The 1014269-nt window shown below is 27.3% G+C and overlaps 464 protein-coding genes and 1 pseudogene across 465 annotated transcripts; 248 read left to right on the top strand and 217 right to left on the bottom strand. All coding sequences in view use genetic code 12, as the record gives it.

The window, feature by feature from the left end:
* Window positions 1-3264: 3264 nt before the first annotated feature.
* On the top strand, window positions 3265-4884 carry KGF54_003091 (uncharacterized protein; the record flags this gene model as incomplete). The annotated part of the gene is made up of 1 exon (XM_051763642.1): window positions 3265-4884. The coding sequence occupies one exon, from the start codon at window positions 3265-3267 to the stop codon at window positions 4882-4884; it is 1620 nt and encodes a 539-aa protein (XP_051620461.1).
* Window positions 4885-6906: 2022 nt separating this feature from the next.
* On the top strand, window positions 6907-7869 carry BUD16 (putative pyridoxal kinase; the record flags this gene model as incomplete). The annotated part of the gene is made up of 1 exon (XM_051763641.1): window positions 6907-7869. One exon carries the CDS (start codon window positions 6907-6909, stop codon window positions 7867-7869), a length of 963 nt encoding a protein of 320 aa, XP_051620460.1.
* Window positions 7870-8101: 232 nt separating this feature from the next.
* On the bottom strand, window positions 8102-9250 carry KGF54_003089 (uncharacterized protein; the record flags this gene model as incomplete). The annotated part of the gene is made up of 1 exon (XM_051763639.1): window positions 8102-9250. The coding sequence occupies one exon, from the start codon at window positions 9248-9250 to the stop codon at window positions 8102-8104; it is 1149 nt and encodes a 382-aa protein (XP_051620459.1).
* A 1303-nt stretch (window positions 9251-10553) lies between these two features.
* On the top strand, window positions 10554-11903 carry PGA45 (Pga45p; the record flags this gene model as incomplete). The annotated part of the gene is made up of 1 exon (XM_051763638.1): window positions 10554-11903. The coding sequence occupies one exon, from the start codon at window positions 10554-10556 to the stop codon at window positions 11901-11903; it is 1350 nt and encodes a 449-aa protein (XP_051620458.1).
* A 338-nt stretch (window positions 11904-12241) lies between these two features.
* KGF54_003087 (1-phosphatidylinositol 4-kinase) lies at window positions 12242-14185 on the top strand (the record flags this gene model as incomplete). The annotated part of the gene is made up of 1 exon (XM_051763637.1): window positions 12242-14185. The coding sequence occupies one exon, from the start codon at window positions 12242-12244 to the stop codon at window positions 14183-14185; it is 1944 nt and encodes a 647-aa protein (XP_051620457.1).
* A 340-nt stretch (window positions 14186-14525) lies between these two features.
* On the bottom strand, window positions 14526-15290 carry KGF54_003086 (uncharacterized protein; the record flags this gene model as incomplete). Its single annotated transcript, XM_051763636.1, has 1 exon — window positions 14526-15290. The coding sequence occupies one exon, from the start codon at window positions 15288-15290 to the stop codon at window positions 14526-14528; it is 765 nt and encodes a 254-aa protein (XP_051620456.1).
* A 281-nt stretch (window positions 15291-15571) lies between these two features.
* Window positions 15572-16441, bottom strand: KGF54_003085 (uncharacterized protein; the record flags this gene model as incomplete). The annotated part of the gene is made up of 1 exon (XM_051763635.1): window positions 15572-16441. The coding sequence occupies one exon, from the start codon at window positions 16439-16441 to the stop codon at window positions 15572-15574; it is 870 nt and encodes a 289-aa protein (XP_051620455.1).
* A 123-nt stretch (window positions 16442-16564) lies between these two features.
* Window positions 16565-18301, bottom strand: KGF54_003084 (uncharacterized protein; the record flags this gene model as incomplete). The annotated part of the gene is made up of 1 exon (XM_051763634.1): window positions 16565-18301. One exon carries the CDS (start codon window positions 18299-18301, stop codon window positions 16565-16567), a length of 1737 nt encoding a protein of 578 aa, XP_051620454.1.
* A 669-nt stretch (window positions 18302-18970) lies between these two features.
* YVC1 (Yvc1p) lies at window positions 18971-20995 on the top strand (the record flags this gene model as incomplete). Its single annotated transcript, XM_051763633.1, has 1 exon — window positions 18971-20995. The coding sequence occupies one exon, from the start codon at window positions 18971-18973 to the stop codon at window positions 20993-20995; it is 2025 nt and encodes a 674-aa protein (XP_051620453.1).
* Window positions 20996-21547: 552 nt separating this feature from the next.
* On the top strand, window positions 21548-25648 carry KGF54_003082 (uncharacterized protein; the record flags this gene model as incomplete). Its single annotated transcript, XM_051763632.1, has 1 exon — window positions 21548-25648. One exon carries the CDS (start codon window positions 21548-21550, stop codon window positions 25646-25648), a length of 4101 nt encoding a protein of 1366 aa, XP_051620452.1.
* Window positions 25649-26286: 638 nt separating this feature from the next.
* On the top strand, window positions 26287-26952 carry RHO2 (Rho family GTPase; the record flags this gene model as incomplete). The annotated part of the gene is made up of 1 exon (XM_051763631.1): window positions 26287-26952. The coding sequence occupies one exon, from the start codon at window positions 26287-26289 to the stop codon at window positions 26950-26952; it is 666 nt and encodes a 221-aa protein (XP_051620451.1).
* A 795-nt stretch (window positions 26953-27747) lies between these two features.
* On the top strand, window positions 27748-29193 carry KGF54_003080 (uncharacterized protein; the record flags this gene model as incomplete). The annotated part of the gene is made up of 1 exon (XM_051763630.1): window positions 27748-29193. One exon carries the CDS (start codon window positions 27748-27750, stop codon window positions 29191-29193), a length of 1446 nt encoding a protein of 481 aa, XP_051620450.1.
* A 1125-nt stretch (window positions 29194-30318) lies between these two features.
* IMH3 (IMP dehydrogenase) lies at window positions 30319-32068 on the top strand (the record flags this gene model as incomplete). The annotated part of the gene is made up of 2 exons (XM_051763628.1): window positions 30319-30769; window positions 30954-32068. The coding sequence occupies 2 exons, from the start codon at window positions 30319-30321 to the stop codon at window positions 32066-32068; spliced, it is 1566 nt and encodes a 521-aa protein (XP_051620449.1).
* A 196-nt stretch (window positions 32069-32264) lies between these two features.
* SCP1 (Scp1p) lies at window positions 32265-32777 on the top strand (the record flags this gene model as incomplete). Its single annotated transcript, XM_051763627.1, has 1 exon — window positions 32265-32777. One exon carries the CDS (start codon window positions 32265-32267, stop codon window positions 32775-32777), a length of 513 nt encoding a protein of 170 aa, XP_051620448.1.
* Window positions 32778-33390: 613 nt separating this feature from the next.
* MAK16 (ribosome biosynthesis protein) lies at window positions 33391-34323 on the top strand (the record flags this gene model as incomplete). The annotated part of the gene is made up of 1 exon (XM_051763626.1): window positions 33391-34323. One exon carries the CDS (start codon window positions 33391-33393, stop codon window positions 34321-34323), a length of 933 nt encoding a protein of 310 aa, XP_051620447.1.
* A 1505-nt stretch (window positions 34324-35828) lies between these two features.
* KGF54_003076 (RTA1 domain-containing protein) lies at window positions 35829-37273 on the top strand (the record flags this gene model as incomplete). Its single annotated transcript, XM_051763625.1, has 2 exons — window positions 35829-36501; window positions 36555-37273. The coding sequence occupies 2 exons, from the start codon at window positions 35829-35831 to the stop codon at window positions 37271-37273; spliced, it is 1392 nt and encodes a 463-aa protein (XP_051620446.1).
* Window positions 37274-38661: 1388 nt separating this feature from the next.
* Window positions 38662-40132, top strand: KGF54_003075 (RTA1 domain-containing protein; the record flags this gene model as incomplete). Its single annotated transcript, XM_051763624.1, has 2 exons — window positions 38662-39271; window positions 39408-40132. The coding sequence occupies 2 exons, from the start codon at window positions 38662-38664 to the stop codon at window positions 40130-40132; spliced, it is 1335 nt and encodes a 444-aa protein (XP_051620445.1).
* Window positions 40133-41472: 1340 nt separating this feature from the next.
* On the top strand, window positions 41473-42816 carry KGF54_003074 (RTA1 domain-containing protein; the record flags this gene model as incomplete). The annotated part of the gene is made up of 1 exon (XM_051763623.1): window positions 41473-42816. One exon carries the CDS (start codon window positions 41473-41475, stop codon window positions 42814-42816), a length of 1344 nt encoding a protein of 447 aa, XP_051620444.1.
* A 1327-nt stretch (window positions 42817-44143) lies between these two features.
* On the top strand, window positions 44144-45505 carry KGF54_003073 (RTA1 domain-containing protein; the record flags this gene model as incomplete). Its single annotated transcript, XM_051763622.1, has 1 exon — window positions 44144-45505. The coding sequence occupies one exon, from the start codon at window positions 44144-44146 to the stop codon at window positions 45503-45505; it is 1362 nt and encodes a 453-aa protein (XP_051620443.1).
* A 289-nt stretch (window positions 45506-45794) lies between these two features.
* KGF54_003072 (uncharacterized protein) lies at window positions 45795-47468 on the top strand (the record flags this gene model as incomplete). Its single annotated transcript, XM_051763621.1, has 1 exon — window positions 45795-47468. One exon carries the CDS (start codon window positions 45795-45797, stop codon window positions 47466-47468), a length of 1674 nt encoding a protein of 557 aa, XP_051620442.1.
* A 141-nt stretch (window positions 47469-47609) lies between these two features.
* On the bottom strand, window positions 47610-49364 carry EFH1 (KilA-N domain-containing transcriptional regulator EFH1; the record flags this gene model as incomplete). Its single annotated transcript, XM_051763620.1, has 1 exon — window positions 47610-49364. One exon carries the CDS (start codon window positions 49362-49364, stop codon window positions 47610-47612), a length of 1755 nt encoding a protein of 584 aa, XP_051620441.1.
* Window positions 49365-52121: 2757 nt separating this feature from the next.
* On the top strand, window positions 52122-53819 carry AVT1 (Avt1p; the record flags this gene model as incomplete). The annotated part of the gene is made up of 1 exon (XM_051763619.1): window positions 52122-53819. One exon carries the CDS (start codon window positions 52122-52124, stop codon window positions 53817-53819), a length of 1698 nt encoding a protein of 565 aa, XP_051620440.1.
* Window positions 53820-54079: 260 nt separating this feature from the next.
* KGF54_003069 (uncharacterized protein) lies at window positions 54080-57364 on the bottom strand (the record flags this gene model as incomplete). Its single annotated transcript, XM_051763617.1, has 1 exon — window positions 54080-57364. One exon carries the CDS (start codon window positions 57362-57364, stop codon window positions 54080-54082), a length of 3285 nt encoding a protein of 1094 aa, XP_051620439.1.
* A 3596-nt stretch (window positions 57365-60960) lies between these two features.
* Window positions 60961-61605, top strand: GSP1 (Ran GTPase; the record flags this gene model as incomplete). The annotated part of the gene is made up of 1 exon (XM_051763616.1): window positions 60961-61605. The coding sequence occupies one exon, from the start codon at window positions 60961-60963 to the stop codon at window positions 61603-61605; it is 645 nt and encodes a 214-aa protein (XP_051620438.1).
* Window positions 61606-62016: 411 nt separating this feature from the next.
* KGF54_003067 (uncharacterized protein) lies at window positions 62017-62466 on the bottom strand (the record flags this gene model as incomplete). The annotated part of the gene is made up of 1 exon (XM_051763615.1): window positions 62017-62466. One exon carries the CDS (start codon window positions 62464-62466, stop codon window positions 62017-62019), a length of 450 nt encoding a protein of 149 aa, XP_051620437.1.
* Window positions 62467-62755: 289 nt separating this feature from the next.
* Window positions 62756-63467, top strand: ATP14 (F1F0 ATP synthase subunit h; the record flags this gene model as incomplete). Its single annotated transcript, XM_051763614.1, has 2 exons — window positions 62756-62773; window positions 63144-63467. The coding sequence occupies 2 exons, from the start codon at window positions 62756-62758 to the stop codon at window positions 63465-63467; spliced, it is 342 nt and encodes a 113-aa protein (XP_051620436.1).
* A 281-nt stretch (window positions 63468-63748) lies between these two features.
* Window positions 63749-64855, top strand: KGF54_003065 (uncharacterized protein; the record flags this gene model as incomplete). The annotated part of the gene is made up of 1 exon (XM_051763613.1): window positions 63749-64855. The coding sequence occupies one exon, from the start codon at window positions 63749-63751 to the stop codon at window positions 64853-64855; it is 1107 nt and encodes a 368-aa protein (XP_051620435.1).
* Window positions 64856-65073: 218 nt separating this feature from the next.
* Window positions 65074-65598, bottom strand: KGF54_003064 (uncharacterized protein; the record flags this gene model as incomplete). The annotated part of the gene is made up of 1 exon (XM_051763612.1): window positions 65074-65598. One exon carries the CDS (start codon window positions 65596-65598, stop codon window positions 65074-65076), a length of 525 nt encoding a protein of 174 aa, XP_051620434.1.
* A 437-nt stretch (window positions 65599-66035) lies between these two features.
* On the bottom strand, window positions 66036-66545 carry KGF54_003063 (uncharacterized protein; the record flags this gene model as incomplete). Its single annotated transcript, XM_051763611.1, has 1 exon — window positions 66036-66545. The coding sequence occupies one exon, from the start codon at window positions 66543-66545 to the stop codon at window positions 66036-66038; it is 510 nt and encodes a 169-aa protein (XP_051620433.1).
* Window positions 66546-66969: 424 nt separating this feature from the next.
* On the top strand, window positions 66970-69153 carry CDC46 (MCM DNA helicase complex subunit; the record flags this gene model as incomplete). Its single annotated transcript, XM_051763610.1, has 1 exon — window positions 66970-69153. The coding sequence occupies one exon, from the start codon at window positions 66970-66972 to the stop codon at window positions 69151-69153; it is 2184 nt and encodes a 727-aa protein (XP_051620432.1).
* An 88-nt stretch (window positions 69154-69241) lies between these two features.
* SMD2 (mRNA splicing protein) lies at window positions 69242-69644 on the bottom strand (the record flags this gene model as incomplete). The annotated part of the gene is made up of 2 exons (XM_051763609.1): window positions 69242-69572; window positions 69640-69644. 2 exons carry the CDS (start codon window positions 69642-69644, stop codon window positions 69242-69244), a joined length of 336 nt encoding a protein of 111 aa, XP_051620431.1.
* A 283-nt stretch (window positions 69645-69927) lies between these two features.
* On the bottom strand, window positions 69928-72252 carry KGF54_003060 (cleavage polyadenylation factor subunit; the record flags this gene model as incomplete). Its single annotated transcript, XM_051763608.1, has 1 exon — window positions 69928-72252. The coding sequence occupies one exon, from the start codon at window positions 72250-72252 to the stop codon at window positions 69928-69930; it is 2325 nt and encodes a 774-aa protein (XP_051620430.1).
* Window positions 72253-72509: 257 nt separating this feature from the next.
* Window positions 72510-73442, top strand: MEC3 (Mec3p; the record flags this gene model as incomplete). Its single annotated transcript, XM_051763606.1, has 2 exons — window positions 72510-72647; window positions 72729-73442. The coding sequence occupies 2 exons, from the start codon at window positions 72510-72512 to the stop codon at window positions 73440-73442; spliced, it is 852 nt and encodes a 283-aa protein (XP_051620429.1).
* Window positions 73443-73661: 219 nt separating this feature from the next.
* SER1 (O-phospho-L-serine:2-oxoglutarate transaminase) lies at window positions 73662-74840 on the top strand (the record flags this gene model as incomplete). Its single annotated transcript, XM_051763605.1, has 1 exon — window positions 73662-74840. One exon carries the CDS (start codon window positions 73662-73664, stop codon window positions 74838-74840), a length of 1179 nt encoding a protein of 392 aa, XP_051620428.1.
* Window positions 74841-74983: 143 nt separating this feature from the next.
* On the top strand, window positions 74984-76966 carry KGF54_003057 (GTPase; the record flags this gene model as incomplete). The annotated part of the gene is made up of 1 exon (XM_051763604.1): window positions 74984-76966. The coding sequence occupies one exon, from the start codon at window positions 74984-74986 to the stop codon at window positions 76964-76966; it is 1983 nt and encodes a 660-aa protein (XP_051620427.1).
* A 50-nt stretch (window positions 76967-77016) lies between these two features.
* Window positions 77017-78741, bottom strand: ILV1 (threonine ammonia-lyase; the record flags this gene model as incomplete). Its single annotated transcript, XM_051763603.1, has 1 exon — window positions 77017-78741. One exon carries the CDS (start codon window positions 78739-78741, stop codon window positions 77017-77019), a length of 1725 nt encoding a protein of 574 aa, XP_051620426.1.
* Window positions 78742-80147: 1406 nt separating this feature from the next.
* On the top strand, window positions 80148-81620 carry FGR12 (Fgr12p; the record flags this gene model as incomplete). The annotated part of the gene is made up of 1 exon (XM_051763602.1): window positions 80148-81620. The coding sequence occupies one exon, from the start codon at window positions 80148-80150 to the stop codon at window positions 81618-81620; it is 1473 nt and encodes a 490-aa protein (XP_051620425.1).
* Window positions 81621-82452: 832 nt separating this feature from the next.
* On the top strand, window positions 82453-86787 carry ECM17 (sulfite reductase (NADPH) subunit beta; the record flags this gene model as incomplete). Its single annotated transcript, XM_051763601.1, has 1 exon — window positions 82453-86787. The coding sequence occupies one exon, from the start codon at window positions 82453-82455 to the stop codon at window positions 86785-86787; it is 4335 nt and encodes a 1444-aa protein (XP_051620424.1).
* A 115-nt stretch (window positions 86788-86902) lies between these two features.
* KGF54_003053 (uncharacterized protein) lies at window positions 86903-87172 on the bottom strand (the record flags this gene model as incomplete). The annotated part of the gene is made up of 1 exon (XM_051763600.1): window positions 86903-87172. One exon carries the CDS (start codon window positions 87170-87172, stop codon window positions 86903-86905), a length of 270 nt encoding a protein of 89 aa, XP_051620423.1.
* Window positions 87173-87402: 230 nt separating this feature from the next.
* RPN10 (proteasome regulatory particle base subunit) lies at window positions 87403-88251 on the top strand (the record flags this gene model as incomplete). Its single annotated transcript, XM_051763599.1, has 1 exon — window positions 87403-88251. One exon carries the CDS (start codon window positions 87403-87405, stop codon window positions 88249-88251), a length of 849 nt encoding a protein of 282 aa, XP_051620422.1.
* A 241-nt stretch (window positions 88252-88492) lies between these two features.
* KGF54_003051 (uncharacterized protein) lies at window positions 88493-90309 on the top strand (the record flags this gene model as incomplete). Its single annotated transcript, XM_051763598.1, has 2 exons — window positions 88493-88708; window positions 88762-90309. The coding sequence occupies 2 exons, from the start codon at window positions 88493-88495 to the stop codon at window positions 90307-90309; spliced, it is 1764 nt and encodes a 587-aa protein (XP_051620421.1).
* Window positions 90310-90325: 16 nt separating this feature from the next.
* On the bottom strand, window positions 90326-91216 carry CSM3 (Csm3p; the record flags this gene model as incomplete). The annotated part of the gene is made up of 1 exon (XM_051763597.1): window positions 90326-91216. One exon carries the CDS (start codon window positions 91214-91216, stop codon window positions 90326-90328), a length of 891 nt encoding a protein of 296 aa, XP_051620420.1.
* Window positions 91217-91508: 292 nt separating this feature from the next.
* KGF54_003049 (putative polyadenylation protein) lies at window positions 91509-92534 on the top strand (the record flags this gene model as incomplete). The annotated part of the gene is made up of 1 exon (XM_051763595.1): window positions 91509-92534. The coding sequence occupies one exon, from the start codon at window positions 91509-91511 to the stop codon at window positions 92532-92534; it is 1026 nt and encodes a 341-aa protein (XP_051620419.1).
* Window positions 92535-92565: 31 nt separating this feature from the next.
* On the bottom strand, window positions 92566-93810 carry KGF54_003048 (exopolyphosphatase; the record flags this gene model as incomplete). The annotated part of the gene is made up of 1 exon (XM_051763594.1): window positions 92566-93810. One exon carries the CDS (start codon window positions 93808-93810, stop codon window positions 92566-92568), a length of 1245 nt encoding a protein of 414 aa, XP_051620418.1.
* Window positions 93811-94067: 257 nt separating this feature from the next.
* Window positions 94068-96764, bottom strand: MCM3 (MCM DNA helicase complex subunit; the record flags this gene model as incomplete). Its single annotated transcript, XM_051763593.1, has 1 exon — window positions 94068-96764. The coding sequence occupies one exon, from the start codon at window positions 96762-96764 to the stop codon at window positions 94068-94070; it is 2697 nt and encodes an 898-aa protein (XP_051620417.1).
* Window positions 96765-97028: 264 nt separating this feature from the next.
* NOC4 (ribosome biosynthesis protein) lies at window positions 97029-98735 on the bottom strand (the record flags this gene model as incomplete). The annotated part of the gene is made up of 1 exon (XM_051763592.1): window positions 97029-98735. The coding sequence occupies one exon, from the start codon at window positions 98733-98735 to the stop codon at window positions 97029-97031; it is 1707 nt and encodes a 568-aa protein (XP_051620416.1).
* Window positions 98736-100526: 1791 nt separating this feature from the next.
* Window positions 100527-100904, bottom strand: KGF54_003045 (uncharacterized protein; the record flags this gene model as incomplete). Its single annotated transcript, XM_051763591.1, has 1 exon — window positions 100527-100904. One exon carries the CDS (start codon window positions 100902-100904, stop codon window positions 100527-100529), a length of 378 nt encoding a protein of 125 aa, XP_051620415.1.
* A 1090-nt stretch (window positions 100905-101994) lies between these two features.
* KGF54_003044 (uncharacterized protein) lies at window positions 101995-102492 on the bottom strand (the record flags this gene model as incomplete). Its single annotated transcript, XM_051763590.1, has 1 exon — window positions 101995-102492. The coding sequence occupies one exon, from the start codon at window positions 102490-102492 to the stop codon at window positions 101995-101997; it is 498 nt and encodes a 165-aa protein (XP_051620414.1).
* An 803-nt stretch (window positions 102493-103295) lies between these two features.
* Window positions 103296-104840, top strand: KGF54_003043 (sterol esterase; the record flags this gene model as incomplete). Its single annotated transcript, XM_051763589.1, has 1 exon — window positions 103296-104840. One exon carries the CDS (start codon window positions 103296-103298, stop codon window positions 104838-104840), a length of 1545 nt encoding a protein of 514 aa, XP_051620413.1.
* An 871-nt stretch (window positions 104841-105711) lies between these two features.
* Window positions 105712-106734, top strand: KGF54_003042 (trifunctional uridine nucleosidase/nicotinamide riboside hydrolase/nicotinic acid riboside hydrolase; the record flags this gene model as incomplete). The annotated part of the gene is made up of 1 exon (XM_051763588.1): window positions 105712-106734. One exon carries the CDS (start codon window positions 105712-105714, stop codon window positions 106732-106734), a length of 1023 nt encoding a protein of 340 aa, XP_051620412.1.
* Window positions 106735-106877: 143 nt separating this feature from the next.
* Window positions 106878-107483, bottom strand: KGF54_003041 (histidine phosphatase family protein; the record flags this gene model as incomplete). Its single annotated transcript, XM_051763587.1, has 1 exon — window positions 106878-107483. One exon carries the CDS (start codon window positions 107481-107483, stop codon window positions 106878-106880), a length of 606 nt encoding a protein of 201 aa, XP_051620411.1.
* Window positions 107484-107628: 145 nt separating this feature from the next.
* On the bottom strand, window positions 107629-108354 carry KGF54_003040 (histidine phosphatase family protein; the record flags this gene model as incomplete). The annotated part of the gene is made up of 1 exon (XM_051763586.1): window positions 107629-108354. One exon carries the CDS (start codon window positions 108352-108354, stop codon window positions 107629-107631), a length of 726 nt encoding a protein of 241 aa, XP_051620410.1.
* Window positions 108355-108654: 300 nt separating this feature from the next.
* KGF54_003039 (uncharacterized protein) lies at window positions 108655-110502 on the top strand (the record flags this gene model as incomplete). The annotated part of the gene is made up of 2 exons (XM_051763584.1): window positions 108655-108987; window positions 109213-110502. The coding sequence occupies 2 exons, from the start codon at window positions 108655-108657 to the stop codon at window positions 110500-110502; spliced, it is 1623 nt and encodes a 540-aa protein (XP_051620409.1).
* A 57-nt stretch (window positions 110503-110559) lies between these two features.
* Window positions 110560-111585, bottom strand: PHO86 (Pho86p; the record flags this gene model as incomplete). Its single annotated transcript, XM_051763583.1, has 1 exon — window positions 110560-111585. The coding sequence occupies one exon, from the start codon at window positions 111583-111585 to the stop codon at window positions 110560-110562; it is 1026 nt and encodes a 341-aa protein (XP_051620408.1).
* A 983-nt stretch (window positions 111586-112568) lies between these two features.
* On the bottom strand, window positions 112569-112949 carry KGF54_003037 (uncharacterized protein; the record flags this gene model as incomplete). Its single annotated transcript, XM_051763582.1, has 1 exon — window positions 112569-112949. One exon carries the CDS (start codon window positions 112947-112949, stop codon window positions 112569-112571), a length of 381 nt encoding a protein of 126 aa, XP_051620407.1.
* Window positions 112950-113479: 530 nt separating this feature from the next.
* On the top strand, window positions 113480-114994 carry KGF54_003036 (uncharacterized protein; the record flags this gene model as incomplete). The annotated part of the gene is made up of 1 exon (XM_051763581.1): window positions 113480-114994. The coding sequence occupies one exon, from the start codon at window positions 113480-113482 to the stop codon at window positions 114992-114994; it is 1515 nt and encodes a 504-aa protein (XP_051620406.1).
* A 260-nt stretch (window positions 114995-115254) lies between these two features.
* On the top strand, window positions 115255-116646 carry APM4 (Apm4p; the record flags this gene model as incomplete). Its single annotated transcript, XM_051763580.1, has 1 exon — window positions 115255-116646. One exon carries the CDS (start codon window positions 115255-115257, stop codon window positions 116644-116646), a length of 1392 nt encoding a protein of 463 aa, XP_051620405.1.
* A 342-nt stretch (window positions 116647-116988) lies between these two features.
* Window positions 116989-118404, top strand: PRS5 (ribose phosphate diphosphokinase subunit; the record flags this gene model as incomplete). The annotated part of the gene is made up of 1 exon (XM_051763579.1): window positions 116989-118404. The coding sequence occupies one exon, from the start codon at window positions 116989-116991 to the stop codon at window positions 118402-118404; it is 1416 nt and encodes a 471-aa protein (XP_051620404.1).
* A 121-nt stretch (window positions 118405-118525) lies between these two features.
* Window positions 118526-120799, bottom strand: PMT4 (dolichyl-phosphate-mannose-protein mannosyltransferase; the record flags this gene model as incomplete). The annotated part of the gene is made up of 1 exon (XM_051763578.1): window positions 118526-120799. One exon carries the CDS (start codon window positions 120797-120799, stop codon window positions 118526-118528), a length of 2274 nt encoding a protein of 757 aa, XP_051620403.1.
* Window positions 120800-121655: 856 nt separating this feature from the next.
* Window positions 121656-122894, top strand: KGF54_003032 (RNA methyltransferase; the record flags this gene model as incomplete). Its single annotated transcript, XM_051763577.1, has 1 exon — window positions 121656-122894. One exon carries the CDS (start codon window positions 121656-121658, stop codon window positions 122892-122894), a length of 1239 nt encoding a protein of 412 aa, XP_051620402.1.
* Window positions 122895-123223: 329 nt separating this feature from the next.
* KGF54_003031 (uncharacterized protein) lies at window positions 123224-124258 on the top strand (the record flags this gene model as incomplete). Its single annotated transcript, XM_051763576.1, has 1 exon — window positions 123224-124258. One exon carries the CDS (start codon window positions 123224-123226, stop codon window positions 124256-124258), a length of 1035 nt encoding a protein of 344 aa, XP_051620401.1.
* Window positions 124259-124582: 324 nt separating this feature from the next.
* On the bottom strand, window positions 124583-126535 carry SSC1 (Hsp70 family ATPase; the record flags this gene model as incomplete). Its single annotated transcript, XM_051763575.1, has 1 exon — window positions 124583-126535. The coding sequence occupies one exon, from the start codon at window positions 126533-126535 to the stop codon at window positions 124583-124585; it is 1953 nt and encodes a 650-aa protein (XP_051620400.1).
* Window positions 126536-128101: 1566 nt separating this feature from the next.
* On the bottom strand, window positions 128102-128617 carry SEN15 (Sen15p; the record flags this gene model as incomplete). The annotated part of the gene is made up of 1 exon (XM_051763573.1): window positions 128102-128617. The coding sequence occupies one exon, from the start codon at window positions 128615-128617 to the stop codon at window positions 128102-128104; it is 516 nt and encodes a 171-aa protein (XP_051620399.1).
* A 2264-nt stretch (window positions 128618-130881) lies between these two features.
* KGF54_003028 (uncharacterized protein) lies at window positions 130882-132042 on the top strand (the record flags this gene model as incomplete). Its single annotated transcript, XM_051763572.1, has 1 exon — window positions 130882-132042. The coding sequence occupies one exon, from the start codon at window positions 130882-130884 to the stop codon at window positions 132040-132042; it is 1161 nt and encodes a 386-aa protein (XP_051620398.1).
* A 967-nt stretch (window positions 132043-133009) lies between these two features.
* BNI4 (Bni4p) lies at window positions 133010-136843 on the top strand (the record flags this gene model as incomplete). Its single annotated transcript, XM_051763571.1, has 1 exon — window positions 133010-136843. The coding sequence occupies one exon, from the start codon at window positions 133010-133012 to the stop codon at window positions 136841-136843; it is 3834 nt and encodes a 1277-aa protein (XP_051620397.1).
* A 152-nt stretch (window positions 136844-136995) lies between these two features.
* On the bottom strand, window positions 136996-137235 carry KGF54_003026 (uncharacterized protein; the record flags this gene model as incomplete). Its single annotated transcript, XM_051763570.1, has 1 exon — window positions 136996-137235. One exon carries the CDS (start codon window positions 137233-137235, stop codon window positions 136996-136998), a length of 240 nt encoding a protein of 79 aa, XP_051620396.1.
* Window positions 137236-137335: 100 nt separating this feature from the next.
* KGF54_003025 (exosome non-catalytic core subunit) lies at window positions 137336-138199 on the top strand (the record flags this gene model as incomplete). The annotated part of the gene is made up of 1 exon (XM_051763569.1): window positions 137336-138199. The coding sequence occupies one exon, from the start codon at window positions 137336-137338 to the stop codon at window positions 138197-138199; it is 864 nt and encodes a 287-aa protein (XP_051620395.1).
* Window positions 138200-138287: 88 nt separating this feature from the next.
* PDR16 (phosphatidylinositol transporter) lies at window positions 138288-139448 on the bottom strand (the record flags this gene model as incomplete). Its single annotated transcript, XM_051763568.1, has 1 exon — window positions 138288-139448. One exon carries the CDS (start codon window positions 139446-139448, stop codon window positions 138288-138290), a length of 1161 nt encoding a protein of 386 aa, XP_051620394.1.
* Window positions 139449-140609: 1161 nt separating this feature from the next.
* On the bottom strand, window positions 140610-141653 carry KGF54_003023 (uncharacterized protein; the record flags this gene model as incomplete). Its single annotated transcript, XM_051763567.1, has 1 exon — window positions 140610-141653. One exon carries the CDS (start codon window positions 141651-141653, stop codon window positions 140610-140612), a length of 1044 nt encoding a protein of 347 aa, XP_051620393.1.
* Window positions 141654-142003: 350 nt separating this feature from the next.
* Window positions 142004-143038, bottom strand: KGF54_003022 (uncharacterized protein; the record flags this gene model as incomplete). The annotated part of the gene is made up of 1 exon (XM_051763566.1): window positions 142004-143038. One exon carries the CDS (start codon window positions 143036-143038, stop codon window positions 142004-142006), a length of 1035 nt encoding a protein of 344 aa, XP_051620392.1.
* A 443-nt stretch (window positions 143039-143481) lies between these two features.
* KGF54_003021 (SDR family oxidoreductase) lies at window positions 143482-144510 on the bottom strand (the record flags this gene model as incomplete). The annotated part of the gene is made up of 1 exon (XM_051763565.1): window positions 143482-144510. One exon carries the CDS (start codon window positions 144508-144510, stop codon window positions 143482-143484), a length of 1029 nt encoding a protein of 342 aa, XP_051620391.1.
* Window positions 144511-145759: 1249 nt separating this feature from the next.
* KGF54_003020 (uncharacterized protein) lies at window positions 145760-146497 on the top strand (the record flags this gene model as incomplete). Its single annotated transcript, XM_051763564.1, has 1 exon — window positions 145760-146497. The coding sequence occupies one exon, from the start codon at window positions 145760-145762 to the stop codon at window positions 146495-146497; it is 738 nt and encodes a 245-aa protein (XP_051620390.1).
* Window positions 146498-146998: 501 nt separating this feature from the next.
* On the top strand, window positions 146999-147601 carry KGF54_003019 (ethanol metabolism protein; the record flags this gene model as incomplete). Its single annotated transcript, XM_051763562.1, has 1 exon — window positions 146999-147601. One exon carries the CDS (start codon window positions 146999-147001, stop codon window positions 147599-147601), a length of 603 nt encoding a protein of 200 aa, XP_051620389.1.
* A 502-nt stretch (window positions 147602-148103) lies between these two features.
* RTS1 (protein phosphatase 2A regulatory subunit) lies at window positions 148104-150710 on the top strand (the record flags this gene model as incomplete). Its single annotated transcript, XM_051763561.1, has 1 exon — window positions 148104-150710. One exon carries the CDS (start codon window positions 148104-148106, stop codon window positions 150708-150710), a length of 2607 nt encoding a protein of 868 aa, XP_051620388.1.
* Window positions 150711-151159: 449 nt separating this feature from the next.
* On the bottom strand, window positions 151160-151516 carry KGF54_003017 (uncharacterized protein; the record flags this gene model as incomplete). Its single annotated transcript, XM_051763560.1, has 1 exon — window positions 151160-151516. One exon carries the CDS (start codon window positions 151514-151516, stop codon window positions 151160-151162), a length of 357 nt encoding a protein of 118 aa, XP_051620387.1.
* Window positions 151517-151695: 179 nt separating this feature from the next.
* Window positions 151696-152559, bottom strand: KGF54_003016 (mitochondrial 54S ribosomal protein uL5m; the record flags this gene model as incomplete). Its single annotated transcript, XM_051763559.1, has 1 exon — window positions 151696-152559. The coding sequence occupies one exon, from the start codon at window positions 152557-152559 to the stop codon at window positions 151696-151698; it is 864 nt and encodes a 287-aa protein (XP_051620386.1).
* Window positions 152560-152733: 174 nt separating this feature from the next.
* Window positions 152734-154254, top strand: GLE1 (nucleoporin; the record flags this gene model as incomplete). The annotated part of the gene is made up of 1 exon (XM_051763558.1): window positions 152734-154254. The coding sequence occupies one exon, from the start codon at window positions 152734-152736 to the stop codon at window positions 154252-154254; it is 1521 nt and encodes a 506-aa protein (XP_051620385.1).
* A 48-nt stretch (window positions 154255-154302) lies between these two features.
* On the bottom strand, window positions 154303-158172 carry PDS5 (Pds5p; the record flags this gene model as incomplete). Its single annotated transcript, XM_051763557.1, has 1 exon — window positions 154303-158172. One exon carries the CDS (start codon window positions 158170-158172, stop codon window positions 154303-154305), a length of 3870 nt encoding a protein of 1289 aa, XP_051620384.1.
* A 1232-nt stretch (window positions 158173-159404) lies between these two features.
* Window positions 159405-160415, top strand: KGF54_003013 (uncharacterized protein; the record flags this gene model as incomplete). The annotated part of the gene is made up of 1 exon (XM_051763556.1): window positions 159405-160415. The coding sequence occupies one exon, from the start codon at window positions 159405-159407 to the stop codon at window positions 160413-160415; it is 1011 nt and encodes a 336-aa protein (XP_051620383.1).
* A 960-nt stretch (window positions 160416-161375) lies between these two features.
* Window positions 161376-164417, top strand: ZCF16 (Zcf16p; the record flags this gene model as incomplete). Its single annotated transcript, XM_051763555.1, has 1 exon — window positions 161376-164417. One exon carries the CDS (start codon window positions 161376-161378, stop codon window positions 164415-164417), a length of 3042 nt encoding a protein of 1013 aa, XP_051620382.1.
* Window positions 164418-164479: 62 nt separating this feature from the next.
* On the bottom strand, window positions 164480-166783 carry PEX8 (Pex8p; the record flags this gene model as incomplete). Its single annotated transcript, XM_051763554.1, has 1 exon — window positions 164480-166783. The coding sequence occupies one exon, from the start codon at window positions 166781-166783 to the stop codon at window positions 164480-164482; it is 2304 nt and encodes a 767-aa protein (XP_051620381.1).
* A 1011-nt stretch (window positions 166784-167794) lies between these two features.
* Window positions 167795-169546, bottom strand: KGF54_003010 (uncharacterized protein; the record flags this gene model as incomplete). Its single annotated transcript, XM_051763553.1, has 1 exon — window positions 167795-169546. One exon carries the CDS (start codon window positions 169544-169546, stop codon window positions 167795-167797), a length of 1752 nt encoding a protein of 583 aa, XP_051620380.1.
* Window positions 169547-169925: 379 nt separating this feature from the next.
* KGF54_003009 (phosphoglycerate mutase family protein) lies at window positions 169926-170942 on the top strand (the record flags this gene model as incomplete). The annotated part of the gene is made up of 1 exon (XM_051763551.1): window positions 169926-170942. One exon carries the CDS (start codon window positions 169926-169928, stop codon window positions 170940-170942), a length of 1017 nt encoding a protein of 338 aa, XP_051620379.1.
* A 120-nt stretch (window positions 170943-171062) lies between these two features.
* HEM13 (coproporphyrinogen oxidase) lies at window positions 171063-172034 on the bottom strand (the record flags this gene model as incomplete). Its single annotated transcript, XM_051763550.1, has 1 exon — window positions 171063-172034. The coding sequence occupies one exon, from the start codon at window positions 172032-172034 to the stop codon at window positions 171063-171065; it is 972 nt and encodes a 323-aa protein (XP_051620378.1).
* Window positions 172035-172370: 336 nt separating this feature from the next.
* On the bottom strand, window positions 172371-176687 carry KRE5 (Kre5p; the record flags this gene model as incomplete). The annotated part of the gene is made up of 1 exon (XM_051763549.1): window positions 172371-176687. The coding sequence occupies one exon, from the start codon at window positions 176685-176687 to the stop codon at window positions 172371-172373; it is 4317 nt and encodes a 1438-aa protein (XP_051620377.1).
* A 195-nt stretch (window positions 176688-176882) lies between these two features.
* Window positions 176883-177746, bottom strand: KGF54_003006 (metalloendopeptidase; the record flags this gene model as incomplete). Its single annotated transcript, XM_051763548.1, has 1 exon — window positions 176883-177746. The coding sequence occupies one exon, from the start codon at window positions 177744-177746 to the stop codon at window positions 176883-176885; it is 864 nt and encodes a 287-aa protein (XP_051620376.1).
* A 152-nt stretch (window positions 177747-177898) lies between these two features.
* On the bottom strand, window positions 177899-179428 carry THI6 (bifunctional hydroxyethylthiazole kinase/thiamine-phosphate diphosphorylase; the record flags this gene model as incomplete). The annotated part of the gene is made up of 1 exon (XM_051763547.1): window positions 177899-179428. One exon carries the CDS (start codon window positions 179426-179428, stop codon window positions 177899-177901), a length of 1530 nt encoding a protein of 509 aa, XP_051620375.1.
* Window positions 179429-179994: 566 nt separating this feature from the next.
* KGF54_003004 (alcohol O-acetyltransferase) lies at window positions 179995-181401 on the top strand (the record flags this gene model as incomplete). The annotated part of the gene is made up of 1 exon (XM_051763546.1): window positions 179995-181401. The coding sequence occupies one exon, from the start codon at window positions 179995-179997 to the stop codon at window positions 181399-181401; it is 1407 nt and encodes a 468-aa protein (XP_051620374.1).
* Window positions 181402-181458: 57 nt separating this feature from the next.
* Window positions 181459-182004, bottom strand: KGF54_003003 (RNA-binding protein; the record flags this gene model as incomplete). Its single annotated transcript, XM_051763545.1, has 1 exon — window positions 181459-182004. The coding sequence occupies one exon, from the start codon at window positions 182002-182004 to the stop codon at window positions 181459-181461; it is 546 nt and encodes a 181-aa protein (XP_051620373.1).
* Window positions 182005-182171: 167 nt separating this feature from the next.
* Window positions 182172-185192, bottom strand: TFC4 (transcription factor TFIIIC subunit; the record flags this gene model as incomplete). The annotated part of the gene is made up of 1 exon (XM_051763544.1): window positions 182172-185192. One exon carries the CDS (start codon window positions 185190-185192, stop codon window positions 182172-182174), a length of 3021 nt encoding a protein of 1006 aa, XP_051620372.1.
* Window positions 185193-186121: 929 nt separating this feature from the next.
* On the top strand, window positions 186122-187120 carry KGF54_003001 (uncharacterized protein; the record flags this gene model as incomplete). The annotated part of the gene is made up of 1 exon (XM_051763543.1): window positions 186122-187120. One exon carries the CDS (start codon window positions 186122-186124, stop codon window positions 187118-187120), a length of 999 nt encoding a protein of 332 aa, XP_051620371.1.
* A 247-nt stretch (window positions 187121-187367) lies between these two features.
* On the top strand, window positions 187368-187958 carry KGF54_003000 (TRAPP subunit; the record flags this gene model as incomplete). Its single annotated transcript, XM_051763542.1, has 1 exon — window positions 187368-187958. The coding sequence occupies one exon, from the start codon at window positions 187368-187370 to the stop codon at window positions 187956-187958; it is 591 nt and encodes a 196-aa protein (XP_051620370.1).
* A 481-nt stretch (window positions 187959-188439) lies between these two features.
* On the top strand, window positions 188440-189936 carry KGF54_002999 (uncharacterized protein; the record flags this gene model as incomplete). The annotated part of the gene is made up of 1 exon (XM_051763538.1): window positions 188440-189936. One exon carries the CDS (start codon window positions 188440-188442, stop codon window positions 189934-189936), a length of 1497 nt encoding a protein of 498 aa, XP_051620369.1.
* Window positions 189937-190225: 289 nt separating this feature from the next.
* KGF54_002998 (uncharacterized protein) lies at window positions 190226-191581 on the top strand (the record flags this gene model as incomplete). The annotated part of the gene is made up of 1 exon (XM_051763537.1): window positions 190226-191581. One exon carries the CDS (start codon window positions 190226-190228, stop codon window positions 191579-191581), a length of 1356 nt encoding a protein of 451 aa, XP_051620368.1.
* A 299-nt stretch (window positions 191582-191880) lies between these two features.
* Window positions 191881-193599, top strand: USO5 (Uso5p; the record flags this gene model as incomplete). Its single annotated transcript, XM_051763536.1, has 1 exon — window positions 191881-193599. The coding sequence occupies one exon, from the start codon at window positions 191881-191883 to the stop codon at window positions 193597-193599; it is 1719 nt and encodes a 572-aa protein (XP_051620367.1).
* A 34-nt stretch (window positions 193600-193633) lies between these two features.
* KGF54_002996 (uncharacterized protein) lies at window positions 193634-195004 on the bottom strand (the record flags this gene model as incomplete). The annotated part of the gene is made up of 1 exon (XM_051763535.1): window positions 193634-195004. One exon carries the CDS (start codon window positions 195002-195004, stop codon window positions 193634-193636), a length of 1371 nt encoding a protein of 456 aa, XP_051620366.1.
* A 1366-nt stretch (window positions 195005-196370) lies between these two features.
* Window positions 196371-197924, top strand: KGF54_002995 (uncharacterized protein; the record flags this gene model as incomplete). Its single annotated transcript, XM_051763534.1, has 1 exon — window positions 196371-197924. One exon carries the CDS (start codon window positions 196371-196373, stop codon window positions 197922-197924), a length of 1554 nt encoding a protein of 517 aa, XP_051620365.1.
* A 690-nt stretch (window positions 197925-198614) lies between these two features.
* Window positions 198615-200265, top strand: FCY2 (Fcy2p; the record flags this gene model as incomplete). Its single annotated transcript, XM_051763533.1, has 2 exons — window positions 198615-199089; window positions 199154-200265. 2 exons carry the CDS (start codon window positions 198615-198617, stop codon window positions 200263-200265), a joined length of 1587 nt encoding a protein of 528 aa, XP_051620364.1.
* A 941-nt stretch (window positions 200266-201206) lies between these two features.
* Window positions 201207-204365, top strand: KGF54_002993 (uncharacterized protein; the record flags this gene model as incomplete). Its single annotated transcript, XM_051763532.1, has 1 exon — window positions 201207-204365. The coding sequence occupies one exon, from the start codon at window positions 201207-201209 to the stop codon at window positions 204363-204365; it is 3159 nt and encodes a 1052-aa protein (XP_051620363.1).
* A 130-nt stretch (window positions 204366-204495) lies between these two features.
* Window positions 204496-205206, top strand: VTI1 (v-SNARE protein; the record flags this gene model as incomplete). Its single annotated transcript, XM_051763531.1, has 2 exons — window positions 204496-204589; window positions 204647-205206. The coding sequence occupies 2 exons, from the start codon at window positions 204496-204498 to the stop codon at window positions 205204-205206; spliced, it is 654 nt and encodes a 217-aa protein (XP_051620362.1).
* A 222-nt stretch (window positions 205207-205428) lies between these two features.
* Window positions 205429-205941, top strand: YAH1 (adrenodoxin; the record flags this gene model as incomplete). Its single annotated transcript, XM_051763530.1, has 1 exon — window positions 205429-205941. One exon carries the CDS (start codon window positions 205429-205431, stop codon window positions 205939-205941), a length of 513 nt encoding a protein of 170 aa, XP_051620361.1.
* Window positions 205942-206407: 466 nt separating this feature from the next.
* On the bottom strand, window positions 206408-208789 carry KGF54_002990 (uncharacterized protein; the record flags this gene model as incomplete). The annotated part of the gene is made up of 1 exon (XM_051763529.1): window positions 206408-208789. One exon carries the CDS (start codon window positions 208787-208789, stop codon window positions 206408-206410), a length of 2382 nt encoding a protein of 793 aa, XP_051620360.1.
* Window positions 208790-212198: 3409 nt separating this feature from the next.
* KGF54_002989 (uncharacterized protein) lies at window positions 212199-212828 on the top strand (the record flags this gene model as incomplete). Its single annotated transcript, XM_051763527.1, has 1 exon — window positions 212199-212828. One exon carries the CDS (start codon window positions 212199-212201, stop codon window positions 212826-212828), a length of 630 nt encoding a protein of 209 aa, XP_051620359.1.
* An 11771-nt stretch (window positions 212829-224599) lies between these two features.
* SHA3 (putative serine/threonine protein kinase) lies at window positions 224600-226378 on the top strand (the record flags this gene model as incomplete). The annotated part of the gene is made up of 1 exon (XM_051763526.1): window positions 224600-226378. One exon carries the CDS (start codon window positions 224600-224602, stop codon window positions 226376-226378), a length of 1779 nt encoding a protein of 592 aa, XP_051620358.1.
* A 4746-nt stretch (window positions 226379-231124) lies between these two features.
* Window positions 231125-233299, top strand: KGF54_002987 (uncharacterized protein; the record flags this gene model as incomplete). Its single annotated transcript, XM_051763525.1, has 1 exon — window positions 231125-233299. The coding sequence occupies one exon, from the start codon at window positions 231125-231127 to the stop codon at window positions 233297-233299; it is 2175 nt and encodes a 724-aa protein (XP_051620357.1).
* Window positions 233300-233547: 248 nt separating this feature from the next.
* On the bottom strand, window positions 233548-234153 carry YKT6 (palmitoyltransferase; the record flags this gene model as incomplete). The annotated part of the gene is made up of 1 exon (XM_051763524.1): window positions 233548-234153. The coding sequence occupies one exon, from the start codon at window positions 234151-234153 to the stop codon at window positions 233548-233550; it is 606 nt and encodes a 201-aa protein (XP_051620356.1).
* Window positions 234154-234698: 545 nt separating this feature from the next.
* Window positions 234699-235622, top strand: YPT7 (Ypt7p; the record flags this gene model as incomplete). The annotated part of the gene is made up of 1 exon (XM_051763523.1): window positions 234699-235622. One exon carries the CDS (start codon window positions 234699-234701, stop codon window positions 235620-235622), a length of 924 nt encoding a protein of 307 aa, XP_051620355.1.
* Window positions 235623-235792: 170 nt separating this feature from the next.
* MIA40 (Mia40p) lies at window positions 235793-236746 on the bottom strand (the record flags this gene model as incomplete). The annotated part of the gene is made up of 1 exon (XM_051763522.1): window positions 235793-236746. The coding sequence occupies one exon, from the start codon at window positions 236744-236746 to the stop codon at window positions 235793-235795; it is 954 nt and encodes a 317-aa protein (XP_051620354.1).
* Window positions 236747-237396: 650 nt separating this feature from the next.
* On the bottom strand, window positions 237397-237813 carry KGF54_002983 (uncharacterized protein; the record flags this gene model as incomplete). Its single annotated transcript, XM_051763521.1, has 1 exon — window positions 237397-237813. One exon carries the CDS (start codon window positions 237811-237813, stop codon window positions 237397-237399), a length of 417 nt encoding a protein of 138 aa, XP_051620353.1.
* Window positions 237814-238074: 261 nt separating this feature from the next.
* On the bottom strand, window positions 238075-240486 carry KGF54_002982 (mRNA splicing protein; the record flags this gene model as incomplete). The annotated part of the gene is made up of 1 exon (XM_051763520.1): window positions 238075-240486. One exon carries the CDS (start codon window positions 240484-240486, stop codon window positions 238075-238077), a length of 2412 nt encoding a protein of 803 aa, XP_051620352.1.
* Window positions 240487-240644: 158 nt separating this feature from the next.
* On the bottom strand, window positions 240645-242087 carry KGF54_002981 (protein kinase regulatory subunit; the record flags this gene model as incomplete). The annotated part of the gene is made up of 1 exon (XM_051763519.1): window positions 240645-242087. The coding sequence occupies one exon, from the start codon at window positions 242085-242087 to the stop codon at window positions 240645-240647; it is 1443 nt and encodes a 480-aa protein (XP_051620351.1).
* A 226-nt stretch (window positions 242088-242313) lies between these two features.
* CDC73 (Cdc73p) lies at window positions 242314-243408 on the top strand (the record flags this gene model as incomplete). The annotated part of the gene is made up of 1 exon (XM_051763518.1): window positions 242314-243408. One exon carries the CDS (start codon window positions 242314-242316, stop codon window positions 243406-243408), a length of 1095 nt encoding a protein of 364 aa, XP_051620350.1.
* Window positions 243409-243455: 47 nt separating this feature from the next.
* On the bottom strand, window positions 243456-244814 carry MST1 (threonine--tRNA ligase; the record flags this gene model as incomplete). The annotated part of the gene is made up of 1 exon (XM_051763516.1): window positions 243456-244814. The coding sequence occupies one exon, from the start codon at window positions 244812-244814 to the stop codon at window positions 243456-243458; it is 1359 nt and encodes a 452-aa protein (XP_051620349.1).
* Window positions 244815-244927: 113 nt separating this feature from the next.
* On the bottom strand, window positions 244928-245473 carry KGF54_002978 (uncharacterized protein; the record flags this gene model as incomplete). The annotated part of the gene is made up of 1 exon (XM_051763515.1): window positions 244928-245473. The coding sequence occupies one exon, from the start codon at window positions 245471-245473 to the stop codon at window positions 244928-244930; it is 546 nt and encodes a 181-aa protein (XP_051620348.1).
* Window positions 245474-245609: 136 nt separating this feature from the next.
* KGF54_002977 (uncharacterized protein) lies at window positions 245610-245993 on the top strand (the record flags this gene model as incomplete). The annotated part of the gene is made up of 1 exon (XM_051763514.1): window positions 245610-245993. The coding sequence occupies one exon, from the start codon at window positions 245610-245612 to the stop codon at window positions 245991-245993; it is 384 nt and encodes a 127-aa protein (XP_051620347.1).
* An 8-nt stretch (window positions 245994-246001) lies between these two features.
* On the bottom strand, window positions 246002-247807 carry KGF54_002976 (uncharacterized protein; the record flags this gene model as incomplete). The annotated part of the gene is made up of 1 exon (XM_051763513.1): window positions 246002-247807. One exon carries the CDS (start codon window positions 247805-247807, stop codon window positions 246002-246004), a length of 1806 nt encoding a protein of 601 aa, XP_051620346.1.
* Window positions 247808-248590: 783 nt separating this feature from the next.
* KGF54_002975 (uncharacterized protein) lies at window positions 248591-249877 on the top strand (the record flags this gene model as incomplete). Its single annotated transcript, XM_051763512.1, has 1 exon — window positions 248591-249877. The coding sequence occupies one exon, from the start codon at window positions 248591-248593 to the stop codon at window positions 249875-249877; it is 1287 nt and encodes a 428-aa protein (XP_051620345.1).
* Window positions 249878-250231: 354 nt separating this feature from the next.
* On the bottom strand, window positions 250232-251497 carry XOG1 (glucan 1,3-beta-glucosidase; the record flags this gene model as incomplete). Its single annotated transcript, XM_051763511.1, has 1 exon — window positions 250232-251497. One exon carries the CDS (start codon window positions 251495-251497, stop codon window positions 250232-250234), a length of 1266 nt encoding a protein of 421 aa, XP_051620344.1.
* A 3805-nt stretch (window positions 251498-255302) lies between these two features.
* On the top strand, window positions 255303-255629 carry RPP1A (ribosomal protein P1; the record flags this gene model as incomplete). The annotated part of the gene is made up of 1 exon (XM_051763510.1): window positions 255303-255629. The coding sequence occupies one exon, from the start codon at window positions 255303-255305 to the stop codon at window positions 255627-255629; it is 327 nt and encodes a 108-aa protein (XP_051620343.1).
* A 601-nt stretch (window positions 255630-256230) lies between these two features.
* On the bottom strand, window positions 256231-256839 carry RPL13 (60S ribosomal protein eL13; the record flags this gene model as incomplete). The annotated part of the gene is made up of 1 exon (XM_051763509.1): window positions 256231-256839. One exon carries the CDS (start codon window positions 256837-256839, stop codon window positions 256231-256233), a length of 609 nt encoding a protein of 202 aa, XP_051620342.1.
* Window positions 256840-257313: 474 nt separating this feature from the next.
* RPS16A (40S ribosomal protein uS9) lies at window positions 257314-258038 on the top strand (the record flags this gene model as incomplete). The annotated part of the gene is made up of 2 exons (XM_051763508.1): window positions 257314-257334; window positions 257631-258038. 2 exons carry the CDS (start codon window positions 257314-257316, stop codon window positions 258036-258038), a joined length of 429 nt encoding a protein of 142 aa, XP_051620341.1.
* A 349-nt stretch (window positions 258039-258387) lies between these two features.
* On the top strand, window positions 258388-262791 carry APC1 (anaphase promoting complex subunit 1; the record flags this gene model as incomplete). Its single annotated transcript, XM_051763507.1, has 1 exon — window positions 258388-262791. The coding sequence occupies one exon, from the start codon at window positions 258388-258390 to the stop codon at window positions 262789-262791; it is 4404 nt and encodes a 1467-aa protein (XP_051620340.1).
* A 913-nt stretch (window positions 262792-263704) lies between these two features.
* Window positions 263705-265540, top strand: PSD1 (phosphatidylserine decarboxylase 1; the record flags this gene model as incomplete). The annotated part of the gene is made up of 1 exon (XM_051763505.1): window positions 263705-265540. One exon carries the CDS (start codon window positions 263705-263707, stop codon window positions 265538-265540), a length of 1836 nt encoding a protein of 611 aa, XP_051620339.1.
* Window positions 265541-265804: 264 nt separating this feature from the next.
* On the top strand, window positions 265805-266791 carry MOB2 (Mob2p; the record flags this gene model as incomplete). Its single annotated transcript, XM_051763504.1, has 1 exon — window positions 265805-266791. One exon carries the CDS (start codon window positions 265805-265807, stop codon window positions 266789-266791), a length of 987 nt encoding a protein of 328 aa, XP_051620338.1.
* Window positions 266792-267126: 335 nt separating this feature from the next.
* RPO41 (DNA-directed RNA polymerase) lies at window positions 267127-271002 on the bottom strand (the record flags this gene model as incomplete). Its single annotated transcript, XM_051763503.1, has 1 exon — window positions 267127-271002. The coding sequence occupies one exon, from the start codon at window positions 271000-271002 to the stop codon at window positions 267127-267129; it is 3876 nt and encodes a 1291-aa protein (XP_051620337.1).
* A 452-nt stretch (window positions 271003-271454) lies between these two features.
* On the bottom strand, window positions 271455-272135 carry SNF7 (ESCRT-III subunit protein; the record flags this gene model as incomplete). Its single annotated transcript, XM_051763502.1, has 1 exon — window positions 271455-272135. The coding sequence occupies one exon, from the start codon at window positions 272133-272135 to the stop codon at window positions 271455-271457; it is 681 nt and encodes a 226-aa protein (XP_051620336.1).
* A 419-nt stretch (window positions 272136-272554) lies between these two features.
* Window positions 272555-273577, bottom strand: KGF54_002965 (t-SNARE syntaxin; the record flags this gene model as incomplete). Its single annotated transcript, XM_051763501.1, has 1 exon — window positions 272555-273577. The coding sequence occupies one exon, from the start codon at window positions 273575-273577 to the stop codon at window positions 272555-272557; it is 1023 nt and encodes a 340-aa protein (XP_051620335.1).
* Window positions 273578-275053: 1476 nt separating this feature from the next.
* On the top strand, window positions 275054-277586 carry ASM3 (Asm3p; the record flags this gene model as incomplete). The annotated part of the gene is made up of 4 exons (XM_051763500.1): window positions 275054-276231; window positions 276395-276598; window positions 276717-276949; window positions 277072-277586. The coding sequence occupies 4 exons, from the start codon at window positions 275054-275056 to the stop codon at window positions 277584-277586; spliced, it is 2130 nt and encodes a 709-aa protein (XP_051620334.1).
* Window positions 277587-279092: 1506 nt separating this feature from the next.
* On the top strand, window positions 279093-280617 carry TUB2 (beta-tubulin; the record flags this gene model as incomplete). The annotated part of the gene is made up of 3 exons (XM_051763499.1): window positions 279093-279104; window positions 279220-279255; window positions 279316-280617. 3 exons carry the CDS (start codon window positions 279093-279095, stop codon window positions 280615-280617), a joined length of 1350 nt encoding a protein of 449 aa, XP_051620333.1.
* Window positions 280618-280997: 380 nt separating this feature from the next.
* Window positions 280998-281363, bottom strand: KGF54_002962 (uncharacterized protein; the record flags this gene model as incomplete). The annotated part of the gene is made up of 1 exon (XM_051763498.1): window positions 280998-281363. The coding sequence occupies one exon, from the start codon at window positions 281361-281363 to the stop codon at window positions 280998-281000; it is 366 nt and encodes a 121-aa protein (XP_051620332.1).
* A 275-nt stretch (window positions 281364-281638) lies between these two features.
* On the bottom strand, window positions 281639-284599 carry RIC1 (Ric1p; the record flags this gene model as incomplete). The annotated part of the gene is made up of 1 exon (XM_051763497.1): window positions 281639-284599. One exon carries the CDS (start codon window positions 284597-284599, stop codon window positions 281639-281641), a length of 2961 nt encoding a protein of 986 aa, XP_051620331.1.
* Window positions 284600-285851: 1252 nt separating this feature from the next.
* KGF54_002960 (phosphoinositide binding protein) lies at window positions 285852-287240 on the top strand (the record flags this gene model as incomplete). Its single annotated transcript, XM_051763496.1, has 1 exon — window positions 285852-287240. One exon carries the CDS (start codon window positions 285852-285854, stop codon window positions 287238-287240), a length of 1389 nt encoding a protein of 462 aa, XP_051620330.1.
* Window positions 287241-287351: 111 nt separating this feature from the next.
* On the top strand, window positions 287352-288803 carry UBP6 (ubiquitin-specific protease; the record flags this gene model as incomplete). The annotated part of the gene is made up of 2 exons (XM_051763494.1): window positions 287352-287364; window positions 287434-288803. The coding sequence occupies 2 exons, from the start codon at window positions 287352-287354 to the stop codon at window positions 288801-288803; spliced, it is 1383 nt and encodes a 460-aa protein (XP_051620329.1).
* A 62-nt stretch (window positions 288804-288865) lies between these two features.
* Window positions 288866-289386, bottom strand: KGF54_002958 (uncharacterized protein; the record flags this gene model as incomplete). Its single annotated transcript, XM_051763493.1, has 2 exons — window positions 288866-289231; window positions 289285-289386. The coding sequence occupies 2 exons, from the start codon at window positions 289384-289386 to the stop codon at window positions 288866-288868; spliced, it is 468 nt and encodes a 155-aa protein (XP_051620328.1).
* Window positions 289387-289567: 181 nt separating this feature from the next.
* Window positions 289568-289885, top strand: KGF54_002957 (uncharacterized protein; the record flags this gene model as incomplete). Its single annotated transcript, XM_051763492.1, has 1 exon — window positions 289568-289885. One exon carries the CDS (start codon window positions 289568-289570, stop codon window positions 289883-289885), a length of 318 nt encoding a protein of 105 aa, XP_051620327.1.
* A 179-nt stretch (window positions 289886-290064) lies between these two features.
* KGF54_002956 (N-acetylphosphatidylethanolamine-hydrolyzing phospholipase D) lies at window positions 290065-291411 on the bottom strand (the record flags this gene model as incomplete). Its single annotated transcript, XM_051763491.1, has 1 exon — window positions 290065-291411. One exon carries the CDS (start codon window positions 291409-291411, stop codon window positions 290065-290067), a length of 1347 nt encoding a protein of 448 aa, XP_051620326.1.
* Window positions 291412-291580: 169 nt separating this feature from the next.
* Window positions 291581-293836, bottom strand: GCN20 (putative AAA family ATPase; the record flags this gene model as incomplete). Its single annotated transcript, XM_051763490.1, has 1 exon — window positions 291581-293836. The coding sequence occupies one exon, from the start codon at window positions 293834-293836 to the stop codon at window positions 291581-291583; it is 2256 nt and encodes a 751-aa protein (XP_051620325.1).
* Window positions 293837-294014: 178 nt separating this feature from the next.
* On the bottom strand, window positions 294015-294329 carry TTR1 (dithiol glutaredoxin; the record flags this gene model as incomplete). The annotated part of the gene is made up of 1 exon (XM_051763489.1): window positions 294015-294329. One exon carries the CDS (start codon window positions 294327-294329, stop codon window positions 294015-294017), a length of 315 nt encoding a protein of 104 aa, XP_051620324.1.
* Window positions 294330-294673: 344 nt separating this feature from the next.
* Window positions 294674-295639, bottom strand: GLO1 (lactoylglutathione lyase; the record flags this gene model as incomplete). Its single annotated transcript, XM_051763488.1, has 1 exon — window positions 294674-295639. One exon carries the CDS (start codon window positions 295637-295639, stop codon window positions 294674-294676), a length of 966 nt encoding a protein of 321 aa, XP_051620323.1.
* Window positions 295640-296120: 481 nt separating this feature from the next.
* On the top strand, window positions 296121-297056 carry KGF54_002952 (3-methyl-2-oxobutanoate hydroxymethyltransferase; the record flags this gene model as incomplete). The annotated part of the gene is made up of 1 exon (XM_051763487.1): window positions 296121-297056. The coding sequence occupies one exon, from the start codon at window positions 296121-296123 to the stop codon at window positions 297054-297056; it is 936 nt and encodes a 311-aa protein (XP_051620322.1).
* Window positions 297057-297152: 96 nt separating this feature from the next.
* On the top strand, window positions 297153-297824 carry KGF54_002951 (phosphoglycerate mutase; the record flags this gene model as incomplete). Its single annotated transcript, XM_051763486.1, has 1 exon — window positions 297153-297824. One exon carries the CDS (start codon window positions 297153-297155, stop codon window positions 297822-297824), a length of 672 nt encoding a protein of 223 aa, XP_051620321.1.
* A 328-nt stretch (window positions 297825-298152) lies between these two features.
* Window positions 298153-301425, bottom strand: ENA2 (Na(+)-exporting P-type ATPase; the record flags this gene model as incomplete). The annotated part of the gene is made up of 1 exon (XM_051763485.1): window positions 298153-301425. One exon carries the CDS (start codon window positions 301423-301425, stop codon window positions 298153-298155), a length of 3273 nt encoding a protein of 1090 aa, XP_051620320.1.
* Window positions 301426-304775: 3350 nt separating this feature from the next.
* Window positions 304776-307025, top strand: KGF54_002949 (uncharacterized protein; the record flags this gene model as incomplete). The annotated part of the gene is made up of 1 exon (XM_051763483.1): window positions 304776-307025. The coding sequence occupies one exon, from the start codon at window positions 304776-304778 to the stop codon at window positions 307023-307025; it is 2250 nt and encodes a 749-aa protein (XP_051620319.1).
* A 52-nt stretch (window positions 307026-307077) lies between these two features.
* Window positions 307078-307389, bottom strand: KGF54_002948 (uncharacterized protein; the record flags this gene model as incomplete). Its single annotated transcript, XM_051763482.1, has 1 exon — window positions 307078-307389. One exon carries the CDS (start codon window positions 307387-307389, stop codon window positions 307078-307080), a length of 312 nt encoding a protein of 103 aa, XP_051620318.1.
* Window positions 307390-307571: 182 nt separating this feature from the next.
* Window positions 307572-309131, bottom strand: CDC13 (Cdc13p; the record flags this gene model as incomplete). The annotated part of the gene is made up of 1 exon (XM_051763481.1): window positions 307572-309131. One exon carries the CDS (start codon window positions 309129-309131, stop codon window positions 307572-307574), a length of 1560 nt encoding a protein of 519 aa, XP_051620317.1.
* A 1212-nt stretch (window positions 309132-310343) lies between these two features.
* HMX1 (Hmx1p) lies at window positions 310344-311285 on the top strand (the record flags this gene model as incomplete). Its single annotated transcript, XM_051763480.1, has 1 exon — window positions 310344-311285. One exon carries the CDS (start codon window positions 310344-310346, stop codon window positions 311283-311285), a length of 942 nt encoding a protein of 313 aa, XP_051620316.1.
* Window positions 311286-316132: 4847 nt separating this feature from the next.
* KGF54_002945 (uncharacterized protein) lies at window positions 316133-317386 on the top strand (the record flags this gene model as incomplete). Its single annotated transcript, XM_051763479.1, has 1 exon — window positions 316133-317386. One exon carries the CDS (start codon window positions 316133-316135, stop codon window positions 317384-317386), a length of 1254 nt encoding a protein of 417 aa, XP_051620315.1.
* A 399-nt stretch (window positions 317387-317785) lies between these two features.
* On the top strand, window positions 317786-318730 carry KGF54_002944 (uncharacterized protein; the record flags this gene model as incomplete). The annotated part of the gene is made up of 1 exon (XM_051763478.1): window positions 317786-318730. One exon carries the CDS (start codon window positions 317786-317788, stop codon window positions 318728-318730), a length of 945 nt encoding a protein of 314 aa, XP_051620314.1.
* Window positions 318731-318809: 79 nt separating this feature from the next.
* On the bottom strand, window positions 318810-320975 carry MNN15 (putative alpha-1,3-mannosyltransferase; the record flags this gene model as incomplete). The annotated part of the gene is made up of 1 exon (XM_051763477.1): window positions 318810-320975. The coding sequence occupies one exon, from the start codon at window positions 320973-320975 to the stop codon at window positions 318810-318812; it is 2166 nt and encodes a 721-aa protein (XP_051620313.1).
* Window positions 320976-321393: 418 nt separating this feature from the next.
* On the bottom strand, window positions 321394-322584 carry YBN5 (Obg-like ATPase; the record flags this gene model as incomplete). The annotated part of the gene is made up of 1 exon (XM_051763476.1): window positions 321394-322584. One exon carries the CDS (start codon window positions 322582-322584, stop codon window positions 321394-321396), a length of 1191 nt encoding a protein of 396 aa, XP_051620312.1.
* A 164-nt stretch (window positions 322585-322748) lies between these two features.
* On the top strand, window positions 322749-323036 carry MRPL37 (mitochondrial 54S ribosomal protein mL54; the record flags this gene model as incomplete). Its single annotated transcript, XM_051763475.1, has 1 exon — window positions 322749-323036. One exon carries the CDS (start codon window positions 322749-322751, stop codon window positions 323034-323036), a length of 288 nt encoding a protein of 95 aa, XP_051620311.1.
* Window positions 323037-323116: 80 nt separating this feature from the next.
* KGF54_002940 (uncharacterized protein) lies at window positions 323117-325585 on the bottom strand (the record flags this gene model as incomplete). Its single annotated transcript, XM_051763474.1, has 1 exon — window positions 323117-325585. The coding sequence occupies one exon, from the start codon at window positions 325583-325585 to the stop codon at window positions 323117-323119; it is 2469 nt and encodes an 822-aa protein (XP_051620310.1).
* A 406-nt stretch (window positions 325586-325991) lies between these two features.
* KGF54_002939 (uncharacterized protein) lies at window positions 325992-326930 on the top strand (the record flags this gene model as incomplete). Its single annotated transcript, XM_051763472.1, has 1 exon — window positions 325992-326930. One exon carries the CDS (start codon window positions 325992-325994, stop codon window positions 326928-326930), a length of 939 nt encoding a protein of 312 aa, XP_051620309.1.
* A 49-nt stretch (window positions 326931-326979) lies between these two features.
* SEC21 (coatomer subunit gamma) lies at window positions 326980-329751 on the bottom strand (the record flags this gene model as incomplete). The annotated part of the gene is made up of 1 exon (XM_051763471.1): window positions 326980-329751. The coding sequence occupies one exon, from the start codon at window positions 329749-329751 to the stop codon at window positions 326980-326982; it is 2772 nt and encodes a 923-aa protein (XP_051620308.1).
* A 520-nt stretch (window positions 329752-330271) lies between these two features.
* TCO89 (Tco89p) lies at window positions 330272-332149 on the bottom strand (the record flags this gene model as incomplete). Its single annotated transcript, XM_051763470.1, has 1 exon — window positions 330272-332149. One exon carries the CDS (start codon window positions 332147-332149, stop codon window positions 330272-330274), a length of 1878 nt encoding a protein of 625 aa, XP_051620307.1.
* A 549-nt stretch (window positions 332150-332698) lies between these two features.
* Window positions 332699-335425, bottom strand: KGF54_002936 (uncharacterized protein; the record flags this gene model as incomplete). Its single annotated transcript, XM_051763469.1, has 1 exon — window positions 332699-335425. The coding sequence occupies one exon, from the start codon at window positions 335423-335425 to the stop codon at window positions 332699-332701; it is 2727 nt and encodes a 908-aa protein (XP_051620306.1).
* Window positions 335426-336921: 1496 nt separating this feature from the next.
* Window positions 336922-338673, top strand: KGF54_002935 (uncharacterized protein; the record flags this gene model as incomplete). The annotated part of the gene is made up of 1 exon (XM_051763468.1): window positions 336922-338673. The coding sequence occupies one exon, from the start codon at window positions 336922-336924 to the stop codon at window positions 338671-338673; it is 1752 nt and encodes a 583-aa protein (XP_051620305.1).
* Window positions 338674-340750: 2077 nt separating this feature from the next.
* KGF54_002934 (uncharacterized protein) lies at window positions 340751-344551 on the bottom strand (the record flags this gene model as incomplete). Its single annotated transcript, XM_051763467.1, has 1 exon — window positions 340751-344551. The coding sequence occupies one exon, from the start codon at window positions 344549-344551 to the stop codon at window positions 340751-340753; it is 3801 nt and encodes a 1266-aa protein (XP_051620304.1).
* Window positions 344552-346540: 1989 nt separating this feature from the next.
* KGF54_002933 (uncharacterized protein) lies at window positions 346541-347203 on the bottom strand (the record flags this gene model as incomplete). Its single annotated transcript, XM_051763466.1, has 1 exon — window positions 346541-347203. The coding sequence occupies one exon, from the start codon at window positions 347201-347203 to the stop codon at window positions 346541-346543; it is 663 nt and encodes a 220-aa protein (XP_051620303.1).
* A 131-nt stretch (window positions 347204-347334) lies between these two features.
* KGF54_002932 (uncharacterized protein) lies at window positions 347335-349884 on the top strand (the record flags this gene model as incomplete). Its single annotated transcript, XM_051763465.1, has 1 exon — window positions 347335-349884. The coding sequence occupies one exon, from the start codon at window positions 347335-347337 to the stop codon at window positions 349882-349884; it is 2550 nt and encodes an 849-aa protein (XP_051620302.1).
* A 2271-nt stretch (window positions 349885-352155) lies between these two features.
* Window positions 352156-353325, top strand: ERG3 (C-5 sterol desaturase; the record flags this gene model as incomplete). The annotated part of the gene is made up of 1 exon (XM_051763464.1): window positions 352156-353325. One exon carries the CDS (start codon window positions 352156-352158, stop codon window positions 353323-353325), a length of 1170 nt encoding a protein of 389 aa, XP_051620301.1.
* A 3481-nt stretch (window positions 353326-356806) lies between these two features.
* On the top strand, window positions 356807-359077 carry DUR3 (Dur3p; the record flags this gene model as incomplete). Its single annotated transcript, XM_051763463.1, has 3 exons — window positions 356807-357035; window positions 357150-358706; window positions 358842-359077. 3 exons carry the CDS (start codon window positions 356807-356809, stop codon window positions 359075-359077), a joined length of 2022 nt encoding a protein of 673 aa, XP_051620300.1.
* A 1443-nt stretch (window positions 359078-360520) lies between these two features.
* DUR1,2 (bifunctional urea carboxylase/allophanate hydrolase) lies at window positions 360521-366007 on the top strand (the record flags this gene model as incomplete). The annotated part of the gene is made up of 1 exon (XM_051763461.1): window positions 360521-366007. The coding sequence occupies one exon, from the start codon at window positions 360521-360523 to the stop codon at window positions 366005-366007; it is 5487 nt and encodes a 1828-aa protein (XP_051620299.1).
* Window positions 366008-366198: 191 nt separating this feature from the next.
* On the top strand, window positions 366199-367419 carry HAT1 (histone acetyltransferase catalytic subunit; the record flags this gene model as incomplete). Its single annotated transcript, XM_051763460.1, has 1 exon — window positions 366199-367419. The coding sequence occupies one exon, from the start codon at window positions 366199-366201 to the stop codon at window positions 367417-367419; it is 1221 nt and encodes a 406-aa protein (XP_051620298.1).
* A 1540-nt stretch (window positions 367420-368959) lies between these two features.
* On the top strand, window positions 368960-369907 carry PIL1 (lipid-binding protein; the record flags this gene model as incomplete). The annotated part of the gene is made up of 1 exon (XM_051763459.1): window positions 368960-369907. One exon carries the CDS (start codon window positions 368960-368962, stop codon window positions 369905-369907), a length of 948 nt encoding a protein of 315 aa, XP_051620297.1.
* A 454-nt stretch (window positions 369908-370361) lies between these two features.
* Window positions 370362-372452, bottom strand: KGF54_002926 (uncharacterized protein; the record flags this gene model as incomplete). The annotated part of the gene is made up of 1 exon (XM_051763458.1): window positions 370362-372452. The coding sequence occupies one exon, from the start codon at window positions 372450-372452 to the stop codon at window positions 370362-370364; it is 2091 nt and encodes a 696-aa protein (XP_051620296.1).
* Window positions 372453-372833: 381 nt separating this feature from the next.
* KGF54_002925 (uncharacterized protein) lies at window positions 372834-375584 on the bottom strand (the record flags this gene model as incomplete). Its single annotated transcript, XM_051763457.1, has 1 exon — window positions 372834-375584. One exon carries the CDS (start codon window positions 375582-375584, stop codon window positions 372834-372836), a length of 2751 nt encoding a protein of 916 aa, XP_051620295.1.
* Window positions 375585-376345: 761 nt separating this feature from the next.
* KGF54_002924 (uncharacterized protein) lies at window positions 376346-376945 on the bottom strand (the record flags this gene model as incomplete). The annotated part of the gene is made up of 1 exon (XM_051763456.1): window positions 376346-376945. The coding sequence occupies one exon, from the start codon at window positions 376943-376945 to the stop codon at window positions 376346-376348; it is 600 nt and encodes a 199-aa protein (XP_051620294.1).
* A 1834-nt stretch (window positions 376946-378779) lies between these two features.
* On the bottom strand, window positions 378780-380099 carry LYS21 (homocitrate synthase; the record flags this gene model as incomplete). The annotated part of the gene is made up of 1 exon (XM_051763455.1): window positions 378780-380099. One exon carries the CDS (start codon window positions 380097-380099, stop codon window positions 378780-378782), a length of 1320 nt encoding a protein of 439 aa, XP_051620293.1.
* A 791-nt stretch (window positions 380100-380890) lies between these two features.
* Window positions 380891-381940, top strand: LPG20 (aldo-keto reductase superfamily protein; the record flags this gene model as incomplete). The annotated part of the gene is made up of 1 exon (XM_051763454.1): window positions 380891-381940. The coding sequence occupies one exon, from the start codon at window positions 380891-380893 to the stop codon at window positions 381938-381940; it is 1050 nt and encodes a 349-aa protein (XP_051620292.1).
* A 799-nt stretch (window positions 381941-382739) lies between these two features.
* On the top strand, window positions 382740-383795 carry KGF54_002921 (aldo/keto reductase; the record flags this gene model as incomplete). Its single annotated transcript, XM_051763453.1, has 1 exon — window positions 382740-383795. One exon carries the CDS (start codon window positions 382740-382742, stop codon window positions 383793-383795), a length of 1056 nt encoding a protein of 351 aa, XP_051620291.1.
* Window positions 383796-384096: 301 nt separating this feature from the next.
* On the top strand, window positions 384097-386223 carry KGF54_002920 (uncharacterized protein; the record flags this gene model as incomplete). The annotated part of the gene is made up of 1 exon (XM_051763452.1): window positions 384097-386223. The coding sequence occupies one exon, from the start codon at window positions 384097-384099 to the stop codon at window positions 386221-386223; it is 2127 nt and encodes a 708-aa protein (XP_051620290.1).
* A 39-nt stretch (window positions 386224-386262) lies between these two features.
* KGF54_002919 (putative aminophospholipid-translocating P4-type ATPase) lies at window positions 386263-389778 on the bottom strand (the record flags this gene model as incomplete). The annotated part of the gene is made up of 1 exon (XM_051763450.1): window positions 386263-389778. The coding sequence occupies one exon, from the start codon at window positions 389776-389778 to the stop codon at window positions 386263-386265; it is 3516 nt and encodes a 1171-aa protein (XP_051620289.1).
* Window positions 389779-391253: 1475 nt separating this feature from the next.
* On the top strand, window positions 391254-393236 carry KGF54_002918 (triacylglycerol lipase; the record flags this gene model as incomplete). Its single annotated transcript, XM_051763449.1, has 1 exon — window positions 391254-393236. The coding sequence occupies one exon, from the start codon at window positions 391254-391256 to the stop codon at window positions 393234-393236; it is 1983 nt and encodes a 660-aa protein (XP_051620288.1).
* Window positions 393237-393584: 348 nt separating this feature from the next.
* KGF54_002917 (uncharacterized protein) lies at window positions 393585-395663 on the bottom strand (the record flags this gene model as incomplete). Its single annotated transcript, XM_051763448.1, has 1 exon — window positions 393585-395663. One exon carries the CDS (start codon window positions 395661-395663, stop codon window positions 393585-393587), a length of 2079 nt encoding a protein of 692 aa, XP_051620287.1.
* Window positions 395664-396397: 734 nt separating this feature from the next.
* On the top strand, window positions 396398-399301 carry SYG1 (Syg1p; the record flags this gene model as incomplete). The annotated part of the gene is made up of 1 exon (XM_051763447.1): window positions 396398-399301. The coding sequence occupies one exon, from the start codon at window positions 396398-396400 to the stop codon at window positions 399299-399301; it is 2904 nt and encodes a 967-aa protein (XP_051620286.1).
* Window positions 399302-399463: 162 nt separating this feature from the next.
* Window positions 399464-401579, bottom strand: ATP1 (F1F0 ATP synthase subunit alpha; the record flags this gene model as incomplete). The annotated part of the gene is made up of 3 exons (XM_051763446.1): window positions 399464-400889; window positions 401065-401207; window positions 401505-401579. The coding sequence occupies 3 exons, from the start codon at window positions 401577-401579 to the stop codon at window positions 399464-399466; spliced, it is 1644 nt and encodes a 547-aa protein (XP_051620285.1).
* An 843-nt stretch (window positions 401580-402422) lies between these two features.
* On the top strand, window positions 402423-403781 carry KGF54_002914 (uncharacterized protein; the record flags this gene model as incomplete). The annotated part of the gene is made up of 1 exon (XM_051763445.1): window positions 402423-403781. One exon carries the CDS (start codon window positions 402423-402425, stop codon window positions 403779-403781), a length of 1359 nt encoding a protein of 452 aa, XP_051620284.1.
* Window positions 403782-406710: 2929 nt separating this feature from the next.
* KGF54_002913 (uncharacterized protein) lies at window positions 406711-407493 on the top strand (the record flags this gene model as incomplete). The annotated part of the gene is made up of 1 exon (XM_051763444.1): window positions 406711-407493. The coding sequence occupies one exon, from the start codon at window positions 406711-406713 to the stop codon at window positions 407491-407493; it is 783 nt and encodes a 260-aa protein (XP_051620283.1).
* Window positions 407494-407630: 137 nt separating this feature from the next.
* KGF54_002912 (uncharacterized protein) lies at window positions 407631-408380 on the top strand (the record flags this gene model as incomplete). Its single annotated transcript, XM_051763443.1, has 1 exon — window positions 407631-408380. The coding sequence occupies one exon, from the start codon at window positions 407631-407633 to the stop codon at window positions 408378-408380; it is 750 nt and encodes a 249-aa protein (XP_051620282.1).
* Window positions 408381-409174: 794 nt separating this feature from the next.
* On the top strand, window positions 409175-409555 carry KGF54_002911 (uncharacterized protein; the record flags this gene model as incomplete). Its single annotated transcript, XM_051763442.1, has 1 exon — window positions 409175-409555. The coding sequence occupies one exon, from the start codon at window positions 409175-409177 to the stop codon at window positions 409553-409555; it is 381 nt and encodes a 126-aa protein (XP_051620281.1).
* Window positions 409556-410034: 479 nt separating this feature from the next.
* KGF54_002910 (uncharacterized protein) lies at window positions 410035-410835 on the top strand (the record flags this gene model as incomplete). Its single annotated transcript, XM_051763441.1, has 1 exon — window positions 410035-410835. One exon carries the CDS (start codon window positions 410035-410037, stop codon window positions 410833-410835), a length of 801 nt encoding a protein of 266 aa, XP_051620280.1.
* A 271-nt stretch (window positions 410836-411106) lies between these two features.
* On the top strand, window positions 411107-411934 carry KGF54_002909 (sepiapterin reductase family protein; the record flags this gene model as incomplete). Its single annotated transcript, XM_051763439.1, has 2 exons — window positions 411107-411143; window positions 411216-411934. 2 exons carry the CDS (start codon window positions 411107-411109, stop codon window positions 411932-411934), a joined length of 756 nt encoding a protein of 251 aa, XP_051620279.1.
* A 477-nt stretch (window positions 411935-412411) lies between these two features.
* On the top strand, window positions 412412-413260 carry URA6 (bifunctional uridylate/adenylate kinase; the record flags this gene model as incomplete). The annotated part of the gene is made up of 1 exon (XM_051763438.1): window positions 412412-413260. The coding sequence occupies one exon, from the start codon at window positions 412412-412414 to the stop codon at window positions 413258-413260; it is 849 nt and encodes a 282-aa protein (XP_051620278.1).
* A 313-nt stretch (window positions 413261-413573) lies between these two features.
* ESS1 (peptidylprolyl isomerase) lies at window positions 413574-414101 on the top strand (the record flags this gene model as incomplete). The annotated part of the gene is made up of 1 exon (XM_051763437.1): window positions 413574-414101. One exon carries the CDS (start codon window positions 413574-413576, stop codon window positions 414099-414101), a length of 528 nt encoding a protein of 175 aa, XP_051620277.1.
* A 92-nt stretch (window positions 414102-414193) lies between these two features.
* Window positions 414194-417115, bottom strand: APE2 (metallo-aminopeptidase; the record flags this gene model as incomplete). The annotated part of the gene is made up of 1 exon (XM_051763436.1): window positions 414194-417115. The coding sequence occupies one exon, from the start codon at window positions 417113-417115 to the stop codon at window positions 414194-414196; it is 2922 nt and encodes a 973-aa protein (XP_051620276.1).
* Window positions 417116-417945: 830 nt separating this feature from the next.
* Window positions 417946-419109, bottom strand: KGF54_002905 (uncharacterized protein; the record flags this gene model as incomplete). The annotated part of the gene is made up of 1 exon (XM_051763435.1): window positions 417946-419109. The coding sequence occupies one exon, from the start codon at window positions 419107-419109 to the stop codon at window positions 417946-417948; it is 1164 nt and encodes a 387-aa protein (XP_051620275.1).
* Window positions 419110-419844: 735 nt separating this feature from the next.
* TUS1 (Rho family guanine nucleotide exchange factor) lies at window positions 419845-424026 on the top strand (the record flags this gene model as incomplete). Its single annotated transcript, XM_051763434.1, has 1 exon — window positions 419845-424026. The coding sequence occupies one exon, from the start codon at window positions 419845-419847 to the stop codon at window positions 424024-424026; it is 4182 nt and encodes a 1393-aa protein (XP_051620274.1).
* A 1790-nt stretch (window positions 424027-425816) lies between these two features.
* Window positions 425817-427457, top strand: ICL1 (isocitrate lyase 1; the record flags this gene model as incomplete). The annotated part of the gene is made up of 1 exon (XM_051763433.1): window positions 425817-427457. The coding sequence occupies one exon, from the start codon at window positions 425817-425819 to the stop codon at window positions 427455-427457; it is 1641 nt and encodes a 546-aa protein (XP_051620273.1).
* Window positions 427458-427850: 393 nt separating this feature from the next.
* KGF54_002902 (uncharacterized protein) lies at window positions 427851-429524 on the top strand (the record flags this gene model as incomplete). Its single annotated transcript, XM_051763432.1, has 1 exon — window positions 427851-429524. One exon carries the CDS (start codon window positions 427851-427853, stop codon window positions 429522-429524), a length of 1674 nt encoding a protein of 557 aa, XP_051620272.1.
* Window positions 429525-429627: 103 nt separating this feature from the next.
* Window positions 429628-430801, bottom strand: PHO85 (cyclin-dependent serine/threonine-protein kinase; the record flags this gene model as incomplete). The annotated part of the gene is made up of 2 exons (XM_051763431.1): window positions 429628-430708; window positions 430782-430801. The coding sequence occupies 2 exons, from the start codon at window positions 430799-430801 to the stop codon at window positions 429628-429630; spliced, it is 1101 nt and encodes a 366-aa protein (XP_051620271.1).
* A 333-nt stretch (window positions 430802-431134) lies between these two features.
* KGF54_002900 (tRNA (uracil) methyltransferase) lies at window positions 431135-432823 on the bottom strand (the record flags this gene model as incomplete). The annotated part of the gene is made up of 1 exon (XM_051763430.1): window positions 431135-432823. One exon carries the CDS (start codon window positions 432821-432823, stop codon window positions 431135-431137), a length of 1689 nt encoding a protein of 562 aa, XP_051620270.1.
* A 147-nt stretch (window positions 432824-432970) lies between these two features.
* Window positions 432971-434692, bottom strand: KGF54_002899 (ubiquitin-protein ligase; the record flags this gene model as incomplete). The annotated part of the gene is made up of 1 exon (XM_051763427.1): window positions 432971-434692. One exon carries the CDS (start codon window positions 434690-434692, stop codon window positions 432971-432973), a length of 1722 nt encoding a protein of 573 aa, XP_051620269.1.
* A 240-nt stretch (window positions 434693-434932) lies between these two features.
* ELC1 (elongin C) lies at window positions 434933-435232 on the bottom strand (the record flags this gene model as incomplete). The annotated part of the gene is made up of 1 exon (XM_051763426.1): window positions 434933-435232. The coding sequence occupies one exon, from the start codon at window positions 435230-435232 to the stop codon at window positions 434933-434935; it is 300 nt and encodes a 99-aa protein (XP_051620268.1).
* Window positions 435233-435531: 299 nt separating this feature from the next.
* On the top strand, window positions 435532-438339 carry VPS16 (tethering complex subunit; the record flags this gene model as incomplete). Its single annotated transcript, XM_051763425.1, has 1 exon — window positions 435532-438339. One exon carries the CDS (start codon window positions 435532-435534, stop codon window positions 438337-438339), a length of 2808 nt encoding a protein of 935 aa, XP_051620267.1.
* Window positions 438340-438582: 243 nt separating this feature from the next.
* On the top strand, window positions 438583-440883 carry NOP4 (mRNA-binding ribosome biosynthesis protein; the record flags this gene model as incomplete). The annotated part of the gene is made up of 1 exon (XM_051763424.1): window positions 438583-440883. The coding sequence occupies one exon, from the start codon at window positions 438583-438585 to the stop codon at window positions 440881-440883; it is 2301 nt and encodes a 766-aa protein (XP_051620266.1).
* Window positions 440884-441002: 119 nt separating this feature from the next.
* On the bottom strand, window positions 441003-441947 carry SIT4 (type 2A-related serine/threonine-protein phosphatase; the record flags this gene model as incomplete). Its single annotated transcript, XM_051763423.1, has 1 exon — window positions 441003-441947. One exon carries the CDS (start codon window positions 441945-441947, stop codon window positions 441003-441005), a length of 945 nt encoding a protein of 314 aa, XP_051620265.1.
* Window positions 441948-442530: 583 nt separating this feature from the next.
* On the top strand, window positions 442531-443133 carry KGF54_002894 (mitochondrial 37S ribosomal protein bS18m; the record flags this gene model as incomplete). Its single annotated transcript, XM_051763422.1, has 1 exon — window positions 442531-443133. One exon carries the CDS (start codon window positions 442531-442533, stop codon window positions 443131-443133), a length of 603 nt encoding a protein of 200 aa, XP_051620264.1.
* A 384-nt stretch (window positions 443134-443517) lies between these two features.
* Window positions 443518-443772, top strand: KGF54_002893 (uncharacterized protein; the record flags this gene model as incomplete). The annotated part of the gene is made up of 1 exon (XM_051763421.1): window positions 443518-443772. One exon carries the CDS (start codon window positions 443518-443520, stop codon window positions 443770-443772), a length of 255 nt encoding a protein of 84 aa, XP_051620263.1.
* A 1672-nt stretch (window positions 443773-445444) lies between these two features.
* KGF54_002892 (uncharacterized protein) lies at window positions 445445-447778 on the top strand (the record flags this gene model as incomplete). Its single annotated transcript, XM_051763420.1, has 1 exon — window positions 445445-447778. One exon carries the CDS (start codon window positions 445445-445447, stop codon window positions 447776-447778), a length of 2334 nt encoding a protein of 777 aa, XP_051620262.1.
* A 175-nt stretch (window positions 447779-447953) lies between these two features.
* On the bottom strand, window positions 447954-450491 carry KGF54_002891 (uncharacterized protein; the record flags this gene model as incomplete). Its single annotated transcript, XM_051763419.1, has 1 exon — window positions 447954-450491. The coding sequence occupies one exon, from the start codon at window positions 450489-450491 to the stop codon at window positions 447954-447956; it is 2538 nt and encodes an 845-aa protein (XP_051620261.1).
* Window positions 450492-451341: 850 nt separating this feature from the next.
* Window positions 451342-452622, bottom strand: APR1 (proteinase A; the record flags this gene model as incomplete). Its single annotated transcript, XM_051763418.1, has 1 exon — window positions 451342-452622. One exon carries the CDS (start codon window positions 452620-452622, stop codon window positions 451342-451344), a length of 1281 nt encoding a protein of 426 aa, XP_051620260.1.
* Window positions 452623-454048: 1426 nt separating this feature from the next.
* On the bottom strand, window positions 454049-454306 carry KGF54_002889 (uncharacterized protein; the record flags this gene model as incomplete). The annotated part of the gene is made up of 1 exon (XM_051763416.1): window positions 454049-454306. One exon carries the CDS (start codon window positions 454304-454306, stop codon window positions 454049-454051), a length of 258 nt encoding a protein of 85 aa, XP_051620259.1.
* A 1381-nt stretch (window positions 454307-455687) lies between these two features.
* On the top strand, window positions 455688-457148 carry KGF54_002888 (putative carboxylic ester hydrolase; the record flags this gene model as incomplete). Its single annotated transcript, XM_051763415.1, has 1 exon — window positions 455688-457148. The coding sequence occupies one exon, from the start codon at window positions 455688-455690 to the stop codon at window positions 457146-457148; it is 1461 nt and encodes a 486-aa protein (XP_051620258.1).
* A 159-nt stretch (window positions 457149-457307) lies between these two features.
* Window positions 457308-458726, bottom strand: KGF54_002887 (uncharacterized protein; the record flags this gene model as incomplete). Its single annotated transcript, XM_051763414.1, has 1 exon — window positions 457308-458726. The coding sequence occupies one exon, from the start codon at window positions 458724-458726 to the stop codon at window positions 457308-457310; it is 1419 nt and encodes a 472-aa protein (XP_051620257.1).
* Window positions 458727-459041: 315 nt separating this feature from the next.
* On the bottom strand, window positions 459042-461000 carry AAP1 (Aap1p; the record flags this gene model as incomplete). The annotated part of the gene is made up of 1 exon (XM_051763413.1): window positions 459042-461000. One exon carries the CDS (start codon window positions 460998-461000, stop codon window positions 459042-459044), a length of 1959 nt encoding a protein of 652 aa, XP_051620256.1.
* A 1315-nt stretch (window positions 461001-462315) lies between these two features.
* KGF54_002885 (uncharacterized protein) lies at window positions 462316-462879 on the bottom strand (the record flags this gene model as incomplete). The annotated part of the gene is made up of 1 exon (XM_051763412.1): window positions 462316-462879. The coding sequence occupies one exon, from the start codon at window positions 462877-462879 to the stop codon at window positions 462316-462318; it is 564 nt and encodes a 187-aa protein (XP_051620255.1).
* A 1278-nt stretch (window positions 462880-464157) lies between these two features.
* On the top strand, window positions 464158-466146 carry NPR2 (nitrogen permease regulating protein; the record flags this gene model as incomplete). The annotated part of the gene is made up of 1 exon (XM_051763411.1): window positions 464158-466146. One exon carries the CDS (start codon window positions 464158-464160, stop codon window positions 466144-466146), a length of 1989 nt encoding a protein of 662 aa, XP_051620254.1.
* Window positions 466147-466378: 232 nt separating this feature from the next.
* Window positions 466379-466780, top strand: HTA3 (histone H2AZ; the record flags this gene model as incomplete). The annotated part of the gene is made up of 1 exon (XM_051763410.1): window positions 466379-466780. One exon carries the CDS (start codon window positions 466379-466381, stop codon window positions 466778-466780), a length of 402 nt encoding a protein of 133 aa, XP_051620253.1.
* A 137-nt stretch (window positions 466781-466917) lies between these two features.
* KGF54_002882 (uncharacterized protein) lies at window positions 466918-467397 on the bottom strand (the record flags this gene model as incomplete). The annotated part of the gene is made up of 1 exon (XM_051763409.1): window positions 466918-467397. The coding sequence occupies one exon, from the start codon at window positions 467395-467397 to the stop codon at window positions 466918-466920; it is 480 nt and encodes a 159-aa protein (XP_051620252.1).
* A 1346-nt stretch (window positions 467398-468743) lies between these two features.
* Window positions 468744-469877, bottom strand: KGF54_002881 (uncharacterized protein; the record flags this gene model as incomplete). Its single annotated transcript, XM_051763408.1, has 1 exon — window positions 468744-469877. One exon carries the CDS (start codon window positions 469875-469877, stop codon window positions 468744-468746), a length of 1134 nt encoding a protein of 377 aa, XP_051620251.1.
* Window positions 469878-471419: 1542 nt separating this feature from the next.
* On the top strand, window positions 471420-473966 carry CTN3 (carnitine O-acetyltransferase; the record flags this gene model as incomplete). The annotated part of the gene is made up of 1 exon (XM_051763407.1): window positions 471420-473966. The coding sequence occupies one exon, from the start codon at window positions 471420-471422 to the stop codon at window positions 473964-473966; it is 2547 nt and encodes an 848-aa protein (XP_051620250.1).
* Window positions 473967-474085: 119 nt separating this feature from the next.
* KGF54_002879 (uncharacterized protein) lies at window positions 474086-475405 on the top strand (the record flags this gene model as incomplete). Its single annotated transcript, XM_051763405.1, has 1 exon — window positions 474086-475405. One exon carries the CDS (start codon window positions 474086-474088, stop codon window positions 475403-475405), a length of 1320 nt encoding a protein of 439 aa, XP_051620249.1.
* A 129-nt stretch (window positions 475406-475534) lies between these two features.
* PNP1 (purine-nucleoside phosphorylase) lies at window positions 475535-476464 on the top strand (the record flags this gene model as incomplete). Its single annotated transcript, XM_051763404.1, has 1 exon — window positions 475535-476464. The coding sequence occupies one exon, from the start codon at window positions 475535-475537 to the stop codon at window positions 476462-476464; it is 930 nt and encodes a 309-aa protein (XP_051620248.1).
* Window positions 476465-476490: 26 nt separating this feature from the next.
* On the bottom strand, window positions 476491-477387 carry SEC13 (GTPase-activating protein; the record flags this gene model as incomplete). The annotated part of the gene is made up of 1 exon (XM_051763403.1): window positions 476491-477387. One exon carries the CDS (start codon window positions 477385-477387, stop codon window positions 476491-476493), a length of 897 nt encoding a protein of 298 aa, XP_051620247.1.
* Window positions 477388-477498: 111 nt separating this feature from the next.
* Window positions 477499-477924, top strand: KGF54_002876 (uncharacterized protein; the record flags this gene model as incomplete). Its single annotated transcript, XM_051763402.1, has 1 exon — window positions 477499-477924. One exon carries the CDS (start codon window positions 477499-477501, stop codon window positions 477922-477924), a length of 426 nt encoding a protein of 141 aa, XP_051620246.1.
* A 128-nt stretch (window positions 477925-478052) lies between these two features.
* On the bottom strand, window positions 478053-480956 carry KGF54_002875 (uncharacterized protein; the record flags this gene model as incomplete). Its single annotated transcript, XM_051763401.1, has 1 exon — window positions 478053-480956. One exon carries the CDS (start codon window positions 480954-480956, stop codon window positions 478053-478055), a length of 2904 nt encoding a protein of 967 aa, XP_051620245.1.
* Window positions 480957-482827: 1871 nt separating this feature from the next.
* DAL4 (allantoin permease) lies at window positions 482828-485146 on the top strand (the record flags this gene model as incomplete). Its single annotated transcript, XM_051763400.1, has 5 exons — window positions 482828-483129; window positions 483297-483481; window positions 483719-483901; window positions 483964-484494; window positions 484548-485146. 5 exons carry the CDS (start codon window positions 482828-482830, stop codon window positions 485144-485146), a joined length of 1800 nt encoding a protein of 599 aa, XP_051620244.1.
* A 348-nt stretch (window positions 485147-485494) lies between these two features.
* KGF54_002873 (uncharacterized protein) lies at window positions 485495-486994 on the top strand (the record flags this gene model as incomplete). Its single annotated transcript, XM_051763399.1, has 1 exon — window positions 485495-486994. One exon carries the CDS (start codon window positions 485495-485497, stop codon window positions 486992-486994), a length of 1500 nt encoding a protein of 499 aa, XP_051620243.1.
* A 298-nt stretch (window positions 486995-487292) lies between these two features.
* KGF54_002872 (ubiquinol--cytochrome-c reductase subunit 6) lies at window positions 487293-487795 on the top strand (the record flags this gene model as incomplete). Its single annotated transcript, XM_051763398.1, has 2 exons — window positions 487293-487349; window positions 487412-487795. The coding sequence occupies 2 exons, from the start codon at window positions 487293-487295 to the stop codon at window positions 487793-487795; spliced, it is 441 nt and encodes a 146-aa protein (XP_051620242.1).
* A 357-nt stretch (window positions 487796-488152) lies between these two features.
* Window positions 488153-489028, top strand: SBP1 (Sbp1p; the record flags this gene model as incomplete). Its single annotated transcript, XM_051763397.1, has 2 exons — window positions 488153-488277; window positions 488335-489028. The coding sequence occupies 2 exons, from the start codon at window positions 488153-488155 to the stop codon at window positions 489026-489028; spliced, it is 819 nt and encodes a 272-aa protein (XP_051620241.1).
* Window positions 489029-490070: 1042 nt separating this feature from the next.
* On the top strand, window positions 490071-495002 carry KGF54_002870 (YBT1; the record flags this gene model as incomplete). Its single annotated transcript, XM_051763396.1, has 1 exon — window positions 490071-495002. One exon carries the CDS (start codon window positions 490071-490073, stop codon window positions 495000-495002), a length of 4932 nt encoding a protein of 1643 aa, XP_051620240.1.
* Window positions 495003-495262: 260 nt separating this feature from the next.
* KGF54_002869 (uncharacterized protein) lies at window positions 495263-498163 on the top strand (the record flags this gene model as incomplete). Its single annotated transcript, XM_051763394.1, has 1 exon — window positions 495263-498163. The coding sequence occupies one exon, from the start codon at window positions 495263-495265 to the stop codon at window positions 498161-498163; it is 2901 nt and encodes a 966-aa protein (XP_051620239.1).
* A 133-nt stretch (window positions 498164-498296) lies between these two features.
* On the top strand, window positions 498297-500066 carry KGF54_002868 (uncharacterized protein; the record flags this gene model as incomplete). The annotated part of the gene is made up of 1 exon (XM_051763393.1): window positions 498297-500066. The coding sequence occupies one exon, from the start codon at window positions 498297-498299 to the stop codon at window positions 500064-500066; it is 1770 nt and encodes a 589-aa protein (XP_051620238.1).
* A 45-nt stretch (window positions 500067-500111) lies between these two features.
* KGF54_002867 (uncharacterized protein) lies at window positions 500112-501836 on the bottom strand (the record flags this gene model as incomplete). Its single annotated transcript, XM_051763392.1, has 1 exon — window positions 500112-501836. One exon carries the CDS (start codon window positions 501834-501836, stop codon window positions 500112-500114), a length of 1725 nt encoding a protein of 574 aa, XP_051620237.1.
* Window positions 501837-503522: 1686 nt separating this feature from the next.
* On the top strand, window positions 503523-506183 carry ZCF8 (Zcf8p; the record flags this gene model as incomplete). The annotated part of the gene is made up of 1 exon (XM_051763391.1): window positions 503523-506183. The coding sequence occupies one exon, from the start codon at window positions 503523-503525 to the stop codon at window positions 506181-506183; it is 2661 nt and encodes an 886-aa protein (XP_051620236.1).
* Window positions 506184-506499: 316 nt separating this feature from the next.
* Window positions 506500-506802, top strand: MRPL33 (mitochondrial 54S ribosomal protein uL30m; the record flags this gene model as incomplete). The annotated part of the gene is made up of 1 exon (XM_051763390.1): window positions 506500-506802. The coding sequence occupies one exon, from the start codon at window positions 506500-506502 to the stop codon at window positions 506800-506802; it is 303 nt and encodes a 100-aa protein (XP_051620235.1).
* Window positions 506803-508667: 1865 nt separating this feature from the next.
* On the top strand, window positions 508668-509447 carry KGF54_002864 (uncharacterized protein; the record flags this gene model as incomplete). Its single annotated transcript, XM_051763389.1, has 1 exon — window positions 508668-509447. The coding sequence occupies one exon, from the start codon at window positions 508668-508670 to the stop codon at window positions 509445-509447; it is 780 nt and encodes a 259-aa protein (XP_051620234.1).
* Window positions 509448-509500: 53 nt separating this feature from the next.
* KGF54_002863 (uncharacterized protein) lies at window positions 509501-511528 on the bottom strand (the record flags this gene model as incomplete). Its single annotated transcript, XM_051763388.1, has 1 exon — window positions 509501-511528. One exon carries the CDS (start codon window positions 511526-511528, stop codon window positions 509501-509503), a length of 2028 nt encoding a protein of 675 aa, XP_051620233.1.
* Window positions 511529-511616: 88 nt separating this feature from the next.
* KGF54_002862 (uncharacterized protein) lies at window positions 511617-512681 on the top strand (the record flags this gene model as incomplete). Its single annotated transcript, XM_051763387.1, has 1 exon — window positions 511617-512681. The coding sequence occupies one exon, from the start codon at window positions 511617-511619 to the stop codon at window positions 512679-512681; it is 1065 nt and encodes a 354-aa protein (XP_051620232.1).
* Window positions 512682-513064: 383 nt separating this feature from the next.
* Window positions 513065-513781, top strand: GLX3 (glutathione-independent methylglyoxalase; the record flags this gene model as incomplete). The annotated part of the gene is made up of 1 exon (XM_051763386.1): window positions 513065-513781. One exon carries the CDS (start codon window positions 513065-513067, stop codon window positions 513779-513781), a length of 717 nt encoding a protein of 238 aa, XP_051620231.1.
* Window positions 513782-514146: 365 nt separating this feature from the next.
* SLC1 (1-acylglycerol-3-phosphate O-acyltransferase) lies at window positions 514147-515016 on the top strand (the record flags this gene model as incomplete). Its single annotated transcript, XM_051763385.1, has 1 exon — window positions 514147-515016. The coding sequence occupies one exon, from the start codon at window positions 514147-514149 to the stop codon at window positions 515014-515016; it is 870 nt and encodes a 289-aa protein (XP_051620230.1).
* A 99-nt stretch (window positions 515017-515115) lies between these two features.
* On the bottom strand, window positions 515116-518166 carry APL5 (Apl5p; the record flags this gene model as incomplete). The annotated part of the gene is made up of 1 exon (XM_051763383.1): window positions 515116-518166. The coding sequence occupies one exon, from the start codon at window positions 518164-518166 to the stop codon at window positions 515116-515118; it is 3051 nt and encodes a 1016-aa protein (XP_051620229.1).
* A 1534-nt stretch (window positions 518167-519700) lies between these two features.
* Window positions 519701-520309, top strand: KGF54_002858 (uncharacterized protein; the record flags this gene model as incomplete). The annotated part of the gene is made up of 1 exon (XM_051763382.1): window positions 519701-520309. One exon carries the CDS (start codon window positions 519701-519703, stop codon window positions 520307-520309), a length of 609 nt encoding a protein of 202 aa, XP_051620228.1.
* A 5-nt stretch (window positions 520310-520314) lies between these two features.
* On the bottom strand, window positions 520315-522477 carry KGF54_002857 (putative metalloendopeptidase; the record flags this gene model as incomplete). Its single annotated transcript, XM_051763381.1, has 1 exon — window positions 520315-522477. One exon carries the CDS (start codon window positions 522475-522477, stop codon window positions 520315-520317), a length of 2163 nt encoding a protein of 720 aa, XP_051620227.1.
* A 401-nt stretch (window positions 522478-522878) lies between these two features.
* KGF54_002856 (uncharacterized protein) lies at window positions 522879-524468 on the top strand (the record flags this gene model as incomplete). Its single annotated transcript, XM_051763380.1, has 1 exon — window positions 522879-524468. The coding sequence occupies one exon, from the start codon at window positions 522879-522881 to the stop codon at window positions 524466-524468; it is 1590 nt and encodes a 529-aa protein (XP_051620226.1).
* A 39-nt stretch (window positions 524469-524507) lies between these two features.
* DDC1 (Ddc1p) lies at window positions 524508-526025 on the bottom strand (the record flags this gene model as incomplete). Its single annotated transcript, XM_051763379.1, has 1 exon — window positions 524508-526025. One exon carries the CDS (start codon window positions 526023-526025, stop codon window positions 524508-524510), a length of 1518 nt encoding a protein of 505 aa, XP_051620225.1.
* Window positions 526026-526134: 109 nt separating this feature from the next.
* DCG1 (Dcg1p) lies at window positions 526135-526830 on the top strand (the record flags this gene model as incomplete). The annotated part of the gene is made up of 1 exon (XM_051763378.1): window positions 526135-526830. One exon carries the CDS (start codon window positions 526135-526137, stop codon window positions 526828-526830), a length of 696 nt encoding a protein of 231 aa, XP_051620224.1.
* Window positions 526831-527036: 206 nt separating this feature from the next.
* On the top strand, window positions 527037-528107 carry OXR1 (Oxr1p; the record flags this gene model as incomplete). The annotated part of the gene is made up of 1 exon (XM_051763377.1): window positions 527037-528107. The coding sequence occupies one exon, from the start codon at window positions 527037-527039 to the stop codon at window positions 528105-528107; it is 1071 nt and encodes a 356-aa protein (XP_051620223.1).
* Window positions 528108-529474: 1367 nt separating this feature from the next.
* Window positions 529475-533881, top strand: KGF54_002852 (uncharacterized protein; the record flags this gene model as incomplete). Its single annotated transcript, XM_051763376.1, has 1 exon — window positions 529475-533881. The coding sequence occupies one exon, from the start codon at window positions 529475-529477 to the stop codon at window positions 533879-533881; it is 4407 nt and encodes a 1468-aa protein (XP_051620222.1).
* A 508-nt stretch (window positions 533882-534389) lies between these two features.
* Window positions 534390-536576, top strand: KGF54_002851 (uncharacterized protein; the record flags this gene model as incomplete). Its single annotated transcript, XM_051763375.1, has 1 exon — window positions 534390-536576. The coding sequence occupies one exon, from the start codon at window positions 534390-534392 to the stop codon at window positions 536574-536576; it is 2187 nt and encodes a 728-aa protein (XP_051620221.1).
* A 267-nt stretch (window positions 536577-536843) lies between these two features.
* On the top strand, window positions 536844-538007 carry KGF54_002850 (ubiquitin-protein ligase; the record flags this gene model as incomplete). Its single annotated transcript, XM_051763374.1, has 2 exons — window positions 536844-536897; window positions 536949-538007. 2 exons carry the CDS (start codon window positions 536844-536846, stop codon window positions 538005-538007), a joined length of 1113 nt encoding a protein of 370 aa, XP_051620220.1.
* Window positions 538008-538972: 965 nt separating this feature from the next.
* Window positions 538973-541024, top strand: APL2 (Apl2p; the record flags this gene model as incomplete). The annotated part of the gene is made up of 1 exon (XM_051763372.1): window positions 538973-541024. One exon carries the CDS (start codon window positions 538973-538975, stop codon window positions 541022-541024), a length of 2052 nt encoding a protein of 683 aa, XP_051620219.1.
* Window positions 541025-541274: 250 nt separating this feature from the next.
* On the bottom strand, window positions 541275-541907 carry MED7 (mediator complex subunit; the record flags this gene model as incomplete). The annotated part of the gene is made up of 1 exon (XM_051763371.1): window positions 541275-541907. One exon carries the CDS (start codon window positions 541905-541907, stop codon window positions 541275-541277), a length of 633 nt encoding a protein of 210 aa, XP_051620218.1.
* A 63-nt stretch (window positions 541908-541970) lies between these two features.
* Window positions 541971-542402, top strand: HRT1 (SCF ubiquitin ligase complex subunit; the record flags this gene model as incomplete). Its single annotated transcript, XM_051763370.1, has 3 exons — window positions 541971-542001; window positions 542055-542129; window positions 542182-542402. The coding sequence occupies 3 exons, from the start codon at window positions 541971-541973 to the stop codon at window positions 542400-542402; spliced, it is 327 nt and encodes a 108-aa protein (XP_051620217.1).
* Window positions 542403-542443: 41 nt separating this feature from the next.
* On the bottom strand, window positions 542444-543314 carry PHA2 (prephenate dehydratase; the record flags this gene model as incomplete). Its single annotated transcript, XM_051763369.1, has 2 exons — window positions 542444-543220; window positions 543270-543314. 2 exons carry the CDS (start codon window positions 543312-543314, stop codon window positions 542444-542446), a joined length of 822 nt encoding a protein of 273 aa, XP_051620216.1.
* A 365-nt stretch (window positions 543315-543679) lies between these two features.
* Window positions 543680-544255, bottom strand: RPL9B (60S ribosomal protein uL6; the record flags this gene model as incomplete). Its single annotated transcript, XM_051763368.1, has 1 exon — window positions 543680-544255. One exon carries the CDS (start codon window positions 544253-544255, stop codon window positions 543680-543682), a length of 576 nt encoding a protein of 191 aa, XP_051620215.1.
* Window positions 544256-545955: 1700 nt separating this feature from the next.
* KGF54_002844 (uncharacterized protein) lies at window positions 545956-547067 on the top strand (the record flags this gene model as incomplete). Its single annotated transcript, XM_051763367.1, has 3 exons — window positions 545956-546300; window positions 546518-546684; window positions 546887-547067. 3 exons carry the CDS (start codon window positions 545956-545958, stop codon window positions 547065-547067), a joined length of 693 nt encoding a protein of 230 aa, XP_051620214.1.
* A 120-nt stretch (window positions 547068-547187) lies between these two features.
* Window positions 547188-547706, top strand: KGF54_002843 (CCP1; the record flags this gene model as incomplete). The annotated part of the gene is made up of 2 exons (XM_051763366.1): window positions 547188-547223; window positions 547374-547706. The coding sequence occupies 2 exons, from the start codon at window positions 547188-547190 to the stop codon at window positions 547704-547706; spliced, it is 369 nt and encodes a 122-aa protein (XP_051620213.1).
* Window positions 547707-548014: 308 nt separating this feature from the next.
* KGF54_002842 (RSC chromatin remodeling complex ATPase subunit) lies at window positions 548015-551467 on the bottom strand (the record flags this gene model as incomplete). The annotated part of the gene is made up of 1 exon (XM_051763365.1): window positions 548015-551467. The coding sequence occupies one exon, from the start codon at window positions 551465-551467 to the stop codon at window positions 548015-548017; it is 3453 nt and encodes a 1150-aa protein (XP_051620212.1).
* A 984-nt stretch (window positions 551468-552451) lies between these two features.
* Window positions 552452-552991, top strand: PAM17 (Pam17p; the record flags this gene model as incomplete). The annotated part of the gene is made up of 1 exon (XM_051763364.1): window positions 552452-552991. One exon carries the CDS (start codon window positions 552452-552454, stop codon window positions 552989-552991), a length of 540 nt encoding a protein of 179 aa, XP_051620211.1.
* A 1503-nt stretch (window positions 552992-554494) lies between these two features.
* On the top strand, window positions 554495-557494 carry KGD1 (alpha-ketoglutarate dehydrogenase; the record flags this gene model as incomplete). The annotated part of the gene is made up of 1 exon (XM_051763363.1): window positions 554495-557494. The coding sequence occupies one exon, from the start codon at window positions 554495-554497 to the stop codon at window positions 557492-557494; it is 3000 nt and encodes a 999-aa protein (XP_051620210.1).
* A 1442-nt stretch (window positions 557495-558936) lies between these two features.
* On the top strand, window positions 558937-560301 carry KGF54_002839 (uncharacterized protein; the record flags this gene model as incomplete). Its single annotated transcript, XM_051763361.1, has 1 exon — window positions 558937-560301. The coding sequence occupies one exon, from the start codon at window positions 558937-558939 to the stop codon at window positions 560299-560301; it is 1365 nt and encodes a 454-aa protein (XP_051620209.1).
* A 108-nt stretch (window positions 560302-560409) lies between these two features.
* On the bottom strand, window positions 560410-562095 carry NDE1 (NADH-ubiquinone reductase (H(+)-translocating); the record flags this gene model as incomplete). Its single annotated transcript, XM_051763360.1, has 1 exon — window positions 560410-562095. One exon carries the CDS (start codon window positions 562093-562095, stop codon window positions 560410-560412), a length of 1686 nt encoding a protein of 561 aa, XP_051620208.1.
* A 1482-nt stretch (window positions 562096-563577) lies between these two features.
* On the bottom strand, window positions 563578-564243 carry KGF54_002837 (ESCRT-I subunit protein; the record flags this gene model as incomplete). The annotated part of the gene is made up of 1 exon (XM_051763359.1): window positions 563578-564243. The coding sequence occupies one exon, from the start codon at window positions 564241-564243 to the stop codon at window positions 563578-563580; it is 666 nt and encodes a 221-aa protein (XP_051620207.1).
* A 216-nt stretch (window positions 564244-564459) lies between these two features.
* KGF54_002836 (uncharacterized protein) lies at window positions 564460-566580 on the bottom strand (the record flags this gene model as incomplete). Its single annotated transcript, XM_051763358.1, has 1 exon — window positions 564460-566580. One exon carries the CDS (start codon window positions 566578-566580, stop codon window positions 564460-564462), a length of 2121 nt encoding a protein of 706 aa, XP_051620206.1.
* Window positions 566581-567631: 1051 nt separating this feature from the next.
* On the bottom strand, window positions 567632-569695 carry BMT7 (Bmt7p; the record flags this gene model as incomplete). Its single annotated transcript, XM_051763357.1, has 1 exon — window positions 567632-569695. One exon carries the CDS (start codon window positions 569693-569695, stop codon window positions 567632-567634), a length of 2064 nt encoding a protein of 687 aa, XP_051620205.1.
* Window positions 569696-570177: 482 nt separating this feature from the next.
* On the bottom strand, window positions 570178-572898 carry MBP1 (transcription factor; the record flags this gene model as incomplete). The annotated part of the gene is made up of 1 exon (XM_051763356.1): window positions 570178-572898. One exon carries the CDS (start codon window positions 572896-572898, stop codon window positions 570178-570180), a length of 2721 nt encoding a protein of 906 aa, XP_051620204.1.
* A 581-nt stretch (window positions 572899-573479) lies between these two features.
* On the bottom strand, window positions 573480-574733 carry KGF54_002833 (uncharacterized protein; the record flags this gene model as incomplete). The annotated part of the gene is made up of 1 exon (XM_051763355.1): window positions 573480-574733. One exon carries the CDS (start codon window positions 574731-574733, stop codon window positions 573480-573482), a length of 1254 nt encoding a protein of 417 aa, XP_051620203.1.
* Window positions 574734-575279: 546 nt separating this feature from the next.
* KGF54_002832 (uncharacterized protein) lies at window positions 575280-576476 on the bottom strand (the record flags this gene model as incomplete). The annotated part of the gene is made up of 1 exon (XM_051763354.1): window positions 575280-576476. One exon carries the CDS (start codon window positions 576474-576476, stop codon window positions 575280-575282), a length of 1197 nt encoding a protein of 398 aa, XP_051620202.1.
* Window positions 576477-576591: 115 nt separating this feature from the next.
* On the bottom strand, window positions 576592-577062 carry KGF54_002831 (uncharacterized protein; the record flags this gene model as incomplete). Its single annotated transcript, XM_051763353.1, has 1 exon — window positions 576592-577062. The coding sequence occupies one exon, from the start codon at window positions 577060-577062 to the stop codon at window positions 576592-576594; it is 471 nt and encodes a 156-aa protein (XP_051620201.1).
* Window positions 577063-577250: 188 nt separating this feature from the next.
* KGF54_002830 (DNA-directed RNA polymerase III subunit) lies at window positions 577251-577859 on the top strand (the record flags this gene model as incomplete). The annotated part of the gene is made up of 1 exon (XM_051763352.1): window positions 577251-577859. The coding sequence occupies one exon, from the start codon at window positions 577251-577253 to the stop codon at window positions 577857-577859; it is 609 nt and encodes a 202-aa protein (XP_051620200.1).
* Window positions 577860-577897: 38 nt separating this feature from the next.
* On the bottom strand, window positions 577898-579244 carry RPT1 (proteasome regulatory particle base subunit; the record flags this gene model as incomplete). Its single annotated transcript, XM_051763350.1, has 1 exon — window positions 577898-579244. One exon carries the CDS (start codon window positions 579242-579244, stop codon window positions 577898-577900), a length of 1347 nt encoding a protein of 448 aa, XP_051620199.1.
* A 197-nt stretch (window positions 579245-579441) lies between these two features.
* SDH1 (succinate dehydrogenase flavoprotein subunit) lies at window positions 579442-581361 on the bottom strand (the record flags this gene model as incomplete). Its single annotated transcript, XM_051763349.1, has 1 exon — window positions 579442-581361. One exon carries the CDS (start codon window positions 581359-581361, stop codon window positions 579442-579444), a length of 1920 nt encoding a protein of 639 aa, XP_051620198.1.
* A 167-nt stretch (window positions 581362-581528) lies between these two features.
* Window positions 581529-583529, bottom strand: KGF54_002827 (uncharacterized protein; the record flags this gene model as incomplete). Its single annotated transcript, XM_051763348.1, has 1 exon — window positions 581529-583529. The coding sequence occupies one exon, from the start codon at window positions 583527-583529 to the stop codon at window positions 581529-581531; it is 2001 nt and encodes a 666-aa protein (XP_051620197.1).
* Window positions 583530-584435: 906 nt separating this feature from the next.
* Window positions 584436-585158, bottom strand: KGF54_002826 (mitochondrial 54S ribosomal protein mL67; the record flags this gene model as incomplete). Its single annotated transcript, XM_051763347.1, has 1 exon — window positions 584436-585158. The coding sequence occupies one exon, from the start codon at window positions 585156-585158 to the stop codon at window positions 584436-584438; it is 723 nt and encodes a 240-aa protein (XP_051620196.1).
* A 306-nt stretch (window positions 585159-585464) lies between these two features.
* On the top strand, window positions 585465-587381 carry KGF54_002825 (uncharacterized protein; the record flags this gene model as incomplete). The annotated part of the gene is made up of 1 exon (XM_051763346.1): window positions 585465-587381. One exon carries the CDS (start codon window positions 585465-585467, stop codon window positions 587379-587381), a length of 1917 nt encoding a protein of 638 aa, XP_051620195.1.
* A 270-nt stretch (window positions 587382-587651) lies between these two features.
* Window positions 587652-589613, top strand: GRS1 (glycine--tRNA ligase; the record flags this gene model as incomplete). Its single annotated transcript, XM_051763345.1, has 1 exon — window positions 587652-589613. One exon carries the CDS (start codon window positions 587652-587654, stop codon window positions 589611-589613), a length of 1962 nt encoding a protein of 653 aa, XP_051620194.1.
* Window positions 589614-589973: 360 nt separating this feature from the next.
* Window positions 589974-592277, top strand: SPT20 (Spt20p; the record flags this gene model as incomplete). The annotated part of the gene is made up of 1 exon (XM_051763344.1): window positions 589974-592277. The coding sequence occupies one exon, from the start codon at window positions 589974-589976 to the stop codon at window positions 592275-592277; it is 2304 nt and encodes a 767-aa protein (XP_051620193.1).
* Window positions 592278-592751: 474 nt separating this feature from the next.
* Window positions 592752-594680, bottom strand: KGF54_002822 (uncharacterized protein; the record flags this gene model as incomplete). Its single annotated transcript, XM_051763343.1, has 1 exon — window positions 592752-594680. The coding sequence occupies one exon, from the start codon at window positions 594678-594680 to the stop codon at window positions 592752-592754; it is 1929 nt and encodes a 642-aa protein (XP_051620192.1).
* Window positions 594681-596080: 1400 nt separating this feature from the next.
* Window positions 596081-600388, top strand: KOG1 (ubiquitin-binding TORC1 subunit; the record flags this gene model as incomplete). Its single annotated transcript, XM_051763342.1, has 1 exon — window positions 596081-600388. The coding sequence occupies one exon, from the start codon at window positions 596081-596083 to the stop codon at window positions 600386-600388; it is 4308 nt and encodes a 1435-aa protein (XP_051620191.1).
* A 408-nt stretch (window positions 600389-600796) lies between these two features.
* Window positions 600797-601963, top strand: MTM1 (Mtm1p; the record flags this gene model as incomplete). The annotated part of the gene is made up of 1 exon (XM_051763341.1): window positions 600797-601963. One exon carries the CDS (start codon window positions 600797-600799, stop codon window positions 601961-601963), a length of 1167 nt encoding a protein of 388 aa, XP_051620190.1.
* Window positions 601964-602075: 112 nt separating this feature from the next.
* On the bottom strand, window positions 602076-603194 carry KGF54_002819 (uncharacterized protein; the record flags this gene model as incomplete). The annotated part of the gene is made up of 1 exon (XM_051763339.1): window positions 602076-603194. The coding sequence occupies one exon, from the start codon at window positions 603192-603194 to the stop codon at window positions 602076-602078; it is 1119 nt and encodes a 372-aa protein (XP_051620189.1).
* Window positions 603195-603422: 228 nt separating this feature from the next.
* On the bottom strand, window positions 603423-604163 carry KGF54_002818 (uncharacterized protein; the record flags this gene model as incomplete). Its single annotated transcript, XM_051763338.1, has 1 exon — window positions 603423-604163. The coding sequence occupies one exon, from the start codon at window positions 604161-604163 to the stop codon at window positions 603423-603425; it is 741 nt and encodes a 246-aa protein (XP_051620188.1).
* Window positions 604164-604299: 136 nt separating this feature from the next.
* Window positions 604300-606519, top strand: RSM22 (mitochondrial 37S ribosomal protein RSM22; the record flags this gene model as incomplete). The annotated part of the gene is made up of 1 exon (XM_051763337.1): window positions 604300-606519. One exon carries the CDS (start codon window positions 604300-604302, stop codon window positions 606517-606519), a length of 2220 nt encoding a protein of 739 aa, XP_051620187.1.
* Window positions 606520-607349: 830 nt separating this feature from the next.
* RPS27A (40S ribosomal protein eS27) lies at window positions 607350-607598 on the bottom strand (the record flags this gene model as incomplete). Its single annotated transcript, XM_051763336.1, has 1 exon — window positions 607350-607598. One exon carries the CDS (start codon window positions 607596-607598, stop codon window positions 607350-607352), a length of 249 nt encoding a protein of 82 aa, XP_051620186.1.
* A 4687-nt stretch (window positions 607599-612285) lies between these two features.
* KGF54_002815 (uncharacterized protein) lies at window positions 612286-614577 on the top strand (the record flags this gene model as incomplete). The annotated part of the gene is made up of 1 exon (XM_051763335.1): window positions 612286-614577. The coding sequence occupies one exon, from the start codon at window positions 612286-612288 to the stop codon at window positions 614575-614577; it is 2292 nt and encodes a 763-aa protein (XP_051620185.1).
* A 329-nt stretch (window positions 614578-614906) lies between these two features.
* SSH1 (Ssh1p) lies at window positions 614907-616472 on the bottom strand (the record flags this gene model as incomplete). The annotated part of the gene is made up of 2 exons (XM_051763334.1): window positions 614907-616399; window positions 616463-616472. 2 exons carry the CDS (start codon window positions 616470-616472, stop codon window positions 614907-614909), a joined length of 1503 nt encoding a protein of 500 aa, XP_051620184.1.
* Window positions 616473-617602: 1130 nt separating this feature from the next.
* KGF54_002813 (uncharacterized protein) lies at window positions 617603-618454 on the bottom strand (the record flags this gene model as incomplete). The annotated part of the gene is made up of 1 exon (XM_051763333.1): window positions 617603-618454. The coding sequence occupies one exon, from the start codon at window positions 618452-618454 to the stop codon at window positions 617603-617605; it is 852 nt and encodes a 283-aa protein (XP_051620183.1).
* Window positions 618455-619903: 1449 nt separating this feature from the next.
* On the bottom strand, window positions 619904-620462 carry RIB4 (lumazine synthase; the record flags this gene model as incomplete). The annotated part of the gene is made up of 2 exons (XM_051763332.1): window positions 619904-620358; window positions 620420-620462. The coding sequence occupies 2 exons, from the start codon at window positions 620460-620462 to the stop codon at window positions 619904-619906; spliced, it is 498 nt and encodes a 165-aa protein (XP_051620182.1).
* Window positions 620463-622318: 1856 nt separating this feature from the next.
* KGF54_002811 (uncharacterized protein) lies at window positions 622319-623395 on the top strand (the record flags this gene model as incomplete). Its single annotated transcript, XM_051763331.1, has 1 exon — window positions 622319-623395. One exon carries the CDS (start codon window positions 622319-622321, stop codon window positions 623393-623395), a length of 1077 nt encoding a protein of 358 aa, XP_051620181.1.
* Window positions 623396-624494: 1099 nt separating this feature from the next.
* On the top strand, window positions 624495-625922 carry KGF54_002810 (glutamyl-tRNA(Gln) amidotransferase subunit; the record flags this gene model as incomplete). Its single annotated transcript, XM_051763330.1, has 1 exon — window positions 624495-625922. One exon carries the CDS (start codon window positions 624495-624497, stop codon window positions 625920-625922), a length of 1428 nt encoding a protein of 475 aa, XP_051620180.1.
* Window positions 625923-625970: 48 nt separating this feature from the next.
* STE3 (Ste3p) lies at window positions 625971-627233 on the bottom strand (the record flags this gene model as incomplete). Its single annotated transcript, XM_051763328.1, has 1 exon — window positions 625971-627233. The coding sequence occupies one exon, from the start codon at window positions 627231-627233 to the stop codon at window positions 625971-625973; it is 1263 nt and encodes a 420-aa protein (XP_051620179.1).
* Window positions 627234-628516: 1283 nt separating this feature from the next.
* KGF54_002808 (uncharacterized protein) lies at window positions 628517-631846 on the bottom strand (the record flags this gene model as incomplete). Its single annotated transcript, XM_051763327.1, has 1 exon — window positions 628517-631846. The coding sequence occupies one exon, from the start codon at window positions 631844-631846 to the stop codon at window positions 628517-628519; it is 3330 nt and encodes a 1109-aa protein (XP_051620178.1).
* Window positions 631847-632041: 195 nt separating this feature from the next.
* On the bottom strand, window positions 632042-633241 carry FAL1 (ATP-dependent RNA helicase; the record flags this gene model as incomplete). The annotated part of the gene is made up of 1 exon (XM_051763326.1): window positions 632042-633241. The coding sequence occupies one exon, from the start codon at window positions 633239-633241 to the stop codon at window positions 632042-632044; it is 1200 nt and encodes a 399-aa protein (XP_051620177.1).
* A 90-nt stretch (window positions 633242-633331) lies between these two features.
* KGF54_002806 (putative uridine kinase) lies at window positions 633332-634090 on the top strand (the record flags this gene model as incomplete). The annotated part of the gene is made up of 1 exon (XM_051763325.1): window positions 633332-634090. One exon carries the CDS (start codon window positions 633332-633334, stop codon window positions 634088-634090), a length of 759 nt encoding a protein of 252 aa, XP_051620176.1.
* Window positions 634091-634146: 56 nt separating this feature from the next.
* KGF54_002805 (uncharacterized protein) lies at window positions 634147-638397 on the bottom strand (the record flags this gene model as incomplete). Its single annotated transcript, XM_051763324.1, has 1 exon — window positions 634147-638397. One exon carries the CDS (start codon window positions 638395-638397, stop codon window positions 634147-634149), a length of 4251 nt encoding a protein of 1416 aa, XP_051620175.1.
* A 597-nt stretch (window positions 638398-638994) lies between these two features.
* KGF54_002804 (putative aminopeptidase) lies at window positions 638995-640257 on the top strand (the record flags this gene model as incomplete). The annotated part of the gene is made up of 1 exon (XM_051763323.1): window positions 638995-640257. One exon carries the CDS (start codon window positions 638995-638997, stop codon window positions 640255-640257), a length of 1263 nt encoding a protein of 420 aa, XP_051620174.1.
* A 43-nt stretch (window positions 640258-640300) lies between these two features.
* On the bottom strand, window positions 640301-640708 carry RIM1 (Rim1p; the record flags this gene model as incomplete). The annotated part of the gene is made up of 1 exon (XM_051763322.1): window positions 640301-640708. One exon carries the CDS (start codon window positions 640706-640708, stop codon window positions 640301-640303), a length of 408 nt encoding a protein of 135 aa, XP_051620173.1.
* Window positions 640709-640960: 252 nt separating this feature from the next.
* Window positions 640961-641761, bottom strand: KGF54_002802 (uncharacterized protein; the record flags this gene model as incomplete). The annotated part of the gene is made up of 1 exon (XM_051763321.1): window positions 640961-641761. The coding sequence occupies one exon, from the start codon at window positions 641759-641761 to the stop codon at window positions 640961-640963; it is 801 nt and encodes a 266-aa protein (XP_051620172.1).
* Window positions 641762-642535: 774 nt separating this feature from the next.
* Window positions 642536-643009, top strand: AUT7 (ubiquitin-like protein; the record flags this gene model as incomplete). Its single annotated transcript, XM_051763320.1, has 2 exons — window positions 642536-642569; window positions 642636-643009. 2 exons carry the CDS (start codon window positions 642536-642538, stop codon window positions 643007-643009), a joined length of 408 nt encoding a protein of 135 aa, XP_051620171.1.
* A 1004-nt stretch (window positions 643010-644013) lies between these two features.
* On the top strand, window positions 644014-645398 carry KGF54_002800 (60S ribosomal protein uL30; the record flags this gene model as incomplete). The annotated part of the gene is made up of 3 exons (XM_051763319.1): window positions 644014-644021; window positions 644484-644595; window positions 644772-645398. The coding sequence occupies 3 exons, from the start codon at window positions 644014-644016 to the stop codon at window positions 645396-645398; spliced, it is 747 nt and encodes a 248-aa protein (XP_051620170.1).
* Window positions 645399-645638: 240 nt separating this feature from the next.
* Window positions 645639-646856, bottom strand: KGF54_002799 (uncharacterized protein; the record flags this gene model as incomplete). The annotated part of the gene is made up of 1 exon (XM_051763316.1): window positions 645639-646856. The coding sequence occupies one exon, from the start codon at window positions 646854-646856 to the stop codon at window positions 645639-645641; it is 1218 nt and encodes a 405-aa protein (XP_051620169.1).
* A 312-nt stretch (window positions 646857-647168) lies between these two features.
* Window positions 647169-653711, bottom strand: KGF54_002798 (uncharacterized protein; the record flags this gene model as incomplete). Its single annotated transcript, XM_051763315.1, has 1 exon — window positions 647169-653711. The coding sequence occupies one exon, from the start codon at window positions 653709-653711 to the stop codon at window positions 647169-647171; it is 6543 nt and encodes a 2180-aa protein (XP_051620168.1).
* Window positions 653712-654449: 738 nt separating this feature from the next.
* On the bottom strand, window positions 654450-654932 carry PGA26 (Pga26p; the record flags this gene model as incomplete). Its single annotated transcript, XM_051763314.1, has 1 exon — window positions 654450-654932. One exon carries the CDS (start codon window positions 654930-654932, stop codon window positions 654450-654452), a length of 483 nt encoding a protein of 160 aa, XP_051620167.1.
* A 2168-nt stretch (window positions 654933-657100) lies between these two features.
* On the bottom strand, window positions 657101-658741 carry PRC3 (carboxypeptidase C; the record flags this gene model as incomplete). The annotated part of the gene is made up of 1 exon (XM_051763313.1): window positions 657101-658741. The coding sequence occupies one exon, from the start codon at window positions 658739-658741 to the stop codon at window positions 657101-657103; it is 1641 nt and encodes a 546-aa protein (XP_051620166.1).
* A 755-nt stretch (window positions 658742-659496) lies between these two features.
* On the bottom strand, window positions 659497-660882 carry PRN1 (Prn1p; the record flags this gene model as incomplete). The annotated part of the gene is made up of 2 exons (XM_051763312.1): window positions 659497-660268; window positions 660440-660882. 2 exons carry the CDS (start codon window positions 660880-660882, stop codon window positions 659497-659499), a joined length of 1215 nt encoding a protein of 404 aa, XP_051620165.1.
* Window positions 660883-661525: 643 nt separating this feature from the next.
* Window positions 661526-662422, bottom strand: KGF54_002794 (uncharacterized protein; the record flags this gene model as incomplete). Its single annotated transcript, XM_051763311.1, has 1 exon — window positions 661526-662422. The coding sequence occupies one exon, from the start codon at window positions 662420-662422 to the stop codon at window positions 661526-661528; it is 897 nt and encodes a 298-aa protein (XP_051620164.1).
* A 355-nt stretch (window positions 662423-662777) lies between these two features.
* RAD10 (Rad10p) lies at window positions 662778-663753 on the top strand (the record flags this gene model as incomplete). The annotated part of the gene is made up of 2 exons (XM_051763310.1): window positions 662778-663677; window positions 663724-663753. The coding sequence occupies 2 exons, from the start codon at window positions 662778-662780 to the stop codon at window positions 663751-663753; spliced, it is 930 nt and encodes a 309-aa protein (XP_051620163.1).
* Window positions 663754-663790: 37 nt separating this feature from the next.
* Window positions 663791-664234, bottom strand: GIM5 (Gim5p; the record flags this gene model as incomplete). The annotated part of the gene is made up of 1 exon (XM_051763309.1): window positions 663791-664234. The coding sequence occupies one exon, from the start codon at window positions 664232-664234 to the stop codon at window positions 663791-663793; it is 444 nt and encodes a 147-aa protein (XP_051620162.1).
* An 81-nt stretch (window positions 664235-664315) lies between these two features.
* On the top strand, window positions 664316-665008 carry KGF54_002791 (uncharacterized protein; the record flags this gene model as incomplete). The annotated part of the gene is made up of 1 exon (XM_051763308.1): window positions 664316-665008. The coding sequence occupies one exon, from the start codon at window positions 664316-664318 to the stop codon at window positions 665006-665008; it is 693 nt and encodes a 230-aa protein (XP_051620161.1).
* Window positions 665009-665047: 39 nt separating this feature from the next.
* Window positions 665048-665260, bottom strand: KGF54_002790 (uncharacterized protein; the record flags this gene model as incomplete). Its single annotated transcript, XM_051763307.1, has 1 exon — window positions 665048-665260. The coding sequence occupies one exon, from the start codon at window positions 665258-665260 to the stop codon at window positions 665048-665050; it is 213 nt and encodes a 70-aa protein (XP_051620160.1).
* A 105-nt stretch (window positions 665261-665365) lies between these two features.
* KGF54_002789 (uncharacterized protein) lies at window positions 665366-667204 on the top strand (the record flags this gene model as incomplete). The annotated part of the gene is made up of 1 exon (XM_051763305.1): window positions 665366-667204. The coding sequence occupies one exon, from the start codon at window positions 665366-665368 to the stop codon at window positions 667202-667204; it is 1839 nt and encodes a 612-aa protein (XP_051620159.1).
* Window positions 667205-667356: 152 nt separating this feature from the next.
* Window positions 667357-668463, top strand: POL32 (DNA polymerase delta subunit; the record flags this gene model as incomplete). The annotated part of the gene is made up of 1 exon (XM_051763304.1): window positions 667357-668463. One exon carries the CDS (start codon window positions 667357-667359, stop codon window positions 668461-668463), a length of 1107 nt encoding a protein of 368 aa, XP_051620158.1.
* Window positions 668464-669475: 1012 nt separating this feature from the next.
* On the top strand, window positions 669476-670531 carry KGF54_002787 (uncharacterized protein; the record flags this gene model as incomplete). Its single annotated transcript, XM_051763303.1, has 1 exon — window positions 669476-670531. One exon carries the CDS (start codon window positions 669476-669478, stop codon window positions 670529-670531), a length of 1056 nt encoding a protein of 351 aa, XP_051620157.1.
* Window positions 670532-671456: 925 nt separating this feature from the next.
* On the top strand, window positions 671457-673691 carry KGF54_002786 (uncharacterized protein; the record flags this gene model as incomplete). Its single annotated transcript, XM_051763302.1, has 1 exon — window positions 671457-673691. One exon carries the CDS (start codon window positions 671457-671459, stop codon window positions 673689-673691), a length of 2235 nt encoding a protein of 744 aa, XP_051620156.1.
* A 607-nt stretch (window positions 673692-674298) lies between these two features.
* SIP5 (Sip5p) lies at window positions 674299-675726 on the top strand (the record flags this gene model as incomplete). Its single annotated transcript, XM_051763301.1, has 1 exon — window positions 674299-675726. The coding sequence occupies one exon, from the start codon at window positions 674299-674301 to the stop codon at window positions 675724-675726; it is 1428 nt and encodes a 475-aa protein (XP_051620155.1).
* Window positions 675727-675729: 3 nt separating this feature from the next.
* Window positions 675730-678654, bottom strand: KGF54_002784 (glutamine amidotransferase subunit; the record flags this gene model as incomplete). Its single annotated transcript, XM_051763300.1, has 1 exon — window positions 675730-678654. One exon carries the CDS (start codon window positions 678652-678654, stop codon window positions 675730-675732), a length of 2925 nt encoding a protein of 974 aa, XP_051620154.1.
* Window positions 678655-679983: 1329 nt separating this feature from the next.
* On the top strand, window positions 679984-682797 carry PHO87 (SPX domain-containing inorganic phosphate transporter; the record flags this gene model as incomplete). The annotated part of the gene is made up of 1 exon (XM_051763299.1): window positions 679984-682797. The coding sequence occupies one exon, from the start codon at window positions 679984-679986 to the stop codon at window positions 682795-682797; it is 2814 nt and encodes a 937-aa protein (XP_051620153.1).
* Window positions 682798-683211: 414 nt separating this feature from the next.
* On the top strand, window positions 683212-684189 carry ELA1 (elongin A; the record flags this gene model as incomplete). The annotated part of the gene is made up of 1 exon (XM_051763298.1): window positions 683212-684189. The coding sequence occupies one exon, from the start codon at window positions 683212-683214 to the stop codon at window positions 684187-684189; it is 978 nt and encodes a 325-aa protein (XP_051620152.1).
* Window positions 684190-684221: 32 nt separating this feature from the next.
* Window positions 684222-685130, bottom strand: RPP1 (RNA-binding RNA processing protein; the record flags this gene model as incomplete). The annotated part of the gene is made up of 1 exon (XM_051763297.1): window positions 684222-685130. The coding sequence occupies one exon, from the start codon at window positions 685128-685130 to the stop codon at window positions 684222-684224; it is 909 nt and encodes a 302-aa protein (XP_051620151.1).
* Window positions 685131-685397: 267 nt separating this feature from the next.
* KGF54_002780 (uncharacterized protein) lies at window positions 685398-686219 on the top strand (the record flags this gene model as incomplete). The annotated part of the gene is made up of 1 exon (XM_051763296.1): window positions 685398-686219. One exon carries the CDS (start codon window positions 685398-685400, stop codon window positions 686217-686219), a length of 822 nt encoding a protein of 273 aa, XP_051620150.1.
* Window positions 686220-686224: 5 nt separating this feature from the next.
* On the bottom strand, window positions 686225-687640 carry KTR4 (putative mannosyltransferase; the record flags this gene model as incomplete). Its single annotated transcript, XM_051763294.1, has 1 exon — window positions 686225-687640. One exon carries the CDS (start codon window positions 687638-687640, stop codon window positions 686225-686227), a length of 1416 nt encoding a protein of 471 aa, XP_051620149.1.
* A 1447-nt stretch (window positions 687641-689087) lies between these two features.
* KGF54_002778 (aspartate--tRNA ligase) lies at window positions 689088-691133 on the top strand (the record flags this gene model as incomplete). The annotated part of the gene is made up of 1 exon (XM_051763293.1): window positions 689088-691133. The coding sequence occupies one exon, from the start codon at window positions 689088-689090 to the stop codon at window positions 691131-691133; it is 2046 nt and encodes a 681-aa protein (XP_051620148.1).
* Window positions 691134-691176: 43 nt separating this feature from the next.
* Window positions 691177-693282, bottom strand: KGF54_002777 (RNA-binding RNA processing protein; the record flags this gene model as incomplete). The annotated part of the gene is made up of 1 exon (XM_051763292.1): window positions 691177-693282. One exon carries the CDS (start codon window positions 693280-693282, stop codon window positions 691177-691179), a length of 2106 nt encoding a protein of 701 aa, XP_051620147.1.
* Window positions 693283-693825: 543 nt separating this feature from the next.
* On the bottom strand, window positions 693826-694767 carry MFALPHA (mating pheromone alpha; the record flags this gene model as incomplete). The annotated part of the gene is made up of 1 exon (XM_051763291.1): window positions 693826-694767. The coding sequence occupies one exon, from the start codon at window positions 694765-694767 to the stop codon at window positions 693826-693828; it is 942 nt and encodes a 313-aa protein (XP_051620146.1).
* Window positions 694768-696651: 1884 nt separating this feature from the next.
* BET4 (Rab geranylgeranyltransferase) lies at window positions 696652-697783 on the bottom strand (the record flags this gene model as incomplete). The annotated part of the gene is made up of 2 exons (XM_051763290.1): window positions 696652-697707; window positions 697781-697783. 2 exons carry the CDS (start codon window positions 697781-697783, stop codon window positions 696652-696654), a joined length of 1059 nt encoding a protein of 352 aa, XP_051620145.1.
* Window positions 697784-697998: 215 nt separating this feature from the next.
* On the top strand, window positions 697999-698643 carry MAD2 (spindle checkpoint protein; the record flags this gene model as incomplete). The annotated part of the gene is made up of 1 exon (XM_051763289.1): window positions 697999-698643. One exon carries the CDS (start codon window positions 697999-698001, stop codon window positions 698641-698643), a length of 645 nt encoding a protein of 214 aa, XP_051620144.1.
* A 379-nt stretch (window positions 698644-699022) lies between these two features.
* KGF54_002773 (uncharacterized protein) lies at window positions 699023-700279 on the bottom strand (the record flags this gene model as incomplete). The annotated part of the gene is made up of 1 exon (XM_051763288.1): window positions 699023-700279. The coding sequence occupies one exon, from the start codon at window positions 700277-700279 to the stop codon at window positions 699023-699025; it is 1257 nt and encodes a 418-aa protein (XP_051620143.1).
* Window positions 700280-700623: 344 nt separating this feature from the next.
* On the bottom strand, window positions 700624-701472 carry POR1 (porin; the record flags this gene model as incomplete). Its single annotated transcript, XM_051763287.1, has 1 exon — window positions 700624-701472. One exon carries the CDS (start codon window positions 701470-701472, stop codon window positions 700624-700626), a length of 849 nt encoding a protein of 282 aa, XP_051620142.1.
* Window positions 701473-702974: 1502 nt separating this feature from the next.
* On the top strand, window positions 702975-703985 carry KGF54_002771 (putative ADP-ribose 1''-phosphate phosphatase; the record flags this gene model as incomplete). The annotated part of the gene is made up of 1 exon (XM_051763286.1): window positions 702975-703985. One exon carries the CDS (start codon window positions 702975-702977, stop codon window positions 703983-703985), a length of 1011 nt encoding a protein of 336 aa, XP_051620141.1.
* Window positions 703986-704638: 653 nt separating this feature from the next.
* On the top strand, window positions 704639-705334 carry KGF54_002770 (uncharacterized protein; the record flags this gene model as incomplete). The annotated part of the gene is made up of 1 exon (XM_051763285.1): window positions 704639-705334. One exon carries the CDS (start codon window positions 704639-704641, stop codon window positions 705332-705334), a length of 696 nt encoding a protein of 231 aa, XP_051620140.1.
* A 91-nt stretch (window positions 705335-705425) lies between these two features.
* Window positions 705426-707930, bottom strand: ERB1 (Erb1p; the record flags this gene model as incomplete). The annotated part of the gene is made up of 1 exon (XM_051763283.1): window positions 705426-707930. One exon carries the CDS (start codon window positions 707928-707930, stop codon window positions 705426-705428), a length of 2505 nt encoding a protein of 834 aa, XP_051620139.1.
* A 153-nt stretch (window positions 707931-708083) lies between these two features.
* Window positions 708084-708830, top strand: KGF54_002768 (U2 snRNP complex subunit; the record flags this gene model as incomplete). The annotated part of the gene is made up of 1 exon (XM_051763282.1): window positions 708084-708830. The coding sequence occupies one exon, from the start codon at window positions 708084-708086 to the stop codon at window positions 708828-708830; it is 747 nt and encodes a 248-aa protein (XP_051620138.1).
* A 35-nt stretch (window positions 708831-708865) lies between these two features.
* On the bottom strand, window positions 708866-709753 carry KGF54_002767 (lysophosphatidic acid acyltransferase; the record flags this gene model as incomplete). The annotated part of the gene is made up of 1 exon (XM_051763281.1): window positions 708866-709753. One exon carries the CDS (start codon window positions 709751-709753, stop codon window positions 708866-708868), a length of 888 nt encoding a protein of 295 aa, XP_051620137.1.
* A 388-nt stretch (window positions 709754-710141) lies between these two features.
* On the bottom strand, window positions 710142-710537 carry KGF54_002766 (uncharacterized protein; the record flags this gene model as incomplete). The annotated part of the gene is made up of 1 exon (XM_051763280.1): window positions 710142-710537. One exon carries the CDS (start codon window positions 710535-710537, stop codon window positions 710142-710144), a length of 396 nt encoding a protein of 131 aa, XP_051620136.1.
* A 928-nt stretch (window positions 710538-711465) lies between these two features.
* Window positions 711466-711858, top strand: HTA2 (histone H2A; the record flags this gene model as incomplete). Its single annotated transcript, XM_051763279.1, has 1 exon — window positions 711466-711858. The coding sequence occupies one exon, from the start codon at window positions 711466-711468 to the stop codon at window positions 711856-711858; it is 393 nt and encodes a 130-aa protein (XP_051620135.1).
* A 195-nt stretch (window positions 711859-712053) lies between these two features.
* On the bottom strand, window positions 712054-714765 carry KGF54_002764 (uncharacterized protein; the record flags this gene model as incomplete). Its single annotated transcript, XM_051763278.1, has 1 exon — window positions 712054-714765. One exon carries the CDS (start codon window positions 714763-714765, stop codon window positions 712054-712056), a length of 2712 nt encoding a protein of 903 aa, XP_051620134.1.
* A 175-nt stretch (window positions 714766-714940) lies between these two features.
* Window positions 714941-715525, top strand: KGF54_002763 (uncharacterized protein; the record flags this gene model as incomplete). The annotated part of the gene is made up of 1 exon (XM_051763277.1): window positions 714941-715525. The coding sequence occupies one exon, from the start codon at window positions 714941-714943 to the stop codon at window positions 715523-715525; it is 585 nt and encodes a 194-aa protein (XP_051620133.1).
* Window positions 715526-716452: 927 nt separating this feature from the next.
* Window positions 716453-717849, top strand: CDC3 (septin; the record flags this gene model as incomplete). The annotated part of the gene is made up of 2 exons (XM_051763276.1): window positions 716453-716462; window positions 716528-717849. The coding sequence occupies 2 exons, from the start codon at window positions 716453-716455 to the stop codon at window positions 717847-717849; spliced, it is 1332 nt and encodes a 443-aa protein (XP_051620132.1).
* Window positions 717850-718571: 722 nt separating this feature from the next.
* On the top strand, window positions 718572-719372 carry KGF54_002761 (nucleoporin; the record flags this gene model as incomplete). The annotated part of the gene is made up of 1 exon (XM_051763275.1): window positions 718572-719372. The coding sequence occupies one exon, from the start codon at window positions 718572-718574 to the stop codon at window positions 719370-719372; it is 801 nt and encodes a 266-aa protein (XP_051620131.1).
* Window positions 719373-720477: 1105 nt separating this feature from the next.
* On the top strand, window positions 720478-721011 carry KGF54_002760 (uncharacterized protein; the record flags this gene model as incomplete). The annotated part of the gene is made up of 1 exon (XM_051763274.1): window positions 720478-721011. The coding sequence occupies one exon, from the start codon at window positions 720478-720480 to the stop codon at window positions 721009-721011; it is 534 nt and encodes a 177-aa protein (XP_051620130.1).
* Window positions 721012-723096: 2085 nt separating this feature from the next.
* Window positions 723097-723531, bottom strand: KGF54_002759 (uncharacterized protein; the record flags this gene model as incomplete). The annotated part of the gene is made up of 1 exon (XM_051763272.1): window positions 723097-723531. The coding sequence occupies one exon, from the start codon at window positions 723529-723531 to the stop codon at window positions 723097-723099; it is 435 nt and encodes a 144-aa protein (XP_051620129.1).
* Window positions 723532-724963: 1432 nt separating this feature from the next.
* KGF54_002758 (uncharacterized protein) lies at window positions 724964-725401 on the top strand (the record flags this gene model as incomplete). The annotated part of the gene is made up of 1 exon (XM_051763271.1): window positions 724964-725401. The coding sequence occupies one exon, from the start codon at window positions 724964-724966 to the stop codon at window positions 725399-725401; it is 438 nt and encodes a 145-aa protein (XP_051620128.1).
* An 80-nt stretch (window positions 725402-725481) lies between these two features.
* Window positions 725482-725934, top strand: KGF54_002757 (uncharacterized protein; the record flags this gene model as incomplete). The annotated part of the gene is made up of 1 exon (XM_051763270.1): window positions 725482-725934. The coding sequence occupies one exon, from the start codon at window positions 725482-725484 to the stop codon at window positions 725932-725934; it is 453 nt and encodes a 150-aa protein (XP_051620127.1).
* A 601-nt stretch (window positions 725935-726535) lies between these two features.
* On the top strand, window positions 726536-727069 carry KGF54_002756 (uncharacterized protein; the record flags this gene model as incomplete). Its single annotated transcript, XM_051763269.1, has 1 exon — window positions 726536-727069. The coding sequence occupies one exon, from the start codon at window positions 726536-726538 to the stop codon at window positions 727067-727069; it is 534 nt and encodes a 177-aa protein (XP_051620126.1).
* A 259-nt stretch (window positions 727070-727328) lies between these two features.
* Window positions 727329-727640, bottom strand: HHF1 (histone; the record flags this gene model as incomplete). The annotated part of the gene is made up of 1 exon (XM_051763268.1): window positions 727329-727640. The coding sequence occupies one exon, from the start codon at window positions 727638-727640 to the stop codon at window positions 727329-727331; it is 312 nt and encodes a 103-aa protein (XP_051620125.1).
* Window positions 727641-728509: 869 nt separating this feature from the next.
* HHT21 (Hht21p) lies at window positions 728510-728920 on the top strand (the record flags this gene model as incomplete). The annotated part of the gene is made up of 1 exon (XM_051763267.1): window positions 728510-728920. The coding sequence occupies one exon, from the start codon at window positions 728510-728512 to the stop codon at window positions 728918-728920; it is 411 nt and encodes a 136-aa protein (XP_051620124.1).
* A 1369-nt stretch (window positions 728921-730289) lies between these two features.
* Window positions 730290-731537, bottom strand: KGF54_002753 (uncharacterized protein; the record flags this gene model as incomplete). The annotated part of the gene is made up of 1 exon (XM_051763266.1): window positions 730290-731537. One exon carries the CDS (start codon window positions 731535-731537, stop codon window positions 730290-730292), a length of 1248 nt encoding a protein of 415 aa, XP_051620123.1.
* Window positions 731538-731866: 329 nt separating this feature from the next.
* Window positions 731867-733048, bottom strand: KGF54_002752 (GPI-anchor transamidase; the record flags this gene model as incomplete). The annotated part of the gene is made up of 1 exon (XM_051763265.1): window positions 731867-733048. One exon carries the CDS (start codon window positions 733046-733048, stop codon window positions 731867-731869), a length of 1182 nt encoding a protein of 393 aa, XP_051620122.1.
* A 203-nt stretch (window positions 733049-733251) lies between these two features.
* On the bottom strand, window positions 733252-735267 carry ACS2 (acetate--CoA ligase; the record flags this gene model as incomplete). Its single annotated transcript, XM_051763264.1, has 1 exon — window positions 733252-735267. One exon carries the CDS (start codon window positions 735265-735267, stop codon window positions 733252-733254), a length of 2016 nt encoding a protein of 671 aa, XP_051620121.1.
* A 1339-nt stretch (window positions 735268-736606) lies between these two features.
* On the top strand, window positions 736607-736990 carry KGF54_002750 (uncharacterized protein; the record flags this gene model as incomplete). The annotated part of the gene is made up of 1 exon (XM_051763263.1): window positions 736607-736990. One exon carries the CDS (start codon window positions 736607-736609, stop codon window positions 736988-736990), a length of 384 nt encoding a protein of 127 aa, XP_051620120.1.
* A 2019-nt stretch (window positions 736991-739009) lies between these two features.
* On the top strand, window positions 739010-742225 carry KGF54_002749 (SANT/Myb-like DNA-binding domain-containing protein; the record flags this gene model as incomplete). Its single annotated transcript, XM_051763261.1, has 1 exon — window positions 739010-742225. The coding sequence occupies one exon, from the start codon at window positions 739010-739012 to the stop codon at window positions 742223-742225; it is 3216 nt and encodes a 1071-aa protein (XP_051620119.1).
* Window positions 742226-743232: 1007 nt separating this feature from the next.
* On the bottom strand, window positions 743233-745185 carry SSA2 (Hsp70 family chaperone; the record flags this gene model as incomplete). Its single annotated transcript, XM_051763260.1, has 1 exon — window positions 743233-745185. One exon carries the CDS (start codon window positions 745183-745185, stop codon window positions 743233-743235), a length of 1953 nt encoding a protein of 650 aa, XP_051620118.1.
* A 1616-nt stretch (window positions 745186-746801) lies between these two features.
* On the bottom strand, window positions 746802-747653 carry GIG1 (Gig1p; the record flags this gene model as incomplete). The annotated part of the gene is made up of 1 exon (XM_051763259.1): window positions 746802-747653. One exon carries the CDS (start codon window positions 747651-747653, stop codon window positions 746802-746804), a length of 852 nt encoding a protein of 283 aa, XP_051620117.1.
* A 1032-nt stretch (window positions 747654-748685) lies between these two features.
* GPM2 (Gpm2p) lies at window positions 748686-749453 on the top strand (the record flags this gene model as incomplete). Its single annotated transcript, XM_051763258.1, has 1 exon — window positions 748686-749453. The coding sequence occupies one exon, from the start codon at window positions 748686-748688 to the stop codon at window positions 749451-749453; it is 768 nt and encodes a 255-aa protein (XP_051620116.1).
* Window positions 749454-751496: 2043 nt separating this feature from the next.
* On the top strand, window positions 751497-753224 carry RPN4 (stress-regulated transcription factor; the record flags this gene model as incomplete). Its single annotated transcript, XM_051763257.1, has 1 exon — window positions 751497-753224. One exon carries the CDS (start codon window positions 751497-751499, stop codon window positions 753222-753224), a length of 1728 nt encoding a protein of 575 aa, XP_051620115.1.
* A 65-nt stretch (window positions 753225-753289) lies between these two features.
* Window positions 753290-754405, bottom strand: KGF54_002744 (uncharacterized protein; the record flags this gene model as incomplete). Its single annotated transcript, XM_051763256.1, has 1 exon — window positions 753290-754405. One exon carries the CDS (start codon window positions 754403-754405, stop codon window positions 753290-753292), a length of 1116 nt encoding a protein of 371 aa, XP_051620114.1.
* Window positions 754406-754726: 321 nt separating this feature from the next.
* KGF54_002743 lies at window positions 754727-757989 on the bottom strand (annotated as a pseudogene). The gene is made up of 2 exons: window positions 757290-757989; window positions 754727-756612 (listed from the first exon to the last, which is right to left on the bottom strand). Coding segments are annotated over exons 1-2 (2586 nt in total).
* A 114-nt stretch (window positions 757990-758103) lies between these two features.
* KGF54_002742 (uncharacterized protein) lies at window positions 758104-759471 on the top strand (the record flags this gene model as incomplete). The annotated part of the gene is made up of 1 exon (XM_051763255.1): window positions 758104-759471. One exon carries the CDS (start codon window positions 758104-758106, stop codon window positions 759469-759471), a length of 1368 nt encoding a protein of 455 aa, XP_051620113.1.
* Window positions 759472-759551: 80 nt separating this feature from the next.
* Window positions 759552-760190, top strand: KGF54_002741 (5-formyltetrahydrofolate cyclo-ligase; the record flags this gene model as incomplete). The annotated part of the gene is made up of 1 exon (XM_051763254.1): window positions 759552-760190. The coding sequence occupies one exon, from the start codon at window positions 759552-759554 to the stop codon at window positions 760188-760190; it is 639 nt and encodes a 212-aa protein (XP_051620112.1).
* A 41-nt stretch (window positions 760191-760231) lies between these two features.
* On the bottom strand, window positions 760232-760780 carry KGF54_002740 (uncharacterized protein; the record flags this gene model as incomplete). The annotated part of the gene is made up of 1 exon (XM_051763253.1): window positions 760232-760780. The coding sequence occupies one exon, from the start codon at window positions 760778-760780 to the stop codon at window positions 760232-760234; it is 549 nt and encodes a 182-aa protein (XP_051620111.1).
* A 197-nt stretch (window positions 760781-760977) lies between these two features.
* KGF54_002739 (uncharacterized protein) lies at window positions 760978-761739 on the top strand (the record flags this gene model as incomplete). Its single annotated transcript, XM_051763251.1, has 1 exon — window positions 760978-761739. The coding sequence occupies one exon, from the start codon at window positions 760978-760980 to the stop codon at window positions 761737-761739; it is 762 nt and encodes a 253-aa protein (XP_051620110.1).
* Window positions 761740-761772: 33 nt separating this feature from the next.
* UGA2 (Uga2p) lies at window positions 761773-763290 on the bottom strand (the record flags this gene model as incomplete). Its single annotated transcript, XM_051763250.1, has 1 exon — window positions 761773-763290. The coding sequence occupies one exon, from the start codon at window positions 763288-763290 to the stop codon at window positions 761773-761775; it is 1518 nt and encodes a 505-aa protein (XP_051620109.1).
* A 209-nt stretch (window positions 763291-763499) lies between these two features.
* KGF54_002737 (TFIIH complex kinase subunit) lies at window positions 763500-764627 on the bottom strand (the record flags this gene model as incomplete). Its single annotated transcript, XM_051763249.1, has 1 exon — window positions 763500-764627. One exon carries the CDS (start codon window positions 764625-764627, stop codon window positions 763500-763502), a length of 1128 nt encoding a protein of 375 aa, XP_051620108.1.
* A 457-nt stretch (window positions 764628-765084) lies between these two features.
* UBC8 (E2 ubiquitin-conjugating protein) lies at window positions 765085-765663 on the bottom strand (the record flags this gene model as incomplete). Its single annotated transcript, XM_051763248.1, has 1 exon — window positions 765085-765663. The coding sequence occupies one exon, from the start codon at window positions 765661-765663 to the stop codon at window positions 765085-765087; it is 579 nt and encodes a 192-aa protein (XP_051620107.1).
* Window positions 765664-766683: 1020 nt separating this feature from the next.
* KGF54_002735 (uncharacterized protein) lies at window positions 766684-767283 on the bottom strand (the record flags this gene model as incomplete). The annotated part of the gene is made up of 1 exon (XM_051763247.1): window positions 766684-767283. The coding sequence occupies one exon, from the start codon at window positions 767281-767283 to the stop codon at window positions 766684-766686; it is 600 nt and encodes a 199-aa protein (XP_051620106.1).
* Window positions 767284-767794: 511 nt separating this feature from the next.
* Window positions 767795-768514, bottom strand: KGF54_002734 (uncharacterized protein; the record flags this gene model as incomplete). Its single annotated transcript, XM_051763246.1, has 1 exon — window positions 767795-768514. The coding sequence occupies one exon, from the start codon at window positions 768512-768514 to the stop codon at window positions 767795-767797; it is 720 nt and encodes a 239-aa protein (XP_051620105.1).
* A 148-nt stretch (window positions 768515-768662) lies between these two features.
* KGF54_002733 (transcription elongation factor DST1) lies at window positions 768663-769544 on the top strand (the record flags this gene model as incomplete). The annotated part of the gene is made up of 1 exon (XM_051763245.1): window positions 768663-769544. The coding sequence occupies one exon, from the start codon at window positions 768663-768665 to the stop codon at window positions 769542-769544; it is 882 nt and encodes a 293-aa protein (XP_051620104.1).
* A 74-nt stretch (window positions 769545-769618) lies between these two features.
* CYS4 (cystathionine beta-synthase) lies at window positions 769619-771103 on the bottom strand (the record flags this gene model as incomplete). Its single annotated transcript, XM_051763244.1, has 1 exon — window positions 769619-771103. One exon carries the CDS (start codon window positions 771101-771103, stop codon window positions 769619-769621), a length of 1485 nt encoding a protein of 494 aa, XP_051620103.1.
* Window positions 771104-771222: 119 nt separating this feature from the next.
* On the bottom strand, window positions 771223-773253 carry PTR3 (Ptr3p; the record flags this gene model as incomplete). The annotated part of the gene is made up of 1 exon (XM_051763243.1): window positions 771223-773253. The coding sequence occupies one exon, from the start codon at window positions 773251-773253 to the stop codon at window positions 771223-771225; it is 2031 nt and encodes a 676-aa protein (XP_051620102.1).
* Window positions 773254-773618: 365 nt separating this feature from the next.
* On the top strand, window positions 773619-774077 carry KGF54_002730 (uncharacterized protein; the record flags this gene model as incomplete). The annotated part of the gene is made up of 1 exon (XM_051763242.1): window positions 773619-774077. The coding sequence occupies one exon, from the start codon at window positions 773619-773621 to the stop codon at window positions 774075-774077; it is 459 nt and encodes a 152-aa protein (XP_051620101.1).
* A 478-nt stretch (window positions 774078-774555) lies between these two features.
* Window positions 774556-774945, top strand: KGF54_002729 (uncharacterized protein; the record flags this gene model as incomplete). Its single annotated transcript, XM_051763240.1, has 1 exon — window positions 774556-774945. The coding sequence occupies one exon, from the start codon at window positions 774556-774558 to the stop codon at window positions 774943-774945; it is 390 nt and encodes a 129-aa protein (XP_051620100.1).
* Window positions 774946-775084: 139 nt separating this feature from the next.
* KGF54_002728 (uncharacterized protein) lies at window positions 775085-776476 on the bottom strand (the record flags this gene model as incomplete). The annotated part of the gene is made up of 1 exon (XM_051763239.1): window positions 775085-776476. The coding sequence occupies one exon, from the start codon at window positions 776474-776476 to the stop codon at window positions 775085-775087; it is 1392 nt and encodes a 463-aa protein (XP_051620099.1).
* Window positions 776477-777024: 548 nt separating this feature from the next.
* Window positions 777025-778536, bottom strand: KGF54_002727 (uncharacterized protein; the record flags this gene model as incomplete). The annotated part of the gene is made up of 1 exon (XM_051763238.1): window positions 777025-778536. The coding sequence occupies one exon, from the start codon at window positions 778534-778536 to the stop codon at window positions 777025-777027; it is 1512 nt and encodes a 503-aa protein (XP_051620098.1).
* Window positions 778537-778681: 145 nt separating this feature from the next.
* Window positions 778682-780097, top strand: KGF54_002726 (uncharacterized protein; the record flags this gene model as incomplete). Its single annotated transcript, XM_051763237.1, has 1 exon — window positions 778682-780097. The coding sequence occupies one exon, from the start codon at window positions 778682-778684 to the stop codon at window positions 780095-780097; it is 1416 nt and encodes a 471-aa protein (XP_051620097.1).
* A 9-nt stretch (window positions 780098-780106) lies between these two features.
* On the bottom strand, window positions 780107-781203 carry SET6 (Set6p; the record flags this gene model as incomplete). The annotated part of the gene is made up of 2 exons (XM_051763236.1): window positions 780107-780109; window positions 780175-781203. 2 exons carry the CDS (start codon window positions 781201-781203, stop codon window positions 780107-780109), a joined length of 1032 nt encoding a protein of 343 aa, XP_051620096.1.
* Window positions 781204-781412: 209 nt separating this feature from the next.
* On the bottom strand, window positions 781413-783552 carry DIP5 (Dip5p; the record flags this gene model as incomplete). Its single annotated transcript, XM_051763235.1, has 3 exons — window positions 781413-781862; window positions 782005-783097; window positions 783323-783552. 3 exons carry the CDS (start codon window positions 783550-783552, stop codon window positions 781413-781415), a joined length of 1773 nt encoding a protein of 590 aa, XP_051620095.1.
* A 2524-nt stretch (window positions 783553-786076) lies between these two features.
* Window positions 786077-787780, bottom strand: PUT4 (Put4p; the record flags this gene model as incomplete). Its single annotated transcript, XM_051763234.1, has 1 exon — window positions 786077-787780. One exon carries the CDS (start codon window positions 787778-787780, stop codon window positions 786077-786079), a length of 1704 nt encoding a protein of 567 aa, XP_051620094.1.
* A 1658-nt stretch (window positions 787781-789438) lies between these two features.
* SNZ1 (pyridoxine biosynthesis protein) lies at window positions 789439-790320 on the bottom strand (the record flags this gene model as incomplete). Its single annotated transcript, XM_051763233.1, has 1 exon — window positions 789439-790320. The coding sequence occupies one exon, from the start codon at window positions 790318-790320 to the stop codon at window positions 789439-789441; it is 882 nt and encodes a 293-aa protein (XP_051620093.1).
* A 988-nt stretch (window positions 790321-791308) lies between these two features.
* Window positions 791309-792016, top strand: SNO1 (putative pyridoxal 5'-phosphate synthase; the record flags this gene model as incomplete). Its single annotated transcript, XM_051763232.1, has 1 exon — window positions 791309-792016. One exon carries the CDS (start codon window positions 791309-791311, stop codon window positions 792014-792016), a length of 708 nt encoding a protein of 235 aa, XP_051620092.1.
* A 262-nt stretch (window positions 792017-792278) lies between these two features.
* On the top strand, window positions 792279-796454 carry IML1 (Iml1p; the record flags this gene model as incomplete). The annotated part of the gene is made up of 1 exon (XM_051763231.1): window positions 792279-796454. The coding sequence occupies one exon, from the start codon at window positions 792279-792281 to the stop codon at window positions 796452-796454; it is 4176 nt and encodes a 1391-aa protein (XP_051620091.1).
* Window positions 796455-797011: 557 nt separating this feature from the next.
* HOM6 (homoserine dehydrogenase) lies at window positions 797012-798091 on the bottom strand (the record flags this gene model as incomplete). Its single annotated transcript, XM_051763229.1, has 1 exon — window positions 797012-798091. One exon carries the CDS (start codon window positions 798089-798091, stop codon window positions 797012-797014), a length of 1080 nt encoding a protein of 359 aa, XP_051620090.1.
* A 1789-nt stretch (window positions 798092-799880) lies between these two features.
* KGF54_002718 (uncharacterized protein) lies at window positions 799881-800378 on the top strand (the record flags this gene model as incomplete). Its single annotated transcript, XM_051763228.1, has 1 exon — window positions 799881-800378. The coding sequence occupies one exon, from the start codon at window positions 799881-799883 to the stop codon at window positions 800376-800378; it is 498 nt and encodes a 165-aa protein (XP_051620089.1).
* Window positions 800379-800792: 414 nt separating this feature from the next.
* Window positions 800793-801308, bottom strand: TOM20 (Tom20p; the record flags this gene model as incomplete). The annotated part of the gene is made up of 1 exon (XM_051763227.1): window positions 800793-801308. One exon carries the CDS (start codon window positions 801306-801308, stop codon window positions 800793-800795), a length of 516 nt encoding a protein of 171 aa, XP_051620088.1.
* A 351-nt stretch (window positions 801309-801659) lies between these two features.
* KGF54_002716 (uncharacterized protein) lies at window positions 801660-802259 on the top strand (the record flags this gene model as incomplete). Its single annotated transcript, XM_051763226.1, has 1 exon — window positions 801660-802259. The coding sequence occupies one exon, from the start codon at window positions 801660-801662 to the stop codon at window positions 802257-802259; it is 600 nt and encodes a 199-aa protein (XP_051620087.1).
* Window positions 802260-802406: 147 nt separating this feature from the next.
* MGM101 (Mgm101p) lies at window positions 802407-803159 on the bottom strand (the record flags this gene model as incomplete). Its single annotated transcript, XM_051763225.1, has 1 exon — window positions 802407-803159. The coding sequence occupies one exon, from the start codon at window positions 803157-803159 to the stop codon at window positions 802407-802409; it is 753 nt and encodes a 250-aa protein (XP_051620086.1).
* A 2218-nt stretch (window positions 803160-805377) lies between these two features.
* Window positions 805378-807774, bottom strand: KGF54_002714 (uncharacterized protein; the record flags this gene model as incomplete). Its single annotated transcript, XM_051763224.1, has 1 exon — window positions 805378-807774. One exon carries the CDS (start codon window positions 807772-807774, stop codon window positions 805378-805380), a length of 2397 nt encoding a protein of 798 aa, XP_051620085.1.
* A 1277-nt stretch (window positions 807775-809051) lies between these two features.
* Window positions 809052-811493, top strand: KGF54_002713 (uncharacterized protein; the record flags this gene model as incomplete). Its single annotated transcript, XM_051763223.1, has 1 exon — window positions 809052-811493. One exon carries the CDS (start codon window positions 809052-809054, stop codon window positions 811491-811493), a length of 2442 nt encoding a protein of 813 aa, XP_051620084.1.
* Window positions 811494-813317: 1824 nt separating this feature from the next.
* On the bottom strand, window positions 813318-814805 carry FRS2 (phenylalanine--tRNA ligase subunit alpha; the record flags this gene model as incomplete). The annotated part of the gene is made up of 1 exon (XM_051763222.1): window positions 813318-814805. The coding sequence occupies one exon, from the start codon at window positions 814803-814805 to the stop codon at window positions 813318-813320; it is 1488 nt and encodes a 495-aa protein (XP_051620083.1).
* A 133-nt stretch (window positions 814806-814938) lies between these two features.
* Window positions 814939-815724, top strand: KGF54_002711 (uncharacterized protein; the record flags this gene model as incomplete). Its single annotated transcript, XM_051763221.1, has 1 exon — window positions 814939-815724. One exon carries the CDS (start codon window positions 814939-814941, stop codon window positions 815722-815724), a length of 786 nt encoding a protein of 261 aa, XP_051620082.1.
* Window positions 815725-816267: 543 nt separating this feature from the next.
* KGF54_002710 (uncharacterized protein) lies at window positions 816268-817164 on the bottom strand (the record flags this gene model as incomplete). The annotated part of the gene is made up of 1 exon (XM_051763220.1): window positions 816268-817164. One exon carries the CDS (start codon window positions 817162-817164, stop codon window positions 816268-816270), a length of 897 nt encoding a protein of 298 aa, XP_051620081.1.
* A 64-nt stretch (window positions 817165-817228) lies between these two features.
* Window positions 817229-819628, bottom strand: KGF54_002709 (uncharacterized protein; the record flags this gene model as incomplete). Its single annotated transcript, XM_051763218.1, has 1 exon — window positions 817229-819628. One exon carries the CDS (start codon window positions 819626-819628, stop codon window positions 817229-817231), a length of 2400 nt encoding a protein of 799 aa, XP_051620080.1.
* A 247-nt stretch (window positions 819629-819875) lies between these two features.
* Window positions 819876-821501, bottom strand: SCW4 (Scw4p; the record flags this gene model as incomplete). The annotated part of the gene is made up of 1 exon (XM_051763217.1): window positions 819876-821501. The coding sequence occupies one exon, from the start codon at window positions 821499-821501 to the stop codon at window positions 819876-819878; it is 1626 nt and encodes a 541-aa protein (XP_051620079.1).
* Window positions 821502-822211: 710 nt separating this feature from the next.
* KGF54_002707 (uncharacterized protein) lies at window positions 822212-822907 on the bottom strand (the record flags this gene model as incomplete). The annotated part of the gene is made up of 1 exon (XM_051763216.1): window positions 822212-822907. One exon carries the CDS (start codon window positions 822905-822907, stop codon window positions 822212-822214), a length of 696 nt encoding a protein of 231 aa, XP_051620078.1.
* Window positions 822908-823332: 425 nt separating this feature from the next.
* KGF54_002706 (uncharacterized protein) lies at window positions 823333-823941 on the bottom strand (the record flags this gene model as incomplete). Its single annotated transcript, XM_051763215.1, has 1 exon — window positions 823333-823941. One exon carries the CDS (start codon window positions 823939-823941, stop codon window positions 823333-823335), a length of 609 nt encoding a protein of 202 aa, XP_051620077.1.
* A 93-nt stretch (window positions 823942-824034) lies between these two features.
* On the top strand, window positions 824035-825813 carry KGF54_002705 (uncharacterized protein; the record flags this gene model as incomplete). The annotated part of the gene is made up of 1 exon (XM_051763214.1): window positions 824035-825813. The coding sequence occupies one exon, from the start codon at window positions 824035-824037 to the stop codon at window positions 825811-825813; it is 1779 nt and encodes a 592-aa protein (XP_051620076.1).
* A 35-nt stretch (window positions 825814-825848) lies between these two features.
* Window positions 825849-826607, bottom strand: PMM1 (phosphomannomutase; the record flags this gene model as incomplete). The annotated part of the gene is made up of 1 exon (XM_051763213.1): window positions 825849-826607. One exon carries the CDS (start codon window positions 826605-826607, stop codon window positions 825849-825851), a length of 759 nt encoding a protein of 252 aa, XP_051620075.1.
* A 448-nt stretch (window positions 826608-827055) lies between these two features.
* Window positions 827056-828417, top strand: EXG2 (glucan exo-1,3-beta-glucosidase; the record flags this gene model as incomplete). Its single annotated transcript, XM_051763212.1, has 1 exon — window positions 827056-828417. The coding sequence occupies one exon, from the start codon at window positions 827056-827058 to the stop codon at window positions 828415-828417; it is 1362 nt and encodes a 453-aa protein (XP_051620074.1).
* A 322-nt stretch (window positions 828418-828739) lies between these two features.
* Window positions 828740-829771, top strand: KGF54_002702 (uncharacterized protein; the record flags this gene model as incomplete). The annotated part of the gene is made up of 1 exon (XM_051763211.1): window positions 828740-829771. The coding sequence occupies one exon, from the start codon at window positions 828740-828742 to the stop codon at window positions 829769-829771; it is 1032 nt and encodes a 343-aa protein (XP_051620073.1).
* An 83-nt stretch (window positions 829772-829854) lies between these two features.
* Window positions 829855-831474, bottom strand: AIP2 (D-lactate dehydrogenase; the record flags this gene model as incomplete). The annotated part of the gene is made up of 1 exon (XM_051763210.1): window positions 829855-831474. The coding sequence occupies one exon, from the start codon at window positions 831472-831474 to the stop codon at window positions 829855-829857; it is 1620 nt and encodes a 539-aa protein (XP_051620072.1).
* A 914-nt stretch (window positions 831475-832388) lies between these two features.
* ECM14 (putative metallocarboxypeptidase) lies at window positions 832389-833798 on the top strand (the record flags this gene model as incomplete). The annotated part of the gene is made up of 1 exon (XM_051763209.1): window positions 832389-833798. The coding sequence occupies one exon, from the start codon at window positions 832389-832391 to the stop codon at window positions 833796-833798; it is 1410 nt and encodes a 469-aa protein (XP_051620071.1).
* A 238-nt stretch (window positions 833799-834036) lies between these two features.
* KGF54_002699 (uncharacterized protein) lies at window positions 834037-834543 on the top strand (the record flags this gene model as incomplete). The annotated part of the gene is made up of 1 exon (XM_051763206.1): window positions 834037-834543. One exon carries the CDS (start codon window positions 834037-834039, stop codon window positions 834541-834543), a length of 507 nt encoding a protein of 168 aa, XP_051620070.1.
* A 668-nt stretch (window positions 834544-835211) lies between these two features.
* KGF54_002698 (uncharacterized protein) lies at window positions 835212-838814 on the top strand (the record flags this gene model as incomplete). The annotated part of the gene is made up of 1 exon (XM_051763205.1): window positions 835212-838814. One exon carries the CDS (start codon window positions 835212-835214, stop codon window positions 838812-838814), a length of 3603 nt encoding a protein of 1200 aa, XP_051620069.1.
* A 1140-nt stretch (window positions 838815-839954) lies between these two features.
* On the top strand, window positions 839955-841508 carry KGF54_002697 (uncharacterized protein; the record flags this gene model as incomplete). The annotated part of the gene is made up of 1 exon (XM_051763204.1): window positions 839955-841508. The coding sequence occupies one exon, from the start codon at window positions 839955-839957 to the stop codon at window positions 841506-841508; it is 1554 nt and encodes a 517-aa protein (XP_051620068.1).
* Window positions 841509-844007: 2499 nt separating this feature from the next.
* KGF54_002696 (uncharacterized protein) lies at window positions 844008-845132 on the top strand (the record flags this gene model as incomplete). The annotated part of the gene is made up of 1 exon (XM_051763203.1): window positions 844008-845132. The coding sequence occupies one exon, from the start codon at window positions 844008-844010 to the stop codon at window positions 845130-845132; it is 1125 nt and encodes a 374-aa protein (XP_051620067.1).
* Window positions 845133-845514: 382 nt separating this feature from the next.
* KGF54_002695 (uncharacterized protein) lies at window positions 845515-846916 on the bottom strand (the record flags this gene model as incomplete). The annotated part of the gene is made up of 2 exons (XM_051763202.1): window positions 845515-845618; window positions 846811-846916. The coding sequence occupies 2 exons, from the start codon at window positions 846914-846916 to the stop codon at window positions 845515-845517; spliced, it is 210 nt and encodes a 69-aa protein (XP_051620066.1).
* Window positions 846917-850017: 3101 nt separating this feature from the next.
* On the bottom strand, window positions 850018-852765 carry KGF54_002694 (uncharacterized protein; the record flags this gene model as incomplete). The annotated part of the gene is made up of 1 exon (XM_051763201.1): window positions 850018-852765. The coding sequence occupies one exon, from the start codon at window positions 852763-852765 to the stop codon at window positions 850018-850020; it is 2748 nt and encodes a 915-aa protein (XP_051620065.1).
* Window positions 852766-854927: 2162 nt separating this feature from the next.
* On the top strand, window positions 854928-856166 carry KGF54_002693 (histone H3 family protein; the record flags this gene model as incomplete). Its single annotated transcript, XM_051763200.1, has 1 exon — window positions 854928-856166. One exon carries the CDS (start codon window positions 854928-854930, stop codon window positions 856164-856166), a length of 1239 nt encoding a protein of 412 aa, XP_051620064.1.
* Window positions 856167-856391: 225 nt separating this feature from the next.
* On the bottom strand, window positions 856392-857903 carry GAL1 (galactokinase; the record flags this gene model as incomplete). The annotated part of the gene is made up of 1 exon (XM_051763199.1): window positions 856392-857903. One exon carries the CDS (start codon window positions 857901-857903, stop codon window positions 856392-856394), a length of 1512 nt encoding a protein of 503 aa, XP_051620063.1.
* Window positions 857904-858905: 1002 nt separating this feature from the next.
* On the top strand, window positions 858906-860960 carry GAL10 (bifunctional UDP-glucose 4-epimerase/aldose 1-epimerase; the record flags this gene model as incomplete). The annotated part of the gene is made up of 1 exon (XM_051763198.1): window positions 858906-860960. One exon carries the CDS (start codon window positions 858906-858908, stop codon window positions 860958-860960), a length of 2055 nt encoding a protein of 684 aa, XP_051620062.1.
* Window positions 860961-861158: 198 nt separating this feature from the next.
* KGF54_002690 (TRAPP subunit) lies at window positions 861159-861671 on the top strand (the record flags this gene model as incomplete). Its single annotated transcript, XM_051763197.1, has 1 exon — window positions 861159-861671. One exon carries the CDS (start codon window positions 861159-861161, stop codon window positions 861669-861671), a length of 513 nt encoding a protein of 170 aa, XP_051620061.1.
* Window positions 861672-861701: 30 nt separating this feature from the next.
* Window positions 861702-862679, bottom strand: GAL102 (Gal102p; the record flags this gene model as incomplete). The annotated part of the gene is made up of 1 exon (XM_051763195.1): window positions 861702-862679. One exon carries the CDS (start codon window positions 862677-862679, stop codon window positions 861702-861704), a length of 978 nt encoding a protein of 325 aa, XP_051620060.1.
* Window positions 862680-863373: 694 nt separating this feature from the next.
* On the top strand, window positions 863374-864483 carry GAL7 (UDP-glucose:hexose-1-phosphate uridylyltransferase; the record flags this gene model as incomplete). Its single annotated transcript, XM_051763194.1, has 1 exon — window positions 863374-864483. One exon carries the CDS (start codon window positions 863374-863376, stop codon window positions 864481-864483), a length of 1110 nt encoding a protein of 369 aa, XP_051620059.1.
* A 134-nt stretch (window positions 864484-864617) lies between these two features.
* On the top strand, window positions 864618-865625 carry ABP140 (Abp140p; the record flags this gene model as incomplete). Its single annotated transcript, XM_051763193.1, has 1 exon — window positions 864618-865625. The coding sequence occupies one exon, from the start codon at window positions 864618-864620 to the stop codon at window positions 865623-865625; it is 1008 nt and encodes a 335-aa protein (XP_051620058.1).
* A 5-nt stretch (window positions 865626-865630) lies between these two features.
* Window positions 865631-866467, bottom strand: KGF54_002686 (uncharacterized protein; the record flags this gene model as incomplete). Its single annotated transcript, XM_051763192.1, has 1 exon — window positions 865631-866467. One exon carries the CDS (start codon window positions 866465-866467, stop codon window positions 865631-865633), a length of 837 nt encoding a protein of 278 aa, XP_051620057.1.
* Window positions 866468-866911: 444 nt separating this feature from the next.
* KGF54_002685 (uncharacterized protein) lies at window positions 866912-868015 on the top strand (the record flags this gene model as incomplete). Its single annotated transcript, XM_051763191.1, has 1 exon — window positions 866912-868015. One exon carries the CDS (start codon window positions 866912-866914, stop codon window positions 868013-868015), a length of 1104 nt encoding a protein of 367 aa, XP_051620056.1.
* Window positions 868016-868063: 48 nt separating this feature from the next.
* KGF54_002684 (NADHX epimerase) lies at window positions 868064-868822 on the bottom strand (the record flags this gene model as incomplete). The annotated part of the gene is made up of 1 exon (XM_051763190.1): window positions 868064-868822. One exon carries the CDS (start codon window positions 868820-868822, stop codon window positions 868064-868066), a length of 759 nt encoding a protein of 252 aa, XP_051620055.1.
* Window positions 868823-869671: 849 nt separating this feature from the next.
* SEP7 (septin) lies at window positions 869672-871621 on the top strand (the record flags this gene model as incomplete). Its single annotated transcript, XM_051763189.1, has 1 exon — window positions 869672-871621. The coding sequence occupies one exon, from the start codon at window positions 869672-869674 to the stop codon at window positions 871619-871621; it is 1950 nt and encodes a 649-aa protein (XP_051620054.1).
* A 615-nt stretch (window positions 871622-872236) lies between these two features.
* KGF54_002682 (karyopherin beta) lies at window positions 872237-874861 on the top strand (the record flags this gene model as incomplete). Its single annotated transcript, XM_051763188.1, has 1 exon — window positions 872237-874861. One exon carries the CDS (start codon window positions 872237-872239, stop codon window positions 874859-874861), a length of 2625 nt encoding a protein of 874 aa, XP_051620053.1.
* Window positions 874862-875273: 412 nt separating this feature from the next.
* CWH8 (Cwh8p) lies at window positions 875274-875975 on the top strand (the record flags this gene model as incomplete). The annotated part of the gene is made up of 1 exon (XM_051763187.1): window positions 875274-875975. The coding sequence occupies one exon, from the start codon at window positions 875274-875276 to the stop codon at window positions 875973-875975; it is 702 nt and encodes a 233-aa protein (XP_051620052.1).
* A 126-nt stretch (window positions 875976-876101) lies between these two features.
* AGE3 (Age3p) lies at window positions 876102-877214 on the bottom strand (the record flags this gene model as incomplete). Its single annotated transcript, XM_051763186.1, has 1 exon — window positions 876102-877214. One exon carries the CDS (start codon window positions 877212-877214, stop codon window positions 876102-876104), a length of 1113 nt encoding a protein of 370 aa, XP_051620051.1.
* A 381-nt stretch (window positions 877215-877595) lies between these two features.
* Window positions 877596-878468, bottom strand: KGF54_002679 (uncharacterized protein; the record flags this gene model as incomplete). Its single annotated transcript, XM_051763184.1, has 1 exon — window positions 877596-878468. The coding sequence occupies one exon, from the start codon at window positions 878466-878468 to the stop codon at window positions 877596-877598; it is 873 nt and encodes a 290-aa protein (XP_051620050.1).
* A 739-nt stretch (window positions 878469-879207) lies between these two features.
* Window positions 879208-881988, bottom strand: PSY2 (Psy2p; the record flags this gene model as incomplete). Its single annotated transcript, XM_051763183.1, has 1 exon — window positions 879208-881988. One exon carries the CDS (start codon window positions 881986-881988, stop codon window positions 879208-879210), a length of 2781 nt encoding a protein of 926 aa, XP_051620049.1.
* Window positions 881989-882480: 492 nt separating this feature from the next.
* On the bottom strand, window positions 882481-883512 carry KGF54_002677 (ATP synthase complex assembly protein; the record flags this gene model as incomplete). The annotated part of the gene is made up of 1 exon (XM_051763182.1): window positions 882481-883512. The coding sequence occupies one exon, from the start codon at window positions 883510-883512 to the stop codon at window positions 882481-882483; it is 1032 nt and encodes a 343-aa protein (XP_051620048.1).
* Window positions 883513-883619: 107 nt separating this feature from the next.
* KGF54_002676 (prefolding complex chaperone subunit) lies at window positions 883620-883982 on the top strand (the record flags this gene model as incomplete). Its single annotated transcript, XM_051763181.1, has 1 exon — window positions 883620-883982. The coding sequence occupies one exon, from the start codon at window positions 883620-883622 to the stop codon at window positions 883980-883982; it is 363 nt and encodes a 120-aa protein (XP_051620047.1).
* A 76-nt stretch (window positions 883983-884058) lies between these two features.
* KGF54_002675 (chromatin DNA-binding EKC/KEOPS complex subunit) lies at window positions 884059-884385 on the bottom strand (the record flags this gene model as incomplete). The annotated part of the gene is made up of 1 exon (XM_051763180.1): window positions 884059-884385. The coding sequence occupies one exon, from the start codon at window positions 884383-884385 to the stop codon at window positions 884059-884061; it is 327 nt and encodes a 108-aa protein (XP_051620046.1).
* A 143-nt stretch (window positions 884386-884528) lies between these two features.
* Window positions 884529-886145, bottom strand: KGF54_002674 (bifunctional fructose-2,6-bisphosphate 2-phosphatase/6-phosphofructo-2-kinase; the record flags this gene model as incomplete). The annotated part of the gene is made up of 1 exon (XM_051763179.1): window positions 884529-886145. The coding sequence occupies one exon, from the start codon at window positions 886143-886145 to the stop codon at window positions 884529-884531; it is 1617 nt and encodes a 538-aa protein (XP_051620045.1).
* A 782-nt stretch (window positions 886146-886927) lies between these two features.
* On the top strand, window positions 886928-887622 carry KGF54_002673 (60S ribosomal protein uL24; the record flags this gene model as incomplete). Its single annotated transcript, XM_051763178.1, has 2 exons — window positions 886928-886946; window positions 887258-887622. The coding sequence occupies 2 exons, from the start codon at window positions 886928-886930 to the stop codon at window positions 887620-887622; spliced, it is 384 nt and encodes a 127-aa protein (XP_051620044.1).
* Window positions 887623-888147: 525 nt separating this feature from the next.
* Window positions 888148-888930, top strand: TIM21 (Tim21p; the record flags this gene model as incomplete). The annotated part of the gene is made up of 1 exon (XM_051763177.1): window positions 888148-888930. The coding sequence occupies one exon, from the start codon at window positions 888148-888150 to the stop codon at window positions 888928-888930; it is 783 nt and encodes a 260-aa protein (XP_051620043.1).
* Window positions 888931-888981: 51 nt separating this feature from the next.
* Window positions 888982-893431, bottom strand: KGF54_002671 (glycoside hydrolase family 72 protein; the record flags this gene model as incomplete). The annotated part of the gene is made up of 2 exons (XM_051763176.1): window positions 888982-890594; window positions 890827-893431. The coding sequence occupies 2 exons, from the start codon at window positions 893429-893431 to the stop codon at window positions 888982-888984; spliced, it is 4218 nt and encodes a 1405-aa protein (XP_051620042.1).
* Window positions 893432-894976: 1545 nt separating this feature from the next.
* On the bottom strand, window positions 894977-895639 carry RPL10 (60S ribosomal protein uL16; the record flags this gene model as incomplete). Its single annotated transcript, XM_051763175.1, has 1 exon — window positions 894977-895639. One exon carries the CDS (start codon window positions 895637-895639, stop codon window positions 894977-894979), a length of 663 nt encoding a protein of 220 aa, XP_051620041.1.
* A 602-nt stretch (window positions 895640-896241) lies between these two features.
* KGF54_002669 (uncharacterized protein) lies at window positions 896242-896745 on the top strand (the record flags this gene model as incomplete). The annotated part of the gene is made up of 1 exon (XM_051763173.1): window positions 896242-896745. One exon carries the CDS (start codon window positions 896242-896244, stop codon window positions 896743-896745), a length of 504 nt encoding a protein of 167 aa, XP_051620040.1.
* Window positions 896746-896993: 248 nt separating this feature from the next.
* KGF54_002668 (ubiquitin-specific protease) lies at window positions 896994-898019 on the top strand (the record flags this gene model as incomplete). Its single annotated transcript, XM_051763172.1, has 1 exon — window positions 896994-898019. The coding sequence occupies one exon, from the start codon at window positions 896994-896996 to the stop codon at window positions 898017-898019; it is 1026 nt and encodes a 341-aa protein (XP_051620039.1).
* A 227-nt stretch (window positions 898020-898246) lies between these two features.
* Window positions 898247-900233, top strand: KGF54_002667 (uncharacterized protein; the record flags this gene model as incomplete). The annotated part of the gene is made up of 2 exons (XM_051763171.1): window positions 898247-898271; window positions 898342-900233. 2 exons carry the CDS (start codon window positions 898247-898249, stop codon window positions 900231-900233), a joined length of 1917 nt encoding a protein of 638 aa, XP_051620038.1.
* Window positions 900234-903360: 3127 nt separating this feature from the next.
* GSC1 (1,3-beta-glucan synthase) lies at window positions 903361-909084 on the top strand (the record flags this gene model as incomplete). Its single annotated transcript, XM_051763170.1, has 1 exon — window positions 903361-909084. One exon carries the CDS (start codon window positions 903361-903363, stop codon window positions 909082-909084), a length of 5724 nt encoding a protein of 1907 aa, XP_051620037.1.
* Window positions 909085-909406: 322 nt separating this feature from the next.
* Window positions 909407-910408, top strand: KGF54_002665 (uncharacterized protein; the record flags this gene model as incomplete). Its single annotated transcript, XM_051763169.1, has 1 exon — window positions 909407-910408. The coding sequence occupies one exon, from the start codon at window positions 909407-909409 to the stop codon at window positions 910406-910408; it is 1002 nt and encodes a 333-aa protein (XP_051620036.1).
* A 252-nt stretch (window positions 910409-910660) lies between these two features.
* MNN11 (alpha-1,6-mannosyltransferase) lies at window positions 910661-911953 on the top strand (the record flags this gene model as incomplete). Its single annotated transcript, XM_051763168.1, has 2 exons — window positions 910661-910692; window positions 910840-911953. 2 exons carry the CDS (start codon window positions 910661-910663, stop codon window positions 911951-911953), a joined length of 1146 nt encoding a protein of 381 aa, XP_051620035.1.
* Window positions 911954-912026: 73 nt separating this feature from the next.
* On the bottom strand, window positions 912027-914273 carry KGF54_002663 (DNA cross-link repair protein PSO2; the record flags this gene model as incomplete). Its single annotated transcript, XM_051763167.1, has 1 exon — window positions 912027-914273. One exon carries the CDS (start codon window positions 914271-914273, stop codon window positions 912027-912029), a length of 2247 nt encoding a protein of 748 aa, XP_051620034.1.
* Window positions 914274-914498: 225 nt separating this feature from the next.
* Window positions 914499-915062, top strand: KGF54_002662 (Arf family GTPase; the record flags this gene model as incomplete). Its single annotated transcript, XM_051763166.1, has 1 exon — window positions 914499-915062. The coding sequence occupies one exon, from the start codon at window positions 914499-914501 to the stop codon at window positions 915060-915062; it is 564 nt and encodes a 187-aa protein (XP_051620033.1).
* Window positions 915063-917223: 2161 nt separating this feature from the next.
* On the bottom strand, window positions 917224-920796 carry BMS1 (GTPase; the record flags this gene model as incomplete). The annotated part of the gene is made up of 1 exon (XM_051763165.1): window positions 917224-920796. The coding sequence occupies one exon, from the start codon at window positions 920794-920796 to the stop codon at window positions 917224-917226; it is 3573 nt and encodes a 1190-aa protein (XP_051620032.1).
* Window positions 920797-921047: 251 nt separating this feature from the next.
* KGF54_002660 (uncharacterized protein) lies at window positions 921048-922355 on the top strand (the record flags this gene model as incomplete). The annotated part of the gene is made up of 1 exon (XM_051763164.1): window positions 921048-922355. One exon carries the CDS (start codon window positions 921048-921050, stop codon window positions 922353-922355), a length of 1308 nt encoding a protein of 435 aa, XP_051620031.1.
* Window positions 922356-922493: 138 nt separating this feature from the next.
* On the bottom strand, window positions 922494-924902 carry FLC1 (putative flavin adenine dinucleotide transporter; the record flags this gene model as incomplete). Its single annotated transcript, XM_051763162.1, has 1 exon — window positions 922494-924902. The coding sequence occupies one exon, from the start codon at window positions 924900-924902 to the stop codon at window positions 922494-922496; it is 2409 nt and encodes an 802-aa protein (XP_051620030.1).
* Window positions 924903-927596: 2694 nt separating this feature from the next.
* KGF54_002658 (uncharacterized protein) lies at window positions 927597-928910 on the top strand (the record flags this gene model as incomplete). Its single annotated transcript, XM_051763161.1, has 1 exon — window positions 927597-928910. One exon carries the CDS (start codon window positions 927597-927599, stop codon window positions 928908-928910), a length of 1314 nt encoding a protein of 437 aa, XP_051620029.1.
* A 567-nt stretch (window positions 928911-929477) lies between these two features.
* Window positions 929478-929837, bottom strand: KGF54_002657 (uncharacterized protein; the record flags this gene model as incomplete). Its single annotated transcript, XM_051763160.1, has 1 exon — window positions 929478-929837. The coding sequence occupies one exon, from the start codon at window positions 929835-929837 to the stop codon at window positions 929478-929480; it is 360 nt and encodes a 119-aa protein (XP_051620028.1).
* Window positions 929838-931021: 1184 nt separating this feature from the next.
* On the top strand, window positions 931022-932443 carry KGF54_002656 (uncharacterized protein; the record flags this gene model as incomplete). The annotated part of the gene is made up of 1 exon (XM_051763159.1): window positions 931022-932443. The coding sequence occupies one exon, from the start codon at window positions 931022-931024 to the stop codon at window positions 932441-932443; it is 1422 nt and encodes a 473-aa protein (XP_051620027.1).
* A 205-nt stretch (window positions 932444-932648) lies between these two features.
* On the bottom strand, window positions 932649-935753 carry KGF54_002655 (uncharacterized protein; the record flags this gene model as incomplete). Its single annotated transcript, XM_051763158.1, has 1 exon — window positions 932649-935753. One exon carries the CDS (start codon window positions 935751-935753, stop codon window positions 932649-932651), a length of 3105 nt encoding a protein of 1034 aa, XP_051620026.1.
* Window positions 935754-938011: 2258 nt separating this feature from the next.
* Window positions 938012-939367, bottom strand: KGF54_002654 (uncharacterized protein; the record flags this gene model as incomplete). Its single annotated transcript, XM_051763157.1, has 1 exon — window positions 938012-939367. The coding sequence occupies one exon, from the start codon at window positions 939365-939367 to the stop codon at window positions 938012-938014; it is 1356 nt and encodes a 451-aa protein (XP_051620025.1).
* Window positions 939368-940343: 976 nt separating this feature from the next.
* SES1 (serine--tRNA ligase) lies at window positions 940344-941735 on the top strand (the record flags this gene model as incomplete). Its single annotated transcript, XM_051763156.1, has 1 exon — window positions 940344-941735. The coding sequence occupies one exon, from the start codon at window positions 940344-940346 to the stop codon at window positions 941733-941735; it is 1392 nt and encodes a 463-aa protein (XP_051620024.1).
* Window positions 941736-941962: 227 nt separating this feature from the next.
* KGF54_002652 (uncharacterized protein) lies at window positions 941963-942343 on the top strand (the record flags this gene model as incomplete). The annotated part of the gene is made up of 1 exon (XM_051763155.1): window positions 941963-942343. The coding sequence occupies one exon, from the start codon at window positions 941963-941965 to the stop codon at window positions 942341-942343; it is 381 nt and encodes a 126-aa protein (XP_051620023.1).
* Window positions 942344-942984: 641 nt separating this feature from the next.
* ADH4 (Adh4p) lies at window positions 942985-943767 on the top strand (the record flags this gene model as incomplete). Its single annotated transcript, XM_051763154.1, has 1 exon — window positions 942985-943767. One exon carries the CDS (start codon window positions 942985-942987, stop codon window positions 943765-943767), a length of 783 nt encoding a protein of 260 aa, XP_051620022.1.
* Window positions 943768-944024: 257 nt separating this feature from the next.
* KGF54_002650 (uncharacterized protein) lies at window positions 944025-944658 on the bottom strand (the record flags this gene model as incomplete). Its single annotated transcript, XM_051763153.1, has 2 exons — window positions 944025-944252; window positions 944656-944658. 2 exons carry the CDS (start codon window positions 944656-944658, stop codon window positions 944025-944027), a joined length of 231 nt encoding a protein of 76 aa, XP_051620021.1.
* A 2451-nt stretch (window positions 944659-947109) lies between these two features.
* On the bottom strand, window positions 947110-950841 carry SMC3 (cohesin subunit; the record flags this gene model as incomplete). Its single annotated transcript, XM_051763151.1, has 1 exon — window positions 947110-950841. One exon carries the CDS (start codon window positions 950839-950841, stop codon window positions 947110-947112), a length of 3732 nt encoding a protein of 1243 aa, XP_051620020.1.
* Window positions 950842-951426: 585 nt separating this feature from the next.
* On the top strand, window positions 951427-953175 carry KGF54_002648 (dolichol kinase; the record flags this gene model as incomplete). The annotated part of the gene is made up of 1 exon (XM_051763150.1): window positions 951427-953175. One exon carries the CDS (start codon window positions 951427-951429, stop codon window positions 953173-953175), a length of 1749 nt encoding a protein of 582 aa, XP_051620019.1.
* A 231-nt stretch (window positions 953176-953406) lies between these two features.
* On the top strand, window positions 953407-955158 carry SLD1 (Sld1p; the record flags this gene model as incomplete). Its single annotated transcript, XM_051763149.1, has 1 exon — window positions 953407-955158. The coding sequence occupies one exon, from the start codon at window positions 953407-953409 to the stop codon at window positions 955156-955158; it is 1752 nt and encodes a 583-aa protein (XP_051620018.1).
* Window positions 955159-955260: 102 nt separating this feature from the next.
* On the bottom strand, window positions 955261-956028 carry KGF54_002646 (uncharacterized protein; the record flags this gene model as incomplete). Its single annotated transcript, XM_051763148.1, has 1 exon — window positions 955261-956028. The coding sequence occupies one exon, from the start codon at window positions 956026-956028 to the stop codon at window positions 955261-955263; it is 768 nt and encodes a 255-aa protein (XP_051620017.1).
* Window positions 956029-960130: 4102 nt separating this feature from the next.
* On the top strand, window positions 960131-963187 carry KGF54_002645 (uncharacterized protein; the record flags this gene model as incomplete). Its single annotated transcript, XM_051763147.1, has 1 exon — window positions 960131-963187. One exon carries the CDS (start codon window positions 960131-960133, stop codon window positions 963185-963187), a length of 3057 nt encoding a protein of 1018 aa, XP_051620016.1.
* Window positions 963188-967437: 4250 nt separating this feature from the next.
* Window positions 967438-968796, top strand: ARP9 (Arp9p; the record flags this gene model as incomplete). The annotated part of the gene is made up of 1 exon (XM_051763146.1): window positions 967438-968796. The coding sequence occupies one exon, from the start codon at window positions 967438-967440 to the stop codon at window positions 968794-968796; it is 1359 nt and encodes a 452-aa protein (XP_051620015.1).
* A 314-nt stretch (window positions 968797-969110) lies between these two features.
* KGF54_002643 (DNA ligase (ATP)) lies at window positions 969111-971219 on the top strand (the record flags this gene model as incomplete). Its single annotated transcript, XM_051763145.1, has 1 exon — window positions 969111-971219. The coding sequence occupies one exon, from the start codon at window positions 969111-969113 to the stop codon at window positions 971217-971219; it is 2109 nt and encodes a 702-aa protein (XP_051620014.1).
* A 106-nt stretch (window positions 971220-971325) lies between these two features.
* On the bottom strand, window positions 971326-973647 carry SCT1 (bifunctional glycerol-3-phosphate/glycerone-phosphate O-acyltransferase; the record flags this gene model as incomplete). Its single annotated transcript, XM_051763144.1, has 1 exon — window positions 971326-973647. One exon carries the CDS (start codon window positions 973645-973647, stop codon window positions 971326-971328), a length of 2322 nt encoding a protein of 773 aa, XP_051620013.1.
* A 1370-nt stretch (window positions 973648-975017) lies between these two features.
* KGF54_002641 (uncharacterized protein) lies at window positions 975018-977387 on the top strand (the record flags this gene model as incomplete). Its single annotated transcript, XM_051763143.1, has 1 exon — window positions 975018-977387. The coding sequence occupies one exon, from the start codon at window positions 975018-975020 to the stop codon at window positions 977385-977387; it is 2370 nt and encodes a 789-aa protein (XP_051620012.1).
* A 1199-nt stretch (window positions 977388-978586) lies between these two features.
* On the top strand, window positions 978587-978886 carry KGF54_002640 (uncharacterized protein; the record flags this gene model as incomplete). The annotated part of the gene is made up of 1 exon (XM_051763142.1): window positions 978587-978886. The coding sequence occupies one exon, from the start codon at window positions 978587-978589 to the stop codon at window positions 978884-978886; it is 300 nt and encodes a 99-aa protein (XP_051620011.1).
* Window positions 978887-979267: 381 nt separating this feature from the next.
* KGF54_002639 (ubiquitin-protein ligase) lies at window positions 979268-981490 on the bottom strand (the record flags this gene model as incomplete). The annotated part of the gene is made up of 1 exon (XM_051763140.1): window positions 979268-981490. The coding sequence occupies one exon, from the start codon at window positions 981488-981490 to the stop codon at window positions 979268-979270; it is 2223 nt and encodes a 740-aa protein (XP_051620010.1).
* Window positions 981491-983885: 2395 nt separating this feature from the next.
* Window positions 983886-984095, top strand: KGF54_002638 (uncharacterized protein; the record flags this gene model as incomplete). Its single annotated transcript, XM_051763139.1, has 1 exon — window positions 983886-984095. One exon carries the CDS (start codon window positions 983886-983888, stop codon window positions 984093-984095), a length of 210 nt encoding a protein of 69 aa, XP_051620009.1.
* A 914-nt stretch (window positions 984096-985009) lies between these two features.
* KGF54_002637 (uncharacterized protein) lies at window positions 985010-987153 on the top strand (the record flags this gene model as incomplete). Its single annotated transcript, XM_051763138.1, has 2 exons — window positions 985010-986156; window positions 986579-987153. 2 exons carry the CDS (start codon window positions 985010-985012, stop codon window positions 987151-987153), a joined length of 1722 nt encoding a protein of 573 aa, XP_051620008.1.
* Window positions 987154-987517: 364 nt separating this feature from the next.
* KGF54_002636 (uncharacterized protein) lies at window positions 987518-988835 on the top strand (the record flags this gene model as incomplete). The annotated part of the gene is made up of 2 exons (XM_051763137.1): window positions 987518-987934; window positions 988419-988835. The coding sequence occupies 2 exons, from the start codon at window positions 987518-987520 to the stop codon at window positions 988833-988835; spliced, it is 834 nt and encodes a 277-aa protein (XP_051620007.1).
* Window positions 988836-988924: 89 nt separating this feature from the next.
* On the bottom strand, window positions 988925-989515 carry NUO2 (Nuo2p; the record flags this gene model as incomplete). Its single annotated transcript, XM_051763136.1, has 1 exon — window positions 988925-989515. The coding sequence occupies one exon, from the start codon at window positions 989513-989515 to the stop codon at window positions 988925-988927; it is 591 nt and encodes a 196-aa protein (XP_051620006.1).
* A 1331-nt stretch (window positions 989516-990846) lies between these two features.
* On the top strand, window positions 990847-992295 carry KGF54_002634 (uncharacterized protein; the record flags this gene model as incomplete). The annotated part of the gene is made up of 1 exon (XM_051763135.1): window positions 990847-992295. One exon carries the CDS (start codon window positions 990847-990849, stop codon window positions 992293-992295), a length of 1449 nt encoding a protein of 482 aa, XP_051620005.1.
* A 186-nt stretch (window positions 992296-992481) lies between these two features.
* On the bottom strand, window positions 992482-993053 carry KGF54_002633 (D-aminoacyl-tRNA deacylase; the record flags this gene model as incomplete). The annotated part of the gene is made up of 2 exons (XM_051763134.1): window positions 992482-992908; window positions 992989-993053. 2 exons carry the CDS (start codon window positions 993051-993053, stop codon window positions 992482-992484), a joined length of 492 nt encoding a protein of 163 aa, XP_051620004.1.
* Window positions 993054-996126: 3073 nt separating this feature from the next.
* KGF54_002632 (uncharacterized protein) lies at window positions 996127-997122 on the bottom strand (the record flags this gene model as incomplete). Its single annotated transcript, XM_051763133.1, has 1 exon — window positions 996127-997122. The coding sequence occupies one exon, from the start codon at window positions 997120-997122 to the stop codon at window positions 996127-996129; it is 996 nt and encodes a 331-aa protein (XP_051620003.1).
* Window positions 997123-999087: 1965 nt separating this feature from the next.
* MSS4 (1-phosphatidylinositol-4-phosphate 5-kinase) lies at window positions 999088-1001760 on the top strand (the record flags this gene model as incomplete). Its single annotated transcript, XM_051763132.1, has 1 exon — window positions 999088-1001760. The coding sequence occupies one exon, from the start codon at window positions 999088-999090 to the stop codon at window positions 1001758-1001760; it is 2673 nt and encodes an 890-aa protein (XP_051620002.1).
* A 380-nt stretch (window positions 1001761-1002140) lies between these two features.
* On the top strand, window positions 1002141-1003514 carry KGF54_002630 (uncharacterized protein; the record flags this gene model as incomplete). Its single annotated transcript, XM_051763131.1, has 1 exon — window positions 1002141-1003514. One exon carries the CDS (start codon window positions 1002141-1002143, stop codon window positions 1003512-1003514), a length of 1374 nt encoding a protein of 457 aa, XP_051620001.1.
* An 849-nt stretch (window positions 1003515-1004363) lies between these two features.
* KGF54_002629 (pyruvate transporter) lies at window positions 1004364-1004711 on the top strand (the record flags this gene model as incomplete). Its single annotated transcript, XM_051763129.1, has 1 exon — window positions 1004364-1004711. One exon carries the CDS (start codon window positions 1004364-1004366, stop codon window positions 1004709-1004711), a length of 348 nt encoding a protein of 115 aa, XP_051620000.1.
* A 619-nt stretch (window positions 1004712-1005330) lies between these two features.
* On the top strand, window positions 1005331-1006506 carry KGF54_002628 (uncharacterized protein; the record flags this gene model as incomplete). Its single annotated transcript, XM_051763128.1, has 1 exon — window positions 1005331-1006506. One exon carries the CDS (start codon window positions 1005331-1005333, stop codon window positions 1006504-1006506), a length of 1176 nt encoding a protein of 391 aa, XP_051619999.1.
* A 538-nt stretch (window positions 1006507-1007044) lies between these two features.
* Window positions 1007045-1011235, bottom strand: KGF54_002627 (Zn(II)2Cys6 transcription factor; the record flags this gene model as incomplete). Its single annotated transcript, XM_051763127.1, has 1 exon — window positions 1007045-1011235. One exon carries the CDS (start codon window positions 1011233-1011235, stop codon window positions 1007045-1007047), a length of 4191 nt encoding a protein of 1396 aa, XP_051619998.1.
* Between the last annotated feature and the right edge of the window lie 3034 nt (window positions 1011236-1014269).

Below are 1014269 nucleotides of genomic sequence, written 5' to 3'. Positions count from 1 at the left end.
GTTCGTACTACAACTGACGACAGTCAGAAATAGAATCATCTTGCTCTACTGCTGTTTAGTACCACAGATAAGAACATGATCAATTAATAATGAAGCTAATGAGCAAAATATTTAAAATGGTAACTTAAGGAGTAGAACTAAAATTATATGAGAACTAAATTACTTGGCAGAGAATAATACATAAAATTTAAAAAATTGTTGGCTTTGGTTTTTGTTGAGTATGATCTATTTTAGTTGAATAAGATAGAGTCTCATCTTATTGTCATTATTCAATGGCTATAAAAGTTTTGTCCAAAGTCAGTCGGAGGTGATCGTCTTCTACCTAGAGGACCTGCATACTATTATATATTATATAATAGTTTATATAATTTTAAATGTATCTAAGAAAAAAAAAAAATATCCATTTGCTGAATTGTTGTGAGTGAAAAAATTGTATCTAAGTTTTATGTTTTTTGAGACATGAAAAAATGTCTCTATGTGTAATTTTAATGAGCTATTATTAGAAAATGCTCAGATTATTGAATATATAATTCCAAATCAAAATGAAGAATTAACAGAACTTTTTCTCAAGTTTGATGAAACAATTAAAAATATAAAAGCGCAAGCTCAGCATTTCAACGAATGGATTAATTTCATAAGAAAAAGAAGAAGATAGTTAGAAGAAAACAATCCATCTATCCCACCTAAAAAACTTCGAAAGATCTTGAAATTGAGATTTCGAGGAGCAAGGGAAAATGAATATGTCACACAAATCTTAGCAGAAGAGGGGACAAGCCTACAAACTACTGAAAAAATGGTTACAGAAGCATCAAGATATTATAAAAAAATGTTCAGTGTCTACACTTATTTAAAAAATAATTATATTGTGATACAACTGTTTAATAAAAGATTAACTTCAAATCAAATGAAAGTATCGGAAAAAGATTTTAATAGAAAAGATATGGAAATTAGATTAAAATTAATTTCAAAAGTTACTGCTGCAGGGAAATGTTAGAATGTAATATCCTTATACTGTAGTAGTTTGTTTTAGTTACCTCTAAATATACGTACACCTTTAATAATATACATTAAAGAATATAATAAATGTTGATAAAAGATACATATAATAATATTGATTGATTTCTATAAAAGTTAAGTTCAAAATCTAAAAGTAAAAATCTATAAAATATAATTTGAATGTTGGAGAAATGCCAACCTATTTATAATAAAATCTTTTAATAAAAACTTAGTCAACAAAATAGACTTTAAACATTAATAAAACTTAGTCAACGATAGACTTTAAAACTTAATAAACTTAGTCAACAATAGACTTTAAAACATTAATAATAAGTAATAATAATAATAATAAAAATTAGTAATAAATAAAAATAATAATAATAACAAAATTTAATAGTAATAAAAATTAGTCATAAGTAAACATGAATTAATAAACGATTAGTAATAAGTTAAATCCCTCATTGTTGAATTAGTAATTGTAATATTAAAAGTACATTAATCAGTAATCAAGGAGTGATTAATCAAATCCCTTATTGTTGAATTAAATAATATTTATTTGTATTAGTCATTTGTTTATAAACTTAATCTTATTTTGCAGCCAAGTGAACTGCCTTATTGTTTTAAAATTATGACACAAAATAAAGTCTAAAATTATTCTTTAAGATTAGTAATTATTGAGTTATAATAATCCAACAGTCACTTAAGAGTGATTTAATAATAAAGTTAGACTGTTCTAGAGAAGTCTGGAATTATACTTTCCAACAGGAAAGACGGATTAGATTATTACACGATAAAAGATGTGTGGACAACTTTAGGACCAGATTTAGTTGCAGTGGGTAACGAAATATGTTAGAATGTAATATCCTTATACTGTAGTAGCTTGTTTTAGTTACCTCTAAATATACATGCACCCTTAATAGTATACATTCATAATTAAAAGAATGGAATAAATGTTGATAAAAGATACATATAATAATAATATTAATTAATTACTATAACAGATTCTTTTTAAAGTAAAAATCTAAAAATAAAAAGTTATAAAATGTAATTTGAATGTTGGAGAAACGCCAACTTATTTATAATAAAAATTCCTTGATAAAATTTAGTCAACAATAGACTTTAAACATTAGTAATAAGTAATAGGTAAACAATATACCAATAATAAAGTTTAGGTAAACAATATACCAATAATAAAATTTAGTAATAGTAAACATTAGTCATAATAAAAATTAGTAGTAATAAAAATTAGTCATAAGTAAAAATTAAATAATCAATAATCAGTAAGTAATAAACAAATCCTTCATTGTTGAATTACTTACTTATTTTTATGAAGATAGGAATTAATTTCATGTGATGAATACACTAAAAATAACTCGATAATAATTAAGTATGTTCACGAAAGATTGATATCAATATTGATAAATTTCCCTTTCTTCTCTTTCATGTTCCGGATTTGATTTTGACATAATAGGGGGAAATATTAGAACTAAGAAATATGCATCAACTACGCCACATTTCAGAAAATAGATCAAGGCTGTTGTTCCAGACAATTCTTTTTTCTCAATTTGACGTTAATCTAAAAGATTTTGATGGAAAATATCATTTACGTTAAAAAAGGTTCAAGTAATTGTTTCTTCCAGATGCAATTTATATTAATCGACATTATCTTCAAGGATAACAAAGTTGAATTTAATGACACGAGAATTTAGATTCAAGGCTTTTGAGTTAGGTTCATGGTACAAGATTTGGCGGCAGTCTAGATATTTCCAGTGAAGTTATGTTTGTAAAATAAACCTCGATCTTGCAGATAAATTCGAAATTTTGATGTTGTCAGAGTTTCTGACTTCTCATCTAATAAATAAGTGAGTTAATATAAATACACTCTGCTTCATACATAGTGGTCTGTGTATTGTATCTCTTAGTAAATGGCATTTACAAAGTAGTGCTGACCTCTTCCAGAATCAATTAACATTTATAGACGTCCTTAAAAAATTCACCACAATCGGCTTTATTTACACTAAATGGAAAAAAGTTTTCCCGAAAGTGACAGATCCGATCTCGTTTCGAATTCGGTTTAATTCTAAAAACTTAAAAACTAAATAAATTTTAAAAAACATTAATTTGACTTATTCACAAAACAATGCGATGAAACTTATTTTGATAGAGATCCAAAATTTCAAGTATCCCATCCTGATAAATGAGATATTTTCTTTGTAGTAAGGTGAAATATAATAATTTCAGGACTTGGATTCCAACGAAAACATCATTATGTCAAATGCAACTACGCCAGGAAATTCAATAGAAGAGATTAAAGAAGTAGATGTGCAATCAATAAAACCAAATACAGATTTAACAAAAGTTGTTAGTAGAGAAATTTATCTAGCAGAACCCAATTTTGAAAATATATCATTATTCAGAGAATGCCTATTCATATTCTTCATGTGTATGTCACAGTTGTTGACCCAAGCTGCTAATTCACAAACTATGGTAAATGCAGTGGTTTTGGGGAGAGCTTTTGATGTTTCTGATAAACCTGGAGTTGTTTCTTGGTTTTCAGCTGCCATATCATTAACTGTAGGGACGTTTATTTTAGTTAGTGGAAGACTTGGTGATTTATATGGCTACAAAAAATTATACATTATTGGATATATATGGTTTGGAGTTTTTTCATTAATTTGTGGATTTGCTGGTTTTACGAAATCATCAGTATTTTTTGCAATTATGAGAGGATTACAAGGGATTGGACCAGCTATAATGATGCCCAATTCACAAGCATTAATTGGATCATTTTACCCACCTAGTACTAGAAAAAATATTTGTTTTGCATTATTTGGAGCAACAGCTCCAAATGGATTCATTATTGGTGCATTATTCAGTGCTATGTTTACAGAAACTGCGTGGTGGCCCTGGACTTTTTGGTTATGTGGAATAGTTAGTATTTCAGCTGCTATACTAGCTTATTTTGTGATACCTGCTCATGTTGGTAGTAAATCAAGTGGAAAATTTGATTATGGTGGGGCTATTACAGGTGTAACAGGGTTAATCTTAATTAATTTTGCATTTAATCAAGGTCCAAATGTTGGATGGGATAAAGTATATGTTTATGTATTGTTGATTGTTGGATTTTTATTTATGGGGGCTTTCTATTTTATTGAACAAAAAGTTGAAGATCCTTTGGTTCCACCGTCAGTTTTAAATGGTGATACTGGATTCATATTGGTTATAATTGCTGCTGGATGGAGTTGTTTTGGTATATGGTTATACTATATGTTTTTGTGGTCACTCAAAGTGGACGGAGCATCTCCAGTTATTGCAGCTGTTCAAAACATTACTTGTGGACCAGTAGGGGTAATTGCTGCTCTTCTGACAGCATATATGTTAAGAAAAATTCCATCTTCAATTGTTTTGTTTATAGCGATGATTTTTTTCTTAGTTGGGATAATTATTATGGGATTAAGACCTGTCCATCAAATATATTGGTCACAGAAATTTGTCTCTTGCTTACTTATGCCCTTTGGAATGGATATCAGTTTTCCAACAGGTGTTTTAATTTTACAAAACCATTTCCCTCGAAATATGCAAGGTTTAGCTGGTCTGTTGATATCTACATTTGTTAATTATTCAATTTCCATAGGTTTAGGATTTGCTGGAACTGTTGAATATTATACTACAAAAGATAAAGTACCAGGGTTTGATACTACTGTGTATGGTTATAGAAGAGCTTATTATATGGGTATGGGATTAGCTGGATTTGGTTTGGTGATTTCATCAATTTATATATTCATTCAATTGCAAAATAGAAGAAAAAGTTTACAACAAGAAAGTAGATCGCTAGATATGAGTGATGGAGATAACGAAGTCATTGAGGCAAAAGAACTAGAGAACTAATAAGTTAAATAGACACTAAGTAGATTTAATAGATAATTCTGTATCTTCCTAGTTTTCGATTAAGGTACAAAGAAACAGTTCAATGATCTTTAAATTGGTTGTGACTGAGCCAAATACTTATATTTTCCATTGTTGAAAAATATGTTTCGGAATTTTTAATTCAGAATCTTCAAAATTTCGTTTTATTACATTTCAAATTTAATATTTTTTCAAATTCCAGCTCACATTATGCAAAACTTGAAATTACGCCCTATAAGTTCAACAACAAGATGCTACAGTAGTGGTCAACTTTTAAGCTTATTGGATGTATATTTTGTAACAATCCTACCGTATTATTGTTTCTACTATTAATAGTATTAAAGGATTGGTGTAGTGAACCCTTAATCAAGAAATATCAAATGAAAATAGATTAATATAATATTTATATATTATTTAATATTTTAAAATTTTGTAAGTATTACCTACCTAATAATAAATATTACTAATAAAATAATAAATAATAATATTAATTACTTTTTTAAAAATTTGATTTTAAATTTATTTTTTTAATCTTCATTTATTATTTATCACTTTTTTTTTTCACATATAATTTTTGATTGTTGTTATATCGGTTAATAAGTAGCTTTACCAGGCTTTTATATTGAAGTTTTCTGTATTTCCAATTGAAGACTTTAAATGTTATTTAAGTCCATATACGTGATCGACGATAATTTTAGAAGGTTTTAATAGAATGTATCATTTAAAAAATAAATGATACATTACAATTCTATTGGAATTTTTTCAACTAGCTTTTTGATATTTTTTGAATTTAGAATCAAATCCTCCACTAAGATGTAATTGATTTCAGATTTTAGAAATGTTAGAGGTTTAATTTTATTGGTCATGAACTAGCAGAATGCCAAAATGTGGTGTTCTTTTGGGATGTTGTTTAATAATTGTATTACCGCAGTATTGTCACAAAATATATGATGTGTATGAGTGAATGATTTCATTACTTTGCGAAAAGCATAATGCATTTGAATATATGATTCAAGGTTTTTAACAAGATTTGTGATAACGTCAAACTGATCATTTTAATTTATTGGAAACTTTTATATCAACTTTTGAAAATGTTTGATAAAATTGGTATAAGTGAGTGAACAGAATATTTCAATTTTTCTTATATTTCATTAAAAGTGTGAATTATATATTCAAACTAGCAAATTGTTGAAATTAATGGCAATGTTTGACCGCCAGCAGCCTTTTGAATGTGATTGTTATGGATAGATATTTTGTTGTGAACAATTTGACAAATTAGACAGTTCGGAATGAAGTATTTATCTAGTTCTGTGATTGAAAATATTTTATAATTATTAGAATCGTCTGTCATGTTCATTTGTGTACGTTTAATTAACACAAATTCTGTTAGCTCGATTAATATATGTAACTATGTATGTATTTAAGTTTATATTTGTTGTAGAATTTCCTCTATCATCAAGATGAAAGAAAGGCATTGAGTCTAAATATGAAGTTTTATTCGATAGTTATCATGATCAACGGTTCATGAACTTAACAATTTAAGATCGGTTTGAATTTCAAATTGAAATAAGTTTGGTAATATTTGTTGCAAAATTTAAATACAAGCGCAGAAAGTGCCCAAATTATTTTTACTTGAAATCTTCTTCATTACTAAAATTTCACCTATGTAAAACATATAACAAATCGAACGAGGTAGTTTTATTATCAATGAAACAAGAAGAGTGCCATTTAAATCTAAAACCTGTAACATATTACCGCTAAAACTATAAGCGCATTTCTTTAATTCTTTTCTGTTTCTCTCTGAAACAAAATTTTCAGAATCTTTATTTTGTATCTACAATTATCAAAATTACTCACTAGTGCATAGATAAAGATAAAACTACTAAAGTTTATAAAAATCTAAAATTCATAAAAATCTACAAGGTTCATAGCCAAATCTTTAAAAAATCTCACACTCGTAAGTCCATCACACGATTACAAGAAAAAAATATCCAATCGTCATCAATGAAAAGAGTGCTATCAATTCAATCTCACGTAGTTCACGGTTACGTAGGTGGGAAATCTGCCATTTTTCCATTACAATCACAAGGATGGGATGTTGATTATATAAATTCAGTCCACTTTTCCAATCATACAGGATATGGAGAATTTGTTGGGACGAAATTACAAACCACCGATTTAGAAAAGATTTTAAATCAATTAATTAATAAAATGAATATTAAATATAATGCTATTATTTCGGGGTATATACCGAACTCAGAGTTGATTGCGTGTATTGGGAAGTACATTATTGAGTTAAAGCAAAAAGATCCTCAGTTGTTCTACTTGTTGGATCCGGTTATGGGAGATAATGATTATTTATACGTTGATAAATCATGTGTTCAAGAATATAAGAAATTAATGCAAGACAAAATAGTCAATTTGATTACTCCAAATCAATTTGAAGTTGAATTAATAACAGATATAAAGATAATAGATAAGCAAAGTTTACAAAAAGCAGTGCAGAAATTACATTCTGAATTTAATGTACCTTATATCGTGATAAGCTCAATAAAACCAGGTATTTTAAATAATGAAGAAAAATATCTTTCATGTGTATTGTCCGTGAATAATGAAATACGCTATTATAATATCCCAACAATAAATTCATATTTTACTGGAGTTGGAGATTTATTTAGTGCATTATTATTAGATAAATTTTTCGCCAACAACAATATTCAAAATGAGTTGAAAAAGTTATCAAAATCAGTGAATCAAGTATTGACGATTATGAATAAGACACTCATGTTAACTCATAAAATGGGATTGGAAATGGCACATGAACAAGGTTTACAAGGTGATGTTAAAAATTTACAAGGTAAAATTAATGATGGAAAAACTATGAAATTTTTTGAATTAAAAGTTATACAAGCAAAAGACTATTATAATTATTCAGGAGATGGGGAATTTAAAGAAATGACATTATAGACTTATATAGAGTTCTAGATAATAAAATTATTTAAAAGTACTTTTTATCTTTTTAATTTTAATTTTGTTTGTATTAAATAGTAATTAACTATACATTAAAGGAATTGGAAAAAATCGAACTTTTAAGGCATGTAAAGTCCTATGATAACGTTTTTTTAAGAAATGAAAAGTCTAAAATGACAAGCAACAATAAAATCAATCATCTTTGCATAAATTCATAACCCCCCAATTATTAATTTCTTTTGTGTGGTCCATACATATTATCTTGTAAATATTGAAAAGTACCAGTTGATTCCATTCTTCTTAATAATCTTGCAATTGGTGGGGAATAATAAGGATCTGTTAATACATATTGTAAGAAATCAGCCAATATGTGTCTTTCCTTAGCATAAATAAACCAAAAATTTAAATTAACATATCTATTCAACAAACCTGAATCATATAATGATTTAACTATTGGATTTGTTAAATTTGATAATCCTGGTTTTGATATAATTTCCATAACCAATGGAGTTATTATACCTGAATTATTTAATGCTATAATTATATCATTTATATTTGATTTAACTAAATTTGAATTTACTATTGTGTTGATAGCATTGTTCAAAAATGTATTAAACGAACCTTGATATTGATCTGTATTATTATCTGCTCTCTTTTTATGTTTTGATCTTAAGTCAATATAGATATCATTGTTGTGATTAATTATTATATCCCTATTGGTTCCATTATCTGTTGTATTCACCAAAGGAGGTAATGGAGGTACATTAATTTCTGATCTATTTGTATCGTTTGTATTTGCTTTTGAAGTGGTATTTACAATTAAATCAGCAATCCAGGGAACAGTTAAAGCATGACCATCTCCAAGACCATATAATAACCAACCAATCCAACAATATTCTGGTGAACTTAATATTGATCCAACAAAATCTGCCAATTTTTCATTATTTGTTTCATTTTTAACTAATAATCCATCTAATGTTGATTGTATAATTCCTGAATTCATTATATCATTCATTATTTCTGAAATGTTTAAATTTATATTTAATTGTGATAAATTTAATGTACCATTATTTGATGATGAAGAATTTAATATATAATTAAGATATCCAACTAAATTATTAACTTGATTTGAATCATTAGCTATTGATTCTAATAAATCGGGTATTAATTCTGAAGCTCCAACTTGTTGAAATATTTGAGTATATTGTTGTATTATTGCATTATCCGTTGAATTATCTCTTTTATCTATGTTTACTGATGTTGGATCTTCCAATGCCGCAATTTCTTCCAATATATAATTATAATCATTAAAATTTATACAATAAACTAGTTGAGAACAAAGTAGTATCAAAGTTGGTATTATATTTGAAAACTTCATTTTTGTAAGGGTATGTGGTAAAAATGTGTAAATAAATAATTAGATAGTAGAATTAAAAATAGTAGTAGTTACCAATGAATAGGAAACAGTCCTTTTGATGAAGATGATATTTGGAAAATGAATGAATATAGGATGAAGATGATTAATAGGAAGTAAGAAAGAAAGTGGTTGTTGGAAATGTCAAAAAGAAATGAAAAAATTAAAAATTAAAAATTATTGTAAGTTTTTTTTTATTTTTTATTATGAAGTAATTAAAAATTTATTTATTATATTAAAACTTTGATATAAATTTTATACAAAGTCTAAGACATTAATATAAATTGTAATGGTCCACTTTAATAGTAATATTATATGTTAATTAATTTATATATTAAATTGGTAATAATTTAGTACGTATGGTATATCATTTTTTTATTTTTAATTTGTGTATATATATTTTATATTTTAATATCTGTTTTAGGAAATAACTAATACAAATTTAAAATTTTATATAAGAGATCAAAATTTTTATTATTTTTCCTTTGTCATTTTACTTTAATTTAGAGCTTCATCAGACTACATAATTTGTTTAATTTTAGCTGCTTATGAGGAGTGGTATACTTTTGAAGTAGCTTCTTGATCGTAGTTTAATAGTACATTTTTATACATTTACTTTGTTTTTATTAATAAGAACTGTCAAGTTAATGTTTATATAATAAAATCGAATCAAAACATTTTATACATAGTAAAAAAGCCGCAACTTCCAAAAAAAGATCATGCATCGAGCCGCATTGACATAAAACCTGTATATAATTGATTTTAAATCAAAATTTCCTAAATTGGAATAGTAATATATTTTATTTTTAGTTTTATAACCATCTATGGTTAAATTTTTAATATTCAGATTAAAATGAGGTACAATTTTATTTTAAAATCACAATATCATTTTATTTCTAGTATCTCCAGCTTTTATATAGTAGAATTTGAAATTGTTAATACATTAACATTTCGATAGCCTCGATTAAAAATAGCAAAAGAAAGATTTAAATTTTAACATTTGACATATATTTTTATCTTTGGAAGATAAATTCAAAAGTTTCAAGTTTTATATAATATATTTCACTTTTTTCTTTTCAGATTCTTATAATTTCTTTAAATCAACTTAATATTCTTTTCCATTAATTAAAAATTTTTTATCATACTTTAACTTATCAGTTTCATTTGGACTACTACTTTCATTTATTCATTCAATCGTTTTCAAAATTAAAACAAATAGAACAACTATAATTTAAACCTTAAATTCTTTATACAAATTACTAAAAGAATGTTTATAAATCATATAATAGCGTTAATATTTTGTTTTTTAACAACATTTATAAAATCATCACCAATAACTTCACCAATAGAAGGTTCAGATTTTGAAATTATACCAGAACTAGATTATTTTGTTGAAACTCAATTTGATGAATATGAAATCAATAATTATTATAGTTTAATTGACATATTTAATGGTGATGAAGAAATGATATACAAAAGAGCTAATAATACGGGAGGATTACAATTAGATAATGATCAATTGAGTCGTACAATCAATACCATATTACTATCAGTTAATTCTTCAGGAGTTATATGGTCATTATTAGATGCTGTTGCAAATTATCCAAGTAGAATAGATTATATTGGGAACTTAACTTCAACTTTGTTAAAAGGAAGAAATATTACAATTGATGTTGGAGAATTATTAAGTGGTGATACAACAAATGCAGTTTGGGCTAGAAGTGTTAATTTGACTGCTGCTTTAGATGCAGTAGTTGCTTCAGGATTAGTTGACTCATTATTAGATGGATTATTATTAGATCAAGCTTTTAGACCAAGATTAGTTGATATTGTTGATAGAGTAGTTTGGTCACAAAGAGATACATTATTATATATTTTTGGAAGTCTTTTACAGAAAAGAGGATTTTTAGAAGAAGATGAAATTGTTAATATCCTCAAGAGAGCAGACGTTGCAACTAATGGTACTTTAAACACATTTGTTACTAATATTATTGCAACAGTTTTAGGATCAGGAATTTTTGGACAAGTTGCAGGCGATTTATTAAATTCATTAAATGATACAGGAATTGCCGTATATGTAGTTAAAAGATTTTTATCTAACGATGCTTATTTAAATATGACTGCAAGATTAGCTACAGATTTAATGTCAGCAGGAGCTATACATATATCATTTGAAAGTCTTAATATTACAAATGTTTTAAATAATGCATTAAGTGATCCAACTAAAATAACATTAATTGTTGGATCTTTACTAAGTGGTGATTCAAGTTTAATAACAAATTATTTCGGTAGATACTCAGGTGCTATACAAGATATCTTGGCAAGATTAGAAAGTAAAGGATTATTTGCAGAATTGAATTCATATATATGGGGAAGTCCGAGTGCAACAACATCAATAACTTTAGCTCCATCAGCTACTTCAAATGCTAATAGAAATTCAGCAGCAACTACCACAGGTGGAAGTAGTACTGGTTCAGTATCAGTTTCAACAAGAGTTGCTGATGCGAATTCAAATCAGTCAAAATCAAGTAGTGCTAACAAAATAGACACAAATTATAAAATTCAAGCATTGGTGTTAATTCCAACTGCAATTTTATCAATGTTGCTCATAATTTAACCAGAATTAAATTGTCATTTAACTCCAAATACATTTTCTAACATCAAAAAACGTTTCACTTCATATTTTTCGGTCCAAATATTTTATCATTAGTTCTATATAGTCATTCATAGTTTTAATACCATACAATTAAACATTCTTTGCATAATATAATCAATTTTTAAATTGTAGTTTTGTAGTAGAAGGGAAATGTGTGGAATTTTTTGCTGCCCGTTTGGTAGCTTACTCTATTCCAAACTTGCAACCATTTAAAATTGTATTTTTGCAGGAATAACTCATTTCATTCCGTTACTTCCAAAAGATTTTTTATTTAAAATATGTCACTGTACTAGTAGAATATGGTAAAGAAGAATAGCAATGGCATTGATAAAGACAATACCATGGACCATTCTTCTCACAACTTAGAAACATTATCAAATCCATTTGAATCGATAGACTCACTAGATCGACCAATTGGCACCCAATCACCAAAGTCGAATTCTTCTTTAGCTTCAACGCCATTAAATCCCACTCCGAAACCAATAATAAGATCAAAATCAACACCAAGCACACCTCATCAATTAAACCTACCACAGAATACAGCAAGAAGAACTAGTTTGAATGAAAATCTACTATTAGAGAATCATATGTTGAACAATGAGGAACATACTACAAACTTCAGAAAATTCAAAAAAGCCATATTAATACCAGCTGCAAAATGGGCAATATCACCAATAAAAATGCACAGAAACTCTAAAATTGGTCCACCTGAAGAAATTTATAGGATTGAATATTCCGTATTCAAACCTTCCATAAATACAAAACAACTAACTACATCAAATGATATATCAAATCATTTCAAAGGTGAAGTAGAATCAGCTACTGGAAAGCCTTTTCAATTTCCCGAGAATTACATTAATCATCTAAAGTTTAATAAAATAGTGGAAAACATCAAGAAATTAATTGAAGTAGACCATATTTACCCAGAAAGAATATCAGTGGGATCCTCAGGAAGTTATTTCGTGTTTAACAAAATAGAACTAGATAACGTTATAGCAATAGAGAAAATAGGTGTATTCAAACCAAAAAGTGAAGAACCATACGGTCCGTTACTGCCCAAATGGACAAAATGGCTACATAGAACTTTCTTTCCATGTTTTTTTGGAAGATCATGCTTGATCCCCAATTTGGGTTATATAAGTGAAGCAGCTGCAAGTGTATTAGATCAACAATTACAAAGTTATATTGTTCCATATACTGACATAATAGAGTTACGGGCACCAACTTTTTATTATTCATTTTGGGATAAATCCAATGATGTTACTAAACTACCTTATAAGATTGGATCTTTGCAGTTGTTCTTGAAAGGTTATACTAATGCTGATATATGGTTTAAGATGTACCCTTTACCCACTGATATTTATTTATTACCCAAATCTTCAGAAGTTGAGGTTGATCTGAATGTGGTGGATTATACACTCCAATGGAGTAGAGATTTGATGTTGCAATTTCAAGAAGAACTAGAAAAAATGGTCATATTGGATTATCTTATGAGAAATACTGATAGAGGACTGGATAATTGGATGATTAAAATAGAATGGGAAGAAATTGCCAAAAGTGATAAAACCAAAAAAATGAAACCAATACTTAAAATCGGTGCAATCGATTCAGGATTAGCATTTCCTTGGAAACATCCTAATGAATGGAGATCTTTTCCTTATGGTTGGTTATTCTTACCATTATCTATAATTGGTCAACCATTTACTAAAAAGACAAGAGATCATTATTTACCTTTATTGACTTCAAAGCTATGGTGGGAAGTAACAGTTACCAACCTCAAGAAAGTGTTTATGAAAGATCAAGATTTTAAAGAACGAATGTGGTTGAAACAATTGGCTGTTTTGAAAGGTCAAGCTTTCAATATTGTTGAAGTATTAAAGTTAGATTATGCTGGACCTTTAGAGTTGACTAGAAGGGAAAAATTACTAGTATTTGATGATATTATGTACATGCCTCAAAATGAAGATTACAAAAAATTAGTCATGTTTTCATCAAACTACGCCAATGATATAAGAAATGGCCAGCTGTTAATTTCACAGAATAATGAAAGTGACATAACTCCATTATTGCCACAACCCCAACATCAATTGCAGGCGATTGATGAAATCGAGTATGAACCATATGAATCTGGTTATGAAAGAATCAATAAACAATTACAATCACCAGAGAACAGGGGGACAAAAGTAGTCATAGAGAGAATAGTTAAAGAACAATCGAGACCACCAGTTTTTACTTGGTGTTGAAACATTTGAATAAAGAATAAAAGTCTAAAATTCATGCATATTATCTAATTTTTATGTACGTCATATTTTTTTTTAAAAATTTTTGGATAATCATCTGAACTTCCCTTGAAATCAGTTTGATCAATAGTAAACATTTTTCTTTCTTCTTTTAATCTAAATTGTACCATCTTTAATAGTGAATAGATTATTGTGAGTACTGGAGCTGGTACGTTATTTTCTTTTGCAATTCTAATCGGATTACCCAATATGATTTCTAATTCCATAAGCTGTTTCTTCCTAGCATCTACGCACATTGATGGTGAATAAAACATTCCATCTCCGATATGTAAATAACGATCTACTATGGCTTCATTACATTGTACACCAACACTTTTGGCATTGCTATTACTTCTTTCATTGCTGGTAATATTAACTCCTCGTTTGCATTATTTATTTGTATTCTAGTAACGTCTAAATTTACTAACGCGGTAACTGTGTTAAATGCAGAGTTATATATTAATTTCTCCCATCTTGTTTTTTGAACATCTAAGTCTTGCTTTATTTCGTTCAAACCTTCGTTATGATAAATTGATATAAATTCATCTATTTTGGATTGAGATTCGGGATGTATTGGAGGATTCTTAAAATCCCCTAGAAACACATGATCAATTCCTTTATTTTCAACATGTCCATTATAATAAGTACTTCCAATTAATGAAACTCCGGATAAAATTAAATTGTGGGGAAATTTTTCAATCATTGGTTGTTCAATATTTATACCATTTTGTAACAATATTATAACTTCCTTCCCGGTTTTTAAAGCTGGTTCGACTATTTCTTCACAGGTTATTGGACCATCTGGGATGTTTTTTGTTGTTAATAAGATATAATCAAATGGTCCAAATCTAGTTACTGCATCTTCGACTGATCTTGCAATATTATGAGGTTTGAAATTTGTTAATTTACCGTATGTACATGAATCTATTGAATAACCTTGTGTGTTAATTAGATCATAATCTGATCTAACAATTAACGTTACTTCTGATTTATTATTGTGGGTTAAGGATAATGCTGATATGGTCCCCACACCTCCAGAACCAATTATAAGTACTTTTGGCTTTGACATATGAATGATCAAAAGCTAATGTAAATTATGGAAAACGAATGAATAATTATCTGATAAGTCGTTGAAGAGTCATTGAAAATATAGAAAATCTAAATCAAGAAAAACGGAATTTTTCAAAATTTTGGTATTATATTACACAAACCTGTATCATAAATATTGTAGATCAACGGAAATACTAAATTTCAATTAAGAAAGATAAAAAAATAAAATTAAGCGGCTAGTAAAGGGTAAATATTTACGAAAACTTACATACTATTATTATGTTATTACTCTAATTACAATTATATGCTGTTTAAAAATTTATCTATTTTAATGAGTAAACTATTGAACTGCAATTGTGTTAACAATTTTGAAACAAACACCAAGTTTAAGTATAAATGCTCGACCTTTGCAATCAATTTTGAATTTTTAAACTTTTCGCTTATGTCTAATACTTTCTGATTTGTTATCAAATTATTTATTTTGTTCAAACAGGAATCAAAACTTTGTCTCACAAATTTTCTTGAATCATGAATTTTGAAATTGTAATTCTCATTTATTGAAATATACTTATTCCAATCACTACTAACACTCTGAGCCAAAAATTGATTATTCTTATCATTTCTGAATTCATAGAACTTTGAGTCAATATTTGGAGTAGTTAATATAGGTACATGGTATATGAAATTTAATTTATAATTTAGTTCACACCAATTTCTCAAGAAGTTTGAGGCTAGTAACGGCATTGATTTGAAATGACTATTGATTGTATAATTTTGATACTTTATCTCTTCGAATATGGGACTATTCTGGAAAAATATTGATCCAACTAAAGTATTCGGTAAAAAAATAGGTATATCTCTTAAAACAAACGATTTTCGTCTGGCCATGACCAAATTAGTCTTATCCGTTGTGAGTGAATTAACATCTTTATTATTATGAATCAAAGGTTTTGTCCATGGTATAGATTCATTTAAATTCAAATCATATATTAATTTGTTATCATTACAATATAATAAATGATATGTTCCTTTCAATAATTTTAAATTTAATTGATATTCTATTTTATAACCTGTGAATGGTACGTTGATATTAGTGATACATGATTGTGATTGATCTGGTAATGCGAAAACATATTCGAGAAATATAAGTGTTATTACTATCCATTTCATGAAGTAAATTTAGCAGACCAAATAAATCTACAAACAATTTACATTTTTTCGCAGCCAAATTTTATAAAAAAATCCTAATTTTTTTGCTCTATAAAAATCTAAGTACTTTTACTTCCTCAAATCTTACTTTAAAGTTGAATCAAATCCAATTGCTAAAGTCAATCCTAAAACAATATCAAACATACCTCTATTCTCCGCACCTTTAAAAATTTCATCATCTTCATAAATAGTAATCCAACCTAATTTATTCTCATCTGGAGTATCATCTTGAGTATTTCTCAGATAATACAATCCATCACTACCATTATAGTATCTGTTGATGTCTTTTGAGTCACCAGTACTATCGTTTGACTGTGTTGTAATATTTGCTGAATTCTGTTGATTTTTTGCCATTTGTAAAAACAGTTTTTTTATTCTATTTTCAAACGGTCTAAACATACTTAGTACTGGTGGGAATTTTATATTTGTTGATTCATTCAGATATATGTTTCTTGGATTTGGTTCTTTATATTTACTACCTTCACCAGTGATATAATTTTGATGGAAATAAATGTTACGTTTATTGACTAATTTCAATTCATCATTTTGATTATCAGAACTTGATCTCTTGATTCTTTCTCTCATTTGGTTCATTTTACTCAATCTTACTCTTGGTATTGATCCTATATTCCATTTTTGCTTATGCAAATCTTTTATTTCATAATTTTTGAAAAATTCTGGTCTATTTCTTAAATTCTTGTATGGGAAATATTCATCACTTATTGGCAGCTGAAAAGTTACACCATTATACAATGTTAAATCTTCGTATTTTTCTACATTTCCTTCATCATCAACGTATTTGTCTTTTGGTATACTGAATACGAAAGATCCACCTTCTTTTTCAGCATTTTTTGTAATTGTCATTAACGATTTTTTAGATAATTGTTCAATTGAGTCTGAATCTTTAAAAATTAATGTATACCCATCTTTGGAATTAATTTTGGAGCTATTTGAGTCGTCTGAATTATTGATAATTTCGATATAAAAACCTGGACCATTCCTACAAAACACATGTTTTGTGCCAGGGTTAGTCGTAAGATACAAATCTTTTCCGAATTTTAGTATATGGTATTTCCAAAATGGTGGTAATGATTGTTGTCGTGGATCTAGTGATGACAGATTTACAGGACTCATTTTAGCAAAAGGATCAAATATTGGAGATTGTAGTTGATGTGACGTTTTTGGCTCTTCACTTACTGAATATTTATGTTGATCGCTTTCTGGAGATTTGCTCGGAGATAACAATCTCATACTAGTCGACCTTTTGAATGAGTCTAGTTTTAACCCTAAGTTGTTGAAGTTATTCATTGACAATCTTTTGAATTTGGTTGATAATTTTGGTCTATCAGTTTCGTACGTGGTAGTTTGAGTTTCATCAGAAGGTGCAGCATTCTCTTGATCAAGTAAATCAGGTGGTGGTTTTCTTCTAAGAGAACCTTTTGTACTGAAACTTAGATTATTAATTGAAGTTGGAGATTTAAAAGGATCATCAATAGATTTCCTAGATCCAATTGTATAACTGGACATACTTTCTTGAACTGGAGTATCATAATCATTTGAAAAACCAAAATTATTTAAGACTGGAGTTTTATCATTATCAAAAATTGGACTTTGAATAATATTAGGTTCACCTTCTATTATTAAAGGAGTATTTTCTAAAATTGGATCTGATTTTGAGGAGGAAAAAGAATGGGAATGATACATGTGCTGTTCATTATCATATTGACTTATATTTGTTTGATGTTGTGTAATTAGGTGATTTTTATAATCTTCTAAGGAAACACTACTATTGGTTTCACTCGAACTATAGATTGAATTCATACAGGAATCATTGATGAATTATTTATGATGAATAAGGTAGTGGTAATGACAGAGGTTTCAATCTTGAAAGATATGAACTATGTAGATCCCAAAAAGCGCTTGGTAGCTGAGTTCAATTCGTAATTGATAAATCTTTCGTCAAACTTGGGGCAAAGTTTAATTTTATATATATAATATAGTTCAATCTATCTTAGATTCTATCTAAGCATCAGTCAATTCTGGACAAATGAGGAGAAGAATCGTTAATTAATATAAGAGTTTTCAATTGCTACTGGTGTTAGACAAGTAATTATGACTTGATTATTACAGTTTACAATTAGATCTTTAATAAATATTTGACACGTCTCGTTAACACAATTTTAACGCGACAATAAACAATTCTTCCTCGAAAGTTACTTCTACTTTATAATTTGATGATTTTGTGTTTCATGTTATAAATTTTACATTTCCAGGATCTTTTAAAATTTCATTGCTCTTATTAAATTATTTTGAAAATTTTAAAGTTTTAGATTGAAAAATGTTTTACAAAAATCTCAAATATAAAAAGAAACTTATATTTGATCATAATTTCATTTAATTCTATTTCACATTTTCAATTAATTGGTCTGTTGTTTTAATTGAATAAGATTTAATCTTTTTCAATTTAATTAATTTCACTACAACCACTAAATGATTGATCTTGAAGAAAATAATCCATTAATACCACCATCACAAATCGATACAGATAATGAAGGATCCATATATGGTCATGATTTATATTGTCCTAATCCAAGACAAGTTTTCAGAATTTGTACAAATTTAAAATTATTAATTGATGAAATTATTCCAATATTATTTGATGAAGAAGAAATTAAAAAACCGGATTCTCCTATATTAAATGAAAGAGTCATTGAATTAGTTTATAAAGCAGCTGGTGGGAAAGGAATTGGTGAAGAAGGTTCTTCATCTAAAAAATACAGAGCTGCTTTAGTATTTTGTTTGTTGAAAGTTTGTGATTGGTATTGGCAACAAAGTGAAACTGAACTATATGATAATGAATTATTTAGTTTAAGAGCTGTAAGTGCACAAATATTAGCTGCTAAAATTATTGAAAGAGAAACTGATGATAAATATTTATTTTTGAGTATGTTATGTCACAGATATACAATATGTCTAAATGGGAAAAATGCAACTCCAATAAATGCATTAGAATTAGCAGTTGATATGCATTCAACTATAATTATTGGTACTTCAGGTTATCAAAGATGTATAAAATGGTTATGGAGAGGTTGGATTGTTCAATCTTCAAATGATCCTCATTCCTATGTGTTATACAAGGGTATAGCTTCAAATTCAATAAGAACTCATTTTGATCCAGCAAGAATTAAAACTCCATTTTATCAAAATATTTTGGAAATCTTTTTCAGTATGGTTTATTTATTACTTTATTCAATAATTTTAAATACTCATTCAACAAATTTTGCAGATTTAGATATATTTGAAATAACATTTTATTTATTTACATTAGGTTTTATAATGGATGAATTTATTAAATTTTATCATGTTGGTTGGAATTACTTGGGATTTTGGAATGTGTTTAATGATACAATGTATACATTAATTGTATCTGCTATAACTTTTAGACTTTTGAGTATAACTAATCATGGAGCTTTAAGAAATAGATATGATGAAATTTCTTATAGATTATTGAGTTGTGCAGCACCTTTAATGTGGTCAAGATTATTATTATATTTAGATGCTCAAAAATTCTTTGGTGCTATGTTAGTTGTATTAAAAGTTATGATGAAAGAATCACTTTTATTTTTTGTCTTATTGTTTGTTATCATAGCTGGGTTTTTGCAAGGTTTTATTGGATTGGATGCTTCTGATGGTGAAAATGAAGCCACTAAGAAGATTTTAACATCATTAATGAAAGTTGTTATTGGAAGTGCTTCATTTGATGAAATGGGTGCTTTAGTGCCACCATATGCTTCAATCTTATATTACAGTTATTCATTTTTATTTTCAGTTATATTGATGAATATCTTGATTGCTTTGTATTCTACTGCTTATGCAGCAGTTGTTGAGAATGCTACTGATGAATATTTAGCTTTAGTAGCTCAAAAGACATTAAGATATATTAGAGCACCAGATACAAATACTTATGTTCCACCATTAAATATAATTGAATTTATTATTACACCATTAAGTTGGGTCCTTACACCATTATATTATAAGGATGTCAATTATTACGTTATGATGATATTATATTTTCCATTATTATTATATATTACAACTGAAGAATTAAATACTGCTAGAAGAATAACTTATAATAGATATAAGGGATTACCAGATGATGCAAATGAAAATGATACAGAATGGGATTTAACTGATGGATTTGGAGATACTAGTTTAGATAATGATAATTTAAGAAATAATACCCCATTTGATGAAATAAGAGCAAGAAATTCAGAAGTAAATGAAGAATTAAGAGTACAAAGAGAAGCAGAAAGACAAGATGATGAATTCTTAATAAATATGTCAAGTTTTCAAAAAGATATAAAAGAAGTTGTTAAACCTGTTAAAGAAGCAAGTAAAGTTGGATTAAATTGGGAATATTTTGAATTATTTCAAAAAATTGATAAATTAACTAATTTAATTGAAACTGTTGTTGCTGAAAATAAAGAATTAAAACAAAAATTAGAGAGTAAATAAAATAAATTAATTTGGATAATTTACTTTCTTTAACAATATATAAGTTGTATATAATATATATTCATAAGTTAATATTAAAAATTACGGTTGTAAAATTTTAAGATATAAATTAAGTATGTAAGTAGTAGTGCAACTATTTTATTTCTTGTACCAATTACACTACTTAATTTAATATTTTTTATTTTATAGTATTATAATGGTTTCAGATTTACATAATACTTTATTTAATATAGTAAGTGTTCAAGTATTTATAAACACTGCTGTTATACAACTTTGACTATAATATAACAATATCCAACAAAGTATGAGCTTTACTTTTTCATACATATTAAAGTAGAAAAAATTCTTAATATATACATAGTTAATTAAAAGAAAAAGAGAGAGAGAAAAAAAATTGTTAACTACTATTAATTTATATAATTTAATAATATACGTTAATTAAAGAAAAAAATTATTTTTTATATTGTTAATAAAATTATTAGTTAATAAAATTTGAATTTTTTTTAACAACCAAAATTTATTAAAAGATTAGTTTTGAAGTTTTAATCAACTATGACAAGTCGAATAAATAAGAATGATAATAATAATAACAGTACTAATAATAATATGAATAAGACTAATAATAATCAATCAACAACAAAATTTAAATTGGGGGATAATATACATTTTGAAGTATCCAATGGTATATCCAATACAAGTAATAATAATACTGCTACAACTACAAACAAAAAACCAATTATTAATTTAAATTCTTCAAAACAATCTCAAAATACTCCATTAAATGATTCATCTGATTCCAAACAAAAGAAAAAGAAGAATTTAAAAAGTAATAAATCATCAACTAAAATATCAACTTCACAAGCTCATTTAAATAATCCTAATGATGACTATCCTACTTCAAGAGTCATAAAACAAGCTCCAAATGGTGATGTAATTGTTGAAAAAATGGAAAATGAAGATGAAGATGAAGAAGAAGAGGAAGAAGATGGATCAGAGGACGAAGATGAAGATATTGATCATCAACAACACAATCATCATCACCATCATCATCATCATCACCAACAAGGTAATAATCTCAATAATCTAAATAAGAATGGAACCCATCATCCGAACAACCATAACGTAAAACGAAATAGCCAAGATGCTCATAATAGTTTATGGGATTCTGCATCAATTGAAGAACAAGAAAAGTTAAAAGAGTTTTGGGAATCATTAGCTGAGACTCAAAAATTAGAACTTGTTAAAATTGATAAACAATCAATAATGAAAATGTTTAAAAATGAAACAAGACAACATTTACAACAACTTTCACAGCAACTGAATAATAACATGTCAAACAATAATAACTCAAACAATTGTGCTTGTAAATATTGTGGAAGAAGAAATAATATAATAGAAGAAGAATTGGAAAGTATTTATGATAATCATTTTGATGATATTATTGATTTCATTCATGAAGTTCGAGATATAAATGATTTAAATGCATTACCAGGTTTATTATTTGGAGGATTTCATATGTTGGAAGAAGAAAGGAGATTACAAAAACGAAAACAAATTCATATTGAAAATTTAGAAATGGCTAAAAATTCAAATCAACGTAATCAATCTCAAATTGAAGAAATTAGATCACAAATGGATAAATTAAAAATGGGTCCAAAACCTTCAGGTCAATCAATGAGTGCATCAAATAACAATTCATCATCATCTACCGGCAACACTACTACAATTGGACAAAATATTAATCTACATTCCAAAAATCAAACTCCACTGAAACAACCTCATGCAAATGTTCAAATAAGTGCAACTTTCCAAAGTTCAAATCCTGCAGAAACTCAATTATTTAATAAATTACTTGATCCTAAATTATTTGAAGCATTAGAAAGTTTAGATTTACAAAAGATGAAAGAAGTTTCACATTTTGATCCTAAAAATGCAGCACATATAAACATGTTGGAAAAAGCAGGTTCATTAAGAGAAATTGTACGTGATTTACATAGTGTTGATCGTAATCATTTGGAAAAAGGAATGTCATATGTTCAAAATATGGGGAAATTTTTTTCAAATATTGCAAATTTAGATCCAAATAATCCTGAAGATGCAGAAAAAATAATGGCTGGTCAATTAAATGAACAATTTAATCAAGGTCTATCATCTTTTGCAGAAGATTTATTGAAAAATGATGGTGACTCTTTCATTAGTATGATGGAAGCACTTTCAGAATCAAGATCTGCTCGTGAAGAGTTATTAAAAGAAAAGCCAACCCCAACAATTTTGAATCAATTACAACAACAATTACCACCACAATCTACTCAATCTCAAACGAAACAAGCTCAAAAAGCTCAATCACGTTGGGTTGATGAAGATGATGAACATACTCATTATCATTGCACACACCACCATCACCACCATCATCATGATGACGATGATGAATATGACGAAGACGATGATGATTACGATTATGACGATGAAGATGAAGAAGATGACGAAGATGATTTAGATGACGAAGATTTAGAAGATGATGATATGGATGATAAAGATGCAAGTGATACAGAGTCAGAAATATCAGAAGAAGAAAAAATGCAAGAAATTCGTCGTTTATTTTTAATTCAAGTTATAAAATTATTTCAAGAAAGATTGAAAAGTGCTTACAAGGAGAAAGTGTCAAAAGATAATACTCAAAAATTAATTGAGGAGTTGGAAGAAGAAGAAAAAGCCAAAAAGGAACGTGAAGCCAAAAAAATGAAACAAAGGGAAAAAGCTAAAGAAAAGAAAAGGCTACAACAATTGGCTAAAGAAGAAGAAAAAAAGAAGAAAGAAGAGGAAGCTAAAAAAGTTGAAGAGCAATTAAAAGCACAACAAGAGAAACTCAAATTGGAACAAAAGAGGAAAAAAGAAGAAGCTAAGTTGAAACGTGAAGAAGAAAAGAAAAAGAAATTGGAAGATGCCAAGAGGAAAGAGGAAGAACATAGGAAAAAAGTTGAAGCTCAACGAAAACGTGAAGAAGAAGCCAAGAAATTGAAAGAAGAGCGTCGTAAGAAAGCAGATGAAGAAAGAAAAGCTAAAGAAGAGGAAAGGAAACAAAAGGAATTGTTGAAAAAACAAAAGGAAGAAGAAAGAGAACGTTTAAGAATAGCTCGTGAAAAACAATTGGCTCAAGAAGAAGAACAAGCTGCTGCTAATGCAAGTTCTTCTGCCACTATTGCAACTGAAAGATCAAGAGAACAAAGATATTCAAACCGTTCTTCTTTAGTTAATGATATTGATGATGAAGATCTTGTTAGACAAATTGAAGAAGAAAAATATAAACTTTTAAATGGTTCAGCAATTGCAAATTCGACTAATCAACAACAATTACCACCACAACCTCATCAAATGTATCAAGCAAGACCAAGTTCACTATCAAGTACTTCTTCTTCAATTGCATTAGGTCAATTACCATCAGCAATTAATAATCCAGTATCTCAACAATCACAAGCTTTTAGTAGTGATTTTGGTAGTTCAACATTTTTAAACCAACCAACAATTCTTTCACCACAAACTGCACCAATTAATTTATTTAATGGAGTTTCGACGGCTAATCCAATATCAAATGTTTTACCATTAAGTAATAGCAATTCGATGTCCCCATGGTCAGCAAAATCAAGATTAAATTCAGTTTCTAATAATTCAGCACCACCTTTCTTATCACAACCAAGTTCAGATGGTCAAGCACAACAACAACCACCACCACCACCAATAAATCAACAACCACAGCCACCACATCCGCAATTACCACAACTTCATCAAAATTCTCAATCTCAAACTAAGTTCAGTCCATTTAATTCATTTGATGATCCCACTGTTAATGATCCATTTATGCCAACCCCGTTAAGTGGAACTTCAAATATTTGGAAATCAAATGCCGCACCTGCACCGTCTGCTGCAACAGCTCCAAGAAATAATTCAATTTGGGGTAATACTTCTACTAATGCAGCAACACCAGCTGATTCATCATTTTTAAATTCAAATTTAAAATCAAATTCATTCTGGAGTAACAACAATACTAATAATAATAACGGTGGAGGTAATACATTACTTAATAATTTGAATAATACTACAACCACCACTAATGGAGTTAATCAAAATGAAATCGAATTAATTCAATCAACTACCTTTAATTGTTATCAATTATTATCGAGTTCAAATCAATTAGAATTTGGAGTTGCACCATTAGTTTCAATTTTCCAAAATGTTCAAACAGTGACAAACAAACCTCAATTATCAATAAATCAATTTTTAAGTTGTTGTCAATCAAATTCAATTTATCAATTTGATTTCATATATGATGAATTTGGTTCAGTATCTCATTTGAAAGTTGGTCTAACTCCTAATTTTATCAGATCATCACCATCAAGTATACCAACAAATTTAAATAATCAATTACCTTCTTCAACAACACCCCAACAACAACATCAACAATTACAACAACCACAATTTAAATCGCAATCGAATTTTAGTTTAGGACAAAATGTTGTACCACCTCCTCCACCTGGATTTAAAAAAAATTCACCACCTGGTTTATTTAATGATAATCAATTGTTAAGTACTATAAATGAATTAAATAATAATCAATCGGTACAAAATAATGGATTTAATAATGGTATTTGGAATTGAGAAGTTTGAAATTGTTCCGTGTGTGCTCAACTGAATTTTTTGGTCATATTAATTTTCTTTTTGTATATGAGTCTTCAATAAGGATTGAAATAATTTAATAATAAATTATCGTCATTTAAAAGCTACTGTACTCTACAACTTTTTTGATTCATTTCTTGATCGGTAATATATTGATCCTATTTTGTGTTAATTGATTGAATTGATAATACGAATCTGAAATAGAAAAAAGCGCAAATAATGAATTAACGTCATTAATCCGAATGATGAAAATAGAAAGCAAATACTAAGAATTTAAATTAGCATCAAGTTTACAACATTATAAAATTACAATACAATCACATCAAGTTACTTGAATCATATGAAATATCGATTAGACTGAGTGACACATATTCATTTATATTACTTATCATTTACATATACTCTCCCTTAACTTTCAGGAATTAATATGTTCATTATAAAATCATTTGAATATAATCCATTTAATCTACCTTAAATATAATAATATCAATAAATCAATTCAATAAATACAAGATTCAGGCAAAATCGACCGATAATTACTCAATATCATCAACTAGTCCAATTTAAACATATACACATATAACAAACCGATATCAACTAATTTGTAACACAATTAAGATATGGCAACAGATATAACTCGAAGAAAACTAGTAATAGTTGGAGATGGAGCATGTGGTAAAACCTCTTTACTTTATGTATTCACATTAGGTGAATTCCCAACAGAATATCATCCAACAATTTTCGAAAATTACGTAACAGATTGTAGAATAGATGGGAAACCAGTACAATTAGCATTATGGGATACTGCAGGACAAGAAGAATATGAAAGATTAAGACCTTTAAGTTATAATAATTCAAATATTATATTGATTGGGTTTGCTCTAGATACTCCTGATTCACTTGAAAATACTAAAACTAAATGGGTACCTGAAGTTAAAAAATATGTTCCTAATACTCCATATATATTATGTGGTTTAAAGAAAGATTTACGACAAAATTCAGAAAATGGGAATACAAATGATTTATCTAAGAATATAATCAATTTACAAAATCATATAAAGCAAAATAATAATATAGGTCATTATCAGTATGGCCGAAGACAAGTAGGATACGTATCTTATGAACAAGGTGAAGCAATGGCTAAAACTATTGGTGCTAAAACTTACATGGAAAGTTCTGCATTGACTGGGGAAGGAGTAGATGATATTTTTGAATATGCTGTTAGAATCAGTTTGTTACATGGTTCATCTACAAAATCAAGTGATGGTTGTTGTACTATATTGTGATATTTAAAGATGATACAATGAAGTTGAAGTGCTTAATAACATACTACATAGATAATGAACTTCAACGTGACGGAAATGGTGTATAAAGTGTGTAATTCTGATCAATAATGTTAATGAAGTATTAAAGAACGATTCCAACTTTGAAGTAACTTCTAATTAAAAATAGGTGCACATATAATAATTACTACTAAATAATTTTAATTCCGATCGGAAATATAAAATATATATAATAAAAATATATTAAGGAACAGATCAATAATATTATAATTAAATGTATAACCATTCAGGTACCAGTCAATTTACAATTGTAATTTGATCAGATGTCCTAAATGTTATTCTTCTCTCAAAATCAATGAAGTTACTAGTTTTAAGTTTTATCCAAAATTTGAATGGATTGACATAAATTAATCGGACCGTTTTTATTTGATTTATAACTTTAATATTATTTTTCAGTAACCATTCGATGCTTCAAACAATTCAAGCATCTTTATTAATTACCGGTCAAGGTTTTTAGATCAAACAAGGAGATGAAATGAATGTATCATTGAACCACATATATATTTAGTATAATGTTATACGGCTTAGATAAGATCCCCCAACAATACAAATACAATAAGATTAGTAATAAAGCAAGACGGCAATAGAAAAAAGAAAAAAAAAATAAAAAATTATATCATAACCTAATTATGTAGAATTGAAATTTATATATTGAACTTCTATTCTTTATCCTTGATAATTATTCAATACATATTCTATCATCTTTGACATTTTCACTTTACTTTTGTAAAAGACTAAATGTCAAATTCAAATATACCCAATAACAATGATATAAATCAAAATATACCTGAAACAACAAGTAACACAATATTAAATAATCAACCTTTAGTAACTGATCCAATTATAATTCAAACTCAAGATGATGCCACAGAAGTTACTACTCCATTAGCAATACCTATAACTGGTGATAACTTGTACAACAATAGAAAAACTGATTCATTAGAAAGTTTTAGGATTGATGATCATGATTGGGAATCAATAAATATAGATCTGAATTCAAATCCTTCGATACTACAAAAGATAAAGCATTATTTAGTCAAATTTTATAATTCAGTGATATTACCAAATGTTGGGATATCATTATTATTAATTTCACAATTTTTAAATAGTATAATGGTAACAACATGTAAATTATTAGTCACTAACAAGGATTTCAATGAACCAATTCATCCTTTACAAATATTATTTGTTAGAATGTTTATAACATACATCTGTTGTTTGATATACATGTTCGTCACAAAAGCAATAGAACAAGCACCGTTTGGACCACCAAAATTAAGAAAACTTTTGATGATTAGAGGTTTAGTTGGATTTTTTGGAGTTTTTGGAATGTATTTTTCATTAAAATATTTAAGTTTATCAGATGCTGTTTCAATTACTTTCTTGGTGCCTATGTCAACTGCATTTTTAGCATTTGTTATATTAAAAGAAAAATATTCAATATTGGAAGCAGTTTGTTCATTATTATCATTAGGTGGTGTCTTGTTAATCGCTAAACCTTCTTTCATATTCGGGGCAGAACTGGAGAAAGAAAATAACGGAGATGAATCTATTGAAAGTTCATCATCGGAAAAAAGGATAATAGCTACAGTTGTTGGATTAATTGGAGTTTTGGGAGCAAGTTCAGTATATATAGTATTGAGAAAAATTGGTATGCATGCACATCCATTATTATCAGTAAGTTATTTTGCATTAACTTGTTGTATTATAACTTTTTTCAGTATATTGGTTATTCCATCATTAAGTTTTGTATTACCATCAAATACTTATCAATGGTTTTTATTTTCAGTTATTGGATTTTCTGGATTTTTTATGCAATTTTCATTAACTGCTGGAATACAAAGAGTTAAAGCAGCAAGAGCTTCCCTTATGACTTATACGGGTATGATATTTGCAATACTATGGGACTTCACAATTTGGCATCATTTACCAGGTGCACTCTCATTCTGTGGTATTGCTTTAATTATAGGTAACGCATTTGTTATATTAAAATTTAAACCAGAACACAAAGATGAATCACAATCTTCTGGAAATCAAAAAGTAAGTGACTTGGAACAAAATGGTAAATATGATGAGCTAAATAATGATATTGCAATGCAAGATTTTATTATTACTGATGATGAAGAAGATGAAAGTTCAAGTAGTGATTCAGGTAGGAATAATAATAATCCGAAAAATTATTAAATGGGTACATTTTATACAATTAAAGGAATTGAGATATTTATAGACTTTTTAAGTATAGACTTTATTTTGGGTTTTTTTTTAGTAATACAATTTTTTGGCAATGTGATTAAGATTGAAATCTCTATGTGTTAAATTTTGACTTTGTGAGCTATTTCCTTATACTCTTGCAATTAGAAAAAAATAATGAAAATTATGTTTTTCATTACTATTCATTTTTATTGAAATTTTCCAACTTGTTGATGAATAATCATTCACGACAATAAAATAAATGGTATGTTTATTATCACATATATCCTGTTATTTTAAATCAGTCATTAATGAAATATACAAGTGGAAACAAAAATGATGAGAAACTTTTAACCTCGATTTGCAAATTATGAAATCTTTAAGTTTAATGAAATGCTAATAAAAGAACCGCTACACTGATTTATATGTTTTTGTATATGTATATTGCTTTTACTTGTTATTTGTATTTGTTTTGATTCAATGGTACCCTTCTCAGGAATACCTGTCCAGATCAAAGAATAGAGTACTAACTAAATACATAGAATGTTTGATCAATTATTTAGTCGACAGAGATTTCAAATTTTAAGCCTTCTGATTGACAACTAAATTTTCCCGATCATATTTAGCGGACCGTTGGAGTACACGAGAAAAGATCTAAATTTGTTCACATCAACATTATTGAGATAAAACTTTGTACTCCGATGGAATGAGATGAGATAAAAATGTATAGAAACTATAATTGTACTTGTTTCTTCTTTACTATCACAAGTTAAGTCGCAAACTTAACAAGTATATTGAGATATTGTAATTGATTCTACTCGAGCTAAAATCTATCTGTTAAAAACCTAATCAAATACTACATAATTAATACTTAATTAGTAATGTGACTTCTCCTGTATTAATAATATAAATAACTAATAGATTAAATGAGATGTGCGGCTTAACTGTTATTAGTAAAAAATATCATCACCAAAAGAAATTTTTTTGTTTTTTATTACTACACAAAATTTTTCAATAAAATTTTAAATTAATAATTTTTTTTTTTACTTCTTTCTTTTTTGGCAAAGTCTGCCCCTTTCATATACACATAATAATAACTTTAGAAATATAGATATCAAAATGGTCTTAGAAGCATCAAAAGCATCATCTTATTTAAAAGATTATCCAAAAAAAGATGGTTTATCAATAAAAGAATTGATTGATTCAACAAATTTTGGTGGTTTAACTTATAATGATTTTTTAATTTTACCAGGATTAATTGATTTTCCAAGTACAAATGTTAAATTAGAAAGTAAGCTTACCAAAAAAATTACATTAAATTCACCATTTGTTTCAAGTCCAATGGATACTGTTACTGAAGAAAATATGGCTATTCATATGGCTCTTTTAGGAGGTATTGGTATAATTCATCATAATTGTACAGCAGAAGAACAAGCAGAAATGGTTAAAAAAGTTAAAAAATATGAAAATGGTTTCATTAATGATCCTGTTGTTATAAACCCAAAAGTTACAGTTGGAGAAGTTAAAAGAATGAAAAAGGATTTAGGATTTACTTCATTCCCAGTCACTGGTATGTTTTTTATTGAGTTCATTTATTGTCGAATTTTAATTACTTAACCTGATGATCAATGTTCTAAATTTATAACTTTCGTTCTACCGAATTACATCAAACGATGTTGAGGAAAACTTTTTCCTGATTTTTTAATGACAATAAATTACTATTCAAGATTTCATACTAACAAATTTGATTTTAGAAAATGGTAAAATTGGAGGAAAATTAGTTGGTATTATCACTTCTCGTGATGTTCAATTCCACGAAAATAACGAAGATTCAGTTTCAAAAGTTATGACCACCGATTTGGTCACTGGTAAAAAAGGTATTACTTTAACAGAAGGTAATGAAATATTAAGAAATTCCAAAAAAGGGAAATTACCAATTATAGATTCTGAAGGTAATTTAGTTTCATTAATTTCATTAACTGATTTACAAAAAAATCAAAATTTCCCACAAGCTTCAAAATCTTTTGATTCAAAACAATTATTATGTGGTGCCGCTATTGGTACTATGGATGCTGATAAAGAAAGATTGGATAAATTAGTTGAAGCTGGTTTAGATGTTGTTGTCATAGATTCTTCTAATGGTTCATCAACTTTTCAAATTAATATGCTTAAATGGATTAAAAATAAATATCCAGATTTACAAGTTATTGCAGGTAATGTAGTAACAAGAGAACAAGCTGCTTTATTAATTGAATCTGGTGCTGATGCTTTAAGAATTGGTATGGGTTCAGGTTCTATTTGTATTACACAAGAAGTTATGGCATGTGGTAGACCACAAGGTACCGCTGTGTATGGAGTAACTGAATTTGCCAATAAATTTGGTGTACCATGTATTGCTGATGGTGGTATTGGTAACATAGGTCACATATCAAAAGCTTTAGCATTAGGTGCTTCATGTGTTATGATGGGTGGATTATTGGCAGGTACTGCAGAAACTCCTGGTGATTACTTTTATAGAGATGGTAAAAGATTAAAATCATATAGAGGTATGGGATCAATTGATGCTATGCAACAAACTAGTAATAATGCTAATGCATCAACATCAAGATATTTTTCAGAATCAGATAAAGTATTTGTCGCTCAAGGTGTTAGTGGATCAGTTGTTGATAAGGGTTCAATTACTAAATTTATACCATATTTATATAATGGTTTACAACATTCTTTACAAGATATTGGTATTCAATCACTTTTGGAATTAAGAGAAAAAGTTGATTCTGGAGATGTTAGATTTGAATTTAGAACTGCTTCTGCTCAATTTGAAGGTGGTGTTCATGGTTTACATTCTTATGAAAAAACTTTACATAACTAGAAGACCTTATGATCTATACTTTATATAAATAAACTAAAATAGTTTAATGGATTGTTTTTTTTTCATAGTTTTGAAATTGTAGTCTTAGTATAAAATTGAAATCAAAATCTAATATGAATCTACGCTGCACGAAATTGATGGGCTACAACTTTTACAGCCACTTACAACCATCAATTGAATATATCCTTCATAAAGAATGTCGAAGAATTTAGACGATGATCTTACAGAAAGCAGATTATCAAGATACAACAAATTACAACCCGACGTCAAAGAATATCTATACAACATACTATCATCCCACTACCCAAATTTATTTTCAAAATACTCAACCACAACCAAATCATACAACCAATTAGATCTAATAGAATTACTTAAAGATGGAGAAATACTATGCAAGCTAGGTCAATTAGTTCCCTCCACACCAAATCCCACCACAAGATTCAAATCATCATCAATGCCATTCATACAAATGGAAAACATAAATTATTTTATACAATTATGCGCTTTAATTAATTTACCACAAGATGAAATTTTCCAAACTATTGATTTATTTGAAGGAAGTGATCCATATCAGGTTTGTATTAATTTGATGTCCTTTTCTAGAGTTGTTCATAATTTGGATCCTAATGTTTTTGGGGAAGTTATTGGGCCCAAGAAAGTTAGGGTTAAGCCTGTTGTTCCCAATAAACCTAGAAACTTAAAAGGTTAATTGATGAATCATTGAGAAGTGAATCTTACGAATTAGTGGTCGAGAACATTGTTTAATAGCTCATGGCTTGACAAATCATTAGTCAGTATTCAGCCTGAGATCAACAGTTAAATGTGCCATAAACTCAAACCGTTTTAAGGTTTCAATTTCTGTTTCATCTTGCAGTGGAGCTGCTAGCTTGTATTTTAAAATTTCTACTCCTTTCATTGATGAAGAGATTGTTGACATTTACTATATACACCATTTGCATGTAATTGGTATACTATTTCTTATGTACAGGTTTAATTATGCTTACTTTTTTGTGATAGAAAATCTCATCTCTCTTACTATAATTTTTTTTTGTAGTCTTCTCTATCAAATAATTAAATTTTGTTAGAAAGATAGTACTAGAACTAATTACAACTAAACAACTTTGGAGTACCGAATTGATAAAAGAAATTGCTTAAAAACTAACTAAGGAATAGTCACAATTATATAGCATTTAAAAAACGACAGTTTCACCACCAAGAGTACTACATATTTATTTGCATCATCTTGAATACAGCCATAATTTTACACAACAATTGCATATTTATCGAACTTATATATTCTAATTCAATCAAATTTATAAATCATGTCTGACGAAGTTATATGGCAGGTAATAAATCATCAATTTTGTGCATTCAAAATAAAAACTGATAAAAATCAAAATTTCTGTAGAAATGAATACAATGTAACAGGTTTATGTTCAAGACAATCCTGCCCTTTGGCGAACGCAAGATATGCAACGGTTAAAAATGTTGATGGAAAATTATACCTATATATGAAAACTGCAGAAAGAGCACATATGCCAAATAGATGGTGGGAAAGAATTAAATTATCTAAAAATTATAATAAAGCATTAAAACAAGTTGATCATCATTTATTATATTGGCAAAAGTTTTTAGTTCACAAATGCAAACAAAGACTAACAAGATTGACACAAGTTGCAATAACGGAGAGAAGATTAGCATTAAACGACGAAGAAAGAACAATGGTTGGTATAGCACCAAAATTGAAAAGAAGAGAAGAAAACAGAGAAAGAAAAGCATTAGCAGCAGCCAAGATTGAAAAAGCAATAGAAAAAGAATTATTAGAAAGATTGAAAAGTGGTGCTTATGGAGATAAACCATTAAATGTTGATGAAAATATTTGGAAAAAAGTATTAGGAAAAGTTGATGAAGTAGAACAAGAAGAAGAATTTGATGATGAAGAAGATTTTGAATTAGAAAGTGGTGATGAAGAAGAAGATGAAAATGATATGGGACAAGTTGAATATGTTGAAGATTCTGGAGATGATGAAATTGTTGATATGGAAGATTTAGAAAAATGGTTAGATGATTCGAGTGATAACGATAGTGATGAAGAAAGTGATGATGAAAGTGATGAAGAAGATAGCGATGATGAAGATAATACATCAAGAAAGAGAAAAGCTGAAGATAATAAATCTAAACAAAAGAAAAAAAGAAAACCAAGAGTTGAGATTGAGTATGAAGAAGAACCATTACAAACTAATATAGCTGTATAGATACAATTTACATCGATAGAGAAGATTCAGTATTTGACGCATTTGGTTACTCTTTTTGAACTCGCTATTCCTTCCAATTATTTGGTCGACTTTACAACTCCAAAAAACAAATTGTTTCATAATTATTGCAAAAACAAATTTTCCTGAATGTTCCTCGTGATACAAATTTTAGACTCTAGACTATTTTGATTAAACATTCCATAGCACAGCCTTTCATTATATATAAACTTGACTTTTTAAGTCTCAAAGCCTTTATCTTATCAATTGATATCTAATAAAACTTTAAACTTCTGCTAAACCCTTCTTTACTTTAAGTTTAATTCCGTTGACCGTGGAATTTTATTGAATAATAAAAATAAACTTTGCCGTTTTTGTGTACTAAAACTAATTGTGCATATAAGAAATTTAGAAACATATTTGATTATTAAGGTTATTTTAATATAATAAGTTTTAAAAAAATTAGGAAGAATCTCTCAAGATTTTAAAGGAAGTGGGTACCCTTAAAGATCGAATTTTGTTTATATGATTTTATTTGAATGCTTTTGTCTTCGACGTTTCTTTTTCCACTCAAATTCTTTGATCTACTGACACATAAAAGTCTATTGTATGGGCTAAATTTTTTTAAAATTAAAATCATTCAATCTTGTTCCCAACCTTTGCATTTTCAAGAAAATGAAAATTCAATAATTTGATCCTTATTTCAAAACTTAATTCAAGATTTGAATAAAGAGATATGATTTAGAAAGAAAAAAGAAACGGATAAATAAAAATTACTTTTTGTACTAACCGATAATTTTGTCTTTGTTTAATTAATCTTTTTTTAGTCAAAATATTTAAATTAGTAATTGAATATAAATTTAATCATGAAGGTTATATTGGTAATGAATTTAGAGCTTTTTACAAAGCAACGAGCAAAAGTAATAAATCACAGATGTGGAATTGTTAACTCAAATCCTCAAATCCTTGACAGGTTTTTATGATGAGATAGAATTACAAATACTGCATAAATAATATGATCACCGAAGCGAAAAAGCCACTTAAATTAGAATTTTTTAAACTGTCATAAAGAAGGCTTGTTCAGCCCATCTACTTGTGAACGGCTAGTGAAAGTGGCTAGCTAGGTAATTCATAAGTTTTAGTTCAGAAAATCAGGGTTATGTTATCAAATACTCATAATTTATAGCTTAATTTATTCTCCGTTATTCACTTATATCCTTTTTCTTTTGTGACAAGAAATTAAAAATTTAATAAATCACACATTTATATAAAAAGAAAATAGAATAATACAATTAAATTTTTAATAATTAAATTTAGTAGAATCTCTGAGTTATTTTTATTAGTTTTAATTCACTTATCTATATCCATTAAGAGTTCACATCATTCTTCGACTACTTATTTCAAGACTCGAATCAAATTATTTAATACAATTTTATCATTGCTAACTTATAAAATTATACCCGTTTTAAATAGAAAAAAGCAATAAATCCGAAGATCAATTTTTCAAAATGGAAAATCTTGCTTCAATAACTGCCTGGTCTCCAACAACTACAGCTACATCAACAACCTTATCGTCTGTTCCATTAACGGCAGCATCCGCATTACAATCACTGCTTTTACAAGCTGTTCATACATTAACTTCAAAAGGGTCTACTATAAATAATGAAGATTATATCTCCGCTTCAAGAATAATTAGAGGAGCTCAAGCTTCATTAAGTATTATTCTGGCTGAACAAGTAATAGCCACCGCAACTGATGACGCAACAAAATCAAGAGCAACACAATTGATTTGGCAACTGACCGAAAACTTACTAAATTTGGTTCGTGAAGAAAATGTTTATGATATTGACAGATTAAATAGACCTGCTAATATCATCTTCTTGGTCTTATTTGCAATCACTTTTTTATATTGTATTTTGATAGTTTATAAATCAAGATATTGGTGGTTCAATATTGCATTTGTCTGCGGTACAGCTTTGGAATTCTTAGGATACTTAGGAAGGGTGCTTAGTTTTGGAGATATGAGTGACTTCAACTTTTATTTACTACAGTTGATAGCTCTTACCATTGCTCCGGCATTTCTCATGGGAGGAATTTACTATGTTTTTGCTTTGTTATGTGTTATAATGGGTCGAAAATTCAGTTTGTTGAAACCGCTCGTGTATAGCTATGTATTTATTGGTATGTTTTAAGATTTTTAGCAATTTAGAACTGTTATACTAACATAAATGAAGCATGTGATGTAATTAGTTTAGTAATTCAAGCAGTAGGTGGAGGGATTGCTGCTGTTGCTGCTCAAAATTATGAAAGTGCACACGCTGGTGAAGCAATTATGGTTACTGGTATTGCATTTCAAGTTTTTTCAATGTCAATTTATTTAATCTTATGGTTCATTTTTCTTTGGAATATCTTCTTCAAAGTAGATATATTGGATAGTCAACAGAAATGGAAACCGTCTATCAAAAACTTTTTAAGATTATTTTTCAATACATCAGAAGCTCAAAAGTACAAAGAAACTCAATTAGAGCACAATTACAATCCAAAATTCAAGAGTATTAGAAATCGTCCATTATTCAATTATTACCCATTGGCAATCACTATAGCAGTTGCTACAATTTATATCAGATGTATTTACCGTGTTGTCGAATTAGCTCAAGGTTTTAGAGGTTACTTAATTACACATGAAGTTTACGTTATGGTATTAGATGCTACAATGTGTTTTATTACTTGCTTAATATTCATGCCATTCCATCCACAAATTGTGTTAGGTTCAAATAATTTAATTAGATTAAAAACAATTACGAAAAATGAAGATGAGAAACATCAATTAGGTGGTTCTGCTTTAAACGATGAGGAAAAGGCTTTTGATAAAGATTCAAATGATGAAACGTTTTCAAATACCCCAGTTCAATCTAATGAGCAAAAAATTGATAAGAATAAAGAATTATTATAATGTTATTTTAACTCGCTTAATAGATGTGGCTATCTTTGTATAGTTTTATATAGATCAGAGACTATTTTGCCAAAACCCTGCAAATCTCTTTTCTGAATTTTGATCTACTTGGAAGCTCACAAAAGTTCAAGCTTCCTATCTCGTTTTTCTAATTGATAATAAACTCCTGCTGATCATGTGCAGTAATTGCTCTTCCTTAAGCAAGCTTATACGTGCATCTTCAAAGTACGGCATTCTTCATATATCATTAGTTTTCTCCAAATTCTCGAAGATCACTCAATTCCGTTTGATAAGAATTAATTAAAATGAACGGCTTACAAATAAGAGAAAATATTAATAAAGCAAAAATTAAGGTTAAAATGTTCGTAAATTTTAATTTTATTAACGAGATAAATAAACTTTTTTGAATTTACGAGAACGTACATTAAAATTCCTTTTTCTTCAGACGCCTTTTGTGTTTAATCTAACCACCAAACTTAATTAATCACTAGCAAACGTTCACAATTTTCGTATAACTATTTCTTTGCTAAATTTATTAATGGTTTAAGTACCAAATACGATCTTCCTCAGCTTGATAAAACTAGTAGCTTTTTGTTTAGCAAATCTTCAATTTAGATTCGTGTAAATTGAACGCTTTATGGATGAGCTACTTCAGTTGAGGGATCAAAAGATAGAGATCAGAAAAGAACCAGGCATATCAATTCCCTTAAACATTTACAACTAGTACCTGCATGATATCTTAAAAACAAAACATGGAGGAAGGTTTTTATAATAATGCTTTTCTCTGCCCGATGGTCCATCTCGTAGATCTTGATAATTCATGCACATAATTAACATTAGATTTCATAGTTCATATTGTCTTAAAATCAAATAGCAAAGGACTTCACAATGTTATCTGGGGTAGAACTTACTCTTCTTTCACGATTCTTGGTTCTATTTTCTCATGAAGATTTGTGATAAGAAGCAATATAAAACGTGAGTCACGAAAGTGCCTAGTATGCTGAGAGGTTGGACAAAGTATTGTACGACAATTCAATAAAGTATAATACTGATTATTACTGATTTCATTTTTCATTTTCAAAGATCTACATTCGTATGCATATAAAAAATTGCTTACAAAATTTGCGAGAAAAGGTGAAACACAAACTTGAAAAATAAAGCCGCTTAACATAGAACAAAATATTTAAGGAATTAAATTTAAAGCAGAACTGGTTAACTTCTATAGCATAAGTTAAGAGAATCAAGGAGACTTTATTGGTATTATCACGATGGGAAAAAAGTATATAAAAAAGTAAAATATCCAACTACAAAATGTAATTATTTTTGCTAATTGGAATTATTAAATTTTCATGAACAATATCTACCATATTCAAATTTCTTAATTCAAAATGGCTCTAAATGTTGCTTTGGCCCCATTGACTGCTTGGACGCCAACTACAACTGCAACTTCAACAACACTTACTTCAATACCAGCAACAGCCGCTTCTGCTTTACAGTCACTGTTATCAGGTGCAATTCACACACTCACATTAAAAGGTTCAGAAATACCTAGAAAAGAATATGTTACTGTATCAAGAGTAATTAGAGGTGCTCAAGCTTCTTTAAGTATATTGGGTGCTGAGCAAATGATTGCAACTGCAACTGATGATGCTTCAAAAGCTAGTGCAACTCAACTTATATGGGATCTGACTGAAAATTTATTGTCTTTATTTTGGGAAGAGAACGTTTATGGAATTCAATATTTAAATAGACCTGGTCATATTATTTTCTTATCCTTATTTAGTCTTGCATTTTTGTACTATTTATTTATGGCCTACAAATCAAAATATTGGTGGTTTAATGCTGCCTTTTTGTCTGGAACATTATTTGAAGTATTAGGCTACCTAGGTAAAGTCTTAAGTTTCACTGATATGAAAAACTTCAACTATTACTTGTTGCAATTGATAGTAATCACTTTAGCTCCTGCTCTTTATCAGGGAGGAATCTATTATACTTTTGGTTTATTAATTGTGGTTCATGGCCGTCAATACAGCATATTGAGTCCATTAGCATATTCTTATATTTTTATTGGTGCGTATACATTGCCTTTTGTCTTTATTAGTGCAACAAGTCAATTACTAACCTGAAATAATAGCATGTGACTCAATAGCTTTAATAGTTCAATCAGCTGGAGGTGGTTTAGCTGCTACTTCTTTTCTAGAAATCACAAACATGCATCCAGGAACTTTTACAATGGTTGGAGGAATTGCATTTCAAGTTTTGTCAATGTCAGCTTATTTAATTTTATGGTTTATGTTCCTTTGGCAAACATATTTCAAAAACACTGAGAGATTGGGTGAACAAAGATGGAAACCATCAATAATAAATTTTTTCAAATTGTTCTTCAACACTTCAGAAGCTCAAAAATACAAAGTTACCTATTTAGACAGTAATTACGATCAGAAATATAAAGCTGTCAGAAGTACAAAGATATATGGTTATTTCCCATTAGCAATAACAACTGCAGTTTTTGCAATATATATTAGATGTATTTATCGTGTTATTGAATTATCACAAGGTTTTAGAGGTTACTTCATTACACGAGACGCTTATGTCTTGACACTTGATGCGGCAATGTGTTTCATAGCCTGTGCTATTTTTATGCCATTTAATCCATATTTCGCAATGGGATCAGATTATACAATTAAATTCAAAACTCTTATGGTTAATGATGAAGAGAAACATTATTCAAATCAAGATATTTATATTGATGATTTATCAAGTGATGCTGATAAATCAGACAGTTTGGAAAAATCTGCTGGAGTTATTCATCAAACTGTTGAAATTGACAGTTTGACTGAACAAAGTGTTAAGAATTAGTATTTTTGCAATTTCGCATGTTTTGTTTATTTGAGTTATATGATTAATTTATCAAATTTTGTGTATACGTGCTTTAATTTTTTTGTTAAGATTAGTATTAATATCTTTAAATTTTAATTTTACTTGTATTCTCAACTCTATAAATAAATACAAGCCTTTGCCTTAATATGATACTATTATGACAATTCTGAGTTTTTTTCGAAAATCAGCGTGCCAAATGATTCTGAGACAAATTATAAACTCATAAATTAAATCCTAGTCATAGCCAATTTCAGTTCATTAAAACATGTTTATCAAGATAACTTCAGGGACTAAACCTAAAAAACATTGCTTCTTATTTTCGAACTGACGTGAACACAAAAATAAGATATTATAATATGGTGATAGAACTACAAACGGTTTTACATAGTTTCTATTTTTAGAATATTGGAATACGGATTTTTTACACAATAGAAGATAATAAAGAATAACAATAAAGAATAACAATAAAGAATAACATTTTCATCTATATATGTACGGCCATAAACTAATATATATTTCTTGGCTGATATAGCCTACTCTTGTTGCAAGCCGTAGTTTCACATCTAATTTAAGTTATCTGGCATAATTTATTATTTGTTCTTCATTTCAGTGTATGTATTTCAGGAATATAGGGGGTCAATTTGTTACACAAACTTTAAAACTTTTGAAGATAGTTTTATTTAATTTACAGCCTTTTCATAAGTCAAACTGAAATGGGAATTTTTCTCTCCAAGTTAATTTGAATCTGAGGTTGGACATACAACTAATTTGGTGGCTTTGATAATAGCATGTAATAACGTCAATTTAAGTTTTAGATTCATGGATTTATTTTTAGATGGAGAAAAAAACTGTACATATTAAATTTGTTTCATAGATGTTAACACCTAAATTCAAATCGCAAAAAAAAACAAGACCAACTATTAATAGTTTTCTGCTACTGTAATATTGTTTCAAAGCAAAATAACTGCAATTTTCCCTAATTTTAACAAAGTATAGATGTACCAAAGTTTTAATGGCTGAGTTTGTACACAAAATCAATTTTGTATCAAATAACAAATACCGCTTAACCTGAAAATACTAGCTGTGAATACAAATTAACAAAGAAAGTTTATACCAACTATTTTCCTATATAAATCTGGAATAATCTTACACATTTCTTTATCCCTTGAAAAACTTTTTTTCAACAAAATCTGTTAAGTTCAAATCACAAGTTGCCTATTGATAAACAGGATACTTTACAATTTACTTTTTGATTAGTGTTACATTTCTACAAACTTCAAAACAAACAAAAAGCAGTAGCTTTAAGATAGATTAACAAAATGGACACAACAAGCACTTGGTCACCAACTTCCATACCATCTTCTACTACATTATCAAGTATTGCTACAACTTTTGCCCCACAATTAACTCAAACTTTATCATCTTTATTGAATCAAGCTAGTACGGAGACTGATACTGTTAATTTCCATAATTTACAAGAAGCTTACAGAGGTGTACAAGCATCACTTACAATAATTTCAGCCGAACAAGTTTTAGCTACTGCCACTGCATCATCAGTTAAAAGTGCTGCTACTGATGCTATCTTCTATGCAACATTAAATTTGAAAGCTATTGAATGGGATAGAAATATCTTTGGATATGAATTGAGTAGACCAGGTAATTTGGTATTTTTGATTTTGAATTTCATAATTATAGCTTATATTGCAGGTATGGCTATTTGGTCAAGATATTGGGGATTTAATATCACCTTCTTTTGTGGATATACACTTGAATTCATTGGCTTTTTAGGTAGAGTCTTAGGCTTTCAAGATAACAGTTCTTTGCAATATTACTTAATGAGTTCTATCGGACTTGTTATCTCGCCAGCTTTTATCATGGCGGGAATTTACTTCTTGTTTGGTCAATTGGTGGTTATTCATGATAGAAGATTTTCAATCTTACCCCCATTGTTCTATTCATATTTTTTTATCACTATTGATGTTGTTTCATTGCTTATACAAGCTGCAGGAGGTGGTATTTCAAGTGTAGCTGCAAACAATCATACAAGTCAGTCAGCGGGTAATGCTATAATGATAACAGGTATTTGTGCTCAAATTTTTGCAATGTCAATATTTTTAATTTTTTGGTTTGAATTTTTGAATAGATTGTTTTTCAAAAGAATGCCTCAAGAGTCTACATACTCAAGAGAAGAAAACCCATTAAGGAAAAGATCATTTTGGAATTTTTTCAAGTTATTGTTCAATGTTAGATCAGTTAGAGAATATAAACAACAATACTTAGAACAATTTTATAATCCAAAATTTGCTTCAGTTCGTGATCATAAGTTGTTTCCATTTATGCCATTAGCTATGACTATAGCAGTGATTGTTGTTTATATTAGATGTGTATACAGAGTTGTTGAACTAATTCAAGGTTATAGTGGTTATTTAATGAATCATGAAATTTATTTACTCGTATTAGATGCTACAATGATTTCAATTTGTGGTTTAATTTTTTTCCCATTCCATCCAGTTTGGGTATTTGGTAAAAAGAATCTTGTTAAATTAGCTTCCATAAAGAAAAATAAGGATAAAGAAAATAATGGTTCTGATGAAACTTTTGAAAATTCAGTGGATGGTTCAATGGAAAACCAAGGTGAAAAATCTACTAGAATTGCTTTATAGTTTTGAAATTATGTTGTTTATTGTTTATTTTTTAGTGTGTTTTGTGATTTATAGATATTTATTCTAATTGAAGAATTGAAAAGGCCAATTTTGTAATTAAGACAACCCTAGCTAGTAAATACAATTTATATTAATGGCTGCAAAATTCTGCTAAGGAAATAATATTTTGTAAAAGTAAAAACGTTTTAAAATCTGGTAGTGTATTTTTGATAATGCTTTGTTTAAATTTGATTGACATCACTATTCATAATTTGCATCATTTAAAAAGTGTCAAAGTAGCAGATCTTATTTTAAGCATCTTGTTGCTTATCATTTAAATTTTCTAAAATTATATATACATATCGTATAATCCTTATACATCATCGTTTAACAATTGATTATTGTGGTATAATTATATAGATCTTGTTTATGTATGTAATTTTCATTCAACCCATTTTCCGCACAAAAACTTTAATACTCAAAACTAAAAAAGTTTAAAATATTATAATGTGGTTAATGCCTTTTATTGTTTGTGTAAGGACTTGTAAGCTAAAAAAATATCTTATCTAAACAATAGTTTGTAAGTGGTTCATGAAATAATAAAATAGAGCATACTTAGATATCGTATATATTCTTGTAATCGTATATTATGGATTTTAAATTCTACAAAATTTATTGAACTTATTAATTTTAATATTCATGATGTCATAAAATATTTTGACATAAATTTGAGATTTCAATTTTAACTTTTTGACAAAAGAAATATTTGAAGATTAAATTTCTTTTATAAATTATACGACTCAATTAATATTTTAAATTAAAATTGAACAGGAATCTACATAGAAGTTTAGATCTTGAATAATTGAATAATAAACAATTGAAGTAATTCAATTTCATAAATTTCCAAAAGGCTGAGCTTTTTTATTTTCGTACGTTCAAATTGTGTAATTGATGTTTGACTGATTGTTCTAATTTTTACTCTCTATGCATATAATCAAAATTTTGACTTAAAATGTCTGAAGATAATAAAACAATAAATTTAGAATAATTTGTTTTCTATATAAAACTATCGTCTTCAGTTGATTCAACATTACCACAAAAGTTCTCATTCATCACTTTTTAATCAAGGCATATACTTTGAAACTTGGAAGTTGAGCTTTCAGTCGATATATCATAATCAAAACCACTAGGCAGTTTTATTTCACAAGAAAACTACATTTCAAATAATCAAGCTATCACTTCAAAATCAACTAAGTCAAGCTATCATTAAAACCTATCATAAAATCCAGAATTATATCGATATCTATTCAAGATCACGAACAACAATTTACAAATAAAGAATTAATAAATGGAACTTACAAAGACTTGGTCACCAAGTTCAATAGCCACGTCCACAACTTTATCAAGTATTGCTACGACTCATGTACCAAAACTACAACAAACCATATCATCAGTAATTCAACAAGCCAAAACTGAAACAAATTATATTGTATTAAATTCATTATCACAAGCCTATAGAGGTGCTCAAGCTTCTCTCACAATAATATCAGCGGAAGAAATATTAGCCACTGCGACCGCATCATCAATACAAAGTGCCGCTACTCAAGCTATATTTGACGCAACTTTAAACTTGAAAGATTTAGCAAAAGAGCAAAACTTATTTGGATACGAACCCAATAGACCAGGAAATATCATATACTTAGTAGTTTATGCTATTATTATGTTATATACTGGTGTGATGATGATCTGGTCAAGATATTGGTGGTACAACGTCACGTTTTTCTGTGGCTATGCACTTGAATTCATTGGATTTTTAGGAAGATGTCTAGCTTTTTCAAATACCAAGTATATGCCTTATTTCTTGATGAGTACAGTCTGTTTGACCATAGCTCCCGCATTTATCATGGCTGCTATCTACTTTTTATTTGGTCAATTGGTCATAATTCATGATAGAAGATATTCAGTTTTACCGCCATTGTTCTATTCGTATTTTTTTATTGCAACAGATGTTTTATCTTTACTTGTACAAGCTGGAGGTGGTGGGGCAGCAAGTGTAGCTTCATCAAATCATACGGACTCGAGACCAGGTACTAATACCATGATAGCTGGTATTTGTTTACAAGTTTTCGCAATGACAATATTTTTATATTTTTGGTTTGAATTTTTAAATAGATTATATTTCAAGAGGTTAGAAAGTGAACCTGCAGATATTGCCGAGAAATATCCGTTAAGGAAAAGATCATTTTCAAATTTTTTCAAGTTGTTGTTCAATGTCAAGTCAGTGAGAGCGTATAGAGAAGATTATTTAGAAAGTCATTATAATCCAAGGTTTGCGTCAATTCGTCACAACAAATTGTTTCCATACATGCCATTAGCCATGACGATTACAGTAGTAGTCATCTATATTAGATGTGTATATAGGGTAGTTGAATTAGTTCAAGGATTTGGTGGTTATTTAATGAATCATGAAGTTTATTTATTAGTTTTGGATGCTGCGATGATTGCTGTTGCTGGGTTAATCTTCTTTCCATTTCATCCTGTCTGGGTTTTTGGTAGACAAAATCTTGTTAAATTGGCTACCATCAGAAAGAGAATGGATGTTCACAATGAGGATAGCGATGAAATAAAAGAGGAACCAGAACTATGTGGGGAAACTCTCAATGAAGAAAGTTTGGAGAAGAAGACAATGCTGGAGAGAAATGCTTTATAAATTTAGAGTATAGACTAAATACATATGACACTCAATTTTTTCGTATAAATTTTGAAAATATAATCGCATGTCTGTTTCTTTTAGATTCTTTTTTTCACAAATTTGGCTGCAAATTGAAACAAAGAAAAGTTTATTTTGTGTTTTCCATTTGCAACATTTCAAAAGTAGTGTGAATTTAATAATTTCAAAACATTTTTTTGTAATTAAAATAAATAGCTATACACTAACAAGACAACTACAACAATTGCTAAAACATTGGTCATTCTAGAAATTTTCTCATCTTTGCTATATGAGCTACGTAGTTGACTCGCTTTTTTCAAATGATTCTTTGCACAAACAAAATTCAAGTTTTACTTCAACTTCTACAGATATTGACATAGATGGTTTGTTAAGTCAATTACCTTATTTTCCAACTAATGGTATAGATCCAATTTTTCAATTTACAAATGATGAGTTAATATCAGATAGGTTTCCAATAACAAAGTACCCCTTTGACGGATTCATAAATTTTCATTCATTAAAAATTTGTAGTTCTAATGCTAAACAAATGTCAAAATATTTACAATTATCTATGGGGTTTAAAGAAGTTGCATATAAGGGGTTGGAAAATGGTTCAAGAATAATAGCTTCGCATGTTGTTTCAAATGGGGATATTTTTTTGGAACTTGTTAATACGTTGGAGACAATCAATGAGGATCAGAACTTGTTGAAATTTCCATTCCTGCAAGAAGAGTTGGAGACATTTGAAGATTTTGACACTAAATTTAAGACCTATTTGGAAGAATTCAAAATAACTACTGAGGATCTAGTTTTTGATTATATTAATAGTAAGATTGATAATTTGAGTTCTGATCCTGTCAACCGCTTAAAGTTTACTCAATGTATTTTTGAAACTATTTTGAAAAATGAAAATTACAAGTGTACCACAAATGAATTAAAAAGTTATATGATAAACATTTTAAATAATTCAGAAATAATTTATAATGATGTTATGGAATGTATTTTGATACAAAATTTTTTAAAAAATCATGCAGAAGGGGTTATGGATATTGCACTTAATGTAAATAATGTTGAACAAATTTTTTACAAATCGATTAGATCTGGTGCTGGTATAATTAGACCACTTAAAATAATAAGTGATCAAAATGGATCAATCAAAACTGCTACTATTACTGTTCCAAATACTGACATACAACATACCCTAATTGAAAATGTTAATTACTCTGGACCATTTAAACCAGGATATTTTGATCCACTAACTAGTGTTTCAGAATACGATAATCAATTGAATAAATTACCCAAAATCCAGCTTACCGCAATTGATCATTGTGTAGAGAATTATTCATGGAACCAAATGATAGAACAAGCTAAACTTTATGCTGAAATGTTTGGATTTCATAAATATTGGTCAGTTGATGAAATGGATGTAACAACTGGGTATACAGCATTAAGATCTATTGTAATGAGTTCAAGTAATGGTCAGATTAAAATACCCATAAATGAACCTGTAAAATCTAGATATAGAGGACAAATTGAAGAATTTAATGATTTTTATGGTGGTCCTGGTATACAACATATTGCATTACGTACAAATAATATTATCAAAACTGTAAAATCAATGATTGAAAGAGGTATAGAATTTAATCATGCAAGTGAAAATTATTATAAAAATTTACAAAAAAGATTAAATGATTGTGATATACAATTATATGAGAAGTTTGAAGAAATTAAAAAATTGAACATACTTGTAGATTTTGATTCAAATACATTTAATAAAAAAACCAAAAAGTGTAATTATATTTTACAAATTTTTTCGAAACCATTACATGATAGACCAACATTATTTATTGAAATCATCCAAAGGCATCATCATAATGGATTTGGAAAGGGGACTTTTAAAGGATTATTTGAAACTATTGAAGAACAACAAAAATTACGAAAAACTTTTTATGAAGTTGAATAAAATTAGAACATGTGTACTGCATACTGTAGACCTACTTGCACTCTTCGAATTTACGTTTGATGAATGTACATATGATATCATTATTTATTATCATTACTATATAGTTATATACAATGACTTCATTCTCTTCATATTACTAAGCTATAATGTTTTTGGTACACTTAACGGGGTACTTTGCAGTGAATTATCGTAAAGATCATTTTCTTTAATACTTGATGATTGTAAAGATCTTTCAAAATAATCATCACGATTATTTATTGAATTTGTAAATCCATTACTTGAACAATCTTCTTCTTCTTCGACTTCACCTTTTGCAAAATTTGAATTCGATGGGTCTAATAATTTATTAAAATGACCTTCTTCATTTCTAAACTTAGACATTTTTTCAGCTTCTAAATCATCTTCACTTTTCAATTTATGACCTTCAGCTAAAAAATATTCTTTGATGTTTCGAACAAATAATGGTGTTAAAATATCATCAACCCCTTCATTACGTGCAATTTCATAAGCTCTATCAAATGGAATCCAAACTCCCTTCAAATTCATTGATCCAACTTTTACAACATTTTTAACTTTTTCAGTTTTTAATATGCCATCTCTTTTACCTCTTGTCATACCAACAACATTTAATAACTTGGTGCAGTTGATATAATTGTTGTCTTCTCTACGAGAAACCAAAATATTTTTTGCACGAACTTGATAACAATTGGTATTTTCATCATCCCAACGAGTTGTTGCAACTTTTGGTCTGACAATATTTTCAGGAAAGTCATTTTGTGGAATGCTACTGCTGATTGATGTCGCTCTTGAAGAAATATGATCTTTGTTTGAAAATGTAGATGAATGCCTTGATTTGGTAGTTAAAGTAGATGAGACCAGAGGATTTCTCAAGAATGATTGTGACTTTGAAGGTTGTGATTGTTGCCTCTGAGCTGCATATGCTTGATATGTAGATGGAATTGTAGGTGTGGTATAGGACAGATATTGTGATACACTGGATTGAGGATATAACATAGTAGTTGGACTTCCAAATGCTTGACTCAACATCAATTGCTGCTGTTGTTGTTGCAGATGTATTTGTTGTTGTTGTTGTTGTTGTTGCAGTTGCTGCTGGTGCTGTTGTTGATGTTGTTGCTGAAGTTGTTCATTATCTTCGTCTATTTTCTCATTTTGATAATCCTGAGTTTGTTGGGAGATATAATTCTGCTGTGCAATTTTTGAAGATGAATAAATTGACGGTTGAGTTTGAGATTTTCCATAATTGTACATGTCTTGTGCTTGTTGTTGCGGTTGCTGTTGTGGCTGTTGAGGTTGAGGTTGTGTATAATATGCATTTTGTTGATTATAATTTTGAGAATATGATTGATGTTTTTGGTGTTGTGGTTGTTGCTGCGGTATTTGTTTACTTCTAAATGATTGCATGTCTGGAGTTGAATTTGAATTGGTTTGAAATGTAGGACTCATCACATAACTTTGATAATCATTTAATCCACCATTCGTAGTGTTAGATGTAGATGCGGTAGTATTTGTAAATTCATTATTTGTAACAACTGGATAACCAGGTTGTAAATTGTAATAACTAGAATAATCCATTACATAATTTCTTTGATTTCTGTTTGTAGTAGTTGGCATTGATGCAGGATAAATATTCAACCCTTCAAAACCTGAAGTTTGTACTTGAGTATTAGTTGCTTGTTGTTTTTGAATGGATGAATTTGGTTGATTTGGTTGAGACTGTTGATTTGATGCTGGTTGAGGCTGCTCCAAGTTGTTTTGTTTATCATGCGTCTGTAAATGTTCCTTGGATGTTACACCCATATGCTCGGAACTTGATACTCCTACAAGATCTTGACCATAGAAACTGGCATTTGAAGGTGTAGTCATAACTTTATTCATTTAAGATATAGATCTCTTCAATTATTTATAAAAAAATAAAAAAAATTAGGCAAATTGTTCCTTTTGTTTTGACTTTAAAATTATATTAAGCGGCAAATTGGGGTATGAACAGTGAAACCAAATCAAGATCTGAATGAGGAATCTCCAATATATAAATTAAAATTAAATAAGCTGCCGGTTTAAATAATTTGAAAAATTAGGAAAGTGTACGTTAAGTTGTTAACTTTTGAATGAAAAGCTCTATAAGTCTATTCAATTAATCTTAAGGAATTTCGAGTATAAAAAACTTGATACAAAGTAGTTGAATAAATGAATTTAATTGATGCAATTATTGATTTAATGGTTGATGATAAAATGTTAAAAATTTGATATTGTACTTTTTTGAGATTTTAATAAATCTTGAATATATTTATGAATTAAAAAATAGTAGAGTGACATTCAATTGATTATTAATAACCGATTTCTATAGTCAAATTTAAGATATTTTGAACAAAATATTATATTTCTTTTTCCATAAGTTAAGGAAATAATAAATTTTAGTCTAATTCAATTTTGCTGATAAAACTAATTAAAATAAATTATTATTTTAAAAATATCATCTAAGATTTTTTTATTATAAATGGTCCATACATTATTTATTTTTTGAAGAAAATCTCTTATCAAATTTATAATAAAAAGAAACAACCTTTTAATGGTGGTCATACCATTTGAATAATAATATAGCTTGATCTAAAATATCTAAGTTATTTCTTTGCACTAAAAAAAAAAAATCTTTGTTGACCCTTGATGTTGGGTGGTAGAATTTACCATGGATATTGAATGAACCTCAAGATGAAAAAATAACTGGATAGTGAATAATATTTTATTTTTTTTTGACCCCAACTAACTTCTATAAATTCGAACGAAACTGTCATCATGTTGATTAGATTAGCCTATTTTGATATCAACTTCCAGCTCTTAAATTCGTATATGATTCGTCTTTAGTATTCAATTCAATTGTGGTAAATTCTTCGTGGTGAATTCGATAAAACCGCCGTGAACGGGATTATTCAAGGCACAAGTCAATTTTTAGTTTATTTTTCATCATTTTAAAAACTTAATGTTTTATTCAGTGAGATTATGTAAAACTTGACATCACTTGAAAAAGAAACGGCTATAATCAAGCTTTTCCTGGTGATTAAATTATTCTATTATTTATCAATTTGATATTCTTGTATGATTCAGGTTCCTCTTGATGAAATTCAAAAATTTGAAAGTGGAATACCAAAAACAGTACAATGATGAGGGATTTTTGGTCCTCCATGAAATTAGCTAATTTCTCTTAATCATTACCTATTTAAAAATTTTCATCATCATAACAAAATATAATCAAGCCAGCAATTGGAATTAAAAGTTACAAAATAACAACTCACATAATTTTGCTTATTCTTGCGTAAACCTACACCAACAAACATTCATGATTTTGAAAAATAATAATTAATTATGTAAACAATGAAGATAAATTATTACTCAATATAAGTCATTCTAAAAATATGAAAAAGAAGAATGGAAGCACTCCTTTCGCTTAGTCCAGATTTAGCTAATACTTTTACCAATTTATAGTTGACCAATCTTGTTAGACTATGAATCAACAGCAACCCGCAAGGCTAGATTTCAAGATTTGACCAACTCATCATTTCCATTAACTTGAGTTTTATGTTTGTATTTAAAAATGTAGGTGTAAGCTTTTTATGAAGTAAGTTTAAGAAATGTCAAACTTTTACGAGTTGAATGTGTCAAATAAACTCACATATATTCACTTATTGTTGAATCAGCCTTGGTAAAATTTTATAAAATGATGAAATCAAAATTGAATAATCAAGTAAAGTAATGGCACCAATATTGAAGAACTTTATTCATTACCAACAATTAGTTGAATGGAAAAAGAAATTAGTGAATGATTCAATTTAATAGATCAAATCTGACTGGATATTACTTGAATTCATTATATTTCACTGATGAATACATTTATATCTTAGATTTAAATTGATTTGCTCAACATCTCTTATATCTTGCAGTAGTATGAATTTTTAATAGATTCGTTCTCGATGGCATTCGAATACATCATGCTGGTTTATATTGATCTTTATATAGTAGTTCGTGATTTGAATCAATCAATTCTCTTTAAGTAAAAGTAGATCAAATTTTGTGATCTACAAACAGAACTACCAATTGAATACGACAAGAAATTTCATTAAGTATTAATTAAGTAATGTATTCAGATGTAAATAGTTTAATTATATTATAATCAAGTAAGAGATGAGACCCTAAACCCTTTATTTTACAATCTTTATTGTTATCTAATTTAGCTTTGTAAGACTTTGTAATAAAACTATTCATTAAACTGTAAAATATACTACTTAAAAATTTTTAAACTAAATTTAAAAAAGCCGCCTTAAAGAACAATATTTTTAAAATAATTAGATGATATTGTTATAACGATAATAATATTATCATTAATATAATTCTAATTACAACAATATTAAATTTTTCAATATAAAAATTTCGACCAAATTATTCATTTTAAGTGCTTATTCAACTATCAGATATTCTTGTACATATTAAAGGCTGAAATTAGTCAGTTTGTTAAAAATCTTAACAGCACGAATATTCATTATTTCATAACCGATTTATCAAACAATCATTAGTTCAAATATTCAATTCAGTAATCAAAAATTAAACTTCTAAATCTTCAATACTCATAATATTACAACCAAAATGTCATCATCATCAACATCTTCACAACCACCTCCAACTTCATCAACATCGAAATCTATTCCAACAACAAAAAAACCAAGAAGGCGATCATTCATGGATTATGGAGGTTCAAATTCTTTAAATAACTTTGCATCATCATTTAGTAGAGCTCAAAATTATACTGGTACAACATTTATGGAAAGTCCAGATGATTCAGATTTTGTAGTACAACAACAACAACAACAACAACAACAACAACAACAGAATTCACAAATACCAAATTTCACATTACCTTCAGATCGACCTATTTCACCATGTGATGAAGAAAGTTATATTGGAGATGAAGGAGATAATCAACCACAAGGTGAGAATAGAATACGGAATTTCCAATTTCCAAATTTAAAAAGAAGAGAAAGTGAATTATCAAAAAATTCCAATATTGAAGAAGAATGTATTGATGAATTAACTCCATTAGTTCCCACATTTTCAATCCTGAGTCAAAAAACATCTATAAATTCATTTATATTACGATTGGGAAATTCAACATCTGCTCAAACTATTTTTAATTCTATAAATACTCTTGTGGGAATTGGAATGTTTTCTATACCTTTAGGTTTTAAATTAAGTGGTTGGGTTATTGGAATTATTTTACTTATTGGATCTGCAATGGCTACAAATTTAACATCTAAATATTTAGGTAAAATCCTTAAAAAAAATTCAAATTTAATGACTTATGGAGATATTTCTTATCAATATGGTGGTTCATTTTTTGCAAGTTTTGTTACTTTTTTCTTTATTATTGATTTATTTGGTGCATCATTAAGTTTAATTATTTTATTTAGTGATTGTTTTGGGATTTTATGGAATCATATTAAATTTTTAAAATTAATTTGTATTTTAATTATATTTGTTACTAGTTTATTACCATTGAATGTATTATCTATTTTAAGTTTATTTGGAATATTTAGTACTATTGGAATTATAACAGTTATAATTATAAGTGGATTTATTATTCAAGAATTCCCCGGTTCTTTGAGGGATATAGCAAATACTTCAATTTACCCCAGTAGTTTTAAAGAATTATGTTTTAGTTTAGGTATATTTATGGCACCATGGGGAGGACATCCAGTTTTTCCTGAACTTTATAGAGATATGAAACATCCTCAAAAATATAGTAAATCAAGTAATATATCTTTCAGTATTACATTTATTTTGGATTTTACAATTGGTATAATTGGTTATTTAATGTATGGAAATTTAGTTGATGATTCAATTATAAAAAATATAATGTCAAATTCAAATAAACCAAATTGGATTAATCAAATATTGTATCTTTTATTGGGAATATTACCAATATCTAAATTACCATTAGTTACTAGACCTATTATTACTTCTTATGAGAATTTAATGGGGATTTCACAACATCAAGATCATAAATCTGGTCACAAAAATGGAATTGTTAGAATCGGTATGAGATTTGTATTTTGTTTTATATTGTTATTTATTTCCATTTTATTTACTTCTTTTGGTAAATTAATTTCATTTTTGGGTAGTGCAATATGTTATACCGTTTGTTTAACATTACCTTTATTATTTTATCTCAAATTGAATAAATTTGATATTGGTCAATTTGAAAAGTTATGTATTATTTTAGGTATAATTGTATCTATAGTGTTGAGTATTGTAGGTACTTATGCTGCAATCATGGCTAGATTTTAGAAGATATTGTATACAGTTATTAATAGATTTCATTTGTAATATTAAATATTTTAATAATTTATTTATTAATTTTTAAACTTTTTGGATATATTTAAGTATAAAAAAAACCAAGACCAAAAAACCCATCCTTTAGTAATAAAACGATTCCTAGTCAAGCCCTGCTTTAAACTAAAAATTTACAACTTTGTATACTTTTTGAAACCAAACAATAAAGTAAAAAAAAAAGCACTACCTAAAAAAATACCATTTAATTTGTAATTCTAAGATGATTTTCTATTACGATTACCACCACGTCTATTTCCAAACTCATGATGATTATTACTTGATCCATTACCATTATGATTACCATAAAAATACCCACCATTACCGTTTCCGTTATTATTATTAATATTTTCATGTTCATAAATAGCTTCTTGTTGTTGAGCATTAGCTAAGTATTGAGCCATTACTTGCAGACCAGATGTAGTGAAAGGAGTTTTATGACCAACAAATTGTGGCGAAGGTAATGGTAATTGCATAATTTGTGGTGATTGTACAACAGATACATATCTTATTTGTTGATTACCATTTGTAAATTGTGCTGTTGGTGGTGGTTGAAATTGATGCATATTTGGATTGGGGGAATAAAAAGGTTGAGATTGTGGTTGAGATGGTATTACCATAGGTGGTTGTTGTACAAATACTGGTTGTGCATGAATATTTGGATTTGGTGAAGGTTGATATTTTTGACTTGATCTAAAACTACTAGCTGAACTTGTACGACTTAATGGTGGTAAGAAATAAACTGGTTGTGGTTGCATATAAGGAGATTGCGGGATTGAATGTTGTTGTTGATGACCAAATGAATCATTATTGTTGTATCTTATTGAACTATTTATTGAAATATTTGATGAATTTCTTGAGAATTTTCGTTGTGAGAATGAATTATCTTGGTTGTGATATACTTTTTGATACCTAAATGGTGGTTTATTTGATTTTGTTTTGTTGTTGGAGTGGTTGTTGTTTGTGTGACCATTTTGTTTTCCAGTGGTGGTTGTATTATTTGTTGAAGTAGTTTCAACAGATCCAATTATAATTGAAACATCATCATCATCGTCATCATCATCACTTTCTCCTTCATCTTCTTCTTCAATTTGGTCTTCTTTATGTATTTCCCCATTTTTTGCAGGTTCAGTACCTTCAGTTGAATTTTTTAATTCACCATTTTCGGTTTCATGTTTACCATTTGCTTCTTCAGCTTGTATTTTATTATTTTCTAAATCTTTAATTATACCAAAAACCATAGCTGCTTCATCATTAATCATAGCATCATCAGGTTTCATATCTTGTTGTTGTGGATGTTTATTTTTGTGATATTTACCATTCTTTTTAACACTTGCATGTAATTGATCTTTATACAATTTATAAGTTGATCCTGCATTTCCACTTGATTTTAAAAACAGGTATTTCGCAACTGATGCACATCTATCTTTTGCAAAACTAATTTTAAATTTTTTATATTTTCCATAAAATTCTTCAGCTTTTGTTGGATTGTTGAAAAATTTATTTAATTTGAAAATTGAATCTTTTTCTTCTAAATTGAAAATATTTATTAAAGCAATTGCTGATTTTATATTAATAAAATTTAAAAATGCACAATCATTATTATGAAAAAAATTAATTTGTTCTAATGAACCTAAATTTGAAAAATCTTTTCTTAATTCTTCTTCAGTTGGTATTAAAGGTTTTGGCAGTTCAGAATCTTTATTATTTTTAATACCAATATATACATTTCTTGAAGCACCTGCCGTAACAGCTAATGCAATATCTCTACTTAATGGACCACTATGTTGTTTTGCCCAACCAACAGTTATATCACAACCATGAATAACCAATTGATGTAATTGTTGATGAGTTTTATAAAATTTGTAAGCAATAGCTGCATCAATAAAAGTTATAAAACACATTTTCTTTTCCGGGAAATAATTTATAGATTCAACTAATCCGCCTGCACGTACATTATTTGCAATTTCTTCAATTGTTGTACTTGGGTGTAAATTTCCAAGATATAATGATCTATTATTATTTGAAGGTTCAATATTATTATAATTTATATATGGTATTAATTGTACTGGTTGAACTTGACTAAATCTTGAACTTGATGATAACATGGAATAACCTTCATCACTTATGGTTGAATTTTCAGATTCAAATTCATATTCATCAACTTCATTGTTATTTATTAGATCATTTGAATTTGCCGAGAATTTTGAAATATTTGAGTTGGTAGAGTTTTCATGTACAATAGTTTGATCACATCTATCTTTATTAAAACTTATAGCAGTAAATGTAATATTGAATTTGGAGTTTATATCATTAATATCTTTTGAAGTACTTGATCTTTTTCTTATGGATTCTTTATTATTAGTTAGTTTTTTTAAATCATGGTAAATTCGTCTTGAATAATTTTCGTAACCAGTTATAGCTGACTCAATTGATGTAAAATGTACAATAACTTCCCCATTAATATATTTAATTTCTTTTTCCTCTTCAGCTTCTTCAGATAAATTTTGGTCTTCTTTTTCGTGTTTAGTATCTTTTTCCTCAACTTCATTTTGTTCTTCTTTAGATGACTCAATTTCCTTTTCTTCCTCTTTCAACTCTTCTTCTTCTTTATCTAATTTAATTTGAAAATCTTCAATATCACCAAATTTTTCACATTGATTAACTATAAATTGTTGTATTTGATTAAGTCTATCATCAGTTGAAATATCATCAGGTAAAATATTTTTAATTTTAAAATTTAATTTTAAACATCTTGTTGCTTGAAATTCTAATATATAATTTAAAACTTTTAATTTTATATTATCAAATGGTGAAAGATTATTATTATGATTATTAATTTTTGGCTCATTATATTCACTCATTGAAATTTGTAAATTTTTTGATTTTAAAACTTCTCTTAGTTTTTTCAATTCATCGTTTACATTATTTTCATTATTTTCATTATTATCATTATTATTATTATTATTATATTTTGAATAAAACAGTGAAGAAATTTTAGAATTTACAAATGATATAAAACAATTTTCATTTGAATTATTAATTTCTTTTTTTAATCCAATTTTTTCAATAGGTCCATGATTTATTTGATTTAATAATTCATTAAATGTAACTTCTTGTGATAAATTTTTAATTAATATAGTTCTTGAAGCAGTAATTTGATCTATAGTATTATCAATTATTTCATTTTTAATTGAATTATTTGAATCATTTGATAATAATGAAGTAGATGAAGTTAATCTTGAAGATTTTCTAGATCTTCCCATTCTAGGAGAAGAAGTTTGAGGATATTGATATTGATGGTTTTGGTGTTGTTGGTGTTGATGAATTTGTGGTGGTGGTGGAGGATTATTTAATGAAAAATATTGAAATGAACCCAATTGTTGATGAGGATGTGGATGGGGATGATGATTAGGATGAGGAAATTGTTGATGAATTTGTAAAGGATTTGGTAAATTTTCTATAGATCTTGCATTATTCCCATAATATATCTGTTGATACATTGTGGTATTTTTTGATTAATTTTGTATAGTACGAACTTCAATAGTTGTAAAATAATAAGTGAAAGTTCTTTAACGAATGGTATTGATTATATCTAATAGATGAGTTAATTGATAATTGACTGTTGAATATGGCCCTGATATTGTGAAAGTGAAAGTGATAGTAAAGATAAAATAAAAAAAAGTGTATATCTATTGAAATTATTATTAAAAAAAATTAATTAAATTTTGGTGGTAGGTTTTTTTTTTTCATAAATATAATAAATAATTTAATTATAAAAAAATAAATTCTAAGTAAATATAAATATATAAATAAAAACAAACAAATAAAATTTTCGAGAGAAAATAGAGAATAAAAAAATTGGAAAATAATAAACTAGTATTTATTAATAATTTCAAATATCAATTAATATTAGTAACACTTCAATTGAAGTTTAAGAACAATTATTTTTTAGTTTCTCAAGTTATAGTAGTTAGTGTTAAAATTTAATTTAAGAAAGTAAGAGTAGTGTTCAAAATGATAATTTTTATAATTTTAAATTTTCGAGGAAATTTAAATTTTTTATTTTTTTTTTTATTTTTATTTTTTTTATTTTTTTTTTATTGTTTCAGTTTTTTTATTTATTTAATTTAATTTAATTTAATTTAATTTAATTTATATTTAAGAGGATAAAAATGTTGCTATTTTAAGTAAAAAATATTACTGTTTTAATAGTAAAATTAAAAAATCAAGTAGTCAAACTCCTATATACTCCCTCTTCAATAACTATTAATAAGTGATATTCAAATAAATGAAATTTGAATTGAATATTAAATAAAATTAATATAATATTATAAAAAAAAAGCTTAATTTTTTATCAAGTTTTTAATTTGTGATTCTAATTGTAATTGAATACTGGACAGAAATTTATAGTCAACTATTGAATATAAAGAAGTATAGTAGTAGTAGTAGTAGTAGTAGTAGTAGTAGTAGTAGTAACAAAGGGTGTGTTTAATTATATCAACTATAATTTTATATTATAGTTAATATTATAAAAATAAGATTAACGCAGTGTGTATTTTATTGAATAACGTCTTCTATTTTATTAAAATATAGTTTATCTTTTCAAAATATAATAATAAATTATTATTTATATATGATATAACAAGTTTTACGATAAATCTTTTAGATATTTATTTTCATTCTATAATTTATAAATAAATTTTATTTTTAGTATAATATATATATTATTTATCTACTATTAATGAATTATTGCAAACACTCCTATATTATTAAATCAATTAAAATATTTAAGAAAGAATAAATACAATATATATTTATTTGTTAGTATTAATTATTGTATATTTCCTTTAATTTTAACGTAAATCCTTAATAATATTTAATTAGTGTAATATAATTTACAAGTCAATATTAATTCAAACGTTTGAATTTAAAAAAGTAAAAAATATCGTTTAAATAATTAATATCAACACTTTAGTAAAAGAAGTATTGAACTATTTAATTTCAATATAATGCTATTCCACACTTCTTATCAATTGGCATTTGAAGATAATGGAAATAATTATAAATATCAATAAATACATATATATCAGATTCAGATTCATTAAAGTACAAGGTCTTAAAACTTAACAACAATAATTTAATTTCATTAATATAAAATTGTTCTTTTTCATCAATTTATTGATTATGTTTAAATTTATTCGTAAATTAATTTATAAATTAAAAATTATTTCTAAATTGAAGATCTTTTTTTTTTTTTTTATTCAAATAATATTTTATTTTGCGTAGAAATCAAAAATAAAAAAAATGTAAAAAATGGCAAATTAACAATAAATTTTTACCTTTAAATTTTACATTTAGTTTATTTTATTATTTATTAATCAATTAATTTTTACGTATTCTTTTACGCGTTAAAAAGATTAAGTTAAATATAATTTTAATTTGTTTGAAAGGCATTTTTAAAATGTTTAAAATAAATTAAATTTTTGTTTTTGATTCTAAATTTGATTAAAAATAACAATTTCCTTAAATTTTTATTTATATCCTTATTTATTTAATTTAAATTCTTCTTTTTCTTCTATTTTGATTTAGTGTTATATATTTAGCCTGTTGAAATAATTGACTATTAATTTTTTTTTTATTGTTAAATTTTAGTTCATTCTGTATGAATTTAATTTTCCTCGTATGTATCTTGGGTAATTAATAAAGATATATACATATATATTGACAAGTAAAGTATCATCAAAGTACACATCTCAATAAGTAATTTTATATTTATTTGAATGAACTGATAGTAAAATTGGGATTATAAAATGAATAAGTAATCCGGTTTTATAGTGTTCATAAAATTTTGTAGTTTACAAAATGAAATGGATTCGATTTCAAGTTTGTACAATAATTTCATTAATAATTATTAATGTGATCAAGTTACATCAGGCTTACAATAAACTAAAAAAATCCATATAATATGTGTAGTATAGATGCAACGAGATTATAAACTCATGCTGTCAATTGATATTGCAGCACTAGTCTTTGACTTTTCGCGTAATTAATAAGACTGAGTTGGTAGAAGGTAACAAAAAAAAGCACCAGACTTTCAATAAATGATTAATTGATATATTTTACCTACCGTAGTCGGGTTTCAATTTTATCGATAATTTTAGTCTTCAAATTTTTGAATGCTGTGAGTCGACTAGAGTTTCATATTATTCTACTATTTTGTTGCTCAAATTAAATTGTAAAAAATCGTTCTTTGAAAGAGAAATACTCATTATAATTTCACTGATAAAGATGATTGTTTTGACCAGGAATAGGCTTCTCAAATTTAAGCTTCAAATATTTTACTTGTAGGAGTTGATCTTCTTGAAAAGATCAACATTTATGAATATCAAAAGGTCAGGCAACAAAAGTAGAATTTCTCAAGTCTCTGTTATTTTTGGTTGGACAGCTGAATTTTGTTAAGCATTTAAAAAACAAATAATGTACTGAAGTAGAAAAACTATGTTACTTCAGTATCTGTAGAGGCTAAAAGGTTTAACTCTGAATGGGTTAATTGCGGAAGGCTACTTACATAATTTATTGTAAACTAATCAAAAAACTCAATCTTATTGATGGTAATGTGGATGATCAAGATTTGTACATAGTTTTGTGACAAGAGCACTCTATTCCAAGGATTTAAAAAATAATTATAATTTGCAACCATTTTTACGTCGTGAAACAATATTAATTGATATGAACAATTACGTCGTGTAAATATCAAATTAAAACTATAAACAAATCAAATTTTAAAAATGGCAATTAAATTGAAATTTTTATTAAAGACAGAAAAAAAGCTCATCTATTTTATTATGTAATATTATGAATCGAGCTACCAAATTTCTTCAGCTAGATCAACAAAGTTTTTTTTTTTTTCTTTTTGATGAATATTTTAACAGACATCATCTTTGTATTACAAATTTATTAGATCAATCAATTTCAATTTCATATTAGTCAATCAATCAATTAATCAATCAATCAATTGAAGAACTAACATTACATTTATTTCATTTAATCAATATACATAAATTAGATAGATAATTCATATATACAAAAGAAAAAGATGGCTCAAGAAGTTCCTACATTTAAATTAGTTTTAGTTGGTGATGGTGGTACTGGTAAAACTACATTTGTTAAAAGACATTTAACTGGTGAATTTGAAAAGAAATATATTGCAACATTAGGTGTTGAAGTTCATCCATTAGGTTTCCATACAAATTTTGGTGAATTAAAATTTGATGTTTGGGATACTGCTGGTCAAGAAAAATTTGGTGGTTTAAGAGATGGTTATTATATTAATGGTCAATGTGGTATTATTATGTTTGATGTAACTTCAAGAATTACTTATAAAAATGTCCCAAATTGGCATAGAGATTTAGTAAGAGTTTGTGAAAATATTCCAATTGTTTTATGTGGTAATAAAGTTGATGTTAAAGAAAGAAAAGTTAAAGCCAAAACAATTACATTTCATAGAAAAAAAAATTTACAATATTATGATATTTCAGCAAAATCAAATTATAATTTTGAAAAACCATTTTTATGGTTAGCAAGAAAATTAGTTGGTAATCCTCAATTAGAATTTGTTGCTTCTCCTGCTTTAGCTCCACCAGAAGTTCAAGTTGATTCTGATTTAATGCAAAAATATCAACAAGAAATGGAACAAGCTACTGCTTTACCATTACCAGATGAAGATGATGCTGATTTATAAGTTTAGTTTTTAAAAGAAGAGAAGATATAAAAAGTCATTAATAAATTCAAGTTTATTAATCACTAAGTTAATACATTTTTTTAGGTTTAATAAATTCATTATATAAAATACAAGCATTATTGCTCACCAGAATCTGACTAATGTTGTAATTCTAATTTTGATTATGTTTTTATTAAAGTGCTGCTAAAAGAGAAAGATAGAAAATTATATATAGGTATTTTATATAGGTATATAGTAAATTTTTATTAATAAAAGATTGTAATTTATGTAAATTCAATTTATACAAATTGAGCTCTATATACTTTTGAATATACTCAAACCCAGTCAACCTCGAAATTCGTAAGTCATTAGTCATACATTTAATAGAATCCAGCTATTAAACTTGTTGTTGCATCTAATAGAATCCAGCTATTAAAATTGTTGTTGTTGTAGTTGTTGCTTTTTTTGTAAATAAATTGAATGTTGATACTCTCTAGTATTATTATAAACAGCAGGTGGAGGTAAAGGTAAACCAGTAAAATGAGGTGGTGGTGGTAAATTAAATTCTTCTTCTTCTTCATCATTATCATCATCATTTGATTTCAGATCAATAATCATTGAATCCTCATTTTTTTTGTGATGATCTTGATTAGCTATTAAATTTTTATCATCTGGACCACCAGGTATTCCCTTGTTTAGTTTATTTAAAGTTATTTCATAAATTAATTCCTTTGGTTTCCAATCACCAGTTTCTTTTGATTTATATTCATAATAATCACAATAATATTTTATATGATTTTTACCCATTAAATGAGATTTTCTAACACTTCTTGTATCATGCGTTAAATATGATTTACAATAATCACAATAATACTTTGGCATCGTTGCTTATCAAGTATTGATTGATTAAGATTTACTTGTTGATAAATATATATGATTCAGTAGTAATTGCATATGTCATCACGTGAAACATATATTAACTACTTGTCCAATTGAAATGTATTATTTAGATAGACTAATTTGGTAGCTTGAAGAACCTTGTAAAATTTTACACTACCTCCATAATTAATATGCGATTCGCAAATACTAAGGTGAAAAAAAAAGTCTATAGTCAAAGAAACGATATTGAATCTGATATTAATCAACCATCAACTACATATTCATAACAACAATGTTCAGACCAATTGCTGTATGTAACAGATCATTTATGGCGGAATGATAGAGGATAAGGAATTAATTTATGAAATTGCAAGAAGGAACTATAATACTACATTCAATGGACTTCAATGGTTGACTTGTAGGAGATATTGATGAATCAATCAAACTCAAGTCATTGTTAGCAATACGAGAGAAATTAAGACGAACTTAAAATTGGAATACAGTATTTGAAAGTTTTTTCAACGACATACAATTGGAGAAACCCCATATATCAACAATATTTAAACAGAACATGACAAGCTTTGACTATAGAGTTAAAATCTCCTTCATAGCTCTACATTAATCCTGCCTCGCTTACCCTATGACTTTACCGTTTTGTATACTAACAATCCCATTTTTAGCGTATATCATCAAGAAGATTATTTTCAATCACACCAAAAAGATCAAATTTAATTGGTGATTTATATGTTCAAAACATTAGACAATTTAAACCAAAAGCTTTATCACAAGAAGAAATTGATTCAGCAGTAAAAAAATTTCAATTACCAGGTAAACCAACCATACCTCAAATTCATGAATTATCAAGTGAAAATGTTAAAGAATATGAAACAAATGATGTAAATACTGCTGCTTATGATAATGAAAAAGTCGATACTACTGAAAATACTAAACCTGATAATGATGATTGGTTTGTTTTTGATGAAGTTGAAGAAGCTGGTCATTAAAATTGATGATTATGGTATAAGCATTCAATAACTCAAAAAAAATATTAATATAGATGCTATTTTTAGTTCATAAGATCTCTAGTTAATAAAAAAGTATAAAATTGTTCGAAATACTACATAACCCTTCTAATATTGAGGATGTCTCGTGGTATAATTGAATCTGACCTTCGATAACTTTTAAAAGTTTCAAAAAGTTAATTTTGTGTCATGAACCATAAATCAAAACAAAGAATAGCTATTCATTTTTTAATCGATAAATCAAGTAACTATCTTATTTAAGAATGACAGATTCATATTCATACCATAAAAGAGCTCATCTAATATCATCGGCCAACTACTTAAATTCCACTTTACAGTCTCGAGCATATATAGAAACAAAATTGTTATTTCCTAGTATAAACTCAAATGATTTAATCTCCACAAGCAAAGAACAAGATGATCTGATTATTATAACTGATGAATTAATACGAAATGATCAAACAATAATAGATGTAATGATGGATCTTATACTGTCAATTGATAAATATCGGAACCAACAAAAAATTATAAATGAGTCAATAACGTCAAAAAATAATACAATTGAAGAATTAAATAATAGAGTTAACATATTGGAAAAGCAATTAACAATAAAAGACAAGAAGAATAAAGAATACCTAATCGAGAGAAACAGAATTAAAAATAAATATGATCAAGTGAATTCAATAAATAAAGTCCAACATAAAAGTATCAAGAATCTATCAAATTCAATGAAAGATATAGCAGTAAAGAATAAAATAGATATGAAAAAGAAAGAATTAATAATTGATGAATTAAAAACCAAATTAATAACGAAGAGAAATCTTAGTTCAACCATAAAGTATGGAATACCTTTAACTCCTACATTGGAAAAAAGTCAAGACACCGATATACCAATCACAACATCAACTTCAACTTCAATTGAAGAAATCTTATCAAATAATATACCAATCGATGACAAGGAAATACTACTAAGTGACGAAATACTATCAACCATTAAAAAATTTCACGATAACGAATCATCAATATATATCAATCAATTATCAAACACAATAAATGATATGACATCAGAAAACTATAAATTAACAAATTTAATAAAATCAATTGAAAATTATTTATCATTATTAAATTTAAATCTAATATCTTTTAAAGAAATAAATTTAGATGATATTATACCTGATCCATTAGAAATTTTAAATGAATCAATAATAAATGAAGTAACTGATGAAATAATAATGAAACATTTTAATGAAATCGAGAATTGTGAGTTTTTAACTAAACCAGTTATAGAAGAATTTTTAAAGTTTTACAATAATTTAAGAGACGTTTTAGTACTTTCAAACCTTCAAAATTATACAACTACAACTGCTTGATATAAATAGTTATGGGATATAATAATTTATTAACATTTTATTAATATATTAATGAAACTAATTATTGGATAATGAGTTTGACGAACAACTTTGTCTCTTACTATATAAATTCTATCATCAATTAATTTTTGAATAATAATGGTAAGAGGAGTTTGTCAATTAAGATAATTCCATTTCATTAAATTCAGCAGATACATTCTTTGGTAACCTAAAACGGTTCAAGTATCACTTTTATCCGCATTAGTTTGAACCATATTCGTTTCATTTTGACCAACTTCATCTGGAATTATTGAAATATCACCGAATGAACCACTCATTTCTTTTGCTGGCATGTTCAATTGACTCGTGTGTAATTCTGGATTTTTAATTTTGTCCTTAGCTTTTGGTCCTTCTGATTGACGTGGTTGTATTTCTTCTGATTTCTTAGTATTAGATTTTGATGAACCTTCAACTATAAAGCTATGTAATCCGACCTTTGAACTACTTTGACGGAATTGTTCTTCATTGGGTAATTGATCTTGACCTTGTTCCACTTCCCTTAAACCAGTAACATTATTTCCAAGATATTCAATTGAAGGATCCTTTTTTCTGAAAAACATTGATCTTTTTCTTCTTCTACCATCTTGATTGGTTTGGATCCAAACATAATCTGGTTCTAAAGTACTAATGCAAAGTAGTACTAGGAGTCCAGTAGCAAATGATAATACCAGAAATACCAAAATAACCGTGTTTGAAACACCCATGAGGAAAGAATTAAAGATGTGTAGGAGAAGAAGTTGTTGGGAAATTTTGAAAAAGAAATGTTTGTTACAGGTATCAATTTGGATGCAAAAAAAATTCTTAATTAAAATTATCAATTTTAGGCGCTGTGTGTTGGCGAGAACTTTGACTTAAATATTTCACAATTGTCTGATGCAAAAGTCGGCCTTTGACTTATAATTACCACGACGTTTGGTGTGGTTTTATTATATACAGTATTTTTGCTGATGGTCAAAGTGATTACTCTGAAATGTACGTATGGTCCATAGCTACATTTCTGCCAGATTAAGTGAACCCCCTGTCTTTTGAATAAGCTCACCGTACAATTTTCTAGAATTCAAATATAAAAAGATTTACATAACATGAACGAATTTACAATCTTTGAGTATCATTACATCTAAAACAATTACATATACAATTACTAGATATTCTTAAGTGGTAGATCAACTTTAGCATCTTTAATGAAGTCTTCGAATTCATCATTAATGTCTAATTCACTTTCATCATTCTCCAATTCTTTTTGTTTTTGTTTCTCTTCATCCAACTTCTTGTATTTTCGATTACTCTTTTTTGATTTATTTTGTTTAACTTTTTGAGCTCTCTCTTTTAATACGGCATTCCTACTTGTACCTGGATTATATAAATCATCTAATTTCAATGCTAATATTTCTCTTGCTTTAATTCTATTTCTTTCTTGTAATCTTGATTCTTGACATGAAACTATAATGTTTGTAGGTAAATGTCTAATTTCAACTTTTGTATTAACTTTGTTTACTTTTTGACCTCCTGGACCCCCTGATTTTATAAATTTTTCCTCTATTTCGTCTTCTTTGACTAGCCATAGTGGTCGTTGCGGTAATTTATTTTTCTTTGGAATTGCATATGGTTTGATTGATGAAGTTGTAATTTGCCGTATGAATTGTTTGAACATTTATTTGAATCGCATCAAGTCAATAGCAACAATTTAATTGATTTGTAATAATGCCAATGTAATATGAGATGTAAGTGAACTTATGGTAAGATAATTAACTGTTAATGAGCCAATACTATAAATTAATGGAAATCTGATATTGAATGTGCTACCAAAAAATATGATAATTTAACTCATTTAGGAAGTCTAATAATATACTGATCTTATTATGTAATTTATTATGTAATCATTAGAATACACGTCTTAAATTTAATTTTTATTTTTATTTTTATTTTTATTTATTTATTTGATTTATCATTTCATAATTTTTAACAACCAATTTCAATTTCAATTCAGTTCAAGTCAATTCATTTCAATTCAGTTCTTTCATTCATTTATCACCAACTTCTTTTTAAATCTAAATCGTCATCTCACATAACTCAACATGTCATTTGAAAGACCAAGTGTTTATTCAGCTCCTGTATTACCAGGTGAAGATCCTGATGATAATTCATTTAATGAAGTTACAAAAGCTTTCCGTTCATTTATATTAGAATTTAGATTAGATTCACAATTTATATATAGAGATCAATTAAGAGAAAATTTATTAATTAATAATTATTTTTTAAAAGTTGACAGTGAACATTTAATTGGATTTAATGATGAATTAAATAAAAAATTAACAGACGATCCTTCTGAAATGATTCCATTATTTGAAAATGCTATCACAGACATTGGTAAAAGAATTGCTTATTTATCACAAGATGAAATTCCAAATAATTTTCCAACTTGTCAATTAATATTATATTCACAAGCAAATAAAATAAGTATAAGAAATTTAGATTCTGAACATATTGCAAAAATAGTTAGAGTAAGTGGTATAGTTATATCGGCATCAGTTTTATCATCAAGAGCTACACAAGTTCAATTGATATGTCGTCAATGTAAACACACTATGCAATTAAAAATTAAAAACGGATTTGGTTCAATTCAATTACCAAAATGTCAAAGTCCTCATAATGTAGATCCAAATTCAACTCAAGAAAAATGTCCACAAGATTCTTATGTTATTGATCATGATAAATCTACATTTGTTGATCAACAAGTTTTAAAATTACAAGAAGCACCTGATATGGTTCCAGTTGGAGAAATGCCCCGTCATATATTATTACAAAGTGATAGATATTTAACAAATTTAGTTGTTCCAGGAACAAGAGTTACAATTGTTGGTATATATTCTATCTTTCAATCTAAACAAGCTGCAAGAAATAATAACACAAGTAATGTGGCAATTAGAAACCCATATTTAAAAGTCTTGGGTTATCAAACTGATCTTGATGCTGGAGCAAATGGTCAAGGTATCATATTTAGTGAAGAGGAAGAAGAAGAATTTTTAAAATTATCAAGAATGTCTAATTTATATGATGTTTTTGCAAATTCAATTGCTCCATCAATTTATGGTAATAATGATATTAAGAAGGCAATAACGTGTTTATTAATGGGTGGTTCTAAAAAGATACTTCCAGATGGTATGAGATTAAGAGGAGATATAAATGTTTTGTTACTTGGTGACCCAGGTACTGCAAAATCTCAATTGTTAAAGTTTGTGGAAAAAATCGCTCCAATTTCAGTATATACATCAGGTAAAGGTTCATCAGCTGCTGGTTTAACAGCTTCTGTACAAAGAGATCCTCAAACAAGAGATTTCTATTTAGAAGGTGGTGCTATGGTTTTAGCTGATGGCGGTGTTGTTTGTATCGATGAATTTGATAAAATGAGAGATGAGGATAGAGTAGCAATTCATGAAGCTATGGAACAACAAACTATATCTATTGCTAAAGCTGGTATAACAACAATTTTAAATTCAAGAACTTCAGTTTTAGCAGCTGCAAATCCTGTTTATGGTAGATATGATGAATTTAAATCACCAGGTGAAAACATTGATTTCCAAAGTACAATTTTATCAAGATTTGATATGATATTTATTGTTAAAGATGATCATAATGAAAGAAGAGATATTTCGATAGCTCAACATGTTATGAATGTTCATGCAGGTGGTAAAACTCAAGAATTACAACAAGAGGGAGAAATTCCAATTGAAACAATGAAAAGATATATACAATATGTTAAATTGAGATGTGCACCAAGATTAACAGAAGAAGCATCAGAAAGATTATCATCGCATTTTGTGTCCATTAGAAGAAGATTACAAATTAATGAAGCTGAAATGAATGAAAGATCATCAATTCCAATTACTGTACGTCAATTAGAAGCTATCATACGTATAACTGAATCATTAGCTAAATTAAGATTAAGTCCAATAGCAACAGAAGAACATGTTGAAGAAGCTATTAGATTGTTTACAGCTTCAACAATGGATGCAGTTGATCAAGGTGTAGGAAATGTATCTGATGCTTCATTAAATGCAGAAATTAAAAAAGTTGAACAAGAATTAAGAAGAAGATTACCAATTGGTTGGTCAACTGCTTATAGAACTTTAAGAAGAGAATTTGTTGACTCTGGTAAAGCAAGTAGTTCAGCATTGGAAAAAGCGTTATATATTATGGAAAGACATGAAGTTATTAAATTTAGACATCAAGGTCAAAATATTTTGAGAGTTGGTGTATAGGTATCAATATTTTTTAAAATTAAATTGTATTATTAAGACGTATATTAACATTAACTTCATTACTTTACTAAATTCAATCTCTCCTTCATCAAGCTTTCAATATTATAATAACAGAATCACCTCTTAAAAACATTTTACTAACGAATCTTTCTCTGGGCACTTGTTTCTTCTTACCAAACTCATTAGTTACTTGATCAGTCCATAATTCTTTAACATTCTCCAAAATTAAATTACAATGTCTATCAAATTCCCTTATTTTACCAATTAATTTATGATTATTCCTACAACTAATTATTACTGGTGAATTTTGCTTTTTGGCTTGATTAAGCAAGGACATTGGACCGTGTAAAAATTCAAATTCTTCTAGTTTTGCTAGCTCTTGTTCTGTTAGTTCTGATCTCGGTCTATCTATGAACTCACTAGATTATTGTTAGTATTAATAATTGTATTTAGATATTGATTAAGATGCATTTGTAAATAACATACCTCATTATTTATATTTTATTTGTGGTGATTGAGTAGGTTCAGTTGGTTACTATGTGGTAAATAAAATGGTGACAAAAAATGTACTATTAGAAGTTGATAATTCCAGAAAATTGATATTTAACTTAGTTTGGTTGTAAATTTGGAGTGTTTGATATTAGTCTCAATTTTTTTTTCTTTGTTTCAAATTTGTGTACGAATATACGCAAATACAAAGACAAGGGAACTAGAGATATTAGACATTATTATTAGTTTTATAAAATCTATTCATTAAAAATTATATCATTAAATCTATGCAAACTTTGACGATACAGCTAATGGAGCACTCAATAAACAAGCTCTCTTGATGATATTTTCAATACGATCTTTCAATACTTTTGAAGAACAATCAATATCCAAAGATCTATAATTTATATTTGCAACATTTTTACCAATTGTAACTTTTGCCTTGTCGTCTGGTAAATTTTCTAATGCATCACCAAATTGAGCTTGTAAGATTAATGAAATTTTTTGAATCCTTGTTTCTATGTCATCGTTTTTGATTAACTTTTTCTTTATGCCATTTTCAATTTTGACCCTGTCACTTATATGATTGTGGCTGTGATTATGTTGTTTTGAGGTTAGTTTAACTGATGCAGGTGATGAGTCTATGGAATACAATATTGCAATTATACTATCTGCCAACGAATCAGCCATCAAATTGTCATTGATCCATTCAACTGATATATACAAACCAGAATTATTTGTTTTATCTATGAAAATATCAACAACATCCATTATAACACATTCCCATGATTCTTCGTCATCAGTAACAATATTTATATATCCAAACATTTGTTCAAGATGCCATATCATTAATGATATATCAGCATTTATTTTGAGGTTTATTTTTGATTTTACTATTGATGTTGATAATTGTGTAAATACATTCAAGTCTTGTAATTGAACAAGATTTAGATCAAAATCTTTGGAGACTAAGACACCTGATACTATTTGTCCTGGTTTGAAAACAGATACATTTCCTGATTCTTTTTCGTCAACCTCCATTTTATTATCTTCACCGTTTTCTTCTTTAATCTCCGTAATTTTTTCTTCATCCTTCTTAACTTGATCTTCGATTTCTTGTTTTAGTTGGTGTAATTGTTCTTCAGCTAATGACCCCAAAACTTTAGCAACTTTCAACCCTTTAAATTTTATAATCAACTCTTCACATATTTTTGGATTATATACTTTGACTTCTCTGTCTGTCCCTCTTCTTGATGAATACTTACTCAATAATGCTGATTTCAATCTACCCATTGGAACTGAGTCACCATGTACCAATATAATTTTTGATGGTGACACTTTATCTATAAATTCTGAATTTTGTTGAAAATCAACATGAGCTGCAAATGATATTTCTTCAACACCTATCCTTCTTGGTATACTTAAATCAGGATTATTTATTGATTGTATGATTGGCGGTTCCTTTAACAAATCTTTCGCCATTGTACCCTCCACTGAGTAACCAGTTAAAATTACTAAATTTTTCTGCTCAGGTGCCCATTTCTCTAATAATTGTCTTGATATACCAGCTTGTAACATACCTGGAGTTGCGACTACTACAGAAGGACCTAAATCTGAAAATTTTGATAAATCTTTTATAGATTTTATGTACTTAAAGTCAAAAGGACTAGATCTAGAATCACCAGAAGAAGAGAGCCGTATCTTATCATTCATAATTCCTGTATAAGTTTCATAAACGGCCATACATTTTTTAGCTAAACCTGAGCAATAATAAACATTTGCACTCTGTAAATCTTCATTTTTCTGCCAATATTCATCAAGAATTAACAAAAGTTCTTGTGCATTACCTAAAGCGAAAACTGGTAATAAAACTCTACCACCTCTTGTTATTGTAGCATGAATATGACTTGTTAATTTTTTTTCCAATTCTGCTTTTGGTTCTAATGTACCAGTACCAAAAGTTGATTCTGTAATTAAAATATCTGGACTATTTGGAGGAACTTCAGCTGAATGTAAATGTCGATTCTCCTCTCTTGAATAATCACCTGTAAATAGTATTTTTAATCCTCCAATTTCTATGAAATACATACAAGCACCCAAAACATGACCTGCATGATAAGCTGTAAACCTGATACCATCAATCTCCATCGTTGAATGATAATCTATTGTTTCAATTTTATCAAACGATTTAAAAATATCATCATCAGTATATAAATTTCCCCCTTCTTCTGCACCATCATTTCTTGAGCTCCCAATTAATGTGACTCTAACGAAATCTTGCATTAACCATCTATAAATAGCTTTTGTTGCATGTGTCATAAATACTTTACCTCTAAAATTTGATTGTTGCATAACATAGGGCAATGAAGCTGAATGATCAACATGAAAATGACTTATTAATAATATATCTACTTTTGATAAATCATATTCATCAAAATACGGAAATGATGCATGTCCACTATAAGCTGGATGCATACCAGCATCTAACATTATAACTTTGTTCTTATACTCGATAATATGACATGATCGTCCAACTTCGTTACAACCACCAAGTCCAAAAAATTTGAAGTTCTCCTCATTGGAAAAGCTGTCATTTGACCCTGAACTCATTGCTGATGCTATTAGCGCAACAGTTGTAGTGATATTTTGATCTGAGTTGATTAATGGCTTTTTGATATTTACAAATTATTTTTTTTTTTCAGATTTTTATTTTGCAACACGAAATTGATATCAGTTTACAACCAAACAACAACTTAGACCTTTCATTAACATAGAAATAACTTTCCCACGTACAGAGTCAAGTCAATGACACAACAAGTAGCTCAACTTACCCATGATATCTTTGTGTCAAGATGAAGTTAAAATTAATGACAAGAAACATTGAAAAATTGAAAGATACTTTATCATTAATATCACATTTAAGAAAATTTGTCATTCTAAAATTCACTCCTGATGTATTAAGTGTTATACTGGTAAATGGTGGATCAGTGCAGCTGGAACCCCAAGTATGGTGTAAATTACCTATAAACCGTTTATTTGAAACAATCGAAATTCAAAGTATGAGGGATAACACAATTCTGATGGAGATAAATATTGATTTATTATTACAAACTTTAAAAAATTTTGATAAAGCAAACAGTGAAGGATTGAATATTAGATTACAGAGAACTGAAACAAATGGTGAAGCTGGAGCTGCCGCCAAAACTGGTAGAACAGCGTCTCTAGCATTATTTTATTCAAATTTAAATATCAATTCAAATGTTATTAATCATACCTTTAGAATTCCGGTTAAAATATTAAGAGAGGCTCAAGATATACTACATGAGCCAACCCACTCGGATATAGGATTGATTATGAGGTTACCAAATGAATTTATCTCCATGTTTAAAAGATTAGATAAATTTAAAAAAACTCAAAATGATACTGTTTTGATCCAGGCTAGTATGAATGACGGCTTACTGTTTATTCTAGAAGAAGAAGGTAAATTTAAAGTTACACTTAGCTGGAATAATAAATTGGAAGTTCATAAGCCAAACAATCCTGATGCGGAATCCTTAAGAGAATCCCTAAGAAATTCACAAGGTATGACAAACAATACTCAAGATAATAATGATGCTTTCCCAAATGAGCTAGATTCTAACGTTAAACTAAGAGATTGGCAGCTGGCTTCAAAATTAGTTGGTAGGTGTAAGACAGTGATATTATATATTGCAGAAAGAGAATGTAGTCTACATTGTCTATTAGATGAAACTGAAGATGTTGAAATGGTCTATTTTATAAATAGCGTAAGAGTTGTATAATGAATAATGAATAGTAAACGTAATGACTTGTTATAGTAGGTGATTAATGTTGTAATTTATCTTGAGTCATCATATATTGTATCGCGCCTCTTAGTCACAAGAATGAATAATTTTTTTGCTACATTTAAATTTCATACATTGCTTTCTTACACCTAATAATTGCAACTTCTATCAACGATTGAGATCTCAATTTAAAGTCAATTTCTATAAAGAATATTTATGTCAAAACCAAGAACTTTAGAAAGAGAAGAACCAAATTATTTTGGTGCAGGTCCAGCTTTATTACCAACTGATGTTTTAACCCAAGCTGCTTATGATTTATTATCTTATGATAACGATACCATCGGAATTGGAGAGATTTCACATCGTTCAAAACCTGCATCAGCTGTTATCAATGATACAAAACAAAACTTACGTACTTTATTGGATATACCTGATAATTATGAAGTATTTTTCTTACAAGGTGGAGGTACCACTGCATTTTCAGTTGTTCCATATAATTTAATTGCCAATTATGCTAAAAGAACTGGTAAGAAGGGAAGAGCTGCTTATGCAGTTACAGGTACCTGGTCATCAAAAGCGGTAGAGGAAGCCAATAGATTAGGTTTTGAAGCTGACACTGTTGTAAACACAAAGAAAATAAATTATGGAGATATACCACCATATTCTGAATGGGATCCAATAAAGGAAGATACTGCTTATTTGTGGATCTGTGATAATGAAACCGTTAACGGTAATGAATTCTTTGGTACTCCAAGTGAGGACTATTTGCCGAAGGGAGTTGAATTGGTTGCAGATATGTCATCAAATATTTTGTCAAAGAAAATAGATGTTAGTAAATACGGTCTTATAATGGCAGGTGCTCAAAAAAATATTGGTATTGCAGGTTTAACTATATATATTATACGAAAAGATTTATTAGATCAAGCTTCAGATGAACAATTAAGAAAATTAGATATAGCGTTATGTCCAATTGCTTTTGATTTCCCAACAGTTGTTAAAAACAACTCAGCATACAATACTATCCCATTGTTTACATGTCAAATTTTAAAATTGGTAACTGAGAAACTCATAAAAGAAAAAGGAATAGACGAAATTGAAAAAACTAACATCAAAAAAGCAAAATTGTTATATGACACATTAGATAAATATGCTGATTTTTATAAATTACCAGTTACAAATCCAAAAGTAAGATCAAATATGAATGTTGTATTCAAAACCCCATCTGAGGAATTAGATGCTAAGTTTGTAAAAGAAGCAGATGCTGCTAATTTGAAAGGTTTGAAAGGTCATAGATCAACTGGTGGAATAAGAGCTTCAATTTATAATGCTGTTTCTTATGCTAGTGTTGAAAAATTAGTAAAATTTGTTGAAGAATTTGCTAAAAATAATTCATAAATACTTATTTAGACTTCTTTTATAATATAATTGAATATCAAAATTATGACTATTTTCTGTATAACATATGTTGTTTCAAAATTCGCAGCAAAAAGAATTTTTAAAACGACTTAAAGTTTATTAGATCAGATGTTTCAAAATTAATGCTACTACCGTCTCTATTCAAACAAAGATTTTCATCATTACTACGATGCTCCTATCCACTAAGACAATATGCCTCAGTATCATTCCCATCAAAACCAATAACAATTGAAGAAAAAAAACACAACTTGAATCAAGAACAATCTCGAAAAACTTTAGAAGAAAGAATATCCAAAATACCCATAGAGAATTATAGAAATTTCAGCATAGTTGCTCATGTTGATCACGGAAAATCTACACTATCTGATAGATTATTAGAATTAACTGGAGTCATACAACCAGGTCTGAATGCCCAAGTGCTAGATCGGCTTGAAGTTGAAAGACTAAGAGGAATTACAGTAAAAGCAAATACTTGCTCGTTAATATACAAACACAACGATAATCAAGACTACCTACTACATCTTGTTGACACCCCTGGGCATGTTGATTTCAGAGCAGAAGTTAGTAGAAGTTATGCATCTTGTGGTGGAGCATTATTATTAGTTGATGCATCTCAAGGTGTTCAAGCTCAAACAGTTGCAAATTTTTATTTGGCTTATAGTATGGGATTAAAGTTATTACCAATTATTAATAAAATTGATCTTGATCTGGCTGATATTCCAAGATCAATTGAACAAGTTGAATCTACTTTTGAACTAGATCCAAAAGATTGTATACCAGTGAGTGCTAAAACTGGATTGAATGTAAAAGATATTATACCTGCAATTATTGAAAAAATACCAGCTCCAATAGGAGACGCTGACAAACCATTAAAAGCACTACTTGTTGATTCTTGGCATGACCCTTACGTTGGAGTTGTGATGTTAGTCCATATAGTTGATGGTAAGATGAAAAAGGGAATGAAAATACTATCGGCTCATAGTAATAAAACCTACGATGTAAAAGAAGTTGGTATAATGTATCCTGATAGAACGCCAATGGAAAGTATAAAAGCAGGTCAAGTTGCATATATTATTCCAGGAATGAAAAATCCGAGAGAAGCATTAGTCGGTGATACTTTTTTCCAATTAGGCAAAAGTGAAGGGTTACAACCATTACCTGGATTTGAAGAACCTAAGCCCATGGTTTTTGTTGGTGCATTTCCTGCCGATGGTAAAGATTTTAATGCTATGGATGATCAAATGCAAAATTTAGTCTTGAATGATAGATCCGTTTCATTGGAAAAGGAAACTTCTAATGCCTTAGGACTTGGTTGGAGATTAGGATTTTTAGGTTCATTACATGCTTCGGTTTTTAAAGAAAGATTAGAGAATGAATATGGTGCGAAGATCATCTTGACAGCTCCTACAGTACCTTATAAGATAATTTATCGTAATGGTAAGGAAAAGATTGTCACTAATCCAGATGAATTTCCAATGAATAAAGTAGTTAATGAAGTTGATTGCTATATGGAACCTTACGTTGAAGCTATCATGACATTACCAAATGAATATGTTGGAGCCGTAATGACCTTATGTTTGAATAATCGGGGTGAACAAAAGGATGTTGAATATTTGAATACCGGTCAAGTACTTTTAAAATATGAGATCCCAATGTCACAATTAGTCGAAGACTTTTTTGGAAAATTAAAAGGCTGTACCAAAGGATATGCATCATTAGATTATGAAGAAGGTGGTTATAGAAAATCAGATATTGTTAAAATGGAATTATGTGTAAATGGTGAACCTCAAGATGCATTAACAACAATTACGCATAAATCTCAAGCACAATCAAAAGGTAAGGAATATGTAACAAGATTCAAAAAATACCTTAGGTATCAATTATTCGAAGTCGCAATTCAAGCAAGAGTCAACAACAAAGTTATTGCAAGAGAAACCATAAAAGCTAAACGAAAAGATGTTACTCAAAAATTACATGCTGCTGATATATCAAGATACAAAAAGTTATTAGAAAGACAAAAAGAAGGTAAAAAACAAATGAAAGCTACTGGAAGAGTGACCATTGGAAATGATGCCTATCAAGCATTTTTACGACGTGATGATTAAAAAAAAAAATTATAGATCTATTCTTGTATATACATATTAACTTAAATCTATCAATTTCTTAAAAACTTTTTATAAAATACATTTTCAGATTCATCAACAAATGTGTATCCGATATTTTTCAAAAATTCTTGGAAATCATCTTCTGAACCTTCAGGTAATATAAACCCACATAAGACTTTCCCAATATCATGACCATGATTTCTATAATTGAATAAACTTATATCCCAATCACTTTTCAAAGCTTGTAAAAAGTTAAATAATGCTGCTGGTTTTTCAGGAAATTCAAATTGATATAATTTTTCATGATCTGATATTTTGTGAGATTTTCCACCTACTAAATAACGACCATGCGATTTTGCTAATTCATTATTTGAAATATCAACAACTTCAAATCCTGCATCAACCATTGCTTGACTAATTTCTGATTTTTCTTTTTTCATATCATTGACATTGAAAGATACAAAAATATTGGCATTTTTTTCTCCACTACTTCTATATGAAAATTCAGTTATTGCTCTTGGATATATGATTTTTTGTAATTTTGCAAATTCACCTGGTCTTTCTGGAATGGTCACAGCTAATGAAACTTCTTTACCTTCACCTAAAACTGCTCTTTCACTTACAAATCTTAATCTATCAAAATTCATATTTGCACCTGATAATATTGGTACATAAGTTTTATCTTTATGATTGATCTCTGGATGTAACTCTATGTATTTCTTCAAACCAGCAATTGATAATGCACCTGATGGTTCAGTAATTGATCTTGTATCTTCGAAAATATCCTTTATAGCGGCACAAAGTTCATCGGTATCAACTAAAACAACCTCATCAACGTATTCTTTACAAAGTCTCCAAGTTTCATTTCCCAAAATTTTGACTGCTGTACCGTCTGCAAATTGACCGACCTTATCTAATTGAACTTGTTTCTTTTCTTTTAATGAAGTATATAGAGCATTTGCATCATGAGTTTCAACACCAATAATTTTAACATGTGGAGCAATATGTTTTAAATATACTGCAACACCAGCAATTAACCCACCACCACCAACAGGTACAAATAAAGCATTTAATTTATCTAATCTTAATTGTCTTGTAATTTCCAATGCTGAAGTTCCTTGACCGGCAATAACATATGGATGATCAAATGGTGGAATATTAATTAAATTATTTTCAGTACTTAATCTTGCACATTCTTGCTTTGCTGAATCAAAATCATCACCATATAATACAACTTGAGAACCTAATCTTGAAACATTGGTAAATTTGATAGAGGGGGTTGCAGTTGGCATAACTATAGTTGCAGGTATATTTAACTTACTTGCTGAATAAGCAACACCTTGAGCATGATTACCAGCTGAGCATGCAATGACTCCAGACATTGGCTGATTGGCATGAGAATGTAAATTTGCAATCATATTATAAGCACCTCTTAATTTAAATGAAAAAACTGGTAATAAATCTTCACGTTTTAATAATACATTTGTACCTAATCTATGAGATAAATTTATAGCATGAGTTAAAGGTGTACCAGCTTCAGGTACAACATCATAAACTCTTGAAGTTAAAATTAATTTTATATAATCTGGTTGTTTTAAACCACTTTGTGGATCTTGTTTTAAATCGGAATCTAAAAGGTCTGGCCATGTTGTAGATGATGATGATGTATTAATTGAATTGTGTCTAACAAAGTTGTATGGAAATTTTTTATGATGTAGTATTCTAGTATTAGTATTTAATAATTGCCTAGACAAAAAACCACTTAGTCTAGTCATAATTTTAAACTGTTTTATTTATGATGCAAATTAAGTTGAAATAAGAAAATAATTCTTTTCGTATATGATTAATGTATAAAATGAGGAAATGTCAAGATTTCAAATAGTCCTAGCAGTAACTAACTTTTGTAAACGAGATTGAGTAAGTTTTTAGTATGAAAAAGTGTCAATGAATAAAATTTAAGGTTTCAACTGTAATTTATCGTTTAAACGGAATGATATTACTTTTATGAATCGATATTTTCAATATATTAATTGAGTCACATTAAATCAGCTCTAACATTGTAAAAAAAAAGTTTTGAAAAATCTGAAAAATTATTTGGTAGCATTGGCACTTAATTTAAAAAACTGTACATTAATGCCAGGTAATGTATTAACAATCAACTTGATAATAATTTCCTAAAATTTTATATATTGATTTCGGATTAATTTATGAAACAATTAATCGTATATTGAACTTTGTTTTCAAACCTGTTTTCAAATACATTTTCTAGTCTCATTCAACAACTTTTAATATCAATTACCCTTTCGAAACTTGTTTCTCATATTCAACACATGAAAAACTGAGAAGCCAATTTACAATTAAGGGGTAATTAATTTAAACTTGATAATCAAAATTAATTTAAAGTGGCGAATGTGAATAAACTTTGGTTGCAAAATTTGAGAAGTATTAGAGAGCAAATTAAGACAATTGATCCTATATCGGAATAACCTCAATCATATCCAAGAAAATTTACAAAAAATTCTTTTTAGTTATTTAAGTACGTATTTAAAACTTATTTTAGATCCTGTATGAAATTAATAGATAAAATAAAAACATTTGTTGCTAAATATAAAACACCGACTTATAAAACAATTATCAAAAAACAGAAAAGCTTCATTCGAATAAGTTTGCATAATCAAATAAGAACCACACAAACACCATCAAAGATTTAAGTAGAAAGCACGTTTTACACCTTATCTTATTTGTTAATTGAAAAATAAAAATTACGATTTGTAGATTTATGCTATTACCCCTTATTCTTTTAATTTTTCAAATCTATCTCGTAATATAAAATCCAATTAACATAACATAAAAGTAAAAAATTCAATTAATTTTTCAAGATTGTGTTTGATCATAGGCTGTTTAGATCTAAATCTCAATAAAGATTTGTCTTATTACCACGATAGACTTATTTTATTGGTTTTTTGTTATTTTCAGATTTTAAACTTGCCTAATTATTTAAAACAAACTGAATCTTGAATATTTTGCAACAAGTTGAAATTTTGACATCACGTCCAACATACTAAGTGACAATTTAATTTATTTATATTGTCAAAAAGCTACATTCATTAAGTTAAAGAGTCAAATTGCTTTAATATTAATATATTAAGTATAAGTAATTATTAGGTGAACCTACTAGATTATGGTGCTAAGTTATGATGATAAATTTTATTCAGAAGATGAACCAATGGAAGTTAATAATACTGTCATTAATGAATCTGATAATTCAAATATCACAACGAATAATGAAGTTGTATTAAATGATGAAACAAACTCATTTTCAACTACTCAATTTGATTTTAATTCTGCTGAGTGGGATTACTTAAGAATTGCACAGCATTCAGTACATAATCAAACTATGGATAATAATGGTATTGAAATTTCACCATCAATTTCAAATCATACCTTACAAAGTTTAAGACCAACTTTTTCATCAGAATATGATACTGATAATACAGATTTTTTAGGTTTAGTCGAAAGTACTAATCAAAGTAATATAAATTTATCAACAAATTCAAATTCAAATATTTTTTGTGAAAATAATATAACAAATAATCAGCATTTAATTGATAACCTAAAGGCAAATCATGAATTTACTTTTCAACATAGTTTGGATGCAAATTATTGGGATTATATGTTGGAAAAGGAAAATTTATTACATGATGAATTTGAATTAAATCAATTTAATAATGCAAATAATAACAAAAGTTCCACAAATATTGGTACTAAAAATAGTGACAATAAAATAAATTATAATGAAGATGAAACAAATAATACGCAGGAACAAAGTTTAAGTGACAATATTAATTCTGAAAATAATGAACATCAAGAAATTGATAACAAAGATAGCGATTTAGATGTACCGAGTATTAGATCAACTTCAACTTCCTTTTTATCTGATCATGAGAAAAATATATGCAACATTACAAATTTGAATGACGACATACCGCAATACAAACCAATATATGAAAGGTATGAAAATGAAGCACTTGATGAAGAAATGGAGGAAAATGAACGACTATATCATCCAAACCTTCAAACAGATCCAATTGAAAAAACTATTGATCAGCAAATATATCAATTTCTGGAAAGGAAGCTGAGCATTCACAACAATATATATGGTGCAAGTTCGTTATCACTGTTAATGCTGGAAATGTCACCTGACTCACCAAGTCAAAACCATTTTAATCTTGACGAAATCACAACGTATAATAATAATTTTGTAAATTCACCAATTTATGAATGGCCAGATGATGAAACTACAGGGACTTTAAACCTGTATAATCGAATAAAAATTCAATTAAAAAACCTTGAACCTAAAATTATAAGTGATGCAGTATTAAAAACAATAAGAGAAGAATTTATAATTCAAGATTTATTTTTAAATGGTGAATCACCGCCGACTCCAGAAATTCCCAAACTGATTAGAAAAAAACTGGATAGAGATGTTGAATGGACTCCATTGTCTGTTTATAAAGCTTACACAAATATTAAATCCCCAACTAATGGTAAAGATTCTTACAATAGATTAGTACCTTATACTTCATGTATTGGAACTTTAAATTATAGACCAAAAGATCATGCAGCTTGGAAAAGGTCACCAAATCGAAGATGACAGAATGAAATTTTGATATTCATATTTATAAAATAATTTTAAACTTTATTTATATAAGTTACATAAATTAGCAACGTAAATTAATAAAAAGATTAATATAATATTATGCATAAATAATTTTTTCAACATAAATTTAGATTTTGACAGAATTTTGTAGCAAAATTTACGAGATTGTAGCTAAATTGATCTGTTTATTTGCAAGGTCCAAATAGAAAAATCCTGTAGATGAGATAGCTCTAACAAGCCCTTTCTTTCAATGTGGGGCTAAATATAATTTTTTTTTTTGTCTTTATCCGAGTTATTAAACCTTGTTTTAAATTTTGACCTTGGTGTTTCAAAATTTTCATTTTTAATCCAATAATAAAAATGTTTTTATTTATTACATAATGAATTAGCACGTGACCTAGCCCAGATCAATTTCAATCCTGGGTATAAAGTTTGAATTATTTTTTCCAAAATCATGAGTAATAACTATGTAGCTACGTGTATTCAAAAATAACAAATTGGTTCATTATTATAAATTTTTATTTTTCTATTCACCCCTGTCTAGTTGAGCTGACTATTTGATGTCAATATTTAGCAAATATTTTTTTAAAAATATATTCTGACATAAAAAAATTTCTCCATCTTTACCCCTTAACGTCAAAATACGTAATACCCCTTAAGTAACGCATTTCACGTGCAAAGAAGTAATATCAGCTCTAGAATTTTTTTTATAAAAGTTACATATAAGTTAAAAGTTGAAGTAGCCGTTTGATTTAATTAATAAAATTTGGGATTTACTAAATCATTAAAAAGTGAAAACTATCAACTGACCACTATTTTATCAAATATGGCTTTGATTCAAGAAGAGTATATATCCAAGGTCATAAATACAATAGATGGTATTAATTTTATAACTCAACCAGCAAAATCTGTCTCATCACCTTTTTCAAAATTAGTTTCAAATTCAAATATTTTAATAAATACAAATGATCCATATTTAATTATTGAAAATTATTTATTAGATAGAACTAATCAACATAAAGAATTAGAGCAAGAAGGTCAAGATAAAGAATTGGAGTTTGTTAGTATAACTACTGATGGTAATACATTATTAAAAAATTTACCATTCTTATCTGCATCATCTTTTAAAAATAACAAAACTGTTAGTCATGTCAGAATCAATAATTTAGATTATCATGTAGTCACAAGTTTAAAAGATTTAAAATATCCTATATTAATTTCACAAAATTCAAATGATACTTATAAATTATCAAATTTAGCTTATAATTTAGCTGAGAAATTAAATATTTCAGTTTTCCATTTTTTTCCAGCAGAATCGGGCTATCAATCAAAAGAAAATATTAAACAATCAGAAGGAGTATTATTGAAAAATTTAAATGATTATTCATTTGACAAGATTGTAAGTAGTTTCGAAGTTCAACCTTTCGAAATTTTAAATAAACCTTCAAAACTGAAAAATGCATTACTTTATTTAGGTCAAGTTAATGACGAGTTAATTCAAGCTGCAAATAAAGAAGATTTATTGGTGATAAATATAAAAGTCTATCAACCATTTTTATTAAATTCTTTACTTAAATCCATACCTGCAACTATTGAGACATTAACCATAGCTGAACAATCTACTGTTAAATCTGCATCATTTTCACCTTTATTACTTGATTTTTTTGCAGAATATTCACAATATCAAACTTTGAAAAATTTCACTAAAATTGTGTCTGCAACTTTTGGACCAGTTGTTAATTACACTAAAGCCATTTCAAGTTTAATTTCAAATGTTGAATCCGAAAAACCAGTACAGAATTTATATTTTGGTGACTTACAATCTGATTATGAATCCAAAGCATATAAAATTGAACAAACTGGATATACAACTGCTGCTTCTGAAGCTCACACTTTAGAACAAGCTTATTTGAAAGTTTTAAATCAAGTCAATGATATTAACTTGAACATTTTAAACGAGTTCCAAGCTGATAATATCGGATTAGAAACAAACCCTGAATATGGTTTTGGTTCATTCTTATATGAGCAAGAACAACAAGAAAATTTAACTAAATTAGTCCAATATGCTTTAAAAGAAAATAATTTTCATACAAACGATAATGAAAAATTGATAGATTTATTAACACAATGGTTATTACAATTACAACAGAAAGGTCAGGTTGAACAAAGAATTGCTCAAGAAATTACTGATTTATTAAACACTGATCAAAAATCAACAATTGCTAAAGAGCTTTTAGCATTATCCAAATACTTCACAACTTTAAAAAATTGGCTTATTGGTTCGGATGCTTGGTCATATGATTTAGGTTCGTCAGGTGTTCATAGTGTTATTACTTCAGGTAAAAATATCAATATGTTAATAATAGATTCTGAACCATACAATGATAAAAAGAATGAAAAAACAGTTAACGGATTCAGAAAGAAAGACGTTGGGTTATATGCTATGAATCATGGTGATGTTTATGTTGCCTCAGTTGCCGTATATTCTTCTTATACTCAAGTTTTACAAGCTTTCATTGAAGCAGATAAATTCAATGGTCCTTCTATCATATTAGCATACTTACCATACCATAAAGAATCAGACAACACATTAGAAGTGTTACAAGAGACTAAAAAAGCAGTAGATACTGGTTATTGGCCGTTATACAGATATGATCCATATGCTGAAAAAGAGACTGATATCTTTAAATTAGATTCTTCAAATTTAAGAAAGCAATTAAGAGACTTTTTAGATAACGAAAATAGATTAACAATGCTTGCAGCAAGAGATCCATTATTATCTAGAAATTTAACTGCCAACGCTAATACTGAAGTCAAAATCAAACAAGCTGAAATTGCTAATGAATCATATGCTGCTTTATTACAAGGTTTATCAGGTCCTCCATTAACTATTGCTTTTGCTTCTGACGGTGGTAATGCCGAAGCTATTGCTAAAAAAATTAATAGACAAGCACTTGGAAGAGGTCTTAAATCAGTTATCTTACAAATGGATGATATTTCAATGGAAGATTTACCAAATGAAACAAATATCGTATTTGTTACTTCAACTGCAGGTCAAGGTGAGTTTCCAAATAATGGTAAACAATTTTGGGATGGTATTAAAAATTCAAATGATATAGATTTATCAGGTATAAAATTCTCAGTATTTGGATTAGGTGATTCCCAATATTGGCCAAGAAAAGAAGATAAACATTATTATAATAAACCAAGTAAAGATTTATTTGGTAAATTAAAATTATATGGAGGTGTTGAATTAGCAGAAATTGGTTTAGGAGATGATCAAGATGCTGATGGATATTCAACTGGTTTTAATGAATGGATAGTTAAAATATGGTCAGCATTAGGTGTTGATAATGTTGAAGGAGTTGAAGAACCAAAACCAATTACAAATGAAGATATGAAAATTGGATCAGATTATCTTAGAGGTACCATTGCTGAGGGTTTACAAGATCAATCTACTGGTTCAATTTGTGCTGTTGATCAACAGCTAACAAAATTCCATGGTATTTATATGCAAGATGATCGTGATGTTCGAGAAGAACGTAAAGCTCAAGGTCTTGAACCGGCTTATGCTTTTATGGTAAGAGTTAGATTGCCAGGTGGTATTGCTACTCCAAAACAATATTTGAAAATGGATGAATTAGCTGATGAAAGAGGTAACGGTACTTTAAAATTAACTACTAGAGCTACTTTCCAATTACATGGTGTTGTTAAACATGATTTAAAACCAGCAATTAGAGGTATGAATTCTGCATTAATGGATACTTTAGCTGCTTGTGGTGATGTTAATAGAAATGTCATGGTTTCTGCATTACCAGAAAACGCTAAAATACATGGTCAAGTTTCAGCTATTGGTACTTTAATTTCAAATTATTTATTACCAAATACAACTGCTTATCATGAAATTTGGTTAGAAGGTGAATTACCATCAGATAAACCAGGTGATAAAGAAGCTTGGGAAAACCGTAAAGATGGTCCAACTAAAAAGAAAACTTTAATTGCAGGTAACGTTTTAGCTGATGTTGAACCTCAATATGGTGTTACTTACTTACCAAGAAAATTCAAAATTGTTATAACTGTTCCACCATATAATGACGTCGATGTATATGCTCATGATATTGGTTTAATTGCAATTCTCGAAGATAATGATGTTATCGGTTTCAATGTTTTAGCAGGGGGTGGTATGGGTTCTACTCATAACAACAAGAAAACATACCCAAGAACTGGTTCAATGTTTGGATTTATACCAAAAGATCAAATTCATATTGCATGTGAAAAAATTATGTTAGTACAAAGAGATTTTGGTGACAGAACTAATAGAAAACATGCAAGATTAAAATATACTATCGATGATTTAGGAATCGAAGTTTTCAAATCAAAAGTTGAAGACTTATTAGGTTATAAATTTGGTGAACCAAAACCGTTCAAAATAGATAATAATGTTGATCATTTTGGTTGGTGTAAAGATGAATTAGGTTTCAATCATTTTACTGCTTTTATTGAAAATGGTAGAATTGAAGATACTCCAGAGTTACCACAAAAGACTGGATTGCGTGAAATTGCTAATTATTTGCAAACAAACAATAAATCAGGTGAATTTAGATTGACTGGTAATCAACATATTGTTTTATCAAATATAAAAGATGAAGATTTATCAATTATAAAACAATATTTGGCAAAATATAAATTAGACAATACTGAATTTTCTGCCTTAAGATTATCATCAGCTGCTTGTGTTGCTTTCCCAACTTGTGGTTTAGCAATGGCTGAATCTGAACGTTATTTACCAAAATTAATTACAAAGTTAGAAGATGCATTAGAAGGTTATGGATTAAGACACGATTCAGTAGTTATGAGAATGACTGGTTGTCCAAATGGTTGTGCAAGACCTTGGGTTGCCGAAGTTGCATTAGTTGGTAAAGCGTTGGGGGCATATAATTTAATGTTGGGTGGTGGCCATCATGGTCAAAGATTGAACAAAATTTATAGATATTCTATCAAAGAAGATGAAATATTGGAAATTTTAACGAATTTGTTTGAGAGATGGAGTAAAGAAAGAGATGATGGTGAACCATTTGGTGATTGGGTTATTAGAGCAGGAATTATTAAAGAAACTACAGAAGGTAAATATTTCCATGAAGATATTCCTGAGGACGCTTAGGTTGGTTCTTGTATATTTTAGTTATTTATTTTAATTATTTATTCTGTATATGAATTTAGATACGTGATAGACTTATAACTTGAGAAATTGTAGTAAGACTAACCACTCGAATGATTTACTTTTGGTTGATGATCAGTTTCTTCAAATCCTGAATATCTTTAATTAACGATTTAGCTTGTAATTTTTTCAGTCTTTCAATAGTTAAAACATCTTTCAATTTAACATCTAATAAAGTAACACTAACTCCATTCATTCTTCTTATAACCTTTTGATAAGTTTGTTGTGAGATCTTATTCAATTGTTCTTCATTTTTTTTAGCAATTTTCGAACGTTCAAGCTTCAAATGATTTATGATCGTTTGCTTTTGTTGTTTTGTATATCCCATTATATAATTTGTTATATCATGATGATCTTGGTTGTTAACAATTGAACTGTAGATTGATCTAATTTTATACTGTGTATATTTTATTGTCTGAGTTTTGAAGGATTATTATTCATTTTATAGTGGCAACAGAAAAAATGTATTTTAATATTCACCAATTTTCATTAACAACTAATTAATTTATAGATCTATTCCCATTTCCAATTACAACTAATTAATCTTTCGAAATCAAAATGGTTCTTGAAGCTACTATGATAGCCATTGATAACTCAGAATATATGAGAAATGGTGACTATTTAACTTCAAGATATGATGCACAATTAACTTCTACAGAATTTATTTTTCAAAATAAAGTCAATTCAAATCCTGAAAATACTGTTGGATTATTAGCATATGGAGGTTCAGGACCACAAGTATTGAGTACATTAACTACAGATTTTGGGAAAATATTATCAGGAGTTCATGAAACCAAGATATCTGGAGAAAATAATTTTAGTAATGGAATACAAGTTGCAGCATTAGCTTTAAAACATCGTCAAAATAAAGTACAACAACAAAGAATTATAATATTTGTGGGGTCACCAGTAAAAGAATCAGATAAAGAATTGGAAAAATTGGCCAAAAAAATGAAAAAGAATAATGTTGCAATTGATATTATAAATTTTGGAGAAGAGTCAATAAATACAAGTAAATTAGAAAAATTTCATTCAATAATAAATAATCATGATAATTCACATTTAGTTACAATACCTCCAGGTCCAAGACTATTATATGAAGTTATTGCATCATCACCAATATTAATGGAAGAAGGAGCATTCGGTTCAGGAAATGATATGGATTTCTTTGGTGGTTCAGGAGTTGCTGGTGCTGGAGATATAATTGATCCCAATATGGATCCAGATTTAGCATTAGCTTTAAGATTATCATTAGAAGAAGAGAAAGCAAGACAGGAAAGAGAAGCTGTTGATAAAGCTAAAGAAGCAGGTAATGGTGAAACTTTAGAGCCAATTAACGAAGATAAAAAGGAAGAGGATAAAAAAGATGATGGAGACAAAGATGTGAAAATGGAAGATGCTAAATAGATGACTAATAAATGCTCACAATTTTAAAGAGACCTATGATTATCTCTTTAAATTGAGCTGGATATATTATTTTGGTAAATGTATGGAATGTGCATTTTTTGTTACACAAAATTATTATTATAATGGTTGCAAAATCTTGTATATTATATCTTTGCCATTACAAAATAATAAAGACCAATAAAAAAAATTGGTCTTTACTAATTCACCATCAATTGTTCTTTAAGGTTGTTTGATTTCTTCAATGAGAAGAAGGAACTACAAAAAAGAGAATGAGGTATCAATTCCTCAACCACAACCTCTACAATCAGTATTTCATCCACCACCAAAGAATTCTCCACTATTACATCATAAAAAAAGCTCACCAACCAGACCTACCTTATTCATTCCGTCAGGCAATGAATTGATTTTGAAACCAATTCAGCTGACAAAAGCTCATTTTTTTGACGCTTATTCTAAAGTATGTTAATAATTGGAGATTACTTGTAGATTTTTGTACTAACAATAATTTAGGGAAAATGGAATCTTTCAAAAGTTCCATGTCCACCATTTCTTGATGATATTGGGTATATGAAACCACCTGAAAGTTTTAATGAAATATCAAGATCAGAATCAGTATCAAATTATATGAGTTTACCTCATTGGAAAAAAATTCAATATTTTACAAGAATCATATCAAAATTAAAAAAAGAATTTAAAATTAATGGTGTTTCCATATCTTTAATTGATAAAGATAAATGTTTTTACAAATTTGAAACTACATTAGATTTGAATTGTGTACCTAGATGTATTGCTATTGACTCTCATGCCATATTATCAAGTGGGTCATTTGTTTTATTAGATGCTTCAAAAGATTGGAGAACTATGAAAAATCCTTTGGTTACTGAGTCACCGTTTATTAAATTTTATTGTGGTGTTCCTTTATTAGCTCCAAATAATGATGTTATTGGTATATTAGCTATTTTTGATGCAAGAGCCAAATTATCATTTAATGAAGATAATTGTAAAACTTTAGTTAGTACTAGTAAAGATCTTATGGATTTTCTAAATGCACCACTTGATGATGGAAACTTAAATCCAAAATACTTCAAAGGAGGTCAATTAGTTGATTCCTTGCTATTATATGGAAATTCAGATAAAAAGGCAGCACTTAAAGAATTAAGAAAAGAAATCGGAAGACCAACAAGTGGGAAATCTTCATTAGTATTTGAAAAAGATGGTTCAGGTGGACCTTACAATGCAAATCAAATTACAAGATTCTTGAGGTTTAATAAACAAGAAAATGAAGAAGAATTTAATACTGACCAATTGGAAAGAGCTCAAAGAATTAAATCATTTGAAAATCATCAAGATAAATATGAAGAAGCTGAGATCAAAAAGAATTTGAGACCTATTAACGGTCACATCATCAAACAAAAGGAATTATGGAAATCATTATTTTCATTAGGTTCATTAAATAAAGCAGCTTCAGCATTATGTAGCACATTAGGTGAATTTTATAAATTTGATTTTGTATTCATTTTAGAAATTAGAATTGCAGAGCAATGTTGTATACAAAAAGAATATTTCCCATCAAATGAAGATAAAATTGATTATGCACTGTTTAAATATTCAAATAAGATTACAAAATCAAAATCACCAAATGATGAATTTATGACAAGAATGACTGGGATATATGATCGTAAAATTTTAGATCATTCTAAAAATTCTGGAAAAGCTGCTTCTACTAATTCTCCAACTACTCAATTTTTTGAAAGATCTATTCATTACAAAGCATTTTTATCAGAATTTGGTCTTGAATATATTAATCCAAGATTGAACACTATATATAATTACGGTATCATAATGCCATTTTTCAGACATGAATCAAAATTACTAAAACATACATCTAGCAGATCAAAAGCCAACAATAAAAATGTTGAATTATACTTAAGAAGTGGTGGGTTTTTAATTGGTTTATTTTCAGAATTGATTAAAGAAGAAGTTGATAGTGAAGTAATTTCTGCTATTTTTGATCATTCAGCTACTTTTAGAAAAATATATATTAGTACTACTCAATAAAATTTCGTTAGTTTGTTTAGGGATTGTATTGTCTCATTAACTCCATTTCCATATCTTCTTGCTCTTGTTGAGTAGGTTGTGAATCATCCTCTTGAACTATTCTTGGAGCAGATATGTGCCCTGAAGTTGGTATGAAATCATCTTCATCATCGAATTCCTCGTTATCTTCTTCAGCATGCGTAGCATTAGTGTTATTTGGTTGTGCATTTTCCAGTTCCTTTTCTGCTTCGTTCAATTGAGGTTGATTGTTGGTTGTTTCATCTTGATTCATGAAATTGAAAAAGTCATCATCATCTTCTTTAGATACAGCTGTTGGTCTAGGAACAGTTAGATTTTCATCATCATTACTATTAGTATTATTATTGGTGGCAGGGATAGTGTATAAATCATCTTCATTATTTATTGGGTCATTGTCTCCATTTTCATTTTGATCATCATTCTCATCAATAATTCCCTTTGACACTTTTAATTTATGAATTTCTTTTTCAATTAATTCACGTCTATATAATCTTAGTTGCGAAGATTTATGACCCAATGATCTTATCAAATAAGCACAATCTTTAAAATTAGCTTTGGGAAATAATCCATGACACCATAATTGATAAAATTGTAAGATTGAAGTTAAGTTAGAATATTCATGATCGTATTTCAATTGATTAGGGGTTTTGTAATTTTTATTTACTGATGATTTAATTTGTTCTTGTTTTTGGAATGTTTTATCATTTTTGGCTATTATTCTATTTAATCTTTGATTGTTTTTAATTAAATATGGTAAACCTTTTTGAGTATGTAGTATTCTATCATTATCTATCTTTGCAATTCTTCTTTTTGGTTTGATTTTAACATTGTCAAGTCCAAGTTGTGGGTCGGCTAATGGATCCATTATTGGATCTGCTGGTATGTCCATATTTGAGGTAGATTGGTTCATCGTGTGTATATTATATAACTATATTTGATGTTTAAGTAATTGAATGTAAATTGTTTAATAGATCGCGTATATTAATAATAAAATTAAATAAAAATGTAAATAAAATAAAAAATAGAAAATATCAAAGACCCTAAAAACACGCGTAATTTGTGGCTAATGTTTTACGCAGGTAATGTGGTAGCCAAAATAATCTTCTACTGATAAATATGATTAGATTATTAAAGAAGATAATTATAAATTCTATTGATAAAGTCAGATCTATATCATTTTAATGTATTCAGCAGAGTACTTACCAAGACTAGGTCAATTATCCATAGAGGTCAAAAATGTCACGCAAGAATCATTGCAGAATATAGAATTGCAAGGAGATCAAACTATAATATTAATTTTAAAAGATCAACCATCAGTCACTATTTTATTACCAGTATCAATATCTCATGTATCGGTTTTAAAAGTACTGTCAGTTGGTGACATACTAAAACTAACATTAAAAGTATCATCAGATGTTCAATCAAATTCACAAGATAACAACAAAATTACACAATGGTCATGTAAATGGTTACAACAAAACACATCAAAAGTAAATTCAAATAATGTATTTTGGTTTGATTGCTTCGAATGTTCTCATGAAATTATAAATTCATTAAATCATAAATTTAAAGATATGCCCAACGAGTTTTGGTATGAGTTGATGGACTTTTGGCATTGCCATAAGCCTGAAAATAATCAACCTACCGATAAGGATTATGGGATATTAGTTCCCAAAGATGAGCAGACTATAATAATTGGATCTTATTATTTATTGAATTTGGTAAATGAAAATATAGTTCTTGATCAAGATTTGTACCTGTGTAAGAATTGTGGAAGCAAAATTGGTCAACCCTTTCAGAATGCTATAAAGTTACTTAAATGGAGATTAAATCTAAAATATTCTCATGATGGTAAAGAATATATATCGGAGTATAATCCAGTAAACTTTGTAATTGAGTTAATCAATACTAAAATCCAGTCACTGGCTATTAGAAAGTTTAAAATCAAGCATGATAATAAATGGATATATTTGTGGATCATGAGCGATGGAATTGACGTTACAATAAATGATAAGGTTCTTAATAATTGCTTTAAAATACTATATACCGAAGAAGTAGGTGCAAAAGAAGAAGTGAATTATGAAGAGTTAGAAATATCATACACAGAAATTAGAGATAAATTTTACAAAACACTAAAACAAAATACAATACAATCTAAAATGCCTTTTGGTTCTATAGAATTTTATATAAGTTTTATACCCACATAGAATAGATGATTTAATAATGACTTAATAATTTTCATTTCTCAAGAGCTTCTTTCACAATAGGTACTACTTGCTTTCTCGAAGCGTGAATATTAACTTGGTTGTAAATTTTGAAATGCCCGACATTATCAATACTAGCTGAGTTAACATATTCCAAAACAGGATCAATTTCATCACCTCCATATACTTGATTGTTCAAACTCAATTGAGTTTCCACCAAATCATCCAATATCTCGTAAACTGCGTTAATACCTTCATAGTAGTAACAAAACTCTCTTCTATATTCATTAGTATCTTTTACAGTATATGATGAAGTGATAACTAGCAAGTCAATACGATTTAATTTTAATGAATCACTTAAAGTTTTTAAAATTTCTTCTTTGGTATAACTCTCAACTACCCATTTCAATGGCTTTCCTATAGAACTGAAACCAATATTATCACCCTTTAAAAATTTAAATTGTTTGTAATCTTTTCTTAAAATATCTATAAATGCAAAACCTGATAAATCTTTCTTGGCTTTCTTGATCTCTTTATAAAACAAATCAACTTGATTTGTATTTGATTGGGTGGGGATTTGACTTGCGATAATTTGTGATTTAGTCACACTTAATATTTTTTTGTATATATCAAATACTTCTAAATCTGGTTCTTCTACTTTTTGAGTCATATTACTTGTGTCAATCAATAAAGGAGCTATTAATAATTCAATTACATCTTTATTGTCTACCCAAAATTGTTCATTATTTTGTTTGAGATTGTAAAAATATTGGAAAACTAAACTTGAATTAGACCCACAAGATCTAATAATTCTTGGGCTTGCGTTTAAAAATTTTCCTTCATCTGCATGATGATCTATAATTCCAACAACTTTCAAATATCCTTCATCATAACTTTTATTTATTTCAACACCTTGTAATCCATTATGATCAACCAATGATAATTCCGTCTTTTGTAAAACTTTACTATTGATGGATTCACTAATGAAATTATCAAAATCTTCAACAAAGTATAAAAGATCTTCAGTTATATTATGATATGTTTCTAATACTCTTATGATATCTCTACGTAATTTTAAATCAGCTTTCGGTACGTTAATTAATGGGATAATATATTGTTGTGGAGTTTTTAAATTGTGCGTGAGATAAGCATAAGTAATCGATGATATAACTGAATCCACATCTGCTGATTGATTACCAGTTACAAATGTGTATGGTAATTTTATTGTTTTTTGATTGATTGCATTTTTTAGATTGATTAAGTATGATCTTACTGACATGATTTATGCAATTATCTATAAATGAGTTATCTTGTAGATTTGAGATCTGAAAAATAATGTAGGACCAAATTTCATCATATTATAATTAATCTCATTACACAAAATTTTAAATGGTTGCAATCTTTTAGCTAAAGCAATAATTATTAAGAGACAAAAACTTTACAAGCAAGTACAGGTTCAAAAAATTGTTATTATTAATACATATATAATTTATCAAAAGAAGAGCAAATTGTCAACCCTTTAAACCACCTTCACATTTAAATTTTCCATATTTTTTGGCCCTCTATAAATATATTGTTCTCCTCCTGCATTCTTTTCAATCCAATTTGTAATTCGGATTCACTAAATTGATCTTCTTGATCTAAATCTTCATTTATTGCTTCAATAACTGATTGATATGGTGCTGACTCTCCACTAAATAAATCTGATCTTAATACTTTGGATATTATTCTTGAAAATTGTATATATCGTTCTGAACTTATTGTTGACTGTTGTGCGTTTGATACTGAATTTGATATTGGTGCCAATGGTTGTGGTCTTGATGTTGATTGTGATTGTGATTGTGGTGGTACTGCATCTTCTTCTTCTCCTTCAGTGCTTTCATTTTCATTTTCATTTGAGATATGAGTATTACGTAAGTGATCTTCAATTGAAACGTCTTCTTGATTTTGGTGTTGTTGTTGTTGTTGTTGTTGTTGTTGTTGTTGTTCACGGAATCTTTGTCTTCTTGTAGTAACTCTTGGTACATATACTTCTTCTCTTTCTACCTCTTCCTCCGTTTCAGTTTCAGATACTTCTTCTTCGGATTCAACATTATCTCTAGGTTGACCTTCTTCTGTAGCATTACTTCTTGACTGAACTTCTTCATTATTTCTTTCAGTTGTAGTTCTTCTTCTTTTCTTAGCATGTTTACCAATTTCCTTGAATAATGCATACCTCAACAATTCTTCAGCAACTTTAGCATCTTTAACTTCAACAGTTTTGGATAATCTAACTTTAGCATGAGCAGAAGCTAAACGAATTAATGTTTCCAAAGTTCTTGCAGTTATTGGAGCGGTATTTCTTTGATTACTCCCTATTAAATCATTACGTAAACTTGAATAAGTAGTAACAATATAATCTGATGCACTTTTAGTCAATACTGGTTTTATTCTTTGTTTTGCATATTGTATGTATTTTTTCAAAAATGGGATTGATAAAATAGTTGGAGTTTTTCTTGAACCAGAAGAAGCTGCTACACCAGCATGTAATAATGCATTGAATTTTTCAAATATTGGTTGTTCTAATAATTCTTGTTCATTGGTTTCATCATCTCCAACAGCCAATACAACACTAGATTTTTCTCTTATTGGTTCACCTTCAACCATTCCTGGTGGAATAAATCTATGCATCCTCAAGACATGTTCTGAAATAATTCTATCTTTTGTAGGATTTACATCGTCTGTAACAACAAATAATAAATCAAAACGTGATAATAAGGAATCTGGTAATGCAATATTTTTATGTGGATCTTTATGAACATCATATTGACCAAAAACAGGATTAGCAGCTGCAATAACTGAACAACGAGCATTTAATGAAGTATGAATACCAGCTTTTGCAATAGTTACAGTTTGTTGTTCCATAACTTCATGAATTGCAACTCTATCAGCATCTGACATTTTATCAAATTCATCAATACAAACAACACCTCTATCAGCTAAAACCATAGCACCTGCTTCCAATCTTCTTTCACCAGTCTCTTTGTCGGTGGTAACTGCAGCAGTTAAACCAACACCTGAAGATCCTCTACCAGTCGTAGCTATAGCTAATGATGCGGTATTTAAAACAAATCTTAGAATTTGAGATTTGGCAGTGGATGGATCACCAACCATTAAAATATTTATATCACCTCTTAAATGGGACCCATTATCTAAATTTTTTTCAACACCACCCATCATCATTAATAAAACAGCTTTTTTAATATAATCAAATCCATAAATTGAAGGAGCTAAAGAATTTGATAATATATCGAATATTTTTTTATCTTTTGATATTTTATTTATATTTCTAATATCTTGATCAGTAATTTTCTCTTGTGAAGATACTCCAGTAGATCTTGCATGTAATGGATATACCGAATTACCAATAATAACAGTTTTAAAAGTAGAACCATTGTTTGCACCACCACCTAAAGCTCTATAAACACCAACAATTTGTATACGATCACCAGGTTTCGTTAAATCAACTAAATCATCATCTAATATAACATCCACCGACTTTGGTAATTGACCAGCTGGAGCAGTTTCTGGCATTTCTTGTACTGATATTTTTTGATGATCTCTATAAGTTGAATAACCATATTCTGTTGTTAATTTATTACCTTCCATATCTTCAGTTGGATATATTGCAGGTGTTGAAATTGCATCAAATGAAGTAGTTTGATCTCTATATTCTCTTGCATAAAATCTACCAGTTTGTTCCGCATAATGAACTGATCTTATAACTTTTGGACGTACTAATGAAGCTCTTGTAACAATACCTTCAATAGAAACCATCTTGGATAAATAATTTGAATCTATAGTTCTTGGAGTGACTGAATGATTACCAAATGCTCCTTTAAAACTTAGGTAATATTGTTGATTTGAATCAAAATCTGATGGGAATGTACTATCTGAAGGATCATAAATGGTTAAAACAGTATCTCTTAAAGCTCTTTCACAAGCAGGTAAATAATCAGCAGGTTGATTTAATAATCCATTCCAAAATTCTCTATCATAGTCTCTTATTTGATCAATTGAAACATTTAATCTATTTTTATTCTTTATAATTAAATTTTTAATTTGTAATCTATAATCAATCCCAGTGTTTGAATCAATTCTATCTAAAAATTCTTGAAATTTTCGAACTCTATCACCAAATACAGCATCTAATGGTTGTTGTTCATCTAATTGAGTATTATTGGTATCATCCATTACGATATTTTAGGTAATTCAGTGGGTATTGAAACGAATGACAAATGGTTTGACGATTAGAAAAAGAATAGTTTTATAAAAATTATAAAGCTTCCCATTATTCAAATTGAGTTGCAAAATTGAATAAAAATAAAAATAAAAAATAAAAATAAAAATTGTTTAATTAAACGCGTTTTTAATTTTAATTATATTTCCTAATTAAGTTTTAATTAAAATTAACAGAATTTGGTAGCATTACTTTGTTATATACAGTACAGTATATTACTATAAACTCCAACCTTCTAATAATATATTTTCATTAACTTCATTATTTTTGAAAATATTATCTTTATCATTTAAAATATTACTAAATTCTTCAAATTCTAAAGCAGTAGTTTGTAATTTAAATTTTCTTGACTGTTCAGTTTCCAATAATTTTAAATAACTCCAATCCAAAAAATCCTCCAAATTATAATTTGGCTTTTTAAAAGGCTCTTTAAAAATTTTAGCCAATGTTGCAATATTTGGATGATAATGATTCATTAATATTTCTAATTCCCATAATGATGAATTTATTGCTTTTGTATTCATTGGGTTTTTTTCTTGATTATTAAATGGATCGTTCAAAATTTCTTCTTTAGTATCATTTTCATTTGTGTTATGTATCATGATCATACATGTTGGATGTCTTTTTAATAGGTTATATATGAAAGGAATAATTATAACAACACCAGAAGCACTTGCAGTTAATGATAATCTTGCTAGTTTCTTTATGAATGAAGCAACTAAATTCGAAGATAAATGAGTTGATGATAAAAATAAATCAACTAATCCAATAAATCTTGATCTATATTTTGTATAAAATAGATTGGAATTCAATAAGGAATACAATTTTGTATAAAAATCTGGATATTCTAAATTATAATTTTTTATGAGCTCGTATAATGAATTTAATGTTAATATTGGGATTATTAAGTTATCTGAATCTTCTGATATACTTTCCTCCAATGTGGTAGTTGTATCTTCTAAATTGTATAAGTCTGTTAAGAAATCCATAAGACCTTGAGGTTGTGACATATATGGTATAATTCTTTTTTGTAAAATTAATAAAATTGATTTATATTGTGGTATTGTCAAAGGAAATGATAATATAGTTATTACTGTTTTTTGAAATTGTGATTTGAAAAGGTTGATCTTATATATTGATGATGATAAATTTGATTTTGGTAACCATGTAGGTATCGATTTCAATTCTTCTTCGTTTGAATTAAATAATGATTCTTTTCGTATTATTGTTAAAAAATTTGCAAATACTTTTTGTAATTTAAACTCAGATAAATCATTTTTCCAGTTTTCTAGTATAGATGATAAGTTATTGAAGAAGTAAAATTGCAAATCCCAATACTTATTGAAAAAACTATCGATGAATTCCAACAAAATAAAATTATTTGATGACCCATCTGATAAAATTTCTCCATTTGAACTATTTAATAATGATTCGATTATTGATTGGTAGGTTTTAGTTGGAAATTTTTCCGATTTGTTATATTCTGAACCTATTTTTAATAAATCAAATAGTATGTCTAATACATCCAATTGTAACGATGAATCAAAACTTAACTTAGTCTTAAGTATGTCCATAAGTATAGTCTTGGAATTATCGTATTTCTCCAATACCCAATTCACAACTAATCTTGTATGATCATCTTGATTTTTAGTTTTGGTCAATTTCCCATCTTCAAATAATGTTTTGAAATTTTGCATTACGACGACCAAAATTTGTCTACCTAATGATTCTAATTCGGAGTCTTCTTCAGTTATAAGTTTAACTTTTATATCTCTTAATTGATTGATCAAGATCACAAAGTTATTATATTTTGATTCTGTCTGTATTTCATTACCTAATTTTTGTACATCTTTTGTTGTGGTTGGTGATGACTTTTTTGACTTTGATGACTCTAAGGCTCTAGTAGCTTTCCTTTTGGGGGCCATTCTTATATACTTCTTAATGATTTTGTTGATGAATTAAAAGTTGGTTGCAAAAGTGAAGTACATAAGATGAGATTATTAAATTTACATATTGTATATTTTTACACTACCACTTCGAAGAAAATAAAATTTTCAATTTTTCAAAACAATTTTTTTACAACTTTTTTACTTTTCTTCTTCTTTTCTCTTTGTATGACCTTCCAAGTTTTATACTACATGATGAAATCTCGCGTTTTAAGTCATTGATTAAGACCCTTTCTTGTTAGAGGTTGAGTTGATTTGAAAGAATTGATTCCCTTGAGGGAAAAATGATGGAGTAATTTCTATCTGGTTGTCTTATATGATGATTGGTGTTTGGCGCAAATATCTTGTTACATTATAACAAATGCCTTTGAAGAGAAATTCTGATCCACAAATATAATTATTTGGTTTAAAGGATTCATACGTTGTACTATTTTTGTAGAAAATTTATTTACTGCTTTATATGTGGAATCAATGAGGTTTAAAAGAAGTAGTCCTTGACGTTATATATTGATATCTTACGTTTTGACTTTTAATTTTATTGAAATCTGATTTGCACTTTTCTATTTGAATTTAACACCATTAAATAATTTGTCATTAGACTGTAAATTTATAAATCAGATTGTATCTTTTTAAATCAACGTTCTTTAGCGTTCAAACTTACTGTTTATATTTTGTGTATTTTGACGACTATGTTGTGAGGTGTAACTCAAGACTTTCATAAATTAACATCTAATACCGATATATGGCTCAAGTCTAACCTTTCAATTTATAGCAATAAGAATTATAAAGATTCCAGATACTAAATCCTGGTCATTTCATTCAGGATATACTATGTTACTAAGAAGCAATAAATAGAGGAAGAGAGATATATTATACTAATAGGAGATAAGTACTAATAAGAAAAAATCAGAAGAGGAAGAGGAGTGATTATATTAAATAAGAACTGAGCAATACTAAATTCTATTCTAGACAAACAAATAGAAAGAGAAAGGACAACATTGGAATTCAATGAAAATAAAAATAATTCATTTACCTATATTTAAGACAACTCAAGAAGATTGAATGCTAGTGAAAAACCAAATGGACTAAATCAAGAGAGGTCTTGAATTAAGAGGAAGTTTTGGAAAGTATAACTCCAGACTTCTCTAGAAAAATGTAACTTTAGTTATTTGATAGCCTTAAGTGACTATAAGTGAATTTTAAAAAAAAATAAACTCCGTTTTTGTGTCATATTCAGAAATGATGTTTTGGTTGCAAAATAAAATAAAAATAGATTTATTACCAAATAACTCATACAGATAATTAGTCTTAATTCAACAATAAGGAATTTATTATTACTTACTGATTATTGATTTGACTTATTTATACTTATGACTTATCTCTAATACTATTATTTTTCATACTTATTATTAAATTTTATTATTGTTTTTATAATTACTTATTACTTATTACTTAATTTTATTATACTACTATTATTAATTGTTACTAATTTTTATTAAAAGGTTTTTATTATAAATGAATTGGCGTTTCTCCAACATTCCGAATTACATTTCATATAACCTTTTTTACATTTTTACTTTAACGTTTATAGATATTAATTATCATTTTTATATGCATCTTTTAATATCATGTACCCTATTCTTTAAATTACAAATGTATATTAATAAAGGTATATGTTTATTTAGAGGTAACTAAAATTAACTACTACAGTAGAATAATATTCCATTTAACAAACTATACAACAAAAAGCAATGACTAAATTAGATACTTTTATTTTTTGCATCTTTCAAAAAAAATACTCAATCCTCCGTAACAAATCATATCACAAGTTATAATAATATCCAAACCATTGATAACACATATCAATAGCCAAAAATGTGAAAACTTACCCAACATTTTGTATTCATCAATTAAACGTTGGGCATATTTTGAATCATCATCACCTTCTGGTAGCATGTGGATTAAATTTTTATTTGACCATCTGTTCTTTAACCATGACCGGAAATTTGGTTGCTTTGTATTATTTGATGGTCCTGAACGTGTTTCAACTAATTCAGCTTGATGTTCATTATTTTCAACTGATGCTGCATTATTAACTCCCACTGATGCCAACCGTAATTTGAACATTTCAGATTGAATAAAATCCATTTCCTTTAAGATTTTTTGATAGAAGAAAAATGAAATACCAAATCCTAAAAGTCCAATTATTAACCATACCGCAGCAACTTCTATGAGGCTCTTGCAAAATTTGCACGAAGTCATTATTTTCTATTAAATTGTTTATGTGAACCAATTGTTTATGCTAATTTTGCAACACTCAAAACAATTCAAAATCATACATGCAATATTTTTGTTATGCGAAAATATAAATATTTCATTTACTGCACAAAAAATCTAGGAAATCTCAGATCATCAAAACTTCCAATTGCTCATGAATCTAAGAATATGGCTTGTAGCAAGGTTATTTAGAAGTTCTCTTGCGAATTTTTTTGACAAACAACTACAAAATAATGTTATTATTGATTGAATTTTATTCAATATTAGAAACAATTCATAAGTCTTTATCCTCCTTAGTTTTATTATAATAGGGCAAAATTTATTTTGTTCCTGGGCCAAGTACAAATTTGTAGAGAGTAGAGCAAGAGAATTGATTTTGACAGAGACATATGATTCAATTTTAGGCGCCAACTTATTAGTAAATTTTATAAATTGTGATGAAAAAAATTGGATTGTTCTAATTTTAAGTAGTCGCTTTAGCAAGTAGTGGTGAAACAGTCAAGAAAAAGTCTTTTTGTTTCACCGGATGTTAGAATCCATGATCAAGCCTAATAACATCTGTTTATAAAAATCATCAAAACTAGTTGTATTTTATATATCTCTAGTATTTGTATATGTCGTATTAATCACCACTATACTACACTTTCACACTCCCAATTTGTTTCAAGTGTTGTAAAATAAGGATAACCTACATATAGGCTAACATCCTCAAAGTGGTTTTAGAACAACACCATAACGTCAGCTATACTGTTGCAAGATATTAACTGCTTGATTATGAATTTTTTGACCTAGAATCTTGTCACAGTTTTCGCTCTTATGATGTAATTTGGGATGATGTAGAGCAGATTATTCTCCTGTAGTTTGGAGATCTTCAATAGATAACATAATTAGTAGAAAGAGAAAAAGAATTTCAACCTCCTGGTAACCAATAAAAGATCAATACAAATGTACAAAAAACTAATTAATTCGAATCTTTGATCATAACAATAGTGGCACCAGCCATAATACCAAAAACAATAAGAATTGGAAGAACGCAGCTAATTAGCAGGTAGTACAAAATCTCTTTTGAAAAGTAATACAATAAATAGATTGTGTAGCAAATGAAAATTACACCTATTGCCAAAACTTCAATAATGTTATAAATGATTTCAGCGATATCATAAAAGACAATTGTTGAACACTCTTTAATCAAAACATGTGCTTTTTCACATATCCATCTCATTCTATCACTATGTTTTTTGGAATGTTTCTTCAAATGATCATTTATCTTTTGATCTTGATTTGGAAAGATTGATAAACATTGTAATTTGGAATCTCTTATAAGAATGGTAGGTTGGTGTTTGAAGGAGAATCTTGTTTTCACTGGTTCTGGATAGGGGATATTATTGTTTACTTTGTTTTGTGAATGATCATCTGTGCTCAATAATGTACTACTTGTTGTATTTAATTGATTTTGCATATTCCCAATAAAAGCTGAAGAGTGTCAGGTAGTTTTGATCTGAAACAAAATTTCCACATTTCATTAATTTATGTACAATGGATAAATTAATCATATTGTCTAATAATGATATTACAATTTCCGATTTTTTTAATTTCATAGAGCACCTTGATGTACATGAAATTCAACATAAAAAGTTGCGAAAAAATTCTATTAAAAAAAGATTTGTTTCATGTCCCGAAATTGTTATATAGTAAGCATGAAATACACAAAATATAAACAGTAAGTTTGAAAGCTAAAAACATTGAATTATAAATAAACAGTCTATTAAATGCTAATTATTTACTGGTATTTATATATCTGAAATACTTGTAAATGTCGTATATACTAGTGCTATACTATACTATTCACAATCTTCACTCTTGATAATAATTCAAGAAGTATCATTACATAATTTATTGATTTCAAGTTAATTGTAAGATTATGCACAACATAATTTAAAAATACAATAAATTAAATCTTATAAATCTAGATAAATAATATTTTTACTTGATCTTTCTTTTTTTTTTTTAACAACTTTATTATGAGGATATTGATAAATTTTATAGTAAATATTCATATATAAAAGAATACTAACATGAATGAGTTAAATTAACTGGTAAAGGATTAAAATTTATTACAAATGATTCACAATTAATATATTTTTCCATTTTATTTTTTTGTTCCAGATTACTCCATAGACTAAACAAAAAGTTAAATAATTTAGAGCAAGTAATAGTCATCATTCATCCATAAAAGAACCAATAGTCAACCAGCATTCTCAAATGAATGATGATGAAGATGAATTCAAAGTTCAATCTATAGCTGACGTTAAAAATAAATACAATTTTGTTTCAAAGTACTTGCTAAGCTTCATAAGTTTCTTCTTTTCAACTATATTTTGTACAATACTATGTACTGGGGCGATTTTCCAACAATTAATTGATAAAATTAGGGGTAAATCCAAAATAATACTACCGGATATTGAAATAAGAAGTAATGGATATATACCAAGACAAGCTTATGATGATATGACAAACCTCAAAACAATAGATGATTTACAATACTACCTCAAACAATTAAAATTAGACTTGGAAGAATATGAAGTTACTACACCAGATGGATTTATTCTAACATTACATCATATAATAAATCCGACAGAACTGCAACAACAAAGAGATGAAAGAAAACCTATGTATATGCAACATGGATTATTATCATGTTCAGCAACTTGGATAGTAAGTGGTAAAAATTCATTAGCTTATTATATGTTTGAAAATGGTTATGACGTATGGCTAGGTAATAATAGATCATGGTTTGAAGCTAAACATGCTACATTAAAGGGTGATTTATACAATAGTGAAAAATATTGGAATTGGAGTATAAAACACTTAGCTTATTATGATTTACCATCTTTTATTGAAACTGTGCTAAGTATGAAACCTAAACATGATAAACTAGTGTTGGTGGGACATCTGCAAGGTGGATTACAAAGTTTCTTAATGTTGAAAAATCCATACTTGAGTTATATTCATGACAAGATTGACTTTTTTATACCCATTGCACCCGCTATATATCCTGGAAGGTTATTTTATACAAGATGGTTCATTTCTATAGTTAGTACATTACCAAAACTAGCTTGGTTGATAATGTTTGGGTACCTGGCCATACTACGTAATTTATGTTTAATGAGATTATACTTGTGTCAATATTGGATATTTGGTAAATTATCATACTATATGTTTTATTATTTATTTAGTTGGAATGGATCAAATTGGGATCAAGATAGAAAAATTTGGCATATTTTATTCATTTTTAATATGAGTTATGTTTCAGTTGATTTGTTTCAGTTTTACTTAGGGAAGTTTAATCAATTTGGATTTATGCTGACTTTATTACCTAAAGAAGTTTATATGAATGATGATGAAATTGATTATTTTGTTGTTGATGCAAAAAGAAACTTAGAGGAGATAACTGAAGAGAATATCACGGAAAGTGATAAATCAAATGAACCACTACTGAAGCTGTATTTCCCATATAACAAGACTTGGTTTACTGAAAACATTAAAAAGGTCCCCATGCTACTAGTTCTAGGAGACAATGATTACCTAGTGGATGGTAAAAGACTACTATCGCACATGTTAAATTTTGAACCAGGTTATACCAAATACAAGAATTTTAATTTTATCAATGTACCGACTTATAATCATTTAGATGTAATATGGGCAAAAGATGTTAATGGTTCTATAGGGTATGAGATATTAAAATTTATCAAAGATATTGAGAATGAACAAGAATTTAACGAAGCTATGGAATTAAAATTAGAATAATGTGAATTTAATCTTATATATTTATTCAACATTTAACTTAATGAACTAATTTATTTTTGACTTTATCAATTATATACTCTTATGTTCGGCTTTACAATGTCTTACTTTAATATTTGTACGATATGGTTTACTACAATAAATTTGGATCAGAAGAATTCTTCTTTACTTCAAAGATCCAAGAAAATTTCAAATTTGCGCTTGACATTTCCGTTTTTTTTTGATTTAATTTTTAAAGTTTTTAACCGAAAATGTGTCAAAATATAAAAAATTTGACACATATTCATTTCGTGTAATAATAAAGTAAATGAATTTAAATTATATCATTGAATGAATTGATGGATTGAGTTGAATGATAAGGAATAACTTCGGTTAGTTACAGATCCAGAATTTGAACTTATTTGGCCCAGTATCAAATATTTTCTTTCCCTTTATAAGAATAAAATGGTAATTATTATAATTACCGAGAAATAAAAAATATTTTGATCACTTAAATCTTTCTAAGAGATTTCCTTTTTTTTAGAATTTGCAACGAAAAGTGGAGATATTAGAAGACAAATTAAAACACATGTTTTCAAACACTTATTGAAATAAAGCACAGGTTTCACATCACATTCTTATATCAACCATAATTTTATATTAGACCAATTAACAAATTTAGAAACTTTATAAATCTACACAGTTTAGTCAATTTCTAAGCCATTGTTAGTCAAATTAATTTACAAACAATTAGTTTTGGTTTTTTACAAAAGATCCTTAATTTCAGATCCTGAAATATTTAAATGGAATAAGGGCTGCAAAATTCAAAATCATTGAACTTATATTATTCAATCAAATTAATTTAGAGTGAAAGCCAATTTACAACACATAAGAAATGACTATTCAACAAATACCGATAATCCTAGATGCAGATACAGGAAATGATGATGCGTTTGCAATATTGTTATCTGTTTTCAATCCAAGATTCAAATTATTAGGTATAACCACAGTTCACGGAAATGCTCCCACATACATGACAACTCATAATACTTTAACTATTTTAGACATATTGGGAGTTCACAACGTAAAAGTCTTTCGGGGAGAGGAAAATCCTTTGTTTGTTGAACCAAGTTATGCATTAAATGTTCACGGTAAAAATGGGATAGGTGGGATAGATGTTCCAAAATCCACTAGAAACCAAGTACAAACTAACGAAAACTACCTAGAATTTATGTATAAATCAATTTGTGAATATGAAAATGAATTATGTATAGTATGTACAGGTACTTTAACAAATATGGCAAAATTAATTAAAAAATACCCAGATGTAATTGACAAAATCAAATATTTATCAATAATGGGAGGATCATTTGGATTTGGAAATATAACTGAATTTGCTGAATTTAATTTTCATACTGATCCTCATGCTGCTCAATATGTTTTGAAAAAATTCAATCAATCTAAAATCATATTATCACCTTTGAATTTAACTCATAAAATTATTGCAACTGAATCAATAAGAAATGAAATGTATAATGAGTTAAATCCTCAAAAAAATAGTGATTTAAGATTGGCATTTTTTAAGATATTGATGTTTTTCACTTTGACTTATAAACAAGAAAATAGTATGTCATTAGGTCCACCTTTACATGATCCAGTTGCTGTATACATTTTATTACCATTTATCGATAATAATTTCAAAGAATATGGTTATAAATTTATACAAAAGAGAATAACTGTTGAAATTAACAATAAGGAAAGAATTGGTGAATGCATATACCTAAACAATAATAGTGTTGAAAATGAAAATGAAGATGATGGTGTTAATATTGGTGAAGAATTAGATGCCTCAAAATTTTGGGAATGTCTTTTAAAATGTTTACATAATGCTGAATTAAATTTACAAAATTTAAACTAGAGTCTACCAAAAAGTTTTTATCTAACATAATATATAAATTATTTATGCTAATGAATTAATGATATCTTAAATAATGTCTCTAAATGTATTGTCTATAATCTCTAATATCTAAAAAAATCTATATGTAACTATTATCGAGTAATTTAAATGTCTGCACCTTTTTCTTCAACAGGAACTCTAAAAGCACCTGCCATATAAATTGAAGGTTCATTAATATTATGATGTTGATAACTTAATACTCCAACACCACCAGCATCTAACATTAAAGCAGGATCAACATTAAGATCTCTCCCAACCCATCTTGCAACTAAACATCTTAAAATATGGCCATGAGCAACAACAATGATATCACTTGGTTGACCATCGTTTAAAGCTTTAACATGTATTGATTTAACTTTTTTAATAAACCTATCTAATCTTTCAGTAACTTGTTTATAATCTTCACCATCTTCACATCCATCACTCCATATTGACCAGTCGTGATCTGGTGGATCTATACCTCTATCATGTCTTGATTTTCTTATCTCGGCAGTTTTTAAACCTTCATATCGGCCATAATTCCATTCAGTTAAATCATCATCATACTCCACAGGAATTTTTTCCCTGATCTTTGGTGGAACAGCCTCCAAAATCAACTCAAGAGTATGTCTTGCTCTCTTTCTAGGACTTGAAAAAATCTGCACAATATTTTGAGGTTTGATCATTTGAGATTGAGATTCACCAATTAATAGCTCCCCGGTCTTTTTCATCTGAAGTTCACCAAAAGGTTCCAAATCAAGCTCTGTTAAGCTTGTATGTCGACCGTCACGCGACCAGCTGGAATAAAGTCTCTAAATGTATTGTCTATAATCTCTAATATCTAAAAAAATCTATATGTAACTATTATCGAGTAATTTAAATGTCAGCGCCTTTTTCTTCAACAGGAACTCTAAAAGCACCTGCCAAATAAATTGATGGTTCATTAATATTATGATGTTGATAACTTAAAACTCCAACACCACCAGCATCTAACATTAAAGCAGGATCAACATTAAGATCTCTCCCAACCCATCTTGCAACTAAACATCTTAAAATATGGCCATGAGCAACAACAATGATATCACTTGGTTGACCATCGTTTAAAGCTTTAACATGTATTGATTTAACTTTTTTAATAAACCTATCTAATCTTTCAGTAACTTGTTTATAATCTTCACCATCTTCACATCCATCACTCCATATTGACCAGTCGTGATCTGGTGGATCTATACCTCTATCATGTCTTGATTTTCTTATCTCGGCAGTTTTTAAACCTTCATATCGGCCATAATTCCATTCAGTTAAATCATCATCATACTCCACAGGAATTTTTTCCCTGATCTTTGGTGGAACAGCCTCCAAAATCAACTCAAGAGTATGTCTTGCTCTCTTTCTAGGACTTGAAAAAATCTGCACAATATTTTGAGGTTTGATCATTTGAGATTGAGATTCACCAATTAATAGCTCCCCGGTCTTTTTCATCTGAAGTTCACCAAAAGGTTCCAAATCAAGCTCTGTTAAGCTTGTATGTCGACCGTCACGCGACCACAAAGTTTGCCCGTGGCGTACGAAGATTACTCTTGGAGTGTGAGTTTTAGTCATATTTGATGAGTCAATTAGTGTTCCAAAAATTGAATAGTTGCAAATTTGAAAGTTGCAAATTTGAATAGTTGCGGGAATAAATATGTGCGTTTTTTTTCTTTGCTTTTATCAATAGTGCGCACTGTTTAGGGTCAGCTTGATTTTAGCGCACCATCAAGTTTCACGCATTTTTTATACAAGACTTCACAGAAAAAATTATCTATAGACTAAATATCAAGTTGATTTTAATTATAACTTCACGTTATCACCGCCAAATAACCTACAATAGTATCATTCAGTTCCGACACATAACAACTCAAAATGTCATCAATAACGTCCAAAACCCAAATTACGGAAAAAATAATCCAATTATTAAAAACATTACCAAAAGATAGATTAAAACATTACGCATCATTTAAAGATTCACAACTTCAGAGATTTGAAAATACACAAATAGTACAAGATATATCAGAAAAAGATTTGAAATTACAATATATAGCTTTGAAAGAGCTTGTGAATGATAAATATAAAAATTATTATAAATTAGATGATAAATTATTAAAACCTAAGGGAAATCCTGATTATTATAATAGATTAATTAGTGAGATTAAAGGTGAAAAAAAGGAGACGTTATTTACTGCTATTAGAACTGTTGTATTTGGGAAATAGAGTGATATGGTCGTATCATATGTATATAGCACTTTAATGAATTCATTGTAAATTTTAGTGATTAACTAAATTTTTCATACATCAACGTGATCGGATATTTCAATTTCTCAATTTTATCATTTTACTCCATTTTTTGTACAAAACTTTATCTATTAGATCTACAACTTAATTTTAATTGTACTACTATATCCTGCAAATATGTCGTTCAAGAGGACATTACAAGGATCCAAACCATTACAATCACTACTAACAATTTCTGTACTTCTACTGATTTACTTACTATATCATTTCAATGTATTTTGGTTCTTAAATTCATCATCTACATCAACACCAGAAGAAATTAATTCATTACTACAAAATAAAGATACAAATATAGTAGCCTTAAAGAAAACAGAATTGACTAATCAAGGTATACAAAAGCCATACTTAGATGATTCATTATTTCATGTACGTAATTGGAATTTGAAAGGAAACACGTTTGTTGAAAATGATAAATATATTAGATTAACCTCTACTGCACCTCATTTAGCTTCAAATATGTTTAGTAAAAATCCAATAGAAGCAGAGTCTTTTGAAATGGAGTTGACGTTCCATATACATAATGAAGATGCAAAACATGGATTGGTGGGGGATGGATTAGCAGTTTGGTTTTTAGATAAACCTTCTGATATTGGTGATGTTTTTGGAATTGAAAATAATTTTAATGGGTTAGGAATTATGATGGATACGTATAAAAATGGTAAACGTGGGACTTTCCCCTTTGTGAATTTAATGTTGGGTGATGGTTCTACTTATTATAACAAGGGAACAGATGGGTATGAAACTAGATTAGCTGGATGTACTGCTAAAGATCTTTTAAATCCAGCTTCAAAGGAGACAAAAATGAGGTTAGTATATATCAAAAATGGTTACTTATCAATAGATTTCAATTATTACGGGAAACATGAAGATTGGACAAACTGTGTTACATTAACAGATGTTAAATTACCCCACATCAAGTACTTGGGATTAAGTGCAGAAACTGGTCAATTATTTGAAAATGTTGACGTGATAGAAAACAAAATATTTGCATTATTTAAACCAGATGGTACATTTGTTGAAAGTATAGATGAATTGGATGATTTAATAAAGGAACAAAATGAATACGATGAAGAAGCTAGCTCGTTAAACGACATAAATCAAAAAGTTGAGAATATAAAATCAAAAACTGGTGGTCGAAATAGAGCATTCAAAAGAAAATTAAGTACTCAACGAAGAAGAACACTAAAGAGATTACAAAATGCTGAAAAAAGAATAAAGCAAAGGGAAAAGCAAGCAAGGTTGGAGAAATATGGTGATGAAGACGCTACTTTTTTCAAGAGATTGTTCAGTAGGTTGTTATGGTGTCTTAAAATTATAATTTATATCGTCATATTTGTAATTTTAATTTGGTTTGGATTGATTATTTATAGAGTTCAAAAACAAAAACGAAAACTGAAAAGTACTGGATTATTAGATTGAAATTGATGTACATATATATATAGATAACGAGATTATAAACAAGAAAGAACAATCGATCTATCTTCTCCTTTTAGCAATTGCTTCCTTAGATGATGATGTTGAAGTTGATAAATTATGTTCCAATAATTCTGAATTCTTGAGTAATTCATAATCTTCTTCATCTGTTGATAATATTATACCATAAGTATCTAAACTAGCTCCCAAAATTTTATGTATTAATTTTTCATAACTTTTAGCAGTATCTTCAAATGGATTTAACTCAAAAGATTTATCCAAGATTTGAAACCCATGAATTTGTAAAGCTCTTGCTAATTTTTTATTAAATGAATAACAATCAGCAGTAATTAAAATTGATCCCTTTTTAACATTGGTCTTAGAATCTTTTAAATATTCTTGATACAATTCTCTTGACCTTACCACGGCCCATTCAATTAATAAATTATCAAAATCAACTTTTTGGAAAACTTTACGTACATGTATTCCAGTAATTTTAACCACAAAATTTTCAGGTGTAGATTGTTTCAAATCTGGTACTAATGTTATTATAGCTATTGGTTGATCTCTGTAACTGATTATATTAGTGTTTTCACCATTTTTCAAAACTTTGGCTTTACTTTTCTCTTTAACAAATTCAGTTACATCAAATCCATAAACGGAATTACAATAGTTCTTACTAATAAAATTTGTTGCAATTGCTCCAACATCATCACCTAAAATATATCCAATGAATGCAAAACTTGCGAAAATAGAAGCAACAATTGGAGCACCTCTCAATATATTAAAAATAAAATCATTTCTATTCTTACTTGCAATAGTATAGAATTCAACTAAATTTTCACTTATTGATAAATAATCCCATAATACAAATCCAAACACTAATGGAACTAATGTAGTATATACCAATATCGATATAGGATGCCAAAATACAAATTTTGATAAATTAGATTGCGATTGCTTATAATAATCTCCATGTAATATTAATGATGCTTTTGTTAATGCTGGAGTTAATGTTGATTTTTCAAGAGTTGCTGGTTTATCTGCATCTAACGGTTTATTTAAATCTATTTCTTTTTGTTCAATCATGATTTTGATTGTCTATAAGTAATTGATGAAAATCTGTAGTTGAAATCGAGAAGTAGATCTATAATTATAATAATTAATTAATCAATTTGGACCTCATCAAATTATAAAATTCTATGAAATGCAAATTTGGTAAAATAAAATTTATAAGTCCGCCTTCTAGTTTAGTGTTTTAAATTTAGCATTAAGAAGTGATAATTATAAAACGTGGGACTATGCGACTTAAAGTAATATTAGACAGTATTCGAATTGAAATATTATAATTAAACTACAGACTGAAAAAATAATCAAACACCTGTGATTCAATTCATTTGGAGCTCGTCTTCTGCATCACTCATCATTTTTGGAGAAATAACCCATACTATTATTATTACCGTTGTAAAATAATATAATGTGTATTCTGGCATATTTATTTTAACACTTATATTCTTAGGTGGTATTTTTAAATTAATTTGGAGCATAATGGTAGACTGAGCTTGAAAAGTCTTTATGTAAGTTGATATATTTCCAAATTATCAACTCATTATATTTCCAGAAACATTGACTTTTGATATTTATTCTTATTTTTATCGTGGTTGTGAAGATTGAAATTGTATTTAAGCCAAATTTTTATCACAAATTTGACGCAAAAAGTTGCAAATTAAATTAAATCGATTGTTTTACATCCAAGTGAAAAGCATTGGTGAAAAGAAATATAACTTAATTGTGTATCAGAAACTTGGCTGCCGCTCTTGTTCCTTTCTTAGGCCATAATTTGATTCTAGAGGTTTCTATAAAATGTTTTATGATCTAAGAATTTGTGAAACTCAGTATTTAACTAATTTTTTAAGGGGTACTTTGCAATTATATATTTGTCTCATGCTTATCTAACAAAGTATACAAAGTCAATACAAAATTTTAGAAGATTGATATAATATCAATTCTTATTTGTGTACATTTATACATTTATGCATTTATACACGCAGCGATTCAGGATTATAATTCATTTATTGTGCTTCAAGATCTGGATCAGAACCAATAGGTAGACCAAATATAGATAAAAATATAATTGTAATAATGAAAATAATTTTTGAAGCTAAAGCATATTTACTGATTCTGTTCAATCTTTTATAATCCTCAATATCTTCGATAGTCCTCAAGTTAGATCTATCAACTCGTTTTTTTAGTTTTGTAATAGCTGAACTCTCATCCTCATTTAATATTGTGAAGAATTCATCACCATGATAATTATATTGTACTAGAATTTTCTCAATATCATTCGATTTGCCATAGTAATTTAAACGATTGTTAATTTGATTTGATGCATAGTGGGAGATGATGTATCCTATTATTGATAAGACGAAACTTTTAAGTAGTAGATGTGACATTTGAAATGATACTCAAAAGAAGTAATGTTGCCAACAATTTTTCTCTATCTGAAATTCCATACCCCCCACAAATCAATGAACAATATCATATGCTAAAGTCAGCAAAATTAAGTTCCTACATTTACACTCATTAAGAAACTGGATTGAATCATTTCAATTGAACACCTTTTACTACGATACATAACAATCAAGAAAGTATTGATTTTGTCGGATGTATCGATAAAAATTCTAAAGTTGCATCAAAGTACGAAATAGAACAATAAAAGATTGGAACTAATGTTGAAAGCTTTATCTGATCAATATATAGTAATTAGAAGTGTAATGCAAGTAATACTCGTTATTGAATAAGAGTATTAATCATATTACTAATCTAATTGACAATTAATTTCGGAGATTAATAGTGTGGCATTTTGCAACCACATCCTTTTCCTTATCAATTAGGAATAAAAGTGATAAACCAATGCATATATATAACGATTACAAGATAATGTACTGAAGAACAGGGGTATCTTTTACTCCTCTATACGACAATGCCATCAATATCTGATCTAGATCATGAAAACCCAGTTGGTTTATCATCAAAGCAAATTCAATCAATTGCAATAATTGGAGGTGGAGCATCTGCTGCAATTATTTTAGATACTTTATTGAAAGAACCAGATTCAAATATCAGAAAAATAGTAATCTATGAAAGACAAGATAAATTGGGTGGAGTTTGGTATCTTAATCCACAAACTATCAAAACTCCAAATCATATAATTAAATCTGGAAATATAAATTTTGAAAATGATCCTCAATTAGCCAATCCTTTTCATGATGCCGAGGAACTAACTAATGAGATACGCTTACCAAGAAATAATCAAGAAAGATTTCTTCAAACACCTAGTTATCATGGCATAAAAACAAATATTATTGAAAATATGATGACATATAGTGACAATAGAAACTGGGGTGTAGAGGGAAACGATAGAGATGGTAAGTATGTGGTTGGAACTGTTGTCCAAAAATATATTGAAAGTTATGTGAATCAAAATTTAAACAACTCAAAAGTTAAATTGAGTTTAAATTCTACAGTAGAGGATGTTGAAAGGATTGATAGATCGGATGATGTTGAATTGCAATACAGGTTTAAATTAACGGTACGTGAAGAATTAAAAGATTCAACTCAAGACCGTTGGTACCAAGAAGAGTTTGATTCCGTTATAGTTGCAACTGGTCATTATCATGTCCCATTTATTCCGCATGTACCTGGTTTAAAAAATTTACAAGAGAAGTATCCAGACCTAGTTCAACATGCCAAATTTTATAGATCTTCAGAACCATATAAGGGAAAAACTGCAATAGTTGTCGGTTCAAGAGCTTCCGGAAGTGATTTGACGAAATTCATTGCAAGAGAACCAGGTACTAAGGTTTATCAATCAATTAGAAATTATGAACGAACTAAAGTTTTATCGTCGAAAACCAACGTTGAGTCTAAACCACCTATTGCTTCAATCGAGTTATTAAATAGTGAATCAAATAAACAGAAAATAAAAGTTTTATTTGAGGATGGGTCAATAGTTTATGACCCAGATCATATAATATATTGCACTGGTTACTTATTTTCATACCCATATTTGAACCGATTATTTAACAATTCAATCACACATGAGGGAATGACTGTATCAAATTTATATCAACACACTTTCCTAGTTAATGAGCCCTTAATCACAATAATAGGAGTCCCAATAGATGGTATATCATTTAGAGTATTTGAATATCAAGCAATTTTGTTATCAAGATACATAACAGGTAAGATTCGATTACCTTCAAGAAATGAACAAATTCAGTGGGTGAACAATAGATACGATGAAAAAAGTAACACAAGATTATATCATACAATTGGAGTTGTTGATGCTTTACCTTATGCTCAAACTTTGGTAAGATTAGGGCAAGTTTCACTGAAAACTAAAGTTGGTCGTGAATTTCCGATAATGACGGAGGCAGAAGTACAAGAGTATAAAGAAGCAGGTGAGAAATTGAGAAAGTTTTGGGATGAAAGATAGATATAGAAACCAATTTCATAGAAGGAACTAGTAAATAGATTAATAGACCAATAGACCGTAATTATAAATTGTTAAGAAATTGTAGTATAAAATTTGGACCCTTTCTGATCCAGAAATTTAGTTGCAAAACAAATTTCATACTAATTGGTAGCCCCGTCGGAAATTAAAGCAACCGATTTTTATTCAGATTTTGTTTTAGAATTTAGATCTTTTACAACCGATTTTATCAATTTAATCAAATACTTACAACACTTTAATAAATGATAACAGCATTATTCATATATGACAACAAAGGAGATATACTAATATCAAAACTATATAGAGATGAAATCAAAAGAAATATAGCAGATGTATTTCGAATACAAGTAATAAATCAAGCCTCAATTGGAAAGTCAAATCGAGATCAGAGAACTCCGGTATTAACTTTAGGTTCAACTTCATTTATATATATAAAACTGGGTAATGTTTGGATATGTGCTGTTACAAGATCCAATCAAGATTGTTCACTAATTTTGGAATTTTTATATAAATTAGAATCATTATTATGTATTGTATTGTGGGAGGATAATAATAATAAAAAGAAACAACAACAAAATCAAAAACCAACGTTATCAGATACCGCGATTGTAAATAATTTTCCTTTAATCTATGAGATACTAGGAGAAGTATGTGATTTTGGGTATCCTACAAATATGGATATTGAGTACCTAAAAAAGTATGTTGTTGGGTTAAGCGAATCAAACGTCACAAATATTTTCAAGAAAGCAAATTTTAACCCATTGAGTCAATTAAAGAAAAACACACCACCCACAAATAATATAGAAAATCATTCAGTAACTTGGAGAGCATCAAATATAAAATATAGAAGAAACGAAATATTTTTAAATGTTGAAGAAAAATTAAACATTTTGATGAATGCACATGGTGAAATTTTACGAAGTTCAATAGATGGAGCAATCAAAATGAAATCTCATTTATCAGGTATGCCACAATGTAGATTTGGATTTAATCAAAATACAATTTTTTTACTGAATTATGATTCACAAGATGATGAAAGAAATTCAATAGTAGCATTAGAAGATTCAAAATTCCATCAATGTGTCGAATTAAGTGCTTTTGAAAATGACAGAACTATTCAATTTATACCGCCTGATGGAGAATTTCAATTAATGAGCTATAATTGTTCAAATAATACAAATATACCATTCAAGATATACCCACAAGTTTCAGAATACAAAAAGAATAAAGTACTATACAAGATTAAATTGAAAAGTTTCCAACCTCCAAAATTAGCAGCAACAGATTTCAAAATCAAGATCCCCACACCTAAAAATGTCATATCAACAAATTTTTTAACATCAAATGGTAAAATCAAATATCATCCCGAAGAAAATTCAATGATTTGGAAATTCAACAAAATTTACGGTGATGCTGAAAACCTATTAACAGCGGAAGTAGAACTTCAATCTCAATCAAACCAAAATTTTAGTCAATGGAATAGACCTCCAATTACAATTGATTTTAATTTAGATATGTGGTCAAGTTCGGGGTTAAGTGTAAAATATTTAAAAGTACAAGAAAAATCTAATTACAAAACTGTTAAATGGGTAAGGTATACCACTAAATCAGGTTCTTATGAAGTTAGGTATTGATAAAGTAGTTTGTAAATTAATTTAATAGATGAAGATTATAGAGATGAAACGTGGTTTCTAATATCCAATGTAATTTACTCATTGATACTCGATTAAGCTCAATCTCGCATGAGATCTGCTTGACAATAACTGGCTCTTTCATTATACTACTGTAAAACAAGTTGTAGATATGTTGGACTGAATATGGTAGATGTTTCAATGGTCCTATAATTTAAAAAGATGAGCTTATCACTTTTCAGGTTACAAAATTGCAAAAAAAAGTATACGGTGAATTCTTTTAATTAAAATATCCCCAGATATTTCAAACGAATTGCATTAAGTCAGCAACATTCCATTGCATAAATGAGAGACTTAGTTGTTCTTGGAGGCTCATCACATCCATTACTTACAAAATCAATATGTAGAAATTTAACAATTGAACAAAGTAGATTAGATTCAAGAAAATTTTCAAATGGTGAAACATCAATAGTTGTACAAGATAGTGTTAGAGAAAAAGATGTCTATATTGTACAAAGCGGTTGTGGTCATGTTAATGATACTTTTATTGAATTATTAATTACTATAGCTGCTTGTAAAACAGCAAGTGCTAAAAGAGTCACTGCTGTATTACCTTTGTTTCCATATTCCAGACAACCTGATGTTCCTTTCTTACCAAATTCAACTGGTGCTCCTAGTTTGACTACAAAAAAGGATGATTATACTTTTGAAAGTGCACCAAGTACTCCAAGACCATTATCACGAGATGGAACTAAGTCATTTGATTTTAGTAATAGTAATTCAAATAGTATAGGTTTAATGCCTGATGTTTCAAAATTAAAAGTCAACAACTTAAAAACTCCACAACCAGTAAGGTATACACCAAAATCCATAGTTACAAACTCATCATCAACTAATTTCTTACCTCAAATAGATGCTCAAGGTAAAACTGAAAGTGGGTATAAACAATGGATTGCACAAAATGGTACACTTATAGCCAACTTATTATCAACAGCAGGAGCTGATAGGATTATAACAATGGATTTACATGATCCTCAATTCCAAGGGTTTTTTAACATACCAGTTGATAACTTATATTCAAGACCAATTTTAAAACATTATATAATGGATTATATCCCAAATTATCAAGATTGTGTTATTGTAAGTCCAGATTCAGGTGGAGCTAAAAGAGCTACTTCTATAGCTGATACTATTGGATGTTCATTTGCTTTGATACATAAAGAAAGAAGAGCAAAAGTTGCAAAAGGTCCACCTCTGACTTCTTCTAGTTCTTCATCAATATCTGCCGGAGCTGCTCAACAACAAATACAACGTCAACAATATAGTCAACAACAACAGCAGCACCATCACAATCAACAACTTCACCATCATCATAGCTCAACTCAACTACAACAAGCTCCCAAAATGGTTGCTACAACTATGTTAGTAGGAGATGTTAAAGATAAAGTATGTGTTTTAATTGATGATTTAGTAGATACTTCATATACCATAACGAGAGCTGCGAAATTATTAAAAGATCAAGGTGCAAAATATGTATATGCATTAGTTACTCATGGTATATTTAGTGGTGATGCAATTAACAGAATAAATAAAAGTCAAATTGATAAATTAGTTACAACAAATTCAGTACCACAAATTGAAAATGTTGCTATATTGGGAGATAAAATGGAAGTTTTAGATGTTAGTAGGATATTTGCGGAAGCTATAAGAAGAATCAATAATGGTGAAAGTGTAAGTATGTTATTCGATCATGGATGGTAATTTACGAGGTTATAGACAAGTCAAACTTGATTAAAAAAATGCTAAAATTTATATATTTATTTTCTTTTTGTTTAATTAATCAAAAAAATACCTATTTATATGTTAAAAGCTCTTGCTCGATTTATTTTGCATAATGTAATTTTATATCTAACCATTGTCTAGCTTTAACTTCATCTGGTGTTAAATATGTATCACCATAAGTAATTGGTCCAAAATAAAAGAAAAACCAAATTATACCTAATGAAGCTAACCCTACCAATAAAGTCATTTTAAATTTTTTAATGTTTGGATTTACATTTACTGCATCTCTTGAATTATTTGAACATATAAATTCTGCCAAACCGCCTGAAAATAAAGCAGCTATTAAATGAGCAGGTAAATAATGATGTAAAAATTTTTGACGATTCATTAAATAAAATGGGAAATAATGTGCACTCCATCCAACAAATAAAAATCCTAAAGTATTATATAATCTTGATCTTGCTTTATCACTTAATAAATGATAATTTCTTCTTCGGGTTATTTGATCAGCTAATACAATACCAATATAAATTGACAAGAAACAAACTTCTAACCAGAAACCAACAACATTACCAACAAAGAAAATTTGTTTTTTGGTATCATTATTATTATAAAATGAAACACCACTTAAAGCTAATGGCCAAGAATCAGGTTGTGAAGCAAAAGGATGTGATGAACTTAATTGATTATTATGATGAAACATTAATCCTTGTAATTGCCACCATTTCTTTAAAAATGGCATAGTTTTAATTTCTTTTGGAATATATTTACTTCTTGGATCGCTTTTGTCTAGGTTTGTAATTTTATTAAAAGTCCATACATTATCCTTATCTTGAATCTTTTTGTTACCACTAACTTCTTGTTGACCAAATGCCCATTCTGGTAATAATTCATCATCATGAGTCCACATTGCAACTACTGTATCCATATGTAAAATTTTTAAATCTGTAGCTAAAGTTTTAACTTTTTTCTTCTGATTTTGTTTCTTTGGTGATGAACCTGGTACACTTAATCTTAATCTAAATAAAGTTTCATTGTATCTTGATTCAATTTTCTCATCAAATACGACTGTAAATTCTTCATTTGTTGGTTTTAATGGGGAAGCAACATCATGAGTTAATAAATAACCACCAGTTCCTACATGTTTAAATCTGACAATATCATTAGTATTAACTTCTTTACCTCTTTTACCATCATCTTCTGCTTTTATAGGAACAATTTCCCATTGATTATTTGGATCTTGTTCAGCATTATCAACATCAACACAAGTAACTTGTTGTTGATTTGAAGAAATTCTACCGTCTTCATAACGTAATGGATAAACATGATCATGAGAATGTAAAAATGAACCAGTATCTTTATGTTGAATAGTAATTTGATCATAATATTGAACTTGTTTTGAATTTTGAGCTAATGGTGATTCTAATAAAGTTTCTTGAAATTCAGATGACATAAAAGCATCACCTGGACCTGATTTAATTAAAATTGCAAAATGTAAATAAAACCAAAATAAATAAATTATAAATGGTACTACAATTAAAGCCCATAATCTTGCTAAAAAATGTTTTGAAAAATCTTGTAATGTTAAACCCTTTTGATAATCTAATAAAATCCATAATTCATGAACAACTGCCAAACCAATAGTGAAAAAAGTGAAAACACCAACATATTTAGTTGAAATAACACAAGATAATGAAACACCAGTAGCTAATAACCAAGTCCACCAATTTTGAGTAAAAGGTTGTTTTCTAAAAGTTGAAAATTTACAATAACTAAACATTGTTAATGCAACACTTAAAATTAATGTAGCATCCAATAAAATTAATCTACTATCAACAACTTGAGCATTATCAAAACAAACAATTACACTAGCTAATAAACAAGCAGGTACTTGAAATCCCAAAGTCTTCATAGTCATAAACATTATTGGAACAATAGCAGTACCTTGAATTGCGGATAAACTTCTATAAGCAATATAAGGAACATTATTTTCAATATATGAATCACCAATTGCATCAAATTTAAATTTACCAGTATAACCAATTAACCAACCAACAAATGCAATTAATAATTTAGCAAAAGGTGGATGTAAATCAAAAAAATAAGTTCTTTCTAAATAATATGATGCAAATTTACCAAAATGAACTTCATCAAATACAACTTGATCTGGAGTACCTAATTTTGTAAATCTTAAATAAAATGCTAATGCTGTGATGAAACTTAAAACTATATAATATTTTAATTCATTTTCTTTAGTATTATCTTGAATAGTTACTTTTTTCTTTTTAATTAGATAAGTTTCATCAATTATATTATTTGAATTTTCAATTGGAGTAGTTGATTTTTTACCTCTTTTCCTAACTTGTTGAGACATATTGATTATATTAATTGTAATTTAAATAAAACACAAAAAAAAGTGAGAATTAAATAATCATAAATGAATTGAATATAGAATGAAATTTGATTTCTTTGAATTTTTTGGTCTTCAATTATTCAAACTATGAAACAAGTAACTTTTTTCAAATTTAAAAATCTAATTTGATCTCTCTCCAAGTTTACGAATAAAATTGAAAAATTTGAAAATAAAATCGTTAAATTTTGTGTTTCTTTTTTCTTTATCAAAATACAAAAACAACACGTAATAAATTGATTAAGTATATAAGGCTGGGCCAAGTCGTTTTAATATTACAAGTTAAAATATTTTTATATTTATGACAACTGAAAATGTGCTTGATTGATTTCATCCAATTATTGAATACAAATTCTTTTATCCTCTACTTAGAATAATTCTTTCTAGTGTATAATTTTGGTGTTGCCAAATTTTGATCAATACGACAAAAATGGTTGCAAATTTAAAACGACCTAATCAATCCTATTATTGATGAGAAAATGGTCCAAGATTGAATCAAAATGAATTAATTTTGAGTACAGAGACGGTCTTTTTTAAATAACTATAATTATGATTGGACAAATTATCTCAAAAAAAAAAATTTGTTCAACTAAGTGACTCAATTCAAATTCAAATTTCAACTGTTGTGAGTAATGAATTGTAAAAGTAATTATATATTATATTATAAATTTATAAATTTAAAGTCCATGTCAAAATATATAAAAATATGTCAATTATATTTGGTAGCAACTTTACCATACAAAATTATTATTATTATAATTATGTTAAGTATTCCATAAGTAATTTTAGTATATTAAATTATTAAGATACAACCAAATCAATGGATAATAATTCAATTGAAGAAATTGATGATATTAATAACAATGATATAAAAGATACAAATGATAGTTCATCACTGTTAACAACTCCTCCCATACAATCTGGTAAAATACGGAAAAAGAAAAGAAGAAATAAAAAAAGAAAACTTAAATTAAATGAACAAATTGAAAATGAAAATCATTATTATAATGGTGAATTATTAGTACATTCTTATTATACATTACCTCAATCAGTTCAAAAATTCTGGAATAGAAGATTTGAATTATTTTCAAAATATAATGATGGAATATATTTATCAGAAGAATTATGGTATAGTGTAACTCCAGAATTAATTGCAAAATATATTGCTCAATTATTTGTTAAAATATTACCACCAGAAGCAAATTGTGGATTAGATGTATGTTGTGGGGGTGGTGGTAATACAATTCAATTTGCAAGATTTTTTGATTCAGTTGGGGCTATTGATATAAATCCAGTTAATTTATATTGTACTGAACATAACTCAAAAGTTTATGAAGTTGATGATAAAATTTGGACATTAAGTGCAGATTGGGCAAATATTACAAGTTTAAAAGAAAATGGAGAATCAAATTACGATTGGATACCAGATCATGTCAAAGAACTAAGAAAAACCTTCCCAAAAGATAGAACATTTGATTTTATATTTAGTTCTCCACCATGGGGTGGTACAAATTATGATAAAAATGAATTTAATTTATATGAAATGGAACCTTTTAATATAATACATCTTTTAAAAACAATGACTCAATATTCAAATAATGTAGGATTATTTTTACCTAAACTGTCAAATTTAATGCAATTAAGTATGGCAACAAAAGAAGTTTATGGAGATTTTAAAAAATGTCGAGCGGTCTATATAAATTCAAAAGGAAGATCTGTTGCTTTATTGGCATTGTTTGGTGATATTTTTACCGCAAGATTTGATGAATTAGATGATATTAGTGAAGAAGCTTTGATGGGAGAAGATTATAATGAGAATATTGATGAAAATCAAGATGAACACTACAATGAAAGTGGGAATTATGATGGAGATGAAGTTTATAATGAAGATGAAAATTATATGGATAATTATGAAGATGAACATTTCGAAGGGGAGGCAGGTGAAGAAGATGAAGATGACATTGAAATCAATGACGACAAAAGTAACCTTGAAGATGATGCTAATGAAGCTGAAGTCGAGGAAAAATCTCTGAAAATAGCTAATGATGAGTATAGATGAAAAAAATTGTCATACAAGAAATTACAATGTCTCCACTATCGTATAATTTGTCTTTCATTCTGGTGCTTCATAAAAATACTAAAGATACTCAACACATCAATCATCAAATGAACATTTTCGATCTGATTGTAATTGTAAGAAATCTCTGCCATAATAAAAAATTACGGAACATATCTGGTAGCTCATGTAGATCTTGACACAAACTAAATACTAAAAAAAGGGTGAGAGACATTTTCAAGAAAAAGTACTCAAAACAATTACTTTGTATAATAGATAAGATAAAACCATAATAAACGACACTAGACATAGTATTTATCCGATTTTTCAAAATGAATATTAGAAATGATATAAATTCACCATCAAGATCTTTATTAGAATCAAAAGTTGATAGATTGATTGTTCAATTAAATGCTATTGAAAATACATTTCATGAAGAAAATAGAATTTTACAAACTTTAATTCGTAATCAAAATGATAAAATTGATACTTTATCTAATATAATACATAACTTGGTAAATAATAGTAATAATAATAATCCCAATGGTTCAAGTCATAAAAAGAGAAAAACAAACAACAACAATAATAATGAAGTAAATGATCAATTGATTGTACAACATGATGATATACAAAATTCCCCACCTGAAATAAATCAACAAGATGATGATGAAGAAGTTCAAGAAGTTGTTGAAGATGATGAAGTTTTAAATTCAATTCATGCTTTACAAGGTGGCGTTAATGTTAGTGATTTACAAAGATCAAATTTACAACAATTGAATCATTTACAACATCAACATCAACATCAACAATCAATGTTGGATCAAAGAAGAGCTCAATTGCATCATCAAATTCAATCTCAAGGTTCTAATCTTTCAATTGATAATAATATGGATCCTGCATTACATCAAGTTGCCACTGCTGCAGTCCAACAACAACAACAACAACTTCAACAACCGCAACAACCACAAGAGGGTCAATCACAAACCGGACCTAAAAAGCGTAAAAAATTAGGTATATATACAAGAGAAAAAGTTGGAATAACAGCTAGAAAAATCAAAATCGAATTTTTACAAAATCCAAACACTGTACGAGATATATATCAAGAATTTTATCACGGTTATAAGAATCAAGAACCACTTTGTGAATTAGATGCAAAATACGGTAAACATGAATGGAGAGGTGATTCAAGATCAAAAGAAAGTAAAAGATATCAAAGAAGAAAAAGATTATGTGATGCTATAAAAAGGGGTGCATATAAGTATAATAAAACTGATGATGAAATGATTGAATATTTGGAAGCTTATAGAAAAGAAAAATCTTTAACTTGGATTATGAATGGTCATTTACCTCCAGACCTTGAAGATTGAGGTAAGTAATCAAACATTGATAACTAGATTTGTACCTAAATAAATGTCTTAAAATCTACAATATCCGAAATTTTTAAAATAAAACTCTACGTAATTTAAATACATTTAATATATACTACTAATAAACTTTATACTATTTACAAATAATTGACCTTTTAAGTCAATTGAACTAAAGTTATTTGAAATCGAACAAAATGCTGAAAATTATATTGCAAACGTTGATCATCGTAATATTAAAAAACTAAAAAAAAAAGTATAAATAAATAATTTCAATTTCATTTATCTAATTTTTCTTCAGTTTTAATTTTGACATTCAAAATTTATCTAATTTTTTGGTGGTTCTTCTGATGATGATCCTGATTCACCTTCATTTTTATATAAATCCTTAAATAAATTAATAGCTTCATTTTGTAATTCTTCAGTCTTTGTTTTTAATTCTTCTGGAGCTACTTCTTCACCAGCTTGAGCTTTCAATACAATTTCTCTTAAGTTGGTGATTAATTCTTTAACTTTATCAACAGCTTCAGTTGATAATTTTTCTTTATGTTCATTTAATGAATTTTCAGTATCATTACATAATTGATCAGCTCTGTTTGCATTTTCAATAGCTTCTCTTCTTGCTTTATCTGATTCAGCATATTTTTCAGCATCATTGACCATTTTTTCAATTTCAGCATCTGATAAACCTGATGAGCCAGCAACAGTAATAGAGGCATCTTTATTTGAAGCTTTATCTCTAGCAGAAACTTTAATAATACCATCGGTATCAATATCAAAAGTAACTTCAATTTGTGGAACACCTTTTGGTGCTGGTGGAATACCACTTAATGTGAAATTACCAATTAATTTGTTATCTCTTGTTAATTCTCTTTCACCTTGGAATACTCTAATTTCAACAGATGTTTGACCAGCAGAAGCAGTTGAGAAAATTTGTGATTTTTTGGCTGGGATGGTAGTATTTCTTGCAATTAATCTTGCAAAGACACCACCCATAGTTTCAATACCTAATGATAATGGAGTAACATCTAATAAAACAACATCTTTAACTTCACCAGCTAAGATACCACCTTGAATGGCAGCACCCATAGCAACAGCTTCATCTGGGTTAACAGCTTTTGATGGTTCTTTACCGAAAATTGATTTAACAGTTTCAATAACTTTTGGCATTCTTGACATACCACCAACTAAAATAACTTCACTAATATCTGATGTTGATAATCCAGCATCTTTTAATGCCTTTTTACATGGTTCAATGGTTTTTTTAATTAATGGTTCAACTAATTGTTCAAATTGTGCTCTTGTGATTTTTTGATTAATATGTTTTGGTCCTGATGCATCAGCAGTAATGAATGGTAAATTGATTTCAGTTGAAACAGTTGATGATAATTCAATTTTAGCTTTTTCAGCAGCTTCTCTAATACGTTGAATAGCCATTCTATCTTTTTCTAAATCAATACCAGTTTCCTTTTTAAAAGTATCAACAATATTTCTAACTAATGCAATATCAAAATCTTCACCACCTAAATGAGTATCACCATTAGTTGATTTAACTTCGAAAACACCTGCACCAATATCTAAGATGGAAATATCAAAAGTACCACCACCTAAATCGAAAACAGCAACAACTTCACCATCTTTCTTTTCTAAACCATAAGCTAAAGCAGCAGCAGTTGGTTCATTAACAACTCTTAAAACATTTAAACCAACAATTTTACCTGCATCTTTAGTAGCTTGTCTTTGAGCATCATTGAAATAAGCTGGACAAGTAACAACAGCACTAGTAATTTTTTTGCCTAAAGCAGCTTCAGCAGTTTCTTTCATTTTATTTAAAATAAAACCACCAATTTGTTGTGGAGAATATTGTTCACCTCTTGCTTCTAACCAAGCATCACCATTACCATGTTTAATAATTTTATATGGAACTTGATTAATATCTCTTTGAACTTCTTTATCTTCATATCTTCTACCAATTAAACGTTTTGTGGCAAATAAAGTATTTTCAGGATTAACAACTGCTTGTCTTTTAGCTGGAATACCAACTAATCTTTCATTATCTTTTGAAAATGCAACAATTGATGGAGTAGTTCTACCACCTTCTGAATTTTCCAAGATTTTTGGAGTTTTACCTTCCATAACAGCAACAGCTGAATTGGTTGTACCTAAATCAATTCCAATAACTGGTCCAGTTGGAGCAGCAGTAGTTGATTGTAAACGAATTGAATTAAATCTACTTATTTGACATTTTAAAGTTTTGATTGAATTTCTTGCAGACAACATCTTGATCTGTTTTAATAAATTGAATTATATACAAATGATTGTTGTTTTTGATGAGTATCTAAACCTATATATATTATATAAAAATATATGAGATTTTAAATTGAAAAATTTTATAAAAAATTCAAAAGGTCGTTTTTAAATTAAATTTTCTATCACACACTAAAGAAAAAAAGTACATGATGCAATAGAATATTATAGAATTTTATTAAGACTAACAGAAGAAAAGAGAATATTAAAAAAGAATCAACATTAAATCGATATTGTCTCAAATTATAACTATACCTCTCTACATAAATTATTATAGTACCAGCTTTCCTTATAAGATTATTTATCTAACCTATACATCGGTTATTACTTACATTTAAGTCTTCTTCTCAGACAAAATATCTCTTCTCTGTTGCCACCGGGTACAAGATCGGAATTGATCGTAATACTTTCTTCTTATACATTTCTTTAATTTATCCACTTATTTGCCCTCGAATGTAAAACAATTGTATAAAATTGTTCTTGTGCTTAAGTATGAAACGTATATTTGGATTGATGGGACTCTAAAACCAACATTTTTACAAGTTTTAGTGTCTCTTTGATACTTCAATCATCATTCATGAGACGAAATTTGCTTGGTAGCAGATTATTTTGCAACCATTAGAATATAATTTGATCAATATAAGAAAAGGCTGCACTGAATTTTAATAAATAAAAGTTCAGCTGAATTATAGGTACAAGATACTACACTTACAACTTTTTTGAAAAAGCTAATAACGCTTGGTAAAAGTTCACACTAAATTTAAGAAAATTCAGTTTATTTTGCAACAAATTGAGAAAACTATTGTATAGCAATATAATTTATTTAGCCAAATTTTTGTGCAGTTGATTTTCAGCTACTATTGATTTCTTGTATAGAGGAAATCTTCTTGGTCTGATAGTCCCATTTTTTATCGTTTGTAATTCAATAACACCAATTACAGCCGTTTATATGAGATCCCAGATATAACTTCCATTTGTTGCTTTAAATTGTTAAATGAGACCAACCGAGATTGTTTAATAGGGTTCAAAAAGTATTTAACATATTGTATTGATACAAAACTCACAGTCATCACTATTTGTAATTTTACGTAAATCAGGAATACTTCAGCTGATTTTTTCTGTAAATTTAGTACGGTTGCAGCTAATTTATATGGTTCGATGATGAAGGAGATGATATGGATTTGGTCGGAATCGAGGTTAAGTTGTGTTCCACACCTCAATTTTGGTCACTTTTAATTGTTTTAGCGAGGTGAATGATATATACTTTAAAGAAAAGTCGATTTTATGCTTGTCAAAAATAATCGCAATTATTTATTTTCGATTTTGGTTAAGAGGTAATTAGGGGTGAATAAAATGTCAAAATGTTTTTTTTTTCTCTTATTTTTTTCTCCCCCTCTCTATTATCAGATTCTATATAATATTATATATTATACGTACATTTTTACGCAAATAAAATAAACGATTTAGTTACAGAAAAAATCGAAAATTTAAATTAAGTTGAAAGCTCATATCTTTTGGATATTATACTATAAACATTAACTAATTCTGTCTCGGTTTTGTTATACCATCATGAATGAAATAATAAACTATAGTGCCATCATCATTAATCATTGCAATTGTGATTCTATCTACTCTACCTTTACCATTTATATATTTTAGACTCTCCCATTTTGTAGCAACACCTTCATTTTCAACTGTATTTGACACATCATTCGTTATATTATTTGCATTATCTTTAATAGAATTGTTATCAAGTTTTTCATTCCGTATTTTATCCGTTATATTGTTGACATTATTTTGCTCATTATCATTCATATCAAATTTTTTAATCTCTTCAAACCAATTATTAATTTCTTGAACCGTAAGTTTAGTATTCGTTAAATTTTTACAAACTATCCATTCTCTTTTATTTTGTGAATCAGTTGAAGCTAATTTTGAAGCCGGCAAACCACTCACTATATGATCATTATGTATTATTACTTGTGTCCATAAATTATAATGTAGTAGATTTAGTTTTACTTGATCTGTATTTGATGATGTGAATTGATTTGTCATTTAATATTTGTTGATTTATTCTGAAATATTAAGATCAATTTCGTATTCACTTATTTTTAAAGTTCAAGATGGTGTCACGTGCTGCAGAACGTGATTTGCTTTAACTAGACATGGATAACAAAACTAACCATTACAAATCTGAAAGTTTCTTAATGAGTTTAGAGTCCTATTGCTTTTGATCAGTAGTGTTGATCCAAATTAACAAGTGATAGGATCAACTTAAAAGAAGATGACAATACGATGATAATAGATTTAATATTCAAAAAATTTTCGATACATAATAGGAATGCGTTTTGTAAACTTCACATGTCTTAGTAATGACGTTTTTGAGACTTCGATTTATGTAAATGGCTACAAAATATTGCTCAACAATCTCAATAATACTAGCTCACTAGTTTCTACAAAAATCTCAGCATATCATTAAAATGATCAGCCTCAAATTCAGTACGACCAAACGTTTTAGAATTAATTTTGGTGAAAACTTCATCAATATGAAGAAATTTTAAAGAGGTCATTGGTCAATTTCTCCACATCACAGATTACATCAAGGCGTATATATGATTATTAATTTAACTGAGACACAATAAATATATGTAAAAAACTTAAAAGCGTTTATCAATTCATCTCATTGCATATCTTTAAAATAGATAGTAATTAGAAAACAGATCAACATATATTAATGTAAAGAATTGCCAATGTGCCTTATCATTAAAAAAAGAAACTGTAAATCAACTTCAAATTCTGGTATGTATGTAATTAATATAAAATATATTATGTAATTATACTACATTGGGATAAATTAATTACATGAACCAGAAATTAAGCACACAAAGATACAACTATTTTAAAATAAACATCTCGGATTTTATTTTAAACTCAAGAATGCTGATCTTCAAGATCTTTGGTTTTAGTTATTTGAACTAAAGTATGAATTGACGTGACCTGGAGACAACCTCAAAGTCTGAGTGAATCTCAAAAAATTTAATTTAAGCTCGCAATTTGATCTCTTGCTAAGGAAGAATTGAAAGACTTAGTCCAATTATTTAGTAATTAGAGTTTAAAGCATAACTAAAAGGTATTTCACAAAAATAAAATTTTTCAATAAAACATTTGAATAGTTGTTAAAATATTTTAATTTACACTTTTTGTACAATATTGAGAATCATGTTATTGTATACATTACATGATTCATATAAAAATTTTCAATTTAACATATGATACTTACAGATTCAATTTATAAATTACTAGTTGCGCTTATTCTTTTTACAGAATTTGAAAGTAATTAGGTTAAAATTTAGTACCGGTATAATTTGAAAATTTGACCTGCTGATCAAATGACGTATAAAAATTTTAAGCCGTTGGTAGTAATGTGAAGTCGCTCAAATTTATATTTCAATTAACAAAATTTGTGGAAAACTACATTCACAAAAGTCTTAAAAATGTAACATTAAGGAGTGGAGTAAATTTATAAATTCAACAATTTACTTCATTGCATAACTGACGGACTTGACTTTCTTATTGATTGATTTGATGGTTTGTAATTTTTTTTTTCAAATTTATATACAGAACACATCTGACATTCTGATTTGACACAGATCCAAAATTTATTTAGACGAAGATCAAAAAATTTAAAGACTACTATAACCCAAATAGACTAGATCAATTTTAAAAATAGAATTAAATTAAGCTTTGGAGAGTATTGAAACTCTTTTACTATAATTTTTCAATTATAAAATTATATTACAGAAAATTGAGGTTGATGTTTGCATAAAAATTAATTTAAACTCCTTTTAAATTTTGTAATAATTATGATTTAATCTATTCAACATAATATATGTAATAAAATGTTTAATTAAAGATTGTTTTAAATTTGATAAACTATTGATTAATTATTAAATTTAATACTTTATACATAATTACTACTAGTCAATCAATTTGATGCAAAATAAACGATAGTTAAGTAATTTTTTTAATTTCTAGTTCAAAACATTTTTGAAACTCTTAATTGTTTTTCCATCTTTGTTTTAAAATTTTATTATTATTCCACTTAGTGTTTAAGAATATATATGTAATAATAAATTCTTCAACACTTATTAACTTAATAATTATTTCATAAATTGTTTTTTATCATATTTCATTTCATTTATTTGCAACTATTTTCATCTATACTTCAGTTTCCTAGCTTATTAAAAAAAAACATTCTCAACTGAATAATACCTATTCAGAATATATGCAAAATAATATAATTATATACAACATTTACAATGTCTTATCCTTTGAACTCTAGACAACCATCATCATTAGACCAACCAAAATCAAAGTTATCCTCAATGTCATATTTTAGACCAAAAATTAGAAATTCTTCAATACAAAATAATAGTGTTAACAATTATTCAGATTCACATAGTATATCAAGTACAAATTCAAATCAAACAAATGCTTCAACAATTGCAACAACTTTAAATCCAACTATATCGAATATATCGTCAGAGTTTAAAAAGAACAATTCACAGATTGATTTAAGTTTAGGTGGGAATCTTTTAGATAATTTACATACATCTTACAATTTATCTAAAATAGATACAAGAATTTCAATTGATTCATACTACATTGAAAATACAAATCAATTTAAAATAAAATTACAATTAACAAAACATGAAATTGAATTATTAAGATATACATGGAATAAAATGTTATGTGAAGAAAATATTATAAATAAATCAATGCCGGGAAATTATCAAACAACAAGTACATCATCATCATCATCAATTGCAACTTCATTATTTTGTAGACAATTATATGATAATTTACTAAATTTAAAACCAGATTTAGAAAAATTATTTCCATCTATAAAACATCAAGCTATAAGTTTTGCTGGAGTAATGACATTAACTATATCACAGTTAGAAAATTTATCAACTATTGAATCATATTTGGAAAAATTAGGTAAAAAACATACGAGAGTATTAGCTATTGAACCACCTAATTTTGAATTAATGGGTGAAGCTATAATAATGACATTCCATGAAAGATTTGGGTCAAAATTTACTACTGAATTAGAAGTTTTATGGATAAAATTATATTTATTTTTAGCAAATTCAATTTTACAATATGGTATTGATCCAACTTTAAAATTACAAACTAATTCATTGTCAACAAATAAATTCCATTTAGGTAGTGGAATAATATCAGATTCAAATAGTATAATGGAAGAAAATTGTGGCAATAATAGTATAATTGAGTTCGATGAACTGAATAGTTCAATACAAGATGATCTGATTATAAGTAATAATTTTCAAAAATCTTCAACTTTACCAACTGTTCAAAGTTCAATAAATTCTAGTAATATTCCAAAACCAATAAAACAACAAGGTAAAAAGAAATATGGTAGGATTAGAAAGAAAGGTGATTGTATAATTATGTAGAAAGTTTCAGGATTTTAGAATAGTCGTTGAATATATATCATTTTACTATAAAAATAAGAACAATCAGATTGCACTCAATGCCCTGCACAGTCACCGTACTAACAATCTGTAGCATACAATGAAACGTAGATTAGACAGTGCAAACTTTCAAGTACATATTATCAGAATTTACTACTATTTGGTAGCTCTTTTAAGACACGTTAAAATACCCGCTTCAGTTTATATAAATAGACGCGTCTAGATTTATAAGGGGGACAGTCGCAAGCTAATAATTAATTAATTCCTTAATCGATTCATATCGATATTCAATCGAGTGCAAATAAGCTTATTGAAAGAATGATAAATAGGTAATATGATTTAAACAATTCTTTAAAATTGATATATAGAATTTTGATTTATGTATGTACATTATATTAATTTTAATTCTCTAGACTATAGATTTTCCGAATTGAGTTTAATTAAATTTGAATTAAAAAGCTCGAGTCTCAAAATTTTTTTTTTATTGAATTATTTTTAACAAGTAAAAAGATAGAATATTAATGAATTATTATTATAATTATCATCATTAATAAATGAAGTTATATAATCATTGATAATTTTATAATCTATTTATAATATTCATACTTTGATTAAAATCGGATCTTAAAAATTTATTCCTATCAAATAAATTATAAGATTTCATATTTTTACATTTTTTTGATATTTATTTTATTATTATCATATTAATTTTTACAACCAAATATTTTTTGCATTCAATTAATTTTAATTTACAACCACTCATTTATTATAAACAATTCATAAACATTAAATATAAATCATTAAAATTTTCATTTTTCAACTAATTAGAAATAATTAAATACAATTAGTTTCAAATAATTCTTATATCACCTCCAATTTCCTAAAATATATTTACTCATTTAGATTATTCAACACAGAATATTACATTTAATCAACTTTGTATCTACAAATGTCATCTAATACTACTGAATTTAATGATTTCTTTGCAGAAAATAATTTTTATTCAGCACCCAATACTCAACATAGTTCAAATCATATTAATACCTTGAAGAATGCTATTCCTAATTCAATTAGTCTGAAAAGTATCAAAGATGGATTGAATGATAATGAGAACAATGGAAAATCAAAAAGCAATAGTACTAGTCGAACATCAATTATTAAATCATCACCTAGTTTGAAAGCGTTGGAGTCTATTTTAAATGAGAAAAATAAAAAATGGGCACCAAACTCAATAAAGGAAGAAGATGAAGAAGAAGAAACAGATGATTTTGATACAGAGTTACATAAGAAATATGATTATACAAACCCATCACCTGTCAAATATAAACAATCAAATAATACTACTGATACTTTAACAACATTTCAGTCATTTGAAACTGCAAATGAATCAATTGATCAATCAAAATCACAAAATCAATGGAGTTCTCAAAAACAATTCAGAACTAACAGTAATTCTCATAAACACAATAAATCATTAACTTCATCAATAAGTATAAGTGGTAGTGGATATAGTACTGATGATACTCCAATTTTGGAACAACCACCAACTTTTCAAAATTACACTCCCCATAATAATGAATCCCCACAATTAAAAGTCATTGAAACTGGTAAAGTTTCTTCTAAAGACAATACATTAATAAATGATAGCACATCAACAGAATCAAAAGACAATAATATTGATGATAGTGAAGAAACTATACAATTAGTTGATGATTTGAAAGCTAAAAATAGTATAACTAATCTTAGTAATAATTTTGTATCGGAATTAAAATTCAAAAATGAGAAAAATAATAAAATTAATATTTACGAATCAAGTACTAAAAATAATAAATTAATTACAACAAATAATAAAATTAATAATAATAATAAAAATTTTAAGGAAAGGGATAATTTCAAATTTAGTTCAGATACTCCAAGACCGTTTTCACAGAACGTATCTGCTCCTCTCGATAAAAATTTACCAAGTTTACCAAATAAATCAAATACAATTGGTATGAATAAACTAAAAGAGAATGGATTCAAATCAAAAAGTATGCTTTCAACACTACCAATAACAAAAGATGATTTGATACCACAACAACAAGTTGAACAACAAAAATCACCTCATACTAGATCAAATTCAAGTTTTTCACTAAATATGATGAAACAAGAAAAACCTAAATTACAACGTAAAAGATCTTCAACTATGGATGATTTAAAGAAAGTAGGTCAAAGGGATGAAAATATACAGCCTGAGAAAAAGAAATTTAGTTTTAGGTCATTATTCAAATCAAAATCTAAAAATCATTCTTTAAATAAATCATCCGATGAATTGTCGTCAACAAAACCACCTGTTCAAGTTACCTCCAAATCATATTCTACTACTACTATACCAACATATCAAGAAACACTCCCGCCTTTAACTAAAACTAAATCAAATACCTCGATAATTAATGTTTTCAAGAGAAATAAATCCGTGGAACAACTAAAAAGTGAAGAACTAAAATCGGAATTACCCAAAAAATCAACACAGCAATCATCATCACCAGTAAATCAACAAATTAAAAAAGTTGAACCGGATTTGCAAACTATACCAGATACTGATTCACCAATTTTATTAGATGCTAATAACTCCAAGGCTAAACCAGGATCAGTAAATTTTATTCGTGAAGTAAGTGATAATAATATTGGTTTTAAATTCAAAGAACCAAGTAGTACTGAATCTGAACTGGAAAATTTCCAAGACGCAGAAGAAGAAGATGATGATAAATTATCCTTTGTAAAATCAAATGATGAGCATGATTATGATTCTAATAATATTTTGGAAAACCCACCAACAAGAAAAATCAATAATCAATTTGGTGAAGAAATTCTGTTGATGCCATCTTTTTTGGAAAATTCTCAATTTGGTTCACCTTTCAAAGTAAACTATCAAAGTTCACCACATGGATCACCAACTACAAACCACTACAAACCAGTTAAATTTCCATCGCCATCACCATTACCAAATAGAAATCCAAAAGATGATAAAAATCAACAATTACTTGGTGAAGCATTATTTCCAAGATCACTTAATGCTCATGAAGTTGAATCCATTGTTTCATTAGAAAGATCAAGATCATTGAAATCTATCAAATCAAACAAAAGAAATTCATTTGTAAATTATAATGGAAGTGATGATAATATAATACATTATAATGGACCAGCTTTATCACCAAACACTAGTGGTATAACAAGATCAAATTCAATTCTAAAGAACTCAGGTAGTAAGAAAAGTAATTTGAACAAAGAAGCAGTTGATAATACAAATGGTTTACCATCACCAGCTCAACCAAATGAATCAATTGATGGAAACTTATTAGATTCAATCGACTTTATGGAATTTAGTGATTTTATTGATGTTGATAATTTAAATTTTAATTATTCTCCAAATGGTGCACAGTCAGGTACAGCAAGTCCAAAAATTGAACCAAGTAGTAATGGGAAATTGAATGATATTATAGCTACCACTGCTAAAGAAACTCAAGAAGAGGACCTTCAATTTCAGTCACCACCACCTCCACCACAACAACAACAACAACAGCAATTACCGCAATCAAAAGAGAATGAGCTTGTCTCATCACCACCTACTATTGTTGTAAATGAATCATCTTCAGCATCACCTAATGATCTTAAATTGGATACAATTTCATTTCCTAATAGTGCAAATAGTCATACTTCTCCAGTACCGATTATTATTGAATCAAGAACTCCTTCACCATCACCATTATCAATGGAAAGAGAAGAATCACCAAAAACCAGTCTAGAAGTTGATGGATTTGATAAGAATTTTGAACAAAAAGAATCAATACTATCTGATAGAATTGACAACAAAGATTCTGATGAGGAAGACGAGATGAAGGCACTTAAAAATTCACCAATTTTACAAACTGCAATTAAGGGTAATACCAGCATAAAAGACTTGAATGATGATGGTAAATCAAATTTTAATAATAGACCAATTTCAATGTCTTTTAAAGGGTTAGACGCACCATCATTTTCAGGTAAATTTACTCAACATAATCTTAGAAGTAGTGATTCTCATCAATCTTTTACTATATCATTTAATGATTCATCATCATCAGTTGGTGGAGGATTTGGTACAACAGAAGATGAAGATGAAGATGATGAAGAAGAAGAAGAAGAAGAAGCAGACAATGAAGCTGGTGTAAGTTCAGATTATTATGATGATGAAGAAGCTTTACTTAATGAATATGAAAAAGAAAATTTAGTTCCTTATACCAAAAAATCTCCACAATCACTGCATCAACCAAAATTTCAATCATCACAACAAAAATGGACTCCACCGCAAAGATCAACTTCAACATTTGGTAAAGAGAATAATAATTCAAATAATTTTGATTTTTCACCAATTCAACCACCACCTCCTTTCAACACTAAATTCAGTCATAATAAAATTCCATCAATTTCAGATCAATCATCAACAAATTCATCACCAAGATCTTTTACATCAATGTTGGGTAAATGGAAAAAAGGATATACCACAACAAACAATAATATAATAAGACCAGCTCCACCACCACCATCATCATTTTCACCATTAAAACAATCAGGTGTTCGATTCAGTTCAAGAATTATTTTGTACGATACATATAATGGAGATGAATATGATAGACATCCAGATACTGCAACATGTAATCAATTAACTCCTTCATTAGCTCAACAAATTAAAGAAGAGATGAATTTAATTAAAAGTGAAATGGAAGTTCATGTTGAAAGTAGATGTTATACTCAATTTTTTTGAGGACTTAAAATAAAATACAATAATGCATAATAAGGACAATTTTTTACAAATAGTATTTGTCAAATTTTCAATTTCTTAATAATACCATTTTTAATATACACAATTCTTTTAGTTATACAAACAGTTTAGTTGCTCTATATTTGTAATCATCTCTAACTTTGTTGTTGTTGTTTTGCATGAGTTTCTTTAGCACTTTTAAAAATTCTATCCAATACATCATTATCTTTTGAATCAATTTTGACTATAATTTTGTTAGGATTTTCCATTTCAACAACAACGTACCCATCGTTTCTATTATCTAAGCAAGTAGTACTAGTCCATTCTGCATCATCATAATCTCTTAATGAAATTGTTTGTGGTTCATTATTTATATATTCTGGATATTTACTCATTTTCTGATTGTAGATTAAATAATTGAAAAGAGAAAAATAAATTCTAAAATAAAAATCTAGAAGTTCATCTTATATTATATTATTTGCAACCAATAATAAAATGGATTCAACGACATCCACACTTTCGAATAAAGTAGTTGTTCCAGGCCAATATATAATCCCGACTTATAAAATAGATACTACTACAAAAAAACCAGTCAATTTCATATGTGGGAAAGGAACTGTTATTAATCATATAGAAATTAAAGATTCTAAAACATTACCAATTATATGTTCAACAATTGTTGGAAAAACTTACGTTACTAAATTAGATCAACAAGAAGATTCAAAAGAAGTACCGACATACATAGTCAGTGTTTACCCAAAAAATCATCAACCATTACAATCTCAACAAGAATCACAATTAACAACAATTAATTCAAACATAAATTTACCAAAAGAAAATGATATAGTATTAGTCAAAATTACAAAAATATCTCAAAAACAAATATGGTGTGAAATAATAAGTCTAGATAAATCAACAATTTTAAAAGATTCAGGTGTGGGATCAAATGGATCTATTGCACATTCATCAATACCACCAGGTGGTGGATCACAACATTTACATAATCAACAAACTATAGCATCATCCATAACAACAACACCTCAAGCACAAATTTATGATTTAGGTGAAAATTTTAAAGGTATCATAAGATCTCAAGATATAAGATCAACTGAAAGAGATCGTATAGTTGTAGGTGAATGTTATAAACCTGGAGATATAGTAAGAGCAATGATTTTATCTTTAGGAGATGGAAATAATTATTATTTAACTACTGCAAGAAATGATTTAGGTTGTATATTTGCTAAATCTGAAGGTGGAGCTGGATCATTAATGTTTCCTATTGATTGGCAAAATTTGATTGATTTAGATTCTGGTATAATTGAAAAACGTAAAAATGCTAATCCATTTGTAATAAGTTAAAATATACTAAGTATGTGATTTAAAAATTAATTATTATTATTTATTCTCTATTAATATATACTCTATCTGTAATTATGTTATTGGGAAGTTATACAATTGGTTCAACTGGATGTATTAATTCTTCATTATCACCTCTTAAATCAACTTCACTTAATCCAACAATAGATCCAAATTTTTCAAACCTATCATAATATTTCTTTTGTTTTAGCTCACTCATTTCTAACATAGCAGGCCAATATTTTTCATGATCATATATAAAATTAACATCACCATTAAATTCTTTATCTAATTGAATTTTTGGTACATAATTTGGAAATGGTTGATCAAATACTAATTTTTCTCTTGTTAATGGATCAATGAAAGGATAAATTATTTTTAAAAAAGTATGACCTAACCATGGAATATTTATTAATAAAGCTTTCCCCAATCTTTCAGGATAATGAGTTTGTAAAATATTTAAAACTTGTCTACCTACACCAACAGGTGGAATTTTCCCACCTTGTGTACCAATTGGATGTGATTTAAAATCTATAAGTAATGCTAAAGAATCTTGACCAGATGGCATAAAATTAATAACTTTTTCTAACATTAATACAAGATGTTGTACTTGTAATTGAGAAGTCTTGGTATTTTGTCTACCTGGTTTTAAATAAAGACAAGGTCTTGAATCATTATCAAATCCTAATATAACCTCTTTACCAGTCTCATTTTCAACTGAAGTTAACTGTCCATTAACTTTATTTTGAGAATCAAATGGCATATTTATTCCAAATTCTCTTCTCCATGCTAATGTTAATTCTATTCTATCTATTGTTTCATGTACATTCCATTTTGTTGCTCTTAAATATCTCAAGAAACATTCTCTTGTTAACCATGATTTTTCTTGTATTAATAAAGGTGATTTATTGATTCTATGTTTATGATCTTCTTCAGTTGATGATATTTGAAGTTCAGGATTTTGAAAATGTTTTAATACTTCGGAATATTTTGTACTTTGTTCTGGAGTTAATTCTTTTTCTTTTGGTATATGAGATTCTGAGGAGGGAAATTCAAATGGAATATATCTTGGTTCTTCATTTTGTGACTTTGTTGTAGTATGACCATTCGAAATTCCATTACTTATATTTCCATTACTATTACTAGTTCCGTTTAAGGTTGTATTACCATTTGATAATTCTTTTTCATTTATAGATGAAGATTCTGAATTTGAATTTGAATTAACTACTTTATTTTTTAATTTATTAAACATTAGGAAATTATCAAATTTGAAAAATTTTGTGGAATTGAATATATATGTTTAAACTTGAATGATCTATTGCCCTGTGTATAATGGTTACTTAATTCAACCCCAATATTTTAATTATTTAATTGATATATATAATTTTGCAATCAATTAAATATATAATATATAATTATAATAAATAAATTACTAATTAAATATTAAAAAATGTAAAAAAATGTAAGATTTAAATAAATATTAATTGAATATACGAATGATATTATTTATAATATAATAATAATAAAAATCAATAATTTTAAAGTAGAATCAAAAGTAATTCGTGCTTTATAAAGATGTTTGATAAAAATAATTTTCAATAATGAATGATAATGTTTTAGAAAATTTCAATTTGTTATTAATAAAAAAGTGATTAAATTAAAAAGAAGAATACGGGAATATAAATAAATAATAGAAGAAGAAGAAGAAGAAGAATAAATCACTTAGTAATATTAAACATTAAGCGGTTATTAAATTTTATTTAAATTATGTCATAGAACTTATTATTATATGTCAATACAATCTAATAGTATCTTATTAGTTTCATTAAAAAGACAGTTAAACTACAATTGAATTTGAATATTGACAATTATCATAATTGATCAATCAATATTAAAAATAAAGACACGTCTTAAATATCCATTTTCATGTAATGGTTATTATACATTGAATGAAAAATTTTTATTGGTATTTAAATATTCCGTATATTATTAATAATTTTAATCTCCGTAAAATAGTAAATTTTTTTTTTAATCCGATCAATTAAATTTTATTTCTTAAGTACTGTATATAAAAAGCGCAAATTTGAAACTTAATATACAGTAAATAAATTATTGTATAAACGTGAAACAAATAAAATTATAAATATATTCTTTAATTTTGTATGTTTTATAAATCTTATTCTTCATAAAATTTTGGAAGTTGATATTTGAGACCAAAAAAAGCACAATTAAATTTATTAATCTGAAAGGAAAATTACTCCACAACTAATTCTTTATCTTCTTCATATTACTTAAATTAATATTATAAAATTACATTATTATCAATTTTAATCTATAAAAACTATTACAATATTATCAATTTGTGAAATTCTTAGCCGTACAAGATTAGTCAATAGATTTGAACTTTTATTTTTTAATTTTTTAATTTTTCATCTGCTTCTTTTGCATCAATAATTTGTTGAACCATTTCTACAATACTTTGTTCAATTGGTATATAATCAATATTTAACAATTCTCGAGTTTTATGATAATCACCAATTAATGCATCTTCTTTTATTTGTCTTTCATTTTCAACTAAATCACCTTTTGGTATATTTAATTGTGGGAAATTTTTATTTATAATATGACAAAGTAATTCATTTGTGAAAATTGAATCAGTTAAAACCATTCTTTTATTATTTGTTTCCTTGTGATTTTCAAATGCTAAAATATGAGCTTTTGCAACATCTCTAACATCAATATAATCACCATTTATTGGTGGAATTTTATCAATTTGTTTTAAATTTAATAAACTATTAACCATTTCAGCTGATGAATTTAATTGTTTATAATTTTTAATTTTAAAAGCTTGTGGACCAAATACATATGTTGGTTGAATATATGCAACACTATAAGAAGGTTTTTCTTCTTTTATAAATGAATGAATTAATTTTTCACTCAAAGTTTTTGATACACAATATGCCATATAACCATTTTTTAATCCATCATTATATTCAACTTTATTCCAACTATCTTCTGTTAATATTTTACCTATTGAATTTCTACCATTTCCTGTAGTATCTACTATTGTTGCCATTGAGGAAGTATATACTAAATGTTTTACATTATGACCATGTTTTTTTATTGAGTTTAACATATTTGCAGTTCCTTGAATAGCAGGTATAATAATTTCATTTTCTAAATCTTCTGCAAAAAATGTAACTGGTGAAGCAGTATGAATAAATACATCAGTTTCTGGGTGAGCTCTTAATGCATTACTAAATGAATCTTCACATAATAAACTATTTATTATAACATATTCGAAATTTGGATCATTGTTGACTAATTGTTTTAATATTTCACCTTTTTCAATTGTTCTAACCAGTCCAACTGTTTTATAACCTTTTTCAAGTAATTGTTTAATTATATGTTGTGCTATAAATCCATTAGCTCCAGTCACAAATACTTTATCAACCATCTCTTCCTTTATTAGTTAGTTTTTAATCTATTGATTGAACATATCATATTATTTTTATAATTTTTTTGAACATAATTTTATGAAAACTATTAAAATAGGAGTGATGGCGGTTAAGAAAAAAATATTATTTAATTTTTTTGAGTTTATGATTTTTTATTTTAAAGTTTTGGTTACGAATCCTTCGAAATCTTGCATTAGCCTGCATTTACACAAATAGATATATAATACAAGCCCTGTCATATTAAATCAGCTAGAGTTTAATTTATTGAAACTTTTCCTTTCTAGACTATCATTAGAATGATATATTGAGCCTAAATATATTATGGAACCAACTATAAATTCCCTTTTAATTATTTATCATTTTTAACATCTAAAATTTGTTCAACAGAATCTTCAACAGATTTTTCCAAATCAATAAATTTAAAATCTAAAATTTTTCTAGTTTCATCATTATTCCAAACTTTTAAAGTAGGATCTTCTTTATTAGCATTTTCAGGATTACCAACAGGCAACAGTAATCCAGCTTCCATAAAATTATCTCTTATAATATCTAAAATTTTTTGAGTATTATAAGAACCAGAAAATAATAATAATCTTTTATTTGCAGTATTTTCATCTTCAAAACCTTTTAATATGGATTTACAAACATCTCTTACATCAATAAATAATCCTTCACCAGGTGGTAATTTTGAACATGGTTGTAATTTCAAAATTTTATTAATAACTTCAGAAGATGTATTTAATTCCTTTTTATCACCTATTGGAAAAGCTTGTGGTCCAAATATCATTGCTGGTAATACCGTTGTAGCTTGAAAATTTGGTTTTTTTTCCTTAACATATTTCCAAAGTAATCTTTCTGGTTCTAATTTTGAATAATAATAAGCTAATAATGGGTTTTTAACATCTTTATGTTGTAATTCATTCCATGATTTTTCATTAAATTCATGATCTTCTCCTGTTCTTTTATTTGCTACTCCAGCACTTGCAATAGATGAAGTAAGTAAAAATCTTTTAACATTTGATCCGTAATTTTCAATAGCATTTAAAGCGTTATTTAATCCATTTACTGCTGGTTTTATAATATCGTTATCAACATCTTTAGATTTGAAATGAAATGGAGCTGCAGTATGTAAAAATACATTTGTATCTTTATGTTTTTTCAAAATTTCATCAAATGCATTTGGGGCACCAACATCTTCTACTACTTCATATGAAATTCTATCAGTTGGGATTTGAGCATTTTCCAAATTATCAAGTAAATTTGTTCCTTTTGAATCTGATCTGACCGATGTTACTAATTCATAATTTGATGGTGATTTTAATAATGTTTTAACTAAATTTGATCCTAAAAATCCACTACCTCCACTTAAAAATACTTTTGTCATATTTGTATGTAATGTTATTTTTATGGAGTAGTTTAAATTGAATTATTCTATCATTTGAAACTAAATGAGAAAATAACTATTATATATGCAATTTAAAACCTCGATGATGTAATTTGCTACTCATTACGTATACGACAAAGTTTGAGTTCAATTGTTTGTAAATCTTTATGCGTTTATAAAACGTAATTAACGTCCTTTTAATTGAAAGCAATGTTATATTTTTACCTTCTTCTTGCTAATAACCACTTAATAAAATGATTTTGTAACTCATTACCCGGTTTTGTGTTATGTTTTAAAACTATGGAGATTTAATATTGAATAAACGAAACCAAAGTTTTTGGAAGATTCAAAAGATAGAGAAGTACTCATGGTTAGTTCAAAAGCTAGTTGAAATAACTTTAAAGTTCATACATTTTTTGTCTATACATTATTTTGAAATTTACTTATTCAATGATTTGTTCAATAGTATCATCAACTGATTGTTTTAAATCAATAAATTTAAAACCTAATAATTCTCTAGTTTTTTTATTATTAATAATACTCTCAGTTTTATCCCAATTTGGTGCTTTTGATGGATCTAAATGTGGTAATGGAATAGTTGGGAAATCTTTATGAATAATTTCAGCAATTTTAGCAGTTGTTACTGGTCCTTCAGATAAAATTAATCTTTCACCACCCAATTTATTACCTGGTTCAACTGCTTTGACATGAGCATGAGCAACATCACGTACATCAATAAAATAACCAGTAAGTTGTTGTGGTGGATCTGATTTGTCTTTTCCAGCTTTAATTAATCCATTTATAACTTCATTTGAAGTATTTAATTTTGATTTATCTTTTATTTCAAAAGCTTGTGGACCAAAAACATAAACTGGACAAATTGTAGTTAATGACCATTTTGGTTTATGTTCTTCAACAAATTCAACTGCCTTTTTGTTGGCAAATTTTTTACTACCAAGATAACCATTCATTGGATTAGATTTTGATTGTTCATAAGTAATTGGATTCCAATCTTTTTCAGTTAATTCTTTACCAGGAGCAGCTAATTCACCAAATCCAGCAACAGCAGCATAAGAACTTGTTATAACAACTCTTTCAACATTTTTTCCATAAGTTAAAACAGCTTGTAAAGCAGATTCAGTACCATCAATAGCTGGTCTTAATAATTCTTTTTCAATATCTTGAACTTCAAAAGTAAAAGGAGAAGCAGTATGTAAAACATCAGTTATCTCAGGGTGTGATTTTAATGCATCATCAAAAGCTCCCTTTGAACTAATATCTTTAACAATTTCATATTCAAACAATTCATAATTTAAACCAGCTTCTTTCAATAAGTTTTTAAAATTATCTCCTTTTTCTGTTGATCTAACTGATCCAATTGTTTTAAAACCTTTTTCAATTAATTGTTTAACTATATGTTGACCAATGAAACCAGTGGCTCCTGAAATAAATACGACTCTATCTTGTACCATTTTAATGATTAATTTTGTAGTAAGATTAAATGAAGTTTGAATATTGTAATTAAAATTAAATAAAATTGAAGTAATTTATCCCCCTATTTATATTAATTTAAACTTCGTTATTGTTCCATAACTATTGTGGTTTTATTAATTTTATAAGTTTGGCTCTAACAAGTCAATTAATTTAATTATTGCTATAAATTATATACGTACAATTTAAAAAGGTTAAAACTGAAATCTTCTTTATTATACCGAACCCGAATTTATAACATAATTGCTTTGAAACAATCAATAGATGAATGCATTGACACTTAAAATAATCAATCTATTTCATGAAAAGAATATTTTGAAGATCTATGACTCTCAATCAATCACAATAATAAATTTTTATTATGTCAAAGAATTTGACAGAAATTTCAAACTCACAAAAACTACCGATTATTACTTCGGCCGAATTATCAGTTGAAATTTGAAACGTTCAATTTTTTCTCTATTTTTTTATGTATGTTTTTATTCAAAGATAAAATTAACTTATATTGAAATATTCGTCAAAATAAACACCAATATGGAAAGTCAATATGTCATTGGAATAACGGGTAACGGCTAGAATCTCTAAGTAACTTTTGGTTAGTATTAGCTTCCGTTGGATTACATGAGAAAGATACTTCTTAATATAGCTCATAAGTTGTTATTCAAATTATGTGAATGAAAATTGCAAATGCTCAATTTCAATTTATTCTTCAACTAGTATTGGAGAGTGAACTTTTGTATTTATTCAAATCTATTAACTATTAAGTCATATAGGGGTATTTTTACAGTTGGCGTTTGTGAACAGAATCACATTTTTTTTGCAGCATCTGCGCTAAAATGTATGGAAATTACAATAATGTGTAACACTTTTCTTCAACAAAATGATTAAGAGGACAATTGTTAGTGGCATGATAATATACAACTAAAATAACTAGCTTTAGAAAGAAAAGATTCGATCAAATGGTATAGTTTAAAAAGATGAATCTGAATCATTCGGTTCTAGTTTCCGTGATCGGTAATATTTCTCAAGCATATGAAAAAAAAAAAATTTTTAAGAGTTATCAAACCAAAATATAATAACTAAATAACTACTACGTTGAATTAACATCACTTTCGTTAACTTATAGCCATACTGGTCAAGTCATTACTTGAAGCTTGTGAACCCACACCAAAAAGAATTAAAAAAAATTAACTTCAAACTAATTTTAGATTCACAAAGCATCTCAAATAAATGCCAACAATATTTCATAGATACAATGCTCTACTAAAGAAATATCCCTTTCGATCAAATATGATAACGACAAGTATACTATTTGGATTTGGAGATATCACAGCACAGCTGTTATTTAAACACAAAAAGACAGTAATAATAACGGATGAGAAAACAGGAGAAACTCATGAAGAGATAGAAACAAGTGATTATAATTTTGCAAGAACATGCAGAGCAATGATTTATGGAATGATGTTTTTTGCACCAATAAGTGTGCTATGGCATGGTAAAACTTTGCCAAAGTTAAAGAATCCATTTATTAATATACTTCAAAGAAGAAAAATGGAACAAAATGAACATTCATATAAAAAATTACATTTTTATGATTCTGTTTTTAGGATGAGTGTTGATCAATTGATATTTCCTGCATTAGTTTGGATACCACTTTATAATACGGTAATGGTTTTATTAGCACAACATGAAGATCCATTTGGAGTAATATATAATAAACTAGAAAATAATTGGTTTAATGTTTTAAAAGCAAATTGGACAGTTTGGCCAGGGTTTCAATTAGTAAATCTTTATTTTGTACCTGTACATTTGAGGATCGTTACTGCCAATATTTGGGCAACTGGTTGGAATTGCTTTTTAAGATTTGTACATAATACTGCTGGTCATGGGAAAGGTAGTGGTCATAAAATTGAAGAGTTAGTGGATATAGAAGATGATGATCAAGAAATTACTATGATTTATGATTGATCTACTATGTTTGGGGCGATAGAGCTACAAAGATACATTTATAGACTTAATAGACATTACATTAATGAATTTATGAACTAACAGAATGAACTGAACGATTCAAAGTCGTTATTCTGACCTTGAAAGTGAAACAAACTATAATTATGCATATTGTAAGATGAAATCAATGGATTCGGGCTTTTATAAAAAGAGATAGAACAATACATTTTAGCATGGCTTGTAATTTAATGCAATATTTTAATATTTGTTAGTGTTTCAGATATGAATCTTTCGGGTCGTGTTTTTTAAAACAAATCACAAAAGATAAAATAAATCGGACTTATCTAATAAATATTTTATATGTAAATCAAAATGTAGCAAGGTTTATGATTATGAAGTGATACCAAGAATACATTTTGAAGAAATTAAATTCATTATTTTACATATATACAAGATTGCAATTTTGTAGTTTAGTCACTCACTAAAACAACACACCAAGTCTTCACTCATCTTTCCAAATAAATGAGATTTTTATTCCAGAAATATCATCAATTGCTACTTAAAAGACCTTTATTAGTTAATGTTTGTAGTACAGGTATATTATTAGGAAGTGGAGATGTATTAGCACAATGGTTATTTCCAATGCACCCAAATCAACCATTTGATTACTTGAGAACTTTAAGAGCAGTGATATATGGTAGTATAATATTTGCACCTATAGGACATGAATGGTATAAAATATTAAATACTAAAATAAAATGGCATGGTAAAAATGAAAGAACAATATCTACATTATTAAGAGTTGGAGTTGATCAATTATTTTTTTCACCAATTATAGGTATACCATTATATTATACAGCAATGACAATATTAGAGAATAAAAGACCATTTATTGAAAATATTCAAGAAAAATTTCATACAAGTTATTGGGTAACTTTGAAAGGAAATTGGTTAGTGTGGCCATTCTTTCAATTCTTAAACTTTTATTTGTTACCTGTTCATTATAGATTATTAGCTGTAAATGTTGTTAGTATTGCATGGAATACTTATTTATCTTATATTAACAACAATTACTCAATAGAAGTAGAAAATCAAGAATTAAAATTAGATAACCTAAAAATTTGAGCTAGATTTATGACTTATCATTAATATTCAACAAATGCATCCATATTAGATTATGAAACTAGATAATAATAGGTATAATTTATATAGAATATAATTCTATTTAATAAACTTACCATAATAATATTAATTTATAAGGGAGGTCACGAGAATTTTGACAGCCTCGAAATTTACTCTTTTTTATGTGAACAATACGTTTATAGTACCGGAATTATTTAATTGTTTATTGTTTAATAAATTTATATTTTTTTTTTTATTTTTCTCCAACAACAAAATATTCAACATTTAAATTATCAATTTTAGTTAGTTTTCAATCCAATTTCTTCATTCAATACTATACTTTTACTTACTATATAATCAATTTATTCAAACTGAAAGTCATAAACAATATTATCATCGAAATATAAAAGCTAATTAAAATTACAATTGAATTGTTGTTGAATTTTATATATTAGTATTTTTATATACAAATTTCATTTTCTAAAAGAATTCATTTATTCACAATATGATGAAAGGGTTTAAAAATAGATTGACTCGAAATAAGAGTCAATCTTCTACTAAGAAAACTGATAAAAAGGATAAAGATAAAGAAAAAAGATCCAGTTCACCATCTTCATCAGTTTCAACAAATTCAAGTTCTTCAAATAGCAATAATAATAGTAATAATCAAAACAATCAAACAAGTCAAAGTTCAAAGAATTTGCTTTCTTCAGCTAGTTCAACTTCATTAAAATCTAATTCACCAAGTCCATCTAGAAATAATAGTGCAAATAGTGCTATATCAATTAAATCAACAAATAGTAATACAACAATGAATTCTGTAAATTCTCCTCATGGTCTGCCAACTACTGATTCACCAAGAATAGTTATACAGGATGATAATAATTATAATAATTTTAATAATAATAATCATAATGATGTATTTGGATCACCTAGTCAACAATCTTCAAATAGTTCTGGGGTATTACCGGGAGGACCAATTTTAGCTACAGGTCCATCATCAGCAGCAAATTTAAACTCAAACACAGGTATAACACCAACTACAATGCCTTCGATTGTTACACCAAATTCAAGCAGTTCTGCTGCCAATGTATCATTCGGATCATCAACAACTCAACCTGTGACACCGACACCAACATCACCAAATAGTTCATCAACTTCATTTGAAAAAGCTCATCATAGTCAACATGGAGCACAATCACATTATAATCAATTAAATCCAAATATCTCATCACCGGGGAAAGAATCTTTCGATATAGATTTAATAGTAACACCAAAAAGACATTCATCATCAAGATTTGAACCAACTAGTTCAGATAAATATCAAGAGATTAATAAATTACCAAATTTTGATGAAGTATTACCAGAAGAACAAATTAATTTATTTATACAAAAGATTGATCAATGTAATATAATGTTCGATTTCAATGATCCAACTTTTGATATAAGAGGTAAAGAAATAAAAAGAATGACATTACAAGAATTAATTGCATTTATATCGAACAACAGATTCTCATATACTGATGAAATGTATAAACATGTTGTAACAATGTTCAAGAAAAATTTATTTCGTCCAATTCCACCTCCTGTGAATCCGATAGGAGATGTTTATGATCCAGATGAAGATGAACCAGTAAGTGAATTAGCATGGCCTCATATGCAAGCTATTTATGAATTTTTTTTAAGATTTATTGAATCACCAGATTTTCAACACCAAATTGCAAAACAATATATAGATCATGAATTTATTTTGAGAATACTAGAGTTATTTGATAGTGAAGATCCAAGAGAAAGAGATTGTTTGAAAACAACATTACATAGAATTTATGGAAAATTCTTAAGTTTAAGAAGTTTTATTAGAAAATCAATTAATAATGTATTTTTACAATTTGTCTATGAGACTGAGAGATTTAATGGAGTTGGAGAACTATTAGAAATATTAGGGTCTATTATCAATGGGTTTGCATTACCTTTAAAAGAAGAACATAAAATCTTTTTAGTTAGAATTTTAATACCGTTGCACAAGGTTAAATGTTTAAGTTTATATCATCCACAATTAGCTTATTGTATTGTCCAATTTTTGGAGAAAGATCCATCATTAACTGAAGATGTTATAATGGGATTATTGAGATATTGGCCAAAGATCAATAGTCCCAAAGAAGTCATGTTTTTAAATGAAATAGAAGACATATTTGAAGTAATGGAACCAAATGAATTTGTCAAGATTCAAATTCCATTATTTGCTCAATTATCAAAATGTATAAGTTCACCACATTTTCAAGTTAGTGAGAAAGTTATGAGTTATTGGTCAAATGAATATTTTTTAACTTTAATTACTGAAAATGCAGAAGTTGTATTACCAATAATATTTGCATCCTTATATGAATTGACTAATTCTTCACAACCAGGGATTGAAAATGGTATAATGCAACAAAAATTACAACATTTCCCAAATGCTACAGTAGATGCAAATGGAAATTTAATAGATGGTGGTTTAGTCCTACAAGACATACAACAAGGTATAATCCCAAGTGCAAATGATCCAAGTCATCCTCATCATAATATTTTCCAAGTACATGCATCTGTAAATAATAACAACAACAATAATAATGGTAATAATACCAACCACAATGAATACAACGATGGCGAAAATGATATACAAATGACAATGAATGGTGAGCACAATCCTCATCATCACACACATACTGACTTAAATGGTAATGAGTTGTCAGATGAAGAATATTATGATCTGTTTAGTTCAATGCAAGCAGGTAATTTAAATTCTGGAAATACAAATAATTCTTCAACAAATTCAGATTCAACAAATCCATTAGGTGATGAATTTGGTCCAGGTTTCGATGATGATAATAGTATGTTACAGCATAATTCTGCAACTTGTACTTGGAATAGATCATTACATTCATTAGCTTATGGAGCATTAAAAGTTTTCATGGATCATAATCCAATACTTTACGATCATTGTGTCTTGTTATACCATCAATCAGTAACTGAACGTCAAGAAAGAGAAGAGTTAAGAAAAAAGAATTGGGTTAAGTTGGAGTCTTATGTAAAACAAATAAAGCAACAACAACTGCACCAACAAACATACTAATCAATATTTAAGGAGTTTGTTTGATTTTGATATTAATTTATTATATATAATACATAGTGTTTAATAAAATTATCAATATTACATTACATATTTATTTTTTCTAGGAGTAGCATTGTAACTGATTCCAAGTAGAAGTGAGTCTATGCCAGTTTGATTTTGTGACGGGAATTTTTATTATGTAAGAAAATAACAGCCAAAATTTCGCCAAAACCCTCACCTCAAAATTTCCATATTTCGTAACCTTTTCTTAACAGACTTCTAACGACTAAATCTGACTTTTTTGACAATTTTGAGTGTATTTTGTTAGTGAACTGATACTTGAAAGTTGTTCCGTGAAATAGTAACGCCCAATTAATCACATCACCAAATTAAAATCTCGAGTTAATTCCTTTCGACGTACTCTTTATTCCTATTTTCACTCTGAATAATTCAGCTAATTTTGCATTTGTCTAGTCCAACCAACTCAACTCATTCCTGACTTGATTTAACTGGATTAAATTCCCATTCAAATCAACAATTTTTTCAATTTGATTTTTGTATTCATTAGTTTCAGTCTTTAAATTGTTTAGGTTATTGATTAGCTTTCTTGAATTATTCAAATTGACTTCTAGATATTCTAGTTTTAAAAAATCTTTTGATTGGGGATTTGATGGTAATGTTCTTAATTGATTTATCCATTTATGATTGTTTTGTTGTGAATTATTTATGGTTGTGTTGTTGAGTTGTGATTGGTTCGGTTTCAGCTTGAGGTTAGTGCTTGACGTTTGTGTCGATTCTTTTTGATTTTGACTATTAGAATGAGTCATGGTCTTTGCATTTGAATGTAAAATGATTGTGATTTGACTTTAGCTATAGAATAATTTAAAGCGGAATTTTGACACAAACTTGGTAGTTACAATCGATTTAAATTTACAGTTCCAATGTCAAAAGAAGTTTATTTACAATTCTATAATTAATACATCAATTATTATATATACAAGTTCATTTACTCTTTTGAGAATGGGAATCCGTAAGTACTCAATAAAGTTTTAGCTTGAGAATCATTTTGTGCAGTAGTTTTAAAAGTAATATCAATACCATTTAAATTTGGAAATAATTCTTGAAAATTTTCTAATTCTGGAAATAATTGAACGTCTTCTGCTGTTAATCCAAAGCTTATATTACCATTTTTGTCTCCTGAACTAAATTTAATACCTTTAAAAGCTCTAATTCTTGGTAATACTAATTCTGTTAATGTTGATATAAATTGATTCATATCTCTGTCGTACAATTCAACTTTACCACCACATGCTTTACCCACTCTTACTTTCCATGGTAAAATATTTGATTTATTGAAAATTTGTTTTGCTTTTACATTTGATATTACTGATAATTGTAATCTTGTCGATATATTTAACCAATGATGTTCTAATGAATTTTTATTATATGAATGTATCACTATACTTTCTAACTTTGGAATGTTTTTATTAGTTATCGGATATTGATTTTTAGTTGATCTTGTTCCACCTCGAGGATTCCTTGATGATCTATATACTTTATAAGGTGAATCATTACCCCATGATCTTCTTTTATTTCCTTCGATTATTTTTGAATCATGATCGTAAAAATGTAATAATAAGTCTGATTCAATTGAATTGGTATAATAATCTGCTACTCTATCTTGTGAGATCTCGGTTGGTTTATATTTAACTGATCTAATATCATCTTGTGGTAATAATACATTTTGTAAACTTGGTTTTAATTTTGATTTTTCGACATTGATTAAATGATGGACTGGTTGAACTGTTGAGTATCCTGGTTTGCAACGTAGTGATGTCTGTGAGAACAGACGTATGAAGGTTTTATTCATTTATGTTTAGTCTCTTGTCTTACTTTATTGACTTGAATCTAAAAATTTTTCAAACAAAAAATAAATCACTAGCCGGCGTTTGGTAGCAGCGAGATATCGAAATATCAATAGTCTCTTTCAAAACTTGGTAAATCTTATCTAATTATCACATATTAAAATAACGTCAATGAACCAATGAAATTTGCAGTGCCCGATGAATTATTGGTCGCAGAGATAGATTCAATTAATAGTTTACCACCAAGTATACTACGCCGTGCCAAAAATGCAAAAATTAGTCCTATACTACCCCAGAAATCATCTTCAAAACAAGAAAATGATTTTAAAAATATGTTTGAAGCTATCAGAAAACATACAAACGATTGGATCGCCTCGAAAAACCGAGAGATAGAACAAAATCAACTAAATACCTTACTTTCACTTGAGCAAGAAAACAATGAGGCTAATTTAAATATTTCAATTTTAACAGAAAACTTTACAAAAAAGATAAATATACAAGATCTTGAAGTAGGTAGACTAATAGAAGAAGAAAGGGAGAAGAAAAGGCTAAGGGAAGAAGCAGAAAGACTTAGAAAAGAAGAGGAACAACGATTGAAACGACTTGAAGAAGAAAGAATACGGAAAGAAGAAGAAGCAAAGAGGGAACAAGAACGTAAAAGGCTAGAAGCTGAAAAACTTAAAAAAGAACAAGAAGCGCTACGTCAAAAACAAGAAGAACAAGAAAGAATAGCGGCTGAGAAAGCCAAACAAGATGCTGAAGCAAAAGCTAAATTGGATAAACAAAAACAGTTGGAACAACAAGAAGCTCAAAATAATTCATCAACTAATTTCTCCCAAATTGAAAAACAATTTCTTAAATATAAACAAGATATAGTCGATATTAAAAAGAACGTTGTTGAAACATTAAAGGAAAACAAAGAATTGAAAAAACAAGTTAATCAATTTAAAAGACAAATTAATCCAAAATTTGGTCAATTATCAAATTCAACACAACATACAAATACAATATGTCAAGAAATATATGGATTTGTTCAAAAAACTCAAAGCAATAAATTAGTTTATGAATGGATTTTGAATTTTATAGCAAAAGCAATAATAGATCAAGCAGAAACAGAAGTTATAGTAAGACCAGTAGCAGCAAGACCATTAGCATTATTATCATATTTTTTATTACAAAATTTTCCAGAATTCGAATATTTTTTAACTGCAAGATTTATTAAAAAATGTCCATACATTATTGGATATACAAGTAATACTGATTCAGAAGAAGGTAGATTAAGAATGGGATATAAGAGAAATGAAGATGGTAAATGGGAAGATGATGTTAAATATGATGAAAGAATATCTGGTATATGTTTAGTATGGGCAGTAATGACTCATGAAAGATCTGTTAATGAAAGTATTGGAATATATTCACAACCTAGTTCATGGCAATTTATTGCAAGGATTTTGAATACAAATTTACTGTTAATTAGAAATACTCACTTTGAATTAATTGCCAATTGGTGGGAAGGTACAGGTAGAGAACTTTTAGGTATTTATGGTGAACAAGGTAAAAAAATTGCTTATTTAATGTTTACTCAATTTATTGGTGCTGTTTCTGATAGAAGATATCCATCTGCTGCAAGATTACATTTAGTTGGTGAAGAATGGTTACAAAGAGGTAAAATTGAAAGTCTAAAAAGTATGGAAAGATAGATTCTAATAGATTTAATAATTCATTCAGTCATTCATTAATTTAAAAAGTTATTCAAAATCGCTATCACTATTTTCTTCTTCTTCTTCTTCTTCTTCTTCTTGTTCTTCTCCTTGTTCTGCTTCGTCTTCAGACGAGGATAATTGATTTTTGTAATCTACTTTTTGAGCAACTCTATTACTTCTTCTAGTTGGTTCAACAACTTCTTTAATTTTGTTAGCTTTTGGTTTTGCACTTGTTTTAGATCTAGCAAATGTAACTTTTTTGGCTTTGGGTTTTGAGGTCTTTTGACGTTTAGTTCTATTTCCGCTTGCAATACCAGTATCATTGATTTTTCTTTTTGAATCAGTAGATAATGACTTCTTCAAGTTGTTTATCATTCTTCCTTGAATCGATTCTGGAATGAAAATAGTTGAAACTATAGATTGAGCCTCTTCTGCATTAGCCATTGGTGCATATATTTCTTGAGGTAATTTCAATTTCTCAGTCCAAGTTTGTATTGACCAATTTTTTAAATCACTAAATAATTTTAAAATTAATTGAGCTAGTTCTGATATTCTATACAAATTGAAAATATTTTCTGGTTTTGGATCTTTTTCATATTCTAAACTTGATATTGATGCATCTCTATATTGTTTAATTCTACTTGCCAAATAATAAAGTAATGAAATATTATCAGAATTTGCAATTAATTGAACATAATAAATTACAAAAGTTGATGCAAATTCATAAGCTTCGCATTTTTTCATTTCATCTGAGTAGTCTCCCATTAAACTTATAAATTTTTCATGATGTGTGATGTTATGGATCAACCTTACCAACGATTTTTCGAATTTCAAGTCCTTTTTCAACTCTGATCTTTTAAACATAGATTTAATCCACATTGTATTTTTGTTTTTAAAATCTTGATCTTGTTCTGTTGCACTAAAGAAGACCAAGGACATGTATTTTTCTGAAATTGATTCATTTGCAAGATATGCTTTCAATTTCTTTGAAAATTGTGATCTGATTGATTGTTTCTCGTCAATTAGTAGAAAACATAATTTTCTTAAAGTAGGTGAAAGTATAGTTTCATTATAAACTGGTAATTTGGCAAGTTTTAATAAATATAAACCAGAAACTAATCTTAATTTTTCTTTGTAACTTTCTGGTGTTGGCCAAGTTGAATTGGTATCATTAACAATTTCACCTTTATTTCCAATGATTGAGATTAAAAGTTTTATAACGGGACCAGCTTTCTCTTTAGCGTCATCACTTGTTTCATGAGCTTTTAAAATATTAATAAACAATCTAATCACTAAAACTTTGAACTTTTCATCTTTATCATTTTCAAGATTTTGAAGTAAAACATTCTTGATTAAATATGGAGTAGTATCTGATTCTTTATCCATTACCGAAAACTTATCCACTAAAAATAATTCTGCAATTGAGCTTAAATGAGTTGCAAATTTCTCATTTTCCACATCCAAAGGATAAATTCGTGATATAATAGAGTCAATTGAATCTTCTTTTCTTGGACTAAAACCAATCAATTTCATAGCATATTTAGCTTCATCAGAATTTCCGTCAACTGCAAAATTTTTCAATGATTCCGTGAACATTAATTCTTGTGGGTACAATTCTGGAAATTTCTTTACAAAATGATAGATTGTTTTTAATGGTCCTGATTTGGTTGTTATATTTTCTTCCATACACAATTCCATCAATGATCTAACATTGGTTTTAAATACCTCTGGGTTTGAAATTGAAATTTGTTCTAGTAATTCATTGGCAACTGCATTGAAAGCATGTTTTGGATTTTTTGAATATGATATTAATTGCTCGATATTTGATTTATTGTAAAAAATTGGTGAGCCTCTAAAGATTAATAATTTTGCATTGTAAACCATATCAGTTGTACTAACCCCTAATTTATCATCTAATCTTATATTTTTTGCATCTGAAAGTTTAGCAAACAATTCTTTACTTGAACTGTTAATGGATTGAATATCTGAATCTGCTGAAATGCAATTTGTAATCAAATGAAAAAATCTTGCTCTATTAAGTTGAAACAACCTTTCAAAACATTGATATGTATTATTATCATCAGGGAACGAATTGCAAAACCAGTTTATGATTTTTTCGACTTTCGCCAGATTTGTTTTAATAGTTTCTCCTGATGGTGGATTATTTTCTTTATCTAATGAATTTGCTCTGTAAGATTCATCCGCAATTTCCATAAAACTTTTGATGACTTTAGACATTTGAATTTGTCTTTTGTTGATAGCAACAAAAGCTTCTTTACCTTTATCATTTAATGAACTGTAGAAGCAAAGTAAATTATTGACACGTTTAACCGCATTAGTTTCAGTTATGGGAACTAATTTTTCAAATAATACCATGTCAACCAATGCTGTGATATTCTTATCATTTATATATATCAAAGATAAAATTTGATTTGGAATTTCGATTATTATTTCACTTGTAGTTTTATCAATTGAAGCATCATCAGTTTCTTTAATATAGTTATTGTATATTGATGCCAATAAATTGATGGACGTTATTCTTATATTCTTATGTTTTTCACGAATTAATTGAAATAAAGTTTGCAAAATATCTTTATTAAGCAATTTAATCAAGTTTTGGAATGACACGCTGGAAAGTGCATTACAAGTAGCTTCTCTTACTTTTGGATCAGTATCAAGTAAGCATTTATTAATTTCATTTGATATTATGGAACTAATTTCAGATGTAATATATGAATTATTTGCAATTATATTAGGTAGATGTTGTACAAACAGAATTCTGACAAGGGTGGAAATGTCTGATGCTTTTTTCAACCAATTATTCCAAATTGACTTATGAATTATGAAAAAATTAACTTTATGTAACGGGACTGATGAGCCATAGTTTGAGCAACTTAACATTTCCCCAATACTTTTTGTAGCTAATGCTCTAACTCTTTCATCACTTGCATTTAATTCATCATCAATTAATGCCATTACAGAAGATAAAATTGTAGGAATAAATCTCCATAATTGAACTGATAAATGATGTATTTGTTTCAATACTTCCATAGCTTGTAAAAATTCATTTTCATTTCGTTTTTTCAACTCTGGTTCAGATTCGTCATTAAATTCTAATTTATTTGAATTATGATATAAAATTTCTGAAAAATGTTGAGCTACTAATCTTGTCATTCTATCAACATTGTTTTCACAAATAGATAATGAAAAATTAAATTCTGGACTAGTTGTATTATTTAGGTTGTTTGATTCATGATTTGTAAATTTATCCAATATTAGTTTTATAATTTTATGAGGAACTATTTCAGATTCAGATATCATTTCAGATAATATATCAGTGACTAATGTTTCTAATTCTTGTGGAAATGATTCTTTTGTTGCTATATTATAAAAAGTTTCAAATAATAATTCAATTAAAGCTTGAGAATCTGGTAAATCAATAATTAAAATAGATGATTTAGTTTCAGCTAATCTCTTTAAAAGATAAACATATTGGATATAAAATTGAGCTTTGTCATCTTTACCTTTACCATCTGCTATCCTTGAAAATTGTTTAAAAAATGATTTGAATATTGTTGATAATTCTTCTTCTGAATATGGAGCATTTGGTGCATACAACCTTAATATATCCGCAATAGAACAACATACGAAAGCTTGAACTCCGATACTTGAATTATTAAGTAATTTATTATTAATTAGATCTTTTCTTACTTGATTTAATGAACTTATATCTAAATTCTCATCTTCCATTACTGATAATTCTTCATGTAATAAAGTAAGTCTTTTTAATAATTCTTTGTTACTTATAGACAGTTTTATACTGCTAATTATTGGTTTGTTAAAATTTAATGTATTGTTTGGATCATTTCGTACTGTAGATGATGATTGCTTTAGATCTTTACGTGACCTTGTCATTGAATCCTATAATAATTATAGTTGGTTGTAAATATTAAAATGATATAAATAATAAATAATAAATAAGATCTGTATATAAAAAGTAAATAATAATAAATAATAACTAAATATTTAGACGCGTACTAAGAGTTTTACAAACTACCAAATGCTATTCACAAGTTTAGTACAACTTTAATAGATTGTGTCAATTTGATCTTGTGACAAATTTGACTGAGTTATACTTGAAGTTATTAAATCTACAATTTGATATTGATAGTTTCTGAAGCTATAATTATTATAGCTAAGATATTTGAATACTATATCCCAATATAACTCAATATAAAGACTAATGATTGAGTGCTTTTTTGTAAAGAATTTTGTACAACCATTTAGCCCCCATAACAATTTTTAGTTATAAGTATCGATCGTAAATGAAGCAAAAGTTAAAAGGAACCAAAATGGAAATGTGTTGCGAAGAAATACTTCAACATACCAAGAAGTTATTTGCTTACCAATATTTATGCGACTAAAGTGACTAAGGCAATATTTGGATTTAAGAATTTGGTCTAGATAAATTTTTCAATTAAAAAATGCTATTGGTACTTAAATATTTTAGCCACTGCATTAAGAAGATATTTTAACAGCACAGTTTCAGATTATTATTCAGATTAAATTATAAAATTAGGTGTTTATTATTAATTTTATTCGGCTTTTTTCTCCAAGTATTATTTGCGGAACTTATAATATATCATTTTTATATCTGTATTACCCGCAGAAGAAGACTCTAAATAACATTGAGGCTGGTGATTCAAAATTTCAAGATAATTAATATTGTTTCATTCATCATTAAATTAAATATATGTGTGTTGCATAATATATAAAATAAAACCGAGAATATTATACTGAATTAAACAAATTGAGTATATTTCCGAACTTCAAAAGAATTAATTAACGGAAGACGGTTAATATTATAAAAATTATAAATTTTAATTCAATTTGCATAAGGCTGCTAATCAATTAATTAAATTAAATTAATTTAGTTACTGATTGATTGATTGATAGTCATAATTCATATTTCCATAGAAGAAAGTTTAATTCTTTAATCATCTTATTTAATTTAAATTTAAATTTATGTTTTATCAAAAGTTTCATATAAATACCATTGAAATTTATCATAATTTCATAAATCAATTCAATTAAAATTAATCAATTTTATCAATTAATAATATTACGACACATACACTATAAATAAAATGACTACTAATAATTTACCTATTATACCATCAAGAACTTTTGCTGATTGGAAACAAATGTTACATGGTTTTTGGCCAAGTAAAGCTACTTTTACTGAAAAAGATTATCCAGAATTTAAAGATAAAGTTATTATAGTTACTGGTGGTAATACTGGTGTTGGTTATGAAACTGTTAAATCATTAGCAGGTTCAACAAAAGCAAAAATATATATATTTTCAAGAAATAAAGAAAAAACTTTAAAAGCAATTGAACAAATTGAATTAGAAGTTGCAAAAGAATATAAAATAAAACCAATTCCAATTGGATTTATTCAAACAGATCTTGGAGATTTAACATCTATTAAACCAGCAGTTAATGAATTTTTATCAAAAGAATCAAGATTAGATCTTATTATTTTAAATGCTGGTGTTATGATGCCACCACCAGGTTCAAAAACTAAACAAGGTTATGAATTACAATTAGGTACAAATGTATTAGGTCATTTTTTATTACAAAGATTATTAGATCCAATATTTATAAAAACTTCATTTAATAATCCACCAGGTGTATCAAGAATTGTTTGGGTTGCTTCAACTGCTCATCAATTGGCTCCATTAGGTGGTATATTTTGGGAAGATAAAAATTTTGATAAAGTTCCATATAATTCAAATACTAAAATGCAATTATATGGTCAAAGTAAAGCTGCTGATATTTTATTAGCAAAAGCATGGCCAAGATTTAATCCAGATGCTAAAAATGTTATAAGTACTTCACTTTGTCCAGGTTATTTACAAACTGAATTAACAAGACATTCAAGTGCTTTTGAACTTTTCCTTGGTAAATTATTAACTTGGCCAAGAAGAAATGGTGCTTATACTGAATTATATGCTGCTTTTTCTCCTAATATTAAAAATGGTGATTATAGTATATCATTTGGTGAACCATCTCATGTAAGAAAAGATTTAAATTCAATTGAAGCTGGTGATAAATTATGGGATTGGTGTGTTAAAGAAACAAATCCATATGTTTAATATTTATTGTTCATTAAGTAATTTTGTATATAGATGTTTGTAATTTGTATTTTTGACTTTTAATTTATTATTTCATTGTTTTAGATTAAAGAACCCTTAATACAAGCTCTTTAAAATTTCAGATGATTTAATTTGAATTTGTAGTTGAGTCGCTAGACCTGACAAAATTCGCTAAGTATAAAGTATTTTTGGCGCGTTTACAATACCCCTAAATACCACCTTATTAAATAATTTTAAAAAGTTCAAAGTAGAATGTTTCTAGGTTAGTGCTGAATTATGTTTGAAACTTATTTTTAAACATTCTCAGTAAGTAAGATTAATTTTTTATAGATTGGAATGATATTTTATTTAGTTAGTACTGAGTATTTCCAATTTTGATCTAAATTATTAGACTATATTATATAATACGAAAAACTTAGTGAATTGGTAGCTCATACATTAGAATATTTTACTTCCATTTATCCATTTTTTTTATTTTTTCTCTCTCTCTCTCTCGTAAAAAAAAAAATTATTATTAAATAAAAATTTAAATTCTGGGGAAAAAATAAAAAAAAAAAAAAAAATTAAAAAAANAAAAAAAAAAATTATTATTAAATAAAAATTTAAATTCTGGGGAAAAAATAAAAAAAAAAAAAAAAAATTAAAAAATAAAAAATAATCATAAACTCCTCTTGTGTTTTGAAAACTAAAAATTTATTAATACTTATAATCAAAGCTCAGTTTTTATTTTTTACAACCACAAATTATAATTTATAAAAATAAGAGTCAGTGATCTAACTCAATAGGTCATTTCAATAACTTATATAAATAAGCCAAATCTTGATTATATGAATTAATTAATTTAATTATTTTTTAGCTATTAATAATATTGAAGTGAGTTGTAAATATCACAAGATGGAGAATGTTAAAAAAGAAAATAACAATAAAATAAATAATACAAAAGTCACAGACTCAACACCAATGATTTATCAACTATCCCAAGATGGTAAAGGGTTAGATACAAAACGGCAAAGGTCGCTGGCCGCATGTGATAGATGTAGAATTAAAAAAGTTAAATGTGATGGATTAAATCCATGTCATAATTGTCAAAAAGCTCATATGGAATGTAAAACATCAGATAAATTAACAAGAAGAGCATTTCCAAAAGGTTATACTGAAAGTCTAGAAAAAAAAGTAAGGGAACTAGAAGTAGAATTATCGAATTTAAAACAAGGCGATAATAATAATGATAATAATATTAATAATAATAATCATACAATCAACGGCAATGGCAACGGCAACGGCATTGGTATGATTCATAATTCAAATCCAACTCCAAACAATTCGGCAAGAAATAATACTCAACAACCTACTCCTATACCAACTATTACCACATCTAATGATAAAGTCATTTTCCAATCAACTAATCAATCTGTACAAATAAATAATCCTATTGATCAAATATTTAATCTTGATAATAAAGGAATAATTATAGGTAATGATAATTTAAATTTTGAATCCCAATTTAATCATTTATTAATTAATTTAAATTTACCATTTTTAAAAATTACAAATAGTCATAATTATTTATTAAATGATCCTGATAGTTATTTATATAATCCATCATATGCAAAAAGTAATCAATTTCATAATAAAGATTTAGATTTAATTTATAATCCTTTAACAAGAACTGGTTCACCTGATCATTTAAATGAATTACCATTAGATGTATATGATCTATTCATTAAATTAATCAATAATTTCAAAAAAGTATTTAAGACTAAAAAAGAACTAGATGCTCAAATAACACAATATTTTTTAAACTATAACACTTTTATTCCAATATTTGATTACAATCAATTTATGACAAATTATGATGAATTCCATACAATGTACCCTTTTATTTTTACTTATGATGATTCCACAATAAATGGATTTAATTTATCCAACTCCAATGACTATCAAATAGTCAACAAATTTCTTATGACAATTATTCAAATATATGCAATGATAATAATAAATAATCCTACAATCAATTTAAACTTACTACTTAATCACTCAGATCCTCAATACTCAATAAGTCGAGATATGTCAATATTAAAATCTTTATATGATTTTTTACCATACTTTAATGGTTTTCAAATTTCAATCAATCAATTACAAACTTACCTACTATTACTTTATTACTCATTACTTACCAACAATAAAGAAAAATCATTAATCTTGTCATCACTAATAAATGCATTTATTGGTATCCTTGGTATAAATTTGAATTCCAAAAATTTGTTCTTCAATGATTTATCATTAAACGTACAACAAAGAAGAAACAGAGTAAAAATATTTTGGAATTTTAAAGTTTTATTAAAATGTTTCAATTTAAAATTTGGGTTTAAACCAAGTTTAAATACGACTGTTATTAATCCTGTTACTATCGATAGATATTTCCAATTAACTCCTGAAAAATTATCATCTTTATTAGGAGACAATGATGATCTATTTAATACATTATTAAAACCAAGTATTGAATTTTTAAATCTAATGAATATAATTATTCCTTCTTCATTTTCACCAAATTATTATCAATACTTAAAGAATGACAAGAAGAAAAAAGATAAAGACCATCAACATAGTCATCACAGATTGGACTGGATCTTGAATGAAGATGATGGAGATGGTAATGATGGAAATTTAAATTATAATTTTAATCAGTTTTTAACCATTGACAAAAATTTATCAGATTGGAGACAATCTTTGAAAAACAAAATGTTTTCTTTAACACCATTTGCTATTAATATGGGTTTACCTAATGTATTAAATATTAATCACAATAATTTATACCATGATATGAATCAAGAACATATACCTCAAGAAGTTATGATACCTTATTATCAAACTGGTTTACCTGATATTTATACTGCTTCACAACTTATCAAAATTCAATTAAATTTTCATTACATTTTAATTAGATCAATGAATTATCTAAATTTTATTGTTGACAAAGATTTAAATTTTATATATTACAAGGAAATTGCAGTGATTGCTCAAGAAGTATTACAATATTTCTTATTAATATTTGATCACGTTGGAAGATCTCAAGAAAAAATCAATTCACCAACTGTAAATTCAAATTCAATAGTAATGAGAAGTTTGGGACTTGATGTTGATGAAGATGGATTTGTCATAAATGATTTCTCAGTTAAAAAAAGAAAATCAAATGTTAAACAAAGTCCAGCAAAACGTATTAGAAAAGAAATACCAATTTCACCTTTTAATTCAATGTTGAATGGATTATCATTAACTGTTATAAATTTAAAAAAATCAATGGTTTTACAAATGTTATATTTATTAATTTGTCAAATGAAATTTATAAAAAGGAATGATATATTACAAGATATTAGTAACTCAGTTGACCTTTTAACTAAAGCAGTTGATTTATTCATTTCAGTTTTCATAAATTATAAACCAGGTTTAAACAATACAAAATTAAGTGAAGATGAATTATATAAAAAATTAATGAATGATGAATTAACGTCAGATATATTGAAATATCAACAACAACATCACAATAGTAATGAAAGTGATGATGAAGATGATGATATTAGCAATTACTATAGAGCAATTGATTGGGATAATGAAAATTTAGATGAAGATTTAAAATACCTCAAGATTTGTAAATTCATAAAATATAAGTCACAATTAGTGTTACAACAATATCATTCAATTCAAGCAAAAAGTAAATATGAAAGTCTTGAATTTACAGTACCAACATTTCAACAACATCAACAAAATCAACTACATTCGCAAAATCAACCACAATATCAACAGCAAGAACAACAGCAAGAACAACAACAATTTCACAATGGTTCCACTGACTTTGCAAATTTTAATGGTAAACCAGATAAAGAATTTGGTGCTGCTCATGATTTAATGGATTTAAAAAGAAGTTTTTCATCGTCAAGACCAAAATCAAGTAAAAGTATAACTACATCAGTTACAACAATCAATAATGGATATATAGATTAAGTAGGTAATTCAATACATGCTATGATGAAATAGTAACGTATTATGGTGTTGCATCAAAAAGATTACATTTTATATTCAAGAATATCAGTATTAGATCTTTCCGGAATCCTCATAATTTCGTACCACCATTTCATAGCTAATTCAATTCTATTAAGATCTAAACTATCACTTAATACTTTCCAAAGCATACCAATTAAATAATTTTTTTCAGATTCATTACTTTTTAAAATTAAATACCAAATTTTATCAATCCATTGTAAAAAAACCAGTAATGGAAAATAAGGAATTAAATTAATTAACGCTAATATTGCACTTTCTCTTGCTGTTTCTGGAATTAATCTATTTGAAAATTGATATTCTTTTCTAAATTTTGGTAATAAATCTTTAATTACTTTATCTTTTGGTTTTTTTGCTTTATTTTCATGTATAATATCATTATTTAATCTTTTATCTTGTTCTAATGTATTTAATGTTGAATTAGCTTCAATTTCAGTTATAGGTTGTGCAGATGTAAAAGAAGGATTTTCTTCAATGTTTTTAACAGGTATACCTGGTCTTATTGGTGTACATTTATCAACCAAGAATTGGAAAAATTCATCAGCAGAATTTGTGAAAATTGAATTTGGTGGATATGGTTTGGGATTTGATAATATTTTTTTACCTATTGTTTCTATTGCTATACATAATTGAGTAGCTGATATTGTTTTGGGGAATTGTTTAATTAGAAGGTTCACATATTCAATACAATCATTTAAATCAACATTTGAACTATTTGCAAAATAAAATAATAAAACTGAATGACTTGCTTCTATTAAATCATCATTTGAATATTTTTTATCATCTGCTAAATCTTTTACTATATTATATATATCTTTTGCGAATTTCTCATTTTTAATATTTTTCAGTTGTAAATAATTTTCCCAAAGTCCTAAAACAAATAAAACTTTCAGTTGCATTATATAATTTGTATTCAAAACATCGGGATACAAGTTAACTTCATTATAATTTAATAAACTCATTGTCATTTTATCAAATTGTACTGATGATAATGCTAATTCAATACTTAAATAATAAACAAAATTATAATTATCAAATCCTCCTTGACCTATTGACAATAGTATGAAATTTAAATAATATAAGTTTGTAATAATTTTTAAAGATATTTCCCTATATTCTCTCTCTATAACCACTAAGTCTCTTGAATTGAACCAAACCATATTTGATTTATTACCTGATAAAAATCTAGTCAATAATCCCTGAAATATGATAATCTCCGAAAAAAGGATATTTTTCATAAAATACCAAAACAGCTGGAATAAAGGGTTGCTATCTTTAGGACTAGTGAAGTTATTGAAAATTGAAGATGAACTTGAATGTGACAAATGATGGTTGAAATCGGTTACTTTAATTAAAAAACTATGAATTAATTCATCATTTTTGTAGTTATATTTTAAATTACGTAAATAAGCAGCTAACAAAAATGAAAATTTATTTAAGTGTTTAATAACCGGTTTTTGTAAAATTTCCTTTTGAATTATTTCTTCGTTATTAGGTGAATTTGGATTAAATTTGAAAAATTCTTGATACGCTTTTGTAGAAATATTTGGATTTAAAAAAATCATATCCACCAAAAGATTAATCATAAATGAATCATTAATTTTTGAAGTATATTTCTTAATATTTTCATCATCTTTTTGAAAAATTAAAGCTAAACTAGTGACACTTAAAAACAAAATATTTTCATTATGAATATTACTTAAACTAAATTCCAAACATTTGATAAATAAGGCTTTTATTTTAGTATCCCAGTTTTGGAAAAACCAATTATATTTGAAAAAATTTTGTTGTTCAATATATATTTCATTTCTTAAATTATTTGAAAGCAATATCCCACAAATAATAGGCAAGACTTTCCATGAATTTTGAATAGGGTTGTAAGAAACAAAATTTTCTAATTCTTGGCCAATAATTGAATAATACAGTTTTATTGACAATGTAGGTTTGGAAATCTTTAACTTCTTATCAGTTATTAATTTAAATACTTCAATGATGGGATAATTTTCTTCAAATGTTGGTAGTATTGATGTTTTAGATCCAAAACATACTGGCGAGTTTAAAAAACTTGCTATTACAATACCTAGATTCCTTTCATGTTTAATATATGGTACATAATTATATAAATATCCTAACACTTTATTAACTGTTGTATTTGGTTTTGGATTTCTTAATTCATCAATTACAAAATCTAATTCTTGTGGAGTAAAATCTGGTTGAGAATGATTTTGGGTTTGAGATATATGATTATTGTTATTTTGATTTAGTAGAGCTCTACCTTGTGGTCCCAACTTATCATACAAATTCGACATTGATTTGTTGCTTTTTGATTTGAATTGTGGAGATAATCTAAATTTTCATAATTATTATAAAATTATTTAGTTAGAATTATTTACCGTGGAATTCTAAGCGAGAGCTACCAGTTCCTGGTCAACATCTATTTACTAACTCTACCTCAGAGCATTGTTGCGAGTTGCCAAATTTAATGAAGTTCAATGTACAAAGAACTACAATATTTTGATTATTGAATGCCAAAGCTTATTCTTAAAAAATTTCTAGTCTAATCAATGCTTTGACTAAAAAAAAATTGGAAACATTTTGTACCAAATCGATGTGTACAATTTTGATTTAACCAGTCGATATGTAAGGTATCACAAGTATTATTGCACTTTACTTCCCAATTCTAATTTTTTTAGCACTTGCAACTTTTGCTTTAGCAGTAGAAAAGAATTGACTTTCAACTTCAAAAACTTGAATTACTATCTACCATTTGTCAAAAATCATATCTAAATTTATGAAACAATTTTTACATGAATTTTGTGTTAAGTTTTAAAATTAGTTTTGTGGTATATAACAAAAGTTTAAATAAAATTTATAATTTTAATAAAATTAACAATTTATTTTTTACAACCACTTTTTCTACAACTTCATTTCAGACTCAAATGATTACAATGAAGTAAAAATAGCTCAATAAATATACAATGGAAATTAATGAAAATTAAAATTTTATCCTTGTTGGCTTGTTGGTTTGGTTGGTTTTATGTATTGGTTTTTGGCAGTTATACTAGTTTCAAATATTGAATTCTAATAGACATACGAAATTGATATTCTATCTTCAGATTTGGGCTTTTACTTTGACAACTGATTTTCATCACATAAAATAAAGTAGTTTTAAGACAGAAGATCAGAATTATAATTTAGAATGTAGATGATTACTTCCATCATTAAAATTATCTATTAACTAACCAAATCTATGAAATAAAATTCCCAAAATCTATATATACATACAAAAGTTATTATGCAAAATTAAAATGCTAAAATAATTATCCAACAGTTTCATCTATCACACTTCTATAAGGAATGTTTGAATAATTTTGTATTTTTTCCCATTGTTTTATAGTTAAACCATCACTTAATTTGGTTTCTTCACAAATTAATTCATAATTACCAAAATATGGTAAGATTTTAAACATCACTGCCCAATATAAAATACAAATAGAAATACAAATAAGTCCTACTAATCCATAATTTGGCCAGCTTTCTAAACCTTTTGGATTTGGTGAACTGCTCGAAATAAATGGTCCAATTGTTAAATAAATACTTATGATCAATACTGAGATTGTACCTAAAAAGCCAGCTTTTATTGGTGCATGTAAATCAGGATATCTTTTACGAATAATAAATACCCCAACAGATATAAGTGCTACTGCAATTTGTGATGGATATCCTTCTAATGAAACCATATATGAGTAAATATCACCTTTGGGAAATCCGACTAAAAGTATTGTGGTTATTGAACAACTTAAAATTAAAGATCTCATTGGTGCACCAAACGGCCAATTTGAAGCCATAAATTTTGAAAATGGTAAATAACCTTCTCTAAATACTTCTTGATCAACTCGTGATATAGTATAAATGACAACAAATATATTTCCACCAGCACATAATGCAATTGAAAATGTTAAAAAATGACGGCCTAATTCTTTACCTAAGATTTTTTCGAATAATATGGATCCAACTAAAGTAGATGAATTAACAATTTCTTCATCTGGTATAACTTTCAAATATGCAAAATTTATTATGAAATAAGTTACTGTCATTATCGCCAATGATACAGGTCCTGCAATTTTAAAAGTTTTAACAGGATCTTTAATTTCATTTGATACAGTATGTACAGAATTCCAACCACTAAATGCAAAACTTGCTTTAATAACAGCACTTGAAAACGAAGCTAAATTTGTTGATGTTTTGATAGTCCAAAATGAATCCCAAGTTAAATTATTTTCCAAATGTGTAATTTTTTTAGGAAATATCATTACGTAAAGTCCAGTTAATACCATTATACCAACTAAGACTAATTTTAAACCACCTAAAATATTTTGAACTTTGACTCCATGATTGACACTAACACCATGAATTAAAGCAGCTCCGTATAAGAAAATTAATCCACTAAGTCTTAAATTAAAAGGAGTTACTTTTAATCCCAAAGAATGAATAAAATATTCTCCAAATACTAACACATTACTTATAGTAAAACCAAACATAACAGAATATATTGAAAATGCAACAGTAGCTAATAATTGAGGTTTTGTATAAATAAATTCCAAAAATACTTTTGCACCACCACTTCTTGGAACTAATGATCCCATTTCCAAAAATACATATAAGCCACCAAATGATGCAATACATGCTAAAAACCATGCCAAGAAGAACAAAAATGGTGATTGTCCAACATCTATATATATTCCAGATGTTATACTAAAAATACCACTACCTAATATCCTACTTATAAATAATATTATGGTTGAAAATAGTCCTAAATGTCTACCTTGTGGTAAGTCTTCTAAATCAGTTAAATGAGAAGCAGGATGCAATAATTTATTTGGTAAAAGGGATTCATTCGATGAAGTTGATCCAGGTTTATTTATTGTAGTGGTTGTTATCTCGGGTAACTTTGAATATTCTGATTTATCAATATCTAACATTTCAATAGATTCTTCCTTTGGTGATGATGATGATGATGATGACAAATTCTGGTTATTAGTGTTTGAATCCTCGATAGAAAAATCATTCATTTAGTAATTATTATAAAATTTAAATCGTGGATAATGATTTATATTTATAATAGCAATGTCTCAGATCAAAGGAATATTTTTTATTTATTTTTTAGTAATTAATCAGCCATAGTTTATTATTTTTATTGACACAATTTCTTTCTATTTAAATAAGAAAAAATTAAAACATTACACTTGGTAGTGCTTTTTCGGAATTGAAATTTTACGAGTTGTGTATCACCGGATTCTACAAAATTGTATAAAAATTATTGCACGTTTTTATACATTAAACTTTAAAACACGCTATTCTTTACTTACTTTGTTTTACAATAATGTTTTGAAATAAGTTATAGCTTTTAAATTTAAAAGTTAGATGGGAATAATTGCTAATCAATAATCTATGCTATCACGATTTTTATTCAATTCGCTATCTTTTTTATTTTTTTTCATTATTATTGATGCTCAATTTATCCTAAGATCTGAATCAAATTATCTTCCTATTTTCAATTCCTCAAAAGATTACTTCGAACAAAGTGACAAAAATATTCCGACTCATAAAGTCAATGAAACAAACTTTGGTTTAAAGCTTAATTACACTTGGGAAGAAGTTCTAGAAGATGTTCAATCAAATCCGAATCAGAAATTATTTTTTTTACAGAGACATGCTGAAGGTTACCATTTAACTGCTAGAAGTCATTTCAATTTCAGTGCTGTAGATTGGAGATGTTATTGGAGTTTACAAAAGGGGAAAGACGGCATTGTATGGTATGATGCTGAATTAACTGAAAAAGGGTATCAACAAACACATTCATTAGTTAAAAAGATTGAATCTGTTTCAGATTTTCCGATTCCACAAAAATATTTTGTTAGTCCATTAAGAAGAACTTTACAAACTTGGAGAGAGACTTGGACTAATTTGACCGAAGAAACGGCAGTTATTAAAGAATTTGCAAGAGAAATATATGGAATTGATAGTGAAAGTGAAAGACATAATAGATCGTATATTGAAGATAATTTTCCAAATTTTGAATTTGAGGAAGGTTTTCATTTTAGTGATGTACTTTGGAATTCTAATTATAGAGAAAAAACTCAGCATTGTCAATATAGAGCTGCTACATTGTTGAAGGAAATCTTTGATGAGACTTCAGAGGAGGATAAAGTAATTAGTATCGTTTCTCATTCAGGAATTCTATATTGTATTTTGGATGTTGTTCATCATAGATATTATGGTTTATACCCCGGTGGGTTGATTCCTGTAATTATAGAAATAGATGATGAAAATAAGGTATACCCATTAGACGATGCTTATTCAAATTTTACAAGTTGGTGTCCACATGTTCCTTCACTGATTTCTGGAACAGCAATCCCTACAGAAGTTGCAGATACAACTTTAAGCATAACTAGCACGACAACTTAAAAAGAAGTAGATAAAGTCATCAGATACATTACTAAGAACCAATAATACAATAATATTATTGCTATAAACATAAGACACAATAAGACACAATATGCTTTATTAAAACTATAAACATGAACATTAAACCCAGTCAACCGGGTTTTTCAAAACTTGAACCAACTTTTCCTCTTCGGAACCAGCTTCTGGATGATGATCATAAACCCAAGCAGCAGTTGCAGGTAATGACATTAATATACTCTCAACTCTTGAGCCAGGAGTATGTAAACCAAATTGAGTACCTCTATCCAAAACTAAGTTAAATTCAACATATCTACCTCTTCTTATTTGTTGCCAATGTTTTTGTTCTGGAGTGAATGGAGTATCTTTTCTTTTAGCAACTAATGGACAATAAGCAGGAATAAAAGCATCAAAACAACTTTCAACAATTTTCAAAATCTCATCAGCTGGTTTTGAATCAAAATCATCAAAAAATATACCACCAACACCTCTTGTTTCACCTCTATGCTTTATAAGAAAATATTCGTCACACCATTTTTTAAATTTTGGAAATAGCTCAGGATCAAATTTATCCAAAGCATCTTTATGTTTTTGATGGAAAAGTTTAGCATCTTCTTCATACAAATAAGAAGGAGTTAAATCAGCACCACCACCAAACCACCAAGTTTGTAAATCACCAGTTTCTGGATCGGTAGTTTCAAAATATCTATAATTAGCATGAGTAGTTGGAGCATGAGGATTATGAGGATGGATAACTAATGATAAACCACATGCAAAAAAATCAATACTACCATCTTTTGCAGTACCTTTTAAATTTGAGTGATCATTTTTCATTCTTTCAATCGCTTGTGGTGGTAATTTCCCATGAACTATTGAAATATTCACACCGCCTTTTTCAAATGTTGTACCATTTTGTAAAACCATTGATGATCCACCTCCTCCCTTATCTCCTCTTGTCCATGAATCTGTATGAAATGTAACTGTGTCAAGATTTGCAATAGCTTGAGTAATTTCTTGTTGCTTCAAACGAATTAAAGCTTCCATTCTATCTCTCATTGGCAAAGAGCTATCATGTATTTGATCTGGACCTACCATTTTTAATTACGGTTGTATTTGATGCAAGATTCGAAATAAATTGAAAAAGTGAATAAGTGAATTAAAGTAGTTGATAATTGTTGCTTCAATTAAAATTGATCAATTGTTCTTTAAGTAAAATTATATCTTAAATAGTACAAATTATGCTTAATCAAGTCATATAATTTAAATTATTGTTCGTATGATTTATTTCAAGTTTGAAAAATTTCAGGTTTTGTGTAATAATATCAAACGGTTTTATTTTTGTTTAACAAACTGAACGGCTGCAAAATATGAACGGACGAGAGTTCAATTATTTTCTTAAATAGTACTTTTTAGTGTATTAAAATATATAAATTACAATTCATCATGATAATCTGAATCTTCGTCATCTTCCTTGTCGATTTCAGGCTCATCAATATCTATATCTTCGTAAACTTCATCCTCGGGGTCTTCAATTTTATCTATCAATTTATTTATCTCCGTTTCGTAATTTACCCATTCAGGAATTAATCTCTTAGCTGTCTCTAATTTATTTTCAAAAGTTAACGGATTATTGCATAAATCAATCATTTTAGCTTCTTTTAAACTGTCATGAGAACACCATGTTTCACACCATAACCAATTCTGATCCAAACTTTTAATCTTTATTGATCTTTGTAAATTATTAGGCAAATCTTGATCTAAATTACTTAATGAGTTGGGATCACTTGATAATTTTTGATAATGGGATCTTAACCGATCACCAGCATTCATAGATTTAAATTTTTGTAAATCAACAACATATAATGCACTAATATGATATTTTAAATCATCTTGTAAAACATCCGACCAATATCCCAGTTTCCAAAATCTAAAACCATCCATTTCAGTATTTGAATCGCACATTGGTGTAAATGCATAAGGCGCTCCTTCTAAATCCATTTCAATTAATGGAGTTAAATCTGTACGGCAAATCTGATCAGCATCAATGAATATTATCCTATCAAGATCTTGTGGAAACAATACATCCAAAAATAAAATCTTATAACCCCAAATTTCTCTTTGTCTTGTAGATTGTTGTCTCAAAAATTTTGGCCATTTATAAGTGATTAATTCTATTTCAACATTATATTTCTTAGCCAATATAGGAATTAATGATCTGAAATGAGATGATATAAAATTATTCAATATCCAAAACTTTATCAGTTTTTTGGGATTATGTTCTCTCACTGAGGCTATCATGATACTAGTCAATTTTTCATATTGATGACCACCTGCAATTGTGAATATATTAATATCTGCATGTGCGGATTTTGTTTTGTCAATTGTAGATGATTCTTTGTTAGTGACTCTTACATTTACAGTTGCACCCTCTAATGAAAACACGGGTACTTTTATTTCTGGTAATTCCTTCGTGTTTGACTCATATCTATTCGTTGATGCGGATAATAAAGCATGATCTGATGTAGTACTTAATGAGAATATACCTGATTTTGCATGTAATTGAAAATAATCTAATGCAGACATAACCAAAGTATCGTCAGAATAATTATCATTTGACAATTTGAGCTCTAAATTCTTTGGAGTTTTGCCAGAGTTAATGTCTCTAGCATAACCTTCAACAACCAAATTAGATAATTCAAATGAAATTGATGCATCTCTTGACCAACTAAACTTGCTAAGATCCAAATTTGATGGACAAGATTTAGCACTTAAGATCCAGCTGTTGGGCTCATCAATATTGAGTGAATATGTGGTTGAAGGTAAGTTGTTGAAATCAACTTTGTATGTTTGATTCCATATCCCTTTTTGAGTAAATACAGGTTTTGAGTCTGGAAATTCACCACGATAAAACCTATTTGGAATTTCGTCCACTGTATATTCAGTTTTTGGTTGCAATAAAATTCTTATGTTGACAAACGAAAAGTCTTTGATTGAATTTACAATATTGACTAATTTTTGTGAATACTCCATTAATGGATCGATTATTAGCAATACATCAACAGCATTGGAAGTATCGTATTTTTTAATATCAATCAGGTTTGAAAAGTCCAATGATCCAAAATCAAATCTATTTACATCAGCTAAATACAATTTATTATCAGTATGAAACGACTTCGTAATGACGCTTGTTATTAAATCAAACCAATCTAAAATATCCAAGCCTGACATAATGTTATTGTATTCTTCCAATTCTTGATTGAATTCATCTGGATAAGTATGAACAATATCTTTGACTAATTTCAATCTTTGATTTAGTTCATATTCAAATAGTTGACCTAAAGCTTCAGAGTCTAAAATAGTTGGATCCAATCTCAAATATCTCGAATTTATTAATAAGTATGAATGATGTGTGGGTAGTTGTTTGGACTCTAGTATTTGAACAAGTAACTGATTTTGCTCGGTTGACAAAGATGCATGTTGTAAGTTGTCGATAATTTTGTCTATATCTGCATTTGCTAACGAATTTAATCTAAATGACTTTTGTAAATTTTCAAAATCTTTAGTATTTCCTGTATTAACTACTCTGATCAGTATTGAATTTTTTTTCATAAACTTTAAAAGGTAGATGAGTTGTTGAAAATTTTCAGGTTTAGTAAAATCAGACATCAACCAAAATGAAGCCAGTGAATCTAACAATTTGTCGATTTTTTTAAAAGCAATTGAATGATCCATTAATTCTTGATCTACTGCCTTATAGATTAAATCTGCAGGATCTAATGGAAGCACTCTTAAGTTACGTTCAGATTTAGCATTTTTGTACAAAATGGCGTCTTTTAATTTACCATCAACTGGTCCTTGTCTTAAATAAGTTTTTATCAAAGATATATCTTGAGCTATTTGTTTACTCATAGCTAACTGCCAATTGGATGATGAAATGTCTTGAATAACACCATTGATAATTGCTGATGGTCTATCAATGGAGTACTTATCAGGAATTGCAGAGAACTCAGCTTTAAAATCTTTTGAAAATTCTATTTTATCTAATAAATCTTGTACTTCATCAGAATTCTTTGTTTCCATGTACTTGTAAATTAATGCCAATGCCTCTTTTGTGTCCAGCAAAGAGGCAATGTAATAAAATCTATTTGCCAATTCAGTGTCTAATGGATCATCTCCAATGAGTGGTAATATACCAATTTGCTGTGGAATACCAGTATCTAAAATCAATTTTGAGAATGTAAAAAACACTTTTAATTGTTGTTTATCACCCAAATTTATTGCAAATATTAAATCGTGAACATTCTCTTTGAGTGGTGGAATCTGATTAGGCTTTAATTTATATGATTCTGGTCCCAAATATGCATTTTGTCGTTCAGTTGTGTAACTTTGGTAGTTATCATTTAATTCAATATTATTTGCAAATAAAACACCTCCTTTTTGAGGAGTACTTTTATCGAATTCTTCTGCATATATTTTGAATCTGTTATCATTATTACCCATTATAGTGTTACCATTTCTATATTGATTCTGTTTAACAGCTGACAATAAGGCAAATTTAGATATTAAGAGCTTTGATTGTATAGTGTTGAATCCCAATTTTACCAAGTCTTGGATGATTTTGTATTCCTCTTGAATTTTATTGGTGAGCTTATATACGTCCAATTCTAGTGGGTTGATTGGTGATCCATTGATGTAAATACCATTGGAATCACTAGATAATCCAGCTTGCTCATTGCTTGCCACTTTGGATTTGACTTTATGAAGGTTAATTTGATTGGTTAATTGATTGATATATGGCATAAATTTCGGGAGATCATTAATGATTATTTTTAGCAAGTCGTATTTGGGTAACCTGATACTATTTGATAGTATAAAAGCAGTTAATTTCAGTCCGATATCATTCAAGTTTTCTCCAATGCTATATAAAATTGTGGATTCCTTAACTCTCTGAAAATCTTTATTCAAGTTATAAGTAATTTCCAAAGGTGGATTATCTTTTGATTCTATTACTTTAATATCAGCTGAATAACCTGATAAAGTATCATCATACCTATTACCCAGTGGCACATATCTCCAAACAAATCTAATTTTACCACTGTTGGCTTCCTCAATTAATAATTTGATAAAATCTCTTGTTTGATCAGCAATTGGATCTCCATATAGTATAAGTACTGGTGATTTTGAGTTTTTTCCAACAACTCTATCGAATGGTTTTATATTTTCATTTTTAATATCAGTTTGCAAAGCAAATAAATCATTTACAGAACAGTAAATTTTATCATTGTATAAAACCCAAGTAGGCACTAGACCATTTTTGGTCTTTACGTTGTCACCAAATGAGTCTTTTGAACATCGCTTGCTCAAATCAATCTTTGCCATTACATCTTGGTAGTGTTCATAATGTGAAACTATTCTTGGACTGTATATTTTATTAACCAAATTAAAGTTTATAAAATCTTTTGATGATTGGTCTAAGTTTAAATTATTGATGACTGATTCATAGATTTGCTCATCTGAAGTGAAATCAATATCAATTTCATCTTGCTGGAATAGTAGTTCTATCGTTGGAATGTATAAACTTTCAGTAAATCCTGATATACTTTCAATTAAACTTGATATGAAATCAATTTTCTTCCATTGTGCTTTTATATTAATTGATAATGAATCGTCTACTGATGAAGTAAAGGCGGTTGACGCTAGAAAACAAATTGATAATATTATACTAGCTGTTGATTGCCATAGTAGCATACTTTTTGGTTGTATCAATGTAGTAAATCAATGAAAATTTGAATATATTTAACAATACGTAATTGAAAAGAAAAAAATCGATTTTGCAACCTTTTTGTATTTGCAACACATTTTTTAAAAAATCATCATCATAAATCATAATCATTCATTAATCATTAAGCTATAAAATATAAGTATACAAATCTTCTATTACGTCTAGGAAATTACAATTATATCTTGGTCATCGTTAGTTTTAATTTTTTTCTCAACAACTTCTATTATTTCAATATCGTCTTCATCTTCATTTGGCGGTAGTGGACTATGATTTTGTTCTAGTTTCTTATCATACTCGTCTTCTTCTTCAATTATTTCTATAATCTCGAGTTCATCATCATTTGGAATTTCTGAACTTTCCCTATCTTCAACACCACATCTTTTCGAATCTTCTAATCTTCTCATTGCTGCTTCTAATCTGGCTTGACGTGGATCTCTGACAGGTTTAGTAACTTTAGAACTCAGTCCCAATACTTTTGTTTCATTTTTAAATTTTACTTTATCTAATTGTGATATTCTTCTAGCTCTTACATCAACTATTCTAGCTCTTAACATACCAAAACCCAATTTATTTTCTTCACATCTATAACCTGAACTACTATTATGTCCGTAATTGATTTTATCATATTTGTCTTTTAATTCCCCTAAAAAGTCATAAAATTTTTTATCATGAGCTCCATGAATATTATGTGTTAGCTCATGTAAAAAAGTTCCAATAATATCACACATTGGTAGGAATTCATCTTCCTTGTGATGATATCGTAATCTTAATAAAATCTTTTGGCCTTTATTAACATTCAAACCTAGTAGATTCGCCTTTTTAGGAAACATTTCACTTAATATCCCTACTTTAAAATTGTATTCATGAATTATTGGTGCTACTGCTTTAACCACGTCATGTAATAATTGGTTCGCGTAATCTCTTGTATTATATCTCATTAATGAACCTATCTTTGAAACATTAGCCACTGGTGATGGTCTATTTGGCTTTTTTATAGGGTACTTGCCCCTCCCCTTCTGCACCATGAAATCAGATCAAACTTATAAAAAGTTTATGTGTGATAAGTAATTGATATAAGAATGAATATTTTATTGTGTCTATAAAATTTATTTATAATTATATTTGATTTTGTACTACAAAGATAAGAATTTTAGTTGCCAAAAATTTAATTTAATTTTCATTTATGAGTTAAAGTATATAATTCATCTAAAAATTTAATCATAAAAGATCCTGGAGTATTTGTTTTGGCAGCAGCGTTTTTTCCAGCTGTATTATAAACATTTACAGCATCAACAGTTGCTGCATACAAATCTCCAACTCCTAAACTAGCTTCAGCAGCTTCAACGGCCAAAAATGATGCAATTGTACTACCTAATGAGCATCCGGTTCCAGTGATGTTCCCCATTAGTTTACTTCCACCTTCTATAGTAGTTGATCTACCATCGTTGGATATTATGTAATTTTTAGGGCCAGTTATAACAACAACGGATAAAAATTCATCAGCAATTTCTTTAGCACACTTGAACAATGTATTTTCATCAATTTTAGCAGTTGAATCAACGCCTCTCATATGATTTTCATTTTTATTTTCATCATTACAGGCAGAAGTCAACTTCCAAATACTCATAATCTCACCCACATTACCTTTGATGACTGACACATGACCTTTATTTAGCAATTTTTTACAAGCTTCAAATCTTGCTTCAGAAGCACCACATGCAACTGGATCAAATACAATTGGTTTTCCCGCTTCATTATATACTTCAATAGCAGTTGTAAACACTTTCATTAATTCATCATTTGGAGTCCCCAAATTCACAACTAAGGCAATGTTTGGAACATTTGTAACAAATTCTTTGAATTCTTGAGGTAACTCTGACATTACTGGTGAAGCACCAATTGCTAACGTTACATTTGCACTAAAATTTTTAACAACATTATTTGTTATGTGATGTACCAATGGTTGCAGTTTCACCATACGATTAATGCTTGCAGATAATGGTAACACATCTTTATAAATTTCAGTATGAGCCCATGCTGGTTTAGTACTTAGCTGTTCACATAATTCAACAGTGGATTTTCCCGCATCTTCGCTAGCCATAATACATGAAACGATAGCTACACCATCTATTGCTTTATCTTCGACACTACATAACGTTTTTACTCTTGCAGCATTTGATCGATTAATTCCACCAATAGCCACCGAATGAATGGGACTTTTTGATTTTTTGAGTTCATGTAACATTTTTCTTATTCCAATTGGTCCAACACCCTCTGGGTTTGTAACATCTTTCTTAGTATTTGTAGCAAAAACAGTCCCTAACCCAACATAATCGGCTATCCCTTGCTCCACCACTTCTTGAACTTCTTTTGTATTTGAACAAGTAACACCTAAGATCTTTTCAGATCCAATCATATTTCGAACAGTAGCTGCAGGCATATCATCTTGACCTACGTGAACTCCTTCAGCATCTATTGCTAATGCAACATCGACTCTATCATTAATTATTAAGGGTATACGCTTAGCTTTGGTCAATTTATGTACTTCCTCTGCCCTCTTTATAAAATCTCTAGTGGATAATGTTTTTTCACGTAATTGGACAATTGTTACCCCATTGTTAATAGCAGCCTCTACTTGTTTCAAAAAGGTAGAAGACTCCGGGATCATGGTTGAGTCAGTAACCAAATAAACTGAATAGTCAACCATATTGCTATACTTTAATGCTTTAGTGGAACTGAATATTTGTTTATTTGAACATTTATAATTGTACAGTATATTTATTCAGATCTTGATCTTGCACAAATTAAGTTGAATAAAAATATGCGCTTACAAGGACAATAGCATTTATATATGTAAAAAACAAAGTATTAGTTCAGTTTAGAGTAACAAACACATATAAATTAATTTAGCTTTATATGAAAGAAAGAGCTAACAAAATGAAGCTGTTTGATCAATATTCTGTAATTTTTAATAGATAATCTAATGATTGAGATCTCAAATAGAACCTGAAATAATAGTTTTAAGATCTAACTAACATACAAGATAAAATCATAGGTAAGATAAAGTAGCACGACTAATTTTACTCAAAAAGGGTTTCGGTCCCCACAATTCATAAAATAATAACGTTCTCAAATAATATTTTTCACCACAACAAAATAATAATGAAAAGGCTTGATAAGATATCATAGTATTTAAATAAATGAATTTTCGCATCCAAATTCAACTTTAGCGGCTTTTTTAGTCAGATCTTGTTATCAAAAAGTTAAAAAAAAATGGTGATAAAACCTCAACATATTCGGAAACCAGAATTTAATGAAAGATCATATATCTGTAGAAACGATGGAAAATTTTACAGTAATTTCAATAACTCAGCAAAGTATAGTAAGAATGTAACAACATCTCATTTGTCAATTGCTTTAAGATCTTTAATTTTGAAAAATAGTTGGTTCTGTCATAATTTTCTCAAAACACTGCATACCAATAGTAAACTACACAATTATCATAATTGGGTCGTTAGATATGTAAAGGAGATTAAATTTAATGATGTGGTAGAGTATAAGAAAATAGATGTATTTGATGAGAATTGCCTTGAATATATGGATAGTTTCGTAATTAAAATGAATGTTGAAAAACCGCTATGGAAAATAATTGTATGGGAAGAAAATAATGGTGAACAGTTAATTTCTGTACTTTTTGATCATTCTCAATTTGATGGTTTGTCAGGTGCACAATTTCAGAAAGATTTAACGAAAGAGTTGTCGTTAGTGAAAGATGATAAAAACGTGATAGACATCTTATTTGATTATGAAAAAGATTTTGAATATTTACCTCCCGAAATTTGGCCAGCCACTGAAGTATTGACTGATTTATATGTTCCAACTTATACAAATATGATAAACCATTATTTAACAAAATTCGTGCCAGGATATTCATCATTATCATCTTGGCTTTATAAACGAGATCCACCATTATATGCAAAACCAACGTCACTTGATAGGACGTTAAAATCCAAATACAAATTATTAAAAATCAATTCAGACCAAATGACAAAAATATCAAATTTTTGTAAATCCAATGGCATAACAGTGACTGCTTATTTAGACGTGCTTTTCCTTGAATCGTTACAAGAAACAATATTCAAATCACTTTACCCAAACAAGAAATTCAGTACTAATTCGTACGTAGCAATCAATGGAAGAAGATATTATAATGATGATATAAAAAATTTCAGATATGGATCAATGGTATGCGGGAATGACTTATACTTACCACCAATTAAAGATCCTCTTCAATCAATGAAAGATTTCAATTACCAACTTAATCAAGATATTAAAAACAAAACATATTTTAAAGTTATAGGAATGATTCAATTTAGACAACTTTGGGATTTCTTAAATGGTAGAATTGGCAAAATAGGTGTAACTCCAACATTAACAATATCAAATTTAGGTATAGTTTCAGACTCCAATGACGAATATAAATTTAAAGAAATGTATTTTGGGGCAAATGCAGGATTAACATTTGATTTTGTTATTGATGTAACTACTTTATCTAATAATGAGATGACTATTGTATTGGCTCATATGCCTGAATATGAATTGATGTTGCATGGTAGATCTGCTATTGATAGATTATATAAGTTGTATTTGCATAAACTCCTTGACGTAGATACAAATTAAATTACAGTGTTAAAATAGACAAATATATGACTCATGAATTGGACTACTCTCTTGTTCTTATTTTACTTCTTCATCAACTGCTATTACTTCTTCCTCTTCTTTATCTTCATTTAATCCACCAATCTCTTTCAAAAACACATTAATATCATTATCTTTAACTTTCCCCATTTTCCCCATCAATTTTTTAGTATTTAAAATACTAAACTCTTCACATTTCTTAATAGTCCCACTAACATGAATACAACTCATTACTAAATCAACACCATCAATACAATTAATCATACTCATTGCTCCAATAATAGTTTCAAATTGTGATCTACCACATCGTATTATTCCAGTTGAAGTTTTGTTTGAAAAATATTTTATTGTCATAAGCATCCCCGCAGATCCTGATCCTACATCCCCGTAATGTTCGTGTAGTGATTTTCGTATTGCGTGTAGTATTGTTTTGTAATTTATGTTTTGTGGTGATGATTTATGTAATGTTAAAAGAACATTTGTTTCCGATTCGATATATTCTTCTAATTCTTGTTGTGACGCGTTTTTGGGGGTTGGTGGATAAAGTATTTCAAATAAAATGTATCTGTGTTTTATTCTGACCATATTGATTAAAATTGAGGGTAGTACTTATCGATGTAATTTTAGTATACAAGTTGTAAAAGTAATATTACAAAATTTGTTTCAGTTTGTAAGGCTACCAAAAAATCACGAAATTTTTACAACCATTTTTAAAATTCATTAATCATTATTATTTTATAATCTTCATCTCGTTATATAACTAAATACTTTTCAATTATTTCATTAGCTAATTCTGCACTTCCATTAATGGTATAAATCAATTGTAAGCTATAAGCAGCTTCCCATTTCAAATCATAATCATCATTTTCATCCAAATTATTCTCCAGAATCAGCAAGACTTTCTTGTAATATTCAATAGCTAATGATGTTAAACCTATCATATGAAACAATCTACCAAAATTATAATCAACCTCTTGTTTTTCATAAGGACTTGAATTAGTTTTTAATCTGTTTTCTCTATATTCTAAAAATATACTTATACCTTGAAGTAATTGAGCATTTCTATTTGAACTTAATCTTTGCATTGATCTATGAACGTGAGCTAATGCTAATATTAAACAAACCATTGGATCTTTGCTAAATGATTCATATGCTCTATATATATAAAAAGCAACTGATGTATAACTCTTGTTCATCGATAATAAAACTGAATAAATATAAACTAAATCAAGATGAGCAGGACCTAATTTAACATTAGTTAAATCTGCAGTAATATTTGACCTTCCAGTAATTACTTCATTTTTGTAACAAGAATCATAAGATTTTAATTGACGAAGGAAAAATTTTTGATGATTATAATGAGCAGAAACTCCAAATTCTGTTATCAATGAACAAAAAGCTAAGAAAAACTGACACATAAAAGGTGAAAATTGATTATTTAATAAAAACACTCTTACTTGGTGAAATGCTACATCTGATGATCTTGGTTGTGGATATACAAATGACAAAGTTAATAATCTTAAAACTGCTTCTTTGGCTTTATCATGAGCGAATAGATTTGTTGCTAATGCAATATCTATTATATCAGTGGCATAAGCTGGATTATTTTCATAAATTGATTGAACTAATGCAAATTGAGCAAAAATGTCAAACCATTGATTATAATTTATTCCTCTATAATCTGTTTTGGAAACCAATGTTTGTTTTGTATATGGTTGTTCTTCATTAATACCCTCTAATAAATTGTAAGCTCTTGCTAACTTGTCATCAAGATTCATTTGAGTATTTGAACGATACCGGATAATACCTTTAAATCTCTTGGATTTATCTTTTGGGAAGAAACTTTTAACACTAATAAACATTTCAATCAATTGTGAAGCTAATTGAATCCATGCTGATATAGCTACTCTATCACCCTCATTAACAGCTTCTTGTAATTTTTCCATACGACGATATTTTTCCAATACTTTTGCTGTAGCATTTGCTTCAATTTCTTGTTTTTCATGTTCACTGAGTTTGGCTCGTTTTGAGGTTTTCCTAACTTTATTTTTAATAATTGACATCTTTCGGAAATCTTCTTTTTCATCAATATCTTCCTCTCGACCAATTTTTTCTTTTGATCTTTTAATTTCGTTAATTAAACATTTAGCTTGTATATCATCTCCTAAATGATATAAAGTCTCAGCTAAAGCTAATTTATAATCAACATTTTTAGGATCATAATTTAATAATTGAGAATAAGCATGTTCTGCCCCTTCGTAATCACCAATCTCAAAGTAACATTTACCCAAATAACCAACTAAATCAGTTTCAACCATATCTGGAGAAGCCAGTGCTTTTTCTAGATAAGTAGTAGCTTCTTCAAAATAACCAGATTCTGCTAGATTTCTACCGGCTTCATAAAACAAATCGGCAATTTCATCTTGATCACCGATCAACAAATAATTGAAATGCTGTAATGCTTCATCTTTTTGATCTAATCCCAATCTTAATAATCCCAATTTGAATCTAATATCAATTGGTAATTCATATGGTTTTGTATTGAATAACTCTCTATCATCCGGGTTCAATTTTAATTTGTTATTGAATCTTTTATCAGCATCAAATTCATCATCTTTATCTTCATCCCATAAGTCGTTGTTTTCAGTCATCCTTCCTTGAATCCATCTTGCAGCTAATTTTAAAACTTTAATACCCATTTTAAATGAACGATGTTGCATATGTAATTCCAATAAAATATTTAATTCTGGCCAGCCAAAATCTGGATATACTTCATCTGAACTTGGATCAGGTAGAATATTACTATCCAATATCCTCATATATAGATTTATTGCATCGTTCAATCTTTTTTGATCAACATAGACACCAGCTAAATATTTGACAATTGTTGAATTTTTAGGCCATATTTGACGTAATTTTTGAAATCCATCTAATGATTTACCGTATGATTTTTTATCTTTATATAATAGTGCTCTTTCCAAAATATAATTTGCACTTTTATTGATATCTGGTGTTATAGCTCTTGAATAACAATATATAGCTTGGTCAATATGGTCCAATTCAGCAGATAATTCAGCAACTTGACCCCAAAATTCAGTATCCCAAGGATGTAAATTAGCAGCTAATAACCAAGAACTACAACATTCATTTAATCTACCCATATTTTTATAAATTTCACCTAATGCTTTATATGCACTAAAATTTCTTGCATCTCCCTTAATAACTTCTTTATATAATTGCAAAGCAACTTGTAAATCACCTCTAACAAATGCTTCATTAGCTTCTGATAAATTTTGTCTGACTACTGGATCTAAATCTCTGTTACTTTCTCTCGTCATTTTTTTTCTATAATATCCTTTATTAGCAGTAGATAATTTTTCTCTTCTATTACGAACTTTAAAATTACTTGCACTTTTCAATGCATCTTTAAAATCATAATCTTCATCATAATCATCTTCTTCTGCATCTGAAAATTGTAAAAAATCATCATCTAAATCATCATCTGAATTGGTGAATATATAATTTTCGTCTTTGTTGGTATCTATATCCATCCCATCCTCGTCCATTGCAAAATTCTCCAATTCTAATTCATTAATTGCTTTATCTAATTTATCATCATCTTCGTCGTTATTATTATTCTCTTCTTTAGTTTGATCTGCTATTATTCTATGACTTGTATCACTTTCTCCTACTAATTCTGGATCAATTAAACTAGCATTAGTGTCACCATCTTCTATATCATTATTGCTCGGTAGTCTACCATTGTTTGACATTGTATATGATTACTTTTTATAAGTTGGTTGTAAATAAATTTGAAATATAAGTATAAGTAATCAAATGTTTCAGATTAATTTTCTTTTGTTCTTGTTTTTGATTTTGAGACACAGACATTAAAAAAATTAACTACACTAGGCTATTTGGTAGCTCGTAGACGGTCCATAAATTTTGATTGTTAGTAAATTAATAAATTAATAAACTAATATACTGGAATTTCATATCCTTTTAACCCCTTATTCTTTTTATGCATTGATAAAAGAATATAACACAGAGGGACCAATTTTTTTAGATTTAAAAAGTTTAAATAGTTCACAGTCCATTCTTAAATTAGATTGTGGGGGTTAGACGTTACTGCTCTGCGATAAATTTACTAATATAGACTCAGAAAGTACTTTAAAGTTTACCAATCTCTCAACTATATATACTCTATTATTGATTATGAAGAATTTTTATATAATCTCTTACTACTACGAATATTAATTTCTTTGAAAACTATTTCATTTTTCTTAGATCTCTATAATAATAAAAAAATAAATAAATTTTATATGAAGATCATAAGTTTTGTTAGCAAAAAAATAATAATATTAGTATTACAAGAAATGAGTAAGTTAGTGAGTGAGAGAAATTTAAAATTACGAGTCTTCATTTTATTTTATAACTTCCTTAATATTCTTTCTTTAATTCATTAATCTATCAATTAAAATCTATTACATTATATTATCAATTCATTCTTTTAATTATAAAGCTTAGATCTTAACATAGTGTAAACTTATAAACAATTGCTATCAACAAACTTACAACAAACAAATATATTATTAATAACACGATTATATATATTTAAATTATACATCATTATTTATATTATTATTATTTATATAAACTTTAAATTTTGAAAAAAATCAAAACAATATAAATACTATCCATAATGTCCGATCTTAGAAAAATTGCATTATCAAATACTAATTTAAAAAGTATGAATGATTCACCAATAAATTCAGGTGCATCAACTCCAATAAAAGGTAAAATAGAAAAAACTGATTCAATTTTAAATTTAACAAAACCAGAATTATTTGGAATATATAAAAATGATTCATATGTTAATTTAAATAAAGATATTGATGATACATCAGACTTGGATTTAGAAATTTTAAAAAAATCAGATACAAATGATTCATTATTATCACCAAGTATTTCTAATACAAGTGATTCAAATTATTATATACCATTACCTGCAAAATTAATGATTTTATCAAGTTCAGCATATATTTATAATGAAATTATTAAACATATAAACTATAATCATTTTAATGAAAATCAATTGGTTAATTTTCCATTAACTATAACTCATGTATTTCTTTATGCATTTGTATCAAAATTTAAAATTGGTAATTACATAAATATTGATGATGAATTTTTAAAAGTTTTTGATAATATTTTTGCATTAACTTTACAAGGTTTATTAATGGCTTCATTACATCCAATTTTTGATAGAATATTGCCAAGATTTTTAACAAAAAGATTATTATCATCAAATCCTCAAAATCAATCATCATCATCGTCATCATCATCAAATCAATCTAATTTCTTTAATGATTTAATTAGATCATGTATTACATTTTTAGGTATAAGTTATGCAATAAGAAAAATAGAATGGAGTAGTTTTTTACAAGTTTCAATTATTTGGTCATTAATTAATCCAGGATTATGGTTATTATTAGATGGTACAATTTCAGGATTTTTATCTTCATTGTTAGTTTCATCAATTGCTTGTGTTAGTATTTATACTCAAAATTATCAATTTATAAATCAATATTCAAAAACTTCTGATGATATTATAGCATTGTGGTTATGGATTGGATCATTTTTCTTTTGTGGTATTATAATATTTGGAAAAATTGGTAGAGGAATATTTGGTTCAAAATGAATTTAAAGGAGACAAATAAATATTTACAAAGATATAGATAAATAGTTTTTAAATAATTAATTTATTTTCAATTAAAAGTAATGAGTAATTCGAGAAAGTGTAGTAAACTAATTGATATTTAATGTGAAATTCTTATTGTACATGTTTCGTATATTTAACTGCGTAAGTTACGACAGACATTTTTTCAGAACTATCAATTCTCAATTTTTGAAACAACAGAAACAGATCTTAATCACCAAATCATTCAATGACAATATATTCATTCAATATCTTTGATCGCCATTGTAATTGTATATACATTAGAGAATTTATACTGCAACCGCAACAACTGCAACAATTACCCTCATCAAACTCATCAACATCATTAAGTTCAACTTCATCAAATCAACAAGGTTCAATCAATAAAAATAACTATGGCAACAACTCCAAACTATTATTTGGTATAATATACTCGCTAAATCAAATTTCATCAAAACTAGCATCTCCCCATCCCGACTCAAATGAACAACCAAACGAATTAAAAACATTCACAATAGGAACAGTTAAAATCCATTTTTGGGAATCATTAACTAAATTTAAATTCATTATAGTAACAGACACAACCGTAACAAATTTACAAAATGAATTATGGTACATTTATCTGAATTTATTTTTGCGGTATGTTGTTGAAAATCCTTTACTGCCAATTGAATTTAAAGTTATTGAAGATGATGAAAATTCAAAAAATCAAAATAATGTTGAAAATATGAGAGATAATGAACAATATGGGAAGATTAATAATGGGAGATTTATTGAAGAGACTGATTCGTTTTTGAAGTCGTTGCCTATTTTTGTTTAGTGTTGGTGAAATTTTAGAAATGTATAGAATAAGTAATAATTAATGCATAATAATTTGCATGAATTTGTAAACAAATTTTTAGAAAAAATCTTATGTAATTGTTCCAGCTAAGTAATTTATTCAGTTAAATGATTAATCTTAAATTATATCAAAATGCATTCGAATTGACGAATGAGATCAGAACTTCGAAAGCAGAACCTAAAGACTACTTTATCAAGAATTTTTCAATATTGATGTAGAGATTTATCTTATCTTATATTACATCTTTACTACAATATATAAATTTACGAATGGAAATTGCCGTAAAGCGCAAAAAAGAAATTATTTAAAACACTTTTTAATACAATAGCTGAATTATAAAATGAAGTTAAAATACCATAAGAATTAAAGATGACTTTTTTCTTCACTAAAAGATAGTTCATGAGTCAAAATTTGATGCTTTCTTTGATACAACATTTATAACAAAAGGAGAAAGAAAGAGATGGGTCTATTAAATTTCGATGAAAGACCTAAAATTTTCAAATCAAGTTTTCATGAATTAATAGTTGTGACGTTAGTATGTCTTGCACAATTCTTGACACAAGCTGGGATAACTATGTGTTTGAGTACTATGAATATCATCCTAAAAGATTTCAAGAACTCAGACTCATCATCTTTAGCAACTTGGTTTATGGGTGGTTATGCATTAACTGTGGGGAGTTTTATTTTAGTTAGTGGTAGAATTGCAGATTTATTTGGATTGAAGAAAGTATTTGTCATAGGTTGGATTTGGATTATTATATGGTCGATTATAGCTGGTTGTTCATATTATACAAATTCAATTATATTTTTCATTATATGTAGAGCATTTCAAGGTATTGGATTTGCATTAATTTTACCTACTGGTTTAGGTATTTTAGGTCACATATATCTGAATGGTGGTAGAAAAAATTTTGTATTTGGATGTGTTGGAGCTAACGGTCCAACTGGAGCTTGTCTTGGAGCATTAATGGCTGGTGTTGTTGCTCAAACTTGGTGGTGGCCTTGGATTTTTTGGTTATTAGCTATATTTTGTTCTATTTTATTGGTTTTATCTGTGTTTTACATACCGCATTTTGTTAGTGATCAACAAGAAGGTAGTACTTTGGAGAAGATAGATATACCTGGTTGTATCCTTGGACTTGTTGGATTAATACTATTGAATTTTGTATGGACACAAGGTCCAGTGGTTGGGTGGGGTAAAGCATATATCATAGTATTATTAGTTATATCAGTATTTACAATCATTGGGTTCTTTATTTATGAGATAAAATTTGCTAATTATCCGTTATTGCCCAAATCAATTTTCAATATTAAAATAGGGCTTGTTTTAGCATGTATGTCATTTGGATGGGGGTCATTTGGTGCATGGCAATTTTATTATTGGAATATTATATTAAATTTAAGAAAATATAGTCCTATTGAAGGTGGATTAACGTATATTCCCTTTTTAGTACTAGGTATAATTGCATCATTATTAGTTTCATTTGTTATATCTCATACTAAACCTTCATTTATTATTTCATTTTCATCATTGTGTTTTATGATTGGCTGTATAATGTTATCTGTTACTCCAATAGAACAATCATTTTATAGGATGACAATGGGGCAGATGTTCATTTTATCTGGAGCGATGGATATGTCATTCCCCTCAGCTACTATAATCTTAATGGACGTATTAGAAGAAAAAGGAATGGCAGGTTCATTAGTGTCTACAATTGTTAATTATTCAGTAAGTTTGTTTTTGGGAATGTCTACATGTGTTGAAATTGAGACTTTTAAACATAATCAAAATTTGTTGTTAAGTTACAGAGCAGCACTTTATTTTGCTACTGGTATTGCTGGTTTAGGTTTTATTTGTTCTTTGATATTTATATTTGTTCAAAGAGATGATATAAAGGGTACAACTGCATTTATAGAAGTTGATAATATTGATGAAAGTTCAATTGAGAAAAAGTAAAATAGATTTAGATAAAAAAGTTATAGAGTAATAAATAATACTAGTTATATTAATGTTATTTTAATTAACCCTCAAAATATAATAATTCTTTTGACTAAAGAAGTATTATTTTAATTTTAAATGAAATATTATATCTCTAATGACATTTAGTATTACGTGGAGCTAAGCAATAATTCCCCTTAATGCTACCAAATATTTACGCCATTAATTCAGAAATGTTTAAATTTTCAATGTTTACATCATTCACATTTCCACCAAAATTAGCAACTCAATTTATACAAAATCAAACATGATTGGAAAACTAATCGTACTGTTGACTTCAATTGCATCTTTATGTCAAGGTAGAGAGTTTTATTTAGGTACATCATCAAACGCAGCATGTTTAACAATCACATCACCAACAACGATTGAAATTACAAAAACAATAGGTCAAGAATCACTTCCAATAGTGGTATTTGACTACAAACATAGAAACTTACTCAAAGAGTTACCTAATTTTGACTTTTTGACTACTGATGCTAAAGTTGATGAATATATAGAGTATGGAGAATTTGTATTTGACTCACCCAATTCAGTTCATGCTTTCAAAGATGAATTAAATAAAGTTCCTTTGAGGTATAATGTTGAACCGGGAACTTGGTGTATATATACCCCAAAGACATCATCTTATGAATACAAAGTGGAAGTTGCAGAAGATGGATATTATGAAAGATATGATGATTTATGGTGGTCAGGTATAAATATAGTAGTTTCTTTATTTTTAGCAAGATTATTCAATTTTGGATCAAATCCTCCAATTATTTATAAAGCTGCTACTTTGGTACAATTGGCTAAAGTTTCAGTATATGCAACATCGGCTTTTTTTACATTTTTAAATGAACCAGTTTTAAAATACGCAGAATATGTTGTAAAGGGATTAGATGATATTTTCACAATGATGTTTTTAATGGGATATGGATTAACTTATGGAAATTATCGTGATCAAAATGTTAAAAAGATTTTGTTTTTCTCATTGTTGATTGTATTACCATCATTTGCATTAAGATATTTTGATTTAAAAACTAATATCAACTCTATTGAAATTAATCATCAAGGGTATAATGTTGTTAAGGGAATATTAGGAGCTTCTGGATTTGACGCATTAAATCAAATTGAAAAAATTACATTAAAATATAAAATTAATACATTTAGTGGACCAGTTGCTTTATTGTTTGCAATTTCAAATTTTGTTAAAGTTTTAGTTTATTCATTATCAATCCGTTCAACTTTGAAAAAACTCAAGCAAATAAATCCAACAGCAAGAAAATCTTATTCATTAGTAGTAATCGTTTGGTTATTTGCTTGGTCATTAATCAGTGCAGCATTATCACCACAATTATTCTATAATTATCCAAACACCACAAATTATGCAAATGTCTTAAACAATTACTTGGTTGAAGCTTTAAGAAATAAATACATTATATTTGCATTAGATGAATCTCATTGGATTGTATTTTGGTTATTGTGGTATTTTGGAAAAGGTTTATTGGTTGATAAAGAAGTTGTAGAAGTTAATGAAGTTGCTGCTGTTAAAGTTAAACCAAGTGAGATTGATGCTATACCAGCTGTTACCGATGTTAAAGAAGAAACTAAAAAGGATGAATAAATCATTTCTTTGGTTAATGATTATTCTTTGTAAATTAAATGTATGTATAAAATTTATTAGATTATAAAGTACCATAGATTTTGTGTATTATTATTATTATTATTATTATTATTATTATCATTTTGATTTTGTGTACTAAATTAATTGTAAACATTCAATGCATTATTTATAAATATTATAATTCCAAATTTATACAGTCTATAGTTAATCATTTGTTTCAAATTGAAACAATTATAAAACCGATTATTACATAAATGATATAAAAAGAACCCGAAATTCTCCTAAGAAAAATATATAAGATGGAATCACATGAACTACTAACCCCACTACAAGAAAAATCACCAAATAAAATGAATAGATCACCACCTAATAGAAGATCATCATTAGGTTTCGAAATAGTTAGTATACCAACATCAACAAATTTCGAAACCAAAATCCCACAACCTCCACAACAACAAGAAAGTTTCCAATCAAGAATTTTATCAATGCAACAAAGATTAGCAAGAAAACCGCCACCATCAACTTCATACCAAGTATCATCATACCAACATCCAAATTTTACAACAGAATTACAAAATACAATATATAACATAACTGAAGAAATCTCGAAAAAGCAAGAACAAATAGATCATTACGATATTGAATTAAATAAATTACGTCAAATTCATAGAAATTATCAAAAAAAAGTATCAGATATAAATTCAGAATTTATAAATTTTCAAGCACAATTTGATTATTTTAGTGAAGAAATTATAAAATCAGTTGAAAATGAAGAAAAACTTATAGAAATTAAATTAAAAGAAAATCAATCAAAATTAGATAATCAATTTAAAGAAATTGAATTTGAAATGTTAAATGAATTAAATGAAGTTAAAAATTTTGATTATTTTGGATTAATTACAAAATTTGAATCTTTAGAAAAATTGGAAAATGATTTAAGTTTAGAGGTTCAAAAAAAGCAGTTCAAAGTAAATGAGGAAATTGAAGTTGAAACTACTTGTATCAAGAATGATTATGAGAAGAAAGTAATAAGTTTAAAAGAAGAACTTACAAAGAGTGATGAAATACTACATCAAAAACAAGTTGAATTTGATTCCTTAAACAACTCATTTCAAAAGGAATTAGATGACCTAGACGTATACAACTCCAAAATAGAATCAACAAAACAACAAATCACAACAATAGAACAGTCGATGACAAATTTCCATGAAGTCAAAAATAATATGATAATAAATATAAATCAATTAGATCAAGAACTCAATATCAAGTCCCAGCAATCAAACCTAGAACAAAAAGAATACGATGAAATCCAATCAGAATATCAAAACCTACATTCAAAAATTCAAAAACATGATGAACATAGAAGAATTTTAGAAAATTCAATAATGGATTATGAAAATAAAATTAGAATTTATGGAATTTCAAATCAAGAAGAACCAATAGATAAAATCACTAAAATTTTCAAATATGATACTCCTTCATCTTTTATAATTGATGAATTTTTATTATTTGTTGCTAATGTTTTCAAAGGTATAAATGTATCTATACTTACTCAGTTTATATCAGGTAAATCAATAATCTTACAATCTTTACAAGGTTTAGTTCACCAAAATATTAAATTAGAGTATCAATGTATTAATGAAACTAATGACTTATTGACTAACTCAAGTTTACCAAAAGATTCACTATTTAGTAGTCAAAGGATGATTATTGATGACATAACTCAATTTGAACTGATTATTAATGGTATAGAATCCACTGGTTTGGTAATTCATATACTTACAATTAATGGAACAAGAAATAGTAAATCATTCGAAAGTAAATTGGTGGTATTAGATACAAGTCAACTAGATGCTAATTCTCAAATCAGTATACTAAACAAATTAGCATCGAACAATTTCAAGATAGGATCCTCATTAGATCAATTAATTCAATGGATCTCAATTAAGAGTAAGAAACTAATAATTTCAGAACTACAAAACCAAGATATTTTAAATGCATTAAAATCATTGAATTGAAATTCAAACTAAATAGCATATCTATATAGATCATTTACATGGTTGAGATTAAATCATGTAATACCCATTTCAATTCATCATTTGTACCTATATGAGCATCCGGTCTAGGTAATGGTTGTTGTTGTTGTACTTGAGTTGGTGACGAGGCAGATGAATTATTTGATTGATCTGATTTTTTATTTGAATCATTATTATTATTCTCATTACTATTGGTATTGTTGTTGGAATTATTAGGAACTGATGTATCTATTGGTTTTTTTGTAATATATGATATAGGTTTTGGTGGTAATGTATAATTAAAATCTTTACCTTTATAATCATCATTTTCTAATAAAACATTACTTAATCTTAATCTTGGACCATTTGGTTCTATTAAATATGGAAACATTTCAAAAGTATCATTTAAATCTTCAACAGATAAAATTATATCTTTACTATTTTCAACTTCTTCATATTTCCTTTTCTTCGATGGTGATGTTTCTAAATCTTGAGTTGGTGGTTTATCATATGGGACATAATCATTATTTGTATATTTATTTTTCCTGTATTTTGCAACATCAATTGCACTTTCAACTATATTTTTTAAATGAGATTTTAAACCTAATAATAAAACTTCCATTACTCCTGAATTTAATCCACCAGTTAAACCATGTTCTCTCATTGTCATTAACATTAATTTTGATGGATTATCAGCATCGGGGATTTCATAACTTTCAGTTGATATTGGTGCATTAATACCATTTAATACATCTTGTTGCCATTGTACTAAATTATTTACTTGTAATTGTTGTTGTTCTTTATCTTGAATCATTGGTATTTTAGGTAAAAGAGTATGTCTAGTTAATGTAATACCAGCATTTAATTTATTTCTTTTACCTGAATCTCTTGTTATATTTTTAATTCTTCTTCTTTCTTTTATAGGTAATCCCATAATATTCAGTTTAAATTTTTCATATTGAGAACTTTTAACATTTTTTGATGTTTTTGATAATTTTTTATTCCAAAATGATGCTAATTCATTTGAAAAATTTAATGAACTACTATTTTTTAAACTATTTGCAAAATTTAACATTAATAATTTATTATGATATTTAAATAAATTTTCAGGTTTTAATATGGGATTTATAATATCAATTAATTCAGGTCTTGATAATTTACCAATTAAAAATAAACTTAAAGTTTCATGATATTTTTCCCAATCCTTACCTAATTTACTTTGAAATTCTCTTATTAGTTTTTCTAATTCTATTCTTTTACCTGATTTATCTCTTGTTGATTGAACATTAGTTGATGTACCGTTCTTTTGGATGCTAAAATTAGAAGTGGTAGTAGTAGTATTAGTAGTAGTCGGTACTACTGAAGTATTATTGTTTGTCGTCGTCGTCGTTGTTGCCGTTTGAGTCATTGAATATTATAGTATAAAAGTATTGAAAAAATGATAAATTTAAAATTAAAAATGAATGAATTGAAATAATGATAAATGATATAATATAAAAAACTGTATAAATTTAAATTGCTGCAAAAAAATCCTTATGAAAAATAAAACTGAAACTTGGATATATAAAAAATGTTTAATGATAAAAATTTAGTATGGGGAAAAAAAATTATTAATACAAAATAATAATACAATAATAATATAAATTTGAATAATTAAATTATATAATGATATAATATGAAATAAAAAGTTGTATGAAACTAGTGAATGAATAATGTATAGTTTGTTTATGTAGTATTGATAATAATTGATTGATAATGATTGATTGATTGATTGATTGCTTGATTGATTGATTGATATAACTTGATTCAAATTTAATCAATTTATCTATGTCTATTCTTAGGCTTTTTTAATTTTAATTTTTTTTATTTTTCTTCTTTTGTTGAAGATTTAATTATAATTAAAATTTCACTACCAATTGATCAATAGTTTAAAATTAATGGAGAATCTAGAAGTGTGTAATAATTGATAATGAGTGATAATGTATTCTAGTTTCAAAATGTTAACCGTATACTTATCGAAATAAATTGCAAATACCATTTACAATCGGTAATTGAACTTTACATCCAATAGGAAATCATTATTATTTAGCGATTTTAACAAGTCCGTATATTCATATAAGTTGTCAAAAAATATATGAATAAATCCGAGAGATAAAGTTTTCGTATATTTTAATTGAAGGAGTTTAAGCAATTAAATAAGTCGAGTCCAATTAATTTGAATAAATCATGAATCATCAAATGAGTCGGCCCTAAAAATTGATTATAATATAATATGTCAAACTAATTAAAATTTGAAACATAAGATTTACTACTTACTAGTAATATATATGTAATGTATTATGAATAATAAAAGATTGTATTGCGCGGTAATATAAATATTGCAAAAAAAAAAATTACACATAAATTTCGGTAATATAATTATCCCATCTCCGTTTAATCTCCGTATATTTCGGAATTGTATATGGTAGCTCAATTAATATCAATTTTTGACAGAAAAAAAAAGACGTTTTAAAACTTTAAATTTTTTATTTTATTTTATTTGTTTGTGCTTAATAATAATAATTTTTATTAATTGATGCAAAAGAATTTAATTATTCTTGTTTTGATTTAAAATTCTACATCTTTTTACAGAACTTAGTATAAGTTCTATCAAATATATATATAAATAATATTATACATAAATAAGTAGCAGGATCATCATATTGAAAATCTACATTATTTTCACTACTTAATTTAAATGCATATATAATAATCTATTTGAAAATATATCCACAATGACTTCGCTAAAAGAATCAGATACTTCAACAAATGAAAAAGAACAAAATCAAGAACATCAATTACCTTCAAATAGAAATAGTGATAGTGATAATCAATTAGAAAATGACATTGATAATGATATAGATAATGAATTAACTGCAGAAGAATATGGGATGCCAGAACCTGAAAAAGATATTCAATCACCAGAATATATATCATTTTTCAGTCCAGAATTTGCACAAAATAGAAGACATATAGCTTGGAAATTTTTAATCAATATGTTAGCTTTATGTACTTTAATTATGGCCGCTTTTTCAATTTATTGGGGTTCATTTTATGATAGAAATAGTTATTTAAAAAATTTGAATTTTTTAGTTGTTATTGGGGATGAACAAACTAATGGAATTCAACCAATATTTGGAAATACAATGGAACAAATTTTACTGACTGAATTTGCAAAATCAATTGGTGATTGGCATATATATGATTATGAAAATTTTCAAATAGATGCAAATAAATATGGAAATACAGTAGAAGAAGAAATTTTAAGACAAGTACATCATCAAAAATATTGGGCAGCAATTTATGTTAAACCTGAAGCTACTTATAATTATCAAAATGCTTTACAAAATGGTGATTCAACTTATAATATTACTGCTAATACAGTAGTTGTTCATTATGAAACAGGTAGAGATTTTCTGAATATGGGTACATATATAATGCCACAAGTTCAAAAAATCGAAAAACTATGGTTAAAATCACAACCAAATACAACAACAAGAATTATTCAAAATAATATAGATATTGATTCAACTTCCAAACTTCAAATTGTATCAACTCCATTATCATTCGAATATGTAGATCGAATTCCACTGACTGAAGCTATTTTAATTGCACCATTACAAGTTGGTAATATTTATATGATTTTGTTAACATTTTTTGCAGCTAATTTCTTCACAAACACACATATGAGAATAGCAAGAACAAAATTAAACAGATTACATTATTTGATATATAGATGGATGACTTCAGTTTTATCATTTGCTGTATTATCTATATTTTTTGGATTAATTACATTAGCATTTCAAGTTGATTTTACTGTTACTTATGGAAGGTCTGGATTCTTGGTATATTTTTGTATTACTTGGTTAACTATGATTGGAGTTGGATTAGCTAATGAAATTGCTATAATGGTTATTGTTGGAATAATTCAAATTCCAGCATTATTAAGTTGTTGGATGATAAGTTGGATTATTTTAAATATATCACCATCTTTTTCAGCTATGGCATTAACAAATAATTTTTATAGATATGGGTATGCAATGCCAACATATAATGCTTTTGAAAGTACTAAAACTGTATTTTTTGACGTTTATAAAGGTGCATTAGGTAGACATTTTGGTATATTAGTTGCTTGGATTGTAGTATTGACTTTGATTTTCCCATTTGTTATGATTAAATTTGGTAAGAGTATGGCTGCTAAAGGTCAAAAAGAAGCTGCTGAAGCACAAGCTAGAGCAAGGGCACAAATTGAAAAAGAAAACTTGGTGCTTAAAAAGACTTTATTTTAATTTCATTTTAGTAGACTATTTTTTAGGTTAATGTATAATAATAATAATATTCATGTGTAGGAAGTATTGCAACTATCTTCTCTGAGGATGCCCCCATAATTCTCATGTTATTAATTGATTTTCAGGTTATTTTACTTATTCAAATAGTTCTGTATAGATTTTGTGAAACGTATGAGATCTTAAATTTTAACGAAAAGCTAAAAAAATAATTTTATTTCTTTTAAAAATCTGTCAAATCTTAAAATAGAAATTTCTTGAACTTGAAACAAAAGGATCTAAAATATTAGCAACTATATATACGTCAATAAATTATAAGTCACCTCCATTGGAACAAAATTAATTAAATTAGTACAATAAAATTATTACGGATGGAACTAGTTACTGGGTTTGAATCTGTCGCCTGAGATGGAATCTGAATTTTTAAGCCGTATGAAACAATCTTTTTTTAATTACTTTTTTTTATCATTATGCAAGATTTCTAATCTTTTATCTGAAAATTTTTTAGTTTTTATAGAATTTATAGATAAACTATAAAAGAGATTTTAATTTTTTTTCAAATATAAGACCCCAATATTTCACTTTATTCCATACTGCTAATGATATAGCTTGAATAGCTGATACTTTCATAACTTTTATTATTTTCATTTTACTTTTTCATACCAGGTCATATTCATCAAAATAGTTATAAAAATGGGGAAAAGTATACATGAAGAAGAGATTATAGAGTCACACGATATACAGAGATCTCCATCAAAGACCGCCAAAGAACAATATATTCAAAATGAAATAGAATACACAGATTCATATGAAATAAATGAAAAAAATTCAGAATCAAATGAACATACCGAATCTACTGGTGGTTCATCAATTATGAACATGTTTAGAAAATGGGGTAGATATCTTAATGTTGAAACAAGAGGTATTGAAAAAGTTCCAATTGAAGAAAAAAAAGATACTTCATTATTGATTCCATTCACTATTTTTTTTTCACCACAAATGGCGGTTAGTGCATTAAGTACTGGATCATTAGCTCCAATAATGGGTTTAGATTTTAGAACTGCTGTATTATGTTCTATCTTTTGTACTTTTATTGGTGGTGCTGTTGTTGGTGTTGTTTGTTTATTTGGTTTAAAAACTGGTCTTAGACAACAAATTGCTTCAAGATGTATGTAAAACCTCAAAAATACTTTTTGCAACCAAATGATATCATATACTAACCAGATCTTTAGATTTGACAGGAAATGTTATGGGTAGAATTTTTGCATTTTTTAACGTCATCAGTTGTATAGGTTGGAACGCTTTAAATATTATTCCAGCAGCTCAATTACTTAATTCAGTAAATCATGGATTTAAACCATGGTTAGCTTGTCTTGTATTAGTTTTAATTATATGTTTTTTAACAGTTTTAGGTTATAAGGCAGTTCATTATTATGAGAGATATGCATGGATTCCAACATTAGTTGTTTATATTGTTATAATTGCAAGATTTACTCAATCTCATACTTTTGAATGGGGTAATATGAGTCAAACTACAGCAAGAGGAGTATTGGGATATATTGTTGTTGCTATATCTTTTACAATGGGTTGGGCTCCAAGTGCTTCTGATTATTTAGTATATTTTGATCCAAATATTAGTGCTTTCAAAGTTGCAACAGCAATGACTTTAGGATTATCTATTCCAGCAATTATCTCATGTATTTTAGGAGCAGCTGTTACAACATGTATTTATACACCAGGACGTTTTCAAGATGCTTTCAATTCAAACTCATTTGGTGGATTATTATATGAAATAATAGTTGGAGAAAGTAATAATAGTGGTTATAAATTTTTAGTTGTTGTATTAGCTTTATCTGCAGTTCAAAATAATTTAAGTGGTGGTTATTCACTTTCATTAGCTGCTCAATGTATATCACAAAGAATTTTTCAAAGAATTCCAAGAGTTTTATTATGTATAATTGGGAATTTAATATCATTAGCTTTTTCAATCCCAGCTTATTACGTATTTGAATCAGCTATGGCTAATTTTCTTTCAATTATTGGATATAATTCATCAATTTATATAGGAATAATATCAGCAGAACATATAATTTTTAGAAAATGTAATTTTAATAATTATAATATTGATGATTTTAATGATAAAAAAAGTTATGGTATATCATTAGCTGGAATATTTGCATTTGCTTGTGGTGTTGGCTCAACTGTTGTATTTATGGATCAAACTTGGTATTCTGGTGTATTTGCTCAACATGTTGGTGATATTTCTTTAGAAATGAATATTGCTATATCTTTTTTGGCTTATTGTTTGACTAGACCAATTGAATTGAAGTACATAGGTAGATAAAAGACTTTATATTTTACTGTATAGTATTGAATTAATAATATTTATTAGAAACATTAAAAACTTATCTATTTTTGTACAGTAATGAACTTGTTTCAAATTTAGTAATAATGGTTACAGAAACAAATTTATTTCTTCCCCTCATTTTTCCCCATAATAAGGTTGATGATTTGTGAGCTACCAAAATTTTAAGTTTTAAATCTTTGGAATAATCAGTCCGATTTTTCCCCTATCAAAAGCATAATTTTTATCTGAGTCAAATGTGGTACTTAAACTTCCATTCCATTCTATATTTACCTTAATCAATATTTTGATTTTTAAACATATATGCGTTCTATTAGAAATTGTAATCAATTTTTGTAAATGTCGCCTTGAATTAAGATGTAACATGAGAGAGAAAATTATATTTACGAAGCAATAGGAGATTTAAAATACGAGTTGATTATGAATTGTATATGGAGTATATTGTGATTCAAACTTGTCCAAATGTGTAAAACAATAATCAACTTAGATTTGGTCTAATTGCAGAAATTCTTAAAAAAATCTTAGTAGCAATCCATAATATCAGAAAGCTACAAACCTAACTAGGTAATTCTGTTTGACATGTCAAACAATTAATTCGAGCTATAGAAAACTGTCCAAAACCAAACTGCCGTAAAGCTAAACGAGTTGGTTAATACAAATAGCAAGATAGGCTAGAATCTCAGTGAAAATCAAAAACTTATCGTTGTCTCTAGTTATTGATCTCAATTTTACAATAAAAAAATCCCCCATAGATTTAAAACACAAAACCAAAGAAATTAATATTCTTAATTTTGCTACTTTAAATAATTTTTATTTATTAGATTTCAAATTTGATTTAGATTTCAATTTTTCAACTCCCTTTTCTACCATATATTAATTCCTTCTTTTCTATTATCAATTCATCTTTTTTTTTTACAAGTATGGTTGGTTTAACAGCAGAAGAAGAAAGATTAAAAGATATCAAATATAGACAATGGGGTCCTTATGTATCTGAAAGATCTTGGGGTACAGTTAGAGAAGATTATAGTGTTGATGGAAATGCATGGGACGCATTCAAATTTGAAGATTATGCAAGAGTTACACGTTGGTCACAAGATGGTTTAGCAGGGGTATCAGATCGTCGACAATTGATTAATATTACAATGGCATTATGGAATGGTAAAGATCCAATTTTAAAAGAAAAATTATACGGATTAACTAATAATCAAGGAAATCACGGTGAAGATGTTAAAGAATTATATTATTATCTTGATAATACTCCATCACATTCATATATGAAATATTTATATAAATATCCACAAAATGAATTTCCTTATGAACAATTGAAAACAGAAAATGGTAATAGAACAAGATTGGAAAAGGAATATGAAATTACAGATACTGGATTATTTGATAATAATGAATATTTTGATGTTGTTTTTGAAAGCGCTAAAGATTCAGCTGATGATTTATATTTTAGAATTACTGCTTATAATAGAAGTGATAAACCTGCACCATTACATATTTTACCAAATGTTGTTCTAAGAAATACTTGGACTTGGGGTACAGAAGAAGATAAAAATCAAAAAAAACCTCATGTAAAACAAATTAATGATTATACAATTGAAGTTGAAACTGAAAAATTCGGTAAAAGATATTTATCATTTGCACCATCACCTGGTGAAACAGATCAATCACCAGATGTTGAACCACAATTAATATTTTCAGATAATGAAACTAACACCAAAAAGTTATATGGACAAGAAAATAAAAACAAATATGTTAAAGATGCATTCCATGAAAGAGTTGTACATGATAATAAAAAAGCTATTAATCCAGATAATGAAGGTACTCAAGCAGCAGCTTGGTATGTATTTAATGAAAATGGTGGAGTTCCACCAGGTGATTACGTTACCATCCGTTATAAATTTACAAAAGAAAATTCGGAAGTTGATGAATATAAATTAGATCAAATATTTGCAAAACGTCAAAATGAAGCTGATCAATTTTATTGGAAAGTTTCTCCATTACCAATAAGTGATGAATTAAGACAAATTCAAAGATATGCATTTGCAGGTTTATTATGGTCAAAACAATTTTATTATTTCGTTCATAATTATTGGGCTTATGGTGATCCAAATACAATGAAACCTCCAGTTAATAGAGCAAATGGTAGAAATAAAGAATGGAGTCATTTATATGTTGATGATATTTTATCATTACCTGATAAATGGGAATATCCTTTCTTTGCAGCTTGGGATTCTGCTTTCCATTGTATTCCTTTTGCGATGATTGATCCATGGTTTGCTAAAAATCAAATTGATTTATTATTAAGGGAATGGTATATGCATCCAAATGGTCAAATCCCAGCTTATGAATGGAATTTTAGTGATGTTAATCCTCCAGTTCATGCATGGGCAGCTTATAGAATTTTCAAAATAGAAAGAAAAATGTATGGACGTGAAGATATAGATTTTTTAGAAAGAGTTTTCCAAAAATTGATGTTAAACTTTGCTTGGTGGGTTAATAGAAAAGATGCTGAAGGTCATAATGTTTTCGAAGGTGGATTTTTAGGATTAGATAATATTGGTGTTTTTAATAGATCAGAAGCATTACCGACTGGAGGTAATTTGGAACAAGCTGATTCAACAGGTTGGATGGCTTTCTTCTCATTACAAATGTTAAATATTGCATTAGAATTAGCTAAAACTAGACCAGTTTATGAAAATATTGCATCTAAATTTTTTGAACATTTCGTAATCATTGCTGATGCAATGACTTTCAGAGGTACTGAAGGTGAAAATGAAGCAGGAATTACCAAAAATTCACTTTGGGATGAAAAAGATAAATTTTATTATGATGCCATAAGATATGGTGAACATCATACTCAATCGTTACCAGTAAGATCATTAGTTGGATTAATTCCGTTATATGCATCATTGACATTGGAGCCAGAGTTATTAGAAAGATTCCCATCATTTAAAAAACGTTTAAATTGGTTTATTGAACATAGAAAAGATATTGCCGAGAGAAATATTGCATCAATGGAAACAAGAGGTGTAGGTGAAAGATTATTATTGTCATTAGTTTCAAAAGAAAGATTAATCGATATTTTGAGTAGAATGTTAAATGAAGATGAATTTTTATCACCATATGGTATAAGGTCTTTGTCAAAATATCATAAAGATCATCCATTTGTTATGGAAGTTAACGGTGAAACTTTTAAAGTTGAATATTTACCTGGTGAATCAGATTCAGGTATGTTTGGTGGTAATTCTAATTGGAGAGGTCCAATTTGGTTCCCAACTAATTTCTTATTGGTTGAAGCATTACAAAGATTTTATTTATATTACGGACCAGAATTAAAAGTTGAATGTCCAGTTGGATCAGGTGAATATCTTAATTTAGCTCAATGTGCTCAAGAAATTCAACATCGTTTAATTCATTTATTCTTACCAGATGAAGCTGGTAATAGAGCTTGTAACGGTGATAACGAATTAGTAAACAAAGATCCTTTTTTCAAAGAATATGTACCATTTTATGAATATTTCGATGGTGATACTGGTAGAGGTTTAGGAGCATCACATCAATGTGGTTGGACAGCAGTGGTTGCCAAATGGATTCATGATAATGGTGTTTCATGTAGAATACCAAAAACACCAAGAACTCCATTACATAGAAAACAATCATCTTGTTATCTTCATGATAGCGCAGATACAAGAGATGATGTATCTAAATTTAAACCAAAAGCAGGTCCATTTTCAGGTAAATTGGTAAGAAGAAAATCAGGTAAATCATTATTAAATTTAACAGTAAATGCATTAGATCTTAATGATGATGAAGAAGATGCAACAGCTAAAGCAAATGCAGCTATAAATTTAGTTGGTTTAGATCATGGTGTAAATGTAACTGATGAAATATTAAAACAAGAATTAACTGAAATACAAAAAACACAATCTGGTGCATCATTAGATTCAGAATTTGAAGTTGATGATGAATTTTTAGATCAAGTAAAAGCTGCATTTAAAAAATATAAAACAAGAACAGATGATGATGATGTTTCAGGTGATGAATTTGAAACAAGATTAAATAGGAATTAATTCAAATAATTTATAGAGATAGAAATAGTTGGTCGTGTATAGAATTAAAAATTATTAACTGACACTTAATTTTAAAAAATGACAATCTTTGTAATCGAATAATGATACAGCCTTTGCAACAACAATTATAATGTCTGATTCATTCAATACATATGAAAATGATTTTCAATTAGCTTTGCAAGAAGCTAAAAGTAAAATTGCACAAATAGAATCCGTAGAGGGAGGTATGTTTTAACAGAATTAATTGTAATTCAATTAATTCAATTACTAACTCAATTTAGAACAACGAAAAACGTATTTAAAATCAATTGAAGCAGCTAATGATGAAGCATTAGAAGTATTAGATCAAATGAGTATAGAAGTACAAAATCTCCCAAGTAATCAAAGATCATCATATAATACAAAGATTCGTCAATACAAGCAACAAATAGATGAAACTAAAAAGAAATATAATCAATTATCAGATTCTCAAGATAAACATGATTTATTTGGATCCAGGTATAGAGATGAAGAAGAAAATATAGGAGATTCACAAAGAAAACAATTATTAAATAATCATTCATCATTAGAAAGATCATCACAAAGATTACAAGATAGTCAAAGAATAGCATTAGAAACTGAAAGTATTGGTGGTAATATTTTAAATGATTTAAGATCTCAAAGAGAACAAATTTCTGGTGCAAGAAATACTTTAATGCAAGCTGATTCTTATGTTGATAAAAGTATACAAACTTTGAAAAGTATGGGAAGAAGATTAACTGCTAATAAATATATAAGTTATGGTATTATTGGTGTTTTAATCTTATTAATATTTTTAGTTCTTTTTAGTAAATTTAGATAATTTTATTCGTTAATATACAATTTTAATTTGACTATTCACTTGGTACAAAGTAGATTGTTTGGTTATGTACTTGCTTGTGATAGATCTATTTCAGTATTAAACGGCTTTAAAAATTTAATGCACAGAAGAAGAAAAGAAAGAAAAAAATATTTATTTTCATTTTAAATCAATTAATCAAAAGCATCATAAATATTCTAAAAACCACCAACATATTTAATTCAAATGATAAGAAGGAGCATATCTCAGTTATTGAGAAGCACCAATAACACACGAATAATACCAAATTCAAGTCGACATTTTATACAGCAATATCAGCAACCACTACTCAAAAGATTTTTAAATTCTACATCATTTCTAAATCATGGTCACTTACACAAACCAAAACCAGGAGAAGAACTTCATATAACATTTATAACAAAAGATGGACAACAATTAACATATGAAGTAGCAGAAGGTGATAATATATTAGATATAGCTCAAGCTCATAATTTAGATATGGAAGGAGCTTGTGGAGGATCATGTGCATGTTCAACTTGTCATATAATAGTTGATCCAGAATTTTATGATGAAATTCCAGAACCTGATGATGATGAAAATGATATGTTGGATTTAGCTTTTGGATTAACTGAAACTTCAAGATTAGGATGCCAAGTTAAAATGACAAAAGAATTAGATGGATTAAGAGTTGCATTACCTGCCATGACTAGAAATTTACAAAATAAAGATTTTAACTAAAAGAGCCAAAAGTTGATTTAAAGAAAAAAATTGATATTTTATGTACATAGTTATTTATCATTTATGCTTTATTGAGTCAATTGAAACGATAAAAAATTGGGGAGTTGCTTTTATAGAAGAAATTTTTAACTAAACGTTGTTAGATTATTTATTTACATTGTTAAGAAAGGCGTAGTTGATGATACCCTCTCAGAAAATCTAACTGATTTGGTAAATTGATAAAATTTTACTTGTTTCTGTTTACAGCCTAGTAAATAAAATCTCGGATCTTGAATTTTCTCGATCCGACGAATAGAATTAATTTTGCAACCAATATTTCTTTAAGTACTTTAAACCTCAACAATTATGTCAATAGATCATAATATTGAAATCTTTCATATACTTTACGTAAATAGGGCTCACTACTGATCAAAAAGGTTTTGGGATATGAATTCTATTACAATCTATGATGTTCTATATAAATTAACTAGGAAACACTTGGTAAATCTACCCTTTTACCAACACAAAAAGATCTACTTAAAGCATTTAAACTAGTTTCATAATCAGGTATTATACTGTATTGATCTTCATAAGCATCAATCGCATGGAACGTGTTATAATCGTGTTTATTTGCAGTTTCATACATTAATAATTCAAGTGAGTTTGGCAAAGCATCGACTCCGTTATTTGAATTTATTAATTTTTCAAGCAGTTCTTTTGGTATATGGTTGTCACTTAAATCTATTTCAATTAGATTTGAATGTAGTGTTTTGGATTTAGGATCGTGACCTATCATTGACATATTGAAATCTGATAGTTCATTTGAACATAAATTAATTATTTGTAAATTTGTTGATGATCCTTTTGGAAATGATAAATTTAAATTGGAAGTATTGTTAAATGATAAGTCCAAACTTTTTATATTATAGTTCCTTCTAAAGTCGTACGTTATGGAAGTGAAGTCATTTTCTGATAAAATTAAACTTTCCAAGTTCTTTAAGTTTGATATCTGAGTTGGAATTTTGGAAAATTCATTTATTGATAAATTTAGATTCAATATCGAGTTTGGCAATTTTGTCTCACTTGAAAATGTTTTAATTCTATTTAGTGATAAACATAAATACTTTAATTTTGAACAAATATAATGTTCTTTTTCACAATCTAAATGAACTTCTTCAATCAGACACCCAATAAAACTTAATTCTTCAATACTTGGTAATATTTTGAAATCTAAATTTGGAATATTGCATCTATCCAAATTCAAAATTTTCAAAGTATTACTATTTGGTAATTTTAAATTAGCCATATTATTAATTTTATTATAATTTAAATATAATATTTCAATTCTCAATATTTCACCTCTATTATTGGTAGATAAATCAACTTTTGAAATCAAATTTTCAGTAAAATGAATTGTTTTTAAAGTAATGGGGAAATTTGGTTTATAAACTATTCTTATTTTATTTGAACCAATACCTAAATTTACCAAATTTTGAGGAAATTTAATTTGATCAATTGATTCAATTTGATTGACTTCTAATGATAATTGCTCAATTGAGTCTGGGAGATTAATCAATGGTAAATTTAAACCAATATGAGTATTTGATAGTTTCAAATATTTCAAATTTATAAAATTTTCAAAGTTTTTGGTACAATTATGCCAATCTATTGGATTATCTGCTAAATTTAAATACTCAATCTTGTCAAAACTTGAAAATTTTCTTATTAATCTTGACAAATTGTCAATTTCATTATTTGAAAAGGTGACTTTTTTCAATGTATCATTGAATTTGAGATTATATAGCAGTTCAGGGTCATGAAGATTTTGAATACATAATTCTTGCAATGCAGAAATTTGAGGTATGACTGGTAAGTTTGATGTAAAAGATTGATAAGGGTGGTTTACTTTAATATGAGGACCTATAGTATCTCTCGCATGTAGGTATATATCAAATGCAATCAACTCAAATCTCACGGTGAGGTTTTTGTAAGTAGAATTAATTAAAGTGGAAATAGTCTCAAGATCGACGAAGTTAATTGTGTCTAAGGTCAATGTTGCAATTTGGTGGCGTATGCAATTAGTAATATTAATATCACTTAGTCGTAGATCTTGTACAGTTGGTGGAATTTCATCTATATTTAAATAATCTTCCACGATTAATTCCACAATATCTCTCTGAATTTTATGTAGATTCAAATATTCTAATTTCAGCTCTTTTAACCCTGTAATTGTAATGTTTTCACAATTATTTAACCATAATTTTTTCAAATTTGGAAATTTAGTTAAATTTAAATCAAACTTTAAATTATAATCATCAATTGTAATTGAATTTATATTGGAGCCAAATTTTAAAAGTTTTTCAAAAATTGAATTTAAAATTAAAAAATATTGAAAACTTGGTTGAAATTCTAATTCAATATTATATTTAATTGAGTCATCATTTTTGTGAATGATCGAAATATTTGTAACTAGTCTTCTAAAATTTATTATATCTATCAAGTTCCAAATATAGTAAGATATATATAATTCAATTTTCAAATTATTTCTCGAACAATAATTATTCAATATTAAAAAATCTTCTTCATTTGATAAAAATGATAAATTTGATTTATTTGTAAAATTCTCAATCCTTAAATACATATGAATATATGAAGGTCTATTAATTCTATTATTATATTGTAAAAATTTACCATTTTCAATTACATGATTAATACAACTTTTTAAATTATGATGTGAATCAAGGAATGGTTGATTCTGATCCGTTAATAAGTTTATCAAATTTTCAATTCCGACATAATCAACAATTTTTATTAAAATTTCATGAGGGTAAAAATCTAGTGTTATTACTTGTTTTAAATTTTGGTCCATATGATTATTTCTGATTAATGAATATTTCGGGTAGTTAGACAATTATTTGTCTTGATTCGAAGTGTTTTAAGGTACCAAATTAATTGATAATAAATTAAAGTAAAGAAAAAAGAAATTATAGGTCAAATGTTATCTTTTTGATCAATTTTCAAGTTATTGTATTTTAGGACATTCAGTTTGCGACAATTTTTTAACTTTTTACAACTGTAAAACAAAAGTATCATCTATGTATCCAATTCGTTATTAATGATTATGTATGTTCCTAGTTTTTATGTAAGTTTTGTACTATTGAGCTTTTTACAGCTTTTTACAAGTCAATCAACTATCAATTCCTGGCTGTTCAGTAACAAATCAATTTAAAAATATGCGTTCACTTTCGTATTAAATTTTTTGGAGTTTAGAATCAGATTATAAACGGACTTGTAAATATATCAAACAAGATTTCAAATAGATCAGTATTTGCTGAGTTAATTAACACATTTTCATAAAAGGGATACATGTCCGCAAAATTTAGGTTTTCTTGATATCAATTGTTACCAAGATAATCAAAATGAAAATAGTACATTCTAGAAGATTTCTTTCATCACCTAATAACACGTAACAGGTCGAAAATTCCTTTTGACCCGTCGAAAACGCTCCTTTTGTAAATCTCTTATGTCCGTACGGGGTAGTGGGAAAAAGAAATTGACATAATCAGAACAGGCCACGAGTTATAAAATAATTTAAGTTCTATTTTCTCCTAATGTGCGAACAGATAAGATAAAATAATAAGTTATTATTTCATGCCATTTGAGTAAGTGATGTTATTATATCACTCCTAAAATTACTGTAATCAGACAATCATAAGATAAGCAATAATATCATTTTAAGAAACGTTGTGATTGATGATACGAACTATCTGACATCACTTAATTTTATTTCTTAGTGAAGTGAAAAAAATAATAGAAAAAAAAAGTTTATTCAACAAAAAGTTAAAAAATAATCTTGTTGAATATTGAGCAAGTTTAAAAAGAAAAGCATGTGGATAGTTTGTTAGTGGTGGCTTCATTTTTGTTTCATAAGTTTCCAATTTGTCTTGAAATAGTTGTTGTAATATTCTATGAGTATTCCAAGAAAGCAACTTAATTATTTGTCAAGATCCCAGGATCTAAATGTTTAAGAGTGAGTGAATATTATTCTTGACAATTTGAAATTATCGAGGGCTTAAAATTCTTACATTTGTATTCGACAGCAAAGAACCCGATTATCGACTTATTAACACATCGTTCAAACTGTTTTTATTGTGAGTGAGTTAAAATGAAATGTTTTTCTAATTGCATAAATTTCTGAAACAACAAAAAAAAAAAAATTATTTGACACATTAATAAATTATTCAAGCCATGATTTTTAAAAAGGAAAGTAAAAAAAGTATCTCAGTATCTCTAAGTAATGTCTTATCAAGATTAGTCAGAGTTGACTCGCTCTTATTACAACCACACTTGCTATCTCAACATTCTTATCATTTCTATCTTTACATTATTATTGTTGTAATCAAAAAATTAATTCGTTTAATGAAACACAAAAGATTAAATTCGACCTTTTTTTTCTGATTCTTATCTATTTTAGAGTTTAATTCGGAAATTTGATTACATTTTTGATTTTGCGCAATTTCGTACTTAATTTGATTATTAATGAATATTTTTTAATGACTTAAACAACACAAATTCAAAAATTAATGAAGAGGAGTAAAAAAATAAGATAAGTTTGAAATTAAGTGTGCTGTTAAAATAAATCACTCAATTTGACTATGACTTTTAAACAATCCATCCAATTGATATAATGAGTGGATCATTAACCTATTGTTAATTGTAAATAATTTGATTTAGCACTTAGTGATTTCATAACTCAATGTAAAGTCGATTTGTTAAAAATATGACCGATTAGGAAATTGATTAAAGTACTATCCAATCACGCACATTGATCTCCGAAAATAGAGTTTTAGAGTAAGAAGTCACAGTAAACTAAATTACTATTTGCTCAATTGTAAAATCGATATGGACTTCGCAAGTAAGGGATAAAGATATGAGTCAATTTAATACTCATATATTCTTGTAATACATCGGTAGTTGTTTAGTAGTTATTTAAATAAGAGTTATAGTAGTTAATTATAAATTATATAGGAGTTATTATTAAATTTCGTTGTAAGGGAAAAAATTTTTTTCAATGTTTTTCATACAAATTTAAAACATAATAATTAACAGATCATTGAAAATTATAGGAGTACTTTAAAAAGGTTGTCTTTAATTTCTTTCAATGTTTATCTTATTCATATTTTAAGTATATGTTGTTAATTACTATATAGTTTCAATACGCGATTAATCATAATTTCATATAATTATAATAATAATAATAACGTACTATTAAAATTAAAATATCTCCATATTTTTCTATTATTAAAAAAATAATTTACATATTTACAAAATTTGAAAATTGGGGAAATTAATATTATTTTACATAGCACAGTATTATTAAATTATTATAATAATACATTATTCAAGTAGTACATACTATTATTTCTTATCTCTCTATCTATTTGAGTAAATCAATTAAATTTAAATAGAAAATCTTTTTATTTTGAGATACGTAATTAGGATTATTAATTATTATGTATTGATCTCTAAGTACAATTGTTACTAATAAAATCGAAAAATAAAGTGTATGATTCTATAAAGAAGTTTTGTTGGTAAAATATTTTCATAAAAATAAATAGATAAGCTGATTAAAATAAAATTAAATTTAACTTAAAAATTTATTGATTAGTCACTTGTTGAATTTAAGTAAGAAGATAATAGAATAAAAGTTACCAATTTAAACCATAGTTACTTTTTTAAAAGTTTTGAAGAGAGTCAAAAGTTAAACATCCACCACCACCATTACTATCACCACCACATTCAAAAAATTTTGATTTCATAAACTGTGTAATTTGAAAAAAACTTCTTAATTCTTAACTGTGTAAATATTTAAGAAATAAGAAACTAGATTCATAGTTATTATATGCAGTATTTTTTTATTTTTTTATTTATTTTTTAATATGCCACAAAGAAAAAAAAATTACTAATAGTTATTTAGTACTACTATTAACTACTATTACTATTATATAAATAAAACATATAAATAAAATATAACCACCACATTTTTTATTTTTACTCACAGTTTTTCTTTTTTTTTTGCAACCAGAATTTTTTATTTTCATTAATTATAAAAAGATCAAAAGATATCATCATTTTGATTTTGATTTTATTAATTTCAATCAGTATCATTAATCAATCATCAATAAGTAATCATTAATATTACTTTACATTTATACCTAATTACCTTTTTAATATATTAATTACATACTATATAAACAAGACAATATAATAATATCACAATGGCATTTACTAATACAACTTTTCAATTTGATCAATTTAATCCATCAATAAATAATTTACAATATCAACAACAACAACAATCATCATCTTCATCATCTTCAACTACTAATTTAAATTCATTTGATGATGAAGATATTTTTGAATTAAATATAGAAGAAGAAATAAATACACCAATACTGCAAAATGATATAATAATAAATAATAACGATATTAAACATTATAATAATTATACAACTTCAACAAATAATAATAGACAATCATCATTATCATCAATAGATTCAATATCATCAAGTTTTTCAAACTCAAATAATAATTCAAATTCTTTATTAATATCACCAATTTTATCACCATCATCTTATAATTATAATTATTCAAGACAATTAGATGATGAAGAAGAAGAAGATCATTTGCTATATGAATGTATAATATGCAAGAAAAAAATGGATTCATTATCAAGTGAATTACATAACTGCACTAAAAATTTATATTCATCAACTAATACAACCACTACTACAACTAATGAATCAAATAATAATGAAAATGATTCAATTATAAAAAGTAATAATGAATTGATTCAAAATAATTATAGAAAATGGTTATTTAAAATCACTCCTTCTTTTCCATATTAAAAAGAAAAGGTTTAATGAGGGATTAGTCACATCTGTTGCTACACGAGGATAATACTTAGGTTGGGTTCATTGGTTAGTTAGTTAAGTTTTAATTCAGTTACAATACTTATTGGTTTGGAGTTTTTGCTATTAGGGATAATTTTTTGTCATGTTTTTCTTTTTTTTTTGCTATACTTGTTTACTTTAGTTAATAAATAAAAAACAATTGCAATATCCAATTATACTCATAAAATCAATACCTGTAGATCAAATCTATTATGCTCTCTAATTTCGTTAATCTCTAATTACACTCTATTTTTCAACTTGTTACTATTTAATAATAAAACACAATATAAAGTCCGAATACGAATAATAGATTATATGCAGTAGTGGAGAAATTAATATACAGTATATTTTTTTTTTAGTTACTCAGTGCTAAGAAAAACGTTACTACAATTTTACTCCAACAAAATATAAAGTAAAAATTATCAACCAATTATAAAACCGAAAGCCTTTTCATCAAATAGGAGAAAGGAAAGCCTAAATTTTCAGAATTAAGGGGAAGCTCTTAGCTTTGATCTGGGATAAATGGATGCTAGATTAAGTATAAATAGACTATTGACTTATATACTTTCCATATGTCTAATCAGGTCTTAATTTCTTATATTAGTGTTTCTCTCTTTCTTTTTTCTCTGTACTCCTCACACGTTGATTTCAATTTTAGTACGATGTCATACATAAATATACAATTAATATTAATACGGCCAAACGGTACGAGTTTTTTTCAAATTAGTGACTTAATTAACAAAGTAAGGTCGTCATGTAAAAAATTATTTTTTACGAAATTGTTGTACGTTTGTTACTGAAAAATTTTTCAATATTACGTTTTAATCAATTTTCATTCAATTTTAGTTCTAATAGTTTCTTTAATTCATCTTTTTTCTCTTTTTTGTAATTGATAAATCTAAACGTTTTGTAGTACTTTACAACTAAATTTCTTGATAGGGCCAAAACTTTTCAATCTAAAATTTTGCTGGCAATTTTTTTGAAAAATCTAATCAACTGGCTTTTCTTATCTTTGCAAATGAAGATCTTGTAAACTTAAATCTACAAAAGATATCATAAAGTTTTGCCAAATTTTTTGTTATCTTTTGAAAATTTCATGATTGTTTTATCATTTGATCGCCATATCTTGAATTGAATGAAAATTTTCCAATTAATCTAGATTTCCCCCTCTTTTATTTTGTGTTTGAATTAAAGTTTCACGAAAGATTTTATTAAATAATAATTTATTATTTTTGTGCCTTGAAATCTGGGGTAAAAAAAATTTGCTTACAACGCACTGAACTACTGAAAAATTTCATATATAAAACTATATATTGCAAAGTTTACTTTTAAGTTAATCTTTGATATTAAAATTTGATTAGATCAAATATCATAGATGATTTACAAGAGATTATTAAAATTTAGTTTAAATCTTAGTTCATATCGTTTCTATAACTTTGTGATGATTTTTCCCCCACATATCTCCAAGCTAAAATTTTACGTTCGGAAAACTTAATTAATAAAGAAAAAAAACTTGAAACAAGTGATTAAAAAGTCAATGCGCTTCAGGTATTATTCAAGATAAGCTGATATACATAAATTTCTGAGACAATGATTTGTTGGGCTAGTTTTTTGCCCTTTTAAAATTCTCCTATTCACGAGAGCCAGCCTTAATAGTTGGGTAAAAATCATTTGAACTTATGTAGTACTAACATTAGCACAATTTTGCTGCAGTTTTATGAACGATCGAGCGTTAGCTTCAATAATAAGCAGAATTGTTTCACTTAACAAATGATTCACAAATGTAAAATTTAAGAGAGCTTTTAAAAAGTGAAAACACATATAGAGTACACTACTCGAGACTCATTAAATTTTAAAATCAAGATATGTTGTATTAGAATTACCAAGCTAAGTATTTAAACATCATGTACTTGTAAATCCTTTAAAACACCAATAATAAGAATGAAAGCTCCACAAAACATCATACCTACACCTGCACCACACAAAAATTTCCGTCTTGTTGTATTGGTGGAACTTGACAAGTTTGACTCATTTTGACATAAAGGTTTGTAAGATCCCATTTTTGATATAATTTTATTAATATGTTTGTAATTCTTTTGATCTATTTATCAGCAGTTAGTGAATTAGATTTAACTTGGGTGACACTCTATAGCAGAAGCTAAGTAACAGATTGCAATTCAATTGAATAATTCATCCTTGAGGAAAAACTTGCTTATATATATGATAAACTTTTGAACAATAAAAGCCACTTATCTAAAGATAAAAAAAAGCAAATTTGAATTTATTTTTGTGGTTTATTTTTACCATCATATTTGACAGAATTTGTATGAACTTTCACAAACAATTATATAATTACAATGCTAATAGCCTCGCATATGTAGAGTAAATGCTGCCAGAGTAAAGTGATAATTAGCTCAATTGTAGGAACAGTTGCGTACATCATTGAGATTGTTTTTGGACTTTCACATTTGGTTGTACGGCACAATCAAATTTAGATTTAAATTAAATGCACTGGCTTGGTTAAATCGTAGTATATAAAAGAGGGCGAATTTGTAAATGATACCCCTTGAAGATTAATCTCACACTCTTTCAAGTAGGAGCTAAAGATAATAATAAGTGAACGAAAAGAGAACAAAATAATTTACAGTTTTTGAAAACAGATGTTACAAATACATTATACAAAATACATTCATCTTTTAGAATAGACTATGTCAAAATAGGAATAAATATTTATCTTGCAAAAAAAGGTTCAAAAACGTAGTAAATCATTCAGTCAATAAAAAGATTGAAGAACAATTGATCGAAATCATAGAAGGAAAACATTGAGTTAGTTTTCGAAACATGATTTTGAACATGAAGCAAATACAAATAAGAATAGTCATAATCATTGAGATTTGATAGTTCTATATGAATTCACTAAAGTTCCAAAATTTTTATAGCATTGACCATTCATACACCAAAAACCTAATCCCATATTTTACTTCGCATTTACCATCACTTTTGATTTCATACGAACTCATGCAACAGGAGAACTAACAGAGTCATGACTAAAATGAATGTTTAAACATAATATTTGATAATCAATTTAAGTAAGAAATCAATCAAATATTGTTTAAAGTCATTTTTAAGTAAACTGAAAAAATATAGATCATTTGATTATATTTAAATGATATATTTTAAAAGAATCCTTGTAGTCATGAATTCTCTAAACATTTGATATCACTTTTATGAACCCAAAATTTCCCAGTAAAAGTCATCTATCTGTTAAGAATAATTATGAATAACTTTAGAATTATAAATTGATTTAAAAATAAATATGAGAAAGTCATAATTTATTCTTAATGCGATTTGTAGAAATTTGGTTGCCTATTTATATTTTTTTTGATAAGAAAAAAATGTTACACATAATCAAGGAGAAAAATCACCAAAATATTTAAGGCTTGTAAATTAAAAATCAATTAATTAATAAATAATTAGTCTTTAACATTCCTATCCGATTTTCAGTAAAAAGTCGAAACAGATTGCAAGAAACCGCCTTAGCAGCAATTGATAATTAGCTTTTCATTCTTGATTAATGTTTTTTTGATTCAATATATTCAACTAAAATTTCAAAATAATCAAAAAAAAAATATTTCACACTCCATTTCTGTAAATATCAATCCTTGATTTTAAAAATAGATTTATGATTGACCATTTCGTTATTAAATTAAATAACAATTATAATAAATTTACTAATAGTATAAATAGCGCGTCTTAGTTTTTAGTAGTAGTATGTATGACCACCTAAATAGATAAATAATGAAAAATCTGAAACATCCCTTTAATAGAGAAGAAAATTATTTGTTTTTCTTTCATCCAAATCGATGTAAAGGCTCAACAAAAGAAGTTAATATAATACTCATCAAAATAAAATGTTATTGTTCCTGTAACTACGTGTAGTTTAGGCTGAAGATTTAACACATTAATTTAATTAAAATTATAAAATTTCTGATAATTTTAAACAAAAACAGTGTAAAATTAATGAATTTGTATATTAATCCCAAGAATTAAAATGTTTTTGATGAAAAGTTTAGTCTTTTTACCTTTTGCATGTAGTTGAGTCTTAACTCGAATGACAATAGAGAACAAATCCTTGTAACCATTTGCCATTAAATATTTCTGTATCATATTTACTTCTATATCATGCAAAGAGGGCAGTTCGTAAATAGTAACTATAAAGTCTAATTGACATCTTTTTGTAGGTCAGAGTTATCGACAATAGTAAGTAACAGAAAAAAGGAGTTCAAAATTTACTACAATTTTGATATCTTGTGTTTACAAATACAACATACAGAATACATTTATTTTTAAAATAATATTTATATCTTCTAAATATTTTCAAACAATCATCATCTTCTTGTTACATCAAAATTCTTAATAATTGAAAGAATTTTTCAACTTCTAAATCTAAATAATCAACATCTTCTTGCTTCATCAATAACCAACGTCGAATAAAAAAGTAAAATAGTAAGCATATTATTACTAGTCAATGAAAGAATTAAAAAGCAATTGATCAAAATCAGTGAATGAAAAATTGAGTTAATTTTTGATACTTGATTTTGAACATGAAGCAAAAACAAATAAAAGTAGTCATAATCATTGAAATTTGATAATTCTATACGAATTCACTAAAACTTTAAAAATTGTTCATAGTATTGACCACAAATATGCAAATAATTTAATCGAACAATTTCTAGATATCATTTCTAATTGAGCATCAAGTTTGACATGTTAAATACTCATGTATTATCAATAAGTATCAGAATCATGACTAATATGAAAGTTAAAACGTAATATTTGATTGTTAATTTCAGTAAAAAATCAATCCAATATTTTTTAAGATTCATTTATGAGTAAACTAAAAAAATATAGATCATTTAATTATATTGAAATGATATATTTTAAAAGAATCCTTGTAGTCATGATTTCTCTAAACATTCGTTATCACTTTCATTGACAATCTTTCAGAAGTCAAAACAAAAAATACCACATCGCTTCGTACAAATGGAACTAGAATTATAAATTAATATTTAAAATAAACATAAGAATTCATAATTTACTTTTAATGCAATTTGGAGAAATTTGGTTGCCTATTTATATTTTTTTGATTGAAAAAAAAAAATTTCCTCAAAATTAAGGCAAAAAATCACTAAGAAATCACCAAAATTTACGACTTGTAGATCAAAAATCACATAATTCATGAATAACAATAATTCATATTTTTATCGGGATTTTAATATTTGAATGACAAAGAGTACAATAGAATACCTTAGCAAATCATCAATAATTGCAAATTTTGCCCTTGACTTTATGAATGTTTCTTCAATTCAATATATTCAACTATATAATCAAAACAATTAAAAGGTCAAAATATCCCTGACTCCAATTCTGTAAAATTTAATTTTGAAAACAAACTAAAAATAGAATAATGAATGACCATTTTAATAAATTCAACAACAATTATAATAATTTGAATATTTGTACAAATAGCGTGTCTTAGTTTTTAGTATTAGTATGTATAACCACCTAAATCGATAAATAAAAAAAAATCTGAAACACCTCTTTAATATAGAAGACAATTATTTGTTTTTCTTTTAACCAAATCGATGTAAAGCTCAACAAAAAAATTACTCATCAAATTAAAAAGCTCAAGCGACTGTAATCACGTGCAGTGTAATTTGAAGACTTGTCAGATAATCTTAATCAAAATTATGAAGATTCTGATAATTCGAAACAAAAATTGTGTAAAATTAATGATTTTGTATAATAATCCCTGAAATTGAAATTATCTAAGTTCACTCTCTTTAACTTTTATATGTACTTGAGATTTAACTTGATTGACAATAGAAAATAATTGCCATTAGCTATTTGCAATTGAACTTTTTTTGGTTAACATCTACTTGTATATTCTTTTCAGTTTCTATAAAAAGATGACAAGTTTGTAAATAGAAATTGTAACAAAATCTATCTCGCTTCTCTTGTAGTTCAAAGCCAATGATAATATTACATAAAAAAGAGCAAAATATCTACGAATTAAAACTAATGTTTTACAAATACATCATACAATTTACATTCCATTGAAAATAACTAAACAACTTGCTAAAAAACACAGAATTTACAGAAAAAATTTGTCATATTAAAATTTGAATTCAATGCTATGGAGATCAACTGATCAAAATAATCAAGTGAATTAAATGTATCAACTCTTTAGTTATCTTGAATCTGCCGTAAAAACAAATAAAATTAGTCATGAATTATAGACATAATAATTTTATAAGAATTTACCAATTGATCTATAAGCAAAATATAATAATAACGAAGAATATTTCCTTCACAACAATCACTTAAAGGGCCAACCTGACAAATGGTTCATAATAAAAAAAAAAATTTCGATTGGAAACAAATATTTATACGGGCATAATTTTGATTTGTTAGAAATGAACTAATTCTTCAAATTTGCGAGTATATTCACTTTGTAGGCTCAGTCGATCCTAATAATCTTCGAATTGAAAACCAAAGAAATGGGGCGCCAATAATTTATTGACGTTTTTCTAAAATTACCTTTAATTATGCCCTGTATAATGATTCCATTGGTGAGTATTCACAATCGAACTGTATTAGTGATAGCTAGCTATAAACCCGTATATACACAAATTGAATGATTATTCAAACAAATCAACTTCTTTCAAGTATGAATGAGGAAACAAATTTTGAAAAAAAAAGTGATAGATAATTTTATGTATATTTTTTCCCTCCAAATTTTTTTTAATTTTAAAATTATTATTCACCTACACATTTTTAAACATTATACCAATTACAATTACAAAAGAAATAGACGCGTAATTTTGAATATATTTTTGAATTAATAAATCATACGGATATTATAGTACATTCGGTTAAAATTTATCGAAACAAACTTGTATGATACAAATGACGAACTGATGCCAATACATTGTAATGTTCAAGCAGTTTGATTATAAACATTAATTTTGTATTGTTTTCAATTATTTTTATATTAAATTCTGTATTTCAACAGTGGTATTTTATATTTGGTCTCCAATTTTTTTTTTGATATCAACTCCTTAATCTATAAATAGAATTTTGAATGACCAATATCAAAGAGAAACATTTAAAGTTATAATAATTTATTATTTGGAGAAAAGTTGTATAAAATGTGTATGTATCATTACTTAAATTTTAATCTGAAACACTATCTCGTGATAGAGAAAAAAATATGTTTTTCTAATAATCAATGTTTCAAATTTTCATGAATTTAATCAACAAAAACTATTAAAAAATTAGATTATGCTACAGCTCAAGATGAGTTTCATTTTGATGTATATCATGTTGTGTTTAAGGAATTTTTTCCCTAGCTCAAAGATTTTTAAGTAAGAAAGTGACTTCAATGAAATTTTGGTACAATTTCGAAGCAAAAAAACAAAAAAAAATGCTCAAATCTACAATTTTCTTATGATTTAACAATTAGAAAATCAGAATATAAAATTTTAATTTGTATTTAGTTTGTACTCTATGCTGTTTCACGGTAAGTGAGGTCACAAGGGTCTAGGCAATTTTATTGGGTTTCGTTAATATATACGAACACGAACTAAAGATTATCACAAGAAAGCGATAAAAAATTGAGGTGACTCAACTATTTTTGAAAAAGGACCCTATGTTATTTTGATTCTCAATTGCTAATAATCAAAACACAAATTCATAATCATAACATTTTACAATTGATCTGTTATTTTCACATGAAAATTAAAGAATAAATGCGGACTTCAGAATGATCGTCAATCATCTTAACGATTTTATTATACAGAACAAATTAAATGTAAACATACCAAAAAATGAAAGCCGCATATTAAGAGTTTAAAAATAGCCACGATTCTTATCTTTTTTTATTATTTTCACATGAAAATCTTAGATTAATTTTTTGTTATTAAATAGATTTGATTATTTTGACGTGCTTGAAACAAGATTCTAGATTCTTTTTATTATGCCAGATGATTTTGATGCCATTTTTATTATGTTTTGTTGCAAGTTGTTACCAGTGTACGTAAGGTATAAAACAGATGATACACACGGCCAGAAATTTACATAGCAACTACAAGAATTAACACTTTACAATATAATAAAGGGATTTTTTTTATTTCTAATAATAGATTTCAAGGAGGGGAGAGAATGAAATAGAAGGTATCAAAAAAGGGTGGTCCCTTTAATTTAAGTTTTGATATATTCTTTAATAGAAATTTTTTTGGTTAGAATAAGAGCCTGATAATTTAAATTTAAACGATTTATACTTTTCGGACTAAGTAAATAAAATGTATAAGAAGTAGCTAATTAGGAATAACTGTTTTATTTTATAATGTAAGTAGCGGATTTTATGCAATTTTACTTAATTTTGTTAAACGGTTATGTGAAGAAAGTTTAATTGAATCATATGTTAACCTTATTTAGAATAAAGTAAGTTTTGTGTAAATTAAAGATGGAACTGTGATAATATGAAATTCTCACGTTAGATTGAAACTCGTGGGACTTAAGTTGTGAGTTGATGAAATTGATCATAATTTGATTATTTGAAAACCTTAATGTGTTTAAGATTATCGCTTGATCAGTTGGAAAATTAATAGTAAATCTTAAAAGTTAATATTTTAAAAGGAGGTTTCACATTATTATTAAAATAATTTATTATATTTTTACAATACATAGCAATTGGATCTAACATTTTTTATTATTTTGATCCAGTTGTAAAGTAAAGTTTTATAGTCAAGTTTGAGTTTTATACAACGTTAAAAAAAATAAAACCTTTTTTTTTTGACACAGGTTTTTAATCTAAGTTTTTAAATTGCTTTAAATGATTCAAAGTCGCGGATTAATGTTAAAATTACCTCATTTGTTATAAACTTATTATATGACTAAATTCGGAAAATATATTTTTATATTACGCGACACACTTTTACAAGTTAATGACGAAGTTGATGACGAATGAATAATTAAGAAAAAGTAGGTCTACTCTTAAATCCATTTGGCATGATCAACTGGATATAGGATAGGAATTGACAGTCGTTGGGTAAAGGGAATTAAGCTTTTTGGACACGGTGTCTCCACTTTTCAATAGAAGAGAATAAAGTTATTTTTGATGGAACCTAAAATTTTACTTAGCCAAAAATCTAATAAGGTTCCAATTCGGAGATTGATAGAATTTATCGCAAAAATCATCAAACTATAAAGTTAACCATGATATATTTTGCTCAATGAAAAAAGAAGAAACCTAAAATATCATATGGATAATAAATTATTATAATTTCTAGACGATACTTAAAGTTTTAAGCATTTTGATGATTGAATGATCTGATTAATGTAATTTGTGGAGTGAAACCATATGATAATTAGTTATAGTAACTGAAACTTCTTCATCGTTTAAGTTTATTAGAGTACTACAGTTTTTTGATATAGATTAAATTTATTCTATCAGATTTCGTGTAGTTTAAATATTTATCCGTATTATACTAAAATAGAATTTAATTCAAAATATAAATATTATATAAATTTCGCATGTGAAAAAGTTTTTTTTATTTTTATTTTTATTTTTATTTATTTTTATATAATATACATATTTACATAAAAATAATTAAATAGAACAAATTAATAATTTAACAATCAGATCGATATAGAAAACAAAAGAGCAAACAGATTAAATTGATTAATTTAATTCACATGCCACTTGTATCAATTATCTTCAAATTGCAAGCAATTAAGAAGAGTAATTTATTTTGTAATTAAATCATTACATCAATTTAGGATAACGGGTGCTTTAAAAATTTTGACATTAACGGAGTTCTAAATTTAGCAAATTTATACGAGTGATTAATTTTAATTGAGTTTTCCCATTTTCCATACTATTTACTTTAATGTAGAGAAACCAGTAGTAATGGTAGTTCAGTTAGATCTTTCTATTTCATATATAGGAGTTAAGCTGATTTACGGTTAAATAATTAAAATAAAATTAAAAAAATTAAAAATTAAAAATTAATTATTTTTCCTTTTGAAGACTAATTTTAAATTTTAATGACATGATCTAAATCTAAACAATTATTATTATTATTATTATTATATTTAAATCACACCATTATAACGTTTAATATAGTCAATAATATAATATATTATATATATGTTCTTCGTGGCAGTAGTGTACTATAATATTATATCATATGAGAAAACTAAACGGTAAATTAGTAAATTGAAACGGAGAATATCGTGTAGATGATTACTTATCAGTTGATAATTGTAAATTACTGTTTATTTATCATTAATGTTTTGTTAATCATTTTATATGAAATTATGTGAAACACACCTTAAAATTAATCTAGACTCATGAAAATTATGATAAAATATTCAATACAATCTATGTTACTTAAATTACTCTTATAATGTAAATCTTTTTAAAATTTACATAATAAATTTTTTATAGATACTTTTTCTTTTTTATTACTTTGTGTTTTTTCTTTAATTCCTATAACTACTTAATGTACACAAACTTAAATTAACGGAGAATAAAAAAAATAAAAATAAAAATAAAAAAAAAAAAAAAAAAAAAAAAAAAAAAAAAAAAAAAAAAAAAAAAAAAAAAAAAAAAAAAAAAAAAAAAAAAAAAAAAAAAAAAAAAAAAAAAAAAAAAAAAAAAAAAAAAAAAAAAAAAAAAAAAAAAAAAAAAAAAAAAAAAAAAAAAAAAAAAAAAAAAAAAAAAAAAAAAAAAAAAAAAAAAAAAAAAAAAAAAAAAAAAAAAAAAAAAAAAAAAAAAAAAAAAAAAAAAAAAAAAAAAAAAAAAAAAAAAAAAAAAAAAAAAAAAAAAAAAAAAAAAAAAAAAAAAAAAAAAAAAAAAAAAAAAAAAAAAAAAAAAAAAAAAAAAAAAAAAAAAAAAAAAAAAAAAAAAAAAAAAAAAAAAAAAAAAAAAAAAAAAAAAAAAAAAAAAAAAAAAAAAAAAAAAAAAAAAAAAAAAAAAAAAAAAAAAAAAAAAAAAAAAAAAAAAAAAAAAAAAAAAAAAAAAAAAAAAAAAAAAAAAAAAAAAAAAAAAAAAAAAAAAAAAAAAAAAAAAAAAAAAAAAAAAAAAAAAAAAAAAAAAAAAAAAAAAAAAAAAAAAAAAAAAAAAAAAAAAAAAAAAAAAAAAAAAAAAAAAAAAAAAAAAAAAAAAAAAAAAAAAAAAAAAAAAAAAAAAAAAAAAAAAAAAAAAAAAAAAAAAAAAAAAAAAAAAAAAAAAAAAAAAAAAAAAAAAAAAAAAAAAAAAAAAAAAAAAAAAAAAAAAAAAAAAAAAAAAAAAAAAAAAAAAAAAAAAAAAAAAAAAAAAAAAAAAAAAAAAAAAAAAAAAAAAAAAAAAAAAAAAAAAAAAAAAAAAAAAAAAAAAAAAAAAAAAAAAAAAAAAAAAAAAAATCTAAAATTTTCTTATGATAATTTTAACATTTAATATATCACCTAATAAATTAGAAACATCATATAAATATATAACCAAATGATTATTTCTACATTTCAATTTCTTATAGATAGATTTTTTTTTATCTTTTGACTAATTTATCTTACCATTTTAACTTAATTTATACAAATATTTTCAAATTGCAAACAATTTACTTACAATCATTTTATCAAATATCAAGTCATACTAATATACTAATATAACAACAATAATAACAATGACTCTTGATATTTTACCATTATTTGATAACACACCAATATCGAAACCATATATCACTAATGAACAACAACAATATCAACAACCAAGACAACTACATTCACCAATTTCATCACCATCAACTCCAATTACACCACAATATAAAAAACAAAAAGTACATAATCATCACCAAAACAATCATCATAATAATAATAACACAACTAATTATATGTTAGATGGATTTATGTTTAATAATCAATATAAATTTGTTAAAAAAATTGGTGCAGGTACTTATGGATTAATTTATCTTGTAGAAAATATTTTTACAAAAGAAAGATTTGCAGCCAAAATGTTATTAAAACAACCACCATTAAAATTAAATGAATATTCAAATACACATGCATCATCATCATCACATTCATCATCATCAAATTCATCACATTCTTCATCATTAACTAAATCATTAATACAACAACAATTTTATAATTATTTTGCAAATCAAATAATACCAAATCCAACAAAATTAAATTTACAAGAATTAAAATCTCAAACAATTCAAGATTGTCCATATTTAAGTGAAATTTCATTACATTTAAAAGTTCATAATCATCCAAATATTATAACAATACATGATGTTTATCAATTAAATTCAAATTTTGCCATAGTAATAATGATGGATTATTTTGAACAAGGTGATTTATTTGGTAATATAATTGATAAACAAATTTTTCAAAATCATCAAAATAAACAAATTTTAATGAAAAATGCAATGTTACAATTAATTGATGGAGTTGAATATTGTAATCAAAAATCAGTTTATCATTGTGATTTAAAACCTGAAAATATAATGGTTAGATATAATCCAAATTATAAAAGAACTAACAACAACAGTAATATAATAGATTATAATGAATTACATTTAGTATTGATAGATTTTGGGTTAGCAATGGAATCAAAATCAATATGTTGTAATTCATGTCGTGGATCATCATTTTATATGGCACCAGAAAGAACAACAAATTATAATACAAATAAAATTATTAGATCAATGATTGATATGTCACAATATCCATCAATTAAATATAATCAACAATCAAATCAACAAACAAATGAATCAAATTGTAAATATTTACCAACATTAGCTGGTGATATATGGTCATTAGGTATATTATTTATAAATATTACATGTTCAAGAAATCCATGGCCAATTGCTTCATTTAATGAATCATCACATAATAATTCAAATGATGTATTTACAAATTATATTTTACAAAATGATAAAAAAATATTGGCTTCAATTTTACCAATAAGTTCACAATTTAATCAATTATTAAATAAAATTTTTAAATTAAATCCAAATGATAGAATTGATTTAATTAATTTATATAATGAAATTTTAAAATGTGATTTTTTCAAAGATGATTACTTTGGATATAAACCACAACATCAACAACAACAACAACAACAACAAACCCATTATCATCATGACGCAATCAAATCTCATATTAAAATTCATCAACCACAATATAATCATAACGTTCATCAATCAAATAATCAATTATTTACACCACCAGAATCAACAGCATTTAATTCATATGCAAGTGAATTTGAAGAAGAAATGGATGAAGATGAAGAAGAAGAAGACGATGATGAATATTATACAGATGAAGAAGATTTTGAAGAAGATGATGAAGATATAAAATTAGAACAACAACAACAACACCAGCAACCACATAAAGATGATTATGATGAATTTTATTTTAATACAAAAACATATAATACATTTCCTACAAACACTTAATACAATTAATTTACATTCACATTATTAGCATATCAAAATTGAGACTACATTTATTTCAAACATAACATTTATTTTGCATCAACTTTTTTTTTTGGCTTTTTTTTTTTAATACTTTTTTTAAAGTATTTTTTGGTATATAGTCTTTTAATTAATAGAGTAATCAATAAAACATTAAACTTGTATATCAATTTACAATATAAATCTGTAGCGTTTGAACAATATAGAAAACTTGATGTTAAAAGTTTGACTGTTGTTACTATGAAAAATCCCACGGCTTAGATTAAGAGGCTATAAAAAGAATTTAAACATTTGCATAGAGCTCAAACCTGAAACATAATAACACAAAATATTATACGTTTTGTGTATTCCGAGTTTTTCCAAATTATTTTTTAATTTTTTTTAATTATTATTTTTAATTTCTTTAAATAAAAAAAAAGCAACGAAAAAATAATAATTTGTTTATTTATTTTTAAACGAAAGAATATTTTATTATTATTTTTAACTTGATAATGAGAATAGTCTTTCTATTTCTGTTATTTGTTGAATATTACAAAGGTATTTTATAATAACTAATACCGGTTGAACGAATATTATTAGAAATCGATTAGATCATTTAATTGTTTTTACTTTGAATTAGTATTTGAAATTTTTACTGCTCTTCTCCTCCTTTTTTATATTATTAAGCTTCTTTAAATCTCTCACTTAAAGGAGGGGAGTTACAGTTAAAAGCTTGATATATTTACTTGAAAAAAGAAACGAAGTAAGGAGTCAATTCTATAAGTTGCCTTATTAATTGTATAGATGATTTGAAACCCTGAATTGATTATACTGAGTTTTAAGGGCGGCCTATCACTAATCTTTGACGATCTTTTATGAAAAGTGTGGTAGTATTGATTGATATACTAATATTATTTCTATAGATAGAATAGAAAAGATCGTTAGTTTGGTTAGGTACATTTTACATAATTAACTTAAATCCTAAACTTGCATAAATTAATAAAAATAAAATAAAATAAATTAATAAATTAATTGCATAATAATAAATTTATTATTAACCTTTGATAGATTTTTATATCCTATATATAAATAATATTAAATATGTAGATCATTTCTAATGTTATTTCTATATTTTCTATTTCCATATTCTTCACAATTTTAACAAAATATCAGTATCAATCTAAGTACAGAAGGTACAAAATAACATTTTTGTGAACCTAGGAAATTAAACACTGGGTATATGGTGACACAATATTAAAAAAATATGATTTAAAATTTAACGTTTAACGTTAACAACGGTCATGAAACAAAAATTCTTGAATTGGTGTAGACAAATTGTTGATTAATAAAAGTTGTATACATAAATTGTAGTTATCCCTGATCGACAAAATTAGATAAAAATATTTGACGATTTGACGATTTAAAATATTAATTTGATCTATCATTTCAAAATGCAATTCAAATTATGAGATTATTTCAATTATCGTTACCAAAATATTTAAAATAAAAAAAAAAAAAATTACCAGTTTTGTGTTATACTTGCTTTCTACTGATATAGTAATTAAAAATGGATAATTTTTAATCCGTTATTAAATTTCAGATTGATAAATTTATTTTAAAAATGAGCCTCGGAATAATAATGAAACCCTTTTTTAAATTTTAATCTTGATCGATGATGATGAAAGGGTTTTTAATTCAATTATTGTTTTTACTTAGTTGAAAAGATCTGTTTGTTTGTTTGTTATTTTACAAATTTTCTGACATTAAATAATATTTAGATCTTTCATGTATAGACCTGTTCCATACTTTAATTTATTATTTAACTTTAAAATTTTTTGTATAGAATTAAAACGTTTAATTATTAATAACGTTTTTAAATTCAGTAATCTTTAATTTGCAACCTAATACAAAAAAATTAACGTAAATTATTATTTTATTATTTTAACACATTATGCATACGTTTCAATTTTTAGACTAAAATATTAGATCTAAATACAAGAGGGGAGTGTATTCATTGAATTTAAACATGATGATTATTAGCACTCATTCACACTTCTCAGTACTTCAATAATTACTCACTCTAGTAGAGAATTTTAGAAATGTATACTCTATTGGTGAATACTGTTACTAACAAATATGATTCAAAATTTAGTTGTTAGTTATCGAAAATTCAAGATACATCCATTTGATCCTGTTTTTTGCATTATACCTCCTCTTTCTATAATTCTATTTCAACTAAATCAATAATGACCGATGAATAATAGCAGTTAATTATTGACTTTTATTTTATTGAATCATTGTTTTGATAACTGGTAAGCAGAGTTAACAACTAAAAGTGATCAAAAAACTAAGTAATTTGAAAAATAAAATTAAAAATATATGTTGATGTTACGATTATACCTTTAAAAACTTCATACTTGTAATGATTGTTAGCGAAGTATTGGCAGACAAAACTCCATGCGTTGACCAGCTACGGAAACTTCATAAATATATTTAAGTTGATAGCTCAATCGTGAACTTTAAAGAGTTCAGTTTTTTACAGTAATTGTTGTAAATTTTAAATACATTGATACAATTAATACGTATATTCAACAAATGAAAGAAATTCCAATAAATCCTATTTTAAAGTGGAAAAGTCTTTCACAAGTAACACATTATCATAGATCATTAATTGTGGTTTGAGATTAATTTGTTCGTTTGAACCCAAAATGCAACCAATAATGAAAAATCACAATCCCAAACAAACTGGATTTATCTGACATAGAAACATAAACGACTCAATTTATACATAACAACATACGGCTTTTATTAACCTAGATTTCTCTAAAGCATTCGACCCAGTACATCACACATACATGAACAAAATGAAAAAAATTAAAAATTGAGAGTAACATAATACCAATATTACTTCTAATACTCAACCAAGAGTATAAAAGTATAATTGACAATTAATGTTACTTTATGAATACAATTCAAATACAACTGATATTTTCTATTATATCAAAGATTCAAAACGTATCCAAATAATCTATCATGTGTTGGAAAATCAACAACCTCCACTCATAAGAGTCATTGATCAGTCTAGACTTTTTCCAGGCTTTCGATCCAATGACCACAAATAAATCATATTATTTTCAGCCTTATCACCTACATGACAAAAAGCAAACTTGGAAAAAAAATTGATAGTTCACAACATAATACCAATACTCTTTCTCATACTCAATCACTAGTATGAAAGAATAATTGCTAATTAATGTTACTATCTGAATACAAATCCAATACAATTGATACCTCCAATCATATCAAAGATTCAATACGTATTCAAAAACCCATCATACAATTTTCAAAACATCATACTTTTCAAAGTGAAAAGCATTCTGCTCTTTTTGTAGTAGAGTATTTGTAAAAAAAAAAGTAAATTATATTATTTATAATAATTATCTCTTTTCAATACAATTTTACACTACCTATTTCATTTATATTAATAGTAATTTATATTAATAATAATTAATTTTAATTAATATGTATACTATCATATTATTCTAGAATGGGTTTAATCCAAAATATGAGATTCACATTGCAAATGAAATTAGCGACTAGACCACTTTTTCGTTTGCATGTTGATATTTTTGGTCCAGTTGTGTGGTATTCACAAAAAATTTATAGTACAATTGCACACATATCATCAATAACAGCCCGAGACCTAGCCTTTTGTTAGTCCATGTAAAGATGAAAATGAAGTAAATTGTATATTGTCACTTATTTCGAAATTTCAGAATTAAAAACCAAGACAATATCATTTCAATTTCAAAATTTTAGAAATCTTCATTCTTATTTATATTTAATTAGTCAAGATCATTATCTCTATTTTCCCTTTTCTTATTAATTTCCTAATCTTATATTTTCTGATCCACACTTGTTATTTCTTCCTAGATTTTCTTCTTTATTCTTAGATTCATATTTCGATATATTATTATAATTACTTTTCTTATGTCCAAATTTTTACTTTATGACACACATTATGACATGTAACTTCATATATAAATAAATTAATAATATATAAAATTAAAGTCCGAAATTAATGTTCTTTTTTTTATGTCTCATCTCCTATAAAATTAGATGACATGTAAGTTTATGAAACTATTAGATATTTTATGAATAATGACAATAATAATTATAAAGATTAAGCTGACGAATTCGAAATCTATGAAATTATATATTTTTTATAAAGAGATTGATTTTTAATACTTTTTTATACTTATTTATACTCAATTATATATAATGATATTTAAACTATTTATTAATTGATATTTACAATAAATCAATTTAAAAATTGTATAGAAATCGGTAGCGTTTTTTGTAGAAGAGGAAGAAGAAAAAAAAATTGCTGTCTAATTTTATTAAATTAATAGAATGTTAAAATTTATATTAATATTGAATTTTAAGAATTGCAACCAGTTTTTATATATTTATTTGAGATCAATATTGAATAAATTCATTCACTTTAACAAGTTAATTTTATGAATATTGAACATTTGTTATAGTATTATTAGAATAATTACTACAGCCTGAAAATATAGATATATTTAATTTGGAAACCCCATAATTAATATTTTTTGGTCTTCATTATCATCAACTGATATTTACATGTTAATCATTATATAAAAGTATTTAAATTGCAATTACTTATCCTAGAACTACAACGAAAATTCGCTATTACGGCATTAATAAAAACTTACAATTTCAATTATGGAGCTAAATGAATCTCAACAATCTTTAACAACTCCATCATCTCAAAAACCAATAATATTCTCACCACCAAATTTAAATGATAATGATAATCCAAGCACTAATAACAATTCTTCAAAATTTCAATTTAGTCAGCAATTCGGAGATTTACCAAATGATTTTAATCCTAATAGACAACAAAGTGTTGGATATAATTTACAACATGAATTTGAAACTTTAACTGCTGAATTAGATTTAGATTTAAATAACAACAATATTAATAATAATAGTCAAATGAGACCTTCTCAAAGTGCCCCTCCAAATCAAGAATTTTTACAACAACAACAACAATCATCAGAACAACAATCAACTGATTTACTGAGACCATCAACAAATTCAAATTTAATTGCTCCATCTGCATCAAAATTGAATTCAACAAATCCATCATCAAATTTATTAAATTTAAATCCAAATTCATCAACTTATAATAAATCAAAAGAAATTAATTCATTATCTCCAACACCAAATATTGCAGGAACAAATCCTCAAATAAGTTCATTATTAGACAATAAAGGGTTCAAAGGAGCTACTGGTAGCTTTCTAAACCCACAACCACCATCAGCTTCAATACCTGATAGACCACAATCAGCAAATGATTTTACAAATATTTTTAGTAGAGCAGGTCATGCATTTACAAGTTTTAATACACCTAGTGTTCAACAACCAACACAACAACAGCAACAACAAATTCCACAACAACAGCAACAACAACAGCAAATACCGACGACTTCACAACAACCAAATAATTTTTATTCTGATTTATTAATTTTTAGTAATTGGATTGAAAATTTAAATCCTCAAGATACAATATCAATGATTGATTATTTATGTGCAAGTTTACCGATTGATATATTATTAACATTTCAAGCAAAATTAGATAATCATTTACAAACAAATAAACAAACAACAATTCCACAATATATAATGTCACCTTACAATAATAATTTTGGTCAAGATTTTTTAGATTTAGAAAATTTAAATTTAAATGATCAAAAGAATAAATTTAAACAACAAATTAATAAATCACAATATCAACAACATCAACAACATCAACAACAAAATAATAATTATTTAAATGTTGATAAAGGAATTGCGCGTCCAAAATCTGCTGATCCATTTTTACATAATCAAAAATCTGGAAATCACAATAATAATCATCATCATCATAATCATCATAACCACCATCATCAAAATCAAAATCATTCAATAGATAGATCAAAATCCCCAACATCTCATTTATATGAAAAGACCAATTTCTTACAATTAGCTGCAGCTAATCCAAATAATTCATCACAATATTATTATAATCAATATGGTAATGCTGGTTCCGGTACTAATATTGGTAATAATAATAATAATAATAATAATGGTCAACTAAACAATCAAACCAATCAAAACTCACAATTTTATTCCCCTCAAAGTTTAAATAGTGGAACAAGTCCAGGAAATCATCAGGATGAAAACCTTGACATGTCAAATACTGCTTTAAAATTAGGTGCATTAACTACAATAAATTCAAGAGTTGCATTAGATAGTAATAGAAAACATCCACATTCTTCAACCAATACAAACTGGTCAAATCAACAACAACAGCATCAACAACAACAACAACAACATAATCATCATAATCATCAACCACAAATATCTCCTCAAGGTTCAAATAACTATAACAATTTTCATCATTTAAATGCAATGAATTACGAAGATTCTTTAAATAGAATATCAAATTCATCATCTGTACCAACAACAAGTTCTCACCAAATAAACAATAATAATCGAAATAATTTTAATTCATCAATGGGATTGAAAAATAGAATATCATCCCCAATATCAACTCATATGCAACAACAAAACATATCAACAAGTTCATTAAACAGTCAAACAGGTACAGTTTCATCATCATCAATGCCTAATGAAGTATCAAGTATAGATTTATTAAATAATATTCCTGCTTGGTTAAAATTATTAAGATTACATAAATATACTGATTTTTTAAAAGATATATATTGGAAAGAATTAATTGAATTAGATAATGATGCATTAGAAGAGAAAGGAGTTGCTGCTTTAGGAGCAAGAAGAAAATTATTAAAAGCTTTTGAAATGGTTAAAGAAGTTCATGGTGATACATTAAAGTAATATAAATATTAAAATGAAAGTAATGAAAATATAGAAATGAAAATGTATATATATATATATATATAAACTATAAAATATAAAGAAATTGATAGACAGTGAAATATTCAAGTTGTAGTTCTTATCATTGTTATAATTACTAATTATTACTATTATTTATTATTTATTAAAACTAACTCTTTATTAACTTAAAACTATTAAATTCCATAACTTTATTATTATTAAAATTTCATCAAATTTCAATATAACATTTACATAATTATACAACAAGAATTAGTCTTTTTAGCTTGTTTGTAAAACATTCTAGAAGAACTACTTAAAGCTTCAGATTTATCAACTAATGCATCTAATTTCTCACCTCTTTGTAAAACTCCTTCAATAGTTTTATGTAATACAACTTTAGTATCATCTAATTCTTGTTGAACTTTCATTATTGAATCAGCTTGACTTGGATCTTGATATTTTTTTAAATAAATATCTAATTGTGATTGATAATTTAATTCTGGAGTAGTTTCTGTAATATTTTCCCATTGATTTGTTGGATGTAATGATAAATATTCTTCTAATATTTTATTTATTAAAGTATAAGCTGGTCTAACAGGATATTCTTTATCAGTTATTATAACACCAGATAATCCTTCAGATCTTGTATATGTATGACCAATATAATTTCCTTCTTCAACACTTTGTCTTTGTCCTTTAGGTGTTCTTTGAGCTACTGTTTCTGCAAAAAATGTCATGAATTGTGATACTCCATTTCTTTCAAAAAATGAAAATTGTGATAAATCTCTTGATGATGTTAATTCTATTGTTTTATCACCATTTGATTTTAATATACCTATATAATATACTTTCATTTTTGAAATATTAATTTATTTTTTGAAAAATTGTATAAAATTTGGAGGTTTGGTGTTATTGTGACCAGTTGGATGAAGTTGTATAAAGTTGATTAGATAGTAAAGAACAATGTTGATGAAATCAATATTAATTGATTGATTGTAAACGACGTAGCAATAAATTTTTATTTTTTTTTATTTTAATTAAATTATTTTTTTTTTTTTGGTTTCTACTTTAAATATTATTTCCTTTTTATTAAACAAATAAACAAAATTTATTACAACTATTCAAGATCAAAAATACAACCTGATTTTATATATCCAAATTCAAGGTCAACTGAATTTTTCATCAATTTATTCATTTAAACAATCTAATAAAATCATCATCAAACAATCTTATTGGATTTTTAACATTCACTTTCTTTAACTACATTTCATTATTATTATTATCATACGCGGCTAAACTTATAACATAAACATTATATTCTTCGTCTATCAAATACCCGTCAAATAAAAAATTTATTAATATATACATCAAAATTTAACTAAATGATACTATAACAAGAATGAAATCAAAAAAATCTAATCAAAGTATAACCAAATCAAAAAGGCTACCTCATAAAGAATCACAAGTAAATTTAAAAGATCAAAATAAAGATAGGAGTAATAGTAATACAACCATAAAATCAACACCTACTTTAAAAGTAGTACTACTAGGAGATCTGGGGGTTGGTAAAACTTGTTTAAGATCACAATTTATTCATCATGTTTTCACAAATGCATATAAAGCAACAATTGGTGGTGATTATCTAACAACTACAATAGATTTACAACCAGATACTTCAAAATCATCAACTTCTTCAAAATTACAATTTTCAGAAGATACAGAAGAGTTATCGGATACAGAAGAGAACGATACAACATTATCATCACCATCATCATCACTTGAACCACCACCACAACAACAACAAATAGAAAAATTAAATTTACAAGTTTGGGATACTGCAGGTCAGGAAAGATTTAATTCAATTTCAAAAGCATTTTATAGAGGTACTGATGTTTGTATATTATGTTATGATATAACTAATTATGAATCATTATTAAGTTTAAAAGAATGGTTTTTAAAATTTATTGAAAATTGTCATGTTTTAAAACCTGGTTTTTTAATTGTAGGGAATAAATGTGATAAAATTAATAAAAGAGTTATTGATAAAGAAGAAGTTAAAGATATTTTAATAAATGATAATAATATGAATGGGAATTATAATCTTGAAGATTATATTATAGATTGGAATTTAGATGTTATTGAAGTTAGTGCAAAAAATATTAATTTAGTTAATGAATTATTTCAAAGAGTTGGAAAATTAGGTAAAATTATAATACTGGGTAATGATGAAGTTTTATCTAAAAAAAGTTTACAAAATTTTGATAAAATTGATTTACAAGAATTTAATAATAGAGAAATTGCTTCGAGTAAATGTGCATGTTGAACACCATTTTTATTGACAATATTGCAGTTTACAAAATAACTTTTTATTTATTTTTAAATTTTAATTTTTTATAAATATCTTATATAAGATCTAATTTTAATTTATAAGTATATACATTTTAAATAATACGGTAAAATAACCAATGATATTTCTAAAACTTATTGAATTATTTATTTTTCTGGGTTTTTTAATTTACCTTCATCTAATCCGGTTTCAATTTGTTCAACAGCAGGATCAGCAGTTTCTAAAACAATATGTTCAACAGTTTCAACATCATATTCTTTATCATCATCATCATATAATTCTTCTTTATAATGATCAGGATATTTTTTAAAACATGATCTCATATTTTCAAATTTTTTAATACAATCTATTCCCTTTGGTTCAGTTTCTGAAAATACAAAACATGAAAATGCTTCTTTAAATTCTTCTCCACATGGTCCATGAGCCATACCTCCTAAACATGGACAATCCCAATTGATTTCTCCAGTTTCTGGGTTATAAGCTGCTTCTTGTTTTGGTTCTTTTTCTTCATTATTATTATTATCAGCATCAGCTTGTGCAGTATCTGATGAAGTTTCTTTTGGAGTTGGGTTTGATGATTTTTTACCACCTTCTTTAATTGATGCTGATGCTTGATCACTTGGTTTTTCTTGTTTATTTCTTGGATCACTTGCTGCATGTCTTGTTGTATCATCATTTAAATCATTTGATGCTTGTTTTCTAATTTGAGAATCTGTTGCAATATCTTTTGAATCAGTACCTTTTGCATCTTTTGTAGTTTGTTTTTTAATATCTTCTTTTTGTTTTAATTCTTCTTCATCTTGTTCTTTTGCTAATCTTTTTTGTTCTTTATGAAATAATTCTTCTTGATCATCTGCCATTATATTACCTTCTTTAAATTCTTCTCTAATAGCTTCTGCTACTTTAACAGGTGATGATAAATTATAAATTTTTGAATTATTTAATGAATAATAACCAATTGCAACTGCAATTGGAACAATTGAACCAATTATTAATTTTGAATTATATTTTGATGATGTAGTTGATGCATTAGTTGAATATGATCTTGTAATTCTTGATGCTTGACGAGCAATTGATGATTTGGTGAATTGTCTATACATTTCTTCTTGATTTATTTATTTATATTTTATGAGTTGTAATTATGCAATTGGTAATTCTAATATTTCAATTGATTTGTATAAATGAATAGAAATTGAATGCAAAAAAGTCTAAAAAAAAAATTATAAAAATGAGTTAATGATAAGTTTCAAGTTTTAAAATCTTTAAATTTTTCTCGAATTAACAATTAATAATGTTAGTTTCAAAATTTAAAAATGATGAATTAAGATTGAAATATATTAATTGCTTTTTATATCAAAATTAGAATTCTCTTCGAATGTACTAATTGCTATTTATTAAAATCTTTGTATTATTGAAAAATTATTTAATTATAGAAAATTTAAATGATGTATTTTTGATTATGTAATAATTTACATAATTTTGTTTGTAGTGTTTATGTAATCTAAAATACTAATAAATTTTCTAGAATAATAAATGATAAATTGTAATTATATTATAAATTAATTGCATATTTCCATTAAGCTTAAAAGAGTTATGAATCTTTGAAAAATTAATGATCTGAGATAGTTTACATTGTTAGTAGAATATTTTAGTTCGTAACCAGTCGTATCATTAAATTAAAGTAAAAACCAAGCATATTAAAAAAAGCTAAACCTATTAACAAGTGAAAACTAAACCTTTTGAAAGAAGATCAACTTCTGGTTTTATATCGTATATCTTGACTCAAATTTGGTATATATTCAATTTCTTCAACTTCATTAGGTTTAGTTTGATATTCTGAAAAAGCAGCATATGCAATAGATCCAAACACAACTAAAACAGAAATAGCACCAGTTTTTCTCATTATTCTCAAAACTTGTTCTGATTCTTTTGAATTCTCAATATGTGCTTTCTTGATATATTCTTTTGATGATTCATATTTTGATTTTTCTTCTTGTGCTGCTGTTTGGTTTGTAGTAGCAGGTTCAGAGTATGATCTTGTTTGTAATGTTTGTTGTAATATTATATTTGATTTAATTGATTGTGTTGTTATTGGTTTTAATTCTTGTATCATCATTCTACGGAATGCTCTACTATGCTTCGATATACCTAAAATCGATCTCAACATGTTAAAACTAAGGTTGGTTGATATGATTAGTGTTTGGAATAAGATGATGTAATTGATGAAACGAGGGGTTGAATTTATTTAAATTTCTAAATTTTTCAATTCTCTCTTATCAAAAAAATCAGTAAAATCTAACAATAGAGTAATTATTTTTTTTTCAAATCACTTTTCTATAATTCGTTGAAATTTAAGAACAACTAAATTGGTTCGTTACATCGTAAAATTAATTGTATATAAAATTGAACATATTATCTATTTACCAAATTAAAACTGATTTATTAAGTCTTCCATCGCTATTGGGAAATAATTCAGACTTTCATAATCATTATTATTCAAAGTTATCCAAAGTACGTCATCTTCAATATAACCATATATTGTTGAATTATCATATTTAAACATATAAATTGGATAGCCTTTCAAAAAATGAAATCTTTCTTTTAATAAAGTCATGACTATACCATTTTCTGAACACCATTCAAGTAGTATATCTTTGAACGTAGTCATTAATTTATAACCAGGAATACCATTTGCATTAGTGATATTGTTATTCTTATTTTGTAGTAATTGATCTGATTTTGGTAAAATTGAACCTTGTAATTTTGGTAAATTTGAATATACTAAAGGATCGAAATTTGACTGTATAATTAATAATGCTTTATTGAGATACCAATTTATTAAATCAGAAATAATTTGATTGTCATATTGATTTAGTTTGTCATTAAAATAATTAAACCAATTTGTATAATACTCTATTGCTTTTTCTGGGTCCGGCTGGGAGCATTTTACTAACTCTTCGATCCATCTATTAAACAACAAATATTGCAAAGTATTAAAATTTGATTCAAGATTCGAACAGTTGGTAAATTCGAAACAACAATCATAGACAAACTTTTGGTCTTGGTCCAACAGTAACTTGTTTTCTTTCCATTTTGCAAAAGATCTTTCATATGATTTTATTATTGTTTGAGCATCAAAAGTATCATTGGCTTTAATTCTAGGAATCCAGGTCTGAAAAATATCAAGTAATTGGGTTTTTGCAAATTTTAAATGGTCTACGTTTTGAAGATTATGCCATAATGAGTTTATGTTTTCAAAGTCTAAATAATTTTTAATTTTTAAAGATAATGCTGAATGAAGTTTTTCATGAGTTGAATCATCAATTGTTGAAATAATAATTAAATAATCATCAACATATTTTGAAAGTGTTTCAATTGAAAATAATTCCCATTCTTTGATTTTTCTCATAATGTAGTTCACAAATAATGCTTTAAATAATTTTGACATAAATTTTTCTTTCATAATGGAGTTAAAATTATTTACCCATATTGATAAGATTGTAATTATTAATTTATCCAAATCTTCGTCTGCTTCTCTACTATAACCTGCACCCTCTAACAACTCTTTCAATTGTTGTGAATATCCATGAAATAAGTAATTGAAAAAAAAATTCTTCGATGATGATAAATTGGTAAAGAAAGTAGCATAATTGTTCAATTGTGTAGTAACTAATGTCTCCTGACTTTTAAAAGAAGCCAATGGCACATTTATGACTAGATCAAGATTCTGTTGCACAATAGTTAAAAGTGTGGAAACCTTATCATCATCAGATATAGACAATTTGGATAAATATTGAACAAAATCATCGATTTTTACACCATCCATGTTTAACTGTAATGTTTTTAATTGATTCTGCAACAAATTTAACTCACTCAATCTATTTTCAATGTTGTTGTTATTAAGTAAATCTAATTCCATTTTCAAAGTACTTTCTTTCTCATTGTATGCATAAAAATCATCCCATATGTCATCTAAATAGTCATAAACTCTAGTTGCATCTATTAATTCTTGATCTGTTGTTATATTCTTTAAATTGTTAGCCCATTTAATTACGTCATTTGGCAATTCAACACCTGTTCTTTCGAATTTATTGATCACAAAAAAAGCTTTGGTAGTTAGCTTCAAGGTTTTCTTCATTAATAAAGTTTGTTCGTGATCTTTAACAATAGTTTTATTGTCATCTTCATCTTCATCACTTAATACACTCTTATTCCTCGATGAGGCACCTAATCCAAATTTTCCTTTATTTTGAACAGCATCAATTGGTTCAACTATACCTGATTGATCATTTCCTAACCCTTTACCTTCTTGATACCCCATTTTCATCATTAATTTTGCACCAATTCCATATTTGTGATATTGGGATGAAACTTTTAATGTGGGTTCTTCTGCTAATTTTCTAGATGCTTCATTCACTCCAAAGTTTTTTACTATATCAGGTACTTGAGGATCATTCTGACTTGCTGGTGAATTTTGCCGTATAGAATGTGGTATTTCTTTTGCTGGTGAAATTGATCTATGACTTAAATATGGATTCGTTCGAAAGAATGGATCATTAGGTTCTTCTCCTATTTTAGAACTCTCGTATTCGGATTCTAGTTCATTGTAATTTATCATCATATCGGCTTCTCTTTGATGCAGCTGTTGCTCTTCCTTTGTTTCATCTTTTTCCTTGTATTCCTTTTCTTCATTTTCATCAAATTCCAAATCTGAATAATCATCGTAATATAATGCCTTCATCATCAGGCCACCTGGTTTGTTGTAAATTTCATTTTCATCATTAGACCCCGTAGTACCAGATTTGGTAAATAGTATATTACCAAATTTGTTAGTTGTCATATCATGCTAAATTAGTTGTTCTGAAAGAAAGTTGGTTGTAAAATAAAAGTGATACTTTTTGTGTCAAATTACTAAAACTAAAAGTTGCAAAACATTTACAAATTAATATTACATTATGTTCATTCTATAAAAGAAATAATAAACTTACAAGTATTAATTCACTTCTGTAATTTTATTTTTTTAATTAAATCTAACAACTGCTTTTCTTCACCTTCATTGAATTCTTCAACACCATTTGAATTTTGTTGAACATGTTCTAAACCTTGAGTTACAACTTGTACAACTAATGGAATCTCTTGTTCACCGGGCAACTTAAATTCTTTGGGTATAAATTCTCCATATTTTGTCAACCATGACTTTCTATGATTTGATTCTTCTAATTGTAGTCTGTACAAATCTTCATTTAAAAAATCATTAATTTTTTTCAAATACTTTTTAGGGTATAAATATTGTTCATGATATAACTCTGATAAGTATTTTGATTTGTATATGTCTAAAAATTGAGTATAATGAAATAGCACTTGTTTGATTGTTTCCGCGTATATTTCACATGGTGATAAGTCGACTAATTCTGCATCTGAAATTGAACATTTTTGTAAGAAGTTAAAACATTCATCAAGTAACATTAAAAACTCTGGTATTGACTTGGTCTTGAATTCTCTATACTTGTTAAGCTCCTCTTTCATAATATTTACGCTATTTTTGATATAATCGTTATTTTGCTCAAATAATTTGTTAGACTTTGATTCATTTGTGACAATAATATCATATATAGTACTTAATTCTTTGAAAACTTCGGGTAATTCTGATGCGTCATTTTCAAGAACCTCTAGATTCACGTTCAAGCTCTCAGTTTTGGAATATGTTAATTTCACAGCTTTATTACATTGATCATAGTGGTTTGTTAACATCTCTAACATTGACACTAACTCATTTTCCAAAGAGTGATTCTCTCTTAAAACTGTACCAATAATTTGTTTTGACTCTAGTATATTTCCATGAGCTGTTCTAAGCTCCACTTGGACTGGCCCCAATTGATCAAATTCTTTGGTAACTATTTGATGTTGCTTATTAAAATGACTTAATTTTTCAAGTATATTACTCTGCAATTGACTTTCCAATAGCTTTTTAATCTTGTGGTAGTTTGATCGATAAATTTCAATGTTGATTTTAATTAATTCTGTTGATTCTGTGGCAATGAAGTCTAAAAGGTTCTTCTCTGGTGATTTTTCTTCGATTAAGATAATTGACGGCACATCTGTATTTTTTAATTGTGTCATTACCTTTTCCAACATTTCTAAGTTCGGGTCAAGTAATTTCTTAAAGTCATCACTAACTTGCTCAACTTTATTCTTTAAGATTGTCTTGACATGATCCACTAGTTGATTAATAACATCATATTGATTTTGATAGGAGTCATAGATTAATTCAGCTATGTGCAATTCGTCGGGTAGTTGAGTGGTTAATTTTTGAAATGTGGAATCCAACAGTGATTGAGCACTACTACATAATTTTTGAGCTTTCTCTAACGTGTGTTGAGCTTCTGTCAACCATTGAGTTACTTGATCTGCATTTATATCTCTTGGACTGTCAATAACCATATGAGATTATTGATATTAAATATGAAATTTTCTAGTGACCTAATCCATATATTCTGGGTTCTTTCAATTTCAATTGAGTCAATTTTATTGTTTCTTGTGGTTTGATAGTTCTATCTAGATAACTAATTTGGTTACAAAAATTGATATTCGAAACTTAGAAAAAATATCAACAGAATAATAATTTTTCACAACCAAAGCATACATCAATATTACACAACACAAATAAATGTCTGGAGTACAAGCATTAAGGGCTCTACGTAAAGCATCATCAAAGGGGGAACCATTCAAATTATACAATTCAGAGGAAGAAGAAATAGATTCAATAAAAGATGCCTCACAAGTATCATTCGGAAATATTGAAACAAAATATGACTTAGACCTAGAAACAAATTTCTATAGTGATGAACAACCACAAGATTTAAGATCAGTAGTATTTTGTTGGCTATATGAAAAAAACACTGATCAAGAATACAAAGCAAAAGCTGCAGAACTTGGCTTTACTCCATTTTCAATTTTGTGTAGATTCGATTTACTTACTTGGTTAAAAGGTTCAATAGATTCTTGTCAATTTGTTAAAGAAGATAAAGATTCTCAAAGTAATGATAAATCAAAAGATCATAAATCAGAACCAGAATTTAAAAAACATAAATTGGATGATCCACAAATAGATAGAATAAATGAATTTGAAAGAGAGTCAGTTGATCACAATGCAGCTTTAAGAGGTTCCAAAAATATAGATTTTAGTTATTTAATATCTGATGCTAAAAAATTTATGCATGAATTAAAACGAGCTAAAACAAATCCTCAAAGTAGTGAAAAATCAAGTTCAGCTAAGAAACAACCTATAATCATCGTATCACCAGCAACAACTTCATTACTTGCATTATCAAATATAAAACAATTTTTAGAAAATGGAACATTTACTGAACCAGTACCCACAAATAGACCACAATCAGGAGTAGTAATACTTAATCATCCATCAGAGAAATTGATACCTCAAGGTCAAAAAATTATGGTTGTTGACAATACAGATCTTTTCACGAATCCAGACTATTGGAATAGAGTAATAGCAATTTTTACAACTGGTCAAGTTTGGCAATTCAGCAAGTATAAATATAGTAGAGGAGAAATATTATTTCAGAAGTATCAAGGGTTTTATTTAGGATATCAAGGAGAATCAACTCCTCATCAAATAAAAGAATGGAATGTACGTGAATTAAAAGTAAATAAAGGTGATCAAAGATTTAAAGATAAAGTGCTTGTAAAAGATCTTTGGATTGAGTTAGAAAAAATACTTATAAATAAAGGATATGGTAAATAAATTAATAGATGTATTAGTATATATACAAGAATTTTTTTTCTCTTAGTCTATTTATAAGATTTTTCTAATTCTATAAATTGTTCATAAATTTCGTCAGCTGTTTTATTGATAATTTTTCTATCATCTCTTGATCTAATCGCGTAGGTCCCGTTTGCAATGTCTTTGTCACCAATTAAAATAATATATGAATAGCCATGTTGAATTGCATCTTTGGTTCTGTGACCAACTGTAGAAGGTCTTTTGTCAACATCAACATGAAAATTAAAACCAGTCAATGGGGAGATTGAACTTTCAGTATTAACAATATCACCAGACAATTTCTTTTGCAATTCTTCAGCTTTTGCTATGTGTGTTTCATTTACAGGTATAATTATGGCTTGTCTTGGGTTAATCCAAAATGGCCATTTACCTTGATAATGATCTAATAAAATGGCAAAGAACCTTTCCAAAGATCCAAAAACAGCTCTATGAATTAAAATTGGTTGATTGTCCCTTGAACCATCTTCAGCAACATATTTCAACTCAAATCTTTTTGGCAATTGAAAATCTAATTGAATTGTACCAACTTGATGTTTCTTTTGAAAAGCATCAGTTAAAAGAACGTCAATTTTTGGGCCATAGAAAGCACCATCGCCTTCTCTGATGGACCAATTCCCTTCACCTGTGGATTCATTCAATACATTTTTCAATTGATCTTCAGCATCATTCCAGGTTTCTAAATCTCCAATGAATTTTTCTTCCGGTCTAGTAGATAAATAATATTCAATTTTATTAATTCCAAAAACATTGTAAGTATCTTTGATTAAATTTATAGTATTTTTAATTTCTTGATCAATTTGACCTAAGTCACAAAAGATATGACCATCATCTTGATGAAATCTACGAACTCTTGTTAAACCAGATAATGCACCACTTGCTTCATTTCTATGTAATGAACTAAAATCTGAAAATCTTACTGGTAATTCATTATAGCTTCTATCAAACTTTGCAAATATCATACAATGACTTGGACAATTCATTGGTTTCAAACCATACTCATGTTCTTCAATATTATCTTGTTGATCTTCTTTTGATAAATCGTTACCAATAACTTTAAACATGTCATCTTTGTAATTATCCCAATGCCCTGATTTTTGCCACAATTTAGTTTTGAAAATTAATGGAGTCACTACTTCTTGAAAACCATATTTAATTTGCTGATTTTTCATAAATTGAATTAATTTGTTTAGTATTCTTGTACCATGAGGTAAGAAAAAAATTGAACCTGGTGAAGTTGGATCAGTTGTGTATAATAATTGTTTCGTTGAGATTGCATGGTTAGTGTTGTTAGATGATTCTAGTTCTTTTAATTTAATTGAATATAGTCTATATGTACATCTTCGTAGTCCTATATTTTTCAAAATCATTTGTTGGTTGTAAAATGATTTAAGAGATATTTCAATTTTTCAAATACATTTTTTAACTTAGTGTAATATTACTATACAATCATAAAGCCATCATACAAAATTCCCTATCACTTTCAAGCTGTAATTTCTACTTTTATTGGAGAGCCTTCTGCTTTACCATTAGATTTTTCTTTCATTGAATCCGGTTTTTTTATAGTAATCTTTAATGGATTGTTTGATTCTTTTGGTTCATAACGCGTATACTTCATCTTGAATCCAGTAAATGATTTGAATTCTCTTTGCTTTTTAACCCATCTTTTGCATGGTTTACCAGATTTATCCAAAGTATATAATGCACTATTTATACTATTCATTGTTAAACCCGATGTAGAACTTTCTTTCAAACCAACATTAATTTTATATTGACTTATACCTCCACTACTTGAACCTCCCGTAGTTGAAGTTGTTGCATTTGGTGCTGGGGTTACTGAACCTCCATCTGGAGCTGGTGATGATTTCTGCAGTGTTGTTGATGATTGTAGTCCTGCAGCTATTCTTCTTTCTTCTTGTGCTATTTTTTTCAATCTTGTTTTCGATACAAATGGTTCAAATTTAGGTAGAGTACCTAAAAATTTTGTAGGTAATCTTAATTTTATCCATAGTCTTTTAGCAGCGACCATGATCTATATAATATTTGTGATGGATTAGTCTTGGTGGTGTTGTAAAGTTTGATGATAAGTTGATACAAACAAAAAAAAGATTAATTAAATTTTTGATCACAAATACAACCACATTTATCCTTATCTAAATGAAATAATGTCAAATGCTGAACCAGTGCCTATAAGAGATAGATTACCATCTAGGTTAGACTCATTCGAGAATAACTTGAAATTAGATATAAGAGCACATCAAAGAACTTATGAAGGTGCTTATACTAGAACAGCAATTGGTTGTTTTTCATTTTCAATCCTAATCATAAAATTATTTTCAAAAGAATTTTTACCCATAGGTACTATATATACAATTTATGGATGTTTGCTTTATTTTATTGGAGTTTATAAATCATCATGTGTTGATGTTTATTATAATCCAGAGAAAGATATGGAAATGTATAAGACTGGAGGAGATTACGTCTTAATTTTATCAATCATTAGTTTGTGTTGTTATATTGCATTATTAATTTTAATTCTAAAGATGTGATTAACTTATTACGCCAATGTTCCTAAACCAACAAGTATCAATTGCAAGAATAATTGTAAAGACCAGAATCCAATTCTTTTCATTCTAACTAATCTAGCTTCTTCATCTGCTACATAATCAACAAAATTATCATAAACTTCTTCAGATATATCATCCATTAATAAAGAATCATAAACAGTCCATGAACCTTCAAAATCTTGAATATTTTTGACAATTCTATTATGAATTTCAATAACTGTATTTTTGGAATTAATATAAGCCACAATTGGTCTAATTAATGCATAGTTGATGTATGATAATTCAGGTGCTTTAAATGGAACTATAGCTCTGACATTGTTTAATCTTATAGTCAAATCTAATACAAAATATTTCGTTATATCTGTATAATCATCTTTTGTTAATCTTGTATGCATATCTGGGTGTTTTGATTGCACTTCTGGATTTTTGTACCTGGTGGCTTCCTTTGTGATTGACTCAGCAATCATATTAACAATTTCTTTAACACCAATTTCATCATCATGTTCTTGTGGTACCATTACTTCACCAATCATATCAACTTTACCACTTGTGATCCAACCAAATGGTCCTTCTAAACCGGTATTTAAATGATCAATATTTAATGCATCAACTCTTAAACATGTGATTCTTTTCCATTTGTTATGCTTTTTTAATGTATCCTCTCCGTCTAATGAAAAATCGCTTAATCTTTGCTTTTTATGTACAGTAAATAATGAATTATCATATGAACCACTCATAACATTTGCATTCAAAAAATCATAAAACAACCAGTGTTTTCTTAATTTTGATAATTCACAATTATATATGGCAACATCAAAAGGTCTAAATCCTTTTGGTTGCTTCAATTCAAATAACACATCTTCCATTTTGAAGTCTTCAATTTCAAAATCTCCAGGTTGATAAACATTTTTATAATTCGTTGCATCATCATCTGGATTCCAAATAACGTGTGTTCTATCGACCTCACCTCTCAATCCTTTAATTTCTAATGTTTCAATCATACCAGTACCATTGACCCATTTATTAAAAGATAAAGATATATTGACTTCTTCTATTATTAAATCAAATTGTGTATAGTTTCCATCATCTTCAAAAACATCTTCTATTATTTCTCCATTTGGTGTTTTAATCATTAGTGATTCTTCATACGCTTCTTGTTGTGATCCTTTTATAAATTTTTCAATCTTTTTAGGTCTTCTACTAACAAAACATTTCCTAAAACTGATTTTACCATCTGACCAGCCAGGTACAATCGCACTCTCGAAAGTAACGGTCATATTTGAATTTTTTGTAATAAACTCTCCTAATTTTCTTGCAACAAATTCTTGTGCAAAAACTGTATTTGCTGTAAATATAATTAATGAAAAAAAAGTTGTTGTTGCAACAAATATTAAGAATACATTACCAACAACTAACCATGAAAAAAATGCTGAATAATCATCTGTATTATAAGGTCGATTGGATTTTTTTAAAAGCCATTTTACTCGAATTTTTAATCTAGATATCACATTATTTGCCTTTGCTAATAGTTGCTCTTTTGTCACTTTCGGGATCTCTTTGACAACTTCTTTAGCTTTAGGAATTATATTAATCTCTTTTGGATCCTTCTGATTATCATTATTTTTAAGTTGTTGTAGTATTATTGATTTTTGATGAAATGATCTAGTAAAGTATGGGGTAAATTTTGGTTGTAAAAAAGGTTGCTGATGTTGCAATTGGCTAGATTTAAGCTGATTTTGCCTAAGTATTCGGTTGATACATCGTAGGTAGCTTTTGCCCTGGAATAGTCTATTCATCAAGTTAAACTTGATTCAATGATATATTTGACTTGACTTATTAAATAATAGTATTGATCTGTACCTTTTAGTGGAAATCTTGAATCGAGAAGAGAGAAATTTACAATGTAATTTTGTGTAAAACTTGTCAAATTTTTAAAGAGAAGTATTATTAATATTATTATAATTTAGCATTTATCAACTGAAAATATTAGTGAATATCAATGACTTAGAAGTTAAAAGGTAACCACTTGTGTAAAAATTGGAGAAGTGATTATCAATGTTTGTCATTACAATTTACAACAAAATGTAGCAAATAATGTAAAATCTCGTCTTTTAAAGATCTGCCAGAATCAAGGGTCTAGACAACCACTACATTCATTACTCATCTCAAAACTTTATTGACGATGAATTTGTTGAAAATTCAAATTACAGCTGACTTATTGCTCACTCACTATATACTTATATACTTATAATTATATCTACTTGGTTGTGAATATCGTAAATTAGTTTGTTTCGAGGTTAATAATAGAATTACAAAAAGAATTCCGAATGTTACACAAAATCTAATTAGTTGTATTTTATCTTATCAATAAAAAGGAAAAGAGGAATTTAGTTTTATGAGTAATAAAGGGCTATAGTCAAATTTACTTTTAATTAAATTGAAACCACGTAGATGGTAATATTTGATACATAAATTGAGTCATTTAATCACCAAATTCAATCTATAAATATTTCCCTATTCGTACCTTTTACTTTGGCAAGCTAAAAATGATTTCTTCATTAATAAATCAATTAAATTTCATGTCTACAGCTACAAAAACTGTCACAAAGAACCAACCAGAAACTCCATTTGGTAAAGAGTTTAGAACTAAGTACTTTTCAAATCAAGATCCAGAAGTTTTATTATTGAATAATGGAAGTTATGGAACAGTTCCTACCCCGATCCATGATAAATTTGTTGAATCAATGCTTCATACATCTTCGTACCCTGATTTACATTTAAAATATAGTTTAAAAGATACTTATGTCGAAAGTTTAAAGGTGGTTGGTAAAGTTTTAAATTGTGATTATCATAATTTAGCATTAGTTGAAAATGCTACTACTGGGGTAAATACAATTTTAAGGAGTTTTCCATTCCAAAAGGGTGATTCTATTGTTATTCAAAGTACTGTTTATGGTGCTTGTGGTAATACTGTTAAATTTTTAAAAGATAATTTTGGTATTGATTATCATGTTGTTGATGTTAATTATCCAACTACAGATGCCGAAATATTAGCTAATTTTGAAAAATGTTTTAGTGAAAACAAGCCAAAATTATGTATGTTTGATTCAGTTTCTTCCATGCCTGGTGTTATTTTCCCACATGAAAAAATGGTCAAGTTATGTAATAAATATAATGTGTTATCATTAGTTGACGGTGCTCACGGTATTGGTTGTATTCCACAAGACTTAAACAAAATTAAACCAAATTTTTACGTATCAAATTTACATAAATGGTTTTATGTTCCATTTGGCTGTGCCGTATTATATATTGATCCAAAATATCAAAAGTATATCCATACTTTACCTATAAGTCATTCATATATTAGCAGTGATACAGAATTATCAGAAGAAGATACCAAAAATAGAATGATTGATAGATTTTGGTTCACAGGTACTAAAAATTTTGCATCAATTGCAACTATCCCAGAAGCTTATAAATTTAGAAATGAAATTTGTGGAGGTGAAGAAGCCATATACAATCATTGTCATAATTTAGCTTTAAAAGTTGGTAAATTAGTTAGTGAAAAATGGGGGACTTCAATTTTAGATCAACCTGATAAAACTCAAATTAGTACAATGGTAACTATTGAAGTCCCCACTGATAAATATCCTGAATTTGCAAAGAACTGGTCAAAATATGATAATTTAGTGTATCATAAATGTTTTGATAAGAAAGCTTATATTCCTTGCGCTAGTCATAATGGGAAATTATACGCTAGATTTTCTTGTCAAGTATACAATGAATTAAGTGATTACGATAAGGGTAGTGATATTTTAATTCAAGTTTTAGATGAAGTTGCAAAAGAAAATAATTTACTAGTATAGTTTGATTTTAAATAAGTTTTTTAGAGTGATAGAATTTTATTTGTTTTCAGAAGTCTTAGTAAAAACGATACTCTACATCATAAAAAATTGAATCATTTGAACAATTTATTAAACTGATTAAATCTGAAATAACAATAATATTACAAAAAACTTAATAAAAGTAAGTCATCAAAATAACGTATGACTCACCATAATAAAAATCCACTCCTCTATAACAACGACAAAAATCTTTGAAAATGAACTAAATTTACTTTTGTTGCAAAAAAGTAACGCTTGAAAAAAAAATTTAAAACCAATCAATAAGTATAAGTAAAACCAAATTTATAAAAAAACCAAAAAACCTAACTAGCAAAATTATTTGGATGGAAATCCACATTGGTTAGGAAATTGTCTATCAGTTAAAGGTTGTGGGAATATACCAGCAGCAGTTAATTTTTGAAAATCCCATTCACCAGCAGATTCAGTTTTCCAATTCCAGAAAATCCAACCACCATTATATTCAAAAGCATCCAATTGAGCTTCAATATATTTACGTACATTTGTTTTATAATCTGATGTCCAATTATTAACGTCAGTGTTTATTTGTGAACATGAACCAATCCATGGTGAATTATCATATTGACCTTCATATCTTGCACCTCTTCCAACCCCATTAAGCCAAGTTGCACAATCAGTTAATGCAGCTGACCATTCTCCTGCAATTGACCAATGAGATTCCTTTTTAGCATCCCAACCCCAATTACATGCTACTGATATATGATCATTTATACTTCTTTTTAATTCACCAGCTGAAAAGACTTGATAATGATGATGATCAACAACAACACTCCATGCACCTTGACTGACTTGTAAGAAATTATTCCAATACCCTGCTGGTTGAAATGCGTCATGTATAATTACTGGTGTTGATGAGCCAGTTTGTCTTAAATTGGAATACCCTTTGTTGTAGAAATCTTTAACTTGATCCATATTTAAAGATGGTCCCAAAGGTTCATTTAATAATTCAATACCAATAACAACATCTTCGTAAGTTGATGAACCATATTTTTTGAAAATTTGTTGTAATACATCTAAAGTAAATTGTACATTATTACCAGTTTGCCAATTAATTGAATCTCTTAAACCAGAATTATCAAAACCATTTTGTGAGCCAGGAGCTCCATGTAAATCAATCCAAACTTTTATATTATGATTTCTGGCCCATTGTAAAGCTTGATCTAAATATTCAACTTGTCCTTGAACATAAGGATCATTGTCTAACAATTGAAAAGCCCAATAACCAATTGGTATACGAACAACGTTTAACCCTAAATAACTCATTTGTTCAAAATCAGCTTCGGTATACCAACTTGACCAATGTTGATTTAAAACTTGGAATGCTGCTTCTTTACCCAATTGTTTTGTAAAATGATATTCATCAACTGGTGTATTTTGTGGGAATAACCAAGTTCCAAATATTGATGGAGTTATATAAGCTTCTAATACAAACCATCCACCTAAATTAACTCCTCTTGTTATATCTTTTTGATAATCCCATGCATCAAATCTTTTTTGTTTTTCTGTTATTACTAATGAATTTATTGATATTATAAATGTGAATAATAGAAGTACTAATCTCATTTTATTATGAATAGTTATATATAATATGATGAAGTAATAGTGAATTGTATAATTAAATTAATTGTTGGTGATATAAAGCCCTTTTTATGCTTCTATAATAATTATTGTGTAATGGGTGCAAAAAAAAAAAGAATTATTATACGTAATTATTAAATGAGCGTATCAAACTTGTTTCAGAACTAAATTTTAAATATTAATCAAGAAATTTAAAAGCTTAAAATAAACTTGAAACTTATAAATTGAAATTTATTGAGATGACAATATATCCAAGGCTAATAAAATGATATTATATGAATAGATATTATTTGATCTTATAAATTATAACAAATTGTCGTTGTTAATTGATTTTGTGTACAGATTTTTATGAAAGAGCTGGATTAATTTTATCCCTTTCAAAACAATTCTTAATAACAAATGAAATGATACTCAACTAAAAAAGTGAGTTTATGTAATGAATAAGTGTAATTTCAAACTAATGTAAAGCAAATTTAACGAAAGTTAATTGTATTTTAATTGAACGATTGATGATATGATATATATATATATAGTTGTTTTAATTTGACTATGGAATAGAAAGTTTTGAAATGGTTTAATTTTATTCAAGAGATTCATTATTATATTTATATAGATTTTAATTTTTAATTTAATTACTTAATAGTAAGTAATTTTCTTATTGTTTTATTAATTGTATATATGTTTATTATACCTTTTAATTGCAGTAAATACTATTAATTATTGAAAAAACTTACTTGCAATAACATTTTTTATTTTAATAAATTTAATCTTTTTAAATTATTTTAATGTATAAATTCTTAAAATTTAAAATTATGCAAAACGTTTTAAATTTATTTAAATTTAATTATTTTTTAAAAATCTTAAATTTAAATAACCAAATTTGTTTTGCAATTTAATCAAACACTTTAAATCTACAACGTGCAATGAAATAGGTATTTTCTTATAACTATCAAATTTAATTCTAATTAGTAATTATTATGACTAAATTTAGATTGCCAGTCCAAATGGAAGTTAAGATTTAATTCTTCACATAACCAAATTTAAAACTTTCCTTATATCAATACTATGTGATATCAATTCTTAGCATTATTTGTTTATTGGTTTTTAAATTTAGAAAGTTATTACTAATGATGCAAACTCGTATAAACAATGCATTAGTAAAGAATATACTTTTCATTTATTTTATTTCTTGTTATTCTAATAAGGTTGTAGTTATGTAATGTATTTATGTAAATCTATTTAATATGTCAATTTGTTATAAATAAATATTCGTCAATATTTATGAATTGTTAAATACACTAATTTATAGGATTGTTTTAGTTAAAGATTGTTCTATATTTGCATAATTAAAATGGAATTAATGGAATTTATCGCTGAAGAAAAAAGTATTTAATTACTAATGAAACGCAATAGAATTATATTTAATTAATATTTATCGGAATAATTGCTTTTTATAATTTTAAGTTTCATTTTGGTTGATCAATATTTTATTTTTAAAAACAAACAAACAAAAGAAATAACTTATCAGTTGAGTATATTGATGATACCACTAGCTGGTACGATTGTCTTAGTCGGAATGATTTCGAGAAACTCTGATAAAAGTATTAAAAGGCTGTTGATTGAGTAATTGATCTTGTACAAATTTGAAATAAAATATCCACCCCTCCACCCTTTTATTCCAATTTTTGTGTTACAAAAGATTTTAGAAGAAAAAATTACACAGTAGACGTATCAGTTACAAAATCAACGATAATTTAACGAGCGAAATTTTTAGATTCATTTATTAGTTCTTAAATGTTTTTTTAATCCGTAAATTATAGTTATTGACTTGTACTGTAATTGGTTGAATTATGAAGATTTCGTGTTGTTTAATCAATATTGTAATTTAGATGCTACAGATAGAGATTAATTTTTGAATGGGCAATTTTTTGTTAATTTTAAATGAGTATTATTTTAGGTTTTTAACGCGTAGGGTATATGAGATAATTGATCCGGATATTAAACAACTATTAATTGCATTTTATATTTTGTGCTTTATTATTCAAAGTGTGTTCTCTTATCTAATCTACTAAATAAATTTATTATTGATCTCCTTCTTTTTCATATGTTGTTCTACATATATCTACTATTTCGTAATTTCTAACCTTTAGATTAAATAACTCGATAAACCTATTACTTATGTGGCAAAAGCATATACTTTTACATCTATTAAATAGAGAGTATAGAGGCAAAACTATGCCTTAATAATAAGAAATTTCATTTCAAATATGAAGAATTCGGATTCCTATACATTCACAAAACATACTTATTACTAAATTTACTCTCTATTCTATTTTTTTGCGTCTTCTTATTGTACTCGAACACAAATTTCACATTCTTCCCTTACATTATGATACGTTTCTCTTTGTATAGAACGAAAATGTATTGGTTTGCTATTTTGGTTCCGCTCTGTAAATGAAATTCTCAGCTTCCTTAGTGATTTTGTGAAAGATATACAAAAGCTCTTTTAAGTTTACTTCATGATCTTATTGTGATTTGTAAATAAATGTTGTCTAAGGTACGCAAGAACAAAATTTCATAATAATAATTTATTATTTAGCAATTATAACCTCAACAATACATTTCATACTTTTCTTTTAATAATCGTTGTATAAAGCTTTAGTTGTAAGCTCAATGACCTTCATTGATAAAATTATACTTGGAAACAAAACTAACATGGCTGGTTAATTTTTGTTTATTTTTCTCGTATAATTTTAATTTAATTAATTTTTATTTAATTGAACATTTTTTTTTTTTTTATTTTTTTTTCTTATTTTTATACGGTTGTTAATTAATGTACAGATGATTTCTATTTTGTAATATTTTTATTTTTTCTATTATTTAGGATAACCCCTTAAACTTTTAAGGAGTTTTTTAAATAACGCCTTATATTATACAATTCTTAATTATGTGCATATATATATGATCTTAATTGATTAAATGGCTCTAAATTATGAACCTATCATTCACGAACTCTAATTAGCTTAGCACTATTCTCAAATCGCTTATCGTAAACCCCAACTCTTTTTCCTTGTTATACTAAATTTTACGATTTTTCCGAATAATTTTGGTGTTTATTTTGTGTTTCATCAATTTTGTAGTAAGAACAAAGATTTACTCCACAATTCGAATGTTCGGTACTAAATGGCATTGGTTCTAAATGGCATTCAATTTGGAAAAAGTCTACTGTCAACATTCCCTCAATGTAGGTAAGTTGAAAGATGAAGCTTTCTCGCACTGTGATTGTTCATCGACTTGTTTGTATAATAGTGAATGAGCATATGATATAAAATTACCACGCTTGGATTTCGTAGTGTTCCAATTCGCATCATTTTGACGCCAATTCTCACCGAAAACTTTGAAACCCGAGATAAAAGTGGGCTTTACTTTTCAAAACTCGTAATCATCCTTTACAATTATACATTTAAACTCGCACTCACACGGTGAATATGCATCATACTCAGGTTATCACTGCAAAGTTGGTTCTGAAACAGTTGAAACATTGTCATATTAGAAGAAGACGCTACCAGGTACAAAAACGTTAGGGCAACAAATTTGATATTTTTTACACGTGACATTGAAGATTTTACAAAGCCGCACACTATCCAAATTCAGACAGTAATTTTCTACTGACACAATAATATCACAGAAAAAAAAAGTGAAAAATTACCATTCATATTTACTTAAATCAACCAAAACTAAGAACTAGTCCGCTATTTTTGCTTAAAATTGATTAATTCTAGTTATAAAAATGTCAACTGAACAAGCTTTATCATATGCTGCTTTAATTTTAGCTGATGCTGATATTACTCCAAATGCTGAACAATTATTAAAATTAGTTCAAACTGCCAACGTTGAAGTTGAAGGTATTTGGGCTGATTTATTTGCTAAAGCTTTAGAAGGTAAAGATTTAAAAGAATTTTTCTTTAACTTCTCAGCTGGTCCTGCTGCTGCCCCAGCTGCCGGTGCTGCTGCCGGTGGTGATGCTGCTGCTGGTGGAGAAGAAGCTGCTGAAGAAAAAGAAGAAGAAGCTAAAGAAGAATCAGATGATGATATGGGATTCGGTTTATTCGATTAAACTTGTTAATTTACATTCAAAACATTTGCATTACATTGAAAATTTGGTTATCTTTATCAACACAAATAGGGAGAATATCAGAATTTAGTATGGATCAATTTATTTTGATTTAATTATTCAGTAAATCCTTTGTATAATATAATTTTAATAAAATTTATCATTATCGAAAAGAGAGTATTTAACTGTAGGTTCTTTTGGAATAGTACAATCATCTCTCAATATTTTCTATAACTTTAAGTGTTTACCGATGGTAACGTACAGTACTTCATTAGACTACTAGGAGTATGAGTGACTTCAAATAAAACAATGCATGAAGATACCTTCAGAGATGAAATTTCTTATTAATTCCAAGTTATAACTTATTCAACATTTTAGAGTCTAAATAATTACAATAATGATACTTAAAAATATTGTTACTAAATGAATTTGCGTTTACCCTTTATTTATCAACCTATAATTTGTATATATAATTTAGTTATAAAAACCCAGGGTGGTGTTGTTTTGAAATAATGTACATTCCACATCCAATATTAATCATCTCCTAATTAATTTTAATTTTATATTCCCATTTATATGATCACTAAAAGTAAATTTAATTAACTTATTTTTTAGCTTTTTCAGCTTCAGCTTCAGCTTTTTCTTTTGATCTTTTTTCTCTAATACCTTTGAATTTTTTATCATTTCTGGCTAATCTTAAAGTTCTATAAGCAGTTTGTTCTGGTACTTCAACAGCTCTAGTACCTTTTTCACCAACAGATTTTTCAATTGGGAAAGTAGCTGAAGTTGATAATTGTTCGTATGTAACAGTTTCTGAAGCTTTGGTTTTTTTATCAAAAATGACTAATTTTGATTTATATTCTTTTAATCTTAAAACATTTTGTTCAAAAGTTTCTTGACTTCTATTTTGTCTTCTATGATCAACTGAAATACCAATGGTTCTAGCGTATTTTGGAGTTAAACCAACAGCTTTAATTTCAGCTAAGGTGAAACCTCTACCTGCTCTGACTTTTCTATTATATTTAATGGTTGGAGCTCTAACAGCTGGTCTTAAAGTGTCAATAGGTTTTGGTGCAACTTTGGCAGCTTTTCTTAATCTTGATTGTCTTCTTGAAGCTTTTTTACCAGCTTGGTCAAAATGAACTTTGACTCTTTCTTGCCAGTGTTTTCTGAAATGATTATTCAATAATGGTAAATTTTTTGAGATAGCCATTGTTGTTGTTGTTCAAAGTTGGGATGGATAAGATCTGAATATGAACTTCTCTAAATTTTTTTTTAAGAAAAATTAAAATTTTCAGTTTTGGTAAAGTCTTTAACTTAACTATGAGAAAATAATAATAAAGAGAGAAAAGAATTTACTATGTACATTCATTTGGTAGTTCTAAACTATTGACTACTGCTAAAATCAAAGACTAGCTACCATCTGTCTATGTTGTTTTTGTGCTGTTTACAAGATAGGGTTAAAAACCTAATACATAGTTAAGTAATAATGCAATGCTACCAATGCCAATGAAGAATTACACAAACGGTACTACATTAATATTCTCTTAATTTATTATTACCCATACAAATTTTTAGTTAGTGTAGCGAAACTTACTAACAAACAAAAAAAATTTCAAAATTAGAAAAAACTGTTTTCAAAAATTTAGAATAAAGTTAGAAAGATCAGTATAATACAGCACACAACATGTCAACCCAATCTGTTCAAGTATGTTCATAGATAATATAAATAAATCCATGTATATTGATTGATATCAAAAGAACAAGATGTCATATAAGTTCAACGATGGAATTATAAATTTAGACTCAATTTAAGATCCAATATGAATCAGCCAAGCCAGATAGTGAGAGTATAACTACAAATCAAGAAGTCGTAAAGAACTAGCACAATGGAGTACCAGAGTTGGATTTTATGAGAAGAATATATACAAGTCTCGAATATATCAATCAGTCAAATTGTACAATAACTAATGAATTTATAATACTAACAATTTTTCCTTCTAGACTTTCGGTAAAAAGAAAACTGCCACTGCCGTTGCTCACGTCAAAAACGGTAAAGGTTTAATCAAAATTAATGGTTCACCAATCACCTTAGTCCAACCAGAAATCTTGAGATTCAAAGTTTACGAACCATTAACTTTAGTTGGTTTAGATAAATTCCAAGGTATTGATATCAGAGTCAAAGTCACTGGAGGTGGTCATGTTTCACAAGTATATGCTATTAGACAAGCTATTGCTAAAGGTTTAGTTGCTTATCATCAAAAATTTGTCGATGAAGCTTCTAAAAATGAATTAAAAAAAATCTTTGCTTCATATGATAAAACTTTATTAGTTGCTGATTCAAGAAGAATGGAACCAAAAAAATTCGGTGGTCGTGGTGCCAGAGCAAGATTCCAAAAATCATACCGTTAATCTTACTTATTTTCATATCAAATCATATATCATCAGCTTACATCATTTATACAATACAATTCACAACAATCAACAATCATTTCATTGTAAATTATCACATAAAATTCATGTGTTGTTAGGTTTATACAGTATTTACACTTTTAATAATACATAAAATTACAGAAAACATTAAAAAGGTTAGTTAATTATTGTAGAGTCGTTGGTGATTATTTTATAAGCTTCAATTGTTTCAAATTTGACATTGAATTGGTAGCTTAATTATTTTTCGTATTTTTATTTTATTTAGTAAATCAATATACTTTTGTAAACAAACTATTTTTACAACCAAAATTATTAAAAACATGTATTAATGTCCACAACAACAAATCAAACTCTAATCACACCAGTAATTGATTATCACAATGAGTTTAATTTTCCTATAGATAGTGAAAACGTTGTTTTATGCGACAACAATATCAATTTATCATTAAAATCCCGGCAAGTTACCATATTCAAGGGACTACTCATAAATCGTGTTTTAAAATTTGATGAGGATATAATAAAAGCATGTGTTACAAACTTTACAATTAAAGATAAATTAACTCAGATTATTGCCATTTGTTTTAAAAAGTATATAAATTTTTATTATCCAGACGGGAAATTATATACTTTACATTTGCCATTTGATGTTATGCTTGTTAAGAAATATGAAAGAGGATTAATATTACAAACCAAAAATGAGTTGTACTTAATAAATAAGAATTTGGATCTCAAATTTGTTGATAAAGATACAAATAGTGCATTTTCCCATAATGAATATGTCACAACATTTAATCAAAGACCTGGAATCTCGTTATGTACTACTTATATTGAAGGATCAATTAATATATATCAAGTAAAAAATTCATCAAGAAGTTTAAAATTCAATTCGAAACCTACAAAAAAGAAAAAACAATATCTATCAACACCATCGGGCAAAATTGAACCAAAATTAAGCTTTTTCATACTGGAAAATAGAACAAGTACGTTATTATCAGATGCAAGAATTTTAAATGTTGAACAACAAGCATCACAAAATTTGAAAAAGGATGTCATATTATCAAAAATTGAATCCATTGAAAATAAATTAAATAAAAATTACATCAAGATTTTTAGTATCAATTTTGAGGATCAAGAAGGGGTTGTAATTTTCAATAAACTAAAACAAGAAGTTCATGTGTATAAATATAATTCATATTCAAAGCATCAATCGGTATATAAATGTCCTGCGTTAGATTGTATACCGTTAAACTCAAAATTTGAAGGAAATTTGATAATATTGTTGGACAATGAAGTATTAATTGTTAATCCATTTCTACAAACAAGAGCAAATTGTAGTATTCAATTTCCTATAAGTCTGTTGATTTGTTCAAACCATGAAAAATTAGCTGTAAGACTGAACGATGAAACTATAAGTTTAATCAAGATCATCCTTGATCCAACAACAGATTTGGTTCTGTCTTGTCTAAAATGTTTCCAGTATTTGTCAGGATCAACAATCAATCAAACAATGTGGATGTTATGGAGGTCAGCCTATAATGGGGTAGACGAATGGGATGCTTTTATTATAGCATTATTATCGTTAATCTTCCCATTTCAAGGTGAATTACAATGTACACCAAACAGTATCACATCTCTTCTACCGAAAGCAAAACTATTACGACAAACATCACATTTAAATTACAATCTACAAGACCTAATACCATACATTGCATTATCATTACATCTACTACGAGAAGAATTTAGATTAGATACAAAAAGAGAATATTTACAAAAACTTGGTGCATTGTTAAGTCAATTATCTGCATGGATGGGCTGGCCTGACATATGGATTAATTATTATTCAATTTCAATGCATTTAGATAGAACAACAAGATTCCTACTGTTACAAATTTTAAAATCTCCTCCAAATTTATTTGAATCACTATCAAGTTTATTCACTGATAATATTGTAAGATATTTATCATTTTCACAATTGGTTGAAGAAAGTGATTCAGTTGATGCTATTGTAACCCCAGTAACTCATAATGTTTTGAAATTATTTGAAGTGTTGGTATCTTCTCAATATGGACCTTCAATCTTGGTTGATATGATGAGTGCATTAGGTATTACATCATTGGAGAAATTTCCATTAGGTATAGCCATTCCGTTAAAGGAGGCATTATCAGTTTCACAAGAAAATCCTACTTTTGATTGGACTACAAATTCACTAAAACTTACTGGTAGAGAAGATTTGAGTAAATTGTTATCCAATGAATATTCTAAAGATGTTGTATTTGAAAAACCACCAATAGAAAATATAGAATCGTTAACCAATAAGATTACAACATCAGAAACAATTTCTTCATGGGATGATCAATCGGAAGCAAAAAGGATAAGCATTACAAAATTAATATTTGATTTAGATAGAAGATATTTTGAAATTACAACTTTATTACATCAAACTAAAACTCAAACTGCTTTTTTGAAAACCGATGAAAGCATTACAGAATATGATTTGGTCTTACTTCAAAGAAGTTTAGCTAATATTGTTGCATTAAGAACCTTGACTATACCTTTAGGAAGAGCTGCATTGTATTATGGTGGTAGGAAACCTTTACTTACTGAGAAATTTCCAATTCCCAAATTTAATTTAAATACATTGATATCACCAACAATGACAAACATCATACATTCAGAAGAAAGCATATCACAAGATCTATCAGAGTGGGGTCATTTTCATAATGGAGTTTCATCAGGTTTAAGTATTGCAAAGGATTCAAAGGGAATTTCAGGTAGTTGGATTGTATTTAATAAACCACCAGATTTAAATCCACAGCATGCGGGTTTTTTGTTCGGATTAGGATTAAATGGTCATTTGAAGAAATTAGAAGAATGGCATATTTATAATTATTTAGGTCCAAAACATCCTTTAACTAGTGTTGGTCTATTAATTGGAATGGCTGCAAGTTTAAGAGGTACAATGGATAATAAGTTAACAAAAGTCTTATCAGTTCATGCAGTTGCTTTATTACCTCAAGGTGCAAATGATTTAAATGTACCAATAATTGTTCAAACTGCTGGAATAATTGGTATTGGGTTATTATATTCAGAAACTCAACATAGACGAATGAGTGAAATATTATTATCACAAATTACTGGATCAGTCTATCAAAATGATTCTGAACAGGTTCATGAGGGTTATAGATTAGCTTCTGGAATTGCATTAGGTTATGTTAATTTAGGTAAAGGAGATGATTTAAAGGGATTAAATGATACTCATGTTGTTGATAAATTATTGACTGTAGCTTTATCAATGAAAGATAATCAATCAGTATTGGAACTAGGTAAATCATGTTGTGGAGCAATTATAGCATTATGTTTAATGTACTTGAAAACTGAAAATTCAAATATTGCAGAAAAATTAAGTATACCAGAATCAGAACAATTGTTAGATTATATTAGACCAGATTTATTATTTTTGAAAATTTTGGCTAAGAATTGTATAATGTGGAATCAAATTGGTTGTAGTAAAGAATGGGTTGAATCTCAAATCCCCGATTTTATAATTGAAGAATTTAATAGAGCTAAAGGTTTTAATAATTTAGATAGTGATCAATTAATTTATTTCAATATCTTGGGAGGTGCTTGTTTATCAATAGCATTAAAATATGCATCAAGTCATAATTTACAAGCAAGAGATACTATTTTATTTTATCTTGATAAAATGATGAAGTTAACTAACCAGCTAGCAATAAATTATGATCAAAAATTAGCTTATAATACTGCAATAAATATTCAAAATATGTTAGCATTATCAGTATCGGTTATAATGGCAGCAAGTGGAGATTTGCAAGTATTTAGAAGGTTAAGAGTATTACATAATGATACAAATAAAGAAATGGGATTTGGTGGATTTATGGCAATAAATACAGCATTAGGATTTTTATTTTTAGGTGGTGGACAAATGGCTTTCGATAATTCATTATTTAGTATTGCAAGTTTAATTACAAGTTTATATCCAATTTTCCCAAAAGAAAATAGTGAATATGAAATCCATTTACAAGCATTAAGACATTTTTGGGCATTATCTATAATACCAAGATGTTTAATTATAAAAGATTTTAAAACAAATGAACCATGTAAAATTCCAATAACAATTATATTAAAAAATGGTATTATATTAAATAAAATTTCACCATGTTTAATTCCACCAATAAATGAAATTCTGAAAATTATAACAAAATCAATAAATTATTTTGAAATACTGATAAATTTTCAATTAAAATCTGAAATTTTAGATAATTTTTTAAAAGAATTAATAATATATGTATTAAAAAAGCAAAATTATCAAATTTTAAAATCAGATATAAGATATTTTTTACAAGATTCAAATCAATTAAAAATTGACGAAAGTACTAATAATTCAGTCATTTTAAATAATTCAATATTTTTAAATAATTTAAATTCAGTAAATGATTTTTCAAATTTAATTAAAAAATGGCAATTTGAAATATTAGAAAATTCTAAAATTTCATATAGTGAATTATCAATATTTAATATTATTGATAATAAATTAGATTTAATAAATTCAATTAATAATGATAATTCAAATACAATAATTGAAGATATTTGGAATTTAAAATTATTATTTGAATATAGTAATAATTTAATTAAAAATGATTTACATTATATTAATATTGAATTTATAAATCAATTAAAATTAAAATTTTGGAATAAAATTAATAGTAGTTAAAATCAATAAGTTTATATAATTGTATATAATAATAAATCATTTAACTATCACACGACAATTATTTTAATCAAATTAGAAAATGGTTACGATAAAATTAATTTACTTCAAACGTTTTTGTTTCTAAATTAATTCAAAGATTCTTTTAACTTAGTTTAATTAAATTTAACTCTTTCTCCACTAAATTAATAATAAACCAATTAGTAACTTTTCCCAATTTAATTCAATTTTAAATTTCAAAAAGACGTTAAAATTTTGAAAAATTTAAAAGGATGGAGAGAAATTAAATATAATTTATTAATAAAAATAATATTTCTTCGTTTAACTTATTCTTAGCTTTATTTTTCAATTATTATTATTTAAACTATTTTAAAGCTTCATTTTAAGATAATATAATTGTCAATTCTATAATCTCTTTCAAACCTCATCACCTTGTTATATCTTATTATTCTCTTCTAATATAATATAATAATAATATAATAATAATAGATGATAATAGTTGATATAAAAAGGGAGATAACAAAAAAACAGACAGACATAAAAAAATATACGTCTTATTTTTATCATTTATATACAGTACATTCACTTGATTGTTTTTAAATTAAATTTAAATTAAAATTAATTTAAGAAAATTTATTTACAACCAAATTATTTAATATATAACTTTTTATCATTTTTTCATATATCCAACAATCTATAAAAACTTTACATTCATTAATCTTTTTCTTTTTGTTTATTTCATTTCCTACAATTATATTAATATACATTTGGTTCAATTCATTATATATTCAATTTTCAATTATTTTAGTTTTTTATCAATATCTAGGGTTAAATTTTTTCTTTATTATTTATTTACATTTAATATTTTTTTATTTTTTACAACCAAAGTTTCAAATTAGATATTAATTTATAAACTATGGCATTTAGACCACCTTCATTTAATTGGTCAAGGTCTGTTGGACTGAAATGGCAATATCAGAATCCAAAAACTAATTCACAAAATATTTATTTTCATAATCAAAGAGATATTTTACAACCATTATCAAGTGCATCTTATATGTCACAATTAATTCAACAACAACCACATCAACAAAAACAACAAAAAAGATATTTTAGTAATTATTATTATCAATTCCCCAAAATCCCAAGACCAAAAAGAAATGTATTATACTATTCAACTTGGACAAGAAATAATAACTCAAATTCATATAATTCAACATCTTATAAATCATATTATAAATTTACCAAAATACCATTTCCTAAAATTTCTAAAAGATCTTTTTCATCAGCAAATCAAAAATTAAAATTGAAAACTAAAAAATTACATACAAGATTTTTTTCAATTGAAGCAAGATCAAAAAGACAACAAAAGAGAAAATTTATAAGATGGTGGACAATAACTTCTTTAACTATTGTTTTGGGTGGTGTTGCAGCAAAAATAAAATATGATAGAGATGAACATAATGATAATCCTTATAAAATTAGACCACAATCTTGGCAATTATACGCTTATTCAACATTACCTTTAAAAACAATGTCAAGAGTATGGGGTTATGTAAATTCAATAAATTTACCAGTTTTTATAAGATCACCACTGTATAGATTATATTCAGCTATATTTGGTGTTAATTTAGATGAAATGGAAAATCCAGATTTGAAAAGTTATAATAATTTATCTGAATTTTTTTATAGAACTTTAAAACCTGGTGTAAGACCAATATCTGAAAATGATATTGTAAGTCCTGCTGATGGTAAAGTTTTGAAATTTGGTTTAATTGAACAAGGAGAAATTGAACAAGTTAAAGGTATGACTTATTCTATAGATGCTTTATTAGGTTTATCATCAACAAGGAAACTAGCAGCTCCAACTCTTTCAACTGAATTTGATCATAAAATGGATGAAGAACATAGAATTAAAAGAGATGAAGAATTTGCAAAATTAAATGGTATAACTTATACTGTTGATGATTTAGTTGGTGGAGAAAATAATTCAACTTTTCATATGAATAAATTAACTTATAAAAATGATCATGATGGTACTGCAAAAGGTGAAAATGCTTCATTTACAAAAGAATTAGAAGTTGCAGAAGCTCTTGCACCAAATCCATTAGAAATGTTTAGAAAAAAACAATTATATTTTGCAGTTATATATTTAGCACCAGGTGATTATCATCATTTCCATTCTCCAACAAATTGGGTAACAACTTTAAGACGTCATTTTATTGGTGAATTATTTTCAGTTGCTCCATTTTTCCAAAAGACTTTACAAGGATTATTTGTATTAAATGAAAGAGTTGCCTTGTTGGGATATTGGAAATATGGGTTTTTTTCAATGATTCCAGTTGGTGCAACAAATGTTGGTTCAATTATTGTTAATTTTGATAAAGATTTAAAAACAAATTCAATGTATGAACAAGAAATTTATAGTTCTAGTAATAGTTCAGCAAATTCAATACTGGAAAATACTCCTTTATTACAAAGAGATTATTCAGCATCAAATATTTTAACTATAAATTCTTTAGAAGAAAAAAACCGTAAAAAGAAATTAAGAAAAAATACAGTGTATGAAGCTACTTATACTAATGCAAGTAGAATTTTGGGAGGTATACCATTAAGTAAAGGTCAAGATATTGGTGGTTTCAAATTAGGTTCGACTGTTGTTTTAGTTTTTGAAGCTCCTAATAATTATAAATTTGATTTAAAAGTTGGTGAAACTGTTAAAGTTGGTCAATCTTTAGGTTCATTTGTTTAAACGGTGAATAGATATAGTATAATTAAAGTAAATAATAAACATAAAGTAGAATTAATAATTAACTGTTGCAATGCAATGTAGAAAGTACATTTTATTGATTTGAAAATTACTCCTTATCCTCGTGTAAAAAAAAATTAATTTTTTTATTTTTTGGTCTAAATCAAAACACCAAATTTTAAAATCAACAAAAGTATATATTTGAAATCAATCGTCAATAATCAACATATATTAATTACAACTTAATTAAACCATCACCCGTTCGTAATGTCATTTTTAAATACAATAAGAGGATTAGGAAGAAGTTCCAAAAAGAATAAAAAAGATTTAGAACCAACAAATAATTCATTATATTCACATTCAAATTTATCAGGTAATAATCTAAGAAGAACTCAATCAGCAAATAAAAATACATCACCTATAAAAAACAGTAATTCAAATAATAATAGCTCCTCACCAATACGGTCAAACAACAACACTCATAATAACATCAACAATAACACTCACAACAACACTACCCAAACACCACAAAATATACCGACAATAAGGAATCAATCATCATACCCTCATCAAGGATCTCCTACAAAACGTAATAGAAATAACAATCAACAACAACAACAACATCGTCTGCCTCAAAAAACCACAACTAAAAAAATCATTAGTTCAGAACCACCATTATTTTTATGTGATCCATATGTTAAAACAGCATTAGTTAAAGGTTCATACAAGACAATAGTTCAATTACCTGCATTTGTAGATTTGAATGAATGGTTAGCTCTTAATATATTTGAATTTTTTGGTAATTTAGATTCATTTTATGGATTAATTTCAGAATTTGTTAAACCTGATTTATTTCCAACTATGAATGCTGGACCAGTTACAAATTATCTTTGGGTAGATGGATCAGGTCAAGCTATAAATTTACCAGCTTGTCAATATATCGATTATGTTATAACATGGATATCAAATAAAATTAACGATCAAGAAAATTTCCCAACTAAAAATGGAGCTATTTTCCCACAATTTTTTATTAAAGATGTTAAAAATATATCAAGACAAATGTTTAGAATTTTTGCATTTATTTATTATAATCAATTTGATAAATTAGTTCATTTAAATTTAGAAGCTCATTTTAATTCATTTTTTGCTCATTTTATACTGTTTATTAAAGAATTTAATTTATTAGATAAAAAGGAATTGAATCCTTTACAACCTTTAATTGATTCTTTTGAAGCTCAAGGTAAGATTAATTAAGAAAAGGGATATTTAGGAGAAAATGTTTTGAAGTTTGTTTATGTTATGGTTTTAATGATTGGTTTTTTTATGTATAGTGACTTCTAGATTATAATGAACGGACATCCCACTGGATTTCTGAGACTACTCTCATACTATTAAACCTACAAACTGCTTGTGTTTTCAAAGAAAAAGTTTATAAACTTCTATAAATCATTTATATATAATGAATAATAATATACATATTTACAAGAATGAATGAAAAAAAACCAAACTAACTAACAAACCCTACCCTAAAATATCAAACTTGAAACGAAACAATAAAAAAACCAAAGTGACTTTTAATACTCATAGTCTTATGAGAAAAAATAATGAGAATCTTTAACTTTATTAACATCAAATTCACCTTTTGTTGGAACTTCTGGAAATTGTAAAGGTACCAAAACATCATAAGCATTTGTTTTTGTAGCAACATTAAACAGATATGGATCATAATTTTCAACGACACTTAATGTAGTTTCCAATTTTTTAGCAGCTTCAACTTCTTCTGGATTTGTTGAATTAAGCATTTCTAATCTTTTTCTTTCCATATAAAGTTCATCTGTTATTGTTATGCCTCTTTTTATAGATGTTGCCCATTGCTTTTTAATAGTTTTAACTTTTTTAACTAATTCATGATCTAATGGAATATGTAAAACTTGATATGATCCTTTATATCTTTCAATAAACTCATCTCTTAATAATTGAACTAAATCAGTTGTATGTAATCTAACAAATTGTTCCCTTAAAATTGAATTCATTTTATCAACATTTGCTGCATGAGTCCAAAATGAATCATGAACTGAAGCAAATTGTAAACCTAATTTACCACATCCAGTTGCTGTCATTAACATATGTGTTGCATCTAATGAATGTATAAAATTTGGTGGGAAACCTGCTTGTTGTTTTCTTGCATCAACTGTGGATGTACCCGATGGGTTTGTAATTAATACATCTTGAACTGATGTTTTAACTGAATGATGTTTATTTACACGATATGGTTGAACACAAGGTAACCCTAAGGGAGTAGTCCATATTACTGCTGATGAATGTAATTCATGTTCACTACCTGATGATTCACCATAATCAATGGAAACTGATTTACTAATCCTCTTGGCTGCTTCACCTAACCAATCTTGGATTAAATGAGCATTTTCAAACAATTCTCTTATAGATGCAAATACTTGTACAGTCAAATATTTGATAAATTTATGTATTTCTTCTTGATCTTCACCAAAATGTTGACTTACTTGTTTTTTAATTTGTGCTAATGCACCAACAAAAGTAACTCCATAAACATTAGTCATGACTGTTTGTTTAACAACTTTTCTTTTGATTTTATCTTGTAAAAACTTTGCAATTTCATCTCCCTTTTCAGCATCAATTTTGACTCTGTTTTCCACTAATTTTGCAACATATGTATAAACATCTTGTGGTCTATCAGCTGGATTTAAATTGACTTGATTTGCACCTTCAACGTCACCACCTAATGCAGCATAATGTTGAAGACCATTACAAGTACCATCTTGATGTACAGGTAAATGAGATATAAATTTAGTTGGATCTGGTAACTTATATGCTTCTGCTAATTCAAAACAAACACTCAATGCTTGCCAAGGTTTTTCAGCTTTTGTCCACCAATCGTTTTTCAAAGGGTTCTCGGCAGATTTAATAACATTATCTAAATTATCAGTTGCAAATTGTATTCTTTCAGATAATGGAGCTTTATCCACACCATAAACATTTGCTAATTGAATTTTTAACCAATCTAATCCCCTTTCTCCAACTTCTTGCCCTTCCCAAAATAAAAACAATGCTCTTGTTAAATCACCACCTAAATGATTTAAATGAGGAGATATAGGATATGCTCTACCTCTGAAATCTAAATTATGTGGGAAAAATAATTTTTCACCAATAAATCCTCTTGCAATTTCTAATTTATAATTATAATCACATCTTTGAGATCTAAAAGCTGCAAAATCTCTTGCCGCTTTATACATAGCTCGATTATGTTCGAATCTTTCCTTTGGATCAGCTTCAGGTTTTAATTTTGATGGGAACTCAGCTGTTTCTAAAACTGGAGGAATTGTTAAAAATTCGTCACCTTGATTCCAATAATGTGAAATTATATCAAAAACTTTTTTATTGATTGTCCATGCAGTTGTACCTAATACATTTAAACCATCAAATACTTCTTCGAGATTATCTCTTCTTGCAGCAGCTTTCACATATGCTTCAGTTTCTGGTGCATCTCTCATTCTAACTAATGGGTGTCTTGAATAAAGTCCTCCTCCGCCATAAAATGAATTCCATGGTTTGGGTTTAACTAACATAGGTAATGATTGCGGTTGTATAGATTCAGTAAATGATGTTCCTGTAAGATTTTTGGCAATTTCATTATGAATCTTAATAACTCCAATACGATTACCACCAATAAATTGCATTCCATGGAAAAAAGCTGGATGATAATCTTCAATTTGCGACCCATTATTATATTTTCTTACTTTAACTTTTGCAACTGCCATTATAAATGAAACTAATACACCTCCAATTCTTGATCTTGTTCCATTATCCCAATCTGGTCCATTTTCATCTAGGTTATCAATTGTTTTTCTTATTATTTTTCTCATTTGTTGTGAAGCTGGAATTTTTTTGTTAATGGATGACACTTTATTTTCTTGTTGAGCCATACATGTAGTTCTATATTCTAATTCTATGGCTCTACCCACTGAAGATATTGCTTTAGCAGCTCTCATTCCTCCAACGACACCTCCACTTGCATTTAATTTTAATAACTCCAATATGGCAACTACTGCTGCTTTCTCAGCATCTACTTTAATTAAAAATGGTGCATAATAAGCTCTATCTTTTGCTGTTGCAGGATCTCCTTGATCTATTGATTTATCTTCTTTAATTAAAGCTTTACATAATTCATGCTCTTTTTCTATTAACGGAATTAATTTTTGATACCATTCATAACATTGAGCATTTAAACTTTTACTTAAGTTGAGGTCACCTCTTTTTTGAGATTCTTCGAAATCGTGTTTCCATTTTTCTTTGGCTCCCTCTATACCTCTGATTTCAATTTGTCTTTGTCTATCGGAATTAAATACTTCTAAAACTTCATTAAATTGTTCTTTTTGTTCTTCAGTTTTCAATCTTTTATAAATTTCATAATAATTTAATTTACCTGATTTAATTTCTGTTTTAGTAATCTCATCTAAATCATCTACTATTTCTTCAACGTTCGATGCAAATTGTAATGCTGACTCTGAATTTGGTTTTAAACCTAATAATGAATGTCTAACGACTTTTAATCCAAATGAATCTACCGGTAATAATTCATCTAGGTTTTGTTTATCTAATGGATTTATGTCTACGTTTTGTTGTAATTTGATTGTATCTTCAGCAACTTCTCCGCCTTGTTGATTTAATTTATAATTTTTGTACACTTCCATCAATTCTTGCGGTATACATGATTGATCTATTTTTTTGGAGTCAAATATTTTGAACATATTATCAGCTCCAATTATATCTGTGTTTTGTAAAATCTTTTTTATGGTTTTTTTATCATCTATGAATTCAAAATAATCATTTGAGTTACCATCATTTTGTAGTAAAGTTTTCAACACAATTGCCTCTGTTCTTTCATTTGATTTAAAATTACAGAATTCTTCCATTTGAGATATTATTTTACTCAAATTATCTGGCTTTATTTTTGAATCTCTCGCTATTGATTCTAACGATTTATTTCCAATTTGAGTTAATTCTTCTTGATTTACTAATTTTGATAATGACTTTAAAATTTGAAAACTTCTTTCAAAATAACTTTCTGCAGAAAATGACTCCAACATGTTTTTTAAGTAGTTGATTTCTCTTTCGTATGGTTGTCTTGATACATCATCGTTTTTTGAGGAATAATATTTATATTGTTTATCGTCATCTGATATCTCATATTTATCAGGCCGAAGATCTAAATACGATGAGGTTGTGATTTTATTACTAATATTTGTTTTAGAGTTCCCATTCGGCAAAGGGAAATCTTTTAATGGCTCTAGTATTCTATTTGTAAATGGTAATGATGCTATAGAAGGGGTTGTGGTAGTTGTAGCTGTTGTTATATTATTTCTTAATAATTTTTTGCATTTTTGTTGCAAAACATTCTTTAGCACTGATTTTTTTATCAGTATCATTATTTTCGAGTTTATTTACAAGATTTTATTAAGTTGATTATTGTATTGATGATATTTACAAGTAAATGAATGAAAAAAAGAAAGGTATATTTGAACTTATGGTTGATATAAATAAATTTGGTTGTAAGAAAATAAAAATGATTAAACTAAAAGAAGGTCTGAAATTTTTTTTTTTTTTTTTATCTAAAGTTTCTCTTTCTCTTTTTGTACTTTGTACTTAATGTTTTTACATTAGATTAAATTTAAACGGTTTATCATCATTAAGAAGTAACAAAAATGATATAACTTAGTACAACAAACGTTTAATTTCGAAAATGTATTAACAATGTATTGATATATATATTTTATGTAATGTATATATATTGAAAAAAATAAACTATGATAAAAACAAGTAAATTAGTAATTGAAGAACTGAATAAAGGCGTTAATATAACATAATAATTATTTCTCTCTCATAATCCCATTTCTGCTTGTAATGCTTTTAAAGCTTCTTCATCTTCATCATCTTGAGATATTGGTTGATTTTTATTTACACTTGGGAAAGAAGGTAATTCTTTTTCTGGTTCTTTATAATTTGATTGTCTTTGTGGTTGTTGTATTTGTTGTTGTTGTTGTTGTTCTTTATTTTCATTTTCTAATTCCGCTAATTCTTGATCTAGTTCATCTTCATCAACAAATTCATTACCAACTGGTCTTGATATAGCTTCTGAAATTTCATCAGCTAATTCAACTTGTTCTCTAATTTCATCCATTGTATCTTCAACTTTATCAACATCATATTCTCCATGAATTTGTTTCATTGCTTTAGCACCTTGTTTCATAGCTTTCATTGTTTCTAAATTCAAATTAGCACCTTCAATTGAAACTAATTGAGTTTCTAAAGTTTCTATTTGATTTTCAACTTTTATTAAATTTGTTTCATAACCTTTTTTACGTTTTAAAGCATTTTTAGCTAAATTTGTTTGTTTTGATGCTACATATTTTCTTGCTATTTGTTCTTGATCATCCATTTGTTGTTGTAAATGATTTTTCTTTTTATTTAATGTCGATATATGTTCACGTAATTCAACGATTGCCTTCTTAGGCAAATCTTTCTTTTGTTGTGAATTTCCTCCAAAGAAATAACCCCACATTTTTCTATATATATATTGCTGATATAGTGGTTGTAAATGAATTCAGTTTGCCTTTTAAACTGTGGTGATAAAAAATATAATTCTTGGAATTTTAAAAATGTCAGGCTAATTGCTGAGTTATGAAATTGTAAGGTTAATGATAATGTAAAAACGGATGGATTGTAATTAGTATGTCTCTAATAATTAAGATTAATTATTAAATACTATTAACTTGGTGACTCTAATTATAAGATATATTAATTTTTTTATCTATTTAAGAATCTCTTTATCAAAAACCATTTTTATTTTTTTTTTGCTAATTATATTACATAGATAATAATAAATTTGATGTAATTACACTACTACCAACCAAAGTCAAGTTGATTTTGAAGATGCAAATATATATTGTATATATGATTATATAAAGATAAACTTATTCACTAACTTACCAAAACCCATAAGAAAAAGAATACTATCAATACTCCAAATATTTTCAAAAATAACCATCTATTACTTGTTATATGTGCATAATATTTTAATAATTCTCTTTGAGCTCCCGTTATATTTAAATTTATATCTTCAACATTTGCGTCAATTCTTTGAATTTGTTCTCCTTGTTCACTTACCATTGTTGCTAATTGTTGGAATAAATTACCAACTTCATTTATTGTACTTTCTATACTTTCAACTGCTCTATTTCTCAGTTGTAAATATTGTTGTCCACTATTTAGTTCTTCCATTAATAGCATTTGTTGTTGTTGTTGATTTGGTAATGATAAATATTGTCCATTATCATATGGTGAATATATTTCTGGATCATCATCTGGATTTTTTTTAGGTTGTGATTGTTGCAGCAGTTGCATTAGAAATGGATTTTCATTTAAATTACTTAGTGATTTATCTGTACCATTTGAATTATTATGATCTATATGTAATGGTGATGAACTATTTAGAATTCTATTATTTGATACTGATGAAAGAAAATTATCTTGTCTATTTTTATTCATTATTTCATTTTTTTGTCTAACTTCTAAAACTGTTTTAAATTCTCCTGATATATTTTTCATTTTTGAATTAAGTAACGTAAGTACATTTTTACTAAATTGAGTAGTTTGAGAATCTATCGTTATTGATTGTTCACCTTTCATATATTTTTGTAAATTTTGTATATTTGTTTCAATTTTGAAAATTTCTTGTTTTATAACATATGTTAATTCGCCAATTTCAATTGGTTTATCATCAAATAATGGTTTTCTTTTAGCCAATATAGCTAATTTTCCTAATAGTTCAGTTACATTTGATATATCTTTTGCTATGATACTAGCTTGTTGACTAAATTGTGACTTTTTTGGTGGTTGTCCTGGTGGCTGGGCTTTTATTTTATTTTGTTTTCTATTTATTTTTTCATAATTATTCACACATTGTTGAAACTCTATCGTCCTATTCTGAATAGATATAGACATAATGTGAGATTATTGTAATATGAATTTGTATTGGTTGTTTTAATGATTAATTATAATATATTGATTGAAGTAACTTATTATACTATTTTAATACTAATATTATAAATTCGTATAATAAATTTAATTTCGAACAGCAAAAAAAAAAAAAAACTTAAATAGTATGAATATTATATGCAGTATATCAGTACCTGATTTTTTATTGTTGAAAAACAAATATTGAAAAATGAAATAAGTTGAAATTCTTTACATGAAATGTTTAAATAATACTTTCGTATAAGTATTCAAACGATGTGACAAGCTTACCCCGTCACTAATATTGGCAAGTTGGTTTGTTTTATCAAGGCATCTATAATAAGTGGCGAAATGATTATAAATTTTTGAAGTTATCTAGATCCAAATCTGAACAATTAGATCAGAATCTTGACTAAAGTCTAACTGGAATTGAGTTTTATTGTTTTTCTTATGAACCAATGGTTTGAATATTTTGACCTGGCTATAGCCTGTTGACTTAACTCTATAGCTGGAATTGTACGTATGTTACAATTAGACCACGGGCAATAAAGTTTGGTGATATCAAGAGTAAACTTACAAAGCCGCTAAGCCATGGTTCTATCTATTCGACTTTTAAAACCTTAATTTGATTGAAAAATCCCAATAAAGAATGTTATTAATCTAATTTGTAAATAAAAGCAGGTATCGGTTAGTAATAAATTGTCAAAAATTTCATCAAATTAATCTGTAACATGTTTCAAATTAAAACTTATTATAACCAACTAAAATTAGGCTTAAAATTAACCCAAATTACATAATACAAATTTAGTAATTAGAAAGATCGTTAATTTTAATTAATCTTATTTAAAGATAATAGAATCGTAAATTTATGACGACTTTGTTTAGATCGACATCTACTGAAAAATTTATTACGAACGAGAATTTAATTTATGACAAGCAAAAGAATTCAATTATGACCAAGTTGAACGAGAAATAATTCACAGAATTAGTATGGAAATCTTATAAGATAAGGCGATGGAAATAAAATTTAGATATAAATTGATATTACAAGTCTTCATAATTGTTACTTGAATTAAGAGATAGATAATAAAAAAGATATTTTGGGATAAATTTCCGATTTAAATATAAATAAACTAACCATGCAACCTATTAAATATTTGTTAAATAAGGTATAACTTGGGTCGACACGTGCCAAACCTACATAGAATGTCGTATCTAATTTGACTTATTATCTAGAACACAAAAAGTACATCAAACTAAACAATAGAAACTAAGACAATCAATTTCAATTGAACAATCAATACTTTACATCGTGGGGAATAATAGTCCCCCTTTTTCGAGAAGACCTTGAATTGAAAATTTTATAGGGAAGGTAAAAACCGATATGCAATTATAAATAGAAATGAATTTTCTCAATTCAATTGCTGTAAAAAGCTCAAAATTAGGATCAACAACTACAAAAAGATGAAATTTTCAACTTTATCGTTTTCAGTCTTAGTGTTGTTTACAACCAATGTCTTTGCTCATTATGTTCCTGGTTTTGATTCATTACAAGTTCAAGTTTCAGTTGCTAAAAGAGCTACAAATTTGTTGGATCCAACTTATACCTATTTACCTGATAAAGCACTTGATTTTATAAATCTTCACATCAAAAATTTAACAAATTTTAACGGTACAAAATGTGATACATGTAAATACAGAATTAAATATGGTAAATCATTAATTGAAGAATTTCCAGATCAACAACATTTGGTCAGTTTATTACTTTTTAAATTTTGTATAATTCAAAATAATAATACTGAAAGTAAATGTGATAATAATGATTTTTTTGTTACTACTCAACCAAAAAGTTCAAGTATATTAAACAATACTTATGATTCAGGATATGGATTAGATACAAGTATAAATTTTTATGATAATGATTTTTTACATATGTTAAAAAATTTTAATACATCAAGTGAATTAGATTTAGAATATTATTGTTTTTACAAAGGTAATTCAGCATGTAAATTACCAAAAACTCAAGATGTTGATAAATTTTACGGTGTTCAAAATTGGTGGCCAGCAAAACAACCTCAACATCATTTTCAACCGAATTATACAAATAATACTGAAAGATTTAATGTTTTACATATAACTGATTTCCATATTCAACCACAATATGCTGTAGGTGCTGAAACTAATTGTTCACAAGGTATTTGTGGGTTTGATGAATCTTTCAATACTGCGCTACCAGATAAAAATTATAATTTTACCAATTATTATAAAAAATTCAATCCAAATATTTCTTCATTTGAATTATCATTTTATCCAGATGCAAGATATGAAAACCTGACATATATCAAAGGTGAATTATATGATATACCAAAGACTAGAGGTTGGAATTTCGCTAATGCTCCAGGAACAAGTTTTGGTGGCTATAAATGTGATTCTCCAGAATTATTAATGAATAATTCATTAGTTGAAGTAGCTAAATTGCATCAACAGAAACAGTTTGAATTCGTGGTTTTCACTGGGGATTTAGTTGACCATAACTTGCTCACATGCACTGCAGAAAGAACAAAGCATGATGAAATTCGAAGTTTTCAATTAATGAAGCACTATTTAAATAATATTCCAGTTTTACCATCTTTGGGAAGTATGTATACACTTTTTACTATTAACAATTTCCATAGCTATATTTGAAACATCAAATAATAGCTGAGATATGAAATTAATTTCAAATTAAAAATTTGAGACAATAATTTTTATCCTCCAAGAAGACCTTCCAGCAGCAGATACTAACCCGAATCGAGATCATGACAGTTTCCCATACGCTCAATTACCACCTCTTCACCTTGGTAATGAATCAATGGACCAGTTCCAGTATAATATTGATGAAATGGCTGATCTTTGGATCAATAATGAGTGGTTTGAAGAAAAAGATAGAAATGATTTAAAAAGACATTATTCTGGATTTTCATATGTCACTAATAGAGGATTAAAGCTCATTGGTTTAAACTCTAACAGGTACGTTACTTTACGAGTAGGAGCAAGGCTTCTAGCTCACCAAATTTAGAAATTGGGGCTGAAAATTTTAAATTCTCTCCTAACCCTGTTTTTCACAGCTGGATACTAACCTTTACAGTTACTATCAAAAGAATTTATATTCTTACGTCAATTTAGCTGCTAATCCGGATAGTTTTGGTACTTGGAAGTTTCTTATTGATGAATTAGTTGAATCTGAAAAGAAAGGACAAAGAGTTTGGATTCAAGCTCATATTCCAGTTTCTGATTTTGATACATTACCATTACAAAGTAGAATCTTTGGTAAGATAGTCGAACGTTTCAGCCCTTATACAATTGCTAATATCTTTTATGGTATGTATTTATCCATTTGAAATGATTTTTAAAATTGCAAAAATTTCAGCACAAAAAGTTATTCAACATTCACACATCCACTGATTGTCTTCCTATGAACATTACTAACTCAAAACCATTAGGTCACACCCATTTGGACCAGTTCCGAGTCCTTTATTCAAGTAATGCAACTGCTGCAACTGCTGTAGAAAAAGATATTGTAAATTTAGCTTGGGTTGCACAATCTGTTACTCCAATTGGAAGTTTTAATCCAGCATTCAAATACTATGAAGTAGAAAATGAGAGTTTTAATATCATGAATGCTTACAATTATTTCACATTTTTGAATGAAACCTTCGTTAACGGTGGAAAAGAACCGGTTTGGAACTATGAATATAGTGCAAGAGATTACGGTTCAGATTGGCCACAAGATGCTCCATTGAATGCTACTTTCTGGCATAATAATGTTATAAAGAAATTAGCCAACCAAACTGATATTAGTTTCAATCAAAAGTTTGCAAGCTTACAATATAGATATGGTCCAGGTGCTCCGAAATGTGCAAATGGAACTGTTATATCTGATGATTGTTATGATGAGAATTATTGTGTCATGGCTAATTTCTATTCTGATGATTATCAAGCTTGCCTTAGAGGTTAAGTTTTTTGTTAGATTTTGAGAGGTTTTTTGTAGAGGTTGCTTTTCGGGGTTATGAGGTATGTTTCAAAAAGGTTGAGGTTGAGATTAAAGTTGAGGAGTCTGAAAAGGTGGTTAAAAATTTGTCTTTGAAGTTGGTTTTTTTTTGTTGTTCAAGGGGTAGTCGTTCAATTATAGAACAGAAAAAATGTTTGAATTAATTGCTGCGTTTCAAGAAATGATGGTGTTCAAGTTTTGAGATTTTCTACGTGTTCTTTTTATATTCGTATTCGTGCTTATATAGCTTTAATTGGCTAAAATATCAGTTTTCTTTTTCTATCAAATGAAACTTTATCGTAGTTTTAGAAATTGTAATTTTATCTCTTTTATCTGGTAAAATCACGTGTGAATTAAAAGTGAAGTTTCAGATTTTTATTTTTGTGTAATCAAAATTAATCAATAAAAGAGCTTTTGTGTCGTGTCAGTTTTTCATAACTGGTGACTTTAGATCTCAAATTTCAATTCAATTATTTTCATTTACAGTATTTTAAACTTTCTCTTGCCTAACATTTTATTATATGATTTTGGTGTAAGTTTAAAAAGCATTGTTAAGAATTCATTCTGGCTTCACTTTAAATGGTAATGACACAGGGCATAGACCATCAATTTATATGCCAAGCACTACAAGCTAAAAAAATATTGATAAGTCCAACTTCTTTCATTCGCCTCAGATTTGTTGTAGATTCGGGGCCCAATTTAAAAGTATAGCTCAAGTATATCAAGACCAAGCTGTGCTTTTAAAGGTAGTTTTACTAAGCAATTGTCACCAAGGTGAGAAATACAGAAGTTTTCTCGGATCAAGTCGTAGTGAAACAACTAAAACGATTATTCACTAACTAATAAGAATACTAATATTATGAATAAATGAAAATCAGGATTATCAATCATTGCTGTCGCTTTCCTGTTGCTATGTGACTTAGAATTTGGTAAGACCGAGCTCTGCTCAAACAAGGGTTTTGTTGTCGGATAAGTTATAAGTTGAGTAAATTAGTTTGTAGAATAAGATGAAAGTAAAACTCAATACTTACTTGTTAAGAAGATTTGATAAGCTGAATAAATCTGTTCAATTGAAATTTATGAAACAAAATGTAAACTATTATTATTATCTATCAATAATATAAATCAATTAATCCATTTTAAGTAAATAAGTAAACACGTACTAATTTCCGACTATTTGATTTAATAATAAACGTGACTATATTAGTGCTTAAGTATCTACTTTATAATTGTCTCACATGACTTTGTAGTAACTCGGAAATGAGATTAAATCTTTTTCATAATAAAAAATAAATTTAAAATGTAAACAAAAAAAATAAAAAATAAAAAATAAAAAAATTTGATACACGAAACAAATATCAAAAAATTTGATATACTAATAATAAATTAGAGATAGAATTTCAAGTTTTTAGATCAAATAGAATTCTTATCATTTACTTTTTCATAATTACATTTTCATACAATCATTGAGTTATGAGAGAAATTGTATGTATATTTATAATTGATGGATTAATTGGTCATAGTATAAGCAAATAGATCAACACGTAGCTTATAATGAATATTTCAAATTTTAAATTCCAAAATACTAACTAAAATATAGATTCATTTATCAACAGGTCAATGTGGTAATCAAATTGTATGTAAGACTTTCGAATAAAATTAAAGTTTTACTAGATCGATATACTAACTTCTTTAGGGTGCTGCATTCTGGGAAACTATTTGTGGTGAACATGGTTTAGATAATAGTGGACAATATCATGGAGATAATGAATTACAAAAATCTAAATTAGATGTTTATTTTAATGAAGCAAGTTCTGGTAAATATGTTCCTCGTGCAGTTTTAGTTGATTTAGAACCAGGTACAATAGATAATGTTAAAACTTCAAATATTGGTAATTTATTCAGACCTGATAATTACATTTTTGGACAAAGTTCAGCTGGCAACGTATGGGCAAAAGGTCATTATACTGAAGGTGCTGAGTTAGTTGATTCAGTTTTAGATGTTGTTAGAAGAGAAGCTGAAGGTTGTGATTCATTACAAGGTTTTCAAATTACTCATTCATTAGGTGGAGGTACTGGTTCAGGTATGGGTACTTTATTAATTTCAAAAATTAGAGAAGAGTTTCCAGATAGAATGATGGCTACTTTTTCAGTCGTACCATCACCAAAAGTTTCAGATACTGTTATTGAACCATATAATGCAACTTTATCAGTTCATCAATTAGTTGAAAATTCAGATGAAACTTTTTGTATTGATAATGAAGCTTTATATAATATTTGTCAAAAAACTTTAAAATTACCACAACCATCATATGTTGAATTAAATAATTTAGTTTCTTCTGTAATGTCAGGTGTTACAACTTCATTACGTTATCCAGGTCAATTGAATTCAGATTTAAGAAAATTAGCAGTTAATTTAGTTCCATTTCCAAGATTACATTTTTTTATGGTTGGATATGCACCATTAACTTCAATTGGTTCAAAATCTTTTAGATCAGTTACTGTACCTGAATTAACTCAACAAATGTTTGATTCTAAAAATATGATGGCAGCTTCTGATCCAAGAAATGGTCGTTATTTAACAGTTGCTGCATTCTTTAGAGGTAAAGTTTCAGTTAAAGAAGTTGATGATGAAATGCACAAGATTCAAAGTAGAAATTCATCATATTTTGTAGAATGGATTCCAAATAATGTTCAAACTGCTGTTTGTTCAGTTCCACCAAAAGATTTAGATATGTCAGCTACTTTTATTGGTAATTCCACTTCAATTCAAGAATTATTTAAAAGAGTTGGTGATCAATTTAGTGCTATGTTTAGAAGAAAAGCTTTCTTACATTGGTATACTTCAGAAGGTATGGATGAAATGGAATTTACAGAAGCAGAATCAAATATGAATGATTTAGTTAGTGAATATCAACAATATCAAGAAGCTGGTGTTGATGAAGAAGAATTGGAATATAATGATGAAATGCCAATGGAAGAAGCTGTTATGGAATAAATTGGTAACTAGCTGATAAATCATTATCTTTTCTCACTTTTGTTGTTATTCATTTCTTTTCTATCTTTGGTTTTTTGGTTGTTTTGCAATATAATAATAATAATTAGCTATTATTCTACTTCATCTTTTGTTTCTTAAATATTATACCCTCTATATAGTTAATTAGTGTATACTACCAGTCTTTTTAGTTTCATCAATTAATGTACTTTTTGTAATCGTGAAAAATAAAGAGTTTTATGAGAAATCAACTGAGCTTATTGTTTAAAATTTCAGCAAGTCTAACATGAATTAAATGAATAAAATTAATAAATAATAAATCGTTTATTAAATCTTCTACTTTTCATCAATTATTTATACCCTCAACCTCGCAATTTCGTAATTCAATTTCCTCTCAAAAAATTTTTAACAAAATTATTTTTATCATAAGTATTATAAGCATTTATATTTTGAAAATAATGTAAAGCATGACATTGTTGTTTCCAAAAATTAATCAATTCTTGAAACTCCATTTGACCTTTCAAGTATAAGATATTACTAACATTTAAATCTTGAACAAATCTTTGTCTTTCAAATTCTTGTCTTATTTTTGTCTTTATTGTTGATACTGGCATATCTAATTCGTACAAGTCTGCAAATTCATGGGAATTTCTTATGAACCTTCTATATAAATGTAATACTCTTGTTCTTAATTCTGCTTTTGTTGCTGAATGACGAGTTGTTTCTGCAAATTGTGTAGCTAAAGTCATTATATTTGTGTTATTATATTAATGTTACAGGTGTTGAGTTAAGTATTTTGGGTATTGTTATGTATATACGGGTTTAAAGTAGTTGTGAATATATGTGAATGGTTAATTGTAGTTGGTTTATTGTTTGGTTGTAACACTTGATATTTGATTTTTTTTTTAAAGCTTACTTGAAAAACAATTTAACTGGTTAAAATTTATATGCAGTATAATTATGAAACATAAAAGTAGAGAAAAAGAAACATCCTGAAAACATAATTTTCTATTTCATATACAACCTATTCTAATTCTGACTTTATCTTTTTCAAAAATTGACCTGAAGGTTCTAAAACTTTTATAAATCTACATAATTCAAAACACCAGTCATATTTTCCTGCTTTGTCCAACATTTTTATGATTTGAAGTATAATTTGTTTATCAAACTTTGTTAATTCATGATTTGAATCATCAGTTTCAATTTCTGTATCTCCTTCTCGTTTATAATTTAAATAAACAATAAGGTAATTATAACATAATTCAACATTATCTAATTTTATAAGTCGATTCATGAATTTTTCCGGTGTCATATTTATTACATCAAAGAATTTACTCCAGTAAGCAACTTCAATTTTTCTTAAACAATTGATGTAAATAAATTCTGAGTTTTCTGAAAATTCAATTAGTTGACAAAGTCTCTTTAAAGTTAATGATGGCTCTTCGTCAGTTAAAAGTTTGAACAACAATAATTCCAAACAAAATTCAAAATTATCAAATGACTTATACCTGTTGAAAGTACTTTCTAGATCACCTTTATGAATAAGATCAAATTCAATAAAATTATTTAAAATTAATTTATGAGATACTTTATTTTTTAATATAAGCATGTGACGATTTATAGCTAAATTTTCAAATCCAATCAAATTTATTGTTTTCTGGTCTGCTTCAATTTCAAAGGGAATCATTTCTTCAGTATCTATTGTAATGGGAATTAAATTTGTATCTTCTGATTCTAATAAATCATCTTCTTCATGATGTGGTTGTTTTTTATTGTATGCTTTGTCAACTAATTCATAAACATCATAGATTAATATTTGTTGTCCATTGAACATGTATATGAAATTTATATTTTTCTGAAAGTTTATAGTCTTGAATTTAAAATATTCTACTGATGAATCTAACTTGATCAAATCATAAAAATTACTTGGTTTTAATGCGTCCAATGGTTTGTTTGAGAAAGATGCTGATCTACTCAGATTTTTTAATAAGTACAAGTCACCAGATTGTAGTAAGAAAATGAAATGTTTTTGATCAATCAAACTGCTTTGTTTAACTTCTTTAAGATTGATTTTATGTTCAAGTGATTTTAAGTGAACTGTTTTATTTATGGATATAAACACCTTGTAATGTTTTGTGTCTGAGTCGGTTTGAACTGTTTTATCAAGCATCAAATCCAAGATCACAATCTTAAAGTCACTAGTCAAAATTATTACATGCGATGAGTTTTCACCATCAATAAGTTGAATGTTTATGAAAGTACTTTTGAAATCATATTTCCATAATAATGAATCACTAGTAAATGCTGATTCTTCACCACTCATTGCATATTTGGTTTTAGAAGTGTCAAAGACAATAATTTCATCAATTAAATGCTCTTCCTCGTCAACCTCTTCAAAAGAATGTCTCAATTTTCTATTTACAACAATCAAAAAATGATGAAACCAAAACTGATTAACAATATTTAACTCTTCAGCGAAGTGAGATTTAAAATTGTACCACAAAACATGATTTGTCAATCCACCAGTGGCGATTGGAGAAGAAATTGCTAAATACCGTTCATAAGACATTGCTATTTGATTAAATGAATTTTTTGATATAGTTAATTTTTCTGTTTGTGAATTACTGTCTATCAAATTATCATTGTCATGGAATAATAGCAATTTTTTGAATTTTGGAAGTAATGGGAATCTTAGAAATGTTCTGTAGTCTTCAATAATGCTGAAATATTCCTTGTCATAAATGATATCATTGAGTATTGTTGATAATGGTATGCAGTAAATTTTATGTGATTCTAATCCTAGAATATATAATGACATTGAATTATTAGAAATCAAAATGGACTTTGCATGTAAAAATCCTTGATTTCCATTCGACTCATTTATTTCACTTCGTACACTTTTAGTGTTGAGTAATATTTTTCCAAATTTCGATACTAATTTCCAATCTCCTGATTCATAAACTACTGTAAAGAATTCACCACAGTTTGACCAATTTATTACACCTGCAGCCATGTCCAATGTTCGTATTTCGTGTAAATGATCATCAAGATGATATAACTTTAAAGATCCCTCATTTTCTGCCAATATCAAGTTGGACTTTGGATTAAAATATGCTTGTTCAAAGTTTCCAAAACCAATTTTGGTTAGTCCTAATGCTGGGCCTTCCTCTCCCTCTTCTTCAGTAATTGAGATTTTTATTAATTCTTCCTCTTCACCAACAATTAAAAAGTAGTTAAAGTATTGATTGTAAAATATATTTTTGACGTTTCCAGAATAAACAGTTGACAAGTCTAATTGCTTGCTTTCAAAATTAGTAAGTTTTACAATTTGCAAAACATTAGATTCAATTGATTCACCAATAAAATTGAAAACTAATAAATTATGTGAATTTGGTTCAAGCCAAAATTTTTGATTCCCCACTCCAATTTTTAGTATTTTATATACTGATATTTTTATAGATTCAATCTCGTACCCACCTAATTCATCATCAATTATATTATTCTTTACACTTTCAATATTCTCTAACGCTGGGCTAATTTCTTCAGCTCCATGTATAAATGTTTTAGTTGCGGACAGTATAAAATTAGTTATCGAAAACTTTTTATGAGTATAGCTTGAAGGCAAACCATTTTGAATTAGTTCTTCTTTAATATTATGGATTTCATAAATAGAACTTGAATTATCAATACTTATTTGATATATGATCAAAAAATTTAAATCTGTTTGGATATATATGTTTAATTTCGAAGGTCTTCTAGTTGATCTTGAATATATTAGTTTTTTCCTTGCTTTTATATTTAATCCATTATTTTCTAATGAAGTTGAAGCTCTTATGTGTTTACCTAATGGTAATAAAGTATACAGATGATAAATGTAAACAGATGTTTTTGTTATAATTGCAAGTATTTGATTGATTTGAAGGACGTCAATTATTTCTTCTTTTATATCAATATCAATCGAAAAATTCGGGCATCCATTGATCATCACTTTATGTGGTATATCTGGTGGATTTCGTGACTTTATCAAGTAGTTTGGACTGGATGTTACAGATCTAAATTTGACCTGGTGTCCACTTTTGTGGTCTATTTCCGGTTTAGATTGGTAGCCTGATTTAGGTGGTAATTATTTTTATCATAAATTTGGTCCAGAGAAAAGGTTTATCAAAAGAAGCAGATACACAATGGAAATGATCTTGTATTTTGGCTGGAACTATATCAATCAATCTCTATAAGCTTTCTTATAAACTTGTACAATTTTGAGTATTGAATGGAGGCAAAAAATTCTAAGTTTAAATAATTTTGCTGCAAAACAAGTTTAAACTTACTCGAAGCACCGATATTTCTTTTTAATTTTACTTGCTGCAAAACAAGTTTAAACTTACTCGAAGCACCGATATTTCTTTTTAATTTTACTTACTAATAAATTTGTTTACTAAATTTTTTTCAATAACTTCTCGAGCCTTAATGCTTATTTCAAACACCTTATACGTCAAACTTTTAGGTAAAACTTCAAAATATCGTTTTATTTCAAAATTTAGTGTGCGATGTGTCATTCCCGTTTCAAAACTAATTCAGATTACTGCGTTAAGATGAGTAAGATGAGTATATATATAACGGCGGCTATTGCATTGTTTAAATTCTTTGCTAATTACAACCATCAAATTAGGGCGAATGGTCTAGTGGTATGATTCTTCGTTTGGGTTATCTCACCTGAGCATAAATTTCGAAGAGGCCCTGGGTTCGATTCCCAGTTCGCCCCTTGCTTGTAGAAGATTAATTTTTTTGGTTAATTTATACATACTTTTTACCAAATGTGTGTTAATTCATCAATTATAAGAGTTTTTCTTAATTTATACATACTTTTTACCAATTGTGTGTTAATTCATCAATTATAAGAGTGATGCATTGGCTGATCGATACCCCTCATTTGTAGTTGGATTCTTTAGAAGAGTTCAGTTCAAATTGTTGAAATCGTCATGTCAATCTTCCACGACATTCAATATTCTGTATATACGACATAAAACGATATTTTTGTTATTTTGAAACATTAAAAATATAATAATATTAATTTATTTATTTATTTACAATAAACGATAGTGATATTACTATTACTTATTATACAAATATTAATCATTAGCAAACAAAAATCAATTATTCAAATCTTGAATTATAACCGTTACACCATTAAAATACCTTTTATCATTATCAATACACATAACTTATAAAAAAAATATATAATGAATGAATTCCCCGTCACGTATCTCAATTTTAATCAAGATTCATCATGTGTTGCATTGGGTTTGAAGACAGGTTATAAAATAGTTAATGTTGAACAAAAATTTGGAAGATGTTGCAGCTATAAAGATGATAGTGTAAATATAATTGAAATGCTATATACAACTTCATTAATTGCATTAACACCACTAGGAAATGAAATTGGATCATCCCCAAGAGAATTAAAGATAAAAAACACTAAAACAAATAGTACAATTTGTTCATTATTCTTCCCCACCTCAATTTTAAATATTAAATTAACAAAAGAATTCCTTATAGTTGTATTGGAAAGTCAAATATATATATATGAAATTAAAACAATGAAGTTATTACAAACTGTTAAAACAAATTCGAACCCTAACGGATTATGTGCTGTATCATATGATCAAAATTATTGTTTGTTAGCATATCCATCACCACCAACAGCTAATGATTCATTAGCTAGTATTCATAATAATGTCAATAAAACAACAGGTACAAATACGACTAGTGCAATTTCAAATAAAGGAGATTTAATAATTTTCAATATAAATAAATTCCTGCCAATAATGGCAATCAGTGCCCACAAGAATGATATTGCCGCAATGAGTTTTTCAAATGATGGATCTTTGGTAAGTACAGCTTCACACAAAGGAACAATTGTAAGAGTATTTGATACAAATACTGGAGTTAAATTGTTTCAATTTAGAAGAGGTTCATATCCAACGAAGATATATTCTTTACAATTTAGTAATGACAATAAATATGTTTTAGCTACAAGCTCAAGTTTAACTGTACATATCTTCAGGTTAGGTGAAGAAGAAGCATTAGAAAATAAACAAAAGAAGAAAATTAAAACTATAGAGGAAGAACCAGAAGGTGATGATGATTCTGACGCAATGGATGAAGACGATGATGAAGATGATGAAGAAGAAGTACCCACAAAGCAAAGAAAATTATCACAAGGTTCATCCAATTCTTTCACAAGTATAAATTCAGAAGATATAAATGCACCAATTATTGATCAAAATAGATTATCCGTTGCGAGATTAATACGAAGATCTTCACAAACTTTAGGAAGAAAAGCAGCTCAAAAGATGGGTGATTATTTACCCTCTAGGTTTTCATCAATACTAGAACCAACAAGACATTTTGCTTCAATAAAAATAGATGCCAAAAATAAGGAAATTAAATCAATTGCAATGATCAACAAGAATCAAGATTTTATTGATAACAATTTTGACAATAATGATAATTTGTTACATGTTAATGTTGTTACATCAGAAGGTATACTTTACATTTATGGATTAAATCCAGAAAGAGGTGGTGATTGTATATTATTAAATCTGTGTAGTTTACTTAATGATGAATAAATAATATGAAACTTTTTAGTGCGGCTTTTTTGATTAACCAATTTAGAAAAATAAATTTTTGGATTTGAAATATTATTTTTCATTCACGTTTTGCCACTACAAGAGAAAGTAATGAGTTCAACTAGTATGTATAGAGGAGTGATCGACTCAATAATTAAAGATATCATAGCTCAATTATACTAACTTATCTTAGTTATCATTAAAAATGCTGGAAAGACTTATACTATTGAGGTCAATGAAAACAGCAATGGTTTAGAATTAAAAGAAAAGATTCAAGAACAAACATCTATTCCTCCAGATAGACAAAAAATTTTGGTGAAAGGTGGTAAACTAAACGATGACACTTTATTATCTACATTAGATTTTAGTAAACCCATAATGGTGTTAGGATCACCAGATAAACTTTCTAAACCAATTGAAAAACCAAAATTTATTGAAGATTCAGGAGATATTACAAAAGTTGACAATAATCCATTGGGTATACCAAATTATGGAAATACATGTTATCTCAATTCAAGTTTACAGATCTTGTATCAAATTGATGACCTAAAGAAAGTATTAGAAAATTTTAAAGGATCTGACAATTTAACAGTCTCATTAAAAAATTTATTTCAACAATTAGAGAAAAAACAAGGTACTATTAATATTGGAATGTTTTTAACAATATTTAGAAGTATATATCCACAATTTGCAGAACAAAGAAATGGAGTATTTGCACAACAAGATGCTGAAGAAGCATATTCACAAATTTTAACTACATTAAAATCAAATCTAAAAATTGATGATTTATTTAAGATAGAATATAATGTAGAGACCAAATCATTGGCTGACGATGATGTTTCATATAGTTTTGAAGATGCATTCAAATTAAATTGTCATATAGATATTAAAACAAATTTCTTGAGAGATGGTATTATTAGTGGATTAACGGAAACAATAACCAAACATAATGATGCATTAGATACCAACACAGAATATCAAATCACCAAGAAAATAACAAGATTACCAAAATATTTAACTGTACACTTTATAAGATTTTTTTGGAGAAGAGATATAAACAAAAAATCCAAGATTTTAAGAAAAGTTCAATTTCCATTTGAATTAGATTTATCAGAAGTTTTAGATGAATCAATTAAAGAAGATAAGAACAAAGTCCGTGATCTAATTAGAAAAGTTGAAAAAGATAACTTAGACTTGAAAAGAGATTTTAAAAAAGCCAAGAAAGATTCAAATGAGGATGAAGAATTAAAAATAGCGTCAATAAGAAGTAAATTTCAAGATGATTTAAGAACAAACATTCCAAATGTAGATTTTGAAAATACAACTGAAAACCCATCTTCAGTTTATGAATTAAATGCAGTAATAACACATATGGGAGCAAATGCAGATGGTGGACATTATAAGGCATACGTGAAAGATCCAAATGATTTAGAAGGTGAAAATTGGTGGTTATTTAATGATGACAAAGTAAGCTCAGTATCAAGAGAAAAAATTGAAACTTTATCAGGTGGTGGAGAAAGTGATTCTGCATTATTATTAATTTATAAAGGTTTAGGATTATAAAATGATACATCTTAAAAATAAAAGAAGTAAATTTATATTCATTATTTATACATGCTAGGTATTTATAAATCTCTTACCAAATTTCTAAAAGTTTCAACTTCATCCCAACAATTGAGACTTTTACCTTGATTATTTTTTAAACATGAGATAACATTTTCTCTTGATTGTTTGATTTCGGGCGTTATATTTGCTTTCTCTAATTCAGCATTTTCTTTTAATAATTGAGTAAGTTGTACAATTTTATCATTTGCTTGTGATACTGATAATTTCGTATCTTTGGCGTCTTTATCGACAGAATCATCTTTAAGTAGAGCTTGATTGGTTGTGTCTTTAAAATTTTTAATGGTTTGTTTTTCTAATTTTGTTAGTTCTTGCGCTACTCTATCTTGGATGTATTTCTCAGTGTATTGAGCTCTTGAATAATCAGACTATTGGTTGTTAGTATTAGTTTTCCCTAGTAGTAAAAGTTATTTCAACATACTTCTGGAGATTGTTCTAATTGTGATAAAAATGTTGAGCTAAAATCAATTGGTGTAGTTGGTGTGAAAACTTTGGTTTCCGGTTTAGATGTATTTGAACCCATTGCTTTGTATCTAGTATCAATTATTGAAAAGTTAACTCTCTAGTTTTTTGATAACTAAAGATCTAATTGTAAAAATCTCTATGGTCGTGTCTAATTTTATTGGTTAAATTTTTTGAAATTATAAAACAAATTTTTTAACCTAGTATAAAAGGTAGACAGTCAAAAACAACAACCACAAAAAATGCCGCCAGTTCAACAATATCAATATGTTGGTCATCAACCTTCCAACTGGGATAAATTTAAGATGGGAGCTTTAATGGGTTCGACAGTTGGGGTATGTGTTGGCGTATTATTTGGTGGATTTTCAATATTACAAAATGGTGCAGGACCAAATGGTGTAATGAGAACTTTAGGTCAATATATTATGGGATCAGTCGGTACATTTGGATTATTTATGTCTATTGGTTCAGTTATAAGATCAGACTCTGAATTCCAGGCGATTCAAAGATCAATGATTGCATCACAAAGAGCAAAATTAACTGCTATTTATAGAGAATAAGACTAAAAAACATCAAACTAATTAATCAATCCACAAATTTAATGAATAATGAAATGAAAAGATAGAAAAGACTTGTAAATAATACAAATTTTAATCCCAATTCTATTTGTATATTAATAATATTTTTAAATATAAAAATTCTAATGTAATTAATATAATTATTTGTAAGTTTTAAATCTCTATAAATGCAATTCAATTTCTTTATCCTTATTTAAATCATATAAATAAGTTAAACCAAATTCAGGTACTTTATATACATCAGATTTCCCCAAATTTTTTGTTAAACCAGCTAACAAATTTTTTGGTTCTAGTATAGGTTCACCACTTAATTTGAAAGTTCCCCAATGTATTCCTTTCATAAATTTAGCAGAAACTTGATCACATATTTTTAAAGCTTCTTCTGGAGAAATATGTCTTGGTTTTTGATGCCAACTTGGACAATATTGACCAATGGGTAATAATGCTAAAGTTATTGGACCACTTCTTCTTCCAATGATATCAAATAATTCTTTCAGATAACCAGTATCACCAGCATGATAAATCAAGGATTCACCATTACGTTTTAAAATAAATGAACACCAAAGGGAAGTATTTGAATCTATTACATGTCTTCCTGACCAATGCATTGATGGGACACATTCAATTTCATATTTATCAGGAAAATTTTTGTCGGTTGTTATATATTTTGTTATATCTAATTTATCCCACCAATCTAATTCTATTACTTTATGAATTCCTCGACGAGCAAATTTTTGTTTTAATCCCAACGGTACTATCCAAGTACTATCATTTCTAATTTTACTAACCAAATCCATTTCCAAATGATCTGGATGATCATGAGAAACCAAAATAAAATCTAATTTGTTATTTGTTGCGTATTTAATATCTTCTAAATCTAATGGTGATTTTGTTAATCTTTTTGGTCCAAAATTTGGAGTAATTAAATGATTACTTATTATTGGATCTGTTAAAAAGTTAATACCTGATATTTGAAATAATGTACATGATTGACCCAACCAAGTGAATAATAATTGTTGATGTATACTTATATCAGTTTTCAAAAACCAACCTTTAGAATTAAATAATGATTGAAAATTATTCGTCTTAAGACATTCTTGTAAAATTTTTGAATTATTTCTATATCTTTCCAAATCCGGTTTAAAAGATTTTAATTCATCTTCAATTTCAATATGTCCATTATGAGGATTTGGTAATTTTTTATGTTTCTCAAATGCATTACCATATATTGATTCACAAAGCTCCATAATTCTGACTAATAAAAATTCAAATGCAGTTTGTGGTCTATATTCTTCAAATGGATTTACAAACATTCCTGCAATAGTTGAAGATTTGAATTTCCTATAATCAAGGTCGTTACTGTTACCTGTAATTTTTAATTTTTGATATTCATTTTTTCTGGATTCTATGAGGTAATATGTTCTTAAATGTAGATATACTTCAAATGATGTATATAATGATATCAACCCAATTCCTATCTTGAATTTGAGTCCAAATGAGCCAAACATTGGCTTTTAGTGAATAGTTGTTGATTTATTGTTTGCTACAATAAAAAAGAAAAAGATGTGATACATATTTACAAAATTGATTGTTTTGATATTTCTCTCGCGCATCATCGGAATTTAATTTTATTATCAACGGAGTTTTATAATTTATTATGTTATCTATAACCACCATCTAATGTTTTTTAACAACCCCTGCAACATTTGCACTCTGTAAAATATGTTTTTTATAATCATGTATAGTACCTGAAAATTTACTTACTGTATCATTTTCAGCAACCCAAATTTCATTACAAACTTTATCAATAATATTCACATCATGAGAAACCATTAATATACCACCTTTGAAATTATTTAAAGCATCAGCTAATGCATCTAAACCTTGAGTATCTAAATGATTTGAAGGTTCATCTAAAATTAAGATATGTGGTTGATTTAAACATAATGCAGCAAATGCAACTCTTGATTTTTGACCACCAGATAATAATTGCATCTTTTGTAAACCTAATGGACCTGTTATACCAAATGAACCTAAATGACGTCTATATTCTTCATCTGATTTACCTGGAAATGCTGAACTCATCCATGAAACTGCTGATAACGAAAGATCCATTGCGTCAACATGATGTTGTGCAAAATAACCAATTCTTAACCTACCATTTTTATTTACATACCCTTCTAATGGTGTTAATTGACCCATTATTAATTTTAATAATGTAGTTTTACCTGTACCATTCCCACCTAAAAATGCTAATCTTGATTGTAAATCTACACTTATATTAACATCCTTAAATAATATCTTATCTGGTGAATATCCAAATTTAACATCTTGTAATTGTAAAATTGGTGGTGAAATTCCATCAGGTTCAGAAAATTTAAATGTGACAACTTTATCATCTTCAGGAGGTTCCAATACTGGTAATTTTTCAAGTTTTTTGATTCTTGATTGTGCTTCTTGAGATTTTGCTGCATTATATCTAAATTTATCAATAAATTCTTGTAAATGTTGTCTATAAGCCAATTGATTTTCATATTCACGTCTTTGATTTTTAATTCTTTCTTCTCTTGTTGCATAAAATGAATCAAAGTCTGCTCCTCTATAATAATCTAATCTTTCTGAATGTTGATGTACTATATCTGTTGCAACTTCATTAAGGAAAGCACGATCATGTGATACCACCAATATAGTTGATTTATAAGTTTGTAGGTAGTTAGCTAAAAATGTTATAGATGGAACATCCAACATATTAGAAGGTTCATCTAATAACAATAAATCTGGTTGACAAAATAATGCTCTTGCTAAAGATAATCTCATTCTCCAACCACCAGAAAATTGTTTTGTTGGTAAATTTTGTGATTCCTTGGTGAAACCTAAACCATATAGTATACCAGCTGCTTTACTTTCAGCTTTATCTGATTCCATTTCATTTAATTTTTCATTGATTTCAACTAAGTGTTCTTCTAAATCTTCTCTTTCATTGTCTAATTTTTTGACCTCCAAAGACTCTTCATCAAATTCTTTTCGCAATGTTTCAATTTCAGCTATTCTTTCATTTATTTTACTTTCTTCTTGTATTAAACTTTTCCTCCAAACATCAGCATCTAAAACACTTTGTAATGCTGGAGTATCATCACCTCGTATTTCTTGTTCAACATGTAAAATTGTTATATGTTTTGGAATATTTAATTCTCTTCTTGATAATGCTCTTAATAAAGTAGATTTACCAATACCATTTTGACCAACTAAACCGTAACGTCTACCATATGCTAAAGTTAATGAAGCTTCACTTAAAATTCTTTGACCATCTCCTACATACAAGTCAAAATTATCAATTTTAATATCTTTTGATTTCCCAGCACTTGAACCAAAATCCAACGGATTAATTTCGAGAAAGAATGAATCATAATCTTCAGTTTGTTTTTCATTTAATAATTTCGATGCTTCATATTTTACAAATTTATTATTACGTTTAGCAACTTTTTTAGCAATTTTTCTTTCTTGTTTTTCTAATTTCTTCTTATCTACTCTACTTTCCATTACTCTTCCTGTATGTTCAATATCATTACTTGCAGAAAGTAAAGCTAGTGATGAATTTATATCTCTTTTACTATTATTTTGTAAAACATTAATATCAAGTAATCTTTTTGATGTGTCCCCAGTTATTGCTAACTTTTCGATATTTTTCTTGAGTTTCTCACTTAATTGTTCAGATATTGTTTCGGTTAGCTGTTGAACTTTGTCGGTGATTCCACCAGCCAGGATCAATAAATCATTTAAAAATGTCATTTCCTCTGGTATATTGATTTTTTGAGATCTCACACTGTCTTCAGTAGCTTCTGAAATATGGTTAATATAACCAACAGCATAATCAGCCACTACAGAATCTATAGATGGTACTGCTTGCCTCACTTGTAAACTAATATTTGACATTTTGAATGTGGTTGTAAGAATTTGCAGTAAAAAATTAATAAGCTTATTAAATTTTTTTTTTGTACTAACAAAATTAAGAGAGAGATTTTGTAGTATTTAGTACATACTACTACATACATATTCAAGTTAAAACAAAAAAATCTTCATTCAATTGAGATAAAATATCTATATGAATAATCTATAAAGCTGCTTTAATTTTATCTTCCAATTCATCATTTGATTTTAATTGTTGAACATCAGAATTACCACCAATATGTTTACCACCAATGAAAACATTTGGAACAGTTTTTTGACCAGTTAATTCAGCTAAAGCTTCTTGAATTTCACCACCATCACTAGTTTCATCTAATTCTACAATATAAGCATCTTTTGTTAAACCTTCAATTGTTTTTTTAGTTTGAGCACAATAAGGACAATAACTTTTAGAAGCAATAAAAATTGGATGTTCTTTAATTAATTTTTCAACTTTATCTTTTGCTTGTTGTGAAACCATTGTTGAATATGAAAAAATTGATCTTTTATCAGGTATAATTGATGATAATTTATAAGTTTTTAATAAACTATTTTTTAACATGAAACAATTGACAAAATTAATAAAATAAATTTGTGGCAATCAAGGAATTTATATAAGAAACGGGAAAGATTCTATTTTAAAGCTCTTAGAATTTTATTATAAAGCAATTCACGTGCACGACTATCAAATAAAATATATAGCAAGTATTCAAGATTATTAATATTTGTTAATGATATCATAATATATTTATTGGAGATTAGTAATGAAGGAGGGTTCATAATATTATCATTTACTAACTATTTACTCTAATGATATATGTTTATTTAAAGTTTACCCATACGATCTGACATTAAATCATGAGATATAATTTCAATAGAATAAGTATCTGGATCTCTTATAAACGCTATACCTTTAACTGCTTTACCTTGATTAAATTTAACACTCCAATCTAATTTTGATCCATATTTTGTTTCTAATTCTTTACAATATTTTGCTGGATCTTTACACGATATACAAATATGACCATAACCTTGAATTTCTCCATTATCATTACTATTACCATTATGATAACCTTTAAATTCATTGTCTTTTTCTGTACCCCAATTATGTGTTAATTCCAATACTGATTCTCTTTTAGATTGGACTGCAAAATCCATTGTACCTTCTTTAAAATTTGGATCATGATCAAAACCTAAAAAGTATAAAGAAAATTTAGCTTCTGGGAAATCTTTTTTGGAAAATAATTTCATACCTAATGATCTATAAAAATTCAAAGACCTTTCTGGATCTTTAACTCTAACCATTGTATGATTAAATCTATAACTTGAAACATTTGTTTTACCTTCTTCTTTGTTAATACCATTTTCAATTAATTCAACCCAATAATTTTCATAATCAGATAATGCAAAAGCTATATTATGTTGTCTACCATCACTTAATTTTTTTTGAAATCTAACACCATTTTTTAAAAATTGTTCTTGAGCTTCTTCAATATTATCAACTGATACACAAACATGACCAAATCCTTTATCTTTTTCACCATTACCATTATTTATTTCTTCCATTCCTCCATGATTATAACATAACTCCAAAACTCCTTCTCTAGCTGCCCAATTTAAATGTTTATTTTCTTCAGTTTCATAATTTAACATATACAAAGTAAATGAATCAAATGGAATAGTTGCAATTAATTTCATACCTAATTTCTTGGTCCAAAAATCAATTGATTTTGGATCTTTAATTCTTAGACATGTATGATTTATAATAAAACTTCTATCTATTTCAACCATTGTTAACAAGTAGTTATTTAAAAATTTAATTTAGTTTCTAATATTGAAAACTTGTAATTGAAGTAATTTTTATTTGAATCGGAGGTGGGAATTATTTAATAATATTTATATATAACGGTGAGACCGACCCAAAATAAATTATTTTTAAATAAAGGTGCATAAATTTGCTTTATATTAAAAGTATTAAGAGAGGGGTGTTTTGCTTATTATTTAATTCTAATAATTTTATATTGATTTGAACATTGATATTAATGATATTAATGAAATCTATTTATGCCATATAATTATCAATCATGGATAATAATAGGTATTAATTGAATTACTTGAAACGATTGTACTTTTTAATATTTATATCTTAGTAAAATTTAATTTAATTGTGTCATCAGATCTAATTAATATGATAATTTTATACGATCGTTGTTTTAAAATATTTTTTTTTTCACCACTACCAATACTCTTTAAAATATAGATCATAAAGTCAATGTTTAAACCACTAAGGCTATCCATTCGTCTGTTTTCAATAGTTTCAAAACTTAACTCCTCATATACTCATGTACCCAGAAAAACAATTGCAGATATTCATGAATTATATCAATCAAATACTCCTATAACGGTTTCTACATCTCATGATTATATAACGTCAAAAATGGTTGATGCAGCAGATATAGATATAGCTTTAGTTGGAGACTCGTTAGCTAATACAACTTTGGGATATCAAGATACAAATGAATTGACACTAGATGAAATGTTGTATCATATAAAATCAGTTCAAAGAGGAAATGAAAAATCATTAATAGTGGCAGATCTACCATTTGGATCTTTTGAAAAATCTACAGAACAAGCAACAGAATCAGCAATAAAAATTATACAAAGCGGAAAAATTCAGGCAGTTAAAATTGAAGGAGGTAATGAAGAAAATTTATCAATTATAAAGAAATTAGTATCTATTGGTATACCAGTAATGGGACATACAGGATTAACACCTCAAAAACATAATACTATGGGAGGTTACAAATTACAAGGTAGGGATTCCAAAAGTGCTTTACAGATATATAAAGAATGTTTAAATTTACAAAAAAGTGGAGTATTTGCAATAGTTTTGGAATGTATACCGAATAAAATCGCACAATTTATAACGAATAACTTGAAAATACCAACTATTGGGATAGGAGCAGGACCTCATTGTTCTGGTCAAGTATTGGTGATTTCAGATTTATTAGGTATGAAAAATCCTGAGGAAAATCACATTGCAAAATTTGTAAAACCTTATGCAAATTTTTATAATTTAGGTGTTGAAGGTTTGAAAAATTATAAAAAAGATGTTAACCAAAAGAATTTCCCCTTAGCTGATGAACATGGATATAAAGTTAAAAAAGAAGTATTTGAAGAATTTAAAAAGGAAGCAGAAACTTTATAGAAAACTAATAAATGTAAATAGATAATAATGTACTCACGTTTTCATTAATGATTCAAAAAAAAAAATGTTGCAATCTCATATCTCTTATCTCTTTAAATGACAATAGAATCAGTAAATACAGATCCAAATATAACAAGAATATATATAGTTCGTCATGGACAAACAGATCATAATGTTAAAAAAATCCTACAAGGTCATATAGATACAAGTATGAATACAACAGGGTTAATACAAGCTGAAAAATTAGGTGAATTTTTCAAAAATTTACCAATTGATTATTTCTTATCGTCAGATTTAATAAGGTGTAAACAAACTTTGAATGAAATATTGAAAAATCAGGATTATGATGAATCTTCAATACGCTATACTTCAAATTTAAGAGAAAGAGAAATGGGACCAGTACAAAATATGTTATTAAAAGATGCTTTGGAAAAATATGGTCCGAATTTTAGAAATTTTGGAGAAAAAGAAGAACAATTATGTTCAAGAGTAGAGACAGAATTCAACAAACTACTAGATCTGGATTATAAAAACGTTATATTTTGTACTCATGGTGGAGTTATTACAAGATTTTGTAATTATTTACATCTGGATTTGGGATTTGAATTAAATAATGGATTGACTCCTAATGATTTAAGAGTTCCTTTCAATACTTCCATTACTGTTGTTGATTATGGTAAAAGTGCAAAGAAAGGGGTTATTCAACTGTTTGGTGGAACTGATCATCTTGGTGGTAAATTTGAAGTGAAAGATCAGTTATTGAGATAGAAAATGAAAGAGGTGAATTTATAGACAAAGGCACAGGAATATTATAGATAGTGATAGAATAAATATAGATTTAATTTAGTAGAGTTTTACTTAGATTTAGACATATTTTAATCACGAATATATAAATGATGTTTATTAATAATTTGGTAATAAAATGCAATATAAAAATCTATAATTTAATAATATATGACGATGGATTTTTGAATTAAATAACTGGAATATATGTGTAATAAATATGTGAATCTCTAATGTACAACTTTTTTTATAATGATATTTTTTCTGAATATTTTGATCAACAAACTTAATCGGACCTATGATCAGACTTGATTTAAACCATGATTCTTTGTTTATCCATTGTTCCTGATCTTGAGAATGATGCATATCTTTGGAATGGATCGTTTCTTTCTAATTCATATTCTGGATTTTTAACTTGAGATTTTCTAAAATAAACTCTTTTAATCCATTTCCAAGCTTCAGCTCCCAACAAGAACATCACCGTACAAGCAAGGGCAATCAAGATTTCAATTCCCACATTGTAGTGGAGGAAAACTTTAGTATTGATGACAGGAATATAGATGACTGGGAAGACAGAGACAAATCCTCCAACAATTGACCAAAATAAAAATTGATTGTCCCAAAGATCAATTGCAGTTTGTTTCCACCATGGATTATCAGTATCTTGTCTCATATAAAACAATGAGTTGTAAGGATGAATACATTCCCAAGCTAAGATCAATGCACACCAAGTCATATTAGCAAATGAAGCTGCTCTACCTTGGAAAACCAATTTACAAACATCTAATTCTGCATTCATTGAATTACAATTATAACCTAAATCACCATCACCACGACCATAAACAATAACAACGAAACAAAGTAAACATGAACAAGCCATCCAAAAACCATAAACAATCATATCAATAATAACTTCCCATGTGAAAATTGAATTATTTGGAGGTTTTTCCAAAATATCATCACTTGCTTTTTCTTGACCTAAACCCATAGCTGGGAAACATGAAGTAATAACTAAGATCCATAAAACTTCAACTGGAGATAATGGGAAAACTGAAAATCCAGTTTCATCCATAAATGCTAACCCAATCATTAAATAAAAAGCTTGAGCAACATTTTCAGCTAATAATTGTAAAACGAATTTTTGAATATTTGCAGACATTCTTCTACCTTCTTCAATAGCATTTAGAATAGAAGCGAAATTATCATCAGTTAAAACAATATCTGAAGCATCTTTTGCAACATCAGAACCATTAAGACCCATAGCAATACCAACATCTGCTTTCTTTAAAGATGGTGAATCATTAACACCATCACCAGTCATTGCTGCAAATTTTTTTCTTCTATGTAATGCATCAATCATACGAACTTTGGTTTGTGGAGCACAACGAGCAATAACTAATGGTAAAACAGGTAAATTATCAATTTCTTCATCTGATAATGCATCAAATTCATTTGCTGTCATAACCATAACTTTAACAACATCTTCACTATAATGATATAAATTACTTGGAATAATACCAACTTCTTGAGCAATTGCCTTTGCAGTTCCTGGGTGATCACCTGTTAACATATGAACATTAATACCTGCTTTGTGACATAATTTAACTGAACCAGCTGTTTCTTCTCTTGGAGGATCATAAATACCAATTAAACCTTGGAAAGTTAAATTTTTTTCAACTTTTTCTCTTTCATCAAAATCTGAATCTATAGTTCTTGTTGCAAATGCTAAAACTCTTAAACCTTGTGATGATAAAGCAGCCATATTTTCTTCAATTAATTTAATATCTGACTCGGTTAATTCTTGTAAAGTTTGTGAATCTTTTGAACCTTCACCATACCATGTATCACATAATGTTAAAATTCTTTCAACTGCACCTTTTGTATAAACTCTAGTTTCTCCAGATTCTTTATCCTTATAAATAGCAGACATTCTTTTAATAGATGAATCAAATGGAAATTCAGCAAGATGTTCAAATCCATCAACTAATGATTCTCTACCGAACCCAATTCTTGTTGTAAAAACTTGAATAGCAATTTCTGTGGCATCACCATGAGCTTTCCAAATTAATTCTCCAGAGTCCTCATCTTTACTTTGGTTTACTGTTGCAATATTAGCTAAAGTAGCGGTCATTAACCAATTACGAATTGATTCTGGCATTGGTTCTGGAACCGGCTTATTAAAGTCAACTTCTTCATCCGTTTCTTTTATAAAGTAAGGAGAATATGGAGCATATCTAACGACACCAACAGTTGGGTTATATGGTTCATTTGAGTTTTGAACTTCTAAAGTACCAACATTTGGAATCCAAACTTTTTTAGCAATCATTTTACCTTGAGTTAAAGTACCTGTTTTATCTGAACAAATATCATTAATACCACCTAAAGCTTCTAATGAATCTAATTTACGAACAATAACATGTTTTGATACCATAACTTGAGCTCCAACAGCCATTGTAATAGTTAAAACAACAATTAATGCAGATGGAATCATTGATAATGCAACACAAATAGCATAAATTGCAACTTCCTTGTTTACGATCATTCTTTGAGATCCCATAACAACAATTGCAAATACAACTGCAACCCAAAACAAAAAAATAGCTAACCATGATAATTTTCTTTGCAAAGGAGTACCAACATTTGTACCTAAAACATTTCCAATGATATTATAACAAGTACCCAAGAATGCTTTACCATATTCTCTCTTTTTTGGTTTACCGTTTGATTTATCAACTCTTTTAATTAATCCATCGTTTCCTCTTAATGAACTAGCAATTTGACCAATTTCTGTATTTAATCCAGTTCCATATGCAATACCAGTACCTCTTCCCTTTGAAACAACTGATGAAGAATAAACTAAATTCAATCTGTCACCTACTGGGATAGGAACGGAATAATCATCATATACAACAGTTGCATCTTTTTGAACTGGTAATGATTCACCAGTTAATAAAGCTTCATCAGTTTCTAAATTCATGCAATCAAATAATCTTAAATCAGCTGGTACGGTATCACCAACTTTAATATGAACAATATCACCTGGGACTACTTGTTCTGCTGGAACAGTTATATCATCACCATTCCTTGTAACTCTTGCGGTTGGAGAAGATAAATTACGTAATGACCCCATTGTCTTTTCAGCTTTAACTTCTTGAACAAAACCAACTGAAATGTTTATTCCAACTACAAATGCAATAACACCACCTGAAATCCAATCTTGTATAGCAAGTGCAATAATCATAGAAATTATTAAAACTAATATCATTGCATTGAAAACTTGATGAGCTAAGATTTTTGTATATGAAATTTTATCACCTTCACCTAAAGTATTTGCACCATAAGTTTCTAGTCTCTGATCTACTTCATGAACACCTAAACCATCTTGAATATTTGTATGAAACTCTTCTGCAACTGCTTCAACAGTTTGTCTATAATATGAATTTGGATTTTGTCCCTCACTTGATTGTGATTGTTGTTGCTGCTGCTGCTGCTGCTGTTTTGTTTCCATTATTGATTTATCTGATAATGAAGAATCAGTATTTGTACGTTGTTTTTCAGTAGTAGTTGATTCCTTTGAACTCGACATATTTTATGTTTTTATTTATCTTTTTAGGCTAAACTGTTTTTCATTTACTTAATAATAATAAAATTATAATATTTATTATTATAATTTATGTAAATATAATACTCTTAATTAATAGCTTTTATAGTAAAATATAGCCAAAATATTAGATTTTTATTTTTAACCTATTCTATACTATGTAGGTTAATGTAAGTCTTGAAAATAATAATTTGTAAAATTTATTTATCTAATCAACGTGTGTTACTATCTTTTTGCTGTGTTAATTGATAATTGATAATTCTAATTCTTGTACTAATTGTTTAATAATATCTTGTTGATAATTAATTTATCATTAAGTTGATTTAAAAATAAATTTATGAAATTGAAAAAAATTGAGGAGGATATCATTTGATATTTATATTAATGTAATGTAATTATTTTAGATTTGAACTTAAATGTTAATTTCTTATCATTTTTAATTTAATTTTAATAATGGAGTCACATGACATAGCCTTTATATAAATTTTAAATAAATTGCTTGGAATATACATTGGTTAATACAATTTTGTATGTAAATTAATTTAATTTTTAAATTTTGATAATGCACAAAAAATTAAATTTTTTTTTTTTTAATTTATTTATTTTTATTTAATTTAATTGAATTTTTCTTAGCAGCCCAGAATTACACACACATTTTCAATTGATTGAAAATTTGAAAAATTATTAATGAACTTATCATTGTCGATAGATATGGTACTTTATCTTACAATCTACGAATCCGTCCAGATAATAAAATTCAATTCAGTGATTTCAAAATTCAGAATCTCTCAAATTGTTACACTTTTTGAGGAGAATAACATAATTGAAATATTTGTTACATTGAAATCAAAAATTGAATAATGAAATTGTAAAATAATAAATAATATTCATTATTGTTACAACAATTAAACCAAACCTTTGACCACTAACTCAACCAAAGAATTGATTTTAATGGAACATTTTATTTTAGATTCTCCGTAATTGAAAAATAAAATAAAGTTTAAAATTTTTGTGTAATACTTCAGCGGTTAAATAAGAGTTACATACATTATTATTCTATACTAAATAAAAATTTATATTATTATTTAAAAGTCATGTTTTAAAAATAATAAAATAATAATTATGAAACATTTTTTATAGATCTAAAATGATTTATTGAACATGTGGTCAACTCTTCTTAAAGTCTCCCGGAGTTAACAAAGAATACTAACTAAAAGTATTGGCCTTACAATCAAGATTAACTTTGTCAATAGTAGTCAGATCTCTGTTTGATAATGCTTGAAGTCTTATCAATTGATTTACCTCTCAGTTAAATTTAGTTATTGTTCTTCAAATATATATTGCTGCAGTTGAATTGCAATGATCTGATTATTCAAGGTCCAAGATGTGTTACCTTAATTTTAGATTTCTGATATTTGACTACATCGAGGATAGCTATATTGAGAGAGTTATTGAGAATATCTTTGAAGTCTTCCAATCTCAATACCAAGTAGATGTTAACTGTATTGAATGAAAAATCTGGAGATCTGTTTCTGGAGTTAAACTTTTAATCTAATTAATCTAAAAATTTATAAAATTTCTTTTTTTTCCCGTGATGTTTGTGCCACTACCAAATGATCATGCTAGTAATTAAATTCTCGTCCTATTTTTTTTTTTCTTGGTAATTTTCCCCCCTCCATTTTAAATAGTTTCTCAAACAGCAAATTTAAAAAGCAATTAAATAAAAACCAAGAAATAACTTGTGTAAAAGACAAGAAATTTGGTTCACACAGTTATTCAAATTGGCAAATCTCGGCTCTATAATTAGTTCAAAACCGGCTAAAACTAACATTTCATATTTTAAATAGATTCTGAATAGACTCTTTTATTTGACTTTATGTTTGAATAGAATTTTATTTTGAGGGACAAACTGAATATATCGTAAATCAGTTATGTTTTAATTACTTTTCAATTATTTATAATTGACTAAAATAAATTATTAAAAAACTTTAAATTTTTTACGATCTGAGGAAAGGCTGAAATTACACAAACTTAATTTTATTGATACTAGATATGTTGAGGGGGTGTAAAAAATATTTAATTTTTAAGTACAAAATCGAATTATTTTTTTATTTTATTTTTTTGACACATTCTAGATTTACGAATATATGATCAGAAGAGAAAGAGAAAGAGATCAATTTGATGAAACTACGTCATTTAATGAAGAATAAAAGACACATTTATATAAGTTTATAGATTAAGATGTATTTATGCCAGTCCAACTAGGACAGACTAAAATTACAATATTTAAAATTAAGGTTTATAATTTACGATGAATTTTATAACAAAAAAATATTATACGATTGATTTTCTCCGTGTGTTCTTCCAAATACAGTTATACTTATTAAAAGTTTATCCGATCTCTTAAACTTATGATACTCATTATAAAAACAATTTAAAAATGCTTGAAACGTCAATGAATGGGAGCTTAAGACTAGGGTCTCTTTACAGCCGATGTAATTTAATCAATTGAATTCAACAGCCACTTCACAATTCAGAAGCTTCTTGTATTTATTTTCTAAGACTCTAATTTGTTAGGTTTGTGTTTAAACTTCATTACTTTGCAAAAACGTTATCAAATAGTTAATTCAAATTCCAGCTTATAAGTTGCCAAGTAATTGATGTTTGAATCACAAAATACCAAACCCCAAGAAATGTATACAATTTTGATTTTATTTTATTACCGTTATAAGATAAGATAATTTTTGAGACACTTAGGCTAAAGATAAGGTTAAATTTATTTGACCGTATCAATAATGATATCGGTTAATTTGTTTTGAATAAGAAAAAGGGTTTCTGGCATCAATTTTGTACTTTTCAAAACAATTACTAAAAAATGAAAAAAAAAATAAAAAATTCTTGTCACAAGACCTTAATGATGATGTGCTTGAGTCTTCAGTTTTTCATAAGTCAGTTCTTGCTTGTCATTGATTTATACAAGGCTATTTCTATACTACGCGACTTGAATTGACGACAAACAAGTAATTGATTTTGAGAGAGCATTTCAAGATGTCTTGGAAGGATTTCAAGAGTCAAATTGCACACTCGCAGAATACTCAAGTTGATGTCAATGAGACTGTTTAGAGTTCAATTTAAAAGCTTAAAAGTATACTAATCTTTCGCAATAAAGTAGGATCTGAAGAAAAATATTCTGATTTAGATTGGTTGCCAAAAAAGAACTGTGTTGCAAAATTATATTTGAAAAAACGCGCCAAATCGTTACCCTAACAAACTATAGAAAAAAATTTTAAGACAAGATGATTTATGTAACAAGTTTCACAACCAAAATTCTGAAAATGTCTTCAACGACGGATGAGCAACTTCTAGAGTACATTGCTCAAGGGCATTATGACATCGCTCGGTCTATGATATCTGAAAGAATTAGAAAATTTCCAAATAGAGTATATTATAAGATATTATTGAATAAAATCATATACAAATCTGAATCAACTCAATTAGGTATTGAAAACAATTTACAAATACTAAAAAATTTACCAAATGATTCAAACTCAATTTTGACATTAAATGAATTTTTCACAGAGTGTGGAATGGAAAAAGAAGCAGATTTATGTTTTGAAAATATCATCAAGAAGTATCCTATAAAGTCCAATGAAATTTGTTTCCTATGGTTTAATAATTGTATTGATACATTAGATTTAAAGAAATTCAACAAAATTTTCTCATATTTAAACAAAAGTAAAATAAAGAAGTATATTTATTGGTACAGCTTTAGTTTTTACTTATTATATCAACAACATAACGACGAAGAATCGAAATTGAATTTATACAAATCGTTTGGTAAAAAATTAATTGAGAATGAAAAAATTCAAAATAATCAACAATTATATGTATATACCAGGTTTTTGATACTAGATGAAGATTATAAGACTATTGAAAAAGTTTTGGAAGAAATTAATTTCCCACTAGATCTAGAAATGCAGTTATTATACCTAGAATCTACAAAGAGAAATGAAAGTTGGTCAAAATTATTTGAATACACCACAAACTCATTATTTAATGACAAATTTGATGATTTTGATACTTACAAATTATGGATTAGATCTGGAAAACATTTGGGTATGTCGTACGAAGATTTAAAACAGAAATTAGGAGATTCAAGAAATGAATTGCTCACTAAAATAGAATTAGATATACTTTATGAAAAAAGCATTGATGAAAATGCTGAAATATTTTTCAAGCAATTTCAAAATAAATTATGTTGTTTTCCAGACTTATCAAAATATAAATTACCACCAAAATTCTATGAGGCAATTAAAGAATCCTCCGAATCCAAACCAAATAATGCAATTGTTTTAGTCAATAATCAAAAATTTTTGCCAAATAGTGTAAATAGCTGGGACTTTTATGACAAAATTAAAACAGAAAGATCAGAATTTGATAATGATCCAATTAATGAATTGTTCCTCATGTCAATTGAAGAGCAACTCCAAACTCCAACACTTGAAAATATTATCTCAAGTATTGCAATTATAAAAAACCTTTTAATCCAAGATAAACACAACTACAAATTAAAATTATTACTAGTCAAATTATATTCACAATTAAATACAAATGACATGATAATTCCAATATACCAATCACTCAAAATAAAAATGATTCAACATGATACTTTAAGTTATTTATTAACAAAAACAATCCCAAATAAAACATCATTAGAACAATTTGTTGAAATTTTTAGATTTTATTTAACTGCAACTCAAGAAATTAAAGAAACTATATATAATGGATTTGAATCAGAAGTTTACAATAAATTAGAAAGTTTTATAAATTTTGGTCTTAGAATAAAAACATCATTTTCTTTATATTTTGTATTACAAAAAATTATTCAGATATCTATAGTGATGAATGATAAGGGATATATGAATTATTTTAATGATTATTTAACTAAAAATGAAAAATTGATTTTGGGAGAATGGAAAGATAATAGAGATTTTAAAGAAGAACTGAATGTAAAAATTTCAACTAACGATTCATCTATAAAAGTTAAATTGATTATATACATGATGATAAATCAATTAAATGAAGAGGAAAAAGTAAAAAATCATTTAAAAACTTACAACAAATTAGTATCAAATACTTCACATTTGAGTCCTTGGTCAAACTTAATCTATAAAAATTATTACAACTTGTTTAAAATTAAAACCAACATAAATGAAAATGAATCAAAATCATTGTACAATTTCATATTGAAAAATTTAAAATTTGATAAACTTAAAACTTTCTTTGTTGATGATTTAACTTCTAGTGAAACAAATTCAAAATTAATTGATTTAGTTGAATTGATTCAAATTATTAAATTGCTATTTTCTAATAACTCCAATTCAGATTATAAGATTTTACTCATACAATTAAGTACTTTAATCAATGAATTCAAAAAAGATAATTTCATAATAAACTCACAAATCAAACAAATTGATGATATAAATTTCCAATTACCAATTGACTTAGATATTCAACCAACACTTGATGAAATTAAGGAATCTATAACATTCTCAACAAAATCAATACTTAATAACTTGAAATAAATAAAAGATAACTGAAAACAAGTACAATTTGTACAATTTTATCGATCTCTTCTCATACTCTTATATTTAATCCTAAACTACTAGCCATTGATCCAATTTGATTCATCCCTAAACTTAAAAGATATTTTCTATGACTTAAATCAGCAGTTGGATCTACTTTGAATTCATTTTTTAAAAACTTTACTAACTCATTTCTTTCTTGTTGTTGTGATGATTGGTTAAATTTTGAATATAATTGTTTTAATATTGATTTATATGTTGTTTTCACTTTTTTGTTGAAGATAAATTCTTCTAGTGATGGGATTGAGTGTTTAATAGATGATCTTTTCAAAGGTTGGGTTGATAAATATCGTAGACTTAACATATTAGATCGGGTCTTGTGTTAGCTCTTTTATTGATCAGGACTTGCCGTATTTATGCTAAAGAATTGCTCTAATAATCTTCTATTTTTTTTTCTTCGTAAAATATTTCTACTACACTTTTCCCCAGATTTCAAAGTTTATATAAAAATTGCAGAAGTTTATTAAACTATACAATATTCTACAATTAATATAAACCACCCACAACACCCCATAATATTATGCCACCAAAATCCTTTTTCATAATTTCCAATTCATAAACTTGTTTATAATCAATTTCAATTTTATCACCAATTAAATATAATTCTTCAATTCTATCACATTTAAATAATTTTAAAACGTCTTGATCAGTTAATTCAATTTCTAAAAAATCATTTTCATATAATTCTGATCCTGATGGTAAATTTGGTTCAGCAATTAATAAACTTAATCCTGCTATAATTGGATCACCTAATTCCATTTTTTTGGTTATTTTGTTTTTGACTAATTCTTTACCACATACTAAAGCAAGATCTTCGGGTTTTGTACCTATAATTTGACATAAAATTTTATATACCTTGTTGTCTATTTCTAATTTTAAATAATTTGCATCGTTTAAATCTTGTATTGAAATAAATCCACCTGGTACATTTTGTCGATGACGTTTGTTTGGTTGTGATTGTAGTTGGGATTGTTCTGATGATGATCTTTTATGAGTTGGAGTTTCCATTTCAGTGATTGGTAATTCTTCTTCTTCTTCTTCTGAATCTAATTTTTGTTCTGCCATATTCACTGATGCTTTTTCTTCTAGTCGAGGTTGGGCTGGTTGAGATGCTGTTGAACTTGTTGGTAAATTTTCATCACTACTTGATAAATTATCGAAGATATCTTCATCATATTCAACGGGCAATATAGTGGTAGATATAATTGGTTCTACTTTTACCAGATTTGAAACTCCTGCTTGACTAGTGTTAATTTCATTTTTGACTTGAGTTTGCTCCTCATCTTCATTTTTGACTTGAGATTGTTCCTCATTTTGCTTACTTGATTTATCAACTTCTTCCGTTGGTTGATAAACTGTGTTTGAATTTTCATTAGCTTTACCAGTATCATTTGTATTTTTTTGAACTGATTTATAAGAGTAATTTTTATTTATATAAAATTGTTGATAAAACTCTGCTGGTATAATTTTTTGAAGTCTATTACTTGCTTTGTTTTGCAATGTTTGAACATAATCTCTTTGTTGTAGTATATTTCTATATAAATCAATAACAACTTGTTGATCTTTTTCAGTCATATTTTCTGGTTCCCATTTAATAACTTCTGGATCATATGTGTAGGGTTCCAACTTGCCATGATATTCTCTCCATCTTAATGTCATTGCCATTATCAATACTTTATCATCAACAAATACTTGCCCGTTATTATCTCTCACGTCTTGTGCTAAATTTAATTTTAAACCCGGAAATTCTTCTTCATACCAACCGCTAATTGGATCTAATTTATCTTGATGTACGACTATTTCCAAAACTTTATTATCATCAGTACAAAGGTATCTATAATTTTTTTCATCTTTACCAATCTCATCATTTAATTGTACATTGGAAGTAAAATCAGTAACTTCAAATTTTGAAAACTTTTTATTTGTTGGGAGAATTTGCAATACTAAAAAATAACATTTTGTTTTACATATTTCATCTGATCCAAGAATGGTATTACCGTCAATGGGTGGGATTTCACAGAATTTTTTCGTTTCGTTTTGTTTCATTTACTGAGTTTCATATCGATTTATAAAAAATACGTAAAAGCTAGTTTTACTAATTTTCATATCTTACGCGTCTTGAATTTCAAAAATTTATTTTAGTGTCTAAGAATTTTGTCATTGACTTATTCCTGTAAAAAACGACAATTAACTCTTTATCTGATTTGATAGATTAGTCTGCTTCCATTCAAGCGAAATGTAATAAACACCCAGGGTAATTAGAGAATGCATTTTAGTGTACAAACGATGATTGATTTTAGACTATTTCCTTACAATATAAACGTTTATTTCATTAATCTATTTTGTTAATTGCTATTTTAATTCTATTTTGTGAAACTCCATAAATCGTTGTTTCACTGATTAAAAAGATAAAAAACGCTACCACAATTAAGATCTTCGAGTAATTTAAGTTACGAGGTTGTTCAATGATTTAGAAAGGGGAAATTTTATGAATTTTAAAATCGTATGTTAAACATATATAACCTCTGTTCAAGCTCTATATAAATAGTTGTTTGGGTTCAACAATGTTTGGAGTTCGAGCCTTGTAATCTTCACGAATAATCAAGAAAATTTATTATATTACAACATTAATAATGATATCACGCTTTGAAACCAAATTTTAACAATAATGAAAACATTGTAAATTGATGTATCGGAGAAAGCAATTGTAAATACATTTTATCGGTCAAAAGAATTTTTTTGAACAAGAATAAAAGATAAAATAATTTGAATGGAATTGTTTATTTTTAATTAAGAGAAGGGGAGAACATAACTTTTAATTCTAGAATTTAATCTTTTAAAACTATGGAAAAATATGAAATCTTTTTATTATAATCTCAAACACCAAAATTAATTGAAAAGTAGAATCAAAAAATAAGGAATGGTTATAATTTATACTCGTAGTTTTGTTAACTCTATCTAAAATATATCAAAATAAATCTTTGAATAATAATTTAAGAATATTTTATTCATTAATTTTATATACAGGAAATACACACACATACACCACAATATTATTATTATTAAGAAACAAAAAAAAAAAAGTTTTTATCGTTATATCGATATCTCCGAAACATACTAAAGTTAATACAATGTTCCTTCTATATAAATAATATATCAAATATCTAAGATAAATTTATAACTTGTTATGATAGTTTTTACATTCATCACTTCAATTAATATCACCTTTGAACTCACTTCTACAATAATAATATAATAATGTCTACTACTACTACTACAACAACAACAATAAATTTACCACCAACTTCAATACCAAAAACAAATAAATCAATAAAATTAAATAATAAAAATATATCAAAACATGAAATAATACCTTCAAAAACTGATATTGGTGCTTTAGGTAATAGAATAAATTTAGAAACAAGATCATTACATGATAAAGTTGATAAATTTGTTACATTAAAATTTGCAATTGCATTAAGAAATTATAAAGTTTATCGTCAAGGTTTACAAGCTTTTTATCATGTATTCAAAAGTATTGAAATAGCATTAGATTATCAATTTAAAAATAATTCAGAAGATAAATATGTTGAAATGTTAAAACAAGTTTGGAGACCAGATATTGGTAGAACTTTAAAAGCTGAACAAGATTTATTATTTTATTATGATAATTCAAAAGAAAAATTTGAAAATCCAAGAATGAAAGAACAAATTGAATTTAGTCAACATATTATAAATGTTACAAAAGAAAAACCTTATTTACTATTTGCTTATTTGCATGTTATGTATTTAGCTTTATTTGCTGGTGGTAGATTAATGAGATCTTCTTTTGCTAAAGCAACTGGATTTTATCCTCATAAAAATAATTTAAAACATGAAGAAATTGTAAAATTAGGTACAAATTTTTTTAATTTTGATGTTGAAGATGAAAATTTATTAAGAATGGAATATAAAAGAAATTATGAATTATTAACTAGAAATGGTTTAACTGAAGATGAAAAACTTGAAATTATAGAAGAAAGTAAATTTATATTTGAAAAAAATGCTAAATGTTTGATTGAATTAGAAAATTATAATATGGAAAAAATTAATGGTACTTGGTTATATTTTATGATGACAAAAGGTTATTATGCTTTAATTCTATTATTATCAATTTTATTTGTATTATATATCTCAAAAGTTGTAATGAGATTTGTATAGACACTTTAAATAGATTCGTATATGATTGATGATAATTGAATTAGGATTAGCTCTAGTTTCATGTTTTTAAATGTTGAATTACCAATGCAACTTTGCGTTTGTTTAACCAAAAGAAAATTAATAATTCATAATTTTGTGAATAATAATATCTTCCTTAGTTACAAGTTACAAAGATGACCTAATGCATGGTAATAAAAATCAATTTTTGGTAGTAAATTATATAATTATAAGTAACATACAAATTTGAAACACCTTCTATAATTTTTTGGTAAACACACGCTCAAAAAATATGATATAAACAATAAATTTCTTCAAATACTTTTTAAGATTTTTCGATATTTCAAATTAGTCAATTTGAGTACAAGGGAATTAAGATATGGTTTTGTGTAGAGCAAGCTGTGACTCAGTGTAAGAATAGTAGATCCTCTATGATCGTTTCCTAGAATTTGAAATGATTGATTGATACTAGATTTGGAAATTATGCCAGATCCCTATTTTTGTTTCCATCTAAATCATGACAATTTGAAATTTAGGATATTTTAGATTTTACACTGTTTTAATTACGAATGAGTATTTTATCTAAATCTTTCTCATATATATTGAACGATTTTAAGTTGGTGGTGAATTAATAAAATCTGGAGTACCTGAAAACTACTTTGACCTTTGATTTCTGATAAACATTTGTATTTGTATTTCAGAAGAATTATAATCTTGTGGTTGTTTTTGCTCTGAATTCCCAATTGTTGATAAATATTATCTCATTACTTCCTCAAAACTAAAGAATAACATGCAAGTGAAGTTGTCAATCGAGCTATTTATGCAATTAAGTGAAGATATGTCATATTAGTTATGTCATTTATAAAAACGCTAGAAAGGTGCATTTCAGTGGTTTTTAAAATGAAGTGCTTTTTATGGTAAATCACTCTTATTAATTCCAAGTTTTGCTGCAACGATTTTCAAAATTGAATTTTGTAATTTCATAAAATCAATTTTTCGGGAATTGATGTTTGCTATGACTTTTCAAATTACATCCTTTAAGCAAATAACAAATTGAAGTTCAATGTTTGGATTTAGCAACCCCCTTGTTTTGTTGAAAAATTGTAACTAATTAGAACCACTATAGACAAAAATATTATTTGCACATGGATGAGTTTCTCTATGTAATGCAGATCATGTAGTTAAAAACGTCTAAAACTAAAAAGACAAGGTTTAAGTTATGAACGTTCATTTCTTTTTTACTAAAAAAAAACAAAGAAACTGATTTATTTGCGTTTGACAAAGACAAACAAACAATAAATGAAAATCTTTTTTGTAATTAGATAATTTAGTATTTTCAAACTAGCTCAATTAATTGAACCTCTATTTTCTTCCAAATCAGTTCTCGAAAAGAAAGGCGTTTTTGGAGTTGTAAGATGATTTCTTAATTTTCAAACCTGTATTGATACAAAACTAGCTTTGGGGAACGGAGAGATGGACGAAAACTTGTAGATTTAGAAATAGCTTAGAGGAGAAAAACATAGAATCATGAAACAAATTTAACTTTTAAGAGAACCACGAGTCCATGTGAATAACAAACTAAATTTTGCTTTTTTTAATTTTAACCTCCTTACACATTTGGATAGATTGACCTAAGCCAAATAGTAGTTGAATGTATTGTCTAATACTTGTGGTTGCCAAAATTTAAATAAAACTAAATTTCAAGGATAGTTTTTCTCCTATAGTTTTAGCTCAATGAACAGTTCTGGACTTTTGATAATATAGTATTCTTTTTGGTTGCTCTGAAGAAGAAATAAATTACATTGTAGTCCCGTCATCTTTTCAAAGTCTCAAAATGTGGATCATGACTTGTGCCAGAATTTAACTGTCAAATTACATTTTAAACTATATGTATCTCGTAAATTCGTTTCGTTTCTCACTGTTCTTGTCTTTTATTGTGATCTAAAAATAATCATCTTCTATTTTAAATCGTATTTTATTCACTTACATGTCTATTATTTATAAGGGCTCGAAACAAGGCGGACCGTTGTCTCTTTTGCTTTTAACAATAGAAAACCACAATCCATATTAATTGAACTGCCATAGTTGAATCTAAAATTTTAAGAGTTGAAAAAATGACTGCATTGTTCATCAAAACAAATTTAACCTCTATAGTGTTTAAAGGAACAAGTAAAATTAAATTGCAAAAAATTTTTTTTTGCAACGTTTATGAGCAAAAATAAATAAATTATTTTTAGCTATTTGGTATAATTGTGTACACAATTGGTATAATTACTGTGTAAAAATTTTGGTTAAATTCAAAGCCGTTATCCAACAATAGACTAAATTCAGAGTCGCTATCCAACAATAGACTAAATTTCTTGGTATAACTACTTATTAAACATATTTTTAGGTTATTCAAAATTGAATAATTTCATCCTTAAATCTCTTTGGTCCCAAAATTCAAATGTATTGCGGTACGGATTTTAGGGGTTGAGTTTTAGTGCAACGAAAAAATTTAATTGCAAATCCATAAAATTGGTGAAGTAATTTTCCGTAAAACCTTAACTTCAACCGTTGTAAAATTATCAAACGTTTCTATGAATCGCTTACAACTAAGTACTACAAATTGAAAAAGCTTAACTTAAACCGTTATTGAATTTTCAAACGTTTCTATGATTCGCTTACAACTGAGAACTACAAATTGATCTAAACACAAAACTTAAGTTTGATAAAAACTTATATTCATATCCAGTGGTCAAAGAGATTTAAAATTAAAACTGTTTTGCAAATTTCTCTTTTGATGAAAATATGTTTTACCAACTGGAAGTATAGCTCTGAATAAATTATCAGCCACTTTGAAATAATCTTACCGGTTCGGCTCTATATCAAACTCAGTAAAACACATCTTTAACTCAGTTTTTATCTGGGGCTTTTTATTGGTCATAACTCCAATCAACATCAAACTTTATAAGATTTTTAAAGTTTACATCCATAGTAGTCACCTATTGTTTTAATTTAATACATTTTACATCCTCCCCGGTAGTGATAAAGCTTATGATGATTCATCTATTCGAAACTTAAAATTTACCAAATGATATCATTCGTAATTGTGTATTTAAATTATAATTGCAAGTAAATCACAAAACTTATTAACAGAAATTATAGTACTTCAAAATTTTTAACTTTTTTAAATATAATTTAATTGTTTTGACAATAGTAATTTACAATAAATGTTACACAATTATGTATAAAGTATCCTACTTTGGTACTTTCTGTTTACGTTTTCTTATCATGTAATGAATTTATCAATATCTGTCGTTAAGCTGAACTTGATAAAACAAAGACAATAAGCACTTTCATAGTTTAATAAGTTTATTTAGTTTAACAAAGAGAAAGACTCCAAGTAAAAAATTGAAACCAAGTGATTCTGGAATTAAAAGCGAGGAAGATAAAATAAAAATCTCTTACTAAGCTAGATTAATATTTACAAAAATATTATGTTCTGTAAATCTTTGAGATTATACTTCGATGAACCACAATAGGAAACGAATGTGCTGTAATAGTCAAAGCCAAATTTCTGATGATCTTTTCGTTAGTAATAATAAGAGTATACGAAAATTACCAAGTCTATAGCGAATGTTTTCAAAAATTGAACCGTTATAGGACTCGTTCATTGTTTCGTAGATAGACCTTGAGTTTGCTATTGCTATACTTAATATGAAATAAACTTTTGACATTTTCAATTAAGCCTATACAATTTTTTAATATCCGATATAGCTATTTCGTTTCAACTGTCATACTATAATTTTGCTATCACAAAATCCTTATCAGATACTCAATTAATTTATTATATTCTTTCATTTTAATTAATTAAAAAGATAAGAAGATTTTTATTGTTTTAAACGGTACTGTTTCTTTATGACATAGACAGTGAGACAGTTCTATTCTGAATTTTTTTTTTGACTTTTATTGTATTAGAGATACTTTAAACAATACAAAATTTGAACAATAAAAATAATAATTATGAATAAACCGCCCATCAATTTAAACTTTTTCAAAATAGGACTAATTTGCTTTTGTATGGTAAATCATGATAACTTTATTTGTAATTATCTTTTTTCAAGTCAAATTATTACAATTGATATTATGTACTCGCGATTTTGTCACATAATAGTAATATTTCTCAACACTTGATTACTTTTTCAGTTTTTTCCATGGTTTACTAGTATGTTAATTTAGGCTCATACCACTATTGCCCTAAAACGATCTTAAAGCAAGATCCGATTCTTCTTGCATAATTTGGTTATGTTAAGATCTTGAGTACACGAAATTCTCATCATAACTTGCATAATCCCCAAATATAACCTCCAGCTTTTAATTATTAAGACAATAAAGAATTTCAAAAGTTGTTCAGTAGTAAAGAATATACAGCTTTGCATATAATTTAGCCGTCACACATTGCATAATGTAAACCCTTTGTTTTAAAAGTAAACATACATTTTATAATTATTACTAAATTTAGACACAAAAACTAAAAAAACTAAAAAACCAAAACAAAGGTTGCAAAATTAAATTGCAATTTTAAGTCCTATCAAGTTGCTGCAAAAACAAAGGGAGATCGTTCTTAGTTTGTGAGATTGACCAGTTTGTATGGAATAATGTTGTGGATCTACTACAAACAATATGTTGATATCGAATTCCATGAACCATGTGATTTTTTAATAATATACTCACTAATTTAAATCAAAATAATATAAATAAGCATCAATTTCATCATTTTATCCACATGTTTTATTTTCTATTAATCAACCAAAATACAAATTCATTTTGTTCACAACCAACTACAAAAAAAAATCTAAATATTCAAAATGCAAATTAAACAAGTTTTATCATTAGGTGCTTTAGCTTTATCAACTCAAGCTGCTGTTATTAATCATGATGTTATCAATCAAAAAAGAGATGACACTATTGCAGCTACAATTGCTGCTGATGTTGCAAATTTAATTGACTTAGGTGTTGGTGTTGCAGCTGATATTGATTTAAAAAGAAGAAACGATAATGAAAAAAGATTACTTTCATTATCTGCTGAGGTTGTTGCTGAAATCGCAAACTTATTAGGATTAGATGTTGGTTTAAATGTTACAGCCAAAAGAGATGACACTATTGATGCTACTGTTGGTGCTGACATTGCTCACTTGATTGATTTAGGTGTTGGTGTTGATGCTGATATTGCTTTAAAAAGAAGATCAGAAACTCAAGAAATTGTTGAAAAAAGATTATTAACTTTATCAGCTGATGTTATTGCACAAATTGCTGGATTATTAGGTTTGGATGTTGGTGTTGATGTCAGTGCTAAAAGAGATGACACTATTGCCGCTACAGTTGCTGCAGACATCGCAAATTTAATTGAATTGGGAGTTGGTGTTGATGCTGACATTAACTTAAAAAGACAAGATAATGAAAAAAGATTACTTAACTTATCAGCTGAAGTTATTGCTCAAATTGCAGATTTATTAGGATTAGATGTTGGATTAAATGTCACTGCTAAAAGAGATGATACTGTTGATGTTGCCGCTGATGTTTTAGGATTAATTGATTTAGGTGTTGGTGTTGATGCAGACGTCAATTTAAAAAGAAGTGATAATGAAAAAAGATTACTTTCATTATCTGCTGAGGTTGTTGCTGAAATTGCAAACTTATTAGGGTTAGATGTTGGTTTAAATGTTACAGCTAAAAGAGATGACACCATTGCTGCTACTGTTGGTGCTGACATTGCTCACTTGATTGATTTAGGTGTTGGTGTTGATGCTGATATTGCTTTAAAAAGAAGATCAGAAAATCAAAAAACTATTGAAAAAAGATTATTAACTTTATCAGCTGATGTTATTGCACAAATTGCTGGATTATTAGGTTTGGACGTTGGTGTTGATGTCAGTGCTAAAAGAGATGACACTGTTGCTGCTACTGTTGCTGCAGATATTGCAGATTTAATTGAATTAGGAGTTGGTGTTGCAGCTGATATCAATTTAAAAAGAGATATTACTTTATCCGCTGATGTCTTAGCTCAAATTGCCAACTTATTAGGCTTGGAAGTCGGCGTTGATGCTGGTATTGCTTTATAAACATAGCAACAGTTTTCTCGTTGCCAAATTTTAGTTCTTCAAAATTATGTTTGTTATACCCCTTTTTATATACTTTTAAAGTATATTTTATACACTTTATATATTTTTATTAATATTAAATTTTATTAAAACTTAATTACCCCTTAATTTTAAAACCTTTTAATTTTACAACACAAAATTTTTGGAGTCCAATTTTTAATTTTTACTACCAAATACAAATATGAGATTCTTTTGATATCGGAACCGAATAATTGGTTTATAATATTCTCCACAATAAAAGAGCGGAGTTGTTTAAAATAAGTCCGACTAAACAATAAAGTAAACAAACCGTGCATTATCGAATTGTCGAAGTTGAAATTAAATCTATGTAACTCTTCATTTCCACCTTAGATCAAAGCTATGTCAAAGACTGCTAATAATACTGCCGTCAATTCATTCAACTCGAATCATTCTTTGTATGATCAATTCAGACCATCATTTACTCCAATTCTAGTAAATCCATTTTTAGTAGAATTAGGCTTAGCTGACCAAAAAGGAGACAAATTTACTTTCAAAACAGATAAAAAAATAGTAGAAATAGCATGTGGGACTGGTAAATTTACCAAAAATTTAATTGATAACGGATGGATATCAAATTTAACAGTTGTTGAACCATCAAAAGGAATGTTGGAAACTTTTCAAAAAAATTTCCCACAAATTGAAAATGTTATTAATGCATCAAGTTATAAGATTCCCTTGGAAGATAATTCAGTAGATGCTGTTCTTATAGCTCAGGGTTTCCATTGGTTTGCTGATGATGAAAGTTTGAAAGAAATTAATAGAATTTTGAAAAAAGGTGCAAAATTAGGATTAATTTGGAATTTTGATTATAGTTCTCCTTCGCAAGATTCCAACGCTGAAGATAGTAAGTTTTATAATGATGGTAGTAGATATTTCAACAACTTAGACCAAAAGGGTAATAATCAAAGAGTATTTGAAAACTTTTTTGGTAATCAAAAATGGAATGAAGAAGTTACTAAATATATTTGGGGATTTGATGTAAATGTACCTCAATATAGACATGGTAAATGGAGACAAGTTCTACTCAACAATAACTACTTCAAAAAAGATATTCTGGATCTGTTTGCATTATATGATAAATTAACTAGTAAAGAGGATGTATGGAAGTATTGGGAAACAAGGAGTTACATAACTGATTTATCAATTGACAAAAAAGAAAAAATTAAAGAACATGTAGAGACAATTATCGATACATATGCTAATCCAGATAGTTATGATCCAGAGACCAAATTATTGATAAAACCAATGGTTCTTCATGCAGTCGTTGTTACTGTTAATAAATGATAATACACATTATTTATTTATTCAATTAATCATACAAAATACAAAATTTATCTCTATACCTATCTATTACTCTATTTTTTTATCCCTTTTTCTTGGGTATTCCCGTCAACCAAACTTTACTTAAATAATCAAAAAATTTAATACTAGATTCATCAAATTCATAAAATTTCCCCTTATCAAATTCTTTATTATTTGAATAACTTTCAACATTATCATAAGCACAATAAAAATACCCAAAACATATACTGTTTTTAACCCATCCTTTTTGTGGACCCCAAAATGGAATAAATTCAGTTCTTTCACTATCTTTTGGTAAATTTTCATTTATTTCATCAATATCTTTTTTCCTATGTTTCCAAGAATCTCGAAACTCATCTTCTGGTTCTGGGTTGAATTCACTTGGTTCTCTAAAATTTGGTAAGTCTGGTGGAATTAATGCTGATCGTATTTTCAATGGTGAATTGAATAATTCCATTAATTCTTCACCTTCAAATACTGTAAATGGGAACTTTATTCTATCTCTATAATAACCATTCTTTTTACAATATCCAAACCCTGAATTAATCCATAGCAATTTCCCATCAGAATTGACATGTCCCGGATGAGTTGAACATACTTCATTACTAACAGAATTGGGATAAAATTTTCTTTCTGTTCTCACGGTTTTTTCACCAACTGAAGCAGCGGCATTTGGATTAAATTCATAATTTTCATCACCAGCTGCTGATAATCCTATCCAATATAATTCCTTATCTCCCCATATGGATGATTTCACTGGTTCTTGCCATAAACTTAAAGGAAACATCATTAGCAAACCAATATAATGTTGTTTCTTATTAAATGCAACCACTCCAGCTTCTTGATAATGTCTCCATCCTGTCATATACTTGTTATTTAAAGTCTTTTCAGTGACTCTTGGAATATCAAATAAAGTATCAATTGATTCTTCATTGCTTGGAAATAAGGTGGTAAAATAATTGGTTTCCATATAATCATTTGTATCTCTTAATGAACGATCTTGAAAGAAAAAAGTACCTGATTTCTTGTATTCTTGAGATTCAAAAAATTCTTCTGGAGGTACTAATGGTACAGTATCAGCGTCCAATAGTATTATTTCATCAAAAGTTGAGAACAATAAAGCCAATATTTTATTTGAATAACCAGGGAATGAATATTTAAAAGTTCTTTTAATACATGGAGCTAAATTAACAAATTTTAAATCTTGTTTTGGGAACACTGATCCATATTCTTTATATTGTTCTAGTAATTTTAAATCTGGTAAAACCAGAGTATGAGTGATTGAACTTTCTGGATCTAATAAAACTTCAACATCTGCAACTGCTGCTTCTTCAATTGTAGCTAACCATTTTTTGGTGATATCTCCCTTATGCATAATTTGAATAGGTATTTTATTATTCAAAGCTCTAAGTACCATGATCAATCTTACTAAATCTCTTGCATGTCTTGTTGCAGAAGAAACAACAATTCCTTTACCATTAGATTTCTTATATAAGAAATCAACTGGATTTTCAGGATAATCTGAACCATCTTGATCGTTAAAAGCACCATCAATTAAAGGTAGCTTATTTGTTAAAAATGGAAATAATTTAGTAGTAAATTCATTATAAACGTCCCTTTGATTTTTGTCTAAATCTTGATTTAAAAAGCATTTACCATAGATTCTAAGTAATGTAGTTGAGTCCGCCATTTCTTGCATTATTATTTTAGATTTTGCAACTTTTTCATTAAATTCTTCAAGGATTGATTGATTATGAAATTTAGTTAATTTGAATTTTTTCTTTGAATCAAGGTTTTCCCTTTCAAATTTATCTTTTAATCTATTAATTTTATCTTGAAAGAATTGTTCCTTTTTATCCGATGATTTTTCAAATCTATTTTTTGGTTCATTAAATACACTTAATTTCCAATCTGGATTTGTTTCATTAATTTGATTAAATAATATTTGACATTTTTCTTTCAATGGCAATGATTTTATATGATCTAAGTCGTTTCCAAAATGATTTGTAAAATTATTATAACCAGTGTATAAATAATTAGAATAATGAAATTCTTTCTTTATTTGTAAATCATGTAATTTAAATGAAATCGAATCAAATCTTTCCGTATCTAGTATTAAAGATTTTAATTGTTTAAGTCCGATTGAAGATTCTATCTTTAATAATGTAAACAGTATTAATAGTATTAATGACACTAATATGACTATTTTTCTTAAAGATATTCTCATTTGTCTCATTAACTTGATATAATCATCTATAACTAGTATTTGAATGTAAAAAGTTCATTTGTATATCAATTATTTATTGTATTATAAAGTTAACATTTTCAAATTTTAGTTAATAATAAGCCATGTTTAATTTTTTTTTCCAATTAGACTTTTTATATTCTATTAATATTACATAGTATAATACAATTATTATAACTTATAGTTCAATTAGTGGTAAGATATGTAGAGCTTTAGAACCTATGGAGTAGACTGGTACTAATACTAAGTAACAATTCAAAGTAGATTTGGTTGCAAAATGTTTCATTCGTGAAATAAGCTTTTCTTTGTGCCTTGCATTAACTTACGTCAAAAACATTTACTTACAGAAAAAATATGAAAATACATGTTCTTATATTTTATTTAAATTTATTTACAAATCTTAACGAGCTTTACCTTCAGCTGCTTTAACATATATCACATCACCATCTTCAACATAATAATCTTTACCCTTTGATAATAATTTACCAGCAGCTTTAACACTTGCTTCATCACCATATTCAATTAAATCTTCATATTTTATAACTTGTGCCAAAATAAAAGTTCTTTCTAAATCAGTATGAATAGTACCAGCAGCTTGTGGAGCAGTATACCACTTTCTAATAGTCCATTCTCTAACTTCATCTGGTCCTCCTGTAAAAAATGATATTAAATCTAATTTTTGTCTCATTGCAACAATAATTTTTGGTAATGCTGATTGAGCACCAATTTCTTTACAATAAGCTTCTCTTTCTTCATCTGATCCCATACCTGCTAATTTTTCTTCTAATGATACTGATACTGGTACAATTAAATCACCAGGTGAATTTGCATCAACCCATTCTTTAATTTTTAATAAATGTTTATTTTTCTTTCTGATATAATCTTTTTCTGATAAATTGATTAAATAAATAACTGGTTTTGCAGTTAATAAAAGCATTTGATTTATAGCATCAACTTCTTTTGAAGTCCAAGTTTGATTATAAATTCTTTTACCATCTTCTAATAATTGAATAATTTTTTTAACTAATTCAGCTTCTTCCTTTTTTTGTTTAACTTCTAATGATTGACCACCTCTTTTAGTGATTTTTTCAATACCTTCTAAATATTTAGTTGCAAATTCAATATCTTTCAATCTTAATTCATCTTTAACAATTTCTAAATCAGCAGTTGGATTAACTTCATCATTTATATGAATAATATCAGAATCTTCAAAAGCTCTTGTCATTTGGAAAATTGCATCAACTGCTCTAATGTTTGCTAAGAAATTATTACCTAATCCTTCACCAGCATGAGCACCTTTAGTTAAACCTGCAATATCATAAACGGTTAAAAATGCAGGAACTTCACTTTTTGGTTTGTATAATTCACATAATTTATCAAATCTTTCACTAGGTACAATAACTCTTGCTTCTTCTGGTTCAATAGTTGCAAATGGATAATTTGCTGGATTACCTAAAGGACATCTTGTAATTGCTTGGAAAAAAGTTGATTTACCAACATTGGCTAATCCAACAATACCAGATTTTAAATTATTACCTGGTCTACCTAATAAAATTGGTTTTTCTTGAGCTCCTTTCTTTTTTGGTGGCATTGTGATGTTGTAATTGTATAAAATTTATATAACTTTGTTTAAAATTGAAATTTTTTTTGAAAAAGTATTTGGTGAGAATGAATAAAATTTTTTTGAATCAACACGAACTAATATATCATTACATCATATTAAACAGCATAATACCATCCATCACATAAACTACAATGTTGAACTCGAGATTTATACTAAGAAGGTCATTCACTACAACTTCAATACTAAAACAATCATCATGTAAAGCAGGTACCCCATTAAATTTAAAGATTTTTAAAAAAGGTGATGAACCAGTGGCATTAGAAGATTCAGAATATCCAGAATGGCTTTGGGGAATGATTGATCCAAAGAACAATTTAGAAAATATAAAGAATGAAAATTTTTTGAGGTGGAGAAGAATTAAATTACAAAAGGAAAATAATAAGATTATAAGGAATAATAATTTCTTATCGAAAATGTAAATATGGTGGGTATTAAATGTATCTATTTGGGAAAGGTCATACAAGTATATATTTATGTAAATAGTGTCAACAATGTAAATTTACCATGGATTAGACTCAAATTCGTTATCACCCCAATTTTTATGTAAAAGTGAACTTGGCATTTGAACACTTTTGAACAATTCATCGCCTTTAAACTTTTCATCTTTCACTTGTTTGACAGTTTCTATTTGATCTTCATTATTATCTTTCTCTTCGTCTTCGTCATCTTCTTCATCTACTTCTTCTTCTTCATAATCATAAGTATCATTGAGTACCATATTTTTATTTTCCGTTAAAATTTCATCAATATCATCAACTATACTAATTGGTAAAGAAGGTTGATATTTTTTACTTCTTAATATTCTAACTCCACCAATTCCTGAACCATAACTATTAATCAATTCCGATAAATTTGGTAAAGTAATTTCGAATATATAATTTGGATTTAAATACACGTAAACTTCTTTTGATAGGAAGGTTGATTGAGTCATATAATGTTGGAAATTTTTACTGATTTGTTGCTCTCCTTGTTCATTCATTAATGACTTTAGAAAGTTGACAAGTTTTTTAGATAATCTTGGTTCATCAACTTCATATTTATATAGTTTATTTGCAACTTTGTACAATTGATAATAATTAAGATAATCAAATTGATTTATTGTATTAATTAAACTTTCTTCATCTTTTAAAGATGACATACACTGTAGCCATTGTAGCAATTCTATAATTGGTTGAAGTTGATTCTTACAAACATGATAAAGTGAATCATAATAAAAGTTTATATTTTTTGGGTCTTTCTTCAGTAATGATTTGTCATCACTTAATAAATTGTTCAAGGTTATATTTGTTAATTGATTTAAACCACCGATTTTTTCAGGTTTTTGGAATTTCAAATTATGCGAACGTAACCAATCTTCGATTGCTGATAAATTTAATCTAATTTGAATTGCTTTTGATCTGGTACAATATTTACTCTGACTAATGATGTTGTTAAAAATAATACAATCAATGTAATAGAACACTAATGAAAAAGTTTGTACTCTGAATAAATTGTCAACATTGTGCATCTTTAATACATAATCTAATGCACCTAAGACTTGTATGTATCTTAAAGGTGACGGTTTCATCATTTCATCTTGTGTTGGTGGATATAGAGTATTCAATATATCATCATAATTATTTGGATGCTTTTTGTTTTTTTTGAAAAGGTTCCAGTCTTTTGCATATAAAGTATTTGAAACATCAATCAAACTTGTAAAATTTAAAATACAATCATTCACTAATAAATTTAATCTAGAATTTATTGAAAATGATAAAGTTGCAATTAATGATTGTACTAAATTTATAATCTCTTGTAAAAATCTTGGAAATGTTGAATATATTTTATTTTTACAAAAATAAAAATGAAGAAATTGTAATGATGACAACCAATAACTTAATAATACAATATCTCCTGCCCCTTTTGCATTTTCTTCTTGCAATGCCATATTGAATGCTCCAGATTTCGTATTCGTTACAGTCCTTAAACGTGCAGTAAAACAATCAAATAAAAAATCAGTCAATTCATTTGAATCAACTTTTAAATGTGCATATCTTATTAATTGAAATACAATAGCAGCAGGTAGTCTTGTATTATGTTGATAAGTAGTATCCGACCTCAAATTAAAAATATAATCAATTAATGAAGGAATATCACTATCAGTAAATTTAATATATTGTTCAGGTAATAATTTTTCATATTCAAAATCAGGTAGTCTTGGTAAAATTGGATCTTGAGCTAAAATATATTCATCATCATTTTCATAAACATGTTCAACTTCTTCTGATTCATCAATTTTACCAGATATAGTTTGCAATTTTAATTTATTTGATAAATCATCTTCAAATTCTGTTGGTGAAAAAGTATTTGTCGTAAAAATTTCTTGTTCATCTCCATTTGTTGCATTTTTTAATAAATTGTGAGATTTAAAATAGTCGAAAATTTCATTATTTTCAGGATTTAATAATGTTATAGCATTTTTACCATCATCTTTTGGAGAATAGTAAGGATCAGCTTGAAAATTAAGTAGTACTTTTATAGTATCCAATTGATTTAAATAAACAGCCCACATAATTGGAGTATGATTTATAACTGTATCAGCAAGATCAGGATCTGCATTATGATTTTCTAATAAAGAATTCACAATATCATTATTATTAAAACAAATTGCATAAATTAATGCAGTTACACCAGCTTCATTAGTTGGAAATAATGTATTAACAAATTCTGGATTTGATTTTAATAAGTTTTCTAAAGTAACAATATCTCCATCACATGAACTTAATAATAATTCAATAATTGATTTATCTTTTAAATCTTTTGTATTATTCTCATCTTTCTCTAAAGTTGATATTAAATTTGATTCTAATAATTGTAATGCCTTTTTTGATGTTATAATTTGATTTAATAATGGATCTGAAAAATTTAAAATATTTGAAGCAAATCCATTAATATTTGTTAATGCTGTAGGATTTGACCAAGAATCCATAAGTGAATTGAGTAATAATTTTGATTAAACTAATCAATATGAAATAATTGATTTCTAAATTGGTTGTAAAAGAATTGATCTCTTAATAAATAGATTTGTTATAATTCTATTCTCCTAATAAATTTAATAGTATAATATATTACATAATAAATTAAGTAATTATATAGTGTAGTATTACATAATATATTATGTAATAATTTAACCTAAAAAAAAAAATAAATTTAATTAAACCAAATTAAGATAATGAAGATTTAATATAAAAGTTTAGACGTATAAATGATAGATTTTATTATTTAATAACTACAAATTTTGATTATCATTTAACATCTTTAATTCATTCATTATTACATTCGCTACTTTATATATCCAATATTATATTTATTTATTCATTTCAAAATAACAAATAATGTCAAAATTACTTAGACGAGTTATATTACCATTATTTACTTTATTAATTATAATATGTATTACAATACTACAAAGATCAAAACCAAATGATTCAATATATGAAACTTCTTCACATATATTTGATTCAATAAGTCATTTTACTTTTACATCACCTCAACAACAACAATCAACAATTAATAATAATGTACAACAAAATTCACAATATTCACTAACTAATAATAACAATAATAATAATAATAATAATAATAATAATGCAGATTTATCAAAATCTAATCTTAAATCTGAATCTGAAGAATCTGAACAACCTTTAGATCCATGTACAGTATATAATCCAATATCAAAAGGTTTTATAGATTTAAGAGGTTTATCATCTTTAGGTAATGAAAATAAACCATTACCATGGAATTCAAAAGGATATGATTCTGGTAAAAATTATACTTTAGGAATTTGTTCAAATCCTTTTAAAAAATTACATAATAATGATATAAAAGATAATGTAAATTCAAGTTTAGTTGGTGGTTATTATATGGATCAAACTACATTTGTATCAATTGGACAATTTTCAACTCAACCAAAATTTAGAGGTAAAAAATTAACATTAACTTATGAAAATGGATCATATTGTGATAATTTATTTGATAATACAGGTAAAAAATTAAAAAAATCTACTTTATTAACTTTTACATGTGATAGAGAAATGTCAGCAAAAGCAACAATATCATATATTGGTAATTCAAATGATTGTAATTATTTTTTTGAAGTTAAAAGTCATCATGCTTGTCCAACTGCTGCAAAAGCAAATAATACTGCAGCTGTTTGGATTTTTTTATTTATTTTATTAGCTGCTTTAGGAGTTTATTTTAGTGGTGGGATTTTATATAGACAAATGAAAAACAAAAATAATAATAATAATAAAAAAGTAGTAAGTTTAAGTTAAATTAATTAATATACATTTTAGAAAGATAATTTTTTTATTTATAGTATCTCTAATCATATATACTACTAGAAACAATTGATCCAAAATTTTCAGTTTCTGTTTTAATTTCACTTCTACCAACAATTTTACCACCAGTTTTAGCTAATCTTATTGATAAACCAACTTTACCACCCCAAACATCCTTACCTAATAATTTTAATGTATGACTGTTTGAATCATTTGATACATAATCTGATCCATCTAATGGTAACATATTCAATTGAGTTTTTAATTTAGTAACTGCATTCTCCAATGAATCTGAATTTATATAACCTGTTGAATCATCTGATGATGGTAATTGATCAAAAATTGCAGTAAAATTTGAATTATATAATGGATTTATAAAATCTCCTGCAAATAACAATAAATCATCAATTTGATATTCATCTGACCATCCATCATCTGATGGATCAACATTTCCATCTTCATCTAAATCTCTATTGGTGTATGCTACTGTATTACCAAATGCACATAATATATCTTCTTCTATTGTTGGTGCACTGAAAGATACATAAACTATACCTGTACCATCAGGTTTTAATTCTTCTAATGGTATAATAAAATCTTCTTGGTATAATTCATTATCCGGTTGTGCAATCACTGATATGTCTTGTAATAATATACTTGGTAAAGTATTATTTATATTATATTGTAATACTAATTTCTGTGATTCAATAAAGAAATGTTTGATGACACTTACAACAATTTCATTTTCTTTATCTGTTAAATATAACGGTGTTGATGATTTTGTTAATTTACCATATGGTTCAAATTCTGGTATAGCTGATAATTCTTGTGCATATTCTTGTTGTTTTAATAATTCTGTTGCATGTTCTGATTTTTCTTCTTTTTTCTTTTCTGGTTCTTCGGTGGTGATTTCATTAGTTTCACGTTCTAATTTATTCAATTTTCTATTATATTCAATTGATTTTAATTCTTCTTGAGAAATTGCTGGAACTTCTGAAATATCAAATTTTTCAGTAAAATTTTGATCATTTAAATAATTGATTAATTTATTTTCCAAAATATTTAAATCGTATTTTGAATCACTAACAATCAAATTTTTCTTTTTGTTGTTTATAAAATTTAATGATATAGCTGCTCTATCTCTAACCTCATCATCTATATCATTCAAACATCTTGTCAATAAAATTATAATATTTTTAGAAACATCACCACCACAAACAGCTGCAAATTTGGCCAATGAAATTACAGCTGAAGCTCGAACAATTGAATTTTCAAGAACTAATCTATTGTATATGTGTCTGATATAATAAGAAGGATTTGATGTGGTAGGACCTTCATCTCCTAATAAATGCAATATACGAACTGATAATTCAGTAAATTCACAATCTTCAATAAACTCACATAAATTCATTAAAATTAATTGTTTTGCACCTTCATTTGGTAAAAATTTAATCAAGTCAAATAATGCATCAACAATTGCAGTTTTCAACTCTAAAGATCCATCATCTCTTAATAAATCAGTTAAAAATGAAACCAATTTTTTATGTTTTGAAGGAAATTTCAAAGCTAAATTTTCAATAGCTTCAATAATGACAATTTTAAAATCTTCTGTAATTTCGTCCATTAATGAAGTCATCTTGGTGATTAATCTATCAACACTTTCACCTGATCCATTATCAATAGTACCAGCACCCATTGTTTTTAATAATGTTGTAATGGCTAAAGTTGAAATGGATCTATTTGAATCATTAATTAAACTTTCTAATTCCAAGTTGATAACTAAAATTTTTTCTGGATGTTTTATTGAAATTTTATTAATTAATCTTATAGCTGCAAATCTTGTAGCAGTTCTTGGAACTCCCAATAATTTTTGTAAAGTTGTAACAATTTGCATATATTGATCATCTTTCAATAACAATTGTAAATTGATCAAAGCTTTACAAGCTTCTAATTCAACCATATCTGATTTATGTTTTAAAAATCCCGCTAAAACTGGATATAAATGAGTAAATAATCCTTCATCATCAATTAAAATTTTATTTATATATCTAATCAATTGAATTATTGATAATGAATTTTTTAATGAAGAACCTTCTGATAATGAAGTTATCAATTTCATCAATGCCATTTTATCATGATTTCTCAATTGATATATTAAACCTAATGCATGATATTGATACATATATGAAGTTGATGGTAAATTTGAAGTAGCATTTCCATAGTATTCATGTAATTGAAATTGATTTGGTGGAAAAGATTTGTAAGATTGTATAGTTTCTAAAGTCTCATTACCAAATCTTTTAACAACATCTTTTGCATGAGGTAATAAGTTATATGAAGAAATTAAAGCAGCAGAAGAAACAATTGGATTTTTATCAACAATTGCATTTTTAAATAATCTTTCAGCTGCTGTAACGGTAGTAGGGTCTAAAACCTTTGATAAAGTTCTTATAGCATTTGGTTTATAAACTGCATCATTTCCTTGAATATCCTTCATAATTGATGAAGTAACCATCAAAATATCATCAGAAGTTGAAGATAATTCTTTTATAGTTAAATGAACTAATTGTCTTAATGATTCATCCTTATGTTGAAATAATTTTGAAATTGAAAAAAATAAAGTGGTTGATTCTTGAGCTGGAAATTCTTCACCATTATAAATTAATCTTAATAATTTTGCTAATAATTGTCTACATTTTTTAGCATTGACTGGTGTAGCATTAAATTGTTGTAAACATTCCTGAAACACAGCCATTTTATCTGGCACACCAGATGTACTATATGCATCCTGTTTTTTATATGACAGTGTTGACATTTTTGTATAGTATGATGTGTGTGCAATGATTGATTTAGTTGTCGTTGAATCAATTGAAACTTTTCAATAACTATTATTATACGTGTTTTGATTTAACTATGTTGTAATTGAATTCTCACTAAAAAAAAAAAGGTCGTGTAAATTTTTTCTATTTGATTTTTCATTTTTACAAATTAGATCTAAGACTTTTACATACATATTATCAACTACTTAACCACACTACAATAATTACACACTATGCTATCATTCACTAATATAATAAGGCTGCAACTTAATTTACCAAGAATATTCAATGCTACACCAAAACTAATACAGCCAATAACGGGATCATTATATCAACCTTTCAGAACATTTAAAGTTAGAACATCAGTAAAGAAATTTTGTAAAGATTGTTATTTAGTTAAAAGAAAAGGAAGAGTATACGTTTATTGCAAAGCTAATGGTAAACATAAACAAAGACAAGGTTAAAAACATTTTATTCATTCATGTATATATAATTTAAATTTTAATACAAGTTATTTTATTCATTATTTTGAAGTCTGGTTGTTGTTCTATTTTTATATGATTGATGTCCATTGAATGATGATAATCTCGACATCATTTGATTTTGATCTTGATATGAAATTTTGTTGGAAAGAGTTGAAATTATAGCATCTTGCCAGATTTTATTGACTTTACTTGAAATTTCTGGTTGTTTTTCTTGTATTGCAGGAGCATATTCTTCAAAAGTGTTTGCATTATTTGATTCTGTCCTATTTTTTTTACTTTTAACAACTTTGATCTCATTTTTGGAATTTTCAATTCTATCCAAACTTCCTGCTATTGGATTCAAGTTTCTCCTAACATTTAGGTATTCTCTATTAAGTCTTTCAAATTCTGTTCTTATTTGTATAGAATTTTGATGAGAATTCTGCACCATTAACAACAATCCGTTTATATTCGTGGTTGAATTATTATTTGAATTTGTCATATGACCATCTTGAGAAGAATTATCACCAGGAGTGACTGGAGTCATTGGACCAACACTCGATGGTAACACATGCAGCAGACCATATGAATTAGGATAATTATGAGAAAACATTAAATTATTTAATGATAAATTCGAAAAATTAGATTTTGTTGGGTCCATGTTTGTTACATCCATTAAAGAACTTTCCCTTTGTAACCATAATTTTTGTTGTGTTCTAGTTTCTATATTTTTTGGTTGAAATTGATCTGTATTGCTGTTATTGCTTCGTAAAAATTCATTGAAATTATTTGCCCCATTTTTCAAACTACCCGTTACTTTTGTTGGTTGTGGTTGTGTTTGAAGTTGTTTTGAAGTTGGCTTTTTTTGCATATATTGATTATTAGTTCTTTGTAAATTATTGAAAATAGTTTGATCAGGTTGATATGAGTTTTTTTGAATAGCATTTTGATTTGTAGTTACTGGTTTTGCTAAGTTTGACTCCATTGGATTTGCTTTGAACGAAATACCACTTGCAGATTCTGGTAATGGCTCAGTTGGATAATTTTTAGAACTCATTGGTTCTATTTTTCTTACTACCCCTGTTGATTGTGATAATAAAAGTGATCCCCCATATAAATTACTATTGAAATCCTCTGCAGAACTTTGAACTGATGATATTAAATCAGGTCGTTTCGGTTCTTCTTTATCAGTACTCTCCTCCAATACTTCAAGTTTTGGTTTTTCTTGTTCTGGTGTTGGATCTGGTAAGATTCTATTAATTTGTTCATATAAACTTGGAATATTTTGATCAGAATTCAGATGAGTAGTAGATATCGTTTCTTGACTATCAAATCTTTCAGGAACAGGAACATCTGGCGGTTCATCAACATCCTCAAATTCTCCATCATCATCATTTAAATTTATTACTGCTTTTCCTTTTCTTGCATTTGACTTTAAACCTACTGATGAAGTCAGACCGAATTGTTTTAATGATGTGTTGGATTTATTCGATTTCAAAGATTGATTCGATACTGTTTTGGTTAATGGTTGCAACCCCGCAATTTTTGTATATGATTTGTTATTTCTTTTCAATGCTGCTGCACTTTGTCTCCCTTTCATTAATCCATCTGTGGATTTTGATCTACTGAGGTTTGGTCTCGCTATATTTGTTGATGATGAAGATGACAATTTATTCGATAACTTATTGTGTGATAAAGATCTATTATGAGTCTTAAGTCTCGGTGGAGGATGAGTTTTCTTATTGCTATTGTTTGATATATTTGAAGTAGAAACTGATCTCACAGAATTTTGCAATGAAGGTCGTAGATTTGATGATGATTGATTTTTATCTCTACTTTTTGTTGAGTTTGATGAATCAGAATCTATTGATGGTGACCTTGAATGGTTCTCATTATGATTTGGTTCTTCTTCTGATATTATTGCAGTCATAATAATGGTATTATAATTGTGTGTATAATTAGTATAGAAATTTAAGCATTAATAATATTTAAATAATAATATAATAATAACATGTAACCGGATTTATAACTACTAAAACACGTGATTACATTGTGGATAAGAAATACCTTAATATTATCATAATCATCAAGGTGTTTTTATAAAAAATCATATATAAGCGTTGTGATGAACCATTACTTGAAAATATTACAAAGGTATTCATTGATTGCGCATTAAAAATCAGTATGTATATATCAAAAATGAAAAAAATCCTTCCCCTATATATAAAAGACTTTACATTTAAAATCAAATACGTTGTGAATCATTTAATTGGATATAAGTATCATGATATTGGTTTCGACTAAAATCTAACTTTATAAGAGATAATTGTTTCAAATATTTAACCTAGATGAGAATATCAGATTTTACTTGTATTGAATGTTAATTTGAGTATACATATTATGAAAAATAATGTGATACAACAGCTAATAGTAAGTTTTTGAATATTGATTAATTTTTGCAATAAGAACAATAAACCCATTAATTAAATTCGTGACTAGCGATAACGGTAGGATTACCTCTTATTAGTGACCCAGCAGATGCCAACTTTGGTCTGACTATTACAAAACCAGATTTAGTCTTCAATTTCATTAATTTACATTTCTTTATCTTAATTGGTATATCTTCAATTTTGTGAGTTCTAATACCATCCAAAGTAAGCTTTCTTTTGCAATCCCTGAAAGCAATATCATAAACAGATTCCGCATTTTCCATATAGCGATGAAATAACTTTTGGTCACATTTTCGCAATTTTTGATAATCACGTTGACTAATTATGGTCCTATTACCCCTTCTTACCTGTTGTTCACGAACTTTGAATAAACAATATCTAATTGGCTGTTTGTTGACATAAACTTTAGAGCCATTACCGGCATGAGTACTCAATTGTGATATGAAGTTCATGAAATCAAAACTTCCAGTTCCTATCAGATTTCTCCTTTCACTTCTGCCATCAGCTCGATTTAAGCCCTCGAGGATGGCAGAAGTTTCCATTTGGTTCAATTGATGAAACCAACTTAAATGACTTGTTGGTTTAACAGAAGTCTTATAATTCTTTTTGATATAAAATCTTGAAGTTGTGTATTTTTCAGCAAAGAATTTGGTGAACAACAATTTCCAGACTTTTGATATAATTGTGAAACTGAATACATTACAGTGTGTAATACCTGCTTCATCTAATACTTGGTTTACATCAATTTCGTCGACCTTCTCTGCTATATCTTCAGATTGAGATTCAGTATCTTTTTCTTTTTGAATAATATCATCATCTGAAGCATAATCATTTCCACTGGTATTAATTTCATCATCATCATCTGAAGCATAATCATTTCCACTGGTATTAATTTCATCATCATCATCTGAAGCATAATCATTTCCACTGCTATTAATTTCAACATCATCATCTGAAGCATAATCATTTCCACTGCTATTAATTTCATCATCATCATCTGAAGCATAATCATTTCCACTGCTATTAATTTCAACATCATCATCTGAAGCATTATCATTTCCACTGGTATTAATTTCAACATCATCATCTGAAGCATTATCATTTCCACTGCTATTAATTTCATCATCATCATCTGAAGCATTATCATTTCCACTGCTATTAATTTCATCATCATCATCTGAAGCATTATCATTTCCACTGCTATTAATGTCATCATCATCATCTGAAGCATTATCATTTCCACTGCTATTAATTTCATCATCATCATCTGAAGCATAATCATTTCCACTGGTATTAATTTCATCATCATCATCATCTGAAGCATAATCATTTCCACTGGTATTAATTGATGCATTAATTTCACCATCATCATCATCTGAAGCATAATCATTTCCACTGCTATTAATTTCATCATCATCATCTGAAGCATAATCATTTCCACTGGTATTAATTTCATCATCATCATCTGAAGCATTATCGTTTCCACTGGTATTAATTTCATCATCATCATCTGAAGCATTATCATTTTCACTACTGTCATATTCAAAGTCATTTTCTTTAAGCTTTCTGAATCTTTCAAGAACTTTTGACTCCAATCCTGGATGTTGAACGACTTTTTTAAGCACTCTCCAATCTTTTCCCACTTTTAAATTCAAATTAAGAAGTAACTTCTCGAGGTAAACACAATCAGCCAATTTAATTTGTGCAAAAATAATATATACCAAATCACCATTTCGATCAAATTTGAGACTCCCATCTCCTAGGAAAAATCCTAAGAGTTCCAAAAAACTGATGAACTTGGATTGGGAGTCCAACTTTAACAAATTTCTAATTTCTGTCACAATTTCTCTATTTCCATTTCCTTTGTAGCCATGATCAATAAAATGCTTTAATCTAATTCTGTCATGACCTTCATTTTTACTTCTTGGTGGAACAGCATTTACAAATGGACCGTAACTTGATCTTTTAATTGAAGTATTTTTTAGTTGATGTAAAACTTTTTGATCTACACCCAAGACTAAACCATCAAAATTCCTAATTTGCTTGAAACCAGTGGAAAATGTAATTCTACTAGCTAATTGATAAATAAGTGATTTAGATTTGTTGTTGTAGCAAGCTATTTTCTCTTTATCGAAATCAATTAGATCTATACTTTTCCAACCATTATGTTGCGTGAGCAACTCTGTATCTGTAGCAGAAACACCTTCATGATCCAGATCGTTGTTGAATACTCTATCTATTACCAATTTGTAATTGCGTGGATACTTGATTTTTGTTGACTGGTCTTTGAAAAACCATTTGGTTGGATCTTTATGCCGATATTTTTTGTAATTCAAATTAGCATATTTTGATAAATCTAATTTGTCCCTAATTTTAAACTTGAATTTTTTGATTCTTCTATTCTGAAAAAAATCTAATTGTTTAAACTCTTTATGATTACTCAGTTTCTTGCCACATGTATCAAAATCAAACTTAATGCTACGTTTATATAACTTGTATTGAAATTTGAAAGCAGCCATATTGTCTCTGTCTTCACTTGAACTGACTCTCACTTCATCATCAAATTTAATTGAATTTGCTTTTAAAAATTCTAATGAAACTTTGTCAATATTGTTACCACTTTCATTACCAACATCAACATCAATATCTAATTGACTCATTTCACCAGATAGATCAACTTCCTCTTCTTCATCTTCTATCCCATCTGAATCTAAACTTGAACTTGAATTTGAAACAAATAAGTCTTCATTAGCCATTATGTGGTCTTTGAAATTTTGGTTAAAGTTAATGATAATGAAAAATTTGTGAATAAATGAAAATTAATTAACTATATGAAATTATATAATAAAATACGGAAAATCATCAAGGTATTCATTATGAATTTAATAATCAATTGACGATTTTTGGTCGTCTAATTATACTTTCAAATCTGAAACATGGTGGAAACGCTGATTTTTAATATTTAAATTATTTTCACTTTTGAATTTGAACTATTGCTTCATGATTGTTTTGTCTATGTTTATACAATGAATCTGCATCTAATTAATAGGTATTGAGTTATTATATGTTTGTTTCAATTTGAATCACTCTCTTTGATTTACTCATGGTATCTAATAGTTTTGTCATTTTATAAAAACATGTATTTTGACTTGACCTTTGGTTTATCTCAATTATTAATTTTTTAATTTTTAATTTTTATTTTTTATTTTTTATTTTTTATTTCTTACTGAATAAATAATTTATTTTATTTTTGTGTTCTTATTTTATTAATTAGATCTATCGTATCGTATTTTAAAAGATGTATCTAATAATAATAATCAAATAATTTATATTACTTATTTACTTATAAACTACTTTAACAGACGATCTATATATATATATTACAATAATAATTATGTATTGATGATATTCTGAGTTTTATGTTTAAATTTGATCTAATACCTAATTACAAAATAATTAAAATTTGTAAAGTATTGAAAAAAAAAAAAAAAAAATTTGTCTACTTTTTCTTTTTCATTTTCATTCAACTTTGTTAATTTGGCAAATTTGACATAGATCTCCATTTTGTTTAACAAAGTCTAGATTTATTTCATATTTCATATTTCATATGTAATTATAATATTCCATAAAAACTTAAGACTTTATGAAATGAAATATTATAAAACTTTTTAAATTTTAAGTTTTAACTAGATTAAGTTTGCCAAGACTTATACATTTTTAATTAAACAAATACAAATTTANTTTTTTTTTTTTTTTTTTTTTTTTCTTTAAAAAATAATTATTGTCCTACCCCGTAAAATTTGAAATTTGTTTCAGATTAAATTAATGATCTTTCATTGTCAATACCAAATAAGGCAAATAATTACAAATTTCATAACGGTTGTCAAGAGGTGTTATGGTAGCAAAAATTGTTCATATGATTAATTAATTTCAAACAAAATTTTTAGAGATGCATGATTGATTATACAATTTTACATAATTTTTTAATATGTTACCAAATTGAGGTCCTTTCGGTCGATGTGAACAGTTTCAGCTTAGTGACATGGGACTGTCCTAGCCTTACTTAATTTTATAATAATATATTCAATAAATTATTATTATTTGTTAAACTTTAATTATATCAAAAAATTGTCACAATTTATGTATTTTACAATTAAAGTCAACCAAAAAATTTCAACAATATTATTCATAGATAATTCAAACTTTGTTATTTAAGTCTATTCACTGATACAAATTAAAGACTGTTTCTATCATGTTCAAGAAATTAAATTACTTAAATGGTGGTATATATGATGAAGCTAAAATTGTAACATCGATTGGTTTATTAAATTTATATGAAATTGAGGATGCTTTAAAAAAGAATATTAAATTTAAAGTATTAGCTTATAATTTAAAAACAGGAAAGTGTATTTTCAGAGATGCAGAATTTCATGCGATACATATACATGAATCACCGGTTTTAAGTATCAATGACAAAAAAAATTTACAGTTCAAATTGTTATTTGGACAACAAATCCTCAATAGAATTGGTGATGGGATTGATGATAAATCTGAAACCAAAGATTTATCCTTATTGAATAGCAGGTTTCATCCAATTTACTATAAATCTCAAAGTTTAAACGATGTGAATTGTCATAGATTACAAAGCCTCACCAATGGCTTAAATGATGATAGTATTGATTTTGTGGAGCTAAAAGAAGTTGCTAAAAATTTGGGTATCAATGATACTATAAAAGTATGTAATATTTTTGGATTACTAACCAAGTATGGTAGATTTGATAAGCAGGGTGTAATTTTCAACAAAAAAGTTTTAAAACACGCAAAAATAATTTTAGAGCTGGTACAAATTGAATATGTTAATAATGATAAAAAAGGTTTAATTATTCAAAGAACTAAATATGGGGAATTCATTGAAACTTTAAAAGACATTTTCAATATAAACTCAACAGTCGCTCCGTACAAAAAAGAAAGACAAATTCCTGATTTCATTTATAAGCTTGATAAAAACCATTTGAAAAGCTTTATAAAAGGTGTTGGTAGAGAACTTCCCACATATGATGGAGTTTTCAAAATTGTTACTTTTAATCAAGGTTTTGCTGAAAAAATTTTGATGCTAAACGTTATTGCCGGTAATTATTTTAAAATGAATTCCAGTTGTAATAGTTATGAATCCCAAGTTCATGGTTCGTTTTCAATAAATGCATTTCCAAAATTGTTAAAAGGTTCAATTTCCATTGATAAAAATAATTCAGGATTTTATTATTCATTAAAATTTCAATCAAAATTTCCAAAAATTAGAGAAGATGAAAACATGAGTGCAAATGATGGTGCTATTGAAGAAGATGAAAATATGAGTGCAAATGATGGTGTTAGTGAAAATAATAGTTTACAATTACAATTACAAGATCAAGAAGAAGAAGAAGAAGAAGAAGAAGAAGATGAAAACATGAGTGCAAATGATGGTGCTAGTGAAGAAGATGAAAATTTGAGTGCAAATGATGGTGTTAGTGAAAATAATAGTTTACAATTACAAGATCAAGAAGAAGAAGAAGAAGAAGAAGAAGAAGAGGAAGAAGAAGAAGATGATGATAATAGTGCAGTAGGTGATCCAATTGAAAATTCTGATTTAGACGAAGAAGAAGAAGAAGAAGAAGAAGAAGAAGAAGAAGAAGAAGAAGAAGAAGAAGAAGAAGAAGAAGAAGAAGAAGAAGAAGAAGAAGAAGAGGAAGAGGAAGAAGAAGAAGAAGAAGAGGAAGAAGAAGAAGAAGATCTTAGTGCAGTAGATGAAGAAAACGAAAATAATAGTTCAGACGATGAATCAAGTGATAATTCTGGTTTAGAAGATGAAGAAAGTGAAATCAGTAGTTCAGAAGATGAAGACAACGAGGAGAAATTTGATCATTTCATTTTTGTACCAACTCATTTTGAAACCAAGAAAAATATTACTCAACTTAATTATAGTCAGATTATTATAGCTAAAAGCTTAAGTTCAGATGATAATTAGTTAAATGAATTAATAAGCTAATTAATGAATGGAAAATTTTAGTTATTGTATACAATTGTAGTACATCTTGCTCTTTTATAGTTATTTTATACTAAAAATTAGTTATGTTATTGACATAATTCTAAGCTACCGTGAAAATTGCTTGCATCTTACAAAGTCTAGTGTGAACGTACTTTTTCTCCCTTTCATCTTGAGGTTCAAACTGTTTAAGATAGATGTGTATTCCTTTTTGTTGGTTGATGCTGCAAAAGTACCACTAATTTTACCATCAAATCCAAATCAAATCGACACTTGGGTTTATTTATTTGCTGAGTGCAAATTTCTTCATCATTTATATCAAATTTTAGTAGTAATCGATGTACTTGTTGCTCGTAGACAAATATTGATGCATTCTAATATCTCTTTTGTTGTGTAAACTTACTACCAATGACGAAGAAATGTCTTAAATCTGTAATTTGTAATACAATTTGTTGGAAAGTATTATTTTAGACTTCTCTAGAACAGTCTATGGTTATTTTAAATCAATCTCAAATGACTGCAAAATTAGTTTTAGCTACACAAAATTATTTTAGTTTTTGATTAAATTTTGATCATACATTTGTCAAATGATTCAAATACAGAATAACAATTTAGTTACTTCAATTCGTATTTTCTATATATGCTTGTTCTAACAGTTATATACTAGTATCTTCTTATATTTATTGCTTAGTCCTTTTCTTTTTCTACATACTTGGAAATGTCTCCATCTTTTCTGTATAATTTCAATGTTCTGCATATAATTTTGTTATAATATACATTTCCATATAGTTTAATATTTCATCATAATCAAATAGTTGCAGATTGGAATACATCTCATTTACAACATCGATTAATTAGTATAACCAAGATTCAATTAAATCCAGAGCAATTAAAGAAAGTTTATAAAATCAAATTAGATAAAAATGTGCTACTGATGATGCTCCACTAAAATTATTATCAAAATTACTGGATCAACTTTGTTGAGTTATTTAAACAATGCTGCATTGGATAAATTTATGATTGAAATTCCTTTCTGTTGTTGAACCAGCAGTAATAATTGGTGCAGCCGGTGTTTGTTTTGCAATTGTGACAGATAAAACAAAAGCAAGTATGTTACTTACAAGTGAATTAGTTAGAAAGGTGGGGACAATCTATTGAATTAAAAGTTATACTTTCACGATAACTTCATTTAAGTCATGCAGAATTTGATAACTTGGACTATGTACCAAGTAATAGAACTGCTGTAAACGAACTAGCTGAAAAAGCTAGAAGAAGTTTTTGGACCACATTTAGAAATTATTAGATTATTTTTAAGTGATTTGAAGCAACTTGAAATCAAAGTGATCAGTTATCAAATTATTTACAGATTTTGTTGAAGTTGGTTTGGAAAATTTGAAATTGCAACTGATCATCCATTTTCAAAATTAATTAGATTTGAATTGATAAAATTTTTACATGAATGTTACACATCAGTCAATATTAGAACCAATATAGTAAAATAATCACATTAATTATCAATGAAAATAATTATTACAGGAAAACCAGCTTATGCAACACATCAATACTGAGTGGATCAAGATATAGATAACACACAAACATAAAACATATAGTTTCTTTTTTGACGGCTGTAGTCATTAGAAATTTGAATTGAATAATAAAATAAATTAAATAATAAAATTAAACCAATTTTATGATTTAGGGTTCAAAATTGTATGTTACTGGTCATTTTTATTTACTTTCTTGCTCAACAAAATCCCAAATTGATATAAGCAATTTCTCAAGAGTTTACCCAGGCCACAGATGTTAACAAAAAAAAAACCAAACATGATTAGACAGTTTCAATCACCAATTGTATTATGTGGTCCATAATTTTCTTGGATCATATTTTTAAAGATTTTAAATTTGCGTGGATCTATAACCTTGTATAGTTTAGTTTATAATTTATTTTAAAATTAATAATATACATAATTTAAAATCTAATATACTCTACAAACTGAACTAATACTATACAATCATCAAAATGTAATAAAGAAATTCCACTATAACCCATAAAAAACCTTTATCTTCTTGGTCTTTTATATGTTAATATCTCAACATCATCTTCAATTTTTCTCTTTCTTTCTTTGAAGTTTTGACCTTTCCAAATATAAACATCAGTTTTTGTTGGGATTTGAGCTTCAGCGAATGTAATATTTGAGGTTTTTGATTGATAATTACTTGTTTGTATTTCAGCAGCTCTTAAAATCTCTTCTATATCATCTTCTTGCACTTTATGATCCTTGGCTACATTTATAATACCAGAATTATTCAAATCAATATCTTCTTTTTCACCATCTCCATTCTTATAAACAAATTTATTTAATTGTGCTTTCCTTGTAGCACTTTTTAGTAATTCAGTTTCTACTGAGTTCTCAGTTATTAATCTGAATACTTTAACTTGTTTTGTTTGACCAATTCGATGAGCTCTATCCATTGCTTGTAAATCAGCTTGTGGATTCCAATCTGAATCATATAATACAACTATATCTGCTGAAGTTAAATTTATACCTAAACCACCAGCTCTTGTTGTTAATAAAAATAAAAATTTGGATGAATTTGGATCATTATAATCATCAATTGCTTCAATACGATCTTCATATGAAGTTGAACCATCTATTCTACAATATTCATACTCCCTAAAATTGCAATAATCTTCTAAAATATCTAAAACTCTTGACATTTGTGAAAACATTAACACTCTTGAACCTTCATTTTTAAATTTTTTTAACATTTTATCCAATAAAATCATTTTACCACAATTATTAATTAAATGTTCATCAGTTGTGTATGGAGGACCTGGTTCTGCTCCATCAAATAAATAAGGATGATTACAACATTTTCGTAATTGCATACTTATATTTGTCAACCTTGTTTTCAAAGTATTATGATTGTTTGAATTGATTGTCTCATAATCTTTTTTTAATATTGCTTCATACAAGTTTTTTTGTAATGAAGTTAATTTGGTGAAAATTATTATTTCTTTTTTAGTTGGTAATGGTGTTGAGACTTTTTGTTTTGATCTTCTCAATAAAATGGGCTTTAACAATTCTATTGATTTTTGTAAAGGATCTGAATTTGTAACTTGATTATTAATCCACTTATTTAAGTCTTCCTTCTCATCAAATATATCTGGGATGATAAATCTTACTAATGACCATAATTCTTCGATATTATTCTGCAATGGAGTTCCACTAATTAATATTTTAGATTTTGATTGTAGAAGATTGATTTGGTTTCTTGTTATACTTTTTTCATTTTTTAGTCTATGAGCTTCGTCCAATATTGTGTAAGTGAATTGGATTGATGTCAAAAAATTTACATCTCTTAAAAAAATTTCATAAGATACTATAAGTACATCAAACTCATATTTTAAAATCTTCTCCATAATTTTTGCTCTCTCTTCTTTATTCCCTGTCAAAACAATGATTTTAAAATCTTGTAACCACTTATTGAATTCCAATTGCCAACTATTAACTACCGAAGTTGGAGCAATAACTAAATGAGGACCATCATTGTTCCCATTATATTTAAGATGACCCATAAACGCAATGGTTTGCAAGGTTTTGCCCAAACCCATTTCATCTCCTAATATACCAGATATATTATTATCATCTAAAGATACCATCCAATTCAAGCCATCAATTTGATAATCTTTCATCTCACCATTTATGAATATTGGAGTATCATCATATTTAAATAAGCTTTTTCTTTCAAGTTCAAAAGCTAATTTTTGTTGAATAGCTTTATCTTCATCTACTTCTTGTTCTTCATTTGTAGTGGCAGTTTTTGAATCTATGTTCTTAATGAAGGAAAGTACTTTTTTCAACTTCGGATTTGTTTTAGCTAACTCGGCAAGTATTAAACGCCATGTTTCATTGAAATTATATAAATGATGAATTTTGATGAAAAAATTCGTGAAAGTTTTGGAATTATTTGTATGGTCATTTGTAGTTGATGATGTTGTTGTTGATTTATTTCTAACTTTTGATGATGGTGCAGTTGAGGTTGAAGTTGATTTATTTCTAACTTTTGATGATGATGATGCAGTTGAGGTTGATGATGTTGATGTTGATTTATTTCTAACTTTTGATGATGGTGCAGTTGAGGTTGATGTTGATTTATTTCTAACTTTTGATGATGGTGCAGTTGAGGTTGTTGTTGATTTATTTCTAACTTTTGATGATGGTGCAGTTGAGGTTGAAGTTGATTTATTTCTAACTTTTGATGATGGTGCAGTTGAGGTTGAAGTTGATTTATTTCTAACTTTTGATGATGATGGTGCAGTTGAGGTTGATGAGGTTGTTGTTGATTTATTTCTAACTTTTGATGATGATGATGCAGTTGAGGTTGTTGTTGATTTATTTCTAACTTTTGATGATGGTGCAGTTGAGGTTGTTGTTGATTTATTTCTAACTTTTGATGATGGTGCAGTTGAGGTTGTTGTTGATTTATTTCTAACTTTTGATGATGATGATGCAGTTGAGGTTGTTGTTGATTTATTTCTAACTTTTGATGATGGTGCAGTTGAGGTTGTTGTTGATTTATTTCTAACTTTTGATGATGGTGCAGTTGAGGTTGATGTTGATTTATTTCTAACTTTTGATGATGGTGCAGTTGAGGTTGTTGTTGATTTATTTCTAACTTTTGATGATGGTGCAGTTGAGGTTGTTGTTGATTTATTTCTAACTTTTGATGATGGTGCAGTTGAGGTTGTTGTTGATTTATTTCTAACTTTTGATGATGGTGCAGTTGAGGTTGTTGTTGATTTATTTCTAACTTTTGATGATGGTGCAGTTGAGGTTGTTGTTGATTTATTTCTAACTTTTGATGATGGTGCAGTTGAGGTTGTTGTTGATTTATTTCTAACTTTTGATGATGGTGCAGTTGAGGTTGTTGTTGATTTATTTCTAACTTTTGATGATGGTGCAGTTGAGGTTGTTGTTGATTTATTTCTAACTTTTGATGATGGTGCAGTTGAGGTTGTTGTTGATTTATTTCTAACTTTTGATGATGGTGCAGTTGAGGTTGTTGTTGATTTATTTCTAACTTTTGATGATGGTGCAGTTGAGGTTGTTGTTGATTTATTTCTAACTTTTGATGATGGTGCAGTTGAGGTTGTTGTTGATTTATTTCTAACTTTTGATGATGGTGCAGTTGAGGTTGTTGTTGATTTATTTCTAACTTTTGATGATGGTGCAGTTGAGGTTGTTGTTGATTTATTTCTAACTTTTGATGATGGTGCAGTTGAGGTTGTTGTTGATTTATTTCTAACTTTTGATGATGGTGCAGTTGAGGTTGTTGTTGATTTATTTCTAACTTTTGATGATGGTGCAGTTGAGGTTGTTGTTGATTTATTTCTAACTTTTGATGATGGTGCAGTTGAGGTTGTTGTTGATTTATTTCTAACTTTTGATGATGATGATGCAGTTGAGGTTGTTGTTGATTTATTTCTAACTTTTGATGATGATGGTGCAGTTGAGGTTGATGATGATGTTGTTGATTTATTTCTAACTTTTGATGATGGTGCAGTTGAGGTTGATGATGTTGTTGTTGATTTATTTCTAACTTTTGATGATGGTGCAGTTGAGGTTGTTGTTGATTTATTTCTAACTTTTGATGATGATGGTGCAGTTGAGGTTGTTGTTGAATTACTTTTATCATGAATCGATTTATCTTGTTGTTGTTCGATGAATTGTGGTTTTTTGGTAGTTGAATAATTAATCGTAATAATATCTGAGGCTGAAACTGAATCTTTGTTAGATACTGATGCTTCTTGGAAAAGACTGATCATGCTTGATTCAGTGACTTTTCTAGGTGACATTCGGTGCAAAATGTGTAATCTGCATAAAGTAATTAACTTAAATAGTTAACGTAAATAATATGAATAAAAATAATTATATATAAGTAAAGTAACTTAAGGGACTAGCTGATTGATATTGATATATAATTGAAGATAATTTATTATTGAGGAAAAAATCTAATATTCATAATTTACTTAGTAGTTTGTTTAATACTTTTGGATTAATTTCAGACATATTTATAATATATAAAACTCGTCTATTTGAATTTTGCAACAACCCATATTTAATATTATCACACACAATTTGTAAAATTAATCAATAAAAATAATATAGTTTCTTGCAATTAATAATGAATTATTAGAAAGATCAACAAAAATATTTGCAATGCAAGCCGTATAATTTTACAAATTGGGTGATAATTTTACCAAAAAGAGCTTAAAAACAAGTCAAAAAAAAGTCTTTTAGCTGTTTAGTATGGTTGTCAAGCTTTCTTATTTTAGCTGGTTTGTTGTCAAGTTGTTGCAAATATTAAGTACTAAATTATTTGGTTGCAAAATATTGATTACAAAAAGGGAAAAAAAGTTAAAAATCATAATAAAGAAGTTACACAAAACTCTATTTTGTAATTATAATAAAATATTATTTAAGGTACACAATCAAATTTGAATTTTGAATGATCGTCGATTAACGTAATTGAAAGATAATTAGGACTAGCCACAAACTAGCATCAGCTACAAAGCATCATCAGTCATAACCCAAATTTTCTTACATATATCTCAAGTTGGATTTCATTCACCAACTTGTTAAATTGTAAAATACTACAAAATAAAAGTACAAAACTTCAAACATTAAAATTAGCACTTATTTGAAATTAGGAATAAATCAATTAAATTTTGAAAACCACGCAAAAACAAAAAACGTTTGACTAAAAAATTTATGAATTAATTTAGGTGAAAAAACTAAAATTATTCAATTATAAGCAAAAGATGTAATCTCTTCTTAATTAAGACAACATAATAGATCTACTTAGCATGCATTTTAAATTGAAACAGGATTAATCTGGACAAAAATATAATACAAGTTTCGCTTTTGATATTGCATTGAAAATGGTAACCTTGTACAAAAAAAAGAATACAATCACGTCTATTTACAATCTAAGACTTCAAAAAAAGTCATTTTTTATGCTTAAAGTCTTAAATTAAGTATGAATCAGAACCTGAAAAACAAAAAAAACTAAGAAAAATATAGCTATGCTCGTAGAAAAAAATTTGCTGCTCAGAAATTATACATAGTTTCACCAAGCTTTTGAACCGGACTATGTAGTTTGAAAACTTTAAGAGATCAACCTAATTGCCAACATATGCTCAACCAATTAATCTGAATAAATAATCCCGCAATAAGATTGACAGGAATACATTTATTATTAGTTTAGATAACTGAAAACAGGACGGTTTTTGAATGAAAACTATCAACGATTCTCTTCTCAAAAGTTATCGCTTGTGATTGAAAATTCCTTTCATGAAATTGCAATAACTAAGCACCATTGTAAGACTTCTGTCAGGTAAAAACTGTCACTAAATCTCCAGAACTTCTTATAAAAATTTTGTTATAACGATACAGCATTTAATCAAAAGTTTATGAACTACAAATATAGACAAAGTCCATTAACTCCAAATTGTACAACTAAAGATGGTAAATTGGCAAGAGTTTGTTATAATGACAATAACTGTTTCCTTAATTTCTTCTCAGATAACAATATCAATTGTGGGAACGGTCCAATGAAGTAGGGTTTTTTGGCAGTTTTAAACCTCTAACATACCAAAAAGATGGTTGCAAGTAAGTCTGAGGAAAATGCCAATGACTCAGATAATCCTTAGAAAAAGTTAGAAGAGAATTTTACTTCTTATACGTTGCTCGAAATTTTACAATTTTATTTTTATAGTTTTTTTATTTAATTTCGTGATTTTTTTATTCAAATATATACCCCGTATGCCTTATCTAAAAATTTGCTATTGTTGACTCATATTTGCCATTGGATTAAAAGTAGTTGGAGCATCATAATTTGGATCTTTTGACGGTATATAGACACTCGATTTTTCTCCTCTAAATCCACCATGATTATTTTGTGCTCCACCTCTACCTCTAAAATTTCCTCTCCCACCTCTGAAACCATTTCCTCTACCTCTGAAATGTCCTCTTCCTCGTCCACCTCTAAAATTTGATCCATCATATCCTTGTCCATTAGCTTGAGCTGCTGCTGCTTCTTGAGCCGCTTGACCTCCATGTTTACCTCTACCAAATTGTCTACCTTCTCTAAACCCAGGATCAAGATCTATTGATATATTATGACCATCTAAAACAGTTGATTGTAAATACTTCATTGCATTTAATGCACCGTCTTCAGTTCTATATATGACAAAACAAAATCCACAAGGTGTTAATTTATTTCTATCTAATCCCATTATGATTTTTTCAATTGGACCACATTTCATGAATAATTCATGAATTTGTTCTTCAGTAGTAAAATGTGATAGATTTCCAACATATACTGTTCGTGATGTCATAGCTCTTTCTAGTTCACCATAATTGTTTCTGGCTTTTCGTATTAGGTAAGCAGATGGTTTATCTAGTCTTTCAGCGGAGTTTCTAAATGTATTATCTAGTATATCCATGGTGAGAATTGTATTAATGATGTAGTATTAGTTGAAGCTATTGCTTGTCTAAGATTTGTTTTTCAATTGAATTAAAAATAGAAAAAAATAAAAATATTTTGAGGTCCATTAATGATATTCACTTATCGTCAATGTTAAGTTCATTGGGTTTCAAGACAGGAATCAGAGCTCAATATAATGTTCTGGATAATCCTACATTTGTATCTGAGCCATGGACAATATATCCTGCAAAACATAAAAGTGGAAGAATAGTTTCAGTATTTATATTTGATAAGACTAAATTCGAATCACAAGTTCAAAGAATAAATCAATCAACAAATCCAAAGAAAATTATTAAAGAATGTTATGAACTAATAAAGCTCGAAGTGAACCAATTAAGTAAATTGAAACATCCACAAGTTTTGACAATTTATGAAGTCCTAGAGGAAACTAAGACCAAATTTTTATTTGTTAGTGAATCAATTGGAAATAATTTAATTACAGCCGGTACACAAGATTCTTTATCAATTCAAAAGGGGTTATTACAATGCGCAAAAGGATTACAATTCTTACATAGCAACAACATCATACATTTAAATATCCAACCATCATCTATTTTTATCAACAATCAAGGTGATTGGAAATTAGCCGGATTCAAATTTTTACAAAATTTAAATGAAATATCCCCACAAGAAAGGGACTCATTTTTTATATCAAATTCAGCAGTACCATTTGCTAATCTAAATTTGAGTTTTACATCACCAGAGTTAATTGATTCAGGGAAATTAGAATTTACAACTGATGTCTGGTCATTTGGAATGTTGATATTTTTCTTATATAATCATGACTACCTTATTACTGCGGATAATTTACAAGAATATAAACAAGAGTTTAAAAAATTTGAAAGGAAATTTTATAATCATAGACCAGCCGAATTAAAATACATTTTGAAAGATGTTCCTGAAAAATTGTTTAACTTATTTCCTAAATTATTAGCAAGATATCCATATGATAGATTATCTTTAGATCAATTTATTGACTCTGATTATTTCAATGGTAGTATTATAAAAGCAATGTGGTTCATTGATGAGTTTTCAACAAAGACAATCAATGAAAAAATTGTATTCTTGAAAGGGTTACTTGAGGAAGATGCTGCTTTAATAAATGAATTTCCACAAGCTTTCAAGTCACTGAAATTATTGCCTTTGCTAATTGGTGTACTTATAAATGAGTTGACCGTATTAGATGAATCAGCGGTGATAGATCCAAATGTTGATGAATTAATCTGTTTATCATTAGAGATTATATTATTAATATCCAAATCATTATCTGCATTGACTTTCCAAGATAGAGTCTTCAATGTATTATTCAAAGACAATACTACATTTACCGAAAAAGTTTATGACGTAATATTTAAGGACGAAAAAGTCAAAAAGTTAAAGACTTTCACCAAATTAATAAATGCTTCAGTTAAAACAAGGTTAGTTTTAATAAAGAATTTGACAGTATTACAAGAAAAATCAAATGATAAACTTTTTATTGGATTTATCAAAAGCATACTAGATCTTGTGTTTACTTTATCATCAAAAGAACAAGATCAAAAGGATGTACAAATTATATTACAAGAAACATTTTTATCATACCTACCTAATTTTGTTGACAAGATAGAATTCCCATATATGAAAAATACATTATTCCCATTACTTTGTAAGATCTTCCAATCAACAACTGTGTATTCAACAAAATTAAAGATATTAGATACATTTGACGCATTCATTGATAAAAGAGTAATTGATAGAATCATAATAGAGGAACAATTATTACCCATAACTAAAACCATTAAAAATAAAGATCAAGATATTATTATTAAACTATTGACATTTTTTGAGAAAATCATTACAAGTGAACATATAAATTTAGATATGAAAACTTCAATAGAATTATTATTACCTCAATGTTATTTATTTGCATTCAATTGTGAATGTGATCAAAAAAAGTTTAAGAGTTTCATATCAATTATCAACAAGATACAAAAGCAATTAGTTGACAAAAAAGTTGAGCAATTACCAGCAGTTAGTCTATCATCGAATAATGGTACATCAAGCAATTTCGAATCATTATTACAATCACAAACTATAAAACAACCAGAAAAAGAGGAAGCTGCTCCAAAATCAAAAGTCATGCAACCAACATCTAAAATTATGCAACCAACAACTAAAATAATGCAACCATCAAAACCAAAACCAAAACCAAGAGTTCAATCACAAACAAAACCATTACAATTGAATTCCAACAAATCGTCATTAACATCGTCACCAACTCCATTATCATTTGGTGCAACAAATCAAAATTCTACACAAACCACAAATAACTTATTAAGTAATTTAAAAAGTACATTTGAGAAAAATGACTATAGTAATGAGGATGAATTTGATGACTTTCAACTGGCAAGCAATTCAAAGGCAAATGAGTCCTCAATTAATAGAATGAAGAATTTACCAATTACTCCAACTACAAATAATAATATTATGACAAATTATAAACTGACAAATGTAAATTATCCACCAGGTTTTAATACTGTATTATCACCAAAAGGTAGTCAATCAATTTTACAACCAAATTCAATGTTAAAACCAAATACTACTAGTACCAATAATACCAATAGTAATGGTATCAATTCAGACTTATTAGATTTACTTTAATTTATGGCTAATAGAAATGCATTTTTTATTTTTTTTCTGATTAATACAAACTTCTCGTAAAACTGTACATTTTAAGTCAAGTAGTAGCCGGCTTTAAATTGAATTTAAGACCGATAGTATGGTAGCATAATTTTGTGTGTAGTGTTAACCATTTGAGATTGATTGTTTTACTTGAAAATAATGAAAATTAAAGATAGTTGTCACCAGTCCTGTTAGGATAAAAGCCAATATTCGATAGTCTTGCAATTGGAAAGTGGATGGGTCGTAAATCATCTGACGGTAAAGCTGTTCCAATTGTTCGTATTTTATTATTGTAAATAGGTCTCCACAAAATTGTTTAATAATCAGATGATTTATAAACTACTTTTTTAAGTCCTCAATGCAGGGGGGTTTTCTCTCAATTCGTGACTTCAAATCACTCCACCATTCATTTGAGCCAAGATAATTAATAAAAGGAATATTTCAATGGACCAGTCGAAGCATCAAGCGATCAAATGTTATGATCTTTAGTCACTACTTAGTAAGAAGTGAACGATATAATTTACAGTTATTCAGAACAATTTGACAGTATTTTATATGTTAAGATTAGTCAAAATTACTTAATATGTCCACATCAATTCATATGATCTTTTATCAAACTGACTGTACCAATTTAAAAATATAACATTCAAGTGGTAGCCATCGAAGAATATAATATAAAGTATAAATTTTAAACCGATTCTCGCTTATTACTTAAAATTTATTTATCATTCATATGTCATCGTATAAATTTAAATTATCTATTATTAAAAAAATCTCATCGTATAGAAAAAAAAAAGTAAATAATTTCTTAAACGATATAAACAAAAAATAAAAAAAAAGTTTAAAATTCAATATGTATTATGCTTTTAAACGATTTACTTTATAAAAAAAAAAAAGAAACAATTTTGACAGATTAAACAGATCAAAATAGTGATTAATATGTAAAGATTGAACCAATTACTTTTATTAGGTACATTATCTGTATTGAAATTGTCAACATTGATTGACGAATAGGGTCAAGTCTAATAGTATACTTTGATCTTAATTAACCGATAATAATAAATAATAAATAATAATAATTTCGTTTATAAATAGAGCCCTTAATAAATTTTTCCACCTAAAACATTTGATTGTTTTTTTTTTTTTTTTTTTTTTTTTTTTTTTTTTTTTTTTTTTTTTTTTTTTTTTTTTTTTTTTTTTTTTTTTTTTTTTTTTTTTTTTTTTTTTTTTTTTTTTTTTTTTTTTTTTTTTTTTTTTTTTTTTTTTTTTTTTTTTTTTTTTTTTTTTTTTTTTTTTTTTTTTTTTTTTTTTTTTTTTTTTTTTTTTTTTTTTTTTTTTTTTTTTTTTTTTTTTTTTTTTTTTTTTTTTTTTTTTTTTTTTTTTTTTTTTTTTTTTTTTTTTTTTTTTTTTTTTTTTTTTTTTTTTTTTTTTTTTTTTTTTTTTTTTTTTTTTTTTTTTTTTTTTTTTTTTTTTTTTTTTTTTTTTTTTTTTTTTTTTTTTTTTTTTTTTTTTTTTTTTTTTTTTTTTTTTTTTTTTTTTTTTTTTTTTTTTTTTTTTTTTTTTTTTTTTTTTTTTTTTTTTTTTTTTTTTTTTTTTTTTTTTTTTTTTTTTTTTTTTTTTTTTTTTTTTTTTTTTTTTTTTTTTTTTTTTTTTTTTTTTTTTTTTTTTTTTTTTTTTTTTTTTTTTTTTTTTTTTTTTTTTTTTTTTTTTTTTTTTTTTTTTTTTTTTTTTTTTTTTTTTTTTTTTTTTTTTTTTTTTTTTTTTTTTTTTTTTTTTTTTTTTTTTTTTTTTTTTTTTTTTTTTTTTTTTTTTTTTTTTTTTTTTTTTTTTTTTTTTTTTTTTTTTTTTTTTTTTTTTTTTTTTTTTTTTTTTTTTTTTTTTTTTTTTTTTTTTTTTTTTTTTTTTTTTTTTTTTTTTTTTTTTTTTTTTTTTTTTTTTTTTTTTTTTTTTTTCAATTTTAATTAAAATAAATAAAAACGAATTTAAATAATTTTAAGTTCTTTTCTTTCTTTATTATTAAAAATCATACAACCTTTTAAAAGTTCATTTGATTTAAATACTCCTTGAATAATATTTATTCATTCATTTGATACCTTTTTTTTTATATTTATTTACTAGATCATATATTCATTTCATTTTTCAGACTAGGACATAGATTTTGTTTACCGTTTATTCCAGTATATACTTTATTTTTTTCATTGCTAAAAATCACAACTTCATTATAAACCACGTTCTTTACTAATTACAAAAATGGATATTGTATTGGAAGTTTGTGATTATTATTTGTTTGATAAATTATATTCAACAATTTTACCAAAAGATGGAACTATAGATCAATTTATAAAAAATTCACCAATAATAAATCAAATTTCATCTTCAATATCATTACCAAAATCTCCAATAATAAATAATTATCAAAATATATATAATGCTACAAGTTCTATTAACTTTAATACAACCGATATAAATGCTTCAAATTTATATACATATTTATTAACTAAAATTACAAATTATCAGAATAAATCAGATATTTATGGATTAAAACCAAATTTATTACCAGCTGGAGATTTCTTTGATGGGTCCTTACTAGCAAGATCAAATTTATTTAGAGAAGCTTTAAGTATACTTGTGGTTACTACACTTTTTGGTTGGATCTTATATTTTATCACAGCTTATTTAAGTTATGTATATGTTTTTGATAAAAAAATATTCAATCATCCAAGATATTTAAAAAATCAAATGTCATTGGAGATAGAAAGAGCAGTTACAGCAATACCTATAATGGTTGCTTTAACCAATCCTTTTTTTTTATTAGAATTAAATGGATATTCAAGATTATATATGAATATTAATGATTCAACTGGTGGTTGGAAATTTTTATTTGCACAAATTCCAATGTTTATTTTATTTACTGATTGTTTAATTTATTTTATTCATAGATGGTTACATTGGCCATCAGTTTATAAAAGATTACATAAACCTCATCATAAATGGATTGTTTGTACTCCATTTGCATCACATGCTTTCCATCCAGTTGATGGTTGGGCTCAAAGTTTACCTTATCATTTATATCCATTATTTTTCCCATTACATAAAGTATTATATTTATTTTTATTTACATTTGTTAATTTTTGGACTGTAATGATTCATGATGGTAATTATATGAGTAATGATCCTGTAGTAAATGGTACAGCATGTCATACTATACATCATTTATATTTTAATTATAATTATGGACAATTTACTACATTATGGGATAGAATTGGTAATTCTTATAGAAGACCTGATGATTCATTATTTGTTAAAAATAATGATGATGTAGATACTAAAAAAATATGGAAAAATCAAGTTGTACAAATGGAAGAAATTAGAAATGAATTAGAAGGAAAAGTTGATGATAGAGAATATATTGAAGATTAAATTATATGGGAATAATAGTTATTAAAGGACATTGACATTTTTATTTTTTTTTATTTAACGTTGAGAGACTAAAAGACAATTATTTATATATTATTATATATTATTCATACATTTTTTTTAATACATTTTTTTTTATTTCATTTTTGAACGTTATTGATATGTCTCTTTCTTGTGAATTATACAAAAGTGTAATAAACTAGAAAACTTATTCAAAGGTTCCCTGAACAGTTCAGCTCATTTTCCGGGAACTAATTCTTTTTTGAAAGTTGTTTTGCAAAGACCTAGTTCTAGGATTTAATAATCACTTGTATAATAATATATTTACTACTTTATTTAAGATTATATATCTTGCATAATATTCTTTTTTAGTACTTTTCTTTTAATTTGTTACCTATATTATATATGTCAATTCAATATAGGGCTAAGCTTGATTTCCGAAAGCTAATTGTAATTTGAATTTTGACTTCAACGACTTGTTTTTTTTGGGAGAGGTATTCCCCCCTTGTTTCAAATTTTAATATAATATTCGTAAAAAATATTATACTATGCGATATCACTTATTTACCAATAAAACAAATATAAAATAGCTTATCGAACCGATCAGTACATCAGAAAATCGCGAGAAAAAGTGGAATGAAGCTGTATGATGGATAAGGAGGCTGAAAATTTTAGAAATAATCTGATCAAATAATATATATTTATATACATTTGTTTAAGTTCTTTATATTTCATAGTAGGGAAAGAGCATTTTTTATGTAGTTTCTTTAATAGAAGACACTTAAAAGAATTGTTCAAAAGTTTGACTCAACGATTGACTTTTAGTAAGTTGAATAAAAAAAGGTTCACTTAATAAATGATTGATTTATAAAATCAAGATTCTCTATTCTGAATTATAATATTTCGTAAAACATTTACGAAAAGTTTATAATAATGTAACGTTACTTTAATTGTTTTCGATTGATCTTTTATAATCTTAAATTTGTTTCTTTACATTTTGATCTTAAAGATAGAAACTTTAGGTTGATGATCTGATAAGTAATTACCAGGATCAAATACGATCAAAATTTTGTCGAGGTTTTCTTAAAATAAATTCAGTATCGAAGTATATGCAAAATTTGGGATTTTTCAAGTTATAAAAATTTCACTATTAGTTAAATTCATAAAGACTAGATATAACGATTTTCGAAAATAATATAATTGCAAATAGTTATATAGAAAGTTTCGATGATTGAAACCCATCAACTTCACAAGATCTATTGCTTTCTTACATTGGTAAGTTTGATAAAATTACCATGGGCCGAAAGCTGTTGAAAAGACCATCATTTGAAAGGCATAATTTTTGAAGATAACAATTGATAAAGTTGATTATCTCTTCTTAAACTTGTTTGAGTTCTGTCTTTGATTTAGATGTTACTTTATTATGAAAGGGCGGTTAAGAAAATTTGAATTACTAATTTAGAACAAATATACAAACCTTAAATCTATTTAAAGATAAGAATAATATTTAAAACGATCTTATTATAATATTCCCACTACTTTTTCAATGCAAGTGAATAAATTTACGGCGCACGGGCCATTTTCAAATTGGTACCAAGTAAAAATATTAAAGCCTTTTGTCACATTTCACAACCAACTTTAAATCCAAGTTTATTACTTATCTCTAGATCTTTTGATCTAACGGATCAACTTTACTAAAATGAAATAGAGATCTTGGTTTTGAGCATTCTTGGTTTTTGCTTGTCAGCTCAGAAATATGGGCCTTTGAAATTATAAGTTTGTTTTTATTAATCGGGCCATTTCATCTTGAATTCAACATCAAAGATTGAATAGATAACGAGACCCAGTACATCGTATGATTTGACCATAAGTTCATGAAGTTTATCAAAAAGACTGTCTTTAATTCTATAAACCTTGAAAATTAAATTTCAAACGTTTTGTGACATATTTGAAGGAAAATTAGTTTGGAATTTTTAGTAAATTTTCAAATTTATGGCAAATTAAAACCAATTTCTGAAAAATTTTCAACTTATCATACACTTTAGATTAAAGTTGTTTAGTTAGTTCTTTCAAAACTTTATCACGATGAGTTTGATTTCACAAATTTGCAAAAAAATAATATTTTAAGTACCTGACTGTAGTAAATTAAGGAAACGCAAATAATAGCCTAACTTTAATTCTAAAAAGTTATCAGATACGAATCTCAAGTATTCACATGTGCTTTTAAAAAATAAAGATACTAATTTCTAAGGGAATTTACATTTTCAAATTTTGAGCATACTAAATCCTTAAGGCGGTAAAAGATTTTCGTCTATTACTAAATTCGCAAATAACGTTAATGAATATAACACCAATGACATGTCATTTTAATTGAACTTCAGAGGTGGAATTAATAGACTATACTTAAGATATCAGTTTAATCAATTTGACACTCCCATAAGGTGTATTAATATTAATATGTTTTGAATCAATCAAAGTGTAAAAACCAATTGATAACACCTTAAGGGAGGGTAGTTGAAACAAACGATTTTGAAAAATTGGAATCCTTTATTCTAAATTGACAATAGAAATTTTTTAATTAATAATCAAGTGATGTAAGAAGTTCGTTAGATTAAAATTTAAGCCTAAAAAAATCACACAAAATTAAGTTTTAAAATATATCAAATTTGCCGGTTTACGGGGATATTTCAAGTAAGAAAGGTTTATAAGTTTCTTATCTAAGACATTCTCAGTAAACAGGATTTTTTTTAAACCAATTATATTGAATCATCTTCAAATTTGCATTAAAATCTAAAATTAAGTTTCAAATGTATAAGATTTCACTAAATCTGAAACTTAATAAATCAAAATCTATTTTTAACTCTTCACTTTGAAACATATGAAATATTGAAGCGAAGGGTCAGCCTTATTATATCATCAACAATAAAATAAATTTATTGCATTTCTTTACATTTTGAATTGTCTCAAAATGATCCTATGTGCTTTTATTGTACCTAAATATAATAATAATCTAGAATACAAAATTTAAGTAACCTGGGTAATTTATTAACCTTAATGATAACAAGAAGAATGAATTATGACTAAACTTAATCGCACGACTCATGATTAATCCATTAATTAGATTGTAAAAGATAACTAAATGATTTTTTTTAATTTAACACAAAACAATTAAATAAGATAATAGATAAGAAACTAAAACAATACTGAAAAATTAATTAATCCTGCATAAAATTTAATCTTTATTGTTTTGCAACTTAATTTTTTTTCAAAACAAAAATCTATAAAAATGGATTGAATTAATCACATCACTTCCAAACAATTTTTTTCAGTAACTTAATTGTTTAGCTTGTTCATAAGGAAAGGATAATAATATAAATACAAATAGAATATAGACATAACCTTCACCTATATATTTTAAGAGAGAAATAACTAGTTCATTAAATTTTCAACATTTATCTTCAACAACTATCAATCACAAACAAAAATGTCAACAGTTGAGAAATATATTCCATTACCTCAAAGTGCTGGATATGGTGTTCTTTTGGGTTTTGGTGCAGCTTTTGCAATTGGGATGTGCTTAACCACTTTTATGTTAAGAAGATATAACAAAGAAATCATAACATCAGAAGAGTTTGCAACAGCCGGTAGATCAGTCAAGACCGGTTTGATTTCAGCAGCAGTAGTCTCAAGTTGGACATGGGCTGCCACACTTTGTACGTAGAATTAAAGAGCATGAACTAGGTAATCAGGAACGTTTATTACGAAACAACCTGTTCAGGAGGTTCTGATGAATAATATTTAGATTTTTACTAACCAATTTTTTTTAGTAACTTCAACAACTCAAGCTTATAAAAATGGTGTTTTTGGTGCATTATCTTATAGTTTAGGTGCTACTGTTCAAATTACTTTATTTGCTTGTATCGCTATCAAGGCAAAATTGAGAGCTCCAGCTGCTAGAACTTATTTAGAAATTGTTAGAGCAAGATATGGTACAACAACTCATATTGTTTATATTTTTTGGGGTTTATTTACAAATATCTTAGTTACTGCTATGTTATTAACTGGTGGTTCAGCAGCAGTATGTGATTTAACTGGTATGCATCCAGTTGCTGCATGTTTATTAATTGGATTATCACCTACTATTTATTCAATTTTTGGAGGTTTAAAAGCAACAATTTTAACAGATTACGCACACACATTAATTATGTTGGTTATTATTTTAATTTTTGCATTCAGTGTTTGGGCAACTAATTCAAAATTAGGATCTCCTGGAGCTGTTTATGATATCATTAAAGAATTAGGTAAAACTCATCCAGTTGAAGGTAATGCAGAAGGTTCTTATTTAACAATGAATTCAAGATCAGCAGGTATATTTTTTGTCATTAATATCGTTGGTAATTTCGGAACAGTGTTCCTTGATAATGGGTATTTTAACAAAGCCTTTGCAGCCAATCCAGGAAGTGCTTATAAAGGGTACATTTTAGGTAGTATTGCTTGGTTTCAAGTTCCATGTATCACTAGTTTAACAATGGGATTTGCTGCTCTTGCTTTACAATATACAGAACATTGGCCAATGGGTAGAGCTTTAACTACTGATGAAGTCTCTGCTGGTTTAGTTTTACCTACTGCAAGTGTTGCCTTATTGGGTAAAGCAGGTGGTGTTTTAAGTTTAATTATGATTTATATGGCTGTTACAAGTGCTATGTCTTCAGAATTAATTGCTGTATCAACTATTTTCACTTATGATGTTTATAGAACTTACGTTAATCCAAAAGCTGATGGTAAAAAATTAATTTGGATTTCTCATGTTGGATGTGGTGTATTTGCTTATGTTATGGCAGGTTTTGCAATTGGTCTTTATTATGCTAATGTTTCAATGGGTTTCTTGTACGAACTTATGGGAATTATTATAGGTGCAGGAGTGTTCCCAATTGCTATGACTATTTTAAGTGCTAGACAAAATTGGGCAGCTGCAACTTTTAGTCCTCCAATTGGTACTGGTTTAGCTATTATGACTTGGTTAATCGTTTGTAAAACCAAATTCGGAGCTGTTACTTATGATAATTTATTCATGGACGATTCTATGTTAGCAGGTAATGTTGTTGCTTTATTATTCCCATTAATTACAGTTCCAGTATTTACATTAATTTTTGGACAACAAAATTTTGATTGGAATATTTTAAATACTAGAATTACTAGAGTTAATGAAGAAGCAGAATTATTAGAAGCAACTAAATCAGAAAATTATGATGATGATGAAAAATTAAGTCCAGTTAAATCACCAATTTCAATTGTTGCAACTGAATTAGCAGAACATGAAAGACAACATTATACTGAAGAACAACAAATTTTACGTAAAGCTTTCAAAAGATGTTCCATTTTCTGTGTTTGTATTACATTAATTCTTTTGGTTATATGGCCAATGCCAATGTATGGAAGTAAATATATTTTCAGTAAGAAATTTTTCACAGGTTGGATTTCAGTATTCATGATTTGGATTTTTTATACATGTTTTCAAGTTATTGTATTTCCAATTTGGGAAAGTAGAGGAAGTATTGCAAGTACTGCAAGAGGTGTTTATTGGGATTTAACTGGTCAAACTTATAAATTAAGAGCATGGCAAGAAAATCATCCTGAAAAAATGCATGCGGTTAGATCACAAATTAATGCTCAATTATCAAATGCTCAAGTTGTTGATGGTAGATCGGTTGAAATGGAATATCCAAGTATTGATGATGAAATTGAGAAAAAATAAGCAGGTCTTACATTTATTTATTTTTGTACATGTTATTAAATTTTAATCTATATATATTTTAAACTTATTATGAAATCGTTAACTATGTAGATACTGTTAACTATGTAGAATCTTGAAGAAATGTGTCAAATTTTTCCGCTCAGACTTTGTGTGTCAATTTTGAAATAAAGAAAAAAATTAAATATTTTGAAACAATTACACAAAATTCAAACTTTATGAAACGTCTTAAAAATTAAGTTTATACACAACTCTTCTTTCATTCCGACAATTTGAAAGGATTAGCCACTCGTAGCTTCTACTAAACCACTGTTTGTGATTTCTAAAAGTAAACTAAATAGGTTCGTAACCAAGTTGATTCAAGCTTGTAGTTATTAAATCTTCACTTTTGGTCTTTTTTCTTCTCTTCTTCACCTTCCAGTAAATTTTCCAACTTACCTAATGGCATACTTGATTTTTGGACCAAGTTGTGCATTCCTTCGACTGAACAAGTATTACTTATTTCTTTAATGAGCTCGTTCCTAAAACACCATATGAGAGGAATAGCATTAGTAAGCAACCTAATGTAGGGTTGATTTGTCATGAAAATTGTGGAGAACCATCAGATTCAAAATAATACCTAAGCGAAAAAGATTACCAAATATGCATATACGCAATCAATGTTTTTGCAATATTTAATTTTATTCCCCGTTCAAGTTGAGACATCGATCATTTAAAACATATTTAATAGTAGACCGGACCTCACTTTCACAGCTCATGATAATCAAAAATATATTTGGTCTTTATCATTTAAATTAAATCGGATTTCACCGAAATTTTTATTTCAGCTACGCTACCAGATACTTTTTCGAATTTCTCTCTGGCCCTTCATCGCCTTATTGTAACCGCCATATTCTTAGTTTGTGATAAGAACATGATAAATGCCAAAACGAAGTTTTTCATTTATCTAAAGTAATATTTACCATTTGAATCGTAATCCTATACCCGTTTGATTATGAACTAATTTAACGGTCATCTAAACTTAATATCAAAAACTTGGCTTTTTGCTTAATTATTAGATTAAACTAATAAGAGAGCCTATCTCGCGTTGAATTATCTTTAAAGATTAGTTTAATTGATTTCATTAAATTGATTCTTTGAAAATAAAATAATTATTTTTCCAATTTATGTAAAATTTCTTAAAACTTTTCTCTTATCGAGATTCTTTATTGATTTAATTTTTCACTTTATTTTACTTTACTTTATTGTTATCATAATTAAATTTATTTACGTATATACCCATTTTTATATTTAATTTAATATGTAATTTATTCTTATTTGATTTGATCTAATTTACGTAATATATATATATATCAACAAGTTTGTTCAACTTGATTTTTGAAAATTGAAATTTACAAGCCATCGTAATCACTAACTAATCAAAATCAAATTTCACATTTCCAAATCATGTCTACTAATACTATAGGTTGGACAATTGATGATTGGAAAAATTTTCATTTCAATTCTACACCAGATAAATCTTTTGATTTATTGATTAATTTATTAAAATCTCAAAAATCATCACCGGAAGATCCTGCTTGGATATCATTAGCTTCCACTGACAATTTAAAACATCAATGGGATTTTTTACAATCAAAGTCAAACAAAGAAAAATTACCACTTTATGGAGTTCCAATTGCAATTAAAGATAATATAGATGTGAAAGGATTTGAAACTACTGCTGCATGTCCTTCATTTGCTTTCTTTCCCGAGAAAGATGCAACCACAGTCAAATTATTAAGAGACGCTGGTGCAATAATTATAGGTAAAACTAATTTAGATCAATTTGCAACTGGATTAGTGGGGACCAGATCTCCATATGGTATAACTCCAAATACATTTAATGATAAATATGTAAGTGGTGGATCATCAGCTGGTTCAGCTTCAGTTGTTGCAAGAGGTATAGTTCCAATTTCATTAGGTACTGACACTGCAGGTTCAGGTAGAGTACCAGCAGCATTAAATAATATAATTGGATTAAAACCAACAAAGGGAGTATTTTCTTGTTCAGGTGTAGTACCAGCATGTAAATCATTAGACTGTGTTTCAATTTTTTCATTAAATTTACAAGATGCTCAATTAACTTTTAGTCTAATGGCTCAAGAAGATGGTGATAATGATGAATATTCAAGTTCAATGCCAATTAGTCCATTATTGAAATTCTCGAAAAAGCCAAAAATTGCAGTACCTACAAATTTAATTTGGTGCGGTGAGACTGAAAATCCAACATTATATAATAAAGCAGTTGAAATTTTGAGTGACAAAGTTGGTGCAGAGTTAGTATCAATAGATATACAACCATTACTTGATTTAGCTAAATGTTTATATGAAGGTCCTTGGGTCACTGAAAGATATGTTGCCATGAAAGATTTTTTAGCCACAAATCCACCATCAAAAGATTTAGATCCAACAGTACTCAAAATTATAAAAGGTGGTGAAAATTATACAGCTGCATCATGTTTTGAATATGAATATAAAAGACAAGGTATACTACAAAAAGTTAAAAAATTATTAAAAGATATCGATGTTATAGTTGTACCAACTGCACCATTAAATCCAACTATTGAACAAGTACAAAATGAACCAATAAAAGTAAATTCATGTCAAGGTACATATACAAATTTTGTAAATTTAGCAGATATGTCTGCATTGGCTATACCAGCTGGGTTTAGAAAAGATGGTCAACCATTTGGTATTACTTTATTATCTCATAAATTTAATGATTATGCATTATTAGAATTAGCAAGCCGTTATTTAAAACCATATGCTGAAACAGTTCCACATTTTTATGGATCAATAAAAGATAAATTAATTGATTCTACAATCCATGATGAATTAAATTCAAATGTACCTTCCTTGAAACCACAAGAACAAATAAAATTAGCAGTAGTTGGAGCTCATCTTGAAGGTTTCCAATTGCATTGGCAATTAGAAGCTGTTGACGCAAGATTTGTTGAATCAACCACTACATCATCAAATTATAAATTATATGCATTACCTAAAACTGGACCAGTTGCAAAACCAGGATTGAGAAGAGTAATTGAAGGTGGAAATAAAATAGCTATTGAAGTTTATTCAATACCGAAAGAAAAATTTGGTCAATTTATAAATTATGTTCCAGAACCACTTGGTATTGGATCAGCAGAATTGGCTTCAGGAGAATGGGTAAAATCATTCATTTGTGAAGAATCAGGTTATAATGCACCAGGAACTGTTGACATAACATCATACGGTGGTTGGAAAAATTATCAAGAACATTTAGCTAGAGAAGATGCAAAATATAAAAAACCATTTAATTCAGTTTTAGTAGCCAATAGAGGTGAAATTGCTGTAAGAATCATCAAAACCTTAAAAAAATTAGGTATAAAATCAATTGCAATATATTCAGATCCAGATAAATATGCTCAACATTCATTATTAGCAGATGTTGCAATCCCATTACATGGTACAACCGCTGCTCAAACATATATTGACATTAATAAAGTTATAAAAGCTGCTAAAGATTCAGGAGCTGAAGCAATTATTCCAGGTTATGGGTTTTTATCAGAAAATGCTGATTTCTCAGATCGTTGTGGTAAAGAAGGTATAGTATTTGTTGGACCTTCAGGTGATGCTATAAGAAAACTAGGTTTAAAACATTCAGCTAGAGAAATTGCTGAAAAAGCTGGGGTTCCATTGGTTCCAGGTTCAGGGTTAGTTAAAGATGCAAAAGAAGCAAGAGAAATTGCTGCAAAATTAGAATATCCAATTATGGTTAAATCAACTGCTGGTGGTGGTGGTATTGGTTTACAAAAAGTTGATTCCGAGAAAGATATTGAAAGAGTTTTCCAAACCGTTCAACATCAAGGTTTATCATATTTTGGAGATGCTGGTGTGTTTTTGGAAAGGTTTGTTGAAAATGCAAGACATGTTGAAATCCAAATGTTAGGTGATGGTTATGGTAATGCTATTGCTGTAGGAGAAAGAGATTGTTCATTACAAAGAAGAAATCAAAAAATTATTGAAGAAACTCCTGCTCCAGATTTACCAGAAGCAACAAGACAAAAAATGAGAAAAGCAGCTGAAAGTTTAGGTGCATCAATGCATTATAAATGTGCTGGTACTGTCGAATATATATATGATCCAAAAAGAGATGAATTTTACTTTTTGGAAGTCAATGCAAGATTACAAGTTGAACATCCAATTACAGAAATGGTTACCGGTTTGGATCTTGTTGAATGGATGTTATTGATTGCTGCTGATACTCCACCAGATTTTAATCAAAAGATTGAAGTTAAAGGTGCTTCAATGGAGGCAAGATTATACGCTGAAAATCCAGTTAAAGATTTTATGCCATCACCAGGTCAATTAACAGAAGTGAAATTTCCAAAATGGGCAAGAGTTGATACTTGGGTTGAAAAGGGAACTGTTGTTTCAGCAGAATATGATCCAACATTAGCAAAAATTATAGTTCATGGTAAAGATAGAAATGATGCTTTGAAAAAATTACGTCAAGCATTAGATGAAACTGTTGTTTATGGTTGTATTACAAATGTTGATTATCTTAGATCAATTGCTAATTCCAAGATGTTTGAAGAAGCTAAAGTTGCCACAAAAGTATTAGATTCATATGATTATAAACCACATGCTATTGAAATTTTAGCTCCTGGTGCTTATACAACAGTTCAAGATTATCCAGGTAGAAAAGGGTATTGGAATATTGGAGTTCCTCCATCTGGTTGTATGGATCAATATTCTTTTAGAATTGCAAATAGAATTGTTGGAAATGATAGTTCAGCCCCAGGTATTGAAATTACATTAAATGGTCCAAAATTATTATTTCATCAAGATTGTGTAATTGCAGTTACTGGTGGTAAAGCTCCAATTGATGTTAATGGAAAATCACAAAATCAATGGGAACCAATAAACATTAAAAGTGGTGATAAATTAGCAATTGGTAAGTTAGAAACTGGATGTCGTGCATATTTAGCTATTAGAGGAGGTATTGATGTTATTGAATATTTAGGATCAAGATCAACTTTTGCATTAGGTAATCTAGGTGGCTATAATGGTAGAGTATTAAAATTAGGTGATGTCTTGTTTTTAGGACAACCAGAAATTTCAAGTTGTACATTACCAAGTCCAATTTCATCACCAACTAAAATTCCAACTTCATTGATACCAAATTATGATAATAAAATATGGAAAGTTGGAGTTACATGTGGACCTCATGGATCTCCAGATTTTTTCAAATCAGAATCAGTTGATGAATTTTTTTCATCTACTTGGAAAGTTCATTATAATTCTAATCGATTTGGTGTAAGATTAATTGGACCAAAACCAAAATGGGCAAGATCTGATGGTGGAGAAGCAGGTTTACATCCTTCAAATACTCATGATTATGTTTATTCAATGGGTGCAGTAAATTTTACTGGTGATGAACCAGTGATATTAACTTGTGATGGTCCAAGTTTAGGTGGATTTGTTTGTGAAGCTGTTGTTGCAGAATCTGAATTATGGAAAATTGGTCAAGTTAAACCTGGTCAATCTATACAATTTGTACCTATAACTTATGATACCGCCAAAATATTAAAATCTCAACAAGAAGAAGATATTAAAACTTTAAAAGGTGATTTACCAAGTTTAGAAGGTAAATCTTTACAAAAACCAGAAAATCCCGTACTATACAAATTAAAAGTTTCTGAAAACGCACCAACTGTAACTTATCGTCAAGCGGGTGATAGATATATTTTGGTTGAATATGGAGATAATATTTTAGATTTAAATAAAGCTTATAGGATTCATAAATTAGTTGAAATGGTTAAAGGATTTAAACCAAAAGGAATTTATGAATTATCACCAGGTGTTAGATCCGTTTTAGTTGAATATACTGATGACATATCTCAAAAAGAAGCTTTAAATATTTTAGTTTCATATGAAAAAGAAATTGCTTTCATTAATAAATGGGAAGTTAAATCAAGAATTATAAAATTACCAATGGCTTTTGAAGATAAGAAAACATTAGATGCAGTTAAAAGATATCAAGAAACTATTAGAAGTGAAGCCCCATGGTTACCAAATAATGTTGATTTTATTGCCAATATAAATGGTATAACAAGAAATGATGTAAAAGATATGTTATATACTGCAAGATTTTTAGTCTTAGGTTTAGGTGATGTATTTTTAGGAGCTCCATGTGCTGTACCATTAGATCCAAGACATAGATTTTTAGGTACTAAATATAATCCATCAAGAACTTTTACTCCAAATGGTACCGTGGGTATTGGTGGTAATTATATGTGTATATATACTATGGAATCACCAGGTGGATATCAATTAGTTGGTAGAACTGTACCAATATGGGATAAATTAACTATTGGTGATCATTCTCAAGAATCAAAAAATCCATGGTTATTATGTCCTTTTGATCAAATTGAGTTTTATCCAGTTGAAGAATCCGAAATAGATAAATTTTCCGAAGAAATGAATGCAGGTAAATTTAAAGTTGATATTGTCGATTCTGTATTTGATCATGGTAAATATTTACAATGGATTCAAGAAAATTCTGAATCAATTGAAAAATTCAAACAAGCTCAAGGTGGTGAAAAATTAGAAGAATTTAATAAATTAATTCAAATTTCAAATTCTGAATTAGAAAAAAATGGTAGTAAAATACAAGAAGATGAAAAATTCGATGATAATGCAGAAATGGTTTATTCTGAATATTCAGGTAGATTTTGGAAATCTTTGGTGAGCGTAGGTGATAAAGTTGAAATAAATCAACCATTAGTAGTTGTTGAAGCTATGAAAACTGAAATGGTTGTAAATGCTACAAGAGCAGGTAAAGTATTAAAAATCTATCATAAAAATGGTGATATGGTTGATGCTGGTGATTTAGTTGTTGTATTAGAATAGATAATAGACTAGACTAGATACTTTTGTAAAATAAATTGACTTGTGTGTATTAAAAAAGAAATAATAATATGTTAATAGAATAATTAAGAATTGATATCGTAAATCTAAATGGAAATATTTCGCGTTAAATTAATTTTTAAAAATGTAAATATTCAATTCAATATTATCACCAAAATTTAAACACCATCAATATGTCATTAGCTGATAAAAAACAAATTTCAGCTGCATCATTACAAGCAGCATCACTACAGCCAGAACTTTGGACATCATCATCAAATGAAGCATTAAAATGTTTTATTACAAATGAAGAAGAAGCTATAAAATTTCAACCATTATTTACATATCCAATTTTTGGAGATGCAGAATCTATATATGGATATAAAGACTTGGATATTTTTTTGTGTTTTGATCATTATACTTTTAAACCATTTTTAAATATAAAATATTCACAAAAATTAGAAGATAATGATTTAATTGATATAAAAGAAACTGTTGATAAATATTTACCTGATTCTACTATTTTTAAAGATGAAATAAAATGGGTTGATTCAATAAAAGAAGAAAAAAAAAGTTATAAAATACCTGGTAATAAAATAGATGAGTTTAAAGTTGATAATATAGAATATGAAATATATAAAATTGATTTAAAATCAAAAGAAGGATTAGAATTACATAAGAGATTACAAATATTAGTACTTTTATATATTGAAGCAGGTTCATTTATAGATTCAGAAGATGAATTATGGAATTTATATGTATTTTATGAAAAACCACAAGGAGAAAATGAACCATCAATTGTGGGATTTACAACAGCTTATAATTATTGGAAATATCCAGGAGCTATAAAATTTGATGAAGGTATAAAAGAAATAAGAATAAAAATATCACAATTTATAATATTACCAATTTATCAAGGTAATGGATTAGGTCAATTATTTTATAGTCATTTATGTGATATATGGTTAAAAGATTCAAATATTATTGAAATTGTAGTTGAAGATCCAAATGAACAATTTGATGATTTAAGAGATAAAGCAGATTTAAAAAGATTAAGAAATTTATCATTTGATTTTGGGAAAGTTATACCTAAAATTGATTCTGATTGGGTTAATACTACTAAAAAGAATTTAAAGTTTGAAAATCGTCAATTTTCAAGATTATTAGAATTAATATTATTATATAAATTAAAACATACAAAAGATATATCAACTGCTGATGTTCGAAAATTTATTAAACAAAGATTGTACAAAAAGAATAAAGAAGGTTTAGATAGTTTAGATGAAAATAATAGGAAAGATAAATTACAAACTGCTTATCAAGCTTTAGAAGATGATTATTATAGGATATTGGGTGATATAAATTTACCAACTAAAAGAAAAAGAGATGAAGGGAAGATGGTAGATAAGACATAATTTATTAATTAATACATAATTTCATGACAAATATTAAATTGTTGATCAACTCTGTTAATTTTTAGTGATAATTTTAATTATTCAAATTAGTTGTGGTACGGATTGTAAAATTTGTTAATGTTTCTTATATTAAAATTATTTTTTGTTCTAATTTGGTTGCCAAATTATTATAATCTTAAGTTTTAAACTTTTTTTGCCTAATTACTGGTAAAAAATAAACATAATTGAAAATTGAGTAGAAATGTAAATGTCTATATAATACGAAGCAATATCCATAGATACAAAGCCTAATTAAAAGGTATGCAAAGTTCCTCAAACACGTCTAGTATTGATTATAAATGGGAGAACTATAACTTATCTTACTTAATAACCTTTACCAATGATGGTTTTGTGACAATTATCATCGAGTTTAATCATTAAGCCAAACATAAATTATTTTATATTTCAAGTAAATTAATAAATTATATAATCTGTTATTTAAATCATCTTTAATCTAAATGATCTAACGATATATTTAGATTCATGACATAAATATTAAATATTAATGTCAAAATTTTTATTGGAAATTATTACGTCATAATAATAATTTAGTAATAATTAAAATAATACGACAAAAAATTAAAAAGTTAAAAATAATAATCGTAAATTTAAATAATAAGAATAAATTAAAAATAATAATACATTACAAATATAATTATGTCATAAATTAAATAGATATTTTCTTGAAGAAAACTTTCTATTAGTTCCGTAACATTTTCAGCTATATTAATAGACCTATTAACTATGTATACATCGTAAGAATAGTAAACATACAAATGATCAGAGAATCAAGAAAATATATAGTTTTCAAAAAATCTGGAATGAATATAATTTTCAAATTCTATTTATATCTATTAAAATCTAAATCTAAATTTCAATCTATGAAAGTGTAAACTTCAATCTCTTAAGATCTTCTATAATAATAGGTTTCGAATATAAAAAACGAGTGAACACAAATTAAAAATTAGACGTTATCCAAGTTGTTTGAGACCATACGGCATCTAATAATCTGAAACTACTAATCAAATATTTGGAATTTAGAATTTTGAAATAAAGGTTATGTAAATTAATCTAATTTCTAAACCAGCACTTTAACCATAAATTGAATCGTTCATATTAAAGCTACCAATTATGATACAAAAATTATTATTTAAAATAAGCAATTTCATTTACTAATTAGGTAATTTGATTAATTATTCTACATTTATTATATAAACATTACACAAAGCATTTGAATATTGTGTATCCCTTTGTCATGTAGTTAAATGGATTTAAGTATTGTGTATATTTGAAAAAAGTTTAGAGAATATTGATAAATTAAAATTGATTAATTGTTGCTATCATTCAAATTTTTAGTTAAATATAATTAATAGGCACTTTATAAAGTTTTTCATTTCCACATAATATATAAATTTAATTTCCATTAATTTTTTTTACAACCAAATTTAATAATTAATTTAATCAATCAATTAAATCAATCAATTGAATACTAATAACCAAAATGCATAGAACATATTCATTAAGATCATCAAAAGCTCCAACTGCTTCTCAATTACAATCTCCACCACCACCACCATCATCAACTAAAAATAGATTTTTTGGTTCAGGTGGTTTATCATCATCAATTAGAAAAGCTGCAGCTGGTGCAACTGGACCAGAATTATCAAGAAAATTAACTCAATTTATTAAAATGGAAAAAAATTTTATGAGATCAGTTGAAGTTACTTCAAGAGAAAGAAAAGATATTGCAAAACAATTAAGTGCTTGGGGTGAAGGTAATGATGATGATGTTAGTGATGTTACTGATAAATTAGGGGTTTTAATTTATGAAATTGGTGAATTAGAAGATCAATATATTGATAAATATGATCAATATAGAATTACTTTAAAATCAATTAGAGATATTGAAGGTTCAGTACAACCTTCAAGAGAAAGAAAACAAAAAATTACTGATGAAATTGCTCATTTAAAATATAAAGATCCTCAATCTCCAAAAATTCCTGTATTAGAACAAGAATTAGTTAGAGCAGAAGCTGAATCATTAGTTGCTGAAGCTCAATTATCAAATATTACAAGAGAACAATTAAAAGCTGCTTTTAATTATCAATTTGATGCAACAAGAGAATTAGCTGAAAAATATGCTTTAATTGCTGGTTATGGTAAAGCTTTATTGGAATTATTAGATGATTCAGCAGTTACTCCAGGTGAAACAAGACCAGCTTATGATGGTTATGAAGCTTCAAAACAAATTATTATTGATGCTGAAAATGCTTTAGCTAATTGGACTTTAGATTCAGCAGTTGTAAAACCAACTTTATCATTACATCATGAATATGATGATGAAGAAGAAGAACCAGAAATTAATGATGCTGCTCAACAAGAATTTAATAAACATGATGATGTTCATCAAATTCATCAAGATGGTCATCAAACTCAATCACATGTTTAAATAAAATAAATAATTTTACATTAATTAATTAATTAATTTTGCTAATATTATTTTGTTTTTGGTTTGCTTTTATTTTTAAAAATTTGACTTTATCAATTCTTCTATTTTAATCTATTCAATTTTTTATAATTTTTAATATTAAATAATATTATTGTATTACTACTATTTGTCAAATTAATTCTTAGAATCAACTTTTCAAACTTAGATACTTTGTATATGAGTTTTTTCTGTTCACTACTCAGAAAGGACAGTCTTAGCAATAAATATTGGCAATATCGGAAAATCTTACACAATAAATGCAAAAGCAATAAATTATTTTTTTCTTCTTGCATTATACTACAGAAAGTATCGAATTTAAAACACAAAGAAGAAAAAATGTTGCAAAAAGACAAATTTAGGGTATATATTAATTACGTTTCAGATTTTACTTAAACTTTTTTTGGTTTTTATTAATTTATTCAGTCATTACTTCATCTTCTTGAGATTGTAATTGAATTTCTAATTCACTAATATCTCTACTTTGAGGATTTTGTGGTGACTCTTCAACTTCAACATCAACTTCAACATCTTGATTTTCTTCTTCTTCTTCTTCTTGTGGTAATTCATTTTCTTTTAATTTCAAACACATTTCTAAATTTTTAGGTTTTAATAAATTAAAAGTATTTGTTTCAGAATCTTGTTGTTGTTGATTTAAAATTTTTAAATCTAAAATATTTTTATTTAATAATATTAAAATTGTTGCAAATGAATTTATGGCTATTTTTTTATTATTTATTGGAATTTGAGAAGGTGTTGATGAAGGAGGTGGAACTAATTGATGGAAATTTAAAGTGAATTGTTTTTCAACTTCATTAACAGTGGTGATTGTAGTAAATGTATTTAATTCAATCAGTTTTTCCATGAAATATTTTAAAAATTTTTGTAATTTTATATTTAATTGATTTTGAGAAGTTGTTGAATCTTCATTATCTGATAATGTTAAAGATTGTAAATTTAAAATATGTTGAGAATTAGAAAGTCTTGAAGATGTTGTTCTTTGTGATGCTTGTAATTCAAAATCCATTTCTTGAATATTATCTTCAAAATTTAATTGTTGTGAATGATCTTGTTCTTGTTCATTATCATCACCTAAATCTAAATCCATATCTTGTAATTGTTGTTGCTGAGATTCATTAAATATTCTTGAGTTTTCAACTTGTAATGATTCAATATTTCTTGGTTGTTCACTATCTTCATTAGCCATTGATTGAGTTAATTGATTAATTTCATTTATTCTTGATAATGATCTTGAATTTTGAGTATTAATTAAAGTAGAATGATTCAACATGATTTGAATTTCTTCAATTAATTGTTGTGATGTTCTTTGTTGACGTTGTTGTTGTTGATTTCTTAATTGAATCATGTTTTGTTCATAATTATCATTATTTTCTATGATTATTGAAGTATTCAATGAAATTCTTTCATCAACCACCAATCTTCTACTTCTTAAATTTGAAATTCTAGTATTGACATCTTCTCTTGTTGGTTGTTGTTGTTGAGTAGCATCACCAGAAATAGCTTGAAATTCTTCATCTTGATCATCTTGATCATCTTGAACATTTTCATCACCAACTAATAAATCAGGAGATAATTCAACTTCCATACCTAAATCTAAATCATTTTGTTGTTCTTGTTCATCAACTTCAATTAATGATCTTCTTTGTTGTTCCATTTCTTCTTGTGGTTGTTCATTTAAATCACCTAATTCATGATCACTATTAATACCACTAATTCTTCTATCTAATTGTAATTCATCATTTCTATTAAATCTGATATTAGATAAAGCATCATTATTTTCAACTCTATTTTGACCAACCAAAAGATCATCATCATCTATATTTGTTTGATGAATAGGTGAATTTAAGAAATTTTCAACTTCTCTACTTTCTTGTTCACTTAATGATAATGCAAAATTTAAAGCTCCACTAGTCGATAAGGTTGTTGATTGATCAAATATTGGAAATTCACTAGCATCAAATCTTGCAATTTCTAATTTTCTTCTTTTTGAAGGTGAAACATTTGGTTGTTGTGGTTGATTTTGTGTATCAGTGGGAGTAAATGGTTGATCTAAATTTAAATTTGGTAAAAAATCAATTGAAATATTAAAACATTCATCATTTTCAAAAAATCTTGATCTTTTTAAATTTGAAGTTGTTGTTGTAGTTGTAGTTGAAGGTAATGATAAATTCTTGTTAAATTTTAATGAATTTAATAATTTAATTTGAATATAATTTAAATCATTTAAAATATATGAAATTTTAGATTTGTATAAAATAGATAATCCATAAAGAATATTTGAAGCAAATTTAATATTTCTATTTGGTTGTTGTTCTGGTTGTTGTGGTTGATCAAAAGTATTAATTAAATCTTGACATATTTCTGGTATAGATACATTTAATATATTATCTTTCTTGATTATTTTATTTCTTTGTGAAGCTTTTGAACCTAATGTTGCTAATAACCACGCTGTTTGAATTCCAGTAGTTTGATTTGATAGTAAATCCATAAGTGAAATTTAGTTGGATAGTTAAAACACGTCTTTTTAATTGATCTTGGTTGTAAAAAAAAATGCTTGTTATACATATTTTTTTTGGCTGCCAAATTTTTTTATCTCTTTACTAAAATTTAGACGAAAACAGATCACGTGATTTGATACCGCTTAAGAATTGAATATTTGAAACACCACCTGTAATACAAATATACCATCAACCTTAGTAAATAAATCAGTCTGCTCATTGACTACAAAATAAACTATAAGCTAATTTTAATTTCAAAAAGTAGGTTTGTCCTCCAAGTTAGTTCAAAAAAGTTCAATAAATTCTATTTTTAATTTCCATGTATCAAATACACCTATATAAACTAAATAAATAAGTATATAAAAAACAACTCAAGTCATTTTGTATTGAATGTTCTTTAGTTTTTCATAAATCAAAACAAACCATTTAACAGTTAGCTCGTAATCTTCCGAGTCAATTGCTTCATATAAATAAGTAAAAGTTGACTTTACTCTTCTTTCATCATACCATGATTGATTGTTTTTCACATTAAATTTTGGGTTTCCGTAGATTACAGAATCATAATAATATTTTGTTGTGGTTGGACCATCAAGTATACCATTTAGTTTTTTATTTAAAAGTTCCTTTTTATTTTGAGGTTGTTCTTCTTTCATTTGTGATATCTCTTTACTTTCTAAGTAAGTATAATCTTGATCATTTAATTTTAAATCTTTTTCCAAATGTGATAGTTTATAATTTGAAACTTTAAATTGTGCAAAATGTTGTAATTTCTTGTAATATCTATACCACGGATAATCTTGAATTAACCCATCTTCTACTACTTCATTCCATTCATCAAAGATCTTGGATTGATAAACAGTTTCGTTTAAAAATGACGTAAATTGATTTACAATTTGATGGAAATGAACTGGATCATTTGTATCTAAATCTTGAAAAATGGAGTATTTATATATAAGATAATTTGAAACTAATGAGTTATTCCATTGATTTAATTTAGACTTTTCCAAATGTAATAAAGTATGATAAAATTCCTCGATTTCTTCAAAATATGTGTGAGTTTTATAATCAACAACTTCATGTTCACTTAAACTTATACCTAATAATCCAATAAATCTAATCAACGAACCATGTAATAATAAATCATCATCAATTTCTTGCTTAACTAACCATTCTCTTGAATAATAATTTGAGTTGGGTATATATTTTGCACTATCTTTTTTCTCATCGTTTATAAATTTTAAATTGATTACCGGAGTTGATAAATGTTGTTGAAATATTTTTGATTCTGAGTTGATTATGGAATATCCTAAATTATTATTTATTGATGTATTGTCTTGCTTTTGCCAATACTTATGTAACGTGGTGTAATATTTTCCTTCATCTTCTTCATTATCTTCGTCGTTTTTCATAATATCTGAATCACTGAAATTTTCTTCACTTATTTCAGCACTCAAAGTTTTAAGAGCAGTTGATTTTTTAGGGATAGGTATTAATCTTGATGTTTTTCTTAAAATGTGATTGAAAACAGGATTTGAATCAACATTAAATTTACTACCAGTAACTGCATCACCATCTATATTAATGTATGAAACAATTGATCTCTTTGGATTGAAAACATACGTATCATTAGTAAACGATTTAACACCAAGTAAATCCAAATATGAACCATCCCATGAAACAAATTTCATATTTCTTAAAGGTTTCCAACCTTGCTTGACTAATCTTTGATAATTTCTCATGATTTCCAATAGTATTGCATGACCAGACAATGGATTATTTGATGTAAATGAATCTCTTCTTGCTCCAATTATTATATCTGCATCATTCATTATTCCTTTTATTGTCCCAACTATATTTGTCAATTGTTTCGTGGATTTTGAATTAAATTTACTATAGATTTGTAGTTTGAATTTCGAATTTATGAAAGGTGAATGATCCCAATTTTCGAATTTCTTAGTGGTTGATACCTTGGTGTCTAATATTGGAGTTAGTAGTTTTTTGCTTATTGGAATAACTGGGATTTTTGATTTCAATGAATTACAACCTCTTGATATTGCTCTATCTATATTTGAATCATCACTATTACCAATTTTATTAACTTCATATATTGTCAATACTCCAATTGCTCCATAGTGTTCAGCTAGCGAGATTTTCTCTCCAATTGTGATATTTTCCTCATTATTATTTTTTAATATGAATATCTTGTCTTTTAGGTTAATGTTATTTTTAACTAGTGAATTATAATCATTTTTAGTACCTGAGTTGACATAGACATATTGACCAGTTACATTTGAGTTACTCCCAAAACTGTAAAATGCAGGAGTTTTGAATTTAGGTTCCAATACATCAACCTCATAAACAACAGCTTCTTTTGAATCAACTAATCTAATAATAGCACCGTCAGGTTCATTTATTTCAAACTCATAATTAAATTTTTCAGTTTTGAAACCAAAATTTTTAAAGTTTGATTCAACAAAGTGAGTCAATTTTGGATTATTATCAGATATTAAATTGGTCTTAGATTTTTGATTTAACGTGGTAAAATTTAAAAGCCAGTTGTCAATATATTCTTCAGTTGTTAAATCCATATGACTTTTACCAATTCCAGTCATTTGTAACCAATTTCTTTTAACATCTGATTTTGTTAAATGAATTCCATGCCATCTTCTATAATCTCTTGCTAATGAAGTTCTTGGTAAAAAAGTTAATTGAAATATTATTAGACCCAAAATACCTAAACAACAGATCCATATAAAACTTGGTCGTCTAGCTAATTTTATAATTTTACTCATATTATCATCATCACGTTCATCTTCTTGTAATGGATGATTTTGTGGTAGTAATAATGAATTTTCAGTTATATCTTGAGTTGTTGGTGGAGTTATAGGATAAGTTTGTGGTTTATTCAGATCTAAATCGTCATTGATAGTTGAATCATTTGGTATTCTTCCATCATGTATAGTTATTGTAGTATTATTATCTTCTTCATAATCTTCAACTTCATTAGTTGAACCATGGTTTGGAGTAGGTATTGCAGTTATATCATTATTAGAATTACTTATATTTTGATTGTGATTGTTATCATTATTTAATTGCTTATCCGAAGTTGAATTTGGAGGCATTCTAGTTTAATACACGAGTTATTGAAAAAACGTTGGTTGCAACAATTTACGAAAATGTTAAAATTAGCAGTTTCTTTTTATAAGTAAATAAATGAATATTTATAATAAATTAATATTGATATATTAGTAGATGTTATTATATTTTGAATAATAATATATTATTTTAGATCAATAAGTTGATAAGTACTGTCATATGTATTGAATAATAATAATTGAATGAATAAATCAATGTAAATTGAATCAAAAAAATAGTTTGGTTGTAACTTTAAATTGACATTTAATTTAAAATTATAATTTATTTAAATTTTATAATTTGGGGATAGAATAAAAAATTATTAAGGTAAATTAAATTTAAATTTATGTTTAAATTAAAAGGAAAATAAATTTATAGGGGTATTTTCAAATTATTACAAAATTACAAAATATTTTAGGTGGCTTAATTTTATAAACATTTCTAAAAATAAATATATAAACATTGACACTGTATGCATAATATCTTGATAAACAATTATTTTGACAGCTTTGAATTTGATTATATCAGCTATGAATACTTGAGTCGTATGAAGGAAACAAAAATAAAAGCAAACTGATTACATTACACTCCCTGGGCCATGTTAAAATCTATTTTGATTTTGATGATTTATGTAATACTCAGCAAATGACCGTATGAGCAAAAATTTTACATCTTCATAGGATAAAAATTGTAATATTTAGTAACGTTTTTACGCGTATTTTAATTAATTTAATGAAACAGACTTACTTCAATTTTGTTCAATTTTTTGTGTTTCTTCTTGTTGCAACAATCCCTTAATAATATCATAATCAAACATATTAGAACCACTTTGTAAAGCTTTAGCTAATGTAATTAAAGAATTTTGTTTAAAATCAGGTTTTGTTCTTAGTTCATCTAAATCATTACTAAATTCAGTTGACATAATTTTTAAGAAATCTGTATTTATTTGTTGTTTTTGTTGTGATATTTGATTGTTGATTTCCGTAAGGTTGGGTATATTTTTCAAAGCTGTTGTTGTATTTGAGTTTGTTATTGATGATATTGGGGTTTTTGTAAATGGAATTTTTGATAGTTTTTGCTTTTGGTCGTATGTTAAATTTTCAGGGGCATATTTGTTTGATTTTTCCTCTATATCTAGTTCTATATCATCAACATTGATTGGGTTGGGTATTATGTTGTCATTTGTTTCATTTATTGTTTCATTTATTTCTTCCACTTCTGATTCTGAATCTGATGATGAAGAGGATGACTCTGATGATGATGAAAAATCTTCAGTTCTTCTTTTCTTTCTTCTTCTATTCGACGTCTTTTTATTCTGTTGTTTGGTTGGTTGTGTAGATTTAGCCATATTCGTACTATGCAAATTGAGTCAATTACTTATTTGATTGGTTTTATTTGTACCTCAGATATTCCATATGAAAAATTCGTATATTGTGTCAAAGATGAGTGAGAAACTTATATGCAGGATTGACAATTTGAAGTAATGGTGTTTAAATTCTTTAATAGTTCAGACTTATTCACAATATAATAAGTTGTAACTCAACAAAACAAAGTACTAAAATCAAGAAATTATCTAAACTGTCCTATAATCCTCGACTATTGATATTCAGCTAGTAAAATAATATTTTGAAATATGTTGTTTATGTAATTTCATAAATACTACGAACAACAACCAAACAATTTACGGAAATCTGAAACTTGTTATATCGTTATAATCAACTAATAAGAAATTCTAATAATAATATAATAAAAGGAGTTTTTAATAAAAGATCTAAATTCTTTACAATAATAAGATACAAAATTCACACAATCTAAAGGCGTTTTAATGAAATTCTTACATACATTTAAAAAAAAAGCCTTCATTTTTAGGTGTAAAAAGGCTACCAATTTTTCAAGTTTTTACTGTTTTACTCTAAATTGTTAATGATCAACGTGGTTCTCAATATATTAAAATAGAGAATCTAAATGTCAATAATATAATTAAGCACAAGATTCGAAAAAGATTATTTTTTAAGATAGAGATATCAAACTTTTAAGAACTAATCATTCTTTTTGAGTGAGTAAAATTATATATTAAACTTTCCCCAAAAATTCCGATGTAACAAAAACAAAACTAGAGATTGAAATAATTAAATAAGAAATAAATAGAATCTTTATTGATTTAATGAAAAAAGTATAAATTTTATAGTAAACTTTTACACCCAATTGAAGTAATGGATTTGTTAATTGATATCTAAATATAAAGTATAATCATTCTTAATCTTCATATTAGTGATAAATTTAGATTCTTATTCGAGATTCTTTTTATTTAACTATTTGGTTAAATAAGGGGCATTCCAATTTAAACTCGTACAATAATAAATTAAAAATAGAAATAAAATTTAATTCTATTTTATAAATATCACAAAAATTAATCATCATTTTTTTTGTACAAAATTATAATAATATTCTTCTTCAGGTAGAAAATATCAAATTTAATTTTCAAAAAGATTTATCAAATTTTTTTCTTTCATCTTATCCAGATGTAAATTAGCTTGTTGTTTAATTTATTCATTATACATATATATATGATAAAAATCAAGTCCCATTAGTCATCCATCAACTTGAAGTTTTAACCTAAACTATCGATTACATAAGAAGATAAAAAGAACTATAGGTTCAATTAATATTCCATACTAAATGAGTTAAACTCGATTATATTTTTCATTTAGTTCATATAATATATACTTCCAATACCTAACTCATCAATTATATTCATATACACATACTCAATTAAAATCAAATATCAAACATGTATACACCAATAGAATATATACTTACCATAATCTCGGTATTAAATTTATTCACAGCTTTTGTCATATATGTTATAAATAATAGACAAGGTATATCTATTAATAGTGGGAAAAATTTCAAAGCGTTTAAAATTTGCATAACAATGTCAATAATGTTTGGAACTTTATCAATGTTATTATTATTTAGAAATATAGAATTTAATAACCCTAAAGATGCAATTGATTATTTGAGTAATGATAATATAGTTAATACTACAGTTCCCACTATTACTACTACAATTAATTAAAGTTTTAATAAATATTATAAATATATTAGTTATTTAGAAATTAATTTGAAAAATTTGAGGTGGAATTGATAATTCACTTATGAAAATTTTAATTTTTGTAAATCTAATCAGTTTTAACTCTTTTTTCATCACTTTCTTCTAATCCTTCTAAAACATGAGGTACTTTTGGTAATCCAGCACTAGTTGGTTTAACTAAAGGAGTTGATAAATCAGAATGAAATTCTTTAATAATGGAATCAACATCATCAATATTTAATTGTCTAACATCACCTAATTTTTTAATTTTATTTGTAACTTCTTTACATTGTTCATCAGTTAAATGTAAATTTAATTGATCAACTCTTGATTTTATAGCATTCCAACCAGTTAATCTATTAGCAAAATGAATATATCTTGTAAGACCAAAATCACTTGGACTTAAAATTTCATAAGTTGATGGATTTGCTAATATAGCTTTTGCATGAATACCTGCTTTATGAGTAAAAGCACAAAATCCAGTAATTGGATTATTAAAAGGAATATTTACTTGTACTGCTTCAGCAACTAAATTTTCTAAATCTCTAATTTTATGAACTTTATATTTTGATAAAACATAATCTCTATCAGCAGCAATCATTCTTGCCATTAATCCACCTAATGGAGTTATACCATTTCTTTCACCAATTCCTAAAACAGAAACATCAATTAATCTTGCCCCACCTTCTAATGCAGTATAAGCATTAGCAATAGCACAACCAGTATCATTATGGAAATGACATTCAATATCACAATGAACAACTGATTTTAATGTACGTACTAATTCATAAACTTGTCTTGGATTTGCACAACCAACAGTATCTGCAATACCAACTCTATTAACTCCAATTTTATCAACAGTTCTATAAATATTTAATAAATCAACTAAATCACTTCTAAAACTATCTTCACTTGAAAATCTAATTTCTATACCTTTTGATTTAACAAATTCAATAACTTCAATAGCACTTTGTGCAATATAATTCATATCTTTACCATGAGAATATTGTCTTAAAAATTGTGAAGTACCAATAACAACATCAACTCCATCTACACCTGTTTCAACAGCAACTCTTGCATCATCCATATGACATCTAATATGAGTTAATATTTTAGATTTTAAACCTAATTTACAAATAGCTTCACAATCTCTTCTACTTTGTTCAGAAGCAACTGGTGAAGTTAATTCAATATAATCTACTCCAAAATCATCTAATGCTTTAGCTATTTCTATTTTAGTTTCAGTTGAAAAAAATGCATTTGCAAATTGTTCACCTTCTCTTAATGTACTTTCAATTAATTGAAAATTTCCAACATTTGATAAATAATCTGCTGGATTTGGTCCATATGGATTTTGAGGAGCTTTATGACTTAAATTTTCACTTATTTCTTTGAATCCGTTAGACATATTTAGTAAATGTATTGTGTCAATTGATAAATGTTAATTATTTTAGTCAAACTAATTGATTGATTGATTTCGATGAAATGTATTGATAATGCGAGAAGAAGAGAAATTTTGAAAATTACGACACTTACTTTGAATTTTCTTATTTGTGACATTCTTTTTTTTTTAAAAACTCCTATAACGGTATGTAAGAACGATGTGATTAAAAATTAAAATTTACTCTAAATCAAACCCTGACCAAAAAGAAAGAATTTATAAGTGTGTAGCGAAATGAGCGTTCAATAATCCAAATAAAATAAAAAGCAGCCCAGTTACCAGATATTCAACATATTTTTCGAAATTTCGATAATTTTTAAAATAATTAATTGGGAGATCCTATTTCATATGAAGAGAACAACAATCAATTCAACGGGTAGAAAATCTAATTTGAATCATTATTTTGAACCGACATAATATTAAAGTCGGCCGTCCTAAGATGATCTTGACGCAAGTGATTTAAGTCCTGCAGGACACGGACCATGGTATCTACTTTTCACGTTCATACTTATCTAGAGCAACATTTAATTGTCATCTGCAATGAGTGTTAATTTTACTTATCAATTCGGTTTAATATTTAACTTAATTTTAATTTAGTATAACTCCGTCTGTACATTATTTATCTATTTTATTACGAATTTTCAAAAAATTAAGTATAAGTTTAATTGAATCTAACTATTATTGAATTATTAGATGCTTAATAATTTACTCCCATCAAATCACTTAATTTATAGAAATAAATATCATCAAAACTCGATATGTCAGTTCAATTAACTTATAACAACTTAGGCGATTCAGGTTTAAAAGTTTCACCATTAATTGTTGGATGTATGGGTTTTGGTTCAAGTCAATGGGCAGGATGGGTAAAAGATGATGAAGAAGAGTGTCTCAGAATCTTAAAAAAATGTTACGATAATGAATTAAGAACATTTGATACTGCAGATGTTTATTCAAATGGTAAATCCGAAATCTTATTAGGTAAATTTTTAAAAAAATATAACATACCCAGGGAGAAAATTGTCATCATGACCAAGTGCTTTTTCGCAGTTGATGAGTACGACCCAAGTTTCAATTCTTTAAAAGCTAATAGTGTTTCACCAGCTGATTTATACAACTCAAAAGGATTATCAAGGAAACATATATTGGAAGCTGCTCAAAATTCAGTTAGAAGATTAGGTACTTATATTGATGTTTTACAAATTCATAGATTAGATCCAACTACCCCAAAGAAAGAAATTATGAAGGCTTTAAACGATGTTGTTGAACAAGGTTTAACTAGATACATTGGTGCTTCATCAATGAAAGCAACTGAATTTGCTCAATTACAATTTATTGCGGAACAAAACGGATGGTTCAAATTTATTAGTATGCAAAATTACTACAACTTGTTGTATAGAGAAGAAGAAAGAGAAATGATTCCATTCTGTCAAGAAAATGATTTAGGTAAAGTTTCAATAATTCCTTGGTCTCCAATTGCCAGAGGTGTACTAGCAAGACCATTTGATGTAAAATCAGAAAACAAAAGAACAGAAGAAGACAAGACTTTTAAGATGTTGGGATTGGATTCATTAACTGATGCAGATAAGGAAATTTTGAAAAGAGTTGAAGAGCTTGCTAAAAAACATAATGTTAGTATGGCTGTTGTTGCTACTAGTTGGGTTTTAAGACAGAAAGGTTGTAACCCGATTGTTGGTATAAGTTCCGAAGAACGTGCTGATGATATTATCAAGGCTATTACCTTTAACTTAAGTGATGAAGAAGCCAAGTATTTGGAAGAACCATATATTCCTAAAAAATCCTTTTTTTAAGTGCTCCAGTTTGTAGCTAGTGTTTTTAGTACTCGGTAAAATTACTATAGTTAATAGAGCAGATGTTTAAATATAGAACTATAAAATCTACATAATTGACCAAACTCTGAATGTAGTCCAACTCTATCTGCAAAGTATAGAATTACAGTATTAAATTTGTTCTGTGACACAAAATCAATTTATAATTATTAGGTAAAGATTTTAAGATTTTTTAGATCGATTTAAAATTTAGATTTCTCTATGAGAATTCTACAAATGAAGTATTTTTTGATTAAATTAGATGTTTCAAAAATTGATTAAGCGAGATGTTGTCGAAATTAATAGTGAGAAATTTTGAGAGAAAGGGTGTAATAAGTTTCAATAATAGCAATTTCCAAAGTTCGGGTTTTCGTTGAACGTTTTCGAGCTGTTTTTTGTTAAATAGATTAAAAGCAATTAAAAATTCATTCTTAAAATTCAAGAAAGCGAATTTTTTTGTGGTTAAGATCAATGATTTTTCAATGATACTTTCGGGCGAGGTATTGAATGGCACAATTATAGATATTTCTGCAACAAAACATTGTCCATATGTATCTAATGTTAATTTATCAATTCGGTAAGTTTTCAATTCAAGTATAACTCCGAATTGATTCATTAGCCACTTCAATACGAATTTTTCAATTAAAAAAGTATAAATATGCTTGAATGCTACAGCAATTGAGCTTTTTGTTATTTTGATTAATACAATCAGTATAGATTCACTATAGATCAATCGACTTATTGCAGATAATAACAAAAATCAATAATAATTACAAAAAGAATGTCAGTTCAATTAACTTATAACAACTTAGGAGACTCAGGATTAAAAGTTTCACCATTAATTGTTGGGTGTATGGGTTTTGGTTCAAGTCAATGGGCAGATTGGGTCAATGAAGATGAAGAAGAATGTATGAAAATTTTGAAAAAATGTTATGACAACGAATTAAGAACATTTGATACTGCAGACGTTTATTCGAATGGTAAATCTGAAATTATTTTAGGTAAATTTTTAAAAAAGTATAATATTCCAAGAGATAAAGTTGTTATTTTAAGTAAATGTTTTTTCCCAGTTAATGAAAATGATCCAGGTTTTATGCCAATGAAACCAAATGATTATTCACCAGCTGACTTATACAATTCGAAAGGATTATCAAGAAAACATATAATAGAAGCTGCTCAAAATTCAGTTAAAAGATTAGGTACTTATGTTGATGTCTTACAAATCCATAGATTAGATTCAACTACCCCAAAGAAAGAAATCATGAAAGCTTTGAATGATGTTGTTGAACAAGGTTTAACTAGATACATTGGAGCTTCATCAATGAAAGCAACTGAATTTGCTCAATTACAATTTATTGCAGAACAGAACGGATGGTTCAAATTTATTAGTATGCAAAATTACTACAACTTGTTATATAGAGAAGAAGAAAGAGAAATGATTCCATTTTGTCAAACCAATGACTTTGGAAAAGTTGCAATAATTCCTTGGTCACCATTAGCTACTGGTGTTTTAGCTAGACCAGCAAATGTTAAATCAGAAAGTAAAAGAGGTGATGATGATGGAGGAATTTTGAAAATGCTAGGATTAGATAATTTAAAAGATAATGAAAAGGAAATTTTGAATAGAGTTGAAGAATTAGCTAAAAAACATGATGTTAGTATGGCAGTTATTGCAATTGCTTGGGCTTTGAAAAAAGGTTGTAATCCAATTGTTGGTGTAAGCTCAGTTAAACGTGTTGATGATAATGTTAGAGCTGCTAATTTGAAATTAACCGATGAAGAAGCTAAATATTTAGAAGAACCATATCAACCAAAAAGAGAATTAGCCTGGGTGTAAGTGTCTTTAACTGATCTTAACGTCAAAAGTCTAGAATAATGAAGTAAATAGTTATTATATAGAAGATTATTTTAGAGAAATACATTGAATTAGCTTAAACTCAATCTCAGACTGATATACAGACTAGATATATCAATTTTAAGGCATACTTAGTAAGTACTAGAGTTTATGTTTTGTTATATAACACAAAAGTAAGAACCAAGTTTCATTTTATTCTTTTTCTCGTAATTCTGTTATTATTATTTACTATTTGGAATTTTCGATTTCTTAAATATTTTTTTGACAACACATCGAAACGATAATGTCCAAGGAGACGTCATCAAAACCTAATAAAAGAGGTTTTAGACAAAGAAGACGTGGTAAATCTCAACAACAACCACATCAACCAAGAACTTTCAATAAAATTAATCAACAAAATTCATCATCAATTGAAGTCACGAGTCCATCGACAGGTGAATCAACTCCTGATATAATTGAACAAGAATTTCAAAATGATTTAGATTATTTATTAACAAATGAAGAAAAAGATTCACAACATTCACATTTTGAAAATGAAACTGTTTTTATACCTACAGGGAAGTTTTCAGAAATTCAGATTGGTGTAAAAGAAGATGATAACACAGAACCTAAGAATATAAGTCGTAGAACTAGAGGCAAAAGAGATAAAAATTTCACAGTGGCCGATATTGTTGAGGATTTAGGTGATCTTGATTTTTCATCGGATGGAGAAGAATTTGTTGAGATTGACACTGTTATTGTAGAAGGAGAAATTGTCGTGGAAGCAAAAGATCACGAGAGTAAGAAAAAAAGAAGCCGTAACAGAAACAGGAATAGAAATAGAACAGATCTTGATGAATTTCTAGGAAGACCAAGACCAGAAAAGGAAACCATTTCTAAAGGCGTTTCATCTAATGAAGCCAAATCAGATGCAATACCATCACAAAATTCAGCAAGTGAAGAATCAACTAAACCAAGAAGATCAAGAAATAAAAATAGAAACAGAAGTACTCGATCTAGGAATAGAGAATTAGACTCAACTACAGCAGGTCCAAACCATAGAACAGAAGAGAAACCAGAAACTGAAATACCACAAGAAAATGAAAAATCACAAGAAACTGAAGCTGAACAAATTGCTAGAGCTGAAAGAGCAAAACTTATCAAAAAACTAGGAAAGCAAGAATGGTCTAAAGCAAGAATTTCTAAGGCTAAAGAAGTTGCTAATTTAGAAACCAATCAAGCAGAATTACTAGGAGAAAATAAACCTAGAGAACATGAATCGAATGATCAGTCAACAAAGAAAACGAGAAGATCACGTCAAAGATTACCAAAATCAGATGATGCTGCAAATACACCCCGTCAAGGACTTCCGAAAGAGGCCAACGAATTTTTCAATAGTGATGGTAAAAATAGCGAAAAACCAAATTCAAACGTGTCATCTACTACAACTCCTTCACCGATAGCTGAAAAAAATAGTAAGTATAAACCTCATCAAACATCTGAAAATCAAAATACTAACTTTGTTATGGAGAAGATAGGCCAAAAAGACCAAGAAGAAGAAGATCTTCAAAAGCAGAAGAAGAAACAAGCCAACCTGGATCATCATCAGGTAAAACTGGAAGACCAAGAAGACCAAGAAGACCAAGACCAAATTCAGAAAAACCAACGACTACCAACCCCACCACAAACATCTCATAAATCCCCTACTGATTCATCAACCACTCAACGATTCGGAATAACTTTAAAATCAACATCAAATTCAAATAAATTAGATCATTTACCCAAAATTCAACCTATAAAAACAATAATTGGAGTATCTCATTCACAAATTTTGAAATCTGATTTAAATGATGTTAAAATTAAAACTATAATGAATTCATTATCTACTTCGAAATATATAAATAATGTTAAAAATTTTGTTATAAAATATCAAAACGATCCAATATTCACTACGTATAACAATCAATTTATCTTGTTATGTATCAATATATCACTTTATGAATCTAATGGAATTAACAAAACTATGGAAGTTTTTCCATCAATTGTTGACCTTTTGAGTAATTATCAAGAATTGAATTTAGAAACTACAAAAACAACCATTACAAAATCAGAAAGATTACTACATCAAAATAATTTAGATTATTTAGTATTGGGATTTTTTGGACATATTTTGATTTGGGCTTATGTTTTGCAAATAAATAATGGTCAAAATGAAACGTTTATAAATCAGCTAGACTTGCAAGATTATATAAACTTATCAACTATCAAACTAAAAATTGGTGGAAATCATTTATGGGATAAATTAAATAAAACCAACTTAATGAACTCTAAAAGATGGAAACACCTTATAAAATTTAGAAATAATTTCCCATTTGAAGAAGATCAATTTTTAATAGTATTACGATTTTTAAAAATTAATAACATTCCTTAGAATATACCAAATACATATATTATATGAATCTATACTTTTTCAATCTTGTTGAACTTTTGCATAATTCGGAGGTCTTAATCTTCTATTTAAGTATTGAACTAACCAAACTGGGAATAAACTGACTAACATAATTAATAAAGTTTGCCAAATGTATGCTACTGATGTAATGTATTCAAAATTAAAGTAATCACCCAAAAACGGTATTGATCCAATATAACATAAGAATGTTAGAACTATAGTTGCAATCATAATCTTGTTCCATTTATTTATCGATAAAGCAACCATAAATAATTCATTGTAAACTAAACATGAAAATGATAAACTTACCATTGACTTAAATTTTGATTCTTGTAAACCTTGCAAAAATTGGGATATGATTTGTATAACACAACCTTGATATAAGCTGATAAATACCCACATGAAAAAAGTCTTGTATGATAAAGATTTACCTAATGTTAATTCTTTATATAATTCAGGATATACTTTTGTCAAATGTTCATCAATATCACAATCTAATGTTAAGGAGAATACGGGTGCCATTGTGTATAATGTAGAATAACCAACCATTAACCAACCTTGATATAATGCTATTGGTTCAAATTTTGAACTAATAGAGTAAACCGTTTGTGCAACTGAAATTAATAAACCACGATGAATAATAAATTGACCTAATTTCGCTGATCTTTTGTAAGAATTTCTCCCGTGCCACAATAGTAATTTAGTTAAATAACAAAATTGATCAACACTAAAATCTGCAGCTAATGAAGCTTGTTTACCTTCTTTCCCGACTATACCAACACCTACATCGGCTGATTGAATCATACTAACATCGTTACCACCATCTCCAATACAACAGACTCTTTTACCAGTAATTTCTTTAATTTTAACTGCAACATCAGCTTTTTGTTGAGGTGAACAACGACACGCAATAACAGCTGGTAATTTCATAGCAATTTCAAAAAATTCTTGACTATAATATTTCATGTAAGTTCCTAAAGATTCACCATCAATTAATAAACAAGAATTTGTATTAGTTCTTAGATATTCCATTTGATCCATTGCTGAATCTGGGTCAACCGACTTTGTGATTTGATGCACATATTGACCTCTTGAAATTAATCTTGCACTAATGGAAACACATTTCGCGGTTTCGACTTTATCACCAGTCAACATCCAGATTTTTATCCCTGCATTTCGTAACAATTCAATTGATGATTTAACATCATGTTGTAATTTATCTTCAACACCAGTTAATCCCAATAATTCTAAATCTTGTTCAAGATAATAATTTATGACATTTTGCATTGTATAATCTCTATCTTGCATTGATAATGAAGCTTCTTTATAATTTTCAACGAAATTTTGATATGAGTTTTCTGATAACGATTTCTTACCTATAACTAAAGTTCTTAAACCTTCTCTTGCCATATTACCAGTTTCCTCATCTAACCAATCATTTGAATTTACTATGGCAGACATTACCGTATCTGCTCCCTTTTCTAAAAACCAAATTTGTTTATCTTTGAATTTACTCTTGAGTAGTATACCCATTCTCTTAGTTTCTGAACTGAATGGAAAATTATAAAGTATTTCAAAATCTAATATTTTACCAGTATGTAAATGCATCAATGATATTGAATGTCTATCTCTTTTGTAAAGTTTTAATCCAACAGTTTCACAAAATTTGACTATAGCTATTTCATCTGGTGATGCAGCTTGATAAGTTACTTCCCCAGAGTTATCAAAATCTTCATCGTCATAGACTGGTGTAACATTATGACAAAGTGCTAAAGTCAATACCAAATCACACACTTTTGCACTTAAATCTTTCTTTTTCAGTGTAAACTGTGGAGAATTTATATAACCTAGGAGATTATTAACATAATCACTGACAATATCTAAGGTATCACCTGCATAACTTACTGCACCTAAGTGTAATTTTTTTAATTCCATTTCATTTCTTGTTAAAGTACCAGTTTTATCACTTAATAAATATTCAACTCTACCTAAATCTTCAGGAATCGTTGAAGTTCTAACAATAGTTCCAGGTATGGCTTCATCATTTTGAATTTGTGATGCATAAACGGATTTTGCTAAATCTAAATTTACTCTTAATGAGACTGGAATAATTGTGGAAAATAAAATTAAAAATCTCATTATGTCAAGATACCAAATTTTACCTAATGGGAAACCATGAGCTAGTACTAATACAACTGAAAGTGCTAATACAACCGCACACAAAATTTTCGATAAACTGTTTATTTCAATTTCAAGTAAACCAGTTTTAACTCCACTTTTTGTAGTATTCATCAGTTGCCTTGTTTCAACACCTGTATATATTACCATACCAATTGCTCCACCGGAAGCTAATACGGTATTTGCCCATAGTGTTTGATCAACAGTTAATGGATATGTTTCTGCATTAGATGGTGAGGTAGTTCCATTTGAAGTTGGGGGATTATAAACTAATTGTCCGTTAAAAGAATGAATTGATTTTGTTGGATTTCCAACAATTATCGTTACGGAATTTATTAATTGATTTGTGCTAGTCAAATTTTGAGTTACACTTGGAGCCACTCTCAATTTCCAATCAGTTTCACCATCTAATTGATCAGTTTTGATAAATACTTCACCAGTCTTTTCTGTTGATTGTAATAGTACTAAATCTGCGGGTATTCTTACATCTTTATGTAATCTTACTAAATCTCCAACTCTTAAATCTTTTGATGATACTAGTTTTGGTTCGGGTATTAACGTTGTTGAAGAAATTCTATTCAACACTTCATATTTTTCGGAGTTCTGTTCTGAATCTCTTCTTCTTCTACTTATATCATCACCCGCTTCTTTTAACATCGTCACTGTTAAAACAAACGCTAAAGGTACAATATATGAGGATAGATAACCAATTCTTAATTGTGGAACAATCTGTGATAATGCAACAATTAAAAAATACAAATTGAAAAAAAACTTAAACTGCTCATATAAAATTAATGGTATGAATGTTATCGGATTATATTTCGCATTTGATATTGAATTTGTTGGATAAATATTATTGGCTCTTTGATTTGTAGTTTTTGCTGATATATACCTTTCATTACTTAAATTATTTATTCTAAAATCTGATGCTCCGGATTCTTTTAATCTATCTTGATTTAATTCTCTTTTGGCAATATTAAACTGTAGTATAAATTTCTTGTATAAATTTTTGAATTTTGATGATACGGAATTATTTGGATATTGGTCTAATGAAGTATTTGATGAGTTTATTGAGAATCTGTTATTATCACTACCTAATAATAAGGAATCATTTTCTTCTTGATTTGAATGTAGCGTTCTTAAAGGAATTGCTGAATTATTACTATTATTACTTATTGAATTAAATGAATTATTTCTACTTCTTGAAAATAACAGATCATTTGATAGCAGATTTTGATTATTAATGAATAATTTATTGGTTGCATTATTTAATGCTTTGTCTAATGAATTATCTAAATCTTCAAATAAATTATCATCATAATTATTATTAGGAGAATATCGCTTTGATGATGACGACATCCGAGTATGATATATATGGACTAATCAATTGTTGATTTGATGTAATTATTTGACTGTATAAAGTCGATTCACAATGGTAATCTTGGATTATGTTGACTTAATGTGTTATGATAATGTGTTAAGAAAATAGAACTTTTAAAAAAATAATTAAGTTGTACAAAATCAAATTTTATTTAATAATGCACAAAATATTAATTAATATTATTAATTATTATTATTATTATTTCTTGAGACAAATGTTACTAACATTCAATGAATATTCCAATATGATTGTTTAGTAACTTATTTGATTACATGTACTTGTATAACATTTTTGGTCAAAGCATTTATGACTAGTGGGAATTTACATAAAATAAAAGTTTAAGAATTACTATACTATGGGCTCCTCGGAATGAAATCATGGTAAATGAAAGTTGAAGCTATGAACCTCTTGATTTACAAGAAATTACATTGAAGAATAAAATTTACATTGAAGAATAAATAATAGAGGTCTCCTAAGACGGATTTACATAATCAAGTCAATATATTAGTATAAAATATGTTAATTTCGTATTTTAAGGTGTATCAGAAAATCACAAAATCATTTGGTAGTTGGAACGGCTGCAAAATTAGTGTATTATTCAATTAGTAAAGTGGTATATTGATAGATTGTTTTCCCACTCATGAAATACATTATCGTATCATGTCATTTCATACATGGAGAGTGAGAGGTAATGTAATTTCATTCACTGATATGTAGACTAATAAATCTTAATTAAAATCTTTGTTCTATCTTTTGCAGTAAAAAAATCGTCAATTAATTATTTTTTTCTTTGGCTCCGTTCAAAATGATGTTTTCTCGACTTTATGTCCACCAACTTCTGAAAGATCTATTTCATTATATTGTCGCCTATTGATAGTATACTAAACTAAAATTATCTCCCCGAGTTTGCTTATTGCGTGATTGATACAAAGATATGTTTAAATTATTTTCACATGCAGAGTTGATTACATTGAATATGTTTCTTCTCCTCATAACTACTATTACTTTGGTATTTTTTGGTTGCGGCCATATTTAGTAGAAAGTACCTTTTTCGTTCGATTAACGATAGTTAAGCTGCTGAGAGACCGAGCAGTGTAGTGGAAATCTATACGCGAAACTCTCGTGCTGCAATCTTTTTCTGAATCTTCGATCAAGTAGCAAAATCTGAAGCAAGTTCTGTTATATAAGATTTGAGTTACCCTGTTCGACTAATGGGTTATAATATTAAAACGGCTATTAGAATGTTTATACATAATAATTAATTTACATTTACGAGAAATTAAAAATATTAAAAAGAAATAGAGAAGAAAAAAAAGATAACAAATTTGAAATAGGATTGATTAAACCCTTATCAAATATACAACCACGTTTTATAACAATATTTAATAAATATTTAATAGCACCATTGCAATTAAATAAATCTTGTAGTCAATATCCATTATTTATAAATCAGATGCTGCAGCAAGATGATGATTCACAAGAATTATTAGCTGTATCTGCTTCATCAGGTTCAAATCATAGTAAGGATAATTTATCAAATTTAAATAACAACCTAGAGAATGGAGATAATATTGTAAAATTATCTGAATTGCAAGAGCAAAAAACTAATACAATATTAGGTAAATTGACAGAATTTATAAAAATTAATTTTTTGGGTTATAAAAACGAATTTGAAAATTATATATTAAAAAATGAACCAAATGATTGTTCATTAATTGCAAAATATTATAAGACTATAGATATAGATTTAAAAAATCAACCAAAATTATCAATAGATTCAATTACATTAAGTAGTATACATATACCCCATCCATTAGTAAGCTTCACAAGAAATGAAGCAAATCAATCAACCGATGAAAATATTACAAAAGAATTACAAGAAAGTCCAATAATTGTATTTATTCATGGTCTTGGTGGACAAATGTCACAATTCGAACCATTGATGGGATTATTATCACAATGTTCTGAAATTATATCGTTAGATTTACCAGGGTTTGGGAATTCAAAAATTGATTTTTCAAGTGATCGAAAATTTATATCAAGTATCACTGTAGACGATCAATTGAAAATTTCATCAAGTATTAAACGAATGAACTGGGATGACTTTAAAACTGAAAACATTGTAAATATAGTTTATGAATTCATATTACAACAAATACCAGAAAACAAAACTATCGTGCTAATTGGTCATTCAATGGGGACTCACATATCAATAAAATTAGCTAAAAAACTACCTCATCAAAAAGTAGAAGGTTTAATATTATTATCACCACCAGAAATATTAGATGATACAGAACTAACAACTGAAATTACACAATCTAGTAGATCATTAACTAAATCATTGGCATTTTTGAAATTTTTCACATATTTCCCTTTTTTATTTAATTATTTTAGAACTTGGGACAGATTACCTGGTTTGAAAAGTCATAGTGTGACGAGACAATTATCTAAAACAAATAATAGATTTTATAACAGTTTAAGACAATTTAGATGGAATTTAGATGTTAATTCAAAAATATCGTTGAGGTATGTCAACGGTTTTCAAAAGGCTACAACTTCAGAATTAATTAGAGGTATCAAAAAATTTAACGATAATCCTCTAGATAAACATGTATATGAAAAAACATTATTCATATGTGGATCAAATGATCAATTAACCGGAGTATCTGCAATTTATAAAGGTGATGAATTTTTAACTAAAACATTCAATAAAAAAGTATCATCAGTAATAGAAGTAAAAGATGTTGGACATTCATTATTATTAGTCAAACCAGAATTTATAAGTGGGATGATACTAAATCATATCGAACTGAGATTTCCAGAAAGATTACATTTATCACCAGCTTGGGTATTAAAAGTGAAAGCCTTGATTTCAGGAGATAAATGGGGGATGAAAAATGAATTGAAATGGCTGAATTTGAAACCAATATCGTCCAATATAACAAGACACAATGGTACTGATATTGCTCCATTATTAGGTATGAAAACTTTAAGAGAAGAAGATTCTGTTCACTCTCCAACTATTGTTGAATCATTATTTTACGAGACAAATGCTCACAATAAGGATATTAAAGGTAATCTCATAGCTATAATTGATATTTCAGCTGATATACCACCCTATAGCCCCAAATCATTCAAGACAATAAAGTATTATAAATGTGCAACAGTCTCAAAAGTAGTACCAGATCAAAGTGCAATAAGAAGATTCATACAATTAATAGATGATATACTAAACAGTAATACAATAGAAAACCCATTAATAGGCGTACATTGTCATTATGGATTTAATAGAACTGGATTTTTAATATGTTGTTATTTAATTGAAGTATTGGGTTGGTCAGTTGAAGAAGCCGTTGAAGGATTTAAAATTGCAAAGCCACCTGGTATAAAACATCCTCATTTTATAGATGCATTATATGTTAGATATGATAAATAGAGATTTAATACAACAATAAAAGAGATTAATAAATAATTATTTGGTTTTGAATTGAGACAAGCTAAATACTATGTGTAATACTATAATCTTTCTTAATTCAATCATTTATACCTATATCCTGTTCAAGAATCTTTATTGTTTATTCTAGTTGAGTGAAGTGGAACTAATACTGAGGTTTTACAACAATTGATCAAATCTTGTTTCATTAGATTCACCAAAACTTAGAACAACAATAGCTTGTATCGCAATTTGTTGTAGTAGCTCTATTATGAGAAAAATTGACGATTCATTGAAAATTTGTGAAGTTTATTGTGAGACCAATCTTTTTTTGTCGAATGAATTATTAACTCATTCATCATTACTTGTAGTATCCTTGTCGATAGAAACCTCTCTACTATTTTTAGCAGAACCATTTTTTATAGGAGGTAAATTAACAACGCCAGATTTATTTTTAAATTTTCTATTAAATAATATTGTATCATTTTTTTGGATTAATATGTTTGAATTACCTTTAAAAGTTTGTAAAATAGAATTTAATAAATTGGATTCCATATTAAAATTATTCAATAACTGATTGATACTTAATTTGTCTGATTTGTTAAATGATAGAATAATTATGGCCTGAAGTAGATTACAATTTATTATAATTTCTCTGTTATTTGAAAATTGTCCAGTTATTGATAATTTATGAAGTTTGTAATGTGACCAGTCCAATTTTTTATCAAATTTTTTTTGTGAAACTTGTTGCAATATATTCTGCATATCTTGCGGTATTTTTAAGTGAGCAAAACTTTCATCTGGAATATCTCTCCAGCTATCTCGTTGTAAAAGTAACGATTTAAAATCAATAAGCTTCCCATTAGAATCAGTTGAGACTTGTTGTGTTTTCGCAAATTCAATATCATCAATTAAAGTCATTGGTCTTTGACTATCAAAAGCAGGTGAGCTTTTAGTAAATAGACTAACTACCCTTCTTTCTTCTGATAAATTTAGTTTTTTCCCTAACAATAATCTTCTTGAAAGATCTTTTGTATATTGAGCTATGAACTCATCTGAATAATCATAGATAGTCAAAACCGTTTGTGAAAATGTTGCAAATGGTATTTTTTCTTTAAATTTAAAATACAAATCACAATATTTTAATATAATTTTTGAAATAAAATTCTTAATTTTAGGTTTATCTAATAAATCTCTTTCACTCATTTTGAACTCAAATAAAAACTCATCTATATCGTAATTAACCCCGGGCAAATCATATTTTAATATGCAATTCTGTAGAAGTTCACGATGCTCGAAACAACTCAAAATAAAGGAAATACTTTGTATAATATCAGCTTTACCTTGACTGTTTTGTAAAATTGCATTGTCAAATTTAAGTTCATGGTATTTTTGCCATTGTTTTAAAAACGCTCTTTGATTTGCTCCTGCTGTTGTTGATGCGTATGATAAAATTTTGACCACTCTTTCTAATTTTTTTTGGTTTTCCATTATAAAAACAAATTCTTTAATTAGTAGATTCTCAAAGGTAAATTCTAAGTTCTTAGAAATTGCGGAAACTAGTGAAATTTCAAAGACCAAGTATTCATTTTTATAACCATTGCTAATCTCTTCATTATATAAAATCTCTTCCTCAATTAAATTTAAATATTTTTCAAGGTCATGGGATCCATGAGCTTTGTACCAACCTTTTATATTGATTGACTTTAAGTTCTTTAGACTAGCGCTAATGTTATCTCTTGAAAAAGCCACCATAAATTCAAAAGCAGAAATAGGAAGTATCTCTGCGAAAAATCTGGTACATTTCTCGTAAGCTTCAAGATATTGGATATTTTCTGGATTCCCATTAAAATATTTTTCTTGTACATAAAGCAGACTTAATTCGTGATAAGTCAAACGAATTAATTTTAAGTTTTTTTCAAACTCTTCATTGAAATTCGATATTTTTTCAATTCCTAAGGGCCAAGTTTTCATATCTCTATGGTCAAAATAAGCTTCAATAAATCTAAACTTTCCATATTCCACAATTGAGTTTGTACATCCTAAAACGGTATTAATTTTTTCATCCTTATTCAATATGCTGAAAACCAGATCACACAAACTTATAATTTTTAACCAATTTTGCCAGTCTTTTATAATACAATAACAAAATGAAATTACCTTTGCATTATCAATAGAATTCTCATTAAATAAGTGAGTCATTTCCTCCCTTTTGTTCTTAAATGGAGTAATAAATTTTGTTAGTAAAATTTGATCGATCGTTTCATGAATGAAACGATAAAGTAAATACAATGCATCAAAGTCTAGATCTTTACAATAACCAAGAACTATTTGATGTAAAACAGGTAAAGAATAATTCAACTTCCCATCGTTTCCAATGCTCAGTAAAAATGAACCAATGATACTTTTATAAACTAATTTTTGACTCATTGTTACGTCTTCATTGGTATTTTTTGACTTCTTTTTCTTTACTTTCTTTACATGCTTTTCATTTTCATTTTTAGAATTTGATAAGTTGAATTTTTTTGATAATAAATGAGATTTAGTTCGTTCGTTTGTCAAGTGAGTAGCTGCTGGTGACAGATTTAGTGTAAGTATGTTTTCTATTGATCTCGTCATGTCATTTCATAGGCGTTCGTGGAAGGTTTGGTGAAATTAACAATTTCTAAGATTAATTTCGTTTAATTTTAACCTGACAAAAAAAAAGATAATTTTATTTTACAGCTTAAGAGGTAAATGGGGGTTGATTTTGTAAACGATGCGGCTGTTTATTTTATTTGGTCTCTTGAATAATAAATTTTCAAAATATCAAAGACAATATTCGATCTAATAACACTTAATCTTAAAAAATTTTCAATTATAAAATGTAATTATCATATGTTTAACAATTTTTATGATTATTTGTGTATTCCACTGACTTTATCTTGACTATGATAATATAATTAAATCCAGATCACGTGTTGAAGATTTTGTATATTATTTGTTTTTTTCTATTATTAAATTAATATTATTATGCAAGTAATGTAATTATTTATTATATTATTTATTATTACTACTTACAATATTATTTATTTATTATTAAATGTAAGATTTCATTATTAAATATATTTGGAAACAACATCTTTAACAATTACAATTACTACAATTATAATTAACTTTGGCTTATGAAATTCGGAGAGGCTCTTAATGAGGGTTTAGTATCAGAATGGCAAGATCAATATGTTAATTATAAAGAAGGTAAAAAATTAATTAAAAAAATTAAAAAATTAAAAGACGAGTATGAACAAATTGAAAATTCAGATTCAAATTTAAATATTCCCAAGAATAGTAGTAATAACAACAACACCGGTACTAACAATGATGATAGAACACCATTGTTAGGTCCGACTGATTTAGATCCAAATTATAATACAAATGATGATCAACAAACTAATATAAGTGATGTGCCTCCTCCTCCACCTTCAAGTAAATCTTCAATTCATAGAAGAACTTCAATATTTAATTATTCATTACGTTCAGATAAAGCTGATTATATATCAGAGAAAAGAAAATTTCAATTATGGTTAGATGAAGAATTAATGAAAGTTGATCAATTTTATTCAGAAAAAGAAGAAGATGTATATGAAAGATTTTTATTATTACAAGATCAATTGTATCAATTAAGAGATCAAAAAATTCAATTAAATAAACAAAGGCAACAACATGATGGTAAGAATCATACTGGTACTGCAACTGATCATCAAGTAGTTGATAAAGTTCATGATTTAGCATTTCATACAAAGTATTTTTTAAGTGGATTAAATAGATGGGAATTACCTTCATTACCTTCCATGAGATTTTTAAATAACTTCAAGAGAAAACCAAAATTTGCAGATGATATATCTTTACATATTCGGGATTCAATAGATTTAAATTATGCAGAAAATAGAGTAAGAAATGGTATTGTTGATTTAACTGATAAATCTCATTCTGATCAAACTTCTTATGATTCTGAATCTGAATTAGATGAAAATTCAACACAAAATTATCCACCATGTTCCCCATCAAATAGAAATTCATTAGATGTACCACAAACTGAAGATCAAATACGAACATCAAAAAGAAGAGATTATATACAAAAGAAACAACATTTTGGAGTTCCTTATCTTTATGCTAAAAAACAATTAAAAACCGCATTATTAGAACATTATAGATCTTTATCAATTCTAAAGTCATATAGAACAATGAATAGAACAGCATTTAGAAAAATTACAAAAAAATACGATAAAGCAATGCATACAAATATAATGGATGAATTTTTAGAAAGAATAGATACAACTGCATATTTCTTAACAAGTGATCTACTATGGAAAATAATAAATCATGTTGAAGAATTATATATTGCATTTTTTGATCCTGAATCTCGTGATAGAAAACAATCTTTGGAAAAATTAAAAACTATAGCATACACTATAAATGCAAGTGAAATGAAGTCTAACTCATTTTATCCGGAATTTTTTAGTTCTGGGTTATTCTTAGGGTTTGGAATACCTTTGTTTGTGTTGGGGTTATACATTGCATTACATAAAACATTAAGTGGAGAAATGACAGAGGGTAAATTCTTGTTACAAGTATGGGGTGGAGATTTCTTGTTGACTTTAATGTTTATACTATTTGGTATCAATTTAGCAGTTTTTGAAAAATTTAGAATTAATTATAAATTTATTTTTGAATTTAATATAGCAACAGCTTTAAATTATAAGCAATTCGTTTTAATACCGTGTTTTGCGTTTGGATTATTATCATTACTTGGTTGGTTTAGTTTTAATAATTTTTGGCCAACACAATTTCCAGGTAGAGATTGGCCTTGGATTTTCTTTGGAATTATGTTGGTTATATTTTTATGGCCTGGTAATATTTTTTACGGATCAAGTAGAAGATGGTTACAATTCGCCATATTAAGATTAATTTTATCAGGATTGTACCCAGTTGAATTTAGAGATTTCTTTTTAGGAGATATTGTATGTTCATTAACTTATACAATGGGGAATTTACCTTTTTATTTTTGTTTATTTGCAAATCATTGGGTTGGAACGTTACCTGGACAAGATGAAAGTAGAAATAGATGTACTTCATCTAGATCAAGGGTTATGGGATTTTTCAGTACATTACCAAGTATTTGGAGATTATTACAATGTGTAAGACGTTATATGGATACTGGTGATTGGTTTCCACATTTAGCTAATATGATGAAATATGCAGTGTCTACCGTGTATTATATGACACTAAGCATTTATAGAATTGATAATGTTGTAAGAAATAAGGTTGCATTTATTGTATTTGCATTTTTAAATTCAATTTATTGTTCAATTTGGGATATTGTAATGGATTGGTCGTTGTTGCAAAGTGGGTCAAAGCATTTCTTGTTGAGAGATTATTTGTTTTACAAGAGACCAATATATTATTATTCAGCTATGGTCATTGATGTGATATTAAGGTTTCAATGGGTATTTTATGCGTTTTTCAGTCATCAGATTCAACAAAGTGCAATAACTTCATTTTGCGTTGCTTTAGCTGAGATTATTAGAAGATTTATTTGGATTTTCTTCAGAATGGAAAATGAACATGTTACAAATGTTATATTATTTAGAGCTTCAAAAGATACTCCATTACCATATGCAGTTTCACTCAAGACAGAAAGAGCTATTAAAAAATTAGTTGAATTAAGATATGATCCACAAAAATTCCATGAAAGTGATAATGAACCTTCAGTAAATGAAGAAACAGTTGGTTTCACAACGGGTCGTGCTGATTCCCGTCAACAACAAGATGAACGTCGTAGAAGTTCAATTGATCTTACAAGAATGTCAACAACACAATCAACTCCTCAATTACAACAACGTAGAACTTATTTTAAACAAATTACTGATAAATTAAATAGTGCTCATATCAAAGATTTTCAAAGAAGGAAAACTGCTGTTCATGCTGAAGATGATAGTGATGAAGAAGATGAGGATGATGCTAGTATAATGGCTAAATCTCGATCAAGAGGTGATTCTAGGTTATCTTCTATGAGAGAAGATGATTAAATGATTGTATAATTTCTGATATTTATTCTTATATGTATTAATATAAACTTCATATTTATTTAATAAAAATAAATCGGTATTCTACAATATGCATTTTTAGTCTTTACTGAATTTTATTTTGAATATATAAAGTTAATTTTAAATTTTTATATACTATATGTTTTAGTTGAAGTTAGCAACAAAATCTTTAGTAATTTTATGTAATTGTTCTAATTCTTCTTTTGATAATTCACCTTTAACGTTAATACTTTCTAAAATTTGTGATTCATTAGCTTTTAAATGTTCAGTGAAAGCTTTTTCAAATTCACCAACTTTATCAACTGGAATATCATCTAAGTAACCGTTAACACCAGCGAAAATAACTGGAACTTGTTCAGCAGCTGATAATGGGTGGTATTGTTTTTGTTTTAAAATTTGAGTTAATCTTTCACCTCTTGATAAAGTTTGTTTAGTTGAAGCATCTAAATCTGAACCAAATTGAGCAAAAGCAGCAACTTCTCTATATTGAGCCAAGAACAATTTCAATGAACCAGCAACTTGTTTCATAGCTTTAACTTGAGCAGCTGAACCGACACGAGAAACTGATAAACCGACATTAATAGCTGGTCTAATACCTTTATAGAATAATTCAGCTTCTAAGAAAATTTGACCATCAGTAATTGAAATAACATTGGTTGGAATATAAGCTGAGACATCACCACCTTGAGTTTCAATAATTGGTAAAGCAGTTAATGAACCACCTCCATTAGCATCTGACATTTTAGCAGCTCTTTCTAATAATCTTGAATGTAAGTAGAAAACATCACCTGGGTAAGCTTCTCTTCCTGGTGGTCTTCTTAATAATAATGATAATTGACGATAAGCAACAGCTTGTTTTGATAAATCATCATAGACAATTAAAGCATGTTTACCGTTATCTCTGAACCATTCACCAATAGCAGTAGCAGTGAATGGAGCAATATATTGAGTTGGAGCAGCTTCTGAAGCAGTAGCAGCAACAATGACTGAGTATTTAAGAGCATCATGTTGTTCTAAAGTTTGAACTAATTGAGCAACAGTTGATCTTTTTTGACCAACAGCAACATAAACACAATATAATTTTTTCTTTTCATCAGTACCACTGTTCCATCTTTTTTGATTTAAAATGGCATCAACGGCAACAGCAGTTTTACCAGTTTGACGATCACCAATGATCAATTCTCTTTGACCTCTACCAATTGGGACTAAAGCATCAACAGCTTTTAAACCAGTTTGCATTGGTTCATTAACTGAAGTTCTTGGTAAAATACCTGGAGCTTTAACTTGTGCTCTTGAATGACCAGCAGCTTTAATTGGTCCTTTACCATCAATTGGGTTACCTAAACCATCAACAACTCTTCCCAACATTTCTGGTCCAACTGGAACGGAAACAATTTCACCAGTTCTTTTAACGGTTTCACCTTCTTTAACTAATCTATCTGAATCGAATAAGACTACACCGACTTGGTCAGCTTCTAAATTCAAAGCCATACCTTTGGCACCTGAAGCGAATTCGACTAATTCTTCAGCTTGAATATTGTTTAAACCATAAATACGAGCAATACCATCACTATTCAATTTAAGTTAGTATATTATACTTTATAGAAAATCTTGTTTTATGTTGTAGTGCGCGCAAGCCCAAATTTTATTATCCAATGAGGTTCAAATAAAATTCATGAGGTACCGATCCATCATACAACAGTTAACAAATCAATGATCCCAAGTTAAATATAATTGTTACATACCCAACTGATAAGACTTTACCGGTTTCATTTAAGTTAGCTTGATCTGAAACACCTTTAATTTTATCTTCTAAAATTGATGAAACTTCGGTTGGAGCAGCTTTAGCTGAAGCGTATCTTTGAGCACTTAACAAAGTTGGACGAGCCTATAAAAACATCAATTGTTAGTATTCAAACTAATGAAAGTCCATATTTGAAGAATTGGATTGATTTGGAAATTAAAAAATGCATTGATCACATATTCTGATTATGTTCCAATAATTTAGTGAATAATTGATTATTTTGGTGATAAATTCCATATCTTGTTCAAATTCATAGTAATTTAATGCTCTGTTATCTTGATTGATGATCAATTGATGATTTTGTTACAAAAGATGCCGATTTTAAATTTTTGCAATATCAATTTTTCAATTCCTCCAATTATGATTTGATCATATACATACAACTCTTAATGATGATTTAGCAGCAACAGCAGCAGAACGGACTGCGTTACGTAAAACTGGACGTGCTGACAACATTGTTCTTCTTATATGTATATTATAAATTGTTGTTATAAAACTGTTGTTGATGAAATAGAAAAAAAAATTTAATGTGAAAAAGAAAAATTTCGCTGAAAAAAAATTAACTATTAACAATAGTTAAATCTCTCTCTTTTAGAATATTAATTATTTTATATGAACCAATAAATTTGTTTCCGTGTTTTAAATTTTTTGTTATAGAATACGACATCATGTCGGTTATTAGCTATTTTTGTGGTCAAGCTAGAAGAAACTTCGACTTAAGTTAGCACAAATAGAACTAACGACTTTCAGCTCTATTTGGTAGCCAAACTTTTGACTAACAAAATTCTACCAATAAAAAATTATAAAGTTTAAAAAAGTCTACATAGTGTAAATGTCACTAAATTATATTTTGCAACCAACTAATGTCAATGATATTTGTTGAATGTAATTAAACACTTCAGAGAATATTTTCATGCGTGAGAGGAAGGAGAATCAAAGCTTTTCTACGAAGTCTGATGCTTCGTCAATTGCCACTTCACAAATCTTTTGAATAAACAGATTCAGCGGAGTATTCGATTCGATTTCTTCGCGATACTGTCATTCTCAATGGAGTAGAAGACCTAGCTTTCAAGTGCTGCAAGTTTCTTTCTTGTCTACATGATAATTTTCAGTTTCATATACCGTTGACTTTGCTCAACATTGTCTGATTAGATAGGTTACCAAAAATTGTTTGATTTAATTTGGATCTCTTATTTGAGAGAAAAAAATAAAGTCTGAAAAAAAAATAAAATTTTTCAATAAAAATTTACAACCAATTTCAGATCAAGTTGAATATTTATAATCAAGAATCACCAAGACATGTTGATTTCAACTTCGAAAAGAGCTATTTTAAATAGTTCAAGATGTATAATAAGATTCAATTCATCCAAACCAAATGATAATACAACAAAATCGATTCCAGAATTTAATTTAAGTGATATTTTCAAAAGAATTGATCAAGTTACAGTCAAAGCTAACGAAATTAAAAAACAAAATCAACTTGCTAGGGAAAATAAGAGACATCAAAAAAGTCAAAGTTTTAAACTAAGATCCGAACAGAATAAAGATAACTCTACTATTAACAATGATGGAAAACAAGTAAGATCAACTCGGTTTCAAAACAGACCACAATCAAGACAACAAGCAAACCAACAACAAGGACAACAAAATTCCAAACCGTTTCGTCCCTCGTCAGATCAACACCAAGTACAACAGCAAAGGTCACAACAATATCAACAACACTCACAAGAACAACAATCAAGACCGTTTCGTCCACAAGGTCAAGAAGATGGAACAACAAACTTTTTTCGTAACCAATCAAAAAATAGAACCAATGGAGAATCTAATAACAATCAACAATCATCATCAACAAGAAATTCCCAAAATTTCCAAAAAGAAGGTGAATCAGCTAACTTCCAACATCAAAAACAAAGACAATTTAATCAAAGAAACAACTCATTTGAAAAATTTTCAACAACATCTTATACTCCAAAATTATTTGAGTCAATTGGGTCTAGATTTCCAAACAATGAAAGAAGAAACAGTGGTAGATCAAAACCATGGCAAAGTCGTGGCCAAACTTTTAGAGACGGCGATAACAAATCAACAACATCATCACAATCACAATCAACCACCACCCCAGGTCAAAGAGTTTTTAAAAGAACACCAAGACAACCATTCTCAAGAGATCAACAAATAAAAAATACCATTGCACAACCAATTGAATCAAAAGAATTAATTGCCGATACATTAAAACCAAAATTAAAATCAGAAACATTTTTTTATGGTAAAATCCCAAGTATATTATCAACTATAGATTCAAGATTTGCATCAATAACAAAGTTATCATTATTAGATTCAAAATATCCTTTCAATTTACCTAAAAATATTATAGATCAAGCACAGCCAAATAATTCTCAAAATAAATATATTTTACAAAAAAATTGGAAATTAGAACCAAATAATGAAATATTGAAAAATAGAGTTAATAATATAGTATTTGGTAAAATTGAAACAATTAAAAGTGATGCAGAAAATAAGCAATTAGCTCATAATATTGAAGTAAATCCAACTATGAACATTATTGAAAAGCAATCAATGTATGATACAATTACAAACTTAGGTAATATCAAACTGATTTTTAAAGATGCTCATTGGAAACAACAAAAGGCTAATTAATTGAAAGTATTGAAATGTATATAGAGACCTTAAATACTATCATAATAAATTATTATTTTTTACATATTCAAAAAAAGAGCTTTTACAAGTATCAAAAACGGTTTAATATTTAAAACTGTATATTAAAAATTAAGAGCATTTTTCAACTCTTATCTAAATTGTTCTAAAGTAATTAACTTTTCTTTATTGTTAAATCCAGTTTGATATTAATAATCAAGCAATTTTTATACTTATTTAAATGTGCCACAATAGGTTCGGGTAGCTTAACATATTTTTTTTTTTTTTTCTGAAAAAATCACCTCACAATATTATATAATCTTATAAATGCATAAACTTTTTATAACATTCCCAATCATCGTGAATCTGTAAATACTAATTTGCAAAGATGTCGAGCTATCGCAGTCTCAGTAATTTTAACAATAGGTAGTAAAAGTTAAATTTTGAAAATAATAATAGTTATCAATAACTATTAAAGTATATGTTCCCCTCCTTTATTAAATTGTTTTTCCACCACTTATTTAGATAAATTTCATATATTATTAAATAATGATCTCCAAGATATTGTACCTTTATTTTGTAAATTTAAATTATTATGATTATAATCTATTGAATTCTTATAAGAATATAAAAATGGTAAAGTGGTTGATATTGATAAATAAGTTAATAATAATATAGTTGATGATCTTTTAATAAAGAAATTTTTTGTATATATTGAATTCATTTTATTTATTTGTTATTCGGAGTATAGATTGATAATTGTTTAAAATTGAAAGTATAATAAATTTGAATTAAGAAATGCGTAAATATGAAAATTAGAAATAATTGATATGGAAAATAAGTTTAATTTATATCTAGAGAGATATAGATTGTAATGTAAAGCATAGATAATAATTTTATGATATGATCTTATTTGAATATTTATAATAATAATGATACTGTACTAAAATATTTCTAATAAATAATTTTACTAAATAATTACATAATTAATACATAATAAAATAAAAGTACAAAAAAATTAAAAATAATAAGTTGCAAAATAAAATATTAAAATAAATAATAAAAACAATCGAATGTTTTTGTAGTTATAAAAATAAAAATTTTAAAAAATAATAATTCAATGGTTTTGAGTATCATAATTTGAAATAGGGAATCTTGTAAATGGGAGGGTTTGTAGTTTAGTTGGGTTATACGAATATCCTGACAGTTTATATAGCACAAAATTATTATTATTTAAACGATAATACTTATGAAACATTTCAATTCATTAACTCTACTTCAATTTTTATTTAATCTTAATTCCAAATTATTATTTTTTTACGGACTTTGCTTGTAAGGTAAGTAGAACACCCCGCAATTCAACATCATCATTCAATACTCCAATCAATTTCCTTGGGAAGGTCATCTTTCATAAGTTATCAACTGATGCTCAACTTTGGATAAAGTATCATCCAAAATTTCTTTCGAGATATCGTTGATTGTATATCTTTTGTTAAAAAAAAGTTATAATATCTGATCTTTAATTCACAACTATTTAAATTCTGTGATTTTGTGTATTTTGGTGTTACATTACATTTCCACATGTTTAATATTTTTATTTTTTTTCTCTTGAGTGAGGAGAGAAATTAAGTCGACTACTTGCAAAAATACCGACCCAAAATGTTTAATTGGCCCCACGCTTGCTCTAGTACCTCAGAATTACGGGAGGGATCAACAGCTAAAAACTTAATCCATCAGTTCTCTTCGAATAATTCGCATGATGGTATCTCAACATTCGCAAGAGTTGCATTTGATGTTTCTATCTACAAGTAACAAGTAACACATTCCGACAATCGGTATTCTTGATAATATTGAGCCAACTGATCAAATTTAAAAAGCAAATTAAGAAAAAAAGAAAGTAAAAAATTAATTTGAGAACTGTTTGTTTATTTATATTCTGTGAGAAATAAGTAATTATATCACCAAACACGTCTAAAAATAATCCACGTCTATTTTGAAATTTCTAAATTTGATGAACACGTCTGCATTGAACTGATTAATTGCCAACAATTGCTAGACGTGTATTCAGTTTAAATTTTAACTTGGTTAAGTTCCCAAGGGGGTGTTTGTGACAGTATTATATGAGGCTTGTTTTTAGGCTAGACTATTGCTTGATTGGCTACATCTTAGCTTTTTTAAAAAAGCTAAACGACAGTTAAAAGCAAAAGCCTTTCAACAAGTAAGTCAAAATTTTTACAACATAATTACTCTAATATTTCCGTCACTAAAAGTGAACTACATAGTATATAGAAAACTTAAATTCGCATGTCGAAATTAAAAAAAAAAAAAATTATCTAAAAAACATCATGTTTGTGAAAACGTATACGATGGAAGCAGTTTGTTTCAATTGTTTATAATTATAATTCACCGACTGCAAGTATCCGATATTTAAATGCACCGTGAGAGCATTGTTTACTTTTATATGTTAGTATCTAAATTAATGGAATATAGTATAATTTGTAAATGCCACTTTTAGATTATGCCGTTACAAAAATTGTTTATTTTGGCTGCAAAACGATATAAAAGTATTATTATATACTAATCAAATTTTTTCAATCTCTTCAAATCAGAAATCCTTAAGAATAAGGAAATCAAAAAGCTGTTGAGATATTCAATGGCAATTTCTCAAGTATCAATGGCGCTACATTTTACTTAAATTTATATAATAACTGACCCTTTTTATATATCAATTTGTGAACTTTTTTAATATGACGGAAATCTAATATGTTTTACACAAAACAATCTGACTAATTATTTTAAATTTTTCAGTCATAATTCCAAGTAAATTTATTATTTAACAAATTTAATTCTCCACAATATACAATATGAACTGATCCCAACATTATTAGATTACACCATAGCAAATAAGATCAATAATCAAATTAGAGAAAAAATGTCATTCGAAGTATTAATATTACCAACATCATGGTTTAGAAATCCTAAAACAGATTTATCAAATTTAAGATACTTAATCAATAAAGGATATAATAAGCCAAGAAAAACTTTTGGTATCATTGAAACTCTTAGAATTATATCAACTGATTCATTTTTTGATGATTTAGCAGTATTACCAAATGATCAATTAAATTTTTTTTTATTGTTAGGAACTGAAGAGAAATTCCAGAATTTAGAAAATAATGGAATATATCGAGATTTTAAAGATGAAGATGTTCAAAATGCTTTTGGTTGTGATATACCGAAAGAGTACAGGTCATTGTTTCCGTTAAGTGACTTACCAAATGCTAAAATCAAGATAGTGGATTCAGATTTTAAGTTGGACGATAGTTATTTAAAAAGAGTTATAGCGTCAACTGGTTTAAGATCATATGATAAAGTTTCAAAGCCAGGAGAAAAAGATGTCATACTAACAACATATTGTTCATTTTTATCCCATGCAGCTAGTGATTTTCTTGATTTTTTAATATCAAATTGTATTTTGAATCCAAAAATTTTCAAGGCTTTGTATTCAGAACCATTATCAGATTTTAAAACGATTGTTATACATGCAGATTGTATAATCGAACATAACTTAATAGATTATTATACTGGAAAATGTAAATTTTTTAAATCTAATAAACCTGATATTTCAATTGCAAGTGCTGCTGGTGGATACAAGCAAGTTATAGCAAGTAGGAATTTCAACATTGGATTTTTATATAGACGTATAGATGTTTGAAGTTTACATTTTGTATTTATTAATTACTGGGACTGTATTGTCCACGATTTCTTGGAGTTCAAATTTAGCCGACTTATAGCAAATTACGCACTGTATGATAATGTAAGAGCGGAATTATTAAACTTCAATATCAAAGTATGAAACAACCAAAAATTCGAATGAAAATATTGATATTTCAAACGTCATGGTTCTTACATCCAAATCAAGAATTTATCTCATTAAGACAATTGATAAATAAGGGATATGATAAAAGTCGACAACGATTCAACCTCATAGAAACACAAAGAATTAGATCTATCGATTCTTTGATTCATGATTTAGGAATCACAAAGGATCAGCAATTTTATTTATATTTATTAATTGATGAAGAGATTAACGTAAAAAGGCATTTTGAAAATGAAGTTATTGAATCTTGTTATCAGTGTGATATTCCTGAGCGTGAGATAAAATTTGATAAGCAAATAGATATACAAATAGTGCTGAATGATTTTGAATTGAATCATGACAAAATCAATCAATGTATTGCAACATTAGCTTTTAAGTCTTTGAATTCGCCGAATGAGTTTGAATTAACATTATACACATCGTTTATGAAATCAATCGGATATAAATTTTTGAATTATGTACTAGATAACAGAATGTTTTCATCCACAATGATTCAAAATTTAACTGAGTTAGTCATAGTTGCGGAATGTGTTAAAGAATATGGATTAGATGAGTATTATCAAAAATTTTGCAACTTTGAGATGGTTGAAGATGATCTACTAATTACAGTAGATAATGAAAAAAATTTAGATGATAATGTTTGGTGGAAAGCCTCAAGAGATTTTCATTTATCTTTGCTAAACAAAAAGATTCAACTAAAGGAAACAATTGATCCAATTTGAAATATAATAGAACCATTTATAGAACTTTACTAATAGCCATCCTATTGTAGTATTACTTCTTATAGTATTTTCTATCTATATTAGACACATAAAACTAAAAAAAGCTTAATTTCAAAAATTATTATTATAAGACCCCTTATATTGATAAAAATTTGACCCAACAAATTCATCAACTTTAAGCTTAGTAGATTCCGTATCAGTTTTAAAGTCTTCTCATTATAAAAGAGATTATTGTTTTAGTGTATTTCAAGAGGGATTTTGGGTGATTAGTTTGTGCTAGTGCGGCTTTGTTTTATAATTTAATTTCTTTTTCAATTTTGCAATTCTATTAGTGCAAAATGATACATCCTCAAAATTGTTTTAAAAATATACGAATTTGATTATAGTAATCAAGAAAACTGTTTATAATAAAATTCTAAATTTAAGGTCTAATTGTTATGACAAATTACTAAAAATATGGAGAATAGTTATAATATATTATTCTATTCATTATACTTCATTATATCCGTATTAAGTAGTTTTTTGATCCTCATCATTTAAACTTTTAGGTCTTGACTATTGAATCATAACCAATACAAGTAAAATTTATTTGGGAAAATAATAAAACATAGTTTAAGCTTTTAATTTAAAATATAAATAGAACTTAAAATTACATTAAAAATTTTGATTATTATATTTGAAAATTTTACTACTTATAAGCTCGAGTGTTCCAAATTAATATGTTATAAAATGTAATTGAGATACCTTGTTCAAAGAAACTCCATTATTTTTATAAAACTTTTCAAAATTTTGCAATGTCAACTGAAGTATATGAAGCAGAAGAATTTGATTTTAAACAAGTTAATTTTAAACAAAATCAAGCCCAACTTTTAGAATTAAATGGTGTTAAATTGAATGTCAAAAGTATAGAAAATGAACAAGAGATAGAGAATGATGATTCAAAAGATATAGCACCAACCACAGCTTCGAATGAAGAATCAATATCAATAATCATTTCATTCATATTATATTTCATTCTGCCATCTAATTATAAAGATATTCTCAATGGTTTATTTATTGGTACTTTGAAGGTGATCAGTTTATTGCTATTACTTTCAGTTCAATTTGGTATTGATATTTTTAATTTTTCATGGAATGGTTTAAAGTCAATCATTAAAATAGTTCTTTACTTTTGAGATCTAAAAAGAGTACAGTTTTATATGTTATGAATTATATTTTCAAAATTATGAAAGACTATATTACTTTTTCAATTCTTTAATAGTTTATATAATAAAATTACAATAAGTTATGGAATAATTCAAATTTTTCCGTTATAAATTTAGTGCGGAGTTTTGTAAAATTTAAGTCAATCAATTCGACCTCTCGGTAAAACAATGTAGTCGATTTTTTGCATTAAATTTAATCATAGATCTTAACCCCCTGGAGCCAATTTTGTGACATTATATTTTATATCCTTTCCTTCTCCCGTTAAATTTTATTGTGTGGGGAATCTAATTAGTACTATATATTAAAAGAAAAGATAATAGATTTAATTTACTATAAATGAAAATTTAAGTTTGTTGAATAATCACTTTATCAATAATTATTCCATTGATTCACTTAAGTTAAACTTATTCATCAATTGTTCATATATACAAGCAAGTAAATACTAAAAATGGTCGATTTCAACGTTGAAAATAAAATTGTTTTAATTACCGGGGGTACAAGAGGATTAGGATTATATTGTGCTGAAGCAGTTGTTGAAAATGGAGCTAAAACAGTTATAATTTCATCAAGAAAACCAAAAGCTTGTGAGGATGCAAAAGCTCATTTAGAACAATTAGCTAAAAAAGCAGGTAATAATAAATGTGAAGTTATTGCAATTCCAGCAGATTTATCTGTAGAAGAACAATGTGAAGATTTATTTAAAAAGATCAGTGAAAAAGTTGATAAATTAGACATATTTGTTGCTAATGCTGGTGCAACTTGGGGAGCCCCATTAGAAGATCATAAAGTATCAGCAGTTAAAAAAGTTATTAATTTAAATTTTGTTGCTGTATATCATTCAATTCAATTAGCTACTCCATTATTAGAGAGAGCGGCAACTCAAGAAGACCCTTCAAGAATTATTATAATGTCATCAATTATTTCACTTTTACATAATGATTCTGTAGGAACTTATGGTTATTTAGGTTCAAAAGCTGCTGTATCTCATTTAGGTAGAAATTTAGCAGTACAATTTGCTCCAAGACATATTAATGTTAATTCTATTTTACCTGGGTTTTTCCCAACTAAAATGGCTAATGGATTAATTGAAGCTGCTGGTGATATGTTGACTGAAACTAACCCAAGAGGTAGATTAGGTGAAAAGGGAGATCTACAAGCTGCTTTGTTATTCTTATGTTCAAAACAAGGTAATTACATTAATGGTGTTGATCTTTGTGTAGATGGAGGAGCTAGATTAGCAAAAATGTAAAATTGACTTGGCCATGATTCAGTAGAAGTAAAATTAGAGATAGGAGTTTGATTTATTGTTTATAGTTTTATTTTATTTATATATCATCAATGATAATGATGGAACAATGTAAGCACTTCTTCAGTACTAGAGGACTCAGGTCTTATTTTAAATAGATACCAAGAGTTTAAAGTAACTTTGAAAATCTTGGGAAATCTTAGCTTATAATTCCGCGCAATATCAGATTTTAACAAGTAATAAATAATTAAGTTTCAACTTATACAACAAGAAAATGACACATGTTACTATTGTTACTGGTGCTTCCAAAGGTATGTGAGACTATAAATGCTCAACGAATAATCAATTGAGTCATTAGTATCAGATTTACTAACTCTATTCAGGTATTGGTAAGGCAATTGTCGATTTACTTTTGCAACATCAAAATTCAAAAGTAGTTGCTATAGCAAGATCACAAGAATTACTTGAAACATTACAATCAAAATATGGAGAAGATAATTTTCAATATGTAGCAGGTAATGTAACAGATTCAACAATAAGTCAAAGTGCGGTAGATTTAGCAGTAACAAAATTTGGTCAATTAAATTCAGTTATTGCAAATGCAGGAGTTATAGAACCAGTTGGACCAATAAAAGATACATCAATTGAAGAATGGAAAAAATTATACGATATAAACTTTTTCAGTGTTGTTCAATTAATACAACAAAGTTTATTAGAATTAAAAAGAACAAAAGGTAATTTTATTGCAGTTAGTTCAGGAGCAGCAACATCAGCATATAGTGGATGGTATGCTTATGGATCTTCCAAAGCAGCATTAAATCATTTAATTAAATCATTAGCAGCTGAAGAAAAAGATATAAAAGCTATATCAATAGCACCAGGTGTTGTGAATACTGATATGCAAGGATTAATTAGAAATTTTGGATCTAAAATGAGTGAAGAAAGTATTAAAAAATTTAAAGATTTACATAAAAATGGTCAATTAGTTGAACCTGAAGAATGTGGGGCAGTTTATGCTAATTTAGTTTTAAAAGGATGGTCTAATGAATTAAATGGTGAATTCTTAAGATTTAATGATTCAAAATTAAAAGAATATCAATAAGTAATAGTACATAAAATGTAAAATTGAGAATGGTGGGGTGATTAGAAAGATCTACATAGTTAAGAAAACTTTAATATAATAAAAAAAAACCCTCAATTGTTATAAGAAAATTTAAACCGATTTCAAAAATAAGATCCGACTATGAAATATCTTATTAAATTAGTAGATTGGTATAAGTCAATTTCTATCAATTTAACATTATAAATATCAAAATCGTTATCCATTGTCAATTCATCTTTCTATCACCTTCTTAACATACTAAAGTTTCAACTTCACATATTAAATTGAAATAAGCCCTAAAGTTTATTTTAGTATTAAAATTTAAAAAACGATCGCGCTTTTTCCATTAACAATAACAAATTTATAATTTTAAAGTTTCAAAGACCTTGAGAAGATATTCATAACTTATTACTTTGATTATTCATTAAATTATATCAATTTGATCTATTCAACCATATCAACTATTTAAATTACAACATGCTCATTCAAAGACAACTATTAACATCTAGATTACTTTCTAGAAATTTTCAAAAACAAAATATTCAATTAATTAAAAGATTCAACTCATTCAAATCAACTCCACCACCTATAAAACCAAGAATAAAATTACAAAGTAATACTTTGTTAATATTAGGTGCATTAGTAGTAGGTACAACAATAGCTGCTACTTTATATAATAAAGAAGATCCAAAATCTGCAATTGATCCTGAATTACCTAGATTATCAAATGGACCAGTATTTGAACCTGGTCAAATTTCAGTTGTATTTGTGTTAGGAGGACCAGGATCAGGTAAAGGTACTCAATGTGATATTTTAGTTAAGGAAAAAGGTTTTACACATTTATCAGCTGGTGATTTATTAAGAGCTGAACAAAATAGACCAAATTCAAAATATGGAAAATTAATTGCAAAATGTATAAAAGAAGGAACAATTGTACCACAAGAAGTTACTATTGAATTATTAAGAAATGCCATTCGATCAAAATATAATCAAGGTCAAGTTAAATTTTTAATTGATGGATTTCCAAGAAAAATGGATCAAGCATTAACTTTTGAAAATAGTATAGCAAAATCAGCATTAACTATATTTTTTGAATGTCCTGAACAAGTAATGTTAAATAGATTATTAGAAAGAGGTAAAACTAGTGGTAGAGCTGATGATAATATTGAAAGTATTAAAAAAAGATTTAAAACTTTTATTGATACTTCTATGCCTGTTGTTGATTATTTTGAAAAAGAAGGGAAAGTTATTAAAGTTAGATGTGATCATTCTATACCTGTTGTTGCTTCTCAAGTTTTAGATGCTTTGACTAAAAGGGGAGTATAGAATGATAATATATTAAATTGAATAAAAATATTTAGATGAGATAGGTGTATTATAATTGTGGATAGATTTAATAAATAGAGTTTGCATTTTAAACATCACAAAGTTTCTTATCTGACTTTTTCAAAAACTATTAATCCTTTAGTTATTGTTAATATCAAGTTTTAACTTAAACTGTCTAAAAAACTCCGCGAATTTGATAGATCCCAGTGCGTGAAATGTATTATATTCATATATTAGTAATTACGAAATTAAAAATACCAAAATATACAAACTCCAAGTAAATTCAAATAACTTCAAAACCCACCACCAACTAATGAGCGTTGAAACAGGTCTTCCACCCAATTGGACAATAAAAGTAAGCAAAACTCACAATAAAGAATATTATCTCAACCAACAAACCAATGAATCATCATGGGATCCACCATATGGAACAGATAAAGAAACTCTTAATTCATATATTCAAAAATTTAAAAATAATGATTATAAACCAGTTATAAATAAAGATGGGAAAGTTAGAGCTAGTCATATACTAGTTAAAAATAAAAATTCAAGAAATCCCAAGAGTTGGAAAAATCTGCAAATAACTACAACTAGAGAAGAATCAATAAATATTGCAAGTGAATATTTAAAAAAAATTTTAGCTGGTGATGTTAAATTTGATGATTTAGCTCAAGATAATAGTGATTGTTCATCTCATTCTAGAGGTGGTGATTTAGGTTATTTTGGTAGAAAAGAAATGCAACCACCTTTTGAAGCTGCTGCTTATGATTTACATTTACATGAAATATCAAATTTAATTGAAACTGATAGTGGGATTCATATACTACAAAGAACTGGATAAATTGAATATTAAAAATAAAATCATTATAATTAAAAAATTGGCTTTATATACATATATATCTTGTTTAATACTATTTCCTCTTTTAAATTTTTTTATTTTGAATAACCATTTGTAACTAACCATTCTGAAATTAATTTAGAATCACGTTGAGCCCATTTACCCTTTGCAGTAATGATATCTAAAGATTGAGCTAAACCTTGATTATAACCCTTTGTGTCTTTAGTACTAAAAAATTCTTCAACTTTTTGTTTTTGTTCATCTTTAGTGAATCCTGAAGTACCCAACGTAACAACTGAACCTAACATAGATAATCCTGGTGGTAATAAAGCATAAACTTTATCCCAATTTATAGTTAACCAATTCCATAATTTTTCAACACCTGCTTTATGAGCTCTTAATCCTTGCATTGGAATATATATATCTTGTTGTTTAACAACGTCAGTTTGTAATAATAAATCAGCTACTTTGTCCATTATCTCTGGTTTTTCAAATCTACCTAATGAACGTAATGCTGCAATTTTTTCCTCAATTGATTGTGGGTTTTTGTATATTGATAAAATTTGTTCGAAAGTTTTTTCATCTCCGAATTTTGCATTGATGTTAAAAATTGTTGCTCTTAAATTTGGATGTATGGCTTTTTTATCACCAGCAATGAATTTTTTAAATGCTGATTTGGAAAATTCAACAGCTTTTGGATCATCTGAATTTGCAGCTGATGCAAATAATGAAGATTTTAATTGTTGATCAGCAAATGAATCCGATTCTGAAAATTCCCAACCAATTTCATTCAATTTTGAACCAATCAAATCAATAGTAAATAATTTTAATGCATCATTAACAGCTTGATCTTCAAACATTAATGCTGCCTTTATGGATCCAATTCTACCCAAGATTTCATCCCATACAACATAATTGGATTCTTTTGACCATGATTTAACTAAATCTAATAAACTTGAAGTTTGAATAAATCCAGAAGAAGCTAATGATCCTGCATCTGCAACTAATCCAACACGATCTTCAACTGATAATTTACCATCAACACCAGCTTGACCTAATTTAGTCCATCTTGATGAATCATAAGCTGTACGATAAATACCTGCTTGATCTCCATTAATTTTAAAAAAATCATCTTTACTTGGTAAACTGAAAGTTTTTGATCTTTCATCAAGCACCAAAGATTCATCAATTCCATCACTTGTTTTTAATCCGAGAAAAACAGGGTATAATGTTTGATCTTCATCTTCTTTAACATCACCAGTAGCTAAAAATCTATGTTGAGTAACTTTAATTTGATTATCTCCAGATTCTTCAACTCTAACAATTGGGAAACCAATGTTTTTAGTCCAAATATCCATAACTTTAACAACATCTTTTCCTGAAACTTCACTTAAAGCTTGCCATAAATCTGAAGTTTGAGTATTTCCCCATTTATGCTTTTTTAAATAATTTGAAACACCTTTTATAAAAATATCTTCACCTAACCATCTTGAAATCATTTTTAATAATGAAGAACCTTTTGAATAAGAAATAGCATCAAAGATTTGATTGATTTCATCTGCTCTTTTCACTGGGACTTCAATTGGATGAGAAGCTCTTAAAGCATCTAAAGTTAATGCATGTTGTAAAGAATCACTTACATAAGATTCCCAAACTTTCCAATCTGGATATAAAGAATCACAAGCATACCAAGACATCCAAGTAGCAAAACCTTCATTTAACCATAATCCATCCCAGAAATCCATTGTAACTAAATTACCAAACCATTGATGAGCTAATTCATGCATAACAACTTCAGTAACTCTTTGTTTAGTATCAACATTTGTATTTTCTGGATCAATTAATAAATCAACTGTTCTATAAGTAATTAAACCAAAATTTTCCATTGCACCAGCAGAAAAATCATGTATAGCAACCATATCACATTTTGGTAAAGGATATGGAATATCAAATTTTTTATCAAAAAATGCTAATGTTTTAGCTGCAATATCTGCTGAATATTGACCTAAATGTTCTGATCCTGGAGTAGCATAAACTTTAATTGGTACACGATAACTATTATTTTCAACATATTTTAAATCACCAACAATAAAAGCAACTAAATAAGTTGACATTAATGGTGTAGTATTAAAAGTAACTTTTTTCTTATGATCACCAATTAAATTAGTTTCTTTTTCATCCATATTTGATAAACATACTAATTTTTCATCAGCAATTAATGATATAGTAAATTTAGCTTTTGCAGAAGGTTCATCATAAGAAGGGAAAGCTCTTCTACAATCAGTTGGTTCCATTTGAGTAGTAGCTAAATATTTAGTTTTACCATCTTCTTGATAACTTGATCTATAAAATCCAGCCATTTTATCATTTAATTCACCAATAAATTTAATATATAAATGAGCAGTACTACCTTCAACTAAATGATCTGGAAATTTAAAAGTAACAGTTTGTTTATCAACATTAAAACTTATATCTTTAATAGGTACATCATCAATTTTAGCTTCTTCAATTTCAATTTCTAAAGAATTTAAAGTTATATAATCAGTTCTTTCATTAACTAAAAAATCAATAATTTCTTCACCTTGAAATTTAAAATTTTCAAAATTTGGTTGTAAAGTTAAATTATAATGTAATGGTTTAACATTTGTTGGTAAAACTTCTCTATCTTGTGGAGTTGATGATGAACCACTTATTTCTGATTTAAGATGTGAACACATTGAACAATAATTTCTAGTATTTGAATATGTAAGTAAGTTATTAGTTGAATTGATTAATGAATTTGAAAATAAATTAATAGTTGTATTAAATTGATTATTTTTAATTAAAGTGAAAAATAATTTATTATTAGTATTATTATTAGGATAATCAAAATTACTTGAATAATTAGGTATTAGTGTATGATTATTATTAATAAATTTATTAACAATTGAAGTAATTGAATTAATTGATGTAATTCTTGTACTATAAGTTCTTGATGATAAAAATAAAAATGTGGTAATTGATTGAATTGGTTTCATAAAATTCTACTCTTTACTTATGATATATAATAAGTAAATATTAATTGCGTGTTAAGATTTTTTCATCATAACATTCGGGGTTTAATATTTTATTATTTGTTTTGTTACTTACTCCTCAAATTTCTATAGATTGTACAAAGTCAATAGAACAATTAAGTATCTAAAGCAAGAAGTCAAAAACTCAATTCTATTCAATTCTTAAAACGCATTTAAGACCAATTTTAGAATGTAAAATGTTAAAGTATAAAACCAGTAAGAGAAAGAATTTTTGTGTTAATGCTATTGTATTAATATATTAAAGTAACTAATTTTACACGTTTTATGCCAAATTCCAAATTATTGTATTAAAAAATTAAGTTTTGATGCCGTTTGTTTTAAAAATTAATGTGAAACAAAACGAAATAAAATATTTTTTTGGTCTGAATTTGAAACTTAGCCAGTCGATTAGTTGGCTTTTTTTTTTAGCCAGTCGAGTAGTTGGGTACTTTTAGATCTTATACTTAGACCAAAATATGTCTAGCACGTAGTAAAGAATAGTTTAATAATACTATTATGCCGTATAAATTTCGAATCAATATATGAATAAAAAGAGATTAATTTTTTGACTCCACGATCTTTACTAGTCACCTTATACTGGTGATGAAGTACATTAGCATTTTATCGTAAATTTAGCCATAAAAGGACTAATTTTGATCTTTCACTTGGATATACGACCAGTGAATACAAATAGAATTATAATAGAAAAATCGATAGAGTATACAACTCACAACTATTTTATAATTGTACATTATAATTAGTTATCATTTTGAATTAAACACTTTACTCGTTAATTATTTTTTTGGTTTTTTCTTTTTCACCAAATTAGATAAATCATTTACTTTACCTTCATTAGTTGGTTTCCTTTTAACCATTGAAGTTAAATTATTTACTATAGCATTAGTAGCACCTTCTGCTCCTTCACCAGATAAGCTTTCTCCCAATATACCTTTTATAATATCTAATTGTTGTTGTTGTATATTTTGATTTGGATCTTTAATTAAATCTTGATATTTATCATTTAATTCTTGAATCATTTCTTCATTATCTTTTTGTTTTTCTGGATTTGTTTCTGAAAGATTTCTTTCTTTAGTTGATTCTATAGCTAATTTTATTTGTTCTGCTGCTTTTTTTCTTGATAATGGATCATCAGTAACAAATTCTAATGCTAATGATAATTTATAATGAGATTCTGATATTGGTGAAGAATTTCTGGGATATAATTCCAATCTTAATTTTAAGGATTTTTGTAAATCTTGTGAAGCTTGTTGGAAATTTTCTGATTCTAATGATACTTCACCAAGGATATCATAAGTTTCTGATAATTTTTTCAATGTTATTATATATTCATTATCTATTGGATCAGATTCTGATTTAATATATGGTATTGGTATGGTAGTTGGTTTTGGTAATGATTCTAATTGTTGTTCAAATATTCCTCTTGCAACATCCAATATCATCCATGCCATTTCAAAATCACTTGCTTCTTGTTCTTGTTCTTGTTCTTGTTCTTGTTCTCCTTCTTCTTCTTCTCCCTGTTCTTTGTTTTCTTCTTTGTTTTCTTCACTTTCTTCCTCGTTTTCATGTTCCTCCTCTTTTTCATTTTCATTAGATACTTCTCCATCAATAGGTTCTGCATCATAAAATTGAAATTTGTCATCGCCTTCTTCCTCTTCATTTTCTTCTTTTCCTTTTTTATCTTTATTATCTCCTCCTTCTTTTTCTTCTTCATTATTGTTAGTCTCAATACCACCTAATATACTACTTTTATCAATCCCATTTTGAAATAATGCTTTACCATATAATAATAATAAATCACCATCTTCTTTATTATCATTTAATGAAGAATATAATTGACAAGCATCACCATATTTTTCAGATGCTAATTCATAATTTCTTTGTGAATAAGCTTTTGATCCTTCTGATATTAACTTGGTTATATCTGATGAGTATGACATTGGCTAAGTTGGATAAATTGCTTTTAATGGGTATAAATTCATGTAATTTATACGAATATTATAGAATAAAATAAATAAATAAAAATAATTAATAATTGTTTTTGTGCAACAGTCTAATACGCGTTCCATATAATATATTAATTAAGGGACTTAAATTTTCTTACTTAATTCAATTCCATTCCTACTTAATCCAACGAAGTCATAATGTTTGAATGATCAATTTTCAATATTACTATCCAGTTAAAGTAATGATTATTTTAATCTAATGTTGTTATAACTCCTTTTTTAAATTTATAAATCTGAATAATTTTCAGTAGATTAATATATTTTGGCTTAGATCAGTAAATTCAAATTAAAAATTAAACTGTATGTAAAACTCTAACGTAGAAAGAACCAACTCTAGTAGAACAGCAAATCTTTTTTAAACTCAATACCTTGTTTGTTTATAGTGTTTATTAAATCATTTTTATTTAGTCAAAAAGTTGAATGGTTGCAAAAATTTAAATATTTCTTAAAAGATGTGTGTTAAAAATTAAATTTTAAGGAAATTTGAGTATAACAAAAGATTTAGAAATATAAACATACACTTTATATTGATCTAATTTGATAAAAACTTATACATATTTATTATAATTCAAATTACAAATTATTATACTCAATGCTATCTATAATTACTTGTCAATGATCATATAAATTAGCCTTTTAAAATCGATTTCATATTTAATTAATAGAATAATGTCAAATAGTAAATCATTAAGGAGAAAGCCACCACCAATCGATACAGAATTTAATAATAATAATAATACTGCAAATATTACAACAAATAATACCAATAACAATTCATCAATTATTAGTGAATTGGAGAATCTACATAGAAAGTCATATTCAAGTTTAAATAATCAAAAACGACTATCACAATTTGATCCAAATTCAAATTCAAATTCACAACAGTATAAAGAACTTCCGCATATTCCTAACGATAATAATAATGATTCACAATTTATAGAGCCAACAATCACAACACCGATTAAATATATATATACTAATGAAACTAATGATATATTATTTGATGAATCTTTCACATCATTTGATTCACCAAAACCAAAAGGACCAAAAGATTTATGGGAATATGATCAATCACCTCAATTTCCATCAAATTTTATAACAACTCCAACTCATACAAATATTCATATAAATAGAATACTACCTAAAAGAAGTTATCAACAAATTTCAAGATCAAAATCTAATACTAATAATAATGAAATTTTCACTACTGGACATGTAAATCATAATTCTGATGACGAAGATTTCAATACTGATAATGTTGTAAATAATAACAACAAAAACCCACCTTATCCAACTAAAGGAATAGAAGATTACATTGATGAAGATTTACCACCAGATATGATATTTGAAGTTGATTCACCATCACAAAGAAGAACAAGAGCTATAATTAACCAATCTATAAATACTGCATCTCCAAAAATCAATGATGTACCAAATTTAAGTACAAGAAGTTCATTATCTACAATATATGGTCAACATTATCAGAAAAATCAACAAGTAGAAGAGTCTTCACCATTACTGAATAATTCACCACCTAGATCACCATATGATGAATATTTTCCAAGAAGAAAATCATCTATTCGTTCATTACCAAATTATCCAGAGGAAGATCCTTATAGTAGATCACCATCACCTAAAAGATCGATGCATAGTAAGAAAAATTCAATCAATGGGTATAATACTTATAATAATTATGATGATTCAGTAGTTGAACAAATTTATGTACAATCACCGGAAGAATATACTCCACAACATTATCAATTTAATACAAGACCTTCATATAGAGTAGTTTCAGATAATCCATTTTATGATGAAGAAGAAAATCAAAATTATGAATTTGAATCACCAGCAACTGATTATTTTGATTATTCTATTTTACCAGAATTACCACCAAGTAGAGATGCTTCAACTGCTGCAACTTCAGTATCTACTGGTCCTCCATTACCTAAAAAATTACAAGAACTACCTCCATTACCATTAGATTTACCAGATTTACCTTTTAATACTTCATCATTACAAGCACAACATTTTGAAACTTGTAGAGATATATGGTCATTATCAAAATTATTTAAATGGTGTTGTAAATTACAGATTTGGTTAAAAGGTTCATCAGTTTCAAAACAAGAATTGAAAAAGGCAATTATAAGATTAATTGCATTTCATAGAAGTGATATCTCATTAGATGTATTAACAAGAAATTCACAAGCTGTATTTGATTCTTTTTCATTTAATCAAGCTATTGAAGTTGTTGAATTACTGAAACCTAACATAAATGGTGATAGATCAGTTGTTCTTTTCAATGAAGATGTTTATGTTAGTGGTGTATTACCAGGTTTAACTGAATGTTATTCTCCAATACCTCATACAAAGGAAGAAGAAAGTTCAATGACTTGTTATTCCACAATGTGCCATTTTAGTAGAATGATGAATCTTGAGAGAAAAATGAGAACAATGAACATTAAAGAAATTGTTTTGGGCAATGATTGGGCTGCTCATTGGAGATTAACAATTGATGATTTACGAGATTTAAATCCTGCTTTAATTAAAAGGCAGTCATTAATATTTGATTTATTGAGGTATGAACAAACTTTTATACAAAGAGCTAAATGTTTTGTTGAAATTGTTGGACCAGAATTTGTAAAAGCAGCAAGAAATTATTTAGGATCAAACAGTTCCAAAATAAAATCATTTGAAGAAGATGTTTTGAAAACTAGTAAAAAAATATTGGCTATTCATCAAGAACAATTATTTGAACCACTACTTAAAATATTAATATCAGAAGGTAAATTTATCAAAAATGTAATTGAAATAGTAAGTATTTATACAGATTGGGCAAAAGAAGTAAGACCACATTTAGTTAAATATATGAATAATATGCCAATGATTGAAGATTTGTTAAGTTTACCAAATTTAAAATCTTATATTGATAATAAAATAGGTCAATTACCAAAAGTTAAAGAATTAAAAGTTAATGTACCAATTTTATTTATAAGTACTTTTAATTCAAGGTATCAACAAATTCCACTACAAATAATGGATATTCAAAAAAAATATGAAGAAAATGAACCAGAATATTTCTTATTAAAGCAAGCAAGTGATGAAATTAAAAAATTGGGATCTAAAATTAATGATTCTAAAAAATTAGCTGATAATGTTCATGCAATTGAACAATTAAAAACTCAATTACTGTGGAAATCAAGTCTAAGACAAACAAATTTAAATTTAAATTCAATGAATAGAAAATTTATATGTCGTGGTGATTTAACAAGAAGAACTGACTTAAAATTTACAACTCAAATAAATCATTTGATATTATTAGATAATTTTATTATAATTACGGAAAGATTGAAAAATTCAAAACCAAATGGGGCATTATACAAGATAAGTGATTACCCCATCCCTATAGATTTTTTAATGTTTGAAGAAAAAATTGTTAATTTTTCATCATCTATAAAATTATCATCATCACCAATTACCAAAAATTCAAGAAAATCTTTGGATGATGTAGAAGAAGATATTCAATATTCTATAAAATTAAGATATGCTGGGAAATCAAGACATTCATATACTTTTACATGTAAAACTGAACGTGAAAAAAATGATTGGATTAATTATTTAACAACTGCTAAATCAAATATGAATAAAAGATTATTTAATAATTTAGCTTTTAAACCTAAAATAATATCAACTACATGTTTTGCATATGAACAAAATAATAAAATTACTAAATTACAAATTGTAACTCCATTTGATCCAATTTATGATATTTGTCAAGACTCACTAAGAAAATTTTCAAGTTTAGGTTTTACAAATGATATATATAATACAAATAATCCAAGAAATAGAATGGTTTTTAGTGCAATTCAAAGTTGTTTTACTTTTGAATACAAGGATTTATTTTTCACATTTATTGGATTACATTCAGGATTATATTGTTGTGAATCAAAATCAAGGTGGAAAAAATTATTAAATGGTTCAGATTTTAGTAAAATTCATGTTGATACAACTATTGGAATTGTTTTAATATTAAATGATAAAATTTTAAAATATTATTTTTTAAATCAACTAATTGATATTTATTTTGGATTAAAAACTAATATTATTGGAATATCATTATCTAAAGATCCTATATTATTTTTTGTTATGAAAATTCATAAAAATATACCAATGTTATTTATAGCAAAACGTAAAAATAATGTTACAAATATTAAAATTTTAATACCAGAAACTGATAATAATGGAATTTTTAATAGATTTAAAGATGATAAAAAATTTTATATTGAAGCTGATTGTTATGGAATATCTATTTTTAACTCATCTTTTGCTGTTCATACAGATAAAGGATTTGAAATTATGGAATTAGATAAATTAATTCCAAGATCAGTACCTGATTTACCAATGATTGAAACTGAAAAAAAGAAAATTGATCAATTTTCAAGAAAAACAAATACAAATAATACTAATACAATTGAAACTATTAAAAAACTTGTATCTTCAATTAATGTTCAACCTTTAGGTATGTTCAAACTAAACAATAATAATGAATTTATTTTAATGTATTCAGAATTTGCTATATTTATCAACAAGCAAGGTAAATTATCAAGAACAACTTTATTAAAATTTGATTTTAAATGTAATAAAATAAAATTTAAAAATAACTACTTGTTTTTATTTCATTCAGATATTATTGAAATATTATCAATTAGTGATATACCTAGTGGATCAAATAAATTAATTCAATGTATATTAGGTAAAGATATTAAATTAGTTTCTAATGATGAAAATGATCAAGTTGTTGTTGCTATGGCTAATCCATTAATTCCTGGTTTACAATTATTGTTTAATCTTTAAATAAAATTGAGAAGATTAGTATGATTGGATACTGTATTATTTTGTAAAATTGAATAACAATAATTTGTAGATTTGTAAATGGTTTATTTACAAAATTCAATCTTTAATTAATAGTTTGTACTCTTAACTCCGTATTAACATCGCGTATATTCTAGTTTATTAAAAGATATTTTGAAATTTTTGCAACCAAAGTTTAATTAAAAAATTTGGCAACCAATTTTTGATTTTTCTTTCAAAGCTTTTTAAAGTCAATTAATTGTCGATCAAAGGTCATTGATCTAATGGATTGACGAAAAATATTCAGGAAAAGAGAATATATAATTATATTCATATTTTAGTATATTTAATATGTTTTTCAATAAAAATTTTTGTCTAAATTTGGCTCCAATTTTAAAAAATAACTCTATCCTTATTTAAAATTTATTAAAAGAGCAAGTACTAGCCACTGTCGGTAGTACCAACCCCTTCTTAATATTTCTTAATCAATTGAGTAATATTTTTGATAGTTGTCAGTAAATGAAAAAAAAAAAGCGGATGTTAAGCTCCGTTTGTTTCATAAATTTAATGTAAGACATATTTAATATTTAATTTACAATTAAAGGAACAATTAGCCCGAGTTAAATTAAAATCAAAATATTAATTATTCCGACGAATTAGAAAAACATTGAAGAATATATATATCTATTAATTTAAATGAAATTAGATCTATTTCGTAAAATATAAATAATTTGTTTGAAATGATATATCAATTTAAAGGGATCTTTCAAATATAACAAATCAAGGAACTAAATCTATTGATCCCGTAGATTATCGAAATTTAAAAATTCCCATTGAATAGTTTTTTGAATTCGAGAATNATAAAAAAAAAAAAAAAAAAAAATCAAATAATTCAAAAGTCACTGGATGATTCATCGGTACTAATCATTCAAAATATACTTAATTAGGTTATTTTTAAAGGAATTATTCTTTATTTCCTATTAAATAATAATTAAAATTATAAGTGCGACTACGGAACCGTTTTTAAATTTATTATTTTTTTAACATTCGAAAACAAACTGGCTTTATTATAATTGTTACATAATTATTATAATTTTAGCATATGATTCATATATGAATTTAATTAAAGTGAATAGATTATGTAACAACGTTTAAAAAAAATATTTCAATTAATAAAACACATAGACAGACATATTTTTTTTTTGTAGTTATTACTTTCTTTTCTTTCTTTTTAATATTACAGACAATATGTGTAAATTATAAATAATAATAGTATGATTTTTTTAGTGGTTTTTTATCCTTGGATTTCAAATATATTTAAAATCAACTTTGATGAAATGTTTACTTTCATTTTTGATTCATTGAATTAGTTCTCTCTGATTAATAGATAAATAAGACCGACTGTTGTAGATTTGAAACAAATATTTATTATCATAGTAGAATAATAAATCAATAAATAATAAATGAAAAAATTCCACACAACCGAGGAAAGTTAATAGTAATTAATAAACATGTATATAGGATATATGGAAAAAAAAAAAACAGTAATATTAATTTAATCTGGGGTAATTAAATTTTTCATTTTTAATTTATTTGCTTTTTTTTAATAATACCGACACTTAATTTAAATCTGTTCAACAAAGTAACTAAAACTAAATATAAATATTATTCGATTTCTATGATTTAAAATTTTTTACAACTCTTTTTATATTTTTAATTTATTTTTATTACAACTTTTTTTTAATCAAAGTTTTTACATTTTATAACTATAACTATAATCATTCACATTCACAATGCCATATACTCCAATTGATGTTAATGTAGAAGAATCTGCATTTCAAAAAGAAGTTTCTGAAATTAAAAAATGGTGGTCAGAACCAAGATGGAAAAAAACTAAAAGAATTTATACTGCTGAAGATATTGCTAAAAAAAGAGGTACATTAAAAATTGATTATCCTTCTTCTCAACAAGCTGATAAATTATTTGATTTATTAACAAAACATGATGCTGATAAAACTGTTTCTTTTACTTTTGGTGCTTTAGATCCAATTCATGTTGCTCAAATGGCTAAATATTTAGATTCTATTTATGTTTCTGGTTGGCAATGTTCTTCAACTGCTTCTACTTCAAATGAACCTTCTCCAGATTTAGCTGATTATCCAATGGATACTGTTCCAAATAAAGTTGAACATTTATGGTTTGCTCAATTATTTCATGATAGAAAACAAAGAGAAGAAAGATTAACTTTATCAAAAGAAGAAAGAGCTAAAACTCCTTATATTGATTTTTTAAGACCTATTATTGCTGATGCTGATACTGGTCATGGTGGTTTAACTGCTATTATAAAATTAACTAAATTATTTATTGAAAGAGGTGCTGCTGGTATTCATATTGAAGATCAAGCTCCAGGTACTAAGAAATGTGGTCATATGGCTGGTAAAGTTTTAGTTCCTGTACAAGAACATATTAATAGATTAGTTGCTATTAGAGCTTCTGCTGATATTTTTGGTTCAAATTTATTAGCTGTTGCAAGAACTGATTCTGAAGCTGCTACTTTAATTACTTCAACTATTGATCATAGAGATCATTATTTTATTGCTGGTGCAACTAATCCAGAAGTTGGTGATTTAGTTACTTTATTAGTTGAAGCTGAAGGTAAGGGAGCTACTGGTGATGAATTAGGTGCCATTGAAGTTGAATGGACAAGAAAAGCTGGTGTTAAATTATTTAGTGAAGCTGTTATTGATGAAATTAATAATGGTAATTATTCAAATAAAAAAGATTTAATTAAAAAATTTACTGATAAAGTTAATCCATTAAGTAATGCATCAAATAAAGAAGCAAGAAAATTAGCTAAAGAATTAACTGGTAAAGATATTTATTTCAATTGGGAAGTTTCAAGAGCAAGAGAAGGTTATTATAGATATAAAGGTGGTTGTCAATGTGCTGTTATGAGAGGTATTGCATTTGCTCCTTATGCTGATTTAATTTGGATGGAATCTGCATTACCAGATTATTCTCAAGCTAAAGAATTTGCTGATGGTGTTAAAGGTGCTGTACCAGATCAATGGTTAGCTTATAATTTATCACCTTCATTTAATTGGAATAAAGCTATGCCACCAAATGAACAAGAAACTTATATAAAAAGATTAGGTGAATTAGGTTATGTTTGGCAATTTATTACTTTAGCAGGTTTACATACTACTGCATTAGCTGTTGATGATTTTGCAAATAATTATTCACAAATTGGTATGAGAGCTTATGGTCAACAAGTTCAACAACCAGAAATTGAAAAAGGTGTAGAAGTTGTTAAACATCAAAAATGGTCTGGTGCCACTTATATTGATGGATTATTAAAAATGGTTAGTGGTGGTGTTACTTCAACTGCTGCTATGGGTGCTGGTGTCACTGAAGATCAATTTAAAGATCATTAAATATCAATGAAAAGAAATGAAGAAAAGGTGTAAAAAAACTTAAATGATTTGAAACATAAATATATACATATAATAATCATTTGATGATTTTCACATCTTTTTTTAAATTTAATTCTTTATTTTATAGAAGATATAACTTTTGTATATTAACTAACATATTTTTGAAATAATTTGATTAAAAGTTGTAAGTAAATGTTTTGAGCTTCTTGTTATTGTTGATTTACTCGCTCTTAACTATGTAAGTACGCTACCAGATAAGTTTTATATATTTATTATTAGAAGACGCGCAACTTCTTCTCTTAAAATGTTCTTTTTTTTTTTAGATCTTTTATAAATCATTCTTTATACATTTATAAAGAATACAAATTTTTATATGGAAATTTATTTCATAATATGGGATTTATAATCCCTGGTAAACCATTAAATATTACAAAAATAGAAAGAAGACGACAGCGAAGGACTTCAAAACCTTATCGAAATCAACAAACTCGTAAACCACATCAAATTAATAAATTAAAAAGAGATTCTATAATTTCATTATCCAATTCATCTTCATCACATACAGAACTAGTTAGTCGACGACTATCTATTAATACTAATCTAAATGTGAAAAAATTAACGTTGAATCATTTACCTATTGATATTATTACTAAGATATTTATATTGGCTGGTCCAAATAACAATTTACCATTAATTAATAAATCATTATATTCAAATTTAAAAATATCAGGTATAAATAATTCCGAAACCATTACTACCCTAGAAGATTTAGAAATTGAAGATAAACCATGGACTAATTATTCTATTTTAATAAAAATGATTAAAATGTTTTTTTTACATGATATAAATACAAGATTAAATATTGACAAAATTCAAACAAAAATAAAATATTATGAAGATCAAATTTTACAATTAAGAATCAAATACGTTGAAGTTGAAAGAAGTTTATTTTATACAAAATTATTAATCAATTTGAGTATTTTAAAGGAAAAATTTAAATTTTATACATCAATTGAAGGAAAATACGTAATTGATGAATCTTTATTAAATTATAAATTTATATCAAGTCAATTATTAGAAAATTTAAATACTAAAACTTTTGGGTTTAATAAAAACACTACAGAGTATGAATTAATAAAAATTAAATCATTAGATGAAATTCAATTAAATAGAAAATTAAGAAATGTTTTTCTAAAATTAAAATTTAAAGAAATTGATATACTACTAAAAATAGTAGATCAAGAACTTTCGAATGGAGCATTTCAAGATCCTAGTGTTTATGATGATGATTTTATGAAGTATCAACAATTTATTAAATTTAAAGAAATTGAATTTTCTAAAATTGAAACAATAACAGATCATAAACTAATGTCAAACAGTAAATTACAAAACCCAAATTTAGCAAATTTTGATGATGAATCTTTACCAGATGAAGGATTCACCAAAGATGAGTTTAGTTTTTATAATTTTAAAAACGGATATAATTTAGGTCATGAATTTTTTGGAGAAATTGAATCTTATCAAAAACAATTCAAAATACCTATTCATATTTTCCTAAAAAGTATTTCCAACAAAAGATATTTTGAAATTTTACAATTTTTAATATATAATTATCCTCATGGAAATTTTAATTGTGATTTAATAATGTTAAAAATTTTAAATTTACTAAAACCGTCTAATATTGATTTTCAGATCAAAATTCCATTTTTAAGTATTGTTACTTTAATTATGTTTGATAATGTATCTAATATGAATCAATCATTAATTGAATCTTTCAAATTGTATGATAAATACTGTCACATATCAAATATTGAGAACTTTGGTATAAATGTAAAAGGTCAAAATATGTTGGAAAATTTATATGAAGGAATGTATTATATGTGTTCATATTTATTAGGTCATATTACATATAACGATATAGATAATGAGGGTAATGAAAATCAAAATAATGAATCCACGAGAGAATTATGGATATTAGCTTTAAAATTAAAAAATTATAAATTAACTGATTTATTATCTAAATTTAGTAAATGTCCTGATATAGATATTTTAAATAATTATTCTTAATTTCTTAATTCTGTTCATAGTTTCCTCCCAAATACAATGTATTATTTATTTATTTATTTATTCATTAACTAATTTACATATTTATAACTCTTATTTACAATACTCAATATTGTTGATCAATTATAGGTTGATGTGGATGTTGTTGTTGATGTTGTGAATGTTGTTGTTGATGAGGATGGTGTTGTGGATGATGTACTTGATGTTGTTGTTGTTGTTGTTGTTGTTGATGTTGATGTTGCTGATGATGTTGTTGATTGTGATGTTGTTGTTGTTGTTGTTGATAAGGATCACTTAAATGATGATGAAGTGGATGATTAGGTAATATAATTTCATGAAACCAAGGATGTTGTAAAGCTTGTCTTGCAGTAATTCTTGATTCTGGTCTCATTTGTAAAAGACTAGTTAATAAATTTAATCCCATTGAATCTAAATTTGGTACTAATAATCTTAAATCTTGAGGTACAAAAATTTGCCAATTATTTTTATAATTTGAATAGGAACTTATATTTGGCCAAGTTCTTTCATTTGGTGTACCCATTAATCTAAAAATTTTAATTAATTGATCTTCATTAGCAGTTCCTGGAAATAATGGCTTTCCAGTACACATTTCCGCAAATATACAACCAGCTGACCAAATATCTATTGAAGTAGTATATGCTCTTGATCCTAATAATACATCAGGTGCTCTATACCATAAAGTAACAACTTCATTTGAAAAAGTATTAAAAGTAATTCCAAAAGCTCTTGCTAATCCAAAATCTCCTAATTTTAATTCCCCTTTATTATTAATTAATAAATTTTGAGGTTTTAAATCTCTATGTAATACTCTATTATCATGACAAAACATTATACCTTTTAATAATTGAAACATAAAACTTTTAACAATTTTTAAATCTAATGCTCCATTTGTTCCATGAACTTCCATATATTTTTTTAAATCTTTATCCATATATTCAAATACTAAAGTTAATTTATTTTCAGTTTGTATAACATCATATAATGTTACAATATTTTCATGATCTAATTCTTTCATTAATGATACTTCTCTTATTGCAGTTGATGGTGTACCTTCTTCTGGATCCAAATTAATTTCTTTCAATGCCACAAGTGCCCCAGTAGCTCTATTTCGTCCTTTATATACTGTTGCATATGTTCCTTCTCCTAATTTTTCAAGTTGTTGAAATCTATATATGTTAGTAATTTTTTGATTTTAAAAAAAAAATGAAATAATTCAAAAATGTTATTAAAAAGACATACTGAGATGATGAGCCAGTCATGATCTATTTATGTATATATATATGTAGTGTGATTTGGGGAAGGGTAAATTTGGTTGATATGATAAAGGTGATTAATTAGTAGAGGATTAATAAGACTTTGTATTACTTCTTACATATAAATTTAATTTAATTGTTCAAAAATGGAAAAATTAAAAAAAGATTTAATAGAATTCAATTTTGTGTAATTTCTATATCGATTTATACGTGTTTCATAAATTTGATTTGATTTTTAAATTCTGTGAGTTTTAATTGAACGAGTACTTCATCACATCGTTATTAGATTATATACATACAAAATATATATACAATGATATACAGTGTAACCAATCTTTTCTAATGACTTCTAGGAGCTTTTTTCATTAAATTTAAAGAATTTTCAACCCAACCATCAGCACCACCTTCCATTGCAATTATATCTAAAATTCTTAATTGTGAGATCTCAGGTGGTTCATTAATAAATTGTTTAATTTTATTACAACTCATTATTGCTGCATTTCTTGTACTTGGAATTCTAAGCATTTCTTTTTCAATTTCCCAACCATTTAATATTGAAATATTTTCAACATGATCTACTAATGATGCGTAAGTTGATGTTGATGATGATGATGATTGTTGTTGTTGTTGTTGTTGATGATGATGGGTGTGCTTTTTTGAAGGTGGGTATCTTCTTTTATTACCGTTTAATGCATGAGAACAACATGGGATTACCATGAATGGAAATCCAAATAATGGCATCCAACATGTTAATTCATCTGAATGATTACCTATTAAAAAAGTATTTGATGGGAATTCTTCAGTTGTACATACATTAGGAGAATTTAACAAATTATTTGAAGAATAATATATTTGATTATTAGTTGGTTCAATAAATGATCTACCATTATCTTTTATATTAGGTACAATTTTAGCCAACGAAGGATATGGTTTTAATAATATACTTGAAACTATAATTTTTTCAAATAAACAATTTTGAATCTCTTTTGGATAAGTTTTCCAAGATTTCCTACTTCTTGCATCAATACCTTCACCTTTAAATCCTTCCATTATTAAAATATAAACTAATAATCCATTCCCACAACCTAAATCTCTAAATTCAAAACTTTGTTTATTAAATTTTTTAACTTCCCAATATTCAATTAAAAATGCAGCTATTGCTAAATCTTCAAATACGTGTTTATTTGGATCAGTACTTTCTACCCAATTATTTACTAAATATGATGCATATTTTGACTTGAGGTAAATATACTTATTTTGGAATTTTACTTTTGAAACTACTAGATCATGGTTTACTCTTTTCAAATAACCTAGTTTCACGCCATTGGAATGTTTTGTTGATGTTTGTAATAATCTAATTGCTATTCTAATCAATCTATCTGATTCATCAATTGATTTAAGTGAATTTAAATTATCATTAAAAGGTAGATAATGAATTGATACTTTTTGGTTATGATATAGTATTCCTACTCCATAAACTTGTGGTAGATAATAGGGTGTTTCTTGTTTTGATTCAATATGTGGTATATATACAATTAAAATTGAATTTTCATCTTCATTTTTTAATAATAAACAAGTTTGATTAACTATATGATCTTTAAATGGATTTCTTGGGATTATTCTTCTAACAATTTCATATCTATTTGTTAAGTTGATTTGACATTCAGTTTTGGGTATGTCTCTTATATTTACATCATTTAAATTTCTATGTAGTAATTTATTATTTTCTTCTTCTTTATTTGTTTCAATTGATTCAATTTCCGGTAGAATATCAATTAATTTACTCAAAAATTTAGTATCACCTTTTTGTGGATCATATATATTTTCAATTAATATATCTGCTCTTAATATAACTGTTGAATTAATATTTGGTTCTTTTATAACATTAAGCATCGCTTTTTCAAAATGTTGTGGTTCAAAATCTACTTCAATTTCACAAATTGGACACCATTTTGAACCTAATATTGAGTCTTGAGTTATTATTATATTTGGATCATTTTTTAATGATTGATTTTTTTTATAACCCATTTGTTAATTGATATTGGAGTTTTGTGAATACTAGTGTAGACCAAATTCTGTATTTTTTTTTGTGGATCAAAATTATCATCTCTTAGATCGCGGACTTAATTCAAAACAAGAGATAACAAAATTACATAATATGAATATTGATTTCAATTATAAATCTATGAAAAAGGCATCAGTAACATCATTATACTTATGCTTTTTATAACAATAAGGGCATTTAAATACATCCATTCCTTTTTTAGATAAATGCCATATACTATCTCTTAAAGCTAAATGTTGACAATAATTTAATACAACAACTTGAGTTTTTAATAAATTTTCAACAACAAATTTTTTCTTTTTACCAACTACTGTACCATTTTTACCATCTTCTACTACAATAGTTTCAATTATGTTGTTTGTGATTGGGATTAACTGTTCACGAGATATTGGACAAATGAAAATTGGATGATTTTTAAATAAAAATCTATTTGAATCAGGTAATTGAAATGGTAATTCATAATGATATGTTGCAACATTATTAATGATATAATTTTCATTAGTTTTTGGTTCTTTTGGTTCTGTTTTAAACTGTTTCATCTTTAATTGAATTTGATTATATTTATAAAAACTTGGTAAGTATAAATGACCAGCAAGTATACTTTGAAACAATGATGAATCTTTTGATAATTTTAAATCTTTACAGTATTCAGCTATAAAATCATTTGATATATTTAAAAACAAATTTTCATTCTTGTGAACATTTTTAAAAGAATTTAATAAATCTGATACAAATTCAATTTGACTTTGTTTACCAATATCTGAATTTTTTTCATCATTTTCTAACAAAAAACCTTGTTTAATTTTTTCAATAAAATTATGTATAGCTATTTCTTTACTTTTTTGTTTAGAAAAATTTTCAATACCACTATTAAAATCAGGTTCAAAAAGTATTAAAGTCATTAATGGAGCTATTTCATGTAAATAATTTTTCAAAAATTTTGTAAAATGATCTTTTGAATAAAAATATGCTTCAACTGCATCATCATATGAAAATCCCAGATTTTTACCATTTAATAATATGATGAATTGTAATATATGAAATTTGAATTCAACAACATTAAATGAATCACTTTCTTCAAATTCTTGTTGATTATGTAGAATTTTTTCATTATACTTTGTATGTAACCAACCTAATGCTTGTGATAAATCATGTCTTATACATATATCATCAACTATTTGATTTAATAATTTAAATCTTTCTAATAAATCTTCATTTACCGAAAGTTTGGTTGGAATTTGACTTAATATAGATGGAACAACTGAACTCTGACCAATTTTTAATAAATGTAATACTATTGCTTTCATTAATTCTTCTTTATTTTCTTGTTTTATATTCTTACTCTTAATTTCTGATGAAATGACAGATTTGGTAAGGTAAGGTAATGTTGCTTCATTTAAAGTTTTATCAAGGTTAAAGTCATTGACTGGATAATTATCCATATTTAATGGATATGTATAAGCTTCATCTAAATCAACACTAAATTTTGAATTATTTAGAATATTCCTCAGGAATTTATTATTAGCGGAGTTATATGATTTCAACCGGTTTATTGATGATTTATACCAATTTTCTGATTTCTGAGGTAGTAATGCTATTTTGGCTTTAGATTTATTTAATGAAGTAGTTGGTGAGTCATTTTTAATTGAAGTTGAAGTTTTGGATAATTGATCTTGTTGTATAATTTCTTGTTGTAAATCTAATTCAATATCTTTTAATTCTTTTAAAAAATCATTTGAATCTTGTAATAAAGAATTTAACTGTTCAGTTCCTGATTGATTAAATAATTCAATTTCATTCGTTAAGTTATTTAGTAGTGAAGTTGTTGCCATCAATATGTTTATAGAAAATTTTTGGAAATGACAAATTAAAAGAAGTTGTGGTAAATGATTTTGTATTTAGTGATAAGGGGGGTTGGGTAGAAATTTATAATTTTAATTTTTATTTTTTACAACCAAAGAAATTATCAAATTTGATTTTATTAATTTACAACTTAATTAATTCTTTAATGTACTATATTCAATGATGTATTAGTAACTATTTACAGAATGAAAATGTTATATTTATATATATCATATATCTAAATAATCAGCTTTAACTAATAATTCTAATGCTAAATGAGTTGGTATATTAAATTCAGGTACATCACCACTTTCTGCTATATCTTTATATTTGAAATGATAATATAAATATTCAATAATACATTCTAATATATCACCTTCCATATCTAAATCTATTTTACCTGTTTTACCTTCTTCAAAACCTTGAGAATTTCTTAATACTGAAGATATTGATGCAACTTCTTTCAGTATTATAAATTTAAAATTATCTGATGATACTAATGTTACAAATTCATTTTCTATATCTGCCATACTTTTATTTTATTTGTAGATTTTATTTGAAGTTGGGAACCAAAATTTATTTGAAATGATTATAATGTTTTGTTGTTGTTGTTGTTGTTGTTGTATATAAATTTAATTAAATAGTAGACGTGATATAGATAACTAGATAAACTAATAGTATAAAAAATTCAATGTCACAAAAATTCAAATCAGTTGTCATATTTTATTCTTTGTCGCGAAATTTATGATTATTACAATACAAAATATGAAATATCAATACAAGAATAAAGTACTACTTTTTACAACCATATTTACAACATTAAGATCACATGCCCACAAATCCAAGTTATAATTGGCTGAGATTACAAAATGTTTATTATGATATAAGAACATGTTATAATCCATTAAATTGGTCAATTGATAAAATTCATTCAAATTTTAGAATTTCATTTTCTTTAAATTCAACTTTAATTGCATTAGCTTCAAAAAATATTCCTTATCCTAATTTAATTGATATATATAGTATTAGTGGTAATAAAATATGGTCAATTGTTTATAATAGTACTCAAACTAATTATATATTTGGATTTTATTTTAAAAATGAAGATTTAATATTATTATTAAATAATGGTAAATATAGATATTATCAAGATTTAGAAGGTAATTTTAATGAATATCAATTTAATACGGAAACTATAGTATTAGATAATATGAGTCCTAATGGAACTTCAAATCTGGATGATTTAAATGCAAATGAATTACATTCTAGTAGAATGATTACTAATTTAGAAAATAATGAAACTGAAGAAATAACTAATATTATAGAAGCATTGGTTTATCAACAATATTTAATAGTAAGACTTGAGAATAAGATTATTATTACTGATTTAAATACTTATCAGAATTTTGAAATTAATATCTCACAATATTTACCAAATGATATAGAAGGAATTGCAGTTCATAAAGAAAAGAACTCTGAAAAACTACATATATACTTGGCTTGGAAGAATACAATAATATTAATAAATATTGATTTTGGATTATCTAATTTTGAAATACTAGATCAAGAACTAACAGATGGACCTTTTAGTAGTATATCAATATCAGAAAATGGTCAATTAATATCATTACACAATGATACTTTGAGAAAAATCTTTGTTGTTAGCAGTGCTTTTGATCAAATACTATTAGAATATGATACTTCAAATGAATCAAGCTCGCCATATCAAGTCGAGTGGTGTGGAAATGATGCTATAGTGTTATCATTTAAAGATGAAATTAAATTAATTGGTCCAGGACAACAATCTATTTCATTTTTTTACGATATTGACGATGAAGATGAATTTGATTTGGATAATTTATTATTAAAAAACTCAACAAAAGATGACTTGTCGTATACTATACCAATCTTACACCATTTACCTGACGGTATAAGAATACTAACGGGAGACAAATGTCAATTTTTATCAAGAGTTCCAGAAAAAACAGTTGAAATGTATCAAATTGGTTCAAATAGTCCAAGTGGACTATTAGCAGATTGTATTGATAAATTTGAATTAAATGCATCAAAAGCTAATGCAAATATTAATTTTCTAAAAAATGATGATTTATTAAATACTGCAATGGCAGATTGTTTAGATGTTGCACTTTATGAATTTGATCCAGTATGGCAGAAAAGAGCTTTAAGAGCTGTTTCATTTGGTAAGATTTATGATACTGATGCTGAATTTGATTCAAATAAATATCTCAAAGTTTTAAATATTATAAGAGTTTTAAATCAAATAAGAAGTCCTGAAATTGGAATATTTTTAACATATCAGGAAATTGAACTCATTGGGTGGGAGGAAGTAATTAAAATGTTGTTAAGAAGAAATCAACATTATTTAGCATTAAAAATAATTGATAACCTAGAACTAAACAATATATTACCTTTGGTTTACATTCATTATTGTTGTTCATTAATAAGAAAAGAATCATCATCTTCAGATTCAGAATTATACAAACTGATAGTGAAAAAACTAGTTTCAATTAGAAATGATAAGTCAAATTATATTACTACATCTGATATAGTGGGAATTGCTGATGAGGAAGGACGAGTTGAGTTACGTAACTTATTAATCAATCTTGAACCATCAATAACTAAAAAAATATATGAATACATAAGCTATGATGAACCTGAATTAGCTTTAATTAAATCTTTTCAATTTGGGGATCATGATCTTAGTGTGTTAATACTACTATACTTACAAGAAACCTCATCGACGTCAGACTTTTTCAAAATACTAAATCAAAATGAAATCCAAAATAAGCTGATCAATCAAATAGCTGACAAAAACATAGACATAAGAACCGAGAACATACCAGTAGAAGGTGATGTTATTGGTCATACTTGGCTTACTTCACTAGGTGAATCAAACCTCAAACTTATGGAGAAGTTTCTATCACATCAAGACAAATCAAACGAGATAAATTTATATAATCTCAAACAATTCAAAAAATCACATCCAAATCCAGAGGGAGAAGATTACTACAATCAATATAAAAAATTACTTCAAAGACTATTGAAAAATTCAACAAATCACACAAGCGTAAAATCATTTCAGAGAGAATTAGATTTACTAGAAAAGCAAAAAAAATTGGAAGAAATATATTCAAGAAACTTTTATCAATACAACTCAGTAAGTTCAACACTCAAACAATTAATCACAATGCATCAAATCAAACCAGCATCAAAACTCGTAAAAGAATTCCAAATGGGACAAGAAAAATTCTGGTACTTAGTATTATCAACATATTCCAAATCCAAAGAATTTAATAAACTTTATGAATTTGTGTTTGGATCAATGGATTCAACAACTGCAAAATCACCTATTGGATTTGAACCATTTATAGATGCAGGGTTTGAATATAATTTCCCACAAAAACACATCTCTATATACATTTCAAACTCAGTTAAATACAAATATGATGAGAAAGTAAGATTATTTATTAGAAATAATGATTACGAAATGGCTGCTCAAGAAGCTTTCAAAAATAAGGATATTGATATTTTAAGAAATTTGAAAAAGACTATTTCAAACTCTAATTCTAATGCTGCTGGTATTATTGATGGTTATATAAAAAAGTTAGGTTATTGATATTAATGAACAAATAATGTTGCATTGTAGCAGAATTTGTAGTTTTTCCATTGATGATTCTTGTGCAACCAATAAGTTTTTAATTTTAATCTGGAGTTGTTTCAAGTTTATTATTGTGGTTTATTTTGTGTTACAAGAATTTACTTTTAATAATTATTTTAATGCGATGCTTTATAATTTAATTTATTTTGGTGTAATTAATTATAGATTTAATAGATTTAACATAGATATACCAACTACATAATGGTGGAAATAGAAGAAATAGTGACAGATGAAGTCATACAAGACCCACCAACAGAAAATCAACAACAACAAGAACAACAAACAAAAAAACCAACACAATTAAATGATGACGGATTGGATAGAAAAACATTATTTGTAAGATCAATACCTTTTGAAACAACATCAGATCAATTATCGGAATTTTTTTCACAATTCGTACCTGTTAAACACGCGGTAGTAGTCAATGACGATCAGGGGAAAAGTAGAGGATTTGGGTTTGTTTCATTTACTATGGATGATGATACATTAACTGCATTAGTTGAATCAAGAAAGACTAAATTTCAAAATAGATTTTTAAGAGTTGATATAGCTAAAAGAAGAGATAGAAAAGATAAAAACTCAAATTTAACCACAATCGAAAAAAGAGAGCCAATAGAACCAATAGAAAAAAGAAGAGCAAGATTAATTATACGAAATTTACCATGGAGTTGTAAAAAACCAGATGAATTAAAAAAAATTTTTGCAAGATATGGAGCTGTATTTGATGCTTATATTCCAAAAAAGAAATCTGGACAAATGATGGGGTTTGCTTTTGTTATAATGAAAAAACAAGCTGCTGCTGCAAAAGCAGTAAAAGAATGTCAAGGTTTGAAAATTGATGGAAGAGAAGTTGCAGTTGATTTTGCAGTTGAAAAATCAAAATGGGAAAAAATAAAAGAAGAGGAAGAAGAAGATGAAGAGGAAGATGAAGATGAAAATAAAGATGAACAAGACGATGAAGATCAAGATGATGAGGTAGTAGTGGTGGATAATGACGAAGAGGAACAGGACGAAGAAGACGATGAAGAAGATTCTGCATTTGGTGATTTGAATGAAATAAATTCTGATGATGAAGTGGATGATTCAAATGAAGAGATAAAGATAGAAGCTGATAGTGATATTGAAATGGAGGAAGAAGAAGAAAAACCGAGAAAGAAAAGTAATAAACAAGAAGCATATTCAGTATTTGTACGTAATATTCCATACGATGCAGATGAAGAAACTTTAAAAGAACATTTTGAATCATTTGGACCTGTTAAATATGCATTACCAGTAATTGATAAAGAAACTGGATTAGCTAAAGGTTCAGCTTTCGTTGCATTCCAAGATCAAGATGCTTATTTAGAATGTCTTGAAAATGCTCCAACAAATACAGGATCTTCATCAATGTTAATAGCTGATGATGTATCACCACAATATGTATATCAAGGTAGAATATTATCAATAGCATCAGCAGTAGATAGACAATCTGCAAATACATTAGCTGAAAGAAATTCATTGAAACGAAAAGAATTATTAGGTAAAGCACCAAGTGAAAAAGATAAAAGAAATTTATTTTTATTAAATGAAGGTAGAATAACAGAAAATTCAAAATTAGCTCAATTTATTTCAAAAACAGATTTAGAATTAAGAGAAAAATCATATAAATTAAGAGTACAACAATTAAATAAAAATCCAACATTGCATTTATCATTAACAAGATTAGCTATAAGAAATTTACCAAGAGCAATGAATTCAAAAGCATTAAAAGCATTAGGTAGAAAAGCTGTAGTACAATTTGCAACAGAAGTTAAAAATGGAAATCGTCAACCATTATCAAAAGAAGAAGTTTCAAGATCCAATAAGCTGAAAAAGGAAATTCAAGAAGAAATTGAACAAAAATCTAAAAATTCAAAACATAAAGGTGTTGTTAAACAAGCAAAAGTTATAATGGAAGTTAAAGGAACTGGAGAAGCAGGTAGAAGTAGAGGTTATGGATTTATAGAATTTAGAGATCATAAAGCTGCTTTACAAGGTTTAAGATGGTTAAATGCTCATGAAGTAAGTAATGAAGAAATTATAGAAGGTTTAAATGAAGATGAAATAAAATTAGCTAAGTTGGAAGGATTAAGTAAAAGAAGATTAATTGTTGAATTTGCTGTTGAAAATGCTCAAGTTGTTAAAAGAAGAAGAGAAAAAGAAATTATAAGTAGGAAATATAATGATGGTAATGAAGATAATAAAGATACTAACAGAAAAAGAAAAAGAAATAATGATGATGATGATGATGATGATAATTTAAATTCAAAACGTGATAACAAAAAACAAAAAAGAAAAGGATCTCAGAAAAAGGGTAATATGAATAAAGGTAATATGAATAAAGGAAGTTACAAAAATAAATCAACAACTCAAACTACATCAACCACAAAACCAACAAAGGAACCAAAAAATAAATCAGGTCTTTCAGACAATGTTAAATCAATAATTGGACAAAAAAGAAAAAGAAGAAAAGGTAAAAAATGAATTATTTAAATTGATTAAAACATTAATTATTTATATATTCGTACGTACGTAGATAAACATTAAACTAAGAAAAAATACATTTCCCATTATCATTAATTAAAATTCATTTTCATTAAATATCATAAAAAATAATCACTTCTATTTTGTTTTGTATTATTATTTTTAACAGTTAAATCTCCATCTTGAACAGCACTAAAAATTTTAAAATTAGGTTCTAAATCTTCATCAACTTGCATTACACTTGCAACATTACCACATCTATAACAATAATTTGGTGCTGACCATACTGTAACAACATCTTTTTCTTTAAAATGATATCTAAACCCTTCCATTACTAATTGATGAGCTCTTGCAATTAATTGTAAATTATTTATATGATTAAATTCTCTTGAAACTTTTGAACCAAATAACCAACCAGCACCTCTTGGAGATACTGCCCAAGTATCTACATTATCAGGATCAGACCAAACTAAATCACAAAAACCACCTTCATGAGGAACTTCTTGAGCTCTTGATAATACTCTAATTTGATCTAACATTCTAATTTCAGGAGATAATCCACCATGAACACATAAAATTTTCCCATCTATTATTGCAGCTAATGTTAAAAAATCAAATACTTGACAACAATATTTCCATACTGTTGTTGAACCATATTTCGTTAAACATTCTTCATAAAATCCATAAACTTGAGTAATTTGTCTTGATTCATGATTCCCTCTTACTAATGTTATTCTATGAGGATATTTTACTTTTAATACCATTAATAATGTAAAAGTTTCTAATGAAAAATAACCTCTATCAACATAATCTCCTAAAAATATATAATTTGTTTGATTATCATCACTAGGTAATCCACCAGATATTCTAAATAATTCTAATAAATCATGAAATTGTCCATGAATATCTCCACATACTGTTACTGGTGATTGTACTGGTTGTATATTTGATTCTTCCATTAATAATTCTTTAACTAATTCACATAATTGTTTCATATCTGATTCTGATAATGCTACACATTTTTTTATTTGTTCAAGCCATTGATCTGGTCCTCTCTCTCCCATTTTGTATCTATGTTATTATTATTATTGATTTGTTTTTTTTTGTTGATAAATGCCGTTGGCTATAATTAATAAATGATTCGTTATATCGTTAAAAGTCTATAAGTAGTCGTTGGGTTCGTGAAAGATGAAACAAAAGTAAAAAAAAAAGCAAATTATTCTATATTGTATTATTTGAAATGAAAATTGTCTATAAAAATGATGGTTGTAAAGATGTATATGACAATTGTTCGTTCTTTTTAACTGGTGATGTTATGGAAAAAAGTTTGATTTGAAGTAATAAAAATAGAACAAAGTTGAATAATTCTTTATCTATCTAAAATTATATAAAGATAAAATGACTTTGATGAAATGAATAGATATTATTATAATTTAAATGATTAAAGATGTGTAATATTATTATTAATTTATTTGTTTCTTTAATTCTAGAAATTTTGATTTACTGCTACATAATTTTTTTTACCATGTATTTGGTAGCATTCAATTTAATTTATTTAATATTAGGAAAATAAATTTTTCATATTTTTAACATTGATTCAATATCAAACAATCAATCAAAAGATATATTAATAGAGGAAATATTGTGATGCTATCTATAAGTAGAACATTAAGTGGGAGAATAATTGCTTCTCAAAATTTCATACGTAACTTAACGATCAGTCAAAAACATTTCAATAACACATCATCATCATCATCCATCGATCAATCATCAATAAATAATTTAAAAAGTAAAAAATCATGGAGTGAATCTAAAAATTCTTCATCTTCAACTTCATCAGTACAATCAGAAATAACAGAAAATTTATCAAAACTAACAGAAAATATGTCAAATGGTGAACCACCAATTCATATAGCACAATCATTACAAAAAAAATTTAGATCAGGTACAACTTATAATCCATTTGATTTTAGTATGAATAGATATAGAATGGAAAGAAAACAAAATCAACAAATTCAAAAAAAAGATCCTTTTGAAAAAAGTGGTATAAATCCAAAAAATTTATATTTAATGCCTGAGATTTTATCACAATTTTTAACTTCAACTGGCCAAATTTTACCAAGATCATTAACTGGTTGTAATTCTAAAAATCAAAAAAGATTAACTGCTGCTATTAAAAATGCAAGAAATTTAGGATTATTATCTACTGTACATAAACATTATAGATTTTTACCTTCAAGAAACATATAGCGTTAGCTTTTATAGCGATTTTTTTGTAAATAATTGTACATATAATAGATATGAAATTTATATCGGGGTTGAAAGAATGAGAGATCGATTTATTACAATGCTCGATTGATGCAAAATACTCTGATACATTATATAATTACAACTACTCTTAAAGTATTAATTGATAATATATGGTATGATATATTTTTGTAATCAATTACACTACCATTAAGTATAATTCAAATTTCAAGCAAATAAAGTCACTTTAAAACTTGGAGAGAAAAAATCAACAGTTTAATATTTCACTCATACCCTTCCTTTTTGATATTTGTTTTACATATATAATATCAATTACAAATTAATTAAGTCAATTGAGTATTCAATATATTGTTATCAAACGAAAAAATGTTATCAAGAGTAATTAAATCATCATCAACCCCACTTGTTTCAAAAAGATTATTTTCAATTTCATCAATAAGATTAGTTGATGGATCAATTGGTAAAGATTCATTTTCAGAAAAAGAAAGAGCTCAAGAAAATGTTTATATTAAAAAACAAGAAGAAGCTCAATTGAAAAAATTAAGAGAAAAATTACAAGAACAAAAAGATACTATTGAAAAATTAGAAGAAGAAATTAAAAATCATAAAAATGGTAATTAAAACAATTGATGGGGTTTATGTTTGAATTTGAAAACAAATTAACTCGCATTCAAATTCAATTTAAATTAAAATCAATTGCAGGTTGGTTAAAAATTTTGTATTTATGGTGTTTATAGCTAACGATTAAATATATTGAAAATTTTGAAACTATGCTAAGTGATTTAATTCCTACTGAAGTTATAAGAGCTTCAAGAATTTTGCTCTCTTATCAATTTCCCTACTTGTCTATTCCAATTAACATCAATTGAAAGCCTATGAAAAACTCCGGATTACTTCTTTATTTTGTATAAATTTTGCCCTTAAAATTAAGGGGGTACATCAAATTGATTATTTTACAATTCTTAGCCCCTTAATTTTTAATTAGTTAAAATTATTATGTTTGACCAATAACTTTACAAGAGGCTTGAACTCTTTACTGGTTTAATTGTATAGCTCATTGATGGTTAAAATAGTGAATCATATTTAAAAATTAACACTAATCAAAACTAATGCGTATCCTTTTATTTAGAGCTTATCATGAAATTGGACATCTTCCGGTGGTTATTGTTAATCTATGTTGTCTACTCCTTATTCATTATACCAATTATTAATAAATGGGGTTTCAATCTATTTGCCAAGGTTTGCTTTCATGACATGTTTACAAAATCTTATTTAGTGAACATTTGCTGAACAAATGAAACATCACTTCAAATGAAATTGCATTAATTCGCACATGCAATTCTTCATTAAATTAGTTTGCGGAATAAAAATTTCCTAAAATTTAAAATCAAATTTTAATACCAAAGGAACAATTCATTTATCCGTCAATCAATTGAACAAATGAATAACTTTTGCTCTTGAAATGGTAAAGTTCCAAATCAACGACAGCAAACTCTTCTTTTTCACAGACCCATCGGATAAAGGAAAAATAAAGAAACGTATTATTTACACATGTAGAGAAAGCAAAAATGAAATAAACCAGTAGATAAAAAGAAATTTGAGTTTAGTTTTAGATTACTGAGTTGAAAAGATCAACAATTTTGAATTTATGAGAAAGATACTTCTTAAATCAACATTTTTCCCTCGAACAAATGTTGTATGAAATAAACGTTTTTCTTCAGTATTTTAAAAGTTAAAAAGTAAAAAGAAAATAAATAGCAAAAATTATTATGAATAGTAAGGCTAATTTTTACTTTAAACTCTTGTAAAGACAGATATTGAAGTTGAAGTATAACTTTAAAAACTTAACTTAAAATTTGAAATCTATAACGGATTTCATAAGTAATACCGTACTTTCTTATTTATATAGCAAATTGAAATAATAAACGAATAGCAACAGCAACACAATTCAGTTTACTTGTCTAAGACTAATATATATATTATTGAATAAAACAATTCTCAATGTTCTATTTATTTCAATAACTCTTTCATTAATTCCAATGGTTATAAATATTTGATCGAGTTTAATCTTGTGTACTTTTTGAACCATTAAATTTATTATTAATTACTTAATATAGAAATATAATTAATTATTTGCAGTAATAAAAAAATAATAAACACTAAAATTAAAAAAAAAATTATTTGCAACACTTTTAAAATAAAATTTCATTCAACTAATACCTTTCAAGTTTATTACTTTCAATCGTTAATTAAAGTTTTATATTATTATTACTCGACCAAATTTTAGTTCGTTATGGGTTTAAATATATTTCAAAAGAAATCAAATCAAATTGATGATATATCAAAATATAATATATCAACCCCTAGAACAATTAATAATAATAATAATATAACACAAAGAATTTCACCACAATCAGATCCAAACAATTCATCATCTTTAATACCTTCATCAAACAATTATCATGTTCAATTCAAAGTAATTGATAAAACTTCACAAATAATAGACGATGAAAATTCAAAATTTATTGATTCTGCAAGATCTAGAACTTATAGATCTCAAAGAATAAATTTACCAAATAGTTCAAATAGTGGTTCAAATACTCCAAAATCTATATTAACTCCTCCTCAACATAGTTCTCCAAATTTATCAGAATCAACTAGAGACAGAAAATCAAAGATTAAAAGAAATGGTTCACCAAATGTATCAGATACAACCAAAAAGTCAAACACAAATCATAAAAATATTTCAAGTGAAAATTTAGATCAAATAAGAGCAAGAAGAATGCAAAATTCTACTCAAAAGAAGCCAAAACAAAGAAATGCAACAAATTCTCGAACTGGAAAGAATAGACCATTAAGAAGAAGAAATAGTATAGCATCATCAAAAGAGTCTTTAATATTAGTCAAAAAAATAACAAATGATTCAATTACTCAAGTTAAGGTATTAAAACCTTCAAAAACCAATAATGAACTTAATTCACAAAAGCAATCAAGGAAAAAGAAATCAAATGTAAATTCTAAACCTACAGCTTTAAGTTGTGGTACAAGAAAAATCAAGCCAATAAATTCAAGAATAAATGTCCCATATCCTGTAAATGATGAAATTATAAGTATTATAATAACTGATGAAAATGAAGATGATGATCAAATAAATGGTGAAGATATTGAAGAAATCGATGATGATGATGAATTTCCAAAAGGTTTTGAACCAGTCGTTGCAAGGAAAAGTCAAAGTCCAGAAGTTAATGAATCCAGTAGTTCTCAACAATCAAATCACAATCAGCAACCATCAACTCAAGCTGCAAGAGCTCCAAAATCTACTAGAAATGAAAGGCAGATACAACGTCTGAATACTTTACGACAATTAAATGGTAGTCAACAGCAACAGCAACAGCAACAGCAACAACAACAACAACGTAATTCACAAGCAAGCATTCCACAACTTCAAATTAGTGTACCATTAAATCAAACAACAACTGAGAATACAACCAATAGTTTATATTCCTCGGGAACTACAACAGAAGAACCACAAATTGATAGAGCTCAAGCTGTTGCATGTATCTTGGAAAGAACTGGTTCAACAGCACAAAATAGTAGAAGAGGTCAAAGATATCAGGATATAAGAAAACATCAACAATTAAAAAATCAATCATCTCGTCAATCATCAATGAACATGTCAAGAACTGGAACAATTGATGAAAATTCAGATAATCATTTGTTACCAATGGAAAGTTCAAGAAGATTGAGTATAACATCAACAACTCCAACTTTCCATACAACGTTTTCAACAATACCAGCTGCCTCAGGTTCAGCAGCTGCAGTAGCATCAACTACAGCTCATGCTGCAAGAATGCAACAAACAAGAGAAGCAATAATTGAAAGATTGAATAGAAGAATTGATCCAACTCTGTATTCATCAACAGAACCAACAACAACAATAATAAATGAAGAAGAGCAACCACCACCATTAGATGAGTACGCTAATTCTCACACTCATTTCGATAATACACCACCATATAGAGAAAGGTTACATAAGAGAATCGATTTAATATCATTTGATCCAAGATATCATACCCCAGTATTAAGAATCAACAAAAAACTCATAAAAAATTCCCAAAATTTAAAGAAAACAATCAAAAAATTAATAACATTAGATTGTATTCCTAAAGAAATCAATATATGGGAACTTAATAAAATAGATGACGTAAGATTTTATGAGATTTTACCTTCATTAATTATGGATTTAAATGATCATGATAATGCTATTGAACAAGTTAGATTACAAGAACAAAGAGAATTGCAACAAAGAGAATATGAAGCTGAAATTCAAAGAGCTATTGCTATTTCCATGGAAGAACAAAGTCAACGTCAATTATTTAAAGGGTTTAGATATAAAAGTTCAACTAGTCAAGAAGAAGCACAACAAGAAAATGAAGTTGTTGGACCATCTAGAGAAAAAAATTTGCAACAAGATGAATTCATTAACGTTGATGAAGCAATGAGCGTTTGGCAGCAACAACAACAAAGATCACAACAACAATTGAGAGTTGCAATGCCTGGTTCATTTAATTATTTGTTACCTGCTCATGCTAATTCTTCTGCTTCTTCTTATATGACTGCCTATTGAATATGCTAAATATTCGATTTACTTCATAAATAAAATTGAAAGATCAAAAAGTTTATGGTTATGTTTTATGTTGTAATATCTATATATAAAAAGAAATGTTAAAAAAAGTCAACTAGTTTTGAGAGCTACATGTTTGTAAGTTTATCTACCACTAAAATGTATTATCATGCATTGATTAATTAGAAATACTTAATCTATTTAAATTATGATTCAACCCAAAACTTCTTTTTAAAGAATTAGGTGAATTTGTCAATTCCATAATTTCATTGTGTTCGTTTTGGTTTTGATTATCAACATTAGTCATTACTATTTGTTTCAATTTTTTAGCTGGTTTTTTAGATGGTGTTTTAATTAATGTACCATATTTCTTTTTCGAATATTCAGATTTAATCGATGGTGAAACTGATACAAAAGATTTAACACTAGGTTTATGTATTATTTCTGATGATTCATGATCAATTTCTTCTTCTTCTTCTTCTGATGCTGATGATTCTTCACCAGAATTATATTCTAACATTTCTCCCAACATTGATCTTCTATTTATAAAATTTTTAAATTCTTCTTGATATTGTTCAGGTTCAATAAATACATCACCATGTTCGTTAGTCATGGAGTTGGAAGTTAATGATGATGACTCGCTTGTTGTACTTGTTGATGATTTTGTTGATTTATGAGAGTAGATTGATGATGATGAATTTATTGATGGTGAATTTGCATTTGGGTGGACTCGTTTATTTTCGAAAAATGAATTAGTAAAAGTGTTTTTGGAATTGATTGAAGTTTGATAACTTATTTCTGATTTTAAATCAATGTTTTTATCTTGTTCTAATTTAACTTGTTCGAAAATTTTATTTATAAATTCAGAAGTTTCTTTTGTAATCATAAAATTTTGATAATTTTGAATTTCTAATCTTAATTGAATTCTTTTTAAAAGGACTTGTCTTAAATAAGAATTCCAAATTTGTTCCATTCTTTTTTCTTTATTAAAATTTGTACTTTTGATACGTTTTTTAGTGAGGTATGATTGATCTATATGTGGTGGTGGTAATGGTGGTTTTGAGGTTGTTGTGGCCATTGAGGCAGCTACTGAAGGTTCAACTTGTGTGGTTGGTACTTGATCTTGATCTTGATCATCTTGATCTTGATCTTCTTCGTTATCTATTTGTGGTGATGGTAATTCTTCAATAATTCTTGGATTTTCATTGATTAAATTTGGTTTATGCTTAAGGAAATTTTTATCTTGTTGGTTTATATAATTTGTTAAATGGTTGAACTTACTTAAATTTTCATTTTCTTCTGGTGTTAAATTTTTGTTGTTGGAAGTTATACCCATTGAATTTTTTAAGTTATTGTCCATTTTGGAGACATGATAGATTGGAGTTTTACCTAAATTTGGATTAGTTGATGGATTTGAAATCTTCAAGAAGTCTGTTTCATTGTTTATGTTGTTTAATTTATGAGGTGGTAATAATTTTATAGATGTTAATCTTTTCATATCTTGATTTTGTAATGGTTCACGTTTCTTTGTAGTTGATCTTTTCAATGATTTTGACTTGTTAAAACTTCCTTTTGATCTTTTTGATGATGCTTTAAAATTATAAAACTTGAATTTATTTATAAATTTTAATAATTTTAATTTAAATCTATACCATATACTTCCCTTTTTAACTCTTATTGCGTTTGTTCTAATAAGACCTGAACTTGATTGAATTGATGATTCTATAATTGATGTGTTTGTTGAGTCGTTGTGATACATTTGTACATTTGATGTTCTTGATTTTGGCTTTTTGTTAAATAATGTTCTTGTTTTTTTAAGGGAATTATTTATACGGTTTTGAAAATGTTGTTGTTGTTGTGATGGGTTTTTTTCAGGTTTTTGGTGTTTTGATCTTATTCTTGGTTGTGATTGGAATTGTTGTCTTGAAGGTTGTTTATGTCTTGTTGAAAAAATAGTAGCTTGACTTTCCATAGAATTTGAAATATTTCTTGATAATGTACCAGCATTATTAAAATATTCATCATCTAAATAATTTGATTGAGATTGATTTGCACTTGTCTTTTGAGTTTTAGAGTTAGTTAAACTGAATGATTTTTGTATTGATGATTCTGTTTTGGTATGATCCTTGGTTTTAATACTTGATAAATCATCTTCATTTAAATTATCTAAATTATCTAATCTTTGTGAAACATAGGGATTTTGTTGATCAATAATAAATTGTGAGAATCTTTTGGGTACTTGGTTGTATAAATTGTCATTGTATCTACTTGGTGATATTTGTTTCTTATAATGTTGTTCTTGTATCTTTTTAGTGGGACTTATATCATTTTGATTTGGAATATTTATAGATTTTAATAATTCAAAAGTATCTGCTGATTTATTTGATTGATGATTTTGTAATAATATTTGATTACCTGGTGAATAATCTTCTAAATAATAATAAGGATAAGATATTGGTAATGAAGTTGTAGAAGTTGATTCAACTTCTAATCTACTATTTAAAACTTCTTGTGTCATTTTAGAATTTGGAGTGTCTGAAAATGAATTTATTTCGTATTTATATTGATTTGAATTTGATAAATGTGGGTAATTAGTAATTAAGTTTCTACTTAGTCTATTATTTGGTGATGGTCTCTTAGAAATTGTTAATTCTTTATTTATTGGATAATCATAATTTGGATCAGGAGGAAGTGGAAATTGTGGTACAACTTTCATGATTAAATATATAATTAATATAACTATGAAATTTATGGACCAAAAAGCTAAGCAATGGCTTGATTAGTAACAAAAGTTAAATTTTTAGGATTGTAAATCTTGGTTTTGATCACTTATTGAAAATCTTAAATAAAAAGTAATTGTAGATCAAATTTTAGACGAAAGCAAATTGTAATGATTTTATATCATGAAATTTTATAACATTATACAATAAGATAATTGATTTAGTGTTATAAATCAATTGATTTCTTGGTGATTTAATGCATTATAATATCGTTGATCTTCAAATAAGTGTAATATTAAGTATAATTAAAGTTGACTAAAAAATGGCTGGTTGCAAAAAATGTTATAAATTTTGAGGATACGATTTTTAATTTTTTGATTTTGTGTTTTAATTAAATGCATTAGATCATAATATATTTCAATAGCCTTTAATTATATTATTACTATTAAACCAGCATTAATTTATATCATCATTTTATAACATTACGCCAATCTTTTAAAATCTTACAATAGTAACCTTCATATCTTCAATATACAACCAAAGGAGTTGATGAGACAACCTGTAGAGAAACAATAAATTTTTCATTAAACGATTAGATTTTACTAAGACATACAGTTTAATCTAACGTCTATATGATTAGATTATTGTATTAATAATTATAAATGTATTAATGACTAGACTATTAACTATAATAAAATTAAATCAACCATTACTTTCTAAACAAAAAACTAAAATTTATATAATTTTATAAACTATACCTCAAACTTTTTTTTTAACAAATTTTCAATTATTTTTCATCTTTTAAAAATCATTCATCATCCTCTACTGTTAAAAGTACTAACTTTTTTAAATTTTTGATGGAGCTAAACCAACAGCATTCTTTTTCAAATCATAAATAGAATAATATCTTCTTAAGAAAGCATCTCCAATAATTGCTAAATCACCAATTGGTTTTGGGAAATCCATTGGTGTGAAAACTGAAATACATGATCCACCAACTTCTAAAATATAATCATACGCTGATAATGTAAAATTATAACCACTAAAAGTTAAAGTTAAATCTGGTAATGAATCTCTTTTATCACAATCAACTTGATATTGACCTGACCAAGATTTTGTTGCACCAATTTTGGAATTTATAATTTCAGCTAAAGTTGATGGTAAAGTAATTAATGAAGTACCAGTATCAATTGCAGCACCAGTTTTAACTAATTCAGCATATTCATCACCTAATCCTAAACCTTCAAATGAAACTTCCCAATAAGCTTTTCTTCTAACTGGTAACCAAGTAATTTTACCTTGAAATAATGATTCATCATATCCACCAAATGTAGCGACACCTCCATCATTTTCATCTTTACTTGTATCACCTAAATAAAATCCAAATTGTGGAGAATCTAATAAATTTTGATTTATAGCATTATAAATTGGTGGAACAATTTTATTTACTGATATAGTATCATAAGCTAATCCTAAAATACCATCAAATTTACCAAATGCAAATGCTAAACCAGGTTCTGAAGTTGCTTCTGCAAAATCTTGATGTGGAATAACTAAATCACCAATTGATACAACATCTTGTGATATATAACCTTCCATTGAACCAGAACCATATTGAATTGAAAATTCTGTTCCATTTGCTTTATAAGTTGATGAAGCATCATGATCATATTTTGCATGTAAAAAACAAGCTAATGAACTACAATCTTGTGAAGGAACCCATAAATTTGATGAACCAGTATCTAATATAACTTTGAAAGATTGACCTGGAGTACCAATTTGAATTTCTGTAAAATATTGAGCATTTAAATAATTTGTTAATGGAGCATCATATTTACCTTCCTTTTTTGGTGTAACAAATGGAATTTGTGCTTGTTGTTGTGGTCCTTGATTTGATAAAATTTGTTGAATACCATAAGATTGAGGGTTACCATTAGCTTTATTAAATAAATTTAAATATTTATTTGCTAATGCATTAGTATAATCAACAAAATTATTTGCATCTAAAGTTTCTTCATTTGATAATTTATTTAATTTTATTGAATGAGTTTTGGCATCAACAACATTTGATGATAAAGCCAATAAAGTAGTAGCTATAGTTGTTAATGTTGATAATGAGAATTGCATTTTTTAAGAACACTAAATTAATGTAAGTTCAATAACTTTTGGATATTTAAGGATACTTTTTTAATTAATTGAATATATTATGAATTAATCTGTTTTTTCATCAAACACAAATTATTCTTTCAATTTCTTTAAATCTAAATTAGCTATTTATTATTATAAAGTATAAAATAAAATAAAAAGATATAAAAAGTTAAAGAAAAAGATGGATGAAGTAAGTTGATATAATTTAATTAATCAATATACCAGTAATAAAATTGATAAAGGGGGAAATAGTGGCAAGAATTATATTTAATAAAATATTATATAATAATCTCCAACTTTATTATGTAATATATTACATAATACTACATATAATTAATTACGTAATAATCTTAATCCAGCTTAATTAATTACAAAATGAGCCAATTACTCAGAAATACATGATTGGTACTGTATATAAATTACATATTATAATTAAGTATCTATTTATAGACAAAAGCCTAAAATGGAATTAAATCCACTCAAAATTGATATTTTATTACTACCAAATGTTGAAATAATTAAAATATTTATAGCAATTTAAGAGAAGATAAATTCGAGGATTATTTTGTTATTCTATTTCTATGTAATTTTTTATATAGATTCGAGATCCAGGCAAGTATAAAATCAAATTTGAATTAAAGACTGATGTGGATTTTGTACAACTGTCTTAGATTATTTCGAGGTCAATTTCTAATTTGAAAAGTACACATATTTCTATTGTAGAATGAATATAATTTTTGAGAATTTTTGATCACAAAGATAAATAAATCGATGTAGTATTTCAAGAAATAAATTCAACACTAATGACCTGTAAAGTTTAGATTTTGGTCCAAAATTTATTTCATCGACGGTTTAAATTGATGCGATTTATGAGCGCAAGGGTACTTTGTGATGAATCCGAACTATCCCGAACATGTTGAACTGAGACATCGACTGATTTTTAGATTCGTCTGAGCGGATGTCGGTTGATTGAATGAACAACTTAAATACGAAGCTTCTCAATATTCTTAAGTTGATTACAGTTAAGTGCGCAGATAAAGTGTTTAGTGTGTCTTATTGATATACGCAGTCGAATCAGAATATTATCTCTATGCAGATTTATTTGATTTAGGCATTGATTGTGCTGAAATGTTGTTACAAAATTTGGTAGCTTCGGTCAAATTTGAAACACCAGAGGAGAGATTTAGAACCAAAAAGTTATTATTATCATAATTGGAAAAAAGTCAATATATATACAAGATAAGTTGAATATTAGTGACATTTGAATGACCTTATATTTTTCTTATTATTTTGAATAAACAATGCATGAAGATTGAGATAAAATCAAATTGAGACTCATCACCTCAATGATATCTCTATTTATTGCATATTCACTCTGATTTTTAGCAAGAAAAAAGATACATTACTAATAGTAGGAACTTATAAAGATTTTTAAATTATACCATCTCCAAGTTCTTCTTGCCTTTTCATCAGGTTTTAAATCATAATTGTACAAGAACATTTGTGAAGCACTTAAATCTCCCATTGGTTGAACTTCAATAAATTTAATAAATCTTTGCCATTTTGATTCTGTTTTGATATCATCTTGATCTGACAAATCATCTGTACTGTTTTTCCTATTAAAAATCCCGTCATTCTTTGTTGTGTATTTGTCCAAACTCATTTTATTTTAAAAAGCAAAATCGATAGTTGTAGAATTTATAAAGTTGTTGAAAATTAAATTTAATGATTCAATTGATCTTTTATATATAAACCAGATAAATTTTGTTGATATGCATATTTATTAAAGTACTAATATATTGGTTTAATCATCTTGTGTCCCTTGAAAATTAATGTAAATAATTTACTTTTACTAACGATCTTATCGTAAAATAATATTGGAAAAAAATAAAAGTAAATCAAAAAAGAATCAATAGAAACTTTAATTTTTATTTGATTTTGTAGAATTACTCACTCTGAGATTTTGGATACTATTGGAAAAAAATAAAAGTAAATCAAAAAAGAATCAATAGAAACTTTAATTTTTATTTGATTTTGTAGAATTACTCACTCTGAGATTTTGGATACTATTGGAAAAAAATAAAAGTAAATCAAAAAAGAATCAATAGAAACTTTAATTTTTATTTGATTTTGTAGAATTACTCACTCTGAGATTTTGGATACTATTGGAAAAAAATAAAAGTAAATCAAAAAAGAATCAATAGAAACTTTAATTTTTATTTGATTTTGTAGAATTACTCACTCTGAGATTTTGGATACTATTGGAAAAAAATAAAAGTAAATCAAAAAAGAATCAATAGAAACTTTAATTTTTATTTGATTTTGTAGAATTACTCACTCTGAGATTTTGGATACTATTGGAAAAAAATAAAAGTAAATCAAAAAAGAATCAATAGAAACTTTAATTTTTATTTGATTTTGTAGAATTACTCACTCTGAGATTTTGGATACTATTGGAAAAAAATAAAAGTAAATCAAAAAAGAATCAATAGAAACTTTAATTTTTATTTGATTTTGTAGAATTACTCACTCTGAGATTTTGGATACTATTGGAAAAAAATAAAAGTAAATCAAAAAAGAATCAATAGAAACTTTAATTTTTATTTGATTTTGTAGAATTACTCACTCTGAGATTTTGGATACTCGAAGCTTAATGAATCTTAAAAGTACTAAAATTCTCATTTATACCAAATTAAGGACAAAGCAAAACTGTTCAATTATTGACCTATTTGACAGCTTAAAACAGCTGGAAGTGTTCGGATGATTTTCTTTTGTTTCCCATGATGGCGGTAAAGAAAGCTAATATTTGACACAAGATTTTGGAACCTGACCACAACTCATGCACTTGACTTAAACGTGGGAAATGGACTTTCAAGGCTATATTGGCCCTAATTAGGCACTTGCAATTATTTAATTATTGGTTGCAAACTTGTCTTAAATTTTAGTCTCGTGATTAAAATATTTTTGACACATTTAGGTTTTCTATTGTATTGACAATTACACAAAAATGACGTAAGATAGTTTTAGAATTATAATATACAGAGATGATATTTTTATCTCCATATATCAAAAAAACTAATCAATTGGTAATGACAATGCTTGGTTCCAGCTTTTTTATATCCAAAGTAGAGAATTATGTACCAAAGAAACCAATCAAATTTACAAGATCAATAAGAAAATCCGATTCAAATAAGTCAGAAGTTACAACAATATCGGAGTTAATACAAAATCACATACCAGAATTCTCACCAAATTATTCATTCTATATAAACCCATTATTTTCGTCAGGTCATACTCAAACTGCTTATACTGCATTAAACAATTTCGATAAATTTCATCAAGTTCATTACAAGAGACAAATTTTACAAATTGAAAATAAAACTTATAATGTTGGGAAAGTTTCATTAAAATATGATCAATGGGGCGGTGAAAGTACGATTGCTTTAGATTATGCAATAAGTCAAGAAACGTTCAAACATGATCCAGATCATTTAAAATTTAAACCAGAATCACAAAGTGATACTTTACCTCCAAGAACTGAATTCAAAGATCCAGAAGAAGATTTGATAAAAAATGATGATAAACCACTATTACTTGTTTTGCATGGATTATCAGGTGGATCATATGAAGCATATATAAGAGCAGTATTAGAGAAAATTATAGAGCCACCATATGATTTTGATGCAATTGTAATAAACTCAAGAGGTTGTGCAAAACATACAATAACATCACCACAATTATATAATGGTTTATGGACAAATGATTTAAGATACGTTATTAATGAATTTATAACTAAAAAATATCCAAATAAAAGAATTTACCTTATGGGGTTCAGTCTTGGTGGTGCAATTTTGGCAAATTATTTAGGTCAAGAAGGAAATTCAGTAAAATCACAAATTAAAGGAGCAGCAATGTTTGGTACACCTTGGGATTTTCCAGATGGAGCAGTACATTTAAGAGAAAGTATTATTGGTCATAACGTTTACTCACCAACAATGTGTAATAATTTATTAAAATTGATAAACAATCATAACAATGTAATGATTGAAAATGAATTCATAAAGGAATTTAGTCAAGATCCAACGAAATATAAAGTTAAGTTCTTAAAAGATTTTGATAATTTTTTCACAAGTAAATTATTTGGTTTAAATTCAGCAGATGAATATTATAGATTAGCTTCCCCTAATAATAGAATCTTAAAGATCAGAGTCCCTATTTTGATAATAAGTTCAAAAGATGATCCAATTACTGGATCAAGATCATTACCATTTTCAGAAACTGTATTGAATCCATACATTACAATGGTTACTACTACTGTTGGTGGTCATTTGGGTTGGTTTACTTGGAATGGAGATAGATGGTATTGTAAACCTATTTGTGATTACTTTAAGCAATTGAATGAGTTGGATGTTGATGAGACAAGCATTACAAAGGAAGATTTACCTATAGATATTTCAAAAAGTTGGAAATACGATAGATTAGTCAATGGTATGTTGGCGGAGTAATAGACTTTGGAAATTTTATACAATTTAGTAATAGAGGATACTTAGACTGGAATTATCAATTATTGTAAGTAATTCATCACTTATATTACGTTGTCAACCAATCTTGAAAATCTCAAGATGTCTATTCTTTATATATCTTTAACTCTATTGTATTTCTATTTACGCTTTGATCCCATTCAAAAGATACTCCTCAAACAAATTAAATAATCTTTTGATTCCCTTCTCATTATTACTTTCGAGACTACCATAATTAGGTATATAAGAAATAACCATATTCATCTCACCATTAGGTAATGTTATTGTATTGAGAACCAATCCGTACATTACACCAGCATTAGCACTAAAAACAATATCTTTGAATTGTATTGGCACATCTTTATTAGTGGCAACTTTACCTAAATTAGATATTCCAAAAGTTGAACTTGTATTAATGGCGCCTATTTTACTTTGAAAGTAATTGAATAAGTTTACGTATTTCATCATTCCTATATCTTTAAAATATGATCTTGATTTAATTTCTTTATTTAATTCAACATTGAGATGTTTCATTGCATCGATCTCATTGATCACTGGTGGAGTCTTGATATGAATTCCGGTAACCATTGTACCAAATTTGAAATTCCTGATGTCTTCTCCATAATATCTTCTACCATTTATTGCAATGAATGAATGGGTGCTGAATTGCTGAGTTGGATCGTAATCTTTAAAGATCGAATTTTGTAAGGCTTTTATGAACATCACGTCCATGTATGCAGTAAATGTAACTCTTTCAGTCTTGCAAAATTTAATCATTTTACTCATTTGTTCAGGGCTAAATTTTAATAATTTGTATTTTGTTGTTAAGTCTTTTTTAACTGGTGATGGACTATGAAAAAGTGGTGGATTTGTATTTGCTGGATATAACCAATTTGAAACTGTTGCGTAACCTGGTACGTACTTTGAAAGATAATGATTCCATACTTTAGTATAAGTGGGGTAATATAAATCAGTAGCAACTTCAGAAGCAACCATTGGTTTTGAAGGTAAATGCTCTAAATCTTTTTCCAAATCAAATAAAGTCTCAACTACTTCTTTTGGATTTCCAACTAATGATATTTCTTTAGCTAAATCTTTATGAAATTGAACTAGTGATAATCCATCAAACATTGAATGATCTACATATACAGTAAGCCATTGATCTCCAGAATCTTCTTTGAATAAAATAATCTTCCATAATGTTTCTTTGGTGTTATGATTTAGTGTTAACCCATTCAAATATTCAAGTGTCGATTCATTGAACTTTTGTATGTTTTGAGTAGTTACAACATCTCTAAATTTAATTTGTTCAAGATATTTTAGTTTCCAATTATTGTAATTTTCAACCTTGCTATCTTTTTCATCAACCTTGAAGAAATTGTGAATGAACCAACTATTTTTTAAAATTAATGATCTAAGTGCTGCAGATAATTGATTTTTGGTTATTGGTTGATCATATTTAACTGAAATATTAAAATTACTGTAAAACTTTTCTGATCCTCTACATATATAATATTTCTCTAAAAATTCTGGATTTCTCGTATATGATACTTGATTTAGCATTATAATTCTTTTTTTTAGTTTTTGACAGATCTAAAAAAAAAACTAAACACAATTTGGCTGCGAAATAAATTTTTTTATATATAATTCTTACCTAGTGAGTCATTTGTGGTTGAATCAAAATTCATTTTTCCGTGTTTCAAGTGAGCCTCTTGGAGATGTCAATTCGGTACCTTCAATTACCGAGTTTTTAGTCTTAATAATCCTATACAGCTCCGGTGTAGGTTGTGAATCATATTCGATTAAGATACAAATTCTACAGTAATTGCTTTAATTAATAAATAATTGTAATGTCTATACAAGTGTAATCTAAATTTTTTAACAAAAGAAATTATAACATTTATACCACCAGGGTTTATTATCTAATTTATTTCTTAATTCAGCAATTTCTTGTTTAACAACTTCTGAATCCACTTGTCTTCTACCTGTGTCCACATCAATCTCATCAGTATTTAACCAAAGTTTAAATAATGGTACATCGTTATACCAATAATCATAAATTTTATGACCAATGTAACTTACCAAAAAAACAAAAAACCCTAAGTAAATCTTAAAAAATGATTGTACATCAACTCCTGAACCTGGTGGAAATAATGCAGCCCAAAATTGTAAACCTAAAGTAACTAAAATTGCAACTATACCATACCATGAACTCCAAGCTGGTGATACATATAATAATTCATCTTTTGGGGATCTAGCTCTATGATTTAAAGCAGCTCTAAATCTAATTTCACAAATGTTAATGACAAGATAAGTAAATAATGCACTTAATCCACTCAAACTTAATAACCAATCAAAAATTTCAATTGTTGTATCATAACCTGGTATACATATAAGATAAGCTAATAAACCAAACATGAATTGTATAATTAAACAAGCCATTGGTCTTCCTTTTCTATCAATAAAGCTTAAAAATTTTGGACCTTGTTCTAATGCACCTATTGCATTTAAAACTCTTGTTGATGCATAAATTGATGCATTACCAACTGATAAAACTGTAATGATAACAATTGCATTCATTATTGATGGTAATACTTTTATGTTAGCCAATTTTATAGCAACAACAAATGGTGAAGTGTTTACATCAGCTAATCCTCTGCCTGCAGAGCTTATAGAATGATTTGTATATGGTATTAAAAATCCAATCATTATAATAGTAACAACATAAAATCCCATTAATTGATAGAAAATTTGTTTTCTTGATTTATTAATTGATAATTTAGGGGTAGCTGATTCAACTGATGCCAAGGCAAATAACTCTATACCAGCAAACGCAAAAGCTGCATTCGATATAATGAAACACATTTCTTTAAAAGGTTCAACTTTATTGAATAATCCACCTTCAGGTCTATGCCAATTTTTACCTCCAATATATGACGTACCAGGTACTCCACCAGTAACAATAATAACTCCTAATATATTAAATCCAATAACACTAATAACTTTAATTAAACTTAAAGCACTCTCAATTTCACCATATCCTTTTACTCCAAACAAGTTTATGAAAACCAATACAACATAAAATATTGTAACAAATACCGCGGAATGAATATTTTGATTCCAATACAGTATACACATTGCAGCTGCAACTAATTGTAAAGGCATAGTAACTAACCATTGTAAAGCATAATTCCAAGCTATTGCAAAACCCAATGATTTATTAATAAATAAAGTTGGAAAAGTAACAAATGCACCACTTACAGGAAAAGCAGTAGCTAATTCAGATAATCCAGACATTGTAACAAATATAAGACTACCAACAAATAACCAGACTAACAATAAACCTAATGGACCAGCATGAGATAATGAAGAACCCGTAGTTATAAATAATCCAGAACCAATACTTGCACCCAATGAAATTAAAGTTAAATGTCTTGTTCTTAATCTTTTACTTAATGGCGAAGAAGCAGTAATTAAAGCATCTCTTTCTAATTGAGTAAATTTTGAATAATCGAAATTTGGATGAGCTGGATGTAATTGTAAACTTTCTTCATCTTGTAAACTTGATACTAATTTTAATTCATTTGAATCATCAGTCACATTTGTTTTTGATGGATGATTTAAATAAATTGGTGGTAAAGTAGAATAATCAAATGGTTTAAACCCATCAATGAATTTCTTGACTAGATACTTTGGACTATGATTTACAGTAGATTCATAAGATGATGTAGTTGAAGATTGTGATGAAGAAGTTAATGAGGAATTAATAGTCGTAGGTATGGAATTCAAATCACTTTCATTTATAATGGGCATGGATGTTTTTGATAAATCATCCATGTTGATATCCTCCTGTTATGGATGATTATGGATGATTTTATACTTTCTAATTTCTTAAGTATTGTATTAAAGTTTTTTGATCTTATTAATAAAGAAAATATTTTATTATTTAATTTGTGACACCTAAGATCTTAATTTATGTAACCTAAATTTAGATGAAATTTAAATATTGAAACAAGATAGAATTAAATAATATTATATAAAATTGAATGATTTATCGATTTTTATATTAAAAGTAACCTTTCAATTTTGATTATCATATATATATGAAAAAGGATAATAATCAGTTGTTGATGTTTTAATTTTGATAAATATTCATGTATGATAATTAAATAAATAAGATAATAATTATAATAATAAATTAAAGAATTGATTAAAAAAATATGCAATAAATATTAGTATTGTAAGTTAAAATTATTATTATTATTATTAATGAGTAGAATGGAATAATCATCCTAAATAAAACAAAATAGTGAAATAATATAATATATTCTTCAATACAGTATGTAAAACTCTTTTCTCTTATCAATCTTTAACGTTATAGGATAATGTATAAAGAGTTAAAAAAATTTAGAATTGTAGATTAGAATTAATTAATTAATTAACTGGTTTTGTGCCTTTGCCTTTTTAAAATTGGTTTTGTAAATCAATTCTAGTCAAACGTTGTAAATTACACGAAACTTTAAGTCAGTATCAATTGTAATATCTAAAACAATAATTGATTGATTTTGATCAGCTAATGACTAGAAAAATTTTGAAACAATTTTTTGAAACCTTTTCACATTTGAGGAACTTAATAATAACTTATTATAATTTTAGCAGGTGAAACATTTTGTTGACATATTCGTCCAAATAAGGTCTCATTAGAGAGATTATAAAGGAAAGTTATTTTTAATGTACTAGATCTTGCATTATTTTACAGTATCTTAAAATTTATATATTTACGGTATAGACAAAAAAATAAAAAGTTAGTTATTTTAGATTTCGAAATGATTCTATTTTACGAATTTACAAATCATCTGAAATTAGAAATAAATTAATTATTTAGGTGCAATAGACATATTTAATAGAAGATTAGAAAGTATTTTACGATTTCCATTCTCAAAGTATCTTGTAAAATCAAGGAGGTCTTAGATTATTTTAGAATTATTACTTTAATTTTTAAGGCGTTGTTAACGGCTTAGATTAAGTTTTAAAAAATTTTATTACTATTATTTCACCCCCACCTTTAAATCAGACTGGCAGATAAATATATATGCTTTCTGAAAGATTAATTGGCATTAATTCCCCTGCTATAAGTTAATTTAAAAATCTCTCAATCGGATGAGTTATTCTCATCTAAATCAGCTCCTTCTTCTGCCCACTCTCTTGCAAATTTGTAGCCCAAATTGTCTGCTTTCTTCATATACTTCAATTCAAAATCTCCTAATTCTTCATTCTTACATCTTGCTCTAAGTTTTGTTTTCAAATTGTCAATTTTCTCTAATAGCTTGCCATCAATATATTCACCTCTGCTATTTTTCCAATTAGTTGAGTCTTGACCGTATTTTTTCTTGTAGTCAGGAATTTTTTTGATCATATTAATAGAATTTAAGCAATCGGTATTTAAGGTAAATTTAACTCCTTCATAGGAATTTTCATCAAGTTCTTCCAAAATATTTTCCATGGCTATAATAATGGACCAAAGACTAGTTCTCATACCGGTTCTATATTCATCATTTTTACTCTCAAGATCCAGCATTGCGTAAGTTTTATCGAAAATATTCAAAATTAATGAACATGTACCAATTCCTCCAAATCCATCAACATTCCCCTCATCATCAAATTCACAATTGAAATATGATGTAGTATAGATATTACAATTTTCTAATTTTGCCATCGATTGTTGAGAGTTGAATTACGTCGAATTTTGTTGTTGATAAATTTAAAGTTTCTTAAAAGCTAAATCTACAAATTAGATATTTCACTTATCAGATCTATATTAACTAAGAAATGATTTGTTTGCTAAATGCTTCAATTTTATCCAAGATCTTGAACGCAATTACAAATAATCAATTGAAACATGTTTCACTAAACTAACTTTTTTTAAAATATTCAATCATATTTAATAAATATGTACCCAGGGTTAAAAAGATCAAACTCTTTTAAGTTACACAAAACAAAAGTTTGACAATATTGATGTTTTATATTTTATATGATTGATTTTAAATTCCCATCCTAATCATTTTATATATACGCAACTTCTTATACAATAAATTTCCAAATTATATAATATGTGAATTTTAATTTCTTGTTAATTCAAATTAAAACAATTCTTTTTCGCTGTTGAACTATGGCTTCATTTTTTGCCCATTCTTTTGCAAAATTAAAACTCAACTGTTTTATAAATTCAGAATTCAAAATATCCGATTTTCTAATATGTCTCAATTCAAATTCTCCTAAATCATCATTTTTAAATTTTGCTTTAATTTGACGTTCCAACTTTTCAATTTTTTCTATTAAATTACTGTCAATACATTGACCTTTACTATTTTTTCAATTGTCTGAATTCTGACCGTATTTTTTTATGTACTTTGGAATTCTTTTAATCATGTTAATTGTTTTTAAGCAATCAGTTATAAGGTGAACTTATATGTATTGCAATGACTGTTTTCTATATCGATTTTCAGTACTAGCTCCATCGCTTTCACAATTGACCAGAGACCAGCTCTCATTCTTGTTATACTTTTATCTTTGTCAATTTCAAGTACCAGAACTGAAAATGAAAATTGGCAATCAGAAACAGTGGGTCAACTAATACCAATTCCTCCAAATCCGTTAACTCTTCCTTGTGTTTATTCTTACTAATAAAATATGAAGTTGTATAAATATTGAAATTTGTTAATGTTGTCATGTGTTGTTGAAAGTTTGATTTGATTACGTTGAATTCAATTGCTAGAAGATTTAAAAGATCCTAATTTTATTTCAATTTTGCAACTATAATATAGTCTATATGCTTCATTTAATTATTAAAGTGTAGAAAGGGTCAAATTCAATTTGAGACTTTAGTTGCACAAAATTGAATGTCTGACAGTTTTTGCCAATTTTTTTGACAATCCAAGTAGAAAATTTACACTTATTACAACCTACTACAACTTTATCATTTTCGATAAATGGAATGTCTGATGGGTTTATACCTATAGTCGCAATTTTCTATGCTGTTTTTCATCCAACTGAGGGTACAAAAATAGTACATCAATATCCAAACAATTCAATCAAAACCACTTCATCAAATAATTCAAATCAAGAACAAGACAACAAGAACCTTAAAGATGACGATGACGATGAGGGATTATTCAATTTTGACACTGTAAAGAATTACATAATTCCAAAACCACAACTATGTAATCAATTGATATCATTTAAGATTAACAAGTTTAAAGTATTGGGATATCCAGTTAATATGAAAAATGAACATTATGCAAGAAATTCATTTAGTTTCAACTTTTGTTTCGTGTTCAGTTATGAGATTGGTGATGTTACACCATATGAACCAGCTATAAAAAGAATGGGTCAAATGTTTCATGTTTTGGAGGAACAAAATTTTTTATTAAGTAAATTAGATAAAGATAATTCATTTATTAATAAAAACTGTTCCAGAAATAAAGATAATTCCAATGGTAATGATAAGAACAAAATAAATTTAGAAATGTATACAACAAACCTAAATAACATTGAGCAAGAGATTATTGAAAATGATGCAAGTGTCAATGCTCCGGGTCATTCAAAAACGAAACAAATTTCATTATCTTCAATTGAATCATTAATTCAACAAATTTATCAAGATTTAAATAACTATTCTGAATGTTGTATTCCTTTAGATACTTCAAATTCGGTTGATATCAAATTGTTTCCTATCTTGCCTGCGCCAATAAATTTAAAAGCATTTCAAGTACCAATTGCAACTGTTAAATTAAAATCTTTAGTTGATGTGAATTGGGATCCTACAATGATTAAAATATTACCATACATTGATGGAATAAATTCAGTCAAAAGAATAAGTGAGTTAGCAGATGCAAATTATTTATTAGTTAAACAATGTATCCAACATCTTATGCACTATAAATGTATCGAATTGGTTGATATTTTTCAATTTAGTAATATTTATGCACCAACAAACCACATTGGAGATTTTTTGAAAAATGATGGTAAAATGGCAGAGCAATGTCAAGCATACGTTGTGACGGCAAGTATTACTGAGACTTTTAGTTCTGCTGGAAATCCAATGTCGTCTTCTTCGTTTTCAAATACACCAATTAATAATTCACCAAAACCAATTGTTGAAAATTCAACATCACCAACTTTCAATTTTCGCAAGTACTCATCAAGTATATCACCTTATCTGAAGCAAAACTTTTTAGCGGGTAATTCAAAATTAAATTATTCAAATGTCAAAGTTCCAACAAAAACAAGTCTATTTTATTTATATAGATCACTAAATCAGGGTCAAACTATTAAAGAATGGTATAATCAGCATCAAAAACTACTAGTCAATATAGATATACGACGATTTATCAATTTTGGCGTACTAAGAGGAATTATATATAGGATTTACTCATATCCGGTATTAAATTCCATTACAAGAGCTATAGAAAGTGGAGATATTCTTCAGCATGATCATGTTTTGAACAACTTAAAAAGAAAAAAACTGGCAAAAATGTCACACACAAAAACCGAAATCAACTCAAATCTTTTAAAAACAAAAGTACATGAGCAAACTTTGAAAACAAGAAGAGTTAGTTTCAATTATGAAAATAATGATTTGAGTCATAGTAATTCCCCACAAAAGAGATTAAATACAATGAATGAAGTGATACTAGAAAATGATAGTGACGAAACAGATGATGAAGAAGATGAATTAGAAGTTGTACCAATAACAGAACGAAAACCAAGAAATTCTTCAACATCATATAGAAATTCAGAAGAAGTTAGTCCTGATCACGAGATAAAAATGTCAGAGGAAGAAGAACAAGATATAATTTATTTGATAAAGATGCTCAAGGGTTTTCAACATTTTGATTCTATATGTACTGAATTGCAAAAATCAAGAACAGAAGTTGAATTGATGATTGAAAGTTTAGGGTCTTTTGGTATAATCAATTGTTAATTGTTTATTATAGATAATAATTTTATGATCTTAATGATACTTGGTGGTAGTGTGTTGTACTAAAACTTACGTCTTTAATCTTTTTTTTTTTTCAAATTTCTCGCTCTTTTTAATTTTTATTTTTTGTTTTTGTTTTTGTTTTGATTTTTAAGACACTCTTTTTTTTAATAAAATTTATAAACTCACAACAAATTTCATTTTAAATTAACCAACCAACAACAACCACCAAAAAATGTCAGGAAAAGGAAAAGTACATGGAGGGAAAGGGAAATCCTCTGAAATTTCAAAATCATCAACATCACATTCAGCAAGAGCTGGTTTACAATTTCCTGTTGGTAGAGTTAAAAGATATTTGAAAAGAAATGCTCAAAATAAAATTAGAGTTGGTTCAAAAGCTGCTATATATTTAACTGCTGTATTAGAATATTTAACTGCTGAAGTATTAGAATTAGCTGGTAATGCTGCAAAAGATTTAAAAGTTAAAAGAATAACTCCAAGACATTTACAATTGGCAATAAGAGGTGATGAAGAATTAGATAATTTAATTAAAGCTACTATTGCATTTGGTGGTGTTTTACCTCATATTAATAAAGCTTTATTATTAAAAGTTGAAAAAAAGAAAAATCAAAAATAAATTCATCATTAAATAAATCGTTTGATTGAAATTCTTCTCAGGAGTAAGATTGGTTTCTTGGTCATTTCCATAGTTTTATAATTTTTTTTTAAATATTTTGTATTAATATAATAAATTTTTCCATCTATAGGTTGGCTCTAACTATTTACAGGTTTAACTTCCAATTTGGTATTTAATTTATCATTCGGATTATCTATTTCTATTTTATTGTCATTTCCAATTTTAACATATTTTGGTTTGTATCCATCAGGTATTTTATAATCATCTAATTTGATATTTATATCCCCCAATTTTTGTTTTATATATTCAATTTCATTTTGTAGAATTGATATGTCATCAGCAATTGCATCTCTTTCATTACTTGCTTTTTTCCTACTTCTATAAGCTTCATAAAATATTAAACTTCCTGCAACACTGAAAATAAAAAATTCAGATATAAATGTTGCACCTTGTTCAATGGCTTTATTATCATTTAAAGGTCGCACTCTAATTTTCTTTTCTCCTAAAAGATTCATCCTCAATTTAACGTCTGTCTTGTGTAAACCATTGGCAAATGAAATACATAAAGCTTTAAAAGTTGGATTAGCTTGTGCTGATGCTGATATTGCTTTTGACATCGGTTTTGCTATTGTTCTTATTAGCAATGACGTTATTTTCAAAGCTATCCCACTCATGATTTATTATTGCATTTGTGAAATTGATGAATATGGGTTAGATTGGGTTGATTTTGAACTATTAAAGTTGAATGGTAATTAGTGTGTGGCAACATAATTATAGTGTCCAAATTTAGATAGTGAGAAAAAATGAAATTCCAATTTTTACTATGTAGAATTCGATTTGCAGCACTTTATCAAAAGACTTTTGTATAACAGTGAAGTAAGTATACTAAGCTGACGGATTGATTTCATTGAGGGCTAAATAAAGTACTCTTCCATTTGGAAGAAAACTGAACTTCCAAATCATTATGGAAGATTACTAATTTTATAATAATTTGGAGTGAAGTGTTTTTGAAAAGCACCTCTTGTTTTGTGTAACTTTTTAAAATTGGTATGTAAAAAATCTCAACTACAATACAAATTGAAAAATTGAAAACGTCGAGTAATGTCCTGAATTTGCTCTATCTCAGCGGCGTTAGTTTTAAATCAAGTTATAGTAGTCATCTGTGCAAATTGATTGACTTTAACAAAAACATGAATAATTTGGAGCAATTTATTATAAATAACTGACTGTTTGAAATATAAGCTTATTCTGGTTGCAAAATTTCTACATTGTCTGGAAAGCTCAAACCCAGCTAATTTCCTCTTGCAATTTGTAAGATTTTTTTGATTATGTATCTCTTACTGCTTAGAAATACCAGGGCTGAATTTATTTATATAAATTATTGAGGTTGTCAGTTTTCCAAAGTTATAAATGCATTTGATGCAAACTATCGTACAATTTTTTTTCCTTTAAAAGTAGAAGTCTCCAAGCTCATTTAAAAAGCTTAAAAATTGTATCTCTGATAAGTCCAGAGCTCAAGCTAAACTAGTACCAGTTTGAACAATACTGGTCTCATATTTACTGTGCCTTCTTGGTGCTAAAGTTTAAATACCGTGAGGTTGCAAAAGGCTCTCATGTTGAGAACCCTACATCAATAGTTAATAAGGAAAGTGCGTGAAAATAAATTTTTATAAGTGAGCGATTTTAGTGGAAAAAATATTTAGAACATTATACTCCAGGTATTAGAGCTGGTGTACTTTTTATTACCCTTGCTTTTGCTGTTGCTCAATTGGGTACCAAATATCAGCTAACTCATTAAGCTTTGGTACAGACTTGACGGCACTCTAGTAAGAATAACAATCCTGGTGAACATAAGACAAAGATTTAAAAAAAATTTGATAAATAAATTATGTTTTTATTTTAGTTTTTTAGGGTATCTAATATTTAAATATCTATGTAATAGTCTATATACTTTTACAACTTTTTAAATTTCTTGACTAATATTATAAGCAGTAATTGATCCATCAGAACAATACGATCTAAATTCATCAAGATAAACATCAAGAATTAAATTATAAAATCTATCATCATCAATTTGATTAACAATAGTTGCATTACCAGTTTTAACTCCCTTTGGAGCAAATTCATTACCCCAAATTCTTAAACTACCATAAAATGGAGAATAAAATTGAGTATCTACTGCAACACTAAAATTTGTTGAATTTAAAATAAGTGATGGATCAGTTAAAAATGCAACTACTACTTCATCCCAAAATGGTAATGTTTGTTGATCATTATTTTGTGAATAATTACCAGTGGCTAATAATGTACTTAATGGTGATAAATATGGAGTATCTCTAATTTTAGTTAAATTTCCACCTGCTTTATCAATTAATTTATCATATAATTTTTGTGATGGAACCAAATAATTAGTAACATTTGCACCAATTACTAATTCTTTCCATCCTGCAGTAACTACAATTTGTGCAGCTTCTGGATCATCTATAAAATTAATATCAGTATTAATATCATTTACAATTGGAGTACCAGTTGCAGCAGCATATTGAGTATCAATAAAACCACCCATAATATATAACCCAGCAGAATCATTAACTAATGATGGATATAAAGATAAAGCTTGAGCAACAGTTGTCATCATACCAGCAGCATAAATATAAACAGGATCTTCATCTTTATATTTTTTGACAACATCAATTAAAGCTAAAGCTGCAGGGACTGATTGATCATATGTAACATTATCCCAAGTATACATATCTTGATAATGATCATCATAAGCACCTTGCCAAACTAAATCTCCAAACATTGTTTGCCATAATTTAAAAGTATCTTTTCTTCTTAATAATGGTTGATTAGCTCCTTCATATAATGGAATACATGATGATAAATTATAAACATCTAAAATATTTGAGATTTGACCCATTGAATCAACTAATGAAGCAGAACCAAATGAACCTGACATACCAACTATTTCCCAACCATGTTTTAATGGGATTAATGCAATTGGTGCTGTTAATCCATCATTATCAATATAAACTTTTTTTGAAGTTGCTACTGAGAGCAAAGTGAATGCAAGTATTGATTTCAATAAATTAAGCATTATAATAAAAAGAATGAATTATTAAAAGGGCAACGAATGAAATGAAATAAACGAAAGTGAATGTTGAATAAATGCTTTTTATCGAATTAATTGGTGAAAATTTCATCATAAATAGTCGGGTATTTTAATTATTTATATTTCATTAAAATCTTAATGAAAATAAGTGAAAAACTCATCTTATTGTTTTATCTATCTACTCCTATTGTTTAAAGATTCATTATCTATTTCTTCATAATCTATATTTAATTGGCCATGATGAATTCCAAATGAAAAATTTAAATCTGAAACACAAAAGCGAGTAATTAAACTTAAAAAATCGAGAAATACAAAACAAAAAATAATAAGAGCCGCACTGATAAGAGGTTATATTTAATTTTTCAACTAAGATCTACATACATACAAACTACCCTTTGGTTATCAAATAAAGTACAATGTAGTATTTATTAAATTAATTATTTCTATATACAAATTTCATCCTAATTTCAGTTAAATTAATAACATAATATTCATTAGATAAATAGTTTTTAAATAAATTGATTAATTTTTTTAGATAAGAATTTTTTTCTAATATAATTCATTAATAATTTATCAATTATCTTTCTTATAAAATTTTTATTTTTAGGTTTTTGATTTCCAACGGAATTTAAATGGAAATTTTTAATTTCATTTGTAGTAGCTAAAGGTTCTGCTATATTTAAAAGTTGATTAGATATTGTTTGAGTGTTCATAACTGTAAATTTTTTATATTGTTGTTATATTTAATTGAATTAAATAAATTTGAAACATTATATTTAATTCTTGTTTAACTACTACTAGTCATTATATAAAGGGTAGAAAATATAATGGAATTATGAATTTAGTTGTGGGCTAATAATTTTTTACTTTACATGATTGAAAATTCCTTTTTTGACGCGCGTAATTTCAATCCAAAAGTAATATTCAGACAATTTTACTACCTTAGTTTACATGATTAAAGTGAGCTTTAAATTTACTTTTCCAAATTCGATAACGTTGTTATATTTAAACTTGATCAAATATTTCTTTTGTCATAAACATCTGAGATTAGAAATATGATGACTTCGGGAAGTCAAATATAAGAAGTTCAAAACTATAAATTTAAGCTATGTCGTAAAGTACAATTTTCAGACACAATTAATTAATTTGTGTAACAATAATTAATTTTATTGCCCCAGATTTTTTTATCAAATTAAAATTCACTTTAGATTTCGGACTTTTATTATATTTTTCTTAGTTAATACTCAATACATTAAAGAATAATAGTTAACTATCCAATTATTAGGTCTCAAATAATAATGTCAGGTTAATAATTATACAACTAACTAAAAAGAATAATAATAAATTATTATATAAATTCAATCTAACCATTAATAAACCTAAATTTTATATTATAAGACCCCCACAAAACCCACAAAAATTTTTCATATTTATATATAAATACATCTTGTATTTGCTCAAGTCTTAGAAATTTTATATTACATCATTTATTTGACAACTACGATCCTAAATCTTTAGATCTCAAAAATGCAATCAAGATTTGATACATTTGAATATGAAAATGATTTGCCAATTTTACCAGTTCCTTCATTAAATTCAACTGTACAACAATTATTAGCATCATTAAAACCTTTATTAGTTGAAGAAGATTATAATGAAGTATTAATAGAAGCAAAAGATTTTTTAGAAAATGAAAATATTCAATTGATTCAATTACATTTAGAAAATATCTCCAAAAAGACTAAGAATAATAATTATTTAAATATTGTAAACAATGATATGACTCCAGCAATTTATGGAGAATTAAGAGCTGATATTTTACCAAAAAATCCGTATCTTATTTTGGAAGAAGATCCATATTCCAAAACTATCAATCCACCAAATCAATCAGAAAGATCAGCAAACTTAGTAAATTCCACTTTGAAATTTATTGTTACTTTAAGAAATGGAACTTTAAAACCCGATTTAACTCCAAAGAATCAAGTTCCTTTAACTATGACTTGTTACAAAAATTTATTTGGTACTACCAGATCTCCTGATGATGTCAATGGCTCATTTGATATTAGTATGAAAAAATATAATCATATAAATGATTCAAGACATATTATTATAATTGCAAACAATCAATTTTATGCTTTGGAAGTATTGAGTGAATATGATGAAGAAAGTGATGCACCATCAAAACATGAAATTTTATTCCATGATCATGAATTAGCTGATATTTTTCAAAAAATTATAGACGATTCTGATGTAGTTGACGCAGTAGAATCTATAAACAATTGTATTGGATCAATAACGACTCAAGCTTTAAAACATTGGAAATTAGGTAGACAAGAATTAGAAAAATCAAATCCTCAACAATTAAAATTAATAAATGATGCTTTATTTGTTTTGATTTTAGATTCAAATTCACCTAAAACTGATCAAGAGAAAACAATGGTTATTTCTCATGGTACTTCAGTATTATCCAAACAAAATATTCAAATTGGTACTTGTACTTCTAGATGGTATGATAAATTACAATTAATTGTTACAAGAAATTCTGTTGCTGGTGTAGTTTGGGAATCAATTACAATGGATAGTACAGCCATTTTAAGATTTATTAGTGATATTTATACCGACTCAGTCTTAAAATTAGCAAAAAATATTAATGGATCAGAATATACTTTATTTGATAATGCAGTAACATATTCAGAAGCTACAGACAATAAGCCAGAACCTTATTTAATTCCTTTTAACATGACAAAAGAATTACAACACATCATTCATTTATCGGAAACTAAATTAGCAGATTTAATTAATCAACATGAGTACAAAACCCACACAATTAAATTAGATTCAAGATTAGCTGGTAAATTTGGTTTATCGATCGATTCAATTTTACAAATTTGTTTCCAGGTTGCAAATTATTCATTATATGGTAGAATGGTAAACACATTAGAACCAATTATGACAAGAAAATTTAAAGAAGCAAGAACTGAATTAATCCCAGTACAAAATGACTCCATTGCTCAATTATGTAAATTATATATTACAAATGCTTCAAGACTGGAAAAATTTGAAGCTTTTAAGGAGTGTTGTAAGATTCATTCGAAACAATATCATGACGCTATGCTTGGTAAAGGGTTTGAAAGACATTTTATGGCTATATCCCAAGTTGTAAATAGAGTGAGTGCTGTTAAAAGATTAAATAAATTAAATCTAGATTTACCACCAATTCCAGAATTTAAAAGTGGTACAATTATTCCATTATTATTCAATGCAAGTGTTGAACAATTATCAAACCCTGAATTATTAATTTCAAATTGTGGTAACCCAGCTTTGAGATTATTTGGTATTCCACCAGCAATTGATCAAGGTTTTGGTATTGGATATATTATTCATCATGATAAAATTATAATCACCGTTTGTTCAAAACATAGACAAACAGATAGATTTTTAGATACTTTCCATCGTGTAACAGCAGATTTGAAGACTAGCTTAAAAATGAACTCATCATTTTTGCTTAGTATTAGTGAATCAGAAAATCGTAAAATGGAAATTCAAAGATTAAGAATTGAAAGTGAATTAAGTCACACTAGTTTAGATATTCCATCATTAAAACATCCTATCCCATTAACATTGGATAAGGATGAACCAGTTGAAGCTTATGGAGTCCATAGTCGTAAAAGCTCCACAAGTGAAAATGATGATGATTCAGATTTTGAATTAATGGGTGGATACGGATACTTTGATTATGGAGATTTAGATACAAGATTAGACAAGTTGTCAAAATCTCAATCTCATTCTAATTATAATAGTCAACCACAATCAAATATTTCAAGTGCATTAAGTTCAAAGCAACATTCTTCAACTAACTTGAACAAGTTACCATCTTGTACTGGTGCTTATGATATAAAGAAAAAACAAAGTTTATCAGAAAGAATTAGAGATAAATTATCTAAAAGTGAAGATACTATCTCTAGTGTTGATAGTAATCAAGATGTTGCTATTAATGTAGAAAGTGAAGAAACTGCTGAAACAAGTCCAAAAAATTCAATTGGTAAAGCATTAGATATTTCAAAATATGTATAGTTAAAATATATTCATTATTTATTCATTTATTCCGTTCTACCCCTTAAGCGGATCTTAAAATGAAAAACACCCCTTACGCAAATCTCTTTATTCAAAAATTAATAAGCGAAATCAAAAGTATGATATTTGTTACTTCTACATCAATTATGCAATTTCCACAAGCAGGACTAACACAACTACTGAAAAGTCTAATATCAATACGTGGTCCCGACTCAACAAAATTTCTAAATGGACTATTGACATCAAGATTATTACCCAATGTCATTAAAAAGAAACAACATACAATAAGTGATGCAGAATTAAAACATTCAAATTTACAAGAGATAATAGATGTCAATACAAATTATGGATTAATGCATGAAGATATATATGACCCCAATTACAATATAACCATAAGTAGAGATGGAATAAATTCAATGATTTTAAATTCAAAAGGTCGAGTATTTACTGATTGTTTTTTGTATTGTGAACCATTTCATAACTATCAAAATGAATTTGGATCACTTATGGAAGAACCTGGATATTTATTAGAAGTTGATCAACAAAATACAAGTAAAGTCATGATGATGTTGAAATTACATAAATTAAGTGCAAAAGTAGATATTAAACCAGATCCCCAATTCAAATCATATTATTACTATAATGATACACCAGAATTTGACGAGTGGTTGGAAAATGTCCAAATAGAATATTTCAAATCAGTTGATCCAGTCAATGCCATACGAAATGCTAACTCGTTCATAGCTAATGATGTAATATTTAACAAAAATTTTTCAAAGAACATTTTTGGATTTGCAATAGATAATAGAATACCAAACTTTGGATTTAAATTCGTTCTAAATGAACCAGCACCCAAAGGTATATTTGCGCCACAATTCCAACAAGATTTTCTAGTCCAAGAATTTCCAGAAGAGTTACTTCGGAAAAGAAGATTTTCAAATGGATTATTCGAAACTAATGATGCTGTCACGGGGGATTCATTATTACCTTTTGAATGTAATTTAGATTATACTAATGGATTATCTTTAGATAAAGGGTGTTATGTAGGTCAAGAATTAACTATTAGAACTTATAATAATGGGATTATAAGAAAAAGGATTTATCCTATAGAATTTTTTGCACTTGATTCTGACTTACAAGATTTATCAGAAATACCAACTTCAACGTTGAGTAAATTAGAATTAAGTCCGTTAGAAGAATCAGAGCCACCACAAGAAGAGTTACAACCACCTAATCCATTTGGATCTTCTTCTAAACCAGTGCGGAAAAGAAAAAATTCAAGTGGTAAGATTTTGTCGGTATATGATAATTTAGGATTGGGGTTGTTGAGTATAAATGATGTTAACAAGTCACCATGTTTTAAAGTTGAAGTACCTACAATAGATGGTAACAAATTAATTGGTGTTAAAGTTACTGTTCCAGATTGGTGGCCAGAGTAAATAGAGCTTTCTTGTAGATATATATAATGATGTAATACAATAAAATATAGTAAATTGAGATCGCGAAAATATAATAATTCATAAATCAAAATCTATTATCAGATCTCGTAAATATCAATCACCATCAAAATGGCAGAAAATATCCCAATTGAAGATTACTTACAACAAATAAGTCATGCAACAGATATAATTCAATCCAAGATCAATGCACATCCAGCAATTGCCCATCCAAGAGTCATGATAATTTGTGGGTCAGGTCTTGGTGGAATAGCAGATATTTTAAACCCCCGGAAAAAAATTGAGATATCATATTCACAAATTCCAGGATTTAAAACTTCAACAGTTCAAGGTCATGCTGGGAAATTAGTATTTGGATTAATTGGTGATAATGAAGTTCCAGTAATGTGTATGGTTGGTAGATTACATTTTTATGAAGGGTATACGTTCCAAGAAACTACTTTTCCTATAAGAGTTGCAAAAGAATTAAACATATCAACTGTTATTGTTACAAATGCAGCTGGTGGTATAAATGAAAAATATCAACCTGGAGAGTTAATGGTTATTGAAGATCATATAAATTTCCCTGGATTGGCTGGTTGGCATCCACTAAGAGGTCCAAATTTAGAATCTTTTGGACCTCGTTTTCAACCACTTTCTGATGCTTATGATCATGAATTAAGAAAACTTTTTATTAAAACTGCTAAAACTCTAGATGTTAAAAGAACAATACACGAGGGTACTTATTTTTTCGCAGCGGGGCCAACTTTTGAAAGTAGAGCAGAAGTACGTGCAATAAGAACTTTAGGAGGTGATGCAGTTGGTATGTCAACAGTTCCGGAAGTTATAATAGCTCGTCATTCAGGTTTAAAAGTATTTGCATTATCATTAATTACAAATGCAGGAGTTGGTGAAAAACCTCCAAGTGCATTAAATGAAAACCCAAAGGCATTAGATGAAGGTATGGCTAGTCATGCGGAAGTTTTAGAAACTGCTGATGAAGCTTCAAAAGATGTTCAAAAAATTATAGAATCAATGGTTAATCAATTACAGAATTATTAATGTACATTTAATTTTTTATTTTTTTTTTACTGATCTACTTCTCCTGCTGAATCCCATTTTCCTTGTAAATTTTCTTTCCACAAACTAACCTTATTATCACCACCAGATACTGCCAAGATATTTCCACTCAATGACCAAGAGCATCTCCAACATACGTCGGGAAATTTTTCTTCAGTTAGTGGTTGTTTTTGCCAATTACCATCTTTATCTTGAGTCCATATTAATACAGTACAATCTTGTGAAGCAGAAGCAATATAAGGACGTATTAAATTTGAAGGACTCCATGCAACATCTCTTACCCAATCAGTATGACCAACTAATTTATTTTCTTCAACATATGTATTATTTACCGGATCATATTTCCATATTTTGGCTAAATTATCAGATCCACAAGTGACAAATCTTCTTTGTTGTTTTAAAGTTGCAGGATCTTTTGAACTAGTCTGTATTGGAGCCCAAGAAGCTGAATTCACACCAATGGCATGAGCATCAAATATAACATGTGAAGTGGTTCCATCATCATTAAAATCAACAACTGATACTTTCCCATCTGATGCAGTACATAATAAAACAGCTCCTAATTCATGGGGTGCCCAACTTACTGAATTTACACTTGCTTGATGTACTGAATGTTCAGCTATAATTGACCATTGTTGAGTTTCTGGTTGTTCTTTCCAAATTAATGCTTTACCATCATATGAACAAGACGCCAAAATTGATCCAAATTTAGGATGAGCCCATGCAACTTGCCAAATTGGACCTTCATGACCTGTCAAAGTTGTTATAAGTTTATAATTATCAGTTCCTTCTATATCAAATATCTTGATGGTTTTATCTGATGAACATGTTGCCAATCGTTTACCATAATAGTCTAATACCGCATCATGTATTAAATCTTCATGAGCATTACCAATTGTAACCATTTTCTTTGGTGGTGATAACTTTGGACGTGTTAATTTTGAATCAATAAATTCTTGTGCGGAAATTTATTTTGATTGTGTTTTTTTTGTACATTTTTCCTTAACTAAAGAAATATGGATGATGATAAATTAGATGAAATATCAACAATTACTACGTTAGTCAATCAATCAAATCAGAAGGTAAATGAATCGGGTGAAAATTTAAATAAAGTAAATTTGACAGTTCAGAGTTTAGTACCAGAAGATGTTTACAAGAGGTTAATTGAAACATCTACATCAGAACCACCACCACCTAGTAAAATTCAAATACTAGAAGATCAAAGATTACAATTGGTGATGGAACTTCAAAAGCAAGACTTTATAACTCAAAACCTTAAAGAGCTAATAAACCAAAATCAAGAAATTTTAGATACAGTTAAAGAATTTCTACAAACTCAACCAAACCTTAAAGAAGAAGAAAGAATTAAAGCTAAATTACTACTAGAAAACTACATTAGAACAAGTATTGAACCTACAATCAAAAATTTGAAAAACACGTAAATTCATTAAAGCGATGACTAAATCAAATCAAGTATTAGATCAAAAATCAAAAATTTGAAACAGTCGTGATTTCGTTAAATCGTAGTATAATTAGCAAATAACATCAAGGATACTTGACAAACACTTTTTCATTGATTCAATTCGGCTGATGCTATACTATCACTAGAAGGTTGTCTACCAATATATGAATAAGTTCTTTTGATGACTGATTTTTGAGGATCTAATTTAACCCAAGATTGCCTAATTCTTTCCAAGTTCATATTATTTCTTTCAAATTTAAACCATTGGAAAATAGTTGAGATTAATTCAAAACAAAACACGACTATAATTCTCATTATTCCCATGTTTTCATCATCCTGTTCTATTTTAACATAATTTTCATCATTTGTTAATTCGAAAGCAATGGATTTCCTTTCATTTATTGTGTATAGTTCTTTAAATTCTCTCAGATTTAAAACTTGATCAATTATTTTTTTGAGTTTTTTCTGACAATTTGTATTTAATTTATCTTCATAAAGTTTGTAGTTCTCCTCTAGCTCATTAATCTTTTTGGAGACTATTCTTGTTTCATAACTTAATCTATCAACTGTACCTGTTAAATTATTGAAATTAAATTTTAAATGGTCAACTAATCCTTCTTCCATTACTCTGTGCTTGTTTGACATCATTTGTAATTTTAAATTTTTTACTTTCATTAGATCAACATTAAGTAGTTGAAATGATTTGGTTAAAGCGGCATTAGATACATCTTGATCAGTTTCAAAGTAATAGTTTTTTAGGTTTTCATATCTCATTAATGAATCAATGTTTTTAAGGTATAGTGTTGAAAATTTAGGTATACTTTCTAAAGATGGATCATCACCACGGAAGTGTTTTTCAATTAATGTATAACTATTACTTCTCGGTTTTGTTTTGCAAATGTTGATATACTCTGATGGAAAAGTGAAAGATTCTTTCATGTGTATAAATGAATTTAAATTTTCTTCTTTTGCATTTAGTAATGTTGGCCATGAATTCCTTCTATTTAAATCTCTCTTAAACTGAACTAGTGGATGATTTGAATTATTGTTTGCTGTATTTACACATGATGAATCTATACTACTTGGACGACGGACTTCTTCAGTTGATGATGCAGCATCTCCAATTTGTAAAAAAGAATCAACCATTGATGAAGATTGTAATGATCGATCTCTTGCAATTATTGATCTATTGTTATTGTCAAGTGTTGGTGGTGCTAATCTATCATCTAAATTTTTCCTACTCTGTAATCCAAACCTTCTTGAAAATCCAACATTCTTGGTGTTTATTTGTATATCGTGATTTTGTATAATTTTATCTCTTAAACTCTCAAAGTTATATAGATAAGAATCATTGTTACTATTGACACTTTTTCTATTTTCATTATTTCGTAGTTTCCCTTGTTCATCAGATAAAACATTTCCAGATTGTACACCATGAAATAACCTTAATAAAGTCTTTCCAATTAAAAAATTTTTCATTAAAATATCCAAATCTAATGTTTCAACATCTAATGGGCTCACACTATCGGCCAACTTTGCAATTCTATTTCTGATTCTGCCTCCAGATTTGGTGGTGTCATCTGAATCTCTCATACTTGCAGCATTAATATGGTCCAGCACCGTATTCTTCATTACGTTTGTTAATTTTTTTAATTCTCTTTTACCATACGTTCTTTTATGAGGTACAACTGGCTTTGGTGATGTCAATAAGTCATAATCTTGAGTTTCATCCAAATCATATGGAGTGTAAAAGTAATTAGAACTTTTTTCCGGCATTAATCTTGCGTTGGTAATAGTAAATAATTTATTCATTGTTTCCATGTCCAACTTTCTTGTCTTTTCTAACTTGCTTTGTCTTTGAAATTGACCAATTGCCAACAAAAAATTTTCAAAATCAAATGGATCTTTAGGTACATCTGAAACACCAACTAATTGTAAACGTAGCCTAATACTTAAAATCAAACTTATTATCGCTGCCACTGTAGTTGCAGGTAGTATTCCAAATCTTGCATTGGGTTTAGTATTGAAATGTGGCAACCCAATTAAATTCCACCAATTATTTATTGCTTCCTCAGTTTTAACACACAACAATCCAGTACAATATCTACCATCCAATAAATCAAAATAAAATAGGCATGTTTGTATGACATTTACAAGCTCTCTCACTGCAAACTTTATGGGAACTTTGACATTATATATTTTATACATTTGACGAAACTTATCATCACTTGCATCTGATATTTTATCTGTTGTTAATGAAACTGATCGACCTGTACATTGTAATTTTTTCAAATCTGAATTTATTATAAAAGGAGCTTCAATAGTTCTTGCATCACCTGATGCTATAGGTATTAGATTTAAGTTTGGTGGCAATGATGTTAAATTTGTAACAAAACATACTTCATTTGTAAAATCTGCTTGCTTATCTTTTCTTTCTCCTACCATCGGTGGTTTACTAGATATTTTTGCTATCGTAACTATATCATTAGTACTGTTAGCCCTGCTATTTGCTACAGTTTGTTGTGGTCTTTCTTTATCAACAGTTTTCATTCGTGAATGATTTTGAATTAATTCTGTAAGATATTCTTGGAACCTAATGGGATAATATTTTGTTGGCTTTTTTATAATGGTAAATTTAACAACTGATATTTTGGATGTTTCATTACCAGTGTAAGCGGTGACTATGGTACCTATATTTCTATTAATAACCCATTGCTCACATATATATAATTCAAATCCATTTACTTCACTTTCTTCAATTAAATAAAATTCATTTGAATTTACAAAATCTTTTTGAAAATATTTCACTGCATTGAAATCTGGTATAATGTATGTTATAAAATCATCTGGATTTGTGAAACTACTACTATTATTTATTGAATTTGTAGTTGTAGTTGTTGCTGCTAATGAACTTTTCCTAAAATCATTATTACTTGATAAATTATTATTTGATGATTGAGATGTAAAATATTTTGAACCTAGTAGATTTTCAAGGGAGTTGTTATATGACATATACGTGATGATATAAATTAGGTTAAAAAGTCATACGGTGAATTGACTGAATGTTAGTTTGGTGAGTTAATTCAATTCAAATCCAATTATTAATTAGTATTTTTTAATTAAATTATATGTTTATAAATTTAGTAACAAAAGTAATAATAATAAAATTAATTAATGTATTACGTAAACACAAAACGCTAATGAATTTTTATAAGTAAAGTTTTGATAAATTCTCAATTCAAAAACTCCTTTTTATAATGCTAGTCAAATAATATAACGAAATAACTAAATTGAAAAAAATACTTATTAATTTTGTAGTAATATTCTCAAATTAAACGTCTAAATTCAAATTCAAACTTTGAAATCGTTTTTTTTTGAGAATAGAGACGCACCTGTCTCGGTATCTTAGTAAATATACATGAAAGATATCCTTTGTAGTCGATTAGTTGTAATTTGCTTCATAATCCATTCTGAATTATTGATTCCTTCTGATTTTGTTAAGATGAGGTCGTAATGGTAACTGGGAGCTTTGATTGTGCCTTGGGTTTTTACAGGCGTATTGGGGACTTATGATATTCAATTTTAACAAGTCAGAAGTGAGATCAGGAACATTTACAAAAGAAGAACATGGCTTATTAGACATACAAAAACCTTCAAATTTCATATCACTTTTTTTTGTATATAAACTTATCATGAAAAATTTGACATTTTGTAGACTAAGTATCAAGAAAATCCTTATAATTTTTATCTGGGGTAAATCCGGTCTAATCAACCTAGATTACAATGGACCTCTCAGTTTCCTTTTTTACCTCTTTATAGATAGTTGTTAGCAAGGATAAGTAGAGCTAAAGCATTTTATTATCTGTACAGTACAGTTAATTAGAGTTAGATGTATACGCCTTGAAAATCACAAAACACTTGATTAGATAGAATAATTTATTTGAGATGATTTGAGACCAAGCTTTCAAAACTAAACCTTTGAAATCGAAATTTCCGCCTGCTTTACGAACAAAGTATCGCCCTTTTCAGGACAAATATCCCGCAAATCTATCTAATTAGTGCGTTTTAATCAAAAAATTTTGTGAATTTGATTCTTTTATCTTATCAAAAGAATTTTCGGAGTAAACCGTCGTTTTCAAATCTTATCTCTACATGTCACCATGAATCGGTCTTGGAGTTCAAAGAGTAAGGATAGTGCCTGAAAAAAGATAAAGATTTAGTAGTGATGAAAGTGAAAGGGAGATATCTTGGTAATTATCAGAAAGATAAGTTTCGGTAGGTTTTAGTTTGTGCAGAAGAAGTTGGTCTGAAACAAAGAAAGAGTACAAAAAATGATAAAAAAACTTTATTGCTAATTGATGATTTAAAGTTAAAAAAGATATAATCATAGTTTCACAATAATTGAAATCAAACGAAGACTCAAAATTGGTATCTCAAGCTTAATTATTGGAGAAACGGCATTCAGTTATTATCACTATTATTGTTTCGCAATTATAATAAATTATATTCAGGTTGTTCTTTTAACATGTAATACATTAAAATTATTGAAAATTAGAACAAAGAAAAAAAATTGAACTGTTGAACTGAAAATTTTTTTTTGAAAGATTGGGTGTACATTTTGTTTCTTTTTTGATTTAATTTTATTTTTTTCCAAACTATTTTACGATAAGATCGTTATCAAAATTAAATTATTTACATTAATTTTCAAGGGACACAAGATGATTAACAAATATATTAGTATTTTAATCAATATATTAATCAATATGCATATCAATAAAATTTATCTATTTTATATATAAAAGATCAATTGAATCTTTAATTTTAATTTTCAACAATTTTACTTTATAAATTCTACAACTATCGATCTTGCTTTACAAAATAAAATGAGTTTGGACAAATACACAACAAAAAATGATGGGGTTATAAATAGGGAAATTAGTACAGATGATTTGTCAGATCAAGATGACGTCAAAACGGAATCAAAATGGCAAAGATTTATTAAATTTATTGAAGTTCAACCAATGGGAGATTTAAGTGCTTCACAAATGTTTTTGTACAATTATGATTTAAAACCTGTTGAAGAGGCAAGAAGAACTTGGAGATGGTATAACTATGCTACGTTTTGGATAGCAGACTCATTCAATATAAATACTTGGCAAATTGCTTCTAGTTTGATGCAAACACCGTATGTGACATCCGTACCGCAATACTTAAGGTAGCATCCGTACCGCAATACTTAACGCTACATCCGTACCGCAATATGTACTGCAACATCCGTACTGCAATATATATTTAACATCTGTACTGCAATATGTATTTCAACAATCGTTACTAACCTAGAGCACCTAATAGAACGAGCCTCAATTGGTATACTACATGGTTAAGTGTGTGGGTTGGATATTTACTAGCAGGTATTTTTTTATCTATAATAAGTAGAATTGGTTTAAATGGGATTAGTTTCCCAATTGCCTCAAGATTAAGTTTTGGATTATTTGGACTGGCTTGGCCGATAATTAATAGAGTTGTTTGTTCCGCTGGTACGTATTTTATGAACTTGAATGTTTTTCAAAAGAATTTGGATGCTTTTCATTAGTTTGAATGTTTTTTATGAAATTGAATGTTTTTTGTTAGTAAAATAATATTTAACACAATAACGTTTTTGCAATTTTGAAATGAAAATTGATCTCACAAAGATTCAATTAGCAAGAAAGGCTTCAAATACTTTAGAAATACACCTTGATACCATCAAGATTGCTTTACTAACATTTTTATAGTCTGGTTTTCGGTTCAAAGTGCTGTCGCGGGACCTACAGTGACATTGATGTTGCACTCTATTTTTGGTAAGAATTTGCCTCAAAGAATGTCAAAAGAATTAGATGGTGGTGATTTAACTGTTTATCAATTTTTAGGAATATTTTTGTTTTTCGTGTTTCAAGCTTTCTTTCTTTGGATACCGCGTATGTAAATTAGTCATGAGAAAAATTATTTATCATGTTCAACTACTAACTATTTAATTCAGCACATAAATTAAAATACTTATTTACTGTCAAAGCTTATTTTTCAATTTTTGGTGGTTTTGGACTTTTGATTTGGGCTTTGGTAAAAGCAGACGGATTAGGAAGCGTTTTAAGCAGACCTAATGGAGTTCAAGGTTCTGCACTTGCTTGGGCTTTTGTTGAATCAACTTTAAATGCTTTATCTAATTTTGCAACACTTATTACAAACTCCCCAGACTTCCTGCGTTTTGCTTATAGTCAAAAATCATTTGCTATGAAGTATCTTGTTCACACAATATCTATACCAGTTTGTTTTAGTATTACTTCATTAATTGGTATATTAGTAACTGCTTCTGCAGAAAATTTATATGGGGAAACTTATTGGTCACCATTAGAAGTAATGGAAAAATATTTAGAACATTATACTCCAGGTATTAGAGCTGGTGTATTCTTTATTGCCCTTGCTTTTGCTGTTGCACAGTTGGGGACAAATATATCAGCTAACTCATTAAGCTTTGGTACAGACTTGACGGCACTTTGTCCACGACTTTTAAGTATGTAATTTATACTTTTATCGTTAGGATGTTTACTAACTCAATATTTTTAGACATTAGAAGAGGTAGTTACCTTTGTTTATTAATTGGTCTTGCTATGTGTCCATGGAAATTAATCTCATCTTCATCAACTTTCACAACATATTTATCTGCTTATTCCGTATTTTTATCATCAATTGCAGGTGTAATGGCTAGTGATTATTATTATGTAAGAAGAGGACATATCAATTTGCCAGATTTGTATTCACTCAGATCTCCATCCGATAAATCAAAATTGTCAATGTATGCTTACAATAAAATTGGAGTCAATTGGAGAGCTTTTGTTGCTTATATTTGTGGTATTTTACCAAATATAGTTGGGTTTGTTGGAGCAACTGGTCGTAAAGTCCCAATTGGAGCTGTATATGTTTACAGAATTAATTTCTTTGCAGGTTTTTTCTCAGCTTTCATCATATATGCTATTTTATGTTATGTTTTCCCAATTGAAACTGGTATTCCTAAATTAAAACCATTTGAAAAAGGTTGGTTCGAAGAGACTCATGATGTTGAACATTTTGAAGAGGATTTATTTGGTCATGAAATTCATCACGGTGTCGAAAGATATGAAAATGAAGATGATATGAGTTTACTTCAAAGAAAAGAAAAGGTTTAAATAAATTCTTTAAAGTTGTATAGTATTTTTTTTTAGTTCGTTTATACTAGATATTAATTCGTATTTGATTTTGTTAGTCTTAAGGTAATAAGATTCAGTTATTGTATGGATCATTACTGTAAAAGTATTGTTTGTAATAACTTGAAACCACTGCGTTGTGTCAGTTTTAGAGTGTAAATACATAAAACAGATTTAAATAAAATCCCAGAAAAATGGATAAAAGTAAAACAACTTATTATTTAAAACCAATTTTGTGTAACAGATTTCATTTTTTTATAATTAGGTTTCAAATCGTAGATAGTCTAAGCAATTTTTCAATGAGATCTTGACTAAATCTACATAAGTCAAATGATAAAAACTCAACTACGGTGCCACCAATTATTCTATGCCAGGGTATCAATTAGATCATTCACATTAAAGTCAAAAAACCAATACATTTTACCAAAAGATTATGTACCAAATAAAAAGAATTTGAAAAATATATCTTTACAAGAAGGTTTGAAAATCTGGTGGGACTCATTATCACCAAATAGATTGGAAAGTCTACAAAATGAATTGGTTAAACTTATGATTCCAAATAACGAAGAAAATACAAATATTGAATTAATTCAGAGAAGAATACCCATACAACAAGGAGATCATATCAATACTGTAACAATCTGTCGGAAAAACAGTAAACTCCCAACCAAACATGTTGTATTTATACATGGTTATGGAGCATCATTGGGTTGTTTTGCAAGAAATTTCAAAATCATTGATGAGTTGAAAGAAAGTGATAAATTCAACTACCATATTCACTTTTTAGATAATATCACTTTTGGTTTATCATCCAATCCAAAGATCGATAATGATAAAATAAGTTGGAAAATTCCACCTACTGCCAAAATCAAGCTAATTGACAATGAACCAACAGATCCTAAAAAGCTATATAGAAAATACTACAAACTAATTGAAGGGTATCAATTGGACCCTGAAAATTTCGAAGAGTATCAAAAATATTTTGGACCAATTTTAGAAGATATGGAATTGTTTTACACTAAAGCAATTGATGGATGGAGAAAAAGTATGGGATTGGAAAAAATTGACTATTTAATTGGTCATTCATTTGGTGCATATTGGTGTGGTTCATATTCTATAAAATTCCCAAATAATGTATCGAATTTAATTTTATTATCTCCAGTGGGTTTAGAAAGACATGTAATGGCAATAACAAATACTGATAAAATTACGAATGAAATCGAAAAACCAAATTTAGACCCAACTTCTTATAAATTTTTGACGAGATTCCCAATTTTATCTAAAAATCATATTTTGAATTGGTATTATAAAATTCCATACTTACCGAAAATACTAAAGTTGTTAGGACCATTTGGAGTTCAATATTATTTTAGTATGTGGTTATCAAAATTAGGAAAGATCAACAAGTTAATTGCAAAACATGGAGGAGCTCAAGAAATCTTTCAGAATTCAAATGACTTAGTGATTGGAAGTAGTAAAGAGATTAAATTGATCATTGAGTATTTATATAATTCAATCACAAATGGTACAAATAGTGATATTTATGTGAAATATTTACTTACACCGGCAACAGTTAGTAAGGTACCATTAATGGATAAATTTTTACAAGCAGACCCCCAAACTTTTAAGTTTAATACATTTATATTTTATGGTCAATATGATTTTATGAATTCTGAAGCAGGTAAAAAAATGATTGATATACTACACAAAAATAACCCAAAAAGTATATTTGAATATGATGAAATTGCAGAAGGTGGCCATAATCTATACATTGATAATCCATTTGATACAAATAAAAAAATTGGAAAGATTATTATAGATCAAGAATAGAATAATTTATAGACATTATAGAAAATATACAAGTTTCGAATGCTACCAATTCAATTGCTTATTTTCTTAACCAATTAAATATTTGATTTTTCTATATTACGCACTAACTTCATGTATAATTTTTCACTTTAATTAAAAAATTAAGGTAATTAAAATAGATTAAGATTTATAAGAAGTAGTCGTTGTCTTACTAATCGTATATAATTATATTAACAAAAAGTCAACCATACTCAATTCAATTACTATCAATAATAAATAAATCATCATATCCCATCATAGCACTTCACATATATAAATAATGTCATTTTTAAGAGATATATTTGAAACCATAATTCCATCTGCATATGCTGATGAAGTATGTTGCCCTACCACTACCAGAAATTATTGAATATCGAGTACTAACTATTGTTCTTTTAGCCAGCTGATGAAACACAAAATGAGGTTGCTGATCAAGAAGCTCCAGAAGCTGAAGAAGAAGCGTCACCAGAAGAGGAAGTTGAAGAAGAAAAAGTAGATCCAGAAGAAGACGGTGATGACGATGAAGAAGAAGATGATGAAGATGAAGATGAAGCAGAATTAGAAGACCCATTAGATAAATTACGTGAAGAATGTGTAAAGACAAGTACATGTAAGCCATTTGATCATCATTTCCACGAATGTGTTGAAAGAGTTACAAAAGAAATGCAAGAACCAGGTTATGAACATAAGCACTACAAGGAAGATTGTGTTGAAGAATTTTTCCACTTAGAACATTGTGTGAATGATTGTGTAGCACCAAGATTATTTAGTAAATTGAAATAGAATCAAAGCTCCAATGAATTAACATAATAAATAATAAACAAAACAACCCAAAATATTTAAGAAAGAATAACTTAACTGATTGTAGAGCAAATGCTGAACTCTTCGATACAATGTCTCAACTTTGTTTGTTGTGTCACATGACACTAACTTTTACGGTCTTAAGATCATAAAATTTTTTTCTCTACGTTCAACAAAAGAAGGCGATTTTTTACAACACAATTTTTTAAAAAAATAAGTGTAGATTATAAAAATTATCAATTGTGAATCAAATCAATTGAATATTAATCACCAAATATTTTAGTTTGAAGATATTAAACCTAGTGAATTAAAGGCTGAAAATCATATATAACGAAGAAAATGTCTGAAATGTCTGAAGAAGTTAAAGCTATTAAACCAGTTATTGAAGATAGAATTTATGTTGGTAATGTTGATTATAAAGCAACTGAAGATGAATTAAAAGAATTGTTCAAAGATTTAAAAGTGTATGTATAAGTATATAACCCAAAAAGTTTATTGCTTGTGATACTAACTTCTTCTAGTACTGAAGTTGAAATTCCATTTAAAGAAAATACAAGAGGTGATAAAACTTTTAAAAGACGTTTAGGATTTGCATTTGTTCAATTTGAATCCAAAGATGATGCAGAAAAAGCAATTGCTGATTTCAATGGTCAAAGATTTCAAAGAAGAACAATTTTTATTAAAAAAGCAGTTCCACCACCAACTGAAGAAGAAAAAAAATTAAAAGATGAAGCTTATAGAGCTAAAAGAGAAGAAATTCAAAAAGCAAAAGAATTGAAAAAAACTGAAGCCACTAAAAAACCAGAATCAAAAAAATCAACTACCACCACCACCAAAACTCCAATTACAACTCCAGAAGGTGAAAAATCAAAAGATACTATTTTTATTACAAATTTAGATTATAAAATTAATGTAAAAGCTTTAAGTAATACTTTTAAAGAATTAAAACCAAAGTGGATTCATGTACCAACAAGAAGAATTCAAAATAAAAAATATCCAAATGGTAAATTTAGAAGACCATTAAATAAAGGTATTGCATTTATTAAATTTCCAAGTGAAGATATTCAAAAACAAGCAATTGAAGAATTCAATGGTAAAGAAATTAATGGTAGAGAAATGGTTATTGATATTGCAGTAAATTCTTCAGTTCCAACAAAAGAAGAACAAGAAGCTGAAAATCAAGGAGATGCTGAAGTAGAATCAAATGGTAATTAAAAAAAGTTTATATGTTTTATAGCTAAATATTTTTTGAAAAAAATTTAATTTATAATGATTTAAAATTGTATATTAAAAATATTTGTATTGTAAGGTTGTATGTTGATCAATTGCTGAGTCAAACTTTAATCATAACATTAGTCATTTTTTAAAAAAAAAACATCAAAACAAACAAATTAACAATAACCTCTTAACCCAAAATTACCCCTTAAAGATAGAAATCTTTGAAAAATTGGACTTAATATGTGTAGAAAGACAGACAAACTAGCAGTATTAATTAGTACGAGTCTAATGTGAAAGGATTTGCTATATTCAAATCAAGACGAACTTTATTTATTCGAGTTTCAAAGACTGGTATACTTGATTTATTGTTACCACAACTCAAGGTGATCTTTTTTTTAATAAACTAGAATTTGTTCTTCTATTTCTCTATTTCTTCTTTAAAAAGCTAATTGAAATAGAGATGCTAACAATGCAAAATAGTAATTCTTTAACTAGTAAACTCATCTTGATATTTATTTAATAATTAATAGAAATTTTTTTTCGTAAAACAAGAGGTAGCACAAAATTCATTTTTTTTATGCCAATTAATCAAATGGTATTTAAGACTAATCGCTAAGATTACATTGCCGAGTGAAGAGAGATGAAACATTCCTAATACCAAGATAATTCTAAGTTGCCTTACCGAATCGTTATTGGTATAATTTCATATTTTTTTGATAAATTTCTTGTCAATATTTTCAAAGTAATTCATTTATATTTGAAGTATTATTTTTTAATTTTAGTTTGAAACGGAATTATAATTTTATTATTATTATAATATTCTACTTTTAATAATACTTTTTAGTACTAGGCTAAAATTTAAATTCCTTTTTTTTACTATTATCTATTTTTTATTATATTTATTATTTATTATTATATTATTTCAATTTATTTATTCATCTTTTGGTTGTAAAAAAATTCAATTTAATATTTATATTTCATCAACTTCTTCTTCAATTAAATAGTATTTCATTTATTTCAAATGGTGCTACAGAAGTTAATGATATCTCATCTATCAAATAATAATAATAATAATAATACTTATTCAAATAATTGTCAATTTTGGGATTATGATGATATTACAAATTGTACAAGATTAAAATTAGATTTTTATACACCAATTATATTAATATCAATATCATTTATAATATTATTTATAAAAACTATTATATCATATTCTAGGAAGAGCAAAATTAAAATTGAATTAAAAGAAAATGAAAATGAAAATCGTCCATTATTAGCAAGTAATGGTAACTATGGATCAATTACAGACAAATTAACAAAAGATGATTTAAAAGCTTTACATTTTGATTTATCAAAATTACCAGACACGAATATAGATGGTACACCTCATGGATATGTTCAAGAAGTTTATAAAAATATAAGTGAAAGATTTAGAGTAGCTTTTGAATATATTTTGGTCATATTAGCATTGGCATTACATTTATCACCATTTTTTATAAAACCACTTCACAAAGAATTCAAACATACTTATATACCGGTTGTTCAAACTGTATTTTGGTCTTACTTGTTTATAATTGTTTCATTCAGAGTCATAAATATGAATAAAGTATTTATAAAATTACCAAATTTATGGATTCATACCACTACATTATATTTTTTCAATTTTTTTCCAAGTTTATTAACTTTCAGATCAGCCATTATATCAACTCAGATGAATAAAACTGTTAGTAAGTATTATATTTGGGAATTTATTTTTAACGCCATGTTATTATTTTTAAATTTTACTGCTAAAATTGGTGACAAACCTTCAGAATTATATGTCACCCCAGGGATTGAACCAAATCCAGAAAACATTTCAAGTCTTGCATCTTTTGTTTCTTATAGTTGGTTAGATAAAATGGTTTGGAAATCTTATAAACAACCACTTAGTAAAAATGATATTTGGGGTTTAAGAGAAGATGATTATGCATTGTATGTTTTAAAAGCTTTTGAAGCATCAAAATCAACTTTATCTTTTACTTATAAGATTTTTTGGCATTTTAAATTCTTATTTGCAATTCAAGCATTTTGGGCAATTTTAGAATCAATGCTTATATTTGGACCATCAATTTTATTGAAAAAAGTTTTGGAATATGTAGCTGATCCAGCTTCAACGTCCACAAATTTAGCATGGACTTTTGTATTCATGATGCCAGTAATGAAAATGTTAGACTCAATTGCTTCAGGGTGCTCATTATTTTTAGGAAGAAGAGTTTGTTGTAGAATGAAAGCAGTTATTATAGGTGAAGTTTACGCAAAGGCTTTAAGAAGAAAAATTACAGTCACTGAAACAAAACCAGATGAATCATTGGATGATAAAGATGAGGATGATGAATCATCTGAAGAACCGGAAGAAAATAAGAAAACCGCTGAATTAGGTGCAATTATTAACCTTATGGCTATTGATGCATTCAAAGTTTCTGAAATTTGTGGTTATTTACATTATTTTGTTGGTGCTATTTTAATGATTGGTATTTGTACTGTCTTACTTTACAATTTATTAGGATGGAGTGCATTAGTTGGTTCATTAACTATTGTTGTATTGTTGCCAATTAATTATAATATGGCTCAATGGATGGGTAGATTACAAAAGAAAATGTTGGGAGTCACAGACAAGAGAATTCAAAAATTGAATGAGACTTTCCAAAGTATTAGAATTATTAAATTTTTTGCATGGGAAGATAAATTTTTTGAAAGTGCAATGGAAATTAGAGAAGAAGAATTAAGTTATTTGAAATGGAGATGTGGTGTTTGGTGTGCTGCTGCATTTGTTTGGTTTATTACTCCAACTTTAATTACTTTACTTTCATTTTATTGTTATACTGTCATAGACGGTAAAACATTAACTGCTCCAATTGCATTTACTGCTTTATCATTATTCACATTATTGAGATCACCATTGGATCAATTAGCTGACATGACTTCATTTGTTATTCAATCAAAAGTTTCCTTAGACAGAGTCACCGACTTCTTGGATGAAGCTGAAACTTCCAAATATGATCAATTAGCTCAAGAAAAAGGTCCAAATTCACCAGAAATTGGTTTTGAGAATGCTAATTTATCTTGGAATCAACTGTCCAAAACAGATTTTAGATTGAGAGATATTAACATTACTTTCAAACCAGGTAAATTGAATGTTATTATTGGGCCAACTGGTTCTGGTAAAACTTCTTTGTTAATGGGTCTTTTAGGTGAAATGGATTTATTAAATGGTAAAGTTTTCTTGCCAGGTATTATTCCAAGAGATGATTTAATTCCTGATAAAGATGGTTTGACTGAATCTGTTGCATATTGTTCTCAATCTGCCTGGTTATTAAATGATACTATAAGAGGTAACATTATATTTGGTGCTCCCTTCAACCAAGATCGTTATGACAAAGTAATTGATGCTTGTGGATTGACCAGAGATTTGCAAATTTTAGGTGCAGGTGATCAAACTGAAGTTGGTGAAAAAGGTATAACATTATCAGGTGGTCAAAAACAAAGAGTTTCATTAGCAAGAGCATTATATTCAAATGCAAGACACTTGTTGTTAGATGATTGTTTATCGGCTGTTGATTCTCATACTGCTTTATGGATTTATGAAAATTGTATCACTGGGCCATTAATGGAAGGTAGAACATGTATTTTGGTATCTCATAATGTTGCATTAACTGCTCAACATGCTGAATGGATTGTTGTAATGGATAATGGTAGAGTTAAAAATCAAGGAACTACTGAAGAATTATTAGCCTCGGGAGATTTAGGTGATGATGAATTAGTTAAATCATCAGTCATGAATTCAAGAAATCAATCAAGTTCTAATTTACAATCTTTGGGAGATAGAAATGCAGAAATGAAATCAAAATTAGCTGTTATTGAACAAAAATTACAAACTTTGAAAACTAATGACAAAACCGAAGACGATGAACCATTAATTAAAACTGATGGTAAATTAGTTGAAGAAGAAAATAAAGCTGAAGGTGTTGTTGGTTCAAAGGTTTATATTGAATATGCAAAAGTATTTGGTGGTTGGAGAGTTTGGACTTTAATTCTTTTTGCATTTGTTATTTCACAAGGTGTTTATATGTTCCAATCATGGTGGTTAAGAACTTGGTCATTACATAGTGAACATGTTGAATCATTGTTTGTCAAATATGTTGGACACGGTGCTGTTATGGATAGTTCTCATTATAATCAATTACCAATAGTTAGAAATTTAATGGGAGCGGTTAAATTATTTGGTTTTGGTTATGCTAAAGTAAATCAATCGGCTGAAGAACACTCAACATTATATTATATATCGATCTATGGTATTATTGGGTTTGTATATGCCTTCACTGCTTGTTTCAGAGTTTATATTACATTTTTCACTGGTATTCAAGCATCAAATAGAATTTTCAAAAATGTTTTAACAACAATATTAAGAGCAAAATTAAGATTTTTTGATAAAACTCCTTTGGGTCGTATAATGAATAGATTTTCAAAAGATATTGAATCAGTTGATCAAGAAGTTACTCCATTTGCTGAAGGTGCATTTATTTGTGTCGTTCAATGTGTTTCAACATTGATTATGATTGTATTTATCACTCCTGGATTTTTAATTTTTGCAGTTATTATCTCATTCTTGTATTATTTAGTTGGCTATTTCTATTTAACATTATCAAGAGAATTAAAAAGATATGAGTCAATTACTAAATCACCAATTCATCAACATTTTTCAGAATCATTAAATGGTGTTGCCACTATTAGAGCTTATGGTATTGAATCAAGATTTATGAAACAAAATTTACAAGCTATTGATAACAACAATAGACCTTTCTTTTACTTATGGGTAGCTAACAGATGGCTTTCATTTAGAATCGACGCTGTTGGATCATTAGTTATGTTATTTGCGGGTATATTTGTCTTGTTATCTGTTGGTAAGATTGATGCAGGTTTAGCAGGTTTATCATTATCTTATGCTATTGCATTCAGTGAATCTGCATTATGGATTGTTAGGCTTTATGCAAATGTTGAAATGAATATGAATTCAGTTGAAAGATTACAAGAATATCTTGAAGTTGAACAAGAACCACCATATGAAATTAAAGAAACTCAACCACCATCAAATTGGCCAGATAAAGGAGCAATCGAAGTTAATGATGTTTCTTTGAGATACTCACCTGAATTACCAAGAGTTATTAAGAATGTAACTTTCAATATTGAACCATGTAATAAAGTTGGTATTGTTGGTAGAACAGGTGCTGGTAAATCAACTATTATAACTGCATTTTTCAGATTCTTGGATCCAGAAAGTGGGTCTATAAAAATTGATGGAATTGACATTACAACAATAGGATTGAAAAATTTAAGGCAAGCAATTACTATTATCCCACAAGATCCAACATTATTTGCAGGTACTATCAGAACAAACTTAGATCCATTCGAACAATACCAAGATCAACAAATTTTCGAAGCATTAAGAAGAGTAAACCTTATTAGATCAAATGAAAATATAACTACAGCAGATGATGAAAATCAAAATAAATTCCTTAATTTAGAAAATTCAATAACAGAAGGTGGTGGAAACTTATCACAAGGAGAAAGGCAATTAGTTTGTTTAGCAAGATCATTATTGAAAAACCCAAAAGTTATGTTATTAGATGAAGCAACTAGTTCCATAGACACAGCAACTGATTCATTCATTCAACAAACCATTAGAAATGAATTTGATGGAAGTACCATATTAACAATAGCTCATAGATTAAGAACAATTATAGATTATGATAAAATTTTAGTTATGGACGCTGGAAAAGTTGTTGAATATGAAAATCCTTATGTGTTGATAAGTGATAAAAATTCATTATTTTATAGTATGTGTGAAAATAGTGGTGAATTAGATAGTTTAATTAAATTAGCTAAGGAATCATTTGTTAAAAAGAAAAATTTACAAAATGGTAAAAAATGAGTTAAATTTATTTATATATAATTTATAGACAATTAGATTAACTGAACGTAATAATTATTCAAAATTAACCCTCTACTCTGTGTTGGTCTTTTGAACAGTTTTACATGAAGGAATACATATAGTTCTAAAGCGATTGCATCATTTGATTATTAAAAAATGCTGTAAATGATTTTCTTCCTTTTAAATGATAATAGAAACACAAAATCAAATTCTATATTCGATTATTTACAACTCGATCAACAAACTATTATAATCATGATATGGATGATTTGCAATATGTATTGATCATTAAAAGAAATGAAGAATTACAAAATGAAATTAAAAGTTTAATACAAAATTTAATTGATACTTCAAATGGGAAGTTATCATTTCAAGAGAAATCTATAACGTATCAATCAATTACCAATAAATTAGTTGAAATAATAAATCAGTTCGAATTGCAACCAAAACTTTTAGAACAAAATTTGACTTATTATATCACAGAATTAAGTTCATTGTTTTTGGAAAATGAAGAAGTTGGAAGTTATGTTGGATTAATATTTTATACATTTGCCAAAATTTGTTCATTTAAAACATTATCATTATATTTTTCAAGTGATGTTTATTTGATTGAAGTTCTACTACAAAAATGTGAAACCACCAAGAATGAGTTTGTAAAATTTACGTGTTTACTTTGGTTATGTAATTTGGTGCTTGTTCCATTCCCAATCGCTAGTATTAGTGATACTTTATCTTCAAGACTAAGAACAGTTGGGGAATTAAATTTGTATCAGTATACTAATGGATCTAAAATTCAAAAAATTGCCCTGATTTTTTTGTCCAGGTTGCTTACTAGGTCAGATTGTGAAGAAATGATAGCTGATTATTTTGGGGGTTTGGAGAAAAATTGGTCATTTCAAGATTCAAATAAAAGATTGGGAAACTTGTTAGTAATTAATCAAATTTTAAAGAGAAAGTCAATTAAGTTAGAGGTGATATATAAATTCATTGTTCATGATGTACTAGAGTCCAATTTTTCAAACATGACTTTAAATTACTTTATCAAAATACTAAGTAAACTTGCAAATAATTTTATTCAACTAAAAAATTTCACCCAAACATGTCAAATCATTAATGTACTTCTAAACGATATATTACCAACTGATGCAATTCCATTTGATATAAATTTGAGATATTGTATGGCTAAGTCTGTTTCATCAATTGTTGTGCAATTATCTTATGTTGCAGTGAATTATCAACACCAATTAATTGAGTTTATTTTGTCATTACTTTCCCTGAATGATCTGAATCTTTACAACATTCCCAAAATTCAAACAACGTTATTGACTCTAGGATATATTGCATTACTGAAAAAATTACCAATTGAGTTTTATGACGACTGTTTAAATTTGGCAACAAGCTTTTTATTTTTCAAAGTTCAAAATGGTGTGATCACTTTAGGTAATCAAATTAGAGATTCCTCTTGCTTTTTAATATGGTCGATTGTTAAGAATATGAAAAATTTTTCATCCATACTTGAAATAGTTTTTATTGATCTATTAAAAGCTTTAGTGTTTGATGAGGAATTGATTTTAAAAAAATGCAGTATCGCAGTATTGCAAGAACTTATTGGTAGATTTGGTAAAGAATTAATTCACATTGATGACCTAGAAGTAAAAGGTGAGTTCATTATAAACTTTATTGAGAAATTGGGGATACTACATTTAAGTCTGAGTATATGTTATCAATTGATGGACGAATTTTACAATGTCATAGACCTAAGGTTTTTGATTGAACCATTAGTAGATATAATATGTGAACAAGATGGAGATGGTGTTTATTTGAATAAATTATTGATACAGCCACCACAAGTAGCATTAACTTCCAGAGAATCATCAATTAGTTTTGATTCAATAAAGTACAAATTGGAGCGTTCGAATAGATGGCACATCTTGTTTCAACTAGATATGTATTCCAATACTGCTGATGAAATTTTTGCCAATTTTCAATACGACGAATCTAAACAAGACATGATCAAAGGTTATCTAACCTACTTGAAGATTCAACAATTGAATGAATCACAATGGCATAATTTATTAAAAATTATAAAATTTCACGATTATACAGAAGAGTTTAGGTCAATAATTTCAAACCAAAAGCAAATACCCATAAGTGAAGTTTTATACCACCTCCAAAATAATGAAGTATTATCAAAAACTTTATTCGACTACAAGCACTTTGATAAACCTCAGTATGATGAGATCATTCTGATGCTTAAAAACCCAAAATTTAATGCGTCTATTAGGGCTAATTTGATTGAAAACCTAAGTTTTAATTTACCTCCATTTTTTGATATAAGATCGTTATACGATTTATTTGATGATTATACTATTACAGATCAAGGTGATGTTGGCTCCAAAATTAGAATCAATATGGTCAAGTTAGTGCAAAGAAATAATATAATGGATTATACGATACGATTGAAGTTGACCCGACTAAGTGGTGAGATTATGGACAGGTTGAGAAACCTTGCATTTAAAAGGTTGACTAATGAATCATTTAGCTGGTCTAATTTATTTGCGTATTATGGCACAATAACTGATACGCAAATGAAAATTGAATTTTGGAAGGGTATAGTTTTCACATGTGGATCATTAGTTGGTAATTTGCAGATAATAAATGAATCATTTGATGAGCTTATAAAATATAAACCAACAACTGAAGAGTTCGATATTTTGTTATCATTTTTGAAACCAATCCAGCCAAAAATCACATCAAGTAGGGATCAAAAATTAGTACTTGTTACATTACAATTAATTTTGAAATTATTTGATTCAAATTATAATTTCAGTGGAGAGATGAATTATAATGAATTGTTTAAAAAATGCTATAACTTACACATAAACACAAAGAACTTGAATCGTATCAAAATACTTTTGCAAATTTTTAGTAGAATAGTTGAAAATCATCCTAATTTGCGAAATAAAATATTTAGTAGGTATTTGTGGATTTTGCGATGTCACAAGATGCAAGAAATTAAAGTGTTTGTTGGAGAGGTTATTTTGTTTGACATTATTGTTTCCTTGAATGATTCAGAGGCATTTGAAAGGTATGAAGCTATAGATTGGTTTGATATTAATAAGTCTGATATAGCATTTATAGAAAGTATATTAAAAGTATAGATTAGATATAAACTACACAAAAGTAAAATATTTGGTAGCCTCCAATTTTTGATCTCGAATTATGTTTCAAAATTTGTCTATAATGATCATCTCGTTACAAAGATCCAAATATATTCATTAAGCATTATATAATATGGCTAGGAAGAAATCAGCTGCCAAAAAGGCTAGAGAAGCAGCTTCAAAAGAAGAAGTAGAGGCACCAACTAATACCACGACAACTCCACCAGCCAAGAATTTAAACAGTGTAAATGAAGAAAGAAAACAACAAATCCAATCACAAACACAAACACAATATTCAGATTCAGAAAGTGAATCATCATCCGAAGAAGAAGATGAATTCGGAGATTTAATAACGGACGATGTTGAAGATGGAATCAATCAAGTTTTAGCAACAATCAAAAGTAATCCAAGTAAATTGTTGGATCCAAATGTCAAATTCTTCAAAGATCCTTCAAATGAACCCAACTCCACCACTAAGGCCAAAAGTGAAAAACCATTATACTTGAAAGACTATCATAGACAAAATTTAATTGATGGAAGTTATAAAGAATTTGACGAAAGTGAAACAGTGGATGGAGCAAAATCTTTCGTGAGTGAACAAAAAGAAGAACGTGATAAATTATTAAATGATATTAAAAATGCTTTCAACGATGAGGAAGAAGAGGAAAATGATGATGAAGATGATGGGTTTATGAAAAAGAAAACGAAATCAAAAATCGACCAAATTGAAGATGGAGAAAACACTAAAACAAAATCATTACCAGATCCAGAAAGAGATCAAAACGGGTTTTTATCAGCATTTTTAGATCAAAAAGCATGGATTCCACAAAAAGGAGATAAAGTAATAAATTTAGATAAAATTGATCAAGATGACGAAGAAGAATTTGACGATGCTGTAGAAGATTTCGAAAATGCTTATAATTTTAGATTTGAAGATCCAAATTCTACAGAAATTATTTCATATGCAAGAAATCAAGCTACTTTAAGAAGATCAAATACTAATAGTCGTAAAAGAAAGAGAGAAAAAGAAACTGAAGAGAAGCATAAAGAAGAACAAAAGAAAGAAGAAAAATTGAAAAAAAGAAAAATATCAAAATTGAATAAAGTAATTGACAGATTATCCAAAATTAAAGAGGCAGTAGGCGAAGACGTTGATGATGCAATAATACAAAAAGTATTTGGAGACTCGTTATTGAACGACGATTTTGATGATGCTGATTGGGATAACAAAATGTCAGAAATTTTCAATGAACAATACTATGGAGCAGAGAATGAAAAACCAAAATGGGATGATGAGATAATGGATGGATATGACTATGAGGATGAGGGAGTAGGAGGAGAAGATGCTGAAGAATATGAACAAGAAGAAGTAATAGAAGAACCACCATTGAAAAAATCCAAGAAAGATCAATTAAAAGATAAAAAATCAGCAAAAAAATCCAAAGAATCATTAAAGCAAAAAGCACAAGAAATAATAGAAGCAAACACATTAAAAATACAAGAAGAAATAGAAGAAGAACAAGAATTGGGAAGAGGTAGATCTAAAAATAAAAACAACGACACCACGAAATTTAAATATAGAGAAGTATCACCAGAAACTTTTGGTTTAACAACAAGAGATATATTGTTAGCAGATGATAAACAATTAAATGAATTAATAGGTATCAAAAAATTTGCACCTTATAGAGCAAAAGAATTAAGATTAAAAGACAAGAGAAAACTCACAAAATCAAAACATTTAAAAGAATGGAGAAAAGAAACTTTTAAAAATTTAAATTTGCCTGAAGATGCAAAAGATGATGAAATTTGGATAAACAATGAAGGTAGTTCTAGTTCAAAATCAAAACACTCAAAATCAAAAGATCATAAAAAGCATAAAAAGCATAGTAAAAAATTGCATTAAATAAATTCATAATATATATAGAAGAATTAAACACTAGTGTCATTTTTAATCATAAATTGTTCTATAACTAACTTCATAATCTTCTTCACCTAATATTTTTTCAGATTGGAAAAAATCAGAACTAATTTCAATTAATCCGGTCTCAGCAGCATAAACAGCCCAATGATCAGTTAATTCTTGTAACTTTTGTGGCTCTTGTTCAGCTAAATCATCATTCTCACCAGGATCTTTTATAATATTGAATAATTGCCATTTTTCAGGTCCAAAAGGTTTTGGAATATAAATAGCTTTGTAATCACCTTTTCTTATAGCTTGTTGTCCAAATAATTCCCACCCCGTTACTGTATTTTGATCATGTACATATGGGGCTTGACCGGATATATATTGTTTCCATGACTTACCTCTTGGTTCAGCAATTGATCTACCTTTATATGTCTTACCTGGGTGTTTGACACCAGCTAAGTCCAACACTGTTGGTAAAATATCCATTACTGTAGTAAATTCTTTTAAGATTTTACCATGTTGAGATTTAATTAAAGGTGGATAATGTAAAATTAATGGACAAACTATCGCTCCTTCAGTTGACCATGCTTTATACATTGAATGAGGGGCAGTAGCAGCTTGTGCCCATTGATCACCATAAAATGTAAATGAATTATAATTACCTATATTTTCCAACGAGTTATCGTAATATTTATCAACAAAAGTTGATATTCTTTGATTTGACAAGGGTAATGCTTCCATTATCATACCTTCTGCCCCATTATCTGACATAAATAATACAAATGTGTTATCTAATTCACCTTTTGATTCTAAATGATCAATAACTCTACCTATTTGCTCATCTAATATTTCAACCATTGCTGCATAAGCTTGAACGATTTTGATCTCAATAGCTTTTTCTTCTTTGGTTAAATCTTTCCAATCTTTACGAATAGTGGTTATTGGATGTGGCTTCACATTCTCTTCAATTATACCTAACTCCAAAGCTTTAGCTAATCTTTTTCTTCTTAACTCTTCTGGCCCTAGATCATAAAATCCATCATACTTTGCAATTCTATCTTGTGGAGCTTGATATGGCCAATGTGGAGCAGTATATGTCAAGAACCCAAAAAATGGTTCATTCTCAGGTGTTTGATCAATGAATTCAATAGCCTTATCAGTATAATGAATAGTTGAATAAAAATTATCAGGCAAAGTTTCAGGTACAATTTCATGATCGTCTTCAACAAATAAATTTGGTAAAAAGGGGGCTTGTTCACCAGTTTTGGGATCTCTTGTGATATATTTATAATGATTACCAGCACCAGGTAAAAGACACCAAGATTTCTTAAAACCTCTATTTATCGGCCAATATTGTTTTTTCAACCCTAAATGCCATTTACCAGATAAAAAAGTAAAATATCCATTATCCCTTAGGATTTCAGGTAATGCAACTACTTTATCATTTAAATAACCTTCATAACCTGGTTTACCTTTTAATTTTGGTTGTTTTATTGCAAATTCTGCCATTTGTCCTAATCCTGCAATATGATTATCTGTACCACTTAATAACATTGATCTTGTTGGTGAACATGCAGACGCGGTATGAAAATCAGTTAATCTTATACCATTTTCAGTTGATAATTTATTCAAATTTGGTGTTTTGATTTCTCCTCCAAATGGTGATAAATCCGTAAATCCTAAATCATCAGCGACTATTATAAGGAAATTTGGTCTTTTAGGTTGATTTTCAACTGTCATTTTGTCTGTATCCAAGTAAGGGTTCATATTTTCCAAAACATTTTAGATAATCAAATCAATTTATACAAACCAGAAAATCAACAAACAAAGAAAGCCACAGTACTTGGAAGGTGCAATTTCTTGGATTTTATCATCAAAAACCAAATTTATGCATCGTTTTTTCTTGTATTAAAAACAAAAGGGTTGTGTTTTGCTCAGCTGATGCTATTATAATACTGGTGCTTTTGATTCCAACTTAGATCGAAAAAAAATTGGTTGCAAATTTTAATAATCTTTTAGTGTGTTTTATCTATATGTACTATACCTTAAAATTGGGAAATACGAAACCAATTTGGTAGCAGCATATAATAAGTAATAATGTTATTTGCTAGCTCGTTTACAACATGCATTAGATCGTGAAGAAGTATATTTTGTTGTTGTTAATCTTGGTTTTGTTATTTATTACTCAATTAATCGAAAGAGATCGACTTAAATTGTAGTAACTTTTAAACACAATTCCTCGACCTGGAGGAGTCAAGATGTTTTTGAGCGAGCTACCAAAATTTTGAATGTCTTATCTTATTACTATGTTGGATGATTTGACTAAACTCAAAAACTAACTCAAGTTTGTTGTACTACGTTCTTACTAGCGATCTGGAATAAGAAACCGGCTTTATGTTAAACACAATCATTTGAAAATTTTATATTAAATAATCCGAAACAGGACTATAAATTAATATAAATAATACAAATTAATGAAATTTGGATATATGCTAGATTTTTAATATGCAAAAAAAAAAAGATGTTAAATGATCGGATTTAGACATTGGAAAAAGTATCAGTAATGGTAAAATTTAATTTAAGATCGAAAGATCTGATCTGATCTATTCATCAATTATCCAATCTTGAGTAATAGATGAATACTTTTTTTCGCATTAATTTTTGTTTCATCACACAATCGGTTATTATTTGATCCGGTTATAAAATTTCATCTATTAAATATAAATAATAATAATTTTATTATCAATCAACTTTAAAAAATACTTCAAATTATTTGTGACGGAAATGTGTATTAATAAGAAGTCTTGATGGATAAAATCATCTTCATATTTTGAGTTTAGTACAACAACTAACATTCAACATTTTATCACCATTCAGCATTACTAGCCTCTAAAAAAGTTTTGACTTTGTTATAATACAACGTAAACTTTAGTAATCTCATAATTTTAAAACAGTAGAAAATAATAATTGTTTTTAATATCAGCGAAAGAACCTATAAGTCAAAAAATCATTCACAATCTTCATCAGTAATTTTAACACATCTCAAAATAATTAATATATAATGCTAAATTCACAATATCTTTAATCTTTCATTAATAAATAATAAATTATTTTTATTCAAAATTTAAATATTTGAAAGTAAATAAAAATAAATCCGATTTTAAATTTTTACGAAATTAAATATTTTTTTTTTGTATTTTATTTTATTTATCAAATATATAATTTTACAACCAAATATAGATATATATTATATATATTAATATACTCAAAAGTGTCATTTTATTATTAACTATTCATTTTTTTCAAATTAAAAACTAGAATTGAAGATTCTTCAAGCACAAAGGCTAATAGTTATTAATGTATTTATAGAAGTTTATTTTGGGTTTATTAGAATCATTAATTTTTTACAACCAAAATCTTTAAGATTCATAAATATATTATCAAAATCACAACATGGATTCAAATATGAGTTATAATGGTAATGGGGTAAGTTCTTCTTCAGATTTACCATCAAACAATTTACAACAACACTCTAATAATCAACTGTATCTACATTCAACAATTCCCGAAGAATCATCCATTGATAATACTATACCACATTCAACGTCTCATAACCAACAACAATTATCACAAGATAATACTTCCATGTTATTAGAACAAGAATCTCAATTACATAGAAAAAAAAGACAAAGAAGAAGTTATAGTTGTGGACCATGTAAATTATTAAAAATTAAATGTGACTTAGAAATACCATGTGCATCATGTAAGAAATTTAAAAGAGTTAGTAGATGTTTATTACAACCACCTCAACCACCATCAGAAGAAGAATTAAATAAAATAAAAGAGCGTAAAAAAAGATCATTAAATAAGAAGTTAAAAGTTTCGAATGATATTGTCCATACTTTTAATGATAATCAAAATTCTTTAGCAAGTTTAGTCACTTCATTACTGTCAACTTCGAAAAATTTACAATTAGCAAATGGTCAATCAAATGATAATAATGATCAGTATATATCATCACATGTTAGGCAAAATCATACTTTTAATTTACAACCTGAAGCAATAAGAGGTATTTCAAATCACCCAATCAATCATATTACCGGAATGGAAGAACAAAGTTCAAGTAATAACAAAATTAGCAGTCCTGGTAATGGTTTTAAGAGCACTACAATGAATGGAGTCAATTTAATAGAAAGGTTATTGAATCAAGACACAGAAAGACTTTTTGAATTAAACATGGTTGATATAAAGAGAATTAAAAGATTATTGCCTAACAACTTTAATGTATTTGAGAAATTTTTTAGCAGTTACTTAAACTCATTGAATCCCATCTTAATTGACTTACAGGATCACGATGAAATGTTGAAGCAGGCAAGACTAATTTATTTTAAGTTGCTAAATATAAATGATGAAGATAGTGTTAAAAATTTAAGCCAAATTTTCAGATTCAGCATCATCGAATTAAGACATTTATCATTGATGTTTTTGATAATGTCAAATGGACTTTTGTTCGATGAAAATAATACTTCGCAATTTTTACTAGACTATAATAGAATGATTATAAAAGATGAATTAATTAACGACTGGATTAAAATATCACGTTTTTTGAAATTAAAAATATTATTTTATGAGAATTTAACGGATTTAATTTATTTGATAGATTTTTATTTAATTATAAAAAATCTTTTTCTATACAAGAATGACATTATAGATAATTATTTGGAGTTCAACAATTTATTAAATTATATTGTCTTGAATAATGATTTTATTTCATTGATTGATGATCCAATTTTTGAGACTGTTGATAGCGACTATAATGGTAATGGTGCTGATGGACAGCAAATGGTAGATCAGTACCCAGATTCTGTTGAGTTCAAAATATTAGCTAAATATTGGATACAAATTAGATTAGTTGAATTGGAATTCACTTTTTTTCAATTTAAAGGTTCATTATTAGTATCAAATCAATTGAAAAATACAGTTGTACCTCATAGACAGCTTTTAAATGTATTATATGGGCAAAATGCAAAATATATTGATTGTCAATTAAGTAAACATTCAATTGAAATTTGGGGCTTGTATTACAAAAAATCAGCTCATTCAACATCAATAAGAGGAATAATTAAAAATTACCTAGAATTATACAGCAATGTCTCATTATTATTATCCAAGGAGTTGAAACAAGTTGCCATTAATTATAAATCACCACCATCAACATCACCGACTAAACAAGATATTGAGTTATTAATAAAAAATCAAAATGTCTTATTATTATCAATCAGGTGGTTAACATTTATAAGAATTGAATCAAACTATTTTCCAAGCTTAAGATATGCATCATATTTCACAGCAATGATAAATTTATTCAATCATTTCAATTTAATTGATCAAGACAATAATAATTCTGAATTCGGAGTTATAGACATCATAATTGATCAGTTCCCAATTCACTGTTTAAAAAGTTATCATCAATGTCTAATGTACCAAGCCTTGTTTTTGGTATTGATGAAATATTTTTTAATCAATTCAAAATTGAAAAATAAAGTTGTGGAAAATATCGAAAATGAAATTTATAGAATTAACCTTTACAAGATTTATCCAATTATTGTAAAAAATTTTCAATTAACATTAAACAAATTCATGACTAATAAAAAATTTCAAAATTTATCAATTGTTCCGTTGTTCAAGTTGACAGAGAGAATCTTATTGGAGTTTAATCAAGTCTTGAAAAATCAACCAACTTCAATACAAAAATCCTTAAACAAAGGAGCAACACCAGACGACGTACTTAACAACTTTGAAGACTTAACTGATTTTTTATATAAGTTAAAAGAAATTATTCCTCAAGAAAACTGGGAGTTCCTAATAAATTTATATTTTGGTTCAAGAGATAATTTCTTTAGGTATGTTGAAAAAGTATGGGACTTATTTCAATATTTAAACTATCCTCTTGACTCTAAGTCAGTTGATGGGGAAATTTATATAACTGCAAAGATTAAATTTAATGATCAATTTATTAAGCAACATATAGATAAATTAAGTGGATTTGAATTTAATAATGATGTTGTTACTGATTATATTAAATTAAATGTTGAGCCAAACATTGATGATTAAATAAGGTGAAATTTTTAAGGAAAGTGCTGCTGTATTTGTAACTTAATTTTATATATAATTCATAGACCATAGACCATATAATATACTAGCATTTTTCATGGCATATTGAAAATCAGTAATGTTTCAGATTATAATACTGTAGAGCTACCAATTTTAATTTACGAGATTTTGAGAGAAAAAATTTCTTCAACATCTAAAGTGAGCTCTACAACCAACTTAAATACCAACTCGAAGATTTTGACAAAGTCAGCGATCACTTAAAATTAATTATCAACCACATATTCTTATCACATACAGAAGCATCACAACACAGAAAATGTCAAACATAATATCTCCAGCCTCAAAACAACTATACTACAAAGTAACTCAAATAAGATCATCAATAGGTATGCCTCCAAAAACAAGAAATACACTCGAAGCATTGGGATTACGTAGAAGAAACCAAACCAAATATATAAAATGTGATGTCGCATCAGCTCATTCGTTAAGTAAAGTTAAAGAATTGGTTACTGTTGAGGTCACTGATTACTATAAGAACAACAGAGAGATTAATTTGGAGAGAAAATGGCCTTCTGGGTTTGAGTTAGTTAAGGATGGTACGAGGAAAGTTTATGAATAAGTTTGTATATAGAATTTGGGAGATTTGACAATCATCTTAGTAATGGTAAGATGATGTATTTTCATTCGTGTATGACTTTGCATATGAATGGGTTTTTGTAAATAGTGATATCAGATAGAGGATTTAATGAATAATGAAATTGGGTAATGACTTCATCATCAGTGATAGTTCAAATCGAAAAATCAACTCTTTGTAAACCTTGGCTTATCAATTCTATAACTAAAAGTCATCAGTTATTAATGTTGTGGTACATGTTAATCTTAAACCTACATCCAAACTGATTCTCGCAGTTCTTGATGGATGAAAAGCCTTTGTTGTCTTGTAGTTGCTAATTATGTTGTATAACCATCACCAGTTCTTTGATTGGATATTTCTTTACACGTGAGACTGCATATAAGTATTTTTTATACAGACTTGAAAAAAAATACTTCATTTTTTGAAGTAAATAAAAAAAGAAACATACGATTTAATAGAATAACATTTGTTCAAATAACTACAATTATATTCACTTATCATCTTGTATATATAATTTCCAAGATCAACAATACTTTGGATTTGTCATTTCACCTCCCACATAACGAATACCTATTCAAAACCTTTATCACATAAAACCATTCATTTATTACTCAAACTCGTATCAAGCACGATAAAAACATCATCATAGTAAATATTCCAACAATGTTTCAGTATATAAAAGCAACTCAAAGAAATAGATTAACACATTCATTATTTAGCTCGACTTTTGCCATATGTTTCTTATTAGTTGGTGCAAATAGTATACTACCTTGTCCAGTTGATAGTTTGCATGGTAATGATACGAATGAAAAATTAAGTCAACAAGAAAAATATTTGAGAAATAAACAAATGATGAATAAACAAATAGAGAATGTTGATAACAGAAACAAATAATCAATTTATTTATTAACAAGAAATATAATAGCATTTTAACATTTTCAGTTCACAAGGTCAAGGCATTTAAGGGTCAGAGGATTAAAAGGAACATTCTCAAATGACGATTTTTACCACTCATTTAAATTCTATGCGTTCAGGGGAATACACCATGCGCCAGTCATACATACAAAATTAGGACCAGATTGAGTTTGTATATGTTCGGATCACTAATTAATAAACAATTTCAACTCGAATGACGAGTTTCTATTTATTTCAATACAATAACTATGGGTATTTTCTGACTGCACTCAAGAACCTCTTTGTAAGCAATGACTAGATTTGACGTATTCTAGTTCCTTTGTAGTTGAGCGGACCATATCCAATCACGTCTCGTACTTAAAAAATCTTAGGTACTTGGTAGCGTAATGGACTTTGTAATCGATAGGCTCTTTAAAGATCTAAACTCCTTCATAAGGTCGAACTCAATTGATTTTATTACTAAGGAAAAAATTAGTTATCTTAAGAACTCTTCACATTTGCAAAACAATAAATAAAATATTTCAATACTTGAAACACGTTTGAGAAAATGTCAACATAATAGATTAAGCCAAACCCTATCTTCATGGTTAGAAGAGCACTTTTGGATAATCTAGTAAATTAAATAAGCTAAGTCCTCGCTTCCTCGATAAGTTTGGCAAGAGGTTTTGTATAAGGTAATTTATCAAATTGTTGCAAAATCTTTTTATCTTTTTTTTTGTGCCATAATTAAAGATTTTAGTACAAACCAAATTAGGCAAAAAGTAAACAGATCAATTCAAAATTATTTTTTACAAATATAATTAGATCCCTTTTTATCCCATCAATTTATGTGGAATAAAAGATACCCCTGATATAAACTTTTTATCCATTATTCAATATTGATATAAACTCATATTCAGCTAACAATACCAACAACTTATATCACCATAAATACAATGAGAGATATCACAAACTCACAAAATTCTAGTCATAATAATCATAAATTACAAATTTCAAATGATATACCCAGGTCCAACACAGCTAAAGCGCAATATGTCACCAGTCCAATTGGCAAAGTTTACACAACCAGAGAATATCAAGACCCATTGCAGGAGTTATTAATCGAGAGTAGACAAAAACTATCAAATCTTAAAGTATCCTTACCAGAGAAGAATCTAAGTCCTATAAAATCAATACCCAAAACCCCACCTTCAAATAAGTTCAAAACCAATTTTCTCATTTTTGAAGATGATAATGGTGGTGTCAAAGATAGAGATAACACTAATCGGGAATCAAATTCAATATTTAATGATAATATCATTGATGAAATACCTCCATTACAATCCACTCCAACAAAATTTAAACAATCAAAAATAGGCGCTCAACTTCTTTCTACTCCACCATCACTAAAATCCTCAAAAATTCAAAAACTCCCAATCAGAAAGAAACAACAAAAGAAAATAGAATTCTCAACACATAACGATCAACACGAATTTCAGAAAGAAGAGCAAGAAGAAGATGATGAAGATGAATTAGCTTGTCACGCAAATCATATTTTAAAAATGGCAATTGACTCAACAATGTTCAATTCTATGAATTCTTCATTAACTTTACAAAATATCACAGTAAATAATAATAATTGTAATGATAGTTTAAATGATGAGTTCAGAAAACAACTCAAACATAAAGTTTTTGACATTAATGATGAAGAAATAAGAGCTGCAGTTAATGGGTGATCAAGTTTACTCACTAAGATGTATTGTCATTATTTGGTCTAGCTAAAACATATCTAATTAATAGGCAAAACTTTTTTTAATTTGGATAAATCATTTTCGTCATATACTTTATAATATCTTCTATGACATTTTGGACCAACTTCAGAAAGCAATTGATTCTCATCAATGACATCAATGACAATACCAAGAAATTTGAAGCAGCCAGCAATATTAAAACCTTTTCCACTAGGCATATGAGTCAAATAATTTTTCAATTTCAACAATTGCCCATCAATGTCATCAGGTAATACTTCAATCAACTTGGTTACAATTGTTTCATCATCTGTCATAATTGATTCATATTCCTTGAAATAATTATAAATTAAATAAGTACAAATGGGTTCGTAATATTCATTGAAACAACTTTGAATTAACCAAATATACATTCTTGGTGTGATTGTTATTTGATTGATCTTGAAATAATTGAAATAATATAAAGCACATTGTTTTGAAGTTGAAGGTGATAGCGTCTTTAATATTAAATCATATGAAGTTGAATTCAAATTTTTTAGGTTTTGCGAATTAAGGTAATGAATTGAAACTAAAACTTTCACAATACCAGTATGATTTAAATAAGTTGATATGTAGTTTAGTAAACAGTCAATGAATATAGATTTTGTCATTGGATCGAAATCATTTTGGTCGATGTAACTTATATTATGGACAATGAAATCATGAAGTAGTTTGCTTTTAGCTAAGACTAATTTTGGCTTCTTTGATTCTTTATTCGGGTCTATGACGCGAATTTCATCCATATCTGGTTGATCTAACTTCTTTTCTTTATCAATTATGCCTAGATTGTATGATGATATTTTTTGATTCATAGCCTGGAATAAATCTTGCGAAGTTATAGCATTATTAGGATCATTCTTGGTCTTCCTAACAAATGTGTCAATTAAATCTAATACATTTTCCATACCTTTGCTAGCTTGAGAATTATCATAACAGTGACTCTCGATGATTTTCAAACAGAAATTTTTATTTAATGCGGACTTACCAGCAACAACTTTGTGGAAAAAATGACTTTCAATCAAATCAATTGTTAATTTAGTATCACCATTCATTGAAAGTATTTGTAAAATTTGCATTAGTAAGGAATCAGACATTGATTGAAATATATGATTTTTGTTTACTAACATGGGTGATAATATTGCTTCTTCTATTGATATTTTCCCATCTGTGAACCCTTTCATTAAATATGATTTATAAGCTTGCTTCACAATTGGATACGAATTGTTTTTTATACCTAAATTTAAAATCTTTGACCAATTTTCATCACTTAAATTTATGTCTCTTTCATTCATTGAAATATCCAAAATCTTGCAAATTTTATACACATCTTCATCTTTAATCAATTTTGTAATGATAGCGTCAAATGGTAATAAATTTAAATCCGAATCACCGGACTCCAAATAATTAATGAAGTTTTCGACTGCAAAATATAACTGGTTCGTGTTAAGTAACCAATGTATATAACTCAGATAATAAACTGCAAATAAATTAGGGCTGTACTTGATAATTTTCCTCCATTGATCATTGAAACGTAAAATCTCGAAAACTCGACCATTGAATCTAAACAAATATAATCCAGCCCAATCTACAAGCTGAATGTCTTGTTCGTTATGTTCACACAATTTATGATAATGAATCCACAAGTTGTTGGATATTTGGAAATTTAGTTGCTGGGCTTGTTTTATAAATTGCATAAATGGTGGCCATGATGTTTCAGGACTATACTTTTCCAGATACTTTGTGACAAAGTCGTTAAGTTGATCTTTGGTCTGTATAGTTGATAATGTCTGTAGAATGTGTGATTTACTTTTGAAATGGTTATTGACCAGCAGTTGGTTTTTGAACTGCGCTCCATTGGAATCGAAGTTGTTGTAGTTTTTTGTATTATATGATCGTTGATTTTGAAGACAACTTTGTTTAACTGTAGCTAGTCCGCTTGACCTCGTAGAAAATCTTGATCTACTACCTATGCAAGGCTTACTTAAAGTAAAGTCATATAATCTACATCTCCATAATTGATTTTTTAACATTCAAAGTTGATTGTAAAATATAAAGAAATGTGTTGCAAAAAAAAATTCTACTACTTTTCTACTGCTCAATCAAAAACATTCAATTTTAATGATCACAACGATAAGAGCATTTGCAACTGCAGCAAAAACAAACAAACCACAATTCAATGTATTTGATAGATCAGCGAAACTAATACATCGGTCTAGAACTGCAAAATTAAACCCTGAACTATCAAGAAAGAAAGATTATATAAGAGATGAAGTTGCAACAAAAACGATAGAAAGACTAGCATTTATAACAAGACCTTTTGATAAATTGTTAGATTTTGGAAGTAATAGCGGAAACTTTTTGAAACAACTATGTACAAAGAGTCACGTACCTGAACAATTGAAAGATGATGAGATCGAACATAAAATAATTGACCAACTAAATAGTGATAAAACATTGGTACGAGATAAAATTAAAGAGTTAGTGATGTTTGATTCCTCAAAGGAGTTATTACACAGAGACGACTCAATCAAGTATGATTATGAATTTCCAGGTCAGATCAAAAGAATCGTGGGGGATGAAGAAGCATTTAATCATGAAATATTTCAAGAATCAAATACATTTGATGTAGTGCTATCCAATTTAAGTTTACATTGGATCAATGATTTACCACAAACTTTATCAAATATTAATAAAATATTAAAACCTGATGGGTTATTTATGGGTACATTAATTGGAGGTGATACTTTGTATGAGTTAAGAACATCATTACAATTAGCAGAATTGGAAAGAAAAGGTGGTATGTCACCACGAGTTTCACCTTTAGTTCATTTGAATGATGTTGGTGCATTATTGAATAAAGCAGGCTTTACGATGTTGACCATAGATTCTGAGAATATAGTTGTTGGTGGATTTCCAAGTATTTTGGCATTATGTGAAGATTTACAAAGTATGGGAGAACAAAATGCTGTTTTAACAAGAGCTAGTAATTTACCAAGAGATGTATTATTAGCAGCAAATGAAATTTACAAAAGTTTACATGGTGAAATACAAGAAAATGGTGAAGTTTTGTTACCGGCTACATTCAATGTTATATATATGATCGGATGGAAAAAGAGTGATTCACAACCTCAACCGTTAGCTAGAGGTTCAGGCCAAGTTAACTTGAAAGAAGTATTACAATAAATAGATAATTAATCGAACTTTTTGACCTTGTGCTTGTCTCTTTTGTGTACCTGATGATATCATAGAATATTAAGTTTGAAGTTCAGACATTTTAAAGTCTCCGAACTTCGTAAGAGTATAATTAATAAGCAAACAATAAAATTTACAATAATAACACAAAAATTTAAGGATTGAAAGCAAAATTATACGGATATGTGAAATACTTTAACTAAACAATAAATACTACGATTCGATTAAAGTCTACATTTATAAATTATTAGAATTAAAGCAATTGTAAATATATGTGACTTTTTATAGTATAAATACTTTTAAACTTTCCTCTTTCTTTCTAAGTAAAGTTTTAAAATCCTTGAATCATTAACTCATAGAATAATATATTAACAATGGTCAAAGTTTTAATTGCAATTACTTCTTATCATGAAGTTTTCTATTCAGATGGTAAAAAAACCGGTCTTTTCGTAACCGAAGCTTTAGAACCGTTCTTGGAATTCGCTCAAAAAGGCTATGATGTTGAATTTGCCTCAGAAACTGGTACATTTGGATACGATGATCATAGTTTAGGTGAAGATTTCCTTAATGGTAAAGCAAAAGAAGTTTTTGAAAACAAAGAATCACCATACAACAAAGCATTAGATAAAATTAAAAAAGCAGCCGATTTAAATCCAAAAGATTATGATATTTTCTTTGCCAGTGCAGGTCATGGTACATTATTTGATTATCCAAAAGCTAAAGCTTTACAAAAAATTGCCGCTGAAACTTGGGCTAAAGGTGGTGTAGTTTCAGCTATTTGTCATGGACCTGCAATTTTTGATGGCTTAAATGATTTAAAAACTGGTGAACCATTAATCAAAGGTAAAAGAATAACTGGTTTTACTGATAAAGGTGAAGAAATTTTAGGAGTATTGGAAATCATGGAAAAAGATCATTTATTGACTATTAAACAAATTGCTGAAAAAGAAGGTGCAACTTATGTTGAACCAGATGGACCTTGGGCTTCATTTGCTGTTACTGATGGTAAATTAGTTACTGGTGTTAACCCTCAATCAGCTGTTATTACTGCTAGAAATGTTATTGCAGCTCATGAATCAGTAAGTAACTAGCAAAATAAGTAATCATATAAAGTGAAGATTTTTTATTGTGAACGATACAATCTTGTAGATCAAAAAACTTTGTAGTTGTTAATTGAGACAAAGTTGCCAATTGAATGTCATCAAAAAAGTCCTCCTTTAATTATGTCGTTGTATAGTTAGACCAATTTTGATTTTTGTATAAGAGATAATTGATTGAAATAATTAATCCAAGCTCAACAATTATTTTTTTTTTTTCCTACCATCTATGATACGTACAATTTTCAATCAACTAATAATCACATTCATTTTACACCGTTTCATCAACTGAACAGCAAGACATTCTTTAGATCAAAAGTATTTTATTTATTTGTGAATTTTACTAAAATCCTATCAAAATGGCATCAACTGACTTTTTAACTCAAGTAAAATTTTATTTGAAATCTATAATATTTGGATCACTTATAGCTGGTTGTGCACTTTATGGAGTAATAGCTTCTTTAATTCTTAGACTAATTGGTAAAGTCGAATATGCTCAATATACAGTAGCAAGAGCTTTTTATTACACTTTCAAATTCTTCCTTGGAGTTGACATTAAAATCAAAAATGAACATTATTTAAAAGATTTACCAGCTATTGTTATATCAAATCATCAATCTGCATTAGATATACATATTTTGGGAAGAATTTTTCAACCAGGATATACTGTAACTAGTAAAAAATCGTTGAAATATGTACCATTTTTAGGTTGGTTCATGGCATTAAGTGGAACTTTCTTTTTAGATAGAGCAAAATCAACAAAAGCCAAAAAAGTATTAGACGGTGCATTGGCAAGTTTAAGAAAAGAAAAAAGAGCATTGTTCATGTTTCCAGAAGGTACAAGATCTGCTTATGAATCATTACAATTATTACCATTTAAAAAGGGAGCATTTCATTTAGCAAAACAAGCAAAGATCCCAATTATACCAGTTGTTGTTTCAAATACTTCCACCATTTTTAATTCAAAAAACAAAATCTTTAATAGGGGAGAGATCAACATTGAAGTGTTACCTCCAGTCTCTACTGCGGAATTGGAAACAAATGAAGACGTTTCTAAATGTTGTGAAGATGTCAGAAATGACATGTTGAAAGTCTTAAAAAAGAATGGATTTTCAACAGCACCAGGAGTCAAACCAAATGAAGAATATGTTCCGCCAGAAAATGAGAATCCTACTGATACTGAAGTTGAAGTAATAAGTGAGGAAACTCCTTTAATCTCGGGTGATTAGAAAAGAGATTTCAATTACTTTCTTAGATCATTTACAGAAGCCTTAATAATTAATGCAAATATATTAAAAAAATTGATTTAAATCATGCAATGTAGTTATCTATTCAATAATTACTGCTTTTTTTTTCGGCTTTTTCTTCTTTGTTTTGACTGTGACAATGGTTGGTTCATTAATATGGGTACCATTTGTTGTTCGTGATTCTTCTGGTTTATCTTTTGATTCATCTTTTTTCTTCTTCTTCTTCTTTTCACTTAATTTATCTCTTAGCTCCTCTATATCAATTGGTGAAGACTCAATAGCTGATGAATCAAAATCAAAATTATCCAAATTTGATGAATCAATCTTGAAAGAACTTTTGCTTTTAGGTTTTATTTTCTTTTCTATTACCGGTTCCTCTATTGAAGGTGTACCATCAATCGTTTCTTCTCCTAAAATGATAACTTTCTCTTTTTGTAATTTTGACACTTTTTTCTTCTTCTTTGGTGCATTTTCAATGGGAAAGCTTTTGACACTGTTTGGACTTTCAGAACCAGTATTTATTAAACTTGTTTTCTCTTGCTTTTTCTTTTTGGATGTAGTATTAGTATTTAAATAATATGGACTCACATTTTCAAGCCTTTCTGTTGATCTAATTTTATTTTCATCTTCACTTGATAATTGTATTAAAGGTTCTTCATTTAATTCAGATTCTGATATATATAAGTTGTAAGTATCTGCTTCATCAGTTTCAAATTGATTAATTTCTTCTGTTGTATCATTTATATTTGAGTCTAAATCTAAATCTTCAGGTATTGGTATTTTCAATTGTGAATTCTTAGCCACAGGATTTAATGAATAAGCCTTGAAAAATGAAGGTAAAACATGACTAATTAATGCTGGTAATTTTTTTGGTTCAGATAATCCATTATGATTTTCATTACTTGCAAAAGGATTGGTTTCAAATTCTTGGTCTGTATTTTTGAGTTTTGGTTCTTCATCGTCAGATACTAAATTCTCATATTCATTGTCTTCAACATCATCCTCGCTTGAGCTAGAGTCCGAATCAAATTCATTATCATCAGAGTCTTCATCGCTCGAGTCCACAGAATCTTGATCATCATCTCCATCATTATTAAGCAATGATAATTCCTTAGCTTGAAGGTTTTTAATAGCACTCAAATCATCTCCAGTCATTGCTTCATGTGCAACTTTTAGAAATTCCAACCAAGAAAGAACTCTTTCTTGAACTTCATAATTTTGATGTTTCTCCCAACAACTAAAAAATTCAATCAATTTATATAAATGGTAACTTAACTCATTAAATCTTTCCAAGGAAAATTCATCATTATTTGAGTAGGCTCTTGTATAATCATTAACAATACCATTATACAATTTGACCAAAGCTTGAATCAAAACACATAAAACTTCTGGACGATTTAATTTTATTAATGCAACGGATATTGGAAATTTTGCGTTTGATTCATTACCAAGTTTTTCATCAATTTTGTAATTAATTAAACTATTAAAAATTTGAAGTTTCTTCCCCATCGATACAACTAAATCTTCATCTTCAATTTCCACTTCATCGTCGTCACTTACACCCACTTTTACCTCGTCAATATATTCTCCTAAAATCCAATAAACATCTCGAAGTATGATAGGACAAATTTGTATTATGCTTTCGTCCAAAACTGCTTCTATTATGATTTTTTGTAATATTGTAGATCTTATTGATGGAACTTTAGTGGCAAGTGTTTTAAATTCTTTACCAAGTTCAAGTGCAATTATATCACCCACTTCGGAAGAAACTTCTGATGATGATGTAGGTAATAAGGTTAAATTCAAGACATCTTTTAAAACAGCCACGTACCATTTAAAGTTTGGGATGTTACTGTAATTATCTTTTGAAGCTATTTGTAAAATTTTCATTGTAATCTCTAATTTCAATGATTCATCCACTATAGTTTCTTCTGGAACTAATTGAAGTAACATGACTTTTACAACTTCAACAATATTATCTTCATTCACCAAATAATTTGATACTTCCAAAGCTTTTCTTTTAATTATCAAATCAGAATCATTAAGACAATCCATAATAACTATAGACACACCATCTATTTTATGCAAAAAAACGGGGAATATCTTTAAAATATTTATCAATGCAAGTAAACCAACAAATTTTAAATTTGAATCTTTAGTTTTAAAAAATGACATTAATTGATCTATACAAATTTTAGCAGTTTCTCTGTCTTTATAAGATTCCGGTGATAACATTTGACCATTGACTGCACAATTGATACATTCATAAACTAATGATGATGCCTGAGTTCTTAACATTAGATCCATTATTGCTGGTAAGATTTTTTTCTTCATTCTTGGTTCAATTTTGGACAAACTTTGAAATAACTTTAATATTCTTATAATCAACCAATTGTTTTTAGTTTCTTCTAGTATTTCGAAAAATTTAGGTAGATAATTAAGGAAAATCTTTGGGTTCTTTTTGGATAACTCACATATAACATTGATTGTGGCACTTACTACTGAAACATCAGAATCGTCTAATTTTTCAATTACTCTATGAAAATTCATTCTTAGACTATCCGGGTATTGTAAAAAGATTTTGTAAAGCGCTAGTATTGCTTTTTTCCTAATATATGGCTTTGAATGATTCAATTTCATTAATACATCATCATTTATATCTTTTGATAAATTTGGTGTTACAATTGTCGCTATCCCACTCAATGCTAATCCAACTTCAACATGTTGTGATGAGTTTAAATCTTTTTTGAATTGATTGGTTGCTAAAATCAATAATTCTTGTTCATTTTTAAAACTTTGTATAGCTGCTAAATATCCAATTCTCTTTTGTTGAAATCTGGATGAAGACATTACTTCCAACACTTGAAAATTACACCATGACATGTCAAATCCATACATTTCTAAATAACTCAATTTTAAAATTGCCATTGCTTTAGTTTCAAGGTCTGTGGTGTATAATTCAGCTTTACATTCTTGAATTGCAACATCTAAAAATTTAGCTAAACTTTCTGGTGATTCTTTTGAATGTGCTCTAATTCCTTTGATCAAATCATTTAAAGATTTTTCGAATGATATACCAAAAGGCTTTAGCCTTGCCAATACCTCAGAATTTTGAAGTTGGAAAGATGACATATATTGAATTGAAATGGTGGTATTTTATTTTTTGATATAGGACAAAATAATAAAAAATAAAAAAAGCTCTATTAATATTAATAGGATCGGTGTTTCAAATTTTATTAGAATGTCACATATTGAATTTCTTATTAAGTTTTATTGACAGAGTTCGCGACGTTGAACCTGAACTTTTTCGCGCTCTTAAAAGCGCTTCTTCGATTATGTTTTAATTGTACGAGATTACAAATGTTTTATATGTAGAATAATTTGCTTAATTATATAAACTGTTTTAATCAATTTGATAAAATTAGAGATCAATGATCTCAATTGAAATTGAACCGAGTAAAAATTTTTAGCCTAAAAATTATCAAAACACTCACTTGTTGGTATATTCCATTTTAGTTATCTTTCTTTCCAAATACTATGTAAATGAAAGAAAAATCAAGTTTTTACATATAGTCTTTACTATTGTGAGACATTCTGTAGTTAAAGTAATGTAGTAGCTTGTTAAATAGCAGACTCTTTAATATGTGAAATTTTCGAATTCGAAATATTCATGTAGATTTCTATGTAAAATTGTATGTATGAATCTCAACTACCATACAAATGTAATATAAGAAATTCTGGAACTTTGGTATTAGAAGCTTGAGAAAAGTTGAAATTCTTATCCAGTCCTAATTACTATAGTAAATTTCTGGGAATTAAATTTGGAATATTTATATACTCTTTTGTAAAAATACTGATGGCTTTTTACCTACTATAACGCAGTAATATTTGCTTTATTTTAAAAACGTCAACAAATATAGCTTGAAGCCGGGTTTTTTGCAGTCTTTGAGCTAATTGAGAAGCTATGACAGTAAACATGGATTAATTTGAAGTTTCTACAGTATTGACGTTTGTAAATTGGGTCCTGTTGCATAAGTACTACAGCGTCTACAGAGCTTGAAGTTTGCACATTTGTTTTAAGTGACACACTTCGTAATGCTTATGAAAGACCATAGTTTTTTCCTATCATGTATGTTGTAAGTGTTGTTATATTCAAAATTTTGGTCTTAATTTCAGCACAAAATTCTTTTCAAAAACTCTTTAGCAAAAAGTCTAAGTTCCAAAGCTTATCCAAAAATCCTCAAAACTGTAACACCAGTAATCTAATGGCTCTTGCTATATTAGTTACAATTGGGCAATCTCAATCACAAAGTTACTGAATTTTTATGATGTCAAAGTATAAACGTCATAGGAGTTTTAGTTGCAAAAAAGTGTTTTATTGAGCTCTCTACATCAATATTTAAGAAAAAAATATTTCTCTTTCATCGAGATCCCTAAATCAATAGTTAAGAGTAAGATACAAATGAGTGCGTGAAAAAAAAGAATAAGTAGTCTTGAAAAGTGTGCGTTTTTAATGAGCTTGTGCTGAATAAGAGCACCCACTCCAATTTTATTTCCGTCTATTTAAAGTATATATTTGTTTACTAAACTACTACCACTTATATATTTACAAGAGGTTATTCATATAAGTCTCATGATATAGGCGATTCTTACTCGAGTCTTATCAATGAATGATGATAATTCTACCAACCTAGACAGTATAGATGTGAAAGAATCACCGAAAAATGGACTTACTTCACACAACAATAATAGTTATGAGCAGTTAGTTTCAACTGATACAGATGATGATTATTTAAGAAGTGATGATGATGAAGATGATATTGGTCCAGTAAATGAAGAATCAGTGTCCTCACATTTACCTGGAATAGCAAATCTTGGAGATCATGCTAAATATTTCACCAACTCAATTTTACAAGCATTAGATTCTTCAGACTTGGATAAATCTTTAGTGACAGAAGCACAAATAAGTGGTAATTTGAATAACGAAAATCAAAAACTAATCGAGAAAAAATCACAATTACAAGAAAAGTTAAGAACATTGCAATCATTATTTGAAAAAAATTTCACACCTGCTGAAGATTCAAAGTTAAGTAGAATGGATAAATTGAATAATGACATTCAACATTTGGAGAAACGAATTACCAAATTAAAAAATGGTGATACGAAATCCTATGTAGTACCATTCATGAAGCTGAAGAAAAACCTTGGTATAATTGAGAAATTCCCAATAGAGTATTATCAAGCTACAGATAAAGTATTAGATCGTCAATCATAATTTTTTTAAGAGGTATATATAATGCCTAATCCATCCAACCAGTCACCCATATAGAAATACATACCAATAATTTCATTGTCACTAGTAGGGGCTTCTAAACTAGATATATGTCCACCATTTGTATTTCCAAACATTGATGAAATTCTGTTTTTATTTGTAACAAATTGAATAGCATCAATCCAAGCACCATTTCGAATATTAAATTTTGTGATGTATTCCCCTTCATCAAGTACAAACTCAGCATAATTGCCCTTCTCTCTTCCTACTACTGCAATTGCTTCTGATGTATTATTTGTAGTATCAAAATTTAATGGTGTTTGGTTATTGCTCAAAAAGTTCTTTATATAATTTCGACGAGGAACTTTTGGAGCTATTGATGAACCACCACCTCTATAAAAAAATTTGACACCATCTAATGCCCCACCTGAATAAATTCTGATTTTAAAGATCGTTTTTACATTGAATCCAACATAATGCATTGGACCTTTTGCATTTCCTAATATTGAACTTTTAGCTCCCATCAATTCACCTCTACCTAAACCAAAATCATTTCTGATAATTTCTTGATGTTGATCTGAACAATGCTTTTTGAAATTATCAATAAAAAGATCTCCACCTAATGATAAAACTCTAACTTTATATTCATCATTAACATCTCCTTTCATACTTCTTACTTTTTTTAATAAATCTTTATAGCTGAGTTTAATTTGACCTTGTAAACCCTGACCACCATACATTGCAGGTAAATATGCTTCATGATATCTGGCTAATTCTCCATCGACCACCTCTACTAAAAATATTCCATTATCCGATTTTGCAATTGCACCATTTGATAGAGCATACAGACTTGGTGAAGTTGATAATTGGTACAGATTGTCAGGTTTCATTGTTGTTGAATAAACTTTTTCAAAATTATCAATTGGTAAGGAAAATGAATCATGAAATAAAAATCTAATTAAATCTAATCTATTCCAATGACATACTGGCCATTGACCATCACTACCTATAATTTTACCAGAAGAGCCAGTTCTAACATTTTTCAATTCTCTAGTCATAAAGGAACGATTTAGCATAACGTAATCTCTAAGCATTATACCATCAACTTGGTGAGGACATCCGAGCATATGTCCTCCAGCTTCGTGAATAAAAGCTCCAAAGCATATATTATAACATTCATAACTTGTAGAGCATTCTCCACAATCATTTGCAACTTCCAGGGTAGAGAGTCTTGTATCATCTAAAAAAGATGGTGTAACCAAAGGAAAATTTTGTGCAAACGAGTGTAATCCATGTGAACCAAATATACCAAGTTTCACCTCATTTGTTCCTCCACCTAATGCTGCATGCGCCAAGATCATATTATTCCTCTTATCAAAAGTTGAATCTATATAAAATACAGCACATTGAACAGCTGTACCATTTTTGGAATTATAAATTTCTGGAGTGTTTTTTATAAGATCAATTGCATGACTAAATAGACCACCCGAATCTTTAGCTTTTGGGTTTTGTTGTGCCAAATCTGGTGATCTAAGTTCCGCAACGGATTTGGGACTTGTTAGAACAAATACTTTGACTTCTTGATGAGGTGTTGGAGAATTAACATTATAACCAAAAAGTGATTGATTCAGTACAGTTTCTTCAACAAATTGGAATGATCTATTACTGAAACCAACAGCTCTCATTTCATCCTGAGTATATGCTTGAATTAATCTGCCTGCAACTTTTAATTTCTTGATGGCATTTTCTAATGTTGGACGCTCGCCTCTAGCTAATCTATAATTTGGCATATCATAAGTATTTGGTGAATCTCTTCCCCTAATTATACATAAATAAACGGGTTTATTTTGTGGTAAGGGATTAAAACTAAGTATCAAAAATCCTTTATCTACTGTATGTGGTTTACCATTATAATCAGGAAACCCAAATGGATTTATGAATGCATTATCATATATTTCTATTTCAAAGTTGTTTGGTTCACCTGGTGAAACATGAATTATAGCTTTAAATTGTCCATTATTAACTTCAAAATATTGAGGTGGGAATACTTTATTGCCATTATTCGTGAAACCTATTACCCCTCGGTGAAGTCCTGTTGAAGTTGACCCACTAACTATAACTGTCGGTGATGAAACAATTTCGTTATTTTGGTAATTAAAAGAAATTGTCATTTATACTAGAACATTTAAGTATTTGATTAAACCAATTTAAATAGCAAATAAGACGTGTGATATTAGTATCGACGAAAATTAACCTATGAAGTCTCTGAGTTGATTTGTTAATTAAAATCTTGACAAATAATATAACTTTGCCTGGCAAAGTCTTGATCTAAAAATATCTTGTAAAGGAAATGCGTCTCGCTTATATAAATGTATCACAAAATCTAAGGAATAGATCCGATTCATTTGAAAGAGTAAATGAATTCCTTCAATGAATATCAAAAAGTACCACAACGTTTGATGAAAAGAGCAAAAGTCATCAAAGCCTATAGCACCAAAACACTTGTATAACGTTGTTTTCCCGAGGATATATAATTTCACCCAAACCACCAATACCTCTTTCAAAAGTCTTGATGAGTACTAAAAGAAAATCGGAAGCTTTTCAAGCAGCATCTAATCATTGGGCAAAGAAGCAAAAGACAAAAGATGCGATTGATGAAGTGTCAAATAATGAACCGATAGTGCAAGAGCCAGCTGCAAAAGAGACTAAAAGTTCATTTCCTTCACCAATCAAACTACTATATAATCCTAGTTATCCAGAAAATCAATTGCAAAATGTCAATCAAGACACAGTCAGAATACATGATTTAATAGGATCAAATTCACTTGAAGAAACCTATCAATTTAATTTCAACGTTGATCTTCCATTTTTTTTAACATTCTTAGATCATAGTTTTATAACAAAGAAAAAGAAAATAGTGTTCATAACAGGTGGAAGATTATTAGATCCTGAATATGAAGAAACTGAGTCAATAAAATCAAATTATAATATTCATGAAGTTGTTGCAAGTATTCCAAATAGATTCGGAACTCATCATACGAAGATGATGATCAATTTCTTTGATGATTCTACAGTTGAAGTTGTTATAATGTCAGCAAACATAACTAAGTTGGATTTTGGAGGTTTAACACAAATGGTTTGGAGATCCGGGAGATTAGCTAAGGGTGAAACAAAAGGATCTAAAAGTATACGATTCAAATCGGATTTGTTAAGTTATTTGAGAAAATACAAAAAGTCTAGAATAGATGACCTTGCACAACGTTTAAGTGAATTCAATTTTCTGGGTATTGAAGTTGACTTAGTTGCATCAGCTCCTGGTACTTATAATTTGGAGGATAATGATCAACATTATGGATATGGTAATTTACGTGATGTGCTTAAACTTAATAACTTACTATTAGACAATACTAGTGAAGAAAAACATTATAATATACTAGCTCAAGTATCAGCCATATCATACCCCTTTTCTACTGAAAAATGGTCGACTGCCGGTATCTTCACTCATTTATTATGTCCATTAATATTTTCAAAAAATCATTTTAAGTTATTACCTCCTGGTAAGGATAGTATTAAATCTCATCAAACTAAACATAATTACACACCAAGTATAGTTTACCCAACTGTAGATGAAGTTGCACAAAGTAACGTAGGATATCTTGCAGGTCAAGCTATTCACTTCAATTATACTAAATCATTTGTTCATAAAAATTATTTCAATCAAGCAATAAAACCATTCATTAAAAAGTGGAACTCGAGTGGTTCAAGATTGACAACAGGTCGAGAAAAAGTTGTACCTCACGTAAAATTATATATGTGTGATAATGGTGATGATTGGAAAACTTTAAAATGGTGTTATATGGGAAGTCATAATCTATCGAAACAAGCTTGGGGAAGTAGGAAAGGGAATGCATTTGTTAATGATAGCCCAAACCAGTATGAAGTTAGTAGTTATGAATTAGGTGTTCTAGTTACACCAAGAGAAAACACCTTACTAAAGCCTGTATATTTAAAGGATAGTAATGATGAAGAAGATACTACATATGTTCGAATGCCATTTGCACTTCCACCCACAAAGTATTCTTCTAATGATTTACCGTGGAGTGTACACGTAGATTACGGAGAAAAAAAAGATATCAATGGCAGGACCTACAATCTTGACTAAATTATATAGACATTAATTTAAATCATTACATTCATTAGTTTAAAAAATTGATTCTACTTTTTCACCAACTTGCGTTGGGCCCAATTCATCTGGTGTGTCAATCAATCTTCTTTTAAGTTGGGGCTGTTCATAGTCTTCTTCTGAGTCACTATATTCTGTATCAGCACCCCTATCATATTCTTTGTTCGTTGTTGTTTGATTGTTATCATAAGTTACAACATCTTCATTACCTTCTGAGAATAAAAATCCATCACTATTATCTCTTTTAGCTAAATTTCTTTTATTTAATTTATTTTGTTCATTATTTGTAGGTAGTCTACCAAACGTAAATTTTCTCATTGATGGTTCTTCTTGTGAAGAATCTCTCGAAGCAAAATCATTACCATACACTTCATCTTGTTCTGGTTCTGGCTCTCTTTCAATTTCAATTTCTTTTGGTGGTTGTTGTTTATCAATCTTGTGGATTACTGGTGCTTCCAATGATAGATGTTTTTTAATAGTCAGAGGATCAATCTCTTTTTCACCTTCTTGTATTGTAGATTTATCACCAGCTGTAATTTGTATAAATTGTACATCAACATGTTGATGATTTTGTAAATCAAATAATATGGGATCTCCTGCTTCTTTAAAATATATATGGAAATAATCATTTTGATTACCTAGTGAGACATATTCTTCATCAAATTGTTCTGCATAAGATGATGCCGATGAGGTGAAATAACCAACTAAATTTAAAAAGTTTTTGAAATCTCGCATTCCAAAGTTTATTAATTTACGAAGTGGTTCTCCTTGTGATTCGGGTACTATTAAATTACTGTCAGCTAATTCATCAAGACTTATGGTGACTGTAACTGCCATTGGTTGTTTTATATAATCCCTATCTTTAACAATTGCTTTAGTATATCCACCAAACAGGACTTTTTCATTTTTAATATCAATTTTAAAATCTTCAGCTGCTGAAGGAACCATCTCTAGAAATTGTTTGGGTATAATTAGATCAATCATTATATGATAGATTTTGTCAGCAGTAGTAATAAATTCTTCATTCTCTTCTTGTTTACAAAATTGATCCTTATAACTTGATGCTATTTTAATTTCCTTTCTGGTGATTGGTAAATAACCAGTCTGATATTTCTTGATGATCATCTTCTTGTTTAGTATTTCTATTAAGAGTTTATATTTCAAATTATTTGGTGATGTTTTAGACCAATGAATCTTTAGGTTTATATATTTCATACTGTTTGAATCTAGATTCCTAAATAATGTAGCTAAATGTTTTGAATTGATCATGAACGAATACGTCTGCTCTTCTTCTAGCATCTCCTTTTCAAACCCTTCAGGTAGTATATTATGAAAATCTACTTCAAATGAATTAAAAAATGATTCCTTAAATATGATTTCTCCATGTGAAGTTCTACTAACATTGATAGCTGATAATGATAATGATTTCTTTTTGATCGTGAAATTTATAGCTTCTGAAATGGCTGATAATGTTGAAATTGATTTACACCATATTAGTTTATGTTTGTTGTTATCGATAATGGCATTGAAACCCATATGATAAATTGTTGTATTTTGGCGTGTTTGATTTGGAGATCTCCAGAAATTTAAATCTGTGTTTTTTTTTTTTTTGCAACAAAAAGTTTCAATACTTCAACAACCAAATATGAAATTATTAATAATTAACCCAAATAGTTCAGAAAAAGTAACCAACAACTTAAAGGGAATTTTGAGATCTCCTGAAAATGTCAATTTATCATTTTATACTGCCCCTTCTAATGCACCCAAAGAGATTACTGGTGAAAAGACTTCAAAAGAATCAGAAATTATAGTGTTGAAAGATATAAAAGATAAAAATATTGCAAATGATTATGATGGATTTATGGTTTGTTGTTATTCAGATCACCCGCTAGTAAGATCATTGAGTGAATTGAGTAAAAAACCAGTCATGGGGATAATGCAAGCAACCTTACTTTACACATTACTGAATCCAAATGTTACAAGACTGTTCATTCTAACTAGTACGTCTGAATGGGAATCAATACTTGATAAAGCAATTACCAATTATTTTGGATATAAGGAATTTCCAGTAAACAGATTTCAAAAAACTATTGGGTTAAATATAAATGTTACAAATTTAGCAGATAAAGAAGAATATGGTAAAATTAAAAAGAAAGTTAATCATATTTTAAATGAACAATATAAAAATGATCATATAAATTGTGTATTATTAGGTTGTGCTGGTATGGCAGGTTTAGATTCAAAATTATCAACTGATTTCCCTGAGATTTACTTTATAGATAGTTGTAAAATTGCAACAGAATTCTTAATAGGTTTAGTTAGATTTAATAAACAATTATAAATTTACTTAATTAGAAAAAACTTGGTTGCTTAATTATTTGGATCTTATTCTTTTTTTCCCCAGAATTATTAAAAAACGCAAATATAAATGTAAATAGCATCAACTTATTCTATAGAAATCACAAAATTATTGATAAGGAAATTCGAAGACCAATTTAATTAACTTTGAATTTAATCTTAGATCCGAGATCTTAGGTTCAATTAGTTATGTCATTTTTATTCAGAAGATCATTTTCAAAAGATGAAGAGAAACCTACTGAAGAAACGGATTTAGACAACAAAATATCACCACCACCAACATCTCAAGAACCCAATCGGGAAGAAAATAACATACTGGAGAAACCAATTGATGATCTAGACCAAAAAGAAGAATTATCAAATGAAAAATTACCAGACTCTCAAAAGAAACCACCAAAATCAAGGACATCATTTTTGAAAAGTTTAGTTGGAAGTACAAGTCGAAATAATTCATCTTCATCATTAGCATCATCATCTAGTTCATCGAGTCAATTGAGTGCATTACCACCCCTACCTCCAATTATGTTTTATGGGTATAAGCCAAATTCAAAACATAAGTTATTAGATCAAGAATTAGCAAGTAATATACGGAATTTGTTACCAGCGAGATTACAACTATTTGATCGATGGGATTTAATTTATTCATTGAATCAACATGGTATATCATTAAACACATTATATAGAAATTCAAGACCAGAACATCAATTAGCTGAATATAAAAAGAGGAAGAAACAAGAAAAGGGGTTTGCTGATTCAGTTGTTAATAAAATGATGGTAACAAATAGTAATCCGCATTATTCATCAATAGAGCCCAAGAGACCACAAGGTTATGTATTGATAATTAAAGACGAAAATAATTCGAAATTTGGAGCCTTTTTAAATGAAAATTTGAAACCAATGGATCATAAGAGATATTACGGAAATGGTGAATGTTTTCTATGGAAATGTGAAAAATATGATCCATCAAAATTAAATCATAGCAATAACCAAAAGCAGAATAAACATGAAGTAAGATTTAAAGCATTTATGTATACTGGTATAAATGATAATATGATCTATTCAAATCATGACTTTATTGCAATTGGTTCATCTCATGGACAAAATGGATTATATATAGATAAATCCTTATGTAAGGGTGTTAGTTATGCGTGTGAAACTTTTGGTAATGAAATATTAAATACAAATGGAGAGCAAAATCTACAATTTGGACTGTTTAAAATATTAGGTTTAGAGATATGGAGAATTGGAAGTCTTGAATAGTATATTAATAATTATCTATTTCTCGCATATTGGATAAGTATGAATTAAATATGTGATTTCGTAGTGAAAAATGGCCCTTTCATTTTTATTGTTTTGCTACAATCGTAGTTGTAAAACATGTGAATAAATGAATTGGAATTGTCGAACATCTTTTTGATTTATGGGAAAGTTTCTAAATAGAAATTACCCGATTAACAGGAATAAATATCAAGCCATTCATGTATGATACAGCGAATCTTCCATATTATCATATGAATAAATTAAAGACGAGCACTAATTTATAATTTACGAAAGGTTCTAAAATTCTTCTAGTTCAGCGGAAATGTGCAAAAAAAAAATTATGAAATTTAAACTTCTTTGTGTAAGATTCACTGCAAATTATTATTTATGTGTTTCAGAATAATTAAAATATTTTATTAAGAAACTAAGACAGAATACTTACTTGCTAACAACATCCAGATGAACTTTTACTGTCAAAAACAAAGTAAGAGGAAAGTTGTTAAATAAACCTTTACTAAAATAACTTTTTAATTGAGTATATCTTTTAAAAATACAAGCTATTGCAATAACAATAGGAGCTAGTGAATTTTTTTGCCAACAAATCAAGCACTCAATTCTTCAGGTAAAGTGAGGTTCTCCTTGTTCCCCGTTTCTATTTGGCCTCTGACTTTTTGCTTGGTTGCTACTGACTACTTGGATTTTTCTTTTCTATTAAACTTGAAATTTATATCACTCTCCAATATTTAATATTTTGTGTACAAAAAACATATTCCCGAAAAATGTTTATCTCAAATTAACCAAATATAATAAACCATTCGTAGTCTTTGAAATTTCAAACTGAAATTCTACAAACGAAAAAAGTGATAAATTACAAGAGGTAAATATAATAATTTATTATATACTTAGATAATCTGTAGGTAGTACCAAATGTTGTATTATATGCAGTACTACTAAAGGGTTCAAACAAAAATTGAAAATGAAAGTTTTAAAAATATTTTATTTTTTATGCACAATTGTTTCATGTTTTCTTTTTAATTTATTTTTAATTGATTTGATCCACTTTAACACTCAATACAAAAAATGCAGATCGTTCATGAAACACATACTATTTAATTGAAGCAAAAAATGCTTTTTAATTAAATTTTAACGATGCAACGAAAGGGTTTTTTTGAATTACAAATTTGATAACAATAGAATTATTTGTTTCAGATTTTTAATAATATTTGTTTTCAATTAATCCACGTTGAAATCAGTTTTAACATGATTGTGTAATTACAAGTTATAGAATTCATATAAAGATGCTGAAATTCCCCAGAATTAAGTATCAAAATTAATTTGTAATCTACTCAATAACCATCTTATCAATCATGAGGTTTAGTAACTATTTGGCACTTACAACTTTGGCTCCATCAATATTTGCTGCTGCAATGTTTAAAAGAGATAAAGGAGGATGTCCCGATCATTGCATTCAAACTACAACAGTTACTTCAATTTCTTATATTCCTTATTGTTCAAAATCACAAGATTTTAGTTCAATTACCCAAACTTTACCTTCATTTGTTTCATCATCTGCTACTTTGTCACAATCATCTCAATTCTCTGAAAGTTCATCAATTTTAGATACCACAAAAGTTTCTACTGGTTCATCGTTATCATCAAATACTGCTGTTTCATCTACTACTACTTCTGAAATTCCTGCACAATCTACTACTTTAGTTACCACTTCTTCATGTGATGCAAACGGAGCTTGTTCAACTAACGTTCATTCAACTGGTATTAATATCATTACAATCACTATTACAGCTCCAAATGGTCAAACTTCAGAAATTTCTACAACTTCATTAGTTCCTTTAACAAGTACTCAAGTTGTTACTTTAGGTACAAGTTCAACTGATATTGTTTCTACTGGTTCAAGTTCAACTTCAAGTTCAGATTCTGCTATTTCTACTTCAATTATTTCTGGTTCTATTACAACTCAAGAAAATGGAGAAACCAATGGTTCATCTGGTCCATCTACTGTTTATACTACCCAATCAATTCATACAGCAACCTCGACCCATACAATCACCAGAACTCAATGTGAAAATGGTCAATGTTCAACTACTTTACAAGAAACTGGAATCACTGAATTAACTACCACCATTCATAACATTAAAACAATCTACACTACTTTCTGTCCATTAACATCAACAGAGATTTTAACTTTAACATCAGGTGGAAATCCATCACCAAGTACATCAACTAATGATCAAAACAAAGGTGATTCAACTTCAATTTTACCTACTACAGGTTCAACTTCATCAACTACAGCAATTTTAACGACCACTACATCTGAAATACCAGCCCAATCTACAACATTAATTACTACTTCATCATGTGATGCAAATGGAGCTTGTTCAACTGCCGTTCACTCAACTGGTATTAATATCATTACTATAACTGTTACAGCTCCAAATGGTCAAACTTCAGAAATCTCATCTACTACTTTAGTTCCTTTAACAAGTACACAAGTGGTCACTTTAGGTACAAGCTCAACTGATATTGTTTCAACTGGTTCTGGTTCAGATTCAGGCACTTCAAGTATCGCTTCCACCACTCCTGGTTCAGCTACAACTTCTGAAATACTAGCCCAATCTACAACTTTAATTTCTACTTCATCATGTGATGCTAATGGTGCTTGTTCAACTGACGTTCATTCAACTGGTATTAATATCATTACTATAACTGTTACAGCTCCAAATGGTGAAACTTCGGAAATTTCTACAACTTCATTAGTTCCTTTAACAAGTACTGTTATTATTACACCAAGTTCAAGTTCAAGCTCATCCAATACCAATGTTGCAACTACCACCACTAATTCAAAATCAACTGAAAATACTTTAGTCTCTACATTATCAAGTACAGCTTCAATTTCAACTTTTACTTCATTATCAACTCATACTGCTACAAGAACACATACATTATCAATAACTAGCTGTAATGAAAAAGGTGGATGTTCAACTTCATTAGTTGAAACTGGTATTACTGAAATAACAACAACTATTCATGATATAGAAACTATTTACACAACATACTGCCCTTTAACATCAACTGAAACTTTCATTTTGACTACTTCAAATATACCTGCAAGCTCATCTACTACAAATGCAGTATCATCAAACTCAAATTATGTTAGTTTAACTTTAAGTACTCCTGAATCCAGTTCAATTACAACACCTTCATTTGTTTCAACCACCAATTTAGTTTCTTCATTACCATCAAGTACTTTAATCAAATCATCATCATCATCAGGTACTGTTGGTACTCTGAGTGTTTACTTATCAGAAAGCTCATTATTAATTTCTTTTACCACCGCAAGTTCATTAAATTTAGTTTCAGCTTCAACTTTCCCCAATGTAAATAGTGGATCAGCTTCATCTTCAATACCACAAAGCATCGTTACTGGATCAAGTACTGGAGTTTCCTCAGTTTACTCATCTATCCAATCAAGTGTACGTGAATCCTCATTAATTTCATCATTAAGTGCTTCAACTATTGGTTCAGTATATCCATCAAGTTCAATTGATGCTACAACAGACTCAACTACATCATCAACTGACTTGTTGACCAGTTATGTTACTCATACTGCAAAAACAACAGCTATTTTAACAACAACTTATTGTGGTGAACATGGTTGTTCTAGAACTCATATAACTACTGGTATAACAGTCGCTACTACTACCATATCAGATATCGTCACTGAATTTACGACTTATTGTCCTTTGACTTCTACTGAAACCACTATTTTATCAAGTACTTCAAGTCTAGGTTCATCGAGTTCATTCGATTCAAGTTTCGGACCATCAAGTTTAGTCTCAAGTACCAGCGAATCAGTTGTAGCTTCACCAACATCAAGTTCAGCATTATCTACTCCAGTCTCAATCATAATTTCATCATCATCATCATCAGGTAATACTTTATCAAGTTCAAGTGATATCCCATCTTTTTCAGTCCACTCATCTAGTTCAGTAGTTGTTCCATCATCCAGTTCAGTAGTTGGTTCATCATCTAGTTCAATTACTGTTTCATCATCTAGCTCTATTACTGTATTATCATCAAGCTCGGTGGTTATTCCATCATCAAGCTCAGTAGTTGTTCCATCATCAAGCTCAGTAGTTGCTCCATCATCAAATTCATTCATTGAACCATCATCAAGCTCAGTAGTTGCTCCATCATCTAGTTCAATATTTATTACATCATCCAGTTCAGTAGTTGTTCCATCATCAAGTTCAGTAGTTGATTCATCATCAAGCTCAGTATCTATTCCATCATCCAGTTCAGTAGTTGTTCCATCATCAAGTTCAGTAGTTGTTCCATCATCAAGTTCAGTAGTTGATTCATCATCAAGTTCAGTAGTTGTTCCATCATCAAGCTCAGTAGTTTTTCCATCATCAAGTTCAGTAGTTGTTCCGTCATCAAGTTCATTCATTGAACCATCATCAAGCTCAGTAGTTGCTCCATCATCTAGTTCAGTATCTATTCCATCATCCAGTTCAGTAGTTGTTCCATCATCAAGTTCAGTAGTTGTTTCATCATCAAGTTCAGTAGTTCTTCCATCATCAAGTTCAGTAGTTGTTCCATCATCAAGCTCGGTAGTTGTCCCATCATCAAGCTCAGTAGCTGGCTCATCATCTAGTTTAATAATTGCTCCATCATCTAGTTCAGTACTTGTATCATCATCTCCAGTTCCAATTTCAAGCTCCTCCACTTATTCACCAAGTTCAATTGACGCTACAACTGCTTCATCAAGTTTGATTGCAGCTCCATTAACATCAGCAACTACAAGTAATTCTGAAAATTGGTCTACCCAATGGTCAACTACCTTTGTTACCCACACTGCTGAATCAACTACAATTTTAACAACAACTTATTGTGGTGAACATGGTTGTTCTAAAACTCATATAACAACTGGTATAACAGTCGCTACTACTACTATTTCCGATGTTGTTACTTCTTTCACGACTTATTGTCCTTTGACTTCTACTGAGACCACCATTTTACCAACCTCATCCATTATACCAACATCATCTGCAGCTCCAACTACACTTAAATCAACATTTTCCAGTTCATCATCAAGTGAAAGTTCATCAATCGAACCTTCCTCAATTGAGCTTTCATCTAGTGGAGTATCTTTAGCATCATCGTCAATTCCAAGCTCATCTGAATATGTTTCTTCATCATTAATTGCATCACCAAGTATTCCTTCATCGTATTTATCTACCACCACTGATTCATCATCTTCAAGCTCAATCATATCATCATCATCTCCATATACTTTCAGCTCAAATACTGCACCACAAACCTTTTCAACAATCCCAGCAACTAAATCAGATGAAACCATCATGACATTGACTACAACCCAAACAGCCAAACAAACAACCGAGATTACAATAACTTCATGTGCAAATAATGGAAATGGATGTGCTACTCATACAGTCCAAACTGGTATTACTGTCATTACTGTAACTGATTTTGAAACCGATACAACCTACACAACTTATTGTCCACTTACAACTACAAAACAAAAGTTTGTCTTAGCTAAAGTCCACAATAATCATAAAAGAGATGATGTAAGTTTCGAAATTTTTTCAACACAACTTCAATCAACAAGTATCATTTTTGATAATTCAACTTCTCCAATCATTATTTCAGAGGGTTCAGCTCCAAAATTGAGAAGCTCTTTCGTTGGTGCTTTCATTGGAATTTTTGCAGCCATTGGATTAGTTTTTATTTAATCAATTTTTTACATCCATTTAGCATTTTACATTCAGCATTAGCATTTAGCATTAGCATCCAGCATTTTTTAAGTCACTGATTATTTATCATTAGCATTAGCATCAGCATTTAGCATTTTACATTTAGCATTTATTTTCATTACATTGCATATTTTTCAATTCTTTTTCAACATTTTCATTCGGTTTTATATTTTTGATACCCTTTGTATATTTAGTTTCGGTTAAACAGATAATATATATTTCATTTTATACATTAGTAACTCATCTCGTGTAATAAATACTCTATAAGTGAAAAAGTTCTTGCAGAATATTCTCTCGTTGTATTTTGCTATTTTTATTGTATGTTTCAAGTTTAGGAATAAACGCTACCTTGAGAATATTAGATTTTTTTTCAAAACTTCTACGATTTTATTTTATTGCAAAAATCATTCCACCAAGTTAAAGATCAACCAACTATATTCAAAAGTAATGATATAACACATCGTATTTCACTCACATAGGCAAAACAATGATACTATATAATCAAATATCTCATCGACAACGGCTACGGTTGACTCAAAAAATAACAGAACGAATACGATGGAGTTATCAACTTAAAAGAAATCCATATTTAAATCAAAATTGCAAAACTCGACTATCTTCAGCTTCAACTGCGTCATATTTTAATTGGTTGATTAAACCATTGCAAAAATTAATCACTAAGGAAAATTTGGAAGAAAATACTAGCAGTAAACACGTCTTTAAACGTGAAGAATTCCCACATTTAAGAATACTACTAGATAATAAATGTTACGATCAAATACTTGAAAATTGTGAAAAACTATCAAATGAGGAAATTATATATATTCTAGATCTGGAAGTTCAGTATATGGAAAAAAACTGTGGACTAATTGCAAATTTACCCTTATCTTTACACGATGAAACAGTCATTTTTGATGCTCAGAAACTTCTACGTACTAATGAATCTATACAATTCATTCAAATACTTGTAAATAAACTACCAACAAACACAAACTCATATAAAGTATGGATTTATTATCATACAAATAATCTTGAAAAAATCATTGAATCGTTCTTCGCCATACCAAATCCAAATGAAAATACAACCACATGCTTTCTAAACTTATTCATTGTCAACTACGAGATTGAAGTTTTTAAATCATTTTATCAAAAAATAATTGTATCAACTAAGCACAAATTATCATCAAATTTATTTCATACCATAATAAATCAATTGATACTACATGAAAGTCTTTTTGAGAATTTATTTTATGTCTATCAATTATGGATCAATTCACCAAAATGCGAATCACCAAAACCTGAACTGATAGCTTTATTGCTCTATCAATTTTATAAATTTGGAACTTATCATGAAATTAAGGAGTTCAAAAGATCAATCAACAAAAACTATGGACAGCATTACTTGGTTCAAAGTGTCTTACTACAAAATGAAATTATCAATAGAGAGTATCTTTCCCTTAAAAAGAATTTTTTGGAAAACGATTACAACCTCATTGAGTCCATAATGCCAGAGGACCAGAAGGATATTGAAGTGTTTTGTTGTCATTGGTTAACATTTATGACAAAATACTCAAATTTAGAACATATAAACTATATTATTAGGTTATATAAAGATAAAAGTGAGAAAGACGTACCAATCCAGTTTTTTGAATCACTTTTGGAATTTTATGAAAGACATGATCAATTTGTGCCATTATTGAAGTTAATACAAAATAGTATAACCACGATACCCTATAAAAATGATTACCTAAACCCAATTTTAAAAACTTTTATATATTCATATTCAAGATTCTCCCCACTACTAGCTGATTCATTGAATTTTTGGTTAAACAAACCTCATCATTTTAAGATTCATAAAATTTCATCACAATTTTATCCATTTCACTTAAAAATTCCAATAAATCAAAGAAAATATAAAAATTGGTCAGAATTAAAGTTTGGTGGGCCAACACATAAAAACCTCTCACAAATCAGGTTTCGTATTGAACAAGGATTTCCTGTACTTTTGCATCAAGGGATTTTACCAGATTTCAATTTGGTTCTTGATACTTTTAGAATGGGTGATTTGGGAGATAGATTATACATTAAAAGTTTACTTACCAAAACAAGACAATATAATTGGAAGAACCAAAAGACTTTGGAACTAAGGTCTTTAAAACATCCAAGTTTATCTCAAGAACATTTGATTCAATACTTCAAATCAAATAAAGATTCATTAAATGATAGTCATAAGTTTTTCTTCATTAGAATGTTGATAAATTTTGATTTATTAGAAGAAGCAAGATATTTATTTAGTTCTATTGATACAAATAATTTGAATGATAAGAATAAAATGATGAAGTTTGTAATGGAAATGAGAATGTACTTGAAAATGAGAGATTATAAAATGATGGTTTCATTGGTGCATGATTTTCCCTTGGAGGAAATATATCTCAGTCCATATTTATTAACTCAATCGATATATATTGAAAATATGCTTGCAAACAGTCTTCGTAAAAAACTGGCGAGGTCCGATAAACTAGAATTAGATTTGGGATGGAAATGTGTTCGAAAACTAAGATCATTTATTGGAGATATTAAGACCATATTAAAGAAAGATGAAGAAGATGTACCAAAAATGATTGAAGAAACTATGAACACTTTGGAGATGTGGAGACAACATCTGAGTAAATAGAACAAATATATGCATTATTTTTTTTTTGAACAACATTCAAGAGCTTTTTATTTATGTTAAAAGTCGTCAAAAAATAGACTTGTTGTTTTAGCACTGTTTCACTCGAAACTTCTCTGATAAGAAATATTGATTTTTGCTTGGTAGCATGTTTTTTTTTATCTTTTTCTGTTTGTGTACGTAACTATTATTAAGTATAATAAATCAATGTATTATTAATTTAATATTTTTATTTTTGATTCCCCATTAAATGATTTTACAATCAACAAAATGGAAAGTTCACTACAGAATGATTTACAAAATGGTTTAACATGGAATAAAGTAGTATGTTTTAAAAATTATATGTTTCAACGAGTATGGTACTAACTCCTTTAGGACTCCTCATTAACATCAAATTTATTATTGAAGATCACAAATTCATTAGAATGTTCGATATGCTCAGAAGTAATGATAGCTCCAATGACAGTTGAATGTGGCCATACTTTTTGTTATGAGTGTCTACATCAATGGTTTAAAAATAAAATAAATTGTCCAACATGTCGTCATAAAATACAATTAAAACCAGTTTTAAATTTACAATTAGATGAGATATGTAAAAACATTGGAGAACTAATAATTGATTTGAATTTAGATTCAAATATAGAATCGTTTAAAAAACGTAAAATTGAAGGATATTTAGCTTACGAATCACACTTAAAACAAAAAAGAATATTTGGTGAAATTTTTACAAATTGTACATTTACAATGTTGGATAATTCAGATGGTGTACCAAGATGTGGCAATTGTAATTGGGAAGCTCATGGTAGTGTATGCTTACATTGTGGAAGTAGATTTAGAACTCCTAATTCAGATGACGAAGAAGATGAAGAAGATGATGAATTTTATGAAGACGTAAGAGGTATTGAAGAAGTTGCAGATAATTATGATTCAGATGATAGTTTTATTGATTCAAGAACAGCAGAAGAAATATGGTTGGAAATGAATGATAATGGCGATGAAGATGAAGAAAGTATTACAGAATCAGACATAATAAACGCTGCTAGTGCAACTTCAAGAAGAAGAATATGGACTTCTGATAATGAAGATGAAGATGAAGATGAACATTCTGATTGGGAAGGATTTGATAGTGCAAGAAATTCAAATTCAAGACCTCATATAATATATGTTAGTGATACAGACGAAGAATTACAAGTTTATAGTAATAGTGATCAAGAACGCGAAGATGATGATAGTTTTGCAAGACTACAACTAGAGGAAGATTCAGGTACTGAATCCCATGATTTAATAGATGCATTAGCAGAATTTCATGATGAAAATTTGGAAAATTTAGAAGATGATGGGTTTAATAGTAGTGATCAAGAAATTTATGATGAAAATGATTATTTCGATAATAATGACGATGATGATAATGAAGAAAATAGCATATATGAATAGGAAACATAGCTTTAATTAATAACTAGATTTTAATAACTTAAAATGTAAACGTAAATTCTTTTATTAAATTGAGCGAATAAATAATTCAAACATAAATCATATTACTCCAATATGTTGTATCACGACCACCAAAATTATTTTTCTTTAATACCAGCGATAGCTCTACCCAAGTAATATAAAGGAAATGCAGTTGTAACAGCAAATAAAGCATAAAATGGATAAACTAACATAGCTGATTGTTTTCCTCTTAACCATAAAGGTTTTGGAGTATTTTGATATCTTCTTTGCAATTCAATAATTCTTTGTGGATCCCTGAATAAGTTAGTATAAGACGCGTTGAAAATTGATGGTTATGCTATGATTGAATCATAGGTGGTGTACATACATTGTGGTTTGTTAAGTTTTAATAATGAAGTAAGTATGGTAAGTAAATAATACTTTTTTTTATTGGTTTAAATTTGGTGAGAAAAATTAAAATCTGATGTTTTTTTGTATGTGCAAAATTAAATGATATTAGAAGTGTAGAGTTAAGATGAACACACCTAAGAAAGATATCTAAAAGATAAAGTTAGGTGTGGAATATGAACATAATTAGACTAGAAGGATCAGTGATAGCTTTAATTCGGGATCAATGCTTGGAAATTTGGCAAATTTTCAGTAAATGTCCCTCCTAAGGCAAAGTAACCCAAATTCGAGAGCAAAAAGGCTCAACATCCTTTTGATAGTAAATTCAAGAAGTTATATTGCCATATGCTCTATTCACGAGGTTTGAAGATACTCAATTGACTTTATTGTTGTAGACTCTATAAATTTTCAAAATCAGACAATTTGCTACCAGTTGAGTGTCTGTTAAGAATTTATGTCATTTTTTTACGACAAAACTTTGTTTGTATTAATGTTTTGAAGTTTATTATTATTTATGCGTTGTTTCAAGTGAACAATTCTCAATTTTACCAAATTTCAACATGAATATCAACAAAAAATCTATAAATAAAAATCTTATCAAGTTAAATAGTGTTGTTGAAAGAAGGTTGAGAAAATTTCTACTGGGACCTAAAAAGGGAGAAACTTTCGAATTAAAAAATGGTTTAGTATCTCAATATAAACATGAAAGAAAAGATGCTATTCAAAGAGTTATACAAGCAATGACAGTTGGTAAAGATGTTTCTTCTTTATTTCCCGATGTCTTAAAGAATATTGCAACTTATGATTTAGAACAAAAAAAATTAGTTTACCTTTATCTAATGAATTATGCAAAATCTCATCCAGAATTATGTATTTTGGCGGTGAATACTTTTATTCAAGATACTGAAGATCCAAATCCTCTAATTAGAGCCTTAGCTATAAGAACAATGGGCTGTATAAGAGTTGCAAAAATGGTTGATTATATTGAAACACCATTAAGCAGAACTTTAAAAGATGAAAATCCTTATGTTAGAAAAACCGCCGCTATATGTGTAGCTAAATTATTTGATTTGAATCCAGAAATGTGTGTTGAATTTGGTTTTTTGGATGATTTAAAAAAGTTGTTAGGTGATTCAAACCCTATGGTTATTGCAAATTCTATAAATGCATTGTATGAAATAAGAGATATGAATCAAGACCCAAATTTGGAAATTTTAACAATTAATGGGGAAGTAGTCAAAAGTTTATTACTATGTTTAAATGAATGTACTGAATGGGGAAGAATAACAATTTTGACTACGTTAACAGAATACAGCACTAAAGGGAAAACTGAAGAAGCAAATCATATAATTGAAAGAGTGATTCCACAATTACAACATGTAAATCCTTCGGTGGTATTGAGCTCTATAAAGGCTATTCTTTGTCATGTAGAAAGCATAAATGTAACAGCACAAAGGCAACAGATTCTTAAAAAGTTATCAGCTCCATTAGTTTCATTAGTTAGTTCATCAATCCCAGAAGCTCAATACGTGGGGTTAAAAAATATTAGAATAATTTTGGAAAAGTATCCAAATATTTTATCAAAAGAATTGAGAGTGTTCTTTATAAAATATTCAGATCCTCTTTACCTAAAGTTAGAGAAATTAGATATAATGATCCGTTTGGCAAATGAATCAAATAGTGATTTATTACTTGGAGAATTAAGAGAATATTCAATGGAGTTTGAACCTGCATTAGTTACAAAGGCTATTAAATCTATTGGTGCTGTTGCCATAAAATTAAATGGCCTGGTGGTCAAAGCGGTAAATCTTTTGAATGATATCATAGATCAAAGGGGTGGTGATTTAATAATAAATGAATCAGTTATTGTTTTAACAAATATTTTAAGAAGATACCCCGGCAAAAATGATATAGCGTCTTTGGTTATTCCAATAATTTCAAATTTTTCTTCTGGGCTTGACAAAAATGAAGCATTAGCTGGATTTGTATGGATTCTTGGGGAGTATCCAAAGTTTTTTTCAAATTTACGTGAAAAACTTGAATCATTAATAAATGACTTTTTAGAATTTGATGTTGCAGTTCAATTGAATATTTTAACAACCACTGTGAAAATTAATTTATCTTTGGGAAAATTTAATGATTTATTGCAAAAAGTTTTGGAAGTTGCTACAAAAGACTGCGAAAATGCAGATCTTAGAGATAACGCATTCATCCTTTGGAGATTATTATCATCAGGGGATGAAGCATTACAAAAGAAAATCATCTTATCAAAATTGCCTCCAATTGAATCAACTATACCCGTTTTCAATCAACATTTATTAGAAACTTTAATGGAGGAGTTGGGGACATTGTCATCGATCTTTTATAAGGGGTCGAAAACATTTATTGACCCTTCAGCATACTCAAGAGTTGCTGTTAAGGAACAAGAAGTGGTTCCTGATGTCATAAGAGATGAAAATTTGTTGAAGTTTGATGATTCAGAAGATGAAGATGTTGAAATAGCCAATAGTAATGATTTATTGAGTGAATTAAATGACTTATTTGTTGGTGGTGGTGGTAATACAACAACGAACTCTAAAAGTGTTAATAATGACTTGTTAGATTTGTTTTAAATAAATTTTATAGAACTGAATAAATGCTTTATCTGTGCTCAAATTTATACATTTTGATAGTTCGATCCTCCATGAAAAGCATTTCAGAAAGTTGGAAAGATTAAATGAAGGTCGTTGGTCCTTTTTATTACCTATCAACAGAGATGTTCTAAGAATTCTTATTTGAAGTGTTTTCAAATACGTTTGTTTAAATAATCATCAGAAATGGTTTTTTGTGGTACTTCGACTTTAACGTTTATTGACGGAATCTTTATACATTTTGCTTCAAAATAGTATCTAGTAAATTTGTTTGTAGTTTATTCTCAGGCTCTACTGATTCTTCCAAATCGACATCCATATCTTGTTCAACAAATAAATTCTTGATATTCCTTTTTACCTCTTCACAAACTCTATCAATTTCTTGAATTTCATTTTTTTTATTGTTGATTTGTTTCCTCAACAACATTATTAAACTTTCTCTACTTTGATGAGGTCTATAAGTGTTTAGTAGGTGATTAAAATTTATAATTAATAAACTCATGTCTTTTATTTTTGGTTCAAATTGTTGTGGATCAACACTTAGTAAACTAATTAATTCTAGAAATGCTATAAGTAATGAATCCATAATTTTATGTAGTTCTTGTATTTTAGTTTCTGATGTTAAATTTTCATCATTATATAGTTGTTTCCATTGAGTATCTTTTAGGTTGGGAAGTTTATCTTCAAATGACCATATATTACCGTACCCTCTATATTGTGATCCTTGTGGTTGTTTTGGTGGAACAAGAAACTTGAGGTCTCCTTCTGGTGGTTGATGCTTTAGCTTTTCTAGGTTTTCATTTGTGAAAAATTTGATATATGGTGGTGGTGGTGGATATAAAGACGATATTAAATCTTCCCCCATTTTTGGTGTGGTGATAACAACTTTTTTTTTTTATTTACTTTTATTTGTTATTACAACACCAAAATGGCAGATGAAGATCGAATGGACATAGATGGTATGTACAAACTAGAGAGTTTTGATTAGAGCTAATACTAACCACCATTATAGAAGTTAAAGAATCATCATCGAAGAAACCTAGATTTGAAGTCAAAAAATGGACTGCTGTTGCCTTCTGGTCTTGGGGTATGTAACACAACCAAATCACTTTTTTAAAAATTCATACTGACTGTTATAGATATTCAAATTGAGAATTGTGCTATTTGCAGAAATCATTTAATGGAGCCTTGTATCGAATGTCAACCAAATTCAATAGCAAATGGTAATGAAGAATGTATTGCTGCTTGGGGAATGTGTAATCACGCATTTCATTTACATTGTATTAAAAGATGGTTAAAAACAAGAAACGCTTGTCCTTTAGATAATACAGAATGGGTATATCAAAAATTTGGAAAGTAACTTTACGTGATGGTGGTGACTTAATAAAATTTGGTAAAATATTAGACAGTGGTTCTATAAAATTCTCCTAAAACTATAAAATTCAAACATGAATTTTCAAATTCAACTTTTAATTCATTTGTCAACTCCCCCATTACTTCTACAAAAAATACATATTGCCATTGTTTTAAATTTGATGGTCTTGAATTTATAGATGTTAAATTGATTTGGTTTTCCTTAAATTTTACTAATACATCACATAATGCTCCTGGGTCATCATGGGGTAATGTTAACATAATTGATGTAATTTTTTGTGTATTCTGTGGTTCTGGTATTTCATATCCAAGAATTAAAAATCTTGTAGTATTGTTTTCGTTATCCTCTATATTTTGTTGAATTATGGGGAGGTTGTAAAGTTGTGAACTCATTATTGATGAAATTGCAGCTGATGAAGAATCAGCTAAACTGACTAATTCTGCAGCTTTTGATGTGGAACAAACATCTATTTTAGTAACGTTGGGTACTGATTTTAGGAACTTTGTAACCTGTGTCCAAACTTGTGGATGTGAATATATTGTCTTTATTTCTTCAATTGGTCCATTACCTAATAAATTATGATGTATTGATACAAATTGTTCTCCCACCACTTTAAAATCACATTTTTGATTTAAAAACCAATCTCTTAATAAATCATATGTAAACACAACTTGTCCATTGGTACTGTTTTCAAATGGTACCACTGCATAATCAACTTTTTTCAGGTTTATACAATTAAAACATTCTCCAATTGATTGTTGTGGCGATATTTCTATTTTTGACCCAAATTGTTGTAGAACAGCCTAAAGAAGTTAGTCTAATGTTCTGATATAGGAAGCCATTTTAACATACTTGATGAGTGTAGGTACCCTCTGGTCCTAAAAATGCAACTTTCATTGAGAAAGCAATTTAATTTACTTTAAAAAATATCACGTTAAATTAACAAATAATGACTCAAATACTATTAATACTAATAGAAACATTCAATTTGGCTATATTTAGATATAATTCATAGATGAACATATCTAGTTGACGATGATAGGTATCATCAAGAAATACAACTTCCAAAGAGAAACAAAACAAAACAAATTATTCAAATTGAATCAATTATACAATTATAAAAATTCAATTTGAACTACTTGTCTACTAGAGATAACTCAGAGACGACGTGTGATCGTAGGTGGCTTTATATTTATTGAGCTCTATAACGATCCACAGTTAAAAACAATTTCATGCAAACCCTTCATTAATTAACTAACTACCTAAAGATCTTCAACAATAGTTCCTTTTTCTGATACATAAATACCATCTAAGAATTTACGGATATCTTTATTTCTAACACGACAAATTTGTTGAATATCAGCACAATTTTGTGAAACAGCTTCTAATGAATTTCCTGTAACAACTAATTCATCCTTTTGAGTGGTTGATAATTCCATTGTAACACCTTCTTGAATTTTGATATTTCTAACTCTTTTTTCACCAAGGAAATTTCTGATTTCAACTGATTTACCACCATCACTATCAACAATATTTACATTAATTGGGAAATGCGCATATACAAATCTCATTTTATATTTATAACCTTTAGTAACACCTGTGATTAAATTGGCAATTAATGATTTGACAGTTCTTAATGCTGCAACATGTTTTCTATCACCATTATGAACAGTTATTTTAATGGCTCTGTTTGAAATTTTGGAAAAAGTGACATCAATATGTTTTAAATCTTTGGTTAATTCACCTCTTGGTCCAGTGACTTTGACAACTCTGGCTTTAATGTCTACGGTAACACCTTCTGGGATATCTAAGATTTGATCGGTTTGAATGTATTTCATTTTTGATAGTGTTTGGTTTGAGATGTGAACTAGTTAATTTTTCAAGATTGAAATTTTATTTTGTAGATATTTTGTTTCATAAAGAGGAGCTACCAATAAATACGAAAATTTAAAAGTTTGCTACTAATCACGTGCAATCAAATGGTTATAGCCCTAATCGATCTGAAACATTTCCTTTTTATTTTGCAACAATATTTTTGTATATTGATTTTAAAACAATGCGCAACAAATTTGATACCTCCTTTTTCATCCGCATACTCTTTGTAAACACAATCTATTATATAACTTTTATTTAAGGTTGGAGGTGAGATTTTTCACAACCAGAAATATAAACTAACGCAGATCAAGTTAGTTTTCTCCGAATCTCAAACTAAATTTGCTTGAAAAATTACTTGGGACTTGTTACCATTAATTTTAGCCTCATAAGATCAACTTCAAAATCCCGTTGATTATGAAACATTCAAAATTAATTTATAGCTTTAGAAATTAGTTGGTCGAATTTCTTTATGCTCATTCGATATATACTTTAATATTTAGTTCAATTTTTCCTCCATTTATCAGACTGACATACTCAGTTAATCTAAATATAATAAAAGCTCTTTCACCAATTTTCCTACTTTCAGAACATTTGCAAAATCCCTATATATATGTAAAGAAATGAATCGACAAATTGTTCACCAAAGAGTGTATACTCACAAACCTTGGGTCAAGTTAATAGGCATAAAAAGTGAGTACTATTATTATTATTTTTCGAGTATTTGCTCGTTGTGTGAGAGAAACTCAGAAAACAATTGCACTAAACTCTTATACTACAATATATTCAAATGAAAATTTGATTGATGTACCTTCCATGTCAAACAAATCTGAATGTTAAAGTAGGACCGTAGACTGCTAAAAATGACTCAGTACCTTTGTAAATATCTTTCTACATCATCGATTCAAAAATTATGATTAAATGAAAGTATTTAAGATAATCACTCATTGATGAGTTTGGACGGCACTAAACAGCTCATTCTTTTTTGGTGAAAAACATGAGTCGATTTTAACCAAAATTCTTTAAACGAAATTATCAGTTGAGTGAACTGCAAATAAATTTCTCGCTTATAACATTGAACCAATTATATTTAAAATAAAGTTGCTTACAACAAATTTGTGGAGAATTAAGACTTCAAAAAAACTTATTTATCCGAAGTTTAATTATTAATGAAAAAACATCTTCCAAGTAGCAGCTATAGAGTAGTTTTTAAAATCATTTGTAATCAATAAAAAAATTTTAAAGTTAATATTCACACAATTCTAATTTCTAGATTCCAAATATCTACACAATTCATTTGATAATCTGTTCACTTTAATGTTTAGTAATTTTATATTTACGAATAAATTTTATTAAATTGTATTCATGAATTTCTTTCCAGACTTTTCTTTTTTAATGTCGATTTGTTAAAAATTTAAACTCGTGTTTTATTTAAAAGTTTATATAGCAATTAAATTGATAAGATTATTTTATCACAAAACTTAAAACAATAAATAAAACATCACACAAAACTGTTTATGTTATAAAATTATAAATTTATATATAGTTATAACCAATTGTTCAAGTATTAATTTCCAATTACTAATTTCTCAACGATTCTAATATTATTCACCACTGCCAAATTAATATCAAATTCGACATCATTAATCAATTAATTCAATATAGAATGGCTTCATTTGCCTCAATATCAGGAAAATATGCAAGGATATTACCTTCAAAATTGAAATTTACTGCCACTACAAAAACTATTGCAGGAGCTATTTCAGGCACTACAATTGCAGCTGGTGCTTATTATCATACTCAATCTGGTGGTCAATTTTCAGGTACAGGCAATAATGGTAAAAGAAACTTTAGTAAAAGTGCTGCCGTTGCTGGTGCAACTGGAGCAAATATAAAAATCGCTAAAGTTCCAGAAGGTAAATCTTTTGAAGATTATCAAGAAGTTTATAACGCTATTGCCACCAAAATCGCGGAGCATTTATCATTTGATCATAATGATGGCTATTACGCAGTAAGTAATGACATAAGATTAAATTCAATCGAAGATCTTACTAACGCATATAATAGACACTAGTCAGGTTGCTGTGGCATACAAGTGGAACTTATTCCAAAGCTGATAATTCTGTATGTAACATTTTTGATTCATTTGAATGGAATTTTGATAATTTTTTTCAGTTATGTGATAAGTCATAACATGCAAATTGTTGATACTAACATCTATTTTCAAGGGAGGTAGTTTTGGAGGTACTATGATTTTTCCACCCGAAGAAATGGACTATGAAAATAATGGTTTAAGCCGTGCAAGGTCTTTTCTTGCCGAATTTCAAGTCCGTTATCCTTGGATATCACGTGGAGATCTCTGGACATTAGGAGGGGTTTGTGGAGTACAAGAAAGGTACGTTATTTCAACAAATCTATCAATATAATTGCAAATATTTTAAATTAATTCCTTGTTGCTACCAAATGAAATTAACGAGTTTTGTGTAATGGTTTTGCTACCACATTTTGTTTTGAAAATATCACTAACAATTTGATAATTTACAACAACATTAATTTATTTGTAACTATATTCATCAAGTATATACTAACATGCATAGTTCTGGCCCTAAAATTGAATGGAGACCAGGTAGGGTAGATGACAACAGTGGTTACTCCCCAGAAAATGGTAGAATTCCATCCGGAACTATTGATGATGGAGCAGAGATCAAGCGCTTCTTCAGTCGTATGGGTCTTGATGCAAAAGATACCGTTGCGTTGATTGGAGCTCGTATGTATTAGACTATTTGTGGCAGAGTCCAAGATGTTGCAGTTATTTTTGCTGCAAAAAAATCACTGGTTTTTTTCAGTAAATCATACGTTTTTCAAATTTTTAAGTTCAACTACTAACAAATTCATAAGATGTTTTGGGAAGAGCTCATCAAAGTGATCTGGTTTGTATTTTTAAACTTCACTGTCTTTGATTAAAGTTGTATGACTTCTGAACATTTTTTTGAAACTCTAACAAAAAGAATGGTATCACGTCGATCGATTTTAATCTTCAAAATGACATAATCTTAATACAAAATACTAACTAACTATCTTCAGAATTTTGATGGTCCTTGGCTGCCACAGGCTTATTTATTCACCAATGACTTCTATGAAAATTTAATGCAAAATTGGCATGTTAGACCACCACCATGGAGCGGTAATAAACAATATCAAGATGATGAAACAAATGAACTTATGATGACACCATCAGATATGACACTTAAAGAATATCCAGAGTTTCTTAAATATACAAAAATTTATGCTAAAGATCAAGATGCTTGGTTTAGAGATTTTGCACCAGCATACACAAAGTTGTTAGAGTTAGGTATTACATATCCTGAGGATCAGAAACCAATGGTGTTTAAAACATTAGATGAACAAGCTAATTAATAAGGTTAGATTAAATTAGTAGTATATAGATTTTCTTAAAAGTAATCATAATGTAAAATTATTATTATCAACATTCGTATTTAATAACATTTGCTACTGCGATTCCAATCGAGTTGACATGTACTTTTGTTCAGTAAGACAATGCATCACAACAGTCTGTTACGTCAATCTTCTACGACCTAAAGCATGAGTGTGAAAAAACTACTATTTCCCTACAATAATCTTCAAATTACAATTAGCACTTATAAATTTAGACGAAAAGAGTTTACGAAATTTAATTATTTTATTACTAATGCATTAATTACCCACTATACGGTTCTTAAAAATTCTTCCAATATTAAAGCATCAGAATAAACAAAAGAACCTTCTTCATTATAAGTTTTAGCATTAATACACATTTGTTTCAAATCAGCTAAAAATTCTTCAGTGCTTGAATAATAATCTTGATTTACTTTTTTCTGAATTTGATTTATTGAAATTGGATTTGTAATGATTTTATAATAATCTGGATACAATTTTCTACTTGGAAGTTGTAAAAATATATCGCTGACCAAATGCTCGTCGTTTGGATCTTTTAATTCCATTATTTGATCAATCACCAGTTGATATTCAGGTTCTAATTTTCTCTTCTTTCTTGCGATAGCTTCTTCAACAGTATCTTCATCATCATCCATTGCTTTTAACCATTGAGCTTCACTTAATCCATCATCATACATAACTTTTTTCTTTTCTCTCATTCTACCTAATTCTTTAACATTTGGTTCAAAATGGTGAGAAACATCCTCTGTGAATATTTTAGGTAATTCAGACTGCGTTATAAGACGTGCACCTCCACCTCTTTGTTTATCCATTTCGTTAAACATAATTTTTTCTTCTTCACTTCTTGCTAAAATTTCATTTAATTCTTCATCATCTAAAGAATCATTTTCATCATTATCTCCTCCTGTGGCATCAGCTTCCAACAATTTCTTTAAAAATTCTTCTTGTTCCTCCGCAGTTGATTTATTATCAAATTTACCAGCTTGAATAACTTTACCATCAATATCCAATTTTTGATGTGCTCTTTCCAATATCACTTCTTCAACTGAATCATTTGTAATTAATCTTAATATACGAACTTCATTTTTTTGACCTATTCTGTGAGCTCTATCTTGAGCTTGCAAATCTTGATGAGGGTTCCAATCAGTATCAAATATAATTACGGTATCAGCAGTTTGTAAATTCAACCCCAATCCACCAGCTCTTGTAGATAATAAGAAACAAAAATATTCAGAATCAGGAGCATTAAAAACTTTCAACATATCTTGACGTTCATCAGCCTTTGTTGACCCGTCTAATCTAAGATAAGTCATTTCTCTATACCTTAAAAAATCTTCCATAATATCCATAATTTGAGTCATTTGGAAAAACATAAGTACACGATGACCTGATTTTTGAAATTTTGGTAGTACTCTATCTAATAATTCAAATTTCCCACTAGTTCTCCATATGAGATCATTTGTTAACCTCGTGGAATTTAAAACGGTTTCAACTTCTTCAAAAACAAATGGATGATTACAAATTTTTCTCAATTGCATTATTTTATTGTTAAGTCCCTTGATTCCACTTTTAGCACCACCAACTTCAGCACCAACAAATAATGCATTGTGTTTCAACATTTGTTGATAAAGCACATATTGTAACCCAGATAAATTACATTTTAGAACTTTTTCGACTTTATCTGGTAAATCTTTTTCCACATCTTTTTTCAACCTCCTCAATAAAAATGGCCTCAAAACTTTATGTAATCTTCTAATAACTAAAAGCGATTCTTCTTCAGTTAATTCAACTTTTTCTTGAGTTCCAGTATTTGCAAAAGGAGTATTAAACCATTCATCAAATGACTTTACTGAGTTAAATATTTTCGGTAAAACAAAATTCAACAATGCCCATAATTCAGGTAAATTATTTTGTAGAGGAGTACCAGTCAATATTAATCTATTTTTTGTCTTATAGTACTGTCTTAAAGTTTGTGATAATTTTGAATTTGAATTCTTCATTCTATGACCTTCATCAATAATCATATGAGAATAATGAAATTTTGCTAATAATAAACGTTCCCTAATAACATACTCGTACGTGGTTAACATAACTTGGAAATTACCAAATCTAATTTCCGATTGCATCGATTTTCTTTGTTGTTGGGAACCTTTATATACAACTACCTTTACTGATGGTGCCCATTTCTCAAATTCCAATGTCCAATTGGTTATGGTGGATAATGGAACAATCACTAAAAATTTTGATTCATGCTTTTTTTCAATTAAATAAGTTACCAAAGAAATCGATTGTATAGTTTTACCTAAACCCATTTCATCTGCCAAAATACCATTCAAGTGGTTATTATACAACGAAACCATCCATTCTAATCCCTTCATTTGATATTCTTTTAATTTACCACCCACTAATATACTAGGTTGTTCTACAACCTCCTCTTTAACTTTATGAGCAACTTCATAATAATCAGTTTTATCACGTAATTCCTCCTTAGCATCTAGCACTTCTGGTTTTTCCACAACTTCCGAAACAACACCATTTGCTTCATCTTGTTGTTGTTTCACTTGTTCAGTCAAAGAATCCAAAAATTGATTAGTTTGTTTAAGTAAGTGAGTAATTCTATGATCTTTAGTTTCATCTAACAACTTCAAATAAGCTTCTTCATCATTTGCTTTCAAAGCTTGTAATCTTTGTTTTGCATTTTTCTCTGATTTTTTACTCTCTTCTTTCTCCGTAATTTGATGATAATTATTAATTTGTTTTACTAAATAAGTATTTCTATAATTATCTAAAATAAAATTTTTTTCAATTTTATTATTAGAATTTTCTATAATTTGATCAATTTTAACTTTTTGTAATTGACGTTTTAATTCTTTTGCTTCTTGTTTCTTGAGTTTTTGTAATTGAATAGCTAATAATTCTGGATGTGGTTGTTCAATTTTGGGTCTAATACCAAATTGTCTTTTTTCTGATAAACATATTGGAACATCTTTTAAATTTGGATGATTATATTTGACTTGCATTGAATTTTGAGATAGTATAAGGTTTTTGAGCTTTTTTTGATTTGCAAGTGCTCTTAAAGATTTTAATTCTATAATTGCCTTTTGTTTTAGATCAGAATCAAACCCACTTATATTAGCTGGTAAATTTTCAAGCTCCTTAATTCTTTGGGATATTTTATTATTTATAATTCTTTCTCTATAATAATTATTATCAAGTAATCCATATTTTAAATCTACTCCATCTATTGTAGTTGATGTTATACCTGCAGAGCTAGCTCTTTCTTCAAAATCTATTTTGGTAGTGGTTAACTCATTTACAACTTCATCAATGTTTGAATTCTCTTCGGTACCACCAAATTGTAATTGTAAACTTTCTGGTAAATCATAATCTTTTGATAATAACCCAAACCCAGCTAATTGTTTTGAAAATAGTGAAAGATCTAAATCTTCTTCCAGTCGTAAACCACTTAAAAACAATTCCTCCTCTTTTTCATATTCCTTTTGTTTTTTAGTAATATCTCCCAATATTTTCTCAATTTCTTTTTTGTCTTCTAGATATGGATCATTTTTCAGATATTCATCATTTATTCTTTTAGATCCAATTAATAATTTATAATATTGATCAAGTAAATAATTTAATTCTGATTTGGTTTGCGGATATTGGAATTGGGATTTTTCTAGAGTGGTTCCATTCCCATTTATTGTTGATAAACCACCATTCATTTTGATTTATTTGATTGATTGATTGCAAACTCTGAGTGGTAAATTTACAACTAGTTGTTCATAAAATTTTGAAATTGTTAGGTTGTTGATTTTACGAAAATGATATGATAAAGTTATTAATCTATTAAAAAAGTGTGGTAATCACTTTACTGGTGGTTCTATAATATTTATTTTTAAAGTTGAAAATTTACCTTTTGTAACTTTATGAATTGATATTTCGTATAAAAAATGTTTTTGAATTGTAAATTGTTTTTATTTTTTTTTGTTTATTTATTTTTTTGTTTATTTATAAAGTTTTGTTAATTACGCACTACCATGATAAATTTATGTTTCATTTTAATTTGCAACCATTTTATAGCAGTTTCCAATGCCATGCACTAATTAAAAGTTTACTACTAACTTATTTCTTATACTATTAGTAAGTTATGAATAAAAGATTTTTGACATTTATGTAGTTTTTACTCATTTTTGTATAGCTTGCATTGACTTTTACCCAATTTCACACTATTCTTTTTTTCATTTAGTTTGTTGTTCGAGGTATTATAGTGACTTATATAGTTATGACAGCGTTGAAACCAGAAAAAAATAAATTTTAAGTTTTGAAAAAGATGATTTGGCTAGAAATCAGCTTTAAGAAGGTTATTATAGCTTGCCATAGATTAAGCAAATTTTTAGCGCAATTTATTCCTTACCCGGTAATTTTTGTTACATTTTGAGCTAGATCAAGGACATCTTTGCAAAACCATCACTTGGTTGGTTTCAACTGATACTTAATTAGAACGATGCATTTATTCAGCAATTCGTCTGGTTTTTAATCAAATTCTACTTAACTTATCAATGATTATAGAATGGTTCAGAATCAAATGCTACCAAATTTTTTGATAGTATGAGAAAAAATAATGAAAAATCACGGTTTTCAACTAACATGTCAAATCAAACTAAAGACATACTACATATTCAACCAAAATACTTCTTTAATTATTCATGTTTACTTTAGGAATATATAGAATGGCAACCACCAGGTTAATACCAAGTGTGAGATTCAATTCAACCACCACTAAAATCACCACACCATTATCATGGGTTGATTTCTTTCAACTTAAAAAACAAAGTAATAGAATTAATTTAGTAAGTGGTATTTTCACAGGTATTGGAGGAGCTTTATTGACATTGAGTTATTTGGGAAATATTGAAATAGATGTTGAGAAACCAATTTATGGATTTGATCCAATTTTGGTATTAGGTGGAGCAGTTGTATTAGGTGGATTTGCTGGTTTTTTAGTAGGACCAAGTTTTGGTTCTCTAATTTTCAAAGCAATGAATAGATCAAAATTACAAGCTTTTGAAAATAAAAATAGTTTCTTTTTAGGGAGATTGAAAAATAAAAGACCTGATCCTTCAAGTCAAAGTTTTTCGAATCCAATACCAGATTATTATGGTGAAAGAATCTATTCTTTGAAAGATTATAAACAATGGTTAAGAGATTGTAATGCATTTAGAAGAAAAGCAAAAGAATTTTTGTAATTAATAGGTTAAATGGGTGATAATTTTGTAAATAGTAATAAAGGTATCTGGTAAATGAAAAACTGAGTAATTTTGTAGAATCTTGTTTACGTAGAAACTAAAGTTTTAAATGACCATATTCAGGATCTTATCTAGCGATTCAGACGACAAATGTCAGTTACAAGATGGCTTAAGTAATATAAAAGCTGGAAATTTAAAAATATAGAATCAATGCGATAATTTAGCCTCAAAAGATCTTGAAGTCCAAAAATTTGAGGATGATAACGAGTTTAAATTTCCTTTAAGTCTTTACTTTTCAAAGATACTTTGACAACTTTGAAATGACAATTTTGAACCATAATCTACTAGCTTTCCTATTGAGTTTTTAATATTCTCAAATTCGAGCGATAGCTGAACCAAAAATCAATTTTGATTTCAATCATCTTTGGAAATCTTTACCTGAACATTTGTCTATCTGAGCAGCACTTAGTGCCTTCAATTTTTCGTAGAATCTAAATTTTTCAGTTCCAAATTGTCATGAATTTAACTAAATTTTATTTTCTTGACAAAATGGCCACTCTGGGTTCCCTAAGTGCATTCCAAGAAGGATGAAAAGTTACTAATTTTGAAGGTTCTTGCTCATTTGCTTACAAGTTTGAAGTAATTGGTTTACGAAAGGCGGTTTTATCAACTCCTGAGCATTTGAAACTTGTATAGGGTTTCCTGAACCTTGATAGTGCATTGCTATTGAAATTTTACTTTTAACTGTGTATTATGAATCTTTTAAAGTTGAATGACTTGAATTTTGATGAAGATCATTTTTTGGTTGCAAATTTGGTTTTAATATATACTCGGAGTTTCAAGAATCTCGGAGTTTTTTTCTTGAGAAATTTTGACTGATTAAATGTATAAACAAGCGAGATGATGACAATTATAATAATGTCAATTTGTTTAAAATTAAAGTTTGCCTTTTAATTGATACTGGTCATCTATATCATCGATTTGTTTTACATAAAATTTACATCATATCTTCTACATTTTTATTAAAGTTTTAAGTAGACCAAATCATTTTGATCTCGGTGTGCTTCGGAGATTTTTTAAAACCGATCCTTGCATAAATTTGATTTTACTCTTTGTGGAGTAACTAAAATGTTTTTAAGTCGAGAGAATTTTTAAACTTCTCGTTCAGATCGGTCGAGATAAAATAGAGGAGATCAAACTACAAATAGCAATTATTGATCTTTAATATTCACAATATTAATTAACACCAAGAAATTGAAGGACCAATACAGATTAAATTATTACAACTTACTACCTACTCTTCTTGGTTTCAGATCGGTTACAATCCATTGTAAATTTGTTACATTGTTTCATATATTTTTACTTTATAACCCCNAGTTTTTTTTTTTTTTTTTTTTCATTTTACTACCAAAATTCAAATTACTATTCCAATTTCAATTGAAGTTTATGAACTAAATTAGATTATAATTAGGTTCTTACTTCATTAACTATTCAACAATCACAATGCTTAGAGCTTTTAAAAGTGCTATTCCACGCACAACTATAAAAAGAATACCTAGAATATCTACCATTTCATCTATATCATCAATAAAACAAATTAGATGTTTAGCTACAGATACTTTTTTACAAGGTAACAATTCAAATTATGTTGATGAAATGTATCAACAATGGAGAGAAGATCCTTCATCAGTTCATGCATCTTGGAATTATTATTTCAAAAACATAGAAAATAATAACATAGAACCATCAAAGGCATTTCAAGCACCACCAACTATTGTTCCAACTGTTTCAGGAGGTGCAGCTGGTTTTGTTCCAGGTCAATCTGGTGTAAGCAATGATGATGTTGTTACACATTTAAAAGTACAATTATTAGTTAGAGCTTATCAAGTTCGTGGTCATCAAAAGGCAAAAATTGATCCATTAAATATAACTTTTGGAGATAATGGTGAAGTACCAAAAGAATTAACATTAGATTATTATAACTTCTCAAAAGCAGATTTAGATAAAGAAATTACTTTGGGACCTGGTATATTACCAAGATTTGCAACTGAAGGTAAAAAAACAATGACCCTTCGTGAAATTATTAAAACTTGTGAAGATTTATATTGTTCATCTTACGGTGTTGAATATGTTCATATCCCATCAAAAGAACAATGTGACTGGTTAAGAGAAAGAATTGAAATTCCAAAACCATTCAAATACTCACAAGATCAAAAAAGACAAATATTAGATCGTTTAATTTGGGCGACTTCATTTGAATCATTTTTATCAACAAAATTTGCAAATGATAAAAGATTTGGTTTAGAAGGTGCTGAATCTGTTGTCCCAGGTATGAAAGCATTAATTGATACTTCTGTTGAATATGGAGTTGAAGATATTGTCATTGGTATGCCACATAGAGGTAGATTAAATATGTTATCAAATGTTGTACGTAAACCAAATGAATCCATTTTTTCAGAATTTACAGGTTCAAGAGAATTTGATGAAGGATCAGGAGATGTTAAATATCATTTAGGTATGAATTATGAAAGACCAACCACATCCGGAAAACATGTTAATTTATCATTGGTTGCTAATCCATCACATTTAGAAGCTGAAGATGGTGTTGTTTTAGGTAAAACCCGTGCTATTCAACAATACAAAAACGATGTTGGAGAATTTAAAAAAGCAATGTCCGTTTTATTACATGGTGATGCCGCTTTTGCAGCTCAAGGTGTTGTTTATGAAACTATGGGTTTTGCTAATTTACCAGCATATTCAACTGGTGGTACCATTCATATTATAGTAAATAATCAAATTGGGTTCACAACTGATCCAAGATTTGCAAGATCAACTTTATATCCATCAGATATTGCCAAATCTATTAATGCCCCAATTTTCCATGTAAACGCAGATGATATTGAAGCTTGTACTTTTATATTTAACTTAGCAGCTGAATGGAGAGCTACTTTCCATACTGATTGTATTATTGATGTTGTCGGATATAGAAAACACGGTCATAATGAAACTGATCAACCAAGTTTCACTCAACCATTAATGTATAAAGAAATTGCAAACAAAAAATCAGTCATTGACATTTATGCCAAACAATTGATTGATGAAGGTACTTTCACAGCTGAAGATATTGAAGAACATAAGAAATGGGTTTGGAATATTTTGGAAGAATCATTTTCAAAAGCTAAAGATTATCAACCAACTTCAAGAGAATGGTTAACTACTCCATGGGAAGATTTTAAATCACCAAAAGAATTAGCTACTGAAGTATTACCACATTTCCCAACTGGTGTTGATAAAGAAACTTTAGAAAAAATTGGGGTTGCAATGTCAGAAGTACCAGAAGGATTTGAACTTCATAGAAATTTAAAACGTATATTAAATCAAAGAAAGAAAACAGTTGAAACTGGTGAAGGAATTGATTATGCAACTGGTGAAGCATTAGCTTATGGTACATTAGCATTAGAAGGTTATCATGTAAGAGTTTCAGGTCAAGATGTTGAAAGAGGTACATTCTCTCAAAGACATGCAGTATTACATGATCAAAAATCAGAAAAGACATGGACACCTTTAAGTAATTTAAGTGAAGATCAAGGTGTATTCAGTATATCTAACTCATCATTATCAGAATATGGTGTTTTAGGGTTTGAATATGGTTATTCATTAACTTCACCAGACGCTTTGGTTGAATGGGAAGCTCAATTTGGTGATTTTGCAAACACTGCCCAAGTTGTTATTGATCAATTTATTGCAGGTGCCGAATCTAAATGGATGCAAAGATCAGGGGTTGTTTTATCATTGCCACATGGATATGATGGTCAAGGTCCAGAACATTCTTCAGGTAGAATTGAAAGATATTTACAATTATGTAATGAAGATCCTAGATATTTCCCATCACCAGAAAAATTAGAACGTCAACATCAAGATTGTAACATGCAAGTTGCTTATCCAACAACTCCGGCAAATATTTTCCATTTATTAAGACGTCAAATGCATAGACAATTTAGAAAACCATTAATTTTATTCTTTTCAAAATCATTATTACGTCATCCATTAGCAAGATCAAATATTGAAGAATTTACTGGTGATTCACATTTCCAATGGATTATCGAAGATGTATTAGGTGAGAAATCAGAAGTTAAAAGAGTTGTATTGTTGACTGGTCAATTATATGCTGCATTACATAAAAAGAGACAACAATTAGATGATAAAACCACTGCTTTTATAAAGATTGAACAATTAAATCCATTCCCATTTGCTCAATTAAGAGATGCATTAAATTCATATCCAAATATTGAAGATTTAGTATGGGCACAAGAAGAACCATTAAATATGGGTGCTTGGTCATTTGCAGTACCAAGAGTAGAAGCAGTATTAAAAGAAACTGATAATTACAAGGATTTGAAAATGAGATATGCTGGTAGAGATCCAAGTGCTTCAATAGCTGCTGGTACAAAAGCAAAACATTTAGCAGAAGAAGAAGAAGTTTTAGAAGAAGTATTTAATTAAGGTACAATACAGGTTTTGTAGATTAAGGGTTAAACATTAAATTATTAGATAGTTATTAATAAATAAATTAAAATTTTATTTAATTTTTTGATGTGCTTGTAATAAATGCGAATTTTTCATAATTCCGTGTGGAAAAAGTCCGAAAAAATAGTATAAAGTTAGTTTTTGAAACATATTTGGGCGATTCTGACAATAAGATGTTGTAGAATCAACTGGTTAAACTCTTAAACAGTATCGTATGATGTTCTTCATTGACAGAACTTGAAACATCTGTTCAAACATTTGCTTAAACAATTTTCAAATAATTTTCAAAGTACTGATGTAAGTTACAATTTTGAAACACAAACATTGTTTCAAATGCGGAGTAAGAAATAGCTTCGCTTATAAAATATTTAAATAATATTATGGTCTGAGCTACATATTTTATTTACTTTCTACTGACATCATGTGTCAAATCTGATACTTTAATTAGATTATTAATTATGAAGTTCATTACAAATCATCTTTTGAAACTGGGAATATATTTATCAAATAATCACTTCCCTTCAATTATAAGATCTTTGATTACACCATCTAATTCCGCTAATATAATTTTTAAGTTTTTGATTGTGAACCCTAGCTCAAATTTATCAATTACAAATCATTGAACTAACAAACTTTTGTAGTACAAAACCTTGTATCTAAAATCTAAGTTTTAAAAGTTAATCCGGTTGATCTTTTTACCATTTTTAGATCTCAAATCTCGAGAAATAATTTTTTTTTTTCAAAACAATTTATGATTATAAAAAGCCCTAAATAGTTTGAAAAACAGCCGATCAAATTAATTCGGTGTAATTTATACCCGCTTGTAATGTAGTTCATTAAATAATATATCAAACTTATTGTTCTTGGTCCTTATTATTATTTTTGTTTGTTGTTTACGTCTATTTTCTCGAGAGTTGAAGGTACTATTGTCTGAATCAGGCACAGTTAATGTTTTATTTAAATTGACCTTTATTGAATAAACTCGGTTTTAAATCTTACCGATTATATCTGGTTCGTTTCAATCGATCATTAGGCTCATAATCATTCAACAAGCAAATGATAACTACGTAATTTGTAATTTCAATGATGCCCCAACTTACAGAGATTAATTTTGTTAACGGTTAATTATTTATCCCGATTTTTTTAGTTTGTGGAGTTTTATTTTTTTTATAACTTTTTAAAATATTTTATTACAATCTTGACTGAACCCCAAAGATTATCATATTGCGTTAAGTGAAAGTTTTTAAATCTTTGATTTTAACAGCTTTTCCATTTATATTATATATCCGACAGATTAAACAATTTATAGTTGTAGGATTAATGTTACAAACAACCTATATATATCTTGAAGTTGATCCCTTGTTTCATATTTTTATTTTTAGAGGGTAATTAAATTATAAAAAATTAATCCTATTAAAATGACTACACAAGGATTTGAAAAAACAAAATTACCATTAACTTTTATTATCGTTGGAGCAGGATTAGGTGGTGTTGCTGCATCAATTTGTTTAAAATTAGCAGGTCATAATGTAAAATTATTAGAAAATGCAAAAGAATTAGGAGAAGTTGGAGCTGGTATACAAATTCCTCCACCATCAACAAAAATATTAGAAGCTATTGGATGTTTAGATAAAGTTTCTAAAGCTTCTGTTCATCCAAAAGATATTTTAGTTCATAGATATACTGGTGAAATTATTTCACAACAAAATTTAATACCTCATGTACAAGATAAATATCAAGGACAATATTTACATATTCATCGTGCTGATTATCATAAAATTTTAGTTGATAGAGCAAAAGAATTAAATGTTGAAATATATTTAGATTCAAAAGTAGTTGCTATAGATTTTGAAAAAACTACCGTTACAACAGAATCAGGTATAACTCATAGTGGTGATATTATAGTAGGTTATGATGGTGTTAGATCAACAACAAGAAATTTGTTAACTGGTAGAAATGATGGAGCTTATGATACAGGAGATTTAGCTTATCGAGCATTAATTGATGTTGAAGATATGAAAAAAGTTACAGGATTAGAAAGATTTTATGAAACTCCAAATATTACATTCCATTATGGTCCAAATATTCATGTTGTTATTTATTTTTTACATCAAGGACAATTATGTAATGTTGTTGTATTATGTCCTGATACTTTAGAAAATAATCATTTTAGAGAAGAAGCAACAAAAGAAGAATTATTAGAAATGTTTAAAGATTGGGATCAAGATTTATCAAAAATTTTTAATTTAATTAAAGATGTTGGAAAATGGAAATTACAAGATTCAAGAGAATTAGATACTTGGGTTCATAGAGATGGTGGTAATGTTATTATATTAGGTGATGCTTCACATTCAACATTACCGTATTTAGCTTCAGGTGCTTCACAAGCAGTTGAAGATGCTGCTATATTAGCTGGTTTATTTTCAAAAATTGAATCAAAAGATCAAATTCAAGATCTTTTATATTTAACTGAAAATTTAAGAAAATGGAGAAGTTCACAAGTTGTTAAAGGTTCAAAAAATTGTCAAAATATTTATCATTTACCAGATGGTCCAAAACAACAAAAAAGAGATTCTTTATTAGCAGGTCCAAAAACTTTAGGTTATCCAAATAGATTTGCTGATCCTGTTTTTCAAGATTTCTTATGGGGTTATAATGCATTTGATGAAATTGAAAGAGGTTGGAAAGAATATAAAGCAGGTATTAAATCAACTTATAATTATCCTAATCTTTATTTAAATGGTGAAGAAGCTGAATATGCAAATATTAATAGAACCAATTAGGCTGTTGATTTTTGAACAAATTATTTATAATTTAATTTTATGCGTTTAATGTTTTCCAAAATTTCTAAAAAAATTATTATTTATTAAAATTTACTTCTCTAATCTAATCTATTCTTTTGAACAATCTCTACCAAATAATGCAACTTTTAACCAATCTAAACAAACCAATACTTGATTTTTAACAGAAAGACACATATAAATATAAGCAGATCTCCATAATAAGAATGTGAAATTACCACCACTTGTAATATTTGACCAATCACCCCAAACTAAATCAGCAACTGCTTTTTCAGAACCAATATAAGCTAATGAACCTTGATAATTATATTGGAATTTTGGTAAATTTTTTTCTAATCTTGTTAATTTTTTGCCTAAAGTTTCTAAATTTTGTTTTGGGGTTGGATTTGCAATTGAATATTTTGTCGATTCAATTTCATGAATTTTTGCAAATAATTTAGCTAAATATTCACCTTCTTGAAATGCAACTTGTGCTGTTGGTGGATATTTTGTAAAAGTACAATCACCAAGGGCATAAATATTATCAGTACCATCAACTTTTAAATATTCATCAATTAATAAACCCCTCTTGGCATTTTTTTGTTCATCTATTTTAGACATTAAATCACGAGTAAAAGATCTTGCTGCATTACCAGTTGCCCAAATTAATACACCATAAGGAATTTTAACAGTTTTTGTAGAACCATCTGGTAATTTTTCAGATGCAATAACTTCTTTATCATCAACTTTTTTAATCATTGTATTAGTTCTTAAATTGATATTAGTATCTTTAAAAACTTCTTTTGTATAATCAATTAATTTAGTATTAAAAGAATTTAAAACATTTGGTAAAGCTTCAATTAATGTAACTTTTAATTCATCACTAACTTCAGGTATCCATTTTTTTAAATCTTGATCAATATAATCTTGAATTTCACCAGCAGCTTCAACCCCAGTTGGTCCACCACCACAAACTACAATTTGTAATAATCTTTTTCTTTCTGGATCATCTTTTGGTAAAATATTTGCAGCTTCAATAACATCCATTAATCTTCTTCTTATTGCAGAAGCATCACTAATTTCTTTTAAAAAAGATGAATTTTCTGCAACACCTGGAATACCAAATGTTGAAGGTTGAGCACCTACACCAACAACTAAATAATCATAATTTAAAGTTGTAGTAATTTCTTCAACTCCAGTATATTCAGAAACAGTTGATTTTGATGATGAAGTATCTTGACCAGAATGACCAGAATGAACAGTTGTACTTTGTTTTAAAGTTAATTGATTTTTTTTTGGATCAATTCCAGTTGCTTCAGCTTCTAAATAAACAACTTCACCAGGACATCTTCTTGTAATTGATCTAACAGGTTCAATAATTGATCTTAATTCAACTGTACCAGTTGGAACACTTGGTAATAATGGAGTAAATAAAAAATAATTTCTTGGAGATACAATAACAACATTATATAAAGTAGTATCTAAACCTTTTAATAAAGGAATTGAACCCCAACCAGATCCCAATATAACTAAAGTTTTTTTTTTTTCACCATTTGGAAAAAATGGAGTTTGTTTTTCTTGTTTTGCTGGTCTACTTTCTTCAATAACTTTATAAGCAACAAAAGCTGCTAAACTTAAAGCTCCTGCAGCTGATGCTCCTAAAGTATATTTTATAATAGTACCAAACATTGAAGATTTTAAAATTGGTACATTTCTTTGACTATTTAATAAAGTTGGTTGTTGGAATTTCTTTATTGAATTAGATAATGTTCTTTTTGAAATTATATTTCTAAACATTTTTCAAAACTCAATTAAATAATTTTTTTAAAATAATAATGGAATAAATAAAATAAAATGATAATTTTTGCTAATAATGAAATTGATTGATAAAAATGATTTTAATGATAAGTGAATAATTGAATCAAAAAATTTAATAGAAATTTAAATATTTAAAAAATTCAATTGAGTTCTATTATTTATCAATTGATTGATTAATTATCTAAAAATGATTTCTAATTGATGTTATTTTTGTTTTAAAAAAAAAAGGAATGATATTTAAAATTAATGATGATAATGATAATAATAATAATCTAATAATTCAATTTCATAAATTTATTCTTCTTCTGTTGTTTTTTTTGTTTTCTATGTAAAAATTAAAAAAAAAAATAAAATTTTACGGATGTTTTACAACCGATTTTTTATTTTTATTTTTTGTTTAAAAAAAAAGAAGGATCAATTCAATTAAATAAATAAATCTTTTAATTGAAAATGATTTTTAATTGAATATTCAATTAAATATGAAATTAAAAAGAGAAAATTAAATTGAAAATGATTAATAAAATATTTGAAATTTATATTCCTTTTGTTTGATAGTGTATATATATATATATATATATATATACTTTTAAATATATACTTTTAAATATATACTCTCCGCGTTGTTTAATATAATTTATATATATATATAGTCTTAATTAAAAAAGAATATTACAGAATAAAATATATTATAATATATATTTATAATTTATAATTTATGTAATGTTTAAAATGTAAGATTTAAAATTAAATTAAATTAAATTAAATTAAATTTAACAATCTCTAATCTCAAAGTTAGATGATATATTTATTTGGAATTTAAAAGAATAGTCTAAATAATAAATTTATGAAAAAAAAGAGCAAACAAAATCTATAATTTACAGTTAAAAAAAAAGATGTTTTTTATATACTTCTCTACTTTGTGGTAAAATTAAGTAAGTTTTCAAATACGTTTTTAAAAAGAAGTAATTCAAAGACCAACACCAATTAAATGAATTTATCCTCAAACGTTGTATTAATTTAATCTCATCCCTAAAAACCAATATTATCAATAGATATAATAAATAAAAATATAGATAAAGAATTTTTAAGAAATATTAAATTTAATTTATAAATTGTACCTGAATCGAGTAAGCTACCAGTTTCTTTGCTTCAAATGACTCGGAATACGAGGACTTATATATATCTTGCATCTTGCATTTATGTACTAATAATAGACTATATTTTATGAGATGCAATTTATGTATGTATTTAGTTAAATATTTAAAGTTAAAAATCATATCTATATTAATTGGAATTGAAGTTGCAAAGTTTTTATTAAATATTTTTACTTAAAAATTTTTGAGTTATGGATATATTATGATTTTAATGTATATTATTTCATTTTATAATTCCACTATGATGATGCATCTTATCTCACCAATTTCTTCTTAAATAATTCAAATTCAAACAGTTTTAAAATAATTAAATAAATCCACTAACTCTTTCTTCATTCCATCTATTTAATTTTTCTTTTCTAAAATGATATAATTTTCTAGATTCTCTAAAATTAGATAACATTTCATTAAATTCATCAATATTATTGTCATTAGCAGATTGTAATTTATTAAAATTTTTTATAATTAATAAACTATCTTGATTATTTTGTTCAATTAATTTTTTAAATTTTAATTTTAATATATCTTGATTAAAATTTGATGATATTAATTGATATTGTATTGTTTCATAATTTAAAAATTCATTATATAATTGATTTATTGTTTTAATTTGATTATTTATTTTAATTATAAGATTTTGATATTTGGGTATTAAATCATTTTTGATTTTTGAAGTTAATGTTTCATTTATTATTAAATCTATGTTTTCATTAATTTGTTTTAATTTTAGTTTGAAAGTTTCTAGGTCTTGTAAATAACTTTTTATTAATTCTTTGTTTTCTATGAATTGATCGAATGTTTTATTTGGTAATGAATTTAATTGTTTTGGTAATGGGAATGGTTTTAGTTCATCTATTGTTAGTGGTGAGATCCTTTGAGGTAGCGTTTGTTGGGATTCTTCTTGTGATGACATTTTGGCAGAGTTGGAATGATATTGTTGTTGTTCGAGATTTTGATAAAACTGGGGAATCATGTCAGAAATTCTTAAGTATGATTTCAATATTCCCGAATTTTTCGGATATTGTAGCTACCAATTATAGTCGATTTTTCTTCCACACAATTTTTTGCAACCATTTCTACATTCTTATAATTAAATCTATTAATTAATGTATTAGGTAAATGCTAAAAGTCTATAAAATAATTTATAATAATCAAACAAAGTGTCTGTCTATAAAATAAAGTCCATGCTTTATTTGAAGAATTGAAATAATGTATGCAATTTTTTTTTTTCTAGTCCACCTTGAACCATACTCTCCATACTTTCCTTACATTCTTTTTCACCATTTTGTCTTTTTAATCTTTGTAAATTCTTTTGATCTCTTTTTTGTTGTTTAATTTCAAATTTTTTATTATAAGAATTTCTAATTTTTTCACCATAAAGATAACAAAAAATTGGAAATGGAACACCTAATAAAATCCCAATAAATCCCATCATTGTATTACCCCAACCATAATTTAAAGCAACATACATTTTTTTAGCAAATAATGGGAAAGTAAAACCAAATAAACTTCTAAATAATGCTGCTGCTGCAACTGAACTTGCTGCAAATCTTACATTCATATCTATAAGATAATTTTGTATAGTTTGAAAAACACAAACTAATCCAAATGCAAAAATTGCTGATCCAATACCAGGCATAATCCAATGTAATTCATATTGTGCTGACCATCCAAACCAAATTAATCCCGTTGGTATAAAAATTGAACATGCAATAAGACAAGGTAATCTAAATTCTGGTTTTGAAATACCATGATTTTTTTTAGTTAAGTTTTTATATACTTTACCAACCATAAATGTCCAAAATAAAACACCAAATATGAATCCACATCCCATTGGTAAATACATTAATCCAGTTATACTTTTACTATAACCATATTGTTTTTCAAAAATCATGGGAAAAGTAATAATCATTAAATACATAAATCCATAAGTAAAAGCCATAAATGAACCTAATCCAATAATCATTGGATGTGTAAATAATAATGTAACAGGTCTTGACATACATAACCATAATCTACCCCATTTAGTTTCTCCACCATTTGTAATATCATAAATAGTATGTAAATTTTCATTCCCAGTTATTTTTTTTAATTTTAAACATTTTCTTCGTAATAAAGTAGGTGAATAAGTTTCTTTAAAAAAAATAGTAGCTATAACTGCAACAAACCCATTAAACATACATAATACATAAAAACACCATCTCCAATTCATATTATCAACAATAAAACCAGCTACTAAAGGAGATATAACTGGTCCTAAAAGCGGAACTAATGAATAACCAGCTAATGCAGCATTTCTAGATTGTGAATCAAATAAATCAGATATTACACCAGCACAAACATTCATTGGAACACAACCAAATAATCCTCCAATAAATCTAAAAATCATCATTTGATAAGTATTTTTACTAAATGCACAACCTAAATTGAAAAAAAAACTCATCCAACATGATAAATCTAATATAATTTTTCTACCAAATATATCATATTCTGATAATGGTGCAATAATTAAAGGACCAAAAGCCCATGCTAAAATTTGAATAGATACAACCATTGCTTGTATAATTGGATTTGTTATATTAAAATCATGTGATATTTCATTCATAGCTGGTGATAATATTGATGAACTTAATGGTGCAACTAATGCATATAATGAAACAAATCCCAATAATATTATTTTTGTAGTGATGTTCCAATTTCTTGGATCTTCTGGATCTTTTGTACCATTCCATGTTATTAATTCTGGATCTATTTTATTAAATTCTTCACCATGTTGTTTTATTGGTAATATTTGATCTTCTATAGCCGGATCTTCTGATTCTATTGGTCTTTTAATTTTTTTTTCATCATCATCATCTTTGACATCATCTGTAGTATAAGTATCAGTAGTACTTAAATCATTTGTTTCATCTATTATATTTTGTTCAATTTCACTTAATATAGTTTTCCTAGTTGCAGTTCTTTGTAAATTAATTTCATCACTATTTAAATCACCATAAATTTGATGAATAGAATAATTATTAATATCTTGTTGATTTTGTTGATCCTTTTGATTTTGTTCATCTAGTTGTTCATTATTAAATTCACCATTAATACATTTTCTAATAGATTCAATAGATTTTTTACTTATTGAAACAAATGAACTATTTCTATGTCTATTTGGATGTTGTTGATTTTCATAATATGATATACTTAATTCGATTGGATTTTCTTCATTATTTGATGATTCATTACTTGATGAAGTATAAATTATTTCTGAATCATTAATATTTAAATCTTCTTCCTTTTTGTGATCTTCACTGCTACTCATCTTTTAATTGAAATAGAACTCAATGAGAAGTAAATGTAAGTAATTGGAAGTAATTATAATTATAATTCATCATATTATAAATCAAAGTGGGGCATGTTTCATCTTTTATATATGAATCGTAAATTTATCTGTCAAATTAATAGTTAAGACTAAAAACTTTAAAATTTTTCAACTAACATGTATTTCCATAATTAAAGTAGTTTTATAAATTTTATTAGTAAAATAATAAAATTTCGGTTATTAAAGGTATGAAAGGAAAAAAGAAATTTCGTAAAATTTTTTTAATATTTTTTTATAAATTTGACGTAAAATTTGGTAGCAATTTCATGTTAAGCTGAAGAAAGCCGTATGAATAAATGTTAGTAGAAATAAAAATTTTTATAACGGTTATCTAAATTTACGAATTTTCAGATTTCGGTATTTTAAGGTATAGTAAGTCAATCAATCCCTTACATTAAGTAACATTTTGGTAAGTATGTCTTTAGATTGATCTGGATTAGTTTTGGATCTTTGAAACTCACTAATTTAATTAAAAAACTCTAGAGCTCAAAGTTTCAGTTATAGAAAACATCGCACCATGATAAAGCAGATTAGGGATTACTCAAATTCCTTGAAACTTTTTGACTACCTCTTTCAATTTATTTTGCGTTAGAATTGATGCATAATTTTTTTTACTTCTAATTTTTTTAGAAAAGTGGTGGCATGGAAGTCAGTCACTGTACTTTGTTTAGAAACTCTAAAGGCTGTAAGAATTTATTGATCCTATCCAGTTTTACTTGAAATAAGGTTATATCCAATTATTAGGGTTGAAGTGTTCAATTCAATAATATACTGCGGTATAGATTTTTAATTCTGATTTTGTGCTTTTCGCATTTTTTTTTGTGGCAAATTAATTTACAACCCTTCGGTTAAGAGAGTATGGACGTGAAATGTATATTACATTCCATTTAAACAAATCAGCTTCTTCAAAGAGAATTGAACAGTCCATTTACATTACTTTAGTTGCTGTTATCTAAATTTTATGTCTATTATTAAGTTGTAACTATCTAATTTATGATTCACCTGGATTTGTATCTTCTTCTTCTTCATTAACAACTCCATTATTAATACCATAATTTTTACAATAATCTTTTGAAGCCATCATTGCACATTTATTATTCCAATCAAAACCTCTGATATTAAATCTATCATTACTTATAATTTGTGTACTTAAATCTAATAAACTAGGTAATTTCATTAAATAATTTAATAAACCACGTACATGAACTATTGAAATATCTTTATCTGCTGCTGATAATGTTATACCTATAAAATCATTAAATTCTAATGTATGTTGATTTTTAATATCTATATTTTGAAAATTTGTTATAATTTCATTATTTTGTTGAATATTTAAAATTTCCCAATATGCAATAGAATTTGGAATTAATACATTTCTACCTTCACATTGTTTTGGTTCAATTTCTGAATCTATAATTAACCCTGTTTTAGGATCAGTTTTTGGAGTAACCCATGGTGGTACGTATGCACCAAAATCTAAATATTCAGAAACATCACCTAATTTATAATAAAATTTTTTAGTTTCTGGATTATAATCTTCAATTAATATAATCATATTTGGTCTATACATTGATTCACCACATCCACAATTGTTTAGGTGAGCTCTTGCCCAACCTAAAAATATTTGTCTATTTTTGGGGTAATTAAAATAATCTTCTAATATTTTTGGTGGTAACATTTTATGTAATGGTAATGGAATTAATTGTGATCCTCCTCTTAATGCTCCAACATAATCTTTATTTTTCTTTTTTGGTTTTTGTAAAAAATCACAAATTGCAGTATTTATATCACATACCAAAACTTCTAATGGTACTATTGAATATATAAAATTTATTTTATTTAACGAGTGTTGTGATGGACTTATAAAAGGTGTCCAATTTTTTTCAATCTTAGCGTATGGATCTTTCCTTTTTTTCAATACTTTTAAATCATTAGAAAATGGTAAATATAAAAACATTGTTCTTTTAATTAATTTCAAATCTTTCATATTGAATACAATCAATGGTTCATTAAATCCCAATGGGTTGGTTCTTAATAATATTCTAGGATCTTCTGGTCCATAATAATATTTTTCATTAGGAGTTGACATTGAATAATCAATGGGGATTGGTAAAATATAAGGAAATTTTATAGTTTTGAAATTTAATTCTCCCTTTGATTTAAAAATGTTGAAAGTACCATCTAAATTCATATGATTAACTAAAGGAAAATCTTCAAATGGGACAGTTATTTTTGTGTCTTTAGGTAATTCAATCCAATTTTCATCATAAATCTGTATATACAAGAATGAAACATATGCTTTATTGGCTATCCCCAGTGGTGTGAATAATACTCTACTTACCATGTAATGAATTTTAAATTCAGGTAACCAAACACTTGATCCACCAAATCTAAACCATTGTTGAGATTCAGGTATAGTTGGTTTGAATTTTAAACGAGCTAGTTCAATTAAATCCCAATATTCTTTAATTTTTTTTAAATTTTCTAAAAAATGTTCTAAATCATAATTTAAATATGTTTGTTGAGTAACTTCAAATGAATCTTCATATTCTAATTCTGAACACATAAAAGTGTCTACAAATTCAAAATCTGGTGCTTTATCAACTATTAAAGGATATGGATCAGTGAATGTCTTTAATGAATATGGAATATAATCATTACCATTTATGAATTCTTCAGCTAGAGGGAATTCACTAAAATCTTTTATTATTACATCATTATTGTTTATGTCTTGTAGTAGTTCGTTTTGTCTTTGGAATTTATCTATTTTTTCTTTTAGTATACTATCGTTGATTAACCATTCATTTTCATTTTTTACTATATCAAATGAAGTTTTGGGGAATATTCTGAATGTCTTTGCTGGATTGAAGAAAAAATCATATATGTAATATAAGATGAATAAGAAAAAGCTTGCTATTAGGCATAAGTTAATTTGTCTTTTTGTTAAACCAAATCTTCTTAGTAGTGATTTTGAATTTGATTTTGTTGTAGGGTCCATGAAATTAATCTTTAAATTTTGTAATTTATACAGTAGTCTTCTTAGTGAAAGTAACATTAGATTATGTGAATATTGATTATATCAAATAGGGGTTTTAATAAATTGGTTTGATATGAATAGTATTTGAATGAATGAATCGAAATGAAAATCTAATTATATTAATGCAAGTATGAATGAAATTCTAGTGTATGAAGATTGAGTTAAATTGTGGTTGATCGTGAATTATAATAATGCTATATCATTAGATGAAGACTAGCTGAATGTATATGTAAATAATAATGTTTGTTGTTTAAAAAAAGTATTTTAAAGGATTTAACAAGATAATAATTTTTTTTGGCCTTGCTATGTTAGATTTTTTTGATAAAGAAATTTAAATATTTTTTTTCCAAATTTGTGTAGTTCGATTTTAAGGCACGAGACTATTAACCAATTTTAAACAAGAAATTATAGTACAAAATAAAATCATAATTTTATCATCGACAGAATAAATAACTAGAATTTATTGAATTAGATCTATTTAACTAGCCAACCTCTATTACTTATTTTTTCATTATCAAACTTTGTTCAATTAAATCGATATTATTTTCAATTTCATCAATTTTCATACCACAACTTAATGAAATTAATTTACAATATTTTAATATTTTATTAGTTGGATCATTCTGTGAATAATTTGATATAATTGATCTTGTATCTGATGATGAAGTAGTTGGTAATGAAATTGATTGATTTTCATTTATTGATTCTAGATTTTTATTGTAAATTTGTTTGATTAAGGTTTTCTTTTTAATAATTTGATTTTGTAGTTCTATTGATAGTTGAAGTTGATCGTTATCATTGAGTGAGTCGATTTCTTGTTTTATTTGTTGGTTGACATTTTCTTCTTTAACAATTCTAGTATTTAATTCTTTTGATAATTGGTATTCTCTAAAATTATCGAATTTTTGTAACATTACTTTAATTTTTTCTTCTTGATGTAGTATTTGATAAGTTAAATCATTAATTAATCTATAAATTTCTTCTTGAATTATATGATCTTTTTTTAGGTTCAAAGTCAAAGTTTCATAATTTATATCATGACCATTGTTTAAGTTTGATTCTTGACTTGATATTTGATGTGTACTTGTTTGTGATTGTGAATCTGCGGCAAATTTTTTAAATGATGGTTGCTTTTGAATTTGATTGGTGGTATTATCATCTAAATCATCAATTAGACTTTCTAATTTGAAAAAAGATAATATTGTACGTTGTGTTTCCAGTTTGATTTGATTTATAACTTTTAAAGTTTTGAAAAAATTTAATACAATTTCATCTTTTTCATTCAATTCTTGATTTATAACGTATGATAATTGAGTCATTTTTTCAGTTAATAAATTTGCTGTGTTATTATATAAATTTATTGCTAACTTTGAATTATGTAGTTGAATTTCAAATGATGATGTATTGAAAGAATCATCTTCAATTATATCATTTCTATTACTAATGAAATTATTTTTATCATCGTTATGTATAGCCATTTCATGTTCATTTAAATTATCATTTGGTTCTTCATCATCTGCTGGTTGATCTAATCTTAACACAAAGTTATATGATGCTAAATAATGTTCTATTGTAGCATTAACCAAGTTTTTTAAACCAAAATTTATAAACTGATGATAATTTATGAATATTTTTATTAGTCTTTTTAATAAATGATAGGCAGCAATATGAAATGCGGTATTACCATCAGAATCTTGATGATTTATAAAATTTGCAATTAAATTCATTTTTTCTTCATCTAAGACAACATCACTATTATTTAGACTTTCTTTTTCAACTGTATCGCCTATAAACTGTTGTAGTAAAATATCTAAATAATATGCTGATATTTTTTCTTTTTTATTTTCAACTATATGATGTAATACATTTTTCCCATTTGAATCAACTTTATGCAAAGTATCAAATAAATTTCCTAATATGATACTAAAATTATTCAATTGGAAACAATTATTAAATTTGACTAAAAACATTAATGGCGTTTCTCCCAAATTATTTCTTATATCATTAACTATTTCACTCTGAAATTTGTCATAAAGAAAATTTATAAAATTCAAATTACCCATTGAACAAGCCCAATGGAAAATAGTATTGCCATCTTGATCAATTGGTTGATTTATATGGATTTTCGATATTGGCTGTGGTGGATTTAACAATTTTTCTGGTATTGCGTTGGTGGTTATTAAGGTTGATTTATTTTTCCCATCATCTTCGAGAAAATATGTTAATAAATTCCCAAAATATTCATTATAAATTTGATTTTCTTGCGTTAGATTTATACTTGGTTGATGATATGGTTGTAAAAGATCAGTTTGTTGCGTTTGGTTAGGCAAAGTAGCAGTAGCTGCATTTTTTTCATAAATATTTCTTGAAACTCCAAATAATTCTTTACTTGTTAATAATTCATTTTGAGTTTCATATTCAACACCATTTGTTAGTGATTTCTGCCTTCCATTCAATTTGTGCCTTTTCAAAGATGCTCCTTTATGACCATTTCTATTATCATATTCATCATCTTCATCAGTTCCAACTGAATCTAAATCTTCTTGTCTAAGATTCATATTAGAAGCCATCATATTATGCAAATTATCTTGTTCAGTATCTTGTCTATTTAATCTGGGTACACCATTTGAATTATACATTAAGTTATTCCCTATTGGTATTGTGTCTGAATGTTGTAGACTTGGAGTTGAACTTAAAGCTGATCCTTTTGGTCTTCCTCTTTTCCTTGGTGGTTCATCTGATGAGGATAAAGTGATTTTTTTGGTCTGTTTTGGTAGTTTGTTTTGTTTTAATTCCAACTTTTTATTCAATGATGCTTGTCTCTTGGCCACATTTATTGCACTTGCATGATTATGTTTTGGAGCAGGTGGTGGAGTTTCAGTTTTACCTTCAATATATTGAAATTCAAATATGGGTTTTAACATATCATAAACATCAAAATTTTTCGCAATTGTTTCTCCAATGCTTAAAGGCACATATGTACCTTGATATTTCCCATAACCACCTTGAACTTTTTCATGAGTACTTGTTTGAACATCCTTTTCTAATATTCTTGTTCTTTTTGCTTTTGGTAATTTAGCAATTTTTAATATATGAGTTGCATTAATCCATGAATCTAGTTTACGTCGCATTAATGGACCTTCTGATGTTACAAATTCAAATACTGGTACATTTGAATATGTCGCTGAATATATTTGATTATTTATGGTCGTGTCAGACATATTATATGGATATTATATTATGGGGTATACTTTCTGTTGATCAAACAGACTATAATCTTTTATTTTGATATATTTCTTGATTGATAATTTGTAGTAAGAATATATGGAAGATTTAGTAATTGAAGATAAGTTATAAATAATAATATTTGAACGTGTTCTAATAAATTGAAAATTGATAAATAATAATACAATGTTGAAACAATTGATATAAGAAATGAAGGACTGATTAATTATATTTTATTACTTTGGTGTTGTTGTAGTTTTAATAGATGATGTGGGTATATGAATTTTAATTGAATAATTTTGGTTGTAAAAAAAATATAATAATATTAAGGGTTGATTAATAAATAAATAAATAATAAATATTAGTAAAATGTATTATGATTTAATTTTTATAACATAGATGAAATTTTACGTGCGCACTTTATAAACCAAAGAATCTCCGAAGTATACAAGTTAATAGAGGATGAACAATAAGTAGAACGAAGGAGAATGTGAATTAAGTATTATTAAAGTAATGAATATTAGCTCGCAAAACATTTAAAAACAAAAATGAACTTTTCTACGCTGCTCCTTCTTCATCAAATCCCAAAAATAAGTTTGACTAATCTATACCCAACCAAAACAATTAATAGCATCAAAATCATCAAAATATAAGTCAAAATCTTACTGAACAGTTTCATTGAATTTTGATTTTGATTAGCATTATTGGCATTATGATTATAATTTTGATTATCATTCCCCAAAAAATTCTTGTTATCTTCAGTTAATGGGATACTTACAACATGCTCAGAAGCTTGATAACAAATTTCTCTTCTCTTGATAATTTCACATTGTTGTTGATCTATATTTCTTTTTAAAATTGCTTTACCCAATAATAAACTTGTATATTGAACCAATGATGTATTAAAAGTAAAAAATGCAGTTTTCAATTTTAAAGATTCTTTTTCAAATCCACTTGTTACTTTTTCAATTTCAATTAAATTGTTTAATAAATTTAAACTTTCAAAACTATCTTGATCTCTTATGAATAAGTTGTCAGTTTTATGGTTTTCCATATTTGAATCCAGATTATCTATATATTCTAATTCCTGAACTGACGGTATATTATCAACAAATAAATTTTTAGTTAATAAATTTTCAATAGTTTTTAAATTCACAATTAATGATTGAGTTTGTTCTTTCAAAAATGGTACCAATAATTTTTTTAAATTACTAAAACTCAGAAAAAATAATTCAATACATAACAAGTTCTTATTGATTTGATCAAAAATTGATAAACTTGTTTTTAAAATTAATTTTGTTGATGGTTTTATAATGTTTTCATAATTTTGATCTTCAAAATTTTTTAATTTGAAATTATTTAGTCTTGATGAAGTTGATGAATGGGAGGATAAAGATGAGTTTATTGAATTTGATGATGGGTTTAATAATGAATGTATAGAATCATCCATTAAATTATCGTTATTACTTATGTGATTCCCCAAATTATTGTTATTATTCCCATTATTATTTCTGGTTAAGTCCTCATCATTCATAATCTTTTTACCAAATATTTCATTAAAGTCAATTTCTAAAACTAATAAATTTCTTGAACATAAATTTGTCATCTTGGTAATATCTTCAAAATTTTGAATTTTTCTGATTAAAGTTGAATATATGATAAAAATATCTGAATATAAATGGATGATTTTCTTCAAATTTATTAGGAATTTTAAAATTGAATTATTTAAATAGAATTTAATCATTTTGGAATGTTTCAATAAAAGTTTCAAGTCTGATTTTGTTATACTTGGTGTTAGTTTTATTTTTCTATCTCCTATTGTGTATGGCATTTTTGATATTGGTATGTGTATTATAAGGTCGCAAGGAAATTAATAATTGACAGAATATTAAGTTGAGTATGGAAATATATTTGTAACTTTTGAATTATAAAACAATTTGTTGCTTATATTTGACTTGTTTGTAATTGGTCTTAAATTTTGATAGTGATGACTATGAAATATTCAAAGTGGCAATATAAAATTATTGGTGGAATTTGTTTGTAATTTCTCTTTGATATTATTGAAAATGTGACCGACTCTTTATATGTAAGTAAAATTTAATAAAGCTTTGCAGCAAAATGGGTGCAATTTAATTAATTCTGTTTAATTTTGTATTGTGAACTTATTTTATTTTATTTGGTCTAAGATGATTACAAATTTATTATTTTTTTTTGTTATTATTATTATTAGTGACACAAAATAGTTTAAGTATTAACTCACCAAGTTATCTACTATTGATTCAAAAAAAACAAATAATCATTTTTACTGTCATTAATGAGCGATGAATATATTTATATACAAGAATCAAAAATCTTTGTAACTATCTATATAACTATTTTAATCTTTTGGTAATTGTTTATCGTTCCCTTTTTCATTACTTATTGTTTTTTTACCAGTAACAAAATTTCCAACTTTTTTTAAATCATCTTTAAACATTCCAAATGCTAATTTATAATGCCAAAATGATCCATGCTTTTGTTTCATTTTTTGTTTTTTTAATTTTAAATTTTTATTTATAATTTCAATTTGTTTATCATATGGTATACCAGCTTCTGATTCTTTTATTGTTTCTTTACCAAATAAATAATCAAATACTCTACCATCTGACCAAAAAAAAGCTTTTCTATCAACTATCCAAGTTTTCAGTTTCAAAGCTGATATTTTCTCTTGCAAAACGAAAAAGAAAAACCCTTTATCTGCTGTACCGTAAAATCCTTTACCTGTCCATACTCTTGCAGTTTTTCTTCTTGATAAATTGGTTAATGGAACTGTATATACTGGAGTTGGTCTACCCGGTATTAATGGATATGTTGAAAATTTTATAAATTCTTTTGGACCAGGTAAGTACCACATTCTTCGAATTAATTTAGTTGGGAAAATTATTGCACCATAAGCAGCTGCAAACATTATAATTGATGGACATAAATATAAACCCAAAGATAATGCCCAGTTTCTATTTCTTATAGCCATATTAGTTTCTTCTTTTTCATTATCATCAAATTCTTTATTAGATATCCAAAATGCCCATTCTAATAAAACACAAGCATATACTGCAAATACAATTGATAAACAAAAACATAATAAGAAATACAATTTGTGAGGTTCACTTTCATATATAAGCTCCGGTTGTTTTTTATTTTGTAATATTTTTATAACTTGTTTAAAAGTATAATTTTTACCAACTTGTGGTATTCCAGGTCTGGGTAATAAAGTTGGAACATTCTCTTTACTTAATGGCCACATTGGTACTCTATCTTTTAGTTTATTAGTTTGTACCGTTTCTCCAGGTATATGTAACTTTAGGTTTTCCCATTCTTGTTGTGATGGGAGGTTTTTTGGGGCAGGAGAATTAGGATTTGAAACTTGATTGTAATTATTGTTTGATTTTTTAGGTGATGATGGTTGAGATGGTGAAGACGGTATATTTGATTTTAATCTCAAAGATAGTATATTTATTGCACCTGTATTCTTCCGTATTAGTATAGATGATCTTAAAGGAGTCCTTATTGTTGTCCTCAATCCAATTTGAAACATCTTTGATTCATACAACTTTTGATCAAATTCTGAGTACAAATTTTTTTTTTCCAGATCTCTTTTAGTTTAATAATATTACACAAAACAAAAACCTAATACGAACATGTAAAATTGTCTACTTTTTTTTATGTTTTTTAGGAATTGAAGATTCAGCTCTTTTTAATTGAACAGGAAATTGACCAATATATTTATTATTCATATTTTGAAATGCATGTAGATAATCTTGTGAATTTTCAAATGCAACAAATCCAAAACCTTTTGGCTTTTTTGACTGTCTATCTATGGGTACATATACATTGGATAAGGATTTGTAACTATCAAATGCCGATTTCAATAATTCAGTTGTTGCATCTGGTCCTAGGTTTCCTACAAATAATCTGAAATGTTTTGGGTTCCATTTTGGTTCTGTATTTTTGACAATTGATGTTGTAGACGTTGAAGATTGTTGTGGTTGAGATTGTTGTTTTACTGAATGTAGGTAACTTGCTGCTTTTTTGGCACTTATATGTTTTCCATCAGGTATGGTATATGGTTTTTTTGGTTTACTTATTCTGTTTTGAGACTGCGTAGGTGGTGGTGGCGGCATTGAACGGTCAAATTAAAACTTGTTTTAATACTGCTATTTTTTTCTCTCTATATATTTTTTTACAACCAAAATATTTATCAAAACACTCAAGCAGATCATCACCAAATACCAACAGATCAGAGCAATTCAGTCGTCTAGTTTTTTCATATTATATATACCAATCTACCTACACACATATATTTAACATCATGTTTATACTATCGGAGCTATCAGATCTTATAAGAATACCACCTCATACTTTTAACATACCCATACAACATGCAATAACAGATGAATTAAATAAAAAATATTCAAATAAAGTAATACCCAAGTTAGGATTATGTATAACGATATGGGATTTGTTAGATATAAAAGATGGATTATTAAAACCAGGAGATGGTGGATCATACGTAGAAGTTAAATTTAGATTAATTATTTTCAAACCATTTGTAGGAGAGATTTTAACAGGTTGGGTTACAGAAAACAACGCCAAAGGTATAAAAATTAGACTAGAATTTTTTGATGATATATGGATCCCCGAAAATTATCTTTTTGAGAATTGTGAATTTAGAGAAAATGAACAAGCATGGGTTTGGAAAACTGAAAGTGATGAATTATTTATTGATGTTAATGAAAAAATTAGATTTAAAGTTGAAAAAGAAAATTTTTATAATATCAAACCGAAGAATTCTAGTGAAGCAATGGGGAAATTTAGTGACGATGATGATGATAAAGAAAAAGAACCTAAATTACCTGCTTATAGTATCATTGCATCTTGTCAAGTTTCAGGTCTTGGGTGTGTTTCATGGTGGGATTAAAAAAGTAAGTAAAAATTTATATAACAATGTTTATTAAATTAATTATATTGCATATATTCACTTGTTGAACTAAACTTCAAATTACCTTTTATTACCTTATCAACAGCTTTTAAGAAATCTTTTTCATTTGCAACTTTTCTTCTTGCTCTTATAGCAAACATACCAGCTTCTGTACAAACAGATCTTAATTCTGCACCTGTTGCATTTGGACATAATCTTGCTATTAATTCCCATCTAATATCTTTTTCACAACTCATAGTTTTGGAATGAATTCTAAATATATTAGCTCTACCTTCTAAATCAGGTAATGAGAATTCAACTTTACGATCAATTCTACCAGGTCTTAATAATGCAGGATCTAAAGTATTTGGTCTATTTGTTGCAAACATAACTTTAATATTACCTCTTGGATCAAATCCATCTAATTGAGTAATTAATTCCAACATTGTTCTTTGAACTTCATTATCTCCTCCAGCTCCATCATCAAATCTTGCTCCTCCAATTGCATCAACTTCATCAAAAAATATAATACATGCTTTTTTAGTTCTTGCCATTTCAAATAATTCTCTAACCATTCTTGCACCTTCTCCAACATATTTTTGTACTAATTCTGATCCAATAACTCTTATAAAAGTTGCGTCAGTTCTATTCGCCACAGCTCTTGCACATAATGTTTTACCTGTACCTGGTGGTCCATAAAGTAATATACCTTTTGGTGGATCAATACCTAATTTAACAAATCTTTCAGGACTTAATAAAGGTAATTCAACAACTTCTCTTAATTTTTCAATTTGTTCTTTACATCCTCCAACATCAGAATATGTAACATCTGGTTTTTCTTCGACTGTCATCATGGTCACCGAGGGATCAATTCTTGGTGGTAAAGGTAATTGAATTTCGTATTTATGTCTATCAACTCCAACTCTCATACCTTCTTCAATATCTGTTGGTGATACTCTTTCCCCCAAACCTACAACGAATTTAGCAATTTGTTTTATGTTAATAACATATTTTGATTTTGTATCTGCATTTTGTAAACCTGAAGTAGGTATAGCTTGTTGTATAGCTTCTATTATTTTTGTACATCTTGCAACTTGTAATGATTGTTCTTCAGACATTCTTTGTTTATCACCTAAAACATCCCATAAATGTGGTGGTGATAAACCAGTATCACTTTCTTTTATTCCTATATTTTCCTTAATTCTTTCTTCTATATCTTTAAGATCTTTTTCAATTGTTTTAATGGAAGAGGCATATGGTGCTGCTCCATAAGTTTTTAATACTTGAATATCACTTTCTGAAAGTGGAGTTATTTTTTCTTGATCTTTTTCGTCATCTTCTGCCGGAGCTATGTATTTATCCCAGTCTGCTTTTGGTGGTGCCATTGTATATATATGAAATTATGTGGGTGATTTTTTTAATTGAAGATTGGTTGAATAAGTTTGATTTGTAAATAATATAGTGGCAATAAGAATTCAGTCTAAATTAGTGAGAAACAAAGAGTACGCAAAAAATTTGGTAGCGTTTTGGTTGCAAAATGTTTAAATTGATATTCACATGATACACGTCTATATATGATCACTTAGTACGCTCTGACAGTTGGTGGAATAGGTTGACATTCATTTTCATTCAATGTAGTTTTAACCACATCTCTATACTTCAATTTTACAGGATCACCAAATTTTTGTTGGTAAGATAATGTGTGTTTCCACCAACTTTCATCATCTCTATTAGGATAATCCTCTCTAGCATGAGCACCTCTTGATTCTTTTCTTGCAGCTGCTGAATTAGCAGTTTGAGTAGCACAAGTTAATAAATTTTGTAATTCCATTGTTTCTACTAGATCTGAGTTCCAAATCATTGAACGATCTGTTGTTTTGATATTTTTAAAGTCTTTGTCTATTTGAGTTATAAGGTCGACACTTTCATCTAGAGTTTCTTGAGTTCTGAATACTGCACACCCTTTCTGCATTGTTTTTTGCATTTCTAATCTTAATTCAGCTGTTGATTTTGATCCATTTGCATTTCTCAAGTTATGTAAATTTAATATTGATTCTTTTCCCAAAGTTGCATCCATTGGTTTTAATGGTGTGTTTGGAGTTAAAGAATCTTTGATAGTATGGGAAACGGCTCTTCCAAACACCACCAAATCCAACAAAGAGTTTGCACCTAATCTATTTGCACCATGAACTGAAGCACAAGCTGCTTCTCCACAAGCTAATAATCCTGGTACGACTTCATCTTCTCCCTTCTCATTTTGTTTAATAACTTCACCATTCCACTTTGTAGGTATTCCACCCATATTGTAATGTACAGTAGGTAAAATTGGAATTGGCTCTTTGGTAACATCAACACCAGCGAAAATATGAGCAGTTTCTGAAATACCAGGCAATCTTTCCTTTAATACAGACGAAGGTATATGATGTAGTTGCAAATACATATGATCTTTTTCAGGTCCAACACCTCTGCCTTCATTTATTTCCATTGTTATAGCTCTAGAAACCACATCTCTACATGCTAAATCTTTAGCAGTGGGGGCATATCTTTCCATAAATCGTTCACCTTCTGAATTCACCAAAAACCCACCTTCACCTCTTGCACCTTCAGTTATCAAACAACCACTACCATATATCCCTGAAGGGTGGAATTGAACAAATTCCATATCTTCAAGCGGTAATCCAGCTCGTGAAACCATAGCATACCCATCTCCAGTACATGTATGTGCTGAAGTACATGAAAAATAAGCTCTACCGTATCCACCTGTAGCTATTATTGTCTTGTGGGATCTAAATCTATGAAGTGTTCCATCTTCTTGATTATATGCTATTACTCCAACACATTCACCATCTTGCATTAATAAATCCATTGCAAAAAATTCTATATAGAAATGACAATCATAACGAAGTGATTGTCCATATAATGAATGCAAAAGAGCATGACCAGTTCGATCAGCTACTGCACATGTTCTATAAGCTTGTCCCCCTTTACCAAATTCTTTAGATTGTCCACCAAATGCTCTTTGATAAATTCTACCTTCTTCATTTCTCGAAAAAGGTACACCATATTGTTCCAACTCGTAAATCGTTGCAGGTGCTTCTCTAGTCATATAATGTATAGCATCTTGATCACCTAACCAATCTGATCCTTTAACCGTATCATACATATGCCAATGCCAATCATCTTTGTGCATATTTCCCAAAGCTGCATTTATTCCACCTTGAGCAGCAACGGTATGAGATCTTGTAGGAAATAATTTCGAAATACAAGCTGTTTTAAAACCTGATTCAGCTAATCCAAACGCTGCTCTTAACCCAGCTCCACCTGCTCCTACTACTACACAATCATATTCATGATCTATAATTCTGTATCTTTGATCGAATAATTTTGATGCATTGTTTAATTCAAACCCATTTGGTTTGGATTTAGTACCAAAGATTTTATATTTTGAAATTGATGATGAAAATAGTCGTCTTTGAATACGTAGTAGCTGTATGTTTTGCATGTATTTGCGAATTGTATAATTTTATATTTGGTTGTAAAATTGAAAAATAATTAGTGTTTGCAATAAAACCTTGAAAATAGTTTCACTAATACAATATAGTTTTAACACAATTTAAAGAGATAACTTCTACAGCATTTTCAAATGCAATCTCATCATATCATTTATCATTAACTTTCTACCTTTATAAGTACTTTCACTTTGCTCTTAACTCCTTCAAGCAAATCAACTATAGACTCCGAATCATCATTAACATCATACCCTAACAATTTCAAACTAACACCTTCTAACTCTTCGACCAATAAATTAACGTCTTTACTTAAAGAAACATAACCCTCAATATTTTTCAAAGTCTTAACACCTCTTATAAATTTAGACATATTCAAACATTGCTGCAATAAATCATTAAATTCTTTAACTCTTAATTCTAAATCTGAATCTTTTTCTTTGATGAAGTGAATTAAATTATCAAAGCTATATCTTATAACATTAAAGTATTGGGAATACCAGAACATTGATGAGACTAAGGATAGTTGATAATTTGCTTTGTCTTTTTCTGAAGATTTATCAGATGCCGTTATCAAAGCAGTAAATGAGTGAAATATGAAATTTGATGGGAATTGGAAATTTTTCGTGGCTGATATTTGATCCATTACTGTATGAAGATAGTAGCTTTGAATATTTGCCCAAGCTACTAGACATTGAACTTCTGATTGTGTACTGTATTTTAAACTAAATTCCTTTGTGATACCTGCTATCCAAAATCCCAAGTTTCCTGAAATTTGAAATAAGTTATCTCTTGAACTGGTTAATAATGATTCATTCAATGAATCTTGATATTTTGCAAGTTTGATACTTCTATTTATGAACGATAAATTTTCACCTTCATAAAGCGCTTGATTGATTTCGTCATTATTTTGAAAAAATTTGTAAGATGGGAATTGCGATGGTCTTTGAGCAGTTATACTAAACTCTTTATCTAAATTATGTATGGACCAGAAAATTCTTTCTATTGGTGGGTTGTCAAGTTTTTTAAATAACTCAAATTTAATCACTGCTCTATCTAATAATCCCAACAAATTCCAAACTAGTTCACTATCTAATGAAGCAATCCCATAAATTGATAACAATAATAACAAACTCAAATTTTGTTCATTATAGGTACTCATTGAAACATCAAGTACGTCTATAATTCCATGTATGCTCTTGGTTTTGAAATATGTTGAGTAATTTTCAGTTTGACATTTTGAATCATACAATATACACCCAATACTTAGTAATAAATAAATGTCCAAATTGACAATAGAATCCTTGGTAAAGTCTATTTTTTTTAATCTTTCCAAGAAATCATTTTTCTTCATAAATGGGTATTTGAAAGCAAAATTCTCAAAATAGTTCATAGCAAAAATTAATGGTAAATCCGCTTCCTTAATTTCCTTCATGGTTATGAATTCTTCTTTTAAATTTGAATGTGGAGACCTTTGAGTAGTCTTGTAATTAATTTTGTCAATTACATTTTCTCTTTCTTTATCTTGAGCTCTTCTTGCTGATGATGCTAATGCAGCTGTGGGTATTTTTTTGTTTTTTGATGCTTCTCTATTTTTAGCTTGTTCATCATTTGAATCTGCTAATAATGAGGATATTGATATCAATTTATGTTCTACAACTTCTGATGATGGTAAGGTATTTGAACTTGCTATATGTATAATTTGTCCATCTACTTTACTTTCTTCCACATTACTTGGTGATAATTTTCTTCTCTTCTTACTTCTGTCAACATATTCACAATCTGATCCTGTCCTTTGACAATGTGAACATTTAGGATAAGTTCTTGTACATTTCTTCTTTAATCTATAACAACGATTACAATTGCTCGGATGATGACTATTAATATTTTCAACGGGTGGGATAATACTATTTGCTGAAGTTGTGATTGTTTTATCAGTTGCTTTGATTATTGGTTCACTAATCGTAGTTTGAAGTTGTTGAATATTTTGTTGTGGAGATTGTGGATTAATATGTTGTAATGATAAATTATTTAAAACATCGGCTTTGGGTTGTTCAGCTAGCGGTGTTCTTAAATTTGATTGATTCAGCTGTACTTTTGTTGTTAATCTAAATTTGCTAGCAACTGTCCCATTTCCCATCAGTTTATTATAACAGAAATCCATCTTTGAGTTGTTGAATATCAATTTGTGGCCCATTTAAGTGAATAGAAACTTCTTTGTTATTTATATATAATATTATAAAATTTTTCCACCCTAATATTAAAAATTGGGGCGGCTTCAATTGTGGCAGTTTTTAGATAATTGGTAGCTACTGATCGGATGTTAATTACTAAACGGCTTTTATCAAAATGTAGTAATAATTTCTTCATTAATAATAAAGTCAATATAATAAAATATTATTTATTAGTGTTGTATTCATCATGAAAGTCAATTTTCAATTGCATTCATTAATCATCTTCTTGTTCTATCAAATACATACCTTGAAGCGTGAACAATCCCAGTGCTTTGGGAGATGTAAGTCATTTAGTGAATGCGATGCAAATTTCATGATCAGAACAATATGGGTTTTATATATCCGCTCACGTGAGAAGTGCTTAGCTATACAAAATTCGAAATAACTTCGAAATTACGTAAATCAGATCCATGATTAAAATACTCTGTTATTAGACATTGAGATCCAAATGATCTCTACTTGATTGTTTTGTAGGTGAATTCGAGCATTGTTGAAATATTTTGAACTTTATTCTAACAATTTGTGCTAAAAATACACTACTTTCTCTTACAATATTAATTTGCAGCTAAAATCTAGCATACCAAATATATTGCGGTTTTAAAAAGTACAAATTGTTTTTTCTTCATATAATTTTATACAACATTTTCTTCTCCAATTGACCAGAGGCTACTTTTATCCATATAAAAGCTCCGTCAGTGAGGCTGGTTTTAGAATTAATGATCCTACTTTCTAGTTTTAAAGTCGTAACAAATTCGTATATGTAAGTACTTATCATACTCCCGCTCTATTTACAAATAACCATTTGATCTATTCTATAAACAAACACCTCAAATAAATTATGCCATCACTTGTTCATTCCCTTCTCCTACTTCTGCCTCCTGATTTTCTCTCTCTTTAGCAAATGCCTCAACTGCTTTAGCTCTCATAACATCCAATAAAACGGTTTGATGCTTTGGACTATAAACAGGTAAAGTTTCATGTTCAACCAAGTCAACTCTCCAATATTTATCGTCACCTCTTCTCCATTCATTTTCCCAGAATAATTGAGTATTTTCTAATTCAAATTGATCAATAACATGAGCTAAATCTGCAACTGCTTCTTGTGAATAAGTTGGTCTATATTGACCAGAAAACCAAATATTTCCGTCATTGTTTTTCTTTCTTAATTCATTCGCATTTTTCTTTTGTTTTATATCTCTTACTTTTCTTAAATCTAATAAACCCTTGTAAGCAGCTGTTGCATATTCATAATTATTAAAATTTGCAACACACATGATTTTCCAAAGATCTTGTCTTCTTGAAGGTTTTCTATTTTCCCAATTTGGATTTATAAATTGTTCATCTATTTGATCTTGATGATATGCTGGTACTTGTGAATATAGTATTTGTCCACTAAATAAATTTTTAAATACGAATACTTGTGGTCCTAAATTTAAATTTATTAAATCTTGTTCTGTTTTGGAACCTTGAGCTATTCTTGCACCATGTTGTTTACGTTCTTTTAATTGTTCGAGAAGAAACTTCCTCATTTTCTTTTCAGCTCTCAATCGCATAGGCATTTTGAATATGTATTATTACTGGTGTATTTGGGGTATTAAATGTAGTATGATTTGTATAAGATTTTACCATATCTATAAATTTTTCAGATATAAATTTTTTCTTCCTAAATTTGAAAATTTATGTGCTACCAATTCACCACATATAATAAATTTATTATGTATTGTACCTTAAGTAATTGTTATTAAATTAAATAAACAATACAGTTTACGAATTATTTTTATGCCAAATTGTTTTAGATTTTCAAATATATCAAATTATAGCTCATAAATGGTACTACTAAATCATCATATATAATAATAAATACTATGTCAGGTCTACTAGCTACTTCACTATATATCCTGAATATTTCAATTTTCACAATTTGGTCATATTTATTTATATTTAATAAAAATTTAATACTGAAATATTATTCATCATATCAACAAATTATACCTAAATCTCAAATCAATGAATTTATAAACTCAAAATTAAGAAATGAAAAGAGTCTTAATATTTTATCAATTGATATGAGCAATGATGAAGAGGAAGAAGAAGAAGAAATCATACATTTTCAACCAAAATTACAGCTGCATCAACAACAAAAAAACACAAATAATGATTATGGAAATATAATTATTGGAATAATTTTCAGTGTCACTTTATCTTTAAGTATTGGATTAATAATATTAATGATGTGTGAATTAGGTAATTATATAGATCACGATACAAGATTTGGATTATTTAAATTCACAATTGATACATTAATGCTTTTACTTGTACTAGTGATTCCATTTTGTAGTATAAATTTATTGATTAATCAGAATTTGGCACCCATAAAAATTAACAATACTAGAAAAGTAATGACAGTAGTAATATATGCATTATGGTTTTTAGTACTACACAAATGTGGTGATTTAACACAAAATTTCAACCCAAGATCAAGTTTACAATCAAATACAAGAAATATAGTTGAAAGAAAAATAAATGAAATATCAATTGTTGGAATAACTATTTTAGCAATTTTATCAGGAATCGGATCTACATCGACACCATATAGAACTATACCATTTGAACAAATTTGGAAAAAATATATACTAAAACAAGGTCAAGATAGCTTTTATAACAATGATTCCAAAACCAGTGATATCCAAACAGTTGATATCAATTCGGCAATTCAAAATTACAATAATACGTCAAACCTTTTATCGAAAAGAAAATCAGAACTAAGCAAGTTAGAACTTTCAAATGGTGGAACGATATATAATCTACCACAACAAAACTTATCATCAGATAATTTTTTAACAACCAAGTCACAAACTTCAAAAAAATTGGGATCGTTGATTCATAAAGTACAATCATTTGCAAATTTACCATTGAAAGGGCAATCAGAAGAAGAAGAATTAAAACAAGAAATTCAATCATTAGAAAATTTAAAAAAATCAATGTACAATGATTTATCAAAATTGATCTTTAAATATTATCAAAATAGTCAAGATAATTTGAATCAATCAAAATTATTTGAAAAATTTATATCAATTGGAAATACAGTGTTATCAATTTATTGTGTTTATAGAATAATTAATGTATTTTTAATCAAATTACCATTACTATACATATATGGTGAAGATTCAGATTATGATATACATTCAGAAATAATTGATGTTGAAAATGATACACCAACGTCAAAAGATGCATTAGCAATAACAATCTCAAAAGTCATCATTTCAATATACAAAAACATACCTATATCAGAATCGCAGTTAGTTAATCAATTAAGTTTTATACTATCAGGAAGTTTGTTTATTTGTTCTTTCACAAATGTCTTAACTACATTCAAATCATTCAGTAAGGTTTTTCATATTTCTAGCTCCAGCAAAGATCATGAATTAAAGTTTGCCAAAAATTGGTTAAAACATTTATTAATTGCAGAATTAGTTGGTGTATATATAATAGCAACAGCATTATTGATAAGAACAAATTTACCAGAAAATTTATCGAATCAAATCTCAAAAATATTATCATTAAGTGGAAGCTCACTTAAAAACAACAACACCTCAATAAAAGAAGTCATGTTTATTGAAAATTGGTTTGATAAAATATTTGCATTATCTTGTTTTATCACAATAATCTTTTTAGTGATAAAGAAGTTTATTGATGATGATGATAATTTAGATTTAAATTCTAGGGATACTTTTGATGAAGAACTGTTTTTAGAAAGTAGAGAGGAATATAAATTAGCATAATTTATTTATTTTAAAATCCTTAAACAATTGTAGACTTAATGAGCTCTATGACCATATAGTTAAGAATGGTGTATAAAGTGAGTGTCATAAAAACAGTGTGTCATAATCAAATCTTACGACTCTTCAAAAAAAATTGAAAATAGAAAAATATTGAAAAATTAAAGACTCATTTTGTTTTAACTATTACTGTGTTCATATACAACAATATATAAAGTCAACGCAATTCGGTTTTTTAGATCATTTGTTAGGGGAATATCAAGAAATTCCATTATGGCAGGTACTAAAGATACAAATTTACCCTTTTCAAGGGATTCGTTAGAACAATTACTAAAAAGAAGATTCTTTTATGCACCATCATTTGAAATTTATGGAGGTGTAGCAGGATTATTTGATTTTGGACCACCAGGATGTGCTTTTCAAACCAATATTATAAATGAATGGAGAAAACATTTTATTTTGGAGGAAGATATGTTAGAAGTTGAAGCCACCATGTTAACTCCATATGAAGTATTTAAAACATCAGGACATGTTGATAGATTTTCAGATTGGATGTGTAAAGATTTAAAATCTGGAGAAATTTTTAGAGCAGATCATTTAGTTGAAGAAGTATTGGAATCAAGATTAAAGGGAGATAAATTAGCAAGAGGTGAAAAAATCAATGAAGAAGAAGATGAAGATAAAAAGAAAAGAAAAAAAAAAGTTAAAGAAATTGAAAATGTTAAATTAGATGATGAAGTTGTAAAAGAATATGAAAATGTTTTAGCACAAATTGATGGATATTCAGGACCTCAATTAGGAGAATTAATTACTAAATATAATATAACAAACCCAGGAACTGGAGGGAAATTAGAACCACCGATTGAATTTAATTTAATGTTTGATACAGCAATTGGACCATCTGGAAATTTGAAAGCTTATTTACGTCCAGAAACTGCACAAGGTCAATTTTTAAATTTTAATAAATTATTAGAATTTAATAATGAGAAAATGCCATTTGCTTCAGCATCAATCGGTAAATCATTTAGGAATGAAATTGCTCCAAGAGCTGGGTTATTAAGAGTAAGAGAATTTTTAATGGCTGAAATTGAACATTTTGTTGATCCTGATGATAAATCTCATTCAAAATTTGATGATGTTAAAGATTTAAAATTAAGATTTTTACCAAAGGGAGTACAAGAATCTGGGTCTACTGAATTAATTGAAAAATCTATTGGTGAAGCTGTAAAAACAGGAATGGTTGATAATGAAACTTTGGGATATTTCATTGCAAGAATTTATTTGTTTTTAACTAAAATTGGTGCTGATCCTTCAAGATTAAGATTTAGACAACATATGTCAAATGAAATGGCACATTATGCATCAGATTGTTGGGATGCAGAATTACAAACTTCTTATGGATGGATAGAATGTGTTGGTTGTGCAGATAGATCAGCTTATGATTTATCAGTTCATTCAGCCAGAACTGGTGAAAAATTAGTAGTTAGACAACCTTTACCAGAACCTAAAATTGTTGAAGAATTTGAAATCGAAATTGCCAAAAAGAAATTTGGACCAAAATTCAGAAAAGATGCTGGGGTTGTTGAGAAATGGCTTACTTCAAGAACTCAATGTGAATTAGAAGATTTCGCTAAAGAATTAAAAGATAATGGTAAAATAGTTGTAAAAGTTGATGGTGTAGATGGGGATATCGAATTAGATTCAGATTTAATAAAAGTTGAAAAAGTCAAAAGAACAGAACATATAAGAGAATTTACTCCAAATGTTATTGAACCATCATTCGGTATTGGACGTGTTTTATATTCAATTCTTGAACATCAATTTTGGGCAAGAGGAGATGATGCAGATAGAGGAGTATTATCATTACCACCAATTGTTGCCCCAACAAAAGTATTATTAGTTCCATTATCAAACAGTTCAGATTTACAACCAATTGTCAAAAAAGTTTCAACTCTTTTAAGAAAAGAAAAAATTCCATTTAAAGTTGATGATTCATCTGCATCAATTGGTAAAAGATATGCAAGAAATGATGAATTAGGTACTCCTTTTGGTATTACAATTGATTTTGAATCAATAAATGATGATTCAGTAACTTTAAGAGAAAGAGATTCAACTAAACAAGTTAGAGGTTCTATTCAAGATATTGTTGAGGCTATAAAAGAAATTACATATAATGATTCTACTTGGGATAAAGGAACTGCTGACTTAAAACCATTTGAAACATCATCAGCTTAGATTTACATGTTTTAGATTTAATATGATAAATGTATATAATAAAAGTACATAGAGTAAATTTACATAAATTTTTTAAATAAACTTACAATCTAACAGTAGCTTCAAGTCATTTACAGTAACTATGCTTTATATTCCCTTATCAATTAGCTTCATAAGTTTGAAACATATCTTTTGAAACTGTTTGCAAAAAAAAAAGATTTAAAACAAAAATAAATTTGAAAAATAATACCCACAACCAAACAAAAAATACAATCATTTCAATCAATCAATCAAATAACTGTCATTTCTATCTATAATTTCAAGTCCTTATACATTGTGGATTAGTTAATTTATTATATCAACGTGTTTAATGAGTTTAATATGATCAAATCTGAAGTTGCAAGTGGATCAACTTCGACCCCACCAATACCTACAAACAAATTAACTCCAGTTCAGATCCAACAAGCAAAACAACAATTATTAAGACAACAACAACTTCAACAACAACAGCAGCAACATCAAGCCCAACAACAAGCCCAACAACAGCAATTAAAACAAAAATTTAATCTTAAAAATTATCATTTTGCTTCATCAACTGAAGAAATACTACGTAAATATTCAAAATATCCTGCTTCATTAAGTTTACATATTTTCGAGAATTATTACAGATTCAACAATTCACAAGATTCTCAAATAATACCGAAAAATTCACCAATGATTAAAAATTTCATGAATCATGTATTAAAGGAAGAAATCCCCGTTGAAATGAGTGAATTATTAAAAGATTTTGCTATAAAATCTTATGATGGTTGTTTAATTTTACAAGTTTATGATCATAGAAATATGATAAAGACATTTGCTTATGTTAATAGGAATTTACCATCACCACAAAAAGATCCAAAAAATGAACCAACGGTTGTAATGAAACCAAGAACTTATAGAACTTTATTACGACCAACTCCATTATCAATATATTATGATTTATTATACCACACAGATTCTGCATTAACTAAATTTACTGATACTTTATCACTACAGATGGAATCTGAAATCTTAACATTAACAAATAGAGAATTAGATTTATCAGTAAAATTAAATCCATATGATTATTCTCATCTAAGGCCAGAAATTGAAACTGAAAAAATCGTCAAAGATGAAAACGAACCCGAAGATGGAGTTGATAAAATTATATATCTGCATAGAGAATCTGTTGAAGTTCCACCTCGTAAAATACATCAAGATGAATTGGTATTACATAAATCATCAGAATATGAAGAACTTATGATTTTACTTTCAAATAAAAATAAACGTTTTGATGATAATCAAGATAAGAAATTAGTTATAGTGAACCCTACTACAATGCCAAGTACATCCACTGCTCAATCAGTTCCAGTTTCAAAACCATCAAGTAAAGAGAATTCTGTTGGTGCAGATGGTAAAACCAAAAAGAATGATAAAACAACTACTCAAAACATTCCTGCTCCAGTTACTATGGCATCAAATCCAGTTAGAGCTACTGGTCAATTCATGAGATTAAGATTAATTGAAGAAATAAGGAAGAAAAGAGAACTAGAAAAAAGTCAACAAGAAGCTAAAATTCAAGCTCAAGCTAATTCAGTTCAAAATGATATGATGCAATCAGTTCCTGAAATTCCTCCACCAAAAGTCAATGGAGTAAGTGATGCACCAACACCAGCACCAACTAATAAAAGACAATATTCAAATTCTTCACAAACTCCTGCTACTAAAAGAGCTAAAAAAGATACTAAAAAATCAATACCTAATCCATCACAATCTCCTCAAGCACCAAGTCAACAAACACCTCATATCCCACCAGAATCGCAAATACCTATTAAGAATGGAGTTATGTCTTCAACTTCAACTTCACAAATTCCTTCATCAAAAAATACTCCAATGATTCCAAATCCAGGTGTGCCAATACCCGCACAACAACAGCAACAAAGAATGAGTCAAACTTCAACACCTCAACAATTACCTATGGGAACGCCAAGCATAGGTCAAGCTCCAATTCCCCACCAACAACAACCACTTCCTCAACAACAGCAACAACAACCAATGTCACAAGCACCAATGACAAATCAAAACCAACAAGTACCACCTCAACAACAACAAAGACCTCAAACTCAACCCCAACAACAACCCCAATTAACATTACAACAACAGCAACATCAACAAATTTTCCAAAACTCTTTGAGTATAGAAGAACAACAACTCTATAAACAAATTCAATCCAAAATGCAAGCATTAGCAATGATGGGTCAAACAGGAGTTGCCCCCAATGGTCAACAATTATCAGCACAACATAAACAACAAGCATTACAACAAGTTAAAGTATTACAACAACAATTATTATCTAAATTTCCTATATATTTTCAAAGATTAAAACAATTTCAAATATTTCAACAAAAGCAAAAACAATTACAACAACAAAAACTTCAACAACAACAACAACAACAACAGCAACAAAGTGGTGGAATGAATGGTCAAGCTCAGCTGTCTATGATGCATAATAATATGAGTAATGGTTCAATGAATATACCACCACAACAATTTCCAAATCAACTAAATAACTCAGTTCCACCAGTTGCCCAAGCACCACCTCAACAACAACAAGTAGAACCGAAAAAGAAAAGAGCATATAAGAAAAAAACAGCACAAACCTAATATGACTTTTTTTACCTTATCATTTTCATTTCATTTTATGTTATACCCATTTAACATTTTTTTTGTCTTTTTAGAACTATGTAATTTACATAAATTAAATAATAAAATAAATTAATTTATTTAAATCAGAAAATGTAAAAACTTGTAAAAACTAGAAATTTACGAAATCGTAGATCAACATTATAAGGATATATCAAAATTAAACTAATAAAAACTAAACAAAAAATAATAAAGCCAAAAAAAACTAGAAAAAAATATAAAGAAGCAAATCATCAACAAAACCTTCCAACTCACCAACTAATAGCCAAACTTGTATATATAAGTTATCACCACCAAAAATAAAAACCAAAAGCAATTAATTTAATAAAAATTAATAGAATTAAATAAAAAAATATATCAACCACCAAATAATAACTCAATAACCTGTATCAAATGCCACAAAGAAGTCAACTCTTAAGCACTACCACTCACTCACTAATTGAAAGTTGATTCATCAGAAATTTGAGATCCATAAATTCCTAAAGCAGTAATAGTAGCAGCGACATAAAATACTCCTTTACCTACTTCTTTTAAAACAGTCTTCAAATTTGATGAATTTGAAGAAGATCCTAATAATTGTTTCTTTTTTGGAGGTTCATCTGCAAAATCAATTTCTTCTAAACTTTCATCTGAATCAATAAATGTTGAATGATCATCATCTTCTATTGAATTTGTTGAGAAATTTTCTTCTTCCATTTCTTCAAATGATCTTTTTTTAGTAGTTGATGGAGATATAACTTTAGGAGAAGCTGGTCTCCATTTTGGAAACACATCATCAGCGAAATCCGCAATGTCACGGGTTTTGTTATAATTTATAACGACTACTTCTTCTTCATCAATTTCATCATCTTCAGTTTCACAACAACATCCTTTTACATACGAATATCCATATCCATCTTCATCTTCATCTTCATCAGAATCAGAATCAACAAAATATTTTTCTGCATTATATTCACCAGAGTCGTCTGACAACTCTTCTTCTTCTAATTCTTCTTTTTCTTCTAATTCTTCCTCTTCTTGCGCTAAATCTTCTTCATCGACACCTTCTTCGTCTTCTTCTTCTTCTTCTTCTGATTCTAATTCTATCCCTGCACGTCTGCATTGTTCAGCAGCTACTTCTTTTTCAAAACATTCACAAATTCTAGGATTAGGACATGTTTCCAAATGAGAGATATAAGCTGGTGATTTTTCTATTTCTTTTCTAATTTCATCTTTTTCCATGTCATCTTTTAAACAATAATCTTCAAACCCTTGTTGACATGATTTGCAGAATAAATCACCACCGAAACCATAAATTGCTGGGTGTTTAAAACATTTTTGACAATCAAATGAACGATGAGTAATTGATGTATTTTCGAATAAATATTTAATTCTATCTTTTACTTGTTCATCATATTCAATACAATGTTCACTTGGTGCTTCATCTTCAACAAAATCTGAGTATTCATCATCATCTAAATCTTTTTCTTCTCCACTTGGGGTTTCAAGTCCTGAACTTATTTCATCTTCATGACCATCAATTTTTTCTTTTTCTCTGCTTAAATTAACATCTTCATCATCTTCATATCCAAATGGAGTAGTTGTTGCAGAATAAACATCTTTATCCGATTTAGTACTAGAAATAAGAACAACTGAAGCATCTTCTTCTGCATCACCAAATGGATCTTCTTCTTCTTCGCTTTCTAATTGAATTACTTCATTATTTGTTTGATTTTTTTGAACTAAATTTTCTTGATCAATATTATCATTATTAATTGATTTTGTTTCTGTACCACTTACTTTATCATCCTTTTTATCAATTACCTTGATTTCAACAGTATGATCAGAATTTGTTAAGTCAATTGGTGAATTACTTGCATTTTCTTTAAGTTTATTACCATTTGCAGTAGCAGAATTAACTTTATTAATATTATTATTATTAATAGGAACAAATTTAATAATATTTCCATTAATAAAAATTTGAAATTCCATATTAATTTTAGCACCTTTAAATTTAGATAATTGAATTGTTTGATTTAAATTAGATTCATTTAAATTTTCTTCGAATATTTGATTAATTTGATTTGATGGTAATGAAATAATTAATCCTAATTTATCTTTATTTGATAATCCAATTTTAGTATTTGGTAATAAAACATGATCATTAACAACAGTTCCAAATGTTGATTCATTATCTTTAATTGTAAATGGTGTAATAGTATTAAATTTATCATATTGTATTACTGCATGATTTTTTGAAAGGTGATTATTATTAAAATAAAGATTATTAATTTGAGGATTTCTATTCAGTGTTTTATTTGATGCTCTTTTAATATAATATTCTTGTTGATCTATAAATTTAATAACTCTTTCATTTGAAATCATTTTCAATTAGTTGATGGCAAATTGAAAAGTGTTGTAAAAATAAAGTAGTAATAAAAATAATAATATATGTAATAATAAACTTAAAAAAGAAAATAATAATTTTTGTTTTATCCCTTAAAATTTCTTTATCTTATCTTTTTTTTTTTTTTTGAAACAATATTAATTAGACTACTGTGATTTAATTATTACACAAGAGAGAGACAGAGAAAGAGATAAACATTTTATTCTCATTATGTGCATAATAATAATATGAGAAGTAGTTCGTATAACGTATAGATAATGTCTTCTTTAAGTTCATGTTGAGTAGATTTGTTTAAAATTTGATAATTTATATTGAATTATTTGATTACTCCTGAAATTCTTTCAAATAGGATAATTTGCCAACTAATATTATCTGATTTGATGAATCATTTATTATTTAGGTAGTATGAAGGCCTATCAATAAAAGCTCTGAGTAGGTACTTTTGGCAGAATGCTTCACTCAATTCTTACTTTCCAATTCTTAATGGAATATTGATATGATGTTGTAAAGGAATTCTATACCCTCTAGTTTAATAGAAGGTAATGAACAATTAATTTTGTTAAACATTCAGTTGTATGACATTGCATTGAAAGGAATCTTGGTGTAGATCAATAAAATATAACTTCAGATAGATGAAGTTTAAACAATGGATCCGAGAACATCAATTATAAGAAAAGCTGTATTTGATCCACCGAAAACAATCTAATAAACCTATAAATCAGTTTAAAGCTTGTTTCAACTCAACAACTCCTGTTGAAGTTGCAGAAATTGCAAAAAAAAAGTTTACAAAAACAACTACAATTAAGCATATTTTGATATTTGAAAAGGATTTGAGCTTCGTCAAATCCTACAAAAGTCAAGAGAGTACAATCATTATTACAAAAGAAAGAGTGACCTGATTTTAAGCCAACATATATATAGTTAATGAAATTTATGAATTTGTCATAATTATCAATATCAATGTTTATCTATTTCTGATAATCTTCCAATCATAGTATGAAGAAATTTTCTTTTATAATAAGTGATTTTTATTTAAATCTTCCAATTACTAATCAATATCAATTATATCTTCATTCTCTTTATACTTTAAAGATTAGTGATTTAAATATATGATTTAAGTATTGATATTTTGTTTTATAAATTTACATTCTTTCTTTCTTACATAAATCTCTTATTATTTCTCTATAAAGATAAAGAGTGAAAAAATATCTAAATAGTAATAATAGCTTTAATTTTACAACCAAATTTCATTATAAATTTTATACAAGAAATCAAAATTTTTATATATCATTCAATATTATTTTCACTAAACCTGTACAAATTAGATATATGATTTACTAGAACTTATTTATTTTACTCAATATTTATTCATTTTTAAATGTCAACTGCATTAACAACTGCATTAACAACAACATCTACACAACAATCATTACAACAATCAATACAAGAGAATGGAACAGCTACTACTACTACTAATAATAATAATAATAATGGCAATGGTACTAGTAGGCGACCGACTTATCAACTAAATGATAAATTAAGACATGGATTTGACGAAGATTATAATTCAGAAAATTTTTTAAATTTATTAGCAAATACATTTTATATATATTTTGATGATAAAAGACATAGTACAAATGGTAATCCATTAACTTCAGAAATGAAAACAAGCAATAAATATTATAAAAATTATCAACCCATATATGATTGGAAAGTAATGAAAGAAAGACAAAAAACTATTAGTGCAGTATTAGTACTATGTTTAAATTTAGGAGTTGATCCTCCTGATGTTATGAAAACTTATCCATGTGCAAAATTTGAAGCTTGGTGTGATCCAAACACTTTTACAGATACTAAAAAAGCAATTGAAAATATTGGGAAAAATTTACAATCACAATATGAAACATTATCATTAAGAACAAGATATAAACAATCCTTAGATCCGTGTGTTGAAGATGTTAAAAGATTTTGTAATACTTTACGAAGAAATGCAAAAGATGAGAGAATATTATTTCATTATAATGGACATGGAGTACCCCAACCTACTTCCAGTGGAGAAATTTGGGTTTTCAATAGAGGTTATACTCAATATATCCCTATATCATTATATGATCTACAAACTTGGCTTGGAGCACCAGTAATATTTGTTTATGATTGTAGTTCAGCAGGGAATATAGTTCATAATTTCAAAAAATTTGTACAAAAAAGAATTGATGATGATAATGAAGGTAATCATGATTCAAGTGCTCCATCACCTACTTCAGCATATTTGGACTGTATACAATTAGCAGCATGTAAAAGCAATGAATTACTACCAATGAGTCCTGATTTACCAGCTGATTTATTTACTTGTTGTCTTACTTGTCCTATAGATATTAGTGTTAAATGGTTTATAATGCAAAGTTCATTAAAAAAAAATTATGAAGCATTACCTAAAAATCAAATTGGGAATGTCATAATACCGGGGAAATTAACAGATAGAAGAACTCCCTTGGGGGAATTGAATTGGATTTTCACAGCAATTACTGATACAATAGCATGGACATCTTTATCAAGACCCATTTTTAAGAGGTTATTCAGACAAGATTTAATGGTTGCTGCCTTATTTAGAAATTTTTTATTAGCAAAAAGAATCATGCCACATTTAAATTGTAATCCAATAAGTGATCCACCGTTACCAGATATTGTAAAATTTCATCCAATGTGGGATTCTTGGGATTTAGCTATTGATCAGGTATTATCACAATTATTAAAAACAGAAGAATCTGTACCATCTTCGATTTCACAACAACCAGCAATAACAAATGGTTCCATGGCAAATGGTTCAACATCAAATGGATCAGTACCTAATGGATCAGTTGCAATAACTAATGGCTCAACGCCACCATCTCAAAATTATCAACATTCAACTTTTTTTGAACAACAATTGACTGCATTTGAAATTTGGTTAAAATATGCAGGTCCATCAACAAAAGAGCCGCCAGAACAACTACCAATAGTTTTACAAGTTTTGTTATCACAAGTACATCGTTTAAGAGCATTAATATTATTATCAAAATTCTTAGATTTAGGTCCATGGGGTGTTTATTTATCATTATCTATTGGAATTTTTCCATATGTATTAAAATTATTACAAAGTCCAGCACAAGAATTAAAACCAGTCCTTATTTTCATATGGGCTAGAATAATGGCAATAGACTACAAAGGAACTCAACAAGAATTATGTAAAGATAAAGGATATAATTATTTTTATTTAATATTAAATTCATCAAATCAAGCTGCAAATGGGTCAGGCCCAATGTTAATTAATGATGATCATAAAGCAATGAGTGCATTCATTCTAACGTTATTTATAAAAGATTTTAAAAATGGTCAAAGATTATGTTTCTCAACTGAAATTGTTAGCAACTGCTTAAAATTTATACAAAATAGTGAAAACCCTTTATTAAGACAATGGTGTAGTTTGCTACTTTCTCAATTATGGAATAAATATTCAGATGGGAAATGGGTAGCTTACAAGGAAGGATACGTCAACAAATTATTTTCTTTAATAAGTGATCCAATACCTGAAGTCAGAACTTCCATAATAGTTGCATTAACGACATTTTTATCTGATCCACAAACCCCTCAACCTTCAAATTCAACTTCAGAAGCAAGGAAAGATGAAATGAGACAACAAGATTTAAAATTAGCGAATACAATGTTGGGATTATTAGGTGATGGTTCTCCAATAGTTCGTAAAGAATTGGTGTTTTTCATAAACAAATTTATAAGAGCATATCCTAATTTCTTTTTAGTGGTTGCTTTTAATCAGTTAGAAGAAGAAATTGTATTAATTGATAATCCAAACAATTTAAATGAATTTAGAAAAAGATCACCAGCTTATGGATCCATATTTAGTTCAATTTGGAAAGCATTATTGATATTATCAGAAGATCCTCATTGTGAAATTAAACAATTGGCAGAGATCTTAATTGATTATGTTATGTTAAATTTAAATGAAAGTGAATTATCTCCCATGGTTAAAGAAATGCAAAATTATTTATTAAGTAAATCCACAATCAACATTGGTGAAAGTTTTGGTAATAAACCAATGGAAAAACGACAAGCATCGAGTGCTTCAGTTATCAATAGGAAAAATAATTTATTAATAGATGGATCATCATTGACTACAAGAGCCGTATCATCAAATGGAGCCTCAGAAAAATCAGATACAGAATCAATTTCATCCAAAATTAAAAACCTATCATTTTCAAAATTATTAAAAAGTTTCCAAATAAATGAAGAATCAGATATTAAAAGTTTTACAAGAATATTAAATTCGGGTCCAATACAAACAAGTTATGGATCAGAATATAAACCCAAATCAGCATTCTACAAGACTCGCGATTATAATGAATCATTACCTCAAGATTCTGGATTTTTTGAATATAGTTGTGAATATTTTCAAGAACCTCAAATGTCCAAAAATGAAATAGATGAACCTGGTTCAAAAGAATACATCAAGAGATTATGGAGAAGAAATAGAAATGAAGCTATTATACAAGAGACTCAACCACAAAAGGAAATGGCTTTGAGAGGCGATTGGAATAAAGATATTAAAATACTAAACAATGTATCACAACCTAAATGTATAAAATTTACTCAGTTTGAAAAAATTTTAGTGGCCAGTGATGAAAAAGATAATGTAACAGTCTGGGATTGGGAAGAATCTAAGATAGTTAAAAAATTTTCAAATGGTAATCCCTTTGGTACTAAAATAACAGATATAAAATTTTTAAATGAAGATGATTTACCATTATTGATGACTGGTTCATCGGATGGAGTTGTTAAAATTTATAAAAATTTTCAAAATGAAGATGTAGAAGATGATGAAGATAAATATGAAGGTAATAGCATAAATCAAAGACATGAATTTTATGAAGAAAATGATAATGATGTAAGAACTACTAAGATTGAATTAGTTACCGGTTGGAGAGCATTAACTGATTTATTACTTACAGCTAAATCTTCAGGTTTAGTTTCTGAATGGCAACAATCAAGAGGTTCATTATTGGTTAGTGGTGATGTAAAAGTTATAAGAATTTGGGATGCACCTCGAGAATTATGTTTACTGGATATTCCTGCAAGATCATCATCATCCATTAGTTGTTTAACATCAGATCAAGTTGCAGGTAATATATTTATAGCTGGATTTGATGATGGTTCTATCAGAGTTTATGATAGAAGATTAGATGCAAGAGAATCAATGGTAAAATTATGGAAACTGACTAGATCAAATGGCAACACTACCAATATTGGATTTGGATCAATTAAAAATGTCCATATGCAAAGAGGTGGATTTAGAGAATTAATAAGTGGTTCATCAGATGGATATGTAAATTTATGGGATATTAGATCAAATGATCCTTTGTTAACATTCACAACAAATCAAATCCGAAGTATGGATTCTCATGAACATGCACCTATATTGACCACTGGTTCAAAAGCAGTCAATATATGGTCAACTTCAGGTGATGATTTGACCACATTAAAGAATCCACTAGCTGAAAAATATCTTGCTCGTGGAATTAACTATATATCAAATACAACTTTCCACCCACATAGAATGATGTTAGCTACTAATTATACTCAAGATGCTAATATCAATATTTATACTTGTAAAGATGTAGTTGTTGAATATTAAATAAAAGTTTTGAAACAAATTGAAGTTTTACTGTAGTAGTTATAATTGTTATAATTAATATATCTTTTGTGACAAATTCTTTAGAATATTTTTTGAACCGTATTCGCATATTAATAAATTAATTTGGGTAAATCATACCGAGCAAACTAAACTTTAATCTAAGAACCATCTTTACATAACTAAAAATGTATAATATATTAACCACAATTAATAATTAATTCGTATAATTTAAAAGCTTTTTTAAATACAAGATAATTATTCAGGACTTCACATACTAATCAATTATTCAATTAAATACAGATATCGAATAAATCATCAAAAAAATCATCATCTTATCCAAATCAGTTAAGTCCGAGTTTCGTATATTCTTTTTTTTCTTTTTATCAGATCTGTCAATATATTACACTTATGTCATTATCATCAGAAATAGCAGGTGCGATAGATGAAAACGATTTTTCAACACCTTTACCAACCACAACAACAACCAATAGAATAATGAATGATGAGAATATATCAATAACTCAAAGAATGATAAGTGCATGTTCAGGAAGTTTAATAACTTCTTTAGTTGTAACTCCATTTGATGTAATAAGAATTAGAATTCAACAACAAGGTATACTACCTCAAAATGAACCATGTTGTCAAGTTCATTTCCCTGGACATTTCACCAAGACTATAAATCCTCAACAAATAACGGCACCTGAATTATTTTGGATTCATAATAATTATTGTAAAAGTGGTGCTGAAAATTGTACCAAGATTACATCAACTTTTCAAGGTTTTGCAACTGTTGCTAAACATGAAGGGATAGCGACTTTATGGAGGGGTCTTTCATTAACTTTATTCATGGCAATACCGTCAAATATAATATATTTCACTGGATACGAATATATACGAGATCATTCACCATTTCAAAATTTACCAATTAATCCATTGTTATGTGGTGCATTAGCAAGAATGATTTCTGCAACTTCTGTTGCTCCTGCTGAATTAATCAAAACTAGATTACAATCTATACCTACTGATTCAAGAAATTCATCTCATGTGTTGAGTAACTTACTAAAAGATTCTTTTGCAATGGTTAAAAAACAAGGGATAAGTACGCTTTTTAAAGGGTTACAGATTACTTTATGGAGAGATGTACCTTTTTCGGGGATTTACTGGTCAAGTTATGAAGTGTTTAAACAGAAAATTGGACACTTGTTAAAAACAGATTTTAATAACACCACAACACCAGAAAAAGATGATTATAAAGTATTCATAACAAGCTTTTTATCAGGGTCCATATCAGGGACAATAGCTGCATTTTTCACAAACCCTTTCGATGTAGGTAAGACAAGATTACAAATCACAATGGATGAAAATCCAAACCAACATAAGACCAATATGTTTAAATTTTTATATAATATATACAAGAGGGAAGGAATAAGAGCATTATATGCTGGTTTTGGACCAAGAGTAATGAAAATTGCACCTGCTTGTGCTATAATGATATCATCTTATGAAGTTGGTAAAAAAATATTTAAAAATGTTAATAGTAGTGGTAATGGGAATAATCATAATAATGGGAATTAATAGAATTGTAAATAGCTGTATTTAGTATTATAGAGTTTTAGGAGTTTTGTTAATATTTATTGATAGACAATTTATTTATACATACATAGATTTTAACAATATTAAGAAGTTTTCAATTCCAATGATCACTATACATTGAAGGAGCTCTAATTGGTTCATGATCATGATAATTATTATTATCATGAAAACCAAAATTATCCCTTGACTGAGCATGAGATTTTGGTGGTGGCATATTAGGTAGTGGTTGTGGTTGTACTTGTTGTAAAGCTTGTTGTTGTTGTTGTTGAGCATGAGTTCTTAACGGTTGAATACTTAAATCTGGTTGAGTTTGATACGTATGAATACATGGAGTTTTTTTACATTCTGCACAAGTTGATTGAGGAGTTGGTAAATCGTAATTTTTCAATTTTATTGGTTGTTGTTTTGAGTTTTGATCATCTTCATAAAAATTGGGGATTTTTCTTTTCAATCCGTTACCATTGGAATTATTATATCTTGAATATTTATTAGGTGAGATTCTAGCAATTTCATTTTCAATTGGAGACCCACCATTATTGTCTTCTATATTGTTTAGATGTTGAATTAACTCATCAGTATAATCTTGTAATTTTCTTGAAGTTTTATGAAGGGCAATAATATAATCAATTAAAGTTTCCTTTAAGTCGGTGGAAATAGATCTTAAAAATTGTTGTTCAATAACTTGCAAACTACATTCAATATTTTCTAATTTTTCATTTGTTAATGTTGTTGATGAAGCTTTTGGACCATATTTTGATTGATTTTCTTTAAGTAGTTTTTCAGTTTTAAATTTTGCAGCTAATAGAATTTTTTGTTTTTTTTCTCTTTCATTTACTGAATTAAGACTTATTTTAATTTTATCTAATCTTTCATTTAGTTCAGTATTATTTACTGATTGTAATCCAAATACATGATTAAAATCTTTTATAATTTGTGAACACTCTTGATTGGGGATAGTATCAACCCATGAATATATATCATTTATTAATTTTTTCTCCAAATTTCTTGATTTATTATTGAATTTGATCAATTTTGAAAATTTTTGATGAATTGTTGATGATGTTATTTTACTTAATTTATTTGAATTATCTTCAGTTAATGTTGGATCAATTGGTTGTGATTGTGAATTTGTTGATACTCCAAATCCTGAAATTGAGACTACTTTTTCAATGACCCTATGTAAGGCCGTTGATGGTCTCTTGTCACTAGACATTGCTATCAGTGAGGATAATGATGTAGAAGAAGCTAAGGGATAAGAAACTTTAAAAAAAAAAACTTAAATTTGATAATGATATGTTATGCTAACTTTTTATTCTTATTTTTGTGTAATAATTCGCAACCAAAACAAATTTAAAACACTAACAAATTTATTAGTAGGTGAATCCAGTCAAAAAATAAAAATCAAAATATATTAAGTTTTTAAATATACACTGTAAATGTATTATTTTTTTTTAGATACTTCTTCATCTAAATTTAATCCAGTTATATCAGCAATTGATTTTCTTAAAGAATGAGCACCATTTTCAACTGATTGTATACCACTTTCAGTAGTTTTCTCAATTGATTTAGCCAAATTTATAGTACTTTGATAAGCTTCTTCTTGTTTTATGGCAATTTGTGGGATATTTTTTTGTTCTAAATGCCATAAGAAACCAGTTGTGTTATCAAAAGTAACTGGTAAGAAATATTTAAATGTTAATAATCCAGTTATTATTGGAAATGAAATCTTGGAAATTATCCCTCTAGGTCTTGCTGCTATAACACCTGTTAATGTACCAATTATCACATATATACCATTTGGTAAAAGGTCTTCTTTCTTGTAATGTAAATCACTAACTGTGGTAGTAACGAATCTTTCAGTATCGTCGAATTTTGTATATTTATGGTTTATCCAATGACTAAAATCTGTAAATTGAGTTGATGCAAATTCTCTTATTCCTTTAAAGAAATTTTCAGTTGGTTTTGTAGTTCGTACAGATATTCCATCTATTAATTTATTATTACCTAATGATTCAATTTCTGATGCTGGTGCTGGTACAACTGTTCCTGGAATTGGTACAACATTTGTATCATCTTCATAAAAACTACGTTTGGATTCATTGTGTATTATATTGTTGTTGATTGTCATTATAGCACCTACTGTAAATATAGGTGTAGCAATTGTCGATATTGATTTAAACATTTTACTGTTGTGAAAGTTAATTGACGTTCTCTATATTTTTTTTCCTAATTTGAAAAATTCAATTTTTGTTTGGTTAGAATTTCTCATCTTATTTTGTAACTTAGCATTTGCAACCACTAAACATATTCAATAAATAATGATAAATAGACAACTAATACGAAGTAGGATACTACTACCGACATTAAAAAGGTCATATAGTCTACCTCATCAAAACACACAACCACAACCAAAACCATCAGCTTTTGATTTTGACTTCATTACCGAAGAAGATAGATCCACGAAAGATATAGTTAAAAAATATTTATCACCAGAACAAGTTAAAATAATATCAAAAGATGATTCAGTAGAGGAATACGAAGAAAGATCACCTTTTAGAAACTCAGATGGAACGCCAATAAAGGGGGATAATGCATTAGAAGCAAGATTAAGTGATACCGCTTTAAAAGGAAGAGTGGATCATTCAGTTACTGTTTTACCAGATCAAATCTCAAAAGTTATACAGAATAACATATTAAGTACTACAATTCCTGCAAAATTAAGAGAAAGAGTAGTAACTTTGTATCAAAATTTTCAAAAGAATCAAATCCAACAAGCTCCATCAAGTGAATTGGATTGTAATGCGCATATTGCAGGTTTTTTTTTACAAGATTATAGTCATATAAGACAAGTCTTATTAGAATTACAAAAGAGGATAGGTAAGGAAAATTTTGATCCTAAAAAAGTTTTAGATATTGGATATGGGCCAGCTACTGGTATTGTTGCATTAAATGAAATTATGGGTGATAATTGGAAACCTGAAGAGAAAGATGCATACATAATAGGTCGAAAAAATAACGAAATGAAGAAAAGAGCTAAAATTATATTATCAAGGCAAGTCAATGAAAATGTAAAACTTGGAAGTGAAGAAGAAGTAGCTCAAGAGCCTCAACCACAACAAGTCAGCACAGATCAAGATTATGTTGGACCAATAGACTCCAAAAAAATTCAAATATATACAAAATTAAGAGATACAATACCAGTCACTAAGAAATATGACTTAATAATAGTAAGTAACTCATTATTAACAAAAGAATATAATTTCCCGAAAGATGTTGATGACAACATTAAATTAATCTTAAGATTATTATCACCCAATGGTCATTTAATTCTAGTTGAAAGAGGTAATTCAGTAGGATTTGAAACTATAGCAAGAGCAAGACAAGTAATGATTAGACCAGAAAGATTCCCTCTGGAGTTAGGTAAAATTCCAAGACCTTATATCTTGGGTTCAAGTGGTAAACCTCAACATTTGAAAAAAGAAGATAGTATGATCACTGATGAAGATATTGAATTTGAAAAAGATATGTTGGCTCAATTAGATGCTGAAGAAGCTCGGGAATTGGGGGAGAACTTAGAAGAAGAATTGGATTTAAAATTTGGTAAAGTATCTGAAGATGATTTAGAGTTTGATGAAGAAAATTCTGAAGATTTTGAATTTTATGAAGATGAATCAATGATTATACCAGAACATGAAAAAATTGATTATCACCTCAAAATATTAGCACCTTGTCCAAATCATAGAAAATGTCCTTTACAATTAGGTGATCCAAAATATTATAAAATTCCATCACATAAACATAGATTAAATTTTTGTACATTTTCTAAAATTGTTGAAAGACCTAACTATACAATGGAATTGAAAAAGGGTAAAAAATTAGCTGTGAAATGGGATAAAACATCAATTGATGGGATTGGATCGATAAATCGTAATGAATTGAAAAAATTAGGTGGGAAAGGAAGACCGGGTGGTAGAGATACTGAAGATGGGTCATATTCTTATTTAATTGTTGAAAGAAGTAACAATGATCAATCAACTATAGAAGAGATTAATAATTTAAGAGATTTTAACATAAGTGATAACTCACCAATGGATTCAAATGATATTAATAATTGGCCAAGGATAATTAAAGTACCTGAAAAATTGAAAAAAAATGTAAAACTAACTGTATGTTCACCTCAAGGAAATATAGAAACTTGGCAAATCCCAAAATCTTTAGGTAAACAAGAATATCATGATGCTAGAAAAATTCAATTAGGTGATTTATGGGGGTTAGATAAGAAAATATCAACAATAAAACAACCATTATCAAAAGAATCCAAAAATAGATTAGATTCATTATATAAAACTCAAAAAAAGACTTTTAAAAAGGAACAACAACGTAAAATTTGGAAAAAGAAAATATCAGTTAATCAAGATGAATTTGATGATGGATTTTTAGCAACTGAAATAATGGCTGATCAAATTGAAAATAAAAGGTCTTATAAAAATAAAGGAAAGAAATTGGATATTAATCCAGAAATTTATGAAGGTAAATAGAACAAATGTATATAGAATTTATGTAAATATATTTATTAGGGTAGGTTAGATGAAAGAACTGTAGAACTACAATCACTTTTATATAATTTTAAATCGTTACATTAAAAACTTAAACTTAACTAACTAACTAACTAACTAACTGAATAACTGATTCTATAAATAAAAATGAAAAGTAATCAAAAAATAATTAGTATTTCTCATCAAATCCCGTAATGAGGTATACTAAAATGCTAAAAAAAAAAAGTTGTGTCTGTTGTATAATTTAAAAAAAACAATATCAAATAATGTATCATAACAAATGCCATAAAATGAATTAACTCATATGTAAACCACACGGTTATCATTATAATTTGAAAAACAACCGTTATTTATCAAACCCTCCCAAAAGTATCAAAATTTAGTTATATTTCTTCATCAATTAAATGATGTACCTAAATATGTATGATCTGCCACCTTTGTCATCATTGATCTTTATCATTATCTAGCAATCTTTTTTTTTCATCTGACTTTAATCTTTCTACACTCTGCTACCCGTGATTCAATTAAATAAGTTAATGATAATAATGCTAAATTTCAAAACAAACCTAGACAAAGAAAATTTAATTTCTTCATCCATCATAATACCTCCCTATTTCCACTGTATTTGAAATGTGAGTGAAAATTTAAAAATGATATTCAAGAATAATGAACTAAAATTATGTAAAATAATATAAAAAAAATTTGTGAACTAACCAATCAAACTGACGTTTGATAAAATGACCATGCAATGCAAAAAATATGAATGAAGATGTGTAAAAAAAGATGCTAATAATTAAAATTGATCTTTTAATCTATTTTCTTCTAAATGATGAACCTTCAACTAATTTTGCTTTACCACCAGTTGGAGTACATAATAAATTTGAACATTTTTCACATGTAATAGCAGTTTGAGCATGACTGAAAATAGTAACAATATTAAAACATCCAGGACATTTTATATCAATGAAATAAGAATTTGGTTCTTGTACTAATTTTTTTAATTTATATGTATCTTTTGTTGTTTGTGGATTTGGATTTAATAAATCTTGAACTAAAACCATTTTTGATATTTAATTTATTTTATGTAAGGAAAGAATATATAGTTGTAATCGATTGAAAAATTTGAAAATTCTATTTAATAATGTTTAAGATTTAATCTCTTTATATATTATAATCTTTAAGATGATATTTCACTAAAATCCTGTGGCAAAAAAGAAAAAAAAAAAATGAGATATAGATTTGAAAATTTTTCTCCCCTTTTTTCTTCAACTGAAAAATTTTTTTTCTCACTAAAATCAAATAATTTAAAGAGACAGAGAGAATAAATGAAAGAAAAAAAGAAATTGTGGTAAAGGTAAATTGGTCACAAGAGAACTAAGTGAGACATCAATAATGATTATGTAGAACATTCTAGTTAATTTGAAATGATCTAGATCTTAGTGGAAGTTAATGTGCGAGACTGTAGTCCATACAAGTTCTTTTTAAAGAAAAAGAAATTATACACTACACTTCTACTCAATTCCTTCGGAATAAAATTATAAAAATGTGTCAAATGAGATTTTTTAAATTTTTCAATTAAGTCTTAATTTGTGTAAAAAGTAAATATAGCTACCAGATTAGATTATTATATTATTGTAAATTGATGAGTAGTGTAACAACCAAACAACTGATACAAAGTCGAAGATAATAGTAAGAGATATCAATATGACAATTTTATGTATTTTTGACATAGGTATGATGCATTTTATGACCCAAGTAAATTATAAAATTGCATTTGATATTAATAATTATTATTGTGACGAAATACTTTTCTCAAAATTTAATTCTTTCATAATTTGGTTTTTGCACGAACTATGTTGATGAAGTTCTTAAGACTTACAACATAAAGAGTATTAAGATCTGGTACAATTTCAAAATTTGTAAGGCTCCAACTAAATTACCTCGTACAAAACACACTCATATTAAAATTTTTTCTGTGATCCAATCGAGTTCTGAGCTCTAGATGATTATTTTGAATATTTTTATTATCTAAAAATACAACGGCTCTGTTCTATAAATCATAATTTCAAAATCCAAAAATGAATAAAGTTCAAATCTTCTTGAAGTAGGCTTAATACTATTTGATGCTTAATTCTTAATGTGTTTAGCTAGCAAGTATCAGATGAGAAACGTTTTTTTGAATGTGTTATGGAGTTTTTTTGTCTAACATTGATGCGATACGATTCTGAACTCAATTTAATACAAAACTTGGTAAGCAACCACAAGGATATGCCACACAGATCACATTCAAAATTTCGACTAGCATAAAATGAGCCAGTTTTCAAAGGCTTTCTGAAAAATTCAAAAATTCTGGTGATTTCGTAAAAAAAGATGCAAGCTCATGAAGAGCTTGTAAGACTTTTTTAATGTATCAAAAACAAATGAAACGTAAAGTTGACAAGATTTGATCAGAGCATAGTTCGCTTTTCAAAAAATTTATTCTATCGAATGAATTTGAGATTATGAGTTCCTCTGGTAAAATAATTGTATAGCATTTGTCCAAAGGTATTCATTTTGAAACATGTGCAATAATAGCTCACTGACATTGAATCCCTGAAATTAAAAAATTCACTGGAACAAACTTTTCAACTGATCGTACACTAACAGTTTATCGACTGAGCGTAAGTTTTAATATCTTTCTAGTAAATTAGTAGACTTGTGTCTGTTTCATTGTTTTGCTTATTTTGAAACACATACAATTTACTATTTTGCTTTTAACGTTCAACAGCAGAGAAAAAAAGTTGACCGAATCAAAGTTTGATAGCTGAAACTCTTTATGATTCGCTTAATACACACGGAACCAATGCTTTGTCTGGGTATAATTTCAATGGTTATACTAGTGATTTCAGTGTGTGCTCGATGTATATGGTCGTTCTATTTAAACCTTTTCTCAGATAACTCGAAAACTGAAAAAAAGTACGCGTTACATATAATCTTTGATCAGATCAGATCGATTCAGCAAAGATATCTATACCAAAATTAGAAATATTTATTATATTCCTTAAAATCGTTTCACACTTCATTGACCTAGCTAATGAGTAGGCTATATTAAGTTGAAAAACTTTAAACTCGAAAAATGAATCAAGTCAAAGTAATTTTTTATCACAAGATAATTTAAAGTTTTGATATATGAGACAAAATTAATGAAGTCCGAGCATGCATATATTTTTATTGTTAATACTTATTCTTCTTTAAGGCGTAAATGATTTTCAATACTTCAATCTTTATTGTTTTGAACAATCAAAATTGATTTTCTAATTCACAAAAATTTTTACTTCATCTTTACTGCATCAATGAAAAATAAAGAATTTTGACCATGAAAACTCTTCACTTACCTATGAGTTTAGAATTATTACATTACCATCCTTATGCCCCAAAATTATCCTTTGTAGGGTAAGGGTAAGTCTTCCAATTACTTTAAACCTTTAATGCATTATACATTGAGTCAATTAGGGCAATTTTTTCATGTCCTACTATAATGAGAGGAAATAAATTTTTGGTTTGTTTACATTTTGTGAAAAAATAAATTTTACATCAACTTAATGCACCAGATCCAAATTTGGAAATGTTTGATCTAGAATGGCATCAATTTAATTCATTGTTTTTGCATGTGATTGTTTTAGTTATGATCTCTTTTTAATAATGAGCTTTTTATTTGGTTAATATTATTTGTTGATACTTTGAATAAATAATTAGTTTGTCTTACACATTTTTAAATTCTTATTGTTTACTGAGTTGATTAATTTAGTAATTCCAATTGTGATATGAGCTTTCGTAAAAAAACAATTTAAGGTTATTAATTTTGGAACTTCTATTGTTCATTTCATGATGATCTTATTATTTTTAATGCCGTAAATTGAAAAATTAGTGAATTGTCTAGATTAAAGTTAAAGTTTTTAAAGAAACAAAGTTTCAATTGTTGTAAGACGCGTCTTTTTCGAATAGATTGTTGTAGTTTCATTAGTGGCCTAAGGAAGTTTATTGGAAACGTGATTCTATATCTAAGATTGACCCACAAGGTTCCATCATGAGTCCTTCTTTTTGTTAAATTACAAAATTTTAAAGTATTGTGGTATTTACATCAATACGCAAAGTTGATCAAAAGAATTATATTTATTGATCTCTTTATTAATATTATTATAATTAAATTCATTGCAGATCTTTTCACTAAATCTCATTACTAAAAATAAAAATCAATAAAGATTAGCGGAATTAATGCATATGAAGTTAAAAATAACACTAAATACATTTTTAGTGAAAATTTTTAATTTTTTATGTTTCGTATATTTTTTTTTATTTTTGCAGCTAATTTTTAATACTAAAGGGAACAAAGAATGAGTTTATAACCTCGAGAATAATAACCTTAACTCTGTAAATTAAAGTATTAAGTTTAAAAGTTTTCTTTAAACACTTGAAATTTCAAAAAATTTGTTATACCATACTTTATAAATTTAAGACCATGCGCTTTAATATGTAAATTTTGAAACGTTTTATTGAACCAAATACCAAACACAAAATTACAAAATAAATAAGCCATGTGTTACAAAATTACAAAATAATTATTATATAAAATTTTACGGAGAGTACAAAATGTATAATGAGTTATATTGTAGAATCATAACCATCTGAAAATCTTTTTGAAGTATAAGAAATCTAGTTGTTTTATGGATGAATTAGGAATCAATTATATCTAATGAAGAAAAAATGTGCTTCTCAATAAAGAATGTAGAGCCAAAAAAAATACAACTTAAGTTAATTTATAGTAAATGTAAGGTTTATTTAAAATTAAAACCTTAACAAATAAAAAGCTTGATTCAAAATTAATAAAATCTTGGGGTAATAAGTGTAACAATAGTTAATTAATTTGTAAATAAAATATAATATTGTAAATCAAACACATTTATTAAACGTACAACAAATTAATTCAATATTAATTATACTACCAAACTTAGTATATATTTGAAAGGAACAATATAATTTATTGTTGACACTTCAGATTAATTGATCAGAATTTCAATATAATTTATTATTATAAATGAAATTAAAGTAAAGATGAAGTAGATTGTTATTGAATTATTAATAATTTTAATCGATCGATAACACAAGATTAATAAAATATCATTTTTCTTTAATGAAAATCAATTTATTAATTTTGTATTTATTTGTGTTAAATTATTTTTAGTATTTAGTCTATATATAATAAAATAATAATCCCCTTTATTTTTAATTAAATAAAAACATATATTCAAATTCACAACCAATTATACTTTGTAATTGATTTTACAACCACTTTTTTCTTTTTTATTACCAATTAATCAAATTGTTATTACGAAAATTGATAGTCATTCATTTAATTTATATTTAACTTCGTTTTTTATTTACATATTCATCAATTAACAAAAGATATATAAATAAAAATTTGTTACAATCATTTAATATATTATAGATAATACTAGAGATCTAATTAATTTAAATAGGGTTTACTTTAACTTTCAATTTATAACTTCAAGTAATTGCAACTGACTTAATTAAATCAGTTTTTCAAATAACATATAACTACTTAATATTACAATTTCATTATAAAACATCCTATAAATATAGTTTCAATTTGCATTAATTTACATATATCAAAAAGAAATACAATTTAAACATTCAAAGAATCTTATATTTAACTCAAGGGGGGTGGATTTATATATTAAAAAAATTTAAATGAATTCTACTACACTAAGAACAGCTGTATCAATGAGTTTTATGAATGATCATTTGAAAAAAATTGCATCATCATCATCAAATTCTGCTAATACAACAAGTTCATCAATTCATTCTACTACTTCATCCCTTAGAAAGAAAAAATCTACTTCATCATTAACTCCACCAAACTCTTCAAGTAATCATAATATACTAAAAAATAAGTCTTCAATTGCTGATCTTTTACAAGGTAATGCAAATCATAAAACAACTCCAGAATCACCTTCATATTATCAAGAAACAATTTTTAAATTATTTACATATATTGTTATATTATTACCAACTTTAACTTCAATTTTATTCCCTATAAATTCAAATACAATCCCTAAAAATGAACAAATTGGTAATTTTATTATAGATTTATTAACAGTTATACTAATTAGTTGGGTTGTTAGATTTACAATGGAATGGCCCTATAATTGGATGAAAAAATTACAACAAACAAAAGCAAGATTATTTAAAGAACTTAATTCAAATAATAATTTAAATAATGAAAATACTGATAAAATTATTATGCTTATTAGGAAAATTTATACATTTGAAATTATAGCATTAATTTGTTGTTTAATATCATCAATTTTAAGTTCTACTTTATTAATTTGGACAAGGAAATATACAATAATTGATCAAAAACGGAAAAAAATGGTTTTTAATAATGTTAATATTGCATTATTACAATTTTGGTCAATTTTTAGAATAATGATTACTTTTATTGAATCATTACAAAATTCTTCATTAAATAATAATAATATTTATGTACAAAATTCAAATTTTCAAAATTGGCTTCAAGATTTAAAGCATTATTTTTTACCAAATTTAACTAATCAAATTTTATTGGATCATTTACAAATAAATAATAAACAATTGGATAAATTAAAATTAGATTTATTGAAAGTTAAAAAGGAATTGAAATCAAGAGAAGAATATGATGAAGTACAACAACGTCAATTGATACAACTGCATCAACAACAAATACAAGAAAATATACAATTACAACAATTACTTCAACAACAACAACAACAACTGCAGCTGCAACAACATCTAAAAAGTGGGTTACCTCAACATCAAATTCATTATGAAACTATAGATTCAAATCAATCAATATCACCATTTCCTTTAAGTTTATCACCAAAAGAAGGATCACCTCCAAATTCACCAACTCTTGAGTATCCTAATCAACAACCGTTGCAATTACAACAACCTTTATTACCAAGACGAAAATCATTTCATGGTAAAACTCCCTTAAAAACTATAGTTGAACAAGAAGAAGATTTGGTGTTTGAATCATTAGAAACCCCATCATTTACAAAATTTGATAATACTTCAAATTCAATATTAACTGATCCAACAACTACCACCACAACAGTTTTCAATAAAAATTATCACAACAATAATTCAAGTCCAATTCATAGTTTATCAAATATTGAATTTTTACAAATCGTCAAGAAAACAATTCGAAATTTACAAAATGAATTATCAATATTTGATTTTGTAACTCATCCAAATTTTGTAAGAAAAGTATTATTTAACGAATTTAATTCTATCTTTGTTCAAGTCCAATTTCATGATTATGAAATTTTAAGATTTTTCATTTTGGAAATTTATGAAATTTATATCTTGGGTGTTTATGTTAGTGTCATGGATAATCTTTTAGATATCTTTCAAAATCCTTTTCAGTTCATTTTTAAAATTATTTGGTGGGGTTGTTTTAAAATTCCAATTTATGCTATTACTTTTTATTTCAAAATTTTATTTCATATTCCAATTTTAATTATGAGATTAATTTTAATTAAACCTTTAGGTATTATTTACTTTATTGCACAAACTGTTTTAAGTGTAATTTTAAGATCAACTACTTCATTAATGATTACAGATAAATTTAAATCATCATCTACAAAATTCAATAGCTACAATAATTATTTACAACAACATCAACAACATCAACAACATCAACAACAGCAACAACAAGATCAAAAGAAGAGTCAAAAAATACATCCATTAGTAACAGATCATTTCACAATGAAACAATTCCATTTATCCCCCACTTTAAAAGATGAAGAAGATTATTTTGTCAACAATAATCACAATAATACAACTTTTAATGTTGCAAATTTGAATAATTCCACAGATAAGAAATTGAAATTTAAAAATAATCCTTTAATTTCAGTCACTCCTCATTCAATTAATAATGTAAGTGGTGGTGGTAATGGTGGGTATAAATTTGATACTCATCATGTTATATATGAGGATTAAACTAAAAAGATATTTTTGTTGTTTATTTCATTTTGGGGTTTTTCAATTTTTAAGTGGTTTATGATACTCTGAAACAAGTATTAATGGTACTTTGTTTCTCAGATCAGGTTGGTTTTTACTTCATTTCAATTGATCTAGCTAGTTTTCTGCTACGTATAAAAGTTTTTATTTTAAGTTTAATTTACTAATTTAGTATAATACATCAAATTAATATATATAATTTTTTAATTAATTTTGAACTATATGAATACAAAAATATAAAAAAGTTAAAACTCTTCTATAAAAGATTATTTCACAAAGAGATTAAAATTAATGTCTTTATGTTCTTTTTACATTAATCCAGAAAGTGCATTTTGAAATTGTGATCCACTAGATTGTTGATATTCAATCATAAATTCTTCCAATACTCCAAAAGCAGATAATATAGAAATCACCAAAGAAGAATTTCTACCTAATCCACCAAAAAAGTCACCAATTACACATAATGATGAAATTAAAAATGAACCAGTTATAGCAGCAGTTGGAATAATTTTTGATAATTCTTTAGTTATTGAAATATCTCTTTTACCAGCAATACTAATACCTTGATCTTTAAATTGTTTTGAAATATCTTTTGGTGATGATCCTGATATATAACTCCATTTTTGTGCAAACCAAACTGATAAAAGAATAATTGAAATTGAGTATGTGATTGCTCTAATTGGTGAAATTAAGGAATTTACCAAGTTTTGTTCTGGTGAAAAATAATATAATAATCCTGAAGTTAAAACTGCTCTATTTGAATTAGCTTTAATATTATAATTAGCTAACAAAGTGATTAAAATAGGTGGTGCTTTTAATTTTAACAATATGGAGTAAATAATGTATCCAACAATTTGTAAATTTGCCAATACTGAATAAGCGAATAATAAAGGTAATCCACCACAATATAATAATCTTATAGGAAACATTTGACTCATACTTCTAACTTTTGTTGATCTGATAGGTACTTCAACTCTAAAATTTTGTAATGCAATCACTACCAAAATTGAACCTAAAGCTATATAAAATTGAGTTAAATTAGGTAATTGAGTTCTTGTAAATGAATGCCAAATTTGATAAATTGTTGATTTAATATTGAAAAATGAAAAATTACGTATTAAATTCATTAATGCTCCTGCACTTTCAAATTTATTTGAATTTAAAACTGGATAAACTTCTAATCCTAATAATTCACTTACAAAATTAGTCGTATGTTGTAATGTCAAAAAACATAAAATTCCAGAACCGAAACCATATCCCTTATCGAATAATTCAACTAATAATGAAACGATAACTTGCCACGCAATAATTTGTACAAAAATCATAACATATGATCCAATAGGAACAGCATCATTACCATAAGCTGAATAACCTCTAATTACATTATCATAATATCCAGAAAAAATTAATCCTAATGCAAAAATAATACTTAATAACCAAGAAGTTATTTTTTGTCCACTTTGAAATAATTCACGATCATATCTTAAATTTAAATTAACATTGATTAATTTTAATCCAGCTAATAATTGCCAAATGAAAGCAGATGTTAATATTGGTAATAATCCTAATTCCAATAAAGTTGCTTTTTCCATTGCGAATATGGATCTAAATTGGAAAAATGGATCAATTAAATGAAATTGAGCATTTGGTATTAATCCATAAAGTGGTAATTGTCCAAATAAAAATATTATAGCTGATCCCAAAGTATATACTATTCTTTCATCGAATTTTACAGCTTCATATGGAAATTCAATCTCTGGTAAGATTGGTAAAAAAAATTTAACTAAATCAAGTAGACGAACTTGAGCGGTTTGTTAGTACTCTGTAATTTGAATAATTGACTTGATTAAGTTTGATTACATACACCCGCTCATTATTGTTCAATTGTCTTTATTCTTTTTAGTATTTCGGAATATCAACCAAATTAAAGCTGGTTTTTGCAATGTTTTTTTTTNTTTTTTTTTTTTTTTTTTTTTCAGTTCGACAATCTAAACTTTAAACGCAAGATTGTGTAATAAAGTGATTATAATTTTTATAATTTTTAGTCGTACGCTCTGACTAAAATTCTACAAAGTTGGACCTAATCGAATTTTGTGATGAACGAGAGATGGCATCAAAATTTATGGTAGCAATTTTGAAGCTTATCGCGATGTAGAAGAGTCGTTGAAGAAACTCATCCAAAGAAAATTGTGTTTGAGATGTTGACTTGATTAAACCTCCTAGCAAGATATTACCAAAGGCTCAGTTGTTGGGATTGAATATAGAAAACAATTTTGTTGTTCTAAAATTTAAGTTCACCTTTTTTTGGTTGCAAAACACAGTCAAATACTTTATATGAATAAATGTGTGAACCACTAATTAATACCGTAGATTTTTTTCATTAGCATCCTAAAGCGTAATCAATAAAAGTGACACAAATCAAAAGTTACTTTAGCATATACGGAGACCTAAAACTCCAAATTAAGAGGGAAGGGCACTTGAGTTGATGATAAATGGTTCAAAGTTGATAATAATTTTGATAAAATTTAACGTAAAAAGCTTGATTTTGCTGTCATTTGAATGTGTTTCTTATTAATTCTGAAAAATTTTTTTGCCAACAATTAGACTGGATGGCCAAGCTGGTTAAGGCGTGTGACTGTTAATCACAAGATCGGGAGTTCAATCCTCCCTCTGGTCGTTAGCTTGATGAAATTAAGTTTTTTTTTCATTGCTTTTTGCTTTCGTTCCTAACATCAAGTTTCCATTTTTTGCTATCAAACTACAAGGTTGAATAGTATAGAAGGCAAGAATGGTTCTGAGTCTCTACAAGCTTGTGATTTTTTGTAAAACAAACGACAAATTCTAATTTTTTTAATCTAATGAAATCTAAATATTTAATATTTAAAACCACCTAAAAAAAATTAAATAATCAGGATAATAAGCTCCATCAGAAGAACATGACCAACACACCCAAAAAGATTATATAATGATCTCCTTTATTTTTGAGGTTCATAATATCCATAAATTAAATATCAGCTCCAGCATCTCTTTTTTGAGGTTCCCAAATAAGATTGACCCTATGACGATAAGGGTGAGTTGCATCAGGTGGAGCCATATACACACCAAGATTGAAAGTTGCATCAGCTTCAGCATCTCTTTTTTGAGGTTCATAATAACCGTATCTTGTCCAACCTCTTTTTTCAGCATCAACACTAAATTCAGCATCAGCTTCAGCATCTCTTTTTTGAGGTTCATAATAAGGCCATCTACTCCACTCTCTTTTTTCAGCATCAACACCAAATTCAGCGTCAGCTTCAGCATCTCTTTTTTGAGGTTCATAATAAGGCCATCTACTCCACTCTCTTTTTTCAGCATCAACACTACTTACAGCATCAGCTTCAGCACCTCTTTTTTGAGGTTCATAATAACCATACCAAGTCCACTCTCTTTTTTCAGCATCAATACCACTTTCAGCATCAGCTTCAGCATCTCTTTTTTGAGGTTCCCATGCAGCTATTGGTGCTGTCCACAGCCAATGAGGTATTTTATCACTTCCTGATTCGTAAAGTTGACCTTGGTTTTTACGACTTCTCTTTGCTGGTTGAATCTCACCTTTTGCAAGTCTTTCATTATAAACATCACTACAAAGTCTGTGACGATTTCTTTTTTGTGGTAAATAATAACCATAAGCATGAAAATGACCAGTTCGGATACATTCTTCAGTTGGTGCAATATATTCATCTTTAGTTAAGTCTGGTTCTATTAATGATTCTAAAATTGGATCGTTGATTGAATTAGTTGGTTTTGTTGAATTCACTGGAGCTGAAGAGACTAAAGTAGCAGCAATAGCAGTTAATATAGCGATTGAGACTTTCATTTTAATAATGATTGCTGTTGTAGTTGATTTATTAATGATTATGAAAAATAAAAGAGGATAAATTGTGGAGAACTAGTTTATATTTATATCATTTTTTGAATATATTTGATCATGGTATCATTTGTAGATACACACATCATAAATCCAGATCGTTAATAATTTAGACGTTTCGCTTAAATAATATCGACTAAATTACATACATCCATCACCAAAATAATTATTATATTTGTTATAAATTGAATCAAATTATAATAAATTGTTGCAAATATCCACCATTAATGTACTCTTACGAGTCTTAATTAGGTAAGTAATGTGACAATTTATTTGAAGCACAATAAAGTTTCAAAAATTTATTTTTTATGCAATCTGAAACACATCAAAATTTCTTTTTTTCTTTGTAATTTCAGGTCCACTAAACTCAAATAATTTTATTTTATGAAAAATTACAAATTTGTGAATATAAGAATTTGAAATTAGACGTACTTAAATTATTCTAATTAGAATGCTATCGTGTCGATTGATATTTTAGTTGTCATACATATATTAATGCATCAAACTTTGTTCCTTAGCATGACAAATTAGGAAAAAATGGTTGCAAAAAAAATAAATCTTGTTGAACAAATCAATATAATACAATAAATGCAAACAAAAATTTCATCTGCAAGGGTCATTGGGGAAGATTTATTATATTTACGATAGTGATAGGTTTGAAAGGGGTCAATAAAAAGTAACCTATTGTTCTTTAGGATATTATTATTGCAAAAGAGTAAAATTACTTGTAATTCAAATTTGGATTACAATAACTTCGTCTAAACTCGATAATCACAAGCTTATTGTTTTCCTTACCAGTTGTGTCTCAAAACTCTACCCTGGAATTAATTAAACTAGAACGTACATAAATAAACCATTAACATTTAGCTGTTATTTTCTAAATATTAAGAAAGATTCAACAAACGTGTAACTAGAAACATGTAACAAAATGAAAATCCACTTAAAAAATAATCAATTTCTTTTCCTAACTGGAAATGGTTTTGAGATATGTCGAATGAAACGAATTAGTTTGAATCGTATCATATGCTCTCAAAAATTTGAGTTCTGATACCCTCGAATTTCGTTAACTGTTGGAACTAGATGTTAAAAATTATTTCTCAACACAAATATTGTGCATTTACGTACACTCAAAATGTAACACCAAGGCAGCCTTTGCTCCTTTTCAACCTTGCTTATGTAACTCCGGAAAGGCGGTTCTAAAAAATTTATTCTTAATTTAATTTGACCAAGTAATTAAAAAATGTGTAGAGTAAAATAGGTATTTAAGTTATGAAGTTCTGATACTAAACTGGAAAAATTTGCAATAGTAAAACTTTATTAATTTCAGATAAAACATATATCCATTATAAGTTTAGTCTATCACTTAATATGTACAATCCTAATAAAATTTTAAAAATCCTAAGTATGAAATTTAGTAGCCATTTCAACAGCAGCAGCACCCCAATCTTCTCCATGATTATGCATTTTACCTTTAATTAAACCAGCTCTTGCTTCAGCTTGTTCTTCAGTTAAACAAGTTAAAACTCCAAATATAACAGGAATATTTAAATCAAAATTTAATTTCATTAATTGATTTGTTGTAGATTCACAAATATATTCAAAATGCATAGTTGAACCTTTTATTAATACACCTATAGGAATAATAGCATCTAATGGTTCCTTTTTAAGTTTTTGTTGATTAAAAAATAATTTTGAACCGAATGGTAATTCAAATGATCCTGGAACTGATTCTACTATTATGTTTGATTCTTGAACTCCTAATTCTAATAACTTTTGTATAGCTCCTGATACTAATGAATCTATAATTTTTTTATTCCATCTTGCGTGAAGTATACCAACTCTTAATTTTGAACCTAAGTAAAAGTTAGTATTTATTAAAATTATGCAGACATTTTCCGAATTTTTTAATCATACCATCGTATTTCTTATCTACTTGACCAATTCCTTTTACTGCCATTATATGATATGTTAACTTTGTTATAGAAGAATTGATGAATTATGAATGATTACTAAATTATTACATATCAATTGGTAAAATATCGTCGATCTGGATTCTATGAGTAATTCTATATGCAGGCGAAAAGAATAAAAAATGCTAACAAATTTTTTGAACCAAAATTTTTTTTTTTCATCATATACTTTTTCAATTTTACAACCAGATTATTCTAAAGTTTTTACTCAAAGTTTGTTTGTCGAATCTCAAAGTGACTTTGAGATAGATGAATAGTATGTTGATAAATTTAATTTCAAATTTTAATAAAACTCAATAGGAAAAATATAGAATGAAGAAGAAATAAAAATTATAGTGATGATTTTGTTTTAGTTAATACTTATCTAAATAATATAGAAATGATTATCCAAACACAAGTAAAATAGTCTTTCACCCCTATCTGAATAATACAATATTAACATTGGTCATTTATCATTCAATAGTTGGAGTTCTTTTGTTTTCTTATTGAAAAATTTTAAAGAGGTAAGTTTAATACTAACAACTTTACGCATAGTTTATTTTACATATTATATTTTTTGTATGGGATCTATTGCAATTATAATATTTTCAGAAAAGGAAATATGAATGGGGTAGACAAGTAGACAAGAAAGATAATTATTCACAAATGAAAAAAAAAGAGTTTTTAACTCTCGTAAGTCATCTTTATGACATGTATTGTCAAGTTGATTTATTGATGTAACAATGTTGTAAATATTTGTCTCTAATTTTATAATCTCATTACTTGGTGATTATAGATTTTGTAGTGGAGATAAATAAATTTTTCAATTGTAGTAGTAAGTTAAGATTTCGGAGTTCAGGAATAATAATTTTAATCATACTTGAATGAATCGAAATAATAATAAAAAACAATCTAACAATCAAGACAATATAAAGATCTATCTTCATAAACGTACGGCAATAGCAATGAAATGTAAACAATAATTAAAAGAAAAGCCCCAACAGAATAAAAATCCTGTAAAACTATTTGTTCCAAATAAATTAAAAAAGTTTAAATACTTAGGGAGGGGAAGCTCTGTATTATAAATTTTTGTTGATATTATTCATTATTAATGTTCAAATAATTTAGGGATTTGTGAATAGTATATTAGTCTATAAGTTACAATGTCATAAAACCACCACATTTTTTAATTGTGTCTTAAAATTTGGTATCTCATACTAATTGTATTTGTTTTAAATCCTAACTGATATATGTTTTTAATTTATTTTAAATTATAACAATTGATAGACAGACAGAGAATAATAAGAATAATTAATTCAGAAATACAGAATTGATTTAAGTGAAGTTTAAGTAAAAATATTAAGTGTAAAATAATTAAGTCATTTGTTTAAATAATAATTAATTTTAATATCGATTAATAAATATATAATAATATTTAATTATACATAATATATTTATATAAATCATCTCCTAATTCTTAATAATAATTGACATTATCTCAGACCTTCAAAAGATAAGACCAAATTAATTAAATCATTTTGCTTTTAATAATAAGATTTCATTTAGAAAGATTTCAAATACATTTAGTTAGTCATTACTAGTTAATTAAAGTTATTAAATCGCAACGCAACCACAAAATAAATTTATATTTTTATTTTTTTATTTTATTATTATTATTTATTACTTATCTTATCTATTAATAATAATATTATTATAAGAATATATAAAATAATTAAAAAGGAACTCATCAATAAATTTGAACTCAACTTATCTTTATCATATATATTATTAACATCAATTTCATTACTAGAGATCATTAGCTTCTCATTAATAATACATTTGTATAACTCAATTATAGAAGATTATGTCAATAAATCCGAGATTAAAATTATTTAGAATAGGAACTTTCTCACAACAACAACAAGAACAACCACAGTCACAACAAAATTTTAATAATGATCTACAGAAATTGAAAACCAAGAAATCAAGATTAAGTAATAAAGGTTCAAACAAATTTGAAGCTACATCAAGTATATTATCAGATTATGATGATTTAGAAATTATAGATGGTGAAGATGATGATCAATCGCTGTATGTTTTATTTAATCCAAAATTAAGCAGTAAAACTAAGAATGAATCAGACATTTTATCATTAACTAATACATCAAAAGAAGATGAAGTGGAAGAAGGACGCGTAAATGAAGAAGAAGAAGAAGAAGACGAAGATACAGAACAAGAAGATAATGACCTTGAAGAAGAATTGGAAGAAGAAAATCATTTAAAACGCAAAATTGAATCAAATTCATATAATAAATTATCAAATAAAATAAATAGCTGGCATCATTCAAATTTATATTCATCAACCCAACAAATAGATGAAAATATAGCAAGTTGGAATTTAGATTATGATGAAATAGAAACAACTCAAAAAGAAATTGCAAGTATAGAAACTGAATCTAATTATTATCAAAATTTACAACAACTGCAACAACTGCAAAAATTATCAAATTCAAATCAACTGTTGGAAGAAAGTAAGAAATTATTAAAAGAATTTTATGGTGATGATTTATTTAAATATTTAAAAGATGATGATATATTAGAAGTTAAAAATTATTTAAAAAAATTAAACATTAAAGAATCTTTAAATAAAAATCAAGATGATCAACTCAAGAATCAAACATTACTACAACAAATAATTTACAAATTAATTTACTTGAATCAACCAGATATGGAAAATAAAAATATAAGTAATGATAGTAAATTATTAATGGGGTCAACTGATTATATTAATTATTTAACAAAAGATATTCAATCTCAATATCATAATTTACATCAATATCATTCTAATTATTTTGTTGAACCTACTAATACTTTTTCAGAAATTTCAGGTGGAGGTGGATCTTCTATTGTTTGTGGAGGCGCTTCTTGGAATGAATTATAATTGGTGATTATACTTGTATAATAATTTTGGTGTTTTTTTGTTTATTTGGTTTTTTTCTATTGGGTATAAGGGATTTAGTTTGGATGGTGGGTTCAGTGGCTGGTTGTTTGAAGATTAGTAACGAGGTAGGTTTACTTTAATTTATGTTCATTTATTAATAATCTCAAATTTTAAACATATAATATACAACTTTGTATTATAATGTAATAATCTTATATAGAATATCATAATAAAAGTACAATAATTTTGTTTATACTAAATATGAAATCTTTCCTGGACCCTTACTGATTCCGAAACAAGAACTCTTGAGTTTGTGCTTGTAATTTAAAATTTAACTTTAAACTTGACTTTCTTGAATTTAGCTAATTTGGGGAACTTAAAACAAGTTTAAATTTTAAGCATTATTAAATTTGATTTGGCTTAACTTTAACTTTAATTGATGCAAAATTTTGAGAACTCAAATTACATGCTTAAATTTCACTACAAACAGCGAAGATGTTCAAGACGCTTTATGATTGAGTTAAATTTAATTTTCATGACTCCGTATGAAGTAGTTATCCACATATACATTTTTACTGTCTTTCACCAAAAATTTTAGCGAGTTTAATGGTGCATGTACCGGGAAATTAAGTGAAATTTTCTCAAAACTTAAAACAACTTATTAAACCGCTAAATTTTTTAGCTAAAAATTGCTCTTATGGCCAAGTTGGTAAGGCACCTCACTAGTAAACAAATCTAGGAAACATATCAACCATTCAATTGTAATGAGGAGATCGTAGGTTCGAATCCTGCTGAGAGCAGTTATGAATAATAAGTTTATTTTTTTGTTGATTTTTTTGGATACCTTTCTCATTTATTATTTTTGACTAATTTTTTGTTCCCTAGGCGTAAAACATCGATAGGGTGATAGAGATCGTGTATACTCGATTTCAGCTGTTTAATTCTTTCTACTATCTTTGAAAAACATTGAATGTTTTGCAATCTAATAATTTTTGAGTTTTTTAAGGTACAAAAAAATTCCAAATTGTAAATTTGAAACAAGAAATAACTTTACAAATCGCAATCTCTACTCAATTGCCTCATATACAAAATAATTTTAATGTTTATACGACGATTGGCCACCACCACAAAAGACAAGTTTCAATACAATCCAAACTACAAATTTAAATGTGGGTTGGAAATTCATACACAACTTAAAACAAAATATAAATTATTTTCATTATCAGAAACAAGTTTCAATGATGAACCAAACACCAAAATAAGTTATTTTGATGTGGGACTACCTGGTACTCAACCGAAACTAAACCCTGAAGCGTTACTATTGGCATTGAAAGCATCAGTAGCATTAAATTGTGATATTCAATCTTTTTCAAAATTTGATAGAAAACATTATTTTTATCCTGATCAACCTTTGGGGTATCAAATTACTCAACAATATTATCCTATTTCAAAGAATGGGTATTTAGAGTTAGATTCACAGATAGATGATTCAGAGGGGAAAATTGGAATTGAAAGAATACAATTGGAACAAGATACAGGAAAAAAATATGGAGATATTATAGATTTTAATAGAGCAAATACACCATTAATTGAAGTTGTTACTAAACCAGATTTTACAAATATAGATCAAGTTTTTGCATTTGTTAAAAAATATCAATTATTAGTACGACATTTGGAGATATGTAGTGGAGATTTAGAAACTGGTGCAATTAGAGTTGATGTAAATCTTAATGTGAATGATAGTCCTAGGGTCGAAATTAAAAATTTGGGAACTACTGGTGATATTACAAATGCATTGAAGTATGAGTACAATAAGCAAATAGAAACACTTGAGAACGGTGGTACCATAGTACAAGCAACTAAAAGTTGGGATGGATATGTTACTAAAACTACTAGAACTAAAGAAAACATGATCGATTATAGATATGTACCGGACTCAGAAATACCAAATGTAAATTTAGATAAAAATATAGCACAAGATGTTAAAGATATACTACCTGAATTCCCAGATCAAATTATCAAGAGATTAATTTCATCACCATACAACTTACAGCTAACTCATGCAAAAAACTTATTATCTGAACCTGAACAATTGCAATATTATGAAACTTTTTTTAAAAACTTTGTTAATCCAGATGCAAATAAATGGATGTTTCAAGAATTATTTAGTGCATTCGCTAAATTGGATAAAGTTTTTGATGTTAATTTGATTACTCCTGAAATTTTGATAAAAGTTGCAAATTCAAATCATTCATTAGTTACGAAAAGACTTATATTAAAAAATATGATAATTACCGGTAAATCATTAGATGAAACAATTAAGTCGCTAAATTTGGAATCGGAGATTCCTCAAATTGAAGAACTATGTGAAAACATTATTAATCAAAATCCAGAAGTAGTCAAAAGAATTCAAGATGGTCATGAAAATGCAATACAAGTCTTAGTCGGTCAAGCTATGAAAATAACAAGAGGTAAAGTAAAAGCAAATGAAATAAAAGAACAATTTTTAAAAAATTTAGTATTATAAAAATGTATTTATATTTAAAATGCAAAAATGCTAAATGCTAAATGCTAATTATTTCTTTTGTTTAACTTCATAAGTGTATACTATATCATCATCTAAATTAGAATCATCGATATCAATATATCCAATTTTTAATTCATCATCACCCTTTAATAACTCAGTTTTAGATTGAGAATTTATAGAAGAGTTGTTACCAGATAATTCCATATCATTACCCAAACCTAATTCATTTATAACATCACCAAATTCATTAAATTCTCTCATTGTTGGTTGACTATAATTTGTACTACCGCTGAATTGAGATTTATTCGATAATAATTTTGTTGGTGTTGATGTTTGAAATGTTGTTTGTTTCGATAATGTACCATTACTATATATCAATTTTTCTTGATTGTTGTCGTTGTTTCCTTTGACCAAATGTAATTTTCTGAAAAATGACTTATACATTGATAATGCATCTTTACCTAATCCAAATAAAAGGAATGCAATGATTGATAAACTGATATTAACTATTCTATCAGCTAATGTGAAAAATCCAGCATCAATATATTGAACTTCACCCCAAGTTGAGTTATGAACTTTTGACCAACTAAATTTATATTTATTAAAATCATGTTCTTGAGCAAAATACAATATAGCTAATGGAGTCATTGCAAATACAATTAAAAAATTAAAAATTAATAATCTTGCAAATCTTTTTAAGTTTAATCCTGAATTTGTACATTTTAATAAATCTTTAACATCTTTTCTTTTTTCAAAATATTTGTATAATGTCATCAAGGCAAATATTAATGCAACTATACTCCATATAACTGGCCAAACTAAATATAATCCAATTGTAGCATTAGTACCAGAATAAACAGTCATACATCCATTATATTTTGTAATATAATATCTTTTAGATTGTATAATATACTGAGTAGCCATAATAAAAATCGGAGTAATAAGACATACTGACAAATCAATTAATATTTTCTTCCAACTTCTTGGGTCCATAAACAGTGGATTTTTAGCACATAATATAAAATATAAATTCATTGATATACATGTAATAGCACATAATTTACCAACAGAAGAACCAGCTTCTAATTTTAATGTTATATCACACCATCCTTGACCATCATAAACTTCGGTAAAATTTTCACCACTCCATATCATTGTATTAACAAATCCAATAAAATTTTTAAGCATTAACCAAAGTACTAATAAAATAGCTGGGATGTTTCTGGATTTAATATGCCATGCAAATGCTGGAACTAATAAGAAAAATGCAATAATTGCAAAAGCAGCAGTAGCAGCAGCTCCAGAATGCATTTTTTTTTGGTGGTTGTAGATGAATTTTAATCTTGAATGTTTGTCATTACAAATTTGAGAATTGACATGAAGAAATTTGAGTTGTTATATATCAAAATCATGTTTTAAAATAAATCAAATTTCATTTCCTTTGTTAAAGATTCATGATTTTCTCTTTCGCAGCCAAATGTGGTAATTTGAAACTTGCAAAACATCTTAACATCAATACAAAACTAAATTTCTATTTTGTCTCATGCAATTAATTTATGCAAGTAATTTAATCAATAAAAAATTGTATTGTAAATCAAGCTTTGTAGATAAAGTGGATTTACTGATATCAACTTAACCTCATCTACATTTAACAACTTCGACATAAGAATAAAAACCTTATTTTTCAATTATCACATTAATAATGAACTTGTATCAAAATTTCATCAATTACCGGATTCATCTTGCAAAGAAGAATCTACGAAACTAATTGATCACAAAATTCATACAAAATTTTTAAATTAAAGTTTAGATGAATCGTAAAGTGATTGTGCTCTTAATCCTTTAGAAGCCCTTTCATGGCTTTATTGTTAATTAACAGACATCAAAGTGTTAATGAGCTTATAGACAAAAGCTTATTTTTACTTCTGGCAAGATTGTTTCAATTTGTCGTCAATACAACTGATTATTCTTTAGGATAAATTTGTTTTGGCCGGTTTTTACTGAAGCTGAATCATCTCAAAATCTCGACATGAATTAAAAACTAAAAGCTTATAATAAACCAATTCTCCAAGCTTGAAATATCCAGTGATCACATTTCCCGCACTTGCTGTTTAATTCTGATCACAGCCTTTTAGTAAAACTTGATTTATTTTTTAATGATTGAGTATTTCATGCGCTGAGTTTTCACGAATACTCTTGATGAAATCTACAAATAACCTCGAGGGGCTAATTAATAAATTGGACATCTTGCAGTATTTTATCAAATAGTAAATTAAGCATTTGTGTCAATCTGTAACTTAATTTCACCTTAAAAGATACTCCACAAATCCGTAATTGTAATTACCAGATTCATCTTGCAAAGGAAAATATTATATAATACTCAGACACAAAATCTTAAATCTATAAAATTCCAAATGAGTTTCAATCTTAAGCTACTTATTCTTATGGCATCTGATAAAGATCACTAAGATTACACGAATTAACTGAAAATTACTTCGTAATACAGTACTATATTGAAAATTAAAATAGAGTAAACCACACTCCTAATAACATCAAAATGAATTAAATAAAATAAAAATTAAACTAAAAATGGTCTATGAAATTACTGCTCCTAAAATTTCATTATGAGATACAACACCGTCATATTTTTGATTCAAGAATTTTAATAAATCAACAACTTTTTGTTTTAATTCATCACTTGAAAATTGTTTCATTGCATCAATATTTTCTTCTCTACCTAAAGTACTTTCATTGATTAATTTAATTCTTTCTTCTTCTGCTTTAAATACACCTGCAAATATTTCAACAACTTTTGGAGTTTGTGCAATAATGGTTTGATTATTTGATTCATATAATTTTATTATTGATTCAAAGATTGGAGTATTTTCTTCTAATCCAGTTTCTAATGGTAAATGATCAAGTAAAGGTCCAATTACATGTTCTAATGGAACTGCTTGTTGATTTTTCAATATTAATCTTGAGACACATCCACAAGCATTTGCGTATGCACGATTTACAACATCTTTAGCTTCTTCATCATCAGCACTACCAGCTTTTTTATCAACTTTATTTAATAAATGGAATAACAATTCCAAAATTTGTGGATAACTTGATGTCAAATCGATTGGACTGTATTCAACAATTAATCCAATACCATAAGCTGCATTACCTTTAACTTCAATAGACTTATCAGTTGAAAATTTTTGGATAAATACTTGTAATAATTCTTCTGAATATGGATTTGAGGATTTCATACCACCAACCATTTCCGCTATAGCACCAATTGATCCAACTTTTAATGGCTTGGATTTACTATCAAATTTAGATAAGATTAAATCTTTGAATGAAGCAAAAATTTTAACAAAATCACCTTCCAATGCAATTGATAAATTAATCAAAACTTCTAAAGCTGATTCGTTAAGTAATACCTCAGTTTCTGATGAATCTTCTTCTTCTGGGAATTCGTCTTCTTCTAATTGACATGGATGATCTTTTTTCAATAAATTCATTAATGATATACATAATTGTTCTAAACTTGTGGTGTCACTTGGACTGTCAACGATGAAGATTGAACCAAATGTGTACAATGAGTTTGAAATACCATCTAAGATACAAGCAACCATAGTAGATTCAAATTCTTCTTCCAATAATGGGATAGCAATACCTCTGACTTGTTTGATTAATTCTAAGATATTAGAATCAACATATGATTGTTTTGGAACTCCCTTTGGTGGTTTGAAATCTTTACCTTGAACAGCAATAAACATAGCTTTAACTATTTTGAATAAACAACTAATAGCAGCTTCTCTCATACCAAAAGAATTAGCAACTTGTTCAGCTAAAGCTGTGATTGATGGTTCAACATATTTAAAAAATTCCTTTCCGGTTCCAATAGCTAATTCACCAAGAGCAACTGATGCAATTTCTTTTTCAATAGTAATACCGGTATGGACTTTTAATGGATCATCATTTTCGGCTTCTTCGTCAAGTTCGTCTTCATCATCACCTTCACCACCTTCAACATTGAAAGTGAATTCTTCTTGTTCTAAACATTGTAAAATTTGTGGGACAATTTGATCTAAGAATCCTGCAAATTCTGGACCATATACCTTAGCCATATTTGCAATGAAAGCAAAACCTGATTCTCTAATTCTTGAATGTTCTGAACTTAATGAATTATAAGCAGCTTCAACTAATGGTTTAGCATAAATTGAAAAAGTTTGTGATCCAACAGCTCTAGCCATTGTTGATATGTTTTCAAAAGTAGTTGCTCTTAATTCAATATCATCTTCACTCATACCATCTACTGAAGCTGAATTTGTAATGAAAGGTTCTAATTGTTGGATTGAACCTTCAAAATATGGAGTAAAACTCTTACCACTTGCGAAAGCAGTTGATCCAATAGCCGAAACAATAGCTGTTTTCAAAGTAGATGAATTTGCTTGACTTAACATATGGAATAATTTATGCATCAATGGTTCAATGTATTTGCTCATAGCGTCATGACTCATGAATTCAATTAATCCATCCAATGCATAACAAGCGTATTTATAAGCCATAACCGAAGAAGCTGAATCAATAATTTCAATAATTAATGGTAATAATTGTTCATGATAATCTGTAACAATATCTTGAAGTTCTGAAGTTAATTGTGATAAAGTTCTCAAAGCTGCAACTCTAACAATAATTTGAGAATCCTTTAAACCATTGATCAAAGCTGGAATGATTTTTTGAATTTGTGAAGCAATATAATCTGGAGCACCCGCAGAGCAAACACCAATAGATAATAATCCAGCACGTCTTTCGAATTGATTGCTAGAAGATAATAAAGGTGGTAATGCTTCAAATAATGGTGTAATAACTTGTGATGGTGGCAATTCAGCTGCTAATATAGCTAATAATCTTAATGCTAATGATGGTGGTGAACTTTCTTCATTTTCATTTTCTTCGTCTTCATTTTCTAATTCATCTTCAACATCAATTTCTTCAGATGCAACTTTTAATCCAACCATTGTAATTTGTGGACCTAATTTATTGCTTGTAATTTTGGCTTTTCTATAACTAATACATGAAATTAAAAATTGTAAACCAAAAATTCTATAATTTTCATCTAAGGAGGTGTTTGTGACCATTTCACAAATCATTTTAATCAAGTTAATTAAATGATCTCCAACTAAAGCAGTATCAATCAAAACTAATCCATTAAAGACATTGAATACTTGTTTAGCCAGTTCAGTATCATCAGATGCAACAACCTCCTTTAAAACTTCAACCATACCTGGAATTGTAGCTTTAAATTTTTCTTGAATTTGTTCATCTGCTGCATCATCATCTTCTATAATTTGTGAAAGAACATCTAAAGCTAAAACGGAATTAACTCTAACTTCTTTTGACGAAGGATCTTGTAACAAATTTCCAAATAAACTGATAAAATCATTAATGTGTGGTAATAATGCTGAAATTTGTGATTCTAACATAGCTAATAATGTAAAAGTTGCAACTTCTTTAGTTTGTGTATCGGAACTTTGAATTGCATTAATTAAATTTGGTAATAAATCAGTCCATTCATTTGCATCCAAATCAACTTCAGCAATGGCTGCTATTACACGAGCTGATAAATTTCTTAATCTTTTATTTTGTTCTTCAAAAGTATTTTTCAAAAGTGATTGTCTGATTGCTGGTTTTAAATTTGCATTAACTTGTTCCCAATTGTCAATGGCTAATTTTCTAGCTTCAACTGCAGCTAATAATTTAATTTCATCTTGACTTGATTGTTGTAAAATTTGAAGCAATGATGGTAATGCTTGTGGATTTGGATAATAATCTTTACTTAATTTTTGAGAAGCTTCTTTGATTACTGATGAATCCGGAGTCAAAGTTTGCTTCAAAAGTTCCTCTAACGATTTGACAAATTGAGCATCCATTTTGGAGTATCGTTAATAAACTTCAATTGGTTTTGCCCTTTTATAGAATTTTTTTGCTCCAAATAGAAAATTAATTTTTAGTATGTGTGATTTTGTGTTACATCTAATTGTTTAAGTAGAGATGAGATCTAAAAACTATATTCACTAAATAAGAACAGAATTGATTTCATTTACACCACTTCAATTAATTTATTCTTACATTATATCATTAATATTTACGGGCATTTCTTTGATCCTTGTTGAATAAAATTTCTCAATTTCTTTTTGAGCCTGTATATCATCTTTTGTAATTAAATTGACAGCTGTACCTTTTCTACCAAATCTTCCTGATCTACCGATTCTATGTATATAATTTTCTTTATCATTTGGTAAATCATAATTTATAACTAAAGAAATTTGTTGAACATCAATACCTCTTGCCCATACATCTGTTGAAATTAATACTCGAGAATTCCCAGTTCTAAAATCATTCATTATTGAATCTCTTTCATCTTGTTTCATGTCTCCATGCATTGATGCAACTGTGAAGTTTTGTTTTCTCATTTGATCAGTTAACCAATTGACTTTTAATTTGGTATTACAAAATATAACAGCTTGAGTTATTGTTAAATTGTCATAAAGATCACATAATGTATCAAATTTCCAATCTTCTTTTTCACACTGTACGTAGTATTGTTTTATACCTGATAAACTAACTTCATCTTGTTTGACTAGAATTTTGACCGGATCAGTTGTAAATTTATTTGTCACTTCTAAAACTTCATGGGATAATGTAGCACTAACTACAACGACTTGAGCACCAGACGGTAGACTCTTGTAGATTTCATATATTTGTTCCTTAAAACCTTTGGTAAATAACTCATCTGCTTCATCTAGAATCAATATTTTAATATGTCTTGTTGATAAATTTCTTCTTTTGATAACATCTAGCACTCTACCTGGCGTTCCACTTACAATTTGTTGTCCTTGTTGTAATTTTTTAACATCCATTCCAACATTTTTACCACCAATACACGCGTGTGTTTGTATATTCATATAATCTCCCAAATGTTTCACAACATTTTGAATTTGTACTGCTAATTCCCTTGTCGGTGATAGTATTAATGCTTGACAATCTTTTGATTTGGTATCAATTGCTTCTAGCATCCCAATGGAGAAAGTGGCTGTTTTTCCAGTACCTGATTGGGCTTGAGCTATAGTATCTTTACCACTTATAATTTGCATTATCGCTCTTGATTGAATAGCTGAGGGTGCTTCAAATCCATATGCGTATATTCCTTTTAGAAGTTCAGGTTTTAATTTCATACTTTCAAAGGTACGATGTACTTTTACACCTTTTGTTGATTTATGACTAAATTCTATTTCATTATCTAGATCTCTATCAAATTCATCCATTGTATATAGTTGGTTGCAAAAAAAATTTGTGATAATATACATTTGATTTTTTTTTAAATCAATTTTTTGCAGCACTTATCACCATATCAAATGCCCCAGTTATCAAATTCAATACTAGTACTATTGGGCGGAGGTCATGCTTCTGGTAAAAAGACTACGGCATTAGCATTAGAGAAAGAGCTAAATTCATCAATGCCGGAATCTACAGTAGATGTCAAAATAATTGATATGAATGAATATACGGATCATGGAATCTCATCAGTTGATTCAAGTCAATTTCCCAAATCAAAATCAGCCGCTATAACAGTTCAAAAAGAAGATTTTGATCAAACATTCCCCAAATTAAAACCATCAAGATTTAATTTTGCAAAATTGAAAAATGATCTACAGGAGTTAAACAATGATGTAAATCCTTCTAAACAAAGAATCTTGATAGTTCATGGATTATACGCACTATACCATAAGGAATTAAGAGAAATGTCACACATTAAGGTGTTCATTGATAGTGACTCAGATACAAGGTTAATACGCTGGATCAAAAGAGATGTATTGATTAATGAAACTGAAAGTTTGGAAAGTGTTATAAATGCATATCTTCTAGGAGCTAGAATTGAAATGAGTGATTTCATATTTCCAACAAAAGAATTCTCAGATGTTATAATGCCAAGAGGCTTTGAAAATAATGCAGTTAAATTAATAATTGATGGTATTCTACTATATTTCAATGATAAAACTATTCAACCAAAAAGATCAAGTATACCAGTAAATACTTTAAGACCATCAGTTATTGGCAACTTTGAGAAGGAAAAATTTGATGTACAAAAAAACAAATTCTATCAATTGAATTAAATCTAATATTACAAATAGTGTATAATATATAAACTTTTATCTAACTTTTATTTAATTTAATTAAAATTCAACTTTTTTATTGGGTCTGTGTCAAGCGAATAAACGTTACCATAATTGACCATTTGTTCAGCAGCTATAAAATCTTTCAATTTTTTATCAGTTGAGTACCATTTTTTGATAAGGTAAGTCATTTCATTGTTCTTTAAGTATTCTGTGAAATTTTGTGAATTGTCAAAATCATTGTGTTCAATTAACGATCTCATGTTATAATACAATCTTTCATAACTAACTCCGGATTTTATAAATAATTCAACTAAAAATCCTTTTGGTGGTGTTTGAGTTACTGGATTACCCTTTATAGCTTTATGTAAATTCTTACTTATTAATTTGATCAATTCATCAATTGGGAATACAATATCATTAGATGACAATTTGGACCCGCAAAGGGTAAATTCATCATTAAGCAAGACATAAAATGGCTCTTTTGATTCTTCTGATTCATGATAAATTTTTTCGATTAATAACTCCCATCTTTTTAATATGTCATCATTGTTTTTGTAATCAGATACTTTGAATATTAACAATGATAAGTCGTAATAGCCCAATGGATCAACATATGTATTAAATAAATCACTTATTGATAAAATTTTAAAATTCAAAGCTTCCACTGCATTTTTCTTATTATCTGAATTTATTCTTGAATCTCTCTCGATTCTGGATATCAAACTTAATTGTATATTTGCAACATCAAAAAGTTCTTGTATCGTAGCTGATAATTGAATCATCTTTTGTCTAAAATTTGGTGGACAAACACAATTACAAAAGCCATTTGCTCTTGATAAATATTCTATTCGTTGACTTAACTCAAGATTGAATTGTGATATAGATAATGCATATAGAATCTTGGCAGCATCAAAGTAATTTTCTCTTTTTGCATAATAAAGCCAAAGTATATTACTCATTGCAATGTTATTTTCAGATTTTTCTTCTAAATATGGTAAAATATATGGAGTATTGATTTCTAATAATCTATCACTTATACCTTGTTCGACAAACCAGTCATAAAATGAATACTGGAATTCTTTGTCTTTGGTGGTAAAACATGTATCATAAGCTGAATCTCTAACTTCTAAAATCTCATTTATCAAAAGTTGGTTATTTGTTTCGGTTATTTTCAAAGCTTTGAAATCAACTTTCTTCAATACATAAAAAACAATCTCATATAATTTTTTGATTTTGACTTGAACTTCCATGTGGTTCTTTTTAATTAAATTCTCGTTTACTTGATTGAACACAAAATTTGGAGTTTTTAAGCTATTACTTAATTTACTAGTAATATTCAATAACATACCAATAGCACCAGAATAATATTCAAGTTCAACCATAATGTCCACTGAATTTTCAATATTTTCTAAAGTTAATGTTTCATATGATTCTTCAAATAATAATACTGCATTTTTCAAACATTTTAATTTTAATTCAACGTCTCTTGAACCAATCTTTTTAGCTTTTGTTAAATTTTCAATCGCTTTGAATATGAAAACATCGTTTGTTGAACAAAATGAACCACATCTGGTTTGTAAAGATGATGCAATAACATCAATGGATCCACCTTTAACAATATTGCTATTTATGATTGATGATAATAAGTCCTTGATTAATACTTTAACATCTCTATTTGGTAATAATAAGTCTCTAAATGATATTGACAATAAATTAGCTTGATTAGTTAATGAAAGAAAATCAAAGACACTGTTGAAATCGTTATTATTTGCTTGTAATTCTTCAAGTAATACCATAAGAAATGAGAAAGCTTCCTTCATTGAAGTTAAAGATTTAAAAATTGACGTGAATGCTATACTTTCTGCTCTTAAACATACTTCATTTTCAAATTGACTTGGATCTGAACTATAGTTTGGAGCATTCAAACCTTGGATGCTAGTTTCATTTTCAACAAAGAAATCAATCAACACCACAATAGTTCCAATGAAATACTCAATTTGCCTTTTGTCAATATTTATATTCTTTAAAATAACTTTATTGTCTTTTACACTTGCAGCTTCTATATCACCGGATGGAGTGATTTTAGCAGTTGGAATTGGACTGAAAACTTTCTTGGTCCAAATGTCCCGAAGAAATCTTGCAATTAATAAACATGTACCATAAAATCTATCACTAAGTACTACTTGATCAACAGTTGGATGAGGTGAGCTGAAGTTTGATAGTTGATGATGAGGAATTAAACTGGTTGATTGTGATCCATTCGATTGATTATTTGTTAATCTTGCATTATTACCACAAGATGAAAATAACACCTGTGCCTTTCTTTCAAAAATTTCATTAGTGTTTCCGTATGAACATGCTAAATATAACAAGGTAGAACAAGTTTCTTCATATCCATTTTCATCTATAAAATTCTCAATAACTTCATCATTTAATGACTTTAATATTTGATCTGATGTCTTGAATTGATAAATGATAATACCAAAATTAGTTAAGATTGCGAACCTCAATGGTTCTTTCGTGTATTGACTTGCTGCAATATTTGCATAACCATTTGGTGTATTTGTTGCATTCATAGAAGGAGTTAGTTGTACAATATCTTGGATGTACGTATAAGGAGAATCATCATTTAAAGTGTATTTTAAAAATTCAGCATCTTCAACCAACTTATTGTTCTTTTTCAAATATCCAAAGTTAGCAGTAGCAATAAACAATTTATCTGACCTTTTAGTCTTTTTCACACAAAGAAAAACTCCAGGACTTATAATTTTAGCGATTTTGGTATTTTTAAGAATTTGTGATTTTTGTTGATTTGCTATTATTTGTGATATGTATTGTCTATCTCTTGAAAATGAGTCTAATTCATTGTTGACAGTTGGAATGTCTCTAGTTGGTGGAAATTTTATATTGACAAGGTTTAACCTTAATGCATTTGATGATGAATATGCTGATGTGAGTAATGATGAAAAGGTTGTGGTGGTTCCTAACTTTAATAAGATCCTTGATCCATTGCTTGTTACTGCAATTAATTGAATTACTGAGGATTCTTCCGGTGATATAAAATGTATGCTAATAATTTTAAATCTCTCAAAAACTTTGAAGTTACTTGCATCTACAAACAAGCTTGATGCAGATTTGAAAATTTGACTTGGGGTTAATTGAGCTCCTTCTGTAAGTGATTCTTGTTTTGCTTGTAGTTTATATGACCTTATGACTGATTTGTTTGATAATGAATATAATATATCTCTTGCAGTATCAATTTCTAATTGAACTATTTTTTCAGGGATATTTGCTAAGTTTTGATCAGATGCATTTGTTGGACCTGATGAAGTAAAGCCAAAACCCAGAAATTTGTTTGGAATCACACTTGATAATCCACCTTTTGTTAAACATATTTTATCACATTTATTTTTGGTGAATGTTGATTTATTTGAATAATCCAATCTCCATATGTTTACTCCATCATTTTCTCCACTGAAATATATGTCGTTTGTTTTTGGATGTACAACAAAATTATTTACTGCAAGACCTTGTGTGGTGACAGATAAATCAGGATTAAAAACCTCCAAATTGTTAAGAGATTTATCATATTTGACAATGAAAATTTTTATTCCCACAGTAGTTGAAACCAATAATAAATGATTGATTTCTTTTAAAAATATTCCTGCTTTTGGTTTAACTAATTTTACAGTCAATATAGTATTATCAATTTGATCAATAGTTAGAAATTGCGAATTTTGGTTAAATGATGATTGTGGTATTTTGTAATTCCATAGTATTAATTTATTATCAATTGCAATCCAAGTTCTTTCAATTTCTGGAAACAATCCAATTTTGGTAATAGTTTCAGTTTTATTATATTCTTCAAAAAATCTATCAGGTAAATCTAATTGTTGAATTTTTTCAAATCTTGAAAAATCTTTTAAACCATTTTCATAATCAAAATAATAATTATCTAAACTTGATTCATTTTTACTTAAAGTTTCTGAATAAAAAATATCATGTGGTATACTTGAATCAATTTTATTTATATTTGATATGAATTTTAAACCTAATTGTAATGGTGGTAAGTTGGAAAAGTCAGGTATGTTTATTTTATAATTTGCTTCTTTTACCTCGAGCCCAATTGGTTGTACAAATCTTTTGGATAATTGATTTCTTGATGAATTTGTTGCAGATGATTGATCTTGATGAAATTTTAATGATTCATCAACTATTGGATCTCTTATTGATAATGTTGGTGATATGTATTTTTGTTCATTTTGATTGCCGTACCCTGCAAAATTAGGCACTAGACTAACCATTATTGAGGTGGTGGTTGTGAATTGAACTTTTGCTGTTGCTTCTTTTTATATGTGAAGGTAAAAGTTGTTTACAATTTAATTAAAAAGAGAGAGAGCATTGAAAAAAAAGAAGATTCAATTTTTACTGAAGAGATTTCAAAATTAACAACTTTGGTATATTTGCAACATATTTTGAAGTAATTAGTCAATCGTTTATAGAAATAGAGTTGGCCGGGGTAAGGTTTCTGTAATCATAAGCTGAATTCTTCAATATTTAGAGAAACCCTAGGGGTCATCATCAGTTTTACTATCTGAACATTGAGGATTTCAAAAGCTTTCGGATTCTTGAGTATATGCGTCTATAGGGCCCTCAAATAACTCGAAAACAATCTCTTTTAATAAAGCACTTAGTGAGATCTGACTTGAACAATATCTACTTTTCAAGTTGGTCATTCCTCGAGTCCTGTGAAATCTGTATGCCAAAATTCAGTGCGGCTCGAAATGTTCTAAATCTTTTGCTCCACGAAATAAAACCAGCATTTTGCCTACCAATTATTCATTAACATATATTTTCAAATCCATTCTTTACCTTCATTTAACAAATTGAAAGTGTTAATAATGAGATTTTTACTTGTCCTTAGCATTTTTGCAGTATTCGTAACTGCTTTCCCTTTATTTGATTTAATACCAGATTTAAGATCCACATTTAATTCGTTAATAAATTCAAGTCCATTCCAGCCAGACAATATCAAAGATAAAGTCATTAAATTAGGTCCAGATGAATTCAAATTAGTATCAGAAGCTGAAAAATTAAATTTAAAAAGACAAAATAAAAATTTTATTGACATAACTAATCAAATACCTATTGAACAAGCTATTGAACAAGGTTTAATTAATGCTCCAACTAATTCAATTTGGGATAGATTATTTTTATTAGGTGCCAAACAAGTTAAAACTTTGAAAAAAACGATACCAGTATATGCTTATCCTACAAAAGTTCATTATGAAAACGAAGTTAAAGGATTATATGAATTTATTGATATTGACTTGGTATTTAAGAAATTAACAAAATTTAGTTCATTCTTTTCAAGATATTACAAGTCCCCACATGGTTTAGATAGTGCTAATTGGTTATACGATGAAATTACTAGCTTGGTGTCAAATTTCAAAGAGATTGAAACTTTAAAAATTCACCATGATGGTTGGGATCAATATTCAATAATTGTTTCAATACCAGGAGAAGTCAAAGATAAAGTAGTAGTTGGAGCACATCAAGATTCAGCCAACTTGATATTACCAAATATCATGAGAGCTCCTGGTGCTGATGATGATGGTTCAGGTTCAATGACAATTTTGGAATCTTTAAGAGTTTTATTGAAAGCTTGTGAAGATGGAAGCTTTAAACCTTACAATACCCTTGAGTTCCAATGGTACAGCGCCGAGGAAGGTGGATTAAAAGGGTCAATTGATGTATTTACAAGGTACTCTGATCAAAATGAAACTGTTGTTGGAATGTTACAACAAGATATGACCGGTTATACGCAAGGGTCTATTGATGAAGGAGTTGAACCACACTTTGGATTAATTAATGATTACACAAGTGTTGAATTGAATAATTTTTTGAAATTAATCATTAAAAACTACAACAAGATTTCATATTTAGAAACCCAGTGTGGATATGCATGTTCTGACCATGCTTCAGCATTGGAAAATGGTTATCCGTCAAGTTTTTTAATTGAAAGTGAATTTAAATATACTAATAAATACATTCATTCAGTTATGGATACAATTGATAGATTAGATTTTGATCATATAAAAGAACATATTAAGTTAACAATTGCTTACGCTTATGAATTAAGTTTAGCTAAAAAATTATATTAAAAAGAAGTAATCGTATAAAATATTATATATATTAGAACTCAATTTATTCAGTAGTTTCAGTACCTTCTTCTTCTGGTTTTTTACCCCAATTAACAATTTCAAAATTTTTTTGAACAAATGAATTTCTATAATTAATTTTTTTAGTTTCTGGATCTTCATATTTATCAGCTCTAATTTGAACATCAACAATCATCTTGTTACCTTTTCTTAAGACTTTTTCACTTCTTCTTAATTGATCTTCATCTAAAACTGTAATATTATACCATTCTGTAGCTGTATCATTTTCTTCACCTTTTTTAAATCTATTAACTGCTAATGAATATTTAATATATTTTGTACCATTTTCTGATTCTCTAAAATCAACTCCACCAACTCTACCAAATAATTGACCTTTTGCGTAATTGTATCTGGCTAAGGTAGATGAGAATGATCTTGTAAACGTTCTTAACATTTTGATGAATTCAATTGATATTTGTATCTAGTTATTGATAATATGAATATTATGATTATTATTATTTTTACTTTTATTTTTATTTTTTTTCTCCGTAATTTAAAAAATTGCCCTCCAATAAAAAAAATAAAAAAATATTAGCTTAGACGCGTACTGTAATAATCTGACCCTCATTTAAAACAGTAATAAATGTATTTTGATAGAATGTTTTCTTTAAATCCCATTAATTAATGCTAAAATTCGGTGTTGATCTTACCTTGATTGTCTTTTAATATTAAGATTTGGAAATACTAAATCACACAGAGATCTAGATCTAAATCTCTTTAATGGTTTTGGTTTTAAATATTCAACATAACTTGTCTTAGTAGTAGACTCTTTAACTATTGGTGGTGGTTGTATATTCTGTTGATTATTAAATTTTGATTGATTCAATATTCGTTTTTGAGGTGATATATTTATAATACTGGTTGGTCTCTTCATCTTTCGTAAAGAATTATTTGATTGACCAGATGATTTCAAACTTTCATCGCCTGTAATTGAATTATATTTTTCTTCTTTACTTGACTTACTTCTTGTTAAATCTGAACTTATATTACCTAATGAAAATGAATCAAATTCTAATCTATTCAGTAAATTATTATCATTATTACTATTGTGAAACATTGAACTTTCTAATAATTGAATCTCCAATTCATTTGTTAATTCATGCGGTTTTAATCTAGTTGTAGGAAAATTAATTGAAGATGTTTCATTCATATTATCCATTTCTTGGTTGGTTGTATAATTTTGAAAATTTGAGTTATTTGTGGCATTCTTATCATCATCATCATCTTTTGGATAAACCAATGGAAATAGTAATTGTAATCTTTTGTTTCTTAGCCCAACTTCAATCATATTAAGTTCATCTTCATTTGAATCATAATTTTGTTGTTCTTCATTAATTAACCAATCAATCGAATATGGCTCGATTTTTTTGGAATTTGTGAGTGAATTATTTTCATCTTTCTTATTATTGATATTATTTAATTTTTTTAATTGCTCCGCTGTCACCATTTGTAAGAATATGTTGATAAATATAAAATTTGATGTTTAACCTGTCAAAATTTGATTTTGCAACACAATTTTGATTTACATACATAAGAAATTACCGCTTTAATTTTTTTAATTATTTTATTTATTTTATTTATTTTTATAATCTTATCTAATTTTGATCTTTTTACACTACCAAATATAAAATAGATAAAGATTATAGAATATTACAAAGAGTTAAATAAATTACGATATTATAGATAAGTTAAAGTGTTGTAGATGGAGTATTGAAAGTTACTAATTAGAGTTAGAATGAAGCAAATCAAGAAGACCCTAGTTAACAAACACTTTATAAAATAAAAATTAAGGATTATATTTTTATCTTAATCATACATTTTTTAATTTTCTCTCACTCTCTTTTAACTTATTTAATTTTCTTATCTTTCTTTCTCTCTCTTTACAAAGTAAAAACAAATTAAATTAAAAATAATAATAACACATTTCTTTCAAATATTATATCAAATATCTACAACATTAATTACAACTATTACCAACTAATCATATTATCATTATCTTCCATCAATTAATCCAATTCATTTATTTTATTAGTCGTGAAATTAAAATTAAAATCTCATCATAAATTTAAATTGTATGTACAAAAATAATAAGCTATAGAATTTACCCCGTGATTTCCAAATTTTTGCCTCCTCAAAATTTGATTACATCAATTATCTAAAAGAGTCATACTAACTTTACAAATCAAAAGATATATAACAAAGCATCATAATTAGTTAAAGAATGAGATCACAATTTAAAGACGAACACCCTTTTGGTATGTATTACTATTAATTTAATTTATTTGACTACCAATCCAAATACTAACTATGTAATGTCATAGAAAAAAGACAAGCAGAAGCAGCAAGAATTGCTCAAAGATTTAAAGATAGAGTTCCAGTCATATGTGAAAAAGTTGAAAATTCAGATATACCAGAAATTGATAAAAGAAAATATTTAGTACCAGTTGATTTAACAGTTGGACAATTTGTTTATGTTATTAGAAAAAGAATTAAGTTACCAAGTGAAAAAGCTATATTTATTTTTGTAAATGATATTTTACCTCCAACAGCTGCTTTAATTTCAACAATTTATGAAGAACATAAAGATGAAGATGGTTTCTTGTATGTTTTATATAGTGGTGAAAATACTTTTGGAGAAAAACTAGAAATAAATGTTAATGAATTAGATTTCAGTGATATTCCAAATGATATTTAGGTACCACTATTGATTGGGGGTTTAATGTTTTGGTTTATTTGTTTGTCTGTTTATTCAGCTTTATACTTATTCAATTGTTTTTTTTTTTTTTTATTAGTTGGTTGTAGGGCTTTGTTTTGAGTTGTTATTTTCTTTAAATTTATAGTAGTAAAAAATAAGTTAGTAATATATTTGAGAGACTGTAGTCTGAACTTCTACTTTCAAAAATTCAATTAAGAATTGGCTGTCGCAGATTTTGTTGTTTTGATAGCTTGCTTATCAATATATTTTAAGCTCTTATCTTATCTTTTTTTTTTTAGTAGCAATAATAAACCCGCAATTTGTTTTACAACCGATTTAAAAAGAGTTGCAAATAAAGAAGACATCAAGTATAAATTTTGATGACATAAAGCTTAATTCATTGAGGTCTCATGGCTCACATCTTGTGGTCTCTACATCTTGACCACAATCAAAGTAGTTATTTCCCTTAAGCATTCTCTCCACTTCATTTCATAATAAAGTTTAAGACAAGATTACTACAAATTTAATAACAAAGCTACACCAAAAATTTACAAACCTGTATTCTGAAATATTAAGGTCTCTTAAGAGTTTGCTAGAAATAAACTCTATCTTGAATAAGTGTTCACATCATAAATCTCTCGCTAACAGCTGCATTAAACGCGACCGACTTTATCTGTTGTTTTTTTAGCTTTTCTTGATGACAATCTGACAACAAAATTTGTATAAGAATTACTAGAAAAAAAGCACCAAGAGACCTTGTCTCTAATATACAGAAGATAAGAATAGCTACGTTAGATTAGCTCTTTAATTATAAGATCAGTCCAGCTAAGATTGGAAGCGCTACCAAATTACAAATAGGGCAACAGCCCTGTATTAATTAGAAAGCTACCAACTATAAACATCTCGTAAATTTTAATAGTGAAACAGAAAATATATTTATAAATTTTTCAAAATTAAATTTCAATTTCTAATACCATCATCATCAAACTAATCAAAGATCAAAAATGGCTACGTATGTCTACTACATTTATCAAATTGCGAGTCTAGCACTCTTGTTTACAAGAGATTAGCTAAGACGTGGATTAATATATTGATTGGGTGATTAAACTAGAATCTCAAATCCATCTTTTCAAGATGTGAAGAAATTTGATAGAAAATGTTTTTTCATAACAACCAAGGGAAAATTAGATTGTCTTGCAGCTTTTAATATTATATCTTCGTTTTTAGCCAATGCCTGATATATCTATTTTCTTCTGAGTTTTTTTTTTTGGAAATATAATAATTGATTGTGAATTAGAATGAACCTGGCCGTTCAGTTCTAACTTTCATGTATTTTTAAACTTTTTTCTGTTTGAATACAAGCAATCGATACATATATTTTAATAACCAAAATTAGTTTTACTTTGAGGATAAATGGACTAAGGTTGCTGGAAGAACATCAAAGTTCTAGCAAATATACTAACAAATTAATAAGTTTATTACATACTTTAGCTCAAGCTATCAAACCAGAAACTAAACAAAAAAAAGAAAAAGCTCAACAAAAAACTTCTGAAGAAAGAGCTGCTGCTAAAAAAGTTAGAAGAACCGTATGTTTTTTTATTTTGTTACTCCCAAGTATTTATTTTTGAAGATGAAAAAAAACCAATGCAAATGGCTAGCTTCGGCTATGTTGTCTTTCAGTTAACCATCTTTCGGGACTGAGAAAATTTTTCAACCGGGAAAAAATATCAAAAGAATTTATTGTTACTAACAACTTACCTAGTCAAACAAAGATAAAAGACAAGTTATCTATGATAGAGCTGCTAAATATCACAAAGAATACGTTGACGCTGAAAAATCAGTCGTTAAAGCTAAAAGAGATGCTAAAGCTTCAGGTTCATACTATGTTGATGCTCAACCAAAATTAGTATTTGTTGTTAGAATTAAAGGTATTATGAAAATTCCACCAAAACCAAGAAAAGTTATGCAATTATTAAGATTAACTCAAATCAATTCAGGTGTTTTTGTTAGATTAACTAAAGCTACTTCAGAATTAATTAAATTAGCTGAACCTTATATTGCTTATGGTTATCCATCATTAGCTACTATTAGACAATTAGTTTACAAAAGAGGTTACGGTAAAGTTAACAAACAAAGAATTGCTTTATCTGATAATGCTATTATTGAAGCTAACTTAGGTAAATACGATATCTTATCAGTTGAAGATTTAATTCATGAAATTTATACCGTTGGTCCAAACTTTAAACAAGTCAACAACTTTTTATGGCCATTCAAATTATCTAATCCAACTGGTGGTTTTAGATCCAGAAAATTCCAACATTTTATTCAAGGTGGTGACACTGGTAATAGAGAAGAATTTATTAATGCTTTAGTTAAACAAATGAACTAAGTTATTTAAATTTTTTGGGGAGTTTATTTCAATTTGAGGTGTTGGTTTTTTTATTTTCCAAATCCTCTTTAGTGAAACGGAAAAGAATAATTAGATAAATAAAATGTTTTAATTTAATTTTTATATCTTTTTTAATTTACTTTGTATTATATGTGTAGTTTGATTTAATTGGATAATAATTTAAAATAATTTCGAATAATTCATAACGTTATATTTTACCTCTACACCATTGAAATTGTCTCACCAATCAATTATATCGTACATTAGCTTTTCTATATAAGGTAGCTGTCCAATTGTTGCAATAGATAGTCTCCAAAATAAATTGTTTTCCGACTCGCTACTGTAGTTGTCATATACATAGCCAATATTATTTGAATTTGACTTTCTGGTTAATGTTATTATAAGTTGAAGGGTTGATAAAAGTATAGTAAATATTGCAAAAATTGAAAACATAAAAAGTACAAATATTTTAGTATCCTTTAAATCCTCTGTTGTATTTAATTTATAATAGTATGATTTTAGGTATGGAATTTTTTTGATAAAGTTTAAAACTTTGTGATTGGTTTGGTTGAATTTTTCAATAGGTAGTTTTTGTTTAAGATATTCAATCAATTTATCTTGTTTTAATATATTACCTTCTAGTGTTTCCACAGACTTTATAATTTGAGCTTCATTTTCTTTTAGCAATTCGTTCTCTAATTTATATGTTTCACACTGATTTGTTAATTCTTTGATTTTTAGTCTTTGTTCTGCTAATTCTAGGGAGTTTGAACTATCGTTAAGTTCATTAGTTGATGATGTTTTTTTAATTAGTTGAAATATTTGGTCATTCAATTTTTCATTCTCTAGCCTTAGGCTTCTTAATTCTTTCTCTTGATTTTTATTAACTTTTTTCAACTCGTTCAACTCCAATTGCATGATTTTTCCACTTGTCTCATTGGAATTTTTTTCCTTTATTGAACTATTGGAACTCCAGGCATTTCTTCTATTTTCATAATATTCATTCTTTATACTATTTGTATTGTTTTTTACACCATTTAAAGCATTATTTATGCATTCTGCAATATAGTAATCATCAAATTGAAACCTCTCCACCAACAAATTTTCAAAAGAATTTAAATGAATCAGTTTTAATATGAATTTAACCAATTCTTTTTTATTTAATCTATAAGTTGGTTTAGTTATAATAAATGATTCTATTAAATTCAATTCCTTTGCATTAAATATTGAATTTATCTTTAGTATTTTTTCCATCTCATTAAATAAATTCCTCAATTGTGATAAAAATATTCTTTCATTATTTCCAACTACTTTTTGCCAACTTATTTCTACTAATATCGGTAAACAATTATTCAATTTTATATCATTTTGTTGTTGAATTGTTATATATTTATTGTTTGATTTGCCTTTTGGATCTTCATTGGTAATTCTTGTTGTAGTTGTATAACAATTTGACATTTATCATCTATATTGGTTGTAAAACTTTCCTTGGTTGTAAAAAAATTAGTTTTGATATTTTTATAATTGTTTTTTTTTTTTTTATTTTTTTTTTTTGTTATTATAATTGATTTTGTGGCATTTGACAAGTTTCAGAGCTTCTACGCGTTATTATATAGAATTAACTATTATATCAATTATTGTTTAATTGCAAAAAAATTATTTAAGTCGAAGATAAACTAGAGTTTAAAAAATGCCTGATTTTTACAAGTACATCTTTTTATATATTCAAATTGGAAATGTATACAAGTATTCTATGTACAATCATTAGTCTTAAGCTGAATTTTGCTTATAGTTTAATGTAATGAAATATTCATTTTTATGATGATCTTCTTGCTTCTTTAATTTTGCATTTGTATCACGAACACCGTTACTTCTTGTACCATTTTCGTTTCCATTGGACGCTGAAGGAGAAGCATCATTAATATCTTGTGTTTTAGTCGCCAAAATTTTGGCTCTAGCAGGACTTAATATTAACTTAACTATTTTTGATCTTGGTTCATATTCATCATTGTCATCATTACCATCATTATGATCATTGTTCGGACTATTGATATTGTTACCATCGTGAATTACATGAGGCTCTTCCAAATTTGAATTTTCTACTATAGTTGCAGTATTTTTTTCTTTTGGAGAATTTGAAACTATAGTAGAAACATTGTTGAATGTAGAATATTCTCTAGCTTGGATTTCCTCCTTCTTTTCATCTTTAATTTCTCCGACCTTTAGTGTCACTACTTTTGTTTCTCTTTCTGAAATTTCTATAACTGCTGGTTCTTGTACCTCAGAAACAAAATTTAAGGGTAACTCATTTGTAGACTCTACTTTTGGTAATTCTTCTTTTCTTGATTCTTCAATTATTGGTTCTTCTACAGCTGATGGTTCATTTAACACTTCCTTATCTGCTGCTGTCGCTACTGAAATTTCCAGAGTTGATGCTTCTTTATTTATGTTTTCAGGTACTGCATTTTCATTGTCTAGTTGCTCAAACTTTGACTCTTTAGTGGGAATAGTCTCCGGTTTAACTTTTAAAGGAGCTTCCTTAATTTGCTTTGTCTCTGTTTTTTCTCCAATTTCGTCCTCAAATTTCTTGCTGGATCTCAGTTCCTTTTCAATAGGTTCAGCAACTGATTTTGACTCACCTAAATGCTCATTGCCCACCAGATTATCAGCTGAATGTTCAGATTTTGAAGGCTCAACTGGAACAGCTAGTACTTGTGGTTCCATCGACAATTCAATTTCTTTGCTTTCTTCTGGTGCCTTTTCTTTCTCTATTTTTGAAGATTCCCCTTTTTGTAAGTTCGTTGTTTCAAAGTCTGTTGAAAGATTTTGAGAAACCTCGTTGTTTTCATTTTTTTGTTTTATATCTGAATCTTCTTCATCAACCTCCATTTTGTCCTCCTTCTCGACCTCATTAATTGCTTCAGATGTTGAGTCAAGAATGCTATTTGTACCATTTATTTCCTCTTTAGTTGCTTCCTCTTTGTTATCAACAATATCAATCAAATTGTTTGAGTCAATTCCAGGATTCTCTGAAAAATCTCTATTTTCTGATATTGACTTTTTCTCTTTATTAGTTTCTTGGGTAATAGCTAAGGTCTTTTCTCCAAATTCACCATTACTAATTTCAACCTCTGGCATGTGACCATTTTCAGTTTTCTCATTGCTTGCAGGTGTTACAAATACTTGATTCTTGTTGTCATCATTTATGGATTTCATTTCAGTATCTTTATCTTGTTCAATTGCAGCATCTTTAACATCTTTCGTTTCAGTATCACTATTCTGATCTGCTATAGGATACTCAACATCCTTCATTTCGACATCTTCTTTGCTATGAACAACAGCTTCCAATTTCTCACTCACCTCTTCAGCTTTCTTTTTGATTTCATCAAGACTTTGACCATTGATATTGTCCGATGTAGGAGAAATTTTTGGAGTAGCTTTATCTTTTGGAGAATTTGTAGCGGTGCTGTTTTTCTTTTTCGGTGTATAGAAAATAAAATTCAATTTATCTTTTGATTGTTGAGGTGATTGATTTGTAGCTGTTGGTGACTTGATAGCCGATGTTACAAACGTTGATGTTGGTGGATTGATCTTTTCATCTTGATCATTGCGTTCTTCCACCTCTATATCAGTTTCAACTTCAGTTTCATCACCAGTTCTTTGTTGGTCATTGTCAGCTGTTCCATTTGGTATCATGTTGGAAGTTGGCTCCATTATAAATGTCGTCGAGGATGGATGAACATTTGCCGTATCAGGTTGACTTGTATTATTAATTGATAAAGAAAAGTCCAATGATTTGGTATTTAAATCTTGAACTGAAGCTGGTTTTTCTGCGACACCTTCAATTTTAACTGCATTTTCATTTTTCACTTTTGAGTTTTCCAAGTCGTTAATAGCTTGTATCAATTTTTCACATATATCTTTCATGAATATACCACAACCATAAATTTTCCTTAAATGAAATTTTAATTTATCCAAACGTATTTTTGCGTCTTCTTCATTCATTATACTTGTAAACACTTCATCAAATTCAATTTTGTATGTATTCAACATACTAAATATCTCTTGTAGAATACCGGCTTCATTTACAGGAACAGCTTCAAGATCTGAACTTTCTTGATTTACTTCAGCAAATTCTTCAAAAGTCATTTGAGTGTTTAAATATTGATCTTTTACCAACCCTTTACCAATTAATAAACATGTAGGACAGTTATATTTATCTTCATTTGGATTGCTTATTGATTTAACACACTGAACATGATACCATTCATTACATTTATCACATTCAACCATTGTGCCATGTTCAAATTCCCTACATATACAATAATATTTTGCATCAACTTCATTGTTGTCGGTGATATTTAAAAATGATGAACACTCCTCATATTTATCGTCTTTTGATAAATTATACTCAATTTTGTAAAAAATTCGATATAACCTTTCAATTAGTTTGGAATTTGTGGTGTATTTTTGATTCAAATGATCGATATCTGGATTCTTCATAGTTGTTAGTATTTTTAGCTTTTCAAATTTGGGGATTGTTAATTCTATCCAAGTTTCTGTGGCTTGCAACATTGATGAGAATTTTGTTGTGTTGAAATTTAAACCACTTTCTAGTACTGAATTGTAAAAAGTTTTTAATTCTGGGTATGGGGTCTTTTTGGAATCAATTTTTTCATTATATTGAGTTATTAATTTCAAGTTGAATTGAATTTTTGATAATTCTGTATAATTGTCCATTGAGATAAATAATTTCTCTTGCGTAAATTTATCAACTATAGTTTCCATTTCTTGTAAGTTTAGATCATGAACATATCGGTATGTTAAAAATTTACCGACATTATAATTGAAAACAATACTTTCATTTAAAATCTTTTCAACTGATTTGATGTAGTTCAAATCATCCTCAGATAAAATTTCCAAACCTTCATAGTAAAACTTTTTGAGGTGATCAATTGTAAAAACTTCTTTTTTGTCAGAGTACGGATCAACTCCTTTTTCTATAAGTTCAAAAGTTTTCAACCATAATAATCTATCTCTAATTCTAGTTATAAAACTCAATGAAGGTATATCTAATCCAAAACTTTCACCAAGACTAATTAGGTTATCAAATTCTTGTAAAGATTTATTCCTTTTCGATATCAATGCTCTACTTGCCTTATCAAAATTTTCAGTTTCAACTTTAAATTCTAAAATTTGATCAATTTCTGGACAAGTGAAATTCAATTTAGGAATTTTGGATACTAATTGCATTAAATCATTGAAAGATGCACTAATTGTTGAATCTTGACCATTTCTTATACGTTGTTGATGTTTTATAGATAATAAATTTTGACAATCCTCAATAAATTGAGTGGATGTGGTTGTGAAATATCTGAGGTTGTCTAAGTAAGACCGGAACAAATTTAATCTTTCTTGATCGAATTCATTTATAGTTGAGTTGGTTGACATTATTGATAAATTTATTTTATCCCCATCATTCAATAAAACTTTGTATTGCTTTAATGATAATTCACTATCACTGTCGGACATAAGTTCTTCATATGCTTTAATCCAACTTTCAAAATCAACCGAATATTCATTTAATATCTTGTAAAAATTTTTTAATTTTTCATCAGAATAAAAAAGTTGTAGTTCACATTGATAACTTTCTAAAAATGTCGGATCATTCTTGGAGGTGTCGAGAAAGGTTTCTAAGGATATTATTTTTGATTTGTTCTTTTTGTCAATCACCAAAATTCTAGTTGGAAAAACAGTTGAAAGGTCATCATCAGCAATTATATCAGCACTAGACTCTTCATTGATGGTAGTTTCTTTTAATTTGTACTTCCTAACTTCATTTCTCAACTCTACCTCCCTTAAGTATATTGATTCATATAATTTAGCAACCTTTGCAAAAACATCAGAACTAAATGAAATACTTTTTCCCGTATCATACATTATAGCCAATGATGATAATAATTTGAAAGTCAGGAAATTTGGTAATATCCCTTGTTTTTGAAGCCATTTTTCACCTTCTAATGCATAATCTAACCACACACTTGATGCAAAATTAACTTCTTCACAAAAATTAAAACCATATGATTTTGATGAAGAATATGTTTTGGGGAACTTTATGATGAACTCTCCTGGATTCTGTACTGTTGTTGTGTAATTTATATTGTGTTGCTCTAATAATTCTGGAGTGATCATAAATTCTTGATTATATTTGAAATTCGATAAACCAGATAATCTTATGTCTTGTTTTGTGTTTATAACATTTTCTAATGATTTCGCGATTACATCTGTTTCAATTTCTTCCTCATTTGGTCTGAATAATATCTGCATAAGTCGTTGTGTATCAGTTGGCTTTTGATTATTTAAATTTGATGCTCTTGATTGATTTTCTGCGTTCACTTTTTTAATTAGTGACTCAAATTTCTCAAATTCAGATTCTGGTATGAAATACCATCTTTTACTTGCACCAAAAAAATGATAATTTATTAGTTGTGTAAAATGATCTTCACATGACCAATTCTCAGTACTGAAAGTCATTCCAACATTGATCCGGGTGGTTGTTGATTCTCTGTTACTGATGTCTGATTCACTTAATGCACCTAAAATAGAATTTGGTAAAGTTGGTAGATTATGTAAATTCCACGGGTATAAAGCTGCATGAATAAGTTGATTAATTGAATCTGTGGAGTTAATTTCTCGTGGATTTTGTGAATTTTGTGCAGAGTTTGGGGCTGATCCATTTTTATTATTATTTACACTTTGTTTCAAATGTGATAACCCTAATTGGTAATTGTTTAATGAGTTTTTAAAGTTGATGATGTCATCTCCAATTTTGACAAAACCTGAACCGTGTATATAACTTGGTAAGTCTTTTCCCATTTCAAGCTCATATCCATTTTTGAACAACAGTTCTGAATCTTCATTTTTAATATATTTCCAGTACAAAGTTTCCAAATCTGCAAAATTTATCCAATCTCTTTCAGCTGAATCTCTTTGAAATAATGATTTGTTTTCTTGTATGATATATTCTTGAAATTTTAAATCTTTTTCCATAAACTGTCTAAGTGTATAAACTGATGCTATTTTGGGTGATGACATTGATGGTGATTCATCTTGATTATTTAGTATATATGAAAGACTATGATTAAATTGACTTTGTGGTGTAATTGGTGCATAAACTGTATCGTTAGTTCTTCGATTTCTTTTTCTTTCTTCTTGTTTAATGATAAATGTGTTTGGCTGTTTAATATCTATAAGATGAGGCGCATTAGGTATAAAACCTTTGGAAACTTTGGTCTTGATTCGTCTTTTGAATTGTTTTGCTGAGCCAATAATTAAAGGACACTCATTTTCTTTCTTCATTTTTTTATTTGGTTCCAGTGGTTGAATATTTCTTTTACCATTAGATAATTCAGAAACTTCTTCTTCTTGAACTTCATTGGTTCTCTCAGATGCTAAATATAATTCATAAGGGTACAATATTTTATGGTATGAGGACTTCAAAGAACTACTCAAACTTGTCATTATTTTACCTTTATATCCCAATTCTCTTCCGATTTGTGCCCATAATTTTTTATTTATTACTTCACTAAATCCACCTCTTATCATAACTGATTGAAATAACTTGTACAAATCCAATGGTCTTTTATCGATCATTGGTAACTTATTTAAATGAAAATTGAAATTGTCTTTTGATTTTTTTATATCACTATCTTCAAATTTCTTGTATAAATCACTTTGATGAAAATCCAATAGGTTTCTGTGAAAGTTTAATCTAACGTATATTTCATCTTCTTTTGGATTATTTAACAATTTATTAGTCTCAAACCAAAACAAATCTGAGTTGACTTGATTTGAATTTTGGAAAATGGATTGATCTTTATTTGGTAATTTGATTTTTATTGCACCATATTTCTTACCAATTTCTGATAAATTTTCTATTAGTAACATTGGATCTTTCATTAATTCTTCATTTAGATGTAAAAAAGGAATTTCGTTAGGTTCTTGATTTATTGGTTGTAATATAAAAAATTTGTTTGGTATTAAATCATAATTTAATGAAGGTGATGCTTTTAGTTTTTGTTGTAAAATATTGAAAGGACTATAATTAAAATTTGATAATTGACCATTAAACCAAATTTGTTGTTTTTGATCTCCAATTTCAAATTGTTTTAGGTCTGGTAATGATGAATTATCGAAAAATCTTGAAGTCTTGGGGAATGATGATAATTCATTTGATGTGGTGGTGTTTGAATTAAACTGTATTGCATAATTTAGATTGTTGTTACTACTATTTTCATTTGAGTAGAATGACATTTTAGGGTTCAAGTCATAAATTTGCAAGTGAATATTATATTAATGTTAGCTTAATCATATATTCCAAAATTTGTTGTAAAATGATATATTTCCTAGTGTTTCATGAAAAAAAATTAGATATTGAAAATTTAATATTTTTTATTAAGAAATTATCTACAATATGAGACAATAAAGAATATATTTACTATCCTTTACAAATTACAACACTAATCTTTTTTTTTTTTACCTACAGTAACCCAGATTCAATCAAATCTGGCTCTGGATTGAACATCTGCTATTAGTTTCACTCTAAATGCTTAACATTTGCCAATACTGATCTATTCTTTTCTCTTGATCACTTTGACCCTGCACTGAATTGCATTTTTAAAACTTGTATACTATTGATAAGAACGACTTGATGTATCTTTTTCGATTTTTATTAGCTCAAGAGTTTACTACTTTTAGATACCACTCATAATTTTATTGAAAAATGATAATAATAATACAAACTTTTTATTAAATATAAACTAAAAATAAAATTTTAATACAACGAAAATAAAATGAATAAAATTACGCAGCCAAAAAAAAAAATATAACAAAATTAATGCGCATTTTTTTTTCAACTGCATTAGCGAATGTTGTTCCCAACCATTTTAAAGAATGAATAAATGGAATAATAATTAGATATCACAATGAAGTGATCCAACATGTATTGATTGATTTCACGAAAATTTGGTATGTATTGTCTTTTTAAAGGACTTATAAGAAAGCAGCAACAACAGCAATTAACCCAGCAGCAACACCAGCAACATTTTGAGCAGCAGCACCTTCCCATTCTGAAACACTTGATGGAACTGGAGCTGGAGCAACTGATTCTGATAAGGTTGGTTGTGGAACAACAGGTTCATCAACAGGCTCTGTTTCTTCAGCTGGAACTGAACTACAGCTATCACAAGTCAAAGTGACGGTTGTAGTCAAGTCTTCGAAAGTTGTTAAGTATGTAGTTGGAATGATACAAGGTTCAGTGATGGTGACTGTTTGAGGTTCCAATACTTTTATGGTAGATGCGGTACAAATTGAACTTTCTTCACATACGGTGATAGTCAAGGTTGTAGGCTCTGGACAATAAGTAGTATATTCAGTGACGGTTCTGAGTTCTGTGACAATGGTTCCGTTTGAATAAGCTTGAGCTGAAGCTAATGAGGCTAAGATTGAAGTGATAGCTAAATTTTTGAATTGCATTTTTGAATATTAAAGAAAGTAATAAGTTGGATATAAACGAGTGTAAAGGTTGTTTGACAAGAACAAAAAAAAAGAGAAAAAAAAAAGAGATCAGGATCAATCATAGAAAACGGGAAAAACTTGTTATTATATATAAATTGTTAATGATAATTTCAACAAATAAACAAATAAAAATTTTTGCAAGTTTTTTTTTAAAAATATTTACTAAAATTAATTACACAAACTTAAAATGTAAAACATAATACAAAATACTGCATGCAACATTAGAATGCAATAGTTACGAGAAAAATAAAGTTTAAAAATGTGTTAGTTACACAAAACTTTTTTGTAATTTAAAATAAGTAAGTAATCTAATTTCCTAATTTGGTTTAGTAATAATTTATTATAATTTATATTCTAGCTTATATACAGGTCTTAAGCAATAAGGTAGTGTGACTTCTTACAAATTATATTTCTCTCGACATCAATATACATTTGAATTTTTGTAAAAACACCAACTGAATTATAATAATTCTATTGATATCAAAAAGTAAACAAATAAACAATCATGTTTTGATTATATGAATTGATAAATAATGTGTAACTTACTGTGAATATCATGAACAGATTTGTCAATATTAACGAACTTATTATTTTTTCTAAAGCCGTTTATTTAAATGAAAGACATAATAATGAAAAAAAAAACAATTATTAACAAGTCACGCAAATTGAGTTATATTAATTGCATTAAATGCAGATCTTTTTTTGACTTATATTTGATCAATTGGCTAAACACTCTATCTTTTTTAGCGCTGATGCTATAATCTAATTAAAATACACAAAATTAAGGAAGTAATTAAAAAATAAAATTTTTTCACTTTTATAAATATATTTCTCTTAGTTTGATCCAAAATTGCAAGAGTTTGATCTGATTTAGGTTGATTTTAAAAAATATAATAAATTAACAAATTAAAATCTTGGTATTATAAAATTGATAAACTTAAAAGGTCTAGAATCAAAAAATATTTAAAGTTTGAAATTAAATGCAACTGATTTTGATATTTCAAAAAATTAACCTTACAAAATCATCTGAACACAAACTAACAACCGAAAACTAACCCCACTCAATATTCGAATTGTGAAATTTATAACTATTTTATTAAAAGTGGTAAGACCAAACGAATTAATGCTAAAAATGTGGACGTTAACTTCCCTAAATTTTCAGATGCACTTTGAAGTAATTACAACTGTTCTCGATTTTGTGGTAAATACACGGTTTCCCCTAATTACTTTGAAGTTCAGGAAATACTAAATAACTGCTTGATTTTCCGGATTAATAGATCTCCTTATCACACGGGAGAGTATCCCATCACATATTACTGGAGCTGCTTATCACCAAAATTTATAAACTCTCATCCCGAAAGTGGATTGCTCTGTTAAAAATTTATGATGTAAAGTTCATATTGTTTTAAATTACAATTCAGATGCAAAAATTTTGAAATAGCTGATAATTAGGTTCAGGATCAGGTCATGATATTTCTAGAGTTTAAAGATTTGTACTTGCTTGTCTTGTGAAGTTCAGGTTGCAAAGTTCTGTCTATCAAAGGGATCTCAATTCAGTTTTTAGTTAAACTTTAATTTTAGCTTAACTATTTATGCCTTATGAAAAATAAAGTATAAACTTTAAGTACCCTAACTAAACAAAATTTAAGTACTCTAACTAAGCAAAACGCATAAATTACTCTCACGGTCAGTCATCATGTAATTTTACATTTCATTCACAAAGCAAAGCATCATGTACCTACTTTGACCAAATCAGGCTTTAAAAATCAATATATCGTAAATTTATTGTTTACATTGTTCTTTGAAATCTCGAAAAAAAAAAAGCGAGAATAACAGTTTTTGTTTGTTTACTTATTTTTTGTCGTATCTATTTGAAATAATATGCACGGGGAAATCTCGTATGATTTTGTGAAAATTAGAGATACACCTAACGATACTTAATGGCCCTATCTTTGCTTGTTTATTCACGGTTCTGTTGAAGAATGATACATCATAGAGTAAATCGACCCACACTTTAAAATGAAGCGGGGTAATCTATAGAGAATTTTTATTGCTTATTAAAACTTTAATGGCCAAATCAAGCTAAGAATAGCTACGAAACAAATCAATTTAATTTAGTAGTGTCTCTATTTTGGAGTATAACCTAAAGAATAATCACCTTGAATCCAGGTGTTTAACATATCTAAAGCATTTTTAGGTTGATCATAAGGTACCATATGACCAGCATCATAAATTCTTAAAAACGTAAACCCACCAAAATTTTTAACTTGACCTCCAATTTTTTTACTTGTAGTTGGTTTCCATGGTTTTAAAGGTAAATTAGCAAATGTTTCACCATCATTATAATCTAACTTATTTACCCATGCATAATTACCTAACCAATTACAAATAAAGTCTTTATCACCTGCATAAATTAAAACTGGAATTTGTTTATTTAATAATTCAGCAACATATTGTTGAAATGGCTTGAATTCATCACCATCCAATAAGAAATTTTTAAAAACAATATCATCACAACTTGTAAATATTTCAGATGGATTTGATGCGCCTACTGCTTTTCTAACAACTTCCAAATTCAAATAATCATCCATGAAATCCATTTCAACATAACAATTCCCACCTTCATCAGCACATGGTTTTCTAATATCATAAGGATTTAATCCTGTTTGTGCATATGGTTGAAATAATTTTGAATCACAATAATATTGAGCTGCAACACAAGTCAAAGCGTTCTGAAAAGAATAACATAATTTTGCTAATTTTTCACAATTTGGTAAATCTTTTTCCATTTGTGAACATTGATCTTCTGTTAATACTGGTTTATAACCACCTTCTCCACATGCCATTGGCTTATATGCACCTGCTTGAACTAATGGATCAGTTATACCATTACCTATTAAAACAGAAGCTAATTCAAATGATCTATCTGCATTGTTTATAATTTCACTAGCAAATCTAGGGATGTAATGACCAGCATATGATTCACCAGCAATATGAAATTTGTTATTTAAAAATTGTGGGAATTTTTGGAAAAATAACTCTAAAAACACATATACATTTTTAGCAGCTGTGTCTGTATTCTTAACTTCATCACCACCAGAGTAAGAATAACCAACACCAACTGGTTGGTCCAAGAATATCACTGAAGCATTTGAATTCCATGAATATGGATTATAAACAGGTTGTAAAGTTGAATTAATTGATGATGGACCTAACTCAAAAAATAAACCAGTTGAACTACTACATCCTGGACCACCATTAAGCCAAAGCACTATAGGATCGGTTTTTGGATCATTTCTACTTTCAAAAAACCAAAAAAAATAATGATGATCGATTGAATCAACATCTATGTAACCAGTATATTGATTAACTGTGTCAAGACCTAAAACTTCTGGATTGTTTTGTTTGATTCTTAATGAATAATCTTGATACTTGTTGCTGGAAAGGGTTTCAAAGTTTCCTTGTGGTACTTGGTGATTGGTTGGTGGTTTGCTCTTGGATTCATATTTATTAATTAATTTCCTCAATTTGTTACTTGATAATTCATTTGACATGTAGTTCCAGGCATTGCTCAAGATATTTTGACTCTCTTTGTTAAGATTGTAATAATTGGAATTTGATTTAATCTCTGATACTATAGTATTAGAATCTTCACTAACTAATAAAACTTGATTATCAGTAAAAAGTTTTTCGCTAAATAAACCATTCAAGAACGCATTGGTGGATGAAGTAATGACCGCAAAGTGAATAAATCCAGTAATTTTCATCTTACCGTATTGAAAGTGTCAAAAGTTGTCGAAATTTGTAATTGATAAGAAATTTAAATACTGGTTACATTTTTAAGTTTTCCATTATTGTTAAGTAAATGGCTCCAAAAATGAACGGAATAAATAACCGCTTGAGAGAAGCGGAATTAAATACAAAACAGGAAATTATCTACAATTTCAAGAGTTACGTTACGAGCAAGTGGCTAAGATACAAGATCTGATGGAGACCTGATTGTTTGGAGATGTTCCTTATAATGGCCAAAGACTGGACTCAAAATTCTATATAGACTATTTTTTATCGATTAGTTTTTCCTACAGCTGCTTCCGATTAAAATTTAGGGAGCTATTGAATATGCCAACACTAAATCACCTTCTGAATTATCTGAAAAATTTGAACCCCTAGAATCGTCAGTTAAAGATTTGATTCAATATGAATTTTTTCAGAATATTCTGCGCAACAACTTCTACAATCGTTTTCGACTAGAATTCTCATACAATCCACATTCGAAACTCATTAGAGAGGTCACTTTTGACTAACTTTAAAAAGAAATTGTAAGTTCTGAACCGCTTAACTCATCAGCTAATAGAGAAATTGTTTCAATTCAAAGATATTTCCAAATTTGACACAAGTAATTTTTTGCAACGATACAGCTCTGAAAAATTATTAAATAGACTCAAACAGATATAAATTAACTATAAACACTAACTATAAACCTTATATAGAGATAAACATATATCATTCACCTCACAACTTATTAAAGCTCATCTTTTTCAACAACTTTAGAATTTGCTTTTTTTTCTTCTTTTTCTTTTTGTTGTTTTAAATATTCTGCTTTTTGTTTCGCTCTTACCTCAAGACTTCCATTTAATGGTCCTTGAATCATTTCTTCGGTAACCCCGCCACTAATTAAAGTTTTCCATGTTTTAACTTTTTCAAATGCATTTTGTTGGTATTGATAATCTATAATTTTTTGCTGAAGTCTTTCTCTAGTATCAGAAACAAATGGACCGTATTGTACAATTTCCTCATTAAGTTTTTTACCACCAATCAAAACAAATTCAACATCGTTTTCTGGAGTTTCTTTGGTCGCAGCATTTCTACCAGTAATATATTCACCATCGTCTGCAAAAAATACATTTTGATATTGATCGACTTTTGTATCATCGTTTAAAACTAATGAATTACCCTTTATTACATAAAGGAAATAATTGAAACCTTTTTGAACTTCTTGCTTAAATTCTCCACCAGCTTTAACTTTAAAATAGTAATAATCAACAGGAATGTAAGCTAATCTTTTAACTGATTCTACTCCATAACTTTTACCTGAAAGAATTCTTACAGTAACTTTCCCATCATCCGAAGTAACTTCAGGGTTTTCATATTCAAATATATTATCATAACGAGGAGGGGCTTCAATAAATTGACGTGGCATTTGGATCCACAATTGTAAACCTGAAGGGTCACCAAACTCAGTCTTGACTGGCATCTCCAGGTGCACAACACCAGCTCCCGCACTCATAGCTTGACTGTCAAAAGGATAAAGCACTCTGTAAAGCCACGTTGGTTAGTAACGGATCGCTATTGCTTATTCTTAGATGAGTCTGAACATCTAAAAATGGTAAAAAATCTTGAAACAACAAATGGTAGCATCATTTGAAATTTTTCAAAATCTAATTAAAACATCACTAAATACATACCCCTTGCTTCCAGTATAGTCTTCGTGAGCGAAACCCCCGCTTAAGATTAATGATAAGGTTGATATAAAAGTGTGGGGATGTTCTTGAAAACCATTGAGTCCTGAGCTTGCAAAATGATCAAACATCAAGAATGGATCGAATCTATGTTGTCCCATTGAACCAATTGATCTTCTAACTTGAGCCCCAACACCTTCTGCTTGTTGTCTGGCAGTTATAATTTTAGCAATTGATCTAGCACTCATATTTGAATTGTTTTGAAAAATAACTTGTTGATTAACTTGTTGATTAACTTGTTGATTAACTTGTTGATTAACTTGTTGATTAACTTGTTGATTAACTTGTTGTTGCTCTTCTTTAATCGATAACGTTGAATAAGGAAAACCAAATAATAAAATAGTTGTAATTAAAATTGGAATTGAAAATAATGAAAGGAGATTGAGCATGTATTTATACCAATTGATTAGTAATGATTTCCTAAATGATGTGACCTTCAGAACTTGAAACAATGATTAATTTTCAAACTTAAAAAGAAATTTTGATCGACAGTTCCAGGTATCTTGTATCACTAACTCCAGAGGCAAAAGTTTAAGTTAATTTCGAAGTACTTGTTTGAAAAAAGATGATATTAAAATTATTAATTTCATAATTAATTTAGTAAAGTTCTATTGAAATCTGTTAATTAGGAAAATCAATATAATTTTAATTTTGTAATTTATTACTAAAATCATAATTGACAAATTTACACTACTTGCTGCAAAGTTTATAATAATTTAGTAATACAAAATTATGTTTGGCATAAATCCCATTTGTTAAAACAAGCGAAATATCATGTATATCATCTTTCCAAACTAAGTAAGGCAAAGGCGAAGCCGAGCTTATGCTCACATTTGAATCTAATTAGTAAGAGATATTTCTCCACAGCTTGGTACTAGAAGAAGTTATGTGAGAACTAAGGGATAAAATTTCAAAAATTAGCAATGCTAAAAAAACGACACAAAATTCAAATTTACATATCCGCTTTACAAAGAAAGATTCGAATTATGAAACTTATCAAATACATTAATTTCTACAATTCTATTAGTACATCTATCTCTTTCTTGAAAACGTATACACTGTATCCCAAATAACTTCAACTTTTGTATCATCATTCCAATTCATTTTATTTTTAAGTTCTTCCACAAATTCTTCCGCAATATCATATTTATCACCATGATCTTTCATCCATGAATGATAAGCACTCCAACTTTTTACATAATTTAAAAACCATTTCATATCAATAATTTTACGAATAAATAATGGAGTTTTAGTTTCAAAAGGATCTTCTTGTGGTGCTGGTGGTCCATCTCTATCAACTATATACTCTTGTCTAACTATGTCATAAAATAAATCAGTTGGTGGAGATTTTTCCTTAAGTAGTGTTCTTAAATAGTCATGGCCTGGTTGTTGATAATAGTTACCCATCCATTTCTCAAAAGAGTCACCATTCGTTTCTATTGATGAATTATAAGTATAATTTTCATAAATTTTATTTGCTTCAGGGAAATTTATGAAAATGGGATCTTTATAGAACCAGTAAGCTAAGGTACCATTTTGTTTCAATACTCTTGCAGATTCCTTGTAGAATTTTTCATGATTTACCCAATGACAACATTCGGCACCAGTAATTAAATCTACTGAATTTGATTTAATGGTTGGTGGTTGATTCTCTGCTGTACCAATTACAAATGTTATGTTGTCCTTGATGGTGTTATTGTTACATTGATCTATCATTGTTGGAGAAGGATCAGTACCTATAACTTGGTGGAAGTATTTTGTTAATTCAAAAGCAACAAATCCTGAACCAGTTCCAATATCGACTGCCAAATCAAATGAACCTTTCTGTTTTTGATAGTTTATTAACTTTGAGTAAAATTGTGGTGTATAATTAGGTCTTGAATCATCATAATGTTGTGAATTAAAGTTGGTCTCCGAATAAGCAGACATATTAAGCTGTTTTGGAAGTTGATGAATAAAATTATGACAGTTGATGTTTAATTAATAAGTCTGTGGAGAATTTGACGTAGCGAAAACGGACCTGTAAAGGAGATTGATAAGACTTGTATAGATCTACAAAAACGGACAATTGTAAGTAACTATAACCATTGATCATTCAAAAAAGACTGTGATAAATTGTAGAGATGTTGACTCTATAATTATTGAACTTTTGCATGTTGATAAATTTTTCCAACAACATGATGCTCAACTGATTGCAAGAATTTAAAGTATGTTAGTAGTTACATACTTCCATGCGTGAAATAGTTTCCGAAAAAAAATAGAGTTATTCATTTAACCATCTACAATGTCTGGTTCAAACAACAACAATGATTCAAGTAATAACATAGACGCGTCATCATTTGCAAGTATCTTAGCTGGTGTCAAACGTATGAGAGATGAATATGGTGGTGATTATTCTGAAAATGATATAACTATTGAAAAGCAACCATCAAAACAACAACCTTCAAATCCACCAAATCCACCAAAGCCACCAAGGCCACAGCAACCTCAAATCACGAGTAAATATGTTGATGTAACGGTACCTAGAACCACCTTGGAAAAGCCAACAGCTAAACCAGTACCTCCACCACCACAACAACAACCACAATCACAACAACAACCAAAAGCTAAAAGATCTATGGCCCCTGCAAGATCCACCGGTCCATCTGAAATTTTAGTTCATAAATCACAAGAAAAAAACCCTTTACTTACTGACTCAATGATGAAAACAACTCAATGGTCATTCGATTCATCCGTACTATCTGATTATTACATTAGTCCCACTTTTCAAATATTATTTTTATCCTTAAAATATCATAAATTGAGACCAGAATATATTTGGACAAGACTTAAGAAGTTGAATAAAGGGTCAAGCGTTATAGATACAAAAAAGGATAACGTCCTAAGAGTTTTGCTAGTGGTGGTTGATATAGATTCTCATCAAGAACCAATACGGAAGTTATCAGATTTTTGTATAAAACATGATTTGTCATTAGTTCTTGCATGGTCATTTGAAGAAGCTGGTAACTATATCGCGTTGGGTAAACATTTTGATAATGCTCCACATCAAACAAGAACAAACATTAGAGGTTTTAGGGGTGGCGATTACAATTCGAGTGTTGTTGAAGCATTTACAGGTATTAAATCAGTCAATAAAACTGACGTTTCAAACTTATTAGCCAATTATAAATCTGTTAAAGATATTGTATTACATTGTTGTAAAGATGATGATAATATGAGTGATATACCAGGTATGGGGATTGTTAAACGAAAAAACTTGAAACAAACATTTCTGGAACCATTTATTTTTAATAAAAACTATTGAGTTTCTTGCTTTTCCATTTCTATAACTTTCTTTCGTAATATTAAATTTATACCATTTAAAATCTCATTTTTCTGTATCAATATATCCTTGAGTTTTTTACCATCTTCATCTAATTTTATAATTTTCTTGTCGTATACCTTTTTGGCGTCGTCTGCTTGTTTTGAAACATAATATCCAGTTCCAATATCAACTAGGAAATCTTGTTTTGTTACGACTTTACCAGGAATATATAATGAACTAGTTAAAGGTATTAACAAATTATCTTGTTTTGAATTTTCCAAGTTGTTTATGGTGGTGATACAATCTTTTAATTTAGTTTGAGCTGTTTGTAATGCTTGTAACGATTGAGTGAAATGATTGATCTCTTGATCTATATTTTTCCTAAATTCTACTAATTGTTGAGGTGGTAATGCATTTAAATCGATTTTCTGTGACATTTTGGTTGTGGTTGGTGATATTTTTTCTAGAAATATAACAAAAAATTAAATTTGTTTATCTACGATTAATAACCCAAAAAAATGGGAGCTGATGGTGGAACAACTGCCAAAAGACAAGATATATTATCACTACATAACGCAAGAACACCACAACCACATCCAAAAGAAGAAGAACAACAAATTTTATTACAAAGTTGTGCAATTTCAGGATTACCATTATATAATAATGCACCAATAGTTGGAGATTATAGAGGTAAATTATACATTAAGGAAAAAATACTACAATATCTTTTAGAAGTGAAGTTAGATAAATTGAAACTACAGCTACAATTTCAGCACCTTAAAAGTTTGAAAGATTTGAAAACAGTTACAATAACATGGAAACTTATAAAAGATGTTGCACATTTCCAATGTCCCATAACAAAAGAATTAGATGAAAAAACTTCATACACTTATCTCAGACCATGTGGATGTGTAATGTCATATAGGCTACTTCTTGAACTTAAAAAGAACCTTGGAGATGCAGCGCAGTCAAAATGTCCAGTGTGCAATCAAAAATTCACATTTGATTATGATTTAGTAATTATAAATCCTATAAATAAACCCACCTATGAAAAAATAAACCAAGTTAGTTATAACTACCTCAAAGACGTACTTCACTTAAGTAATAATCTAGAACCCCTAAAGAAAAAGAAGAAAGTAGATGACTTTATTAAAAAACGAAAACAAGATTTAGATGATGGACTGGAAATGAGTAAACGAATTAAAACATAATATATATATTCCCCACTATGTACAAGTTAAAGCCATTATTTATTTTTCTTCATCTGCTCTAGTTTCATAATATTGTTCTTGTTCAAATTTTAATTTCTTTTTATTCCAAGGTGAATAATCTGAATTTGCCCAAACATTAAATATTATTGAACCACCACCAATAACACAGAAACCAACGAGACCTAATACTGTTAATCTATGTATAGCATCAGTAGCACGAACATGAACTGGAAGTTGATTCTTTCCTGACATTTTTATAGTTGTTTAAGGAAAACAGATCATGAATTTTTTTAATTTTCTCGTAGATTTTGAGTTCTTCATTTTTTTTTCATGGTTCTAAACATAAACAATCAATAAATGCCGTCATTAATCCCTATAACTTTAAGCTCAAGGACTACTATACCATTGAGCGGCGCCCTCAGCACAATACAAAATGGGATAGGTCAATATCAAAGCATCGGAACTGGATTTTATAACAGTTACAATCAACAACAACAACCTATTGGCACAGGTAATTTTGGAATTGATATGAAAAATAGAGTGGTTTTATCATTACAAAGTGGTATACAAGACGAAGTAAATTGGTCATTAAACCAGTTGGCAAAATACACATATTCCACATTGGTTTTTGAAAATGATAATTACATCGCCATGGAATTGGTAAAATATTTAACTAAATTATTTCAACTAATAAGGGATAAAAAATATGAATTAATAAATGAAGATGTTATCAGACATTCTTTGGATGCGTTGGTTACTTTGAGAAATTCAAGTCAGGAGTTAAGTAATCAGCAATTTTTAAGTCAAATACCAAATTTTAAAAAGCAGCTAGTGGAAATTTTAAAGTTTTTATTCAATTGGAATTTTGTAGCAGGTTTCAAAAATTCTCAACTATTAAAATATGATGATCAATTTTCAGAATCCTTGATGTATTTACTTGATTTGATTGAACCTTTGAGTTGTTATTATATTAATAATTCCAAAAACGATCCTTTATTTCATACATTATTCCAGATTTTAACAGTTACGAATGATAAATATATTTTTATAACTACATTAAAAGGTATATCACATTTATTAATTACATGGGATAAATCACAACAAAAAGATGAAGAAGAAGAAGAGCCACAAGAAGAAGAAGAGCAAGTGAAAAATAATTGTATTGATTCCATAACTGAAGAACAATTACAAACAATAGTCAATGTTTTATTGGTTGCAGATAATGAATTAAATTATGCTGTGTTGTATTTTTTAAAAATGTATCTTTTTTCAAAGGCATTATATTTGGATCATTCAGTAACTGAATCACAACAATTTCGTCTACAAAAGTTAATAAAAAGTGGTTTAGATGTGCTAGTTAAACAATTACCGTTGTTGGTGGTTGCTGATTTACCATTAAGTGATTCAACTCCCAAAAACATACCAGCGACTACACTCGCTAGAAGGACCAAACAATCAGGTGCTCCATTAACTGCACCAGAATTAGGAGAAGATTTATACAAAATATTATTGACATTCCCCGAACCTGCTAGAGCTTCCACTTGGTTACATTGTTGTTATGCACCATCAACAACAGAAGAAGTTGAAGTTACTCAAATATCAATTTGGAAAGCTTATGAAACTCAATTTCAAGAAGTTTGGAAATCTGAAAACCCTTCAACTTTATTGCACCCATTATTACCAGCTGTTGAATTTATAAAAAATGTTACGAAAGCGTTCCCACGTGCGGAAGCTAAAGTTTTACTGGTTTCAAATGAGGAACAAGAACCAAAGAAAAAATTCATTATAAAAGGTATCAAACCAAGACAATTTCCTGTAAGTATTGAAGTCGGTGGATATGAAGCCTTAAAACCTTTCAAAGTTACTGAAGAACCTACAAGTAATAGTGATTTACCTATTGGTCATGTTGATATAAATTCTTTTACACAAAGTTTGGCGTCTGATTATATAAATCCTGATCAAGTTGTATTGCTAAAGACATATAAATTAAATCCTATAAATACTTTAAGTCATAAATTTCTAGGGTATATTGTTTCAGAAATTTTGAATAAAGAAAAGCCAGATTCTGACCATTATGCTTCAAATTTGTTCAGATTACATAACAGTTATTGGCTTCCTGATTTAATTTATACAAATCCCGGATTATTACAAACGGGTATTATAGAACCAAATTGGTTAAAATATTGTATAGATTAATAAATTGATTCTATTTCTCAAAATATTTAAGTTTTTTATAAATTCTTTTGAATGTGTAAATCCGAATCCAAAATATCTTAAGACGCGTTTTACTTAAGGAAAATAAGAAAACTTAGAGTTACATACCATTTACAATATAGACTGAATAAAGTATGACAACGACATCAACAGTAGAATATATAACAACCGAGACAATAACGCACAGCTCACCACTTTCATTTCATAAATTATCTCGAGAATGTAAAATTCCAATATCAAAAGCAAAAAAATTATTATATGAATATTATCAAAAGAATAAAGAGAAGATTACAGCATCATTTATAACTACCGGTATATCCAATTCAAACATGAAACTAATTAAATATTCAGAAAATGAAGGAATCTTAGTTGAAGATTTGAAAAAGTTTACAGAAATTTTCACAATTCATATATTTTGTATAATGAAATCAGATTTAAATTTATCCACGAATGATATAGCATTAAATGAATTAAAGATCAAAAGTTCGCTTAATAAAATCAATGAATATGAAGAATTGGGAATCATCAAAGGTTCAGAAATCTCAGATGTATTTGTTGAAAATAAAAATATAGCATCACCGACTAAACCAAAAACACCACAACCTAAAAAAGAAGAGAAAAAACCAATTAAAAGTGCAGGATTAACATCATCTTATGTATCGAGAAAAGATCAAGCTAAACAAAAACAACCACTAAAAAGATCAGCACCAGAACCAGAAACTAAACCATCATATCAATATAAATCAAGAAAAACTGAACTGAAAAAACCAAAAGAAAGAGTTGTCGTTAATTATGATCCAATGGATGTAGATACTGAAGATGATGAAGTCAAGCAAGTACCAGCTCCAACCACAGATTTAAATAACATGTTTGGAGAAGATGAAACTTTTGAGTTTAGTGATGAAGAAGTAAAAGAACAAAAAGTTGAAGAGTCAATACCGGAAGCAGAACCAGAACAGAAAGCAGAACCAGTTGAAGATGAAGAAGAACAACAACTATTTGTTGAAGAAGAAGAAGATCCGAAAGAAGAAGAACCAGAAATGATACAAGAAGTAGATGAAGATGGATATACAGTTACTAGAAGAAAAGCAAGACCAGTAACTAAACCACAAAGAAATAAATTTAAACCAAAAGCTATCAATAAAATGGCTCCTCCAAAAGAACCAAAAAAATCAAATGATAGTGCATCAAATAAAAAGAAAACTCAAAGTTCATTAATGAGTTTTTTTGGTAAAATGTAAATAGTCGTATTGTACTATAATATTACTCGAAATTTGTAATATTTTTAACTTTTTTAAAGTACTTTATTTCGTTTCTTACATAAAATTTGAAATGCCTCCCTGGTAAACTCGGTAAGAACAACCTATTGGAAGAGCACCCTTAGCTTAGTTTCTTTCAACAAAGAGCTGCTATATCCAACTATGAACCTGATTAATTGAATCATTCATTGTCTATCGACGGAACGCCTCGTAACATATCCTTCCAAAAATCAGGTGGTCTCTAAATCGAGACATTGGACAAAAAACCGAATTAAGCTCATTAATTATTCAGGTAAAAAGTAAGAAGATCGTATAGTATAGTTTGGTGAAGTATACTATACAGTAATATAGATAGCATAGTAAAATATAGTTTAGTAACAAAGTGATAAAAGAATTGGAGTAATATAATAACTAGATTTAGTAAAGTGCCAAGATCTAATAAAGTACGTTTGAAACAATCTATTTTTATATTTTGAGGTTTTTAATTTTAAATCGTAAAAATATGTCAACTTCAAGCCACCATCTTCATGTGAAAATTTAGACGAGTTAGATATGATTTGCTACATATAAGAACTCAATAGAATTAACTTTAGAAACTTGTTATACAAAAATGACAAAAAGGGCTTTTTAATACCTCATATTCAAAACTTAAACCTTTCGAAAGTTCGAGTATTACTTTGTGAACTGAATCTATTTTTAAAACACTAACAATATAAGTTACTTTACATACATTAATAATTTTTATTTAACAATTAAAAAACCTGCATATAAACACTTTTCAAAACTTCTCATTAACTACTCTTTTTGGAAGTTATTTTTTTTTTTGCAACATACCAAATACAGTAATAAAAATTTGTTAGTAATAAATCATGAAAATTAATTTAAATATCATAAATTTTCCAATGTTTTAAGCCTTTATCATATTTTCCAACTGTCATATATCCATACCACTATTCATTCTTTCTTTAATTAATTTAACTTCAATTCACTCGTTATGAAATTATCAGCAACTACTTTAGCTTTAATTGCAACTGCATCAGCATCAATAATTGAACAACAACAAGAAACAAATAATGTTGTAGTTGCAAGATCAGATGTTGAAAAAATTTTAGATACATTACCAAAATTTCAAAAAAGAGATGGTGAACCAGATTTACAAGCTTTAGTTGATCATATAAATAATTATAAATTAAAAAGAGATGCTATTGATATTGAAATTATTAAAAGAGATTATGCAATTGTTACTGATGTTTTAACTGCAATTAATCAAACTCAATTAGCACCAAAGATTTTAGATTATTTTGTTTCATCACCAACTTTTAAACCAATTATTATTGATGTTTTAATTACAGTTATGAAAAGTGGTATAATTTCATTACAAGCTTTATTAGATGCTTTAGTTTCATCAAATTTAGCAGTTAATTTAATTAATGATTTAATTAGTGATTGTGATTTATATGTTGAATTATTTAATATTGCAAAAGAAGTTATTGCTGATTTAGCAAATACTGTTAAAAATTTAATTAGTGAAGGAGTTTCATCATTAATTACAAGAGATGAAAATGATGATTCCTTGAGTAGTTATATTATTAATGAAAAAAGAGATTTTGATTTGGGTGGAGTTGTTGATAATTTATTAGATTCATTATATAAATCAGGTTTAGCAACATCAGTTGTTAAAGATGTTTTAACAAATTCAAATTATTTATCATTTGCAGTTGATTTAATTAAAGCAATGTTAGCAAATAATTTAATTGATATAAGATCAATTATAACTGCATTAACTCAATCAGGTTTAATTTCTCAATTATTTAAAGAATTATTAAATTTCAATACTTTAGGAACTGTTGCTGAAACTGCTTTTGCTGCATTTGCTGGTCAATGTTCAGGTGGTACAACTCCAACTACTGGTGGTACAACAATTCCAACAACTGCTGCTGGTTCAATTACTACACAAAATGTTAGTGGTTCTGGTAGTGGTTCAGGTAGTGGTTCAGTAGGTCCATGTAAAAAGAGAAGAAGAGTTAGAAGAAGAAGAGCAAATTATTAAAACAATTAAAAATGAATACCAAAATATGATGATTATTAGTTTAGCACGGACTATATCATTATAAAAACAATTAGAGAAAAAAAAATTAATGTTTCACTTCTTCGTAACCCAAACTTTTTTTATAATAAAAGTACTTTAATAATATAATTTATGATATAATTTTCAATGTTGTAAAGAACTCTATTTGACATAAATTGGTCTAGTAATTTATCATACTTAACGCTTAATTTGACCCTCTATTCAAAATATATTAGCTAACACAATTTGGTAGCATAATTTTAGTTTAAATTAATTGCATATGGTTTTTATTTTTTTTTTCTTTTACAAAACACAAAATCAAAAATCTTAACCAAGTTGTATTCCATTTTTAGTTAATAAGTAAATAAATATGGATTTAGTGTTAAATTATTATATTACATTAATAATTTAATTTAGACAAAATCTACTTGAATTGGTCCAATAATTAATTGATTCTAAAAGTTTAATTTTAAAATGGAAAGACCTCTATGACAATTTGAACTAAAAGATAATTATAATAGACGGCATTAACCAAATTAGTAATATTTTTCTTTCTTTTGACAGTTCTTTTTCGTAAACATTGTTTAAAATTAAGAGATTTCGATTTTAAGAGATCTGTAAGTCAAAAGAAAAGTTCATAGAGTATATAAGGACGTAGACTTAGCGATTTTGGTTTAGATAATGCCTTCGTTACATTCATTCATATGTTCTATTTCAATGACTTAAAAATTTAAATTTTTTGTTGATAATTATCTCTAATTTTTGTATTGATCCAAATCTTATTATTTTTATTTTTTTTCTTTTCTTTTTTTCTATATGTTTTCGAATCAACTTTTCTTTTTACTTAGCTAATTAACCAACTATATTCATTCGTTTTAAAATTGATACCCACTAACTTGATTAAAAAATGAAAAAGTTAAAGCAGCAGCAGCAGCCTCAGCAGCCCCAGCAGCAGGATTCTGAAAGCTCTGAGCAAGCACCATCATCATCATCTTCACATCAAACATTAGATCAAATTTATTCACCTAATGCTAAAACTTCATCTTCTTCAACTTCAACAACAACAACAACTGCAACAGATCAAGAATTTGTATCGCCTACTAAATCCCTCAAACAATTCTTTTTCAAGAATAGATTATCTTCTTACTCAATTGAGAGTATAAGTGAAGAACCAGAACTAGAAACTACCACTAAAAAGAAAACTACCACAACTAATATTTCAAATAATGAATTAACTCCAACTAGATCACCAAGAATATTAAATTTTAATTTAAGACCTAAATTTGCAAGATCAAGATCTTCAGGCTTATCCGATACTGGTTCACAACAACTGAAATATCCAGCATTACAAAATAAAAATATAACCCTAGAAGATTTTGCAGATACTGATTCATCAGATGAAAGTAGAATTAGTCAAGAACCAGATCATGAACATGAACATGAACATGAACATGAACCATCACATATAGTCGACGAATCATTCAGTTCTGTATTACAAGAATATACCAATAGAGATTCAGAAAGTAGATTTATTGAACATGATTCAAGACCAAATAGTAAACTTTTAACTGCTGATGAAAAAGAAGAACTTATGGAACTAGCAGAACCACCACAACCTAATTATAGTGAGAATGAGGAACCACTCAACGCGACACCACCACAACATCATACAAGTATATTAAATCAACCATCACCAACAGCCCTAAATCAAGTTGCAAATAGAGATAGTGGAAATAGTATAACATCACTACGATTTAAAGTTACTGATAAAATTGAACCACTTAAAAATGTCAACAAACATATTAGTACATCTACAAATGTTGACATAAATAGATCTTCACTACGTGGATCTTTAGCTTTTAGTGATGATAGTGAAAATGATAATAATAATTCAAGTGGTCAAAGATTACCAGATCCAAATATTACACCATTAGCCACTCCAAAAGCCAATTTCTTTAATGAAAGAAATACATCATCTCCTGAAAATAATACAAATACAAGTAATATATCAAATGAAACTCCAATTGCATTAGCTGGACTTATGCAATATTCATCATCAGAAAATAGTAAAAATAAAAGATTATCATCAAAATCTCAATTAGATGAAACATTATTAAATAATAAAACAACAGTTCATACTTTTACATTTGATGAAACAATGCTTGAACCAAAACATCAAAGTATGGCAAGATCATCAATGTCATCGGGAGAATTATTAAGAAATTTAGAAAATTCTTATGAAATTATAAATAATAGTGGTAATCAATCAAATAGACTGCTGCAACCTCAAGTAATTCATCAATTTAAATTGAAAGCTCCTATTTCATCACCTCCACAACCACAATCTGCTGAAAATAATATGACTGCAGGTATTGATTCAACAAATGAATTACCTATAATGTTATATAAAGTTCATGATAAAGATTTTGATGAATCAAAAAATAGATGGTCAGTTTATGAAAATAGAAATAGCAATAATACTATGATTAAAGGTAGTACTAGTAATAATAGTAATATACCAAAAATAGAACCACAACAACCAAAATCATCAAGTTCATCATCATCAAGTGCATCATATCAATCAATAAATCAAATAAATCAAATAAATGAAAGATCACAATCACAATCACAATCACCACCAATAAAACCAGAACCTGTATTAAAAAGAGATAGTTCTTTAGTATTATCACAACCAAAAAGAAATATTTATCATTCATCATCATATAATCCAAATCAAACACCAACAAATTTAATAGATTTAGAAAAACAATTACAACAATTACCATATATACCAAGACAACAACTATCAGAAAAACAAGAAGAAAACATTTACAAAATCAAAAATTATTCCAATTTGAAATATTCATTATTAATGATAATTGGATTAATTCTTCCACCAATATATTTGTTGGTAGGTATAGGAATGTTTGATGATCATACTAGTAATAATAATAATTCATTATCATATTATGGAGGTGGATTAAGATTTTATAAAAATTATAAACAAAATCAATCTCAAGTAACTATTAAAAAATTTACAAAATGGCAAAAAATTTTAAGTCTTGTTTTAGGTATATTTTGGATATTGGTAGTATTAGCAATGATTGGTGTTGGGTTAGGTATTGGATTAACTAGAAAATAAAATAGAATTAAATGTAATATTAATAAAATAGAATTATTGTATCATCATAAATTAGTAGAACCATATAGATTAATTTTCGAACGGATATATTATAAATTAATAATAAGTCCGGTCTAAAAGTAGTACAATATTTTTATATAATAATAAGGCGGTAATTTGTATTAACAATTACATGACGTAAATTTTTTTTTATTGTCGTATGAAATTAAATAATTATAAGTCTATAATTAATTTAGGCTTAGAAGATTTTAAATAATAAATTTAAAACACTCTAAATAAATAAATTTATCTACAATTTTTAACAATCAGCAAATTTAAAATAATAATATATAATAATTTAAGTAATAGAATTTTATATTTTTTTTTACAACCAAAATAAACTTAAGAATTCAAGTCAACTACTTCTTTTTTACTTTCATTTATCTTTTAATAATTTATTAATCCATTAATCAACTTATCATTTTTTTAATTTATCAAACTACATTTACCCCTAATTATACATTTAATTTTATGATCAAATACTATTAAAATCCTCGAAGATTCATATTATTAATTTATTCAAATCAGCCACTTTACATAGTTACTAAACAAAAAATTATAAAAAATCATGGGGAATGTTCCAGCAAAAGAATCAAGGAGTAGATCAAATTCCGCAATATCCTTTAATGGTACTACAATAAATTCATCATCAACAAATTCAAATTCAATAAATAGAACTCCAAAACCAAGAAGAAATACAACTACTTCATCTTCTTCATTTCATCAAAGATCAAATTCATCAGATTTAAGAAAATTAAAAAGACAAGAAGAAAAAGATTTAAAACAATTTAATCATTATAATCAATTAATTGTAAAATATAATGAAAATGTTGATGGAGGTTATTTAGCTCCTTATGGTACATATAAATCAAATTTAGATTATGATTGTGATATTGTACGTTCATTAATTATAAATAGACAAATTTCTCCATTTTTTACACCATTACAAGATTTTGATGATGATTGGACTGATGATGAATTATGTATATTATTATCACAATTAACATTACATGCATTAGAAGAACCTGAAGAATTAAATGATTATGAAGAAGATGATTTAGATAATCATAAAATTCATAAATCTTCAAATTACTACAAAAGACAAGAAGAAAAAGCTAAATTAAAACTGTTAATTTCTAATATTAAAGATATTCAAAAACAAGAAGAAAATAAATTTATAGAAGCTAAACAACAACAAGTTACAAAAAATTTGCCAAGTCGGGATTTATTATTAAAACTTTATAGAAATCCAAGTGAATGTCCAATTTGTTTTTTATATTATCCAAAACATTTAAATATTTCACGTTGTTGTATTCAACCAATATGTACTGAATGTTTTGTACAAATTAAAAGATTAGATCCTCATCCACCTCATGATGATCCTTCAAATCAACAAGTTGGAGAACAACCACATTCATTAATTTCAGAACCTGCAAGTTGTCCATATTGTGCAATGCCAGATTTCGGTATTACATATGATGCACCATTAGATATTCATACAGGTATTGGTGGAATTCTACCTGGTGATTATAAGTTATCAAATACAATTTCAGAAGAAAGTTGTATAACAGATGAAGAAGATTCAAATAATAGTACACCCAAAAGGTTTGGATCACCAACTTCTCCACCACCAACAAATCAAAATCAATCAATGATGAATAAAGTATTGAAAAAACCAACGAAAAGAAGAACTTCAATTGCAGCAAATAATCCTGGAGTTATAACAATAGATCAAATAAGACCAGATTGGGAAAATAATTTAAATAGTGCAAGAAATAAACTAGCGAGAAAAGCAGCAACTGCAAGTGCAATACATGCAAGTAATTTAATTATTGAAAATTCTTCTGGTGGTGGTGGTGATAGAAGAAGATCTACAACTACTACACACACTCAAAGTGGATATTCACAAGTTGAACAAAGAATGATTGAAGAAGCAATGAGATTATCATTAATTGATGAAGAAGAAAGGAAAAAAAAATTAACGACCACTATTTAGTAATTATATAGCTAATTCTTTTAAAGTATCAGTTAAAATTGATCTTAATTTAAATAAATTTTCAATTCTTAATTTTTCATCTTTTAAATGAGCATTATCACTTGCTTGACCACAAGGAATTTGTACAGCTGGTGCATTAAAAGTTTTTTCTAAAAATCTAATACTTGGAATTGATCCACCTTCTCTTATAAAAATAGGATCTTGATTCCAATGTAATTTCATAAATTTAAAAAGTTTCTTGTAAACTTTATTTGTTGGATCACCTAACCATGGTTCAGCTTCATGAAAAATATTAATAGATAAATGATTATCAGATTTAAGGTAAGAAAATTGTTTTTGTAAATGATTAGTTAATTGAGTTTTGATCTCTATTAAATCTTGATTGGGGACAATACGTAATGAAATTGTGGCATTTACAACTTGTGGAATAACTGTATTATTATTTGGTCCAGAAACTTGAATTTTATGAATTGTTAAAGATGGTTGTCTCCATTTTGATTTTAATTGTTCAATATTAATATTGAGTTGAGATTTAATTTTTTCATATAATTCAGATTCTTCATTAGTAAGTGGTAATAATTTATCATAAAAATCTGGTATTTTAATTTCTTGAGTTATTGGATCCATTAAAGTACTTAGGATATGCATAAGATCCATAACTGGTTCTCTACTTACTCCACCATCTACTCCAGAATGTCTATCTGGTTTATCTGATTTTATAGTAACATGAGCATTAATAACTCCTCTTAATCCATAATTTAAACATGGTGTTATATCATCTAACCAATAAGAATTACTCAACATTATCCAATCTATTTCACCTATTAAAAATTGATAATCTTTAATAACTTGTTGAAATCCAATTGATCCACATTCTTCTTCTCCTTCTATTATAAAAACTACATCACAACTTAATTCTTGTTTTGAATATAATTCAGCAACTGCATATATGGCAGCTAATGTTGGTCCTTTATTATCACTTACTCCTCTAGCATAAAGATTACCTTCTTTTGCAGTTAAACTAAATGGGTTTGTGCTCCAATCTATTGCTTCGTGGTTAGTTGCATCAACTACATCATAATGTGCATAATATAATACCCTTTCTTTCGATGGTTTACCGTTATTCTGTTTAAATTCAGCAAATACTATAGGATTCCCATTGGGAACTGGTAATAATTTTGTTTGATAAGCATCAAAGTTATTTAATAATTTTGATAAAAATTGAGCACAATGTCGACAATCTTCAAGGTATAATTGTGGATTTTTACTTATTGTTTTATATGATATGAATTTTTTTAACATTGATAATAAATCATTATCGGTTAATCTTGTACATTGATTGCTGTTGGTGGTGCTTGGTAATATATCATCTACTTCATCTTCATCTGTTATATCCCACATTGTTAAAGATTTGTTCCCACCAGCTAATAAGTAAGTATTGTTGTGTAATTTGAAAGTAGTGACGGTATTAATTATCCCATCTTCTTTTAATGAACTCATTGATACACTATCTGATACATTTCTGTGCTTCATTGTTAACTTCACTAACCCAGAACTTGAACATGCTTTATATAATGCATCATTATGAACACCTAAACTTAAAACTTCATTCATTTCGTCTTCATTAAATACAAAACTTCTAATCATTTGTAATGTCATTAAATCCCAAACATTTATACAAGAATCTCCTAATCCAACATATAAAAGCGAATCTTGAATAGTCATTGATAGTACTGACTCATCATTTTCTAAACTTGCCAATTTCTTTAAACAACTTTGATTCATTGACCATATATTTACAACTCCATCACCACCTCCACTTATTAAATATTTACATTCACCAAAATTCCCCACAATTGATTCTATAATTTCCAAACAATATATATAACCATTATGAGCAAATCTGATAATATCTTCAGCTTTACATTCTAAAACTTTTAAACTTTCTATTTTATTTGCACCTGAATTCTTTCTATATAATTCATGTCTTGTTTGTAAAGTATTTTGAGAACCACCTGGACCTTTTGAATCAAAAAATTTATCATATCTAAAACTTGGTAAATTTTCTAGGTTGGTTGAAGGTTTCAGGTTAGTATTACATATTTTACACCATAATATACTAGCATTTTGAGCTCCAATATATAAAGTTTGTAATTTATCACACCAAACTATTGAATAAATATCTCCAATATCAACTAAGGAATATAAAATATGGGTACAATTGAAATTGTTTTTCACATCATAAACTTTAATCAATGAATCTGAACCTGCCACAAACAAAATATCTTCTTTTCTATTTAGACAAATTGTTAGCACCGAGTTTATTTGATGAGTTGTATTTCCTCTTTCTATTACATTTTTCAAACTATAAGTTTTCAAATCAAATACTAAAACTTTACCATCTTGAGTTCCACAATATAGTAAATTATTAATTGGTGATGCAATACAACAAAGAATTGAATGAGTATGAGTCCATTTATGAATAAATTTAGGTAGATTACTTAGGAAAGATGTTGATGGCATAACACCATCTATATCAACAGAATTTGGAGTTGATGGTAATGCAGGTGGTGAATTTGATAAGTTATTGTTTTCAATTGTTTCAAAATTTTGAAATTGTGGCGGTTGTTGAGATGTAAATTGTGTAAATTTTTGGTTTAAAAAGTTATGATTATGATGAGAATGTTGATAAATTTGTTGATGAAAAGATGGTGAAGATGAATTCGGCCGAGTATTTGTTGTAGATAAATCAGTTATTGACATATGAGGACTATTTAATCTTATTGGAGTTGATGCTCTTGGAGTTGATATATGATTTTTAGGGAATGATTTATGAAAATGATTATGTTTATCTATGTTTATTTTTGATTTTCCATTATTTAAGTCATTAGTTTGATGATTATAATTATTATTATTATTAAATGACATATTTGTAATTGTAGCCCAAACGGCTAATATTTATATATTGTTGTATTAAACTTTTATATTAATTTTAATGTTACAAATTTTTGTTTTTAAGTACAAAAGTTTTTGTTAGTAGATAGAGAAAAAAATTAAAATATAATAAGAATTTATACTTAATACAGTAAACTAAAAATTTAAAAGATAAGAAAAATTGGACTGAGTCATTCGCCATAAAGGCTTTGTTCTAAGATTACTTTTAAACTAATACTACTTTAAGAAGACTATGGTAGCATGTCATTTCTCTTCTGCTCAAGAAGAGAAACCGAAGAATTGGGTGAAGTCGAAGAGAAAAAATTCAATAAAATTCTTAATAAACAAATGTTAGAAATCAAGAACTTTGTATTGTCTATAATATTATTATTTGAATTCGGCCGTATATTAAGTAGGATTTAAAATACAACACGGATCAGAACATCTTTTATAATTTATTCTTTTACTACAGCCACATTTATCATAAATGGTAAACAATTAATAGAAGACTTAGTAATATGTCAAAATCATACATATTTTTGCAGTTTGTTTGTAATAGATTTTTGGTTTAATATTATGGTTTAATAATTATAAAATTTGAAGTTTGTCGCAAAAAAAAATTTATGTCAAAAATTATTTTACGAAATTAATTTGCCAAGAGATCTCTAAATATAAAATTTAAGGTTTTTTAAAAACTAAAATTTTAAAAATAATAATTATATTATTTACGAATTAAGTTTTGACACATTTAGATTTGACATATTTTAATTGCTAGTTTAAAAATTAGTTCAACAGTTCGAATTTTTGATTCTTTATCAACACATTTGAAAAAAATGGTCTTTAAGTTCAAGGCATTTTGTTTAAACACCCCACATTCTATAAGATTATTGCTAGCACAAAATATCAAACAATTAAATAATATTTTAAAGCAAAAACAAAATAATTTTTGGTAAAGAAAAATTACCAAAGTTTAATCAACAACATAGTCATACATTCAGTTAAAAGTAAGGAATGTATAGAAAGATTCTCGCGGTAACTTACACCTGCAATGAAATCTATTTAATCAGTCTCATCTTATAATTGAATTTTTAACTCCACTTACATCAGCTATATTTTTTTTTAAACCAATAATTACACAATTAAGTTCGGTATTTATTTACTAAATTTTTTTCTTTTTCTCAATTAAAGAAATAACTCACACGATGCTTAACCAAATTTGGACTTGATCTGTTTTTTTTGCAGCTAATTTTTTTTCTCATATAACTTTCCTAAAATATACTTGAAAATTTAAAATCCAAGACTTTTTTAAACAACCAAGACATTATGAAGTTTTCACATTCTTTAAAGTTTAATTCTGTTCCTGGTTGGAATGATAATTACTTAAAATATCCAAGTTTGAAAAAATCTATATACAAATTACAAGAAGATCAATTAACTAACAATGGTAATCAAAATCAGGGTTTTATTGTTGGGAGTGATAAAACTACAATAACAGAATTACTTGAAAGCTTGAAAAATCAAAATGGCTTCGGTGATGATACTATAGAAAGTTCAAGTTCAAGTAATGATAATTTTGGTAATAATGTCAAAAATAGAATTACTAAAAACCTTAATATATTTCAGAGATTCAATAGCAAAAACAATGTTTTCAGTGATAGTAATAATAGTAGTGAAATTGAATTACATCATATAGATCTTGAAAAAAATGAAAAAACTGACTCAAAATCTGGAGAAGATTCAGTAACCACGATAGTTTCATCACAAAAGAATTCCGATCAATATATCATAAACCATATAGTACATATGGATAATGACGAATTTGAAGAAACTTTTGCAAATCCAAAATCTTTAAAATTTAATCCACTATACGTTTTTACAAGATTATTATTAATTGAATTAGTTAAAATAAATGAATTTTACCAATTAAAAGAACGTGAAATTTTCATTCAATATCACAACTTACTTCAAGATTTGAAAAATAATCAAATAGATATTGTACATTCATATACTATAGATCCAACTTTAATTCAAGAACCACAAAATCAAAGAAGAAGGTTAAGTAGTAATTTTGATATTGAATTTCATGATTTGGAGAAAAATGCAAGTACCTTAGCAGTTCAAGAAGATACTGATGATGAAGATGATGAAGATTTTCACAGTGATCACTCAGATGTTTTATTGGATGCTTCACATTTTAATGTAAAACATCAATTTAAAGTCGCAGTCAAGAAAAGATCAATTTCATTATTCATAAATTTATGTGAATTAAAATCATACATTGAATTAAATAGACAAGGATTTACTAAAATTTGTAAAAAGTTTGACAAAATTTGTGGATATCAAATAAAAGAGGATTTTGTTAATCATTTTTTACCATTACATTCAAGAGTATTTGAAAATTCAACAATAGTAAATTTAAATAACAAAGTAGATGAAGTCATTAAAATCTATGCTTTATTCAGTAATCAATTAAATTCAAGTCCAAAAGATTTAGAAAATGTCAAACAAGAATTAAGATCTCATTTACGTGATCATATAGTATTTGAAAGAAATACAGTATGGAAAGATTTATTGTCTTTAGAGAAGAATTCATACAATTTGAACCTTGATAATGGTAACACTATCAACAAGAAAATGGGAGATGAAGGTGATGTAATTGATTCAATGATGCATTTAAAAATGAAAGAAATTCAATTACCCCAAAAATTAGGTGGTAAAACTTTTAAAGTTCCGGAATTTTTAATCACAAAACAAGTTATGAAAATATTGTTAACAGTTATTGTTTTTGCAATTTTAATTTCAGTTAAAACATTTAATGATCCAGTTCAAGGTAGAGCCCTAGCGGTATTAGTAGCTTGTGCTATGTTATGGGCAAGTGAAGCATTACCATTATATGCCACTGGTTTATTTGTTCCTTTGTTGGTTGTTACATGTAGAATTTGTAAAATTGAAGGTACACAAGAACCAATGTCAGCACCAGATGCATCAAAATATATCCTAAGTACAATGTGGAATAGTACAATTATGGTTTTAATGGGAGGTTTTACAATATCTGCAGCATTATCAAAATATAATTTAGCTAAAATTTTAAGTTCATATATCTTGGCCCTTGCTGGTACTTCTTTTAAAAAGACATTATTTGCAATTATGTGTGTAAGTTGGTTTTTATCAATGTGGATAAGTAATACAGCAAGTCCAATTATATGTTTTTCATTAATTAGTCCAGTCATGAAATCTTTAACTAATAATTTACATGCATCTCAAGCATTAGCTTTAGGGATAGCATTTGCTGCTAATATTGGTGGTGCATCAACTCCAATTTCAAGTCCTCAAAATATTATTGCTTTTCAAAATATGAAAATTGCAAGTTGGGGTTCATTCCTAGGTGTTTCATTGCCAACTACAATTATATCATTAATTCTAACTTATGGATTATTATTATTAACTTTTCAAACTAAGAATATTAAATTACCAAAAGTTCAACCAATAAAGGAGAAATTAACATCAAAACAAATTTTTATTTGTATCGTTTCATTAGCTACAATTTTATTATGGTGTGTGATGTCACAAATTGAGGATACTTTTGGTGAAGCTGGTATTATAAGTATTATATCAATGGTTTTATTTTTTGGTACTGGAATTTTAAATACTTCAGATATAAATCAATATCCTTATAATATTGTATTTTTAGCATGTGGTGGTATTGCATTAGGTAAAGGTTTAATATCTTCGGAATTATTAGTCACGATAGCAAAAGCATTACAAAGACGTATTGAAGATTTCAATGTATTTGCAATAAATGTTATATTTGGAGTTATATCAGTTGTTATTGCAAGTTTTATATCTCATACAGTTGCTGCATTAATTTTAATTCCATTAGTAAAAGAAGTTGGTCAATCATTAAGTAAAGATCATTCAAGTATGCTTATATTTGGAACTGCTATGTCTGCATCTTTTGCTATGTCTTTGCCTTCTAGTGGATTTCCAAATAATACTGCTATATCAATGGTTGATAGTTTAGGTAATCGATATTTAACTGTGGGAACATTTATTAAAAGGGGTTTTTTAGCTACTGTTATATGTTTCATAATTTCAATCACTGTTGGTTATGGAATTATGTCACTGTTTGGGTTTTAATAGAAAAGTTTTTAGTTGTAGATAGAAGTTCAATAAAGGTATTGCATTATGGAAAATGTTGAAAAAATTGTAAAATATTTGGCAACTAAAACCCCTTAACCTGAAGGGTTTAAAAATTTTGTTACCAAAATTTATTCGATTGAAGTGTTGCCGTTGTGAACTTTAATCTCTACCATAAGTATGCTTAAGAGTTCAGCTAAGTGTTAGCAAAATATCATATCAACTACGTCAATTGTGAAGTCGTACTGGATTGAAATTTTGACTATTTCACACCCGTAAAGTTTTCTCTACGCGTTGCATAGTAAAAATGAGATCCAAATTTTGTTAGCGTTATCACCAGTTCTACATATATAACCTGTATTCAACTCATCTTTCTTTTACTACTACAACCACACTTAAACTCACAACATATTCATGAATAAGAACTCACATCCAAAGGTGAATTATAAGCACCCTAATGGACTACCGACACTACTTCATCTATCACAAATATCAATAAAACGTCATATAACTCAATTACAAGATGTTGGAGCAACACCATTTCATTTATTAGAACCAATACTAAAATTAATGTCATCTAAACAATTAAATCAATTGGAAGATTTATCAAATCAATTAATGCCATATACTGATGAGATTTGGAGTCATCTAATAAAAAAAGATTTCCCCGATAGACCAACAAATATAGGACCATTAACTTCAACCACCAAATTAAAATTTGATAAGATGCCGTATAAATCACTATATTTCAAATATGTTAAACAAAGAGATGATTTTAGAAAAGATTCAGCTAATAGATTAAGACATATGAATAATACCTTAAAAAAGGAAAAAACAATGAATCAAATTGTAACTGTTGATGAAATACGACGAGATCCATCAATTAAAAGAAGAAATTATGATTCTTCAGGGAATTTTAGAAGAAGTACTCAACCTTTAAATAAAAACACTATATTAGGTAAGGCATTAAGAGAATCTCAATCAAGATCATTAATGTTTGGTAAAACACCTACAAAAAGATTCGATCCTTATGATGCATTCAACTATAGAGATGATGTTCCAATAAGAGCTCCAAGATCATCAATTAATAGAACTACTTTTTTTAATCAACCTAATACACTCAATAGACCTATACAGCCACCTATTAAGATAAATAAATCTATAAATCAGCCTAAATCCACACCAAAATCTGCGTCGCCTCCACCATCACCAGCAGAAGTTGCTGAAATTGCAAGAAAAAGAAGACTACAACAACAACAACCGTCTATATTTTTGAAATCTAGAAAAATTCAAACTTCTCCATCACCTACAAAAGTGAAAAAGAAACCACAATCACAAGAAAAAGAATCACCTAGTAAAATTAAATCAATGAAATCTTCTATTTTTAGTTAATGATTCTTATGAAATTTATGAATATATAATGACTAATTACGTTTAGCTTTTTTCAATAGTTTACCTGTTGAAGTATCATCGAATTTTCTCTTGTAACCGGCCAAATTACTTTTTTTATCTAAATCTTCCAAATCATTATCGATTATATCTTCATTACCTATAGCTATAGTTTGTTTATAAGATTTTAATTTCAATCTCCCATTAATCAATACATTTTCTGGATTTGTTGTTATACAACTTTTAGCTCTACTTTTGTCTAACCCCAACGTACTTAGCAATATTAAAATATCATTATTATTTCTAATTTGTAATGCATTTTGTGCCCCACTTGAAACTACTAACCCTCTTGATCTTGAACTTCTGATTAATTGTAATACATTATTGAACCAATTTTTCTTGATCAAGTTCGTACTAATATTGTCATTATAACCTGAAGAACCTCCAATCAATTGACTATAACAAATTTCAAATTTTTTACCCTTTTGAATTCCAGTACCAATAGTTTTAAACTTTAAAAAAAATGGGAATTTTGAACCTAAATTAAGACTTATCAAATCACATTCTATACTTAATACAGCTTGTTGTAATGTTTTTTCACTTAAAGGTTGAATAGCTATAATATCATAATAATTGTTTAATTTACTCAATCCTTGTAATTTTGAAGGTTCTGATAGCTGAATAGTGATTCTTGAAAATAATTTCAACAGAGGAAATTTCGGTCCTAATTCTTCTAGTAGTTTTTTAATTGGTAAAGGATTTATCTTAGTGGCATCATTTAGTGGAATTTTGATTGTTTCATTGATTGTGAAATTTAATACTTGATGAGTTTTGCCAACTTGTAAATTTGTGATTATTGTATTTTTGAGTGTAGTTAATTCTTGAGTGGTAGGTTTTTGTTGAAAATCATTACATGGCCATTGAATATTTAAGTCATATGACATTATTTGGTGACTTTGATGACAAATCAGTTGTACTGTGTTTCTTCTTAAAAATGATGATGCTAAATTTCGTCTCGTAAATCAAACTTTTTGACGCACAAAACTAAAAAAGTAATACCAAGCTATTTTTCCAAAATATTCAATTTTTTGCCACCAATTGTATTAGTAATACTAACCTGTACCATATGGTATAAATAGTCCTCTCGTTTTTCACTTTCAAAATTACATCGTCAATAAAATCAACCAACCATTCAATCAACTCACTTTAAAATGTCCTCAGTTGCAAGTTTATTCATTGATAAGACTAAAACTCCTAGTAAGGAGGATCAAGGTATAATGAATATTGGAAAGAATTGCTCGTATTGTAGTCAACTTGACTTTCTACCTTTTCATTGTGAGTATTGTAACAAGACTTTTTGCTCACAACATCGAACTTTAGAACAACATCACTGTCCAAATAAAGATAAATTTTATAATCAACAAATACCAACTTCATCAACTTCGTCTAGTACTACCATATCATCAAAATCACTATTTCCAGATAGAGAGGCAGATAGAAAATTAATCAATGAAAGATTAAAAAGTCCTGAACCTACAACTATTAAAGAAACTCAATTTAGAGTGGGGGATGTTGCCACAAATAATGCTTTCAAAAAATTTCAGCAATTTCTAAATCTTAAAAAGGAAAGACAAAAGGGATCTTCCATATCCAAGATATTTGGAAAATCTTCATCATCATCAAAATTTGCAGATATAGCGAAATTGAAAAAAGAAGCTAAAGGAGATAATAAAATCAAAGTCAATGATAAAATTTACATTTGGTGTATTTATGTCAAAGATCCAAAAATCATTGAAACAACCAAGCAACCGGTATTTATATCTAAAAATTGGGTGGTTGGAAAGTCACTAGATAGTATAGCTGAAATTCTAAAAATCTCAAACACCAATAATTCAACCACCAATTCCAATGAGAAATTAAATATATTTACTTATAATGAACAAACTAATGAATCAAAACAAATTAAAAATTCAGAAAAATCAAATATTTTTACTAATGGAGACATTATTTATTTAGTTAGAGGTACTATTTAACTTATTTAATAAACATCTTTTATATTATCGTATTCTAGCCAATTTATTAAACAATTTTGATCATTCAAATGTTCATACCTACTAAATTTACCAACGTTACAACCTCTAGTAAAAGGAGTTCGTGGACAATGATAATATGGATCATGACTATATCCTATATCTCTAAACCAATGAATCTTAGATTTATCAGCAAATAAACTAACTCCAATAGAATGTATAGGAGCATCACCCCATCTTTCATAATAAAATTTACCAGTTGAATCCAAATATTTAAACCAATTATTATAAGCTTCCCCTCTGAAAAAATCCATATCACCAATTTCAAAATTTGACCAAAAATGACAAGTTGAATAACCACCAGCTATTTTATTCTTTTTTGGATTTTGTAAATTTTCAACTAACCATTGGAAACTACCGTTTGTATTAACATATTTATAATTTTCATCCCTGTTTAAGTATTTCAAAGTTTCTGGCCATAAAGTTTTAATAGATTCTTCAATATCATATAAACTAACAGTGAAACCGTAGATCTTTTGAGTTGATTCCATATATTTAAAAACATCATAATTAATTTCAGAATAAAATTGGACTTGAGGTTCTATTCTCCAATAATATTTATATTTTTGTAATTCTGGAACATTATAAAATTGACCTGAATAAAATCGACACATATTATGATATGAGCCCTTTTTGGCATATGCGATATCATGATCATATAATATTTGCATTGCTTTTTGTTCTTTTTCTGTATCTATTGTACTTGGTTTATCCCAAAGTTCTGGCTGGATTTGAACAAATTCAACCGGTGCATTTTCAGTATATTTTATGATTCTTCTTTTAAATTTATCTGTGAATGGTTGATCATTGATGAATGTATATGGGTAGTTAAATTTTGAGTTGAAATTTTTTTGAAATCTACGTATACTTTGCCCTATCTTTATGACTTCCTCATTTCTAACTAATGCTATAATCGTTGCATTTGCGTGTTTGTAATTTGGTAAATCATCTCTGGAAGGTGGTGGGATTAAAGATGCATCTTGAGGTTTTCCAACTTCTGTAGATAATAACTTTTTGTACTTTTTAGTCGTTTCTTCAACAACTTCCTTTGGTGAACTTTTGATCTTATTTTTGTTCAAAAATTTAAATTTAACGTTATTTGGTTCTAAAACATAACCTTTTGAATTTTGTGCTTCATTGTTTGAATTTAAATTTAATTTGTTGTATGAATTTTTGAGATTAGTACTTAGATCTGGTAAATATGAAAAATCAAAACTATCACTAAGTGATTTAAATGACCAATCTTGATTAGTAAATGATAAATTTTTATTATCTAGAAGATTTGTGTGATAAATTAAAAGTCCGATTGAGCTAGTTATGATTATTAATATATATAAAAGTTTTCTCCTTCTGATATTTGGCATCTTCTAATATGACAGAAATAATTGTTAAAGTAATTGATGTCGGATCACCTTTTAAATGAACTTTTGGATTGAATAAATTAGGTAATAAAATAGTATTAAAATAAGGTGAAACAGACTCAAAATAAATAAGGAAATAATTTGATAAATTCAAATTATAAATAATGAAAGGTGATTGTTATCATATGAATCTTGTTGATTATAGAAATTGGTTGAATTTTTGAGTTTTTCAATTATTGAATATTTTATAACTTTATAATCTTTCCTGTATACAAATATTGTACCTTTTTTATTTATTATTTTGAGGCAAAGTTGGAATGTGTCAAATATTATTATATAAAAACCATTTTCTTATCATAAGGGAAAATATTGATTAATTAAAATAATTTACTATTATTATTTAATACAACCTTTATCTTTTCCAATCAATTTGGTATCTAAGACAAGTCATAATACTCAAACTGTACTACTTTTCAAATTCCGATAAATTTTGTTGAAAATGCTTTTCATTTTCCCATACTTGTGTTCAAAATAATGATCATGTATAATGGCTTAGACAAATAAAGCTTTACAAAATTGTCAAATTGATGGTGTGTCTCTCTTTTGATTACTTTTGAAGAACTACATTATTAAGTAATTTCTTAGTTTTTATGGCAAATTTTAAATATTGAATATGTATCGAAAGTTTAGAAAGAAACCTTATACTGTAATAGGGAGGGATAAATGAACCGCATCATTGATATTGCTACTATGAGTATTTATCAATATGGGAAACCCAAGTAGGTTTCTTACTTATAACAGTTAATAAAAATTGACCTTCAAATTCATATTATCTAATCTTTAATCCTAACATCATTATAATTCATTAGCGTACTCAGTTGAATGGAAGAGGAGTCGGCAATAGTGTTTGAATTGTTCACTATAAGTTTGAAACAAAGCCGGTGCTTCAATTCAAAGATTACAGAAGATTTAGCTTACAAGTCAGATTACAAATTAGAAATCCAATATCTAGATAAGTAATTGTATGTTTTGTAGAGGACATCAGATTAATTATCATCAAATATCATGAATGTTATTTAATATGGTAATCCTTCTCGTAAATTCATTGCAAACATATGAATAACTATTCATGGTAGATTCAATATCATTTTAATTTCTTTATATCCTGACTTAGTTGATGGAAGTATTTGCATTAGATATGGCATCAATTTTGACCGAAGTAACAAATCTACAGTCAAATCATCGATCTAAGTTTGTTGTCCTCGTATTCATCTATATAAAGCAACATACATAGTTGATCAACATTCATCAATCATCGTAGATGTCAATTTCAAAAAATAGTGGTTGTAAAGGAATGAAAAAGTTGTATAGAACTGATTTTTATTATATAGAATTTATAATTTACGAGACTTTCAAATTTTATAATTTCTTACAACCAAATCAAATAAAAATGAAGAATAAAGTACTACTACCTATTCAATTATGTAGTAAAAGATTTTCATCAACACTTCCAGATAAACTAAAAACATTGAATAAATTTAATTTTCCTATACAACAACATTCTTTCAAATCAATTAATGAAAACTTAAATAAATTCTTGAATGATAAACAATTGAAAATAACTTTAAATGGTCATGTACATAAAAAAACAAGGATACGGCCAACTTTAAGTTTTGGATTTATAAGAGATATCGATGGTAATGTAATACAATTTGTTACAAAAGAGGATACACCCATTGAAATTTGTGATACTATTAAAGAATTAACTGTTGAAGAATCAATAAGTGTAACTGGATTTATTCAGCAAAAACTTTTGGCAGAGGGAGAAACAGCTAAATGGGAATTAGTTGTTGAGGATTTAAAAATCTTAAACGAATCAAATATAGATGCTCCAAGATTGGATAAATTAAAGCATAAAAATCCACAAGATTTACCACCACAATTTAGATATTTACAATTAAGAACTTCATTTTTCCAGAACTCTTTGAGAGTACGAAGCAAAATTGCACAATTAGTAAGAAACTTGTTAATTGATAATCATGATTTTGTTGAAATTGAAACCCCTTTATTATTTAAATCAACTCCAGAAGGTGCAAGAGAATTCTTAGTCCCCACGAGATCAAGAAATCAATTTTATGCGTTACCACAATCTCCTCAACAATATAAACAAATTTTAATGAGTTCAGGGTTTACGAAATATTTTCAGATTGCAAAATGTTTTAGAGATGAAGATTTAAGATCTGATAGACAACCTGAATTTACTCAAATTGATTTGGAAATGAGTTTTGTTAATAGTTCAAATCAAGTTATGAAAGTCCTTGAGGATTTAATCTTGAAAATTTGGGGAAAATTCAAACAACAACCAATGTATGTTTTGGGCGAGAGTGGAAATTTGGAGCAAATACCAACAGGTGATCAATCACATTCAAATTTTAAAAACTTAACTTATAAGGAAGCATTGGAGAAATTTGGAATTGATAAACCGGATTTAAGATCTAATCTTAGCTTCATAAATCTTGAAAACCATTTTACAGCTATAGAAAATGAGGAATTTCCAATTGTTGAAATTTGCATATTGAAAAATGCTTTCACTCCAGACTCAAAAAAGCATACAAAAGTTCCAAAAGCTTTGATCGACAACTTGGAATATAAGAGAAGAAAACCCTATGTTTTTACAATGAATAATGAAAATGATAAATCAGATTGGATAGGTCTTTTGATCAACAAAAAGTTTATGAAGCCAACCGAGAGTTATAATGAGTTAAAGTTGTTGTATTCTTTGAACTTACAGCCAGGGGATATTATAGCTGTCTCGACAAGGGCGGATTTACCTTATGAAAATCCAACACCATTGGGAAAATTCAGACAAATTGCAATAAAAGAATACCCAACTAAATGGCAAAGACCAATACAAGAGCAAGATTCAGTAATTAATGAGTATCCACGAGAAGATGTTTCAGTTGCATCCTGGGTAGTCGATTTCCCACTTTTCAACCCAGTAGAGCTTAATGAAGAAGATTCATTTGCACCATACCCAAAATATGATTACTCAAAGTATCAATCAACTCACCATCCTTTTACAATGTGTAAATTAGAAGATTATGACTACTTGGAAACAAGTCCCTTAAAAGTAAAAGGAGAGCATTATGATTTGGTTATAAACGGAGTGGAAGTAGGAGGAGGTTCAAGAAGAATACATGATCCACAATTACAACAATATATTTTTGAGAATGTATTGAAAATTAATAATTGGGAATTAAAATTTGGTCACCTTATAAAAGCTTTAAGTATGGGATGTCCACCACATGCTGGATTAGCTTTGGGGTTTGATAGATTATGTGCGATGATTATTGGAAGTTCAAGTATTAAAGATGTTATTGCATTCCCTAAAAATCAATCAGGAGTTGATAAAATTGTAGATAGTCCAACTTCTGTTAGTGAAGATACTTTGAAGGAGTATTATATAAAAGTTAATGACGATAATGAGAAATTGTAACTAATTAGTATAGAATTAATTTATTTTGTATATATTAAAAATATTATTCCCTTCTTCTTCCTCTTAATTTTTGTCTTTTGTCAGTATTGCCAGTTAATTCATCTAATTTACGTTTATTATACCCACTTTGAGCTCTTTCAGCTTGTTCTTGTTGTTTTTTCTTTTCTTCAGCTAATCTTTCCATTTTCAATTCAATTGGCTTTTTAACTCTTTCTGTATTTTCATCTCCTCCAAAAAACTCTTGTTCTTGAGTTTTGACCAACAGTTTCCAATCATATTTTTTTCTTAAAAATAATTCCATTGACCAATTTTTCCAAACTAATTTACCATAAGTACTTTCTTTTACCTTTTGTGAATTGTTCATCATCTCTGATGCAAATCTATCTTTATACATTGGTAATAATACTGTGAAGTCCCATAATTTATCAACTATGTGAGATCCATATGAATTACATGCTAAAGCAACTATTTGTCCTTGATATATATTAAGATATCTTTTTCTTAAAATTTGAATTGGTTTTTGCTCGTTTTGTTCTACTACCAAAGAATTTTCAACTACATGAGAGAAAACTCCATGGAAACACATTTGTACAAATCTTTCAATTGGTAATGCCATAAAATTGAACCAAACACATATGACGAATCTGTAATCTGATTCCATTAATTTCTCCAAAAATAATGCTCTTTTTCTTTCTTCTGCCGTTGGCCAATCATCTTTTGTATTACCCAAAGTTGAACCTGTCAACTGTAAAACATTTTCTAGAAATTCGGTAGATACGTCACCTTGAGTTGTTGGGTTTTGGAAGTCATAATTTGGTGCATATTTCTTAAACAATTGAGTAATGATTTCTTCTCGTAAATAATTACCTCTACCTATTGATGCATCTATCACTCTTGTTGCCAAATCTAAATTTTGATGTTCTGAAATTGATATTAAATTTGATAATTCAGGTATTATATTGTCTAAAATGTACTCAACTTCAATTGGTTTTAATTTAAATAATAATGCTTGAATTATATATACTCCTGTGGTTGATCTATTAGCTAATTTTAGTATTCTCTCTTTCATGTAAAGTTTATATAATCTTTCAATATATTGTGGTCTTGCTCCATCATTTTTGATAATTGATTCAAAGAAATGTGAACCAACTGGATCTGACAATAGATATTCAACAAATGATCTTTCTTCATCTACTTCACCATCCGATTGTTTTGCAAATATTAAATGCCACATTGTACGTTCACGGTCTACTAATCCCTCCACTTGTATTATTAATTGTATTACTGGTGACGCGATTTTATGTATAGCTAATTCTCTTGCTTTTTTGGTATCTAAATCCTTTATTATAATTTGAAAATATTCTCGCAATTCTACTTTAAACGATTCTGGAGTTTGAAAAGATCGATTAAAATCTTCATTGTCTTTAATTTCAATCATTTTTCTAGCGATTTTGGATTTTTTTGATCTAAGCACTGAATTTGAAGTTGTTGTGGATGGTAATTCTTTTCCAGCTAATATTAAAATTAAAAGTCTTAGCACATGTGAGGCGTATTGATGATCAATCATTGTCACCAAATAAGGCTTGAACTCATTTGTCATTTTTATAAATAATTCCTCTATCGTTTCTGAATCATTACGATCTTCTATAACTACTCCATCTTCTTCTTCATATTTAACTTCATCAGTTTGTAAAATTTCTTTTTCAATTAAGGCAGCTGCTCTCACTAACAAAGTTTCCAATACATGTGATGCATATTTATGGAAAGCTAAAGAAACGAAATGTCCAGAAAAATTTTTGAATATTTGTTTCAATTGTTTAGTACTAGCGAATAATACTAATCTTTCCATTAGTTTTGAACAAATTTGATTTGTAACTAATTTTAATTCTTTACCTTGAGCTTCTTCTATAACCGAATTTATAAATCCATCTCTTTCTTCATCATTTTCAAAGGAGTTTATATTTAATGTTGATTCTGCTTGTTTGAAATAATCAATTTCACTTGAATCAACTAATCCGAAAAAGGTATTGGGTATATTCGTTTGATCTGATTTGGATATGTCGTCGGTCGATAATTCTATGAAATCTTGTTCATCTAGTTTTTGAGCTTTCTTTTCAGCTCTTCTTCCTCTAGATTTAGTCTTAGCCATAGTTGTTGTAATTGTTGATGGTAATATCTTAAGATTTATTAAATATTAGATTATTATGAGAGATGCTTCTTTAAATTTTAGTAGCACAAAAACAAAACATTTTTTATGCAGTACGTTTCAAAGATATTTAAATTTTGCAACCATCGCAATTGTTTTTTTCGTAATGTAAGAGCTGAAAAATTCAAATAGATAGCTTAGTCATTGTAACTAAAAGGATAATGTTGAATGATGCTTTTAAGTTCTTAAAGACTACAACTATGATGAATTTGAAAACAACGAAAAACTTTGATTGGCTAAACTAATAAAATATAAAATGAGCTATAAAAATGAAGTAAAAATGTATAAGAACTAAACTTTTTTTTTCTTTTTTGTAAATTTTGTAAAACTAAAAAATCAATCAGGATGATGATAAGATGCAAAATAAAATAATAAAATGATAAAATAATGAAATAAATGTCCAATCAAGTATGATAAATGCAAATGTTAAAAGGAGGAATAATTTTCTTCAACTTTTGTTTTTGATAATGCAAAGAACCAACTAGCTTATTTTTGTGGTTCATAGTAACCATATCTAGTCCAACCTCTTTTTTCAGCATCAACAGAAGCTTCAGCATCCCTTTTTTGTGGTTCGTAATATCCATATCTAGTCCATCCTCTTTTTTCAGCATCAACACCAGCTTCAGCATCTCTTTTTTGTGGTTCATAGTATCCATATCTAGTCCAACCTCTTTTTTCAGCATCTACTTCAGCTTCAGCATCTCTCTTTTGTGGTTCATAGTATCCATATCTAGTCCAACCTCTTTTTTCAGCATCAACAGAAGCTTCAGCATCTCTCTTTTGTGGTTCATAGTATCCATATCTAGTCCATCCTCTTTTTTCAGCATCAACAGAAGCTTCAGCATCCCTTTTTTGTGGTTCGTAATATCCATATCGGGTCCAACCTCTTTTTTCAGCATCAACAGAAGCTTCAGCATCTCTCTTTTGTGGTTCATAGTATCCGTATCTTGTCCAACCTCTTTTTTCAGCGTCTACTTCAGCTTCAGCATCTCTCTTTTGTGGTTCATAGTATCCATATCTAGTCCAACCTCTTTTTTCAGCATCAACAGAAGCTTCAGCATCTCTTTTTTGTGGTTCATAGTAACCATATCTGGTCCATCCTCTTTTTTCAGCGTCTACTTCAGCTTCAGCATCTCTTTTTTGTGGTTCATAGTATCCATATCTAGTCCAACCTCTTTTTTCAGCATCAACAGAAGCTTCAGCATCTCTCTTTTGTGGTTCATAGTATCCATATCTGGTCCATCCTCTTTTCTCAGCATCAATTGCACCAGCTTCAGCAGCTTGGTCAGCTTTGACAGCTTCAATTAATGACTCAAGAATTGGATCATTTGGAATATCAGCTGGAATAGCAACTTCAGTTGAATTGATTGGTGCAGAAGCAACTAATGTAGCAGCAATAGCAGTTAAAATAGTGATTGAAAATTTCATTATTTTGATGATAAAAATGCTTTAATGATAGCAAATTGTTATTTGTTTTAGTAGATTGTTGAACTCAATTGTTTTGATTGATGATTAGAAATGAAAAATGAAAATCATATCAAGAAATTGATCACTATTTATAATTTTCAATTTCATGATTAATCAAATATTCAATTTGAATGTACTGTAATTAATATTCATTGATCGTCAATAATATTATTTTTGAAAAAGTAATATTATAACTCATGGATAATTGATTTCATGCCTATGATAAATTATATTTCCTTTCATTTGTATCAGGTTTCAATACATTTAATTTCCTTACGAATCCAAATTTGGTAATTTGCAACCATCTTCAAAATCCTAACCTTCATAATTAAAGTTTTTAAACAATTAAAGAGTAATTAAAAACTATTTTATAATATTTTATGTACTTTTTGCAATTTAAAAAATATTATATTTCGATTGAATTTTTGATTTAAATTTTAACATACCCCCCAGAAAATATTTTAGTACCCTTGCATTTGATTTGTAAGGATCTCCATTAATATTAAATTGACATGTGTTGATGAATCTTTAATATGTTGTAAATATTAGTAATCCTGCATTTACCGTGTCTTAAAATTTTTCCTTTGCAAGACTAATGCGGTAATGGTTGCAAAAAAAAGCAATAAATTTTCATTGATTAATTAATTAACAAATTTCAAAATCTAACCAAGGAACAATAAAGAACAAAATTTGATAATTAAGAACAATAGACCTAAGTATATTATTACCGGGTTTTTAAGGCACTAAATTTCAGTTGTAACTGGCACATGAATGTTAAATTAATTTACGATTTTAGTTTAAACTAAAAATATCAAAACCAAAAGACAATAAGAAGATCTCATTAAGTTAGACCTGATGAGTTGATACTTGATGATTACCAATGTTAAGATCTTTCTAAAGCTTAATATTAGTGTAATTACTAGTGGCTAATTTGACTCAAAATGGTCTTAATAATAATTTTGTTTCTTTTAAATATGTTTTACAAAATAAAATTATTTATCAAGCTTAAATTTCATATCTTGCGTTAAACCCTATAAAGTAAAGTTTATGCATGTACTCATGAAATTTGAAAAAGTAATTAAAATATTATTTTACAACCTGATCACACATTGCGGTCTGTGAATAAATTATTGGAAATATAAAATTATTGATAATTATCTTTTAAATTGAAATTATGCATGCATTTGCAATTAATTAATTTTGTAAATCCTTTGCTGAAATAAAGTTTGTGGATTGATAAATTAATTTCTGATGTACTTTCAAACGCTAATTTGCAAAACGTTGATATGATACTTATCACATTCTTATTTTAAGTTTCGTATTTTTTAATTAATATCGCCCATGGTTGATCGATCTTTTACAAACGTATGGCTCAATTTCAGTCATTTTAAGACACAAACATCTGCTGTGGTTTTTCATTCTAAACACACATTAAAATTGGGCAAAGTGTTTTAGTATATGCAATCACTGAAAAACACAAAATTTGAACTTTCCAGTAACACAACTTTAATTCACCTTCGTCTTTGTTCAATGAATATCAAAGGCTTATCTTGTTTGCAAACTTAAACAATAACAATAAAGCTTACCAAGTTCTTGTATGAATTTCCAGTGAAAATATTAAATAAAGTTTGTATATATATGATTTTGTGTAATGTCTTGTGACTATTTTTAAAATATACCAAGATGGTTAAGTAAGTAATTCATACTTCAAAGATCAAATTATTAACCGGTTAAGGGCACAAATAACTGAGGAGTCAAAATCTTATCAAAATGCAAAACCCCGTATATTAATCAATAACCCAATAAACCTATATATTATTCACCTTTTGTGTTTCTCCTCAAATATTAAAGTATTGGTACAATACCATTTAATTGATCTTGGTATTTACCTTTTCTTAATTGATCTAATTTGATTAGTTTGATTAAACTTTCCTTTATATCCTCGTCAATTATAGATTTCTCATGTAAACAATTATTTAAAATAGCTTTGATATAAATTAAACTTTTTAAACATCCTATATTATCTTGATTTGAATCTTCAATTTCCAATTCATTAACTTCTTTAATAATAGATATCTGATCTTGTAAAACCTGTACATAATCTTCTTTCGATTTGAATGAATTTACAAAGATTGAATCGGATAACAACCAATATAGATATAACCAAACTGAGCTATCCTCGGGACTCATATATATTCCTGTTTTAATCATTTCTAAATCATTATTCAAAATGTTTTGTGGATCATTAAATAGCTCGTTATCTACTTTGGTTTCTTTCATTAGTTGTAAGATTTTTGGTATCAATTTTGTCCTATTATGCCAAGCTGAAAAATTCAGAAAATCATTTTGAATTTTGGTGGTGGTATATTCAAATTCTTCAAGGTTTAGTTTTAGTATTTCATTTTTTTGACTTTGTTCTTCTTCTAAATTTTCAACAATAAATCTTCTATAATGCCAACCATGAAAATTTCTTTGATCTAATTCTAACATTTTACTTATAGTCTTAAATTCATAATCCCAGTTTACTGAGTTTAATTCAACTAATTTAAATAAACACCATTTTCTATGATTCCAAATCCAGTATACTTTTGGAAATCGTTTTAGTAATGACATCAAAAACTTGAGATCATCATTCAAAATTTGTATTAGCTTTTCCTTGTTATCTGGTGTATAATAATTATCAATTATCTCTCTTCTATAATTCCATGTCGTATAAAACTCCGGATTTAAATTTAGTAATGTGGTAGTCAATTTGAAGTTCTCCTCATTATATACATGATCTTTCTTCGATTGTAGTAGATAGTCAGTTAAATCTCTGTAATATTTGATTTTTGGTTGATCCCTCTCATACTTTAGCTCTTGTTGTTCTTTTGTCAAATTCACTCTTTTTACTTCATGTTGCTTAATTCAAGTTAGTATTAGACAATTTCATGTAAATCTTGACAGCATAAACTAAATATCTATGCATACATACCATCCTATAGTACTAATTAGGCAAACTCTGTATCTTATGGCAATGACCTACAATAAATTTTGTGGATATAAGGTCAGACTTTTGGTAGTAAATCTGGTTTATCACAAAGAAATTCGCGCATGAAATCGCGTGTTGTATCAACTTTTTAAATTGATCTTTAAAGTAAACAAAACCAAATACAAGACCATTTCTATAAAATAAGCTTGCCTACTACCGAAATGTCATCAACTAAAGTAGAATCATCGTCATCACAAAAACTAGCATTAAAAGGTTCATCAAAAATAGTATCAGATTATTTTGAGTTTGCAATTAACTCAATATTATATCAAAGAGGAATATATCCACAAGAAGATTTTAAAATTGTTAAAAAATATGATTTACCAATGATTATAAATAATGATGAAGATGTATCTAATTATATTGAAAACATAATGAAACAATTAAAAAAATGGATTTATGGTAAAAAAATTACAAAATTAATCGTGGTAATAATATCGAAATCAACTGGTGAAAACTTAGAAAGGTGGGAATTTAATATAGAAATTAAAGATAATGAAGAACCAACACAACAAGAAGAAGTATCACCAAAAGACAAGTCTGAAATTCAAAAAGAAATAAGAGCAATAATAAGACAAATTACATCAAGTTCAAGTTTTTTACCAATTTTAAAGAATGATGAATATACTTTTAATGTACTAGTATATACTGATTTAAATCAAACAAATAATATACCTTTACAATGGCTAGATACTAATGGTGATGGTAGGTTTTTAACTGGTGACAATATTGATAAAATCGAATTTTCATCTTTTAGTACTGATTTGCATAAAGTTAATACCTCAGTTAGTTATAAGTTTGAATAAGATATATAGAGTAATAAAATATAATGATAGATATAATGATAATAATTCACATTTCTATAGTGGATAGATGATGAAGTTTCAAGTTTCAATAATGTATCTCAATCTCATGATAAAATGCTTGAAGTCTCGTCAATTTTATCAAACGCAATTGGTGATACATTAATCATGTTAAGAATATTCAAAACTCAATTATGATTGATGTTGCTGATTTGATTAAACTTCCTGAAATTCTTATACGTTCGGTTAATAGAAATGTAGAATAGTTCCAAGTTGAATCATCCAAAAAACACTGTTTCTCAAAAGAAAAAATTGTAGAATTAGTACAGTAAACTGGAAAAATTTGATTATCAAAATATATAAATTATATGAAGCAGCTTATCTATTTGCTATGCCCATTTTGTTGATCTTTTGAAATCAATTCACGTTCTTTATTAAATCTTCTTCTTTTATTACTCAACATAAATCTAACTGAATTTTTATTGGCAACATTATAATCCCATTCATTGAAATATTCATCCTTAGAATTTAATTTAAAATCACAACTCTTATCATTAATTATTTTTAAATTGTTGAATTTTTGTTTTAAACTCATAAATTTCAAGATTTGATTTTTGTTAGTGACTGGATCTATTTCTGGTAAGTAATTCTTTAAATTACTTGTATTATATTGATGAGTGTAATAATCCAAAATATATACTATTGCTTCATTAACTAATAATTCAGGACAATTAAAATCTGAAGCTTTAAAATCTTCTAAAATTTGTGAAACTTTCAAATCTTCTTCTTCATCATCTTCTCCAATTTCATGATTTGTTAAAATCATTTCTTTAGGGTTTAAATTTAAACTTATTATTATAATGGCTAATGCAATGCAATGTGGTGGTACAATCAAACTTAGTGGAGTTTGGATTAAATCATAGTTTATTAACCACCCCAATATAGATAATTTATAGTTGAGTTTCAAATTTTTACAAAATTGTATTAATAAATTATCTATATTTATTTTAAAACTTGGATTATTTCCATTATTAAAATCAAATTTTATAATTTGTAATATTTTAAATTCATTAGCTAGTATATATTTTCTTTGTAAATCGATAAATGGTATATTTGAATTTGAAGTTATATTGTTATCTTTACTTATTTCTATTACTTTATTATCATCTAATTCTCTTAATTTATTGCATATTACTTGAATGTCTTTTAATTTCTTGATACAATCTTCCACTTTACTCGCTAGGAATAAGCAAGTTATGGCAATAGTGAAAGGATCATTTTCTATGTAGCTTGGTACATAAAAATGATTGGTAGTATCACTTGAGATATTTTCAAATTTATTAAATAAATAAAATCTTTGATAATAATTCATAGTTGTTGCAAGTACACGTTGTGGGAATTTCAAAATTTTAACAACTTGACTTAGAAAGTGGAATATTTTGGTTTTGGTGGTACTGTATTGTAATTTCATTGAATCTGATATAGTCTTTTTATGTAAAAATGATAATTCTTGTGATGTGAAAAATGGTCTTGATATTTGAGTTATACTAGAATAGTTCGATGAGGAGGAGGAGGAAGACGTTGGGGTGGTAATTCTATTTGATCTTGGGCCGTCCGGCGTTAGTCTTGGTGTTGTCATGATATTTAATTGTGATAATGCTATTATATTAGTTTGAATATATATAGGTGTTTGATATAATTATAATTTGGTTGTAAAACATTATTGTATAAGATTTTTCTAATGCGCTTTTTCGAATGCGTAAAAGTAATACACCTAATTCTGTGTATAACCAGATATCAGAATTAGATATTGTAAGCTTTATTTATTGAGAGCGATACAATGTTTTCTCAACTATTTTACCAATCTAATCTTACTTTATATTTATATTTTATATTTAAAATTTATTATTTAATTTATGATTAATTAAAACAATAGAATAAAAAGACTTAGTATCTAAAAAAGCTTCACAAATATCAAATTATTTAAGCAGTGAAAGATAATGAAACACCTAATTTATGAACTGGTTCAGCTAATTTTAAAGCATCAAATGAAGCACCTAAACCTAATTTAACACCTGGTCTTAATTCTTGAGTATAAGATAAAGCAGTTAAACCAGAATCAGCAATTTTAGCTTTAATAAAAGCAGTTCTATCTAAAGCATATTTAGTTGCAAATTCAACATTAACATTTGATGATTTAACTGAATCCCAAGTAGTTTTAGCACCAACTTCAACTAATGGAGAAACTCTATGATAATAAGCAGCTGAAAATACTGATAAATTTGAAGTAGCAGTAGCAGCTAAATTATAAGTTAAATTTGAATAACCAACACCAACTGAATATTTATTTACTTTAGCACTTGAAATATCATAACCTAATTCAGCACCTGCAACAAATCCATCATGAGCAACAACTAAATCAGCAGTTGCAATTGGACCTTTTAATAAATCAAAAAATAATCTTGCATTAACAGCAGATTGTTGATAGAAAAAATTTAATTTTGCATTTCTTGCACCATTTGGAATAATTGAAGTATCTAATTCACCTTTTAAACCTGGGGTTAATAATTCTGATAATTCAATTTTTGTTGATAAAACATTAGCATTATTCCAACCTTGAGTTAAAGTTAAACCAGTTGCTTTATCAACATGTTTTGCATCAACTGAAGCAGCAATTTTATCATCTTTAGTAGTTTTACCTTTAACAGTAAAAGCAATACCATTTGGAGCAATTGTTTTAACATCAACTGCAGCAGTTGATAAATGATAAAAATCTTTATTTAATAAATCATTTGAAGCTTTTGTTAAATCTGAATAAGCAGCTGGAGCCATTTTTGAATATTTGATTTGATTATTTAATTAAATTGAATCAATTGAGTCTAGAGAATTAAAAAAAATTAAAGTTTTGTCTTTTGATTCGTTGAAATTGAATTGAATAGAAAGAAAGAAAAGGAAGGAAAATGAGGGAAATTTATTAAAGCAAAAAATTATTTTAATAAGTGAAGAATTTATTGTGGTGCGTTTTTTAATTCTTATTTATTTGTTTTGATTTAGAATTATACTTTAAATATTATATGTGATTTTCTAGAAAAAGAGACTAAATGGAGAAGAATAAGAATTTGAATTGCAATTGACTTAATTAATTATAATAGGTAGATTAGTTGAGTAATTCTCTATCTATTACATGTACTCAATTGATTCTTACTCTACTCTATCATAGTTCAATTGATAGTTGTTTATATTAACAATTTATCCTTCCTCCTATAATAAAGTATTCAAAAAAAAAATGTCGTGTTATTTAACCCAACAACGTTTTCTGTTTTTATAATTTTTTAAAATATTTTTGTTCGGTTGGGTTTTAAATTAATGTTTTAATGATTAGAGAGACAGATCGTATGGAAAGTATTATATACAGGTAATGTTATTTTTAAAGATTATATCATCAAATCTTTGTAATAATTTATCATAACATTTTAAAATTTATGGAAAGATTGATTTTATGTGACACTTGACATTCATTTCTAGTGATTGCCTGACCGATTGATTTATATGTCTTCCTTCGAATTGGAAAGTAAATCTAAATTTAATGTCATTTAAATTTCGAATCGTGGGGTAAGAAAAAAAAATTATATTCAAGTACTAATAATATAATTAATTTACTATTAATTACAACTATTAACTGACTCTTATATTGTTCACTTATCATATACTAAACTTAAATAAAAATTGACCTATCAAATTATATTTGCCACTTTACTCAATTTAGATTATCATATGTAAGCATTAGCATAATATCCTGATTTTATTTCCAAAAACTCTGATTGCATGACCTGATTTTGGCTTTCATTACTAACGGCGGTTTTATTGAGCTGGATAAACCAATTCAATTGAATTTTTTTCAATTATTTGTAGTAAATATTTTATTTAAACTAATCATGGCAGTTTATAAACTTATTTCAAATAATTTAGTATCAAATTTATAGTAAAAATGAAGTTGAAAATTTGACCAACTATTTTCATATTTTTGTTCAATGTCTACAAAATGATTTTCATATAGGCTGAGCGTTACTACTCTTTCTCATTTTATTTGTTATTCAAGTCTATGAAGTGCTTCAAAATGTGAAAACTCTCGTTATTAGATCTTAAAATCGATATTTCATTGCATTGCGGTATGGTTGTAGATCTTAGATTTTAAGATCGTATAACACAAAACTTTATTTTCTTTATTGCTACCAAACATGTAACGTGACTTTGTTTTAAGTAAAAAAATATAACTCCAAGAATGTCAAATATCAAATAATTTGATTTTGCATTTTCAACAACCAAATTCATGAATGAATTTTGTATTAATTGATTCAAATCCAAAAATAATTGAAAGATGGAATTATCATATAAGGACATGGATTGAATTACTCAGTACTAATAGACCAATCAAAAATTTTATACACAATTATAATTTTCCCCAGGTACAATGTAAATTAACTACTATTGAGGATTACGTTATAAATACTACTACAAAAGGTTGCACTTCAATTGTTACTCCAACTAATTCTTTGAGTTATATGAATGGTGGATTTGATAAGTTTATAATTGATAGTATGCTATTATACAAATCGCAAGCAAGCGGAGAAGACATTATCTCAAAATTTGATAATATTGATCTTGGGTTTTGGTTCCAGAATTATCAACTACAAAGGAGTAATAGCTACTTAGTGCCAAATCAAATATATCCGTTAAACTTGAAAGAATTCTTCAGTTCAATGAAATCAAAGGATGAAAATCACTCAATACTAAAAAACTACAATTTTGAATATTCATTAATCTACAAGAATTTAAATCTTACTGAATTAATTCAAATTTCAACTATGTTAGTACCTGAACTACTTGAGGAGCACAACATTTCAAATATTTTCAATTTAATGTGGAATTTATTAAGCTATTTGTATAAAGTTCAAAAATCAACTGACATAGAAAATGTAATTATACCAGGAATTGGAACAGGTCATGGACATTTAGATCAAGATGAAGTAGCAAAAATAATGATCTTCACAATTTTTTTCTTCAATCTAAGTTTTAAGCCTTCGAGTCGGAATAATTTTACAAAGTTCATCGACTACAAAAGTAACGAAATTGTTGAATGTTTGAGATACAAAACTTTGAAAAAATCAATAACTATACTATTTTTTTTAAATAAAGATTATAGAAAATTTGAAAATCCAAAAGATATTGAAGAAGTTGAAAATCATGTCTTAACTGATTATGGTAAAAATTATGATTTTTCAAAAATCAAAGATAAGAATAAATCTATGGATATAGATGAATTATTTAAATGTATAAAGTTTTAAGTATTGATATTAGATTTGCATAATGCATTATAAATAACTAAAACAAAAACTAAAAAGAACTAAATATTTTAATTATAAAATCAACAACAACAATTTGAACTTAAACTTATAATTCTTGGTTTCGTAATGTTAAGTAAAAAAAATTTACGACGGAATATCGACCAAATTACAAGTTTGTGATACATTGTATTGTTTTTTTCTTGACGTAAATTTCTAGTAGTCATTAGTCTGAGAAATTTAAAGCAGAACATATAAACAAGAGCCGCAATATTAACGGTTTTGATTCTATTTAAAAATTAAAGTTTCAAGATAAGGTTTTTCTTTGAAACTCTGTTTAAATCTAATGTGGAAAATTTTCAATTGATCGTCATTAAAATTAAAATACATAATCATTTAGCAATCAAGATCAAAAGTGTTACTGAAAAATTTAATCTTTGACAGATTATAACAAATTATTATTTAAATTTAATTATTTAATAACTAGAACGTACTTGAAATTTCATATGGAAATTATTATTTTTTTCTTTAAAATAAATTTAATAGAACAAAAACGTCATAATAGGCAATTCCTATCTAATTTTAAATACCAGCCATATCCATTATAAAATTCCAAAAATCATTACTTCAAATCTAAACCCTCACCTTCTCGAAACATGACATTTTCCACCTCTTCATCAAGAGTAGCATCAACTACTCAAGTGCCAACAACTACAACCACAACCACAACAAATACTACTCCATCATTCACATTAGGTCTAGTTCGTTGTAAAGAAAATGATAAGATACTATTAATAAACAGGGAACAACCACCACATTTAGGTAAATGGTTTGGAATAGGTGGAGAAATCAAAGATACTCTGATATCACCATTAGATAGTTTAAATATACAAATAAATAATCAATCAGGATTAGATTTGAATAATTTTATAAATCGAGGAATATTAAAATGGGAAATATATTCAAAAGAAGATAATCAAGATAAATCAAATAATTCTAAAGTATCAAAATATGAAGAAAAAATTCATAAAATTTTCCATAAAAACCTAAAGAATTTAAATATTCCAGTAAGTGGATCATTATATATTTTCACATCAGATATATCATTAAAACAATATGAAAATTATAGAACTCCTTTAAAATATAATGAAGATATGGGGATATTAGATTGGAAATCTTTTGATTGGTGTTTAAATGAATTTAATTATGGAATTGTTGATTTTTTAAAATTTTTATTACCTATTGTTTTTAATAGTAATGAAAATGATTTATTTATTGTTAAATATTATGATTTGGATTTAATTGAAACTTTATATAAACCTGGTGATGCTATAGATGTATCAACATGGTAACATACTTGATATTATTTATTTACAATAATTTGCTTTCACTTCATTACGTTAACTTAAGTTTTTAATATACATTTGATATATATATTTTACTCTATGTAGTCCAAAGTCTAGCAGTACCATCAGCACCAGCACTAAATAACCAAGCTTCTTTAGGATGCCAAACAATATCCAATATTCCAATTTGATTTATAATTTTATGACCTTGTAATTTCTTTAATGGAACTAATAATGGATTTGTCATTAAATCATCATAAACAGTACCATGGAAAATATGAATATTACCATCATCTGAAGCACTTGCAAATAATGGTAATGTTCCTTTATGATATTTAATAGATCTAACTGCTTTATCATGATACCTTAATGTTTTATATGGAGTAGCACTTAAATCTAAATCATGCCATAATACTCTCTTATCATAAGATGAAGCTAATAAATGATCACCTCTTGGATGTATATCTATTGTTGATAATAATCTAACTCCAGGTAATAATTTTTTTATAAGTTGTTGTTGAGATAAATCATATATTTTAATAGATCTTTGTGAAGCTACGTATAATTGTGGTTTAAAAGGATGGAATTTTGCATCCATTATTATTCCCTTTGTCTTTTTAAATGGTGATTGTGATAAATGTTTTGATAATTGATGAATAAGTACTGAAGTGTTTTTAGAATCTGGTGATACAGTTACGAAATAATCACCTTTTCTATGCCATGAAATTTTTTTAATATCTTTTTTACATTGTATTATTGCTGAAATACCCATTGATTGTTGTGTTGAGTTAGGGTTTATCCATTTTGATACTTCCTTTTTTGTAGTGGTGGTGGAGTTTTTGGATTTTAATTCATTAACTTCTTCATCATCTTCTACTACATCTATATCTTGCTTTTTATTACCAAATGTATCATAACCCCAACCTGTTTCAATTCTTAATTTACCAGTATTTTCAATATCAAACCCAAAAATTGGTGGGACAATAAGATAGATATTTTCACCGGCAGCAACTGCTAAAATACCAGTTGTTGAATCTGGATTCCAATCCAAACTTTCAATCTTATCATCGCTATTATGCTCTTTATTTATAAGTTGAGCTTTATAAACACATCTACCAGTTAATACTTCCCAAATTCTAACACTACCGTCATCGGACCCAGTGGCTAACCATAACCCTTGAGGATCTATCGATAATGTTCTAATTTTACCAGTATGACCTTCATATATAGTTGAACAACGTATTGGAAATGGTCTTAAATCTTTTGGTGATGGTAATTCTGGTATTAAACTTTCTGGATCAATATTTAATTTATTTTTTCTTAATCTTGGAGCTAAATAAAGATCTAAAGATCTTTCAAATCTTTCCCTTACACTTTCTTGATATCCTGGAACTTGTCTTAAAGATTTATATTTTTGTGGTATAAAATTAGTTTCTCTATCAATTGGATCTGTTGATAACCAATTTTGTTTTTCTTCATCATTAAATAAATATTCTTCTGGTGGATTATAACTTTCTTCATTAGTTGGTGGTAATAATTTTGGAGCTCTTAAATTCATTATATGATCAGGTATATCATTTTCATTTTCCCATAAATCGAAATTTAAATCATCGGTATCTTGTTTTTCTCTTGCTTCTTTTGCTTGTTCTGGTGTCAATATTCTACCCTCTCTTATAGCTCTTACAATTTTCATAACTCTTTTAGCTTCATGTTTAGATGGTACGAATCTTCTTTTAGGTTCTGGAACTGCTGTTAATGGCATAACTTCTTCATTTTTAGTAAACCAATCAATTAATGGTTCATATGGATTTATATTTTCATCTGTATTTTCTTGTTGTTGAATTTTACGTATTAATTCTAATTCTTCATCTGATAATTTTAAAGAAGTACCTGTATTTTGATCTAATAAACCTGTCCAACCAGTTGGTAAATCTATACTTTCTAATAATTGATCTAATGCTGAACCTTTTGCTGGTCTCATTATTCTTTTACCATTTATATCGTACCCAATATGAGGCATTTCATCATATGCAGATATTGGAATATTACCTATAGTATTGAAATTTTCAGCATCACTATCATCACTATCATAAATTGGTTCGATTTCTGGTTTAATTATTCTTGGTTTACCATCTGAATATTTTGTATGTATATCTAATTGAGATGGATCTTGTACTGATAAATTCTTTATGTTTACATCATCTAATTCTTCTTGTTCTTGTGGTTCATCTGAAAATTCATCTGAATCATAATCACTTGGATCATCTTCTTCTCCTAATAATTTATTAAGTTCTTCTTCTGAATCAAAATCTGATTGACTCAATTCTTCTAATTGTTCTTCATCATATTCTTCTGATACTTCTGAGTCGTCATCTCCTTCTACTGATTCTACTTCTCCTTCTTCTTCTTCTTCTTCTTCTTCTTTTTCTTCTTCTTCATCATCACTTTCCGCATCTATTAATCCCTCCACATTTAATTCATCTTCTGATTCTTCATCTTCCAAAGGTTGTTCTGGCTTTCTTTTTTTCTGTATACTGTTATTCGATTGTGATGTAGATTTCGGTACCTTCACCTCTTGTGACACGCCTCCTTTCTTAGCCATTTTATGGTGTTGTAAATGGTTGATTTTAGGTATGGTTGTAAAAAAAAAATTAAATTTCATAAATTCCTCATCTCTATATAAATTTAATTTAGTTGATTTCAATTTTGTGTTTTAAAACATACCGATTCAAATATCAAACTTATTTTCAATAAAATGAATAAAATAAAACTAATAAATCAAATAAATCAAAAAGAACTTAAATCACATAATCTAACTTATAAATCATCATGGCATTATGATTATAGAGATACAAATTATATATATATAGGAAACATTCCACAAACTATAAAATATAAAGATATAATAATAATATTTAGTCAATACGGTATACCAACACATTTAAATTTAATAATTAATAAAGAAACAGGTAAACATCGAGGTTTTGCGTTTTTAAAATATTCAAATTTTAAAAGTTGTATTTTAGCAATTGATAATTTTAATGGTATAAAAATTAATTCTAATATGTTAATTGTTGATCATAATTATTATAAATTACATTATAATGAAAAAGAAGATGATTATTTAATAAATTATGATGAAATAAGAAAAGAAATTGAAAATGGTAAATTGAAAGAAGAAGTTGAAGAGAAAAATCAAAAACTAATAACGTCTAATGAAGAACTGATTGAACAAGAGAAAGACAAAATTGAGTTTGAAAACGAAGATGAATTCAAAGATCCAATGGAGAATGTCAATAACAATAACGAAGATGACGAATTCGTAGATCCAATGGAGTCTTTTATAAAGAGTAAGTCAAAGGAAAAATCACACAAATCAAGACATCATAGAAGTAATCGACATAAATCTAAATCTCATAAATCATCTACATCAAGAAGAGAAGAAGATACAATAGAAGATAGAGTTCGAGAAAAAAGTCCAGAAAGAGAATCAGAATCTTGAATAAAAATACTTCATTCAAGTAGTTTAGTTATTATTTACTTTTTTATATCATGATTTAAATAATACTTGATAAAATCTTCCTTACCATCAATACTTAAATCCTTATTATTAATTAAAGCTAATGAATTCAACTCAAATGATTTTCTAATATCCACCAAGTTAAAATTATCAAATTTATAAATTTTTATCTTGAAAGTTTTACTTTTAAAATCAGTTAATAATTCAAACAAGTAATAAAATTTGGAAATATTGATAGGAATAGGAATGGTAAAATAATTTGGAGAAAATTTTAAAACCATTGACTTAATACTAGAAATGCCATCAAATGTATATTTTGGATTTAATTTAATAAATGGTAAAATTGATTGATTATTTGATGTAGTTCCTTCTAACAATAAGAATACAATTTTATGTTTAAATTTCGAAGTTTCTTCAATTGGTCTGTTGTTGGAATTCTTGCCAAAACAATGACTAATTAATGACCATGGGGTATATTGATATAAATCACCTTTCTTGTCGGGTATTAAAATTATGATACTTGAAGTTCCACTAATTAAATTAAATATGAAACCATCTAATGGTGAAGAATAATTAGTAACTATTAAATCTCCAATTTTAGGTTTATATGATTGTAATTTGTCCAATTGTGATCGTTTAATTCCATCTACTGAATAATTGACATCATTAAATCCAAATATAAATTTAAAAATTAAATTTAATAAACTTGTTGATCCAGTTATATAATATAATAAAGTTAATAGTATAAAGGATGGGAATTTTAAAATAAATATTGGAGTTTTGATTAGTATTATTTGTAAGGTTGTTATTAATTTATTTTGTCTATTTTGACTTATTGGAAATTGATGAGGCATAAATGGTGATATACCTGTTGCTTTATCTCTCCATGTTGAAAATTTCTCCATCTTTTTTTGATGTACAGGACGTGATTGTAGATGTAATTGAGCTGTAGTTAATATTTTATTGATTGAATATCACTGATTTCATTCGATGATAACTGAGCAGCTCTACCCTGTAGCCTTGTTGTTAAGTGTTGAATATAAAATGTCCTGACCACTTTGACTAGTGAAAGAATTATAATATTTAAGAAAAACCACAAAATTAATTTTCATCTATACTTTTTACAACCAACTAATCAACAAAGAAGAACAACGAAGAAAGAAGGCTATACACAACTTCGAAAACCATTAAAATAATAAAACAATAACTAAATATATTAATAAAAACTATAAAAATAATATAGAACTAAAAAATAGGAGAAACAAAAAACCATTGAACTAATTAATTAAAAACTTAATTTGAAGCAGATGAGTATTTAGTAACAGCTCTTGTACCTTCAGAAACAGCATGTTTAGCTAATTCACCAGGTAAAATAAGTCTTACTGAAGTTTGAATTTCTCTTGCACTTATAGTTGATTTTTTATTATAAGCAGCTAATTTTGAAGCTTCATTAGCAATTCTTTCAAAAATATCATTAACAAATGAATTCATAATTGACATAGCTTTTTGTGAAATACCAGTATCTGGATGAGTTTGTTTTAAAACTTTATAAATATATGATGAATAAGTTTCTTTTCTTGCTTTATTTCTCTTTTTTGGACCTTCTGATGATGATGAAGTTTTTTTAGCAGCTGGTTTTTTTTCAGCTGGAGCTTTTGAAGCTGGTTTTTTTTCTGCTTTTGGAGCCATTGTTTAATAATTGATTAATTGATATAAATGTAAATTGATGAAAGAAAAGAAATATAAAAATTTAAAAAAATGTAAAAGATTAAAAAATTGTGAGAATTAAATCCTTATTTATAAAATAAATTAAAAATAAATAAATAAATATTTGAAGTAAGTTAAGTAAGAGAGAGAGAGAGAGAGAGAGAAAAAATATTTATCTAGTAAAGTACTTTGTTAATAAAATTCATTATACTAGAGAATTACGAGTTTATTGTGATTGTGACTCTATTAACTCAATAGATTCCTATTCAAACTATCAACAATTAAAATGTTTGTTTTGTATTAGATTTGCCATCAATATAATTAATTAATCTTAGTGGGAATAATATAAATATTATTTAAGTTCTCGCTACTTATTAATCGTGTTTTATTGTGTTTATATTAAAATCGCGTGAAAAGAGTATTTTATTGAGTAAAATTTAGAACATGTGAGTAATTATCAGTCCTCGTTTGAACTCGTTGTAGTAATCAGTACAAATTTAGTGCGAAATTTATTCGAGAGATTAATTACAATATTTACAACAAGAGAGAGAGAGAGATATCACACAAGAATTATGTCAAAACAAGTGTATTAATTGTTTTGATTTCAAGATAATTAACTATTAACCATTGTAGTGCTACATAGAATTATTCACTTGAATGATAATTGTTAATTTCTACACTACTAAGTGATAATTAATTTATTATTATGTTATTTAATAATAAGTAATAAAAAGTGTTTATACATAAAAAAAATTTATTAATATAGAACAAAAAAAAATATAAAAAATATAAAATCAAATAAATTTCCTTTCTTTAAAACAATCTTTTTTTTATAAGTTTTCTTTCTTTAATTTTGTATTTTAATCAATTCAATTTAAATTCAAATCAAATCAAATAATAATATATCATAATGTCAGGAGGTAAAGGTAAAGCCGGTTCAACTGAAAAAGGTTCAACTTCAAGATCTGCTAAAGCAGGTTTAACTTTCCCAGTTGGTAGAGTTCATAGATTATTAAGAAAAGGTAATTATGCTCAAAGAATTGGTTCTGGTGCTCCAGTTTATTTAACATCTGTATTAGAATATTTAGCTGCTGAAATTTTAGAATTAGCTGGTAATGCAGCAAGAGATAATAAAAAATCAAGAATTATTCCAAGACATTTACAATTAGCTATAAGAAATGATGAAGAATTAAATAAATTATTAGGTCATGTTACTATTGCACAAGGTGGTGTTTTACCAAATATTCATCAATCATTATTACCAGCTAAAAAAGCTAAAGCTGCTTCATCTCAAGAATTATAAGTTTAATTTTTTGTTATTGTTGTTGGTTTAATTATTATTATTATAATATAATGTTTTAGTTCTTTATAGTTTTTGTTTAAGTTTTTTATAATATATCATTTTTTATAATTTAGGTTATTTACTTTCAACTTGTTTGTTTTACTTATATTTTTCTAATTTATTTTCTATTCTATTTATCTATTTATTTATCTAATTTTAATGGTTGAGAATTTTCATTATATACAATAATAAGCAACTATATAAATTGAATAAATGATGTATGAAAAAAGTATTTCTACTTCCGTAAATTAATGAATAAAAACCTAAATAAGTTAACATTACATTGTTTAACCATTTAAATTTAATGTTTTGAATTGAAAAGCTTTTTAAGTTTTTATTTTTGTAAACTAGTAATACAATTGGAATAATTGATAATAAATTATGATGTGAACTAAATGGTGTCTTCCAATTTAATTGTAAATTATGTATGAATACTATTAAAATAGGTATATTTATTGGTAAAATCCATAACATTAATATTAATATTGATATCTGATAATTAATAATTTTCATATTTGTCCAATTCTTTGCAACATTGTAAGCTTGTACTATACAACAAAGTAAATAGGCTATTTGATAAGGGATATAGTAAGGTATTAATGAAAGAACAAGAATGATTATGACTAATTGTAAAAATTTTGGTGGTGATTTAAAACTTATACTTGGTATTGAATTTATGATAAAATGAAGAATTGAACCAATTGAAATTAATGCAATATACATAACTCCAACAATAAAACTTGAAACTAAGTATAGTAGAATTCCAATAATTGAAAACTTCTCCACTAATCCCAAAAATAATAAATTAACTTGAAATTTATCCCCATTTGTAGTTACATCATTAATAAACTTATTATAATCTAGTAATAAAACAGGATCAAAATAATGTAAAAATTTAAATGTAGTCAAATAGTTTAGTAATATCAATCCAACACATATATGTATTAAATACTTTGAGTTCAAATAAATCAAAATTTGACCAAAAGATGGGAATTTTTCAGCATTAAACTGTAACAATATTATTAAATAAATAATAAATATATTAATTCCAACAATTGTGATTCTATATCTAAGCACTAACAATTTTAAACTTTGTAAATAATCAATCAGTATAAAAACTTTTATATCTTTTTGTGGTTTTGACCAAATTTGTAAATTCATTGAATAATTTTGTTTATTTTTCTTGTGTGGAACAAATGGTGCAATTCCATGCATTGTTAAATATGTTGTACTTTCCAAATTAGAAAACCATTTGGATTCATATGGATCTTGAGTCCATTGTCGTACCAATAATGGCTGTTCTGAAAATTTTAATTTATAGACATAAAGACTATTGTATGCTTGAGGAATATTTAAGTTAATAACGAAAGGATGATTTTCTGGTATTGTTATTGAATCTCCTATGGTGGCTAAATGTTTACCTTGAAACTTATAGTTTGTTTGTTGAGATGAAAGTTGGAATTGTGTTTCACCTTTATTTAAAATATATAATTTGTGATAATTTCTTAAAAATGTTGAATTTAATTCTAAACTATAGTAAGGTTTGTAATCTCCATCATATGAAGAATCTGAAATATCTTGAGCTTTTGGGTTTGGTATTGTAGATAGTAAATTTCCAAGTTCATACATTTTGTTCTCTTTTTCAACGTAATACTCATTATCTTTGACAGATGATATTAATGAGAATTGATAATTTTTAGATGAGTTACTAATATCAAATACACATTTTTCATATGGGGTTTTTATATGATTATAATAATTTTCTTGTAATTGTGTAGCTGGTAGACCAATTTTAACTAATAACAAAGTAGGTTTAGTGTTTTCAAATCCAGTCAAATAATAATTTTTAAAAACCTTCATTCTTGCGATAACCGAAGTCTCTTCATTCATAAATCCAAGTCCTATAATATTAACCACATCCAATAAAGAATTAGCAATAGCAGTTCGTAATTGTTGACACCATACTATAGCTAAATGATCAATTGGAGTCCACACAAGTGGAATACCAGTAGTGAAAACAGTGAATCCATTTGATGGTGGAACTAAATATCCTAAACTTGTATAATCTGCAGGTAATGTTGAATCAAGAGCACCACCAGTTATTGAAATTAATATCAAATTCTTTAGTCTTTGTTGAGCTAATAAACTTAAAGATGAATCTTGGTTATTATAACCTTCATACCAGAATTTATCAATTGCTGAATAAATAGATGATAATTCACCATCAAAAGTTAAAGGAGAAGCAGAATGTGGTGAACTTAATGTTATAATAGTTTCTACTGAATTTTCAATATAATTTGGTAAAGTTAACATAATTCTTGATACAATACCACCCATTGAATGTCCAATAATTAAAACTTTTTGCTTTTTAGGGTATAAACTTTGTATAAATTTTATAGCTTCATTACAAAATTCAGATTGATCTAATATAGTCCTACCATGAAATGCAGTAAAATCTTCATTAAAATCAGCAGTGAAAAAATCCAATTTTTTGAAATTAAAATGATCATGATTTTCTTCCATTTCTTGAAATAATTCTGTAGTTCTTGCAGCAATTGATCTTGCTTGTCTATAATTACCAGCATTTCCAGGTATAAATAAAACGGGCACACCATCTAATTCCATATCATCATTTTCTTTAGGTATTTTATCTTTACCTTGTTCTCTATAAAGGTAAATAGAATATTTTGAAGCATATTTTGTATGAGTTTCATCAAATTTATCTAATTTTATATATGATGGATACATCCAAACTACTCTACATGATGATTTATCTGGACCATTTAATTTTGATTGATATGATATTAAAGTTAATAAGGTTATTAAACCACCTAGTATAAATGAAATCAAGGATATATTACGTAGCATTATTTGAGTTTATTAGTGATATCTTGGATCGGAAACAAGATATTTTTACAATATTTTTCACGCAATATGCAAATTTTATAGCCAGGTACCATTATTAAAATTATCCTATAGTAAACACGAAAATTTAAAATCAATTGATTCATCAACTATTGATCCATATTCCTAAAGTACCCAAATGTCATTCCCTCCTGAAGATGTAACGATAATAGTTCAAAAAATAGCAGAAATACTACGATCTAAAAATCAAACATTAGCAATATCAGAAGCAGCATGTGGTGGATTAATATCTTCTTATATAGTATCAGAACCAGGTGCATCCCAATTTTATATTGGTGGTAAATTATTATATTCTTTAAAACAAAGATTGAAATTAAGTGGTTGGTCAGATAATGAGATTAGAAATTATATGGGACCAAGTGAAATAGTTGCTTTAAAATTAGCAAGAACTGCAAAATATGAATTAGGTTCTACCTTTGTATTAAGTGAAACTGGTTTTGCTGGACCTTCTACTGATTTACATTTGGATGAAGAAAAAGAAAATATAATTGATGATAATGAAATTGAGAGTAATAACAACAATAATAATAAAAATAACCCTCCAACGGCTGATGTTGGTACAGTATTTGTTGGATTTACTGGTCCAAATGGAGATTCTTCTACTTTTAAAAAATTCCCTAATCAACCAAGAAATCAAAATATGATAGATTTTGCAAAATTTGCTCTAGAGTTCTTGTTAGAACAATTGCAAAAACAACAGTGAATGGTTAAATTTTGAAATTTTGTATACTATTTATGAAAACAAACAATATATGTACTGATGATTCTAATAATATTATCCTCTATCTAATATTGTTAATTATTACGACTTTTAAACATTATTGAGTTAACTTTTTACCATTTACTACCCAAACTAATTTATTTTGCAACAACTTAGGTTGTAAATTCAGAGTATTGATGACTAAAGCTATTTTTATCAATAAGTCAGCCAGTTTAGTACTTTCAACTGAGAAATTCAGCTGTACTATTATTTAGTACGCATTACTTGAGTAGTAAGTGCTTTATAAACCTGTACAATCATTACATCAGCTCCATTGACGTTGGTTGCAATTTTAACGAAGAAGATCCATACCTCAATACAAAAATGAAATCTCTGCTGCAATACTTAGCGCAAAAGATACCTTTAAAGTTCCAAATAGCTTAATTTTAATTCTAAAAAATTCAGAAAAAGCAGAGATTATGACATAAAAAGTCAAGTTTATCATGTGGTACCCAATTTCCACGGTATTATCATTCTATTGTTCATGAAAGTCATTGAATAAATTCATCTTTTACATATTTAAACGCGTCTAATATAATATAATTTGTTTCAATAAGGAATTACAAAAAATCTCTATCTAATAATTTACTTAAACAGAACGAAAAAAAAAAAAAAAATTGATCATAAAAAATAAAAACAAAGTAAGTTTACGTATCAATAATTCAAATTTATTATACTTTACTCAAATAGATCATCATTATAAGAATCTAATATATCAATCAATCTAAGAATCAATTAAAATAAATTAAATATTAATAACATTACAAAATCAAATAGGGTCTGTTTTTTTGCAAGTAATTACGCCCTCAATCTAAAAATCGAGATCAAATCAAAAAAATTATCACATAACACAATAAATTATTCACAAATATGACTTCAAGTATGTACTCAAATTTCAATTTTTGGCTAATCAAATTTTGTTTTAAATACTAACTTTTACTTTAGTAATGGATCATCATTCACCAACGAAGTCTTCACCACATCCAGACAATGCTAAGATAATTAAAAAAGTTTTAAATGGTTATGTTGGATTTGCAAATTTACCAAAACAATGGCATAGAAAATCAGTAAGAAGAGGGTTTAATTTAAATATAATGGCAATTGGAGAAAGTGGATTAGGTAAATCAACTTTAATAAATACTTTGTTTAATCAAGACATTATGAAAACTAAAGAGAATATATTTAATGGAGGATTGAAAGAAGAATCAGAACCAGAAGAACAAGAACAAGTTAATGGATATGATTCAAATGTTAAAATTAAAACTACACAAGCTGAAATTGAAGAAGATGGAGTCAAATTAAAAGTTAGTGTTATAACTGCACCAGGATTTGGAGAAGCTATAAATAATGTTGATTCATGGAAACCAATTGTTGATGAAATAAATAGTAGATTTGATTCATATTTAGAAGCAGAGTCAAGAATTAATAGATCAACTATTCAAGACGATAGAATTCATGCATTTTTATATTTTATTGAACCAACTGGTCATTCATTAAGAAGTTTGGACATTGAAATTATGAAACAAGTTCATGAAAAGGTTAATTTAATACCAATTATTGCAAAATCAGATACTTTAACTGATGAAGAAATTCAACAATTTAAAAATTCAATTTTATTAGATATTCAACATCAAGGTATACAAATTTTTAAACCAAGTAGTTATAATGATGATGAAGAAACTATCACAAATACTAAAAATTTAATTAGTGCTTTCCCATTTGCAGTTATTGGATCAACAAAATCAGTCAAAGTTGCTGATGGTGTATTTGTTAGAGGTAGACAATATCCATGGGGTATAATTGAAGTTGATAATGCAGATCATAATGATTTTGTTAAATTAAGGGAATTACTTATTAGAAACTTTTTAGAAGAATTAAGAGAAACTACCTCAAATAATTTGTATGAAAATTATAGAACTGAAAAATTGAAAAAAATGGGAATTGATCAAGATAATTCAGTTTTTAAAGAATTTGATCCATTTGCAAGACAAGAAGAAGAAAGACAATTACATGAAGCAAAATTATCTAAAATGGAAGCTGAAATGAAATCTGTATTTCAACAAAAAGTAAGTGAAAAAGAGAAAAAATTACAAAGATCAGAAGCTGATTTATTTGCAAGACATAAAGAAATGAAAGATAAATTAACAAAACAAATTAAATTATTAGAAGAAAAAAAATTACAATTGGAAAAACAAAAGTTATTACCACAAGAACCTGCAACTACAACTCAAACAACTCAAAAAAGTAGAAAAGGTTTCTTAAGATAAAAAGTTTTGAAGAAGTTAGGTTGAAATGATTGTGAATAAATTGTATGTTAAAATATTGTTTTAGTTTGTACTGGAAATATATAAGAATTTATAATTAATTGATGCTACTCTTTTGATTCTACATCTTTTGACAATAATTAAACTTTGCATGTGATTTTTAAATTGGTTATAGTTTAATTTGAACAATTTCACTGAAAAGAATGGCGTGTTTTGAAATGAATCTGTTGATCTTTTCCTCTTGTTAAAAATCACAGACCAAATACAATTAATACGAGGTACTTAGTCAATCTAAAACTAGTGTGACCTTTCCTTTGTGTATTTCTTTTTTTCTACTTGTTTTCTTTGTTCTTGTCTCCGAAGAAATTGTTTAGCAATTTAGAAAAAAAAACAATTTATTCCACGGTATCAATTTACAAAACTTGAAATTTTTAATATGTATGTTAAAAAAGAGATGACAACTAATTAATTTGAAAGGGCTGAGATGAACTATCTTTATTTTATATGACGCAATTAGGTACTTCTTTGAATTTACGACTACTTTTTTAAATATTTATTTAAGTTTATATTCTCTCATTTCTTGTTAAGCAATCTCAGAATAATTCAGAATTCAGATTTTCGAAGCAAAAAAAAAATAAATATTATAATTTAAAATCATATTTCCCTTTTTATCTTACAAAACCCTTTTTCTTTTAATACAATTCAATTGAATCGCATTTTCAACAATGGCTGCTTCAAAATCAACAAAGTCAACCCCACCAGCAAAACCAGCTGTTAAATTTGATCAAGAAAAATTATTACAAACAATACAATCATTACAATTTGTTTGGTTTATTGGTAATGTTTTAACAATTATTGGATTTTTATTTTATTCATTAACTTATTTAAAAATTATTCCTTCATTATATAAACCAACTTATATTTTAACATTAATTGGAGTTTTTATATCTTTTGGAATATTAATATTTCAAATTGTTCAAAAAAATGGATTTAAATTACCTATTTTAATTAAAGATGATAATTTTCATTATATTTTATTAGCTGGATTCTTGTTATTTTTAAGACCTTATGTTTTATTAACATTAGTACCATTTGTTATTTTTGCTACTTTTCATGTATTAGCTTATATTAATGGTTTCTTATTACCAATATTTGGATTAAATAATTCAATAATTTCAAAATATATTACTAATTTTATAAGTCAAAATAATGCAAAATCTATACAAATAGCAAGTGGAATTGAATTAATTACATTTGTATGGTTAATCATTAGAATGGTCTTATTTAGAAAAAGATCATTAAGTCCAGTATTAGTTTATTTGGTATTCCTTAAAAAAAGACATGAAGTTAGTCCTTTCACAAGAAATTATTTAAGTTATATTGGTAAAATAATTGATGGATTTGTAAAAGATTTAAATCAACCTGTTTTGACTCAAGCTTGGGGTCATGTTAGAACTTTTTTTGCAACTGTTGATCAATATAAGTTAGTTCATGATTATCAAGCAGAAGAAGCTAAAGCTAAGTAGGTAATGATGGTTGTAAATTAGGCTTGAAATTATACGGAAAAGTAAATGTAATTACTTTTTGCTTGTAAATTTATACTATTTTTGAAGATTGAACACGTTTTAATAAATATGTGTAAGAATTACATGAGAGATAGGATGATTAAGATGTAACAAATATACTCTATTTTTGAAGGATAATACGTTAAAGCCAGAGGATTTATTTCGTTCGCTTTTCTCGTCGTGGTACAGATTAAATTCTCGCCCCCTTGTAAATTTTAAAAGCTCTTTAAAAGTTTGTCTTATTCGTTTCCAAGTCGATCTAAATTTCGCATAAACTTATTAATTGTATACGTTAATTATCATACAAATTAATTATGAATTCTCAAAGATTAGATTAAAAATTGATTTCGTCATTTAACAACCAATCATACATCATTTACCTTTATTAAATTCGTAAAAATATGGAGATAAAATTCAGGTATAATAGCGATCCTCAAAAATTTTCCGGTTTTATTTTATTCTAAAGTTGTAATATGTGTTTCATATTCGCGGTTCGTCTAAATATTATCCGTTTTGGGATTTCAGAGGTCATTCTGAAACAACCAGGAGTAATCAAATTTATAGTATTTGAATCATGACTATTCTGCAATACTCAAGTGAAGTTTTACTAAAGTTATTTTATTTTTATCTTATTATCAAGCCGAATTTGGCATTTGGTTGCCCCAAATTCGATTGTTAATTCAGTCAAAATTCAAATCAAATAAAACTACTCATGCAACTTGTTAAAGATATTTTATTCGTCATCTATTGTCACTGACTTTCTTGTGTTGATCCAACAATAGAAAATACAACATTTGAGAGCATTTATAAATCAAAATGTCTACTATTAAATGAATTTGATTTTTTTTTTTAGCAATTTAAATTAGATATGTATAATAAAGTAAAGTGTTGTTTGAAGCCAATAAAATAGGAAATCTTAACATCGTTAATGCAATAAAATCTTATTTATGTAACTTGTCAAAGAACATGAGGAAAATGATTTTGTTGAAAATGCTATCTTGTTTTATAAAAAGTTACAAATTACAACTTGTTTTATAAAAAGTTACAAATTACAACTTTTACAGAAATGACGGAACAATCAACTTCAACCATGAGTATAAAATTAGATGCAAATGATATACAAGATATACAAGACAAAATCAAAAATAACATTCCCTATCCAGAGCCAATCAAGTCAAAATCCCCATTCAAGCAACAACCTTTTGATTTCAGAAATAATAAAATACAAAAATTATCAGTCTTTCCATCCAAAGAGCAAAAGAATGAAAATTCATTGAAGAAATATTCAGATAAAGCAAGTATCAGAGCTAAATATTTCATAGACAAATCATGGGTATTAGTCAAAGAATCTTCAACAATAATATTTTATGATTTTATTAATATTTTATATAACATTTTAGAGATTTTAATAACAATTATAATCTTTATTTTTTTTACATTTCGTGGATTATATTATTTCACGATTGAGATTTTATTTTATTTTAAAAATATTTTATTTCATCCAATCGTGATTATTAGTGGTGTTGCATTATTATTTATTGGTATTCCATTTGGATTGCTTTTTGGTTTGTTACGCCCCGTACTTTTCAATGAAGAATGAATATATAATATATGTTAAAATCATTGATTATTTTTGAATTCTAACCAATCTTTTTCATATAAATTAGTAACTGATCATTGAATAATGAACCAATTTCATACAAACAGAATGCATTCATTAATTCAATACAAAAAGCAGTTTTGCAATTGTGAAACAGTTCAAACATTATTTTTGTGTAATAATTTGAGAATGTCACCATATGACGATTAGATAAGTTATATTAATTTAAGAGTAGTGTATATTAGTTTATATTTAATATTAAGTTGATTTTAAGAAAAAATGAAGTCATCTAGTATATAGTTTTATATAACAACAATCAACTCATATACTAAGTACATACAACTGATATTATAATAGATATTTAGAAAATTATTAGACCTTATCTACAGAATTATACCATAGAGGTATTTAGACCGACATAACTAAATAGATTACACAATTAACTAAATTGAATATTGTTGGAAAGTATAATTCCAGACTTCTCTAGAACAGTCTAACTTTATTATTAAATTACTCTTAAGTGATTGTTGAATTATTATAACTCAATAATTACTAATCTTAAGGAATAATTTTAGACTTTATTTTGTGTCATAATTTTAAAACAATAAGGCAGTTCACTTGGCTGCAAAATAAGATTAAGTTTATAAACAAATGACTAATACAAATAAATATTATTTAATTCAACAATAAGGGATTTGATTAATCACTCCTTGATTACTGATTAATGTACTTTTAATATTACAATTACTAATTCAACAATAAGGGATTTATTTATGACTAATTTTTATTACTACTAATTTTTATTATGACTAATGTTTATTATTATTAAATTTTATTATTATTATTATTTTTTATTTATTATTAAGTTTTTAAAGTCTATTGTTGACTAAGTTTATTAGGTTTTAAAAGTCTATTGTTGACTAAGTTTATTAAGTTTTAAAGTCTATTGTTGACTAAGTTCATTAATGTTTAAAGTCTATTTTGCTGACTAGTTTTATTAAAAGATTTTATTATAAATAGGTTGGCATTCAAATTATAATTTATAAATTTTTACTTTTAGATTTTTAACTTAACTTTTATAGAAATTAATTAACATTATTATATGTATCTTTTATCAGTTCATTAATGTTTAAAGTCTATTTTGCTGACTAGTTTTATTAAAAGATTTTATTATAAATAGGTTGGCATTCAAATTATAATTTATAAATTTTTACTTTTAGATTTTTAACTTAACTTTTATAGAAATTAATTAACATTATTATATGTATCTTTTATCAGTTCATTAATGTTTAAAGTCTATTTTGCTGACTAGTTTTATTAAAAGATTTTATTATAAATAGGTTGGCATTCAAATTATAATTTATAAATTTTTACTTTTAGATTTTTAACTTAACTTTTATAGAAATTAATTAACATTATTATATGTATCTTTTATCAGTTCATTAATGTTTAAAGTCTATTTTGCTGACTAGTTTTATTAAAAGATTTTATTATAAATAGGTTGGCATTCAAATTATAATTTATAAATTTTTACTTTTAGATTTTTAACTTAACTTTTATAGAAATTAATTAACATTATTATATGTATCTTTTATCAGTTCATTAATGTTTAAAGTCTATTTTGCTGACTAGTTTTATTAAAAGATTTTATTATAAATAGGTTGGCATTCAAATTATAATTTATAAATTTTTACTTTTAGATTTTTAACTTAACTTTTATAGAAATTAATTAACATTATTATATGTATCTTTTATCAGTTCATTAATGTTTAAAGTCTATTTTGCTGACTAGTTTTATTAAAAGATTTTATTATAAATAGGTTGGCATTCAAATTATAATTTATAAATTTTTACTTTTAGATTTTTAACTTAACTTTTATAGAAATTAATTAACATTATTATATGTATCTTTTATCAACATTTACTCTATTCTTTTAATTATGAATGTATATTATTAAAGGTGTACGTATATTTAGAGGTAACTAAAACAAGCTACTACAGTATAAGGATATTACATTCTAACAAAAGATTAAAGGAAGAAGATAAGTTACAATGTAGAAGAGAACATAGATGTTTTATTACTAACTACTTAGAACATATCCCTAAATAAAAATAGTAACCAGAAATTGCATCTAATAAAATGCCGATTGTGATAATGATTAAAGCAATAATACGACCAATCTGGAGCTTTCTGTATAGCTTGGAATGTTCCAGAAATTGCATTTCAATGTCTCTAATTTGCTCATTATTCTTGTATTTTTCGTTCGATAATAAGAAAGTAAGTTTTTCCCTACTTGTTTTTTTTTTGAACCATAATTGTAATTTTTTAAACCATGATTTGTTCGTATTTGTGGTATCAGCATCAGGTGTAACTCCATCGTTAAATTCTTCATCTGGTATGGGATGTGGTTCGTTTGTGTTTAAAGTATCAGTAGCTTCTTGTCTGTCGTTTGAATCTGGATGGTTTGGTAGATTAATACTTATTAGTACAATTTGATTAAACAAATTGAGATACTGCATTTGGTGATTAATTCTTTTTTTGTATGGTATTAATAGACTTAGGGCTATGACTGAAATTGATATGAGCACAGCCCCAGTTATAAATAAGTCTTTATTTTTACTACACTCCATGTTTTTTTGGAATGTTAGGTTACTAGTCGATTGGCCATTACAAAAATTTTGATTTAGACTTTGTTTCCAGAACTTTAAAAGATCCTACAAAAGCTCTTCAAAGGGCGAATTCAGAGATCTTATTAGTGACGAGATTTGGAAATCCCACGATTTACGTATTTATATTGTCATTGGGTTTTTAAAAGTATCTAGTTACTATATATTCTCCTGTGAAGATGATACCATGGTGAAAATTTACCAATAAATCCTGGTTTTACTTTAATATTTTTTTTTTTTTCTTAAATCGACTTACATTTAAAATTATATAAACTATATAATATATAGTATGCAGGTCCTCTAGGTAGAAGACGATCACCTCCGATTGACTTTGGACAAAACTTNTTAAAAGTATCTAGTTACTATATATTCTCCTGTGAAGATGATACCATGGTGAAAATTTACCAATAAATCCTGGTTTTACTTTAATATTTTTTTTTTTTTCTTAAATCGACTTACATTTAAAATTATATAAACTATATAATATATAGTATGCAGGTCCTCTAGGTAGAAGACGATCACCTCCGATTGACTTTGGACAAAACTTTTATAGCCATTGAAAAATACCAATGAGATGAGACTCTATCTAATTCAACTGAAATAGATCATACTCAACAAAAACCAAAGCCAACTTTTTTGTTTTTCAAAATTGTTTTTTTATGTATTAATTCTCTTTTAAATATTGCAATTCTAATATAATTGTATTTCTATCCTTTAATTTCCCATTTTAAACATTCTTCTCCTTATGTTTTTATTGATTGATCATGTTCTTATTTGTGAGACTAAACAACAGCAGAGGAATTTAATTCTATTTCTGACTGTCGTCGTCGTTTTGCTTTTAATACCCCCAAAACTTTTCTCACAAATAAATTGATTTCTATCATAGCTTTTTTATTCAATTTTGAATTACCTAATACATTATCATACTTTCTTTCTATTTTTGTTACTTGTTGCCAATATTGGTTTGTTTCCGAACATTCAAAAAGGTGATGTTGTGAATTATCTTCATTTATTTTATTACATAATCTGCAGTTTTCACCAGTTTGTTGATATGCATAATATGGTTCATATTTATGGTAACCCAATTCTAGCAAATGTAAATCCTGTAACCCACCCAATGGTTCTTTTTAATAAACTTGATAAAATTCATTTTTGGTAGTGTATATAATTTAAAACTCCTTTTCTTTTATTCCTATATTTTTTTTTTCACCAAATTAGTGGCAACGCACATTTAAACAACCACATAGATCAATTAATCTAAATTCACAACTCAATTATTCACAATATGGCATTAACAAAATCAATAAAGTTTCATGCTGGTAAAGTAAAATATGATGAAGAAACAAATAGATGTACACCATTACCATACAAGGGAGTTATATCAATAAAACCAAGTACAGAAGAACCAGATTTTTTAGATTTTATATGGACACCAAAACAACAAGATCAAACTCAACAAATTAATGGATCACAACAAATTGAAAAAGATGAATTATTATTAATACCTGGTGATGTTTCTATTAAAATAATAAAATCTTGTAATACTGGTCGAGTTTTTTCTTTTACTTTTTCAAGTAGTGGAGCAAAATATCTTTATTGGTTACAAGATATTGGAGATATTGATAATTTAAGTAAATTTACTGAAAAAGATAATAAATTAATTCAACAAATTAATACTTTGATAAGTACTGAAAATGATGGGTTGGATGAAGATAAACAGTAAGTAAGTAAATTTTATTTTTCAGAAAGTTGGTTTTAATGAACTATTACTAACTCACCTCCAGAATAGAATCAAATAATCATATGGAACCTGAACAACTACAACAAGATCAAACATTACCATCTTCTTATGAAGCATCTACTACATTACAACCACCACAAATACCAAAATTCAAAATGCCACTTGGCTCAATATCATCAGTATTAAATTTACAAACAATAGAAAATCATTTAGATAAGTTATCAAGAGAAGAACTTTCAAAATTATACAAGGATTATTTACCAGAATCAACTTCCAAAAATGTAACAAAATATAAAATAATTGAGATAATACGTAGTGGATTTTATCAACAAAATGAACAAAAATTACTGGAACATTTAAAATCTGGTGAAGGTGCTGGTTATCTCTTGTCACAATCTTTAAAATATGATTATAAAGGTGAAGGTATTGAAAATTTCTTGAATGGGATTAGAGATTTGGGTAAGAAAGAACAAAAAGAAGAAGAAAATGAAGGAAAAGATACTGAAATGAACTAAATGAGATGATGGGTGTTGAATAAAAGTTACTGCTGCTTAAGTTGTGAGTGTAATAATAATGTTGAAGATAATGTATAACGAAACAATAAAATTGCATACAGATAACTGGACTAGCTCTGCGGCATGTAGATCAATAATTCTTTTAGTCAAGAGATTGAGTTTTTAGCTTCTTCAACTACTTATAGAATGCATATTTCTTAACATGTCTTTGATAAAACAAATTTCCACGACTTGATTATACAAATTTCTCGGGTTTCATTACGTCATACATAAAATTATTTTGAAACGAGAATGTATGATATATTATTTTTATTATTATTCCATACATTAAATTCTGGAGTAATAAATCACTAAAAAGCAATTAATATAAAGGAGATTTCATTTTTCAAATAATAGAATGACATAGCCATAGAAGCGGTTATTAATAATTAGTTGATATATATAAACTAAAAAAAGGTACCAAATAAATAATAAATTTACAATTACTCGAGAATTTTTATCAACAGAATTAAAAATTATAATTAAAATATTTCATTTATTCATTTTATCATACTTATAACAAGCTGACCAACGTACAAAATATTCAATAAATAATTCAATCATGAGCGTAGATAGAGTAGAGATATATACACAACCAGACCATCATCAATCAAAAAGACATTCATCAGTAGAAGAATCAATAAAAGAAAAACTAGAAGATTTAATAGAAAAACATCCACCACTGGATGAAGAACAAGAGGAATCACAATCACAAGCAAAAGAAAAAGAAGCTGCAGCATTAGAAGATATAAAAAAATCAAATTATACAGTACATCCAGAACAAAGACTATCCGATAGTGAAAGTGAAAGTGAAACTGAAGAGTTAGTAGATATTGATGGATTTGAAATACCAAAAGGGAAAATTCCTTTAGATTCACAATTTTCAACTGATGAATTAAAAGTATTGTTACAACATGCACAAGATGAAGGTATATTAAAAGAGAATATTGGTTTGAAAGTGCTAGAAAGTGGAGAATTGGGTGATAGAATTAGAATAGCTGATAAAATTGAGAATACGAAGTCTAAAGAGAACAATAAAACAGTGGAGAAAGTAGAAAAGGAAGAGGAGGTGGATCCAAAAGCAAAAGTAAAGTAGAGGAAGAATCAATTATATAGTAACGGTCCACAAAGTTAGAATATAGATATTATAGATAAATTGTTTTTTTATTTACTATTAGTTTATTGACTTTACAAGTGTAGAATCAATCTCTTCATTTGCAAAATAAACTATCAACAAGACACTTGAGTTTTTCGAATTTCCAATAGAGAATCAAATTTACAACTTCAAATTTTAAAATATCACTAAAACTTTAATTATACAGAACTGAAAACCTATTTGTTATACAAATTTAATTTTAACCACCAAAACCATATAAAGTTCTACCTTGTCTTTTCAATGCATAAACTACATCTAATGAAGTAACAGTTTTTCTTTTAGCATGTTCAGTATAAGTAACAGCATCTCTAATAACATTTTCTAAAAATTGTTTTAAAACAACTCTAACTTCTTCATAAATTAAAGCAGAAATACGTTTAACACCACCTCTTCTTGCTAATCTTCTAATAGCTGGTTTTGTAATACCTTGAATATTATCTCTTAAAATTTTTCTATGTCTTTTAGCACCACCTTTTCCTAAACCTTTTCCTCCTTTTCCTCTACCTGACATTATTAATTATTTGATTTATATGTATATGTAATAAAGTTGTAAAAATGAAAAATTAAAATTCAATTTACTTTGTTTAATATAATAAGAAAGAAAGTAAAAAAATTTAAATGTAAATATAAATTACTTGTGGGAATTAATTTGAATATATAAATAATCTTTATAAATTATTAATTAAGGGAGAAGGCAAATATAATCAAAATAAAATAATAAATTTTGTGAAGTTAATATTGTGTAAAGAAAGAGAATTAAATGATTAACCAAAAGAGAGAGGGAGAGTAAGGAAGGACTTAATTAGTTAGTTAAGTTAATATTATTTTTTATTGTGTAGTGTGTAAGATTGACTAATGTCTTAAGTATACAAGTAAGGAAAAAAGTAGTGTGAAAAAAATGTAAAGTTTACAAAAGATAGGAATAAACCATTAAACAAGTAATTGAACAGCCGAAAAAAGATTATTTGAACAATCTTTTGTTTAAAACAAAAGACAATTGAAATTGGTGATTCACTGAAGTTGTATACTTTTGTGGTGAATAGAAGAAATAATTTAATACGTAAAAAAGCTACCATATCGTATCATTATTTATTCCAGTGCGAAATTATATACAAAATTAAATCTGAAACTGTTCTGAAATTTACTGTAATTTTCAGTCCACCTTTTAAGTATATAGAATAATATCTTAACTTCGTATCAACCACAAAATCATTTGACACAAACAAACTAAAAAATAACAACTTTAAAGTATAAACAAATGATTTCTAAACCAGAGAGTTATTTGATTTATATATAATTATATCTTTCAATAAATTTTTTATAGTCTATCTATTTTTTATTTTCTTTTTTTATATTATTATATCATCACATTAATTCATAATGGCTAGAACTAAACAAACTGCAAGAAAATCTACTGGTGGTAAAGCCCCAAGAAAACAATTAGCTTCAAAAGCTGCAAGAAAATCAGCTCCAACTACTGGTGGTGTTAAAAAACCTCATAGATATAAACCAGGTACTGTTGCTTTAAGAGAAATTAGAAGATTTCAAAAATCTACCGAATTATTAATTAGAAAATTACCTTTCCAAAGATTAGTTAGAGAAATTGCTCAAGATTTTAAAACTGATTTGAGATTTCAATCTTCAGCTATTGGTGCTTTACAAGAAGCTGTTGAAGCTTATTTAGTTGGTTTATTTGAAGATACTAATTTATGTGCTATTCATGCTAAAAGAGTTACTATTCAAAAGAAAGATATTCAATTAGCAAGAAGATTAAGAGGTGAAAGAGCTTAGGTTTAGGAATTTGGAGTTTTGGTGATTAATATTCAATTCTATTTCAAAGTGTTTTATAAACAATTTATATTTTAATGATTTCTATATAGCAAATAAATGCATTTAAGAAAAATTTGTTTAAAATTTGTCTTGTCAAAGTCTCTTCGGAAGATTAATCCTCTGAAAGGCGTCACACCTGTATGGTCCGAAGACCCAACTCGCCTAATTAGTGACAAATTCGGTGCATAAAATGAAAAATTTTTCTCTCTTGTTTTGCCTTCAACTTCACTCAGTTGCTATTACTTAGTCCTGCTCGCAAAGAAATGGTTGGTATATAATGATTTTAGCTCATGCTAAGTAGGTTTCGGTAGTGAATGAGTAGATAAAAACAAATTTTCAAAACAAAAAATTCTCCCCCCCTTAAGAATTAAAGGGATTAAAGGCTCTGAGAAATTGTAGATACGAATGAATTTGGTTGAACAACAAAGAAAATGCTGACCTATGATTAAATCTGAGTTACTTTCAAATTATCAATACACTAATTAATTCTCTTCTGTAAACTTTTTATTTCATTTCCTATCATGAGGTTAAACGGCTATTTAAAAATTGACACTATTTTCTTTAATGAATGAAAATGAGACAAAAGTGTTACTGTAATTGCAACTGAGCCTAGAGCTAAAACAGCAGTAGCTGGTGATTCAAATGTATTTCTGAAATCAAAATATTCCCAGACGTAGAAACAGGTAAGGAGCAATGTTTTAATCCTTGAAACCTTAAAGATTTCTCAGATCTGAAACACTCACGTGGTAGCAAAAATTGACATTTGAATACTTCAACAAATTTCTTCTTCTGGAAAATTTCTCAAATAACTTTATATAGTTCTTTACTTTATGAACTTCAACAGCGTCTACAGATAAATTACCCTTATAGACAAGTAGCAAAACTGTTCTCCGAGTTGCATTTGGAGAACGAAACACAGAAACATATAAATTTTTGGTCCAATTAAGTGAAGGTTCATGGTTGCCTGAGCCAAGGAAATTAAAATGAAAATAAGCTCCGCAACAGAGGCTTATACAGCTATTAAGGTTGGTGGAAGATGGTTCGACTCAAGTTTTTTTGTTAAATCTCAAACACCCTTGGCTGGTATAAATAATAGCTAATTTGTTTTTCCCAGACTAAGTTAGTAAGTTTTACAAATTTAACCATGGACGATCTAGGTTTCAAAAGTACCGCAACTTAGAGTTGAAACTAAAGTCTTAGTATCCTCCTTAAAACTTTACTGAAACATTGCAAATTTAAATCACATCAAATATACTACAACTTTAAAAACCATTTTAAATCATGTTTTAAATATTTATTATTTACGTTCATATACTTTTTATTATAGGGCTCAATAAGGATAATCTTGTGGTTCATCATCCAATACCAAACCATCTGCTTCTTGTTCTTCAGCTCTCTTTTGTAAATATGGTAATAACACATCCTTAAAAACAGCAAATCCTCTATATTCATTAACATCTTCATCCCAACTTTTAATACCATTCAATAATCTTCTTGGAACATATGGTTCTTCACACATTTCAGTTATTGGCATAAAATAAGTTCTTATAGTAAAAGCAATAGCACCGGTTTTTGGTAATCTACGAACAGTTTGTCTTTCTGATCTGAACCATAAATCTTTAATATTTGTTGCTTTTGTAGCTGCATTCCAACCAACAGAATCACTTTCTTCTGGTCCAATAGATCTTGACCAATCAATATGTTCATCAGTTTGTATAAAATAATTATTACGTACAACTGGTGAATCAACAGTTAAACGACGGAAAAACTTATTCATTGCTGGACCTAAATGAGTTTCATATTTTGGAACTGAACCTGAAGTATGAATTTCATCTAATTTCATTTGAAATTTTTCTTTAAATTTCCAAAATCCTGCCATTGTTATACAACCACCTTCTAATGAATATTGACCATCTTCTGGATCTTCAATCATTAAAACTAATTCATCTTGAACTAAATTTGCAGCTGTAATTATTGGATTAAAATCTTTTGCTTTTAAATCAAATGTTTGATTTGTTTCAGTAATTTTTAAAATTTGTTTTTCTTTATCAAATTTAATTAAAGATGGATATTTTGCACTTGTGAAAGCAATTAATTCATGTAATAATTCCCAAGCTGCATCAACTGCTTTGGGACTAATTCTCCAAACGTCTTGACCTTTTTCTGCAATTCTTTTCAATTTCATATTATGGAATTTAAGCCATTGATTATCTAATTCAATCCATGAATCCCAAGGCATATTTCTAATAGCCATTGTAACATTATATTTATGTTTGAAAGCACGATATGGTACTGGTTTAGTTGTTTTCACTGACCAATTTGGATATTCTTTTGGTGTGGGAGTTTTCCAAGTTAAATCTGGTTTCCAATAACCAAAGGGACGTTGATCCATTTTAGAAGCAGTTGCTTTTACTGATGGTGTCAAAGATTTGGATTTTGGTTTTAAATCATTTTGAGTTTTGAAATAGTAAGCTACTAATAGTAATACTGGTAACACAAATATATATGAAGACAGTTGATCTAAGGTTTCTTTGATAGAATTGATATCAAAACTAATTGATGATGAATTGTGATTCATTTTTGTTGTGGTGACCAAATTAAAAAAAATCTTGTGGTGATATCATTCATTTGATATTAATATATATCAAAACATATTTCAAAAAGGCGAAACAGCTCATTCATTTATCAATCATCACTTTCGTAAATGTAATCCTAAAATCGATATATTATTTATTAATTATCTTTTGAAATGTTTATCGCGTATCTGTAATCCATTTTAGGTAAAAATTTGCAACCATTTTTTCAATCTGTGGAATTACTTAAAATTAATGATAGAACAAATAAAAAGATAAACCGCTACCAATTCAATCCAAGAATTTTGTTCTACTATATATTATATTCCTTTGTTCAAGCAGGAGGTAAAAAAGCTGCAAATAAACTAGTTTGTAATAAATTCCAAGTAATTATATATCCTAAAATATAATTAAACCAATGTTTGTCGCGATTCAAAGCCAAAGTCCAGTAAATCAACGGAGAATAACTAGTCAATCTATTTAAAATTTGAGAATTCCAAAAAAATACCCCACCAAAAATCATTATAATTTGAATAACAACTATAGAAGTTAATTTTCTATATTGCGGAAGTAGTTTTATAAATGTAAAAATGCCAAAACAATTCCATATCATAACTGGAGTTACAAGTAAAAAATTTGGTATATTATTCAAAGTCCAATATTTCAAAAAACCAACATTCCAATAATGATCTTGAGCATATTGAAATAAACTTGGGAAATAATTGGTACACCATTCACCTCTAGAAGGACAAAATAATAGGTAGTGATATAAATTTTGACCAATAAATGTAAAACCTAAAATTGATCCAGTAACCACAGAAAGTAAACTAAATTGAATATTCTTATCAACCATGTAAAAATCATATAAATCAAAAAGGTATAAAATTCCCAATAATAAAGTGTTTGCTCGAACTGTATAACCATAAGCACATACTATCCCACTAAATACGTATAAAACCTGATTCTTTATTTTTTTCTTGGTTTTGGTGGTGACATTATTAAAATCAACAGATGCATAATAACAAAGTAAAGTTAATAATGTTAATAAATTACATAGATTCTCTGAATAATTTGTAGTTAAGAAAATCCCAGCTGGTGAAAATACCATCATTAAACTTGAATAATAATTTAAATTAGATTCATGCCCAAATACATCAATAGAAATCAAATATAATGTGAGGACGGAAAGAAAATGACAAGCATTTGAAATAATTATACTGAGCAATTGTTTTGAATAATAAGAATCAAATGGCAAAGCTTTAATGAAGTAAATCCATCCTGGACAAAACACAAATTGATGTTCATATTTTATGTCATTTACAAATAAATCATTAAAGTATACTGAATCCCAAGTAATTAGTTTATTTAATATTTCATGTACCACATTTTGACTTTTTGGTAGTAGTAAATCTGATGACGTGTCAAATCTTGATGGTGTAAGGTATACAATAACCAACTGAAATAATTTAAGTATTAAAAATGACTTGAACAATTTCCATATTGAATTATATTTCATTATTTTGGTGAACCACCATATTATTTTTTTTACAACGAATATTTTTATTTTTTTCAGAGCACAATAATTACAATACAAACTTTTTTTTTAAGATACTTAAATATTCTATCATTATATACTATATGGCTATGAATGGATTATTATATATCCTGAAATGTCTTTTTTTTTTATCATATTAGTGTCTTGTTTATCATACTGGTGTCTTATTTTTTACCAAATTGTGAATCAAATGATTCAATAATACTTGCAACTGATTGTGGATTCATTAAAGTTGTTATATCACCTAATTGATCAGCTTCATTTGAACTTATTTTTCTCAAAATTCTTCTCATGATTTTACCTGATCTTGTCTTTGGTAAATCATGTACTATTATTACAGATTTTGGTGCAGCAAATGGTCCTATTGTTTTTCTAACTTGTAAAACTAATTCTTTTCTTAAATTTAATTCATCTTCTTGTTTGGGTTGTTGTTTTAATGCAACAAATGCAATAACTGCTTGACCAGTTAAATCATCATTTATACCAACTACAGCTGATTCACTTACTCTTGAATCTTCTATTAATGCTGCTTCAATTTCTGCTGTTGATAATCTATGCCCACTTACATTTACAACATCATCAACTCTACCTCTAATCCAATAATATCCATCACGATCTCTTGCTGCTCCATCACCTGTGAAATAATAACCAGGGTAAGGATTCATATAAGTATCCATATATTTTTGATGATTTTTATAAACTGTTCTTGCCATTGATGGCCAATGATCTTTTATTACCAAAACACCTTCAACATCATTACCTTCAATTTCAACTCCACTTACTGGATCAATTAATCCTAATTTTATACCAAAGAATGGATATGATGCAGAACCTGGTTTATTTGGAGTAACACCAGCAATTGGTGCAATTAAATGACTACCTGATTCGGTTTGCCAATAAGTATCTGAAATATGACATTCATTTTTACCAACATGTTCATTATACCATTCCCAAATATCAGGACTAATTGGTTCACCTACACTACCCAAAGTTCTTAAACTAGATAAATCATATTTTTGAATTTCTTGTTCACCAGATTTTCTTAATAATCTTAATGCAGTAGGGGCAACATAAAAATGAGTAACTTTTTGTTTTTCAACTATATGCCAAAATCTACCAAAATCTGGATATGCTGGTGTACCTTCAAATATAACTGATGGAACACCTAATAATAATGGACCATATACTGCATAAGTATGACCAGTAATCCAACCTACATCACCAGCTGTAAAAAATATATCTTCTGGATGAACATCAAAAATATATTTGGTAGTTAATGCAGCTCCAAGTAAAAAACCTGCAGTTGTATGTACAACTCCCTTTGGAGTACCAGTTGAACCTGATGTATACAATAAAAATAATGGATCTTCTGAATCCACTGGAGTTGGTGGTAAATATCCAGGAAATTTTGCAGTTTCTTCATCCCAATAATAATCTCTACCATCTTTTAAAGTAATGTCTGGATTATTAGTTCTTTTAAAAACTAATACTTTTTCAACACTTGGACAATTTAATAATGCTTCGTCACATAATTTTTTAATATTTACAGTTTTACCACCTCTTTTACCTTCATCACATGTAATAAAAGCTTTACATTGAGCATCATTTACTCTATCTTTTATAGATCCAGATGAAAAACCTGCGAATATAACTGAATGAGAAGCACCTAATCTGACAATTGCCAATATGGCAATAATAGCTTGCGGTGACATTGGTAAATAAACTGCTACTGTATCACCTTTCCCAACACCCCAGCTTTTTAAAACTCCTGCAACTTTTGAAACTTCTCTTAATAATTCTCCATATGTTACAATGTAAGAATCTGAATCTTCATCGGCTTCATAAATTAATGCTGGTTTATCTGGATTTTTAAAAGCATGTCTATCAACACAATTATATGAAGCATTTAATTGACCACCTATAAACCAAGCGGCATCTCCTTTTTGTAATGATCCATGTCTTAATTTTGTAAAATCTTTATCCCAAGTTAATAATTCTCTGGCTAATGGTTCAAAAAATCCTTCTGGATCTTCAATTGATTGTTGGTATAATTCTTGATAATGTTGTAAATCTCTAATATGACCTGAATTTGGTTGTCTATTGAAAAATTCTTGTGGAGTTTCTCTAAGTTTTACTCCGTTAGCTTCATGAACAACTGCATGATGTTGATCAGTTGTCATTTTTGGATGTGGTTAATTTGAAATGTAAAACAAGAAAAATAAAATAATAAATAAAATACAAATTCAATTGATACAAGATATAACTTTTATAGAAAATGACAGTTGAATTGATAAAGACTGGTTGTTTTTTATTGTTAGGTTTTTTTGGAATAGTTCAGTTTTATAATTAAAACTGAGAATAACGTGAAAAAAAAAGATAAACAAAAATTTTTCAATAGAAAATAATTTTTTTTTTTTTTTTTTTATGTGGAGAGCTTCAAAAATAATTTATGGGACATAAGGGAACGAGAAGAATTTATTATACGACTAATGAACTAGTTTGACTTTCATAAGGTCAAGACATGTATACGCTTGCTATTTCAAAACTTGAACTTTTCCAAAACACGTTTAGTATAAATACTTAATGTTGAAGGCGAATTAGCTTTCAAATCTATAAAATAAGTTATTTTGTAGATTTTGCAACCGTTTTTCTTTCTTTTTAGTGAGATAATTTTAAACACAAAATATTATAAGTAAGTAGTTATTGTTGGGTGATTTCAAAACCCAGAAGGATCTTTAAATTTTAGATAATGAGTATTAGATTACCGAGAGAACATTTATCAAGTAAGTTGGCTCATTAAATATACTTCAATCATACAAAGACCCTGAAACGCGCACTTTTTCGCAATCTGTCGGAGTTTTTTTAGTAGATAAAAATGTATGGAACATTAAATATTAAATCAAATAATTTATTAAATCGTGAGATTTGGTAATTGATGAGATCTAATAATTTAATTAAAATCTCTTAGCTTAAATTTGAGTCAAAGTTTTAATTGAAATTACTGACCAATCATAATTCAAGATTTTCTGTTGGCTATAAAAATTCATGTTAATATCAGCATTAAAATTTGTTGGTTTATTTTAGAAAATTGTATTAATAAACTAACAGATCTCAACATTAAAGTAATACAACAAAAATTATTCGAGAATGTAGTGTAAATTGTCCAAATATATGTCACAAGTCTTTTGGAGTCGCAAAGTATCAAACACGGACAATACTTACAATTTAACGTTTCAGTAATTTTTCTATAACCGATTCGTTTTGTTTCAACTTCAATCTAATACAATCGAGTACATTGAAGCTCAATGTCAGCTCAAATAGACCAAAATAACTAACCTCATTACCTTTGACTCGAACTATACCTAGCTAACTTCTCAAATTCAACTATAACTTCTTGACGAAATTACACCCCAAATTATAATAAACAGCAATAAAATATAAATAAATTTTAATCTAGTAAAACATATTACATATTTCCACTATTGTACCATACAACTGCCTCATTTTCATTTCCAAATCATGAGTTCAGCACCATACGAAGAAAAATGTCAAGATGCAACAGATATGGAAAATACAGAAGAAGGAGTAGAAGCACAAAAAGTTCCAGCTCAAACAATAAATAATGATTCATCAGCTAATGCATATGATATAAAATCAAAACCACCACCAACAAATTTTGAAAATTTGGATGTAGTACAAATTAAAGAAATGAAAGCATTAAAGAATGTAGGTAGAGATTGGCCAGATGATATTGAATCTGAAAGTCTAACTCATTTGAATGCGGAAAAGGAAAATAATAATAATATCAAATATGTTACTAGTGATGATTTAGATAAAAATAATCAAAATATTGAAAATGTTAAGAAAAATGAAGGAACTGTTCAAGAAAAGTCAGCAGGCTAAGTTCAAACGATCAAAATTTTTTGTGGCGTCACAACATTGTCCTATTCCAATGATTTCAAGTACCTATTGATTTAAGAAAAATACCGTTAGGATGTAATTAAGCATTTTATATTACTCAGCTTTAAAAAATTTGAATGATCAAAAGACTTAATTAATACAATATTAGCTAGAGATAGAGGAGAACAAGCAGTCTCAGTTTTGGCTTTTGATAATGCGCAAATTTAACAGCTTAAAAGTTCAGATGCGAGCGATTGGAAATGCAAAGTTTTGATTCTCATGATCAAAGAAACTAAGTTTTTGGAAATGCATTTATAGATCTTTCATGTTAATTGAATCATTTGGACGTCTCTAATATTCATAAAAAACGCTATTTTCTCTACAACTGATTTCCCAATTTTGACAATTCCATAAACAAAGATGTTTTTAAGTTAGTAATATTTCCAAAATGTTCGTTGAGCTATGTCAGTTTGCTCCCTTCCTTAAGTTGATTTGATATTGAGGTCCAAACTTGATAAAAGATCACTTACTCATATAATAATCATTTACTTAATAAGAGTAAAAACGTGATAAGGCACGTGATTGTAATATTGAATAATAATAAACTATTAAAGGATTTGATATATAAAAACAACATTCATTAAATGATGTAAAAATAATAATTAAATCGATAATGCTATAAGATGAGAGTTTTAATTATGATATGATGAGTATAAATATAGACAAGAAAGTAAGGAAAAGTATGTATAGAGGGAGGAAGTGGTAGGCTAGAAAACTATAAATTGATTTTAATATATAGCTCACGTGATAATCAAATTCTCAAGTTTTAAAACGCGCTACCTTTTTGATATTTTACTTCCTTGCACCTTTTGCACTTTTGCACACTCGTCTGAAACTACTACAGATCTATACCTATTGTACTGAGTATGAAATGTATTCTTTCCATGCTTATCACCAAGCCTAAACAAATTGACTTTTGCGTTCTAGCTTTGTAAGTTCTAACACATTTTTTAGTATTCAAAAAAAAAATTATTTTTTATAGAAAGTTTCTAGCTGCATATTAATGCAAGCATCGTAAATATTAGGTAATTTAAAAAAACCATGTTTCAGGTCAATTTTGTGTATATGATTATCTTGAGACAGTGGCTTGAGCACGATGTATAATCCTTGCGTATTAAATTTAATTTTGTCGCCCTAAACGTCGCACTAAACTATAACTGACGCGTAATTTTTTTTGCCAAAAAATTGGTCGCTCTCTAACTTTGAAATCTAATCGATTCACATTTTGAGGAATTAAAGTACAATCAACAACTAATTTGAAACTTATCAACAAGACTAATATATAATCAAACTAGTCAATAATTCCGGAATCAAAATGAGACCTGTTTAAGTCGTCATTGAGAAATTTTACTAAATTTGAATGAACAAATGGGTTTACGTCTATAATTTTTAGAGAATTGATGTATCAAATTCATTTGACCAAAATGTTAATCTTCTTTAAATTAATGCTCAATAATTTAGTAACTCAAACTGATTTGTCACTACAATGAGCCAAGAGAAGTATGTTTAGATAATTTGAGTTTTAATCAATATTGATGATTGATAAATTTATAGTACAATTTAATCAAATAAGCACTTTATGAGTGGTGAAAATGAAAATTCAAATTCTTTCAATCTTTTAACTCGTTTTTTAGTTTTGCATATTTCCCAATTCTATTTTTACTCTTTATAAAATACATTATGTAAAATTTATATTGCAATATAAAATCTTAAAAATCTTCGTCTAATAAAAAAAATATATATTTTAATTTTTTTAAAAAAACTTATTTTACATCTAACAATTTTTTAACAATCAAGTCCACCAATTCACTCAACTGATAAAAACAAATCACTAAAACATTGTCGGGTGCCTTGTTCGTTATTGATAATTAACTAACAACAAATATTTCAACAAAAGTTTGATTAGTTTTATCAAATTAAACAAGTTCTTGTTAGTTTTTTTTTTGCAACCAAATTTCAACCATGTCAACTAAAAGAGTTAAAAACTCAATTTTGACTGAAAATCAAAAAAGTAAAAGAATTAAAATTAGTTCACATAATGATTCAGCAACTTCAAACTTCAAACCTGAACAAGTTAATTCAACAATTGTTAAAAAATTAAATTCAAAAAATAAAACTAAAAATATGAAACAATCATCAATTGAAAGTTTTTTTTCAAAATCAACTCAAAGTAATGATACTAAATATTCAAAATCATCATCAAATAGATTACCACTTACTCCAGTTGATCCAAATGTTTTGAATTCAAGTAACAACAATAAAAAAAATTTAACTAAAAATATTAGTGATAAAAATGATGAAACAACAATTATTAATACTTCAAAACAACCAAATTTATTTTCAAGTTTAAATAATACTTTAAATCCACAAGTCATTAGTTCAAATTTACAAGTCAACAATTCAATTACAGAAAAAGAAAATCAAGTTGATGAACAAGAAGAAAGAGAAAATATTACAAGTTCTTGTACTGAATCTTCAAAAAATGAAATTACTCCATTAAATACTTTAGCACCAATTAATCACAATTCTTTAATTTCATTAAATAAAAAAAATAGAAAAGATGATTTCAATGAAGGTGTCACATCTACTTCCAACTCCAAAAAAGAAAATCCTTTAATTCAAAAATATCAACCACCAGTTATTAATTTAGAACAAGAATATTCATCACTTGCAGAATCATCATCAGTTGATCAATTATTAGTACAAAAATTTCAACCTATCATTGAATTAGAAGAAGAATTTTCATCACCTGCAGAATCATTATCAGTTGGAACATCAGATGAACAATCATTAGTACAAAAATTTCAACCACCAACTATTGATTTAAAACAAGAAATTTCATCTTCTGCAGAATTATCATCAGTTGGAACATCAATTGAAGAATTATTACCAAAACCAAATAAAGAAAAAGTTTATTCATTAAGAATGAATGATTTGAAATTTCCAACTTATAATTATAGAAAAGAAGCAACTGAATCAACTGATGAAATAAATTTGGTTTTAAAAAATATAGGAAAATCCACTAAACCAGAAATAATAAAATATATAAATGACATTACATTCTTAACGGAATGTACCAACCACTCAATGGAAGCATTAGTTAAAGAAGCTGGTCGTCAGGAATTGGATATTCAAGTTATAAGACCACAACATGGATTATCAGCAATGGTGGTAAAACATAATAATAATATTACTTTTTCAAATCCATTAAAAATCAGTGAACAAATTAAAAGTTTAGAATCATCATATATGAAAAATAATAAAGCAAAGTATAATTATCCATTAACTGATCCAACAACAGAAGTTAATAACGGTATTTTAAACCGTAATCTACACGGTCGCTTGAGTGATGTGGAAGTAGAATTATTTGGTATGAATGTTACAATGATGCTGATATACTTTTCCAATAAACCATATGAACGTGATGAGATGTTACAAATGTTGGATAAAGTTTTAGATAAAAGTAAAAATTATATCATCCTTTGTGATAGGAATTTCGGTAAAAGATTAAGTGGAGAAATTACTAAATTCGATAAAATTAATATGAAAAACTATTCACAATTTTTAGAAAAAAATGATTTGTTGGATTTATCACAACATATAGATAAAAATAAAGTTTTAGCTACCAACTACACTCAATATGGATTAAAAGAAATTGATGCTGGCATCATTTCAAAGACCTTGATAAATCATTTTAGTAGTTTATCCATTAAATTTGATTTACTCAGCACCCATAGTAAATTCACAACAAGTTTCAGTTCAATTGTATCAACATCATCATATATTGCAAGTCATGAAAATATTGAGGCAGAAGTATTTTTTAAAACATTAGAAGCTGAAGGTGAAAGCTGGTTAGAAAACATCACACTAGAAATGAAAGAAAAAGTTGAACATTTCATTTTAGAAAAATTACCAAAGAATATCAATGTTAATGTCAAAAATGGAGTTCATGGTAAAGACTTTATTACACTGTTATTAAACATAATGAATTACAAGAGAAAAATTGCTAAAGAATATGGTGGTCAAGTTTTTCTTTGGTCAGATATTGCAAATTATTACAAATTAGAAACAACTTATTTAAAGAGATTGGTCGATTCATGGATCGATCAGAAATGTTGGTATATTGATGAAGATGATGAATTTGTGGAATCAGCTAATGTTACATATCAAAGAATTAAATTTAATGAAAAAAGATGGACTAAAGAAGAAGATGATTTATTAAGAGAATTAATTAAACAATATGGTTGTGATTATGACGAAATTGCAGATTATTTCCCTACCAGATCTTCTCAAGCCGTTCATGATGAATGGTTTATAATTAACAAAGGTAAAATTTTTGAAAATCAGTTAATTAATGAGTTTATTGAAAATTTAAATTTATCAACTGTTAGATCTACAACTTTTTTGGGAAAACATAGTCCTGCATTTTATGAAAAATTTTTAGAAGCAGTTAATTTCAAAATATTCATTCATAATAAGTATAAATCTGATGTCTTTTCATGGGACAAAATAGCTGAATTATTTAAATGGAATAAAAGATATTTATTAGATTTATATACCCATTTCAAGAAGGAAAAGATTTGGATAGCTAACTCAAGTGAAAATGATGGTGGGTATATTAAAAATCCAAATATTCCCTATAGAGCTAGAGCTTCTCCAAAAATTAGGAATCCTGCTGGCCCAAAATTTTGGACAGAAAACAAGGTAAATGAACTCAAAGATGCAGTTGAAAGATTTGGTAATGATTTTGAAGCAGTATCTAACAAATTGGGAGGTACTACTGCATCAGCTTGTAGAGATTATTGGCTGAGAATTAACAAAGGTTATGCATTAGAAAAAAGATTATTTGATGAGTTTAAAAAAGATAATGTACCTCCTAATTTAGATTCAAAGGTATACGATGGATTACATACACCACAATTTTATGAGGTTTTAATTTTATGTATGAATTTTAGAAATGATATGCAAAATAAATTCAAAAATAAATGCATTACTTTCCAAATGTTAGGAAGTTTATTGGATGTTACTTTTACAACTTTAAAGAAAATGGTTGAAGGATATGTCGAAGAAGGAGTATGGTTAAAAGATGCTAATGGTTTTATTTCTAAAAATCCTGAAAAGGATTATAGAAAAAGAAAACACCAACAAAAAAATTGGCACAAGAAGAATAGAGATTAAATATTGAAATGAATTTGGTAATGATCAATTTAAATTTGATGATGATTATGAATATGATGATGAAGTAGAATTTGATGATGATTATAATGGTGCTTTTTATAATATATTTTTAAATATATAGCTTTTAAAATTCCTATATAATATAATAAAACTAATTAATTATTAATCCCAATATTCAGTAATGTCTATGATAATGAGAGCTATAGAATTGTATTGATTGCGTCAATGGCGTTTGTTTGAGTTCTTTAGTACTTGCCGATTGTTGATGAATTATTCTTTCATTACTTCAATCTCATTTCATTGTATTTTAACACTTTACAGATTTAGCTGGGTTGTGATTATGATAAGTTAGTGTATTATGGTGTTTACATAAATAGAAATCCAATAAATTTTTTTTGAATCAACGTAAGTATAAATAGACTATATGAATTATATCAGATGTTCATCTAAGCACATGGTGACAATTGCTAGTTGGGAATGACTGAAAGGTTAATTCAGAAGAATTGTAGCATTCTGGTGATAATATATGCTATCACGTGAACTATATACTAAATCAATTTGTATTTCCTTGCCTACCTCTTCCTCCCTCTATACATACTTTTCTATACTTTTTGTTTATATTTATACCCCTCATATCTTCATTAGAAGTTTTATGTTATAGCAATATTAATATAATTATTATTTATACATCATTTAATGAACGTTGTTTTTATATATTAAATCTTCCAATAGTTTATTATTATTAAATATTACAATCACGTGCCATGTCACGTGTTTTAATTTTATTATTAACTAACATATCATGATATTCCTATATAAATAGATTTTAAAGACAGTTTTTTTACCCCTTAATCGTAATTCTCGCTCTTTAAAAAGCCGCTTAACTTTCAATTTAATACATTTAATACTATTCTTTTTATACAATTCAAATTATAAACCATTCTACAAACCATCATCAAGAACAGACTTGATAATCAACATGTTGGAGATAGGTCCCTAAAGCAAATTTAATCAATCTCCTCAACCGTAACTCCGTCATCACCTGTAGCACCTGTAGCACCACCTGTAGAACCACCTGAAGCTCCACCTGGGAAACCACCAGCACCAGCAGCACCACCTGGAGCACCACCTTGATAAGCTTTTGAAATAACTGGATTAGCAACAGATTCTAATTCTTTTTGTTTATCAGCATATTCTTCAGTAGTAGCAGTTTGATTAGCATCAATCCATGAGATGGTTTCATCAGCAGCTTTAGTAACAGTTTCAACATCTGAAGCATCTAATTTATCTTTTAATTCACCATCTAAGGTGTTCTTTAAAGAATAAGCATATGATTCCAAACCATTCTTAGCTTGAATTCTTGAAGCTTCTTTTTCATCATCTTCTTTATATTTTTCAGCTTCGCTAACCATTTTTTCAATATCTTCTTTTGATAATCTACCTTTATCATTAGTGATTGTAATTTTTTGAGTTTTACCAGTACCTTTTTCTAAAGCAGAAACATTCAAGATACCATTAGCATCAATATCAAAAGTAACTTCAATTTGTGGAACACCTCTTGGAGCTGGTGGAATACCTGATAATTCGAATTTACCTAATAAATTATTATCTTTAGTTTTAGCTCTTTCACCTTCGAAAACTTGAATCAATACACCTGGTTGGTTATCAGCATAAGTTGAAAAAGTTTCTGACTTTTTAGTCGGAATAGTAGAATTTCTTGGAATTAATTTAGTCATAATACCACCAGCAGTTTCAATACCCAATGATAATGGGGCAACATCTAATAATAAGATATCTTGAGTTTTTGATGAAGTATCACCAGTTAAGATAGCAGCTTGGACAGCAGCACCATAAGCAACAGCTTCATCTGGGTTGATTGATTTGTTTAATTCTTTACCGTTAAAGAAATCTGAAACTAATTTTTGAACTTTTGGAATTCTAGTTGAACCACCAACCAAGACAATTTCTTCAATTTGTGATTTATCTAATTTAGCATCTTTTAAAACTTTTTCAACTGGTTCTAAAGTTGATCTGAATAAATCAGCACATAATTCTTCAAATCTTGCTCTTGTTATTGAAGTATAGAAATCAATACCTTCATATAATGAATCAATTTCAATTGAAGTTTGAGCTGATGATGATAAAGTTCTTTTAGCTCTTTCACAAGCAGTTCTTAATCTTCTTAAAGCTCTTTGATTTGATGAAATATCTTTTTTAGTTTTTCTTTTAAATTCTTGAATGAAAAAGTTAACTAATCTATTATCAAAATCTTCACCACCTAAATGAGTATCACCAGCAGTAGCTTTAACTTCGAAAATACCTTCATCAATAGCTAAAATTGAAACATCAAAAGTACCACCACCTAAATCGAAAATTAAAACATTATGTTCACCTTTAGCTCCTTTTTTATCTAAACCATAAGCAATTGCAGCTGCAGTTGGTTCATTAATAATTCTTAAAACATTTAAACCAGCAATTAAACCAGCATCTTTGGTAGCTTGTCTTTGAGAATCATTGAAATAAGCTGGAACGGTGACAACGGCATCATTAACTTTAGTGCCTAAATAACCTTCAGCAGTTTCTTTCATTTTACCTAAAACCATTGATGAAATTTCTTCTGGGGTGAAAACTTTAGTTTCACCTTTATATTCAACTTGAATAACTGGTTTTCCACCTTTATCAATAACTTTGAATGGGAAATGTTTAATATCATTTTGAACATCAGCATCATCAAATTTTCTACCAATTAATCTTTTAGCATCGAAAACAGTATTTGCTGGATTCATAGCAGCTTGATTTTTAGCAGCATCACCAATTAATCTTTCAGTATCAGTGAAAGCAACGAATGATGGAGTAGTTCTATTACCTTGATCATTTGCAATAATTTCAACTCTATCATTTGCAAAATGAGCTACACATGAGTATGTAGTACCTAAATCAATACCAACGGCTTTGGACATTTTTAATAATTTATTCTATATTTAATTAATAATAAGTAATCAATTGAATTGAATAATGAAGAAGAAGAAAGGAAAAAAAGTAGAATTAAAATAATTGAAGCAATTGATGAGATTTTTATAAAGAAAAAGTTGAAAAGTTGAAAAGTTGCAAATTTGTTATTCGTACTGTATACAGTCATGTTCCAGAAGATTCTTACATATATGGAAATGTAAATTTGCTAAGTTAAAGTATAATTAGATCATATTTTGATTATATAGAGCCACTATTTCTACTTCAGGATTCAAAGTTGCTAGCACGAGTTTTCATTGCCTTTTAGAACCATTTGGAATGGAATGGAATGGAATCTAATCGAATAAACTAGTCTAATCTTGAATAATCATGATAATTCAAGTAATTTCTCTATAGTAAAGCTCAATATAACTTTTTTTTTTTCCGATATTTTATATGCTAATTAATTGTTGATAATTTTTATGTAACAAAGAATTTCTATAGAATACTAGAATTCTTAATTCAAGATTTAATACAATTCTGAAACAGACTTTGAGAATTGGTCCTATAACTGTTCAACAAGCCTTGCGCTAATTAATGAACATACTTCCTACATTTCCTTACTTAAAAACTTGCAATGAAAGTAGAAGACTAGAGAACTTTGATTTAATGATCTAAATTTTAGAATTTAGTGGATTTTAACAAAACTTCGTCATAATGGTTGATTATAACTTGGTGTATAAAATATTTTCTGTTGATATTTTTAAACTTTTTTTTTTCCAAAAAATTCCTAAATTAGAAACAAACGGAAAAATATTATTCATGTTATAATATACAGGATTTAATATATGGAAAATCTGTCAGAAAATACGAAACTTTATTATTATTGAATTAAAAACTAAAAACTTTAAATATTACGTAATTTAACTTCTTTTATTTTTCTATACAGTAAAACCAGGAATTATTTCGTTTTGTAAAATACTTTTTGTCGTTTTGTTAAAAGCTTTTTGTCGTTTTGCTCAAATTATTTTTTCGTTTTAAAAAAATTCGATTTCGTTTAAGTTTAATTCCATCTCGTCCCGAGCAAGTTATTTTAACGCACTCCCAAAATCTTCAACTCGCCTATACAATATTGTATTTCGTCTTATGAAAAATTATAAGTCGTTTTATTATTAATAATTTTTTCGCACGATCAAAATAATTCTGTCGTACTCTTAACTATGAGAATACGAATAAATTACATAGTAAAATAACGACAAAAATGTTTATTGGAAAACGAAATTTATTTTCTTAATAAAACGCAACAAAGCGTAATCCGTATAATTCTTAACGCGAATAATATTTTATCAAAACGAAAAAATATTTTTTTCGAAACGAAATAAAATTTGAATAAAACGAAATCGAAATTTCCACGAGCGACTTTTAGTTTTCAAGAAAACGACAAAAAGTATTTCAGTGAACGACAAAAAGTTTTACACAAAACGAAATAATTTATGGTTTTACTGTATCTATTCTATAATTTAATATCTAACGAGTTGTATAATTTAAAACACCAAAAAAATATTTTTAAAGAGTGATATGGTCAAGTTGATATTTGACTACCTCAATATCTTAATATCTTACTGTTTTAGTTTGCCCCCAATAATTTTTCATAATCTTCAATAGTCAAAGTTGTACCACAAGTCTCCAATAACTTCTTAATAAAAACAGGATCAACATTTTTATTTAGTATAACATGAATATGACTTATACTTCTAACACTTTGCAATGAGGTCCAATTTTTAAACCATACCATATCTTCTGGTTTAACACCATTTTCAATAAAAGTCTTTTCCAAATATCTATCTATTATTTTTTTAGTTAATTCTGATATATCACCAACTTCACTATGTGGATCATTAGGAATTATTAATTTGGACCATATACATAAATGCATTATACCATTTTCAAAGTAATAGGGAAATTTATTTGGTAAGATTTTAATATCTGAATCATTAAAAAAAATCAAATCTTGTGGATGTTTTATAGAGTATTGTTTTGGTACGGAAAATTCTTGAAATCTTATATCTGACTCTTTCCAATGTAATTCACAATTTAGTATATGATCATTTATACTAGTATTTGAATCTTTTAAATTTTGTTTAAAAATATGATATTGTTCAGTTTGTTTTTCATTTCTTGCAAATAATTCTAATGCGTTTTGGTTTACTATTTGTTTAATTTCTAACCATGTGAATGGTTTACCATGTTTTATTTTAGATGGTTGTGGCATAAGATTTGATTTTTGAATTTCTATATTGAATTTTTTGTATAATGAAGGTAATTGATCTGTTATGGGGGATGTTGGTGGTGTGTTTAATTGGTTGTTGTCTGGGGTTTCGGTATTCACTCTATTATGATCTATAATTGACTTGTTGTCTATAACTGATGAAGGTGAAGTAGTTGTTGATTTATTAAATTGATTATATGAAATTGTCATCTTCAAATTATTATTATTTATTTTTAATGATAGTCGGAAATAAGAAAACGAGCCGGTAGCGATATATTTCTTTTTTTGTATTTAGTGAAAACGTTTCTGATTTCAAAATTTTGATCTGATAAAGATTAAGTATTGAATCAGTGGTATCAAATAATTTATATTCACTAGCTCCTAGGTGTTTATAAACTACAAGAGATAGAAAAAGAGATAAAAATAATTAAAGTGAAAAATAAAAACTAAAGTAGATGGAAATAACAAGTCATTTATATTTTAAACAAATTTATTTGTTTTGAAGATGAGGTCTTATAATTATGGTTAATAGCCCATATAATAATTACAATAAGACCAACAATTATTGATCGTTCTTCATATTTCTATAAAATTAGTGCTCAAAGATACTAAAAATTTATATCTAATCGTCTCTTCTTGACTTACAAATTTGATTGCAACATAGATGCATTACACAAAAAGTCATGTTACATTGGAAATATTGGAAAATACCCCCAAATTTGAATTAATACCACTTAAAAATTTATAGTAATGAAACATAGAGTCAGATTGAGCTACTATATAAAAGAGAGTCGAACAGCCTTTGAATTAACAATCGTTGAATATAGAGCACATAAACGCGTTATCATCATTTCAAATTTTGTTTTGTTTTGTTCCGTTCGTTTCATTGTTTTACTTTGTTTCGACAAAATTTTAAAGTTTTTGAACCTTCTCATCTATATACCAAATGGACAATAAATTGAACTTTTATTAGTGCTTGTGAAATTACATTGAACTATCGCTCTAGATCAATAAAGGTTTAGCTGAAACATGTCAAATTCTTTCTTCAAAATGGAGTGATTTTAATACGGAAATGTAGACTTCTTTAAAACAAGAGAGAAAAAACAACACCATATTAAATTTTAGTTAAATTATCAATTGCTTTAAAATCACATACAATACCAAAAAAATCAATTCAATTTAATTCATCCACTTTAACCACTTTCAAATATCCCAATTGATCAATCTATAACTACTCACACAATGACAGTTCATAAATTAATAGTATTAAGGCATGGAGAATCAGAAGGAAATCAGGAGGGAAAATTTTGTGGATGGAAAGATGTACCATTAACAGAAAAAGGTAAAAAAGATGCTGAATATGCTGGAAAACTAATTAAAAAACATAATCTATCACCAGATATTTTATATACTTCCAAGTTAATAAGATCTATAGAAACTGGTTTTATAATATTAAAAGTATTAGGAAAACCATGGATTGATCATATTAAAACATGGAGATTAAATGAACGTCATTATGGAAAATATCAAGGTAGAAATAGACATGATGTATTTATGGAATTAGGACAAGATAAAGAAAAATTCCAATATATAAGAAGAAATTATAATGGATTACCACCATTAATTAGTCCAGAAGATGATACAAGTATAGATGAAAAATATGATGATTTATTAAATAAAGATATTTTACCCCATGGTGAAAGTTTACATATGGTAATGGATAGATTAATACCATTTTTTAAATATGAAATTTTAGATAATCAAATGATTCAATTAAATAAAACAGTTTTAATAGTAACTCATGGATCAATTGTAAGAAGTTTAATTAAATATTTAAATAAAGTAGATAATGATGATATAGCAAAAATTGAAGCTCCTACTGGTGTTCCATTAGTTTTTGAATTAAATGATAAAGGTGATTTAATTAAACCTTATTATTATTTGGATAAAGAAAAAGCTTTAGAAGGTTGTGAAGAAAGTAAAAATGCTGGTTTGAAAAAGAAATTATAGAATATCATCTTACTGTCATTGGATCAAATTCTTAATGGCTCAGTACAATATCAAATGTATAACCGAGAGGTAGTAATTTTCCCCATTTTTATAAGCATTGTGCTAAAGGAACAATATTTGTCAGAGAAATTTCCAAAGTTCAAAACTCAGCCTAGTGATCAAATAAAGAATTCCCTCACAGAAAAAGTGCATACACTTAGACCGGATATAATGTATTCAAAATATGAAATTGAATTTTCAACCAATCAAAATTGCATGACTTGTAAAAATTGTCAGAACCGCAATATGAGAGACCTTTGGTTGATTTATAGAATTTATAGAAATATAAGAAATAAATAAATTTCTTTTAACCAAAGCAGTGAAAAAGAAACTGTACTTTGATTATAAGATACAGAATAATGTAATAAACGTTAATGAGTTGACACGTCAATCAGTTAAACCTAAATTTGAAAAGTGAAGTATTGAAAGAAAAGAAATTTTGGTGTAAGAAACGATCAATAATAATAATTCTTTTTTCATCTACTCAAACGATGGATGAAACTAGAACAATCGAAATAAGTCTAAGTCATGTAATGCTAACAACTTACTCAGTTTTAGGACTGTCCTTATAAAAAGAAATTCCAATGTAAATTTTCGTACCGGGGGATCAAATTCCTTTTATCAGAATAATAGTAATATAAAATTATGAAATGACGGGAAGCGGAAAATATATTTTCATACGGTACAAAAATTTATTTTTAAATGTTTCTATCACATATTGAAGAGGAGAAAGTTTTGAATGAGTTGAAACTAGTCGATTACTAGTTGTAGATTACCACAGCAACCAGATTATCATTTCTGTAGTTTTATTCAGTAGTTAGTTATTGATTCAGTTAATTAAAACTTGTTACAATTAAGAAACTTCCCACCCCCATATGTCCTAATAATAATAATTTATTCTTGTGACACTAGCAAATTTAAATCATAATTTTACTTAATTGTTTGTAAATTAATAATTGATAATTGATATATAATATTAATTAAAATATAATAAATGGATCTTTATGTCAAATATGGAAATACTTATTTCTTCTTAATTTTTACGGTTTTACAAGGAAATTTTAGTATAAAGATCGTATTTGAATTAGTTAAAAAATGGAGATTAGTAAAGTAGTAGTAATGTAAGGCTGTTTTGTTTCAAATTTTAGAAATTATACCTCAATACTAAGTCATCTAAAATTGAATAAAGGTATGGATTTTGTATTGTGTATTTGTTTTTATTTTTTAAATTAGAGTCATCTACAGTCAATAAATAATAAATAATAATCAAAAATATAATATTGATTTGAAACATAATACAAGACAGTAATTGACTCTAACGAGATGGGCTAGAACAAACTAAAGATTATCGAATATAGTCATTCATTTGTTTACTTCAAACTTAATTATATAGGAGATGATGATGAATGAGAAAGTTTTCAAGCATTAACAATTTCTTTTTTTTTTATATGTATAAAATCATAGACATACATTTTTAAAATTTCTTATTAATTTCGTTTCTCGGTATTACTTTTTTTTCTCTCTAAAGTTATATCCGTCGTTTCAAATAGAATGAAATGGAATTAAATCTTGTACTAGAACTACCATATGTGTATATTACATAATACATAGTACATTTGATTACATAATACAATAATATAATATAAATATTTATATACTTATCATTTTTACTTTCTTAAATTTAAATTTATTATATTTTTTACAACACTTTTTTTTTTACATTATTTACAACCAAATTTTTATATAATTTTACTTATACTTATATTCATATTTACATTCTTTCTTTAAAAGTTAAAGAACCTAATCAATAATAACTACATTTTTCAAAAAGTAGAAGTTTACTAAAGAAAAAAGTAGGAGCATATCAAAAAGAGAGAGAAAGTAATAGATCATTTTTTATTAGTATTTAATTACTAATCCATTTTACAACCCAAAATAAACATAGCCATAATTAATAGAACTAATTACAACAACAACATTTATAATAATCATCATAATCAAAAAATGACTTCAGTAGTTTTACCACAATTAAAAAGAACTATGACTGATATTATGGATGAAGAATTATATCAAATTCCAACATCACCTTTAATACCAACAACTTCATTACCACAATTAAATTCAGCAACTTCACAATCAAATTTTTATTTACAACCACAATCATCACAACCACAACAACAAAACTATGTTAATAGTAACAATCTAAGTTTAAATATTAATAATAGTTATAATCATCATTCATCAAATAAAAATTCTGTTAATTCATCACCTTCATTACAACAATCACAATTATATTATAATAATAATAACAATCTAAATAACAATAATATGTATAATAATATGAACAATAATTCACAGAATAATTTAGGTGATATGTTGAATATACCCGATTCATTCATTGAACAATTTACTACACAATATTATGCTGATTATTTGAAACTGCAACAACAACAACAACAACTTCATCATCAACAAATGCAATATTCTGAGTATCCTGAATCTCAAGATATGCTGAATCCATTCAATAATTATTCAAATTCAAATTCATATATTAAACCAACTCAAAGTTACCCTTTTCAACAACAAGAAAATTCACCACCACCACCATTACCACAAGCATTTCCAACTAGAAGAAGAAGAAGAATCACCACCATCGATAATTTAGAACCATCATCAACCAAAAAGAAAAATATTGATGAAGATTATCTTTTATATAATCCTGATATATCACCTGGTCATGTTATTACTGAAAATGAAATTGATTCTTGTTTTTATGTTCCACCAAATGAACATGGTAATGGATTCATAGATGCAACTACACAAGAATTTGAAAATGATATAATACCAGGTTTTGAAAATGATTATTTATATTTAGATGATTGTAATGAACAAATTGAAGAAGAATTATCAGATGATGAAGATGAAAATGAAGAAAGTTATTATCATGTTGATGAAGAATTTGATGATTATATAATGAGTAATTCAGGATTTGTTATAAATAATAATCAAACATTTGATGAATTTAAAAATATTTCTTTGGAAGATAATCATGTAACAAATTTAAATAATGGATTACCTCATGAATTACAAGAATTACATGATGAAGCTATTGCTGCAAATAATCATGCAATTATTTCTGAAGTTTCACCACAATCTATTATTTCAACTCCACCACCAATGGATTCACCTGAACAAATTAATGATGAACAAATTATTAAACAAGAAGAATCAGAAGAAGATTCAATGATGATTGATACTGATCAAGATTATCATGAAAGTGAAGTATCTGAACAACAATCGGAATCATCAAATAATCAAGATAATCATTATCATCCACAACCCCCAAAACAAGAAGCATCAACATCGGTATTTACCAAAAGGTCACATAATAAAGGACAAGGAGCAGAAATATCAGCAACAAATCCAGATCATAGATGTACATTAATAAGTCCATCAACAGGAACAATATGTAACAAACAATTTTCAAGACCTTATGATTTAATTCGACATCAAAATACGATTCATGCTTCAATGAAGAAAATATTTAGGTGTGTAATATGTGAAGGTAGATATAAGGGAGGTTTAGGTAATGGCAAAGAAAAAACGTTTTCAAGAGGTGATGCCCTTTCCAGACATATTAAAATTAAACATGAATTAGTTGGTGAAGAAGCTTTAGAAATTATAAATGAAGCTAAGAAGAATGTTGAATATCATCCAGTTAGTAATATATAGGTAAGAAGAGTTATACTTATAAATATATATCTTTATCTTTGCTAATTAATACAATTTTTCTAATTCTATCTACTATTTGATCCATTACTATTACTCGAACTAGTCAATATATTCATTTCTAAATCATTTCCCATTTCATCATTATTTAGCATCAAATTATTTAATATATCATCAACAGAATGTTGAGAATTTAATTTATTCTCTCTAAACTTCTTTAAGTATTTAAAATAAATATATTGATAAGCAATATATAAATCCAACATCATTTGAAATAATCCAGCAGCAATAAAAATAATTGAAATTTGATTAGTTCCATAAATTAAATAAGATATTTTTGTACAATCACCACCAAGCCAACTTAATAATAAAATAATCTTAAAATTTTTAACTGATCGAATTCTATTTAACATTAATATTTGAGGTAATGGTAATAAACTTTCAATAAATAATCCCAATATTCCTATAAAATTTGAATAATTTGAATTATTTTTTAGAAAAAAAGTGGATATTCCAAAAACAGTAGCAAAACCACTTAAAAATATCCAGTATGATGATTCTTTGGACCATTGCCAAAATAAACCTGGTCTTTTGTAATATACATCAAATAATCTTAATACATGAATTAAAAGAATTTTGAAATAACACCAAAAATAAGTTGCGTAATCTTTTACTTTTAGTACAATAAAATCAATAAAATCCATTGACGAATAATTTTTATGTTCAAAATTTAATGAAGATGAACTTAATCTACGTGGTAAATTCATTTCAATTTCATAACTTAAATTTGGGAGTGGTTGTAATAAATCAGGATCATAATCTTTTGGTCTATATCTTAAACTAGTTTTTAATAATAAAGTCTGTATTAAAATCATCATAATTGATTGTTTTAGCAAAGTGATCTCATAAGGAGAACATAAATAATAATAGATCCTCAAAATTGAAGCCATAAACATAGTTCCACAAATATCTATACTGAATCCTAAAGATGTTTTTCTTTTGTAAATTGATATACAAGTTGATCCGTATGAAAATAATGGAGTAAATGTCATGAACAAATTAATGGCATTTTGTAAATCGGGAAGAAAATCTAAGTAGTATAGATAATCATCGGGGAAGAATGACAAGTATGATGATTTAGTGGGATTTGGATTTGATGTTAAATCATTTTTGGGAGTGGACATATTTTAGATCCAAATATAGTTTAGAAAATTTATAATGAATATGTTGAAATGTTACTTCCGTATTTGGATCATGTGAGTCTTGGTTTGAAAAGATTTGTGATCGAGTAGTTGAATATGATTGTTAACTTTCTGGTATAGAATAGTCCGTTAGAAAACAAGATTTCTTTTTTTTTTTTTTTTTCACAGTATAGTTAAGATAAGAGAAAAGAAATATCAAAATTATTAAAGATACTAAGTAAAAAATTAAAAATGTCATATTGTAATTATATTAAAGAATTGAATTAAACGAATGCAAAATATTAATGTTCTTTTTTGAGGTGATCACCTCTCTGGTGATCTATTGGGAGTTATTGGTTGACCAAAATTTGAATTATACCTTCTAAAATTATAAAATTGTTCATCATCATCATCATCATCTTTAGGTTTGACTTCTTTTTCATCTGTATTATCTTTTTCACCTAATTTTATTCTATTTTCATATATGCCAAATTCATTAGGATCAAATTCATTTTCTGAATCACTAACATAACCACTTTTATTTCTTACCAATGAATTATTATCATTTCCTTCATCATATTTTAAACTCAGTAATGTATGTTTACTTTCTAAAGCTAATTTATTTCTAATAACTGATCTTGAACTTGAATAACTCTGATGTCTTATTAATTTTTTGGAATTGTCATCTTCATCAACTAGAATATTTGGACTTGAATCAAAATTTGTAAAATATTGAGGTTCAGCTCTATGATGTTTGAATGTTGATTGTTTCAGTAAAATATGTTTTTCATTGAAAGATTCACTACTTGTTTCTTCATCTTCATATTGATCTTCATCATAATTTTCTACTTCTTCTTTAGAATCATCTTGATCATAATACATTGCAGAACTATAATATTTCATATCACTACTTGATAAATTACCTTCAGTGAAATCATAATTTGATGATTGACTTAATCTTGAAACTCTTCTATTTTTAGGCATTTGTGATTGATAATCATTTTGACATATTTGACCAAATTTATCAAATTCTAACATTAATTCCAAAAGATCTTTTTCTTGAATTAGGTTTGGACCAAATCTACATTTTTCATATATGTTGATTAATTTTGTAACGTTTGGTTTTACTTTTATACTTGTTCTTTTTGAATCTATAATTTGTTTATAAAGTAGTAATAAAATTTCTTTTATGGTTAAACTTATAGGTAATTCTTCATCAGTTAAGATTTTCCCAATACGAAATTTATCACCAAAACTTTGTAATATATCTTCATAATTTATATTTGGTGGTAGTAGTTTCCCATTTAAATCTGGATTTCTTTGTTGAATATATTCTGGTGGTGATAAACCAGGATGATTAATTGAATATGGTTGACTTAAAGGACCTGCTTTTTCACTTATTTCAATACTTCTTTTTAATTTTGATTCAATATAATTAAAAACTACCTTAGGATAATCGTTTTCAAATGGAATGTATAAAGATTTTTGAGGAACATCATTCATTGCAACTCTGAAATTATAAACTCTAACCAAATAAATTATGATTGATAATAATAAGAAAACAACACATACAGCAATAACAACAAATGTCTTTACTGCAACTGAATTAGTTGAATTAGTTGCATTAAGTGTTTGAATTATAACATCTATAGGAGTAACAGCAATAAAAGCTAATGTTAAAATGATTAATGCAATTAATGAAATGGAATATAACCAACTTATTAAACGTTGTGGTAAATTATATATCTTGGATCTTGATCCTTGTTGATTAATAGTATATGTATTTATTGGTTTATCAGATTGTGCATGATAACTAGAAGCAATTGAAGTTCTTATTGTGTTCCTATCATTACTACTAGTATTAATAGATGCTTCATATATTGGGTTTACAGCATGAGAATCAAATAAATTTAATTCATAATTTGGATGTGATGAATCAATTGGATCAACAGATGGAATCAGTGGGGATCTAGTAAATGATCTTGATCGTAGTACATTTTTGTGTGGTTGTGAACCTGTTTGGTATGCTTGTTCTCGAGATTGTGTGGGACTTAATCTATATTTATCTAATGATTGATATGATAAATTATGTCGTAATGGTTGAGGAGATGGTGTTTTTTGTTGTGTTGACGGTTGAGGCAGTCGTATATGACTTTTTCGTCGATCCATATTTTTTGGTTGTGTTTTTATAAAGTTATTGTCATATGTTTCTAGTCATGCAAAGTGTAAGATGTATTAATGCTGTTTGCTTAATTAAATGATATGCTAGTATAGCCCTACAATTAATTAAAATTATGTTTATACTACTTGAAAATTTTCTTAATTTAGAAAGTAAAAAGCCGCACTAATTAAAAACTTAAGAGGTAATTAAAAATTAAGCGGTATTATTATAAAGTTGTTTATTCATATTTTATACTAAATTGTTGTAATGGTTCTACCTTTTGTAGAGTAATATCACCTTTATGGTACTTGTTTCTTGGAAATATTGTACTAACTCCATTTGACTTCCCTAACCAATTAATATATAAGTTTTTCAATATGGATTGAGTATTAAAAACATTCACGAATTCAACATTTTTCCTTTTATAAATATAATTTAAATATTCTCTTGTAGTTAAATTCTGACAACTAAGAAACAAATGAAAAATAAACAACATGAAAGGATAAATAAATGCAATTGCTGAAAAAATGATTAAAAATAAACTTAATGGGAAATGATGAATCGATTGATGTATAGTATGTATATTTTCAACATTTCCAATTCTATAATAACAAAGTTGAACAATTGAAAAAATCAAAAGATATAAACATGAAATACAACTTAATAATAAAAACCAAAGGAAATAAATATAATTTCTTTCTCCGATACAATTGTTCAAATAAATACAATGATGATCATGATTTAATATGCAAAATTGACAAGTACTACAATGACTTGCTCTTGGAGGTCTCCATATATGACATGTTGAACAATATTTTATGGTGACTCCTTGTTTCTTATCTTTATAATATGGCAAAGTGATAGTGTTAAAATATTCTTCAGGTGGGTTTTCTATCTTGTTTTCATTTAATGATCTAGGTAGGTGAAGATTTTTCGGTAGTATTCCAGGATCACTTGTAGCTGCTTTTATAAAATATCCAAATGTAATTAACCAAAGGTAAATGAAAATAATGACTACTGCTGGCAGTAAATGATGCCATTGCCAATTAGCTTCAAAAATGCAATAAATAACCAAAGGAATAACTAATACTGAAAAAGTCATTAATACAATTGGTTTAGCTTTTGTAATTCTTAATCTACCTCCAAATAAATAGATATGTTTTATCTCCTCATCTTTTTGAATTTTATAGTTCTTGTTACCTTCTTGATATTTCAGTAGTAGTATTGGATCCATTATTAGCCAATTTGTAATAAATCTTTGCCAAAATGATAAGTTTGTAGTAGTGACATGATTTTCTCTATCTTGATTTGTTATTGATTGCTGATGACCAGATGTTTCTGGGTGTGGTTGTAAAAAGGACTGGTTTACGGAGGAGCCCAGTTTGAAAGTTGGATCATCAGTCGAATATTGTCCTCTGAAACTCATATCATGGTGAACTATAGCTACTAACTAATATTTGAATTTGATGATAAAATTCCTAATCTTTTGTGTTACTAAAATTTTAAAGATTTGAAACTTCACCAACACTAAATACAAACAATGTTTAGACAATCTCGACTACTAACCAATAAAATATCAATCAGAAGGCTACAGATTCAGCAAAGAAGAAATATCAAATTATCCGCAAATACATTATCTGGTTTAAGATCATATGGTCCAATAGTCAATGGTATAGCAGCAGTTTACGCTGGAGGTTTAATAGTTACATTAGGATCACTATATTTCTTGTACAAAGATGCAAATGAAAGACAAAAGATACCATTTGAATTAACATTTCAAGATCAAATTGAAGCAGTTAAAGCTGTAAACAAAGATGACGTACTACAAAAACCAAGGTATGCTGTTAAACACTACAGAAAGCTTTTATTCAATTTAGCTAAAGAAGTTGATCCAACTTTAAAAGAAGAAAATTTTGGGAAATATGAAATACCTATAATTGATGCTGAAACTTTAGTTTTTAAAAAATCTAATAAATTTTCAAATTTTTATATTGATTTAATTTTGAGATATAGTAAAGCATTATTGGCAAAAGGGGAATTAGATGAATCTATAAACACATTGAGAAAGATCATAGATAATGATTTAATCTTCTATAAACTTGGTGATGCCGAAAGATTGTCAGAAAGTAGTAGAATGTTAGCAAGAGTTTATCAAAATCCTAAAGATAAAATTGACGCATTAGAAAGATCAATTGATATGTTAAGTCATACATATTCATCAATTCAATTAAATAAAGATTATACATTAAAAGACAATAGTAAAATATCAGATGAGTTAATAAACTGTCTAAATGATTTAGCTTTCCAATTTGCAAAAGAATCACAATCATCAACTTTGAAAAAAGAATTATTAAATCAATCATTAGCCATATATTTATCAAACTTAAAGACTTTATCATCAATTCAAGAAAAAATACTATCCAAAACATCAAATCAAATGCATTATCCATTATATAATGTGTCACCAGAGAATTTAGAATTTCAAATTTCATCCATAAAAGCTCATATTGCAGAGATTCTATGGGCTCAAAATTACAAACAAGAATCAATTCAATGGAACGAAGAGCTTTTGAAGGATTTATACTATAAAAATGCTACTTCTTCCAATTTAAATCAAGTGTTGAGTAAATCTTTGGATAATTTAATAAATTCTTACGCTATATTGAAGAAACCACAAGATATAGAACGATGTCAGGACTTGAAAAAGGGAGTTAAAAAGTTTGTAGCCACAGGTAAAGTTGATGATAACGGGACTAGTGACTGGTATGAAAGTATAGTTAGAAAATGGTCAACTATCATATATGATCAAGGTCCATTAGGTATAATATTGAAACCGTTACAAGAAAGGTATGGACCAGGTCAAAAACTGAGAGAATTGGAAGAAATTGAGAAAGAAGATGAAGTGTAAATAGTATTGTAAATATTTGTATTTAGTGTTTTGAAACATTTTTGTGCTCTTGAAATTAATCAACCACCCCAAATTTTTTTATGTCAAACCTACAGACAATTAAGGTAGCGAAAAGAAAGCTTCGAAATGAGATAAAGTCAAAACTCAAGACGATAAGTCAAAGCTCGCTTAATGCACAATCTCAAAATATTTTAGATCAACTATGCAAGTCAAAATCATTTCAAAATGCTCAGTCAATTGCACTTTATATGAACATGCCAGATCTGGAAATAAAAACAATGCCAATAATAGAGAAGTGTTTTCAAATGAATAAACAAGTCTATTTACCAAGATGTAATACCCAACCTGCCCCAGATCGTAAATCAAATTACTTATCAATGCTAAAATTACCTTCATATCAACATGTACAGGAGTTGAAACCCCAAGGTAAATATCAATTGCTAGAGCCTTTGAGAGGAGAAGACATATTAGAAAAAGGTGGATTAGATTTAATCATCATGCCTGGAGTTGCATTTACCTCAAGTTTAAAAAGATTGGGTCACGGAGCTGGATTTTATGATGAATTTTTATCAGTACATTTGAAAAAATGGTCATCATTACCAACATTGATTGGATTAGCATTAGAAGAACAAGTTGTTGAAGATAACGTTTTACCTATAGAGGATCATGATTTTAAATTAGATCAAATCATTACAAGTTCACGTACATATCCAGAATAAATAACATTCATCATTAACCATTATAATACAAATTCTATATTTTATCCAATATATATCCCAACAATACAATTCTCTAACATTCGATCAACATTAACCCAACTATGATACTTATTAAATAAACTAGTCCCATCTTTTCCAGCACATTTCATTATCTCGTCAACTCCACCAGGATGAAAATTTATATACGGAGTAATATTGAAAACTTTATTGTTTATACAAGTCCAACAATCCGATTGTGATTTATGTTTTTTTAATTCTTCTTTTGTTACCTTGACGTATTGTGGTGGTGGAGTTGATGGTTCAACACCTCTTAATTTATATTTCGGTTGTTTTCGATTAAGTTCTGCCCAATCTAATGGCGAGTGGCCAGGCTTTAGTACTACCTTTTGACGAGCTCTTGATTGTGATGGTGGTGCTGATAGTGAAGATGAAGATGCTCTTTGTATTGAATTTATTGATGGGAATGTGTTTGAGTTGGATGTAGTTGGTGGACTTAGTGAATTATTTGATTTAGTTGGTTGATTTCTTGATGCTAAACCTTTGCTTTCATCTTGTAATTTCTTATTCAATTCATCTAGTCGAGACGTCATTGCTTTAAGTGGCTGCAATGAGATATATTTGAATGATAATGGTTATTGATTTACTAATGAATTGACATATTGGTTCATTTCATGACAATAAATTTTTTGACAAAAATGATTTCAATTTAATTTTGTTTTATCTTTACAAAACACTAACATACAAATTCATACATTCAGTACTTAAAACAACAAAAGTTATCAAAAAAATGGGTAGACATTCACTTAAAAAGAAGTTTCAACTTCAACAAGAGAGAGAAAGAGAACAACAACAACAAGCATATTACGGACACCAATCAAACACATACTATCAACCACAAAATTACCAACCACAACAAATAGAGGTACCTAGAATAAAAGCAACAGAATATGAAAAACCACAATCAACATTGAAAAATTTCCCATCATCAATAGTAAATGGGGTCACAAAAGAAGGTGGTATATTTTCATTAACTTTAAAATCTATACATTGTGCAAAATATGTAGAAAATATTGATAATATGAGACGTTGTTTTAAAAAACAAAAATTAGATATACCGAAAATTTCAAATATTAATTGTACAAGATTATTGGAAGATGTTCAAAGAGAATTGAATGCTGTGAAACTGGAACAAATACCTACTGTCAAATTTAATAATGATGAAATAACGAAATTAAATGAAAAATTAAGTAAAGCTACTCAAAATGGATCTGATATTAAAGAAGTAAGTGATACGATAGAAGAAGAGTTTATAAAGAATGGAAAAATCAAGATTTTTGGAGATAAAGAATTTGAAGAAATTGAGAATTTAAAATTACCAATTGAAGTGGAATTAGCACCAGAAGAAACAAAAGAACCAGAAGTTGAAAAAGTAACAGAAACTATAGTAGAAGAAGAACCAGACGAGATGATAAAAGTAGAACCAACAGATCAACCATTACTTCCAGACAAAACAGATTTCGAACTTCCAGAAAGAATGCCAATCACATAGTATAAAATTAATAAAATTTCAAATTTTTACTCTCTATTCTATACCACCAACAACAACTCCCTTTATAATAGTATAATCTTCAACCCCAAATTTTGAACCTTCTCTACCAAATCCACTTTCTTTTACACCACCAAAAGGTAAAGCACATTCAGAAATCAATGCAGTATTTGCACCAACCATTCCAACTTCCAAAGCTTCAGCAACTCTAAACAATCTTGCATAATCTTGAGTATAAAAATATCCAGCTAATCCAACTGGTGTATCGTTTGCTAATTTAACAACTTCTTCTTCACTTGAAAATTTTATAATGGGGGCAACTGGTCCAAATGTTTCTTCATTAAATATCAACATTTCTGGAGTTACATCTCCTAAAACTGTTAAATCATGGAAATTTTCACCTAAATCTGGTCTCTTATCACCACCTAACAATAATTTAGCACCTTTATTTAAAGCATCTTCAATATGTTCTCTTACTTTTTGCATAGATCTATCATGAATTAAAGGACCGTGAGTAACTCCTTCATCTAATCCATTACCTAGTTTAACATCCTTTTCAAGTTTTGAGACAAATTCAGAAGTAAATTCATCATATATGGATTCATGTACAAATATTCTATTTGCACAAATACATGTTTGACCACTTGATCTAAATTTTGAGGCTATTGCACCAGCTACTGCTTTTTCTAAATTAGAATCTTCAAATACAATAAATGGTGCATTACCACCTAATTCCGTTGATAATTTTTTCAATGTTGAACTCAGTTGATCCATTAATATTTTCCCAACTTTTGTAGATCCAGTGAATGAAACTTTTTTAATAATAGGATCTTCACAAATTAATTTACCAACTTTGGAAGATTCATGACTTGGTAAAATATTAATAACACCAGGTGCAAACCCAGCTTCTTCACTTAATTGAGCCATTGCCAAAGCTGCTAGCGGAGTTTCGGAAGCAGGTTTTATAACAGTGGTACATCCAGCAGCTATAGCAGCACCTAACTTTCTAGTTATCATTGCTAAAGGAAAATTCCAAGGTGTTAATATCCCACAAACACCTATTGGTTGTCTTATAGCTAAAATTTGAGTTCCTGGATTAGCACTTGGTATTAAATCACTTGCTACTCGAGGAGCTTCTTCTGCAAACCATTGGAAAAAAGAAGCTGCATAAACTACTTCACCTAATGCATCTGCGTATGGTTTACCATTCTCTAAAACTACTAGTTTTGCTAAATCTTCTTTATTTTCGTGCATTAATTTGTATAGATTGTATAATAGTGTTGATCTTTCTCTTCCTGTTGTCTTTTTGAAAGTTTGGAATGATTTTTGAGCATCTTGTATTGCGTCTTTGTAATCGTCTTCTGACATTGATTGAACAGTAGCTAACTGAGATTCTTTCTTGGGGTATAAAGCAGGATCTGAAACTTCAAATGTCTCACCATTTGAACTATTTATCCATTTCCCATTGACAAATGCTTGAGTTTTGATTAAGTTCTTGTTCTTTATTTTTGATAATGAAGGTCCAACCATTGAATATAGTCTCTTTGAAATCATTTTCAAGTAGTATTTTTTGGATCTGATTAAGATTTGAGATCTAAAGCAATTGAAAAATATAGCAAAGCGGAACCTCTATCAGAAGTTACACAAAGCAAAATAAAGTTTTAAGCGGGGATGTAAAAGGAAATCAAAAGCCGCACAAAATCTACTATAGACATCTAATAAGAATATATTTACTATAAGTATAAAAAATTATCAAACAATCATTAGCTAGCAGCGGGTGTTCCATTTTCATTGCTCAACTTCTTGATTTTCTTATTAATTAATTTATAAGGATGTAAAGCAAAATAACATTTTTTATCAATATCTTTACTTTTTTCTCTATCAGTTTCAGGTAATTCTTTTGCTAATTTACTGCATTTTCTAATTAATCGAACTAAAGTTTCATATTGTTCTCTATTTGATGTTTTTGTTTTGTCATCAACTTCAGCAGTTCCATTAACTTCTTGTCCATCTTTATCTACTTCTATTATTTCATCTTTAGGTGTTTCTTTCAAGTATTTTCTCTTTAGATATTTATCTGTTATTCTCTTATCGACGTCATACATTGCAGCTAATGCAATTTGTGGAGGAGTATATAAAAATGCAACATCACTAAACATATAATATTTATTCAACCATTCTTTAGCTTTGTTATATAAGTTCCCAATAGTATCAACAGAAACATCATACATTACTGGAGATGGATGTAATAATTCAGCTTGAAAATCTAAAAAAAATCCATAAAGTGGTCGTATTGGATGATGAACTAATAATGTAAATTTTAATGATTGTAATACAATAAATTCTAAATCTAAAATATCTTTCACTTTTAAATTTTGTAATGAATTAACAAATTTTTCAATTGATATAAAATAATTTTCTGATTTTGCTGCTAAAAATATACAAGTATAAAGGATATTTTTAGGATGATATTCCATTACTGAATTTATAAGATAAAATTTTTTAAAAAATGATGCTGCTGTTAATCGTACTTGTGTTGGCATTTTGAAATGATTACATGTTGCTGTTGCATTTTTGACATAAAAATCTAAATAAATGGATTCTTCTTCTTGAGTTAATGTACTAATAATTTCATCTTTTTTAAATTCATTAGGATATTTTTGAAAAATATCGGGATTTTCTTGTTTGGCTTTTGATAAAGCAATATCGAAATTTTTCAGGGCTGCTTTTAGTCCTTTTTCGTGTACTTTTCGTTTAGCATTATGCAATTCTTCTTTTGTAAATGACCATATTTCAAATTGTGTTGAATTTCTATATAGATCATCGTTTGAAATTCTTGGTTTTTTGGGTTGTGGTTTTGGATCTCCTGAATTTGATAGCACGTCTGTCATTTCCAGCTATGCAAAATGTTTTAATTATGGGGATTTAGTTAGTTTATAATTGAAATAAAAAGTTGGTTGGCAAAAGATTAGATAATTTGAGAATGTTTCAAAATATTTAATTTTACATATTATTTTTGTAACACTTAAAGAATTTATGACAACCAAAATTTAAAGAAGAACCAAACTTTAGAAAATTCAAGAAACTTGTTTAATATGTTTATGTATTAGAGATGCAATAGATTACTACAAGCTTAGCTATATAATTTCTAAAGTTGTAGCAACAAAAACTAAGAAAAATTACCTTTCAAAGATAATTTTTAAAAACTGATAAGCTTTATGACCAGATAAAAAATAATGACTTAACAAAAAACAGAACAAAATAACCAAAAAACCTAAAAGACCTGATTCATAACATGAAAGAATATCAACGTGATGTAATAAAACTGGGAAGAATCAATCCTCAACTTTAAATATCTAAATCACCAGCAACTTCTTCATCTTCCATGTCATCATCACTAGATAAACTACCAACATCACTTAATTCATTATCTTCATCAACTTCCAAATCCAGTTCATCATCTCTATTGAGTGCAGGTAAATCAGTAGCATATTGTTGAACATACTTTTTAACAGTTTCATTATATTTTGATTCATCTTTAGTCATTAAATTTGAAGCTTCAGTATTTAAAGGATCACTTGGATTAGCATACCTTAATAAATGAGGTAAGAAATTCTCGAAAATATTCAATAATCCAAACATTGGTGACCAAGTTTGATTTATTACATCTAAACATACAGCTCCTGAACCTTCATCAATATTTGGATGATATATTTTATTTGTGAATCCTATAGATGGTGATTTAATGGGGTATTGATCTGGTAATTCGACTCTTATTTTCCACATCCCACCTTCATAAGGAGTTTCTTTTGGACCTTTGAAAATAACAAAAAATTGTTGTATTGAATCATCAATTAATGTAACGTCATGATCACTCATCATTAATTCCATCACATCCTTCTCGATTCTTCTCTTTGGTGAACTCATTTTCAAGGAGGCTTGTTGTTATATTTTGACAGTAATTGTGGTAGTTGTGATCTCTTTCTTGCTATTAATTTGTAATATGAGAAAAAGAGCCAATAATCTTAAACTCCTCTAATTTCGAATAGTTAAAATATGGATTTCCCCTAATACAAATACCAAAAAAGCTTAACGATAATTGTTATATATATATAAAGTTTTTGGAATAATTCTTGTTGTGAAGTGTTTCAATTAAAAAGAAAGTAAAGGTTCGTAAAATATATCAAATAAAAGTGTCATACAAAATTGAATTTTGATGTTACAAAATAATAATAATTTATTATCTTGTCAATTTTTAATTACTTTTATCTCCAACATTCAGTAATAAGAAAAATTTACAATATAATCTATTTGAGAAATGCTCTTATTAGTATACGAGCTCAATTGATTAGATTTATTTGCCTAGAATTGACTAATTACTTAAGTTGGTTTCATCTTACTCGATTGTGCACCAGGTAAATTATCACACGATTCTTGAGGTAATTTCTTGAAAATTATAATTATTGAGAAATCAAGTGTACCAAATATACAACTTTGGAATTTGTTCAACTCTTGTTATTGGAACGCTTCTTTAAATCAAATCATCTACCTTTAATCTCACTAGAAACCAATACTTGTGTCTTGATCTTTTAACCGACCTAAATACAGTGGATTTTGTTAATGCGTTATCTTTAAGTGGCGAATTTCAAATTCTCAACAACCAACTCCTTTTCAACGGATCTAATTTAATAAATCAACGTCATACGTTCAATGATCATTTGTTCCAGTTTATAAAACGTTTACAATTGTATACTCGGTTAAACTACTCCGATTAAAACTTTTATATACTTATGATAATTATTTAAGGGGCTTTCATCCATAATTTTTTTCTATAATACTACATTTGTTGGGATCTAGGCAATGTTTAATCTATTATAACTAATGTACACAATTTATAAAAATGTCTATAACTTCTACTTCTATAATAACAGCAACCACACAAACACTCTATTCAAACCCTCCAATTTCTGGTTTATCAGCTTTTTTAGTAATTTTTAAAGTCCATTTATATGACCAAATAGTTTTACCATCTTCTTTTATAGTTGATTTTGCAGGATATTCACCTCTTAAAAATGCTCCACCTGGAGTACCAGCAGGTATAAAAGTAATTTCATGATAATCATTTTCATCTTGAGGATTATTAACATTAGCAATATCATTCATTGGTAAATCTCTTGAATCTACAATAATACCTGATTTTTTAACAGTTTGATGATATGATAATTTATTTAATGGTCTTTGTTTAACTTTATATTTTATACTTAAATGATAAACACAATATTCAGGTAAAATAAAATGAAGCTTTTGTGGCATTGGATCCATATTTCTTGTAAAAACAAGAGGTTGTTCATAACCATCTATTTTTATTGACATTGACTCAAATTTTATTAAATCATTCTCAAAATCTTGTAGTAATTCTTCTCTTGTCTTTTTAGTTGATTTTGAAGTTGATGATGATAATTTTGATTTATGTTGTGTTGAATGATCATGTTGTTGTTGATGATGATGATGATGATTATGGTGATGATGATGATGCTGATTTGTCATTATTTTTTAATATATATGCTGTGATATAAGAAATAACTTAATAATTAAGCTAGATGTAAGAAATAATCAGTGAATTAATTGAAATTGAATGAAGAATTTGTCTTAAATTTATATATTTCTATTTCAATAATTATATTTCTCTCTGATAAAAAAATATTCGAATTCTTTCAACTTTAATTTTTTATCTTTGTGATTTTTTCAAAAAAGTTGAGTGTTAAATAATTATGCAAATATAGGACTTAAACGGAATTAAGTAATAATGTATAATGTATAATGAAAATTTTCTATCTTAATTATTAATTAAAATCTGAAACATTTATCACAGTTTTGACATTTGAAAATATTTCTTTTGTATATATTATGTCATTTCTAAAGTATAAAGAACAAGCTGTAAAAAACCTCAGTTTGTCTAAACTTCACAAATAATTCCCAACATTTCATTATTATTATTTTTTATACAATTACACAAGTTATTTTAAAGTTTCTGAACAAAACACCAATATATTTCATGCTATATTTCCACTAGTATTTCACCATATGAACCTTTTTCAATTTCTTCTTTAATTTGTTTTATTATATTTTGTTGATTTTCATTTAATTCTTCAATTTCTTCATTTGTTAGTTCATTAACAGATTGTAGTAACTTGACATGATCAATACTTAATTCCTTGAGTTCTATTTGTTTTTTATTTAATGTTAATTCTATTAATTCATGATTTGTTGTATTTGAAATCAATCCTAATTCAACCAAAGCTAATGATAATTGAGGAAATCTTTCTAATAATAATTTTGTTCCCTTGGGGTTTTCAATACTCATATTTTTAATTTCTTTTAATATTTGTAATGCTGAATTTGAATCTATATTTGTTAATATTGAAGATATAACTTGTGATGCATTTTGATTTGGATGTATTTGAATACCTAGAGGTAATGGTGGTAATTTTATAGTTTCTTCATTTTCAGAATTTAAATCATAATCATTTATAATTGAACACTTGAGAAATCTACCATTAGGTAAAGATGTATAATTTAAATTTCTGACTGCTGATCCTGCAGTTTCAATATCTCCATAATTTATAATTGCATAACCTTTGGATTTACCAGTTAATTCATCGAATAATAATTTAACATCTAGTACTGGTCCTACTGATTTTGCTATCTCCCTAACTTGTTCTTCTGTGTAATCAAATGGGAATTTCCCTAGTGAAACACAAGTACTTTTTGAATCCATTTGGGTGATTTGGTTGTTTGGTTGTAAATTCTAATTTGTTAGTAAGAAAAAAAAAAAATTAAATAAATAAAGAAAAAAAATTGTAATCAAAATACAACCAAAAACTTATCAATACTTTTATCTATTCTATTTTCTTTTATGATCCAATATGGACACCAAAGAAGTTAAATCAACCATTTCAAATTTAGAAAAAGCAATAGATGATACAACAATACTTAAATTATTAAATATTTTAAATGATGAAGTAAAACCAACTGAAAAACTTTTAAGAGAAACAAAAGTTGGTGTAGTTGTAAATAAATATAGAAGTAATGACAATGTTGAAATAAGTTCATTAGTTAAAAAAATGATTAAAAATTGGAGAGAAGCAGTTCAAAATGAAAAAAACAAGTCCAAAAAACCAAGTTCAACTGGATCCACTCCAGCATCATCAAATTCAAATTCAAATGCAAATACTCCTGCACCATCAACAACAACTACAAAATTCACAGGACCAAGAAATCCCAAAAATGATGGAGTTAATGTAAATCGATATGATAATTCAACTCGTAATGCTTGTATAAGTGCATTATATACATCATTAGCTACAGATAGAGAAGATCAACCAAATCATATTTTAACAATTGCAACTGAAATAGAAAGTGAAGTATATAAAGGAGAATATCTGAAAGTTACAGATGGATATAGAAATAAATTAAGAACTTTTACAATGAATTTAAAAAATAAAAAAAATCCAGAATTAAGAGAAAGATTATTATCAAGACAAATATCAGCATCAAAATTTATTAAAATGACTCCTAATGAAATGGCACCAGAATCTTTAAAAAAGGAAATTGAAAAATTACATAAACAAAACTTGTTTGATGCTCAAGGAGCAACTGAAAAGAGAGCAGTTACGGATAGATTTACTTGTGGTAAATGTAAACATAAAAAAGTTAGTTATTATCAAATGCAAACAAGATCAGCTGATGAACCTTTAACTACTTTTTGTACTTGTGAAAATTGTGGTAATAGATGGAAATTTTCATAAATCATTCACTCACTACAAAAGCTATTTATTTCTTATATATTGTATATTAATATAAATTATTACTTATCTAGTAATTAGTATGAAAGATTTTTTGTCATATAAGATAATAAATCAACTTTTGTAACAATTTGAACAGGTTTTAAATCTTTATCAGTAATAATTGCATTTGAATTAGTTTCAAAAAATTTATTTAATACATTTAATTTTGTATCTAATGTAATTAAATCATAATCTTTTTTAGTAAAACCTGATTGTTTATTTATTGAATTTGATTTTTCAAAACTTGCCAATTTTCTAAAATCTATTATTATTGAAGATATAGAATTTGTTAATTGGATTTTTTTGGTAGAAAGGGATTTTAAAATTTTAGATAATGTAATTAATCCAATTAATTGTCCTGATTTATTAAGAACTGGTAATTGATCAAACCCATTAGATTGTAATAAATCAAATGTCTTGGCAACAGTATCTGCTAAAGTAACAGTAACTACTGGTGCTTTACCAGCAACTAAATCTTTAATGGTCTTGTTTGCTAAAAAGTCTTCTGATTTATTAGCATTTGCATTTTCTTCAACTGTAAATCCATTTGATTTTAACCATTCATCATCAGCAAATTTACTCAAATAAGATCTAATAGAATCTGGGAAAACAACAACTAAAACATCTTCTTCATTCAAATCTTTAGCAACTTCTAATGCTGCTTGTAATGCACTACCAGAAGATCCACCAACTAAAATACCTTCTTCTCTTATAATTCTTCTTGCTAATTTAAAAGATTCTGCATCATCAGTTTTAATCCAATTATCAACATATTTTCTATTTAAAACATCTGGAATAAAATCATATCCAATACCTTCAACTAAATAACCTTCAGTTGAAGTATTTAAATTTTCAGGTTCAGCTAATATTGACCCTTTTGGATCAGCACCAGTTACATGAACTTTCGGATTTTTTTCTTTTAAATATTTTGACATACCAGTGATTGTACCACCAGTTCCAGCACCAGCTACTAAATGAGTGACTTTACCTTCAGTTTGCTCCCAAATTTCAAATCCAGTACCATAATAATGAGCATCAGGATTTGCAGGATTTGAATATTGATCTAATATTACTGAATTTGGAATTTCTTTCTCCAATTTTTTAGCAACTCCAATATGAGATTCTGGATCATCCCATGCTGCTTCAGTTGGAGTTCTTATAATTTCAGCACCTAAAGCTTTTAAAACTGATACTTTTTCATTTGACATTTTTTCAGGTAATGTTATAATTGTTCTATAACCTTTAACAGCACCAACTAATGCTAATCCAATACCGGTGTTACCTGAAGTTGGTTCAATTAACGTATATCCTGGTTTAATTCTACCTGTTTTTTCAGCTTCTAATACCATATTTTTGGCAATTCTATCTTTTATAGATCCACCAGCATTGAATAATTCTACTTTTGCGTAAACTTTAGCTTTTATTCCTAATGATTGTGGGATTCTTTTTAATTTGATTAATGGAGTATTTCCAATAAGTTCTAAAACATCTTCTTTTAAGGCAGGTGGTGGAGTTGTCATTTTCAGTTGTTGTANAAAAAAAAAAAAAAAAAAAAAAAAAAAAATATTAGATGGCCGTTAATAAGCGGTGTGGCTTGATTTTATATGTCTCGTAAATAATTATTAAATATATTCTAACTCTATAAACTTATAATTTTACATTTAACAACGTCTAAATCTTCACCTGGGATTCCTTTTGTAAAATCAAATATCGAAAACACACCTTTACGATCAACTACAAATACTTTTGAACCATCAGCCAGAAATTTTACTGATGCTGCTTCAGTAAATCTTTCTGAATTTGCAACATCACCTAATACTACAATAGTCTTTTTATTGTTTGTATTTGATCTTGAATTGAAATTTGCTGCTGATACAAGATATAATCTACCGTCTTTATCTAAATATACTATACCATCACCACGTGGGGAAACTGCAGCTCTATGAATTGATGAACCAATTTCTGGAATTTTCATTATAAGTTCAACCGATTTCATTTTTGAGTGGTCATCATCATCTTTATCATTACTTGTAAAAGAATTTGTTGCACTATAATCATCAACTACCGATCTTGTTGAATCAATTTGTGTTCCATCTAATTTAAATAATAATGCTGGTCTATTATACACATAACATGAAGTAATTAATATTGTATTTGTGTTTATATTACCAAATTGTAAATCTGTGATTCCCTCGTTTGTCATCATTAATTCATCGTCTGCTCTTCTTTCTGATAGTGTTTCATCTCTTTTGTAAGGTAAATCAGTCCATACCAACCTTGGTTTTTCTAAATTTTGTAATTTTATAATAACATATCTTGATTCCCAAACAGTTGCACAAATTAAATGAGTTGAAGTAGCATTAAAATTCAAAATCTTGATGGGATCTCTATAAGGTATAGTTATCATAATTGGTTCTATTGATTTTATCGAAAAATCATCAAACATATCAATTCTATGTAATGCAATAAAAGGTTGTTCTTTATCTGATATTTTTTCTCTTGCCGTGATAGCACATGCAATTAATTTCTCATTTGGTGATATGGCAAGACATCTAATGGGGAAATCAGTTAAATATGTATATAATGGTTCTCCAATTTGATATTTGGAATTAGTGTCTATATTGAAAACTCTCATTACTCCCTTTGTACCAGATATAACTAAAAAGTTTTTTGTGAGTTGACAATACATTTGATCCCATGTCAGTAGTCGTTTTTTTAACTCGCTGGTGGAGTTCTTGTCATCACTTTTATTTCCAAAATCATTACGTTTGATTATCTCGTTATTTCCTGGTATTTTCAATTGGTTTGAATTGGTGTTTGATTCTCCATATTCTCCTGATGATTTTCCACTACATACTAGTTTTGGTTTTATTTGTGAAATATCAGTATCTTTTAAAGGTAAGGCATATTCATATAATTCCCACCTTTTTTCACTAATCAAAACAAATTTTGTAATCTCAAGACCTTTTTGAAAATCAATATATGTATGAATTGAAGAACTTATAGCTTTTTTAATCCCAATTGATCCTAATTTTAATGGTCCCAAATTTAATTTCATTTGTTGAGTTTGGAAAGTTATAAGTTTACGATGAAATGGGAAACATTTACTGAAATTATACTCTTTCCTTTCACTGACATTTTCCAATAAAATTTCAAGATTAACATTACTATATTTTTTCATTGAATCAATTGCATATTGTCTATAATTTTGTGGAGATACTGATGCTGAATTTATTGATGGTGAACTATGGAATGAAGATGATATTGATTCTTCTGGAGGTTGTTGATTTTTTTCTATTATGTTGATTGGTTGTACACTTGATTTTGATTTTTCAATTTGTTCTTCTTTTGCAAATTTATGAAATAACGTCAAAAGATCCATTGATTCGTTAATATTTTGTAAACTTGAAGAATCTTCTATTCCCTTAAAACTTTTTCTCGATGATGATCTTCTTCTTTTGTTGTATATCAATGAATATAATTCTCTTAATGGTTTGATATCTGATAATATTGTTACATTTTGTTGTTGACAATTCGGGCAATTTGTATACTTATCGTTGATAAATGTTGATTCTGATGTTAAACAACCACATGATAATACTGAAGCATCATTTATAATTTTATTATAACCTGGAAATCGTAGTAGATTTTCTAAATTTGATCTTTCCATTTAGATTTGTTGTAAAATAAAGTACTGTATAGAAATTGAAAATTGATTAGATTTCTCTTATCTTTAATTGAATTTTACATACAATTTTAATACAAAATTATGGAAATAATAACCAGACTCTCTTACATTGCATGTTTTTTACTACGTAGTTTAATTAAATAAAAGGGTCGAATAAGTAATTTGAATTATGACTTAAAATCTGCAATGTATTAAACTTAGTAAGTATAACAAACCCTGAGAGATTTGCTGATTACGTATTCTTGCCAAACATTAATTTTAATTGAGTTATATAAAACCTATCATTAACCGCTGATTCTTGTAGATTAATTAATGACTAAAATTTAGTTTTATAACAACCAATCAGTATGCAAATAAAGGATCAAACTACGAAAGAAGAAAAACCTAAAACGACAGAAACTTCAGAAAAAGAAATTGATGATATCACGAATCAATTTCAATCTCAAACAATTCAATCACCAAATGAACCAATTTTACTTATGTCAAAACCTCGAATGAAGAACAATAATGTGAAATTAGAGGAAAAAATCGATCCAAATTCAATTCGTTTGGTTCTATCAGATATGACATCTCATGAAATGTGGTTTAAAGTCTCAAGAACTTCAAAAATGTCAAGTGTAATGGAGCGTTATTGCCAAGAACGTAAGATATTATTGAGCAAGCATAGGTTTTTAGTTGATGGTGCTCGGGTACAAGTTTTTGACACTCCTGAATCACTTGAATTGGAGGATGGTGATATGGTTCAAGTTCATTATGGACAATTAGGTGGAAGAAATTCTTGTGGTTGTATCGAATATTTTGGATAAATAGTTGAATTAAGTAAATACTTCGTAAATAAATGTGACTATTTGTTAGTCGGTAAGACTCTTGATTGTATGACTATTTTTCAATTATTACTTTGCGTAAAAATCTGAAACAAATTTTGGGTGCAAATAAAACTATTGTAAAAATTATTGTCATTAACCTTCATCAACTTCATAACAAATGATTTTGGTACATATTTCAAGTGAGGTTTCAATATATATTATAACTAGCAATCAGTAAATCCAGGTGCCTAATTCCATTACTCCTAAAGTTGGTCAATAATCTGATAGGTTGATACCGTTTTGTAAGTTACTTTAAATAAATTATCAAAAGACGCGTCAGATTTCCAATTTTGTGTGATGAAAATTTATAAAAAATTCACAAATTCAACTTTTTTTTTAAAAATAAAAATAATCTCGAGACATATCAAACTAAACACATTTAAATCACAAGTAAAAAACCTATCTAACACAAATATCAATGGCAAATAATGATACAACTATATCACCCGACCCAGAAGACTATATAGAAGAAGAAAATACTACAGATTTTTTTGTTCAAGAAGAAGAAGAAGATGATTCAAAACCATCATCAAAATCATCAAAATCAACAAATAAAGATAAACATCGTAAAATAAACATTAAAATCACTGATCCATCTAAATTTGATTTAGAATTGTTAGTTCCATGGACAAGTAAACTAGGTAAAGCTATGGAGATTTATTGTAAAAGAAGAGAAATTGAATTTGAAGCTCATAGATTTTTATTAGATGGTACAAGAGTTTTACCTCATCATACTCCTGAAGATTTAGAATTAGTTGATGGTGATGAAATTCAAGTTTTGAATAATATGTATGGTGGTGGTGGTTGATTCTAGGGTTTGGGGTGCTAAAGATAAAAGTTTTGTATTACTTGTTCTAGCTATTTATAGAGCTTATTTTTCTTCTAATGTATTATTTATTGAATTTGAAAAAAAAAAATTTGAAAAATTTATTAAAAATTAAAACTATTTAATTATATTTATCTTCATCTCTTTCATTTAAATTAACACTATTTCCATTATATCTTGGACTTGAAGCTCTTGAATTTTGTTGTAATTCATGTATATTTATATCAGAATGGATTGATTCAGATATATAACCATCATTTCTATCATCATGAATACTTAATAAAGATGATGATAATCCTCTTTCTCCTATACCTAAGAATCCGGGAACTACTGGTGGTGGTATTTCTGGAACTGGTTGATGTTGATGATGTTGATGTTGTTGTTGAGATGATTGTGATGGTGATAAATGCATTTCGGAATCTTCTTGATTATAATTTCTTAAATCGTCAACTCCATAATCAAAAAATGACATTAATGCATTACCTAATTTTCCAACACCTTTATATAAGTTTTTAAATATTCCCTTTTCATTATAAGGAGAAACATTATTTGATTGAGATTCAGAATATATTGGTTTTAATATAAGAATTGATCTTGGAGTTAAATCTAATGCTTGTAATGATGTTGATTCTTGTTCTTCAGTATATGTGATTCTTGGTAATGTAGGTCTATGGAATGAATAACCTGTTGGGTACAAGTATGTAGTACTTGCAAAAGATGGCATATTACTTGTTGATGGAATAATATTTATATCTTCATCTAAGAATTTTCGAACATCTATTAGTGATTCATTCGAATTAAATTCTTTTTTGATTGTGGATCCATCAAATAATTTAATTGCTAATACACAATCTTGATGTTCTATTGTAGATTTTGGTTTTTCTAGAGCGGTTTGTGGTTCTTGTATATGTTTTTTTTGTTCTTCCTTAATTCTACTTTCTCTTTCTCTTTGATCAGCTTTTAGAAGTTCCCTTAGTCTTTGTTTTTCTTTTAATTGTTCTTTCTTCAGTTGTGCTACTATTTGTTTATGTTTTAATACTGATATATCATGATCTGTTAAATTTGAATTTTGGGTGTTGATAGTGGGGGTAGTTGTAGAATTTTGATTTTGATTTATCGAGGTTGATGATGAAGGTGATAAGTTATTGATTGTGTCTATTGATTTTTTACTAAATTTCATCATAATATTTTCAAATTCTTGGATAGTTGTATTATTTGTAATTACAGCCTCAAGTTTTCCTTCCTTAACAATATTAAAACTGGGTATTATTAAATTTTTATAAATTTGTGTAAAATATTCAAACTCTGTTGAATTTTCAATAAGTTTGAGTAATATGAAATTTGTTTTCAGTGTTGATATCGATTTGTTGTCTATGAATTTATTTAAAAAATCAACATTTATAGCCGAATTTACCAGTTGAATATATACAAATAATGGTTTTTTTGTTTGATTTGTTAATTGTACAGCCAGCTGTACTGATGTATTGAATAAATTATCGATTAGATCACTCATATGTTTTGATTCAATAGTGATAATGTAAATATGAAATATATATGATTGAAGATAAGGAAAATAATGAAATATAAAATTTGGTTGTAAATTAAAATTATAAATTTATAAATTTCTATTTATTTCTCTAAATATAAAATTTCGCATAATTTAATTATTAGAGATTTTCAATATTAATAGAATTATTAGATCATGTAATAAATAAAAATAAACGTACAACCAGGATAGATTTAATGATAAGGAGAAGGAACAGCAAAAACTCAACTTGTTTTTGAAGTACTTCTTAAACCTGATTTTTGGACCAACACTAATCAATATACAGATTGGTCACTAGTAGTTCATATATTAAATCTATCATAGCAAAATAAAGCGGGGACAATGCTACCAAACAAGTTTTAATAATTTTACGATAAATTATTATCTAGCCAAGAATAGTACAAAATTAAGAATATTATGGAGTAATTATAACTATATCTCGAGTTGGTAGTGAGAAATAACCAAAAGCTTCTGAGAGTGAAAGGTTTAATCTCTGTGTAAGAATATATATTTCTCTAAAATAATTTTGGATCAAATTCAGATAAATCAGTTTTGAAACTGTCATTACAAATTTGAATTTCATTAATTAGTTGATTTTTTGTAGTTTCAAATTTTTGATTGTATAGGTTTTGATAATCATTATGTAATCTCTGATATTCATCTTCAATATAATTTATATGTTTATTTAATTCCATAATGTGATTATTTTTCTTACTTAATTGATTTTTTAAATATAAATTCTCAAATTTTATCTTTGATGAATCTTTTTCCAAGTATTCTATAATTTTATGAAAGTCCAAATGTGTTTGAGGAGGTGTTGATGATCTTGAATTATTTTCAGTCTCCAAATTTGATAATTTACTTGTGAGGGATTCAATTTCATCTTTTAAAGAATCTATAATTGATTGATCAGTTTTTTGTAATTCTTCCCAATTTATAATAGTTGATAATTTAGTTTTATTTGCTCTTGCTAAAGTTTTGATTTTTTTAACTTCATTTGCATAGTTTAAAGTTTGGTGACTTTCTTCATAATCTAATGGTGATATACAAAATAACATACAGGTTTTGGAATTTCCTGCTAAATTTTCCTTTAGGATGTATGTTAAGATGGAGTCTCTATATGGTACAACTGCTTTTGTCTTAGTGGATAATAAATGTATACACCTCCCTAAAACAGTTAATGATTTATTTATCAAAGCACCTTCTTTAATTCTATCATTTTGTCCATATAGTTTTGTCTTAGTTAATCTTTCGGAACCTGCCAAATCAACCAATTTAATATTTGATATCATTTCTTCACTTGCTTCTCCAATCCCTTCTCCTTCATCATTATTTTCAAATTTAATTTGTTTTAAAGTTAAAGTAATAATAGCATGAGATCTTGAACTTTGATCATTCATTTGTGTTGTAGCAGTTGATCTTATTGAATTACCAGTATTCAATAAATGCAAGAAACGATTGTAGTTTTTAATAGTGTATTCTTTTAAATTTTCAATATATGGACCCGTAATGGGATGTTCTCTAACTTTACATTTTAAATCGTTATGATTAAGTAAATCTTTAACTTTTTCATTATAAATTTCCATATATGAAAATTTTAATTCACAATGAATTTTTTGATTTATTGATAATTCCATTTGTTTTAAAATATCATTCATTAATGAAGGGATAATACCTGGTTGAGTTTGATCTCCCATCATTGTATAAGTTTTTCCAGAACTTGTTTGACCGTACGCTAATAAACATACATTATAACCTTCAAATAAATGAGTTAACAAATCTGGTCCTGTTTGTTTGTAGAAATTGAAATTGTCAATATAATGATGATCTTGCTTATTGAATGACCATATACAATCATCAAAGTAGAATGATTTTGATTCATTTGTTTTGGGATTTCTGAGTGTGGTTTGTTTTGCACCAGGAGGCATTGACACTAATGAGTGGGGTATTTCATCTTGAATTTCTCTAGATAGTAGTGGTCGCACTCTGACGAGTACTTTGATGTTATTTTGATTCTTATTTTCCATTGTGTTGGTACCGGTTGTAGTTTGAATTTTAAGAATTTCAAAAATGTAAACAAAAAACAGTTTTGTACCTGATTCGGTACAAAATTACTACATGCAGAACTCAAGAAAAGAGCATCGGACTTTCATCTAAAGTAACCACCGAAAGATGAGTAAGATATTGGTGCTAAATCCTAATCCTAATGATCTAGATAAAATATTAGAAAAAGCTAATCTTCAAAATAAGAAAAATGGTCCCTTTGCTGCAACAATTTTATTAGGTGATGTAATTCCAGAAGACAAAGAATTACCAACAATTACGTTAAATGAAAGTACTTATTTTGGACAAGGAGTAAATGGGATATCACAAGAAATAAAAGAAGCAGATTCATCATTAATTGATATACTGGATAACCTAACTTACGTAAAACCACCATTCTCAATTATAAAGTTAATCACAGGTACAACAATATTAATCCTATCAGGTCCACTAACAAAAGAAACAATAACTAAAACTTCAAAAATTAGAATCAAATTAGATCTTTTATTTACTTACAAATGGCCATCAGCAATAGCACAAGTTGAAAAGTATACACAAGTATCGGATGATCTAGTAGATTTGTTAGTGCAACAAATAAAACCAAAATATCATTTTGCAGTAGGAACAGAAGAAGGTATATTTTGTGAACTAGAACCTTTTAAATGGTCAAGTGGAGAAATTACGAGGTTTATAAGTTTAGGTCAAGAAGGAAGTGGTGGGAAATGGTTTTATGCATTCACTTTAGAAGATAAAGAAGATACTGATTTAAAATTTATAGATAATCCATTCACTTCGAAAAAAAGAGTAGCAGAAGTTAATAAGGCACCAGTTAAGAAAGCTAAAGTAGTAACACCAGATGAATGTTTCTTTTGTTTAAGTAATCCCAAAACTGAAACTCATATGATTGTCTCAATTGGATCGCAAGCTTATTTAACTATTGCAAAAGGTCCATTAACAAGATCAAATAAAGATTTATCATTTTCTGGTCATGGAATTATTATACCTATTCAACACGTGTCAAGTATAAAAAAGGAAGATGAATTGATACGACAAGAAATCAATAAGTTTCAAACCACAATATATTCTGCATTTGTCAAACAAAAACCATTTTTAGCATTAATTGTGTTTGAAGTTAATAGATTTAATAATGTTCATCATAATGTTCAATTTTTACCCGTATATGAATCAATACTAGATAAATTTGAAAATTCCTTAAATTTTAGAGTAAAATTAAATAATGAAAAATCTAAAAGAAATCAAGAATTGAAATTTGAAAAATTTACTGAAAATGATCCAGAACTTACACAATTTGAAAATTCAGATTTTATAAAATTTACAATATATTCACAAACAGGTATAAAGATTTATATAACAAAACTACACCCCGATCAAAATTTTGATTTCCAATTTCCTCGTAGAGTATTAGCACATTTATTAAATTTACCAGATCGATTACAATGGGATAAATGTCAACAACCTAAATTTAAAGAAATGTCAGATTGTGAAGAATTTAAAAAATTTTATACTGAATTTGATTTCACTTGATTTTGATCTTCACTAATACATTTATTACATCCACAATCGAAAAACCATTCTTTTAATTGTAATTTTCTAGTTATAACATCTTCATCTTGAAAATTCCCATAACTAATACATAATTCTTCATTTGGTAAAATTTCTCGTGTTGTTTCAAATCTTATATCTTGTTTATTTCTGATTTTTAAAATATTTGGTGAACATGAATGATTAAAAAATGAAGCTGATGGATATACTGCAAACCCCAAGAATTCTTTATCTTCATTTTGGGTGAGTGTATGTGACCATATTCCAAATGCATTTGATAGATTTTTACCGATTATTGATCTTACTGTGGTGGGGGTTATGTAAGGTTTTAATTCTTTTGTGCATGTTAATTTGATAAATTTATACATGTTTATATATGAATATAATAAGTAAGGGTATTTATGATATTTTTCAATTTCTGTTGATTGTAGTATATCAAATAGTATCATTTCTAATTTCATTGGATCTTGTTGTGGTGATGATTTGTATTTATACATGTTAAATAGTACGTGAACTACGTATTTGATTTCTAAGTATTCACTTTCATCTATTCTAGGGATTTTTTGTAATTTTTGAGTTTCTTTTAATAAAGTCAATTCTTTATTCCATTTATCAACTTTTTCCCATTCCAACTTAATTTGTTCATTTAAATCACCTTGTGGTTCTTTTAATTCATCTTCAGGTTTCTTTAATCCCAATAAATAATTTCTCTCCACAGCTAATAAATTTTGTAATAATATTTTATTATTATCATCATCTTGATTCAAAAAATTTGTAATACATTCATCACTACAAAAATAAATTGATTCTTTTCCTGATGAACTTGAAATTTTAGATTTCATAATTTGTCCATTATCGTATTTAAAACAATAATTACAAACTTCTTTTTTAAATGGTTTTGTAATTGTGGATCCAACTGGTTTTGAACAATAATGAATTTTGGTCCCCTTGGGAATTGATGAAGTTGCAAAACATCCTCTACCTCCGTATTTTGTTTCTCCAATTGTGAAGTACTTTGATAGTCCATTTAGTATCGTATCTATATCATCATCTTCTATCGATAGCTTCTCAATCTTGATCTCATCCATTTATCTTTGGTGGTTGTTGATGAACTTGAAAATTTCACATGTTTTGTGTAAACAAAATATATTTGATTTGGTTTCGTCTTTGTGTTACAAATTTTAAAACATATCTTGTTGCGAAAAAAACATCGGGCAAAGACAATTACAAAATCTCATCAATCAAAATCTACCTTAATAAATAATTAATTCATAAACTATACATCATTACAAAATCTTTAAAAAATCCATCCTAAAGTTTTATCATAAAGCCATTCCCTATCATATTTTTTACCTTCAGCTTCTCTAACAGCTTTTCTTTCAGCATCTTCAGCTTGATATTGTTCAAATTCAGCATCAATAACATCTCTAAAAGTATCTAAATCAACTTCTTGTGGTTTTAACCATTTGGTTTTGTACCATAACTTGTATCCAACAAATAATAATATAAATACTGGTAATACAATATATCCAGTTATAAAAGATTTATAAGTGAATTCATCACCTAAAAATACTGTGAAATTTTTAATAAATACAATTATAACACATACAGTTAATGCAAAATATGAAGCGTATGGTTGTAATGGTGCTCTGTATACTAAATCTTTTTTCCTTGAAAAGCCTTGTGCTTTTAATGCTCTCATGAAACAAATGTGATAGATTAAAATACATATCCAAGCAAGTAAACCCTAAAATTATTGAAGTTAGTAAAATATTTTTGAAAATAATAAATGAGGTAAAAAAAGAAAACATTATTCTTTTGAAACTCCATAATATCAACCATCTGAGCGAGTTCCTACCCTCTTCAGATAAATCTCAACTTTTACATACACATAAGGAAACCACATTAACAAAATATCCAAAAATTTCTGCTGAACCACTTGAAACATTCATATAAGCCAATAAACTAAATAATAATGATAAACCTAAACCATAATAAGGAACACCTAATCTATTTGTTTTTGTAAAAAATTTAGGAGCATAACCATCAGCAGCTAATGAATATAAAGCTCTACTACAAACATAAACATCTGAATTAGCAGCTGAAAAAACAAACAATAAAATACATGCATTAATAACATGATCTAAACCTCTGATTCTAGCATTTTTGATGGCAATAACAAAAGGTGAAGCACCTGCATTTGTACCTTTTGCAGATAATAATAATGGATCTTTAGCACTAACACACATACCAACAAATAAAATAGATAAAATATAAAAAACCAAAATACGATATAAAGTTAATTTAATAGCTTTTGGTATAGCTTTTCTTGGATTTCTAGTTTCACTAAAAGTAATAGCAACTAATTCAGTTCCTAAATAAGCAAATACAGCAGTAACTAAAACAGCAACAAATGAAACAAATCTTCCTTTTCCACCATGAATAATTAAGTCTTTAGTTGAATCCAGATATTCAATGAAAGCACCTGGATGTTTCCAATATCTAAACCCAATTCTATCATGAGTTGGTCCACCACCTAATGCAATAACCCATAATACTAAAATCAATCCTAAACAAGTAATAACTTTTAAAGCACTTAACCAAAATTCAATTTCTCCAAAAAATCTAACCCCTAAAAAATTAATACCCATAATTATAACTAAAAATACAGTAATCCAAACTCCAGGATTAACTCTATCTCTTGAAATCCAATATTGAATAGTTAAAGCACCAGCAGTCATTTGATTAGCCGGTAATATTAAATATTTAATTAAATAAACATAACCACATGCAAATCCTAAAGCTTCATCACTATATCTTTTCCCATAATTTGCAAATCCATTTAATGGAATAAAAGTACTTATTTCTCCTAATGCTGACATTACTATCCAAACAACTGCTCCAATTAATGAATATGTAATTAAAATTGCTGCTGGACCTGCTGTTTTTAATGAACTACCTGTTCCAATTAATAAACCAGTACTATAAAAAATCGAGAGTTAGTATTTTGATATAATGTGATTCCTGGCTATCGGATAAATTTTGAATCGGTTCAGTTCTTGTTTCTTTGACATTTTGCAACAGTTCCAATTTTGTGTTAAAACCAAAACTTTAAACTTTAGAAAAAATTTATTATTTTTAAAAAGAACATATCCAAAAAATTTCAAACAAAGTCAAAAATAGATTTTCTTCTTATATTAAACATACCCTAAAGCACCACCAATAGCAATCATACTAACATGTCTTGGATCCAAAGCTTTTCTTAATCTATGACCATCTTGAGCATTAGTTGCACTTGGATTTGATTTTGCAACATATAAATCATATTCTTCTTCATGTTGTTTTGAAACTATTGATTTTAAATCATTATCTTGTGAATTATGAGTAGGATTTTTTTCTCCATCACTTATACTAGTACTTGTATTTCCAAATACCATTTATGAAATAAGTTATTAATACAATTAAAATGAATGAAGAGATTTAAAAGTGGAAAACAAATAATTTCATGGAAAATTTAATAAATTTCGGAGATTTGAAAAACTATTTATATGAATTGAAAAATATTAAACTAAAGATGGGAAAATTAAACTAAACAAAAAGAAAAGAAATCAATATAAACCCCAATAATTATAATCTAATTACTTTTTCAAATTATTTATTTTGTTTATCAATAACACAAAAGAGAATTGAAAATATTTTACACATGTAGCATTTACTACATAATAAGTATTTATTAATTATTATTTGTCTTACTTCCTTTCTTTCTTAAATTTGACAGTAAAAGAGAGAAAAAGATTTTCAATTTTATCCATTAGGTACAGTTATAATTGTAATTTAGACTGAATTTATTGTCAAATACTTCTCTTACCAACCTGTCAAAAAATTAAAAACCCTTAATGTGAAAATATGCAAATTTTAATACTTCTTTTAAATTATTGATAAGCTCTTGTTATCATTTAATTCCATCTTCTTTCTCTCTCTTTTTGATTTGAATTTGTTTTATTGTTACTGCCAAGAAAAGTTTAAAATTATAAAGAAAATAATTTTTTTCTTAAAAGAAATTTAAACTTTTTATTTTTATTTTTATTTTTATTTTTATATTTTATTTTTATTTTTTTATAAATAAATTACAAAACAAATGCCGTTTAAAAAAATTGACAATTCAGCAGTTTCAGTAGTACATAACGATGACTTTGGTATAAATATTTATTCGATCTTTTTCAAATCATACGTTCTAAGAAGAAAAGATAAATTAAATACATTAAATATAAATAGTCGGGGCGGGGATTACATGTAAATCATTCATATTAAATATTATTAGACTCTCCACCTATATACAATTTGCTCCTACATATTATAGTATAGATTTTCTATTTATTAAAATCTTGTCTTTTGATAAACTTATTAAAACCATTATATCCTTATCTTTTAAATTTATTAATTTTCTTTATATACATTTGATTGTCTATGAAATTTAATAATTTAGTTGCTAGTTAGTTCAATATATCTATATAAATATAAAACTATTTTATCTAGCATAAAATAGCCCAGAAAAAATAAATCAATTAATCTTTTGACATTACTGAAGTTCTCTTTATCAATTAATTAAATGCAATGAAAAAAGAGGCAATGATTTGAAACTGAATCATCTTAAAAGAGTCTGTAATCAAAATTCAAAGATCTTACGATCTATAAACAATTTAAATTTGATTGTGAAAAGACTTTAAGTTATAAAAAAAAAGGTTTAAAGAAAATTAAAATATAATTAAAAGAATTTAAATTTTTGACATATTTTTTTTAAAAATTTAGATTTAAAATTATTCCTTTGACATTTTATAATAATTTTTCTTAGACTACTTACGGTACTAATATATTCAATTTTATTGATAATTAATATACCTTAGATACTTTGCAAAAATATTTATATAAAACGGTATAATTTAATTTTTATTAACGACGAAATAAATTTAATGAGTAATGAGATGAATTTTAATTCTAAGCCTTCATCTAAATCAAAGTATCTGAGTCAAAAATTCAAAACTGGGGTACTTGAATTTACATCTTTATGGTATTAAATACGAGATTTTTTTTTCTCTTTCTTCCAACGGCATTTTGGAATCTTTTTTTGCAACCCAAAAACTAAGATGGAGAATAAAGTCCGAAATATTCTGATTAATGATCTTTTAACCTATTCAACAAAAGTGTAGACGACTAGCTTGAAAGATTATGATGGTATAATATATTCAAGGTTAAAGATTATTTCAAATAATGGCTTAATATGTGAGCAAGAGTTAAGAAATGTCAGAAAAAAGTTAGTAAAGTGACGATTTAATGTTTAGATTCAAAAAAATGTAGATTCAACACAACACATCATATCTTGACCTTTGAAAGTCTGTGATGTGCACCACAATTGCGAGTCTAGAGATAAGATTCATCCAATTTTCTTAAATTTTTGCTAGAATTATGATCTTGAACGGCATTTTTTTCTTCTGACCAAGCTATTTATGAACATTTCTTGATCAGAGTTCGACTACAAACGTTGCGACTCAAACGTATTACTTTCTAGAAAAAATGCTTGAGTTCTAAGGGTCTCTAGGTTGTACAAGTTTTGTAAATGAATCGATATTACTTCAAGCAAACTTTTTTGCACTTTGAATTTTCAAAATTTATTTTAATCTTTTGAGATATATCGATACAAATTTTGGTAAAATTGAATTGACTAAAAATCCAATTTATATCTCACCAACGACTTTCAACGGGATCAAAAAGACCACTTTATATTCTTAATTGCAGCTACATATTGCCTTTAGTTATGAGATCCCCACATTTTCCAAAAATTTTGACTAAGAAAAATAACTTTATATATTATTGCGGTAGAGAAGTATATATACGCACGTTTCAAATTTCTAGATTTTGCACCATTAAATAAACCAGTTATCTATAAAACAAACCTAAATAATTCTAATCAAATAAAAAAGTATTAATTTTTGCAAAAAAATTCATAAATTTATTATTACTTTTTGGTATATTTTCCAATTCTTGTAATTCAGCTTCTTCTTCTTCATCAATTTCCTTTTTATCAGTAGTTATATCAGCAGTTAAACTAGTTTTAAATTTAGTTCTCTTGAGGATTTTCCAAAACAAAAACAAACAAACCAAAAAGATTGGAGCAAAATAACTAGTTAAAAAATTAGAAGCATTAAAATTTCCTGGGAAAAAAATCCAAAATCCATTGAAAAATAAAACCAAAATAGTGATTATTAATCCAGTATATGTTAAAATTGGATGTAAAAATTTAGGACCTAAATAATATGGATATTGTGGATGTTTCATTTTTAAATTATTTTGTTTTTCCCAAGCTTTTCTAAAATTAAAATAACTCCAAAATATACAAAGATAAGCACAAATTAATCCAGTAGCACATAAATTAACAAACCAATTAAATACAACCACTCCAGAATTTGATACATTTAAATAACTTAATAGTGAAACTGCAAATGTTAACATTACACAATATACTGGTGCTCCATTTTTTAAACATTTACCAAAAAATCTAGGTAAATAACCTGCAATTGCAGCTGAATATATTGATCTTGTTGAACAATAAAAAAATGCATTACCACATGAAAAAGCAGAACTCATAATTAATGCATTAATTAATGAATCCAAACCTTTAACTCCAACAGATTTAATACCAATAACCCAAGGAGATCCAGCAGCTCCTTCACCTCCATTTTTAATAGCATCAAGTAATAATGGACTATTTGCAGATATTAAAGAATTTAAAAAAAAAATCCCACCAATATAAAATAAATAAATTCTAATATAACTTCTTTTAGCAGCCATTGCAATATTCTTGCGTGGATTAATAACTTCACCAGCAATTAATGCTAAATTATCAGCACCACCAGCAGCAAAAGCTGCCCAAAGTAAAGAATTCCAAAATGCTAAAAATTTCCCAGTATTTCCTTCAACTAAATAAGGTTTAAATAAAGGATGCCAGTTCTTAAAACCATAAGCATCTCCCTTTGGATTGCCTCCACACATTGAAATTAAAGAAAATAACATTAATCCAACAATTAAAAAAATTTTCATTATTCCAGTAAAAAATTCAATTTCTCCATAATAATTAACTCCAACAAGACCCATTAATACATATAATACAATACATATAGTAATCCAAACTCCAGGATTTAAATTTGTCCAATAACTTATACATTGAGCAACTGCTGTAGCTTCCAAACAAACAAACATCATTGTTGTATATATATAAATAATTGATGTAGCAAATCCTAAAGATGTATCAACATAACGTCCACTAAAATGAACAAAACTTCCCTTTATTGGTAACCAACAACATAAAATCCCAACTGCTTGCATAAGCGGATAAACTACTAAAAATGCCCATATGGCAAAAGCTATAAAAAACCCTAAACTTCCACTAGTTACTAAAGGTGTTTTTATAGATATAAATAATCCAGATCCAACAGATTGTGAAATAATCATTAAATTTACATGTCTTGCATTTAGACCTCTTTTTGTAATACCATGTTTTTCAATATTTATTTTAGCTTTAAAATCATTTGAACTTGTAGTTGATTCATTTTCATCTAATGATAATTTTTCAACATCGATATTGGTTGTGATTGATTTATCAACCCCCATTTTTTTTAAAAGTTGTTATCTAGTTGTACTTGATTTTGACCAAATGCCAAAATTTCAATATTTGGTTGATTATTTCAATTCATTTAAAATTTACAACTTTGTATGATGGATCTTTACTGATTCTTATATGAAAGTTGATTAATTTTCAAATTTAACATTTGTTGCAGCTAAATTTTAAATAAATTTATTAAATTTAAACTAACAAATAGATTATGTACATTGTATAAAAATTTTGTTATCTACTTCCCGCAAAAAAATTAGGAATAAAGATTCCGTTATATTAAAACAATTTTTTAGTTGTATTTGAAATTCTAGATTAATAAATATTCAGAAGTAGATCTTAATATAAATCATTTAATATATATTCACTAATTAAAAGTAACAAGAGAATAATTATCGGATTAATTAAATATTACATAATCAATCAAAATTTTTGAAATATTTTAAATAGTGAAAGATAAAACAATCAAAATAGATAAGATTTTTATTATTATACTTAATATAGTGGTCTTAACCGCGATGTCTTATCAAATAATGGAATTTTTTATAATAACTCACAAATTCCGCCTCATAATATTTACTTATTGACTATTAATCTTACCAATTAGATTAGTCAAAATGATTCATATTGAACATTTCTCAAATTTGATAAGTCACCAATTCAAATTCACAAATGACTGAGAAAATATATTAAACAATAGCAGTTATAGAGATCAATTAAGATAAAAAATTGGAACAAAAATTTCAACCTATTATCAACTTGTTCATTTCAAATAATATTAATATGATCAGCATTGGATATAGGTACTCATCTTAACGTTATCATTAGTATGGGTGGTAGTCCAGGACTAATATGTGGACTTTTGTTCATAATATTCTTCATTTGATTTTTTTGGCTTTTCGTTGGCGAAATAAACTGGTATATATTCACATTCTTCAGCTCATTCTTTAGTGTCTAGAATTTTTTAAAAGAATGCTTGATTTAATCAAGAATTAATATTCTAATATGTTTTGGTGTTTTGCTTATTTGAGTTCTACCTATGTTGTTATTGTTTTGATTTTGGCTTTGATAGAGTTGTATTAGGACTATACACCTTAGACATTTCATTGTTATTTGGTATTTTTGGGAAAATTTGTGAGTTGTTAATTTGTTAATGCATTTACTGCTAGAGTTGTTTATTAGACTTGTTGCTGCTGGAAACAATATTGGTATTTTATTCAATACTATTCCTTTGTTGGTTAGAGTTCCGAAAGAATTTTTTTTTTTGTATTCAAAGATATGATAAACGATCCTGGATGGTTATCAAGTTGTGTTAGATTGAATCCATATTTTAATTCAGGAAAGTTTGAAATGCCAATGAATATTTTATCGATTGTATGGGTTTATCTTATTATGGTTTGGTTAAAATTTTTCATCCATTTATCTTGTTGATTCTATTCAAACATGAATTATGCCTGTGTTGTGCTTGGTCTTTATAGAGACGCATGAACAACAACATCAATATACATTCATTGCATTCAAATTAGAAGTTTCTTATATTAGCGAAACAGACGAATTAATATAACATCTACAAATGTTTTTCAACAACAATGTCTTAGAACACTAACATATATATATATATTTTCATTTTAAAAATTTAATTCTATTTACATTTTTTTTACCAACCTCTTTTTTCTAATCTATCAGCTTCTTTAATAGTATCAATAGGAGTACCATGCATTAATTCACCTAAATCAGTAGAATATTCCAATAATTTAACAGGATCATTATAATGAGTAACAGCATTAACAATAGCTTTTGCTAATTTTTCAGGATTTTTTGAATTAAAAATCCCAGAACCAACAAAAACTCCATCACATCCTAATTGCATTAATAAAGCTGCATCTGCTGGTGTTGCTATCCCACCTGCTGCAAAAGTAACAACTGGTAATCTACCTAATTTAATAACTTCATTAATTAATTCAATTGGAACTCTTAATTCTTTAGCTAATTCTATTTTTTCTTGTTCTGTTGTTAATTTTTGAGCTTCAGCAATTTCCTTGGTTAATGTCTTGATATGAGTTACAGCTGATGAAACATCTCCAGTACCTGCTTCACCTTTACATCTAATCATTGCTGCACCTTCATTAATTCTTCTTAATGCTTCACCTAAATTTCTAGCTCCACATACAAAAGGTACTTTAAAATTATTTTTATTAATATGATCACTATAATCAGCACAACTAAGAACTTCAGATTCATCAATAAAATCAATTTCAAGTGCTTGTAAAATTTGTGCTTCAACAAAATGACCAATTCTACATTTTGCCATTATTGGAATAGTTATACCTGAATTCATTATATCTTTTATAAGTTTTGGATCACTCATTCTTGCTAATTGATTATTTTTTCTTAATTCACTTGGAACTTTTTCAAGAACCATTATAGAAATTGCTCCACTTTTACTAGCAAGAGCAGCTTGGGCCTCATTAGTTACATCCATTATGCAACCCCCCTTGAGCATTTGAGCTAATCCACTTTTTAATTTAAAATCTGACATTTTTTGAGTTAAATTAGTTGATTTGTAGCAATAAATTTATTACTATCTGTTATATGCAAAATAAATAGGTTAGTTGAGCCTGATAAGCTAAGTATTATTGATTTGGTTAATTTCAAAACCTTTAAATGAAGTATTGATTAAAAGAAATGATATATTAGTTTGATTAAATATATATTGAAAAATTTTGAAAAATTTCAATCGTTTGCAACAATTACTCTTTTTGACTTCCTTTGTGTTTTTGTGTAAACTATTGAGATTACGTAAATAAAAAAAATTAAAACTTGTTTCAAATTTTTAATTTAATTGTTGAGTCATTTGAATAGTTAATTTGGATAACCATATTAGTTTAACATTGTTATATCATGATTATTAAAGTAGAACTTTCAATAGAAATTTAATTACTCATTTGCCATATTCTATTAATAAAAACAGAGTCTATTTTAATACAATATAGATCTTAATTTAAGATTTTAAAAACTCAAAAATTTAAGGAAATAAACGGATACTTGCCCCGCATTATTTTTTATTTTTTTTATTTTATTTTTTTATTATTAATTACATTATTTATATAATGCATATGTCAATCATTAACAATTGATGTAATATATTTCTATTAATAAACTTATCCGAATATTCATATATTCGTGAATATAAGAGTCATGAATTAACAGAGTTAATTTAATTACATCTATATGGCTTAGAGTTAATAGTTTATTATACTTTTCTTTTAATTATTTAATTCGTCAATACATAGATTTTTTCTTAGTCATAAAATTGATTCATTAAATTTTCTTGTAATTTTTATTTAATTGATAAGAATTGAAAAATTTTATGCGTTTAAGTTGACTTTTATTTAATTGTTAATAGAGTTGATTTTGTGTTTATGTATTTTTATTTATACTATACTAAAAGGTCACATTTTACCATATTTCAAATTTAATTCCATTCTTCTGATCTCAATTTTGCAACAACTTAATACCTATTTATAATGACAAAGACCAAGAATATAACAATTGGTGTACTAAGTTTACAAGGAGCATTTCTTGAACATGAATTATATTTTAAAAAAGCTATAACTAATAATGAACAACAATATTTAAATTATTCATTCAATATTATACAAGTTAGAACAAAAGATCAATTAAATCAATGTGATTCTTTGGTAATACCAGGTGGAGAAAGTAGTACAATGTCATACATAGCAGAAAGAACAGAATTATTACCACATTTATATAATTTTATAGCAGATGAATCCAAATCAATTTGGGGTACTTGTGCAGGATTAATTTTTTTATCAAAAGATATTTTAAATGGAGTTAAAGATCAAAAATGTCTTGGTGGATTAAATATTCAAGTTAATAGAAATGCATTTGGTAGACAAGTTGATTCATTTGAAAAAAAATTAGATTTTAGTGAATTTATTGAAGGTTGTAATGATTTTCCAACTATATTTATAAGAGCACCAGTAGTTACAAAAATATTAGATGGAGAATTTAATAAAAATGGAAATAATTACAACAATCCTGCACCTGTTGAAATATTGTATAAATTACAGAATTATCATGGTGATAAAGAATTGATAGTAGCTGTTAGACAAGGTAGAATACTAGGTACTTCATTTCATCCAGAACTTTCAGATGATTATAGATTTCATCAATATTTTATAGATGAATTTGTTTTAAAATTTTGTAAATAGATGGAAGTGATAAATAAACCTTATAAGAGAACTAAGATTAACTCAAGATTGAAAGTTTTTTAAAAGTTGCATAGTATATATATATATATGTTTTATAGAATCAAACTGATAATATTTAGTGCAAGTACTAGTCAAGTAGTATTGTCATATCTAAACCTGTATAACATTTTATTTTTTAGTTGATCTTCAATATTTGGGGTCTCGTAAATTTATAGTCCCAAATAAATTTTTTTTTACAACCAATACCAAATCAAAGTATTAAATGCAACATGCAAGGATCATAACACCAACAAAAGGTAGTCAACCTAGAATGTCAGCTAATCATGCAAGTATAACAATTGGATCCAACGGTGTAAATAAAAGTAAAGGATCATCTATAACAGTTAGTCGAAGAAATAATCATGACGTGGAAACCAAAAAAGTTGAATCACAACCACAACAAATTGAAGATAAACCAATTCAAGTTAATTTATGGTTTCATGAGATTAGAACAACACCAGAAGATATACTTATAGATTCAAATGCATTCGCTGGAGGTGTACAATCAGGTCAAATTTTGGAATTAACAAGTTTAGAACAACCTATTAAAAGATTAGTTTTTAAAATAAATCAAAAAAACATAAGAGAACAAAATGATACACCTGAATTAAAACCACTGGATAGAAAATCACAACTTTCCCTTATGTCAAATCCATTTCAAAAATTATTAGATTTAGCACCAAGAAGTCTAGTACAAATAAGAAAATTAACTAAACTAGATTCAGTAGCAGTTGATTCAATGGAAATATTCATAAAAGATGTTAATTTATCAAGAGATGCAATGTGGCAATTTAGTTCTTCATTAATGGGTGGTTGTTGTTATACCGAACAAAGATTATCTTACCTCAATAATAGAACTGGGATTGTCAAATATATGTATAAAAATGGTAGAAAAGTATTTTCAGGATACATAAGTAAAGAAACTAAAATTATTTATCGAAGTGAAAGTGCAAAACTTACGGTACTTATACAACTTTCTAGAGAGATGTGGAATTTTGAAGAAAATGGAGAAATTATGTTTCATAAATTAGTAAATAATTTATTCCCCAAAATTTTTAGAAGATGGAGAGATAAAGGTACTCATCATTCCATTACAATAGTTTTATTCACGAGTATAGATTTAACAGACATACCATGGACACATTTGTTACCAGGAGAACGACCGCCTCAAAGACAAGATTATTTTAGAGTAGTTGTTGATCAAGTTAATATTATGCATTGGGATAGAATTATGGCAAATTTAAGATTAGAATTTGCAAATTTTAAAAGAGATTGTATGTTGAATAAAGAAGAACTACAGAATTATCTGATGCCGGGGCAAACATTACCATCAATAAAGGGGAATATTTTAGAAGCTGTTAATGTTGGATTAGTACTACTTAATGATAGATTTAGAAACACAGATTTGAAACACTCTTTAAGTCATTTCATGTTAATTACTCCTGGAACTGGATTGTTTGATGTTGATTTTAATTTACTTTTAGAAACTAGTAGGAAAATATCAAGTATAGATACAAGCCTAGATATCATTTGTTTAAGTCAACCACCATTACATGTAACTCCATTATTTCGATTTTTAAGAGACGGTAAAGTATGTCATTGTGTTCCTATATGGTGTGATGTATCATTTTATAAAGACCGTTCAGATGATAATCAATGGATTCCTCGATGTAAGATATATGAATTACAAATGATGGGAGTTATGGAAAATGAAGCAAGTGATGCAAGAATTTCAAGATTACATATCAATAAAGATGTAGGTGAAGTTATGGATAAATATGATGAATCAATTTTTAAACCAATACGACGAAAAGAAAAAATTGAATTCAAAAAAGAAGAACCTAAATTTAAAGCACCTGAAGTTAAAGATTCAAAAGCTACACTTTCTTTGATTTTTAATAATAGAACTTCATTGTTACCTGCTAATAGTTCCACCACAACCCAACTGGCGTCAGGGGTAGTTGCTTTCCCTAGTGATGCATCAGCATTATCTAAATTGTACAACATTAATAAAAACAGTGAAGAAAAAGCTACATCACCAACGCCTTCAATAGCTTCAAAACAAATTGAAACGTATCGAAAAGATGCAAGTTCTCCAAGAATTATAAAAAGTGAAACTTTATTTACAATAAAAGACGAAAAAAGAAGAACCAGTGAAAAATTTAGAGATAAAATGCCTTCATTAACTGAACCAGAAAAAGAACTACCATATAGTTCATTTTGGATTGAAATATGTAACCCTTCAAGAGAAATCACCAATAATATTTTACAAAAAGCACCAATCAGTAGATGGAGTAATTTATTTCCGAATAAAATACAAAGAAAAATCATTAAATGGAGATCATTCCAAGCTCCCGCTTCATTACCTACAGTTACTGGAGTTTTTCCCACACAACAACAATTACAAAAGGATTATACTTTTCAAAATTACTCAGTATACCTAAATTCTGAAAATTATCTAGAACTTAAAAGTTCTTCTGATTTAATGAGAGAAATGATTCAATTAAGATTAATGTTGGGTTTCCAAATTTGTTACGGAGATAGGGTCAAAAAAGCAGAAGTTGAAAGAAAACCTTCAGGTAATGCAGACTCAATTATAAAGTATTTCCCGAAAGATTATTTAGGCTCAATTATTTATTTATCACTAGATGATGAAATTCATCGTATTTATTATGATTATAATGGTAATTTGAATGTTCAACTTTATCGTAAAACAGATCAAGAAGATTCCAAAAAAATTACATTAGGACAAAGAAAAACTCAACCATATTTTCCCCTAGTAAGAACAAGATATGCTGATGAATATACCCCAACTCAAGTAGATGCTATAGCTGCACAGCCACAAAAATATAATTGGAATCAATTTGATCAATTATTAGCTGGTTTTGATGATGCAATGCCCGAAGATAAGAAAGAATTTCATAAAATGAAATTTGTAGTTATGCCTGCAGAAATACCCAAAAATGCTTACTATTTAAGTAATGAACATTTAAATGCGGAAGAAATCAGAGTTGAAGGATTAAGAAAATTAATAGCAGTGATTGAAAAAGGGAAATGTAAGACCTCGGCCACCAAATCAAATGAAAGATATTCTGATGTTATTTTTTATACTGGTAATTTATATGATTTTTTAACACAAGAAGCTGAAAATTTCGACAATACAGGAAATCAACCAACATTAATGATTCCAGATAATATGAGATTTAATAAGTCTATAAAATTAACAGAATTAGCTTCTGAATTACAAAATGCAGAAACTGGATTAAAATTAACTGATAGAACCTGGCATTTCAAAACTCATTTACAATGCTTTATTGGAAGTGAATTAGTTACTTGGCTAGTTGATTGTTTTGAAGATATAAATACAAGAGAAGAAGCTACTACATATGGTCAATCACTCCAATCTAAAGGTTTATTTAAACATGTTGAATCAAGACATGGTTTCATTGATGGTTATTATTTCTATGAATTTGAAGAAGAATATTTTGAGAAAATTGATAAATCTAGAAGTTCTTGGTTTAAAAGAGATGGATCATTAACTCCCAAAAGTAATGCATCTCCAAAATTACTGGGATTAGAAAGTGGACTCACGAAAATAACGTCATCACAAAACTTAGCAGCTTCTGAATCATCATCATTGGAAAGAAAACGTCGGAAATTTATTTTAAGTAGATCAATTAAATTTGATGTTGATCCATTAAAAAAATCATATAGACCAGAATTAATAACTGTTCATTTTGATAGAGTTCATAACCCTGAACATTGTTATCATATAAGAATTCAATGGTTAAATACTACAAATAAATTTGTTGAAGATACAATCACTGCATGGTCAAGGTTATGTCAAAGACATGGATTAAAATTAGTTGAAACACCATGGAAAGAATTATGTGCAATTCCAAAATTAAGTCCATTTCATTCATTTGTTGAAGTAAAACTTTGTTTTAATCCATGGATAGATCCAGAATTTGATGATTTCAAAATAATAGCATCAAATAAATATTATTATCATTTATATTTTTTAAAAAAACTAGATTTTTTATTAGATAATAGAGCTACTTCATTTTTTTCAAAAGATAATATAGATATAACATATAGTTGGGGAAAACCATCTTTCCAATATGCACAATTTATTCACAAGACAGGATTTTATATTGTTGAATTAAGAGATAATGGAGATTTTTTTTTAGCTCCAAATAATATGCATGTTACTAGAGTAAATTCCTCGATTTCACCAGTTGCTGGAGATTATGAAACAAATACTAGAGCATTACATTTAGATTCTCAAAAAATTATGTTGAATTTTAGAGCTGCTTGTCAAAATGAAGAGTTTTTGAGAGAAGTATTTAGAGATGCTAAATTGTCTTGGAAAGAAAAGTTTATTTCACAAATTAATTAAAAAAGTTGATGATTTAATGAAAATGTAATTTGAGTTACAGTTTGATTAGTTGATTATTTGGAAGTTTTATAATTTATGAATTAATTAGTTGGTTGGTTTACTTAATTGGCTATTTTTTTACAACTTATTAAATTATACCAGAATTTAATTCAATCTACTGAAATATCAATTGTTATATTGAGAGATCAAAAGCACCACATTTATATGTTTGCATTTCAATGCAGCTGTTAAGGTGAAAAATTTTAAGAAAGTTTTAGAACTATTGAGAAAGCAAGGAGAAATTGATTTAAGTATTTAGTAAGGTTGATTTGTTTTTTAATATTTAAAGAAAAAAGCATTATTTAATCAACAAGCTTAATATGTCTGGGATACAGCCCACCACAGATGTGACTCATATCCGTCATTTGGAGAAATTTGAATTGCAGTGGCTTCAGAAACAACTAAAAATTCTACTTTATTGATGAGAGTATGAAGGATAGAATGCTTTATTTATATATTTCACAATGTATTTAGTTTAAGTATTTTTTTTAAATATAATGATTTAATGAATTAATAATCTATTTGGCAATTCTTTCTGCTATTTTAATAGTATCTGCTAAAACACCATGAGCAGTAACTTCAGAACCAGCACCAGCACCTTGTATAATTAAAGGATTAGGATATCTATTAGTTTTTATAGCAATAACATTATCACTACCCTTTAATGAAGCAAATGGATGATCAAATGAATATTTACCAATCTCAACTGATACTTTATTATTTAAATTATCTACTTTACCAATAAATCTTAAAACTTGATTTTTTGCAAAAGCTTCATCTTTTAATTTTTGAATTTGATCATCATATTGTGATAATTTTTCTAAAAATTCTTCTGATGTTTGTACATTTTCTAATTGTTTAGGAATTAAACTTTCAACTGGGAAACTAGTTGGATTTTCAACTTTAAAACCTGAAATTCTAGCTAATATAGTAACTTTTCTAGCAACATCTAATCCATTTAAATCATCTCTTGGATCAGGTTCAGTATATCCTAATTTTTTAGCTTTTTTAACAATGTCTGAAAATTTAACATTCGATTCTTCAGTTGTTGAATATTCATTAAAAATATATGATAAAGTACCTGAAAATATTCCTTCAATAGTTTCTACTTTATCTCCAGTTTCTACCAAATCTTTTAATGGTCCAATAATTGGTAATCCTGCACCAACTGATGATTCATGATATACTAACCCATTCTCATCTTGTTCAGCAGCTTCAAAAATTTCATCCCAAAGTTTTAAACTTGATGAGAATGCTTTTTTATTTGGTGTTGCAATAGATATTCCTGCTTTTAAAAAATTTGGATAATTATTAGCAATGATTTCATTTGATGTATTATCAATTAAAATAGTTGGTTTTGGAGAATTATGTAAATATTTAATTAATTCATCTAAATTTAATATTGGTTTATAAGATTGCGATTTCCAATTAGATAAATTAATAGGTTTATAATCTTGATTATAAATTGCATCTTTTGAATTTTTTGCAAAATAAATTACATTAAATGTAATTTTAGACTTTGAATTTATTAATTGATTGATGTAAGCTGATCCAACTACTCCTGATCCTATAATTGCTAAATTGACTGATTTACCCATTTTTAAGTGGTTGTTTAACTTAAGTTTGTAGAAATTGCTTGTAGAAATTGTAAAAGTATAGAAATTTTCAGTGAAAAAAAAAAAACAAAACTGTGGGTTCGAAATAACTTTTTAGTCATGCTAAAGCTACCAAACGGGTTAAAGTCGACTTATATTAATTTGGCGATGAAATGCATGAAAACTGCAAGGTCCAATTAACAAGGGTCCAAACGTTACTCCTCTCTCTTTATTCTTCTCTCTTGTATTTTTGAAATTCGAGAAAAAAAAGAATAGATTTACTTGTTTAGTGAGCAAACTTATTCTTTTACGCAATTTATCAATGACAAAAAATTGTTTAATTCCGCTTGCGAATGCACATAGCGAGCGTTTTTAAAAATGAATTAGGTAATTGGTCTTGTCAAAATTAAGAAGCGAGAAAAATCTGCTTTGAGATTGACTGACGATGGGTATTCGTCCTTGAAGTAGTTTAAATTTAACTATTTTGAAGGTCAACTCATTTTGGATCTGATCAAAATTTTGTTTCAAATCATTACACAAATTCAAAGGAAATCTCCATGGTTATGAAAATTTTAAATTTGATCATATATGCGCTCGTTTAAGACGGTTTTCTGCTAATGACTTAAGTCGATTGACTAGTTAAAGTTTTCTTTAATTGGTATCTGCCTCAACTAATCAACCGGGACTGTGTTTTTAGAATTACCAGTATTACTTAAACTTGATTTATCGACCAAAATTTGACATGCATGATGGTCTAGAATCGCATTGACTTGAAGCATATAATCAATTAATAGAAAAAGATCACGCTCAGAATCAATAAGTAGTGAGTAATCAATTTACAAAACCTTGGGTTGAATTATTGTGAGAAGTTTATAGCATGAACTTTAAGCAAGAATACCAAAATCTGATTAATTTAGGTCAAACGGTGTTGTAAATAATTAGCTCTGATACAACAATAAGTTAATTTATTGTGAAATAACACTAGGGAGCTGGAATACGAGAAGTTTTTTTGTTTTTATAAATTTTAATGTATATTTCATATTGTTAAAAAATTGTCAACCAAATTAAAAGTAATGACTATTTTGACAACCTTCAACTACATTTAACCCACCAAGACTAGTAGGAACGTAAAGCCACAAGCTGAATAAACACGTATTAGTCACGAACTTTTAAGCATCCACACTATATCATATTCAGTTGCCAGATAATCAAACGTAGTAATAAAAAATCGACTTGACAAACGAATAGAAAGAAAAAAAATGACGAGTTTTAAATGCTTGAATAAATGTATCTTTTTTAATTACTAAATTCGTCAATTTCAATATAATAATAATACTTTTTTGTTAAAATAATTCAATTTTTTGAACTCAATAATAAAATCATAAATTTGAAAGCATAAATAAATTTAAACGATAGACCAAAACGCAAAATTAAAATTTGGAATTCGAATGATTAGAAAATAATTTCAAAATTTCACATGAAAATTTAGCATAATAATTTAACAATTTATACATTACATATTAATTTAATAATAATAAATAATAGTAATAATTAACAATAATAAATCAACAATAATAAATCCAGATTTTATATAAAAACTCCGGATATAGAACATATTATTATTAATTTAATAAATTAATAAATACTTTTAAACTTGCCAATTCTTTTTCAAAAATATTCAGGTTTAATTCAATTTTAGAAAATAAGTCTAAAAATAAATTCAATTAATTGAACTTTTTAAAAAAGCGTTACATACTTCAATTCAGATTTCAACAATCAATCTTATAACAAAATGAGTTCAATTAATAATAATAATAATAATAACAATAATAATGAAGAATTAAATGGAGAAGAAGAAGGCTGGAATGATTTATCATCACCGGATTTAACAACTAATACTAATATAGATACTTCACAAAATATAATACGATCTCGTCTAAATCAAGCAAGCACTACAACCACCACAGAAGAAGAAGAAGAAGATATTCAAGATATTTCACGTTCATCAACTGATCAATCTTTAAATTCATCAAACACAAAAACACCTCAATGGCAAAAATGTACATTAAAAATATTAGTACTTATAGGTTATACAATAACAACAATATTATTTTCAATAATTACTTATTTACATTATTTTTTTATAAGATATAGTTATGATGAAGAAACTGCTATAAATATTTTAGATGGAGTATTTAGAGCTCAAGAAAAAGCTATAAATAATTATCATAAAAGACATAATAATGATCAACGATTAAATTCAATTGAAATTCCACCTTCTTATCAATAAAGTATAGTTTATAATTTTTTAAATAAATTTCAATAGAATAAAAACACTTAATTTTAATTTTACAATAGTTCAATTTGTAGTTGGTGAGAAAAAGGGGGGTTCATCTTAGAAATTTAAAAATCTGGGGGTTCGCTACCAAAACTCAGATCCAGATATTTATAACTAACAACGCAAGTCATAAAGAGGAAGTTCAACTTTGAATGACTGATCTCTTTCATTAAGGTAGTCGATTACTTCCAGATGTTGACTAGTTGCTTAATTAGACTTAAATTCAACAAGATTTTTTTCTTCCAAACCGATGTATTCTTGTTACTATATTATTACTCTATACATAAAAAAATGAAGGAAACTATTACCAATACTACTATTTACATAACTTTATTTTTCATTTGAGCCTCATAACATTTACTTTCTTTAATCTAAATCTTCTTCAGTTGGTTTCATTTCAGCAGGATTTTTATTTAATATACTTGAAATATTTTGAGTTGGAGCAATAGCAACCATCATAACAACTAATTCATAAACTTCTTCAGGTACTGTTTTTTGATATACACCTAAAATATCAGTTGGATTTGGATATACAGCAAGAGCTTTATAAAAACATATAGCAGCATCTAAATGATTATCTTTTGCTTTTTGTTCACCAGTTGCAACTTGTTCCATGAAAAATGCTTCTCTTTCATTTAAATCAGTTGGAATTGGATTTGATTTTAAATCTTCAATAAGAGCCTTTTTAACAGAATCTAATTTTGATTGTTTTGATTCTTTTAATTCTTTTTCTTTTTGTTTATTTTGTTTAATTTGTTTTTTTTTCAATGATTTTCTAAAATTGACTGAATTTCTACGTTGATAATCAAAATATATGGCGTATCCTGTTATGGCAGTTGCTGCTACTGCTGTTATGGCTAATACTTTATTCATTGTTGACATTTTTGGTGGTGGTGGTATTGATTATTCTAATTTTGGTTGTAGAATATTAAAATCAGTTTTGAAAAAGAAAAATAACTTAAAAAATTTTATTAATAGCAGAAAGTCTAGACTTCCGAATTGAGTAATGAATTGCAACCACTTTTTAAAAGGTGCGTATTTTTGCTGTCCCAAGATAAAATATTTTGACTTAAAATGGCGCGAAAAATTTGTTACGACAAGTTCAGTTATTACAAAATTAAAATATTTGATTGGATTAAGAAAAATTAAGTATTGAGACATCGATTATATAGACCAAACACAATTCCAATTCAACCACCATAATCACCAATCACCACCATCAACACAACCACAATGTCAGAATCAGGAATCATAGAGATAAATCCACCAAAATATCCAAATCCTCTTGCAAATTTTAGTAGAGGAATAGGGTATCCAAAATGGCAACCAATAGATACTAAAAAACAAGTTAGTGAATTATTTAGATTTGGTTTTTATTCAACTGTAGGATCATATGCTTTTTTGTACTTGTGGAAAAGAACTACTTTCAAATTAACTATTCCAATTTCAGCAATAACTTTTATAACAGTAGCAAAAGGTTTACAATCATCATTAGCTAATTTAAGAGAAAAAAATGATTGTTGGAATATATTTTGGGGATTAACTGGTGCAAATACTTTAATATTAAGTTTAGGTTTTAAATCAATGCCTCCAAAAGTTAAAATAATAACTGGATTTTTAGGAACTACAGCTGCAACAATAATAGATAGAGCTTATTGGGCTCAATCTACTAGTTCACCAGTTAAAAATGTTAGATATGAATTAGATCAAAGTAATAAAGATTTGACTCAACAACAATTTTGGGATGTTTGGAGTAGAAGACCTGCTACTGAAACTTTTGAAGATTTGAATGTTATTGGTAGATCAAGAGTTATTGAAAAAAAAAGTGATTAGTTGAAAGTGTATTGTATAATAAATGATGAAAGACGATAAATGAGAAGTAGAGAAATGTAGATCATTGTATTTGACATAGAGCTTGGATAATTTTTTAACCATTTCATATTTATAAATTATACTATATACATCTATTAAATTTTGTAACTAAATCTGTTTATAAGGATATTCCAATTTCTTTAAACTTTTCAATTTCCATAATTTCTTCTTCTTTTTATTAACAACATGTTCAGCAAATACTTCTTCACAATATTTAGATTTCCATTTTCTTATAAAACTTGGATCCCATAATTCACTTGCAATACCTAAATCTTTACAACATCTCATTAATGCATTACTTTTACAACCTTCTAAAGCAGTTGTAATTTTTTCTTCACCACCAAAAAAATCTTGTTCTCCACGAGCTATACTAATTAATCTACCATGACATATTAATCCATATTCTCTTGATATTTGTTGTTTTGTAATATGTGATTCTGTACGTGGTACTAAACCCCAACCTCCTGGACCAAATGCTTTGTTTAGGATTCTTCTATATTTAATTTCTGGTAAATATAATAATCCATCTGGTTTAATTTCAATATCTAAATCATCTATTGGAGCTAATAAAATATCACTTATTTCTCTGGGGAAGGGTTGTGATCCTAATCCATGATATGAATCAGACCAGTCTATTATTGGCGATGTAGCAGGTTTATCTAAATTTTCAATTGGTGAATCATTGAATGTTATAGTTGATGTGGTTGAAGTTGATGATGATGTCGGTGAATCTATAATTTCTGCATCTTCATCTTCTATTATTTTTTTAAGTGGTTGGGATTTTGTATAACGTGAATATGGTCTTATGTAGTTGATGTATGATAAACGTCTTATTGGTTGTTTAAACGCGTATTTAAACATTGTTTTTTGTAGATTTGATGAGTATGAGTACTCTTACGTGTTTTATCAATATTGGTGTAATTTCATAACTATTCATTTTTGCATTTTCTGCACTACTTTTTTGTACTTTTTTGCTTAACTATTGTAATTGTATTTTGCAACTAAAAACAAATGCATAGAACATGTCAAATTTGTATAAATACATTTGGATTTAAACAAAAAGTAAAGTCTACGACTTTTTGAAAAATATCAAAAGCTACTGAAGATTAAATTTAATTAGTACTGATAGTATTTCATTTCTAATATTCTATCTGTTCGTTCTTAATTCTAGCCAACTAGCTTCTCACATGTCATTAGTACATAAATCTTCTACAGTTGCTGAAGTTCCACTTGAATTTGATTTTCACTTTATAAATTTAATTTTTCAGCAGTAAATTACGCATCATTAATTGTAAGTTTACCATTAAATTTTCCACTTAAACATTTTCAAAATAAATTTTATATTCCAATTCACCCCAATCAAAATCATCAATAGTAATTAATTTTAAATCAATGGAAATTAAAATACCTTTTTCAAAACTTGAATAAGCACTTAATAAAATTTTTGTGAATTTGTTTTGTGAAACAAGATCAGGATGATTAATTTTTTTATCACCAAATTCAGCATTTGGAACTAAACACAAATTAAATCATCTTCAACAATTTGAAATAAATTTTTAAATTGTGTGTCAATAGTTTCACCAAAAATCTTGAATTCTAATAAATGATATTAACCATAATGAAACACTTAAATCCAATAATTTACCAACATTGGAGAAAAAATGTGTTGGCATGTTTGAAATTCATTGATCTTGCTAAAATAGTAATATCTTATGTATGAAATGATTGTTGAAGATCTGATAATGAAAATACTTTGTAGTAAAAATTTTTCAAATAATTTTGTAAATCTGATATTTTAGCAACATCAAAGTTTATAACAACTGACAATGGATTTTTTATTGGGTTTAATTGAAAGTGGGAAAATATAAATTGGAGTTTTGAGGTAATTACTTAATTCAATTTTTAAATATTTGAAATAACCAACTTTAAATTCTTCACTATTGAGTAAATTAATTAATTCAATTGTTGAAACTACTATAATATAAAATAAATATTAATTTTTTGAACTCTTATTATCAACTAAAAAAAAATAACTTTCTTTGTTATTGGGTTCTGAAAAGAGTTGTAAACTTGATTTATTGGTAAAGTACTTAAAAAATTTAAATGATTATTTGTAAAATTTACTAGAAGTGACACCTGAAACAGTTTGATCAAATGCTTGTAATTGGTAAATCTGTAATAATCATTGTCTTCAAATTGAAGTAGTTGTTTTTAGAAAGTCGTGAAAATAATAATTTAAAAAAGTGGTTGGCAAAAAATTAAGAAATTTACCTTGCATTTAGCCAATTTTTGTTTTTGTAACCACTTTCGTGTTTCAGATTTTGAGTAAATATTAAAACATATCGAGTTTAAATTAAATTAACCACTTCAAGTAAATAATTAGTAAATATAGCTGAGAAGAATTAAATTTATCAAATTAGATGATTTTGAGTTGTGAATATGTGAATGTAAAAACGGAAGTTGCAACAATATTACAAATATTACAAATTTTAATACCAAAATTTAAGAAAATTATAAGCCACAAATTTGACATATATGGTTATGTTACATTTGATAAAATGATAAAATAAAAATGGACCCCTTTCGCATAGCGCATCATCTAAGCTAGAGTCATTGTAAATTTTCATCATTACAATACTAATCCTTGAAGTTCAATTTATTTTGAAACATATGATTGAATTCTATCTCTTGAGTTGTGGTCATCATTCATTGGTTTTTCTCCTTCTTTATACGGTATATTCATGACTTATCTAAGATATATTATGTATAAAAGCTCATAGTTAACTTATATGGGTAGTATACAAAAGTTAATGGACGAACAAAAACTATAATTATTTGAAGCTGTTTTCATCAATTGGTAAATATCATGAAATTTCTTTTGAAACCTTCTTCACAATACCAATTTGACACTCCTACTGGAAGTTCAAATACATAATGCATTCACTGATGAAAAAAAAGCTTGAATATTTTTACCACGAGAGAATTACAATTCATTTTTAAATCTAATAAAATTATTCTATTAATAAATATAAGTATAAAAATACATCATCATAAAATCATTAAAAAAGTTAGTATAAATTTACATATGTTTAAATCTTTCAAAATATTCAAAATCATAAAGACTTTTACGTAATGGAGGACCCATTTTAAATCTTGATGTTAATTCATGATATTTTTCATTTTCTTTTAAATTTGAAATTGATAATTGTAATGAATGATCTAACATGAATTTTTTTTCATTATTATGTAAATTTGTTAATTTATGAGTTAAATAATATTCAATTAAAATATCATTATTTTGTTCTAATAATTTTAATTTATCATCATTATTCATTTTTTTTATAAGTTCTATAATTTTTTCTTGTTCACTTTCTTTTGTTTTTGATTGATATTTGTCCCTAAAGAGGTTTTTTAATTTAGATTCTTGTAACCATAATCTTAAACATGGAACAAAATAATAACCATCAAAATAATAAGATCTTGTACCACCTGAATATTCATTATTTAACATTGACATAATATCATTGGGAACATATACTGGTACACCACCAATCATTGAATAATGTAATGGACTTATTTTTTCATATGTAAGCCAATGTTTTCTTCTATCCATATAAAGTTCTATGGATTCTCCTTGTTTTTGTTTTGTTTTAATATATCCATCATATTCTGGTGGTGGTTTGGCATTATTTATACCAATGCCTGTTATATCAATATATGTACCAGAATCAACATCAATAAATCTTGCATCAATATGATTATCTTTTGCTGCTATATCTCTATGATGTAAAAAAGTTGAACAATCAATTAAATATTTACCATATCCTTCACTTAAATCTTCAACAACAAGAGTCATATTATAATTTGATGATAATCTATTTAATTCTGAACTTGGCATTTGAATATCAATATCAATATCAAATGGAAACATTAATCCATCCCAATACCAAGATAATAAAGGTCCATGAGCTATCCAACTAATTATTCCTTTTTCTTCTGCAAATCTAAACCAATTACGTAATAATCTATCTAATATAATTTGTTCTCTAACTTCTAATTGTTGAACAGTCCAAGTTTCATCTTTTATATAACGTAATGCACCATTAAAAAATCTCCATTCATAATGCCAACCTGCATCTTGATTACTTTTAGACTTTTTTAAAGTTGCTAATTTATAATATGTTGGTTCATTTGTTACTGAATATTTATTTGCAGTTTTTAATCCATTATAATGATTAATTTCTTTTCTATTTAGTTTGTTTGATTCTATTATTTGACGATCATATTTTAATTCATTAGTTATTGCAGTTTCAATTTTATTTAATCTTACTTCATAATTACTTAATTGTTCATCTATTGATTCTTGTTTATAATGGAAAGCATCTTTATCTAAATATAACATTCTAGAAGCATTAAATTCAGTTTGTCTTGTAATTTGTCTCATTCTATATATATCATCTTCTAAATTCAATGGTCTTGCAGGTATAGTTTCTAATAATGCTTTATATTCTAATTGAGGGTTTAATGTTATTGTGGTATCATTAGGTAAATTTCTTCTTGTTAAATAATTTTGTAATAAATCTGTTCTTACTAACCTTTTTCTAGTACCCAAAATTTGAGTTTCATAAGTTCCATCTTTTGTTAAAAATATTATAGAATTTGGTAATTCTTGTGAAGTTAATAAATGACCTTTACCTTGTAACATAACTTCTGTATGATGAGCTTTATTCATTGGTGAACTATTAACAATGAAACCAGGTAAATCTTCAACTGCCAAACCAATTTCTTCAATTTCTTCATCATCTAAATCTATTAAATTTTTACACCATTTAGGATATTTTGTTTTTTTATTAACTTTTGATTGTAATGATTTACAAGTTCTTTTTTCATCTATAGGTTTTAATATTTCTTCATTAAGCATAGTTAAATCTACCCAATCTTCCCATGCAAAAGGCATTTTTATAAGATGATCTTTTTGTTTTTCATTTTGGGGGTTTTTGGTAATTAGTTGGTGTTTTAATTCATCTAAGAATATTGATAGTATGAAATTTGGTTCATAAAATAATTCTGATTTATTAGCCCAAGTTGTAACAGGTTTTTGTTTATTAATTGATGATGAAGAAGAAGGCGATAGTTGATTTTCAGACTCTTCTATTGATGGTGGTGGTAAATAATTTCTTGGGTTTATATCTATTGAAACATGTTCAGGATCAGTTTTAGCTAACCAATAATTATCATTATCTACTTTAACTTTATATAATAAATAAGAAATTTTTTCTTCAGTTGATAATAAATGATAATCTAAATCTTTATTAAAAGGTATTAAATCATCAGTATTATAATTTATCGAGGAATGATGTTCTAATTCTAATTTTTTTAATAGTTCTTCTTGATTTTTATAATAAATATTGAAATAATATAAATTTATAAGTAATATAATAATAAATAAATTTCGTAGTAGTTTTAAATCAAACATTTTATATATTGTGTTGTATAATATTGAATACTATATTATCATATAAATAAAACGAATGAATTAATGAATGAATCCCCTCGAGCTAAAAATGATATCTTTATTGAAATTATAATTTTTTGGTTGTCAAATTTTCTTAATAATTTTTGTTGCATTAGCCTTAAATTAAATATTATTGTCGTGTGACAAAATTTGCTAAAATAGTCAATTCATTCTTTTGTGTAATAAAAGAATTAAAAAAAAAGAAATTTTATTTGGTTAGAGTTAAAAATTAAAAATTACGAAGAAAGAAAGGGGAGAATTAAATAGATCTTAAAATCATGGCTGATGATACACATTGAAATATTAGTAAGATTTTATTTACTGATTATAAAATGATACAAGATCTAATCTTTATTAGATATCAAATATAAAAATAAAATATCAACTTTAAAATGTAATAAAGATTAGAAATGAATAAGATATTAATTATATTAGTATTTTTATATTTTTCTTTTTTTTTTGTTTAATTTTTAATGTTAAAATAAAAATTTTTATTTCGTTTAAGATAAGAAAAAATAAATAAATGTAAAGAGAATTTCAAGTTTGATATTTATCTTTTAAGTATGAAGATATTTGTTTAAAATTGTATATTTAAATTATAATAATTTGTATTATAATATACGCGATTTAACGAATTGATGTTTACATTGCAATTACTACTATTAGATTCAATGTTACCAAATTATATCAATCAATATAATATACCCTTCTCAAAATGAGTTATGACATAACCGCTATTTTAAACTTTTAAACTTTTTAAGTCTTCCCTTTTTTTTTTTTTTGGAAATGTCAAAAACTAAAAAAATCTTATTCTTCTAAAGTTAAAAGCAATCTATTTAAATTTAACCTTTTTTACATTTTATGTATAGAATATTAATTATTTTTATAAATTTTAATATTTAAAAATTTTATTATTTTTCCTCGAGATACGTTGGAAAATTTTTTTTTCCCGTAATCAAATTATTTATTCCGTTATAAAATATAGATAGATTTACAGTGTAAGAAGATATAAATCTGTTGATTATAAATCTTGTGACACTTGAATTTTTTTCATATATTATATAAAAATTATTTTTTCTATTTCTGTATAATTTCTAATTTATTTATTAATATATTATTTTTTATTTACGTTAAATTTTATTATAATTGAAGTGAAGAAAAATTTGTTTATAATTCATTCACTTCCAAAATTTGATACTTTTCTCAATTTCATATCTATATCAATAATGTACAATTAAATGAAACTAAATCATCATATAACAGTTAGAAAAAAACTATTAAAGTATTTAATATTTGTATTAATACTAATAAATATAATTTGTATACCATTATTCTTGGGGAAGAAAAAAATTCTAATATCAAAATTAATCAAATTTAAAAAAAACAAAAGTAAATCAAATAAACAATTATATCTTAAACAAAATATATTAAAACCAGCTCCAAATCATAAAAATGAATATCATTTTGGTTTAAAAGGTGGGTTTTCATTAGATGATATACCAAAAATTATAAAAGTTCCAAATGAAGAACCAACCACCACCACCACCATAACAATTGAAACATCATACCCAAAAACAACAAAAGAAAAAATTCAATGGTTATTAAAAGATGTTGAAACAAATCCAGACCATTGGTTAACCAAAACAGAAATAACAGACAATAAAATTTTAATTAATAAAACAGAATTTTTACCTGAATATTGGGTAGATAAACCAGCTATAATTTATGATCCAAGATTAACATTATCAATATATTTATCAGAAATTAAAAATCAATACCTTCAAAAAAATCCAACAAATGATCCTACAAAAAAAGATAATATAGTAATCCCATTTGCATGGCAAGATTGGGTAGATATAACAAGTTTAAATGAAGAATTAATGAAACCTCAAAAACAAAGAAAAACTTGTGAATATATGAAACAAACTCATCATATTCCTACAAAAATTCATGATTATTGTATAAATAATATTGATATAATGGAAGATGAATTAGATTTAATGCAATTACCACTGATTGATTATGTACCTGGTTTTGCAGTTAAAAAATCACCAACAAATAAAGCAACAAATGAAGTTAGAATGTTGGAGGGAAAATCTCATTTATTAACTTATGCTATAAATCCTTTATCTATAATATTTTTAAGTGAAAATGGTTGTTATGAAGCACAAATTAATGGGAAACAAAGATTAGTTGATGGGAACTTATTAAAAAATTATTTAGAAGATAATGAAATTGATGCCAATGAAGATATTATAGAGTTAGATCCAATCAATGAATTCAAAAAATTTATTAACACCATAAAACCTGAAGAACCAAAGATCAAACAACACCCTACAGAAATATATATCCCAGAATCAGCATTTGATTATCAACAAGATAAAATGGATGTACAGATTAAATATTATGATAAAAGAGTTGATGAACTAAACAGGGTAATAAATGATGAATTAAATTATGATCCTATTAAAATTAATGAATTAAGATTAACAAGAAAAGAAAAAATGTATTATGATGGTATAAAATATGCTAATAAATTTAATAGTAAAAAAGAACCAACTTATTTTAGAATGGCAAGATTAAAATTTAATACTGCTGAAAATAAAAGAGATGCTGGTTGGCATTATGAATGGAGATTTTTCAATGGTGCTTTAAGAATTCATAAACCAGGTTGGAATAATGAAGAATTACAAATTAGAGAAACTATTTTATTGGATAGAATATTAAGAAATTGGTATAAATTTTCAGCTACAAAAGGTATTATAAGTTGGATAGCTCATGGTCCATTATTGGCATGGTATTGGAATGCTTTACTTTTCCCATTTGATGAAGATATTGATATTCAAATGCCCGCAGTTGAATTAGTTGAATTTTGTAAAAAATATAATCAAACTTTAGTTGTTGAAGATATTACTGAAGGTTATGGGAAATTTTTTATTGAATGTTCAACTATGGTACATCATAGATCAAAATCTTATAAGGATAATCATATTGATGCAAGATTTATTGATATTGATACTGGTTCATATATTGATATTACAGGTTTGGGAGTAAGCAATGAAGTTCCACCATCAAGATATGATTCAATAATTGAAAAAAATTATTTACAAGGTAAAACATCAACCATATATAATTGTAGACAATCACATTTTTATTCATATGATGAAATATCCCCATTAAGATTTACAAAATTAGGTGGTGTACCAGTTTATGTTCCAAATAATATAGAACAACTATTAAAAACAGAATATGGTGAAAAAGGTTTAAAAAGTTATACTTATGGAGGATTTGTATTTGTTGATATTTTAAATTTATGGATACCTGAAAAACAACTTGAATTTTTAAAAAAACCAGGACAAGATATAATAGAAACAGTACAAAATTTAACAGAAGAAGATAAAATGTGGATATTACAAAGAAATCCAGATATTTTAGCTGAATATTATATTACATCAAATTCAACTGAATTTCATAAATTAGAAATGATAAATTTTTTTAATTTATCTTTTAATGGTACAAATACAAAAATGTGTGATGTTGGAGAAATGTATTCAAGTGAAGAAATTTCAACAAATGAAAAATTTCATAATTTAAGTTCTACTATTAAATATGGTAAACCTTTTAGAAAATCTATTTTTAATTATGAAAAAATTGATAGAGCTAGACATCATAAAGATTAGATTCAATTCAAAAATTTACTGAATTGAGGTTTCTTTTTGTCATGTTTATTTATTTGTTTGATTTTTTTGAATTCAGTTTTATAAAGTTATAAAAAAGTTTGAAATTTACGTATATACTTATTTAATATGACAATAATATAATGATTTATTTATGATAAAATGAAAATATTTTAAATTAAGTAAGATGCTCATCAGTTCCAATGCACAACGTCTCAGGTTATATTCATCTTGGATTTTGAAAATAATTAAAGTTAAGAGCGTTTGTATTATTTAACTGCTTCTTGACACGTTGTAATCATCAAATTGTCAAATACGTAATTACAAATCTATTTGACATGACATGTTTCATAATTATATGAGCAATCTTTTAACATTCCCGAAAGAGAATCACAAAATCTAGGGGACTCACAAAGATTCAAAATTATGAAATGTAGATCACTCAAAAAAACATATTTTAAGGTACGAAATATATAATATAAATAATTGTTTTAAAATAGTCATCTATTGTAAATATAATTCAAACGTCCGCAGCAACAGTTTTGAACAACTTTAAAATTTTTTATGGTCTAATAATTACATCATTAAGAAAGGGGTAGAATCTTAATAAATAGTCAAATTTTTTATGGGGAAACAGTTTAAAAATTTAAAGTTGCTTATTAAAAATCTCGAAATATACTAAGAAAAAATTGGCTTAAAAATTCTTAGTTAATCCATTATATTTAATAAAAAACAAACCAATTACATGAAATTTTGACGATGAAATAATGATCAAGTGGGATAAACTATATTCTAACTAACGAAAGATTATAGATAGCAATTTATCAATTGATTGCGCTGCCAATTACTTGTCATCCTTTTGTTCTTACAATTCTAAATATAGTTTATTAACCATTTACTTTAAATTGCCTAAATTATTAGAGAGTATAGCCGCATAATAAAGCAAAGTTAATATTAAAAAAGATCTATTTGTTTTTAAATGAGCCTTTAATATTTCATTAAATTTATATATAAAAAGATTAGATTTCCTTGAAATTATTTTTACATTTCCTCTATTTTTTTTAACAATTATACAACTCATCAATTAACAATGGCTTTCACTTGTTCAGATATTATTAAAATCTTTTTTGCAATCATTCTTCCACCACTTGGTGTTGTATGTTAACAATCTATTTATGTTTTATGTTAAAACAATGTTAAATAGCACGGAATTTCGACGATGAATTAATGAGTAAATGGATTCATCTCAAATTTAATCAACAATTTATCACAAATTGCTAATTACATTTGGTAGCGACGCGTGAATAAAACCGTGCGCTACCAGGCGCTACCACATGTCGTATACTAACCAAATTGTCAAGTTTCTTGAAGTAGGATGTACCTCGCCGCTTTTCATTTGCATTTTGCTTACAATCCTTGGGTACCTCCCTGGTATCATATATGCCCTTTATATCATCTTAAAGTATTGATTGGTGACTTGGAATGAATTTTGGAGCTTTTTTTGGTCAAGAATTGATGAAAAATTGGTGATAATTAAAAAATTTAGTAAAATTATGATATTAAGTACGCTACCGAATTCTCGCACGAGAAAATAATTTTATTGTGAAGGAGAAAAAAAAAAAAATTAGTAGGTTTCATAATAAGTTAATTAGTTTAAGTAATAAATATTATTTTTACATAAATAATCAAAGCTAATTTGCAATTTCAAATTCTTTCAAAAAATTTGATTTATTCAGTTTATACGTTGCTTCATTATCATATTAGAAAAAAATACTGTATAAAAAAAGTTCTTTACTCTATTTTATTTTATTGTAATTATATTTATATCTACAATAATTCATCTAACCTAGCAGCAGGATTAGATTCAATAAAATCTAATGAAACTTTATGACCTAATAATTCTCTAATATTAGAAACACCATATTTAATCATTGTTGGTCTTTCTAATGATAAACCCCAACCTAAAACTCTTAAATTTTTAGGTAATCCCATAGTTTCCAACATTTCTGGTCTAAACATTCCTGAATTACCAATTTCAACCCATTTTTTTAAACCTTTATGATATGCAAAAATTTCTAAAGATGGTTCAGTATATGGATTATATGCTGCTTTAAATCTTAAATTATCAACACCCATTTTACCAAAGAAATCATCCATAAAACCAATTAAATCACCTAATGTTATATCATAACCTGCTATAACACCTTCAACTTGATGAAATTCAGCTAAATGTGTTGCATCAACTGCTTCATTTCTGAAAACTCTATCTATTGAAAATAATCTTGTTGGTTTTGGATCCTTAGCTAATTTATGTAACATTGCAGCTGATGTAGCAGTTGTATGAGTTCTTAATACCATCCTCAATGATTCTTCTTTTTTCCAAGGATATCTATAACCTATTGATTCATATTTACCATCTTGATGAACTTGTTTAACATTTTCCCAATATTCTTTATCTTCTGGTTCTTTTGCAACTTTAGGATCTTTTAAATAAAAAGTATCTTGTAAATCTCTTGCTGGATGTTGTTGTGGTACAAAAAGAGTATCGAAATTCCAAAATCCAGATTCAACATATTGGTTAGAAGCCATTTCTGTGAAACCCATAGCAAAAAAAATATCACGAAATTCTTGACGTACTTTCATTAATGGATGTAATGCACCTGATTGTGGCATTATACCAAATGAATTAAAATTATAATCTTTAAATTGAGCATCTTTCCAAGTTTCATTTTGAACCATATCTGATGTTATATCTGTTTCTAATGATTTTATATCTAATGCAAATTTTTCACCTTTTGTAATTTTGTATCCAACTATCTTGGTTAAATTAATTAATTTTCTTTTTTTCAATTCTGTTACCGTTGATTTATCTGATAAATTTCCCTTTGATTGTATTTCTTTTAAATCTATTAAAACATCATCCTTTGGTAATTCTTTAACTTCTGCAATTAATTTATCTCCATCTTTCTTCAACCATTTATTTTTAAAAGCTTTACCTTGACCTATTGCACCAATTGCACCTAATTTGTTCTTCAATTCTCCAATAGTTAAACCCCCAAGAGCTTTTAAAACTTCATCAACAGCTTGTATCTCTGGTGTAGCACCAGCTTTTAAATAATCTTCAGCTTCTTTAGTTAATATCCAATGATCAGTTTCAATTTTATCAAATTGAATCATTTCTCTTGACCAAAGTGAACTTAAATTTGAATGCAAGTCATTGGGGTTGATTTTTAAAAGTTGTGCATTATCTAATGAGTTTGGAATAGATCCTTCCTTATCCAAAATTTGTAAAATATCAAGTTGTAACTGTGACATCTTAATTGATTGTTATATGATTCATTTGAAACAAAAAATTGAAAAATTTATTTTTATTAAAAAAAGTAATTTTTACACGATCCTGGATTATCAAAACTTAAGTACTAATCAACACCACTTATTAACACAATCAATGACAACAAGAGCTCCAACTGGAGAAAAACCATTCTTTTGTCCCATCCCGGAATGTGAAAAACATTTTACAAGAGCAGATGCATTAACAAAACATAGAAAAGCAGCACATAATTTACAAACTGTTAAAGATCAACTACCATCATTTAAAGAAAAATTTCAAAGTGTTGAAGATATAACAGAAGATAAATTTCGAGAATTAGTTAGAAATGATTATAAGTTAAAACAGCCATGGTGGTTTAATCAAGAGTTTTTACAAGTAGTTAAAGGAGAAATAGATTCAATTGAGAATTTACCATTTGATTTAAATCAATATAAATTAAGTAATTTAAGAATAAAACAAATAATACAGGCGAATGATGCAAATATAAATCTTGACCCGAACAATCAAATCATAAATATAATTAAAAGACAAATACAATATGAACATCCAGATAGAGTAGTAAATATAAATAGTGATAGAATAATAGAAGATTTATCAAAAGAATCAAATGAATTAATTACCAGTTACACCCCAGAAGAAGACATAAATGTTGATAACAAAAACCTAGATGAATTGAAGCAATTACATAATACTTTACAATCACAACTTAATACATCATTAAAAATAAATAAAATAATAACAAATAAATTACAATCGTCAATTTTAAATAAAAGAAAATTATGGATAAAAAATCAAATAGTAATTGACGCAAATTTAAAAATTGGTTTACCACCAGAACCAAGCTCAATACCTCAAAGAGTAATTCAGGATAAATACGATTCGGAATTATTAAAAAATTTGTGAAATCTGAATTACGTATAGATCTTAGTAACAATCTAATGTATACGTGAATCTTTAATTTTTGTGTAACTTTATACTTACATTGTCAACCCTCAATAAGGTAATTTATTAAAATCAATTGGTAACCAACTAACAAAACAAAAAATTGTCGAGCATGTTTAGTTATATATATATATTAACACTGAAACGAAATATAAAAAATCCTCTGATTTTATAACTCTTTCTCTTAATAATCAATTTATCATGTCTCTTGATGATCAGATTCTTGAATTTTTCGATTTTGACATTTCAACAACAACAAATTTTATTGAAACTTTTGCAAATTGGCCAGATGATATTATTGTTGAGCAAACTATAACACAAGAAGTACCAGTACCTAAACCTGTGTCGTCAGCCACATCATCTTCTTCAAGTTCTTCATCCACAACAGCAACAAGGAGAAAAAAATTTAAAATAATAAAACCAACTTCACCTACCCGTCCTATTGAGAAACCAATCGTGAAAATTTCTTCAATTGATCAAATAACAGAGCCACAACAACAAAGTTCAAAAACAATCTAATGCAATAGGTAATAATTCAGCTGCATCACCTTTAAATCCCCAAGTATCATTCACTTGCCCCTGCACAATTTTATCATCAATGTCAGTGTTAAAAATGGCAACTTTCCCACCTTTTAATTTGATTCTTTCAACATAACTATTTGCAGGATATACTGTACCACTTGTACCAATAACTAATACTAAATCAGGTATACTATCTTCATCTTCAATAAAATTATCAATTTTTGTTATGAGATCCAAAGGTAAAGATTCACCAAACCATACTACTCCTGGACGTAGTAAAGATTTACAAATGGGACAATGAGGTAGCTGTGATTCATCTAATGATTTAACTGGATGGAATTTTGGGGAATTTTTGGTGGTGGTGGTGGTCGATTCATCAATTTCATGTTCATGTTCGAATTCATGTTCAGTTTCGTTTAATGCTGGTGTTAATGGTTGTTTGAAATTGTTTTTCTCAATATAATTACATAGAAAACTTGTACATTTTAATGTGAATAAGTTACCATGAATGTCATAAATTTCATCAATTTTGGGTCGAATTCTATTAAATAATCCATCAACATTTTGAGAAATTATCAATACTTTTCTATTTTTACTTTTAAATTCATCCACTAAATTTATTAATGCTCTGTGACCATTATTTGGTTGTGCTTTTAAACTTGTATATCTTCTCCATGAATAAAATTGCCATACTAAACTTGGATCAATATAAAAAGAATCTGGAGTAGCTAAATCAATCATATTATAATTTTTCCACAAACCCTGAGAACCTCTAAATACTGGTAGTCCTGAAGAAGCAGAGAGACCAGCTCCTACTAATGCTATTACTTTTTTTGAATTTTTAAGGTAGATTTGAAATTCTTTTAGTTGATTATTCATTTAAAGTAAAAAAAGAGTAAAAAGAAAGTAATATAAGAAAATATGATATGGATTTGTATTAAATTTATTTTTGTGCTATATTATTTTTTTTATCATTTTTCCAAGCTAAATATTTTGCAGAATGACCTAATTCATATTTGGAATTCGTTATTATTCTGTTACCTAATAATTGAATTGGTGGTGATCTATAAAATATTATTTCTGATTGTTGTGTAGGATCTGATTTTAATTTTTTATTTACGGGTAATTCTAAATCTTCTTGTAATCCATAAGCTAATGCTCCATTTGGTTGAGAAAAAGTTGGCATAGCATTATAAAAAGTACCACCATCAGTTGGAACAATATTAGCAAGAGTTGGAGTACTCAATTTTTTAAATAATTGTTGAGGTTGTTGTTGTGGTGGAGATTGTTGTTGATGTTGTTGTAATTGTTGTTGTTGCTGCTGTTGTTGTTGTTGATCTTGTAGTTTTTTAATTTGATTTTCTTGAATTTGATCATGTATGGAAACATATGAATTAGGTAATTGTGGTTTTTCTTCTGTAAAATCTGTTATTGCTGGTGATTGCTGATGAATTTGTTGTACTGGAGTTGGTGGAGGTAATACAGGAGGACTCATTGCATTAGTAGCTAATTTTGTAGATTCATGATTAGGTGATCCATGTGGTAAGGAAGATGTAGTAGAATATACTGCATTTGTGGACCCACCACCACCTTTTAATTGGGAAATTGGTGTAAATAAATACGCATGACGTCCAGTTGCTTTATCATCATGTTCTGGAACAGAAACAACATTTGGACTTGTAGTATATTGACCTAAGTCATCTGTTGGTATTGGGGCTGTTTTGTAAACTGAACCTCTAATTGGTGGTGAATTAGTTGTACCAGCAACAGCATCTGGAATTTCCCCCATTTCTAAATTTGGATCAAAAAATGATCTAATTGGTGATTCAAATTTAATTAATTTTCTAGTTTCATTTAGCTGAATAAGTGGTTGTTCATCATCTTCTCTTACTTCATCTGGTAAACAAGCTTTCCAAGTTCTAATTCTGTTAAAAACATGAGTAGTTTCATTATATCTAAATTCACAAATAAACCATGGAGCAGTTGATGGTATAACACCACTTGGAAGATCTCCCTTTTGATATCTTGTTAAAAATAATACATAACATGGACCAACTATATCATCAATTAAATGATCCCTATATTGACCAGTTTTACAAACTTCATTTTGGAAAAAAATTCTATCAACTCCATGACAAGTTTGTTCAGGACGATAATACCAACACATATTACAATATTTTTTACCATCTTCAGTTGACCAAATACGGAAAATTTGTCCTACAATTGGTCTTTCACTATCAGCTGGATTTTTCATCAATACCCAATCACCGATTCTATAAGAATAACCATCAACTTTTAATTCCTCTAATGGATATCTAACAATTCCATCACTTGAAGTTGATGCTGCCAACAAGACATCTTTATCAGATTTATTTAATTCATTTTGGACAATTTGATTAGCTTCTTTCTTAAATTGTTGATAATCCAAAAATTCTTCACCATAAGGATCTCTTTGAAAATATTGTTGAAAATTTGCAAACATTAAATCCAAATCATTTATAAATTGATCAACATCAGTATATTTTCTCGATCTAACTTTAATTCTAATCTCGGCTAAACTCATGGGATTTTTAATCAAATTATAATAATCTGGATAATTTTTACTATCTGGTAATTTATCAAAATGTTTAATTAATAATCTATCTTTATCATCTCTTAATTTTTTAAAACCTTTTAATATTTGTTTAATTCTTGATTCAAATGGCTTATCAATAATTGGGGGTCTACCTCTTCTTATACCACTTTCTAATTGCTCTTGTTGTGCTTGTAAGGCTTGTTGTTGTTTGATAGTAGTGGCTTTTTTAGGTGTTGTAAATGATGATTGACGATTATATGCTGAAACTAAATCGGGTCTTGTTATTGGAATTTCAATAGTTGGAGTTGCACTCATTTCATATTCTTCTTTCACGGGTGGGGAATTTTCTTGTAATTGTTGATGTTCTTCAGGTAATTCACCAAGTATCGGATATATCAAATTATCATTTATATGTTTATCATTTTTCAATTTTGGTATAACTGTGTCTTCAATATATTTTTTCAAACTTTCTGCATGTTTATATATTATGGATTCTTGCATATTATAATATCTTGCATTAAATGATATAAGAGCTAAATCATTTATGAATTCTTGTGCATTATTATAGTCGAGTTTTTTTAATTTCGCTCCAATCTTGTGAAGTGATATTGGGTTTTTAATAACTTTATAATAATCTCCACCACCTGTTCTTGGTGGTAATGCATGAAAATGAGTACTTATTGGTATTCCGTTATATTCATGTTTGTATATGTTCTCAAATAATGGATATAATTTGGTCTGCAATTTCTTCTTATCTTTATCAGACATTATTGATTTGATTGTTGTTTTTCTAGTACAAAATGTGTAACAAATTGAATTTTTTCGTATTTGTTTTTAATTTTTTGGTTGTAAAAAATTCAAGAAAGAGAGAGCACATAAACAGCGCACTTTGATGAAAAACGCAATATCAAACATTATGTGTGGATTACATACATAAATATAAAACTATTTGAAACTAATATAGACGTGAAGAATTGAAATAAGTTGACGGTATTAAACTTTTTTTATTTGTCCTTTAAACTGATGGATCACCAAATATTCCCCAATGTTGTTCAACATTATATGGACCAGGATCTTTCCAATAATCATTGTACATCGTAAACATGATGACTTTTGAACCTAAACTTTGATTTATTGATTTTATAGCAGCAACTTGATTTTGTACTGATGGTACACATTGTCCAAAATTATCACCTTGAGTTGGCCAACCAGTTTCTGTAATTAAAACTTCTTTTGATGAACCACAAACATTTTGTAAATTTGAAATTTGATTCAATAACCATGGACCTGAATTGCTTGGTTGTACACCTCCATCCCAATATGGATGTGAATTAACTGCTAAATAATCTGACATTTCACATAATTGAGGGTTAGCAACATAAGCAACTAAAGTATCAACAGTTACAATATAACCAGTATAATTTGGAGCATTTGTTTTTAACCAAGATCTTGCAGTATCAACAGCTGTTTGCATTTGAGCTACTGAAGCAGCACCAGCATTAACTCTTTCATTACCTACAGCAATTGTATGAACAACACCCCAACCTCTTGAACTTGTTGATATAGCTGTTTTAATTTCTGCTAAACCACTTTGAACTGATGCTGAATCAATATTCCACAAACCAAGATATAATTTTTGATTTGATGTCATTGAAGCTAAAACATTTTCAATACCTGAACAATCAGTACTATATAATCTTATTAATTCATAGTCTTTTAATTTTGCAATATCTGATGCAACTTGTGATGCACTTTTACATTGATCTGATTTTGAATATGGGGAATAAGTGATACCATAAGCTCCTACAGCAGCTGTTGCCCCTGCTGAACTACCACCATTTGATGCTGTTGCAGTTTCTGTATTTATGGATCCTGTATATTTACCTGGCGAACCACCTTGGAAAGTTTGTGAATCTATACCAAAAGCTGATGAAGTGACAATCGAATTTGCAACAACTGAATTTGAAACTACAGGGTTAGCAACTGCTTGTGTTGCAACTGGTGTAGCAACTTGAGCTGATGAAGCTACTACTTGGGGAGATGATGAACTTTTACCACCAAATAAAAAAGCAAATAAACTTTGAGCTGAATAATCCCCTGATGATGATGAAGTTGTAACTGGAGTTGCGGCTTGCGCAGCTTGCACAGCTTGTGTTGCTTGAGCTATTTGTGTTTGAGCTGGAGTTGCTACGGCGACTTGAGCAGCAGCTTGCGTTGTTGTACTACTTGATCCGAAAAAATCATTTAATAAATTTGCAAAAAAACCACCTGAAGATGTTGTTGCTGCTGGAGCTGTTGGAGTTGTAACCGCAGCTGCTACCGGAGCTTGAGTTGTTGCAGCTGGGACTGCTGCTGCAACTTGAGCTGCCGCTGTTGTTGGAGTTGAAGTAAAATCATTTAATAAGTTTGCCCAAAATCCACGAGATGAAGTTGTTGCTACTGGTGCAGCGGCGACTGGGGTTTGAGCAACTGCTACTGCTGGTGCAGCAGTTGTAACTGGAACTGGAGCTGGAGAAGCTGCTACTGCTGTTGTTGTTGTTGAATCTAGACCAAATAAATCAGCTATTATTCCTCTTTTTATTGGAGCAGCTTCTGATAAAGTAGCAGCTGCTAACGCCACTATAACATAATCTAATTTCATAATATTACAATATAATCAAAAATGAATGTGAATTATAAATGAATGATGTATTAAATGAAATAATTGAGAATGAAAAATGAATGAATTATAATGCAGATAGTAATGAATGTAAATTTGATGATGGTAAACTGAAAATTTTTACGAAATTCATGAAATTATTTTCAATATATATATAAATATATCCATATCCCTAATGGGGAACTTTCAGAACTCATTTTTTTCTAACTAAATAAATAGTGTAATTATAAATTTTGAAGTGATTGAAATTTGTATCATAATTTTTTTTCTATTAACTTACCTAATTAGGAAAAAAACTAAAAATCTGATACAAAGATTTTCTTGGTTTTGTGAAACAACTATGATGGAAGGTGTTTCAATTTCCCACAAATTTAATTTAATCTATCTAAATTTGGTAATAAAGGGACGTTGGCTTAAACAACATGGCGTAGTTTGGTCGACTTATCGTGGTGGGTAATTTTCTTATGGCTTAGTACGTTTCTTACTAAAAATGGTAAATATATATTAAATATCATGATAAATTATGTACTTTTTAGTGGGGCACTTTATATCGTAAATTGGACTTATACGGATACTATGATCCAAATAAAATTGTTTGATATACGGATTTTATGATCCAGATAATTAATCTTGATTCACCCAACCCCACCAACTTGAATATAAACTTTTTCCTTATCTTGTATCTGAAGATTTCATCTAAAGAATTTTATTATATAATAAAATATTACCAACATCATAACAACACAAAACCAAAATAACCATTTATCTTGTTTAGCTCTTCTTTCAACACTCCTTATTGTACCTTGACTAACTCCTAAAACCACTAGCCCCTCTTCGAATTTAGTTTGTAATTTTCTTAAAGTTTCATTCTGTTCAACAATATCTTCAAATGCTTGTTGTCCCATTTCTAATATTCTATCTAGTTGTTCAGATCCTCTTGCTAATGTTTGATTCTCATTATATAATCCTTCTCGTTGTGACATTGTGTGTTGTTCTTGTTGTTGATGCAGTTGTTGGTTTGGATCGTATGGATTATCTGATGGTTGTTGTTGCGTCGGTATATGTCTTCTTCCTAACAATTCTTGTTTATTAGCATCTTGTAATGATGTTTCTCTTTGCTTTTTCAATGAATCAAATTTTGATGTGAATTGTTCTAAATCTTGATTGAATTTGGTAACTCTACTTTCATGTTTAGCAAATGATGAATCAGTTGTATTTTTATCTAATAAATCTGAATAATCCTTTATTGTTTTTTTAAAAGCTGTAATTGAAGTTGTTATAGCTCCTTGTAATGATAAGGGTGATGTTGATAAATTTTTTTCAAATTCTGTTAAATCTCGAGTAATTGTTTGAGTTTGTTTTAAACCATGATTATAAATTGAATTCATAGTAGTATCAATGTTAAATTATATTTGTGGTTTTATGATTTGTTTGTTTATATGAGTTTTCGCATACATTATTATTTTTTTGTTGATCTGTCATTTCAGGTGTCAATTAATTGACGAATATAATAATTTAAAATTTAACAAGAACAATAAATACGAGAAAATTTATTAGTAATAGACTAAGTATGCTATATCTTATTAAGAAATGCTATCAGGTATTGAAAGATCTGCAACTATGGACTAACAATTGATAAAGATGTTTTGGAACAGAACAAAACCCACCGCTCGTACTTCAAAACTTGCAACCAATATTACAATAAACTCTAAGCCGCTACTCTTTTGCTCCATGAGTTTACGCTATTTCCCAATGATACTTTTGTGATCTGCGTTAGTCCAATCAATTCAACAAACCAACCAAGCAATTCAATTTAAAAATAAAATCTTCCAAGGGTCAAAATCAAAGCAATACTACCAGTAGAAATACCAATCAACCATTGTAAAACTTGAGTCTTGACCAATTTAATTTGCATTTGCATATTAGCAATTTCTTCATCAACTCTACTAAAAGTATCTTCAATTTTAACTTCATTTGCTGAATTCTCTTCTCTTATTCTCCCCTTCTCCAAATTTAAATCTAATCTCACTGATGCTTGATTTTTAGTGATTTCTTCTTTCAACCTATTCTTTAAATTTGTTAAATCTGTTCTTAGTTTTTCTTGTTCCTTTTTAAGTGTTGTAAACTCTGATTTATCTAATGTTTGTAATTCTCCTTTTAATTTTGCAAATTCTACTTTTTGTTGATATGCTATTGATGACAATGCTTCTTTTGTGACTAAATTGTTTGTAATTGAGTATATTCCATCGTTAATTGCTCCATTCACTACTGTTACTGCTGCTTCTGCTTTTTGAGCATCAAATCCTCCTTTTTCTTGTAATGATTTAACAAATTTTCTTGTATCGAATTTTGTAATTGATCCAATCTGTCGTATTGGTTGTATGCCGAATCTTATTGTGGGTTTGATTAATTGTTTGAACATTAGGTTGGATGATAGTTGTAGATTGCGGAGATAATATTATTTATTTTTTTTTAAATATTTTTTTGCTTCTTGTTATCAACTTCAGAGCATCAAATGATTAGATCAAATTTGAGACATTTCAGAAGGTTCAAGTCTGACAAGTTCTCTTCAATTGAAGAGTTTAACAAGAAGAAGACAAAATATTCATATGGTTATAATTTTGACTCATTGAAAGATATAGATGAATCTATTCAACCACCAAAACCAGAACCAAAAGATGATCTGATGGATATAAATCAAGTACTAGAAAAGGATCCCAGATTGCTCAAGTTGAAACCTGGATCTCATGAATATCGTGAAACTTTACATCAACTACATCAAGAATTTCTTATAAATTCCAAGAAACAACACAAGAGGTTTGAGTTTAATGAAAGAATGAAAGGGGTGTTTTTTGGATTAGTTGCATTGATTGGAGTTGTTTCTGCACATCAAATATTCATGAATCGTAAATCTATTAAGAACAGATTATTAATGAATTATAAATATGGTGATGTAATTGATGAACCACCAAAACCTGTTAAGAATGTTAAAAGTACAAAACATTTATTAGAAAAGTTAGAAAAAGAATTAAGTGATGTAAATTTAGCTAATATGAAAAGTAGTCAAGAGCCAGGAGTTTATTACTTTGGGGATAATGTTAAAATACCAGTTAGAATACCAGAATTTGATGGCGTATATATAAAAGATGCCTATGTTGAAAGAAATAACATCATTGCTATAACGGATAAAGGAAAAGTGTTACAATGGCAAAAGGGATCATTAAAGCAACTTGAGTTACCTAATAATGTCATCAAAATTGCGCCAACGAAAGATAATTACTACTTTTTAACCAGTAGTGGTGAGATATTGTATATTCCAAGAAAAATTGATACTGGATTTATACCTATGTTAAAAAGGAACTGGTTTGGCATGTTGAAAATCCAACTGTTTAGTAAAGTTCAAAACGTAAGCAATATAAGTCAGGTATGTTCAGGAGTTGATCATTTATTATTATTGAATAAAACAGGTCAAGTTTCAGTTATAAATACATCTAAAAACCCTACGAATTATGGTCAATATGGTCCTACTTATTCACCATTTGACAAAAAGAAAATTCCAATCAATGAAATAATTGATTTACCGATTTTGAATTATCAATTGGATAGTACTGGGGCACTTGTTGAAAGAAAATTCGATTCTATAGCTAGTGGTGATTATTATAATATAATTAGTGAGAAAAATTCGGTTTGGAGTTGGGGTGATAATAAATTTGGTCAATGTGGTATAAATAATAGTATAACTACCATACCAATTCCTAAAGAAGTTTTCAATAAAAAAGATCTTAAAAGAATTTTGAAAACTAAAATTTATGAACCATTAAAAGTATTTGCTGGTCCATCGACATCATACTTATTACTTGATAATCAATATCTATTGGCATTTGGAAGTGGTATAAATGGAGAATTGGGTAGTGGTAGATATCTTCAAGTATGCTCATATCCAGAAATAGTCAAAGGACAATGGAGTAGTCAAGAGTTTGATGAGAAAACAAACTCCGTTAAACCAATTGGTATAAAAGAGATATCAGTAGGGAATCATCACTTACTTGTACAAATAAATTCAGGTGATATTCTTGCTACCGGATCCAATGATTTTGGTCAATTAGGTAATGGTAAGAAAATCAAAAGTTGTAAAACTGTAAATATTCCAAAATTATTAGAACCTGAAGATGGTAAAGATAAATTAAAACTTGCTCAAATTATAAACGATACAACGACAAAGAGATTGCAGTTACAAAACCACCAGAAATTTTTAGCTGGAAATGATGCGTCTATAATATACTCATGTAAATAAAATTCTAATATAAAAACTATTTATTTTGGTTTAAACTAGTTTAATTTAAATAATTCATTTAAGATTCTAATAGTGTCAGCTGGAGAATTAACAGCATGACCAACAGTTCTTGGATCTTCATAAATTTCATAATCATTACCACCTTTATAAGATTTATCACCAAAGAAATGAATAGTTTTAAAACCTTCATCTTCAACATGTTGTAAACAATAAGTCTTATCCCAACCAGTTGGGAAAACATCAAAAGAAATTTGTCCACCAATTGAATAAGTTAATCCATAATCTTTAAAATTTTCTTTTAATGCATCAACTAATTTTTCTCTAACATGAGATTTTTTATCAAATTCTTCAAATTCATTTCTTTCATTTGTTGAAGCATTTCTACCAACTGGTGATACATTAATCATACCATTTCTAAATTCAATAAAAGTACCTCTTCTGATTGGAATATCAATATCTGATAAATATCTCAAGATAAATTTAACTAATTTATTATATTTTTCTTCACCTAACCATTGAATAAAAGATTGACTAGCCAATTGTTTTCCTAATTTATAAGCAGTTAAACCATTTTCACTAAAACAATAATCAAAATCTTGTAAAACATTTGGTCCTAATTGTTCAACTTGTTTTGATAAATCTGATCCTCCAACAAAACCAATTACTACTTTTTTTCTTAATTTTTCCAAGGTTTCTTTCATTTCTGGTGAAATTGTTAATCTTGCTGGTGTCAATGTACCATCAACATCAAATAAAACTAATGTTTTTGGATCTTCTTTTGCTGCGAATGACATGGCTGAATTTGTATAACTGGTCTAGGTTTAGTATAATTAGCTAAAAAAAAAAAGAATGTATCCCAAATCTTGGTGATGAAAAATTGTGAATTTTTATTTTCAACTAATGAGACACAATCTCAGAATTATTTTATTCAACGTGTCTTTTCAAATTAAATTTTTAGTCGAATTAATCAGACGTGCCTCGTCTTAATTAATCAAAAACATTTCGTAATTTATCAGAATAATTGGATCGGTTCATCGAGAATTTGGTAAAAAGATCTAGTTGATCAATATCTCATCAATTTTTATCTATTAATTCAGATTGGAATACTAAAATCTTTTAAAAGTTTTATTAAATAATATTGGTATAAATTTGACATTAAATTTGACAGATATTATATAAGAAAAAAGCTCAATTTTACGAATCGAATCTCTTCCTCGAATCTCTGTACCTCTTTTTCAGTTGATGATTGTATATACAATACTACTATTATTTTTAACAATTATAAATGCTGATTTCAATTCATCTTTTCAATATAGAGGTATAAGCTTAGGTGGTTGGTTAGTGTTAGAACCTTATATAACCCCAACTTTATTTAATGATACATTATTAAATAATGAAACCTTCAAGGATATACCGGTTGATGAATTCCATTATTGTTCTAAATTAGGTACAGAAGAAGCTAAAAGTAGACTTGAAAATCATTGGGATACTTTTTATAATGAAACTGATTTTGAGCAAATCAAAAGTTATGGATTAAATATGGTTCGTATACCTGTTGGTTATTGGTCTTTTAAAAAATTTAATAATGATCCATATGTTCAAGGTGCTCAAGATTATTTAGATAAAGCTATTGAATGGTGTTCCAAAAATGATTTGAAAGTAATGATTGATTTACATGGTGCTCCTTTTTCACAAAATGGTTTTGATAATTCTGGGTTAAGAAATATTGGGTACCCTGGTTGGCAAAACAAAACTGAATATGTAAATCAAACTTTGGAAGTATTGCAGTTGATTTATGGAAAGTATGGATCAAGTACTTATTCAGATACAGTAATTGGAGTTGAAGTTTTGAATGAACCATTAGGACCAAAGTTGAACATGAACAAAATCAAGAAATTTTATATTGATTCATATAATGACGCAAGAGTAATTCAAGAAGTTAACAATACTTTATTTTATCATGACGTATTTGAGAGTATTGGTTACTGGGACTCATTTTTTAAAGATGGTAATTTAACCTATAGGAATGATACAAATGAAACAATTCACGAATCTACAGACTTCACAAATATAGTGGTAGATCATCATCATTATGAAGTATTTGGAAATGTAGTAGGTGATAATGTATCTCAACATCTACAAAACATAGAAAACTACGCATCATCAATAGCTGATGAGAAACACCCAGCAATAGTTGGTGAATGGTCTGCTGCATTAACTGATTGTACACCATGGTTAAATGGAGTTGGATTAGGTAACAGATACGAAGGCTCTGAACCTTACGATAATAAACCCTTTGGGAAATGCTCAACAAAGAAATGGTCAACTGAAGATATAAAAGATCATAGAAGATTTGTTGAGATGCAATTGTATCAATATGAAAAAAATACTCAAGGTTGGATTTTTTGGTGTTGGAAAACTGAAGGACAAGCTGTGGAATGGGATTTTAAACAATTAGTTGAGTTAAAAGTTATTCCACAACCTCTAAATGATTACCAGTATATTAAAAATGGGAAGGATATCAGTGGAGCTTCTACATTAAATTTAAATCTAAACATTTATCATTATTTGACATTTGCATTTATTGTTTTAAGCATTTTATAGAGGAAATAAAAACATAATTTGTTGTAAATTAGTTTAAGGTACCATCCGTAGATATTCAAATTCTTTGTATAATAAGTCATTTAGGTTTCTATCAAAACAAGAGTAGTTTATAGTCTGTTCCAGATCAAATAAGGTACGGAAAAAAATTCCGTCTTGTGTGCGGCTTATATAGCAATATTTGGATTCTGTATTAGTAATACATAGTTTCAAACAAGGATCAAAGAACAAGTCAAAAATGAATTTAGAGCCACCACATTAAAAGTCTATAAAAAGACCTCAATTTATCCAAAAAAATCAATTCTAGTAAATAAATTATACAAAAATGTCTAAAGAAACTGTTTTAATTACAGGCGCTACAGGTTATATTGCACAACATATCGTCAAACAATTGATTGAGAAGGGATATAAAACAATTGGTACAGTCAGATCAGAACAAAAAGGTGAGAATTTAAAATCATTAATCAAAGAAGCTGGTTTAGATTCTGATTTGTTTAGTTATGTTATAGTTCCAGATATAATTAAAAAGGAATCATTTGATAAAGTATTTGAAGAAAATCCACAAATTAGTATAGTTTTACATACTGCTTCTCCAGTTGATTTCGCAGTAGATGATGTTCAAAAGGGATTGGTTGATCCAGCTGTTTTAGGAACTAAAAATATTTTACAGTCAGCTCAACAACACGAGAATATTAAACATTTAGTAATCACATCATCTACAGCAACTGTAAATGACACAACAAATTCAACTCCACCAGGTACAGTGTTAACTGAAGATTCATGGAACAAAGTCACTCATTCACATTTAAAACATTCAAAAGATGCAGATACGGGTTACAGTTTGAGTAAAACTTTAGCTGGTAAAGAAGTTGTTAAATTTTTCGAAAATGAAAACCCAAATTTCACAATCACTTCTGTATTACCAACTTATGTATTTGGTCCACAAGCTTTTGAAGTTAAAGATAAATCACAATTGAATTTTTCTGCTGAATTGGTTAATAAAGTTTTGAAATTAAAACCCAATGAAGAGATTCCACCTATTGTTGGAAACTTTATTGATGTAAGAGATGTAGCTCACGCTCATATTAAAGCTTTTGAAATTTCAAAAGAAACTAATGGTAAAAGATTGGTTTTAGTTAATGGACCATGGACTAATCAGTTATTGGCTTATATTATTAACAAGAATTTCCCACAAACTGATATTCCTAAAGGTTCAAAAGAAAAATCTGATGAAGAAATTAAACAAAATGGTCAAAAATATGATTATAGTAAGACTGAGAAATTATTGGGATTTGATTATATTAGTTTGGAAAAATCTGTTGTTGATTCCGTTCAACAAATTCTTGATGCTAAATAGATAGGATTAGACTTTATTATTAGATATGTTATAGATATTTCATAGAATAAATAAATTTATTGTATTAAATATGTACTTGTCTATTAAATATATTTATAAGGATTCATAATACCATTTGGATCATAATGATTTTTAATTTCTTTCATTAATTTAATTTCTAAATCGTTTTTTGAGTATCCAATATAATTTTTCTTTTGAAATCCTAATCCATGTTCAGCAGATATTGATCCATTTTTAGATGAGATCCATTCATATACGAAAGGTTCCAACACTTTTTCAATTTCTGGTGAATATTTACGTACACATACGTTTAAATGTAAATTACCATCACCAATGTGTCCATACCCTATAGCTGAAACAACCGGTTTTGAATTGTCTTCGAAATCAACTAGTCCTGCTTGTGATAATTTTTCATTTGCTGCTTCAACTAATCCATATAAATCTTTTAATGGGATAGATACATCGTATTTATATACACCACCATTCATCGTACTTGCTTCAGGTATACTTTCTCTCCATGACCATAAACTTTGAATTTGTGATTCATCTTGGGCAATGATACCATCATCAACTAATCCATTTTCCATTGCATTACCTAAAAAAGTTTCTAATTTTTCATCATCATGGTCTTTATTTGATCCTGAAGTTTCAATTAAAATATAGAATGGATATTCACCACTTTCAATTGGGTGATCAATTCCCAAATGTTTAGCAGTTAATTGTTGAGATTTTAAATCCATAAATTCAAAAGCTGATAAGATTTCACTTAATTCTTTTCTTGATTCAACAAATACTTTTTGAACAGTTTCATAATCTTTTACAGCTAAAAATGCAACATTTGAAGCTTGTGGTTTTGAAGGACATAATATAGAAATACCAGTAATTATACCTAAAGTTCCTTCAGATCCAATAAATAATTGTTTTAAATCATAACCAGTATTATCTTTTCTTAAAGAATGCATTGAATCATAAATTTCTCCATTTGGTAAAACAACTTCCAAACCCAAAACTGTTCCATGTAATGAACCATATCTTAATAATCTTAACCCACCTGCATTACATGCAACATTACCACCAATTTGACAAGATCCTTTTGCACCTAAATCTAAGGGGAAAATATATCCTTGTTCTCTTAAATATTGATCCGCATTTTCTAATATTACCCCTGCATCGACTTTTAATATTCCACTTACTGGATCAAAAGATCTAATTTGATTTATTGAACTTGTATTTATTATAATTTCATCAAAAATTGGAATAGATCCACCTACTAATCCAGTATTTCCACCTTGTGGTACAACTGCTAAATTGTGTTCATTACAATATTTTAAAATTTGAGAAACTTGTTCTTTTGTTTTAGGTTTTAATACTAAATTTGATTTACCTTTGTATTTTCTCATCCAATCTTCATTATAAAATAATAAATCATTTTCATTATTATGTATTATGTTATGTTCTGGTAATATTGATTTAAAAAAGTTCAAATCTGATTCTTCTAAATTTTTAAATTTGGAATCTCTTGATACTTTTGATGAGTATGTATCTGCTGTGAAAGGAACTGTTTTTATAGTTGAATAATTTGCAACTTGTTTAATTGTTGATGTGGATGAATTATAGGATGTACATGTCCTTATAAGTTGTGAGTTTCTTCTTGAATTGGCTAGAAGTATATTACTAGTAGATTTGAATAATCTTTTATACATTCTGTATTGTGGTGGATATTGTGAAGATAGTAATGAACCCTTATAGATTAAGTAAATAGATGAAAAATTTAATAAATCTGAGTCAGTCTTAGTAATAAACTTATATGCAGTACTTGAGTCTACGTATAGTAAGATATTTAATTTTACAACCAAAAGTTATTTCCATCACATACGATTGTTCTATTTTAACCAACTGGGTCTTCAATGCTTTGATATGTATTAAGTCAATAGAACGAATCGAAAAAATGGTTGAAGCAACATAGACGTTACTTGGTGTTTACTTCTACCCCACAATCGATATAAAAATAATGCACAAAAGGTTCATTTCTGGTGATATTGATTTTTAGAAACAAAGTTATAGACGTATTAGTTTATTGAAGTATAGCTCAACATAAGAAATTATTCACATAAGCATCAATACAAGATGTTTTGACATATCATTCATTATCGTTAAATATTAAGTAAATTTGATTTTGCAATTCCTGTATATAAGAAATTCATACTATTGACGATTTGAAGATTTAGATAATATGAATCAAATTAAGATTCGACACTCATACAAGGAATTATAATTATTCTGCCAAGTAGCTAGAGCTATTAATGATATCACTATTGACAATTTTAATAGAAGCAGAACAATATTTTTAATCAAAAATTATTTTCTTTAAAGTAAAAAGATTTAAAGAGACATATTATAATACAACACAATATTAAAATTTCTTAGCATTTTATTCAAATTTAAAAAACTATATTTAATTAATTTAAAAATTTATAGCAAATTTCAATTCTATTTAAGATTTCAAATTATTATCAACTACTTAAAGAAACCCTTCTATTTTTTTTAAAAGAGACTCAGAACATTACTTATCACAATTTATATACTAAAAATTCAAGCCTTTCATAAGCCACTAAATATGAAGTATATTTTAATATCAATAATTCTACTACTAGAGACGATAAATGCATTTCAATTTCCATTTAATTTGAATAACTTACCAAGTAAATTATTTACTTCAAAAATAAACAATTGCAATCATCCACATTATTCAAAATTACATCAAAATGAATTACCAATAAATTTATCACAGTATTCAAACGATATTGTCGTTAGAGTTTCATATACCAAAACATTAAAAGAATATTTAATACTTCAAAAGGACATTAAATTTAATAAATGGGCACAAAATAATAATAAAAAGACAATAGATTTACAAATCAACACTGACGAATTCAATAAATTATTATTAAAATTTCCAAATTTACAATATGATATAATTATTGATGATTTATCACAAACTATTTATGAAACTTACCCACAAACTAATCAATCTGAATTAAAAGATAATGAAAATTTAAATTTCCAAACTCAATCTGAATTATTTTTTAAAGAATATAGAGATTTAGCAACTATTAATTCATGGTTAAATTTAATTCAAATCACATATCCAAATATTGTTAATATTGAAGAAATTGGTGAAACTTATGAGCATAAGAAATTAAAAGTTGTTCATTTTCAAGTACCTAATGATGATATTGAACATCATGAAAAAAAGACAATAGTTATAACAGGTGGTGTTCATGCAAGAGAATGGATTTCAGTATCAAGTACATTATATTTAATTTATCAATTCATTCAATTATTTAATTCATGGCCCAATTCCAAGATATTAACAGAATTAAATTTCTTATTCATACCAGTTTTCAATCCAGATGGTTATGAATATACTTGGACAACAGATAGATTATGGAGAAAAAATAGACAAGAAACTCCTATTCCAAAATGTTTTGGTATAGATATTGATCATTCTTATGATTATCATTGGACTAAATCTACTGATTGGGCATGTGGAGAAGAATATAGTGGAGAAATACCATTTGAATCATTTGAATCAAGAATTTGGGATAATTATTTAAATGAAACAAATAAAGAACATAAAATTTATGGTTACCTTGATTTACATTCATATTCACAAGAAGTATTATATCCTTATGCTTACTCATGTAATCAACAACCAAGAGATGAAGAAAATTTAATAGAATTAGCTTGGGGTATAGCAAAATCAATAAGATTAAAAAGTGGATATAATTATCAAGTATTACCTGCTTGTATTGATAAAGATTCGGATCTTTTACCTGATTTAGGTTCTGGTTCAAGTTTAGATTATATGTATCATAATAAAGCTTATTGGGCTTATCAATTAAAATTAAGAGATACTGGATCTCATGGATTTTTATTACCTTCAAAATATATTGAACCAGTTGGTGATGAAATTGTTTCTGCTATTAAATATTTTTGTGAATTTATTTTAAGTGACGATAGATGAAATAGTTAGTTTTTGGTGTATAAAATTTTAAATAAAATTAATTACTTTTCTAACGTACTATCTAATTTTTACTTTGCTCTTATTAGCACTGTTGGATAAAAAGTTATTTGATAATTTTTTAGGTGATTAACAAACAACAGATCTAATTCCGGTGCGATTCAAATTTCATGAAAAATTTGAAATATCATCAAAATAAGAACCAAACCAAAATCGAAATCACTAAAGACTAACTAGAGCAATGTCAGACTTACTTCATAAACTAAATTTTAAAATAGCAGATTCATCACCCGAATATAAAACTCGACGAGCAAATCAAATGATGAAATTCTTTGCTTTTAGCGCATTATCAATTTTTACATTAAGAATAATAAATAAACAAACAATAATTCGTCAATATATTCCAACATTATTTCAACAAAACCATGCCCCACCAACATCTTGTAATTTCACAACTGATGCAGCAGTAGCTGTTGGAGCAGGTACGTTAGCTTGTGGATCCATTTCGGGAATGTTTATGTTTGGAATTGCATGGATCTTAGATGTTTCGAATTTTAAAGAATTTGGGTATAGAATGAAAGGAATTATGGGAGGGAATGAAAATTTAAAAAAATTGAGTGAAATGGAAATGGATGAAGAACTGAGATCTGTTCAAGATGGATTAAATGATTTATTGGATGGGAAATATGATGTTGATTATGATGAAAAAGATTTAATTAATAAAATTAATGAACATAAGTCTGGTTAAGATTATTAGAAAATTTGTATATAGAACTGTTAAATATAGATATCTTTTCCTTGTAATTCATTGTTTTACTTTTAAATTTTGTTCGATATTGAAATGTCAAATTTCTAGCTCATAAATTTGAAGTAAAAAAGTTATCCGAGATATATTACAATTTTAATAATAGTAAAATCTATGATTTGTATAATAGAATATCTTAGAAATCTTTGAAAGGTGATGTTATTCATCATATTCATATATATAACTGCTAAAGTTGGATATGAAAATGTAATATTTAAGTCGGTTAGAATTGACAATTAAAATATATTTAATTTTTCACAAGATTATTCTTAGTGTATTTAATTAGTGGCAAAATTATTTAGTATTGTACGTTTCTTTGTGTATAATATATTAATATTTCCCCCACATAATATAAATTATATAATTATTAATATTGGTAAATTTCTATTATCTAATCAGTCGATTTAAAATAAAATCAAAAGTTTTTTTTTTTTTACAACCAACCTTTGATTGAGGACAAACTTTAGATTCAAAAGTCAGGAAGAAAGGTCAACAAGAATTATCATATTTAATTTGATCAACTACTTATCAAGGAGAAAAGTGTATCAAATTTGTATTTAGTTTCACAATATTTTTTTTTTTTACAACCAACTCAAAAACAGTTTATATAAATGGCTAGGTATTCCAAAAGTTCATCTAAATCTAATGCTAATAATAAAAGTTTAGTACAACAAGTTGTTTTACCAACTTATAAGTTAGATTCAAATCTTGTTTTATTACCTGGTATTATATATAATGTTACTTTTTCCAGATTTAAAGCTGCTGCTTTATTATATCGTTTTAAAGATTTAGTATCTCAAGTTTCAATAATAAATAATTTATTAAGTGAATATAATTTTGATGATAATAATACTGGTGAAGAACAAATCGGGGATTTTAATATTAATCCTAGTGTTATTTCTAATGATGCTATTAATGGTATTACTCAATTTTTCAATCTTGAAAGTTTAATAAACAAAAAGACTAGTAATGAAGTTAAAGTTATTGATGAAGATAATAAAGATACTGATTTAAATAATGAATTAGGTCCTATCAATGAATTTGATTGGTTAACTTTAGCTGTTTCACCAAATTTGGATAGAATTAGAGACGGTAAAGGTTTATTACAAACTGAAGATTATGCTAATGTCGTTACTATAGTTAAAATTGTTGGAATAGTTGATGATACTACAAATATTAAATTAACTTTACAAGCAGTTACAAGAGGTGTTAAATTGAAAGATTCAAAAATCAAACCAAAAAATAATGAAAGTTTGGTTTTAATTGATCGGAATAATGAAATAATGGATTTAAAAAATAGATTTAAAACATTAAAAACTAATTATAATATTTTATATAAATCTATCGATAAATTTTTGACTGAATATCGTCAAGCGCTTAATAACAATTCAAGTTCAATAAAAAGTGGGAATTTGACATTAGCTAAAGATGAGAAAGAGAACGAGGATAAGACAAATAGTCTGTTGTTTACTACAAAGCAAGACTTGTTAACTTTAAATCCATTGGCAAATGCATTATATTTACAATTAGCTGGGTCAAAAAATTTTAACAAAGCCTTCCATAATTTACAAAGATTATATTCACAATTTCATTCAAGTTCAACTACACTTCCCACTGAAGATTTGAAAATAAATAGCAAAACATTTCTTAGATTAATTGATTTAACAACTGCAATTTTACCATTCCCAAATTATGAAAAATTGAAATTATTAAATAAATATAAAATTGAAGAAAGAATCGAGTTGATTAATGAACAAATTACCTTGTTGAATAAAATTTTTGATAACTTAAAAGAAAATAATTCATTTGCTAATAATTGGTTTCATAATGAAGCTTCAAATATGCAAAGAGCTAACGTTGTTGCAAATCAATTGAAGTCTATAAGGATTTTATTGGAAGGAATGACTAATAGACAAAAAAATCAACAAAGACAACAGCAGCCAAATCAAAATAATCAACAAAGACAAAGCAAAGGAAATAGTGGACCACAAAATGGAGCAAGATTAAAAGAAGGTGCAAATGCAGATGGAGAAGAATTTGATGAATTAGATGATGATAATGATGAATTGAGAGCAATTACCAATTTTATCAAAAACAAATTACCAACAATAACTACATTATCACCAGATTCCAAAAGATTAATTGTAAAAGATTTTAAAAGGATAAAATCATCAGCAAATTCTCCAGGTGGTGGTAATTCAGATTTTCATGTAATTAGAAATTATTTAGAAATTGTTATGGATATACCGTGGGATAAATACGTTACAAAGTTTAAAACTAACAAGGAAATTGACTTAGTATCTGCAAAAACACAATTAGATAAAGATCATTATGGTTTAGAACATGTGAAAAAGAGACTAATTCAATATTTAGTTGTTTTGAAATTGTTAGGTATTCATGCATCAAAAAATGTTGACACCACCGCAACTGATGATAAACAACAAGATTCTAATAATCAATCAAATTTTTCAGGTAGTGGTAACATAGTAATTGCAAATGGTGATGAAACTTATCATGTAAATCAAAAAGCACAAAATCAAAACAAGAAATCAATAGGTGATACCTCTTTGAATAGTGATGGTATTTTAGAATCTATTAAGATTTCTAAAAATAATAAATCTCCAATTATTGCATTATCTGGACCACCTGGTATTGGTAAAACGTCCATAGCAAAATCAATAGCTTCAGCATTAGGTAGAAATTTCCAAAGATTATCATTAGGTGGAATAAAAGATGAAAGTGAAATTAGAGGTCATAGAAGAACTTATGTTGGTGCAATGCCAGGATTAATTATTCAAGCATTGAGAAAAGCAAGATGCATGAATCCCGTTATATTATTAGATGAAATTGATAAAGTCGTTGGCGGAGGTGGTGGTTCAAAATTTAATGGTGATCCATCAGCTGCGTTATTAGAAGTATTAGATCCTGAACAAAATTCAACTTTTATTGATCACTACTTAGGTTTTCCCGTGGATTTATCACAAGTTATATTTATATGTACTGCTAATGAACCATATAATATGACCAGACCATTATTAGATAGATTAGAAATGATTGAAATGGGTGCATATGATTATAATGAAAAACTAGTAATTGGACAAAAATATTTATTACCAAGACAAATTAAAAGAAATGGATTTCCTGTTAATGATAATGAAAATGAGTCTTCAAATTTAGAAGAATTTATTAAAATTGATAACTCCACACTCAAAAAGATTATAATTGATTATACAAGAGAAGCAGGTGTCAGAAATTTCGAAAGAAAATTAGGTACATTATGTAGATTTAAAGCAGTTGAATATTGTGAATGTTTAAGTAATGAATCCAAAACATATAATCCAAATATTGATGAAAATGACTTATCCATATATTTAGGTGTTCCTTTCGCAAGTGGTGATCTAACTGCAAATGATCATACATCAATTGGAGATTCTAAAATCGGTGTTGTAAATGGATTATCTTATAATTCAGAAGGTTCAGGTTCAGTTTTAGTTTTTGAAAGTGTCGGATTTGATAGAAGAACCGGTACGGAAAACACCAATGAAAACGGATCTGGTGCAACTTTAAATATGACTGGTAGATTAGGTGAAACATTAATGGAAAGTGGTAAAATTGGCCTTATATTCATTAAACTGATGATTTTCAAAAATTTATTAAAAACACCATCAAATAAATCCAAAAATTATTTATTAAATAAATTTAATAATTTAGATATACATATGCATGTTCCAATGGGTGGTATACCAAAAGATGGTCCATCAGCAGGTATAACAATGACTTTATCATTTTTATCAGTATTATTGGAAAAACCAGTTCCTTCAAATATAGCAATGACTGGAGAAATTACATTAAGAGGATTAGTATTACCTATTGGTGGAATTAAAGAAAAAATGTTGGGAGCTCATTTAAATAATGGTATAAATAAAATGATAGTTCCAAGAGAAAATAGAAAAGATTTAATTGAAGAATATTTTAAAATGATTCAAGAAGATGGTATTGAACAAGATAATAATCTTTTAAATGAAATATTAAAAGATAATGAATTCCAAGATTTTAAATTAGATATTGTTGAAAAATATTATCAAAAGAAATATGGTATAGAATTAAATTATGCTCATGAATTATATGATGTTATTAAAATTGCATGGTGTGATGATGTTGATGAAATATTACAAACTGGTAATAATCAAAGAATGATTGAATATCGTATATAGTTATTTATAGCCCTTTAAGTTATTGAGTATTTATATAAAAGTCTTATCAATTTCTTGTTGTCGTATATTTCAAAAATTTTATTAATTGTATGGCTACAAATTCAAATACAACGGCTAAATTCCGATTATCGTAAAATTAAAAATCTACCCCTTAAATTAAAATTTCTTTTAATTTTTAGTCTCACCTTAAATCCAAAATGATTAACCCCACATTTAAATTAGTCAGATTTATAAAACTTTGTACAAAAGACATCAACAAGTCTAATAAATGGCTGGTTTGTTGATATGTTGATTAGCCAATTAGAAATTATGGCTTTGGTCCCTTTGATTTGATCTGGTTTTGTCTCACTTCTATTGTTCAAAATAAGTAATAGTTGATGATTATGATTTTGTGAATTTTTTTTGCTTATCGTCTAAAATTTTTCTTTCATACAATTAATTAAACTTTTACACTGGATTAAAAGATTTAATTTATTAAATCAAAAAGACGATATATGGTTGTCGTCAATTAAGATTTTTGGTCTGCTTTAACAATATCTTTGAGTTTTCTTAATTTATCAATATTGTAAATATAAATATTGATCATTTAATTGATAAGTAGTATATACAATTACACAAAAATTTAATTGATGTATTATTATCTATAATATTTTATTTTTTAAAAAAGGGTTCTTTACGATGGTTTTAAAAAGTTGAGACCAATTACTCTGAAGTGATTATTGGTCATTTTCATATTTATGAATTTTTAAGATTAATGAAGCTGAAAAAAGCTTGAATCAAATTGTACAAATTGATGTTATTTTTTGAACTGTAAAATATTGTTGTAAATTACTAATTAGTTTAATATCCTTAATCTCATTTATAATAAAAGTTTAAATTAAGGATTATTATTAATTTGATTAGATTGTGTTTATCTTTAGTTGTAATTATACTTTGTGATTAAAATTGTAAATTGTAACTTGTAAGATTAATTAGTAAAATTAATTTATGCATAATTAATTAAACTTTGAAAAATTATTAGGTGAGTATATAAAAGACATTAATGTGTTGATCAAAATTTTGAAAAATTATTTAATTATATATATCACCAACTTAATTTTCAAATTACATGTTTATCAATTAATATAACATTATCATTTAATGACAATATCATCAACAACAACAACAAAAAAGAAAAAAAAATTAGTATATAAACAAGATAATGATGGAGTATTTAGATTAAAAAAGATAGATAATAATACACATGATATAAATAATAATGATAATGTATCAATAACAACATCAGAAATAGTTGAAAAAAAATCAAAAGTTGATAATTATCTTAATGAATTAATGGATTGTTCATATACTATAATGGATGAATTAAACAGTGGTACTAATAATGAAAAACCAAATTATAGCACACGATCAAAATCATTATCTTATTTAAGTAATAATAATAATAATATCAATAGTAGAGAAAAAGATAAACAAAAAAAATATATTAAACCAATTGCAAATAATAATACATCATCTAAAAATTTGAAATTAATTCAAGCATCCAACAACTCATCTCCAAATAATAGTAGACCATCTTCATCTTCTTCATCTTCATCTTCACCTAAAAGCAATCCAAAAAAATCATTTTTATCAAATTTATTCAAATTTCCAAATTTATCATCATTTTTACCAACTTTACCAAGTTTACCATTTCCTACATTCCCTAATTTTGAACCACAAATGACGCAAATCAGGCAAACCACTTCAGATATTTTAAAATTCCATATTCCAAGTTTCTTGTTGGGTATAATTTTAACCGTGCTAGCAATAATTTTCAAAAAACAATTAATATTATTAACTATTGGATTAGTTGTAATTGGAATAGTTGTTGGACTACTAGTAGTAGCAGGTATAATAGTAGCTTTAAAAATGGGATATTTAAAACAAGAAGATATAGCTATAGTCAATCAAGTTTTGACTTTTATGCAAACTAAATTAAATCTATTCCAATCAAAACAAGAAATTGAATCAAATGGAGAAGTTGAAAGTACAATTATACAAAATTATATAAGAGATGATAATCATTCAAATCATTCAAACAATAGTAACCAGAACAAGAAAAGAATGTCTTTACAACCCCAACAACTACAACAACAACCGAAAATAAAAGAAAGAAGACAATCAAATATTAGAGTAACTCCATTTAGATACGATAGAGAAACTTCAAATAATTCAACTCCAAATATCAACATGAATAATAATTATTCAACATCATATGAATATTCACAACCACAAAAATTAAAAAGATTAAATACTGAACCAGCACTAATAACAAAAAGAAATTCACCACCATCATCTAAGAGATCAAGACAAAATTCATCAATGGAAATTGAAAAAAAGCATCTTCCAATAACTCCACAATCAAATGATGAATTACCATTTATAAATGAAGTTAAATTAGTTGATTCATTAAATCAAGATGATGAATATTCAGAAAATTACAACAATCATAACAACTATAACAATCACAATTACAATAACAATTACAACAACAATAATAACAGAGAAAAAGAATATTACATAAATGATGAAATTGATGAAGATGATGAATATTTAAAACATTATAATAATCATAACTATTACAACAATAATAATAATAACAACCATAGAGAGAAATTTATAAATGAAGTTAGATTAGTTGATTCATTAAATTAAGATGATGAATATTTAAAACATTATAATATTCATAACATGTAACAATAATAATAATCATAATAATAACAACCATAGAGAGAAAGAGTATTACATAAAAGATAAAAGTTTTATTTATCTCTAATTTAATATAAAATAATATCATTCTCTATCTAATATAAAATAATATATATCTCAAAATAACTTACCAATTTATTGTAAAGATAGCACCAATAATAATGAAATGAATGTAAACAAAATAGATTGCAAATAAAATGAAAGTGAACTTTTGAAAGTCAATAAACTGCAGCATGTAAAATTTAGCTAACAATCACCAATACCAATACGATTCGATTTAAACAATAGTACATTTAGTACCACCCCAAGCATGACCAACTTTAGCCCAATTATCTTTACCAGCATTCAATTTATCTGAATTTTGAACTTTTGAACCAGAAGCAGTTTTGTTGTTTAATTGTTGTTGAGCACCCATTTTTAATATTTGTTTTAAGTTTGTTTTGATTTGTTTTGTTAATGATCAAAAAAAGTTGTGAATATTACGGGAAATTTGAGATTCATTTATATTCTTCTTGAGATTGCATTTGGATTTGAATTTGTCAGTGAATCACTATATAGTAAGTCATCAAGTTGTAAATAATACTTTTTTAATAAAGGAGGCTTTTGTTTTAAAATAATAATCATGAAACATGTAAATTTATAAATTCTTATATATAGACTCTTATAATATTTTCAAGTTACCATGGTTACAATATGTTTCAGAAATATAATAATCTTTTGAAAGCAACTATTAGCATGCTTGTGAAATAGTACATCACTAATTGTTGGGAAAAAGTCTCTTATCGTCTTTATTGTTTCATGTTTCAAATTAATAGTTTTCATACGATCCAAATACAAAAAATAATAAAGTTCATTGTTTCAATAACTAAGTTCCAATGGCAAGAAAGGCGGTCAAACTAATACGTTCGTTCCAGTTCAAAGTTAGTAAGATTTAATGACAAATTTGGCAAATGAATTCAATTTGGTTGAAACAAAAACATTCAAGAAAAATAATATGAAACACACACGCAAAAAACTATTGTTTCATAATTCCATCAGTAAAAAATAATATTTATTTGAAAGGCAAATCTCAGAACTATCAATCAATTTTCAGTTTCATTTTTCCTCATCACCTTGTCAAAATACGTCTCATTTTTATAAAAAAATCACTCAAATATAATAAATTTTTTTTTGACTGGGTACATTCATTGTCAAGTCCCGAAAAGGTAAATAATAAATTTAGCTGAAATTGGTTGCAAAACGAAAATCACCAAAAGTTAAATTAGTTGCAGATATTGCAAAAATATTATTTTATGCAATTAATTAATCAAAGACTTATCAAAGATTAGCATTCAATTTTTTAATGACTGAATTGGGGAAAAAGAGATGGATGGACATTTGATATGGGGTTAGTTTCATGTGAAAAATCCGAAATAAGTAATTTAATTTGAGAAGGATCGGTATTTCAATGTAAACGATTAATAAGACACGTTTAAAAACAATAAAAAACTTTACAAATGGATGATTAAAAAATCAACTTATTTCACTAATAAAATAATATAAAATCATCACAAATTCCCAACTTTGATACAATTTTTTAACATTTTCATCACTACAAAACAAACAAATACAAATTAATTAAAAATGGCTGCTCAACAACAATCAAACAACAAAAACTCAGGTGCTAATGCTAAAAAACAAAACGCTGGTAAAGAAAACTGGGCTAAAAAGGTTGATGGTGGTTGGATTGGTTCATCATGTACTATTGTTTAAGTATAGTGGTTATAACTGTTTGTTTTTAAAAGGGATGCTTTTTGATTGACTTTTTTTTTTCAACGGGTAACTGTTTTTTTTTAGATTTTGAAATGTTTTCTTTTTTAAATAGGTTTTAATTGACAATTTAGTTTAAACACTTAGAATTTGTAGATTGATCGACCTTTTTTTTATTATTATTTTTGCAGCTTCTAAACCTGGAAATGTTGCGGTACGGATGTCGAGATTCAAAAGTTGCGGTACGGATGTTTATTAATGTTTTCATGCAAAATAAACGAGATTTTTTCATACACTTAAAGACTTGATAGAAAATGTATTATACTTCCAATCTTTCTCTATAATTTTCATTTATAGTGAGCTTATCATCCAACGCTCTACTCCAGATTTTGTTATCAAGTGAGAGACCTTGTGTTTAGACTTGATTACTTTTAACGCAATTATTTCCCTAAGTTGTAATAAAAATATTGATTTGGGGGATCTTTTGATCTAAATTCGTACAGTTTTAGCGGACTTATCAGAAGCGCTACCCTAAAATTGTGTGGCTTTCCTCACTGAAAAATTTCTATACCGGTTGATCTTTATAATAATTAATCAGCTAACAAATCCTTAAAATATGCATAAATCATCATATATTTAACAGAGTCGAATTTACAAAATTTTAAGTTTTTCCAAATTATCCATTGTATATAAGTTATGTCATTTCAAGAGATACCTATTCTAGATTTACAAGAAGCTTTCAATCCAGAGACTAAACCAAAATTTTTACAACAATTACGTAATGCAACTATAAATGTGGGATTTTTGTTATTAAAGAATTTTGAATCAGTAGGTCCAACTACTGAAGAACTTACAAATATCAAAAATGAAGCAGAAGAATTTTTCAATTTACCAGATGATGTAAAATTAGATATTGAAATGGTTAATTCAAAACATTTTCTAGGTTATTCAAGAATTGCTAATGAAATCACAGCTTCAAAAGTAGATTGGAGAGAACAAATTGATTTAGGTACTGAATTACCACCACCATCTCCAACTGAACCAATATACAAGAATATCGAGGGACCAAATCAATGGCCTGATTCTGAAAAAATTCCAAATTTTAGACCCGTAGTAGAAAATCACATACACAAGATGACGCAATTAAGTACAATATTCAGATATTTGGTTCTTGAAGCTATAGGATTACAAAAGGATGCATTAAATGCATATTTTAAACCTAATCAACAATGTAAAATGAAATTAATTGCTTATCCAGATCAATCAGAATTACAAAACTCAAAATCATTAGCTCTTAATGATGATACACCTGCTTCAAATCAAGGTTGTGGTCCTCATAGAGATTCAGATTTAATTACATATATATATCAAGCTACTCCACATACTGATTCATTACAAGTTCAAAACTTTCAAGGTCAATGGATAACAGTTCCTAATTTACCAGGTCATTTAGTCATAAATAATGGACAAACTTTAGAAGCAATAACTCAAGGTGTATGTAAAGCTACTATTCATAGAGTACTTATACCAAAATCAGGTACTGGTACAAGAATTTCCATACCATTTTTTCAAACTATAGATTTAGATTGCTCAAAAAGTGCTATACAAAATATTCCTGATGATGTGATAAAACAAAAAGAAATAAGAGATCAAAAAATTAAAGATTGGGCTGTTGATGTTGGATTCCAATTTAAACCTGATATTAACAAGGAACCTGTTGGTTATGCTGTTTTTAGAAATAGAATTAAATCTCATCAAGATGTTGCTAAAAAATGGTATCCTAAAATCTTGGAGCAAGTTTTAACTGAATATACTTACTAAGTTGCTGATACTTGAGCTAATTTTAATAGGTGGATGAATAAGTGTTTAATGAATTATTTGATTTCAATTGTGCTTCTCTTTGTTATGGACAGACCAATAAATATAGTATGGTTTATTGTATTTAAAAATCCAATGATCTCTCTGAATAACACTATTGTGTTTGGCCGTGAGTTTATAAAGAATACTGTAACAAAGTGATTTCTTCTAGGACGGTCAATCATCTAATAAAACTACAACTTATGAAAATTTAACGATAAGTAAACTTTTATTTATTAATAAAGAATTTTAAACAATTTTATAAAATAATAACACCACAAATGAAAACGTCACCAAATAAATTGTATTGAATCAAAAAGTATCTAAAATAATGTGTAAGCAAGATTTAAACAATGGTACATGATGAACCAATCCAACCACCATCAACCTTTTTAGCCCAGTTTTCTTTACCAGCATTTTGTTTTTTAGCGTTAGCACCTGAATTAGCACCTGAGTTGTTTGATTGTTGTTGAGCAGCCATTTTTGATATTTGATATTATTAGTTTTAGTTTTTGTTAATAATTTTTAAAAAATTTGTAAAGAAAGAGGGAAATTGAGGTTATATTTATAATTAAACAAAATGTTAGTAATCACACAAGGTAAATGTTGAGAGGTGATCCTTTGTAGATTTGATAGAGACCTTGTGAGCATTCATAATAATTTTCATTTTATTACTTGCCATTTTGTTGTTCACTTTTCTTTTTCTTGTTTCAGATTGATCAATAATTTTGAAATTCAGACAATAATTACCTTATTTGGATCTGACAATGTAAGCTTCGACAAACCCTTTCAATGATCCATTAGACTTAGCTTAGGGTCTTAATTTACTACGTTTGGTGTAAATTACTTGCATAAAATAATATTTCTCAGATTTGCAGATTTTGAAACTTTTTTTGCAACAATTGAAAATATTATTTACCTAATCGGGACTTGACAATGAATGCAATTAATTTATTTGAAAATATTATATATTCATGTGTATTAAGTCTAAGTTGAATCAATAATTGACAAGTTGATAAAGCAAACAAGGCTAAATTATACATAGATAAGGAAATTTAATTTATTTCCGTCACTTTTATGATCGAAATGCAACTAATGATCAAAAAAATTAAGTGGTTGTGTCATATAATCAGTTTTGTAGTATTATAATTACTTCACACTAAATGTATGTTTTCGCCCAAATTTCACTCAATTTCATCTGAAAAATATATTCTACGCTTATTGGCATGTCAAACTCATGAAAAATAATAAGAACTTACCTTAATTTTGAAGTTTTTGCTCTTGAAAGTTTTCAGGTTTGCAGATTTAGTTATACACTGACACTGAAGATCTCTATTATTTGGTAGACGTAAGTTGGTGATCAGCAAGAACAAATAATTGAAACAAAAGCAAAAGATAGCAACACTGAGAGTATGTTGAAGACAAAAAAACGATAACGAGGGAAAAGTAAGATTACAATGTGAAGTTTCGGAAAAATATAAACTTTTATTAAAAATCTAAATCTGTGAAAATGATTCTAAAATAACGAATCATCTAAATACTTGTGAATGATTCTAAAAAATGATAAAGCATCAAATAAAGCGACTCTTCAAAGCAGTATTAGCAGTGAGCGATCTTGCTTAAACGATAGTACATGAAGAACCAATCCAACCACCATCAACCTTTTTAGCCCAGTTTTCTTTACCAGCATTTTGTTTTTTAGCATTGGCACCTGAATTGTTGTTGTTTGATTGTTGTTGAGCAGCCATTTTTAATTAATTATTTATTTGAGTTTTTTGTTTGTTGATGAGTTAAAAAAAAATTTCGATCTAAAGGATGGATTTGAGCTGTATTTATAATGTTTTTGTCTCAATAATCTAGGATAGTTTTGTTTATTAATTTTTTATTTTTTCAGAATTATTGGTAAACTAAAACATGAAGGGTTTCTTGTTGTTTCAATTTCTTTCACATGTGGCCAAATCGTCTATAGTATAGCAAATTAATAAATTTTAACTAGAGATCTGAAACTCTTTTAGTTTAGACAATTGATTCACTCAAGGTTTCTCCAATTTTAAGTGTAAATTATTTGCATAAATTATTATATTTCGCAATCTGCAACAATTTAATTTTTTTGCAACAATTTGAATTTATTAATTACCTGATTAGGACGTGACAATGAAAAATTTCAAGTTGATTAAATTGAAATTTGACAAATGAAATACATAAATTGAGTATGTTATGATGCATTGCGCTAAAAAAGTGTTTTATAATAATATATTATAGTTCAGAATATTCGAATCAAAAAACTACGAACGAAACAGCTAGTTAAAACTTGCACGTTTCAGATTATTCTAGTCATTTTACACATACTTTATCATATATCGTCATTCTAAGATCTATTTTTTTAACACAAGTGAGTCAAAAAATTTATATCAGAAGTTTGAAGAGCCTGAACCCCCGATTGCCAAGTCCTAATTTGGCAATTTTATGTGTCGGGGTATATGAAATTTTGTTTCATGTGAGACAACAATAAGACTCAGTGTTTCATATTAAAAACTAATCTCGACAACTTAACCTAATATTTATTTCACTTACAATTAATTACCTACGTAATAAAGCTTATTTATTTTTGACCTATTCCTTAAAAATCCAAATTATATAAAGAGTTATGATTTCCCCAAGTCTTCAATTTTTCTTTCGATTTAATCAACAAACAAAAAACTCAAACTAAATATTATAATAAAAATGGCTGCTCAACAACAATCAAACAACAACAATTCAGGTGCTAATNAACAACTCAGGTGCTAATTCAGGTGCTAACGCTAAAAAACAAAATGCTGGTAAAGAAAACTGGGCTAAAAAGGTTGATGGTGGTTGGATTGGTTCATCATGTACCATTGTTTAAATCTTGCTGATATAGTAGTTTAAATGCTTTAAAACTTTATTAGATTTTATTTCATGATGCTTTTCTTTGGATTTTTTTTTTTCATATTTCCATAATTTTATATCTTAGCTAATAAAAGTTAACTTTTTACAAAATAGTCGCAGTGTAGCCGATACATTTTGCTTTAGCTTCTTACACTAGTATTTGAAGATTTGATCCGTTATCTCTCTATTTTTTCACAAAATATGCAACCAAATTCTATATTTAAGGTCTTACACAAAAGTAAACTAATATAAGAAACAATATTCTTTACAATTAGATCACAATGAATTTGATCTTCACTTTGACTCCATCTCTTAGGTTTGATATTCGAAAAAATTAACAGCTTAGGTCTCAGCATGACCACTTGGAAAAAGACTATAGATAAATCTGAGTAGTACTGAAACTAATATAACTTATTCTCAGGCTAGACGCGTCTCTTGAACAATCTTGTTCTGAAATTAACGATTATTGTTGATTCTTGAAACCATTTTTCCCTGTAGTCAATTAGACGTCCTAGTTACAAAGGAGTAAAGAAGGTATAAAGAAATGAAGAAGAGTGTTCAATCTACTGTCAAAATCTTTGAGTATAATCAAAAATTGGGGAATCCTTTCTTTAGGGGTTTTCAATTTGGGCAACCAATTTATATCTAAAATGCAAGGAAGTTAATGATCGAGATGAAGGATGAACGATGGCATTGAATTTATTTTAAATTGCTTTATATTTAAAGCTCTTGACTTAAGTTTTAGATAATGAATGTTTTTGATACGATATCTGGTGGTATTTGTTGTAATTTTAAATTTTATACAACTATTGTAGAAATTTTAATATTTGACAACCAAACGAATATCTGTAATAAACAGTACATACTAAGGAATTAATTACTTCAACAATCAAATCATTATGAATATTCTGCTTTAATATCTACAGCTTAAGCTATTTACAAATAAGCACTGATTATTGAGATCAATTAGTGAGATCATAAATTAAGTTTACACTCTACAACTCAATACAATCAATAAATATAGTCAAGAATTCAATGCAACTGAATCGATGAAAACCTGAAATCTACAAAAAAAAAACTTCACGACCCCCCCTTCTATCAATACAATTCAAAGTTTGTATGATAATAGGAAGAGCCGACTGACTCATTAATTGTAATAATTAATAGAGCTTTATACAAATTTACTCCAAAGTTATTGAAGAATTCGGATACTACGTAGGAAAATAATAATATACTAATAATGCAAATCAAAAAAAAAATTTGTTAAAATATCAGGCTATTAAAGAATTATATCCATTATGTAAAAATGACTTTACTGTTCGAAAACTAATGTGGAAAATCTTGCTTTATAAAAAAGTGATATATAATTTATAAATTTACTTTTGTGAAAACCCAACTTATTTATATTCTCAGACTTTTTTTTGCGTACAAAAAAGCGTATAAAATTTTTGTCTCCCATGTATCGATTAATTTAATCTCTTAACACAATTCACAAAAATTCAATTTCATACACACATTTGTTGGTGATACAACCTTCTAGTTAGATCAGAAGACCTCAGTTAATTGACAGCACATTTTTTAGTTGAAAAAAACGACAATATATTTCTTTTCAAAACCTTTTTTGTCTTATTCTAGAAAGTTGTAAAGAAATCTAATTCTCTTTTATCACAATGTTTTATTTTGCAACCAAAATAGTAAAAAATGTACTAAAGTCAGAAACATCTATCAATTCTACAAATAAAATTATTAAACGATATATATAATTAAAAAGACAAACAAATATAAAAACTAAAATTAGTAATAGTAATAACTATAAAATGATTAAAAAAATCAAGCAAAGCAAAGTAAAATAGAATAAACAAAAAAAATAAACACAATCAATTAATTAAACAAAGTAGCTTCAATCTTTTTTTTTAAAAACTTTTTCTTTAACTCAACAAATTTATAAAATTTCTTCTTTAAATACACCACCTTGATTTCTATTCTTTAATGATAATTCATCATAATCAAATTCTCCAAATTCTCCATCTTCTGATACGGTGTTGTTATTATTATTTGAACTTGATTTTGCTTCTTTTTCTGCATCTTTAGCTGCTGGTTGTTTTGATGAAGTGGTGGCAGTAGTTGTTTTTGGTTTTGTTTCAGTAGTTTTCGGAGTGGTGGTAGTTGTGGATTTTTTAGGTTCTTCTACTTTTTTTGAAGGAGTTTTTGGTTCTCCTACTTTTTTGGTAGTGGTTGTTGGTTTAGCAGTAGTTTTTGAAGGAGTTTTTGGTTCTTCTACTTTTTTGGTAGTGGTTGTTGGTTTAGCAGTAGTTTTTGTTGCTGCAGCACCAGTAGTTGTAGCACCAGTTGTTTTACTTGGAGATTTTGGAGTTTGTTGTTGTGGAACTTTTGATTGATCTTTGAAAAAATCACTAAATCTTTTTGAAAAGGATTTCTTATCTTTTTTTGATGGTGATGTTTGAGCTGAAGGAGTTACTGGTCTTTTAGTACCACTTGATTCACCAGCTTTAGTAGCGGTTGTTGGTTTAGTGGTTGTAGCTTCTTTCTTTTGTGGTTTTGGTGAAGCTATTGTTGTTTCCTTCTTGGTGGTTGGTTTTGATACTGATTCTTTTTTAGTTGTTGGTTTTGAAACTGATTCTTTTTTTGGTGTTTCTTTTTCTGTTGGAATTAATGGAACTGATTTTATTTTTGAATCGCCATTTGTTTTTGGAGCTGAAGCAGTAGTGGATTTATCTTTTGATGAAGTAGCACCAGTAGTAGCAGCAGCAGTTTTAGTGGCAGCACCAACACCAGTAGTGGTTTTTGGTTTTTCTGGTTCTTCAACTGAAAATATTGAACTTGTATCTTTAATTTTACTTTCATTTAATTCACGTTTTAAATGAGGTGGTAATTCATCATTAATTTTTTGTTCATCTTTATATTTTTGATCTAAACCAGTTAAGATTTCTTTCTTCTTGGTAGCTTTTTCTTCAGTTTTATCTTTCTTTTCTTTTTCCAATTTTGAAATTTCTGAATCTAATTCTTTATGTAATTGTTCATTCTTAGTTTTAGTTTCATCATGTTTTGTTTTTAATTCAGATAATTCTTTATCGGTTGTTTCATGTTTTGTAATTGCTTCTTCTAAATCAGTTTCATACTTTTCAATACTTGCTTTAGTTTCTTCAATTTCTTTTTGTAATTTTGCAACTTTTGAATCATATTCTGATTTTTGATCTTCTGCTGCTTTAACTTCTTTAGATAATTCATCTCTTGCATCAGTAACTTCTTTTAATTTTGAATTTTCTTCAGTTAATTCAGCTAATACAGGTTTTAAAATTTCATCTTTTTCATCTTGTAATTCTTTTAATTCTTTCTTTCTCTCATCTTTTAATTTAGTTTCTTCTTCATCAATTTCGTCTTGGTTTTCTTTTTTCTGTTTTAAAAGTTCTTTCTTTTCCTCAGCATGTTTTTCTTCTAATACTTTAAATTCCTTTTGTTGAGCTTCAACTTTTGAATTTTCCTCTTTTTCATGAGCAACTAATTTTGCATCTTCTGCTTTTTTCAATTCTTCATTCTCTTTAACTCTTTCTTCTTTTGCCTTTTCAATATCTTGTTTTTCTTTTAATTTTGCTGCATATTCTTCTTGTTTAGCTTTTTCATGAGCTGCTTTTAATTCTAATTTTCTTTGTTTTCTTGATTGATCAATTTGTCTTTTAGTTTCTGCTTTATTTTCAATATCATCAATAACTGGTTGAACATAAGTTGAAGCTAACTTATTTAATTCAGCTTGAGTTATAGTTAATCCACCACCTAAATTAATAACTCCAGCAACTCTATTTTTAGATCTTTCATCACTGTTTTTTTGAGCAAGAGCCAAAGCATTGGCATATAATTGAGCTTGTTGTTTTAATGATGCAGGAGTATTACTATTTAATGATTTTAAACGAGCATCAGCTTTTGCAGCAGCAGCAGCTAATAATTGAGAATTGACAATTTCATGAGCTTTGAAAGTACTTGATCTTGTCTGAGTAGCATAATCTGGAACAGTTGGAGTTGATTTTAATGATGCAGCAGCACCTGAAGCTGCTAATTCCTCTTCACCTTCATCCAAGAATTCAGTTGGTTTAATTGGCTTTTTAATACCAGATCTATAATCTAAATCTGGATTAAATCTCGAATTTAAAGATTTTGAGGAATTTTTGGTTGCTAATTTATTAATTTTATCAATATTTAATGTTGAACCTCCTTGTTTGGATGGAATACCTGATCTTTTAACATCTCTTATTGGATCGATTCTTGAAGTCATTGTACTACTAGTTTTTTCCTTTGCAGCTTTATAAATTGAACCTTGATCTAAAGCTGAAGGGATACCAACTCTTACAGTAGTATATGGAGTACCATTTGAAGTATATTGACTTGACAATGATTGAGCTCTTTGTGAGTTTATTGATTCTAAATCTTTTAATTCTTGTTTTTTAGCTGCTAATGCTGCAGTTTGAGCTTCAGGAGCAATTGAACGTTCATAACTAGGTTTAACTGATAAATCAGACGATGCAGCTAATAAAGCAGCAGTATCTGAAGCATTACTGTTGACACCAACTATTGTTCCACTTGGTGATTGAAAATAACCTTGTTTTAATCTTTGATGATATATTGCTTCTTTTGATAATGGTTTACCAGAAGTTTGATAAACAGATGAATGAGACATTGTTAATTAAGGAATATGTATGAATTAAATTGATGAATTATAATATTACAATATATTTAAATTAAAAATGAAACTTGTTTGTTGATAATGCTACTATAACAATTTGTTGAACAAAAATATTTATGATATGAATTGAATTGAAATTGAAGTGCTTTTGAATTGGTTGTCAAAATTGGTTGATAATTGTTTTATTAATCGATCAATTGATTGCTATGATAAATGATAATGATTTGGTCAAGAGTTTTAAAAATAAAATGATTGATTGATTATTATATTGGTTGTCAAAAATGAAATAATTCACTTGAAGAAAGAAAAAGATATAAAAATTAAAATTAAATTATTAAAAATTAAATTTGATGGTGGTTTTGAAATTTTGGAGCTAAAAGTTTATTAATTATTAAATTTAAAGAATGAAATTTTAACAGAAATTAGAAATAGAATTTTACTAAAAATTAATTTATCATACGCAATTATTAAAACAAATTGCATAACCGGAATATATTGTCGAATTAAATTAATCAACAACATGAGTAGAGTTGTAGAGCTATAGATCGACTGTGTATTATGTTTAAACACAAGGGGTTAATTTAATCGAAGTTTGAAATTAACTTGATACCTCTAAGAGTAACTTTATGTAGCAAACTTAAAATTAAAATCTATTATAATCAATAAAAGCAATAAAAATTATTATACAGTTAGTTAAAAATAATGATACAAAATGAAGTTACAGAATAATCAAGAAAATTAATTATTATAACAAATATTTGGTGATCATCTTAATTAAGATTATTTAATTCTAAATTTGACATATTATTAAAATGTTTAATTATTCGACAATTAATCCCCCTTCTTTTTTACAAATTGTAAAAGGCGATCATAATTTAAATTTGTAACAAATATAATTTATCTAATTTAAATTGCTGGTAGATTTTGAGATATCAAACATATATATTGAAGCCGCATGATTAAAATTTATTATACTATTGTGTATTATTCTATCGTAAATTATAATAATAAAATTATATTTAATAAATGATTAATATATAATATAAAAGTACATGTCTAAAGCTATAGAGTAGGAATTTATTGATCATCAGCTACTTAATAGATTAATTGATTATATGCAAACTGCAATTTAATTACATACTTAATCATTCAAAAGGTTGTATTTGAATTTTCATACAATATTATTAAAATTACCGATGAATTGTGATTGGAACAGGTATACTGCATATAATGTATTTTATACAATTCAATTGTTTATAAATTACCTAATTAAGGCTATATATTAACTATTATGGAATTATATACTTAAAAATTTAATATATGGGAAGTATGATGTAATATTGTATAAAATTAAAGTTTTTATTAGTTCCAATTTCGTAAAATAATCAAAATGTTTAAAATTTAAAGTCATGACAGGATGATGAAGTTTGAAATTACAATACTTAATCTGAACATTAAAGATCGTAATGGATCTAAGATATTGAATCTAATCAATGAGATATAAAATATATCAAGATATAAAAGTTAGTATTTTCATCAGTGAGAGTTCATCAACAACTCAATTAATTTCGAGCTGCTAGAAATCGAAATGAAGCGATTTAAAACCTGTTTACTCTTCCCAAGTTCGACAAACAATTACCCGTTGATATGTAACAAGACGTGTTTCATGAAAGATCTAAAGGTCTCTTTAAATCTGGCATCGAGATTTTGTAATAATCAATCAAAATCTAGGGGGGTCAGATTCTTCCAGATATATTAAAATTCATTGTCTTATTTTCAATAATACATTCATAGGTTAGGAGTACTCTTGTATGAAATTGATAAGATGTTTCAAAATTATTTGGTACTAACTCTCTAATAAAATAAAAATGGCTGGTAGTTCTTTTTGCAACACGAAAAAAAAAAAAAATCAAATTAATTTTACTCTTTTAGATCTTATTAATTAAATTTAAATTATATACTTTAAACTAGGCTAAATCAATTGATTCAATATATTGTATTATAATTTAAAGAAATCATTTTGAAAGTTGATTGAAATTCAAATGTATTATTATTGTTAGCATCCTTTACACCACCATTTAATAACAATCACTACAAAATTCATATGATAATATTGTATTAAAAAGAAGAATCAATATTAAATAATACCAAAAGATATGGCTGATTCACCAAGTAGATCATCATCAGTAGATGCACAACCACCACCACAACAAAATATTATAGAACAAGTAAGATCGGCACAAGAACGTCAATTGGATGAATTAAGAAAACAAAGACAAGAATTAAGAAAACAACAACAATTAAGAGCTCAATTTGCTCAACAACGAATTATTTCTCCATTACAACATCAGACTTCAAATCGACCTTCACCATTGGGAAGTGGTGGGAGTAGAATTGGGAGAGAAGAGGGATTAATTCCAAGTCCTGCAGCTGGTGGTTCAAGACCTTCACCAAGACCTACAAACGTTAATTTAGCATCATCTGAAGCATTAAGAAGAGCTACTACTACTACTACAAGAACAGAACAAAGTCCCGGAGTCATAAGATCAACAACTACATCAACTGCAGCAGCAGCTTCATCAGCATCAACAAATATAAGAAGACCACCACCACCACCACCTACAGTTCCACCAACTACTACCACAACATCAAGAACTCCATTAACTTTATCACCACCAACTAGAAGAATAGAACAACCACCAATAGAATCAACATCGTCTAGAGCAGAAGCACCAATTCCAATACCGAGACAACGACCTCCAACAGCAGGAGGAACAACAGGTAGAAAGACAATACCAGGATTAACCACATCAGCATCAACATCAAATCCAACATCTTCTTCTTCATCATCATCAAGACCACCACCTCAACCAACAACAACTAGAGAACGAATAACGGAAAGACAAGCAGGACAAGATACTGAACGACGAGTTACAACAAATAGAAGAGGATCACAATCGGATAGAAGAACATCAACTACAACAAGACAAAGACCAGGAGCATCAACAACAACAAGACGAACAACTACTTCGACACCAGCATTAGGTGGACTAGGTACAACAACGACACGAACAACAACAAGAGTCACAAAAAGATATAGACCTGGTACATTAGCCATTAGAGAAATTCGTAAATTTCAAAAATCAACAGATCTCCTAATTAGAAAATTACCATTTGCAAGATTAGTTAGAGAAATTTCACTAGAGTTTGTTGGACCGGAATATGGATTACGTTGGCAATCAAATGCAATATTGGCATTACAAGAAGCAAGTGAAAGTTTTTTAATTCACTTATTGGAAGATACAAACTTATGTGCTATTCATGCTAAAAGAGTTACTATTATGCAGAAAGATATGCAATTAGCTAGACGTTTGAGAGGTCAAGATTGGCTTTAGTTGGTATTGAATTGAATTTCAGTGGTGGTGGTGGTTTGTAATATATTTTTATTTGGTTCGTTTATAGTTGTATTATTTATGATTTTTTTAAAAGTTTATATTGTATTATTATTAATACTATTAATTTTGATTATTTACATTCTAGATTTTTAGAAATCGTAACTTTGAAACATTTGAACTTATAGTATCGAGCTAACACTTAACTAATACAGTCTATTTAAAATTTTAGAATTTAGTTGATGCAATTATGCAACTACCCATACCAGGTTTACTATCAATAATAGCTTCATCCAATTCGTTTTCACTAATTTGAGGAAATTCTTGTTTATAGTAATTTCTCAAACTATCAATCAAATTAGGTAAATCTTCAGTATTAGTCAAATGAACAATAGATCCACCCCATCCAGCACCTGTGACTCTTGATCCAAAACTTCCATTACTTAAAGCAATTGAACATATTTCGTTTAATTTGGAATTTGATGATTCATTGAGTAAATCTAAGTCTTGTTGTGATTCATTCATTAATTCACCAAACTTATTGAAAAAGTCTGAAGTGTTTGATGATAATAGTTTTATTACTTGTAATACTCTTAAACTTTCTTTGTATACATGTAATGCTCTTTGATATAATTTTAAAGCTTGAAATTTTATTGGAAATTTCGTTAAGTATTTTGTTTTAAATTCTTCTGTTGATATGCCTAATTCTTCACATATTTCATCTACTGAATATCCCTTCTTGTTAGTCAATTTTGTTTCTACAACATCGATCATTTTTTGTAAATGCAAAATACCAGTTTCATAATCATCATCTTTCCATTCACCACAATATCCATCCATCACACTTCTTAAAGAAAATCCTCCTAAATTAGAATCTTTAACTAGCTCAGAATTCTCGAGATTTAATTTCTTAGCTAATAAATCACTAGCAATAGCCATTTCAACAACTCGTAAATTATAATGATAAGGAGCAGTTTCTTGCTTATTAGAAACTTGTAAACTATTAGTAATCAAAAACACTAAATTCTCAACAGGAAATTTAAACGGTATTCCTTTGATGGTAGGTTTAAATTGTATTTGTAAAGCTTTGCCTTGTTCTCCATAAATCGAGGCACATTGATCCATTCCTCCATTATTTAAACCAACATAATGTTCACTAACTACTGTTATTTTAGTTAAATCCGATTTCGAGATTTGGTGACAGCCGTTAGCGTATAATATAGCTAATGTTGATGTAACGCAAAATGCTGCACTTGATGATAATCCTCCACCCGTCGGTACTGTACCATTGAAAGTTATATGCATACCCTTTAATGAGTTTGTAGTGGTTGTTTCATTTAAAAATTTAGACGCTACTATTAATCCACATTTGAAATAATTACCCCATGAGTGAACATCATCTATTCTAATATCTTTATCAATATTCTCCAAGTTAGCTGGTAATTCAATAGTATATCTTTCAAAATTAGGGTTTGTATTCGTTATAACTATTTTATTTGAATCGTTTAATGAAACAGAAGCAATAACGTCAACTTCAATTGCCATTGGTAATACAGGGAAATAGTTATAATCAATGTGATCACCAATCAAATTGACTCTACCAGGAGACCTTGCAATGAAATTCACTTCATCATTTGGGAAATTAACTTTAAAACTTTTGATAAGATTTTCATATCTTGACTTTTGTAGATCTGGATTTGAGTAGAATGATAGATCTTTCAAGATTGGTACTGTTGACATGGTAAAAATATATAGTATAACAAATGAATGGGAAAAATTTTAAAACTTTGAATAAGATGTGGGAAGTTGTTTTAATTGTATTAAAATTCTTGGTGTAATTTCCCACCCGAAGAATGAGTTTTCTAACGGACAACTAATTTCAAGAATTAATGTTATTGAAAATGAAATTAAAATGAAGTTATTCTGTATATATAAATTTTAAAATGTCTGAAAAATAAATCTTCAACCCCACGACACAAAACTAAAAATTTCGGAACAAATATTTAAATTTTTTTAAGTATGACGAGAAGAAATGTAACGTTACATTTTATACTTACTGTTTGACATGTACATTATTTCGTCTTAAAAGATAAACTGGAGAAAGGTTCACGATATGGGTATCATATGAAAGCTAGAACTCCAATGAAGTAACTGGACTAGAACCTGGAAAAACACAGGAGAGTCTGAGTCGTCAGTTTCGAGATTTTGTTCAAGTTCATTTTATGATATTGGTAATTTAGGCAAGGCAATGTTAAAAATTTCTTCAAATTATTTTATTTCTTCATACGTACAAATAAATCTCAAACTAGTCACAAAATTAACGAACTAGGAGTAGTAAATATAAACAACTCCATTAATTCTGGAGTGATGGGGGTGTAAAATTTTGTGCTAATTTTCTTGCTTGATATTATATTCTCGGAAAATCTAATTTTTCTGTGTCTGCATATTTTTTGGTATTTTGAAATATTATATTTAGGAATGATGTATTATTTTCAAGTAAATTTATATAATTGTTGTCCAAATTTAATTAGTTCTTTATTAACTTGATCTGATTTTGAATCTTTCACTAACTGATCAATACATTCGCCATAGTTAACTTCATTGCAACGTTACATTTTATTTCCTGGATCTCGTATTTTTATTTATTGACATATTTTTCTACATTTTTATATTTAAAATCAATAGATTATTCAATTAAAATATATTTGAATCATAAAACAACAACAAGCAATTTTACTACAAATGACTTCAGAAGATCAATACATTTTAGTTACTGGTGGAGCAGGTTATATTGGCTCACATACAGTTATAGAACTTATAAACAATGGATATAAAGTTATAATAGTTGATAATTTATCAAATTCATCATATGATGCAGTTGCAAGAATTGAATATATTACTAAAACTAGTGTGTTGTTTTACAACATTAATATCAAAAATTCATCAGAATTAGATAAAGTGTTCAAAAATCATAAAATTTATGGTGTTATACATTTTGCTGCATTGAAAGCTGTGGGAGAAAGTGGTGAAATTCCATTAAAATATTACGATAACAATGTTGGTGGTACTATTTCATTATTGAATGTATGTAATGATAATAATGTTAAAACTGTAGTTTTTTCATCAAGTGCTACAGTTTATGGTGATGTTACAAGATTTGGTGATGATAGATATATTCCTATTCCTGAAGAATGTCCAATGGATCCTACTAATCCATATGGTAAAACTAAATATGTTATAGAACAAATATTAAAAGATTTGTATAATAGTGATGAAATGTGGAAAGTTGCCATATTGAGATATTTTAACCCAATTGGTGCTCATCCTTCTGGTTTACTAGGTGAAGATCCTTTAGGTATTCCTAATAATTTATTACCTTATTTAGCTCAAGTAGCTATAGGTAGAAGGGAAAAATTATCAATATTTGGTGATGATTATAATTCTCATGATGGTACTCCCATAAGAGATTATATACATGTTGTTGATTTAGCAAAAGGTCACATTGCTGCTTTAAATTATTTAAAAGATCTTGAGGAGAACCAACCAAAAAAAGGGTTATATAGAGAATGGAATTTGGGAACTGGTAAAGGATCAACTGTATTTGATGTATATAATGCATTTTGTAAAGCTGTTGGTAAAGAATTACCATATGAAATTGCAGGTAGGAGAAAAGGTGATGTTTTAAATCTTACTGCTAAACCTGACAGAGCCAACACCGAACTTAAATGGAAAACTGAGTTGAATATTGATGACTCATGTAAAGATTTATGGAAATGGACTACTGAGAATCCATTCGGGTTTGAAATTAAAAATTATAAATGGGAAAAATTCAATGATTTAAACAACAGATTACATACTTTTACCTTGGGGGATTTTAAAGTTAAATTTTGTAATAGAGGAGCATTAATTCAAAGTGTTAAAGTAGGTAGTGAAGAACTAGTTCTTGGTTTTGATAAATCAGAGGACTATGAAAGTGAAACAAATCCTTATTTTGGTACAACTATTGGTAGATTTACAAATAGGATCAAAAATGGAGAATTTGAATTGGATGGTAAAACTGTTAAATTAACATCAAATGAAGATTCTAATACATTACATTCGGGTTCAAATGGATTCGATAAACGAAATTTCTTTGGACCGATTGTTAAGTTTAAAGATAACAAGTTTGATATTAAATTTAAGTTAGTAGATCAAGATGGTAATGATGGATTTCCAGGTGAATTAGAAACCACTGTTAATTATGTGGTTGAAAATGATCCAACGCCAGCAATAACTATAGAATATGAAAGTAAATTATTATCACAAGAATTCACAATTATTAATTTGACAAATCATAGTTATTTCAATTTATCTAAAAATCCAACTATTGACAATACTGAAATTAAATTTTTCACAAATAAAGTATTAGAGTTAGATTCAAATGGATTGCCAACTGGTAAAATAGTCACAAAAGACACTTTACCAACAAAATTAACTTCAGATACAAAATTCGATGATTGTTTTGTTGTAAATGAAACAAGTGAAATAGATACAAGGTCGAATCAGCTTAAAAAAATATTTGAAGCATCACCTCCAGACTCAAGTAGAAAATTAACAATATCAACAACAGAGCCAAGCTTTCAGTTCTATACAGGTGATGGAATAAATACCACAGGGTTTGGTAAAGGAAGTGGATTTTGTATTGAACCTTCGAGATTTGTTGATGCAATTCATTTGCCAGAATATCATAAGCAAGTTATTTTAAAAAAAGGAGAGGTTTATGGTGCTAAATCTAAATTAGAGTTTTCTAAAAAATAAAATTTATAGATATACATATAGATAATAAAAGTGAATAGATTGTTTTTTGCAGCGATACAGTGTAGAAAGTTTCGTATGAGTTGTAACACAAAAACGAGAATTTGAAGATCACCAAAATAGTATTAAACAAATATTTCAATACAAATTAATCGAATATTAAACACACACCAATTACACTACAAACATCTCATAATCCACATGACAAAAGTTTATTCATTACTAATATTAAACAAATCAGGTGGTCTAATATATCAAAAAGAATTACAACTAGGTCTTTCAAAACTAACAGCAAATGATTATCTCGTGTTAGCAGGTACATTACATGGAGTTCATGCAATTGGTTCAAAATTAACATCAAATATACTAGAAAACTCACAAAGAAGTTTTAATCTAGAGGATATAAATATACAACATAATCAACAAATACTACAAACTGGTAAACTGCAAAATTCAAATTGTAACATTCTTGGATTAAAGAACTTGGAGACTGATTTATTTAATTTATATATTTATCAAACTGTGAGTGGGTTGAAATTTATTATTATAACTAAACCAAATTTAACGCAAGTGGATTTGAATAATTTGAATGAAAATTTTAAAAATTTGTATGTTGCATATAGTGATTTTGTTATGAAGAATCCTTTTTATTCGTTGGATATGCCTATAAAGAGTCAGCTATTTGATAATAAAGTTAAAGAAATATTAATATAGAATTTAAAGTATACATTTCTATAAATATAGCTATTGGACTATGTAATAGTCTCTCAATTTTTCCAACCCTTCTCTTAATTCCACTTTAGGTCTCCATCCCATTTCATATATTCTTGAACAATCTAATGAATAAGAAAAGTCATTATATAATCTATCTTTAACAAATTCAATTTGAGGTTCAAACTCGAAAATTTCACCAATTAGCTTAACCAAGTCTATATTATTTTCAAGATAATATATATATTCTGGATCACGTACTCCAATGTTATATATAGATTCATAACTATATTTTGAGTGTAAGTCAACAGCATCCAAGATATCAGTGATGTACAAAAATACTCTAATATTTTCTCCATTACCATGAATTGGGATTGGTCTACTAGCTAGACCATTTTCAATACATAATGGAATCAATTTTTCAGGATTTTGACCCGGCCCATAAATATTGTTTGACCTTATTATCATAATTGGTAATAGATATGAAGTCAGATAAGCATTTAAAATTAAATCAATAGATGCCTTTGTAGCAGCGTATGGATTTGTAGGCTCTAATGTTGTTGATACTTCGTTTGCATGGAGTCTTCCATTACCATATACTTCATCAGTGGAAACATGAAAAAAAAGATCAATTTGATATCTTAATAACCTCGTACATTCTAACAAGTTTTGAGTTGATAGTATATTATTCTTTGTAAATAATAAAGGGTCTTTGAAAGACCTGTCCACTGATGTTTCAGCAGCAAAGTTGATGATGTATGAAGTTTTATATTTCTTGAATAACTCAAGTAGATCCGGAACTTCTACTGTACTCAAATCTAATTTAATGAACTTATAGTTCTTGAATTTCTCTAAATTTTCAATATATCCATAATTGCTTGCATAGCTTAATCTATCAATACATAAAAAATGATAATTCTTGTATTTTGGCACAAATGTGTTTAGAAAATGTGAGCCAATAAATCCTGCACCTCCTGTAACTAAGAAATATTTGTCATAAGTCTGATCCATCTATGATTACTTGATTTGTGTACTGATTTTGTCTAATTGTACATTTAGATATTTGTACAGGTTTGAAATTTATGAGTCGTTCATATGAAATAGCCCCAGTCTCTAAATTACTAATGAACTTTTTTATAGTAATACTCTGGCTTTTCTTGAAATCAAATTTAATCAATTCAACATGAACTAAACTAAAAATAATTTATACGTCACAAAGCTATTTCGCAATATTATATCACATTTTGAAAGTTGTTTATAAAGTGGCTATTGAAAAAAATGTAACGTTACATTCAATCTCTTCATACTAAATCATAATTTTAAAAAAGGTGTGAAGTATAAAAAAAAAATGTCTGCATTTCAATTTTATTATTCCGAAACACAAATATAAATTATTTTTCATCAAAACAATTAATTGAAAAAAAAATTACATAACATGTTTATTTTAAATTATTACATACTATATTCTCCAATTATTCAATCACTTTCGTTACTTTAATTGCCAAAAACAAGTACAAAAACTTATTTCATAACTTCAAAATTTTACATTTCCCACGGTGTAATTTTCAAAAACCCGTTTTGAATATTAATTTTTCATATAAATATCTCAAAAACCAGCTCATTCACCTACATATATATATCATTTTTACAAATGTCGATTCAAAATTTACTAAATCCAATAACATCAACACCAACATATCTAAAAATGTCTCAAGAATTCGATTTTACAAATCATAGTCATAGAAGATTTAATCCATTAACTTCGAAGTATATATTATGTTCACCTCATAGAGCTAAACGACCATGGCAAGGTGCTAAAGAAGAAATTAAAAAGACCAATTTACCAGAATATGATCCAAAATGTTATCTTTGTCCGGGGAATATTAGAGCAACTGGTGATGTTAATCCAAAATATGAGTCAACTTATATTTTCACCAATGATTATCCTGCTGTTAAATTAGATCAACCTGATTATGATGAAGAAGAAAATGAAACTAACCCATTGAAAAAAAAATTATTCAAGACTCAAGGTGTGAAGGGAAAATGTTTCGTGATATGCTTCTCTCCAAAACATAATCTTACATTACCATTAATGACCATCCCAGAAATTGAATCAGTGATAAATACATGGAAATCATTATACAACGAGCTATTAGCAGAATCAATTGAAAAAAAAGCACCATATAAGTATTTACAAATTTTTGAAAATAAAGGTTTTGCTATGGGTTGTTCAAATCCTCATCCTCATGGTCAAGCTTGGTGTTTGGATATTATACCTACAGAAGTTAATGATGAAATAACAAATATGACAAAATATTATCAAGAAAATAATTCTCATCTTTTGGGAGACTATGTTAAATTAGAATTACAAGAAAAACAAAGAATAGTATTAGAAAATGATTCATTTATTGTAGTGGTACCATATTGGGCTTTATGGCCATTTGAAACATTATTAATATCAAAACAACACATAAAATCAATAAAGGAATTCAACTCAAAACAAACACAAGATTTGGCGACAATTTTAAAACAATTAACTACAAAATACGATAATTTATTCAATACTTCCTTTCCTTACTCAATGGGTATACATCAAGCTCCATTTTGCTCTGACTCACACGCAAATTCGGAAATAGATTGTTCTTGGTTTCATATACATTTTTATCCACCTTTGTTAAGATCAGCCACTGTAAAGAAATTTTGTGTGGGGTTTGAAATGTTGGGTGAAGCTCAAAGAGATTTGACTAGTGAACAAGCTGCCAAAAGGTTACAAGAATTGGATGGCGATAAACATTACATGAATTTGATAGAGTAAATAGTAAATAGTTAAAATTAATGTACAAAATCTCATTAATATTTTTTTGCAGTCAAATTTTGCATCGCGAAACACCATCTTAAATTGAAACATCAATATAAAGTCCTGAAACACCTACCCACAACCACCAAAAAATGTCAGAAGAATACATAGAGTCCACCCCAGAAATAGACTCAGCTCAGGATCCTATAACTAAAATACAAAAACCACCACTAGATTCAAGAATCGGTAAAGATTCACCATTTGTTTTCGGACAAAGATTTTTAACAAAAGAAGAAGATGTATACAATCATAACGCATGGGATAATGTTGAATGGGGAGCAGAACAAATTGAACAAGCTGAACAACTAATCAAAAAGCAGTATGATAATCCCGTAAGGGAATTTGATAAAAATTTATATAATTCTAATCCCGCTAGGTATTGGGATATTTTTTATAAGAACAATAAAGAAAATTTTTTTAAGGATCGTAATTGGCTTAAAATTGAGTTCCCAAGTTTGTATAAAGTCACAGCTGCTGAATATCAAGAACCAACTACCATACTAGAAATTGGTTGTGGAGCAGGTAATACTTTTTTTCCAATATTGAATCAAAATGAAAATAAAAACCTCAAGATATTTGCTTGTGATTATTCTAAAAATGCTGTGAATTTAGTACGTGACAATGAAGTATTTAAAGAACAACTGGAAAATGGGGTTGCGTATAGTTCAGTATGGGATTTAGCTAACCCCGAAGGGAAATTACCAGATGACTTGAAGCCAAATTCATGTGATATAATTATAATGATTTTTGTATTTTCAGCGTTACATCCAAATCAATGGGGTCAAGCTGTTGGAAATTTATCTAAATGTTTAAAACCAGGTGGAACTATTTTATTTCGTGATTATGGTCGTTATGATCTAGCACAAGTACGATTCAAAAAGAATAGATTATTAGATGATAATTTTTATATAAGAGGTGATGGAACAAGAGTTTATTTTTTTACTGAAGAAGAATTAGAAGAGATATTTACTCAACTGGGACCTTTTGAAAAAATTAAGATAGCTACTGATAGAAGATTACTTGTTAATAGAAAGAGACAATTAAAAATGTACAGGAATTGGTTACAAGGTGTTTTTAAAGCTAAAGATGAAGTACGTTAAGTGGTTTAGGACTTTATTATATTTGTTATGTAAAGAACATTATCTAGATGTTTAAAAAGTTCCCAAATTTCAATTAATTGCAAATCCAACAAGCTAGTGACATCAATTCCTTGAATTACCGGAATGGAGATATCATATAAATTAGAACAGTTCATCTTCAAAAATTCTTTTAGCGTTAACAATGGTGATCCAGGTACTTGTATAACATTTCCAGCATCACTTGGTACAATCAACTTTATTGGAATATTTTTAACTTGCTTCAAAATCTTTTTATTCACGTAACTAAACTCATTCAAATTTCTAAACTTGATAGATTTCCATAAATTCTTCAGATTTTGCTCACTTAATTGCATAATAGGTTTTGAAGTTCCATTAATTACAAAACATGATTGTTTTAGCTGATTGACTAGTATCTCATTTAGATTATTCTCCCAGATATCTGATTCAAATCTTCTGGTGGGTATTATATAATCTGACGGATATTTTTGGTCTGCTGTTTCGAATTTAAGGTCTAAATTCCATATGTGTTGTTGGTTGTTGAAGTTACCAGGTAGATATAGGTAGTCATATAGAACTCCACTTGGATAATTCCATTTTAATGGTACATTTTCATATTCTAACCAAATTTTATTAAAATCTTTGACATCGTTTGTACTTAAGAAATTCTTGAAATATGTGATGATCTGTTCGTATATGAAAGGTAAGTATGAGTTTCTATATACTTGAATCAAAAATTCTATATTTTCATTTGAACTTTTATGAGTGATTTTTAAATTGATTGAACCGTTCCATAATATTTTTTTAATTTCAGTTAGGTTTTCGATTTTTTTGATGTTTGACATATATACTTCCAGAATCAAATCATCGATGTATTGTTGATACTTTCACCTAATGTGGAATTTTGACTTGATCTTTCTTATCTTTCAATCTAAGTTTAAATTGTTTATTGAAATGTAATATTTTAGCTGAAATATAAACCAGCCTTTTTCTTTGTGTTACCAAATTCAGAAATATTTTATACCAGCAAAATATGCACAAGAGTTGATTTACAAAACTATATTTCATAATTGAGTTTTAGCTCAAGATGCATAGAAGAGGAATCATTTGAAACGTCCATAGTATGATCTACAACAATAGATAAAGAATCATGAGAGTACTTGCAAATTTCAAATATAAATAGAAAATGAAATGTCCATCCTTTCTAGAACTGGGGTAAATTCCAGAATCTAGTTTATCAATTTAGTTAAATTATGGGGAGTAACAAGAACAAACAAAGATTATCCTCAATGGACCTTCCACCAGATATTCCAGCACTGAACTTTGACTTGATAAATCTTAGTCATGCAGTTGATACATTTAAACCAAGTTTTTATGATTTAGGTGATTTACCTACTCAAATACCTATTTTTAATAAGGACAATACCAAAGTTAAAAGATTTATTAAACGAAGAATTGTTAGTGCTCCTCCAATGGCTCATGAGTTTAATAAATTTTCTAGAGCGCAAAATAGGGTTAATTATAAGGAATTACCTGAAGTTCCAGCTGCTAATAATGATACTCAGTTTGCGGAAGCACCTGTTCAAAAAGTAAGAGATTTCAGCGTGCCTATCATCTTGAATCAATCTGGTTTTCAACCAACATTCAATTACAACAAGAATCCTCATCAACAAATGTCAAGTCAAAAACCACTAATCACTCAAAAGTCAATGACTTACACAACAATACGACCAGTTTCAGAAAAACCAGGAAATAAAAACAATAACCACATTTCATACAACCAACCAGCAACTCTTGATCCAAAACCTCAACAACGCAATTCAAAACACGAGCTGAAACTGCTGAAAGACTCATTATTTTCATCATCTTCATCAAATTATAGTTTTGTTGATAGTTTATTCTCTGATGACTCACTAGCTACATCATTAAAAGAATCTACACCGCCATATCCAGTAGAGAAAGAAGATCATTCCCATTATTTACCAAAAATTCGTACCAAGAGACAACAGCAACAACAAGATTCTTCAAAATCAAATATTCCACTAAATTATTGTTTAGATACTCCTCGCATATACTCAGAGAGTAGGTTTCCAAGGATAGTAACAAATCCAATAGTCAAAAATACTACTACACTACCTGCCAACCCCTATGTTCAATCTAGATCAGTGTCTGATCTGATAAATGTGAAACAATTACCCCATCCTCCTTTACAGTCTAATAATAATCAAAGACCGAATTCAGTACAAATGAAAAGACACATAAGTGCATTTATTGGACGTTGGAAAACCAAAGAAATTCAAGAACATTTATTTGCATCAAAGAATTTACCTGAAGTCCCAAATTATTATAATGAAAGAGAAAATAGATTTGGTGATAGACAACTATATACATAGATTAGACTATATAGCATACATACTATATTAGTACTAATAATCTCTGATTCATAATTTAACAATCAATTCATCTCCTTTATATTTACTTAAAATATCTTCAATATCATACTTTTTAGCTATTGCAGGAGTTATGAATCTCCCACCTAAATAATGTACTCTTTGTTCTCCTTCTTTCTCACCTAATTCCAAAAATTTTGTAGCACATGGTTTTGGAGCAGTTAAACTTATCAACATCTTGGAATTTATATCTACATCAACTGGTCCTTCATTTACATCCCATCCTGATGGAATATCAATTGAAATAATCGGTGGTAGATTTTTATGATTTTCTGATAAGTATGAGATTAAATCTTTGAATGGTTCTCTAATTGGCGGTTTGAATGAAAATCCAAATATCGAATCTAAAATTAAAGAAATCCCATTATATGATTTATCATTTAGCAAATGTTTAATTTCTTCCAATGTAGATACTTCCTTCACATCCAAATTTTGTAATTGTTTAACTAAATTGGCATACAATTGAATTTTTGTTGATTTTTTAGGATAATAAATAATAGGTTCATAAGCATTCCAAATCTTTAAATGACGAGCAGCTACTAATCCATCACCTCCATTATTTCCTGGTCCAACTAATACTAAAATTTTTTGTAAAGGTTTTTGTTGTGATGGCGGATATTCTTTATAAATGGCTTTTGCAACTGATAATCCTGCTAATTCCATTAATTGATCTATTGAATATGCACCACTAGACATTAATTCTTGATCTAATTGAGCTGCTGCTTTTGCTGATAAAGTTTTAAATGACATTTTTGGATAGCTGAAATCGAAATTAATTATTGAGCTTATAATTGAATTGAAAGAGCTAGTATTAAATGAACTTTTAGTAGAAATAATTACAACCAATTCATTAAATTCTTATGATATAAATCTACAAAAGCAAATATAACAGTGCAATACGGAATTTATGGGGGTAATTAGTTTTTAAAAATAAGGGTCTAATTGGTAGCTTTATTTTTGTTTCATTTATTTCACATTTCCGACAATTAAGAGATAGATTGTGACATACTATTAATTCTAAAACCAAACAATCTTCACTTTATACATATAACGGTTATTGATACTAGTTTAGATTTGGCTTCAGCAATACTTTAATTCACCTTGAAATCTATTACGCTAGGACTATATGATCACATGATCAATCATGTGAATAATTATATCAAATATTTTTATTTAAATAATAATTAACGTGTAATACTGCATACAAACTTAAAAGTGAGAATAACAAAAAAATAAAAACTTTAAGGAAATTAATTCTCACATAGAACAAAAAAACAACAAACAAGAAACAACAAAAATAAAAGAGATCAAGAAGTAAATTGAAGTTTGGAATCTACAATTTATTATTAATCACTTTTAAATTTTATTTATCATAATATAATTAATAATTTGCTAATTGTTTAGAGGATCAATTACTTTGTTTTACTAATTTTGGTTAGATCACAATTTTATTAAATAGAATTTAGATCCTCAAAAATTTCACATTTTTCAAAATCTATAAAAATAAAGAATTTTAAGGGACACGTTAATAAATAATTGTATTATTCAAAAACTACTTAATCATTAAATATCATATACTTTATATATATATCATAGACAATGGCAACTACATCAGCTCAGTATAATCAACCAGATAACTCATTTATTAATCGAACTTCAAATGGACATTCACAACATTCACCTATTATAAATTATAGAAAAGATGCTAAAAAAGCAGTAAAGTTTACATTTATGGTTGTTGGAGAACTGGGAACTGGTAAAACAACATTTATAAATAGTTTATTAAATAAGAAAGTTATGAATCATCGTTATGAAAATGACAACCATAAGATCTCATTAAATGGTGGAGAGACTAGAACTTTAACATTTACATCTGCAAAATCTGTTGCTTTACCGAATACTTCAATGTTGACAAGAAATTCATTTAATGCAAATACAATACATGAAGAACCAGGTATTGCTTTGACTGAAACAAAAGTTGAAATTGTAGATGATGATAATTTAAAATTAATTTTGAATATTATAGATACACCAGGATTTGGAGAAAATTTAAATAATGAATTATGTTTTGTTGAAATTGAAAATTATTTAAAACAACAATTTGATTTAGTATTAGCTGAAGAAACTAGAATTAAAAGAAATCCAAGATTTACTGATACAAGAGTTCATGTAATGCTATATTTTATAACTCCTACAGGTCATGGATTAAGAGAAATTGATATACAATGTATGAAACGATTATCTAAATATGTAAATATAATTCCAATTATTGGGAAAGCTGATTCTTTTACTCCTAAAGAATTACAATCTTTTAAACAACAAGTTAAAATGGATATTGAAAAATTTAATGTACCAGTTTTCCAATTTGATAATTTTTTGGATGAATATGATGAAGATGAAGATTATGATTTAATTCAAGAATGTAAATTTTATGCAAATTTACAACCATTTGCTATTATTACATCAGAAGATACTTTTGAAATTAAAGATAAAAAATCTGGTAATTCAAAAATTATAAGGGCAAGAAATTATCCTTGGGGATTGGTTGATATTGAAGATACAAGTATAAGTGATTTTCCATATTTGAAATCGGTTTTGTTGGGATCACATTTACAAGATTTGAAAGATTTAACTCATGATTTCTTGTATGAAACTTATAGAACTGAAAGGTTGACTAAAGTTACTGGTGGTGGAGGATTGGAGGATGAAGAATATGATGAAGATAGTGAATTTCATGATACTGTTGAACATCATCAAAATGAAGACAAAGGTGCTACTTTGGCTAATACAAATATACCTTCTTTATCAAATTTAGCACAATTAACTAATACACCAATAGATTCTCAATATAAATTAAATGCTAGTAGTAGTGGTGCAAATTTTTATGATGATAATTCAAGACGCTCATCAAGTTCATCAGTTAAAAAATCAGCATCTATGTTATTAGATGATAACCATTCTCAAACATCATTATCAAAAAACACCACCACAAAAGGCACTTTTGATTTTACACCAAATACATCACAAGTATCAATAAATGAACGAGCTCCAAATAATGATGCTTTCAAGAGATTATCAATAGGACCACAAAGAAATCAATTGCGTCAAATTTCCGAAACTGTACCTTATGTAATTCGACATGAAAGAAATATAGAAAGACAAAATAAATTGGAAGAAATGGAGAAAGCAAGTGCAAAAGAATTGGCTGCTCGTGCTGCATTATTGGAAAAAAAGGCACAAGAATTAAAATTAAAAGAACGAGCATTGATGAAACAATTGGAATTGGCAAAACAACAAAGAGAATTAAATTCAGCTACTTCATCACCTATAAAAAGAAGTTCAAATGTTGAAATTATAGATGATGAAGAAGAAAATGTAAATCAAGACTCAGCTAAACAACAACAACAACAACAACCACATATTGAAAATGGTCATAGTGGTGGACTACAAAAAGATGAAACATTGACTGATTTACATTCTATAGTAAGTGATCAACAACCACATCAACAACAACAATACAACCAAAATGAATATTATCATCCTCGTTAAGGACACTTAAGAATCTATATAAATTTTTTTTTTTTGCTATAAAATATATAAATATTACATAGTTTATTAATTGATAAAAAAGTGAGTTTTTTTTTTTTTAAAAAACATTTTTCTAATCCTTTGATCTCTTGATACTAGCCCATGTAGTTTATACTAATCTTACTGAACATTAAATTTCAATCAATCAATTTAGAAATGTAAAGAATCAATATCTAGAATGTTAAAATTTAATTGCGAAAATTGAAATTTATTGCAGAAAAAAAAAAAATAAATTAAACAACAAACAAAAACAAAAAATAGAAAATAAAAATAATATTAATAAATTAATAAGGGCAAGAATAAAAATAATAATTGATTCAACAAGGTTATAACAATATTACTTTTCAAAAGATCAAAGAATAAGATCAATCAACAAATACTTAATCTTATCAACAAATCTATTCAATTGTTGCTGAGATTTACAAGTTATTAAACATTACTTCATTAATTTCACAATAATAAATTTTTTTTTTTTTATCTTCAATTCAATTTATTTTTTTCTTCTTTTTTTATTACTTTGATAGATCAATTTTCAATTTAATCAATATACCCAACCACAACAACAACATTTCCAGAATGGATATTCTTCAACTTTTGGAAAATGCAATTTTGAGTCCTGATCCTACTCAAAGGACTCAAGCAGAAATTGAATTAAATGAAGCAGCAAATAATCATTTTCCTGAATATATATCTTTATTAATTGAAGCTCTTAATAATAATGATGCTAAAACTGAAGTTAGAATGTTAGCAGGTATTGGATTAAAAAATCAATTAATATCAAAAGATCAAAGAACAAAATTAGCTCAACAAGATCGTTGGCTTAAATTAAATACTGAATTGAAAAAAAAAATAAAAGATCAAGCAATCTTGGGATTAAGTACATTAAATCAAAAAGTTGCAAGTACTGCTGCTCAATTAGTTGCTGCTATAGCAGATATTGAATTACCAAGAGGTGAATGGCCCGAATTGATTCCTATTATTATACAAAATACAAAACTGGAAAATCCTGAAAATGTTAAAAGATCTTCTCAATTAGCTATTGGATATATATGTGAAACTGCTGATCATACAAATCCAAATATCTTATCACAAGCTTCTGGAATTTTAATTGCTATAATTCAAGGTGTACAAAGTAATGAACCTTCAAATGCTGTAAGAGTTACTGCATTAAATGCATTAGTAAATTCATTAGAATTTATAAAATATAATTTTGAAAATGAAGGTGAAAGAAATTATATAATGCAAGTTGTATGTGAAGCAACACAAGCAGATGATTCTGAATTACAAGCAAGTGCATTTGGATGTTTAGCTAGAATAATGTCATTATATTATAGATTCATGTCACTTTATATGGAAAAAGCATTATATGGATTAACAGTTTCTGGAATGCAAAGTTCAGATGAAAAAGTTGCATGTATGGCAGTTGAATTTTGGTCAACTGTATGTGAAGAAGAATTAGAAATTGCTTTACAAAGATCAGAATTAGGTTTAGATCCTTTACAAAATGCTACTTCTCCAGAATTAATTACTTATAATTTTGCTTTAATTGCTTCAACTGAAGTTTTACCTACTTTATTGACTTTATTAACAAGACAAAATGAAGATCCAGAAGATGATGATTGGTCAGTTGCTATGGCTGCTGGTGCATGTTTACAATTATATGCTCAAAATATTGGAAATTATGTTGTTGATCCAACTATAAATTTTGTAAGTAACAATATAAATAAAGAAGATTGGAGATCAAGAGAAGCTTCAGTTATGGCATTTGGATCGATATTGGATGGTCCAGATCATGATCAATTAAAATCAACTATAAAAGATGCTTTAACACCGATTTTAGCATTAATTAAAGATCAAAATTTACAAGTTAAAGAAACAGTTGCTTGGTGTCTTGGTAGAATTGCAGATATGGTAGTTGATGCAATAGATGTTGAAAAACAATTACCTCAATTATTAGAAGCTTTACTTAATGGATTACAAGATCATCCAAAAGTTTCAACAAATTGTTGTTGGACTTTAATGAATTTAGTTGAACAATTATGTTCAGATACTGATCAAGAAACTAATATAATGTCACCTTATTATCCAACAATTATACCTGTATTAATGCAAGTTTCAGGTAGAGCAGATAATGAAAATAGTTCAAGAGCTTCTGCGTATGAAGCATTATCAACATTTGTAACATATAGTGCATTGGATACAATGGGGATAGTACAAAATATAGCATCTGAAATCTTATCTAGATTAGAATCAACAATTGAATTACAATCACAAGTTTCCACAACTGAAGATAAGGGGAATTTAGAAGAATTACAAACAAATATATTATCATTATTAACTAATGTAATAAGAAAATTAGGTCCAGATGTAATAAACGCAGCTGATAATTTAATGGATAGATTTTTAAAATTATTAAATGCTCAAGAACCTAATAGTGTAATAGAAGAAGATATTTTCATAGCCATTAGTGCATTAGCAAGTACTATAGGTGATGGATTTATGAATTATTTACAAGCATTTTTACCATATTTAACAAGAGCTTTGGAGAATGTTGATTCACCTACTTGTTTTACAGCTATTGGATTAGTTGGAGATTTATCACAAAGTTTAGGATTACAAATTACTGAATATCTTAATGGATTAATGACAATATTGGGAAAAAATTTAAGTAATCCAGATATAAAAAGAGAATTACGACCAGCCATAGTTTCAGCTTTTGGAGATGTTGCAGCTGCTATTGGTCCCAAATTTGCACCATATCTTGAATATGTTATGAATATATGTACAGAAGCAGCAAATATAGAGCCTCAAGATAATTCATTAGAAACAATTGATTATGTATTTAACGTTAAAGAATCAGTATTAGATTGTTTTGTTGGTATAACAGCTGGGTTTTCAGATCAATCACAAACATTATATCCAGTTGTAGGAACTATTTTACAATATTTACAAAAAATTTCTTTAGATCCAAATATGTCATCAACAGAATCAATAGCAAGATCAGCTACTGGACTTTTAGGAGATATAGCAGCAATGTATCCACAAGGTCAATTTAAACAATATTTTGATTCTGATTGGGTTACTGAATTTATTAAAAAAACAAGATCAAATCCATTATTTGATGAAAAAACAAAAGATGCTGCAAGATGGGCAAGAGATCAACAAAAGAGACAACAACAAATACCGGCTCCAATGGGTTGAACTAAATTTACTGCTTGATTTTTTTTCTCAATTTTGTTATTTCTCATTTTGTTAATTTTGTTTTATTTGCATCACCAATCTCATTTATTCTGCATCTTTTAAAGGAAAATAATATCAGTCCTGGTTCAATCTTCAGACAATCAATTATAATTTGTTTTTGGTTTTTAGCTACTGGGTACTTATCATTATATCCCGTGTTCTTTCTGAACACACTCTCATGAACTCTAATGTCCTCTTATATATATATTATTATAATATACAAACTTATTTAATAATACAAAAATTTATATTTAGTCTTTTTGTAATAATATTATTATTTCTCGAATTAAAAATTATCGCGAAATCTGTCAAAATTATTTTTCAATTTTGCAACATATTTGAAAACTAGAAACGATCTACAAATCTAAAATATATGTCAAATATTCCAACAAATTTACTACCTCAATATGTGCCCTTTGATCAAACATACGTCTTATACAACCCAAACGATATAATTTCCATAATATCGGTACAATTCACATTATTGCCAATCTACATTATGGTGTTTTACACGTCATGGTTTCTTATAACGAGAGAAATTGAACCAGTTATTGTGGTAGGTGGACATTTATTCTCGGAGATATTGAATAAAGTAATGAAAAAATTGTTAAAGAATCCAAGACCTGATTTCCATTTACAATTTGGTGGTGAAGGAACAGGATTAAATTATGGAATGCCATCTGCTCATTCTCAATTTATTGGATTTTTTATTAGTTATTTTATGTTAATTATAATTTTAAAAGTTCCAAAATTACCTATATTATACAAGAGATTGAGTGCAATAGCGATGTTATTTGTTTGTTGTGGAGTAGCTAGTTCACGAGTTTATTTACAATATCATACTTGGCAACAAGTCTTTGTTGGAGTTAATTTAGGTATTGTTATTGGAATATTTTGGTTTCTTGTGAGTTCATTTGTTAGAGATGTTGGTATAGTAGATTGGGTATTGAATTGGCGAGTAGTGAAATTATTTTGGATTAAGGATTCTTATTATTATAATTACAAGAGTTTTAAAGATGAGTATGATTTGTATATAGCTGAACGAAAAAGTGAGAAGATTCGAAAGAGTAGATAATAGATCAAATTAATAGAATTAATTTATGAATTGAAATAAATTTTGCATTATATAAATTTCTATGTTAAAAATTAATTTTGTATTATATAAATTTCTATGTTAAAAATTAATTTGAATAACTTTTTATTAAAAATCATCCCATTTATCATCATCATCGTGTTTTAAATTATTTCCACCAGATAAACTTTCATATTTAATTCCATTATCTGCCTTTTTATAACCAAACGCAGTAGGAACTTGTTCTGAAGAAGAACTTTTACCCCATATTCCATTAAATCTATGATCAATAGTTTTATTTAACCCTTGTTCATTAATTTCTTTTGTAAAATTTTGAAAAGTTTCTTGTCCATATTTACCAGTTTCTTGCATTTTTTGACCAAATTGTGCCATTGCCTTTTTAGCTTCATTACCAAATTCACTTTGATTGAAAGAATTTATACCTGGTTGAATTACACTATCATTTACTTCTTGTACTGATTTGGCAACTGATGATGAAAATAATCCCCAACCTTTTGTGAATGTTCCTAAAGGATCTTTTTGGAAATTATCAACTGTAAAATTTGATAATGATGAATTGTTAGTGGTGGTGGTTGTTGATTGATTTGGTGTGTTTCCAAATCCACTGTATTTTCCACCTTGATTTGGTGGTAAATGATCTGGTCTTGTTTCGTTTTTGGCACCTAAATCAGCAAAATATGCTTCGTTTTTATGTCTTTGATCATTATTGAGTGTATTATTATTTGAACGTATATTTGAATTTGAAGAAGTTGAATTTTGATTTGATGATGATGACAATGAATTTGATTTAATTGAATTTGAATCATTGGTTTTATGAGGTAATGATTCACCAGAATGATCTTTTTGAACATATTCTTTACCTTCAACTTCACAAGTTAAAATTTCTTTATAATCTTCAGCAACAAAATTATCATATTTTAATTTTGCAGTTAAATTTAAATCAATTCCATTTTCCACAAAATATTTTTTCAATCTTTCATTCCCACCAATTTCCATTCTTAAAGTTTCTTCAGGTTTAAATTGATCCATTGTAATTGATCGTACAAATGAAATATGAACTCCTAAACCTCTATGTATACCTGCACATTCTAAACATATAAATATACCGAATTTTGGTGATGCCCATTGAGGATTTGGTGCTGAACAATCAAAACATTTTTTATTTTCACCTGTTTTTTGTAAATTTAATAATTTTCTTCTTGTTTCTGGATCAATTGACATTTTTGTCGTGTCAAGTATTATAATGATAATGGACTAATGTAAAACGTTGATGAAGAAATAAAGTATAAATAAGTTGAAGTTTTGAATTGGTGATACTTGAAGTTAAATCGTTGATTTGTCTTGAAATTTTGTAATTTCAATTTTTAGTATATTATGTGTTTGTTGATTGATAACAAAAAAAAAACCAAAACTAAAAAAAATTTTGTTCGTTACTTGGTAGCTTTTTAAATCTCGTAATTTATATTATTAGAGATTGTAACGCCTTGCTTTTGACTAGAAAGATTGTAACATGAAACATTCATCATCATATGAAAACTATGACTTTACATGTAGAAAAAAACATATATGTAATACTATACAAGTAAGAAGTATAAAGAAAATCTATAATTTAGCACCTGGAGCTTCTAAAGCCTTTTTTAAAGTAACTGGATAATCAGCTGAACCAGCACCTTGAGAAACTTGCCATGAACCACCATCAACAACTAATACATCACCAGTGACAAAATCAGCAGCTGGTGAAAATAAATAAACAGTAGCATCAGCAATATCTTGTTTTGTACCCATTCTTTGTAATGGAATTTTAGAAATAACAGCTTCTTTGCCACCTGGTGCTAATCTTGACATACCTTCAGTTTCATCAATTGGTCCTGGAGCAATACAATTTGATCTTACACCAATCGGTCCAAATTCAACAGCTAATGAATTAGATAATGCATCAACACCAGCTTTTGCTGCTCCAACATGAATTTGAAAAGGTACACCATAATAATGTAATGTAGCACTTACAAATATAACAGCTCCTTTATTTTTTCTTAATTCTTCAAAACATGCTTTTACAGTATTATAAGAACCTAATAAATCAATTGATACAACTGATTTAAAAGCATTTGATGATAAATGATTAAAATCAGCCAAAAAATTACCAGCTGCTCCAGCAATTACAAAATCAATTCTACCTAATTCAGCAACTGTTTTGGATACTGCTTCAGCTAATTGTTTAACATCTCTTACATCAACATCAGGTAATGAAACTACTTTTGATCCAGATCTTAAAGATTGAATATCTTTTGCTGCTTCATCTGTTTTTTGTTTATTTCTACCTACAATTGCTGCATTAGCTCCTAATAATACCATAGCTTCTGTTTGTACTCTACATATTGATCCTGCTCCTCCTGTTACAAATACAACTTTTCCTTTAAATAAATCAGGTCTCCAACTCCCCTTTGTTACATATGATTCGTTTAAAAATGGCATCTTTTGTGATTTATATGAATATGTATATGATGTAAATAATTGAATGAATGTTATAGTTGTAAGATGATTAAAGATTTTTGAATATATGAATAATTTGAAAATTTAATTTGTTTGTATATTATTAATGTAAAGTAATAATAGATTGTTGTTATAAAAAAGGATTATAATAATATTTCAAAATTATTAAAGTGACAAATCTCCACATTTCAATATTTAAAATCATTTGGTAGTAACTATTCTTTTATTTTTTTACCCTCGGGAAATAAATAATATATCAAAAGATATTTGTATTGTGACATATTTCGATACATCTATTGGGTTAGTCGAGCCATTAAAACTTTTGCCACTGGATGTATATAGAACTTTGATCTCTTATTGATTGTGCTCTTATGCGATTATTTGCAGCGTATAATACAATGAATGAAATTTTTGGAAAAGAAATTTTGAAAATTTTGCATCTATTTTGAATTAGATATAAAACAATATTGCAACGCAGGAGAACATTTGTTAAAATTAAATAAATTTTTTTAACCTTCGATTTCTAAATATCGATTATTTATCAATATCTAGAAGTAGAAGAAACTATTCAGAATAAACATCAATAAAAAGTAAAGTTAAAACATTGTAAGATCAATAAATTAATCGTAAGTATAGATAACTAAAACATTAAGAAAAACTAAAAACCCATAAATATATTTAAATCACCACTACCATAAATATTTGTTGTATGTATGTATAATCAATCCTCACCTTTCCCATTTCCTGTTGCATTCACTAATATTTTATTACTTGGTGTAGTTGCAATTTCTATTCCGTTTGAACCATTGGTATGTAAAGACTGAGAATTTAAATTTGAATTTATAAATTCATCTTCATTTGATTTAAATCCATTTACTTGATTTGAATTGGAGATTGATATTGATGATTCTCTTGAAGATTTTTTGGTACTATAATTTTCTATTCTATCATCTTCTGAATTACCCTTTGAAGAACCTCTTGGTCTTTTTTCACCTATTTTAAAAGATGCTTTTGTATCTACTTGCTCTTGATTATCTCCATTCTGTTCAGGTATATCAATTTGTTGTTGTTCTTCTTCTTCATCACTTATTGGAGTAGACGCATTGTTAATTAATATCTCTTCTTCATCATCTGAACCAACCAATTCATCAGTTTTTATCAATTCCAAATGTTCAACATCTTTTACAACAACATCACTTAATTTTAAAGTTAATTTTATATCATTATTTTCATTATCATCATCAAATTCATCATCATCATCATTATCATTGTCATTATCATTTGGAATTATTTCATTAAATTTATTATCAACCAAAGTTATTAATTTTTGACCAGTATCTATATAATCAATACTCATCATAAATTCACGATATTCATCAATAAGATAAGTTGCAATTAATTTGAAATTATTTCTGTTTTCATAATTTGAAGCATCAGCTAATCTTATTATTGATTCTAAAAAATCTAAAAAAGTTGAGTTTGATAAACTATTTTCATTTGATACTAATTTGAAATAATCAATTAAATAATTTAGTATTCTATTTTTTAGGATATATTGAGTGTATAAATTATCATTTAGTAGTAGTATATCTCTAATGCATCTAACAATATGTAGTTTTAAAACTTTTTTACAATTTGATGATAATAATTTTGCAAATCCTTCTAGAATATTGTGTTCAATAATGAATGGTCTTGATAATGAAATGTCATGTTCTTTTGAACAATACGAAACTAGTTCACATAGTATTTGGTATAATGTTTCATCCTCTTTTAATATAGACGATGACTTATTGCTGGTGGCATTTGATATCACTTTTTCAAATAATATTGGTGCAACTATTGTGTAAAATGATTCGAAATAATGATATACTCTATTATCCTCTTTGGTTTTTTGATTATCAACTATGTCTTGATCAATCTCCCCCAATATTGAATCAGTACTAGTGGCATCGTTTTCGTTATTCCCAACATAAGTAAAATTATTGTTTGCATCCAATAATGTTTTTATAGCTTCATATGCTTGCATTTTTAATCCAATATTTTTATCATTTGCTAGAAGATTCCCCAAGGTGGATATTAGGCCCATGTTGTGACTTTTGGTTTTATTCGCGTCAGCTTTCATACTTTTTACACCAATACCATTTAGTTTAGCCTCGTTATTGCCTTCTCGTACCAGACTTGAAGGTGTGATTGATTCAATTATAAGACTTTCTTCCTCATCTTCTAATTTAGTGACTAAAGTAATATCTTGATCAATAATCATAACAATTAATTCAGTTCCCAAAATTCGAGTTTTATCTTCTTCATCTTGTAATGCAAAAATTATCATTTTAAATAAACCAGAATTAACCAACAATGTAAAAAAGTCAGACTTCTGTAGTGACTTGGCTATCATTAAATATTGATGTAGCATTTTCAATCCATCTCTTTTCAACTCTATATCTTTATCTTTATCTTCATATATTTCAAAAACTTTTTCCAAAACATTTGCATCTTTTAAATATTCAAATATCTTCATTTGATTTGCGTATATCATTGTGTTGAAAGTGCTAAAAGTTTGGTTATCTAAAAATCTTGCCAAAATTACATCTTTCAAAGTGTTTAGATAAAAGTCATTCTTAAATATTTCTAAATTATTAACGGGTATAACTGTTTTAAAAGATTTTTCTTCAAACAATGACTTGTAATCTGCTTTAGATTCGGGGTACTCTGAGTCATATTCAAATATTCCAACTAAAGCTAATATTCTTTCTTCGGTACCTATTAAATCTTCAACCAATGATGGTTCATTGTATGCAAATAATATTTTATAAATGTCACTTATTAAACATAATGCTTCTTTATCATTTCCACTACTTGCTTTTTCATAAACTTTTATTAATTTATCACAATATTTTGTATCTATTATATAATCCAGTATGTTTGATCTAGTAAATTGAGAATTAATTCCTTGATTTAAATTTTCAAATGCTGAAATCAAATTATCTTTTGAAGGTAATAATGGTGGATATCTTATTGGTCCAGTAATAAATTCGGTTATATCATCTCCACCATCAGGTATATTTGAAATCACATAATATAAAGAAATATGTGGACTTATATTCCCCTGTTGAACTTTTATTATAAAATCACATAAATCTGCACAACCTTCAGTTTCTTGAAATGATAAAGCTAAATCAGTACCATTTGAATCAGTCCAAACTATTAAAGTTTCTTGTTGTCTTTGATATTGAATTGAACCTTCTAAATATGATTTTAATATAGTATCATTTTCTTGATTTTCCTTTTTAACTAAAAAATATGGTATATTTGTTTGAGGATCTATTTCACCTGTACAAAAACCTGTACCATTATCTATCCAATCTTCTCCATTTAATAAATATACTTTAACTCTTCTTGGTAAATTTCCTGCTGATTCTAATCTTTTTAATTCTTCTTTTTTGGATTGAGTAATATGTGATATATATTCATTTTGATTTTCTTTATTATCTTTATCATTCATTATCTTTAGAGAATTGAATTTCTCTTTTGAATTTAACTCAATTTAAATAAATTTCTAAACTTGATGTACTACTGCTGACTAATAATTGTGTATGTAAAGTGTGATTTGTAAAAATAGTATATTAAGGTATAATCTAATTGATTCAATTTGTTTCAAATTGTTGCAACACAAGTCTATTATTATCTGTATTACTACTTTTTTATTGTTTTGTATTTTTTTATATTTTACGCGTAATATTATTTACTTATTTATTTATAGAGAGATCATACATAATTTTATTATGTGTGAAAATAGAGATCAAAGATTGCAAATCAAACGTCCTTCAGACCAAGGTGTACTAGTTACGAGCGCCAGTAATTGGCTGATCAAGGTTTAATAAAAGCAGCTCAAGTCCAACATCTGTAACAACAAAATTTCACATTTTTTAAGCATTTATGAACACTAAGTAGTTTCGAAATATCTATTTTCTAAGTAAATATATACATGTATTTATTAATGACTTACTAAGGCTGCCCCAGCTAAACTTCTTAACCATTCCTTTTGTTCAACATCATGAGTATCTTCAACTTCTCCCCATCTACTAGTTTGTATAATAGTTTCTAAATTCCCCAATTCAATAATTTCTTCGACTGATTTATACCAAAATTTATCTTGAGTGTTTTTGTTGACTTGAAACACAGTTTGCATTCTTTGTGGATCAGATACATTTGATCTCAATATTGATGTACCACATAAGAATGATTTTGTAGTTAATACTGTTTTCTCTAATGCTATTAATTCAAAAATGTCAATTTTATTTAACCAATTCATTACTACTTCTTTTGTTTTTAAAGATTGTTTATTACCTCTTAATCCATCTTTTTCACAATCCAAAAAGTTTAATTCAATTTTTTCATCATTTTTTAATAAGTTTTGTTGATGGCCGAAATTTGTGAAAAATTCATTATATTCTTTAATTAATGGTAAATATAATTGATCTTGTCTTTGTCTTAATAATCCATCACAATCTTTTATACCTGCAAATATAAGACAAGTATCAGTATCAAGATATTTTAATAATCCCATTTTTAAGTCATCTATCGCTATTATTTCTTTAACTTTTTCATTTTCATTTTCATCTATTTTATGAGCTGATTCTAAATCAATTGCTCTTGCTGCTAATTCAGTTAATGGTAATGCACTTGATTTTACTGATGTACTTTGTAGATTTGTCCATTCATGACTTATTAAATATGCTAATTGTTTTTTGGTAGGTGGTAATATCAATGGTAATCCTAATGGTGTACGTAATGTTTTCCCATCTAATTGAACTTCATACTTATTTGTTGATTCATTATAAAGAACATTTCCTTTATCCCAAAATCGTTTACCTGTTTTAGCTAATCTATTAGTTTCTGATTGAGTATTATGTTCAATTGACTTATCAGCTAATGAACCCTTGTTAAAATTGAGCCATTTAGAACTTAACGAAAAAGATCTATATGTTGTAAAAGCATATCTTGTTGTGGGTATTATTCTTATCATTCTTTAATGGTTGTAAAAAGGTTTGAAAAATAAAAAATTCGATCTCTTTCTATTTTATCAATACATTATCAAAACCAACTTACAGAATAAACAACCACATACAAAATATGAATCAAGAGGCATTGCAAAAAGTCCTTATAGAAATGGACAACCAACTAAACAAATCAAGAGCAGAATTATCAATGGTGAATCTACAATTAGATAGAATAAACACAAACCTCAATGTAATAACATCAACAAATAAAAGATTAAATCAAGTAAATAAACCAGATGAAGAAGTATGGCAAGGTATAGGAAAAGCATTTATTGCAAACACCACAAAGAATTATCTAGATGAATTGGCGAAAGATGAAAAAGAATATAAAACAACTGAAAAAAGTCTAAAGATTAAACAAGATTATTTACAAACTACACTTGAGAAAACAATTGATGGTATGACTAAAATAGTAGGAGGTGGTGAAAAGAAATAAATACACGTAATAAATCATCATGCATTTATTATAGATTTAATATATGTATTACTATCATTAGTTCATAAGTCATTAATTAGTCATCATCATCATCTTCTTCTTCTACTCCTTCATCTAATACTTTTCTCTCTATATCATCACTACCTATATTCAGTTTCCCCAATTTCATTCGTTCAGTTAAATATTCATTTATATGATCTTGTAAAGTAGTAATTGAAGCTCTTAAATTACCCAATGGAGTATTTTTATGATCACTTGGTTTATCTCTATCTTCTCCTCCTGCATTTATTACTATATCTGATATTTGAGTTGTTTTACCATTTGTTGTATGTGGTCCTTCTCCTATATCAAAGTTATGTAGTATATTATTTGATTTATATGTTGCTGTTGGTTTCAAACTCATGTTTTGATGTTTTGGTTTTAAAAATTACTGTAGAAGTTAATTTAATTTTTTTGGTATTATTAATTTGTGTTTCATTATTAATGTATTGAAAAAATTAAAAATTATAAACTATTTATTACTATACAAATTGATAATTGTTTCATTTATACATCTTTAATCTTTATTCTTTTAGCAACATTTGAATAAGCATTAAATTTAATTTCAATTATTTCATCAGTTTTAAAATCTAATGTTGGTATATCATAACATGAACAAGACATTAAATAACCATATAAAACTTTTAATATAGTATCATCAGCAATTATTAATATATCACCACTCATTCTTTCCATTTCCAAGATTAATGGTTCTATTTTGATTGCTAAATCATGATATGATTCTGCTCTTGAAAATCTATAATGATATGGATCTTTTATATAATGAGCATATTCATCTGGATATTTTTGAGAAATTTCTTCATCTGACATACCACCAACTACACCAGGATTTTTTTGTGATAATTGAATTCTATGTCTTACATTTATATGTTTTTCTTTTAAGAATTGAGTAGTTTCAATTGTTCTTTTTTTGACTGATGTCCATATAACTAAAGAATTATCATCTACTCCATCCATTCCAACAGCTGGTTGTCTTTCATCAACTGATAATTCTCTTTCAAGTTTTGGTTTTGATGTCATTACTTTATCAAGGTATGTTTTACCTTCAGATTTTAATTGATCAATTAATGTATTTGTTAAACGTTTGGCATAATTTGTACCTTCTTCATCTAATGGAGGATCAAAATTATAATCTAATGAATTTTTATAACATCTTGCTAAAAATACTGACCCTGATTTTATAGAACCATTCATTAAATAAAATACAACTTTATTTATTAAATAACCATAATTTGAATTATGTAATTCGATTCTTTCACCAAAATTTATAAATTTAATATATGATAAATCTTTTTCTAAATCATTACTTTGCATTTCTTGATAATATGGAGCTAATGCATTAATCCTTTCACTATAATCTTTATAAGCTTTTTCATAATTCCAATCTTTATAATCAGGTGAAGATCTTGCTGCTTCTTCAATATTTTTCATAACTATTGAATCATCAGTAACTAAACTTTCAATAAATAAAACTTGAATATTTAATTTACTAAATTTTTGATGTAATTGAATTCTAAATTCTGGTTTTGCATTAACTGCATCATAAATTGCAACTTGTCCTTTATCATTTTTAAAAAAATTTAAAATATCATTTAAACATTCATTTACAACTTTTTCTCTTAATGCATGAGCTTTATCTGATTTCGGAGTGGGAACAAATAAATCATGAGTTAAATCATCTTCAGCACTTGCTCTTCTATAATCACCTAAATGGAAAGAATGAGTTTTAACACCTAACCATCTTAAATATCTTGTTAATGATACTGATAAATGAGTTTTACCTCTACCTGGTAATCCAGCTAATGCAATAATAATTTTACCAGCATGAAATAATCTACCTGATTCTGTTGAATATAATTGTGCACCACCTAATTCACTTAATGGATCAATTTGTTTATGAACTCCATCAACTCCTGTTATATCACTTAATCTTCTTTGCATACCTTCAACTGGTGAATCAACTAAATTGGGTTTCGAATTATCATGAAATGACCATCTTTTTCTTGTTCTCATTTGATTTTTACTTATTGGTTGTGAACCAAAACCATTATATAATTCTATTGATTCTTCTTCTTCATCAGATATTAATGTGGGGTTGGACATTTGATACGGTAATAATTGGGTATAATTATAATATTTGAATTGATAATAATTTGAATTGAGAATTGAAATATGATTATATGGTTCCAAGCTAGGTGAAATTGGTCAAGTTGAATCAAAATTAGTATACAAAGTATAAAATATATTCTTTTATCAATTGATACGTAAATATAAATGATTATGCATGATATAATATAATTAATAATAATATTAATATTATGCCAATTATCTGATATAAAAAAGCTACCAATCTATTAGCTAAGATTTTCAATAATTTAATAAAGTTCACAGATTCGATTAAAGCTATTCCAGAAATTCATGCTCTTAGTTGTTTTTTTGAATATGCCGGTGTCGAAATGCTCAAAGCTAAAGCGTGATTTATTAGAGTGAAAAATACTAGGGTAGTTTTACAGGATACTGATTCTCGGACTTTTTCTGAGCTTCGTAGGAGTGTAATATCCAACATTATTAGCTCAGACACATACGGATGTAAGCCAGACTTGTCTATTCGTATGTAGTCCAGTAAAAAAATAAAGAAAAACAGAATACGTGGAAATGGTTGCAAAATTGTGAGCTTCGTTTATCAATAGAGTTTGCATCAATCTATATAGATTCATCAAATTGTATAACACACGACCTACTCTTACATACTGCACATAACTTTTGAAAAAATTCTTACTTTTTTTTTCTCTTTTTCTCTTTAATAATTTTTCACTTTTTTAATAGAAAAAAATTTTCACTTAGATATTCATTAACCACAATCAATCAATAATACCTTAGTAAAAATGGCTAAAATCTCACAAGGTATGTGATTATAATGAAAAGATATGAAAGAGAGATATACGATATTTGAAAAGTTCAGACTCAATAAGGTGGGATATCATAAATTATCGAATCCAAGTATGAAATACTATTTTGGAATAAACTATTGAATTTTTTAAAGGGATTATAAGCTTGTTTCAGAGTAAAGAAAGATACATCCTTAATCACAAGAAATCAGAGTTTTATGCTGTATCTATTCATCTATTTATCGTCATCCCAAGGCAGTCAAGAACTTTTGCAGATCGTATAAATTTTCAACTTACAAGTTCAATACTAACTTTAAATTACTTTAGACGTTTCATCATCAAGATCAAAAGCTAGAAAAGCTCACTTTTCATCATCATCAGTTGAAAGAAGAGCCATTATGTCAGCTCCATTATCAAAAGAATTAAAATCAAAATATAATATTAAATCATTACCAATTAGACAAAATGATGAAGTTTTAATTGTTAGAGGTTCAAAAAAAGGTTCAGAAGGTAAAGTTAATTCAGTATATAGATTAAAATTTTCAATTCAATTAGATAAATTACAAAAAGAAAAATCAAATGGTGCTTCAGTTCCAATCAATGTTAATCCTTCAAAAGTTGTTATTACTAAATTACATTTAGATAAAGACAGAAAAGCATTAATTGAAAGAAAAGGTGGTAAATCAGAATAAATTATTTAAGAAACATTTTGAGAGTACGATATAGAATGATGAGTGTATAAAAGATTTGAAAATATATAAAACTAATTATTTTTGCATAACATTGACATTATTAGAAAGAAAGAGCTTACTGTAGTATATTGCACTCTCCATATAAGGGATCAAAAAAAATTGGGAGCATTTCAACCATTTCCAAAAAAAACACAATTACTGTGCTTTTTCTTTCATCAATTGTAGCTCAAAAATACATTTATCATCTTAATCAAAATGTTTATAATATGGATATAGGCCCCCGGCGGGACTCGAACCCGCGATCATTAACTCCGGAAATTAATACCTTAACCAACTAGGCCACGGGGGCATGTTTGTAAAACAAAAAAGACGCTGCAAAATACAGATAAAATCTAAAAACGAATAATCAATAGACCTATATTTCAGTCGTGTGATGTGTTTTCTAGATCAACCTTTTGTAAAAAAATTATCTGAAAAAGCATCAATTTTTAATCAGCTCCGCAAGAGTATCATTAATCAATTGCAATGTTCAAACAACTAAGTTCAGGCTCATTGAGACTAACAGGACTCAGATCACCATTGATTGCACCAATCAATTTGATAACCAAACCAAACATAATAAAATCAATACCATTAAAACCACTAATACTTACCCCATTACTTCATAGACCAACTTTCATCAACACTTTCAAAAACTATTCAACAGCAACAAGAACACCACCTCCACAACCGCCAAAAGATAAAAACATTAAAGGTAAACAAATTTTAAACAGAATTTCAAGAGCTTTTACATTTTCATTATCAACAGTTATAGTGATATTAGCTTCTGGAGTTGCAATTTTAGTGGTCTACCTCATATTATCTGAATTATTATTACCATCAGGAGACACAAGAACTTTCAACAAAGCAGTGAATATAATAGAGAACTCACCAAAAGCACAATCCTTGTTAGGTTTCCCACAAGGTGAAAGATTAAAAGCTTATGGAATAGTAGCAGCAGATAAATGGATTCGTAATAGATCAGTACAAAGTATGAAAAGAAAATCAACAGTTGATGATAAAGATCATTTATTTATGAAATTCCAAGTTGAAACTTCTAATGGAAAATATGGTGTTGTCAGTTTAGAACAATTGGATTATACTTTATTTAAAACTAAATTTGAATATATTGCATTAGATGTACCTGGTGAAGCTAGAGTTTATATTGTTGAACCGGAGGGATTATTAAGAAAGCAATTGATGGGGTCGACTAATTTGAGAAGTGGGTCTGGATTCTTGGGGTTGAATTGGGGACCAAAAAAGGATTAAATATTGAGAGGTTTGTAAATAATGGGTTTTAAAATATATATTTAGTATTAGCTAAATTATAATATAAAAAATTAACCAAATATCAATTAAGCATCTGAACAATTTAGAATACATTTGTTTTGAAAACAATGAAATACCTAAATTTTTCTTTTTATCTTTTAATGGTATTGGTTGAGGATTTATTAATTCAGGTACGAAAACTTCAATTGGTTCAGAATTTTTTTCATCAATTACGACATCTTTAATAAGAGTTTTTGTAGGTTTATCTAAATCTTGTAATAATTTTGTACAATAATCACCTTGTTCATCACCTTGTAATAACTCTCCACGATTTTGTAAAGTACATATTTCTTTTCTTTCACCTGTTTGTAGATAATATTGATTTAATGCATACGAGGCTCTAATTAATGGTGAACAATCACTATATTTTCCATATTTACCTATTCTACCGTTACAATTTATATGATCACAATCTACTTTGTAGCATAAGTCTTTTATGTAATTTTCTTCATCAAATTGTTGATCTGTTGATATTACACATCTTAATGAATTATATAAGCAATTACATTTATTGGAATCGGGAGTTGGTGGTAAATTATTTGCAACGTTCCAAGTATCTGAAACCAAATCATCACATGATATTGTATTAACTTCAGTCTCATCATTTAAATCAATTTTAACAGCTTTTGAATTAATTGAATTATATCTAGTTTTCAAATTTTCAAAATCAGGTAATTTTAATATAGATTGATCCTTCTTTAATAGAATTACACCATAATGATTAACTTCTTCAAAATATTCATAAGCTATACCACCTGACCAAATTTTCTTCATTGTTGATCCAAATATTGATTCAATTTCAGTAAAAGGTCTAGGTTGAATTAAATTACATCCAAATTCACTGAAAAATAATGGGATTGGATAATTTTGAAAAATTGATGTTAAATCTCTATATCCCGATGTAGTATATGTTGAATATCCACACCATTCATAATTATTTATTGCAAAAAAATCAGCTTTACTATTTAATTCTTCATCTAAATCACAAACAAAATAACTGGCTAAATTTGATCTTATAACTGAATCATCATTTGATGCATAACCTATTGGGATTTTTCTATACCCTTTTTCATCAATATAAGCTTTAATATCTCTAATTGAACTTCTTATAAATGGAGAAGAATCAATATTCAGTTGAGAATTTGCAATTTCATTACCTGCGAAAAAACCCAAGACATTGTGATATTTATGTAAAGAATCCACAACTGCCTTGTAACGTTCAAAAATTTCAGTATCCCAATGCGGATAATCTCTCTTGATGGATACATAAGGTTCTGATAAATCAGCTAAAACGTAGATTCCTTCAGACGCAAAAGCGTTCATACAAACATCATGATTAGCTAATGGATTAATTTGATAAATTCTAACCACATTTACGTTTAGCTCTTTTAGGTTTTCCAAATCTCTTAAACATGTGAATGGATTACTTAATGGATCAATATAATTTGTTTCCTTAGTTGTATCATAAATTTCTCCTTCTTGTCTTGTTTTTTGATATGCTATACCTCTTATAAAAAATTGATTTTTAGTGTGTGAATCATAAAATTTATTCTGATGGATTTTAATTATGGGGATTGTTTTAGCTGGTTCTGATAATGATGTGACTAAATGAAGTAATGTTAGAAGAACAAGTATTAGATTCATTTTCTGTTGGTGGCTGTTTTGGGTGCAAAAGAAAATTAATGAGAAAATTTGTTTTGTTGTTGTTGCAAAAAAAAAATTATTTAAATTTATTATGTATTATTAAGTATTAAAATATTTCATATAACTTTTTGAATTCTTTTTTACCTTTACATTCAATCATAAAAATTTCATTATTTGGTTTAATCAATAAACCAGCCCTACCAATTTTTTCAAATTTATTGTTGATGCAAATATTCCAATCATATTTTAATTCATTCATATCGTTGTATAATTTAAACTTGTACATAATTTGACCTAATTCGATAATTTTGAAAATTTGTAATTTCATCATTGAAATAATTTCCCAGGATGATGGAATATTGATTTGAAAAGGTTGTAAATTTTTTTGTAATCTTATGATCATTTCAATTTCTGGTTGTTCTTCATTTATAATTGAGTTAAGACTTGAAAAAGTTGATGATTTACTTTGACTGTCCATTATTGATGAAGCGATTGTAGTTAATGAATTGTAGCTCGTTGTAGTTGGTATTAATGATTTTACTTTATTTAAGTTGGAGTCTATTTCTTCAATGATTGAGCTGGATGTACATCTGATCATAATTAATTGGTTTTCATTTGTGATTGAATTTTTAGAATTAATTTGTAAATCTAATGGTGACGAGTTTCTAACTTTTGTTTGAATATTAATGTCGAGTAACAAAATTGGTTTATCAATAACTTCATTCTTTTCAACTTCTTCTTTGAAAATTATTAACCAGCAATTTTTATTTTCTAAATCAACCACTAATTTCAAAAAGATTAATTCTGATGTAGTTATCATTTCCCATTTACCATATTTTTGTTTCCATTTTGAAATTTTGATAGTTTTTGGCTCAGATTCTGAGATGTAAAAATCTTTAGTCAAATCCAGATTAATTTGATTCTTCAAATTGGTTGGAATAATTAAATCATCTTCTGAAATTTCTGGAGTTTGATCTTTTGTTGTTGATACTACACTAGAATTTGGTTGTTTGAAAAAATAAGTTGATGTTGATGATGGTAATGCAAATGGTGCAGGTATTTTGGAAACTGATCTTGTCATTAATTTTTCTGGATTAGCGTCATATTGAGGTGGTGATTGAGGTGGTGTAGATATATCTATATTAGCCGTTGTTATGTCAACTATAGATGCATTCAAATCATTTTTTGATAAATTGACGTCTAATTTTGATGAATTAACATCAACTCTTGAGGAACTTTTCTTGAATAATTGAAAGAATGATGATTTTCTTTTCTTGATAAAATCGGGTTGATGAGTCTTACCAAAATTTGATATGTCAATAGCTGAGCCAGTTGATAATTGATATACTTTAGAACTATTTCTTAAATCAGGTACTGAAGCACAAGGTTGTTGATAAATAGGTTGAATTGGTTGTATTGGTTGTATTGGTTGTATTGGATTCAAATTTATTGGATCATTTATTGATTCAATACTTTCTGGTGAACAAAATTCTGCTTGTGAAGAAATTGGTCTTTCTTTTGATTCATCCAGATAATCTTCTGAAATTTTTCTTCTATTTATTATTTGAAATAATTTTTCATCATCATCTTGATTATTATTGGTTATGGTTTTTTGGATAATGGGCAAAGATTTATCATATTGCGATTGTAAAGAGTCAGTTCTAGGTTTTTTAATTGGTGAGGATATTATTGAACTCTTATTTAATGTTAAAGTTTCTTCTGATGATAAGTACCTTTTGTGATCTGAATCTGTTATAAGATTTATACCTAATCCTGACATATTATTTGGTTTTGTTGGTGAATCAATTAAAAAAGATTCATTCAATGGTGACAAATTACTTTCCAATGGACATATTTTGGATATTTTGATTGACCAGATGTTGCATGATTCTTGATTATTGAACCGTAAATTAATTGAGTTTTTTTGAAAATCATCGTCCCCTTTAAAGTTTATACTTCTTAAATAGATTTCATCTTCCCAAGAAGATAATGATAATTCATTAACTCGGAAAGGCGGGTAAATTAAATTTCTATGTATTTCACCTCCTTCTTCCTCAACACGTACTAAAGCTAAAGCATTGTAATCTCCAATATTATTTAAATCTAATAGAATTAATTCAATTAATTGGTTGTTCATGTTTATAATCAAATCACCAGATCTGTCTTTAATTTGATCAATTGTGAAATAACTTGAAACAATAGATGACGTAGAATAAAACGATTGGATTTTGTTGAATTTTATATTATTGAATTGTTTCACTAAAATGTCATTTTGATGTTGATCGTAAATATTTGTAAGTTGTGAGCTAATATCTTTCAATTTATCAATGATGAAAGGATTTCTCAATATTGAGATACAATTTGATGTAAAATTTGAAATAAATAAAATTTTGGAGACAATTGGTTTGTTTAATTTTTCAAACATTAATTTATTATTAATTTCTAAATTCTTTATTCTATTCAAATATTTATTAATCAAAATTATAAAATTATTATCAAATATTAAAATAAACTCATTTATGAAATTTTTAAATGATTGTTTTTCATCTAATGAATTTTGTAAATATTGTAAAAGTAATTTATTTAATTCATTATTTTTTGTATATAATCCTCTGGAAATTGATGAAATTGATGATATTAAAGATGAATTGGTTGATGAGATTGTAGTACTTGTATTATCTTTAAATGACTTTATTAATCCTAATATTTCAATATAATAATCATTTTGTTTTATTATAAATTGTTGCAAATCTAATAATAAATCTTTTGGATTTAATGATTGACCTTCAATTCTCATTTATCAATAAGTATCTTGGAATTGAAATAGTAGTTGATGAACTCAATTGGATAATAGAATCAAAAGAAAGAGAAGTGGTTGCTAAAATTGAAACTGAGATTAAAGCTGTTATAATTATAATTATAATTATATTAAATAATATTAAAATAGAATATATAATTTATAATTTCTTTTTACCCCATTATGCATACGGTCACATGACTTTTACGCGTAAAATTAAGTAAAAAATATAATTAAATTTTATACGCGTTTCGAGAAATTATTATGAAACAAACAAACTCCTTCCATTATTAAATTATTACGCAATGCAAGATTTTAACTTTAATAGGACTTATATGAAATACAAACCTTCTTTTAATTTTATTATCAACTTTATCTTAAATGTATAGTATTTCTGAATTCATTAGAATTATTTACATTTTCAATAGTTGCTCTAGATTCTATTTTAGATTCAATTCTGTAATGGGTGAAATTTCAGGCGGTATCACAATAAATATATCAGTAAGAATATATTTGATCAATAAATATGGACAATTAACTCTGTTTCAAATGATCTTATTCAAAATTATAAGAATTATAGTATGAATTTATAATTTAAAAAACTGAATTAAACACTTGCTTGAAACCTCAATAGTATAAAAATTTTACCAACTTGAGCCTTTATCAAAAAATATTTAATGTCATCAGATTGACATATAGTTGCAATAATATTATTTTGTTTCTTGAATTATTCTGATTGTTAATTAAGTGTCCTTCTAGTTTGCTAAATATGTTGAAATAATTAAAGGTTGAGGGGAAAAGGTCATTTATATAATTACAAGATTTGAGAGCTATTAAATCTAATGCATTACCTAAGAAAATGACAATAATTATATCGGTCAGATTTGGAATATTTCTGTAGTCACTTTGACTTGATTGAATCTATTGTAATAATTATAAATTAAATATTGATGAATTTTTGGAAATTGAAAATGTGTTTCAAATAATTTGATATTTTTGAACACAAAGATTTTTAGTCTAAAGTTTTTGCAACCGAAACAGAGTCAAAATTAGCTAATTTAGGACACAAAATTATTTTTCGACAGTTTATAAATTCTGAAACTCAATCACTAAGTTTGAAGTATTTACTGAGTTATAATGATAAATTTGATCTTCTTGATTTGGAAATGAGATCGTAGTAAACAAACTCGCAAGACCATGTTGTTTGAAGTAATGAAAAGTATGTACAAGAAAATGATTGTTGCACCTCTTTGATCGAATTTTACAAAGGTTCTTGATGCAAAATTCGTAAAACAAAAGAGCATGAAACATTTTCTCTTACTATAGCACTAAAATAAGGAGTTAAAAATTGGCATTTAAACCATTAATGATTACGCTACATTGAGTTTAGTGATGGAACATTATTCAAAAAATCTTTGTACGAAGTATTTATTGTCACAAACTTTCAATATTTAGTTTATCAAATCTCGGAAATCTACAAATTTTTTAAGTTAAAATTAACTTTCCAAAAATTCTTATTCAATATATATTTAAACCTATAGAGACTTAAGCGTTATATTTGAAGTATGGGAATTGTTTTAAGTTTTCTTCTAAGTTACCTTTTCTTGATAAGAATTTAACGTAAGCACCATCATCTAAAACTTCACCATTGTTTTTCTTGATAACATAATCTTCTCTGTTTAATGGTGTGAAACCCCATTTTTTAGAAATAATGATTTTTTGTTGACCTGGGAACTTATATCTTGCTCTTCTTAAACCTTCAATAACAACATCTTTATTTGAATCTTTAGTTCTTGCAGACATGATAATTTGACCAATAGAGACTCTGGCAGCTAAACCATGTGGTTTACCCCAAGCACCTCTCATACCTTGTTGTAATCTATCAGCACCTGCACATGACAACATCTTATTGATTCTTAAAACATGGAATGGATGGACTCTAACTCTTAAATGGAATGAATCTCTACCTGAGATTTTGGTAATGTATTTGTTAGCACAGATACGAGCAGCTTCTAAAGCTTCTGATGATAATTGTTCTAATTCATTTGAAACTAAATGAATACATAATGGGAATTCATCAACTGGAGCTTTCTTTCTACCTAAATCATAAATTCTGATTTTAGCATCTGGAACAGCTCTATTATATCTTGATTTTGGATATGGTTTGTTTTTACAGTATCTGTAACATCTAGCTGGTCTTCTAGCCATTTTGTCTTGTTGTACTTTTGATTGTTAGTAATGAACTATTAAAAATTTAATAGAAAATTTGAAAATTTTAAATATATTTTTGTTAGTGGCAATAGTAATAATTTTGTTAACTATGTAATTACTTCTCGCTTACAAATACAATATTGAAAATTTTTTAGTATGGCTGTATTAATAAGCATATGGTCATACAATAAATACACAATTGTAGAGTTTAACACAGAGTGTATAAACCTTATTGGTCCGTCTCTCTTATGAAGCATTCCCAATTCAATGACTACCATCGATAAGATGTGCATTCAAGTCTTCGATCATACAGAACTAAGATTCACCATACTTTGCAAAATGTGGTAGCATAAAAATTTCAATAGGGTTACAACCACAGAATGACTTTTAGATGATCTCGGCCTTATACTCGACCTGGATTTATCTCTACATCAGACAGATAATTCAGTCAAACTGGGTCGATAATTCGCACTGTTTTTGCTCCACAAAAAATTGATCCATCTCATCACATATCATCACACTAAATCGAAATCCAATATCGAAGATACATATCAAACATACATAAACTAATCCAATCATACAATAATCAACGATAAAATATGGGTAGATATAGTGTCAAAAGATATAAAACAAAAAGAAGAACAAGAGATTTGGATCTCATATACGATGATTTGTCAACAACGCAATCAATAAACAACTTAAAGAATCAACCACTTGATGAATACAAACCAGGTTTAGGACAATATTACTGTATAGAATGTGCAAAATATTTTGAAAATCAAATAAGTTTGGATCGTCATCAAAAATCCAAGATTCACAAGAGAAGAGTTAAAATATTAAAAGAAAGACCATATACTCCATTAGAAGCAGAAGCTGCAAGTGGTGTAAATATGTTAAAATTCATGGATTCTGTTGAAAAATATAAACAATTGGAACAATTCAAAAATGAAAATAAACAAGAATATGATAAAGTAAATAATCAAAAGAAAGATACTTTGGATGCAATTATAACTGGGGTTCCTTCTGAAGAATTTCAAAAACAACAAGAACAAGAACAAGCTCCACAAGAAGTACATACTACTGAAATTACAATGACAGAATAAATTTAGCATGCATTTACCAGTTTCAATTCATAACAAACATTTACCTCACTTATAAAGATCAGCTTATATAGATCATATACAATATTTAATTTAACGACTTGATGATATAATTTATTTTGCGTTTTATGATGCGCTTTCAAGAGACCCCCGCTCTTATTGATTTTTTGATTTTTTTGGTATTTTATGTGAGGCTTAATTGCAAACTTGAACAAATTAATATTATTATTTTATCTGTTACATAAAGTGTAATGAGGTTAAAATTAAAATCAGATATTGGAGTAACTACTATTAATGTGGAGTCAGATCAGCTATTTAATGAGTTTTTGGTAGATATACGGTCAAACCAACAAATTTCGACTGACTTATCAAATGTTATTGATTCAATAAAATTGGGGTTCCCACCAAAGTCCATAGATTTGGATTATTCACAAACTACAACTATCCAAGATAAAGAAATAAAAGATGGTGATCAATTATTAATACAATTTTCATCAAATAAACGTAAAAATTCACCAGAATCAAGTGAATCGACAACTGCTAAAAATACTCCACCGCCACCTCCTCAACAACCAAAAAGACAAGATACAAAAGAAGATATTCCATCAGTTTACATAGAGTCGATAAATAAATATTTGACACTTCGAAATATACCAGATGATAATTCATGTATGTTTAATTCAATAGCATATGCAATATCTGGATACGATTCTTATGAAACTATATCACCACCAGAAGAATTAAGAAAAATTATAGTGAGTTATATTCAAAAAGACCCTGAATTATATTCAGATTTAATACTAGGAAGATCGCGAGAGTCTTATTGTGAATGGATAATGAAGAAGGAAAGTTGGGGAGGTGGTATAGAGTTAGGAATACTAGCTGACTGGTTTGATATCCAATTTACATGTATTGATATAGAACTGGGAAATTTTGTTGAAATAAAAAATGAGAAACTTAAGCCAACGAGATTTATATTATTGATATACAGCGGAGTTCATTATGATGTATTGGCGTTGAATAATGAACTAAGCACGAAAAATAAAGATCAAGATGAATGTATATGGGAGATAGGAAGTACCACTGGAGATTTGGTACTAGATGCAGCTAAAAAATTATGTAAATTATTACAAGAGAAAGATTATAGTACTAATACAACTACCTTTAGAGTACGATGTTCTGATTGTTATTCAATTTTGGTGGGAGAAGTTGGAGTTGCTAAGCATGCTGAACAAACTGGACATTTGAATTTTGGAGAAGTTAAAAAAAGTTTATAAAAACATAGAATATGTAAAATTGTATTATTAATTATTAATTATCAAAGTGTCATTACTCTGCAACAAAGTCTTATTTTGTAACTATTTATGCCATTAACGTGTATTAAATTTTCTTACATAAATTGGTAGCTTTGGTACTCGATTTTTGTAGAAAAGAAACTTTGATTTCAAAAACTTTCAAGATTTTGGTTCCATCATTAAGAACAACTACAAAAATTTAACAAGAAATGTCTGAATCTACAGAGTTTTTCTGTATGTATATTAACCAATCAGTTCCATATTCAATGAAATTTCAAATTACTAACTTTTTCCAATTTTTAAGGTCGTATTCCTAAATCGATAGAGCTATTTCAAGATTTTGAAGAAATAACTCCAATAAAACCATCAGAAGAATGTAGATCAGCATTATATTCAAATAATGGTCAATTTTTTGCATACACACAACCAAATGAAGTTATAATATTAGACACTACAACAAAAGCTACAATATATCATAAAATTGAAATATCAGAAATTTTTGATTTAAATTTTTCACCAAAAGGTTCATTTTTATGTCTTTGGGGAAAACCCATTCAATTAAATAAAGAAAATGGTACATGGAATAATAATTTAAAAATTTTTAATTTGAAAACCAAAACAATAATAGCTGAATGGAGTTCAAAACATCAAAATGGTTGGAAACCTCAATTTACAAGTGAAGAAACTTTATTTTGTAAAAATTTAAATAATAAAGAAATTCAATTTTTTGAAATTAAAAATGATTTAAATTCAACTATAAATATAAATCAACCAAATTATAAATTTAAATTAGATGATTCAAAAGCTACGTTTCAAAATTTTAAAATTTCACCTGGAAAAAATCCATCAATTGCTATATTTATACCTGAAAAAGGTTCATTACCAGCTTCTATTTCAATATATGAATTAAATAATTTTAAAAATCCAATATGTTTTAAAAAATTTTTTAAAGCTGAAAAATGTGATATAAAATGGAATTCATTAGGTACTGCATTATTAGCATTAGCTTCAACAGATCATGATACAACTAACAAATCATATTACGGAGAATCAAATTTATATTTATTAGGTATAGCAGGTGCTTATAATTCAAGAATTGATTTAACTAAAGAAGGTCCAATACATGATATTACTTGGTCACCAAGTGCAAGAGAATTTGCGGTATCATATGGTTATATGCCAGCAGAAACTACATTTTTTGATGCAAGAGGTAATTCAATACATTCATTGCCAACAGCTTCAAGAAATACTATATTATATTCACCACATGCTAAATTTGTATTAGTTGCAGGATTTGGAAATTTACAAGGTACTGTTGATGTTTATGATCGTCAAAATAAATTTTCAAAATTAATTACTTTTGAAGCTTCAAATACTTCAGTATGTGAATGGTCACCATGTGGTAGATTTATATTAACTGCTACAACTAGTCCAAGATTAAGAGTAGATAATGGGTTAAAAATTTGGCATGCAAGTGGTAAATTAATTTATCTAAAAGAATTTTCTGAATTATATTCAATAAGTTGGAAACCTCAAGATTTACTGAAATTTCCACCCTTAAGAAATTTAGAACCTGCACCAGAACCTCATAAATCAGCTAGTGAATATATAGCAAAACGAGAAGCTATAGCAAATGCCGCATCAAAAAAACCAGCAGGTGCTTATCGTCCACCTCATGCTAGAGGTAGTATTAATTCAAATACATCAACTACATTATATCAAAAGGAAATGGAATCTAATTTAAAAAATGGTGGTACAACACAAACTCCACCACCACCAGGTTTATCTAAACCAAGAGTAAGAACCGTAGTTGGAGCAGCACCAGTTGTAGAAAAAGAAAGTAAAGCAGCTGCTAAAAATAGAAAAAAAAGAGAAGCTAAAAAGAAAGATCAATCACCAATTCCATCATCAACATCTTCATCAACTCCATCAGCTACACAATCTCAATCTCAATCACAATCTCAATCACAATCACAACAAAAAGATGATGAATTATTATCAGGTGGTTCTGTATTAGGTGGTATAGCTTCATTAGAAGAAAAAAAAATTAGACTGCTTTTAAAAAAATTAAGAGCTATTGAACAATTAAAAATGAAACAAGCTGGAGGAGAAATATTAGAAGATACTCAAATTATAAAAATTTCAAAAGAAGATGAAATTAGAAATGATTTACAAGCTTTAGGATGGGATGAATAAACATGATTGAGGTAAAAAAAAAAAAGAATCTTTTTAATAGAAATAAAAATAAATAAAATTGAATGTTTGTTTGATATTGGTTTTGTTTTTTTGTATTAATTATTGTTTGTTAGTATATAGAGATATTTTTTAAATAAAATTTATAATAAAGTAGTAGTAATTGTCGTTGTCGTTGTTAAATTTAAAAATATTATTCAATCAAAATATAAATATTAATCTATCTTCGTCTATTTGATAAAAAGTCGGATTTCCATACTATTCTTGAAATGTACATCTGAACAAATTTCATCAAATCTCTGCACGTACTACACGTGTTGTTGAATGTTTTATGTGTCTCTAACTAATTTATTTGTCAATTTGATAATATCAAATTGTAATGAAGAAAGAGTAAAAGAAGAACATCGTGAGGTTGGTGCTTTAAACTTATCACAATTACATAAATTTTGCAACAAAATGAAACATTATTAAAGTTTCGAAATGAAACGTAGACAAAAAATATATTTTTGATGAACGTCGAATCAGATTGATTTTAATTCGTATTAATGTATTGAGAGCGACGTAATATCAGTAGAAAAACATCAAGCTCATTTTTAACAAATCATTGAAGGATACTTTTCGCATTCCAATGGATTTCAGATTATAAATTGAAAATCAAGGGAAGTTACATAATAATAGTATTTTTTTTTTGAATATATTTACTATGTTTCCGAATTAGGTAATATAATTACTTACATGAATGAGGCAAATTTTATTTGTAGTTTTACACGAACATACTAAAAAGACAAAAGTAGTTCATTTATGTTCAAAAGAAAAATCTAAAATTTGTCGAGATTTGAAATTAACTAAAAAAAAAAACAATCTATTTTTAGAAAATAAATTCCGGTATTTGAAAAAAAATAAAAATTGTTGAGTTCTTTCTATTTTATTCTAACGCATTATTCACATAATTGATGATAATAACCAAATTAAAAAAAAGATGTGAAAATATATAAAGGTACTCAATCAATTTGATACACGATCTGAATTGAAAGATATTTGTAGCCGTTTTATCCATGATCTTTGTCTCTTTATTATCACAAATAAACGCGTTCATCAGTAGCTTTAAAAAAAAATTTTTTCGTGTCAATTTTAAGGGCGAAGTACGATGTATTAAATTACTTCATCCTATTAATGATTCACCAAGACATTATTTTTTAAGTTGATTCAAAGATCGGGTTTAAATTAGCATATAAAAACTTCGGCTCTTAATTGATTAACAACTGGGAGTTGAGTTCATTGAGTTGAATATCAGCAGTAATTGAACATCTTATCAATAACAGTTCTACTAGTATGAAAGATTTAATCTTTCGAGGAATTTAAGTAAAGACGCGTTATCATGTGAATAAAAAAAAAGTTCTTAAAAAAAATCTTTATTGTATAATTAAATCTAGTTCAGTAAATAAGAAGGGTTTTGTTATCTTAATCTATAATCTATAAAAAAAAGAAAGATTAGATTAAATTATTTTTAGTTAGTCTTATATCTGTCAATTAAAAGAATAATGAAAAGATAAAGTGTATTCTTTTCCACACTATATTATATTTTAATAATAAATTATTATTTTTTTAAATTGACATATTAAAATTAAATTTTTCACAAGTTCATCTAATGTACCTATGAATTTGAAAAGAGGAGAACTTTAATAATGAAAAGAATCAATTGAATTAAAAATTGATCAAGGAAACAACAAGACAAATATTACCATGAAAAATTTACGGTAGAAGTTTAAAATTTAGTTGATAAACGCGATCTTTGTTTACTTAATAAATTTAAGTATAAACATTGAAGTGAAAAGATATTTAGAATTTATAAAGCCAAAGAACAAAATTCAATTTAATCAAATGTATGATTTTGAGTAATATATCAAACACATAAAAATGGTAAGGTCGGTTGATAGATATCTGTGTACTAATTATTATTATTAGTTTCTAATATATTTATTTATACACGTCTTATAATAATTGAAATATTATAACTATTAATACATAATTAATACATAATACATAATTAATATATTATTATTTTGTAACTTAATTTTTTTTTCTAAAATTTGATTTTTGATTTTTGACAACCAAAAATTTTTTATTTTTACAACCTCTTTTTTTTTTCTTGATTTTACAACAACCAACTTTAATCATTAGTTGATAGTATGTTATAGTTCATTATTTTTTTACTTTCAAATTGGAAAAAAGGTTAAAAGTTAAAAGATTGGAGAGTCAGTTTGAATTCGATCTAGATAAATTGATTTTATAATAATAATAATAATATATTAAAATAGTAGTGTGATAGCACTCAAAAATTTCATAGCCTTCAATTCAAATTCAAATTTTAGTATTAAGGAGATAAGATTCAATTCAAGATATATAAAGGTATACAATTTCTTTGAGGAGATTAGATTTCTTATACAATTACAATTGAACTCAAGATTTTAGGAGATTTAGAAGATTTCAAAGATTTCAATATTGATTGATAGATCTACTTTTGATTTTTTATCAACAGATTGAAATTTATTTAATTTCAATTTCAAAATTTAAATATTATAACAAAACACAAATCAAAAAAAAATATTAATAATAAAATTTTTTATTTCTTTTTTGATTTCAAATAAATAAATTAGTACATAAAATTTTTTGTTTGCTGTTTCAATTGCAGTTAGTTTATTAAGTACTCCTTATTATTAATTAAATCTAAAATTTAAAACATAAGACAGAACAATAGATTTACATAATTATTGAATTTGTATCAGAAATAGGATTTAATTTCACTTGATTTAGGATTTTTTAAATTTATTTTATTTCTTCGAGGATTTCAAGACATTAAATAAAAAATTTTATGCAGATTTTTAATTAAAAATTAAAATTGAAATCAAAAAAAAAAAAAAATATCACAATAAAAATAGAATAAATTTATTATTATACTACTACTAACAAATTAATATTAAATTGATTTTTACATTTGCTTTTATAAAATTTTAATTCATCAATTTCATTTTATTTTGGAAAATCTTTATCTTTTTCCTTTTCATTAATGGATTTGAATTTGTTTTTTTAATTTATTGTATTACTAACATTCGCTTTTTCATTAAAATAGATGTCATACGATAATTATCAACAACATCCTCATCAACAAATACCACCTCATACCAACAATGATGGTGGTAGTAGTGGAGGAGATGGTTATTATCAACAACCTCAATATGATCAAGATCCCTATTATAATCAAGAATACAATCATCAACAACAACCATATGATATGAATCAACAACAACATTATCAAGATTCTTATCAAGATCAATATGGAAATAATATGCATCAACAACAACAACCACATCAAATGAATAATCAAGGTTATAACGCTGATCCAGAAGCTTTTAGTGATTTCAGTTATGGTGGTCCAACTCCTGGAACTCCTGGTTATGATCAATATGGTACTCAATACACTCCTTCACAAATGTCATATGGTGATAATCAACAAAGATCTTCTGGTGCTTCTACTCCAATGTATGGTGGTGTACCAGGTGGTTATGATCCAACTCAATTTCAATTATCATCAAATTTACCTTATCCTGCATGGTCAGCTGATCCACAAGCTCCAATAAAAATTGAACATATTGAAGATATTTTTATTGATTTAACAAATAAATTTGGGTTTCAAAGAGATTCAATGAGAAACATGTTTGATTATTTTATGACTTTATTAGATTCAAGAAGTTCAAGAATGAGTCCTGCTCAAGCTTTATTAAGTTTACATGCTGATTATATTGGTGGTGATAATGCAAATTATAGAAAATGGTTTTTTTCATCACAACAAGATTTAGATGATAGTTTAGGTTTTGCAAATATGACTTTAGGAAAAATTGGTAGAAAAGCAAGAAAAGCTTCTAAAAAATCTAAAAAGGCAAGAAAAGCAGCTGAAGAACATGGACAAGATGTTGATGCATTAGCTAATGAATTAGAGGGAGATTATTCACTCGAAGCGGCAGAAATTAGATGGAAAGCTAAAATGAATGTTTTAACTCCTGAAGAAAGAGTTAGAGATATTGCATTATATTTATTATTATGGGGTGAAGCAAATCAAGTTAGATTTACTCCAGAATGTTTATGTTATATTCATAAATCAGCATCTGATTATTTAAATTCTCCATTATGTCAACAAAGACAAGAACCAGTACCAGAAGGTGATTATCTTAATAGAGTCATTACACCATTATATAGATTTTTAAGATCTCAAGTTTATGAAGTTTATGAAGGTAGATTTGTTAAAAGAGAAAAAGATCATAATAAAGTTATTGGTTATGATGATGTTAATCAATTATTTTGGTATCCAGAAGGTATTTCAAGAATTATGTTTAATGATGGTACAAGATTAGTTGATATACCACAAGAAGAAAGATATTTAAGATTAGGAGAAGTTGAATGGACAAATGTATTTTTTAAAACTTATAAAGAAATTAGAACATGGTTACATTTTGTAACAAATTTTAATAGAATTTGGATTATTCATGGTACAATTTATTGGATGTATACTGCTTATAATTCACCAACTTTATATACCAAAAATTATGTTCAAACTAGAAATAATCAACCATTAGCTTCATCAAGATGGGCTGCATGTGCAATTGGTGGTGTTTTAGCTGCTTTCATTCAAATTTGGGCTACTATTTTTGAATGGATGTTCGTTCCAAGAGAATGGGCAGGTGCTCAACATTTAACTAGAAGATTAATGTTTTTAATTTTAATATTTTTAGTCAATTTGGCTCCAGTTGTTTATACTTTTAAAATCACTAAATTAGTATTATATTCCAAATCTGCATTAGCTGTTTCCATTGTTGGATTTTTCATTGCAATTGTTACATTAGTATTTTTCGCAGTTATGCCATTAGGTGGATTATTTACTTCATATATGAATAAAAGATCAAGAAGATATATTTCATCACAAACTTTTACTGCTAATTTTATTAAATTAAGAGGTTTAGATATGTGGATGTCATATTTATTATGGTTTTTAGTTTTCCTTGCAAAATTAACCGAGTCATATTTCTTTTTAACTTTATCATTAAGAGATCCAATTAGAAATTTATCAACTATGACTATGAGATGTGTTGGTGAAGTTTGGTATGGTGATGTTGTCTGTAGACAACAAGCTAAAATTGTTTTGGGTTTAATGTACTTGGTTGATTTACTTTTGTTCTTTTTAGATACTTATATGTGGTACATTATTTGTAACTGTATTTTTTCAATTGGTCGTTCATTTTATTTAGGTATTTCAATTTTAACACCATGGAGAAATATTTTTACAAGATTACCAAAAAGAATTTATTCCAAGATTTTAGCAACTACAGAAATGGAAATTAAATATAAACCAAAAGTTTTAATTTCACAAATTTGGAATGCTATTGTTATTTCAATGTATAGAGAACATTTATTAGCTATTGATCATGTTCAAAAATTATTATATCATCAAGTTCCATCTGAAATTGAAGGTAAAAGAACTTTAAGAGCTCCAACTTTTTTCGTTTCACAAGATGATAATAATTTTGAAACTGAATTTTTCCCAAGAAATTCAGAAGCTGAAAGAAGAATTTCTTTCTTTGCTCAATCATTAGCTACTCCAATTCCTGAACCATTACCAGTTGATAATATGCCAACTTTTACTGTATTCACTCCACATTATTCCGAAAAGATTTTATTATCATTAAGAGAAATTATTAGAGAAGATGATCAATTTTCAAGAGTTACATTATTAGAATATTTGAAACAATTACATCCAGTTGAATGGGAATGTTTTGTTAAAGATACCAAGATTTTAGCTGAAGAAACTGCTGCATATGAAAATAATGATGATTCAAATGAAAAATTATCAGAAGATGGATTAAAATCCAAGATTGATGATTTACCATTCTATTGTATTGGTTTTAAATCTGCTGCTCCAGAATATACTTTAAGAACAAGAATTTGGGCATCTTTAAGATCCCAAACTTTATACAGAACAGTTTCAGGTTTTATGAATTATGCAAGAGCTATTAAATTATTATACAGAGTTGAAAATCCAGAATTAGTTCAATATTTTGGTGGTGATCCAGAAGGTTTAGAATTAGCATTAGAAAAAATGGCAAGAAGAAAATTCAGATTCTTAGTTTCTATGCAAAGATTATCAAAATTTAAAGATGATGAAATGGAAAATGCTGAATTTTTATTACGTGCTTACCCAGATTTACAAATTGCATTTTTGGATGAAGAACCTGCATTAAATGAAGATGAAGAACCAAGAGTATATTCCGCATTGATTGATGGTCATTGTGAAATGTTAGAAAATGGTAGAAGACGTCCAAAATTCAGAGTTCAATTATCTGGTAATCCAATTTTAGGTGATGGTAAATCTGATAATCAAAATCATGCTATTATTTTCCATAGAGGTGAATATATTCAATTAATTGATGCAAATCAAGATAATTATTTAGAAGAATGTTTGAAAATTAGATCTGTTTTAGCTGAATTTGAAGAATTAAATGTTGAACATGTTAATCCATATGCACCAAATTTGAAAACTGAAGATCCAACTGCTAAAAAAGATCCTGTTGCTATATTAGGTGCAAGAGAATATATTTTCTCTGAAAATTCAGGTGTTTTAGGTGATGTTGCAGCTGGTAAAGAACAAACTTTTGGTACATTATTCGCAAGAACTTTAGCTCAAATTGGTGGTAAATTACATTATGGTCATCCTGATTTTTTAAATGCTACTTTTATGTTAACAAGAGGTGGTGTTTCAAAAGCTCAAAAGGGTTTACATTTAAATGAAGATATTTATGCTGGTATGACTGCAATGATGAGAGGTGGTAAAATCAAACATTGTGAATATTATCAATGTGGTAAAGGTAGAGATATGGGTTTTGGATCAATTTTAAATTTCACAACTAAAATTGGTGCAGGTATGGGTGAACAAATGTTGAGTAGAGAATATTATTATTTATCAACTCAATTACCATTAGATAGATTTTTATCTTTCTATTATGGTCATCCAGGTTTCCATATTAATAATTTATTTATTCAATTATCATTACAAGTATTTATTTTGGTATTAGCTAATTTAAATTCATTAGCTCATGAATCAATTATTTGTTCTTATGATAGAGATGTTCCAGTTACTGATGTTTTATATCCATATGGTTGTTATAATTTAGCACCAGCAGTTGATTGGGTTAGACGTTATACATTATCCATTTTCATTGTTTTCTTTATTTCTTTTATTCCATTAGTTGTTCAAGAATTAATTGAAAGAGGTGTATGGAAGGCTTTCCAAAGATTTGTTAGACATTTTATTTCATTATCACCAATGTTTGAAGTTTTCGTTGCTCAAATTTATTCATCATCTGTTTTCACTGATTTAACAGTTGGTGGTGCAAGATATATTTCAACTGGTAGAGGTTTTGCAACTTCAAGAATTCCATTTTCAATTTTATATTCAAGATTTGCTGATTCTTCAATTTATATGGGTGCAAGATTAATGTTAATTTTATTGTTTGGAACTGTTGCACATTGGCAAGCTCCATTATTATGGTTTTGGGCTTCATTATCATCATTAATGTTTTCACCTTTTATTTTCAATCCACATCAATTTGCATGGGAAGATTTCTTTATTGATTATAGAGATTTTATAAGATGGTTATCAAGAGGTAATACTAAATGGCATAGAAATTCATGGATTGGTTACATAAGACTTTCAAGATCAAGAGTTACTGGGTTCAAAAGAAAATTAGTTGGTGATGTTTCAGAAAAAGCTGCTGGTGATGCTTCAAGAGCTCATAGATCAAATATTTTCTTTGCTGATTTTATTCCTTGTTTAATTTATACTGCAGGTTTATTTGTTGCTTATACTTTTATAAATGCTCAAACTGGTGTTACTACATATCCATATGAAATTGATGGATCAACTGCTGCACAACCAGTTAATTCAGTATTAAGATTAGTTATATGTGCATTAGCTCCAGTTGTTATTGATTGTGGTGCTTTAGCAGTTTGTGTTGGAATGGCATGTTGTGCAGGACCAATGTTAGGATTATGTTGTAAAAAAACTGGTGCAGTTATTGCCGGAGTTGCTCATGGTATTGCAGTTATAGTTCATATTGTTTTCTTTATTGTTATGTGGGTAACTGAAGGTTTTAGTTTTGCAAGAATGTTATTAGGTTTAGCAACTATGATTTATGTTCAAAGATTATTATTTAAATTTTTAACATTAGCTTGTTTAACAAGAGAATTTAAAAATGATAAAGCAAATACTGCTTTCTGGACTGGTAAATGGTATAATACTGGTATGGGATGGATGGCAATGACTCAACCAGCAAGAGAATTTGTTGCTAAAATTATTGAAATGTCTGAATTTGCAGCTGATTTTATGTTAGCTCATGTTATTTTATTCTGTCAATTACCAATATTATTTGTTCCATTAGTTGATAGATGGCATTCAATGATGTTATTTTGGTTAAAACCTTCAAGATTAATCAGACCACCAATTTATTCATTAAAACAAGCAAGATTAAGAAAAAGAATGGTTAGAAAATATTGTGTATTATATTTTACAGTATTAGTTTTATTTGCTGTAATTATTATTGCACCAGCAGTTGCTTCAGGACAAGTTAAAGTTGATATTTTTGCAAATATTGGTAGTAAAGGATCAATTGCTTATGGTTTATTCCAACCAAGAAACGTTTCACATAATGATACTGGTAATAATAGACCACATTCTTATACTTGGTCTTATTTGAGTACAAGAATGACTGGTAGAACTACTGCATATTCAACTAATCCATTTAAATAAAGAATTTTCTTAGGGTAAAAAACAGAGAGGGTTCTTACACTACATTTTTGTTAACATATTTATTTAATTTTATGTTAGTAAGTTTTTTTTATATAATTTTGTTTGATATTTATAGATGTATTTTTGAAATAGGCAAATTATTTCATTTTTAAAAAAAGAGTTTTTAAAAAAAAACACGTAAGAAGTAAGAAGTAATAGATCTATCAATCTAATTCGTAAATCAAAACTTGTTTCATTGATTTTCATGAGATTTTAAAATGTATTTACGAAAAAAAAGAATTGTAAACATTTTTACAACCAACTTATTTAACTAACTACAAAAATGAGTCTAATGAGAGGTCACAACATTCCTAAATCAAGTAAGATACTATTAAGTATATTACTAACAACAACAACAACATTATTTATATTGAAATATAGAACATATAACTATTTGAAATTACAAGATCCAACACTTGAAGTATCATTTCATGATATAAATATTCCATTTATACAATTAATTCCCAATTCAACAATATATAATCCATGGTGTATTATAACTTCGATATTTGCAGAAATATCATTAATCACTTTTATATTTTCATCAATTGTATTATTTATTGGTTCAAAATTTGTTGAAAGATTTTGGGGATATTTGGAAGTTTTAAAATTTATATATATAATTGGATCAATAACAAATTTAATTACTGTATTAATTGCTATATTATCCAATATAGCTAGATCAGATTCCAAAAACATGAACTCACCTTTAGGTGGTGGTATATCTTATTATTTTGGATTTTTAGTTGTATTCAAACAATTAATACCTGAACATAATATTGTATTATTTCAAGGATTAATTAATTTTAGAATAAAACATTTACCTTTTGCTTTACTTATCATTTTATCCTTATGGTCAATTTTATTTGGTTCATTATATCCAGCAGTTCCATCAACTATAAGTTTTTTTATATCATTTATATATCTTCGATTTTTTCAAATTATTAAATCAGATACTTTATTACCAACAAATAATAATCAAGATATATCAGTTATAAAAGGTGACGCATCAGATACTTTTCAATTAGTTGAGTTTTTTCCCAACGTACTAAAACCGTATTTGACACCAATTTTTAATCAAATTTATGAAATTGCGATATTTTTAGCTATTATTACTCCGTTTAATGATGATATAGTACAACAAAGTAATACAAGAGCTTTAAAAAGACAAGAACAAGTTAATCAAATAAATAAAAGTGTTGCTAGTTCTGTTGCTGAAAGAAGAAGACAAATTGCTTTACAAGTTATTGAAGATAGGATTAATAAAGAAAGTGGGAAAGTATAATACATAGGTACAATAAAGTTAGATTTAAATCAAATCAAATTAATTTTAACGTGTTTTTCGTAATTTCTCTTTAATCTCTCTTGATTGTCTTTCTCGGTTGAAAAATTTCAATTTTATCGATCGCTTTGTTTTTGTCTTAGAAATTTTAAAAGAGAAGATTGTTAAATAATAACGTCAAAATTATTTTATTTTCAATTTTCACCCAATATCAAAGAATTAATAAAAAATCATTAAGATAAACAGAACCTACCAATGTTTAATAGTAAGAATACTTTTAAACCAAGGTATGGTAAAAATAATCAATCTTACCTACCATTACCAAATACATTCAATAATCTAAATAAAAGAAAAAATATTCCATTAATAATATTATCAATTATAGTAATATGGTATATTTTTAATCCATATAGTTGGATCACATCATTACTAAGAAGTTCAACATTACCACATTATCCACAACAACATCCATATTCATCAAGATTTGTAATAGAACAAAATTCAAAATATATTTATCCACCTATTGAACATGCACCAACATTAAAACAAATTACACCACAAAAATTAATAACAAGTTCCAAAATTGGTGATAAAACTATATTGAAATCTTTAAATTCATTGGATAATCCTGATCCAACTGTACAAAAATTAAAAGAAGATGATGAAAATTCAAAAGATTTATTAATGAAAGCTAAAAATTTCTTTAAAAATCAAGATAAAATAATTTATAAATCTAAAAATTCTCAATATCCACAAGTTATATTGGTTACAGCAGTAGACTTTGAAAAATATTCAGTTGATGGATTAGCTAAAATTGTTCAAAATAGAGTAGATTATGCACATTATCAAAAATATGGAATATATGTAAGATGGGCACAAGAATTTATACCACAATTAGGATCATTTGATACATTAAAAGATGAAGAAAAATCAAAATGGGTTAGACTATTTTGTTTAAGAGCAGCTATGTTTGCATTCCCTGAAGCAAAATGGTTTTGGTATTTAGATCAAGATAGTATGGTTATGGATTTAACTGTTAATATTGAAGAAATATTATTAAATGAAAATTCATTAAATAAATTAATGATTAGAGATCAACCACTTATACCAAGAAATGGAGTTATAAAAACTTATAAAAAGATTAAACCTGAAAATGTTAAATTAATATTAACTCAATCTTCAGATATGATAGAAACCACCTCTTTTATAATAAAAAATGATCCTACTGGAAAGGCTTTGGTAGATATTTGGTCAGATAATTTATATTATAATTATGGAAATTTCCCCTACGGACCTGATTCAGCATTAACTCATATTTTACAATGGCATCCTTTTATATTAAGTAAAACCATATTAGTACCTCGAAGAATTATAAGTTCAGATCATCCTTTTAGGAATAATAATAAAAAGTCAACAGCAAAGGGAGCAACGAGTGAGTTTGATTATGACGATGGTGATTTTGTTGTACAATGGAATAAGTGTAAAGGTGAAGAATGTGAAACATTAGCTAAATCATATCATAGTAAGATAAAGAAACCAAAAAATTAAAAAGAACTAAATAGGTGATGGTAAATTTTATAGAGTAATATTAATTCGTTAATATATATAATCATTTTGTATTTTAGAAAGTATCTAGCGACAAATTTTGAATTTTCTCCACTAGCAAATCATTAACATTGAAAAAATCTTCTTCATTACTAATTCCCATTTTAATCCTTCTTATCTTTTGCCAAATCTCTATAATTCTATCCATACGTTGGCAATTAAATTCATTACTACAATTAACTGTAGGTATAACTTTATCAATATTAAAAAAAGTAACAAAATATGATAACTCTCGAAAAGATGAATGCTCACTATAAGGTAATGAATAAATTCTATATAATTCTGTATCCACCACTTTTTTTTTCGTAGTTGGTTTGGGTGATTGTGATAGTATGTGATCCATTGGTGAATATTCTGTTCTTTCAGTCATTAATTTGACTATTTCACTTAATGGTGTATTTGGTATAAGTGGTTCTTCTTCAACTACTTCTTCTTTTTTATTTCCATTTTGTGCAAAACTCCATCCAGTTGGTCTTAATCCAACACATCTCTCAAAATTCTCATAATATCTATTATGATTAAAATAATTTGATAATTCCTGTATTGATCCCACAATGTTCATTGGAACTAAATGTACAATACAATCTGATTCACTAGATAAACCTAAATCATCATCTGTTAGTACCGAATCTAGGAATGAATCTTGATAAGTCTTTAAAATTTCGTATTTGTTCTTTCTATTGTTGATGTTTGAAACATAAATCAAACAACCTAGCTTTTTGGATATTGCTATTGCTAATCTTTCTTTACCTATAACATAAGTACCAACAAGTATTAAAAATTTCTTCTTTTTCGTTTCATTTGTGGGTTTATTCTTATTATTCCAAAAATCTGTTATCCTTCGCTGAGTTAAATATCCAAACCAAGTATTGAATAAAGTATTTGATGACTTATTATTTTCTTGCTTCGTTAAATCTTCAAATAATTGAGCAATTGTAGAACACACTAATTCTTGTTTGGGAAAAATATATGTCGGGTTCATATAGGTTGTATCTAAATAAACTTTGTCTAACCGCAATGTATCTTTAAATTCATGTCTTCCCAAACTATAATCATTTAATAGTGGATGATCTAGTATTTCCATACTAACTCTAAAATCTCCACAATGTAGTAATCTATATTTTTCACCTTTTAAATCTACTGATTCAAATAAAAATATACCAGCTCCAGGACAATGATTTGCAGTTAATGGAGTAACATATAAGCCAGGAGTTTCTTCATTTGATATATATCCACCATCTTCAAGTTCTTCAATCTCTCCATCCATTCGGTAGTTCTTAACTTTGTATTTAGTATCCATTTCTAAATGCTTGATGAATTTTGTATCAATTGAAAAATATAATGTTAGTAATTTCCCAGTTATAACAGTACAATATATGATTTTTTTATATTTGGACTCATCCTCAAAATCAGTATCTTCTTTAAAAACCCTTTCGTAGGACCATTTTTTAGAAATACCACCATAATGATCAGCATGGAAATGAGTTAAAAAATATTGATTTATTATTTCATGTGGTGCAAAATTGAAAGCATCTACGGCTACTCTATATTTGATTTCTTTTGTTTTGTCTACGGGAAATGTCATGATTTTTAATGGTATAATTTCTCTTCTTTTAAAACTTGAAGTCGATGTTTGTGGGGTTGTTGGTAACTTTATCACTTTTTCTTTCTTTTCAGTTGACGTGGTTGAATTGATATATCGTACTTTTTCTTTGACTACTTTACGCTTTTTATTATTATTTGGTGATTTTTTATCTTTTACTGTAGTTGATTTCTCTTTTGATGGAGTAGAAGTAGGACTTGAACTTTTTGAATTTGTAGATGATCTTCTTTTGATAGTGATTGGTTTTTCTTCTTCGACAAATGTGAATCTAACTAAACACGTATCAACATGGTCTGTTTTATCTTTTATATCCAAATTTGAAATATTTAAATCACATACAGGACAAGTTACTGCATGTTCTTCTATTTTAACTTCTTCTTTAATTTCTTCTTTAAATTCAATAGGTGGGAATAAATAAGAATCTTCAACTTTAATACATTGATAATTTTCTTCCTCTTTAACGCGTATTTGACTCTCATCTAGTGCGTCTTCCTTGATTTCTATTATCTCTCCTTCATCTTTTATTACAACAGGATCATTGGTTTGCACTTCTTCTTTAATTGCTACTTGAGTACGCGTAAATTCAAATATTGATCTTTGAGTAGAACCTTTTCTTGACTCACTCTCTACTGGTGGAGTAGAACTCGATGATCTGCCCATTTTGCTTTATTCTATTGATCTATTATATCCTTCCTAAAAGTTGAGGCATGTTTTATATTTGTTTATTTAGTTGTAAAGTATGGTAAAGAAATGTTGCAAAATAATTGATACAAAATTGAAAAATAATAAAAGTTGCGACTACTTTAATAATCTGATTCTTTGATTCAATATTTGACATCTACAACAACATAAGTCATAGTTCAATAATAATGTAGTGACTGAATTATGGGATTATTGACAATTATAAAAAAGCAAAAACTCAAAGACAAAGAAATTAGGATTTTGATTCTAGGTCTTGATAATTCAGGTAAAACAACAATCATCAAGAAAATATTAAATAAAGATATAGATGAAATATCACCAACTATGGGGTTTGAAATAAACACGTTAGAATATCAAGAGTATACATTAAATATATGGGATATAGGTGGACAAACGACGTTACGTACTTTTTGGAATAATTATTTCGACAAGACTGATTTAATTATATGGGTAATTGATTCATTAAGTGAAAATAGATTAGAAGAAAGTTTTAAAGAATTATATAACAAGATTATTTTACAAGATAAATTAACTTATGGGATTTATTTGTTAATCATGATTAATAAGATAGACCTAGTGAAAGATAAAGAACAATTGATGAATTTGAAAAATAATGTTGTTAATAATTTGAAATTAAACGATTCTTCGGTTATTAATTCAAATCAATGGGATATTGAATTGGTTAGTGGTAAAACCGGTGAAGGTCTTGAGAATTGTTTAAAGTGGATTATAAGCAAAGATTATTAAGTTTACTGAAATTGCAATTATTTGATGTATTGGTGGTTTCATACTGATTATTTTCAGATATCATATACACCACCATAATTTTGTTAAAAAGTCATAATCTAGCTCATTATGAGCTATATAGAGCTAGATTTGTGATCAAGGTTTTCATAATAGTTTAAATAAACCTCCTACAAAGAAGGCCAATTTAGTCATAAGTAATACTACCTGACTTTTGGTAAGACTTACAAAGGTTTTAATGATTATTGATTTTATAGCATCTGATTAAACTGCTGACACGTCTCAAATAGTCATTTTCGTAGAATTACTGTCAACTTAAGTACTGTATCATAGTTCATTTACATGTAATATTAATAATATTTCTTAATGATAAACTCTAGCGCGTGTTTAAGTCGATCTCGTTCTATTTTCGCCCTATGTTAAAACTCCGTACCACAATAGTTAATACCTGTTATCGTGCGCATACCAAAAATACCTAAATTTTTTTGTTGCAATTTCAGACAAAATTGAGGAATCAGAACACTGTTTTGCAAATTTGTTTAACATTGGAGTATAAACTTGATTAATCTTGAATAACCGTTCTAAGTGCAGAGCGTCAAGGTGTTTTATGTGCTTTTTCAAAAAGGTGAAACAGTAATATTGAGCCTTCAGCGTCATTATTTTTAAATATCGACAAATCACGATGATTGCTCGAAAGCTGCTTGGGGAAGGAAATAGATAACTGAATTGTACTCTCCTACTATTCTTTAATAAGATTAAGTGGGATCAGCTCTGCAGCTTTACTCAATTTTTTATTTTGTTGAAAACTTTACAAACTTCAACATCTCACAGGGGTGAGTCGCAAAAAAATGAAAAATTGATCGATTTGCAGCAATTTTGCCAATTTTTAAAACACAATAATTTGATGCACAGTTCACTGATTCTGCTCAGATTTTGATATCAATATCCGATATAGGTCTCCTTCTGGCGCGCAAAGTAGTTTGTTTGAGAGAAATCAAATATTTGATGAGTAATTTTTGCACTCTGAATTTGAAAATGTATCTATTTCGGAGATTATCTGGCCATTATCTCACCTACTTTATTAGTTTCTAGAGCAGCTCATTTGTTTGTGCAGCGTAATGTACAAAACACTTTTGAAAAATTTTTCAAATACTTTTTGATGAACCACCGTGACCAGAAGGGTTAATACGAAAACTAAGTCGACAAAATTTTTCTTGAGAATAAAGAATGCACTTTAATTTGATCAATAACTACCAGGATGTTTAGTCTTGCGAAAAACTGAATTAAAGTTGGGGCTACGGTACAACCAAACGGGGCAAGCTTTGAACTATTTTTTCGGTCGATGCAGCATTAAAAAATTCGTGCGAAACAAGAAACACATCAGTTTCGACTTTAGTTTATATCGACAGCAGCAAAAACTTGTAAACATCCAAAGGCCGAGAATGTAGACTCAGCAATGGAATAGTTAAAATATCGATTCGATTGTACTTAGCAACAAATCGCTTGAAAAAGTCATAACTTATTAATTCATATTTTGTCTTTTGAGTATTTTCCATTAAGCACCTCAAAATTGAATCAATTTGTACCGCTATTAAAATAGGACCCATACAAATTACACTCAAAATCTGGCATAAAACTGATCTATATATTAAGCAAAGTTTTTGAGTCAAAAATTAAAAAATCGGGATATCGAAAACATGAAAATTTATTGAAAAGTCTTTTTGAACTGCATACAAGTTTTTGCGTCCTGTATAGAAGTTTGCGTTTTTAGCTTTGTGTAGTATTCTGGAACAAGTGTCTTTCATCAACCATATCTCCATGATCTTGGTTCAATTGCACTTTGTAACTACCTGGAAATCTTCAGTCAGAAGGAAAGTATCTTTTAGTGGCTTTTTGATTGAACAATCTGCTAAAAATGTGAAATGTCTGGGCTCAAATTGAAAAATTCTCAAATTTTTTAGGGGCTAGATTTACAGAATATTTGGCCAGATTGAGAGCTCTGAGTACCATCAAGCGCCAATAGGCAATCACTCAGTACTTAACGTACTTCTTAAATAAAAGCTGGTCTACACTCACGTAGGTGATTAATGCCACTACCAGAGAACAAATTTGAAAATTATGATAATGCGTTGAACTTTTTATTGAATTTTATTTGAATTAATATTTATCTTCTACGTTTAGAATTACCATCATCATTATTTGTATTTTTCCTTTTCTTTCCTTCTCTTGCAAAATATTCTTTCTTTCTTTCTTTTTCCTTTTGCTTTCTCAATTCTTCAGTCTTGGCAATCTTCTTCAATTTATCTTTAAATTTTTCATCCTTTTTAGTTCTACGTTTAACATCTTTTTCTTTTCTTATTGTATTAATTTTGTGAATTAATTCTCTTGCTTTTCTTTCTTCACCACCTAATACAACTGCTCTTTTATTCATATAAGATTGTTTCTTTTGTGGTTTCATTTCATGAATTTGAGATTTAAAAGGTAAATCAGATTTAATTGATTTTGGAACTCTTAATGGATTAAATCTTCTTTCTACTCTTTCTATTTTCTTATATTGAGAATCTTGTTGTAATGGAGTTGCAATATCATTATCTGCACGTACTTGACCTGTTAATCTCATACCTTTCCATTCTGAATGATGATTTAATAATAATGAAGTGACTGGGTTATAAAATTTTTTGATTTTGATTGGATACCAAGTTTTAAGGAAAATTGTATCTGACATTAATATTTTATCTTCAAATGTTGCTCTGAAATAACCATCTGGTTTTGATAAAGCTCTTTTAATCTCACCTTTTATACCACTTACTGATCTAATTTGTGCACCTTCGAATTTTGCAACTTCTAATGCATTTGAAAACATATCTTTTATGAAAGCAGTGTTTCTATAGATCTTGTATGGATGACCAACTAATTTTAATTTTTTAACTATTTCAACTGATGAATTTAAATCTTCAACAATACCAGTAGCTGCAACTCTAAAAGCTCCAGTAGTTGATTTATTATCAACAATATTAAAACCAACAAAAGTTGTGTTTGGAGCAACTAATGGTCCATAAAATGACGCAAAACAATAAGCATGTTCTGGAGTATATTTCAACATTCTATTTCTTGTTCTTGAATCTGATGTAGTATATATTGGTAATGTTTGGAATCTTCTCCACCCTAAAGACAAAATTAGAGGGTCTTGTGATTTTAATATCTTTTTATGCCATCTATGTCTTCTAACTCTTGCATTCATTATACCAAACCTCATTTCAGTAGGTAATAATCCACCAAGCACTAAAGGAAATTCAGGTGTGAAATTTTCAACAAATTCACAAGGTAAATTATTGAAAACAATTTTAACATATGAACCAGCTTTATAACCTTCAATTTTTAACCGTTGTTGTTGATCCATTTCTTCATATTGAGCCTTATTAATTTCCAATTGTTTTGCCATTTTGTTTTTTTGAAATTCATACCATGTTTCTGCTTCTGTATCTCCTTCTGGATCATCAGCTCCAAATTCCCTATCTTCTTCTTCTTCAAATTGAGTTTTTAATTTTGCCTTTTTTGCTGCATTTAATTGTCTTTTTTCTTCAACTGTCATATTTTCATCATCTTCTACTTCGTTGTCACTTTCTCCTTCTTTCTGTTCTTCTGCTTCAAAATCTGCAAAATCATCTTGTTCTTCATCTTCTTCATCATGATCTGATCTTCCATTAGATGCAGCAGCATCGTCTCCATCTTCTAAATCTTCAAAATCTCCATAAAGTTCTTCTTCATCGTTATCACCATCACCTTTTGGAGTTTCATCATCATCATCATCATCTAACTTTGGAGCTGTCAATAATCTTTTCTTTAAAATAGAATAACCATTTTCATATTCATCATCACTATTTTCAGCATTAAACCTAGCTTTCAATTCATCAAGTGATGGATATTTCGGTTTAAAATTATCTAAATCTTCACTAATTTCTTTAACATCTCTTTTCTTAAAAAATTCTTCATCATCATTTTCAATATCTTCTTCTTCTTCTTCGTCATCAGCTTCTCCCATCCATCTTTTTAACGCATCTGATGGATCTATATTTGTCATATATATCAATTTATTAATGTCCCATTTTCTTTTAGTTGATCCTTTTAATCTTGCAGCTGTTGCTCTTATTGAATTATCTTCTTCTTCATCTGATGATAATGCTGAATCCTCGACATACTCTAATTCTTTATCATTATATTTATCATTATTGAAATCAATTTCAACTAATTTTGGTTCTCCATTTTCATCAAAATTATCATAATCTTCTTCTTCTTCATCTGATTCCATATCATCAAATTCATCATCTTCTGATATTGATTTTCCATATACTCTTGCTTTTCTCATTGATGTTCTACCTGTATCTACTATTGTTTCTTCGTCATCGGATAAAAGTCCATTTTCGTCATCTTCTTCTTCTTCTTCTTCATCACTAACTTTTTTAATAACATTTGAACCAGAAAATAATTGTAATCCAGGTCCATCTTCAAATCTTTCACTCATGGTTTTAGATACATCTTGTAAATCAGTAACCATGGTTTCTCCTTCACCTCTTGGTTCATCAGTTTGTTCTGAATTATTAAAACTTTCCTTACCACCAATATCAATATATACAGCATCTTTATCAACTAAAACACCACCAACATCAGACATTGGAGCATAAATGATTTTTTGTTTATCTTCTAATCTTTTCCTTCTTCTTGTAGTTTTAGCTAATGGTTCTCCCAGTTCAGCTGCTTGTTTTATTCTTTCTCTTTCTAATTCTTCAATTTTTTGTTCAAAATATGGTGTTGGACAAGGATCTGGTAATTTTTCTATTGATGATACTGTAAAATCACCAACTCCTGCTATATGAACATTTGCATCTTTATAAGATAATGGTGTACCATGTAAATAACCATATATGGCAACTTTTCTATCACATTTAGGATTATCTGTTATTAATTGAGGATGTGTTAAATCTGTTATACGATCACCTAATAAATAAGGATGTTCATTTCTCCATTTTAAAGGTCGAAATTTCATAACTGATATAAATCTACTTAAATTTAAAATTTCTCTATCTGGATAACGACCATTTATAACTCCTGAAAGATAAAATAATTTTGCACCTTGATAAACTTCAGTCCAAAATCTATGTTTTAATCTCTTTTTCGATGTACGTAAAGTTGATTGTGATTTAAATAAATCTAAATGAGTTGCAACTCCTAGCACTCTTGGCATACCATGATGTTGAGCAATATTTAAAAATTCCATAGTTTCCATTTCTAATCCATAATTTCCATCAATTAATAATAATACTAGATCTGCTACTTTTGCAATATCAATCATCGAATTCAAATCATTATTAACTTCAATGAAAGTTAATCTTCTTCTTTTACCACTAACAACTGTTATGGGACCTTTAATTTCAGTTATTGTAGTTTTAGTTAATCGTTTTATTAGTGATTTTATCAAAGTTGATTTACCAGTTCCTGGAGGTCCAACAACTGCTACTATAACTGGTGGTGGATCATCATCTGGAGTTCTATCTACCATAGGTACATGTAATTTTTTTTCATTTACATCATGAGATCTTCTTGCCATTCTTTCTAATTTTCTTGGTGCTGCTACAGCAAATGCTTTTGCATTATGACCATTTTGATGTAGTTTCTTTTTGGCACCTGTCTTCTTAGTGGCACCTCTATGGGCCTTGTTGGATTGTTGTTGTTGATCCATACAATTTTACTAAATTTGATTATTTGTGTTTAATAATGATTTGGTTGTAAAATGATTTTACTCTGCATACTTTTTTTTCCTCATCTTATTTAAGAGAGAAGAAGATGTTTAGTTTTGTGTAAGAAAAGAATATAAGGGGGTATTCTAAAATGTTGTCTCAAAAAGAAACAAAGAGCCCCATAAGATCAAACTGAACATATCAAATTTAAGTTACAATAATCTTACATTAGCGATTAACAACATGAACCATCATGCAAATATTAGTATCACTACTAATTTTGTTAAGCCTAGTAAGCTCAATCAATTTAATAAAGCCATCGAATAAGATCTGCAATCCAAATCCACAATCATTAATTCCATTTACTGGTTTTAAAATTCTAAGACAATATAAGGTATCAGGTTATAAGAATCCATTATCAATGCATTTCATAACTATAGCTCATTGTAATCATGGACAAATAGATTATCAAAAAGTGATAAGAACAAAATCAAGTTCAGAAGTAGATTGGTCAGTTCCTTTTTGTTTACTAAAACCTAAATTAGGTGAAAAATTAATAACTTTAAATTCTTTAAATGTTGATGAAGATTCAAATACTAATGAATTGAATTTTGAAGTATTAAATTATTTGAATAATAAATCATTAAAGTTGAAGAAATTAATTAGAAAGAAATTAGATTTAATCTTGGAGAAAGTTACTAATGGAAAATGGGTAGAATATAGTGGTAAATCCAAATCAGAAACTTTTCAAAATTTTAAAACATCAAGTAATAACCTCCAAAACGAAACTTACCAAAACCAAAATTTCAATTTAATCCAACTTAAAAACTCATTTATAAATTTAGAAAACTCAAACTTGGTTTGTTATAAATTATCAAGACGTAAAAAATACGCTAAAAGAAAAATATCTTTTTTTATGCCACATACTTTCGTAGGTGGTATATTTGAATGTTTAATTTCATCAGAAATGAAACAACTCCTATTCAAAAATTTCTTAAATGAATTTCAAAATAATCAAATAAATTCTATTTTTTTAATACAAAATTCTACTCATCAAAATTTTTTCAAATGTGATTCAAATTTATCAAGACCAATAGCTCCATTAATAGCAGAAGATTCAACTAATCAATGGTTTATAAACAAGATTTTAAACGTTTTAAATCCACATGTAATTCAAAATATTCCTTATTTAACTACTACAACACCACTTAATTTAAGATTTTCAATGTTTGAAACTTCAGATATGTATAAGGATTCATGGGCTAATAAAATTGAAATTAATGAAGATTATATTTATGATGAAGCTGATTTACATTTTTTAACAAAAGCTATTAATTATAGTTCTGATTTATTGAATAAATTAATTAGTCCTATTGATTTTAATTTTTTTTGGGAGAAATTTAACAAGGGGAATGAAAATGAAAATGAAAATGAACTGAAAAAAGGTGAGTTGTCATTTGATCAGAAATTGTTTTTAGTGTTGGGTAGGATTGGGAAAATTAGATATGTTAACGACTTGCTTTTGAAAGTAGAGAAACAATGGGAAAAGATTAAAGATTAAAAAGTTAAATTGAAAAATTTTATATTCATTAAAATATATAGTCTATTAATACAAGTAAAACGATTGAAAAAATTGAAAAATAATAAATGAGTAAAATCTAAAACGTGTGGTTCTTATGGGTATATATAACGATATGATTTAAAGAATATCTTTTGTATTTGTTGGATTCTGGTTATTAATTTGTGATAAAGTTGATTCATTTCTATTATGACCGGGTTGTTGTTGTTGTTGTTGATATTGAGAATTATTATTTAAGTAAGGATTTGAAACTTTTGTAATTATTGGATGTTGTTGTGGTTGTTGAGGTGCTAATTCTTTTTTTTCATCTGAATCTACATCATCATAATCATCGTAATATGTATCATTGACTAAAGTATCACTTACTCTTGATACATTTTTAGGATCTTTTGATTTAGTTGGCGATTTGGTGGATTTTTTAGTTGATAATTTACGTACTATTGAATCTTTTAATTTTGCACCTAATGATTGATTCTTAGCTGGTGATTTTTGAGTATTTTCTTCACCAGAATAAACTGATGAATTATTTTCTAAAATATTATCATCTTGATAATAATTTGGATTAGGAGTTATATGATCAGGTGTAGATCCAGAATTTGAAGTATCATTGAATTCATCACCATCTTTTGAATAATTATTTAATTTATACATTTGTGATTCCCAATCTTGTGAATGATCTTGTGCCGCTATTCCTAAAGCTGCTAATTCTCCTGCTCCAGCACCTCCTGCAGCTCCGTTTCCACCAGCATACATTGCTGATTTTCTTTTATTCTTAATGGATGATTTTCTTTGGAATGAAAAACGATCATCTTTTGCTGGTGCAAATCTTGCATCTGGATTTTTAGAAAGTATGGAAAACACAATCAAAACAATAATTAAAATTAATAAAATTAATGAAAAAGCAGCATTAAGCACAAAAAATATCCAACCCATTATTGAACTAACTGGAGCTGCTTGATTGAATAAATCTGAAAAAAATAAAAACAAAAATGAATTTATAGTTGTGACAATTGCAACCATATAGTTAAGTATGTTTGTTGGTTTATTTAAATACGGTGATTTCCAAATTAAGAAAATTGTATAAGCCAAATCAGCAATAAAAACAGGAAATACTGAAACTTTACCAGCTCCTGATCCTTGACAAAATGCAATAAATACTGATTTCCAAACATTATAACCAATTAAAACTATACCAAACCAATATTTATCTGCATGGAACATAGTATAGCAAAAACCGTATTTTTCCAAAACTTTATTATCACCATATAATAAAGCAGCTGGATTATTGAACTTCTTTTTGGAATGATGACCTATTCTTAATACTTTTAATAATGACCAACCAATCATTCCAAATATTAATATTATAAATAAACAAGCTAATACAACAACTGCTGCTGAATCAACTCTTGTAAATTCCCATAATGAAAATAATATTAATTGTGTTGATCCAATATAAATATATCTTAATATTGAACCTTTAACAATATTGTTGAAACTACCTCTAAATATAGTAAAATTATTTGTGTTAATCTTTTTAGCTCTTGTTAATAAAACAATACATGATTTAATCAAAACCAACAAGACAACTAATAAATAACCCATCAAAACAAACCATGTATACCCAGTTGGTACAATTGATGTTGGTTCAATATGAGTATTATATCCAATTCTTTTAATACCTCTTAAAACAATTAAATTTTTATTTGATTCTAATGAATAATCTAAAGCTCTTTTACCTAAACCATAAACATAATCAACTACATTTTCACCAATTTCTCCATAAAGATATTCTTGAGATCTTTTCCTTTTTTGTACCAAAATTTGTTTAACTTCAGATATAAAATAAGTAGTTGGAGTACCTCCAGTTGATTGAACATACCATCTAAATATTTTTTGCATAAAAGTAATACGAATTAATCCCATTGACCAAGCTAAATTTTCAGCCCATGCACTTGCAATTGGTGGCATTCTTTCAACTGCTTGCATTGAAACAACTACAACACTTTGAAAATATAAGAATAAACTAACTGAATTTGCAGAAATATGAGAAGCAGCATTTGAATTACCAAAAGTTGATAATATAGCAGCTATTAATAAACCTAAACCTGCAATAACTGCTGTTGCCCATTTAACACCAGTTTGATTTATAGTTTTACCATTTGAAAATCCAGATTGAATACAAGATAATTGTTCACCAGTACTTTGATCTCTAACAATAATTTTAACAACTGCATCAATATCAGGAACTTGATAAGCTATACCAGGAATCATTCTTGTATAAGTAGGACTAATATATGTAACACTATTAATTTGTAAAGTACCAGGATAAATAGGACAAAATTGTTTCCAACCTATAGTACACATATCAACATCTTTTTCAATAATTAAAAATCCATAAGCATAAACTTGAACATGAGCTGTTACTCTTGCACTTATATCTGTAGTTAAATCTAATGCATATCTTAATGATCTATCATCTGGATTAAAAGTAACATTGAAATATTGTGGAGTAATTTGAGAATTTTGCATACATGTTACTAATGAAGTTGCTGATAAACTTCTTCTTCCTTCAATATTTGTTGTAAATAATAATATTAGAAGTGAAAAATAATAAATAAATTGATTACTAGATAGCATTCTTGTGAATTATTTTTATTTAAATATTGTATTTGAAATCTTGGTGATGGATATTGATCTAGATTGGTTGTTCTTATTTTCTTAGCTATGAACTGATTTGATAATTATTTGTGATATCTTGGAAATAGGAAAGTTACTAGTAATAATTTCTTAGCGAATGATGATGATGATTTGTGAGTTTGTGAGTTTGTGATTATACTCCAAGGTTCTTGGAATAGGTATAGGATGTACTTGAGTTAAAATAATAATAATTTGGTTGTAAAAACTATCTTTAAAATCTTAATGGCTGAGAAAAAAAAAAAAGTAATAAATAAGAAAAATTTTAAAACAACCCTTTAAATGTTTTAGTATTAATAATAATAAATAATAATAAATTATTATATTAAATGAAACTTGTAACTTAAATTTGACAGTATTATGTTCACAATAATTTGATTAAACCTTTTGGATATAAGATGATGATCTTCAAGTAGTATATACTAGTATATAATATTAAAATGAAATATAGTAAAATCAACAACAAATTGATTAATAAAATTCATGAAGAACAAAATCTAAAGACTATTAAAATATTTGTATTTGTATTAACTTATGTAATAAGAGTTATTATTATATTATTAAGAGTACAAATCTAATCTATATACATGTATAATAAAATTAAAAACCGATATTATTTATTATTTATTATTTAATGTTTCTAAATTTAAATTATTATTATTTCCATTGAATTACTATTTGGAATCTTAACAACTCTTTAAATTTTGATTAAATCTTTAGATATTAAATAGATCTTTCATTTCTTAGTTAATTTAATTTAATCTTTATTGAAAATTATTGATCAATTACATTTAATAATATAGATCAATTAATTAATTAATTAATTAATTAATTTCCGAATCATTACAAAAGAGAAAAAAAAAAATTATTTTATAAAAGGATACGATTTGAATTAACTCAACTTCGAATGTAATAAATTTCATATAACTCTAACTCCAATCAAGTTAAAACCCATTATCTCCAAATCTAAGCTCATATCCTTAATATTCTCTACATTTCTTTAAATCTTTCAATATTCTTTGTGTTAAGTTCAACAAAAATTTCATGATATAGATGCACAAATTGAGAGAAGAAAAATTAACATTACTTGCTTCTAAATACTAATAATTCGAGAAACATTTGTATTGTTTGAGACATGTGGTAAGTTTCGGATCAAGAAAATGTTTTAAGTAAGAGTATATGAGAATATAAATATATTTGCTATTTTCTCGAAAATATTTAAAGAATAAATTTTTGAAAAGTACAATTTTAACACAAAATCATATGCAATAATTGATTTGTTTCATTTATGAGACACGACAATCGACTTAACTTTTTGGTCGAACGCGCTAAGTTTAACGCGTCAAGTTGTATAACATAAATAAATAAACAAACAAATTTTTGGCCTCGCGTGCTATTAAAATTGAATTTAAGTAACGAAATATGATGTATACAAAGATGTATTTGAGCACGAACAACCATGAGATTATGTAAAACAAATGTTCAACGGTTGAATTATAATTGGTCTCTTTTAAGATGCCTGAGCGTGTTAGTTTGTGGAACTTTTCTAAACTAATACAATATTATCTTGCTGTTTTATTGATTATGGGAGGCTGTTTCAAATTGAATGTCTAAAAACTCTGCACCTTTGACTTATTCATTGTATGGGGATTTGAACAAAGTCAAATAGTATAAAAGTCAAATAAGGTTATTTCTAGTCAAGGGAAAGTGAGTTTGAGGATTATATCAACAATATAGAAACTATTTTTTTTTATTATTTAATTTTTGAACTTGTTCTCTAAGTAAGGTTCCGCTGAACTTTCATATCTTATTTGTTCAATTAAAATTTTGGATAAGTATTTTCTATAACTATTTTAACATGTTATTTTTGACAAATTTTGCATGATAATTAAACTTAAAATTTCTTGGTTGCAAAAACAGTTTGTAGTGATAGTGTAGACCAAATTTGTTTTTCTTTTTTTTAATTCATCGTATATAATAATACAAGGGTTATAAGCCAATACAAATCTTCATAAATTGACTTGGACATCATATTTCACAATTTACTGATATGTGTTTTATTCATAAAGGCTCATATTCATATAGACTCAGTTTTATTACAAATGATTTACTAAAATAATATTTTAATATCAATAAAAGGAAATAACAACCGAATGTAAGACAAACTGAAAAATTATTAGAAGAGAGAGAGAAAACACACATAAAAAATAAATGATGAAAAAAAAAATAAGAATAAATTTATACGAAGTAAAAGTTGCTTTGTACATAAATAAATATAATAATAATAAAAAGAGTAATCAAGTAGATCAAATCTTTTTAATCAAATCTTCTACATAGTGATACATTTATTGATTATTCATATATGAATTATATACAACATACTCACTATACACTTTGTACTATATCATTTACATTTATTCATTATTATACACATTCATACGGTACTATAGAAAAAAAATAATATTTACCCCAACTTAAATCATAAAAATAATAATATCAAATCTATAAAAATAGAAACAGCATAAAATCATGACAACTTTTGTGAAAGATATCAAAGAAATACCGAATCTAAAACCTCCACAAGAAACATTTGTAGACGATCCAACAACATTACAAGAAATAAATTTAGATGATTTAATATTTGATTTACAAAATGGGTTAAAAACGATAAAGAATTTACATATTTTACATATTATATTCATTTATTCAGTATCTTTAAAATTTATAATAAAATTACAACAATATCCTGAATTATTTGAAAAATTTAGAAGTCAACAATTAAAGAACTTGGGGTTAAATGATTTATCAATAGATGAAGAAGAAGAAGAAGAGCAAATCCCGGGCAATGATGATGATATTAAATTAAAAAATGATAGTCTAAATAATGAGATTTTTAACAACTCTAACACTTCAATTACTTCATTATCAACAAATACCATAACAGGAACATCTTCATCATCAGATACAACATCTGCAACTTCATCATCAAGTGATTTAAATATTACCAATAAAGAAAACACTTCAAGATTAAATAATGAAGAATTACTAAAAACTTTACAAAGAGATGATTTCGATGATTGTAATGAATCATTAACTGAAATAAGACAATTTGATAATAATTTTGGAGAGATACTAATAAACAACAAAGAAAATATATCAATTTTTGCAGATGATGATATTGATGATATAAAATATAATAAGACTTATGACTTTAATGAAGATATGAAATTAAAACCAGATTATATACCAATTGAAACACTAATTAAAACTACAATTATACAAACACCAGAAATTTTAGAACAAGAAAATACTAAAAGTGAAATAATTAAATTAAAAAAAGAAATAATTCATTCAACAAATTCAAAATCAACAAATAATTATAATCACCTAGTTAAAATTTTCAATTTAATAAAATTACCAAATTTATCAATCCAAAATTTCTTATTAAGAATAAATCAATATTCATCATCAATATCAAAAGTTTCTTATGTACATTCATTATATTTAATTTTTAAATTAACAATTATACAAAATCTCGTAAAATTAACATTAAATAATTGTTTCAGATTAGTTATAGCAAGTTTAAGAACAACAACAAAAAATTTAGATGATATATATCAAAAACAAAAACAATTTAAAAACGTTGTTGGATTAAATTTAAAAGATTTACTTAGGTGTGAAATTGGTTTTTGTTATTTAATTAATTTTAATTTTGGTTTAACTTTTGCATTTGAAAAAAATTTGAAAAATTTTTTAAATGTTGAATTTGTAAATCTTATTCAATTTTTCAAAATTGAATTGAATGAATATTATATTGAGGTTTTAAATGAATTTAAAAATTAATTAATTAAATTGATAGATAGATAATATATAATGTTTTAATATAACGAAATAGATGAAATATTAATATGAAAAAATTAAGTGTAAATTAATAAAGCAAAAGGTAAAAAAAACTTCATTGAAATGTATGATAATGCAGCTTCTGTGGCTCGAACACAGTACCTCCAGATCTTCAGTCTGACGCTCTCCCAGGTGAGCTAAAGCTGCTAAAGTTTTACCAACTAATTAGAACCCACGCCGGGATTCGAACCCGGAATCCTTTGATTAGAAGTCAAAAGCGATAACCATTTCGCCACGCAGGCTTACTTGGGTTTGTTTTCTGTTGTGGTTAGTGTCAATTTTTATCTCTACGAACTATAATAATATATAATTAAAAATTTCTCGAGAATTAATTCAGGTAATTTCAGATATTTAACTTTTTTTTAGAAAATCATTATATTAGAGATTGAACAGTGGCCTTCATTTATTTGAAGATTTTGAGATAAAGTATGAATATAAATTGTAACTAGCAATATCAAAAATTGTTTAAATATAAACTGAAAACTTTATAGCATCAATTCACTCATTCAATCATTTGTTATTTTTAAATTCAAAATATTGTCTAATAGCTTGATTCTTATAATTAATATCATGAACGATTTTAGACATTTTGATTTTTTGTTGAATTGGTTGTTGTTGATTACTCAATGCCAAAAATTTATTATCATTTAATTGATTAATACTTGAATAAGTTATATTTTCTTTATAATTTAATGGATTTGATAATGTTTTATGACTTATGATTTTAAATTTACCTAGTTCTGGAGATTTTGCAAACTCGATTATGTAATTGCTTGGTGATGAAGTTGTTGATGGTGTATCATTTTCCTTATCGTTTTCTTTATCGTTTTCTTCACCTTGATTTGTATCTATTATTTTTGTGGTTGGCATTTTATTTGGTTGCCAAAAATTTCTGAAAATAATTAAAATTGAATAAATGGCTTTCTTTGACCAAATATAATTATTAAATCTTGCAATTTTCAGTTCCTTAAATATAAAACTTTGGAAATTTGACGAGTAGTTAGGCTCTGTTAGCCAATTTGAAATTTGTTTCAAGAGACGAATAATATATATCTCGTCTAAAATCTTACATTCGGTCGCAAAAACTTTTTCTCCGTTGTAAAAAATTTTTGTAAGAGCGTTGGATTGCAAAATTCAAAATTTTGGAAATTTTTTAAAAAGTAAAGAGATTTTGTGAAAAGTTCTTAGTTTGATTCAAACTGAGAAAGTAAATGTAATTTGTATGAGAGGTTTTTCCGGTACAAGTAATTTCGCGGAGATAAAGTCGATGAACTGTTTCATGGTGGAGAAAACTAGCTTCAAGCTAAACTTATAAAGATTAATAATGTTTCAGCTCAAATTTTTCACTTTGCCAGAGTCACTGAAAGTTCTGATTGATCAAAACGAAATTTATGACTAACTGTTAAAAGAATAATTCAAATGTGTCATATTATTTGTTTGTAATTAAGCGGCTTTTTTATTAAAAATTCTGTCATATGTTTTTTTTCCTTAGTTAATTACACAAAGTTTAGTACTAGAGAATTTTTTATTCATAGATAAGATAAGATAAGGTTGATAAATAAACTCAAAAACAACAATATTATCATTACTTTTGAAGAGTCAACTAATTAGATTAATAAGTGAAAAAAGTAATTGCTGAAGATGATTTTGTAGCAATTCTCTATTGTAAAGACGACTCATCCGGTCTCAATGGTCTTCTTCAAAATCATTTATCTATTGCGCAATTTTAAAATATAAAATAAATCGTGTTTTAGTTTATATCAAATAAAAGAGCACGGGGTAAATCACAAAAATAATATTAAACAAAACAACAAATAATAATGTTCTATTTACTCTTATTACTCACGTCATACATTTTTTGAGAACTTGTTCTAATTAGATCATTTATCAAAACAATAAACAACTTCACTTAAAATATATAAATATAAAGGTTAAATTCTCTTATCTTATCAGAAAGAATTGATTTTAATATTATCATTTATAGAATCAAGCACAATCATTTAAACATAACAAACTAAATATAGTTTGAATTATATCCAACTTTGTAATAGTATATGTTCACCACTAGACTCCGACCAACTAAAATGAGTACAAATGGTAGAACAAGGTCAGCGAGGACTAGGTCCTCAACTTTAGATTCAAACAACTCGACTACAACAAATCATCAAAAATGTTATTTCCACAAATCAACTCAAACACCATCATCAAGATCATCAATGTTAATACCCTCTCAACTAAATGCATTATTACAATCAGATAAACAAATTAAATATCATTTTCATAGTTTAGGAGGAGATTTTATAAGATTATCTTCGTATCGTAGATTTAAACAATTATTTACTGTTGGGGGAGGATCATTAATTAAAGAAATTGTATTTGATTTATCAACTTTTTTAAAAAGGGAGTTGAATGATGAAAAATCAGGTATCCATTTAGAATTGAAAAATTTTTTAACTTCTAACAACTCCATATTACAAAAAAGGGAAAAAATATGGTGCTTATGTGATCATCAATTTGGATTGAAAAATTGGCTTTATATTATATTTGGGTATATGTTACAAAATTATAATGAAGAAGAAGTTCATGAATGTTTGGATGATATAATTAAAATGTATTTAAATGCAAGAAAAAATAGATTATCACCGGATGAAGTTAGGATAATAAGAGATGAAAGAGATATCTTTACTTTGAAAACTTTTAAAAATTATATTGATAATGTTGGAGTACAAGAAGAATTATTGTATGGATCATCAATTACAAGGTTTGTATCATTTACTGAAGCAAACAATAAAAGAATATATTTACCACCATTACCTAAAATTCATAATAGAGAATTATTAGTTAAAGCATTAATGCATAAAGAGTTTTATAGAGTTTTGTTAGATCCAAGACATCAATTTGCAAAAGTCATGAAATCTCAAAATTATGATTTATTACCTAATGAATATGGAATTATACGTAAAGAAATTTCATTTCTTGATGGATTAGGTGATTTTTTTTTAGCTCAAGAAACTTCAAAATTAATTTATGATTTATGTACAACCACAACAACTTCAACATTAAATTTAAATGTTAATTCAACAACGTATAATTTAATTAAAACCATTTTGGCTACAAATACATTAATGTCAAAATTAACAAAATGTTATAATTTATATCAGGCATTAGATGATCCAATAATTAATACAAGAATATCAGATGAATGGATTCCTTATACAACATTGGGGAAATTATTACCTGAAAAAGATTTAAATGAGGTAAGAATTTATGAAGAAGAATTTTTAGGTGATTTTTTTGAAAGTTATATGGCTGCTTTATTAATTGAACAACCTGCGACGGCAAAAAAATTTATAAGAGAAATTTATAAAAGGTTGTTATCCGTTATTACTGAGACTTTACCACCTCAAGTTACTTATCAGAATTGGACTATGAATATTTTGGGAAGGAATATTTATTGTAAAAAAGAAGTTGTTTAATTTAGGAAATGAGGTTTTTTTCAATTCTTTTTGGTTTCATTTTTCATTATTTATTTTAGTTCATTTAAAATTGATTTTTTTAAAAACATTTTTTATAATTATAGTTTGACATTTATTTAAACAATAATACACAAGATAGAAATATAAAATTTTGAATCTTCAAAACGTGTGAAAAAGATTCTATTTTGGATCTATAATATACTAATTATAAAAATAATCTTTTATTTCCATCATCTTCATCTTCATCACTTGAACTAGACCCACTTGAACTTTCTTCTTCAGAACTTAATGATTCATCCTGGTTGATTAAACCCTTTTTTGTAGTTGTAGTTGTAGTTGTAGTTTCTTCAATTTCTTTAACTTCTGGAACTCCTCTACTCCCCAATTCTAATAATGAAGGTAAAAGTGGTTTTCTCAATGGTGTAACTATTGGTTGATCTTCTTTTTCTTTTGCAGTTGATGAAGCTGATGTTTCTATAGTTGTTGCAGTAGTTACATTATTTGATAAACTTGATGAATTTTCAAAATTTGCAAATGGGGAATTTGTTGGAAGTAAATTACTAGTTTGTAAATTTATGGGAGCTGGTGAATTTCTCTTTTGTGGAATAGAAGCAACTAATCTTTTCTTTTGATTATTTGTTGCCGAGTCTTCTTCTTGTCCATCATCTTCATCATCATCTCCTTCAATCACTGATTCTACATCACTTGAACCAGAAGAAGATAATGGAGCTTCACCATCTTTATTTGCATATAATTGTAAACTACCATGACCACTTGATGGGACTGGACTTTCCAATAATACTTCATTTGATATGGTGGTTGGAGGTGGTGAATTATAAGATCTCCCATTTTGATCTGTTGTCGATGTAGTAGTTGTTGTTTCGGGTTTACCGAATGAGTTACCAACACCAAAAGCAGCTGTACTTCCATTATTTTTACTCAACAGAGCAGGATCAGTTGATGTACCAAATGGAGATTCCAAATTTTCATTATTTTCATTGGTTTTATCTACACCACCAAACATCAGGTTAACGACATCAAAAGTTGTCTTTTTAGGATTACTAAACATCGAAGCAAAATTAGTTTGTTGTTGTTGTGGTTGTTGTGATGGTTCATCATTTTCATTTTCATCATCTCCATCATAATCTTTGTTTTTTTTTCCTTGTGGTGACAGATCTTGTGAACCAATAAATAATGCTGCAATTTCTTGAAACTTTGATTTCATTGAATCTTTTGGACTTGTAGGAGATCTTGAGTTACCATTATTTTTGGTGAAATTTTTTGGAGTTGTTATTTTAAATTGACTTCTTGTTGTTATTTTATTATCTTTAGCTGCAACATTTTTAGGAGTTGTTGAATTTTTTCTTGAAGATACACCATTTGGTTTGTTATTTGCTGCTTTTGAACCACTTGATCTTCTTTTAGGTTGTCTTATTTCAACTTCTTCTTCTTCTTCTGAGTCAGTTTCTGGTGATGATGAAATTTCAATTACTTCTGTATCACTATAAGTATCAATAAGGCGTTTTGGTTTTGGTTGTTGACGAGCTGGTGGAGATGCGCGTTTTGGCTTTGGTTGTTGACGAGTTGGTTGAGTCGGACGTGATGTTGGACGTGATGATGTACGTAAAGTTGGAGGTTTTGGTGTATTTTTATTTGTATCAGATCTAGTAATTGGACGATGACTGCTTTCAATATTTGATTTGGCTGGTGTTTTTGGTTTTGGAGTTGATGCTTGCTGTTGAGATTTGGCAGTGGTAGTAGTTGATTTGGTGGTGGTTGGGGTTTGCTTTTGTGGCTGTTGTTTTGGTGGTTGTTGTTTTGGTGGTTGCTGTTTTTGTGGTTGTTGTTTTTGTGGTGCTGGAGGTGATTGAAATTTCGGAGGAGTATTTATTGGTTCATCTTTTAGAAGTGAAGGAATTGATGAAGTAAATAATTTATGATTATGAGCAGTTGATCTTGTTTTTAACTTGTATGGTAAAGGACCTTCATAATTTGCTTCATCACTTAAATTTAAACGACAATCTATAATTGGATCAGTATAAGCTTTTGAATTATGATATGGACTTAAAGCAAAATATTTAGGTAATTTAAAATAACCATCTGCGTCTTTTTTCTTATATATTAAAAGTTGATCTTCAAAATGATTCAAACTAACTTTTATACTTTCAAGTAAATTCATTGTTTTATCTTCATCATATATTGTTTCTTCTTTTGGTTTTAAAGCTTGTACTGATTCATTACCCGTTAATGTAGGTGGTTTTTTTGTAATGGTTGGAGGACTTGTTGTAGTGATTTTAGAACCTGCTGGTGCTACATTTGGTTGAGTTTGTGCAAGTGGTTTTTGTTGTTTTGGAGTTGGAGTAGCTTTTTTAGTTGACGAAGTTGCTGAAGTTGTAGCTGATTTAGATTGTGGTGTTGAATTTGGTTTTTTAAAATTATTATTATTACTAATTTTTGAAGCTGCTTCTAAACCAGCTGTTCTTTTTTTATTATCACCTAATAATGGATTCCCTTCAATTGTATCAATTCCTAAATTTTTCAACACTTCATCATGAGCATGAGCAGGAGGTATTTCATTTGCTCTACTTTTATACATATCCAAAATAGCTGATTTTGAAATTCTTTGTGAATTGGAATTGCTTACAACTTGTGAAATTGGAATATTATCATCATCTGATTCATCTGAACCATCATCATTTGATACAACATCTAAATCCATATCATCACGATTTTCAAAATTATTTGTATTCCCATTATTATTGAAGTCATCAGTATCATTTGGAGGTTTTTCAAGCATACCTGAAGTAATTCTAACTCTTGACATAGCACCTGGAGTTTCATTTAATTTCTTTTTGGGGATTTTATTCAGTGAAATTGAAGGTGGTGGAGCTAAAGAAACTGGTGATGTACTTCTGTTTAGTTGTTCTTTAGTCGGCGTTACATTATGTTCAATACGTTGCATTTCTTCATGGGATCTCTTTTGGTGAAAATCAAATTCAATATTATCATTAAAAAAATTATCAACTATAACTCTTACTATATCATTATTTTCAAATACATCTTCAATTGTATATTCATCATCTAAATCACATAAATTTTGATCTTGGAAATTCATAATTTTTAATTCTGGTTCTTTTGGATATAATTTTTTGTATCTTGTTGATACTTCTTCATGTAAACTTTGTATTGATTTAACTGGATTTGTTAAATGAAGAAATTTTTTTGATATAATACTATTAATATCTTCTATTGGTAATGGTGCATATTCTTTTGGTATTAGAATTATTTGTAATTTAGTTAACTTAACCATTTTGTATTATTTGTGGTTGTGGTTGTGGTTGTAATTTGAATTGATTTTTAAAAAGATGTTATATGTTTCAAATTAAATGAATTAATAAAAATGTGTTTATTTGTTTATATTTTTTCTTTTTTGTTTATTATTGATAATTTTAATTTTTTTTTTGTTACTTATGAAACTTTATTATTATAGAAAAGGTGCCAAACAAGGGTTTTGCGCTGTCCCAGTTTTCACGCACTCAATTTTTGTTAACAAACACTAACAACTAACAAAAATTTGAGAAATAGGATATTAATCTAGATAATAGTTTGATTGTAATTTACAGACATGAAATAATCTATTAAGACCTTCAGAAATAACTATTTTACCTGCTTTTTATATAATACCAAAAATTATCCAGTTTATGCAGATTTTGCAACAAATTTTGTTAAAGGTTTTCAGCAAGAATGTGGAAATTTTCTTAATTTTGGGCAACATTCGTTGAAAATACTTTCATCTTATTCTCCCGGTTTTAGCGATTAATAAGATATATCTTGTTTTTCTCTTGAACAGATTTTGAGCTCAACAGAATGAGATAGTATAATATTTATTACATCGTGTATTTATTTATTCTGATTAACAATTAATATTTATCAATCAATCATGTTATAGACGTCTTAAAGAGATTATTATTTTCTACTATAATAATTAACTACTTGCATTTATTTTAATTAACATATATTTATTTATTAGATCTATAATATGTTTATAATTTCACAATTGTATAATTTATTCTCAATATTGATAATACCCATTTTAGTTGATCCAACTATGGAAGAATTAGAAGGTACATAATGTATTAGTAGTATATTATTTTTGTATGTGACTTTGTTTTTTTTGTTCTTCTTAGCCAATTCTAAGAAAAGATTATCAGCAGTCGAATCTGCTTTAACAAGTATGACTTGTTCTATTCGTTTACATAACCAATTCTTTTCTTTGAGTATATATAATGTGTTTTTGGTTGTACCTTTTAAACTAAATTGTATATTGAAGTAAACCCTTTTTAGGAACAATTAAATCTTTTTCAAGTTATCAAGCTTGTTAGGAGAATGAATACAAGATTAGATTCTACTATTTAAAACAGTAAATTTTACTGGAGACTTGAACAATTAATCTATTGATACTTATTATAACGATAACTTAACTTAACTTTTGGTAGTTGTTTCAGACGCGTTTCCGGTATAGTCACGTGCGCTGTACTTATGCTCACTTACTTTTTAGGGTTCAAAAATGAATTAGCACCTGACTCAAACCCCGAAATTCTGTTTATTTTTCAAGGATTATAAATTTGAAACAAAGAGATAAAAACATCTAGAGTTTAACAAATAACTATCTGGATTTTAAAATGATACATACAATTTGGGTTTAATTTGAAGTCTTTTTTCACTAAATGTGATATACTTAAAATTACTGCATTATTTTTGAAATCTGGTACATGATAAACCTCATAGAGAAAATTGGGGTTTTGGAATAATACAATCCGGGGTTTTAAAATAACAAACAATTTAAATTTAAAAGATATTTTTGAAAATTTGAAAATACGAAGAATTTATATCCGAGCGATATATTTGAACACTCACCAAAAATGAAGTGCGTGAAATTTTTGAGACATGAGATCTAAGCTTACCACTTTCGTCTGAAACTGACGTAAGTCTATGGCATGTGGAGTGGGACAATCTTTAGCAAAATGACCAATTTTGCTGCATCTCAGGCACTTATAATCTTGGGCGGAGAAATTTATGGACTTCCAACCAACATTAAATAAGCCATAACTCAATCAATTGTGATAAAGATTAAACAACAGGTGGAAATTGTCAAGGGCCCTCCCTGTACCAAAATCTTATTAAATTAGATTGATGGTTTAATTATTTTAATGTGAAGTTAGAGGTTAAACTGTCGAAAGGTTGTGGCCTGCACCACGTAAATTAATTTGGTTAATTTGGGTCGCTCTTGTGCTTGACTTGTTGGCGGTTGGGAACACTTAGTAAACGTTTACTTTTGATGGATCATTCAATGAAGGTTTAACTTTAGAATAGGAAATGTTTACAGGCTTTATGAAATAAGTTTGATAATGCTTTAGCGTTTTCTTTTGGGAGTACAAAGTTTTATCTTTATTAACTATATTTAACATGATTATGTTAAAAAAAATAATCTACAATTAAAAGCAAAAGAATTATTCTAAAATAATTATATAGTTAATAAAATTTTGTAATTTGTATTTGTATATAAACCTAAATCTCCATCCGCTGCATTAACTCTTTTGCTTTATGCCTTCTCAAAATGATTTCATCAATATCTTCTTCTCCATTTTCATTATCATTAATTATAAAATCTTCAATATCAATTTTTTCCCAGAAAGGACTCCATTGAATAATTTCTCCATCATTAGTACCAGCAAAATATTTAGCAGTGAAAGGTCCACCATTACACATTGATGTAGTTCTACCTATATTTTTTGTACCTTTTCTTGATAATCTATTAACTAATTTACCATCAATTGTTCTATAAATTAATATTTCACCATTTTCTGATGGAAACAATAAATATTGTAAATTTGTTTCACCCTTTGGATTTAATAAGATTGGTATTGTTTGAGGATATTTATTTCTTGTTAATGGACCAAAGTTTATTAATTTATTTATTGGTGGATATGAAGTTGATACCATATCCCAAACTCTTACTTTATCATCATTACCAGCTGTATATAATATTGTACCTGATTCTTCCCATACTAAACCATTAACTGGTCCCAGATGAGCTTTTATTGAATTTTGAGTTAAATTTTCATTAATTCCTCCAGTATTAGTCTGTGACGTATTAGTTCTTAACATATCTAATCTACACAATAATGATTTACTTCTTCTTATATCCCATATTCTAACCTCACCATCATACCCACCAGAAGCTAATAAATTAGGATTTGTAGGATGCCATTTAACACTTAATGTTTTCCCCTTATGACCACTCAAAGTATGAGCACTGGAAGTTGATTTCATATCTAATATTCTTATAAATGGCTGATCACTTGCAGTAGCAATTAATGAATTTTCTCCACAAACGTCAATTGAATAGACTCTATTGTTTAAATTAAAAGTATGTACTGGTTGTAGCTCATTTGTATCCCAAATTTTAACAGTATGATCAAATGATGAAGAAACAAACATCCCTGTATCATATGGCCACCATTGTAAATTAGATATACCAAATTTATGAAATTCACGTCTTGGAATAGTTGCAACATTTTGATAAACACTAACGGGGTTATCATAATCGAAATTATCAAATTTTTCAGGATTATGAGTTCGATTTAATCTTTTATCAATTTCATTTTCTTCTCTTACAACGTCTTGACTATTTAAATCCCATAACTTTATTGAAGAATCTCCACATCCACTTAATAAAAACCTGTAATCATTTTTTTCCAATGATAAACTATTTATATTTGAATTGTGATGACAATTTATAGGAAATACATCGTATTTGGCTGTTTGATTTATTAATGAAGAATAATAATTTTCTGTTATTATGTTTCGAAATTGTAGTGGAGTTATTGTACCTAATTTTCTATCTAATAATAGGGATTGCATATCATTTTTGAATTAATGCTTTTCGACTTGATCAATAGGTACACGGTTTAGTATGAATACTTAAAGTTGAAATAAATCGATGCTATAAAAGGTCTTGTTTATTGCTAATGTTAATTCATGTAGTTTCGTAATTTTGCTACCTAAATCTGTGCGGCTTTTTCCGTTTTTGTATAAGTTTTGCAAATACTTATAAATTCTACAATTATCTATTTAAAATACGCAGTTGAGGCGAATTATCAATCAGCTGTCTAATATACTCGTGTACTTTTATTTAACTTACTTTAATTTTTCTTCCGAGTAATTGCTCAGCCGATTAGCTTTGTTTATCTACACAAATTGGTTCACACGATACGCGTTATCAAAATCGTGCGAAATCTGAAACATAGCTATATTCTTCTCTGATTTATAAATTGAAACATCAATCGGTCAAGAATTTAGAGTAGTTGAGTAAAGAATCGAAAGAGAAATCAAGCATCTCTCGAATTGAACATGGACCCAGTCTTTCAACATAAATTTATCAAGGTTCTCTAACTTCATTGCTTTTCAATACTTTTCTTTCTCTAATAAGTTCATTTATGTGTGCTGCTTGAGTATGTTGCAGCTCAATCTCTTCATTTCAGCTCACGTATAGGCTACTCTACAGTCATTAGTTGATGGAGTTTTTAGAATTCTGACTTTTTTTCTAGTTGTCTCTGTTTTCAGTTGAGAGTAATCTCCCTGCAAAAAGATGAGAAACTCAGCTCAGTCTAATACAGCTACTTTAAGTTATACTATAATGCTTTGGTCCGCCTCTTAGTTGGATTTCTCGTCATTTTGCTATGGTAAGACTGGAATCTACGATTCAACACGTATACTTCATTACTTCTTTAATAAAAATAAATTTGAAATATTTTTTTATGGAAAAAATTTATTTTCAAAATACGAAAAATTTTAGTCACCAGATAAAAGTTTAACCACCAGACTAAATATATTCATAATGTTAGATATTAATGCATTCATAGTTGAAAAGGGAGGAGAACCAGACAAAATTAAAGAATCCCAAAAAAAAAGAGGAGCATCAGTAGAATTAGTAGATGAAATCATAAAAGACTATAAAGATTGGGTTAAAATTAGATTTGATTTAGATGAACATAATAAAAAAATAAATAAAACTCAAAAGGAAATTGGAGCCAAGTATAAAGCTAAAGAAGATCCAGCTGATTTATTAAAATTAAAAGATGATTTGACTGAAGAAAAAAAACAATTAATTGAAAAAGAAGCACAAGCTGATAAAGATTTAAGATTTAAAGTAAATCAAATTGGTAATATTGTTCATAAATCAGTTGTTGATTCTATGGATGAAGCAAATAATGAATTAGTTAAAACTTGGTTACCAGAAGGTTACTCAAAACCTGAACAAATTGCAGCAGGTACAAATGAACCAGCTAAATTATCTCATCATGAAGTTTTACTTAGATTAGATGGTTATGATCCAGAAAGAGGTGTTAGAATTGTTGGACATCGTGGGTATTTTTTAAGAAATTATGGTGTATTTTTAAATCAAGCAATGATAAATTATGGACTTTCATTTTTAGCTAAAAAAGGATATGTACCATTACAAGCACCAGTTATGATGAATAAAGAAGTTATGGCTAAAACTGCACAATTATCACAATTCGATGAAGAATTATATAAAGTCATAGACGGAGAAGACGAAAAATATTTGATTGCAACTTCAGAACAACCTATTAGTGCTTATCATGCAAATGAATGGTTCGAAAAACCTCAAGAACAATTACCAATTAAATATGCTGGATATTCATCATGTTTTAGAAGAGAAGCTGGTTCTCATGGTAAAGATGCTTGGGGTATATTCAGAGTTCATGCGTTTGAGAAAATCGAACAATTTGTATTAACAGAACCAGAAAAATCATGGGAAGAATTTGATAATATGATTAATGCATCTGAAGAATTTTATCAATCTTTGGGTTTACCATATAGAGTAGTAGGAATAGTTTCAGGTGAATTAAATAATGCAGCAGCTAAAAAATATGATTTAGAAGCATGGTTCCCATTTCAACAAGAATTTAAAGAATTAGTTTCTTGTTCAAATTGTACTGATTATCAATCAAGAAATTTAGAAATTAGATGTGGTGTAAAACAACAAAATCAAACTGAAAAAAAATATGTTCATTGTCTTAATTCAACTTTATCTGCTACTCAAAGAGCTATTTGTTGTATATTAGAAAATTATCAAAAAGAAGATGGATTGGTTGTACCTGAAGTTTTAAGAAAATATATTCCTGGTGAACCTGATTTCATTCCATTTGTTAAAGAATTACCAAAAAATTCAACTTCAACTAAAAGAGCAGCAAAAGGTAAAGATTAAATCTGGGAAGGAGTTTATAAATAGTAATTAATTAATAAATAGATTTACATTTCAGTAAGTGCTAGTAATATTGTAACAATGTAATAAAAATGGTTTAATTTATAATAATTGGTCTACCCACTTTTTTATTAATGTCACAAAATTGTAAATATACGAACGGCTTTATACAGAAGGCTATACAATATTTTTGAATCAAAGAGTAAGTAATTAATACCCAGAGATCAAACATGTCAATTACAAAAGGTCAGATTGAACCAACGCCACCACCAGATTATTCTCAATCACAACCAAAAGATAATGATAATGACAACACTAAAAATATAACCAATCAATCATCATATTCACAACACCAAGAACCACAATACCAACCAAAACCTCAACCAACAGAAGAATCAGATCAAGAATCAGATCTACCTCAAGATTACTATGAGCAAAAAACACAACAAGAACATAATCAATGCCGGATATGTTGTGGAGATTGTCGATCAACTAATTGTTTTGGTTGTTGTTCAATACCAACTGTAAATGCTAATGAAAAAGATATGTGGGGTGGTTTGCTTGTTTATTGTTGTTGTTGTTTTGGTGTTGGGGTTGCTGCTAATGCTTAACTTTTTGATAGACTAGAATGTGTATTTAGTAATGTTCATGACTTATCATTTGTACTAGTGGTTTGTAGAAAGCTCGGGATTGCTTTCAATCCGAATAGATGTAATAAATTCTACTTGATAGATAGATCGTATATACGATTTGAATCTCGGTAAAGTCTCAGTAACTACCTGAAACTCGAGTTTGTTGTATAACAAATTTCACGATTCAGAAAAATCTGTCAAATTAGAATTAAACCCGATTAAATCCTGGTTTGTATGGAAGTGGAAAATTTCAAGATGTTTCAGAATTTTAAGTTTAAATTAAAAGCCTTTGTGAAATGTATTAAGAAATTCTATACTTTTCTATTCAAAAGTTTCTTAGTTATGGCTTCAGTTTTGTCTGTTGTTTTTAATAAAGCAAATGTAGTAGTTATTATGAGGTATTTTTAATATTAGCTTTTTCGGTCAAAAAAATAATGAGGATTAAGTGGGTATTTTTTTACACAGTTTATTGTTTGGTAAAAATAGGGATTGTAGCAGTTTGCAGCAAGACTATATATAGCAATGCAAATTACTTTCAACTGCATCAAAAAATATTAATTTAATTATTAGTTCTTACTATAAGTTCTTTAAATCTCAATTATACTCAACCGAAATTAAAAATGTCAGAATCATCTTTTTTAGCTCCACAACATCAAATTAAAGGTCAAGTTGCAATCATAACTGGTGGTACCAAAAATTTAGGTGGTGAAACAGCAAAAGAATTAGCAAGATTAGGAAGTAATTTATTTTTACATTATAGATCAGATCAAAAACAAGCTGAAGATTTTAAACAAGAATTAAATAAAAAATATCCCGAAGTAACTATTGAATTATATCAAGGTGATTTAAGTGATGATGAAAGTTTAAAAAAATTGTATAGTGAAGCTAAATCTAAATTTCCAAAGGGTATTGATATTGCTATAAACAATGTTGGACAAGTTATCAAAAAACCAATTATTGAAATTTCAGAACAAGAATTTGATTCATTAGATGATAAAAATAACAAGATTGCATTCTTCTTTATTAAAAATGCAGGTTTAAATTTAAATAATAATGGTAGAATTATATCAATTGGAACTTCATTATTAGCAGCATATACTGAATTATACGGAGGTTATCAAGGAACAAAAGCACCTTTAGAATTTTATTCAAAAGCTGCTTCAAAAGAATTATTACCAAAAGGAATTACTTCAAATATAGTTAGTCCTGGACCAATGGAAACTTCCTTTTTATTAAATTCAGAACCAAAACAAGCAGTTGAATATTTTAAAACTGTTGCTTTACATCAAAGATTAACTCAAGTTAGTGATATTGTTCCAATTATTAGATTCTTGGTTACTGAAGGTACTTGGATTACTGGTCAAAATATCTTTGCAAATGGTGGATTTACTTCACCAAAATAAGTAGAGATTTTGATTTGTGAAAATAGTAATAGATATGGTTTTACTGTTTGAATATATGAATAATATTATTATTATTATTATGTTATTGTAACTTATTTTTGAAATCTCTAATATAAATGCATCAATCTCTACAGATATTCAATAGACCAAATTTTTTTTTAATTTTTCAATCAATACCACCAATTCTCATACTCTTATAATTAAATTTTTCCCAATCTAATTCACCATAAACCCAATACATCAATAAATTACTCTTTTCAACAAAGAGCATCCAAACATTCTTCAGCACAACAACAACAAAGTATAGCAGTACAACATCCACAACAAGAACCACAACATCCACTATCACGTTGTCGAGGTTGTTGTTGAACATACATTGGTTGTTGTTGTTGATAATAACCTTGTGGTGGTGGTGGACCTTGTTGATAATAACCTCCACCTTGTTGTGGATAACCTTGAGGTGGTCCTTGTTGATAATAATTTGGCTAGATTTGGAGTTTGTTAGTATACTTGTTTTAATTTTGTTGAATGTTGCTCTAAATTGTGAGATTTAACCAAAATTTGATTTTAAATCTAATGATTGGACTCTTTCCTAAAATTGGTGATGATTTTTGATAAAGATCGTTCATTTGGTGTTCTTGAAATCATTACATCTGTTTATCTTTTGCAATTCATTCCCTGATTGAGTCCTTGTTTATACAACTTTCAGATATGATTCTGTAACTATTAGATCAAACTCAACAAAATTTGACATAAAAATTATTAAATGTCTTTTATGATGAAGAAAATTAATTGGAGCAATGCCACTCGTGGTCCCAACATCTTTCAATCTCAGATTCCAAATTTAAAAGTAAGCACGTATTAATATAGTGTTATTGTAGTACATACCATTCTTTACTTATTTAAACAGATGAATTTATAGGGAAAGAATAGTCGTTGAATGTGAAAAAAGGATTGTAATAATTAAAAAGTTTTATAAATCAAAAATTTTAGATTTAAAACTATAATTTGATGTTGATAGTTACAACTAATTGAAAATTTAAAAGCCAACTTTTAATTTCTAATATTAGATTGTTAGTTTTAAGTAAATTGTATTAAAATTGGTTAGGAACATGAAATTTTCCAACTTTTGCTTTCTTTTTCAAATTTATGACACAAAATCTTCTTGGTTTCTGACATTTATATTTTATTTGAAAAGGTCTCATTTTGTTTCAAGTACAAAATATAATACATCAAAATTAAATATTATAACTCATACTTATACTTCAACTTATTTATATATTTTTGTAAACTAAAACAACCAAGATTAGACTGATTTTGAATTGTATTTCAATCTTGGATCTCTTTAAATATCACCATCTTTATAAGTTTGACTCTTAAAAGCTAAAAATCTTTGAGGCTAGCCATTTAGTAATCTGGATTAATTTCATGTTTGTAGATAAATTCCCCTTCTTATGTAGATCTTCTTGTACTTCAAGTTAATGGTCTAAGTTCTCTCTCTTTAAGTTGCATAATTAATGATTGGAAAAGGGCTGTATTATTTACGATTACATCATTTTTTTATGCACGTTAGCGGTAAAAGATTAAACTATTGCGCCTTGTTTGTCAAAATATTTTGATTTCGAAAGGTGTTGAATGAATTTTGGTCTTTTGTAGGGGCTGCAAGTCAGTCAGTTTCAAAATTAGTTTGAAGCCTTTGCCATAATTCAAAAATCTAGTTGAAGTTCGTAGTAATAATGGTCAATTCCTACATTGTTGGTATTGCTCAATGAAAGTTTCCAATTATATTTGTGGACAAATGCTTGGACGAAATATAATCACCTACATTCCCATTTCAGAACAAATTTGAGTAGACAAATTACTTGACAATACCTATTTTTAAACAAACAAACAACGGCAACTCAGGTTTTTATGGTTTTGAAGATAACTGGACCAACTATGTCGAAGGTGAATTACTGCATAAGAAGTAAGATACAAAACTTATAATATTAGATAACTCTATTAGATTGAAGAACTTCATGCACTATTGTTGAAATTTGTCTGATTATAATAGATGCTAAACCAACATTCACTTAACAACTGTTGTATTTTCTCGGAGGTTTTAAACTTTTATACATACTCTAAAAACTTCAAACAACTAAAACTTAAAGTCAGTCATACTTATTTTTACTTATCAAGGATAGTACTAAAACTAATTTGCAACCATTTATTATTACTATTGTACGTTTTGGCAAATGTGCACTACTTTGTTTTTTGCAATATTTAAGCATATCAGTTTTTAAATTATTTTAGTTTTCAATTATATTTCTTTCTTTTCGAACAACAATCAAACAAATATTCAATCAATCGATTGATGGATGAAAAGCATTTAAACAAGTAATGAAAATCCACTTATAATCTAGTTAATATGATTTTCTTGGTAAGTAAATAACTTTATATTCATTTTTTTAAGTTTTATTAACAAGCAGATTTAACTACAGCAGTCCAACTCAAACCAATCACAATTGATACTTTACTATACTTACTGGCTGGGTAAAGAAATGGTAAAATGGTCTTTTGTCGATTGTATACCAGATTAACAACAGAATAACCAAGAAGTCCATTGCAAATTGTTAGGGGGCAGCAAAAGCATATTCAAATTAAATATTCGAAAAGTTTCACATAAAATTCCAGCTTAGCACAGAGTAAAGCATCTATGTCATTGAATTGTTCCAAAATAATATGTTCTTTCTTCTTAAATTCACGTTCTCAAGATTGGTGATCAGTTTTGGTAAATCAAATCTTATACATTTTCATTGAACTAAGTGGATCTATTAAATGCTCAAACAATGACTACAACTGATCTACAACTTACTAACCTTTTAGATTTTCTCAAGCTCATCTATATATAGCTGATCTCTTTACAACTCGTGTAGAGTGCTAAATTGGATGCTGTGCTGAATTAACAAACTTGGTATTTTTTTGATATGCTTTCCCATAACAAAATTTGCAGTTGACGCTTTCAGATGAAGGAGGGGTATGTCAATTTTTTTGAAGGTTTTGTGTAACTTTGATTTTTGTATGAAAATATCAGAATGTTCGAATTTTTGGCGTTTTGAGTATTGTATTAGATAGCCCTTGCTCTGAAGAGTCCATATCATTTACTTCTAGCTGAGTAGAGTCATTGGCTGTTGAAATATTGAAGTTTTTAGTTGGATCACTTTTTAGGCAAAAATGACACAAAACCTAAAAAGTTACGCAAAATTGAACTCATAACAGCAGAATTTTGCAACTTTCTCAAAAATGTTATAATTGCAATAAAATTACAAAAAATACATTACATTGATTTAAACTACATAACTTCTATATCCTAGTTTGACCTTCAACAAAGTTCATTGCTTCATTTTTATCAATTTCAATTATATTACTAACTTTATTGGCAAATACAACACCATAAAATTTATTACCTGCTAAAGAAATTAATTCTGGTCTAAAAGTGGTACATATAAATTGTGGTTTTTTGGCATTAACCTCTCCTTCTTCTTCTTCTTCACCAATATTATTACCACCACTTAATGAGTTAATCAATGAAGCAACTGATGTTCTATATTGAGTATCTAAATTACTATCAATTTCATCAAATAAATAAAATGGAGCAGGATCATATTGTTGAATTGCAAAAATTAAAGTTATTGCACATAATGATTTTTGACCACCTGATAATTGTTCAATTTTTTGCTGTTCATCATATTTTGAATTGAAAGATACTGATATTGAAACACCTGTGTAATTATCTATTGTATCATCATCTTCTTCTGAATCTGAGTCAGAATTTATATCAGCATCTGCAGTTTGTTGTTGTTCTGGTTCTTCTTCTTCATCTTCTTGAGTTTGTGTAGGTTGTTGACTTTCAGATAAATTCTTTTTCTTTATTAAGATTAAATTACCAGTTCCTTGAGGTACTAATTTTTCAAAAATCTCATTAAAAGATTTTGAAATTGTTTTAAAACTATTCATTATTGTTTGTTTTTTCTGTTTTTGTAATAATTTAATAAGATTTTCAATTGATAAGTTTGATTCATCTAATTCCATTTTTCTTTTGATTAACTCATCCTTTTGTTTATTGAATTGATTGAATTGTTCTATGGCTCTTTTATTTATATGAGAATACTTTGTTAAATCTGAATTTATTTCGTTTAATTTTTTGAGTAGTTGATTTGTTGAAGTATTTGAAAATTTATCTGTTTGGAATGCTTCTTCTGGTAACATCCCCAAATTTTTTATTTTGTTGGTTATTTCTTCACGAGTTTGTTGTTTTATCAGTTTTAAATTTAATAATTTAGTTGATTTTTTATTAATTTTTTCAAAATTTTCCATTGTTTTAAGTTGTAATTCGTTTGCTTTCGTTAATGCTTTTTCATTTTCGTTAATTTCTTCAATTATTCTTTTTTGATTAGCTGTTGTTTCATCATTTCTTGATTGCAATGTATCTAATTGAATTTGTAATGATTCTAGTTCTTGTGATAATTCATTGATGTTTGAATGCAATGTTGATCTTTCACCTAATGATTTTTTTTCTTGATCTAATAATTTGATAGTTTGATTTGACTTGGTTAAATCATATTCTAAATCACTGATTCTTGTATCCCAATCTAATAATGAAGTTACTAATTCATCCATTTCATTTTCAATTGCTGAAATATCTTTACTATATTGTTCTAATAAAATTAATTCTTGTTCATTCAAAACTTGAGTAAAATCAGAATTTAATTCATTTTCAGATTGCTTGATATTTGTAAGTAATGAATTTCTTGCTGATTCTAATATATTAATATTTGAAGTTAACGCAAAAATATCTTGATCAATATTAAATTTCTTAGCTATTAATTGTGATAACTCGATTTCTAAAGGTTCTTTAACTCTTGTTAATTTATCCAAATCTCTTATACTTAATTGTAAGTCATTATTCAATTTTGTCATTTCTTGGTTTATTTCATTTATATCTTGAGTTATTTGATTCATTTCTGTTTCTGTTTTGGCTAGTTCATTTCTTTTTTTAGTTTGTAACTTCATTGCATCAATTCTTGACGTTTTGAAGTCTCTATAACCACCAGATAAAATACCTTTAACATCAACTCTATCACCATCTAAAGTTATACAAGTCAATTTGAATTTTCTTGAAAGTTCTGAACCTCTTTGTAACTCTTTTACAACTAGAGCCTTACCAAATACTTGATCCATTGCTTTACCAACTTTCTCATGATTATATTTTAATTTTGAAATTAATGGTAAACATTGATTTTCTTGTGGATCTGGATATTCAGTAACAACAACATTGATTCTATTTAAAGGTATAAAAGTAACTCTACCTTGCTTTGTTCTTGTTAGTTCTTCAATTAAAGTAGCAGCTGTTGCATCAGTATCAACAACAACATGAAATAATGAGTTACCAGCAATAACTTCTGCTGCAATTTTGTATTTTTCATTAACATTGAATAATTCAGCAACTGTTCCATAGACATGATCTTCTAATTTCAATCTTTTTGTAATAGCTTTAACAGCCGCAATACCTTGAGATTGTGATCGATCCATGGTTTTAGCAACTAAACTCGAGGCATTATTTAAATCATTAGTTAAAGAATCATTTACACTTTTTAGTCTAACTTCATCTCTCCACATTGTTTTCCTTTGATCAACACAATGATTAATTCTAATTTTTAAGTTTTGAATATTTGTTTTTAGTTCTTCTACTTGAGTCATTGTCTCATTATCATTTAAGGTGTCGTTAATTTCTTGAATTCTTTCATTTATTGCTTCTTGTGACATTTGTTTAGTTCTTAATTCACTTTGATGCTGTTGTATGTCTTGTTCTTTTTCTTTTGATTGATCTTTAAAATTTGAAATTTCCCCTGATAACCATGAGTCTCTTGCAGCTTTTGAACCATGTTTTTGAAATCTTGATTGTTTTGAATATAATGCTCTTTGCTTGGTTTGTATATCATGTAGTTTTTGTTTTAATTCCGATTCTTGTGATTGTAAATTTTCCAAATGTGGTTTATTTTTTTTTAGTTCCTCTGTGATTTTATTAAGTTGTGATTTGTTTTCAATAAGTTGAGTATTAATTTCATTGAATCTTTCATCTGACGAGGATAAACTATCTCGTAGTTCAGTTAAATGAGTTTCTTTTTCTGCAATGGAGTTTAATAATTGATTACAATCTAAGTTAGATTGTTCCATTTCAATTTTTATAATATTTAAATTTACATCCAATTCATTCATTGTATTTTGTAATTCAGTACATAATTTTTCTCTTTCTTCCATTTCTTTTAAATCTTTTGTTGATTCCTTTAGGATTATCTGATGATTTTGTTCAATTTCTTCTATTGATTCATTTAATTCATTAAATTCTCTATCAAATATATTATATTCATAAATTTTCTTTTGTTTTTCCAAAGTTTGAAATTCTTTTAAATCATCACTTTCAATTTGTAAATCACTTATTTTTTCTTCAATACTATTTAAAGCTTCATCGATTCTTTGTCTTTTTATATTTGATTGATTCATTTCTTTCATTGATTCTTTTAATTTATTTTCAAATACTGTTGCTCCACTAACTTCTTTTAACAATGTTAATCTTTCATGATCCTTTGAATTTGTTAAACTTGTTATTCGACCTTGTGGTACTATATAATATGGATTAGATTTGGAAAAACCTGCACTTTCTAAAAGATTCATTATATCTGATCTTGTTGCAGATTTACCATCTAATGAATAATCATCTTTTTTTAATCCAATTGTTCTTCTTATTGAAATTTCACTATTAGATATAGGGAATCTACCATCGGAATTATCAAATATAATTTCAACATATGCAGACATTATGGTTCCTGAACCGTCATGTAATAATCCTTGTCTTTCTTCTCTCGTCATGTGAGTATAAGCATCACTTAATACAAATCTAATTGCTGCAAAAAAATTTGATTTACCAGAACCATTTTTTCCAACGACAACATTACAATTTGGACTAAGGCCATCTATTGTAGTCTGATTCTTATACGTTTTAAACCCCTGTATCACTATCTTCTTTATATGCATTAATTATATTGGTAAGTTGATTGATAAGTTGATTGTGATAATGATAATAGTTGTTTACATATTTACGTATTAAAATAAATTTATTTTTTTGATTTAAGACGCGTTTAATTGTCGTGTCTTGATCTCGTTTAATATGACAATTGATGGATTAGTTCAATATAAAATGCATCTTAAACTCTAGAATCGGTATAACTACTTGAAAGTGTAAAGAACTAATTAATTCTGTTGATGAACTAAACTAGCCCCTGAATTTTTCAACAAGATCTATCTTAGTCTCCAAGTTTGAGATTTTTTTCAATTTTAATCAACGACCAAAATTGTGATATCATATGAAATGTTGAAAAACAAGCCACTTTACTTTTATGCTCTAATCATTTGGCTTGATCAATTAAATTTGAATTATTAAACGTCTTTTTCTATCGGAATTTTAATCTTAATCTCTTAGATCAGTTGTAAGTTAAATTTATCGATCTATGATAAGATCTATATACTGCATATAAATTTATACTAGTGAAATTGCAAAATTATTTTTGAGCAACTACATGTTAAGTTGGAATTTTATAATACATCAAATCTTATCAAGTAATGGCTAGAAAAAGAAAAGATATTGCTGAGAAAAAGGAGGATATAACAGCAAGATCAACAGCTGCCATTTTTAGAAATCTAGATTCAGAAAACCCAGTTTTAGAAGAGGAAGAAAAGATAGAAGAACAAGTTTCACCAAATGAACCGTTAGGAGATCCTCAAGATGATATTAAAAATGCATCTTTTCCATTCAATTACTTATTCAGGTTTCAAGACTATTTGAATGAACATCTTGATTTATTAAAATCAGCTCAATTATTAGTATTTGGATTTTTCATTCAATTAATTTATTTAAGACAAGATAAATTTGATCATGCTAAATCTTCATTACCAATGATGTTATTTAGTTGTGCGGGAGTATTATCTTGTACTGTATTAAGTATTGTAAAAAGTAAAGAAGATAAAATACACATACCTGATTTCAATTATTTTTACAGTATATTATTACCATCATTATTTAATATAGTTTATTATAATCCAAGTTGGATCTTAATTAATAATTCATTGAATTATTTTATTGTTGATAAAATGAATTCAATTTTTAATTTAGTTTCCAGCATTATATTTTTTGAAATTTATAAAGGTGAATCAGATAAAATTATCCCCACGGTTCAGTTTTTACAAATATCAGCTGCTCATTTCTTTTTCAGTTATATTCTTCATTCAATAAACAATGGACATGTACAAAGTGAGTCAGGAGCTAATTCAGGAGAAGGAGAAGATACTAATTTAATTGGGGAAAAGTCTTTGAAAAATTCAGAAATACAATTAGTTTGTTTATTGTTAATCAATATTATTTTTAATCCATCAATCACCAAAGATGCCATTCCATTACAAATTTTTCAAAAACTTTTGATAAGTTTGATACTTACTGCATTTTTGGCATATCCTGTTTATTCATACTTACCAGGATTATTAAACATTGGTTTATTCGGTGCAATTTTTAGCTTTTTAACAATATTTCAATTGAATAATATACTTAATGAAAATGCTTTGGTTTGGTTATATGAATATGTTACGAATGATCCTGAAAGATTAAATATATTAAAAACTTGGATACTACTGGCTACAATTATTATCCCATTGGTATTTTATTTTGCAGACTATTTTAGTTTAAATACAAGAAGAAAAATTTGGCACTTGGCTATAATAATTGCATTGACTTTTAGTAATGATATACTATTTGGTCAAGTAGAATTTACATTAATTGCATTACTTGGTATGATCATAGTGTTTTTAATTATTGAATTTATTAGATACAATGAAGTTAGTTTTATTGGAACTTACTTAACTAATTTATTAATCAAATTTCAAGATACAAAAGATTTGGGTCCATTAAATTTATCTTACATATATTTATTAACTGGTGTTACTATTCCAATAGCTTATGATTATCTTGCACATAAAAATCAAGTAACTATTATTAGATATATTGGTCTTATAGCTTTGGGAATTGGTGATTCATTTGCTTCAATAATTGGTAAAAGATTTGGAACTTTCAAATGGAAAGGTAGTGAAAAATCTGTACAAGGTACAATTGCATTTATTTTAACTTCATTTATTGCCATTAATGTAGTGGAATACTATAATCGTAATAACAAGCATTATATACCAATTAAAAATTGGGAAAATGCATTAGTTTCAATAATATTAGGTGGTGTTCTTGAAGGTACATCAAATATTAATGACAATTATTTAATTCCTACTTTTATTCCTATTGCATTTGACTTGTTAAATAGATGCTACTAAATTAATTATAGATCTTCAAACCATAAATGATGTCAATTTTTGTTTCATTCTGTAAGATTATGATCTCTTACTAATTTTAAGCATCACCTGATAAGGGTCTTTGTTTTGTTTCACAAAATTCGTATAATATTTTATATATCGGCTGAAGAAAAAAATGAATTATTAAAACGTTTCAGTAAGAATTAACTTCAACAACTCAAGTTATATTAATTCCATTCATTCGCTTTTATAATGGAAAACAATAAAGCACTTAGAATACTATCTAGAGTTGAAATAACGGATCTTATTGCAGGTGGGAAAGTTATAGTCATATATAAAGATAATGTATTGAATTTAACTTCATGGATATCTAGACATCCTGGTGGTGATAAAGCTGTATATCATATGATAGGGAGAGACGCAACTGATGAAATGAACGCATATCATGGTGAAGAAACAATAAAAATTTTCACAAACTGGAGAATAGGAAAAATTAACAATAAATGGGAAAATTTACTACCTCCAATACAAGGTGCAGTTTATTCAAAAACAAGTAAATATAGTAAAGTAAAATCCGGAGATTTGGAGAAAAAAATAGATGTAAACTCATCAGAAAGTGGATCAGATTTGGAACTAGATTCTGTCACAAGCGCAGCTTCAGAAGAAGGCATACAAGTAGAAATCAAATTGAGAAAACAGGAAGAAGATCAACAACCGATACTTAACAATGAAGATCCACAAAAACGTGTTAAACCAGTTGTTCCTCAAAATGTTCTTGTGAATGATTCAAATAAAAATGACATATTTCCAGTCAATACACAATCAATAATAGTTAACCCTAAACACTTGATGGATAATTATGATAACAAATTATCACAAAAGGATATTGTATCAATACCTTCATTAGATTATGAAACTCAACAAGTTTTAAGAGATGAATATAATATACTACACAAAGAGATAATTGATGCTGGATTATATCAATGTAATTATTGGGCTTATTTTAGAGAACTTGTTAAAATTGGATCATTATTTTTATGTTCCTTATCTTTTCTCAAAATAAATTGGTTATTTTTAAGTGCTATTTGTATGGGTATGGCATGGCATCAAGGTACTTTTATAGCTCATGATGCTGGTCATGTATCATTAAGTCATAATTATCAAATCGATAATTTATTTGGTATGATTATTGCTGATTGGTTTGGTGGATTAAGTTTAGGATGGTGGAAACGTAATCATAATGTTCATCATTTAGTTACAAATGATCCTGTACATGATCCTGATATTCAACATTTACCATTTTTTGCAGTTAGTGTTCGATTATTTGAAAATGTTTATTCAACTTATTATGATAAAGTATTATGGTTTGATTCATTTGCCCAAAAATTAATACCTTTTCAACATTATCTTTATTATCCAATTTTATGTTTTGGTAGGTTTAATTTATATAGATTATCTTGGGGTCATATAATTTTAGGTGAAGGTCCAAGAAAAGGTTCAGCTGCTTGGTTTAGATATTTTGAATTTGCAGGTTTAAGTTTTTTCTTTTATTGGTTTTTTTATTTATTAGTTTTCAAAAGTATTGAAGGTGGTTGGAATAGATTTATGTATGTTATGGTTAGTCATATGGCAACAATGTTAGTTCATGTTCAAATTACTTTATCGCATTTTGCAATGTCAACTTCAGATTTAGGAGTTAGTGAATCATTTCCTTCGAGACAAATTAGAACAACAATGGATGTTGATTGTCCAGAATGGTTTGATTTTTTCCATGGTGGTTTACAGTTTCAAGCTATACATCATTTATTTCCACGTTTACCTCGTCATAATTTAAGAACTGCTCAACCTTATGTTATAAAATTTTGTGAAAAAGTTGGATTATCTTATTCGATTTATGGATTTGGTGAAGGTAATGATATAGTTATTGGGAAACTAGCAGAAATTGGTAAACAATGTTCAATATTAATTGATGCTACTAAAAAGTATGATGGAGATATTTATTAGTTTAATTTTTTATTTAAAAGTTTTTATAGAGAATATTTAAGGGGAGGTTTAAATAGGTTGGACAATTACAAGTTTTTCATTTATTGAGGTTATCGTATTACTCTATTTCATTACGTCGTGATTTATCATTCCTTTATCATCAAGATACTTTATAAAATCAATAACTACTTGATTTTCATTTATCGATCGATCTTGAGTAATTAAATGTTTAAACAAGGAAGAATTTGAAGTTGGAGTATTTTCAGTTCTATTTGAATATAATTTTGGAATTAAAATTGTAATACCATTTAATTTTCTTTTTGTATGAGTTAAATCATTTTTAAAATTTTGAGCAATTGGATTAGGATCATTTGAAATTTCATGAATGTTTTTACATTTATTTCCAAACTTACATTTTTTAAACTGTTGAAAATGTCGACATAAGTTTTTACCTTTCTTATTTGAGTTACCTTCTGGTTCGTTTGAATCTTCTAGTTTACGCTTGCTTTGATTATTATTAATGCTTCTAGTTTGATTTTCTTGAAACTTCCTTCGTTTTTCTTCTTTCAATTGTTGTTTTTTTTCCATATTTGATTTAGTTGGCCAATTTTTTTTACGTTCTTCAATCCATTTTGCTATATCTTCTTCCGTCTGTAGTGTTATATTGGTTCCAGAAATTCTCACCGGTTTATTTATCTTAGTGGGTTTGTTGTTTATTTGATGTTGTGAATTTATTGAATTTGATGATTGTGGTTCTTCAGCTTTGAATTCGTTGAATTGAGGCGGCTTGGGTATATCCACCTTCTTGTCTTTCTCACTTGGTTCTTCGTTTGGTAAGTAAGTAGGTAGATCATCTAGAAATTGATCTGTACTCGGTTGTGGATGAAACATCTTGCTTAAATCTTAGTCTGTAACAGTTAATGATGTTATTTTATAATTTGTAAAACAAAAATATTCTCATCGTTACAAAACATTAAGGGGGTTTTTTCTAAGGTGGTTATTGGAAAAGTGTCTGAGTTAAATTTATTCCTAGATCTTAAAACTACAAACCAAGTTTTTCCATCTTTGAAAGGTTATCATCCACAAGTCAGAAATAATAATAAAAGCAAAAGGAGGTTACCAAACTAGGTGGTTTTGCAAATGGAGAATTAACCAAATGTAGTGATAGAATCATCCAAAGCTGTATTAGTTGTATTATGATTATTATTTCGTCTTTATACCTAACTTTGGGCGTGTGTCGGAAATTGTGCAATTCAGTATACAGTTGTGGAAATCCCTTGAATTAGAAATGTTAAGAGTTATAGAATGAAATAGATCTAGTCTAGCTTCACATAGACCCGTATAGGTCACAACATTTTCAAGTCATTATTACTACTATTATCTTACTTGTTTAGTTCATCGAATTTATCAGTATAATATATTGCAACTCACCAACTTGAAACTCCTAATTCTAATACAGCCAGAGAAAAAATCACCAAATTGAAGCTCGTAATCCTAAAAATCCTAACATAACCACACAACAAATACGGATTAGTGGTGTAGTGGTAACATAACTGCCTTCCATATGGTAGCCAGCAGTTGCTGTGGGTTCGATTCCCGCCTAATTCAAGTAAGACCTTCAAGGGTTTAGATCAGTTTAAATTTTTGTTTCTTAAAACTCAAAAGTAACCAATTTTTCAATTTAATTTGTCTAAAAAATTTTTTTTCCTAACGCTCAAGTGTTACTAACGCTTTAGCCTAATCTCTTAAACTTAACATATATATTACCCATCATAGCTTATAGGCTGTAGCTTGTTTTCGTAACAGTCAAATAATATTGCGTCAGCGGTTTATAAACCAGGTTTTTTTTGCGTTTTCACATATCTCAGAGCAAGCAGGAATATAAATCTCTCAAACTCAAATTATTGGTAGGGGACTCTTATTAGTAACATTTATTAGCCTAGCATGCTGTTTCTATGCGTACACTAACGTTCATTTATTTAAAGTTTTAGACATTTGTTTCAAACGCTGTTTCACAATTATATTATTTTTCGCATTGAATTTAAACTAAAATTTAAGGTTTGAAATTTAAACTTTAAAATGTAGAAACTGTATAATGCATAAAACTTATAAATCCGGTCATTTGTTAAAGAAGTTAAAATGATTACTTAAAAACTAATTCCTCACAGTTAATAGAATTGATTCTAGAATACTTAATAACTCAATTGTGAAACTTCGGAAAGAATTGATTTACTGGAACACAGATTGTGTATCTATGATATGGAATCTGAGATTTCGGAGTTCATTTTCGAAACATTCTATAAACAAGATCTCACATTTAGGCAAGTACTAAAAATTTATTTAATTTTGCTTTTGCTCTTACAAATAGTTTTAAGCTTGATGCTTCAGTTTCAAGAGTAGAAGCTTTTAAGCGAGATTCGTCAGAAGAGATTACATCTAATTTGTCTGTTCAACCCTCTATTCCCACGTTGGAATTTTGCAAGAAGTGTGGAAAGTCATTATTTTTAAATCTATACCATACAGTATTAAAAAGTAATTGGAATATAGGTCTGCTGATTTACTATATCCGTTGGTCGACTTAAAACCAGATGGTTTTAAATTATTTCTGAATGAATTTTTTTTTTTCTGTCAAATATGCAAACGGACCCCATGGGAAAATCGGAATTATGTTTTATGTTCCTTTCCGTTTATTGTACACAAATGCGTAAAAATTTATACAACTGATTTGGTTACTTTACTCATTTTTGATGTTGATTGTTTCCTTGAACATTATGAAACCCTTCTTGCATATTGGTGAATATATGTGACGAAGTTACATCATTTGAAACAGAATGTCTCGAAATATTTTGATAAGAAAAAGTTATCGTTGACTTGTATGAACAAAATCTCATACTCTTCGAAACAAATACTAGCTCACAAAATATGTGCTTGGTGGATTAGGTATACTACTTGCGGATACGTTACAATAAATTAATGAATTTTTGACCTCATAAATTCGGTGTTAAAATTTAAAGTTTGGGAAGTGAGACATAATTTTAAGGATCATATGTTAAATGATGAAAAAATATTAGCAAATCAGTTTTCAACCTAAAACAATTAATTCCATTAAATTTTGTCTCATCTAAAATATTTTAAGATTTACTCAAAACCGAAATCTTTTGTGATTGTAATAATCTAATAGTAGACGAAGGCTTCAAATAACAATTTAAAAGAACTTTAATGTACTGTACATTTTTTTTCAAATTATTATATATTAAATGTACTTTCCAATATCAAATTTATATCGTCAGATCTTTAAATAAAAAATGAAATCCGTTCCAAATGTAAATCAGAGTCTCACTCTAAAAGATTCTTAACTTTAATTTATTAGTAAAAAGATTTAAACTTTAAACTTTAAAGTTGAAAATTTACGAGTTTTTTTGCAGTTAGTAGAATAATAAAGTTTAAAGTTTAATTTTCTTTACTTTTTTTAATTCTCTAAACCCATGGAAAACTTAAGTTCAAAAAGGGGACTTTTCCATTAAATGGATTAATTGAAAAGGTAATGGTATTTCGGAACAATGTTTTAAATCCCAGATTTATTTTACTAGATCTGAAATATTAGTAAAAATCTGAGACATTCAAAAATTAAATTCAAACTTATAATAATTCTTAGCATTTTGTACATACATGCTAAACATCTCGAGTTTACAAATCAAGGTATATAATAGATTAAGAATTTGATCCCAACAATGGCAATCTCATTTGTGATGTATTATCTTATAACTTTCTTTTAAAATTCTATACCCTAAGACTTCATTCCAAATTTCGAATTTCTACAAGATCCAATCTTTATAAAGATTATGGAAATATAATTTCATTAAAATCTATAGATTTTGTACCACATATTAAAGTTTTGTGTAAACTTAATTTTATACTTATGACATAATTTTTAAATTAAATAATAAAAAATAAATTTCAAAATACAAATTGGCTGAAGTTTTTATAATTTTGAAACTAACTTGATGGAACTTGTTAAAGCTAGTTCATTGTTTGCTTAATAAAATTTTAGAAAAACAATTCTTCTGAAGCCAAATTTATTTTTCTTCTGTATTTATTTGACCGGAATCTATGTTTCAAATGCTGCATAAAAATTTTAAATCTTATAACGGACTTGAATAAATAATAAATAATAATATATCACAAACTGAATCCCATGAAATAAATAAAAACATTATACTAAATTGAAAATTTAGCTTGACAGCAACTTAAAGATACCTTCTCTTCGTTTCCTCAAGTATTCACCCAATACTTAATTGAAGTAGTGATACAAATGATAGTATTAATTACCTAAAGATAAAGTGGTATTTCATTAAAATTAACTTTTTCAATTTTGACTACTTAATTTTTANTTTTAAAAAAAAAAAAAAAAAAAAAAAGTAATTAAAGAACAAACAAATAAATTTTTTACAAAACACAAGAATTAAAGATTGAAGTATGTTGGTCTAAAATTTATTATATTTTATCTTTTATGAATAAATTATTGATTTAATTAAAGTTGACTATGGAAATACGTTGAACTCCAGAGAGACATTGTTTTATTTTGGCTGATTGCTTTTTTTTTTTAGATTTTTTTTAAAAGATTATTTGAAACATTAAAATTTTATCAATACCTTGCCATTTATTTAGAATATATATATATTTTTCTACTTTCTTCATTTCAATGTGATTTAGAAAATCATTTTTACAATTGTTTCAACCTTTTTTTTTCATCATCAAGGCATTCATTTCAAAATTTCCTAGACCTTACAATCGATATTTAATTTTTAAAGCATTATTTGAATTGTTAAATTAGTTTTACTTTACAAACCACTATTAAATTTGAGAACATTATAAAAAGCAACAACTACAGTTTATTATTAAGAGTTACCAAGGCGTCATTCTAGTTTAATATACCAGGAGAAGATCGACTAGAAATTACTTACGAAGAACTAATTTTCAGGTTCATTTTACCATGGTTGATTATCAACAAAACAACATTAACAGTCGAGAAAATAACTTAAATGGGAATTATGATGGACATCAACCAAATTATTCGAAATATAACCACAACATACAACCAAATAATCATGACATAAATAAACCTAATATTTTCCCAAATAACATAAACCATACACCCATCAATAATGGAGGCTCATATCTACCAAGTATTGGATTTATAAATCGAGGTAGTAATCCCACACTACAGGCAACAACTATACCGCAACCTCCTCAACATTCATTAATGTCATTACCACCACCCATAACATCAGCAATGAATAGTCAACATACACCACCACCTCAAATATTCAATAATCATTCAAATAATCATCATATATCTCATAATAATTATAATGATAGTAATAAAAATTCACTTAGTCATTATAATGATCATTTCAATAATAACTCAAACCAATCTTTCTCACCACTACATCCAATTCAAAGATTGCAACCACTACCAGCACACTCTCATTCACAACCGCAAACTCAAGTTCAAATACCGTCTATATCACAAAAGCAACCACCACCACCACAACCACCAATACATCATTCACCACAGCTGGCCCAACAACCACTTTCTGCATCTAAATCACAACCATTTGGTCATTATCGAAATAGTAGTAACAATTCAAATAATTTTACAACAAATGAGGAAGATGATAAATTTCAATCACAATCATATCATATGGGTAATCAATCACCATCGAATGTCCAATATGTAAGGCAATTTCTGCATCATTTAAATCCAAATTTTGCAGTAAATTTAAAATTTGCAAAAGATCTTAATACAATGACACAAAATTGGTCAGAAGAAGAAATTAAAAATAGTAGAAGATTAATTAAATTTGATTTTTATATTGATCCTCAAACTTCTATGCAATGTATTAATTTTGAACCTATTAGATCAATTGATTTTGATAATGTCCAAGCTATAATATCATGTATTTTTTGGCGAGAAAAGAATAAATTTATTTGCACATCTGTTGATATAATCTTATTACTAGAATATTTAGTTCATCAAAGTTTTGGAATTGAAGAGAAAAATAGAATAAGAAGAAATTTACAAAGTTTAAAACCAACAACTGTATCAAGATCAAATAAAAATGATCGTGAATTTTTCAGTTTAATTATGAGTATGGAAAATCCAAGACCTAGAAATATTGAAAAAGATTTAAAAGTTTTCAATTGGAATGATTTAGGCAAGGCTATTACTAAAGTTATGTCAAAATATTATGTTGTTAGTTCATCTCCAATACCTTCATCTAATAATATGTGGGATACCTCATCTTCTACTTCATCTGGTTCAACTAATTACTATAATAATAAAAATCATAATGGCAATCCTAATAATGGTAATGGTAATGGTAATAATAACAATAGTAGTAATGGTTATTCTAATTCAAATGGTTATAACCATCAAGGAAGTCCACCTCCAACATCTCAACCACCAAATTATCCATCATCGAATCATTTAAATCAATTACCTCCACCTCCACAAGCTTATTCATCTGCTCCAATTCTAAATACATCCTCATTTATCAATGGACCGAATAGAAATTCACCATATGAGAATAACCATAGTGACTCACCTAGTGATAATGCTACAAGTGCTGATGAACTGATAGGTCCGTTTGAAAGATTAAGAACTATAAAAAACAATCCTTCTAGATTTTCTGCCGGTACACCATTTTCAAAACCTCCAGCTTATAATCATTCATATCCACACTCAATTTCCAGTGCTGCAAGTACTACAAGCTCCAACAACAATGGTTCAATTTCAACTAATAGATCTGCTCCTCCTCAACTACCACAAAATGGATTTCCATTACCTCATCCTAAATCTTTCCCATTAAATTCCAACTCAAATTCGAATTCCGAACCAGTGTCTTCATTCGACTCACCAAATGAATCAAGTAATAACTCAACAACTCCATCAGATTCTTCAAACCAAAATCAAGGTCTTGAAACATCAGCTTCTTCAAATGATACCCCATCGAATGATAAATCATCAATGGATCCTTCCTTGGCATTAGCTGAATCAATTTCTGAACGTAAAAAATTAGAATCAAAACCATCAGATGATAAAAATATCAACTTAAAAGAAAATGAAGAAGATTTCACAGATAGCCCCTCGCCACCAAAAGAACGAGAACAAAATTCTGAAAGATCAAGATCTTCAAGTAATGATGATGTCGCAAGTGCATCATCTGGAGATTCTAAAAACAGTGGGAACTCTTCAGGAAGTGGCGGAACCAAAAGTGGTACTTCAGGTAGTGAATCATTGTGTTCAAAAGATTCAAATAGTTTGTTATCGTTACATAGAGATTCAGGTAATTCAAGTCAATTTTCATCAAGATCAAATTCTTCTGCCGGCTTTTCAAATCCAAAGTTTGCACCTTTGAAATTTGAGTCATCAAACGGTAACAACAACGGTAATGGTAATGGTACAAAAAGTCATTTAAGAGATTTAATTGATAATCAACAATCACCAATCTCTGAATATGCATATGAAGAAGATGGAGGTGATGAAGATGAAGATGGATCAATGGAAAGTGACAATGAAAATAACGATAAACAAAATACTACAAATAATGATGATATGGATATTGATCAAGATGGAAATGGTAAATCAATAAAATTAAATAAATCAGAATCAATAAAACAAAAATTATTTGATAAACAAAAACAAAAATTGAAACAAAAAAACCATCATCATCATCAAAAACCAAAGACTTACTCAAGTCATAAGCATTTGTCATCACCATCACCACAAACACCTATTTCAGATTATCATCAACAACAGCATCAACAACAACAACAATCACATAAAAGTGGATCACAATATTTTGATACCCATAATGATAAAAGTTTTACTAATGATCAAATTAAAAATCCACCAAAATTACCACCAATTTCTCAATTATTGAAAACTGATTTTAATTTAAATAATTTACCAAATTTATCTGATGATAATGTACCTAAGGAAAAATTACCATCTATTAAAAAAGTTCAAAAATGGAAGGATTATTAAGGTAAAATATTCGTCAATCCATTAATTGAAGATTGACAAATCAAAAATATTTAATTTTTTTAATTGATGTATAGCTTATGTATGTAATAATGAATGAATGACTATTAAAGACTTTAGAACCAAATTAAATTTATACTCTATAAGATATTACGCTTTATTCAAAAAAAGAAATTGTCTCTACAAAACTTAGCCATTTTAAAAGATTTTTATTGTATATTTTATCGAAGCAAAAAGTTATATAAAACAAATACCATCAAATTGAAATAATTGTAAAACAATGTAATAAATTGTAAAATGAAAAATGATAATGTTGGTAAAATTAAGTCAATTATCGAGCAACAAATTATTTCAGACTTTAAACAATAGTACATGAAGAACCAATCCAACCACCATCAACAGCTTTAGCCCAGTTTTCTTTACCAGCGTTTTCTTTAGTAGCTTTGTTGACGTTAGCGTGAGTGTTGTTGTTTGATTGTTGAGCGGCCATTTTTAAATGTATTTGAAAATTGGTGTTTTTTGATTTAATGAAGGACTTAGAATTGTCTTGGTAATGAGAGATATTGCACTTTTTATATAATCTTTGCTTTTAAGATAACCAGTGTACTTCTACAAATGGAGCGAGTACATTTGAGAAAACTATTCGTCTAATCATTGCTTTTCTTGTCAATAATTTGAATATGAAACACGGGCGTTAATTTTTGTTTCACTTCAAACAATATCGACAAAACAAAATTACCAGATTGAGATTTGGCAATCGGGGGTTCAAAATTTACTCCATATGTAAAACATTTGCATTGTAATCAAATACTGTCGTCAAATATGTGAATGTAAGGTGACGGCAAAAATTAACAGTACCTGAAAAAAAGGATTTGAAACGTGCAATTACTACCCCAAAACATTGATTTTATTTTTGTTTCACAATTTCATAATACAATACAATTTCATAATATAATAAATTATTATAACTCAGATTAATTTTGATAAACCCTTCTATCAATTTTTTAAATTAATTATTTAACATGAAATTTCTCATTGTCACGTCCCAAACAGGTAATTATTATTTTGAAGCTGTTGCAAAAAAAAAAAATTGTTGCAAATTATAAAATATAATATTTTATGCAACTAATTTACTCATTTTAACGGTTGAAAAGAAGAGTCTAGTATTGTTTATGTTAAATCAAATTAATTAACATGAAAGTGGAAGTACCTTGTTGATAAAATTAATTACTCATATTTGTCACATGTTCAAAATAATTTGAAACAATAAGAATATACTAACGAGTTCATGTAAAACTAAAGTTATTCTTTTTATGAACACAAAAATTCAACGTGATAAGTTATAGTCTAGCCAATAATTCTTTTACGTATACAAATTTTTGATTATAAATAGTCCATGATTGTTCTACTTTTTTCAAATCTTTCTAATTTCAATCTATCCACAAAAACTTTTACTTTCGTTATAATATCATTAAAAATGGCTGCTCAACAACAATCAAACAACAACAACTCAGGTGCTAATGCTAAAAAACAAAATGCCGGTAAAGAAAACTGGGCTAAAGCTGTTGATGGCGGTTGGGTTGGTTCTTCATGTACTATCGTTTAAATAAATTTGCTTATAATAGGGTTATATTGTGCTAAAGTGACTTTTTTTTGAACAGGTGCTGTTTTTTTTAGAACTTAAACAATTATATAATTCTCAATAAACATTGTTTAATTATTACTTAAAACTATATTATTGTAATTACTTCAACTTTATAGATACTTTTGCTATTGAAATTTTGCAACCATTTATATTATTGTTTTTGTACGCTTTTTACATTACATTTTTAGGCAAAATACACTACCAAATATTTGCAATACAAATTAAGCATATCATTTCTAAAATTAATTTAATTTATTGTTTATACTTGTTTCTTTTCAAATGAGAACAAAGTATTCGAACAATCAATCAACTGAATGCTAAAAATCATTAGTTAAGTGAAAAAACTTATTTATGAATTATTTGATGTCATTTTCTCGGTAAGTAGAGACTTTAAGAATAATATTTTTGAAATTGATTAACAAACAGATTAACTACAACAAAATAGCTCAAACCAATCACAATTGATACTTTACCATACTTACTGGCTGGGTAAAGGAGTGGTAAAATGGTCTTTTGTTGATTGTATACTAGATTAACAGTTCAGAATTACCAAGAAGTCAATTGCAAATTGTTAGGGGGCAGCAAAGCATACTCAATTCAATTATTCAAGAAGTTTCACATTTTATTTCAGTTTAGCACAAAGTAAAGCATTTATATCATTGACTGGGTTCAAATAAAATGTCCTTCTGCTCTTACTATTCATGTTCTCAAGTTTGGTGATCAGTTTAGGTAAATCAAATCATTATACATTGAACTAAATGGATCTACTTCAATGCTCAAACAATGACTTCAATTGATCTACAACTAACTAACCTTATAGACTTACCTTTAAGTTTATCTAAATATAGTTGATCTCTTTACAGCTCGTGTAGAGTGCTAAACTGGAAAATTTGCTGAAATTGCAAATTTGGTATTTTTTTGATATGCTTTCCCCTAACAAATTTGCAATTGACGCTCCCAAATGAAGGCGGGGTATGTCAATTTTTTTCTAGGTTTTGTGTAACCTTGATTTTGTATTAAAATATTTGAATGTTCAAACTTTGACGTTTTGAGCATCGTACTAGATAGCTATTACTCCCAAGAGCTTAATACTCTTGGTTTTAGCTCTGTAGAATTACTGGTGGCTGAGATATGAGAGATTTTAGTCAACACATTTTTCAATTCAAAATTACACAAAACCAAATAAGTGACACAAAATTCAAGACATATACGGTCAGATTTTGATCTTGTAACTTTTAAGTTAAAATAGGTAGTCGTCCTTTCTGAGCATAAGAAGATGTATTTTTAAGCACTATAAGTATCAATAAGGCACAAAAGCTGAGAGTTGTAAATTAATGGGTTTTGAGTGTTGTAATTTTCAAGAGAAATGCACATCACTCAAACTGAAACAGTCAATTTAGATTCTAAGCGTCAAAATAGTGAGGTTTGATTAAGAGTTAAGAATTAAGCTAAATCATCTGTCTATATCTTGTACTGTATTCCGATTAATAGCAATTTTGTATGAACAATAAGTTGGTCAAATTATTAGCAAAATTTGATTTTAAATACATCAAATATGTCAATTGGTTATACAGTACCATTCCATCGAACTAGTTTTCGTAAAATTCTGAAGTTATTTGACCAAAGTTTACCTTCACCAACAACACAGATCAACAATTGAATCGAACATTATTTGGTTGACAAAACAACAACTAGAAATTACAACCTGTTTATTCCAAATACGTGATCGCATTAGCTGCAATTTTGCAATCACCAACATCATTATACATGCAATTTTGACTCCACCAGGTATCGTATCTCTAAAATCTTAAAATGGAAAAAGTACTTATAAATACGAATCCATTTTTCTTTTCAATATTGGCGCTGTTATTCGAAATCTTTTATCTTTTATCTTAAGTGAGTGGAATAATGGTTTTGGTTGATTTCCATCTTTTGTAATCGCTGAATCTGGTTTTGATGATTTCAAATTTAAACCTTGTCCTTGATAGTAAGTTCATCAGTAATTGTTAAAAATTGTCAAATATTTCATCAACTTCATTTGTAAAGATACCAATAACCCAAAAAAGTAAGATTATATTGAAACATCACTCAATACTCATAATCAACTCAAAAGTCATTACTATCTTAGGAAGAGCAATAACTCTAGTCGAATTATTTAAAAATTTTGCTCCAGATAACCAACCCATAAAATAGCTTGAGTCTTACCAAAAAATGCCATCGATGAATGTACTGTCAGCCATGTCACTAGTCAGTCTTCTAAATAGTCTATAATATTCATTGCCAGCTATTCTTAATAATTTATTTTCAAACCATTACCTGAGTAGTATCCTAAAATTGTCAAATATAATCAACTTGCAACGGTAGTTTTCATGGAGAGCATTAATACAACTGATCTCTTCTTTTTTATCAATCCCACAGATCCCATAAACTAGCTATTCATCTATTGTTCGTTCATAAATTGTAATCAATTTTGAAAATCGTAATATTCCATTCATAATATAGTGAAAAAAAAATTTAAAAATAAAAATCTAAATAAACTATCAACAAAAATAATTTTTCAGTTAACCAGTGTCAAAACCAAAAACAGAAAGAGGATCAAAGCAAAAAAATGCCTTTATATAAAGAGGATAACTTCCTTATAATTAGTCCCGGTTCACAATCTACATACTTTACATTTGGATTGAAAGATTCACTAGCACCACCTCAATTTACAATACCGACAGTAGTATATCAAGATCAAGAATCAAAACAATACTTATCTACAGCTTCTGAAAACACAATACCTATTTATCCAATTAAGGAATCAAAAATTGTTGACTTGGATGCTTTCAACGCTTTAATCAGGATTATTTTATCAAGTATCATACAACAACATCCAATTATCACAATAACATCAATTCCATTATTAATAATTGCACCAACATTAACATGGTCAAGAAAACAATTAGAATATATAACGAAATTTGTATTTGAAAGTTTAGAACTAACAGCTTTTAATATTTTAGATTTAAGTCTTGGATCAATTTTTAGTTTTGCAGGAATAGTAAACTCTGTTGTTGTTTATGCAAGTGAAGATAGTATTCAAATTGTACCAGTGATAGGTTATCAAAGTATAAAATTTGCAAGTAAATACATTGCTGGATCAGGTGGTAATATCATAACTGAGGAGCTTAAAATCAAATTTCCAAAATACAGTGATGAACAAATTGAAGAATTAAGAAGTAGTGGAATATATGAAATTTTATTAGAAGGTGAAGAGTCAATTGGTGAAATGGATGTTGATATGGAAGATGATGGAGATGAACTTGATGTAGCAAAATTAGTTGCAGAACAAGAAGGTCAAGGAGATGAAAATCAACCAACAAAATCAAATAAAGAATTAGATAAAAATTATTTTATTGATCCATCAAACCAAGAAAAAATATGGTTAGGTAAAGAAAGATTTACTACGGATTCAAAATTGATTGATATAATTGCTTCAGGAATATATGAAACTCTTTTCAAAGTTCCTGATCTCGAAAAAAGACAAGATTGTTATGATAATATAATATTAGTTGGCTCAATATTCCAAATTCCAGGTTTAAAACAAAAAATTATTAGTAAATTAATTAATAAATATTTGGTAAGAGAACCATCAGCTAATGGAGCATCAACAAAACAAGGGGTAGGAGCTACATTAGCTTTGTATCAGCAAATAGATGAATCACAAATTGATGGAGAAACTCAATCAAGTATAAATCAAGTTCCATATAGTATAAAATTAGCAAAACTACCTGATTATTTTCCCGAATGGAAAAAACCAAAAAATAAATTAGGTTCATGGCATGATTGTTTCTTTCTTGGTGGTGAAATTTATGCAAAACAAATTTTTTCAGGTAGTTTACATCATCATAATAAAGAATTATTTGTTAGTTCAGAAATGTATGAAGAAAGAGGTCCACAAAGTATATGGGATGTTAGTATTTGACTTTGAATAGAAGTAAACAATTGTATTATTAAATTAATTCTTACTTCATGATGTAGATATTCATGTTAAGTTGAAACAAGCTTCGTCAGTGTCATAAAATTCTATGTCTCAAAAATTAATTTTCTACGAGACGCGTTAATATAATTTGAAACATCTACTAAATAATAAATACTTATAATATTTAAAACATTAATATCATTTAATTTTTACCACTAAATCTTTTACTTCCTTAATGGATGTTTTTAATTAAACAATCATATCGAATATCAATAAATCATTTTACTTATACCACCAAATTTATCAATTTTAAATATATGGCTCAAAAACAACAAACTTTAGGTAGATTTTTTGGAGGATCACCTACTCAAGAAGCTAAAACAAGTCCAAAAAAAACTAAAATTACTCCACCTTCATCACCATCTACCAAAAGACAAAAACTCAATGATGAGGAAAAAGAAAATCAAAAAGCCACGACAATATCAAAACTAGAAAATTTATCAAAATCATTAAATAATACAAATGACGGAAAATTACAATCCTCATCAACTACTTCATCATCTAAAATCCCATATTCTTCATTGACTGATGTTATGGAAAAAATTGAACACGAATCAGGTAGGTTAAAAATGATTGAAATAATAAGTCAATATTTTTTAGAAATTTTAAATACAGAAACTGATATAATGAAATTGGTCAAAATCGTATATTTATTTATAAATAGATTAGGACCAGATTATGAACCAGATTTGGAATTGGGATTAGGAGAAACATTACTAATCAAAGCAATTGGTCAATGTTATGGAAGAGAATCAAATAAAATCAAAGAAGATTTGAAAGAATTAGGGGATTTAGGTATAGTTGCTCAAAAATCAAGAAGTGGTCAATCAACTATGTTCAAACCTGTACCTTTAGATATTGATACAGTGTTTGATAATTTAACAAAAATTGCAAAACTGACTGGTAAAGATTCACAAAGTAAAAAAATAGGTATTATTAATAGAATGTTAAATTCATGTGATGCAAAACATTTTGAAGCTAAATTTTTAATAAGATCATTAGAAGGTAAATTAAGAATTGGATTAGCTGATAAAACTGTATTAACTGGTTTAGCACAAGCTTTTTTGGTGTATGAAAATGGTAAAAAAGAACAAGGTAGTAAAAGAATAAACCCTAATGATCTCACAAAAGCTGAAGATATTTTTAAAGAAGCATTCAACGTGTTACCAAATTATCAAATATTAATTGAAAAATCTTATGAATTTGGAATATTAAATTTATTAGATCATTGTCAAATAACACCAGGTATTCCATTGAAACCAATGTTAGCAAAACCAACAAAATCAATGGGGGAAGTACTAGACAGATTTCAAGACGAAAAATTTACATGTGAATATAAATATGATGGAGAAAGAGCTCAAGTTCATCTATTATCTGATGGTACAGTTAGAATTTATTCAAGAAATTCTGAAAATATGTCAGAAAGATATCCAGATTTAATTTCAGTTATAAAAGATCTTAGTAAAACTCAAGAACATACATCAATGATATTAGATTGTGAAGCAGTTGCATGGGATAAAATAAACAATAAAATCTTACCATTTCAAGTATTATCAACTAGAAAAAGAAAAGATGTAGCAGAGAAAGATATTAAAGTGAATATTTGTATATTTGCATTTGATTTGTTATATTATAATGATCAATCATTACTTACAAAACCATTAAGCGAAAGAAGAGAAATTATGTTTCATCATTTAAAACCATTAGAAGGAAAATTCCAATTTGCAGAATCAAAAGATTCAACTTCTTTAGAAGTATTACAACAATTTTTAGATCAAAGTATTCGTGATTCATGTGAAGGACTAATGGTTAAAATGTTGGAAGGTAATGAATCTTATTATGAGCCTTCTAAAAGATCAAGAAATTGGTTAAAATTGAAAAAAGATTATCTTGCTGGTGTTGGAGATTCTTTAGATCTTGTTGTTATTGGTGCTTATAATGGTAAAGGTAAAAGAACTGGAACTTATGGTGGATTTTTATTAGCTTCTTATAATCAAGATACTGGAGATTTAGAAACAACTTGTAAAATAGGTACAGGTTTCAGTGATGAAGATCTTTTAAATTTATATCAAAAATTAAATCCAACAGAAATTTCAAATGCTAAAACAAATTTTATATATGATAAAAATAGTTCTAATGCAAAACCTGATGTCTGGTTTGAACCCACAATGTTATTTGAAATTTTAACTGCTGATTTATCATTAAGTCCAATTTATAAAGCTGCTCATCAAGAATATGGTAAAGGTATATCATTAAGATTTCCAAGATTTTTAAGAGTTAGAGATGATAAAGGGATTGAAGATGCTACTAGTTCTACTGAAGTTGCTGAATTTTATGAACGTCAACAACACGTAAGTGGGAAATAAGTTGATAGAAGTTTGGTAGTTTTTTTTTTTTCATTTCGTTTATAAATAAAATTATTACTATATATTAATTATTAATGTTGATGATGATGTTGATGAAAAAAATTACTTAAGTTTCCCTATTTTTTCTCATTTTTTCTTTAATTTTATCTTTCAATGAAGATTTTGAACTAAAATTTAATTCAATATGTTCTTCAGATGGTGATTTTTTTAAATTTGATAAAGATGTATTAGAATTTGAATTTGATAACTTACCTCTTAATGGAGATCCAACATATGTATGTTGATTAATTTGATTTGAACCAAAATGATGTTTATGATCATCATATAAATTAACACTTGAATTAAAATTCGATTGAGGATCTAATTTTAAATTTTTATTTGTTACATTTTTATGTAATTGATAATCACTAAAAATTGGTAAATTTGTATATGAATTTGTTGTTGAATCTAATAATGATATACCATCTGATATTGAAGATGAATGTGATATACTTTCTGTCATTGTTGTTGATTCAAGTTGTTGTGTTGTAGTGTTTTCTTTTAATTGTTTTTCTAATTTTCTTTTTGCTGCTCTTCTTTGTCTTATTTCTAAAGTTTTATTATCTTCTTCTTCATCTGAATCTATATAGGTTGTATTATCTGATATATTTAATGATTTTTTGATTTCTAACAAATTAAAATCTTTTGGGAATAATTTAGGTCCATATTCATTAACAAGGTCTGTTATTTCTTCACTTAATTCATATCTCATCTTTTTAAGTTGTTTTATGGATGACCCTGAAGTTATAGATAAATATAATGGTCTAATAGATTTAAATAAATCAACTCCTTGTTCACCTGTTAACAATGCACTATAAGTTACTAAAACACCACAAATATACAAGAAGATCCACATAGTGAATAAACCTAAAGATGATAAATAATTATGAGTTGCACAATAATAAGTACCTAATGATGCATAAAATGAATAAATTATTGGTGCAATACAAAGTGCAACTAAGATTTTCCAAGTTGCAATAACATCATTCCCCTTAATTTTAACAGTTGAATTGGCTAAAGCTTCTTTTGCCTTTTTTTGAGATATTATTTTGGAACTTAAAAACACTGGTGAAAATAATGTAGCACCAGGTAATGCCAACGTAAATAATAAGATTAATTTAACAACTCTATAAATTAAAATGGGGATAATTTTAACTTTATTAATTTCTTCTTGACAATCTTCAACATGATGATCAGGTAAATATAAACTTTTTAACATTTCATTATATTTTAAAACTTTTTTTTTAATTTCTTGAATTTTAGGTTCATGAGAATAATGTTGATAACCAATAATTAATCTTCTATTCATTTCAACAATTAATGGTAATGGTAATTGTTGAGCAAAATTCCCAGCGTATAATCTTCTAGCTGCTTGTATTAACATTAAAGTTTCATAATCTTCACAAGTAACTGTAACTGCTTTTAAACCCGATGTAACTAATTCTAATAATTCTTTTACTGCTTCTTTTGTTGTTTCTGGGTTTGAATATTTTTTAACTAATTCTTCAGATATGGAAATTGGATCACCAAATTCAACTACCGCTCTTGATCTAAATTTATGAGCATTAAAATAATTCATTCCACAAGGTACAATTTTTACAGGATTTAATTTTGTTAGTTCACTATTTTTTAATTTTTCAATTTGTTGAGTCATTGCTCCCAATGCCATATAAGCAACTCCAAATTTTAAAGGTAAAATTTCATGTTTTTTATCATGCAGTCCACCTTCGGGGAAAATTCCAATACAATTATTATCTGATAAATGATCAAATACTAATTTATAAACATCTTTTTGATCGATTTTATCTGCTCTTTTAAAAGATGTTCCTTGAGTTAATAATTGATTGATTTGATCAGTATCTTTAAATTCTTTACGTATTATAAGTTCATTATCTGATAAAACTTCAGATATTTCAGTAGCTCCTAATGATTGTGGTAATGCAATTAATCCTCTATCCATACATTCAATTGTAAATTTTGTACCTTTACCTATAATTTTATTCTTATTTTCAGAATCAACATATATTTTACCAGTTCCTTTAATTAAAGTATCTTGAGGTCTAACAACAGGTATACTTAATTGACATTTAGCTAAAGCTCCAACAATTTTTTTTTGATAAGATTTTGCTGCAATTAAAAAAGATATACGTCTATTTGCTTCTTTTTTAACTTGATTCATTAATATTATAGGATCAACAAATTGATTATGATGAGGTGCAGCAACAAATATAACTGGTCCATCTCTTGGAATTTTGAAAGCACCTCTTGGACGAATTTCCCTAAAGAAACAATCAAATACTATTGATAATATCCATAATAATAAATCATAACTTGCTAATCTATACCATGGTGATGGCTTATATTTTAAGTCATATTTGTTTGTTGACATTAGTTGATACTGTTGTAGTGAAGGGAATAATCCTGTAAAAAAAGTGAAAATTTAATGTATATGGAAATATGCAGATAAATAATTGATAGGTAACTGGATTAACGGAAAAATATTCAATGAATTTTTGGTGAAATCAATTAAGTTTGATATACAGTTTGAATTGAGCTTCTTTGGTCGCTATATTGTATCTTTGTTTCGAAAACTAGATTCAAATTACACTATTATGGAACAGTAAATTGGAACGATTAAATTAAGATTATAAGATGAATTGAATATAGTAAACTTAAAATCTCCAATTTTAAATATGAGTAAAACTTAATTAGTAGAATTGAATAAAGATGCTTATTTCAATAAATGATAAGATTTTGTTATTAAATATTTATAAATCTTGGTATGGTTCAATTAATTTAATTACCAAGAAGATAAGTAAAGAGATCAAATTAAATAAAAAATAAAAAAAATAAAATAAAAATGATTGGTACTGCATATAAAAGCAGTATATTTAATCTCTCGTATTTTGTTTCAATTTACGAGAGAGATATTCAATAAAGTATTTGAGTTTGGCTTGCAATTGATATATCCTAATTTATACAATTAATTTAATGACAATAATTAAAAGTTCAATGTAGATGCTTATTTATAAAAGAACTTCTTGAATACAAAGGTCAATGAAAGAGAAACGCAATATGAACAAAGAAATTGCAAATTTGAAGTTCGATTTGGTGATCTAATATCTATTACAAAGTTTTAAGGTTTCAAATCTAAAGATACCAGATTTTGAAGTAATCTTTTGTTTTTCTTGACCAATTGAAACTATAAATCTATGATTTTAAATAATTAGTGCTACACAATAGTATTAAATTTAAGGTTTGAGTTTCAATTGGCTCTAAGCAGCAATTATCAACCGATATATTATCATAATCATTGTTATTTTCTTTTAAATGACTTCAGCCAGTTTTAAATTAATCTATTTACTTATTAGTTGTGATGACAAAGTAAAGATCAATTAATACTATCCAAGTAATATAAATGGTACTAATAAATTTGTGTCTCAAGTTTATTGTTTTGGAAATTCTTTTTTTTTCCAACTAAATCAAAAGAGTAATTAAATAGTCTATCTAATAATATGAATTTTACTTTGCAACACTTTTTTAATTTAAACATTCAAAACTAATAACTATCCTTCATCAACAACAACTATTTCATATGTCATTATAATCAATTGAATTATACTCTTCTCACTTGTACATTAGTTCCTATATTTTTGTCAAAAAATTCATATTTGTATATTTAGACGATTAATATTTTATTGTGGTCAAATTATATTTCGACAACCACTATTAGCTTCATAAAACTATAGAATTCATATAATGTCACGGTCGGTATCTATATCTGGAGTTTCAAATCCAAATAATAAATCAAATTTAAATTCATATAATAATCTTAGAAGCGCACTGATTGGTGGATCAACATTTTTCAATAATTCGATTAATAATGATACAACAATTGGATCAGATCAAGATAAAGATCTAAAATCTATGAATAATCAAGATTTATATGATGATTCAGAAACAAACACAGTAGAAAAAGAAATTGATATAGTTGGAGCTATAAGCACTTTACATTTAGATGAAGATGAAGATGATGATACTCAAACTAAGGATTCAACAATAAATTCGGATAAATTGGAATCAACAAAAACCTCAAGTAATAATACATCTTCAATTATTGGGAATGCAAATCATCAATTACCAAAACAACCTCTACATCAAGCGCCTTATTTTTTCAATCACCCTTATGCAAACCATGCATCATTTACTCCCCAACCTTCAAACAATTTCATTAATAATGGTAGTGGTGATGTTTCAACAAATTGGATGAATCAGAATAATTTACCAAACGGAGTTAATAGAAACGGCTTTGTTCCAAATTCTGAAAACCCAATTAAAACAAATACAGGTGAAGAAATAAAGTTACCATATGTAAAACCATTTGATTTACCCAACTCAAAAGATAGTACTCAATTAAAATCACAATCTAATTCAAAAGCCAGAGATGATAAAGAATCAACGAATGATGCTAACATCAAAGAACATCAAGTGAATTTCCAAACTCAACAACAACAACTACATCCTCATCAATTTAATCCATTTCCACCAAGTCCTATTGGACATCATCCAGGGGCTCCACCACCACCAATGATGCCGTTCAATTATGGTCCATTACCACCACATCACCCTTTAAATCATCAAAGTCCAACAGATTATCAAAATTTTGATTTGAATATAGGACAATTGCCACCACCACCACAACCAGGAGCTCAACAACCACATTTGACTAATGGTGGATCAGTATGGAATAACAATAATAACAATAATAATAACTCATCAGAACAATTGAAAAACCAACCAGGTATTCAAAATCCAAATTATAGATATAACAATACTAATAACAATATAAATGGATATAAAAACATCTCACAATATCAACATTTACAACAACACCCACAAAACAATTTCATGAATAATAATTCATATTATACAAATGGTCATAATAATAGAAGAAATAATAGAAATGGTAATTTTAATAATCATCATAATCATTATAATAATTATCAAAATAATCGTAATCACAACCATTATCAAAGAAAAGGAGAAGATGCAAGTAAATATTTTAATCATAAAGCTATAGATTTTAAAGGTTCAATATTAAATTTATGTATTGATCAACATGGATGTAGATTTTTACAAAAGGAATTAGAAGAAGATGGTGAAAATCAAGAAGCAGAACCAAAAGAAGAAAATGAAGAATTATCAATAAATCAAACTGCTAACTTAATTTTTGAAGAAATTCAATTAAAATTAGTTGATTTAATGATTGATCCATTTGGTAATTATTTAATTCAAAAATTAATAAAATATTTATCTTCAAATCAATTATTAAAATTAATAGAATTAACATCAAATGATTTTTATTTAATTTCAATAAATTCTCATGGTACAAGAACTTTACAAAAATTAATTGAAAATTGTAATACTAAAAATCAAATTGAATTAATTATCCAATCATTAAAATCATATGTTATTGAATTAAGTAATGATTTAAATGGTAATCATGTTATACAAAAATGTTTAACAAATTTTAATAATGAACAAAATCAATTCATTTATGATTTAATTTTAAAAAATTTAGTTGTAATTAGTTGTCATCGTCATGGATGTTGTGTATTACAAAAAGCATTAGATTTTGGTAATACCAAACAAAATAATGAAATTTTTAAAGAAATATCCAAAAATGTTGAAATATTAATTTATGATCCTTATGGTAATTACGTTATTCAATATATTTTAAATAATACATCAAAAGAAAATGAAACAAATTTAAACAAAATAATAGAATATATAAAAATTAATATAATTAAAATATCAACTCATAAATTTTCTTCAAATGTTATTGAAAAATTATTAAAACAACAACAACAACAAGCCCCAGAGCAACAAACAAAACAAATTGAAATACAACAAAAAAATCAAGAAATTTTAATAAATGAAATTTTAAAATTGTCATCAAATGATTTAAATTTAATTTTAAAAGATTCTTATGGTAATTATGTTTTACAAACTTGTTTAAATTTTGCAAATTTAAAACAATTAACAAAATTAAGTAATTTATTATTACCTTTATTACCACAGATTAAAAATACTCCTTATGGTAGAAGAATTTTAAATAAATTACAATAAAAAATTTGTTTATCTAAGATTTATAAGATGGTTTTTTTAATAAATGAGATAAATATATTCAATTTTAATCTGTTCTTTGATGTTTGAAATACGACACGGACGAGATACACTCTTACTTCTCAAACGTTTAAAAATCATGCTCAAGAAGAAGGCTGTAACATTATCATCAATAGTTTAACTTTTAATTACAGATACCCCCCTTAAGTTTCAAAAAATTGGACTTTAATAAAAAAAAACCCCTTTTTATAAAAGAGTTAAACCAAAATAGAAAAATTATCAACAAAATCAAAATAAAAAGAAAAAATTAAACGATTCTATAAATCTATTTTTATCTTTCTATTTTTTACGATATCCATTTAACCGTTAACCCAAATATATTATTTTTTAAAACAGTGTCAACAATTTCTTTTCATTTAAGTAAACTTAAGTCAAATTTCTTTCACTTTACAATTCTTATTTGTTGAATATTTTCATGTACTTCTTTTGAAATAATATTTTGAATATCCATCCGGAAGGAGTATATGATATAGACACTTTGAGCCAGTATAATCCTTTCGTTTACTTAAGCTTTACTTCTATTTTATCTCCTATATTACTTGCAAAACTTTAAAATAGAAAAATAAGAATTATACTTTTTTATATTGCTATTCCCCTCCTTTTTAAATTTTGGGTATATGGATTTTTTTTTTTTCTGTTGGTTAAATTCTCTAATTCAAGATGAAAACAACTAGCTCGTGTTAACATTAAGGCGAGATAACAACTATTTTGGTCAAGATGATTTATAGTTTAAACGAAGAGAATAAAATTTTACCCCTCGCATGGTAGCTTAATAATTATACTAATTACACAAAAATTGGGAGGAGTAAAAAATAAATTAAAATGGCTATGAAATGAGTAATTACATAGTTAAGAAAAGAGAGGGGTATATTTCTTTTGTTAATATATCAAAAATATAATAAACACGATGTTACAAATGAATTATCTATTTATAATAATATAAAAAGTTATACGATAAACAAAATATATAAATATCATTATAAAGATATATAAACAACATAAATCTGTCAATATTTGTTATCAATTTCAATTACATTACATTCATTTCTACTTCAAAGATATAAAATATCATTGATAAGTTTATTACATATTTGAAACAACCACTTAATTTTTATTATACGATATACGAAAATAAATAAAATATGTTTAATAATACAATTAAAAAACAATTTATTAAAACAAGAACAACATCAATAATTAAAAGGGCTTTAAGTCAATCTTCAATTTTCAATCAACAACAACAACAACAACACCAAAATCAATTTGGTTTTAATTATTTTTCAAATCAGAAACAAAATGATTTAGAACAGATATACGAAAAACAATTTGATTATTATAAATTTCAACAATCTAAAAAAGATGAAGGAGATTATCAATTTAATGAATTAAAATTTGTTGATTTAGTTCATCCGGATGTTGCTGAATTTGCTGATTTATTTTGAAAATAACTTTCAAGAGTTATTGGGCTAGAAAATTGACATCTTTCTACATTTATTTTTAATTTCATACTAATTTTTAATTTTTGGGATATATTGTTTGGGTTTTTTTTTTTCAATAACATAATTAATAACTTAATGGTTTAGTTTATAGATTTTCAAGAATTGAATTACTTTAATAGTGTTTAATTCTTTATATAGTTCAATAATTTAATAAATTAATAATCTAATAATAATAATGTTTAATTTTTCAATTTAAAGACGTTTTTATGTAAGAAATTCTCGAATATTTTGGTATACTTGAGGATGAGTAGAATTATTTATTATATTTTGATAGTATTTTATATAAATTGACTATAAAATATTTAAAATTAAAACGTAGCAAAGTTAGATTAGTCTATCAAATAAACTATCAATTTGATCATCAATATTATCATGATCATCTTCTTGTTGTTGTTGTTGTTGATCTTGTTGTTGATCTTGTTGTTGATCTTCACCTCTTTCATTAAATAATCTTCTAATTGATCTTGCTTCAGTCGAAGTAGTTTCAACACCATTTGAAGTACGTCTACTACTTATACCAACTGGGAATATAGCATTAATCATTGATCTTCTTCTATATTGATTAGGACCATTAGAAGAAGAATTTGAATTTGAATTTGATGAACCTTGATTTTGGTTTTGATTATTATTATTATTATTATTATAATCTCTTGAAAATCCATGTCTTATATAATTGAAAATTTCATTATATGGTAAAATATTTGATTGATCATTATTATTATTATTATTTACATTAGAATTTGATGATTCATGATTCGAGGTTGAATTTGGATTTTGTTGTTGATTTGTTATTGATGGTATACTATTATTATCATTGTTTTCTTCGGATGATGTTGAAAACCAACCTGATGTATATGATCTATTTATAGGTGATTGATGTAAAGATTGAGATCGAGGAGATTCATTAGAAGTGGCTGCTGATGAATCTTGAGGTTGTTGTTGTTGCTGTTGAGTTGTTGAATTATTCGTTAATCCCATTAATGCAGGTCTTAACATATTTGCTAGTTGATTTGTAAAATTTACTTGATTTATATTTGAATGAGTATGAGAATGAGTTGTTGCATGAGTTGTTGTATGAGTATGAGTATGAGAATGAGAATGATTGTGATGATTTGTAACATCATTGTTACTATTATGTGAATTTGGCGGTGTGTTGATGTTATCGTTAATGTTATTATTATTGATCATATTATTTGAAATTGTATAAAATGTAAAATTTTGACCATTAATAGTTTGATGTTGTGGTGGGAAATTTGTAGTTGTAACTCCATTGATTTGATTATTATTATTATTATTTGGATTTGCGTTAGCACTTTGTTCCACTGGTTCAGCTACTGAAAACCTACATAATGGACATGTAGAATTTGATTTTAACCATTCAAATAAACAATCTTGTCCAAAAATATGATTACATGGCATTTTTATTGGAATATGTTGAAAAGGTTCTTTAAAATCAATCAAATAAATTGGTTGTTGTTCTTGTTGTTGAGATGTTGAATTATTAGATTCATTATTTGTATTTGTTTCATTATTATTGATACTTGAACTTGTTTGATTAGTTTGAGTATTATTATTATCTCTCGTTAATTCTTCTCTATCTATAGTTTCAGTTCTTGATCTTGAAAATCTCCTTAATAATCTTGATGTTTTATCAACTAATTTTCTTCTTTTACTTGTGATATAACTTTCTTCTTCTTCATTCTTCAGTTCAATTTTTTCGTCTTCATCTTTCTCATCTTTTGTGAAATCATCAATCAGATCAAAATCTTCTTTAGAGTCAATGATATTTTTTTCAAATAAAAAATCTTCAAAACATATAGGACAAATCAATGACTCATCTTGTTGTTCTGGTTGTTGTAAATTATCATTAATCTTTAATTGACTTAAATTTAAAATTTTTTCAAACAGTTGAAATTTTGATAACGTTATTCCTCTTTGTTGTTGAATATTATTTAAACCTTGTACAACTAATTGATAAGCCATTTGAGTTGCTATTCTAATAAATTCTTGAATTGCATTTGGATCTCTATTATTTGAATTATTTGGTAATGATAAAACTAATGATCCTGATCTATTTGGATTATTTGGTCTATTTTCATCAGAAAATAGATAATTTACAGTTATTACTATTGCTCTATCTGGTGACTCTGATCCTCTTCTAGGTTCTTGAGTATCAGTTGAATCATTATTATTTGAATCATTGTTGCTATTAGTATTATTATCATTATTATCAGATGGATTACTAGATGAACGATTTAAACGAGAAGATCGACGGAATGGAGGAAACAATGAGTTTCTGGGAACTCTTCTTGAAGTATTATTTGTTTCGGGATTAATTTGTGGTGGTTGATGTGTACTTGATGATTGGTTGGTGGTAGATGATGATTCTTCATTTAATTGTTGATTAAACTCTTGTTGCAGTCTTTGTTGTAATTCAATTAATTCCTGATGATGATCTCTTAACCGCTGTCTTCTTAGTTGTCTTTCATTTCTTAAATCATCCTGTGAATTTGAATTTGTAGATGAATCATCATTATTATTATTCATCTTTTATTTAAAATTTAACTATATGATTCAGGAAATAAACATTTAGTCAGGTAAGTATTCTCTTTGAGTTTACGAACAATCTTAATTATTATACGTTTTATGAATTCAAATTATTAAAATATTAAATGGTGGCAAAAATATTGCAGTAAAAGTTGTGATGTAAAAAATTAATGATTTAAAAATTACTTTTTTTTTTGTTATAAATAATTAATTTACTTGTAAATTATAAAGATAAATGATAAGTATTTAGTTGTTGATGTAAGTAGTAATCGACTACACAGTTCAAGTCTAAAACTATTGCTTCTTAAAACAAATTTTGATTATATAGTTACTTGATAATATATTTGGTTGCTTATTAATAAATAAATTTAATTAAAATTTGATATGTTTCAAAAAGAATTAATATAAATTATTATTACGTAATTTTAATTTTATTTAATATTTAACACACACACATTTATCAATTAATTGAGCTACCAGTTATTGAGAGGTGTCACAAGACATACATAAAAGACAACATGTTTATTTAACATTTATTATTAAACATACATTTTGAGTACATTAATTTGCCTAAAAGCTGTTGTTTTTTATTGGACAGTGCTTAAACATGATATAAGACTAATCTACTTTCAGTTTCGAAGCCTAATGTGGTAATGGTCAATTCAAGAGATTGTTACAAAATGTGTCTCTAAGGAAGATAAAAATAAGTTTTACTATCAATCATTGAATTGTTTTAATTTCATTCGCTGAGGATCAATTGTCATTTTGAAGATAATAAACTGGATGATTGAGTTTACGACGTGAACAATCAATGATATCAGATGCTATTTTAGAAACTTGTAAACTTGGTTTCTATAACAAAATCAGCTTCAATAACCCCATCTTTATCATCGATTTCATTCTATCAGCAAACAAACCAACTTACATTCGTTATATTAATTGAAAATGGCTGCTCAACAACAATCCAACAACAAAAACTCAAGTGCCAGTAACGCTAAAAAAACAAAACGTTGGAAAAGCAGACCAAGCTAAAGGAGTTGATGTTAGTTTTATTAGTTTTTAATTTACTATTGTTCAAATTATTTGGGGTACAATAAATGCTAAATTGACTTTTTCTTTTAACTAGTCGTGGGTTTACTTGGATATAGAAGGTTTATGTATAACTTAATAACCAATAAATAATTAATAAGTGAAGTCAAGTGTCTGTAAATGCTTTTATTCTATCAATGATAGTACTGAAACTATTTTGCAGCCATTTTTGCTAGTGTATATTTTGGCAAAAGTGCACTACAGTTTTGCAATATTTAAGCATATCAAATTTAGAAATCATTTTTATTTTGAATTATATTTCTTTCTTTTTGAACAACAATCAAATAATCAATCAACCTATCAATGGAAGAAGTAAAAGCATTAGTTAAGTGATAAAAAATAACTTATATCAATATGATTTTTTCGGTAAGTAAACAACTTTATATTCATTTTTTTTAAGTTTTATTAACAAGCAGATTCAACTACAGCAAAACAACTCAAACCAATCACAATTGATACTTTACTATACTTACTGGCTGGGTAAAGAAATGGTAAAATGATCTTTTGTTGATTGTATACTTGATTAACAGTACAGAATAACCAGGAAGTCAATTGCAAATTGTTAGGGGGCAGCAAAAGCATATTCAAATTAAATATCCATAAAAGTTTCACATTGTCTTTCAGTTTAGCACAAAGTAAAACATCTATATCATTGACTGGGATGAAATTGAATGTCCTTTTGTTCTTACTATTCATGTTCTCAAGTTTGGTGATCAGTTTTGGTAAATCAAATCGTTCTACATTTTCATTCAACTAAATGGACCTATCAATTGCTCAAACAATGACTACAATTGACCTACAACTTACTAACCTTATAGATTTTCCTTTAAATTTGTCTAAACATAGTTGACTTCTTCACAACTCGTGTAGAGTGCTAAACTGGAAATCTTGCTGAAATTGCAAACTTGGTATTTTTTTGATATGCTTTCCCCTAATAAATTTGCAATTGACGCTCCCAAACGAAGGATGGGGTATGTCATTTTTTTTCTAGGTTTTGTGTAACTTTAATTTTTGTATACAAATATCAAAATGTTCGAATTTTGACGTTTTAAGCATCGCGTTATATAGCCCTTGTTTTATATAGTCCAAATTACTTATTTCTAACTGTTTAGAGCTAATGGCTGCTGAGATATTGAGGTTTTTAGTTGATTAATATTTCAGGCAAAAATGACACAAAAATAAAATGGTTACACAAAACTTAAAATGTATACGGTCAAGTTCTTATTCTTATGTTTCAGAGGATAAGTAAGCGTTAGTTGATTCTAAACCTCCAATTTGTGCCGATTTTCTGATATCCTTGCTATAAATGAGATTTGTGCTAAAATCAGCACCAAAAACACCTTTAAAATATCAATATTGTATCTTTGTCGACAAAACAATTGCTTGGGTTTTATCAAAGAACAAGTACAACTTATTGCAACGTGAAGCTGAAAATGTCAGGCTCGCTAAATCGGATTTTGCATTAAATACTATGAGACAGCTCGTCAGTCAACCTAAAATCGATATTAAATCATAAATAATTATTAAATTTATGTATTGACTAAACTAATACTACACTCACCATATTCCTTCAAATTCATTATTCCTTAATATCATAGTAATCAATTTCCATCTTCTTGTTATAGTAACAATAAACCAAATTGAACAAAATACAATAATTGAAAATAATAATCCAATAAAGATTGCACTTAAACATAATCTCAATATACTGTAAATAATATCTAATCCAGCAAATACGATATTTATGAGTAAAACAACGTAATTGTTCAGTAAGTTTGTCGTAGTAAATGAAGGTGATAATGATAAAAACTCTTCAAATCCATTAGTAAATGGTGGATCAAAGGATTCTGGATTTAGTATTAAAATTAATGGTATATTTGTTAAAAAATTCGTTATTATATCATTTTTTATATTATTGACTATAATTGAGGTCAAATTCAAGTAATTTGTCATTCTGGATCTCTTGAAGAATTTGCTCAAGCTTGTTCATTTCATGTATTTGGTGGCAATAAGGTTTTCTTGAATGTATAGGTAATTTAATTGGTTTCACTAATATTACCGAAGTCCAGATTTGTTACTATATCATTGAGTAAAATGCTGTAGTCTTGATTGATTGATTGATTGATTGAAGATTTTAACCTTTTGTAGATAGTTGATGTATTTGAGTGAATTGATTGTAAAAATAATTGATGATTCGTGTTGTTAATAATTTTTTTTTCTCTCTTATTTTTTTCTCCACGATTTGATTAGGGGGTATTGTGATTTTTTATTAATAAATCTTTATATCTTCGTTACCGCTTAAGAGATTTATCAGAAACTTATCGTATCTCCAAAAAATTAATGATATCGTTTCAAACAAGTAACAACAAATATATATTCACTTTTACGTTTTCGTTATCAATATTTGATTGGTTATGAAAGTAACTTGAAATGGAATTGAATGATGTACTGAGTGTTCAAGCAGATATAGATAAGAGGGTGCTAACTTATAATGATAAAAATGATAGATCTAATAACGATATCACAGATGGCACCAATAATTCAAGTACAAATAACTTGACTTTAATAACGTTACCAGCGGATGTAATAAATTTGATATCAACACATCTTCAACCACTGGATTTTATAAACCTATCAATTTTGAATAAACAATTTAGATCATATTGGATTAATATAATATTTAGGAAAATTAAAGTCTTTTGGTCAAATTTAATTAATGCGGATGATTCATCATTTTTAATAAAACATTTCAAATATGTGGTAAATCAAATAAGAATAGTTGACAGTTATCTGAATGGAGATTGGAACTTAGACATATTTGAAGATTTTCTTTGGAACTTTCATAAGTTAAGAAAACTTGTGATAAATACAAAAAATTCAAGTGGGTGGTTAAAGTATAGAGCAAATGATAGAATTACTGACTTAACACTTCATTATGATCCACGTCATTCCAAAGATGAAATACGAAATAGTGATAGATCCGTGAAAATTTTTAATATTGAACATTTGGGTAACTTCAAGATGTTAAAAAAATTAAGTTTATCCTATTACGAACTAAGTTGGGATCCCAGCTTGATTACTCATCCAGTATTAATTTTGGAGAGCTTATCACTTTACAATTGTGCTTGGGATTATCCTTTTGAAATATCTTTCTTCAATTACAATAACTGTTTACATGAATTAAGTCTAAAATATGCCTATGAGTTTGAATTTTTCATTAAAACCGAAAGATTTTCTAACTTGCTAAAATTTGAATCTGATGATAAGAGATTTGATCTAAAAAGCTTAGAGATTTTAAAAATCAATTTTGGAAATACAATGCTGTCTAAGGAGATTCTGCAACAACTTTCAATTAATAGGGTTTTGTTTCAAAATTTATTAAAATCTAAAAATTGTTTACCAAATTTAAAAGAGATATATCTATTAAACTGGAAGTTCACATCCATGAATGAATTGTTAAGGATGCCATACACGGATTTCAATATTGCGAAGGAAAACTTGAGGAAGGTTGAAATACAAGTGTTGGATTCAACAATACTTTTGAAAGGATATGAGGCGATTAATTGGCTGTCGTACTGTGAAGACTTTGTATCACACTGGAAGAAGTTTAATCCGTTCATAAAATTCAATGTTAGCATAGGGGGCTATCTTTCCGCGCATGAAGATTTCATAATAGTACCTGCAAATCAACCGAATTTTTTAAACTACGATGAAATCTATAATACACAATAATGACATCGGGCTAAAGTATCTAATCGTGTAATAAGCTCTCATCAAAACTCTTTAATGTACTCTACAATTTTATATGTAATAATTAAAGGTTGCAAAATGATGAAGAATAAAAAAATATACGAGAGTAAAAATAATCAGATCTAAAACCAACACAATATAAGTTTACTACTACCCTCAATAATTATTTGAAACATATATGAATGAACCTGTTCATATTACTTGTATTTTTTATATCAATATGTTTAGCTAACACTGAAACAATTTTAGTGAGAATTCCGAATTACTATAATATACCAACATCAAAATTAGTGCAGCGAAATCAACAATATAAATTACAAGAGTACAACTCGACATTATCATTCATACTAAACTATCCAATTACTACGATTGATAATGAACTATCTAATGATGTTAGCATTATTTCGTTGAATTACAATACAAAGAAACCAATTAAAAAATCACTATTGATAAAACTTAATAATTACAATAATTCAATATTTACAAATAATGATCTACTCAATATTAAACTTTGTTGGCCAGCTACATTTCCTTATGATTTTACATTGAATGAAGAGTATATTAAAACAACAGATTATTTACAAGATGAAGAACCTGAATTAGACCTTTATTTAAGAATTGATTATGAATTTTTTGGAAAGACTTATGATGAAAAATATTTAAGTGATAATGATCTGCTACAATTTCAGTTATTTATTTCAAAATTACCTAATAGATATTTACCTATCCCCTTGGAGTTATATGATTTCTTGATCTTTTTTGTTGATTTGTTGATTTTAATTGTTACTCAATTTGATTTATTAAGGCAAATATTTGGTATATAGTATAGACATTGCATTAATAGACAAAAGAATACTTCTTTCGTTCATAATCAATTAAATTTGAAACCCTTTCTAGTACTTCTAATCATTGAATCAATGTAATTGTAACATGAAGCCTTGTTTATAAAGTACGTGAGGCTGATTAAAAAAAACGCACTTCATTCTCTCCCCAATTTTAAAAAATGTACTTGTTAAATATTGCATTCAATTTATATCATTTACAATTCTTAATTTATACCCGTTCAATTCAACTCAATTCAATTATATTCAATTCTTTTCAATTTATCTCAATAATAACCAATATATTAAACTCAAACAATTCAAAACGATCACCAATTTATTAATCGAATATACAATCGCGATAGCAATGTCAACCAATAAAGAGTATCAAGAGGAAGATCCATTATCAGAACCTAAAAACACTCAACACATAGACTTATCAAAATTATCACCACAAGAACTCAAAATATATAAAATGTATGGGAAATTACCAACAACTTCTCAAATATTAAGCTCAAAATTTCATGACAAAAAATATTTTGATTCAGGAGATTATGCAATGCAAAAACAAAAAGGTTTAAAAGGTGTATCAGGTTTAGGTGGAAACAATGTTGCAAGTAATATACCCATGAGACATCCAAGTGCTGAAAGAATGAAAGAAATGTCGGTTAGAAATAGTATAAGTGCTACAAATGCTCAAATATTTGCGAATGGTAAAAGTGGTTTATTGAATGAAAGTACACCTAAACCTAATACTTTGTTGAATAAAGATAACGATAAGGTTGTTAACGAAACAAATGAATGAGGGAGAAAGTAGGAAGTGTTTTCTATGATTTACTTTTTGAAGTTTTTTTGGAGCTTTTTTTTTAATTAGCTTGTATAGTATCTATAGCTCTGTTTACTTTTGTTAATCAACAGATTGTATTCAACAAGCAATCTCTACTTTTTTTCACTGAACCACTTTACCACGGTCGCTTTTCTACATCAAATGACTTTTACCTCCTGGAAATAATTTATTGAAAAAATATTAAGGTACAAGATAACTAATTACCCCAGATTAATCGATTTACAAACCTTATTAGCTACAAAGTACGATAATATGAGTTCTCAGGAGGCATAATATGGACAATCCTTATATCATTACAAGCGAGAGCTTTAGTAGTAACTTAAGCACATTCAAAGATGCCATCATAAATGATTTATATAACACCAACAATAACGTTCAATTTAGAATAACCAATAGTAGGATCAAACGATACCACGATCAGAGTATATTGTTTGTTAACTTGGGCATAAACAATCAGGGAATAGATCTAGTACTAGAATTCACGATATCGTTTGAGAGCTTTTACAATGTTCCAATTTTCAATTTCAGAGTATACCATAATAATAAATTATCATTTGATCTAGGTGGAGTAAATGATATTTTATACTGGAACCGAGAAGTTGAATACTTGTTGATAGATCACCATATTCTACAGAACCCCTGGTTTCAAATACATCCTTGTGAGACTTCAAGTACATTGGATCAACATATGCAGTCATTTGTTGAGATTTTAGAATACGAAGGAGATAAAGCGGGAAAAAAGAAAGATCTTACCGTTGAATATTTGAAAGTTTGGTTCAATTTGTATGGATTACCTACAATCTTGCCCGACTTTTCCTTAAGATCAACAATTCAGTGAATAGAGATATTATTAATTAAATAATTGCATTATTAAAATGCTTTGTATTGTTTCGTCTTTATTGATGTCTCTGTTTATTCTATTAAACCTTATACAGATGCATTTGAAGCAGTAACTTTTGTATCAGTGAACATACGACATGGGTATTTATCAGTATACATTCCTGATACATTTTCAGACAAAATTTCCCATTTAAATTTATTTAAACTTGGTGCTACAATTGGTTCACCTTCTTTTCCCAAAATTTCTCCCCTTATAATATTTTCAGGTAAATTTGTTAATGTTGTGCTTAAACTTATTTCTTTATTTGGATTTTCAAAAGGTATTAATTCTTCTTCTCCTTTTTTACCAATTGAAATTCTTGGTTTTGATTCTGAACCTAATTTTAATAGTCCTGAAACTTTAGTTTGATTAAAACCATGTAATTGTGGATAATTTCTTCTATAATCTCGATTATAATATGGATTTCCCTTTATATCCCCAGCTGGTATTGTTACTGGATCTTTATAATTTTTGGCTTCTTTAATTCTTTCACCTGGTGGTGTTTGTCTAAATAATGCAACTAATGGATTACCTGATGATCTATTTGGGACTAACACTAATAATTGTCTCAATTTTTCCCATATACCTTGTGGTCTTGTTGTATATTTTTTCCATACTGGTACTGGTCCTCCTGACATCTTTGATTAATTCTTTATGTGATGATTAAAATTGAATAACTTTGAATGATTTATTGAAATTGATATATATCGTCTTAATTGTAGTTGAATAGTGATGATTTTATTGTTGGGACCTTTGTTCGTAAGTGTCTTGTTGTAATAGATTAGACCAATCTCTATATTATGATTTTTTTCACATAGTTAAAATTTTAAACCAATAAAAAAAAGTTAGTAAGTAATTATAATTTAGGATATAACTACCAAATGTACAATAAATTTATATACAGGAGCAACAGTTCTATACAAATGCACCAGTCTAGTATTACATGAGCTAAAATCTGCTGTCCATGACAAAGTTAGTAATGAATATGCTCATATCTGACGATCTTTAAATGTTATGATTGAAGTCATCTGCTATAAAAGGCGGTTCTTGGGCGAGTGTTTCTCATCAATTAATTGAGAATTGTCGAAGTTTTCTGTACTTTAATGAAACTGTCAAACAGTTTTAGCCACAATATCTGATATCCATGCGAATTTGAAAATGTCAATTATCGGGTAAGCTCTTCCCCTGAGATCTGAAATACTAGTAAAAAATTGGACTCAATACCGAAGATTCGATATGAAGATACGAGATCTACATTTTTGCTAAAAAGATTCAGGGCGAAATTGATACAATTTGTTGCACAAATTTTTAAGATATTTGGAACCAAAGTCCAATTGTGTTAGTTCACAAGGGTTCAAAAATTGTGGATATCGATTATGAAACGCTCAATTTGCATTTACGAGTTCTAAAATAAATTTGTACGCCTTTTTCTTTTTAATTATCTTGTGAGATCAATTAATAAGATAGTTGGTGGATATATCCGTGAATAATACCATTAATGAAAGACGTTTTTGGATTTAGAAGACTTGACGTAACCTTTTAAAAGAAACTTGAGTTAAACTAAAAATTAAGGCGATAAAATAACGGATTGCTATCACGTAATATTCATTAGCCATAGTTTATTATCAGTACCTAATAAAAGATTCAGTTTTTGTTACTAGTTACGAATAATTAATAATTATTTGATGTATAAGATCTTAAAATTTAATCAAATGAAGAAAATTAAATGAAAAAAGTTATTTCTTTTGAAAAAAAATTTTATTAACAATAGAATTTGATGCAAGGTGGTTAAGATCTTAACCATGTTTAACAGTTGGAAATTCCATAGATGTTTTTATTTACAATAAATTATTTTTACATAAATACAAGATAAGATCTTCCCCAGAAGTTATGGTGTACGAAATTAGCTAATTTTTTCATCAATAAGTCACACTTTGTCAGATCATAAATAGTTGAATCTCTAGCAAACATGTCAACATCATCAGTCAAAGATTCAAAATTGGAATTATCTGAACAATCAGATATATCATCATTTGACCCAGATTCATTTCTACAAAAGGAACTAGATGAAGATGCACAAAATAATATAAATTATAGAAATTGTTCATGGCAGAAAACCGCAGGGTTACTATTTAGTGAATATATATGTTTAGCTATAATGTCATTTCCTTGGTCATATTCCGTATTAGGTTTAGGTTTGGGTTTAATAGTTACAGTTATCGTTTCATTATTGTGTCTTTATACTGGATTAATTATTTCTGATTATTGTGCAGCTTATCCTCATTTAACTAATGTATGTGATATTGGTCAACATTTAATATTCGGTTCAAAATGGGTCTGGTACGCTACCGCTGCTGCATTTTTATTAAACAATACTTTGATTCAAGCTTTACATGTTTTAGTTGGTGCAAAATATTGGAATACTATTAGTGATAATACTACAATTTGTTCAATTGTTTTTGGAGTCGTAACTGCAATCATATGTTTTTTATTATCGTTACCAAGAACTTTTAGTCATATGTCTGGTGTTGGATATTTTTCAGCAGTCACTATGTTTATTGCAGTTTTATTAGCAATGATATTTGCAGGTATTCAATCTCACCCTTATAAATTTGATCCTGCAACTCCAGTTCATTGGACTGCATGGCCAGCACCTGGTGCAAAATACGTTGATATAATGTCAGCAGTTTTAAACATTGTTTATACATTTGTTGGACAAATTACTTATCCTTCATTCATTTCACAAATGAAAAAACCAAGAGAATTTAGAAAAGCTTTAATTGTTGTTACTATTTGTGAATTAATCACTTTCGCTTTAGCTGGATCTATCGTTTATGTTTATGTTGGTAATGCATATATTACAGCACCAGCATTTGGTTCATTAACTGGTAATTTTAAAAAAATAGCATTCAGTTTTGCATTGCCTACTATTTTATTTTTGGGTTCATTGTATAGTAATGTTTCGTCACAATTCTTATTTCAAGAAATATTTAACAAATCAAGTAGACATAGAAATGAACATACAGCGCTTGGATGGGGTGTTTGGATTTTATTGAATTTTGTATTATGGTGTGTTGCTTTTGTTATAGCTGAAGTCATTCCATTTTTCAGTGATTTATTATCATTAATGAGTTCATTGTTTGATTGCTTTTTTGGTTTTATATTTTGGGCATTAGCTTATTTCAAATTAAGAAAATTATATTATTATAAAAAGGAAGGTGTAAAAATTGGATATGTTGAATTATTCAAAAGATCTTCTTTAATTCAAAAAGGTGAATTTATATTAAATATTATTATTTTCGCTTTGGGTGTTTATATATTGGGACCAGGGTTATATGCTACTATTCAAAGTATTATTTGGTCTTACCAAGCTAGTTTGTATGGTAAACCATTTAGTTGTGTAAGTAATGCTATATAGGTAGATTTTTGTATTAATTAATAAATAAAGATATTAGAAAAGTTGTTCATATAAAAATGCTTACAATAAGTAAGATTCCATACTAATCCTGTTAGTTGATCAGAATCTAAACATTTTATTATGGGTACTACTTACAAAAATCTATTGTCTATAATGTAAAATCATTTTCAACTTACATATGCAACTCTATAATATTGAATCTTGTGTATCCCAAACAATTGTGACAGGACCCGAGTTTTGTAAATTTACTTCCATCATAGCACCAAATTCACCATCTTTTACTTTTTCTTTGCCCAATCCATCTTTCAATTGATCTAAAAATAAAGTATATAATTTTATAGCATCTTCACCTTTTGCAGCTTTATGAAAATCTGGTTTACTTCCCTTCTTTATAGTACCATATAAAGTAAATTGACTAACAGATAATATTTCACCTCCAATATCTTTTATTGATTTTGACCATGGTTTGCCTACCCATTCTGTATTTGTTCCTGCTTCTTTCGTTATATCTTCAAAAACTCTTAATGATAGTATTTTCTTGCTTAACTTTGATACATCTTCTTGTGTATCTGAAGTTGAAATACCGACTAATAGCATTAAACCATTACCTATTCTGTTGGATTTAGTTAGTATCCATTCGATGAAATGTGGGGAACTAGATCTGAAGATCTGTAGATCTCCGTTAAAACATACGATGAGATGATTTTATTGTCCACTGTTACTGAAGCATTCTTCACTTTTTGTAGTACAAGTCTCATATTCTTTAGGTAAATTCAACTTGAATACTATGGTATAAAATTTTGAAGAAGCCAGATGGTGAATCACTGAAAAATTCAAGCCGCATGTGTTTATCCTTTCCAGAGTTATCAACACTTTTCAACAAATCTACAATCAAATACCTATGAGAATATCCAGTAAATGGCATACGAGTTTACGAGCACTGATTTACATAGTAAAATGTTTGGGGCATAACTCCTGATCCATCATAGGCGTTAGTATGGTCAAATACTGCATCGTTTTTAGTCAAAAGCCGTTGTAATAAGGTTAGAGACATTTCAGTGTCATCAAAGAAAGATATCTCCTTTAAAGCTTTTTAAAATGTTTATCGACAATCTGGTCTACTCTCAACAATTATATTATATGCAAGGAGTTCAACGTAATTTTGCTGATTACAGCTAATTAATGGACGAATTATAGATCTCTAAAAGTATACTTTAATGACTGGATGATCAAGACAAAATATTGGACACTTCATTTTATCATCTTGACTATTAACATGTTTATGATCAAAGGCATATATCATCTATTGTCAAGTCCCATTCAAGCTGAGAATGAATAAGGTTGCAGATGGTATTACAAAAGTAAGATATTATCAGAGTCGATTATTAATGATAGTTAAGTGTCTAAAGCGATCAAAGAACAATAACACGCCACCTTCATTAAATTGTCAATTGTCAATAAAATCCAAATTGTCCATGAGGACTTGATTGAGTTGGGGTATTTTCTTTATTGTCAAGTCCTGATTAAGAAAAATTAAAATTTAGTTGAGAACAAGAGCTAAATCTGCATCACAACGTTTTGCTAAAACAATTATTGGCTAATGTAATGTATTTATCAGTTAAAATTTTTGATGAATTGAGTTTGTCAAATTAATAAAATATGAATGCAATTCTATTTCCTCATTCAATCAGGCTCAAGTTGAATAAATTAACTACAATAGTAGGCACTAAATTTTATATTAAAAATGGCTGCTCAACAACAAGCAAACAACAAAAACGCAGGGACCAGTACTGAAAAGTTAGCCGCTGGTAAAGGTAACTAGGCTAAAGAAGTTGGTGTTGGCTCTATTGGTTCTTCATGTACTATTGTTTGAGTATACTTGGTTAATATAAATACTAAATTGTCTTTTACTTTGCACAGGTTCTGGATTTTTCGGATATTGAATGTTTACATGGAGCCTAATGAACAATAGTTCATTAATTCTTAGAGTTATAAGTCTTTAATTATTCTCATTGTAAGTATTATTTTGCTGAAACTATTTTGCAACCATTCTTATTATAGTTTATATTTTGGAAATAGCACACTACTTATTGTTTTGCAATATTTAAGCATATCAATTTTAAAATTTTTTATAACTTTTAATAACATATCTTTCTTTTCAAACAACAACCACTCAATCAATTGATCGATCAATCAGCTGAAGACTAAAAAGCATTAGTCAAATGATAAAAATTCACTAATAAATTAGTCAATATGAGATTCTCGGTACGTAAATAACTTCATACTCACTTTTTTTTAAATTTTATTAACAAGCAGATTCAACTACAGCAAAACAACCAAAACAATCAAGATTGATACTTTACTATACTTACTGGCTGGGTGAAGAAATAGTAAAAGGATCTTTTGTTGATTGTGTACTTGATTAACAGTACAGAATAACCAAAAAAGTCAATTGCAAATTGTTAGGGGGCAGCAAAAGCATATTCAAATTAAATATCCATAAAGTTTCACATTGTCTTTCAGTTTAGCACAAAGTAAAGTATCTATATCATTGACTGGGATGAAATTGAATGTCCTTTTGTTCTTACTATTCATGTTCTCAAGTTTGGTGATCAGTTTTGGTAAATCAAATCGTTCTACATTTTCATTGAACTAAATGGATCTATTTGAATGCTCAAACAATGACTATAATTGATCTACAACTTATTAACCTTATAGATTTACCATTAAGCTTATCTATATATAGTTGACCTCTTTACAACTCGTGTAGAGTGCTAAACTGGAAATCTTGCTGAAATTGCAAACTTGGTATTTTTTTGATATGCTTTCCCCTAATAAATTTGCAATTGACGCTCCCAAATGAAGGAGGGGTATGTCAGTTTTTTTCTAGATTATGTGTAACTTTAATTTTGTACGAAAATATTAAAATGTTGGGATTTTGACGTTCTGAGCATTGCGTTAGATAGCCCTTGTTTTGAGGAGTCTATATCACGTATTTTAGCTGTGTATATTCAATAGTTGCTGAGATATTGAAGTTCTTAGTCAACACATTTTTCAGGTAAAAATCACACAAAAACAAATATGTTACACAAAACCTAAAATGTATACGGTCTTATTCAAATTCTGAAATAATTGACAATTCTGTTAAACATTTCTTCTTCTTGAGCTTGAAATAATACGGTTTTGGCAAAAATTGAACCAATTATAAGTCTTTAGGTTTAGTAGAACATAAATTGTACATCCTTGCATGCTGTTATGTTGTTTTAAAAGTTCATGTTTGACTAATGTTAGCATTTGAAGAAGGTAGACGTAAATGTTAAGCAAACAAATAGTCAATGCTGTGTTTTCACCTCTAGTGACCCCAAAAAATTACAACTAAATTACTTAACTTGAACAGGATCTTCGGCTTGTATTTCTATTATTAACAAAATAGTCCGGAAGTCACTAAATTTAACATGAGAAATAGATATTATACATTTGATTCAAGCCTTAGTAAATTATACATTGCTTCAAGAATACTTGGGTTCGTATTTATTAGTATCCTGACTTCCATTAAAGCAAGAAATGTCATTTCTCGGATTAAGGCGTTTTAAAGCTATCGTTTAGATCTAAAATTACTGATCAAATAAAATCAATGTTTGTAAGAAAATTGTCAACTTTGATTTGATAGTCTATTGGATTATTATAAAATCATGTATTAAAGCTCTATTAATTGTTCTATAATTTGTTTAGGTACTTATTGTTTTTACTTATATAAGTTGTAATTTGAATAAAATTGATCTACACTATTCATTTTTAAAACCTCATATATATATCCAAATATTTGATTGATTACCATTCAATTGGATTAAATTTTTGTAAAATTCTAACTTTAACAGGCCAAACTTTTCCTTCACCAATAATACATTGATCAACAATTGGTTTAACATTATTTGGTTTACATAATCCTAACCAAATATTTTGACCTGTATTTTTCAAATATATAATAACATTTGCAGCAAATTTATGACCTCCAATATGATTTATAAATGCAATTTTAACTCCACCAGGAGTTAAATCTCCAAAATCTCTATAAAGACCAACTTCTCTTAAATATAAATCCATTTCTTTTTTCATTATTGGTGCTGTTATTCCACATCTTTTATCTCTTGTTTTATGAGAACAAAATAATACATATGCTTTATTTTCATCTTCTATAATTGTTGGAATTTGTTGTTTTATTGTTTCAAATTTAAGTTCTTGTTGTTGATTTGTTTGTTTATTATATAAATTATTTTCATCAATTATATTTAATAATTTATTAAAAATTTCATCAACTTCATCAATATATATTCCTTTTATCCATAAAAAATAAGGTAATATTAAAACATCCCCCTTTTTTTGTTGAATATATTCATCATCAATTAATAATTCATCATTACCTAAAGAAGAACAAGTAACTTTAATATTTCCAATACTTGTTTTACCTGATTTTTCAGAAGCCCAATTTGCAATTTTATTTGATAAAGTACCTTTTAAACCAGTAGCATCATGAGGCCAATCTGTTTTACCAGTTGATATATTTAAATGTAAACCAAAAGGTTTTGTAGAATGCCATAATGGTTCATTTTCTTCAAATTTTAATGATTTTGGATAATGAAAAGTACAATCTTCACAAGTTTCTGAACAATCACTTATTTCAAAACCTGAATCTATAATATGTTGATCTATTGATGTTGATGATGGTGTTGATGGAGATGATATTGATTCTGGAGTTGTTGATGATGTTGATGATGTATTATCATTATTTGATAATTTTAAATTAAGAATCTTGTTTAATATTGTCATTGAATTGAATTAATATTGCTATGTTCTTGTCTTGAAAATGAAATACTAAATATATGAATATATGATGATGATGTAAAAAATAAATTATAATATAATAAAATGATTGATAATAAATATGAAATAAATTTATCGACTAAATAAATGAACAATTGAACAAATAAATAAAATGAAATGAATAAATAAATAAGAAACGGAATTAATTAAAAACCGTTTCAATGTGGATGAGAATAAATAAAGATATCTTATAAACTTTTAAACTTATCTATTTAATCTATTCTTATTATTATTCTTTATTCTTTATTCTTTATTATTATGTAATTAATAATTTTAGTAATACAAAAAGATTTCGGAAAAATAATTTTTTTAATCGGATCGATCGAGATTTTAAAATGTGAAAATTTTAAATTAAAGCCTTAGAATAGTCTGGCTACAACTTAATATAGAATTTTATCATTTAAACATTAAAAATTTAATAATATTAAATTTATCTTTATGATCTTGTACTTAGGTTGATATGGAAAAAAAAAAATTTTTGCATTTAATAGATGATTGTAATTTTTAGCCCTTCGTATAAGATTGAGATTTAGATTCAATCAAATCAAGATCCAATGCATACTATTTAAATTTAAATCTTCAATAGATCTTATTAATCTTTCCTTGAAAAATTAATATATTTGTTGGCAAATATTCAAAAAGCTAAAAGCCTACAAATTAATTTGAATGAATTTGGTTTGTAAATGATTTATTGGTCTTTTCTTTTTATCCCTTTTGGTTGCAGTCTAGTACTTAATTTCTTTATACCAAATATTAGTTGGACATCTTATACAGGAAAAAAGTTAATTGGATCTTATACAGGGGGAGGAGGGGGGAAGGACTAATGTTATAGCGAAACTATATTACATCTAGACATTTGTTTGGCTTTGATCTTTTATATTTATTCTTTATTCATACAACTCAATCATCCAAAACAAAGAAGAAGTCTCAATTCCGAAGTGTAATTTGATAACTCTTTTGTGTTTATTTAGTATGGAAAAATAGAGGATATTTAAAGTTACAAAATCAACAATTTTGATCTATTCTCTGAATATTCTAAATTACTCTAGAATTGTATATTTCTAATTATTAACCTTTTCTTGATATGTTTTTCAATAATTATAAAATTTGTGAACAAATTATCGTCTAAGCATAGTTGAAACTCAGCCGTATGAAAAATTCAACAAATAAGAAATTAGTCAAGTATAAATAATAAGCTAATAATATAAAGTTCAATTATTAATAATAATTTTATTATACGTCATTTATAATATATTCATACTCTAATTATATATTAGACTATATAATATACGTTTGTTAAAAGGATAAATATTTATTAGAATAATCACAGAAATATTATATAATATTTTCTTGGATATATTAATATTAATCATTAATAAATAAATTGATTTGTAGTAGTATTACTTCTTTATATAGTAATTACCAATACTATATTATCATTATTATCATTCATTAATATTAAATATTAAATATTAATTGATTATTCCATTTGAATTATTAGTTTTAATTTTAAAAAATTAATTTTAAAGTTAAATAATTTGAAAATTTCAAATTTTGTATTGTAATAAGTTTAGTAGTTAATAAAAAAAAGAAATAATAATAATAGAATAAATACATAAATAAATTAAAAAATAAATTTTTTGTTTATCAATAATTTAAAAGAAAAAAGGCAACCAAAATTTCTTTAATTTAATTATCGAGTTCTAATCAACAGGACTTAATCAAACCTTTTTAACTTAACGAAATCAAGGATCAGAATATATACATTTATAATAACAATACCACATTTATGAATTTACTAATTAATTAACTATAAAAAGCATTTAATTTCAAATCATCATAACAAAATTCATTATAATACATTATAAATAACAACATCAACAAAGAAGGTAAAAAGTTTTATATATTAATATGATTCAACTATCTACAACTTCTCAAATAGATTCAACGGAAAAGGGGAGTAGTAAAACAAATTTATTAAATTCATCACCTACGTTAAATCCAATCAAAACAAATTTATCACCAAATTCTATATCAACTTCATCATTAACAAATGGGAATGATAAATCTATATTGAATGAAGAATTAACACTGGGTATTACTTATCTTAATCAAAAACCAAAAAAATCATCAATAAAATCATCTTTAACGTATGCAAATGGCTTAGTATTAAATGATTATAATAACAAAGATGATAATTATTCTTATCAAAATTCTTTAAATCATCAAATTCATCAAAATTATCATAATCCTGATGATTCATTATCAATTTACAACAACAATTCTGCTCAATCAACTATAAATTATTCACAATCTACAACAACAAATGAGACTGTAAAATTACCATTATTAACTTCGAAAAATTTAAAGCAACAAGAAGATAATCATTTATTGAATCAATCAAATTCATTATCATCATCGAAATCAAATGATCAATACCCAATATTACATAGTCATGCCATCAAAAATGCTAGTTCAAATAACTTACAATTGGAAAATCATAATCAACTTCATAGTCCTCATAAATTAATAAATAATGAAAATCAAAATAATAATTCACCATCAACACCAACTTCATTTAAAGGTTCAAGGTCAGAAGTTTCTGATTTATCTCATGATACAACACCATCATCAATTGATAATTTGGATGATGAATTAGAATCCAATACTCAACCTACTATAATTAATTCAAGGATAATTGATACTCCGTCTGGTGAACATCCTCAATTTCAATTTCAATTACAATTTCATACTAATGATTTCAACAATAAGTCTGATTCTACTAATATCAAACCATCAAGAGTTTCATTAGATAATGATATTGGTCCACTACAATCAGAACCCAATTTTATTCAATCTTCAACTACATCAAACGAAATCAATAACAATGATAACTCAACTATCAAAAACTCACCACCCCAATTTGATAATAATAAATTTTATTCTCAACAACAAAAAGAACCGCAACCAATTCAATCAAATTCACAAAATCAGAATCAGTCATCTAATTTATCAAGATCAAATCTTACTAATGTAGAAAATGAACAAAAAGATCAACCAAGTAAACCCAATATTGTTACAAATGTTTCTTTAGACAAACCCATTACTAGTCGTAGACATACATCACCTGCACCAATACAAAAAAGATCATCAACATCATCTCAAATAAGTAATAATAATAACAAAACTACTAAGTTTAGTATTGATGCATCAACAAACTTATCAAGAAAATCATTGAATCTTGAAAGACCACAACAAAGTAAAACTTTCCCAGCACCAACTAAAAAACCATCAACCACACATCATGATACATTATTCAATAAAAAACATCATCATAAAAGACAAAAATACAACATGATGGATGATGACAAAGTTGTTATTGGAAATAAAATTAGTGAAGGTCATGCAAATTTTGTAATGGCTTATAATATGTTGACCGGTATAAGAGTTGCAGTTAGTAGGTTATCAGGAGTTATGAGACAATTGAATGATGAAGATTTTAAAAATTATCAAAAATTAAACTTTAACTTCGAAGGTAGTGAATTAACACCAAGTTCTAAATTTGATTTTAAATTTAAAGATTATTGTCCTGAAGTTTTTAAAGATTTACGAAATATTTTTGGAATCAATCAAGCTGATTACTTAATTTCAATCACAGCAAAAGTTATTTTATCAGAATTGGGATCACCTGGTAAATCTGGAAGCTTTTTCTACTATTCAAGAGATTTTAGATTTATTATTAAAACAATACATCATTCAGAACATAGACGATTAATGAAAATGTTAAAACCATATTATTTACATGTTAAAAATAATCCAAATTCATTATTATCTCAATTTTATGGATTACATAGAATAAAAATGTCAATGTTTGGTAGAAAATCTAAAAAAGTTCATTTTATAGTTATGAATAATATTTTCCCACCTCATAGAGGTATACATTTAAAGTATGATTTAAAAGGTTCAACATGTGGTAGAATTACTAAAGTATCACCAGAAGATTTAGAAAAACATGATTTATCAAAGTATACATTAAAAGATTTAAATTGGTTAGAAAATAAAGAGAAAATTAAATTTGGACCAGATAAAAGAAAATTATTTTTAGATCAATTGAAAAAAGATGTTGAATTTTTGAAAAAAGTTAATGTAATGGATTATTCATTATTATTGGGTATACATGATGTTAAAAAGGGTAATTATGATGATCTAGGTACAAAATTATCAGTATATGAACCAAAATCAACTGATAAATCAGCAATTATAAATACAAATCCAAGAGATTTAGATAGATCACAAGATTTACCAACTGATGTATTTCCAGGTAGATCAAAATATATTTTTTATGGTCATGATGGAGGTATAAGAGCAACAAATATTGAAAATTTACCATTAGGAGAAATTTATTATTTAAGTATAATTGATTTTTTAACTGATTATTCCTTAAAGAAAAGGTTGGAAACTTTCTTCAAATCTTTTGCTTATCCTAAAGATACTATATCAGCTATACCTTCAAAACCTTATGGTGATAGATTTCTTAAATTTATTAAAGATGCAATTGCTACTGAAAAGCAAAAACAAAGTTAACAAATGAATATTTAAACTTGGTTAATTTAGTATCATTATTATAATTGAGAAAATTATTACCAATCGCATTGTTGTTTATCATTTGAGTTTTAAAATTATTAAGTTTGTTTATTCTTTTAGTTTGTTTATTGTTGAATAAAATGTATATTAAATTGACTCTCTTCTATTATTAGTACTAATTTATCATTTTATCACCTTCCGTTAATACTGGTAAAACTTTATTGTTTAATTAATTTATCTCTGTTTTGCAACAATATAATAATTTTTCAACCAATTGGTCGCAAATATTTGAAACAATAATTTTTTTTCACCTAAATTTAATTAACCGAAATTTAAACCATAATTTAATCAAAATCCCACAACTACACCAACTTCTCGTCATGATACGAAATAGAAGTATCAATTACATTATAAACCACTCAAAAGTGCTAAATCTACGTACATTTCAAAGACAACAAAGACGTTATATATCAATAAATCAAATATCAACACAACAACAAGATCAAGATCAAGATCAAGAAAAAGATCAATTAAATCAAACAACAACAAATTTAGAAAATATTCAAAATGTAGATACTTTAGTTCCTTATGAAACAATAGAAACTGCTCATTTTAAAACTATTGGAATCCCACCAACAATATTATCAATAGATTCACCACCATCAGTGCCCATTTTTTTAAAAAGAGGTTCATTATTATCAATATATGGATTAAAAAATTATATAAATAATAAATCTCATATTCAAAATATTAGAAATACTATAGAATATCCTCATTTTTGGTCACTGTTATGGTATTGGGGAAAAATTCAAACTTATCAAAAATTAATATCAACTATTCCTTTCTCGGTATTAGTTAGTTTTTCTACTAAAACAACACAACAAAATACGTTTGTTAATTTGATAATTGATGGTAAAACAGATTGGGCAGTATTACAAAATAATTCAATACAAGTATATACTGGGAATTCGTTATTAATAACATTACATTCAATTCCAAAATATATATCAAAACAATTATCTAAAAAGTTAAACATTAGAAGGATTGAAACTGGATTAAAATCTTTTTTAAATAGAGGTTATAAACTTGTTAGTGGTAGAGGTCAAATTGCATTAATTGGTAATGGTGGAATTTATTCTTTAAATTTGGCAGAAGGTGAAGAAATTCTTATAAATAAAAAATCCATATTGGCTATAACTGTAAATGGACCTTTTGATTTAGAAAATTGTATTGTTTGTGATACTTCATTATCTACTAATTTAAATACTATTGCTAATTTGGATAAATTAAAAATTGAAAAACCTAAAGAAGTTGTTATTTTGAGTAATGAAGCCGTCCCTTCAAATAAACCAGTTTTAGTTCAACCAACTGCATGGGATCAAATTAAAATTTCATATCAAAAAACTTTAATTGTGTTAAGTAATATTGTTAAAAGTATTAGGTACTATTATAATTATAGCAAAACTAAATTAAATATTTTTTTATTAGGTAATTCAGAATTTGTTAAAATTATAGGTCCAAGAAATATTTTAATTCAATCATCATCAATTAAATCAACCACCAAGTCAATTAAAAATTTACCAACTTATCAACAATTAAATACGAAAGAGTTTGAAGGTAATAAAAATCCACAAGATTATTTAAGTTATGTTACTATAAATCCTGAAAAAGAAGTTGTTTTTGAAAATACTCCTAATTTTCAAAAAACTGTTGATGAAATTGAAAAATTGAAAAATAAGAATAAATTAGAATAAGTTGAAAAAGTATTTAATTGTATTTAGAACTGTTTAAAAGATAATAAAAAATTTTATTCATGATGATTCAACGTTGAATAAAATTGTAGAAATATATATTGTATATACTGAAAATTCATCTCTCAATAGAGTGATACCCAAAAATTTGAAGTCGTAGCATAAAGACTTTCGTGATTTAGTTTAACTCACTAAATATGGTTGGTTCGAAATTATAGATAATTATTCATAATCGGTTATAAAATTTTGAAACCCAAAATATTAGAAAGTTCAAATTTATAGGTACTTGGTAAGGATACAAATAAAAATGCTTTAGTATCACCATTGCACGAGCATTCTACATTACGTCCTCTGGCGATTGACCTTAATGTGAAATTATTGGTACAAATATATATTGTCTAATTACTTTTCAATTTGTACGTATTCTATTATATATTTAATTTATAATTTTTTTATTACAAACTGGGGTTCCTAAATTTCAACAAAAAAAATTTACTATCATTTTAGATTAAAATATAATTCAATACTTAACTTATTCCATCAAATACCGAGATAATAAAAATATTTTAAACCAATCATTGTTGTATTTTAAGTCATCAATTACTTATTCACCACTTTAATATTCTTCAACTTATTCGTTAATCAATTTTTGATCATACTGATATAACTATTCAATTTAGATTTCAATTTTGTATAAACTTAAATATTTCGTTTTCAATTTTGATCAACAATTATACTAAACTGTTCATTCCTAAACAGTTAAATTATAAGAGACCTTATACTTTATATAATTTACTCAAACTTCAACATTCTATATATCACCTAAGTTACATCAACATAAATATATTCAATATGTCAAGTGCTAAAAAATTTTTCGATTTTTTATTTTCAAAACAATCATTAAAATATATGTGTACAACCCATTTTTGGGGACCAGTATCTAATTTTGGTATTCCAATAGCAGCAATAATGGATTTAAAAAAAAATCCTGATTTAATTTCAGGTCCAATGACTGGTTCATTAATTTTATATTCTTTAGTATTTATGAGATATTCATTAGCTGTTACTCCAAAAAATTATTTATTATTTGGTTGTCATTTTGTTAATGAAATTGCTCAATTGGGTCAGGGTTTTAGATGGGTTAATTATCATTATAGAGAAGATAAAAGAAAGGAAGCTAGTAATGTTGTTGCTAATTAAGATTTTAGGTGGGGTGGTTGATGTGATATAGATAATGTTATTTAATTTTTTATTTTGCTGAACTATGAATTTAAGTATTTGTGACTTGATATCTGGTGAATTGTTTAGAAACTAGAGGGCATACGGTATCATGATGGCTTATTTTATAATAATTCTTATTTTCAATCTTAGATTTTTCAAGGTTCCCTTATACGATTTTATAGTTTTATCTTGCAAATATAAATATTTATTACAAAGAGATTGATTATCGCAGGAATTGAAATCAAACTGTAACGGCTTATTAAGGTTGAAAATAATTATCCCTTTAAAGTTTCTAATCAAATAAGGTCCAAATTAAATTTAATCCGCTAAAATTTAAAAAATTTAAAACTCCGAAATGTAGTAGTTCATAAAACGCGCTGTCTCGCTGTCTGAATGAATTACGCACTTTTTTTATAACCGTTTTAGTTTGGTGCCTTATTAATTATATACGAATATTTCAACAATAGTATATAAAGATTATTAACAGTTTGATCTTTAACCTATATCTTTGAACAAACAAACATTCAACAATATTGCGATTCGTTCCCCAGCTTGATTTGATCAATTAACTAGCTATACAACATCATACTATAAAAACATGAAACTACTATCAATAGTACTATATATTTTCAGTTTTATTTCATTAGTAATAGCATCATATTCATCATCAAAAATAATACAAGCAAATGATCAAAATTTTCAAAAATTAATTAAAACCCCAGGTAAATTTTCATTTGTTGATTTTTATGCAGATTGGTGTAGACATTGTAAAAAATTATCTCCAACAATAGATGAATTATCAAATATATTTCAAGATTATCCTCAAATTCAAATTTTAAAAATAAATGGTGATAAAGATGGTAAAAAATTAAGTAAAAAATATGTTGAAATTGGTTATCCTACATTATTATTTTTTGATGATAGTGGGAAATATACTGAATTTCAAGGTAGTAGAGATTTAGAAAGTTTTAGTAATTTTATTCAACAATTAAGTGGGATTAGATTAAATAAAGACATTGATGAACAAATTGATAAACCAATAGATGTTGTTGATAATGACGGAAAAATTCAACCGATACTGTCAAAAGATGGAGATGTTAATATTGAAGATGAAGATAATAAAATAATTCAATTAACTTCAAAACTGTTCAAAAAGGCAATTGAAACAAATCAAAATCTTGTTGTTTTATTCAGTTCAGAATATTGTAATGCATGTCAAAACTTCGAACATTTATATAAAAAATTATCATCAGAAACATTTGGTAAAGATTATCCTAATTTAAAATTTGCAGAAATTATAGTTGATGATGAAGAAAGTCAAAAAATTATAAGTCATTATCAAATTAAAAATTTACCAAGTGTTTTATTTTTTAAAAATCATGATTTACAAAAACCAATTATTTATAATGGAGATGTTAGAAGGTATGATAAATTAATGAATTCTATAAATTTATATTATGGATTATCAAGAGATATTAATGGTGATTTAACTAAAGATGCTGGAATATTACCAGAAATAAATGAATTAATTTCAGGAAATTTAAACAATAAGAATTTTGAACAAATCTATCTTAAAATCGATGAAGTTGATGATTCTATTGTTGATTTTTATAAATCAATTTTAGAAAGTTTACAATTTAAGAATTTTAAATTTCTAAATTTAGAATTCAATAGAATTCAATTTATCTTGAATGAAGATTATGATAAATTGGATGGAGTAACTTTGGATATATTGAAGAAAAAATTGAATGTGTTGAATTCTTTAAAATTGTAAGCTATGCTTACTTACGTTAATGGATTATATAGAGTTGAATTGAACAATATAGAACGTTGTAATACAATTTTTTTTCAATTTGTTTTATGTGAATTTTTGTACCATACAAATTACATTTAAAAATTCTGAAATTTTGGCTCTAGCATGGGAGGAGGATATCCTAAGATTTTCCAATTTTCTTTGAAGAATGTATTAAATTTATTTGAATTGATAGCTTGAGCAAATTTGAATGTAATTTGTATAAGTAATTAGTTTGTCAGGTAAACGTCTCTTGAGATATGATGAATTTTTTGGTGTGCTTCGCAAAATTTTGTATTGTAAATGCTTAACTATCGGTGGCTTTTAAACAGTCCAACCTAATTTTAATTTCTAAATATATACTTGGTCGATTATATCAGAGAATAAAGAATGGAAATTAAAAGAATTAAAGTAGAATCTTATATTGAAAAAGTCATTAACTAATACTATTATATGTTTAAGTTTTCTCCAAAATTTGAAACATCTATACCGTACATAAAAAACAATTGTCATTAAAGTTTTAATCAGTCATTTTATCTTGTTGATTTTGTTGTTGTTTTAATGACTGATTATAATAATCATTAGAATATTGATTTGGATTATAACTAATTTGTTGTGGGAACATATATCCACCTCCAACAAAACCAGGCATATATTGTGATGGTTGTTGTGGTTGAGGTTGTTGTTGTGGTGGTGGTGGTTGAGGATTTGGTTGATTTATACTTGCTGATGATTGTAATTGTGGTAATGGTGGTAATTGTTGTTGTGAAGGGGCAGCACTTTGATAAGATGGTTGTTGTTGAATTGTTGGTGTTAAAATTGGTGGTGGTAAACCAGCTGATAATGGACCATTTTTACGAGAACTAAAAGCTGAACTTAAAGTATTACTAACAGTTGGAGTATTATTTGATGATGATGAAGTATTTGTTGGAGTTTGTCTCATTCCTTGCATATTATTTACATCATTCCAATTTGAATAACCTTGTAATCCAAACATATCTGATTGTTGTTGTGATAAAGTATTTGTATTTGAAGTATTACTTGAATTTGAATTTGATCCAGTACTTGAATTATTATTTAATCTTTGATTAATACTATCACTTCTTACTTGTGGATCATATTGTTTGAATCCAGCTATAGTTCTATTTTGTTGTCTTATATCTTCACCAGGTGAACCTAAATAATATGGTAAATTATCTGGTACCGTTAACCAAAATGGATCATTTAAATGGAAACCATTAAGATATTCAAATTGTGATGGATCACCAAATGGATTTGTGTTTAATAAATATGATAAATTACCACGAGAAGTTGTAATTGGTAAATTAGTTGGTAAATTATCAGGAGTTGATTCATTAGATTTTGAAGTTGATTTTAATTTTCTATTTCTTAATTCTTCTGCAATTGATTCATCTTCTTGTTTTTCATGTAATAATTTAATAAGATTTAAAACTCTATTAATTAAATAAACCATATTTGATGACCACATTCTAGAAGTTGTAATATATTTGGTAGATAATCTTTGTTCAAAATTTAATAAAGAATTTAAGTTGTTCTCAATTAATGATAAAAACTCATTATTTAAATCTGATGAATTATCGTTTGCAACAAAATCTTTTGATTTATAATGTAATAATGTAAATACAACAATTATACCTTGACAAATAAATGAATTAAGATATGGATAATAAGTCTTGAATAATTTACCAAATTTGACAGGTCCAAAATTCAATGCTTGATATGTATGATTGTTGTTATTGTTGCTGTTCTCCGAATGTTGTTTATCATCCTCACTACCTGTATTACTATTACCACCTTCAATAACATCTCTTAAATTATCATTAATGTATTGTTTCAAAAATTGTTCCACAAAAGTATTAAGTAATACTAAGAACTTGGATACAGATTTTATCTGACTTTTGACTATTTTATCATAACCGTCGACACTTTCAAATTTACTAATAAATGGTTCATATAATTTTGCATTATTAATATATAATACAATAATATCTGATAATAAATCTAAATTCGAAATTTGTAATTCTTTACCTGTAAAATCATCAGTCATTAAAAAATCAACATCGTTAATTGAAGCTGACATTTGTTCATCACTACTTGAATCACCTCCACTACTACTATTATTTTGTATCTCTTCATCATATGTAGTTTCTAATAATTCAATTTCATTATCAAACTTTTGTGATAAGTTTAATAGATCAGGTAATGTAAAATCAATCATAAAATTTTCAATCAACATTAAATTTGATAATCTTAAAGATTCTGAAACTCCAACTTTAAATAATATATGAGCTTTTTTATTCGGTATATCAAAACCTAACCCACTATTTGATCCATACATTCCGACTTGTACAGATATTGGATTTGGTCTACCAAAAATTGAACATATAACTGAAACATAAAATTTTAATGCAAACCATAATCTATACCTACTTGCATCTAATTCTTCATCTTGAGTTTTATCATCTTCTTCAGAACCTGATGATTCCTTTTTATCACTAACATCTGAATCTTCAGCAGTAGCACTAATTAAATTACCAAATTGTTTACCAGGTTTAACATCTTGTAATCTATAATTTCCCATAATATGTAAACCAATAGAATATGATATAGAACAAGTATGAAACATCATTGTCCAACATTCTTCATATTTTTGTTCCAAGAAATACCATTCAGTACATAATATATATGATTGAATTGACATTAAAGATTCATTAATTAATCCACTTCTTAATCTTTCAAATCCTCTATGTAAAACATTTCTTGTTAAATATTTTCTATATTTTGTACAAGTACTTATTGAACCAGCTGGTAATAAATTTAATTCAACGAAATCTTTTGGACTCAATCTTTGAATTGATATACTTAATATCATATAAACTAATAATAAATCATCATCATTATCCCAATCTCTATCATTGATCAGTTCATAATTTTTCAAAAATCCAACCACGTGTGATGCTGATATAAAGCTTCTATAAAATGGACTTCTTTCAAAAAATTTATAAACTAAATTCATAATTACTTCAAAATTTAATCTAAAAACATCTTGATAAGTATCTGAATCTGTACTTATATCTGGTGATTCATACTTTAATAAATATGATGGTAATATAGGTAATCTTTTTTTCTTTGAACTTCTTTCAGTCATTTTATTTGATTTCATAGTTTCTTGATAATGATAAGCATCAATATCTTTTTCCCAATCATTTATATTTGTTTCACCACCATGACCAGAAACTGAATTTTTAGATCTTTTCAATTTATGAATTTTTCTTTGTTGTTGAGTTGATTTTATTTCTCTTGGTAATGGTTGTTGTTCTGAAGTAATTTGTTGAGAAACTTCATCTCCACTACTACCACCTGATGAGTTACTTGACAGTTCTTTTGGTTGAGTTCCATTATCATCTCTTAAATTAGTTGAATACATTCCTTGATTTGCACTAGCTGAATCATTTGGGAAACTTGATTTTGAATGGCCAAAAAACCCAATTTTTTCCTTTTTATAAGGTAAATCTTCTGATGATGAATCTGATGTTCTATCACGTTTACCACTACTAGCACCACTATTACCACTTGATGTGCTTGCTGTTGATGATTGTTTTTTACTTGCATTTGAATTCACACCACTTGATGAAGTAGTTAATGATGAAGATGAAGGAGGGGTTGAATCAGAAACTGTAATTCTTTGTAAAACTTCTTCTAATCTTTGAGTTAAAACTCTATTTTCATCTAATAATTGTGAATTTGCAGCTCTCATTATATCAAAATTTTCTTTCATCATTACGAAATTATCAGCTTCATTGCCCTGTCTTCTTGTTTGAAATGATGGCACTGATGTTAATGAATGTATTGGTAATGAACTTACTGAATTTGCAGGAGTACTTGAAGAATCTGATGAATTACCTTCAAGAGAATTTGAATTTGTATCTGATTTTGCCTCTGGTGAAACTGTACTATCACCAACTCTATCAACTCCTTTAACACTTTGTAAATCAACTGATGTTGGATCTGTTGATATGGAATTTGTAGCTGATTCTGAAGATGATTGTAAAATTGAATTTGAACTACCACCTGAACTTTCTGATTCATCGATTTGACTAGTTCTGTTTAAATTTTGAGTTAATGGTTTTGGAGATGGATGTAAGTGATGATGTTGTTGTTGATTATTTTGATGATTTAGAAGACTTTGTTGTAACTCATGATTTCTCATCTGTTGTTGATTTAATTGATGCTGTTGATTCTGTATCTGTTGTTGATTATGTTGAAGTTGACTGTGTTGGTGACTTAGTATGTTGGAATGATGATGTTGGTGTTGATGTTGATGTTGTGGTTGATGTTGTGGATGATGTTGATGATGGTGTTGATGTTGATGTTGTTGTTGATGTTGTTGTTGATGTTGTTGTTGATGTTGCTGTAGTTGTTGATGCTGATGTTGTGGATCTGAAACATTATGTAGTATTCTTGATTGATCATTTATATTCTTAGGAGATTGTTTAAGTTTTTGATGTTGATTATTAGTTTCTTGTTCAACCTCTTTAAAATCATCTTCTGTAATTTTTATATTTCTGAATGTAGCAGGAAATTCACAAACTAATTGTCTTTTATTACATTGATCACAAGGTTTTTTCTTGTTACATTTAATCTTTCTTCTTCTGCAAGATATACAGGAAATTGGTAGTATATCAGACATTTTAATATGATTTAAATTTGTGAAAAATAAGTTAAATATGTAGGTTGTAAAGTTGAAGTATGTTACGTGAAATAACTTCTATTGTTTGTAACTAATACTTTGATTTAATTTATGATAATCTTATATCTGAAAGTTTTCTTTGTTTGAAAATTTGTAATATGAATTTAATAAAATCTACACTTAAAAATGTTAGTAAAATGACTCCTCTTCAATAATTAGTCCTGATTAATCCAAATTCTATCATACAATTAAAATCAAATGTAAAATTATGCAAAACTCTGTAAAATCTATCCGTAAAGAAATTTGAAACTTCTACCCCCTGACAGATCTAGAAATATAATATGTCAAAATTAAACTTTATTTTTTAATTATTATTTGAAATTAATAATTAAATCATGAGTTTGATGAACTTTGGAAACAATTTAGTTGGATATGTTGATAAATATAAAAATGAGTGAATAAATGAATGAATGAATAAATGAATAAATTATTTGTTTGTCAAAATTTGAAGTGATTTAAATTTGATTCCCTTTTTTTATTTAACTTTTTTTTTTTTTTTTTATTTTTTTATTTTTCTTTTCTTTTTCTAAGACATGATTTAAGATTTAATTAAATTTAAAATTCTAAGACAATATTTCAAATTTAAGTAGATTAGTGACAATAAGAATATTGTTATTCTACTAACCATAATAATTTGTTTTCCCAATTTTGTAAATCTTTTCATAATTTTATTCCTTTTTGTTCAATTTACATAAATTTGTTTTTGTGTATTGAGATTTTGTGTTTTAAATTTTATTATTTTAATTTTTGTCTTAAATTTATTTAAATATAGAAACATGAATCAATTGATTTTGAAATTAACGATGATGATTTAACTGACTTATAATTATTTGATACACTTAATTAAAATCATGGCAAATGAATGAGTTTTAGCCCAAAACTTTTTAAATTATTTTGAGCCTTCATTAAAGAATTTAACTTTTTTAAATTTAACAATTTGCCACTACTAAGCTTTTTTTTTTTATTTTAAAGTTTCTCTAAAAGTTGCTTAATGAAATTTGCAATTATTTTATGAGACTTTGCTTTCTTATATTTCAATTGTAGAATTCTCCATTTTTACAAATTGTATTATTAAAGAAATCGTTGTTAAATCTCTAACCGGATGAATTTAATGATTTTATTTTGTTGGATTTGCTGGATTAAAATTGACGATGAAAATTATTATTACATACCTATGAATTTTCTAGTTTTATTGACTAGAAAGTTATTGAAATAGTAGTTGGTTCTTACTTTAATTCTAGAAAGAAACAGGGAAAGAAGATTTATTCATAAAATTACTTGAGTGATATTGAAATATATTTATATCAATTGATAAATTTTTCAAGATACCAGAGAACAAAGAAGATAAAAGTGAGACAAGTTTTGATGTATAATTGATTAAAATCAAATTCTACTCCAAATGTTGTTTCACTTTAATTATATACAAGATTTTGTTAGTCTTCAATAGTTAATTATTATGCACTTATTGTTACTCAATAAAAACCAAATTTTAACACGATTTTGATGGGGGTGTAATACGATAAAAAATTATTTAGTGGGCATCATCGAACTAAAATTTATTTCGGAAGGTTGTATTGAAAATCAAAACATTAAATCTTCTTATCTTATTAATTAATATTTAAAATTTAAAACCGAATGACTAGAGGCACAAATATTTAACATTAAATTGAAATTAAATCTGAAACCATGTTTCAAACCGATTAATCTTTACTCCATATTGAACAAGTTATGAAGATTCAAGTCTTTCAATGATATTATGAATTTCCATATCATCCCAATTCTCTAGTTGATACTAATATTCCTACGTTTAAAGTTTTACCCACTCTGGAAAGTTATTTACAACAAATCTAATTAAGCTTTTTCATATGAGTTGAAATTAAGGGATCCTAAACTTGTTAAAAATAGCCAAAAGCTGAAACTTAGAGATGTCTCACTAAACAACTACATGTTCCTAAAGTTCAGGCTGGTGATTTTACGAATAAATTTACTAGTGGAACTTTATAACTGTTGTTTTGTAAGGTTTCATTGGTTGAAAGTTGCATGTAAATTTAAGCTTTAAGCTTTAAACTTTAAGCTTTAAACTTTTTTAGCGTCAAGAGCGAAGATTAAATTTTTAAGAAATAAATTTTATAAAATAGTGGCAAGTTAAGTTATTTAAAAACTATAAATCAGTTGTAAGACAATGTTTCTTGTTTGAAGGATCACTAATAAAATAATCAAACTGAAAAAATTTCAGTTTTGAGATGGATCAATAATTAGTATTAAGATAGTTGCAAAAGAGTGTATAATATGACATCTAAATTTGAAACAAAAGTTCAATCTTCGGAATGTAAGGGGTATTCCGAATTTCCGAAAGATCTTGTAGCCTTACACCCCATTTTTACGATCTTCTATTTTAAAACTGTATGTAAACCTCTTAGAACAGCCAACCTTTTTTTATATGCAAGTTTAGAACAATGTACGTTTTGTGTAAGAAGAATTTAGAATTTTGATAATTTGGCTCAAAAAAAGAAAAAAGGAACAACATTGATAAATTTATAAGGTATTTCAAATTCAACTCGAGTATTGATATCTAAATTCAGCAAAAGAAAAACAGATTGAAGTGTATTAGATCGAACGTGCTAAATTACGATCTTAGACATTAATGTAATTTAAATTTGAACAAAAGAAATTAACACTAAGAAACTCTTCAGATTTTGTATCACTATATTTACGGAACTTACAAAAAATATTTAGTACCCCCGAAATGATAATAAACATTGAAAAATTATAAGCGAACATGAATAAATAACTAAATGTAAAGCAATGAAATAAACACTCTACGACTGACTGTTGCTATGAGCAAAAATCAAATTTTGAGGTATCAATGTTTGCTCTGATGATAATTTTAAACAAAATATCTGTTGTATTTAGTTTTTAATTTTGGACTATTGAGGTGATGTAGATTTGATTTGATTTTTGACACTAGAGTATT

This window comes from Candida jiufengensis (genome assembly GCF_024610255.1).
Source record: "Candida jiufengensis strain CBS 10846 chromosome Unknown scaffold3, whole genome shotgun sequence".
Classification (NCBI taxonomy): domain Eukaryota; kingdom Fungi; phylum Ascomycota; class Pichiomycetes; order Serinales; family Debaryomycetaceae; genus Lodderomyces; species Lodderomyces jiufengensis.
The sequence above is the reverse complement of the archived record's forward strand: the minus strand, read 5'-3'. Positions and strand labels throughout refer to the sequence as shown.